Source organism: Oncorhynchus masou, chromosome 5, assembly GCF_036934945.1.
Source record: "Oncorhynchus masou masou isolate Uvic2021 chromosome 5, UVic_Omas_1.1, whole genome shotgun sequence".
NCBI classification, from domain to species: Eukaryota; Metazoa; Chordata; class Actinopteri; order Salmoniformes; family Salmonidae; genus Oncorhynchus; species Oncorhynchus masou.
In genome coordinates, this window is record NC_088216.1 from 65,980,797 (window position 1) to 67,134,229 (window position 1,153,433).

General features: G+C 43.0%; 5 protein-coding genes across 7 annotated transcripts; 2 read left to right on the forward strand and 3 right to left on the reverse strand.

The window, feature by feature from the left end:
* Nucleotides 1–245,043: 245,043 nt before the first annotated feature.
* Nucleotides 245,044–586,190, reverse strand: fhit (fragile histidine triad diadenosine triphosphatase). Its single transcript, XM_064966519.1, is given in 9 exon segments — nt 245,044–248,981; nt 311,276–311,344; nt 334,678–334,707; nt 336,017–336,045; nt 336,048–336,161; nt 470,823–470,944; nt 571,344–571,430; nt 581,571–581,672; nt 585,845–586,190. Coding segments are annotated over 6 exon segments (450 nt in total). The 5' UTR covers nt 470,929–470,944; nt 571,344–571,430; nt 581,571–581,672; nt 585,845–586,190; the 3' UTR covers nt 245,044–248,879.
* A 4,885-nt stretch (nt 586,191–591,075) lies between these two features.
* LOC135540122 (receptor-type tyrosine-protein phosphatase gamma-like) lies at nt 591,076–918,546 on the forward strand. 2 transcript variants are annotated; one of them, XM_064966521.1, is made up of 30 exons: nt 591,076–591,578; nt 683,109–683,213; nt 815,154–815,336; nt 820,035–820,183; nt 842,646–842,741; nt 857,420–857,486; nt 865,908–866,065; nt 871,994–872,186; nt 876,300–876,484; nt 879,571–879,679; nt 880,020–880,069; nt 880,420–881,203; nt 885,560–885,698; nt 892,280–892,318; nt 893,997–894,088; nt 899,166–899,257; nt 902,058–902,154; nt 902,384–902,466; nt 902,664–902,798; nt 902,910–903,044; nt 904,416–904,588; nt 908,664–908,799; nt 909,185–909,331; nt 910,552–910,645; nt 910,984–911,060; nt 911,432–911,560; nt 914,993–915,139; nt 915,625–915,767; nt 917,414–917,549; nt 917,655–918,546. In XM_064966521.1, the coding sequence occupies exons 1-30, from the start codon at nt 591,491–591,493 to the stop codon at nt 917,799–917,801; spliced, it is 4,308 nt and encodes a 1,435-aa protein (XP_064822593.1). In that variant the 5' UTR covers nt 591,076–591,490; the 3' UTR covers nt 917,802–918,546. The 2 variants fall into 2 exon arrangements, with proteins under 2 accessions (XP_064822593.1, XP_064822592.1); XM_064966520.1 differs by lacking the exon at nt 892,280–892,318.
* A 12,733-nt stretch (nt 918,547–931,279) lies between these two features.
* Nucleotides 931,280–937,379, forward strand: cep15 (centrosomal protein 15). The gene is made up of 4 exons (XM_064966522.1): nt 931,280–931,397; nt 935,979–936,102; nt 936,279–936,347; nt 936,541–937,379. The coding sequence occupies exons 1-4, from the start codon at nt 931,345–931,347 to the stop codon at nt 936,730–936,732; spliced, it is 438 nt and encodes a 145-aa protein (XP_064822594.1). The 5' UTR covers nt 931,280–931,344; the 3' UTR covers nt 936,733–937,379.
* Nucleotides 937,380–947,631: 10,252 nt separating this feature from the next.
* On the reverse strand, nt 947,632–950,118 carry LOC135527747 (fez family zinc finger protein 2-like). The gene is made up of 4 exons (XM_064956286.1): nt 949,333–950,118; nt 948,891–949,025; nt 948,640–948,772; nt 947,632–947,894 (listed from the first exon to the last, which is right to left on the reverse strand). Exons 1-4 carry the CDS (start codon nt 950,116–950,118, stop codon nt 947,632–947,634), a joined length of 1,317 nt encoding a protein of 438 aa, XP_064812358.1.
* Nucleotides 950,119–973,215: 23,097 nt separating this feature from the next.
* LOC135540124 (calcium-dependent secretion activator 1-like) lies at nt 973,216–1,137,831 on the reverse strand. 2 transcript variants are annotated; one of them, XM_064966525.1, is made up of 29 exons: nt 1,137,204–1,137,831; nt 1,104,198–1,104,311; nt 1,102,329–1,102,661; nt 1,090,058–1,090,138; nt 1,089,447–1,089,680; nt 1,087,113–1,087,234; nt 1,066,752–1,066,863; nt 1,066,383–1,066,522; nt 1,061,437–1,061,503; nt 1,056,687–1,056,795; nt 1,052,716–1,052,928; nt 1,033,790–1,033,926; nt 1,033,500–1,033,687; nt 1,030,292–1,030,393; nt 1,027,872–1,027,935; nt 1,023,883–1,024,006; nt 1,020,487–1,020,525; nt 1,016,722–1,016,858; nt 1,015,721–1,015,729; nt 1,013,755–1,013,911; nt 1,011,516–1,011,657; nt 1,003,824–1,003,979; nt 1,003,568–1,003,715; nt 1,002,919–1,002,993; nt 1,002,738–1,002,821; nt 1,002,317–1,002,349; nt 1,001,060–1,001,167; nt 976,614–976,718; nt 973,216–975,847 (listed from the first exon to the last, which is right to left on the reverse strand). In XM_064966525.1, the coding sequence occupies exons 1-29, from the start codon at nt 1,137,540–1,137,542 to the stop codon at nt 975,674–975,676; spliced, it is 3,846 nt and encodes a 1,281-aa protein (XP_064822597.1). In that variant the 5' UTR covers nt 1,137,543–1,137,831; the 3' UTR covers nt 973,216–975,673. The 2 variants fall into 2 exon arrangements, with proteins under 2 accessions (XP_064822597.1, XP_064822595.1); XM_064966523.1 differs by lacking the exons at nt 1,015,721–1,015,729; nt 1,020,487–1,020,525 and having other exon boundaries at nt 1,016,752–1,016,858.
* Nucleotides 1,137,832–1,153,433: the final 15,602 nt, after the last annotated feature.

A 1,153,433-nucleotide genomic window follows, 5' to 3' on the forward strand; every position in this document is an offset into this window, starting at 1 on the left:
ATTCAGCTCTTTCACAGACACTGCAGTTAAATTGTGACTCCTTTCAGGAAACTATGGTATGGCGCATTCACATTTTTGAACATAAAAAGTCAATAATTTAAACAAGATATTTTGTCACAGAAATGCTCAACATGCATAAATTGCTACTGTTCTTAATAACAAACTTGTGTTTCATCCATAAAGACAAGAAATACAAATATCTTCTCTGTGCTGCCTTTTATTGGCTGTGATAATGGATGGCAAAACCAGAGATTTGACTTGGCATCCAGGAAATGACAAGGATTTTTGAGGCTCTGTCTTTCATGGACAGTCTCTTTATATGGCTGTTTGAAAGATATAACATTAGCCATTGAGAACTACAAACTTTTTTGCTATTTTTTCTCCAAGGTGTCTGATTGCCCGTGATTTAGCAGGCAGATCATTAATATTGAAAAAATCTTTATAAGAGACCACATTTACCAAACAAATCCGGGAACACTGTCCATCCGATCTGAATGAATGAAATATTCAAATTAAATACTATTTTTTTACATGGGAAAAGAGACAACAAAATCACACAACTGCATGTCAATGAAGAATATGTGAAAAAACACCTTGAGGATTGATTCCAAACAACGTTTGCCATGTTTGATCCATATTATGTAGTCCTTAATCCGGTTTTCACGTTGTAGGTGACTTCATTTTTGGATAAAAAAGACGTTTCCCATTTAGCCAGGCGCAATGTCACAAAAAGATGCTTGACTATTCTATAATTGATAGCTTTGGAAAGAAACACTCTGATTTCCAGAACTGCAAAGATATTGTCTGGAGTGCCCCAGAACAGATGCACAGAAAACATCAAGATGAAACTTCAAAAATGAAAGGATTTTATTTATTTGGTTATCTGGCTTTTGTGCTGTGAATGCGTGCTAATGAGCCTGCCCGATCTAAATGCTATGTCTGCAGCATTTGACATAGGCTATCTTGGAAGATTGACACAAAGAGTCAATTTCTATGGTTCAAAAGCATATTTTGAAAATCTGAGATGACAGTGTTGTTAAGAAAAGGCTAAAGTAGACATCAAATTATTATATATATAAATGTAGCATTATTTAAATTTTATTTGCGATTTTCGATATTATGGAGTTAATTTGCGTTATGCTAATGAGCCTGAGGCTTAGGTCACCCAAATCCGGATGGGGAAAACGTTTCAAGAGGTTAAAAAGAATCTTTCAGGAAAAACTGAACATTTGTATGTTACTGAGAGTCACTACTTCACAAGAGTGGCATTTGAACATAAATAAAGTCAATAATAATTGAATATTTTCTGGCAGAAATGCCTTCTGGAACATGTGAACTTTCAAGTGCCTTAATAACAAACTTGTGTTTCATCCATAAAGACAAAGGAAAATCTGACATGAACCTTTCCCGAAAAGGCTAGCCTTGATTGGCTGTGATAATGGATGGGCTGGACATTTTCGGGAGATGAGTTAACGGTTACATTATGGAGAATGCTTCTGTCTATAACTGTAGCTTTTCAGTATGTGTTGACAGTCCTTTCTACACAAATAATACGTTTTTGAAAGATATAACATTAGCCATTGAGAACTACAAACTTTTTGCTATTTTTCTCAACAATATTGATGCCCTGATTTAGCAGGCACTATCATCATCTAATAATGAAAAAAATCTTTATAAAATATACACTGCTCAAACAAATAAAGGGAACACTAAAATAACACATCCTAGATCTGAATGAATGAAATATTCTTATTAAATACTTTTTTATTTACATAGTTGAATGTGCTGACAACTCGAAAAGAAGTTAACAAATGATCAATGGAAATTAAATTTACCAACCACATGGAGGTCTGGTCACTCTCACAATTAAAGTGGCAAACCACACTACAGGCTGATCCAACTTTGATGTAATGTCCCTAACCTGTTACTATGGGGGTGCTATTTCATTTTGGATAAAAAGACATTATTTTAAGCACAATATTTTGTCACAAAAAGATGCTTGACTATGCATATAATAGATAGCTTTGGAAAGAAAACACCCTGACGTTTCCAGAACTGCAAAGATATTGTCTGTGCATTGTCCCAGAACAGATGCTACAGGCAAAACCAAGATGGTCTCAAATGAGGGATTTTTGAGGCTCTGTTTTTCATTGTCTCCTTATATGGCTGTGAATGCACAAGGAATGAGCCTGCCCGATCTATCGCAACCCCAAGGTGTCTGCAGCATTGTGACGTATTTGTAGGCATATCATTGGAAGATTGACCATAAGAGACCACATTTACCAGGTGTCCGCGTGTCCTGCGCCATTGGTGCGCAAAACTCAGCTGCAAGTATTTTTCCATGGAATTTAGAGAAGAAAGCGTCTTCCACGGATATATCAATGAAGAGATATGTGAAAAAACACCTTGAGGATTGATTCCAAACAACATTTGCCATGTTTCGAGTCGATATTATGGAGTTAATTCGGAAAAGTTTGACGTTGTAGGTGACTGAATTTTGCAGGGCTTGACAGTGCTTCCTAGCCAAATGTGATGTACAAAACGGAGGTGGCGATTCCTCCTACACAAAGACGCTTTCAGGAAAAACTGCACATTTGCTATGTAACTGAGAGTCTCCTCATTGAAAACATCCTGTAACTCTTCAAAGGTAAATTATTTTATTTGGTTCTGGTTTGTGAAAATGTTGGATGCAAATGCTACTCAAAATGCTAAGCTAGCTTAGCATACTCTTACACAAATTAGTGAATTGCTATGGTTCAAAAGCATATTTTGAAAATCTGAGATGACAGTGTTGTTAAGAAAAGGCTAAGCTTGAGAGTAGGCGCATTATTTTCATTTTATTTGCGATTTTCAGAAATTGTTAACGTTGCGTTATGCTAATGAGCATGAGGCTTTAGTCATGATCCCAGATCCGGGATGGGGAGTTTCAAGACCCTGACTTGCCTAGTTAAATAAAGGTAAAAAAGGAATTGAGAAGTTGTCTGTGGTCACCACCTGCAGAACCACTCCTTTATTGGAGTGTCTTGCTAATTGCCACCTGTTGTCTATTCCATTTGCACAACAGCATGTGAAATGTATTGTCAATCAGTGTTGCTTCCTAAGTGGACAGTTTGATTTCACAGAAGTGTGATTTACTTGGAGTTGCATTGTGTTGTTTTAGTGTTCCCTTTATATTTTGATATTGCTACTATGCAAGTAACCACTTCACTGTACCGTTTACACCTTCTGCATCCTGTGCATGTCACAAATAAACATAGATTTTATTTGATATAGGGTGTGTTTACCACATGGCCTCTAATGTGAATCCTTAAAGAGATAGGGCTAATACTTAAGAGTGTGTGAATGATGCTGAATGGGTGTAGACAAAGAAGAGCTCTCCAGTAGGTGTACCAAAATATTCAATGGCCATTTTCTCAAAAGTGGGGTTACAAGTTTATCAACTTTCAAAGTATAATTACTTTTTTTGGAGGGTCCGTCATGGTCTGGGGCGGTGTGTCACAGCATCATCGGACTGAGCCTGTTGTCATTACAGGCAATATCAACACTGTGCGTTACAGGGAAGACATCATCCTCCCTCATGTGGTACCCTTCCTGCAGGCTCATCCTACCATGACCCTCCAGCATGACAATGTCACCAGCCATAATGCTCGTTCTGTGCGTGACTTCCTGCAAGACAGGAATGTCAGTGTTCTGCCATGGCCAGCGAAGAGCCCGGATCTCAATCCCATTGAACACGTCTGGGACCTGTTGGATCGGAGGGTGAGGGCCTGTAACGCATTCCCCCCAGAAATGTCTGGGAACTTGCAGGTGCCTTTGGAAGAGTGGGGTAACATCTCACAGCAAGAACTGGCAAATTTGGTACAATCCATGAGGAGGAGATACACTGCAGTACTTAATTCAGCTGGTGGCCACACCAGACACTGACTGTTACTTTTGATTTTGATCCCCCCCCTTTTTTTCAGGGACACATTATTCAATTTCTGCTAGTCACATGTCTATGGAACTTGTTCAGTTTGTTTAAGTTTTTGAATCCTGTTATGTTCATTCAAATATTTACACGATAAATTTGCTGAAAATAAACACCATTGACAGTGAGAGGACATTTCTTTTTTGCTGAGTTTAGTAACACAGTAAAATAACAATAATGAGGCTACAGAAAAGGAGTACTGGTACCGAGTCAATGTGCAGGGGTATGGTAATTGAGGTAATATGTACAGTACCAGTCAAAAGTCTGAACACACCTTCTCATTTCAGGGTTTTTCTTTATTTTTAATATTTTCTACTATGTAGAATAATAGTGAAGACATCAAACTATGAAATAACACATATTGAATAATTACATTTTATTTCACCTTTATTGAACCAGGTAGACCAGTTGAGAACAAGTTCTCATTTACAACTGCGACCTTGCCAAGATAAAGCAAAGCAATGCGACACAAACATCAGTTACACATGGGATAAACAAACGTACAGTCAATAACACAATAGAAAATATCTATATATAGTGTGTGCAAATGTAGTAAGATTAGGGAGGTAAGGCAATAAATAGCCATAGTGGCAAAATAATTACAATATAGCATTAACACTGGCGTGATAGATGAGCAGATGATGATGTGCAAGTACAGATACTGGGGTGCAAAAGAGCAAAAATAAATAACAATATGGGGATGAGGTAGTTGTGTGGGCTATTTACAGATGGGCTGTGTACAGGTGCAATGATCGGTAAACTGCTCTGACAGCTGATGCTTAAAGTTAGTGAGGGGGATATAAGTCTTCAGCTTCAGTGATTTTTGCAATTCGTTCCAGTCATTGGCAGCAGAGAACTGGAAGGAAAGGCGGTCAAAAGAGGAGTTGGCTTTGGGGATGACCAGTTGTCGGAAGTTTACATACACTTAGGTTGGAGTCATTAAAATTAGCTTTTCAACCACTGTTAACAAACTATAGTTTTGGCAAGTCGGTTAGGACATCTACTTTGTGCATACACAAGTAATTTTTTTTCAACAATTGTTTACAGACAGATTATTTCACTTATCATTCACTGTATCACAATTCCAGTGGGACAGAAGTTTACATACATTAAGTTGACAGTGCCTTTAAACTGCTTGTAAAATTCCAGAAAATGATGTCATGGCTTTAGAAGCTTCTGATAGGCTAAGTCTGGTTCATCCTTGGGAGCAATTTCCAAATGCCTGAAGGTTCCATGTTCATCTATACAAACAATAGAAGGCAAGTATAAACACCATGGGACCACGTAGCCGTCATACCACTCAGGAAGGAGACGCGTTCTGTCTCCTAGAGATGAACGTACTTTGGTGCGAAAAGGGCAAATCAACAAAAATAGAACTGGGGAGGCTTGCAAGCCGAAGAACACCATCCCAACTGTGAAGCATGGGGGTGGCAGCATCATGTTGTGGGGGTGCTTTGCTGCAGGAGGGACTGGTGCACTTCACAAAATAGATGACTCCATGAGGGAGGAAAATTACGTGGATATATTGAAGCAACATCTCAAGACATCAGTCAGGAAGTTAAAGCTGGGTCGCAAATGGGTCTTCCAAATGGACAATGACCCAAGCATACTTCCAAAGTTGTGGCAAAATGGCTTAAGGACAACAAAGTGGCCATCACAAAGCCCTGACCTCAATCCCATAGAACATTTGTGGCCAGATCTGAAAAAGCATGGAGGCCTACAAACCTGACTCAGTTACACCATCTCAGTCAGGAGAAATGGGCCAAAATTCACCCAACTTATTGTGGGAAGCTTGTGGAAGGCTACCCAAAACGTTTGACCCAAGTTAAACAATTTAAAGGCAATGCTACCAAGTACTAATTGAGTGTATGTAAACTTCTGACCCACTGGGAATGTGATGAAAAAAAAAGCTGAAATAAATCATTCTCTACTATTATTCTGACATTTCACATTCTGAAAATAAAGTGGTGATCCTAACTTACTTAAGACAGGTAATTTTTACAAGGATTAAATGTCAGGAATTGTGAAATACTGAGTTTAAGTGTATTTGTCTAAGTTGTATGTCAACTTCCGACTTCCGCTGTATCTGCTTGAGCACGAGCTTCTGGTGGGTGTTGCTATGGTGACCAGTGAGCTGAGATAAGGCGGTGCTTTACCTAGCAAAGATTTATAGATGACCTGGAGACAGTGGGTTTGGTGATGAATATAAAGCGAGGGTCAGCCAACGAGAGCATACAGGTCACAGTTGTGGGACTTTGGTGACAAAACGGATGACACTTTGATACACTCTACTCAGCAAATTGGATGTAGTCTAAGAGGCAATATTTAATTGACATCGCCGAAGTCAAGAATCGATAGGATGGTCAGTTTTACGAGGGTTTAGCAGTGTAAGTGAAAGAGGCTTTGTTGCGAAATAGGAGGCTGATTCTAGATTTAATTTTGGATTGGAGATGCTTAATATGAGTCTGAAAGGAGAGCTTACAGTCTAACCAGACACCTAGAATATGTGGACAACTACAAATACCTAAGTCACAACCGTCCAGAGTATTGAAGCCAGTCAGGCAGGCGAGTGCGAGCAGGAAACGGTTGAAGAGCATGCATTTAGTTTTACTTGCAATTAAGAGCAATTGGAGGCCATGGAAGGAGTGTTGAATGGCATTGAAGATCATCTGGAGGTTTGTTAACATTGTGTCCAAAGAAGGGCCAGATGTATACAGAATGATGTCGTCTGCATAGAGGTGGATCAGAAAATCACCAGCAGCTAGAGCGACATTATTGATATATACAGAAAACAGAGTCGGCCCGAGTATTGAACCCTGTGGCACCCCCATAAAGACTGCCAGAGGTCCGGACAACAGGCCCTCCGATTTGACACACTGAACTCTGAGAAGTAGTTGGCGAATCAGGCGAGGCAGTCATTTGAGAAACCAAGGCTGTTGAGTCTGCCGATAAGAATGAGGTGATTGACAGAGTCGAAAGCCTTGGCCAGGTCAATGAAGACAGCTGCACAGGACTGTCTTTTATGGATGGCGGTTTTGATATTGTTTAGGACCCTGAGCATGGCTGAGGTGCACCCATGACAAGCTCGGAAACCAGATTTCATAGCGGAGAAGGTATTGTGGGATTCGAAATGGTCAGTGATGTTTGTTAACTTGGCCTAAGAAGACTTTAGAAAGGCAGGGCAGGATAGATATAGTCTGTAAGAGTTTGGGTCTAGAGTGTCACCCCCTTTGAAGAGGGGGATGACTGATGCAGCTTTCCAATCTTTTGGGATCTCAGACGACACAAAAGAGAGGTTGAATAGGCTAGTAATAGGGGTTGCAACAACAGATAATTTTACAAAGAGAGGGTCCAGATTGTCTAGCCCAGCTGATTTTATAGGGGCTGAGATTTTTCAGCTCTTTCAGAACATCAGCTATCTGGATTTGGGTGAAGGAGAAGCAGGGCAGGCTTGGGCAAGTTGCTATGGGTGGTGCTGAGCCGTTGGCCGGGGTAGGGGTAGCCAGGAGGAAAGCATGGCCTGCCGTAGAAAAATGCTTATTGAAATTATCATAGATTTTTTGGTGGTGACGACAGTGTTTCCTAGCCTCAGTGCAGTGTGCAGCTGGGAGGAGGTGCTCTTATTCTCCATGGAATTTACAGTGTCCCAAAATCTTTGGGAGTTTGTGCTACAGGAGGTAAATTTATTTTTGAAAAAGCTAGCCTTTGCTTTCCTAACTGACTGTGTATATTGGTTCTTAATAATTTCCCTGAAAAGCTGCATATTGCGGGGGCTGTTCGATGCTAATGCAGTACGCCACAGGATGTTTTTGTACTGGTCAAGGGCAGTCAAGTCTGGAGTAAACCAAGGGCTTCATTTTTTGAATAGGGCATGCTTATTTAAGATTTTGAGGGAAGCACTTTTAAATAATATCTAGGCATCCTCTACTGACGGGATGAGGTCAATATCCTTCCAGGATACCCGGGCCAGGTTGATTAGAAATGCCTGCTCACTGAAGTGTTTTAGGGAGTGTTTGACAGTGATGAGGGGTGATCTTTTGACCACGGACCAATTACGGACACAGGCAATGAGGCAGTGATCGCTGAGATCCTGGTTGAAGACAGCAGAAGTGTATTTAGAGGGCAGGTTGTTCAGGATGATATCTATGAGGGTGCCCATGTCTACGGTTTTAGGGTTGTACCTGGTAGGCTCCTTGATAATTTGTGTGAGATTGAGGGCATCTATCTTAGATTGTAGGACTGCCGGGTTGTTAAGCATATCCCAGTTTAGGTCACCTAACAGTACAAACTATGAAGATAAATGGGGGGCAATCAATTCACATATGGTGCCCAGGGCACAGCTGGGGGCTGAGGGGGGTCTATAACGAGCGGCAACAGTGAGAGACTTATTTCTGGAAAGGTGGATTTTTAAAAGTAGAAGCTCAAACTGTTTCGACACAGACCTGGATAGCATGACAGAACTCTGCAGAGTTCTATCTCTGCTAAAGCAGTGAATAAAAAAGCAGTGAATAAAACAAACTTAGGGAGGAGGCTTCTGATGTTAAAAAACCTCTTGGAACTACCCATCCCGGATCCGGGAGAATTGTCATCAACTACACTATTTGGCCGTTGCGCTATGCTAATTAATCTTACTAGAAAATATTAATATTCATGAAATCACAAGTGAAATATAGCGAATCACAGCTTAGCCTTTTGTTAATCACCCTGTCGTCTCAGATTTTGAAATTATGCTTAACAGCCAAAGCAAGACAAGCGGTTGTGTAAGTTTATCGATAGCCTAGCATAGCATTATGTCCAGCTAGCAGCAGGAAGCTTGGTCAAGAAAATCAGAAAAGCAATCAAATTAACAGTTTATCTTTGATCTTCAGATGTTTTCACTGACGAGACTCCCAGTTAGACAGCAAATGTTCCTTTTCTTCCATAAAGATTATTTTTATACCCAAAATACCTCCGTTTGTTTGTCATGTTATGTTGATCCACCGGAAATAGCGGTCACGACAACGACGGAAAAAATTCAAAATTATATCCATAATATCGACAGAAACATGGCAACGTTTTTTATAATCAATCCTCAAGGTGTTTTTCACATATCTATTCGATAATATATCAACCGGGACAATTGGCTTTTCAGTAGGACCGAGAGGAAAAATGGCTACCTCTGTCTTTTACGCAAGAATGAGAGCGGAGAGCCCTCAGCTGACCACTGACGCAATGTAGTCGTTTACGATCATTCTTCCAAATAAAGGCCTGAAACTACGTCTAAAGGCTGTAGACACCTCAGGGAAGCCACAGAAAAAGGAATCTGGTTAATATCCCTTTCAATGGCCAATAGGGATGCATAGGAACACAACGGTTTCAAAATACGAGTCACTTCCTGATTGGATTTTTCTTAGGCTTTCGCCTGCAATATCAGTTCTGTTATACTCACAGACAGTATTTTTACAGTTTTGAAAACTTTAGAGTGTTTTCTATCCTAAGCTGTCAAATATAGTGGGGCAAAAAAGTATTTAGTCAGCCACCAATTGCAAGTTCTCCCACTTAAAAAGATGAGAGGCCTGTAATTTTCATCATAGGTACTGTGCTGTCATAGTTGAAGTGTACCTGTGCACTTCAACTATGACAGAGAAAATGAGAAAGAAAATCCAGAAAATCACATTGTAGGATTTTTAATGAATTTATTTGCAAATTATGGTGGAAATAAGTATTTGGTCACCTACAAACAAGCAAGATTTCTGGCACTCACAGACCTGTAACTTCTTCTTTAAGAGGCTCCTCTGTCCTCCACTCGTTACCTGTATGAACTTGTTATCAGTATAAAAGACACCTGTCCACAACCTCAAACAGTCACACTCCAAACTCCACTATGGCCAAGACCAAAGAGCTGTCAAAGGACACAAGAAACAAAATTGTAGACCTGCACCAGGCTGGGAAGACTGAATCTGCAATAGGTAAGCAGCTTGGTTTGAAGAAATCAACAGTGGGAGCAATTATTAGGAAATGGAAGACATACAAAACCACTGATAATCTCCCTCGATCTGGGGCTCCACGCAAGATCTCACCCCGTGGGGTCAAAATGATCACAAGAACGGTGAGCAAAAATCCCAGAACCACCTAGTGAATGACCTGCAGAGAGCTGGGACCAAAGTAAAAAAGCCTACCATCAGTAACACACTACGCCACAAGGGACTCAAATCCTGCAGTGCCAGACATGCCTCCCTGCTTAAGCCTGTACATGTCCAGGCCCATCTGAAGTTTGCCAGAGAGCATTTGGACGATCCAGAAGAAGATTGGGAGAATGTCATATGGTCAGATGAAACCAAAATAACTTTTTGGTATAAACTCAACTCGTCGTGTTTGGAGGACAAAGAATGCAGAGTTGCATCCAAAGAACATCATACCTACTGTGAAGCATGGGGGTGGAAACATCATGCTATGGGGGTGTTTTTCTGCAAAGGGACCAGGACGACTGATCCGTGTAAAGGAAAGAATGAATGGGGACATGTATCGTGAGATTTTGAGTGAAAACCTCCTTCCATCAGCAAGGGTATTGAAGACGAAACGTTGCTGGGTCTTTCAGTATGACAATGATCCCAAACACACCGCCTGGGTAACGAAGAAGTGGCTTCTTAAGAAGCATTTCAAGGTCCTGGAGTGGCCTCGCCAGTCTCCAGATCTCAACCCCATAGAAAATCTTTGAAGGGAGTGGAAAGTCCGTGTTGTCCAGCAACAGCCCCAAAACATCACTGCTCTAGAGGAGATCTGCGTGGAGGAATGGGCCAAAATACCAGCAACATTGTGTGAAAATCTTGTGAAGACTTACAGAAAACGTTTGACCTCTGTCATTGCCAACAAAGGGTATATAGCAAAGTATTGAGAAACCTTTGTTATTGACCAAATACTTATTTTCCACCATAATTTGCAAATTAATTAATTAAAAATCCTACTTGATTTTCTGGATTTTTTTTCTTTCTAATTTTGTCTGTCATAGTTGAAGTGTACCTAGGATGAAAATTACAGGCCTCATCTTTTTAAGTGGGAGAACTTGCACAATTGGTGCCTGTCTAAATACTTCTTTGCCCCACTGTATATGCATATTCTAGCATCTGGTCCTGAGAAATGGGTTGTTTACTATGGGAACGTTATTTTTCCAAAAATAAAAATAGTGCCCCTAGCTTCAAGAGATTTTAACATATATGAAACCAAGGCTTTTACGGTTACAGAAGTCAACAAATGATAGCGCTGGGGGATTAGGAGTGGAACTGTAGGCTACAGGGCCTGGGTTAACAGAGGAGGAGTAGGATAAGAGTATGGCTACAGGCTATAAGAACTGGTTGTCTAGTGCGTTGGGAACAGAGATCAAATGGAGCAGATTTCTGGGCGTGGTAGAATAGATTCAGGGCATAATGTACAGACAAGGGTATGGTAGGATGTGTGTACAGTGGAGGTAAACCTAGGCGTTGCGTGACGATGAGAGAGGTTTAGTCTCTGGAGGCACCATTTGTTTAACACTTTTTTGGTTAATACATGATTCCATGTGTTATTTCACAATGTTGATGTATTCGCTATTATTGTACAATGATGTAGAAAATAGTAAAAACAAAGATAACCCTTTGCATGAGTAGGTGTGTCCAAACTTTTGACTGTACATGTAGGTATGGGTAAAAAAATCTGGATAAATAATAAACAGAGGAGCAGCAATGTGTGTGTGTGGCGTCTATATGCATGTGTGTGTTTTTTGTTGTTGTGTGTGTTGGAGTGTCAGTGTAGTATGTGTGAATGTCTGGGTAGAATTTAGTGAGTGTGTTTTGAGCCAGTGCAAGAATGTCAGTGCAAAAAATGTATGATAAAAAAGGGGGTCAATGCAAATAGTCTGGATAGCCATTTGATTAACTGTTGAGCAGTCTTATGGCTTGGAGGTAGAATCTGTTGAGAAGCCTTTTGGTCCCAGACTTGGCTCTCCGGTAGTGTTTGCCGTGTGGTTGCAGAGAGAACATTCTATGACTTGGATGGATTAAATTTTTTTTACGGCCTTCCTCTGACACCCCCTGGTTTTGAGGTCCTGGATGGCAGGGAGCTCAGCCCCAGTGATTTACTGGGCCATACGCACTACCCTCCACAGCGCATTGCGGTCGGATGCCAAGCAGTTGCCATACCAAGCATGATGCAGCCAGTCAAGATGCTCACAATGATGGAACTGTATAACTTTTTGAGGATCTAAGGACCCATGCCATATCTTTTCAGTCTCCTGAGGGGGAATAGGCATTGTCATGCACTCTTCACGACTGTCTTGGTGTGTTTGGACCATGATAGGTCCTTAGTGACGTGGACACCGGGGAACATGAAGCTTTCGGCCCGCTCCACTCTAGCCCCATCGATGTGAATGGGGGAATGCTCGGCCCTCCATTTCTTGTAGTCTACGATCAGCTCCTTTGTCTTGCTGTTCAACTTGGTCTGGTAATTGAGATGGAAAATAATGTATTAATAACAATTAAGGGCTTATTAAATATGAAACATGTTATTTTAACATGCAATGCCATTAATGTCTAAGCTATAGGCGGAAGCTTTTTAACTGGATAGCCTTGCCATACATGTTTAGACTTCTCCTGGATCTACCGGTAAGAAGACATTCGACTATTTTCCCCACAGATACAACAGTAATGTGCCGTTATGAGACTCAAATGTTTTTTCATGTCACCCTGAAGTATTGATGTACAGTGGGGTCAATTTATCGACACCCTTGAAAAAGATGAGCAATAATGACTGTTTAAAATCCATTTTTTTTATCCATTTACTATATTATTTTATACTAATACAATTATTCAGAGAAAGAGATTTTGTTGAACAAGTAATAATTGTTTTCTCAAAAAGGTAGGGGTCAACATTGACACAACTAAAGATTGTTATAAATAAAATAGTCAGAAGTGTGGTATTTGGTGTGATATTCCAAGCACGCAATGACTGCATAAAGCTTGTGACTCTAAAAACTTGTTGGATGTATTTGCAGTTTGCAATGACTGTGTAAAGCTTGTGACTCTAAAAACTTGTTGGATGTATTTGCAGTTTGCAATGACTGTGTAAAGCTTGTGACTCTAAAAACTTGTTGGATGTAAATGACTGCATAAAGCTTGTGACTCTAAACTTGTTGGATGTATTTGCAGTTTGCAATGACTGCGTAAAGCTTGTGACTCTAAAAACTTGTTGGATGTATTTGCAGTTTGCAATGACTGCGTAAAGCTTGTGACTCTAAAAACTTGTTGGATGTAAATGACTGCATAAAGCTTGTGACTCTAAAAACTTGTTGGATGTATTTGCAGTTTGCAATGACTGCGTAAAGCTTGTGACTCTAAAAACTTGTTGGATGTAAATGACTGCATAAAGCTTGTGACTCTAAAAACTTGTTGGATGTAAATGACTGCATAAAGCTTGTGACTCTAAAAACTTGTTGGATGTATTTGCAGTTTGCTCTAAAAACTGACTGCGTGACTCTAAAGCTTGTGACTCTAAAAACTTGTTGGATGTATTTGCAGTTTGCAATGACTGCGTAAAGCTTGTGACTCTAAAAACTTGTTGGATGTATTTGCAGTTTGCAATGACTGCATAAAGCTTGTGACTCTAAAAACTTGTTGGATGTAAATGACTGCATAAAGCTTGTGACTCTAAAAACTTGTTGGATGTAAATGACTGCATAAAGCTTGTGACTCTAAAAACTTGTTGGATGTATTTGCAGTTTGCAATGACTGCGTAAAGCTTGTGACTCTAAAAACTTGTTGGATGTATTTGCAGTTTGCAATGACTGCGTAAAGCTTGTGACTCTAAAAACTTGTTGGATGTAAATGACTGCATAAAGCTTGTGACTCTAAAAACTTGTTGGATGTAAATGACTGCATAAAGCTTGTGACTCTAAAAACTTGTTGGATGTATTTGCAGTTTGCAATGACTGCGTAAAGCTTGTGACTCTAAAAACTTGTTGGATGTAAATGACTGCATAAAGCTTGTGACTCTAAAAACTTGTTGGATGTAAATGACTGCATAAAGCTTGTGACTCTAAAAACTTGTTGGATGTAAATGACTTGTTGGATGTATTTGCAGTTTGCAATGACTGCGTAAAGCTTGTGACTCTAAAAACTTGTTGGATGTATTTGCAGTTTGCAATGACTGCGTAAAGCTTGTGACTCTAAAAACTTGTTGGATGTATTTGCAGTTTGCAATGACTGCATAAATGACTCTAAAAACTTGTTGGATGTGACTGCATAAAGCTTGTGACTCTAAAAACTTGTTGGATGTTTGCAGTTTGCAATGACTGCGTAAAGACTCTAAAAACTTGTTGGATGTATTTGCAGTTTGCAATGACTGCGTAAAGCTTGTGACTCTAAAAACTTGTTGGATGCATTTGCAGTTTGCAATGACTGCGTAAAGCTTGTGACTCTAAAAACTTGTTGGATGTAAATGACTGCATAAAGCTTGTGACTCTAAAAACTTGTTGGATGTAAATGACTGCATAAAGCTTGTGACTCTAAAAACTTGTTGGATGTATTTGCAGTTTGCAATGACTGCGTAAAGCTTGTGACTCTAAAAACTTGTTGGATGTATTTGCAGTTTGCAATGACTGCGTAAAGCTTGTGACTCTAAAAACTTGTTGGATGTATTTGCAGTTTGCAATGACTGCATAAAGCTTGTGACTCTAAAAACTTGTTGGATGGCAATGACTGCATAAAGCTTGTGACTCTAAAAACTTGTTGGATGTAAATGACTGCATAAAGCTTGTGACTCTAAAAACTTGTTGGATGTAAATGACTGCATAAAGCTTGTGACTCTAAAAACTTGTTGGATGTATTTGCAGTTTGCAATGACTGCGTAAAGCTTGTGACTCTAAAAACTTGTTGGATGTATTTGCAGTTTGCAATGACTGCGTAAAGCTTGTGACTCTAAAAACTTGTTGGATGTAAAGGACTGCATAAAGCTTGTGACTCTAAAAACTTGTTGGATGTAAATGACTGCATAAAGCTTGTGACTCTAAAAACTTGTTGGATGTATTTGCAGTTTGCAATGACTGCGTAAAGCTTGTGACTCTAAAAACTTGTTGGATGTATTTGCAGTTTGCAATGACTGCGTAAAGCTTGTGACTCTAAAAACTTGTTGGATGTATTTGCAGTTTGCAATGACTGCGTAAAGCTTGTGACTCTAAAAACTTGTTGGATGTAAATGACTGCATAAAGCTTGTGACTCTAAAAACTTGTTGGATGTAAATGACTGCATAAAGCTTGTGACTCTAAAAACTTGTTGGATGTAAATGACTGCATAAAGCTTGTGACTCTAAAAGCTTGTTGGATGCATTTGCAGGTTGTTTTTCAGATAATTTTTCAGGTTATAAATAAGCAATGATTATGTGTTTAGGTGAATTTCAATTGTGAGGGAATTACTGTGCTCATTAGTGACAGATTAGGACAGCTGCTTTAAACATTGCCGTTACATTCATTTAATTGTTTAATTAAATGTTAATTAAATAACAAATTATTGCTGTGATTATTGTGAGTGAGTTACCTTCAGCGATGGGAGAGCATCAAAGCACTGAGTATATTGACAAGAAAGAGGATGCATTTATTAATGGTTGTGCTATAAACCCCACTTTGTCCATGAGGGTATGATGATAGGTTGCATTACTGGAAAACCAGTGAAAAAGGGTCAATAATGGGCAACTTAAAGCAACAGTCTCAGTTCAATTAACTATTTGAATCATTAACTAAAAGTGAAAATGTTCCAGTATGTCATTAGAAGGTTTGTGAACCTCATCATTCTAATTTCTTTCCGAACATGTCTGGTTAATCAAATTCATTAGTGTCTGTATTGTAGGTGTCGTACTTACTTGCGTTTGATTGAGTTTGTTCACTCTTCAATAAACCTAAACATTTTTAATGGTAGAGAAGACAAGAAGAAAAATATTGTTGACCATGCTATGTTCCTCGAAGTTTGCATTTGAAACTAAAATGAGTCTAATAAAATAATCCTGTACACAGACACTTTGGAATGGCTTTGGCTGTACCATGGAGGGCTTGGACCAGGTGAAGCACAGAAAAAGGAGTTTGGCCAACAGCACCCTAACATACACAGCTTCTGTCAACACTGGGAGACATCAGGAATGATCAACACATAGATTAAACAATATCTGGCTGCATGTCAGGGGTTAAAATGGAATTTTGTTGATGGTAGACAAATTCTAGGCATTCAATGCAGAATCCTTATATGTGGAGTAAAACTCTGTGCCATTCACCCTGTCTGCTGAATGGCTAAATACATTATGTACAGATACATTATGTACAGCCATATACCACAGACATTAGTAATGGTGCATCTCACCTTTTAACCTCATCTCGACTGTTTCGTCACGTGAGAATGTTCTGTTCTGACTGAGGGATTGAATGAACACAAGGATGAATATACGATAGATAGATAAACTCCAGGCTGCCAAAATATGCCCTAACTTCTTTAACACACCAGAGAATACCACATTTCTGAAACTGCCCTCTTAAACTGCCATCATGCACAGCCTAATCCTAATCATAGTTAAAAGAGCTCTGCAGCAATTCATGAATGTAAGTTCACCGTATGCCGTATAGTAACTCTCATTACTTTGTTTATCAATTACACAGCTGTACAGTAAGTGATTGGATTGTAATGCAATGATTTAATTTTAGACAACTGGACAAAGGCTTATTTACCTGGCCAGAGGAGATGGTTATCCAGTGCAGTCTGCCTGAAACTGAAGCCTTATCCACAGTCCTGTCATGTCTTTACTATCATTAAACTGAAGACGTATAGTTTTATCAAAGATTCTCTGTAATTGGTATTACGCGATTAAACTGATTAATAATGTAACTGTAATTAACTAGGAAGTCGGGGCACCAAGGAAAAATATTCAGATTACAAAGTTATAATTTCCTAATACCTTTTCAAATATTTTATATCTGATCAATTAGTCTTCGAATTAATGAATTATTTACTTTACCTCACGTTAGTCTCATTCCAAACATCGTACATCTGCACAAACCCAGTCTTCACTTTGAGTCATCCATATATCAATTGTCTTAAATAATTTATTGACTAACTAAGTAATTCACAGAAATGCATAAACACAGAAATGCATAAACAAACAGTAGATAGTTACAAGGAAATGATAACGGAGTTTCCCTAGTGGGATAAACCAGTATCGCGGCTTGGTGGACAAAAAGGGAAGTGGGGGTTAGCTGAGAAGTCACTACAGAGTTAATAATTATAACAATTGAAATGCTAATCCTTTGCACATGAACGCTCACTCATTCGGGAACAACTGCAATCAATATATATATTTACGCTCAGTGTGTCGTCTTGATCGCTGTTGAAAAGTCTGTTTCTTTTGTAGAATGTCCGTCCTCTCTGTCATGGTTAGGATGGATTGTTCAAAGTGACATTCATTCATTTCGTTATAGAATAGATGTTTCGGCGGTTGTCATTCTTCGAGTTCAATGATTCCGAATTCCTAGTTGCAGACTAGTAATTAATATGAAAGACTTGTTCTTATTCTGTCGGTATCGATAGTCTAAGAGTTTTTAACCATGTGGTATGGTTAAAAGATTCAGCAATGGTCTGCAATCTTTGTCCCCTCGTAATGGAGAAAAACATGGTCTACTGAGCACTTCTCAAAGTTGGGGTTTTATTCGGAATTGCAGAAAAGTGGCTGTCCCAGGATGCCTGACCCTAACTGGGCTCATGGGCGGTCCTCTGATTTAGTTCGACTCAAAAGGGAATTGGAGTTTCCTTCATTAAACAGTCCAAAATCACATTACACAATTTTACAAACAGTATCATCTCACTCATTCATCTTATACAACAATTAGATGTAAACCTCATATCTGAGGCTATTATAATAACAGTGCTATGGTAATGTGGCCGCACCGTCTCCCATAAGCCTCACCAAAATGTAACAAACGGACCAGTTCGTAGCTAGATTCTTCACCAATCTTTTATACTTTCTCCGGAACATAAATGTTGTTCGGACCTCAAGTTCTGTGAGGTGGAAGAAATTCCTTTGTTCTCTATGAAAATTCACCCTGTCGTTATACTGTGTGGCCATGAGGCAGGGTCTTCCCTAGGAATTTACGACCTCTATGACCACAGCAGCCTAGTTGAAGGAGGCAGGGAGAGGGGGATGGGGCTTGCTGTACCCAAAGAGGGCAACGTCATGACAGTCCTATCCAAGCTCAACTAGGGTAAGTGAAACAGGATGTATACTACTGTGCCCACATGCCACTCCTCAATAACAGAGTGTCAGCTAAGCTATGTCCACAACTCATACTGCCCCAAATGACTTTTGATGGAGATATGGCAGTTGTTGTTTCACTAAGAGTTTATGCATATTAAGAGTTGCTTCAACTCCATTCATAACTTCCCCGAGACCGTCTTTGAATATACTACCTCTAGAGGTGTGATACTGCTACCTGTTGAACTTGTACTACCTGTCTGAGCTGGTGGTCAAAGGGACAGTAGGTGACCGGTATATCATGGTACCAGTGAGATGCGTGTATACATCTAACCGCGCTCTCGTTTTTATGGGCAAAATGGAAGTAAACTGATTCTGGCATGGAAGAGAATCTTGTCACATGATTAGTCAGCTGACAGCTCCAGCTGAGCTTCACATCCAATCATTTTAACAACAAACATACAGTTGAAGTCGGAAGTTTACATACACCTTAGCCAAATACATTTAAACTCAGTTTTTCACAACTCTTGACATTTAATCCTAGTATAAAATTCCCTGTCTTAGGTCACTTAGGACTTTATTTTCAGAATGTGAAATGTCAGAATAATAGTAGAGTGATTTATTTCAGCTTTTCTTTCATCACATTTCCAGTGGTTCATAAGTGTACATACACTCAATTAGTATTTGGTAGCAATACCTTTAAACGTTAAACATTTGGGTAGCCTTCCACAAGCTTCCCACAATAAGTTGGGTGAATTTTGTCCCATTCCTACTGACAGAGCTGGCGTAACGGAGTCAGGTTTGTAGGCCTCCTTGCTCACACACGCTTTTTCAGTTCTACCCACACATTTTCCATGGGATTGATGTCAGGGCTTTGCGATGGCCAATACCTTGACTTTGTTCCCCTTAAGCCATTTTGCCACAACTTTGGAAGTACAGTTGTGTCATTCTCAACTTTTGGCCACAAATATGAATTTTCACAAAGTCTGCTGCCTCAGTTTGTATGATGGAAATTTGTATATAGTCCAGAATGTTATGAAGAGTGATCAGATGAATTGCAATTAATTGCAAAGTCCCTCTTTGCCATGCAAATGAACTGAATCCCAAAAACATTTCCACTGCATTTCAGCTCTGCCACAAAAGGACCAACTGACATGTCAGTGATTCTCTCGTTAACACAGGTGTTCGAATAACAGACTAGAAGCTTCAAAAGGAGGGTGGTGCGTGGAATCATTGTTCTTCCTCTGTCAATCATGGTTAACTGCAAGGAAACACGTGGCGTCATCATTGCTTTGCACAAAAAGGGCTTCACAGGCAAGAATATTGCTGCCAGTAAGATTGAACCTAAATCAACCATTTATTGGATCATCAAGAACTTCAAGGAGAGCGGTTCAATTGTTGTGAAGAAGGCTTCAGAGCGCCCAAGAAAGTCCAGCAAGCACCAGGACCATCTCCTAAATTTGATTCAGCTGCGGGATCGGGGCACCACCAGTACAGAGCTTGCTCAGGAATGGCAGCAGGCAGATGTCAGTGCATCTGCACGCACAGTGAGGTGAAGACTTTTGGAGGATGGCCTGGTGTCAAGAAGAGCAGCAAAGAAGCCACTTCTCTCTAGGAAGAACATCAGGGACAGACTGATATTCTGCAAAATGTAAAGGGATTGGACTGCTGAGGATTGGGGTAAAGTCATTTTCTCTGATGAATCCCCTTTCCGATTGTTTGGGGCATCCGGAAAAAAGCTTGTGCGGAGAAGACAAGGTGAGCGCTACCATCAGTCATGCCAACAGTAAAGCATCCTGAGACCATTCATGTGTGGGGTTGCTTCTCAGCCAAGGGAGTGGGCTCACTCACAATTTTTCCCAAGAACACAGCTGTGAATCAAGAATGGTACCAACACAACCTCTGGGAGCAACTTCTCCTAACCATCCAGGAACAGTTTGGTGAATTTTCCAAGCTGTTTCAAAGCACAATCAACTTTGTGTATGTAAACGTCTGACCCACTGGAATTGTGATTAAATTAATTATAAGTGAAATCATCTGTCTGTAAACAATTGTTGGAAAAATTACTTGTCATGCACAAAGTAGATGTCCTAACCGACTTGCCAAATCTATAGTTTGTTAACAAGAAATTTGTGAAGTGGTTGAAAAAGTTTTAATGACTCCAACCTAAGTGTATGTAAACTTCCGTCTTTAACTGTATTTTGTAGTCCATTCAATCGGATCTTCAGCAGTATTTGGGCAAACGTTGTTGCTGCTGAGCCTTTTCCCTACCACCACCCCACCCTCCACCTGCTTTTGGTTCTGCTCGTCTGTCTATCTATAGCTTAGCTTGATCAGGTTAAATACTTCAGCACTTCTTCTTTTGGAAAGCACCCCGAAGAACAGATCCTAATTGCTCAGACCAGATATATTAGAATTCCCATTTTATATTCAAAGAAATGTGATGTCACCAAATACACAAGTCTCTCATAACAGAAACATTTTATTCATCTCAAATTATTTAGTTAATTGTGGGGAACAATGTTCCATGCTCTCAAAACAGTTTGTAGTCTAATTTCACTATTACTCTCTGTTATTATAATAGTCTCATTTATTTACATATTACTCTAACACTTATGTCTCCAAATCCCAGGTAAGGTTACCCAGGGCATGATTCTTGCCTTGAACTTAATTTGCCTAAAAGTTCATTTACCTTTAGTTTATTTGCCTTTAAGTCCACACTGCGAGAAGCATATTTCAGTACAGTCACAGTCAACACAACATGTTTAGGCTCACCACTCACATGGGAAAACTGTGGCAGAGAATGTCCATGTTTTGCCATGATGGCTCTGTTAAGACACTGAAACAAGGGTTTTTCATTTCAGGGATGGCACCTTAAATGACACACACACACACACACACACACACACACACACACACACACAAAGGTGCTAAAACACAGAGCGGATAACAGTTCCACAAGGAGAGGTTTTTAGTCTTAAAAGACAAAGTATATAGATGTTGTATGTTAAAGCAGGTCTCAGCAGAGCTATATAGATCCAGGGATATCTGGGCTGTGCTCTTGGCCTACATAACGATTTGTTGAGCTAATAGAGTCCCTCTGGGCATTGGATGTCAAACACCAACTGCTGCTCTGGCTGGCTTTTCACTCCTCAAATGAGCTCTCTGTAAGAAAGAAGGCCTATGAGACCATACAGTACTGTTTTTAACTGAAAAAGGCTTCAAATAGATTTGGTTTGAGTATATGGATGGGGAACAGACATGCATAGTGAATTTGCACACACCTTTGTGCATGGACACATTAGTCTCCATACTATGTATACTGTATCATTTTTAGATAAGACCGAAGGTTAAAAACACAGCCTTTCTGAAGTGCAGGGGTGAGGGAATAATTAACCTAGCTGACGGCTGTGGAGATGTACAGAGTGAAAAAGGGGCCTTTAAGAAAGGAGACGAGGGAATGTTTCAGCCCACCAAGTATAACATTTTAATGGTTGACCAGGTCTACATCCTGTCTTTTTAACCCTTGATTAAATGCACCTTTACAAGCCCTCCAGCATGGTGTGGGGTTTAACTAAACTGGGTTAAACTAAACTCTCCTCAAATCAGGTCTCTTGTTAGAGAATCCTATGTTCCTCAATAAAAAAATGTATTATAATGCTGATCCAGAGTTATGTTCATAGTCATAACTGTGATCTGAGGTAGAGATAAGAACACAACTATACAGTAATGTCAATTGTATTGTACACACGCTGGTTTACCACAATTATCACATGTTGAGGATGGAATTTGCTATGAATTGTAACTTTGTCATGAATGTGGCATGGGAAGAGTAATAAATTGTGACACGTTATTCCTCTTTCTGGGAGACTGGAGTAAAACAGGAGATTTGTTGATCACCCTCTTATGGTGTCTCAACTACCTCTCTTCTTCTCCACCTCTCCCCTCATGTTCACTATGTCTTACACCTACCAAACAGCATAATCATGTTACTGCGGGTGAGGAAAACCGCTTATGCGAAAAGTTTGGATGGCTTTATAAATAGAGATTATAACTGAGTGTATACAGGTACAGAGTATGAATCAGTACTCCGTTATGAAGCATCCAATGTTGCCTGATGTACAGTGTGAGAGTCTTAGTTTTCACAATGACCAGTGTAGAAGTGTATTATCTCGCTTTGAGATTCCATAAGCAGTATGTGTCCATTAGTTATTGTGAAAGAAAAACACTGCTGGAGACAACAATGTGTTTTTAGGGTACTGTGAAACTTTAATATTTGGAAGACGTGGATGTGAACAGTATTTTGAATATTTGGAAGACGTGGATGTGAACAGTATTTTGAATATTTGGAAGGACGTGGATGTGAACAGTATTTTGAATATTTGGAAGACGTGGATGTGAACAGTATTTTGAATATTTGGAAGACGTCGATGTGAACAGTATTTTGAATATTTGGAAGGACGTGGATGTGAACAGTATTTTGAATATTTGGAAGGACGTGGATGTGAACAGTATTTTGAATATTTGGAAGACGTGGATGTGAACAGTATTTTGAATATTTGGAAGGACGTGGATGTGAACAGTATTTTGAATATTTGGAAGACGTGGATGTGAACAGTATTTTGAATATTTGGAAGACGTCGATGTGAACAGTATTTTGAATATTTGGAAGGACGTGGATGTGAACAGTATTTTGAATATTTGGAAGGACGTGGATGTGAACAGTATTTTGAATATTTGGAAGGACGTGGATGTGAACAGTATTTTGAATATTTGGAAGACGTGGATGTGAACAGTATTTTGAATATTTGGAAGGACGTGGATGTGAACAGTATTTTGAATATTTGGAAGACGTGGATGTGAACAGTATTTTGAATATTTGGAAGGACGTGGATGTGAACAGTATTTTGAATATTTGGAAGGACGTGGATGTGAACAGTATTTTGAATATTTGGAAGGACGTGGATGTGAACAGTATTTTGTCACAACCAAAATGAGATTAAAATGCAAATGAAAATGCTTCTCATCTGAAGTAACTCCAACTGCAGGATATTTCAGTTTAATGAGCTCTGTGTGTAGCTGGTTAGGAGTCAGGCACAGGACAGCAGATATGAGTAAATAAACGTACTTTACTCAACATGAATCAAATGAGATACAAAAGAGTCCACATAAACGGACCTTACTACATACAAAACAGTTACTCACAAAACCCCATGGGGGAACAGAGGGTTAAATAATGAACAAGTTATTGGGGGATTGAAACCAGGTGTGAAAAACAAAGACAAAACAAATGGAAAATTAAAAGTGGGTCGGCGATGGCTAGAAGGACGGTGACGTCGACCGCCGAACGCCGCCTGAACAAGGAGAGGGACCGACTTTGGCGGAAGTCGTGACACAGTGTCACGTTCTGACCTTTATTTCCTTTGTTTTGTCTTTATTTAGTATGGTCAGGGCATGAGTTGGGTGGGCAGTCTTTGTTTGTTCTATGATTTGGGTATTTCTATGTTTCGGCCTAGTATGGTTCTCAATCAGAGGCAGGTGTCATTAGTTGTCTCTGATTGAGAATCATACTTGGGTAGCCTGGGTTTCACTGTGTGTTTGTGGGTGATTGTTCCTGTCACTGTGTCTGCACCAGATAGGACTGTTTGGGGTTTTTCACATTTCTTGTTTTTGTAGTCAGTTGTTCATGTGTACCTTTACGTATTAAAAAGAACCATGGACACTTACCATGCCGCATATTGGTCCTCTGATCCTTTTCGCCTCTCCTCTTCGGAAGAAGAGGAGGAAATCCCTTACACACAGATTCGAGTTATTTTTATTTTGTATTATTTGTGAGGAAGTGCAGGGGAGTTGAGGATGGTTCCCTGTTGAGTAAACACACTATAACGGCTTATTTTGAAATGGACACAAATGACTTATTCAAAAGTAATGACTGGCACACTTTTTTGTGTGTGTTACACTATTTCCTTTCGTCATAACGCATTTGTGTATATTACACATTCTGGTAGCTAGGGTAGCTAACTTTAGCTAGGCCAGGAATTAGGGTTAGGGGTTATGGTTAGGTTTAGGGATTAGGGTTAAGGTTAGGTTTAGGTAACATGCTAGCTAAGTAGTTGAAGGGTTAAGGTTAGGTTAAAGGGGAAGGGTTAGCTAACATGCTAAGTAGTTGCAAAGTAGCTTAGCAGTAATAAGTAGTTGCAAAGTTGCCTTTAGCTAAAATACTAAAATTGTCCATGATGAGATTATAACACGCAACCTTTGGGTTAATAGACATTTCCGTTATACACCCACTCATCCTCCCTGACCAATCTCCCTCCTATCATTTATGTAACCTACGGTTGATATCTGTGATTGAAATGCACTGTACACAAAATTGTGTACTGCACATGAAAAAAGTATTTTTCGTGTGCCTGTCGCAAATTTCCAATAAGCAATTTGTGTCTATCACAATAATCTGTGATACTGGGTTGGTTGAGTCCCCTCAATGTTCTACTCAGGTCACTGCTTACAGCCAGAGACACACTGACTATGACTTAATAATAGTGGAATTATACTATGGATTGATTACTCTCTCTCCTATTTCTCTGGGTTTGTGTATGTGAACATGTGTATGATATGGTAGCCTGGAGGTGATTTGAGTCTGAGCAACAGCAGGTAGATTTTTAGTCTCTTTTGAGCTCATAGAAAAACAATTTTGCTGTGGTCTGGCTAGGTGCACAGCCAGTGTGCATTAGCTTTTTCCAAACATTGCCACAGCCATTTGTGAAACAACTTCACCCAGCCATTCTCCCACTCAGCGGTGTGAAAGGAGTGCTCCGCCAATCAATACTACTCTGCTTACTGGGGAAATACCAGAGTCCTGCTGATGGTAACAACTTGTGACATGTTACTAGAGTGAAGACTGCATTCTGATCTCAAGGTCACTTTCGTTTCTATAGCTCTAAAAGAGCGACTTTTACAGAGCTTCACATCCAATATTTGGACTGTAAAAACATTTGGTTGATTTTCCAGCAACTGAAGAAGAGATCCTTTTGTACAACGAGTGCTGGACATTTATAGGAGCTTTTAGGTTCAGGTGATGAGCTTTGGTTGTTTGCTCCAGCTTCAAATCTTTGGACATGATAAATCAGTTATGTTTTTTGTACTATCCCTGAAAGTCAAAATAACAACATAAGCACACCTCTCACAACCTCTGTCATATCAACATGCTCTTAATGACATCAAAAAAGCAAACACAAACAGGACATTTGTTTCCTGACCGGTTGTTGACATGAATCCTGAATGTGACACAATAGTTTTCCATAGCTGCTTGATTTCTTTAACAAAAGTACCAATTCATCAATGAAGATTAATACATATCAGTGGCAGCACATTTTTCACACATAGTCACAGTCTGACGTTGGGTAATCTATTAATTTCTTTCTCACTGTGCAATTTGTCAGATGTTCTCCCTCCGCATCTCCAGACATTATCTTCATTTGCACCAAGGTTCACACTTTTTTTCTTCTAAATAACATTTTCCGGTTGAGGATTTGAATGAGGAGAGCGAGGTTGGGGAAGATTAAGAGTTGAAGGGTTATTTCAAGGCTGTTCTGTGAAAATGTAATGTATTAGGTCTGTTTATAAGAAGTTGATCAACTCTCCAGTAGGAGGAGATGATGTGCCATCCTGCTGTTTCTGTAGCTCACAGAAAACAACCTATACAATGTAGACAATCACGCCTTTGTTTCAGCCTAATGCCTCGATCACACTGATAGCGACATTGCGTTTTGATACACCGTAAGTACATTCATTTCCAATGGTACGCTGCGTTAGCCTTGCAGCATTGCATTGCAGAGGCAGTTGCAGTGCGTTCTATGTGGTGCATACTTTGGATTATCAAATTATATGCGCAGACGGCTGGATAGAAATGGCAGAAGGTGAATGTTGAACTTTTTTTTGCACACATATCCAGATGATGTAGCATACCATTTTGTGCATTGCCGCTGTTGGTGTGATCGAGACATTATCACATTACTCTCTCTACTTTTGCTGATTTACAACAGGGAAATGAAGATGCAGCATATGGCTGCTCCTGACCTGTCAGCTTGTCTTCCACAACAGGGACCGTCACTGCCCACGCCTCAGTTATAACAAAACAACATCGACATCATCAAGCTCAACAGATCAGTCAGAAACTGAATAAACAGCAATTAGAGAAGATTATATGATTTATGATAAATCCTCAATGCTTTATTTAGGGTTTTATAGACTTTGATATAACTTCCCCACAATGGCACCAAGCTTCTTTAGATGTTGAACATGTGTGAATAGGGGCAAATTAACATATATATATATATAAGTAGTGTAAGTTACCAGTATACTGACAAGTGTGGAATGAGTACAAGATGACAGTCATACTGGAAGGCACACACACAAACATACAGAGATAAAGAGAATGAGAGAGTGAGAAACAGTGAACAAATTGTTGTACTATAGATTTTGGGTGCTTCTTTAAATGAAGTGGAGTACTGAGACAATATAACCTTTTTATGATGGTGGCTTTGTCCGAATAACAGTACTTGAATACCCATACTTACTTCCTAAATAGTAGGGTGTTTGATTATGCAAAAAAATACAGTTTAATAGTATGCAACATTTTGAAAATCTAGCACACGTTAAAAGCCCAGATGTCATACACATTTTGGCTTTGACAACAGCTGATGAATTAGATATGGGGATGCGCTACTGAAATCAACAAATAGCTGGAAACGACACAATCGCATTATGCGTTCTCAGTATGCAAAAATATAATGTTTTATAGTAGGCCTATGTGAATTTTCGAAAAACCGAGTATGGTTAAAATGCCATGATGTTATTCTCATTTCGGCTCTTAATGTAGTAGAATTTGATGCACACTTTACCACAATACACTGAAAAGGTGGACTGCGAGTGATAGGCCCCAGTTCTATTCAAGAAGCCGAACAACAATACTAGGCTACTTAATATGATCACGAGTATTGCATTGTATGCTGCATTTTTTAAAACAGAAATCTTTAAAAATATACATTTTTGTCCAGAGTGAATTTCTGTTTTCTCATTGAAAATGTCTTGTTCTCTTGGCCTTCGTCAGAGCTTTTAAATTAAATCTAAACCCTTTTGATTTCTGAATGTGCTGGCACAGGGGACTCGGGATGTTGCTGAGTTATGGATGTCATGTTAATCAGGGACTTTGATTTAAACATAAGGATTGTTTTAGTTTTGTCGGCTAGGCTACCTAATTAAATTTTTAAATTATGGATCAAGCCTTAGCAGTCATTCTTATCTCGTTCCCAATGATCAGTTATTTAGCTTATTATGTTGCGGTCCAGCTGTTCTGAATTTGCGATGCACCCAACTGTCTATGTTTTTCTGTGCAATAGCCTTTTGATTTGAACATTTGAAAAGTTTTGGTGTGTACTAGGCTATTTGATTTCATTTATATACACTGAACAAAAATATAAACACAACATGTAAAGTGTTGGTCCCATGTTTCATGATCTGAAATTAAAGATCCCAGAAATGTTCCATATGCACAAAAAGCTTATTTCTCTCAAATGTTGTGCACAAATTTGTTTACATCCCTGTTAGTGAGCATTTATCATTTGCTAAGGTAATCCATCCACCTGACAGGTGTCATATCAAGAAGCTGATTAAACAGCATGACACAGGTACACCTTGATCTGGGTACAATAAAACGCTACTCTGCAATGTGCAGTTTTGTCACACAACACAATGCCACAGATATCTCAAATGTTGAGGTAGCTTGCAATTGGCATGCTGACTGCAGGAATGTCCACCAGAGCTGTTGCCAGAGATTGTAATGTTAATTTCTCTACCATAAGCTTATATGAACTGGAACTCAGTAAAATCATTGAAATTGTTGCATGTTGCTTTTATAATTTTGTTCAGTATATTTTAAAGCACTTTGGTTTCACTAATAAATATGATGAAATAGAACCAAGTCCTGGGCTACAGGTATAGGTTGAATGTGATAGTCTGTCTATAACCAGTCTGAGTAGGCATGTAACTCCATTCTTATTATATTCAGAGTCCAGAGAAATCAATCGTATTGGAAATGAGCTATTATCAGACTGGTTAATCGATGTATGTCTGTTGAATTTGGAAAAATTCACCCACACCTGGACCTACTCAGCCAGTCAGGAGCCGCTACTGCGTTCGGCCATGGCATACTACTTTTTACTAAACGGTATATGCTAAATAGTATGCAACGATGAGTACATAGTATGCAGTTTAAGTATGTAGTACGCTAGTATGGGTATTTGGACATGACCACTGTCTTTAGGAGATTTCAAAGCATGTTAAGGCATGTTAAGGCCTACAAACTAGAGGCAGAGGAGATAGGCGACACATGGCTGAAATCATCCTGCACTCAAAGAGAGAAGAGATGCATTTAATGAGTTGCACAACAGGGAGACGAAGTTGCTGGAAAAAATGTTTGTTAGATGTTTACATATCAGGCAACAGCGCTGTGTTGTGCCTTCCAGAGGGATGAACTACCCACTAGGCACACTCTTTCTTTTCAAAGTGGATAATTGGGTAATATTTGGTTGATGTTGGTCATGAGATTACAACCTATATTTACCCACTCAAAAAGACAGCCAAAAGTTAGTTGAATTTCCAATGTGTTATCACTATACCATCTAAAAGCATAACCAAATTCCAATTTAAAAAAATATGTCTGAATTTTTGGTTTAGTTGTCACCCTAATGTCAGTCCAGAGGATAGGCTAAACAGAGCTAATTTAACGTGACTATAATTTATCACTCATATGTCATCAAGGATGATTTTTAGGCCTACATAGCATTTTCAAAGTAATCAACCGTTATTGGAGTGGCAGGGTAGCCTAGTGGTTAGAGCGTTGGACTAGTAACCGGAAGGTTGCAAGTTCAAACCCCCGAGCTGACAAGGTACAAATCTGTCGTTCTGCCCCTGAACAGGCAGTTAACCCACTGTTCCTAGGCCATCATTGAAAATAAATAAGAATTTGTTCTTAACTGACTTATCTGGTAAAATAAAAAAAAATTGCTTCAAATCAACCCAGAATTCAACTAAAAATAGACATACAAAAGGCCTAGGTTTTCAAGTTCTGGTTGATTTCCTTCAAACATTTGCTCACCTTCAAATGTTGATATTTGCTTGACAACCAAACACAATTCAACATCAATAAATATTACATTTGAAGGTGCTGTGCAGCCTATAGTTTTTTTCTGATAATTTATATAAAGTTGAAGATCTGAGGTTATTTATGCTGAAATTTAGTTACCAAGATGACATCATCCTGTGGTCTCCATTTTCAAAAACAATGTTTTCTCAACGTAGATTCCCCGTCACATTATTTTGGTAAATTAGGTTGAAACAACATTGATTCATTCAGTTTGTGCCCAGTTGTAAGGGGTGCGTAACTGGGAAGTCAGACGCAGGAGAGCAGAACTAGGTAACAGCCAGAGCAGTTCAATTGCAAAATCAACGGCATAAAGAAATAACCAACATGGGTACAAAACCCGACATGCACCAGTAAACATGTGCACAAGCACTTACAACAAACAATTCCACACAAAGACATGGGGGGAACAGAGGGTTAAATACACAACAATTAATGAGGGAAATGAAAACCAGGTGTGTAGGAAAACAAGACAAAACAAATGGAAAATGAAAAGTGGATCGACGATGGCTGGAAGACCGGTGACGCCGAACGCCGCCCGAACAAGGAGAGGAACCGACTTCGGTGGAAGTCGTGACACCAGTGGGTAGCTTCTTACTCAGATGGGACTGAAAGTGGGATAAGCAGACATTACAAGAAAAAAAAAAAAAAAGAATGTCAACCAACTAGTGAGTGCAGCCATGTACAGGCCCAGATCTAGTGTTGTACTGATGAGAAAGTCAAAGGCATTGGTGACTCCTCCAGTTGCTGACTGTGAAAAATAAATCTAGCTGTTGGTAATGCACGACAAACAAAAATACATTGCAACCATCCATTCATCTCTTGGAGCAAGTACCAAAATCACCCTGCAAGTGGTTGGAAGAGGCTTCATCTGACATTTCTAAACAAATCTTCACTCTGCTGTTCGGCCTAATTTCCCAAGTATCCTCCCTGGTAGGCAACCTTGGTCAAGGGCACAGGGAGAGTGGTTTGGGCCTCTGAGATTTAACCTGCTGACACTGTGGTCAAGCTTCCAGAGCCTTTCTGCCTACCTGAAAGTGCACTCAATTCATTCCACATGGCCAGCAACCTCCTCAGAGGACACACTCATATTTTTGCTGCTAACAATAAAGGATTGATGTCATGGGTTATATGTACTAAATCTATTTTTAGAAATACTCTATGTGATATTATCAGTAGCGCAATATATTATGTATTTTACCACTATACTACTATCACTTCTGCTGTAGTTATAGAACTATTAACACTTACTACAACTACTACAGTACTACTCCTACTACTACGACGATGACTACTTCTACTGCTACTAATTCTACTACTAATACTACTACTACTACTACTACTACTACTTCTATTACTCCTACTATACTATGCTACTTCTACACTAATACTACTTCTACTACTACCTTTTTAATTGACTACTACATTGCATTATACCATCAATTAATGATCAGTACATTATAGCACTACTGCCTTTTAATATTACAATTGTGCTTGGTGTACAGTAGCACTGCCACTTCCACTTTGCTGTGGATAAATATGATACATTGTCTCTTGATGGGGCCAGACTTGGTTCAACCCTCTACATTAACTGGAAAGAGAGAGTTTAATATGCGACCTGTATCCTTAGTAATACTCTGCAGTGCAGTGATGCAGTGAGCAATTACAATGGGAGAATCACAGCGCTCAAAAGTAATTGCAAATACTGCAGGATAAAAGACAGAATAGGTGATTTTCCATATCTCCCCAAAAATATATAATGGTTTTTCTGATGTCAGACTCATCAGTACAAACACGTCACATTTTCCGAGAAGAAGAGAGAGACCACACTAACCCAAACATCCTCATCCCCACATCCTGTTCCATGATTAATATCGTAATATTATTTCATGCTGATAACAACAACAGAAAGAGATAGCTGGAGATTGTTTTCATCAGATAGCTTTCATCCCTAAACCCTCCCCTGCACCAACATTTACTGGAGAATAATAGGAGTGAATGTCATTGGGAAAATAGGAAGTGTTACATTATTAAGATAGCGAGTGCTTATATGGGCAGAGAGATCATTTAAGAACTGTGTGTCTGTGTGTGTGTGTGTGTGTGTGTTTGCTTGGCTTAGAGAGCCACCAAACATGCCTTAGGAGACAGTGTACTACTAGAGCTCAGGACTGAAACAGTACTGAAATGTAAAACAGTACCAATACTATTACGATACCACAGAAGACTGCCATACAAAACCATGGTAGTACCAAACAGCACTGGTGACTTCTTCTGGGAACATATATTAATCTACAGATCAAATAAGGGTAAGAAGTGGAATGGCTCTTGACTCCAATATTCAAGATTGCTGCACATTCTTTTCAAACACACAATGAGGAGAAAACCCTACGTAATATCCATATTAGAGTGAGTGTATGGAGTTGTTTTATCCTGGACTTTGATTTGAGTGGCTGTGATAACAGCTGCTTTAGCTAGCCTGTCAGTAAGGTGACACCAGGCCAGTGAAAGATGGCCGCTGGTGCCCTGGTAGGGTGAAGCCGCCACTGAGATAATGAACAGAGGGTGACTCATTTTAGGGCTAGCCAGCAGCCACAATGTATTAATCAAACCCAATGAGCAATGGGTAATTACCAGAGCTAAAGACCTCGATGACGTGCTCTGCCACAGAAGAGGGAAGGTCCGGGCAGAATCAGTGATGTAATCAGATGCATGTGCACGACCGGGAGAATAAAATACAGATGGACTTGTCCGTTGCCAAACGAGCCATGGGAGTTAAGGTCAGGGGAGCCGTGCACAATGCGACCTCAGAGAACATCAGCGTGAAACAGATATAGTGTGTGCGTAGCAGCTCCAAAACATCATTGTGAAGGAAAAGATATATGCTGTGCGTATCACTCACAAACATAACAGATTAGTGTGCATAGCTCCAAATATATCACAGTAAAGAATACATAGTTTAGTGTAGCTCAAAAACAACAGATAGGCTGTGGAGAGAGAGAGAGAGAGAGATTACATTGAATGAACTACAGGGCAAAATACTAACACTTCAACCCAAAAATGACTGTGGTGTTGATGGTATCCTAAATTAAATTATAAAATATACAGACCACAAATTCCAATTGGCTATACTTAAACTCTTTAACATATGCCTTTGCTCTGGAATCTTCTCTAATATTTGGAACCAAGGACTGATCACCCCAATCCACAAAAGTGGAGACGAATTTGACCCCAATAAATACTGTGGGATATGCGTCAACGGCATATCATATCATATTTATGTTTCTCTGTATACATCAATGAGGTCGCTCTTGCTGCTGGTGAGTCTCTGATCCACCTCTACGCAGACGACACCATTCTGTATACTTCTGGCCCTTCTTTGGACACTGTGTTAACAACCCTCCAGGCAAGCTTCAATGCCATACAACTCTCCTTCCGTGGCCTCCAATTGCTCTGAGATACAAGTTAAAACTAAATGCATGCTCTTCAACCGATCGCTACCCGCACCTGCCCGCCTGTCCAACATCACTACTCTGGACGGCTCTGACTTAGAATATATGGACAACTACAAATACTTAGGTGTCTGGTTAGACTGTAAACTCTCCTTCCAGACCCATATCAAACATCTCCAATCCAAAGTTAAATCTAGAATTGGCTTCCTATTTCGCAACAAAGCATCCTTCACTTATGCTGACAAACATATCCTTGTAAAACTGACCATCCTACCAATCCTCGACTTTGGCAATGTCATTTACAAAATAGCCTCCAATACCCTACTCAACAAATTGGATGCAGTCTATCACAGTGCAATCTGTTTTGTCACCAAAGCCCCATATACTACCCACCATTGCGACCTGTACGGTCTCATTGGCTGGCCCTCTCTTCATACTCGTCACCAAACCCACTGGCTCCATGTCATCTACAAGACCCTGCTAGGTAAAGTCCCCCATTATCTCAGCTCGCTGGTCACCATAGCATCTCCCACCTGTAGCACACGCTCCAGCAGGTATATCTCTCTAGTCACCCCCAAAACCAATTCTTTCTTTGGCCGCCTCTCCTTCCAGTTCTCTGCTGCCAATGACTGGAACGAACTACGAAAATCTCTGAAACTGGAAACACTTATCTCCCTCACTAGCTTTAAGCACCAACTGTCAGAGCAGCTCACAGATTACTGCACCTGTACATAGCCCACCTATATATTTTAGACCAAACAACTACCTCTTTCCCTACTGTATTTAATTTATTTATTTTGCTCCTTTGCACCAAATTATTTTTATTTCTACTTTGCACATTCTTCCATTGCAAATCTACCATTCCAGTGTTTTACTTGCTATATTGTATTTACTTTGCCACCATGGCCTTCTTTTGCTTTTACCTCCCTTATCTCACCTCATTTGCTCACATCATATATAGACTTGTTGATACTGTATTATTGACTGTATGTTTGTTTTACTCCATGTGTAACTCTGTGTCGTTGTATGTGTCAAACTGCTTTGCTTTATCTTGGCCAGGTCGCAATTGTAAATGAGAACTTGTTCTCAACTTGCCTACCTAGTTAAATAAAGGTGAAATAAATAAATAAATAAAAAACGGCAATCTTGGGAAAATCCTCTGCATTTTCATTAACCTCCGACTCGTACATTTCCTCAGTGAAAACAATGTACTGAGCAAATGTCAAATGGGCTTTTTACCAAATTACCATACAGACCATGTATTCACCCTGCACATCCTAATTGACAAAGAAACAAATCAAAACAAAGGAAAAGTCTTCTCATGCTTTGTTGATTTCAAAAAAGCTTTTGATTCAATTTGGCAGGAGGGTTTGCTATACAAATTGATGGAAAGTGGTGTTGTGTGAAAAAACATACAACATTATAAAATCTATGTACACAAACAAGTGTGTGGTTAAAATGGGCAAAAATCACACACATTTCTTTCCACAGGGCCGTGGGGTGAGACAAGGATGCAGCTTAAGCCCCACCCTCTTCAACATATATATCAACAAATTGGCAAGGGCACGAGAGCAGCTTGCAACACCCGGCCTCACCCTACTAGAATCTGAAGTCAAATGTCTACTATTTGCTGATGATCTGGTGCTTCTGTCCTCAACGAAGGATGGCCTACAGCAGCACATTAATATTCTGCACAGATTCAGTCAGACTATACACCGTTGCCCTAGAGCACACAAACAACTATTCATACCTCAGCCTAAACATCAGCACCACAGGTAACTTCCACAAAGCTGTGAGTAAAAGTGACCGAAACCTAAGGAAAGGTTTGACTATGTACAGACTCAGTGTGCATAGCCTTGCTATTGAGAAAGGCCCCTGTAGGAAGACCTGGCTCTCAAGAGAAGACAGGTTATGCGCACACTGCCCACAAAATAAGGTGGAAACTGAGATGCACTTCCTAACCTCCTGCCAAATGTCTGACACATATTTCCCTCCGATTACACAGACCCACAAAGAGTTCAAAAACAAACACAATTTTGATAAACTCCCATATCTGTTGGGTGAAATACCACAGTGTGCCATCACAGCAGCAATATATGTGACCTGTTGCCACAAAAGAAGGGCAACCAGTAAAGAACAAACACCATTGTAAATGCAACCCATATTTATGTTTATTTATTTTCCTTTTTGTACTTTAACTATTTGCACATAATATGATGTGGGAAATATCTTTATTAATTTGGAATTTTTGTGAGTGTAATGTTTACTGTTTATTTTTGTATTGTTTATTTCACTTTAGTTTATCTATTTCACTTGCTTCGACAATGTAAACCTATGTTTCCCATGCCAATAAAGCCCTTACATTGAAATTGAATTGAATTGAATAGAGAGAACGAGAGACATTGGGACAATGACAGAGATACAGACTGACTAAGAGTAATAAAGAGAAGTAATAAGAGATTGATAGTTGAGTGTCCTCTGTCTCTCTGCCCTTACACTTTCTATGATATCAAGAGAATTTGCTACAGTGGGGCAGTATGACCCTAAAGCCTTTGTTTGAGAGAAGCAATGCAAAGCCTTCATTACATCTGAGAGGCAGTCTGGGGAGCGAGACAATAGCATGTCTGTGTGACATTTATCCATACTTTGTTGGTTTTTCTTTTAGCTACTTGTATCCTCTTCATGTTTCTAGCTACTGAGAGTCCTTTCACTTGGAGCTTCATCTGGATCAATGCATGAATACATTTTTATTGTCCTCCTCTGGAGAGCACCGCTTGCAATGGCGTGTTCAAATTCACAACATTTTTCAGGGGCAAACACATTTATTTATAAAGCCAGACAGACAACATTCATGAAGACAGATAATGACAATATGTTACAAACAACAACTGTGCCTCAGTGTTTCAGGTTAATAAAGTTTTCAGACTATGATCTTGGGAGAAATATAAGGTTACTTATATTTTCACTCATCACAATGGGATTCTGTTCAGACACAGATGGGTACTGAGATGTAGAATCTGCTTTAAATAAACCTTGCAGATGAAGGACAACTCCTATCCCGCCGTTCACCCAGATGAAACCATTGAGCAATAGAAAAGTGCTGCGGCTTTGTGCGTGCGTGTGTATGTGTCTGTCTGTCTGTCTGTGTAGTCTATAGAATTGTAAGGCATGAAAACATGTTTTTTAAGGCATAAACATAAAAAGCAATTGAATTGGTAGTCTTTGTGGAACACATTTGCAAGCATTAGACATTACAGCAGTATGGACAAAGGACATCTAAAACCCTCACAAACTTTTACAGATGCACAATTGAGAGCATCCTGTTGGGCTGTATCACCGCCTGGTACTGCAACTGCACCTCCCGCAACCTTAGGGCCCTACAGAGGGTGGTGCCGTCTGCCCAAAAGCATCATTGTGGGCAAACTAGCTGTCCTCCAGGACACCTACAACACCCGATGTCACAGAAAGGCCAACAAGATGATCAAGGACAACAACCGCCCAAGCCACTGCCTGTTCACTCCGCTATCATCCAGAAGGTGAGGTCAGTATAGGTTCATCAAAGCTTGGACCGAGAGGCTGAAAAGCATCTTCTATCTCAATACCATCAGACCTTTAAATAGCCATCATTAGCACATTCGAGGCTGCTACCCTATTTACATAGACTTGAAATCACTGGCCACTTTAATAATGGAACACTAGTCACTTTAATAATGTTTACATATTTTTCATTACTCATCTCATACTGTATGTATAGACTAGGATGTTCCGAATGCTCTGTGAGTGTCATGGTTCCTGCCATGTCATACACAATGGTCATAATAAACCACAACATTATACCACCTCCCCTCCTCACCACACACAGACACACACACACACATACATAAAATACCCTCAAATGTAATGCAGAGGTCACCCTACAACCACTATGTTCTCTCTCTCTCTCTCTCTCTCTCTCTCTCTCTCTCTCTCTCTCTCTCTCTCTCTCTCTCTCTCTCTGTCTCTCTGTGTACAAGGTCCTGTCGTGGAACTGAGGGGCACGGCATTAGGCACAGTCCAACAGTGTAATTCACTCTGCCACAGCCCCAGAAACCAATTCGGGCTGGAAGGCTGAACTCTATCTCTCCCGTCCGAGATCTCTTCCTCGCACTTTACGCACAATCAATATTTATTCATTATTTCTTTGTGACCACGTCTCATCTTGGGTGGTGGAAGAGGTTCCATTTCAGCACACCACTGGAGCAATTCCATCACATCCCAACACCTCAAAGCAAAACAATGGAGGAAGCTGGTGTGTATAAACCAACAACAACATGGTCTTTCTGCCATCATCAATAAAGAAAATCATCTTCAACACACTCTACCAAAAGCTTATCTCTGTCTGTTAGCACACTGAATATTTATTTAATTAGTAAGTGATTTAATAAATCATGAGATCTGACTGATGCTCCACTTACAAGATAAGGAGATGGAGGAAAGATGGATGACAATGAATTCCACTCAGAATAACAGCGATTCATCCTTGTGCAATCATCGGAGATTGTCCCTTTAATCTAAGTCAGAGGTAGGCTACACACATTACTGTGAGAAGAGACGCAGGCTGACAGCTCAGAGGCCTAAAGTTTGTTGAGGTATGTTTGATTTACAAAAATGTCTTTGCTATTTAAAAAAATCAGACTCATAGTATTCAGACTCATTAAATCTGCCTTTATGTTCACTGTGATAAATTAATCTGCAATAAATTAATAAATACATCTGCCTGTCTAATGGTGGCACTGTTGGTACACCTTAGACACCACAGAGCGATTTGTTTCCACACTTTGCCAGTCTATGATGTAGACCTAGCGTCGAACGGACAGAAACTGAAGGACAACAGCTAATGGGTTCATCAGGACGAGGAGAAGACATTGGAGAGAGAATGGACACTGATTGTTTATAGTAAGAGATCTATGATTGCAAGATATGGTTCATGTAGTCCAGTTTATTGCGTTTGTTTTTCAGTGTTTATGTTATCATCATCGTCTGTTGCTATTACATTCATATGAATATCTGCATGCTTAGTGGTGCAAAGAGCCTGTTTGAATTGAGAAAGTTAAAAGCTCTGTGAATAGGCCATGTGTTTCTGTGTGTGTGTGTGTGTGTGTGTGTGTGTGTGTGTGTGTGTGTGTGTGTGTGTGTGTGTGTGTGTGTGTGTGTGTGTGTTCGTGCTCGCACATGTGCGTGTGTGTGAGCATATACACTAAAAAAAATTATGTTTCAAGTAATTATTATTAAGTAACTGGTTCCACAGACATTTCTTCTGTTAACTCAACTTATCATTCCAAGTGTTACCTGAACTAAAAAAAATAAGTGTTGGCCCAAACGTAGATCAACTTACATAGTTTATAAAGCCCCACAGTGGAGGTGTCATAATACCCATAAAACCTAGCGGTCAAACAAACCTAGCGGTCAAACAAGGAAATGGTTCAAATTCTTTTTCCACCATTCATTTTCCCATAGGTGATTTTAGAAACACCTAAAATGAGGGCTGTGTTTTTGTGTAGAATTACCCTGTCATGACCTTTTGATAACCAGCAGTCTCAGCTCTGAAAACATATTTTATTCATCATAGTGATTAAGGATAACATTAAAACAAAGTAATATGCCCCACCAACATTAGACAATTATAGAGAAAAAACTAAAATTGCTGAAATATGTAAGTCAAATTAACGAGGAGAGAATAGTCAATTTAACTAATAATTGACACTGACATGGAGGTGTAGTAGGACAATTGGAGTGTTGGAATGCCATCAACCAAGAGTGAGGACATAATAATAATTAATAATTATAAATGAACATGCACAATGTAATCATGTTGGAGTGAAATTTGGGCCAAAACATTTTCTTTGGTTCATGTAACACTTGAGTAGTACCCCCCCAGAACCCATTGTGTAGGGTTCTGTCTTTCGGATTGGACTTCAACGGGTGTCTTGACTCTCTGTGGTCACTAAAGATCCCATGGCACTTACTGTAGGAGTAGGGGTGTTAACACCGGTGTCCTGACTCTCTGTGGTCACTAAAGATCCCATGGCACTTACTGTAGGAGTAGGGGTGTTAACACCGGTGTCCTGACTCTCTGTGGTCACTAAAGATCCCATGGCACTTACTGTAGGAGTAGGGGTGTTAACACCGGTGTCCTGACTCTCTGTGGTCACTAAAGATCCCATGGCACTTACTGTAGGAGTAGGGGTGTTAACACCGGTGTCCTGACTCTCTGTGGTCACTAAAGATCCCATGGCACTTACTGTAGGAGTAGGGGTGTTAACACCGGTGTCCTGGCTAAATTTCCAATCTGGCCCTCATATTGTCATGGCCACCTAATCATCCCCAGTTTCCAATTGGCCCATTTATTCCCCTTCCTCTCCCCTGTAACTATTCCACAGGTCATTGCTGTAAATGAGAATGTGTTCTCAGTCAACTTACCTGGTAAAATTATTGTAAAATATAAAACTACAACTACATCTGCGAACCTGTGCATGTGATAATCCAATTGTATTATTACGAATTTGTTACTCAGTGTTCAATTTCACAATAACAAAGAAGAGAGACTGTCCATGCACCATATACAAGCCTGTGTTGATTATAGTTAGGGGACTGGGCCAGGAATTTGAAAAATACTTAACAGGACAAGATGATAAGATGATACTTAATATTAATAATTATTATTATTTGTTCATTGTGTATCTTGGTTACACAGTAGAGCAATTTTTGAAAAGCTGTTGATATCTTTTAGATTGTTAATACTTACAATAAATATAGTTCTGTGCATCTGCAATAAAAGCAATCGAACTATAGTGACATTGCTCATACAGCATTGCTCTCTACTGTATAGATCCCATGTTACTGTAGGAGTAGGGGTGTTACACCGGTGACATTGCTCATACAGCATTGCTTACTCTATAGTGACATTGCTCATACAGCATTGCTCTCTATAGTGACATTGCTCATACAGCATTGCTCTCTATAGTGACATTGCTCATACAGCATTGCTCTCTATAGTGACATTGCTCATACAGCATTGCTCTCTATAGTGACATTGCTCATACAGCATTGCTCTCTATAGTGACATTGCTCATACAGCATTGCTCTCCATAGTGACATTGCTCATACAGCATTGCTCTCTATAGTGACATTGCTCATACAGCATTGCTCTCTATAGTGACATTGCTCATACAGCATTGCTCTCTATAGTGACATTGCTCATACAGCATTGCTCTCTATAGTGACATTGCTCATACAGCATTGCTCTCTATAGTGACATTGCTCATACAGCATTGCTCTCTATAGTGACATTGCTCATACAGCATTGCTCTCTATAGTGACATTGCTCATACAGCATTGCTCTCTATAGTGACATTGCTCATACAGCATTGCTCTCTATAGTGACATTGCTCATACAGCATTGCTCTCTATAGTGACATTGCTCATACAGCATTGCTCTCTATAGTGACATTGCTCATAGTGACAATTCCCCCTTTCACTTTTGTTACAGGATACACTCTTTCTTTCTTTCTTTCTTTCTTTCTTTCTTTCTTTCTTTTTCTTTCTTTTTTCTCCCTCTCTCGCTACCTCCATCTCTCACTCTTGTTGTCTCTCTCTAATGCTCTCCCTCCTCCCTAAACTCAATGCTACTGTCCTGGAGGGAAGGAGACATAAAGCTATCTGCCGATCCCATCAGTGCCCCACTCTGTCTAGGTCCTGTGAGAGTATTATTGCCCATGCCATGGGGCTCCTCAGCGTCCCAGCAGAGATTAAAAAGCTATGAGGGTCTTGGCTACAAGATACTGCAACCACACACATGCACACGCACACATACCAGAATAATAATTTCTTTATAGTTGATTTATGCAACAATACATCCACAATGACAACAAAAACATTTTCTGGGTGACCTTAAGTCTGTTATCTATTTCTACATCTTGCAGAATGCAGATTTGTTGTTCAATATGTATTGTGTAATAAATTGTTACACAATACATATTACACAACAAATGCAGAGATTGTCTTCAAGTGCCTGTAGTTGAAACTTTTTCAAAGTTATTGGAGCTTATGTGAAGATACAGATGGACAGAATAGCTCTGAGAAGGCTGCCAGATTCTTCTTTTACATGAAATGTAGCACGAAAGGTGACTGTAGAGGTGATATGCAAACAAACACAATATTGAATTTCCATTAATAATGAAATAAAAATATATTTCATGATAAAACAAGCCTTTAGGGGTATGACATCAAACCACCTCGTGAAATACAGTTCTCTTTTGCTTTATTTGTGTGTTCTTTTTAAAATACAGGATTGCATTTTTGTGTGTACACATGCATAAGCTTGCACAATCTTTCTCCTCCCTTCTTTCTCTATATTCCTTCCTCCCTCTCAGGGTCTGACCCTGACCACCGTCTGTGGGGCGGAAACAACCAGATGATTCTGGTTTTCAGGGAAAATGGAAAGAGAGCATTTGATGCAACTTTTGATGCAACACTCCATTTTAACTCCTCCTCCATATTTATTGGATTGGTTCAACAGTGCAGGTGAGAACCTCCACACCCCTCCCTCCCCAACAGCATTTATTTTACGCCTGCTACGTGAGGTTAGACCCTGACTTGTTTGATCCTTTCAGGTGGAGTTCAGTGATTTTGGCATAAACACAGTTCATCCCCTGACACTTTTGATACATCCCTTTCATCTACCACTTCCTCCCTTCTCCCTCATACATCAAATACTTCTCTCATGCACCAACGGATAGATAGAGGGAGAAAGGAGAAAAAATAGGCACGATGTCATCAGCTCCTGAGTACCTTGCCAACGTTTTAGAAGCTTCCTCCTCTCTTTGGCTCATTCAGAGGCATGTTGGCATCATTTTGCGATTACATTTGCAAAGCACAGGGCTTGTCTTCTGTACCGTAGTGTGCTTGCACTTTGTCAGGGGAACATTTTTCTGGCTGCTCCACTCTCTCTGTGAAAAGGGGTCTCAGTGGCTCTGTCTGTCCGCTGTTAATTACTGTATCAGCACTGTTTGTAGGGTCAGAGGGAAGTTGCCCCCCTCACAAAGAAGAGAGGCCATTCTGAATACCTCATTATTCAGTGTTGCCTCATTCTCCACCACATAATAATGGTCAGCCAGCTTCCTCTATAATCCTATGTAGTCTTATGGAGTCTATAGTGTGTTCATAATCTTTGGGGTTCTCCAGTATGAACAGTCAGCCCTGTAGACCTGCACATGATGGATATCAAAATGGTTGCAAAGAATGTATTAATTTGATGGACTGCTCCCCTGCATCCACTTACATCATCCCCATTATTTATCTTCTTAGAACAGTGTTAGATCAAAGCACACTCTACAACTTTCCCTAGATGACATAGATTGTTGGATCAAGCTAACATGTGAGACATGCAGCATGCTAGCGGTAGATTTAAACTCCATTGATGCTGGATGAACACAGCTCAAAGTAAAAGGTGCCCTCAAATCATCAAAGCCACTATGCACTGAGAGACAGATATATGGCATTCATTAGAGACACTGATGGAACCAAAGTTACAAATCAAAGTGATTTTTGGACTGAACCAAACTAACTGAAAAATGAATAATATTCTGGAGATGGTATCATATTGGACAGGGATCGTTGTTAGGCAAACTTTGATCTTTTCCCCCCAATTTTGGGGGAAATTGCAACCAAATTGTTAAGGTGATTTTAACCTTCAAAGTAAACATTTTTTAGAATATACATAGCCTACAAACTTTGAAGGCAACCAAAAGAAATGCATGAAACTGATGTTTGTCAGCTTGGTCACATTTACAGTATGCATATTTCTTACGGTTCAAATACACAGGCCCATCTTACTTCTGGTTCATGTACTGATGGCCAACATTTACTTTGATGTGGTAAGATAACGAAGACAATATCACACAGCAAGTTAACAAATAATGGCCACAATCATTAAGTATTTCCCTACTTGAGCATGTGACACTCTCACAATTCAAAGTGTGGAACAACTGGATTGTAGCATACTTAGGAAAGAGACACAGATGCACAAAGATATATTTTTCAAAAACTTGTCTTGTGATAGAAATCAATGAGTGTTAGAGGTGTTTGACCTCTGCTCTCTGTAAGATCACAAGGGTGCTAATGAGAACTTTAAGGAGATGGATTACTCTTTCAGGCTGTTATATAACACGATACATGAAATGTCACATTCAAGCAATTATGCTTTTGGCACTTTATAATGATTCCAAACTGCTGTGATTAAACACACAGCAGTAGTGTCACTTGAGACTGAGCTCTCAGCATGACCCCTCTTGAGATATTGGAGGTTTTTGGGGACTTGTGACAAACACTTTGCATATTTTAACCAGTAACTGTTGTGCTGGGTCCAGGATGGAGAGCTGTGTCAACAATGTTGACCGTCAGGTTTCGATAAGAGTGGAGAGTAGCAGCCATGTGCCCTTGACACAGGCACAACATTTCCGATTCCGGAAGCAATCTCTTCCAGGAACTGATCCAATCTGTGGCCACTTGAACAAAAGGTTACGGAATTGAAATGTGGTTAAAATGTGAGGCTCTATTGAACTACTATGACGGCCAACGTTTTTTTACAGCCGATTGCAGCCCGTCTGATCCCAACGTGGGCCTCCAAGGTCAATATCGTGGCATTTTGGTTGGAGAGAGCTGGAGTCAATGAGGTAGTGAAAACAGCATTAACATAGTTTTTTTCCGTAGCTTCTGTGATGTCACATTGATTTGGATAAGCATATTGTTAGCAGAATAACAGTCTATATCAAGAATTTGTTTTACTCAAACCACCTGTGGGATGCATTGAATAGGCTCATAGAGCCATATGTTTGACACCCCTATTTTAGACAGGGCCGGACTACCGCATTTGGGGCCTTGGGGCACCTACCTCTAATATTGGTGGGAGTTTTCTATTAGTTTTTAGATTTTTATTTGTTAGTTTGTTAGTTTTAAGACTTGATTTACTAGTTTTTATTTAGTTTCAGTTTGATAAAAACATTTCTATTTGGTTTGTAGATTATTTAGTTTTAGTTTTAGTGTTGGGGACAGAAAGTAGCCTATACGTGGGAGGCGAGGAGCCATTTATGTGTTGTAAGCCTACAGTTTTTTGGGGGATGTCACTTGTTTCCATTAGGCAGTAGTACATACGGGGATGGATGAGGACCATAGGCATCTCCGTATCTGTGTCATGATGGCATCTGTGAGAGCATGGGCAACACCATTGAGGCCTTCTACATCTTGAAATAGTACATTTTCTTCTTCACAAGTAAGATTCATTGGCTGATCACTCCTGAAGACCTGGCTGTCATAACTCCAACCGGGTCATCAGGAGGGATCAGCAAATGAAGTTGGATGTTCCGCCCAGTTGACGATATCAAAATGGCGAAAGTCCTCAATAGAGCTGCCTATGCTAAGACAGGCTTTCGGCCACTAGAGGACTCTATACAACTCCATGGCCAGGTTTGGTTAGGTTTAAATTATAAATCAATCCTATGACTTAGATTTAAAGGATGAGCTCCTAGACTGGTGCAAGAAAGATGCAACTTGTTTCAAGAACCAAGGCGTATGTCAAACATCACTACCTTTTTTACCAGGTAAGTTGACTGAGAAGATGTTCTCATTTACAGCAACAACCTGGGGAATAGTTACAGGAGGGGGATGAATGAGCCAATTGTAAGCTGGGGATGATTAGGTAACAGCTGGGGAATTCAGCCAGGCCAGCAGGGTGAACACCCCTACTCTGACAATAAGTGCCATGGATCTTTAATGACCTCAGAGAGTCAGGACACCCACTTAACATCCCACCCAAAAGACAGCACCCTGCACAGGGTTAGTGCTGCCCTGGGATATTTTTTAGACCAGAGGAAAGAGTGCCTCCTACTGGCCCTCCAACACCACTTCCAGCAGCATCTGGTCTCCCATCCAGGGTCTGACCAGGACCAACCCTGCTGAGCTTCAGAAGTTTTGCTACTTTTCACAACTACATTGATGCCCTGAATTTAGCAGGGACTATCGACAGATCAGTAGGAAAATGTGATGGGCTACTTTCTGCACACACCATGGTCAGTGTGAACTGGAGTGACGTAACACAAAGCTGGCCAAACAAGATGTAGCTACAAAATAAAACAGAGTTAAATGGTTCCAGTCTGCAGTGAAGTGTTCATCCATGCATATGGGTTAGAGTCTAGCTACATTTTTCAGATATAAGTTTCTAATTTGGTCAGAAAGTCATTTTTATTGTAAGTTAAAGCATACGGTTAGTTAGATAGCAAATCGCTGGCTCGCTAGCTAACGTTACATGCATGATCTATGTAGTAATATTATTAGAATCAGAAATCCATTTGCATTGCTAGTTATAGCCTAATGTTAGCTAGTTAACATTTCAAATCAAATCAACGTGTATTTGTCACGTGCGCTGAATACAACAGGTTTAGCATTTCACCTTACAGTGAAATGCTTACTTACAGGCTCTAACCAATAGTGCAAAAAAAGTAAACTGCTCAAAAAAAATAAAGGGAACACTTAAAAAACACAATGTAACTCCAAGTCAATCACACTTCTGTGAAATCAAACTGTCCACTTAGGAAGCAACACTGATTGACAATAAATTTCACATGCTGTTGTGCAAATGGAATAGACAACAGGTGGAAATTATAGGCAATTAGCAAGACCCCCCCCAATAAAGGAGTGGTTCTGCAGGTGGTGACCACAGCCCACTTCTCAGTTCCTATGCTTCCTGGCTGATGTTTTGGTCACTTTTTAATGCTGGCGGTGCTTTCACTCTAGTGGTAGCATGAGACGGAGTCTACAACCCACACAAGTGGCAGCGCTCTGGTAGTGCAGCTCATCCAGGATGGAACATCAATGCGAGCTGTGGCAAGAAGGTCTGCTGTGTCTGTCAGCGTAGTGTCCAGAGCATGGAGGCACTACCAGTAGACAGGCCAGTACATCAGGAGATGTGGAGGAGGCCGTAGGATGGCAACAACCCAGTATTAGGACCGCTACCTCCGCCTTTGTGCAAGGAGGAGCAGGAGGAGCACTGTCAGAGCGCTGCAAAATGACCTCCAGCAGGCCACAAATGTGCATGTGTCTGCTCAAACGGTCAGAAACAGACTCCATGAGGGTGGTATGAGGGCCCGACATCCACAGGTGGGGGTTGTGCTTACATCCCAACGCTGTGTAGGACTTTTGGCATTTGCCAGAGAACACCAAGATTGGCAAATTCGCCACTGGCGCCCTGTGCTCTTCACAGATGAATGCAGGTTCACACTGAGCACATGTGACAGATGTGACAGAGTCTGGAGACGCCGTGGAGAACGTTCTGCTGCCTGCAACATCCTCCAGCATGACCGGTTTGGCGGTGGGTCAGTCATGGTGTGGGGTGGCATTTCTTTGGGGGGCCGCACAGCCCTCCATGTGCTCGCCAGAGGTAGCCTGACTGCCATTAGGTACCGAGATGAGATCCTCAGACCCCTTGTGAGACCAAATGCTGGTGCGGTTGGCCCTGTGTTCCTCCTAATGCAAAACAATGGTAGACCTCATGTGGCTGGAGTGTGTCAGCAGTTCCTGCAAGAGGAAGGCATTGATGCTATGGACTGGCCCGCCCGTTCCCCAGACCTGAATCCAATTGAGCACATCTGGGACATCATTTCTCGCTCCATCCACCAACACCACGTTGCACCACAGACTGTCCAGAAGTTGGCAGACGCTTTAGTCCAGGTCTGGGAGGAGATCCCTCAGGAGACCATCCGCCACCTCATCAGGAGCATGCCCAGGCGTTGTAGGGAAGTCATACAGGCATGTGGAGGCCACACACACTACTGAGCCTCATTTTGACTTGTTTTAAGGACATTACATCAAAGTTGGATCAGCCTGTAGTGTGGTTTTCCACTTTAATTTTGAGTGTGACTCCAAATCCAGACCTCCATGGGTTGATAAATTTGATTTCCATTGATCATTTTTGTGTGATTTTGTTGTCAGCACATTCAACTTTGTAAAGAAAAAAGTATTCAATAAGAATATTTCATTCATTCAGATCTAGGATGTGTTATTTTAGTGTTCCCTTTTATTTTTTGAGCAGTGTATTTGGTGAACAATAGGTAGGTAAAGAAATGTAACAACAGTAAAAAGACAGGCTATGTACAGTAGCGAGGCCACACACAGACATCGGTTAGTCAGGCAGATTGAGGTAGTATGTACATGTAGATATGGTTAAAGTGACTATGCATATATGATGAACAGAGAGTAGCAGTAGTGTAAAAGAGGGGTTGGTGGGTGGAGGGTGAGACACAATGCAGATAGCCCAGGTAGCCATTTGATTACCTGTTCAGGTGTCTTATGGCTTGGGGGTAAAAACTGTTGAGAAGCCTTTTTGTCATAGACTTGGCACTCCGGTACCGCTTGCCATGCGATAGTAGAGAGAACAGTCTATGACTGGGGTGGCTGTGGTCTTTGACAATTTTTTGTGCCTTCCTCTGACACTGTCTGGTGTAGAGGTCCTGGATGGCAGGCAGCTTAGCCCTAGTGATGTACTGGGCCGTACGCACTACCCTCTGTAGTGCCTTGCAGTCGGAGGCCGAGCAGATGCCGTACCAGACAGTGATGCAACCAATGCTCTCAATGTTGCAGCTGTAGAACCTTTTGAGGATCTCAGGACCATTCTAGTTTGTTGTTGATGTGGACACCAAGGAACATGAAGCTCTCAACCTGCTCCACGACAGCCCCGTCGATGAGAAAGGGGGTGTGCTCGGTCCTCCTTTTCCTGTAGTCCACAATGATTTCCTTAGTCTTGGTTACGTTGAGGGATAGGTTGTCATTCTGGCACCACCCGGCCAGGTCTCTGACATCCTCCCTATAGACTGTCTCATCATTGTCGGTGATCAGGCCTACCACTGTTGTGTCATCTGCAAACTTGATGGTGTTGGAGTTGTGCCTAGCCATGCAGTCGTGTGTGAACTGGGAGTACAGGAGGGGACTGAGCACGCACCCCTGGGGAGCTCCAGTGTTGAGGATCAGCATGGCAGATGTGTTGCTACCTACCCTCACCACCTGGGGGCGGCCTGTCAGGAAGTCCAGGATCCAGTTGCAGAGGGAGGTGTTTAGTTCCAAGATCCTTAGCTTAGTGATGATCTTTGAGGGTACTATAGTGTTGAACGCTGATCTGTAGTCAATGAATTGCATTCTCACGTAAGTGTTCCTTTTGTCCAGGTGGGAAAGGGCAGTGTGGAGTGCAATAGAGATTGCATCATCATTGATCTGTTTGGGCAGTATGCAAATTGGTGTGGGTTTAGGGTTTCAGGGATCATGGTGTTGGTGTGAGCCATGACCATGCTTTTAAAGCACTTCATGGCTACAGATGTGAGTGCTACGGGTCTGTAGTCATTTAGGCAGGTTGCCTTTGCGTTCTTGGGCACAGGGACTATGGTGGTCTGCTTGAAACATGTTGATATTACCGACTCAATCGGGGACATGTTGAAAATGTCAGTGAAGACAGCTGCCAGTTGGTCAGCACATGCCCGGAGCACACATCCTGGTAATCTGTCTGGCCCCGCAGCCTTGTGTATGTTGACCTGTTTAAAGGTCTTACTCACGTCAGCTACGGAGAGTGTGATCACATAGTCGCCTGGAACAGTTGATGCTCTTGTGCATGCCTGAGTGTTGCTTGCCTCGAAGCGATCATATAAGTGATTTAGCTCGTCTGGTAGGCTCGTGTCACTGGGCAGCTTGCGGCTGTGCTTCCCTTTGTAGTCTGTAATAGTTTGCAAGCCCTGCCGCATAAAACGAGCGTCGGAGTCAGTGTAGTATGATTCAATCTTAGCCCTGTATTGACGCTTTGCCTATTTCATGGTTCGTCGCAGGGCATAGCGGGATTTCTTGTAAGCTTCTGAGTTAGAGTCCCGCACCTTGAAAGCGGCAGCTCTACCCTTTAGCTCAGTGCGAATGTTGCCTGTAATCCATGGCTTCGCGTTGGGGTATGTACGTACAGGCACTGTGGGCACGACGTCCTCAATGCACTTATTGATAAAGCCACTTATTGATAAAGCGGAACATGTTCAAGTATGTGATAATAAAGTTGTCCTGTAGTTTAGCATCTGCTTTGTCTGACCACTTTTTTCTTGACTTCCTGCTTTAATTTTGTCACAGGAGGGTGGTGTTTAAGTCTTCCTGAGCGACTTTAATTTTCTGACATCCAGTGGAACAGCCACTTTACAATAGTGCATCTAAATCATTAAGGAATCATCTTATCCTAGGATTCCTTGGATGGGGTTTCAGGTGTCTCCGGAAGTTGATTGACTCCGCTGTCCTGGCGTCGTGAGGGAGTTTGTTCCACCATTGGGGGGCCAATGGACGTCGGTAGGATTTACCAAATGAGCTTTAGTGCAGTTTCCCTGCATTAAAGTCTCCAGCCACTCGGAGCGCCGCCTCTGGGTGAGTGGTTTCCTGTTTGCTTCTTTCCATATAGAGCTGACTGAGTGCGGTCTTAGTGCCAGCATCTGTCTGTGGTGGTAAATAAACAGCCACGAAAAGTATAGCTGAAATCTCTCAAGGCAAGTAGTGTGGCCTGCAATTTATCACAATATAGTCTACTTCAGGCGAGCAAAATCTAGATGCTTCCTTAGATTTCCAAATATGCACAGCCCCCCCTTGTCTTACCGGAGTGTGCTGTTCTATCCTGCCAGTGCAGCGTGTATCCCGCTAGCTGAATATCCATATCGTCATTCAGCCAAGATATTACAGTTTGTTATGTCCTGTTGGTAGGATATTCGTGATCGTACCTCGTCTAGTTTATTGTCCAATGATTGCACGTTGGCGAGTAGTATTGACGGTAACGGCAGCTTTCACACTCGCCTTCTCCGGGTCCTCACGAGGCATCCGGCTCTTTGTCCTCTGTACCTGCGTCGCTTCCTCTTGCAAATAACGTGGATGTCGGCCCTGTCGGGTGTTTGGAGGATGTCTTGTGCGCCTTGTATGTTGAAGAAAAACCTTTGTCTAATCCGAGGTGATTGATCGCTGTCCTGATATCCAGAAGCTCTTTTGTACCGTAAGATACGGTTGCAGAAACATTAAGTACAAAATAAGTTAAAAATAACGCAAAGAATAACACATAATAGCACAAGTGGTTCGGCACCCGTAAAACTCCTGCCATTTCTTCCGGCGCCATTTTCGTTTCTTAGCTTCAGCTACCTGCAGATTCATACTACAGCTATGACAATGTTTGTATTGTTCACCGAATGTGTTACCTGTCCCAGACCTGCTTTTTTCAACTCTCTAGAGCCAGCAAGAGTGGTAGAGATACTTTGAATGATCGGCTATGAAAAGCCAACTGACATTTACTTCTGAGGTGCTGACCTGTTGCACCCTCAACAACCACTGTGATTATTATTATTTGACCCTGCTGGTCATCTATGAACATTTGAACATCTTGGCCATGTTCTGCTATAAGCCAAAAGAGGACTGGTCACCCCTCATAGCCTGGTTCCTCTATAGATTTCTTCCTAGGTTCTGGCCTTTTTAGGGTGTTTTTCCTAGCCACCGTACTTCTACACCTGCGTTGCTTGCTGTTTGGGGTTTTAGGCTGGGTTTCTGTACAGCTTTCTGTGACATCAGCTGATGTAAGAAGGGCTTTATAAATACATTTGATAGATTGATTGATTATTGGTAGTGGTATGAGTTGGGGTTATGCCGGTTCATTGTTTAGCTAGCTACCTAGATAGCTACATGTTTAAACAAAAGACTCCACTTTGGCAGGATTATTACATGACCTATCAAATTAACAGTTGTGTCTGGGGGTGATTACGTCCATTGATTGCATAGCGGATGTTCATGAAAAACAATCTGGTTTCCGAGCTGGTCATGGGTCCTAAACTATATCATAATCGCCATCGACAAAAGACAATACTGTGCATCCATATTCATTGACCTGTCCAAGGCTGTCGACTCTGTCAATCACCACATCCTTATCGGCAGACTCAACAGCCTTAGTTTCTCAAATGACTGCCTCGCCTGGTTCACCAACTACTTCTCAGATAGGGTTCAGTGTGTCAAATCAGAGGGCCTGTTGTCCGGACCTCTGGAAGTCTCCAGAGGGGGTGCCACAGAGTTAAATTCTTGGGCCGACTCTTTGCTCTGTATACATCAATAATGTCACTCTTGAGGCAGGTGATTCTCTGATCCACCTCTACACAGACGACACCATTCTGTATACTTCTGGCCCTTCTTTGGACACTGTGTTAACTAACCTCCAGACGAGTTTTAGTGCCATACAACTCTCCTTCCGTGGCCTCCAACTGCTCTTAAATGCAACTAAAAAATAAATGCATGCTCTTCAACCGATCGCTGCCCACACCTGCCCTCTCACCTAGCATCACTACTCTGGACGGTTCTGACTTATATGTGGACAATTAGAAATACCTAGGTGTCTACCTAGGTGTCTGGTTAGATTACAAACTCCCCTTCCAGACTCATATTAAGCATTCCCAATCCAAAATTAAATCTAGAATCAGATTCCTATTTCGCAACAAAGCATCATTCACTCACGCTGCCAAACATACCCTCGTAAAACTGACCATCCTACCGATCCTTGACTTTGGCGATGTCATTTACAAAATAGCCTCCTATCACAGTGCCATCCGCTTCGTCACCAAAGCCCCATATACTACCCACCTGCGACCTGTATGCTCTTGTTGTCTGGCCCTCGCTAGGTAAAGCCCCACCTAATCTCAGCTCACTCGTCACTATAGCAGCACGCGCTCCAGCAGGTATATTTCGCTGGTCACCCCCAAAATCAATTCCTACGTTGGCCTTTCCTTCCAGTTCTCTGCTGCCAATGACTGGAACGAATTGCAAAAATCACTGAAGCTGGAGACTCATATCTCCCTCAATAACTTTAAGCATCAGCTATCAGAGTAGCTTGCAGATAATTGCACTTGTACATAGCCCATCATGTAGGTAGCCCATCCAACTACCTCATCCCCATATTGTTATTTATATATATATATATTGCTCCTTTGCACCCCAGTATCTCTACTTGCACGTCTATCACTCCAGTGGTTTTTTGTGGAATTGTAAATATTTCATCACTACGACTTATTTATTTCCTTACTTCTCTAATCGTATTTAATTTGCACACACTGTATATAGACTTTTCTATTGTGTTATTGACTGTACGTCTGTTGATTCCATGTGTAACTCTGTGTTGTTGTTTGTGCCACACTGCTTTGCTTTATCTTGGCTAGGTCACAGTTGTAAATGAGAACTTGTTCTCAACTGGCTTACCTGGTTAAATAAAGGTGAAATAAAAGTAAATAAATGTACTTGTTAAGACAATAGTAACCCATCCACTTAGCTACTGTAGATGTGAGTGAGGGATGGTGATAGCATTTCCTTCACATGACCCATCAATTTAGACAAGTGTGTTGGGAAAGCGTCATCTAATCACAATAAAATATTTTAATCTGTACACTTTCTGTTTTAATATTGCTACTATGCATGAATGGGTTACCGGTCTCAGTCTGTAGCTGAGGTGGCCTGTAATGGAAAAAAGAACACGTTTACATATGCAAAGTTCAGGACTTTTTTCTCTCTTGTTCAATTGTCTATTTTCTTGTTCATAATTTTAAAACATTCATATCAAACAAGTGCACACTTTAAATTACACAACATAAATGCACTTTACCCAAAGCATAATTCAAAAATGTTCCACAAATAATAATAGTAATAATAACTGTTTGATTTCACATGAAAGCCATAATGTATCACATTCATACAATAGAAACACATATATTAAGAAAAAAATTGCTAAATGTTTTTCTATATACTGCTACCAATATAGAAAACTGACAACAATACATTCAGCTTTAAGATAGTGGCACCTCCATAAAATCGTCTCTCTCTCATGCACCCCACACTGTATGTGCTAAAAGTCGACCCTCCAGACTGAACGTGCGCAGCCAGTTTACCAGCTCGTGAGCACAATTTTACATAAAACCAATAACATGAAACATACTCAGAAATTCCTACAAATGGATTCTTTATAAAAATCTCCTAGACATAATCCAGTACAAGTAAGCTACTCAGTAAACATAGTCTCTGAATTGTAAATTGTTTTTACCTCAGCTAGCATATACTTTCACTGATTGTAAATCACGTTCTTCTCTCACTCAGTTCAACACTGTCACGATTGTCGTAGTGAGGAGACCAAAGCACAGCGTGGTGTGAATACATCTTCTATTTATTAATGAAGACAAACACTAAACAAACCATACAAAATAACAAGACGAATGTGCCGGCCAAAGAAAGTGCTAACATGCAACATCACATAGACAATAACCCACCAACCACAATACAAAACAGGCTACCTAAATATGGTTCCCAATCAGAGACAACAACAAACACCTGCCACTGATTGAGAATCATATCAGGCCAAAACACATAGAAACAGACTAACTAGACATGCAAAATAGAATGCCCACTCATATCACACCCTGACCAAACAAAACATAGAAACAAACAACGCAAATAATGGTCAGAGTGTGACAGACACAAAAACATTAAAGGTTAAAGAAAGGTTAAATAGAAATAAAAAAGACACAAAAACAAGCCCAACGACAGTTGTCCACAGACATAGAATATTTTCTCCATGAATGCTTGGGATGCAGGGGTAGAAAACAAATGCAGTGCCATAAAGCACAGCTTTGGATCAACAGCCATCCTTGCCTCCCAGAACTAGAGAGATGACTCCCCTTTTTACCGCTTCCAGGTATTTCCACAGCTCACACGGGGCACTTAATGCCCTGCCAGGTTGACCCTGCTGCTGGACAGTGACCTTAAACACAATCTTTGATGCGAGGAAGCTATGTTTCTGAAGCACTGTGGTCGAGATGCTTGCTGGATTCATCGTGCATCCACGGCTGTACTCTCTGATTTGCTGAAGAACAGTGGCTCCACCTCTATTGAGCAAATTGCCAGAGACACACTTGGGTCCATCAGAAAAGCTGCTGCAGGGGTTGAATCAAAGTTGGCTCCCCGAGGATTCAGTATGCATCCAAAGCTTTCAGACAGCGACTTCTGGAGGACCTCAACCAACTGTTTTGCAACAGTAGTTGACTGCAAGTGTGCCTCAAGGTTGAGAAGGCAAGGCACCACATCAGACAGCTACTGGCTGTCAGTTTGAAGTTGGTCGGTGTGGATTGCGATCAGCTCCAGCAACTACACAAGCTGTTCTAGCTTGGCCCAGTCACACTCCGTGCTCGCCCTCGGATTTATTTCCTGTTACCTAGTGATAGCTAGTGATAGTGATGCACAAGCTAGGCCTATCTACTGGCAGCATATACCCGCCAGATTCAGAAGTTCCAAAAATCATTAGAATAAAAGCTTGAAAACTCCATTTGATTTTTGAAAAACTCAAACTAAACCGAATTTATGGTATTTGTTTTAGTTTTGCAATCAAAGACAATTGTTTAAAAAAAAATACAATTTTTTTTCTTTTTTTTCGGTTTTCATGTGCTTGTCATAAACTTGTCCTGTAGTATTTTTCTAAGTAGTGTCACATTCTGACCATAGTTCTGTTATTTTATTCTTTGTTTTAGTATGGTCAGGGCGTAAGTTGGGGTGGGCAGACTGTTTGTTTTTCTATGTTGGTTTTTGTGTTCGGCCTAGTATGGTTCTCAATCAGAGGCAGGTGTCGTTCGTTGTCTCTGATTGAGAATCATACTTAGGTAGCATGGGTTTCACTTTTGGTTTGTGGGTGTTTGTTTCCGTGTGAGTGTTTGGGACACACGGTACTGTTTCGGTTTTGTATATTTCACGTTTATTATTTTATTCCAGTGTTCAGTTGTGGTTTTGAATAAATCAATATGGACACTTACCATGCTGCGTTTTGCTCCGATCCTTACTCCTCCTCAGACGAAGAGTAGGAAATCCGTTACAAGTAGTTTAATATGAGTAATGTGAGCGTACCTAAAAGACAACCCAGACCAGTTGTCTGAAGCATGACTTCACTATCAGCATTTTATTTTTGTTGTTAGAAGGTGCTACATAAATTAAAGGTAGAGTAGGTCATAGGGGAGGAGTTTATATGTGCACATGGAAGGTGTAGAAGGTACACTGACAGATCAGATGGCTGGAGTATGGATTGAGTAAAGACAGACAGAGTGGTGAATAGCTTTTGCACTAGTCAGCAGCCATTACATATGGGGGATGTAAAGGTGCTCTGTCCCCCTCAGTGCCCCTGAGATCCCTTCTTTGGTTAATCAGGCTGATTGGAACAGCTGGTTAGACTGTAGGACAGGAGATACGCGTTGGGACTGAGGATTCCACCCCAGAGGAAGGAAAAGAGGTGACATTGAGAGAGAGAGTAGTAAACAGGATATTCATGTCTAGTCCAAACTGTGGAGTCAAGGGGCACTGGTCCTGCAAACATCACTACATCTGTCTAGCATAGTGTGAGGATCAGCTGAGAGATTCCATGTAAAGCTTTATTGAGGTGAAGTCTACAGAGAACACAGACCTGCAAACAGAGTAACAGGATGCTAAAGATTAAGAAAAACAACACTATCCGCAGGCACAACATCTCATCTGGTACGATGGTATGACAAGCCCAATGTGTACTAATGCAACGGATTGTGCTATAATAGGAGGACAATGTTTTTAAATGTTCAAAAACAATTTTCAAATGTGTAAACTCTGCCCAGGTAGGTCACACAAGTGCTTTGGCACTTGAGAGTTTAAGTGTCTGTGAAAAAAGTAATAGTTGATTAAATCAGAAAAATATCAGAGCACTTATTAATGAATTTCTGCTGTGAATGACATCTAGGCATACAGCTTCACCATTCAGAGGGTTGCATTGTGGCACTAGAATGTTGCAATTCGAAAGAGCAATCTGAACCCGTCATAGTACTTTGTATGTAAAGTGACTGGCAGGGCATATTAAAGGTCTTCAAATGGAAAAGGAAAAGTGAAATGATTTTATGGTTCAGATATTTTCATCCTTCTAAGCAAACTACTGAAAATTGTACATCTGAATAATATATTCACTGGTTAAAATTAGAGCCAGTTGAGAAATTGTGTTTCGTACTTTACCTTTAAAACAAATATATATATATATATATATATTAATCTTAATTCATGAGGGTCTCCCCCAAAAATGTTTTTATGTAATTGTATTTACCAGATATTTATGAGTGAATTATCACCTGTAAGTATCCCTTTTTCAGTTCCAACCTTCTGTGAGCACTGATGTGTGCAAAAACCAATAAGAAAAAAATATGTTCAATTCTGTTCTCTTATGAACGGCTAACCACAATTTGAGACAACTAGCAAACGTCACACCAGAGTTTCCTTGGAAGAAACAACACTATATTATTCCTAACTAGACATATTGCATATTCTACTTCAGTAGAGAATACCCTCACCTTGTCGTAGTTGTACCACATGGGTAGATCTAGTCCTGTCCTGTGGATGTGATAAGTGTATTGTGGTGTGTTGTATAGTATGTGGACATTGTGTATCTCATAACCCTAACTGGAGATGTATTTCAACATCTAATTTGTTGTCCTGTTTCACTGGTGCCTGCTAAGGCTAAAATCCCCTTCAGTTGTTTGCCCAGAACATCTAATGTGTTTGTTTCAATGCTTTTTAAGTCAACAAACACTTCTGATTGGACATGGGCCAGTGGTCACAGAGACACACCTGCAGCAAAGCAAACAGGCTGTCACTCCACACAAAACAAACACTATTCTACATTTACTCCTTAGTGGTCATCACATTATATTTTCTATATGACAAAAATAACTTAAAATGACATTCTTATGCTTGAAAGGGAGTTAAAGATAGCCTGTGTACCAGTCTGCTTAGCTACCTTTCCACTCCTTATTCCATGTCATATGTTTAGCATGACAGGAGTGGCAAGGTGGGGAGTGAGCTAAATAGACTGGTACCCAGACTAAGTTAATGAAATAAAAAAAACAGAGCCATTTTTTAATTCAATTAAAATATTCACTGAACAGGATTGCAAGTTTCACACATTGTTGGTATAATAAAATATTTTGTTTATACAGTGACGTTATATAGTGAAGGCTGAAGGGTTGTAGAAGGAGAAAAACAGAGCTTAGGTCCAGACAGAAAGAGCTGAGTCTGTACTACCTCTCAGAACTGGGCCTAGACAGAAAATAGCCATGTTTACTCAGCTCTGCAGAAGACAACAAGGACAGAGGTAAATAACCATGTTTGGAGCTGGGGCATGGAGTAAATGGCACCATCTAACGACTATTATTTTCTTTCTTTTGTGTTTGAAAGAGATAACCACAACACAGATATAGGTGTCTGCAAGGTGGAGGATCCTCCTATGAAACATCAGCTTCCCATGATAGACATGCAATTTGGTAAACTTGAAAACAAATAATTAGAGAGATAAACAAGGCAACATGAGTAAACGTATTTGAGAATGAATGAATAGATAGAGCACATGCATCCAATGTGATATGAATGCTCTGGGTGGCTGTTTCAGGCAACGTTTATCAGTGCTTGATTACGGTGGTAAAGCCATCATTAGGGACGGCTGTCTTTTTTATTTGGCGTGTGGGGATGAGAGGCTTGTTGAGACTCACATCTCTTAGGCTTGTAATCTTGTGAAGTATCACTCTGTAGGGTTATTTATGGCTGCTTGCCCAGGGATACAAACTCAAAAGGCTCCCACATAAAAAACACCAGATGAGTTCAAGGGGCTGAGGAGAAGAAAAGGACTTTCTGGAGATGAGGGTCAGTGAATGGATCTTGGTTCTTTGCAGTTGTATAAGACTTGCACCATCAAATGACAAATCAGAGGGATGCAATGTATCTAATGGCTTGTCTTTCAGTGCATTCAGTTGGGAAATATACAATCAACCACAAAATGAAACATGCCCCTCCCCATTTTCCTTATTGGATGGAAATTAAGAGGTTGGTACTGCATAAAACAAATTGGCACAATTTTGCCACAACGTCAATTACAGAGTTTCACGTGACTTCACATGAGTCAATGTCATTCAATAAAGTTAGATAACTCAATTCTCTCAAGTTCATGGTGAGGCTTTAGTCTAAGCCGATCCCAGAAGAGAGTTCCAGAGCAGTTTATGGCTAATTGCAGAGTCGTCCCTTCACTTCACTTCCTTAGCACCGAAATATGCAAATGGCCACACAATCACAATACTGTAGGATAAGATAAATCCATGAATGATCATTGAGGCCCCTAATCAACATCCCCTCACAGATAGATTTACTCTGGCTCCTTTAATTATAGCCTCTATCACTTTAATGAGCATCTCACTACTACATAAATAAACATGACAAAAGTGAATACAATACACATTAGTTTCCCTTCTCAGCAGCAGTCAGATATAGGAAGAGAAGACCCCACTGGTGAATGGGTTGTTATGGTACACCTGTGGAGACACCAATGACATCATTAGCAGAAGATGGGCCAGCGCTGATCAAATCAAAGTTTATTGGTCGTGTATACAGACTTGCAGATGTTATCGCAAGTGCAGCAAAAGGCATATGGTTCTAGCTCCAACAGTGCAGTAATATCTAGCAACACAATAACCAAAAAGTAAAAATATAAAATAATAAAGAAAGACATGAGCAATGTCAGAGTCTGGAATATATAAATAGTGTGTATAGACAGTATATTAATAGAAGTGTGTACAGCAGTAGTTATATAGGATGAGCCATGACTAGAATACAGTATTATTGTGGGGGCGAATCAATTCGCAAATCAACTTGATTGAAGGTACACAACACATGATGGCTCTTGTCATGAGCTGTCAAGCCATTACCAAGAACCACATACCAGATTTTTAAAAGTGCCTATTTCTCACCTGAAACATAAAACAGTATGTTAACATGATTAAAGTGACCAGTGTTCAATGACTCTATGTACATAGGGCAGCAGTCTCTAAGGTTCAGGGCAGTGTTCTCGGGCGGAGGCCGACAAGTGATGACTGTTAAAGTGTTTTTCAGTCTCTCAGTCCCAGCTGTGATGCACCTGTACTGTCTCTGCCTTCTAGATGGTAGTGGGGTGAACACCCACCATGCTTTGGAGAGCCCTGCGGTTGCGGGCGGCGCAGTTGCCGTAACAGGCGGTGAGACATGCAGCTCGACAGAATGCTCTCAATGATTGATGAGAACTTACACATAGCTGAACTTACCCACAAATAATTATTCATATATGAACAGTACAAGTTCTGTTCTTTCCGTTCTTACACAATGACCTTGCTGATCTCCTACAAATGAGATGAAAATACACTCAAGGACATGAAAACTTACGGAAGAGCTGGGAAAACAAAAGATGACCGTGATACTTAAGTTCTAAAACAGTCACAGTATTTAAAAAGGAATAAATTAACGACCTCAAAGAGGTGGTTTCAATGTACTAATAGGTACACTATGTATACCAAACATTAGGAACACCTTCCTAATATTGAGTTGAACCCCCCGTTTTGCACTCAGAACAGCCTCAATTCATCAGGGTATGGACTGTACAAGATGTTGAAAGTGTTCCACAGGGATGCTGGCCCATGTTGACTCCAATGTTTCCCACAGTTGTGTCAAGTTGGCTGTAAGTACTTTGGGTGGTGGACCATTCTTTATACACACGGGAAACTGTTGAGTGTGAAAACCCCAGCAGCGTTGCAGTTCTTGACACAATCTGGTGCGTCTGGCACCTACTACCACTTAAATCCTTCGTATTGCCCATTCACCCTATGATTGGCACATGCACACAATCAATGTCTCAATTGTCTCAAGGCTTAAAAATCCTCCTCTATCCTGTCTCCTCTCCTTCATCTACACTGATTGAAGTAGATTTAACAAGTGACGTCAATAAGGGATCATAGCTTTCACCTGGATTCACCTGGTCAGTCTGTCATGTAAAAAGTAGTTTTTTCAAATGTTTTGTATGTCTACGAAACTGAAGAGGGCAGGAAAGAATGTCCAGATTACGCTGTTGATCTATTCTGTCACTGTATTATACAATAGCTTTCAATCAATCAATAACGTGAGCGATTGCAATCATCATATACAACACCACAAAATCAGACTCCCCTGTAATACAATAACTACAGTGAAGCCACCGGGAAACTCATTCAGTTGATTGGAAAGTAGCATACTCCTAATAGTGTCTGATGACCTGATAATACAAATTGAGGTTATAAAACGCTTGTGTTAAAATAAACAACAGTCTTATCTCTGTACAAATGGGATTACCTGCTTTGCATTACAAAACAACAACACATAAATGAAATTTCCTAAGTGTACAGTATACAAACCACCCTGAATGATGCTGCCTGCCTGGGTGATTTATTAGTTATTTAATAAATGAAAAGGAGCCCCCCTGCTGCTCAGTCAGACACACTGTGCCTGAGGTGATGGACTTCAGGGGGGAGGGTTGGTGGGGCATGGTGGCTAGGGGTTGTATATGAGTGAATATTCAATGCACGTTAGTGCAGCTTTTATGGCATGATCGCTCGTTTTAATTGCCCTTCCTGGTGCTGAAGACCCTGGGGCCTGGGAGATTTCCCCCTGACTTTTATTTAATGTCCCATTAGAGATAATGAACCTCTCTCTCTTTTTCGCTCTCTCTCTCTCTCTCTCTCTCTCTCTCTCTCTCTCACACACACACACACACACACACACACACACACACACACACACACACACACACACACACACACACACACACACACACACACACACACACACACACACACACACACACACACATACACACAGAAGGTTCTAGGAGCATGTGTCTTTTGGTGTACTGTGCTACTGACCAAGAGAGACTCTGTAGTGTGTGAATGATCTCACATGATGATTTGAAGGTAGTTCTACTAAAGCCTCCATCATGGCCTCGGTCCCTGATCACCTAGCCTTATAGCTGTGATCAGTGAGGGAAGCGCTTCAGTCAGTCAGGACACTTGACTATACATTAGATTAATTAGAAGCATCATCCCACGAAAACAATGTATATCTCATGAACAACCTTGCAGAGATTTGAAAGCTTATGGAATATGTGTCCAGTGTTTTAATGAAAATCGGTTGTTGTTTATCAACTGACCATTCTCCAGCGAAAGACGGTTAACAACCCAATCCATTCAAAAGTAATGTATAATATAAAACATCAGGCAACAGACTTTAAAACTGAATTATTGGGATTGGTACTGTATATTCTAAAATATTTTAGCTGTCAAAAGTTTGGATACCTACTCATTCAAGGGTTTTTCTTTATTTGTTCTATTTTCTACAAAGTGAAGACATCAAAACTATGAAATAACACATATGGAATCATGTAGTAACCAAAAAAGTTTTAAACAAATCTAAATCTATTTTACATATGAGATTCTTCAAAGTAGCCACCCTTTGCCTTGTTGACAGCTTTACACACTTGGCATTCTCTCAACCAGCTTCACCTGGAATGCTTTTCCAATGGTCTTGAAGGAGTTCCCATATGTTGAGCACTTGTTGGCTGCTTTTCCTTCACTCTGTGTTCCAACTCATCCCAAATCATCTCAATTGGGTTGAGGTCGGGTGATTGTGGAGGCCAGATCACCTGATGCAGCACGCCATCGCTCTCCTTCTTGGTAAAATATCCCTTACACAGCCTGGAGGTATGTTGGGTCATTGTCCTGTTGAATTTTTTTTTACTGTGCATATGAACCATGCTAATAATATGTATTTTGGAAGGTTACTTTTTATAAAATGTGTAAATAATGGTAGCATGCTAATTGCTAAGGACTAGCTAGCTTAGTGTAATGCAATAGTTAGCCTTCCATTTCATGCTAACTATCTATTTTTAACTTCTGTTATTGTTAGCTGTCCATTGGTTTTTGTTACATTTAATACACATGTCTAAAAGGGATTTTAATTTATTTGAAAATGTGTGAATGTGTTTGATATTGGAATGGGATGAAAGCATATACTTTTCTACGAAGAGATTATTTTTAATTAGTGCTTTTTGTAATTTTATTGCACCAATTTCTTTTACACTGAAAACATCCAAAATAGATCATCTATACAGCTAAAAACAACAATGCGATGTCAAAACAAACTGGCATTGAGGTTAAAGAAAGTGTGCTTTATCAATTTACCTAAATTTGCTAACTCTTACTTTGGACAAAATCAAAACGTCAATATTAAAATTGAGTATTTGCAATTAATCAGGATTAATCACAGGAAATCCTGTGATTAACTTGTTAAAAATGTTGTGTTTGACAGCCCTGTTTGGAATTGAACAGTCAATATTCTGAGTTTGAGAGAAATTGATAATACATACACAGTACCTTGGAAGAGAAACCCAGTGTCGTCCCTCTTGGTTTAATGGTCATAACATTGGCTTAGATCAGGTTAGACTCCTGCAGGTTACAAAGCACACGTGAAACTTGTTGGGAATGTTGGGAAACCACGTGTCATGTGAAACTTGTTGGGAATGTTGGGAAACCACGTGTCATGTGAAACTTGTTGGGAATGTTGGGAAACCACGTGTCATGTGAAACTTGACACGTGTCCGAAAACCGTGTCTTTTTTTTGTGTTCACAAATTTTACAATCCATGTGCAGCTTCACACATGTCCGAAAATCACATCGGACTCATTTTTTATTATAAAGGAATGTACGTCACATATTTCATTGTTCAAATGTGTGTTCATACATGTCACTAAAGCTCTCCTTATTTTGTAAGGGCGCGCGCACACACACACACACACACACGCACACGCACACACACACACACACACACACACACACACACACACACACACACACACACACACACACACACACACACACACACACACACACACACACACACACATAGGGAATGAGCTGTTCCTCCATGGTTAAGGGACCAGATTAAAATGGCACAATGGCACACAGTCCCATAAAGAGATCGATAGCAATCTCAGTGGAGATCACTCAGGAAAAGATCGCTTTCGCTTGACTCCTGATCACAGCAGAGAAATCCTAGTCGTTTCTGATTATGCTGATTTGACTCAGGCCTAACTGGTGCAGTGGTTTCATTTAATAACAGGGCTATTCATCAACTATGCACACTGCAGAGTGGGCTCTGTGCGGAGAGGGAAGGGCTCATTAAGATGCATGCTAAATGCCACTCCATCTCATCACCAGTGTTTCTTTGAGCAGGAGACTTGCTCTATTACTAATGTCCAGGTAATCAAACATAACAGCCAAGCGTTTCCCTTTCACACTTCTTTTGGGGCACACGCTGACAAGGGTTATAGATGGTGAACAATAACACTATTTAATGGAGCTAGTGACAATCAAAAGGCCATGTATGCGTACTGGACTCTGCCATACAGGACAGAGCTAAAGGTAAGCTTTAATAAAGTCAGACAAATAAAGATTTGAAGACAGTGAACATGTCCTCAGGGGAGTAATTTAATGATGTCACCACTAAAGTGTGTCCATTGATGATGTTCTATTCAAAGTCTGTAATGTAATTCAAGAACAGATTGTCATGCCATGTACACAAAGGTAAGCAGTATTTTTTTATAGCTTCATGAGATGAATGTCTTTCCCATGGTTCAGGAAATAATATCACATGTCTTTCAGAATGGTAGAACTCCTGGAGATATACAGCAAATAAGCTGTATATCTCCAGGAGTTCTACCATTCTGAAAGACATACAGTGCATTTGGAAAGTTTTCAGACCCCTTGACTTTTTCCACATTTTGTTACGGTACAGCCTGGTTCTAAAATTGATTAAATCTAAACACAATAACCCATAATGACAAGGCAAAAACAGGTTTTTCAAATATTTTTAAAAATGTATTACAACTAAAAAACTAAAATATCACATTTACATAAATATTCAGACCCTTTACTCAGTGCTGAAGGTGCTTCAACAAAGTAATGATTACAGCCTCGAGTCTTCTTGGGTTTGACGCCACAAGCTTGTACATCTGATGTGGAGAGTTTCTCCCATTCTTCTCTCAAGCTCTGTTAGGTTGGATGAGGAGCGTTGCTGCACAGCTATTTTCAGGTCTCTCCGAAGATGTATGATCATGTTCAAGTCCGGGCTCTGGTTGGGCCACTCAAGAACATTCAGAGACTTGTCCAGAAGCCAATCCTGCGTTGTCTTGGCTGTGTGCTTAGGGTTGTTGTCCTGTTGGAAGGTGAACCTTTGCCCCAGTCTGAGGTCCTGAGCGCTTTGGAACAGGTTTTCATCAAGGCTCGCTCTGTACTTTGCTCCGTTCATCTTTCCCTTGATCCTGACAAGTCTCCATGCCACTGAAAAACATCCTCACAGCATGATGCTGCCACCACCATGTTTCACCGTAGGGATGGTGCCAGGTTTCCTCCAGATGTGACGCTTGGCATACAGGCCAAAGAGTTCAATCTTGGTTTCATCAGACCAGATAATCTGGTTTCTCATATTCTGAGAGACCTTCAGGTGACTTTTGGCAAACTCCAAGTGGGCTGTCATGTGTCTTTTATTGAGGAGTGGCTTCCGTCTGGCCACTCTACCATAAAGGCCTGATTGGTGGAGTGCTGCAAAGATGGTTGTCCTTTGGGAAGGTTCTCCCATCTTCACAGAGGAACTCTGGAGCTCTGTCAGAGTGGCCATCAAATTCTTGGTCACTTTCATGACCAAGGCCCTTCTCTGCCGATTGCTCAATCTTGCCAAGTTGCCTGCTCTCGGAAGAGTCTTGGTGGTTCCAAACTTTTCCCATTTAAGAATGCTGCTGTGTTGGTACCCTTCCCTAGGTCTGCGCCTCGACACAATCCTGCGTTGGAGCTATACGGACAATTCCTTCAACCTCACTGCTTGTTTTTTTCTCTGATATGCACTGTCAACTGTGGGACTTTAGATAGACAGGTGTGTGCTTTTCAAATCATGTCCAATCAATTGAATTTACCCCAGGTGGACACATAACAAAGGGTCTGAAAACTTAGGTAAATAAGGTATTTGTTTTTATTTTTTATAAATGTGCTAACATTTATAAAAAACTGTGTCCCATCATAACACTACTACTGCTCTGAGTGAAATGAGTGCGGAGAAAGCATACAACACGTTATCAAGCTGGGGCTGAGAACATTAACCAGCGCTGAGAACATTACTTGAATCTGAACACTGATTCCACTCTCAATCTCCTGTTGTTCAAAATCTGCTGAAACTCCCTCTGGCACACACACGTTATCCTATGCACGTCTCGGATCATTATGTAACTGCTGGTGGAGGAGAGTGGGACCATCTTGTGGGAGAAGAGATGGATATATCATTCACCTAAAAACAGATCATGTGGGGGGGATGTGATCTGCATTTTTTTTTTGAGAGAGAGCTTTTTTATTTTGTAAATTGACTTTTTCTCACACTTTATTGAACCTTTATTTAACTAGGCAAGTCAGTTAAGAACATATTCTTATTTACAATGATGGCCTACCCCGGCCAAACCCGGACGACGCTGTGCTCCACCCTATGCGACTTCCAATCACAGCCGGATGTGATGCAGCCTGACTGTGAATATCTAGCCACACAGAGAATATAAGTTGAATTAAGGTGGTCTCTTCATTATTAAAAAACACTTTGTTTCAGTATCATAGTTCTCATCAGGGTACTTTCGGGAAAGGTTTTAATGCTACAGTATGTTTCCTACAGACCGATGGGAAGGAAGACACAGGAATGTTTTATTTTGAATGGAATGAATTACACTCAAGCTCACCAAATATAATCCATAAAGATATGGTTTGACAAATGGAGGGTATGTACCTATTATCATAGTCTAGTCTCCATGTCTTCCACATGATAACTCTATATTACTGTCCCCTTAGGCCCTTCATTGCCCAGTGAACATACCCTGGCTCTGAGTGGGATTTAAGAGAGCAGTGCTGGCATTGTGGAGGAAAGGAGTGTTGATTAACACAGTTATAGAATCACAACCGGGGGCTTGAGGCACATCTGGACTCACAGAATGATCCCCCTTTCAGCACCATAAGGCCGAAACTAAATTAGTGAATCATCCCCGGGTCTGTGGCCACGATCGAGTGGAGATTAGCAGCAAATTTGTCATCCAATCTTCATAACTTAATTACAGATGCACATAGGAATCATCAATGCTAATTAGAGATAGATACCTAGGGGCCGAATTTGATCTTTAAATTAGAAAATTAAGAGCATGATTTAGCTGGATGGTGCAAATCAATGCTCCAGTCACTTCTGTGGTGGGGACTGGAGAGTAGCTGCAATGTTCAGTAAGGCCAATTTGACAATAACTGCAGGTGAGGCTAAGCATGCTCATTTTAATCAGAATGTAATTTTTTATAACATTGCTAATGGCTTCCCCCGTGGTGTGAAGAAAACAGATGAATTAGTGAATGAAGTGTGTGTGTGTTTACATTGCAGAGGCAGTTCATAAATTTACCCAACCTTGAAAATGTGCAATAATGTATGATTTATATTGCCAGTATTATGGTGAAACATTGAAAAGAAAAAGTTTAAAATTCAATGAAACTTACCTTGATCTAAGGCTGTAGCACAATATATAGATTCCCAGGAATTGATGCAAAATGAGACCATATGCATTATAAATGCGAAATTATCCCCTTGGCTACTTAAACAGCCAACCCCATTCACCATGTCAACCCCCAAAACACACAAAGCTGCACCTCCCAGCCCCCTCAAAAAAGAAAATGAAAAATCTACCACCACCACCAGTGATTCCATGATGGTGTGGCCATCTGCCCCAGCTACAAATGGAGTGTGAGTTCTCTTTGACCGCAAGCAAGATGCTCAGCCTAATGGGGGCCTGGCATCTGCATTCATCTCCACTGCCAGAACTCGTTAGGAAAACCACCTGCAACATCACATGGACATAGAGGCTTCGCCTGTGATCTCTATCACTATGGACATACAGTACAGCTCGCCCCCACATTCAGCATCTGCATCTTGGACAGAACATATGGGTCATGTGATATGTGTGTGTTCCTTTTCATAGTTTAGCAATTCTAAAATGGAATGCAAATAGAGCAAATCACCTCAATTGACCTTACCAACGTAGATATCTGCCACTGTTTTGTAAATTCAATGTGATGATATATTGAGCCTTGCAACCACATAATCAAGTGTTATTATGATCATGTTTATTCTAAACAACTACTGCTGAAAAATGTAGCAATTCATTTAATCTAAATACCTTGAAGGATAAATATATCCACTTCCCCTAGCTGTTACTCTGCATTCTGGCTTAAGAATGGTATGTGTCATTTGCCCGGGTTTATTAATGAGAAGAAGATGGCGTTTGGTAAACAATGTGAAAAATGATTCCCACAGCTATACCTTAATTACTAGGCAGAGGTACCTAGGATGAATGATTCAGTCATTTTAGCATTGCTTTGCTGAACACATATGCACACACACACACACACACACACACGCACGTCCACACACACACACACACACACACACACACACACACACACACACACACACACACACACACACACACACACACACACACACACACACACACGTCGATTGCTTGATGATAATTGGAAGAATGCAATGGCAGAGACTTGCACCCCATTGGTTAGCAGATTACCTGAAATTGCTGTACTGCCTAAAATAATGAGATATTCGTATGAGGCAAATGTACTGTGATAATGTCAATTTGACACAGCCTGTTTGTATTATTAGATCCAGGGTCTCTGTGAATATCAATCCTCTTTAATTGTTATTAGGTTTGTAATGCTAATAGCACAGGACAGAAACTCATTTACATAAAAATACACTCACTGTGATCGGTGAGTATTTTTTTTTGGCAAGGTTGGATAGGTTTCATTTTCAACCTACCAGACAGCTGTCAGGATGGATTAAAAAGGACTTGAAGTGTAAAGTAAAATATTTATTTTTGTATGTCTGTAATTTTAAATGTATTAATTGCATTATATTAAAAGTTGTACTATTACAAACCAATGAATAATATTGAATCTTACAGAATTAGCACATCTTGGAGGGGTTCAGGATCCAAACAATCTCGATTAAGTTTTAAATTGAAACAGATAACCAGCATTCTAAATCAAAACTACACTGGAAAATCATGCATTGGATTTCCAGTCGTAATGTGCTATGTGGTATCTCATGAATCCCCTACATAATGACCCCTTTCCTCTGAGTCGTGCCTGGGTTTAATATCCCACTGTCTAATGGAAGCATAATTTCCTCATTCCCTTCCCATCTGCACACACTTGAGGAGAAATCTGACAGTGAAATCACCAACAGGTAGCGAGAGTGGGAGGGACACACATAGTGTGTTAGTGTTAGCTTCTAAATAACAGGGTAAAAACTGACGGACAACTATACAAAGCTCAAACAAAATGTATTCACCCAATGGGTCAGACAGCTGAACAGACAAAGACGTATTCCCACCAACACACGTATATATACCACAATTTAGGTGAAGTATCCTCCTTCCTTCTATACATTACATCTTTATTGCTAGGCAGGAAGTTAAGTGATGTTGGTAATAAACTGTTCCTTCTCCCTTAATGTGACCTGATCCAACCTCGGCCCCCATTCCTCACTACTCCACAGATCTCCACCCTTCTCAGTGACCGTAACCTTGTGATTGCCTTTCCGTTACTCAGTAACATTCCAAGCCCCTGGCTCATATCCAACCTTAATTGACTCCACCACATCCATTCCTCCTACAGACCCCCATTAACTTCTGTTGTAGCAACCAGACTGTGGCCCTTCTCCTTCCATAGGATACCTGATGTCTAACAAGAACATGTTCTGCCAGAATGTAAACGTTCAAGTTTATAAGTCAGAACCCATCAGTAGTCAGTAACAATAGAACATATTTTCATTCCTTCCCTGACCAGCATCCATTTAAAAATGATGGGTCATTGAATATAATGGAGTTTCATTCTTCTAACTGTGGGAATTTAACCTAAGATCAGGACAGGAATAACACAAGCAAGACACTAGGGTCACCAAGGAACAACATTGTAAGGGCATGCTCAAATTAAACTGTGCATCTCTCAGTCCACTGCGTTTCACAGACTTCACTCAGCCTCTCACAGACTACCATTAACGGCACCAAAGCTCAGGTCCCCTTCGGTTGTTGGCATGGCAACACTTGCTATCATCATCCTTTCCAAAGGATTTGTGTGTGTGTGTGTGTGTGTGTGTGTGTGTGTGTGTGTGTGTGTGTGTGTGTGTGTGTGTGTGTGTGTGTGTGTGTGTGTGTGTGTGTGTGTCCAGGAGTTGAACAAATGCTCACTCAAGAAACTGACAGAAAACTCCAAATAGTTACAAAATTGTATTCTTCTAACACATGCTGGAGAGAAACCCTGAAGGGGGTGGTGGATGATAGTACCTGTGTCTAGAGAAACTGGCTATTTCATTTCTGGCAAAAGTCCTCTCAGGTGTGATGGACTACATTCAGTCCCTCTGGCTCTGGAGAAGAGCTTTATGTGGACCCCACGCTGACAGCTCAAACACTCTCACACTGCTCTCATCGCTTTCCATCCAACACTGGGCCTGCTTTCACCTGGGGAGCCAACACATTAGGCTTCCACGTCATTAGCACCCTTTACAGAATTATGCCCTGCGAGGATAAGAAGGGGGAGGGAAAGCTGCCAACCTGCTCCCATCTGCTTCCTAACAATACCAGGCCATTTCAGTCACACACTTTATTAGGCTGTGGGCAGTTGAGTGTTAGAAACACCACAAATTACACCCCAAAAAGATGTTAGAGCAGAACAGGTACTTTTGGTAGATTAAGCCTGGCTATATTTAATGATTTAATGGAAAGATGTATTTTTTGCAGAGGGCACTTGTGCTTTGAGTCGGACATGAGTGCCTCTGGAAGGGGTTTCATTTGCTGAACGGCCAAGAGGAGAGAGGGAGGAAGGGGATGATGGCTACCTTGTATGAGAGTGGCTAATTTGACAGTCAGTCCATTTCCCACTTGGGCTGGGGCTCAGCATGGTCCTAGAGTCCTGTTCCTAGGTGACCAATGCTCACAAATGCACTCTGGTTTATACATGTGGAAAATGGTTGGTCTTTTTGCCAACTTTCATCCAAGCCATGTTGCAGTGTGAGAGAGTGTTAATTGTAATGGACGCTGTAGGTACAGAAAAGTTTCCAAAAGTGAGACAACATTCACTAAAACACCTAACAACTTCAACACTTTGATACAATTGCCTGGCATTAACATGGCTTCAAGCTGATTCGGCTGGGAGTTCAATAAGGGTCTGCAGCCTCATACTAGCCTGGTAATCCATTCAAATTAAGCCAATGGACCCCATCTCACAGAGGTTAAGGCCCAAGTAATTAACACAACACTCTGTTATCACGCCTACAGTCCTGCATTGACTTTCCCTCAACTGCTAATGCGAATAATGATAAGATGTCTGGAGAAAGGTGTGCAAAGTGCAAGCACCACAATTATTTCTGCATTAATTTCTCTGAACATACAGCGCTTGTTGTGATTTATGGGAATTCACAGCCCATCATTAAAATACACTCATAAGCCATGTGTTGGCAATCACCTTAAAAGTGTCAGAGATAGATTTTTTTTTATTAAAGTGAGAGCTTATGCACACAATTTGAACACGCATCAAACCCATTTCACATAGTTCATGCTCAGAGATGGTCTGACACATACAGTGCCTTCAGAAAGTATTCATATCCCTTGACTTTTTCAACATTTTGCAAAGTGGGATTCCAATGGATTTTATTGTCTTTTTTTTGTCAACGATCTACACAAAATACACTGTAAAGTCAAAGTGGAAGAACAATTGTAACATTAGTTTAAAAATAAAATAAATAATTAATTTAAATTAATTTAAAAAACACTGATATATCTTGATTATATACTGTAAGTATTCAACCCCCTGAGTAAGTATTCAACCCCCTTCAACCCCCAATACATGTTAAAATCACGTTTGGCAGAGATTATAGCTGTGAATCTCTCAAGGTAAATCAAACCGCGTCGCTGACACCCGCCCGCTTAACCCATAAGCCAGCCACACCAATGTGTCGAAGGAAACACTGTTTCAACTGGCAACCAAAGTCAGCATGCAGGCACCCAGCCTGCCACGAGGATTGGCTAGAGCGTGATGAGCCAAGTAAAACCCCCCCGGCCAAACCCTCCCCTCACCAAGTAAAACCCCCCCGGCCAAACCGAGCCAAGTAAAACCCCCCCGGCCAAACCCTCCCCTCACGAGGCTGGGACAATTGTGCGCTGCCCCATGGGACTCTGGGTCACGGACGGTTGTGACACAGCCTGCGATCGAACCCGAGTGACTCCTCAAGCACTGAACATTTGGACTAAATGTAATAGACTATAAGTAGATTTGTCCAAATGCTTATGGCACCTTCAAATGATGGGACTATACACATAGAGTGCATTCATTTCTAAATGGTAAAACAGACAGTAGAGGCTCCTCAGAGCAGGAAAGGGAGGACCTCTGTCCTCTGGTTGTCTTGCTTGCTAATGTTACATGACTGACCTCTGCATTCATCCATGCATGCTGGCTAGATAGCCAATGGAATGCCAATCACTGAGTCAGGGATATCTAGCTAGCTCGCGCACAAAGTGTCAGGCAGCTTGTGGTCATTTGGTCATTTGGTGTTCAAACAAGACAGCTGAAAAATAATGAGACAATAACTGGAACAAAAACTGGAACTAGCTAATGTTACCGAGCTACTGTTTTTGCATACATGCAGGCTGCACAGTGCTAGTGGAACATTTGGAAAAGGTAAAATAAGAGAGAGTTTAGTTGTCGCTATTTTACTAAATGAAACAGATTAGCTATTTATCAAACATTGCAATTAGAGATAGCTGGCTATATTTGTTGAAAAAAATACATACAAATATGGGCCTCTGGCTAGCATACAGGTCAGCTGCAATCAAGGCAATCTACAAAATAGCTTCCAATACTCTACTCAGCAAACTGGATGCAGTCTATCACAGTGCCATCCGTTTTGTCACCAAAGCCCCATATACCACCCACCACTGAGACCTGTATGCTCTAGTCGGCTGGCCCTCGCTACATATTCATCGCCAGACCCACTGACTCCAGGTCATCTATAAGTCTATGCTAGGTAAAGCTCCGCCTTATGTTAGCTCACTGGTCACGATAACAACACCCACCCGTAGCACGCGCTCCAGCAGGTATATCTCACTGGTCATCCCCAAAGCCAACACCTCCTTTGGCCGCCTTTCCTTCCAGTTCTCTGCTGCCAGTGACTGGAACGAATTGCAAAAATCTCTGAAGCTGAAGACTTATGTTTCCCTCACTAACTTTAAACATCAGCTATCTGAGCAGCTGCACATAGTCCATCTGTAAATAGTCCACCCAATCTTCCTACCTCATCCCCATATTGTTTTTATTTACTGATGCTCTTTTGCACACCAGTATCTCTACTTGAACATCATCATCTGTTCATCTATCACTCCAGTGTTAATCTGCTAAATTGTAATTACGTCGCTACTATGGCCTATTTATTGCCTTACCTCCTCATGCCATTTGCACACACTGTATATAGACTTAAAAAATATTCTATTGTGTTATTGACTGTACGCTTGTTTATTCCATGTGTAACTCTATGTTGTTGTTTGTGTCGCACTGCTTTGCTTTATCTTGGTCAGGTCGCAGTTGTAAATGAGAACTTGTTCTCAACTAGCTTACCTGGTTAAATAAAGGTTAAATAAAAATAAAATAATAAATAAAAGGTAGAGTAGCTTCGTAGCTAGCTAGCATATCCTCCATGTACAAAGCAAACTAGCTATCTAGCTACCAACCTAGAAAAAGGGAAGCTTGATAACAAGAGAGTAGTGTTAATGATTTCATAGAAATGTTATAAAACTGAGTATATTCATTATTAATTAGATATTCTAGCTAGTATGGTGGTGGTCTGCATATGGTTTCCTGTGCATTTTTGAGTCCAGCTTTCAGACGTTTACTACCAGAATGGCTTTGTTTATAAGCACTCTGATCAGGACTATAGAAAACCTAGGAGGCTCATGGTTCTCACCCCATTCCAAAGCCTGACACAATAATTATAACGACTTCCGGAGGACATCCTCCAATCTATCAGCTCTGGCAATACAAACTGATATGTTGTCCATCCAATCAAAGCATCAGAGAATGAATCTAGTACCAGAACCATAAGCTACAGCTAGCTAGCACTGCAGTGCATTAAGTGTTGTAAGTAGTTGACTAAAAAATAGAGGACAGTTTTGAATTAAGTAAAAGCAGCAGAGAAAGGAGAGAGAGCTAGCTATTTTTCATTCTAATTTTTTCTTCTTAGCTTATCTTATAGGTACTTAGCTACCTAATTCAGCCTACTCAACAACCTGAGTCAAACAGAGAGGAATGCTATTTATGTTAGCTAGTTGACTAAGTCTATCCAACATTGCAACTTCTCCATGTCTAGCTGTATTAATGTATTGCCACAGGGCCTGCCAGTGTAACTACTTACTGTACACTGTACTGCGTGTTTGTACACATTGATTGGATTGTGGCTTTACTAATGCGCTAGTTCTAGTTTATTGAATGTAACGTTAATATGGTGAAAATGATGTATGCTGTGTAGGAGTTAGAGGTTATGTTATGACGTTTTTATTACATTTTTTTATTTTCTTAATTTTGGGGGGACTGGGGGGGAAAAGTTTTGGCTTGGAGTGTTTTTTTTGCGCCTGGTCACGGACAGCTATTGTGTTGTGCACTGAAATCCACAAACAAAGGGGAAAGGTGAGAGGTGGAGAGCACTTAGATCCGAGAAGGAATTATACAATGAGCATAGTGATGATGCTGTATGTGGCTGTTGTGAAAGTGTATGCAGGTGATCAGGGGTGTATTAATTCTAAAACATTACAAAACGTTTCTTCAAAAAGCCTAGGCGTCCCGCTAGCGGGACAACTTCTGGTGAGATTGGAGGGCGCGCAATTTAAATAAATAATCATAAAAATTATGGATAAACATTTAGGTACATATAAGTGTCCTATATCGTTTGAAAGCTTAAATTCTTGTTAATCTAACTACACTGTCCAATTTACAGTAGCTATTACACCGAAAACAGGCCATGCGATTATTTGAGGACAACACCGCACATCAAAATAATTTTTCCACCTGCACAGGTTTCATAAATTCACAAATAGCGATTAAATATTCACTTACTTTTTGAAAATCTTCCTCTGATTTGTCATCCAAAGGGTCCCAGCTATAACATGTAGTGTTGTTTTGTTAGATAAAATCATAATTTTTATCCCAAAAAGTCAGTTTAGTTGGCGCCATCGATTTGAGTAATCGACTCGTTCAACATGCAGAGAAAGGAATCCGAAAATCTACCCTTAAATTTTCAAAATAAAAATACACACAAACACAAATACAAAAATCTACTCCTCAGATACCCTAAAATGTATTCAAACTATAATATTTCTTATGGAAAGAAGTATGTTCAATAGGAAACCGCTTTTAGCAGGTGCGTCTTGTCTTCATAGCGTGCAAACACGAATTTCCAAGACTGTGTCCCTGTACTAAAACTGATATTTTTGGAAGTTACAAGCCTGAAACCTTTAACATTGACTGCTGACACCCTGTGGAAGCCATAAGAATTGCATCCTGGGAGCTAATTTTCATTGAGAGAAAAAAGGGACCTAGCCCAACGAAGTTAAATGTAAGCAAACAGAACAAAACGGGGAGGGACCTACCTGAATCTGTCCAATAGATACTGTTATTTGGACTAATGTTTACATCCTGTCATCTTGATTACTCCAAAATGTTCTCTCAACATAGTTAGTTTGGAGCAGCCCCATGATGGGTATGGAGCAAATTAGAGTATCATGCAGTAGCCTAAACCTATCATTGTTACATTGAGCTGGGATAATAGAATATGAATGACAGTCATCCAATTTGCTGTAATAGAAATAAGGCCATGCTTATAAAAAACAAAACTCCTCCCTAATCTTAAACAGTACCAACGGCCACTGAAAACAGATATGCATGAAAATACCCTAAAATAAGAGGTGACATTCTGTACTGTCTCCTCATATAAAACATTTGATCTCAAATCCAAAATGTTGGCGTATAGAGCCAAATTAAAAGTTTTAGCTTCACTTTCCAAATCAATACGTCAGGGAGAGTACATCTCCCACACACTTGCTCTGCTGCTCTTTCTTTATCCCTCTTTTCCCTCCTCCCTCCCTTCCTCCCTCCCTCTGCCCATCAGACATACACTGACACCCACAAAGAAAAGAAGAAAAGATGTTGAACGCTGCCGGGAGGCCACATGATACCAAAGAGCCCTGGTTGTCAGAATCAATATTGGCATGTATGACAAAGACGGAGTGTCTCCAAAGAAAACTGCTATATTGAATATGGTGCTAAAAATGACAAGTGACAACGGAGGCTCTGTCTGGAGCTGACAGACAAGCTAAAGACCAGAGACCTCCATGACAGATGCTCCCCAACATGTCAAGGAAAGAGAGGACGCTGGGGGGCAGGACCACAAGACCCACCAGTAGATTCATTATTTCCTAAATAACAATTGGTTGCCAGAAAAAAGTAAACTCCTGGTTTTCCTCTCTGACATAGCTTTCAGAGAACAAAGACACTCTCTGCTCTTTGTTTCACTGGTCTCTCTCTGTAACATGCGAAAGCACAATTTTCAGAAAGTCAGGAAATCTCTTGGATTAATATTCTTTTCTCGCAATACTCATTCTAATTCAGTGCAGATTTTTTTTAAATGCTGCATGCAGGCTTTAAGATAGCTTCTAAGAAAAGGAAAAATTGTTGGCTGGTTCATTGCTTTTTCTGCTATATCTTGGCTGACAAACACAATGATGAGAAATTACCCAACATTGGAAAAAAAACCTAGACAACCAAATACAAATGGTTTAGGAAGTGAATACTCATTATCATTCCAAATAAATCATCTGAAAAACAAAATCAATTTGAAACAGAGGGCTACATCATTGGTTATTGTTATCTCCACAGGGTTTTACATGCAATAAGAAGAAACCAAATGAAATATTGGGAAGAATCTATTATGGAACACATCCATTTGGCTTATGCCGCCTGAAGATAAATTACATTTGGCCCACCAAACATGGTCATTACATTTATGTACAACAGGCACAGTCTTTATTACGCATACAGTTGTCTATGTAATATCATAGGTGAGAGTTGAAACATGAGGTGTACGATATAGGTTGCATTTAATTATTGTTCTTAATGTGACTCTAGAGGTTGTTTATTGAAGTAAACACACTGAACTGAAGTGAACAGCTGTACATGGAGACAATTAGCTTAGTTTACAAAAATATTTACATATTCTAATTTCCACTATGATAATAGAATTATATATTTTAGAATATTATCTTTAAGCATTTAGCTCAGACATTTGCAGGTGTGCCTTTTAACCAAATTGTCACATCATACAGGCTGATCACTTAGAGGCCTCTATTTAGATCAAATTAGCTATACTGAACAGTTTACTCTTTTTATTTTCTTCTTACAGATAGTCGCAGTGTAACAATAATTAGATTAGATTCACAGTGCTTTGTTACATGCAGATACTTTTAATTCAGCTCTCCCTGAAAGCTCTTAAACATGTTAGAACTTGTGGACCTTTGAAATGTCTGCACATATCACTATGGAGTGGCAATCATACTGAAGTACCCTAATGGTCTTCAACTTCAACAAACCCTGATTTCCATTCAATCTCAAATTGTGAGAGAGCTGGCCCGTTAATTTCAGCTTGGAGAGGGGCAATTATCTTAAATAGGCACATTGTAGAAAAACAACCGAAAAAAGGACAATTGTAAAAGTTGTCTTTTTTACGCCACATCAGTGCAAAAAAACACATATTTGTTCATCGTGTGCATGACAAGTTAGTCTTTAAATAATAAGCAGAGTTGGACTGTAAATACTAGAGTACAATAGGATATCCTGTAATAATACACAGAACAGCTTGCAGCAATTTCTTCAGGTCATAAACTGCTCAAATGGGGAACAAAATTAAACCTGTAGCTTAAGCAACTCAAGCAGGTGACACATAGTAATGATAGAATGGGGTGGTGGTATTCACAGAATACCTTCTGAATGCATGATTAATTCCATTTCAAATGAGGTATACATTTGATTGCGCACATAGATGTTACACCAGACACTGTATGGGGGATAATAACATCTTAAGGGTCACCTCAATGTTTAATCCTTTAGGGAATGCACCAATGACTTTAGTAAACATTATGCACGGTAGATTTGACCAATTCATAAACTAGACCTATTCAGGAGAAAAAGGTCTTTAAGGTCGCTGGCGGTGAAGAAGGATTTTTCTCTCACTAGATGTAAAGATGGAGGTCAGAGAGACGGCACATTGAGAACATACTTAGTATGCTGATTTATTGGAACCCTCTCCACCAGGCCCTAACAGCCTCTCTGCCTCCCCATTAAGGATTTCAATTCCCGGGAAGAGAGGGGGCCTGCAATATCATGGTAGTTCGGAATCCCTTAAACTCATGTTATGATGAAGGCAAACTGTCAACCGCTAAATAGAAAAACACGATGGTCTTTCTCTCCAGGAAATGCACCTGTCATTCCATATAGGTTGCATATCTTCAAGAAGGCCACAAAACATTATCTGTCACTTTTCGTCTCCGAACACATATCTCTTAAAGAGTAGAAAAATAACTCACTACATTGCATGGTGTTCGGGTCATGGCATAGCGCTAGCAAGGTTTCTGTTTTTTCCCCATCTGTCTCCCTCAAACCACTGGGATTAGAAAAAACCAGGGATGCCCAACCGGTGAGTTTGAAATCCATGATTACAAGAGATTAGAGAGGCTTAAAACCAGGATGCCCAACCGAGAGAGAGAGAGAAGAGCAACTCTCTTGCAATTTGAAATCTCACTGGATGGCTTGAGAGAGAGAGAGAGAGAGAGAGAGAGAGAGAGAGAGAGAGAGAGAGAGAGAGAGAGAGAGAGAGAGAGAGAGAGAGAGAGAGAGAGAGAGAGAGAGAGAGAGAGAGAGAGAGAGAGAGAGAGAGAGAGAGAGAGAGAGAGAGAGAGAGAGAGAGAGAGAGAGAGAGAGAGAGAGAGAGAGAGAGAGAGAGAGAGAGAGAGAGAGAGAGAGAGAGAGAGAGATAGCCTTGGCATCTTTGAATAAGGATTTCACTGTGAGCACAGCCAAGTCAACTGTGAATAATATCATTTAGTGCTGCAGGACAACAGTCTTTGGAGCCCAGCCGAGAGCCCTTCTACGCGAGCACTGCACCGCAAGCCCCTGATGAACTTCAGAAAAACACTGGTTAGTCAATGGTGCATTTCAGCTCTTAATTAGAGTAAAGCAAACTCTTCTAATTAGTCTAATTTCCCCTAGATTAAATTATAGCTCTGCCGAGAAATCTCCATCCAAAGAATGTAGAAATTACTTATGTAGTTTCAGCACTCTGTTGACAAATTATTTAAGTCTCTTTTATTTTTTTTACAGAAGCTGAGCTATTTGTTTACCCTAATGCTGATTCACAGTCCTGTGGTTTGATGTATAATCAAGCCACAGGCTAGCCAAAAAGCATTATACCATGAAACCAACTCGTTCCTCTTTATGGTACCTGTCCCTCACATGGACTTAAATACACAGAATTATGGAGGACAGAGCGACCATAAATTGTCTTTCCGGATGTGTCCTAGTGTTTAAGTTTCTGCCTATTTCCTGGCTCTCAGCATGGCATACACTGGCAGCTATACCATCCTTATTATCAGAGCTCACCTGTTCCCATTGCCATGCCAGACATAATTAGGGCTCAGGGAGAGGTGGAGATTGGGTTGCTGTGCCAAGTAGAGAAAGCAAGGATGTTACGGAGGAGGGTCGCTGGCCCATAAAGAGGAATGAAGTTATAGGAGGAGAGAAATACAGGAAATATAGGTAAGTAGGTGCATTAGTTTTGATGTCTTCACTATTATTCTAAATAGTAAAAATAAAGAAAAAATGTTGAATGAGTAGGTGTGTCCAAATGTCGCCCTGTACTGTATATACAAAAGTATGTGGACACCCTTTCAAATTAGTGTATATGGCTATTTTAGCCACACCCGTTGCTGACAGGTGTATAAAATCGAGCCATGCAATCTCAAAAGACAAACATTTGCAGTACAATGGCCTTACTGAAGAGCTCAGTGACATTCAACGAGGCACCGTCATAGGATACCACCTTGCCAACAATTCAGTTCAGTAAATTTCTGCTCTGCTAGAGCTGTCCCGGTCAACTGTAAGTGCTGTTACTGTGAGGTGGAAATGTCTAGGTGCAACAACAGCTCAGCCGTGAAGTGGTAGGTCACCTAATCTCACAGAATGGGACCATTGAGTGCTGAAGAGTGGAAAAAACATCTGTCCTTGTTTGCAACACTTACTACCGAGTTCCAAACTGCCTCTGGAAGCAATCTCAGGACAATAACTGTTCATCCCGAGCTTCATGAAATCGGTTTCCATGGCCCGAGCAGCCGCACACAAGCCTAAGATCACCATGTGCTTTGCCTAGCATTGGCTGGGGTAGTGTAAAGCTCACCACTATCGACTCTGGAGCAGTGGAAACGCGTTCTCTGGAGTGATGAATCACATTTCACCATCTGGCAGTCTGACGGACAAATCTGGGTTTGGCGGCTGTCAGGAAAACTCTACCTGCCCCAATGCATAGCGTCAACTGTAAGGTTTGGTGGAGAATGAATAATGGTCTAGTGCTGTTTTTCATGGTTCGGGCTAGGCCCCTTAGTTCCAGTGAAGGGAAATCTTAACTCCACAGTATACAATAACATTCAAGACGATTCTTTGCTTCCAACTTTGTGGCAACAGTTTGGGGAAGGCACTTTCCTGTTTCATTATGACAATGCCCCCGTGCACAAAACAAGGTCCATACAGAAATGGTTTGTCGAAATCGGTGTGAAAGAACTTGACTGGCTTGCACAGAGCCCTGACCTCAACCCCATCGCACACCTTTGGGATGAATTGGAATGCTGACTATGAGCCAGGCCTAATCGCCAGACATCAATGCCTACCTCACTAATGCTCTTGTGACTGAATGGAAGCACGTCCCCGCAACAATGTTCCACCATCTAGTGGAGAGCCTTCCCGGAAGTGGAGTCTGTCATAGCAGCAATGGGGGGACCAACTCCATATTAATGCTCATGATTTTGGAATGAGATGGTCATGTAGTGTAAGTAGGTAGGTAGGTAGTAGGTAGGTTGCCATGCTGTTATTTTTAACCAAGACTGATTCTGAGGAGTTGGTGGTGGAATTTGAAATGAAAGGACAAATTAATTCATATACAATACGTCTTGGGATCTTAATATAATGACAGCCAACATTGTTAGTGACAAAACAACAACAGTATAATACATTACTGAAAAACAAATGACCTCTAAATCAAACCTAGAGGGAAAACATCAACACAACTTCATCATCCAGGTAATGAGGCAATGCATTGGGATAATAACCTGTATTCCATCATTCCAAAATAGTTGGGATAGAATAGTCGGAAAAGTCGGGATAGAAGGCCGTTTGTTGAATGCACCTCAATGAGACTAAGAAGTTGTTAAACACATATTTCACCTGCAATATGCCATTGTCTTTTTAAACTTTCTAATATCAATTTGGATTATTCAGCAATTGTTCTGCTTCAAGCAGCAAAGCCACAGTAAGCCACAGTGACGTAGACTTTGACACCACCTGTAAACATCTCCCAGGAAATTACAGACAGGAAATTAGTACATTTCCCAGACCTCCAAAATAAACCAAAGCAATTCAGCAGATTAGTGTAAAGCTGGTGAAATAATAGTAATGTCACCCCTTCAGAATATGTTTGTATAACATTTGCTGCTTTGTTAGAAAATCACCAAACAATGTCGTCCTGGCATGAAGGAACAATCAAATACAGAGATGAGTAGAAATAAATTGAGTAAGCCTTATGTCAACATAGAGCATCATGCACTTCTGACAATTAGAGGGCTTTAAATACAAAAGTACTTTCGTGGAGGAAACATTTGTATGGGAGAACATGTTTTGAGACAAAAAAATGAAAATGTATCACACAGGATATCTTGTCATGGTAATGGGTGATGATAATGGCATGACAGAAAATTACAGACTTTGAATACAATCATCTGTCTACTCGTCCTAATCCGATGGTGACATTCTGCAGCACAATTCGGTTCTCAATACTCTGAATTGATCCTTTCAATTAATTATCACAACACTCGGATGAGGCACTGTAAAGTCCATGGAGAATAAGAGCACCTCCTCCCAGCCGCCCACTGCACTGAGGCTAGGAAACACTGTCACCACCGATAAATCCATGATAATCGAGAATTTCAATAAGCATTTCTCCACGGCTGGCCATGCTTTCCTCCTTGCTACCCCAACCCCGGCCAACAGCCCCCCCCCCCCCCGCAGCTACTTGCCCCCCGCCTCCCCTGCTTCTCTTTCACCCAAATCTAGATAGCAGATGTTCTGAAAGAGCTGCAAAACCTGGATCCGTACAAATCAGCTGGGCTAGACAATCTGGACCCTCTTTTTCTAAAATTACCCGCCGCAATCTGGTTTCCGAGCTGGTCACGGGTGCACCTCAGCCACGCTCAAGGTATTAAACGATATCATAACCACCACCGATAAAGGACAGTACTGTGCAGCTGTATTCATTGACCTGTCCAAGGATTTCGACTCTGTCAATCACTGTATTCTTACCGGCAGACTCACCAGCCTCGGTCTCTTAAATTAATGCCTCGCCTGGTTCACCAACTACTTCTCAGATAGAGTTCAGTGTGTCAAATCGGAGGGCCTGTTGTCCGGACCTCTGGCAGTCTCTATGGGGGTACCACAGGGTTCTCTCTGGCCGACTCTTTTCTCTGTATATATCAATAATGTTGCTCTTGCTGCGGGTGATTCTTTGATCCACCTCTACGCAGACGACACCATTCTGTATACATCTGGCCCTTCTTTGGACACTGTGTTAACAAACCTCCAAACGAGCTTCTATGCCATACAACACTCCTTCCGTGGCCTCCAACTGCTCTTAAACGCTAGTAAAACTAAATGTATGCTCTTCAACCGATGGCTGCCCGCACCTGTCCGCCCGTCCAGCATCACTACTCTGGACGGTTCTGACTTAGAATATGTGGACAACTACAAATACCTAGGTGTCTGACTAGACTGCAAACTCTCCTTCCAGACTCATATTAAGCATCTCCAATCCAAAATTAAATATAGAATCGGCTTCCCATTTCGCAACAAAGCCTCCTTCACTCACGCTGCCAAACATACCCTCGTAAAACTGACTATCCTACCGATCCTCAACTTTGGCGATGTCATTTACAAAGTAGCCTCCAACACTACTCAGGAAAGTGGATGCAGTCTATCACAGTGCCATCTGTTTTGTCACCAAAGCCCCATATACCACCCACCACTGCGACCTGTATGCTCTCGTTGGCTAGCCCTCTCTATATATTTGTCGCCAGACCCACTGGCTTCAGGTCCTCTATAAGTCTTTGCTCGGTAAAGCTCCGCCTTATCTCAGCTCAATCATCACCTTAACCAAACCAACCCGAAGCACGTGCTCCAGCACGTATATGTCACTGATCATCCCCAAAGCCAACACCTCCTTCGGCCACCTTCCCCACTGTCAAACATGGTGGTGACAGCATCATGGGCTGGGCCTGCTTTTCTTCAGCAGGGACAGGGAAGATGGTTAAAATTGATGGGAAGATGGATGGAGCCAAATACAGGACCATTCTGGAAGAAAACCTGATGGAGTCTGCAAAAGACCTGAGACTGGGACGGAGATTTGTCTTCCAACAAGACAATGATCCAAAACATAAAGCAAAATCTACAATGGAATGGTTCAAAAATAAACATATCCAGGTGTTAGAATGGCCAAGTCAAAGTCCAGATCTGAATCCAATCGAGAATCTGTGGAAAGAACTGAAAACTGCTGTTCACAAATGCTCTCCATCCAACCTCACTGAGCTCGAGCTGTTTTGCAAGGAGGAATGGGAAAGAGACATACCCCAAGCGACTTACAGCTGTAATCGCAGCAAAAGGTGGCGCTACAAAGTATTAATTTAAGGGGGCTGAATAATTTTGCACGCCCAATTTTTCAGTTTTTGATTTGTTAAAAAAGTTTGAAATATCCAATAAATGTCGTTCCACTTCATGATTGTGTCCCACTTGTTGTTAATCCTTCACAAAAAAATACAGTTTTATATCTTTATGTTTGAAGCCTGAAATGTGGCAAAAGGTCGCAAAGTTCAAGGGGGCCGAATACTTTCGCAAGGCACTGTACCTACCTCACCCCATATTGTTTTTTTGTTGTTGTTTTTTATGCTCTTTGCACACCAGTATTTCTACTTGCACATCATCATCTGCACATCTATCACTCCAGTGTTCATTTGCTAAATTTTAATTACTTCACTACTATGGCCTATTTATTGCCTTACCTCCTTACTCCATTTGCACACACTGTATATAGATTTTTCTATTGTATTATTGACTGTACGTTTGTTTAACTCTGTCTTGTTGTTTTTGTCGCAGTTGTACATGAGAACTTGTTCTCAACTGGCCTACATGGTTAAATAAAGGTGAAATATAAATTTATTTCTTAAATAAAAAACATTATCATCTTGTTTTGTTGAGCACAAATCGACACATATAAGATATAATTATGAGTTTTTACATTTATCTTAAAGCACAGGAACAATGTAACTCAAACCCAGAGGAGTTTTCTGCACATACATAAAATATTCTTATTTCCGTCATTATTTTTTCAGGGTTAGGTAATGCTGCAAAATGATAAATACTGTACATAGATAACCACTGTATAATGAATGACCTAAGATTTATAATAGAAACATACATTAAAAACATGAAACATAATACATTGTACTGTCGTTGTACGCTCATTGTGTTGGCATGTGATGAACTCTTTATGAACATTTATCACTTAAAGGGACATGTTCATGCCTTGACCTGCAACGGAAAAACAGGCTATTTCATATCCAGTTGAGTAAATTGAAATGCGGATATTTCTTTTGACATTTACTTACATTATACATCAGCGATGGCAAACCCAGGTCCCGGAGGGGCTGCAGTGTGCAAAGTTTGGTAGCAAGTTTTATCCACACCCCACACTGACACAACTGATTCAAATAACCAACTAATCCTGGTCCTCAATCTATTTAAGTGTTGGGTTAAAACAAAAGCATGCACACTGTATTGCCACCGCTACTACGTACGATCGACTGTATGTGTTGTTGTTTTGGGTCTATCGATGTTTGAATGTAACTCCTGGGAATCTGCCGTATGTTACATTTTTGGCCTGGGTCTTTGTAGCTGCCGGTATTCATAACCCGCAGAGAACGTTTTCCAAAAACTTGAACTTTAAAGCCATATCATGTTGTTTTTTGTGATTTTGACTGGAATATAACAGAACCAACATATAAATGATTCAAAAGGTGTACTGTGTTCACCCAACACTCCTGTCATCCCCTCTAAAGTTAGGATTGCAAGACGTCAGACAACTTGAACATTTTTTTGAGAAAGAAGAGTGACTAACATAAAGCTGAAGGGGACAAGGGAGGGATAGAGGAATTCACTGTTTTTGATACACACGTGTCACATGGACACACAAACACACAAAGGCATTTTATGAACGTGTGCATGCAAACATTCATGAACGCATGTGCACGCACAAACACACACACACAAACACACTCACACACACAAAGGGGTTCAGCTGTTGATCCCCTTATGTCCAGCTGTCTCACGCTCAAGGGGAGACCGAGGCAACACCTCGGTGCCTCCTCTGTGACTCCTCGACAATTCGTCTGTGACACCGTGACCTAAATCTGTCCCCAGTTGTCTCATCACAGGACTGTGAGCCTGTTTTGATAGCGCCTGCAGTCATCTTTACTCGCCTGTCTGCTTTGTGGTTACTCTGAGCACCTGTGATAACACGGTCCTTTGACTTTCCTTTTTATATGTGTTTTTCAAGCACAGACGGGTCGAAGGTTAAATAAAAGCTTGGCAACATTTTCCTTTTGCCCTGGAGGGTAGCCTAAGGATATAAATCTTGGTCCTTCATAACCAATGCCACTTACATTGGCCTGCAGTCTGGCCTGTGTTTTCTGCATGACAGAGAATCTTTATACTTCTAAATCAGTGCTTACATTCCTATTAAGCCTGGGTTTGTAGATTTACAATCTGATTTAATGTACACATACATTGAGGTCATTTTTTTACATCCAGGATGTAGAAACAATTCTTAACCTAAGATGAACAATGATTACCATCTCGGACGTAGCAATGTTGAGCCCTATACACAACCCAATCTTTCTTATTTTCCACATTTTGATCTTTTATGTTTCCACCTACCTACATCAACACATCTATTTTCTGCCACATCAAAGCACCATCTGCCCTGCTGTTATCCTTTCATACAGAAAGGTCTTTGTCATTCAAGTGACAAGTGAGTGGTTGAAGTTGCCTATTAGGGGGAAATACATTTGGACCATCCCACATTCTAAGAAATAAAATAACAGGTTCAACCATCCTTCCGCCTCAATAATCACAAGTACATTTTATTTTTCAAGTTAAATTTAACAACTCTATCCTTTCAACCATCGCTCACACACATGCACACACATACACATCTCGGCCAGAAAAGTATTTTTGTTTTTTGTTTTCTTGCTCAATATCTTTCAGATAAGAAAAGGTGTGAAGTGTTGGCATTACAGATTCAGAAGTCCTCCTTCAGAGAATTCATAATCAGTCAAAGCCTACTCACTTCCATACATCCACTAAAAAAAGTGCCCTGCTGTCACGACTTCCGCCGAAGTCGGCTCCTCTCCTTGTTCGGGCGGAGTTCGGCGATCGAAGTCACCAGCTTTCTAGCCATCGCCGCTCCATTTTTCATATATCCATTTGTATTGTCTTGTTTTCATACACACCTGGTTTTCATTTCCCCAATCAATCTACTTGTATTTAACTCTTTGTTTCCCATCATGTTTTGTGTGTAATTGTTTTCATGTCTAGTGATGTTCGTTAAGCGCTTTTATTTTATTGTTCCGTTTTTTGAGCGTGTTTGTTGTGCTCCCGGTTTGGAACTATAATAAAGTGTGCTTTATTTAATCATACTCTGCTCTCCTGCACCTGACTTCGCCTTTATACACATCTTGACAACTGCCTTGAATGTTCTCTTTCTGATCCCAAAGTAAAATGTTTCTTGCTTCTCTACGACCTAAAACATGGGCCTTTCTGCCAATGTGTGGTAAATGGAGATGTTGTTCATGTTTCTGGGCTGCCCCTGGGAGATGATGGATGGTGTCTGAATAATGTCTCATTTGTTGATCAGATCAATCAGGCCACAGTTGGTTTTAATAACATCTCCATCTCTAAGAGACAAACCTGACAGGGAGAAATGTACCATGAAACCTAATGCTCAACCAACAGGAACAGGAGTGATCTCTCTCTCTCACACTGTCACGATCTCGCGCTCTCTCTTTTTTTCTACCCTCTCTCTCTCTCTCTCTTGCTTTCCTTCTTTCTGTAAATTAAATTGTTATTTTACATCAACCTTAGTCATTCAATATGTATGCTCATATTGATTGGCATTATGCTGAAAAACATGAAAAGTGCTTAGTGAAGTAGCTTGTGAATGTGACTTGAGGAACACTATCAACATATACAGTGTAACCGTTAAGGATAAAACATGCTGTCTAAAAGTGACAGTCTGGGCAAGAAAGAAATGTCAATCTAGCTGACTGAGATATCTTGTATCCCCGGAGCTATGACTTAAAATGTGATTTCCAATATCACCATTACAGCAAAACTGTCTGTAAGATCATAAAATAAATCATGTTATTTTTAATTAACTTCCATTTTTTGTGTGTGTGTATAATGATACCATAGTAATTTCAATCACAGGCACCACTGTAAAGTTCCTCCATCCATTTTCCTCCTTCCTTGTTCAATTAAACATTTACACAGCCTCAACCTCAGAGGTCAGCCCCTTCAGGGAATGGAAGTTTCTCAAGCACATTCTTCTCACAGTCACTGTACTAGTTCACATTTCCCTAGGATATGAAAAATGGAGAGTAAAACAGTTTATACTTAATTAAAAGTTCCTAATGAAAAACTGAAATGACTGATATTTTCGAGCCAAATCATTGGCTATTTGCAGATGTGGTGAAAGAAAATATCAGTGGATCTATCGTGATCTGGGATATCAGGGATTAAGATGACATGCATGGGCAGTAATGACATTGACTCGTCAAACTCAGCAAACAATTTGTGGGGCCCACAATGTTTCTGTTAGGTTAGTTAATTTCCATTACCTTTATCCTTCTATATCCAGTTCTCACAACATTCCAAATGGGAATCATGAGAAATTGTTTGCTTATAGTTTGATCACCTTTCCTGTTAAAATTCAAATTGAAGTGAAAGTAAAATATTAAGCAATACAAATTTAATTATCCATAGTATTTCATGGCAACAGTCCTCCAAAAAGAGATAATCAAAAATGCATTGCTTTAAGGAGCAAAATATGCAGCTATGATTGCAACAAACAATTTTCTGTTGTCATCTACATTAATCTATCATTTTGAATGGAATAATATTCCACAGCCTTGATATGATTTCACAGACTTGCATTATGCCCATGTTGTCATACTCTGATCTGTTTCACCTGTCTTTGTGCTAGTTTCCACCCCCCAACAAGTGTCTCCCATCTTCCCTCATTATCCCCTGTGTACTTATACCTGTGTTCTCTGTTTGTCTGTTGCCAGTTTGTTTTGTTCGCCAAGCTTACCAGCGGTTTTCCCTTGCGCCTATCTTTTCTAAAGTTCCTGTTTTCTAGTTTTCCTGGTTTTGACCATTCTGCCTGCCCTGAGCCTGCCTGCCGTCCTGTGTCTTGTCCCACCACACTGGATTATTGACCTCTGCCTGCCCTGACCCTGAGACTGCTTGCCGTTCTATACCTTTTGGAATCTGATCTGGAGTACTGACCTCTGCCTGCCCTTGACCTGGCATTTTGCCTGCCTCCGGTTCTAGTGATAAACTTTTGTTACTTCGACACGATCTGCATTTGGACCTTAAATCACACCAACCAACAACATTTTAGCATTGCAAATTTGTGTCAATATATTTTACCCAGAGTCCTGTCACAGTAATTCTATTTGAAATGAATGCCATTCATTGGATATAACCCAGTGCATGGTATTTGGAATGCAACATAAGGAATTTTCAGTAAAGAACTCAAACCTAACAATGACTGTCGCCCATGTGCATTCATGACATGATGTCAGAACAAAACGGCAAGGAAAATAGAGAAATCACTGACTAAAATGTGAATAGTTAGCTTAAGATGGAGGCGCTAAGTAGGGCACACGTCCTGCTGGTTCCTGCTTGCTTTTTATGGCTATTTTTCGGATAAATATTACTGTGTTTGCTCAGAATGATCCTGCAATAATTTCCTAAGACCGGAAAACACTTCTGGATAATAAATTGGAAGCTACACACTTATCTCTCATCTTCCCAGATCTTGAATAATACATTCGCTCCCTTGTTCCCCGTGCAGTAGGGCTTAACTGCTGTTGCTGGCCGAGATGACCTAAGGCAATGCCGACGACGAAGGAGAGGAAGGAAAGGGGGATTCCAAACTAGGCTGAAAAGACAGGCTACGCGGCCTCCTCTTCCTAGTATCCTGATGGCTATTGTCCAATCACTGGAAAATAAACATTTAATCGCAGAGAGACATCCGGGAATGTTGTGGCTTTGTTTTTACTGAGACGTGGCTCATGAACAATACACTCGACTCTGCTATTCAAGCAGATGGCGTCTCCATATTCCGAATGGATCGAAAGGCGGTTTCTGGTAAGAGTCGGGGGAGAGGGCTGTGTTTCCTCATAAACAATTCCTGATGTACCGAAGTTCAAAACATCACAAGCTCCTGTTCACCCGACCTGGAGTTTCTGATGCTTAAAGGCCGATCCCACTATATGCCGAGGGAATTCACGTGTATTGTTATCACAGCAGTGCACATACCGGTACAAGCAAACACTAAGGTGGCCCTCAGCGAACTGTACAAGATTATTAGCTAGCAAGAATCCTCTCACCCAGAAGCAGTCTTTATTATTGCTGGTGACTTTAACCAAGCCCGTCTAAAACACATTTTCTCAAAATATTACCAACATGTATCCTGTCACACAAGAAGATGTATATATAAACATGTATACACAAACATCCATGTATACACAAACATCCGTGATGCGTACAAAGCCACCCCCCACCCTCACTTCAGCCAATCAGATCACGTCTCTGTTCCTACTCACTGCCGACAAACAGCAATTCAAGAGGGTGCCACCAACACAGAAAACAGTGAGGCGCTGGACAAAGGAGGCAGACACAATGCTGCAGGATTGTTTTGAGAATTCTGATTGGAATATGTTCAAAGATTCATCCACCCAAGACTCATAGATCAACATTGACGATTTATATTTCCTCGGTCACAGGCTTCATTAGAAAATGTGTTTATGACGTTGTACCCACAATAACAATCTGGATATACACCAAACCAAAACCATGGATTAAAGAAGATATCCATACAATGCTGAGAGCCAGTACTGCCGCATTCATTGTCAGCAGAACAAACCCCCATGACTTATGACGTGTACAAGGTATGCAGGTTCAGGCTCCGTAAATCCATTAAGGATGCAAAAAGACAATACAAACTCAAACTTCAATTGATGTTTGACAACTCAGACTTGCGTCACATGTGGCAAGGACTATAGACTGTCACAGACAACAAAGGCCAATCCAGCTGTGCGGTGCCCACTGACGCCTCCCCCGGACGAGCTTAAAAAATTCTATGCTCGCTTCGAGCCAGATAATACCGAGCCATCCAGCAAGACTCTCGCTGCTCCGGTTGCCAGGCACACTGGATCCACTCCAAATTGCTTACCGCTCCAACATATTCACGGAAGATACCATTTCCATCGCATTCACATGGCCGTAGCAAACTGGACAAGAGGAACACCTACGTGAGAAGGCTGTTCATTCAAACTATTGTTCCCTCCAAGTTCAACACCAAGCTCAGAGCTCTGGATCTGGACACTATACTCTGCAACTGGATTCTGTACTTCCTGACGTGCAGACCACAGGCTGTGAGGATTGGCAACAACACCTCCTCCACACTGACTCCCAGGGTCAGGGTCCCCCCAGGGTCATGTCGGCAGTCCTCTGCTGTACTTCCTGTTCACCCACGATTGCGTGGCTTTATACGACACCAACTCCATCATCAGGTTTGATGACGAAACCATGGTTGTAGGCCTAACCAAGAATGACAGGTCAGCCTATAGGGAGGAAGTAAGTGAACTGACATTATGGTGCAAAACAAAGACGTTGATTGTTGACTTCAGGAAGCAGAGTAGGGAACATGACCCAATCCATATCAACAGGACAGCAGTAGAGAGAGTCATGAGTATTAAGTTCCTTGGTGTCCACAACACCGAGGACTTGTCATGGACCAACAACACTACCACGCTTGTCAAGAGGGTGCAACATCTTCTCTACTTCCTAAGGAGTCCTGACCGGTTGCATCTCGGCCTGTTATAGAAATTGCTCCGCTCATGACCACAAGGCCTTTCAGTGGGTGACGATGGCCCAGTACATCACTGGGTCCGTGCTCACACCCATCCAGGACATATACTCGAAACGGTGCCTGAGGAAGGCATGCAGCATCATCAAGAACCCCACAAACCCCAGCCTCAAGCTGTTCTCTCCCTTACCGTCAGGCAGATGGTATAGGAGCCTGATCACAACAGGCTCAGAGACAGTTTGTATTCGAAGGTGTGGAGAATCAGTGCAGGTGGTCAGTCCAGTAAACTTGCAGTTTATCACAGTGCCATCCGTATTGTTACTAAAGCACCTTATACCACCCACCACTGCGACCTGTATGCTCTAGTCGGCTGGCCCTCGCTACATATTCGTCGCCAGACACACTGGCTCCAGGTCATCTACAAGTCCATGCTAAGTAAAGCTCCGCCTTATCTCAGTTCACTGGTCACGATGGCAACACCCACCCGTATCACACGCTCCAGCAGGTGTATCTCACTGATCATCCCTAAAGCCAACACCTCATTTGGCTGTCTTTCCTTCCAGTTCTCTGCTGCCTGTTACTGGAACGAATTGCAAAAATCGTTGAAGTTGGAGACTTTTATCTCCCTCACCAACTTTAAACATCTGCTATCTGAGTAGCTAGCCGATCGCTGCAGCTGTGTATAGTCCATCGGTAAAAAGCCCACCCAATTTACCTACCTCATCCCCATACTGTTTTTATTTATTTCCTTTTCTGCTCTTTTGCACACCAGTATCTCTACCTGCACATGACCATCTGATCATGTATCACTCCAGTGTTAATCTGCTAAATTGTAATTATTTGCCTACCTCCACATGCCTTTTGCACACAATGTATATAGACTCTTTTTTTTAATATATATAAAAAAATGTTCTACTGTGTTATTGACTTGTTTATTGTTTACTCAATGTGTAACTCTGTGTTGCGGTCTGTTCACACTGCTATGCTTGATCTTGGCCAGGTCGCAGTTGTAAATGAGAAGTTGTTCTCAACTAGCCTACCTGGTTAAATAAAGGTTAAAAAAAAAACTTAAAAAAACAGTTCTAGTGTTCAGCAGCCTGATGGTTTGTAGATAGAAACTCACTCATGCATACACCCACACAGACACACGCACACACACACACACACACACACACACACACACACACACACACACACACACACACACACACACACACACACACACACACACACACACGCACACACACGCACACACACACATACAGTGCCTTTGAAAAGTATTCAGACCCCTTCACTTTTTCCACATTTTGTTACGTTATAGCCTTATTCTAAAATCTATTTTTTTAAGTAATCAATCTACACACAATGCCCAGTAATGACAAAGCAAAAAAAGGTTTTTATAAATGCAATTTAAAAAATAAAAAAAACGGAATAATCACATTTACATATTCAGACCCTTTACTCAGTACTTTGTTGAAGAACTTTTGGTAGTGATTATAGCATCGAGTCTCCTTGGGTATGATGCTACAAGCATGGCACACCTGTATTTGGGGAGTTTCTCCCATTCTTCTCTGCAGTTCCTCTCAAGCTCTGTCAGGTTGGATGGGGAGCGTTGCTGTACAGCTATTTTCAGGCCACTCAAGGACATTCAGAGGCTTGTTCTGAAGCCACTCCTGCATTGTCTTAGCTGTGTGCTTTGGGTCGTTGTCCTGTTGGAATGTGAACCTTCTCCCCCAGTCTGAGGTCCTGAGTGCACTGGAGCATGTTTTTATCAAGGATCTCTCTTTCCTTTGCTCTCTTCATCTTCCTTCAATCCTGATTAGTCTTCCAGTCCCTGCCACTGAAAAACATCCACACAGCATGATAATGCCACCCCCATGCTTAACCGTAGAGATGGTGCTAGGTTTCTCCTGTCACGTTCGCAAGAATAAATGTGGGACCAAGGCGCAGCAGATGTTGAGTTCCACATTATTTTAATGATAAAGTGAAACTAAGCAAAGACAAAAACAAATAAACAATAAACTAACAACGAACCGTAACAACAGAGATGCTATGTGCAATAACTCAAAACAATATCCCAGAAACACAGGTGAGAAAAACAGCTACTTATATATGATCAACGATTACCAGCTGCCTCTAATTGGGAATCATACACAATCACCAACATAGACCTTCAATTCTGCAGAATTGTTTTGCTACCCTTCCCCAGATCTGTGCCTTGACACAGTCTTGTCTTGAAGCTCTACGGACAATTCCTTTGACCTCATGGCTTGCTTTTTGCTCTGACATGCACTGTCAATTGTGGGACCCAATATACAGTGGGGCAAAAAAGTATTTAGTCAGCCACCAATTGTGCAAGTTCTCCCACTTAAAAAGATGAGAGAGGCCTGTAAATATTTTTGAGAGACGCTATCGGAGTCGGTGCAGCCAGCTGGTTTCTCCACGCATCGTGCCAACAGAAACAAACATCTTTCTGGTAAGAAGAGGGGCGGGGGCGTATGCCTTATGGCTAACGAGACGTGGTGTGATCACAAAAACATACAGGAACTCAAATCCTTCTGTTCACCTGATTTAGAATTCCTCACAATCAAATGTCGACCGCATTATCTACCATAATACCCTCCAAGCTCGTCATCAAGCTCGAAACCCTGGGTCTCGACCCCGCCCTGTGCAACTGGATACTGGACTTCCTGACGGGCCGCCCCGACGAAACGGCCTACAGGGAGGAGGTGAGGGCCCTCGGAGTGTGGTGTCAGGATAATAACCTCAAACTCAACGTCAACAAAACTAAGGAGATGATTGTGGACTTCAGGAAACAGCAGAGGGAACACCCCCCTATCCACATCAATGGAACAGTAGTGGAGAGGGTAGTAAGTTTTAAGTTCCTTGGCATACACATCACAGACAAACTGAATTGGTCCACCCACACAGACAGCATCGTGAAGAAGGCGCAGCAGCGCCTCTTCAACCTTAGGAGGCTGAAGAAATTCGGCTTGCCACCAAAAGCACTCACAAACCTCTACAGATGCACAATCGAGAGCATCCTGGCGGGCTGTATCACCGCTTGGTACGGCAACTGCTCCGCCCACAACCGTAAAGCTCTCCAGAGGGTAGTGAGGTAAACTACCTGCCCTCCAGGACACCAACACCACCCGATGTTATAGGAAGGCCATAAAGATCATCATGGACAACAACCACCCGAGCCACTGCCTGTTCACCCCGCTATCATCCAGAAGGCGAGGTCAGTACAGGTGCATCAAAGCTGGGACCGAGAGACTGAAAAACAGCTTCTATCTCAAGGCCATCAGGCTGTTAAACAGCCACCACTAACATTGAGTGGCTGCTGCCAACACACTGACTCAACTCCAGCCACTTTAATAATGGGAATTGATGGGAAATGATGTAAAATATATCACTAGCCACTTTAAACAATGCTACCTAATATAATGTTTACATACCATACATTATTCATCTCATATGTATACGTACATACTGTACTCTATATCATCTACTGCATCTTTATGTAATACATGTATCACTTGCCACTTTAACTATGCCACTTTGTTTACATACTCATCTCATATGTATATACTGTACTCGATACCATCTACTGTATCTTGCCTATGCTGCTCTGTACCATCACTCATTCATATATCTTTATGTACATATTCTTTATCCCCTTACACTTGTGTGTATAAGACAGTAGTTTTGGAATTGTTAGTTAGATTACTTGTTGGTTATTACTGCATTGTCGGAACGAGAAGCACAAGCATTTCGCTACACTCACATTAACATCTGCTAACCATGTGTATGTGACAAATAAAATTTGATTTGATTTGATCATAGGTACACTTCAACTATGACAGACAAAATGAGAAAAAAAAATCCAGAAAATCACATTGTACGATTTTCTATGAATTTATTTGCAAATATTGTGCGTATATTGCTGGGGATTTGTTTTTTAATCCATTTGAGAACAAGGCTGTAACGTAACAAAGGACACTCTTGGTATTCTCTCAACCATCACAACTGCTCCCACCAGACTCTTATTATACTGCTAAATTTATACACTTGCCTCCCATCCCCCCTTCCCCAATATGTGTGTAAATATTGGACTATAAGTTGTGCCTTCCTGTATTATACTTATGCTAACATATATTATTCTATTCTTCTTCCATTTACTTAATGTTTGTATTCTTGTCTTGTATTATTTCTTATTGTTGTTGCATTGTCAAGGAACCTGCAAGTTAGTCTTTTGTTGAAAAATATATACCATGCGTACAGACTAAGGAAACTTGAAAGTTAGCTTCGTTTGGTAGCGAGAATATCCTTGAGAGTTAAAAATGTAAAAGTTCCCACCCCTAGAGAGCTTTCACATCGAGAAGCCAAGTGAATGACCCGAGTGGAAACAGTGTTTCATGCACTACCAGAAAGCTTCAAAGCTAACACAAGAAGATGGTGACATTCAGGTCAGCTCGTTGACATCCGCCATGGGCAAAGAGGTGGAGAATATCTACAAGTCCTTTGTATTCCGGGACAATGATGACAAAGTGGATTTCGACATGGTCATTGAGACGTTTGAACAGGACTTCATCCCAAGGAGGAATGTAATATATAAACGTGCACATTTTCACCAGAAAAACTGACGAGAGCGTGAGTCAATTTAAACTTTTATAAGGGGACTCTACAAACTTTCTGAACACTGTGATTTTGTGGGAACTAAGGATCCTGTGATGGGATTGTCATAGGACCGAGAGAGACATTTTTGTCCGAAAAATTGCAAATGCACAGGAATTTAAAGCTAACTAGAGCAATCGAAATGACACAAAACCATTAGCTCTTTAAGAGTCAGAACACAGAGCAGTCATGTGACAAGCAAGTGGAAGAGGTGTTCTCTCACTGTAAAAGAGACAGAGGTTTTAAACAAGGAACATTCAAACAAAGAAAGGCACGGTACAATGATGATAAGAGTAGATGACCTAGATGAAGAGCACAGTCAGAAGGAATAGTGCCCAAATAGAAATGCTGAATGTCTCTTGAAATGCAAGAGAAGGGGGCATTTCCCTGCTGTTTGCCATTCAAAAGTGATGCATGAAGTGACAACACATGTAGACACATAGATGGAAACAGTCTTTCTTTGATCAGTTCAGTGTGAAAGTCAGACGACACCACCTTGGAGAGTTAATTTAGAGATTCAAAAGTGTTGATTTTCAAGATAGATTCAGGGGCAGATGCTACTGTCATATCAGAGGCAAGCTACAATAGCCTGGAAAACAAGCCAGAGCTCGGCAAAACTAATGTAATTCTAAGAAGCACAGGTGGAGTACTACAGTGTGTAGGCCAGATGAAAACTCCAAGTGAAAAATAAGATTCAACATGAACATCTTCGTGGTCAGAGGGGCCATGGGAGACAACCTCATGTGTCGCGGCACAGAGATATCAATGGGCCTGATCAAGAGGATTGGGGAAGTGAGAGCATGTGTTTGGGTTCAGTGGGATTCTTGAAATGCGAGCCAGTTAAAATAGTACTGAACAACACAGTAGAACAATACAGTGTCAAAGTGACCTGGAGAGTACACATTCCATTGCTCCGAAAGGTTGAAAATGAGTTGTATAGAATAGAAACGCTTGAAGTGAGTAAATTTATATTCAAATCTAAACAAATCAAGCTTTATTTATACAGCACATTTTAGACATGGAATGCAACACAATGTGCTTCACAGGAAAAAAATGAATAAAAACAATGAAAATAAAAACTGAAATATTTACTACACAACAAACATAAGAGGATAAAAACAAAATAATAATAAAAACGGAATGACTAAAAAGGACCCTATGGAAAAGCAGGGCTGAATTGTCTTTTAACAATGTCCACAGTTTCAGTCTCAGGTTATCTGGCAGGCTATTCTAGAGGCTGGGGGCATGGTAACTAAAGGCTGCCTCTCCATGCCTCTTGGTCCTAGGCTATGGGATATTTGAAAGGCCAGTGCCCGAGGACCTGAAAGACCTACTGGGTACATCATTTAAAACCATATCTGACATGTAATGGGGTGCACAATCATGGATTGATTTAAAAAGCAATAGAATTATATTAAAATGTATTCTAAAACTCACAGGCAGCCAGTGCAGAGACCTCAAAACTGGTGTAATGTGTGCTTTCCGTCTGATCTTGGTCATGACCCGTGCTGCAGCATTCTGTATGTTTTGCAGTTGACCAATGGCTTTTTTGGGTAGACCAGACAGGAGAGCATTACAGTAGTCAAGCCTGCTTGTAATAAAAGCATGAGTGAGTCTCTCTGTTTCATCTTGAGAGAGAAACGACCACACCTTGGCAATGATCCTCAAGTGGTAAAAGCTATTTTTTCACATTCCTGATGTGTGATTCGAAATTAAGTTTAGAATCTAAAATAACACCTCCGTTTTTTTACCTTTATTGCCCATTAATTAAAATGTGCTTTGGCTTCAACAGTACGTGCCTCGGTCTTGTTTTGATTTAGCTGGAGGAAGTTGTGAGCCACCAAAGAATTGAAATCACTGATACAGTCTAATAATTTATCCGTGGAGCTAAAATCCTCTGGTGACAAGGAAATGTAAAGTTGTGGTTCATCTGCGTAGCAGTGAAAATCAATGCTGTGCTTTCTGATAACACTGCCAATGGGTAACATATATAAACTGAAAGGTACCGGACCCAAAATCAAAACTTGTGGAACGCCACATGTGATATGTATTTTATGTTCAAAAAGGGTGGCAAAAAACTCTTGACAGGTTAAATAGGTCCTAAACCAATTTAGAACTGGACCGGAGAGGCCCATCCCACCTCTCCAGTCTGTCCAGATAAACATCATGGTCAACAGTGTCAAATGCAGGACTTAAATCCAAGAGAACCAGGACATGGAACTGTTTGGCATCTGTGTTGGCTCTAAGATCATTTACCACTTTAACTAAAGCTGCCTCTGTGCTGAGGTGGACCCGAAAACCCGAAAACCAAATACAGTTGGCACTTAAAAATGTGTTTTGAAAACCAATTTCTCTAAAATTTTGCTTAACAGTGGAAGGTGGCGGATCGGCCATAAATTTCTATGAGCTGAAGAATCACAACGGACAATATACATAATACCTCATATCACAATTTTTCAATATAGCAGTTTTTATTGCAGTGGGGAAAGTGCCTGTGAACAGGGATTGATTAACATTAGCTTGCACTTCTTCAGATTTGCAATTAAAAACTGTTTTGAAGAAGGTAGTGGGGATAGAATTGAGAAGGTAGGTAGAAGGCTTAAGTGATGATATCACTTTCCTGAGCATGTCTGTGTCAACCATGCAAAGTAAATCCATAGTGCCTTTGCATGGTAGGCTAGGGCATATATCATCAAACCTCTCATCGGATCTTGCTTGACTGACATCCAGCCGAATGTTTGTTATTTTATATCTAAAATATGCTACAAACTCATCACATTTAGATGTGTAGGAAAGTTCACATACAGTAGGTTAGCGGGGGTAGGATTTAACAGGCCCTCAATGGCCGAGAAGAGCACTCTCAATTTATTCTGATTATTTGTGATCAAGTTAGAAAAATGAGCCCATCTGGCATTTCTAATTGCCTTGTTATATATCATAATGGACCAGCAACTTCAACTTATACTTGTCATGATTATCTATCTATGCAGTTAATATATACCCAGATGGAGGAGTGCTTGGCATCAGTTCGGGCTTGTGAGAAGTTCACACGTTACCTGTGTGGCCTGTATTCATTCAAACTGCATATAGACCACACACTGTTGATGCCATTGTTTAACTACAAACACCTGAATGAAGTCTCTCTGTGCTGCAAGCGGCTGCTTATCAGAATTATGAGGTTCAGCCCTAAAGCTGAATATACCCTGGGCAAAACGCTGCTCATTGCCGACACAACTTTGGAAAGAAAACACTCTGACGTTTCCAGAACTGCAAAGATATTTTCTGTCGTGCCTAGAACGTGAGCTTCAGGCAAAACCAAGATGAGACGGCATCCAGGAAATGAGCAGGATTTTTGAGGCTCTGTTTTCCATTGTCTCCTTATATGGCTGTGAATGCGAGAGGAGTAAGTCTGCCCTTTCTGTCGTTTCCCCAAGGTGTCTGCAGCATTGTGACGTATTTGTAGGCATATCATTGGAAGATTGACCATAAGAGACCACATTTACCAGGTGTCCGCCCGGTGTCCTGCGCAGAAATTGGTGCGCAAAAGTCAGCTGCAAGTATTTTTCCATGGAATTTAGAGAAGAATGCAGGCTTCCACGAACGACATATCAATGAAGAGATATGTGAAAAAACACCTTGAGGATTGATTCCAAACAACGTTTGCCATGTTTTCGTCGATATTATGGAGTTAATTTGGAAAAAGTTTGACGTTGTAGGTGACTGAATTTTCGGTTCGTTTCGGTAGCCAAATGTGATGTACAAAACGGAGCGATTTCTCCTACACACAGACGCTTTCAGGAAAAACTGCGCATTTGGTATGTAACTGAGAGTCTCCTCATTGAAAACATCCGAAGCTCTTCAAAGGTAAATTATTTTATTTATTTGGTTATCTGGTTTTTGTGAAAATGTTGCGTGCTAAATGCTACTCAAAATGCTAAGCTAGCTTAGCATACTCTTACACAAATTAGTCAATTGCTATGGTTCAAAAGCATATTTTGAAAATCTGAGATGACAGTGTTGTTAAGAAAAGGCTAAGCTTGAGAGCAGGCGCATTATTTTCATTTTATTTGCGATTTTCAGAAATCGTTAACGTTGCGTTATGCTAATGAGCCTGAGGCTTTAGTCACGATCCCGGATCCGGGATGGGGAGTTTCAAGAAGTTAAAGGTATTTAGTAAATAAATAATTAAACCCAATTTTGTATTGCTGATTTAACTTGTTAACCAGGGTTCTTGCAGATATCTAAGAATTTATAACTTTCAGATGAGACTGAATTAAGATGGCGATTAATATTGACTGCTATTGATGTAAAATATTACTAGGTCTTTAAGAGTTTATTCGGAAGATAACAGCTCTATAAATATTCTTCCGTGGTGCCAGACTCTCTAGTTAATTACATTTACATGATTAGATCAATCAGGTAATATTAATTATGGATAAATTATTTTATAGAATAGCATGTCATATCACTTAATCCAGCATAGCCAAAGACACAACACTGTATACCACGGGTTTGACAAAACATTTATTTTGACTGCTCTAATTACGTTGGTAACCAGTTTATAACAGCAATAAGGCACATTGGGGTGCCTGTTTGTGAGTATAACTGCTTATACCAATAGCTCTAGGCGCATGCATGATATATTTAAGCAATAAGGCACGAGGGGGTGTGGTATTATGGCCAATTTCCCACAGCTAAGGGCAGTTCTTTTCTCCGCACGATGCAATGTGGAGTGCCTGGATACAGCTCTTAGCCGTAGTTTAAGCAGTTATACTCACAAACAGGCAACACTATGAGCATCTGGTTCGTAGTGGGAAAGAAGACCAAAAAAAGTTATTTCAGAGAACCTTCTTTTATCTGTCCAATTCTTTAAGGTTAGTCTGGATAAAGGCAATGAGATGAAGAAAGGAAGGCACTTTGGACCATTGAGACGCAGTACTTTAGTTTCCTACGCTCCATTTAAAGGGCCAGTCACAGGTGACCACGGGTTTGCCAACTGTGCAGGGGAAACACTCTAGTCTCTGCTGCTTTCATTGGCAGTCTTACCCATGGCCCAGCACCTCCAGATCGTCCCTCGGGCCTTCCCTCTACAGGACGAGCGTTTAACAGTGAGACGTAACCCTCTTTGCCTGACAGGCGCCACATGTCCTCATAGAGGGATTGTAAAAAGAGGAGGAAATTATTCTTTTATGATGCCTGCTGCCTCACCGTTCTGGAGAAATTAATTAATCAAACAACATACTTTGTTATCATTAGCCTCAAACTGAAATAATCTAATTCCGCTTGTACCGTTTGTAATCCCAAAAGGTCTGTTTTATATTCCCTCTAGCACTGCTGGGGCAAGAGAGGCCGCAACAGATTAAAGTAACTATAACGCACATTAATGAATACATTTCACGGACAATGCACAGTCCTCTAGGATTCCTTAAGTAACAATACTGCACATCCCTCTTGAATATATATCGATTTCCACTGAGCTCAATACATGCAGTGTTAATCTCAATTTAAAGTGTCTTGTAGGTCTATGGAATAAGACATAATGCGGGGGAGAAATAACATGGGGAAATTAAAGTTTTAACTCATATTGATGGCTCTGCATGACTGAAACAAACGTACAGACAATGAGAAGTGACATAGTGTGTTCTGTTGTTCCCGTGGCGGCACACGTGTGAGACAGATAAAGGCGGTCTCGCTCCACCTCTGCTCCATGCTGGGAAAACACATAAGGCAAATGGAAGATGTCAACATACAGTTCCATTTGGAAGATATACTCATCTATTGAAGATATTACATTCACTCTGGCACTCTAACTCCAGGCCATCAAACAATAAAGGAATAGAAAATAGCTATGAATGATGTTGTTATACAGCACAAAAAAATGTAATACCCATTGAATGATACATCAATGAACGATAGCTGGAAGATACAGACGATTAAGATGCTGAGCAATGAAGAGAGTGTTCATGCAAAGTAAGACTTCTCAGCTGGAAGGGGATACCGAGTACAGTAGTCATCAGGAATTCCTTTTCTTTGAGATGAGAAGAAAAACACCTTTTAGATATACATACCATAGCCCCACAGGCAAGAATATATCTTAAATACAGTCAGGGGGGACTTTCTATCTCAATTAATTGCAGGTCAGGCAGGTGAAGGATTCAGGCACAGTCAGGTCTAATTAATGTGGAGGTGGACATGTAGACTTGATTGGATTGGAGAGCACTGGGAGCTCAGGGAAAAGCAGGGAGGGGGTTCTCTCACAGGGCACTTATACGCACAGGCACACACACATACACACTCCCTTGCTGTTATCACCTGTATATGTCCTTGTCAAGCTTTCTCTCTATCCATGTCACTCTCTCGCTCTTACAAATATTACACTTTATGAAGTCATACCTCGTTCAGTTTGGGTGTAAGGTGCATTGCATGAACTCTCCGTAAAGTGCCAGAAACGTGTTCCATAATGGGTTGTATTCTGTGGGGTTGTCATGGCAACAACAGTTGCCTCCTTTCAGTGGCTTTGATGTTGTTCCTGTTGTGTTTCAGAACAAATGGATTGTGAAGGAACATAATCAGCATGCTATGAGTGCTATGTGAAAGAATACAACATGGCCTTACCATACCCTACTGAAAATTAAAGGCCTAAACTATGCTCTGTTGCCTATGCTTGCTAAGTAAATCTGTCCCAAAGTATTGAATACTAAACTGACTTCTTAACAGCTTCTAACCCCAAGCCATAAGACTCCTGAAAAGCTAATCAAAGGGCTACTCAGACCCCTCTTTTATGCTGCTGCTACTCTCCGTTTATTATCTATGCATAGTCACTTTAACTCTACCTACATGTACATATTACCTCAATTGCCTCGACTAACTGGTGCCCCTACACATGGAGTCTGTACTGGTACCCCCTGTATACAGCCTCGCTATTGTTATTTTACTGCTGCTCTTTAATTATTTGTTACTTTTATTTTCTATTTTCTACTTACCTATTTTTTACTTAACACTTATTTTTCTTAAAACTGCATTGTTGGTTAAGGGCTTGCAAGTAAGCATTTCACTGTAAGGTCTACACCGGTTGTATTCGGCGCATGTGACAAATAACATGTGATTTGATCTGATTTGACATTATAGCTGCAGCAGAGAAAGCCCTGCTCTCCGTTCAGAACCCCCAGGGATTCTGAGGTGTCGGGACCATGGACAGCACCAGGCCAGAAAAACTATTGGCGCATAATTGCCCAACATAGGCACATTAAATTAAGAAGAACCTGATGTTTAAAAAGAAGAATCATGTCTTAGTCTGACTGAGAACACATTTGTAAAAACACCTGCTGGAAAATGTACCACTTGAAAGTAAAATATTAGCTTTTAGGTGAATACAAGTTATAAATGACAGATACTCATTATCATAATGTATAAATATAACAAGGGTACTGACTTCTCTCCACACATTACCCTGGTTCTTCACAGGCCATGCAGCAGCATATTTCCCCAGTAGCAGTGTTGATATGCAGTGATCAATAGCTAGCTCAATAGCAGCTATTTAGAAAACAATCTTGTTTCCTTGGGGGAGCCAACCCAGGGAAAGCCACCGGAATGCTAATCTGGCACATAATTTATTCACATTAGTTTAAGCAATAATTTTGTACTTTTATCCGGAATAGTGGAATTTAACCAGTATTGAGGAGAGTGCTGGAGTTCCACTGACTCGGTGTGCATGGAGGGAAAACGCAATTAGACCACATTTCGGGTTGAGCAAAAGGTGTAAATTATCATATTTCTCTATTACTATATGCCTCGAAGCAGTCAATTAAAAGATGAATGATGTACCTATAATGTCAGCATATGAACTTGCTCTGAGAACTTTGACTGCAGTGATTTGTCCACTAGTTAAATGGGATTCAAACTGTAGTGCGGCTCCATGAAGATTAGAATTAAAAAGTCCTTCATATCTATTATCCCAGCATAAATGGCTGTTTTGAATAAATCTTTGTTCAGAGGACATCCTTCAAGAGAGGTACAATGCCAAACAGATGGGCTGAAGAGAGACAGAAATCTGAATTCTGCCATTTTGAAGTTTCTATTTGGTTGGAAGTAGTGCCAGATGTAAGGATATCTTTGGTACAACAAAATACCACCCTCATAAGAAAATGACACAGGGGCCGTAATGTTTTTATTTTTTGAACCGTTACTTAATAGGGCAAGTCAGCTAAGAACAAATTCTTATTTTACAATGACGTCCTACCCCGGCCAAACCCTCCCCTAACCCAGACGACGCTGGGCCAATTGTGCGCCATCTTATGGGATTCCCGATCATGGTCAGTTGTGATACAGCCGGGATTGAACCAAGGTCTGTAATGACGCCTCTAGCACTGTGATGCAGTGCCTTAGACCTCTGCGCCACTCGGGAGACCAGTGGTGCAGCTTAACTTTATAGATTTAGCCGGATGCTTTATAGATTTAGATGGAATGGACAAGCTGTTTCAGAGACAGAGTATTTGTCACCATGGTTACCTGAGGAATTTGCTCCAACGAGGTGATGTTTTAGCATGGATGTGGTCTCTGTGATGCGCGTGCATAGCCTCCTGATATTCAGTATAGCACTTTGGTTTCCTCAGGCCTCCTGTTGAGAGGTAGGCCCTCAATGTTTTCCCTCTTGGTTGCATATTTCGCTGTGAGGGGTCTGCCAGAACAGTAACTGTGTTAGAGATATGAATTACCCCTATAACCCAAGGACCTAAACATAATGCATTTATGTATGCAAATGAGACTAAGGAGACAGCCAACAGTCATCGTGCTGGAATAAGAGAGGAGAAAGAATGCTGGGGAAATGGATGTTTCACCAATAGTAATTTTTTGCTTCAACATACACCTACGCCCCAAATTGTTTTCATTCCAACCTGGCACAAAAACAAAACAATGATAATGACTTTTCTGGCAAGTAAACTAATGGACTGGTTCAACTAGTGCACTGAATCCAGGAGGATGGATTCAGTTTTCGCTGTAACACAGAGTGTGATCCAAGTAGCATAAATTGATATTATGGCAGGATCTTTCACAGAACCATTCCTTGTTTCAATTTAAACAGAAAAGGGCTTATCTTGCAGATTAGTAAGAATGTCTTACCCCGTGTTCAAGAATTGCCTTTTTTCCCTTTATTCAGATTTCAAGCTCTCACTTTCAGTTATTTTAAAATGAAATAATCTCCAAAATATCGCTATTTTAAAAACAAGCCATAGAAAATTGGTTGCAATTGCAGTTTAATCCACCAGAAAATACAGAACAAATATTACAACACGTATTATGGTTAAACTCCAATATACTAATTGCAACAACAAAAAACATTATTTTTGGAATAATAAAAAAAACAAGTATAATCTTTGTAAATTATATCATAAATATGACTGGTGGAGTTATGTCACATATGCAGCTAACAAAAATATATGGAAATGTCTGCACTACCCAACAGTACAACCAACGAATTTCAGCATTACCGCAAAAATGGAAAAGACAAGTGGAAGGGGGGAAGTAAGGAACTTCTCTGTCAACCCTGCAATACAGATCAAATTTGGTTTAAGGAAATTGTGATATTAAAAAAATTCTACCAGTTTCATTTAAGGACCAAAGAATGGACAGCTGTGCCATATAGACTGCAAAACAGTTGTGAAGAGATTTTCGATGTACCGATTCCATGGCTCATGGTTTATGATCTGACACGCAAAAGGACGCCGGATTCGAACTTTGCATTTTTCAATTTAAATTATTCATAGAATGTTATATATATGGGGGATACAACCACACCAGCTCTGCAGATTTGGCTGTTAAGAGACTATGTCATGAGATAATTTGTTTTCATACTGTCCATATGTAGCTAGTTTTTGGTCCCAGGTCCAGGAATGGCTGAAGAATTGCAACATTTACCTGGAGCTAACTCTGTAAATAGCACTGATGGGTGATTTGAAGTAAAGGTCAATTGACCAATAATTTAATAATGATTTTAGCAAAAAATGTTAATCTTTAATTTACAATCTGTAGAAACTATGAGAATAGAACGGTTCAGAACTTTTGTGAAATATCACAGTACAGTTGAAAAATATATATGGCAAATAGAAAACTGGATGGTGTTAAGATATACGTAGATGGGAGGGGTTAAGGTTAGCTGAAGGACAAACAAAAGATGTACACTAGCATTAAAAAGTTTGAGGTGACTTAGAAATGTCCTCATTTTTGAAAGAAAAGCACAATTTTGTCCATTAAAATAACATAAAATTGATCAGAAATATAGTGTAAACATTGTTAATGTTGTAATTTACTATTGTAGCTTGAAAGGGAAGATTTTGTATGGAATATCTACATAGGCATACAGAGGACCATTATCAGCAACCATCACTCCTGTTTTCCAATGGCACATTGTGTTAGCTAATCCAAGTTTATCATTTAAAAGGCTAATTGATCATTAGAAAACCCTTTCACAATTATGTTAGCACAGCTGAAAACTGTTGTGTTGATTAAAGAAACAATAAAACTGGCCTTCTTTAGGCTAGCTGAGTATCTGGAGCATCAACATTTGTGCGTTCGATTACAGGCTGAAAATGGCCAGAAACAAAGAACTTTCTTCCAAAACTCGTCAGTCTATTCTTTTTCTGGGGAATGATGGCAATTCCATGTGAGAAATTGCCAAGAAACTGAAGATCTCGTACAACGCTGTGTACTACTCCATCTACAGAACAACTACAGTAAACTGGCTCTAACCAGAATAGAAAGAGGAGTGGGAGGCCCCGGTGCACAACTGAGCAATAGGACTGGTGTTTTGTGGGTACTATTTAATGAAGCTGCCAGTTGAGTACTTGTGAAGCGTCTGTTTCTGAAACTAGACATTCTAATGTACTTGTCCTCTTGCTCAGTCATGCACCGGGGCCTCCCCTCCTCTTTCCATTCTTGTTAGAGACAGTTTGTGCTGTTCTGTGGCGGGAGTAGCACACAGCGTTGTACGAGATCTTCCGTTTCTTGGCAATTTCTTGCATGGAATAGCCTTCTTCATTTCTCAGAACAAGAAATAGACAGCTGAGTTTCAGGAGAAAGTTCTTTGTTTCTGTCCATTTTGAGCCTGTAATCAAACCCACAAATTCTGATTCTCCAGATACTCAACTAGTGCATTGGCAGTGCATTGGAAATTATTCAGACCCCTTGACTTTTTCCACATTTTGTTACGTTACAGCCCTCTTCTAAAATGAATTAAATATTTGTTTCCCCTCATCAACCTACACACAATACCCCATAATGAGAAAGCAAAAAACCGTTTAGAAATTTTAGCAAATTTATTAAGAGTAAAAAAATAGAAAAAGAATTCTGGCTCTTTACTCAGTACTTTGTGGAAGCACCTTTGGCAGCAATTACAGCCTCAAATCTTCTTGGGTATGACGCTACAAGCTTGGTACACCCGTATTAGGGGAGTTTTACCCATTCCCCTCTGCAGATCCTCTCAAGCTCTGTCAGGTTGGATGGAGAGCATCGCTGCACAGCTATTTTCAGGTCTTCCCAGAGATGTTTCATCGGGTGCAAGTCCGGGCTCTGGCTGGGCCATTCAAGGACATTCAGATACTTGTCCCAAAGTCACTCCTGCGTTGTCTTGGCTGTGGGCTTAGGGTTGTTGTCCTGTTGGAAGGTGAACCTTCGCCCCAGTCTGAGGTCCTGAGACCCCTGGAGCAGTTTTCATCAAGGATATCTCTGTACTTTGCTCTGCTCATCTTTCCCTCTATCCTGACAAGTCTCCATGCCGCTGAAAAACATACCCACAGCATAATGAAGCCACCACCATGCTTCACCGTAGGTTTCCAGATTTCCTCCAGACGTGACGCTTGGCATTCAGGCCGAAGAGTTCAAATTTGGTTTCATCAGACCAGAGAATGATGTTTCTCATGGTGTGAGAGTTCTTTAGGTGCCTTTTGAAAAATCCAAGTGGGCTGTCATGTGCCTTTTACTGAGGAGTGATTTCCATCTGGCCACTCTACCATAAAGGCCTGATTGGTGGAGTGCTGCAGAGATGGTTGTCCTTCTGGAAGGTTCTCCCATCTCCACAGAGGAACTCTGCAGCTCTGTCAGAGTGACCATCTTCTCCCCCGATTGCTCAGTTTGGCAGGGCGCCCATCTCTAGGAAGAGTCTTGGTTTTTCTGAACTTCTTCCATTTGAGAATTATGGAGGCCACAGTGTTCGTGGGGACCTTTAATGCTGCAGACATTTTTTGGGGCTCTACGGAAAATTCCTTCGACCTCATGGCTTGGTTTTTGCTCTGACATGCACTGTCAACAACCTTATATAAACAGGTGTGTGCCTTTCCAAATCATGTCCAATCAATAGAATTTACCACAGGTGGACTCCAATCAAGTTGTAGAAACATCTCAAGGATGATCAATGGAAACAGGATGCATCTGAGCTCAATTTCGATTCTCATAGCAAAGGGTCTGAATACTTATGTAAGTAAGGTATTTCTGTTTTTTATTTTTAACCTCTTACACTTATGGTGGCGCTATTTCATTTTTGGAAGAAAAACGTTCCCGTTTTAAACAAGATATTTTGTCACAAAAAGATGCTCGACTATGCATATAATTGCTACTGTTCGAAAGAAAACACTCTGACGTGTCCAGAAATACAAATATCTTCTCTGTGCGTGCCCTTTAACGTGAGCTTCAGGCAAAACCAAGATGACTTGGCATCCAGGAAATGACAAGGATTTTTGAGGCTCTGTCTTTCATGATCTCCTTATATGGCTGTGAACGCAAGAGGAATGAGTCTGCCCTTTCTGTCGTTTCCCCAAGGTGTCTGCAGCATTGTGACGTATTTGTAGGCAGATCGTTGGAAGATTGACCATAAGAGACCACATTTACCACGTGTCCGCCCGGTGTCCTGCGCCGAAATTGGTGCGCAAAAGTCACCTGCCAGTATTTTTCCATGGGGCACAGAGAGAGAAGCAAGCTTCCACGAACTGCATGTCAATGAAGAGATATGTGAAAAAACACCTTGAGGATTGATTCCAAACAACGTTTGCCATGTTTCGGTCGATATTATGTAGTTAATCCGGAAAAAGTTTCACGTTGTAGGTGACTGCATTTTCGGTTCGTTTCGGTAGCCAGGCGCAATGTAGAAAACGGAACGATTTCTCCTACACACAGACGCTTTCAGGAAACACTGCGCATCTGGTATGTGGCTGGGAGTCTCCTCATTGAAAACATCAGAAGCTCTTCAAAGGTAAATGATTTTATTTATTTGGTTATCTGGCTTTTGTGAAAATGTTGCGTGCTACATGCTACACAAAATGCTATGCTAGCTTTGCATACTCTTACACAAATTAGTCAATTTCTATGGTTCAAAAGCATATTTTGAAAATCTGAGATGACAGTGTTGTTAAGAAAAGGCTAAGCTTGAGAGCAAACGCATTATTTTAATTTTATTTGCGATTTTCAGAAATCGTTAACGTTGCGTTATGCTAATGAGCCTGAGGCTTAGTCACAATCCCGGATCCGGGATGGGGAGTTTCAAGAGGTTAATACCTTCGCTAAAACTTCTAAAACCCTGTTTTCGCTTTGACATTATGGGGAATTGTGTGTAGATTGATTAGGAAAAATTGTGCTTTAGAATAAGTTTGTAATGCAACTATGTGGAAAATGGGAAGGGTTCAGAATACTTATCAAATGCACTGTATATGTTTTGAAAAAAATGTATATGGGATGGAAATGATGCAGACAATTACATTGATGGAAGCTACAATCTATCTGCAATATTAAAGTTGATGTAGAAAAGTGACCTGTATCCATCGAGGAAATGGCCCAATTGAAATAATAGCCGAGATTAAGGTGTCAGTTACTCTTCTCAAATTTCCCTTTCTCTTTCTGTTGCTGTCTACCCCTCCTCTTTTCACACACAAGTGTATCCAGACATGCGTGTAACACACGCGAAAGCACAACACACACACACACCTTGTCTGTCAGTCTCATTCTCAGAGTAATCTATTTTTGCCATGGCTGGCCGGTCGGGTCCAACTTTCTCATCAACTCCTACATGCAGCTTGCCTCCCAGACAGACAGTCTGGCAGAGCTGGAGCAGGAGTTGTGAAATTTTACTGAGAGGCAGGCTGGGAGAAGGACACAGTGGGTGTTTCTCAATAGCATACATCCGTGCTCCTAGCACGCAAATTGTAGCACGCATCAGTCGGAGTATGGAGGGCACGTCTCGGATGTGCAATCCACTTGTACACATTTCGAAGCATGCATTGATGCAAGGTTCAATGGAAAGTATGCACAAATATATGAAGCAACCAGATGAGCAGCCAACATGTTAATAGCGCAAAAAAGGTCTCTAAAAGGTCAAAGGTAATGCAGTAGCATGGGACTGTGCAATGTTTCTCAAATGCAAAATGTATGTGTTTTCCACACTCTCATCCTAATAAGAACACTGCCATGACGTTGGCCTGTGGGTAAGGTTTTTGACCCCCACATAAACACTTTTCTCCCTTCCCTCTCTCTCTGACTCTACTGAAGGACTCTTGAATAGCCTTTGTTAACTTCTTGGTGACTGGGGGGCAGTATTGAGTAGCTTGGATGAATAAGGTGTCCAGAGTAAACTGCCTGCTACTCAGCCATAAAAGCTAGATAATTAGTATATTAGGATAGAAAACACTCTGAAGTTTCTAAAACTGTTTGAATGATGTCTATAACCGAACTCATATGGCAGTCGAAAACTTGAGAAAAATCCAACCAGGAAGTGGGAAATCTGAGGTTTGTAGGTTTTCAACTCATAGCCTATTGAAGATACAGGGGGATATTGGTCATGTTGCACTTCCTAAGGCTTCCACTAGATGTCGACAGTCTTTAGAACCTTGTTTGATGCTTCTACTGTGAAGTGGGGCCGAATGAGAGGGAATTGAGCCAGGTGTCTGGCAGATTGCCACGAGCTCGTGAATGCGCGGTCATGTGAAAGTTAGCTTGTGTTCCATTGCTTTTCTCCAGACAAAGGAATTCTCCGATTGGAACATTATGATAAAAACATCCTAAAGATTGATTCTATACTTCATTTGACATGTTTCTTCAACCTGTAATATAACTTTTTTGACTTTTCGTCTGACCTTTCGGCTGGACTTGCACGCACGTTTGGATTTGTTAACCAAATGCCCTAACAAAATGAGCTATTTGGACATGAATTATGAATTTTAATGAACAAATCAAACATTTATTGTGGAACCGGGATTCCTGGGAGTGCATTCTGATGAAGATCATCAAAGGTAAGTGAATATTTATAAGGTTATTTCTGACTTCTGTTGACTGCACAATATGGCAGATATCTTTTTGGCTTGTTTGGTCTCTGAGCGCCGTACTCAGATTATTGCATGGTATGCATTTTCCATAAAGTTCTTTTGAAATCTGACACAGCGGTTGCATTAAGGAGAAGTTAATCTAAAGTTCCATGTGGAATAGTTGTATCTTTTATCAATGTTTATTATGAGTATTTCTGTAAATTGATGTGGCTCTCTGCAAAATCCCTGCATGTTTTGGAACTACTGAACATAACACGGCAATGTAAAATGAGATTTCTGGATATAAATATGCACTTTAATGAACAAAATATACATGTATTGTGTAACATGAAGTCCTATGAGTGTCATCTGATGAAGATCATCAAAGGTTAGTGATTCATTTCATCTATATTTCTGCTTTTTGTGACTCCTCTCTTTGGCCGGAAAAATTGCTGTGTTTTGTTGTTTTGAATTTGGCGCCCTGCACTTTCATTGGCTGTTGGCGGGGTGGGACGCTAACGTCCCGAATATCCCAGAGAGGTTAAACATAGAGAGTCTGGGAATATCAAACAAGTGGGGGAAAGGAACCATATTTTGGTAATAGAACCAGTTGAAAATATGTGTTGGTACTTAATGAATATGATGTCAGTTCGGTTGTCATCTGAGACATTATGACTGATGACAGGACGACATAAACTGTAATCTGGGAAAGTCTACACATTCTAGTTATCAGATTCACATGGAATTGTTGTGCAATTTAAATGTTTAAATATGACACTATTTGTGAAAAGATGAAATGTAATTTTAGCTTCCAAATGAGAGATTTTGGTTTTCATAAATTTAGAGCTCTGCTCAAACAGTGGCCCACCCCTGTGAAGAGACATGGGTTATAAATTATGAAACACACACTTCTCTCCCTCCACTATATAAGCCCTTGGCGAAAATGTAACTATCTGTTCTGAGGATGATAGGACGACGGTCCATACGTTGAAAAGGACTAACAATGCAACTACAGATCTAAGCCAACCTCAGCGTGTACTTTGGTTGTGAATGGTATAAACTTTGAACTCTTATTCACTAAAGAAGTGAGACATCCAAGCTGTTGAGTTAGCAACAGCAGCTGTAAACATGGGCTAGGAAAGGACGGACGACTTATTCTGTCTAACACATAACGACGATACTACAACGTATCCAATTTACCACCAGTGACATTCTCCCGAGGACAGGAAGATCTCTGTTGGCCAACATGGCCAGCATCTACGACCAACCTACCGAAGCACAGCTCAGAGTAAATATTTATTGCATTCCTTTTCCAAATGGGCAGAAATTTAGAATGCATAAGATACTGTATTTACGATAACATTGCTTCTCCCTTTGTTCCTCAGTCTTTCACTCAAATCCAACACCCTTTCCTTTGTGTAACCAGAAATTATGTTGGCTCCGTCCAACAGGGACGTTTTCTGTATGACATAATTTGCATTTTGTGCATATGTAATTCTGTGTGATTAGTTAGGTATTTAGTAAATAAATAGTTAAACCAAATTCTGTATTGCTGACTTGTTAGCCAGGGTTCGTGAAGATAACCAAGAATTTACAACTTTCAGATGAGACTGAAGTAAGGTGGCGATCAATATTTACTGCGATTGATGTAAAATATTACTAGGTCTTTAAGAGTTTATTCGGAAGATAACAGCTCTATAAACACTCTTTCGTGGTGCCCTGACTTTCTAGTTAATTACATTTACATGATTAGCTCAATCAGGTAATATTAATTACAGAGAAAGGCTTTTATAGAATAGCATATCATATCACTTAATCCGGCATAGCCAAAGACATGACAACATACTCAAGAGAACGCCCTCGAAAAATGCACCAGGAACATGATAGTATGGATTACGGTAGTATGCATATTGAGAAACACCCACGGTTTTGCTTTGTAGGCCAAATTCTCGATTGAGATACGTGTCTGTGTCTCTCTTACAGTACACGACCCTGACAGCAGGATTGATGAGTTAGCCAGCGAAGCAACTAGAAATATCTATAGATTTTCTGGTATCATAAAAAAATGCTAAACTTAGATATTTGTTTTTATATGTTGAATCAACTAGACCATGCCCATTTCTGTCACAGGTCAGATGTCATCTTGGGGTGTACTCCCTGAGGGTGCCACTGGAGGGCACCCTTATGTTTTCCAGTGTCCAGGTGAGCCTTATTGGGCTTATTGGGTTCGCCTGGTGTATGGACTATTTAGGTCCTCTGTGGACTAGGCCGGTTGCTCAGGTCTCTTGTTTTGTTTAGTGATTAATGTGCTAGTGCTTTGTTGTTTTGCTCTGTAAGCTTCAGTACATGTTCTGGATTTATCCTCACCTCTGCTTGCTGTGTTTCTCTGCGCCTGGGTTCAAGTTTGTACGAGACTGACTGTCACAGTAGACCTGAGCCTAAAATGACCCAGCAGAGATTTCTCAAATTGTCCTAGGGACACCCCGAGCTCCACCACGTACGGTCTGCTCTCACTCACCATGGAACTGTGATTGGCTGCCATGAGGAGCGGCTGAAGACATTATCGGAGGATTAAGGAACTCTTGCATTCACTCTGCAGAATGGACAGACGGGAGTAATGGTTGCTGCACCTGTGGTGGTTCCTAACCCTCCACTTTCTACCAGCTCATCATCTTCCTCCCCTCGGGAGCCGCATCTCCCTGCACAGGAGCGCTATGAGGGGCATCCTGGCAGGTGTTGTGGGTTCCTGCTCCAATGTTCGCTGGTCTTCGAGCTGCAGGTATCAACGTTTCCCACCGATCGTGCCAGAGTGGCATATGTCATGTCATTGCTCTCAGGACAGGCTCTGGCCTGGGCCACGGCCATATGGGAGCAGCAAGCAGACATTTTTTTCAATTGGCAAAGCTTCATCCAGGAGATGAGGAGGGTGTTTGATCACTCCATCACTGGCAGGAATGCTGCTCAAAAGACTCATTGCTCTTCGGCAGGACAGCTGGAGCGTAGTAGATTACGCCATTGATTTTTGGACTCTCGCTGCTGAGAGAGGTTGGAATACAGAGGCACTTCACTCAGTCTTTTAGAACAGATTCTGAGGTTCTCAAGGATGAACTGGATTCCCGGGACAACCCTGACACTCTGGAGGAGCTTATCGTTCTGGCCATCCGGATTAACAACCTGCTTCAAGGAAACTTTATCATGAGAGGACGGAGGGATTCTATGTTGGGTCTAGTGTTTTGGGCTCCTCTAAGGGAGTCAAATCTTCAATTGGGCCATTGCCGAATGCTGGGCCTGCTTGTTCCATGTCCCGTCAGGGTTCTCAAGTCGGTTATGGTGCTCCTTCATATCCGTTAGAGGAGCCGATGTAATTGGGAAGCACCAGACTTTCCGCTTTGGAGAGGCGTAGGATTAACGAGCAACAATGTCCTCACTGTGGACAGTCTGGACATTTCCGTGCCTCCCGTCCCAAGCTGACGGGAAACGGGATGACTCGTCAGTAGATGGGAGAAGGATTTCTTCTTTGTTGGGAAGAAGGATGGGGGATTGCGTCCTTGTATTGATTTACCAGGGGCTAAATAACATTACCATCAAGAACCGTTACCCCCTTCCTTTTATGTCATCAGCTTTTGAAAGACTTCAGGGAGCTGCGGTTTTCTCTAAATTTGATTTACAGAACACGTACAATCTGGTGCGCAGCAGACAGTGAGGCGAGTGGAAGACAGCATTCAAAACTTCCAACGGACATTATGAGTACCGGGTCATGCCGTTTGGCATTTCTAATGCTCCAGCCGTTCTCCAGGCCCTGTTTAATGATGTGCTACGCGACTTCCTTCACCAGTTTGTATTTGTGTACCTGGATGACATCCTCAACTTCTCCAAGTCCATGGTTGAACACGTCCAACATGTCCGGCAGATTCGTTGCTCATCACTTATTCATGAAGGCTGAAAAGTTTGAGTTTCACGTTCCTCAGATCTCCTTCCTGTTGTACATCTTGTCTCAGGGCTGTGTGCAGATGAACTCCCAAAAGGTAGGAGTGGTGGTAAACTGTTCAATGGTTTTTGGATTTTGCTCATTTCTATCAGAGATTTGTGAGAGACTTTAGTGCTGTGGCGGTGCCATTGACAACAGTCACCAAGGGCTCGGTTGGACATGTATGTTGGACCCCTGCTGTGGAGAGGGTATTCCAGGACCTGAAACGTTGGTTTTCTTCTGCACCCATTCTCGTTCATGCAGATCCTTCTCTTCACTTTGTGGTGGAGGTGGATGCCTCTGACGTGGACCTGGGCTCAGTTCTGACTCAGCGCTTGGCAAAAGATCAAAAGCTTCATCCCTGTGCCTTCTTCTCCAGGCGTCTCACTCCAGCAGAGAATAACTATGATGTCGGAAATCGGGAGCTTCTTGCGGTCCAACTGGCTTTGGGGGAGTGAGGGCACTGGTTGGAGGGCTCGGAACATCCATTTACAGTTTGGCCAGATCACAAGAACCTGGCCACATCCAGGATGCTAAACGCCAACTATCTCGTTGGGCTCTTTTCTTCACTCGGTTCAGATTCACATTATGGTACCGTCCGGGCCTAAGAACATGAAGCCGGATGCCCTTTCTCGCCTGTTCCCCAGCTCCAGTTAGGATTGGCCGCTTGAAGCCATCATCCCCATCCTCGCGCCGGTGTTCTGGGGTATGGAGACTGTAGTGCTCCATACCATACGGTCCAAGGGACTTCAGTGGGCTCACTCATCGCATCGCACCTCTCATCCGGGAGGGAAGCAAACATTAGAGTTGTTGAGGAGGTTTTGGTGGCCATCGGCGGACCCTCAAACCTTCGTGGCTGCATGTCCGACCTGCGCACACGCACAGAACAAGAATCTTCGTCTGCAGCCTCTGGGGCTTCTTCATCCTCTGCTTACACCTTCTCGACCCTGGTCCCATCTCTCTATGGATTTTATCACGGGCCTTCCATCCTCAGAGGGACACCCGGTCATCCTGGTCATTGTGGACTGCTTTTCCAAGGCGGCACATTTCATTCCACTACCCAAGCTGCCATCTGCCCGTGAGTCTTTCCGCACATTTTCCGCCTTCAAGAACTTCCTCTGCACATAATCTCCAACCGGGGCCCCCAGTTTGCCTCCAGATTTTGGAGGGCATTCTGTACACTTCTGGCGTCATCACCCTCAGTCCAACTGTTAAACTGAGTGGGTGAACCAAGATCTGGAGACCGCTTTACGATGCTATGTGTCCGCCAACCCCTCCACTTGGAGTCAGCATCTACCCTGGGTGGCGTATGCACACAACACTCTCCAGTGTTCTTCCACTGGCCTATCACCATTCCAGGTGTTGTACCATTACCACCCCCCTGTTTCCAGATCAGGAGATCGAAGTGACGGTTCCTTCTGCTCAACGCCTCATCTCTCGTTGCCGCCGTACCTGGAAGAGGGCTCGGTCAGCGCTCCTGAGGTCCTTGTTAAGGGATTTCTTTCATCAATAATGACTGATTATGTATACATTTCAATCAGGACTGACTAATCAGAATATTATTATGTTAGTGTATAGATGTATGAATAAAAAAAAAATCCTAGTACTGAATATAATGTGTGTAATTATAATTAAGAATTAGAACAAAGACGGTCTGTTCCTTGGTAGAAACGAATTAACTTCGAATGCTTATCTACACAGGGAGACCTTGGCCTGGTTGTAAATTATCTAAACCTGTGATGGACGATGTAGGAAGGCTTGTGAACTATACTGCCATTGTATCGGAGTGCAGGAGGGACGGGACAGTTTAAAACCTATGATGTCATTTTCAGTTTATAACCTGTTGTAAATTGTATCACGTTCAGTACTCTCGAGAATAAATGCTATTGCTTGATTTTGAGACTGGTCTCTGCCCATTTTATGCAAATAAGTATCTTACAAATCCTTAGAAATGGGCTAAGTGTATTAATTGAATCGGTTAATAAACATATAGGAATTTAATTCCTCTAACAGTCCTCTGCTCAGGTTCAACAACAGACCAACCGTCATTGCCACCCGTGTCTCCTCCTGCGTCCAGGCCAGATTGTCTGGTCGTCCACTAGGGCTCTGCCTCTACGCGTGGAATCTAGGAAGTTGGCTCCCTGGTACGTTGGGCCATTCAAGGTTCTTTGGCGCATCAACCCTGTGGCCTTTTGCCTTCGTCTTCCCCGGTCCATGAGGGTCCATCCCACCTTCCACATCCCCAGACTCAAGCCTGTGGTATTCAGTCCTCTGGTTCCGGCCTCTACCTCGCCTCGCATGATAGCGGGACAGCCAGACTACATGGTGCAATGCATCCTGTCCAGCCGTCAGATCCGGTGGGGGACTCAGTTACTCATGGAAGGGTTACGGCCCTGAAGAACGTTCCTGGGTTCCGACCCGGGACATATCCTCACCTCTGTCTGAGGCGGATTTTCTGCGCCTGGGTTCAAGTTTATACGAGACTGACTGTCACACATTTCAAGCTCATCTTTCTAACTCCTTGACGCTGCTTTGTAGTATACCCCTCTGATTGTCAATGAACATCAACGTATTATGATAAACAGCTCTTATCCCCTCTTGATAAGGTTGTTAGTTTGTATCTGGGATGTATCAATCCCTAATGGGCATAAAATACTGCGTAATTGCCCCTGAAGAGCACAACCCAACCACGTGGGTGTAGATACATAGTCTTCTAAGTTTAAGTCCAGGCACCACAGGCTGAAATGTATTGGTATTTTAGTCAATTAATATTAGTGTTTTCAAAAAGTAAATATCAAAATGACAAAAACTTGATGAAAATGTATATTTTCTTTAGTTTATCATACATTCATCAAGTTTTAACCACTTTAAAATGGATATGAAGAGACGGTTATTGGGTCTAAATAGACATTTGGCAGTCTAAATTCAGTGTACTTATCTTTAACTTGGGCTCCTGAGTGGTGCAGCAGTCTAAGGCACTTCATCTCAGTTCTATAGGTGTCACTACAGACCCTGGTTCGATTCCAGGCTGTATCACAACTGTCCGTGGTTGGGAGTCCCATAAGGCTGGCACAATTGGCTCAATGTCATCTGGGTCAGGGTTTGGCTGGGGTAGGCCATCATTGTAATTAAGAATTTGTTCTTAACTGACTTGCCTAGTTAAATAAAGGCTAAATAATAAATAAACTCCTAGTTCCCGAACATCAGACTCTTCCCACATGCCAACACATTATTCTCAGCTTCAGAAGCATCTGCATTCACCAACTTTTGTGTGGTTATTGTGGTTATGTTCTCCAGACTGGCTCAGAGGGAATTGTTGATATGCTTTCCATGTTTTATTCTAGATAACATTTTCTTTGAAAAACAAATTGTTGCCATGAATGTATTTTAATATTTTACAGATAGAAGGATGAAAAAAGTATTTATCCTCAATCTGCTCTGGTCCTGGAGTCCTGTGCTGGATTGTCTAAACAAAATGAAAACCAACATATTTAGGTTGACTTCATCCAGTGTCCAGAAAAAGGGATTTGCGCAATATGCAATTATTTGCATTTTTAATGAGATATCGCCTCATTTGCACATTTTAATAAAATTTTTCAAGAAAAATTGCAATACAAAAAAGTATTATATTTGTGTCTACTGTACATTCACGTGGAAAATGTTGATTGTGATATGATTAAGGGAAAAAAATACCCTATGAGTGTGTGATGCTTGGCCTTAAATCCTGCCCTCAACAAAGTGATAATTAGCAGACATTGTGCATTTTGAGACAAGTTGTTTATCCCTGCTCTAAGTTCACATTAAAGGATAGAGATACATTTCCAAACTCCATTATGTTCTGCTCCTACAATCAGATGCCCCCTCATAGGATGCCTAACTTGCTTCAGATGGACAGTACAATACCACAGCATTTTGAGATTAGTGTCAATCCATTATGGCAATTCTGTTGTGCCATCAATAAAGGGGTTTAAAAAATCATATTTCCTGAGATTACTTTATAACTCAAACACTTCAAAACCTTATTAAATATTTACATGTTTTTATTATCTGCTTTTTCCATTCATGAATGTGTTAATTATGCCTTTCTAATGGGCTATAGTTGTAGGCTAAACCCCAAATTCAATATACAGTGCCTTGCGAAAGTATTCGGCCCCCTTGAACTTTGCAACCTTTTGCCACATTTCAGGCTTCAAACACAGATATAAAACTGTATTTTTTGTGAAGAATCATCAACAACAAGTGGGACACAATCATGAAGTGGAACGACATTTATTGGATATTTCAAACTTTTTTAACAAATAAAAATCTGAAAAATTGGGCGTGCAAAATTATTCAGCCCCTTTACTTTCAGTGCAGCAAACTCTCTCCAGAAGTTCAGTGAGGATCTCTGAATGATCCAATGTGGACCTAAATGACTAATGATGATAAATACAATTCACCTGTGTGTAATCAAGTCTCCGTATAAATGCACTTGCACTGTGATAGTCTCAGAGGTCCGTTAAAAGCGCAGAGAGCATCATGAAGAACAAGGAACACACCAGGCAGGTCCGAGATACTGTTGTGAAGTTTGAACTTTTTGGCAACAATGCAAAACGTTATGTTTGGCGTAAAAGCAACACAGCTCATCACAATGAACCCACCATCCCCACTGTCAAACATGGTGGTGGCAGCATCATGGTTTGGGCCTGCTTTTCTTCAGCGGGGACAGGGAAGATGGTTAAAATTGATGGGAAGATGGATGGAGCCAAATACAGGACCATTCTGGAAGAAAACCTGATGGAGTCTGCAAAAGACCTGAGACTGGGACAGATATTTGTCTTCCAACAAGACAATGATCCAAAACATAAAGCAAAATCTACAATGGAATGGTTCAAAAATAAACATATCCAGGTGTTAGAATGGCCAAGTCAAAGTCCAGACCTGAATCCAATCGAGAATCTGTGGAAAGAACTGAAAACTGCTGTTCACAAATGCTCTCCATCCAACCTCACTGAGCTCGAGCTGTTTTGCAACGAGGAATGGGAAAAAATTTCAGTCTCTCGATGTGCAAAACTGATAGAGACATACCCCAAGCGACTTACAGCTGTAATCGCAGCAAATGGTGGCACTACAAAGTATTAACTTAAGGGGGCTGAATAATTTTGCACGCCCAATTTTTCAGTTTTTGATTTGTTAAAAAAGTTTGAAATATCCAATAAATGTCGTTCCACTTCATGATTGTGTCCCACTTGTTGTTGATTCTTCACAAAAAATACAGTTTTATATCTTTATGTTTGAAGCCTGAAATGTGGCAAAAGGTCGCAAAGTTCAAGGGGACCGAATACTTTCGCAAGGCACTGTATATATATATATTTATATTTATTTTTTTAAACCTACAGGTGTCCTAAAATGCAATATCAAATAGCTAAATGATCCATGGCATGACCATCTTAAAACAATTCCATATGTTAGCTTTCGTATATGGGTTCACCTGAGCACAACAATTACATATAGGGGACAGATTGGAGTGTCAGCAAGCCTCAAACCTTTACTGGTTGAATATTTGCCATGTCCTTGAACTGTTTTGCTCTGTTTTGCCCCCACCGCAACTTTACTTTAGTTTTGTTATGGCCTCTAGAAGACAAAATATTCATATATTTGACATGTTGTAATATGAAAACACATTACCTAGCAGCAAACCTTCTTGCACCAGTCCCATGTAATTACAGTAAAATACAAATCCTGCCTACCCTAAATTAATTTAATTAATTAATCCATTCATCCATTCATTACAATTACTGTAATAAGATTACATTAAAAGTATTGGCAACATATAACTGATTACAGTAACATGCTGTACTGTAAATTTACAACATTATACTGGCAGCAGATTTGCCAGCAAATTACTGTATTTATATAATACAGCTGTGTTTCTGTAATGATTACAGTAGGCTGATTTATGTATAGTGTAATGGCCTATTGTATAATACAGCACTGTTTATCTTACTGTAAAACATTATACAGCATCCCTGTGGTAAAGCAAAATTACAGTATTTACCTGGCAACTTTGCTGCCAGTATAATGCTGTAAATTTACAGGGAAAGGTTTTCAGTGTACCTGTAATTAGTGAAAACCTTTAAGTTTCCATTTGCTAGACAACCAAAAGTGCATATTACCAAAGCTGTGAATCATTTCCCACTGGGCACAGACATCAATTCAATGTTTCTCAAACGTAATTTCATTAAAATGACATAGAAACTATGTTGATTCAACCAGTGTGTGGCCAGTGGGTTGCGACCGCTGGACAAGGAACTACAGACAGCAACTTAATTTCTCATCATCATTTTGTTTGTTGAATATAAACTCAAAACGTATGTAATGTAATGGATATGCAAATCAATTATCCAGGGGGTTCTATACACTGGTGTTCTTTAATTGCATAATGACTGTTTTACTCTGTGGCCCAAGCTGTGGATAGATTTGATCCCGTTTAATTGACAAGTGTGAATGAAGTCTCTGAGGCTTAACAAGTGACATATTAAAAGTCTGTTTCTCACTGTTAGTAGGCCAGCTGTTGCACAACACTAAGCTATGAGATGACACATTTAATTCAAACTAATTTACATAATGCATAATTAAGAGAATCTCTTGATTAATACATGGTTTAAAGTAACTGTCCAGTGAAAATCTCACTTTTAAAAGTTTATATTCTATTAACTCATACCAGCAGATCAGGAGATCTGTGGCTAACTCAAGTGTGCCTACTTCTCTTATTGGTTGTGAAAATATATATATTTTTTTTCTGTATTCAAATATGTGTCACGCCTTGGTCTTAGTATTTTGTGTTTTAGTTAATTAGTTGGTCAGGCCAGGGTGTGACATGGGTTTATTGTTTGTTGTAATTCTTAGTGTTTTTTTTAGTTATTTGGGATTGTAGCTGATTAGGGGTGTGTGTTACATAGGTTTGGCTGCCTGAGGCGGTTCTCAATCAGAGTCAGGTGATTCTCGTTGTCTCTGATTGGGAACCGTATTTAGGTAGCCTGGGTTTCACTATGTATTTCGTGGGTGATTGTTCCTGTCTCTGTGTTAGTGTTCACCAGACAGGCTGTATAGGTTTTTCACGTTCCGTTTGTTGTTTTTGTTTTTTCATGTATTCGTCGTTTGTTCAATTAATAAACATGAGTAACCAACACGCTGCATTTCGGTCCGACTCTCTTTCGACAAACGAAGAACGTCGTTACAGAATCACCCACCACACACGGACCGAGCAGCGTGTCAAGAGGCAGGAGCAGCCCAAAGAGTAGCTGCGTATTAAGGATGCCTGGACATGGGAGGAAATCCTTGACGGGAGAGGACCCTGGGCTAAACCAGGGGAGTGTAGCCGCCCAAAGGTGCAGCAGGCGAAGAGGAAACAGGAGCAGCCCAAAGAGGAGTACAGTATGGATTATACGACGTGGGAAGAAATAGACAGGTGGGCGGCCGACCCAGAGAGAGTGCCGGAGCCCGCCTGGGATTCGCTGGAGCAGTGCGAAGAGGGCTATTGGAGAATGGAGTCGAAAAAAAAGACAAGGCGGCGCAGAGCGAAGCCCCAAAAATTTATTGGGGGGGGGGGCTCAGAGGGGGAGTGGCTGAGTCAGGAGACAGACCTGAGCCAACTCTCCCTGTTTATCGTGAAGAGCCAAGGAGGAGACCAGAACCGGTGTTGGAGGTGAGCGAAGCAGAGACTGTGAAGGAGTTAATGGGGAAATTGGAGGAGAAAGTAATGAGGGAGTTGCTAGTTTGGTGCTTTAGGTACAATATTCGTCCGACGGAGCGTGTCGGGGATTTAATGGCACCTGGGTCAGCGCTCCATACTAGTCCTGAGGTGCGTGTTAGTCGGCTGGTGAAAAATGTGCCAGCCTCACGCACTAGGCCTCCTGTGTACCTACCTAGCCTTGCACGTCCTGTGCCAGTCCTGCTCTCAGGCTCTCCAGTACACCTTCACGGTCCAATCCATCCTGTGCCACCTTCACACACCAGTCCTCCGATGGTAGCTCCCCGCACCAGGCTTCCTGTGCGTGTCCTCTATCCAGTACCACCTCCACACCCCAGCCCTCTGGTAGCAGCTCCCCGCACTAGGCTTCCTGTGCGTGTCCTCGGCCCAATACCACCAGTGCCAGCACCACGCATCAGGCCTTCAGTGCGCCTCGCCTGTTCAGCGCAGCCAGCGCTTTCTCCCTCTCCTGCGCTGTCGGAGTCTCCCGCCTGTTCAGCGTTTCTAGAGCCTTCCTCTCTACAGCGCTGCCGGAGCCTCCTGCCTGCATGGAGCAGCCAGAACTGCCAGTCTGCATGGGGCAGCCAGAGCTGTCAGTCTGCTTGGAGCAGCCAGAGTTGCCAGTCTGCATGGAGTTGCCAGTCTGCATGGAGTTGCCAGTCTGCATGGAGTTGCCAGTCTGCAAGGAGCTGCCAGTCTGCAAGGAGCTACCAGTCTGCAAGGAGCTGCCAGTCTGCAAGGAGCTGCCAGTCTGCAAGGAGCTGCCAGTCTGCAAGGAGCTGCCAAAGCTGTTAGTCTGCATGGAACAGTCAGAGCCGTCAGTCTGCAAGAAGCCGCCAGAGCTGTCAATCTGCATGGAGCAGCCAGAGCCGTCAATCTGCATGGAGCAGCCAGAGCCGCCAGTTAGCATGGAGCAGCCAGAGCCGCCAGTCAGCATGGAGCAGTCAGAGCCGCCAGTCAGCATGGAGCAGCCAGAGCCGCCAGTCAGCATGAAGCAGCCAGAGCCGTCAGTCAGCCAGACTCTTCCAGATCTGCCAGTCAGCCAGACTCTTCCAGATCTGCCAGTCAGCCAGACTCTTCCAGATCTGCCAGTCAGCCAGACTCTTCCAGATCTGCCAGTCAACCAGACTCTTCCAGATCTGCCAGTCAACCAGACTCTTCCAGATCCGCCAGTCAGCCAGGATCCGCCAGTCAGCCAGGATCTGCCAGATCTGCTAGTCAGCCAGGATCCGCCAGTCGGCCAGGATCTGCCAGTCAGCCAGGATCCGCCAGTCAGCCAGGATCCGCCAGTCAGCCAGGATCCACCAGTCAGCCAGGATCCGCCAGTCAGCCAGGATCTGCCAGATCTGATAGTCAGCCAGGATCTGCCGGATTCAACTGCCTGGTTGGGCTTCATCTCGGTACTGGGCTTCTTCTCAGTACTGGGCTGCCTCTCAGTCCCGAGCTGCCCCTCAGTCCCGAGCTGCCCCTCAGTCCCGAGCTGCCCCTCAGTTCCGAGCTGCCCCTCAGCCCCGAGCTGCCCCTCAGTCCCGAGCTGCTCGTCAGTTCAGTGGGGTTCTGGGTGAGGACTATTCGGCCATGGTCGGCGGCGAGGGTAGATTATCCCAGGACGCGAAGGGGAGGAACTATGACATTTATGGAGTGGGGTCCACGTCCCGAGCCGGAACCGCCACCATGGACAGACGCCCACCCGGACCCTCCCTATGGTTTTGAGGTGCGTTCAGGAGTCCGCACCTTAGGGGGGGGTTCTGTCACGCCTTGGTCTTAGTATTTTGTGTTTTAGTGAATTAGTTGGTCAGGCCAGGGTGTGACATGGGTTTATTGTTTGTTGTAATTCTTAGTGTTTTTTTTTGTTATTTGGGATTGTAGCTGATTAGGGGTGTGTGTTACATAGGTTTGGCTGCCTGAGGCGGTTCTCAATCAGAGTCAGGTGATTCTCGTTGTCTCTGATTGGGAACCGTATTTAGGTAGCCTGGGATTCACTTTGTATTTCGTGGGTGATTGTTCCTGTCTCTGTGTTAGTGTTCACCAGACAGGCTGTATAGGTTTTTCACGTTCCGTTTGTTGTTTTTGTTTTTTCATGTATTCGTCGTTTGTTCAATTAATAAACATGAGTAACCAACACGCTGCATTTCGGTCCGACTCTCTTTCGACAAACGAAGAACGTCGTTACAATATGGTCACGCTGTACCTATAGTAGCACATTACTTTACAATACTTTGAAATTCTTCTTATCATGAGCCATAAATCTGAATAAAGGCAAAATTACGGTTAACAACAGAATGGCACCATTTGGCCTATAGATTGGACTGTTATAAGCAGTCTCAGTTAAACCCTCATGTCTGCCACCCCATTTGACTCAGAGATTTAAAACGTTGTATGTAGGTCTCTTTCCTCATGCTGAACAAATTTGCCTCAAGGACTCAAGGTCCATCAGGATAGATTTTACTCCATCTTGGAAATTTTGGAAAACCTTTGAAAAATGTATTCTCATGAACCACAAGTCAAAATGACACCAAGGTTTAAAGATGGCTGAGTTACATCAGGAAATCAGATTATACATGTCCATTTAAATCCTTTGTAAATCCACTTCACAAAGGCTTATCAACTTGAAACTTTTTAGGGTAATCAAATGCATTACCATGATGAACCATGTTACGTTTGGCAAAGATATCTTAAAAATAAGTAAACTATTAACAATTCAATGTTGTCCTAGGTAACGCTAATGGTTAAATTACTACAGTAGGAGTTACACTTCAATTTAACTAGCTAAGTCCTATGTAACACTCGTAATTACATTGCAAATATTACATGTACTCAGGTGTACTAGTGTGTTTATCCTTACACTGTAATAAGAAACCTTAACATGAAGAGTTACCCTAAAAATACTTAAAACATCTTCTTCTCATGAACAATAGGACCAAATGACACCATTGTTTATGTAGGTCCATGGTACATATCTTAACTTAGTTTGAGAAAAGGGATTGGTCAAAACATGGTTGAGTTGTTGACAAATCCAAAATCAAATTTTACATGTCCATTTAAACCACTGTAAATCCACTCCACAGTGGCCTATCAACTTGAGTATTGTTATCGTTAGGATGTCCATACGATGAACCATACTAAATTTGGTATTGATAACTAAAAAAACATGAAAACTATTAACAACTTATTCTTTGCATATGTAACACTATTGCTCAAAATCATCTGCAATCATCTTCTCCTCATTGACCATACTTCAAATTGTTGCTGCATTCAAATATGGCCACACTGTACCTATAGATAAACTTTAAAACACACAATATCCAACTTCTCTCCCACAGAGTTGTGGAGGATTAACATGTGAGAACATCCAAGCCCACTAATTAAACCTACAGCAAAATTAAAAAATATTAAAACAGGAATAGAGCTGAAATAAATATGCATTAATTCATTTATTTTAATTACATTCGGGAAATGTTGTCTGCCGTGAATGGAGTACCACAAACTGTTGACTATAATATAGGCAACAAACCTTGTCGATTGCGAAGACTGAATACATATTGTGGATGGATGGATATACACTACATGACCAAAAGTATGTGGACACCTGCACGTCGAACATTTCAAAATCATGGGCATTAATATGGAGTAGGTCCCCCCTTTGCTGCTATAACAGACTCCACTCTTCTGGGAATGCTCTCCAGTAGATGATGGAACATTGCTGCAGAGACTTGCTTCCATTCAGCCACAAGAGCATTAGTGAGGTCGGACACTGATGTTGGGCATTTAGGTTTGGCTCACAGTCGGCATTCCAATTCATCCCAAAGGTGTTCGATGGGGTTGAGGCCAGGGCTCTGTGCAAGCCAGTCAAGTTCTTCCACACAGGTCTTGACAAACCATTTCTGTATGGATCTCGCTTTGTGCATGTGCTGCTGAAACAGGAAAGTGCCTCCCCAAACTGTTACTACAAAGTTGTATGCCAGCGTTAAGATTTCCCTTCACTGGAACTAAGGGGCCTAGCCCGAACAATGAAAAACAGCCCTAGACCATTATTCTTCCCCCAGCAAACTTTACAGTTGACACTATGCACCCAGATTCATCCGTTGGACTACCAGATGGTGAAGTGTGATTCATCACTCCAGAGAATGCATTTCCACTGCTCCAGAGTCCAATGGCAGCGAGCTTTACACCACTCCAGTCAACGCTTGGCATTGCGCATGGTGATCTGGGGCTTGTGTGAGGCTGCTCTGCCATGGAAACCCATTTCATGAAGCTCCTGACAAACAGTTCTTGTGCGGACGTTGCTTCCAGAGGCAGTTTCAAACTCTGTAGTGAGTGTTGCAACCAAAGACAGATGATTTTTACACGCTTTGCGCTTCAGCACTCGGCGATCCCATTCTGTAAACTTGTATACCACTTCGCGGTTAAGCAGTTGTTGCTCCTAGACGTTTCCACTTCACAATAACAGCACTTACAGTTGACTGGGGCAGCTCTAGCAGGGCAGAAATTTGGAAAGGTGACATCCTATGACGGTGCCACGTTGAAAGTCACTGAGCTCTTCAGTAAGGCCATTCTACTACCAATGTTTGTCTATGGAGATTGCTCAATTTTATACACCTGCCAGCAATGGGTGTGGCTGAAATAGCCATATCCATTCATTTGAAGGGGTGTCCACATACTTATAGTCACATTTTGTTTATCATAAATTGCAATTCCGTAATGCCTTCTGTTCTGCATTGAAAATTCACTTTGTGTGTAACTGATAGCGAAACACTCTCACTCTATTTTTGTTGTTCTCTCTCTCTCTCTCGCCCTTCCTCCCTCCCTCCATCCATTCCCCTCTTTTTACCTGAGGCATCTGGCGGCAGAGGTGCAGTATTGCATTCATCTTAATAATGTCATTGCCTGTGCATGCTGGGTGAGCTTCACTCTATACCTTTAGCAGACCTCCTACCCAGGTTGGCCAAAACAGTGCTCTGGATCCCCTTCACCAACTCACTCATTCATAACCACACTCCCACTGGCATCTCCTACACTAGCCAGCCAAACTATCTAGTCCCCTCAACTTTTAATTTTTACATTTACATTTTAGTAATTTAGCAGTAGTGAGTGCATATATTTTTGTACTGTTTAGTCAGACTTTCGTACTGTTGAGGCAGACGTCCACTCCCATCACCTTCTCTGACTCATAACAGATCACAATCAAAAAGATTACAATCAAAACAATCTCTTTCAGTTTTCTTTGTGGACTCATTGCACTCAACACTCAAAACCTCTCTAAGCAACATTGAAATATTTCAGACTGACATAGGCTTCATATCAATGCTTCTGCTGGTCTCCATGCCCTGCTGTTAACGCTCCAATAGCTGCATCTGATCATTTGCTGGCTATTATCTTTTTATAGTGTGCTAATCACCAGCTTTATCCTGCTCAGTGATGCACCTACTGAGTCTTTGAGAGGTATCTATGCTCCCCTGTTTGGGTCATCACTTTCAAAACAACAACCTCCCAATATCAGGAAATAACAGACTTCAAAAGTCACACAATGTGTGAATACGTCTTTGTTCCTGACAAATTATGCTTTTGTCAAACTTACAATCTTGGTACCGGTTTATAATCAGTAGCAATATCTGTGGCTGAAGTACTTTTGTACAAGGGGGTCATCATTAAACTCAGTAACTGATCATTTGGAATAAGTCAAAATGCTGGGCTTTGCCAATTTAATGTGAGAGGAGGATTGGGTAAATCTTATCAAATATAATTAGATAATCAAGATAGTCATTTTCATATCCTTGAGTAATATCATGTACTATTGACTAACCACATTCCGTACAAATTTGTGCAACCGTGGCATTCAAACAAGGCTGCAATGAAAACTAATGGGACAGTAGCTACTGTGTTGGCATCAAAATCTGGGGTGTGAACTACGCTTCTATTCAAGCGTTGATTGGCATGGTAATGGCCCGATAGTATTGGAGAAAAGTTGAAAAAAACGGACCCCTCTGGCGCTGTACGTTAATGTGTGACATGTCATGACAAAGTACAGCACACATAATGCAACTCATTCTGTGTCGTACAGCCTCTCTCTACCAGGGGTAGCACTTCTCTCGCAGATTAAAAACAAAAAAAGGGACATGGACAGGGTAAGGGGGATACCTAGTCAATTGTACAACTGAATGCATTCATTTTTTGCATCATAACTGCAAGACATCATGACTCTCAGAAGCCGTGATAGCCGCTGTTTACTTCTGGAGATAACTTTAGTGCCGCCTTAAAAACCCCATTCAAATTCCACACAAACCTTCAAATAGGTATTTAATGACTCTTTATATACTTTATATACACTCTTTATAGTCTTTCATTTACATTTTAGAGGTGATAAATTAGGCAGATTAGGTGAAAAAAGGTTCCCCATATCTCCCCTTTCCCTGTCATGCAGTAGGTTTCACTTCCCCACCCGGCATTTTTAAAAAGACCCGACGGAGCTCATTGCCTTCTTCAATCATGCAGAGACGGGCAGCATGACGGTCTCATCAATGATTTTGTAAGTATTACGTTTTTTGGGCGCTAAAACAAGGTCAATTGTACATTACAGCGCGATGTACAAAAGTGCGTTAGCTAACATTAATCTTGTTATCTTATTATGAATCTTTTTATTCAATTAATAAAAATCATATCTATCTTTTCCTTGAAGCTGTGATAAGCTCAGACTTTTTATATACAGTTGAAACACTCAAACTGCCATTTTCCAAAATTTGGCGCCCAACATGGGGCCAGTGCAGTCTTCTACACATCAACAACTCAGGGTAGTTAGGCTGTCACTCTTGGGAGTTTTTTTCCCTTATATGGAATATGAGTCCTATAATTTCCACAGTCCCCCAATACATGGACATTTGACAGTGGGCTTCAAGGGGTCGACATGATAAATAATAATTACTCACCGATGCTAAGTGATACTCTGAATGTGTGCTGCCATGTAGAACAACAACAGCTAATTAACTAACCTCACTAGGGAGAAACAAGAAGTGTCACTTTCAACATCAGTTAACAAGTCAAAGTCCCCAAACAATTAGCTGTACAAGACCGACAACACCACCTACTGTATTCTGGAAGGAAACCATTCAGATGGTAAAAAAGGCGCCAGAGTATTCCCTTCAGCAATATATGTGATATGGTTTTTATAGGTTAAGATGTTGCTTATTATTATAGTTCTGCATTCAGTATTATACCATATTCATATACATTTTAAACCATATAAATGAGTAATACCCCAGCTAGTATATTACTTTTACAATCTGACAAAGACAAACAAGGAGAGCGAACAAGGAGGGGACTCCTATACTGTAGCTATGTTCCTACATATTCTGTGTGCAATGTTCCGAGGTGCAAAGTGGATCGAAACAAGGAAATGTGTCTGAGCCCGTCACACTGATGTCACAGGCGTTGCTGTCACGGCAATGCGCTGCAGGACATTAAACAGTGAGGCAGGAATTGGAGATGGCATTGTTGTCAGTCATTGTCTCAGAAAGTCTCAGAAAGGCGTACCAAGCTGTTGATGTGCCATCTCACTTCCCAACATCAAATGAGGAGGTCCCAGAGATTGAGTCAGTGATAACAGACATACAGTATTTAGAGACCAATCACTTACCTCCCTTTGGGTTTTAATCCAGAGGCGTAGGCAGAAATTGCTGTATGGCTGGGCCTGAGTAAACGTGACTGGGCCAACATTTTCCAGCAAAAATACCCAGACATCAGTGGTGTAGTTGTGTTGCATGGGTAAGCGGGTATACTCTAATTTGGAAAAACATTTCCCAAACAGCCTGCCTGACGAATGAAAGGCGCCCTGTGTGAAAAATTCTATTAGAAAGAAATGTAGGTACTGTATCTCTGAATGACCTAAAATCATGACAATGTGAAATGCATTCCCCAATGATACCCAGAATTAAATAATAGGCCAAGCCCTTATGGCTGATATGTTAGACTAAGGGACCAGATAAGTGCAGCGGTGAGAAAGGGAACATATTTCTGTGGCGGTGCTTTACATAAGAACGGGATACTCAAGGAGTTCCTACACTTGACAGCAGCTGAAGGCTTGGATGCTAGTAGCTGCTGATTCATCTCTGTATTGTGCATATTGTTAGAGGAGATGTATGGTCTAGGCTGCATTCAATTCCATACACCATGGTTTCCAATATTTCTACCCTAATATTACTATTATTGTATAACTTTTCTAGGCTGCAGTCTTTCTGTAGGCGTAGGCTATTTCGTCTAAAGGAGAAATGGTAACCGCTACCGGATTGAGTCAGGGCCCTGGCTGAAACCTCATAGCCTGTCCCTAAAGATTGAGAAGCAATTGAGAAGCAAAATAAATAGGCTAAGCCGTAGAACTCATGAGACGTGAGAATAAATGCACAATTCTTGTTGTGAATGCGTCAGAGAACAGAGGCCCATTAATATACTACTTGTGGTGTCGAAGGTTGCTGAAAAGTGTGTAGCAGAGCAACTGATAGCCCACCTCAACAACGGCCCCTTCACATTGCCCCTCATGCAGTTTGGCTTCAGAGCAAAAGACTGATACTGTTAACCATGAGGTTCTCATAACAAAACTGTCCAAGTTCAACTTTTCCCCAGATGCCTTGAGATGGATGAAATCATACCTTGAAGTCAGAATCCAGTTTGTCAGAGTGAGCAATGAGCTGTCACCCATTCTCAGCTATGATGTGGGCATGCCCCAAGGGTCAATACTGGGGCCCATCCTGTTCAGCCTGTACATGAATGATCAGCCTTCTGTCTGTACTGGGTCAGAAGTTCAAATGTATGCAGATGATACAGTGGTATATGTGCATGCAAAGAGCAAACAAGCTGCACAAGAACTCACTACTGTAATGGTCTAGGTTACAAAGTGGCTCAGTGACTCATGTTTGCATCTCAATGTGTAAAAAACAGTCTGCATGTTCTTCACAAAAAGGGCAACTGATGCTACTGAGCCAGATGTCTATGTGTCAGGGAAGAAGCTCCAGGTGGTAACCAATTTTAAATACCTTGGCATCATACTTGATTCCAACCTCACTTTTAAAAAGCCGTTGAAAGGGTAACTCAAATAACTAAATTCAACCTTTCTAATTTCCGATTCATACGAAATTGTTTGACTCCAGAGGTAGCAAAACTGTACTTCAAATCTATGATACTCTCCCACTTAACATACTGTTTGTCTAGTTGATGTTTAATATTAAAACCCATTCAGTCTGTCTACAAACAGGCTCTCAAAGTGCTTGATAGAAATCCCAATAGCTATCATCACTGTTATATACTCAGAAAGCATGAGCTCCTGAGTTGGGAAAATCTTGTGCAATACAACGATTATTGTCTTGTATTCAAGATCCTAAATGTCCTGGCTCCAACTCCACTTAGTACTTTTGTTAAACATAAAACTTTTGTCAGCCAAGCCGCATTACCTTCTCGTAGTGCTGAAAAATATAGACCTACTATGGTTTCACACTTGCATACACATTTATATATTTATTTTGTGATCAAACATTTTAAAAATTAATATTTTTCAAGGGGTGCTGCAGCACCTTCAGCACCCTAACGTCCCACGGCTATGCGTGCAGTCAGCATGCACGGAACCACTTGATCACGATTCCTCTCTACAAATGAATAGTCCATGGAGTCACGGTAAAGTTTATTTAAAACATTACCCCAGATTTGATTGCCTTGCCTTGCACATAGCCTTTAAATGTATCCAGTGCAAAAGAGTGTAGTTTGCTAGCTCGCAAACGTGCTTACAAACCTTATATCTGTCTCTAAGAAATGAGCCTTCCATAGTGGCCTCGGGGAAATGTCTACACATTTTACAGAAAAGGGCATTCCTTGTCGAACTGTATTCCAGACAATAAAACTGTCCGATTCACTTCCATGACAAACACCACCATTTTCCACGAATCACTGTAATGGGAAACACTGGCATTTTTGGTAGTGTGGGTGGTTCATCAACTGCAGACAAATCTGCAGGTGGACTCACCGTGATGACATGCTCACAGTGATGAGCCGGGGCTTGGCGATGGTGAGCTAGCTGGGTTGTGGAAGTTGAAGCATTATCCATGCTAACTTCCTCATGCAATCTGGCATGGCCTCTGCCTGGCCTGGCTCTGCCCTGGCTTCACTTCTGTTTTACTTTGTTTTTTTCATGTTGATGTCTGTATGGAGAGATTCATATTCCACTCTATCATTCACTTTCCCCCATGAAACTCCATTGCTAATCAACACAGGACAAGCAGCTGGGTATGGAGAGTATGCTGTATTAAATCCACCCTGAGAGACTACAGAAAACACATTAAAAATCATAAACAGAGCATTATATTCACCGCTAGACCTTTCTCTTATCCAAGGGTGCCATTAGGATGTATTTATATGCATGATGCATATTATATTTACTTCATGATGATTCATCTCAGCTGGCAGCTTCATAGACAAGAGAAATCAGATTTCCCTCCACACTAGAACAGGGTTTATTGGCACCTCAATAGCCCACGATTGGCGTAGGCTAAAGACAACTAATTGACTCGCCTTAGGAAAAGTGACGCTGCAATGAACCTGGATTCAAGCTCAACTTAACTCTCTCACAGCAGAAGGGGACAGGAAAAAAACAGATAAATCAATGGGCAAAAAAACTAGCAGGACTCTTAGTAGCTATTCATTATTAATCCAGTAGTGGTTTAAAGCTGAGGACCTGGAGCAGATGGTCAGTTCCCCAGTTTACCTGCTGTGTTAGGCTGTGGTGCAAACATACACACTTACCATAACATTGTCAAATAAGCAAAGTAGAAGAAATTAATATTATTTATACAACAAGTGGGTATAATCCAGAATGCTGATTGGTTAAAACAGCATTCCAGCCATTGTCTATTCCAGAATTCTATTCCACAATTCAGGAGAATATCGCCGCCCCAAAGAACAGCTGGAGGCAGCGAAGGCGGAGAGGCGCTGGTATGAGGAGGCAGCACGGCAGCGTGGATGGAAGCCCAAGAGTCAGCCCCAAAATGTCTTGGGGGGGTCACACAGGGAGGAGACCTGCGCCAACTTCCTGTGCTTACCGGAGGGCGAGAGAGACCGGGCAGGCACCGTGTTATGCTGTGGAGCGCATGGTGTCCCCAGTGCGGGTGCATAGCCCGGTGCGGTACATACCAGCTCCTCGTATCGGCCGGGCTAGAGTGGGCATCGAGCCAAGTGCCATGAAGCCGGCTCTACGCATCTGGTCTCCTTGGGCCGGCGTACATGGCACCAGCCTTGCGCATGGTGTCCCCGGTTCGCCTGCACAGCCCAGTGCCGGCTATTCCACCTCGCCGCACTGGCAGGGCGACCGGGAGCATTCAACCAGGTAAGGTTGGGCAGGCTCGGTGCTCAAGTGCGCCTGCACGGTCCGGTCCATCCAGTGCCACCTCCACACACCAGCCCTCCGGTGGCAGCTCCCCGCATCAGGCTTCCTGTGCATGTCCTCGGCCCAGTACCACCAGTGCCGGCACCACGCATCAGGCCTACAGTGCGCTTCGCCTGTCCAGAGCTGCTAGAGTCTCCCGTCTGTCCAGAGCTGCCTGAGTCTCCCGTCTGTCCAGAGCTGCCTGAGTCTCCCGTCTGTCCAGAGCTGCTAGAGTCTCCCGTCTGTCCAGAGCTGCTAGAGTCTCCCGTCTGTCCTGAGCTGCTAGAGTCTCCCGTCTGCCAGGATCCGCCAGAGCCGCCAGTCAGCCAGGATCCGCCAGAGCCGCCATTCAGCCAGGAGCCGACAGTCAGCCAGGATCCGCCAGAGCCGCCATTCAGCCAGGAGCCGACAGTCAGCCAGGATCCGCCAGAGCCGCCATTCAGCCAGGAGCCGCCAGTCAGCCAGGAGCCGCCAGTCAGCCAGGATGTGCCAGAGCCGGATTACGTTTACGTCTTTATTAAAGATGCTTAACAATAACCACGCTGCATTTTGGTCTTCTCCTTCCCAGGAAGAAAACCGTTACACTCTGTTCCATCTGACTGCACAATCCACTGTCTCATCAGCCCAGCAAGGCAATTTATAAACTTGATCTCCACTATAGAAAGCATGTCGACATTATCTCAATTTCTTTCAGACTATCATTTAGTTTTCAACAGTGGAGATTTGTATAAACCTTTCTGTCTCACCGACATTTGCAATATCTTTTCAATACTCAAATTCGATCTCCAGCTGTTGCATAATAATTAGTGTGTCGGAGTCGGGATGAGACAGACAGAAAGAAAGCATTAGCACACTCTTCGCGGTCAGGGGCAGGCCTTCACAATGAATACAGTTATTTCCTGATTACACCAAATAAATATTTAATTGATCATGTGAAAATGTACTGCAACATACAATGAAGACAACTTGGCTAGTCGTTAAATGTTTTTACTTCACACATGGCTAGAAATTATTTCCAATATTGAGGTGGCATATTGTTGTGGGCAGTATGGAAAATGCTAACTGTTTATATGAAATAAAACCCTCTATGAAATAAGGCATCAATAGTCACAGCATTACAATATTTATGGTGCATACTGCTAATGGTATTCTGTTTAGGCCAGGAAAGACATGATCATCATAGTAATAATACCACACCTCTGTGCCTGAACCCCCCCTCCCCCCCCGTTACCATGAGTAATCATCCAGGATATCACTTGACAGGGTAAAATAACACAGTAGCTAGAAATAGGACAATAAAGATGAAGAGCCTAGGAGGATAACTGGTCATTAGTGGGTGGCCATAGCCATTCTCCCAGACAGATATGTGGATGATTTACAATTACCCTAGAGGTCCGTTAAACCAGCTGCTAATGTATAGCATAACCCTACAGTCTGAACTAGGATAACAGTTGGTATCATTTGCCTGTCAATACCTCCTATTTAGAGATAAAAGCAGACTTTCAGAGATGTAACTTAGTTTAAAACTGAGTGCCTCTCGTCTGTGAAGAAGAAAGTTCTGTTTGAAGTAGCTACCCTAACAAAAAACTGATGAGTGATGGATAGATTAATAAAAAGAGAGAAAAAAACTGGGGTCAGTTGTCGAACATCTAAATCTGCACTTGACCAGAAATAGCAGAAGTGTAAATGGAAATAACAACTCTAGTTATATAAGATATGGGGAAAACAACAAAGCAATTTCGTCTCCTTGCCGATTGTAAATTAAAATCAGAATTTAGTGTGAACATTTTGACCCAAGTCCACTCTGGGAAAAGGTTGGTCAAAACACAATGGAATGAGACAATAAATCACTTGGGCTGCTTGCCGATACAGGCGAGACGAAGAATGGCCTGCTGATTTAGTTTTAAACTCCCTATGGGTATTCCCTGATAGATTGAACTTTGCATGACTTTTGAAACACTAATAGCATTGTATAATGCTAATCTACATACGCGTATGGTCCACGCTACATTAGCACACACTCTCACAAGGGAAATGCTGTCAGCATTTGCTGTATTGAGGAGTTCAATTTGTTCAGAGGTATAACGAGAGTGTATCAGCTCCTGTCGTGAAGTGTTGACAGTGCAATGAAATATAAATTGTGAGGGCTCCTGGGGTTAGTGTTCGTAGAAAGCCCTTTGGAACAACAGTAAAACTGTTTAAATAGTGCATATGGCAGAGACAAACTTTACACAATGGCACAGAGCCTATACATGATCAGAAAAAACATATACAATCTGAAGGATTTCTTTTTATGTGCAGTCCTCCCTACAAATGCTGTATATCAACAAAAGTGCACAGCCTTGATTGTGGCCTTGTTCAATAAGTAACGATGAGTCATTGGATCTCACTCTGCTGTATCTTTGTCTCTCAATATCAACTGTTTTTAGACTGAGATTGAACACCTGAACGAACATTGATTTGATTTAACGGTAGTGTGGGAGCTGGACGAGGTCATTGAGCAGGCGTTGCATTCAGAGCCCGCTCCCCTCCAGTGTCCCGCTGGGCGTCTGTACGTTCCGTCTGCTGTCCGTGACCGGCTGATCTATTGGACCCACACGTCACCTTCCTCTGGTCATCCAGGCATCGGTTGGACGGTGCGTCCTTAGCCAAAGTGGGAAGTACAGGTGGCCCACTTTGGCAAAGGACGTGAGGGTTTATGTTTCCTCCTGCTCGGTGTGGCGCAGTGTAAGGCTCCTAGGCATCTGCCCAGAGGTAAGCTACACCCCTTTACCCGTTCCACAACGGCCATGGTCGCACCCGTCGATCGATTTCCCGACTGATATCCCCCATCACAGGGAAACACCATGATCCTGGTTGTTGTGGATTGTTTCTCTAAGTCCTGCCGCCTCCTTCCTCTGCCCGGTCTCCCTACGGCCCTACAGACTGCGGAGGCCTTGTTTACACACGTCTTCCGGCACTACGGGGTGCTCAAGGACATAGTGTCTGATCGGGATCCCCAGTTCACGTCGAGCGTCTGGAGGGCGTTCATGGAATGTTTGGGGGTCTCGATCAGCGTTTCCACCTGAGGGAAATGGGCAGGTGGAGAGATTTTACCAGAATGTGGGTAGGATTCTGATGTCTTACTGCCAGGACCGGCCGGGGGAGTGGGCAGCGTTCGTGCCCTGGGCTGAGATGGCCCAGAACTCGCTCCGCTACTCCTCCACTAACCTCTTGCCCTTCCAGTGCGTACTGGGGTGCCAGCCGGTTCTGGCGCCTTGGCATCAGAATGACTAGTTCAGGCGCGCGGAGGAGACATAGGACGCCGCTCATGTTCACCTTCAGTGGGCCGTGCTGCACCAGAAAAACAGCGCAGATTGTCACCGCAGTGAGGCCCTGGTGCGGGTCTGGCTCTCGACCCAAAACCTGCCCCTCCGCCTGCCCTGTCGGAAGCTGGGGCCATGGTTTGTGGGGCCATTTGAAGTCCTGAGGAGACTGAACGAGGTTTGTTACAGGTTACAACTTCCCCCGATCACCGTATTAACCCCTCGTTCCATGTGTCTCTCCTCAGGCTGGTGGTGGCTGGCCCGTTCCAGGAGTCTGAGGTGCAGGAGGTTCCTCCGCCCCCTCTGGACATCGAAGGGGCCACGGCGTACTCCATTCGTTCTATACTGGATTCGAGGCGTTAGGCGCGGGGCCATCAGTACCTCGTGGAGTGGGAGGGGTACGGTCTGGAGGAGAGATGCTGGGTTCTGGTGGAGGACGTGTTGGACCCTTCAATGCTGCGGGAGTTCCACCGTCTCCTTCCGGATCGCCCTGCACCTCGCCCTCCGGGTCGCCCCCAAGGCCGGTGTCGGCGAGCCGCGCATTGTGACGCTGTTGTGTCCGACTGTTTTGATTCTGCCAATTCAAGTGTGTCTGTTCACTCATCTCTACTCTCCTGCACCTGACTCCAGTTGACCAGTTACGCACACAGTCTGAGAAGTGAAGTTAAGCGTAAACAGAAACAGGTTTTTTTCTTAGCCACAATGGGGCCAAAATTAATCAATTAATTAATGGAGAGTGTAAACAATACACTGATTCCTTTGCAACTTTTAAAACAATCAGAAGGTTTTTTAGCTTCTTAGGATTTCTTAGGATTAAAGGAAAATTCCACCAAAAACTGTCTTTTGGTATTTGTTTCATTTGTCCATTGTTGATATAGTCCCAAAATGTTGTGTATGTCAGAAATCAAGTTTTCACGATATATAACTTCATACTGGCTGTATTTCTGTATTTTGAAAGTAATATCATTTGATTGCTGACTTGCACAACATTTTGGGACTAAATCAACAATGGACTAATGAAACAAATACCAAAATATGGTTTTTGGGTGGAGTTTTCCTTTAACTGTCTGGTTGACAGGTTGTATATTCAAACCTCCTTTGAAACAAACTTTGTCCAACCTTTTCATATCTTGAGAGTGTCCTAAAGTTGAGTCCATGTCCCACTGCATTTATTCTGCATATCCATAAAAACCTCTGCAGTCTTGATTCCTCGAAGGAATGGAAAAACTAAACAGAAACTAATACTAGCACATCAATTGTTCAAAAAAGCTAACTCAAAATTGCAAAAACAATAGCTAGCAAATGATAGGTTACAAACTCCCAAGCTAGCTGTACATGTATTTTCTCCATCCTTGAATGCAGATATCTATTAAGTTTTATCTAGCATTGGTCATTTGCTAGGTTCTTCCTTTGACTCAGATCCCGCGAGTTCTTCGGTAATTGGTCCCGGTCTTGCAGGAATACGGACTGTTCTCAAAAACAGGAAGCACATTTCAACCTGTGGTTTAGCAACCTAGCAAGCTTGACCAGATCATAGAGCTGGTTATTATTTCTGACCAATTAATTACCCAGTCACCTGGAAGCCCCACATTTCCACATACACAACGTGAATCCAAGCATCAAAACATATACTTTTTAGAAACTCTGAGATATTTTGGGGGAGTTGGCTGTAATGCACCATGGTGTCTACCTCTGTCTGGACTAAATCTTTGTTCGGGACAAAGTGTTTCAAGTTCCACAGTGCATCCAACAAAATGTGGAATACTTACTGTAAATAAGAGAGGATAATAGGAAACAACTGCTGAGGATAATGTAGACAGTTGCTTATGATTGACTGAAGATTACAGATTGCATGAGGTGTCTGCAATTTTATTTTAGGATCTAGTGAACATGAGTTTTATTGACTGTGCGAAAAGAAAGGCCAAGGAAAATGATGATTTACAATGACGAGGAAAGTCAACAACAACCCAGTATGAAACTTACCACAAAAACATGAAGAAAAAGATGATTCACAAAAGCAGAAACAGCCTCTACAGAAGACCCTTATCTCCTTCTGGTGTGGCCTGCAACACGGACGTCTGTGCAAAGAAACACGATCTCAAGGTTGTCTCCATTACACGCCTTGACACCATCCATCACTATAAAGTTCATTATCAAGATGTTTTCCTGTGCCATCATTAGTCCTGGGTAACGTGTGGTGATTGATGTGGCCTGGCGCTGACAACACCGCGGGTTGATCCATGTCATTAATCTAGATTTTGGGCTGTGTCATCTCCAGAATCTCCCCTCAAAGTGCATGAACATTTTTTCCACCACCTCCGGAATGACAAAACCAGGTAAGAGGAAATGAGGTGAAAACAAAGATGAATTCTGCATGAATATGAAGTCACGAGACATGAAGCTAACCTCAGGGCTAACGCTTTACATTACGTTTCCCCTATTACTATGTAACTATATGGTAAGAACTTTTAGAACAGCACAGTAGTTAGGTTTTGCTATTATATGGTAATAGGCATTAGAGGTATCAGTTATTACACAATTAGAACAGGGTCTGTAATTGCATAACCACTTGCTGAAGGCGGTTCCGCATGTGTAATTATTAATGTTATTTTAAAAAATCCACTATGTTACTAATGTTTTGTAATTACACGTTTGAAAGTCACCTGTGAATTACCATGTTAATAACTCAAACCAAAATCTTACCTTGTAAGTACACAGTAACCCAAAAACCCAGGTAAAACCCAAGTAGTCCTAGAGTTGATATGGTCTTGGTATGTGGCTCTTAATAGACTAGGACCTGGTAAAAACACTTTTAACAACACTTTTGTTTTCAGTGGTTTAATTTCATGTACTGATACAAATTGTATTCTGCACGGGTCATTTAGTGTATGCCGACAGGAGATTTCCAGAGAAACTCAAACAACAATTTGATGAGAGATTTGTCCCCCTGGCATTGTGCTTTGTGCTCCCAGTACAGTAGCTGCCCTCTGTGTAGCAGTTCAATTGAGATGGATGTTTTCAGCATTTAATTTGGCTCTTAATGAAGTGCAAAGGTGTCAGGCAAGTATTCAGTGTTTGAAGGAATGATCTTGATCAAAATGGCAAATTCCAAAGTTTACCAATTTGGAACTATGCTCCTTTGAGAAATTAATCACAGTTTGTTCATAGGCATGTTAATTGTAATTCACATTTTAATCCCACAAAATGTTTCAGAAATGGTAACAGTCTCTTGATTAAATTCACCACCCACCAGTTCTACGCGTCTTTGAGGAAATAAAGGCCTATTGCACTTCATGATAAGTAGCACCTCTTTCAGTTCATCATTTATACAGAACACCACTCGATTAAAATACTCATGTTCCACCACACAAGAACATCCATCACAAGAAATGTATTTTATGCAATAATTCCATTTCCGGCACAGTATGCGGTCCCCCTGCTCTGATCAACACAATTACATATTTATGTTAATGTCTACACAACTACAGTGCATTTTCCACATTTTGCACATTTATAAAAATAAAATAAAAATCCTTATTTACATAACAATTCAGACCCTCTGCCATGAGACTCGAAATTGAGCTCAGGTGCATCCTGTTTCCATTGATCACCCTTGAGATGTTTCTACAACCTGATTAGAGTCCACCTTTGGTAAATTCAATTGATTGAACATGATTTGGAAAAGCACATACCTGAGCAAAAACCAAGCCATGAGGTTGCCCAAGGAATTGTCCATAGAGCTCCGAGACAGGATTGTGTCGCTGAACAGATCTGGAGAAGGGCACCAAACAATTTTGTACAGATGAATCTGGTACCTTCAGTCATTTGTAAATTGCTCCCAAGGATGAACCAGACTTGTGGAGGTCTACAAATGTTTTTCTGAGGTCTTGGCTGATTTCTTTTGATATTAAGCAAAGTGGGACTGAGTTTGAAGGTAGGCCGTGAAATACATATGGAGGTACACCTCCAATTGACTCAAATGATGTCAAATAGCCTATCAGAAACTTCTAAAGCCATGACATCATTTTCTGGAATTTTCCAAGCTGTTTAAAGGCACTGTCAACTTAGTGTATGTAAACTTCTGAATCACTGGAATTGTGATACAGTGAATTATAAGTGAAATAATCTGTCTGTAAACAATTGTTGGAAAAATGACTAGTACAATGACAAGTAGATGCCCTAACCAACTATAGTTTGCTAACAAGAAATTTGTGGAGTGATTGAAAAACGAGTTTTAATGAGTCCAACCTAAGTGTATGTAAAGTTCCGACTTCAACTGTATATCTATATATTTTTTATTTAACCTTTATTTAACTGTAAGTCATTGTTTTAGTAAAAGGATGATATACAGTATTTGGGCTTAAGTCTAAGTCAGAGGAGGCTGGTGTTATGATTTATAGGAGGACATACTCATTGCAATGGCTGGCAGGAATCAGTGAAATCATTCCAAACATATCAAACACATGGAAACAACATGTTTGACTGTCATGCCCTGGTCGAAATATATTATGTTTGTTCTTGTCACGCCCTGGTCGAAATATATTATGTTTATTCTTCATTTATTCGGTCAGGCCAGGGTGTGACATGGGTTATTGTGGTGTGTTTATGTCTTGGGGTTTTGTGGGATGTCTAGCGTTAGTGTCACGACTTCCTCCGAGGTTGGCTCTCCTGCCCATTCGGGCGGTGCTCGGCGGTCGTCGTCACCGTCCTATTAGCCACTACTGATCCCTTTTTCGTGTTTCTGTTGGTTTTGTCTAATTGGTTTCACCTGTGTGTTGTTTAGTTAATTAGTGTCTGTATTTAATGTAGGTTGTCCCGCCCTTGTTTTGTGCGGGATTGTTTATTTTGTCATTTCGTTTTGTCTGTCGGTGTCTGCTGTTTGTTTTTTCTCCGGTTAGTCTTTATCCTGTTTTGGATATTTTCACCCTGTCTTTATTTTGGGTTGACTGTTGTTTGTTTTTTGTTCACCGGAGAATAAACGTTATTATCGCATTCTGCTCTCTACGCCTGATTCCACCCACCTTGACTAGACGTGACAGTTAGTCTATGGCTACCTGAGGCGGTTCTCAATCAGAGTCAGGTGATTATCGTTGTCTCTGATTGGGAACCATATTTAGGCAGCCATATTCTTTGTGTGTTTCGTGGGTGATTGTCCTTAGTGTCCTTGTTCCTGTCTCTATGATAGTTTACACTAGTATAGGCTGTTTCGGTTTTCGTTACGTTCTTTTTGTTTTGTAGTATTTGTATTGATTCGTGTTTTACGTTTTTTCATTAAACATGGATCGCAATCTACACGCTGCATTTTGGTCCGACTCGCCTTCACCGCATGAAAACCGTTACAGAATCACCCACCGCAAACGGACCAAGCAGCGTGTTAACAGGCAGGTGCAGTGAAAGGAGGAATGGACATGGGAAGACGTTTTGGATGGCAAAGGTTGTTACACTTGGGAGGAGATACTGGCTGGAAGAGATCGCCTCCCATGGGAACAGGTGGAGGCACTTAGGAGAGCAGAGGCAGCCGGAGAGAGGAGCAGGCGATATGAGGGAACACGGTTGGCAAGGAAGCCCGAGAGTCAGCCCCAACAATTTCTTGGGGGAGGCTCACAGGGAGTAGGGCTACGCCAGGTAGGAGACCTGTGCAAACTCCCTGTGCTTACCGGGGGGCTAGAGAGACCGGGCAGGTATCGTGTTATGCAGTGGTGCGCACGGTGTGCCCAGTGCGGGTGCATAGCCCGGTGCGGTATATTCCACTCCTCGTATCGGCCGGGCTAGAGTGGGCATCGAGTCAGGTAAAGTTGGGCAGGCTCGGTGCTCAATAGCTCCAGTGCGCCTGCACGGTCCGGTCTACCCAGTACCACCTCCACACCCCAGCCCTCCGGTGGCAGCTCCCCGCACCAGGCTTCCTGTGCGTGTCCTCAGCCCAGTACCACCAGTGCCAGCACCACGCTTCAGACCTACTGTGCGCCTCGCCTGTTCAGCGCAGCCAGAGCCTTCCTCTCCTGCGCTGCAGGAGTCTCCCGTCTGTTTAGCGCAGCCAGAGCCTTCCTCCTCTCCTGCGCTGCCGGAGCCTCCCGCCTGTTCAGCGCTGTCGGAGCCTTTCTCCTCTCCTGCGCTGCTGGAGTCTCCCGCCTGTTTAGCGCAGCCAGAGCCTTCCTCCTCTACAGCTCTGCTGGAGTCTCCCGCCTGTTTGGAGCAGCCAGAGCTGTCAGTCTACATGGAGCAGCCAGAGCTGTCAGTCTACATGGAGCAGCCAGAGCAGTCAGTCTACATGGAGCAGCCAGAGCTGTCAGTCTACATGGAGCAGCCAGAGCTGTCAGTCTTCATGGAACAGCTGGAGCTGCCAGTCTGCATGGAGCTGTCAGTCTACATGGAGCAGCCAGAGCAGTCAATCTACATGGAGCAGCCAGAGCTGTCAGTCGACATGGAGCAGCCAGAGCCGTCAGTCTACATGGAGCAGCCAGATCCGTCAGTCAGCCAGACTCTTCCAGATCTGCCAGTCAGCCAGACTCTTCCAGATCCGCCAGTCAGCCAGACTCTTCCAGATCTGCCAGTCAACCAGACTCTTCCAGATCTGCCAGTCAGCCAGGATCTGCCAGAACTGTCAACCAGCAAGGATCTGCCGGATCCAAATACCTGGCTGAGCTTCCTCTCAGTGCTGGGCTTCCTCTCAGTGCTGGGCTTCCTCTCAGTGCCGGGCTTCCTCTCAGTGCTGAGCTTCCCCTCAGTCCCGAGCTGTCTCTGCCCCGAGCTGCCCCTCTGTCCCGAGCTGCCCCTCTGTCCCGAGCTGCCCCTCTGTCCCGAGCTGTCCCTCAGTCCCGAGCTGTCCCTCAGTCCCGAGCTGTCCCTCAGTCCCGAGCTGCCCCTCTGATCTGAGCTGCCCCTCTGTCCCGAGCTGCCCCTCAGTCCCGAGCTGACCCTCAGTCCAGTGGGGTTCTGGGTGAGGACTACTAGGCCATGGTCGGCGGCGAAGGTGGACTATCCTAGGACGCGAGGAGGGGGGACTAAGACATTTATAGAGTGGGTTCCACGTCCCGCGCCGGAGCCGGAGCCGCCACCATGGACAGACGCCCACTTGGACCCTCCCTATTGTTGTGTGTGGGCTTCTTACTTCCTGTTTACAACTTCTTGCTACTGTGGCTTACTGCTATCTACAATGCACTTCGACCTGTTGGGAGATTTTGGATGGGCAGACGGTGAAACTATAAATAATTAAGAAAAAAGCTATATTATTCTGATGAGAGGGTGAAATGAATAGGTGAAATGTCAACACAGTTGGGAGTGGGACACCTCATCATTTCTGTAGATATGTCAGTAGAGGATGCCTGGATATTTTTTTTAAATGCCTTCCTAACCATCTTAAATAAACATGCCCCATTCAAGAAATTTAGAACCAGGAACAGATATAGCCCTTGGTTCTCCCCAGACCTGACTGCCCTTAACCAACACAAAAACATCCTATGGCGTTCTGCATTAGCATCGAACAGCCCCCGTGATATGCAGCTGTTCAGGGAAGCTAGAAACCATTATACACAGGCAGTTAGAAAAGCCAAGGCTAGCTTTTTCAAGCAGAAATTTGCTTCCTGCAACACGAACTCAAAAAAGTTCTGGGACACTGTAAAGTCCATGGAGAATAAGAACACCTCCTCCCAGCTGCCCACTGCACTGAAGATAGGAAACACTGTCACCACTGATAAATCCACCATAATTGAGAATTTCAATAAGCATTTTTCTACGGCTGGCCATGCTTTCTACCTGGCTACTCCTACCCCGGTCAACAGCACTGCACCCCCCACAGCACCTCGCCCAAGCCTTCTCCATTTCTCCTTCTCCCAAATCCGTTCAGCTGATGTTCTGAAAGAGCTGCAAAATCTGGACCCCTACAAATCAGCCGGGCTAGACAATCTGGACCCTTTCTTTCTAAAATTATCTGCCGAAATTGTTGCCACCCCTATTACTAGCCTGTTCAACCTCTCTTTCGTGTCGTCTGAGATCCCCAAAGATTGGAAAGCAGCTGCGGTCATCCCCCTCTTCAAAGGGGGGGACACTCTTGACCCAAACTGCTACAGACCTATATCTATCCTACCATGCCTTTCTAAGGTCTTCGAAAGCCAAGTCAACAAACAGATTACCGACCATTTCGAATCTCACCATACCTTCTCTGCTATGCAATCTGGTTTCAGATCTGGTCATGGGTGCACCTCAGCCACACTCAAGGTCCTAAACGATATCTTAACCGCCATCGATAAGAAACATTACTGTGCAGCCGTGTTCATTGATCTGGCCAAGGCTTTCGACTCTGTCAATCACCACATCTTCATCGGCAGACTCGACAGCCTTGGTTTCTCAAATGATTGCCTCGCCTGGTTCACCAACTACTTCTCTGATAGAGTTCAGTGTGTCAAATCGGAGGGTCTGCTGTCCGCACTTCTGGCAGTCTCTATGGGGGTGCCACAGGGTTCAATTCTTGGACCGACTCTCTTCTCTGTATACATCAATGAGGTCGCTCTTGCTGCTGGTGAGTCTCTGCTCCACCTCTACGCATACGACACCATTCTGTATACTTCTGGCCCTTCTTTGGACACTGTGTTAACAACCCTCCAGGCAAGCTTCAATGCCATACAACTCTCCTTCCGTGGCCTCCAATTGCTCTTAAATACAAGTAAAACTAAATGCATGCTCTTCAACCGATCGCTACCCGCTCCTACCCGCCTGTCCAACATCACTACTCTGGACGGCTCTGATTTAGAATACGTGGACAACTACAAATACTTAGGTGTCTGGTTAGACTGTAAACTCTCCTTCCAGACCCATATCAAATATCTCCAATCCAAAGTTAAATCTAGAATTGGCTTCCTATTTCGAAACAAACCATCCTTCACTCATGCTGCCAAACATACCCTTGTAAAATTGACCATCCTACCAATCCTCGACTTTGGCGATGTCATTTACAAAATAGCCTCCAATACCCTACTCAACAAATTCGATGCAGTCTATCACAGTGCAATCCGTTTTGACACCAAAGCCCCATATACTACCCACCATTGCGACCTGTACGCTCTCGTTGGCTGGCCCTCGCTTCATACTCGTCGCCAAACCCACTGGCTCCATGTCATCTACAAGACCCTGCTAGGTAAAGTCCCCCCTTATCTCAGCTCGCTGGTCACCATAGCATCTCCCACCTGTAGCACATGCTCCAGCAGGTATATCTCTCTAGTCACCCCCAAAACCAATTCTTTCTTTGGCCGCCTCTCCTTACAGTTCTCTGCTGCCAATGACTGGAACGAACTACAAAAATCACTGAAACTGGAAACACTTATCTCCCTCACTAGCGTTAAGCACCAACTGTCAGAGCAACTCACAGATTACTGCACCTGTACATAGCCCACCTATATTTTAGCCCAAACAACTACCTCTTTCCCTACTGTATTTAATTAATTTATTTTGTTCCTTTGCACCCCATTATTTTTATTTCTACTTTGCACATTCTTCCATTGCAAATCTACCATTCCAGTGTTTTACTTGCTATATTGTATTTACTTTGCCACCATGGCCTTTTTTTGCCTTTACCTCCTGTCAGGATTTGGCCAGGGTTGTTCCGGGTTTTGGTCACTAGATGCCCCCATTGTGCTTTTTGACCTCATGTTTTTTCCCTTGTTCCCCATTATTATTTGCACCTGTGCCTCGTTTTCCCTGATTGTATTTAAACCCTTAGTTTCCCTCAGTTCTGTGCTCTGTGTTTGTATGTTAGCACCCAGCCCTAGTGTTCTGTGTATTCTTGTCGATTCCGGTGGATGCTCTTGTGGAATTCTGTTTTTGTTTTCGAGTATCTCTTGAGGCTTTTTGTGCTATTCCTACCACCTTTTGGATTTGCCATTTTTTGTATTGAAGGACTTCTCCTTTTTACTTTATTAAATACACTGTCTTAAGTACTGCTGTGTCTGCCTCATCTTCTGGGTTCTGCTGACTATTCGTGGCTCAGTTGGTTAAGTGACTGTTTCTCACTCCGGAGACCCAGGTTCGTAACCGGGTCCTGACAGAAACACAGAGCCAAAAATGAACCCAGAGGCAGCCAGTTCCCAGGACCTTTTTGCCATGCTGTCCCACCACCAGGAGACTGTCCAACGCCACGAAGCCGCCCTGGTTCAGCAAGAGGCCTTAATGGCTAGACATTCTCATCTTCTGTCGGAGATGCTGACTTCCATTAAGCAAATATCTGATCGTCTTACCCCGGCAACAGTTCCCGTCCCAGTACCTCAGATTCACGTACCCATGGCAGTTAACCCCCTGGCTGAACCTCGTCTTCCACCTCCCCAACGGTTCTCATGTGATCCAAGTGCTTGTAAAGGGTTTCTCACCCAATGTTCTCTCTCCTTTGAGCTACAACCCTCGTCGTTTCCCACTGACCGGTCTAAGATCGCTTATATCATCACCCTGCTGTCGGAAAAAGCCCTGGCCTGGGCTACTGCTGTGTGGGATGCCCATAGTTCCTGCTGTGCCAGCTACTCTGCCTTTGCTGAGGAATTCAAACGAGTGTTTCAAGGCCCAAGCAGTGGTTCTGACTCAGCCAAACAGCTCCTGACTCTCCACCAAGGTTGGCGCAGCGTGACGGACTATGCCATCCAGTTCCGCACGGTGGCAGCAGCAAGTGGCTGGAACAATGAGGCGCTCACGGTGTGCTTTCTGAAAGGCCTTTCCGACACTATCCAAGATGAACTGGCCACTCGGGAACCACCGGACAATCTCGAGTCCCTGATCAAGTTGGCCTCACGCATTGACCAGCGTCTGAGAGAGAGAGAACTCAACCGTAGACCTCTAGCCCCTATCAGTCCCAGCTCCGAGTCCCCACCTTTATCCTCGCTGGCTCCATCGGAACCCATGCAGATTGGACGCATCTCCCAGGCTGAGAGAGACCGCCGGATGAGGGAGCGACGCTGTCTATATTGCGGCAAACCGGGCCATTTCCGTTCCACGTGTCCCGGGCTCCAGGGAAACGCTCTGTCCCGTACAGACCGGGGGAACTGTAACGGGAAACATAACCTCCTCCCATCCGTCCAACTCCCGTCTGCTCATTCCAGTCACCCTCTCCTGGGACAACCACAAGCTTCACCTTCAAGCCTTGGTAGACTCTGGAGCCGCAGGTAACTTCATGGATGGTGTCTGGGCGAAGGAGAATGGCGTTCCCTCTGAACCTCTAAGTGAACCCATGAGGGTCACTACATTGGTTGGAAGCCCTTTGGGATCTGGACTTGTCACTCATGTCACTACCTCCTTGCGACTTTCAGTTTCACAACACCAGGAATTGATGAACTTTCATTTGATCTCCTGTTCCGAGTTCCCTCTCGTCCTTGGATACCCCTGGCTTCACAGCCATAACCCTCACATCGACTGGTCTGTGGGCACTATAAAGCAGTGGGGTCCTACGTGCCAAGCTACTTGTATTTTCCAGAATTCCCCGAGTTCTACTCCCGAGTCTTTAGAATCCATCGACCTGACCCGAGTTCCCGAGTGTTACCATGACCTCAAACTGGTGTTTAGCAAACAGAGGGCCACCATGCTACCACCCCATAGACCTTACGATTGCCCCATCGACCTGTTTCCGGGCACTTGCCCCCAGGGGTCGGATCATTTCCCTATCTCCACCCGAACGAGCTGCTATGGATACCTACATCAAGGACGCTCTGGAAGCAGGCCTCATGCGTCCATCCACCTCCCCGGCGGGAGCAGGGTTTTTCTTTGTGGCCAAGAAAGACGGTGGATTACGTCCTTGCATCGACTACCGGGGACTCAATGCCATAACCGTCCGTAACCGTTACCCGCTACCCCTTATGGCCACAGCCTTCGAGCTGCTCCAGGAAGCAGTGGTTTTCACTAAGCTTGACCTGCGGAACGCATACCATCTTGTGCGGATCAGACCTGGTGACGAGTGGAAAACCGCTTTCAACACGCCTACTGGTCACTATGAATACTTGGTGATGCCCTTCGGCCTGACCAACGCCCCAGCGGTGTTCCAAGCGCTCATAAACGATGTGCTTAGGGATATGCTTAACATATTTGTGTTCGTTTACTTGGATGACATCCTCATCTTTTCGAGCTCCCTTCAAGAACACACTAAGCATGTCAGACAAGTACTCAAACGCCTCCTGGACAGCCATCTGTACGTTAAGCCGGAAAAATGTGAATTCCATTCATCCCGAGTACAATTCCTGGGATTTGTAGTGGAACCCGGTCGAGTCCAAATGGACCCCAGGAAGGTAGGGGCGGTAGCGGATTGGCCCACCCCCAAATCCGTTAAGGAAGTTCAGCGTTTCCTGGGCTTCACAAACTTTTACCGCAAGTTCATCAAGAACTTCAGCTTGGTGGCAGCCCCTCTCTCAGCTTTAACCAAGGGTGGCAATGCAAGGTTTTTGTGGGGAAGAGAAGCTGAGACGGCCTTCCAAGGACTCAAGCAGCGCGTTCTCTCTGCTCCCATCCTGATACTACCGACTACGGATGAACCATTTGTGGTGGAGGTACATCTATGGGGGCGCTATTTCATTTTTGGATGAAAAACGTTCCCGTTTTAAACAAGATATTTTGTCACAAAAAGATGCTCGACTATGCATATAATTGCTACCGTTCGAAAGAAAACACTCTGACGTGTCCAGAAATACAAAGATCTTCTCTGTGCGTGCCCTATAACGTGAGCTTCAGGCAAAACCAAGATGAGATGGCATCCAGGAAATGACAAGGATTTTTGAGGCTCTGTTTTTCATGATCTCCTTATATGGCTGTGAACGCAAGAGGAATGAGTCAACCCTTTCTGTCGTTTCCCCAAGGTGTCTGCAGCATTGTGACGTATTTGTAGGCAGATCATTGGAAGATTGACCATAAGAGACCACATTTACCACGTGTCCGCCCGGTGTCCTGCGCCGAAATTGGTGCGCAAAAGTCACCTGCCAGTATTTTTCCATACGATACAGAGAGTAAAGCAAGCTTCCACGAACTGCATGTCAATGAAGAGATATGTGAAAAAACACCTTGAGGACTGATTCCAAACAACGTTTGCCATGTTTCGGTCGATATTATGTAGTTAATCCGGAAAAAGTTTTACGTTGTAGGTGACTGCATTTTCGGTTCGTTTCGGTAGCCAGACGCAATGTAGAAAACGGAACGATTTCTCCTACACACAGACGCTTTCAGGAAACACTGCACATTTGGTATGTGACTGAGAGTCTCCTCATTGAAAACATCAGAAGCTCTTCAAAGGTAAATGATTTTATTTATTTGGTTATCTTTTTTTTGTGAAAATGTTGCGTGCTACATGCTACACAAAATGCTATGCTAGCTTTGCATACTCTTACACAAATTAGTCAATTTCTATGGTTCAAAAGCATATTTTGAAAATCTGAGATGACAGTGTTGTTAAGAAAAGGCTAAGCTTGAGAGCAAATGCATTATTTTAATTTTATTTGCGATTTTCAGAAATCGTTAACGTTGCGTTATGCTAATGAGCCTGAGGCTTAGTCACAAACCCGGATCCGGGTTGGGGAGTTTCAAGAAGTTAAGATGGCATTGAAGGAATAGAGACACTGGCTCGAGGGGGCTTCTCACCCGTTTCAAGTGCTTACGGACCACAAAAATCTGGAGTATATCCAGCAGGAGAAGCGGTTGAACTCTAGACAAGCTAGATGGTCTCTTTTCTTCAATCGATTCCAGTTTATCCTCACCTATCGGCCCGGGTCGAAGAATCTCAAACCGGATGCCCTGTCCCGAGTCTACGCTCCTGCCATTCGAGATGACACGGACATGCATGTCCTTCCTGCTGCTAAGATTGTGGCTCCGATCTCGTGGCAAGTTGAGGATACCGTGAGACGTGCTCAAGCTAGCGAACCGGACCCGAAAGGAGGTCCTGCCAATCGGTTGTTTGTCCCCAAGGCAGTGAGGACTCAGGTCCTTCTGTGGGGGCACTCCTCTCGCCTCACCTGTCATCCGGGCGTAGGTCGCACCTTGGAGTTCATCCAGCGTAAGTTCTGGTGGCCTACCATAAGAGAAGACGTTGCCACTTTCGTCAATGCCTGTCCCGTGTGCTGCCAGGGCAAATCTTCTCACCTCCGCCCTCAAGGACTCCTTTACCTGTTCCCCACAGACCCTGGTCCCATATCTCATTGGACTTTATTACTGGACTTCCTCCATCCCATGGCAATACTACTATCCTAGTCATAATCGACAGGTTTTCAAAGGCGGCCAGGTTCGTTCCTCTGACTAAGTTACCTTCTGCCAAGGAAACGGCTGAGTTGGTAATTAATCATGTGTTCCGAGTCTTCGGCATTCCTCAAGATATGGTTTCTGACAGAGGTCCCCAGTTCGCCTCAAGGTTTTGGAAGGCCTTCTGCCAACTCATGGGGGCTTCTGCCAGTCTATCTTCAGGGTACCATCCGGAGTCCAACGGCCAAACAGAGAGGATGAATCAAGAGCTGGAAACCACCCTCCGATGTATGACTCGTGACAACCCGTCCACATGGTCATCCTTTATTGTTTGGGCCGAATACGCGCACAACACCTTGCGCTCCTCCTCCACTGGTATGTCCCCGCACGAGTGTCAGTTTGGCTATGCTCCTCCATTGTTCCCGGACCAGGAGGCAGAAGTCAGAGTGCCTTCAGCCTTGAAGTTCGTCAGACGCTGTCGGCTTATGTGGAGGAAGACCCGTCTTAATCTTATGCGTTCCTCACAGAGGTACCAACAACAAGCCAACAGACATCGCCGTCCCGGGCCTACCCTGCGCCCGGCCAGAGAGTCTGGCTCTCCACAAGAGACTTACCTCTACGGGTGGAGTCTTGCAAGCTGTCCCAAAAATACATCGGTCCCTTCAAGGTTGCCAGGAGAGTTAACCCAGTTTCTTATCGCCTACACTTACCCAGATCCCTTAAGATTAATCCCACATTTCACATTTCATTGTTAAAACCTGTTGTTTTTTCTCCCCTTGTCCCGGCAGACAGACCTCCCCCTCCGCCTCGTGTCATTGGAGGCCAGCCGGCTTATACCGTCCATCGGATACTGGATTCCCGCCGGGTGCAGCGGTCCTGGCAGTATCTGGTGGACTGGGAAGGCTACGGTCCCGAGGAGCGCTCCTGGGTTCCTGCCAAAGACATCCTGGACCCTGACCTCATTCGTCAGTTCAGGGCCCTCCACCCTGAGAGAGCTGGTAGGAACGTCAGGAGCCGTTCCTAGGGGGGATTCTGTCAGGATTTGGCCAGGGTTGTTCCGGGTTTTGGTCACTAGATGCCCCCATTGTGCTTTTTGACCTCATGTTTTTTCCCTTGTTCCCCATTATTATTTGCACCTGTGCCTCGTTTCCCCTGATTGTATTTAAACCCTTAGTTTCCCTCAGTTCTGTGCTCTGTGTTTGTATGTTAGCACCCAGCCCTAGTGTTCTGTGTATTCTTGTCGATTCCGGTGGATGCTCTTGTGGAATTCTGTTTTTGTTTTCGAGTATCTCTTGAGGCTTTTTGTGCTATTCCTACCACCTTTTGGATTTGCCATTTTTTGTATTGAAGGACTTCTCCTTTTTACTTTATTAAATACACTGTCTTAAGTACTGCTGTGTCTGCCTCATCTTCTGGGTTCTGCTGACTATTCGTGGCTCAGTTGGTTAAGTGACTGTTTCTCACTCCGGAGACCCAGGTTCGTAACCGGGTCCTGACACCTCCCTTATCTCACCTCATTTGCTCACACCGTATATAGACTTGTTTATACTGTATTATTGACTGTATGTTTGTTTTACTCCATGTGTAACTCTGTGTTGTTGTATGTGTCGAACTGCTTTGCTTTATCTTGGCCAGGTTGCAATTGTAAATGAGAACTTGTTCTCAACTTGCCTACCTGGTTAAATAAAGGTGAAATAAATAAATAAGAATGTTATGCATGACGGTGCTACATTAGCAGCAAGAGAGTAGCTAGCTAGCAAGCAGCAGTTGCTTGCTGTCTATACAGGTTTGGCTAGCTACTGTATAGCATAACTAACTGTGCGGTCAAGTGTATCCATATGTAGCCAGGCAAAAGTAAACCCAGCACAGGACAAACTCATTTGTTGTTGTTTATTCTGTCGAAGCGGAAATTTAATAGGATCACCATTAAGTAAAGTTCAGTCTAAATCACAATCAAGTGAAATAAATCACAATTAAGTGAAATTAATCTGTTAAGTGCATAAAAACAATCTGAGTACAATAAGTACAAAGTGAAATGCATAAGCTTTAGTGGCTCTGCTTTTTTTTCCATATATATATATATATATATATATATATATGAAACAATACCTGAAAAACACCAGTCTCAACTTCAACAGTGAGGAGGCGACTCCGGGATGCTGGCCTTCTAGGTAGAGTTGCAAAGAAAAAGCCGTATCTCAGACTGGCCAATAAAATGAAAGGATTAAGATGGGCAAAATAACAGACACTGGACAGAGGAACTCTGCCTGGAAGGTCAGTATCCCATAGTCGCCTCTTCACTGTTGACGTTGAGACTGGTGTTTTGAGGGTATTATTTAATGAAGCTACCAGTTGAGAACTTGTGAGGCGCCTGTTTCTCAAACTAGACACCAATGTACTTGTCCTCTTGCTCAGCTGTGCACCGGGGCCTCCCACTCTTTTTTTATATTCTGGTTAGAGACAGTTTACTCTGTTCTGTGAAGGGAGTAGAACACAGCGTTGTACGATATCTTCAGTTTATTAGCAATTTCTCACATGGAATAGCCTTCATTTCTCAGAACAAGAATAGACTGACGAGTTTCAGAAGAAAGGTATCTGTTTCTGGCCATTTTGAGCCTGTAATTGAACCCACAAACGCTGATGTTCCAGATACTCAACTAGTCTAAAGAAGGCCAGTTTTATTGCTTCTTTAATCAGGACAACAGTTTTCAGCTGTGCTAACATAACTGCAAAAGGGTTTTCTAATAATCAATTAGCCTTTTAAAATGATAAACTTGGATTAGCTAACACAACGTGCCATTGGAACACAGCAGTGATGGTTGCTGATAATGGGCCTCTGTACGCCTGTGTAGATATTCCATGTTTTTTTTTCTGCCATTTCCAGCTACAATAGTAATTTACAGCATTAACAATGTCTACACTGTATTTCTGATCAATTTGATGTTATTTTAATGGACAAAAAATGTGCTTTTCTTTCAAAAACAAGGACATTTCTAAGTGACCCCAAACTTTTGAACGGTAATGTATTTGTTTATTTTTCCTCCAACACCAAATACAAACATGCACATACAAAAAAACATCTACAGATGCACACAAACAATGACTACATCTCCACTGCCCTGGAAAAAAAATGAAATAATTGAAATAGTAAAAAGAAAAAGAATAACTCACTTCAAGTATTTAATACTTTTTAGGTCCACTTAATGGATTGCTGGAGATTGTGAGTTATTCTTTTTCTTTTTACTATTTCCATTATTTCATTTTTTCCCACATATATTTTACATCCTGATATTTTTTGAGAAAAAGGGGGCATTGAGTTTTCAATATTGGTCAGGTATATTAGAGCCACACCTGTTTTTTGTTTCCTGTTTTGCATGTTCTTTTGGCATTAATGCGTATCACATTTCAGTTTACAAACAATGTAAAAAAATATATAATTGAGTTTATAAAGCTGCATACAAACATGGTCTCTTTTTTACTTTCATGAGTAAGACTGCTCCAACATGCAGGTGTTTCAGCCTAGCTCAGTGCTTTCTGTGGTGGTGGGGCAGCTAGTGGAAAATATATGGACCTGGGAAGGCGATGAAATGGGCTGCCTTGGAGAACCAATCGACGGCCACCAGGATAGTGGTAAGCCCTTGAGATGGAGGCAACGCTGTGATAAAGTCTACAGATAGATGAGACCAGGGCCAGGTGGGGATGGGCAGAGGTTGGAGCAACCTGGCCGGTCGCTGACGTGAAGACTTGCTTCACGTCAGATGGAACAGGCCGCAACAAAGGATCTCACATCCTCCATAATGTTTGGCCAACAGAATTTCCATCTCAGGAAATCCAGTGTCCGATTAACCCCCCGATTAATTTAGAGGAGTGTCCCCATTGTAGTACTCGGGACCGGGCTTATCGCGGAACATAAAGTCTGTTAGTGGGTCTCCCGCCAGGGTCAGGTTCTCAGATCTGGGCTTGTCGGAAAGGGTTAAGCAAGCTCGAAATAATTTGGACATGGGTTGGGCACAACTCATTGGGGTTTATTATTTTTATTTATTTCATTTATTTTGATGTGGTGCTTTGAAAATGTAATAATACACATCTTGAACCTTTATGTATGTTGCCTTGGTGGAGTCGTTTACTGTTTAAATTTCATTTAATGCATGGGAAAGCATATCCTTATTGTAACGGCTTTCTTCTGTTGAAGGAGGAGCAGACCAAAATGCAGCGTGGTATTTTTGAGACATGTTTAATGAAGAACGAAAAAACACGAACAATACAAAAAACAACAAACGGAACGTGAAAACCTAAACAGTCCTATCTGGTGAAGACACAGAGACAGGAACAATCACCCACGAAAACACTCAAAGAATATGGCTGCCTAAATATGGTTCCCAATCAGAGCAGCCATAGACTATACTATACGCCCCACAAAAACCCCAAGACAAAAACACACCACAATAACCCATGTCACACCCTGGCCTGACCAAATAAATGAAGATAAATATAATATATTTCGACCAGGGCGTGACAGAACCCCCCCCCCCTAAGGTACGGACTCCCGGACGCACATCAAAACAATAGGGAGGGTCCGGGTGGGCGTCTGTCCATGGTAGCGGCTCTGGCTCCGGGCGCGGGACCCCACTCTATTAATGTCTTAGTCCCCCTTCCTCACGTCCTAGGATAGTCTACTCTCGCCGCCAACCATGGCCTAGTAGTCCTCACCCGGAACCCCACTGGACTGAGGGTCAGCTCGGGACTGAGGGGCAGCTCGGGACTGAGGGGCAGCTCGGGACTGAGGGGCAGCTCGGGACAGAGGGGCAGCTCGGGACAGAGGCAGCTCGGGACTGAGGGGCAGCTCGGGACTGAGGGGCAGCTCGGCACTGAGGGGATGACCAGCACTGAGAGAAAGCTCAGCCAGGTAGTTGGATCCGGCAGATCCTGGCTGGCTGGTGGTTCTGGCAGATCCTGGCTGACTGGCAGATCTGGAAGAGTCTGGTTGACTGGCAGATCTGGAAGAGTCTGGTTGACTGGCAGATCTGGAAGAGTCTGGCTGACTGGCAGATCTGGAAGAGTCTGGCTGACTGGCAGATCTGGAAGAGTCTGGCTGACTGGCAGATCTGGAAGAGTCTGGCTGACTGGCGGATCTGGAAGAGTCTGGCTGACTGGCAGATCAGGAAGAGTCTGGCTGACTGGCAGATCTGGAAGAGTCTGGCTAAGTGACGGATCTGGCCGCTCCATGCTGACTGGCGGCTCTGGCTGCTCCATGTAGACTGACAGCTCTGGCGGCTTCTTGCAGACTGGCAGCTCTGGCTGCTCCATGCAGACTGGCAGCTCCATGCAGACTGGCAGCTCCTTGCAGACTGACAGCTCCTTGCAGACTGACAGCTCCTTGCAGACTGACAGCTCCATGCAGACTGGCGGCTCCAGCTGATCCATGCAGACTGACAGCTCTGGCTGTTCCATGAAGACTGACAGCTCTGGCTGCTCCATGCAGACTGACAGCTCTGGCTGCTCCAATGCAGACTGACACCTCGGGCTGCGCAAAACAGGCTGGAGACTCCAGCAGCGCTGTAGAGGAGGAAGGCTCTAGCTGCGCTAAACAAGCGGGAGACTCCAGCAGCGCAGGAGAGGAGGAAGGATCTGGCTGTGCTAAACAGGCGGGAGACTCCAGCAGCGCAGGATAGGAGAAAGGCTGCGGCAGTGCTGAACAGGCAGGAGACTCCGGCAGCGCAGGAGAGGAGAAAGGCTCGAGCAGTGCTCAACAGGCGGGAGACTCCGGCAGCGCAGGAGAGGAGAAAGGCTCCGGTAGCATTGGAGAGGCGATGCGCACTGTAGGCCTGATGCGTGGTGCTGGCACTGGTGGTACTGGACCGAGGACACGCACAGGAAGCCTGGTGCGGCGAGCTGCCACCGGAGGACTGGTGTGTGGAGGTGGCACAGGATGGGCTACACCGTGAAGGCGTACTGGAGATCTTGAGAGCAGTGTTGACACAGGACGTGCAAGGCTAGGGATATGCACAGGAGGCCTGGTGCGTGAGGCTGGCACCAACTTCACCAGCCGACTAACACGCACCTCAGGAAGAGTATGGAGCGCTGACCCAGGTGCCATCAAATCCCTGACACGTTCCGTCGGGCGAATTCCATGCAAAAAGCACCAACACAGCAACTCCCTCATTTCTCTCTCCTCCAATTTCCCCATTAACTCCTTCACAGTCTCTGCTTCGCTCACCTCCAACACCGGTTCTGGTTCTGGTCTCCTCCTTGGCTCCTCACGATAAACAGGGAGAGTGGGCTCAGTTCTGACTCCTGACCCTGCCACACTCTCCCTGAGCCCCCCCCCCAAGAAATTTTTGGGGCTGACTCACGGGCTTCCATCCACGTCGCCGCGCTGCCTCCTCATACCAGCGCCTCTCAGCTCTCTCCGCCTCCAGTTCTTCTTTGGGGCGGCGATATTCTCCAGGCTGATCCCAGGGTCCTTCTCCGAACAATTCGTCCTCCTATGTCCATTCCTCTCTTTGCTGCACCTGCCTGTTACCACGCCGCTTGGTCCTGTTGTGGTGAGTGATTCTGTAACGGCTTTCTTCTGTTGAAGGAGGAGCGGTCCAAAATGCAGCGTGGTATTTTTGAGACATGTTTAATGAAGAACGAAAAAACACAAACAATACAAAAAAAACAACAAACGGAACGTGAAAACCTAAACAGTCCTATCTGACACAGAGACAGGAACAATCAACCACGAAAACACTCAAAGAATATGTCTGCCTAAATATGGTTCCCAATCAGAGACAACGATAATCACCTGACTCTGATTGAGAACCGCCTCAGGCAGCGATAGACTATACTATCCGCCCCACAAAAACCCCAAGACAAAACACTCCACAATAACCCATGTCACACCCTGGCCTGACCAAATAAATTAATATAAATATAATATATTTTGACCAGGGCATGACACTTATACAATAACAAAAATCTATAATCATTCAATCTGAAGTTATAAACCCTAGTTGTCATCAACTTAGATAGTTTACAATGGGGATTCTTATTGGAGATGTCAGGAATTTGTGAAAAACTGAGTTTAACCTGTTGATGCTCTGGGGGCGCAATTTCATTTTTGGATGAAAAACGTTCCCGTTTTAAACAAGATATTTTGTCACAAAAAGATGCTCGACTATGCATATAATTGCTACCGTTCGAAAGAAAACACTCTGACGTGTCCAGAAATACAAAGATCTTCTCTGTGCGTGCCCTAAAACGTGAGCTTCAGGCAAAACCAAGATGAGATGGCATCCAGGAAATGACAAGGATTTTTGAGGCTCTGTTTTTCATTATCTCCTTATATGGCTGTGAACGCAAGAGGAACGAGCCTGCCCTTTCTGTCGTTTCCCCAAGGTGTCTGCAGCATTGTGACGTATTTGTGGGCAGATCATTGGAAGATTGACCATAACAGACCACATTTACCACGTGTCCGCCCGGTGTCCTGCGCCGAAATTGGTGCGCAAAAGTCACCTGCCAGTATTTTTCCATGGGACACAGAGAGGAAAGCAAGCTTCCACGAACTGCATGTCAATGAAGAGATATGTGAAAAAACACCTTGAGGATTGATTCCAAACAACGTTTGCCATGTTTCGGTCGATATTATGTAGTTAATCCGGAAAAAGTTTCACGTTGTAGGTGACTGCATTTTCGGTTCGTTTCGGTAGCCAGACGCAATGTAGAAAACGGAACGATTTCTCCTACACACAGACGCTTTCAGGAAACACTGCGCATTTGGTATGTGACTGAGACTCTCCTCATTGAAAACATCAGAAGCTCTTCAAAGGTAAATGATTTTATTTATTTGGTTATCTGGTTTTTGTGAAAATGTTGCGTGCTACATGCTACACAAAATGCTATGCTAGCTTTGCATACTCTTACACAAATTAGTCAATTTCTATGGTTCAAAAGCATATTTTGAAAATCTGAGATGACAGTGTTGTTAAGAAAAGGCTAAGCTTGAGAGCAAACGCATTATTTTAATTTTATTTGCGATTTTCAGAAATCGTTAACGTTGCGTTATGCTAATGAGCCTGAGGCTTTAGTCACAAACCCGGATCCGGGTTGGGGAGTTTCAAGAAGTTAAATGTATTTGGCTAAGGTGTATGTAAACTTCCAACTTCAACTGTATGTGTTTCATGTGTCTTACAGGACCGAGGATTCCCGGGCTGAGTGATCCAGACCATGAAATGGCTGAGCCAGCCATGATATTGTTATATCGAGAAAACGGTGAGATGTGACTACAGTGTAAAAAAATATATATCCCAAAATGGGTCCATGTTTTGTTGTGCTTATCATTCAATTCCTGTTCTGATAATGTTTACACAACCAACTACAATTACAATCTGAGCAAACAATGAAATGGAAAATAAATTATTACTATATGTTGTGTCTTTGCTATGGATTAAGTGATATGACATGCACCTGGGGCGGCAGGGTAGCCTAGTGGTTAGAGCGTTGGACTAGTAACCGAAAGGTTGCAAGTTCGAATCTCTGAGCTGACAAGGTACAAATCTGTCGTTCTGCCCCTGAACAGGCAGTTAACCCACTGTTCCTAGGCCGTCATGGAAAATAAGAATTTGTTCTTAACTGACTTGCCTCGTAAAATAAAGGTAAAATAAAGGTAAAATAAAGGTAAAATAAAAATAAATAAAAAATAAAATATTCTATAAAATCATTTCTCTGTGACTAATATTACCTGATTGAACTAATCATGTAAATGTAATTAACTAGAAAGTCAGGGCACCACGAAAGAATGTGTAATGGCAGATTTCCTCTCCGTCTGAAGAGGAGTAAGCATCGGACCAAGATGCAGAGTGGTAAGTGTTCATGACGATTTGTTAAAAACGAACTGAACAATGAGATACAAAACAATAAACCATGTGATGAAAACGAAAACCGAAACAGTACCGTGTGGCAACAAATACTCACACGGAAACAAACACCCACAAACCAACAGTGAAACCCAGGCTACCTAAGTATGATTCTCAATCAGAGACAACTAACGACACCTGCCTCTGATTGAGAACCATACTAGGCTGAACATAAAAAGCAACATAGGAAAACAAACAGACTGCCCACCCAACTCACGCCCTGACCATACTAAATAAAGACAAAACAAAGGAAATAAAGGTCAGAACATTACATAAGATTACCAGGTCATTAAGAGTTTATTCGGAAGATAATTATAGAGCTGTTATCTTGCAAATAAACTCTTAATGACCTGGTAATCTTTTACATCAATAGCAGTCAATTTTTAATCGTCACCTTATTCAGTCTCATCTGAAGTCGTAGAATTCTTGGTTATCTTCACGAACCCTGGCTAACAAGTTGTATCAGCAATACAAATTTTGTTTGTTTAGGTAATTAGTAAATAAATAATTAATCACACAGAATTACACAGGATGGGTCATACATTGATTACTAATTATGTCATAAAAAAAATGGCCCAGGCGGACAAACCGATATGACAGCTGGTTACACAAAGAAAGGGGGTTAGGTTTTGAATGAAAGCGAGGGAAGACTGAGGAACAAAGGAATAAGGGTCTCTGATCAGACCTTGTGAAGGTTTGCTATCGTAAATACAGACTCTTATGCATTCTAAATAACCACCCATTTGGAAAAGGAAAACGCAAGAAATATTTACTCTAAGCGGTGCTTCAATAGGTTGGTCATAGATGGAAGGCAGTGTTGACCAACAGAGATCTCCCTTGTCCTATGAAGAATAAGTCTTGTTGTAGAATGGATACGTTGTCGTACCGTCGTGTGTTTTGAATGAAGAGATACTTTGTCCGTCCGTCCTTTCCTAGCCCACGTTTACAGCTGCTGCTGTTCACTCAACGGCTAGGAGGTATCGATTCTTTATTGAATAAGAGTTCAAAGTTCATACGAAGTTGCCATACTTTAACCACTTGGATTTAGGGCGCGCTATTTTAATTTTTGGATGAAAAACATTCCCGTTTTAAACAAGATATTTTGTCACGAAAAGATGCTCAACTATGCATATAATTGACAGCTTTGGAAAGAAGTTACTCTGTCGTTTCCAAAACTGCAAAGATATTGTCTGTGAGTGCCACAGAACTGATATTACAGGCGAAACCCAGATAAAAATCCAACCAGGAAGTGCCGCATTTTTTGAAACCGCCTCATGACTCCTTATATGGCTGTGAATGAGCTACGAATGAGCTTACGTTTTCCACGTATTCCCCAAGGTGTCTACAGCATTGTGACGTCTTTTTAGGCATTTCCATTGAAGAATGGCTGTAAGGGACCATATATAGCATGTGGTCACATGGTGTCTCCCGCAGAAAACCTTGCGTAAAATACTGAGGTAGCCATTTTTCCAATCACTTCTTATGAGAAACGAATTGCCTCGACGGATATATTATCGAACATATGTGTTAAAAACACCTTGAGGATGGATCCTAAACAACGTTTGCCATGTTGCTGTCGATATTATGGAGCAAATTTTGAAAAAAGTTTGGCGTTATAGTTGTAGCATTTTCCGGTCGATTTCTCAGCCATGCATGATGCAGAAACGGGAGCTATTTTGCCTACAAAAATAATATTTTGGGAAAAAAGGAACATTTGCTATCTAACTGGGAGTCTCCTGAGTGAAAGCATCTGAAGTTCTTCAAAGGTAAATTATTTAATTTGGTCGCTTTTCTTATTTTCGAGAAAATGTTGCCTGCTGCCAGCAGAGCCTAGTATAGCATTATGCCATGATAAACTTACACAAATGCTTGTCTAGCATTGGCTGTAATGCATATTTTGAAAATCTGAGATGACAGTGTTGTTAACAAAAGGCTAAGCTTGTGTTTGAATATATTTATTTCATTTCATTTGCGATTTTCATGAATAGGAAAAGTTTCTAGGGGTATTTATGTCTGTTGCGTTATGCTAATGTGTTTGAGGCTATGATTACGCTCCCGGATACGGGTTTGCTCGTCGCAAGAGGTTTTAAGCCCACTCAGAAGTTGTCTTAGTTCTGTAGTTTGATATTAGCCCTTTTAACATATGGACCGTCGTCCTCACGTCCTTGGGAACACAAGTGTTACATTTTGTAAAGGGCTTATGAGGTAGGGAGAGAAGGACATGTTTCATAGTTCACAACCAATGTCTGTTCACATGGGCGGGGCCACTGAGTTGAGCCTAGTTCACTTATGAAAACCAATTCTCTCATTTAGAGGCAAAAATTACATTTCATATGTTCACAAATAGTTTCATATTTAAACATTTAAATTGCACAACAATTCCATGTGAATCTGGTAACTATAATGTGTAGACTTTCCAAGATACAGTTTGTCATCCTATCATCAGTAATAATGTCTCAGATAACAACTGATCTGATATCATATTCTTTAAGTACCAACGCATATTTTCAACTGGTTGGATTATCAAAATATGATTCTGTTCACCACCCTTTTGATGTTAACAGACTCTGTTATCAAAGGGCTTTCCAGGAGTCACATTTGTAGAGTAGAGAGAGGAAAGGGGGAAAGGTATTTATGGGGGTCATAAACATTACCAACAGGCCAACATCATAACAAATGTATAGAAAGCCAACATGTTCATTATAGTCTACTCCTGTGTTCAGGGTTCTATCACATATTCAAAGCGGACCTGTTACTGGGTTCCTCATATGCACCACTGAAATTAGAACCATGTCCATGTTCTAACAAGCCACCACTTCCTCCTCTCTTATCTATAACCTATTTTACAGCACATACACATTCTGGCAAGCTGGTGTTTTCTACTCCATAGTAATTTTGTACTCCATGCACATCAACCATAAGATGTTTATTGATATGCGCAATGTATTTGGTACAGAATATTAATTATGCTTTGACCAAGTGACAGCCTTATTCTAAGGGAACTATGTGCAAGAACAATGTGCATGAAGTTGGCCTATTGTACTGGCATTGGTATATTGCTAATAGTAGTATACTGTATATTGTTGCACATTCTAGCTAGCTAGTGTCAATCACTGATACAGGCAAGAGTTGCTTTTCTTGGCTCCCTACAAAAAGCTTTTTCTGTTTAGGGCCAGCTCGCTACTAACTACTACATAACCTTTACTCTTCAGAGTGACTGTCCCCAAAGTGCCCATGTCCAGATTTTGGTTTGTTTACCATATGGGCTGTGCACATGGAGGAAGGTGGAGATGCCGCCTGACTACTCAATATTTATAAGGAGTCAGGTGTTTGGAGGGTGGAACTAAACACGCATTTCCTCTCGAGGACTAGAATGACATGGAAATAGGGGTGGCAACATCCTCTGGAGGGGTCCTTTAATGGGAATTTAGATATTGTAGATATTCAACCTTCATAGTATGATCTGTAGTGCTCAAACTATTGTCAAACTGTAACATTGATCTGTAGTGTCAACGGCAACTCTGTCAACATGCAACAATTATATTCAACATCCTCAGCCAATTAGCAGATTATAATTGTGCATATTGCGTGTTACATTTGACTAAATGGAACTGACAGGCCAGATTAAGATCTCCAGATCATCTGTGGGGACTATACTATTCTGTTGAAGGAAATAGCTTTCTCATAATGTGTTTTTTCCAGGCATTCACAAGGAGATAGTACATTTCAGAATGTTCCGTGTGGTTTTTCCTCTTCTCTAAAGTAATCAGGGAGATTGCAGCTTCACCACACCTCCACCATTCACCATCTAAAATATTCAACAACTGGGCGTCTGGAGGGACGAGGAATCGAAATGTGTGAAAGCGTAATGTGGTTAGGAAAAATTATGGGGGAGAAATCATATCCTGGTTCTGCTTTCAATGTAGGAAACACCCGTGGGACGTATGAATAAGGAAATGTGGTGATTGCTGCTGTTTTTTTCCAGTTTCCACCGTAGTGTACGTTGATAAATAGTAATAAAAAAAATCCCTGAATGGCAGGCCGGGCAATTTATATTTCAAGGTGTTAATAACTTTCCAGCAGTTAGGGTTGAAGTTAAGAGCGGTGGGATTATAGAGACATTCAGACGGCACTCTTCAATTTAATTTGATCTGTTTCCCTATAGACGTGCACGAATGTCTCACATTTGGCTTACTAAGCATGTAGCTTTTTCCCCTTGTGTTTTTTCTTTTTTTAAAGAGTCACTGAACACATCGGTTGATGAGATTTCAGTCTTGGAGTTGTTTTTCAAATAAGATTTTATACATACACATCGTTAGCAGATGCTTTTTTGGGTACAGGAACCATGGTGGACCGCAGACTGGGATCAGGAGAGATTGAATATGTCCGTAAACACTCCAGCCAGCTGGTCTGCGCATGCTCTGAGGATGCGGTTAGAGATGCTGTCTGGGCCGGCAGCATTGCGAGGGTTAACACATTTAAATGTTTTACTCATGTCGGCCATGGAGAACTAGAGCCCACAGTCCTTGGGAGCGGGTCACGTCGGTGGCACTGTGTTATCCTCAAAGCGGGCAAAGAAGGTGTTTTGCTTGTCCGGGAGCAAGACGTCGGTGTCCGCAACGTGGAAGGTTTTCCCTTTGTAATCTGTGATTGTCTGTAGACCCTGCCATTAACGTCACTTACGAGCTGTTGAATTGCGACTCCACTTTGTCTCTGTGCTGACGTTTTGCCTGTTTGATTGCCTTACAGAGGGCATAACTACACTGTTTGTATTCAAACATATTCCCAGTGAACTTGCCATGGTTAAATGCGGTTGTTCGCACTTTCAGTTTTGTGCGAATGCTGCCATCTATCCACAGTTTCTTATTTGGGTAGGTTTTAATAGTCACAGTGGGGAACAACATCTGCTATACACTTCCTGAGAAACTCAGTCACTGCGTCAGTGTATACGTCAATGTTACTCTCAGAGGCTACCCGGAACATATCCCAATCTGCGTGATCAAAACAATCTTGAAGCATGGATTGTGATTGGTCAGACCAGCGTTGAATAGACCTCGGCACGGGTGCTTCCTGTTTGAGTTTCTGCCTATAGGAAGGGATGAGCAAAATGGAGTCATGATATGATTTGCCGAAGGGAGGGCCGGGGAGGGCCTTGTAGGCATCCCGGAAGTTGGAGTAGCAGTGGTAAAGTGTTTTAGCAGCATGAGTACTACAGTCAATGTGTTGATAGAACTTCGGCAGCGTTTTTCCTCAAATTTGTGTTGTTAAAATCAACAGCTACAATAAATGTGGCCTCTGGATATAGTTGATTTCCAGTTTGCCCAAAGTCCAGTGTAGCTACTTGAGGGCCGTCATAGTATCGGCTTGAGGGGGAATATACACGGCAGTGACAATAACCGAAGAGAATTCTCTTGCGAGGTAATACAGTCGGCATTTGGACTTGAGTTTCTGTACGTTATCACAATCACACCATGAATAGTTAAGTTCTTCCAGGAGGGTTCTTTATTTCTGTCTGCGCGATTTACTTACAACCCAGCTGGCTGTATGGACGGGGACAGTATATCCGGAGAGAGCCATGATTTTCAAATCAAAACCCAACCTTCATTTACATGTTCCAAACTCTGTTTTAGATGAGACTGACTTTATGACCAAATTTGTCCTATACACTCCTTGTAGTCAATTTTGACACTAGAATAACTGTTTCTGACTCATATCGATGCCACATAGGCCATTTCCAAAGGGATAAGTTGCTTTTTAAAGGCAGTCGCTCTTTAACCCTTTTTGGAAAGGAAGGGGGGTGATGTGTTAAATAAAGGTGACCTAGTTATGTCTGAAAATAGGAAATGGAAAAGATATTCAAGGGTGCCAGAATATCCATGGATGCTTCAGGCCAATCTAGTTTTTAAAATTGACTTTTAAATTATACAGAGACATTTCTATCCGTTGTAATTTTTCCACATTAAACAGCTCTCAGGATGTGTTTCATGTAAAAAGTACAGACACTATCAAAAGCACATAGGGAAATTGGGGAGCTTTCATGCTAAATGAGGATAGCTCTTTGAAATGTAAGAGAAATTAGAGAAGATATCTGAATGTTTGAATAGGCATTGTGATAAAAAAAGAGATGAGCCACTGACTTAAGTTAAGTTAACTCCACAATGAGCTGCCTTATAAGGTTATGCGTTATGTTGTTAGAGGCCACAGATTCCCCCTCTCTACCAGTTTCACTGGGGCAAGGTCAAGCAGGCTGTGACTCTCTACACATTTTCATATGCACCTGAGACTTTTTTTATAGAGAGTCAAGTCCATAATTATTGGCAACCTTGATATAGATGTGCAAAAAAAGACCTTAATTAATTCAGAGCTATATTGTATGCTCAAAAACATGGGGAAATTATATTATTTTCTACTAATACAATTGCACTGAGAAAGAGATTATGTTTAATAACAAGTAAGAAAAAAGAAAAAAAATATTTGCAACCCTGTTTTCAATACTCTTGCACCAACTCCTTGCGAGGATAACGACACTGAGCCTGTCATCTGACCATAGCACCCCCTCCTGGAGGTTGATATATGGCTTTGACACTTGGATTGGAACCAGTGCTATGGTCGACTGACATGAAAATAGAGTTCTTTGGCCACGCAAACCAGTGGTGTGTTTGGCGTTGAAAAACAGAAACATATGCAGAAAAGTAACTAATTATTAAAATATTGTAGTAAAATATTGTGGTGGATCTTTGATGTTATGGGGCAATTTAGCATTTGTTTCGGCAAGTCAGTGAAGAACAAATTCTTATTTACAATGACGGCCTACCAAAAGGCTTCCTGCTGGTACAGGGGCTGGGATTAAAAATAAAAATATAGGACAAACACACATCACGACAAGAGAGACACCACAACACTACATAGAGAGAGACCTAAAGACAACAACATAGCATGGCAGCAACACATGAAAACACAGCATGGTAGTGACACAACATGGCAGCAGCACACCATGGTAGCAGCACAAAACATGGTACAAACATTATTGAGCACAGACAACAGCACAAAGGGCAAGAAGGTAGAGACAACAATACATCACACGAAGCAGTCACAACTATCAGTAAGTGTTTATGATTGAGTCTTTGAATGAAGAGATGGAGATAAAACTTCCAGTGGTCCTGGGGCCCGTGTTAAGGTCAAGGGCATCATAAACTTTACCAAGTACCAGGACATTTTAGCCAAAAACCTGGTTGCCTTTGCCTGGAGGCTGACACTTGGCCTCAAGTGGATCTTCCAGCAAGACAATAACCCCAAGCACAAATCAAAATCCACAAAGAAATGGTTAATTGACCTCAAAATGAAAATGTTGCAATGGCCATCTTAGTCTTTGGACTTGAACCCCATTGAAAACCTGTGGTTTGAATGAAAGAGGGCAGTCCATGAGAGCAGAAGTAGGATATCAAGGATCTGTAAAGATTCTGTATGGAGGAATGGTCTAAGATACCTCCCAACGTGTTCAACAATCTCATAAAACTATAGAAAAAGTCTCTGTGTCATTATCTGAGCAATTCTATTAGTATAAAATAATATAATTTCCCTTTTGTTTACATGTACTCAGTATTTTAATAATTTATTCTATGCTCATCTTTATCAAGGGTGCAAATACTTATGGACCTGACTATATATATTTCCCCCATCGCAAATCATCCTGTAAAATAGTTTTTTATGTATACATCTCTACATACATAATTTATAATGTAGCTTAGTGTTCATAGTAAAGCTTATAGTTCTTAGCTTGCAGTGCACATAGTGTACATACCGCATGTTAATTAATTTGTGTAAACTTTGCATCTACATATGTTGTCTGTATATCCTGTTTATCGTGTGTCTGTATATTCTGTTTATCGTGTTTCTGTATATTCTGTTTATGTGGCAGCACCATTTCACCAAGTCAAATATCCTATACATGCAAATGTATTTGGTGAATAAAGGTGATTCTAATGCTGTTTGATTGGGGTCAGAGAGGCATTGCAGTGTTTTATTGTTTCTGTTCATGGATACTCTGATGCATAGGTTATTGTAATGTACTGTTGACATGAGAACTCAGCAGTAAATCTAATCTACAATGTGATTTGTTCTCTGTGACTGCTATTGAGAACATTTCATATGTGCTCTGAATGCTCATATCCAGGGCTCGTATCCCTGGCAGAAATAATTCAACAAGGCTGAATTTGAAATAACGTATTTGACTTAATCTCTAAAGGTGTCTGATTAAGCAGCGCAAAAAAAAACAAATTTCCTCCGAGGAGATTAGTGAACACAGAGGAGGAAGTGTCAATCTGCCATGCCTTCAACTCTGTTGTCTTGGAAACGAAGAGGATCAGCATCTCTCTGCTGTCCCAAGGTGTTACAGTCATTTCTGCTGGGTCATGAGAGGAATGGGAGGTACCATAAACAGACTCATATTTACATGAAGGTATGTCTGCTTTCCTTCTGTGATTGGTTGCTATTGTAATGCCTGGGTTATAACCTGCTAATTTGGTAGAGGAAATGGATTTGTGCACATGGCCTTCAAATCACAAACACAGGCACAAACCCACTCAGATACGCAAGCAAACGCACACAGACGTGCACACACACATCCTTAGCACACATCCTTGTTGTCCTCTTACATTTTTTATAATTAAAATGGGGCAATTGAGCTGAGTTGTCAGCAGCTTCACAACCCTTCAGGTTTAAAAGTTTAGTCCTGAGAACCTGAGGGTGGCAGAGTAATGTATTGTGCCTTGAATGAAAACACTACTGTTTAGGAAACAAACTGTGTATTATTATGCCTCTGACAATCTGAATTCAGGAAGCAGAGAGATTTTTCAAAAACAAAGGCATCAAATTCATGTGCTGAATGAAAACTTTGAAGGAAACCTTTGATGGGATACATTTCCTTTTGGTCTCATGAACAGAGTTGATGTGAATATGTAACAGTTTAAGAATACTGATAGGCATGCATGAACAAAAATATGTGAATCTACATTTATTTTAGCACTGTGATTGACAATAGAACTTTTGAATAAGTTTGTGCTTCATACTAGTTTTTATGCTGTTCGTCAGCCCTTGCATTTGAATGCACTTGTCACTCATAAGGGCGCCCAATTCTCAATCAATGAAATGCAAGAAAGTGTACTTCAGTGTTATCAGAACATCAGCATGTGTGGTCATGAAAATGAAATCTATTTCTATAAGCACTCATACATTACCATAAGCAGGGTACTTAAACATCTAAATGGCATCATATCTCTTCAAATTGTTCAAACATAATGTCCTTTGACAAGACTCTAAACATTCCTTAAATGCAGCTACCAGCTATTCAGGCTAATTCCACGGTAAGAGAGTGATGCTGGGCCTTTCTTACCGTGGAAGATTTTTCACTTAAAAATGTATGTCAAACTTAAAACAATGACTGCAAAGTTAATCAAACCATACAAATCTATGCAAGGGTGTAACCTTGTGTTGGATATTGGGGATGGGGGGGGGGGGTCAATGGGTTCCGGTGTCAACACCCCTCTAGGGAGGTCCGGGGGAATTCCTCCCTGGGAGATAGCTGAGAAATGATTGATTCTGGTGAATTGGCTAGAATACGACTTGCCGTTGCTATTGAAAGAGATTTCTGTTCATGTGCAGGAGAGTGAGAGTGCGTTAATAAGTACAAATTCACAGCGCCGACTCGTCCAAGTAGGAGAGGAAAGGCTGCCAGATTTGATCAAATGTTGATAATTTATTGTTCAGAATATATCTAATTCTTTCTAAGTGTACAGTGTTTGCCAATTCACTGAGCCATAATTTGGTAGAGGGCGCTTCCCTCCTTTTCCAAAACAACAAGATTCGTTTTTTTGCCGAAATGAGACCGTACGAGATTAGTTGTTTTTGGGGGTTGGTTAATCCCTTTAGGGACTCAGATACTCCCAGGATTATCAGAAGCGGGTCTGGATCTATTGAAGTCTCCAAAACTTCAGAGAGGATCCCAAAAATTCCACCCCAATAACCATGCAAGCTAGAGCATAGGTCAAAGCAGTGGAGTAGTGTACCATGCGCAGCCTGACATTTATCACATGTAGGGGATGTATCAGGAAATATCTTATGCAGTTTAGTTTTGGAATAGTGTAATCTGTGTAATACCTTGAATTGTATGAGACGACGTCTGTAATTAATGGAGCATGTGTGGATATACTCCAAGCTCTCTTCCCAGTCTGCCACTGAGATGTCAGTCCCTAGTTCTTCCTCCCATTTTGCCTTGATGGCATCTGTAGAAGGTGTGCTAACAGATTGAAAAGCATCATATAGACGCGATATCAGTTTATCTGAGGTGGGGCATATTTTTATGCATCCGTCAAACATGGAAGGTTTAGCATTCCCAAATGTTGGGAGGTGTTTCCTAACGTAGTCTCTAATTTGTAGGTATCTGAAAAAATTACTTCTGGGAAGATTATAAGTTTCCCTCAGCAACTCAAAGGAAGCAAAGGTCCCTTCTATGTATAAATCCCCTATGGTACTTATCCCCAGCTCTCCCCATCGCTCAAAGGTGTTATCAAGGTTAGAAGGGACAAAGGAGGGATTCCTGGCGACAGGGAGCATGAATGACATTGGTCTAAGCTCAAAGTGGACTTTAATTTGCTTCCAGATTCGGACTGTGCTATGTATAATAGGATTGTTACAAAAAAGTGACATCTCCAGATTGACAGGCGACAAAATCACAGCGCCAATAGAGAAGGGGTGACACTCCTCACGCTCCATAGTAAGCCAGCTGGATGACGGAAGTGTGTCATCCAGCAGAAACGTAACAACGCGGAGGTTAGCGGCCCAGTAATAAAATATAACATTTGGGAGAGACAGTCCTCCTTCCATCTTGGATTTACAGAGGTGTTTCTTACCTATCCTGTGTGTTTTATAATCCCAGATGAAAGGATTGATAATTGATTCCAGTTGTTTATGAAAGGATTTAGGTATGAATACTGGGACGTTCTGATATAGGTAGAGCAGTTGTGGGAGGAAGACCATTTTAATGGCATTAATTCTTCCGAGCAGAGAAATTGGGAGAGTTCTCCAAAATAGTATGTTTGCTTTGAGTTTTTGAATCAGAGAGGGGAAATTCTCTTTAAATAGTAAGGAGTATTGTTTGGTAACTACAATTGCTAGGTAGGTAAATTTTTCTGAAGATAACTTAACTGGGAGATGTTCTAGCCAGGAGGTGTTTTGCGACCGTATGGGCATTAATTCACTCTTGTTCCAATTTATTCTGTATCCCGAGAAGGTACCAAACAAATTGATCACATCAAGAATAGCTGGGATACTAGCCTGGGGTTCTGTTACATAGAGGAGGATGTCATCTGCGTATAGGGAAATCTTATTTAGAGTATCTTTAGTATTATAGCCGTGTATTGCTGCATGAGATCTAATCGTCTGAGCGAGGGGTTGGATAATTAGGGCGAAGAGCATAGGCGATAGCGCACAACCCTGCCTTGTCCCCCTGTTAAGGTTAAATCGGGGCGACAATGATTGGTTAGTGAGTATTCTGGCACAGGGGTTCCTATATAAAAGCTGGATCCAATTTATGAACTCATCTCCAATATTACATTTCTGTAGGACCTTGAATAGATAGGGCCACTCAACTTGGTCAAAGGCCTTTTCGGCGTCAAGAGATATGACGGCAAGGTCCACGTTGGGTAACCTCTGAGAATACATAATATTGAAGAGGCGCCTGAGATTGAAGAATGAGTTTCTGTTAGGGATAAAGCCGGTCTGATCCGAGTGGACCAATTTGCCAATTAAAGTGCTAAGCCTGTTAGCCAGAGTTTTTGCTAAAATCTTTTGGTCTGTATTAAGAAGAATGATGTATGACCCTACCTCTTCTGGATCTTTACCCTTCTTATGTATAACTGTAATGAACGCTTTGTCCAAAGTAGAAGGGAGAGCTCCATCCTCATTGGCCTGAACCAACATTTTGTGCAGGTAGGGAGAGAGCATGTTGCTGAATGTTTTATGGAATTCACCAGGGTATCCATCTGGGCCCGGGGTCTTGCCACTCTTTAGAGATTTAATTGTTTCTCGAATTTCATCAAGAGATATTTCCTTAATTAGGAAGTTAGAATCTTCCTGGTTCAGGCCAGGAAGATTACAGTCCTCCAAAAATGTTAGCATAATTAAGGGGTTAGGATCCGCTTTAGATGTATATAGAGTCTAATAAAACTGCCGGAATCTGTCATTGATGTCTTTGGGGGAAGAGAGTAATTCCCCAGATGCAGATTTAACTTTGTGAATCATTCGGTCACTCACATTTTCTCGAAGTTGTCTGGCGAGTAATTTGTGTGGTTTGTCACCAAACTCAAAATATTTTTGCTTGGCATAGAGAAAAGATTTAGCAATTTTAGCTGAGAGAATCTGATTATATTCAAATTTTAAAGAGGTAATTTTTTTATGTTTCTCCATAGATGGGTGGCTAGCATTCTCCCTAAGTGAATTTGTCCCTCCAGTTCTTCCAGTTTTCCTCTGTTTCGCCTACTCCTGGCAGCCTGAAAGGAGATGATACAGCCTCTCAGATAAGCCTTCAGTGTTTCCCACAATAATGCTGGGGAGGTCTCTGTGTTGTCATTGGTATCAAAGAAAAATGTAATTTGGTCTTTAAGATATTCACAGAATGTTGGTTCTGTGAGGAGCTGAGGATTCAACCTCCAGACCCTCTCTTTTGGTACAATGTCACCCAATCTCAGGGAGAAGGTGAGTGGACTGTGGTCCGAGATTATAATATCAGGATACCTCACATTACAGGTATAGGGGAGTAGTCTAGCATCCAACAAAAAGTAGTCAATTCGAGTGTAAACATTGTGAACATGAGAGTAAAAGGAGTATTCCCTACCCGTAGGGTTAGCGATCCTCCATATATCAAATAAGTTTGAATTTTCTATGTAGGTATTCAAGAATTCGCTTGAAAAGGAGGTAGGGGTTCGCCGGGTAGAGGATCTATCCAAATACTGGTCTAGCACACAGTTAAGGTCCCCTCCAATGACCAGGTTAGTATGGGAGAAATCTGGAATCAGGGCAAGGACTCTTTTGAAAAAATAGGGGTTATCAATGTTTGGCCCATAGATATTTAGTAGAGTTACTGAGGTAGAGTGGATTTCTTCAATCACGATCACATACCGACCCTCTTTATCCGCAAGGGTGGTTTTATGTAGAAAGGGAATTCCTTTCCGTACCAGAATCGCTGTGCCTCTCGTTTTGGCAGAGAAGTTAGAGTGATACACTTGCCCCACCCACCTACACTTAAGTCTGCTATGAGAGTTATTCTTCAGATGGGTTTCTTGCAAAAATATAATTTCAGACGAGAGTGCTTTCAGGTGGGCTAGGACCTTGCCCCTCTTAATTGGTTCGTTTAAACCCTTGACATTCCAGGAAGTGAATGTAAGCCCCACCCTCCTCTCGTTTGTAGTTCCTATGGTGGCCTGCATACCATGTAACTTGATAAAAAGTTCAGAAAACGCACCAAACCATCACGATCAGCATATGTAGCACCTACACCCGAGCAGTATCCAACCCACCCCTCCCCCCTGCAAGCACCTTTACTTCCCACCCTGTTCCCCTAATTTCCCCAACACTTACCCCCCCCCATCAACCCATATTTAACAGGCATTCACAAACAGGAGAAAAAAAAGGAAAAATAAAAATAATAAACACATTGTCTGGCCGATGCCAAAAAAGCACAGCGCGACCTCGAATAAGAGGTAAAACAAAAATAAAATCCCAACTATACGTTCACCTCTCACTATCCTAGAACTTCTACTAACATATGAACTGAGGAGGCTCCCGCGAATAAAGTGTTCAGTTGGCATCTAATAAACCTAAACAGAATAAGTTGCAACTTAAACATATTGCGCATTTAAGCGTCATCCTGGGTCAATCCCAGAGATAAGCAAGATATAGCCTCAAGATTATATTGCTAAGCACTGCCGGTCCAAAAATAAACCATCCGCAACCAACATAGTCAGCCGTACCTTTACATACTGTGGGTCAGGAGATCGGAACAAGGATTTGCTAAATTAAATGTTTCCCCAAATTAAAAAAAATGTAAAATACAAAAATCAAATATTTTTTTATATATATACATACACACATGCATACACATACATATATATACACATACACACACACATACATACATACCTACATACATACCCACACAAAAAAATTGTATATATATTTAAAGAATATGTATATACATCCATGTGCACATATACACATACAAACATTCATACCGCAGTATAACAATCTACACTGATTTAAAATATACACATACATAATACTAAAATGCTAAGAGAAAATAGTAATAAAGTACAAATAGTAATTATATGTACGCACACCTACACAGCCATAAGCACTAAAGAGGGCTGGTGGGGCTCTAATCGGGAGAGCGGCCCACAGCTAGACAAAGGCAGAACGGCACAAAACATCAACTTGCTAACCAGGTGTCTGCGTCTGCCCCCTCCCAACCATCACCCCCAGTCCCCTGCAAGCAATAAATAAATGGTATGGTAGTAAGAATAATGTAAGGATTGTAAAATAAATAACGGAAACAAAACAAAAGTGGGGGAATATAAGTATATCCATCCGAAAGTGTCAGTGATCAAACCTGGAAGTAAAAATATGCATCGCTCTGAGCACAGCCGGGATGAAAGTGAATTTAACGTTAAATGAGAGCTCTGACCGCCCTCCATTGGTCGGCTCAGAGTCTTATACGTTCGGTAGCCCTTGTTGAGCCCGTTTAATACGGTTTCACCCAATATGGTATAGTATGGAGTCGAGTCCATGAGCAGACCCTAACACGCAATGACAAGGCACTCTATCCTGTACGGGGGATTGGTGTATATCCCCGGATAAACTTCTCTGCGTCCAAAAACGAGGAGAGCCAAATCTTCTCACCGGAAGGCGGGGTAATTCTTAGTCTTGCAGGGAAGAGCAAGGCTGGGCGAAGATGGAGTTTGTAGAGTTTGGTCATGACATCTCTGTAGTCGGCGCGATGCTTTGCCACATCGGGCACATAATCCTCATATACACGGAATGGGTGCCCTTTATGTGACAGGTTGCCCCTCATTCGAGCTTCACGCAGGATAAGATCCTTGGTCTTGAAACTGTGGCAACAGATGATTACTGGGCGAGGACGTTGGCCCGGTCCAGGCACTGGGACAAGGGAGCGATGTGCACGGTCCAGGTGGGGATCCGAATCCAAAACATCCGATCCCATTGCATCCTTCAATAGCTTGGCGAAGAAGTCGGTGGGGCGAGAGCCCGCCTCTACCCCCTCTGCCAGACCAACAACGCAAAGGTTGTTACGTCTGGATCGGCTCTCCAGGTCTACCACTTTCACAGAAAGCCTCTGCAAACTATCCTGCAATGACGTGCATAGCTTCTCTAACTCGTCGATCCTACCAGCGTTGAATTCAGAAGCTTTCTCAAGGTCCACAATACTCTGGCCATGCGAAGCGACCGTTCGAATGATGCTCTCAATTTTGGTGTCCAGATCAGCAATAGTGGCCTTAAGATCCTCAGCTATAGCAACACGTAGCTCCCCCAAAGGCCGGGTAAGTTCTGCAGGTGCAGGTGCCTCCCGCCATGTCTGTCTCATTGTTTAGTGGGGAGTAGGCCTCCGCTGTGGATTTATTGTCCTTTGGTCGCTTATTACTCGTCATTTTCATATAAAAAATTACAATCTGTATTAGAAAGAAACGTTTGTTGTAAAAAGTGCCATAAAGTAGGTTAAATTAGATTATTTCGCAAAAAAGTTGCAGGAGCCTCTCACGCACAACCGTTCACTCCAACATGCTAGCTCCGCCTTCGGGTGAAAATGTTTTGTCGTGCACAACTGTCATGGTATGTTTGGACCATGATAGTTTGTTGGTGATGTGGACACCAAGGAACTTGAAGCTCTAAAACTGCTCCACTACAGCCCCGTCGATGTTAATAGGGGCTCATTCGTCCCACCTTTTCCTGTAGTCCACGATTGGCTCCTTTGTCTTGCTCACATTGATGAGAGGTCATTGTCCTGGCACCACACTCCCAGAGCCCTCATCTCCTCCCTGTAGGCTGTCTCGTCATTGTTGGTAATCAAGTCTACTACTGTTGTGTCGTCTTCAAACTTGATGATTGAGTTGCTTGGCCATGCAGTCATGGGTGAACAGGGAGCACAGGAGTGGACTGAGCACGCACCCTTGTTGCGCCCCATTGTTGAGGATCAGTGAAGTGGAGGTGTTGTTTCCTACCTTCACCACCAGGGGGTGACCCAATAGCACAGGGTTGCACAAATGCTGCCATCAAATCACCGTTTCTGTTTAGGGTAGGTTTTAACAGTCACAGTGGGTTCGACATCTCCTATACACTTCCTGATAAACTCAGTCACTGTTTCAGTGTATTCATCTAAATAATTTCCACAAGCTACCCGGAACATATCCCAGTCCACATGATCAAACAATCCTGAAGTGTGGATTCTGATTGGTCAGACCATTGTTGAATAGTCTTTAGCACGGCACTTCCTGTTTGAGTTGCCGATATTTGGTTGCATTGTCAACAAACATATTCAAACATATAATTCCATATTAATTTTGTAAGACAGTAAATAGCCTAATGTCAAGGCTATCTTACAAACTCATATTTATTCAACTTCAAAATGAGTAACACATCCATGGCCACATTTTGAGGTTACTGTAACAATAAATGTCTTCTTATGTAATCATAGAAATTATTAATGTTCATGGTTGCAGGTCTGTGGAAATATTCACAATTGCTACAATAACCGGTACAGAATCTCAAACGGCATTAATCACTTGTACCATGTACTTTAATTTAGTCTCAACCGCAACCCAGGTCATTTGGTTGTGCTGTTAGATGAAACAGAGTGATAAAATGGCTTCTGAGTGGCGCAGTGTTCTCAGGCACTGCATCTCAGTATCAAGTAGGGGTCACTGCAGTTCCTGGTTCAAATCCAGGCTGCATCACATCCGGGGTGATTGGGAGTCCCACAGGGCGCCGCACGATCGGCCCAGCATCGTCTGGTGTAGGCTATCATTGTAAATAAGAATTTATTAACTGACTTTCCTAGTTAAATAAAGGTTAAAAAACATTCATTTATTGTTTAAATAAATAACATATCTGACATTGTATTCCCATTTTAACATTGTTGAGCTTTTAAATGGTTTAAAGTACAGTGATAACACATGGGGAATTCAACAAACCTTTGGCTGTCTTTTTAAGTGGGTGAAAATAGGTTGGAATCTCATCGATCAACGTATCTACCAAACTGACAAAATAATGGAAACACTTGAGTAAATGAGGGATACAAAGTTTATTGAAAGCAGTTGCTTCTACACAGGTGTGGTTCCTGAGTTAATTAAGCCATTAATTAACCTGCTTTGGGTCATGTATAAAAATGCCCAGATGCTCAAAGGAGCTTTGGGGGTTTAAAGTGTGTGTGCGTGCGTGCGTTTTTCAGTCAGTAGATCTCAACCAAATTTAACACTTATGGGAGATCCTGGAGCGACGCCTAAGACAGCATTTTCCACCACCATCAACAAAACACCAAATTATGGAATTTCTCATGGAAGAATGGTGTTACATCCTTCCAGTAGAGTTCCAGACACAATCTATAACAAGGCACATTGAAGCCGTTCAGGTGGCTTGTGTTGGCTCATAGCCCTATTAAGACAATTTATTTTGGCAGTTACCTGGGTATAAATAGTTAGGATGCATCTCAAAGTGTAACCTAGGTGATATGGCCACACTGATGCTGACATGAGGGAGGCCCCAGAAAATGGAGCTAAACTTTTAATTAGAATTTTAATTACATAAATATAGGACAAACGCCAGTCATGTTTGGCAAATACAATGTAAGATAATTCAAATTAACGTCTAAAGGCTTGATTATCTTGACATTCACGAGGCACAGTTCAGTAGAAATGTTGAGGGAATTATTTTATAAACATTACCTTATGCCATTGAAACCAGCCAACCCTTTCTCTCATGTTATATTGGTTTTCAAATCAACTTTATTGTCCAGCAGCCAAAGACCCAATCCTAGTCATATTAGCAACCCATGCTTATTGTTGCATCTTTAGATTTCCCCTCTTAAATTTCTAACAGATATTTTCATCTCTGTCACATGAAATGGCTTGCATCTGAAATGTTTTTTTTTAGAATGGTGTGTTCCCACTAATTGCATTTTGTAACATTCGATCAGTACTCAACTAGCTCTAACAGTCTCACTTCAAAGTTAGACATTCATCCATGTTTCTCAAACATCACATTTCAAAGGTGTTGCAAACATCAAATGTTGAAGTGTTCAAGGTTAAGTTTAGGTGTTAACTCCGAATTGTTAAGGTTAGAGTTATGTTCAGGCATTAACTCCAAAATCTTAATGTTAGGCATTAACTCCGAATGGTTAAGGGAAGGATTAAGGTTTGGGATAGGCTTAAAACAAAAACAAAAAAATATTGCTGGATTCAAACTAGCAACCTTTAGAATCAGAGGGAGATGCCCATCCCCATTCCTCATCCCCTATTCCCCATTCCTCATCCCCTATTCCCCATCCCCATCCCCTATTTCCCATCCCCATCCACAATGCCCTAACAAAACTGAAACCTACTTGAATGTAACAGTGCTCACTGTTGCCATAGTAGCCAGTTTCCACATCATCTCCCAACATCCTCAGACATGGATGGACGTTGAATACTGTCTTGTCTGACGGAACCAAGTTTGAACTCTTTGGCTTCAATGCCAAGCATCACATCTAGAGGAAACCTGGCACCATCCCTACGGTGAAGCATGGTGGTGGCAGCATCATGCTGTTGGGATGTTTTTCAGCGGCAGGGACTGGGAGACTAGTCAGGATTGAGGGAAAAATGAATGGAACAAAGTACAGAGAGATTCTTGATGAAAACCTGCTCCAGCGTGCTCAGGACCTCAGACTGGGGTGAAGGTTCACCTTTCAACAGGACAACAACCCTAAGCACACAGCCAAGACAATGCAGGACATGGCTTCGGGACAGGTCACTGAATGTCCTTCAGTGGCCCAACCAGAGACTGGACTTGAACCCTATTGAAAATCTCTGGAGAGGCCTGAAAATATCTTTGCAGCAACGCTCCCCATCCAACATGGGTGGGAGAAACTGCCATTCTTGTAGCATCATACCCAAGAAGACTCAAGGCTGTAATTCAACAAAGTATTGAGTAAAGGGTCTGAATACTTAAGTAAATGTGATATTTCAGTTTTTTTGTACATATATAATTTATCAACATTTATAATAACCTGATTGTGCTTTGTTATTATGGGGTATAGATTGATGAGGGGGGAAAAACAATATAATCTGAATACTTTCCAAATGCACTATACGTGGAGATGAAAAGTGGACAATGTAGTGAAATGGTGGTGGTTCTGTAATTTACAGAAACACAATTAATTAAATCACACATTCCTGTCACGCCTGCTCCCGCTCTTCCCCCCTGGCACTCGAGGGCGCCAGGTTTCCCAGCATTACGCACTCCTGCCATCATCATTACGTACACTTGCCTTCCCCCCATCACACGTATCAGCAATTATTGGACTCGCCTGGACTCAATCAACTCTGTCAATACCTACCCTATATCTGTCTGGTTCCCACTCTGTTCCCTGCTTCTGCATTGATCGTCTTATCAAATCAAATCGGTCACATACGCATGGGTAGCAGATGTTAATGCGAGTGTAGCGAAATGCTTGTGAAGGCATAGATCTGTGGAAGGGTACTTGCTTGTATACCAGTGTGCTGACGCTGTTCCTGTCTTGTTTCATGTCTGTTCTTGATTAAATGTTTGACTCCCCGTACCAGCTTCTCATCCCTGGCGTCGGTCTTTACAATACCGAATGAATACACCAGGGACAAATGCAGAGATACAGAATCTTATAGCAGCAGTAAATCTCAAAGGACTGTATAGATTGCATCTGCCACATTTGTCAAGGCCAATTGTTGTCACACCCTGATCTGTTTCACCTGTCCTTGTTCTTGTCTCCACCCCCCTCCAGGTGTCGCTTATTATCCAAGGTATATTTATCCCTGTGTTTCTCTCTGTGCCAGTTCGTCCTGTTTTGCCAAGTCAATCAGTGGTTTTGATAACTCCTATTTTTCCCAGTCTCTGTTTTTTCCTAGCCCTCCTACTTTTGACCCTTGCCTGTCCTGACACCGAACCCGCCTGCCTGACCACTCTGCCTGTACTGACCCTGAGCCTGCCTATCCCCTTGTACTGTTTGGACTCAGGCCTGTTCACTGAACCCCTGTCCTGACCTCAAGCCTGCCTATCACCTGGTACTGTTTGGACTCTGACCTGGTTTATGAACTCTCGCCTGTCCCACCTTTTGCCTACCCCTTTTGTTATAATAAATATCGGAGCTCAACCATCTGCCTCCTGTGTCTGCATTTGTGTCTTGCCTTGGGCCCTGATAATTGTATTGTTTACTTTTAGTTGAATTCTGTGTTGAATTCAAACAAAAGCTGTTGAAGACTTTGCAAAATGTTATATAGGCCAAAATAGTATAATTGATGATATATGAGTGATAAAGTATGGTCACATTTAATTTGCTCTGTTAAACCTACCCTTTGGAATAACTTCGATAGCAACAGGGAATCTATTTAGTTAAGTGGAGATCTCGGAACATTCATTCTCACAATAAGCACATTTGTAATAGTATGTGACACATCATAGCTGGGCTTGGTTAAAACCCTGAATGGGAAACCAGAGGGTAGCTGTAAACTTTTTATAGTCCTGTATCCCTTCCAACATTCAACCTCCAGCTGCGTACTCCCTCTAGCACCAGAGTCAGTGCACTTGTAAATGTTTTTTTTTCCATTGTAAGCCTGCACACACACTATATGATACATTTATGAAACATAAGAATGAGTGTGAGTTATTATCACAACCCGGCTCATGGGAAGTGACAAAGAGCTCTTATAGGACCAGGGCACAAATAATAATAATAATTATAATACATTTTTCTCTTTATTTAGCCATCTTACATAAACAACCTTATTTGTTCATCAAAAATGTTGAATAACTCACCACAGGCTAATGAGAAGGTGTGCTTGAAAGGATGCACATAACTCCGCAATGTTGTGTTGTATTGGAGAGAGTCACACAGTCTGTGCCTGTATTTAGCTTTCATGCTAGTGAGGGCCGAGAATCCACTCTCACATAGGTATGTGGTTACAAAGGGCATCAGTGTCTTAACAGTGTGATTTGTCAAGGCAAGAAACTCTGAGCGCTATCCAGAAATCTGGCAGTGGCTTCTGACTAAATGCAATTTTCACAGAATCACATGTTGCAATTTCGATGAGGCTCTCTTGTTCAGATATCGGTAAGTGGACTGGAAGCAGGGCATGAAAGGGATAATGAATCTAGTTGTTTGTCATCGGTTTCGGGAAAGTACCTGCGTAATTGCGCACCCAACTCACTCAGGTGCTTCGCTATATCACATTTGACATTGTCTGTAAGCTTGAGTTCATTTGCACACAAAAAATGATGGAAAGACCTGTGTGTTATCCTTGTTAATGCAGACAGAAAAGAGCTCCAACTTCTTAATCATATCTTCAATTTTGTCCCACACATTGAATATAGTAGTGGAGAGTCCCTGTAATCCTAGATACAGATCATTCAGGCGAGAAAAAAGATCATCCAGATAAGCCAGTCATGTGAGAAACTTGTCATCATGCAAGCGGTCAGACAAGTAAAAATTATGATCAGTAAAGAAAACTTTAAGCTTGTCTCTCAATTTAAAAAAATGTGTCAATACTTTGCCCCTTGATAACCAGCGCACTTCTGTATGTTGTAAAAGTGTTACATGGTCGCTGCCCATAACATTGCATAATGCAGAAAATACATGAGAATTCAGGGGCCATCTGTAGTGTCCAAAACATCTTTCACACTGTCAGGCATTCCCTTGACAGCAAGAGCCTCTCGGTGGATGCTGCAGTGTACCCAAGTGGCGTCGGGAGCAACTGCTTGCACGCGCGTTACCGCTCCATTATGTCTCCCTGTCGTGGCTTTTGCGCCATCAGTACAGATACCAACACATCTTGACCACCAAAGTCCATTTGATGCCACAAAGCTTTCCAGTACTTTAAAAATATCCTCTCATGTTGTCCTTGTTTCCAGTGGTTTGCATTAGAGGATGTCTTCCTTATTTGACCCCCCCCATAAACGTAACGGACATATACCAGGAGCTGTGCCAGTCCCGCCTCGTCTGTTGACTCATCATACTTGTTTCAAAAAATGCAAAATATAACACGGAAAAGTGGTGCATGCATATGTATTCACCCCCTTTGCTATGAAGCCCCTAAATAAGATCTGGTGCAACCAATTAACTTCAGAAGTCACATAATTAGTTAAATAAATCCACCTGTGTGCAATCGAAGTGTCACATGATCTGTCACATGATCTCAGTATATATACACCTGTTCTAAAAGGCCCCAGAGTCTGCAACACCACTAAGCAAGGGGCACCACCAAGCAAGCGGCACCATGAAGACCAAGGAGCTCTCTAAACAGGTTGTGGAGAAGTACAGATCAGGGTTGGGTTATAAAACAATATCCAAAACTTTGAACATTCCACAGAGCACCATTAAATCCATTATTAAAAATGGAAAGAATATGGCACCACAACAAACCTGCCAAGAGAGGGCCGCCCACCAAAACTCACAGACCAGTCAAGGAGGGAATTCATCAGAGAGGGAACAATGAGATCAAAGATAACCCTGAAGGAGCTGCTAAGCTCCACAGCGAAGATTGGAGTATCTGTCCATATGACCACTTTAAGCCTGTCACTCCGCAGAGCTGTGCTTTACGGAAGAGTTGCCAACAAAAAGCCATTGCTTAACGAAAAAAATAAGCAACCACGTTTGGTGTTCGCCAAAAGGCATGCTGGAGACTCCCCAAACATATGGAAGAAGGTACTCTGGTCAGAAGTGACTAAAATGTAGCTTTTTGGCCATCAAGGAAAACCCTATGCCTGGCGCAAACCCAACACCTTTCCTCACCTGAACACCTTTCATCAAAGGAATTTGGTCTCTATTGGACCTTGAGAAGCTATGCTACTGTAAATACAGAATCTTATGCATTCTAATAACTGCCCATTCGGAAAAGGAAAACACAAGATATATATTACTCTGAGCTGCGCTTCAATAGACGGGTCGAAGATGGAAGATTGGTTTGCCCAGTAGAGATCGCCATTGTCCTTTGAAGAATCTTTCTGGTCGTAATCTTGCAGAGCGGACCCTTGTACCCTGTCGTACTTTGGATATTGTCTCTCCTTTCCTAGGCTACATAGGTTTACAGCTGCAGCTGATAACTTGACGTCTAGGAAGTATCACTTCTTCTTCAGTAAATAATAGTTCAAAGTTCATACCAAATTGCCATAATCAGCTTGTGCTTTATTCTGGCTGGTCAAGCCGAAATTCACCATTCCTGCGTGGTGATCGTCACCTCCACGTTGAAATGCTCCCTTCTAAACGTTCGGACAGCAGTCCACACATTTCTGGAACTAAAAGTTAATGATTGTTACAGGGGCTTTCATACTGGGGAGGAGAAGGGGCATTTCATCCTTCTAATCAATGTCTGTGCTCCCATGGGTGGGGTTACTGATTGAGCATAAGTTTACTTATGAAACAATTCTCTCATTTAGAAGCTAAAATCACTTCTTCTCACAAATAGTTTCATGTTTAATCACTTAGGTTTTGCAACATTGTGATGTAAATATGACAACTAGAATGTGTAGACTTTCAAATATACAATTCTTTCATCCTATCATGAATAACAATCTACCAAAACAATGACTGATCTGACATCACATTCTTTAAGTACCAACGGACCCTTCCATTACAGAAATATTGTCTCATTGTTCAACTTTCTGATGTTACCATCCTGTATAGTCTTTCTCTGTGGTAACAAAGGCTTTCCAAAAGTCAATTATGTAGAGTGGGGAGAGAGTTTTGGTATTTATGGTATGTCATAAACAGGTAGTGGTGGCTATTTAACAGTCTGATGGCCTTGAGATAGAAGCTGTTTTTCAGTCTCTCAATCCCAGCTTTGATTCACCTGTACTGACCACACCTTATGGATGATAACGGGGTGAACAGGCAGTGGCTCGGGTGCTTGTTGTCCTTGATGATCTTTTTGGACTTCCTGTAATATCGGGTGCTGTATGTGTCCTGGAGGGTAGATAGTTTCCCCCCGGTGAAGTATTGGGCAGACAGCACCACCCTCTGGAGAGGCCTGCGGTTACGGGCTGTGCAGTTGCCATACCAGGCGATGATACAGCCCGACAGGATGCCCTCAATTGTGCATCTGTAAACGTTTGTGAAGGTTTTAGGTGCCAAGCCAAATTTATTCAGCCTCCTGAGGTTGAAGAGGAGCTGTTGCGCATTCTTTACCACACTGTCTGTGTGGGTGGACCATTTCAGATCAGATTCAGGTCAGTGATGTGTATGCTGAGGAACTTGAAGCTTTCCACCTTCTCCACTGTGGTCCAGTCTGTGGATAGGGGCATGCTCTCTCTGCTGTTTCCACTGTCAGCTCCGTTGTTTTGTCGACATTGGGTCAGAGGTTATTTTTCTAGCACCACACTCCCGGGCCCCTCACCTTCTCCCTGTAGGCTGTCTCGTCATTGTTGGTAATCAGGCCTACTACTGTTGTGTTGTCTGCAAACTTGTTGATTGAGTTGGAGGCATGCGTGGCCACGCAGTCATGGGTGAACAGGGACTACAGGAGGGGGCTGAGCACGCACCCTTGTGGGGCCCCTGTGTTGAAGATCAGCAAAGTGTAGGTGTTGTTTCCTACCTTCACCACCTGGGGCGACCCGTTAGGAAGTCCAGGACCCAGTAGCACAGGGCAAGGTTCAGACCCAGGGCCTCAAGCTTAATGGTGAGCTTGGAGGGTACTATGGTGTTGAATGCTGAGCTGTAGTCAATGAACAGCATAGGTATTCCTCTTGTCCAGATGAGATAGTGCAGTGTGCAGCGTGATGGCGATTGCATTGTCTATGGATCTATTGGGGCGGTAATTAAATTGAAGTGGGTCTAGGGTGTCAGGTAAGGTAGAGGTGATATGATCCTTAACTAGCCACGCAAAGCACTTCATGATGACAAAAGTGAGTGCTACGGGGCGATAGTCATTTAGTTCAGTAACCTTTGCTTCTTGGTTACAGGAACAATGGTGAACATCTTGAAGCATGTGGGGACAGCACACTGGGATAGGGAGAGATTGAATATGTCCGTAAACACTCCAGCCAGCTGGTCTGCACATGCTCTAAGGATGCGGCTAGAGATGCCATCTGGACCGGCAGCCTTACGAGGGTTAACACGCTTAAATGTCTTACTCACGTCGGCCACGGAGAAGGAGAGCCCACAGTCCTTGGTAGCGCGCTATGTCGGTGGCACTGTGTTATCCTCAAAGTGGGCGAAGCAGGTGTTTAGCTTGTCTGGAAGCAAGATGTGGCTGGTTTTCCCTTTGTAGTCCATGATTGTCTGTAGACTCTGCCACATTCGCCTCGTATCTGAGCCGTTGAATTGTGACTCCACTTTGTCTCTATACTGACGTTTTGCCTGTTGATTGCTTTACGGAGTTAATAACTACACTTTTTGTACTCTGCCATATTCCCAGTCACCTTGCCATGGTTAAATGCAGTGGTTCGCATTTGAGCGAATGCTGCCATTGAGCCACGGTTTCTGGTTAGGGTAGGTTTTACTAGTCACTGTGGGTACAACATCTCCTATACACTTCCTAATAAACTCAGTCACTGTATCTGTGAATTCGTCAATGTTATTCTTAGAGGCTACCCGGAACATATCCTAGTCTGCGTGATCAAACAATCTTGAAGCGTGGATTCCGATTGGTCAGACCAGCATTGAATAGTCCTTAGCACGGGTACTTCCTGTTTGAGTTTCTGCCAATTGGAAGGGAGGAGCAAAATGGAGTCATGATCTGATTTGCCGAAGGGAGGGTGGGTGAGGGCCTTGTAGGCATCCCGGAAGTTGGAATAGCAGTGGTCGAGTGTTTCAACAGCGCGAGTGCTACAGTAAATGTGTTGATAGAACTTTGTCAGCGTTTTTTCTCAAATTTGCGTTGTTAAAATCCCCAGCTACAATAAAGGAGGCCCCAGGATATGTGGTTTCCAGTTTGCATAAAGTCCAGTGAAGTTCTTTGAGGGCCGTTGTGGTAACGACTTGAGGGGGAATATACACGGCTGTGAGTATAACCGAAGAGAATTCTCTTGGGATGTAATATGGTTGGCATTTGATTGTGAGGTATTCTAGATCGGGTGAACAAAAGGGCTTGAGTTTCTGTGTGTTATGACAATCACACCATGAGTGGTTAATCATGAAACATACACCACCGCCTTTCCTCTACACGGAGAGTTCTTTATTCCTGTCTTCGTGATATACTTCCCCCTCAGAAAACACAACAAATAGAAAGGGAGACAGGGAAGTACATGTTGCTGAACTGTTACTGCAGACCAAAGCAATATGACCAATGAAAAGAGAGAGAGCGGAGAAATTTCTCAGAACAAGCCAGCTGCCTCTGCGGACCGTGTGCATCCAAAAGAGTATGTACTTGATGGGGGAATCCAATCGTAAAATTAGGAACTGAGTCACTGTGGTGCAAAGCCACATAAAGCCAGTCTGCCTGTCGCTTTACAGTGGTGATTTTTGGTATATTATTGGGGGGGTCAAATTGACCTGTTTCTAATACGTGGGGTGGTTATGCACCTGACAATTTCCACAGAAAATTTTACGAAAACACATTGGCTATGCAACTTTTGGTAACAGAATGATGGCACAAAGAGCACAAACCGTCATTCTGGTACTAAACTTCGCATTTGAACTGTTCTTCAAGTAAATATGTTTTTTGTAAAATGTTCTGTGGATTTGTTTTTAAATAGTCCTTGTGCATACACTATAGTTGTATGGTTTGTTTAACTTTGCTGTCATTAGTTTTGGTTTGACATAGAGTACCAGTCAACACGCCTACTCATTCAAGGGCTATTCTTTATTTTTACTATTTTCTACATTGTAGAATAATAGGAAAGACATCCAAAACTATGAAATAACACTTATGGAATCATGTACTAACCAAAAAAGTGTTAAACAAATCAAAATATAATTTATATTTGAGATTGTTCAAAGTAGCCACCCTTTGCAAAACTCAAAACTCACATACCCTTCACTATTATTCATGACAGAACAAGTTACATTCACCCCCTATTTTATGTGGAGGAAGTGATTAAGCAACCCATTTTATCGGTAGCATAGTAGTAACAATTTTATAGGGTTTCTGCTACATTCTGTTCATCCTTCTCAATACACAAATCCCTGCCCGCCTCCAACCAATGATGCTAACATTACAGCCAACCGCTAACATTACAGCCAACCTAGTACAGGTGAAATTACACCAGTCATAGGCATTTCAAGACATCTTATACAACTGTATTCCTCTCCCCCCACTGCAATGACGTGAAAACACAGGACAAGTGAAAGCAGCATGGTGGATAACAACTGTGGATTTGCTTTCAACTTTCCAGTTCTATCACATCTGAGCCGATGGAGTAAAAAAGGTGTTGAGAAAGCCACTTTTGTCTATTTAGATGCACACGCTGTGAGCTGTGCCTCCTCTCATCCATCCATCCATCCATTAGCCACCCACAGACGCTAGCACTCGCTCCCTAATGACATCAGTGGTTCTCTCAGAGCGCAGCCACACCGTTAACATGCTCGCTTTCACAGCACCACGACTCCTCCAGCATCACCTCCAGCAACTCACAGCCAAACCACTGCAGTGAGGACTTATTACGGCTCAAATGGAGACATTAAAGAAGAGAACATTATCATTAGTATGGATTCGCCTTGGATTTTGTATTGTGTCTCTATGAGTTCCCTGTTAATGGAATTAATATAGAAAGGGTTGCCTGAACTTGAGTGAGAATTTGGAATGGATGAGGGATACAATAACTCATATCCACCATGGAATGTCTTGCCATTGTGTCACACGGTTTTGCAAAAAGTACTCAATTGCCATACTTGAGTAAAAGTAAAGATACCGTAATAGAAAATGATTCAAGTAAAAGTGAAAGTCACCCAGTAAAGTATTACTTGAGTAAAAGTCTGGTAAAAGTATTTGGTTTCAAATATACTTAAGTATCAACATTTTATGTAATCGATAAAATATACTTAAGTATCAAAAGTCAAATTCCTTATATTAAGCAAACTAGATAGCACCATTTTTTTAAATAATGGATAGCAGGGGTACACTCCAACACTTAGACATAATTTACAAACAAAGCATTTATGTTCAGTGAATCCACTATCAGAGGCAGTATGGATGACCAGGGATGTTCTCTTTTTACACCATACAATTTCCCTCCCACCCAGAAGTACTCATTACATCTTGCCAGGAAAATGGTTGAATTAGTTGAGTACTTTTGGGTGGGAGGAAAACTGTATGGAGTAAAAAGTACATTATTTTCTTTAGGAATGTAGTAAAGTAAAAATCTAAATAGTAAAGTACAGATATCCAGTACATAAGTACTCTACACCACTGGTGTCAAAGTGAAAGCCTTTACAGATCAACAAGGAGATTGTCATCATTGGGTTTTTTGGTTAGTGGTTATGGTTAGCCCTCAATGGTTAGCCCTCCATCACCCACCAATATTTGACTACACATCACTTTTGTGATCATCTTTCTCTCTGCAGAAGAAACATTCAAATAATTAAAGAAAAACCAAAACAGTAGTTCTTTCTCCAAACTGTGTTTAATTGTTCTTTCTCTAGGTGGTGTTTTGCTGTATTTCAGAGACACCGTGAGTAAATGAAAGCAAAAGGGCAGAACAGAACCTGTGTAAAATTAATACAACACACCACGCCTGGCCTTTTCCTTTCATTTGTCAGCAGTGTCTGTGTACTTGTCTCATCAGTGGGCCTGTCTGGGCAGCAGAGGCTGGTGGTTCAGTCCTGATAGAGAGAGGTTGTGCTGTTAAGGCAGAGTCTCTGTGAAACAAGAGCTCTCACCCCCATAAGGTACCCCGACAGGAGGGAAGTGGGAGGTGGAGGGAGGACTAGGGAGGTGTTAGGAGGATTTAGGAGGTCAGGAGAGAGGGGAGATGAGGGAGGCAGGGCAATACCAGGCATGGAGAGAGAGAGAGAGAGCCAGGCAAGGAGAAAGGGAGGAGGTGGAGGCATAGGAGGAGAGGAGACAGGCAGCGGAGATGAGGGCGTATAGAGAGTTGAGGTAGGAGGGAGAACAGAGAATGAAGGCAGGGGTAAAAGGTGTGACATGTCACTGCTGTAGCTATCTGTGTTGCAGCAGTCACGATTCAAGGCCTTCGCCATCTCACAGAGAAAAAGAAAGAAGGGAACATTTGAACTTCTGCCCAAGGCAGTGTCTTGTTAGCTTGTTTTCAAACATTAAACCTGATTTTGATTGCTTACACAACACTGAGACAAAAACAAATCTTCGTATCCACCTCGTCTCATCCAAACAATGAGTGCCTTATTCCTTCCTCTCTCTCTTCCTACCTTTCCTATCTAATTTTATGTGCCCTTAAAGAAAACATAATTGAGCAATCAAACACTCCCCCCTCTGTCTTACACACACACACACACACACACACACACACACACACACACACACACACACACACACACACACACACACACACACACACACACACACACACACACACACACACACACACACACACCATCTTATTCACTACAATCCACCATTTACCATTTAATCAGTAGGGTGAAGAGAGGAGAAGAGTGGAGGATACCTGAAAAAGCAGTGTCTTTATCTCCATATCCCTATGCACAGTGAGGTCTGACTCTCTCTCAGCCTTGGAACATAACAGGGGGTGGCCCAGCTGCCTCAGATCCCACAATGATTCCTCAAGATTTATGCCCACTAAATGCTTGAGCAACCCAAGCCCTACCCACTCTCCTACCTGTTTACTGATAGGAGTGTGTGTGTGTGTGTGTGTGTGTGTGTGTGTGTGTGTGTGTGTGTGTGTGTGTGTGTGTGTGTGTGTGTGTGTGTGTGTGTGTGTGTGTGTGAGTGCGTGCGTGCGTGCGTGTGTGTGTATGTGACGATCATTGGCTGAGTGAGCACAGCTCGCCAGAGAGGCAGCTCAGTGACAGTGATGGATGGGACCTCGCCACCTCTCCTCCCGCTCACTTGCTGACTGGGCCCTATGCCTTATTCATGAGATTTGGGACAGGAAAGAGATGCCGAAAGGTTTAAGAATATATTAAGGAACTCTTTGGGATGTCAACCGAGTTGTCAGGTAGTGTTAAGCAAAGAGTCTGAGGCTATACAAGGCTGTGGCAGAAAGCAAAAGGGACAGTTTTATTTTTCTCTACCATACTTTATGTGGTTAAGAACAAGCCGAGAACAAAACAGACTACTGACCGGTGTTGTATTTGCTCACTTGAATCTACCCTTCAGTCTGATGCATTCATAGTAATATAAGGGCAGATCAACGAAGGCTTCTTAAGGCGTGGGCATCAGATGTTAGTCATGCATTTGTGTGAAGTACATTTCAATCAAGAGTCAATCAACCTTTGTTTTCAATCGACCCATGTGGTAATAAGAACATGCCACAAAGTAACAACAACAATTTCAGTCATGGTGGGAGTTGACTGATCCCATGGTCTCTCCTTTGTTGTTATTCTCTTAAAACAACTTCTTCTGGCTTAACAGACAGTTCTCTTAGAATATTTCTCCACAGTAACAGACAGTTACAGTTACATTATTTTCTGCCATGAACAGAACTACTTCTGTATGTCAAGACACAATACTGTTGGGTCCTTTATCAATGTCATTCACAGAACTTTGAAGAGGTGTTCTGGCATAAGTGGTATATTCTTCGTATTGATCAATGTGCCTGTTTGAATGGACTTATTGGGCTGCGGACAACAGCTGCAGTTGCCCACCATTTTGTGTTTTCACATTGATCACTGCCAAGCCTGTTAGGAGGCAGTCTGGTTTCGGGAAGGTCTACAATAAGCTTAAAGTAACAGAATGCCTGCAGGTAAAGCACATGTTGCAGAATTGACACTGGCAAGTCGCTTCCCTCTAGCCAAGCTTTGAGAATACTTTTCTCATCTGCATGTTTGTCTGCGTGAGCAGCTCCCCCCACCTCTCTTACAGCTGAGCAAATAACCATTCAAACAACAGAGAAGGTGACGGAAAGGGGAAAAAAGCTCCTTAGTATGTAATAGGATCTACAACATGTGTGGAGGAAACGTAATGGGAAGAAATTGTAGATGAAAGGTAGCTTTTATATGTTGCTAGAGACAATTAAAAGAGTACCTAGCTGTTCTGTTCACATCCCCCATTTTGGAATCCAAGCATTTGTGCGTTTCATAAATTTGGGTTTGAGAGATTTAGCCGATAGGCTACACACAGGAAGATGAGCAGGTGTACCAAAATCAGATGCAGCGATAAATAGTCTGCCTGAACATTGATGGGTGCTCACTGAATGAGAGATGCCAGCTTTTAGACATTTGTGATTCAGGTAACGTGTGAAGTTTTGTCAAGCTACCGTTGCAGATTGCTTCGTAAAACTTAGATTTAACACGTCCATAAATTGGCTTGAGTTACCAGGGAATACCAGGGTTTTTTGGTGCTGATAGAATGTTGATCTTTGCTCTCAACTGAGTGTCTCTTCATGAATGTAATTTGAATGAGAAAAGCATCTTTGACTGGCACAAAAAGTACAGCGAAACCTTACTTTTCAGACTGTATCCAGATGTGGATTGACGCATAGAGATTCAGTAAAGAAGTGTAAACATTGGAGGAAATGTGAGACACCTGTTTGGTGATGTGTTGAGACAGGAGCACTATGGACATCAGTGAGCAGCATATCTCTCACATTCCCCATCAGGACTCCAGATGTCAGGGCCACCCAGAGAGAGAAGAAGAGAGCCAGGCCCCAGAGGGTGGATTAGCCCCTGGCTGTCCCTGGCTGCCCTGCTCCCTCCCTGGGTCTGGGTGGGTGGGGACCCAGCTGTGGGCCCTTTTCAACTAACGCTGCATTAGTCTGCTTTTGCTCATTAATTGGGTGACTAATAACAAGATTAAAGAGATTCCATTAGGAAATGCGGCACACATGTTGTTTCTAATTATCATGTTAATGACCATCTCTAAAGCCATGGTGAGTTTCTTGGGTATCTCTCTCCCTCCAAATGAGGATTGTGTTTCCCTATAGAACTTCTTATCTTGGGATGTAAATTGTTGCCATATAGAACATTTTAGGAATGCATTTCAATGTATAGACATGGTTATCAATTCCAAGTGACTAGTGAACTATCCTCAGTATCTGTAACGGTTGGCAATGTTATGCTCTCTGAATAAGCCCGACAGTTGATCTAGGCTATTCAGCATAGCACAGTGTTTATGGACTGTTCCGTCCCAGTTTGTTAGGCTTGTGATGCAGTGAGTTAGACAGCACACAGCACTCAGGACTATGATGGTGATCAATGTGCCTCACTCTGGCAGAGAGGAGAGAGAGATAAAGAACATGCTTGTCTAACCTGCAAAAAGGTGCTGGATAGAAAGAGGCAACACATGCATTTACAAACATACAGACACATCTGTTTATGTACACACGCATGTGCATGTGTGGACACACACACGCACATCAACAGCACAACAAACTCCACTGGCAAAAGGAGCCTGGAGTTAGTGTGGCGTGCATGCAATTCATCTGGGGGATAGTGGGGCTATAAAGCGCAGCACCAACCGCCTGAGAGGGTTTGAGGGCTTCAGGCAGCTCCAACCTGTTTATGATTTCACAAGCATGTAACTCATTACACATGCTTTTACGCAGTGTGATCCGTGCCACACTCCCCAAACTCTCACAGATCCCCTCAAAGAAGGCAATTTGCTTTTGCACAAGGAAAGGGAAAGGCACACACACACCACCACACTGCTGATTAGTACACACTGAAAGAAGATGCAATAAGCTAGCTGTTGACTCCTCTTGAGTTTGCCATCAATATGGTTTTATTCTTTTGAGGCAAAATGAGTTCAATAAGGATAGATGAAGAAAGCTCCAGAGTGTGATTTAGAGAGCCGTAAGCAGCATTCACTGCTCACTCTGAGAGGAGCTTCTAGTGTGACAGTCATTCTTCATAGAAAGAGATCACAAACTATACTTTCATGACTTTATCCTTGTTACGAAGTCTCCTTCAGTGGCGGCAGCATTCTACAGTGTCCTGTGGGAGAGTCAGGGATGGCAGCATTCTACAGTGTCCTGTGGGAGAGTCAGGGATGGCAGCATTCTACAGTGTCCTGTGGGAGAGTCAGGGATGGCAGCATTCTACAGTGTCCTGTGGGAGAGTCAGGGATGGCAGCATTCTACAGTGTCCTGTGGGAGAGTCAGGGATGGCAGCATTCTACAGTGTCCTGTGGGAGAGTCAGGGATGGCAGCATTCTACAGTGTCCTGTGGGAGAGTCAGGGATGGCAGCATTCTACAGTGTCCTGTGGGAGAGTCAGGGTTGGCAGCATTCTACAGTGTCCTGTGGGTGAGTCAGGGATGGCAGCATTCTACAGTGTCCTGTGGGAGAGTCAGGGATGGCAGCATTCTACAGTGTCCTGTGGGAGAGTCAGGGATGGCAGCATTCTACAGTGTCCTGTGGGAGAGTCAGGGATGGCAGCATTCTACAGTGTCCTGTGGGAGAGTCAGGGATGGCAGCATTCTACAGTGTCCTGTGGGAGAGTCAGGGATGGCAGCATTCTACAGTGTCCTGTGGGAGAGTCAGGGATGGCAGCATTCTACAGTGTCCTGTGGGAGAGTCAGCGATGGCAGCATTCTACAGTGTCCTGTGGGAGAGTCAGGGATGGCAGCATTCTACAGTGTCCTGTGGGAGAGTCAGGGATGGCAGCATTCTACAGTGTCCTGTGGGAGAGTCAGGGATGGCAGCATTCTACAGTGTCCTGTGGGAGAGTCAGGGATGGCAGCATTCTACAGTGTCCTGTGGGAGAGTCAGGGATGGCAGCATTCTACAGTGTCCTGTGGGAGAGTCAGGGATGGCAGTGTTCATAACTAACACACCCTTTCTTTCTTTCTGGCTTTCTACAGCACACAATAAACCACATCAATACATGAAGGTGTACTGTATGTGTGACCTTGTTTTAACAAACGCTTTACTTTGACGAGCACATGTAACAGGAGTGTAGGTGTATGAAACAAATCATTCTGGTGTTTCTTGCCATTCCAAAATGTCTTATTGATTTTGGAAGAGAATATGAGCATCCAGTCAGCATGGGGCTGTTACATTACAGTTAAGTCTATTTCAGGCATACAACTTTGTGTTAAAACATTCATTAAAAGCAGCAAGAATACTTTTGTAAAATAATGCCAGTAGCATAGTATTTTTGTGCTGTTCCCTTTTCCAGTTTTACTTCCAAGTGCCTGCAGGAATACTGAAAGTTTAAGTTTCTTTTAGGTGATGCTGTGGTCAACCTATTGTTTGCGTCAGGTGTAGTGATGGGATGTGCTTTCCCATGCAGAGTCAAGCAGTTCTGGTTACAGTACGGATTTCAATTTTACTGTAAAAGTACAGTAGTTCAATAGCCGGGAGAAATAGACCGATCTTTATAAGATGATCATTGTACCAACTACTGTGTGGCTCTAACATAGCCTATTGATTGTGTTAATTAAAAAATATATATATCTCACATAGAAATAGCTTGGATATTTCTAAAACCACGTATTTCTTACAATTATACACATCATTGTGTCTCAGCTGATGAACTGTTCAAGTATGTCCACATAAAATGAATACATTCTGAAAGCATTGCTCGCTGGTTGTTTTGTCATGACAACCATGATATATGACTTTATACTATAAAACACATGCATTCAGCAAATCTTTTTATTTATTTAACTACAATAAGGTACATAACATGTCTTGGTAATTCAATGTTTTTATTTCATTGCAGCCAAAAGCATGATTTTATTCTTTGAAACAACTGACATTCATGTTAAGTTCTCTGTAACGTTCCTTTTTGTCTTGATATTTTAGATAGAGGACTTCCGGCAAATTACATATCAACTGTCCACCAGTAGATGGAGCAAACAAGTTGTGCAGAGAGTAATTAAAATATCCAGCATAATGCAAGCAGGCGTTCACAGTCAGTCGCTTGGCAGGAGGTATAGAGAGAGAGGAAGAGTGAGAATGAGAGCAGATATTGTTGGCCTGAAACCTCAGTAATTTTGTCAATTCTGAATTGTTCCTGTGGCCGTCTGCTAGCTGGCTGTGTCTTCATGCTCTGACCTGTGGTCCTACACTCATAGTGTGACCTGTAAATACAGATGTACTGCAGCCTGCCATAACACCATTCTAACTGCTTTATAAACCATCACTGCTTTCACATCTAATGTTCCAGGGTGTATCTAGGACATACATTTACCCATAAATACTTTGAATAGAATGGTTCACTAAAGTTGAGGTCTACATAAACAATGTGGTGATGCAAGGAATATGATGAAATTATTATCATGATGGGTTGGACATAGCCTTGTATTGACAATTAATTTAAGTGGCCCAGCGTAGAGATTGGAGGGGTACACTAAAATCTGCGCGGCACCGGTGTGTTGTAATTAGCTGACTCCTCACTGTGAGACTGTGTGTATCCTCTAATCATCTCGGCTTGTGAGCCAGGTGAGATTTTTTAATTCAGGCCGAGAAATTACAGGCTAAGCCCCAGAGATGCCCGATGGGAGATGCCAACGTGGCCCCATGCTATTACTGAAGTTAACAAGCTACACTAAAAAGTCTGAAAACATGATTTAAGGGCTGCTACTAAAACGAACAGTGTAAACCCGAAAGCACAGACTCGTCCCAGTGTCAAGTTTTGATTGGTACGCAGCCCACAGTAAATCACGTGCACATGTATTTTAGTCTCTTTAATTTAATCTGTGTTTTCATCTAATAACAGGATGCAAAAGCACACACAATAAGGTGATAATACCATTATTACTTTCCTGTTTGTTTTTCCTGTTTGTGTGACTTTCCTAATGGTTTCTAAATAGTAAGACTCAAAGTAGGTGCTCTCTTCTGAACTCTTTCACTGTAGCCTGCTGGTAGAACGCTAATTAGCTTTCCTGTTGAACATGGGGAGTTGTGAACATGTTTCTACACTCTACCTACTGTAGATTATTGGCAGGAGATAACGCCACACTCGGTTGTGGAAACAGAGGACCAGATGGTATGTTGTAAACAATGGAGGTACAACAAAATTTATGTAGAGTACCTCCACATGAAAATAGAATACTCATTGGATGGAGAACATGAAAATATGGAATACAGTGCATTCGGAAAGTATTCAGTCCCCTTCACTTTTTCCTAGATTATGTTACATTACAGCCTTATAATAAAATAGATTATATAAAGTAAAACCATTTTTAATCTAGTACAATACCCCATAATGAAAAAGCAAAGATATTCTATTAGATATTTTTGCAAATTTATGAAAATAAAAAAACTGAAATAACTTATTTACATACTAAGTATTCAGACCCTTTGCTATGAAACTCGAAATTGAGCTCAGGTGCATCATGTTTCCATTGATCATCCTTGAGATGAGTCCACCTGTGGTAAATTCAATTGATTGGACATGATTTGGAAAGGCACACATCTGTTTATATAAGGTCCCACAGTCGACAGTGATTGTCTGAGCAAAAACCAAGCCATGAGGTCGAACGAATTGTCCATTGTGTCAAGGCACAGATCTGGGGAAATGTCTACAGCATTGAAGGCCCCCCAAGAACACAGGGGCATCCATCATTCTTAAATGGTAGACGATTGGAACCACCAAGACTCTTCCTAGAGCTGGCCGCCCGGGCAAACTAAGAAAGTAGGTGACCAAGAAACCAACGGTCACTCTGACATTGCTCTAGAGTTCCTCTGTGGAGATGGGAGAACCTTCCCAAAGGACAACAATCTCTGCAGCACTCCACCAGTCAGGCATTTATGGTAGAGTGGCCAGAATGAAGCCACTCCTCAGTAAAAGGCACATGGGTGCCTTTTGGAGTTTGCCAAAATGCACATAAAGACTCTCAGACCATGAGAAACAAGATTCTCTGGTCTGATGAAACCAAGATTGAACTCTTTGGCCTGAATGCCAAGCATCACATCTGGAGGAAACCTGGCACCATCCCTACGTTGAGGCATGGTGGTGGCAGCATCATGCTGTGGGGATGTTTTTCAGCAACATTGACTGGGAGACTAGTCAGGATCGAGGGAACAGAGCAAAGTACAGAGAGATCCTTTATGAAAAACTGCTCCAAAGCGCTCAAGACCTCAGACTGGGGCAAAGGTTCACCTTCCAACAGGACAGCGACCCTAAGCACACAGCCAAGATGACATAGGAGTGGCTTCGGGACAACTCTCTGAATGTTCTTGAGTGGCCCAGCCAGAGCCCAGTCTTGAGCCCGATAAAATATCTCTGGAGAGACTTGAAAATAGCTGTGCAGCAACGCTCTCCATCCAACCTGACAGTGCTTGGGAGAATCTGCAGAGAAGAATGTGAAAAACTAGAGGCAGTAATCACTGCCAAATGTGCTTCAACAATGTACTGAGTAAAGGGTCTGAATACTGATGTAAAAGTGATATTTCAGTTTATTATTTTTCATACATTTGCAAACATTTCTAGAAAAATGCTTTTGCTTTGTCATTATGGGGTATTTTGTGTAGAATTGATGAGGGGGAAAAAAATCAATTTTAGAATAAGGCTATGACCTAAGAAAATGTGAAAAACGTTAAGGGGTCTGAATACTTTCCTAATGCACTGTACATACACTATACTACTATATATAATGGTAAATCAATACAGCTTCCACGGCTTAGTCATATAACAGACATGCGAAACCTAGTTCCAAATCCATTTGCTTTACTCATTATGTAAACAATTCTACTACTACATCTGGTTAATTGTGTGAACCATGAAAGATTGGTTCTAATAATTTGTGGATGTTTCTCTGTTTCCCTTCTTTCATTATTTTAAATGTAAATTATTACTTGTTTGCACTGAGCATACATGGTGATGAAAACAATACAATACTTGCTTTATTGGTCCATTTTCATGGATATTCTTTATTTTCTGCTATAACAGTCTTCTATAAAGAGTACTCATAATACCAAGATCACAATGTAAGGTACTGCATGATGTCACTGCCGAGTAGGAGTTATGAGCATGACTAGACACCTTGTGAAAATAAATTCTTCAGTGTTATTTTCCATGCAATGTTTTGGCCATAGTAATATTTCACAAAATGTCCCATAAAACCCCAACCTCATGACTCGATACAGTCTATTTGGGAAGTATTCTGACCCCTTCACTTTTTCCACATGTTATGTTACAGCCATTCTAAAATGGATAAAATATATATTTTTCCTCATCGATCTACACACAATAGCCCATAATGACAAATCAAAAACAGGTTTTTAGAAATGTTTGCAAATTATATGAAAAAAAAATGAAATATCACATTTACCTCAGTACTTTGTTGAAGCACCTTTAGTAGTGAATACAGCCTTGAGTCTTCTTGGGTATGACGCTACAAGCTTGGCACACCTGTACTTGGGGAGTTTCTCTAATTTTTCTCTGCAGATCCTCTCAAGCTCTGTCAGGTTGGATGGGGAGCGTTGCTGCACAGCTATTTTCAGGTCTCTCCAGATATATTCGACCAGGTTCAAGTCTGGGCTCTGGCTGTGCCACTTAAGGACATTCAGAGACTTGTCCCGAAGCTACTCCTGCGTTGCCTTAGCTGCGTTGTCCTGTTGGAAGGTGTACCATTCGCTCCAGTCTGAGGTCCTGAGCACTCTGGAGCAGGTTTTCATCAACGATCTGTCTATACTTTGCTCCGTTCATCTTGCCCTCAATCCTGACTAGTCTCCCAGTTCATGTTGCTGAAAAACGTCCCCACAGTATGATGCTGCCACCACCATGTTTCAACGTAGGGATGGTATTGGACAGGTGATGAGCGTTGCCAGGTTTCCTTCAGATGTGACACTTGGCATTCAGGCCAAAGAGTTCAATTTTGGTTTCATCAGACCAGAGAATATTGTTACTCCCGGTCTGAGTGTCCTTTAGGTGCCTTTTGGCAAACTTCAAGTGGGCTGTCATGTGAGGAGTGGCATCCATCTGGCCACTCTACCATAAAGAGATGGTTGTACTTCTGGAAGGTTCTCCCATCTACACAGAGGAAGGTATTGTGTGTAGATTGATGCGGGAAATTGTTTATTTAATCAATTTTTAGAAAGGCTATAACGTAACACAATGTGGAAAAAGTGAAGGGGTCTGAATACTTTCCGTATGCATCTGTCAACAGCTGAGCCTTACACTGTTTTCTGAGCGCTAACCTTTTGGTCAATACTGGGAGTTCTGAATGCCAAGAATGTTCACACTCTTGAAGGGAATAGTACATTGCTATTTTACAGATGTCTGCAGCCAAAGCCTACCATGACATTAAACGTAGTAGCCTATAAGTATTAAGGGTAACACATAAATCCAACTTGTAACATGCATTGTGATATGCAATGCTGCATAATACCTGTGGTTTCACTATCGTGGTACTGTATTAAATAGCTTGTTTAGGCAGACAAATGTTGATACAAATACATTCAATATAAGTTGAATTGTATTGACTTATTCTAGAGTATCATAATAACCCCTAAAGAAAAGACATGACACACATCACACCTGGTACTTCAGCAAAAACATTTAGGCCTGGTTTGATTTCCATTACAATTGGGTATTACAACAATGCGTGTTTGAGTGTCGGTGATGAATGAATGTGCATAGTAGAGATTGTATGGGGATTCCACCTAATTAGCCTTCTATTACACTATAGCTTTAGTCATAAATCAAATGGTAGTTAAACTTGAATAGCAGACAATCAATGTATGGTGAGAGATTATGAGAGAGTCTACAATAGTCATTTGGTAATGAGTATGGTGGGTATGTCTAAGGAGTTCTGTCAATGTGATCACAATTACTCCAGGACATCCTGGGTAGGCCTTCTTTGTTGCTGTGAATCTGAGGAGTGGACATTACGGTGGTGTTTTAGACCAGACACACTCTGGGGATGCACAAATGAAACATGTATCAGCCCTGCATGTAAAAACACTCATAAAACCGTATGGGGTGGATACAGTATGTACTATACAGTAGGTAGCTACACCAAAGATGGCATAGCAGTAAGTCGTCCTGTCGTATCGTCTCTCTGTAAATATCGTCTATTTTTCGTTTTAGATATTTTTCTTCGCATATCTTTAAAAACATTTTTGCTCGCTTCCAAATACTCTCCTGCAACCCGCCTCACCCAATGTAGCTACTTTTCCTAAAGTATTTACATTTACTTCGGAACCGGAACCCCTCAACTGAAGCTAGCCAGCTAACAACCTGCTATGCTAGCGGTCTTCAGCTAACCGGTCATCAGCTAACCCTTAGCTCGGAAAGCTCTCGCCAGTTCGAACAACGCGACGCTAACCAGAGCATAACGGACCTATTTTTTTTTTTAACCCCGGATTCCCACCGCAAACGGAACATCTCTCAGCTGGATCTTCACAACTAGCTATCAAGCTAAACCGCAACCCTGGTTGATTACTCCTGGCCAGCGTTTCCACCCACGTAGCTTGAAGCTAGCCCGGCCAGAGCTCCTGTGCTCATAGCATACTCCTGGGCTACAATACCCGGACCCACGACCGGTCTATCGATGTCACTGCATGAAGAGGAATAAACAGACTCACCCCATCGTGACGCCCTCCAAAGGCTAACTCTCTAGCCCTCGCTATCTCCTTGCTTGCTAATTCGGCATGCTAACTGCTAGCTTGTTTAGCCCAGGTCCGCTAACTACTACCTTGTTTACCCCGGCCTGCTAATCTGCTAGCACAGGCCTGCTAATCTGTTAGCTTGTTAGCACAGGCCTGCTAACCGTCTGCATTTCCGCGTCCCAAACACGCAGTGGCCCATATGTACTTTCTATCTCTTCCCGATTTAAAAAAAAAAATGTTATACCTTCCGGAAACCTACCTCAACCAATGTGATACGGAATAGCTATTATTTTTAATTTTTAGAACACACTCAAGAACCTCCAGAAGCTAACCAGCTAACTAGCTACAAGCTATTTAGTCATTGTTAGTTTTTTTAACCTGGATAACACTCGCCAGTCCAGCCCCCCTGCCCCATGGACTCTGATCACTTGGCTACATAGCTGATGCAAGCTGGACTGTCCATTAATCACGGTACTCCATTCTGCTTGTTTGTTTTATCTGTCGGCCCCGTTGCCTAGTCAATGCCATTTTACCTGCTGTTGTTATGCTAGCTGATTAGCTGTTGTTTCACCCACTGTTTTAGCTAGCTTTCCCAGTTCAGCACCTGTGATTACTGTATGCCTCGCTGTATGTCTCTCTCAATTGTCAATATGCCTTGTATACTGTTGCTCAGGTTAGTTATCATTGTTTTAGTTCACAATGGAGCCCCTTGTCCCACTCCTCATACCCCTGATACCTCCTTTGTCCCACCTCCCACATATGCGGTGACATCACCCATTACAACCAGCATGTCCAGAGATAAAACCTCTCTCATCATCACCCAGTGCCTGGGCTTACCTCCGCCGTACCCGCACCCCACCATACCCCTGTCTGCGCATTATGCCCTGAATATATTCTACCATGCCCAGATACCTGCTCCTCTTATTCTCTGTCCCCAACGCTCTAGGCGACCAGTTTTGATAGCCTTTAGCCGCACCCTCATACTACTCCTTCTCTGTTCCGCGGGTGATGTGGAGGTAAACCCAGGCCCTGCATGTCCCCAGGCACCCTCATTTGTTGACTTCTGTGATCGAAAAAGCCTTGGTTTAATGCATGTCAACATCAGAAGCCTTCTCCCTAAGTTTGTTTTACTCACTGCTTTAGCACACTCTGCTAACCCTGATGTCCTTGCCGTGTCTGAATCCTGGCTCAGGAAGGCCACCAAAAATTCAGAGATTTCCTTACCCAACTATAACATCTTCCGTCAAGATAGAACTGCCAAAGGGGGGGGACTTGCAGTCTACTGCAGAGATAGCCTGCAAAGTAATGTCATACTTTCCAGGTCCATAACCAAACAGTTCGAACTACTAATTCTGAAAATTACTCTCTCCAGAAATAAGTCGCTCACTGTTGCCGCCTGCTACCGACCCCCCTCAGCTCCCAGCTGTGCCCTGGACACCATTTGTGAATTGATTGCCCCCATCTAGCTTCAGAGTTTGTTCTGTTAGGTGACCTAAACTGGGATATGCTTAACACCCCGGCAGTCCTACAATCTAAGCTAGATGCCCTCATTCTCACACAAATCATCAAGGAACCCACCAGGTACAACCCTAACTCTGTAAGCAAGGGCACCCTCATAGACGTCATCCTGACCAACTGGCCCTCCAAATACACCTCCGCTGTCTTCAATCAGGATCTCAGCGACCACCGCCTCATTGCCTGTATCCGCTACGGTGCCGCAGTCAAACGACCACCCCTCATCACTGTCAAACGCTCCCTAAAACACTTCTGTGAGCAGGCCTTTCTAATCGACCTGGCCCGGGTACCCTGGAAGGACATTGACCTCATCCCGTCAGTTGAGGATGCCTGGTCATTCTTTAAGAGTAACTTCCTCACCATTTTAGATAAGCATGCTCCGTTCAAAAAATGCAGAACTAAGAACAGATACAGCCCTTGGTTCACTCCAGACCTGACTGCCCTCGACCAGCACAAAAACATCCTGTGGCGGACTGCAATAGCATCGAACAGTCCCCGCGATATGCAACTGTTCAGGGAAGTCCGGAACCAATACACGCAGTCAGTCAGGAAAGCTAAGGCCAGCTTCTTCAGGCACAAGTTTGCATCCTGTAGCTCCAACTCCAAAAAGTTCTGGGACACTGTGAAGTCCATGGAGAACAAGAGCACCTCCTCCCAGCTGTCCACTGCACTGAGGCTAGGGAACACGGTCACCACCGACAAATCCATGATTATTGAAAACTTCAACAAGTATTTCTCAACGGCTGGCCATGCCTTCCGCCTGGCTACTCCAACCTCGACCAACAGCTCCGGCCCCCGCAGCTCCTCGCCCAAGCCTCTCCAGGTTCTCCTTTACCCAAATCCAGATAGCAGATGTTCTGAAAGAGCTGCAAAACCTGGACCCGTATAAATCAGCTGGGCTTGACAATCTGGACCCTCTATTTCTGAAACTATCCGCCGCCATTGTCGCAACCCCTATTACCAGCCTGTTCAACCTCTCTTTCATATCATCTGAGATCCCCAAGGATTGAAAGCTGCCGCAGTCATCCCCCTCTTCAAAGGGGGAGACACCCTGGACCCAAACTGTTACAGACCTATATCCATTCTGCCTTGCCTATCTAAGGTCTTCGAAAGCCAAGTCAACAAACAGGTCACTGACCATCTCGAATCCCACCGTACCTTCTCCGCTATGCAATCTGGTTTCCGAGCCGGTCACGGGTGCACCTCAGCCACACTCAAGGTACTAAACGACATCATAACCGCCATCGATAAAAGACAGTACTGTGCAGCCGTCTTCATCGACCTTGCCAAGGCTTTCGACTCTGTCAATCACCATATTCTTATCGGCAGACTACAGTAGCCTTAGTTTTTTCGGATGACTGCCTTGCCTGGTTCACCAATTACTTTGCAGACAGAGTTCAGTGTGTCAAATCGGAGGGCATGCTGTCCGGTCCTCTGGCAGTCTCTATGGGGGTGCCACAGGGTTCAATTCTCGGGCCGACTCTTTTCTCTGTATATATCAATGATGTTGCTCTTGCTGCGGGCGATTCCCTGATCCACCTCTACGCAGACGACACCATTCTATATACTTTCGGCCCGTCATTGGACACTGTGCTATCTAACCTCCAAACGAGCTTCAATGCCATACAACACTCCTTCCGTGGCCTCCAACTGCTCTTAAACGCTAGTAAAACCAAATGCATGCTTTTCAACCGATCGCTGCCTGCACCCGCATGCCCGACTAGCATCACCATACTGGATGGTTCCGACCTTGAATATGTGGACACCTATAAGTACCTAGGTGTCTGGCTAGACTGCAAACTCTCCTTCCAGACCCATATCAAACATCTCCAATCGAAAATCAAATCAAGAGTCGGCTTTCTAACAAAGCCTCCTTCACTCACGCTGCCAAGCTTACCCTAGTAAAACTGACTATCCTACCGATCCTCGACTTCGGCGATGTCATCTACAAAATTGCTTCCAACACTCTTCTCAGCAAACTGGATGCAGTTTATCACAGTGCCATCCGTTTTGTCACTAAAGCACCTTATACTACCCACCACTGCGACTTGTATGCTCTAGTCGGCTGGCCCTCGCTACATATTCGTCGCAAGACCCACTGGCTCCAGGTCGTCTACAAGGCCATGCTAGGTAAAGCTCCGCCTTATCTCAGTTCACTGGTCACGATGGCAACACCCATCCGTAGCACGCGCTCCAGCAGGTGTATCTCACTGATCATCCCTAAAGCCAACACCTCATTCGGCCGCCTTTCGTTCCAGTACTCTGCTGCCTGTGACTGGAACGAATTGCAAAAGTCGCTGAAGTTGGAGACCTTTATCTCCCTCACCAACTTCAAACATCAGCTATCTGAGCAGCTAACCGATCGCTGCAGCTGTACATAATCTATTGGTAAATAGCCCACCCATTTTCACCTACCTCATCCCCACAGTTTTTATTTATTTACTTTTCTGCTCTTTTGCACACCAATATCTCTACCTGTACATGATCATTTATCAATCCAGTGTTAATCTGCAATATTGTAATTATTCGCCTACCTCCTCATGCCTTTTGCACACATTGTATATAGACTCCCCTTTTTTTCTACTGTGTTATTGACTTGTTAATTGTTTACTCCATGTGTAACTCTGTGTTGTCTGTTCACACTGCTATGCTTTATCTTGGCCAGGTCGCAGTTGTAAATGAGAACTTGTTCTCAACTAGCCTACCTGGTTAAATAAAGGTGAAATAAAAAAATAAAATACTGGATGTATGAGATGTGCTGTTTTCAAATCAAAAAAGCTTTAATAGCTTTCCACCTGGCTGTTGATAGCTGTTTAATTTTGTGGAAATTATAAGCATCAACAAATTGTCTGCGTTGATCAAATTGTCTGTGCGACGTAGCTACTGTACATTTATCTGATGGTCCTGCGCAAATGTGTATTTCTAAATAACAGAGCAAGTTAAGGTTTAAGCCCTACTAATTGTTGTGTATTCAAACCTCTAGATTGACTGGTTTACAGTAATATAGACCTGCTTCATTACCGTATATATATTGGATGGAATGGGTGTTCTTTTGCTACACAACAGAACAGTCCCCATGCTCTCAAGGTAATCTGGCTCAGTTTCCTGTCTGACAATTCTATGGCCAGCTTCCATCTCACCCAGATGAGAAGCCTGACCCTGCTCCTGACCCGCTTCTTTTAATTATCCCACCGCCATGCATTAGATACAGTGGAATTAGCTACAAATAAACAAAACATCTCGTTGTTATCATACCATGTAGTAAGGAAGCCAATTAGAATAATGGTAAACTTCTCTCTGTCTTTCTCATCCCCATCCTGGTTACTATGATAAATGTTGCAGTTAAAGCATTAATAGAAAAGAAGGAATGTTTTCACTTGCTATTTTCTCCACAAGATAATTTACCCACTCTGCAATATAAGGGTCAAAGAGATTCAATGCATGTATGAAATATTAATCGGAGTTCTCCATTTATTTAAAGAGGATCAAATGACCTTTATGCAACATCAAATTGATTATAACAGAGCATTGGCTACCGCAGCAATAAATCACTTTTAAACGGAGAAGAAAAGACTCCAACACTGGGGTGGGTATGTTTGGTTTGTATTGTGCTGAACAATAATGGTAAACAGAGATTATTAAAGAAGCCGAACCTTGCAGATAAACAAAGTATTTCCCTTGTGTGCTGTAGAAAAAAATGGTATGCAATATGAACTGTGGCAAATACCATTCTGTTGGTTCGGAAAACTGATTTCATATTCATATTTTGTTGACGATTAGCTCTGTGATGATTGTTTAAAATCTAAAGTTTAGCTCATTATGTGTAGCAGTTCTAAACCTTTATTGTGCCTTCATGTTAATGCCATCATCCAATCATCACCACACAAATGATTGCATTCCATGTGATTTGGACCCCACATGCTATGAGAAAGTAGGGTAAAAAGAGAGAGAAAGAGAGGGAGAGAGGAAGAGTGAGTAAGAGATGGTGTAGTGTAGTGCTTTCTACATTGCATGTGTTTTTGCTTTCCTTCCTGCAACAGGCAGAGAGAGGCAGAAAGGTCTACACTCAAGGGGGATCTCCAGAGAGATGACTGACATGTGTGACCTCAATGAAATTGATAATATAGTTGCATTCAGCTTGCCTTAAATCAATTACCTTTCTCTCTTTTGTATATTATGGAATAGATGTTTACTTCTTCCAATACAATGTTTATGCATTAGCCTCCAACTCACAGACCAGCTGGTCAGACAGTCAGACCACATCAAATCAAAGAAAAAAGTCAGTAAGCATACTGATTCAGTTCACAAGGTTTCTTGACTTTTAAAATACACTTAAGACTGCTCAAGTGAACACATGGCAATGGAATCAAATAGTACGATACATTGGAAAAGGGAATTATACAGTGGAATATACAACATTATAATCCTCTTCATATTTTGATGGAAATTATGAAAAATGTTCATATCAGTTTGTAGCGAACCATAGGCGATATTCCCCAATATTTAGAACATGTTAATTCGTACCCACAATATATTTTTTTAAATAACATCATTTTGGGGGGGGTTGCCTGGACGTAGGTTAACCGAGGCCCCAAATGCATTAGTCCGGCCCTGTTCTGCACCCTGCCTCACCTCCGCTCAGCTTCACTGTTTATAGACAGCCACGCTGTCTATTCAAGCCCCTCCCCCACTGGTTTCAGTCAGGGGCGGTACGAGGGGATACCCGGGGTGGCACCAGTCCCCCCATTCTCATTGGGTCAGAAGGCTGTCAATCTGTCTCAATTATTATGGGCATACTGTAAGATAGATGAAGTTACTACTTAGCTCAGTCTTCATCATTTGTGTATTCTTAATAGTTGCAGTGAAATACCTTCAAGGCAATGATTGGGACAACTTGTCCTACTACTTCTACTGTATTTTCAGAATACCCTTCAAAATAGACAAACTAACTCATGTCAAACTGTAAAATTGCAGGAAATGCGTTTTATAATGTTAAAAGCAAATCCGGTAGAGGACACTCAGACCCCCAATCCAATGTTCGTCCCCCCCAATATCTACACCACAATTTCACCCTTGTAACAAACCACATTTACGAGTATGTAGGATAGCTTGGAGTGAAATCATCATGTTGAATCTTTGCTTTACTACAGCAGTTTGGAGTAGGAAAGAGAGATAAGGTTAGATGTCATATCTATTATTTTTTTTGTACAGGGGGGGGGGGGGGCAGGTTTAGCGGATATCTGAAAATCCCTTTCCAAACTTTCATTTCCAAGCAAATCACCCATGGAGGCACAAACAGGGGAATAACAGAGATAATGCGATGCATGGTGTTGTCTCCACCTCGCTGAGGAAATAGCTGTGAATCCCTGAAACCAATCTCCCGATCAGCTCAGGTCCCTTGCCATTGGAGAGAAGCGGGGGAAGAATACAGCACTGACACCGTTAGCGTGCTATCTGAATGAAAATCAAGTCACTCTCTTTATTGCAGAAAAGCCTTCAGGGAAATGTGAACGTTAGCATTTTCATTTGTGTTTTTTTCCTCCATAGCACCCCCTCTCTTTTACTATTTAAGTTTTGGACCGTAGTTACACCTAATGGAAACCAATTATTTTTTACATTAAGTTATGAATACATATCTACTTAATTTAGTTATTGAAACACTAATGAAATGAGAAATAATCATTAGAAAAGATTATGTTAGATTGACCAAATGTATTCTGGTAATCATGCTTCAACTCCCAAATGAATCAATTGTGTCAGTTGTAGCTCTTTGAGTTGTGTTAGTCCTGAACGAAAACAGCACTTATTTACATTCAAACATGTTCATTCAAATTAACAATAGTATAATTAAGATCGAAGTATCCTTCCATCTGCACCTTGCTATTCTATGAGTCTCTCTACCCATTTTAAACCAGCAGCCGCTGAAGTGCAATTGAAGCACAAGGACATTCTCAGTAACGGTTACATAAGTCTGTTACTTTTTACATGTAGTTGTTTATATAGCTAGTTGAATGCACTGACTGAAGTCACTCTCGATAAAAGTGTCTGCTAAATGACCAAAATGTAAATGTACAAATGTACAATTGCAAAGCATGCTGGGTATTAGTCTAATGAGCTATACCAAAACCACAAACTCTTTGACCAAACAAACTTTGGAGAGTTCATTTCTACATTAATTAATCTGGTGCACATCACGTTCCACCGAGTGAAGTAAATTCTTCAAGAGACAATTACAAAAACTTAAGGTTATATGTTTTTAGTGTAGTTGCCTTCTCTCCCAGGCAATCAGCTGCAGGATCACTGAAGAATCCGGATCTCGCTCCCAGTTTGTGTGTTTTCTAATCAGAAGCAGTTACACAAATATGACAATGTTAGTATTGCTTGTCATCCCTGCTCTGTATTTCTTTAAGGGTGAGAGACCTTTGTGGTGCGATACTGAGGGCAGGGACAGTGATGCAAACAGAGGCTGATGCATGTTTCGAGCTATTGCTGGAAACAGCTGAATAGAAACTTGGGACTCAAGCAAGGGAGGGGGCTAAGGATTTGTTTTGTGTGGGAACATTCTATAACAAATCTAAATGACTATTGATAAAGTCCTAACTAGCAACAATAAAGGGGCTAGATACAATGGGAAATTGTATGTGGAGGTTTGTTTGCACTGTATGTGGAGGATCACTTCACAATGTTCCAAGGACCTACCACATAAGTGAACATAACATATCCATTGAACCCTTTACCGCACGTCATTGCACAAGCTTACCTGAATTTTTACTTAGTATTGTGGCTGTGAAACAATAGTTGCCATGAGCTGTTAGCTGTCATAACAGTTTAATGTGTAGGTCCTATGCCATAATGGTTCAAGTAAAGTGTTGGCCTCTAACTGATCCTTTGAAAAATTCCTGACAAAAACTCTCACTCAGGCCTGTTCTTCTCAATACCCCTTTTGGACATTTCTACTCTGACAGGTATATGGAAAGCTTTCCCTCTGTCATTGACTCTCTGAACATAAAGTCATCTTTGGGACGTGAGTGTGTTTTGTGCCAGTGCCAATGTCCATAGAGTTCTCTCTAAATGGAATGGATGATAAATACAGGTACTGCTCTGATAGCGTTTGTTTCACTCCATTAATCAATATATATTAGACATAAGTAAACAGATTAATCCATTGGTTGACCTTGGGTTCTATTCAAATGTTGCCAGCTGAAATGGCAGGCACATGGGCAACAAGCTTTTAAATTAAAATACACTGAGTGTACAAACATTAAGAACACCTTCCTAATATTGAGTTGCACCCAACCTTTTGCCCTCTGAGCAGCTTCAATTCATTAAGGCATGGACTCTACAAGGTGTCAAAAGCATTCCCCAGGGACTCTGGCCCATGTTGACTCCAATGCTTCCCACAGTTGTGTCAAGTTGGCTGGATGTCCTTTGGGTGGTGGACCATTCTTGATACACACGGGAAACTGTTGAGCGTGAAAAACCCAGCAGCATTGCAGTTCTTGACACAAAACTTTGCACCTGGCACCTACTACCATACCCTGTTCAAAGGCACATAAATCCCCCTCTGAATGGCACACATATACAATTCATGTCTCAATTGTCCCAAGGCTTGTCTCACACCTGTCTCCTCCCCTTCATCTACACTGATTGAAGTGGATTTAAAATGCAACATATACAAGGAATCATAGCTTTCACCTGGATTCACCTGGTCAGTCTATGTTATGGAAAGAGCAGGTGTTTTGTACACTCAGTGCATGTAATGTGAACATTCAAATTTGGACTGGGGTGCACAAGGTCAAAAGGTCTGAGCCACAATTAATGTTACAAAATGTCCATAAGCAGGAGAAGGTTTGCAGAGAGAAATGAGAACTTAAGGGAAAATACAGCTATTTTCTCCAAACACAAGTTTTAAGCTCCATGACCTGAGCTGTGCTTGAGACTTTTCTAGAAACTCTTGAATTACTCCCTCCAGTGCACAGGCACACAGCGGCAGAAGCGGAGTAATGAAAAACGTGCACGTGAATCCGTGCGGACAGAGTTCAGTGGACCAGGTGTTGGCACTGGCAGCATTAGGCCTGTCCGCCCCACACGCACGCCCTCTATTTATGGAGAATGAACGAGCTCACAGCCCCCAGTCCCTCCCTACAAGCCAAATCACAATTCCTTTCAGCAGATCTCTTCTGGGGACACATATGTACGGCAGGAGCAAGTGGAACAACCTGGAAATATGCAGCCATCTGCACTGAACCCCAGCCACAGAGGCACTGGAGTGATAAATGATCCAGCAATATCACCCAGGTTCAAATCACATTCCTCTTTTTCCCTGCCTCAGCCACGAAGAGTACACTAAAATGACCTCTTCTTGAGTACACACATTCAGAAGGAGGAGGATCCCCAGGCGAATGAATCACTGATAATGGCATTTCCCTGTAAATATATGGGCTCCCTTTCTTCACCCTCACCAAATGTGGCAGTGAGACGCTCAAGTGCTAGTGCTCTTTGCCCTGGGGGTGAGATCTTGAGCTGATATCTCATGCAGAGGAGCAGCTGATGCACCCCCCACGCAAGTGCTTTCACACCCACAATCCACCAAGGGATTCACAGTGGAGAACCCTGCTACCCTGCTTCACAACCAGGCACGTACACAGATAGGGCTCTACCTGTGCAGAGCACAAGCCCTTTTCCTTTCCAGCATCCAAATATCCAAATATGCATGGCTTGAGAGATGTGGTCATCGGTCGAGTATGTGTAGCGAGCGAACTACTGTAAATATCAACAGTACTGCCACAGCAGCATGCAATTTGATTAACACTTGATGACACATGATTTAGCCAACAGTACCACACAAAATGTTATGTCTGGTTGGCAGAGAAAGGTAGAAAAACAGAGATGTAAATCACCATCAGTAAAATAAATTGAGCTCGCTAAATAGCAGATGTACATCAATCATCAACATCAATGATCAGCTGAATGCCCACCCTCTTTTCCTGAGTAGGTCGTCATTGTAAATAAGAATTTGTTCTTAACTGACTTGCCTCGTTAAATAAAAACAAAAAGTAAATAAATAAAGATGTAAATCATGTCTTTAGGGGGCACTGTAACTAGCTTGCTTACAATTTGTGATGATTAGTGTTGTTGCAGTAATAAATAGACCCATGCAATAAATACTGAGGCATTTCGTATGTTATTAATTTCGAGATATGAATTTTGAAAGTACACAACCGTTCAAAAGTTTGGGGTCACTTAGAAATGTCCTTGTTTTTGAAAGAAAAGCAAATTTTTTTGTCCATTAAAATAACATCAAATTGATCAGATACAATATAGACATTGTTAATGTTGTTAATGACTATTGTAGCTGGAAACGGCTGATTTTGTATGGAATATCTACATAGGCATACAGAGGCCCATTATCAGCAACCATTACTCTGTTCCAATGGCACATTGTGTTTGCGAATCCAAGTTTATCATTTTAAAAGGCTAATTGATCATTTGAAAACACTTTTGCAATTATGTTAGCACAGCTGAAAACTGTTGTTCTGATTAAAGAAGCAATACAACTGGCCTTCTTTAGACTAGTTGAATATCTGGATTTGGAGTATCAGCATTTGTGGGTTCAATTACAGGCTCAAAATGGCCAGAAACAAAGAACTTTCTTCTGAAACTCGTTAGTCTATTCTTGGTCTGAGAAATGAAGACTATTCCATGCAAGAAATTGCCAAGAAATTGAAGATCCCGTACAATGCTGTGTACTACTCCTTCACAGAACAGCGCAAACTGTCTCTAACCAGAATAGAAAGAGGAGTTGGAGGCCCCGGTACAGAACTGAGCAAGAGGACAAGTACATTAGAGTTTCTAGTTTGAGAAACAGACGCCTCACATGTCCTCAACTGGTAGCTTCATTAAATAATGCCCGCAAAACACCAGTATCAACGTCAACAGTGAAGAGGCGGCTCCGGGATGCTGGCCTCCATGGCTGGAGAGATCATTTAGTCTTGATACAGATTTTCAAGCAGATTTAAGTCAAAACTGTTACTTGGCCACTCAGGAACATTCACTGTCTTCCTTGGTAAGCAACCGTGTCGATTTGGCCTTGTGTTGTAGCAGTGGCGGTCAGTGCCATTTAAGATGACGGAGGATGATTTTGTTCGTTATGAGCATGGCCTTATTTCTATTACAGCATGTTGGATGACTCTCATTCATATTCCATTCACCCTGTTCAATGTAACAGTGATAAGTTTAAGCTAGTACACGATACTCACAATTTCCCTATACCCTATAATTAATTAAAAATCCTACAATGTGATTTTCTGGAGAAAAAAAATTCTCATTTTGTCTGTCATAGTTGAAGTGTACCTATGATGAAAATTACAGGCCTCTCTCATCTTTTAAGTGGGATAACTTGCACAATTGGTGGCTGACTAAATATTTTTTTCCCCACTGTATGTTGTCTTAGGTCTCTCTCTACGTAGTATTGTGTTGTCTCTCTTGTCGTGATGTGTGTATTGTCCTATATTTTCATTGTATTTATTTATTTTTTATCCCAGCCCCCGTCCCCGCAGGAGGCCTTTTGCCTTTAGGTAGGCCGTTATGATTACACCCTATATCAGCTAGATATTGTAAACAAGAATTTGTTCTTAACTGACTTGCCTAGTTAAATAAAGGTTAAATAAACCAAAAATGAATAGCCTATTTTTATTTATTTTTATTTAACTAGAGAAGTCAGTTAAGAACAAATTCTTATTTACAATATCTAGCTGATATAGGGTGTAATCATTAGTCCAACAGTTGAAAACAAGAGATTCTATTGCACAAATTCATTTTGTTTATCACAGTTTTGTTTCGTTTGCTTCCGTTTAAGAAAGGTTTTTCAACAGAATTGGCGGAATGAATACACAGCTGATCAAGCATTAACATAGTTCACTCTCATAACAGCTACGTTTTATATATTCTCTTCCCTTCACCTGTGGACTTCAATGCACAACACATCAGCTGTATGTTACCAGGCGAAAAAACCTTTCCAAGCCAAACCGCTATACACAGCCTACATCGTTGTCATCATATTAGCTAGTAAAGTCATGGTCAGCATAATAATAATAATATAACTAATTCATTAGTGAACCAGCTGTAATCATGCAGTAACGTTAGTGTACAGTCAGTAAGCAGTTACCGGTGGTCCCCGGGGGCAAAAAATTAGCCAAAAGCTTACCTTGACTTAGAAGAGTTCCAGTGTTGTGTTGAAAAGTCATAGCCAGCTAGCTAACGCAGAATCCCTCTGTTTGAGTAGGGTGTTTCAGAAGGATAAATTAGCTAGCTGCATCTCTTTTTTTATTTTTTCTTATTTTATTCCACCTTTATTTAACCAGGTAAGCTAGTTGAGAACAAGTTCTCATTTGCAACTGCGACCTAGCCAAGATTAAGCAAAGCAGTTCGACACATATAACAACACACAGTTACAGATGGAATAAACAAACTTACAATCAATAATACAGTAGAAAAATATATATACAGGATGGGCAAAAGAGGTAGGATAAGGGTATGGCAATAACTAGGCCATGGTGGCGAAGTAATCACAATATAGCAATTAAACACTGGAATGGTAGAATGTGCAGAAGATGAATGTGCAAGTTGAGATACTGGTATGGGAATGAGGTAGATGGGCTGTTTATAGATGGGCTATGTACAGGTGCAGTGATCTGTGAGCTGCTCTGAAGGCTGGTGCTTAAAGATAGTGAGGGAGGAAAGAGTCTCCAGCTTTAGTGATTTTTGCAGTTCGTACCAGTCATTGCAGCAGAGAACTGGAAGGAGAGGCAGCCAGAAGAATTGGGGGTGACTAGTGAGATATACCTGCTGGAGTGCGTGCTACGTGTGGGTGCTGCTATGGTGACTAGTGAGCTGAGAAAAGGCGGGACTTTACCTAGCAGAGACTTGAACATGACCTGGAGCCAGGGGGTTTGGCGACGGAGTACGAAGCAAGGGCCAGCCAACAAGAGCGTACAGTTCGCAGTGGTGGGTAGTATATGGAGCTTTGGTGACAAAACGGATGTCACTGTGATAGACTGCATCCAATTCATGGGGCAGAGTGTTGGAGGCTATTTTGTAAATGACATCACCAAGGTCGAGGATCGGTAGGATGGTCAGAGTATGTTTGGCAGCATGAGTGAAGGATGCTTTGTTGCAAAATAGGAAGCCGATTCTAGATTTACTTTTGGATTGGAGATGTTTAATGTGAGTCTGGTAGGAGAGTTTACAGTCTAACCGGACACCTAGGTATTTGTAGTTGTCCACACATTCTAAGTCAGAGCCATCCAGAGTAGTGATGCTGGACGGGTGGGCAGGTGTGGGCAACAATCGGTTGAAGAGCATGCATTTAGTTTTACTTGCATTTAAGAGCAGTTGGAGGTCACGGAAGGAGAGTGTCATGTCTTGTTATGTCTGTTCCTGTCCTTTCTCTTCACTCTGTCTCTCTCTGCTGGTCTTTTTAGGTTACCTTCTCTGTCTCTCATTCTTCAGCTGTTCTACATTTCCCCTAACTAGCTCATTCACTCTTTCCCCACCTGTTCTCTCTTCCCCCTCTGATTAGGTCTCTATTTCTCTCTCTGTTCCTGCTACTTTCAGTGTCTGATTCTTGTTTGTGTTTTTTGATACCAGAAGCAAGCTGTCGTCCCGTTTGCTTCCACCTTGTCCTATCCTGTCGGAGTCTGCCTGGCAGGTGCATCCTGCATTATACTACGTTCTTTTGTTCCATTGACTACGTTGGAAGAGGATTTATGCCATTCCTGTTTTTTCATTAAAGAACTCTGTTTTCTGTTAAAGCCGCTTTTGGGTCTTCACTCAAGTACATAACAGAAGAATCAGACCAAGAATGGACCCAGCGGCTCCGGACCCTTTTCACTCCGCCGTCGAGATCCAGGGAGCGATGCTAGGCAGACACGAGGAGGAATTGTCTGCTGCTCGACATGCCGTTGAGACCCTGGCCGTCCAAGTCTCCGACCTCACAAGACAGGTTCACCAACTCCACCTCGATCCACCGCCCACTTCCAGGGTTTCCGAGTCTCCGGAGCCCAGGATCAACAACCCGCCGTGTTACTCTGGGGAGCCCACTGAGTGCCGCTCATTCCTCACTCAGTGTGATGTGGTGTTCTCTCTCCAGCCCAACACTTACTCCAGGAGCGCAGCCCGCATCGCCTACGTCATTTCTCTCCTTACCGGACGGGCGCGTGAGTGGGGCACGGCAATCTGGGAGGCGAGGGCAGAGTGTATTAACCAGTATCAGGACTTTAAGGAGGAGATGATACGGGTTTTTGACCGTTCTGTTTTTGGCGAGGAGGCTTCCAGGGCCCTGTCTTCCCTATGTCAGGGGAATAGATCCATAACGGATTATTCTATTGAGTTTCGCACTCTCGCTGCCTCTAGTGACTGGAACGAGCCGGCTTTGCTCGCTCGTTTTCTGGAGGGTCTCCTCGTCGAGGTTAAGGATGAGATCCTCTCCCGGGAGGTTCCTTCCTGTCTGGACTCCTTAATAGCTCTCGCTATTCGCATAGAGCGACGGTTTGATCTTCGTCGCCGAGCTCGTGGAAAGGAGCTCGCGTTCTCCGTTGCTCCCCTCTCCACATCACTGCCACCTGCCGCATCACTGCCACCCTCCTCCGCCGGCTCGGATGCTGAGCCTATGCAGCTGGGGGGTATCCGCATCTCGGCCAAGGAGAAGGAACGGAGAATCACCAATCGCCTCTGTCTCTACTGCGGCTCCGCTGGTCATTTTGTCACCTCATGTCCAGTAAAAGGCCAGAGCTCATCAGTAAAGGGAGGGCTACTGGTGAGCGCAACTACTCAGGCCTCTCCTTCTGGATCACGCACTACCTTTCCGGTCCATCTCCGCTGGCCCGGTTCATCTGCTTCCTGCAGTGCCTTGATAGACTCTGGGGCGGAGGGCTGTTTTATGGACGAGACCTGGGCTCGGGAACATGACATTCCTCTCAGACAGTTAGGGGAGCCCACGGCCTTGTTCGCTTTAGATGGTAGTTCTCTCCCCAAGATTCAGCGTGAGACGCTGCCTTTAACCCTCACTGTCTCTGGTAATCATAGCGAAACCATTTCTTTTTTAATTTTTCGTTCACCTTTTACACCTGTTGTTTTGGGTCATCCCTGGCTAGTGCGCCATAACCCTTCTATTAATTGGTCTAGTAATACTATCCTATCCTGGAATGTTTCTTGTCATGTGACCTGTTTAATGTCTGCTATCCCTCCTGTTTCCTCTGTCTCTACTTCACAGGAGGAGCCTGGCGATTTGACAGGGGTGCCGGAGGAGTATCACGATCTGCGCACGGTGTTCAGTCGTTCCAAGGCCACTTCTCTCCCTCCACACCGGTCGTATGACTGCAGTATTGATCTCCTTCCGGGAACTACTCCCCCCCGGGGTAGATTATACTCTCTGTCGGCTCCCGAACGTAAGGCTCTCGAGGATTATTTGTCGGTTTCGCTCAACGCCGGTACTATAGTCTCCTCCTCCTCTCCCGCCGGAGCGGGGTTTTTTTTTGTTCAGAAGAAGGACGGGTCCCTGCGCCCATGCGTGGATTATCGAGGGCTGAATGACATAACAGTTAAGAATCGTTATCCGCTTCCTCTTATGTCTTCAGCCTTCGAGATCCTGCAGGGAGCCAGGTTTTTCACCAAATTGGACCTTCGTAACGCCTACCATCTCGTGCGCATCAGGGAGGGGGACGAGTGGAAGACGGCGTTTAACACTCCGTTAGGGCACTTTGAATACCGGGTTCTTCCTTTCGGCCTCGTTAACGCTCCAGCTGTCTTTCAGGCACTAGTTAACGACGTCCTGAGAGACATGCTGAACATTTTTGTTTTCGTTTACATGGACGATATCCTGATTTTTTCTCCGTCTCTCTCGATTCATGTTCAGCACGTGCGACGCGTCCTCCAGCGCCTTTTGGAGAACTGTCTTTATGTGAAGGCTGAGAAGTGCATTTTTCATGCCGCCTCTGTCCCTTTTCTCGGTTCCGTTATTTCCGCTGAGGGCATTAAGATGGATCCCGCTAAGGTCCAGGCTGTCATTGATTGGCCCGTTCCTAAGTCACGCGTCGAGCTGCAGCGCTTTCTGGGCTTCGCTAATTTCTATCGTCGTTTCATCCGTAATTTCGGTCAGGTGGCAGCTCCCCTCACAGCCCTTACTTCTGTTAAGACGTGCTTTAAGTGGTCCGTTTCCGCCCAGGGAGCTTTTGATCTTCTTAAGAATCGTTTTACATCCGCTCCTATTCTTGTTACACCTGACATCTCTAGACAGTTTGTTGTTGAGGTTGACGCGTCAGAGGTGGGCGTGGGAGCCATTCTTTCTCAGCGCTCTCTCTCTGACGGCAAGGTCCATCCTTGCGCGTTTTTCTCTCATCGCTTATCGCCGTCAGAACGTAACTATGATGTTGGTAATCGCGAACTGCTCGCCATCCGCTTAGCCCTAGGCGAATGGCGACAGTGGTTGGAGGGGCGACCGTTCCTTTTGTCGTTTGGACTGACCATAGGAACCTTGAGTACATCCGTTCAGCCAAACGACTTAATGCGCGTCAGGCTCGTTGGGCTCTGTTTTTCGCTCGTTTCGAGTTTGTTATTTCTTATCGTCCGGGCTCCAAAAACACCAAGCCTGATGCTTTATCTCGTCTCTTCAGTTCTTCTGAGGTCTCCACCGACCCCGAGGGGATTCTCCCTGACGGGCGTGTTGTCGGGTTGACTGTCTGGGGAATTGAGAGGCAGGTAAAGCAAGCACTCGCTCACACTCCGTCGCCGCGAGCTTGTCCTAGGAACCTTCTGTTCGTTCCCGTTCCTACTCGTCCGGCCGTTCTTCAGTGGGCCCACTCTGCCAAGTTAGCCGGCCACCCCGGCGTTCGGGGTACGCTCGCTTCCATTCGCCAGCGTTTCTGGTGGCCCACTCGGGAACGTGACGCGCGTCGATTTGTCGCCGCTTGTTCGGTCTGCGCGCAGACTAAATCTGGGAACTCTCCTCCTGCCGGCCGTCTCAGACCGCTTCCCATTCCCTCTCGACCGTGGTCTCACATCGCTTTAGATTTTATCACCGGACTGCCTTCATCAGCGGGGAAGACAGTTATCCTTACGGTTGTCGATAGATTCTCTAAGGCGGCTCATTTCATTCCTCTCGATAAGCTCCCTTCTGCTAAGGAGACGGCTCAGATCATTATCGAGAATGTTTTCCGTATTCATGGCCTTCCTTCTGACGTCGTTTCCGACAGAGGCCCGCAGTTCACGTCCCAATTTTGGAGGGAGTTTTGCCGTTTGATTGGGGCTTCCGTCAGTCTCTCGTCCGGCTTTCATCCCCAGTCTAACGGTCAAGCCGAACGGGCCAATCAGACTGTTGGTCGCATTTTACGCAGTCTTTCTTTTCGTAACCCTGCGTCTTGGTCAGAACAGCTCCCTGGGCAGAGTACGCCCACAACTCGCTTCCCTCGTCTGCTACCGGTCTATCCCCTTTTCAGAGTAGCCTCGGGTACCAGCCTCCGCTGTTCTCTTCTCAGCTCGCCGAGTCCTGCGTCCCCTCCGCTCAGGCTTTTGTCCAGCGTTGCGAGCGCACCTGGAAGGGGGTCAGGTCGGCACTTTGCCGTAATAGGGCGCAGACTGTGAGGGCCGCTAATAAGCGTAGGACCAAGAGTCCTAGATATTGTTGCGGTCAGAGAGTATGGCTCTCCACTCAGAACCTTCCCCTTAAGACAGCTTCTCGCAAGTTGGCCCCGCGGTTCATTGGTCCGTTCCGTATTTCTCAGGTCATTAATCCTGTCGCAGTGCGACTTCTTCTCCCGCGCTATCTTCGTCGCGTTCACCCGGTCTTCCATGTCTCCTGTGTTAAGCCCGTTCTTCGCGCCCCCGCTCGTCCCTCCCCCCATCCTTGTCGAGGCGCACCCATCTACAGGGTTCGTAAGATTTTGGACATGCGCCCTCGGGGCCGTGGTCATCAGTACCTAGTGGATTGGGAGGGGTACGGTCCTGAGGAGAGGAGTTGGGTTCCCTCTCGGGACGTGCTGGACCGTTCGCTGATCGATGATTTCCTCCGTTGCCGCCAGGTTTCCTCCTCGAGTGCGCCAGGAGGCGCTCGGTGATTGGGGGGGTACTGTCATGTCTTGTTATGTCTGTTCCTGTCCTTTCTCTTCACTCTGTCTCTCTCTGCTGGTCTTTTTAGGTTACCTTCTCTGTCTCTCATTCTTCAGCTGTTCTACATTTCCCCTAACTAGCTCATTCACTCTTTCCCCACCTGTTCTCTCTTCCCCCTCTGATTAGGTCTCTATTTCTCTCTCTGTTCCTGCTACTTTCAGTGTCTGATTCTTGTTTGTGTTTTTTGATACCAGAAGCAAGCTGTCGTCCCGTTTGCTTCCACCTTGTCCTATCCTGTCGGAGTCTGCCTGGCAGGTGCATCCTGCATTATACTACGTTCTTTTGTTCCATTGACTACGTTGGAAGAGGATTTATGCCATTCCTGTTTTTTCATTAAAGAACTCTGTTTTCTGTTAAAGCCGCTTTTGGGTCTTCACTCAAGTACATAACAGAAGAATCAGACCAAGAATGGACCCAGCGGCTCCGGACCCTTTTCACTCCGCCGCCGTCGAGATCCAGGGAGCGATGCTAGGCAGACACGAGGAGGAATTGTCTGCTGCTCGACATGCCGTTGAGACCCTGGCCGTCCAAGTCTCCGACCTCACAAGACAGGTTCACCAACTCCACCTCGATCCACCGCCCACTTCCAGGGTTTCCGAGTCTCCGGAGCCCAGGATCAACAACCCGCCGTGTTACTCTGGGGAGCCCACTGAGTGCCGCTCATTCCTCACTCAGTGTGATGTGGTGTTCTCTCTCCAGCCCAACACTTACTCCAGGAGCGCAGCCCGCATCGCCTACGTCATTTCTCTCCTTACCGGACGGGCGCGTGAGTGGGGCACGGCAATCTGGGAGGCGAGGGCAGAGTGTATTAACCAGTATCAGGACTTTAAGGAGGAGATGATACGGGTTTTTGACCGTTCTGTTTTTGGCGAGGAGGCTTCCAGGGCCCTGTCTTCCCTATGTCAGGGGAATAGATCCATAACGGATTATTCTATTGAGTTTCGCACTCTCGCTGCCTCTAGTGACTGGAACGAGCCGGCTTTGCTCGCTCGTTTTCTGGAGGGTCTCCTCGTCGAGGTTAAGGATGAGATCCTCTCCCGGGAGGTTCCTTCCTGTCTGGACTCCTTAATAGCTCTCGCTATTCGCATAGAGCGACGGTTTGATCTTCGTCGCCGAGCTCGTGGAAAGGAGCTCGCGTTCTCCGTTGCTCCCCTCTCCACATCACTGCCACCTGCCGCATCACTGCCACCCTCCTCCGCCGGCTCGGATGCTGAGCCTATGCAGCTGGGGGTATCCGCATCTCGGCCAAGGAGAAGGAACGGAGAATCACCAATCGCCTCTGTCTCTACTGCGGCTCCGCTGGTCATTTTGTCACCTCATGTCCAGTAAAAGGCCAGAGCTCATCAGTAAAGGGAGGGCTACTGGTGAGCGCAACTACTCAGGCCTCTCCTTCTGGATCACGCACTACCTTTCCGGTCCATCTCCGCTGGCCCGGTTCATCTGCTTCCTGCAGTGCCTTGATAGACTCTGGGGCGGAGGGCTGTTTTATGGACGAGACCTGGGCTCGGGAACATGACATTCCTCTCAGACAGTTAGGGGAGCCCACGGCCTTGTTCGCTTTAGATGGTAGTTCTCTCCCCAAGATTCAGCGTGAGACGCTGCCTTTAACCCTCACTGTCTCTGGTAATCATAGCGAAACCATTTCTTTTTTAATTTTTCGTTCACCTTTTACACCTGTTGTTTTGGGTCATCCCTGGCTAGTGCGCCATAACCCTTCTATTAATTGGTCTAGTAATACTATCCTATCCTGGAATGTTTCTTGTCATGTGACCTGTTTAATGTCTGCTATCCCTCCTGTTTCCTCTGTCTCTACTTCACAGGAGGAGCCTGGCGATTTGACAGGGGTGCCGGAGGAGTATCACGATCTGCGCACGGTGTTCAGTCGTTCCAAGGCCACTTCTCTCCCTCCACACCGGTCGTATGACTGCAGTATTGATCTCCTTCCGGGAACTACTCCCCCGGGGGTAGATTATACTCTCTGTCGGCTCCCGAACGTAAGGCTCTCGAGGATTATTTGTCGGTTTCGCTCAACGCCGGTACTATAGTCTCCTCCTCCTCTCCCGCCGGAGCGGGGGTTTTTTGTTCAGAAGAAGGACGGGTCCCTGCGCCCATGCGTGGATTATCGAGGGCTGAATGACATAACAGTTAAGAATCGTTATCCGCTTCCTCTTATGTCTTCAGCCTTCGAGATCCTGCAGGGAGCCAGGTTTTTCACCAAATTGGACCTTCGTAACGCCTACCATCTCGTGCGCATCAGGGAGGGGGACGAGTGGAAGACGGCGTTTAACACTCCGTTAGGGCACTTTGAATACCGGGTTCTTCCTTTCGGCCTCGTTAACGCTCCAGCTGTCTTTCAGGCACTAGTTAACGACGTCCTGAGAGACATGCTGAACATTTTTGTTTTCGTTTACATGGACGATATCCTGATTTTTTCTCCGTCTCTCTCGATTCATGTTCAGCACGTGCGACGCGTCCTCCAGCGCCTTTTGGAGAACTGTCTTTATGTGAAGGCTGAGTAGTGCATTTTTCATGCCGCCTCTGTCCCTTTTCTCGGTTCCGTTATTTCCGCTGAGGGCATTAAGATGGATCCCGCTAAGGTCCAGGCTGTCATTGATTGGCCCGTTCCTAAGTCACGCGTCGAGCTGCAGCGCTTTCTGGGCTTCGCTAATTTCTATCGTCGTTTCATCCGTAATTTCGGTCAGGTGGCAGCTCCCCTCACAGCCCTTACTTCTGTTAAGACGTGCTTTAAGTGGTCCGTTTCCGCCCAGGGAGCTTTTGATCTTCTTAAGAATCGTTTTACATCCGCTCCTATTCTTGTTACACCTGACATCTCTAGACAGTTTGTTGTTGAGGTTGACGCGTCAGAGGTGGGCGTGGGAGCCATTCTTTCTCAGCGCTCTCTCTCTGACGGCAAGGTCCATCCTTGCGCGTTTTCTCTCATCGCTTATCGCCGTCAGAACGTAACTATGATGTTGGTAATCGCGAACTGCTCGCCATCCGCTTAGCCCTAGGCGAATGGCGACAGTGGTTGGAGGGGCGACCGTTCCTTTTGTCGTTTGGACTGACCATAGGAACCTTGAGTACATCCGTTCAGCCAAACGACTTAATGCGCGTCAGGCTCGTTGGGCTCTGTTTTTCGCTCGTTTCGAGTTTGTTATTTCTTATCGTCCGGGCTCCAAAAACACCAAGCCTGATGCTTTATCTCGTCTCTTCAGTTCTTCTGAGGTCTCCACCGACCCCGAGGGGATTCTCCCTGACGGGCGTGTTGTCGGGTTGACTGTCTGGGGAATTGAGAGGCAGGAAAAGCAAGCACTCGCTCACACTCCGTCGCCGCGAGCTTGTCCTAGGAACCTTCTGTTCGTTCCCGTTCCTACTCGTCCGGCCGTTCTTCAGTGGGCCCACTCTGCCAAGTTAGCCGGCCACCCCGGCGTTCGGGTACGCTCGCTTCCATTCGCCAGCGTTTCTGGTGGCCCACTCGGGAACGTGACGCGCGTCGATTTGTCGCCGCTTGTTCGGTCTGCGCGCAGACTAAATCTGGGAACTCTCCTCCTGCCGGCCGTCTCAGACCGCTTCCCATTCCCTCTCGACCGTGGTCTCACATCGCTTTAGATTTTATCACCGGACTGCCTTCATCAGCGGGAAGACAGTTATCCTTACGGTTGTCGATAGATTCTCTAAGGCGGCTCATTTCATTCCTCTCGATAAGCTCCCTTCTGCTAAGGAGACGGCTCAGATCATTATCGAGAATGTTTTCCGTATTCATGGCCTTCCTTCTGACGTCGTTTCCGACAGAGGCCCGCAGTTCACGTCCCAATTTTGGAGGGAGTTTTGCCGTTTGATTGGGGCTTCCGTCAGTCTCTCGTCCGGCTTTCATCCCCAGTCTAACGGTCAAGCCGAACGGGCCAATCAGACTGTTGGTCGCATTTTACGCAGTCTTTCTTTTCGTAACCCTGCGTCTTGGTCAGAACAGCTCCCCTGGGCAGAGTACGCCCACAACTCGCTTCCTCGTCTGCTACCGGTCTATCCCCTTTTCAGAGTAGCCTCGGGTACCAGCCTCCGCTGTTCTCTTCTCAGCTCGCCGAGTCCTGCGTCCCCTCCGCTCAGGCTTTTGTCCAGCGTTGCGAGCGCACCTGGAAGGGGGTCAGGTCGGCACTTTGCCGTAATAGGGCGCAGACTGTGAGGGCCGCTAATAAGCGTAGGACCAAGAGTCCTAGATATTGTTGCGGTCAGAGAGTATGGCTCTCCACTCAGAACCTTCCCCTTAAGACAGCTTCTCGCAAGTTGGCCCCGCGGTTCATTGGTCCGTTCCGTATTTCTCAGGTCATTAATCCTGTCGCAGTGCGACTTCTTCTCCCGCGCTATCTTCGTCGCGTTCACCCGGTCTTCCATGTCTCCTGTGTTAAGCCCGTTCTTCGCGCCCCGCTCGTCCCTCCCCCCCCATCCTTGTCGAGGCGCACCCATCTACAGGGTTCGTAAGATTTTGGACATGCGCCCTCGGGGCCGTGGTCATCAGTACCTAGTGGATTGGGAGGGGTACGGTCCTGAGGAGAGGAGTTGGGTTCCCTCTCGGGACGTGCTGGACCGTTCGCTGATCGATGATTTCCTCCGTTGCCGCCAGGTTTCCTCCTCGAGTGCGCCAGGAGGCGCTCGGTGAGTGGGGGGGGGGTACTGTCATGTCTTGTTATGTCTGTTCCTGTCCTTTCTCTTCACTCTGTCTCTCTCTGCTGGTCTTTTTAGGTTACCTTCTCTGTCTCTCATTCTTCAGCTGTTCTACATTTCCCCTAACTAGCTCATTCACTCTTTCCCCACCTGTTCTCTCTTCCCCCTCTGATTAGGTCTCTATTTCTCTCTCTGTTCCTGCTACTTTCAGTGTCTGATTCTTGTTTGTGTTTTTTGATACCAGAAGCAAGCTGTCGTCCCGTTTGCTTCCACCTTGTCCTATCCTGTCGGAGTCTGCCTGGCAGGTGCATCCTGCATTATACTACGTTCTTTTGTTCCATTGACTACGTTGGAAGAGGATTTATGCCATTCCTGTTTTTTCATTAAAGAACTCTGTTTTCTGTTAAAGCCGCTTTTGGGTCTTCACTCAAGTACATAACAGAGAGTTGTATGGCATTGAAGCTCGTCTACAAAATGGCGCCGGAGGAGATGGCCGCCATTTTACAGTCTCCTAACCAATTGTGCTATTATGTGGGGGGTTTTCGCGATATTTGTAAAGGATTTTGTACATAATGTTTTTGCAACCGTATCTTACGGAATAAAATAGCTTCTGGATATCAGGACAGCGATCACTCTCCTCGGATTAGACAAAGATTTTTTCAACAACAACAGCAGCAGCAGCAAGCAGGACTCACACGACATTCTCCAAACACCCCACAGGGCAGACATCCCAATTATTCGCAAAAGGAAGCGACGCAGAGGATGAAGAGCCGGATGCCTCGTCCGGACCCGCAGAAGACAACTAGGAATGCTGACGTTACCGTCAATATTACTCGCAAATGTGCAATCATTGGACAATAAACTAGACGAGGTAAGATCACGAATATCCTACCAACGAGACATCAAAAACTAATATCCTATGCTTCACGGAATCGTGGCTAAATGACGACATGGATATTCAGCTAGCGGGATATATGCTGCACCGGCAGGATAGAACAGCACACTCCGGTAAGACGAGGGGGGGGGCGGTCTGTGCATATTTGTAAGCAACAGCTGGTACACGAAATCTAAGTAAGTCTCTAGATTTTGCTCGCCTGAAGTATATTGTGATAAACTGCAGGCCACACTACTTGCCTAGAGAGTTCTCAGCTATACTTTTCGTGGCTGTTTTTTTACTACCACAGACAGATGCTGGCACTAAGACCGTACTCAGTCAGCTGTGTAAGGAAATAAGCCATCAGGAAACCACTCACCCAGAGGCGGCGCTACTAGTGGCCTGAGATTTTAATGCAGGGAAACTTAAATCAGTTCGACCAAATCTCTATCAACATGGTAAATGTGCAACCAGAGGGAAAAAATTATAGATCACCTGTACTCCACACACAGAAACGCGTACAAAGCTCTCCCTCGCACTCCATTTGGTAAATCCGACCACAACTCTATCCTCCTGATTCCTGCTTACAAGCAAAAATTAAAGCAGGAAGCACCAGTGATTCAGTCTATAAAAAAATGGTCAGAAAATGCAGATGCTAAACAACAGGACTGCTTTGCTATCACAACATGGAACATGTTCCGAGATTCTACTGATGACATTGAGGAATACACAACATCAGTCACTGGCTTTATCAATAAGTGCATTGAGGACGTCATCCCCACAGTGACTGTACGTACATACCCCAACCAGAAGTCATGGATTACAGGCAACATTCGCACTGAGCTAAAGGGTAGAGCTGCCGCTTTCAAGGTGCGGGACTCTAACCAGGAAGCTTACAAGAAATTCCGCTATGCCCTGCGACAAACCATTAAACAGGCAAAGCATCAATACAGGACTAAGATTGAATCATACTACACCGGCTCCGACGCTCGTCAGATGTGGAAGGACTTGAAAACTATTACAGACTACAAAGGGAAGCACAGCCGCGAGCTGCACAGTGACACGAGCCTACCAGATGAGCTAAATCACTTCTATGCTCGCTTCCAAGGCAAGCAACACTGAGGCATGCATGAGAGCATCAGCTGTTCCGGACGACTGTGTGATCACGCTCTCCGTAGCCGACGTGAGTAAAACCTTTAAACAGGTCAACATACACAAGGCTGCGGGGCCAGACAGATTACCAGGCCGTGTGCTCCGGGCATGTGCTGACCAACTGACAGGTGTCTTCACTTACATTTTCAACATGTCCCTGATTGAGTCTGTAATACCAACATGATTCAAGCAGACCAGCTTAGTCCCTGTGCCCAAGAACACAAAGGCAACCTGCCAAAATTACTACAGACCCGTAGCACTCATGTCCATAGCCATGAAGTGTTTTGAAAGGCTGGTAATGGCTCACATCAATACCATTATCATAGAAACCCTAGACCCACTCCAATTTGCATACCGCCCAAACAGATCCACAGATGATGCAATCTCTATTGCACTCCACACTGTCCTTTCCCACCTGGACAAAAGGAACACCTATGTGAGAATGCTGTTCATTGACTACAGCTCAGCGTTCAACACCATAGTACCCTCAAACTCATCACCAAGCTAAGGAACCTGGGACTAAACACCTCCCTCTGCAACTGGATCCTGGATCTCCTGACAGTCCACCCCCAGGGGGTGAGGGTAGGTAGCAACACATCTGCCACGCTGATCCTCAACACTGGAGCTCCCCAGGGTTGCATGCTCAGTCCTCTCCTGTACTCCCAGTTCACCCACGACTGCATGGCCAGGCACGACTCCAACACCATCATTAAGTTTGCTGACGACACAACAGTGGTAGGCCTGATCACAGACAAAGACGAGACAGCCTATAGGGAGGAGGTCAGAGACCTGGCCGGGTGGTGCCAGAATAACAACCTATCTCTCAACGTAACCAAGACTAAGGAGATGATTATGGACTACAGGAAATGGAGCACCGAGCACTTCCCCATTCTCATCGACGGGGCTGTAGTGGAGCAGGTTGAGAGCTTCAAATTCCTTGGTGTCCACATCAACAACAAACTACATTGGTCCAAACACACCAAGACAGTCATGAAGAGAGTACGACAAAGCTTATTCCCCCTCAGGAAACTAAAAAGATTTGGCATGGGTCCTGAGATCCTCAAAAGGTTCTGCATCACTGCCTGGTATGGCAATTGCTCGGCCTCCGACCGCAAGGCACTTCAGAGGGTAGTGCGTACGGCCCAGTACATCACTGGGGCAAAGCTGCCTGCCATCCAGGACCTCTACACCAGGCGGTGTCAGAGGAAGGCCCTAAAAATTGTCAAAGACCCCAGCCACCCCAGTCATAGACAATTCTCTCTACTACCACATGGCAAGTGGTACCGGAGTGCCAAGTCTAGGACAAAAAGGCTTCTCCACAGTTTTTACCCCCAAGCCATAAGACTCCTGAACAGGTAACCAAATGGTTACCCGGACTATTTGCATTGTGTGCCCCCCCAAAGCCCTCTTTTACGCTGCTGCTATTCTCTGTTTATCTTACATGCATAGTCACTTTAATGATACATTCATATACATACTACCTAAATTGGCCTGACCAACCAGTGCTCCCGCACATTGGCTAACCGGGCTTTCTGCATTGTGTCCCACCACCAGCCAACCCCTCTTTTTACGCTTCTGCTACTCTCTGTTTATCATATATGCATAGTCACTTTAATGATACCTTCGTGTACATACTACCTCAATAGGCCTGACTAACAGGTGTCTGTATATAGCCTTGCTACTCTTTTTTTCAAATGTATTTTTTACTGTAGTTTTATTTCTTTACTTACCTACACACACATACTTTTTATTTTTTTATTTTTTTCCGCACCATTGGTTAGAGCCTGTGAGTATGCATTTCACTGTAAGGTTGTATTCGGCGCATGTGACAAATAAACTTTGATTTGATTTTAGGTTAATTAACGCAGTGTCCAAAGAAGGGCCAGAGGTATACAGAATGGTGTTGTCTGCGTAGAGGTGGATCAAAGAATCACCAGCAGAGAGAGTGACATCATTGATGTATACAGAGAAGAGAGTCAGTCCGAGAATTGAACCCTGTGGCACCGCCATAGAGACTGCCAGAGGAACGGACAACAGGCCCTCCGATTTGACACACTGAACTCTATCAGAGAAGTAGTTGGTGAACCAGGCGAGGCAATCATTAGAGAAAACAAGGCAGTTGAGTCTGCCAATAAGAATGTTGTGATTGACAGAGTCGAACGCCTTAGCCAGGTCGATGAAGACGGCTGCACAGTAAGGTCTCTTATCAATGGTGGTTATGATATCGTTTAGGACCTTGAGCGTGGCTGAGGTGCACCCATGACCAGCTCTGAAACCGTGATTGCATAGCGAAGAAAGTATGGTGGGATTCGAAATGGTCGGTAATCTGTTTGTTAACTTGGCTTTCGAAGACCTTAGAAAGGCAGGTTAGAAAAGATAAAGGTCTGTAGCAGTTTGGATCTAAAGTGTCTCCCCCTTTCAAGAGGGGGATGACCGCGGCAGCTTTCCTATCTGTGGGAATCTGAGATGATATGAAAGAGAGGTTGAACATGCTAGTAATAGGGGTTGCAGCAATTTCGGCAGATCATTTTAGAAAGGGAGGGTCCAGATTGTCTAGACCGGCTGATTTGTAGGGGTCCAGATTTTGCAGCTCTTTCAGAATATCAGCTATCTGGATTTGGGTGAAGGAGAAGTGGGGGAGGCTTGGGTGAGTTGCTGTGGGGTGTGGATGGCTGTTGTGTAGCCAGGTGGAAAGCATGACCAGCCGTAGAAAAATGCTTATTGAAATACTCAATTATAGTGGATTTATGAGTGGTGACAGTGTTTCCTAGCCTCAGTGCAGTGGGCAGCTGAGAGGAGGTGCTCTTATACTCCATGGCGTTTAGAGTTTCACAGAACTTCTTTTGAGTTTGTGCTACAGGATGCATATTTCTGCTTGAAAAAGCTAGCCTTAGCTTTCCTAACTGCCTGTGTATATTTGTATTTCCCTGAAAAGTTGCATACCACGGAGGCTGTTCGATGCTAATGCAGAGCGCCACAGGATGATTTTGTGCTGGTCAAGGGCAGTCAGGTCTGGAGAGAACCAAGGGAAACATCTGTTCCTGATTCTAATTTTTTTGAATGGGGCATGCTTATTTAAGATGGGAGGAAGGCACTTTTAAAGAATAACCAGGCATCCTCTACTGACGGGATGAGGTCAATATCCTTCCAGGATACCCGGGCCAGGTCGATTAGAAAGGCCTGCTCGCTGAAGTGTTTTAGGGAGCGTTTGATAATGATGAGGGGTGGTCGTTTGACCGCAGACCCATTACGGATGCCGGCAATGAGGCAGTGATTGCTGAGATCTTGGTTGAAAACAGCAGAGGTGTATTTGGAGGGCAAGTTGGTTAGGATGATATCTATGAGGGTGCCTGTGTTTATGGATTTGGGGTTGTACCTGGTGGGTTCACTGATAATTTGTAGGATGGCTGGGGTGTTAACTTCTTGAAACTCCCCATCCCGGATCCGGGTTTGTGACTAAAGCCTCAGGCTCATTAGCATAACGCAACGTTAACGATTTCTGAAAATCGCAAATAAAATGAAAATAATGCGTCTGCTCTCAAGCTTAGCCTTTTCTTAACAACACTGTCATCTCAGATTTTCAAAATATGCTTTTGAACCATAGAAATTGACTAATTTGTGTAAGAGTATGCAAAGCTAGCATAGCATTTTGAGTAGCATTTAGCACGCAACATTTTCACAAAAACCAGATAACCAAATAAATAAAATCATTTACCTTTGAAGAGCTTCTGATGTTTTCAATGAGGAGACTCTCAGTTACATACCAAATGCGCAGTTTTTCCTGAAAGCGTCTGTGTGTAGGAGAAATCGTTCCGTTTTCTACATTGCGTCTGGCTACCGAAACGAACCGAAAATTCAGTCACCTACAACGTAAAACTTTTTCCGGATTAACTACATAATATCGAAAACATGGCAAACGTTGTTTGGAATCAATCCTCAAGGTGTTTTTTCACATATCTCTTCATTGATATGCAGTTCGTGGAAGCTTGCTTTCCTCTCTGTATCCCATGTAAAAATACTGGCAGGTGACTTTTGCGCACCAATTTCGGCGCAGGACACCGGGCGGACACCTGGTAAATGTGGTCTCTTATGGTCAATCTTCCAATGATCTGCCTACAAATACGTCACAATGCTGCAGACACCTTGGGGAAACGACAGAAAGGGCAGGCTCATTCCTCTCGCATTCACAGCCATATAAGGAGACAATGGAAAACAGAGCCTCAAAAATCCTGCTCATTTCCTGGATGCCATCTCATCTTGGTTTTGCCTGAAGCTCACGTTCTAGGGCACGCACAGAGAATATCTTGGTATTTCTGGACACGTCAGAGTGTTTTCTTTCGAATGCTATCAATTATATGCATAGTCGAGCATCTTTTTGTGACAAAATATCTTGTTTAACACGGGAACGTTTTTCATCCAAAAATGAAATAGCGCCCCCATAGATGTAAGAGGTTAAGCATGTCCCAGTTTAGGTCACCAAGCAGCACAAGCTCTGAAGATAGATGGGGGGCAATCAATTCACATATGTTGTTCAGAGCACAATTGGGGGCAGAGGGTGGTCTGTAGCAAGCAGCAACGTTGAGAGACTTCTTTCTGGAAAGGTAGATTTTTTAAAGTAGAAGCTCGAATTGTTTGGGTACAGACCTGGATAGTAAGACAGACCTCTGCAGGTTGTCTCTGCAGTAGATTGCAACACCGCCCCCTCTGTCAGTTTTATCTTGTTGGAAAATGTTATAGTTTGGGACGGAAATGTCAGGATTTTTGGTGGTCTTCCAAAGCCAGGATTCAGACACGGCTAGAGAATCCGTGTTGGAGGAGGAGGCTTCTAATGTTAACATGCATGAAACCAAGGCTTTTATGGTTACAGAAGTCAACAAATGAGAGCACCTGGGGAGTAGGAGTGGAGCTAGGCACTGCAGGGCCTGGATTAACCTCTACATCACCAGAGGAACAGAGGAGGAGTAGGATAAGGGTACGGCTAAAGGCTATCAGGACTGTTCATCTAGTGCATTCAGAGCAGAGAGTAAAAGGAGCAGGTTTCTGGACGCGAGAGAATAGATTCAAGGCATAATGTACAGGCAGAGGTATGGTAGGATTTGAGTACATTGGAGGAAAACCTAGGCATTGAGTAATGATGAGAGAGATATTGTCTCTAGAGACGTTTAAACCAGGTGATGTCACCGCATATGTGGGAGGTGCTTGCTAAGTAAGTGAAACTGAAAGTGAAAAATAAATGACAATCTCTCTCTAGCTTCTCATTCATTTGTAAGAAATTAATTCGTTAAAAACTGTTCAACGATTGTCTTAATCTCTCTTTGCATCAACTACTCACCACATTTAAAAAAAATATATGCTTTCTTTACCCCTTTTATCCCCCAATTTTGTGGTATCCAATTGGTAGTTACAGTCTTGTCACATCGCTGCAACTCCCGCACAGACTCGGGAGAGGCGAAGGTCGAGAGCCATGCATCCTCCAAAACACAACCAAACCAAGCAGCACTGCTTCTTGACACAATACCCGCTTAACCCGGAAGCCAGCCACACCAATGTGTCGGAGGAAACACCGTACACCTGGCGACCATGTCAGGATGCATGCCCCCGCCCCGCCACAGGAGTCAATAGAGTGTGATGGGACAAGGACATCCCTGCTGGCCAAACCCTCCCCTAACCTGGACGACGCTGGACCAATTTTGCACCGCCCCATGGGTCTCCCAGTCGCAGTCAGCTGCAACAGAGTCTGGACTCAAACCAGTATCTCTAGTGGCACAGCTAGCAACTGCGATGCAGTGCCTTAGACCACTGCACCACTCGAGAGGCCCGTACCCACACTTTATACACTGCAGAGCTAGCTAACTGTAGTTTATGCTTTCAGTACTAGATTAATTCTCTGATACTTTGATTGGGTGGACAACATGTCAGTTCATGCTGCAAGAGCTCTGATAGGCTGGAGTATGTCCTCTGGATGTTATCATAATTATTGTGTAAGTCTGTGGAAGGGGGTAAGAACCATGAGCCTCCTAGGTTTTGAATTGGCGTCAATGTACGCAGAGGAGGACGGCAGCTAGCTGTCCTCCGGCTACATGATGGTGCTACCCTACAGAGTGCTGTTAAGGCTACTGTAAACCTTCATTACAAAATAGTGTGTTTTAATCAGTTATTTAGTGATTAATGATTATATTTAGTATAGTTTATGTAAAAATGATAACTTTCTAAATGCTTAACAATGTAAATCTTTATGAAATCCACTGAGGAGTATGGTCCTCCCCTCCTCTGAGGAGCCTCTACTGTGTTGTAGGTTATTGTCCTGCTGAAAGGTGAGTTCCTTTCCCAGTCTCTGGTGTAAAGCAGTCTGAAGCATGTTTTCCTCTAGGTTTCATTTTATCCTTCAAAAACTCTCCAGTATTTGCAGATGTAAACCATACCAATACATTGATGAGGCAACCACCATGCTTGAAAATAAGGAGGCAATTACTCAGTGATGTGTTGGATTGGCACCAAACATAATACTTTAGTGCCTTGTTGCATACAATATACATGTTTGGGATATTTGTATTCTGTATATTTGTATTCTTCTTATCAATCATTTATGTCATTATTGTGGAGTCACTACTCATTTTTCTCCCATCATAGCCATTGAACTCAGTAGCTGTTTTAAAATCACTAATGGTCTCATGGTAACATCCCTGAGCAGATGTATTCCAATCCTGCAGCTCAGTTCAAGATGACTGCATCTTTGATGTGTCTCGGTGGATTAATACATTAATAGTACATAATCCACAGCATAATTATTAACTTGACCATGTTTAAAGAAATGTTCCATGTCTGATTTGTATTGTTACCCCTCTACCAATCACTAACCTTCTGCATTGAACTTTTGAAAAGCTCCCTGGTCTTTGCAGTTGAATCTGTGCTTGAAATTCAATAGTTGACTAAGGGACCTTACAGATGTCATTCATAAATCATCAACCCCTATTATTTCACTCAGTGAGTCCATATAACTTATTATGTGATTTTGTAAGGCTTGCCTAAACTCATGGGCAAAATAATTCTGCAACAACTATATTTTAATTGTTAAGTTTATATGAATAAAACAAATTATAATTTTTCCACTTTGAAATTAGAGTATTTTGTGTAGCTTGTTGACAAAAAAACACAATATAATTTGAAGAAATCCATGGGGTCTAAATACTTTTGCGAGGCACTATAGCTACTGACCACACAGCTTTGACCATCACAGGACCTTTCATTTGTTATTCAGTACTGCAAGTACTGATGTGGTATTACATCCAGATTAAACTGTTTTTTCACATTCAAGCATCCTACTATTTATTGCAGTCCCTTTTTACATGGTATGGGTTATGGGTTGAGTTAGCTACATTTCTGTGAAATAATGTCTTTTCACAAATATAAGGGAGTTATATTTTCAGAGGCCTTGGATATGGCAAAAGAAAATGCTGATTAGAGAAGTGAACAAAGTTGCTCTCATTTATTCTAAGACAAAGTTATGAGATAATTGTGTTCGAGTCTGCTGTCTTGTGTGTGTTTGGGGAGTAAAATGTTGCAGTACTTTTTCTCTTTCTCTTACTCTGGGGAGAACAGTTTGAGAGCCATCTTAGCGAAGCGGTCTGTTAGTTTGTCATTAGTTGCGTAGCGTGTAACCCAGAGGGCAGGGGGTTGACATGTTATTGGCACCACACCCCATGGGTACCACAGCCAGGGGAAACTTCTGCCCTTGGTTGTGGTGGCAAAGGCCATCTCCGTGACGGCTTACATACTCACTTCATTTTCTTAGCCACAGGCAAACAGCATGCTAGGGATCCCTTGGACTTTCCCCAATCTCCTGAAACATAATGTATTTTTAAATTAATTTAGGCAGCTTTGTATATGTATTTGGGTATTCACCTATTTTTTCTCTCTCTCACAAACTAGCTATGTTTCAGAAACCAAAACCAGACAGAGAAATTTGTATTATTCTAATATACAGTACCAGTCAAAAGTTTGAATACACCCATCAAGGTTTTTCTTCTTCTATATTGTAGAATAAAAGTGAAGACATCAAAATTACGAAATAACACATATGGAATAATGTAGTAACCAAAAAATATATATTTTATCTTAGATTCTTCAAAGTAGCCACCTTTTGCCTTGATGACAGCTTTGCACACTCTTGGGATTCTCTCAACCAGCTTCACATGGAATGCTTTTCCAACAGTCTTGAAGGAGTTCCCACATATGCTGAGCACTTGTTGGTTGCTTTTTCTTCACTCTGTGGTCCAACTCATCACAAACCATCTCAATCGGGTGACTGTGGAGGCCAGGTCATCTGATGCAGCACTCCATCACTCTTCTTCGTGGTCAAATAGCCATTACACAGCCTGGAGGTGTGTTTTGGGTCATTGTCCTGTTGAAAAACAAATAATAGTCCCACTAAGCACAAACCAGATGGGATGGCGTATAGCTGCAGAATGCTGTGGTAGCCATGCTGGTTAAGTGTGCCTTGAATTCTAAATAAATCACAACATTGTCACCAGCAAAGCACCCCCACACCTTCACACCTCCTCCTCCATGTTTCAGGGTGAGAACCACACATGCAGAGATCATCCGTTCACCTACTCTGCATCTCACAAAGACATGGTGGTTGGAACCCAAAATCTCTAATTTGAAATCAGGCCCAGAGGACAGATGTCCACCGGTCTAATGTCCATTGTTTGTTTTTCTTGGTCAAAGCAAGTCTCTTCTTCTTATTTGTGTCCTTTAGTAGTGTTTTTTTTCTCCAGCAATTCAACCATGAAGTGTCACGCCTTGATCTGTTTCACCTGTCCCTGTGATTGTCTCCCCCCCCAGGTGTCACTGATTTTCCCCAGTGTATTTATCCCTGATGAGAAAGGAGTGGTGGATTGGCCTCAACCTATGTCCAGGGTGCAGTTGCAAGGGTTTCTTGGTTTTGCTAACTTCAGTTTCATTCGGGATTAGAGCACCCTGGTGGCCCCCTCTCGGCACTCACCTCTTCCAAGGTACCGTTCAAATGGTCTCCAGCTGTCGACAAACCCTTTGTGGTCCTGAAGCATCGATTCTTAACAGCTCCCAGCCTCATCCATCCGGACCCCTCGTGTCAATTTGTGTTGGAAGTTGATGCTTCGGATGTTGGAGTGGGGGCCATGCTGCCATGCTTTTGGTCCAGCGATCTGCCCAGGACCAAAAGCTTCATCTCTGTGCCTTCTTGTCCCATCGTCTCAATCCTGCAGAGAGGAACTACGATGTAGGTAATCGAGAACTCCTGGAAGTTAAGATGATGTTGGCAGGGTGGAGGCACTGGCTGGAAAGATCAGAACAGCCATTCTTGGTCTGGACCAACCACAAAAACTTGGAATATCTCCGTATAGCCAAGCGCCTCAACTCCAGGCAGGCCCGGTGGGCCCTCTGGTTTACCAGATTCAACTTCACCATTTCCTACCACCTAGGGTCAGAAAATGGGAAGCCTATACAGTTCCTGCCTATACAGTTCCTCTGCCACACCCTTGACCTCCGAAACCATTCTCCCTACCTCATGCCTTGCTGCCAATGTGGATTGGGTTATTGAGAACCTGGTTCGCGAGGTGCAACGCTCCCAGCCTGGACCTGAAGGGGGCCTGGCTGACCGGCTGTTTGTCCCTAACCCAGTCGGGCCCCGGGTCCTGGACTGGGATCATTCCTCCAGGCTGACCTGTCATCCAGGGTCCGGTCGTAGTTTAGCCTTCCTCCGACAATGTTTCTGGTGGCCCACAATGGTTCCTGACTTCTCTGCCTTTGTCGCCGCATGCACAGTGTGTTCTCAGAACAAGACTCCACGGCAGGCTCCTTCTGGCCTCCTTCAGCCACTGCCGGTCCCTCATCGTCCCTGGTCTCATATCTCTGGACTTTGTCACTGGACTCCCTCTATCTGATGGAAACACTGTCATTCTGACGGTAGTCGATCGGTTCTCCAAGGCCGCCCATTTCGTCCCTCTCCCCAAACTACCTTCTGCCAAGGAGACGGCCCAGCTTATGGTGCAGGATGTCTTCCGGATCCATGGACTCCGAGACGACATGGTCTCCAATCGGGGTTCTCGTCTCAGTTCTGGAAGGCATTCTGCACCCTTATTGGGTCATCGGCCAGCCTGTCATCTGGATTCCATCCCCAAACCAATGGTCAGTCGGAGCGAGCCAATCAAGATCTGGAAATCACCTTGAGATTCCTGGTCTCAATCAACCCCACTACCTGGAGCCGTCAACTGGTTTGGGTGGAGTATGCCCGGAACACCCTTCCCTGTTCTGCCACGGGACTCTCCCCTTTCGAATGCTCCAGGTATCGCCGACAAGCGGATCGTCACCGGACCCCAGCTCCCCGCTACCGCATTCGGCAGAGGGTTTGGCTTTCCACTCAGGACCTACCTCTGTGGGTAGAGTCCCACAAACTGTCTCCCCGGTTCATAGGTACTTTCCCATCTCCAGAGTCCTGAGTTCCACTTCTGTCCGTCTTGTCTTACCCTGTACCCTCCGTATCCACCATACTGTCCATGTGTCCAGAATTAAGCCTGTGTCTCACTGTCCTTTGTCTTCTGTTTCCAGGCCAATCCCAACCCCCTGGGTAATCGATGGCCAGCCAGCATATAGGATGAGATGCTTTCTAAAGGTTTAACCGCGGGGCAGGGTTTTCAGTACCTGGTTGACTGGGAGAGTTATGGCCCAGGTGGCGTCCCTGGGTGGTGGGGGGGGGTACTGTCACGCCCTGATCTGTTTCACCTGTCCTTGTGATTGTCTCCACCCCCTCCAGGTGTCGCTGATTTCCCCCAGTGTATTTATACCTGTGTTTCCCGTCTCTCTGTGCCAGTTCGTCTTATATGTATTTTCAAGTCAACCAGCGTTTTTCCCATTCTCCTGCTTTTTGCTATTCTCCTTTTTCTAGTCCTCCCGGTTTTGACCCTTGACTGTTTCTGTATCCGCCTGCCTGACCATTCAGCCTGCCTTGACCATGAGCCTGTCTGCCACTCTGTACCTCCTGTCCACAACCATTCTCTTGCCTACTCCTTTTGGATTAATAAACATTGTAAGACATGCAAGTAATAGCCGATTTCTGAAGCTGGTAACTCAAATGTACTCATCCTCTACAGCAGAGGTAACTCTGGGTCTTCCTTTCCTGTGGCAGTCCTCATGAGGGCCAGTTTCATCATAGCACTTAATGGTTTTTGCGACTGCACTTGAAGAAACTTTCAAAGGTCTTGAAATTTTCCCTATTGACTGACCTTCATGTCTTAAAATAATCATGGACTGTCATTTCTCTTTGCTAATTTGAGTTGTTCTTGCCGTAATATGGACTTGGTCTTTTACCAAATAGGGCTATCTTATGTATACCCAACCCTACCTTGTCACAACACAACTGATTGGATCAAATGCATTAAAAAGGCAAGAAATTCCACAAATTAACGTTTAAAAAGGCACACCTATTAATTGAAATCCATTCCAGGTGACAACCTCATGAAGCCGGTTGAGAGACTGTCAAGAGTGTGCATAGCTGTTATCAAGGCAAAGGGCGGCTACTTTGAAGAATCTCAAAAAATATACAGTGGTGCAAAAAAGTATTTAGTCAGCCACCAATTGTGCAAGTCCCACTTAAAAAGTTTAATATTCATCATAGGTACACTTCAACTATGACAGACAAAATGAGGAAAAAAATCCAGAAAATCACATTGTAGGATTTTTTATGAATTTCTTTGCAAATTATGGTGGAAAATAAGTATTTGGTCAATAACAAAAGTTTATTTCAATACTTTGTTATATACCCTTTGTTGGCAATGACAGAGGTCAAACGTTTTCTGTAAGTCTTCACAAGGTTTTCACACACTGTTGCTGGTATTTTGGCCCATTCCTCCATGCAGATCTCCTCTAGAGCAGTGATGTTTTGGGGCTGTTGCTGGGCAACACGGACTTTCAACTCCCTCCAAAGATTTTCTATGGGGTTGAGATCTGGAGACTGGCTAGGCCACTCCAGGACCTTGAAATGCTTCTTAAGCCACTCCTTCATTGCCCTGGCGGTGTGTTTGGGATCATTGTCATGCTGGAAGACCCAGCCACATTTCATCTTCAATGCCCTTGCTGATGGAAGGAGGTTTTCACTCAAAATCTCACGATACATGGCCCGATTCATTCTTTCCTTTACACGGATCAGTCGTCCTGGTCCCTTTTCAGAAGAACAGCCCCAAAGCATGATGTTTCCACCCCCATGCTTCACAGCGGTTATGGTGTTCTTTGGATGCTACTCAGCATTCTTTGTCCTCCAAACACGACGAGTTGAGTTTTTACAAAAACGTTCTATTTTGGTTTCATCTGACCATATGACATTCTCCCAATCTTCTTCTGGACCATCCAAATGCTCTCTAGCAAACTTCAGACGAGCCTGGACATGTACTGGCTTAAGCAGGGGGACACGTCTGGCACTGCAGGATTCGAGTTCCTGGCGGCGTAGTGTGTTACTGATGGTAGGCTTTGTTACTTTGGTCCCTGCTCTCTGCAGGTCATTCACTAGGACACCCTGTGTGGTTCTGGGATTTTTGCTCACCGTTCTTGTGATCATTTTGACCCCACGGGGTGAGATCTTGTGTGGAGCCCCAGATCGAGGGAGATTATCAGTGGTCTTGTATGTCTTCCATTTCCTAATAATTGCTCCCGTTGATTTCTTCAAACCAAGCTGCTTACCTATTGCAGATTCAGTCTTCCCAGCCTGGTGCAGGTCTACAATTTTGTTTCTGGTGTCCTTTGACAGCTCTTTGGTCTTGGCCATAGTGGAGTTTGGAGTGTGACTGTTTGAGGTTGTGGACAGGTGTCTTTTATACTGATAACAAGTTCAAACAGGTGCCATTAATACAGGTAACGAGTGGAGAACAGAGGAGCCTCTTAAAGAAGAAGTTACAGGTCTGTGAGAGCCAGAAATCTTGCTTGTTTGTAGGTGACCAAATACTTATTTTCCACCATAATTTGCAAATAAATTCATTAAAAATCCTACAATGTGATTTTCTGGATTTTTTTCCCTCATTTTGTCTGTCATAGTTGAAGTGCACCTACGATGAAAATTCAACTTTTTAAGTGGGAGAACTTGCACAATTGGTGGCTGACTAAATACTTTATTGCCCCACTGTATATATTTTGATTTGTAAAACATTTTTTGTTTTGGTTACGACATAATTCCATATGTGTTATTTCATAGTTTTGATGTCTTCACTATTATTCTACAATGTAGAAAATAGTAAAAATAAAGAAAAACCCTGGAATGAGGTGTGTCCAAACTTTTGACTTGTGTGTGTATATATATTACAAATTAAGTCGTTCAAACAAGATACTAAGTTGTTTGAACGACTTAATTGTTCTGTTGTTTAATTAGGTCCCATTTGTTATGCAGCACCAGTTGTGCTCGTCAGACTGTTGGTGCAGCCATTCATTCACTGATTCCATCCATTGATATGATTATTCATTGACAGTTCTTTAATTGGACTGATTTTGAATGCCAGAGCATGTACGTGGGGCAACAAGATCTCACGGTTTTACCAATTCTGACCTTTAGCCACGTTTTTCCAAAAATCTAATTTAGAAGTTACCCCAAATTTGTGCTTGTTTTTGCCACCCTGGTTTGCTCCTGACCTCCTGCTCATCATTGTCCTTAATTCATTCCGAATGCTTAGGTTAAGGGTTAAGGTTTTGGATAGGGTTAAAACAAAAACAACTACACCTAAGTTTAGGTATTCATTCTAAATGGTTATGGTAAGGGTTAGTTAAGGTTTGGATAGGGTTAAAACAAAAACAACTACACCTAAGTTTAGGCATTCATTCTAAATGGTTATGGTAAGGGTTAGTTAAGGTTTGGATAGGGTTAAAACAAAAACAACTACACCTATGTTTAGGCATTCATTCTAAATGGTTATGGTAAGGGTTAGTTAAGGTTTTGGATAGGGTTAAAACAAAAACATCTACACCTACATTTAGGCATTCATTCTAAATGGTTATGGTAAGGGTTAGTTAAGGTTTTGGACAGGGTCAGAACAAAAACAACTACACCTAAGTTTAGGCATTCAGTCTAAATGGTTATGGTAAGGGTTAGTTAAGGTTTTGGATAGGGTTAAAACAAAAACAACTACACCTAAGTTTAGGCATTCATTCTAAATGGTTATGGTAAGGGTTAGTTAACTTCTTGCATCGAGCAATCCCTAATCCGGGATCCTATTTATAGCCTCAAGCTCATTAGCATAACGCAACGTTAACTATTCATGAAAATCGCAAATGAAATGAAATAAATATATTTGCTCTCAAGCTTAGACTTTTGTTAACAACACTGTCATCTCAGATTTTCAAAATATGCTTTTCATCCATAGCTAAACAAGCATTTGTGTAAGAGTATTGATAGCTAGCATAGCTATAAGCCTAGAATTCAGCCAGCAACATTTTCACAAAAACAAGAAAATCATTCAAATAAAATCATTTACCTTTGAAGAACTTCAGATGTTTTCAATGAGGAGACTCTCAGTTAGATAGCAAATGTTCAGTTTTTCAAAAAATATTATTTGTGTAGGACAAATCGCTCCGTTTTGTTCACGTTTGGCTATGAAAAAAACCTGTATCCAGTTATAGCCTCAAGCTCATGAGCATAACGTAACGTTAACTATTTATGAAAATCGCAAATGAAATGAAATTAATGTGCTAGCTCTCAAGCTTAGCCTTTTCTTAACAACACTGTCATCTCAGATTTTCAAAATATGCTTTTGAACCATAGCAAAACAAGCATTTGTGTAAGAGTATTGATAGCTAGCATAGCATTTAGCATAGCATTTAGCGGGCAACATTTGCACAAAAAACAGAAAAGGATTCAAATAAAATCATTTACCTTTGAAGAACTTCGGATGTTTTCAATGAGGAGACTCTCAGTTACATAGCAAATGTTCAGTTTTTCCTGAAAGATTCTTTGTGTAGGAGAAATCGCTCCGTTTTGTACATCACGTTTGGGTACCAAAAAAACCCGAAAATTCAGTCATCAAAACGGCAAACTGTTTTCCAAATTAACTCCATAACATCGACTGAAACACGGCAAACGCTGTTTAGAATCAATCCTCAAGGTGTTTTTCACATATCTCTTCATTGATATATCATTCGTGGATGTCTACTTTCTCCTCTGAATCGCTTGGAAAAAGACGTGCAGTTGAAGATGACGCACCAATTTCGACAGAGGACACCAGGCGGACACCTGGCAAATGTAGTCTCTTATGGTCAATCTTCCAATAATATGCCTACAAATACGTCACAATGCTGCAGACACCTTGGGGAAATGATAGATCGGGCAGGCATTCCTTGCGCATTCACAGAAATGATAGATCGGGCAGGCTCATTCCTTGCGCATTCACAGCCATATAAGGAGACAATGAAAAACAGAGCCTCAAAAATCCTGCTCATTTCCTGTTTGAAGTTTCATCTTGGTTTCGACTGTAGCATCAGTTCTGGGGCACTCACAGACAATATCTTTGCAGTTTTGGAAACGTCAGAGTGTTCTCTTTCCAAAGCTGTCAATTATATGCATAGTCGAGCATCTTTTTGTGACAAAATATTGCGCTTAATACGGGCACGTTTTTTTATCCAATAATGAAATAGCGCCCCCATAGATGTAAGAGGTTAAGGTTTTGGATAGGGTTAAAACAAAAACAACTACACCTAAGTTTAGGCATTCATTCTACATGGTTATGGTAAATGTTAGTTAAGGTTTTGGATAGGGTTAATACAAAAAATACGCAAAACAAGTGTCTACCTGTAACGGCGTTCTTCGTTTGTCGAAAGAGAGTCAGGACCGAAATGCAGCGTGTTGGTTACTCATGTTTTTTAATGAAACAAATGACGAATACATGAAAATAACTGAGACAAATACAAAACAACAAAACGGAACGTGAAACCAAATTACAGCCTATCTGGTGAAACTACACAGAGACAGGAACAATCACCCACGAAATACACAGTGAAACCCAGGCTAAGGATAATGCTAAATACGGTTCCCTATCAGAGACAACCCTCGGAGAATCACCTGGAAGGATAATGCTCTGATTGAGAAGCACCCTCAGGCAGCCAAACCTAAACTAAACACACCCCTAATCAACCACAATCCCAATGCTTACAAAAACCCCAATACCACAACACAATAACATAAACCCATGTCACACCCTGGCCTGACCAACTAATTAACTAAAACACAAAATACTAAGACCAAGGCGTGACACTACCACTGAGATTGAACATGCGACCCTCGGAAGGACGATGCTGAGCAGGAGGAGCAACCCTGCAACCCTCGGAAGGACGATGCTGAGCAGGAAGAGCAACCCTGCCCTCGGAGGACGATGCTGAGCAGGAGGAGCAACCCTGCAGCCCTCGGAAGGACCTGAGCAGGAGGAGCAACCCTGCAACCCTCGGAAGGACGATGCTGAGCAGGAGGAGCAACCCTGCAACCCTCGGAAGGACGGATGCTGAGCAGGAGGAGCAACCCTGCAACCCTGCTGAGCAGGAGGAGCAACCCTGCAACCCTCGGAAGGACGATGCTGAGCAGGAGGAGCAACCCTGCAACCCTCGGAAGGACGATGCTGAGCAGGAGGAGCAACCCTGCCCTGCAACCCTCGGAAGGACGATGCTGAGCAGGAGGCTGAGCAGGAGGAGCCCTGAGCAGGAGGAGCAACCCTGCAACCCTCCCTCGGAAGGAAGGAGCAACCCTGCACCCTCGGATGCTGAGCAGGAGGAGCAACCCTGCAACCCTCGGAAGGATAATGCTGAGCAGGAGGAGCAACCCTGCAACCCTCGGAAGGATGCTGAGCAGGAGGAGCAACCCTGCTCGGAGCAGGAGGAGGAACCCTGCAACCCTCGGAAGGACGATGCTGAGCAGGAGGAGCCCCTCGGAAGGATAATGCTGAGCAGGAGGAGCAACCCTCGGAAGGATAATGCTGAGCAGGAGGAGCAACCCTCGGGAAGGACGATGCTGAGCAGGAGGAGCAAGGAGGAGCCCTCGGAAGGATAATGCTGAGCAGGAGGAGCAACCCTGCAACCCTCGGAAGCTGAGCGGATGCTGAGCAGGAGCAGGAGCAACCCTGCGCCCTCGGAAGGATAATGCTGAGCAGGAGGAGCAACCCTGCAGCCCTCGGCGGAGGAGGACAACCCTGCGACCCTGCTGAGCAGGAGGAGCAACCCTGCAACCCTCGGAAGGACGATGCTGAGCAGGAGGAGCAACCCCCTCGGGAAGGATGCTGAGCAGGAGGAGCAACCCTGCCCCTCGGAAGGACGATGCTGAGCAGGAGGAGCAACCCTGCAACCCTCGGAAGGACGATGCTGAGCAACCCTGCGACCCTCGGAAGGACGATGCAGGAAGAGCAACCCTGCAACCCTCGGAAGGAGGAGGAGCGATGCTCGGAGCAGGAAGAGCAACCCTGCAACCCTCGGAAGGACGGCTGAAGGAGGAATGCTGAGCAGGAAGGAGCAACCCTGCAACCCTCGGAAGGACGATGCTGAGCAGGAGGAGGAGCAACCCTGCAAGGAGGAGCCCTCGCAACCCTCGGAAGGACGAAGCTGACAGGATGCAACCCTCGGAAGGACATGCTGAGCAGGAGGAGCAACCCTGCAACCCTCGGAAGGATCGGAAGGACCTGATGGAAGGACTGCTGAGCAGGAGGAGCAACCCTGCAACCCTCGGAAGGACGATGCTGAGCAGGAAGAGCAGGCAAGGAAGGACGATGCTGAGCAGGAGGAGCAACCCTGCAACCCTCGGAAGGACGATGCTGAGCAGGAGGAGCAACCCTGCAACCCTCGGAAGGACGATGCAACCCAGGGTGTCAAAATTTGACATTTGGAGAAGCTTCAAAATTTGTCGTTTGGAGAAATGTGGATAAACATCAGAATCGGAAGTCAAATTAGTAAAACCGTGAGATGTTGTTGGCCCATTTACATGTTCTGGCATTCAAAAGCAGCTTTAACAGAGAACTGTCAATTAATAATCATATCAATGGTTGGAATCAGTGAATGAATGGCTGTAGCAACGGTCTGACAAGCACAACTGGCGCAGCATAACAATTGATGCCTAATTAGACAAAATAAGTGTTTAAGTTGTATCTTGTTTAACAACTTAGTAAAAAAAAGAGATACTAAATCATTCAAACAAGATACTAAGTTGATCAAATGAGATACTAAGTAATTCATACAACAGTATAAGTTTTTTTTACTATTTTTGGGGGGGGGGGTAAGCTAACAGAAAGAGGGAGGGCACAAATGTCACAAAAATAATGATGTTCACAATCAGCGGGGATAGTGAATCAAACCAAAACACTCCCCAAATCAATTCAAATGTACCGGTTCTGACTGATATTTTGGTGTACAGAGCACTCTGTGAACGTCGCAGGGTCCAGTGCCTCTACAACCACTCTGTCAGCGGAGCTGACTTGAAGTGTCAGGTTTCACACCCAACATTTTCATAGGGAGTGATGTGTCACATTTTCTGGCCTATCCAGACAATTAATCGATTTTCCCCTGCCTCTGAGCAACGGAGCCAAGCCTGGGAGACTGCATATTAAAGGGGACAGTCTCGCGAATCCAGCAATCATATTATTCACATCATATTCTCAGCTGGATTTAGAGCCAAACATCGGAAAAAATACTAAACAATTGTGTATAATAGAAACACAACCACTTTCTCTTGGTACAGAGGGAGAAAATCAATTTGTGTACAAAGCTGAAGTTGTAACGAGTCTGCAGAATCCGAATAGTGTCTCTCCACTGCTTAGAGGATGCTTGGCAGAAAATGATCAGTCGTCAGTTATATGAAATGGGGCCAAATTTGTACTGGCACTAAATATGATATTTATTTTAGTTATAAGAAATTAGATATCTTATAGTAAGTCATTACAGCACCAAACACCACAAAAAAGTACATTACTGCTCAAACACATTCCTCCTTAAAGCCATTCCATTCACTAAGCACTACCTATTCAAGAAACTGGATTCAATTTGTGAGAAGAATAGAAAAACTGAAAAACTGAAAAGGCCATTTTTAATAACCCCAACTGCATGCAGACCTGTCACAATATATACTACCTCTGATCAGGATGTATTTCTCTTTGCTGTTTTTCTGTTCACTGGTAGAAACTGACAAGTCTGTAAAAATGACTACTGGTTAATAATATTGTTCCTATTGTTATCAGCATAAGTCATATTAGGAAGGTAAAAATGTAATGTGGTTAACACTGCTAGCAAAAATTCATATAGAAGACATTAGCACAAATATGAGAGTATTTCTTGGAGACCTAAATCTCATCCATGCACTCATACCCACAGGAGTAGTAGAAACCCCTGTGCAGTATGGTCTGTACACAGAGGAGGCTGCTGAGGGGAAGACGGCTCATAATGATGTCTGGAACGGAGCAAATGGAATGGCATCAAGCCATGTGTTTGATGTATTTGATACCATTCCACTAATTCCGCTCCACCGATTACCATGAACCCGTCCTCCTCAATTAAAGTGCCACCAACCTCCTGTGGCTGTACATTACATAAACATTGCCATGGCATATACAGTGCATTCGGAAAGTATTCAGACCCCTTGACTTTTTCCATGTTTTGTTATGTTACAGGCTCATTCTAAATTGATTAAATAGTTGTTTCCCCTCATCAATCTACACACAATACCCCACATTGTTAAATCAAAAACAGCTTTTTATACAATTTTGCAAATTTATAACAAAGAAAAAACTTGACGAATGCACTGTATAACCAGTCTTAAAAGAGGTGAGCCACATTTTGCTATTCGATTCTCGTTCACATAATGAGAGGCACCATTACTTAGGTCAGTACACGGTTTCTTCAAACGCACCTATAATGGAAGACACATCCATTTAGTTGAACCAGAGGATGTGTTTCTATTACGGGTAAATAATGATGGTTATAAATAATAAATAATGATGGTTATGTGTGGGGTCTCCAGCCACATTTCATAGTAATGCTGAACTCGCTTGCTGACATGTGCAGATGCATATCTGATGGTCCAGGGATATTATCATTTGAAAAGAAGCTGTATGGCTCTATATATTGTTACATTCAATGATGGTGGAAAGAGGAAAATTAGTGTTTCCTATAAGTGAGCTGTCTCCTCTAGTGAATACATGGGTGGCCAAAACCCACAATACACAACTAGATTTAATGCCCATGGATCTTTCGCTCTGTTGGGACAGAATATGCTAGTTCCTTGGATGCTTTTACATTTAGTTTTTCATGTCAATGTTCATGCTTTAAATCAAAAGTATAAGAGCATTTGGGTTGTGTAATGAAACATCTAATCTATGAAGTTCAGTTAAACAGTCTTTCTCTTGAAATACAAGCAAAACATTAGTCAGAGAAGTTCCCAAAAGCCAATCTCACAGTGTTGTGTACTTTTGTGTACCAAAGTAAAGTGATTCATGGTACCATTGAAGCGGTAGCCTGGTATTCCTATAAAATATGTTGGGAGTTATTTGGCCCTATAACCATGTCAGAGAGGTAATTAAACCATACCTCAGTAAATAGGAACACTTCGAGTCATCCATCAAATAGATTTGGGATGTGCCTTCCATTCCACAGCATGTGAAATTTATTTCAACGTTATTCTCTGGTAGCTAATTATATTCAATATGCTTTAACGATATCCAATTCTATGTTCCTACTAATTATTTCATATTACGATCAACCACAAACCTGTGAAATGGAAGGGATATTAAAAGGGGCATTTGGATCGTGGTAACAGTGTTGGTCCTGAAGCCAAGGTCAAATATGAACGGTATATTTCTTTATGTGAGGCTATGTTTCCCTCACTGTGTGGGAAAGTTTAATCTTACTGGACCTACAGTAGATGGATTTTCTCCCCCGATTCTGAATTATTGCCATTGAAGAATTCCTAATGCTTAATAATATTGTTTAAAATTCATGGGGCCTTTTACAGCTTGATTACCACTAAAAGCCACTCACACATTGTATTTCAAGAACAGAATTGTATTTCTGCATCCAGCTGAGTAAATGGCAAGACTGGCATTTTATTCCAACATCGATACAAAAAAGAAAATCAATGTAGCCTTATGCTGTGCTATTCATCAGGCATAACCACCAGGAATCAATCCATTACTGTGGTCATTGTTTCAATCATAATGCCACTTTACTGAATGTTGAGGTGGAGTTCAATTCACACCATTTATTATGGTCAATTTTTCAACCTTGTACCAAACAAAACCCATTCCCTGGACTCAACACTGATAGAAACATAGGTGCTATCTAGAACCTAAATGGGTTCTTTGGCTGTCCCCATAGGAGAATCCTTTGAAGAACCCTTTTTTGTTTGAGGTAAAACTATTTGGGGTTCCATGTAGATCCCTTTCCACAGAGGGTTCTACATGGAACCCAAAATGGTTCTACCTGGAACCAAAAAAGGGTTATCCTATGGGGACAGCCGAAGAACCCTTTTGGAACTATTTGTTTTCTAAGAGTGCAGGGAAATGCTTTTAAGCGCTTTACAACTGAGTTGAAGGAAATGAAAGTGTATCAAACTGAAAACTGAAATTAGGCTTCAAAATGCTTCTCGTAATGTTTCAGGCCTTCATTATCTCACTGTAAATGGTATTGTTTTTGGTCTCTTCTTGAACTTCCTATATATACAACTCTTATTTTAATTGAATGTGATATATTGTGTTTTTTTGCTATGTATTTGTATGTTTTATGTGGACCCCGGGATAGTGGAGCTGCTGCATGTGCAGTAGCTAATGGGGATCTGAATAAACTCAACTAAACTGATTATTATGAAAAGCAAACCTTTTTCCAAATCAGATGCTTAAAGTTAATCACAAATATGAAGAAAAACCAGCAACAACAACATCTCTGCTTTCCACTACTATGACCTCTGTCAATGTGGAAGCAGATATATTGCCTTCAGCTGACTCTTTGGCAGGCTTGTTGTCTCCTACGGCACACTAAATCTGATTTGACAATTTCACAGATCCCAGAGCAGCTGCTCCTCTTTATTAACCACATGTTACCTTCATTATCCACTCGTTTTTAGCTCCGCTTTGCATGGACGTGCTCACATGCATGTTCATAGCTGTGACTGTGGGGTTTAGAGGGCCTTTAAATGTTGTTATGAGCACTGACTTGGTGCGATTAAGAACTGATGCAAGGGAGAGCGATTGATGAATAATTCAACATTTACATGTTGTGACACTCATGGAATATAAAACAACAACAATAACTCTGGTACAAGTCTAACCCCAATAAATTCTAAGGAGAACAACAAAAACACCACAAAAAAACATCTGAGGTAATAATACAAGTCACACATTACATTTAAAGATGTATGAACTGTAATCAACCACATCAGTTCAGTTCAAAATGCTTTGTCCAACAACAGTGTCAACTGAAGAATTATCCACTTCACAATCACTAGAAACATTGCAAGATGTCGTTATAGAGATTCTGGATTGGAAAAAAGACAAAACACAATAAGTCATGAGTCACTAACATGAACCTTCTATTTCAACTAAAGCACTCATCAACAACAACTTTAACATCATGGGCAAAACATTTTCAATGTAGCCTTCTTTATAGAGAAAGACCTAAAGTGGTTCTTTACAGGACAGTTTAGCTGAATTGTTTCCTCAGATCAGAAGCCTCTGCTGCCATCTCCTCCTCCGTTCTCCACCTGGAAGGGACGTCTTCACTCTCACGGTCATGCTTCTGGAGCTGCACATAAATACATGACATAGTCCTTTACGTTACTTTACTAAATGTCTACTAAACAGAGGCTACTAGTTGATGAATAAACACATGTATACCCAGACTTACCTGCATGTATTCACATGCATAGTCACCTGTTTACCTCAGTAACTGGAGGGAGAAATTGACTAAATTCCTTTGAGTATGCACCATAATAAAAAACTAAAAACTGTGAATAAAAAACTGTTTCAAGGTAGCAGAATAAACAAAGTTGTTGACCGGGTGTTAGCAGAAACATTAGCACTCAATAGTCTCTGTACACTTGACTGTTCCACCAGATTATAGAATATAAAAGATGATGCCCAGTGGAACTGGGACACTGGTGAAATTCCATGAAATGCACAAAACAAAAACAACGACAACCTCACTCCTCATTTAGTCTTTTCAGACACAATCAGAGTTGAGGTTTAAAATATAAACGTCTCGCCCTTCCAACAAGGCAAACAAGAGGAACACATGATGGTTAATTGAGAATAGCCATGGAGGAGAAATTGTATGACCGTGACAGATTCTGACACCCGTGCCTGTGGTTGCTGTTTTTGTAACATTCATAGATTTAGAGGGAAACGATGTACTTCATCACACTAATGCCTCCCCCAGGACAGATGGGCTGACATTCTGAGGTTTGGGAGGTGTCTTCATTTTAACTGCCAGGGGGGGTTGTTTATAATGTAAAGCCACATGCAATACATACCCTCTCCCAACCATAAAAGCCACAACAGCACGGGGTGGTTTCCAACAGCTAAGGCATCACATTGGGATCTGTCATATGTGGCTGTACTTTAGATGATGTTAAGATGCAGGAAAGCCCTCAAGGCTAGTATACAGTGTTCAGAATGAGATGTCTTTCAAGCCACACAAAATAAATAAACATAAACAGTGCAGAAAGCTTGCACTGGTTGGTGATATTGATTTTTATGTCCTTGAGTTATTTTCACAGCACATCTAACATGTTTGTGGCATGCTTGGTTAGTCGAGGTAAAAAACGATGCCATAAAAATACCCACCAGTTGAAGATAGCTACTGTAATAGCACGGCACAGAGAGGGATGTTTTATGTTCTCAGAGAGCGAGGCAGTAAAATGATTCAACATGTAATAGATTGCAATGTTTCCCCGCTTCCTCTCTAAACCGTCTGGAAGCTAAAACACCAGGGGGTCATTATTTCAATACATCTTCTCCTTCCAACACTGACAAGCGCTGTTCTGTTTTGTTGCATATTCTTTTTCTTTATATGCGCAAACAGAATATGACCCTGGCTTGAAAGCTTGTCGGATTGGGTCCTGTGGAAAGCAGGAGATAGCCAGTTGGAACATGAGGACATGGGGTCATCTCTCTAGTGCCCTTGGGAGTCATGCTAGTCCCTCTTCTAGGCTAGGCTGGACCCTCTGCCTGTTCATGTGGGTTATCTGAGACCACACCAACACACTGCTCAAACCCCAGACAAACCTTATCTCAGACCATCACACTGTATTAGGATCTAGTCCATTTACCTCACAGGACATGGTTACAGCAACTGGAGGATGACATTTTGTTGGAAAGGAGTTAAGGGGGGGAGTGGTGGGGTTGGATGGAGTCAGAGATTTTCAAGCTTCAAACGTTGAACTGAAATGGCTTTGTAGGCTCACGTAATCCCATAAGACGTTACAATGTATTTCAAGCGTAGAAAACTCACATCAACATCGTATTTCGCTGTAAGCAAAGGAATGGGGGAAGGAAAGATATGTCTTTCTGATGTTGGAGCTTTTCCTTTTCTGGTAGAAAATTCATTCATAGTAAGATGGATTGCACACAGTTTTAGTAAGGCATTGTCAACTTATCAGAGATGTATAATGCATGCAGTAAGTGTAAGGTGCCTCACTAGGACGAGGTAGGTGCAGGAGTCAGGAGCAGGAGAGCACTGAGGTCCAAATAGTAAAATATTTATTTGGAAACACAACAAAACTGGTCAGGAAACAAACCCAATGAAGGCGCCCAACAAAACAGGAACCTGAAGTGACAACAGAAGGAAAAAACAATCTACTCCTAAATAAATCACAACAGCACAAAAGACCGTGAGAATAGCCTGTGGCGCAATCTAGCACACGCACCAAACAAACACAGAAATTATCCCGCACAAAATAACAGCAGGCAACAAGGTTAATAAACCTACAGAAATGAACTAAATAGAACACAGGTGTAAGAAACAGACAGACACAAGCGAAAAAGAAAAATGGATCGGTGGTAGCTCGTAGGCCGGCGACGACGACCGCCGAGCACCTCCCGAAAAGGGAGAGGAGCCACCTCCTCTCCTTGAAAGATACACCAAATTGATTTTCATGGGGACATTATGTATTTATGGAGCTCAAATATATTGTTTCCTTGCAACACAAAATACAAGCTGACACTTCAGATTATGTCATCAGAGACACTAATATTGCAAATTAGCCCTGCGCTGGTGACCACCCTCTAAACATTTACTTGGGCCTCAGACATCATATTATATCAAGGCAAAACACTAAAATAAGCCTAAATTGTTCTCATTTTACTTAACAGTGTTGATTCATGGGGCAAACATATATTGAGTAAAAGCTGAATTGACAACAGCATGGAAAACTGAAGAATTGCAGAACAATTACTAATAGCATGCAATGTAATCATGTAATATTAACAAAGACTTGTCTTTGACTTTATCTGAATAATCATCAGGCTCATCAAGACTTAATCAAGGATTTTTGTTCTCCATCTAAAAATCCCCCACACAAATGCTAGAGCAACAACTGTTATGTCATCAAACTTTGCAGTGCTAATTGAGTCTCTTTGAGAAAATACAAAGCACCGAAAAACAATAACTATTCCTTCAAGTAAGACATTGTTTTTGCTGAAAATGCATGGGGTATGGAAGCCTTCTTACAGTATCTCTTCTTCGAATTGTTTTTTCCAGTATGTTGTAAACTGCAACATTCATACAATGTAAGTTCTTCATAGTTCATTATACTGTTGAAAACAAGTTCCTTCACTTGTACATTATAAGATCTCAGCATGTCCAAGATAACAGCAGCACAATTAGCAGCATGGTGTGTGTGTGTGTGTGTGTGTGTGTGTGTGTGTGTGTGTGTGTGTGTGTGTGTGTGTGTGTGTGTGTGTGTGTGTGTGTGTATGCATTTAGAGCAGGTCTTCCTGCTGTTTCTCTGAGAGAAGGGAAAGCCGATCCCCTTGTGTCCTCACTAGCAGCTGTGCGGATGTCCAAACACGCACTGGTGTGTGAGAGCGCGTGTGTGTGTGTGTGTGTGTGTGTGTGTGTGTGTGTGTGTGTGTGTGTGTGTGTGTGTGAGAGCGCGTGTGTGTGCAGAAACCCTGTTAATACTTTCAGTGACAAACGTGCCCATGAATATTAATGCTGGAGATGACTTGCAACATGACCACAAACATCTGTAGGTACAGTACAGTAGCTGGCTAGCTGTCTCACAGTGTGTCAAAGAGCTAATGCAGCAACTGTCCATTCACATTGGCGGGAGCAGCATGTGTGAATTATCCCTCCCATGGCGGCTTTTAATGTATCAATTTATGCCCTTATTAAAGACATACATTTGGAGCCAAGGAACATAATGGTTTTGTTTGAGCTCCTTAACATTTAACACAGCACTCCAGTGAAAGGAGACACACCTCCGCTATCAGCATGGCTTTTCACTATGGGACTCTGACATACATGCCATGGCATTGCAATGTCACACTAGAGGTCATCTAATAATTACATGTGAACAAAAAGGACTTCAGAGGATAAGCCTTTGCTCTCAGCACAAAGACATCCGACTCATTAAATCATTTGTCACACCCAATTTACTCATAAATGGAAGTTTGTGGAATTCAAATTCCTCCGGGTGCATCAAGGCTTCTGAATAAATAAGGAAAACAGGGTTTTCTGAGTAGCATACACTACCAGTCAAACGTTTTAGAACACCTACTCATTCAAGGGTTTTTCTTTATTTTTAGTCATCAAAACTATGAAATAACACATATAGAATCATGTAGTAACCAAAAAAGTGTTTAAACAAATCAAATATATTTTATGTTTGAGATTCTTCAAATAGCCATCCTTTGCCTTGTTGAGAGATTTGCACACTCTTGGCATTCTCTCAACCAGCTTCATGAGGTAGTCACCTGGAATACATTTCAATTAACAGGTGTGCCTTGTTAAAAGTTAATTTGTGCAATTTCTTTCCTTCTTAATGTATTTGAGCCAATCAGTTGTGTTGTGACAAGATAGGGGGGGTATACAGAAGATAGCCCTATTTGGTTAAAGACCAAGTCTGTATTATGTCAAGAACAGCTCAAATAAGTAAAGAGAAACAACAGTCCATCATTATTTTAAGACATGAAGGTCAATCAATACGGAACATTTCAAGAACTTATAACATTTCTTCAAGTTCAGTAGCAAAAATCATCAAGCGCTGTGATAAAACTGGCTCTCATGAGGACCCCCACAGGAAAGAGAAGACCCAGCGCTACCTCTGCTGCAGAGGATAAGTTCATTAGAGTTACCAGCCTCAGATTGCAGCCCAAATCAATACTTCACAGAGTTCAAGTAACAGACACATCTCAACATCAACTGTTCAGAGGAAAATGTGTTAATCAGGGCTTCGTGATCAAATTTCTGCAAATAAACCACTAGTCAAGGACACCAATAAGAAGAAGAGACTTGCTTGTGCCAAGAAACACGAGCAATGGAATTAGATCGATATAAATTTGTCCTTTGGTCTGGAGTCCAAATTTGAAATGTTTGGTTCCAACCGCCATGTCTTTGTGAGATGCGGTGTGGGTGAACGGATGATCTCTGCATGTGTATTTCCCACTGTAAAGCATGGAGGCGGAGTTGTAATGGTGTGGGGTTGCATTGCTGGTGACAGTCTGTGATTTATTTAGAATTCAATGCACGCTACCAGCATGGCTACCACAGCATTCTGCAGCATTACGCCATCCCATCTGGTTTGGGCTTAGTGGGACTATCATTTGTTTCTCAACAGGACAAAGACCCAACACACCTCCAGGCTGTGGAAGAGCTATTTTATTTGTTTAACACTTTTTTGGTTACTACATAATTCCATATGTGTTATTTCATATTTTTGATGTCCTCACTATTATTCTGCAATGTAGAAAAAGTCAAATGAAGAAAAATCCTTGAATGAGTAGGTTTCTAAAACGTTTGACCAGTAGTGTATGTCAATACAGAAAAAATAAAAACATCTAATAAGTCCGCCAACATATTTACACAAGATTCAGGACCCAGACCTCTTCATCCCCCATACAATTCAAAGATCTAGTTATGTTATGTTTATTGAGTTATTGATAATTCATGGTTCTAGTCTCAGCCTCCCATTGAACCTTGTAGACCATGATAGAAATGGTAGATGCAAGTGCATATCTTTTAATCTCCACTGGTAATTACCTTTGGCAATCAGTTTCTGCAAGGCACATTTCCATTCATTGGTTTGTATTTTCAATAGGGTTTTGATGATTTCACATGAGATGACTACTGTCGTTCAACTCTTGTACCGTTCAATTTCACTCCTAACTCTCTCAGATTGATTCTATTATGTTGGGCTTTCAAGATATGTTTGGATTAGGGTTGCAAAACTACCGGTAATTTCCAAAAGTTACCGGAATCTTCAGTCATTTCGGCAATTAACTGAAAATCTATGGCAATCTATCATAACTTTGGTAATTTATACTTGAATAACTTGTATAAAATGTATTCATATATAGTATATATATTTTAAATATCTGTGTCCATATTGTCCATGAGTTTCTAGCAGATAGAACATATGGTTCAAGAGAAAAAAAGCCTAATTAATGGAAAAAAAGCATCAAATCAACAATGGCATTATTTTCAATGAAATCTGCAATTCTTCCAACTATTGACTTTTCTTCACAACTGCCACCAGTTTGATGCCAAAACATTGACAAAAAATACATGTTGACATAGTAAAAACATTTGAAGTGTGTAAAAATATTTAGAAAGGATATTTCATGCTGAAACCCTCATATTTAACACTAATGGTATTCACTAAGTTGATGTTTTATATTTAGGATCATATTTTACAGCCTTGTTATTCCCACATTTTTAAAAATCATTATTTCATATATTTTACATGTGATAAGGCCACACAGAGGGTCAGGGATAAATACAGACACCTGTGATAATCTGAAGTACCCAAAAGAGCCACCAGATGTCTTGTGATAGATCCTTGAAAGTTACCAAAATTCTGGTAGTTTACTGACAAAATTCAAAAGTTTCAAGCAACTTTTGAAGTTACCCTCTCTTTGCGACCCTAGTTTGGATACATTGGTATGACAAATCGCGCTATTGGCAGCTTATTGAAAACATTTGGCAATTATTGTGCTTTTGTTAAAATATTACACCGCATCCGTGCCATAGACAAATTTGTCAGTAAACAAACTGCCAAAATCCTAATTAAAATATACACTGTAGCCTGAACCATATTCTATTTGCTATCAAGACAGTTACAGTGGGCGTGGCAGGTTGTACGAAGCAATCAAACTACATTTTAAGTTAACATTAGACAATGAAGTTAAGAAGTAAAGTGTAACACTAGAGATTGCACTATGGCATCAGGCTTGCGAAACAGTGGCCCACCCAAGTAAAGAAAATCATTTACAACTCTACCATAGTGTCTTATTACAAGCTACACAGGGACAAATTGTATGACAGCGACAAAAAGTAAGTACTAAATAGGATTCATGGATGATATAAAACAAAAGGAGAAATGTTCAATATGAATGGCAATCTAGACAGACTGTTTGACCGGTCTGTGCTTGGCTACACCCCCCCCCCCCCCCAGGTGTCACCCATCTCCCCCATTATCCCCAGTTATTTATACCTGTGTTCTCTCCTTGTCCCACCACACTGGATTATTGACCTCTGCCTGCCCTGACCCTGAGACTGCCTGCAGTTCTGTGCCCTTTGGACTGGATTACCGACCTCTGCCTGCCCTGACCCTGAGACTGCCTGCAGTTCTGTGCCCTTTGGACTGGATTACCGACCTCTGCCTGCCCTGACCCTGAGACTGCCTGCAGTTCTGTGCCCTTTGGACTGGATTACCGACCTCTGCCTGCCCTGACCCTGAGACTGCCTGCAGTTCTGTGCCCTTTGGACTGGATTACTGACCTCTGCCTGCCCTGACCCTGAGACTGCCTGCATTTCTGTGCCCTTTGGACTGGATTACCGACCTCTGCCTGCCCTTGACCTGTCGTTTGCCTACCCCCTGTTCTAGTAATAAAGTTGTGTTACTTTGACACTGTCTGCACCTGGGTCTTCCCTAAAATGTGATAACTAGATATGGTTGCCAGAGGCAAGGATATTACACATTTCCTCCAAACCATAATATTTGATTTGCGCTGCCTCCTTGAATGATGCAGGGTGGTGGCTACTTGTAGGAGTTAGTGTGGCAGCATGGGGGCAGCAGTGTTGGATAATAGTATAGTATGCTTTCATAGTATAATAGTATGCTGAAGCCTCTTACATCAGAAACAAAGACTGTACAGTATATGCATTCCACAACTAACATCAGTTGTGTGCATATAACTTCCAAACTGTCCAACATATTTTAATTAAATGAATGTGTGATTATAGAAATTAATATGCAACCATCCCATATTAGTCAGTTGGTTTGAACAAGGTGTTTACAGCACTCTACATACAATTTGCATCAAATATGAAGATTCTATTCCTTATGTATTTTTCCAAGCTTCACTGATTCTACCTTCTGTTTGGTTTGTCAGTCACATATTCTGGCCAACAGTAAAAACCCAGGAGACAGAGAGAGACAGAGAGAGAGGAGAACTTCACACAACCACAGTAAGAACAGATTGCCCTAGCTTCTCTCCTCCTGTCTTTCCTCTGTGACTGAAGCCATCTTGATGGCATGTAAAAACATTTCAGCAGCTGGTGCGGTAATTACCCAACAAAAATAATATTCCCCAGATTTAAAAAAAATACCCTTTTTCTGACAGGCTGTCAAACACGCGCCTCTATTCTCAGACACACTGATTAAACTCGAGAGGTTCTGTGATGCGGACCCGTCAGACGTTTCGAGAGAACACATGCAGAGATTCTATTGGCTTCCTTTTTGGCCACCTTCCCCGTACACTTGTGTTCCCCTGCTGAGACCGCCACAGGAGGGGCTCAGCACACGGCCTGTCGTTGAGAAAAGCAGATCCCAGGTTCAGGCTGCAGACTGCACTCAAAGTACAGTAGAGTACAGTCACATGTTGCCAGAGAGAGGGCTCATGAGACACCCATGAGAGAGAGAGGGGTGTGTGTGGGGCTAGGGATGAGAAGACATGGCACAGCTAGGGATTATCCTGGTGAGATGTTCTAGTTTGGTTGAGTCGCATAATCTCAACTAGAGTACATGCATGAAATGATTTATGAATCATAGAAACATACAGCACAGTATAATGGATTATATGATTATGCCAAGAGTTGGCATTTGGACAATTATTATGGACAATATCTGTTTATCACAGCATGGTGGATAGCTGGAAGACGCTACACTATCTTTTGAATGCACTTTATGATTTGAGTCTTTCTGTGATAAAATTTCCGGGAAAAATATAAATCCATTCAAATGTCTTAACAATCTCAATGGGGAAATCAATTGTTCCGATACAATGTTATTCTCAATGCACTGTATAGTAGGCATATGTTCTGTAATGGAGGTGAAGAGACCCTGATAGTATAGTTATGTATAGCTATGAGGCCATAAAAAGAGCCTATAGCTCTTTCAGAACAATCAGGGATCCATCTCAAAGTCAAGCAGGTAATATCATATTGCACACAGAGAGCAGAATCAGACTTGATTAACCCCTGGTAACCCCATGTTCTCTTGTGGGGACTCTGTGTCATAGCACATGCAGGGCAGGACCTCATAAGTCAGACAGGACATGCTTTCATTAAGCACTGACCTCAGGGTCAGCGGGGTCGCCGTGACCTCAGAGTGATCCATGGTTTTACCAGAGAGGAGACCGATAACGAGCCATCTGTAGAAACTGTATGTCAGGGATCATCATTTAGATTCAGCCACAAGCCAATATTTTTCTTGAGCGGATGGTCGGGGGACTGGAACATAATTTGTATACTGCAAATTGACCACCAGAAGCCCAAACAGATATAATATTTGACTAAAAAATGAGACTGGGTGACTCAAAGAAATGACAACTGGGCTGTTCCTCAAACTGCTGAGTGACTTCTTTATCCTTCTCTCTTTCCATCCTTCATTGTCTTTACTAGCACATCATGTCTCATATTGTGTCCTATCTGACTCCTTGATCATTTTGTTGGTAATGGTGAAATACTATTATCATGTACATGGCTTTGCACCTGGAATCACAACAACCTCTCAACAGTCATGTCAGCACATCATGTAATTACTTTTTGCTTGATTGAAAGTCGCTATTTTTCTTGTTGTTCAATTTATTTCCATAACCGCAGGGGAGACCTGTTGTATTTCATAGTTTGATGACATTTTCCAAGACGGCATATTTCCAAGATAAGAAAAAGTTACTGTTTTAAGTACTGATGTGATTAACTTACACATTCACCCAGAGTTGGTACGTTTAAACCAGAACAAGTAGTGCTGTTGAATGATAGATACATGGTTAACCACATGTTCAGTTTGACTAGAACACCTCATCTCTGCTGTCACATCCAACCTGGATCGATATTTGGTTTTAAATGCAGACGAGAGAACTGAATCCAGCTTCACACAGATATGAGCTGGAGAAGGGTACCATGAGTTTTAATGCTCAGAAGGAGACGGCAAGTTTTTTCCCTTTGAATATGAAACAAAACTCCTCCTTAGTGACCCTTGAATGCGTTGTCTGCAGCATTCGGTCACATGACAGCTCGATCAACAGTTCGATTTCACTTACCGGCATGTCAACTGTGCCTGGTCAAACGGATTCGGAAGTAGGTCCCAAAGTGCTCTTCTAAGCACTGAAGGTGAGCAGTCATCCCTCGTGTAGGACACTTATTGACGCTGTTTTATGTTAGAAACATGCACAGCGGAGGGAAGGGGGCATGGATCTCTTTTAAAAGACTCTCCAGTAAGAATTCTTTCCTCTGAATCCACTGATTTGGTCACTCATCTGTAGAATGCTTTTGTATTTCACCTGCATGCTTGCGTTCAGTTGGTTCAGTTTCCCAAATATGTCTGTTACATACAGTAGGTAAGGAGACCATTTTTTTTTCATTACACATAGTTTTGCGAACAAGCGTGCTCGCAGTGGATGTGGTTTGATGTAGTTTACAATCGAAATGACCTGCTGCAGTATGTCTCTGAGTTCTGTGCTCAGCTCTTTTGCCGCCAGTCGCTCTCAGTGTATCACACAATGTGTCCATATGGCAGAGGGAGACACATTTATAACTAGAGTGCAGAGGCCTGCCTGCCGTCCCAACATAGATTGAGCCTCATCTGTGCAAAAGCCCACCATTCCATCCCATGGGATCTGTTTTTCGTCAATATAGCCACGCAGCACACTGAACATCACCTGTGCCATTTCCTGCTCGAGAATTGTGAGACAAAACAATATGTCCTCGTGAATAGCATCCCCCGACATGTATTGCAAACTAAAGTCAATGCATCGAATGCATGGGCATCGCGGCCCGCACAGCTAACGTCCCTTTGGAAAGAATAAGCTGGGGAGTTTTTGAGTCATTCAGAGTTCCCTCTTGATTGCTAGCACACATTCTTTGTTTAAAAGTGTTATCTGACAAAGGTATTGATGTGAGTTTCTGTGCCTCTGCCTCCCCAGACATTTTCACAATATCAATTGCGGCTGGTAATACTGTGTGTTTTCGTACGGTAGCGGGTCTAGCCATTCACCAAGGGAATGATTCAAGTGCAAAAGTCAAGTGCGTCCTTTTCCCATGATCTTACGGCACTCTCTGGTTGAATTTCATCTTTTAGATTTGAATAAGTTTCACTTAGATTTTTAAGGTTAACCACATTACAATGATTTTGAGATACAAAAATTATTTGTATGTGACGGTTTTCATGCGGTGAAAGAGAGTCGGACCAAAATGCAGTGTGTAGATTGCGATCCATGTTTAATGAACAAACGTAAACACGAATCAATACAAATACTACAAAACAAAGAACGTAACGAAAACCGAAACAGCCTATACTAGTGTAAACTAACACAGATACAGGAACAAGGACACTAAGGACAATCACCCACGAAACACACAAAGAATATGGCTGCCTAAATATGGTTCCCAATCAGAGACAACGATAATCACCTGACTCTGATTGAGAACCGCCTCAGGCAGCCATAGACTAACGCTAGACATCCCACAAAACCCCAAGACAAAAACACACCACAATAACCCATGTCACACCCTGGCCTGACCGAATAAATGAAGAAAAAACATAATATATTTCGACCAGGGCGTGACAGAACCCCCCCCCCCCTAAGGTGCAGACTCCCGGACGCACATCAGAACAATAGGGGGGGTCCGGGTGGGCGTCTGTCCATGGTGGCGGCTCCGGCTCCGGCGCGGGACGTGGAACCCACTCTATAAATGTCTTAGTCCCCCCTCCTCGCGTCCTAGGATAGTCCACCTTCGCCGCCGACCATGGCCTAGTAGTCCTCACCCAGAACCCCACTGGACTGAGGGTCAGCTCGGGACTGAGGGTCAGCTCGGGACAGAGGGGTAGCTCGGGACAGAGGGGCAGCTCGGGACTGAGGGGCAGCTCGGGACTGAGGGGCAGCTCGGGACAGAGGGGCAGCTCGGGACAGAGGGGTAGCTCGGGACAGGGGCAGCTCAGCACTGAGGGGCAGCTCAGCACTGAGGGGAAGCTCAGGACTGAGAGGAAGCCCAGCACTGAGAGGAAGCCCAGCACTAAGAGGAAGCTCAGCCAGGTAGTTGGATCCGGCAGATCCTGGCTGGTTGACGGTTCTGGCAGATCCTGGCTGACTGGCAGATCTGGAAGAGTCTGGGTGACTGGCAGATCTGGAAGAATCTGGTTGACTGACGGATCTGGAAGAGTCTGGCTGACTGGCGGATCTGGAAGAGTCTGGCTGACTGGCGGATCTGGAAGAGTCTGGCTGACTGGCGGATCTGGCTGCTCCATGCTGACTGGCGGCTCTGGCTGCTCCATGTAGACTGACAGCTCTGGCGGCTTCTTGCAGACTGACACCTCTAGCTGCTCCATGCAGACTGGCAGCTCCATGCAGACTGACAGCTCCATGCAGACTGACAGCTCCTTGCAGACTGACAGCTCCTTGTAGACTGGCAGCTCCTTGCAGACTGACAGCTCCATGCAGACTGGCAGCTCTAGCTGCTCCATGCATACTGACAGCTCTGGCTGTTCCATGAAGACTGACAGCTCTGGCTGCTCCATGTAGACGGATAGCTCTGGCTGCTCCATGTAGACTGACAGCTCTGGCTGCTCCATGCAGACTGGCAGCTCCATGCAGACTGACAGCTCCTTGCAGACTGACAGCTCTTTGCAGACTGACAGCTCCTTGCAGACTGACAGCTCCTTGCAGACTGACAGCTCCGGCTGCGCTAAACAGGCGGGAGACTCCGTCAGCGCTGGAGAGGAGAAAGGCTCCGATAGCGCTGAACAGGCGGGAGGCTCCGGCAGCGCAGGAGAGGAGGAAGGCTCTGGCTGCGCTAAACAGACGGGAGACTCCAGCAGCGCAGGAGAGGAGGAAGGCTCTGGCTGCGCTGAACAGGCGAGGCGCACAGTAGGTCTGATGCGTGGTGTTGGCACTGGTGGTACTGGGCCGAGGAAACGCACAGGAAGCTTGGTGCGGGGAGCTGCCACCGGAGGGCTGGGGTGTGGAGGTGGTACTGGGTAGACCGGACCGTGCAGGCGCACTGGAGCTCTTGAGCACCGAGCCTGCCCAACCTTACCTGGCTCAATGCCCACTCTAGCCCGGCCGATACGAGGAGCTGGAATATACCGCACCGGGCTATGCACCCGCACTGGGGACACCGTGCGCACCACTGCATAACACTGTGCCATCCCGGTCTCTCTAGCCCCCCGGTAAGCACAGGGAGTTTGCACAGGTCTCCTACCTGGCGTAGCCCTACTCCCTGTGAGCCCCCACAAGAAATCTTTGGGGCTGACTCTCGGGCTTCCTTGCCAACCGTGTTCCCTCATATCGCCGGCTCCTCTCTCCGGCTGCCTCTGCTCTCCTAAGTGCCTCCACCTGTTCCCATGGGAGGCGATCTCTTCCAGCCAGTATCTCCGCCCAAGTGTAACAACCTTTGCCATCCAAAACGTCTTCCCATATCCATTCCTCCTTTCACTGCACCTGCCTGTTAACACGCTGCTTGGTCCGTTTGTGGTGGGTGATTCTGTGACGGTTTTCATGCGGTGAAAGAGAGTCGGACCAAAATGCAGCGTGTAGATTGCGATCCATGTTTAATGAACAAACGTAAACACGAATCAATACAAATACTTCAAAACAAAGAACGTAACGAAAACCAAAACAGCCTATACTAGTGTAAACTAACACAGATACAGGAACAAGGACACTAAGGACAATCACCTACGAAACACACAAAGAATATGGCTGCCTAAATATGGTTCCTAATCAGAGACAACGATAATCACCTGACTCTGATTGAGAACCGCCCCAGGCAGCCATAGACTAACGCTAGACATCCCACAAAACCCCAAGACAAAAACACACCACAATAACCCATGTCACACCCTGGTCTGACCGAATAAATGAAGAATAAACACAATATATTTCGACCAGGGCGTGACATTGTATATATATTTTTGGTGGGGAAATTCTCCCAGGACCCCATTTTCATATCAGGCAACCCCACATGGGGTCCCGACCCCTTGTTTGGAAACCGCTGGACTAAAATAAGCATTGCTTCAAGCACACAATGATGCACAGCAGTAGCTTTGGACAATACAAACATTCAGTTTCGGGACCCAGATAGAGACATCAGTACTGAAATTGTACGGAGTGGCAGTCATGTTAGTTAAAGAATAGACTGTCAACCCTCTACTCAGAGGTCTCCTCCTTCAGGCAATTTCTGGCTCACAGCCTGACGAAAGAGAGAACCCTTCATTGTGTTTAGTTTTTTTTTAAATCCGGCAGCTCAATTAAACTCCATCAAACAGAATCTCTAAACCCTCGGACTGTTTTATTAATTTGTCTCTTTCTGGATTCCCCTTATTGATGAAAGGGATACAACCCACATGATACCAACTTCAGGCACCCTGGGATGAATGGTTAAAGAGGCATGCCCCATTTGACACATGGTAACAGATGACTATTACCATCACTTCAGTTATGTAAATAACGCCACATCTCCCACTGTGGAGACACCATCCCTGTGATGTTCTGATTCCCAGGACAGGAGAACATGTACTCTGTGGAAAACCTTCAGCTAATATGTTTCAATGCCCTTATCAGGAGGGGGTAACATTTGCTATGGACAGGCTTTGATGGAACTAATGAATGAAGTGATGGCATGTGCTTCAATATGTACGAGTTTGAGTGCTATTCAAATGGGCTGTCACTGCCATCGTTCAAGGAAGACCAAAGCGCAGCGTGGTGAGCGTACATTTTCTTTTAAATATATCCCATTTAGCAGACGCTTTTGTCCAAAAACGCGACTTACAAGTCGGCTGGGGCCACTTTTTACATATGGGTGGCCCCAGCGGACAGCTGTCCCTGAAACGACGCTTGGCGTTGCAAGCGCCATGCTCTACCGACTGAGCCACACAAATGTCGCCAACAAAACAAGAAATAACAAAAACGACCGTGAAGCTTACAAGGGCTATAGTACCTCTAACAAAGACAACTTCCCACAATGACAAAAGGGAAAAAGGCTGCCTAAGTATGATTCCCAATCAGAGACAACGATAGACAGCTGTCCCTGATTGAGAACCATACCCGGCCACTTTGGTGGCGTTTCTGACCCCAGACTGGGGACCCTCTCTGCGGGCCCCAGACTGGGGACCTTCGTCGCTGGAGGCTCCGGACTGGAGGCCGTCGCAGGAGGCTCCGGACTGGAGGCCGTCATTGGAGGTTTTGTGCCATGACTCCTCACTGGAGGCTTCGTGCCATGGATCATCACTGGAGGCTTCGTGCCATGGATCATGACTGGAGGCTTCGTGCCATGGGTCATCACTGGAGGCTTCGTGCCATGGGTCATCACTGGAGGCTTCTTGCCATGGATCATCACTGGAGGCTTTGTGCCATGGATCATCACTGGAGGCTTCGTGCCATGGATCATCACTGGAGGCTTCTTGCCATGGAAAATCACTGGAGGCTTCGTGTCATGGATCATCACTGGAGGCTTCGTGCCATGGGTCATCACTGGAGGCTTCGTGCCATGGGTCATGACTGGAGGCTTCTTGCCATGGATCATCACTGGAGGCTTTGTGCCATGGATCATCACTGGAGGCTTCGTGCCATGGATCATCACTGGAGGCTTCGTGCCATGGATCATCACTGGAGGCTTCGTGCCATGAATCATCACTGGAGGCTTTGTGCCATGGATCATCACTGGAGGCTTTGTGCCATGGATCATCACTGGAGGCTTTGTGCCATGGATCATCACTGGAGGCTTTTTGCCATGGATCATAACTGGAGGCTTCTTGACATGGATCATCACTGGAGGCTTCTTGCCATGGATAATCACTGGAGTGAGGAGATGTATGGGCAGCCTGGTGCATGGAGCTGCCACAGGACTCACCAGGCTAGGGAGACATACAGGAGGCCTGGTTCTGGGAGCAGGCACAGGACTCACCAGGCTAGGGAGACATACAGGAGGCCTGGTTCTGGGAGCAGGCACAGGACTCACCAGGCTAGGGAGACATATAGGAGGCCTGGTTCTGGGAGCAGGCACAGGACTCACCAGGCTAGGGAGACATACAGGAGGCCTGGTTCTGGGAGCTGCCACAGGACTCACCAGGCTGGGGAGACATATAGGAGGCCTGGTTCTGGGAGCAGGCACAGGACTCACCAGGCTAGGGAGACATATAGGAGGCCTGGTTCTGGGAGCAGGCACAGGACTCACCAGGCTGGGGAGACATATAGGAGGCCTGGTTCTGGGAGCTGCCACAGGGCTCACCAGGCTAGGGAGACATATAGGAGGCCTGGTTCTGGGAGCAGGCACAGGACTCACCAGGCTAGGGAGACTCATACAGGAGGCCTGGTTCTGGGAGCTGGCTAGGGAGACATATAGGAGGCCTGGTTCTGGGAGCTGCCACAGGGCTCACCAGGCTAGGGAGACATATAGGAGGCCTGGTTCTGGGAGCAGGCACAGGACTCACCAGGCTAGGGAGACATATAGGAGGCCTGGTTCTGGGAGCAGGCACAGGGAGCCCATCATCAGGACTCACCAGGCTATCCCGTCATCTGACCAGGAGACATATAGGAGGCCTGGTTCTGGGAGCAGGCACAGGACTCACCAGGCTAGGGAGACATATAGGAGGCCTGGTTCTGGGAGCAGGCACAGGACTCACCAGGCTAGGGAGACATATAGGAGGCCTGGTTCTGGGAGCTGGCACAGGACTCACCAGGCTAGGGAGACATATAGGAGGCCTGGTTCTCTGGGGCTAGGGAGACATATAGGACCTGGTTCTGGGACCAGGCTCACCAGGAGGGAGACATATAGGAGGCCTGGTTCTGGGAGCAGGCACAGGACTCACCAGGCTGGGGAGACATATAGGAGGCCTGGTTCTGGGAGCAGGCACAGGACTCACCAGGCTGGGAGACATATAGGAGGCCTGGTTCTGGGAGCAGGCACAGGACTCACCAGGCTGCATATGGAGGCCTGGTTCTGGGAGCAGGCACAGGACTCACCAGGCTGGGGAGACATATAGGAGGCCTGGTTCTGGGAGCAGGCACAGGACTCACCAGGCTAGGGAGACATATAGGAGGCCTGGTTCTGGGAGCAGGCACAGGACTCACCAGGCTAGGGAGACATACAGGAGGCCTGGTTCTGGGAGCTGTCCATCAGGACCACTCTCACCAGGCTAGGGAGACATATAGGAGGCCTGGTCATCTGGGAGCTATCACAGGACTCACCAGGCTAGGGGAGACATATAGAGGCCTGGTCATCTGGGAGCAGGCACTCTCTCACCAGGCTGGGGAGACATCTCCTGGTTCTGTCCCATCATCTGACCACTCTCTCTCTCTGGTTCTGGGAGCATCATCTGACCACTCTCTCAGGCTGGGGAGACATATCCCTGGTCATCTGACCACTCTCTCTCTATCTCCCTCTGTCCTGTCATCTGACCACTCTCACTCTCTATCCTGGTTCTGGGAGCAGTCATCTGACCACTCTCTGGGGAGACTCTCCCCTGGTCCTGTCATCATGACCACTCACCTCTCTAGGGAGACATCTGAGGCCTCCTGTCATCTGACCACTCTCACCAGGCTAGGGAGACATCTCTCCTGGTCCTGTCATCTGACAGGACTCTCTCTCTCTCTCTCCTGTCATCTGGGAGACCAGGCTGACCACTCTCTCTCTGGCCTGGTTCTGTCATCTGACCACTCTCTCTCTCCATATCATCTGACAGGACTCACCATCTGGGGTCATCTGACCACTCTCTGTCCTGTCCCAGATCTGACCACTCTCTCTCTCTGGGATCCCTCTATCCTGTCATCTGACCTCTCTCTCTCTCTCCCTCTCTATCCCGTCTGACCACTCCTCTCTGTCATCTGACCACTCTCTCTCTCTGTCCCATCATCTGACCACTCTCTCCCTCTCTCCCTCTGTCCTGTCATCTGACCACTCTCTCTGTCCCATCCTGTCATCTGACCACTCTCTCTCTCTGTCCCATCATCTGACCTCTCTCTCTCTCTGACCACTCTCTCCCATCATCTGACCACTCTCCTCTCTATCCCATCATCTGACCACTCCTCTCCCTCTCTGTCCCATCATCTGACCACTCTCTCTCTCTGTCCCATCATCTGACCACTCTCTCTCTCTCCCTCCCATCATCTGACCACTCTCTCTCTCTCCCGTCATCTGACCACTCTCTCTCTCTCCCACTCCCCATCATCTGACCACTCTCTCTCTCTCCTGTCATCTGACCACTCTGTCCTCTGTCATCTCTGACCACTCTCTCTCTCTCTCCCTCTGTCATCTGACCACTCTCTCTCTCTGTCCCTCTGTCCTGACCACTCATCTGACCACTCTCTCTCTCTCTGTCCCATCATCTGACCACTCTCTCTCTCTGTCCCGTCATCTGACCACTCTCTCTCTCCCATCATCTGACCACTCTCTCTCTGTCCCATCATCTGACCACTCTCTTCTCTTTCTGTCAGTCTGACCACTCTCTCTCTATCCCGTCATCTGACCACTCTCTCTCTCTCTCTGTCCCATCATCTGACCACTCTCTCTCTCCCGTCATCTGACCACCCGTCATCTGACCACTCTCTCTCTCTGTCCCTGTCATCTGACCACTCTCTCTCTCCTGTCCCATCATCTGACCACTCTCTCTCTCTCTCTCTCTCTATCCTGTCATCTGACCACTCTTCTCTCTCTCTGTCCCATTCTGACCACTCTCTCTCTCTCCCCCGTCATCTGACCACTCTCTCTCTCTCCCTCGGTCCTGTCATCTGACCACTCTCTCTCTCTCCAATGTCATCTGACCACTCTCTCTCTATCCCGTCATCTGACCACTCTCTCTCTCTCCCTCCCTGTCATCTGACCACTCTCTCTCTCTGTCCCATCATCTGACCACTCTCTCTCTATCCCGTCTGACCACTCTGATCCCTCATCTGACCACTCTCTCTCTCTCTCCCTCTGTCCTGTCATCTGACCACTCTCTCCCTCTGTCCCTTCATCTGTCACACCACTCTCTCTCTATCCCCCGTCATCTGACCACTCTCTCTCTCTGTCCCGTCATCTGACCACTCTCTCTCTGTCCTGTCATCTGACCACTCTCTCTCTCTCTCCCTCTGTCCTCATCTGTCATCTGACCACTCTCTCTCTCTGTCCCGTCATCTGACCACTCTCTCTCTCTGTCCCGTCATCTGACCACTCTCTCTCTCTGTCTCGTCATCTGACCACTCTCTCTCTCTGTCCCGTTATCTGACCACTCTCTCTCTCTCCCCCTCTGTCCTGTCATCTGACCACTCTCTCACTCTGTCCCGTCATCTGACCACTCTCTCTCTCTGTCCCGTCATCTGACCACTCTCTCTCTGTCTGTCCTCGTCATCTCATCTGACCTCTCTTTCTCTGTCTCTCTGTCCTGTCATCTGACCACTCTCTCTCTCTGTCCAGTCATCTGACCACTCTCTCTCTCTGTCCCGTCATCTGACCACTCTCTCTCTCTGTCCCGTCATCTGACCTCTCTCTCTCTCTCTATCCAGTCATCTGACCACTCTCTCTCTCTGTCCCGTCATCTGACCACTCTCTCTCTCCCGTCATCTGACCACTCTCTCTCCCGGTCCTGTCATCTGACCACTCTCTCTCTCTCTCCCCCGGTCCTGTCATCTGACCACTCTCTCCCTCTGTCCCTCATCTGACCACTTCTCTCTCTCTCTCCCTCTCTCCCCTCGGTCCTGTCATCTGACCACTCTCTCTCTCTCTCCCTCATCTCCACTCTCTCTATCCTGTCATCTGACCACTCTCTCTCTCTCTCCCCTCTGTCCTGTCATCTGACCACTCTCTCTCTCTCATCTGACAACTCTCTCTCTATCCCATCATCTGACCACTCTCTCTCTCTGTCCCGTCATCTCCACTCTCTCTCTCTGTCCTGTCATCTGACCACTCTCTCTCTCTCCCCCTCTGTCCTGTCATCTGACCACTCTCTCTCTCTCTCTCCCTCTCTCCCAGTCATCTGACCACTCTCTCTCTCTGTCCCGTCATCTGACCTCTCTCTCTGTCCTGTCATCTGACCACTCTCTCTCTCTGTCCTGTCATCTGACCACTCTCTCTCTCTCTCCCCTCTGTCCTGTCATCTGACCACTCTCTCTCTGTCCCGTCATCTGACCACTCTCTGACCACTCTCTCTCTCTGTCCTCATCTGACCTCATCTGACCACTCTCTCTCTCCCGTCATCTGACCACTCTCTCTCTCTCTCCCTCCTTGTCCTGTCATCTGACCACTCTCTCTGTCCCGTCATCTGACCACTCCCGTCATCTGACCACTCTCTCTCTCTCTCATCCCTCTCTTTCTTCTGTCCTCTGACCACTCTCTCTCTCTCTGACCACTCTCTCTGTCCCGTCATCTGACCACTCCTTCTCTCTCTCTCTCTATCCTGTCATCTGACCACTCTCTCTCTCTCCCTCGGTCCTGTCATCTGACCACTCTCTCTCTCTATCCCGTCATCTGACCTCTCTCTCTCTCTCCCTCAGTCCTGTCATCTGACCACTCTCTCTCTATCCCATCATCTGACCTCTCTCTCTCTTTCTCTCTTTCTCCCGTCATCTGACCACTCTCTCTCTCTCCCTCGGTCCTGTCATCTGACCACTCTCTCTCTCTCTATCCCGTCATCTGACCTCTCTCTCTCTGTCCCGTCATCTGACCTCTCTGTCTCTCTATCCAGTCATCTGACCACTCTCTCTGTCCTGTCATCTGACCTCTCTTTCTCTCTATCCCGTCATCTGACCACTCTCTCTCTCTCTCCCTCGGTCCTGTCATCTGACCACTCTCTCTCTCTCTATCCCGTCATCTGACCTCTCTCTCCCTCGGTCCTGTCATCTGACCACTCTCTCTCTCTGTCCCGTCATCTGACCACTCTCTCTCTCTCTCTCTCTCTCTATCCCATCATCTGACCTCTCTCTCTCTCTCTATCCAGTCATCTGACCACTCTCTCTTTCTCTCTGTATTATCTCTACCTGTCTTTCTCTCAGATCATACACTCGCTGTCTTTCTTACAATCCATATTAAACAGTACCCTGGCCTGGAATCCTCTCTGTGTTGAAGTAATGATTTGTGCTCCCAGAAAGTTGCCTGTCACCATAACTGTCATTTACTTTAGCAGTAAGCTACTCCTCAGAGGGACTGGATTACCTAGACAGACAGACAGTCAATCTGGCCCCTCACTGAACTTTCTCAAGATGCCACGTTGATTTTAGAATGAATGTATTCTGTCTCATTTAGGCCTGCCATCATTTATTCACGGTTTGCAGGTAATGTTTTGAAAATGTAAAACATCGCTACTTAATGAGCCAAGAGTTTCCTGTCTTAATATAAAATGATCAACTGTCAAATTGAGTTGTAAAATAACACATTGTGACAGAACAAATACACAGACTAGAAATTGTGTTTCTGGCTCAGTGACAAGCAAGGACATTACAATTAATCCCCCCACAAAAACATCCTCCCATGACAAAACTTAGTGAACAGAAGTTAGGTACATATGCAAATACACAATGACTTTAGAATACGCACAGTAAGTTAATGAGGAGAACTCTTTGCTACTATATCCCCGTCCTCATGGAGAGCTTGGTTATTTCAGTAGTGTGGGCTAGAGGCCAGCTCTTGTGAGTAGGAGGGATTGGGAAGGGAGGAGAGTGGTCCCTGGACTGGGCCCTCTGGATAGTGACAGGGGCTCTCAGTGGATTGCTGGACAATCTGGTGTGTGTCACAACAACCTGCCGCCCTTCTTGGCCCATGAAAACTAATTACTCAGCGTGACAACTTATATTGCTCTCCTTTTTTCCCCAGCCCTCCCTCTGAGAAGCTAGTAGGACAACTTTTGCGGTGGTTTGGTAAATGGGGACATAGCTTCTACAGGAACCCACAGGTGCTAATTGAGCCAGTGCTGGTTCTTGGTGCTCACTTCCCTTTCCACCTTTCAACAAAGGCACCAGTAATGACATTGAAGTTGTGCCCTTCCTGTGATACACTACATGGCCAAAATTATGTGGACACCTGCTTGTCGAGCATCTCATTCCAAAATCATGGGCGGTAATATGGAGTTGGTCCCCCCCCTGCTGGTATAATAGACTCCCCTCTTCTGGGAAGGATTTCCACTAGATGTTGGAACATTGCTGCGGGGACTTGCTTTCATTCAGCCACAAGACCATTAGTGAGGTCGGGCACTGATGTTGGGCAATTAGACCTGGCTCGCAATTGGCGTTCCAATTCATCCCAAAGGTGTTGGATGGGGTTGAGGTCAGTAAATTTCTTCCGCACCAATCTTGACAAACCATTTCTGTATGGACCTCACATTGTGCACAGGGGCATAGTCATGCTGAAACAGGAAAGAGCCTTCCCCAAACTGTCGCCACAAAGTTGGAAGCAAAGAATTGTCTAGAACGTCATAGTACAGTATGCTATAGCGTTAAGATTTCCCTTCAATGGAATTAAGGGGCCTAGCCCGAACCATGAAAAACTGCCCCAGACCATTATTCCTCATCCACCAAACTTTACAGTTGGCACTATGCATTGGTGCAGGTAGAGTTCTCCTGGCATCCGACAAATCCAGATTCGTCCGTCGGACTGCCAGTAAAGCTTGATTCATCACTCCAGAGAACGTGTTTCAACTGCTCCAGAGTCCAATGGCGGCAAGTTTTACACCACTCCAGCTGACGCTTGGCATTGCACATGGTGATTTCAGGCTTGTATGCCGCTGCACATGCATGGAAACCCATTTCATGAAGCTCCCGACTAACAGTTCTTGTGCTGACGTTGCTTCCAGAGGCAGTTTGGAACTTGGTAGTGAGTGTTGCAACCAAGGAGAGACGCTCTACGCACTTCGCACTCGGCGGTCCCACTCTGTTAGCTTGTGTGGCCTACCACTTTGCGGCTGAGCCATTGTTGCTCCTAGACATTTCTACTTCACAATAACAGCACTTACAGTTGACCGGGACAGCTCGAGCAGGACAGAAATTTGATGAACTGACTTGTTGGCATCCTATGGCTGTGCCACGTTGAAAGTCACTGAGCTCTTCATTACAAGCCATTCCACTGCCAATGTTTGTCTATGGAGATTGCTTGGCTGTGTGCTCAATTTTATACACCTGTCAGTAATGGAGTGTCCACATATCTTAAGGTCTTAACTCCTGACACACCTGTGCTGTCCTGCACATCCAATCTTTCTATTTGGCACTTAGACTGTCTGTTTTCTTCACAGAAAAGGTATGTCACAATAAAAGTTTTTTTAAAGCAGTAATAGCTGAATAGAGAGGCTGAGTGCAATGACTAAAATTGCGGGGACACATGCACACGCACGCACACCCACATGCACACAAACGCACAATTACATTTACAACAGCTTGCAGTCATACTAGGCCCAATGCGTTTGCTGAAAGAGCTAAATACAGGACCGCAAGGGGTTACATTGTTCTGAAAATCTATGTTAACCTCCTGCACTTGTAATTTGCATAATAATATCAAAGACTTTGCAGACACAGCTTAACATATTGAAGCACTACTTACGGTTGTGTGGGCACACAGTTTGTAATATCTTGCTGTACAGCAGCGTTAATGCCTGGGTCCTTATATAAGTCAACCTGACATATTTTAGATGATAAAATATTCACATCAGTTATTGTCTCCAAGACGACATGATTGTGCATGGCATTTAATGATCCCAAATTCAAAACCCTGCAATTATGAACCAACAAACCAATGAATTGTATAAATGTAATATTAATCTGCAGAGTTATCTACAGAATGTACCTTAATATTGTTATTACGGTACATTTAAAATTCTTAACATTCTCTAAAGGAGTCTTGCTGAGAATAATGTATTCAACTGCAAAACTGAGTAAACAGCTTTGCCCTTCCCAATCAAGATAGAAATGATCTTAAATTGACCACTAATGGACTACAAAAGCCAAGTTTACAGCACATTTAGGTGATGATAAAGAAACCCTAAGAGCTGCTATTAAGATTGACATTTGAGTTTGACGTTCATTTTTGCAATGACATGCTTGAATAGCTGTGGTGATGGAAAAGCAGGATAAACACCAGATGTCCACACAGATGATGCTTTTCCCGGGAAGAGAGCTCAGTGCATTTGTGGGTATATTAGAGGGAAATCAACACTGCCTGCTTGTGTACGTACTCTATCTTTAATGATCTCCACCAGGAGAGAGCGGCTGCCTCCTAAATGACTTGCGTTTGAACAGAAGGGATTTGATCAGCACACTACAATAGCGACTGAAGTGCCACAAAGCTGCTGTCAACAGAAAAAGAAAAATCTTTAACTCTAACTCACGAGAGGAATCACATCTCATGCTAATCTCTTGACAGGTACAATGTTCAAAAAATATGCAGCTGAGTGATGCGCGTGTGTGGCCGTAAAGTTAACTTTGTCCACCCTCAAGGCACAGGCGGCCGGTGGCACCTTAATTGGGGAGGATGGGCTCATAGTAATGGCTGGAACGGAATAAATGGAATGGTATCGAACACATCAACAACACGGTTTCCATGTGTTTGATACCATTTCATTCACTCCATTCCAGCCATTATTATGAGAAATCCTCTCCTCAGCAGCCTCTTGTGCCTCATGGTAGCTTGGACTTGGTGTTGGAGATCAAATACAGCCCCAGTAAACAAGCAACAGCTGCTGCTGTCAAAGAAAACCATCACAGAGTGAAAACTTTTTAAATTCAAGATATGTCTTGTGTAAATGAGAAATGAGACCGATATAATGGAGCAAGGCTCATATCGAAACCTACTGTTGTCAGTTATGCCATTGTCACTTTATTACAGCAAACATTAACATTGTCAAGTGGGAAAGACTCATTCTATTGCAGCGGTCTATGACGTCAGGGACAAATCTTCACGTCATTTGCATGAATCATGCATTTACCGTATGTCAATGAGAGATTTGCATTAAAGTTTAAATGACATTTGCACATCTCAAGCAGCTGACATCACTGACCTCATAACTCATCTGTATAATTCATCTGGTTTACAGGAGTGGGTCTGGTTAGGTCACCTTGGACTGCACCAACATAACACCCTACTCTACTCTATATCACCCATGTTGATTGCTTAAGCAGGCTCAATTGTCATTCTATACGATTTCAAAGTCGGGTGACTGGGTGACTGATGGCTGACTGATAACAGGTATCATGTATGAACCAATTTAAGAGGAACAAGACTTAAAAATAACTATGGTAAGTTTTTAGGCATGTAGTAGGGACGTCTGCAGGGCAATGAAATTGATGTACCCCCTTTTTTTGTGTAAATCTCAAAGCAACAGAGCAAACATCACCCAGAGCTGTATATTCTGAAGTGTAAGCATTTAAAGGTCGCTTACCACAGTGCTTCCAACACACCAAAGAGCACGGATTACATTAAACTCATGAAAAAATAACCACCTAATTAAGTAATTAATGGGAGAAATCAAAGGGACCTTTAACAAACTTAACTAGAAACATGTTGTGCTCTATTCTTATTATTATATTCCTTCTATACCATCATCTGACAAAGTCGGTGACCTGGGTGACTGATAGACCATGATCTGATAACAGGTATCATGACCATGGTTCCTTCATGATACCAATCTTCAGAGGAACAAGACCTTCAAAACCATAATCTATGGTAACAGACCATTTCCTTCATGATAGACCATGTCTGTCAGGGACGTCTGCAGGGCAATGAAATTGATGTACCCCCTTTTTCATGATGACCATGATCTCAAAGCAACAGACCATGCATGAACCATGATCACCCAGAGCTGTATATTCATGAAGTGTAAGCATTTACCATGGTTCCTTCATGATAGACCATGATCTGTCAGTGCTTCAGACCACCTTCAATAGACCATGATCTGTCATTACATTAAACTCATGAAAAAATAACCACCTTCAATAGACCATGATCTGTCAGTAATTAATGGTTCCTTCATGAGACCAATCTGTCAAAGGGACCTGGTTCCTTCCTGACAAACTTAACTATGATAGACCATGATCTCTTCATCTGACCTCTCTTTCTCAGATACTATTAACAGACCATGGTTCCTTCATGATAGACCATGATCTGTCAGATAGCGATTAACAGACCATGGTTCCTTCATGATAGACCATGATCTGTCAGATAGCGATTAACAGACCATGGTTCCTTCATGATAGACCATGATCTGTCAGATAGCGATTAACAGACCATGGTTCCTTCATGATAGACCATGATCTGTCAGATAGCGATTAACAGACCGTGGTTCCTTCATGATAGACCATGATCTGTCAGATAGCGATTAACAGACCGTGGTTCCTTCATGATAGACCATGATCTGTCAGATAGCGATTAACAGACCATGGTTCCTTCATGATAGACCATGATCTGTCAGATAGCGATTAACAGACCATGGTTCCTTCATGATAGACCATGATCTGTCAGATAGCGATTAACAGACCATGGTTCCTTCATGATAGACCATGATCTGTCAGATAGCGATTAACAGACCATGGTTCCTTCATGATAGACCATGATCTGTCAGATAGCGATTAACAGACCGTGGTTCCTTCATGATAGACCATGATCTGTCAGATAGCGATTAACAGACCATGGTTCCTTCATGATAGACCATGATCTGTCAGATAGCGATTAACAGACCATGGTTCCTTCATGATAGACCATGATCTGTCAGATAGCGATTAACAGACCATGGTTCCTTCATGATAGACCATGATCTGTCAGATAGCGATTAACAGACCGTGGTTCCTTCATGATAGACCATGATCTGTCAGATAGCGATTAACAGACCATGGTTCCTTCATGATAGACCATGATCTGTCAGATAGCGATTAACAGACCGTGGTTCCTTCATGATAGACCATGATCTGTCAGATAGCGATTAACAGACCGTGGTTCCTTCATGATAGACCATGATCTGTCAGATAGCGATTAACAGACCATGGTTCCTTCATGATAGACCATGATCTGTCAGATAGCGATTAACAGACAGTGGTTCCTTCATGATAGACCATGATCTGTCAGATGTTGGGATTAACAGACCATGGTTCCTTCATGATAGACCATGATCTGTCAGATAGCGATTAACAGACCATGGTTCCTTCATGATAGACCATGATCTGTCAGATAGCGATTAACAGACCATGGTTCCTTCATGATAGACCATGATCTGTCAGATAGCGATTAACAGACCATGGTTCCTTCATGATAGACCATGATCTGTCAGATAGCGATTAACAGACCATGGTTCCTTCATGATAGACCATGATCTGTCAGATAGCGATTAACAGACGTGGTTCCTTCATGATAGACCATGATCTGTCAGATAGCGATTAACAGACCATGGTTCCTTCATGATAGACCATGATCTGTCAGATAGCGATTAACAGACCGTGGTTCCTTCATGATAGACCATGATCTGTCAGATAGCGATTAACAGACCATGGTTCCTTCATGATAGACCATGATCTGTCAGATAGCGATTAACAGACCGTGGTTCCTTCATGATAGACCATGATCTGTCAGATAGCGATTAACAGACCGTGGTTCCTTCATGATAGACCATGATCTGTCAGATAGCGATTAACAGACCATGGTTCCTTCATGATAGACCATGATCTGTCAGATAATGGAGTGCGATTAACAGACCATGGTTCCTTCATGATAGACCATGATCTGTCAGATAGCGATTAACAGACCGTGGTTCCTTCATGATAGACCATGATCTGTCAGATAGCGATTAACAGACCGTGGTTCCTTCATGATAGACCATGATCTGTCAGATAGCGATTAACAGACCGTGGTTCCTTCATGATAGACCATGATCTGTCAGATAGCGATTAACAGACCATGGTTCCTTCATGATAGACCATGATCTGTCAGATAGCGATTAACAGACCATGGTTCCTTCATGATAGACCATGATCTGTCAGATAGCGATTAACAGACCATGGATCCTTCATGATAGACCATGATCTGTCAGATAGCGATTAACAGACCATGGTTCCTTCATGATAGACCATGATCTGTCAGATAACCGATTAACAGACCATGGTATAAATTCATGATAGACCATGATCTGTCAGATAGCGATTAACAGACCGTGGTTCCTTCATGATAGACCATGATCTGTCAGATAGCGATTAACAGACCATGGTTCCTTCATGATAGACCATGATCTGTCACCATGATCTGTCAGATAGCGATAGCAGTGATGTTAGAACTGAGGTACAGTTCCCTTGTATAAAATGAAACAGCTGTCAGATTAATGTGAGATCAAACAAAGTGCTAACAACAAACCTCTGTCAACTGTCACATGCTGTATTTTGTAGCCTGTTAAGTAAATTAGTCTAGAGAAAAAATGTTGCAGTAGCAATGTCAAACATGTTGACAACAATACTACTGTCTACTGACTATATTATGCGCACCTTGTTTTTCATATTGAGTTAGCATCGTCCTCTCTAGATAAATAGCAAACACTGTGGAGTCAATATAACAGCCAAATATATCACCATAGCATAGAATCTGACTGCATTGAAACAATCCAGACTTTCAATTACTGCATTTTTGAAAGGATAATCATTACCATTTTCTTCATGTTCAAATTCAGGGATGAACCCAAATGCACACCCCTACATAAAACTAGTAATTGGGAATAATGATGTTATTTCCCCCTCTGAATAGTCTGTGTGGGTGGTTATGGTGTTCCTCTTATTAAACACTGGACTGTCTCTCTCCCCTTAACATTCACCTTTCCTGCACTGAGGGGGTGGTTCTGAGGGGGTGGTTCTATGCCTCCCTGCCTTTTTTCTCTCCCCCTTCAACAAATAACTAAACATATGAAAAATATATGAAACAAAAGTATTCTGTCCCTCCAAACTGAACTCCGAGAGTCACATTTCATATCCTTGGAACAATAATGAAAGGCAGAATAAAATTACTCACAATGCTTGTAGCAGATTTGAATACAGTAAACACTGTGGAAATGGTGTGTTGTTCCAAATTCATTTTGGACTTGATATACCATCTGCTTAAAATGTAACTGTTATTTTGCGAGGTGCTGTTGAGGGGACAAAGGGTGTCATATTGATTTAACCTTAATACCACAGATAACAAGTTATTGTGTGATCTCTGCTCTTACATTTTCACAACCTATCAAACATTTATAAGAACAAAATAATTGAAACTCTTTGAAGCAATTTAGATCATTTTTACTTTTATAAAAATAACAGTGCTGCTTATGCAATGTCTCCCCATCGTCTTTTTCAGGTTTAATCGTATATTTAATGCAACATTCATATTCCATATCATTTTAAACTCTCCCTGAATACTCAATGATAAATGAGTGTCAGCAGCAGGAACTATTCTGCTAACAGCTGCACATTGCTAACAGTAAGACGTTGCTAAGGAGAGTTGACTGCTATAACACATTGCTAACAGTAAGACGTTGCTAAGGAGAGTTGACTGCTATAACACATTACTAACATTAAGACTTTGTTAAGGAGAGTTGACTGCTATAAGACATTAATAACATTAAGACGTTGCTAAGGAGAGTTGACTGCTATAACACATTGCTAACAGTAAGACTTTGCTAAGGAGAGTTGACTGCTATAACACATTACTAACAGTAAGACTTTGCTAAGGAGAGTTGACTGCTATAACACATTACTAACAGTAAGACGTTGCTAAGGAGAGTTGACTGCTATAACACATTACTAACATTAAGACGTTGCTAAGGAGAGTTGACTGCTATAACACATTACTAACATTAAGACTTTGTTAAGGAGAGTTGACTGCTATAACACATTACTAACAGTAAGACGTTGCTAAGGAGCGTTGACTGCTATAACACATTACTAACATTAAGATGTTGCTAAGGAGAGTTGACTGCTATAACACATTACTAACATTAAGAATTTGTTAAGGAGAGTTGACTGCTATAACACATTACTAACAGTAAGACGTTGCTAAGGAGAGTTGACTGCTATAACACATTACTAACAGTAAGACGTTGCTAAGGAGAGTTGACTGCTATAACACATTACTAACATTAAGACGTTGCTAAGGAGAGTTGACTGCTATAACACATTACTAACATTAAGACTTTGTTAAGGAGAGTTGACTGCTATAACACATTACTAACAGTAAGACGTTGCTAAGGAGAGTTGACTGCTATAACACATTACTAACAGTAAGACTTTGCTAAGGAGAGTTGACTGCTCTAACACATTACTAACATTAAAACGTTGTTAAGGAGAGTTGACTGCTATAACACATTACTAGCATTAAGACTTTGTTAAGGAGAGTTGACTGCTATAACACATTACTAACAGTAAGACGTTGCTAAAGAGAGTTGACTGCTATAACACATTACTAACAGTAAGACTTTGTTAAGGAGAGTTGACTGCTATAACACATTACTAACAGTAAGACGTTGCTAAAGAGAGTTGACTGCTATAACACATTACTAACAGTAAGACTTTGCTAAGGAGAGTTGACTGCTATAACACATTACTAACAGTAAGACTGCAAAGGAGAGTTGACTGCTATAACACATTACTAACAGTAAGACGTTGCTAAGGAGAGTTGACTGCTATAACACATTACTAACAGTAAGACGTTGCTAAAGAGAGTTGACTGCTATAACACATTACTAACAGTAAGACTGCAAAGGAGAGTTGACTGCTATAACACATTACTAACAGTAAGACTAAGGAGAGTTGACTGCTATAACACATTACTAACAGTAAGACTGCTAAGGAGAGTTGACTGCTATAACACATTACTAACAGTAAGACGTTGCTAAGGAGAGTTGACTGCTATAACAACATTACTAAACAGTAAGAAGACTTTGCTAAAGGAGAGTTGAGTAAGTTGAATTCAGAGTTGACTGCTATAACACATTACTAACAGTAAGACGTTGTTAAGGAGAGTTGACTGCTATAACACATTACTAACAGTAAGACTTGCTAAGGAGAGTTGACTGCTATAACACATTACTAACAGTAAGACTTTGTTAAGGAGAGTTGACTGCTATAACACATTACTAACAGTAAGACTTGCTAAGGAGAGTTGACTGCTATAACACATTACTAACAGTAAGACTTTGTTGCTAAGGAGAGTTGACTGCTATAACACATTACTAACAGTAAGACTTTGTTAAGGAGAGTTGACTGCTATAACACATTACTAACAGTAAGACTGTTGATAAGGAGAGTTGTTGCTATAACACATTACTAACAGTAAGACTTTGCTAAGGAGAGTTGACTGCTATAACACATTACTAACAGTAAGACTTGCTAAGGAGAGTTGACTGCTATAACACATTACTAACAGTAAGACTTTGTTAAGGAGAGTTGACTGCTATAACACATTACTAACAGTAAGACTTTGTTAAGGAGAGTTGACTGCTATAACACATTACTAACAGTAAGACTTTGTTATAACAATTACTCCCAGTAAGAGGAGTTGACTGCTATAACACATTACTAACAGTAAGACTTTGACTAAACACATTACTAACATTAAGGAGAGTTGACTGCTATAACACATTACTAACAGTAAGACTTTAAGGAGAGTTGACTATAACACATTACTAACAGTAAGACTTGCTAAGGAGAGTTGACTGCTATAACACATTACTAACATTAAGACTTTGATAAGGAGAGTTGACTGCTATAACACATTACTAACAGTAAGACTTTGTTAAGGAGAGTTGACTGCTATAACACATTACTAACAGTAAGACGTTGCTAAGGAGAGTTGACTGCTATAACACATTACTAACAGTAAGACTTTGTTAAGGAGAGTTGACTGCTATAACACATTACTAACAGTAAGACTTTGCTATAACACATTACTAACAGTAAGAGAGTTGACTGCTATAACACATTACTAACAGTAAGACTTTGCTAAGGAGAGTTGACTGCTATAACACATTACTAACAGTAAGACTTTGTTAAGGAGAGTTGACTGCTATAACACATTACTAACAGTAAGACTTTGTTAAGGAGAGTTGACTGCTATAACACATTACTAACAGTAAGACTTTGGAGAGTTAAGGAGAGTTGACTGCTATAACACATTACTAACAGTAAGACTTTGACTGTTAAGGAGAGTTGACTGCTATAACACATTACTAACATTAAGACTTTGATAAGGAGAGTTGACTGCTATAACACATTACTAACAGTAAGACTTTGCTAAGGAGAGTTGACTGCTATAACACATTACTAACAGTAAGACTTTGCTAAGGAGAGTTGACTGCTATAACACATTACTAACATTAAGAAGACTTTGCTAAGGAGAGTTGACTGCTATAACACATTACTAACATTAAGACTTTGCTAAGGAGAGTTGACTGCTATAACACATTACTAACAGTAAGACTTTGCTAAGGAGAGTTGACTGCTATAACACATTACTAACAGTAAGACTTTGACTAAGGAGAGTTGACTGCTATAACACATTACTAACAGTAAGACTTTGCTAAGGAGAGTTGACTGCTATAACACATTACTAACAGTAAGACGTTGCTAAGACTGCTTAACACATAAACAGTAAGAGAAGTTGACTGCTATAACACATTACTAACAGTAAGACTTTGCTAAGGAGAGTTGACTGCTATAACACATTACTAACAGTAAGACTTTGCTAAGGAGAGTTGACTGCTATAACACATTAATAACATTAAGACTTTGATAAGGAGAGTTGACTGCTATAACACATTACGAACAGTAAGACTTTGCTAAGGAGAGTTGACTGCTATAACACATTACTAACAGTAAGACTTTGCTAAGGAGAGTTGACTGCTATAACACATTACTAACAGTAAGACGTTGCTAAGGAGAGTTGACTGCTATAACACATTACTAACAGTAAGACGTTGCTAAGGAGAGTTGACTGCTATAACACATTACTAACAGTAAGACTTTGCTAAGGAGAGTTGACTGCTATAACACATTACTAACAGTAAGACGTTGCTAAGGAGAGTTGACTGCTATAACACATTACTAACAGTAAGACTGCAAAGGAGAGTTGACTGCTATAACACATTACTAACAGTAAGACGTTGCTAAGGAGAGTTGACTGCTATAACACATTACTAACAGTAAGACTTGCTAAGGAGAGTTGACTGCTATAACACATTACTAACAGTAAGACATTGCTAAGGAGAGTTGACTGCTATAACACATTACTAACAGTAAGACTTTGCTAAGGAGAGTTGACTGCTATAACACATTACTAACAGTAAGACTGTTGACTAAGGAGAGTTGACTGCTATAACACATTACTAACAGTAAGACTTTGCAAAGGAGAGTTGACTGCTATAACACATTACTAACAGTAAGACGTTGCTAAGGAGAGTTGACTGCTATAACACATTACTAACAGTAAGACTTTGCTAAGGAGAGTTGACTGCTATAACACATTACTAACAGTAAGACTTTGCAAAGGAGAGTTGACTGCTATAACACATTACTAACAGTAAGACTTTGCTAAGGAGAGTTGACTGCTATAACACATTACTAACAGTAAGACTGCAAAGGAGAGTTGACTGCTATAACACATTACTAACAGTAAGACGTTGCTAAGGAGAGTTGACTGCTATAACACATTACTAACAGTAAGACTTTGCTAAGGAGAGTTGACTGCTATAACACATTACTAACAGTAAGACGTTGCTAAGGAGAGTTGACTGCTATAACACATTACTAACAGTAAGACTTTGCTAAGGAGAGTTGACTGCTATAACACATTACTAACAGTAAGACAAGGAGAGTTGACTGCTATAACACATTACTAACAGTAAGACTTTGACTATAACACATTACTAACAGTAAGAGAGTTGACTGCTATAACACATTACTAACAGTAAGACGTTGCTAAGGAGAGTTGACTGCTATAACACATTACTAACAGTAAGACTTTGCTAAGGAGAGTTGACTGCTATAACACATTACTAACAGTAAGACTTTGCTAAGGAGAGTTGACTGCTATAACACATTACTAACAGTAAGACTTTGCTAAGGAGAGTTGACTGCTATAACACATTACTAACAGTAAGACTTTGCTAAGGAGAGTTGACTGCTATAACACATTACTAACAGTAAGACTTTGCTAAGGAGAGTTGACTGCTATAACACATTACTAACAGTAAGACTTTGTTAAGGAGAGTTGACTGCTATAACACATTACTAACAGTAAGACTTTGTTAAGGAGAGTTGACTGCTATAACACATTACTAACAGTAAGACGTTGCTAAGGAGAGTTGACTGCTATAACACATTACTAACAGTAAGACTTTGTTAAGGAGAGTTGACTGCTATAACACATTACTAACATTAAGACTTTGATAAGGAGAGTTGACTGCTATAACACATTACTAACAGTAAGACTTTGCTAAGGAGAGTTGACTGCTATAACACATTACTAACATTAAGACTTTGATAAGGAGAGTTGACTGCTATAACACATTACGAACAGTAAGACTTTGCTAAGGAGAGTTGACTGCTATAACACATTACTAACAGTAAGACATTGCTAAGGAGAGTTGACTGCTATAACACATTACTAACAGTAAGACTTTGTTAAGGAGAGTTGACTGCTATAACATATTACTAACAGTAAGACGTTGCTAAGGAGAGTTGACTGCTATAACACATTACTAACAGTAAGACTTTGTTAAGGAGAGTTGACTGCTATAACACATTACTAACAGTAAGATGTTGCTAAGGAGAGTTGACTGCTATAACACATTACTAACAGTAAGACTTTGTTAAGGAGAGTTGACTGCTATAACACATTACTAACATTAAGAGAGTTGACTGCTATAACACATTACTAACAGTAAGACTTTGATAAGGAGAGTTGACTGCTATAACACATTGCTAACAGTAAGACTTTGCTAAGGAGAGTTGACTGCTATAACACATTACTAACAGTAAGACGTTGTTAAGGAGAGTTGACTGCTATAACACATTACTAACAGTAAGACTTTGTTAAGGAGAGTTGACTGCTATAACACATTACTAACATTAAGACTTTGACTTGACTGCTATAACACATTACTAACAGTAAGACTTTGCTAAGGAGAGTTGACTGCTATAACACATTACTAACATTAAGACTTTGATAAGGAGAGTTGACTGCTATAACACATTACGAACAGTAAGACTTTGCTAAGGAGAGTTGACTAATATAACACATTACTAACAGTAAGACATTGCTAAGGGGAGTTGACTGCTATAACACATTACTAACAGTAAGACTTTGTTAAGGAGAGTTGACTGCTATAACACATTACTAACAGTAAGACGTTGCTAAGGAGAGTTGACTGCTATAACACATTACTAACAGTAAGACTTTGCTAAGGAGAGTTGACTGCTATAACACATTACTAACAGTAAGACTTTGCTAAGGAGAGTTGACTGCTATAACACATTACTAACAGTAAGACTTTGCTAAGGAGAGTTGACTGCTATAACACATTACTAACAGTAAGACTAAAGAGAGTTGACTGCTTAACACATTACTAACAGTAAGACTTTGCTAGGAGAGTTGACTGCTATAACACATTACTAACAGTAAAGACTGCTTAACACATTACTAACAGTAAGACGTTGCTAAGGAGAGTTGACTGCTATAACACATTACTAACAGTAAGACTTTGCTAAGGAGAGTTGACTGCTATAACACATTACTAACAGTAAGACGTTGCTAAGGAGAGTTGACTGCTATAACACATTACTAACAGTAAGACTTTGCTAAGGAGAGTTGACTGCTATAACACATTACTAACAGTAAGACTTTGCTAAGGAGAGTTGACTGCTATAACACATTACTAACATTAAGACTTTGATAAGGAGAGTTGACTGCTATAACACATTACTAACAGTAAGACTTTGCTAAGGAGAGTTGACTGCTATAACACATTACTAACAGTAAGACTTTGCTAAGGAGAGTTGACTGCTATAACACATTACTAACAGTAAGACTTTAACACATTACTAACAGTAAGACTAAGGAGAGTTGACTGCTATAACACATTACTAACAGTAAGACTTTGATAAGGAGAGTTGACTGCTATAACACATTACTAACAGTAAGACTTTGCTAAGGAGAGTTGACTGCTATAACACATTACTAACAGTAAGACTTTGCTAAGGAGAGTTGACTGCTATAACACATTACTAACAGTAAGACTTTGCTAAGGAGAGTTGACTGCTATAACACATTACTAACAGTAAGACTTTGCTGCTATAACACATTACTAACAGTAAGACTTTGTTAAGGAGAGTTGACTGCTATAACACATTACTAACAGTAAGACTTTGCTAAGGAGAGTTGACTGCTATAACACATTACTAACAGTAAGACTTTGCTAAGGAGAGTTGACTGCTATAACACATTACTAACAGTAAGACTTTGCTAAGGAGAGTTGACTGCTATAACACATTACTAACAGTAAGACTTTGCTAAGGAGAGTTGACTGCTATAACACATTACTAACAGTAAGACGTTGCTAAGGAGAGTTGACTGCTATAACACATTACTAACAGTAAGACTTTGCTAAGGAGAGTTGACTGCTATAACACATTACTAACAGTAAGACTTTGCTAAGGAGAGTTGACTGCTATAACACATTACTAACAGTAAGACTTTGCTAAGGAGAGTTGACTGCTATAACACATTACTAACAGTAAGACTTTGCTAAGGAGAGTTGACTGCTATAACACATTACTAACAGTAAGACTTTGCTAAGGAGAGTTGACTGCTATAACACATTACTAACAGTAAGACTTTGCTAAGGAGAGTTGACTGCTATAACACATTACTAACAGTAAGAAGGAGAGTTGACTGTTGTAAGACTAAGGAGAGTTGACTGCTATAACACATTACTAACAGTAAGACTTTGCTAAGGAGAGTTGACTGCTATAACACATTACTAACAGTAAGACTTTGCTAAGGAGAGTTGACTGCTATAACACATTACTAACAGTAAGACTTTGCTAAGGAGAGTTGACTGTAAGACTATAATAACACATTACTAACAGTAAGACTTTGCTAAGGAGAGTTGACTGCTATAACACATTACTAACAGTAAGACTTTGCTAAGGAGAGTTGACTGCTATAACACATTACTAACAGTAAGACTTTGTAAGACTAAGGAGAGTTGACTGCTATAACACATTACTAACAGTAAGACTTTGCTAAGGAGAGTTGACTGCTATAACACATTACTAACAGTAAGACGTTGCTTGACTGCTATAACACATTACTAACAGTAAGACTTTGCTAAGGAGAGTTGACTGCTATAACACATTACTAACATTAAGACTTTGATAAGGAGAGTTGACTGCTATAACACATTACTAACAGTAAGACTTTGCTAAGGAGAGTTGACTGCTATAACACATTACTAACATTAAGACTTTGATAAGGAGAGTTGACTGCTATAACACATTACTAACAGTAAGACTTTGCTAAGGAGAGTTGACTGCTATAACACATTACTAACAGTAAGACTTTGCTAAGGAGAGTTGACTGCTATAACACATTACTAACAGTAAGACGTTGCTAAGGAGAGTTGACTGCTATAACACATTACTAACAGTAAGACTTTGCTAAGGAGAGTTGACTGCTATAACACATTACTAACAGTAAGACGTTGCTAAGGAGAGTTGACTGCTATAACACATTACTAACAGTAAGACTTTGCTAAGGAGAGTTGACTGCTATAACACATTGCTAACAGTAAGACGTTGCTAAGGAGAGTTGACTGCTATAACACATTACTAACATTAAGACTTTGATAAGGAGAGTTGACTGCTATAACACATTACTAACAGTAAGACTTTGCTAAGGAGAGTTGACTGCTATAACACATTACTAACATTAAGACTTTGATAAGGAGAGTTGACTGCTATAACACATTACTAACAGTAAGACTTTGCTAAGGAGAGTTGACTGCTATAACACATTACTAACATTAAGACTTTGATAAGGAGAGTTGACTGCTATAACACATTACGAACAGTAAGACTTTGCTAAGGAGAGTTGACTGCTATAACACATTACTAACATTAAGACGTTGCTAAGGAGAGTTGACTGCTATAACACATTACTAACAGTAAGACTTTGCTAAGGAGAGTTGACTGCTATAACACATTACTAACAGTAAGACGTTGCTAAGGAGAGTTGACTGCTATAAGACATTACTAACACTAAGACGTTGCTAAGGAGAGTTGACTGCTATAACACATTACTAACAGTAAGACTGCAAAGGAGAGTTGACTGCTATAACACATTACTAACAGTAAGATGTTGCTAAAGAGAGTTGACTGCTATAACACATTACTAACAGTAAGAATTTGCTAAGGAGAGTTGACTGCTATAACACATTACTAACAGTAAGACGTTGCTAAGGAGAGTTGACTGCTATAACACATTACTAACAGTAAGACTGCAAAGGAGAGTTGACTGCTATAACACATTACTAACAGTAAGACGTTGCTAAGGAGCGTTGACTGGTATAACACATTACTAACAGTAAGACGTTGCTAAGGAGAGTTGACTGCTATAACACATTACTAACAGTAAGACATTGCTAAGGGGAGTTGACTGCTATAACACATTACTAACAGTAAGACTTTGTTAAGGAGAGTTGACTGCTATAACACATTACTAACAGTAAGACGTTGCTAAGGAGAGTTGACTGCTATAACACATTACTAACAGTAAGACGTTGCTAAGGAGAGTTGACTGCTATAACACATTACTAACAGTAAGACGTTGCTAAGGAGAGTTGACTGCTATAACACATTACTAACAGTAAGACGTTGATAAGGAGAGTTGACTGTTATAACACATTACTAACAGTAAGACTGCAAAGGAGAGTTGACTGCTATAACACATTACTAACAGTAAGACGTTGCTAAGGAGCGTTGACTGCTATAACACATTACTAACAGTAAGACTTTGTTAAGGAGAGTTGACTGCTATAACACATTACTAACAGTAAGACTTTGTTAAGGAGAGTTGACTGCTATAACACATTACTAACAGTAAGACGTTGCTAAGGAGAGTTGACTGCTATAACACATTACTAACAGTAAGACTTTGCTAAGGAGAGTTGACTGCTATAACACATTGCTAACAGTAAGACGTTGCTAAGGAGAGTTGACTGCTATAACACATTACTAACAGTAAGACTTTGCTAAGGAGAGTTGACTGCTATAACACATTGCTAACAGTAAGACGTTGCTAAGGAGAGTTGACTGCTATAACACATTACTAACATTAAGACTTTGATAAGGAGAGTTGACTGCTATAACACATTACTAACAGTAAGACTTTGCTAAGGAGAGTTGACTGCTATAACACATTACTAACATTAAGACTTTGATAAGGAGAGTTGACTGCTATAACACATTACTAACAGTAAGACTTTGCTAAGGAGAGTTGACTGCTATAACACATTACTAACATTAAGACTTTGATAAGGAGAGTTGACTGCTATAACACATTACGAACAGTAAGACTTTGCTAAGGAGAGTTGACTGCTATAACACATTACTAACATTAAGACGTTGCTAAGGAGAGTTGACTGCTATAACACATTACTAACAGTAAGACTTTGCTAAGGAGAGTTGACTGCTATAACACATTACTAACAGTAAGACGTTGCTAAGGAGAGTTGACTGCTATAAGACATTACTAACACTAAGACTTTGCTAAGGAGAGTTGAGATCGCTATAACACAGCCAGGTAAAAAAAAAAGGCCACTTCCCGATGGACATCTCAAATAAGAGCTGTCAGAACATCGATGAGTACATTTAGAGGAAGTTGTTTAGTTATTAAGCGGCATTGATTTTGTAGTCTGAATCACACACTCTCTACTTCTGTGAGTATTCACAACAGATCTCTCCCCTTCACGTCTGCTCCACTTATTAATGATTCTCTGTATTGCTATTGATCTGATGCGTACACGAACTGACCAAGCAGAGTTAGTTCAACTGGAATGCCCCATACAGTCTGGTCTGGGCAATAGAAGCAGACACTGCTCTGTGGCTCTTTGACTTTGATCTCGATATGAACATACAGCTCTGGAACAGTTTCTCCTGGGGTTATTAGCATCACAGAATACAGTATCAATGGACAACTAAAGGAATTAACCAGTCTCATCTGTATAGATCTGCTGAGGCAGAGGAAGCATGAACATGACTACAACGTATGTGGGGAAATACAGGAAAACTGGCTTCTGATGCTATCAGTAAGGATAACAAAAAGTATTTCTGTATTTGTCCATTAAAAATATTCCTTCTTTAAAAACATTCCTTCATGAGCCAAGCAAGGTCAGTTATTAGCGGAGACACAATAACCCTACATTCTTCAGGCTCTTGCTTGTGGCAGGATACTGTTTGTTCTTATCATCTTCTCATGCCTATCGTCACACAGGTTTCATGTGAAAGAAAGGAACAGTGTTGTTCTTTTTCTGCACAGATGGTGAAAGCTTAAGGGAGCCATGTTCAGACATGCTCAGCCACTACAAGAAACCCACAAAGCCTCAGTAGGCTGGGGAACACATAGCGACAGCATAAATATTGCATACCACACGACTACAAGTGTGTGTGTGTGTGTGTGTGTGTGTGTGTGTGTGTGTGTGTGTGTGTGTGTGTGTGTGTGTGTGTGTGTGTGTGTGTGTGTGTGTGTGTGTGTGTGTGTGTGTGTGGAGGGGAGGGGAGGGGGGGTTCATTACATTGCTTCTTGCATTCTAGTTGGGGAAACATGTGAAGGCTGGATTTCCTTAAAATATTTTCAGATTTCACTATGAAGGATCAGCCATCAGGTTGGTTCCCTCAAAAACAAAAGTTATGAGCCACTAATCACACACCACCAAAACAAAATGACAACATACATTACCATGGACAAAGGAATTTTAAAGAAAGGTGAGAATACTCTCCAATTAATATCTTGTGGACAGACATACGTAACATGATGGTACCGTACGTCTGTGGGATGCGATGAATAACGAGGAAATTTCCGGTACACAGATTTTTTTGTACCTGATCATTGAACAAATCAGGATTTTCCACGTACTCGCCAGCTTGCATTTTTCGAATTTTGGAAAGTGAGAGGACTTTTGGCCCATAGACTTGCCTGAAACTTGCAGAGAGTTTCAGTTTAGAGGGAGTAAGACTTCATAAGTACCATTATTATCTTTCTCTTAACATTTCCCCCCAGAACTTATTTGACCATCTGATGCAATTATGCAAAATTTTAGTTCTGGGCTTCCAAGATTATTCTTCAGGTAATACCAGTCGACAGGTCATGAACTAAAAACTCCTGAACTTCTCCAATGAATCATCTGTCTGAGGGGTAGCTCACAGCACACTTTGAAGGGACAGACCATTAGGCACTGCAGGAGCACATTCGTACCCTTCACACATTATAACCATAGTTCTGTCTTCCCCTGCTTTGCTCAATGTCATGGCCTTGAGAATGTCCATCAAACACATCAGTTCCAGACCTCTGACTTCATATTAAAGTTGTTGCTGATACAAAAGACATCCCGTTATAGCAGTTTCTTTTAATTACACTCTTTTAGGGGCTGATTAATTCTGTCATCTTGTGATAACACAGAGATCTGATAGCGACTAATTAACATGCAAATGCATGAGGACTTTATTGGTAATGGGATTTAGTGTCTACTATGGAGCTGTCACCTGTTCGATCAGTGACAGACTTGGATGGGGAGCAGGAGCCCCAAAAAATCGTGTTTGATTTACCTTCCCTATCCCTTCATCACAGTGTCTGTCTGTGAGTCAATTTAACCCGTCAGTCACACAAGGATGGGAAACGCAGCCTGGTCACATTCTCCATCTAAATTGCATGCGCTTGGCAGGAGCAATGCGCATCATAAGAGCAGCTCAGCTAATGATAGAGCTTCTATAACTAATAGAAGAGTAGACAAACAGCTTCGTCTGATAGTTCATGTCTTTGTTAGATGTCAGACAAAGTAGAAAAAAACATCCAGTGTTGATGCATGAAAACATCAATGGTCTTTTTGTTCTTGAGAACAAATGGTAGCAGGACAAATTGTGCATACACAATCCACGGCCTTCCTTGCATGCTTTTCATTCGCTGAGCGACAGCCGAGTAAACAGGTGTGGAGGATTAATCACAACAGATTTGTGCGAAAACAACGAGCAAGATGAGTGACACGGTGTACAAACATGGCTTTAAAGCTCTTTAGCAGTAATTAGATAGAAAGCGAACAAACGCTAGATGTGGCCTTGGTGTGAGAACCCAGAACCACAGCTCCACAGGCGGCAGAGCAGGATGGCGACAGAGGTGGTGTAATGACCAGGCCTCAGACAGTAGCACAGGAAGTGGCTTGGTGTGGCAGAGCAACAGCGCCAGGGGATGGTCCAGGCTAATTGGCTCTGTCCAATGCCCAGACTAACAGCTCCAACACTGGGACTGGGGTGTGGGCCAGGCTCGGCAGGCAGATGCTGACTGGCACCGTGCTGGCACTGAAGTCATGTCAGTGCAGGTGTTGGGCTTGGACGGCGCCGGGCTTAGAGAATGCTCAATGGGGATGTCACTGGAACCCATTTCTCTCTTTCTTTCTCTCTCCGGAGCTGGAACTGGATCCAAAACAACTCCACTACCCGCGTCCAACAGATGTGCAAGCTGGCATGCAATTAAAACCATCCAGGATGGGTGAATGGACATAAGAATGTCTACATATGTAAGCTACAGCCTGGTATACTTGGAGAATATTATATACTGTCAATTAAAATACATCTCAGAATCACAAATCCCAAACCAAGTTTTGATCGAATGCTGCCACCCAACCCATGAAAATTCAAGAACAGTTGTTACACAGTTATGAGTCTCCATCTTCACCCTCCCCTCCAAAAAAGGTCATCTCCAGTTAAATAATGAGCAGCAGCCTCAGACCGATAACACCGCCTCAATTATAAGAGAGAGAAAAGTCTAATTACAGACCCTTCTTCTGTGCTAAGATTATTAGGCAGAAACTGATAAAAGGCTTTAGTACCTGGGCCCTGCTCTCTCTCCTTCTCTCTCTCTTTTTCCATATCCCCTGCTATATCTCACTTTGCACTATATTGCCTCTCCTGAAGAGAGGAAATCTGCAGCACTCCTGCTACGGCAGTAATCACCTTTAATTGCAAAATCTCGGCGAATAACTATCCCAGCAATTACTTTCACAGTGATGGCACGAGTAGAGGGGCTTTCTCTACACTATCTCATTGGGAGGTTGTGGGCTACAGTGGCCTTCAGAACAGCCTCAATTTGACAGGCATGGACTCTACAATGTGTCAAAAGCGTTCCACTGGGATGCTGGCCCATGTTGACTCCAATGCTTCCCACAGTTGTGTCAAGTTGGCTGGATGTGTGCCTGGCACCTACTACCATACCCCGTTCAAAGGCACTTAAATCAATTGTCCTGCCAATTCACCTTCTGAATGATTCACATACACAATCCATGTCTCAAGGCTTAAAAATCCTTCTTTAACATGTTTCCTCCACGTAATTTACACTGTGTCACACCCTGACCCTAGTTTGCTTTGTATGTTCTATGTTTTGTTTGGTCAGGGTGTGATCTGAGTGGGCATTCTATGTTGGATGTCTTGTTTGTCTGTTTCTGTGTTTGGGCCTGATATGGTTCTCAATCAGAGGCAGGTGTTAGTCATTGTCTCTGATTGGGAGCCATATTTAGGTAGCCTGTTTTGTGTTGGGTTTGGTGGGTGATTGTTCCTGTCTTTATTTGTTGCATCAGATAGGGCTGTTTTCTGTTTTTCACAGTTCTTGTTTTGTATATTGTTCTATTTTCATCTTTATTAAAGATGTATCAAAATAACCACGCTGCGTTTTGGTCCGCCTCTCCTTCAACAGAAGAAAGCCGTGACACACTGATTGAAGTGGATTTAACAAGAGACATCAACAAAGGATCATAGCTTTCACCTGGATTCACCTGGTCAGGCTATGTTTTGGAAAAAGCAGGTGTTCTTAATGTTTTCTACACTCAGTGATTGTATCTTTTATATTTCCCATATTTAAAAAAAATCTGTGATCAAGACTTGAGCCCCTTTCCATCCTGCTGGTATGCTAACGACCGTGACACTGGCCCCCATGTCTATATTAGGGAGATGGAGAAGTTCTGTGCTCGGCAGAAGGAGGGTCAGAAGTCAATTAGAACATACTCCCACTCTGGGCAGGTGCGGTGCTCCATTTGGAATGTAGTTTGCGCTTTCAGAAGTAGCTGCACATCAGACAAAGTTCATTTTAGCACGTCGGCACTTCAATTCCTGTTGTGTAAAAAAGTTGCATTAACTTTCTAAAGACATATTCTTGATGTATTACAGTGCACCTGTCTCCCCGACTGTTTTAAACAGAGAAGCATGCAAACCCAGAAACAATAATTATTATCTGACACATAAATGATCAAGTCCAATACTTGTGCATGAACCAATGTGTCACTGAAGTCACATAGATATATGTCCTGTACTATACTGTGTTCTGGAAGCTCTCTCCCCTGTGTTCTGGAAACTCTCTCGACTGTGCCATAGTGTATTCTGGAAGCCCTCTCCCTATGCCATAGTGTGTTCTGGAAGCCCTCTCCCTATGCCATAGTGTGTTCTGGAAGCCCTGTCGACTGTGCCATAGTGTGTTCTGGAAGCCCTGTCGACTGTGCCATAGTGTGTTCTGGAAGCCCTCTCCCTATGCCATAGTGTGTTCTGGAAGCCCTGTCGACTGTGCCATAGTGTGTTCTGGAAGCCCTGTCGACTGTGCCATAGTGTGTTCTGGAAGCCCTCTCCACTGTGCCATAGTGAATTCAGGAAGTCCTCTCCCTATGCCATAGTGTGTTCTGGAAGCCCTCTCCCCCGTTACCATAGTGTGTTCTGGAAGTCCTCTCCCTATGCCATAGTGTGTTCTGGAAGCCCTCTCCACTGTGCCATAGTGAATTCAGGAAGTCCTCTCCCTATGCCATAGTGTGTTCTGGAAGCCCTCTCCCCCGTTACCATAGTGTGTTCTGGAAGCCCTCTCCACTGTGCCATAGTGTGTTCTGGAAGCCCTCTCCACTGTGCCATAGTGAATTCAGGAAGTCCTCTCCCTATGCCATAGTGTGTTCTGGAAGCCCTCTCCCCCGTTAGCATAGTGTGGTCTGGAAGCCCTCTCGACTATTACTTTAGTGTGTTCTGAAAGCCCTCTCCCCCGTTACCATAGTGTGTTCTGGAAGCCCTCTCCCCCATTACCATAGTGTGTTCTGGAAGCCCTCTCCCCCATTACCATAGTGTGGTCTGGAAGCCCTCTCCCCCATTACCATAGTGTGTTCTGGAAACCCTCTCCCCCGTTACCATAGTGTGTTCTGGAAGCCCTCTCCCCCATTACCATAGTGTGGTCTGGAAGCCCTCTCCCCCGTTACCATAGTGTGTTCTGGAAACCCTCTCCCCCGTTACCATAGTGTGTTCTGGAAACCCTCTCCCCCGTTACCATAATGTGGTCTGGAAGCCCTCCCCCCGTTACCATAGTGTGGTCTGAAAGCCCTCTCCCCCGTTACCATAGTGTGTTCTGGAAGCCCTCCCCCCCGTTACCATAGTGTGGTCTGGAAGCCCTCTCCCCCGTTACCATAGTGTGGTCTGGAGATGTCTCCCCTGTTACCATAGTGTGTTCTGGAAGCCCTCTCCCCCGTTACCATAGCGTGGTCTAGAAACCCTCTCCCCCGTTACCATAGTGTGGTCTGGAAACCCCCTCCGCCGTTACCATAGTGTGTTCTGGAAGCCCTTTCCCCCGTTACCATAGCGTGGTCTGGAAACCCTCTCCCCCATTACCATAGTGTGTTCTAGAAACCCTATCCACTGTGCTATAGTGTGTTCTGGAAACTCTCTCCACTGTGCCATAATGTGTTCTGGAAACTCTCTCCACTGTGCCATAGTGTGTTCTGGAAGCCCTCTCCACTGTGCCATAGTGTGTTCTGGAAGCCCTCTCCACTGTGCCATAATGTGTTCTGGAAGCCCTCTCCACTGTGCCATAGTGTGTTCTGGAAGCCCTCTCCACTGTGCCATAGTGTGTTCTGGAAACTCTCTCCACTGTGCCATAGTGTGTTCTGGAAGCCCTCTCCACTGTGCCATAGTGTGTTCTGGAAGCCCTCTCGACTGTGCCATAGTGTGTTCTGGAAGTCCTGTCGACTGTGCCATAGTGTGTTCTGGAAACTCTCTCCACTGTGCCATAGTGTGTTCTGGAAACTCTCTCCACTGTGCCATAGTGTGTTCTGGAAGCCCTCTCGACTGTGCCATAATGTATTCTGGACGCTCTCTCCCTATGCCATAGTGAGTTCTGGAAGCCCTCTCGACTGTGCCATAGTGTGTTCTGGAAACTCTCTCCACTGTGCCATAGTGTGTTCTGGAAGCCCTCTCCACTGTGCTATAGTGTATTCTGGAAGCCCTCTCCACTGTGCCATAGTCTGTTTGTTGCAGGGGGCATATTGTACACACTAGCCCAGATTTGCATTACGTGCTGATAATTAAGCCACATGAGTATGTAGAGGGGTGTGCTGTAAGGACACCGAAGAAGCCATAGGGATTTGAACTGGCCTCCATAACTATCCCATGCCATTCCCTTCATATCCCAGTATTTACTATTCTTGTTACTATTCCAGCTGGGAAAGAAAAAGGAACCCATTTTCAGATCCTTTCTCCCAGCTTCCTTTGCCACCATCAAAGTCATTTGCACTACAGAGACTTACGGGAAGGCAGATGTTTAAAATATCCCAGAATGAGCACCGCGCTCTGGATTCCCAAAAGAAATTAAAGCAGAACCTGTGGTTTTTCGTCTCCTGTCCATGCTGCTACACAACTGTGACAGCCCCCACCGGACACGGTATACATGGCCGCTTTTTAAGTTCACAATGGTTCCATTGTGAAAAAAGGAGAACCAACCAACCTATTGAAGATGAGAAAATATACAATCAAATCAAATCACAAGGGGGGGCCGAAGAATGACAGGTGATTTTCCTGCTCGGCTTAAAGCCTCTTCCAGAATCAAATTACACTTCCCCAGCAGGTACTTTCCCAGACTGTCTTCTGTTCTGTGGACGCATAATTTAGCTCTCCTTGGGCCACTCTGCACATGGCCAAAAGAGAGACGGCAGAGCTGAAGTAAATGAGAAATGATTTCGGCTAAAGGTTAGCTGGCACAATCCACTTGCCACTCTCTTTGTTGCTGCCTGCCACTTTCGATAAGCCAGCTCTCCTAATACAAACACAATATTTAAAGACTTGACTTTCTCCCTCTTTCCTTGTGCAAGACTGAATGATGTCTATCACAGGGCTCAGTGACATGGAGTTTAGCTGTGTCTAGGACTGTGTGTGTGTATGTGTTTATCCTTGTGTGTATACTGAATGAGTGTATGTGTGTGTGTGCGTGAGAGAGAGAGAGAGAGAGAGAGAGAGGGAGAGAAAATGAGAGAGAGAGGGAGAGACAAAAACAGAGAGAGAGACAGAGAGAAAGAGAGAGCGAGAGAGACAATGAGAGGGAGAGATTCTGGAAGCCCTCTCCCCCGTTACCATAGCGTGGTCTAGAAACCCTCTCCCCCGTTACCATAGTGTGGTCTGGAAACCCCCTCCGCCGTTACCATAGCTTACCCATCCACACTATCTGCCTGTATGAAGTGAGTCAAATTTGTGAATTAATTTATGTTCTCTTTTTGCAGAAATAAAAGCAAAAAACAATAGTATTAGTCCTGTAATGGCTACATTCCACAATTCTCTATACATTTATTCATTTGTTCATTTATTTTATATTAACCTTCTCCAAAATATAAATCATATGAAAATCTAAATGAGACTATACTACAATGAGACTAAAAACAAGAAGAAGCAGCTCCGGTGGGCATGAGATCACCAACACTGGACAATTGAGGAGTGCAAAGAAATAGCTTGAAATAACTGACAGCAAGTTCAGTTTACTTGAGTGGCCTGAGCAGTCCCCAGACCTAAACCCAATAGAGCATGTTTGGGATGAGATGGAACGGGCTGTTTGCAGCATGAATGTACCGTCGTACAATCTTCAGCAACTGTATGATGCCATCGCGTCAGCATGGACTAACATCCCTGTGGAATGTTTCCAAACCTTGTAGAATGCCCCGAATAATTTAGGCTGTTCTGGAGGCAAAGGGGGGTCCAACCCAGTACTAGATAGGTGTGCCTAATAAACTCTCCGGTGAGTGTATATTCCTCCTAATATTGTGCAATCTGGGTGTCTCTTCATTGGCCCATACTATTGTTTGCATTCATTACATTGCATTACATTTAAGTCATTTAGCAGACGCTCTTATCCAGAGCGACTTACACATTGGTGAATTCACCTTCTGACATCCAGTGGAACAGCCACTTTACAATAGTGCATCTAAATCAGTTAAGGGGGGGTGAGAAGGATTACTTATCCTATCCTAGGTATTCCTTGAAGAGGTGGGGTTTCAGGTGTCTCCGGAAGGTGGTGATTGACTCCGCTGTCCTGGCGTCGTGAGGGAGTTTGTTCCACCATTGGGGGGCCAGAGCAGCGAACAGTTTTGACTGGGCTGAGCGGGAACTGTACTTCCTCAGTGGTAGGGAGGCGAGCAGGCCAGAGGTGGATGAACGCAGTGCCCTTGTTTGGGTGTAGGGCCTGATCAGAGCCTGGAGGTACTGCGGTGCCGTTCCCCTCACAGCTCCGTAGGCAAGCACCATGGTCTTGTAGCGGATGCGAGCTTCAACTGGAAGCCAGTGGAGAGAGCGGAGGAGCGGGGTGACGTGAGAGAACTTGGGAAGGTTGAACACCAGACGGGCTGCGGCGTTCTGGATGAGTTGTAGGGGTTTAATGGCACAGGCAGGGAGCCCAGCCAACAGCGAGTTGCAGTAATCCAGACGGGAGATGACAAGTGCCTGGATTAGGACCTGCGCCGCTTCCTGTGTGAGGCAGGGTCGTACTCTGCGGATGTTGTAGAGCATGAACCTACAGGAACGGGCCACCGCCATGATGTTGGTTGAGAACGACAGGGTGTTGTCCAGGATCACGCCAAGGTTCTTAGCGCTCTGGGAGGAGGACACAATGGAGTTGTCAACCGTGATGGCGAGATCATGGAACGGGCAGTCCTTCCCCGGGAGGAAGAGCAGCTCCGTCTTGCCGAGGTTCAGCTTGAGGTGGTGATCCGTCATCCACACTGATATGTCTGCCAGACATGCAGAGATGCGATTCGCCACCTGGTCATCAGAAGGGGGAAAGGAGAAGATTAATTGTGTGTCGTCTGCATAGCAATGATAGGAGAGACCATGTGAGGTTATGACAGAGCCAAGTGACTTGGTGTATAGCGAGAATAGGAGAGGGCCTAGAACAGAGCCCTGGGGGACACCAGTGGTGAGAGCGCGTGGTGAGGAGACAGATTCTTGCCACGCCACCTGGTAGGAGCGACCTGTCAGGTAGGACGCAATCCAAGCGTGGGCCGCGCCGGAGATGCCCAACTCGGAGAGGGTGGAGAGGAGGATCTGATGGTTCACAGTATCGAAGGCAGCCGATAGGTCTAGAAGGATGAGAGCAGAGGAGAGAGAGTTAGCTTTAGCAGTGTGGAGCGCCTCCGTGATACAGAGAAGAGCAGTCTCAGTTGAATGACTAGTCTTGAAACCTGACTGATTTGGATCAAGAAGGTCATTCTGAGAGAGATAGCGGGAGAGCTGGCCAAGGACGGCACGTTCAAGAGTTTTGGAGAGAAAAGAAAGAAGGGATACTGGTCTGTAGTTGTTGACATCGGAGGGATCGAGTGTAGGTTTTTTCAGAAGGGGTGCAACTCTCGCTCTCTTGAAGACGGAAGGGACGTAGCCAGCGGTCAGGGATGAGTTGATGAGCGAGGTGAGGTAAGGGAGAAGGTCTCCGGAAATGGTCTGGAGAAGAGAGGAGGGGATAGGGTCAAGCGGGCAGGTTGTTGGGCGGCCGGCCGTCACAAGAAGCGAGATTTCATCTGGAGAGAGAGGGGAGAAAGAGGTCAGAGCACAGGGTAGGGCAGTGTGAGCAGAACCAGCAGTGTCGTTTGACTTAGCAAACGAGGATCGGATGTCGTCGACCTTCTTTTCAAAATGGTTGACGAAGTCATCTGCAGAGAGGGAGGAGGGGGGGAGGGGGAGGAGGATTCAGGAGGGAGGAGAAGGTGGCAAAGAGCTTCCTAGGGTTAGAAGCAGATGCTTGGAATTTAGAGTGGTAGAAAGTGGCTTTAGCAGCAGAGACAGAGGAGGAAAATGTAGACAGGAGGGAGTGAAAGGATGCCAGGTCCGCAGGGAGACGAGTTTTCCTCCATTTCCGCTCGGCTGCCCGGAGCACTGTTCAAAACCAGGTTGTTTGTATTGATCTCAGTCTGTCACTGTTCGAGTAGCCATTCATTTCGGTAATTTGTGTCGTATTAAAAAATATTCTGCTAATGTCTTCTCTCATGTAAAAAAGTAGATTTGCATGAAATGTGCTTATAAAAGGCAAAAAAGGCAGACCCTGCTAAAAGAAAATCCCCAAGTGTGGAAATGCTAAAAATGTGGCTGCTCATCTGTATGCCACTACACAAATGCTATATAGATGTATGACATGCTTTATTATATAAAATACAACTGAATATAACACTGACTGAGTATACAGGACATGAGGAAAATGAGAAAGGCATCTGCAGTGACATGCTGTATCAGAAGATGACAGTGCTTTGTTGGAGTTGCATGTAGCTTTCTGTATCACATTACAGACCCAGACCCAGATGTCTGGCTGAATCTGTCTGCTGAATCTCAGCACTGCCATGCATCTCTGAGTCTCTAAACACAGTGGGAGATCTTTTTTACAGTGCAGAAATGCAGAGATATTACCAAAGAGGACCCCCTCAATTTCATGTACTCAACACTATTTAATTCAAGATGAGTTTGGAATACTGCAGATCCCTTATTGCATTGCATGTGTCATTATTCATTTTGCTGTGTAAGCCATGGATGCATTCTCATGGAGACCATGAGAGAAAGTTGACTTTGGAGGGAATAATGCCTCAAGAACTGAGTAATGCAGTCTTGTTTGGTAACATGTTTGATCACTCATGGAGCTATTCATATTATTCATAAATCTATGTGAAGGTGATACCTCTTTCTCAGCATAAGCTTATGCAAAGAGATACTTGAGACCTAGCAAATAATACATCTGGTAATGAAGTGAATGTGTTTGGAATGTGAAGCCGATCACAACTCTGTAAACCATGCTTCATACATATATTTGCATTCCAAATGAGATGCAAATCAACACTTCTATGACATCTCCTGAACCTCTCTCACACTTAGCTAACAACGAAAATTGTGTTCAAGCTGTAAGCGATTGGGCGTACGCACCACATCAGATGATTCCTGCTTTATTGGGCAATTTACCAGGTCCTCCACAAGTACAACAACATTAGCATATGGAGAGAGAGGGGGGGAGAGAGAGGGTGGGAAAGAGAGAGAGAGGGGGAGAGAGAGAGAGGGGGAGAGAGAGGGTGGGTGGGAAAGAGAGAGAGAGGGAGAGGGTGGGAAAGAGAGAGAGAGAGAGAGAGAGAGAGGGTGGGAAAGAGAGAGAGAGGGCGCGAGAGAGAGAGGGCGCAAGAGACAGAGAGGGTAAGGACGGGGACTATATCAGTTGCTGCTTCTAAAAAGTACAGCAACTTCATGGTCTTAACATATGCTCAGCTAAATCAGCTCAATACATCCCACAGTCGGTAGAATAATTAACAGTTTCATCATCGGCAAGCGTTGTCAATAGCCGGTTATGGCGAACACATTTATAAACTTGACAATGCCAAGTACCCCATGGGAGGCTAGCTGTGATACTAAATCGCTCGCCTTATCTTCCTCAGTAGGGACAGATGGGAGCAGCAAGGAACAGAGATGCTTTAACACAGACTTGGAAAAGTAGAAGAGACAAGAAAGTGGATTGAACGCTGCAGTCAGGAATACATAGATGTGTTTTTCTTTTCTCACAGAGGAATCAATACATAACTCATACAGTGGTCTTTCCTATTATCGTTGCAAGCCTGACCAAAGACAGCGCCACACTCAGAACTAGTTTAAAGTACAATGCATTTTTAAAATAGTATAGGAAACAAATGTATACATAGACAAAGCGAGGAGCTGACTTCACAGAGAAGTATTGATTGTTTGTGGTTGTCGTTGATAAAAAGATGACAGTGATAGTACGGACACTAAAATCTGTTTAGCAGGCCGAATTAGCAAGCAAGCAGATAGCAAGGGCTAGAAAGTTAGCCTTTGTTTACTGTTGTGCTATCATCAGATTATAGCTTCTTATGCTTTCGCCGAAAAGCTTTTTTAGAATCTGACATGTTGGCTGGATTCACAAAAAGCAAGTGTAGCTTTAATTGAGTATCTTACGTGTGATTTAATGAAAGTTAGATTTTTATATCTTTTTATTTTATTTGCCGCGCTGTATTTTCCCTGTTTTTTGCCCAAGTGGAACGCAACCGTCCCCTATACCATAAGAAGTTAAGGTAAATATTTCACTGTTTTGTGTTTTAGGGACTTTTCTACACGATATTACATGTATTCTGAACTATAATGAAGTATTTGAACGTTAATATTTGTTGTAGTAAACATACAAATGTAGGGTCCTTTCTACTTAAATTCCTAACCTTCATTAATACTTTTTTTTTTTTACAAGTGTAAGTAGTAAGTAGTTCTGGTGTCATTGTTTAAGATATTTGACGATTTGTCATTTTAACCGACCTTTGCAAGAATTGTTGAGCACAGTGCTCACTCCTCTAGTAACCGGAGGTCAAAGAACTGGCAGTGTGGTACCAGGACAACAACCTCTCCCTCAATGTGAACAAGACAAAGGAGATGATCGTGGACAACAGGAAGAGGAGGTCCAAACATACCCCCATTCACAGCGACGGGGCTGTAGTGGAGTGGGTCGAGAGTTTCCACATCACTAACAAACTACCATGGAGAGCAATGCCATGAAGAGGGCATGACAACACCTTTTCCCCCTCAGGAGACTGAAAGGATTTGGCATGGGTCCCCAGATCCTCAAAACGTTCTACAGCTGCACCATCCTGACCGGAGAGAGCATCCTGACCGGTTGTATCACTGCCGGGTATTGCTACTGCTCGGCATCCGACCGTAAGGCGATACAGAGGGTAGTGCGTACAGCCCTGTACATCACTGGGGCCAAGCTTCCTTCCATCCAGGACCTTAGCCAAATACATTTAAACTCAGTTTTCACGATTTCTTACATTTAATCCTAGTAAAAAGTCCCTGTCTTAGGATCACCACTTTATTTTAATAATGTGAAATGTCAGAATAATAGTAGAGGGAATGATTTATTTCAGCTTTTATTTCATCACATTCCCAGTGGGTTAGAAGTGTAGATACACTCAATTAGTATTTGGTAGCATTGCCTTAAAAAATGTTTAACTTCGGTCAAACGTTTCGGGTAGCCTTCCATAAGCTTCCCACAATAAATTGGGTGAATTTTGGCCCATTCCTCCTGACAGAGCTGGTGTAACTGAGTCAGGTTTGTAGGCCTCTTTGCTCGCACACACTTTTTCAGTTCTGCCCACAAATGTTCTATAGGATTGAGGTCAGGGCTTTGTGTTGGCCACTCCAATACCTTGACTTTGTTATCCTTAAGCCATTTTGCCACAACTTTGGAAGTATGCTTGTGGTCATTGTCCATTTGGAAGACCCATTTGTGACTAAGCTTTAACTTCCTGACTGATGTCTTGAGATGTTGCTTCAATACTGTATATCCACATAATTTCCCTCCCTCATGATGCCATCTTTTTTTGAAGAACACCAGTCCATCCTGCAGCAAAGCACCCCCACAACATGATGCAGCCACCCCCGTGCTTCACGGTTGGGATGGTCTTCTGCGGCTTGCAAGCCTCCCTCTTTTTCCTCTAAAAATAACAATGGTCATTATGGCCAAACAGTTCTATTTTTGTTCCATCAGACCAGAGGACATTTCTCCAAAAAGTTTGATCTTTGTCACCATGTGCAGTTGTAAACCGTGGTCTGGCTTTTTTATGGAGGTTTTGGAGCAGTGGCTTCTTTCTTGCTGTGTGGCCTTTAAGATTATGTCGATATAGGACTCGTTTTACTGTGGATAAATACTTTGTACCTGTTTCCTCCAGCATCTTCACAAGGTCCTTTGCTGTTGTTCTGGGACTGATTTGCACTTTTCGCACCAAAGTACTTTCATCTCTATTAGACAGAACACGTCTCCTTCCTGAGCGGTATGATGGCTGCATGGTCCCATGGTGTTTATACTTGCATACTATTGTTTGTACAGATGAACGTGGTACCTTCAGGAGTTTGGAAATTGCTCCCAAGGATGAACCAGACTTGTAGAGGTCTTGGCTGATTTCTTTTGATTTCCCCATGATGTCAAGCAAAGAGGCACTGAGTTTGAAGGTAGGCCTTGAAATACATCCACAGGTACACCTCCAATTGACTCAAATTATGTCAATTAGCCTATCAGACGCTTCTAAAGCCATGACATTATTTTCTGGAATTTTCCAAGTTGTTTAAAGGCACAGTCAACTTAGTCTATGTAAACTTCTGACCCACTGGAATTGTGAAACAGTGTATTATATGTGAAATAATCTGTCTGTAAACAATTGTTGGAAGAATTACTTGTGTCAATCACAAAGTAGATGTCCTAACCGACTTGCCACAACTATAGTTTGTTAACAAGAAATTTGTGGAGTGGTTGTGTGTATGTAAGTGTATGTAAACTTCTGACTTCAACTGTATATATACTAGGCGGTGTCAGAGGAAGGCCCGGTCACCCAAGTCATAGACTGTTCTCTCTGCTACCGTACGGCAAGCGGTACCAGAGTGCCAAGTCTAGGTCCAAAAGCCTCCTTAACAGCTTCTACCCCCAAGCCATAAGACTGCTGAACAATTAATCAAGTGGCCACCCGGACAATTAATCAAGTGGCCACCCGGACAATTTACATCGACACCCCTCTTTGATTTTACACTGCTGCTACTCACGGTTTATTATCTATGCCTAGTCACTTTACCCCTACCTACATGTACAAATGACCTCGACTAACCTGTACCCCCACACATTGACTCGGTACCGGTACCTCCTGTATATAGCCTCGGTATTGTTATTTTATTGTGTTCTTTTTTTATTGATTTTTTTTCACTTTAGTTTATTTAGTTAATATTTTTTATTGAACTGCATTGTTAGTTAAGGGCTTGTAAGTAAGAATTTCAAGGTAAGGTCTCCACCTGTTGTATTTGGTGCATGTAGTAACCTGGTATATTTATGTTTACCAATAGATGGCAGTATTGACTCAGGACGGGGGTTTGCTTTCCGCTATCCGTAGCCATTTCCTATGTCTGCCTATATAACCGTGATTTAAGAAAGCTTCAGGTAGCTTAAGCCAGGTGCATTAAAGAATGCTATTCTAAGTTACAATTAAATACTAAACCGTACTTTAGTGGCATGAGTCATCAATCTTAGAAGCCTCTAAGAATACGACAGAGCATGTGACAAATACAATTTGATTTGATTTTAACCGAAGGTAGTGCAGTTAGCATTACATGATGCTGTATTAGCCTCTGTCATTAAGAGTGGTGCACATGACCTTGTTGGTGGTGGGAATGGCTTCTCATTACTGAACATCAATTTGCTTAACAGTTTCGATATCAGTTTATCAAGAGCAATTACACCTCAGAGCACAAAAAACTGCTTAATATTATGTTTTAAATATACTTATCTTTCTTCAAACATGCATACAACATTATGTAAAAGTATTTTAATTATTTCTAAATTAATTAAACAGTCCTCTAAAAATCAAGCCACATTGCACTACTATGTTTCAATAACTTGCAAAAACTTAATGATTCTATATCAGCACAACACGGATAAATAAAGTGTTTTTTTACTAAAATATCAATGTTTCTGACGACTACTTTATTTGTTTTTAAATGGTAGATTGACTTTAAAATATAAAAAAATCATAACTTGAAAAAGCTCAGTTTAAGATTGGCAGAACGCACATACAAAGTTATATTTATCAATAACCTAATATTTGTTGACAGTATTCAAAAACATTAAGTGATAAGAAATGTTATGGACATTTGAGTTAGTACAACTCTTATGATTTGAGTTCTACTGACCGTTGGAGGTGTTTAAGTAGCCACTAATCAATTTATTTTCTAAGTTATGCAGTTACTTTTAAGATTGTGTGTGTGTGTGTGCATCTGTGTGTTTGTGTGCGGGTGTGTGTGCGTGTGTGTGTTATGCTGAATAATATGTCTAGAGATACCTGTCCTCCTGCACAGTCTCAGATAGACCCTGAGGATGAGGTGAACAACATAACAAGAACCCAATGGGCTAATGGGTTCCCATGGTAAACATTATTATTTGACACCCCCTCACTCCTCCCTTTATCTAACAAAGTAGGCTACAGTACTGCATGTCCAACAGTGCCAGACAGATGGGGGCAGCACTTTAGAACAATTGCTCATCATTTGCACAGGAAAGTGTGGGTCGTGTTCTGGATCTTTCTCCTTTATCTAAACTACGGGCGAAAGCTCCAACTCCCCCCGGAAAGGGAAAATGACAAATCTTGTCCATTTGATAAAAATGTTAACTAGGTGAGTGCCAGAGAGATGGATAGTAGCCTGTCACAGCAGGCAAGAACATGAGGATCCATTGATATTTGTCATTACATAGCCCTATTCCCCCCTATGTTCCCTAATAACACTGCCACAAAATATGATGAATGACAGTCAAATAACAGCGCAGCGCCTCCCCTGAATATGATCTCTCTGTCTGGATATATCCTCACACACAGCAAAGGGGAGCACCATAGATAAAGATCTAATGAGCAATGCTATCACACAATATCAGGGTGGAGAGAGACCCGCTACGTCAGCACGGCGCCGAGGAGGTGTCTGGCTAGTGGAAATACAACGGAGAGCGGGGAGGGATTTATCGATTGGGTGGATAGATACTGGAATGAAAGATAATAATCGGGAAGCTAAATAAGTGAAATTCAGTCTCCAGGGCCCCTGAATGACTCGTTGTCTTTGGAGTGACTAGGCACATAAGCAGAGCAGAAACAAGGTGGGGTAATTTAAGAGCTGCTGTTTCCAACAGACAGTAAAATAACTTGACTGCTTTCCCTTGTAATGTTCTCCCTAGCTGATCTGTACAGTAGAAATACATATGACATATGACAGAACCAGATATAACAAGCAGTGGTTTTAGAACATACTGTAGATCTAGTTGAAAAATAAAATGCATTAGATAAATTGTATACAGTGAATCATTAAGAATAATGTATTTCCACCCTCATTATTCAGGGGGCATATTCTAGGCTTGACCCCAACGCAGTCATCTTCTCATTTATTGTATGCAGTTCAGACATGGGGTGAATATTCATGTTGCTCACCCCTCTTCCAATCAATAAGCCTGTATTAAACTCCTGTTCCTGCAACTGTTTCAGTGGCCAGCACAAATAAGCAGAACCAAAATTGAAAACATTTACAGTAGCTGCCGATCAGACCGGATCCATTCAGACCCATTTAAAAGCTACAAACTGCCTTCAAAACACTAGGTTCACAGCATTTCCTCCATCTGTCTGTCACTTCCATTCTCCCTAGAGAACTTGGAGAGGCATTTGGAAAAAAAACACACAAGGCCTAATTGGAGAAAATAACATCATTACAACTTATAATCACGAGCTGACATTGTTCCCCACTAACAAGCATGGCAGCGGCGTAATTGAGTTTCCACTGATCTCTGAGGTGGCTCAGAGCAAGAGCAGAAGAGAGGCATAGCCTGGTGCCGTCTCACTGCTTTTTCCTCTGATTAAATAGCCATAAAGAGTGCACTTTCTCTCTCTCATCCAATAAGAGTGACTCGTGTCTACAGTGCTGGTGTTCTTAATAGGACTGAAGAGGAGTATTGGGATTCTAACTACACGAAGCGCTATGGTTATTAACGCCAGCTCACGACTAGATGCTACAGTACAGCTCTCAAGCTCCTGTGTTGAGATGGTGTTCCAGGCACTGAGAGTGAGTGAGTGCAGACTTCATTAAAGAAAGACCACACTTTTGATTACAATTGTCATTTACATGTTCTGAGCACAAACACATACTCAATCAGCACTTAATCAGTTGGATGAGATGGATTAGGGTACGAGGACACAAACATTTGAGGCATCATTCAAAAGCTTGTGTTTGTCAACAACATGGCTTCCCAGGTCAGAAATGTAGGAAAAAATGTAAAACGTGGAAATGGAACCCATTAATGGGTTATAGTTGTACCAGGCTAAAAGGTTCACCATCTACATTTCGGGTCATGGTCACCATGTACCTGCTGAAGTACAGTAGCTTTAAAGTGCATATTCCATGGGTCTAAATTGCATTTCTTCATGTGCATAGAATGATCATGGCAAAGATTAGCCTCTGTAGTTCAGCTGGTAGAGAATAGCGTTTGCAACACCAGGATAGTGCGTTCAGTTCCCAAGACTATCCATATGTAAAATGCATACACGCATGACTAAGTCACTTTGGATTAAAGCGTCTACTAAATGGCATATATTATTATATTAGATAAAATGTATGCTAAACGAATGCCAAATGTGATTCAATGTTTTTTTCCCCCCTGGCTGATTAAAAGGTCATAGCACATATTTTTGAAAGTGCTGACCTTTAAAAGGTGTAATGAGTGGTGTCTGGGCAGAAGGCTGCTGAGGTGCAAATACACAATGCTTGCCATGTTGTGGGGCAGGCATCCAACTCTCTACGCCTTTCAACCTTTTCTCTCTCTTCCTCTCTCTCTCCATCTACCCCACTCTCAAAGCCCCCAGAGGCTGTAGGCCATCACATTCATAGATGTGATCTATTTTCAGTTAGTAGCTAATTGGGTGTTTGACATGATTCATTGTAAGTGTATAACTTGACCATTGATGAGCATTACCAAGGTCAAGTAGATAAATGGCTGGGATATTGCTATTCGCCCACTGTAATGATTATTACAACATCATTCTCCACACAGTGAAATCCTTCACCTTTCCAATCATGTTCATCTGATATCCACTCTGACCTTTTGGAGCAAGTTATGGAGCAAGCGCCGAGAAGACGATCCAACTTGACTATCTAGAGGAAGTAAAAGTCGTAACAAGGGCGCATGTTGCTACTGCAGGCAATATTACAGCAATATACTGTATCTTAGTTTATGTCTCTCTGTCTTTCATCTCTGCTAACAAACCATACTGCCGTGAAAGCATATGTAACTTGTTTCAGGAAACTAGGAGTATGTCGCGTGCCACTACTTCACAGGAGAGGCATTTGAACATAATGATTATTTGTTTTATCAAAATTAGTTTTTTGCCCGAAATGCCATCTGGAAATTGTGAACTTTCATGTGCTTATTAACAAACTTGCATGCCATCTGTAAATACGAATACAATTGTTAAATTACGAGCCTAGTTGGTTGAGCCATGGAAAGAGGTAGAAACCTTCCCACTAGCCATAATTGGTAGGACATGCCAAGAGATGAGTTCAGATTGGTCTGGTATGTAGCACGCTTCTGTCTATAACATGAGCTTCTCAGTATGTAGATAATCTTTCTAACGCAGCTCTTTTGAAAGATATCATGAAGAACTGCAAAAGTGTTGCTAATGCTCTCCAAGTTTTGAAATCAGTGGAATGCCCGGTGGATAGCTAAGGAGTTGGAGAAAATTCAGGCATTTGATTGCAAATATGCATAGGGAGTCAAAAAGAGAACACACAAAAGACTGTTGTATAAAGCACCTGTCTCTGGATTCCATCTTCAAACTAATGGCAACTATGGCATCCGTGACAGACAGGGAGAGGCGCTCGTTCATGTATATGGGTAAGAAAGTCTAGCTAGCTACATTTTCAGATATTATACGTTTCTAATTTGGTCAGCTTTCATTGCAATTTAAAGCGTACTGTTAGCTAGCTAGCATTATGTGTATGATCTATGTAGTATTATTCTTATATTCCTATCTCAGAGCCATTTGCATTGCTAGTTATAGTCTAATGTTAGCTAGTTAGCTAACATTGAACCTAGTTGGATAACTTTAGCTACCTATAGATTAATGCAGGGTAGTAACATTATGAGTTTGGATTTACACCTTCTGCATCCTGTGCATGTGACAAATAAACGTTGATATTATTTGATATAGTGTGTGTTTACCAGAGACGGTAATGTGAAGAACAACATGACCCGCACCAAAGTCAAATTAGAATATAACGTTAGGCCAACGAGACAGTGTCCAATTTCCAAAATTCTCCAGTGGAATTCCCTGCTTTTATTACGTCATACTCACTACTGTAAGCTATTTTAGCTAAAGTTAAGACGTTGTCAGCTATATGATATGGTCATACTTTGAACTGGCTAGCCAGCTAACTTAATGTTAGCTAGTTAGCTAACAAGCTAGAAATTAACCAAAACATTATTTAGAAAGGTGCTTTTAGTTGCCTGGTTTGTTAGATTGACGTATACTAAATTAATTTGAAACGGATGGGTGTATTGGTGTTAAAGTACACTTAAGAGGGTGTAAACGATGCTGAATAGGTGTAGCCAAAGAAGAACTATCCTGTAGGTGTACCAAAACATTGAAGGGCCATTTTCTCAATAGTTGGGTTACAAGTTTATAAACTTTCAAAGCAGAATTACTTTCCCATTTTTCCTCAACTGTAGTGTATGATATACCATTCTCTTCTTTTCTCCTGTGTAAAAAACACGAGTTCAAATTATGCTACATAAAACAGAATTGAGCCGGTTGGTCACATATATAAATTGTAAAGATATCAGATGAACTTGACAAAGTATATTTTGTACAGTACACACTTTATAGCTACAGCATCTAGTTCGGTGAGAGAGGAAGACAAAACCTGAGCATTTGCTGTTGTCTCCATTATGACTACTGACAAGCTCGTACATTCAAAGCACATAACAAAGAAAATTTGTGAAAGAGAAGAGACAAAACAAGTGTAATATGCCATGACAGCTTTTTTGGCAAGGTGACACTGCTAAGAAAATTGGAAATGGCATGTGTTATATCTGAGAGAGAGAGAGAGTGCAAGAGAGAGAGCGAGAGTGAGTGCAAGAGAGAGAGAGGCTGCTGACTGTATATTTCAGAATGGCTGTCAGGCGGGGGACAGGCTCTTTACGACCACGTTGCGTGAATCTACCGGGCCATGTCACTTCATCTAAATAAAGTGACAAATAAAATCGCCCTCCAGAGTCCCATCCCTTTCTCTGCGACAATAAACACCCCAGACAGTGGAGCCTCGGTGCCCGCCCCAAAGTCAGCCTTGTAGTGAGCACGGCCACTGAATGACTATCTGGGGTAATTGGCCTAGTCACTGACATCAGAGACATCAACCAATCATTATGTAATGTCCTAATTAGAAATACAGCAAATCAGAGGCTGTGACTAGATGACGTGGGTCTGAAGTTTAGATGTCTATTCACTAAACACAATATCACCCAAATATATGATTGGAAACCCTGTGCGACATTTCTCACTAGTTTCACACTGTGAAGGAGGAAAGTGGTTAAACTATTCTATTGCCTCTTAAATAGTCTTTATGAGGGAGTAAATGTGCACAGTTTGAGTTATAAAACACTTAACAGTGGTAAGGTATGGGGGAGCCAACACTGGGTGATTATTCATTGTGAAGCAAAACACCTCAGAGGAAAAAAGGTGTAATGTGCAGCGTGTGACATCAACAATATGAATGGCATACAGTAGCTGCTTTCACATTAACCCTTATGATCACATGCAAATGAAAAACAAACATATTTCTATTTGGCTGGTGGGCCACCCATGTGGATGCGTTCTATTTCTGCCTCTGGCTCGTTAGGGAACTATAGTCAAGCCTGTTTTTATTAGATGTAGTAATTAGAATATTCATATCAAACTTAGTCATTGATATTCATTTGGTGTGGTCGCACTTGTTGCAAATTTTAAATGTCACAGGGAAATTTAAATCACTATGAAAGGCATGTTCATTATTTGTGTATTGAAGTATCGTGGTTCATTGGTTTGGTGATTTTATTTTCGAAAAGGTCTCAGGGTGTATTGACGTTTGTTCAACCCCAGCTCTAACATGTTTAATTAAAGCTATTATTTTGAGCTACAGGTGAGCTAGTGCATTACTGATAAACATAAGATAACTGTATGATGAAAACAACTCCTACCCTGGAAGAATTTAAACAGACAGTGTGTCATATTGAATATCAATGTTTAGTCATAAGAACTCAAATCAATGTAGTGGGAGAGACAAAATAACTTTAAAAATGCTCTACTTTACCTCATCATAGACGTTGTCATTTCTCTCAAAGTCACCTGCCTTCCTGGGGAGGATATGCACGTGAACATGCTGAAAACACACAATGACAAAACAAATTAACATGTTTTATTTTTTAGATATTATGTTATTCACTCATCCAGAGAGACATACATACTATGCTGTGCCAGGTACTCTTGTAACAGACTGAACTGACAACAGACCTATCCAGAGAGACATACATACGTATGCTGTGCCAGGTACTCTTGTAACAGACTGAACTGACAACAGACCTATCCAGAGAGACATACATACGATGCTGTGCCAGGTACTCTTGTAACAGACTGAACTGACAACAGACCTATCCAGAGAGACATACATACGATGCTGTGCCAGGTACTCTTGTAACAGACTGAACTGACAACAGACCTATCCAGAGAGACATACATACTATGCTGTGCCAGGTACTCTTGTAACAGACTGAACTGACAACAGACCTATCCAGAGAGACATACATACTATGCTGTGCCAGGTACTCTTGTAACAGACTGAACTGACAACAGACCTATCCAGAGAGACATACATACTATGCTGTGCCAGGTACTCTTGTAACAGACTGAACTGACAACAGACCTATCCAGAGAGACATACATACTATGTTGTGCCAGGTACTCTTGTAACAGACTGAACTGACAACAGACCTATCCAGAGAGACATACATACGATGCTGTGCCAGGTACTCTTGTAACAGACTGAACTGACAACAGACCTATCCAGAGAGACATACATACTATGTTGTGCCAGGTACTCTTGTAACAGACTGAACTGACAACAGACCTATCCAGAGAGACATACATACGATGCTGTGCCAGGTACTCTTGTAACAGACTGAACTGACAACAGACCTATCCAGAGAGACATACATACGATGCTGTGCCAGGTACTCTTGTAACAGACTGAACTGACAACAGACCTATCCAGAGAGACATACATACGATGCTGTGCCAGGTACTCTTGTAACAGACTGAACTGACAACAGACCTATCCAGAGAGACATACATACGATGCTGTGCCAGGTACTCTTGTAACAGACTGAACTGACAACAGACCTATCCAGAGACATACATACGATGCTGTGCCAGGTACTCTTGTAACAGACTGAACTGACAACAGACCTATCCAGAGAGACATACATACGATGCTGTGCCAGGTACTCTTGTAACAGACTGAACTGACAACAGACCTATCCAGAGAGACATACATACGATGCTGTGCCAGGTACTCTTGTAACAGACTGAACTGACAACAGACCTATCCAGAGAGACATACATACGATGCTGTGCCAGGTACTCTTGTAACAGACTGAACTGACAACAGACCTATCCAGAGAGACATACATACGATGCTGTGCCAGGTACTCTTGTAACAGACTGAACTGACAACAGACCTATCCAGAGAGACATACATACGATGCTGTGCCAGGTACTCTTGTAACAGACTGAACTGACAACAGACATACTATCCAGACTCTTGTAACAGACATACATACCTATCCAGCTGTGCTGCCAGGTACTCTTGTAACAAACTGAACTGACAACAGACCTATCCAGAGAGACATACATACGATGCTGTGCCAGGTACTCTTGTAACAAACTGAACTGACAACAGACCTATCCAGAGAGACATACATACGATGCTGTGCCAGGTACTCTTGTAACAGACTGAACTGACAACAGACCTATCCAGAGAGACATACATACTATGCTGTGCCAGGTACTCTTGTAACAGACTGAACTGACAACAGACCTATCCAGAGAGACATACATACGATGCTGTGCCAGGTACTCTTGTAACAGACTGAACTGACAACAGACCTATCCAGAGAGACATACATACGATGCTGTGCCAGGTACTCTTGTAACAAACTGAACTGACAACAGACCTATCCAGAGAGACATACATACGATGCTGTGCCAGGTACTCTTGTAACAGACTGAACTGACAACAGACCTATCCAGAGAGACATACATACGATGCTGTGCCAGGTACTCTTGTAACAGACTGAACTGACAACAGACCTATCCAGAGAGACATACATACGATGCTGTGCCAGGTACTCTTGTAACAGACTGAACTGACAACAGACCTATCCAGAGAGACATACATACGATGCTGTGCCAGGTACTCTTGTAACAAACTGAACTGACAACAGACCTATCCAGAGAGACATACATACTATGTTGTGCCAGGTACTCTTGTAACAAACTGAACTGACAACAGACCTATCCAGAGAGACATACATACGATGCTGTGCCAGGTACTCTTGTAACAGACTGAACTGACAACAGACCTATCCAGAGAGACATACATACGATGCTGTGCCAGGTACTCTTGTAACAGACTGAACTGACAACAGACCTATCCAGAGAGACATACATACGATGCTGTGCCAGGTACTCTTGTAACAGACTGAACTGACAACAGACCTATCCAGAGAGACATACATACTATGCTGTGCCAGGTACTCTTGTAACAGACTGAACTGACAACAGACCTATCCAGAGAGACATACATACGATGCTGTGCCAGGTACTCTTGTAACAAACTGAACTGACAACAGACCTATCCAGAGAGACATACATACGATGCTGTGCCAGGTACTCTTGTAACAGACTGAACTGACAACAGACCTATCCAGAGAGACATACATACTATGCTGTGCCAGGTACTCTTGTAACAAACTGAACTGACCTATCCAGAGAGACATACATACGATGCTGTGCCAGGTACTCTTGTAACAAACTGAACTGACAACAGACCTATCCAGAGACATACATACGATGCTGTGCCAGGTACTCTTGTAACAAACTGAACTGACAACAGACCTATCCAGAGAGACATACATACTATGCTGTGCCAGGTACTCTTGTAACAAACTGAACTGACAACAGACCTATCCAGAGAGACATACATACGATGCTGTGCCAGGTACTCTTGTAACAGACTGAACTGACAACAGACCTATCCAGAGAGACATACATACTATGCTGTGCCAGGTACTCTTGTAACAAACTGAACTGACAACAGACCTATCCAGAGAGACATACATACGATGCTGTGCCAGGTACTCTTGTAACAAACTGAACTGACAACAGACCTATCCAGAGAGACATACATACGATGCTGTGCCAGGTACTCTTGTAACAAACTGAACTGACAACAGACCTATCCAGAGAGACATACATACGATGCTGTGCCAGGTACTCTTGTAACAAACTGAACTGACAACAGACCTATCCAGAGAGACATACATACGATGCTGTGCCAGGTACTCTTGTAACAGACTGAACTGACAACAGACCTATCCAGAGAGACATACATACTATGCTGTGCCAGGTACTCTTGTAACAAACTGAACTGACAACAGACCTATCCAGAGAGACATACATACGATGCTGTGCCAGGTACTCTTGTAACAAACTGAACTGACAACAGACCTATCCAGAGAGACATACATACGATGCTGTGCCAGGTACTCTTGTAACAAACTGAACTGACAACAGACCTATCCAGAGAGACATACATACGATGCTGTGCCAGGTACTCTTGTAACAAACTGAACTGACAACAGACCTATCCAGAGAGACATACATACGATGCTGTGCCAGGTACTCTTGTAACAGACTGAACTGACAACAGACCTATCCAGAGAGACATACATACTATGCTGTGCCAGGTACTCTTGTAACAAACTGAACTGACAACAGACCTATCCAGAGAGACATACATACGATGCTGTGCCAGGTACTCTTGTAACAGACTGAACTGACAACAGACCTATCCAGAGAGACATACATACTATGCTGTGCCAGGTACTCTTGTAACAAACTGAACTGACAACAGACCTATCCAGAGAGACATACATACGATGCTGTGCCAGGTACTCTTGTAACAAACTGAACTGACAACAGACCTATCCAGAGAGACATACATACGATGCTGTGCCAGGTACTCTTGTAACAGACTGAACTGACAACAGACCTATCCAGAGAGACATACATACTATGCTGTGCCAGGTACTCTTGTAACAAACTGAACTGACAACAGACCTATCCAGAGAGACATACATACGATGCTGTGCCAGGTACTCTTGTAACAGACTGAACTGACAACAGACCTATCCAGAGAGACATACATACTATGCTGTGCCAGGTACTCTTGTAACAAACTGAACTGACAACAGACCTATCCAGAGAGACATACATACGATGCTGTGCCAGGTACTCTTGTAACAGACTGAACTGACAACAGACCTATCCAGAGAGACATACATACTATGCTGTGCCAGGTACTCTTGTAACAAACTGAACTGACAACAGACCTATCCAGAGAGACATACATACGATGCTGTGCCAGGTACTCTTGTAACAAACTGAACTGACAACAGACCTATCCAGAGAGACATACATACGATGCTGTGCCAGGTACTCTTGTAACAAACTGAACTGACAACAGACCTATCCAGAGAGACATACATACGATGCTGTGCCAGGTACTCTTGTAACAAACTGAACTGACAACAGACCTATCCAGAGAGACATACATACGATGCTGTGCTGTGCCAGGTACTCTTGTAACAGACTGAACTGACAACAGACCTATCCAGAGAGACATACATACGATGCTGTGCCAGGTACTCTTGTAACAGACTGAACTGACAACAGACCTATCCAGAGAGACATACATACGATGCTGTGCCAGGTACTCTTGTAACAAACTGAACTGACAACAGACCTATCCAGAGAGACATACATACTATGCTGTGCCAGGTACTCTTGTAACAAACTGAACTGACAACAGACCTATCCAGAGAGACATACATACTATGCTGTGCCAGGTACTCTTGTAACAAACTGAACTGACAACAGACCTATCCAGAGAGACATACATACGATGCTGTGCCAGGTACTCTTGTAACAAACTGAACTGACAACAGACCTATCCAGAGAGACATACATACGATGCTGTGCCAGGTACTCTTGTAACAAACTGAACTGACAACAGACCTATCCAGAGAGACATACATACTATGCTGTGCCAGGTACTCTTGTAACAGACTGAACTGACAACAGACCTATCCAGAGAGACATACATACGATGCTGTGCCAGGTACTCTTGTAACAAACTGAACTGACAACAGACCTATCCAGAGAGACATACATACTATGCTGTGCCAGGTACTCTTGTAACAAACTGAACTGACAACAGACCTATCCAGAGAGACATACATACGATGCTGTGCCAGGTACTCTTGTAACAAACTGAACTGACAACAGACCTATCCAGAGAGACATACATACGATGCTGTGCCAGGTACTCTTGTAACAAACTGAACTGACAACAGACCTATCCAGAGAGACATACATACGATGCTGTGCCAGGTACTCTTGTAACAAACTGAACTGACAACAGACCTATCCAGAGAGACATACATACGATGCTGTGCCAGGTACTCTTGTAACAAACTGAACTGACAACAGACCTATCCAGAGAGACATACATACTATGCTGTGCCAGGTACTCTTGTAACAAACTGAACTGACAACAGACCTATCCAGAGAGACATACATACGATGCTGTGCCAGGTACTCTTGTAACAGACTGAACTGACAACAGACCTATCCAGAGAGACATACATACTATGCTGTGCCAGGTACTCTTGTAACAAACTGAACTGACAACAGACCTATCCAGAGAGACATACATACGATGCTGTGCCAGGTACTCTTGTAACAGACTGAACTGACAACAGACCTATCCAGAGAGACATACATACTATGCTGTGCCAGGTACTCTTGTAACAAACTGAACTGACAACAGACCTATCCAGAGAGACATACATACGATGCTGTGCCAGGTACTCTTGTAACAAACTGAACTGACAACAGACCTATCCAGAGAGACATACATACGATGCTGTGCCAGGTACTCTTGTAACAAACTGAACTGACAACAGACCTATCCAGAGAGACATACATACGATGCTGTGCCAGGTACTCTTGTAACAAACTGAACTGACAACAGACCTATCCAGAGAGACATACATACGATGCTGTGCTGTGCCAGGTACTCTTGTAACAGACTGAACTGACAACAGACCTATCCAGAGAGACATACATACGATGCTGTGCCAGGTACTCTTGTAACAGACTGAACTGACAACAGACCTATCCAGAGAGACATACATACGATGCTGTGCCAGGTACTCTTGTAACAAACTGAACTGACAACAGACCTATCCAGAGAGACATACATACTATGCTGTGCCAGGTACTCTTGTAACAAACTGAACTGACAACAGACCTATCCAGAGAGACATACATACTATGCTGTGCCAGGTACTCTTGTAACAAACTGAACTGACAACAGACCTATCCAGAGAGACATACATACGATGCTGTGCCAGGTACTCTTGTAACAAACTGAACTGACAACAGACCTATCCAGAGAGACATACATACGATGCTGTGCCAGGTACTCTTGTAACAAACTGAACTGACAACAGACCTATCCAGAGAGACATACATACTATGCTGTGCCAGGTACTCTTGTAACAGACTGAACTGACAACAGACCTATCCAGAGAGACATACATACGATGCTGTGCCAGGTACTCTTGTAACAAACTGAACTGACAACAGACCTATCCAGAGAGACATACATACTATGCTGTGCCAGGTACTCTTGTAACAAACTGAACTGACAACAGACCTATCCAGAGAGACATACATACGATGCTGTGCCAGGTACTCTTGTAACAAACTGAACTGACAACAGACCTATCCAGAGAGACATACATACGATGCTGTGCCAGGTACTCTTGTAACAAACTGAACTGACAACAGACCTATCCAGAGAGACATACATACGATGCTGTGCCAGGTACTCTTGTAACAAACTGAACTGACAACAGACCTATCCAGAGAGACATACATACTATGCTGTGCCAGGTACTCTTGTAACAAACTGAACTGACAACAGACCTATCCAGAGAGACATACATACGATGCTGTGCCAGGTACTCTTGTAACAGACTGAACTGACAACAGACCTATCCAGAGAGACATACATACGATGCTGTGCCAGGTACTCTTGTAACAAACTGAACTGACAACAGACCTATCCAGAGAGACATACATACGATGCTGTGCCAGGTACTCTTGTAACAAACTGAACTGACAACAGACCTATCCAGAGAGACATACATACGATGCTGTGCCAGGTACTCTTGTAACAAACTGAACTGACAACAGACCTATCCAGAGAGACATACATACGATGCTGTGCCAGGTACTCTTGTAACAAACTGAACTGACAACAGACCTATCCAGAGACATCTTTCATTAATTCACAACCTTGTGGTGAAGCAATGCTGTAAATCACAGGAGGGTTACAATACATTCCGCCAAGTGTACCACCTGTATACCACCGGGACTCCTTAATTTTATGCTTTTAAAACTCAAATTGACTTTGTCAGACATCCTTTTCTGTTCCCCCTTGCCTCGTGCTGTCACAAACTTGGCCATCTGCACAGTTAGTTTCCAACTTGCAGCTTTCCTTGGGTGCTTATTAGTGTGGTAAAGTCCCAGAACAACTGCTACGTATTTACGCAGAAGAAGAAAAAACACACACATTAAAACAGGAAAGATAATTAGACAATGCAAACATTTATCTTACACTATGCAAATCTGCAACAAAGTTTTACAGAGTAAAAAAAAGTCATTAGCTAGTGATAACATAATGAAGGACAAGTAGAGAACGAGAGACTCCTCTGAAATGAAATACAACACACTCAAACTGAAGAAACAATGTCCTCATGATGCTAATGTCCCCAGCACTTACATATGCTTGAATTTTAATCAGCAATCCACTTGGCTCTAGTTTGATGAAATTTTGCATACTTCAAATAATGCAATAGAAATCCACTAAAATAGATGTTAGTTAAATGAATAGTTCAGCAGCAGTGTTCCTAACACAACAACCACATGAGGAATTAACGGAGTAAGCCTGTATAATGAAGTGGCGAAGTCACTTTGTACATGTCATGTACATGTCATTTTTTATATTGTCTCAGTTGATTAGTTCCTTTTTCAATCCCTGGTATATATAATTATTATTTCTCTCTAGTAAAACAGAATAAATCAATATGAAGAATGAAGGACACAGTTACAATTAACATGACAGTAAGCCACATTCACAGGGAATAGGCTTAGCTCCGACATTATTTCAGAGATGGTTTTAAACACATTTTGCAAATTGTCATACCGCATTTTACAAATTGTCAACAGTCATTGTGATTCTGCCACTGGCATTGTGGGAGAACAGCACATCATCGTGTTTGTATAAGCATCAACGTGAATAGAGCAAGTGTACTGTCAAGGCTATTCAGATGTAAGAAATGATTCCCACACAAAGCAGCCTCCTGGGCCTTCTGAATACTTGTGACAGTTCTTTAGAGTACACAGCTCTTACTTAATAAGAGCATTCTCAGAAGTATCTTCAAAACAACTTGATTAGCTGACTTGAATAGATGTTCATTAGCATACAGAACATAAATGACAGCACATCCTGTGTTTGTTAGGATCATGTAAGCACCGACTGTCAACTTTGTTCATGATAAATAAAATCAATGACATGAGGAAAACTGTCTTATTCTTTTCTGGATCGGAACATCTCACTTATCTCATCATTCTCAGAGTTAACAGCACATTGAGAAACTAGACTGACGGGAAATTAACGGACAAACAAAACTGATATCCTTGTTTAAAGCTGCAATATGTAACTTTTTGGGAGTTATAGATCTGTCATGGTCATTGAAAGCAAGTCTAAGAAGCTGTAGTTCTGTTCTATGTGCACTTTTCTATGTTTCCTGCTCTTAAGTTTTATTTGTTGTGTCTTTTACTTTCGGTTTGTACACCAGCTTCAAACAGCTGAAAATACAATATTTTTGGTTATGGAAAATATATTTCACAATGGTTTAGATGGTACAATGATTCTCTACACTATACTTGCTTGTTTTGTCACAAAAACTGAAATTAGCCGAACTATTCTAATTTTAGCAACCAGGAAATGTCGGAGCAATTTCTGCATAGTGCACCTTTAAGAGTTCTTTATCATGAACTTTGGCTACTCAGCAAAGATGTGTATAAAATATTAAGAAGGGCCATTTGAACTCTGAGGCTCACTTTTATCTACAGGTCCTAACCTCAAAAAGCATTTTCTTCAGCACTTTAGTCTCATCTAGAGCATAATATCCAAATTGCCAGCTTTTATTCATTTATCATTACTCAGCTATGATAAACAGCACAGCCTGTGTCAATGAGTGTTTATAAATGCTACAAACAAGATAACATGTTTCGAGGACTCTGCTTTGTTGCCACACATTTTTTATTTAATGAGTAAATTTGCATAATGTCTGCATTATTAAATCTGCCTACCTTGAGGTAAAGTTTGAAGGAAGTCGGCGGCAGCGGTGTTCAATACATTTTAAACGGTGCTGAGTGCGGGAGGCAGAGGCCGGCAGACAGGGAGTGTGTAAAAGCCGGCATGCCAGAAATGTGAAGGGTGGTATGGGAGATCATAAACCCTGACTGACACTGCAGAATGTGTGGGGTGAGTTTCAGACAGTTTGATGCCCACATGCACAGCAAGGGGCCACTCTGCGTGGGCTCAATAAGTCTCCCCTCATAAGATATGGCAGCTGTCATGCCTGGCCTTGACTGGGATTCACACTTGTAAAGGAATTAGAACATGCAAGGTAGTAGAAGTCTGACTTCCTGGATTAGATTTACAGCAGCAGTGTCACTAAATGGCTGTTAGTGCTCTGAAATGGGGGAGTTGGGGACTCTACAATATCACCATTTGAAAGTGTATTAATGCGAGAACAAAGCAAAGCACACACCAAGTGGTACCAATATTTCCTTACACCCCAACTGATATAGGACTATATCTATCTTAATAAAGCTAATAGAAAACAATTTGATCTTAGTTGTTATCCATCAAGACTGGTACGTGTCCTTGGCAGAAGTCAGAGTCCCACTTACAGTATATCTGTTTTGTCTCATTGCCTCCCTGATTAGACACATGTAGATACTGGGGGTCAAAGTTCAATGTCATCCCCTCCAACGTCCCCTCATCAGTCTGTGGATACTTCCTTATGCTTTATTTTCCATCCATACTTGGTCACCATACCCTGTTTCAAAGAACTCACACACAGCACAGGCCTACTCATTTAGACCATCCTTCATACAGAGCTGTATGTTTGTTTGTCTGTGCTACGTTCTAAGAGGTATGTAAAGTTTCTCCAAACATAATAAAACATATGTCTTTTAATTAGTTTCTGACTGCAGAGATAAAAGTGCAAATAGCTATAGAGTATTTTTTTTGTTTAGCTGAAATCTAGTCAGACAGGGAGACAAATGCATTTTGTCACAAACAGCTGTGTTCCCATTAAGGCAGAGGGTGCAGGAGCCTCCGTTGCTCCGAGCAGGAGCTACTAATTAGAGGAAGAGAGGAAGATCTGTCCCACCATTCTTTGCTTCCACCGCCAAACCACCTCTCGCTAAAAAAAACAACAGCCAGCAATTTACAGGAAGATTCATCTTGCTTTGTTTGATGGGTCCCCTTTGCTTTGCTCTTCAACACCGTATAAAGGGCTCAAACAAACTAAAACGTGCCACCAGGAAGATTAATGAGTCTAATGCTAACATTGGAATAACCCATTATGTTTGCAAAGTCCATTGTCATGCATCTGCTAGGAGCCCTGCGCAAAAGGTGGTGTGTTTGACTATGGTTCACCCTGAATGTGATGTGTTGTGACTGCTAGCATGAGGGTTAGTCACCAGCCCCAAGACACAGTATAACCTCTGTATTTTACTACAACATAGTCTTTACTGAACCATGCAAAATTGCTGTCTGAAAGTATGTTACACTGTAAATATCAGGTATTTTTAATCATGGTCGAATTACTGACTGGGACCCCACCATTGATTTTGTTTGTCACTCTCACTCAGATATCATATTAAAAATCGCAGTGCTAGCTGTGCCACCAGAGACTTTGGGTTCGCGCCCAGGCTCTGTCGCAGCCGGTAGCGGCTGGGAGGCCCGTGGGGCGACGCACAATTGGCCTAGCATCGTCCGGGTTAGGGAGAGTTTGGCCGGTGGGGATATCCTTGTCTCATCGCACATAGCAGCTACTCTTCCTGAGGTCCAGCAAAATTAAGGCAGTTGATACAATTTTAAAACATTACAATAAATTCACAGATTTCACAACAGACTGTGTGCCCTCAGGCCCCTACTCCACAACTACCACATATCTACAGTACTAAATCCATGTGTGTGTGTGTGTGTGTGTGCCAATGTTTGTATTGCTTCACAGTCCCTGCTGTTCCATAAGGTGTTTTCTTATCTGTTTTTTAAATCTAATTGTACTGCTTGTGTGAGTTACTTTATGTGGAATAGAGTTCCATGTAGTCATGGCTCTATGTAGTACTGTGGCACTCCCATAGTCTGTTCTGGACTTGGGGACTGTGAAGAGACCTCTTGTGGCATATCTTGTGGGGTATGCATGGGTGTCCGAGCTGTGTGCCAGTAGTTTAGACAGACAGCTCGGTGTAGTCAACATGTCAATACCTCTCATAAATAAAAGTAGTGATGAAGTCAATCTCTCTTCCACTTTCAGCCAGGAGAGATGACATGAATTAATATTAGCTCTCTGTGTACATCCAAGGGCCAGCCGTGCTGCCCTGTTCTGGGCCAATTGCAATTTTCCTAAGTCCTTTTTTGTGGCACGTGACCACACGATTGAACAGTAGTCAAGGTGTGACAAAACTTGTGCCTGTAGGACCTGCCTTGTTGATAGTGTTGTTAAGAGGGCAGAGCATCGCTTTATTACAGACAGACTTCTATCCCATCTTAGCTACTACTGCATCAATTTGTCTTGATCATGACCATTTACAATCTAGTGTTACTCCAAGCAGTTTAGTAAATTCAACTTGCTTAATTTCCACATTATTTATTACAATATTTAGTTTGTTTAGGTTTTAGTGAGTGTTTTGTTCCAAATACAATGCAAATACAGTTTTAGAAATATTTAGGACTAACTTATTCCTTGCCACCCACTCTGAAACTAACTGCAGCTCTTTGTTGAGTGTTGCAGTCATTTCAGTCATTGTAGTAGCTGACGTATATAGTGTTAAGTCATCCACATACATAGAAACTCTGGCTTTACTCAGTCAGTGGCATGTCGTTAGTAAAAATTGAAACAGCAAGGGGCCTAAACAGCTGCCCTGGGGAATTCCTGATTCTAACAGGATTGTATTTGATAGGCTTCCATTAAAGAACACCCTCTGTGTTCTGTTAACCTCTAGTGACACCACATCTCGTGAACGGGACCGTTGTCATCATCTGACACTAATTAGCATAACACAACGGACATAAATCTTCCTAGAAAACATTCCTATTCATGAAAATCACAAGTGAAATATATTGGAACACAGCTTAGCCTTTTGTTAATCACCCTGTCATCTCAGATTTTCAAAATATGCTTTACAGCCAAAGCTAGACAAGCATTTGTGTAAGTTTATCGATAGCCTAGCATAGCATTATGCCTTGCTAGCAGCAGGCAACCTTGTCACAAAATCATAAAAGCAATCAAATTAAATTGTTTAACTTTGATGAACTTCAGATGTTTTCACTCACGAGATCCCAGGTAGATAGCCAAAGTTAATTTTCCCCCAAATATTATTTTTGTAGGCGAAATAGCTCCGTTTGTTCTTCACGTTTGGCTGAGAAATCGATCACGACAACGCCAAAAAATATTCCAAATTAGCTCCATAATATCGACAAAAACATGGCAAACGTTGTTTAGAATCAATCCTCAAGGTGTTTTTCAAATATCTATTCGATAATATATCCACCGGGACAATCAATTCGCCTGGAACATCAGTTCTGTTATACTCACAGACAATATCTTTACAGTTTTGGAAACTGTGAGTGTTTTCTATCCAAAGATGTCAATTACAGTGGGGCAAACAAGTATTTAGTCAGCCACCAATTGTGCAATTTCTCCCACCTAAAAAGATGAGAGAGGCCTGTAATTTTCATCATAGGTACACTAGGTACATAGGTACACACAACTATGACAGACAAAATGAGAAGAAAAAAATCCAGAAAATCACATTGTAGGATTTTTAATTAATTAATTTGCAAATTATGGTGGAAAATAAGTATTTGGTCACCTACAAACAAGCAAGATTTCTGGCTCTCACAGACCTGTAACTTCTTCATTAAGAGGCTCCTCTGTTCTCCACTCGTTACATGTATTAATGGCACCTGTTTGAACTTGTTATCAGTATAAAATACACCTGTCCACAACCTCAAACAGTCACACTCCAAACTCCACTATGGCCAAGACCAAAGAGCTGTCAAAGGACACCAGAAACAAAATTGTAGACCTGCACCAGGCTGGGAAGACTGAATCTGCAATAGGTAAGCAGCTTGGTTTGAAGAAATCAACTGTGGGAGCAATTATTAGGAAATGGAAGACATACAAGACCACTGATAATCTCCCTCGATCTGGGGCTCCACGCAAGATCTCACCCCGTGGGGTCAAATGTGATTTTCTGGATTTTTTTTCTCAGTTTGTCTGACATAGTTGAAGTGTACCTATGATGAAAATTACAGGCTTCTCTCGTCTTTTTAAGTGGGAGAACTTGCACAATTGGTGGCTGACTAAACACTTTTTTGCCCCACTGTATATGCATATTCTAGCATCTTGTCCTGACAAATTATCCTGTTTAAAACGGGAAAGTTTTTTTTCTCCAAAAATGAAAATACTGCCCCTAGAGTCGCAACAGGTTAAACAAGTAACTCTTTATCCACATTATAGCAGGGTGTGTAAAGCCATAACACAGAAGTTTTTCCAGCAGCAGACTATGATCAATAATGTCAAAAGCTGCACTGAAGTCTAACAAGACAGCCACCCAGATTTAGTGCATTTTTCCAGAAGTTTACTAAGGGTTGAGAACACGCTGATTGGTCGGCTATTTGAGCCAGTAAAGGGCTCTTTACTATTTTTGGGTAGCGGAATGACTTTAGTTTCCCTCCAGGCCTCCACGCTCTCTAGTACACTTAAATTGAAGATGTGGCAAATCATAGATCTCATTTAAGAAGCTATCCCTTTTTCCTTTCTTATCTGCCCCCAAATGTTCAGATATGCTGGTAAAGTTATCAGGTTGTCAGCTAGCTAGCTAATGAGGTAACAAACATGACTGAACAAGGTGTAAAACAAATGGTTAACTACCCATTAATAGTTTTAGAACGGCCCACAACATGGTTTATGATTGTAAAATGCAGCCCCCCCCCATCCACGACAGGAAGAAGGAAACATTGCACTGGTAATATGAGTCAGATCTTTTGAACTGTTTGGGATAGAAACAATAAGTTTTCGCTGCATAAATGGTGCAAGCAAGATGCTAATGAATCTGTGTTCGAGTAACAGCGGGATTGACGTTTTACATTTACATTATAGCGAAGCCTTATCATTACAAAAATTAATACAAACATAAAACAAATTATTTGCATTTATTAATATTCTTGCACAAGTGCTCCCAAATTAAAACTGCAGGTCATAGCAAAATATTTTGTGGTATATATGCCACTTTAGAGACCTGTCTACACCCCATGGCAAAATATATTTTTTTAATCGCTTAGGGCCCCCAAAAGGCTAGGGCCAGCTCTGACTGCATGTGTTGTTATGGATGTGGGTACACAGACCCGCTAGCCACTGAGACCCCTCATGATCAGTTCAGATTTTTTTTGTGGCCCGCACTCCTATCAAACTTGCACATCCCTGCTTTAGAGTGAGATCCTACATTGTGAGGTACCATACTAACATTCATTGTGGGTGTGTTGAAATGTATTGAACACCTACTGCATTGTTAAGCAGTTGCAATCAGCCATCAGTGGCAGTAACAAATAACCTACTGTGCCATTCTAGGGTCACCTGAAGCCCTAATTAACCCAGAACCATGAGGCAGTGATCTGTTTGGAAGTTGGCTAGGTCTTCGGTCAAGCCCTTAGGTTATCTCATCAGCATGCCCCCTCCCCAATACACATCATCACAAACAGTGAGAGTGCTGCCAGTACACACTGCAAATGACTGATAGGAATATATCCATTTAGCAAAAACAGGACCTCTGCAACTGTCAATCAAATAATGGGAATCAACCTCTCTGGTTCATCTGGCTCTTTAATAAACAATGACTGTGCCATCAAACCAGCACACAATCCGGCTTCACTGGTTTTACTGTTAATATTTCTGTTTAAGCACATTCTCTTTTGTTTTCATACAGCAATGTATATATCATGGCCCTTCTCTGTGAACACACACAGCAACAAACATGTTCCAAACAGAGCCGTCCACATGATGAATAACAATAATCACCCCTACATTTTCCACAAGGTGAAAATAAACTAAATTCCATCATTCTAATACAAAGATTTGTCTGCTGTCTTTGTGAGACTCCAGGCAGAGAGTTTATAAAAGTGCATTTGCCTCCATAGACTGCCTCTCTCTTATTCAATCAAAGAGTCATTTTTTATTGCCAGTGCGAGAGCACATGATTGCAATAATCCAGTTGATAAATGGAGGTGGGGCAGCACTGTAGCCAGTGTGCTTGGTGCACCAGATAATATTTTTCTCATAAAGGGTCCAGGCAGGCCTCTAATTCAGATTTACTGCATGTTCAAAATTACTGGATAAAATATGTAGATTATTTCAGTGGGTTAAGGAACAGTGATAGAACAACTTCTCTTTATTACTGCCTTTGGTTCATGGCTGAGAGGTTCTCTGTTGCGTTTCCCGGTGATGGCAGTCACTGCAAATGAGAGAATATTTGATGCAGGCGATTTCATGATAATCCAAAAGCCAACCTTCCCTTAGGTTTGAATCTAATTGAAAATAGCAAAAAATACATTGCTATTTGACCTTGTTTGTATTGACAGACAAAAACAATTTCATTTCAAACGATCACTGGATGAAAAATTGTTTTTGTGAAAAACGGATGGCAAAGCTTTGTTTCTCTGGGGGGTAGTATGCCATCTTCTCTCCACACACTAGTCGGGTTTTGGGGGCATTCTCTAGATCAGATCAAATCTGGCTGCAAAATGGCCTGACTGCAGGACATTGCATTCATTTATTATTCATGCAGAGTATTTTAAAGTAGATTTAGAAACTGGTCAGGCTAAAAGACAGTTGGCCCAGGAGCACATTTGAAACCCTGACGTGTCCTGTTAAAAAAAACACCCAAAACAGCAAAACTCAGGCCCCTTGTGCCCAAGAACAGACATCTCATGTCATTGTTATTCAAATCAGAGAAAGAGAACAGGGCAAGAAAGAAAGGCCATCCTTTAAGCAGAAGGTAGATTAGGTTATGTGGAAAGTTGTTGGTGAGCTGATGCTGTGTGTTCAGCAGTCCCATTAGCAGATAGACTGGTGTAGGGTTGGGCTGGGGAGGACAGATGTTTCTAGCGTGCAGCGTGAGGCTAATGAGCATGAAGAAGACAAGGCAGGGGTAAAAACAACATTAACGGCGCCAACAACAACAAGAAACAATGGAAAACAACAGCCTCCAGAACCATTTATTACAGATGTAGAATCTTAATTTGAGCCAGTTTGCTACAACAGGAAATTAATCCTGCAGCAACAGGAATTGTGAATTATTATGTTGGTTATAATTCATGAACATATTGTTAGGGGTTGCAACATTTTTCAAAAGGGAAAATCAAGTCTGAGATTTCAAAGTAGAAATTACAACCTTCAGAAGCCTTTTTAAACCTGAAATACAGTAATTATCCTGCAACAGGGAATTCTAGTTCTCTATTTAGCTTTCTAAAGGTAATTACTTGAATTTAAAGTAAGCGTTGATAGTGAGCGGAAATTACAAAAGAAAACAGTATTTTAGAAGTAGTGATAAAGGAGGCTCTCTTACTGGCTGAAGGCCTTCTGAGTCATAGAGAAGATACGGTTTCTGTCCGAGTTGGATTACAACAAAACAGAGTGGTTTGGACAAATTTTAAGGTTAATTGATGTCAGGGCAATAACATGGATGGTGTATAATTTTTGTTGTTGTTGTTATTTAACTAGGCAAGCAAGACAAATTCTTATTTTCAATAACGGCCTAGGAACAGTGGGTTAGGGGCAGAACAACAGATTTGTATCTTGTCAGCTCAGGGATTCAATCTTGCAACCTTCTGGTTACGAGTCCAACGCTCTAACCACTAGGCTACCTGCCACCCCAGATACTCAGTCAATATGAGTCCTTCCATTCAATCAGACATGGAGGGAGGCGTGGGCTCACCTACTGTTGAAGAGTGGTCCGAGCGGTTATGAAAGCTAACCTTTACTTTTAAAAGGCACACCAAATACTCTATGACAGAGGGACCCCCCCTTCCACCCTCCTAAAGGCACCCCACCTGAGAGGGGCCACTAAGCGCCTGTCTGACATTTCTCAGGTTCACATGAAATTAACATTATCCAACACAAAACTCCCTATTTAGATAAGAAACCCTATGAGCCGTAATGCCTCATTGAGCCTATATATGATGTGATAAGAATATAAGGAGAAATAACAAACCTCAATGACCTGCTTGTTCCACACACGCCTAGACAGCCCATACAGAATACTAAACAGATAAATCAAAACCACTACTGGCCTCTTAAAGTAAATAACAGCATACATTTATATGTTTGAGGCTGTCTTTCCTCCTCTGCGAGAAGAATGAAAAGGCTTTCGACTTTAAATGCGCTTCTTAGGTGATTAAACATTTCAATGGAGGAGGCATTATCTGGGGGACCGGGTGCCATTTGAAGAGGATGTAGCGCTTATTCAAAGACCTCTTCAAATAAGTACCTTTGTTCTCAGGCAAATTCTTTGGATGCCCATTCAAATCTTTAGCGTGCAGAAGCCGCCAGAGCAGGTTGGGAATGTGCTGTGGTTCTGATGATGATTACGTCTGAGGATTCGTGACTTTTTCACATCTGTGGCACGTTATTTCACGGTAAAGAAATGGCCTGGTATTTACTTTACCCTCTTCATGATTCTCGGCGCATGTTGCATGTCACTACTTCACAGGAGGCATTTGAACTTAGAATTTTTTTATTTGATCAACAACAAATAAATGCATATAAAAAATATTTTGATTAGTTTAATAATTCCATATGTGTTATTTAATTGTTTTGATGTCTTCACTATTATTCTACAATGTATAAAATAGTACAAATAAAGAAAACCCTAGAATGAGTAGGTGTGTCCAAACTTTAGACTGGTACTGTATATGTCTAGACAATAGCTAGATGTGACTGTGGGTGATTATAGCATTTCTTTCACATGACCCATCAATTTAGACAAGTGTGTCTGGTAAGGGTGTGTCGACATGGCCATACTCGTATTCGTAATCGTATCCGTAAATTGACAGTTGACAGTCGATTGGATGACACTCTTGATCGGAAAAACGGAAGTGTTTTAGTAGCCTAAATAGAGGTTGGCAAAATACCTCCCTGCATGTTCTCGCTGAAAAAAACTGCAGATTAGAAGCAGAGCGCGGAGGGTTGTGTGTGTGTCTGTCTGTGTCCTCAATATGCAGCGGGTAGTCAAGTTTGGAGTCACTCAGTCAGAATGCGCATTAGTTTCATATTTTCCCTACCCTTGCCTCACTTGTTAAATATTATGCATATTGATAGCAAACGTCTTCGCCTTGTGATTTATCATAGTAGCAGGCAGCAGAAATCTAAATGAACAGACCGAAAACATGCGAGGAAAGAGGAAAAGTGATCGGGTGAAATTATGAAGCGAGTGGCCAGAGAAATATAGTTTCACTCTATCCAATCAAGCAACAGGATCAACGTACAGCCAACCCTTTTCTTTAAGGACAGGCAAACTAGCCAGTTGGGGTTATTTAGACCATGCACGTGACTGACTCAAACACAGTACAGTATGGTTTAGAAACTCTGTGACTGACACATGAGAAACTTGCTTGCTGACACCTGAAAAAAAAACGTTATTCTTATCACATATATTAAAAAAAAATACTCTGAACATAATCGTATCCAGAAAATGTCCCGTATCCATAACGATACTCGTTTTGTCCGACCACTAGGCTGACTCCTAGTGTTTGCTTAGCATTATCTAAGAATTATAAAATATTTATAGACACTTTCTATTTTCGATATTGCAACTATTCAAACACAAGTAACCATTTCACAGTACTGTTTACAACTGTATCCTGTGCATGTGACAAATACAATTTTATTTTATTTGATGTAGTGTGTGATTAAAAGGGACGGTAATATGAAGAACATCGTGACCTGCAGGTTAGGATATCAAATCAAAGTTTATTTGTCACGTGCACCAAATACAACAGGTGTAGTAGACCTTACAGTGAAATTCTTACTTACAGGTTCTAACCAATGGTGTGTGTGTGTGTGTGTGTGTGTGTGTGTGTGTGTGTGTGTGTGTGTGTGTGTGTGTGTGTGTGTGTGTGTGTGTGTGTGTAGGTAAGTAAAGAAATAAAAAAACAGTAAAAAGGCATTTGAAAAAAGAGTAGCAAGGTTATATACAGACACCTGTTAGGCAGGCTTATTGAGGTAGTATGTACATGTAGGTATCATTAAAGTGACAATGTATGTATGATGAACAGAAAGTAGCAGAAGCGTAAAAAGAGGGGTTGGCAGGTGGTGGGTGGGACACAATGCAGATAGCCCGGTTAGCCAATTATGCGGGAGCACTGGTTGGTAGGGTCAATTTAGGTAGTATGTACATGAATGTATAGTTAAAGTGATGATGCATATAAGATAAACAGAGAGTAGACGCAGCGTAAAAGAGGGTTTGGGGGGACACACAATGCAAATAGTCCGGGTAACCATTTGGCTTGGGAGTAAAAACTGTTGAGAAGACTTTTGGTCCTAGACTTGGCACTCCGGTACCGCTTGCCATGTGGTAATAGAGAGAACAGTCTATGACTGGGGTGGCTGGAGTCTTTGACAATTTTAGGGCCTTCCTCTGACACCGCCTGATGTAGAGGTCCTGGATGGCAGGCAGCTTTGCCCCAGTGATGTACTGGGCCGTACGCACTACCCTCTGAAGTGCCTTGCGTTCGGAGGCCGAGCAACCGGTCAGGATGCTCTAGATGTTGCAGCTGTAGAACCTTTTGAGGATCTCAGGACCCATGCCAAATCTTTGTAGTTTCCTGAGGGGGAAAAGGCTTTGTCGTGCCCTCTTCACGACTGTCTTGGTGTGTTTGGACCAATCTAGTTTGTTGTTGATGTGGACACCAAGGAATTTGAAGCTCTCAACCTGCTCCACTACAGCCCCGTTGATGAGAATGGGGATGTGCTCGGTGCTCCTTTTCCTGTATTCCACAATCATCTCCTTAGTCTTGGTTACGTTGAGGGATAGGTTGTTATTCTGGCACCACCCGGCCAGGTCTCTGACCCCCTCCCTATAGGCTGTCTCGTCTTTGTCGGTGATCAGGCCACTGTTGTGTCGTCAGCAAACTTAATGATGGTGTTGGAGTCGTGCCTGGCCATGCAGTCATGGGTGAACTGGGAGTACAGGAGGGGACTGAGCACGCAACCCTGGGGGCTCCAGTGTTGAGGATCAGCGTGGCAGATGTGTTGCACCTATCCTCACCCCCTTGGGGGCGGCCTGTCAGGCTGTCCAGGATCCAGTTGCAGAGGGAGGTGTTTAGTCCCAGGTTCCTTAGCTTGGTGATGAGCTTTGAGGGTAGTATGGTGTTGAAAGCTGAGCTGTAGTCAATGAACAGCATTCTCACATAGGTGTTCCTTTTGTCCAGGTGGGAAAGGGCAGTGTGGAGTGCAATAGAGATTGCATCATCTGTGGATCTGTTTGGGCGTTATGCAAATTGGAGTGGGTCTAGGGTTTCTGGGATAATGGTGTTGATGTGAGCTATTACCAGCCTTTCAAAGCACTTCATGGCTACCGACATGAGTGCTACGGGTCTGTAGTCATTTGGGCAGGTTTGTGTTCTTGGGCACAGGGACTATGGTGGTCTGCTTGAAGCATGTTAATATTACAGACTCAATCAGGGACACGTTGAAAATGTAAGTGAAGACATCTGCCAGTTGGTCAGCACATGCCCGGAGCACACATCCTGGTAATCCGTCTGGCCCCGCAGCCTTGTGCATGTTGACCTGTTTAAAGGTCTTACTCACATCGGCTATGGAGAGCGTGATCACACAGTTGTCCGGAACAGCTGATGCTCTCATGCATGCCTCAGTGTTGCTAGCCTCGAAGCGAGCATAGAAGTGATTTAGCTCGTCTGGTAGGCTCGTGTCTCTGGGCAGCTCGCAGCTGTGCTTCCCTTTGTAGTCTGTAATAGTTTGCAAGCCCTGCCACATCCGACGAGTGTCGGAGCCGGTGTAGTATGAATCAATCTTAGTCCTGTATTGACACCTAGCCTGTTTGATGGTTCGTTGCAGGGCATAGCATGATTTCTTGTAAGCTTCCGGGTTAGAGTCCCGCACCTTGAAAGCGGTAGCTCTACCCTTTAGCTCAGTGTGAATATTGCCTGTAATCCATGGCTTCTGGTTGGGTTATGAACGTACAGTCACTGTGGGGACGACGTCCTCAATGCACTTATTGATAAAGCCTGTGACTGATGTGGTGTATTCCTCAATGTCATCGGAAGAATCCTGGAACATGTTCCAGTCTGTACTAGCAAATCAGTCCTGTAGTTTAGCATCTGCTTCATCTGACCATATTTTTATAGACCGAGTCACTGGTGCTTCCTGCTTTTGCTTGTAAGCAGGAATCAGGAGGATAGAGTTGTGGTCAGATTTACCAAATGGAGGGCGAGGGAGAGCTTTGTACGCCTCTCTGTGTGGAGTACAGGTGATCTAGAATTGTTTTCCCTCTGGTTGCAACATGTTGATAGAGATTTGGTAGAACTGATTTAAGTTTCCCTGCATTAAAGTCTGGTAATCAAATGGTAATTACACTATAAATGATCTAACACAATGCACTAATGTGTTACGAAATATACTGGAAATATTTAATACAAAATACCACAAATTCGTACATTTTCTTTTTGTACATTTTCTTTCTAATAGTACCATAACCATTGTTTCAAATAATTCAATATCAAAGTATATAAAATAAATGAAAGGGGGTGCAAATGATGGTGGTAGTAGGTATGGAATTTCAAATCAATGCACATAAAGCAACTCCTTACACCTTTGTGTATTCTTACACCCTTGTGGTTTTTTCCCCAAATATGTAACATGAGCTATATTTAAGTATATTTCAGTATTCTTTCATATATTCTGCAAATACTGACTTTCATCTCTATGATTAAAACATGTCCACACATCCACTGCCTTAATGTCCTCAGCTCAAATTACACCATTAACATTTCAATATTCCTCCTCAGTTCAGGCCAAAGACTGCTCTCATGGCAACTTCCATAAATGTATAATTAAGCTTGTGTTCTATATGCAATATGAAATGAGTGTGTGGATTTTGGGAATAACAGTATTATGCACTAAGGTGATACGCATAAAAAGAAGAGGGTAAAAACTTGTTCAAATACAGTTTGTCTCTGAACAAATACACTGTAAACTGTTGCATTGTGCATTCATCGTCTATAACTTTTAAATGTTTGAGATATGAGGTATAATCATAACAGATTTTTAACACCGGGACTATGATTGTAACCTTTATGTAACTAGGCAAGTCAGTTAAGAACAAATTCTCATTTACAATGACGGCATACCGGGGAACAGTGGGTTAACTGCTTTGTTCAGGGGCAGAACAACAGATTTTTACATTGTCAGCTCGGAGATTCAACCCAGCAACCTTTCGGTTACTGGCCCAATGGTCTAACCACTTGGCTATCTGCCGCCCCATTGCCCAACAAGCGAATAAAAACTAAAACAATAATAGTAATAATTCATCTCAAAATGACCAACAACGTAAAAATGTATGCTAAATGGCATATATTATTATATCTCACTACAGACATAACGAGTAGGAAGAGTGAGGGAAGAAAGTTTTTGTCAGGCAGAGCCAGGCCTAAACTACTGTCAGTGCTGGAGGCAAGGGTGGGATCCCCTGACACCATTCACCCCCTTTAGAGTGGCAGCCCCCATAGCCCCTGAGTCTCAGCGCATGTCATTCCATCTTCCACCAAAAGAATACAGACAACGCATTTTAAAATAGAACACTGAATAATTTACATATGCCAAGAGTTTGGGACCTGCAAATGAAATACAATTATTATTTAATAGCATATAACTGTTGCAGAGGCCTCATGATAAATTTAAAGGGAGTGCATTATTAAGTCCTCACCTTCACAGTTTGTCCGGCTTCAGGGCCATCCTGGTGGGAACAGAACGAGATCATTAGGAACGGTAGAGAACTCGGTAGAGAAATGCCTGCGTTAATAATTCAACAGGATTTTAATTTCAGATGAATCATGGCGGCACCTCCCCATCGCCATGTGAATCTCAAAGTTTTTAATTTGTTTCTTTTGTCTTCTTTCTGTCCTTCGGTGTTGAGCTGTATTCTCACTTTAGTGTCTCTCCTCTGTCACATGACAGCTGTTTTTGGAAATGGTTTCTTTTTGACAAGTTGACTGGTTCAATAGAGTTAAGTTAAAGCACAATATAGACTGCATACCTCGAAGGCATTTTCTAATATAGGGATCAGGAATTGAGGACACAAATATCTAAAGCATTAAGAGACCTCAAAGGAACATCTGTATGACAAAAATGTATTTGGTGACAAAGTGTGCATTATGATGTAATATTTATGCAAGTCTATGAAGTAATGAATTTTCACATCTCCTTTCTCAGGTTTGTGTCGTGTGATTTTGTTTGTCGTGTGGCGCTCTATGCAGAGAACAGCAACCCTCCTGCAGAGTGTTGCTTGATACAGTGCCTCAGTTTTATGACTCTAACCTCAGAGCTGTCACAACTAATCTCACATCATCACTTCTCTATACCCCTCAAGTCAAAGAAAATGATATCCCCATAAACATTATTCCCTGCTTTTTTCAAACACATGAAATTATTTTTTTGTGTCGGGCTGCCAAGCAAGCTTGGTGACATTTGAACATTAGCATATACTGCATATATCAAAGGTTATGCAGAATGACAAAGCCTGTGAAGTGAAAGGCTGCATGGCTGTCAAATCCTGCCTGGATGTCCAATGAGAACCTGTTATTGTATTGTTCCAGCAGGTGGGGATCTTCTGTTGGCTCTCGGTGCAACTTTCCTCAGTTATGCCTCTTATTCCAATACAGATCTACAGGCTGAACAAGTGTGAGATTGATGTCGTCCTGTTCTCTCTAAGCCTCTGTGATTGTGTTGTTTTACTTTCTTTCACTAACACACTCACTGACTCAGATGGTGACTCACACAATTGTTCACTTGGTCATTCACACATTATTCCTTCTCTTTCTCGTTCTCTCTAACCCACACCATATTATATAGATAGATATATGGCCAGCAATAATTAATTATTCAAAATAATTTTGAGCTTGAATAGTAATGAACACTTTCTTCTGTCTGATATGGACCAGCAATGAGCAAATGGAAGATACATAAACAAAGGGATGTAGATTTGGAATTAGTATTCATCCCCATGTTGTAATGCTGGATACCGACGGTAGTGTGTACAGTATTACCTGCATGGCGATGGTGAGGAGGAAGCCTGGAAGTGTTTCTCCACCAGGTCAGCCACTCTCTGGGTGGTGGTGAAGAGGTCAGCCACCTCATCAGAATGCAAGTCTCGGAAACGCTCAACGGGCCGCAGAGGACACACCAACACATCTGAGAGACAGGCTGGTTAAGGAAACCACAGACAGCGAGAGAGGTAAGGGAACAAAGTCAGAGAGATACATTATCAACAACACAGTGCATAGATACAGTAGCAACACTGATAGACAAGGATATTTAAAATGGGGAAAGAGAGGCAGAATCCTAAATTGAGACACAAGTGCGTTATTTGAAATATTACATTACATTGGCAGTGCCTTCTTAAGCTGAGTCAAATAAACTCAATTGAGATTTACATTTACATTTAAGTCATTTAGCAGACGCTCTTATCCAGAGCGACTTACAAATTGGTGAATTCACCTTCTGACATCCAGTGGAACAGCCACTTTACAATAGTGCATCTAAATAATTTAGGGGGGTGAGAAGGATTACTTATCCTATCCTAGGTATTCCTTGAAGAGGTGGGGTTTCAGGTGTCTCCGGAAGGTGGTGATTGACTCCGCTGTCCTGGCGTCGTGAGGGAGTTTGTTCCACAATTGGGGGGCCAGAGCAGCGAACAGTTTTGACTGGGCTGAGCGGGAACTGTACGTCCTCAGTGGTAGGGAGGCGAGCAGGCCAGAGGTGGATGAACGCAGTGCCCTTGTTTGGGTGTAGGGCCTGATCAGAGCCTGGAGGTACTGCGGTGCCGTTCCCCTCACAGCTCCGTAGGCAAGCACCATGGTCTTGTAGCGGATGCGAGCTTCAACTGGAAGCCAGTGGAGAGAGCGGATGGTTTCTATGGGAGTTTCGTACAATTTCCTCACCAAAGTAACTTTATATGTTTTTTTCAGTATAGCTAGTCTCCAAAGGTTAATGTGAAATAAAACAGAGCTTTACAGAGGTGTGATACTGTCCGTACCTCTGCTATGTTTCTCTAAAAGGCAGGCAGCATAAAAAAGTGTTTTTGTAATTATAAAGCTCTATTTCATCATGTTCTACATTTAAGACCTTTGAGAGCTATATGAAATATAAACAAACAATATTTATACAAACAAACTCCAAAAAAAAGCTGGCAGAACAATGACATTCTAGACTATTCTGTGCTTCCAACTTTGTGGCAACAGTTTGGGGAAGGTCCTTTTCTGTTTCAGCATGACACTGCCCCCGTGCACAAAGCGAGGTCCATACAGCAATGTTTTGTCGAGATCGGTGTGGAAGAACTTGACTGGCCTGCACAGAGCCCTGACCTCAACCCCATTGAACCCCATTGGGATGAATTGGAATGCCGATTGCGAGCCAGGCCTAATTGCCCAACATCGGTGCCTGACCTCACTAATGCTCTTGTGGAATGGAAGCAAGTCTCCGCAGCAATGTTCCAACATCTAGTGGAAATCCTTCCCAGAAGAGTGGAGGCTGTTATAGCAGCAAAGGGGGGACCAACTCCATATTAATGCCCATGATTTTGGAATGACATGTTTGACAAGCAGGAGTCTGCATACTTTTGGTCATGTAGTGTATGTACAAACCATTTACAAACCCATTATAAAGTCCCTATTAAATAGCATAGGCAAGGGGATTGAAAGCAGACTCATTTATTATCAGTATTCTGGCTTTGAAGTAACTAAAATAGAGAAAACTGCCATGTTCATACCTCTTATAACTTAAGTGCAAGGGGATGTTTTGTCAGGGACCAAAAATGATCAATTTCAGCTGAGTTATAAAGGTCATGAAACATATTTCACAGAAATTCTCACAATCCACACATCTCAGTGCAATTGCACACTGGAAAGTAATCAAGCTTTGTTACTAAAGCGAGACGTGTTGATGACAGGTGGAAGGACTTTGAGAGAAAATGTCCAAAGGCTGAAGGACATTTTCCTTCAGACTCGGGTCATTGGATCAATAACATTGTTCTGACAACACTATCCGGGAAACAGTTCTCTAAGAAACAGGAGCCAACAATTAAGGAGAGATTTTCACAAAATCAAACATGGGAAACTTGAGATAGGATAGTGTGTAACAGACTGACATGACTGAGAACAAAACCTGGAACATAGAATTCATGATGTATGTTCATTTCTTGCTTGAAAATAACTTTCAAATAAGCAATCAAAATATAACATTCTGGATCAAATTTAGTTATTGCTCCTATGTCTCGCCTTTTGATTCAAAAATCACTTTACAGCCAGACATGTCTTGATTACAGGCATCAAGTAATCAAAAATGATTTCCATATTCTATTGCACCGTGGCAGATATAATTTGTGGAGACAGACAGCAGAGTTGAATCTTAATGAAAGTCAAGCATAGCAATCAACTATACCAAATATACTTTAATATGAAGAACTGGACCATTATGAAAGATCAAGAGTTGTCACATTGACTTCATGTGCAGACCAGATTTATGAGAAAAATAACATCTAAAGTGTTGAATCACTGATGTGAAAAATATTCAAAAACTTGTCCACAGGCAATAGAAATGAAAGAGACATCCTAGTCCAAAACCAAACATAAAACAGCATCCTGCAGCGTTTGGAGAGGATGATTACATCCTTGTGTTTCATGGCATAATGGCTGTGTCTGGGCGCCATTCATCTCACGAGTCAGAAACAGCGGCACTAATGACCAGTTTGCTACCCGTTCCATGTGCAGCACACTGGAATGAAATCAGATATCAGACAAAGGTTGAAGACATCTGCTAAACACGTGTGACAACTACAATTTGATTTGATTTTATTTTGACATCCGCACCTCATTCAATAATGTAATGGTTACTTACAAGCCCTTAGCCAACAAAGCAGTTTTAAGAAAAAATACATGTTAAGTAAAAAATAGATAAATAAAAAAGAAGAATTAAAAGTAACAAATAATTAAAGAGCAGCAGTAAAATAATAAAGTGGAGGCCATATACAGATGTAACGGTACAGAGTCAATGTGGAGGCTATATACAGGGGTACCGGTACAGAGTCAATGTGGAGGCTATATACAGGGGTACCGGTACAGAGTCAATGTGGAGGCTATATACAGGGGTACTGGTACAGAGTCAATGTGGAGGCTATATACAGGGGTACTGGTACAGAGTCAATGTGGAGGCTATATACAGGGGTACTGGTACAGAGTGAATGTGGAGGCTATATACAGGGGTACAGGTACAGAGTGAATGTGGAGGCTATATACAGGGGTACAGGTACAGAGTGAATGTGGAGGCTATATACAGGGGTACCGGTACAGAGTGAATGTGGAGGCTATATACAGGGGTACAGGTACAGAGTCAATGTGGAGGTTATATACAAGGGTACCGGTACAGAGTGAATGTGGAGGCTATATACAGGGGTACCGGTACAGAGTGAATGTGGAGGCTATATACATGGGTACTGATACAGAGTGAATGTGGAGGCTATATACAGGGGTACTGGTACAGAGTGAATGTGGAGGCTATATACAGGGGTACCAGTACAGAGTCAATGTGAAGGTTATATACAAGGGTACCGGTACAGAGTGAATGTGGAGGCTATATACAGGGGTACCGGTACAGAGTCAATGTGGAGGCTATATACCGGGGTACTGGTACAAAGTCAATGTGGAGGCTATATACAGGGGTACTGGTGCAGAGTGAATGTGGAGGTTATATACAGGGGTACTGGTACAGAGTGAATGTGGAGGCTATATACAGGGGTACTGGTACAGAGTGAATGTGGAGGCTATATACAGGGGTACCGGTACAGAGTGAATGTGGAGGCTATATACAGGGGTACTGGTACAGAGTGAATGTGGAGGTTATATACAGGGGTACAGGTACAGAGTGAATGTGGAGGCTATATACATGGGTACTGGTACAGAGTCAATGTGGAGGTTATATACAGGGGTACAGGTACAGAGTGAATATGGAGGCTATATACAGGGGTACAGGTACAGAGTGAATGTGGAGGCTATATACAGGGGTACAGGTACAGAGTGAATGTGGAGGCTATATACAGGGGTACAGGTACAGAGTGAATGTGGAGGCTATATACAGGGGTACCGGTACAGAGTGAATGTGGAGGCTATATACAGGGGTACCGGTACAGAGTGAATGTGGAGGCTATATACAGGGGTACTGGTACAGAGTGAATGTGGAGGCTATATACAGGGGTACCGGTACAGAGTGAATGTGGAGGCTATATACAGGGGTACCGGTACAGAGTGAATGTGGAGGCTATATACGGGGTACTGGTACAGAGTCAATGTGGAGGCTATATACAGGGGTACCGGTACAGAGTGAATGTGGAGGCTATATACAGGGGTACTGGTACAGAGTGAATGTGGAGGCTATATACAGGGGTACCGGTACAGAGTCAATGTGGAGGCTATATACAGGGGGTACTGGTACAGAGTGAATGTGGAGGCTATATAAAGGGGTACCGGAACAGAGTCAATGTGGAGGTTATATACAAGGGTACCGGTACAGAGTGAATGTGGAGGCTATATACAGGGGTACCGGTACAGAGTGAATGTGGAGGCTATATACAGGGGTACAGGTACAGAGTCAATGTGGAGGTTATATACAAGGGTACCGGTACAGAGTGAATGTGGAGGCTATATACAGGGGTACCGGTACAGAGTGAATGTGGAGGCTATATACATGGGTACTGATACAGAGTGAATGTGGAGGCTATATACAGGGGTACTGGTACAGAGTGAATGTGGAGGCTATATACAGGGGTACCAGTACAGCGTCAATGTGAAGGTTATATACAAGGGTACCGGTACAGAGTGAATGTGGAGGCTATATACAGGGGTACCGGTACAGAGTGAATGTGGAGGCTATATACAGGGGTACCGGTACAGAGTGAATGTGGAGTCTATATACAGGGGTACTGGTACAGAGTGAATGTGGAGGCTATATACAGGGGTACTGGTACAGAGTGAATGTGGAGGCTATATACAGGGGTACTGGTACAGAGTGAATGTGGAGGCTATATTCAGGGGTACCGGTACAGAGTGAATGTGGAGGCTATATACAGGGGTACCGGTACAGAGTGAATGTGGAGGCTATATACGGGGTACTGGTACAGAGTCAATGTGGAGGCTATATACAGGGGGTACCGGTACAGAGTCAATGTGGAGGTTATATACAGGGGTAGCGGAACAGAGTCAATGTGGAGGTTATATACAGGGGTACCGGTACAGAGTCAATGTGGAGGCTATATACAGGGGTACCGGAACAGAGTCAATGTGGAGGTTATATACAGGGGTACCGGTACAGAGTCAATGTGGAGGCTATATACAGGGGTACTGGTACAGAGTCAATGTGGAGGCTATATACAGGGGTACCGGTACAGAGTCAATGTGGAGGCTATATACAGGGGTACTGGTACAGAGTGAATGTGGAGGCTATATACAGGGGTACCGGAACAGAGTCAGTGTGGAGGTTATATACAAGGGTACCGGTACAGAGTGAATGTGGAGGCTATATACAGGGGTACCGGTACAGAGTGAATGTGGAGGCTATATACAGGGGTACAGGTACAGAGTCAATGTGGAGGTTATATACAAGGGTACCGGTACAGAGTGAATGTGGAGGCTATATACAGGGGTACCGGTACAGAGTGAATGTGGAGGCTATATACATGGGTACTGATACAGAGTGAATGTGGAGGCTATATACAGGGGTACTGGTACAGAGTGAATGTGGAGGCTATATACAGGGGTACCAGTACAGAGTCAATGTGAAGGTTATATACAAGGGTACCGGTACAGAGTGAATGTGGAGGCTATATACAGGGGTACGGTTACAGAGTGAATGTGGAGGCTATATACAGGTGTACCGGTACAGAGTGAATGTGGAGGCTATATACAGGGGTACCGGTACAGGGTGAATGTGGAGGCTATATACAGGGGTACCAGTACAGAGTCAATGTGGAGGTTATATACAGGGGTACCGGTACAGAGTGAATGTGGATGTTATATCAAATCAAATAAAATTTATTTGTCACATACACATGGTTAGCAGATGTTAATGCGAGTGTAACGAAATGCTTGTATACAGGGGTACCGGTACAGAGTCAATGTGGAGGCTATATACAGGGGTACCGGTACAGAGTGAATGTGGAGGCTATATACAGGTGTACCGGTACAGAGTGAATGTGGAGGCTATATACAGGGGTACCGGTACAGGGTGAATGTGGAGGCTATATACAGGGGTACCAGTACAGAGTCAATGTGGAGGCCATATACAGGAGTACTGGTACAGAGTCAATGTTTAGGTTATATACAGGGGTACCGGTACAGAGTCAATGTGGAGGCTATATACAGGGGTACCGGTACAGAGTGAATGTGGAGGCTATATACAGGGGTACCGGTACAGGGTGAATGTGGAGGCTATATACAGGGGTACCAGTACAGAGTCAATGTGAAGGTTTATACAAGGGTACCGGTACAGAGTGAATGTGGAGGCTATATACAGGGGTACCGGTACAGAGTGAATGTGGAGGCTATATACAGGTGTACCGGTACAGAGTGAATGTGGAGGCTATATACAAGGGTACTGGTACAGAGTGAATGTGGAGGCTATATACAGGGGTACCGGTACAGAGTGAATGTGGAGGCTATATACAGGGGTACTGGTACAGAGTGAATGTGGAGGCTATATACAGGGGTACTGGTACAGAGTCAATGTGGAGGCTATATACAAGGGTGCCGGTACAGAGTGAATGTGGAGGCTATATACAGGGGTACCGGTACAGAGTGAATGTGGAGGCTATATACAGGGGTACTGGTACAGAGTCAATGTGGAGGCTATATACAGGGGTACCGGTACAGGGTGAATGTGGAGGCTATATACAGGGGTACCAGTACAGAGTCAATGTGGAGGTTATATACAGGAGTACTGGTACAGAGTCAATGTTTAGGTTATATACAGGGGTACCGGTACAGAGTCAATGTGGAGGCTATATACAGGGGTACCGGTACAGAGTCAATGTGGAGGCTATACACAGGGGTACCGGTACAGAGTCAACGTTTAGGTTATATACAGGGGTACCGGTACAGAGTCAATGTGGAGGCTATATACAGGGGTACCGGTACAGAGTCAATGTGGAGGCTATACACAGGGGTACCGGTACAGAGTCAATGTTTAGGTTATATACAGGGGTACCGGTACAGAGTCAATGTGGAGGCTATATACAGGGGTACCGGTACAGAGTCAATGTGGAGGCTATACACAGGGGTACCGGTACAGAGTCAATGTTTAGGTTATATACAGGGGTACCGGTACAGAGTCAATGTGGAGGCTATATACAGGGGTACCGGTACAGAGTCAATGTGGAGGCTATACACAGGGGTACCGGTACAGAGTCATTGTGCATGGGCACATGTAGGTAGAGTTAAAGTGACTATGCATAGATAATAAACGGAGAATAGCAGCAGCGTGAAAGGGGAGGGGCGGCAATGCAAATAGTCTGGGTAGCCATTTCATTAGCTGTTCAGGCGTCTTATGGCTTGGGGGTAGAAGCTGTTTAGAAGCCTTTTGGACCTAGACTTGGCGCTCCGGTACTCAGCCTACTGAGTCCACAGAACTACCCTACACCTTGACCTCTTTCTCCTCTCTCTTTTCAGATTAAATCCTGTGACTAGTGATGTCCAGGAGCACGACAACCTTCCCACTTGACCCCATCCCCTCCTCCCTTATCCAGACCATCTCTGGAAACCTTGTATAATCATCAGCACAGCTGGACAGTTTTTGTGTTACTATAACATTTGCCGCAAATGTTCTGGGAACTTTTACAGAACCAATTTTGGTTCTCACGCAACTGAGACCGCTCTCCTCCGTGTCACTGAGGCTCTCCGCTCTGCCAATGCTGACTCTCTCCTCTGTTCTCATCATCCTAGACATATCCACTGCCTACAAAACTGTTATCTATCAGCTCCTCCTCTCCACCCTCTCAGGGCTAGGCTCCTCAGGCTCTGCATACTCCTGGATTGCATCCTACCTGACATGTCGCTCCTACTAGGTGGCATGGAGAGGATCTGTGTCTGCACAGCATGCTCGGTTCTAGGCTCTTTCCGCTTTTCTCTTAAAACCAAGTCTCTCGGCTCTGTCATATCCTCACATGGGCTCTCCTATCATTGCTATGCGAATTACACTCAACTACTTTTCTCCTTGGCCGATTCAGACACCCAGAAGGCGACACACATCTCTGAGTGCCTGGCAGACATCTCAGCTTGGATTTCGGCCCACCACCTCAAGCTCAACCTCAACAAGACGGAGCTGCTCTTCCACCCGGGGAAGGCCTGCCAGCTCCAAGGTTGACAACTCCACGATGTCTCCCTCCCAGAGTGCAAAGAACCTTGGCATGACCTTGGACAAGACCCTGTTGTTCTCTGCAAACATCAAAGCAGTGACTCGCATGTTCATGCTCTACAACATCTGTAGAGTACAATCTTTTCTCACACAGGAAGCGGAATAGGTACTAATCCTCTCCCGTCTAGACTACTGCAACTCTCTGTTGGTTGGGCTCCCCGCTTGTGTCTTCAAACCCTGCAACTTATTCAGAACGACACAGCATTCCTGGTGTTCAACCTTACCAAGTTCTCCCATATCACCCCGCTCCCCTGCACATTCCACTGGCTTCCAGTCGAAGCTCACATCATCTTCAAAACCCTGTTGATTGCCTACAAAGCAGCAAAAGGAACTGCCCCTCCCTACCTCCAGGGTATTGTCAAACCATACACCCCAACCTGAGCATTCTGTTCTGCCACCTCTAGTCTTTTGACCCTCCCACCCCCATGGGAGGGCAGCTCCCACTAAGCCCAGTCAAATATATTCTCTGTCCTGGCACCCCAATGGTGGAAAAATCTTCCCCCTAATGTCAGAACAGCTGAGTCCCTGACCATCTTCCGAAAACTTTAAAGAGTATCTTACATATATTTTAACGGTGAGCTAACCCACCACTCATTTTCACTGCGTGCAGACTACACACACATCTTCGCTCTCTGCTAGCCCAACACACATTTCCACTGTGTGGGGATCTTCTAGTATGCATTGACTACCTGCTGTGGGTTGAATATAAACATAACCTAAGCATTATCTTCAGTCGAATCAGCACAATACCAGTGCATGTTTTTACTGCAGGCCAACCCAACACACATTGTCCTTGTGTGCCAGGGCCTTCATTACCCTCTACAGCATCCCACAGGTGAGATGGAGTCCGTATGGCTCTGCCTAAGCCAATCCAATCTCAATCTCTCAGCGGAGGCTGGCCAGGCGGGCACACTCATTCTCCAGGCTCCACAGATGGGGACCGGGGCCCGGGCGAGAAACCCCATTCTGATCCCATTATTATCTGTCATAACAGTTATTTGACTGCTTTCATCTGATTCACTCCTGAGGTCGCAGTGCATATAATAAGAACAAGGCATGTAGATTGGTTTTACATTGCAAATGCAATCATTTCTTTCGGGAAAACATCTGCCCCCAAACGTTATCATTTTCTACTGTGACATGGACTTTGTCTGGGTCTATGAGAATCAGCCCCTTCGACACCAGCCCCCACCCGACACTGTCACCCCCTCCACATCCTGAAGCCCCCTCCCTTTTCAATATGCGGTGGGAAAATTGAGTAGCTGGATAAATAAATAACGGCACTACACAATTGGATCACAAATCCCATGATTAAGCCAAGAGAGATATGATCCAGTTGCATTTTACACAGTCTGAGAAATTAAAATGACATCAAGAGTAATGTGTGTGACCCTGCAAATGGTGTGGGGCTGGAGGTCAAGGCTTCAGTTGGGTGTGAGGGAGCACACACACCTGCACATAAACTGCAAACCCACACACAAACCTTCTGACATATACCTGGTCTGAGATGAACACAGCAGGCTTTGAATGAATCAAAGTGCCTCCACAGCTCAGAAATAGGGCTGCCAAAACAAGGGGATCCATCACCGCGGCAACAACTTGGTCTGTCTTCCTGATTACAGCTGTGCCTAAACAACCCCCATCACCCTTCACCCCTCCAAAGTGGCATGGATCTGCTGACAAATGGATTCATTTCTGAAGAGGGCTCTTTTTTTAACCAAATCAATCTACCCAAGGACTAGACTCTGTTCAGCAACACAGGAGAGACTAACAGAGCAATGAAAGGATATGAGTGTTTCTCTGAAGAGTGAACAACACAGCTCTCTTTATTTCGGTTTCTTCTCTGCCGTGTCTGTGAGGCGGGAGGACACAAACTCATTGGGTTTAATTACTATGTGCAGTCGTTATTGAAAACATCTCCGTGCTTTGGAATTGGGTTTTATTGAAACCCAAATTCCTCTAATCAAAGCTTATGAGTTACTTTTCATCAAATATTTACGCAGCCTTTCAGCTGAGTTACAGCTGGGACACTGAAAATAAATCATTATTTCAACACTTAATAGAATAAACTTGAACTCAATCTCATAGCTGCGATATTGCCCTGACACTCACAGTGTTGTTGTCAAAGAGATACGACGAGGCTCCGTTTCAACATGCTCCGCTCCAAACCCTCAGCAGCTTGCTGCACTGTATACCTTACCCTTCTAAGCACACAAGCCTCCACACCAATAGAAATTAAAAACAAAAACATTGAATTAAAAGCTGACATGTGAAATGAGGCACAGGGAGGGATGCGAGGGTGGGGGTGGGGGGTTCAGAGCTATGCCCTCTTTGACTGCCATGCCTCCCCTCAACCCTTCCCCACAGAGCTGGGAGTTCTGCCAGTCTAGGAGTTCTGCCAGTCTGCCAGAGACCACCCTGGGACATTATACTCAAATAGCCCCCCCCCCTTCAAAATATGTTATTTGATTTAATCAGATTGGTCAGACACTGTCATGAGAATGCAGTAGCACATACTGTACACAGTGTACTGTCACTGGACTATGAAGGTGGAAAGTAAAAAGAGGACTATGTCTGGGCTGTCATTCTAGCCACATCTGTGTCCATGAGATGATTGACACAAACATAGGCTGCTTGCACATTGTTGTTAGAGGGCACAGAAAACATTGGGGATAGAAAGATGTCTGTCCTTCATGTTGTATCAATATCAATAATCAAAGTTACTATTCAAAAATAGCGAGAGACAAAAGAGCATACCAGAAACAACTCCAGAGACATGGACAGACATGGGTACAGGCAACATTCAGGAGACATGGACAGACATGGGTACTGGCAACATTGTTCAAATGATCTCCAAAGAAAAGATTGTGTCCACCTTTAACCCTTCACAGCAGGACTGCTCAACAACCAAGGCCCCGCTGAATCACAATTCAAGGATGTCTCTCAATACTCTCCTCAAGAAAAAAAAGGAAAGATGTAATCCCCTTTTCCAGTGGTATGTTGTCAGGACAGTCAGGAGAGCCCATGAGGTTAATGGGACCATTCATTCTTTGGAAGGTCCAAGGCCCTGATTCCCACTTTAATGGACACATGCCCTGGCCTCAACAACACCATCCTCCACACATGATGATTACAGGGAGAAAAATGGGAAGACCAATGGTAGAAATATAACATTGCATCCCGTTTAGGCTGGAGAGCTCTTGATGTAATATGAAGTGTTCTGTAAAAAGCATGGCCCCCTGTCGCGTTGGCAAGGGGCACTTTATTCCAGAATGTGTTATTTTTCGTTGGTTGGAGATGTTTACTGCAAGAATTGAGGCAGTAAATGTAGTGGTGTCTCCAGTGGTTTTGTGAGTGGATGCTCATTTCTTACAAGGCTTAAAGAATAAGACACTTACTGTAGATGTGGATGGTAGACTTGGATGGGTGAGTTTGGTGTTACAGTGAATGTGGAAATGTATGATATGTGAGAGAGCCTGAGATCTGAAAGAAGGGCTGAGACAGGGTGAGTATATGGAGAGAAGCTGATGATGTCAGCAAAGCCTGGAATTGTACAGGATTTGCTGCTTACCTCATGAGAAAACATTCCCAGAACCATTCACAATCCTCTAAAATAAGCCCAACATGCCTCCAACTGGCTCTTTCTTTGTTCAGTCATTGGGAATTTCTAAACATATCTATTCACACTAATGTATTGAAATAATTTTCCAGACAGCTCACCCATTGTTCTGCAAAAGCACTGCAAGGTGAGCTGATAGTTTGAATTGTGACGCCACATTCAATAGCCAAACACTATTTATTTGTAAACAATAGACTTGTCTGTATCATTACTACCTTTCCCTTTTTTTCCAATGTGTTCTTTTGTAAAATGGGGTATTGGCTGTAATAGAGCAGTAAGCTAACAGCAGCAGAAAGAGGTGTGTGTACACTGCCAATGAGTGGGTATAGGCATGGAAGACTCAATGCTGACTGGCAGTGCAGAGACAATGGGAGAATGGTAGAGGAATAAGTGCTACCCATCATGTTTCAGAAGAACAAAGCCTTGTTGTGCTATGCAGAGGCTGCCTCTGGCACAAAATGTCTGCTCATTTTAACATCCAGTCTAAAACATACATACTTTGAGGCAACACAAAAACAACAGGGAAGGAAAGGAAAGAAAAAAACAACTGAATTTCATTTTAATACCCTCCGTCGGGCTATTTGACAGGTATTGTAGTACTGTGTGTGCATGAGTCTATTCTACACATGATTAATCCATTCATGAGAAAACAGCCATTGGCAGGAAACAGATAGCACCTTTTTTTAAGAGTGTATATCTAGAACCTAAAATGGTTCTTCTGCTATCCCCATAAGAGTACCCTTTGAATAACACTTTTTGGTTCCAGGTAAAATCCTTTTGGGTTCCATGAAGAACCCTTTCCACAGAGGGTTCTACATGGAACCATAAAGTCTTCTCCTATGGGGACACCTGAAGAACCCTTTTGGAACCCTTCTTTCTAAGACTGTAGATCTTCATACAGGAAGAATTACATGGTTCCAGCTGAGTCACTTATTGTGTGCATTCAGACTGGACAAGACATGCAAGAGTTCAAGCGATATGCCTTAGTTCAGAGAACCTTACATACATCTGTCATAGAGAACGTGAGTAAAAAAAAAGGCCTCAATCCATTCACAAACCCAACACTTTTTTTCTTATAGCTTGACTGATTACCTACATTTATAGTCCATTATCATCTAATAATAAAATATACTGTTGGTGAACCAATCAAGCTCTATTTTCTGCTATATAATTGTTCTATCAATCACACATCTACCTTACAATGTTATGGAATCTGTAAGTCAAAGTGCGACCCGGTTCAGAAAAAAGCCGAAATCAAATCAGCTCCAACATACCAATCAAACATAAATCACACACTGGTGTGTGGGTCGTGTGAAAGCGGTTTAGCGCTTCTGTGCCAGGGGCTGTATAAGTGATATATGGGATAGATAGAACCTCTACCTAAACACAAGGGCATGCAAGCGTGCCACTACACCCCTTTGCAAATACCCCAACCCATCTTGGGTGAGTGAAGTGCTGGGTCTCCAGGGATATCCCCCGGACTGGAACATATCGGAACTGAACAATAAATCATAATATTAGGGGAGATGTAGGTCTGGGCAACTTCATATTCAGTCCATAAAACTTGAATTAATGACAGATTGACTGCAGGTCTTCAATGAGAGTATCCATACAGTTCATTGTCAGAGGCACGAAAAGCAATTTACAGGATATGTTCGCATTATGCATAGGTGGGAGTTCAAGAGATGATCTGTCATATTGAAAGATTCTATAAACAAATCCCAATTCAAAAACACAACGGTTGCGATGTCAACTGTAACCGAAAATCTAAAATGTTTATTTTTCAATCTTCAATAAGCTCTTCTCTCAGAATACAAGGCACTATACCTCAGAAACATGTTGTTGACTGAGGGGGGGGGGGGGGTGCAGGGAGAAAGATCTAGAAATACGATTTCTCACGCTTACCAGGCTTTCATCATTAAAGATAGGATTTCCCCTCTCTCCTGTCAATAGCTAGCGCAGTTCTCATTCAATACCAAGTGTCTTGGGCAAAGCTTACCTCTGCAATTATCACTTAACTGTCAGCTAGGATTAGACAGTCATAAGCCGCCCTGAGCGATCCGCAACAAAAAGAAAAAGCCAAGACGATATCCTGTGACATCTGCACTCTTAGGAGTACATCACTGGATGGATAGATGTAGAGAATGTAGAAAGGTAGAGTAAAGCCCTAGGACTCTTCTGGATAACAAATGCAACTCTCTTCTCTAACTCCTTATCCCTACAGGATCATGGTTGGCTTTAAACAGCCAGGGTATGGGTGTAAAGGCTTTAATGATGCTTTCAGATATAGTTACACCACCATCAGAAGACTGAGGGAAAGCTCGCCCAGTGAACCTTTCCTATAGAAGTATGGAATGGAAACAATGGATACACTTTCTTATCTTTCAATCTTCACAATAGGTGACTATACAAGGACACAAAGACAAGAAAAAGTACACCTAATATTGTCACATCACCTATTCCAATGAACTAAGAATGTATTGTATAAAAAAAATACATGTGATTTACATAGTAATCAATGTACAGTAGGATTTATTGTTCCATATCGAAGCATTACGCAGACAGAAATGCTGTAGCGATTTTATTTCTCTAGACAGAACAGTTTATGTTCTGATCTGCCAGTGATGAAGGAGCTAATTGTTTATAGTGAAAATAGAGAGACATATAAAAGCCTAATTTACAAAGTGGATTTTCATAAAATTAAGCATGCTGAAATTGAATAATGGGATGTATATTAAAGTGGCCCATCAATACAAACAGACTACAAACGACATCAGCACAAATCAAAGTTTTTCCAATCCCCCCTTGATGTATTCTCAAATACACATGGATTCTGTCAGGTCAATTTAAATTCAAGCACTCTACGTACAAACATTCAGTCTCAGAAACAACCCTTGGACAGGAATTGTCAGTTTTATCTAGGACAATCAATTCTATCAATGCTGAACCAACCTCCAAATCTGATATGATTAAACAAAGACGGGTGTGGGGGGATGGGGGATGAGAATAAATCAATATCTGTGGTAAATACTTCCAAACAGGGGGGCTTTAAGACAAGATCACACTACTCGGGTGGATTCTCCATCTCTCTGTCTCTCCTATGAGATGTAGCGACTGTCAGTGAGCACCGGCTGCTTTTCACCACCACATTTTTTATACTGTAGCAGTTGGAAAGCCAGGGACTTGGAGACAGAGAGTTGCCAAAGCATTACACCTTTCAGTTTTCTGGAGAACACAGACCCTCAGAAACGCCCTCAGCTCACGTCTTGCTGACTAGTTCAGATGGTGTGTCCATTATTGGACTCAGAACATCCTCGAGATACAGACATGGTGCTCACAAGACATGGTGCTCACAAAGAGATGACATGGTGCTCACAAAGAGATGACATGGTGCTCACAAAGAGATGACATGGTGCTCACAAAGAGATGACATGGTGCTCACAAAGAGATGACATGGTGCTCACAAAGAGATGACATGGTGCTCACAAAGAGATGACATGGTGCTCACAAAGAGATGACATGGTGCTCACAAAGAGATGACACGGTGCTCACAAAGAGATGACATGGTGCTCACAAAGAGATGACATGGTGCTCACAAAGAGATGGCATGGTGCTCACAAAGAGATGACATGGTGCTCACAAAGAGATGACATGGTGCTCACAAAGAGATGACATGGTGCTCACAAAGAGATGACATGGTGCTCACAAAGAGATGACATGGTGCTCACAAAGAGATGACATGGTGCTCACAAAGAGATGACATTGTGCTCACAAAGAGATGATACGGCTCCACATATTAAATAAAACATTTCTCTGAGGGAATTTGTGGAACATGAAATGTTGTATTCAGCAATAATCCGATTGTAGAGCGGAATATGATCCATTGTAGCTGTATAATAAGTGCAGGCAGAGCATTTTGATGAGTCCTTGACGTGTCTTGTGAAGTCTGATCCTGAGGTCTTGTATTGTTGGGGGTTACTTGACTCTGTCAGGTGCTGTTTGTTCCAGGAAAATGCTATCAACAAAGCAGCATCACTCTTTAAGCAGTTATTGTTTCTACCCAAACAGTTGAGAAGTAGTTGTAGTAGTCTGTTTTCTGTGTGTTTTTTCTGTGTGATGATAACAGACAACTGGAGCATGGCTGTCTGTCTGCCGTTTGTTCTGTGGAAGCAGTTGTGAGGGATGACAAAATGTCTCCCTGTGTTTTGTTTTTGCCCATCTGGAGCCGCACAAAGATGAAGGATTGACGAAAGCAGGAACACGGAGGAAAATACTGAGGTGACAACAAATAAATCTCTTTCAGTATGATTTTTTTTTTCTGACCAGGTTTCATAAGCTGTGGAGGATATCCATTCACATTATGATTTGTGACATTTAGCTGAAGTGATTTTGGTTTTAAAGAGCACTGTTGTGTTTGTGTACATTGTGGAGAAGCTTAGAGGGATCAAATGCAGTGGTAGGTGCAAGGTATGTTTGTGTATTTTGGTAACAAATATATTGCCGATTACATTTGTACTTGTGCCAATTCTATTCACTAATACACATTTAATACCTGGATTGAACTAATGTCCTTTTTTTGCTGGTACAGTATAATCTTAGAGTTATAGTATCATGATGTACACAATAGTCAAATGCATCTATAATTGCTTTATTTGGTTACACAAATGTTAATCAGGCCAATCCCCTTTTGGAGTAATGTTTTTTAAATATTTTTTTTTATTTAACCTTTATTTAACTAGGCAAGTCAGTTAAGAACAAATTCTTAGTTACAATCACGGCCTACCCCGGCCAAACCCTAAACCAGACCACACTGGGCCAATTGTGCGCCACCCTATGGGACTCCCAATCACAGCCAGCTGTTATACAGCCTGGAATCGAACCAGGGTCTGTAGTGATGCCTCTAACACTGAGATGCAGTGCCTTAGACCGCTGAAAATACAATTGAATGATGTCTCATATACTTCATACACAAGTCGAGAAATGGCTCTCAAGTCTCCTTTATTGCAGTCTTTTTCAGTTGAGTTATATTTGCCTTTTCTGTAACTATCAGCCACACGCCAACTGGGATGCAGGAGAAAAGAGGAGGAACATGTGAACAGCAAATTTGTTCAGTGGAAGGTCCCACATGAGAAGATATAAAGTGAGAACGTTTAGATTGATGTAACTTTAAAGACCACAGAGATGTTTCTTGTCTGCGTGGGTATCCATCATCTATGAAGCAAACAAACCATTTTAGGATCCCTGTCTCCCATACCCACTATATTATTGATGTGAAGACAATGGTTACCACCTATATGTTTTGAAAGCATATGCAATGTAAGAATGCTATTATTTATTCAAATGTTGAACACACAATGACAGGATAGAAACAACATATACAGTACCAGTCAAAGGTTTGGACACACCTACTCATTCAAAGGTGTTTCTTTGTTTTTACTATTTTCTACATTGTAGAATAATAGTGAAGACATCAAAACAATGAAATAACACATATGGAATCATGTAGTAACCAAAAAGTGTCAAACAAATCTAAATAATTATATTTGAGATTCTTCAAAGAAGACACCCTTTTCATTGATGACAGCTTTGCACACTCTTGCATTCTCTCAACCAGCTTCATGAGAAATGCTTTTCTAGCAGTCTTGAAGAAGTTCCCACATATGCTGAGCACTTGTTGGCTGCTTTTCCTTCACTCTGCACTTTAACTCATCCCAAACCATCTCAATTGGGTTGAGGCCAGGTCATCTGATGCAGCACTCCATCACTGTCCTTGGTCAAATAGCCCTTACACAGCCTGGAGGTGTGTTTTGGGTTATTGTCCTGTTCAAAAACAAATGATAGTCTCATTAAGCGCAAACCAGATGGGATGGTGTATCGCTGCAGAATAATGTGGTAGCCATGCTGGTTAAGTGTGCCTTGAACTCTAAATAAATCATTGACAGTATCACCAGCAAAACACCCCCACACCATCACATCTCCTCCTCTATGCTTCACGGTGGGAACCACACATGCGGAGATAATCCGCTCACCTACTCTGTGTCTCACAAAGACACAGCGGTCATGTTTCTTAGCCCAAGCAAATCTCTTCTTATTATTGGTGTGCTTTAAAACCTGTTGTGACTAGGGGGCAGTATTTTCATTTTTGGAAAAATAACGTACCCAAAGTAAACGGGATATTTTGTGAGGACAAGATGCTAGAATATGCATATAATTGACAGCTTGGGATAGAAAACACTCTAAAGTTTCCAAAACTGTAAAAATATTGTCCGTGAGTAGAACAGAACTGATATTGCAGGCGAGAGCCTGCGAAAAATCCAATCTGGAAGTGCCTCATGTTTTGAAAGCTCTGCGTTCCAATGCGTCCCTATTGAGCAGTGAATGGGCTATCAACCAGTTTACTTTTTCTACGTATTCCCCAAGGTGTCTACAGCATTGTGACGTAGTTTTACACATTTATGTTGAGGAATACCCGTAAGCGGCTACATTGTGTAAGTGGTCACCTGATGGCTCTCAGAGTGATTCTTGCGTAAAATACAGAGGTAGCCATTTTTACAATCGGTCCTACTGAAAAACCATTTGTCCCGGTGGATATATTATCGAATAGATATTTGAAAAACACTTTGAGGATTGATATTAAACAACGTTTGCCATGTTTCTGTCGATATTATGGAGTTAATTTGGAATATTGTTCGGCATTTTCGTGACCGCAATTTCTCAGCCAAACGTGAAGAACAAAAGGAGCTATTTCGCCGAACAAAATTTATATTTTTGGAAAAAAGGAACATTGGCTATCTAACTGGGAGTCTCGTGAGTGAAAACATCCGAAGCTCATCAAAGGTAAACGATTTAAGTTGATTGCTTTTCTGATTTTCGTGACCAAGTTACCTGCTGCTAGCTGGACATAATGCTATGCTAGGCTATCGATAAACTTACACAAATGCTTGTCTTGCTTTGGCTGTAAAGCATATTTTGAAAATCTGAGAGGACAGGGTGTTTAACAAAAGGCTAAGCTGTGTCTCAATATATTTCACTTGTGATTTTCATGAATAAGAATATTTTCTAGTAATATTTATGTCCGTTGCGTTATGCTAATTAGTGTCAGTCGATGATTACGCTCCCGGATCCGGGATGGGGTGTCACTAGAGGTTAAATCAAATCAAATCCAATTGTATTTGTCACATGAACCGAATACAACAGTGAAAAGCTTACTTAAAAGCCAACAAGGCAGTTATAAGAAAAATAAGTGTTAAGTACATTTTTTTAATAACAAATAGTTAAAGAGCAGCAGTAAAATAACAGTAGCAAGGCTATATACAGGGGGTAACGGTACAGAGTCAATGTGCGGTGGCACAGGTTAGTCGAGGTAATTGAGGTAATATGTACATGTAGGTCGAGATAAAGTGACTATGCATAGATAATAACCAGAGAGTAGCAGCAGCATAAAAGAGGGTGTGGGGAATATGCAAATAGTCTGGGTAAAGCCATTTGAGTAACTGTTCAGGAGTCTTGTGGCTTGGGGGTAGAAGCTGTTAAAAAGTATTTTTTGACCTAGACTTGGCCCTCCAGTACTGCTTGCCATGTAGCAGAGAGAACAGTCTATGAACAGGGTGACTGGAGTCTTTGACCATTTTTAGGGCCTTCCTCTGACACTGTCTGGTATAGCGGCTCTGGATGGCAGGAAGCTTGGCCCCAGTGATGTACTGGGCCGTACGTGCTTTGCGGTTGGAGGCCAAGCAGTTACCATACCAGGCAGTGATGCAACCAGTCAGGAAGCTCCTGATTCTGCAGCTGTAGAACTTTTTGAGGATCTGAGGACCCGTGCCAAATCTCTTCAGTCTCCTGAGGGGGATTAGGCTATGTTGTGCCCTCTTCACGGCTGTCGTGGTGGTGTGGACACCAAGGAACTTGGATCTCTCAACCTGCTCCACTACAGCCCCGTTGTAGAGAATCGGGACGTGCTCGAACCTCCTTTTCCTGTAGTCCACAATCATCTCCTTTGTGTTGATCATGTTGGGGGAGAGGTTGTTATCCTTGCACCACATCTCTGACCTCCTCCTTATAGGCTGTCTCATCATTGTCAGTGATCAGGCCTACTTCTGTTGTGTCATCTGCAAACTTAATGATGGTGTTGGAGTCGTGCCAGGCAGTGCAGTCATGGGTGAACAGGGAGTACAGGAGGGGACTGAGCACGCACCCCTGAGGGGCTCCTGTGTTGAGCATCAGCGTGGCAGATGTGTTGTTACCTACCCTTACCCCCTGGGGGCGGCCGTCAGGAAGTCCAGGATCCAGTTGCAGAGGGAGGTGTTTTGTCCCAGGGTCTTAGCTTAGTGATGAGCTGTGAGGGCCCTATGGTGTTGAACGCTGAGCTGTAGTCAATGAATAGCATTCTCACCTAGGTATTATTTTTGTCCATGTGGAAAAGGGCATTGTGGAGTGCCTATAGAGATTGCATCATCTGTGGATCTGTTGAGGTGGTATGCAAATTGGAGTGGGTCTAGGGTTTCTGGGATAATTGTGTTGATGTGAGTCATGACCAGCCCTTCAAAAAACATCATGGCTACAGACGTGAGTACTACGGGTCAGTAGTAATTTAGGCAGCTTACCTTGGTGGTCTTGGGAACAGGGACAATGGTGGTCTAGTTGAAACATGTAGGTATTACAGACAAGTAGAGGACAAGTTGAAAATGTCAGTGAAGTCTCTTGCTAGTTGGTCAGCACATGCTCGGAGTACACATCCTGGTAATCCGTCTTGCCCAGGCCTTGTGAATCTTGACCTGTTTAACCTCTCTTGGGTAGGCGACAGTATTTTCACATCCGGATGAAAAGCGTGCCCAAAGTTAGCTGCCTGTTACTCAGGCCCAGAAGCTAGGATATGCATATAATTGGATTTGGATAGAAAACACTCTAAAGTTTCTACAACTGTTAAAATTACATCTGTGAGTATAACAGAACTGATATGGCAGGCAAAACCCAGAACACAAACCAACCTCCCCCCAAAAATTCAGCATACTACTGTTTTCAATGGCTGTCACTTTTATTATAAGGCAAAATCCTACCAGATTGCAGTTCATAGGGCTTCCATTAGATGTCAACAGTCTTTAGAAAGAGTTTCATGCTGGTTTTTGGAAAAATGAGACAGAAATGTCTGTTTTTCTAGGTGGCTCCCATTTTGGCTGTAGTGTTTCCAAGCGCGTGGAAGAGAGCGCGTTCTTTGGTATTTTACTCCGGTAAAGACAATAACGAAACTCCGTCTTAAATTTGATCATTTATTTACGTATTAGGGTACCTAAGGTTTGATTATAAACATTGATTGACTTGTTTGGAAAAGTTTATTAGTAACGTTTGGGATTCATTTTGTATGCATTTTGATGGAGGGAAACTGGGTGGATTATTGACTGAAGCACACCAGCTAAACTGAGTTTTTATGGATATAAAGAAGGACATTATCGAACAAAAGGACCATTTGTGATGTATATGGAACCTTTTGGAGTGCCAACAGAAGAAGATCATCAAAGGTAAGGCATTTATTATATAGCTATTTCTGACTTTTATGGCGCACCTGCCTGGTTGAAATATATTTTTCATGCTTTTGTATGTCGGGCCCTGCCCTCAGATAATCGCCTGGTGTGCTTTCGCCGTAAAGCCTTTTTGAAATCTGACACAGCTGACACAGGCTGGATTAACAAGAAGTTAAGCTTTATTTGGATGTATTACACTTGTGATTTTATGAAAGTTAAATATTTATAATTCTGTAGTTTGAATTTGGCAGTCTGCAATTTCACCGGATGTTTGCCAGGTGGGACGCTACCGTCCCACTTGCCCATAAGAAGTTAAAGGTCTTACTGACATCGGCTACAGAAAGCGTGATCACACAGTCGTCCGGAATAGTTGATGGTCTCATGCATGCTTGTCTCGAAGCGAGTAAAGAAGTAATTTAGCTTGTCTGGTAGGCTTGTGTCACAGGGCAGCTCGCGACAGTGCTTACCTTTGTAGTCTGTAATAATTTGCAAGCCCTGCCACATCCAAGACGTGTCGGAGCCAGTGTAGTACGATTCAATCTTAGTCCTGTATTGCCACCTTGTCGGTTGTCTGGTTAAGAGCCCGTAAAACGTCAGCTATCTCCTCCGTGCCATTCTTCTTTAGCAGTGGTTTCTTTGCAGCAATTCGACCATGAAGACCTGATTCACACAGTCTCCTCTGAACAGCTGATGGTGAGATGTGTCTGTTACTTGAACTCTGTGAAGCATTTATTTGGGCTGCAATCTGAGGTGCAGTTAACTCTAATGAATGTATCCTCTCTATCAGAGGTAACTCTGTGTCTTCCTTTCCTGTGGCGGTCCTCATGAGAGCCAGTTTCATCATAGCATTTAATGGTTTTTGCGACTGCACTTGAAGAAACTTTGAAAGTTCTTGACATTTTCCAGATTGACTGACCTTCATGTTTTAAAGTAATGATGGACTGTCGTTTCTCTTTGCTTATTTGAGCTGTTCTTGCCAAAATATGGACTTGGTCTTTTTGCCCTGATCTGTGTCACCTGTCTTTGTGATTGACTCCACCCACCTCCAGGTGTCACCTGTTTTCCTCATTGGTCCCTGAGTACTTATTCCTGTGTTCCCTGCTTGTCTGTTTCCAGTTCGTCTTGTTTGTCAAGTCAACCAGCATGTTATACCGTGTTCCTGCTTTTTCCTTTTCTCTGTTTTTTCTAGTCCTCCCGGTTTTCACCCTCTCCATACTGACTGCCCTGACCTCGAGCCTGCCTGCCACTATGTACCTCCTGGACGCTGACCTTGTTATGATCTTTTGCCTTTCCATGACCATTCTCTTGCCTACCCCTTGGATTATAATAAATATCAGAGACTCGAACCATCTGCCTCCCGTGTCTGCATCTGTGTCTCCCCCTGTGCCCTTATACTTTTACCAAATAGAGCTATCTTCTGTACACCACCCCTACCTTGTCACAACACAACTGATTGTTTCAAACACATTAAGAAGGAAAGAAATTCCACAAATTAACTTTTAACAAGGCACACCTGTTAATTGAAATGCATTCAAGGTGACTACCTCATGAAGCTGGTTGAGAGAATGCCAAGAGTGTGCATAGCTGTCATCAAGGCAAATGTCGGCAAATGTCTTTTGCTGTTCACTGTGATTACTATTATTTGACCATGCTGGTCATTTATGAACATTTGAACATCTTGGCCATGTTCTGCTATAATCTCCACCCGGCACAGCCAGAAGAGGACTGGCCACCCCTCATAGCCTGGTTCCTCTCTAGGTTTCTTCCTAGGTTTTGGCCTTTCTAGGGAGTTTTTCCTAGCCACCGTGCTTCTACACCTGCATTGCTTGCTGTTTGGGGTGTTAGGCTGGGTTTCTGTACAGCACTTTGATATATCAGCTGATGTAAGAAGGGCTATATAAATAAATTTGATTTTATTCACTATTATTCTACAATGTAGAAAATAGTAAGAATAAAGAAAACCCCTCGAAATTGTAGGTGTGTCCAAACTTTTGACTGGTACTTTATGTGTTATGAAATTGCCTGATCCATGTGAAATATGCATAGGAGCTAAATATTACAAAGGTACTTTTCACTTGAGGCCCTAAAAATTGTCCAAGACTCCAGCCACCCAAGTCATAGACTGTTCTCTCTGCTAACGCACAGTAAGCCCCTTAACAGCTTTTACGCCCAAGCCAAGCCATAAGACTGCTAAGCAGTAAATCAAATGGCTATTTGCATTGACCCCCTTTTTACGCTGCTGCTACTCGCTGATTATTATCAATGCATAGTCACTTTACCCCTACCTATATGTACATATTACCTCAATTACCTTGACTAACCTTTTAGCAAATATTTTCTTCCTTAAAAAAAACTCTGCATTGTTGGTTAAGGGATAGTAAGCATTTCACAGTAAGGTCTACACATGTTTGATTTGAATATTGTAATCAATCTCTCCCCATCAGAGTTTTACTTAACAATTGAGAGAAAGAAGATTGCTCAATGCGTTCAACAAATGAACATGACTTCCTCCTTAACAGAGTTTCATTGGCATTAGATGCAACTTCTTTCTGAGCAGTGACACAGTTTTGTTTTTGCTCAGAGGCAAAGGGCAAATCCGCAAGGGAACGCAACACTGATCAAAGCATTCAGCCTGCAATCAAGAAAGAGAAAGGTCCCTGGTGGTTCCCTGGCATTCTGGAGCATGTTGTGTTCCCTCGTGGAAAAACAACAATAATAAAGAGGAAGCGCGGGAGCTGTGCTGGCCCTCGGATCACTGCCACCCTCGTCTGATGGTGTGACGCCAATCCCCAGGGGCCGCGGGGCCCCAGGAAAGCAATCCATATTTTAGCCAGATAATGATTTCAAAACTGCATATGTGCCAAAATGACCCCCCAAGTTTAAGAATATTTGCAGAAACCAAGCCACAGTTACCAGCTGTGTGCCCCCTGGTGGCTGTGGCAGCCATTTTGCTATTCCTCCATAGCCAGACAATGTATTTTCCTTCATATGTGCTGAAACAAACATGATAACAAAGAAAAGGTTGGGATTTTCTTGCATGGTTTACCATGGCAGTCCACCATTATATAATAATCTGAACAGTGTATGATGTTGTACATGTCACCATTGTAATCCTTGACCATAACAATTGGGGTAGACATCACAATTTCTGTGTTATCATGTTTGGATCAGCAGATATGAATGTAAATGTATTGTCCGGGTATGGCGGAATAGCAACAGCCACTACAGCCGCCAGGTGGCGATTTTTAAAGTTGTACAAATAAAATAAAATACATGTTTGTCACATGCTATGTAAACAACAGATGTAGACTAACATGAAAATGCTTACTTATGGGTCATTTTCCAACAATGCAGAGTTAAAGATAAAATATGTAAAAAAATCTCTCTCTCTATATATATATACACAGTAAAAAAATATATATATACACAGTACTAGTCAAAAGATTGCACACACCTACTTATTCCTGGGTTTTTCTTTATTTTTACAATTTTCTACATTGTAGAATAATAGTGAAGACATCAAAACTATGAAATAATACATATGGAATCAGGTAGTAACCAAAAAAGTGTTAAACAAAGCAAAATACATTTATATTTGAGATCATTCAAATAGCCACCAGCTTCATGAGGTAGTCACCTGGAATGCATTTCAATTAACAGGTGTGCCTATTACTCCGGACCAGGCTGCTTTTCCTTCACTCTTGAGTCTAACTCATCCCAAACCATCTCAATTTGGTTGAGGTCGGGGGATTGTGGAGGCTAGGTCATCTGATGCAGCACTCCATCGTCTCTCCTTCTTGGTAAATAGCCCTTACGCACCCTGGAGGTGTGTTGGGTCATTGTCCTGTTGAAAAACAAATGATAGACCCACTAATCCCAAACCAGATGGGTTTGCTTCGATGCCTGTCTGCCTGCTTGATGAATTGTATCCACGACTCTGAGAAACATATTATAGTAATACTGTATATAGGATAGTCTTGAACGGTGCTCATCCAGTTTGTTCGCCGGTGACTGCACGTTCGCCAATAGAACAGAGGGCAATGGCAGTCTATTTGCTCGCCGACGTAGTCTCGTCAGAATGCAACCTCGCCTGCCTCTCTTTCACCGCCACTTCCTCTTTTGGGGATTATAGCCTGGTCGGGAGTAAGCAGAATGTACAGAGCTGCTGACTCGTTGAAGTAGAAATGTTCATCCAAATCGAGGTTAGTGATGTTATAATGTCCAGAAGCTGTTTTCTGTCATTGGAAATTATGGCAGAGATCTTATGTACCAAAATATTAATGGGAACCAGGTGTGCGTAATGAGACAAGACAGTCCAGGGTTGGTGGTAATGAATTCAGTGCAGTGACGCCTAGAAGGCCGATGACGTACAGTAGACCTCTGGAGATGGTGAACGGAATGAGCAGCAGTACGGGGGAATCCGTGACAGACGGCTGCCACTGCAGCACCATCTTTTTTTTTTACATGGACGCATTGTCATCCTTGACCTTCAAAACGTAGGGATAGACACCTTTTCTGCATGATCATGTTTGGTTCAGCAGATATGAAGGAAAATACAATGTTCGGCTACAGATGAAAATAAGAAATGGCTGCCACGGTCGCCAAGAAGCATTTATGCGATGGCTCCCTGTCTGAAATTGTCCAGGACCCAAAACTATACAAGTGTACCAAGTTTCATGCTTTTATGAAAAGCTGATCATTATTTTCACATATTGCCTAGACTACAAGTAAAGAAACAAGTGAAGTGAGAAAGAGGAAAAATTATTGAAGCCAAAAAGTTGGAATGAAGTGATATAACTTTTGAATAAACACCAAACTGATATGCTATCATATCTTGGCAGTACCAGAGCTGCTTTGGGTTTGTTTTGGTCTTCAGTCACCAACAATTTACAGTAGTGTCATAATCTGCACTATCACTGCACCCATTCAACAATCATATCAGCGGTGCATGGTCTAAAACCATAATTCTATGGATACAGAAGCAGGGAAAGAGAAATTGAAAATTAGAGAGAAAGAGAGAGAGCGAGAGAGCGTTATAGAGAGTGCCCAAACATTTATTCATGTAACATTAACATGATCAAAGAATAAATAATTACTAGTTTTTTTTAAGTTATCTGAATTCCAGTAATAGCTTTCATACCGTATGTGTCTTTTCAAAGTTGTTTTTCATCCCTCTCACACTTAATAACATAAAATATAAAGTTATGTGGGGTATGTGTTAGTTTGTCTACATCTGTTTTGAGTCTACACTGTTGCGAAATTGCTTCTTTGTGTTTTCACAAAAAACAAAAAAAAATTCTGTTGTTTTGATATTTCTCTATATAAATGTTCCAATAAACGTCGGCTGTCTCTGATGTATATTGTGCAGTAAAGAAATAAAGACTCTCTTAGCCTTGAGTTATAATACAACACCACGTCAATTTTTTTTATCAAATCTTATTGTTAAATAATATTTTTTTCTTTCACTAAAGCCTTGAGAGAGACATTACCTTATTTTCTGATAAATGAAAAATAGTGTGTGGGGGGGGGATGTTTGGCACTACAGGGATATCTGAATGTTGTCTGTATTAGTGATCAATAAGATCTAGCTACTAGGTCATTATTAAATCAATATTTGATTGAAGCCAATAGCTCCTGGGTGGACAATAGCCCATTGTTATAAACACATTAATAACAAAGAAGTGATTTCTTTGGTATTTACTTTATGACAACATAATTCAGCCATACTATAAAAACCTGTCACTTGTTAATGTCAACATGCCTCTCTGTAAAACTGAATCACGACAGAAACCACCTGGATAAACAGGTGTATATACAGTGCCTTGCGAAAGTATTCGGCCCCCTTGAACTTTGCGACCTTTTGCCACATTTCAGGCTTCAAACATAAAGACATAAAACTGTATTTTTTTGTGAAGAATCAACAACAAGTGGGACACAATCATGAAGTGGAACGACATTTATTGGATATTTCAAACTTTTTTAACAAATCAAAAACTGAAAAATTGCTTGTGCAAAATTATTCAGCCCCCTTAAGTTAATACTTTGTAGCGCCACCTTTTGCTGCGATTACAGCTGTAAGTCGCTTGGGGTATGTCTCTATCAATTTTGCACATCGAGAGACTGAAATTTTTTCCCATTCCTCCTTGCAAAACAGCTCGAGCTCAGTGAGGTTGGATGGAGAGTGTCAGGATTTGGCCAGGGTTGTTCCGGGTTTTGGTCAGTAGATGTCCCCATTGTGCTTTTTGTCCCTATGTTTTTCCCTTGATCCCCATTATTATTTGCACCTGTGTCTCGTTTCCCCTGATTGTATTTAAACCCTTTGTTTCCCTCAGTTCTGTGCTCTGTGTTTGTATGTTAGCACCCTGCCCTAGTGTTCTGTGTACTCTTGTCGATTCCGGGTGAAGTTCTTGTGGTATTCTGTTTTTTGTTTTTGTTTATTTTTTGGTGAGTTTCTTTTGAGGTCTTTTTGTGTTTTTCCTACCACCTTTTGGATTTGCCATTTTTTGCATTTTAGGATTTTTTCTTTATTAAATACACCGTCTTAAGTACTGCTGTGTCTGCCTCATCTTCTGGGTTCTGCTGTCTATTCGTGGCTCAGTTGGTTAAGTGACTGTTTCTCACTCCGGAGACCCAGGTTCGAAACCGGGTCCTGACAAGATTCTCGATTGAATTCAGGTCTGGACTTTGACTTGGCCATTCTAACACCTGGAAATGTTTATTTTTGAACCATTCCATTGTAGATTTTGCTGTATGTTATGGATCATTGTCTTGTTGGAAGACAAATCTCCGTCCCAGTCTCAGGTCTTTTGCAGACTCCATCATGTTTTCTTCCAGAATGGTCCTGTATTTGGCTCCATCCATCTTCCCATCAATTTTAACCATCTTCCCTGTCCCTGCTGAAGAAAAGCAGGCCCAAACCATGATGCTGCCGCCACCATGTTTGACAGTGGGGATGGTGTGTTCAGGGTGATGAGCTGTGTTGCTTTTACGCCAAACATAACGTTTTGCATTGTTGCCAAAAAGTTCAATTTTGGTTTCATCTGACCAGAGCACCTTCTTCCACATGTTTGGTGTGTCTACCAGGTGGCTTGTGGCAAACTTTAAATGCCACTTTTTATGGATATCTTTAAGAAATGGCTTTCTTCTTGCCACCCTTCCATAAAGGCCAGATTTGTGCAATATACAACTGATTGTTGTCCTATGTTGTCCAGAGTCTCCCACCTCAGCTGTAGATCTCTGCAGTTAATCCAGAGTGATCATGGGCCTCTTGGCTGCATCTCTGATCAGTCTTCTCCTTGTATGAGCTGAAAGTTTAGAGGGACGGCCAGGTCTTGGTAGGTTTGCAGAGGTCTGATACTCCTTCCATTTCAATATTATCGCTTGCACAGTGCTTCTTGGGATGTTTAAAGCTTGGGAAATCTTTATGTATCCAAATCCGGCTTTAAACTTCTTCACAACAGTATCTCGGACCTGCCTGGTGTGTTCCTTGTTCTTCATGATGCTCTCTGCGCTTTTAACAGACCTCTGAGACTATCACAGTGCAGGTGCATTTATACGGAGACTTGATTACACACAGGTGGATTGTATTTATCATCATTAGTCATTTAGGTCAACATTGGATCATTCAGAGATACTCACTGAACTTCTGGAGAGAGTTTGCTGCACTGAAAGTAAAGGGGCTGAATAATTATGCACGTCCAATTTTTCAGTTTTTGATTTGTTAAAAAAGTTTGAAATATCCAATAAATGTCATTCCACTTCATGATTGTGTCCCACTTGTTGTTGATTCTTCACAAAAAAATACAGTTTTATATCTTTATGTTTGAAGCCTGAAATGTGGCAAACGGTTGCAAAGTTCAATGGGGCCGAATACTTTCGCAAGGCACTCTATATACATAGAGTGCCTTCGGAAAGTATTCAGATCACTTGAACTTTTACACATTTTGTTAGGTTACGGCCTTATTCTAAAATGTATTAAATTGTTGATTGAAACTCCATAATGACAAAGATTTTTTTGCTAATTTATAAAACATTTAAAACTGAAATATCACATTTACATACAGTGTTGTGAAAAAGTATTTGCACCACTTAAATGGTTCAGATCATCAAACACATTTACATATTTCAGAAAGATAACCTAAGTAACCACAAAATGCAGTTTTTAAGTGAAGATTTTATTTATTAAAGGGAAAAAAACTATCCGAACCTTCATTGCGCTATGTGAAAAAGTAATTGCCCCCTAAACCTAATAATTGGTTGTGCCACCCTCAGCAGCAACAACTGCAATCAAGCGTTTGCGATAACTGGCAATGAGTCTTTCACATCGCTGTGGAGGAATGTTGGCCCACTCTTCCTTGCAGAATTGTTTTAATTCAGCCACATTGGAGAGTTTGAGAGCATGAACCGCCTTTTAAAGGTCACCGCATCTCAATCGGATTCAAGTCCGGACTTTGACTAGGCCACTCCAAAACCTTCAGTTTGGTTTTTTTGAGCCATTCAGAGGTGGACTTGCTGGTGTGTTTTGGATCATTGTCCTGCTGCAGAACCCAAGTGCGCTTCAGCTTGAGGTCACGAACTGATGGCCGGACATTCTCCTTCAGGATTTTTTGGTAGAGAGCAGAATTCATGGTTCCATCAATCACAGCAAGTCGTCCAGGTCCTGAAGCAGCAAAGCAGCCATAGACCATCACACTACCACCACCATATTTTACTGTTGGTATGATGTTCTTTTTCTGAGGACGCACACTTTCCAAAAAGTTCAACTTTTGTCTTGTCAGTCCACAGAATATTTTCCCAAAAGTTTTGGGGATCATCAAGATGTTTTTTGCCAAAAGTGAGCCTTTATGTTATTTTTGGTCAGCAGTGGTTTTTACCTTGGAACTCTGCCATGGATTCCATTTTTGCCCAGTCTCTCTCTTATGGTTGAGTCATGAACAATGAACTTAATTGAGGCAAGTGAGGCCTGCAGTTCTTTAGATGTTGTTGTGGGTTCTTTTGTGACCTCCTGGATGAGTCGTTGCTACACTCTTGGGGTAATTTTGGTCGGCCGGCCCCTCCTGGGATGGTTCACCACTGTTCCAAATTTTCTCCATTTGTGGATAATGGCTCTCACTGTGGATCGCTGGAGTCCCAAAGCTTTAGAAATGGCGTTGTAACCCTTTCCAGACTGATAGATGTCAATTACTTTGTTTCTCATCTGTTCCTGAATTTCTTTGGATCACGGCATGATGTCTTGCTTTTTGAGATATTTTGGCCTACTTCACTTTGTCAAACAGGTTCTGTTTAAGTGATTTCTTGATTCAACAGCTCTGACAGTAATCAGGCCTGGGTGTGGCTAGTGAAATTTAACTCAGCTTTCCAAAAATAATTGATTAACAACAGTAAATTCATGATGTAACAAGGGGGGTCAATTACTTTGTCACAAAGGGCCATGAAAGTTCGGATAGTTTTTTTTCCCATAATAAATAAAATTATCACTTAAAAGCTACATTTTGTGTTTACTGGAAAATGTTATAGTTAAGGATTTTTGGTGGCCTTCCTAAGCCAGGATTCAGACATGGCTAGGACATCAGGTTTGGCAGAGTGTGCCTAAGCAGTGAATAAAACAAACTTAGGGAGGAGGCTTCTAATGTTAACATGCATGGAACCAAGGCTTTTACAGTTACAAAACTCAACAAATGAGAGCGCCTGAGGAATGAGAGTGGTGCTGGGGGCTGCTGGGTCTGGGTTAACCTCTACATCACCAGAGGAACAGAGGAGTAGGATAAGGGTATGACTAAATGCTATAAGAACTGGTTGTCGAGTGCATTCGGAACAGAGAGTAAAAGGAGCAGATTTCTGGGCCTGGAAGAATAGATTCAAGGCATAATGTACAGACAAGGGTATGGTAGGATATGAGTACATTGGAGGTAAACCTAGGCATTGAGTGACGATGAGCGAGGTTTTGTCTCTAGAGGCACCATTTAAGCCAGGTGAGGTCCCCGCATTTGTGGGGTGGTGGAACAAAAGGGTTAGCTAAGGCATATTGAGCAGGGCTGGATACTTTACAGTGAAATAAGACAATAATTACGAACCAAAACAGCAATAGACAAGATATATTGACATTAGGGGGAGGCATGTGTAGCTGAGTGATCATTGGGTCCAGTGAGTAGCTAGGCGAGCTGGAGACACAACGATTCAGGCAGCTAGCGGGCAGGGGATAGCAGGCTAGCAGATATGCCTCCGGGGGACGTCGCAATGGAAGAGCCTTGTTGAAACCCTATCAGATAGTTACGTCGGCAGACCAGTCGTGATGGATCGGCGGGGCTCCGTGTCAGCAGTAAAAGGGTCCAGGCCAATTGGCAAAATAGGTATTGTAGCCCAATAATTGGCTGATGGACCTCTTCGACTAGCCGGGAGATGGGCCTAGCATGAGGCTAGCTCCAGGCTAACTGGTGCTTGCTTCGGGACAGAGACGTTAGCCCGGAGTAGCCCCTCGGATAGCAGCTTGCGGTAGGAATCCAGAGATGTGGTAGAGAAAAAGAGGTCCGATATGCTCTGGGTTGATATCAAACCATGCTATTAACTGAGGACAGCACCCCATCACACAAACACGCGAAAATCATAAATCAACCCGCCAGGCGTGACACAAAAGTCAGAAATAACTATATAATTCATGCCTTACCTTTGAAGATCTTCTTCTGTTGGCACTCCAATATGTAAATTAAACATGACAAATGGTCCTTTTGTTCGACAAATTCTGTCGTTATATCCCCAAAATGTCCATTTATTTGGAGCGTTTGATTCAGAAAATACACAGGTTCCAACTTGCTCAACATGACAACAAAGTATCTAATAAGTTACCTGTAAACATGATCCAAACATTTCAAACAACTTTTCTAATCCAACTTTCGGTATTTTTAAACGTAAATAATCGATCAAATTTAAGACGGAATAAACTGTATTCAATGAAACCGGAGCGAGCTTTAGGTCGCGCGCCCCAAACAAAACAGTATATTTGGCTGTACACCCAGAAAGGAAAGGGCTACTTCTTCATTTCTCAATGGAAAAACATCAACCAATTTCTAAAGACTGTTGACATCTAGTGGAAGCCATAAGAACTGCAATCATGTCCCTCATAAATCTAGTTCCCCATAGAAAACCAATTGAAAAGATAGTGACCTCAAACAACAACAAAAGAATCCTGGATGGTTTGTCCTCGGGGTTTCAACTGCCAAATAAGTTCTGTTACACTCACAGACATACTTTTTTTGAAGAATCTCAAATATAAACTGTATTTTGCTTTAACATTTTTTTTGGTTACTACATGATTCCATATTTGTTATTTCATTGTTTTGATGTCTTCACTATTATTCAACAAAGTTAGAAAATAGTAAAAATAAAGAAAAACCCTTGAATGAGTAGGTGTTCTAAAACTTTTGACCGGTAGTGTATATCTTTTTATTATTCTGGTTTTTTGTAATGTATACAGGGCTCTCCTTTAAAATATATTTATATAAAAACTCATTGTGACTCCCTGTGTAAATAAAGGTTAAATACAAAATACATTTAAAATCGAGTTTCACAGCAAAGGGTCTGAATACAAAACCTGTTTTCACTTTGTCATTATGTGGTATTGTGTGTAGATTGCAGAGGACTTTTTTCTTATTTAATCCATTATAGAATAAGGCTGTAACATTAAAAAAATGTGGAAAAAGTCAAGGGGTCTGAATACTTTCCGAAGGCACTGTCCTGTACACACATAAAATTTCATTGCACATGCCACTCCACTCTTGCCCCAGGCTTTGTGTCTGTGTTCCTGGCCGTGTGTCTGTGTTCCTGTCTGAAGTGCTGGCCACAGTCAGCCCAGCTTCCTTTCACTGGGCACTCACACTCTTCTCCACTACCCAGACCAAGCATCTGGTGCCTGAGAGGTAGGAGGCAGAGAGGTGGGTGAGGGATGGGCAGGCTGCTACCGCCAGTGTCCTCAGACAGCCTGCTGGGCTGGGTTTTAGGAAGCCAAAGCAGCACGCCTTTAAACACAGGATCTGAAGTAAGGGCCTAAAACCATGGAAGCAGGATGAGAGGCCAACTTTGCTCCCATCCTGCTGATGCTTTAATGATTTTAATGAAGGCTCCTCTGTCGTAAGCCGGAGGCAGGGAGAGATATTAATACTTCATTAGAATTCCTGTTACACTGCAAGTTTTCATACCTTGAGGTGGCACTACTGAAATAAATCTACCTTTCCAGGTTTGGTACCCATGGAAGTATACAAAGAGGAGTAGAGGGAATACATAGCCAGTGTGGCTGTATCATTTATTAAAATATCTTTTTCATTCCTTGTCAGAAGTAGAAAGAAGAACAGCAACACATTTATCTTAGGGAAACTTGTGGCATTTGAATTGACTAGCCTCTAAACAAGCTTTAATTCATGTTTCCCAATTAACTCCGAATTAAATCCAATTAAGACCCAAATTCTCCAGTGATTTTAGATCTTAAAATGTGCATCCTTTCACAGAACCTGGTCTCCTGCCCTGTAATAGGCTTTGGCTAGGACAGAATTAGAGCATTTATTTGTGTACTATAATCCCAGTGCTGACAATGAAACATGGTTGACAGCCAAAGCAGTAACAATAAGGCCATGGAGGTCCCCGAGCGAGATTCACTTTCATAAACTATCATACAAGCTCCTTCATGCCTCTATGAATAAAACAGGACTCTTTAAATGCCTCCAAGGGCAGCATAGCACTGTACCTAGCCTTTACCATAGCCCGACTTCAATATAGATACACAGTGAAATGCTGAAAGTGAATTTAAGATGCCTTTACCGGAGGTGCAGTTTATATGACAACCCAACCACTAGCTTGAAACACTAAAAGCAAAACATCCAAAAACTATTGCAGATTATATCTATTTCCAAACAAAACAGATTCACTCACACACAGAAACTCTAATGAGAAAAGCCATGGCGTAGGTTATTTGTGTATCAACTTAAATGGCTGGTATCTTTGAAACACCCCATTTCGACTGATCAGTATACATGCCTTGAGAGTCCACCCCAGATGTCTGGCTGACAAGTCAAACAGATGATCAGTCTGAGCCTGTGAGGAGTCACTAACATCGTTTCTGTGTCTCTCTGCCCTCTAGGATCGTTCTCTGCTCCTCAAGCCAAGGCAAAGACGGCCACATCATCATTCAGAGTAAGTCACAGCGGACAATGAGTTTGTCTTCCAAACCATTAACCACATTTCAGACCTGGCAGCCGAGGTATAGACGTTTCCCTTCATAGCAGCCGGCTCCAGAAACATAGACCACAGTCACAGTGAGCTCAGTCCACACAGGTCTTTGGAGACTATTAGTGGTGAAAGGAACACACCATTTGTGAGGACAAGATGTATATTGGAGAGTTAATCAAGCTGACTAATTTGCCGTGAACCATTACTCGCTGTGGCTTATTGTGTGGTCAACAAGACAAACAGAGGCCCGGCACTGTGCACAAACACATAAATAACACACTTAATCTTTTTTAGGGAAGGCACAACCAAACCCAAACACCCAAATTGCAAAACACGTTTCATTAAAAGTTCAAAAAGTCATCAACATTGACAAACAACCTCAGAGCGCTGCCCTGCAAACTGTAAACAAGCATTTCCCCGCAACAAAACATTTGACTTTTAAATTTAATCTAGACTGTGCCCCATTTAACCGCGAACACAATTATACAGCCAATTAAAACATTTATCCACCTGTGGGTTGTCACTCATAAATAAACACAATCAAAAGTGATTACCGGGTTATCAGCGCCCATCTTGTGCCACGTTGGCACTGCCGTCCCAGGTGAGGGTTGGAGTAGATAGCTGTCAAGAACTCAGCTCATTTCCTCACATAGTCGGTCCCTCAAGGACTTCTGATCCTGGGAACCTGAGGCCCCTTCTATCCCCCATCTCTCCCCAGTCTCCCTTCTGTCTGTCCCTCACGCAGCTGCTAAAACTCTGCTGTTGTCAAGAGCTGCTAGTTGTGGGGCTCGTGAGACTGTCACCAACAGCTCCCGTTAAGCTTACTCCAATTCCCCTTTCCTGAAGCTGCAAACAGAAACAACAACAACATGCAGATGAGCATTCAATGAAGAGGGATGAGGCTAGAGTTTTAAAATTATTTGTTTCCTAATGTTGTTACTAAAATATATACACACATACATACACATTTGAAGTCGGAAGTTTACATACACCTTAGCCAAATACATTTAAACTCAGTTTTTCACAATTCATGACATTTAATCAGAGTAAAAATGCCATGTCTTTGGTCAGTTAGGATCACCACTTAATTTTCAGAATGTGAAATGTCAGAATAATAGTAGAGAGTAGAGAGAATGATTTATTTATTTCATCACACTCCCAGTGGGTCAGAAGTTTAAATACACTCAATTGGTATTTGGTAGCATTGCCTTTAAATTATTTAACTTGGGTCAAACATTTTGGGTAGACTTCCACAAGCTTCCCACAATAAGTTGGGTGAATTTTGGCCCATTCCTCCTGACAAAGATGGTGTAACTGAGTCAGGTTTGTAGGTCTCCTTGCTAGCACACGGTTTTTCAGTTCTCCCACACATTTTCAATAGGATTGAGGTCATGGCTTTGTGATGGCCACTTCAATACCTTGACTTTGTTGTCCTTAAGCCAATTTGTCACAATTTTAGAAGTATGCTTGGGGTCATTGTCCATTTGGAAGACCCATTTGCAACCAAGCTTGAACTTCCTGACTGATGTCTTGAGATGTTGCTTCAACATATCCACATAATTTTCATTCCTCATGACGCCATCTATTTTGTGAAGTGCACCAGTCCCTCCTGCAGCAAAGCACCCCAACAACATGATGCTGCCATGGGATGGAGTTCTTCGGCTCGCAAGCCTCCCCCTTTTTCCTCCAAACATAACGATGGTCATTATGGCCAAACAGTTCTATTTTTGTTTCACCAGACCAGAGGACATTTCATTAAAAAGTATATATATATATATATATATATATATACACAGTGGGGCAAAAAAAAGTATTTAGTCAGCCACCAATTGTGCAAGTTCTCACACTTAAAAAGATGAGAGAGGCCTGTAATTTTCATCATAGGTACACTTCAACTATGACAGACAAAATGAGAAGAAAAAAATCCAGAAATCACATTGTAGAATTTTTAATGAATTTATTTGCAAATGATGGTGGAAAATAAGTATTTGGTCAAAAACAAAAGTTTATCTCAACACTTTGTTATATACCCTTTGTTGGCAATGACAGAGGTCAAACGTTTTCTGTAAGTCTTCACAAGGTTTTCACACACTGTTGCTGGTATTTTGGCCCATTCCTCCATGCAGATCTCCTCTAGAGCAGTGATGTTTTGGGGCTGTTGCTGGGCAACACGGACTTTCAACTCCCTTCAAAGATTTTCTATGGAGTTGAGATCTGGAGACTGGCTAGGCCACTCCAGGACCTTGAAATGCTTCTTACGAAACCACTCCTTCGTTGCCCGGACGGTGTGTTTGGGATCATTGTCATGCTGAAAGACCCAGCCACGTTTCATCTTCAATACCCTTGCTGATGGAAGGATGTTTTCACTCAAAATCTCACGATGCATGGCCCCATTCATTCTTTCCTTTACACGGATCAGTCGTCCTGGTCCCTTTGCAGAAAAACAGCCCCAAAGCATGATGTTTCCACCCCCATGCTTCACAGTAGGTATGGTGTTCTTTGGATGCAACTCAGAATACTTTGTTCTCCAAATACAACGAGTTGAGTTTTTACCAAAAAGTTATATTTTGGTTTCATCTGACCATATGACATTCTCCCAATCTTCTTCTGGATCATCCAAATGCTCTCTAGCAAACTTCAGACAGGCCTGGACATGTACTGGCTTAAGCAGGGGGACACGTCTGGCACTGCAGGATTTGAGTCCCTGGCAGCGTAGTGTGTTACTGATGATAGGCTTTTTTACTTTGGTCACAGCTCTCTGCATGTCATTCACTAGGTCCCCCCGTGTGGTTCTGGGATTTTTGCTCACCGTTCTTGTGATCATTTTGACCCCACGAGGTGATATCTTGCGTGGAGCCCCAGATCGAGGGAGATTATCAGTGGTCTTGTATGTCTTCCATTTCCTAATAATTGCTCCCACAGTTGATTTATTTTAACCAAGCTGCTTACCTATTGCAGATTCAGTCTTCACAGCCTGGTGCAGGTCTACAATTTTGTTTCTGGTGTCCTTTGACAGCTCTTTGGTCTTGGCCATAGTGGACTTTGGAGTGTGACTGTTTGAGGTTGTGGACAGGTGTCTTTTATACTGAGTTCATACAGGTAACGAGTGGAGGACAGAGGAGCCTCTTAAAGAAGAAGTTACAGGTCTGTGAGAGCCAGAAATCTTGCTTGTTTGTAGGTGACCAAATACTTATTTTCCACCATAATTTGCAAATAAATTCATTAAAAATCCTACAATGTGATTTTCTGGATTTTTTTCCCTCATTTTGTCTGTCATAGTTGAAGTGTACCTATGATGAAAATTACAGTGTCACGCCCTGGTCTATATTTATTATGTTATCTTCATTTATTGGGTCAGGCCAGGGTGTGACATGGGTTTATTTGTAGTGTGTTTCGTCTTGGGGTTGTGTGGGGTGTATAGATTGGTCTGTGGCTGCCTGAGGCGGTTCTCAATCAGTGTCAGGTGATTATCGTTGTCTCTGATTGGGAACCATATTTAGGTAGCCTGGGTTTCACTGTGTGTTTGTGGGTGATTGTTCCTGTCTCTCTGTTTGTTGCACCAGTCAGGGCTGTTTCGGTTTTCGACGTTTGTTGTTTTGTATTGTTCGTGTTCTTCATCATTAAAGATGTATCTAACAAACCACGCTGCATTTTGGTCCGATCCTTGTTCCACCTCTTCGTCAGAGGAGGAGATGGAAGAAACCCGTTACATACAGGCCTCTCTCATTTTTTAAGTGGGAGAACTTGCACAATTGGTGGCTGACTAAATACTTTTTTGCCCCACTGTGTGTGTGTGTGTGTGTGTGTGTGTATATATATATATATATATACTGCTTGGAAAGGTAATTAAGTTTAATAAGGCAGAGAATAAACCCCTATGAGCCCACAAACCTTCTGCTATATGGCCCATAACTGACTACTGACTACCATGAAATATGTTTCTCCTTTCTTAATATAATACATTCCATTCCAATGTTGTTTGCTTTCACTGCCATATACAGTAGTATTACATATTGACTGTGCAAAGAAAAGAATGGGCTCAATTGTTAAGCAGTCAAACAAACAGAGGAGTTAATCAATGCTGAGTTCACACTGAAAGTACAGATCCCGGATGTACAGTATCTATGGATTATTATTGCAATATTACTCAATGTCATTGAGTGAGCCCCTACATTGAACACAGGCAGTGTACTTCTAAAACAAGAAAGGAGAGTAGGTACAAACTCAGCTAGTCCTAGAACAAATAAAGAAGGTTAGCTCTTTCCATATACTGTAAGTCCTCTTAGTTTTCAAGTAATATCTCACTTTGTTTCTCCCACCTTGGCCCTTTTAGTTTGGGGGAGCAAGCCTTTAGTAACCTCTGGACTGGTGGATTACATGGCAGACATTGTACGTTAGTCCTCTCCAGACAGGAAATCAACCCCAAGCCGCCACAGCCTCTCTCACTGATCGGGACCAGAACCTCCATTTTGCCCACTACCATAATTCTTATAGTTTTTTTCTTACCTTCTTTTTTTTCTTACAAGGGTTGTGCGATACTGAGGGGATGATGGGTCAATTCCTGATTTTATAGATTAAACTTCACATTTCCTACACTCATGTACAAAGGTGAAACACAAACATTCTCACAGAAACAAACATTCACAAAAATACACAATCCCGTTTCGTACCTACTCAAGTGCATTAAATAAGTATTTATTTAGTATTCATACTGAAACTAACTCCACATGGAGGCACTGTCAACAAGGCCTGTATCCAAAAAGACTGAAATCATGTCAAAAGGAATGGTTAAATAAGTAAGTGTACTTTGGCCCATTTAATTTCTTCCTTCCCACAATTCAGTGCATTTCCATTCACATGTATCGGGTAGATTTCTGTACAATTGTGTGTTAATTAGAGGAAACTAAAGCTGAATATTTCTCTGATCGAGTATGTTTATATGTAATGTAAGTGGCTTAGCAGCTTCCTGAATTGTACTCAAACAACCATTAAAGATTGACTTCAAAAGAAACTTCAGAATTAAATGCTCCATTTCCTGCATATTTTCAATGAGAACGATTAAGGGAACTTAAATCCTCTAAAGTCAAGCTTTTATCCCCTGCCTGGCAGGCTGCAGCCAGCAGACCAAAGACTAGAGAAATAACATTAGCTTCATAATTCTAATGCAATATCTAATAACTATTAGATAGTCAGGTAAGCTCTTCATGTGCCACATGGCATGTGGTAAAATAAAGGTATAAACAGTGTGATTAAAAATGTCTTCACAATAACTGGAAGAAGGACCTTTGCCTGTTCTTTTGAGAGGAGAATCAGAATTGTATATCATCTGGACAAAGCATCATGAAAAGAAGCAGAGACAGAACATTTGTAGCATACCCAGAAAACTGGGAACATTGCCAGGACATTAGCTAAAATTCACATTCAGGACTAGTTAGGGTTTTATCTAATATTAGGATGATAACATCCCAAAAACATTCAAAAAAATAATATATATATATATATATATTTGTATATTGTCCTTGGAATGTTATCCTAACATTCACTAAAATGTTGTGGACAACATCTGTAACAAACACCACAGAACATTCCCCAAAAGTTCTCATTAGGTTTCAAGGTAATGTACCAGTACTGTTTTCCCAACTAAAATTGATTCTGTGAAAGTTCCCAGAACATTCATAAGGATGCAGCAAATGATCTCATAACACAACTGGACATTTATGCTGATGATTATACAATGTTTGTTTAAAATATTTGCCTGATGTTGCAAGAATGTTCCCAGAACACATTTTGTCTGTTCTTTAAAGGTTCGAAAAATGTTTCATTAGGTTGTGGGAACAGTCTGTTTAAATTAATTTAAATATATTTAAATACTTCCGCGTGTCCTCTTGGTGATTTCCATGGCTGGGAGTGAGGAGGCATATCGTTGCGGGGGACTTTGGGGAAAACGTTCCAAGTTCCAGCTGACTCTGCCTTTGATGGACAGGTTAGTGTTATTTAATAATGACTATCATCCATAATCTGCATATAGATTTATACAATCTATAATTAACACCTGGGGGTATAAGGTAGAAGGTCTGAAGTACCCATCTATTCTCCTGCTTAGAGCACTGTACATGTATTACAGTTGGCACTATGCATTCGAGCAGGTAGCATTCTCCTGGCATACGCCAAACCCAGATTCTTGTGTTGGACTGCTAGATGGTGAAGCGTGATTCATCACTCCGGAGAATGTGTTTCCAGAGTCCAATGGCAGCGAGCTTTACACCACTACAGCTGACGCTTGACATTGCGCATGGTGATCTTAGGCTTGTATCCGGCTGCCCATGATTTTGGAATGAGATGTTCGGCGAGCAGGTGTCCACATACTTCTGGTCATGCAGTGAATATTTTGTGATGTCCCCACAATGTTCCCACCAGACTGTTCCCACAACCATATGAAACATTCTGGGAACCTTTCAAGAACAGACTAAATAAATGTGTTCTGGGAACATTATTGTAACATCAGGTGAATGTTTCTTGCACCCTAAAAGAAACATTGTAGAATTATCCGCAGAACTGGATAATTTTTGTGTTTCGGGAACCTATCTTTTGTAATGTGCTCACAATGTTCTCCTCAGACTGTTCCCACAACCTAATGAAACATTACGGGAAACCTTTAAAGAACAAATTAAATGTGTTCTAAGAACGTTTTTGCAACATCAGGCAAATGTTTTATACAAAAATCCTATAATCATCGCCACATGACTGGACAGTTGTTGTGTGAAGAGAACATTTGCCGCGACCTAACGAGCGTTCTGAGAACTTTCACAGGAACTATTTTCGTTTGCTGGGTAGTGTCTAACGATAGTAAAAGTCAAATAAAAAGTGGCTGTCTGCAGGTGTTTGACTCTGAGAATCTCCTAAGAGTGAACAGCACTTATGAATACGCTGCAATCACTCGGATTTGGCTCACAGGCAGCACCGCTCATCTCAATACATTTAAATTAATTTAAATATATTTAAATACTTCAGCGTGTCCTCTTGGTGATTTCCATGGCTGGGAGTGAGGAGGGATATCGTTGCGGGGGACTTTGGGGAAAACGTTCCAAGTTCCAGGTGACTCTGCCTTTGATGGACAGGTTAGTGTTATTTAATAATGACTATCATCCATAATCTGCATATAGATTTATACAATCTATAATTAACACCTGGGGGTATAAGGTAGAAGGTCTAAAGTACCCACCTATTCTCCTGCTTAGACCACTGTACATGTATTACCATTACACCCATTTCTTACTGTCTTGTAGGTGTGACAATAAACCATTGGCATGACTTCAGACAATGATCTGGGTTTTGAAGTGGTATGGGACTGCATTAAAGCAAAAATGTATGTTCCGCATAATTAATGGGCAAAAACAAAGCCACAATCACATAAGTGCCCTTTGTGATAGTTTAAATGTCAGACATAAAAGTCAGAGATGAACCAATCATGTGAAGGGCCTTCTTACATACTGCAGCTGCATGTTGCTTCATTAGGTTGGCTCCTTAGACATAACCTTTCATTTAGGGCAACTCCTGCTGTGTCCAGTTCATATGAGAAAGAGCTGAATTTCTCATCTCAAGTAGGCCTACTAATGAGCTCCAAGCCACTATCATTCTCCCTCACAAGTGATCAGGTATTCTATAAATGTATTTCATACTGGCAGTGTATCTATCCATCTATCCACACACCCATCGACCTGTATCTCTCTTTCCCTCTCTCTCTCACTCTCTCTCCCTTGCTCCCGTCCTCCCACTCTCCATGGGAGTGAAGTGATTCATCTGGGTGTGAAAAACGTAACCAAACAAATTCCAGTACTGTCCCAATACAGGCCATTACTCGAGCTCCATGAGAGCAGATTAAAATCATTATGCATCAACAGAGAGTCAGGATCCATCTCCCTCCTCCTTGTGGGAGGTGTAGGAATGATGAGTGACATTTGGACTTCATTAAATCAATTAAGTAGCTCATTAGTGTGCACAGGCTAAATAACGCATTCAGGAGAGACTGGCTCCTATTGACTTTACCAGGCTCAAAGACAGTGGGACACCCTCTATAGTATATATGTGACCCTGTGTAAGGAACATACAGTAACTTAATGAGATGTCGAAGGGACAGTGGCATAATCTGTGGGTTGATACATAATCCATGGGTAAATTGATGGATGTCACTAACAGACTGTGTGTAATGTTAAGAGGCATGGCTAACATGTTGATATGACAGAGTGAAGTTTGAATGAGGCACCATGGGACATGAGGCATAGACTGTAGATACACTGTAAAAAAATATATGAGAACAGGAGATTCATATACCATCAGACTGATAGAGAGAGAGCGAGTGAGAGAGATATATATATATAGAGAGAAAGAGATCCACACAGAATCAATCCTACCGTGGTGTCCCCCACACATCTGACCCCGATCACTCCTCATTCTGCAACATTAGCATGCACCAAATTAGCCACTGCTCATTGTGTTTCACGTCTGCTCCGCTCTACACTCATCAAAGTGACCTTAACCGCCGCAACCGCTGAGCCTTTGAATTATACTTTTTCTTCAGTCATAAAAGGAGGCCAGAACAGTACTTCTGAAACAGGATGAAAAGCCATGTAAATGGCAGATGACTTCCTTAACGACTTGCCCTCTAATGACTTCATGTACTATACTGAAAACCGTCAAGACATTGCTCTAGAACATGTGATGGTGGGAAAGAAGCAAGTGAAAATATTAAATGGCTGAAACAATTCTGAGGGAGTGGGGTGTTGGAAATGGGTGATTAAAATGGATGGCTGGCAAATAGTGTTTTTCTTTTTATCCACACCCAAAGAAATCACTTAGAGCCTGCTGGTTAGAGCATACTGAATGTCATATAATAGCCTTGGTGCTTCATATCCAGATGGGTTTAGATGGCCCTGCCAACCAGCCGGCTACATTATACATCTGGTGCGTCAACAAGGCATTATCGCCAATCCTTCATTTATCAGACAAGAGTCCATTTAGCCACTCCATCTCGGTCTTGATCCTACCATGCAATGCCTACTAAAAAACAAACCTCACTAAACCGAGTGAGTGGAGACAGGCCTCAAATTGCATACAAAAGGTCTGGCATCGGCAATATATATGCTTAGCAATTCAAAAGATGATAATGATATAACCATAGCATACGGCTGATGCTAATAATAACAGCAAGGATATGAGATAGCATTTCAACTGTGAATCCCTTAAAAGCAAAGGCACAGGATTTAGATGCTTGCTGACCGACCTACAATACCTCAATAGGCTTATGAATTTCATTCATATAATGTAACCATAATTCCACAAAAATATATTTATCTATAATCTCTTAAGATTGAAAACTACACTGAACAAAAACATAAATGCAACAATTTCAAAGATTTTACTGAGATCATATAAGGAAACCAGTCAGTATCTGGTGTGGCAAACATTTGCCTCATGCAGCGGGACACAATGGGTGACATGTCTGGTGAGTATGCAGGCCATAGAATAACTGGAACACGGCATCTCTCTGCATTCTATTTGCCATTGATAAAATGAAATTGTGCTTGTTGTCCATATTTTTTGCATAACCATACCATAACCCCACTGCCACCATGGGGCACTCTGTTCACAACTTTGACATCAGCAAACCGCTCACCCAAACAAAGCAATACACGTGGTCTGCGGTTGTCAGGCTGTTGAACGTACTGCCAAATTCTCTAAAACGATGTTGGAGACGGCTTATGGTAGAGAAATTAACATTACATTCTCTGGTAACAGCTCTGGTGGACATTCCTGCAGTCAACATGCCAATTACACGCTCACTCAAAACTTGAGACATATGTGGCAATGTATTGTGTGACCGACAACTGTTGCACATTGTAGTGACCTTTTATTGTCCCCACCACAAGGTGCACCTGTGTAATAGTAAGATGGCACTGACAGATATGGCAGCTCTGCTTCTAGCTCCTAAGCAACTGTCATGACGTTGGCCTGGGGGGTAGGTCTATGACAGTCATAAATGCCTCTTCCCCCCTTTTTCCTCTCTCTACCCAACTGAGGTTACATTTGCAAAACCCTTGGTTAACATAGAGATTCTGGGAACATCAGTAGGTGGGGGGAAATGAACTATATTCTGGTAATTCGAACAATTAAACATATGCGGTGGTACTTAATGAATATGATGTCAGTTTGGTTGTCATCTGAGACATTCTCATCAATGATAAGATGACATAAACTCTACAGTGGAAAGTCTACACATCAGAGTTATCGGATTCACATGGAATTGTTGTTCAATTTAAATGTTTGAATATGAAATTATTTGGGATGGGATGAAATGTGATTTTAGCTTCTAAAATGTGAGATGTGGGTTTTCATAAGATAGGGCTGCTCAATCAGTGGCCCGCCCTGTAAAGGGACATGGGCTATAAAACTTTTCAAACACGCCCTCCTCTCCCTTCCTATATAAAGCCTTGACGACAATAGAACTTCCTGTTCCGATGATGTGAGGACGACGGTCCTATGTCAGAATGGTTCAGATAACAACTACAGAACGAAGCCAAGCATGAGCATAAGCTTTGGTTGAGAATGGTATGCACTTTGAACTCTTATTCACTACAGAAGTGATACCTCCTAGCCGTTGAGTTAGCAACAGCTGCTGCAAACGAGGGTTAGGAAGGAACAGACAGAGTATCCCGTCTATCACACAACGACGTTACTACAACTTATCCAATTGACCACCAGAGACATTCTTCAAAGGACAGAAGACTCGGTTTGGCAACACGGTCTTCCATCTACCACCAACCTACTGAAGCGCAGCTCAGAGTAAATATTTATTGCATTTTCCTTTTCCAAATGGGCGGTAATTTAGAATGCATAAGATACTCTATTTACGATAGCACAGCTTTTTCCCTTTGTTCCTCAGTCTTCCCGCTCTTTCACTCCAACCCAGCCCTTTTCTGTTGTGTAACCAGCTGTGGGACGTTTTCCTTTAAGACGTAATTTGTAATCTAGTTATGATTTAAATATGTGTATGTGTAATTCTGTGTGATTAGTTAGGTATTTAGTAGATAAATAATTAAACCCAATGTTGTACTGCTGATTCAAATTGTTAGCCAGGGTTCTTGCAGATAACCAAGAATTTACAACTTTCAGATGAGACTGAAGTAAGATGACGATTGATATTGACTGCTATTGATGCAAAATATTGCTAGGTCTTTAAAAGTTTATTCGGAAGATAACAGCTCTATAAATATTATTTTGTGGTGCCCAACTCTCTAGTTAATTACATTTCCATGATTAGCTCAATCATGTGATATTAATTACAGAGAAATTATTTTATAGCATGTCATATCACTTAATCCGGCATAGTCAAAGACACGACACAACTTTGCAGTATTTAGTTTTTTGTGTGTTTCATTGCATACATTATTAGCCCAGACTTTTTTTGTATTATTACATTCAGCCAGAAAGAACTTTTGGATATCAGAGTTTGCAGTAAGTTAGCAGCATTACAACCAGGAATCCGAGTTTCCCGAATTGGATCCTATGTTTGTACCCCCCAGGGCAATTGAACTTATTCCAGAGGCTGCTCCAAAACACAGACGGTGGAGAAGATGTATTCGGAGTGGACTTCTAGTCCGACTCAGGAAGTGTGTACACCATCCAACACTTCTGAGTATATTACTCGCAAATTATCTCTGGATAATAAAGTAGACAAGCTCAGGGCGAGGATCTCCTTCCATAGAGACATCAGGGATTGTAACATACTCTGTTTAACGGAAACATGGGTCTCTCTGGATATACTGTCCCCGTCCATACAGCTAGCTGGGTTCAACTGCACCGCCTCCAACCGCAGGGCTCTTCAGAGGGTGGTGCGATCTGCCCAATGCATCACCGGGGGCAAATTACCTCCCCCCCAGGACACCTACAGCACCCAATGTCACAGAGAGGCCAAAAAGATAATCAAGGACATCAACTGACTGAGCCACGGCCTGTTCACCCCGCTATTATCCAGAAGGTGAGGTCAGTACAGGTGCATCAAAGCTGGGACAGAGAGACTGAAAAACAGCTTCTATCTCAAGGCCATCAGACCATTAAATAGCCATCACTAGCACATAGAGGCTGCTGCCTATATACACAGACTTGAAATCATTGGCCACTTTAATAAATTGAACACGAGTCACTTTAATAATGCCACTTAGTAATGTTTCCATATCATCCATCACTCAGCTCATATGTACTGTATATACTGTATTCTATACTATTCTACTGTATCTTAGTCTATGCTGCTCTGACATTGCTTGCCCATATATTTCTATATTCTTAATTCCATTCCTTACTTAGATTTACTTGTATATGTCTTGAAAAATGTTAGATATTACTTGTTAGATATTGCCAGAACGAGAAGCACAAGCATTTCACTACACCCGCAATAATATCTGCTAAACATGTGTATGTGGCCAATAATTTGAATTTGATTTGTTAGCTAGTGATAGATAGTGATAGTGATGCACAAGCTAGGCCTATTTGAAACATCTGCATCTACTGTCAGCATTTACCCACCAGATTCAGAAGCTCGAAAACCCCATTCGTAAAAAAGCTTGAAAACCACATGATTATTCCCTAAAGTTTAGAAGAAAAAAACTCAAACTTAACAGAATTTATGTTTTTTATTTTATTTTAATTGGTTTGCAGTCAACAATAATAGTTTCAGTATAGTTTTAGTTTTTTATTTCAGTTTACTAAATTGTTTTTCCAATTTTAGTTATTATTCTATTTTCAGTTTTCATTAACTATAATTGTCTTGGAAAGGGTTATGCTTGTTTTAGGACCTGTGAAATGTGTGAGGGTCTCACTTTTGGTACTTGATTTGACTCTTAGATACAGCTATTAATGTTTGATAAAACTATTTAACATTTGTATCCAGGAGAAATATAGACTAAAGGTCCCATTCAGATTCAGTTTGGTTTGTTTCTAAAGAGGATTTGGTACAATAGAGTGGTACAGTAATACCGGTTCAGTTATACTTCCATTTAACTCCAAGTATGGCAGAATTCAAGACAGAATCATCCTAACTGGTAATGGCTCCAGCTCATATTCTATGATGGATCTTCTTATTATTCAAATTGGGTAAACAAACGCCTGCCAGAAAGTCGAGGCAATGTTTGAGCATGTTTCATCTCCTCTCCATTAATGATGTTTATTTCTTCCTGTTCGACTCCCCGAGGAGCATCAGCAAAGCATCTCAAAACGCCAGCAATCAGCTCCCACTATCTGCATAACTCAATTAGTGCTTTGGCGTGACTTAGAATGTGTTTGTTGCCTCTCCCCCCGTCCCTTCCCCCTTTTCATTTATTTCAGATATCAAGGACTTCTTGAATGACAGATACGTCCTCTATTCTCAAAATAGACGGCACAAACAAGGCACAAAGATACCAAGATCTTATTTGGTCTTTCTTCAAGACGTCAATTTGGGGACGTTCTTGAGATATGGAAATGTGGGGGAAATGTAAAGAAATGCAAAGTGACTTGCTTTTTTTCCCACTCACGAAAATATGTTTTCATGAAACACATCAGTAAAAATGTAGGAGCTGCATCACCACTCTCTCAATCCTTTCTACACACACAGCACAGTCCCCATAATGCACACTGTGTGTGTTTGTTCTCTTCAGAATATCTAGCTCCAAAATCTATAGATGTTCAAGTCTATTTGATGTAACCATCTGCAATATGTTTTTTTTAGAGCCAAAGGGTATTGATCATCAAAATATCCTTACACAAGGACCTATTGAGCGAGAATTCTTCAGCCATTATGTGTTATACTTCATACACTGTTGTGAAACATTATAGTCCCCCTTGACCATCTATATGCAGCATGAGAGTCCTTGATACGATAAAAGCATGACAGATGAGTTATGTCTTTCTATAAATAGTCACCATTAAAATGAAGAGGTACATTATATTTAAGACTTTTCAACAGCCGATATGACACGGGTCAGAGAGGATATTGTATTACTGTATAATAGAGTGTCCTGTATTCTAACAGTATATGGACAAATTAAGTGATACAACATTTTATAAGTAATTAAATCATCTTTGGAAACCATTGTCAGATTTGATCTATGAAGGGTTTTTAGTATTGTAACTTAGGCCCATAAGTAAGAATATTTTCACCTGTTTATAGATCTCTAATGTTGCATTGAGAAAAGAGACACTTACATGTCAGTAAAGTGGTTTTATCCCATTGTACTTTTATATTGATGCATATTTCATGCTTTGGGTATATGAATAATATATAGTTTGATGCCTTGCTTAAAAATATAATGTATGGGGTTGGACACTCAGGCAGTCGCAGTGCTGCTTAAAGAACCTGGTACTCTATTCATGGGCATGAAATATACACTCAACCAATAAGCATTGGACAAAAAGTATTTAGCTCCTATATTTGACCACTTGACTCTAATGTACTCTTATGTCCACTGACCATCACCTCTATGACTCAAATTACATTTCTCACCCTGTAGACTATAGACATATTGCTTCCAGGTGGATACGCTCAATTCTAGCCCACCTGTTTTTTACAGTGTAGCAAGTGTTGTACTGTACAGTCAATCTATTTTGACATGCCATGGAACTTTTACAGCCATGTTGCACATAGAAATCAGCTAGTCTCTAGTTTACCTTCTTTACACATTGTGCAGTGATTGAGAGGTTGCTGTTTTCTTTGATGGTGGGTTTCATATTTGAATAATCATTTGAGCATGCCTCTCCACAAATCACTGGGCAGAATGATTATGAGCATTTACACTGTGAACATCTGTCGCATCAGGCTGGTTTAAAGGGTGCTGCTAATGATTGGTTACCCATTGATCAAGGTCTTGCTGTGTTTCATCTATCAAAGTGCTAGACTGTAGAAGCCTGTATAAGCAATGGGAGATAGATAGGAAAGCAGATCTCTGATGAAGAGCGAATGTGGATCCCAGCACTAATACCCATTGGTGACACAAGTGAGGAGGGCCTTGATCAAATGGAAAAGAGGATTATTCAGGGTTATGAGGAGAATTTGATGTAATGCTTGTTTGTGTGTGTGTCTAAAGATTGCTCATTGTGTTTACGAGGACTGTGGGAATGGCTAGCCCCAGAAGGATATAGTCAGGTAAAATAAAGTGAAGTAGATTTAGCAGATAAAACGCCAAATGACTCCTATCAGAAAGGTTCAGGTAGATGCCCCTAACCCAGCAAGGTCATAGTGCACTGAATCTGAAATATGTTATCGCTCTTCCATCCAGCTATGTTATTGTGAACCTTAATGAGAATGATACTCGTCGACCTTGGAAATGCAATGGCTTTTCCACACAAGCTTCAGTAGGCAGGAGCGGAGAAGGTTTATTTTTGGCACAGAGAGGATCAGGCAGTACTGTGAGGTTCACTGAGGAGCAGGTAAAGGTCAGCGTGCAGCGCCAGCTAGCAACCAACCAGATAACAGAGAAAACAATAACAAACAAGGTGCTAGCTGCAGAAACAAAACAAACCCTCAATGGGACCTGAAGGACGTCACGGGTTGGGTTGTTTGAACATCTGTATGTTCCTGAGTAAATGAACACCAAATCCCTGCCAACATCAGATAAAGAGATACCATCAGACATCCAGAGAGGACAGCGTTATGGCTGTAGCAGCAGCATCTCTCCCTGTCACTGTGTACCTATTGTCTACATTCAGACAGAATGGTTAGTAACCACAGCATGCAGTCCTTGAACAAGAATGTTTGATTTGAATGTCAAAATGCATTACAGTGAATGACACCAAACAGGTAAGGCAGGCATTTCATTTTTTATAAATGATTCTGAATGCCATCCCGCACAATGTAAATGATTGAGATGGTGGGCCTTTCTAATGAACTAATTGTGATGGAGGTATTCCGTGATGGCTGTGGATGTGCTACTAAAGGAAAACGGCAACACAGGAATATTGATGATGGGAGATCTAGGGATGGGGATGATGTGGCCCTATCTCTCTTCAAACTTATCCAGGGCCCATTTCTTTCAAGACACATTTCAGTGCATTAAGTATAATTTTCAAAACCCCTTGCCTCTGCGCTGAATTATATGTATTTATTAACCCAATATCACTACAGAGATGGCTCACAGGGCATTAACAGGCTAAGAGAGGAGAGCTGGAATTGTCAGAACCCATCAGCCTGTCTGTCTATTAGCTCATCATTCTATTATACAATGGGGTTATACACCGAACAAAAATATAAACACATTATGTTGAGAGTTGGTCCCATGTTTAATGAGCTGAAATATAAACAACAAGCTTATTTCTTTCACATTTTGTGCACAAACTTGTTTACATCCATGTTGAGCATTTCTCCTTTGTCAAGAGGAGAGCCCTGGAGAGCCCTGCGGTTGTGAATGGTGCAGTTGCCGTATCAGACGGTGATACAGCCGGACAGGATGATCTGTCGGGCTGTATCTTGAAGCGTGGATTCCAATTGGTCAGACCAGCGTTGAATAGTCCTTAGCACGGGTACTTCCTGTTTGAGTTTCTGCCTATAGGAAGGGAGGAGAAAAATGGAGTTGTGGTCAGACCTTCCGAAAGGAGGGCGGGGGAGGGCTTTGTATGCATCCCGGAAGTTGGAGTAACAGTGGTCTAGTTTCTTTGGTAGTGCGAGTACTACAGTCAATATGCTGATATAATTTACACAGACTTCCTCAAATTTGCTTTGTTAAAATCCCCAGCTAAAATAATGCAGCCTCAGGATATACAGTGGGGCAAAAAAGTATTTAGTCAGCCACCAATTGTGCAAGTTCTCCGACTTAAAAAGATGAGAGAGGCCTGTAATTTTCATCATAGGTACACTTCAACTATGACAGACAAAATGAGAACAAAATCAGGAAAATCTCATTGTAGGAATTTTTATGAATTTATTTGCAAATTATGGTGGAAAATAAGTATTTGGTCAATAACAAACGTTTCTCTCAATACTTTGTTAAATACCCTTTGTTGGCAATGACAGAGGTCAAACATTTCTGTAAGTCTTCACAAGGTTTTCACACTCTATTGCTGGTATTTTGGCCCATTCCTACATGCAGATCTCCTCGAGAGCAGTGATGTTTTGGGGCTGTTGCTGGGCAACACGGACTTTCAACTCCCTCCAAAGATTTTCTATGGGGTTGACATCTGGAGACGGGCTAGGCCACTCCAGGACCTTGAAATGCTTCTTACGAAGCCACTCCTTCGTTGCCCGGGAGGTGTGTTTGGGATCATTGTCATGCTGAAAGACCCAGCCATATTTCATCTTCAATGCCCTTGCTGATGGAAGGAGGTTTTTAATCAAAATCTCACAATACATGGCCCCATTCATTCTTTCCTTTACAAGGATCAGTCATCCTGGTCCCGTTGCAGAAAAACAGCCCCAAAGCATGATGTTTCCACCTCTATGCTTCACATTAGGTATGGTGTTCTTTGGATGCAACTCAGAATACTTTGTCCTCCAAACACGACGAGTTGAGTTTTTACCAAAAAGTTCTATTTTGGTTTCATCTGACCATATGACATTCTCCCAATCTTCTTCTGGATCATCCAAATGCTCTCAAGCAAACTTCAGACGGGCCTGGACATGTACTGGCTTAAGCAGGGGGACACGTCTGGCACTGCAGGATTTGAGTCCCTGGCGGCGTAGTGTGTTACTGATGGTAGGCTTTGTTACTTTGGTCCCAGCTCTCTGCAGGTCATTCACTAGGTCCCCCGTGTGGTTCTGGGATTTTTGCTCGCCGTTCTTGTGATCATTTTGACCCCACCGGGTGAGATCTTGCGTGAAGCCCCAGATCGAGGGAGATTATCAGTGGTCTTGTATGTCTTCCATTTCCTAATAATTGCTCCCACAGTTGATTTCTTCAAACCAAGCTGCTTATCTATTGCAAATTCAGTCTTCACAGCCTGGTGCAGGTCTACAATTTTGTTTCTGGTGTCCTTTGACAGCTCTTTGGTCTTGACCATAGTGGAGTTTGGAGTGTGACTGTTTGAGGTTGTGGACAGGTGTCTTTTATACTGATAACAAGTTCAAACAGGTGCCATTAATACAGGTAACGAGTGGAGGACAGAGGAGCCTCTTAAAGAAGAAGTTACAGGTCTGTGAGAGCCAGAAATCTTGCTTGTTTGTAGGTGACCAAATACTTATTTTCCACCATAATTTGCAAATAAATTCATTAAAAATCCTACAATGTGATTTTCAGGATTTTTTTTCTCATTTTGTCTGTCATAGTTGAAGTGCACCTATGATGACAATTACAGGCCTCTCTCATCTTTTTAAGTGGGAGAACTTATCCAGTTTGCATAAAGTCCAGTGAAGTTCCTTGAGGGCTGTCGTGGTAACTGCTTGAGGGGGGATGTACACGGCCGTGACTTTAATCAAAGTAAATTCTCTTGGGAGATAATACGGTCGGCATTTGATTGTGAGGTATTCCTGGTTGGGTGAACAAAAGGATTTGAGTTCCTGTATGTCATCACAATTACACCGTGAGTCATTAATCATGAAACATACACGCCCGCCCTTCTTCCCGGAGAGATGTTTATTCCTGTCAGGGCGATGAACTGAGAATCCAGATGGCTAGACCGACTCCGACAGTTTATCCAGGGAAAGCCATGTTTCTGTGAAACATAGTATTTTACAATCCCTGATGTCTGTCTGGAAAGAAACCCTTGCCCTGATCTCATCATCTTTGTTATCCAGGGACTGAACATTAGCAAGTAATATGCTCGGAAGCGGTGGGTGGAGCAGCAGGACCCCAGGAAGATGCCAGCATGATGAATCCAGCAAGCATCTCACAACAGTGCTTCAGAAATATAGCTTCCTCGCATCGAAGATTGTGTCTGAGGTCACTGTACAGCCGGAGGGTCAACCTGGCAGGGCATTAAGTGCCCCGAGTGAGCTGCAGAAATACCTAGAAGAAGTAAAGGGGGGCCTGTTTACAGAGTCACCTCTCCAGTTCTGTTTATCCAAAGCTGTGTCCTGTGTCACTGGATATTCTCTATCTGTGGATAACTGTCATCAGGCTTGAGAAACCGAATGACCACCTCTCTTGAACGCAGAGCCTTCAATCAATCAATGAAGCCCTTTTTACATCAGCCAATGTCACAAAGTGCTATACAGAAACCCAGCCTAAAACACCAAACAGCAAGCAATGCAGATGTAGAAGCACGGTGGCTAGGAAAAACTCCCTAGAATGGCAGATACCTCGGAAGAAACTGTTAGGTTCTTATTTTTCAGAGTAAGTAACTCATGGACACTAGAGAAGCTTTAACCAAGTGTAATTCTTCCCAAAGCATCTGTACAACTATAATTCAGACAGCAAAACATTTATCACCATCACAGTTCTATACATCCCACTTAAAACACTCCTTCTCTCCAATTCTTACATCTTATGGTTCAACAGGAAAAGGGTATCAGGATACCAAACCCTTAAGGGAATCTGTCCTCACCTCCTGACCTCAACCCCTCCTTCACCTAAAACACAAATGCGCATCTGTCATCCCTATATTAACACGTTGCTCTCATCTCGTCCAGCCAACACATTCCAAAGCCTTCTATCTTTCTTCAGAGAACCCTTAACTTCTGACATAAAACCCTGTCTCTATTACTCCTTTGATTCTATGCTTCTTTCCTATCATTTATTTAATATCTCAATGTTCGAAGTTTAGCCGATTCCCACAAAAACTAGAGAAGAACCAGGTTCTGAGGGGTGGCCAGTCCTCTTCTGGCTGTGCCGTGTGGAGATTATAACAGTACATGGCCAAGATGTTCAAAAGTTCATAGATGACCAGCAGGGTAAGATAATGATAATCACTGTGTCACACCCTGTTCTGTTTCACCTGTCCCTGTGATTGTCTCCCCCCCCCCCTATCCCAGGTGTCGCTTATTTCCAATGTGTATTTATCCCTGTGTTTACGGTCTCCCTGTGTCAGTTCATCTTGTATGTTCAGTCAAGTTAACCAGTGTGTTTTTCCCCATACTCCTTTTCTATTCTCGTTTGCTAGTCTTCCCGGTTTGGACTACTGCCTGACTCTGGACTATTTTCTCGCCTGCTTGATCATCTTGCCTGCCCTGACCTTGAATCTGCCTGCCCTTCGGTACCTATTGGACTTCTACTGGACCTTTTGCCTGTACACGACAATTCTCTTGCCTACCCCTTTTTGGATTAATAAACATTGTAAGACTCCAACTATCTGCCTCCTGGGTCTGCATCCGGGTCTCGCCTTGTACCTTCATACACAATGGTTGTAGAGGGTGCAACAGGTCAGCACCTCACGAGTAAATGTCAGTTGTCTTTCATAGCCGATGATTCAGGTGCGGTAGAGGGAGTGAGTCGAATACAGCATCTTTATCTTCAAGCGTCCTTGAACATTAACAAGATAATCTTGTTTGGTTGAACAGAAACACACACACACGCCCAAGCTGGCTGGCTGTGAACTGATAGATGTGTGTTGTATTGCTTATGTGTTTTATTACTTATGTCTTTGCTGTTGCTGAAGCTGTTTTTATTTTAACCTTATTTGAAGGGGTTAGTCAGTGATACATGTTTAATATTGCCTATGTTTAATATTGCATACATAACATGTCAAATGTGCCATGACTTAATTGGTTGTTTTTACCTGTCAGATAAAGGTAAAAGTAAACAGGGGATGTCCTGACGATATTCGTTGAGGTTCCCATTAGATCCCTTAAGCATTTCGGTGCAACGTTCTTCCATTTCTGAAATTATTCTAAGAACGGCATGGGATGGTTGCAAGGGAACGTTCTCTGGGGACCTTTATGTAGTTCCATGCAATTTACCAGGACTTCACTGAGGGACATGTCAGGACCTTAATATGATGTAGCCCACCCATTCTCACCTACCTCATCCCCACAGTTTTTATTTATTTACTTTTCTGCTCTTTTGCACACCAATATCTCTACCTGTACATGATCATTTATCAATCCAGTGTTAATCTGCAATATTGTAATTATTTGCCTACCTCCTCATGCCTTTTGCACACATTGTATATAGACTCCCCTTTTTTTTCTACTGTATTATTGACTTATTAATTGTTTACTCTATGTGTAACTCTGTGTTGTCTGTTCACACTGCTATGCTTTATCTTGGCCAGGTCGCAGTTGTAAATGAGAACTTGTTCTCAACTAGCCTACCTGGTTAAATAAAGGTGAAATAAAAAAAATGTCATTCATTTTACTAGTCCTTAGGAGGCAAAGGGAACGTTCTCTGGGGTTCTTTTTATAGTTCCAGGTTTGCCCCGGGGACATTTTTTAGGACATTCCTGGGACATTGTGTCATTTTCCCCTGGAGGTTTTGTCTAGTTCTGTTTGTCCCTGGGATGTCCACAAGGACTTATTGGGACGTTGTGTCATGATCCGCTGGAGGCTTTGTCTAATTCCGGGTTGGTCCCGGGGATGTCCTTGGGACGTTGTGTCATGGTCCCCTGGAGGTTTTGTCACAAGACATTCCCAGTTGTCCCAAACCATTATGGAGTGCCTTCAAAAAGTATTCACACCTCTTGCCCTTTTTCCAATTCCAAATTGGAATTAAAAAGGATTGAATTGTATTTTTTTTACTCTTATATCAAAGTGGAAGATTTAAAAAAAGATAAATAAAACACTATTATATATCGATTAGATAAGTACCCCCTGAGTCAACCCCCCCCCAACCCCCTGAGTCAATAAATGTTAGAATCACCTTTGGCAGTGATAACAGCTGTGAGTCACTCAGGAACATTCACTGTCGTCCTGGTAAGTTTTAGGTGATTGTCCTGCTGAACCAGGTTTTCCTCTAGAATGTTGCCTGTGCTTAGCTCTATTCCATTTATTTTTATCTTTAAAAAACTGCCTAGTCCTTGTCCGATCACGAGCATATCCATAACATGATGCAGCCACCACCATGTTCGACAATTTGGAGAATAGTGGTACAGTGCCTTGCAAAAGTATTAATAATTTCATTTAATGGACATACACAAAATAGTCCAAATTGGTCAGATGAAATGAAAAAAAATGTGTGCATATGTATTCACCCCCTTTGCTAAGAAGCCCCTACATAAGATCTTGTGCAACCAATTACCTTCAGAAGTCACATAATCAGTTAACTTCTTGATGCACCCATCCCTTTAGCGGGGGTCATTTATGTAACGGCGTTCTTCGTTTGTCGCAAGAAAGTCGGACTGAAATGCAGCGTGGTGGTTACTCATGTTTTTAATGAATGAATCAAATGACGATTACAAAATACAAAACAACAAAACGGAACGTGAAACCTAATTACAGCCTATCTGGTGAAACTACACAGAGACAGGAACAATCACCCACAAAATACACAGTGAAACCCAGGCTACCTAAATACGGTTCCCCATCAGAGACAACAAGAATCACCTGACTCTGATTGAGAACCGCCTCAGGCAGTCAAACCTAAACTAAACACACCCCTAAACAACCACAATCCCAATGCCTACAAAAAACCCAATACAACAACACAATAACATAAACCCATGTCACACCCTGGACTGACCAACTAATTATCTAAAACACAAAATACTAAGACCAAGGCGTGACAGAACCCCCCCCCCCCCTAAGGTGCGGACTCCCGGACGCACCTCAAAACCATAGGGAGGGTCCGGGTGGGCGTCTGTCCATGGTGGCGGTTCCGGCTCGGAACGTGGACACCACTCCATAAATGTCATAGTTCCTCCCCTTCGCGTCCTGGGATAATCCACCCTCGCCGCCAACCATGGCCTAATAGTCCTCACCCAGAACCCCACTGAACTGAGGAGTAGCTCGTGACTGAGGGGCAGCTCGGGACTGAGGGGCAGCTCGGGACTGAGGGGCAGCTCGGGACTGAGGGGAAGCTCGGGACTGAGGGGAAGCTCGGGACTGAGGGGAAGCTCGGGACTGAGGGGCAGCTCGGGACTGAGGGGCAGCCCAGCACTGAGAGGAAGCCCAGCCAGGCAGTTGAATCCGGCAGATCCTGGCTGGCTGGCAGTTCTGGCAGATCCTGGCTGACTGGCGGATCTGGAAGAGTCTGGTTGACTGGCAGATCTGGAAGAGTCTGGTTGACTGGCAGATCTGGAAGAGTCTGGCTGACAGGCAGATCTGGAAGAGTCTGGCTGACTGGCAGATCTGGAAGAGTCTGGCTGACTGGCAGATCTGGAAGAGTCTGGCTGACTGGCAGATCTGGAAGAGTCTGGCTGACTGGCAGATCTGGAAGAGTCTGGCAGATCTGGAAGAGTCTGGCTGACTGGCAGATCTGGAAGAGTCTGGCAGACCTGGAAGAGTCTGGTTGACTGGCAGATCTGGAAGAGTCTGGCTGACTGGTGGATCCTGGCAGACTGACGGCTCTGGCTGCTTCATGCTGACTGATGCTGACTGGCAGCTCTGGCTGGCTGCTCCATGCAGATTGACAGCTCAGACTGTTCCATGCAGACTAACAGCTTTGCCAGCTCCTTGCAGACTGGCAGCTCCATGCATACTGGCAGCTCCTTGCAGACTGGCAACTCCATGCAGACTGGCAGCTCCATGCAGACTGGCAGCTCCATGCAGACTGGCAGCTCCTTGCAGACTGGCAGCTCCATGCAGACTGGCAGCTCCTTGCAGACTGGCAGCTCCTTGCAGACTGGCAGCTCCATGCAGACTGGCAGCTCCTTGCAGACTGGCAGCTCCTTGCAGACTGGCAGCTCCATGCAGACTGGCAGCTCTGGCTGCTCCAAGCAGACTGACAGCTCTGGCTGCTCCATGCAGACTGGCAGCTCTAGCTGCTCCATGCAGACTGGCAGCACTAGCTGCTCCATGCAGACTGGCAGCTCAGGCTGCTCCGAACAGGCTCCGTCGGACGAATCTTGTACTTAAAACCTCTTGGAACTCCCCATCCCGGATCTGGGATTGTGACTAAAGCCTCAGGCTCATTAGCATAACGCAACGTTAACGATTTCTGAAAATCGCAAATAAAATGAAAATAATGTGTCTGCTCTCAAGCTTAGCCTTTTCTTAACAACACTGTCATCTCAGATTTTCAAAATATGCTTTTGAACCATAGAAATTGACTAATTTGTGTAAGAGTATGCAAAGCTAGCATAGCATTTTGAGTAGCATTTAGCACGCAACATTTTCACAAAAACCAGATAACCAAATAAATAAAATCATTTACCTTTGAAGAGCTTCTGATGTTTTCAATGAGGAGACTCTCAGTTACATACCAAATGCGCAGTTTTTCCTGAAAGCGTCTGTGTGTAGGAGAAATCGTTCCGTTTTCTACATTGCGTCTGGCTACCGAAACGAACCGAAAATTCAGTCACCTACAACGTAAAACTTTTTCCGGATTAACTACATAATATCGACCGAAACATGGCAAACGTTGTTTGGAATCAATCCTCAAGGTGTTTTTTTTGACATATCTCTTCATTGATATGCAGTTCGTGGAAGCTTGCTTTCCTCTCTGTATCCCATGGAAAAATACTGGCAGCTGTCTTTTGCGCACCAATTTCGGTGCAGGACACCGGGCGGACACCTGGTAAATGTGGTCTCTTATGGTCAATCTTCCAATGATCTGCCTACAAATACGTCACAATGCTGCAGACACCTTGGGGAAACGACAGAAAGGGCAGGCTCATTCCTCTCGTATTCACAGCCATATAAGGAGACAATGGAAAACAGAGCCTCAAAAATCCTGCTCATTTCCTGGATGCCGTCTCATCTTGGTTTTGCCTGAAGCTCACGTTCTAGGGCACGCACAGAAAATATCTTGGTAGTTCTGGACACATCAGAGTGTTTTCTTTCGAAAGCTATCAATTATATGCATAGTCGAGCATCTTTTTGTGACAAAATATCTTGTTTAAAACGGGAACGTTTTTCATCCAAAAATGAAATAGCGCCCCCAGAGCATCAACAGGTTAAAGCACCAAACTAGCAACTCCCTCATTACTCTCTCCTCCAATTTCCCCATTAACTCCTTCACAGTCTCTGTTTCGCTCACCTCCAACACCGGTTCTGGTCTCCTCCTTGGCTCCTCACGATAAACAGGGAGAGTTGGATCCCCCTTTTTATGAATTGTTCAGCAGTCTAATGGCCTGGGTGTAGAAGCTGTTTATGAGTCTTTTGATCCTACTGCTTGCCGTGCGTTAGCAGAGAAAACAGTCTATAACTTGGGTGACTGCAGTATCTGACAATGTTATGGGCTTTCCTCTGACACCGCCTATTATATAGGTCCTGGATGGCAGGAAGTTTTGCCCCAGTGATGTACTGGGCCGTTCGCACTACCCTCTGTAGCACCTTAGGTTAGATGCCGAGCGGTTAGATGCCGAGCAGTTGCCATACTAGGCGATGAGCCCTCCCCCAATAATTTTTTGGGGCTGATTCATGGGCTTTCCTCTGCGCCGTCGTGATTGCCTCTCCAACTCCATTCTCCTATAGCCCTCTTCGCACTGCTCCAGCGAATCCCAGGCGGGCTCCGGCACTCTCTCTTGGTCGACCGCCCACCTGTCTATTTCATCCCACGTCGTATACTCCATGCTTCTGCTGTCCATAACGACCTCCCTTCACTGCTCCTGCTGTCGCTGCCTGTTACCACGCCGCTCGGTCCGTGTGTGGTGGGTGATTCTGTAACGGCATTCTTCGTTTGTCGCAAGAAAGTCGGACCGAAATGCAGCGTGGTGGTTACTCATGTTTTTAATGAATGAATCAAATGACGATTACAAAATACAAAACAACAAAACGGAACGTGAAACCTAATTACAGCCTATCTGGTGAAACTACACAGAGACAGGAACAATCACCCATGAAATACACAGTGAAACCCAGGCTACCTGAATACGGTTCCCCATCAGAGACAACAAGAATCACCTGACTCTGATTGAGAACCGCCTCAGGCAGCCAAACCTAAACTAAACACACCCCTAATCAACCACAATCCCAATGCCTACAAAAAACCCAATACAACAACACAATAACATAAACCCATGTCACACCCTGGCCTGACCAACTAATTATCTAAAACACAAAATACTAAGACCAAGGCGTGACAATTTATGTCAACATCCGCTGAATTGCAGAGCGCCAAATTAAAATATTATAGTTTATATAGTGTAAAAACAACCTGAGGATCGATTATAAAAAAATGGACATGTTTCTACGAACTTTACGGACACTATTTGGAATTTTCATCCTCCCGTCATTACCGTTCGACCTGTGGATTTCTGAACATAACGCGCCAACCAAATGGAGGTATTTTGGATATAAAAATAATCTTTATGGAACAAAAGGAACATTTATTGTGTAACTGGGAGTCTCGTGAGTGCAAACATCCAAAGATCATCAAAGGTAAGTGATTAATTTTATTGCTTTTCTGACTTTCGTGACCAATCTACTTGGCTGCTAGCTGTTTGTAATATTTTGTCTGCTGAGAGCGATGTCCTTACATAAACGCTTGGTATGCTTTCGCCGAAAAGCTTTTTTGAAATCTGACATGCCAGGTGGATTAACAGACTGAAAAGATTTAGCATGGGTCCTCAGATCCTCAAAAGGTTCTACAGCTGCACCATCGAGAGCATCCTAACCGGATGCATCACCGCCTAGTATGGCAACTGCTCGGCATCTAACCTAAGGTGCTACAGAGGGTAGTGCGAACGGCCCAGTACATCACTGGGGCAAAACTTCCTGCCATCCAGGACCTATATAATAGGCGGTGTCAGAGGAAAGCCAATAACATTGTCAGATACTGCAGTCACCCAAGTTATAGACTGTTTTCTCTGCTAACGCACGGCAAGCAGTAGGATCAAAAGACTCATAAACAGCTTCTACACCCAGGCCATTAGACTGCTGAACAATTCATAAAAATCGCCACCGGACAATTTGCATTGACCCCCCCTCTCTTTTATAAACTGCTGTTGCTCGCTGTTTGTTTGTTACCTATGCATAGTCACTTCGCCCGCACCTACATGCACAGATTACCACAACTACTTTTTTATTTTAGCCTACTTGGTAAATATTTTCTTCTTCTTGAACTGCACTGTTGGTTAAGGACTTGTAAGTAAGCATTTCACGGTAGAGTCTACACTTGTATTCAGCGCATGTGGCAAAAGAAGTTTGATTTGATATACAGGTGTGCCAAGCTTGTAGCGTCATACCCAAGAAGACTCGAGGTTGTAATCGCTGCCAAAGGTGCTTCAACAAAGTACTGAGTAAACTATGAAACAAAACATTAGGAATCATACAGTAACCAAAAAAGTGTTAAACAACTCCAAATATATTTAGATTTGTTTAACACTTTTTGGATTACTACATGATTCCATATGTGTTATTTCATAGTTTTGATGTATTCACTATTATTCTACAATGTAAAAAATAAAGAAAACCCATTGAATGAGTCAGTGTGTATTTTTTTAAACTGGTACTGTATATTTAAAAAAAATCAATTAATATATTTGAGTTTAAACATGATATTTGTTGTATTATAGTAATGTATTAACCAAAAAAGTGTTCAAAATCAAAAAAAAATCTAAATATATTTTAAATTTGAGTTTCTTCAAAGTAGCCACCCTTTGCATTGATGACAGATTTGCACACTCTTGGCATTCTCTCAACCAGCTTCATGAGGAATGCTTTTCCAACAGTCTTGAAGGAGTTCCCACACATGCTAAAAACTTGTTGGCTGCTTTTCTTTCAGTCTGTGGTCCAACTCATCCCAAACCATCTCAATTGGGTTGAGGTCAGGTGATTGTGGAGACCAGGTCATCTGATACAGCCCTCCATCACTCTCCTACTTGATCAAATAGCCCTTACACAGCCTGGAAGTGTGTTTGGGGTCATTGTCCTGTTGAAAAACAAATTATAGTCTCACTAAGCGCAAACCAGATGGGAAGGCGTATAGCTGCAGAATGCTGTGGTAACCATGCTGGTTATGTGTGCCTTGAATTCTAAATAAATCACAGACAGTGTCACCAGAAAAGCACCCCCACACCACAACACCTTCTCCATGCTTCACGGTGGGAACAACACATGTGCAGATCATCTGTTCACCTACCAAAAATCTCAAATTTGGACTCATTAGACCAAAGGACAGATTTCCACCAGTCTAATGTACATTGCTCATGTTTCTTGGCCCAAGCATGTCACTTCTTCTTATTGGTGTCCTTGAGTAGTAGTTTCTTTGCAGCAATTCGACCAGGAAAGCCTGATTCACGTAGTCTCCTCTGAACAGTTGATGTTGAGATGTGTCTGTTAATTGAAATCTGTGAAGCATTTAGTTGGGCTGCAATTTAGGGTGCAGTTAACTCTAATGAATTTATCCTCTGCATTAGAGGTAACTCTGGGTCTTTCTTTCCTGTGGCAGTCCTCATGAGAGCCAGTTTCATCATAACGCCTGACGGTTTTTGCGACTGCACTGAAATGTTCCAGATTGACTGAGCTTTATGTCATCAAGTAATGATGGACCTTTGTTTCTCTTTGCTTATTTGAGTTGTTCTTTACATAATATGGACTTGGTCTCTTACCAAATAGAGCTATCTTCTGTATACCACCCCTACGTTGTCACAAACAAGTGACTGGCACAAACGCATTAAGAAGGAAATCAATTCCAGAAGTTAACAAGGCACACCTGTTAAATGAAATGCATTCCAGGTGACTACCTAATGAAGCTGGTTGAGAGAATGCCAAGAGTGTGCAAAACTATCATCAAGGCAAAGAGTGGCTACTTTGAAGAATCTCAAATATAAAATATTTTTGGTTACCACATGATTCCATATGTATAATTTCATAGTTTTGATGTCTTCACTATTATTCTACAACGTAGAAAATAGTAAAAATAAAGAAAAACCCTAGAATGAGTAGGTGTGTCCCAAACATTTGACTGGTACTGTACATAAAACAATAGATCATTTTTGTGATATTAATTAACTACGAAGATTGCCATTTTTCTATTCACTATAATGAGGGATCCTGTTTTCTACACACAATGCCTGCACTATCATTGTCAGCCTTAAACTTCAGTGGCTTCAATGAGAGGGTGCAGTCGTTGTCCCCTGGCAGCAACCAAGCCAATACACTGGCAAAGTCAATGGTCACTTCCCCAACCTCATCCTCACAACAATGGCTGCCTCCCTCACAACCAACTTTCTAATATGTCTATGTTTTTCCTGTTTTTCTCAATGAACACACTTTATCATGACTTTGGGACTAAAGCAGAATTATTCATGTCTTATTGAAATGAGTACTCTACACCATTAATCAGATAGTGGTAACTGCCACTGATGCTAGCACCGCCTATTAAAATGTATGTCCTTTTAATTTGGCTGCACAGAGCCGGCAAAGAGCAGCACACACCACAACATCCTTTAATAGTCTATCATTTACATTCACTGGGAATGGAGTCAAGGGTATCTGTCGCAGTGCTCAAACCCAAGGTCATTGAGGCAGGAGTCACCCTGCAACAAGAATTAAGGAACCAGGTGCTAGATTGTAAAGGGGTATTTGACTAGCCAGTTCAATCGCACAGTACTGTATTTAGGGTTGTCCCCGACTAAAAAAAAATCTTGGCCGACCGAGAGTTGTCTGTTCTTTCGACCAATCAACATTTTAAAACGTGTATCTTTCCATATATAGACACACCCTATGTTTGAATAAAATCAACTATATGTAGGCTACTGAGCTTGTCTGATGCTTTAAGCACTGCACTTAAAATTAAAGACACACAAATTACTAAAGAGGGAGTCAGAGATCAATATAGCCAAACTAGAAGAAAAAAAACGGTTCCCGACCCTCCTCCTACTGCCCGCTGTTGCTGGCCGTCGCAGATTCTGAAGTTATGCTCCTGAATGTTGGTAATAGGCTACACCAAAGGTCGGCAACCTTTTCCATTTGGAGTGCCAAGGTATCGAACCATTTCTACTGATCTGCGTGCCAGCTATGATTTTCATATGCACATTTTTGTGGAAAACTTTAATTTCAATTATAATAAAGTCTTCATATCTCAAAATCAATGTCATGTGGTTAATAAAAATTCTATGTAAATTAAAATTATACAAATTTAAAAGTAACTTCTATTGCCATTGCCAATATGTAAAAATAGCCTACATAAACCCAACAAATAAAAACATTGCAGCCCACAGGTAGAAAATATCTGTGTAAAATATCTTATAAATCACATTGGCTATGCATTTCCCGTATGCAAGGAACTAGTGAGCTCCGGTCAGACAGACACAGCTGTAGGCTAATTGTGAAAGGGATAAGAAGTAATCAGGTAGGCCTATTTTATGACGTTTCCACCGAATCAGAGCATTACATTTGTTTCCCGTTTCATACTGAGTGGTTATTGAAAGGGAAAGAGCTGGAAAGATTTTTCAAATAGGCTACATTGAGGAACTATTTTCATTCTCAATGTATGCACAAACAGATTTTGTTTACTTGCTGTTTGAGGCAAAGCAAAAAATACTTTGAGAAGCTCCACGGTGATGGTGAGTTAAGACAAATCAGAAATACTATAAGATCCCCAAATGGGCACATTTGTGACCCGATTCAGGAAACTAGGCGTATGTCGCAAGTCACGACTTCACAGGAGAGCCGTTTGAATGTAAAAACATTTTTAAAATCAAAATGCGTTTTGTGGCTAGCTAACATTAGCTGGCTGGCTCCCTAGCTGATGTTATTATTCTTATCCCAGAGCTGTTTGGTTTGCTAGTCAGCTCCCAGCATATTCATGCAGTGTAGTGACAGCATTATTTGGCACTATGTTCATTGTTGTTTAACTAGCTGGCTGGCTTGTTAGCTGACGTTACGTGGCGTGTGTGATTTTACACATTGTTTTCCATAGCTAGATTCATTGTTTACCTAGTTAGCTACATGTCTTAAGCTAAAGTGTACATTGCGTGTTGAATACGGCCAGTGTCAGTAAATGTCTGCAAAGAAGTGTAAGGAAATTGTTGCCAGCAGAGGCTTGGTGTTGTCATGTTATTCAAAGGTAAACAAATCATTGGTCAGAGCGTCTAGTGTGCGCTCTCAATGCTCAAAGGGCGAAACAAGATGGGTGGGGCTAAAGCTTAAGAGGGTGTGAACGATACTGAATGGGTGTAGACAAAGAAGAGCTTTTCACTAGATACCAAAACATTCAAAGGCCATTTTCTCAAAAGTGAGTTTACAAGTGTATCAACTTTCAAAGCAGAATTACTTTCCCATTGTTCCTCAACAATGCAGTTTGATATAACATTTTGTAGCTCTGAGTCTCTACTTTTATCCAATGTAAAAAACACAATTTCAAATTTTGCTACATAAAACTGAATCCAGGTGGTGAGTCACATAAGCCTACATTTGCACGCAGGCCAGGTAGCCTAGGCCAACTTCTATGCGTAATCAGGTGCGTGTCCTTACTCAAGATTGATAGGAGCTCTCCAAACAAAAGTCAATGAATAAATTGACAACTCGTAAATTAAATGCAATAAACCAAAATGTTGTGCGCTCTTCAAACAACCTGTCCACTCCTACAATGACAAGGTAAGACTGTAATAATAATATATGATCTCTGGATTATTCAACTCAGACAGGCGTGAATCAGTCGTCTCGTGTGCCATAACAGTTCTTAAATATATTTGCCATTGCTCAACAACAAAAAATCTTGGTCGACCAACAGCCTATGGGCCAAACAATCGACCAGTCGACTAAATGGGGTCAGCTCTAACTGTATTACTGCAATGGTCATCCGGCAAATGAAATACTCTGTCTGTCTGAACTGATATAAAGCCCTGATAAATAACTACAAATGACATAAATAAAGTGGTGATACATTGCTCCTTAGCGCATGGAGTACACAGGAGAACACAGGCGAGGACAGCTTGTCGACTTCCTGACAGAGACTATCAGAGAGATCTCTGTGTTTGCAGTCTGTGAGGTCTGTGGATCCAGTGTGCAGAGAGGACTGAAGGTATAATATTATGTTATTACCAACCCATCACTGTCAGACAGAAATTATACGTTAGGAGATGACTGGTTGAGTGGACAGGTTCAGAGATTGACAAGTCCTGAAGATGAGATGGGGTTCACAATCACAATAACTGTCAAAAAAATTAAATACACACAGTCAACAGAGGCGAGGGGGGGTTTGTACTTTTGGGGTTTGTGCTTTTTAACAGATGCTGTGTGCCACTTCAGAAAACAGATGTTGGGATGTCAACAGCCAGAACAGGCTCCACTCAACTCCAGGAGAGATGGTGGCTTGGCCTTGTAGTGTGAGTGGCAGAAGAAATGAGAGGGTGGGTTTCTCACACTCTCCTCATCCATAGCACATTCACAAATGTACATAATGAATACCAAAACATACAGTCCTCTCTTCTGTGGCTTAATGGAGACTTGACTGCATCCTGTATAGCCTAAAACAGAAAAGGGCAGACACATCCTTGATTAACATACTCCGTATGTAGTCTGTCTACTTTCCCACATGGCATCCAGCATTCTGGAGAGCCCAGAGCTACAGTACTGTAGAGAGCTGAAGACGCCTCCACCAGAGCTGCAGTTCTGTTGAAGTGTTGATTTAAATGTCATGTGAAAAGTATCTGTGTGTTTAACACAATCGGATGTGACATACAAAGAGGGGCTGAAACTTCCTTTATAAACCACCACCAGCTGTGCCAAGACAGGCCATGGTGACTGTGTGTGTGTGTGTGTGTGTGTGTGTGTGTGTGTGTGTGTGTGTGTGTGTGTGTGTGTGTGTGTGTGTGTGTGTGTGTGTGTGTGTGTGTGTGTGTGTGTGTGTGTGTGTGTGTGTGTGTGTGTGTGTGTGTGTGTGTGTGTGTGTGTGTGTGTGTGTGTGTGTGTGTGTGTGTGTGGATCCTCCCCAGTACAAACAGAACCCCCTACCACATCCCACAATGTAGTGCCAACACTCCATCACGAAATAGTGGTCCCTCTCAACAGACCCAGTGCACATGCTTTACCATGTTCATTAAGTCTGATTCTGTTGTACTGGTGAATGTGTGTGGGTGCGTGTTTCACCAAAGGCATGACAAAAAATGTAGGCAAATCTAGCTGAGAGCTCTGGTGTGTCTTTACCTCCATGGGTAGAGAGAAGAAAAACTCTATTCAAAGACCTATCATTCATTTTTCATCTAAAGTTTTCAAACCATACAGTCCATGTCAGCAATAACACAAGGGAGCAGATATTTGTTTTGTTTTCTTCCAAAAATAGGCCAAAACATGTCAGTCAATCATTTAGATTTTACCTTCTAAATAAACTTCTAAGGTATAAACTGAAAATTTTGATTAAAAGGATATATAACTGATATGGTTGATGTCCTGTCATTTTGTTTGCAAATACCGTGCAGTTATGCAATAATATTTTTTTTGTCCAGTTCCATTTCTATATTTGCATGAGCAAATGTATAAATTTAATCATTTTCTTGGTCTCCTCTCAAGTATGAAACAGATTTCTTTCAAATGAATTGCATATAATGAATAATAATGTATCATTCAGATCTCATGTGAAATTCAAAAGCTTGTCCTTCAATTCATAGGAGAACTCGGAACATCCTTAATGAATGAAATATCCAGTAAACACAACCCCACAACAACCTCAGAAACAAACTTTTTTATGATTGAAGTTAAAAATTAATCATATCCTATAAAACAGGAAAATCTTGCTTTCCAAAATGTTGCTTTGTCTCTTTCACTTAATTTAATTCCAGCACAACCTGTCTGGTATAATATTATGGCATTAAATCAATTAATAATCCTATGAAAAACATTCAATATCCGCCTTCTTAATATATCCAATTACCACATATTTGTTCCTTTTCAGTAACTTTACACTTTGAACAACTATTCTAATGCATTACCTATGATATTGAAATTTATTTTATCATTCTTGTTTCCCTATAAAGGATCTGTATAAAGACTGATATGTTTTAGGGCCGATGCCGATACTGATTTTTTGGGGGCCAAGGAGACCGGTTTTATGCCAATGTTCAGTATACTTAAATTATACTTTCTGGATGTCAAAATGTCCCAATGACAGCCATGTATGCAATAATGAATCAATTATACAATTTGACTTTGTTTTTACCAATCTAACTACATAACAATGGTAATAATTTATTTGAATGGTAATTCTCTATTGATAAACGGGGTAAATAAAGATGTAGCCTAAGCCTACTGACTATACAGGTGAATGCATATTTAATAGGATGTTTGCATTCAGTAGAGTATATGGGGCTACAGATGACAAACAATTAGTTTCCTTTCCATTTGGGACTGATATTATACTACTGATCAACAACCTTTGCATAGAAGTATCCAGGGGCGGACTGGGACCAGAAATCGGCCCTGGCATTTCTAACACACCTACCCATTTTTATCCTTGAGCCCCTCCACACCGGCCCATTTCTTTCCGCAAGGCCCCCACACCGGTCCTTTTTTCCCCCCATGAGGCACCCATTTCTTTGCCAGTTAATGATAGTTTAATGCTAAAACTCCAAGTTAGGCAGGCCCACTCTGCAAAAAATGGACCAACCCATCAATGCATTTTCCAGAAATGCCAGATGGCCAATCTGCCCCTGGAAGTAGTCTAATTTCTTCTTTCATAAAATTGCGTGCTGTCCCTTTCAGAAAACGGCACAGACATTCTGCATGCACAGTCAGACTGAATGAATTCGCCAAATGTTTTAACCAGTGAATTACCAAAGTTGTTGGTGATAACCAGATTTGAAATCATAATATTTTGCATTATGGTATCACAAATAAAGTTATAGGGTAGTGAATTGATGTTAGCCTTAGCTGTAAACTAGCCAGGAAAGATAGCTTTATGTGAAAGCAGAATGTTGTTTATTACCTGGCCAGCCCAAATGTCTGCCAGATGGCACTGTTATTCCTGACTGGCACTGTTATTCCTGACTGGCACTGTTATTCCTGACTGGCACTGTTATTCCTGACTGGCACTGTTATTCCTGACGTTGTTTGTCATGGGTAACAATTAGGTACCTTACTGTGATTGTTTTCAATTAAAATGGTCAAAAAGAAACAAAAATAGCAAAGAGCAATTTCTCAAGCAAAAATGTTGCAAGGACTGGCTGGGAGTGGTCTGAGTGGGAAGGGGAAAACTGGAAATTAGCTGTTATTGGCAGAGGGGTTTGGAACAATCTCGTTCTTATTGTTCTACTAACTAATTTACTACCTGGTGATTTCACCAGGCAGGCCAAAACTCCATCCACCCAAAACAGGTTGAAATTTCAGGCGGTCTTTTCAAACAGCTCTTACACTAAAAGACCATTATCATTAATTTCAGAGTATTATTTAAACCTCATACTGTGGAAATATGTGACTTACCACGGTCTTATGTAGCAAAGATTTAAATTGTTTTTTTTACATTGAATAAAATTAGAGACTCAGAGCTACAAATGAGTATATCATACACAGCATTTTTTGAGGACCAATGGGAAAGTAATTTTGCTTTGAAAGTTGATAAACTTGTAACCTCACTTTTGAGAAAAGGGCCTTTGAATATTTTTGGTACCTACTGGAGAGCTCTCCTTTGTCTACAACCATTCCGCATTGTTCACATCCTCTTAAGCCAACCCCACCCATCGCTTTAAGGATCCACATAAGGTCATGTGCTAAACAGTGAGTAGTGTAGTAAAGATAGAAAAGTACTAAATTGTCATACTTGAGTAAAAGTATAAATAATTTCAAATTCCTCATAATAAACCAGATGGCACAATTTTCTCCTATTGGAGATAGGAGAAAGGATAAGGATAGCCAGGGGCACACTCCAACACTCAGACATAATTTACAAACAATGCATTTGGGTTTAGTGAGTCTGCCAGATCAGATGCAGTAGAGATGTTCTCTTGATAAGTGTTTGAATTGGACAATTTTACTGTCAAAATGTAACAAGTCATTTTGGGTGTAAGGGATATGTATGGAGTAAAAAGTACATTATTTTCTTTCGGAATGTAGTGAAGTAAAAGTAAAAGTTGACAAAAATATAAATAATAAAGTAATGTACAGATACACCCCAAATAACTTAAGTACATTTGACCACTGCCCAAATGCCTTCACACCAGTACATTAGTAAACTTTATATACTGTTACACAGGCACTTATCACATAGCATTACATACATAGGTTTAGGCCATGCAACCTGAGTTGAAACCTGAGTGAAGTGCACATGTAAAGTACATAAAAAGATGCATGCGCCCTATATTTATGTGGATGCGCCATATGATTATGTGGTGGACACTTGATACGGTCACATGATATTGTTGTGGTATGTCACAAAATCATGTTACGACCACACATATCAATATTTTGCTAAGTCTTGCTAAGTGGATGGGTCTCTACAGAAGGTGTAAACAGTACAGCCAAAAAGTTACTTGCATAGTAGCAATATCAGAAATAGATAGTGTCAAAATAAATTAATATACAGTATGTCAAAATAAAATAATATACAGTATGTACAAGAACAATATCAATAACGTTTCTGTCCCGAAGAAAGCACCAGTTAGCCTGGAGCTAGCCTGGAACTAGGCTCTTCTCCCAGCTTGCAGAAGAATTCCATCAGATAATCCCTGGGCTTCAATTCCTCTTCTGCCAATTGGCCTGGACCCTTTGCTGCCGACACGGAGAAACGCCGATCCATCACGACTGGCCTGCCGAAGTAATCTGTACGTGGGGGTTTCAACAGAACCTCCCGTTGCGACGTCCCCCTGAGGCCCATCTGCTAGCCTGCTGCTAGCCCCGGCTCGCTAGCTGTCTGAATCGCCATGCCTCCAGCTCGCCTTGCTACTCATTGGACCCTATGATCACTCGGCTACACATGCCTCTCCCTAATGTCAATACGCCTGTCTATTGCTGTTTTGGTTAGTAATTTGTGTCTTATTTCACTGTAAAACCTCCAGAGTTACACATGGAGTAAACAATGAACAAGTCAATAACACAGTAGAAAAAAAGGGGAGTCTATATACATTGTGTGCAAAAGGCATGAGGAGGTAGGCGAATAATTACAATTTTGCAGATTAACACTGGGGTGATAAATGATCAGATGGTCATGTACAGGTAGAGATATTGGTGTGCAAAAGAGCAGAAAAGTAAATAAATAAAAACAGTATGGGGATGAGGTAGGTGAAAATGGGTGGGCTATTTACCAACAGACTATGTACAGCTGCAGCGATCGGTTAGCTGCTCAGATAGCAGATGTTTGAAGTTGGTGAGGGAGATAAAAGTCTCCAACTTCAGGGATTTTTGCAATTCGTTCCAGTCACAGGCAGCAAAGTATTGGAACGAAAGGCAGCCAAATGAGGTGTTGGCTTTAGGGATGATCAGTGAGATACACCTGCTGGAGCGTGTGCTACGGATGGGTGTTGCCATCGTGACCAGTGAACTGAGATAAGGCGGGGCTTTACCTAGCATGGACTTGTAGATGACCTGGAGCCAGTGGGTCTGGCGGCGAATATGTAGCGAGGGCCAGCCGACTAGAGCATACAAGACGCAGTGGTGGGTGGTATAAGGTGCTTTAGTGACAAAACGGATGGCAGTGTGATAAACTGCATCCAGTTTGCTGAGTAGAGTGTTGGAAGCAATTTTGTAGATGACATCGCCGAAGTCGAGGATCGGTAGGATAGTCAGTTTTACTAGGGTAAGTTTGGTGGCGTGAGTGAAGGAGGCTTTGTTGCGGAATAGAAAGCCGACTCTTGATTTGATTTTCGATTGGAGATGTTTGATTTGAGTCTGGAAGGAGAGTTTATAGTCTAGCCAGACACCTAGGTACTTATAGATGTCCACATATTCAAGGTCGGAACCATCCAGGGTGGTGATGCTAGTCGGGCATGTGGGTGCAAGCAGCGATCGGTTGAAAAGCATGCATTTGGTTTTACTACCGTTTAAGAGCAGTTGGAGGCCACGGAAGGAGTGTTGTATGGCATTGAAGCTCAATTGGAGGTTAGATAGCACAGTGTCCAAGGACGTGCCGGAAGTATATAGAATGGTGTCGTCTGCGTAGAGGTGGATCAGGGAATCGCCCGCAGCAAGAGCAACATCATTGATATATACAGAGAAAAGAGTCGGCCCGAGAATTGAACCCTGTGGCACCCCCATAGAGACTGCCAGAGGACAGGACACCCCCCACACATACGGTGACCTCACCTGCCTTAAATGGTGCCTCTCTCATCGTCACTCAATGACTAGGCTTACCTCAACTGTTCTCACATCCTACAATACCCTTGTCTGTACATTATGCCTTGAATCTATTGTTCCGCGCACAGAAAGCTGATCCTTTTACTCTCTGTTCCGAACACACTAGACGACCAGTTATTTTGGCCATTAGCCGTACTCTTACCCTACTCCTCCTTTGTTCCTCTGGTGATGTAGAGGTTAACCCAGGCCCTGCAGCCCCCAGCATCACTCCCATTCCCCAAGCACTCTCATTTGTTGACTTCTGTAACCGTAAAAGCATCGGTTTCATGCTAACATTAGAAGCCTCCTCCCTAAGTTTGTTTTAATCAATGCTTTAGCACACTCTGCCAACCCGTATGTCCTAGCCGTGTCTGAATGACAAGGAACCTACCAGGTACAACCCTAAATCCGTAACCATGGGCACCCTCTTAGATATCATCCTGACCAACCTGTCCTCTAAATACACCTCTGCTGTCTTCAACCAGGATCTTAGTGATCACCGCCTCATTGCCTGCATGCGTACTGGGTCCGCGGTCAAACAACCACCCCTCATCACTGTCAAACGCTCCCTTAAACACTTCAGCGAGCAGGCCTTTCAAATCTATCCTGGAAGGATATTGACCTCATCCCATCAGTAGAGGATGCCTGGTTGCTCTTCAAAAGTGCTTTCCATTCAAATAATGTAGAACTAAGAACAGATATAGACCTTGGTTCACCCCAGACTAGAATGCCCTTGACCAGCACAAAAACACCCTACGGTGGTCTGCATTAGTATCAAATAGCCCCTGCAATATGCAACTTTTCAGGGAAGTCAGGATTCAATATACTCAGTAAATTAGGAAAGCTAAGGCTAGCTTTTTCAAACAGAAATTTGCTTCATGTAGCACTAATTCCAAAGAGTTTTGGGACACTAAAGTCGATGGAGAATAAGAGCACCTCCTCCCAGCTGCCCACTGCACTGAGGATAGGAAACACTGTCACCACCGATAAATCTACGATAATTGATAATTTCAATAAGCATTTTTCTACGGCTGGTCATACTTTCCACCTGGCTACCCCTACCCTGGCCAACATCTCAGCACCCCCTGCAGCAACTTGCCCAAGCCTCCCCTACCCCCCTCACACTTCTCCTTCACCCAAATCCAGACAGCTGATGTTCTGAAAGAACTGCAAAATCTGGACTCCTACAAATCAGCGGGGCTAGACAATCTGGACCCTCTCTTTCTAAAATTATCAGCCCAAATTTTTGCAACCCCTATTACTACCTCTTTTGTAATGTCTGAGATCCCCAAAGAGATCCCTTCTTCAAACTGTTATAGACCTATATCCATCCTGCACTGTCTTTCTAAAATCTCTGAAAGCCAAGTTAATAAACAGATCACCCACCATTTCGAATCCCACTGTACCTTCTCCTCTATGTAATCTGGTTTCCGAGCTGGTCATGGATGCACCTCAGCCACGCTGAAGGTCCTAAACGATATCACAACCGCCATTGATAAAAGACAGTACTGTGCAGATGTCTTGATCGACCTGGCCAAGGCTTACAACTCTGTCAATCACTGCATTCTTATCGGCAGACTCAATAGCCTTGGCTTCTCAAATGCTCACCAACTGCTTCTCAGATAGAGTTCAGTGTGTCAAATCAGAGGGCCTGTTGTCCAGACCTCTGGCAGTCTCTAGGGGGTGCCACAGGGTTCAATTCTCGGGCCGACTCTTTTCTCTGTATATATCAATGATGTTGCTCTTGCTGCTGGTGATTCTCATATCCACCTCTACGCAGGCGGGATCATTCTGTATACATCTGGCCCTTCTTTGGACACTGTGCTAACAAACCTCCAAAACGAGCTTCAACGCCAAACAACACTCCTTCCATGGCCTCCAACTGCTTTTAAATGCTAGTAAAACTAGGTGCATACTCTTTAACCGATTGCTGTCCGCACCCTTCCGCCCAACTAGCATCACTACATCACCGGACGGTTCTGACCTAGAATATGTGGACAACTACAACTATACCTAGGTGTCTGGTTAGACTGTAAACTCTCTGTCCAGACTCACTGGGAAAATATGAGTAATCGTAATAAAACACATTTTTCCCCCCTACCATGCTAGAGAGGCTAATCCTACTTCTGGATGTTGCGTACCACGTTCAGCCAATCAGGTTGCAGCAGTCTATTGTTTACTCCAGGTCTGAGTGATGCACGTAACATCCTGAAGTAGCATTAGCCACTAGCATTATGGTGAAATGTTTTTTTTTATTTTTAATATCGGAGATTGTTTTATGTACAAGCCAGTCGCCAGGGGGCCACAAATGTATCACCAGCTGGGAACGTTAAGTTTGGACTTTAGATGACAAAGGCAGGAATAATAGAGCCATCTGGTGGGCATTTGCCACCGGTATCTTCTTGCTTTCTAAGGTGTTGTAGCCTGTATGGATTTTTTTTGCCCAAAAGTAAATTAATGTCAACATTTCGACATGCCATGTTGCATTATTCAAGTGTGTTAAAGGATGAGCAGATATCAGCATGAATGGGAAGCTATAGTGGTTCTTCCTTTAAAAGTTGCGGCGTACTGCACCACAGCTTGCGGGGTGCTGCAGAATTCTATGGTATGCTATTTAAGTGTCAGCCACTGTTGCCAGAATGACAATATTTACCACAATCTGCCACCATCTACCACAAACGGTCACAGCATAAGCTCAAAACTTTTAAAGGAAGAACCACTGTAGCAAGAGATGCATTCCAGAGGTTCCTCAGGACAGGCAAGCTAGCAATGCAGTGAGGCAGCTATATCTTGTAGCAATTTGACACAAGGAATTATAAAGGGGACATCGGCTCCGTGGATAGTCAAGGGCCGATAGCCAATAGACTAGTAAAAGGCTAATGTCGGCCATAATTATCGTCCGGACCAATTATCGATTGTTCTCTACTCAAAAGTACTTGAGCAACTGATATTGACAGTTACACACTCTAATGTTTATACAGTACTCACCGTCCTCCCCTCATGTACATAGAATCCCCAGCACCCCACTCATTAACCCCTCTTATTCAGGCAGTAGTGGAATATGAGCATATGTTCTCAGGCAACTTGCCTGGTAAAATAAGTGATAAATACATAAACAAATATATAAAACAATCTAAAAGAGACCAACATTAGTCCTATATTGCTGTCTTTGACCCCCACTGCACCAAGCCAAGTCATTATGAGGTTTATTGTTATTTAAGTGCTTCAGCAGTGACACATTGGATTCTCTTTGTGTGGCCCAGCCCTTCAAACTGAGTCTCATTATACTCAGCTATACGCTGCATTCCCCCGCTACCATTCTTCTGCTCACACAGAAACTAATTTACTTAATGGATGACTGCCATTACTTACAACAACCACAACATGACGAACATAACAAAGTGGGCCAGAGGTTCATTAAACTGCTATTTTGTAGGGAATCACTGAATCATCGTGTGGCGTGAGATAACGAGTCAGAAAGACTGGCTTACCGAGAGATAATATAACTTCACCATGCCCGCTTTCCGAAAAATACATCGATAAACACATTTATATTATAGTGAAAAATAAGAACATAACAAGCCTCTATCGAGACTCAAGCTCAACATTGAATGGAGCAACTTGGTTATGGAATCACAGAAGAAGGAGCCCACTAAAGTAGGAGTGAGTTCATATGAAGCATTCCACTTCTCTGAAGCTGCTCTTAGATCATTTCCGACACCTGGGAAGCTGATGACCCTTTGGTCACTTTGGACGGGCCTTGGAGTCCTGGGGTAAAATAAGTGATTCCAGCTATGAGAGAGTGAGGCCCATGGAACTACTGTGTTCTGTACCTTTCCTACCCTTCAGCCATTGCCTCCACACTGACCATCTTAACTCTAAGTGAACTGTGACACTCCATAGAAGCCGGAAGGGCTTCAAGTCTAAAGATGATAATTGCAGTAAGAGAGAGAAGACAGTGCTTTCACTTTGGTTCGGAGATATCCAAAAGACATTTACAGTATCTCCAACCCATTTTCCCCAGAGTAATCAATTAATTGTGGGAAAGTTGTTGGCAATTACTGATCAAAGTAGGCACTGAATTGCAGACCTTAAGCTTGAAGAAGTTTAATAAGACACCTTCAAGCCTAGGAGCATTGCCTGCTTATCAATTAATTTGGGTCTTAATGAGACACTAAGATTCTCACCTCCCCTCTTTGCTCCCTGGAGAAAGACAGAGTTTATGTGCAGAGCTCAAAAAGGACAGATGGATTTGGGTAAAAAAACACACCTTCAGTACAGTGGACCTCAACGGCTGCATAGCCACCACCCTACTGTATTTATTTCCATCACTATCTCTGCAGCTCCATGCCTCCCAAACCTTCTGCCATGGGAACGGTGACACTAGACACGCATGATGAGGCCTGGGAGGTCATGCCAGAGGAGAGAGAGATGGAGAGAAACATCCTGGATGATCCTGTCCATTTCCCCTGGACTGAACTCTCCTTAAAACCCCTTAGGGTGACAGAGAACACAGTGGATAATTATTGATGTCACAAACAGAAGCTTAGATGGGAGAGGGCCATTAAATGCGACACAGTGCATCAGTTGAATATGACATGTATTCAGAACAATTTGTTCAAGTCACATATGATTAATGTCGGAAGTGGAAAACGACAGCTTGCGCCTTATCATAACTGACAATGGCTAACTGAACAAGCTGACATGACTACATACATGTATTAAGACTAATTAGCAGTTAAACAAAATGGTGGCATATCTTGTGGATGTGAGGTGAGTCATGTCTGTTGGACAGAGCTAAAGGGATGGGAATTGGCTGACAGCTGAACAACATATAGTTGTGACTGAGGGGAAACAAATAATATCATAAGCTATAATATGTGTGAAGGGTTAAAGCTAGTTCTGATCTGATATATGTGACCCGTTTCATGAAGCTATGCGTATGTTGCACATCACTACTTCACAAGAGTGGCATTTGAACATTAATAACAAACGTGTATGCCATCTGTAAATACGAATACCATTGTGAAATTACAAGGCTAATTGGTTTAGCCAAGGAAAAAGACTGGAGACTTCCTGCTAGCTATGATTGGCTGAGATAATAGATGAGAGATGAGTTTGGATTGGTTCTGCCATGTAGTCTGCTTCTGTCTATAACATGAGCTGCTCAGTATGTGTAGATAATCCTTGCTACTGCAGCTTTTTTTTAAAGATATGACGTTCGCCATGGAGAACTGAAAAAGGGTTGCTACTGCTCTCAACAACATTGTGGCCCTGAATATGGCAGGCTCTATCAGCAAAGATCAGTGGGAAAAAGTTGCGATGGACTACTATCTGCACATGGTCAGTGTGAACTGGAGTGACTTGACAATTTCTCCCTACCATGCTAGAGAGGCTAATGATATGTTGCGTACCACGTTCAGCCAATCAAGCTGTAGCTAGCTACAAACAAAATTGAAAAGACCCAGGACGTCTTAGTTAAAGTGGTTCCAGTCTGACATGAAGTGTTCATCCAAGTATACGGGTAAGAGTCTAGCTACATTTTCAGACATTATACATTTCACATGTTCTCAAACTCATTTTTAATTGCAAGTTAAAGCATCCTGTTAACTAGCTTGCAAACGTTAGGTTGCTGGCTCGCTAGCTAATTTTACGTGTATAATCTTTGTAGTAATATTATTCATGTCTCAGAAATCCATTTGCATTGCTAGTTATAGCCTAATGTTAGCTAGCTAGCTAACATTGAACCTCGTTGGTTAGCTTTAGCTACCTGCAGATTCATACTACAGCATTTCATGCATGGTGGCTAGCTATGGTTATCCGATTGTACTTTAGCTATGGGTTGGGATTATGGTTCATTGTTTAGCTAGCAAGCAACATGTCTAAACAAAAGACTCCACTTCGCCAGATGATTACATGACCCATCAAGTTAGCCAGATGTGTCTGGTTATGGCCATCTATTGTATTTCATGAACATGTGTACAAGTCTAAGTGGATGGGTCACAACAGTGACCTATTAATTTGGACAAGTGTGTCTGGGTAAGCATCATCCAATAATTATACAATATTTTTATCTGGACAATTTCTATTTTTGATGTTGCTACTATACAAGTAACCATTTATGTATCTTCTGTATATTTCTGTACCTTCTGTATCCTGTGCATGTGACAAATAAACTTAGATTTTATTTGAAATAGTGTGTTTACCAGATACGTTAATGTGAAGAACTTTCACAGCAGAATAACTTTCCCATTGTTCCTCAACTGCGGTGTATGATATACCATTATGTATATTGGAGTCTCTACGTTTAACCAATGTAAAAAACACAATTTCAAATTTTGCTACATAAGACCAAATCATGGTGGTCAGTCACATATTTCCTAACTACATGATTGTCAGATAATTGTTGTATAATGTTTTACACTGTGTGCAGACTTCTAGTGTGTCTCCTCAGAACATCTTACCCATGCCAACTAACTCTCCCACCGACCAAATCTGTCTCCCCCCACACTCACACTGAGTGGCCTCTGAGCAGGATAACTTCATCTCAGATCAGTCCCACTTAAAGACAAGATGTTAACCATACATCCCTTCCTTTGGCTGACTACCATCAGCTAAAAGCACAGGCATGCTTCAAATCAGATCCTCTATGTGTAGCATTTAGCTTATAAGTAAGCCTATGGGAAAAGTCCCCAATTGTCATACTTGAGTAAAAGTAAAGATACCTTAATAGAAAATTACTCAAATAAAAGGGAAAGACACCCAGTAAAACACTCCTTGTGTAAAAGTCTAAAAGTATATATTTTTTATAAATATTCTTAAGTATCAAAAGTAAGCGCCAAGCCTAGGACCATAAGGCTTCTCAACAGCTTTTACCCCCAAGCCATAAGACTCCTGAACAGCTAATCAAATGGGTACCCGGACTATGCATTCTGTCCCGCCACCCCCTCCCCCCCAACCCCACACACGTGACAAATAAACTTTGATTTGAAATGTAATTGCTAACATATACTTAAGTATCAAAAGTAAAAGTATAGCATATTTAAAATTCCTTATATTAAGCAAACTAGATGGCATCATTTTCATTTTTTTAATTTACGGAGAGCCAGGTGCATGCTCCAACATTCAGACATCACTAACAAACGAAGCATATGTGTTTAGTGAGTCCGCTAGATCAGAGGCAGTAGGGATGACCAGGGATGTTCTCTTGATAAGTGTGTGAATTTGACAATTGTCCTGTCCTGCGAAGCATTCCATTTTGTGATATCCAATTGGTAATTGCAGTCTTGTTCCATTGCTGCAACCCCCATACAGACTCGGGAGAGGGGAAGGTCGAGAGCCATGTGTCCTCCAAAACACAACCCTGCTTCTTGACACAATGCTCACACCAATGTGTCATGACTGTTCTGTGAGTATCCAAATAGGTTTCAACCAGACCCTCTCTCTCACCAATGGGGGGGCCTCACACCCTGTTGTAAATCAAGGACAAGAACCGCCCCCTTGAGTGAGGTCAGAGAGTGTGTCAGCCTCACGAACCGCCCCTTTTGAACAAACTGTATAAAACGATGGGTTAAGAATTAACGTATCAGACTAGACAGACGTCGAGCTGCAGCTTCTAAAGTGGTTTAAACTTTGAATCTCAACACGAAGTAGAGACGATCAAGTCACCTCCTAGACAATCACTGGTACGGCTGATTAGCTCTCCGAAGTAAAGTATCTATAACATCAAATTTAAGTGGGACCATTCTACTACTCATCTCAAATCACTGTAGTACTCCACTCTCATCACCCAATGGGAACCATCGACGCGGATGGCTAGCCTATCTTCAAAGAGGCAGCTTCAGGAGCAAATGGAAAGTAGAATAAACTCTGTAATTCTGTTCAGGACGACACGACAAGTCACCGGATACCGGATGACAGCAGAGAAGAACAACAGTAGAAGGCGGGTGGGGACACCTTTTGGACAATCAGAGCCTTACAAGCGTGCTGCGGAAAGGCCCAACCAACCCTCTTTCTAAGAAGGCCTGGTTCCGACAGAGATACACGGCGAACCAAGGCATTTACACTAAAATACATTTATGATTTCTTACTCCAAACGGGCGGTGGTTCGTGTGCAAAATACATAACTACTGTGATGTGAGAGTAGATTCTAAAATGTACCAACGTTAAGTGTCCTTGTCTCTCTCTCGCCCTTTTCGTGTCTTTTGTAGCACGCTGCCATACTGTGTCAGTCCGCTAGGGACCTGTTTCTAATGTATTAAGTGTGTATGTTTATCCTGTGTTATCCTTTAGTTAGCTAGTACCTATTTGTGTAGTACTGAATCAGAAGTAAGGCTTGGTTTTTTGCAGATGCAATGAGGATGCGACTGTTCAGAATGATGATATGATACGAGGTTATGATTAATAAGTTGACTTGTTTATGGATGTAATAGGTTAAGACCTTTAGAGTTTAATTCTGGAGATGGTAACACTTTCAAGAACTGCTCTCATGCTGCCCCAAATCCTAATGAGTTAATTGTTACATGATTAATTTAATCGGGTAACAATAAAACATAGTGAGTTTATTACATAAATAACAGTCATCGGGTTAATGAAAATAGTCACAACAAATGTGCCAAAGAAACACAGTACAACTGGCGACATGAGTCAGGGTGCATGCGCCCGGACTGCCACAACAAGTCACTACAGCGTGATGGGTTAAGAACATCCCGAGCCGACCAAACCCTTCCCTAACCCGGATGACCCTGGGTCAATTATGCGACGCCTCATGTGTCTCCCGGTCGCGGTTGGCTGCGACACAGCCTGGGGTCGAACCCAGGTCTGTCGTAACGCCTTTAGCACTGAGATGCAGTGCCTTAGACCGCAGCAACCCTCGAGAGGCCCTGTATTTTAAAGTATTTTTACTTAATTACTTTACACCTCTGTTCCTGCAGTAGTCCAGCTAGTTATGTGACTGTATTCTTCCGTGAAGCCTCATGGAATAATAGATTGCTGTAATTGATAAATGTGGGTATTTCTGCAGCGTTCTTTGGGCGTTGAGGAATAGTTAGCCATGTGTTTCTTTCCCTAATGGTGCAGGTTAACATCCGCACCAGTGAAACCTCATTAAAAAACTTCTGTCATCGCCCATCTGGTGAACATTCAGCCAACGCATCAGAGGAGAGAGAAGAACAAGCTGTCCACTAACTCACTCAGGATTTCCCTAAAATCATCTTCCTTCTCTCTCCTCTAGCTAAGCATTGTTTCAGCCTTTCGGCAGCTTATTCTGGGAGCAGGAGTAGGCACTGTTTGCCTTTTTCAGCCATAAAGACAGCAATAATGCACAGAGAGATCTGCATTATGATTGTGCCTTGTTTATGGCAGTGCTGAGAGCAATCCCAACGCCAGCCCTCCAGGAACACAATTCAGAGCAGGCTTTTTCCCAATAGACACTTTAAAATTCAATTTTCTTTATCAGGTATGCCGTTGCATTATTGTTTTGCATTGCGCCCACTCACTTTCTCCCCCTGCAAGGCCCCTACCCCTTCCTCCCCCATCTACTCCTACTCCCCCTCTCCTCCTCTCCCACCACATCTCTCCATGATGGGCCATCAGCAACGTTGTTACCTTTGCACCATGGGTAAAAAAAACTATCGCTCAGCCACATGTCGCCCCTACTGAATGCTAATTGCATTTCTCCCCCTCCCTTTCTCTTTCATCTCCCCTTTCTCTTGCGCTATCATTTTCCCCTATCCCTCGGTTTTTCCCTCTCTCATTCCTTACTTTGCTTTGATTTCCATCTCTCTCGCTCCCTTTTTCGTTCTCTCTACCTGTCCCTCACCACTTTCTCTTTCCATCTTTCTCCCACTCTCTCTCCCTCTCTTTTTTGCTCTCTCTCTGTGGTTGTGAATCATGACCAGGGAGACAACTGGTTAAATCAAAGTTGTTTTGTACATCATTTCTATGAAATTACATTGAATCATCTGGAATAGACATTGAATTGTGGTCTGTGCCCATTGGGTTACTTCTGTCAGCAGTCTTGACAGGGTGTAAATAGATGAGGTCAGTGGAGGGTCAAGGTGCTGGGTGAAAGCAGATCTCTAATCTGGCCCCTAGGGCCAACGTCTGGGGGACCTGAGCAGTGTCAACCTCGGCTCCCGGGAGCCCCAAACACCCCCGACGCCCCTCCAAACTTTTTAATGAGACAGTTAGGTGCATGGAGGTGGCCTTTCGGGGGCATAGGTTGGCTGAGCGATTTGATGAGAGGGAATATTGATAAACCTGTCAGAGTGTCTGTCCGACTAGCCGTGTGTTTAACAATCCCTGCCCAGAGAAGGCAGAGAGAGAGGAGCGGAGCAGAGATGTGACTAATGCACGTTACTCTTTCTGTTGGTTTCCCACAGACCCACATAAACACAACTCACCCTGCTAATGAAGCTTGCTGTCAGCTTGCTTTTCCTGTGTGTCTATGTTTGTTTGTGTGTGTGTGTGTGTATTTTCTGTGGCCTTGTCATTTCAAAAGCAAACAGAAAACGCAAGAGCAATGGACTGAGACCACCAATATCATGAAACTAATGAACATTCTTATAATCCAACAATGATTTAAATTCATGAGTTATTACCAGTATCCATGTAACATAACAAATAACAACTAATGTATTTTGTAATCAATTTTGAGAATACAATTTAAATGGCCTATTTCTGTCCATGCTGTGAGCTATGAATGCCAGCATGGTGTGAGGATTGACTATGCACACTACGGGTCAAAGGTTTTGGAACACCTACTCATTCAAGGGTTTTTCTTTATTTTTACAATTTTCTACATTGCAGAATAACAGTGTAGACATCAAAACTATGAAAAAACACATATGGAATCATGTAATAACCAAAAAAGTGTTAAAGAAATCTAAATATATTTTATATTTGAGATTCTTCAAATAGCCACACTTTGCCTTGATGACAGCTTTGCACACTCTTGGCATTCTCTCAACCAGCATCACATGGAATGCTTTTCCAACAGTCTTGAAGGAGTTCCCACATATGCTAAAAACTTGTTGGCTGCTTTTCCTTCACTCTGTGGTCCAACTCATTATAAACCATCTCAATTGGGTTGAGGTTGGGTGATTATGGAGGCCAGATCATCTGAATCAGCACTCCATCATTCTCCTTCTTGGTCAAAAAGCACTTACACAGCCTGGAGGTGTGTTGGGTCATTGTCCTTTTGAAAAATAAATTATAATCCCACTAAGCGCAAACCAGATGGGATGGCGTATCGCTGCAGAATGCTGTAGTAGCCATGATGGTTAAGTGTGAATTCTAAATAAATCACAGACAGTGTCACAAGCAAAGCACCCCTACACCATAAAACCTCCTCCTCCATGCTTTACGGTGAGAAATACACATGCAGAGAGCATCCGTTCACCCACACCGCGTCTCACAAAGACATGGCGGTTGGAAACAAAAATCGCAAATTTGGACTACAGACCAAAGGACAAATTTCCACCTGTTTAATGCCCATTGCTCGTGTTTCTTGGCCCAAACAAGTCTCCTCTTCTTATTGGGGACCTTTAGTTGTGGTTTCTTTGCAGCAATTCGACCATGAAGGCCTCATTCACACAGTCTCCTCTGAACAATTGATGTTGAGATATTTATGTTACTTGAACTCTGTGAAGCATCTATTTAGGCTGCAATTTCTGAGGCTGGTAACTCTAATGAACTTGGGTCTTCGTGTGGCAGTCCTCATAGCGCTTGATGTTTTTTGCGACTGCACATGAAGAAACGTTCAAAGTTCTTGACATTTTCCAGATTGACTGACATTCATGTTTTAAAGTAATGATGGATGGTCATTTCTCTTTGCTTTATTTGAGCTGTTTTTGACATAAAATGGACTTGGTCTTTAACCAAATAGGGCTATCTTCTGTATACAACCCCTACCTTGTCACAACACAACTGATTGGCACAAACGCATTAAGAAGGAAAGAAATTCCACACATTAACTTTTAAGAAGGCACACCTGTTGATTGAAATACATTCTAGGTTACTACATCAAGAAGCTGGTTGAGAGAATGCCAAGAGTGTGCAAAGCTGTCATCAAGGCAAAGGATGGCTATTTGAATAATCTCAAATATATAAAATATATTTTGATTTGTTTAACACTTTTTTGGTTACTATATGATTCCATGTGTTATTTCATAGTTTTGAAGCAAGGGTATCATACTAAACCACAAATTATCTCTAAATCCCGCAGCATAATCTCAAAGCTTTATTTGAGAAACCACTGTAGTTTTGATGTCTTCACTACTATTATACAATGTAGAAAAAAGTAAAAATAAAGAAAACCCTTGAATGAGTAGCTGTTCTAAAACTTTTGACTGGTAGTGTAAGCCAGGTGTCTTTGTCTCCGTCTTTGTGAGAGCCTTCACCTCTCTCCAAATCACAACTCTGCTTCTCTCAGGAGAGATAACTGGCATTTCACTGATCCTGGCTCCTCTCTCCTCTCGTCTCTTCTGCCCATACAGGCTTTCTCCTGTCTAATTGTAATACATTAGCAGGGACTCCTCAACCATCTGGCCTAGCTCTCTCCAGCACAGATCTCTTACCTTCCACAGATTATTACTATAAATCTAGAGTTCACTCTGGTCCGCTACCTCCCTTATGTACACAGCACTATATATATTAGTTTCACACTGCACGTAACACAGCCCACAGACCAATGGGATCTTCTTTCATTAGGAAGCCCACAACCTTTCTGTTTAACAAAGCCTGTTTTACTAATGGATGTAGTGGATAAGGGCTCTAATAGATCTGGATATGCTATCATACAGGAACAGGAAAACTATGCAGGGAGCATCTGAGTAGACGAGAATCCAGTGTTTCTACCACAAGACAATGTGTCTCCTTCAAATAACAACCTATGTAATTGGCTCTCGGAGTAAGCCCCTGTGCACACAATCATGACACTTCAGACAACCCTGCTCCTGGTAGAAAGAGAGCATTCTGTATTGTACACCTGAAACTAATGTGACATCTCCCTGTGTTGTTGTCACATTAATCACTGTAATAATCATGATTAAGATACGACTTTTTGGAATACATCAACATTATTAGTGGGATGATCAAGGCCCTGTGTGGATGTGAGGGACTTATTAATAATGTAGGCTCTCTCTGACTAGCTGGCCCATGGGGAGCTGTCAGATGACACACTTACCAGGTATTAAAAGATGCTATACAGCTACGTACCAAAAGTTTGGAGTTTGTCTATACGCTTCTCCTGCCTGAGCTCGGGGACTACAGGCATCTCAACATGCATACAGGCTTTGAGAACAGGATTACAAATTAAGCAGGTGACATCACAGGCACAGGTGGAAACAAGCATGTAGTTTGAATGATGGCTTTAGAATTCCTGAAAGGCATAATGAGATCCCATCACTTACAGTGGCTTTCATAACATACCATGTCATTAGGAAGGGTCAAAATAATAATGACTACACAATGTTTTAAACATGAAAGCTCCTGAATTGAAAAATGTAGTTTTATGAATTTCTGTATGAGAATGAGATATTATTTAATAATGTAAAATATATATATATGTGAGTGTAGTATCTAACAATGTTTATTTGTGTACATAATGAATTGAAATGAGAAGTCAGCATCTATAGTACTGTTCTTCACAAATTCTGGGGTGAAACTATTACTTCTAAACTGTTGTTCCTTTAAGAAGATCTATCCGAGAGCGAGTGCGATGTCAGTCTTCACATATTTCTCAATTTCAAAAGTAATTTACAGTTACAGTATACAATGCATAATGTATGACTAATGTAATACATTTCAAACAAGGGATGACATACACTGAGTATATCAAACATTAGGAACACCTTCCTCATATTGAGTTGCACCCCCACACCCTTTTGCCCTCAGAACCTCCTCAATCCATTGGGGCATGGACTCTACAAAGGCGTCATAAGCATTCCACAGGGATGCTGGCCCAGGTTGACTCCAATGGGCCAGTCTTGATACATATGGGAAACTGTTGAGAGTGAAAATCCAAGCAGTTTTGCAGTTCTTGACACAAACCGGTGCGCCTGGCACCTACTACCAAACCCCATTCAAACTACTAAACCCTACTACCAAACCCTATCCAAGATGTCGTAGCAGTCAGACATCTTTGTCCTGTCGTGTCCCTTGTATATATTGTTTTACATCTTTTTCTTCGCATATCTTTTAATAATATTTTTCTAAACCTCAACTTTTAAATACTCTCCTGCAACCCGCCTCACCCAATGTGGCATGGATCTGTTTTTTTTTAAAGTCTTTCTATTTACTTCGGATCTGGAATACCTCAACTGAAGCTAGCCAGCTAACTACCTACCAGCTTTCAGTCAGCAAACCATTGCTAGGGTCATCAGCTAACCTTTAGCTCGGAAAGCTCTCACCAGTTCGAACAACGTGACTCAAACCAGAGCATAACTGACATATTATTATTATAGGTACCTAGAGCTACTTGGAACCCTACTAATTACACGACTGGTCTATCGACGTCACCGCACGAAGAGGCAAAAACAGACTTACCCCCATCACGACGTCCCCCAAAGGCTAACTTGCTAGCTTGCCTGCCCCGGTCTGCTAACTGCTTGCCCCGGTCTGCCAACTGCTTGCTTGCTAACCCGGTCTGCTAACTGCTAGCTTGCCAGCCCCGGTCTGCTAACTGCTAGTTTGTTTAGCCACGGCCCACAAACTGTTAGCTTCTTAGCATCGGCCTGTTAACTGTCTGAATCGCCGTGTCCCCAGTCAGCCCAACCACTCACTGGACCCATATGTTCACTTGGCTACGCATGCCTCTCTCTAATATCAATACGCCTCGTGCATTACTGTCCTGGTTAGTGATTACTGTCTTATTTCACTGTAGAGACTATAGCCATGCTCAATATGCCTTAACCAACCATGGTTTAAACGTCAAAACTGATAGAGACATACCCCAAGCGACTTACAGCTGTAATCGCAGCAAAAGGTGGCGCTACAAAGTATTAACTTAAGGGGGCTGAATAATTTTGCACGGCCAATTTTTCAGTTTTTGATTTGTTAAAAAAGTTTGAAATATCCAATAAATGTCATTCCACTTCATGATTGTGTCCCACTTGTTGTTGATTCTTCACAAAAAAATACAGTTTTATATCTTTATGTTTGAAGCCTGAAATGTGGCAAAAGGTCGCAAAGTTCAAGGGGGCCGAATACTTTCGCAAGGCACTGTATCTTCTGAGCTCGTACTACTTGGTGACCTAAACTGGAGCTTAACACCCCGGCCATCCTACAATCTGAGTTTAACCTCTTACATCTATGGAGGCGCTATTTCATTATTGGATAAAAAAACGTGCCCGTTTTAAGCGCAATATTTTGTCACAAAAAGATGCTCGACTGATTGACAGTTTTGGAAAGAGAACACTCTGACATTTCCAAAACTGCAAATATATTGTCTGTGAGTGCCCCAGAACTGATGCTACAGGCGAAACCAAGATGAAACTTCAAACAGGAAATGAGCAGGATTTTTGAGGCTCTGTTTTTCATTGTCTCCTTATATGGCTGTGAATGCGCAAGGAATGAGCCTGTCCAATCTATCGTTTCCCCAAGGTGTCTGCAGCATTGTGACGTATTTGTAGGCATATCATTGGAAGATTGACCATAAGAGACTACATTTGCCAGGTGTCCGCCCGGTGTCCTCCGTCGAAATTGGTGCGTCATGTTCAGCTGCACGTCTTTTTCCAAGCGATTCACAGGAGAAAGTAGACATCAACGAACAATATATCAATGAAGAGATATGTGAAAAACACCTTGATGATTGATTCTAAACAGCGTTTGCCGTGTTTCAGTCGATATTATGGAGTTAATATGGAAAACAGTTCGCCGTTTTGATGACTGAATTTTCGTTTTTTTTGGTACCCAAACAAGTGATGTACAAAACGGAGCAATTTCTCCTACACAAAGAATCTTTCAAGAAAAACTGAACATTTGCTATGTAACTGAGAGTCTCCTCATTGAAAACATCCGAAGTTCTTCAAAGGTAAATGATTTTATTTGAATCTTTTCTGGTTTTTGTGCAAATGTTGCCCGCTAAATGCTACGCTAGCTATCAATACTCTTACACAAATGCTTGTTTTGCTATGGTTCAAAAGCATATTTTGAAAATCTGAGATGACAGTGTTGTTAAGAAAAGGCTAAGCTTGAGAGCTAGCACATTCATTTAATTTCATTTGCGATTTTCATAAATAGTTAATGTTACGTTATGCTAATGAGCTTGAGGCTATAACTGGATACAGGTTTTTTTCATAGCCAAACGTGAACAAAACGGAGCGATTTGTCCTACACAAATAATATTTTTTGAAAAACTGAACATTTGCTATGTAACTGAGAGTCTCCTCATTGAAAACATCTGAAGTTCTTCAAAGGTAAATTATTTTATTTCAATGGTTTTCTTGTTTTTGTGAAAATGTTGCTGGCTGAATTCTAGGCTGATAGCTATGCTAGCTATCAATACTCTTACACAAATGCTTGTTTAGCTATGGTTGAAAAGCATATTTTGAAAATCTGAGATGACAGTGTTGTTAACAGAAGTCTAAGCTTGAGAGCAAATATATTTATTTCATTTAATTTGCGATTTTCATGAATAGTTAACGTTTCGTTATGCTAAGGAGTTTGAGGCTATAAATAGGATCCCGGATCCGGGATTGCTCGACGCAAGAAGTTAATGCCCTCAATCTCAAACAAATTATCAATGAACCTACCAGGTACAACCCCAAATCCGTAAACACGGGCACCCTCCTAGATATCATCCTAACTAACTCACCCTCCAAATTTACCTCTGCTGTTTTCAATCAATATCTTAGCGATCACTGCCTCATTGTCTGCATCCGTAATGGGTCTGTGACCAAACGACAACCCCTCATCACTGTCAAACGCTCCCTAAAACACTTTTGCAAGCAGGCCTTTCTAATCGACCTGGCTAGGGTATCCTGGAATGACATTGACCTCATCCCGTCAGTAGATGACGCCTGGCTATTCTTTAAAAGTAACTTCCTCACCATCTTAAAAAAGCATGCCCCACTCAAAAAATTTACAACAAGGAATAGATATAGTCCTTGGTTCACTCCAGAACTGTCTGCCCTTGACCAGCACAAAAACATCCTGTGGCGTTCTGCATTAGCATCGAATAGCCCCTGTGATATGCACATTTTCAGGGAAGTGAGGAACCAATACACACAGGTAGTTAGAAAAGCTAAGGCTAGCTTTTTCAAACAGAAATTTGTATCCTGTAGTACTAACTCAAAAAAGTTCTGGAACACTGTAAAGTCCATGGTGAATAAGAGCACCTCCTCCCAGCTGCCCACTGGTCTGAGGCTAGGAAACACTGCAGTGGTGGGCCGTCAGGGCCAGCAAGGCCTTCTCTGCTGGCCTAAACATCATCAGAAAATAATTTTTTTTAAATATATTTTCCCACAAATATGTATTAAATTATTCCCCAGAGTAAGAGTTACTCTCTTCATTTCATAGCCTTCCTCTTGGTTGCACTGCTTCCAGCCCCAAGTTGAGATTTGGAGGGCTGGTCTTTATGTTAGATATTTTATCCAATCATATTCAGCCATCATGTGTTACCAGGGGTCTAAAATCTGCCCTCAGGCCTTCAGAATCAACAGTGCGGGCGCTTGTAGCTTAAAGTGAATGGAAATTAAAATTTAGTGTCAACCCATCAGCTTTAGAGTTGGCTATTGTACGCCTGCTGGCTGGCTCCAGTGTTACACAAGAGCCAGTTAGCAGGCGTAGTGCCTGCACGTCTTTTGATTGGATTACCAACTAGGAAACTAGGAAACTGAAATTGATCAACGATTGATCAACAAATTAATTTGCGTACTACTAAACTGATTTTTCAACCCACAATGGCGGAAAGAGAAGATATCGATTTGGTCGAGGATATAATTATAACGCCATTCTCAAGACAAACTTGTCAAGAAAAGTTAGACATTGTCAGGAGAGGTAGACGCCGACGCTACAAAGCCGACGCTACAAAGACAGGCTCCGAGAAGCACTGCAAACTGTACTGCTGGGAATGCCTATTATTTGAGTTGTCTAACCAAGGCAGCAACGAGACACCAAAGTACGGCTGGGCACTTACAAACAATGGTGCTTTTGAAAACTTTTGGGGACACCCGAGTGGATCTACAGCTCAACGAACAAGCACGCAACGAAGCAGCACAATGAAAAGGAATTGTACTCTTCCCCTGCAATTCTCTGAATAAAAATGTCAATTTCAAGGTGACGCAACGCCTGGTTATACTGCGTTTCTGTCTAAATGTATAGTGTCTAGAGCCATGGCATCATAATGATGGTAATAAGAGGTGTATTAATTTGAATGGGACTGTGTAGGACTTCACTGAAGGCCCAGGCCCCAGAACCACGGCACGCTACAGAAACACTGTTACCACCGATAAATCCACTATAATTGAGAATTTCAATAAGCATTTCTCTACGGTTGGCCATGCTTTCCACCTGGCTACCCCTACCCCGGTCAACTGCCCGGCACTCTCCACAGCAACCCGCCAAAGACCCCACCATTTCTCCTTCACCCAAATCCAGATAGCAGATGTTCTGAAAGAGCTGCAAAATCTGGACCAATACAAATCAGCGGGGCTAGACAATCTGGACCCTCTTTTTCTAAAATTATCTGCTGAAATTGTTGCAACCCCTATTACTAGCCTGTTCAACCTCTCTTTCGTATAATCTGAGATTCCCAAAGATTTGAAAGCTGCCTCGGTCATCCCCCTCTTCAAAGGGGGTGACACTCTAGACCCAAACTGCTACAGACCTATATCTATCCTACCCTGTCTTTCTAAGGTCTTCGAAAGCCAAGTTAACAAACAGATTACCGGCCATTTCGAATCCCAGCGTACCTTCTCCGCTATGCAATCTGGTTTCAGAGCTGGTCATGGGTGCACCTCAGCCACGCTCAAGGTCCTAAACGACACCATAACCGCCATCGATAAGAGACAGTACTGTGAAGCTGTATTCATCGACCTGGCCAAGGCTTTCGACTCTGTCAATCACCACATTCTTATTGGCAGACTCGACAGCCTTGGTTTCACAAATGATTGCCTCGCCTGGTTTACTAACTACGTCTCTGATAGAGTTCAGTGTGTCAAATAGGAGGGCCTGTTGTCCGGACCTCTGGCAGTCTCTATGGGTGTGCCACAGGGTTCAAATCTCGGGCCGACTCTCTTCTCTGTATACATCAATGATGTTGCTCTTGCTGCTGGTGATTCTCTGATCGACCTCTACGCAGACGACACCATTCTGTATACTTCTGGCCCCTCTTTGGGCACTGTGTTACCTAACCCCCAGACGAGCTTCAATGCCATACAACTCTCCTTCCGTGGCCTCCAACTGTACTTAGACGCAAATAAAACTAAATGCATGCTATTCAATCGATCACTGCCCGCGCCTGCTTGCCCGTCAAGCATCACTACTCTGGACGGCTCCGACTTAGAATACGTGGACGACTACAAATACCTGGGTGTCTGGTAAGATTGGAAACTCCCCTTCCAGACTCACATTAAGCATCTCCAATCCAAAATTAAATCTAGAATCGGCTTCATATATCGCAACAAAGCATCCTTCACTCATGCTGCCAAACATACCCTTGTAAAACGGACCATCCTACCGATCCTCGACTTCGGTGATGTCATCTATAAAATAGCCTCCAACACTCAATAAACTGGATGCAGTCTATCACAGTGCCATCCGTTTTGTCACCAAAGACCCATACACTACTCACCATTGCGACCTGTACGCTCTCGTTGGTTGGCCCTTGGCTTCATTCATTATCTCAGCTGACTGGTCACCATAGCAGCACCCACTCGTAGCACGCACTCCAGCAGGTGTATCTCACTGTTCACCCCCAAAGCCAATTCCTCCCTTCGTCGTCTTTCCTTCCAGTTCTCTGATGTCAATGACTGGAACGAACTGCAAAAATCACTGGAGCTGGAGACTCACATCTCCCTCACTAGCTTTAAGCACCAGCTGTCAGAGCAGCTCACAGATCACTGCACCTGTACATAGCCCATCTATAAACAGTCCATCTATCTACCTACCTCATCCCCGTACTGTATTTATTTATTTATCTTGCTCCTTTGCACCCCAGTATCTCTACTTGCACATACATCTTCTGCACATCTACCATTCCAGTGTTTAATTGCTATGTTGTAATTACTTCGCCACCATGGCCTATTTATTGCCTTAACTTACCTCATTTGAACTAACTGTATATAGACTTTTTGTTTTCTTTTGTTCTACTGTATTATTGACTGTATGTTTTGTTTATTCCATGTGTTGTTCTATGTGTCAAATTGCTATGGTTTATCTTGGCCAGGTCGCAGTTGCAAATGAGAACTTGTTCTCAACTAGCCTACCTGGTTAAATAAAGGTGAAATAACGAAATAAAAAAGGCACTTAAATCTTTTGTCTTGCCCATTCACCCTCTGAATGGCAAACATACACAAGACATGTCTCAATTGTCTCAAGGCTTAAAAATCATTCTAACCTGTCTCCTCCCCTTAATCTACACTGATTGAATTGGATTTAAGAGACATCAATAAGGGATCATATCTTTCACCTGGATTTCCCTGGTCAGCTCTATGTCATGGAAAGAGCAGGTGTTCTTAATGTTTTGTATACTCAGTGTACATTAGAGCTGGAGGAGCCTGCCCTCTATAGGTGAATCAGCCCTATTTTTCTCCTTCTCTTCATGGAAGCGGCATTCTCTCCTCCGCTCTCTCCCTCACGCTTTTATTCCCTGCACTTCTCTCTATATTCACTCTTTCTCACTCCCTCCAGTCTCTCTCAATGCCAAACATTTTGCATTCTTTTCCCTCATCCCAAACGCTTCCCTGGGAGCAGTCGAACCTGCACTACGAAAACTAGGAGCTATTACACTACGCAACCAAAGCAGCCATCAATCTTGATGTTCTCCTACAGCCACAAATTATTTGTATTGTCTCAGTCAATTACTCTTTCATTCATCTTACTGGGCTGCTGTGTGCTGGCCGGCCGGACTCGCACTCTCTCCGTGCTCATTACCTTGGGTCAATACTGGGAATGCAGCAGGGCTCAGCACAGGCTCTACCACACACCATACACACGTACCGTGTATCGTACTGCGCACCAAACCATTGAGGAGAGAGTGTGTGGAGCCCAGCCGGACTCCTTTAAATAAATTAATGCGGTGGACAGATTTCCTCGGTGCCAGAGCTGGGGGAGATGGGGCAGGAGAAGGGGCTTTATTGTTTATGACTGAGCATCATCCCCAGGCGTGCACAGCTGAAGCCCCAAGAACAGAGACCATTGCAGGGGAATGGAGAGAAAATCAAATCAGAGGAAGAAGAACAGTCCTGCTGAAAATGTTATTGATCCATGGGCGGCCTGGGAGCTGCAATATGATCGGTTTGGAATGGCTGTGAGTGGACTGGGAGAGGGAGTGGTTGTTTATCATCCCTGCAATAAGACAAGGGCCATCATCTCACATCAGTGCAGCCATTATGTCTCACAATAATATTGTGTAAATAATGTGTCCTCCTGCTAATGAACTATGGAATACAATGCTCCATCTACAATAATATTCTCTCTGTTTTCATCACCCCCCTTTACCTCTCTCACACACACACACACACACACACACACACACACACACACACACACACACACACACACACACACACACACACACACACACACACACACACACACACACACAAATAGAGCAGTTTGTATTATTTCTCACACTAAGGATGGTGGGAAAAATAATCAGATTCCTTGCCGGGAATCTGCAAGCCGTGCTTTGTCTGTGAAGTTCAAAGAGAAAAGGATAAATCATTCATACAGGAGCCCTAAGAACTAACTTGTCTTTGGGTTAAAGCAACACAGAAAGCTTGGAACTTAGAAGAGTACAATGCTGTATTAATGTACTGTTTCAACACAAGTTTGAGGAGGTGGACTTACATTTAAGGCCACCGCTTGAAGGTACACTAAGATCATGTGAAATAACAAAATTGAAGCCTGAACCACCACTTGACACAAGCTATAAAAAAAGCTATTAAAAGCCAAATCCTTAGGCTCCTTTAGTATCCAGACATGGAAAATACTCTAGTTCAGCTTGAATCAGTCTAGCTACAGTATAATTCTCACAGGTGTTCTGAGCACTTCAGTACTTTTGGCAGTACGTAGTCTCAAAAAATATTATATTCAGGATTATTTTGTGCACTCACACATCTGTGCATGTGTAGTCATGTGTATCGATACGAAGACAAAGGAAATGGGGTTTTCCATACTGCACATGCCCGTTGATTCAGATTCATTTCATACTCAGAACAACTCTAGCTAATATACTGAACAAAAAATATGAATGCAACATGCAACAATTTCAGAGATTTTACTGAGATACAGTTCATACAGCGCATTCAGGAGGTATTCAGACAGCCTTATTCTAAAATTGAATAAAGAAATAGAAATCTACACACATTACCCCATAATGACGAAAGGATTTTTTTTGTGTGATTATTCTTCACCACAATGTCTGTCTGGGTGGACCATTTCAGATTGTCAGTGATGTGTACGCCGAGGAACTTGAAACTTTTCACCTCCACCTCCAGTCGATGTGGATGGAGGCGTGCTCCCTCTGCTGTTTCCTGAAGTCTATGATCAGCTCCTTCATTTTGTATACATTGAGGGAGAGGTTATTTTCCTGGCACCACTCTGTCAGGGCCCTCACCTCCTCCTTGTAGACTGTCATCATTGTTGGTCATCAGGCCTACTACTGTTGTGTCGTCTGCAAACTTGATGATTGAGTTGGAGGCGTCTGGGGCCACGCAGTCATGGGTGAACAGGGATTACAGGAGCGGGCTGCGCACACACTCTTGTGGGGCCCCTGTGTTGAGGATCAGCGAAGTGAAGGTGTTGTTTCCTACCTTCACCACCTGGGACAGCTAGTTGGGAAGTCCAGGACCCAGTTGCACAGGACGGGGTTCAGACCCAGGGCACCGAGCTTAATGATGAGCTTGGAGTGTACTATTGTGTTGAAGGCTGAGCTATAGTCAATGAACAGCATTCTTACATGGGTATTTGTATTTTCCAGATGGGATAGGGCAGTGTAAAGTGCAATGGCAATTGCATCGTCTGTGGATCTATTGGGGCGGTATGCAAATTCAAGTGGGTCTAGGGTGTCAGGTAAGGTAGAGGTGATATGATCCTTAACTAGCCTCTCAAAGCAGAAGTGAGTGCTACCGGGCGATAGTTATTTAGTTCAGTTACCTTTGCTTTCTTGGGTACAGCAAGATGACATCTTGAAGCAAGTGGGAACAACATACTGGGACAGGGACAGCATGTCCGTAAACACTCCAGCCAGCTGTTCTGCACATGCTCTGAAGACGCTGCTAGGGATGCCGTCTGGGCCGGCAGCATTGTGAGGGTTAACACTCTTAAATTTCTTACTCATGTCAGCCACGGAGAACAACAGCAATGGGAGCGGACCGCGTGAGTAGCACTGTGTTATCCTCAAAGCGGGCGAAGCAGGTGTTTAGCTTGTTCGGGAGCAAGTCGACGATGTCCGCGACGTGGCTGGTTTTCTGTAGACCCCGCCACAAATGTCTTGTGTCTGAGCTTTTGAATTACGACTCCACTTTGTCTCTGTACTGACTTTTTGCCTGTTTAATTGCCTGTTTAACTACACAGTTTGTATTCAACCATATTCCCAGTCACCTTGCCATGGTTAAATGCGGTGGTTCGCGCCTTCAGTTTTGCGTGAATGCTGCCATCTATCCATGGTTTCGGGATTGGGTAGGTTTCAATAGTCACCGTGGGAACAACATCCCCTACACACTTCCTGATGAACTCAGTCACAGTGTCCGTGTATACATCAATGTTATTCTCAAAGGCTACCCGGAACATATCCCGGTCCGTGTGATCAAATGGAATGGGGAGTTACAGTGGTCTGGCGTTTCAGCAGTGAGAGTACTACAGTCAATGTGTTGATAGAACTTCAGTAGCATTTTCCTCAAATTTGCTTTGTTAAAATTCCCAGCTACAATAAATGCAACATCAGGATATGTGGTTTACAGTTTGCATAAAGTCCAGTGTAGTTCCTTGAGGGCCGTTGTGGTATCGGCTTGAAGGGGAATATACACGGCTGTGACTATAACCGAAAATAATTATCTTGGGAGGTAATACGGTTGGCATTTGATTGTGAGGTATTCTAGGTTGGGTGAACAAAAAGTCTTAAGTTTCTGTACATTATCACAATCACACCATGAGTAGTTAATCATGAAACATACACCACCATCTTTCATCTTTCCGGAGAGATCTTTTATTCCTGTCTGCAAAACTGAAAACCCAGCTTGCTGTATGGAAGGGGACAGTATATCCGGAGAGAGCCACGATTCCATGAAATAAAGTATGATGCAGTCCCTGATGTCTCTCTGGAAGGAGACTTTATTGTCCTGAGACTAAACATTAGAAAGTACAGTTGAAGTCAGAAGTTTACATACACTTAAGTTGGAGTCATTAAAACTTGTTTTTCAACCACTCCACAAATTTCTTGTTAACAAACTATAGTTTTGGCAAGACGGTTAGGACATCTACTTTGCATGACACAAGTAATCTTTCCAACAATTGCTTACTGACAGATTATTTCACTCTATCACAATTCCAGTGGGTCAGACGCATAGTTGACTATGCCTTTAAACAGCTTGGAAAATTCCAGAAAATGATGTCATGGCTGTAGAAGCTTATGTTAGGCTAATTTACAATTTGAGTCAATTGGAGGTGTACCTGTGGATGTATTTCAAGGCCTACCTTCAAACTCAGTGCCTCTCTGCTTGACATCATAAGTACATCAAAAGAAAACAGCCAAGACCTCAGAAATAAAATGTAGACCTCCAAATGTCTGGTTCAGCCTTGGGAGCAATTTGAAAACGCCTGAAGGTAACACATTCATCTGTACAAACAATAGTACGCAAGTATAAACACCCTGGGATCACGCAGCAGTCATAGCGCTCAGGAAGGAGACAAAAAAAAGTACAAAAGTATCTATATCCACAGTAAAACAAGTCCTATATCGAAATAACCCGAAAGGCCGCTCAGCAAGGAAGAAGCCACTGCTCCAAAACCGCCATAAAAAAGCCAGACTACGGTTTGCAACTGCACATGGTGACAAAGATCGTACTTTGTGGAGAAATGTCCTCTGGTCTGATGAAACAAAAATAGACCTGTTTGGCCATAATGACCATCATTATGTTTGGAGGAAAAAGGGGGAGGCTTGCATGCCGAAGAACACCATCCCAACCGTGAAGCACGGGGGTGGCGGCATCATTTTGTGGGGATGCTTTGCTGCAGGAGGGACTGGTGCCCTTCAAAAAATAGATGGCATCACGAGGAAGAAAAAACATGTGGACATATTGAAGCAACATCTGAAATCTTCTGAATAAACTCTTAAAGACCTTGTAATCTTTTACCTCAATAGCAGTCAATATTTAATCGTCACTTTATTTAGTCTCATCTGAAAGTTGTAAATTCTTGGTTATCTTCACAAACTCTGGATAACAAGTTGAATCAGCAATACAACATTTGGTATAATAATTAATTGGCTAAATACCTAAATAGTCACACAGAATTACCTATACACAGAATGTATCATACATTGATTACAAATGATGTCATAAAGGAAAATGTCCCTGTTGGACGGAACAGATACAACGGCTGGTTACACAAAGAGAGGGGGTTGGGTTTGAGTGAAAGAGCGGGAAGACTGAATAACAAAGGGAGAAGCTATGCTATCGTAAATACAGAATCTTATGCATTCTGAATAACCGCCCATTTGAAAAAGTAGAATGCAATAAATATTTACTCTGAACTGCGCTTCGGTAGATTGGTTGTCGATAGAAGGCCGGTTTGTCCTTTGAAGAATGTCTCGTGGTGAACTGGAGCGTGGTAGAATGGATACTCTGGCCGTCCTCTCCTAGCCCACGTTTAGTGGGCGGAAGGGGTAGCACTTCTTTAGTGAATAAGAGTTCTAAGTTCACACCAAGTTGCCATACTTTAAACTCATGCTATATTCTGGCTGGTATAGTCAAAGTTTATCCTTTCGGCGTGTAGGTTGTCACCTTCACATTGACATTTGATGCCAATTGCGTTAGGTTCTTGCTGATGTTGGCTTAGTTCTGTAGGTGGTCTTTGTCCTTTCAACGTGGGGACTGCCAGTCCACACGTCCTTGGAACAGGTTATTATCTGAGCCCTTTTAAACGCAGGACCGTCGCCCTAACGTCCTCGGAACAGAAAGTTACATTTTCGTCAAGAGGCTTATATAGGATTGGGTGAGAGGGCTGTGTGTCATAGTTTACAACCCATGTCTGTTCACTTGGGCGGAGCCTCTGAGTGAGCAGAGTGGTGTTCTTCTGACAAACCGTTCTCTCATTAAGAAGCTAAAAATTACATTTAATCTTTTCACAAATAGTTTTATATTTAAACATTTAAATTGCACAACAATTCCATGTGAATCTAGAATGTGTAGATTTTCCATGATACCGTTTATGTCGTCCTATCATCAGTATTCATGTCTCAGACGCCAACTGAACTAACATTATATTTATTAAGTCCCAACGCATATTTTCAACTGGTTGGATTACCGAAATATGGTTCCGTTTCCCATCTTTTGATGTCACCAGACTCTCTCTCAATATTGACAAAGGGATTTTCAATAGTCACATTGGTAGAGTAGAAAGAGGAAAAGGGAGAAAGGTATTTATGGGGGTCATAAACCTCCTCCCTCAGGCCAACGTCATGACAATGAGATGATGGCTGCTGATGAATGGCATGACAATAGGCCTCTGGATCTCATCACGGTATCTCTGTGCATTCAAATTGCCATCGATATAACGCAATTGTGTTTGTTGTCCGTAGCTTATGCCTCTCATACCATACCCCACGGCCACCATTGGGCACTTTGTTCACAACGTTGACATCAGCAAACCGCTCGCCCACACACCACTGTCTGCCATCGGTAAAGTTGAAACAATGATTCATCTGTGAAGATCACACTCTCCAGCGTGGTGGCCATCAGAGGTGAGCATTTGCCCCCTGAAGTCAGTTACGACGCCAAACTGCAGTCAAGTCAATACCCCAGTGAGGATGACAAGAACGCAGATGAGCTTCCCTGAGATGATTTCTAACAGTTTGTGCAGAATACAATACCCCATAATGGGTTATTCGGTTGTGCAAACCCACAGTTTCATCATCTATGTGGTTGGCTGGTTTCAGACGATCCCGCAAGTGAAGAAACCGGATGTGGACGTCCTGAGCTGGTTTTGTTACACGTAGTCTGCGGTTGTGAGGCCGATTGGACATTGGCCTTTTATTGTCCCCAGCACAAGGTGCACCTATTGTAATGATCATACTGTTTAATCAGCGTCTTGATATGCCACACCTGTTAGGTGGATGGATTATCTTGGCGAAGGAGAAATGCTCACCAAAAATAACCTTTTGTGCGTATGGATTATTTTAGCTCATGAAACATGGAACCAACATGTTGCGTTCATATTTTTGTTCAGTGTAGTTACCGCAGTACTCTTTCTGCTAGATCATAGACAAAGGAAGAGTGATAGATATGCTGGACAGAGAGGGAGAAAGAATCATGGACAACCAAACAAAGATACGAGAGAGAGAGAGAGAGAGAGAGAGAGATAGAGGGGATTGTAAAGATGACTGTGGAAAGTCCGAACGTCATGTCATCTGTATGTAGTTTTGAATTGATTTAAGAATCTGCTCTCTGAGTAACCAGTCATTATGGATCCAACCCCTTATTATTCTTTCATAGAGCTGGACAGAGATGCTGGATTCAGAGTCTAGATTCCACAGCCCTGCAGCTGTTACACTCAGAGGCATAGTGCTGGACAGGTGTGGTCCACTCCTGGCACTTTTTAGCCTCCTCTTCTCATAATGAGGGAATGTAGCAACACTTCATTATGGAGCTGTTGTCATTGTCTGTTCTCTCAATCATCCTGTCTCCAGTTAGCACAACTTGCCAATGTAATGTGCCAACCGTATATCATTTGGAGAGACTGTCCTTCTGTCCTTCCCCGTTTTGATTTCCCTTTCATCAGATGATCCCGGAGCAATTTATTTCTGAGAATTTAAATAGAGCTTCAGAGCCAGGATAATCAACAATGTCACTGTTGATAAAAAAAAACAACCCAGCACAGCATGGACTGGACCATAAAGAGCCCCCATCCCCATCCCAGCAGACTCCCCATCCCCACCGGTTCCATGGCCCTCCATTAACAGTAATTAGCTAGTGCAAATTGTGTTTGTGTATCGCAGGGAGCCAATCTGTGGCTGGAGGGTCTGTCTTTTATGAGCAGACACAGCTGCAGGGCTTGTAGTGCCTCCCTCCTTGCCTGCCTCCCTCCCTCCCTCACTGCCTCCCTCCCTCCCTGCCTCCCTCCGAGCCTCCGTGGCAGTTTCCCTGCCTACCAGCATGAGTGGTCCAGCTCAACTCTATCCTCCTGCTCCACCACTCCCCATTCCTCATCCCCAGCTCCAAATGCAGTTCCAGTCGCCTCTGTGCCTCCAGCTCCAGCCCCAAACACAACTCCAGTCCCAGCCTATTCCAGAGACAGGGGAGGGAGGGGGGCACCAGGCAGGCAGTCCATCATCTTCCCCTCGGCCCCTTCTGCCACACACTGAGGCTCAGGCTGAGGCTCCGGCTGTGTTTCCGGTGGCGGCGGAGGCCAGATAAGAGCCAGGGCTGTGGCGCAGGCACCTCCTGCATGTGCTCATCAATCACCAGCGCGTCCCCTCAGATAACGAGAGATCAATTGGACAGCCACCGCCGCCGCGCCTGCCGCCGTAATCAGAGAGGGATGAGATGCAGTGGGGACACGGGAGCGGACATCTAGATGCCCCCCCCCCCCCCTGCCATGTGGGGGAGGAGAGAGAGCGCCTGGCCTGTCAACAATGCCAGACACCCAGGCAGAGTCTACCACACCAGACAAAACCATACCATACTCTCACACAACCCGATAGTGTGGCTCATATCAGGAGCTACTGAGGAAGCAGAGGCCCAGAGGCAGAGTGTGTGTGTGTGTGTGTGTGTGTGTGTGTGTGTGTGTGTGTGTGTGTGTGTGTGTGTGTGTGTGTGTGTGTGTGTGTGTGTGTGTGTGTGTGTGTGTGTGTGTGTGTGTGTGTGTGTGTGTGTGTGTGTGTGCGTGCGTGCGTGCGTGCGTGCGTGCGTGCGTGTGTGCGTGCGTGTGTACGTGTGTGTACGTGTGTGTGTGTCAGTGAGAGAGAGAGAGAAATCCCATTTCTTCCTGACAGGCTGTTTCTGTAGATTTACTGGTATCCATGTCTGAAGTTTGTAGCCTGGAGCGATGTCCACCAGAAACAGACAGAGACAGGGGAGATGGTCTACAAGGACCAGCCGCAGCTGGGATACAGTACACTCCCCCCACCCATCTACCACTGTGGAACACTGAGAAAACATGGCATTCCAAGAGAGACAGTTTAACTACTGTATCAGTGTCCCGAAATCGGGAAAGTTGCTGCTCAATGTACAATATTTGACTAGAATGGCATTGTAAACAAAGATATGTCTTATATGGTCAGAAAGCTTAAATTGTGGTTAATCTAACTGCAGTGTCCAATTTACAGTAGCTATTACAGCAAAAAAATACAATGCTATTGTTTGAGGAGCGTGCACAACAACAAAACACTTTTATCAAGGCAACTAATTTGATACATTCAACTCTGACAGTATATAATGTATTTACATTCAGTAATCTTGCACTGATTTGTCATCCTGGTTCCAGAGATAAAATGTAGCATAGTTTTGTTTGACAAAAACTATTTTTATATCCTTACACGATCCATGTTTTATACAGCGTTTCACATGAATTCCGACTCTTTCAACTGGCCTCAAAACAATCCATGAAATCTAACCAGCTAAACCTCGTTTTACCAGGCAGGTCAAGTTCTGTTTCTGTGAAATCCTCAGACACTCTAGAAGGCAAGCAAACTTTGATTAATAATTCTACATTACGTATTGGCTACAAAAGCCGTCAATTAGCCCACGAAGGACAGCCATCATTATGCATCAATGAGATGGGCGGTGTTCAGTAGATTGACAGTCTCTTGATCCAATGACCAGTTATCGTTTTGAAAGCTAGCTAGAGAGCCAATGAGCTGGGTTTACATGAGAATGTGACGGCCATTGTCCTATGGCTGCGCGAAACACGATTTATTCTTCATTGAAAATTCACAGGACACAGGGGAATTTACGTTACACAGCGCTTAAAAAGTACAACATGGCAACCAAAAGAATAAACACTAAATTGGACTTCAAGTATACAGATTTGGACAAGATTATTACAGAAATTGACTGAGAGAGTGACACAAGGAGTCCTGCACGCAAGAAAGACCTACTCATTCAAGTGTTTTTCTTAATTTTTACTATTTTTTACATTGTAGAATAATAGAATAGTGAAGACATCAAAACAATGAAATAACACATACGGAATCATGTAGTAACAAAAATGCGTTATAACAAATCAAAATATATTTTATACTTGAGATTCTTCAAAGTTAATGTCTTCACTACTATTCTACAATGTAGAAAAAAGTTAACATAAAGAAAAACTCTTGAATAAGTAGGTGTGTCCAAACTTTTGACTGGTACTATACGTAAATAAGGTATTTCTTTTTTATAAATTTTTTAAATAAATTTGCTAACATTTCTAAAAACCTTTTTGTTATTATGGGGTATTGTATGTAGATTGATGAGGAGTTTTTTTTTAAATGTAATACATTTTAGAATAAGGCTATAACATAACAACATGTGAAAAAAAGAAAAGGGTCTGAATACTTTCCGAATGCACTCTATATATATATATTTAAATATAGTTTACATACACCAAATACATTTTTCACAATTCCTGACATTTAATCCTCGTAAAAATTCCCTGTTTTAGGTCAGCTAGGATCACCACTTTACTTTAAGAATGTGAAATGTCAGAATAATAGTTGAGAGAAGAGAGCTTTTATTTCTTCAATCACAGTACCAGTGGGTCAGAAGTGTACATACACTCAATTAGTATTTGGTAGCATTGCCTTTAAATTGTTTAAGTTGGGTCAAATGTTTTGGGTAGCCTTCCACAAGCTTCCTAAAATAAGTTTGGCCCATTCCTCCTGACAGAGCTGGTGTAACTGAGTCAGGTTTGTAGGCCTCCTTACTTTGACTTTGTTGTCCTTAATCCATTTTGCCACATCTTTAGAAGTATGCTTGTGGTCATTGTCCATTTGGAAGACCCATTTGCAATCCAGCTTTCACTTCCTGACTGATGTCTTCGGATGTTGCTTCAATATATCCACATAATTTTCCTTCCTAGTGATGCCATCTATTTTGTGCACCACTCCCTCCTGCAGTAAAGCACCCCCACAACATGATGCTGCCACCCCCATGCTTCACGGTTGGGATGGTGTTCTTCGGTTTGCAAGCCTCCTCTTTTTCCTCCAAACATAACAATGTTCATTATGGCCAAACAGTTCTATTTTTGTTTCATCAGACCAGAGGACATTTCTCCAAAAAGTACAATCTTTGTCCCATGTGCAGATGCAAACCATAGTCTGGCTTTTTTATGGCGGTTTTGTAGCAGTGACTTCTTCCTTGCTGAGTGGCAAGAGCGGTTATGTTGATATAGGACTCGTTTTACTGTGGATATAGATACTTTTGTACCTGTTTCTTCCAGCATCTTCACAAGGTCCTTTGCTGTTCTGGGATTGATTTGCACTTTTCTCACCAAAGTACGTTCATCTCTAGGAGACAGAACGTGTCTCCTTCCTGAGCGGTATGATGGCTGCGTGGTCCCATGATGTTTGTTTATACTTGCGTACTATTATTTGTACAGATGAACGTGGTACCTTCAGGCGTTTGAACCAGACTTGTGGAGGTCTACAATTCTTTTCTTCTGAGGTCTTGGCTGATTTCTTTTGATTTTCCCATGATGTCAAACAAAGAGGCACTGAGTTTGAAGGTAGGCCTTGAAATAAATCCACAGGTACAACTCCAATTGACTCAAATGATGTCAATTAACCTATCAGAAGCTTCTAAAGCCATGACACAATTTTCTATAATTTTTCAAGCTGTTTAAAGGCACAGTCAACTTAGTGTATGCAAACTTCTGACCCACTGACATTGTGATACAGTGAATTCTAAGTGAAATAATCTGTCTGTAAACAATTGTTGGAAAAATGACTTGTGTCATGCAGAAAGTAGATGTCCTAGCCGACTTGCCAAAACTATAGTTTGTTACCAAGACATTTGTGGAGTCGTTGAAAAACGAGTTTTAATGAGTCCAACCTAAGTGTATGTAAACTTCCGACTTCAACTGTATATATATATATATTTTTTTTTTTATCTTTAACTCTGCATTGTTGGAAAAGGACTGTAAGCATTTGTGTTAATGAATATTTGATTTGATTTATGCGCCACTAACAAAGAAGCATAATTTCAGCGGGAAACAATCCATAATAAGTTAATTAATCGCTGTGTTTGTGGGGAATTAATTAAATGAGCAGCCTTCTTAATGCTTCCCAGTGGGCATACATGTCAGGATCACTTCCTCCAGTTCGACAGACAGCACTGTTCTTCATCAAACCACATTGGCTCTGTCTAATAGACCCCTTCTCATGGAAGAACAGCCCTGGAGGAGAACAGAGAATAGCAAGGGAACAAACAATGTGGTTGCTCTCGTTAATTTTGCAAAAACAATGGGTGACTATTGATGAGAGACGTGGGTCTGTTTTTAAATCCCACAGAGGTGGCCCATGTCACGTTAAACTGTTTAGAGAGAGGCTATTTGCCGTCTGTCCGTGACATCCCCAGATTTGTTCACTAAATTCCGGGCGTTTCCACAAGCAGCCCTGTCAGGAGACGCCACGCCACATTCCTCTCGTTACGTTCCATCTCGTTCTGTCGTGTTACACAAATTAGCGCACTGTCTCTCCAATAATGCCTGTCACACACACAAATGCACGCCCAATGCCTGAAAGCACCCGGGAGGAGGGCTGGCTCTGAAATGGGTCCATCTTCCATTATGCATGTTATACATTATCAGGCATGAACCCCTGGATGTGAGAGGTCACAATTAATAAACAGTGGCTCCTCAGAAGCGGCGCAGTCTCGCTTCATAGCCAACCAACCCATTAACCTCTACAGGCTGAGACAGAGCAGCATTCACACACACCGCTTGTTAGACAGCAGCTGTTGTGGGTTGCACATTTTGCTCACCATGTTGGTGGAGAAAACACAGTCTCTCAGATACCAATTATCCTATCCTAGCCAGTCAGGGGAGACACAGGGAGGTAAGAAAACAAAGCGAGTTTGGAATGAACACCTGTGAAAGATGATATAGAGAAAGAATACACACAGTCACACAGACACATGGGCAAGCGCACACACAACCTTCTTCAACATCTGACCCATTTAGTTGAACGAATATGCTAGAGAGAAGAGCCAATGGTAGTCAAACTGCAAGTAGAACCCTGTTTATGTTTTATTGACAAGCCAAATGGATGCTTTCATCACAGAGGTGGTTGATGTAAAACCGAAGTGTAACCTGTTGAGACATCATTTATAAAGGAGTGTCTGTGTATCCTAACAGGGTGTCTGTGTATCATTAACAGATTATACAAACACAGCCTGATCAATCAGGACTCCAGTTCAAACATTTCTTTATAAGAATTAAGCTAAATAAATAATTGCCATCCATAATACAAGTTAAAACATCTATCATGTATAAAAATGCTCAATTTCTTCCACTATAAGTGGATATATGGCAGTGCAACAGTGCTGCATGGATTCACACAATGCCCAGAGACAGTGAGGAAAGGAGGGCTTCAACAGCCAGCCAGTCCCATGATGTATGACTACCTGTGGTGCTGCTGTCAGGAAGCAGCCTTTTAAGATGTAAGCGATTATAGCTCTCTGACCTCCCTTCTAATGACAGTGCCTCGTGACCTCTCACTGCTGCGCCACTTACCTCATCTACATGCACCGTGCAGCGGTGGGGTCAAGGGGACAGGAGGACCAGACAGCATGCCAACATCCCACCAGCTGCTGACCATTGTAATGACCACCGCCAAGCACAATCCCAGCTCTCAAAGCACCCCCACCCTCCCTCCAGGGGATTGCCCCTGAACCCCTCCACCCCCTTCCCTGTCCCCCTCCGCCCAGCAGGCTGCCTGGCATGGAGTCATGTGGGCCTGACTCTGGGCGCCTCCACTGCACACCCATAAAACATATCTAACAAGAGCTGTCAGGGCAATTAGCCTGTCAGACGGACTCAGTTAGAAATCTGCAGCTTTGTATAATATCAGCACTAGCAGTATGAGGTGGTCACCGTTGCGCTGGATAATACTAGGGGTTGTCTCATTGTCATCTGACAAGTGGCCTTTGTTTTGCCCGTCAGGGGGCCAACCAATATTGTCTATTTGGATTGATCAGTGATGCAATCTCTACTTTGTTTACACTAATCCTCAAGTCTGGTTTTTCCTCTGTGATCATGTCCAGGGTTCTAGTCTTTCAAACATCCTTTTGGTACAAATAAAGCAGTCAATTCGTCAATACAGTCATTGTTAATTTATCTTTTAGCACTATGCAAACCTCACAGAGGATAACATCTCTGCAATGACAGCAGGCCTTTATTTACCTATTCATCATTTCCCAAGAGAGATCAGTGAGAAAAGTATGTACTATTCAGTGGCTTAAAAAGGTCTTATGTAAACAACAATGCATTCATCACAATACACCCAGCAAGTTTGCAAGGATCTATTCAGCAGGTTAGATGCAGAGGACTGCAGTGATGCAATGTTGTGTCCCACATAATGAAAACAAAAACGTGTAGGCTTTCATGTATGGAGGAGTGTCCTAAGTTTCTATACTGAACATTGTCAGAAACAAATGATTATCTGATTATTTTAACAGTCCTTTCACAATCTTCACAAAATCCTGCTGTGGTCGCTATCTATGCTATATTTTTCTCTAGTTTTTTTTTTTTGTCTAAAAAGTCCAAAAATGAAGGTGTCAGGACTTCTTATGAGATGTTTGCTTGTTTTTGCCATCAACAGGTGTAACGGCTTTCTTGGTTTGAAAGAGAGTCGGACCAAAATGCGGCGTGGCTATTTAGATTCATGTTTAATAAAAACAACTAAACACAAACACTACAAAACAAGAAACGTAACACGAAAACCGAAACAGCCTATACTGGTGCAAAGTAACACAGAGACAGAAACAAGGACAATCACCCACGAAACACTCAAAGAATATGGCTGCCTAAATATGGTTCCCAATCAGAGACAACGATAAACACCTGCCTCTGATTGAGAACCACTTCAGACAGCCATAGACGAAGCTAGAAAACCCCACTAAGCCACAATTCCAATACCTATGAAAAACCCCAAGACAAAACACACCACATACCAAAACCCATGTCACACCCTGGCCTGACCAAATAAATAAAGAAAACACAAAATACTAAGACCAAGGCGTGACAGAACCCACCCCCCAAGGTGCGGACTCCCGGCCGCACACCAAAACCCATAGCGGAGGGTCCGGGTGGGCGTCTGTCCACCGTGGCGGCTCCGGCGCGGGACGTGGACCCCACTCCAACAAAGTCTTAGTCCATCTTCCTTGCGTCCTTAGATAGGCGATCCTCGTCACCGACCTTGGCCTAGTAGCCCTCACCAAGGACCCCACTGGACTGAGGGGCAGCTCGGGACTGAGGGGTAGCTCGGGATTGAGGGGAAGCTCGGGACTGAGGGGAAGCTCGGCACTGAGGGGAAGCTCGGCACTGAGAGGAAGCTCGGCACTGAGAGGAAGCTCGGCACTGAGAGGAAGCTCAGGCAGGTAGTTGGCTCTGGCAGATCCTGGCTGGCTGGCGGTTCTGGCTGCTCCTGGCTGACTGGCGGATCTGGAAGAGTCTGGCTGACTGGCGGATCCTGGCTGACTGGCAGATCTGGAAGATCCTGGCTGACTGGTGGATCTGGAAGAGTCTGGCTGACTGGTGGATCCTGGCTGACTGGCGGATCTGGAAGATCCTGGCTGACTGGCGGATCTGGAATTGTCTGGCTGACTGGTGGATCCTGGCTGACTGGCGGGTCTGGAAGATCCTGGCTGACTGGCGGATCCTGGCAGACTGATGGCTCTGGCTGCTCCATGCTGACTGGCGGCTCTGGCTGCTCCATGTTACTGGCGGCTCTGGCTGCTCCATGCAGACTGGCGGCTCCATGCAGACTGGCAGCTCCTTGCAGACTGGCAGCTCCTTGCAGACTGGCAGCTCCTTTGCAAGGAGCTCAGACTGGCAGCTCCTTGCAGACTGGCAGCTCCTTGCAGACTGACAGCTCTGGCTGCTCCTTGCAGACTAGCAGCTCTGGCTACTCCATGCAGACTAGCAGCTCTGGCTGCTCCATGCAGACTGGCAGCGCTGAACAGGCAGGAGACTCCGACAGCGCTGTAGAGGCGGAAGGCTCTGGCAGCGCTAAACAGATGGGAGACTCCGGCAGTGCTGGAGAGAAGGAAGGCTCTGGCAGCGCTAAACAGGCGGGAGACTCCGACAGCGCTGTAGAGGCGGAAGGCTCTGGCAGCGCTAAACAGATGGGAGACTCCGGCAGTGCTGGAGAGAAGGAAGGCTCTTGCAGCGCTGGACAGGCGAAGCGCACTGAAGGCCTGGTGCGTGGTGCTGGCACCAGTGGTACTGGGCCGAGAACACGCACAGGAAGCCTGGTGCGGGGAGCTGCCACCGGAGGGCTGGTGTGTGGAGGTGGCACAGGATGGGCTGGACCGTGAAGGCGTACTGGAGATCTTGAGAGCAGGGCTGGCACAGGACATGCAAGGCTAGGGAGGTGCACAGGAGGCCTGGTGCGTGAGGCTGGCACAATCTTCACCAGCCGACTAACACGCACCTCAGGACGAGTATGGAGCGCTGACCCAGGTGCCATCAAATCCCCGACACGCTCCGTCGGGCGAATTCCATGCTTAAAGCACCAACACAGCAACTCCCTCTTAACTCTCTCCTCCAATTTCCCCATTAATTCCTTCACAGTCTCTGCTTCGCTCACCTCCAACACAGGCTCTGGTTCTGGTCTCCTCCTTGGCTCCTCATGATAAACAGGGGGAGTTGGCTCAGGTCTGACTCCTGACTCTGCCACACTCTCCCTGTGCCGCCCCCCAAGAAATTTTTGGGGCTGACTCTCGGGCTTCCTTCCACGCCGCCGTGTTCGTTTCTCCAACTCCATTCTACTATAACCTTCCTCACACTGCTCCAGCGAATCCCAGGCGGGCTCCGGCACTCTCCCTGGGTCGACCGCCCACCTGTCTATTTCCTCCCAAGTCGTATAATCCAGACCTTGTTGCTCCTGCTGCCACTGCCTGTCACCACGCCGCTTGGTCCTGTTGTGGTGGGTGATTCTGTAATGGCTTTCTTGGTTTGAAAGAGAGTCGGACCAAAATGCGGCGTAGCTATTTAGATTCATGTTTAATAAAAACAACTAAACACAAACACTACAAAACAAGAAACATAACGCAAAAACCGAAACAGCCTATACTGGTGCAAAGTTACACAGAGACAGAAACAAGGACAATCACCCACGAAACACTCAAAGAATATGGCTGCCTAAATATGGTTCCCAATCAGAGACGACGATAAACACCTGCCTCTGATTGAGAACCACTTCAGACAGCCATAGACTAAGCTAGAAAACCCCACTAAGCCACAATCCCAGTACCTATGAAAACCCCAAAGACAAAACACACCACATAACAAAACCCATGTCACACCCTGGCCTGACCAAATAAATAAAGAAAACACAAAATACTAAGACCAAGGCATGACAACAGGGCTGACCGAGGCCCTTATGTTGTATCTGAATGCAAACCAAAGGTATAAAAACCAGTCCAAATCTCTACTTTTGAATGAGATAATAATACAGCATTGCATTAACTGGGTTAAGTAATTAACTCTATGGAAGCAATGGATAGAAACATGCAGTAGGTACCAGTAGCTCCATTCGTGAAAACAGATTCACACAGCCTCAAACAGTGAGTGAGACGTTATTGGCTTAGCCCTACATGTATAATTATATTACACTGCTCGTCTGTCTGCTGACAAAAAGATGATTTTGATTCTGGATCATTTGTGGTTCTCTTCCTCTCGTATCTCTCCTCAATTCAGTAAATAAATCCGCTCCAAGCTCCAAATAAAACCAAGAGTCATGTCAAATGCTACCTCCTGCTGCTATACTTTAGAATGTTTTTTTCTTCAAATCTTCCACTCCCCATTATATCCTAAATAATAGTTGAATGAATAAATGCAGCTCCTTAATGTGGTATCATAAATCCTTCCATTTATGATCAGCTTATCACAGGCATACAGCTTGTGATAATAATTTTGCCCAATAGAGGCATTATGCTTCACCATGCCAAAGCAATCTACCCTGGCACCTTGCATCGGGCTGGTGGTTGAATGCTTTATGTTCGCCATCCAAACAAACCAGATAGCGCGCGCAGACACAGACATGCACATACACATAAGCTCACAGGCATGCACGCACAGAGACAGACACGAACACACACAAAGACACACCCTGCGTGCACACACACGGGTGTCTGGTCAGTTTGGTTTGAAGAGTCCCCTAACTAGAAAGTCTCCAGACACAACTCATGTCAACTTCGGTGGTACTTTGTTGACTTTCACAGACAGTGCTTATTAAGGAGTTTCAAAGGCAAATAATTCAAATGGTGTTTTGTATCTCTGCATCTCCCAGATGCTCATGTTTTTCTGGATGTATATCAAAGAACCCTCTTTTCTCAGCGGCTTGAAAGGAAAAGAGAAAAGCAAGAAGAAAGACAAATTAGAAAATCTATAATAAAGCACTTCATTATGGACTTCCATTCTGTTAAGTTGCACTGTATAGCACTTTGAAAAGCTAACTGATTAATTGGAGAGTGCTTGTTGCTGCACATAAAAATGAATTATACTGACATTAGAACAAAATAACATACATTAACAAGAACAGCAGACGGATAGAAATCCATACATGCGTTTTTCAAACCAGTGAAGAGCGAACTGCCAAAACTGCAATTCCTCCGGACTCATAATGAAGAGGGATTACCCTGCATTACACAACACAGTCACAAGCATTTGCATACGTACAATAAACAGCTCTTATGATATCCCATTCCATCTGTGTCATACTCTGTGAAAGGGGCATGAGCAATATGAAATAAAACATGACAGATGTAGAATCAGAGCATGGTTGAAATTGTTGCAAATGCACTACTGAAATATGACAAATGTTTTTAAAAAATGTCAAGGAAAAAGGAGTAAACAGCTAGAAATATTAAAGTTATTCACACAGTGAGTTGAAATGCATCTCTAAAGGAACTATGTCTGTCTGAGGAGAAATAAACCCAACCAGGTTGATTTTAATATCCCAGACTGATTTTTATATCCCTGGCACACAGTGGAGCCAGCATGTCGCCCATGCGGTTCTGTGCCATGTGTCAGTTTAATTAATACACAGCCCAAAATACCATTGATTAATGCTACTGTTCCAATCGGCTCCTGCAAAATCTGCTCAGAAGTGAGGCCCATCTCTGGCCCAACACCTGTGTGTGACGGGAAGAGGTTTATTAACCATGTGTTCCCCCTTAGGAGGCCAGTTCAAGGAGGAGAAGAGCACCTTTATGACAACTGAAAAGGTACGAGATGAGTCCAGCAGGAATACAGGTGGGAGGTTGTTAAACTTCAGAGAAGGCAGTAAAAAGTTTTGAACACTCTGGTGTTCTAAGTTATGACCCACAACGCTGTCCATAAAAACCTAATTACACGCTGTCACAGTCATATTCATAAGTACTGTACATGGATTCTGTCAAGGGAGAGGGGAGCTTTCACCACTGAGCTTCCCTTTAAAGCTGAACTGGCATCGCAACCTGATCACTTTAAAGATTCTTCCCTGATCACTGGAGACAGGAAAGAGATGACATATAAGCATAGGAGTCACCTATTCATTCTTTCACTCTTTTGCTATAGGGCAATTCCATGGTAACATAATTATGCTGAGACTCAGATGTGTATCTTTAAAATGTATGTCAAACAAAAACCAAAGATTGCAATGTCAAACAAACCATACAACTCTTTGCACAATGATGACTTTTAACAATTTCCAGAATGAGGGCACAAACAGCACAAACAGTCATTCTGTTACCAAACTTTGCATCTGTTCAAGTAAATGTGTTTTTGTAACATTTTCATTGGGAATATTTCAAACTAGTCCTTGTGCAATCTTTTTTGTTAGACAAACACTTTAAAGTGAAAAATCAGTCTCAGCATCATTCTGTTTCTGTGGACTTGCCCTATTCTCAAACCTTCAATGATAACAGAATGTTGGAAGCTTTTTGGGATTATTTCTACAGGCCAACAGTGTGCCTCATGTGAGACAGAGGGACTAACAGAGCTGGAAGAGTTTTGCCAACTGTGTCCTTTGAGCTTCTGTGTATCCTACTGGTTCTGCCTATTCATCTCAGTTTGGGGTTCATATGGAGCAAAATTATGAATAGGCTAACAGCTGTTCTTTCCAACTCTGATTTGTACGACTTTAGTACTTTGCTTCATTATTGATGAATGTGATATCAGTGCTGGTACTGACGGACTCAAACGGACTGTGGCTGTATTAATAACAGGGATATCTGGGACCAGATGGACCTAGTGAATGGAGTCTGAGTGTCTGAGTGGGATGGTGAAAACCGGAATATTTAGAATTTCCTGATAAAGAACAGGGGGAAGTGATCCGGTCCTATTACACTCATAAAATATGCCATTCAACAAAAATGTTGCTATCGAATAAAAAATCTGTTTCTGGGTTATTTGTATTCTAATCAAACATAATGCAATCAGCTAAAAAGCTGAGAGGTCAGATTCATAATTTCCCATCAATAACTGCTGTGACTGCCAAGACTGTCTGTGGCTATTAATACTCTAATCAAACATGGTACAATCTGCTGGCCACGGGAAGAGCAGGGGGAGGTAGGGGGATGGCTCCACACAATATGAGTTTCACTACACCACACAGTTCTCACTGAAGATAGAAACCATATGCACATTTACTTTTCCACAAACACTAAAATTTGTCCTTGAGGACCAAAAATGTAATATTTACTGTCCATCAGTAAATATGCAGAGGAAGATATGTACTGTGCCTTTGGAAAGTATTCAGACCACTTGACTTATCCCAGATTTTGTTACGTTACAGCCTTATTCTAAAATGGATTAAATTGTGTGTTTTTTCCTCATCATTCTCCACACAATACCCCATAACGAAAAAGCAAAAACAGGTTTTCATAAACGTTTGCTAAATGATAAAAACAGAATATCACATTTACATAAGTATTCAGACACTTTACTCAGTTCTTTGTGAAGCACCTTTGGCAGCGATTACAACCTCAAGTCTTCTGGGTATGACGCTACAAGCTTGGCACACCTATATTTGGGGAGTTTATTCCATTCTTCTCTGCAGATCTTCTCATGTTCTGTCAGGTTGGATGGGGAGCGTCGCTGCACAGCTATTTTCAGGTCTCCCCAGATATGTTTGATCGTGTTCAAGTCCGGGCTCTGGCTGGGCCACTCAAGGACATTCAGAGACTTGTCCCGAAGCCACTCCTGCGTTGTCTTAGCTGTGTGCTTAGGGTCGTTGTCCTGTTTGAAGGTGAATCTTCCCCCGAGTCTGAGGTTCTGAGCACTCTGGACCAGGTTTTCATCAAGGATCTCTTTTTCTCTGTTCATCTTTCCCTCAATCCTGACTAGTCTCCCAGTCACTGTCGCTGAAAAACATCCCCACAGCATGATGCTGCCACCACCATGCTTCACCGTAGGGATGGTGCCAGGTTTCCTCCTGGCGTGACGCTTGACATTCAGGCCAAAGGGTTCAATCATGGTTTCATCAGAACAGAGAATCTTGTTTCTCCTGGTCTGAGAGTGCTTTAGGCGCATTTTAGCAATCTCCAAGCGGGCTGTCATGTGCCTTTTACTGGGGAGTGGCTTCCATCTGGCCTCTCTACCATAAAGGCCTGATTGCTGCAGAGACGGTTGTCCTTCTGGAAGGTCCTCCCATCTCCACAGAGGAACTCTGGAGCTCTGTCAGAGTGACCATCGGGTTCTTGGTCACCTCCCTGACCAAGGCCCTCCTCCCCCGATTGCTCAGTTTGGCCGGGCGGCCAGCTCAAGGAAGAGTTTTGGTGGTTCCAAACTTCTTCCATTTAAGAATGATGGAGGCCACTGTGTTCTTGGGGACCTTCAATGCTGCAGAAATGTTTGGGTACTCTTCCCCAGATCTGTGCCTCAACACAATCCTGTCTTGGAGCACTACAGACAATTAATTTGACCTCATGGCTTGGTTGTTGCTCTGTAAACAATGTATTTACTTAGATTTTTTTTAATTAGCAAAAATGTATAAAAACCTGTTTTCTCTTTGTCATTATGGGGTATTGTATGTAGATTTTAGAATATGGCTGTAACGTGACAAAATATGGAAAAATTCAAGGGGTCTGAATACTTTCCGAATGCACTGTAGTATCACAGGCTGTATCACATCCAGCCGTGATTGGGAGTCCCATAGGGCGGTGCACAATTGGCATAACGTCGTCCAGGTTTGTCCGGGGTAGGGCTTCATTGTAAATAAGAATTCATTCTTTAACTGACTTGCCTAGTTAAATAAAGGTTAAATTCATATATACATTTTTTTAAGTATCTATGGTAATTAGCATGACGGAGTGTGTTGACAGTAGAGTGCCCAATCACCGGGTTGCGTCTGTGAAGAGCTAAGAGATATGCTAGTAATAATAAAGCATACTGCCAGTCTCTCATTATGATCCCTTACCACCTCAAGATTCTACTTTAGGTCACAGAACCAACACCAAAAGTAGAGCCGAGATGTTAACTTCTGGAAAAAAAAACAAATCAACGATACAATAAGGCTGTAGGTATTATTTTTCACAGACACATTTGTCAAACAAAATAGCTATACTGTGTACAGTACCTGACAGGGTTGGGGTCCATTTCAAAGGCTCAAATAACACTCTTCTAATCTGTCAATATAGTTCCCAAGTAACTGTCACTTTTAGATGTCAGACAGTCTATTGTGACAGAGGAGTTAGCTAGCATGATTAACTAACTACTAGCCCAGAAGGCCTGGGACTGAGAGATGGGTGAGGAGCCTATCCCAGTGAAAAGCTGAAGAGAGAGATTACAGGCCTTACATGCTCTGACACTATCAAAAAGACTCAATAACCTCAATAACCAATAACTCAATAGGCCTCTCTGCTTAGTAGAATCTCCCTGCCGTTGACAGTTGACAAAGCAGACCAGTGGTCAGCTCACTCACTGTCTCAGTGACGATAGCAGCGGTAAATGGATGTCTGTTTGCACTGCACTGGAATACTGTATGTGAGGAGACATAATGGATCTGTACTGCAAATGTTAATAAACTGTACATAACAATAATATCAATAGTAATTAAGTGTAAATCTATAAATGTTATGACATATGAATGGATAATTGATTCACATTTAATGAGTGTCTTGGTTGCGGGGTACAGTATATGGGTTGGATATACTGAGCCAAGTTGACCCCAACATAAAAATCTACACACTGGGTTTGATTCAAACAGCTGCTAAGAGAGACAAGGTGAACTTTCCCTGTGCTGTCCAGAGGGAGAGGAGTTTCTAGAAAAGGGGAAGGTTGACATAGAGAAGTGGAGGTCACTGGGCCAGCGTGAGGTCCTCCTGAGGTCCAGCCATGACAGGCTGATGAAAGAGGAGCAATCAGCAGCGCTGCCCCCCACAGACAGAGCCCACTGCGGGAAGGGCATTAGACCATTGCCACACAAGAGCACGTGCAAGCACAACTTTCTCTCTGTCTCTCACATACACAAACACACATGCTCTCGCTGGACACACATAACCGTTTCCTGCAGTTTCGAATAACACATTTTGATAATTGAAAAGACATGACACTATTTAAATGATTTCTTTATTTCCTAGGGCTGTGTAACATGTGCATCATTCTAATAACTATTCCAATGTTCCATTTACATGAGAGAGAATATCCATAGGTCATTAGTAGAAATTGTCAGTCAAAGTTTTTTGCTGTGAATGTGATTGTTTAAGCCATTTAATAGTATTTAACTGTAAGATAATTGCTCCGTCTGACCTGTTTATAGTTGTGCCCTGCTCATTAAAAAGCCTAATTACCAGCAGTATTGTATTTCAGACTTGCATTCACTGGCGAGATGTGCCTGCCAGCAGAATGAATGAATGCTCCAAGTAAGTCATTTCATTTGGATTACAAGAATAAAACATATAATTTGGGACTGTAGGGAGCCATCAGGAAATGTATTTATTTAAGGTGCCATGAATAGAGTAATTTTCTATTATTTACTTTTTATCATATATTTTTAATTGTCAGTTTAATGAATATCTATATCTTTGGGGGGCCTTTTGGTTCTTTACAATATTTGTAAAAAATGAAATAACATCTATTGGAGCGAATTGTGTCACTCTCTCTTATTAAGAATAATTTTGCTTCACCCACAATAACATCTGATAAATATGTCTATGTGTACAATACATTTGATTTTGATTTTTGTATGGCAACATTCTACATGATAACCAAACGTTGTGGAAATATCATTTCTCAAGTTATTGTACTATAATGTGTATATTTGGTGTCAAGACGGGAGGGAATAAAGACCCTAGGTAATCATATTTACTGATTTAAAAAAAAAATCAAACTTGAGGCAGCATGGTTGGAATGGGGTGTATGACCTTGCTGTAAGGAATGACCTGTGAAAGGAACAATTAAATAAATATTCTTATACAATGGGGGGGGGGGGGTCTCATCGTTGAATGCTGATTGGTTAAAACCGCATTCCAGCCAGTGTCTATTGACAAGTTATGACTGGCTAAATCTATGACATTAAAATGCCTATTTACTCTGTTAAACTTTGTCTCTACTATAAAAAGCATCTAGACATCCTCACATTTCTTTAGACTAACATTTAGTTTTCAACAGCAGAGATTTGTATAACCCTTGCTGTCTGTCCCTCCGACATCTGCAACATTGTTAATATTCAAATTCAATCTCCAGCTGTCCCATAGTAATGAAGGTGTTGGGAGGAGACAGACAGGCGTTTCTCAGTCAGTTGAACTCAAGAATCAGCTGGCATCGTTTTTATGGAAATGTCGATGTCAATTAAAAAAGGTAAAACATAACGAAGTGCAGCTGGTCTTACCAGCTTCAGTTTGAAGTAATTGTGTTAGCTGTGTTGTTGGCTAGCTACTCTGAACAACAGCATACTGACGAGACAGCACAGGCGAAAGTGCACATCATTAGCTCATTTATTTGGATGCATCCATAACAATGTCACTAGAAAACAGCTTCAACAAATGCAAACGCAGCTACTGTTGTTATTCTGGCTGCAATTTTTGACATGACTGTAAGTTAGTTGTAGTTGGCTGGCTAGCTAGCAAGCAAGGGATAAGAACGTTGCCAGCCAGTATGGCAATGGAACATTTAAAACGAACGAAAGGGTTGCGTCCATAGATACAGAACAAAAAGACAACGACTGGGACACGTCTCTGGCAACCGAACCGATAGAACGAATGACCAGCTGGCTTGGGTAGCAACCCTAGATTTGTGTCGGAACTATTTATATCTTGTGGAAGGATAAAATAACATTAATAAATTAATCAAAATAACGTGATCATTAAAATATGTAAATCATTATTTGAATAGCTGGTAACCAGTTGTATAAAAGTGATATTGCCCTTGAAGCCAGTGTTTGGAGGATATATTGGCACGGTTTTTCAGGCCCTCAACAAATATCCTCCAAACACCGGCTTCGAGGGCATTATCACTCAATTATACCATGGCATTGTTGATAATTGTTTCTGATCGGCTTGAAGGGCATTCTGAAGCGTGCATTATTTCCCTATAACGCACAGTATATGTGCATGGTAGAATTCAATGGCTATAATTAATTCTTACATGTTCGAGCTAATTTTGAAAGCGAAAGTCGAATTGAAAACATCATTGGCATTGTTGAATTAGATGTTCATCATAACAAGCTAGGGCTGATGGCTCGGTTAGCTCAACAAGCAAGTGTGTTTGTTTGGTTACCAAGGCAACTGTCTCTATCTAGTAAACTTGCTAGCTACTTCAGTGGATGTTGAACACACTTTGAGACAAATTTTAAGTATAGCCATGGTATAAAAGGGATAATCAACTCGTGGCTCTATGCGTTCTCTGAAAAATAATGCAACTCTCTGGACGATTAGTTTCACTCCGCTAGCATGTTGTGGGACACTTCCAATATTTTCCATAGAACGCATAGCCACTCGTTGATTATCCCTTACTTACGTAGATGAGAATTCACCACAGCTTGTGCAAATTGACCTTATTAGTCATATGCTTAAATCACTATCAGAAATGTAGTAAAAATGACCGTTGTGATCCTTTGTAATATTCATTTATTGATTACCAGTCATTTGGATGGTACTTTGAGCCGAGAGATGGTATGAATATATATTTTCAATTAGCAATGTTTAATAAATGAAATCACATGGAAAGGATACAAAAAGCTAGAGAAAGTCATTCAATCAGCCTTAGAGTCAGTGTGTAGTGTGGATCTGTCACGGAGGAGCTTTGTGTTTAGACTGTCTTTAAACAACCAGCTTTATCATCTCCTGCTTTCCCTCAAGGACATCAAATGACACACAACCAGTCATGCAAAGGAAAGTGATTACTCTGGAAAATGTCATATTTTCCAGTAGAGAAAACCAGAAGATTCCGTAAACCTGGCAGACAAAAGCAAAGTGTGGTGTGGGGGTGGGGTAGGAGAGTTAACATTTTGTTATTCACCACCACGCCAAAGTAAACTTCCATAATTTCCATGAGAATAGAGCGTTTCATTTGCTTTCTGTCCAGGTATCTCCCACCCTTACATTATTTCTCAATTACTCTGCCAATGTGAAATTAAGAAATGAATAATGCAGCCACACAGGACCTGTTTTCCTTTGTGCGAGCCAAGCACATACTGGGTCCTCCATGGAGGAACAAAATCAGGAGGAAGAAGCATACTATACTGCATGAGGAGAGACCAGACAGCTCTACGCCTCCAACTCTATAACAGATGACCCCACATTTCCTACATTAATATGAAACATTGGACTTTAGAGGACAGTGGAGTAGGGCTATTTTAATTTATAAAAGGGTGCACAAACACTTGGGTTCGATTGTAATGAACAGGCAGAACTTAACTTGCTCCTGCAGGATACCACTGGATTACTTGATTGCAATGGACAATCCACAAAGATAAACCAGCAGATCAGTTGATCTCTCCAAAAGGGTTCTACCTGGAACCACAAAGGGTTATCCCATGGGGCCAGCCGAATAACCCTTTTGGAACACTTTTTCTAAGAGTGTACAGAGGAAGTTGAATGAGGTAGAGCTGGCACATGATATATTAACATCCCCAAAGATATGCGCATGCTCTCCGACACCATATCAAGAACATGCTAAACACAACGACCAGCTACAGTATACGATGCCACCAATGTATTCATTCTCACAGGCTGCATAATCTAACAGTCATAATAATGAGTTTACATGTGATTAATTGAAGGTAAGGTAGGGCATACATCCACAGCAGAGTCTTGACCCTTAAAAAATAAAAAATTTAACCACTGACAGTTATGGTGTTATGTCCATTGAAATACATATTGTTTACTGTGTTTGCAATAACAGTTCATTTACTTTACATACTATTGATGGCACCCCTAAAGGCATGCTGTCCTATACAAATCTTTCAAAAGATCAGTCGAGGCCAATATTGTTCTCTGCTCCTACTCCCCCATTCTCTGGCAGTCATGTCCAAACATTAGTCTAATTCAGCCCTGACTGCCTATGGCTCCATAGAATAATAAAATAATCAGTGGTTTCTAATCCTGTATTCAGCCACTGATATGAATCAAAGTGAGTGAGGATGGCGGTACAGGCCAGTGCAGTATATCTTTCAGAAATTAGAATTTACAAGTAGCATAGTTAGTGCTCATAAATTCATTATTGCTATTTCCACGGATAAGTTCCCAGCGAGACTCACTGAATCATCCGCCAACTACGACTGTCATCTGTCTCTGGGACTGTAATGTGAAGGAGAATAAAATAAAAAAAACACAGCACTTTATCACACACACACACACACAACACAAACCCATACACACAAAGACCTGAATATATCACATACTGAACGCACACAGAGATATGCTAACCACACACATGTATGCAGGGTTGGATACTTTCTAAATGTAATCCATTACCAGTTACCTGTCAAAAAATTGCAATCAGTAACATAACTTCAAGATTACACAAACTCAGTCACATAATCTGATTACTTTAAGTTACTTTTGGATTACTTTTTCCTTAAGAGGCATTAGAAGAAGACAAAAAGGATCCATCAACCCCATTTGGTGTGTCATCATAGTGATCTCTAAATTGTGGTCAGACTCGCTCAGGTGGAACAAATTTTAAATTGTGACTTATTCAATGCTGAATTGAATGTCATTGAGAAAACAGAAAGGTGTCATAATGATTTCCCCCCCTGCAAACAGCTTTTCTGAATTTAACAGTAATCCAATAAATAATCATTTCATTTTTCAAAAGTATCTCTAATCTGATTACGTTTTTTTTTGTAATCAGATTACATGTAATCAGCTACTCCCCAACCATGCACATATACACACACACACACACATATGCAATCACACACACACACACAAAAACAATTGTCCACCCCCCCAAAAAAACTAACTTTGGAATAATAAAGACCGTAGGCACACTTTAAGTGGCTACTTGATGTAATATATAAGTTAATAATGAATAATGATGCTTTTAACATGCTAATTGATTGGAACACTACAAGCACCAATATGTTGCTTTTTAGAGTTCCTTTACAGTTAATACCAAACACTGCACTATAGATTCTAGACAGAGGCAAGTCAGATACCATGTTTATTTTAAGGTCCACATAAATCTTGACGGGGTTCAAAATAATTGAAATATGCCTTGGTACCAAGGTCTCTGTACAACATTTAAAGATGTCTGGCTGTCTCCAGCATCTCTCTCAGTGGCATAGAAGAGGCCAGCAAGTTCACTATCACATCTGGAGCAGGCCTATGGGAGAGCGCTTTTAATTATGAAACAAGTCTCTCAACTCAGAAAAGGAGGCCAAACCTCAATCTGCCTTGGCAATCAAAGTCTTTGGGATCCCCACTGTCCTGCACATCAACAAAACCACAGACACACAGTAATACAGACAGAAAGAAAGACACATACACACACACTCATAATGGTCGTTCATGTTCATCTATATAAGAGTTACTCAGACATCATTCTCCCCTGTTCTTTCCAGAGTCACTGGCAGTTGATTATTTGGATATTATTTTTTGCCCCTGACAAACTGATTATTTTTCATTTTTCTGTCCACCTTGTCTGGACAATAAAAGAGAGATCTTATAACATCTTGGAAACAAAAGATGTAATGCTATCTCAGATTACAAGTCAATGCTATTTATGGAAGAAAAAAATGTACAGCTAAATTTAGCCATTTCACAGACTATGTCAAAATGGCAGAAATAGATTTATGTTTCATGAACTGTTCCATAAGAGACATGCAAGATCTTCGGAGAAATGACAAAACACAACTGCATTTGTCCATGTCATTGCTGCCCAGCAAGAGAGAATCCAGGGGTAAACATGCTTCTCAAAATGCATCTGCTGAAAATAGGCTACAACTGTTTGATTATAGGCCTATAACCGACTGTTGGGAAACGTAGCCCACACTGTCCTCTGGCCCAATGTCATCATCCACCCATGTATTGTCCAATAAAATAATTGTTTCCAAAATGGTTTAAAAAGACTAATTACAGCTCTCAGAAGATAATTGTGCAGGTTTTCATAATACACAGTGCCATTTAAGCAAACAATGTCAATCAATTGTACTGTAGATATTTAGCAAAACATATTGACATTGCAGTGTGGTCTACTTAAAGATGTTCACATGCACTATATTTGCAGCTGTTAGTTCTTATAAACAAATATTTTTACTTTAAGATGTTTACATGCAATACAGTGAACAAAAATATAAATGCAACATGTAAAGTGTTGGTTCCATGTGTCATGAGCTTAAATATAAAATCCCAGAAATGTTCCATATGCACAAAAAGCTTATTTCTTTCTAATTTTGTGCACAAATTTGTGATAATCCATCCACCTGACAGGTGTTTTCTGTCTGTAATTAAAACATTTTGTGGGGAAGAACTCATTATGATTGGCTGGGTCTGGCTCCCCAGTGGGTGGGCTAATTCCCTCCGAGGTCTACCCATGGCTGAACCCCTGCCCAGTCATGTGAAATCTATAGATTCATTCCTAATGGCTTTTTATTCTATTTATTTCAATAGACTGATTGAAAAAAAATCCTTGAAATTGTTATATGTTGCATTTATATTTTTGTTCATTATATTTTTGATCTTATAAAATCCTTATTATTCCCTAACATTCAACTAGAATCTGTTAGATTGAAAAGGGCATGTCAGAGGTCAGAACAAGCATGGTGGTGGTTCCATCTGAGATGAGAAAAGAGAGAGAGAAAGTTACTACCTTTGAAGTAGTGTTCAGGTGAGAAGAATGTACATATGTTGGTGAGACTAAATGCAATGACCACAAATGCATTTAGGCAACAACAACTTCATGTGGATGACAAACACAAACGTACAGCTGTTAGACGGACATGAAAGGAAAGATTCAATCTGATGGGGCAACGGTTGGGTGGAAAACCAACAGGACAACCTACTTAACATTATGGCCAAACAACTCAGTGATCCTCCAGATGTCAAATGCTTGTTTTTCGAGGGAGAAGTCTTTAGGTGAGAACTTAATTTATTGATGACTAGGGCGGAGAAAGAGCAGACCAGTATATATTGTGCATCGACCCTAAACAAGACTAAGGCCCCATAGAGAACCATGATGAGGAGCTAGACATGAAACCAGAGCTTTGTGTAAGATAGCACAAGGAATAATTTAGTAAGGCAAGTCATTTAGTAGTGATAATGTACATGAAATAAAACATCTTCAATGAAAATTCAAATGAAAAAGAACCTGTGCATACAAATGTTTACTTTTAGATGTGTAGTGGCTTGCAATAATTCATATGTAGTAAAAAACTCAAAAGTAGGCCGTTTTTTGTTTGTCTAATATTATATTCAAGAGGCTGACTTTTTTAAATGCAAAGCTTTTGTTTTATTTGTCCCTTCCAGAATCTTAACTGGGTCCCTTTGAAACTATATGTGAAACATTGCCTTACTTTCCATGGACAAACATGCATGATGGGATAAATATTTCATGACTTATGTGTGTTTCTTTGTGTGTGTGAGTGTGTGTGTTGGATGAAAAGTGGACTGGGAAGACATCCAGACGAGCCGTATCACTGCAGGGTAAAACTCAAAAACCTCCATCTCCTGTCACACCCACCCCCATCCTGGCCTTGGCAGTGCCAGCCGTCGGGGTCCTCTGAGTGGGCTGTGGCACAGGGGGTCCTGCTGGAGCCCAATTCCCACCAGGCTGTGAATCCCTGAACAGACATAGACGTAAACATGATAGAGATAAAAAGGTTGAGGCTTAGTGCCTCCTGCAGCTCAGAATACTCAATGACCTGATTTCTCTTGTATGGTTTCCGGCGTGGAAGCACAGTGATCCATGCAGCCAGCCGGCTGGACATGAGGGGCTACAGTCGACAGGAGCAGAGAATTTCACTGCACTATCAGCAGAACATGGGCCTGGAGGAGGAAGGAAAGGGGAGGAGAGGAGAGATGATCATAGAGTAGAGTATCAGTTAAGAGGGAGAGGGAGATGTTTTAAAGGAGGATTCTGACAGACAGTCGAGGAATGGGTTAGGAGAGTTGTCAAATGCCATCACAGTAAAGAAGCTACATACAACCCTTTCCAAGAGGAGGGTAGAACCAGATACAGCACAGTGCATCACATAAAACAGAGAAGATAAACCATGGAACCTGGTGACAAATGCATACAGTGATAGAACTATAGCAGATCCACTATCCATAATGAATAATTTTATAGTCAAAACTGTACATCTTCTCGACTGAGTTTACATTCAAATCAAAAGGCCAAATAGTCTATGCGATAATGCAAAAGCCTACCTTGTCTTAAAAACAGAAGAGGAAAATGTAGGCCTAACACTCAATGAGGAAGTTGCTTCAACACTTTCACTTTTGTCCTGGGTAATGGAAACGTTTGTAGAGGGTTAAAACCCCCAACAAGGCTTTAATAAATCAATGTCTCTTGTTGCTGATGTTTTATTTCTGGCTACGACGGAGAAGCTTAACTCGTCAGCAACACAAACTGGGAAAAAAAGGATGTCTTTTGAACCTAGTATCTATATTCCAGTATCAAGAACATATTTTACGACCTGAAACAACACATCTACAGATCCCAGATTCTGAACACATTTCTTAAAGCATCAGTGCTTCTCTTCTATTCCTGATAACACAGTGAAATGTTCTCTGTCCTTACAAATCAAAAATCGAAATAGACTAGAATCAATCCTCCTTTTATAGGAGAAAATAATGGAATTATACAGAGTATAAAGGCGAGACAAAATTGTAGAAATATGGCAAATTGTCAAGTCAAAACTGCAAGCTAACAATAAGATAGCATTGATTTTGCTCCCCAAAGCCAAACCTATTTTATGAGAATTATTTTAACCTCCAAACTGTGTGAAGCTAACTCTCAGTTGGATAACATAATTGTTCAGAAAGGCAAATCACATCACAGTATTTTGTGAACAGAATAAGCGCTCATCCTGAAAAAATGTCCATTGGATTTTTTATGATGTTAGAAAACACAGGTAATGGGTTCCAGTTCCACAATGGTGGTGATCAATGAGTATACATATCATCCCTTATTGATGTCACTTGTTAAATCCTCTTCCATCAGTGTAGATGAATGGGAGGAGGCAGCTTAAAGAAGGATTTTTTAAGACAATTGAGACATGGATTGTTTATGTGTGCCATTCAGAGGATGAACGGACAAAACAAAAGATTTAAGTGCCTTTGAAAGGGTTATGGAATTAAGTGCCACGTGCACCAGTTTGTGTCAATAACTGCAACGCTGCAGGGTTTGTGTGTATCTACAATGGTCCACCACCCAAAGGGCATCTAGCCAACTTGACACAACTATGGGATGCATTGGGACGGCAGGGTAGCCTAGTGGTTACAGTGTTGGACTTGTAACTGGAAGGTTACACGTTCAAACCCCCAAGCTTTCAAAGTACAAATCTGTCATTCTACCACTGTTCCTAGGCCGTCATTGAAAATAAGAATGTGTTCTTAACTGACTTGCCTAGTTAAATAAAGGTTAAAAAATAAATACAAAAATTGGAGTCAACATGGGTCAGCATCCCTGTGGAATGCCTTCGACAGCTTGTAGAGTCCATACCCCAATGTATTGAGGCTGTTCTAAGGGCAAAAGGCGGGGGATGAAACTCAATATTAGTAAGGTGTTCATAATGTTTGGTATACTCAGTGTACATTACCCTGTAGGCCTACTCAACCTTTTGGATAAAAAGGCTGGCATGCCAAAGTTTGGGGGCGGCATTGGCTCAAAGCATTCTTCCATCGTTGTGACATTTAATGGTACCACATCAAAGACAGCTGTGTAGAAAGGCTGTCTGAAATTGGAAGAGATCATTTCAGATATTAAGAGCTCACTAAATTGAGAAGGAGCTATATCAATGTACAGGGGCGTCATTGATTATTAGAGCGGACATGATGTATGTGAGGATGGAGAAGGGGTGGTCAAGAGTGGGCCTGGGCACCTGGAAGTTGGAGAATTTTGAATTTTTAAGCTTTTTCCTGCAAGCTTTTTCCTGCGTAATCATTATGCCTTATTCTATTCTACACATTCCAGAGGGGGTCATTCTGACTGTTGTAAATCACACATCTCAATATCCTACACTAAAATGCCTAGGATATTATATTCATATTAAAACACAGCACATTGAATCATAGCACACATCAATACATGAATCAATAATCAATCAACATATTATGGCACCATAATTAATACACAAATACTGTAGGTATATTATGATATCATCGTACGGTGCCAGATTCTGTATCTTTCTGACTGGTGGTTACATTGTTTAGGAAACTATGCTTCTCTGCATCTCTGCTAAAATCTAGGTAAAAGAAGGAAAGGAATGTAAGTCTTATTCAGTACATCTAGTAATTGCTTGCTTTTCTAAACTCTTGCAACCTTGTCAGCAGGTATGCCAGCTAAGATAGTTAGACAAGCTACTCTAACTTTTTTGATGGCCTGAAATGGCTTGGTAGCTAGTTATGATGTTGGGAGATTGGGAACCTATCTAGCTGGTTAACTAAATAAATTGCTAGGTGGCTATTATTATAGAGAAACAAAACATGTTTTCATCAACAACAAATCAATAGGTTACATAGCTTGATCAAATTAATTTATAAACAAACATACCTCCAGCGAGTCCTGCCCATCACCAGCAGCTAAAATCAAATGAAATGCTGTGTGTGTCACTCTACACTCTCTCCTCCTCCACTGACTATATTGCATTAGAGTATCTAGTGCATCTTTTCTCTGTGCACCTTGTAAGGAACCACTTACTAGGGAGAATAGGGAGGAACTCTTTGCCTGGTCCAGTCAGTGTGTTCACTTCCACAAAATACAGCTGACAAATTTTATTATCAATAATTATGAAAAAAATGTGGGCTTAAAAATGTTTAGATATTAATTTAACATCTGAAAAATAAAAAAAATTACTGGATATATCTGAGGGGACATGTGCCCTTGTGCCCCCTATTGGCATGACGCCACTGTCAATGTACATGCTACGATCTAAGATGGTGCTGATTGCAAAGACCTAACTCAGCAAAAAAAGAAACGTCCCTTTTTCAGGACCTTGTCATTCAAAAATAATTTGTAAAAAAATATATATGAAAACTCCAACTTCAAAGATCTTCATTGAAAAGGGTTTAAACACTGTTTCCAATGCTTGTTCAATGAACCATAAACAATTAATGAACATGCACCTGTGGAACGGTCGTTAAGACACTAAAAGCTTACAGACGGTAGGCAATTAAGGTCACAGTTATGAAAACGTAGGACACTAAAGAGGCCTTTCTACTGACTCTGAAAAACACAGAAAGAAAGATGCACAGGGTCCCTACTCATTTGCGTGTACGTGCCTTAGGCATGCTGCAAGGAGGCATGAGGACTTCAGATGTGGCCAGGGCAATAAATTGCAATGTCCGTAGTGTGAAACGCCTCAGACAGAGCTACAGGGGGACAGGACAAACAGCTGATCATCCTCGCAGTGGCAGACCACGTGTAACAACACCTGCACAGGATCGATACATCCGAACATCACACCTGCGTGACAGATACAGGATGGCAACAACAACTGCCTGAGTTACACCAGGAACGCACAATCCCTCCATCAGTGCTCAGACTGTCTGCAATAGGCTGAGAGAGGCTGGACTGAGGCTGGACTTGTAGGCCTGTTGTAAGGCAGGTCCTCACCAGACATCACCGGCAACAACGTCGCCTACGGGCACAAACCCACCATCGCTGGACCAGACAGGCCTGGCAAAAAGTGCTCTTCATTGACGAGTTGCGGTTTTGTCTCACCAGGGGTGATGGTCGGATTTGCGTTTTTCGTTGAAGGAATGGGCGTTACACCAAATCCTGTACACTGGAGCGGGATCGATTTGGAGGTGTATCATGGTCTGGGGCGGTGTGTCACAACATCAGCGGACTGAGCTTGTTGTCATTGCAGGCAATCTCAAAGCTGTGTGTTACAGGGAAGACATCCTCCTCCCTCATGTGGTACCCTTCCTGCAGGCTCATCCTGACATGACGCTCCAGCATGACAATGCCACCAGCCATACTGCTCGTACTGTGAGTGATTTCCTGCAGGACAGGAATGTCAGTGTTCTGCCATAGCCAAAAAAGAGCACGGATCTCAATCCCATTGAGCACGTCTGGGACCTGTTGGATCGGAGGGTGAGGGCTAAAGCCATTCCCCGCAGAAATGTCAGGGGAACTTGCAGGTGCCTTGGTGGAAGAGTGGGGTAACATCTCAAAGCAAGAACTGGCAAATCTTGTGCAGTCCATGAGGAGGAGATGCACTGCAGTTCTTAATGCAGCTGGTGGCCACACCAGATACTGACTGTTACTTTTGATTTTGACCCCCCCTCTTTGTTCAGGGACACATTATTCCATTTATGTTAGTCACATGTCTGTGGAACTTGTTCAGTTGATGTCTCAGTTATTGAATCTTGTTATTTTCGTACAAAAAGTTCCACATGTTAAGTTTGCTGAAAGTAAACGCAGTTGACAGTGAGAGGACATTTCTTTTTTTGCTGAGTTCATAAACCTTTGTCTCTATTTTAGCCTACAATAAAACATATGCCTAGAAAACTGACAATTGAGAACATCACCATCCCTTCAGTCTTCCCTCTAAGTGAATATTTACTGTAGACAGTATATGGTGTGTGATCCATATGGTGTTTGGTTCTGTTGGCTTCAAGCGTGACTCGTGTATTCTCTCCACCACAGTGGTCTGTGACTGTCAAAGCAGAAACTCTGATCTGAGTGATTCTGGAGAGGCTGGCAAAAGAAAAGACAAAGCAATATTCAAGGGGATTCACATAAAAAGGTCTGAGAAATCATTGACCTTCTTGGTGCGATGTCTGTCATATTTGTTTGATCTCCTTGAGAATGCAATGTGAAGAACATATCTGTCATCCACTGACATTTACCTCAATGACAACACAGCTCTCAAACAGTTACCTAGGGGCTATTTCCAGAACTAAGCCATAATACAGTGGTAATCCCGGCCTGTGTGTCTGGTAATGTGTGTTGCTAGATTGAACGATAATGAGAGATCATTGTGCCGTGCTAATCACAGCTCTTTCTTTCCCTCCATTTTCTACCTCGGGAAGAGGGGGGGAAATGTTGCTAATTATGCATTTCAATAGGATTACTAGATCTATGTAATCAACTATTCTGAGTGTCTCACTAATGACGAATTTATCCAAAAAGAAGATGTTTAATCAAAGGGTGTGATTTGTGTTGTCAGGGAGATTTGCATGCCTGTGACGGGGGGATTTGAGCTGTAGCAGGGGCCCTAAAGGGCTTGGCAGTGGGCATGTTTAATGCTGATATGACAAGATATTATGCAACATTTTAAGCTTGACCTTCAGCCATCTCCTGCCTGAGCAAAGTTACATGACACCAACGGACAACATGATTAGGCTGTCCTATCCATAGCATACAGTAGAAGGCAGACATACACAATTTGTCTTTGATGTTAATTTACACCTAGACATACTGAGACTTATTCTTTGTAAGTTTGTTCCGGGTTCACTAGATCAAAAAATGTAGTTCACTGGCAAAGATTAAAAGGGTAATGATGTGTTAAAGGTAGTAACACTCCAATTAGAGTAATGTTGCTATAAACAGTAAACATCAAAAAGGATACCATGATAAATTGGGGGTCATATCCTACCAATTTGTAAACATCTCCGCTTTAAAAATGATTTAATTTACTGTACAGTGTAACTCAGGAAGTTTATATCATTAAAGACTGCTGTACTACTATGCTATATGCAGTGCAATGCAAAAGTGATTTACTATATGCCAAGCATACATTCTACAAACAGTATACTATAATTCTAATAGAAAACATAATCAATTAGAATCTTCATGAGCACAATTTCAATTTACTTAGCTCGGCCTTGTTGAAACATGGTCATTAGAGGCACATTGATAATTTAACTTAGCACACATTACCCAGGCCTGGATGGCACATGCAACGCTAATAGGTAATTTGCCTCATGTTCTTGAGTAAACTTCTCATAGGTGGTCTTGGGTCTAGGAGCCCTGTTCTCCTTCAACTATGCCACTGTAGTTCAGTGTTGTTTACCAGAGCTAATTAAGCAAAATCAAATAATTTTATATTACCCAATACCTGGATCATGTTCTGTAAAAGGTAGGACACTTTATGGAACATGTAGTTCAGATTCAGACTCTTGGACAGCCTTGTTAATATACCCAGAAACCCATTAACGGGAAGCTCCATCAATAACCACGACAGGTAGGGAAACACTGCAGGCCTGACGGCAACATAAAACACATTTTCTCCCTCAAATATCTCACCAAACTGTCCATCTCATCGACTGGAAGTGACACCTGCTTTCTCATTATCCAACATTATTGAAAAAGCTTTCTTTCCAGAGTAACGGTGTCACCTGTATGTCAAGTCACCTATGCAATGCAGCACGTCAGCTCTCATGGTGTTTGTGTGTGTTCGTGTCCATGTGTGTTTTTGAGCGTATGTTGCCAGGGATTCCATAAGGAAAATTTGGCGCCGGATAATGTGACCCGGAAGATTTTTATTTACGGTTAATTCGAGAAATTTCCAGGACCTACAGTACCAGTCAAAAGTTTGGACACACCTACTCACACCTAAAACATGTGTTGCTATTTCTACATTGTAGAAAATAGCGAAGACATCAAAACTATGAAATAACACATGTGGAATCATGTAATAACCAAAGAAGTGTTAAATCAAAATATATTTTATTTTTGAGATTCTTCAAAGTAGCCACCCTTTGCCTTGATGACAGCTTTGCAAACTCTTGGCATTCTCTCAACCAGATTCATGAGGAATGGTTTTCCAACAGCCTTGAAGGAGTTCCCACAAATGCTGAGCACTTATTTTCTGTCTTCCCTTCACTTCGCGGTCCAACTCATCCCAAACCATCTCAATTGGGTTGAAGTCGGGTGATTGTGGAGGCCAGGTCATCTGATGCAGCACTCCATCACTCTCCTTCTTGTTCAAATAGCCCTTACATAGCCTGGAGATGTGTTGGGCCATTGTCTTGTTAAACACAAATGATAATCCCACTAAGAGCAAATCAGATGGGATGGCGTATCACTGCAGAATGCTGTTGAAGCCATTCTGGTTAAGTGTGCCTTGAATTCAAAATAAATCACAGACACTGTCACCAGCAAAGCAAACCCACAACATCACACCTCCTCCTCCATGCTTCACGGTGGGAGCGACACGTGAGGAGATCATCCGTTCACACACTCTGAGTCTTACAAAAACGCAGTGGTTGGAACCAAACATCTCAAATTTGGAGGACAGATTTCCACCGGTCTAAATCCATTGCTCGTTTCTTGGCCCAAGCAAGTCTCTTCTTATTATTGGTGTCCTTTAGTAGTGGTTTCTTTGAAGCAATTTGAACATGAAGGCCTCATTCAAGCAGTCTCCTCTGAACAGTTGATGTTGAGATGTCAAATGAGGCATCGGGGAATGCTGGCGTTTAATGCCATAGCTGGCTCGACAGGTTTCCATTCTCTGTTTGTCTCAGAAGGTGCCCATCCCACGTCAAGCCTCAGCCGGATCGTCAGGTTTTACGCCCAGCCGGCTCGTCAGACTGCTACGCCTCAGCCGGATCTTCGGGCTCCTACACCTCAGCGGGATGGACAGGCTTTCACGCCTCAGCCGGATTGTCATGCTCCTATGCCTCAGCTGGCTCACCAGGCTACCACGCTTCTGCCGGTTCTTCAGGATTTTACACCCAGCCGACTTGTCCAGCGCCGTTCTTGTCATGTTCCAATTAAATGTTGACTCCCCATCCCTGCTTCTCTACTCCAGCGTCGGTCCTTACATTTGGCTTCTGAACAACCCAAAAAAGTTCATATAAAACCAACAGAACAGGAGATAAATGCTGGTTTATTGCATATTTAAGAAGTATTTAGAAATATAAGTAGTTACGTTGAAGCAAGGTAAAACATGCCTCATAATATGAAGTAAAACGTTCAGGTTTCAAACAATGAAGTATCAGTTTTCCACATACAGGTGTCCACATACTTCTGGTCATGTAGTGTAGCTACGAGAACTAATGCATTAGTAAACCCGCTACAATCATGAAGAACAGTGTACAGCAAGCAGTTTAGCAGTTACACCGGCAGGCCCCAGTGGCAATAAATTAATAAAACCAAAAGCTTACCTTGACTTGGAAGTGTTGGATAGCCATAGCCAGTTAACTAACATAGCATCCCTCTCTATTTGTATCGGGTGTTTGAATAGGCTAATCTAGCTAGCTGCATTTGCTAGCTAAGTAAGTGAAAGTGAGCATTTTGTGCAATTCTACACATTTTGCAATGACTTATGCCATGTTAATATGATATCTGAGTGAGCGTAACTAACAAAATCATTGGTGGGCCACTGGAGAGACAGAGAGGGAGAGAAAAAGGAAAGAGAGATTTGAGTTTATGTATGTCCGTTGGGTTTTCCCACAGACTTTAATGCATACCGTGTAAACACACAGGGATTGTCCTTTTGCACAAGAGACCCTACATCCCAACATTCCCTGGAAAGATATCCCATAATATCCCTGGGAAGTCCAAGTGCAGAAAGATAACAATTTAATGTTTCAGATTTCAGCCAAGTCCTATTTACCTCTCAACACCACAACATGTACAGATATGAATGCAAAGAATAGCACTTTGATCTAAGCCCTCACACAGCCAACAAAACACATCTAACAGTAGAGCTATGTGCCAATGCATATTCAACAACACAGACCCACTGTGGCTGTAGATTTACCTATAGTCACACAGACAGCAACTCAAATACACATGCATAAAGACAGTAGTATGGCGCCAAACACTCACTTACACACGCACACATACAGATACACACTTTAGGAAACAAAAAGTGCCCTTTAACACTGGAGTGATAATCAGTGTCTACTCAGTGAATTTGCTTTCTGGCATTATTATAATGTTCCCTGTAGGACAAAAAAGTGTATGATTAAATAATGCTAATGCATTCCTCATGGCCTGAGAACCTGAGAACATTTTTCCCTTTCTTTAGACTTAAGGATTATACAGCAATGCCCTATAATGCAGTGAAAAATCTCCCCAAGTCCAAAGTTAATCTAAACACAGAAGTTATGCAATGCAGAACAGCACTTGAGGAACTCAAGCACAAAGCCAAGGACTGATTATTATACCAAAAAGAGAATAAGCACATTATTCAAGCAAATCAGCAATGGAAATCATGCAAATTAATGCAAGGTTTGCATTTGCTGGTTGAAAACGATGATTAATAGACAAAAATATTGCATTTTTCACCCAAAGAGAGAGAAAAGTGGATGCAAGGCAAGAGCTGACAAAGATTCATGAACCCTCTGATCCCGCTCTGCCTATATCCATGAAGAGGTAAACATGTGTTGTGGTGACACACAACTAAACTTTATACCATGTCAACAATGCCATTGTCCACATAATGCGGGACACTGTTTTCTTTTTTATTCCTTCTGTTTCTGTTGTAAACAGCTGTTTACTTGGCCTATTGTTGAGGTCACACTCACCTTACTAAAGAGACAAACTGTTGAACTGCTAAATTGAGCACAGAATGTTCTAGTGAGGTGAGACAGAGAGAGAGAGCTGTGACCTACCTGTGTCCAGACTAAGGTTCAGGATGGTTCAGTCGTTTTCTCTCCTTCAGCCCCAGCTAACAAGCAGCGTCCCTGTTAGGGCCTGTTAAAGTGATAATTGAAGGATACGTCCAGGCACCACAGGCTTCCTGTTGACCAGGGCGAAGGACAACTCAGTTTGTAGAAACACTGCTGAGGCCTTGATGACGTGCTGTCCAAAACGGAATGTAGACATGGTGATGACTGCAGACCTGAAAGAGGGAAGAAGTGTTCAAATAAGGTGAACTGAGGCAAGACTGCTGCAGGGCTGTCTGTTAGGGTTCACTGGGTGTTCAGCAAATCACACTGCAGAAAGTATCTAAGGACAATACAAAGTACCACTTTCCAAAAAATCAACCGTTCATGAAACAGCTTTCAAGGTACAGAAGTCTGACAAACAAGCATGAAATGTGTGTCATCATCTAAAACGTTCAAAATGGTCTCTTCGTATCGAAAAGTCTCAATCATAAAATAAATGAAAGAATACCCTAGTGTGAGAAACACAGTAATGAGCAATACTGAGATACTAAACCATGCGCTTCACTGGAGCCAATTGCTCATTTTGAACCTAGTTAAAACAAAAAGGATTGTCACTATTTGCAGCAGTTCTCTTGGTGAAATTGCGTTTATGAAATGATGAGTCCTCTCATCAGTGTGTCACAAATATCAAGAGCACTGCCAGGATGACGTCACATCTGACCAAGCCCTCTCTATCGGCTGTCACAGATATCCCTGCTGGAAAAATCTATTACTGCAAACATAAAATATTTGAAAGTTATCTGTCTATGTTTCTGTAAGTGTCTCGTTCTCTTTTCACTTACTTTTTCTTACCACACTAGAATAATTGTTCATCTTCTATACAGGAGCCCAGGTTTCAATTAGCATTGGCCAGCATTGACCAGCATTCAATTAGACATGGGGGAAAAACACAAAATAATATATACTTTACCATTTTTTTTTTACATTGTTATTTCAACTTTGTTTAACCAGGTAGGCTAGTTGAGAACAAGTTCTCATTTGCAACTGCGACCTGGCCAAGATAAAGCAAAGCAGTGTGACACAGACAACAAAACAGAGTTACACATGGAGTAAACAATAAACAAGCCAATAACACAATAAACCAATCAATGACAGTAGAAAAAAGAAAGATAGATTGGGGGGGGCTATTTACAGATGGACTATGTACAGCTGCAGCGATCAGTTAGCTGCTCAGATAGTCAATGTTTATAGTTAATGTTCCACGTTCGCCTTAGATAGTCAACCATTAGGGTCAGGGTTGATTAGGGAGGTCACCCCTCCTTTGGGCATGGTGACGCATGGGGGTCATACGGAGAGAAATAGTCTCTTCCTTATTGACTCTCCTGCGTTTCTCGTGGTGCTGGGCCTACCCTGGTTAGCTTGTCATAACCCCACTGTTTCCTTGCCACAGAGGGCTCTCACGGGGTGGCCGCGAGAGTGCTCAGGTAGTTGTTTAGGGGTTTCCGTTGGTGCTACTACAGTGGAGAGTCCAGACCAGGTCTCCACCATGAGCATTGCCCCTGAAAATGCCGATTTGACTCCCGCCTTCTCCAAAAAGAAGGCAACTCAATTACCACCTCATCGACGGGGCGATTGTGCGATAGATCTCCTGGTAGACACTGCAGTTGGAGATGTGTAAAATTGAGGTAGACAGAGAATAAAGGCAGTTGGAGTTCAAAATGCGCTAGATGGAACTGGAGGCAGAGACAGCAGGACGAGCCTTCATTCCTACTGTGCCTGTGTGTGAGCCGTCCTCACCAGCTGTGTCCTCAAACACGTTTGACATTAGTAGGCAGATTGCCTTAGTACCTTTGTTCAGAGAGTCGGAGGTTGACTATTTTTGTGTATTTGAGCGTATAGCCGTAGCATTGAAATGGCCTGAAGAGGTATGGTGTCTATTACTTCAGTGTAAATTAACTGGTAAAGCCCAAGAGGTTTTGTCAGCGTTACCTCTGGAGGACAGTTTGAATTATGAAGTGGTCAAAGCTACTGTTCTTCGTGCCTATGAGCTTGTGCCTGAGGCATACCGACAGAGATTTAGGTCTCATAGAAAGTCTTCTAGTAAGACTTATGTGGAATTTGCTAGAGACAAGGGAAATCTGTTTGATAAATGGCATGCTGCTAGTAAGGTAACTGATTTCAACTCTCTCCGGGAGTTAATCTTGTTGGAAGAGTTTAAAAATAACAGGAAAACCAAATCAGGTTATTCCTCCCGCTCCTCTTTGTCCCATACCTGTCATAGATGAACAATTCGAGCATGTGGTGGTTGATTGTGTCGGACCGTTACCGAAGACAAAATCGGGTAACCAGTTTTTGTTAACGATAATGTGTATGGCTACAAGATACCCAAGGCTATTCCTCTGCGAAGGATTACAGCCCCGGTAGTGAGTAAAGCCTTAATAAAATTCTTCACGACATTCGGGTTACCTAAGGTGGTACAAAGCGATCAATGTACCAATTTCCTATCCAAGCTCTTCAAGCAGGTGTTAAAATCCTTGTCAATTACGCACCGTGTGTCAAGCGCCTATCACCCAGAGTGCGCTTGAAAGATGGCATCAGACACTGAAGTCTATGCTACGTAAATATTGTTTGGAATCTGAGAAAGATTGGGATGAGGGAGTTCCTCTAGTTTTGTTTGCTGCTCGTGAAACTGTGCAGGAGCCCCTAGGTTTCAGCCCGGCTGAACTAGTGTTTGGTCACACAGTGAGAGGACCAATGAAAGTCCTTAAAGAACAGTTCTTGTCCCAAGAGTTGTCTACAGGAGACGAGAATGTGTTGGACTACGTTCGTCGCTTTCGTGAGTGCCTACACCAAGCATGTGCTCTCGCAAAGGAAGCTCTGTCTTCCTCACAGAGGAGCATGAAAAGACACTATGATAAAGAGGCTGTTTCTCATCCAATACAACCAGGTGACCAAGTACTGGTGTTATTACCTGTTCCAGGATCTTCACTGTCAGCTCGTTTCTTTAGACCTTATTTAATTGAAGAGAAAATAAGTGAAACTGACTATGTGCTTCAAACTCCTGATAGACAACGCCAATCTCATGTGTGTCACATTAACATGTTGAAAGCTTACCACACCCGACCTATCACACAGTTAGAGAGTTCAAAAACAGAGGAAGGTACTGCTGTCTCCTATGCTACTACTGCTATCATAGTGGACTGTCATATTGATGATGTTGATGGATTGGAGTTGCGCAATACTCAACAGCAGTGTGTTAGATTGCCCAACTCAGAAATGCTGCTGTCTATCCAGTCAGGTCTGGTTCATATTTAACGGACGGACAGGCCAATGATATTGTGAGGCTACTACACAGTTTTCCATGTCTCTTTAACGACGTCCCTACTCGCACAAATGTGTTGAAACATGACATTAATGTTGGAAATGCTACACCTATCAAGCAACACCCATATCGTATCAACGCTTCCAAGAGGAAGATAATGAGGGATGAGGTGAAATATTTGTTGGAGAATGACCTGGCTACACCAAGTTCCAGCGCTTGGAGTTCTCCTTGCATTCTGGTTCCTAAACCTGATGGTACTTCCAGGTTATGTATGGATTATCGAAAGGGAAATTCTGTCACAATGCCAGATTTGTTCCCGTTACCCAGACTGGACGACTGTATCGACACTATTGGTGCTGCTAGGTATATATCTAAGTTGGACCTCTTACTGGCAGGTTCCGTTAACTTCACGTGCTTCTGAGATTTCTGCCTTTGTGACCCCAGACAACTTCCTACAGTACTCAGTCACGGCTTTTGGGATGCGAAATGCACCAGCCACTTTCCAACGACTGGTTAACTCCGTATTAGCTGGCGTTCCTAATTGTAGTGCATACCTTGATGACCTAGTGATTTATTCATCTGAGTGGTCAGATCATGTTGACTCTCTAAGGGTAGTATTTGAACGGTTGGCAGCTGCTTCTCTAACCCTGAACTTGGCAAATTGCGAGTTTGGGAAGGCTACTGTTACCTATCTCGGTAAAGAGGTTGGCCATGGACAGGTGTGCCCTGTTGATGCCAAGGTCTTGGCTATAACTGCTTTTCCCGCACCTACCACCAGACGAGAGCTACGCCGCTTTTTAGGGATGGTTGGCTACTACCGTAGTTTCTGTAAGAATTTCTCTGCAGTATTTGCTCCATTGACCGATTTGCTCAGTCCGGCTAGATCATTTGTGTGGTCCCCTGATTGTAAGAGAGCTTTTGAATCTGTGAAAGCACTCTTATGTAGTACCCCTGTACTTGCTGCTCCGGATTTTGAACAACCGTTCAAACTTGAGGTAAACGCTAGTGCCAGGGGTGCTGGTGCTGTTCTACTGCAGCAGGACAAGAGTGGAGTTGATCATCCTGTTTGTTATTTTTCCCGTAAATTTAATAAATGTCAAACAAACTATGCGACAATAGAACAAGAAGCTCTTGCTTTGTTGTTGGCTCTGCAGTACTTTGAAGTATATATTGGTTCCAGTGCCCTACCAGCGATAGTATATACTGACCATAACCCCTTAGTGTTTCTCCACCGGATGTACAACCAGAACCAACGCCTTATGCGGTGGGCGCTGATTGTACAAAATTATATAATTTGCAGATCCGCCACAAAAAGGGATCTGATAATTTATTGGCATATGCTTTGTCTCATGTGTAATGATGATTTGTGTATGTTTTGTAAGGTTGACTTTGTTGTTGATCTTGTGAGTATTCATTGGTCGCAATCCCTAGGGTTGCTCTTTTAAGGGTGGGAGTGTTACGGATACAAGTATCCTGTGTGTGTATCCTGTGTGTGTGTTTCTTTTCTCTCCTTCTCCCCTCACAGGGGAAAATCATCACTCCCCAATCAGTCACCAATCCAATCATCAATCAGAAGACACACCTCCTCCTGTTTCCTACCCTATCACAGTTCCTTTCCCTTGGTTTAAAAACCCTGTCAGTTGTTTGCTCTAGAGCTCAATCTCTCTGTAATGCCATGTCTGTAGGTCTCTCTGTTTCACTCTCTCTTTGTGTATTGACCTCTCTTTTGTTTGAGCACCTCCATAGCACTTTGTCATCACCTGTGAGTATTGTTTTTGGTTATGGTGTTTATTTGTTTGCTGGTGGGAAAGGGGGGAACCAAGACAAGTCGCCCATGGGCATACACTACCCGTAGGTAAACTTTGTTAAATACACTAGTTAGAACTGGGCGGACCACCCACTGTATTTTTGGTTAGTTAGTTAGCTGTTGTTAAAGTAGGCTAGTCTAGCTTAGGGGTGTTTTTGAATACTTATTGTTTCTTTCCTTGGGTCCAGCTCAGCCCCTTTTCCTGCTCCCCCCATTACTGTGTGTTTATTAATAAACCCTGAGTTTGACGGTAGATTTCAGTTGTTGTGGTTATTTCGTTCACACTTTTACTTTGTCACTATTATAAATTGCATGAGTTATGTTACGGGTCTCATTACCATCCCCCCTAGAATGTCGGGCCAAAAGGGATTCGTGACAGTTGGTAAAAACACACGCGCTTGTTAGTGAGATTCCGATGTGGAATGAAGTAGTTGTCATACTTTCCCAACACCATATCAAAGTTTGTTTCATCCTCCTCCTGAGCAAATTCAAATGAGCTGAGTATTTTCTCTGCCTCACTGCCCACTTCGTAGATTAGCGAACTGACCTGGACGACTCCATCCTTGTCCAGTTTTGTCGCAGTCCTGAAACGGCAGAATCTCTTGTCTCCACTCCGGCCATTCTGCGAGGCTTTCAAACTTGAATTGCTTTGGCGGGTTTAACATTTTTGTCGTCCTTGTCGTTAGATTTGATGGTCGGCTACACGAAATCTACTTCAGACACCATGTGATGGCCTTGGTTATAGTAAATATAAGGTACCTTTATTTGTAGGTTATTTTCAATGTGTTAAGTAGTCATGTTCTCAACTGCACTCATGCTCTAGCGCAGTGGTTCCCAACCTTTTTCGGTTACTGTACCACCAACAAAATGTTGCTCTGCCCGGAGTACCCTTAAGTACTGCCTCAAATGCATTTTACCATTAGGCCTATGTTCTCATGAGTCTTCTCAAGTACCCTCTGTGGATAGGCCAAGTACCCCCAGGGGTCCTAGTACCCCTGGTTGGGGGAACCCATTAATCACAAGGATAGATAATAACCAAGTAGCAGCAGCATATGATGAGTGTAAAAGTGTGTGTGTGTGTGTATTTGTGTGTGTGTGTGTGTGTGTGCGTATAGCAGAGTGCAAAGCGAACAGGTAGCAGAGTGAACAGTCTGTGGCTTGGGTGTCTGAAGTCTTTGACAATCTTCCTCTGACACCGCCTGATATAGAGGTCCAGGATGGAAGTGAGCTTGGCCCCAGTGACTGGACCATCCACACCACTGTCTGTAGCGCTTTGCGGTCAAGGGCGGTGCATTTGCCAAACCAAGCTTTGATGCAGCCAGTTAAGATTCACTAGATTGTGCAGCTGTAGAACTTGTTGAGGATCAGAAGGCCCAGGTGAAATAATTTCAACCTCCTGAGGGGGAGAGGTGCTGTAGTGCCCTCTTCACAACTTTGCGGGTGTGAGTGGACCATGTTAAGTCCTTAGTGATGTGTATGCCAAGGAACTTGAAGTTTTGACCCACTCCACTACAGCCCCATCAATGTGGATGGGGGCATGCTTTCCCCTCTTTCTACTGTTGTCCACGATCAGCTATTGTTATTGTTGACCTGACACAACATGAGTAATCTCTGACCTCCTCTCTGTAGGCTCCGTGTCATCAACAAACTTGATGATGGTGTTGAAGTTGTGGGTGGCCATGCAGTCGTGGGGGAACAAGGAGTGCTGGAGGGTATTATGCACGCACCCCTGAAGGGCCCTGTATTGAGGGTCAGCATGGCGGATGTGTTGTTGCCTACCCTCACCACCTGGGGCCAGCCTGTCAGGAAGTCCAGGATCCAGATGCAGAGGGAGGTGTTCAGTACCTGGGACCCGAGCATGGTGATGAACTTTGAGGGGACTATGGTGTTGAACGTTGAGCTGTAGTCTATAAACAGCATTCTCAAATAGAAATGTCCCCTCTTGTCCAGGTGGGAGAGGGCAGTGTGAAGTGCAATTGAGATTGCTGTCTTCTGTGAATCTGTTGGGGCAGCATGCAAATTGGAGTGGGTGTCTGGGTTGATGGTGTTAATGTGTGTCATGACCAGCCATGTAAAGCACTTTATAATAACAGATGTGAGTGCTACAGGGCGATAGTTATTACGGTAGATTACATTGGAGTTCTCAGGAACAGGGACAATGATGGTCAGCTTGAAACATGCTGGGACAAGGAGAGATTGAAAATGTCATTGAAGACACATGCCAGCTGGTCTGTGTATGTTCTACGGTATTCCGTCTGGCCCGTCGGCTTTGCAAGTGTTAACCTGTATTTATTTATGCTGCAGTAGTTTGTGTTGGGGGCTAGGGTCAGTCTGTTATATCTGGAGTATTTCTCCTGTCTTATCCGGTGTCCTGTGTGAATTTCTCTCTAATTCTCTCTTTCTCTCTTTCTTTCTCTATCTCAGGGGGACCTGAGCCCTAGGACCATGCCTCAAGACTACCTGGCATGATAACTCCTTGTTGTCACCAGTCCACCTGGCCGTGCTGCTGCTCCAGTTTCAACTGTTCTGCCTGTGGCTATGGAACCCTGACCTGTTCACTGTGATTACTATTATTTGACCATGCTGGTCATTTATGAACATTTGAACATCTTGGCCATGTTCTGTTATAATCTCCACCCGGCATAGCCAGAAGAGGACTGGCCACCCCTCATAGCCTGGTTCCTCTCTAGGTTTCTTCCTAGGTTTTGGCCTTTCTAGGGAGTTTTTCCTAGTCACCGTTCTACTACACCTGCATTGCTTGCTGTTGGGGTTTTAGGCTGGGTACCTGTACAGCACTTTGATATATCAGCTGATGTAAATTTGATTTGATTTAAAAGTTTTGCTAAAATCGGTCATGGAGAGCGAGATCACACAGTCATTCCGAACAACAGGAGCATTCATGCAAGACTCTGCATTGTTTTCCTCAAAGTGAACATAAAAAGTATTCGTATAGTCACTGTGGGGAAGATGTCGTCTATGCACTTATTGATGAACCGTGTGACTGATGTGGTAAACTACTCAATATTATCAGATGAGTCCCAGGACATTTAACAGTCTGTACTAGCAAAACAGTATTGTAGCCTTGTGTTTGCTTTATCAGACCATCAGACCACTTCTGTATTGATCACGTCACTGGTACTTCCTGTTTGGGCTTTTGTTTGTAACCAGGAAGCAGGAGGATAGAGTCATGGTATGATTTGCCGAAAAAGAGGTTGAGGGCCTTGTATGTTGTTCTGTGGGTAGAATAATAGTGGTCTAGAGTTTTAGCGTCCCTCGTGGCGCAGGAGACGTGTAGGTAGAAGTGAGGTAGAAATGCAGAAACGCTGCCTCTGGGTACGTGGTTTCCTGTTTGTTTATGGCCCAATACAGTTTGTTGAGTGACAAAGTGGTGTTGACTTGTGGAGGGATGTAGACAGCTGTGATAATAATTACAGATAAGAACTCTCTTTGTAGGTAAATAAAAGTCTGCAGCTTACCATGAGGTATTCCATATCAGGTGAGCAAAAGCTCAAGATTTCCTTCACACTGGAAGCAGTGCAGAAGTTTTTGTTTATGAAGAGGCACAACTCTCCAACTTTGGAATTGCCTGAGGCTGCGGTCATCTGATCGTGCCATTGCATGGAGAAACCACTGAGTACTATGTTCATAGATTGAGCCAGCAAAGTTTCTGCAAGGCATTTAATATTGCAGTCTTTGAAGTCTCTCTAATAGGAGACTCTCGAACGAAGCTCATCCATCTTATTCTTGAGTAACTGGTGGGGATTGCAACTCTCTCTAAACTATAACTAGGGCCCAGTTGTAGTTTCCTGTTTAGACCAGTATGTCAAAGTCCTAGGTACACACAGATGGCTACATAATGTGCTGTGGTATAGTCTGCACCAATGGCCTACCTACACAAGTGCATGACTTTGAGGCTGAAAATGAAATTCTAAAGCACAGAGTGTGTAAAATTACCAGAGTAAAAATAAACAAAAAATCCTCTAGGATGCATCCCTCTCTAAAACCGTTCTAACGTGACCGCTCAATTTAATTACACCTAATGACTGTGAGAGGATCCACTTTTGAAATGTGTGAATTACTTATTGTAATGAGGTTAAATGAGGCCTAAGCGATTACACAGGCCTGTCTCCGAGGGCTCTGCGGCCCAACAGAGGCTGCATGGGAGAGGAGACTAAGGAGATGGGCTGAGGCCTAGAGATAATCACGCCGTGTTTCTCTCTCTCAGCATCTCCGTCACACTCCCTCCGTTTCCGCACTCTCTGAACTGCAACATGGTGCCTTTGGTACAGTAAGCACACAGAGAGGAGAGAAGCAAAAGTGAGATGGAACTTGAGAAAGAGAAAGAGAGAAGCTGAGCCCTGGGTGGATTTGGAACTTTTCCCAGCAGACACATTCACACACAAGCTCACCAGCTGTCTCCTGCATTAATATTCCAAATGGACTCCAACAATTCCACAACGACAAATTTGAATGAAGAATTGAGTTTATTGTGTGTGTGTCAGTGGAGGCTCCTCAGAGGAGGAAGGGGAGGACCATCCCACTCAGTGAATTTCTGAAAAAGTTTAATAGTGTAACATTAAAAGTTGTCATTTTTAGATAAAACTACACTAAATATATTCATGTCACCAAATAATGGATTAATACTCACTGCTTTGTAATGAAGGTCTATAGTAGCCTCAAATAATGTAGCCGGTGGACAGCTATTTTCCACCCTCCTCTGGGTACATTGACTTAAATACAAAACCTACAGTAGGAGGCTCATGGTTCCCACCCCCTTCCATAGACTTAAACAGTAATTGTGAAAACTTCCGGAGGACGTCCTCTAACCTACAGTATTAGAGCTTGTGCAGCATGAACTGACATCTTGTCCATCCAATCAAATGATCAGAAATTGAATCTAGTTCAGAAAGCATAAGCTAGGGCTAGCAAGCACTGCAGCGCATAAAGGGCCGGGTCTTTAGTCAGGTTGGTAGTCATTTAGGAACACTAAGGTAACCTGCCTAAATGACTACTGACCCGCAGAAGTCACATTTGTAGCCATGGAGTACCTTGAGAGGCCGGTCATGGCTCACATCAACACTATCATCCCAGAAACCTTAGAGCCACTCCAATCCACCCCAACAGATCCACAGATGATGCCTTCTCTATTGCACTACACACTGCCCTTTCCCACCTGGAAAGAAGGAACACCTATGTGAGAATGCTATTCATTGACTACAGCTCAGTGTTCAACACCATAGTGCCCTCAAAGCTCATCAATAAGTTAAGGACCCTGGGACTAAACACCTCCCTCTGCAACTGGTTCCTGGACATCCTGACGGGCCGCCCCCAGGTGGTAAGGGTAGGTAACAACACATCCGCCACGCTGATCTTCAAAACGGGCCCCTCAGGGGTGCGTGCACAGCCCCCTCCTGTACTCCCTGTTCACTCATGACTGTACGGCCAGGCACAACTCCAAAACCATCATTACATTTGCCGATGACACAACAGTGGTAGGCCTGATCACCGACAACGATGAGACAGCCTATAAGGAGGAGGTCAAAGACCTGACCGTGTGGTGCCAGGACAACAACCTCTCCCTCAACATGATCAAGACAAAAGAGATGATTGTGGACTACAGGAAAAAGGGGACCGAGCATACCCCCATTTTCATCGACCATGCTGTAGAGGAGCAGGTTGAGAGCTTCAAGTTCTTTGGTGTCCACATCACCAACAAACTTACATGGTCCAAGCACACCAAGACAGTCGTGAAGAGGGTACAACAAAACCTATTCATCATCGGGGCCAAACTTCCTGCCATCCAGGACCACTATACCAGGCAATGTCAGAGGAAGGCCCTAAAAACTCCAGCCACCCTAGTCATAGACTGTTCTCTCTGCTACCGTACGGAAAGCAGTACTGGAGCGCCAAGTCTAGGTCCAAGAGGCTTCTAAACAGCTTCTACCCCAAGCCATAAGACTCCTGAACAGCTAATCAAATGGCTACCCAGAATATTTGTATTACTACACAGATCAGCCAGCTAACGTTAGCTAGCTAGCTAATAGTACACTTTAACCTCTCTAGGGGGTGTGGGACGCTACCTGGCCAACATCCAGTGAAATCGCAGAGTGCCAAATTCAAAAACAGAAATACTCATTATAAAAATTCATGAAACATACAAGTGTTAACCTCTTGATGCTATGGGGGCGCTATTTCATTTTTGGATAAAAAGACGTGCCCGTTTTAAGCGCAATATTTTGCCACAAAAAGATGCTTGACTATGCATATAATTGATAGCTTTGGAAAGAAAACACTCTGACGTTTCCAGAACTGCAAAGATATTGTCTGTGAGTGCCCCAGAACAGATGCTACAGGCAAAACCAAGATGAAACTTCAACCAGGAAATGAGCAGGACTTTTGAGGCTCTGTTTTTCATTGTCTCCTTATATGGCTGTGAATGCGCAAGGAATGAGCCTGCCCGATCTATCGTTTCCCCAAGGTGTCTGCAGCATTGTGACGTATTTGTAGGCATATCATTGGAAGATTGACCATAAGAGACTACATTTGCCAGGTGTCCGCCCAGTGTCCTCCGTCGAAATTGGTGCGTCATCTTCAACTGCACGTCTTTTTCCAAGCGATTCACCGGAGAAAGGAGACTACCACGAACGATATATCAATGAAGAGATATGTGAAAAACACATTGAGGATTGATTCTAAACAGCGTTTGCCGTGTTTCAGTCGATATTATGGAATTAATTTGGAAAACAGTTCGCCGTTTTGATGACTGAATTTTCGGGTTTTTTTGGTACCCAAACGTGATGTACAAAACGGAGCGATTTCTCCTACACAAAGAATCTTTCAGGAAAAACTGAACATTTGCTATGTAACTGAGAGTCTCCTCATTGAAAACATGCAAAGTTCTTCAAAGGTAAATGATTTTATTTGAATCCTTTTCTGGTGTTTGTGCAAATGTTGCCCGCTAAATGCTACGCTAGCTATCAATACTCTTAGATAAATGCTTGTTTTGCTATGGTTCAAAAGCATATTTTGAAAATCTGAGATGACAGTGTTGTTAAGAAAAGGCTAAGCTTGAGAGCTAGCACATTCATTTCATTTCATTTGCGATTTTCATAAATAGTTAACGTTACGTTATGCTAATGAGCTTGAGGCTATAACTGGATACAGGGTTTTTTTCATAGCCAAACGTGAACATAACAGAGCGATTTGTCCTACACAAATAATATTTTTTTTGAAAAACTGAACATTTGCTATCTAACTGAGTCTCCTCATTGAAAACATCTGAAGTTCTTCAAAGGTAAATGATTGTATTTGAATGATTTTCTTGTTTTTGTGAAAATGTTGCTGGCTGAATTCTAGGCTTATAGCTATGCTAGCTATCAATACTCTTACACAAATGCTTGTTTAGCTATGGTTGAAAAGCATATTTTGAAAATCTGAGATGACAGTGTTGTTAACGAAAGTCTAAGCTTGAGAGCAAATATATTTATTTCATTTCATTTGCGATTTTCATGAATAGTTAACGTTGCGTTATGCTAATGAGCTTGAGGCTATAAATAGAATCCCGGATCCGGGATTGCTCGACGCAAGAAGTTAAACATCGGTTTGAAGATTAAGTTCTTGTTAATCCAACTACGGTGTCAGATTTCAAAACTTTACAGCAAAAGAAGACCAGCGCCCAGTAGACAAACAGTAACCAACCATGTAGACGAGTAACAAAAGTCAGAAATAGCAATAAAATTAATCACTTACCTTTGATGATCTTCATATGATTACACTCACAAAACTCTCAGTTACCCAATAAATGTTAGTTTTGTTCGATCAAGTCCCTCTTTATATAAAAAAACATCAATTTTGTTAGCGCATTTTGTTCAGTAAAACACTGTCTCAAACAACATCCGATGTAATTGCAGAGCGTGAAACTCAACAAAATAGAAATTCTCATAATAAACATACATGAAAGATACAAATGTTATACACCAGTTTAAAGAAACGTCTTGTTAATCCAACCGCTGTGTCAGATTTCAAAAAGGCTTTACAGCAAAAGCAAAACTTGCGATTATCTGAGAACAGCGCCCAACAGACAAATCATTACAAACAGTTAGCAGCCAAGAAGAAGAGTAACAAAAGTCAGAAATAGCATTAAAATGTATCACTTACTTTTGATGATCTTCATATGTTTGCACTCCGAAAACTCCATGTTACACAACAAATGTTTGTTTGTTTTGTTCGATAAAGTCCCTCTTTATATTAAAAAAACTCAGTTTTCTTGGTGCGTTTTGTTCAGTAATACATTGGAACAATGAGCGGTCACAGCAGTCAGACGAAAAATCATAAAAGTTTGTAGAAACATGTTAAACGATGTTTGTTTTTCAGAGTAAAAGCCTGAAACAATGCCTAAAGCCTGGCCACATGTTGAGGAAGCAATAGATATCGTGAACTGGGTCATAAGTCTTTGTATGGTGGATAGGCTTTCAATGGAAAAACAGGCATTTCAAAATAAAAGCATTTCCTGAATGAATTTTCCTCAGGTTTTCGCCTGCCATTTCAGTTCTGTTACACTCACAGACATTATTTTAACAGTTTTAGAAACTCTGGAGTGTTTTCTATCCAAATTTACTAATTATGTGCATATCCTAGCTTCTGGACCTGAGTCGCAGGCAATTTACTTTGGGCAAGCTTTTCATCCAAAATTCAGAATGCTGCCCCCTACCCTAGTGAGGTTAACCTGTTACATCTATGGGGGCGCTATTTCATTATTGGATTAAAAAAACGTGCCCGTTTTAAGGGCAATATTTTGTCACAAAAAGATGCTCGACTATGCATATAATTGACAGCTTTGGAAAGAGAACACTGACGTTTCCAAAACTGCAACGATATTGTCTGTGAGTGCCCCAGAACTGATGCTACAGGCGAAACCAAGATGAAACTTCAAACAGGAAATGAGCAGGATTTTTGAGGCTCTGTTTTTCATTGTCTCCTTATATGGCTGTGAATGCGCAAGGAATGAGCCTGCCCGATCTATCGTTTCCCCAAGGTGTCTGCAGCATTGTGACGTATTTGTAGGCATATCATTGGAAGATTGACCATAAGAGACTACATTTGCCAGGTGTCCGCCCGGTGTCCTCCGTCGAAATTGGTGCGTCATCTTCAACTGCACGTCTTTTGCCAAGCGATTCACAGGAGAAAGTAGACATTCACGAACGATATATCAATGAAGAGATATGTGAAAAACACATTGAGGATTGATTCTAAACAGCGTTTGCCGTGTTTCAGTCGATATTATGGAGTTAATTTGGAAAACAGTTTGCATATTTTGAAAATCTGAGATGACAGTGTTGTTAACAAAAGTCTAAGCTTGAGAGCAAATATATTTTTTTCATTTCATTTGCGATTTTCATGAATAGTTAACTTTGCGTTTTGCTAATGAGCTTGATGCTATAAATAGGATCCCGGATCCGGGATTGCTCGACGCAAGAAGTTAATGAAATTAAAACTACTTTCTGACAAAATCAGAAACATGTAATATATGAAAATGTGGCTAGCTAGACTATCTTACCCATATACATGGATGGCTACTTCTCACTATCTGTCACGGATGCTATGGTTGCCCTTAGTTGGAAGATGTAGTCCGGAGACAGGTGTTTTCTACATCTGCTTAGCTTCATACTCTAATTCCACTGATTTTAAAACTCGGTCCTCCAGAAAGTGGAGAGAAACACTTCTGCAAAATATTTTTTTAAAGCCTCATTAGACAGGATAACCTACATATACTGACCAGCTCAAATAAACAGAAGCGCGCAACATGGCAGGCCAATCCAAACTCATCTCTCGGGATGTCCAGCCCACTCATTATCTCAGCCAACCATGGATAGCAGGAAGGTTGCTCTCTTTTTCTGTGACTAAACCAACTATGCTCATAATTTAAAAATGTGATTCATATTTACAGATGACATACAAATTTGTTATTACGGCAAATGAAAGTTCACATGTTCCAGAAATAAATAAAACGTTTACATCCTGTGAAGTAGTGACGCACGACATACGCCTAGTTTCCTGAAATTAGTCACATATGTGCTCATGCGTATCTATAGGTCCAGTGCAGCCATATTTGAATGCAGCAATATTTTTTTCTCAAAACCATTAAAGTTGTGGAAGGACATTTCCAGAGCACATCATCATTATTATTATCAAAGATAATTTTGCTTTCAACTCGCCAATCAACAACACAATTTCATTCAGAATCAACGATATCCTTTATGACATTCCCAGAATACTTAATCAACACATCAGCATATCAACAACACTTTTGACACATTTCTTAATTAGCCTTTTTTCCCTCCAATCAGCTCCTATCTGCAAGACTGTAGCTTTAAATCCCACGAGTATGATCTGACCTCTTAAGTCAGAGGGTCGACTCAATCACTGCCACACACAGTTTTACACACTGGCCGGGAAACACTGGCCGGCTATTGATTATCACACTGGAATTGGCCAGATTGGACCCTGGTGCTCATAACAGCAATGCCAAACAATTCAAGCCCTGTAGCGCAATGAAAAGAATGAAACAGACTAATTTACACTTCTTCAAAAGATACACTGGGATTCAATGTATCCAAGGTAAAGGCCGTTTCAGTAAAGCATGAAATATAAAAAAAAGCCTACCAGTGTCATCACTAAGATATGAAGTAAAGACCAAAGTATTGAATGGTCTGTGTTAAGTCATTCTGGTTCAGTCATTGATATTTCTGCGGGAAATCCAACCTTAAGCATTGACCTGAACGAAATTGGCACATTCTTGAGTGATACTATGCCCAATAGTAATCCATCAACACAATAAAAACACCTCAATCTGTATTCTACTTGATGCTTACTAGGTCTTGGATCCCACATGGCTGTTTTAACAGAGGTAAGAGAATGGCGATAGGTTGTGCGTGTTAGTAATGGCGATTGGTGATTCAGAGGCTTTGGTAAATAATGTATTTGAGACACCTGTGCATTGACTTCCCTTACAGTAAGTCCAGAGCCAGCCTCAATTAAACCCTGGCTAGTTTAAATGGTAGCCACAGCACTATAATCTCAAATTGCCTTTCACAACACATACGCCTCAGTATGAATTTAACACACATACGCACGCACACATAAAAACGACAATTGTCACAAATTGCTACTCTCTGTTATTATCTATGCATAGTCAATTTAATAACTCTACCTACATGTATATATTACCTTAATTACCTCGACACCGGTGCCCCCGCACATTAACTCTGTACCGGTACCCCCTGTATATAGCCCTGCTATTTTTATTTACTGCTGCTCTTTAATCATTTGTTATTCTTATCTCTTACTTTTTGTAGGTATTTTTTTAAACTGCATTGTAAGTAAGCATTTCACCGTAAGGTCTACACCTGTTGTATTCGGAGCATGTGACAAATACAATTTGATTTGAAGGAGACTGGGAGTGAGAATGACAGCTCAGTTCTGTATCTCGTCTCTGCAGTGCTGCATGTTGCTCTGCGATTCCAGGCTACTGATAGGCTCTGGTTATTTAAGCACAAGATCCCCACGGTGAAACCAAGGATGTACCTGTATCCATTCCAACGCTTGGCTAGTGATACTCAGCTCAACGCTGCCACAAAGCCTTGTTCCATTACAACAAAGATGATTATATCCAGATATTTTATGGATTGCAATGAGCTTACAATCACAAGCATACACCATTATTTTTGCGATTTCGGTTATATGCTGTGCCCTGATACCAGTCCTGATTTATTTTCCTCTCATTGCTTCTTACACCTTCTTTAAATCCACACAGGAAACTTGTTTGCGTTAACAGAATACCGATCAGGCCCTTCATTGTTTTATTTCACTGTTTAACTTTGTTGCAGACAAACATGAGCAATACAAGAAACTAAAGGTAAAAGACCAATGTAATCATTGGTTAATGCATGATTTGTCTGAGAAATTACAGAAAAGAAATGTAACTTGGGCTAAAGCGAGACGGACTTTCAGACATTTGAGAAGTACAGTGTATTCGACAAGTATTCAGACCGCTTGACATATTCCACATTTTGTTACGTTACAGCCTTATTCAAAAATGCATTAAAACATTTTTTCCCCCTCATCAATCTATACACAATACCCAAAAATGACAAAGCAAAACAGGTTTTTAGCTACTTTTGTAAATGTTTTTATTTATTTATTTTAAATATCACATCAAATCAAATGAAGGAACTCTGGAGCTCTGTCAGAGTGACCATCGGGTTCTTGATCACCTCCTGACTAAGGCTCTTCTCCCCCGTTTGTTCAGTTTGGCCGGGTGGCCAGCTCTTGGAAGAGTCTTGGTGGTTCCAAACTTCTGATGGAGGCCACTGTGTTCTTGCGGACCTTCAATGCTGCAGTAACGTTCTGGTAACCTTCCCCAGATCTGTGCCTCGACACAATCCTGTCTCGAAGCTCTACAGACAATTCCTTCAACCTCATGGCTTGGTTTTTGCTCTGACATACACTATCAACTGTGGAACCTTATATAGACATGTGTGCGCCTTTCCAAATCATGTCCAATCAATTGAATTTACCACAAGTGGACACCAATCAAGTTGTAGAAACAACTCAAGGATGATCGATGGAAACAGGATGCACCTGAGCTCAATTTCAAGTCTCATAGCAAAAGGTCTGAATACTTAAGTTAATAAGGTATCTGTTTAAAAAAATATATATAAATATGCAAATAAAATAAAAAAATAAAAACTGTTTTCACTTTGCCTTATGGGGTATTGTGTGCAGACTGTTGAGAAAAAAAGTATTTGAACAATTTTAGAATAAGGCTGTAACGTAACAAAAGTCAAGGGGTCTGAATACTTTCCAAATACACTGTAGATGTCTATCTCTGGTTAAAAAGCAAAAATCAACATATTTCTTCAATTGTGTATCAGAGAGTAGTGTTAATCCAGCCAATTTCTGGAAAGTGGTCAAATATTTTTTTTAAATGACAAAACCCCACCCCCTCAGTGCCACAGCAGGTTTTGACAGCCTCGGGTCCATTCTAGACAAAATATACATTTGTGATGCCTATTATAAACATTTTGCTTCAAGCTGGCCACCTGCTTGAAAGGATAATCTCTGAAATTTAATCTCATCCCACTAGAGGGAGTCCTTTAGTCACCTCAGAACAGATTGTCGAAAAGGATGTATTAACAGACTCACATACCTTATTTTCATTTCAACCCTTTGATGTCTATGATGTACTAAGTGCTTTGCTAAAGATTGATGTTACAAAAAAAATCATAGGGACTGATTCATTTGATCCCTTCTTACTGCAGCTCTCTGTCCCACTTATTGCAGTGACCTATATTTTTTACTTGAAAATTGTTTCTGGTGTTATCCCTAAGATCTTGAAAGCAAAACATGTCCTCCCACTACATACAGGAGGACATCCTTCTGACTTAGATAATTTGGTAATAGGACGGTAGTTATCTTGCCTTTCCAAAGTTTTAGAATCCCTGACTAACTTTCAACTAAGAACTTTAACTTCTCACTCTATTCTTAACGTGCAACCATCCAGTTTTAGACCTCGACATAGCAGTTTCAGCTACTACGCTTGGATCATGAAAATCACTGTGCTACCTTATTTATAGACCTTTTCAAGGCCTTCGATACCATTGACCATCACATTCTTATTCAAAGGTTGACTGGAAAAGACCTGGATCAGGCTTCTTCCAAGTGGTTTGAAAAGTATCTATCAGACAGGACTCAACGTGTGATTTCTGATGGTGTTAAGTCTAGTGTCCTGAATATTACAAAAGGTGTACCGCAGGGGTCTGTACTGGAACCTGTTCTCTTTGTAATTTATATAAATATTGGTCTGTTACAATTTGTAATATTAATCTGTATGCAGACGACACTGCTATGTATGCCATTGTTCCCACTGTTGACTAGGCTATGTTAAGATCTGCAATCTGAGCTTGTTACCTTACAGAAACCCTGGTTGGTTTAAAACTTAATTTACTTAATGTGAGCAAGACTAAATACATCTTGTTCTTTAGTTTCAGATGGACCACATATTCATTCATTGGATGGTTCACCCATTGATCGGGTTCCTGCCTACGAATATCTGGGCATTTTAAAAAGTTAATATTTAAAGTGACATCTTTTTTTATTAATAGATCTTGCCTCTCCCTAAATAGCAAGAAGCAGATTGTACACTCAACTTGCCTGCCATTTCTTGATTATTATGGTGAGACCATTTACCAGATTGCAGCAGCCACTACTCTTAAACCTTTGGATGCCGTCTACCGTAGCGCCATTCGTGTTATCTCTGGTGACAGTTTTAATGAATCCTGTAGCAAAAGGTTGTCTGGTCCTCATTAATCCCTTTTTGTTTACAAAGCCCTACTACACAAGCTTCGAACTTACCTAATTTTGTTGGCAAAATACATTGAAATTGGACATTCTGATGCCTCTTGGGCAATTTAAAATATTGACAGGGCGAACTATTTAAGTCATTTTTATTTTATTTTTATTTAACTAGGCAAGTCAGTTAAGAACAAATTCTTATTTTCAATGATGGCCTAGGAACAGTGGGTAAACTGCATGTTCAAGGGCAGAATGACAGATTTATACCTTGCCAGCTCGGGGATTTGAACTTGCAACCTTCCGGTTACTAGTCCAACGCTCTAACCACAAGGCTACCCTGCCGCCCCGTCATACTATGGATTCTAAATTGGATTGAGTTCTGGGCTTTGACTACGCCATTCCAAGACATTTAAATGTTTCCCCTTAAGCCACTCAAGTGTTGCTTTAGCTGTATGTGACTTGTTAAGCACATTTCTACTGAAATTATTTACTGCCGTATGGAGATAGAGGGCATCTACTTCCCAGACACAGTTGAGGAGTGAATGAAGGAAAATGTCAAAGCTAACATGGATCTACTGAGAGAGAACACCAGGAATGCCGAGCGAATCCTAAAACTGAACAAACCGAGTATCTGACTGCTTTATAGGGACTGGTTTTGTATCTACAGATTAGAAGCTGTTGGGTTGGAATTTTGCACATAGTAGGCCTACCTGAAGGAGTTTTTTCTGACCATGTGACGTGACCAAGAAATAATCTGGACCATAGTTATACTGGTGCTCGTTGTAGCCTGTAACTAGGGTACACAATTTGGCTTCACAAGCCATTCACTGTTTGATTGCACTGAATAGTGACGTATCGGTATCCCCCTTTCCCTATCACATGGCTCGTATTTACAGTACATTGCAAATCATGCTCTTTATTACAGTATGGTAAAAGAATATGCACTGAAGTTGTTTGTTTGTAGGTTTGTTAGCCTGTTTCTTTGTGGTGGGGCGCTCGGTTTTGAACAACGTTCTGTTATAACACTGTCTGTATTGTATCATCTTCAATAAGTTTACTGTATATGTTTTTTATTTCCTCCCTGTTGCCAAGGAATGATGCAACTAAGGCTTGAGCTAATAACTGTCACAACTTCCGCTGAGGTTGGCTCTCCTGCCTGTTCGGGCGGTGCTCGGCGGTCGTCGTCACCGTCCTACTAGCCACTACCGATCCCTTTTTCGTTTGTCTGTTGGTTTTGTCTGATTGGTTTCACCTGTGTGTATTTTAGTTAATTAGTGTCCTTATATGTAGTAGGTTGTCCCACCCTTGTTTTGTGTGGGATTGTTTTTGTCTTCATGTCATTTGGTGGAGTGCTTGTGTTTTTATTCTCCGGTCTATTATGATCCTGTGTTGGATTATTCACCCTGTGTGTTGGGTTGACCGTCGTCTTTTGTGCATCGGAGAATAAACTGTCAAATCACTGAAACCTGCTCTCTGCGTCTGATTCCACCCACCTTGGTACATCGTGACAATAACCATGGCCTAATATGTTTTATCCTTCTTGGAATGTTAGCATGAGTGCACCTGATGGTCTATTAGAGATGTTAATGACCAATTATCCTTACTCATTGTATATTTATTTGTAATTGTTTTATTACGTGTTATTACTATTCTATTATTTCTCTATCTATGCATTTTGTTGGAATAGGACCCATAAAAATGTCACTGTTAGCCTACACCTTTTGTTACCAACGCATGTGAGAAATGCAATAGAATAGAGACGTTGGTTATGTAATTAGCCTTTTACCCAAGCATGTGCCTTATTCCAGAGGACGATTTGCATGGGATTCATTTTTCCAAACTGCCCCCTGTAATTCTTCAATGTTTTCGTTTATACTGAACAAAATTATAAACACATGTCAAGTGTTGGGCATGTTAAGTGTTTTTTTTGTACACAAATTTGTTTACGTCCCTATGAGTGAGCATTTCTCCTTTGCCAAGATAACCCATCCACCTGACAGGTATGGCATATCAAGAAACTGATTATTACACAGGTGCACTGCGTATTTTCGCACAAACTGTCAGAAACCATCTCAGGGAAGCTCATATGCGTGCTCATTGTCCTCACCAGTGTCTTGACTTGACTGCAGTTCAGCGTCATAACCAACTTCAGTGTGCAAATGCTCTCCTTCAATGGCTACTGGCACGCTGGAGAAGTGTGCTCTTGACAGATGAATCCCGGTTTCAACTGTACCGGGCAGATGGCCTGCATGTGTTGTGATGTCAACGTTGTGAACAGAGTGCTCCATGGTGGCGGTGGAGTTATGGTATGGGCAACGAACACAATTGCATTTCATGAATGGCAATTTGAATGCAGAGATACCGTGATTAGATCTTGAGGCCCATTGTTGTGCCATTCCTCCGCCGCAATCACCTCATGTTTCAGCATGATAATGCATGGCCCCAAGGATCTGTACACAATTCCTTGAAGCTGAAAATGTCCCAATTCATCCATGGCCTGCATACTCACCAGACAAGTTACCCATTGAGCATGGTTTGAGTACTCTTGATCGACGTATACAACAGTGTGTTCCAGTTCCCGCCAATATCCAGCAACTTCCTTTAAGACCAAGTCCTAAAGCAATGGGCCTCCATAAATCTTTCTCAGATTATTACCAATCTCACAATGTATGACTCAACGCCCAGAAAATGCTCCCCTCCTTGATGTTATCCTCACGAATAATATAGATAGGTATCAGTCTGGTCTTTTCTGTAATGACCTTAATGATCACTGTTTTACAGTCTGTGTTTATAACGGCTGCTTAGTGAAACGACCTGTCCTGATTTGTCATAGACGCTGGCTAAAAAACTTTCATGAGCAAGCCTTCATGACTTGGTATAAATCAACATGATCCCCTCTGTCGAAGACGCTTGGACCTTCTTTTTTGATATTTTTAGTGATATTGTTAACAAACACACCCCAATAAAGAAAATTAGAATTAAAAACAGGTTCGCGCTTGGTTAGACCATGATCTGGCCGAGTTACTCCACCTCAAGAATTCCATTTGGCAAAAGGCTAAGCACACACGCATACTCAGACTGACTGGCTCTCATTCAGGCAAATAATAAAACAAAGTGCACTCAGGCTATGCAGAAGGACAAAATGAGTTACTTTAAGAAGAGTTCTCTCTCTGTGGGTTTAACCCCAAAAAGTTCTGGAAAACAGTTAAAGACCTGGAGAATAAACCCTCCTCTTCACAATTGCCTATGTCCTTTAATATTGATGATGTGGTTGTTACTGACAAGGAGCACATGGCTGAGCTTCTTAATCACCACTTCATTAAGTCAGGATTCCTATTTGACTCAGCCATGCCTCCTTGCCCGTCCAACATTTCCTCATCTCCCACCCCTTCTAATGCCACTAGCCCCAATCCTGCTGCCTCTTTTTCCCCTGGCCCACTACAAAGTTTCCCCCTGCAGACGGACACTGAGTCCGAGGTGCTAAAGGAGCTTCTTAAACTTGACACCAAAAATCCATCTTGGCCAGGTGGTTTAGACCTTCTCTTCTTTAAGGTTGCTGCCCCTGTCATTGCCAAGTCCATCTCTGACCTTTTTAACCTGTCTCTCCTCTCTGGGGAGGTTCCCATGGCTTGAAAGGCAGCCACGGTGCATCCTTTATTTAAAGGGGGAGATCAAGCTGATCCTAACTGCTATAGGCCATAGCCAATTTCTATTTTGCCCTTTTTATCAAAAATGTCGGAAAAACTTGTCAATAATCAACTGACTGGCTTTCTTGATGTCTATAGTATTCTCTCTGGTATGCAATCTGGTTTCCGCTCAGGTTATAGATGTGTCACTGCAACCTTAAAGGTCCTAAATTATGTCACCAGTGCCCTTGAATCTTGGCTGTTGTGCTGCTATTTTTATTGACCTGGCCAAAGCTTTTGATTCGATAGACCATTCCATTCTTGTGGGCCGGCAAAGGAGTATTAGTGTCTCTAAGCGGTCTTTGGCCTGGTTTGCTAACTACCTCTCTCAAAGAGTGCAGTGTATAAAATCAGAACATCTGCTGTCTCAGCCACTGCCTGTCACCAAGGGAGTACCCAAGGCTCGATCCTAGGCCCCACGCTCTTCTCAATTTACATCAACAACATAGCTCAGGCAGTAGGAAGCTCTCTCATCCATTTATATGCAGATGATACAGTCTTATACTCAGCTGGCCACTCCCCGGATTTTCTGTTAAATGCTCAACAACAAAGCTTTTTTAGTGTCCAACAAGCTTTCTCTGCCCTTAACCTTGTTCTGAACACCTCCAAAACAAAGGTTGTGTGGTTTGGTAAAAAAGAATGCCCCTCTCCCCACCGGTGTGATTGCTACCACAGAGGGTTTAGAGCTTGATGTAGTCACCTCATACAAGTTCTTGGGAGTATGCCTTGACGGTTCAACGTCCTACTCTCAGGACATATCAAAGCTGCAGGCTAAGGTTAAATCTAGACTAGGTTTCCTCTATCGTAAGCGCTCTTCTTTCAACCCAGCTGCCAAACTAACCCTGATTCAGATGACCTGCCGATCTATAAAGTAATTTATAGATCGGCAGGTAAGGGTGCTCTCGAGCGGCTAGATATTCTTTACCATTTGGCCATAAAATTTGCCACCAATGCTCCTTATAGGACACATCACTACACTCTATACTCCTCTGTAAACTGTTCATCTCTGTATACTCGTCTGAAGACCCACTGGTTGATGCATATTCATAAAACTCTCTTAGGCCTCACTACCCCCTATCTGAGATGCCTAAAGCACACACATCCCTGGGTCGCTCCTCTTTTCAGTTTGCTGCAACAGCGACTGGAACGAGCTGCAAAAAAACACTCAAACTGGACAGTTTTATCTGTTTCAAGCAGACCAGCTTAGTCCCTGTGCCCAAGAATACCAAGATAACCAGCCTAAATTACTACCAATCCATAGCTCTCTCATCTGTAGCCATGAAGTTCTTTGAAAGGCTGGTCATGGCTCTCATCAACAGCCTTATCCCAGAAACCCTAGACCCTCTCCAATTTGCATATCGCCCAAACAGATCCACAGATGACACAATCTCTATTGCACTCCACACTGCCCTTTCCCACCTGGACAAAAGGAACCTACGTGAGGATGCTATTCATTGACTACAACTCAGCGTTCAACACCACAGTCAACTCAAAGCTCATCACTAAGCTAAAGATCCTGGGACTAAACAACTCCCTCTGCAACTGGATCCTGGAATTCCTGCGTGCTTTGTCCCCTCCTATACTCCCTGTTCGCCCTTAACTGCACGGCCAAGCACGATTCCAACACCATCATTAAGTTTGCAGACGACACAACAGTGGTAGGCCTGATCAACGACAACAATGACACAGCCTATATGGAAGTCAGAGATCTAGCAGTGTTGTGCCAGGATAAGAACCTCTCCCTCAAAGTGATCAAGACAAAGGAGATGATTGTGGACTACAGGAAAAGGAGGGCCGAGCATGCCCCCATTCTCATCGACGGGGCTGTAGTGGAGCAGGTTGAGAGCTTCAAGTTCCTTGGTGTCCATTCCCAACAAACTATCATGGTCCAAACCCACCAAGACAGTTGTGAAGAGGGCACGACAATGCCGATTCTCCATCAGGAGACATGGGTCCTCAGAACCTTAAAAAGTTCTACAGCTGCACCATCGAGAGCATCCTGGCTGGTTACATTACCACATGGTATGGCAACTGCTCGGCCTCAGACCGCAAGGCACTACAGAGGGTAGTGCGTATGGCCCAGTACATCACTGGGGCCAAGCTTCCTGTCATCCAGGAAGACTATACCAGGCGGTGTCAGAGGAAGGCATTAAAAATTAGCAACCTAGTCATTGACTTTTCTCTGTGTTACAACACGGCAAGCGGTACCGGAGCACCAAGTCTAGGTCCAAAAAGCTTCTTAACAGCTTCTACCACCAAGCCATAAGACAGCTAATCAAATGGCTATCCGGACTATTTGCATTGACCGCACCACAACACCCCATTTTTACACTGCTGCAGCTCTCTGTTAATCTATGCATAGTCACTTTACCTACATGTACATATTATCTTAATTACCTCAACTAGCCTGTGCATCCATAGATTAGGGTCTAATTTATTTATTTTGATTGGCTGATTTCCTTATACGAACTGTAACTCAGTAAAATCGTTTAAATTGTTGCATTTATATTTTTGTTCAGTGTAATACAGTCTGATGGAAGCCTGGTGGTTTTTATTGTAGCTGTGAAGATATTTCAACATAATGTCTAGATGGTAAAAGTCTACAATGATCATTCATGCTTGGCTGCTAAAATAGGTTCCATTTTTAAAATTGTTTTAGCGATTCACGTTAGACGTTCCTCCTAATGAAAAGGCCCCCCATCCTGCTTATATGAGCTGCTGGACAGCGCACTTGCACTTGATATTTGTTGATGGATGAGAAAGTGAACTTGTCATTTCCAAAAAGGAGCTCAGTGGGGAATGGGGATTCTCTTTGTGATCTGTTTCTTACTTCAACAGCCAAGTTTTTATTGAAACATTTCATTCAACTGGCATATTGGTGATGTTAATCATCAATTCATTGGCACAAAACGTGTGTCAGACATTTTAAAAAATGTGGTTGTCTCTGGCTTGCATAACACAGGTGGTGGTCACATGTATTCATTGTAGTAGCCTACTGTAGGCCAAATAGATTGTATAGGATAGCATACAAATAGTGGATTATTTGCCCAGTTTATGAATTAACTTCTAATTTATACTTCTTTATCTTCAATACATTTCCCAATTCATGCATCAATTTATGCATCTCTGATGGGATTTCCACTGGCCTCTCTCTCTCTTCCATCCTCTGCATTCCTCTTATAGCTCTTGAACCTGTAGCCTAGTCCAATGCATGTCCTCTGTGTACCCAATGTTTATATTTACAATGAAATGTATTATGTCAGAATTAACAATGTTAGAATGTTTCCAACTAAATGTATGTGTTAAGTTAGGACAACGTTCTATCAGTCAAATTTACATAAACATTGTCATTGGATTGGGTTATCAAATTCGGATCAAATTCTCTGATCTCCTCAAGCTCATTAATGATAGAATGTTCATTTTTGAAGATTGCCGAATGGATTAAATTAATGTTTCCCTAATCAATCTGCACACAATACCCCATAATTATTTACAATAAAATCAAATAAATACCTTATTTACGTAAGCATTTAGACCCTTTGCTATGAGACTCGAAATTGAGCTCAGGTGCATCCAAGTTCCATTGATCACACATGAAAAGATTCTACAACTTGATTGGAGTCCACCTGTGTTAAATTGAATTGTTTGGACACTATTTGGAAAGGCACACACCTGTCTACAGTCGTGGCTAAAAGTTTTGAGAATGACACAAATATTATTTTCACAAAGTCTGCTGCCTCAGTGTCTTTAGATATTTTTGTCAGATGTTACTATGGAATACTGAAGTATAATTACAAGCATTTCATAAGTGGCAAAGGCTTTTATTGACAATTACATGAAGTTGATGCAAAGAGTCAATATTTGCAGTGTTGACCCTTCTTTTTCAAGACCTCTGCAATCCGCCCTGGCATGCTGTCAATTAACTTCTGGGCCACATCCTGACTGATGGCAGCCCATTCTTGCATAATCAATGCTTGGAGTTTGTCAGAATTTGTGGGTTTTTGATTGTCCACCCACCTCTTGAGGATTGACCACAAGATCTCAATGGGTTTAAGGTCTTGGGGGTTTCCTGGCCATGGACCCAAAATATCAATGTTTTGTTCCCCGAGCCACTTAGTTATCACTTTTGCCTTATGGCAAGGTGCTTCATCATGCTGGAAAAGGCATTGTTCGTCACCAAACTGTTCCTGGATGGTTGGGAGAAGTTGCTCTCAGAGGATGTGTTGGTACCAAAATTGTGAGTGAGCCCACTCCCTTGGCTGAGAAGCAACCCCACACATGAATGGTCTCAGGATGCTTTACTGTTGGCATGACAGGACTGATGGTAGCACTCACCTTGTCTTCTCCGGACACCCCAAACAATCAGAAAGGGGATTCATCAGAGAAAATGACTACCCCAGTCCTCAGCAGTCCAATCCCTGTACCTTTTGCAGAATATCAGTCTGTCCCTGATGTTGTTCCTGGAGAGAAGTGGCTTCTTTGCTGCCCTTCTTGACACCAGGCCATCCTCCAAAAGTCTTCGCCTCACTGTACATGCAGATGCACTCACACCTGCCTGCTGACATTCCTGAGCAAGCTCTGTACTGGTGGTGCCCCTATCTCGCAGCTGAATCAACTTTGGGAGACAGTCCTGGCGCTTGCTGGACTTTCTTGGGCGCCCTGAAGCCTTCTTCACAACAATTGAACCGCTCTCCTTGAAGTTCTTGATGATCCGATAAATGGTTGATTTACGTGCAATCTTACTGGCAGCAATATCCTTGCCTGTGAAGCCCTCTTTGTGCAAAGCAATGATGACGGCAAGTGTTTCCTTGCAGGTAACCATGGTTGACAGAGGAAGAACAATGATTCCAAGCACCACCCTCCTTTTGAAGCTTCCAGTCTGTTATTCGAACTCAATCAGCATGACAGAGTGATCTCCAGCCTTTTCCTCGTCAACACTCACACCTGTGTTAATGAGAGAATCACTGACATGATGTCAGCTGGTCCTTTTGTGGCAGGGCTGAAATGCAGTGGAAATGTTTTGGGGGGATTCAGTTCATTTGCATGGCAAAGAGGGACTTTGCAATTAATTGCAATTCATCTGATCAGTCTTCATAACATTCTGGAGTATATGCAAATTGCCATCATACAAACTGAGGCAGCAGACTTTATGAAAATTAATATTTGTGTCATTCTCAAAACTTTTGGCCACGACTGTATATAAGCTCCCACAGTTGACAGTACATGTCAGAGCAAAAACCAAGCCATGAGGTTGAAGGAATTATTAATAGAGCTCCGAGGCAGGATTGTGGCGAGGCACAGATCTGGGGAAGGGTACCAAAACATTACTGCAGCATTGAAGGTCTCTAAGAACACATTGGCCTCCATCATTCTTAAATGGAAGAAGTTTGGAACCACCAAGACTCTTCCTAGAACTGGCAGCCCGGCCAAACTGAGCTAACGGTGGAGAAGTGCCTTGGTCGGGAAGGTGACCAAGAACCCGATGGTCACTCTGACAGAGCTCCAGGGTTTGTCTGCGGAGATAGGAAAACCTTCCAGAAGGACAACTGTCTCTGCAGCACTCCACCAATCAGCCCTTTAATGTAAAGTGGCCAGACGGAAGCTACTCCTCAGTAAAAGGCACGACAGCCCGCTTGGAGTTTGCAAAAGGCACCGAAAGGATTCTCAGACCATGAGAAACAAGATGCTCTGGTTTGATGAAACCAATATTAAACTATTTGGCCTGAATGATAAGCATCACATCTGGAGGAAACCTGGCACCATCCCTACAGTGAAGCATGTTGGTGGCAGCATCATGCTGTGGGAATGTTTTTCAGCGGCAGGTACTGGGATACTAGTCAGGATCGAGGGAAAGATGAACAGAGCAAAAGAGATCCTTGATGAAAACCTGCTCCAGAGCGCTCAGGACTTCAGACTGGGTTGAAGGGTCACAATCCAACAGGACAACGACCATAAGCACACCGCCTAGACAAAGCAGTGGCTTCGGGACAAGTCTCTGAATGTCCTTGAGTGGCTCAGCCAGAACCCGGACATGAACCCGACCTAACAACTTAGGAGATACCTCAAAATTGCTGTGCAACCTGACAGAGCTTGAGAGGATCTGCAGAGAACAATGGTAGAAACTCCCCAAATACAGGTGTCTCAAGCTTGTAACTTCATACCCAAGAAGACGAGGCTGTAATAACTTCCAAAGGTGCTTCAAAAAAGTACTGAGTAAAGGGTCTGAATACTTATGTAAATGTGATATACACACAATACCCCATAATGACAGAGCAAGTGTCATGACTCTCCTGTGTGTATCCAAAGATCAACTTCTACCAGACCACTCTCTCCCGCAGAGGGGAGGAGGGAATGGTGGAGGTTTTGACACCTCCATACACCGGTCGTACATGTTATGCAGCAGAGGACTCTCTGGCTCCTTTGTATCAACCAAAGGAATGTCTTTATCTCCAGAAGACTTTCGGCAGCCCAAAACTCTTAACGTCCAAAAAGTGGATAATGGAACAATAATATAATTCTATCATAAAGAATGTGGGAAATGGTCAGTGGGGAGATGTAGAAAACCAATGTCATATTGATTTTCATTTAGTGACGTTATTAAAAACTGTATGAACCAAATACTGTAACTAGGAAGGATACCCCTTTTATCTGTTAAGTTTCCATCCAATACGTTGTCTATGTGATATGAAAATGGATGAAAGTATTTTTGTTAAGACAGGAATGTGATTTTAGGAGTCATAAGAGATAACTTCTGATCATATCCTTTGTCAATTAAGTAGCCACGCCCCAAGTGAGGTCAGAGAGCTTGTCAGCATGATGGAACCGCCCTTTTCAACCAGAGTGCTTAAAAGGATTGGGAGACAAATTAACATTAGACCAGAAAGACGTGAGACTGTGGTCCACACGCTGAAATAGTTAGAAACTCTGAAATTCTCAACACGAGGTGAAGAAAATGAACTTACCAGACCAGGACCCCGCCAGTCTGCAGCTGTGTGTGTAAAGTGGTTCGGAATTCAGAATATCTACCCGAGGAAGAGAAGAAGAAAACTCCCCTCTAAGACAATCACTGGTACGGCTAAGTAGCTGTTAATAAGAAACAGCCCATTTGAGACAGGACAACTAAGAAGAAGGACATTGTGACCTCTGGTGGACAATCAGAGCATGCAAAATTGGCCCACAGGAAAGGCTCACCAAAACAACTTTCCGAGATGGCTTGGTTCTGACTGAACAGCATTCAACACGTAAATACATTATTTTCAGTTCAGAATGAGAATTGATATGAGGTAATTATTAATAAATGCATGTTATCGATATAAAACATACATCTTCTAGAGTTTAATCCGGGAGATGGTAACTAGTTAAACAACTTATTCCGTGGTGCCCCAAATCCTAACGAGTGAATTATTACATCATTTAAATCGGGTAACAATTAAACATAGTTAGTGTATTAAATAAATAACAGTCATCAGATTAATTAAAGTCACGTCACAACACAAGGTATTTCTGTTTTTTTATTTGTAATACATTTGCAAACATTTCTAAAAACCTGTTTTCACTTTGTCATTGTGCGTGATTGTGTGTAGATTGATGAGTGGGAAACAAACAAATACATTTTTAGAAAAAGGCAGTAAGGTAAAAAGTGAAGGGGTCTGAATACTTTCCGAATGCACTGTTCAGTATATACAAGGAGTACCGAGTACCAGTACCGAGTTGATGTTCAGGGGTACGAGGTAATTGATGTAGTTATGTACTGTAAATATAGGTAGGGGTAAAGTGACTAGGCAACAGGATAGATAATGTGTTTGAGTGAGTGTGTGGTATCAGCATGCATTGGTGTACATGTTATGTGTATGTGGGCATATGTAGTGAGTGTGTGTGTTGGGGTATCATGTAAGTATGGTTGAGTGGGTAGAGTCCAGTGTGTGGGCATAAAGTCAGTGCAAGAGAGTTAGTGCAAAATATAGTAAATGCAGGTGGTCCGGGAAACCATTTGACTAGCTATTTAGCAGTCTTGTTTAGCAGTCTTATGGCTTGGGGGTAGAAGCTGTTCAGGGTCCTGTTGGTTCCTATCTTGGTGCACTGGTACCACTTGCCATCACTCTTCTCTGTAGATGCTACCATATTGTTGCTAATGTCATTGGCATCATAAAACAAGATCTTTTCTATAAATCTCACAAGTATTTTGAGTGATAAGGTTGTTTAATGGACAGAAATGTCACCCAGACAACATGTTTCAGGAAATGGCTGTTTGTCTGTTCAGAGGAAACTCCACTTCCCTGTAAATCAACAGGCTTCTGAGGGGGATGAAGTGCTTTGTCAATCTGATGATGATACAGCACAGTCTGTCTAGAGAAACCCTGTCAGACTCAGACCTATGAGCCCAAGCTGTCAATCAAAAATCTAAAAAAAAATATGGGCTCAACCACTTCACAGAAGACCAACAGGAATAATAAGTGGCTTGCATACACCCATCCAAACGTGTAATTAGTGAATGAGAAGTTGTTGGGAACTGTCGAGTGGTCAGGATAATGGTCCTGTAGAGCTGAAAAGGCCAAGAGCACTTCTGCTCTCAACAACATAATAACTTGTCAAGAGTAATTTCATGTGGTGCTGACTATGTTAAAGGCCCTGGTTTGGCTTACAAAGGGAGGGTATATTTTAAATGGAAACGTTCTTATAGTTTACCAGTAAACTACCAGCATTTTGGTAACTTTCAAATCAATTAAAAAAAAAAACATTATCCTAGATAGAGTATAAACCATCTTTGGTGTTTAATATAAGGGTTTTTTGGCATTTAATATCCTTTTATTTTTTTTCACACACTTTTATGCCAATATTATGTCTTTGTTTTAAATGTTTTGGCACCAAACTGTTTGCAGTTGTGAAAAAAGTAAATAGTTGGAGGAGTTGCTGTTAATTGAAAATAATGACATTGTTGATCAGATGCTTTTTTTCTTAATTAGGCAATTTTCTCTTGAACCATATGGTCTATCCACTAGAAAGTCATGAACAATATGGACAAAGTTATACACAATTAATACTATATATGAATAAAAAAAATATTTGAGTATAAATTACCAAAGTCACCATAGATTACCGGTTATTTACCAAAATTACTTAAGAATCCAGGTAACTTTGGTAATTTACCAGTAGCTTTGCAACCCTGTTACAAGGTCCCTTTCTAACATTGCATGGTCTTTGTTTGTCTCTGTATTAGTCTTGAGGATGTTATCAGACTACTAAAATAATTTCTGGACTTCATCTGTGAAAAACTTAAGTTATGCATATTTGGGCATGCAGTGACTGGCATTATGTGAAGTAATTTCATTGTTTGGGTCTCACTCAACTCAGCTGTATCCAGGCTGTGTGTCCAGCCAATGTAACGCACACCCTTATCTATATGACCCCAACACACCAAACCTTTGACTGGTACTGTATTTCTCTCTCTCGGGAGAAAAAAACATAGCTTTCTACTACAAAAAGCACATAATAAAAAAATATTATTTATTTGTGGTGTTACAATCATTGGTTTACTGTATGATGTTTGGGTGGAGTTAACATCCTATTTGATGAAGACCAAAAGCACACCTACGGTGTTTTTACATGGCACGTGACAACTTACAGTTTCTGAAAGAGTACAACACTGCATCTATTGGCACTGGGGCATTGTATATTTAAGCTATAAGGCATGGGGAGGCAGGGTAGCCTAGTGGTTAGAGCGTTGGACTAGTAACCGGAAGGTTGTGAGTTCAAACCCCCGAGCTGACAAGGTACAAATCTGTCGTTCTGCCCCTGAACAGGCAGTTAACCCACTGTTCCCAGGCCATCATTGAAAATAAGAATGTGTTCTTAACTGACTTGCCTGGTTAAATAAAGGTAAAATAAATAAAATAAAAAAACGAGGGGGTGTGTTATATGGCCAATATAACACGGCTAAGGGCTGTTCTTAGGCACAGCCCTTAGCTGTGGTATATTGGCTATATACCACAAACCCCCATGTTGCCTTATTGATATTGTAAACTGGTTACCAACGTAATTAGAGCAGTAAAAATAAATGTTTTGTCACACCCATAGTATACAGTCTGACATACCATGGCTGCAAGTCAATCATCATTCAGGGCTCAACCCACCTAGTTTATAATAAAAAGTAACACGGTTCCATACACATCTACAGAACCTCATCGCTAGTTGTTACACATGCTGATTTAAAACCATTACTGTCAGCAGTTTCAACCAATTTTATCAAAGACTCCTCCTCCTCCCTAAGTCAGAAGTGTTTGAGAGATCCAATTCGGTTGTGTACATGAATCATTATCATGATGTGCCTTGTCAGCACACCATCTCCCGGAACAGGCATTAGCAGCAGAAATGAGATTAGGTGGGCACAGCATCTGAGGATAAAGGGCAACTAAACAAGCAGGGAGAAGATTAAGACCAGGGCCAGAGCAGTCATTTCAGGGCTCCCATCCTCCTCCCAGCAGCACTGTTGATTATGTGACACTCTGACCTTTGCCATGATAGGGACTTGCTCTATAAAGTATTTTCATATTAAATAAAAAATATTGTGCTTACATTAGACCAGAGAGCCATCTGTCATGGAGCAACAGATCCAGAACAGCAGCAACACTGAGACTCATCCATCAAACAAATGGATTTACATGGAACTGGGTTTTTTGTGTGTGTTCACTCTGATGGTGAGACTTGAGATGTAGTAGCATATGTCCACAACACATGGTATAATCGATTGTAAGTGAAATGTGATTCTTCATGAGGGAACAAATGAAAGAGTATTTCATCCCTGCTACTGTTATTACTGGTAGGCCGCCATTGTAAATAAGAACAAATTCTTAACTGACTTGTCTAGTTAAATAAAAGGTTAAGAAAATATATTTAAAAAATGCTGAAAGGCCTTTAAAACACAACTATTGTACAATTTCAGAGGCCAAGGCAAAAACAAGTAAATAAGAACTGGTATAACATTACTTGAGCTGGAAATGAAAAACAATAACAAATGTTCACAGCAAGCAGCAACATTTAGCCTATAATTGCCAAACATTCAAAATAACCCAAAGTTATTTTTATCCGGCCATAGTAGGCCTGTGTCATGTAGGGATTTCCCAACTGGGGGCCAGCGGGCCGAATTTAGCCACATTTAATTTTATTTGGCCCCCCAAGTTTTCAGAGCAAGAAAGTACATATGTTTTCAGTGTTAAAAGACTGAAAAATCAACAGCAAATCAGCTCCAAGTGATTTTCATTTGGGAAATCTGTTCCAAAGTATTCCCACGCATATTAGCGAGATATACTGTATGTGATCGAATACAAATGTGATCGTATACAAATGTAAGCAATATTTAAAATTATGTTGTAGTCAAATATATCTGTTCGGGCTTCTTGCAGTACATTTGCAGTCTACAAATTATTTGTAATTATGTTCCGGCACCCTGACCATCCGCTCAAGAAACAAATCGTCCCGCGACTGAATCTAGGCGATGATCCCTGATGTAGGGGATGATATACCAACATTCCCCAACCCCACTTTAAACTATTTTCATAGAAAGCAATGCTGAGAGAAATGATTACCAGCCCTTGACAAAATAATTTCAAGCACCTACCATGTCCATCCATCCCTCTGAGCGTCATTCCTAGTTCAATGCCAAGGAGGGGAAAATAATGGTAAAATATCCTAAGCAGATACAGTGCAATACTGTAATGGCCCAAGTTGGAAAAGAGAAATGTGTACTGGATCAGTAATCTAATGGCTTGGTATGGCTGTGTATGTATCGGCCCCCTCCCTCTCAAGCTTTCCTATCACAATCCAATTCATTCATTCATGTGCTTCAGACCCTCATTTAGTGCTGCTGTGTATCAATGTGCTGTGGTCCTCTTCATGCCTATACTATGAGAGGTCACTAATAGGTCTTTGAGTCTGAATAAACATCAACCTATGAAATATGTTTAATATACATGAGCAATTACCAAAGAGAAGAGCTCTTATGACACTGGGAGCAGTCACTACAGCAAGCTTAATGTGGGTCATAAATTCTAATGCAATGTACAGATCAGCAAATGTAATTTAATTATCATGTACTCCAAGACATCCGGATGTACAGTCAGGTCCAGAATTATTGGCCTTGATAAAAAATAAATTTAAAAAAATAAAAAATACTTTATAAAATAAATAATACAATACCGAGCTATATTGTATGCTCCAAAAAATTGGGAAATTAAATTATTTTATACTAATACAATTGCTCAGGGAAATAGATTTTGTTCAACAGCACCCCTGTTTATCTTACCTTGCAATGATAACAGCACTGCACATTTTTCTAAAATGTTGTATGAGATTGGAGAACACATTGGGAAGAATCGACCATTCCTCCATACAGAACCTTTCCAGATCCTTGATATCCTTCATCTGTGCTAATGGACTTCCCTCATCAATTAAAACCACCGGTTTTCAATGGGTTTTAAGAACAGAGAATGAGAAGGCCATTGCAAAATGTTGATTTTGTGGTCAATTTACCATTTGTTTGTGGAATTTGATGTGTGTTTGGGGGTATTGTCCTGCTGGAGGATCCACTTGTGGCCAAGTTTCAACCTCCTGGCAGAAGCAACCAGGTTTTTGGCTAAAATGTCCTGGCACTGGGTAAAGTTCATGATACCGTTGACCTTAAGGGCCCCAGGACCAGTGGGAGCAAAATAGCCCCATAATATCAAAGATCCACCACCATATTTTACAGTAGGTATAGGAATTTTTTCTGCTTATGACTCCTTGTTTTGACGCCAAACTCACCACTGGTGTGCGTAGCCAAAGAGCTCTATTTTCGTGTCATCCAACAAATGTAAATGCTGGGAGTTTGCTAAACGGCATTGACACTTGGATTGTAAATGGTGCTATGATCAGGTGACATGAAAATAGGGCTTTTTGGTCACGCACACCAGTGGTGAGTTTGGTGTCAAAACAAGGATGCATAAGCAGAAAAAATAAAAAACATACCTACAATAAAATATGGTGGGGAATCTTTGTTGTAATGGAGCTATTTTTCTTCCACTGGAGCTGGGGCCCAGTTGAGGTCAACGGCATCATGAACTTCACCGAGAACCAGGACATGTTAGCTGAAAAACCTGGTTGCCTTTGCCAGGAGGCTGATAGTGGATCTTCAAGCAAGACAATAACCCCAAACATACATCAAAATCCACAAAGAAATTGTTAATTGGCTACAAAATCAACATTTTGCAATGGTTATCTCTGTCTCCATTGGTTTGAATTGGAAAGTGCAGTCCATAAGCACAGACAAAGTAAAGGTTCTGTATGGAGGAATAGTAAAAGATCCCTCCCAATGTTTTCTCAAATCTCATAAAATATTTTAGAAAAAGGCTCTGTGCTATTATCCTTGCAGGGTGTGGTATTCAAATGTATTGAAAACAGGGGTGACAATCTTTACCGCCATATTTTCTAGAAAATATTTCATATTTGTTCAACAAAATCTCTTTCTCTAAGTAATTGTATTAGTATAAAATAATATACTTTTCCTTAAAGGAGAGTGTGATAAAGTAGGAGAAGGGGAGCTTGTTCCAGTAACACAGCTGAACATAGCGCAGCAGCCAATTAAAAAAAAGGACACACCTTAAAGACCGCTGAATCTTTCCCGGCAAGGGAGAGAAAGAGGGTACACTGTGAACTCAAGGTGAAATTGACTAAGCAATTATGATGGAAACAAGAATCGGAGCCGAACTTGGGAGGCACCCTGAGGCGCCGGGGTCGCTAACTGTTCCACTAATGAGAGGAGCAGTTTGGCACCCAGGGAGGAGGCTAGTACACAGGGAGAGAGGGAGAGCAGAGTCAAGGATGGCTCCACCACCGTACAACACCAGTCTAAACTGCTGCTGAATGCATGGTGTCGTCTGAAAGGGGCCTGACCCACAGCACCTAGAAATTACATTGAATCAATTTCTATATATATATATATATATATATATATATATATAGGCATAGATAGAGATGAATATTTTGAGTGCTGATTCAATGCAATTTCTAGGTGCTGTGGGTCAGGCCCCTTTCAGACGACACCGTGCATTCAGCAGCAGCAGTATATATATATATATATATATTGTGGCAAAGAAGGGGGTCGAGTGGTAAATGGCAGATATGTGAGAGCAGAACTAATAAACGGGCTCTGCCCGATCACTAAAATGACCACCCCTGTCAGAACTACAGATCACAAAATGGCCGACCACCAAAACTACAAGTCCCAGAATCAAGGGGAACCCTCAGAAGGTGGAGCCAACCCACAGATAAAGGGTCAAGAAAAACCAGGAAGAGAAGAAGAGAGTGCTGGAAGGATCTATGAACAATAGAGAAAGAGACAATAGAGATTGGCTGGATTTACCGTGTATGAGCTGGATTGTTTTGGACTTACCTGTTGGCGTTTGGACCTGGACCTACCGAGAACCCGATTCGTGTACCGAACCCTGCTATCCTTGACCTCGCCTACGGCCTGGGTGGACCAGGACGGAGAAACAAACACACAGGTACTGTCCTGTTCGAAAGAACTCTCATTCTTGGGTGATTTGGTGACAGTTTACCACTTAGTTTGTGACAAACGCTCCTAACCTTGAAGAGGTTTGCCACACGTGGCGGAGGATGCGGGAAGGACTAACCATACCACTGGTTAGGTAGAAGAAAAAGAAAAATGTTCAGTTAGCACTCCAAAGGGGAGTCAGGTTTTTTTTTGTGGCTTTGTTTGGTTAGGACAGTTTCTCAGGAAAATGAGTATGGAGGGAGCCATACAGGCCCTGTTACAAGCGGCGGCCGCCCAACAAGAGGCAAGGCAATGCGAATGTATCAGGACATGTTACAGGTCCAGCACCGCACCAACCAGCTGCTCAGAGAAGAGCAAGAGAGAAACACCCGGGAGTTAAGAGAAGGCCTAAAGGGTCTAGCGGACCAAATTGGGGCTCAATTACCAGCTGCAAATACCCAGAGGAGGGCCAATCATTTTCTTCCAAAAAATGACAGCGCAGGATGATGTGGAAGCATATCTTACCACCTTCGAAAGGACGGCAGAGAGGGAGAAGTGGCCAAAAGAAGAATGGGCAGGGCTTCTGGCACCATACCTGGCAGGGGACGCTCAAAAAGCGTATTTCGACCTGGAGTTGAAAGATGCACAGGATTACGATAAACTAAAGGGAGAGATCCTGACTAGACTGGGAGTGACCAATACCGTGAGGGCACACCACTTCCACCAGTGGTCCTATCAACCGGGACAACCCCCACGAACACAGATGTTCGACTTGATTCACCTGGCACGGAAATGGTTGTGACCAGAGACCCGGTCATCCGCCGAGATCGTCGAGACCATCGTACTCAACCAGTTTCAGCGAGGTCTACCCCAAGAAGTGAGACGATGGGTTGGCCAGAACGAGGTACTTTCCGCCGACCATCTCGTGGGCCTGGTTGAACGGTATTGTATGGCAGGAACAGCTGAGCAGGCACAGGAGGAAAGATTCCCGTTCCCCAGGCATGGGCAAACCAGCGGACAGGGTAAGGCTGTCCCAGCATATAGAGGGAGAAGAGAGCAGCGTGGGGCCATGAGGAAAGAATCAGAATCAGGCCGAGACACTAAGGGAAAAAACGGAAACCGGGACTGGGTGTCGAGGGGGTCTCTCCCCCGAACCCCTATTATCTGTTACAATTGTAATCAACCAGGACATATTGCAGCCTACTGCCCTATTAAAGAAGAGCCAATGCAATGTAACCTCGGTGAAAATGAAGATGATATACGGTATGCATGTCCTGTTGTAACCACTGTACTTGAAAGAGAAAAGAAACAAACATATGTGCAGGGTGAAGGTTGAAGGGAAAGAGGTTGAAGCACTGCTGGATTCCGGCAGTATGCTAACCCTGGTCGTTGCAAGCCTAGTGCCGAATCATAAACTGGATACAAGACAGGATATCAGTGTTACATGCATTCATGGGGATACCCGTCTGTACACCACGGCCTTAGTGAGCATACAAACAGAGGACGGTCTGCTGGATTATGAGATCGGTGTGGTCCCAAAGATGCCATATGATGTAATATTGGGTAGAGACTTTCCTAACTTTGCGAAGTTGGGCCACAAGAATGGCATATTTGAGAAACCAACAACCCTGACCAAGCAGGAAGAAGCATGGGGCCTTCAACCAAAGCCAGGAAAAGAGGTCTCCCAGGGGACAACATCACAAGTGCTAGTAGGGGAGGAGGAGGATGAAGTGGCAAACCTCGCTGATAACGAACAGCCCGGTACTAGTGGGGCTGGTGTCGGTCTGAATCCAGAGGACGACGATCTAGAACCCGCAGACCTGGCAGGTTCCTTGACTAATTTTGGGACGGCCCAAAACCAGGATCCAACCCTGAAGCAAGCCAGAGCAGATGTGCAGGTCGTAGATGGTACTCCCATAAATGTTGGTATGATGCCTAATAGTTTTCCCCACTTCATCATGAAAAAGGGTTTGGTGTACAGAGTCTCGAAAATAGGGGTTGATGTGGTGGAACAGTTGTTGGTTCCCACTCGGTACCGGAGGACAGTACTGGATCTAGCTCATGGGCACATTCTGGGTGGACACCTTGGTATCGATAAAACCCGAGACCGGATTGTAAGGAGGTTTTACTGGCCAGGAATTCAAGCAAAAGTGGCTCGGCATTGTGGAGAGTGCCCGGAGTGCCAGTTAACAGCTCCCCGACCAGCTGTTAGAAGCCCGTTAGTGCCACTCCCCATAATCGAAACACCATTTGAGAGGACAGCGATGGATTTAGTGGTCCCACTACCCAAATCCGCCAGAGGGCACCAATACATTCTGGTCATTCTAGATTATGCTACTCGCTACCCAGAAGCCATTCCCCTTCGGACGATGGCTTCCAAGAATATTGCAAAGGAATTAGTGCTCTTGATCACCAGGGTAGGGGTTCCAAAGGAGATCCTTACCGACCAGGGGACCCCCTTTATGTCCCGACTTATGGCGGACCTTTGTAAACTGCGGCAGGTGAAACAGTTGAGGACATCGGTTTACCATCCTCAGACGGACGGGCTGGTCGAGAGATTCAACCGAACCCTGAAGTCAATGCTCAGGAAGGTAATCGATAAGGATGGGAAGAACTGGGATTGCATGTTGCCGTATCTGATGTTTGCAATTAGAGAGGTTCCTCAAGCCTCGCTGGGGTTTTCTCCCTTTGAGCTGGTATATGGGAGGCATCCCTGGGGAATCTTAGACATCGCCCGGGAAACCTGGGAGCACCAATCCAGCCCGTATACTAGTGTCATAGAGCACGTCACGTCAATGCAAGACAGGATAGCCACAGTCATGCCCATCGTCAGAGAGCACATGAGACAAGCACAGGAGCACCAGCGGCACACTTATAACCGGCAGGCTACCCTGAGGGAATTTCAATCGGGAGATAAGGTGTTAGTGCTGATCCCCACGGTAGAGTGTAAACTACTGGCCACATGGAAAGGACCATATGAAGTACTGGAGAGAATAGGAGAAGTCAATTATCGGATCCGACAGCCAGGTCGACGGCCCCAGGAACAGATTTATCACATAAATCTGTTAAAATCATGGAGAGAGAGAAACACTAATGGTCACATACCCCACACACACTCAGGAGACAGCCGAAGTAAATATCTCACCCACTCTGTCCCCAGCACAAGTACAGGAAGTAAAGACCCTGATCCAGAAGAACAGAGATGTGTTTTCAGAGGTGCCTGGCCGAACTGAGGTTACGGCTCATGATATCGTTTCCCTACCAGGGAGAAAAGTGAGTATGAGGCCATATCGGGTACCCGAGGCTCGACGGGCCGCGATTAGAGCAGAGGCGGAGAAAATGTTGACAGCTGGAGTGATCGAAGAGTCACATAGTGAGTGGTCTAGCCCAATTGTGATGGTCTCCAAGCCCGATGGGTCTTTGCGGTTCTGTAACGACTTTCGGAAGGTAAATGAAATCTCCAAGTTTGATGCTTACCCCATGCCCCGAGTAGATGAACTACTGGAGAAAATTGGTAATGCTCGGTACATTACGACTCTTGATCTGACAAAAGGGTACTGGCAAATTCCTCTGACCCCCAGGGCCAAAGAAAAGACAGCCTTTGCAACACCTGACTGTTTGTTTCAATACACCGTCATGCCATTCGGCTTACACGGGGCCCCAGCCACCTTTCAACGGCTCATGGACAAAGTCCTAAAACCGCACAAAGCATATGCCGCAGCTTATTTAGATGACGTGGGGATCTACAGCCCAGATTGGGAATCCCACTTACCCCGGGTACAGGCAGTGTTAGACACCCTTAGAAAGGCAGGGCTCACGGCAAACCCTGCCAAGTGTTATGTGGGGTTAGAGCAGGGGTGTCAAAGTCAAATGGACGGAGGGCCAAATAAAAAATTTAGCTACAAGCCGAGGGCCGGACTGTTCGAATGTTCATTGAAAAAATTTTAAATGACGCATATAGTCTAGTGAACCTAATTGAACCTACTGAAAACCTAACAAATATATTCCAATATGATCAGATAAATAAAGCAATATTTTCTTATGGCTCTGTCAGTAATCTTTAATTTTCAACAGACACAAAAGACAAATTTCCTTTATATAAAAATCCCCATAACATGAACATTAAATGAAAGAAACCGGTATTCAAGGCACCATCAGTAGCCTATATTTTCTATTTTAGCAAAAGTGGGCTAAATTTACTTCAAAGAAAAAACAATAATAGCAATTTTCTATCATCCACTCAACTGAAATATTTTTAAAATATAATTGGATTGAAATACAATAAAATAAAGTGCAAAAATCTATTAATCAAAAACAACACTTTGTTTAAGGAGAAGTAACATGCAGTGAAAACAAATATTAAACTTTAACTTTTAAACTTGAACTGAGTAAAAACTCTAAATATGTGATTGCACAGTAATGTTCACTTGTTTGAGGTTGAGGGTGATACTTGGTGGTGTCCCATCTTTTCCACAAGTTCATCAATGTTCGGGGTAAGGCTCTGAGCTGAGGAAATCCTCAGAATTGAGTGGAGGTGTTCAGCAGTAAGTCGACTTCTGTGTGATGTTTTGTTCAGGTTCATCAAAGAAAAAAGTTGTTCACACAGGTATGTGCTGCCAAACATAGACAACGTTTGAGCAGCCTGGATGCGCAGCTGGGGCATTGTGTCGGGGAGGAAACGGGCGAACTCCGCAGCACCCACTGCCGCATATTTTGCCCTCAGTGCATCATTGCATTGGAGGTCAATCAACTCCATTTGGAGGTTTGGTGGTGAGCTTTCCACGTCAACAGCAAATGGGTTACCGAGCAGTTCCAACCTGCTTTTTTGTGCTTCAAAGTCAGCAAATCGGCGTCGAAAGTCAGCGGCAAGCATACCTATTTTATCAGCCAACTGTGCGCTCGGGAACGCACTGGTAGAGAGCTTCTCTTTCATGGTCTGGCAGCTGGGAAAGTGGCTCAAATTTTCTTTCCGCATCTGCGTCTCCCACAGAGTCAGTTTGGTTTTAAATGCCTTCACTGTACTGTACATATCAGAGATGACATGATCCCGACCCTGCAGCTGCAAGTTCATTGCATTCAGATGACTCGTAATGTCACACAGAAAAGCCATTTCACACAGAAACATTTCGTCTCGGAGTTGTGTTGTGTCTTTCCCTTTGCTGTCCAAGAACAGACAAATCTCCTCACGAAGCTCGAAACATCTTTGAAGCACCTTTCCCTGGCTTAGCCATCGCACCTCTGTGTGATAAGGCAAATCACCATGCTCCGTTTCTAACTCCGTCAGAAATGCCTTGAACTGGCGGTGATTCAAACCTTTGGCTCTGATAAAGTTAACTGTGCGCGTGATGATGCTCATTACATGCTCCATTTTCAAGGCTTTACCGCACAACGCTTCCTGGTGTATGATACAATGATAAGCTGTCAGCTCACCTGTCGCGTTTTCCTCTTGCATCTTTTCCCGTATCTTCGCCACCAGTCCGCTCCTGTGTCCACACATCGCAGGTGCTCCGTCGGTTGTCAAACCCACGAGTTTTTCCCAAGGCAGCTCCATCTCATTTACACATCTTGACACCTCTTCATACAAATCATGCCCCGTAGTTGTGCCATGCATAGGACGTAAAGCCAAAAACTCCTCTGTCACGCTTAGGCTGGAGTCCACTCCGCGGATGAAAATTGACAACTGGGCAATGTCAGAAATGTCGGTGCTCTCATCCACAGCCAAGGAATATGCAATGAAATCTTTTCCCTTTTTCACAAGCTGCTCTTTTAGATTGATGGACAACTGGTCTACTCTCTCGGCAATGGTGTTTCTGCTCAGACTCACATTTAAAAAGAGTTGCCTTTTTTCTGGGCAAACTTCGTCACAAACTTTAATCATGCAGTTTTTGATGAAATCCCCTCCGTAAATGGCCGGGCTGATTTAGCGATCTCTTCTGCCAAAATAAAACTGGCCTTGACAGCAGCCTGGCCTTGTGATTTGGCTTTTTTGAACAGAGCCTGTCGAGATTTGAGGCCTCGTTTTAATTCCTCTGCCTTTTGTAGCCTTTGTTCCATGTCCATATTCTTGTTTTTGTCCGCGTGTTTCGTTTCATAATGTCGTCTCAGATTATACTCTTTCAGTACCGCCACACTTTCTCCACACAGAAGACACACAGGTTTTCCAGCTACCTCCGTGAACATATACTCCGACTCCCACCTTGTTTGAAACCCCGGTTCTCAGTGTCCACCTTCCGTTTTGCCATTTTTGATGGGTATCTGAAAGTTAATTTTACTGTGATGCTGACGACTGCTGTGCCAATAAATATTGAAATGAAGCAGCCTACTGCTCGGTGCGTCACCGTTGCATTGTGGGAAATGTAGTATTGGTGCGTGTAAAAGATCTGCGGGCTGCCGGCTTGCTGCGGTCTGCGGGCCGGTTCTAATAATAAATCAAGATCATCCCAGGGGCCGTAAAAAACCTTCTCGCGGGCCGGATGTGGCCCGCGGGCCTTGACTCTGACATATGTGGGTTAGAGGAAACAGAGTATCTGGGATACACTGTGGGAAGAGGGTTAATCAAACCCCAACATAAGAAGGTGAAGGCAATTAGAAAATGGCCGAAACCAGTAAATAAGAAGCAGGTTCGAGCCTTCCTAGGGCTGACGGGTTACTACCGGAAGTTCATCCCAAGTTATGCCACAGTGGCCGCCCCACTTACCGACATGACTAGAGCCAGAGGGCCAAACATGGTCAAATGGGATGAAAGGGCCACCAAAGCATTTAGGACATTACAGGAGGCTCTCTGCTGTAATCCAGTGCTGGTGGTACCAGACTTTGAGAGAGAGTTTATGGTTCAGACGGATGCCTCAGAGGTCGGCTTGGGAGCAGTAAAATCCCAAGAGGTAGAAGGGGTGGAACACCCCATCCTGTTTTTAAGCAGGAAGCTGGAACCACGGGAAACCAACTACTCAGTCGTTGAGAAAGAGGCGCTGGCAGTAAAGTGGGCTCTAGAAAGCCTGAAATACTACCTGCTGGGGCGCCACTTCACCCTCATCAGTGACCATGCCCCACTCACCTGGATGCATAGGGCTAAAGAGAAGAACGCTCGGGTGATGCGGTGGTTTTTGAGTCTCCAACCGTTTCATTTGGACTTGAAACACAGAGCAGGGAAGGAAATGGGAAACGTGGATGGGTTATCCCGCAGGCACGCATATTTTGCTGCGGTAGCCCGACCTAGGGGGTCGGATCTAGGGGGAGAGATGTGTGGCAAAGAAGGGGGTCGAGTGGTAAATGGCAGATATGTGAGAGCAGAACTAATAAACGGGCTCTGCCCGATCACTAAAATGGCCACCCCTGTCAGAACTACAGATCACAAAATGGCCGACCACCAAAACTACAAGTCCCAGAAGCAAGGGGAACCCTCAGAAGGTGGAGCCAACCCACAGATAAAGGGTCAAGAAAAACCAGGAAGAGAAGAAGAGAGTGCTGGAAGGATATATGAACAATAGAGAAAGAGACAATAGAGATTGGCTGGATTTACCGTGTATGAGCTGGATTGTTTTGGACTTACCTGTTGGCGTTTGGACCTGGACCTACCGAGAACCTGATTCGTGTACCGAACCCTGCTATCCTTGACCTCGCCTACGGCCTGGGTGGACCAGGACGGAGAAACAAACACACAGGTACTGTCCTGTTCGAAAGAACTCTCATTCTTGGGTGATTTGGTGACAGTTTACCACTTAGTTTGTGACAAACGCTCCTAACCTTGAAGAGGTTTGCCACAATATATATATATATATATATATCTGTATAGCTCACTACCTACTGCATCTTTCTACATAATCACAATAGTAATACATGAAATATTACACCAAATCCAACGATGCGCCCTTAAGAAGGGAATTGAATTAGTCATTTATTTAAATTAATTCCAAGCTGAATACCAGCCTCACCCTTAAGGTGTGCAATCTAAATGAGTAAAAGCAATGTGTTGCCAAGGTGAGAATAACAAAGCGTGGTGGTATTAATGGGAGGTCTACTGCACAGCTATAGAGATGCTCACTGCTCCAGGTCCCATTTACTCTATTGGTAAAACCCAAATTATTATAAGAAGAAAGACATTCAAGCATTCCTTAAAACACAAGACCTAACTCGAATGTAAGCCTATGTAAATATCTCAATGAACACCAAACTGTGACTGTGAACATCATTGATTATAATTCTACATAAATACAACCTAATATATAATTACATTTTAATTTGCCATTCACAGCAAATGCCAAATGAAAATCAAAACTTGACATTAACTGACAATCAAGATCATAGACTTCTTGATTGCTGCAGTTTTTTTATGAATAAGTTTTCCCACAATGCATGATGTTTTCCCATAATAGTATATGAGACAGTAGGCCTCACCAAATGACTGTGTGGTGATCATTACAGCTCAGTTGGTAGAGCATGGTGCTTGTAATGCCAGGGTAGTGGATTTGATTCCCGGGACCACCCATACGTAAAATGTATGCATGCATGACTAAGTCACTTTAGATAAAAGCATATGCTAAATGGCATATATTATTACTATTATTAGAATGAGGAGCTCACAACAACAGTATTATTATCTAAATACCTTTTTATTCTCAGTAAATTAAATTAAATGTCACAAAGGAATTCATACAGAGTGTGATTGTTGGCTCCCCTGTTATACAGTACATCTCATTTACACTTTTTTTGCACACAGAATAAAAATAATAAAATGCTGGCATGAAACAGACAAACAGTCATTTTAGTAGTTGATGTCAACCCAACCTTTGGAGACAACATTGACTTCATATAAAATTCTGATGAGATATTTTGACATGAGCACATTTATTTATTCCAGACAGAGTTTGACTGAGTACCGCAGGGAATGGGTTTTAAGATTTTATGTCTGCTTAATTAAACAACACAGGTATCTTTAAACATTGTTTTTCAGTTGATAAAAAATGTATTACTCATCTCTGTGCATGACTACAAAGTGAATACTAAAAGCTAGAGAACGGTTTAGGACATCACACCTACAAGATAGGGAGATACATTAATACACGATCTGACTAACACAGCATTTACAATACATCAACCTCAATCACTAGAAGACAATGACGGGTCCCCTAAAATTATATTTATTATAACATTTGCATTATTCTTATTCATTAAGTCTTTGGTATGAGTCATAATTCATAATGTTGATGATGGTTTGCTCATCTTCTATCTTCTTCTTCTATACTTATTTTCCACCATAATTTGCAAATAAATTCATTAAAAATCCTACAATGTGATTTTCTGGATTTTTTTCTCATTTTTTCTGTCATAGTTGAAGTGTACCTATGATGAAAATTACAGGCCTCTCTCATCTTTTTAAGTGGGAGAACTTGCACAATTGGTGGCTGACTAAACACTTTTTTGCCCCACTGTAGAGGAAGAAAAAATACAAATCTAAATATTTTATTGTTCTAAAACATGAGGCAGATACTGTGTATCTCATGATCAGTTGCATTGCATAAACTGAGGAGAACAAAGACTTATTTACACAAAGTGGGTGGATGTCAAGCCATCACATGCTAATAACCAGTGTGGGTGTTTAGTTAAATCAATGACTCTATAAAAATAATAAGGACAAAACACATTGGTTTATGTTTCAATTAATTTTCTGAAGAGTGAAAATAAACAACATGAGTCATTCATTTCGAAAGCAATGACAAATCAATGCTGGCCATGGCCTTGTCAAGACTTGGCAAGACTTCCAACAGGAGTCTCAAGTTTCCCTGGTGGAGGAGAGCATCTGTTTAACTTGTTGAATATTAAATGGAGATATGGAGCGTGTTTCAGAGGGAAGCTGATGTAACTCCAGTAGTTTGCCAAGATGGAGAAAAGAGGGCCGAGTAACAGTGAAATGTGCTTGGCCAACAGTTTCCCATAGCTCAGCCGTCTGTGGCCTCCCTGTTGGAAGGAGTGTGTGAGCTCGGGGGGGATGAGGGGATAGTGATGGACATGTGGGTAGAGTATGGATCCAGCTGCACTCTCTGTCAGCTAAAGCCTCAGTCCAAAGTCAATCCCTACATCCACAGGCTTCGGACAAGCCTCTAAGGGATCCTCAGCTCTAACCTACAACCAGGGGAATCGGACTAGAAATCAATCCAGCCAACTGGTGCTACGGACGAATACTGATGATTTGCATTAGAGAGACCAACTATTTGCCAAGGTCACTTAAACTAAATTCTACTAGCAATACAGTGTTACACAGTGTATATTGAACATGGAATGAAAGTTCTCTTCAGATACCAATATTAAACATTGAAGAGTTTGCGATTGCTATGGATAATAGCCAATGGAATGGACAAGGTTCACAGACATTCTTAGAAACATAAGAAAGTTTGAGAAACTGCTTCCTGTGAATTTTGAATGGGGAATTTGATTGGTTTGTTCAACCACCTTCAGCCTTTCTTCTGGGAGCGCTCAAACAACTGGGGATCTGGACGTCAAGGACTCATCACCAAACATGATATTACAAGATGGATGTGATGGGCAGAGAGGGTGGTCTTAAAAACCAAGCATAGTAAACTAGCACCATAACCTCGGGCAGCTTGTTGCATCTGCCTGTTTGTTTTTGATGTTCACCTTAAATGTTTTTTCGATTGTTTATGGCTCCTGGGACGTCAACATAAACTTGGTGATTGCTAACAGCCTCCGTAAATAGTTTATTGCGCAACATCAGCATAAATTAGTCTTGTTATCACCTTACACACCACTTTGTTCTCTAATATTTACAATCCCTCAGCCCTGACATGAATAATAGGGCCTTTTTAAAACCCAACAAACTTGAGTCTTGGATTTATGGTGCAAATAAAAGCCCAAAGTATTGAAGACCCAAGGAGAGACCCCTTTTTGAATATGGTTTGCTGCCACATGATATTAAATGTGCACCCACTTGCCTCGTAAATATCCATATCCTTGATGTCAGCATTCAAGGGCATGTACAACCAAGGGGGTAACTCCTGATCACTGGCTAGGATCATTCTCACTAAGGCAGGATGCTAAAAGGCATGTGTCAGTGCACCTAATACAGATGTAGGATCTTAATTTGATCACCCTGTTGCAGAATAACTGTGAACTGTGCAGAGTATTTGAGGTTTAAAAAAGCTTCTGAAGATTGTATATTTCACTTTGAAATGTCAGACTTTATTTTCCCTTACGAAAAATATATCAACCTCTACAAACATGTCCATTAATTATAATCCACATAATAATTAACATATATTGTTGCTGCAGGATTATTTCCCTGCTGTAGCATGCTAACTCAAATTAAGATCCAGCACATGTACATCTCACACTCTTGGTTAGACTGCGATAGCCATGAAACTTGATCAATTGCAATTATCAAGGTGATTTTCTCCCTGACTCTACTCTAGCATGAAATTACAGGCTTAAGTATTATTAAATATTATTAATTGTGTGCTGCACATTAACAAAACACATGTCCAATAATCCACACACTGATGTAAACAACAACAACAACTGTTGGTGCATTCCTTACTTTTTAGATATATTATTTATCAGTATACTTGAAAAGGCTAGAATGTCACCATAACACTTCAGTCCACATTTATATATTTTTTTAATAGGCCTACACAGCATGCCTTTTGAGCCAGAGGCAAGATGAACAACATAATTAATGTGATTATAGGTCAACAAACCCACCAGGTCAAGGCCGTGTTCAGATTGCCATTGGTATGTTCACATTGCACAGACCTATAGCAACATGTTTATTCCAATGCTAAAATGTGTCTGCTTCCAAGTCTGTCCTTCACCAGCATTTGGACTCTGTGCTGCTTTACTTAGAATTAGGCCCCATCCCTGTACACACCAAAGAAATGGATAACACGCTTCTTTTCAGTGTGGAGTGTACAAAGTGAAACTATTAAAAACCCTGGGCCCTTGAAAAAAATTATGTGTGTCCCTTTCAACAGAGGCCTGTATATTGGAGCTGTCTCCTCTTCAGGCCTTTAGACAATGACCATGTGAGCCTCCCATTGGATAGCTGCCACAGCACATTGAATGTGAGACAGAAATAATCTCCTCCTGGTGAAAACCAAGCAATCTCTCAGCCCGGGGGAGCCAGAGACGCTCTATTCAGAATGCAGCAGAACAAAATGGGATTGCATGTAATGGGCGGCAGGACAGGAAGAGAGGGTTACACAAATACACTCTCTCACTGAATACGAAGTATGACTGTGAAGAGATAAAAGATCATCAAAATACCTTTCAAAAATAAAATACATTTTTAATTGGTCACATACCCATGGTTAGCAGATGTTAATGCGAATGTAGCGAAATGCTTGTGCTTCTATTTCCAACTATGCAGTAAAATCTAACACGTAATCTAACAAATTCACAACAACTACCTTATACGCACAAATGTATAGGGATGAATAAGAATATCTACATATAAATCTATGTATGAGCGATAGTGTGCGGCATAGGCAAGATGCAGTAGGTGGTGAAGAATACAGTATATAAATATCAGATGAGTAATGTAGGATATTTAAACATTATTAAAGTGGCGCTATTTAAAGTGACTAGTGATATCTCTATTAAGTCTGTTTATTTAAGTGGCCAAAGATTTGAGTCTGTATGTAGGCAGCAGCCTCTCTATGTTAGTGATGGCTGTTTCAAAAGTCTGATGGCCTTCAGGTAGAAGCTGTTATTCAGTTGTGCAGACCGCGCTACCCTCTGTAGAGCCTTGCGGTTGAGGGCGGTGCAATTGCCGTACCAGGCGGTGATACAGCCCAACAGGATGCTCTCGATTGAGCATCTGTAAAAGTTTGTGAGTGTTTCAGATGACAAGCCAAAATTCTTCAGCCTCCTGAGGTTGAAGAGGTGCTTTTGCGCTTTCTTCACCATTCTGTCTGTGTGGGTGGAGCATTTCAGTTTGTCCGTGATGTATACACCGAGGAACTTAAAACATTCCACCTTCTCCATTACTGTCCCGTCGATGAGGATGGGGGGTGCTCCCTCTGCTGTTTCCTGAAGTCCACGATCATCTTCTTTGTTTTGTTGACGTTGAGTGAGAGGTTATTTTCCTGACACCACACTGAGGGCCCTCACCTCCTCCCTGTAGGCTGTCTCGTCATTGTTGGTAACCAGGCCTACCACTGTAGTGTCGTCTGCAAACTTGATGATTGAGTTGGAAGCGTGCATGGCCACGCAGTCATGGGTGAACAGGGAGTACAGGAGAGAATGCACCCTTGTGGGGCCCCAGTGTTGAGGATCAGCGGAGTGGACATGTTGTTTCCTACCTTCACCACGTGGGGGCAGTCCGTCAGAAAGTCCAGGACCCAGTTGCACAGGGCGGGGTCGAAATCCAGGGTCTCGAGCTTAATGACGAGTTTGGAGGGTACTATGGTGTTAAATGCTGAGCTGTAGTCAATGCTCAGCATTCTTACATAGGTATTCCTCTTGTCCAGATGGGATAGGGCAGTGTGCAAAGTGATGGCGATTGCATCGTCAGTGGACCTATTAGGGTGGTAAGCAAATTGGAGTGGGTCTAGGGTATCAGGTAGGGTGGAGGTGATATGGTCTTTGACTCTCAAAGCACTTCATGATGACAGAAGTGGGTGCAATGGTGCGATAGTCTTTTAGTTCTGTTACCTTAGCTTTCTTGGGAATAGGAACAATGGTGGCCATCTTGAAGAATGTAGGGACAACAGAGTGGGATAGGGATTTGTTGAATATGTCCGTAAACACACCAGCCAGCTGGTCTGCGCATGCTCTAAGGACGCGGCAAGGGATGCCGTCTGGGCCGGCAGCCTTGCGAGGGTTAACACGTTTAAATGTTTTACTCACGTTGGCCATGGAGAAGGAGAGCCCACTGGCATTGGTTGCGGACGTGTCAGTGGCACTGTATTGTCCTCAAAGCAAGCAAAGAAGTCGTTTAATTTGTCCGGGAGCAAGAAGCCGGTGTCCGTGACGGGGCTGGTTTTCTTTTTGTAATCCGTGATTGACTGGAGACCCTGCCACATGCGTCTCATGTTTAAGCCATTGAATTACGACTCTACTTTGTCTCTATACTGATGCTTTGCTTGTTTGACAGCCTTGCGGAGGGAATAGCTGCACTGTTTGTATTCGGTCGTGTTTCCGGTTGTCTTGCCATGATTAAAAGTGGTGGTTTGTGCTTTCAGTTTCGCGCAAATGCTGCCATCAATCCACGGTTTCTGGTTAGGGAAGGTTTTAATTTTCACAGGGGGTACGACATCTCCGATGCACTTGCTAATAAACTTGCACACTGAGTCAGCTTATACATCAATGTTATTGTTTGAGATTATCCGGAACATTTCCCAGTCCACGTGATCGAAGCAATCTTGAAGTGTGGAATCCGATTAGTCAGACCAGCGTTGTATTGACCTGAGCACGGGCATTTCCTGTTTAAGTTTCTGTCTATAGGCTGGGAGCAACAACATGGAGTCATGGTCAGATTTGCCGAAAGCAGGGCGGGGGAGGGCTTTGTATGCGTCACGGAAGTTTGAGTAGCAATGATCCAGAAAGCTACCAGCTCGTCGCGCATTCGATATCCTGACAGAATTTAGGAAGTATGGTTCTTAAGTTAGCTTTGTTAAAATCCCCAGCTACAATAAAATAAATGCAGCCTCAGGATGTAAGGTTTCCAGTTTACATAGAGTCCAGTGAAGTTCGTTCAGGGCCGACGAGGGATCTGCTTGAGGTGGGGGGATATACACGACTGTGACTATAAAAGAAGAGAATTCTCTTGAAAGATAACGAGGTAGGCATTTGATTGTAAGGAATACTAGGTTGGGTGAACAAAAGGACTTGAGTTCCTTTATGTTGCTGTGATTACACCATGACTGGTTAATCATAAGGCATACACCCCTGCCCTTCTTCTTACCGGAGTGATGTTTGTTTCTGTCGGCCTGATGCGTGAAGAAACCGGGTGGCTGTACCGACTCTGACAACATATCCCGAGTGAGCCATGTTTCTGTGAAACAAAGAATGTTACAATCTCTGATGTCTCTCTGGAAGGCAACTTGCGCCCTATTTTCATCCACCTTGTTATCTAGAGTTTGGACATTGGCGATTAATATGCTCGGAAGTGGTGGATGGTGTACTCGCCTACTGAATCTGACCAGTAGGCCGCTCCGTCCGCCTCTTCTGCGGCGACCACGTGGTTTTGGGTCGGCCTCTGAGATAAGATCGAATGTCCAGGGTGGAGGTCCGAACAAAGGATCCGCTTCGGGAAAGACGTGTTCCTGGTCGTAATGATGGTAAGTTGACCGCTTTTATATCCAATAGTTCTTCCCGGCTGTATGTAATAACACTTGGGATTTTCTGGGCTAACAATGTAAGAAATAATACATTAAAAAAACAAATAACTGTATAGTTTTCTAAGGACCTGAAGCGAGGCGACCGCCTCTGTCAACGCCATCTTTCTTGAGTTAGTGCTTAGATATTTTAGATAAATAGAAAAATATTCTAAAAAAAACTTTTTTCATTGACTATTTATCAGCAATAATTGAAAGCTATATTTGTATTATTTAATACTTTAAGTAACAGGAAAATTGTGCATAACGGTACTTATACCTTGCCAGATAGCAACAGTAGCGTTAAAATTGGCATTCAAGGACATTGCTAAACCATGTTACGTGAAATAATAAGGGAATTTTCAATGTCTCACTGTCTATGCTGACATACTATTATTTTTGTTGGTAAGCTAAATCTAGTTGTACTTTACTATTCACAGACAACGTGTATGCAACAGAGGCACAAATGTAGTACATTCTATAAGATGGGGCAATGCAAGTCCTGAGTGGGGAGAGTAATCATTGCTCTAGGGCTGGACTACACAACCCATAATCCAGAGGCAACACCAACACCACTTTCCAGGGCCAGGGTACCAAGTTATGAGGCAAGGTCTAGATTTTACTCAAATCTAATTTTAGACGACTAACTTCACATCATCTGTACCAAAACATTCTCTTTGATTTGGACATTTTCCATACAACGTACAATGTATAAACATCAAGCATATACTATGTAAACTGTTGACGTTACAATGTTTTCGTAATAATGTCATTTATTAACCTTTAATTACAAAAAAAATGGCATACATTATCATATTCCATCTATCGTCATGACCACCATTGTGGCTGATGGAAACCTTTGTTCCAAAGTCCCTTTATTTCATGTTTAATGTTCTGATGCTGGTTCTCCATAGTAACAGGACAAAGGAATTTGTCTGTGGCCTGAGATTTACCAGGGGCGTGAGGGGTCATAAAACCCCCCACATCTTCAGACCCCTAGATCTCTCCTCCTCTGTTGAGGTTGAGAGATAATCTGTAGGGTTGTGGTCTCCTGTATCCTGACCTGATCAGGACAGTCATGACAGAACCCAGTACATTAGCGCAACCAACTGGGTCAGTTGTGCCTGCTGGGTCTAAGAATCTATACGGTTTAATCTGTAGTATCTCAAATTTGGCATGGTGTTGAGACAAGATCTAGACCGTTTAGACAACAAGCACCATTTTAGGTTGGTAAACATTCCAAATATTTCAAATTATTTACAAAGGTCAAAAAAGGAGGACAACAGAGATCAAGTAACGTTCATACTATACTGTATTTAATTTGGCAGCTCTGAGTGAGATCATGTTTTAGTGCTGCCAATCATGCATAATAGTATGCATAAGCATAAACCCACAAAGGCATTAATATGCACTGTTAGCACTGCTCCAACACACAGCATCAATAGCAGATAGATACGGGAACTTGCTAAGCCTTCCTTTATCAGATCTCTATGTATGCATGCATAAAGTACAGCCAGTGTGGCCAATGCTAAGAGTCGGTATATCATTTCTATATTGTGTAGCATGATGCCCAGGGATTAGGGTGGAGAAAAATGTTTGTGTGAAATGTCTGAATGTTAATTGCCTTATTCAATTCTATGTTGTGCGTGAAGTGTGAGAGAAATGGAGATTTATAGAGTAGGGCAATTACTCTAAGCCATACGCTATACCTCCTATTTTTGGATGGATGCTAAGCTTGTCTTGCTTGGAGGAGCACTAATTACTGAAGCTTATATGAGGGCTTACAGTAATCTTGATGGAATTGATGAGTGTGATGTGAGATCCTAGTGTCAAACTTTTTCCCATTGACACAGTATAATAAAAAAAACTGGGATATACAGTTGAGGTCGGAAGTTTACATACACCTTAGCCAAATACATTTAAACTCAGTTTTTCACAAAAATTCCCTGTCTTTGGTCAGTTAGGATCACCACTTTATTTTAAGAATGTGAAATGTCAGAATAATAGTAGAGAGAATGATTTATTTCAGCTTTTATTTCTTTCATCACATTCCCAGTGGGTCAGAAGTTTACATACCCTCAATTAGTACTTGGTATCATTGCCTTTAAATTGTTTAACTTGGGTCAAACGTTTTGGGTAGCCTTCCACAAACTTCCCACAATAAGTTGGGTGAATTTTGGCCCATTCCTCCTGACAGAGCTGGTGTAACTGAGTCAGGTTTGTAGGCCTCCCACACATGTTCTATAGGCTTGAGGTCAAAGCTTAGTGATGTCCACTTCAAAACCTTGACTTTGTTGTCCTTAAGCTATTTTGCCACAACTTTGGAAGTATGCTTGGGGTCATTGTCCATTTGGAAGACCCATTTGAGACCAAGCTTTAACTTCCTGACTGATGTCTTGAGATGTTGCTTCAATATATCCACATAATTTTCCTGCCTCATGATGCCATCTATTTTGTGAAGTGCACCAGTCCCTCCTGCAGCAAAGCACCGCCACAACATGCTTCAAGGTTGGGATGGTGTTCTTCGGTTTGCAAGACTCCCCCTTTTTCGATGGTCATTATGGCCAAACAGTTTTATTGTTGTTTCATCAGACCAGAGGATATTTCTAAAAAAAGTACGATCTTTTGTCCCGATGTGCAGTTGCAAACCGTAGTCTGGCTTTTTTATGGCGGTTTTGGAGCAGTGGCTTCTTCCTTGCTGAGCGGCCTTTCAGGTGATGTAGATATTGTTTTACCATGGATATAGATACTTTTGTACCTGTTTCCCCAGCATCTTCACAAGGTCCTTTGCTGTTGTTCTGGGATTGATTTGCACTTTTAGCACCAAAGTATGTTCATCTCTAGGAGACAGAACGCATACAAATTTGGGAGGCACACGGCAATGCGGTACGGAACCCAATTTGGCCTCTGCATGTCTCTAGATACTCCGCAATTCCATCACTCCCCCCATATGGAGCCTCCGACCACATATTCTGATCAAGCATAAATTGGCTTTTAGCGTCTCCGACTTTGGAACTCAAGGTTCTGGGTTTGCCTCTCTGAGGATATATTTAGACCATTCTCTTTAGTGTATAGTTTTGACACATTGCTTATTTGCATTAAAATAGATTTTAGGTTCATTGAGCACCATTCAGTGGCAATAGTAAGGGAGTGTGGTGTGTGTACTACTGTGCATGTCTTGCTACTACTACGGGGGAGAGAAAGGTGAAGAAACCAACTCTTAAGGAATACATCGTTCCCTCATCCGTCAGCTGCACTCCATCCCTACGGTATCCCAGGAAACACTGCTTAATGGCAGAGGGGCGGATTGTGTGCATGTCCATGTCACAGAGAAATGCGTACACCCGCTGATTGACGGCACGCCGGGCCCTCTCTATGCACTTGTTTAACTTCTGGTCCCACTGGAACATCTGTTGCGCAATAAGACCACCTTTGTACTGGGGAACATTCGGATGATTACCTCTAAATCCTTGTGCATCTGCCGCTCCAGTGCCGTCCCCTTGATGTATCCCAAGTTGTTTCCACCTAGATGGATGACATACGATGTCAGGGGGAGAGGTACCACAAGCCTTCTGCTTACGCAGAACCCTGAGCAGTTCGTGCCACTTCATGCCTCGCTCTCCGAGCCGGCTAATGTGACAGTCAATAACCGACCATTTCAAATCGGTGACTTCACTTGATTTTAGACATTGAATTAGTTGTTTCCCTTGCTAATTTTGTGAAGTGATAGGTAACGATGCTTCGAGGGTGACTGTTGTTGATGTGTGCAGATGGTCCCTGGTTCAAGCCAGGTTGGGGTGAGGAAAAGGAAGGAAGCAGCAAAACTGTTACACTACTACACCTGATTCTACTACTCAGCTGTTCAATAAGACCTCAGCTGCACATTGAGGCCATTAATAGTAAAATCAGGTGTAGTAGAACTGGGCTTGAACAAAAAAGCCTGCATAAACCTGTAGCTTGTCAAGAGCAATTGTGGCCATCCCAGAATTGTATTTAGCAAAGTTGACTATATCTGATGTATGTACAGTTGGTTGCAAATCTTATATTCAGGGATAACTCACTTTGTTTACAGGTAATGTAGTACTAGGTCTTTCTTTAGTAAACTCTAAGGTACATTTTCATGTAAATAGTTAATGGGTACATTACTTGTGTATTTTACAGGAGAGCTCAATTGTCTTAAGAGAGATCAGGGAAAAAAATGTCCAATTTACTCCATATTGGCTTAAATGGGTTTCTGGATTGTCGCTTCCCTCTGGAAAATCAGCTAAATACTAATAAATATAGTTAAATACTCACAACTACATTACTTCTCTTGCCATTTGTCATTATTGTTTACTTTTACTTAACTTTTATTGCGGTGTTATAATGCATTATAATGTTGTATAATAATGTTGCATAATCATCTTACGGTGTAAAAACCATGGAAAATAAAAACAAAAAATATGTTTTCAGTGAGAATCGTTGGTCTGGAGGAAAAAAAGTTAATTTACATAAGAACCACAATGACTATTCCACCCATGCTCTACCAAGGTTTTCCAGCACACACCTTTGACCTACTACAGTAGCTATGTTGGTATTGTACTTAAAACTATGTGTATGCAGGTTGCTTAGGATTCAAACATTCTCAAAAGCCTAATTTATACTCTTCGGAGGGTATAATGGACTTTACAATATCCAGCTATTAAAATGAGTTTGGACACCTACTCATTCAAGGGTTTTTCTTTATTTAGACTATTTCCGACATTGTAGAATAACAGTGAATACATCAAAACTGTGAAATAAGACATATAGAATCATGTAGTAACCAAAAAGGTATTAAACAAATTAAACAAATCAAAATATATGTTCTATTTGAGATTCTTCAAAGTAGCCACTCTTTGCCTTGATGACCGCTTTGCACACTCTTCTGTTTTTTTACATTTTTAATACATTTTCAAATAATTCAAAAAAATGGTTCTCTTTGTCATTATGGGGTATTGTGTATATGTAAAATGTATTTCAACCATTTTAGAATAAGGCTGTAACGTAACAAAATGTGAAAGGGTCTGAATACTTTCCGAATGCACTGTAGGGATATTGCAAATGTATATTACTGTTGCATTGCAATCTTTATTGTAAAAATAAATACAAGTACGAACATAACTTTAAGCTACACATTATTTTGACAGAGGTAATGAACTGTCCATTGATCAGCACAACAATTCATAAAACAGATTCCATGTTTGAAACACAAGTGCTTCTGAGCTTAATTCACTATTATGTAAGCTAACAGTTACATAAATCAGGAATGCAGACAAGCTCTAACTATCTGAGCTACTGTGTCCAACACACCTGTTGTTATGTTGGGCACCTACTGACCAAAAAATTATGTTATTATGATACATTTTTGTCAATGATTTGCATTGCTAAAATAAAGGTTTAAGGAAATACAGGCAATAGCCTCATCCACATTACTACAAGACAAACATCTTAATCAAGCCTGATGGTCTTGTAAGTATAAAAGAAAATCTTACTTTCATGTAATGCAAAAAAAAATCTTGAAAATGTAGCATAATGGGATAATGTCTTACTGGGGTGTGTGAATAATTAAATGATTTACCTTATATGCAGTACAAATTACATGTTTGTGGAAGGACCTCCTCCAGGAGTATGAATTAGGCTGATTGAGAAGATTTGAATCACAAGCAACCTACCTACACATAGTTTGAAGTACAATACCAACATAGCTACTGTAGTTCAAAGCTGTGTACTGGAAAACCTAGGTAGAGCAAGAGTGAAAAATGCATTGTGGTGTTCATGTAAATTTAATTTATTTTCTGTCTCTAGAGCAATGCTTATTTTCACTTAAAACATATTTTTGTTGTTTTTAATATCCATAGTTTAAATGTTTTCGGCTTCAGACTAATGCCTATTGTTACTTAAAAAGTACTTCTTAGTTAATTAAAAACAAAAACTATGAAAGAGGATTGTTGATGATGCTACACTATGACTGAATCCAACAGATCACACTAAACAAATCCTAAGTGTATGTTGATGCAGATAAGGTTTTGGAAGGTGAACATGTGCTACTGTCCCAGTGTAATACAGTAGTAACATGATCGTGCAGTGTTACCCTCAGGTCTTCTTTAACAGTCGCATGTCTGATGACCAGACAGTGAACCAGTGGCCTTGACTTGGGGTGAATGCTAATATTCTCAAGGTACAGTTAGCATTTCCCACAGACGTCTCCTCCCTCTGGACCTTCGCACTGCTCAGAGAGAAACTCACAAACCCAAATCCCAACCTAAACAAGCATTCACCAAAATATGTGCCCACTACTGAATGACTCCAACACAGTAATTTGCCTATTCATAAAGCATATAAACGCAGCCTTAAGTCATTCTAAAGACAATTCAGTTCAACCCATGAAGCAATCAACAAGCTTTGCAACTACAGTACAATACCACACCCTTTTAAAGGGTTAACTAGCAGTGAAATCTATTAATGTCCCTAATGCTCTACTATTTTACTATGTAAGCTTGATGCTTGCATGTATATTTAGATGGTATTCAATAGCCCCATCCACATAGGATAAATAATTAGTTCAGTTCACTGAAGGTCAGATGGAACACACCATTATTTCTACATATTCCAACACAATTGTAATGGAAAGCACACAGGACAGAGCCCAAGGTTTGTTCAGCTATTAACTACATGGAAAAAGGCTTTAACACAATATAGGCCTGTGCTACGCAGTCTCAACCATATCCGCTTGAATAATTTAGATACTGAGAACCAAGATAGTTCACGGCTGCCACTTGAGAAATTCAACACAGACTTGAAAAGATGGCTAGAACTTAATTTGACAGGCTTTTTTTTGCTGGTGTTTATGACTATTGAGAAATCGTGTGGTTTACTGCAGGCAGTTTCTGTTTTTTCTTCTTTTAAATTGGTTAACTGGGTACTGTAGCCTAGCAAATGTTTGTTTACACGTATTACGTTATTCGATTGAAGTACTTAGGAATGAATTGTAGCAATTCTACTAAGAGTATTTTACCAGGTAAATAGCTGGCTGTACAAAAAAAGCAAAGTGATATGTTCTTATGCACTAGCGGCTGTGAGTGGGTGTTGAATTCTTTCAAAGTAGGTGAGACAAATCCCTCCCACAAGGTCTGGAAGGAAAACTAATTGAGACAAACATTCAGAGAACAGTGACATTGGCACTAAAGAGCAACAGCTCTCTCAGCAACAAATAGAACACTCAATCCCTGGTAAACCTGCTCTGCTTTGACACAGGAAACTTCCAATAGTCCCAGTTACCTTGAAAACCCAATTTGTTAATTTCAAATAACAACGTTTGTGGACCATTAGGAATTGGGGAGCAGTTTAAAAAGAGACCTCTGGGTCGCTTGTTGCTGTTCCCAGTCCCCACGAAAAAATGGCTGAACAGAGTTGGGAGACATAACAATCACTTGCTGAAAAGAGAGAAAGGATTCAAACAGGCCTTAATGATGCTGCAGAAAACAGCATAATGACTCTGACCTCTTTGGGGGTAGAAGCTAGGAGGGGGTGTCAGTGAGAGCTGGCAGGATGTATCCAATGAGGATCTGGCAAGGGATGAAGAGGCAGAGGGGATACAGACAAACTGCCCAGCATTCGAACAGACAGGTTTATGTGAACCCATCATCCCTATTGCATCTCCACTTTCATGGGTAAGGGTTTGATAGAGTCACCCTGCCTGTTACTGAAGTCCAAACTAAATAAACACGGTGACCCCCTAGAACATGTTTTAATAAAATAAGCCCGCGACAGCCAGGGACAGGGTACTTTCCACGGCCTGAGAAACAAGTAGGCCTTAGAGAGAATACACACTGGTATCTCAGCGTCTGTCCACATCTGCATACAACATTGCCAATTGATTTGGATTTATTTGATCAAATGTTTTTTTTTGATGGGGCAGTGGATAAAGTAAACTTATTCAACTACAATGCATCTAATGAATAAGTAAAAGGCTTTAATTTCACATGCCTAGGGGGCTTCATAAAAGCATGTCACTGATGCAATTAAATAAATATTGTGTGTGTGCGTGTGTGTGTGTGCATGCGTGCGTGTTGTCCGTGATTGTATGTGCGTGGATGCCTGTGTGTGCGTGGGTAAATGAAATGCTGTCAGCTCTGAAAGCTGCTCTCTCAGGAGTTTGACTGTGTAAAATGAAATCTAGAGTACACCCACAGGGCAACATAACTGAGCAAATACAACAATTCAATTTACTCTTAAATTATGTTCGCATTCAGGCTCTACTCCTCCTTTAATTAAACTGTTGCAAAGCAACTGCAAATATAATCAAATAAAAACCATCACAAGGGCCAATATGCTGTCTGACAAACTGAATGAAAAGTGTGATATTGAAAGCTGTGCTTTTTAAGTAAAGCAAATCACAAATTGTTAGTGTAAAATGATGTTCAGCGCAACAAACTAAAACTAATTAACACATTGCAAAGAGTTTTTGATGATAAGAAAGAACATGACATGCATACAAAGCTTTGAAATGTATCATACAGACATTGATTTTTCAACTGTATACACAAGAAGTGTATTAACTCTTAGACAAACTCATGAATTCATATTTTATTTTCAATACTCATAGATTTTTAATTGATCTAGGGTTATGAATGACACACATAGCGTACACATATGCAGCCAACACTAGATTCAAAAACAAATAAACACCTGTCAGTGTCTAATTCAATATGGCAACCAAATTCAAGATAGGTGGTGAACTTTAGCAGCGCTTGTTCACATGTAAATACTTTAAAGGCTGAAGGACATATGTCCATATGAATTAGCACCATAGAATTAGATTTAGTAGAATTTACATTATTCCCTTTCAAAGCAATGCACCATGGTCAATTGATTGGGGGGGGGGGGGGTTCACTGATCGTGATGTGAAAATAACAGCTGATTTCGGTAAAACAGGATGTCAAGAGGGCTGCTTGAGCTGCAGAGTGTGTGTGTGTGTGGTCCAGTGAATGAAATATAATCCCCGAGCTAAAAGGGGTGAGAAAACGCCTGCACTCTGCAGGTCTGGGTACTGAACCCTTATCTGCGAGCTTGAGGTGGTCATGGGGATATTGACAGTTTTGCAGTAAAGGTCAGAGCAGAATACAAAAGGACAAATGTCACATGACGATTTATGTAATCTGTTTGTCATTGAGTTTGTTGAGGTGAAGCCAAAGATACTTTTCCATTTTACTCATACTGGTAAGTAAAGCTTTACTTGAACTTGTAATGTTATTTGAATCACAGCTAATGAGGGTTTTACCTTACTTAATGGTCGTTATTTGACAGAGATAAGAACACAATACAGCATACGCAGAGGCAACCTCTACTGAACATCATATAGTGCTGCTAAGTAGACAGATGAAGCACAACAGCAGCATTTTGGCAGGGTGGAGGGAGTAGGTATAACCAAATAAATAAATCTCATCACTGCTATGCAAAACAGCCTTTTACCAAAATCTACCAACAAAAGAGGGGTGACTCCTGGCATGAATATGCATGAGTTTATGGCAATTAAAAACTTGTCAGGGGGAGGAGGAGGAGACAATAATAGCGGAGGTATAGGAGAGCTACAGTCCATTCATTGGGATGGAGATGTAATTCCAGTCCTCCAGAGTACTTCACACGGCTACTTTATTGGTTTTGTAATTTTCCTCTCTCCTCCTCTCCTTCTCTCCTCCAAGCTCTGCACCTCATACAGAATTGGAGGAGAGTGTGGTGGTGCTTTTGCGTAGAGCAGAACGGGTGATGGAGAGCCACACGTCTCAGTTAACTTAGGCTCATCTAATGGTATTCATCGATACACTGGAGTGTGGCACAGCTTGTAGAGCAGAAAATAATTAGTTACACTTTTGCAGAGCTAATCTCCAAGCAGTGTGCTTGTTGTTTCCTCCAAATTTTATGGGCAGCTTAGAAACCGAAAAGCATGCATTCATTTTATCATTGCCAAACCACAAAGAGCATCTCCTCTTCTCATATTCTTTCCTTCATCCTCTGTTCCCCACCCTCCATCTTTTTTTCTTCTTCTAGCAAGCAGGATGTCAGATGATTAGCATGTAAAACGGGTCATCAAGGTCTGATAAAGTCATGGCTGTATCTGCATCCTAAAGCGCTATAAAACAAAGGCCAGCTAATGTCCAAGCACAGGCTCTGACGCCCACAACAGAGGCTGTTTACTGCCCTCTCATCCACTTAGACAGCTACCAGGACAAAGACATACTCTATTCCCTGTAAAACTGAGGAATCAAAAGAAGTGACGCTATATAATATTATTTTTCCTAACTGGAGGTACAGTGAATTATTTTCCATATTGAAAAAGGGTGTACATTACATTATTCTTTGCTCATGTCTGTGACATCCATCCATCCATCCATACATACATCCATACATCCATACAGTGACCTCCAAAAGTATTTGGACAATGACACAGTTTGAGTTGTTTTGGCTCTGTAGTCTACAACCATTACGGATCATCCTGAATGAATCATGAATAATGATGAGTGAGAAAGTTAGATGCATACCCCCAAGACAAGCTAACCTCTCACCATTACAATAATAACGGACGTTAGCATTTTTGGGGGAGTATGATATTTGTCTGTAATTTACTCACTCCTCATTATTCACGAGTCATCCAGGATTATCCGTAATCATGGTAGAATCCACATTCATGTAGAAGTGTTTAGAAATATTCAAAATCATATTTACAATAAAAGTGACTAAAATGACATTCATTTATATTGGCAGAAAATAATCTGAAAGGAAACCAAAAACCAAGAGCAAATGCATCCAACAAATTTGTAGAGTCACAACCTTGATATAGTCATTGATTGCTATGAATATTTGACAAATTACTTCACTTCATACGAATGTAATACACATAAGTGAATTTGTCCCAATACTTTTGGTCCCCTAAAATGGGGACAGTATGTACAAAAAGTGCTGTAATTTCTAAAACGGTTCACCCGATATGGATGAAAATACCATCAAATCAAAGTTGACAATATGCACTTTAGTCTCATAATCATTGCATAAGTGCTGAACTACAGAGCCAAAACAACAAAAGAACTTGGCACTGTCCCAATACTTTTGGAGCTCACTGTACATCATTAAAATATACACTGAGTGTGCTGAACAAATCAATTTGCAGATGCATACACTGGTGCCATGAAGGGATGCACCTGATTGGCAATGATGTTCATATATCCTGTGGCATTCAAACGTTGCTTCAATTTTATCAAGGAGTCCAATGTGTTCCATGAATACACACCCCACACCACCAGCCTGGACGCATGCACTCATATGGTTTTCTCCATACCCTAGTCCTCGCATCAGTGTGAAACAACAGGAACCGGAATTCATCAGTCCAGGCAATGTTTCTCCAATTTTACAGAGTCCAGTGTTTTCATTCCTTAGCCCAGGGGTTGCCAAACTTTTTTTGTTGCAGTTTTAAAGCAAATTGTCTTGCAATTTTATACATTTCATCATGCACAATGTGTATTCATGTGATATTTGAGTGACTAAATAATATCTATGGGATAAAAAACCTAAATAAAAAAATGTTAGCCGATATGGGCTAGTTGATCTGGACATTTCTGACAAGTTATAAATAGCTCTCTAAGGTGAGCAATGACTAACCTGACAATGGAGGATGTACTACCCAATTTTGAAATTGCGCATTGTGCATTAAAACTTCAAGAGTAAGTAAAGCTGGACTGAGTTCCTTTAAAAACATTTATATATACGAAAACGGTGGAACTCCTGCAGCATACAGTGCCTTGCGAAAGTATTCGGCCCCCTTGAACTTTGCGACCTTTTGCCACATTTCAGGCTTCAAACATAAAGATATAAAACTGTATTTTTTTGTGAAGAATCAACAACAAGTGGGACACAATCATGAAGTGGAACGACATTTATTGGATATTTCAAACTTTTTTAACAAATCAAAAACTGAAAAATTGGGCGTGCAAAATTATTCTGCCACTTTACTTTCAGTGCAGCAAACTCTCTCCAGAAGTTCAGTGAGGATCTCTGAATGATCCAATGTTGACCTAAATGACTAATGATGATAAATACAATCCACCTGTGTGTAATCAAGTCTCCGTATAAATGCACCTGCACTGTGATAGTCTCAGAGGTCCGTTAAAAGCGCAGAGAGCATCATGAAGAACAAGGAACACACCAGGCAGGTCCGAGATACTGTTGTGAAGAAGTTTAAAGCCGGATTTGGATACATAAAGATTTCCCAAGCTTTAAACATCCAAAGGTGCACTGTGCAAGTGATAATATTGAAATGGAAGGAGTATCAGACCACTGCAAATCTACCAAGACCTGGCCGTCCCTCTAAACTTTCAGCTCATACAAGGAGAAGACTGATCAGAGATGCAGCCAAGAGGCCCATGATCACTCTGGATGAACTGCAGAGATCTACAGCTGAGGTGGGAGACTCTGTCCATAGGACAACAATCAGTCGTATATTGCACAAATCTGGCCTTTATGGAAGAGTGGCAAGAAGAAAGCCATTTCTTAAAGATATCCATAAAAAGTGTAGTTTAAAGTTTGCCACAAGCCACCTGGGAGACACACCAAACATGTGGAAGAAGGTGCTCTGGTCAGATGAAACCAAAATTGAACTTTTTGGAAACAATGCAAAACGTTATGTTTGGCGTAAAAGCAACACAGCACATCACCCTGAACACACCATCCCCACTGTCAAACATGGTGGTGGCAGCATCATGGTTTGGGCCTGCTTTTCTTCAGCAGGGACAGGGAAGATGGTTAAAATTGATGGGAAGATGGATGGAGCCAAATACAGGACCATTCTGGAAGAAAACCTGATGGAGTCTGCAAAAGACCTGAGACTGGGACGGAGATTTGTCTTCCAACAAGACAATGATCCAAAACATAAAGCAAAATCTACAATGGAATGGTTCAATAATAAACATTTCCAGGTGTTAGAATGGCCAAGTCAAAGTCCAGACCTGAATCCAATCGAGAATCTGTGGAAAGAACTGAAAACTGCTGTTCACAAATGCTCTCCATCCAACCTCACTGAGCACGAGCTGTTTTGCAAGGAGGAATGGGGAAGAAATTCAGTCTCTCGATGTGCAAAACTGATACCCCAAGCGACTTACAGCTGTAATCACAGCAAAAGGTGGTGCTACACAGTATTAACTTAAGGGGGCTGAATAATTTTGCACGCCCAAGTTTTCAGTTTTTAATTTATTAAAAAGGTTTGAAATATCCAATAAATGTCGTTCCACTTCATGATTGTGTCCCACTTGTTGTTGATTCTTCACAAAAAAATACAGTTTTATATCTTTATGTTTGAAGCCTGAAATGTGGCAAAAGGTCGCAAAGTTCAAGGGGGCCGAATACTTTTGCAAGGCACTGTAGATGGGTCAAACACGTCCTCGACCAGCACCTCTCCTCCGGGCCATACCCCTCCCACTCCATGAGATACTGAAGGCCCCTCCCCCGGGACACCCCAAATCCAGTTGCCGGTCCTGGCACTAGGACCGCAGAAACCTGCCCACATCCTGGTTCACTCTCTCCACCTGCCCATTACACTCGGGGTGAAAGGCTGATCGAGACCCCCAAACGTTCCATGAACGCCTTCCAGACCATAGACGTGAACTGGGGACCCAGATCAGACACTATATCCTCAGGCACCCTGTAGTGCTGGAAGACGTGTGTAAACAAGGCCTCCACAGTCTATAGGGCTGTAGGGAGACCGGGCAGAGGAAGGAGATGACAGGACACAGAGAAACGATCCACAACGACCAGGATCGTGGTGTTACCCTGTGAGAGTGGAAGATCAGTAAGAAAATCCAGGTGCGACCAAGGCCGCTGTGGAATGGGTAAGGGGTGTAGCTTACCTCTGGGCAGGTGCCTAGGAGCCTTACACTGGGCAAACACCGAGCAGGAGGAAACATAAACCCTCACGTCCTTAGCCAAGGTAGGCCACCAGTACCTCCCGCTCAAACAGCGCACTGTCCTACCGATCCCAGGATGACCAGAGGAGGGTGACGTGTGGGCCCAATAGATCAACCGGTCACGGACAGCAGACGGGACGTACAGACGCCCAGCGGGACACTGGACGGGAGCGAGCTCTGCACGTAACGTCTGCTCAATGTCCGTGTCCAGCTCCCACACTACCGGCGCCACCAGGCAGGGAGATTGGGTGTGGGATCCATGGGCCGCTCCTCTGTGTCATACAGCCGGGACAATGCATCTGCCTTCGCGTTCTGGCAGCCTGGTCTGGAAGAAAGGGTAAACATAAAACGTGTGAAAAACATGACCCACCTTGCTTGGCGAGGGTTCAGTCTCCTCGCTGCCCAGATGTACTCCAGATTACGGTAGTCAGTCCAGATGAGAAAAGGGTGTCTACCCCCCTCAAGCCAATGTCTCCACACCTTCAAGGCCTTGACGACAGCCAACCACGTCATAGTTTCACTCTGCCGGGCTGAGCTTCTTCGAGAAGAAGGCACAGGGTGGAGCGTCTGTGGCATATCCGAGCACTGAGAGAGCACAGTTCCTATCCCAGCCTCGGACGTGCCCAGCTCCACTATGAACGCCAAAGAGGGATCCGGATGGGCCAGCACGGGAGCCGAGGTAAACAGAGCCCTCAGGTGACTAAAAGCCCTGTCCGCCTCAGCTGTCCACTGCAAGTGAACCGGGCCCCCCTTCAGCTTCCTTGACATACAGGTCATGCTCCAACAGGCGACCAAGCAATCTGCGCACCAGGGACACAAGCTTGGCGCGTGTAGTGGAGTATATCAAAATGACATCAATATACACCGCTACACCCTGCCCGTGCAGGTCCCTGAAAATATTGTCTACAAAGGCTTGGAAGACATTCATCAACCCGTACGGCATGACGAGGTGCCCAGAGGTGGTACTGAAAGCCGTCTTCCACTCGTCTCCCTCTTGGATATGCACCAGGTTGTAAGCGCTCCTGAGATCTAGTTTGGTGAAGAAGCGCGCCCCGTGCATTGACTGTATTGCTGTGGCTATGAGCCACAGGTAACTATACTTCACAGTGATCTGATTCAGACCCCGATAGTCAATATACGGGCGCAGACCTCCCTCCTCCTTATTCACAAAAAAGAAACTCGAGGAGGCGGTTGAAGTGGAGGACCGAATGTACCCCTGATGCAGGGATTCTGAGACATATGTTTCCACAGCCTCCATCTCCGCCTGTAAGAGGGGATACACGTGACTCCTGGGAAGTGCAGCGTCTACCAGGACATCTATCGCACAATCGCCCCGTCGATGAGGTAGTAATTGGAGAAGGTGAGAGCCAAATCGGCATATTCAGGGGGAATGCGCACGGTGGGGACCTGGTCTGGACTCTCCACCGTAGTAGCACCAACGGAAACCCCTAAACACCTACCTGAGCACTCTCGAGACCACCCTGTGAGAGCCCTCTGTGGCCAAGAAACAGTGGAGTTATGACAAGCTAACCAGGGTAGGCCCAGCACCACGGGAAAAGCAGGAGAGTCAATAAGGAAGAGACTAATTCTCTCCGTATGACCTCCCTGTTCACCATGCCCAAAGGAGCGGTGACCTCCCTAATCCACCCTGACCCTAATGGTCTAAGGCGTGAACGGGGGAAGGGCACATCCACGGGAACAATGGGGATCCCTAAACTATGGGCTAAAGCTCTATCAATAAAATTATCAGCCGCGCCTGAATCGACGAGCGCCTTATGCTGGGAATGTGGGGAATGCGGGAAAGTGACAAACACAAAACATATGTTCAACAGAGGGCTCTGGGTGAGAATGGTGCCGGCTCACCTGGGATGACGCCGGAGCGCACTGCCTGCTGCCTCGATCCCCAGAGGAACCAACCCGGCACCGACCTGCAGTGTGACCTCTGCGGCCACAGATGGTGCACGGGCTGGAACCCGCTCCGGTCTCCCTGCGCACTGCCCCTCCCAGCTCCATGGGTATCGGACAGGGGGTGCGGGAGAATGGAACCACCAGACCCAATCAGAACGTCCGTGGGTCGCCAGCAGGTTGTCCAGCCGGATGGACAAGTCCACCAACTGGTCGAACGTGAGGGTGGTGTCTCTGCAGGCTAACTCCCGACGGACGTCCTCTCTCAGACTGCAGCGGTAATGGTCGATCAGGGCCCTGTCGCTCAATCCCGCACTCCTCGTCTGCTGTCTCAGATGGAAGAGGTGCTCACCCACCGCTCTACCCTTGGGCAGGTGGTCGAAGACTGCCCGGAAACGGCGGGTGAACTCCTCAAACTGGTCCAACGCCGCATCTCCCTCTCTCCACACGGCGTTGCCCCACTCCAGGGCTTTCCCGGTGAGGCACGAGACGAGGGCAGACACCCTCTCACTACCCGATGGAACCGGGTGAACGGTTGCCAGGTATATCTCCAGTTGAAGCAGGAACCCCTGGCAGTTTGTAGCCTCTCCGTCGTACTCCTGGGGCAGCGCTCCTCCACCCCTATAACCAGGGTACCTGCTCCTGCTGACTCCATAGTTTGGTCAGTGATTCTGTAGTGGAGCGTACCTGAGGCAGAGAAGCCAGATGCAGGAGAGAGAACTGTGTTTCCAACGGTGCAGTGTATTAAACAAAACAACAAAAACACCGGGAAACATAACAATAACAATCTCCAATATAAAATATATTTTGATTCGATTAACACTTTTTTTGGTTACTACATGATTCCATATGTGTTATTTCATGTCTTCACTATTATTCTACAATGTAGAAAATACAAAAAATAAAGAAACACCCTGGAATGAGTAGGTGTGTCCAAAACTATGTTTCCATTGAGCATCAAAAATCCTGTGCAAAAGTTTCAAAGAGTAATAACAAAACTAACATTCTAATAATACAGAGATGTATAGTTCGCCTGGTTAATGGGGCTTTGAAAGTGAAGGAAAGTCCAAGGATACAGACAGGAATGTGCCAGTATGAATGTTACAAGACGACTATAACATTTTACTCATAGTCCAAGAGCCTGTTCAGACACACAGAATGTGTGGTAACTCAAAAGGCATGCATGTATACCAACGGAAGTGTGTTTGTATAAGCGTGACTCACTCACACATGAGCTATGGCTGAAAGTAATCTGGGCTGAGTGACAGTGTGGAGTGACTGTGTGTGAGAGAAGCTGCAGTGACAGGGAGATGAGAGACACGTCAATCAACCCTGAGCTGAGCTCTTCCCTCTGCTGGCCCAGTCTGGTATGGACCCCAAAAACACACAGAACAGAGCTCTCTCCATGGACTTGTTCTAATAATTTACCATGCATCACCCTTCTTTCCCTGAAGTAATCATAGGTCTGAGAGATGTTGAAACTGTTAAATAAATACATTCCCTTTTAAAAATGCCAACGCCTTCATCGGGTTTACTTCATGTTCATCCATTTATTTTAATCCGTTTATATTTATATGCTTTTAATTTTCTTGCAAACCTTGATAATGCACACAATGGGGATTGTAAAACAGTGGCATGTATTCAGCTGGATTCAGATACATCTAGTTGGTGTGTGTGAGGCAGGGTGACTAAATGGGTGAGTTGTACAGTGCATTACAGGTCATTATCCAGGTAGCCAGAGAGCCACTCCACATCCATTTGGCTGATTAGGGCTATGCATAGCCTAAATACTGATGGGCAGGGAAACTCACAAAGCAAAGGAGGGCCTGCTTAGTCCAACATGAAAGAGTTAATTTTAAAAGTGTTGGTATCTAACTGTATTTATAATCAGAGGTGCAACTTTCACTGGGGACAGGGGTGACATGTCCCTCCCCACATTCTGAAATTGAATTTGTGTCCCCCCTAGTTTTATCATTGGAATATGATACCAAACAAGGCAATAGTGTGATTTATGACCATGCGGACACCTCCGAGTGGTCGAGTAGGCTGTTTGGAGTATTTATCCAATTGGATAAAAAAATATATATATATATATAAAAAAAATTGTCCCCCCACTTCTAAAAACCAACCAAAGTTGCGCCCTTGTTTATAATGCATGCAAAGTGTATTTCATCAATGGTTTATTGTGTCATGGTGACTTGAATGCTATACATGCAAACGCAATACAAACAGAATTTCTGTTCATAGAACATGGTGCTGCTGTCGCTAACACATAGCTTCTTACTACTAAAAGTATCGAAATTGACCTGGTTAAAATAGATGAAATGTCATTGCTAGTCAGACAGTAAAGAGGCTTGACAGACATGGTTTATGAAGCCTGAGCATTAGACAATTAAACGGGTCACTAACCAACCTATGCATGTTGTTTGCTGCAGATTGCATCTCTGAAACAACCTTTTTATGGACGCAGTGACCTTGGTGAACATGCCCACATTCAATCTATGATACTTGTCCTGTTCTCTGATATACTAGGCAAGAGAGCATTATGTTGCACAATAAAAGCCTATTCATTCCTTTAGAAAACTAACCACATAATTTTGTTGTGGCATAACCCATAGGGGTACTTTCAGTCCAACTATATGCCTGAAAGGATTATATGAAATAGGAATGTGGAAGTAGAGTCTAGATTAATACGAGCCTGTCGATCGGACGTGTATGAAATACCATATTGACACCCTAAAGGGAACAGACACAGATACAATACACATGTTCCTGTATTGGTTTTGTCATGACACTCAGTAGTGAATCAATGAACTTGTATGTTTGAGAGCATAAAAAGTTAATCAAATAAAAAGCATATTCCAGTAACCCTTCTCTGAGCCTCTTGTTTGTAATGCACTAACACGCTTGCAGAGCCTATCCTAGGTCTACTGCCTATCACCTCACGGTGAACTATAAAAACATGCTACAAGCATTTATAGTATATAATGGTTCCTTATCCTCTCTGGGATAGGCGGGACAGTCGTGTCCCACTTGGCCAATAGCCAGGGAAAATGCAGAGCCCCAAATTTAAAAAAATACTATAAAAATCAAACTTTCATTAAATCACACATGTAAGATACCAAATTAAAGCTACACCCGTTGTGAATCCAGCCGACATGTCAGATTTCAAAAAGGCTTTTCGGTGAAAGCATAAGATGTTATTACCTGATGATAGCACAACAGTAAACAAAGAGAGTAGCATATTTCTACCCTGCAGGCGCAACACAAAATGCAGAAATAGAATATAAATCATGCCTTACATTTGACAAGCTTCTTTTGTTGGCACTTCAATGTGTCCCATAAACATCACAAATGGTCCTTTTGTTCGATTAATTCCGTCGATATATCCAAAATGTCCATTTATTTGGCGCATTTGATCCAGAAAAACACAGCTTCCAATTTGCGCAACGTCACTACAAAATATCTCAAAAGTTACCTGTAACTTTGCCAAAACATTTCAAACTACTTTTGTAATACAACTTTAGGTATTCTTTAACGTTAATAATCGATCAAATTGAAGACGGGACTATCTGTGTTCAATACAGGAAGACAACAAACTGACGCTACTTTTTGAGTCATGCGCCTCTCTCAAAAAGTACACTTCAAGTGACACTCATTCAAGATGGCCGTACTTCTTCATTACACAAAGGAATAACCTCAACCAATTTCTAAAGACTGGTGACATCCAGTGGAAGCGGTAGGAACTGCAAACAAGTCCCTTAGAAATCTAGTTTCTCAGTGAAACCTCATTGAATAGACAGTGACCTCAAAAAACAATCTGAATGGTTTGTCCTCTGGGTTTTGCCTGCTACATAAGTTCTGTTATACTCACAGACATGATTCAAACAGTTTTAGAAACTTCAGAGTGTTTTCTAATTAAATCTATTAATAATATGCATATCTTATATTCTGGGGATGAGTACCAGGAAGTTAAAATTGGGGACGCTATTTATCCCAAAAAGACAATGCTGCCCCCTATCTCGAAGAAGATGTATGCAGTGAATTCGGAAAGTATTCAGACCCCTTGACTTTTTCCACATTTTGTTACGTTGTAAAATGGATTAAACTGTTCCCCCCCCAACAAACTACACACAATAACCCGTAACGACAAATCAAAAACAGGTTTTTAGACATTTTTGCAAATTAATAAAAATAAAACAATACTGATATATCACTTTGCTGAAGCACCTTTGGCAACGATTACAGCCTCAAGCCTTCTTTGGAATGACGATACAAGTTTGGCACACCTGTATTTGGGGAGATTCTCCCATTCTTATCTGCAGAACCTCTCAAGCTTTGTCAGGTTGAATGGGGAGAACCGATGCACCTGCATCTATTTTCAGCTCTCTCCAGAGATGTTCGATCGGGTTCAAGTCCTAGCTCTGGCTAGGACATTCAAAGACTTGTCCCGAAGCCACTCCTACGTCGTCTTGGCTGTGTGCTTAGGGTCGTTGTCCTGTTGGAAGGGGAGGTCCTGAGTGCTCTGTTTTCATCAATGATCTCTCTGTACTGCTCCGTTCATCTTTCCCTCGATCCTGATTAGTGTCCCAGTCCCTGCTACTGAAAAACATCCCCACAGCATGATGCTGCCACCACCATGCATAGGGATGATGCCAGGTTTCCTCCAGATGATGCGCTTGGCATTCAGGCCGAAAACCTCAATCTTGGTTTCAACAGACCAGACAATCTTGTTTCTCATGGTCTGCGAGTCCTTTAGGTGCCTTTTGGAAACTCCATGCAGGCTTTCATGTGCCTTTTACTGAGGAGTGGCTTCCGTCTGGCCACTGTACCATAAAGGCCTATTGGTGGAGTGCAGCAGAGATGGTTGTCCTTCTGGAAGATTCTCCCATCTCAACAGAGGAACTCTGGAGCTCTGTCAGATTGACCCAGGCCCTTCTACCCTATTTGCTCAGGTTTGCCAGGCGGCCAGCTCTAGCAAGAGTCTTTGTGGTTCCAAACTTCTTCCATTCCATTTAAGAATGATGGCGGCCACTATGTTCTTTTGGACCTTCAATGCTGCATACATTTTTTGGTACCCTTTACATAATCCTGCCTCGGAGCTCTACGGATAATTGGGTGTTGCTCTGACATGCACTGTCAACTGTGGGACCTATACAGTTGAAGTCGGAGGTTTACATACAACACCTTAGCCAAATATATTTAAAATCAGTTTTTCACATTTCCTGACATTTAATCCTAATAAACATTCCCCGTATTTGGTCAGTTAGGATCACCACTTTATTTTAAGAATGTGAAATGTCAGAAAAATAGTAGAGAGAATGATTTATTTCAACTTTTATGTCTTTCATCACATTCCCAAAAGGGACAGAAGTTTACATACACTCCATTAGTATTTGGTAGCATTGCCTTTAAATTGTTTAACTTGGGTCAAACATATTGGGTAGACTTCCACAAGCTTCCCACAATAAGTTGGGTGAATTTTGGCCTATACCTCCTGACAGAGCTGGTGAAACTGAGTCAGGTTTGTAGGCCTCCTTGCTCGCACACACTTTTTCAGTTCCGCCCACACATTTTCAATGGGATTGAGGTCAGGGCTTTGTGATGGCCACTTCAATACCTTGACTTTGTTGTCCTTAAGCCATTTTGCCACAACTTTGGAAGTATACTTGGGGTCATTGTCCATTTGGAAGATCCATTTGTGACCAAGCTTTTACTTCCTGACTGATGTCTTGAGATGTTGCTTCAACATATCCACATAATTTTCCTGCCTCATGGTGCCATCTATTTTGTGAAGTGCACCAGTCCCTCCTGCAGCAAAGCACCCCCACAACATGATACTGCCACCCCCGGGCTTCACGTGTTATTTCTTACATTAGTACCCCAGGTCATCTTAGGTTTCATTACATACAGTCGAGAAGAACTACTGAATATAAGATCAGCGTCAATTCACCATCAGTACGACCAAGAATATGTTTTTCGCGACGCGGATCCTGTGTTCTGCCTTACAAACAGGACAACGGAATGGATCGCATGCAGCGACCCAAAAAAATGACTCCGAAAAAGAGGGAAACGAGGCGGTCTTCTGGTCAGACTCCGGAGACGGGCACACCGTGCACCACTCCCTAGCATTCTTCTTGCCAATGTCCAGTCTCTTGACAACAAGGTTGATGAAATCCGAGCAAGGGTAGCATTCTAGAGGGACATCAGAGACTGGAACGTTCTGTGCTTCACGGAAACATGGCTCACTGGAGAGACGCTATCCGAAGCGGTGCAGCCAACGGGTTTCTCCACGCATCGCGCCGACAGAAACAAACACCTTTCTGGTAAGAAGAGGGGCGGGGGCGTATGCCTTATGGCTAACGAGACATGATGTGATGAAAGAAACATACAGGAACTCAAATCCTTATGTTCACCTGATTTAGAATTCCTCACAATCAAATGTAGACCGCATTATCTACCAAGAGAATTCTCTTCGATTATAATCACAGCCGTATATATCCCCCCCAAGCAGACACATCGATGGCTCTGAACTAACTTTATTTAACTCTTTGCAAACTGGAAACCATTTATCCGGAGGCTGCATTCATTGTAGCTGGGGATTTTAACAAGGCAAATCTGAAAACAAGACTCCCTAAATTTTATCAGCATATCGATTGCGCAACCAGGTTTGGAAAACCTTGGATCACTGTTACTCTAACTTCCGCGACGCATATAAGGCCCTGCCCCGCCCCCCTTTCGGAAGAGCTGACCACGACTCCATTTTGCTGATCCCTGCCTACGGACAGAAACTGAAACAAGAAGCTCCCACGCTGAGGTCTGTCCAACGCTGGTCCGACCAAGCTGACTCCACACTCCAAGACTGCTTCCATCACGTGGACTTGGGACATGTTTCGTATTGCGTCAGATAACAACATTGACGAATACGCTGATTCGGTGTGCGAGTTCATTAGAACGTGCGTTGAAGATGTTGTTCCCATAGCAACGATTAAAACATTCCCTAACCAGAAACCGTGGATTGATGGCAGCATTCGCGTGAAACTGAAAGCGCGAACCACTGCTTTTAATCAGGGCAAGGTGTCTGGTAACATGACCGAATACAAACAGTGCAGCTATTCCCTCCGCAAGGCTATCAAACAAGCTAAGCGTCAGTACAGAGACAAAGTAGAATCTCAATTCAACGGCTCAGACACAAGAGGCATGTGGCAGGGTCTACAGTCAATCACAAGCTACAGGAAGAAATCCAGCCCAGTCACGGACCAGGATGTCTTGCTCCCAGGCAGACTAAATAACTTTTTTGCCCGCTTTGAGGACAATACAGTGCCACTGACACGGCCTGCAACGGAAACATGCGGTCTCTCCTTCACTGCAGCCGAGGTGAGTAAAACATTTAAACGTGTTAACCCTCGCAAGGCTGCAGGCCCAGACGGCATCCCCAGCCGCGCCCTCAGAGCATGCGCAGACCAGCTGGCTGGTGTGTTTACGGACATATTCAATCAATCCCTATACCAGTCTGCTGTTCCCACATGCTTCAAGAGGGCCACCATTGTTCCTGTTCCCAAGAAAGCTAAGGTAACTGAGCTAAACGACTACCGCCCCGTAGCACTCACTTCCGTCATCATGAAGTGCCTTGAGAGACTAGTCAAGGACCATATCACCTCCACCCTACCTGACACCCTAGACCCACTCCAATTTGCTTACCGCCCAAATAGGTCCACAGACGATGCAATCTCAACCACACTGCACACTGCCCTAACCCATCTGGACAAGAGGAATACCTATGTGAGAATGCTGTTCATCGACTACAGCTCGGCATTCAACACCATAGTACCCTCCAAGCTCGTCATCAAGCTTGAGACCCTGGGTCTCGACCCCGCCCTGTGCAACTGGGTACTGGACTTCCTGACGGGTCGCCCCAAGGTGGTGAGGGTAGGTAACAACATCTCCTCCCCGCTGATCCTCAACACTGGGGCCCCACAAGGGTGCGTTCTGAGCCCTCTCCTGTACTCCCTGTTCACCCACGACTGCGTGGCCACGCACGCCTCCAACTCAATCATCAAGTTTGCGGACGACACAACAGTGGTAGGCTTGATTACCAACAACGACGAGACGGCCTACAGGGAGGAGGTGAGGGCCCTCGGAGTGTGGTGTCAGGAAAATAACCTCACACTCAACATCAACAAAACTAAGGAGATGATTGTGGACTTCAGGAAACAGCAGAGGGATCACCCCCCTATCCACATCGATGGAACAGTAGTGGAGAGGGTAGCAAGTTTTAAGTTCCTCGGCATACACATCACAGACAAACTGAATTGGTCCACTCACACAGACAGCATCGTGAATGTGGATGTCAGAAGGTGAATTCACCAATTTGTAAGTCGCTCTGGATAAGAGCGTCTGCTAAATGACTTAAATGTAAATGTAAATGTGAAGAAGGCGCAGCTGCGCCTCTTCAACCTCAGGAGGCTGAAGAAATTCGGCTTGTCACCAAAAGCACTCACAAACTTCTACAGATGCACAATCGAGAGCATCCTGGCGGGCTGTATCACCGCCTGGTACGGCAACTGCTCCACCCTCAACCGTAAGGCTCTCCAGAGGGTAGTGAGGTCTGCACAACGCATCACCGGGGGCAAACTACCTGCCCTCCAGGACACCTACACCACCCGATGTTACAGGAAGGCCATAAAGATCATCAAGGACATCAACCACCTGAGCCACTGCCTGTTCACCCCGCTATCATCCAGAAGGCGAGGTCAGTACAGGTGCATCAAAGCTGGGACCGAGAGAATGAAAAACAGCTTCTATCTCAAGGCTATCAGACTGTTAAACAGCCACCACTAACATTGAGTGGCTGCTGCCAACACACTGACACTGACTCAACTCCAGCCACTTTAATAATGGGAATTGATGGGAAATGATGTAAATATATCACTAGCCACTTTAAACAATGCTACCTTATATAATGTTACTTACCCTACATTATTCATCTCATATGCATACGTATATACTGTACTCTATATCATCGACTGCATCCTTATGTAATACATGTATCACTAGCCACTTTAACTATGCCACTTTGTTTACACACTCATCTCATATGTATATACTGTACTCGATACCATCTACTGTATCTTGCCTATGCTGCTCTGTACCATCACTCATTCATATATCCTTATGTACATATTCTTTATCCCCTTACACTGTGTATAAGACAGTAGTTTAGGAATTGTTAGTTAGATTACTTGTTGGTTATTACTGCATTGTCGGAACTAGAAGCACAAGCATTTCGCTACACTCGCATTAACATCTGCTAACCATGTGTATGTGACAAATAAAATTTGATTTGTTTTGGGATGGTGTTCCTCGGCTTGCAAGCCTACCCCCTTTTTCCTCCAAACATAATCATGGTCATTATGGCCAAACAGTTCTATTTTTGTTTCATCAGACCAGAGAAAATTTCTCCAAAAAGTATGATCTTTGTCCCCATGTGCAGTTGCAAACCGTAGTCTGGCTTTTTCATGGCGGTTTTGGAGCAGTGGCTTATTCCTCGCTGAGCGGCCTTTCAGGTTATGTCGATATAGGACTAATTTTACTGTGGATATAGATATTTTTGTAACTGTTTCCTGTTATCGCTTTGTCATTTTGGGGTATTGTGTGTTGTTGGATGAGGAATATTTTTTATTTAATCAATTTTAAAATAAGGCTGTAATGTAACAAAATGGAGGGGGGGGGGGTTGTGGAATACTTTCAGAAAGCATCATTTACTACACAAACAACTACTCTATATTAATATACCTAGCTACAATGTTTTATAAACTCACAGAAAGGGTGGCTAACAGAATGTGTTAAGCTAACCATGTTTCTTCAGTGTTTGCTTTTTCTACATTGAAATAAAATATAAACCCAACATGGAAAGTCTTGGTCTAATGTTTCATGAGTTTAAATAAAATATCACAGAAATGTTCCATACACAGAACACTTATTTCTCTCAGATTTTGTGCACAAATTTGTTTACATCCCTGTTTATGAGCATTTCTCCTTTGCCAAGATAATCCATCCACCTGACAGGTGTGGCATATTAATAAGCTGATTAAACATATTGATCACAACACAGGTGCACCTTGTGCCGGGGACAATAAAATGCCACTCTAAAATGTGCAGTTTTGTCACACAACACAATGCCACAGATGTCTCAAGTTGAGGGAGAGTGCAATTGGCATGCTGACTGTAGGAATGTCCACCAGAGCGCTTGCCAGAGAATTTAATGTTAATTTCTCTACCATAAGCCACCTCCTACGTAATTTTAGAGAATTTGGCAGTAGGTCTAACCGGCCTCACAACCGCAGACCACGTGTATGGCATCATGTGGGCGAGCGGTTTGCTGATGTCACCGTTGTGAACAGCGTGCCCCATGGGGTTATGGTAGGGGCAGGCATAAGCTACGGACAGCGAACACAATTGCATTTTATCAATGGCAATTTAAATGCACAGAGATAACTTAACGAGATCCTGATGCCGATTGGTGTGCCATTCATCCGCCGCCATCACCTCATGTTTCAGCATGATAATGCACAGCCCCATGTCGCAAGGATCTGTACACCTGAAAATGTCCTGTATACTCACCAGACATGTCACCCATTGAGCATGTTTGGGATGCTCTGGATCGACGTGTACGACTATGTGTTCCAGTTCCCTCCAATATCCAGCAACTTCGCACAGCCATTGAAGAGGAGTCGGACAACATTCCACAGGCCAGTCAACAGCCTGATAAACTCTGTGCGAAGGAGATGTGTCGTACTGCATGATGCGAATGGTGGTCTCACCAGATACGGACTGGTTTTCTGATCCACGCCCCTACCTTTTTTTCAAGGTATCTGTTACCAAGAGATGCATATCTGTATTCCCAGTCGTGTGAAATCCATTGATTAGGCCCGAATGAATTTATTTGAATTGACTGATTTCCTTATATGAACTGTAACTCAGTAAAATCTTTGAAATTGTTGCATGTTGCGTCTATATTTTTGCTCAGTATAGCTCCCTCCCTGACTTTGCAGAGGCAGACAGCCCAGCTGTCGTGGACAGACTAAGACAAAAGGCTTTCACCCAGACACCTCCAAGTCTAACACACAGACCCAGCTTTGTAATGAGATGCTGTGTGCGTGCGTGCGTGCGTGTGTGTGTGTGTGTGTGTGTGCGTGCGTGCGTGTGTGTGTGTGTGTGTGTGTGTATAGGGGCTTTTAAAATGTCACTGACAGCTTATAGTACATCACCCCTCCCTGTGGATGGCCCACTGGCACCTATTTAACCAGGATACACCCTCAGGCACATTCACCTGCCTTTACAACCTCCTGTACAAGGGTCTGCTATCACAAAGGCTGACAAAACCTTGATGCAGTATTAGAACAAAATGACATTTACACCACAACAGCCTCAGATAACACAGAGCCTGTCATGGATAACATTGATGCCCAGGACCCTGGCTTGACAAACACTGAAAGTATCAATGATTTCAGACAGCTTCTATTCTATGGCTCAACAATTATTATTGTTTGCAGACAATATCACAGAATGAATTTATTGTGAATGAAAAGCATGAAAATGTGAATAAAGTATTCACAGTCACACAATCAGAAGGATGACAGTTCAGTGGTTGTCAGAACTGTAAGGCAAATAAAGACATAAACAAATCAGTTCAATAAGACCTGTCTGTACGCTGCTAAAAGGCCCGGGGGTGTTTGATGGGGGGCATGGAAACCTTCACCTTCTGCCATAACATACGGTTGTTTACGTTATACACAATAGTAATTTGATCACGTACTTTTTTCTCTATGAAGAATGAAACCATTGTCTTACAAATAGAGAAAGCAAAACGTAACCATAAAGGTGATGCATTTTGAGATCCATTTCCTTTGTGTGTGAAGAGGCGGTATGAAATGTGTGCAGCCTGGCCTGTACAGACCGTAATAAAACAGTGTAGTGTGGTGATACAGTGATGCCGTAGGGAACTGGGCCTCAACGGAGCCACAACTACACCTTATTAGCGACCTGTCTGCAATAAATGTTGAACTTGTCCTCCACAGGTTTGTTGTGGTGATCAAGTCAACTGGTCAATCACACCTTTCCCCCTATAGGACTAGACAACTAAGTGTTTTCGAATCCTATTTGAAATGCTTAGTCGAATGTAAACAGTGCACTGAAATCAATGCAAGGCAAAAGGGAAGCTTAATGTTTGAATGTTAATTTCTGTGATTATGTCTTTCCCTCTGAGTTTCTATTATCATAATTATCAGAGAGAATCATGTCAGTCTCCATCTGAGGAAAGGGCAGGAAACCACCGTGGGTCTAAGGGTGGGTGTTACACATTGTTGGTGAGGCCACTTTTCCCCTCACAATATACTATAAAGCGCATTGAGACCATGTGAAAAGGGCTATATAAATGCAATCCATTATATAGATGCAACCTATTACAAGTGAGAGGCCCAGCGCCTTGACTGTGTGCCTGTGATACCCCCAATACTCTGTGGGAGGAGACCCTGGGGAACATTCCCGTCTGCCCTCTGTGTCCTTTCCCGTTGAGAAGAGGACAAGGTGGTGCTCAACTATCACCGCTGCTTTCCTTCTCTCTCAAGTTACTAAGTCTGGAATGTTACTTTTTTTCTAATAAAAATAAACATTGCTTACATTGTTGTCCAGACATTACTGTAGTGTAAATTGTAGGGGAAAGCTCATTCCGAATATAACAAGATTCTGTCTGACTGCAGTCCATAGGCTGATACACATTGAGTGGTAATCAATCCATTGGCTGAGTCATGTTACTAAAGGCACGCATTACCATCAGACAAAGCCTATTGATTTGACCTGAGCTGCATCTGTGGAGCGGACCACTCTGTACAATTTATATAATTACCCATTCACCCTAATGGGAGGAGCAGTTTGGATATTAGACTGAAAGGATCCATATTTGACCATTAATGCAGAGTATTAAAGCAAATTTGTTCAGCAAATTAAAAAAAAGTGGATGGGAGTCACACAGTGCAAGAGAGACTAGCAGATACGGTCTGAAATGTAAAGATGTGCACTCCATTATTTCACATAGGAAAACATCACTGTTTAATTAAAACACATGTAATGTAACACAGAAGTACCAAGTGCACCAAGAGTCCAACCAAACATAACTACAGTACATTTGAGAATAGTGAGGGATTGTCTCAACCCATCAACACTAGAACTGGGTCTGTATGTCTGTAGTCCATCCAGTTAATGCCTAAACATTGTTTAAGTGCAACTTATAATAATACTTGTATTCCTTAAAGGAAAAGTGACATATTCTGTAGAGTGGAACTCACAATGGTAAAAGGCCCTGCTGAAATGTGTTGCATTGAAACAACAGCCACGTCCTCGTCTGTTCTGTAACGAGGAGCTCTAGTGCTGAGCAAGGAACACATTGTATAGTTATCTGCTGAAAGCTGTTGTTTAGTATTCATAAAGCCTGTCCTATTTTAACCGCAGTCAGTCTGACAGCTACAACTGCGCTCCTCTGCCAACTGTGCTTCTCATCTTCATACCTTAAGGCCCTGACTAGCAAAAGAGGAAGGACAACACTGACAGCCTTGACATTTGATGCTAGAACTCAATGTAGAATTATACCATGGCATTGTTGAATACTCATTTCTAATTGCCTTGAAGGGCATTCCAGAGCGTACATTATTTCCCTATATCACACGGTATATCAGCACGGTAGAATTCAATGGCTATAATTAATTCTTAGGGACAGATCAACATTTACTGGGCTGGAGGGGCTGGTCCAACTCAAGGTGTCATAAAAACAAAATGTACTCCTCTCTCCAAAGTTACAAATATTTTCACATGAACCTCACCTTATACTGTAAAATGTATTTAACACCCTCCCCCTCAGATGAACTCAAAATAATGTTTACCACGGTAAATAACAATAACTGTAGCGTCCCTGTGTTTAAAAACGTGGATATAGACTTTGCCACTTCAGCATGCTTTTGTGGCCCAGTCGATGCTACGCAGGGCTACGGGCCAGAAGGTTGAGGGTTCACTGACCACCACAGACGAGCCGGCTAAAGACAATGATCAGCTAGGGGGGAATCTAATTTCAACAATGTGATGCCATATTTATATAACAACACAAAATATATGCAACACAATTTCCACCAACAGGTTTCTGTGCAATCTACCGCACAGCATACTGACTTTGGGCACTTCAATATCATGTTTGTGTTTTCAACACCACAATAAATAGACTATGTCAATCTCGACAAACAGAAAATACATCCCTCCCTACGTTGTAGGCTTACCCAGTATCGAAGGCTTGGCTTGACAATCTCCGAATGTCATTAAACTTTTTGGTGTTTTGTAAGAGATGTATTTTCTAGATCTTAGATTCTTCAAAGTAGCCACCCTTTGCCTTGAAGGCAGCTTTGCAGACTCTTGGCATTCTCTTAACCAGCTTCACCTGGAATGCTTTTCCAACATTCTTGAATGCTGCAGAATTGTTTTGGTACCCTTCCTCAGGTCTGTACCTAGACACAATCCTGTCTCAGAGCTCTACGGATAATTCCTTCAACCTCATGGCTTGGTTTTTGCTCTGACATACACTGTCAACTGTATGACCTTATATAGACAGCATTTTACCCGCTCCCATCATGTCCAATCAAATCACTTTACCACCGATGGACTCCAATCAAGTTGTAGAAACATCTCAAGGATGATCCATGGAAACAGGATGCACCTGAGCTCAATTTTGAGTCACATAGCAAAGGGTCTGAATACTTCTGTAAATAAGGTATCTGTTTTTAATTTTTAATACGTTTGCAAACATTTCTAAAAACCTGTTTTCGCTTTGTCATTATTGAGTATTGTGTGTCGATTGACGTTTGATTTCATCCATTTTAGAATAAAACTGTAACTAAACAAAATGTGGAATAGGTAAAGGGGTCTTAATACTTTCTTAATGCACTGTATATATAGCCTATGTATGGGAAGAGGAGCTTAGGCCTAACCCCAGAGATAGAGATATGCCAGTGGCATGCTGCAACACTGACATGCATTTCTTTATGTCAGATGGATACTGCGTCAGCTATACAGATAAAAACATACAGAAGGTGGTTAATTTGTTAATTTTCCATTTTTTATAAAAATAAGCATTATATTGTTAAATTATAGGACTAACTCTGGTAGACCTGAAACAGTCTTCCTCACCTCAAGCTCAACTGTCGGAGTCAGTCTGAGCGCCGGGACACAGTGCCTTCGTATCATAGGGTAATATTAGGGTAATAACAAAAGTAAATAGAGCCATTGTTTACAGAGCTGCCAACTCTCTCGCATTGTCTGTGAGACACATGCATTTGACCCTCTTCTCCCGCTCTCACGGCACACCGCATTGAAAATTACTGCTTTTATTTTTTAAATTCGTCCAACTTTTCAACTGTGCTCCAAATCGTTTTGGAATCGGGGCATTTGCGCTTGCAATTTAACCTCTTGAAACTCTAGGGGCGCTATATCATTTTTGGATAAAAAGACGTGCCCGTATAAAAGCGCAATATTTTGTCACAAAAAGATGCTCGACTATGCATATAATTGATAGCTTTGGAAAGAAAACACTCTGACGTTTCCAGAACTCCAAAGATATTCTCTGTGCGTGCACTAGAACGTGAGCTACAGGCAAAACCAAGATGAAACGGCATCCAGGAAATCAGCAGGATTTTTGAGGCTCCGTTTTCCATTGTCTCCTTATATGGCTGTGAATGCGAGAGGAATGAGCCTGCCCTTTCAGTCGTTTCCCCAAGGTGTCTGCAGCATTGTGACGTATTTGTAGGCATATCATTGGAAGATTGACCTTAAGAGACCACATTTACCAGGTGTCCGCCCGGTGTCCTGCGCCGAAATTGGTACGCAAACCTCAGCTGCAAGTATTTTTCCATGGAATTCAGAGAAGAAAGCAGGATTCCACGAACGATATATCAATGAAGAGATATGTGAAAAAACACCTTGAGGATTGATTCCAAACAACGTTTGCCATGTTTCGGTCGATATTATGGGGTTAATTCGGAAAAAGTTTGACGTTGTTGGTGACTGAATTTTCGGTTCGTTTCGGTAGCCAAATGTGATGTACAAAACGGAGCGATTTCTCCTACACAAAGATTCTTTCAGGAAAAACTGAACATTTGCTATGTAACTGAGAGTCTCCTCATTGAAAACATTCAAAGCTCTTCAAAGGTAAATGATTTTATTTATTTGGTTATCTGGTTTTTGTGAAAATGTTGCGTGCTAAATGCTACTCAAAATGCTAAGCTAGCTTAGCATACTCTTACACAAATTAGTGAATTGCTATGGTTCAAAAGCATATTTTGAAAATCTGAGATTACAGTGTTGTTAAGAAAAGGCTAAGCTTGAGAGCAGGCGCATTATTTTCATTTTATTTGCGATTTTCAGAAATCGTTAACATTATGCTAATGAGCTTGAGGCTATAACTGTATACAGGTTTTTTTCATACGTGAACAAAACGGAGCGATTTGTCCTACACAAATAATATTTTTTTTGAAAAACTGAACATGTGCTATCTAACTGAGAGTCTCCTCATTGAAAACATCTGAAGTTCTTCAAAGGTAAATGATTTTATTTGAATGATTTTCTTGTTTTTGTGAAAATGTTGCTGGCTGAATTCTAGGCTTATAGCTATGTTAGCAATCAATACTCTTACACAAAGGCTTGTTTAGCTATGGTTGAAAAGCATATTTTGAAAATCTGAGATGACAGTGTTGTTAACAAAAGTCTAAGCTTGAGAGCAAATATATTTATTTCATTTGCGATTTTCATGAATAGTTAACGTTGCGTTATGCTAATGAGCTTGAGGCTATAAATAGAATCCGGGATCCGGGATTGCGCGACGCAACAGGTTAACATCACGAGCAAAACCTTTATCATTGTCCTGCACTGTGAACTGCAGCACATTGAAGCATATGATTGGTCTAGTTATGTAAGGGATCAATGGGATTGAATGCATGTTTTAAAGAAACACCCCTCAAGATAAGAGCGGAGCTGAATGCAGAGCGAGAACGTTCACTGTGGAGTTTATAAAACTGTAAAAAGAGTAGCATGGTAGGGCTGTTTTATGTACAATGTCAACAAAATGTGGTTGCTTTTACTCCTGTCACTATTGCAGAATGCAGCCCTTTGACAGAATGTCCTAAAGTCAATTTAATCCACACTTGCATTAGTCCTCTCATTTGGTGATAGGCATTAAGGTTGTGACGAAGAAATGGCAGCAGAAAGACCTATAGTATGTTTTATCGGGGAATTTTGGTAAAGTGAGCTAATTTATAACTCTGAAAATGATTTAGTCAAATAGATTATGAACCCAAAAATGTGAGTTTGATTCTATATAAAGTCTGATTCTATACAATAAATATAACTGTCACGCCTTGGTCATTGTATTTTGTGTTTTCGTTATATATTTGGTTAGGCCAGGGTGTGACATGGGTTTATGTATTGTATTTTCGTATTGGGGTTTGTAGTATTTGGGATTGCGGCTGAGTAGGGGTGTTGTATAGGTTTGGCTGCCTGAGGCGGTTCTCAATCAGAGTCAGGTGATTCTCGTTGTCTCTGATTGGGAACCGTATTTAGGTAGCCTGGTTTTCACTTTGTATTTCGTGGGTGATTGTTCCTGTCTCTGTGTAGTGTTCACCAGACAGTTTCGGTCACTTTTGGATTTTCTTTTTTTTGTATTGGAAGAAGAAGAGTACGAGCGCCATTCTCCTTGCGGAGATGGTGCTAAATACATCATCACGGTCGGTCCCTGGGATTGGGCTGGCTAACACGATTCGTTTTGCTTGGAAGGAAAAGGAGTTGGAGCCTTTAGGACGAGAATCTTTTGGAAGGATTATATTGATGGGGATTCTAAAGCTGACGGTGAAGGACGTGTTTTGTTTCCAAGGCAACTCGTTGGAGGGAGCATACGACGTCGCGCTATATACGGAAGAAAAACATGATGATATCCTGAGAAGGGCAAGAGCAGTGGGAGGTGAGAGGCCGATGTGCCACTACGAAATATCAAGTCTGGCGAAGAATAACTTTAGGGTTGTAACTGTTAACATGTACAACCCTTACGTTAAGGATGAAGAGGTGAGGGCTTTTCTGGGGAGATACATGGATAACGTTTCCTCAGCTAGGCACCTCAAAGACTCCCTTGGGTTTTGGAATGGGAGGAGAGGTTTCCAGGCCCTCCTCAGGGAGGACCCAAAGGGACATGGTGGCTACCTCCATCCTCCTGCTATGTTCTCCCTTGGGGCTGACAGGGGGACATTGTTTTATGCACGTCAGCCCCCATTTTGCAGGCGCTGTATGGCCTATGGTCACATTTTCGCCTCATGCAGCATGAGAAAATGCAGATTTTGTGGATCTGAGGATCACGAGGCGAGGGACTGTGACAAGCCTAAGACATGCCATGGGTGTGGCTCGTCAGCACACCTGTGGCGGGGGTGCCCGGCCCGTCAGAGGTCATATGCGTCTGCGGCTGGGGGGGGAGCAGGAGCGGGGGAAGAAGAGGAGGGGAAGGAAACACGCCTCATGACAAGAATACAAGTCCAGAGGGGAAGGCCACAAGGAAGGAAGAGGAGCAAGAAGCGGCGGATGGAAGAGAGAAGGAAACGGAAGGCACGGGAGTAGGAGAACCAGGAAATGCGGTGGAAGAAGGCAACCGAGTGGAGGAGAATGAGAGAGATGAAAGCGAGGGAGGAGTGGTGGAAAAGGAGACGGTGGAAGAGAAAGTGGACTGAGGGGAAAGTGACATGGTGGAAGAGATGAGGGGTATGGTGGAGGAGCTGGCGAGGGGGAGGGTGGTATCTCTCCACTGCCGCCATCACTAAAGAAGAGAATGAAGAGGAGGGTGCGATTGGCCGACAGTGAGGGGAAGGGGATGGCCAAGAGAGTGATGGGGGTGGGAGAAACCTCTTGGTTGCTGCTGGTTTCCCAAGACTCTCAACTTCATTTGGGTGGGGACACACCTAACAAGACTCAGGACTGGGTACAGGAGGAGGTGGGGAGTTTTTTGTTTGGGGACTCAGCCTCCCCAATTTTTTTTCAAACCAGCGGCAACACTGGGGAGGGGGAGGATTGTGGGGGTAGACCCAGGGTGCAGGGCACCCCGAAGCCAAACACTATTCCTGCATCCTGGGATGGTGTGATGGAGGAAGTGGGGGGGGATGTCGGGATTACGGATGGTGTTCTCACCGGTAGATATGGAGCAGGGGAGCATCGGGTGAGTCTCCTGTTTTTGTTTTTTTTCTGTCTGAGTTTAGAATTTGTGTGTATTACATGTTTTATTTTTTTCATGGAGTCTAATTTTACTTTTGTTAGTTTAAATGTAAGGGGTTTAAGAGATATTGTTAAGAGGAGGGTGGTTTTTAGTTATTTGGAGGGTGTGGGGTTTTGATTTTTGTTTTTTACAGGAGGTTCACCTGAGGGATGGAGGGGACGTTAGTAGATTTAAGAGGGAGTGGGACAAGGGGGAGTCGGTTTGGGGTGTAGGGGGGGTGCACTCATCGGGGGTAGGAATTTTGTGTGGGCACAGGGAGGTAAAAGTGGAGGATTCATTTGTGGTAATGCAGGGGAGGGTTATAGGGGTGGATGTCACGATAAGGGATTGTAAATTTAGATTAGTGGTGGTGTATGGGCCACAGGTGGTGGCAGACAGGAAGGAGATGGTGGACTGTCTGACACCCCTGTGTGTCACAAATAGGAAATTAGTGATAGGGGGGATTTTAATACAGATTTAGGAAGAGGGGGGATAACAGTGCAGGCGCCATTGCTAGGCTAATGGCTTGCCATGGTCTGGTAGATGGTGGTATGCACACTACTCCGAAAATGGATGGTCCTACATGGCGTAACTCCAGGGGGGTTGAGAGGAGGCTCGATTATATTTTTGTACCCAGGTCTTTGGGAAAGTTGTCTGGGCGGCTGTTGCCTGTTTTCTTTTCGGATCACGACGGGGTGCTCCTGCAGGTGGGGTCGCCAGTCTGCCTCTTTGGTAAGGGGTACTGGAAGCTAGATCGGGATGTGCTGGAGGAGCAGGTTTTTGTTGACGGGTTTTATGTTTTCTTTAGGAGGCTTGAGGGTCTCCGGTCCATGTGCGAGGGGGTGTTAGAGTGGTGGGAATTAGTTAAGGTGAGGATTAGGGCTTTTATAATAGGGTATTGCAAGAGGAAAAAAAGGGAGGAGAGGAGGGAGGTGGATCGTATCCAAAGGTTAATTGAACTCGAATACGAGGCAGGCAACCTCGGCGGGTCGTTTGACTGGGAGAGATCCTCAACCCTAAAGGCGCAGCTCAGGGAGTTGCAGGAGCGGAAGGCTCAAGCTTTCCTGGAGCGTGCGCATAGCGGCTTTCTAGAACATAATGAGACTTGTTCTGCTATGTTCTTTAAGTTGGTTAGGGCAAGACAGAGTAGGAAGGTAATGCATGGTGTTAGGGAAGAAAATGGTAGTATAGTTAGAGAACCAGAGGATATGGTCAGGGTGACAACTGATCATTTCCAAGGTTTATTTAAGGAAAGGGAAATATAGGTAGAGCAGGGAAATGTGTTTTTAGAACACTTGTCCAGGCGGTTGCCGGAGGAAATTAGAGAAGTGATGGAGGCCCAGATTTCACTAGAAGAGGTTGAGAGCGCTCTTAGGAAGATGGGAAAAGGGAAGGTGCCTGGGATGGATGGGCTGCCGGCTGAGTTTTATCTCAAGTTTTGGGGTATACTTGGACCAGTAGTCCTCGAAGTCTTGAAGGCCATCCTTGAGACGGGGGTCCCGGGGGGATCAATGGCTGTTGGTGTGCTGCCACTTTTATATAAGAAGGGGGAAGTAACTGACCTTGGCAACTGGCGGCCGTTGACCATGCTGTGTGTAGATTACAAGCTACTTGCAAAGGTTTTAGCAGACCGGTTACGCACAGCACTTCGCTACGTCGTTCATGAGGATCAGACGTGCGGGGTAGAGGGCCGCTCTATTAGATGGAACCTACAGTTAATCAGGGACTCCATCGCTTGGATTGAAGATAGAGGACTGCCTTTTATGGTAGCAGCGCTAGATCAGGCGAAAGCCTTTGATCGTGTGAATAGATCCTTTTTATTCAGAGTGTTAGGTAGATTAGGATTTGGGGAGAAGTTTATAGGATGGATTCGTACATTATATGTCGGAGCGGGGTGCCGAGTTAGTGTAAATAGTCACTTGGGTGAAGTTTTTGACCTCTCGTCTGGGGTCAGGCAGGGGTGCCCACTCTCGGCTCTCCTCTTCGTTCTGTACATGGAGCCTCTGGGGGCTGCCATTAGGGCAGACACAGGGGTGGAAGGTCTGCTGATCCCTGGAAGTGGTGGACTGCGTGTTAAGATGACGCAGTACGCCGACGGCACTTCCTTGTTGTTGTGCAAGGACTCGTGCCTGACAAGGTCCCTTGCCATCTTTGGGGATTTCACTCGAGCGTCGGGAGCAGTTCTGAACCATGCAAAGTCTTCCGTGAAGTTTTTCGGAAGATGGCGCGGTAGAACGGATGTGCCTGGGGGGTTATCTCTCTGTGAGGGGGCCCTGAGGATTCTCGGGGTCCATTTTGAGACCTCCGGCTCTGCGACGCTAAACTGGAACATGCGTATTGCAGTGGTACAGAGGAAGCTAGCAATGTGGAAAGCTAGGTATTTGTCTTTTATGGGCAAAGTCCTGGTCCTAAAGGTGGATGTGTTGCCGTCGCTTTTGTATTTGGCTTACATCTACCCATTGCCGGCTTGTCTGAGAAGGCCTCTAGTGAAGCTTGTGTTTCAGTTTATGTGGAGTGGCAGGTATGAGTGTGTCGCCAGGGCACGCATGATCTGTCCCATCGGGGAGGGAGGTAGGGGGTACCACATTTCCCCTCAAGCTGGACACAATTTTTGTTTCTTTCTTGTTAACGGAGCTTGCTCAGCCAGTGATACACCCGTCCGGTTACCTTCTGCGGGTATTTTTATCGTATCAGGCGAGAAGCATAATGGTGTGGTCTAACACGGGTCCTCGGGCGGAACAGCTGCCGTGGCACTTTGGTCATGCGGCCAAGTGGCTGCGTGCGCACCCAGAGGTTGAAGTTGCCCGAGTAGGTTTAGATCATAGGCACCTGTACGAGGAGGTCAGAAAGGCAGAGAGTCCGGCGCCTGTAGTAGGCATCTCGGAAGTGGTCTGGGAGGGAGTGCAGGTGCGGGGTCTGGACAACAGGCTCAAGAACCTGAATTGGTTGAGCCTTCATAAGTGTTTGCCGGTACGTTCCATCTTGTACCGGTATAGTTTAGTGCAATCCCCCACCTGTCCAAGATCCTCTTGTGGCAGGGAGGAGACTGTGCGCCATGTCTTTTGGGACTGTGCCTTTGCCGGAGTAGTATGGGCTAGGGCACGGGTGTTGTTAGGTTTGGTAAAGGGGGATTTTGTATTGACGTAGGCCAGGTTAGAGAGGGGTGTAGGGAGAGTGAGAGGGACGGATAGGGACAGGTTTCTGCTCTGGCTTCTCCGGAGTCTCATTAAATGGGGGCTGTGGGAAGCAAGGCTGAACATGGAGAAGACAGGGAGAGATTGGGGGGTGGAAGGGATAGTGAGGAGAGTGGAAGGAGATTTGAGGGGGAGGATGAAGAGGGAGGAGAGGAAGTGGGGCAGCATGCTGCTCGGGAGAGGTGGAAGGGGGTTTAGGGCTGGGTGTCATTTAGATTTGTAAGAGGATAGATTAGGGACGGGGAGATAGGGAAAGGTATTTTGTAGGGTGACGGGGAGGGAAGATGCTCCCCTGAGGTTTTGTTTGGGGTTTATGTTTAGTTTAATTTAATTAGTTTAATTAAAAATACCATTATTTGTGTATGTAGGTAAATTATGATTTGTAAAGAATGAATGGTATTGAAGATAATAAATTATTTGTTATTTAAAAAAAATAGGCTGTAATAGGTTTCACGTTCCGTTTGTTGTTTTTGTATTTATTCGTTATTTCATGTATAGTTCCGTTATTTGTTTCATTAAAGAACATGAGTAACCAACACGCTGCATTTCGGTCCGACTCTCTTTCGACAAACGAAGAACGTCGTTACAGAATCACCCAACACACTCGGACCGAGCAGAGTGTTAACAGGCAGCGACAGCTGGAGCAGCAAAGGGAGGAGGAATTATTCGGAATATGGACATGGGAAGACGTGCTGGATGGTAAAGGTTGTTACACTTGGGAGGAGATATTGGCCGGAAGAGATCGCCTCCCATGGGAACAGGTGGAGGCACTAAGGAGAGCAGAGGCAGCCGGAGATAGGAGCCAACAATACGAGGGAACACGGTTGGCAAGGAAGCCCGAAAAGCAGCCCCAAAAATTTCTTGGGGGGGGCTATCAGGGAGTATGGCTGCGTCAGGTAGGAGACCTGCGCAAACTCCCTGTGCTTACCGGGGGACTAGAGAGACCGGGCAGGCACCGTGTTATGCAGTGGGCCAGCTTACATGGCACCAGCCTTGCGCTCGGTGTCTCCGGTTCACCTACATAGCCCAGTGTGGGCTATTCCTCCTCGCAGCACTGGCAGGGCAACCGAGAGTATTCAACCAGGTAAGGTTGGGCAGGCTCGGTGCTCAAGAGCTCCAGTGCGCCTGCACGGTCCTGCACGCTTCCAACCCTCCCACTGTTTCTAGCATTTGCCGGCATCTCCATCTCACTTCATTACTGTCTGAATAAAGTGTTAAACCACCTAAAAAAATGTTTTAAAGATTTTTGCATACTTTAAAATGAATTCCCCAAAATCCCAAAGTAACAAAGTTGTCAAATTTGGAGTGTTTATTTAATGTTCAAAGCATCCTGAATACACCTGACCTGTGTTTAAAAAATGCCCATCCTGGTCATAGGCCTAAGCCATGTAAAGATACGTAGAATTGCAGGAAATTAGCTTTAAAGTAGTCCAATTTTACCCCATCTAGGTGTTGTGCCAGGGGGCAATGAAATTCGCAGAGCAAATCCTCACTGAAAGCTTTCAAAAGTTGGCTGTCCTGTGTTTATAGGGAAAATATGAGCAGCAGAGCAAATGTAATCCAGGGGAAAAAACACACTTCTCTCCCAAAAAAAACCACACAACCCTCCACCCAAAACAGTTTGCTTAGCTAACTAGCAAGTCTGTTTGTTTAGTTACCAAGGCAACTATTATAGCTAATTAGTAAACTTGCTAGCTACTTCAGTGGATGTTGAAGAAATTTCTACCCACCAATGAACACATTTCTAGTGGCACATGTGTTAAATTATAGCCACTGTATAAAAGGGATATTCAACTCGTGGCTCTATGCGTTCTCTGGAAAATTAGTTTCACTCCGCTAGCACAATGTGGAACACAGCTTCCATCTGTTCATTATTTTCCATAGAACGCATCTCGCTGATTATCCTTTGCATATTCCTCTCCTACAAATAACAACAGTGGAACAATAAAACACACCCAGAACAACTCTTTAACTGAGTTACAGTTATCACAATTCTACACATCTAAAACCATCTATGTCACTGAGAAAGAAAGAGTGACTGAATATAAAACTCACATCAAAATTGTGGCGTATAGGATTGTATGGTTTCATATCATCTTCTAATGAGCTGACATGGAACGATGCACAATGCTCTCTTTGTTTAACTGCAAATCATGTGCAGACTACTTCTCACAGTGAGTGATCCATCCATATGTTGTTTATAGGCCTACATCCCCTTCGAATACAGAACACAGTAGCCCAGTGGCCGAGAGTGGGGAAGATGGAACGAGATGGATTTTGGCTGACATTCTGCGAATTTTCTCCTCAATGAAACATTTGATCTCAAAGTTCTGTTCACAAAACTAGAATCTGTTATGAACAGAGTGGACTAGTTTTGCAGACTTTACCCTTTGCCAAAGTAAAAAATTTAAAAATGCATTGTTTGGAAGGAGGGCAAAGGCTAATTGAGTTATTGCCCACGCGCACTTCAGAGTAGGCGTTCCCTAACGGAAATATGCAAATGTTTGCTAGAATGTGCTAATAGGATCTCCCTAGCTCGTGACTGGCTCTGGCCACCTACTTGCTTGTTCTGCGCACTATGACTAATCTGTTCCCATTTGAAACAACAGGCTGTGGTTTATCTTGGTTTACTTACAAAAATATTTGGTAGTAGTGTGAATAGCACCTGAGGCTCAGTGGAGTCTGCCTGGCTCAGCTCCTTGAGGGAGATGGTACTAACAATGCCCCGCAGCAGAGGGGTGTCCTCACCGATAACACGCAGATGGCGAGAGGACTCACGCCCACTCCTGGCTCTTGCCATTTATCTGGACAGCTCTACAGGTGGGGCTGCGCTTGCATCCTCCACAAAGAGCACCCGCATCAAAGGCAAAGCAGAAAACAATGTGGCCGCTCATGAAAGGGAAGACAGTGATTTCATTTAAGCTGTGGTCAAGAGAGGATACTTCCCTCTGTTTATGAGCCAACACGCTAGAGTCCAGCAACAAAAGGAGAGGGGGACAACAACTACCTTTATTGATGAGGCACAGCCTTATAAATGAACCATGCATGCATAGCATGTGGGATGCACTTAGCAAGAACATTTTTATGATCATAAAAAGCTAAACGGAATTCTCAAGTGTCTTATGTATTTCTGTTTGTTTCACACAAATGAACACATTATACACTAGTGCAGGGTTCCCCAACTGGCGGCCCGAGGGCCGAATTCACATACATACATACAGTACCAGTCAAAAGTTTGGACACACCTACTCATTCAAGGGTTTTTCTTTATTTTTACAATTTTCTACATTGTAGAATAATAGTGAATCAAATCAAATGTATTTATAAAGCCCTTCTTATATCAGCTGATATCTCAAAGTGCTGTACAGAAACCCAGACTAAAACCCCAAACAGCAAGCAATGCAAGTGTAGAAGCACGGTGGCTAGGAAAAACTCCCTAGAAAAGGCCAGAACCTAGGAAGAAACCTAGAGAGGAACCAGGCTATAAGCGGTGGCCAGTCCCCTTCTGGCTGTGCCGGGTAGAGATTATAACAGAACATGGCTGTCACAATCATTTAGAGATGGATTGGAGCAAGGTGCAGCGTGGTACAAAAATACAAAAACTAATATAAAAGTTACATGCAGTGCAGAAAGCAACTACACACAAACAAGATCCCACAAACCAAACTGGAAAAAAGGCTGCCTAAGTATGATCCCCAATCAGAAACAGCGAGACAGCTGCCTCTGATTGGGAACCATACCCGGCCAACAAGGAAATAGAAAAACTAGAATGCCCACCCAAATCACACCCCACCGAACCAAATAGAGAAATAAAAAGGCTCTCTCAGGTCAGGGTGTGACAATGGTCAAGATATTAAAATGTTCATAGATGACCAGCAGGGTCAAATAATAATAATCACAGTGGTTGTCGAGGGTGCAACAGGTCAGCACCTCCGGAGTAAATAGTGAAGACATCAAAACTATGAAATAACACATATGGAATCATGTAGTAACCAAAAAAGTGCTAAACAAATCCAAATATATTTGAGATTTGATATTCTTCAAACCTATTGCCTTGATGACAGCTTTGCACACCCTTGGCATTCTCTCAACCAGCTTAATGAGGTAGACACTTGGAATGTATTTCAATTAACAGGTGTGCCTTGTTAAAAGTTAATTGGTGAAATGTATATTATTCTTAATGCGTTTGAACCAATCAGTTGTGTTCTGACGAGGTAGGGGTGGTACACAGAAGATAGCCCTATTTGATAAAAGACCAAGTCCATATTGATAAAAGACCAAGTCCATATTAAGGCAAGAACAGCTCAAATAAGCAAAGAGAAATGACAGTCCATCACTACTTTAAGACATGAAGGTCAGTCAATTTGGAAAGATTTCCAGAACTTTGAAAGTTTCTTCAAGTGCAGTCGCAAAAACCATCAAGCGCTATGATAAAACTGTCTCTCATGAGGACCACCACAGGAAAGGAAGACCCAGAGTTACCTTTGCTGTAGAGGATAAATTCATTAGAGTTAACTGCGCCTCAGATTGCAGACAAATAAACGCTTCACAGAGTTCAAGTCACACATCTCAACATCAACTGTTCAGAGGAGACTGAGTGAATCAGGCCTTCATGGTCGAATTACTGCAAAGAGACCACTACTAAAGGACACCAATAATAAGAAGAGACTTGCTTGGGCTAGAAACACAAGTCATGGACATTAGACTGGTGGAAATCTGTTCTTTGGTCTGATGAGTCCAACTTTGAGATTTGTGGCCAGAGTAGGTGAACGGATGATCTCTGCATGTGTGGTTCCACACCTTGAAGCATGGAGGAGGTGGTGTGATGGTGCATTGCTGGTGACACTGTAGGTGATTTATTTAGAATTCAAGGCACACTTAACCAGCATGGCTACCACAGCATTCTGCAGTGATACGCCATCCCATCTGGTTTGCGCTTAGTGGGACTATTTGTTTTTCAACAGGAAAATGACCCAAAACACACCTCCAGGCTATGTAGGGGCTAATTGACCAAGAAGGAGAGTGACGGGGTGCTGCATCAGATGACTGGCCTCCACAATCACCCAACCTCAACCCAATTGAGATGGTTCGGTTTGAGTTTGACCGCAGAGTGAAGGAAAAGCTGCCAACAAGTGCTCAGCATAAGTGGGAACTCCTTCAAGAATGTTGGAAAAGCATTCCTCATGAAGCTGGTTGAGAGAATGCCAGGAGTGTGGAAAGCTGTCATCAAGGCAAAAGGCGGCTACTTTAAAGAATCTAAAATATATTTGGATTTGTTTAATACTTTGTTGGGATACTACATGATTCCATATGTGTTATTTAATAGTTTTGATGTCTTCACTACTAATTATACAGGTATGTTGTGAATAATGTGGAACCAAGCAAGATTTCAAAGTGACACATCCGCAAAAATATGCATGCACGTAAGGCATATGAAATGTCATGTTGAAGTTTGCCTCAGATCAAATGCCTTAAAAAAATACAATGTAGAAACGGCGTGAGCTTTTTCTATGTAATGATATTCAGACTCCATTCAGCTCTCCAGAAGGCCCCATATGAAGCTGAGGTAGAAACGCACCAGGGAAGCTACTGACAGTCATCTAATTTCCTTGAACAGGAAGAGCCATCCATTCTAATGTCATCACACTCTGAAAACTCTTCCCCTCGTGTGATAATCAGTGTTTTCCAAATGCAAGGCACTCTTAAAACCAGCCACCATCCTTTTACAGCAGACACAATTATCTCTACAACCAATCTGTCTATGTACAGTGCTTTTCCCAGACCCCTTCTGCTCACAGTAATAGTGCTTAGGGGAACTGACTGAAAATAATTGATATTTCCCAGATCTGGCAAACAATGGTTGGTTATTGTGTTTATAAAGTATCACTTGGCTTTCATGCTGCATGTCAGACATTCCTCTTCCTGGAGTATTGGTGAGTCACTCCAGATGACTTGTGTGTATGTGAGAAGGCTGTGTCAAGTCCATATTATCCTGTAATGTCCCGTCCCCTCCTCTCTGTCTGTTGGATTATTGACATAGAGTTAATAAAATAAAGGCCACAGATTGGACATTCTCAATACAATTATTCCCAATACAAATAATTGTATTTTGGGCAGAGAACAGGGACATTACTGTAACTGCACTCACAGTGGGAAAGCAGAGAAATCTGATGGTGTCCTCGGTTACAGTACATGACAGAAAGAGTCTACTTGTAGGCTTGTTTTTGAACAGATGGGTGTTCTCTGAAAGTAAAGGCTGCGTCCCTGAACTTCACGTGTAAAAGCCTACTAGTTACACATGGTTTAGTTTAAAACAAAATTGCTGAGTACATACAGTATTATCCGTTCACTCATCTGCAAATACTGAAACCGCTTTGGTAAAATCCTCTACCTAAACTAAATCCCCCAGCTCTAATTTCATGTGCTGGAAGAGTGTTAAAAATGTTGTTTTCACTAGGCGATGGACAGTTCTATAGAGAATCTGAATTTCTGCTGGAGTTGGAGAAAGCTTTTAGTCGTGATTTAAGTGCTGCAGCCGTTAATGCATAAACCACCTATTTGACATCAGAACCAAGTTTAATCTCCTTTTACTTAAAAGTGGTGATTTTAATAACTACACTTTAAGACATACTCCTGTTTTACATAATGACTTGGATATGCTTTCAATGTATTATAAGGGAGGTTTAATGGAGAAAAGAAATAGATAAAAGTGAAGCCTTCAGAGATCCATTTGAAATAAGTGTGGAATTACCTGCCATAAAGCTGCCAAGCATTCTAATCTTAAGAGTCCAAACTAACTTTGAAATAATAACATCTGAGTGAAGCAAAACGAGCCATTGACTGTCCCCAAGGATATTCTTCATCTCTTTCCTGAATGTATCATGACACAGAATAATGTCTATAGATGATCTATTACCACTCCAAAAAGCTATAGTAATAAATAACACAACGGAAAGTGATTTTGAATCTGATCATATTCTCAAATGCCTGTTACGGCCATTGTACTACAGTACCTCTAAACACACTTTCTGCCACATCAAAAACACCCAACATGGTGCATTCATGGAATGCTGACATTTCTCAGTGGTGTTGAATGTCTAGTGCTCTCATTACAGATTGTACTTTGGGCTTGGGTAGATCTATAGATGAGCCTTGGAATCCTGTTTCCATGCAGCATTGAGTTAGAACAATTCATCCTTACCTAAATTACAAAAAATAACTAATTGAATTTAGATTTTGGGACATCTACTACTATTAGTGACATGTCATGACATGCTCTTAAACATATACTTGAAGTACAATCCATGAATAAATAAATGTCAGGTTGTGTCAACATGACCTGTTGGAGCGATCAAAGAGAACTGCGGTGCACTGAGGCTGCCGTCTAAGAGGTTATTCAAATGGGTAAAAGTCCCCCTTGATTCCCAGATGTGGGTGTTGCATTAGTCTGGCCCATCACCCAGGCATGAGCAATTACCCAGACTTAGCAGAGAGAAAATGATTATCCCCATCATCTCAATAATAAAGGTCGGAGCAGTCCATTCCAGTCAACACACACAGGGAAACACAGATGCAAAACACACACACAACCAATAAATCAGTTAACATTCTGACGCGAACAGAGGTATAATAACAAATCCTTAGCCTTAGTCTCTGATATGTATTGCATGGGTAAATAATAGCTTTGGACAATGTCATCTTTCTCAATGCAAGTTTACGTCAATAGACAGAGCGCAGCTCTCCAAATGGGGATGTACTATAGACTTATCAAAATTAGTCAGGCAGCATTGGTGGTCCCTGGGTAAAGAAAAATGTCAGTATGAGGTATGACACTTTAGGATTATTTGAGCTCCTAAATGGGAGAAAGGCAAGAGATTTCTGCAGACATTCCAGCACATACAGTATAGGCAAACATATCTTAATCAAAATCTCTATGTTAACCCAAGCTGCACATTCTGCTAATAATAATAATAAACTGCAGCCTATATGAATCAAGCAGTGATGGTTTTCAATCTGGGCAAGCGTAATTCATGGCTATAAAATCCCTAAATATTACAGTGATAGTTAAATGTTTCCCAGAAAGGCATTCCTGCATGAAAATTATTATGCCAATTATGATTTCAAAATGCACTAAATGAGTGATAATTACCCCAGTTAGGGCCCTTGCAGTAAACATGTCGAGAGCCCTCCAAATGTACCACAGCAATCAGTGATTAGTAAAACAGGCTATTATTGCCCATTTTTAATCAGTTCTGCTGTGCAAAACACAACCTACAAGACCTAATCTTGTGCACATAACTCGGACTACATTAATGACAATGGTCGATTTGCCTAAAGTTTCTCATGGACTAAGTATTACATTTTAATCTGTAGTTTAGTCCTGAGGGTAACAGCCTTACAGCCAGATGTGTTCATTTGCAGGCCTAGGCAAATAAAACATTGAGGGAGGTTAAGATACACTGCTGCAAGGGGCAGATGTCCAAATCAAACATCTGTTAACTGGGCCTACCCCAGCGCCACGGCTAGGCTTGGATCCACCAGAGCTAGTTTAAGAGATGGCTCCCTCTGGACAGGCAGGGGATTGAAGACCAGCTGTGCAGTAGTTAGCACAGGCCACAGAGAGTGGCATATAGCACCACCAATACATGCCATTCAGATGGTGATTTAACATGCTATAGCACCCACCCTATGACACTATTAATTAATAACTTCCCATTCCCTGTTATTCCCAACATCATATATGCATCAACATTTCTCCCCTTTTTCCTGTGAGGCGAGAGAGAGCATGTTCTATTAGAGCCTGCTATGAAGATACAGGGCTTTGCAAAGCAGCACTGTCACCAGCATGCACATCAGCAAATAAAAGTAATTCAAAGCAAACTGAAACTGTTTTAGTTAAAAACATGTGATTCAATAAAGAAAAATAAAGCATTATTCTCCCTCCTGTGTAAGTGCTGTGTAACTCTACGTAGGAGGCAGCTGAGGCAGAGAGGATGACCAGAGACACATTGAGCAGAGCAAACAACCTCTTGGCTGAACTTATCTAGCCCAGTGTTCTCTACATACAGTGAGCAACATGAAAACAAGACAACAGTAGCAACACAAATGTTGCTGTTGGCTTTATCTGTAATCAACATGCTTACATCCCTTGAAAAAAAGGCAGGGGAGGAAAATCAATGATCCAGGCCAACTTTATTGTCAAAGAGAAGCAATAAATACACTTACCTTCAACCTCGCTTGCTTCTCACGGTCCCAGGGTCTGGTAATTAGAGAAGGGAGGGATGGAAGGTGGGATAGAAGGACAGATGGAGGCTGGAACACAAGGAGGAGAAGATTACAAGATGATGAGTTTCATTGAAGACAGCCCAGGTCTAATGATACTCCTCGGTCACTCAAAACAGTAACTCAAAGATGCCTGTAAGTAAACCCATTGGCCATGGAATAGATACAGTATCTATATTCAGATCTGCAGTATGTGAGAAAAAAACAGAGTTTGTTGGTCTGTATGGAGGTCTGTTATAATAATGCTTATTTTCAATAAGGTATATAAGACTTGGTTTCATGAATGTATGCTTTACTGTCAATGTGTCTGACATTGATTGCAATACCTCTAAATAAAGTTTCAATGTTCAATAGTAAATTGAAATGTTGCCATTATGACAATTTTAAACAAAAAACTGTAACGTATAGCTATTTTTTGACATTTCATGTCACAATGTTCAAGTGGTATGCCGAATGAATGCCATAAACAATTAACATTGGATTTGGTTCAGCAGTGGGGGCAGATTAAATATTTAGTCTCAGCTACCTTAAGTGTTTCTATAATTCAAATTGCATCAAGATGAATGTATTGTGTTGAGGTTCTATGACAGATCAAAGCATAAGGGCAATGGATAAAAAGCTAAGCATGTTGGAAAGGACATATGTAGGAATGCAAAGATAACCTTGAAATATCACTGTTTGTTTAACATGTTAATGACTAGGCAGGGGGTAGTTAGACGTAATAAGAGACAAGAACAATAGCTCATATCTACCTGGAACACTGATGAGAGGGGATGGAAAGAAACAAAGATTATAAAGACCTGTGAGTAAAAGACATGTAATTGATGCACAAAATAAATTGTAAACTAGTTAGATGGTGTAACCTTTCCCTGGAAGCCTGGACCCTATTTCTCTTTCTGTCTCTCAACTCGGCATACATTTTTAATGAAAGAGACGGCTCAAGCTTTAACTTTGTTTTTCATTGTAAAAGATTCATTCTATTGGGGAAGTGTTGATTGAACAGAAGCCCAAATACACTCAGTCTCTCCTCTACTTAAGAGTGCACAGTTGAGCTGAAGCGAACATCAATTTATCACGACATCTCTGGAGCTGCCCGGCGGGCAGGGAGAGATGGAAGCTGGCAATACAGCTGACGGACTGGCAAAGGCCTGCTATTACACAAGCACAGGCCCCTGACTCCCTTCGCAGGCAGAATGTCCCAGAGGTGACAATGAGGCGCAGGGCAACTGATAGTGACGGTAATTAAAAGGGTTGATTAAAAGTGACGGAAGGCGGACATCCAGGGAGAAAACAAGGTTCAGGAGAGGGAGGGAGAGCGGTAGAACAGGAATCATGTTAGATCACTTCGAGTTAACAGGAGAGATAGATATATACCTTTTTCCACAAGTCACTTCAATTGGGGCAAAATCTCTAGAGGGCTGCCATCCCAGAAAACCTAAAAAACTGTAATTCTGCGGGAATGATGGTTGCCCATTCGATTCAATGCCCACGAGGTAAAGCTGGAAGTAACAATCTAAATCTGAATATTTGAAGGTGAAGTTTGACTATTGCATTTGACTTTCACAAACAGTCACTACCAACAGTCTAATAACTCAATTCAAGTTCAAATGTATAGATGAAAATGCAAAAGCAACAAAGAGCACAACTGGATCCAGGAACAATTAGGCTATCGGTAAAGAGATTTCAAAGTCCTGGTGTTCGCTGCTCAGATATCTTGTTTATTTCCACTGGCCAAGACTTCCCAAAGAGACATCAGAACCAGATGATAGCTTTACAGCCAAACCTGCAGGGGAAACTAAACAAACTCCTGGAGGTTTTTTCAACTTAAACCCCTGGCCTCACACATGCACACTGACCTGAGGAAGCATCACTCTACAAAATCCAGCAAATTCCACTTTTATACATTAGCCGTCTAGTACCACTCGTCTAATTTGGGCATGCCCAGAGGGGGTAACAACTCAAAGACCTGAACTTCAATTGAAATAGCATCTGAAAACTGAAGCCAAAAACAAACACATCACTTTTAATGAGGGAGACACTCTGGACAGATCTTAGAGTTAAGTTAATTTGACATTGTGTTCTTTACGTCCAAATACAAACTGACATTCATTAAATTCATACAGAGCAGCTAATGTGATAACTCAAAATTAAAATATTTTGTTGATTCTACTGCTTGTAGTAAATACATTAGATAAAAGGAACTGCCAGTTTCTGTACCCTTGTATAATTCTACAATGACAGTAAGTGCTTTGTGAGATTCCTCTTGGCACACAAAGCATTATGATGCATTTCCATATTTATCTCTCTGTACATATGCCCTAGCATACACAATGGTAGCTCGACAGAAAGACAACAGCATTTAACCATTTGTACATGACAAGGTTTTGACAGATGGAAGGAGAAGTAACAGCAGGATAACTTTTTGATTTGAACCAACAGAACTCAACCCAAGGCAGCATGAGTCGCGTTGGATAGTGGGTGACATTGACACAACTTCTAGTCACATGAATGATGGGATGATGGTTGTTTCGTAAACATCTCAGTTGATTGAAACATTCTTCCTCTACAAGCTGTGAATGGGAATCCACACATTCCCACCCAAGAATCAGAGCACAAGACTGAGGACAGACAGTCCAATGTGTTATGTGTCCTTTACTTCAAATCTACTGTAGAAAAGCTGTAGATTCAGAAAGTAGCCTCCCAGAATCAAATCCTTCATGATCTACTTGCATTATAATCCAATTAGTGTTCTCGCTTTTTTCCTTGTGACCAAATATAAGTAATGTGCACGTGTACATGCTAGACAGGCTCCATTATATTTATAGCTTCTGGTTAGGTGTTCCTGACGTGATATAAAGACGTGGTATTTACTGGGGCTAATATTTTTCTATCATTGCTCACAGCACCATGCATATCCACCAGCTGCTGGAGATAATGCACAAATATGATAACAGATCAATTCCCCGCCATTAATTCCCAAGGGATGGACGGCCTGAGCTAGGAAGATGCAATGGACTGAGACACCAACACACATAACATAATTGAGGTAGGAGAGGCAGAGTGAGAACAATGCGAAGAGCATTAAAAAGCCTAATAGTTTCAAAATTGGCCATCATAAATGTCATTATTTCTTTCCTAATGAATGACAATTGGTATTCTGCTCTCGCTGTCTGTGAACCAACACTGACATTTGAGCTATAGGGCTAGGAAGCCTACTTGGAAACCTGGGATAGTGGGCTACATATTGAAAATGCAGACTATTGTCAATTTAAGTCACTTCATGTCAAAGCCAGTGAGAAGCATCCAGCTGCAGATGGTGTGTTTTGAGGGCATCTAGTCTGCTAATGTCAAAGCTCACGCGCTCTAACACACTGGGCCAGAGGTATAATATGTCACTAGCTCTGGTCCAGGGCATACCCACTGAATTAGGAATTTAAAAGGACCTCTATGCTACTAGCTAGCTAGCTCTGGTCCAGGGCAAAGCTTGTAGCTCTGATCAGCAGAATCTTTGGTCCAGGGCATAGCCAAAGATTTTTATAATTAAAATAGACCACAGAATGTCATTTCCAATGGGAATGTTGTGGACATTCTTACACAGGGACACTCAAAGTCAATCTTAATAGGAATCATTGTTTATTGTCAGTGCGCTGGAGAGGTTCCAACCAACTCAAAGGCACCATAGTACCATGTCAAATCAAATCAAATTGTAATAGTCACATACACCAAATACAACATGTGTAGACCTTACAGTGAAATGCTTACTTACAAGCCCCTAACCAACAATGCAGTTTGTTGGGGGTACCGGTTAGATGAGGTAATATGTACATGTGGGTAGAGTTATTAAAGTGACTATGCATAGATGATAACAACAGAAAGCAGCAGTGTAAAAAAGGGGGGTGCAATGTAAAGTCTGGGTAGCCATTTGATTAGGTGTTCAGGAGTCTTATGGCTTGGGGGTAGAAGCTGTTTAGAAGCCTCTTGGACCTAGACTTGGTGCTCCGGTACCACTTGCCGTGCATCTATGACTAGGGTGTAATGGAGTCTGACAATTTTTAGGGCCTTCCTCTGACACTGCCTGGTATAGAGGTCCTGGATGGCAGTGAGCTTGGCCCCAGTGATGTACTGGGCCGTTCGCACTACCCTCTGTAGTGCCTTGCGGTCGGAGGCCAAGCAGTTGCCATACCAGGCAATGATGCAACCAGTCAGGATGCTCTCGATGATGCAGTTTTTTCCTCTGGTTGAACATTTAATATGCTGATAGAAATTTGGTAAAACGGATTTAAGTTTCCCTGCATTAATCGTGCAGATATCGTGCACCAACTGTTATTTACAAAAATATATAGCCCGCCGCCCCTTATCTTACCAGACACCACTGTTCTATCCTGCCGGTACAGCGTATAACAAGGCAGCTGTATGTTGATCGTGTCATCATTCAGCCACGACTCCGTGAGGCATAAAATATTACAGTTGTGAATGCCCCGTTGGTAGATCAAAATAGATAACCTATGTGTAAGATTATTCTCCAAAGATTGCACGTTTGCTAGCAGAATGGAAGGAAGTGGGTGTTTATTCGATCGCCTACGAATTCTCAGAAGGCAGCTTGCCCTTTGGCCCCTTTTTCTCCGACTCCTCTTCACACAAATCATGGGGATCTGGGCCTGTTCCCGAGAAAGCAGTATATCGTTCGTGTCGGGCTCGTCAGACTCCATAAAGGAAAAAAAGGATTCTGCCAGTCCGTGGTGAGTAATCACAGTGCTGATGTTCAGAAGTTATTTTCGGTCATATCGATCAGGAGCTATGCTTGGGCTGTCCCAGCAGTTGTCTTACACAGTTAAAGTCGGAAGTTAACATACACTTAGGTTGTAGTCATTAATACTTTTTCAAACACTCCACAAATTTCTTGTTAACAAACTATAGTTTTGGCAAGTCGGTTAGGACATCTACTTTGTGCATGACACAAGTCATTTTTCCAACAACTGTTTACAGACAGATTATTTCACTGTATCACAATTCCAGTGGGTCAGAAGAATACACACACACTAAGTTGACTGTGCTTTAAACAGCTTGGAAAATTCCAGAAAACTATGTAATGGCTTTAGAAGCTTCTGATAGGCTAATTGATATAATTTGAGTCAATTGGGGGTGTACCTGTGGATATATTTCAAGGCCTACCTTCAAACTCAGTGCCTCTTTCCTTCACATCATGGGAAAATCAACAACAACAAAAATCAGCCAAGACATCAGAAAAACAATTGTAGACCTCCACAAGTCTGGTTCATCCGTGGGAGCAATTTCCAAACGCATGAAGGTATCACGTTCATTTGTACAAACAATAATACGCAAGTATAAACACCATGGGACCACACAGCCGTCATACTGCTTCGGAAGGAGACACATTCTGTCTCCTAGAGATGAACGTACTTTGTTGCGAGGACCTTGTGAAGACGCTGGAGGAAACAGGTACAGAAGTAATAATTAACTAATTAAAATAAAGTGGTGATCTTAACTGACCTAAAACAGGAAATGTTATAGGATTAAATGTCAGGAATTGTGAAAAACTGAGTTTAAATGTATTTGGCAAAGGTGTATGTAAACTTCCGACTAGCTGTCGACTAAGTCCGCACTAGCGCTGGTCCAGGTCGTAGCTAGCTATGCTACCACACCTACTTGGACACACCTACTTACTCATTCAAGGGTTTTTCTTTATTTGACCAAGAAGGAGAGTGGTGGAGTGCTGCATCAGTTTCAAAATTGGCCATCATAAATGGCATTATTTCTTTCCTAATGAATGACAATTGGTATTCTGCTTGTGGCCTCCACAAGCACCCAACTTCAACCCAAAATGGTTTGGGATGAGTTGGACCGCAGAGTGAAGGAAAAGCATTGAACAAGTGCTCAGCATATGTGGGAACTCCTTCAAGACTGTTGGAAAAGCATTTCAGGTGAAGCTGGTTGAGAGAATGCAAAGGGAGTGCAAAGCTGTCAAGGCAAAGGGTGGCTACTTTGAAGAATATCAAATATATAATATATTTTGATTTGTTTAACATTTGTTTGGTTACTACATGATTCCATATGTGTTATTTCATAGTTTTGATGTTTTCACTATTGTTCTACAATGTAGAAAATAGTTCTACATTGTTCTACAATGTAGAAAATAGTACAAATAAAGAAAACCCTTAAATGAGTAGGTGTGTCCAAACTTTTGACTGGTACTGTAGCTCTGGTCCACACATTGTCTGGTCTATGGCATAGCTAGTAACTCTGGTGCAGGGCATAGCTAGCAGCTAGTAATCTCTGGTTCACACTAGCGCTGGTCTAGCTCTGGTCCAGAGAATTGTATTTTTGGGAATGGTATTTTTCAGTCCAAAATCATATTACACAATTATACAAACAGTATCATACTCACTCACTAATCTTATACAACAATTAGATGTAAAACTTCATATCTGAGGCTATTATATAAACAGTGTTATTGTAATGTGGCCACACCGTCTCCCATGAGCTTTCCCAAGTTGTGACTAACGGACCAGTTCGTAGCTGGATTCTTCACCGATCTTTTATACTTTCTCCGGAACATGAAATTTGTTCGTACCTCAAGTTCTGTGAGGTGGAACGATTTCCTTTGTCCTCTATGAAAGTTTACTCTCTCTCTATGTGGCCATGTGGCAGGGTCTTCTCAGGAATTTACGGTTTCTGACCACAGCAGCCTAGCTGAAGGAGGCAAGGGGGAGGCAGGGAGAGGGGGTGGGGTTGCTATACCCAAAGAGGCCAACGTCATGACATCCCGATCTGCCTGGAGTTTTCCCAGCAAATCAATACAATCAACTAGACACCGCTACAAAACACTCAACATGTTTTGGAATTTAGAAAATGCTCCATTATGAAATGTATACATTTTCTTGCTCCATGAAGTGTATCCAAAACTGTGTCCAATTCTGATCTTCTCTCATTGATCAAGACAGGTTAGTGTTATTCAAAGTGACGCTTGATTTCTGAGTCATGATGTGCAGCACTTTGGGATGGACAATCACCTGTCTTGATCAATGAGAGAAGATCTGAAATAGACAATATGGCGGCATACATATTATATTGTTGGATTATCTCATGAAGCAAAAATGTATTTAATTTCATAACGTCCAACGTTCCTCCTGCAACTAGCGATGGGAGTTGAGAAGATACCAGTGACTTCCAAGTTGAGAATTAAGGAAGTATCACCATGTAAAGTTTAGTTGGAAAACATGCTGCCAATGCATTACACTAGCTAAGATGTAATAGTATGAAAGCATTCACATATCATGTTACAATTCTGTACATCACACATATAGGCCTACACAATAGTTGCCTACATTATTAGAAAAAGAGGATCCAAAAGGTTTTTTGGCTGTCCGCATAGGAACACTCTTTTTGGTTCCAGGTAGAACCCTCTGTGGAAAGGTCTACATGGAACCCCAAAAGGTTCTTCAAAGAGTTTTCTAAGTAGCCGTAGGACATATGGCAGGGGTATAGACAACCCTGTTCTTTGAATGCCACAGGTACTCCTACTCCTATAATCCTGCAGTAGCCACACAGAATGTAATGTTTCTGCATTTCTGTGACTGCTTTCATTTCAAAATGTTTCAAAACATGTAACTACTGGAATATACAGTAATGCATAGCCTAGAGCAGGGGTATTCAAATCTTACCCAACAAGGTCCAGACTACTGCTGGTTTTCTGTTCTACCTGATAATTAATTGCACCCGCCTGGTGCCCCAGGTTTAAATCAGTCCCTAATTAGAGGTGAAGAATGATTTGGTAACCATGGTACAAATTTGATTTTAAGGGCCTACAGTGCCTAAACGTTTGAAATTATGTAGGCTACAGGTCTACAGCACAGAGTGTAAGTGAGAGACAAAATAAAAACAATGCAGGCAGACATTAACACTTGTAAGCACATCGGTGTCAATTTCTTATAGTGTTTCTGTGAATAGTAATGAGACACATAAGAGATCCCTAGGGGTAGTGTGTAGTAACACAGAGGAGACGCCAATTCCCATCACTGGTGGCTTTGGGTGGCTAAGCTCTTTGTCAAAGGATTGAAGCAGCACATTCCAGAGAGGATAAAGGAGATTGAAAGGTGAAATTAGAAGGTGAAATTGAACACATATCTCATTTTTGGAAGGGTGATCCTTTTACTTAGTGGTAAGGCAAAGAATATATCTAAAAGTGGCTGACACACATCTCCAGAATTCAGTTCAGTTGTAGGCCTACCTGGTTTAAAGGATTGACCAACTATCATTCATATCCCCAGGTAAGACAACTAACAAAAAAACAAGGAGCCCCATCATTGCTCAACTCTCCTTTTGCTCATCCTACTATCTCTCTTTTCCCACCCACTTCCCTCACTTATTTTTCCCCAACCCCCTTCCCCCACCTCTAAATGTTTTCTTTTCCCCGGCTTCCCCAAATCAGATATGACCAATTATCTTCCAGTATCAGATTGCTGTTGTGCCCAATCAGATCAAGTAACATTTTTGCTAGCATTGAATGGGATTAAGAGTGAAAGAGACTGAAGAGATGCCAACTGGTTAATGTGATTGGGAATGAAGGCCTTTGTCTCCAATCGGATTAACAGCAGAAATACAGAGTGGGGATAAATGTCATCCCCTGGGCACCATGCATTGGACCTCCGCTCCTTTGTTGCTCTGCCATTGACGTACACTAAGCCCCATGTTGAGACATGACCAGAAACAACACTAACAGGATAGGCAGGGTTGAAGGGCATCACAATAAGCATATGGGATGATACATTTAAAGGCTTCTACCATGCAACAGGACATATATTGACTTACAATAATCAAAAGGTCATGAATGACTTGATATATGCTCATTACATTTTTGCTGTCATTAACCAGGTTTCCATCCAACGTTTTTAAGAGACTAATGTACACATTGCATAAAAAAATGTCACGACAGGCCTGATGGAAACAGCAAATATGTCAGCAAACTTTCCAACTGTCTACAAAACAAATACGCTAGATGAGGTGGGATCTTTGTGTCTATAAATATTAATTATGCAAGAAATGGCGATGGAAATTCCTTTATGCACAAATATTGATATAATAATCATCATATCGAAGTAAACTTGGAGTCACGTGATGATATGTTGTGTGGTCCTTCCACTACGACTCATTGGGAAATAATGCAGTTTATTGGGCTACAGATAAGGTATGATGAACTTTATAAGGTGGTGAAAGTGCACACGGGGTTTGATGCTCCTCGCCAATAAATATCAAGATTCTTATTATGGAGACATGATGATCGATGCTTGGCTGCCTTTACACAAATAATCTCGCTCTTTTGTCCATAATAATCTCATCACGTAGGCTATTTTACGCACACTGTATGTCAAGCTGTTGGCTAGAGCGCACATGCCAAGACCAGAGGGGGCACATGAGCAATATAACGCAACGTGTTTTTGTTGACAAACCCATCAGTAGAGTTGCAAATGCCATGGAAACCCATTTAACTTTTTTTTTTATTCGGTACATGGGAATTTGACCGCAAATAGTATTCTATGGGTCTCCCGAGTGGCACAGCGGTCTAAGGCACTGCATCGCAGTGCTAGAGTCGTCACTACAGATCCAGGTTTGATTCCGGGCTGTGTCACGAACGGGAGACCCATGAGGTGATGCACAATTGGCCCAGTGTAGTTGGGGTCATGTTGGCGGGGTCATTTTTTGGGGGACGCATGGCTCTCGACCTTCCCCTCTCCCGAGTCCGTACGGGAGTTGCAGCGATGGGACAAGACTGTAACTACCAATTGGATATCACAAAATTGGGGTAAAAAAAGGGGTAAAAAGTATATATATGTTTAATATACACTGTCATCACACACAGCATTTTATTCACAACAGGTCAATTTGATGGAAACCCATCTCTGGCAAAATGCAGATTTTGTTTTTATGCAGATTTTTGAATGTTCGCATGAAAATCTGTCACTAATTGGATGGAAACCTAGCTACAGTAGTGAGTACATCCCCTATAGCATGTCACCATCTTAATTAATGTATTTATAGACACAACCAAATGTATTGCCATTTTACATAACAGCTGTCCTTTCCCTCTGCACTTAAAAACTGTCCAAGAGTTTAGTCAGATACTGTGTGCTTGTCTTGTTTAATCATATTTACCTGTCTATAAGTGTACCTGGACTCCAGAGCAGATCACAACTTTTAGACTTGATGCAGTGTGAACTCCTCTCGGATCTTCTACAGTACCGCACTTTTCTTTACCTGTAGGGGCAGAGACCAGTACGGACATCAGGCTCCATGTAAATGGAAGAGAAATGCAAAGAGAGTTGATATTCTGCTGTGGGTCTGGGCACCTTCCACTGCACTACGGTGGTGACCTTTATGACCTCTCCTTGAAAATCATTCGTCAGGTCTTCTCTCTGCAGCCCTCACACACACAGCCTGACCTCAGAGTGAACACATGCGCACGCACACACACACACACACACACACACACACACACAATTACAACTGAGGAGCCATTGGTTCTGTCAGCATCACCACTCTCTATTCCTCCTGCTCTTCTTTTCGGAAGGTATCAAGGATTCAAGGAACAGTCAGAGATGACTGGATGAACTCGGTGTGTTTTTGTAGGTCACTTGACTTTCAATGTGAGAGAACACTGACCTGAACACAGTACAGGGTTGCTTTATAAGACAATGTGAACATGTAATTTTGTTATGACTTTAGGAAGTGAGAGTCGTGCTTGTATTCATATCCTACTTCCAGAACTATATTGTGTAACACTGCTATATAACACTAAATGAATGTCAATGAGGACAGGAATACATCCTGGAGCATGGCTGTTCTAGACAGTACTTTTCCTATTTTAAGTCATTTTCAAATCTTAATTAGAACTTGCTAAATAGATATAGACCTGTGCATTATCAACATGATACAAGAGCCTGTGTGTGTGTGTTAGATGGGCACAATTAATGATGCACACAACACACTGAACTACACAATACACGGTGGACATGCTGGGGAAATACAGGATAGAGAAATTAACACAGGTCTATGGCTGTTTAATTCAACATTAAGCAAAGAGAATCCAATCAACTAAGTATTGCTGTGGTATGAATAAACAGTCTATCATTGATGCCGGTTCTCTTGCATCTCTTGCATCCCTGTCCACAAATCTCCAAATGAAGTTTGGAACCTGGGAAAGCTGCGGACAAGTATCACTGATATATTCATCCACACTGGTTTTATTGGATGTTAACATGCTATTGTGAAGACAAACTAGAGGGATGTATGGAGAGCGAGGAACATCAAAAGGATGCTTAAAGAAAAGCTCAACTCAAAAACTATATATTTTTTCATTAGTCCACTGTTGATACAGTCCCAAAACTTTTTTTCAGCAGTCAAGTTCTCAGGATATTGGACTTTCAAGAAGCAAAGTGTCACCAACATTTTGCATCATAATGACTTTTCCTTTAAGGAGAAAGTATTGAAGATATACAGTAGAAGGCTGCATGCAGTAGCATGTATAATTCTTGAGCTGTCTTGTGATTAAGGTGGGCGAAGTGTGTGTATGATTCATCGAGAATAATTCAAACCGAGCACATCCAAATCTGGGAGAGCACCTGGCACATACTGCCATGGACCCATTTTTTTGCATCGGTTTCGGGTTAGGGTTCAAATAACTTGCAGCTCCAAGTAGGTGTACTGTTAAGTTCAGCAAGGGTTCATAGGAGTAGGTGTACTTCTTAGTTCAGCAGGGGTTCATAGGAGTAGGTGTCCCGTGAGTGTTAGACAAGAAGATTTCTCTGTTTACTTAATTATTTATTTTTGCAGAGGAGACAGATGGTACACATTACAAGGAGGAGCCATGTGACATCCCTAAACAGCACCACTGAGAACCAGATCATTAAAATGTATTTAATCAAATTCGGCATATTAAAAAACCATCTGGTCACTTCTGGACTCCCACTGTTCCCACAACCTCCACCTCTGGATGGTCTGAGAAGACTAACAGAGGGTCAGAGGGTGTGAAGTGTCTGAAATGTCTAGTAACATAAGTCCACACATTCAGATGTAGTCAGTGTAGTTGAAACTTAGTTAAGGTTAAAGCATAGTTCAAGCAATTGCATATAGTGCATTCGGAAAGAACTCATTTTGTTACATTACAGCCTTATTCTAAAATGGATTCAATTAGAACACAGCCAATACAATGCAGGAGTGGCTTTGGGACAAGTCTCTGAATGTCCTTGAGTGGCCCAGTCAGAGCCTGGACATGAACCCTGTCTAACATTTCTGGAGAGACCTGAAAATAACTGTGCAGCAACTCTCCTCATCCAACCTGACAGAGCTTGAGAGGATCTACAGAGAAGAATGAGAGAAACTGCCAAAATGCCGGTGTGCCAAGCTTGTAGCGTCATACCCAAGAAGACTCAAGGCTGTAATTGCTGTCAAAGGTGTTTCTACAAAGTCCTGAGTAAAAGATCTGAATACTTATGTAAATGTGATATTTCAGTTTTTATTTGTTCATAAATTAGCAAAAAAAAATCTAAAACCCTGTTTTAGCTTTGTCATTATTGGGGAATTGTGTGAAGATTGATGAGGGGGAAAACTATTAATCCATTTAATCCACTTTAGAATAAGACTGTAATGTAAGAAAATGTGAAACAATTCAAGGGGTCTGATTACTTTCCGAATGCACAGTAGATTTGTAGTGTACCATGTATATAGGTATAAATTGGCTACAAAGAGTTTACATTAAAGCTGTTATAGCACTGTTATAGATGCTGTTATATATTCTCTTATAGCTGTTCCTGAGTTGTATACGACCATTTGTAAACAAACTCATAAGCCCAGTGTTTCTGACTAATTTCATCAAACAGTAATTCTAGAGTGAGAGCAGGATTCAACATACTTAATCGAGCTTTATTGCAAATCTAATGTTTGCACTAAATATACATTTGTAAAGACAAACTGAAAACAGGTTTCAGTTGTAATAACTAGGCCTACTTGTACTGTGTTAGAACTGTACATGTATGGTCTATATCCAAGCTGTATCACAACCGCCCGTAATTGGGAGTCCCATAGGGCGGGGCACAACTGGCTCAGCATCGTCCGGGTTTGGCCGGTGTAGGCCGTCATTGTAAATAAGAATTTGTTCTTAAGTGACTGTCATAGTTAAATAAAGGTTAAATAAAATAATACTTTGTAAGGACAAGATACAGTATGTTATATAGGGATAGGCCATGCCTATGTGACTATGTTCATTGGGTTTCTTTTATAAAGACTAAGCTGTATTTACGAATGACACCGCCTCACAACACAACATCTACATCAGTCTGTCACACCCAGTAAAATACAATACAATCATTACTGTCCAAGCGTGTAGACTTCAGCATTCTCTCTGACTCTTCCCATACACTGAATGGTGGGACTGTGCCGCTGTTACACTGTCACTTTGTTTTCACAATCGTTAAAAAAAGTGTACATCCCCAGGGTTTGACGCTGAGAAGCCAACTGGGCCTTTTTGAGGAGTTTAGACTGATTGTGAAGAAGAGGAGAGGGATTTAGTGTTTTTCTGGTTATTCATCATGGGAAAGGTATAGGCTAATATGGCCAGAACAGACCTTCAATCATCCATATTGGAACACATTATATAACCATACATGCTGATAAACTAAAAGCACACATAGTTCTGGTGGATCTTTATGATTAAAAAGCCCTTATTGCAGCTGTCAGTCACCAGCATACTTGAAGGGGACACTGGCCTCAGTGTAGAAATTAAACAAAAAAGTCAGCAATGACAATAGTAACAGCATCAGAGACTATTATTAGTTTTTTTTTTTTTTATCCATGAAGTTGAGTTAAATACAAAAAAATGGCAATGTCAAATAGACCTACAATTGTCTATTAATTTCCGTTGTATAATCCCCGTCTGCAATTTCAAGGTTGGATCTTTACATGGCCATGAAACGTAACTCTCTGAGAAACTGTTTGATACATTATTTCGCGCTAAAAAATGTGTCTATAGTGAACAGTTCTGTAATGAAACAATGTTAAAGAGACCACCGCGTAGCGTGGACAAGGCAACGCTCCATCATATTAGGTTTAACTAGTTAGAAACGCATCCGTGTATTGAACGCACGTAGTTTGCTTTCGCTCACAGCGAAATATTACGTAGGCCTATTCTCCGCAATTAGGTTGTCAGATATTTGAACTGACCGGTGACTGCCGCCTAATGCACATTCATTGACATGTTTCCTATCAAATAAACATTTATAAACGTCGAGACAAGTAAAATATTTTAGCTAATCATCTTCATTCGCTTACAATTCTTAAATCAATATATTCAATCAATACAGCTAAAACGTATAACAATATAGCTGCATTATTTCGTCCTCGTTGCATGAAATGAAAATGACAGGAGCACTCACCTTCCGTGTCTGAGACAGTCTTGATAACCCGAATGATATATGGGTAGTGCAGTTCTGGTGATGCACAATGGTTCCGGAAGTGCCTCTCTAGCATGTTAATGTGACTACAAGTTCCACAATGAGTGGAGCCACGTGCGCTTATATGTACCTTCTGAATCTCTAAAACGTCATACATTGGGCGCGTTTGAGCGGATCCCTTTTGTCAAGTCGGTGACCAACCTTTCAAAATGTGTTGCAATTATGGATAAAAAATGTCCGACTTGCGCTTACTTGTCGACTACATGAACGTTACAAAATTAATGTGATCAAAGTTCATGAAGTTTTGACTGCATGTTCTGCAGTTGCTCTTCACCAACTTCATCCTACAGCCATCGCCTGCAATGTGTGAAGCTCTATTGTCAACCAATCACAAGTATGAGTAGCTGCAGCCCAATATGGCGACCGGACTATTGGGGAGTGGGTGTGTCGAAAGGAGTGGGTGTATGGAAAGCGATTCAGATAATTGGGCAGATTTGTTGGCACTCAAGACCGTTTTGCTTGGCTGATTGGGCTGCACTACGAGTCAATAGTCAGCCGGCGACCAGTGCTGAGTGTTGTGCCTGCCGACTTGATGTGCTTCCTAATGGGTATCATGGTTGTGTCGCCGGCGGTAGATAATGTGGCGATTTTTTTCTCTCACGTGATTTTATTTCAAATAGGATAGCAGCCTACACAATAAATAACTAATATTTATTACCGTTTAGGTGTCACATTGATACATATATCCTGGACTAACTGGTGTCCCAGCGCATTGACTCTGTACCGGTCCGCCCGCTATATAGCCTCCCTACTGTTATTTTACTGCTGCTCTTTAATTACTTGTTTAAAAATATATATATATATATTATCTATTTTTTACTTAACACTTATTTTTCTTAAAACTGCATCGTTGGTTAAGGGCTTGTAAGTAAGCATTTCACTGTAAGGTGAAATACCTGTTGTATTCGGGCATCTGACAAATACAATTTGATTTGATTTCTATACAGTCTACTACTCAATGGGGAGGGCATGAACGCAACAACACCTTGACACAGTGCCCTTTGCTCTGCATTGACAAGCACTACTGTCCAGCAACCGGAGTGGGAAGTAGCTAGTAGCCAATATCAGGGTGACAGTAGCAGTAAGCACACGCATACAACGCATGAAGCAACAATACACCCATCATCAATACTTTTAATACAAAATAAACAGTCATCAGTTTTACAACTGAACATTTAAAATGATTTGTGTAAAACTAACAGTGAAATACGACTCAGACTCATCCTCTATCTTAAAAACATCAGTCCAAACTCTCGCAGTACAGTTGCTCAATGTAACAGTTGTATGGTAACGGAAGACAAAAACACAGCTCAATCAAAAACGTCTAACCTAATAGCAGAGCGCTTTTGACACAACTCCTTTCCACACTTTCCACCTGCTACTTTCCTTTCAACACACCCACTTCTTTGCACACACCCACTATGTTCCTTTCAACACACCCACTTCATTGCACACACCCACTGCGTTCCTTTCAACACAGCCACTTCTTTGCACACCCCCACTTCTTTCCTTTCAACACACCCACTTCTTTGCACACACCCACTATGTTCCTTTCAACACACCCACTTTTTTGCACACACCCACTACTTTCCTTTCAACACAGCCACTTCTTTGCACACCCCCATTTCTTTCCTTTCAACACACCCACTTCATTGCACACACCCACTACTTTCCTTTCAACACAGCCACTTCTTTGCACACCCCCATTTCTTTCCTTTCAACACACCCACTTCTTTGCACACCCCCACTTCTTTCCTTTCAACACACCCACTTCTTTGCACACACCCACTACTTTCCTTTCAACACACCCACTTATTTGCACACACCACTACTTTCCTTTCAACACACCCACTCACCCATACTCCGGTCGGCATACTGGGATGCTGCTACCCCCTTTTCACCAACCATTAGGGTGTTTTTGTTTTACCCATGCGAATGTGACCATAGATATGACTGAAACAGGAACCAACATTGCCACGATTCATGATTACAGTGAATATATATACAAATGAATGTGACATTTGAGACTCTCTTTCACTAATTGATTGTACAATGTACACATAAGATTTCAGTTTGTGGTTGTGTGATATTGGGGGTTGGAGATGTTTATTTTTGACCTTATAAAGACAAATATATAAACAATGGCAACACTGCCATGTTGATCTGTTTGAGAATTCAAAAGAGGTTTATTATTGGAAGACGTATTATGACTGATATTGGCTGAAAGTATTTTAATTCATGACCACTAATATCCAATTAACACAGAACATTAACTGGTAAACAGCAAGGTAGACGAGAGATAACCAGGGAAGAGCCAGTCAGTAGAATGTAATATAGAGTGTGAACCATCCCTCAAGGCCTATAATTCAACATTACAGCACTACTAATTAAACACTCAGTTAAACTGACAGACCAGGGTGATTTTGGGCTAATCTACATAGGTGAAAGAGAGAGTGTATTAGCAGCTGCAAAGTTTATGAAGCTTTTTATGTGGGTTTTAAATTGGTTGTTAGGAAACTAACCAAAAAACGCTTCATTGTCCATCAGATGCCACTCAGCAGAATACTTTTTGTCATATAAGTCACAGTTTGGTTGAGTCCACTTTGTGCAGTTGATTGAGAAGAAATGTATCGATTCACTGTTATACAGATGTCAGTGGGAAGATGTCAGGCAGGAATGATCCAACATCTTGGTATGACAGACTGAAATACAGTAGAATTGGTACCCTAGTCAGCAGAGTTTGCTGATTCTCAATCCAAGTGTCAAATATACTGCCTTAAAAAAAACTTCCAATCAAGCCACCAGTAGAAGTTGTCTAATAATTATATGAAAATATCTAAACTCTTCAGATGCTCATACATGTGTTAAATGAATTGCCAGAAGTTGACACCAGTTGTTGTGAATTTTAGTTACAGTACATCTGTTATGCAATTATTATTATGGAAGCAGGTTCAAGTAGTGTCACCTTTTTGCCTTTACAAGTCAAGGACCAAACAATGTTTTGCTTAATCCTCTACAATCGTGGGAATGGATAGTGCTACATTTAAATGTTTCTTACAGAAGAAATATGAAATGCATATGCATAACCATGGTAGCAATTGAAAGGGAACAGTTTGGAGATTATAGGAAAATTATTAGACTGAAGGTGAGAAGAACAGGTCACCTGAGACAAGACTGAATCCAAACATAGCACTGTTGATTTTATGTGCATTTTACATTTACTGTACTTTCCACCACATTTGTTGATAACGAAAATACTCTGGATATATTCAGTAACATGATAAGAATATTACTGGGAAATGTGGGGTAGATTCAACTTAAGAAAAAACAATTAGAAGGGTTTGAGTGAGAGGACTAGCTGGTGTCTCCAAGTGGCCACACACCTCTCCAAAGCGTGCACAGTTCCTAAGTAATTTCAATGCAACTTTATGACTCAAAGCTCTCCTATCTGTGCAGTTGAGGAACTACCGCAAGCACACTTGTAGTTGTTTTGTATGGAACACAAACCTGTATTCTGGCCATCATAAAAATACTGTTGTTACCTCAATCCAAAAACAGTCTGTTATAAATCACAATCTTGTTCAGGTGGGCATAATTTGAAAGCTTGTTATATTGCCAACATGATGAGTTAAGTTATAAAATATGATATTACAGTGTCAGGCTTCACAGTTCAAATTCAGGGAAACACATTTTAAATTTGGTGCGCATAGAAAGGAGTCATGAGTACGTTCAGGTTTGTGTGCTGTGGCAAATTTTCTTCACACTAACAAACACAGGCTCATTCTGTTCAGAACAACACAATGCATAGCGATCAAAAAAAAAGTTGACACTGTATATGACATGAGTTTTATGCTATGAAATTGTGAAGTGCACATTTGGATTCACAGGTGTTTGGCTTGCTTGTATGATATCAAAGTTGTATTCATGATAATCCTCAATGTCCCATCTTTCAAAATACACAGAGTCCTCTTCATTTTCAGCTGTTCCCTCACTCAGACAACAACAAATGTACAAAAGTTGCCCAAGCGCAGAGCCATATCCATGACGTCATACATAGCATGTTACTGTACAGCCACTGCATTCCATTTTAGGTGTTTATGAGTGCAAAAATCTACCATTTTCAGGTACGAGTGTAAAGGGCTATGGTATATTTTTGCAACATAATACAGTTTGTCTTTAACGCATCATCTCTATTGTTTAGTCCCCTACGTGTATAGCTCATTGTGAATGAGAATGGTTTTCCACTGCAATTGGCATTGTATGTTGTTGACAGTTTGCCAACATAATCGATTATATGTCCAAACTGAAGCTGTGTAGCCTTTGTCAAGGCCATATGTGTTTGTTGTGGCTTTGTCCTGTGTGTGCTTGTTAGTTTTTACTCCCACACACCGAAGGAGTGTAGGCCTATAACATTGTACAAACAAATCCAGTGGGTTTTTTAAGGATATTTTTTTCAGGTGTGCATAATAATGTATTGTAAAACAGATAGACATATAGACCAATAGATGATATAACTATTTCCATTAATACATGTCAACATCAACAGTCAACATCATATGGTAATTTATATTTAATTCAACCTGCCTCTAAAACAGCTTTTCCAGATCGGCTACCAAGTTCCATTAAATGGCAATCTGCAGTTGCTATATCCATCTTATAAATGAATGAGTATAGCCTACCCATTGATTCTTGAAGAATATAACGTATTGATGCCTCAGGAGCTTAGTTCAACTGGCGTACCCCATCAGAACCCACAATATGAGCTTGTTTTACTCCTTTGTTCATAAACAACGTAAATGTAAACAAACAATGTATCCTTTATCCCCAAAACATGGTTAAAACTATAATATCGGTATCATGGATGATCAGTCCATATATCCATAGCTCTGCCCATGAGTTTGAGAGTGGGTAAATTTGTTCAGCCCCAGCTGTTTACTAAATCAGTGGCAGGTTGTCACTTTGTTATTGTTCGAAGTGCAGATTGCCCCTTTAAACTGTTGGCTATTGCTGAATAGTGAGCTAATACCCGGCGCTAGGATCCGGAGGAGTGAGCTCTGCATCTCTCAAGCTCCCTCTCCCCCCATTTCTCTCCCCTCCTCTCCTCGCCTTTTCTCCCAAGCCTGTTTTAAAGTCTCTGCCAGACTTCGATTCACACGCTACTTCCTGGATGGAGGAATGGAAAGCTTCCAGTGCCGCTCCAACTATTCCCTCTGTTTTCGCCAGCAGAACCGCTGCAGCTCTCGGATGCATGGACTAGCCTACTGCCACTAGCGTCTTCTGCTCCTATCCCCTCGATTCTTGTTGAATGAACTGATTCAAGCTCGAAAGCTATATCTCTCCTAACTGACATGTTTTTCTTTGGGAGTATCAAGAAGCTGTTTGGAAGGAGGTTTTGAGAAGTAAAGACTGTTTTCTGGATGTTCCAGACAGCACTGAATATAATTCCACAGAACAGTCACTAGCCTACATTTAGCAGCATTTGCGCTGTTTTTACGCAGCGGACATTAATTATTTGATCAGACGGATAACTCAACAGTTGCCCTTTTTGCTCTCGATGTTCATTTTGTCATGCGGAGGCTACTGCAATCGTGTTGCTGGTGGATCTTGTCTCTGATCTTGTCTGCCTTCGTTCTCTTTTGGGCCGACTGTCATCCTGGTAAGTTTTTCGAAGTCGTATCTCAGTTTTCCAGTCTTGGCGATGACTTGAAAAGCCGTGGAGTAGTTCTAGGGAACATTAGTGCAATATGACTAAACTCAGCTCATACACGAGTGGCATATTAAGGACATGTAATGTTGAGGTGTTCAGTCTGTAACATAATGCTGTGCAAATTTGTTCTATGCGCCTTTTTCATAATTAGAATACACATTCAATCAGACACTAACCACGGTCAACTATATTATTTGGGATTATGGAAATGTAGATTTTGACGCGAAATGATTTGCTATTTTTTCGTGAATCTATTATATCCCTATTAGGCTACAGTCATTCTAAGGTGGTAAAACTCCCTTCCACTTTATCTTCATTAACTCGCGACGCGCATATATCACCAGGAAAGATCATGATAAGAATTAGTGTAACCAATATAGACTATTCTGTTCCAACAACTATCTGAAATGTATATACAATACTCAGAAATAGACTTGGTAATTGACAGCGGATCGCCCATTCAACGAAACCGTTATCTCCCAACCGTGTGGCTACAGATCAGACAATACAAATCAACGGCGCTGCAAACATGTAGATTTATCTTTGTATGAGGCTATCTCACATTCCAAATGAGTTTAACTACAAGGTTATGGATTAACACATAAAGCATATAAAACAATCACCGTTAGCGGGCAAGCAACAGCAGGTAATTGACACCCAACTACCCACATTTGCGGTCCATTTGACCCCGATACAGAATTGTTTTATAACATATTATAGGTTTAGGCTACATCATTGAGTCTTGGCACAATGTTCCTATTCAGACTTGCCTAAAATAAAACGAGAGAGTAACGATGACTGCCCGAATCAATGTGATCTTGCTCGGGGAGAGCTTCGTCATTTGGAATGCTAAATAGAAACATTCCTATAAATAATTGTCGATATTTGACAATGCTCGGACTAATAAAGGTCCCTGGAATTTGCGAATGTAGGCTATAACCTACCCGCACGGACGCTTCGATGATTCGCACCGCTGTCCCTATGGTTTCTTTGTAGAATTTGTATTTGGGTGACCTTGACTGAGTGGCACGCGAGTTTCCTCAAGCTTTTTAAATTTGATCTGATGACTGCACGTCCAAGAAATGTATTTCTGCCTGCTTGACAGTCCCTTCAGGGGAAGGCGCTGCTCTGGACGCTCCTGGCATCTCCAACACAGATTATTTTGTTTTATCATATGCATATATATAAATCCAATTTGTGAGATGTTTTTTTTTGTAGAATGAAATGATCACAACTTTGAATGAGATGAATTATACATTACGTATTTTTCTGCTATATAGGCTTATTTGCAAGCCAAGAAACTCATTTTAATTCCCATGCAACCTTGATATGTAATTCAATTATTTTACATGGGATCCAATGTCTCTGAAGAGAGACGATGTAATATCTACAGGGAAAGTATGAAGTGCATTGCAAAGCATAACTTTGTGATGGTAATTTACATGCTGGAAATACATTGTGTGTGTGTCACATTTTATTGCTCTCTCTCTAGCTCTGTGTTGGTGATGATTCATTTATCATATTTTCTAAACTCTAAAATATTACAATATATATATATTACTGTGCTGTGTGCTCCTTGCAAATCCAAAACCAAGTCTAGTCCGTCACCCCTGGTCTCTACCGTTTGGATTTTGTGAAAGAAAACTTAGCCTACTTTACTGAGAAATCCACACTTCATACTTGATTTCTAACTTCTTCTGAAATTCCATCATAAAAGCTGAAGGAAACATGGGGTTGGATCCTTGTTAACCATTCTGATTCCTTTCATTTTGACTCGTCTCCCTTCTCACATTACATCTGATCACTAATCTAGAGGGAAATCAACCAGAGGGACGGAGATCAGTCAGAAGTGGGGGTCAAACTGCAAAGAAGAAGGATCAAGGGACAGAGGGAGGGATGGATGTGGTACACACCCCTCCCCCATTTTTCCCAAAATGGTACTAGAAAGGGGTTATTTGGCTTGTAACCATAGCAGAACCCTTTTTTGGTGTTATATAGAACCATTTTTGAAGGTTCACTAAAGAATCATGTTCATAAGGTTCTAAATGGAACCTGTATGGTGCTATAAATAACCCTTTCATATGGTTATATTAAGAACCATTAAAAAAAGTTGTATTTGGCACCAAAAAAGGATTCTGCTATGGTTACAACCCTCTTTGGGGCTATATAGAAGCTTTTTTATGATTCTTTGTAGAACCTTTATGGTGAATGGTTCTATAAATAGTGTTTCTTAATCTGAAAGGTTCTTTGTAGATCTTTTTGAAGAACCATTTTTATTTTTATTGTGGTTAGCCTTGTTATATTGTTAAAATTCCATAGGTTTTATTATTGTGTTAATTGACAAGTTGAATGAAGTGAGCTACCGCTGGAACAGCTGGGGGTCCCTGAGGAGAGAATTGAGAACCACTGACTGATTGAGTCAACTGTTTTCAATTGACACAAGGCCATACATGAGTCTTTCACATGACACCATTACTGGCCATAGTCATATACTGAACAAAAATATAAACACAACATGAAAAGGGTTGGTCCCATTTTTCATGACCTGAAATAAAAGATAACAGACATTTTCCATATGCACAAAAAGCTTATTTAGCTCAAACTGTGTGCCCAAATTTGCTTACATCCCTGTTAGTGAACATTTTATCATTTGCCAAGATAATCCTTCCACCTGACAGGTGTGGCATATCAAGAAGCTGATTAAACAGCACGATTGTTACACATGTACACCTTGTGCTGGGTAATATAAAAGTCCACTCTAAAATATGCAGTTTTATCAATCAACACAATTTTACAATTGCACGCTCCCTCAAGTTTTGAGGGAATGTGCAATTGGCATGTTGACTGCACACATTTCCACCTGAGCTGTTGCCAGATAACTGAATGTTCATTTTTCTACCATAAGCCACCTCCAACGTTGTTTTAGAGAATTTGGCAGTACATCGAACCACATGTAACCACGCCAGCCGAAGACCTCCACATCTGGCTTCTTCACCTGTGGGATTGTCTGAGACCAGCCACCCGGACAGCTGATGAAACTGAGTAGTTTTTCTGTCTGTAATAAAGCCCTTTTGTGGGGAAAAACTCCTTCTGATTGGCTGGGCCAGGCTCCCCAGTGAGTGGGCCTGGCTCCTAAGTTGGCGGGCCCAGGCCCACCCATAGCTGCGCCCCTGCCCAGTCATGTGAAATCCATAGATGAAGGCCTCATGAATTTATTTAAATTGACTGATTTCCTTATATGAAATGTAACTCAGTTCAAATTTGTTGAAATTGTTGTGTTTATATTTTTGTTCAGTATATATAACATGCAATGGCCTAACACAACACATTAGATCAACTGGAATGACACGGTTGCACAAAAGAGCTGTGAGCAAAGCATTCCTCAAAATATTCAAAAGAGCCACCACCTCCACTACATTTTAAAATGTCGGTAAAAGAGCAAAGAATCATTTTGTGAACTGTAAATGAACATTGAAGACCTCAAAGGGTTCTTTGAGTCATTATGGTTCACATAGAACCATCACCCTTCCCAAAGAATCCTTCAGGAATTCTAATTTTTTTAGTGTGTAGCTCAGCAGTAGTGACAGAATTCAGAACAGGAGGAGGATGGAGTTGCATTAGAGGAGTGATGAATGCTTGAGGAACAGGACATTGTCACATAAGGGCAAATACACGCCCCAATGACTGGGACTGTCTCTCTCTTTCGCTCTCTGCTGGTGTGCAGTGTTTCGAACATCAAGGTGTCAGCCTGCTGTATGCGACATTAGGGGTTGGGTGGGACAGGTCGCGAAAAGCTGAGTTTTATCGCTTCTGTATGTGTTGCTGTAAGCCATTGTTTGACAAAAGTGATAGTTTTTAGTTATGACTAAAGTGATAGTAAGAAGTGAATGCCAGTTCAAGGATAAAATGTTATATTTCATCACCAATATTTTCTGTTTTGTATAGTTCAACTAGTTTAACTATTTTATTGGACTGTAATAGTTTATTACAAACTGTGAACTTTAACCCCTGAGCATTAAACATGCTTTAACTGTTCACAATGCTCACACTCACATCTCCTTCAATGTCATGTCAATAGGTGGCAGGTAGCCTAGTGCTTAAGAGCGTTGGGCCAGTAACTGAAAGGTTGCTGGTTTGAATCCCGGAGCTAATTAGGTGAAAAATATGATGTACCCTTGAGCAAGAAACATAACCCCAATTGCTCCTGTAAATCGCTCTGGGTAAGCGTGTCTGCTAAATTACTAACATGTAAAATTACTTCTGTAATCTCGGTTAACCTTGAACTAAGGTCTTGCATAATTGGATAGCTGCTTGATTAGGTTCTGGGTCCATACATGTTAAGAGAAGAGATGCTAGAGCGAGGAGCGGAACCGAAACGAAGAGCTTCCCCCTTTCTTTTTGCAAGGTATGGGCAAGTCTATGGATCAAATGCCCCCCCCCCTTCCGAAATTCTAAAACCTGATTTGTCTGTAATAACCGCTGCTCATTGTCCTGCTCATCCCATTCAGCCCTGACAGATTCTTCGGTTAATGTGCAGAATCTGTCCGGGAGGGATGACGTCTTCCACCAATACAGCCGAACACTGTAGACGGAGACGGACAACATAGCAACTCTATTACTCTTGTCAATATTCTGTGAAAGAGGCTGCTGCACTCGTCAGTTTCCCGTAAGGGCCAGTTTGCTGACTGTGCAGTGGGGCCGCACAAACATCTGTTTGGGATATAAAAAGTGCTGAATATCACTGCGGGGCGTCTCCTGCCATAGGGCACCGGCTCCAGCCTCCAGTCCCCAGCTTGGGTGTTAGTGTACTACTGAGTCTAGCCACAGCCAGGCAGCCAGGCTAGTAATGAAAGACAGAACACATTGCCCTGTCACTCACTTCTCCACCATTCAGCCCAAGGATACTAAAAGGAAAGACGGAGGGAGAGAAAGAGATCAGTTTGGCCTTCGATCAGTCCCCTTGTCTGTGAAATTAATGTATGGAGTTCACAGAACAAGCTGAACAGAACAGGCATTGTAATCTTATGAGAAGCTCCTGAGCCAGCACATCTTTTCATTTTCCTCTCCTTTTTTATTTATTTATCTTCCCTTCATTGTCGTCTGGGGAGAGTGCAATTGTTTGAATCTGATAGAATGAAATAATGTGTTTATTATCCATTCTGAGCCGGGAGCGCCTTCAATTTCAAGTCGCAGTGTGCGATAGTAGGCTAAAGGTTGACATTTAGGGAGGATTGGATATGCTTTTGGTCTCAGTAACAACATTATCATTATCATTATCATCATCATCATCTCTCCCAGCACTGGCTATTATCTGCCTCTCGCACAGGCCGGAGCAGCTCTAATGTCCGCCAGGTCACTTTATCAGTCACTGGGCCTGTCATCGTCACCAAGCTCCCCCTAATAGATTGATTAAAAGATATGGGGGGAGGCAGACAGTTAACTGCGTGGGACGCTGTCATGTTGCAGTTGCTTAGTGATTTTCTGCAGGGTTCTTGATGAAAGTGTGGTTTGTGGAGAGAGATGCTGAACTATATGACCACACACTACAATGTGTTGTGTATTGTAGTTATCTGAATTAGTTTTCTGTTAGTCATGCTGTTCAATTACAGCATTAGGGCAAGTAAAAATGCTGATAATAATATTAATTAATATTTTCATAATAATAGTAAAGTAATGATACTTTGAATAAAACATAAGAAGAAGATTGAAAATCTGTGTTGAGAGTTTTCATCTGCATTTCTGCTCAGTTACGCATTTCCATTTTTTTATCTGTCGCTCATCAGTTTTTCGCCTCATACTCTGAAACCCAGAAAGCTACTGGGAAACATGGTCTGTGCTGGGAAGATTCCAGGCTGCCTTCCCTATTTCTTGCCATAGCGCTTGGGCTTAATGCCCTGCTGAATATAAAAGCTGCTTCAGTCAACAGTGGGCTTCGGCGTCGCCTTTTCTATTGTTCCAGCTCATTGTTTTAATCAAGTCTTCACTGGGTTATTTTCAATGTGAAGTGGTGGGAGTTTCCCATCATTATTTTCAATGGGAAGTGGTGTGAGTTTCCCATCATTATTTTCAATGGGAAGCGGTGGGAGTTTCCCATCATTATTTTCAATGGGAGTTTCCCATCATTATTTTCAATGGGAAGTGGTGGGAGTTTCCCATCATTATTTTCAATGGGAAGTGGTGGGAGTTTCCCATCATTATTTTCAATGGGAAGTGGTGGGAGTTTCCCATCATTATTTTCAATGGGAAGTGGTGGGAGTTTCCCATCATTATTTTCAATTTTCATTGGAAGTGGTGGGAGTTTCCCATCATTATTTTCAATGGGAAGTGGTGGGGGAGTTTCCCATCATTATTTTCAATTGGGAAGGGAAGTGGTGGGAGTTTCCCATCATTATTTTCATTGGGAAGTGGTGGGAGTTTCCCATCATTATTTTCAATGGGAAGTGGTGGGAGTTTCCCATCATTATTTTCAATGGGAAGTGGTGGGAGTTTCCCATCATTATTTTCAATGGGAAGTGGTGGGAGTTTCCCATCATTATTTTCAATGGGAAGTGGTGGGAGTTTCCCATCATTATTTTCAATGGGAAGTGGTGGGAGTTTCCCATCATTATTTTCAATGGGAATCATTATTTTCAATGGTGGGGGAGTTTCCCATCATTATTTTCAATGGGAATCATTATTTTCAATGTGGTGGGAGTTTCCCATCATTATTTTCAATGGGAAGTGGTGGGAGTTTCCCATCATTATTTTCAATGGGAAGTGGTAGTTTCCCATCATTATTTTCAATGGGAAGTGCTGGGAGTTTCCCATCATTATTTTCATTTGCTGGGAGTTTCCCATCATTATTTTCATGGGAAGTGCTGGGAGTTTCCCATCATTATTTTCAATTGGGAAGTGCTGGGAGTTTCCCATCATTATTTTCATTGGGAAGTGCTGGGAGTTTCCCATCATTATTTTCAATGGGAAGTGCTGGGAGTTTCCCATCATTATTTTCAATGGGAAGTGCTGGGAGTTTCCCATCATTATTTTCAATGGGAAGTGCTGGGAGTTTATCTGGGAGTTTCCATCATTATTTTCATTGGGAAGTGCTGGGAGTTTCCCATCATTATTTTCATTGGGAAGTGCTGGGAGTTTCCCATCATTATTTTCAATGGGAAGTGCTGGGAGTTTCCCATCATTATTTTCAATGGGAAGTGCTGGGAGTTTCCCATCATTATTTTCATTGGGAAGTGCTGGGAGTTTCCCATCATTATTTTCATTGGGAAGTGCTGGGAGTTTCCCATCATTATTTTCATTGGGAAGTGCTGGGAGTTTCCCATCATTATTTTCATTGGGAAGTGCTGGGAGTTTCCCATCATTATTTTCATTGGGAAGTGCTGGGAGTTTCCCATCATTATTTTCAAGTTTCAGGATTATTTACCGGTCTGCCCTTTGCTGCTTTTAAACTGCTCTTTCTGCTTTCCCTCTCTCTCCTTCTGCTTCCCTCTCTCTTTTCGTGGGTTGGTCTGATTGGTTCCAGTGCGCTCCGGTTCAGTTAATGTGTTTCCTGCCCATCTCTTTCAATCTGTGAGAAGCACATCTCACGCTGTTAGATGCAGCGTATCCATTATCCCTCATCATGCATTGAAGTAGACACTTTTTCAATCACGTCTTGCTAACTAAGGCTTCATTTGATGTGCACACTAAAAAAACACCTACAAATCTAGTTGTTTCAATAATTATTATTAAGTAACTGGTTCAACAACCATTTGTTTGTTTACTAAACTTTTCAGTCAAAGTGTTACCTGAACATAACATTTTTAGTTGGCCCAAACTTAGCTCCAACATGAGAAAATGTACGCAACAATTCAGTGAACTTAAAATGATGTGTTTGTTCACTATGTCTCATACGTATGTACTAATTCAACTAGAAATTATTATTTTGGTTTAAAAAAGTCTGTGGAACTATACTGACCAAAAATTAAAACGCAGCAATTTCAACAATTTTACTGAGTTACAGTTCATATAAGGAAATCAGTCAATTGAAATAAATTCATTAGGCACTATTCTATGGATTTCAGATGACTGGGCAGGGGCACAGCCATGGGTGGGCCTGGGAGTTCATAGGCCCGCCAATTTAGGAGCCAGGCCCACTCACTGGGAGCATGGATCAGCCAAACAGAATGAGTTTTCCCCACAAAAGGGCTTTATTACAGACATGATTAGTCTTCAGTTTCATCAGCTGTCCGTGTGGCTGATTTTAGACAATCCCTCAGGTGAACAAGCCAGATTTGGAGTTCCTGGGCTGGCGTGGTTACTCGTGGTTGTGAGGCGGGTTGGATGTACTGCCAAATTCTCTAAAACAATGTTGGAGGGGGCTTATGGTAGAGAAATGAACATTCAATTATCTGGCAACAGCTCTGTTGGACATTCTTGCAGTCAGCATGTCAATTGCACGCTCCTTCAACTTGATACATTTGTGGCATTGTGACAACTGCACACTGCACAACTGTGGCCTTTTGTTGTCCCTAGCACAAGGTGCACCTGTGTAATGATCATGCTGTTTAATCAGCTTCTTGATATGCCAAACCTGTCACGTGGATGGATTATCTTGGCAAAGGAAAAATGCTCACCAACAGGGAATTAAACACATTTGTGCTCGTAATTTGATAGAAATAAACTTCTTGTGTTTATGGAAAATATCTGTTTAAGCTCATAAAACATGGGACCAACACGTTATATGTTGGGTTTTTGTTCAGTATAGTTACACACACAGTGCTTTTAACATACAATGTTTTAATCTTACATATTTGACACACATTGACATACTGTACATGCTTAGGTTGTGCATGTTCATTTACACAGTAATTATTTTTCAACATGTGAGATTTGAACTCGCAACCTCTTGATTCATGTCATTTCAATATTCCTGCTATGCCACCATGTCTGTGCCAATTATCATTTAATCTGACTATTCAATGATTTTGATTGATTTATTTAAGCAATTTTAGGTTTAGTTGTCTAATGTTGGTGGGGCATATTACCCTGTTTTTAATGTTACTTCTTAATCACTATAATAAGTAAAATATTTTTTCTTGGGTTTACTATTAACAGACCCTAGATTTACTTTGAAGTGCAAAGTGTAGAAATACATGGGAATTCAGTTATTGACACAGCCATGGTGGCGTAGCAGGACGATTGGAATGCTGTGAACCAAGAGGTTGTGAGTTCACAATCCCAGGTGAGAACATGTTGAATACTATTTACTGTATAACAAACATGCACAATATAATTTAATCATGTATTGGTCTAAAGCACTTCATCTCAGTGTAAGCAGCATCAATACAGATCCTGGTTTGATCCTGGGCTGTATCACAACCGGCTGTGATCGGGAGTCCCATAGGGCGGCGCGCAATTGGCACAGCGTCGTCCAGGTTAGGGGAGGGTTTGGCCGGGGTAGGCTGTCATTGTGAAATAAGAATTAATTTTTAACTGACTTGCCTAGTTAAATATAAAAAATGTCAACGTGTGTCAACTATGTAAGTTAAAAGCACTGTGTGTTTGTGTAACTTGTTCCATAGACTCTTTCGAGATAGATGCCATAAATCATTTCTAGTTGAATGAACATAGAGACAAATTGAGCAAACGCATGATTTCTGCCTACGTTTTCTCACGTTGGAGCTAAGTTTGGGCCAGCTAAAAATGTTAAGTTCAGGCAACACTTTGACTGAAAAGTTGAGCAAACAAATTAAAAGGCTGTGGAAACAGTTAATTAATAATACTTGGTTGAAACAACGTTTTTTTAAATGTAATTTTGACAGTGCATGGAATATACTGCCTGTAATGCTTTAATAGAATTGCCATGTACTGTTTCCCATGGATTGCAATACATGGATTAGTAACAATGGTCAAAATCTTTTCCCCACAGTGGTTGATGGAGACAAAGGGCAATGCATACATTATGGAAAGTTAATTGCAAGAGTTAATTCCGCATTAAGTAACAAGTAACGCATTAAGACCTTGCTGTACATAATGATCTTTAATTCAAGTACGCTATCCCTGTGTACCAGAGAGGCAGATTAGAGGTTTATAAAAAGCAAGTCATGGCTTTTCCAATGTCCTTTAGTAGCAGCTGAATGTTGGGCTGCAATAGAGTTGACGGCAACCTGCAAAGTAACCTCTCTCTCAGCGGTACTATCACAGACGGTCCCTCAGGTGGAACAGCAGGGATGGGATAGAGACAGGAGGCCAGAGGGCCAGAGGGCATAACATGAACGGGATAAAGACCAGAGGATGTACCACTGATAGGCCATACACTCCCCCTCCCATTCTCCCAAACCCTTCCACTACTTTCCACAGGCCTGGGATCTAAATGAAAAGGACAGCCCATTTCACCAGTGATGCCTGCTGTGAGAGGGAGAGAGGAGGGGGAGGTGGTAAGACAGAGAGAGGGATAAACTCTCACCCCCTCTGTGGCAGTAACGCTGCCAGACTGCCAGACCCCGGAGCATGAGGAGCAGTGTGGTGCCAGGGGAGGATTTCATCTCAGTGGATTGGTCAGTGTTAAAACGCCCAGGACTGACAGGCTGTCGGGTGAGGAAGCAGACAAGACTAACTGACAGGCTGTTGGGTGAGGAGGCAGACAAGACTAACTGACAGGCTGTCGGGTGAGGAGGCAGACAAGACTAACTGACAGGCTGTTGGGTGAGGAGGCAGACAAGACTAACTGACAAGCTGTCGGGTGAGGAGGTAGACAAGACTAACTGACAGGCTGTCGGGTGAGGAGGCAGACAAGACTAACTGACAGGCTGTCGGGTGAGGAGGTAGACAAGACTAACTGACAGGCTGTCGGGTGAGGAGGCAGACAAGACTAACTGACAAGCTGTCGGGTGAGGAGGTAGACAAGACTAACTGACAGGCTGTCGGGTGAGGAGGCAGACAAGACTAACTGACAAGCTGTCGGGTGAGGAGGCAGACAAGACTAACTGACAGGCTGTCGGGTGAGGAGGTAGACAAGACTAACTGACAAGCTGTCGGGTGAGGAGGCAGACAAGACTAACTGTCAGGCTGTCGGGTGAGGAGGTAGACAAGACTAACTGACACAGGAGCCAAACAAACACCAGCAGGAGGGGGAAGGAAAATAAAGTGAGCCTGTCACACACTCAAATGAGTAGTCTGTCCTTAGATGGTGAAGGCTAGTTATCGGTTTATTCTCACATATTTTGTTGTTGTTGCTGGATAGATGAAAAGTGGGATTTTATCACACAAAATGGAATGGAAGAGCTTAGTTGGAGCTCTGTTAGTTGTTTGCCCAGTGATAGATTTTCTGTCTTTGTGGTTGCTATGACAAATCCTCACACGTTACAGCTCTTATGTTCTCTATCAAGCCATTTGCTTGAGTGCAGACAATCCATTGAATCATTGATTTGTGTCTTCAAATATCTAATAGACTTTTCAGCCTTTTTGAACACTGAAAGTCACCCTTCACTCCGTTCCTCTTAACTTTTTTTGTGATCAAGAGTAGTTTGACACTGAAAGTGTTAAGCGATTAAACTTTCTCCGACTTTTCTAAATGATTTATTTTGTAAATGCTTTACATGTGGCTAGTAGACTTACACTACCTTATAACATAACATAATATAACATCATATAACATATAACGTAATATAATATAACATCATATATTACATAGCATAATATAACAACATAATGTAACATTACATAATACAACACTGTTTTAGTCCTCTGAAAACTATCCCCCATTGGAGTTCTCAGGCTCAACCTTGTTCTCCCTCTCTTTGCTCCCCCTTTCTCTCTCTCTCTCTCTCTACCTCTCTCTCTGGTCACAATTAGCATGGTTCTGTAGCCATGTAGGAGACATTAATAACACATTATAGCAGCTCAAGCCAGTGCCCATGAAGGTAAATGCCATTTTTTTCTGTGAGGTTGTCTAGTGATCCTCCTTGGCCGCTCCTCTAGCAACCATGGAATGCTAAGTACAGACGCCAAAAGGACACACACACACAAACACACAGGTCTGAGTGCTCAATGAAGTGTGGTATAAGCAATGGGATAAATTAATGAATGAAACAAGTTAATAATTAAGATTCAGCCTGAGCCTCAATGGCAGCATCAATATGCAAACTGCTGAGGACACTTAAGGATATCATTTTGAATTATGATCATCTCTCTGGGATTCTAATGACTAAATGAATACCTTTTGTTTGGCTACCATACAGTGTGACTCATTATACCACATTTGAGCTGGACCACTAGAGGGGGTGTTTTATATTGGAGAGGTTTTGTTTTACTGTTTAACTTTTATTTTAGAAGGAGTTTGAGGGTGGAGTAAGTCTGAAGTTGTTTATACGAAGCTCAGTCAGTTTCCCAATGTGCTTACTCTGGATTATCACTGGCATTATTTCACAGTGTTTGTTTGGTCACTCAATCAGACCCTTGTGGGAGAGTGCTAAAATTCATCCATCACTGTTCCCCATTCACAGTCCCCCTCACCTCCTGGCATGCCTGCCTGCCTCTCTTAAAAACATTTTTCTTTTCACCCCCTTCATCGATTCTGGACACTTTTATTCCCTTGCACCGGCAATTCCAAAACAAAGTCAAGGCTCTCACTACAATCTTCCAGCCACTCATGATTTGTACCCCCATCAAATATTTACAAAGAGAGTACAAACCTGCTGTGAGTGAGGCTAGACTCTTTTGGGAAAGCTTTAGCAACTTAACTTTAGCCATTCTCCATGACTCACTGTGTGTCTGTGGTGCCAGGCCGTAATGCAGTTAAAACAATAGAGTAGAATACATTTCAAGTTGCAAGTTTTATTGTCAAGTACAGTGAAATGCCGCTCTTGTAAGCACTTTTCCAACAATACAGTAATCAATATCAGTAGTACTATAAAAAAAGTAAAGTAGAACAAAAACACACAAGAAATAGAAATAGGTAGAACACAAGAAAGTAAGCTACACTACCGGTCAAAAGTTTTAGAACACCTTCTTATTCAAGTGCTTTCTTTCTTTTGACTATTTTCTACATTGTAGAATAGTAGTGAAGACATCAAAACTATGATGTAACACATATGGAATCATGTAGCAACCAAAAAAGTGTTAAACGAATCAAAATGTATTTAATATTTGAGGTTCTTCAAATAGTCACCCTTTGCCTTGATGACAGCTTTGCACACTCTTAGCATTCTCTCAACCAGCTTCACCTGGAATGATTTTCCAACAGTCTTGAAGGAGTTCCCACATATGCTGAGCACCTATTGGCTGCTTTTCCTTCACTCTGTGGTCCAACTCATCCCAAACCATCTCAATTTGGTTGAGGTCCGGGGATTGTGGAGGCCAGGTCATCTGATGAGTCCAAATTGATGAGTCATCTGTTGAGTTCAAACTCCATCACTCTCCTTCTTGGTAAAATCGCCTTTACACAGCCTGGAGGTGTGTTGGGTCATTGTCCTGTTGAAAAACAAATGATAGTCCCACTAAGCCCAAACCAGATGGGATGGCGTCGCTGCAGAATGCTGTGGTAGCCATGCTGGTTAAGTGTGCCTTGAATTCGAAATAAATTACAGACAGTGTCTCCAGCAAAGCACCCCCACACCATAACACCTCATCCTTCATGCTTTACGTTGGGAAATACACATGCAGAGATAATCTGTTCACACACACCGCGTCTCACAAAGACACAGCGGTTGGAACCAAAAATCTCCAATTTGGACTCATCAGAGGTGTGCCTGTTACTTGAACTCTGTGAAGCATTGATTTGGGCTGCAATTTCTGAGGCTGGTAACTCTAATGAACTTATCCTCTGCAGCAGAGGTAACTCTCAGTCTTACAGCCAGTTTCATTTTCGCGCTTGATGGTTTTTGCGACTGCACTTGAAGAATCTTTCAAAGTTCTTGAAATTTTCCATATTGACTGACCTTCATGTCTTAAAGTAATGATGGACTGTCGTTTCTCTTTGCTTATTTGAGCTGTTCTTGCCATAATATGGACATGGTCATTTACCAAATAGGGCTATCTTCTGTATACCCCCTACCTTGTCACAACACAACTGATTGGCTCAAGCGCTTTAAGAAGGAAAGAAATTGCACGAATTAACTTTTAAGAAGGCACAGCTGTTAATTGAAATGCATCCCAGGTGACTAACTCATGTAGCTGGTTGAGAGAATGCCAAGAGGGTGGCAAAGCTGTCATCAAGGCAAAGGGTGGCTACTTGAAGAATCTGAAATATTTAAAATATTTTGATTTTGATTTGTTTAATACTTTTTTGGTTACTACAAGATTCCATATGTGTTATTTCATAGTTTTGAATTCGTCACTATTATTCTACAATGTAGAAAATAGTACAAATAAAGAGAGAGCCTTCAATGAGTAGGTGTTCTAAAACCTTTGACCAGCAGTGTATATACAGGGCCAGTTCCAGAGTCAGGGCCAAAACCATATTTACAATGTGAAATAGAATAGACTAGAGGCTACTGGTGAACTTGAATAATGTTTTCATAATATTTAACTCCTACTGCTATTGCGGACCAAATCAGAATAATTGTTTCCTTTTGTTGCCCCACTTTATTCTCATAGGTGTTGCATTTCAGTATGCACATAGGGGTGGATAAACTGTGTAATGTGGCCTATTACCGGAGAATATAGTCACAGAGATGTGGCATGCCATTTTCACAGTCCTAATACATTAATGTTGCACTGGGTTGACTGAGAGGCCTGGGCTGGGCTGGTTACAGCCTTGATACCCACTCCAATAAACAATATAGAAGAAATAAAAAAGAGAGAATATCACCACATGCCAAGAAGTGTTGTGTCACACAGTCAGCGGTGGGCCTGAGAGTAGAGAACAGTACATAGCCCTCATTAAATTCTCGCAGTGGCGTTGGTTTTTACACTTTAATGCTTGGGAGACATGGGCTTCCTCCTCTGAGAAATGGGGACACGGGTTGTGGCGTCAGCTGCACAACCTAATTTGTCTTACTTCTGGGGAGGCTGTTTAAACTACAATGCCCTCTCTCGTTGCCCATCTCCCCCCCCCCTCTCCCCCTCTTTCTCTCTCTGGCCACTCTCATTTATGCACTCAAGTAATGCATGCAGAGTACCACCAGTTACCCAATGCTGAATCTGCAGTGAAAAAGTGTGATGGTCAATGTTACACCACAGTCGTTTGTCATGGCTATAGTGAAAGTCAACCAGATTAATCCATCACAGATCATTATAGCACAAACAGCCCCAACTACCCATTGTGAGTACTGGATGTACAGAACTTCTCACATCAAGAGGAACACTGCTGGATGGGTCTCTGGGGTGTGTCATGACACATCATTCACAACATCCCTCTCTGTCAATCAAAGTATGAGAGGACCGTTCCCAGAGACCACTTCAGCCTTTAAAGTATGCATCACCTTAAAGGTGCAATATGCAGAAATCGCTCCGCCATTTCCTGGTTGCTTAAATTTGAATAGTTTGCCTAATTTGAATTTGTGACAAAACAAGTCGTCATTGTGTATAGAATCATTGTACCATCTAAACCGCTGTGAAATATATTTTTCATTACCAAAATCTTTCATTTTCAGCTATTTGAAGCTGGCGTACAAAACCTGAAAGTAAAAGACGTAAAAACTAAACTTAAGAATGGGAAGCATATAAATAGTGCACATAGAACAGATCTACCACTTCTTAAAATTGCTTTCAAGGAGAATGACAGATCTATAACTAACATTTCTATGAGAATTTGGTCGGGTCGCCCAAAAAGTTACATTTTGCAGCTTTAAGCGATTGATGCGCCTCATGTCTTTCATTAATAATCTCATACAATTCATTAGATGGAATTCCCCTCAGAAGTGGGATTTGAGAGTCAGAGGAGTGTTCTGCTTGTTAAAGTCCTTTTCTTAAGATCACGCTTGGGAATGAGAGGGAGAGAATGAAAAAGTGAGGGGAAGGAGGGGAGAGAGAAATGCTTTGCTTCTTCCTCAGAGCAGCAGAGCAGCACAAGGAGAGGTAGTGTTTAATGGGAACCCCATGGATTCTTTTGACATGCCACCTTTGGGTAATAAATGTGTTTGTTTTTTCAATAGAAACTTCCACTTCCCTTTCCTTGCGCCAAGCTTTAATTATCTGGCAATTTGAATACGGTGGCCTTTTCCTCTTACACGGCAGCGTTTCTGTGTAGTCATTCACCCCCACCATCAGCACCTGGTGTAGTCCACCACTATCATCAGCATTCCTGTGCTGACACAGTGAAAGTTCATATTACTGAAAAATGTAGATAAAAAAATATACACTACCGTTCAAAAGTTTGGGGGTCACTTAGAAATGTCCATTAAAATAACATCAAATTGATCAGAAATACAGTGTAGACATTGTTAATGTTGTTAATGGCTATTGTAGCTTGAAACGGCTGATTCTTTTATGGAATATCTACATAGGCGTACATAGGCCCACTATCAGAAACCATCACTCCTGTGTTCCAATGGCACGTTGTGTTAGCTAATCCAAGTGTATTATTTTAAAAGGCTAAAACTGTTCTGATTAAAGAAGCAATAAAACTGGCTTCACAGAACAGCGTAAACTGGTTCTAATGAGAATAGAAAGAGGAGTGGGAGGCCCATGGTGCACAACTGAGTAAAAGGACAAGTAAAATAAAGTGTCTAGTTTGAGAAACAGACGCCTTACAAGTCCTCAACTGGCAGCTTCATTAAATAGGACCCGCAAAACACCAGTCTCAATGTCAACACTGAAGGCGACTTCGGTATGCTGGCCTTCTTGGCAGAGTTCCTCTGTCCAGTGTCTGTGTTCCTTTCCCTATCTTAATCTTTTATTTTTTATTTGCCAGTCTGAGAAGTATTTTTTGTTGCACTCCTTTGTTGCACTCCTCTTTCTATTCTGGTTAGGGACAGTTTGCCCTGTTCTGTGAAGGGAGTAGTACACAGCGTTGTATGATATCTTCAGTTTCTTGCCAATTTCTCGCATGGAATAGACTGACGAGTTTCAGAAGAAAGACTTTCTGGCCGTTTTGAGCCTGTAATCGAACCCACAAATGCTGATGCTCCAGATACTTAACTAGTCTAAAGAAAGCCAGTTTTATTGCTTCTTTAATCAGAACAACAGTTTTCAGCTGTGCTAACATAATTTGAAAAAGGGTTTTCTAATGATCAATTAGCCTTTTCAAATTATACACTTGGATTAGCTAACACAACGTGCCATTGGAACACAGGAGTGATGGTTGCTGATAATGGGCATCTGTACGCCTATGTAGATATTCCATTAAAAAACTGCCGTTTTTAGCTACAATAGTCATTTACAACATTAACAATGTCTACACTGTATTTCTGATCAATTTGATGTTATTTTAATGGACAAAAAGATGTGCTTTTCTTTCAAAAACAAGGACATTTGTTTTTACTGATAACGTTTAAACTTGTTATCAGTAAAAAAAGACACCTGTCCACAACCTCAAACAGTCACACTCCAAACTCCACTATGGCCAAGATCAAAGAGCTGTCAAAGGACACCAGAAACAAAATTGTAGACCTACAACAGGCTGGGAAGACTGAATCTGCAATAGGTAAGCAGCTTGGTATGAAGAAATCAACTGTGGGAGCAATTATTAGGAAATGGAAGACATTCAAGACCACTGATAATCTCCCTCGATCTGGGGCTCCATGTAAGATCTCACCCCGTGGGGTCAAAATGATCACAAGAACGGTGAGCAAAAATTCCAGAACCACACGGTGGGACCGAGTGAATGACCTGCAGAGAGCTGGGACCAAAGTAACAAAGCCTACCATCAGTAACACACTACGCCGCCAGGGACTCAAATCCTGCAGTGCCAGACGTGTCCCCCTGCTTAAGCCAGTACATGTCCAGGCCCGTCTGAAGTTTGCTAGAGAGCATTTGGATGATCCAGAAGAAGATTGGGAGAATGTCATATGGTCACATGAAACCAAAATAGAACCAAAACTCAACTCGTCGTGTTTGGAGGACAGAGTTGCATCCAAAGAACACCATACCTACTGTGAAGCATGGGGGTTTAAACATCATGCTTTGGGGCTGTTTTTCTGCAAAGGGACCAGGACGACTGATCCGTGTAAAGGAAAGAATGAATGGGGCCATGTATCGTGAGATTTTGAGTGAAAACCTCCTTCCATCAGCAACGGCATTGAAGATGAAACATGGCTGGGTCTTTCAGCATGACAATGATCCCAAACACACCTCCCGGGCAACGAAGGAGTGGCCTCGTAAGAAGAATTTCAAGTTCCTGGAGTGGCCTAGCCAGTCTCCAGATCTCAATGTCAACTCCATAGAAAATCTTTGGAGCGAGTTGAAAGTCCGTGTTGCCCAGCAACAGCCCAAAAGCATCACTGATCTAGAGGAGATCTGCATGGAGGAATGGGCCAAAATACCAGCAACAGTGTGTTAAAACCTTGTGAAGACTTACAGAAAACGTTTGACCTCTGTCATTGCCAACAAAGGGTATATAACAAAGTATTGAGATAAACTTTTGTTATTGACCAAATACTTATTTTCCACCATAATTTGCAAATAAATTCATTAAAAATCCTACAATATGATTTTCTGGATTTTTTTTCTCATTTTGTCTTTCATAGTTGAAGTGTACCTATGATGAAAATTACAGGCCTCTCTCATCTTTTTAAGTGGGAGAACTTGCACAATTGGTGGCTGACTAAATACTTTTTTGCCCCACTGTATATGTATGTATGTGTGTGTGTGTATATGTATGTGTATATATATATATATATATATGTTTTGCAATTATGTGCTACAATATGTTTAATTTGCTAGAGGTGAGAGGTATCAGTACTACCCTCTAACTTGTAGTTAGAGTAGTAGAAGTAGGGTGTTTAAATTACAACCACCTTTGGACTCAAAACCCCTCAGCTCAGCAGCTTGTTGGGACACTGTCACAGGAGATTAGTCACAAGAAGAGAGGTATGGATGGGTGGAGAAGAAAATATAGAAAAATGACTGTACCTGACTCGGAGAAAAAACTATGCTGGCTTTCTGCTCAACTAGAGGCCGAAGCTCACCGGCGGCATGTTTTATTATTTCAATCAGTCCTCACTCCCTAGTGTGGATATTAAAAACAATCAGTGTTGCAAAGAGTGGAGATTAAGCCCAAACACTGGCTGGGTGTTTTCAGATAAAAATCAATTCTAAGGTAGATCTTCTTTTTCATTTCTTCTTAACTTGACAAGAGATTCCCTCTCTGGCTGGCCTGGCCTGATGACAGTTCACTCCAGATGGATGGACACGGAGATGAAGAAGGAGATGTGTGTTCTTATCTGCTGCTTCTACTGCTTCTGTCATCCCGTCTCTCTTGACCCCTTGTGTTCTGGACTCACTGGGTGGTGGGTGCTGTATCTTGTGGTGTCACTCCTCTGGTCTCATTCAAGTCTCTTGCTGTCTGATATTTCTATGTCCAATAGCATTGCATGTTATGACCTCTGAAGAACACAAAATGTACTCTCAAAATATAATGTGTTTACTGTAATCATATTTTTGCTCAATGTCACCCTGATGCGCTTTATATTAATATCTATCTATTGCACCATCTACATCTCGTTCATCGTGATCACAGAGCGAGTGTGACACTCTGCCCTCTCTGATTGGCTCCGCTGCTTAACTGGAGGTGTTTGGCTCCTCAGTCCAGATGTTAAACAGATGGGCCTCACTAACATTACCCCTGGGGCTCACAGGTTTCCGCTCATGCTCTCTTTCCTTCTATCCCTCCTGGTCACTTACAGTTGAAGTCGGAAGTTTACATACACATTAGCCAAATACATTTAAACTCAGTTTTTCACAATTCCTGACATTTAATCCTAGTAAAAATTCCCTGTTATAGGTCAGGTAGAATCACCACTTTACTTTAAGAATGTGAAATGTCAGAATAATAGTAGAGAGAATTATTTATTTCAGCTTTTATTTATTTCATCACATTCCCAGTGGGTCAAAAGTTTACAAACACTCAATTCGTATTTGGTAGCATTGCCTTGAAATGGTTTAACTTGGGTCAAACGTTTCGGGTAGCTTTCCACAAGCTTCCCACAATAAGTTCTGGGATTCTTCCAATGGCATTGAGGAGTACACCACATCAGTCACTTGCTTTATCAATAAGTGCATCAAGGACGTCGTCCCCACAGTGATTGTACATACATACCCCAATCAGAAGCCATGGACTACAGGCAACATTCACACTGAGCTAAAGGTTGGAGCTCCTGCTTTCAAGGTGCGGGACTCTAACCCGGAAGCTTATAAGAAATCCTGCTATGCCCTCCAATGAACCATCCGATGAACCAACAGGCAAAGCGTCAATACAGGGCTAATATTGAATCGTACTACACCAGCTCTGACACTTGTCTTATGTTGCAGGGCTTGCAAACTATTACAGACTACAAAGGGAAGCACAGCCGCGAGCTGCCCAGTGACACGAGCCTACCAGACGAGCTAAATCATTTCTATGCTTGCTTCGAGGCAAGCAACACTGAGGCATGCATGAGAGCATCAGCTGTTCCAGATGACTGTGTGATCATGCTCTCCGTAGCCGACGTGAGTAAGACCTTTAAACAGGTCAACATTCACAAGGCTGCGGGTCCAGATGGATAGCCAGGACGTGTGCTCCTGGCATGTGCTGACCAACTGTCAGGTGTCTTCACTGACATTTTCAACATGTCCCTGATTGAGTCTATAATACCAACATGTTTCAAGCAGACCACCATAGTCCCTGTGCCGAAGAACACGAAGGCAACCTGCCTAAATGACTACAGACCCATAGCACTCATGTCCGTTGCCATGAAGTGCTTTGAAAGGCTGGTAATAGCTCACATCAACACCATTATCCCAGAAACCCTAGACCCACTCCAATTTGCCTACCGCCCAAGCAGATCCACAGATGATGCAATCTCTATTGCACTCCACACTGCCCTTTCCCACCTGGACAAAAGGAACACCTATGTGAGAATGCTATTCATTGACTACAGCTCAGCTTTCAACACCATAGTACCCTCAAAAGCTCATCACTAAGCTAAGGATCCTGGGACTAAACACCTTCCTCTGCAACTGGATCCTGGACTTCCTGACGGGCCGCCCCCAGGTGGTGAGGGTAGGTAGCAACACATCTACCATGCTGATCCTCAACACTGGAGCCCCCCAGGGGTGCATGTTCAGTCCTCTCCTGTACTCCCTGTTCACCCACGACTGCATGGCCAGGCATGACTCCAACACCAGCATTAAGTTTGCAGACGTCAACAGTGGTAGGCCTGATCACCGACAACGATGAGACAGCTAACAGGGAGGAGGTCAGATACCTGGCTGGGTGGTGCCAGAATAACAACCTATCCCTCTATGTAACCAAGACTAAGGAGATGATTGTACAGGAAATGGAGGACTGAGCACGCCCCCATTCTCATTGACAGGGCTGTAGTGGAGCAGGTTGAGACCTCCAAGTGCCATGGTGTCCACATCACCAACAAACTAGAATGGTCCAAACACACCAAGACAGTCGTGAAGAGGGCACGACAAAGCCGATACCCCCTCAGGAAACTAAAAGGATTTGGCATGGGTCCTCAGATCCTCAAAAGGTTTAACAGCTGCAACATCTAGAGCATCCTGACTGGTTGCATCACTGCCCAGTACGGCAATTGATCGGCCTCCGACCGCAAGGCACTACAGAGGGTAGTGTGTACGGCCCAGTACATTGCTGGGGCTAAGCTGCCTGCCATCCAGGACCTTTACACCAGGAGGTGTCAGAGGAAGGCCATAAAAATTGTCAAAGACCCCAGCCGTCCCAGTCATAGACTTTTCTCTTTGCTACCGCATGGCAAGCGGTACAGGAGTGCCAAGTCTAGGACAAAAAGGCTTCTCAACAGTTTTTACCCCCAAGCCATAAGAATCCTGAACAGGTAATCAAATGGCTACCCGGACTATTTGCATTGTGTGCCCGCCCAACCCCACTTTTACGCTGCTGCTGCTCTCTGTTTATCATATATGCATAGTCACTTTAACTATACATTCATGTACATACTACCTCAATTGGCCTGACCAACCAGTGCCACCGCACGTTGGCTAACTCGGCTATCTGCACTATGTCCCTCCAACCACCACCCGCCAACCCCTCTTTTACGCTACTGCTACTCTCTGTTTATGATATATGCATAGTCACTTTAACCATATCTACATGTACACACTACCTCAATCAGCCCGGATAACCGGTGCCTGTATGTATGTCCTCATGATGCCATCTATTTTGTGAAATGCACCAGTCCCTCCTGCAGCAAAGCACCCCCACAACATGATGATGCCACCCCCGTGCTTCACGGTTGGGATGGTGTTCTTCGGCTTGCAAGCCTCCACCTTTTTCCTCCAAACATAACGATGGTCATTATGGCCAAACAGTTCTATTTTTGTTTCATCAGACCAGAGGACATTTCTCCAAAAATTACGATCTTTGTCTCCATGTGCAGTTGCAAACAGGAAGTCTGCTTTTTTATGGAGGTTTTTGAGCAGTGGCTTCTTCCTTGCTGAGCGGCCTTTCAGGTTATGTCGATATAGGACTCATTTTACTGTGGATATAGATACTTTTGTACCTGTTTCCTCCAGCATCTTCATAAGGTCCTTTGCTGTTTTTCTGGGATTGATTTGGACTTTTCACACCAAAGTACGTTCATCTCTAGGAGACCGACTTGTGGAGGTCTACAATTTTTTTCTGAGGTTTTGGCTGATTTCTTTAGACTTTCCCATGATGTCTCGCAAAGAGGCACTGAGTTTAAAGGTAGGCCTTGAAATAAATCCATAGGTACACCTCCAATTGACTCAAAGGATGTCTATTAGCCTATCAGAAGCTTCTAAAGCCATGACATCATTTTCTGGAATTTTCCAAGCTGTTTAAATGCACTGTCAACTTAGTGTATGTAAACTTCTGACCCACTGGAATTGTGATACAGTGAATTATAAGTGAAATAATCTGTCTGTAAACAATTGTTGTAAAAATGACTTGTGTCATGCACAAAGGAGATGTCCTAACCGACTTGCCAAAACTGTAGTTTGTTAACAAGAAATTTGTGGAGTGGTTGAAAAACAAGTTTTAATAACTCCAACCTAAGTGTATGTAAACTTCCGACTTCAACTGTAGCTCTCTCTCTCTCTCTCTCTCTCTCTCCTTCTTTCTCTCATTTGCATTCTCTCTCAGTTTCTCTCGCTTGCTCTCTCCCCATTTTCTTTATTTTTCCTGTCTCTCACTCTTCTTAAATTTTCTTTCTCTTCCTTACTCCCTCTTTCTCTTTCTTTATTCCTCCCTCTCACCCACTCAGATTTGATCTGTGAAATGGCAAGAGTGAGAACTGACTGAGGAGTGAGAGTAGAGATTTCCAGGCAGGATTGGGCCAGGCTCGGTCCCATTCCTCAACGGTAGACAAGCGCCTGTGTTCAACCTGAAACCCCTCTGGATTTACGCTGGGGCTGCAGCCATCTTTCTTCCGTTAATCACCCCGGGGCTGTGCACTATCTCGCCCGTCCTAGGGCCGATGGATGACCCGCGGGGGAAATCGAATGGAACGCAGCCAAACCTGACGCTCCAGAACACTTTCTAGGTGCCACACAGAGACGCATTCTGCAGAGACTCAGGAAGTTTAGTGATCTCAATGGAGCTACTTTGATATGCAAAAATCATGGTCGGCATCCTTGAGCGAACCTTTTTTCTTTTGCATCCAAAAAATGCTTCGTACAAAATATCCGTCATTTTAGATTATTTGTACAGCAGACACTTTCATTCATGTGAAGCAGATGTATTCCTGTGATGTCACCAGAGCTGGGCCTTGAACCTCTAAATACTGAGAGGGCACCTGATTAAAAAATAATAATGAATAATTTTATAGAAAGACAATGACTTACTTAATTCAAAATAATAATTCAATATCTCATTAGTGTAGTTAGATAAACCCCTGAAACATTCCTCCAAACTCTCTACATGCATCCCTAACTCCCTCATCACTTTTACTTTCTTCCTGTCTACCAACCTCTCACTCAATGAATCTATCCTCTGTATCTCTATTTTTTCTGCTCCTCCCTTTCTCTCTCGCTCTCTCTCGCTCTCTCTCTATTTCTCTTATTTCTGCTCCTCTCTCTCTCTCTCTCTCTCTCTTTCTCTCTTGCTGTCTCTTTTTTCTGTTCTACTCTCTACCCTGTGTCTTTCAGGGCCTTTGGTGCTCGGCCAATGAAAAGGCTCTCAGGCGGTGTCACTCTGAGGATCTCCACAGTGACAGAATGTTGACAGGCGTTGGGCGAACGATCCAACAGGAAAATCAAATTACCATTAAGCAGGACCCGGGCCCCAGCCTCCACATGACTGCAGGGCCTATTACCTCAAATTAACAGAGACACTCAGAGACAGATCCCTCGCTTTCTGCCTTTCTCTGGTCACGAACACAAAGTCCTTGCCTCAAACCCTTTTCACACTTTGCCCAACTAACTTCTGATAGTTATAGATATGTGAATCCAAGCCTTCATCAGGCTGTAAGTCAATCATATGATCTGTGTTTATTTTACTGTGTGACTGGGTTTTTGAGTTGCAGATACATTGTACCAGAATGCTTGGGGAAGAATGTGTTTTCCATTATAGTGTTATGTTGAGTTGTAGGTGGATAAAGATATAAGGTGATTGACAGAACTACAGAATAAGTGCAGTGCCGTGAAAAAGTATTTGCACCCTTTCTGATTTTCAAAATGTTTGCATATTTTTTGCAAATGAATGTTATCAGATCTTCAACCAAACCCTGATATTAGATAAAGGGAATACCAAAACAAATGTATACTTTAAATTTTTTTTATTTTTATTAACCAAGTTATGCAACATCCAATTCCCCTGTGTAAAAAAAAGCAGTTGCTTCCTTACACTCAACAACTGGTTGTGCCACTTTTAGCTGCAATGACTGTAACCAAATGCTTCCTCTAGTTTTTAATCAGTCTCTCACGTCGCTATGGAGGAATTTTGGCCCACTTCTGCATGCAGAACTGCTTTAAATCAGCGACATTTGTGGGTTTTCAAGCATGAACTGCTCGTTTCAAGTCCTGCCACAAAATCAATTTGGATTAGGTCTGGACTTTGACTAGGCCATTCCAAGACTTCAAATTTGTTGCTTTTCAACACTTTTTTTATGATTAACTTGATTGTGTGTTTTGGATCATTGTCTTGCTGCATGACCAAGCTACTCTTCAGCTTCAGCTCACAGATGGATGGCCTGACATTCTCCTGTAGAATTCTCTGATGCAGAACAGAATTCATGGTTCCTTTTTATTAAGACAAGTAGTACAGGTTCTGGGGCAGCAAAGCATCCCCAAACCATCACACTACCACCACCATGCTTGACCGTTGGTATGACGTTCGTACTATGGAACGCAGTGTTTGGTTTTAGCCAGACATAATGGGACCCATCTCGTCCAAAATGTTGATTTAAGTTTGCCAAAAACACCTGGATGATCATCAAGACTCCTGGAAGAATGTTCTATGGACAGATGAGTGAAAAGTATAACTTTTTGGATGACATGGGTCCCATTATGCCTGTCAAGTTGACTGGGAACATGGACCCAAAGAGGAAAACGACAGTACAGGGACAAAGTGGAGTTGCATTTCAACGGCTCAGACATGAGACATATGTGGCAGGGACTCCAGACAATCATGGATTATAAAGTGAAAGCCAGCCACATCAGAGACACCGACAACTCGTTCCCGGATGAGCGAAACACCTTCTTCTCCTGCTTCAAGAAAAACAGCATTGAGCGGCCGACGTGGGTCCCCAGCGCTTACAAGGACTGTGTGCTCTCATTCTCCGTCGCTGACGTGAGTAAGTAATTTAAGCATGTTAACCCTTGCAAGGCTGCCGGCCCAGATGCTATCCCAAGCCGCGTTTTTAGAGCATGTGCAGACCAGTTGGCTGGAGTGTTTACTAACGTGTTCAATCTGGACTGGACCCAAGAATACAAAGGTAACTCACCTATTGCCCTGTAGCACTCACTTCTGTCATCATGAAGTGCTTTGAGAGGCTAGTTAAGTACCATAACACCTTCGCTTGACTCGACATCATAGACTCACTACAATTCGCATATCGTCCCAACAGATCCATGGACGACACAATCGGCAATCGACTTTTCCTAGAGTGACCCCAACATGAGAAAAGTGAAACATCGCCTTTGTTTATATTTCCATGAAAGCTGTACTCCACCTGGGTACAAAGATTGTCTTAGGGTCATTTTTGACCAGGCAGTCATAAAATAATTTACACACCACAAAAACCACACACACACACACACACAATGAGATTATGTGTGCTACTGATTGAACTCAGACAAAACTAAAACTTTCTTGTGCATGTGCAGCATCTCCCCTCCACGACCCCACACATGACCCAAGTTCACCGACAAAATAAACACAATTTCAGACAAAATAAAAATTTATTGAAAGCATTGTTTACTAATGGCGAATGCAGTCAGAGGCTATAAAGGTGCTGCAGATGACAGTCCCCCCAGTTCTCTCTTTGCTGAAGCCATGAGTGCATGTTTCAGTGCCCAACAGGTCGTAGATCTTTGTTTTTCAGATGTCCAGGAGGAACAAGAGAACAATAATTTAGAAGAGGAGGAGGTATCTGAAGAAGAATTTGGAAGAATACAACCCAGAGCACGATGCATCATCTTCAGATGAAGAAGAAATCCCCCAAGCTGAAAGAGAGACATTTTTGTCCAAAATAAGCAAAATAACATGATCCTTGTCACCATATGATAACCAGGGCAGGATGGCAGCACAAAATGTCATAAGGATGAACCCAGGGCCCACAAGACATGCAGTTGCCCATGACCAGGACATCGCCTCAACATTCTACATGTTCATCACACCAGCCATTGAAAAAATCATCCTGGAGATGACACATTTGGAGGGTTTCCGTAAATTTGGAGACAACTGGAAAAGGATGGATGAGATTGACCTGTGTACCTACAAAGGGCTGCTAATCTTAGTGGGTGTGTATAGGTCCCGAGGCAAGGCTACATGTAGTCTCTGGGATGCAGAGAGTGGGAGGGTGATGTTCCGTGCCACGATGCCACTGAAAGTATTTCACACTTTCTCAAGAATGCTACGATTTGATAACCGTGAGTCAAGACCTGCAAGGCGTGTGAGACACAAACTGGCTGCCATAAGCGAGGTCTGGGAGAAGTGGGTGGAGCGTCTGACATTCCTATACAACCCTGGGCCTGAAGTAACAGTGAATGAGCACATAAGTAAAGAAAGCAATTATGACAGGTGTGTTGTATCCACTGATTAAATGCAGTCTTTCTACATTGAACATCTACATTGTACATCTACATTAAGCTGCTTTATTTTATGGGTTTTATGGGTCATTTTTGACCCTTAGGACAAGGGGAGTATACAGAATGTTAAGCGTCTTATGGCTGCAGGGGCACTATTGAGTAGCTTGGATGAAAGGTGCCCAGAGGTGCCCAGAGTAAACGGCCTGCTCCTCAATCTCAGTTGCTAATATATGCATATTATTATTAGTATTGGATAGAAAACACTCTGACATTTCTAAAACTGTTTGAATGATGTCTGTGAGTAAAACAGAACTCATATGGCAGGCAAAAACCTGAGAAGAAATCCAAACAGGAAGTGAGAAATCTGAGGTTGGTATATTTTCAACCCATTCCCTATTGAAATCCCATGTGGATATGAATGAAGATTCACTTCCTAGGGCTTCCACTAGATGTCAACCGTCTATAGAAATTTGAATGAGGCTTCTACTGTGTTGTGGGACTGAATAAGAGGGGAATGAGTCAGACTACTGGCAGTCAGCCATTTCCCGGTCACACGCATACCACATGATATCTTCCTGCGTTCCGTTCCTCCTCAAGACACAAAGGAATTCTCCGGTTGGAACTTTATTGAAGATTTATGATAAAAACATCCTAAAGATTGATTATGAACTTAGTTTGAAATGTTTCTCCGACCTGTAATATAACTTTTTGAAGTTTTTGTTAGAAGATATGGTCGACCAGCACCAGTGTTTGGATAGGTGTACCAAAATGTGCAAACAAAAGTAGCTAATTGGACATAAATAACGGACAATATCGAACAAGTCAAGCATTTATTGTGGACCTGGGATTCCTGGGAGTGCATTCTGATGAAGATCATCAAAGGTAAGGGAATATTTATCATGTATTTTCTGGTTTCTGTTAACTCCAACATGGTGGCTAATTTGACTATTGTTCTGAGCTCCGTCTCAGATTATTGCATGGTTTGCTTTTTCCGTAAAGTAAAAAAATATCTGACACAGCAGTTGCATTAAGGAGAGGTATACAGTGGGGCAAAAAAGTATTTAGTCAGCCACCAATTGTGCAAGTTCTCCCACTTAAAAAGATGAGAGAGGCCTGTAATTTTCATCATAGGAACACATCAACTATGACAGACAAAATGAGGAAAAAAAATCCAGAAAATCACATGTACGATTTTTACAAGCATTTTAGAAGTATTTGGTCAATAACAGAAGTTTATCTCAATACTTTGTTATATACCCTTTGTTGGCAATGACAGAGTTCAAACGTTTTCTGTAAGTCTTCACAAGGTTTTCACACACTGTTGCTGGTATTTTGGCCCATTCCTCCATGCAGATCTCCTCTAGAGCAGTGATGTTTTGGGGCTGTTGCTGGGCAACACAGACTTTCAACTCCCTCCAAGGATTTTCTATGGGTTGAGATCTGGAGACTGGCTAGGCCACTCCAGGACCTTGAAATGCTTCTTACGAAGCCACTCCTTCGTTGCCCGGGCGGTGTGTTTGGGATCATTGTCAAGCTTTCACTCAAAATCTCACGATACATGGCCCCAATCATTCTTTCCTTTACACGGATCAGTCGTCCTGGTCCCTTTGCAGAAAAACAGCCCCAAAGCATGATGTTTCCACCCCCATGCTTAACAGTAGGTATGGTGTTCTTTGGATGCAACTCTGCATTCTTTGTCCTCCAAACACGACGAGTTGAGTTTTTACCAAAAAGTTCTATTTTGGTTTCATCTGACCATATGACATTCTCCCAATCTTCTTCTAGATCATCCAAATGCTCTCTAGCAAACTTCAGACGGGCCTGGACATGTACTGGCTTAAGCAGGGGGACACGTCTGGCACTGCAGGATTTGAGTCCCTGGCGGCGTAGTGTGTTACTGATGGTAGGCTTTGTTGCTTTGGTCCCAGCTCTCTGCTGGTCATTCACTAGGTCCCCCCGTGTGGTTCTGGGATTTTTGCTCACCGTTCTTGTGATCATTTTGACCCCACGGGGTGAGATCTTGCGTGGAGCCCCAGATCGAGGGAGATTATCAGTGGTCTTGTATGTCTTCCATTTCCTAATAATTGCTCCCACAGTTGATTTCTTCAAACCAAGCTGCTTACCTATTGCAGATTCAGTCTTCCCAGCCTGGTGCAGGTCTACAATTTGTTTCTGGTGTCCTTTGACAGCTCTTTGGTCTTGGCCATAGTGGAGTTTGGAGTGTGACTGTTTGAGGTTGTGGACAGGTGTCTTTTATACTGATAACAAGTTCAAACAGGTGCCATTAATACAGGTAACGAGTGGAGGACAGAGGAGCCTCTTAAAGAAGAAGTTACAGGTCTGTGAGAGCCAGAAATCTTGCTTGTTTGTAGGTGACCAAATACTTATTTTCCACCATAATTTGCAAATAAATTCATTAAAAATACTGGATTTCTTTTCTCATTTTGTCTGTCATAGTTGAAGTGTACCTGTGATAAAAATTACAGGCCTCTCTCATCTTTTTAAGTGGGAGAACTTGCACAATTGGTGGCTGACTAAATACTTTTTTGCCCCACTGTATCTATAATTCCATGTGTATAACTTGTATTATCATCTATATTTATGATTAGTATTTCTGTTGAATTGATGTGGCTATGCAAAATCATTGGATGTTTTTGGAACTAGTGAACGTAACGCGCCAATGTAAACTCAGATTGTTTTATATAAATATGAACTTTATCAAACAAAACATACATGTATTGTGTAACATAACGTCCTATGATTGTCATCTGACGAAGATCATCAAAGGTTAGTGATGAATTTTATCTCTATTTGTGCTTTTTGTAACTCCTATCTTTGGCTGGAAAAATGTGTTTTTTTCTGTGGCTTGGTGGTGACCGAACATAATCGTTTGTGGTGCTTTCGCTGAAAAGCATATTTGAAATCGGACACTGTGGTGGGATTAACAATAAGGTTACCTTTAAAACGGTATAAGATACATGTATGTTTGAGGAATTTTAATGATGAGATTTCTGTTGTTTTGAATTTGGCGCCCTGGACTTTCACTGGCTGTTGTCATATCATCCCGTTAACGGGATTACAGCTCCCTCCTGTACTCCCTGTTCACCCATGACTGTGTGGCAATGCACGTCTCAAACTCAATCATCAAGTTTGCCAACGACAACGGTGGTAGGCCTGTTTACCAATTACGATGAGACAGCCAGGAAAATAACCTCTCCCTCAACATCACCAAATCGAAGGAGCTGATCGTGGGCTACAGGAGACAGCAGAGAGAGCACACCCCCCACCCACATCGACAGGGCCGCAGTGGAGAGGGTCAAAAGCTTTAAGTTCCTCGGCGTGTACATCACTGACAACCTAAAATAGTCCTTTCATTTCATGCCTCTTCAAACTCAGGAGGCAAAACATATGTGGCTTGGCCCCTTAGACCCTCGTGAACGTCTACAGATGCAGCATTGAGAGCATCCTGTCGGGCTGTATCAACGCCTGGAATGGCAATCGCACTGTCCGGAACTGCAGAGCTCTGCATCACCAGGGGGCACACTGCCTACCCTTCAGGACATCTACAGCACCTGGTGTCACATGAAGGCCAAGAAGATCATCAAGGCCCTCAACCACCTGAGCCATGGCCTGTTCACCCCACTACCATCTAGAAGGTGGAAACTGTACGGGTGCATCAAAGCTGGGACCAAGAGACTGAGAAAAAAAGCTTCTATCTCCTGGCCATCAGACTGTTAAACAGTCACCACGAGCCTTAGTCACTGTTCTAGCTGGCTACCACCAAGTGACACTGGTAATAATGTTTACATACTGTTTTACCCACTTTATATGTATATACTGTATTGTAGATAAGGCTCATCGTATATAACAATTGCTGTACACACTTTCTATTCATATACTGTCTATACTGGCTTGACACATCATTATACAGTGCATTCTGAAAGTATTCAGACCCCTTGACTTTTTCCACATTTTGTTACCCTACAGCCTTATTCTAAAATGGATTAAATCATTTTTTCCCCTCATCAATTTACACACAATACCCCATAATGACAGAGCAAAAACAGTTGTTTTTATTTTTTATAAATGTGCAAAAAATTCTAAAAATCTGTTTTCGCTTTGTCATTATGGGGAATTGTGTGTAGATGAAATAAATGTTTTTCCTCTTCAATCTATTTTAGACCATAACCTAAAACAGAAGGCCAAATACGTTTCTTAGTGGCCTAGTTACAGTTTTGGAAATGGCTGTCTAGCAATGAATAACAACCAACTTGACAGAGGTTGAATAATTTTTTTAAAGAATAATGTGCAAATATTGTACAATCCAGGTGTGTAAAGCTCTTGGAGACTTACCCAGAAAAGGTGATTCTAACATGGGGGGGGGGGGGTGAATACTTACGTAATTGAGATAATTCTGTATTGAAAATTAAATACATTCGCAAACATTTCCAAAAACATGTTTTTAATTTGTCATTATGGGGTATTGTGTGTAGATGGCTGAGAGAAAAAAATATGTTTCATCCATCAGGCTGTATTGTGGAATAAGTTGAGGGGTATGAATACTTTCTGAAGGCACTGTACAGGGAGTACCATTACCAGATCAATGTGCAGAGGCATGAGGTATTTGAGGTAGATATGTACATGAAGGCAGGTTAAAGTGACTAGGCACCAGGTTAGTGATAATTAGAGTAAAATAAAGAACAGAGTAGCAGCAGCAAATGTTTTGTGTAAAAGTGTTTGTGTGTGTTTGTGTCGGTATGCGTGTGTGTGCGTGCGTATGTAGTGCATGTGAATGTGTGTGGGAGTGCCAATGTAGTGTGTGTGTGTGTGTGTGTGTGTGTGTGTGTGTGTGTGTGTGTGTGTGTGTGTGTGTGTGTGTGTGTGTGTGTGTGTGTGTGTGTGTGTGTGTGTGTTTGTACACTGTCTATGGTGTGTGTATATACATAGTCTATTGAGTGTATGTAAGGTCAGTGCAAGATAGAATCAGTGCAGATCCAGTGCCTTGCAATGTATTTATCCCCCTTGGCATTTTTCCTATTTTGTTGCATTACAACCTGTAATTTAAATAGATTTTTATTTGGATTTCATGTAATGGACATACACAAAATAGTCCAAATTGGTGAAGTGAAATGAAAAAAATTACTAAATTATTAAATTCCAAACGGAAAAGTGGTGCTTGCATATGTGTTCACCCCCTTTGCGATGAAGACCCTAAATAAGATCTGGTGCAACAAATTACCTTCAGAAGTCACATAATTAGTTAGATTGCACACAGGTGGACTTTATTTAATTTTCACATGATCTGTCACATGATCTGTGTATATATACACCTGTACTGAAAAGCCCCAGAGTCTGCAACACCAGTAAGCAAGGGGCACCACCAAGCAAGTGGCACCATGAAGACCAACAAGCTCTCTAAACAGGTCAGAGACAAAGAGAAGTACAGATCAGGGTTGGGTTATAAAAAAATATCAGAAACTTTGAACATCCCACGGAGCACCATTTAAATCCATTATTTTAAAAAATGAAAGAATATGGCACCACAACAAACCTGCCAAGAGAGGGCCGCCCACCAAAACGCACTGGCCAGGCAAGGAGATCATTAATCAGAGAGGCAACAAAGAGACCAAAGATAACGCTGAAGGTGCTGTAAAGCTCCACAGCGGAGATTGGAGTATCTGTCCATAGGACCACCTTAAGCCGTACACTCCACAGAGCTGGGCTTTATGGAAGAGTGGCCAGAAAAAAGCCATTGCTTAAAGAAAAAAATAAGCAAACACATTTGGTGTTTGCCAAAAGCATGTGGGAGACTCCCCAAACATTGAGAAGAAGGTACTCTGGTCAGATGAGACTAAAATTTAGCTTTTTGGCCATCAAGGAAAACGCTATGTCTGGCGCAAACCCACACCTCGCATCACCCCTAGAACACCATCTCCAGCTGTGGGGATGTTTTTCATCGTCAGGGACTGGGAAACTGGTCAGATTTGAAGGACTGATGGTTGGCGCTAAATACAAGGAAATTCTTGAGGGAAACCTGTTTCAGTCTTCCAGAGATTTGAGACTGGGGCGGAGGTTCATCTTCCAGTAGGACAATGACCCTAAGCATACTGCTAAAGCAACACTTGAGTGGTTTAAGAAACATTTAAATGTCTTGGAATGGCCTAGTCAAAGCCCAGACCTCAATCCAATTGAGAATCTGTGGAATGACTTAAAGATTGCTGTACACCATCAGAACCCATCCAACTTGAAGGAGCTGGAGCAGTGTTGCCTTGAAGAATGGACCAAAATCCCAGTGGCTAGATGTACCAAGCTTATAGAGACTTGCAGCTGTAATTGCTGCAAAAGGTTGCTCTAACAAGGTATTGACTTTGGGGGGTGAATAGTTATGCACACTTACGTTTTCTGTTTTTTTGTCTTATTTCTTGCTTTTTTCACAATAAAAAATATGTTGCATCTTCAAAGTGGTAGGCATGAAGTGTAAATCAAATGATACTACAAGCCTCCAAAAAAATCTGTTTTAATTCCATGTTGTAAGGCAACAAAATAGGAAAAATGCCAAGGGAGGTGAAAACATTCACAATCCACTATAGTTTGGGTACCATTAACTGACTATTTATCAGTCTGGCTATTTAGCAATATTTTGACTTGGGGGAAGAAGCTGTCTCGGAGCCTATAATATTTGCCGAACACGTGGCTGGGGCCTTTGGCAATTATTTTGGGCTTTCCTCTGACACCACCTGATATAGAGGTCCTGGATGGCAGGGAGTTCGGCCCCAGTGATGTACTGGGCTGTCCGCACCACTCGCTGTAGAGCTTTGCAGTCAAGGGGGGTGCATTTTCCATACCAAGCGGTGATACAGCCAGTCAAGATGCTCTCAGTGGTGCAGCTGTAGAACCTTTTGAAGATCTGAGGGCCCATACCAAATCTTTTCATTCTCCTGAGGTGGAAGAGGTGCTGCTGTGCTCTCTTCATGGTGTGTGTGGACCATGTTAAATCCTTAGTGATGTAGACGCCAAGGAACTTGAAGTCTCGACCCGCTCCACAACAGCCCCATCGATGTGGATGGAGGCGTGCTGTCCGCTTTATCCTATAGTCCAATTGAATAGCCCTTTGTAGGATGTGTCTTTGTTTAAACAAACAAATGAATCAGAATCTTTAGATATTCAATATAACAAGAGACTGAGCCCTGCTCCGCTCTCTAATATTAGAGATGGGAGAAGCACATCTCAGTAAGTCCAGAAGATATGTATGGCTTACGCATCAAAAGGCTGAACTGAGAACTTTGTGTGTTGTTGAAATAATTCTAATATTTGTGAGTCATTAGTGTGGACTCCTTAATCTCTCTTGTGTTGCTAGATCACCAATGCAGAAAACATCACCCTGGGAACACAGAGTTATGGAATTTTTCACAGCAATGTTTATAGATTGTGTCATTTAGTTATCCTGTTTCATACAGAGAGAGAGCGAGAGAGAAACATTATCCAAAGCTGTCGTTAAGTTCAGCCCCGGTTGCTGTGGATACAGACTTTATTTTTCATTCACCGTCACATACTGTACATCTGCTCTGCTCTGTAATGATATTTTATGAGCAACACCTTTTTACTCAGAATCTCATTGTTCTTGGAAGCAGAAATGATAATTGTCTGAATGCTAATGACAACATCACTTCTAAATGATCCTGTAGCCCTTTTATTGTTTCGACATCCCACAGAGGATGTACTTCTCAATGGTCCTATATATTCTACTTAACCTTTTTACTGCAGTGTTCTAAATCAAGGTCACACAGTGTTTCTTGGTAGTCTTAAAAACAAATATTTGGAAACCAAAGTATACACTTCACACACATGGTTATGGGCTTCAAAAAAGACACCTGTACCATGTCAGATATAGAGTTGAAAGGTATTCCATTTTGAGTTTGCATCCCAATATTACACTTTATATACATCACAGAAGACTGAAATATAACTAAATAGTTTGACATTGAAACACTGGATTTTCTTAAAAAAATATATAAAAAGTACATTTCCTAATTAATAATGAAAAATATAAAATAACATTCCACCTATGAGACCACTAGAAGGCGATTCAGTCATTTGACTGCAGGAACTGTTATTATACACTGGATAGAGTGCATTAGGAAAGTATTCAGAACCCTTTACTTTTTCCACACTTTGTTACGTTGCAGCCTTCTTCTAAAATATATTTAATTGTTTGTTTTCCTCATCAATCTACACACAATACCCCATATGGACAAAGCAAAAAAAGGTTGTTCGAAATTTTTGCAAATGTATAAAAATAAACAGATCACATTTACATAAGTATTCAGACCCGTTACTCAGTAATTTGTTGAAGCACCTTTGGCAGGGATTACAGCCTCGAGTCTTCTCGGGTATGAGGCTGCAAGCTTGGCACACCTGTATTTGGGGAGTTTCTGCCATTCGTCTCTGCAGATCCTCACAAGCTCTGTCAGGTTGGATGGGGAGCATCACCGCACAGCTATTTTCAGTTTTCTCTAGAGATGTTCGATCAGGTTCAAGTCCTGGATCTGGCTGGGCCACTCAAGCACATTCAGAGACTTGTCCCATAGCCACTCCTGTGTTGTCTTGGCTGTGGGCTTAGGGTCGTTGTCCTGTTGGAAGGTGAACCTTCGGCCCCAGTCTGAGGTACTAGCGCTCTGGAGCAGGTTTTCATCAAGGATCTCACTATACTTTGTTCCATTCATCTTTCCCTCGATCTTAACTATTCTCCCCAATCCCTGCCCCTGAAAAACATCCCCACATCATGATGCTGCCACCACCATGCTTCACCGTAGGGATGGTGCCAGGTTTCTTCCAGACACTTGGCATTCAGGTCAAAGAGTTCAATCTTGGTTTCATCAGACCAGATAATCTTGTTTTTCATGGTCTGAGAGTCCTTTAGATGCCTTTTGGCAAACTCCAAGCGGGCTGTCGAGCCTTTTACTGAGGAGTGGCTGCCGTCTGGCCACTCTACCATAAAGGCATGATTTGTGGAGTGCTGCAGAGATAGTTGTCCTTCTGGAAAGTTCTCCCATCTCTCCAGAGGAACTCTGGAGCTCTGTCAGAGTGACCATTGGATTCTTGGTCACCTCCCTGACCCAGGCCCTTCTCCCCCAATTGCTCAGTTTGACCGGGCGGTCAGCTCTACGAAGAGTCTTGGTGGTTCCAAACTTCTTCCATTTAAGAATGATGGAGGCCCCTTTGTTCTTGGGTACCTTTAATGCTGCAGAAATATTTCCCAGATCTGTGCATCAACACAATCCTGTCTTGGCACTCTAGGGACAATTCCTTCAACCTCATGGCTTGGTTTTTGCTCTGTCATGCACTGTCAACTGTGGGACCTTATATAGACAGGTGTGTGCCTTTCCAAATCATGTCCAATCAATTGAATTTACCACAGGTGGACTCCAATCAAGTTGTAGAAACATCTCAAGGATAATCAATGGAAACAGGATGCGCCTGAGCTCAATTTCGAGTGTCAAAGCAAGGGGTCTGAATACTTATGTAAATAAGTTTTTTTTTTGTAATAAATGTGCTAATATTTCTAAAAAACTTGTTTTTGCTTTGTCATTATGGGGTATTGTGTGTAGATTGATGAGGAAAAACATTTATTTAATCCATTTTAGAATAAGCTGTAATGTAACAAAATGTGGACAAGTTAAGGGGTCTGAATACTTTCCGAATGCACTGTATACATGCATATACATATGTCTTGTTCTTTCCTTTCACTCATGTCTGTGTGTGGAAGTTCTGTGCGGTTTTAAAGGGAGAGTTACTCTGAGTTGTGTGTGTGTGCCCCCTACGTGGGCTGGATTTTGGGATTAGGGGTTAGATCCTGCCCCATGTTGTGTGGTTGGTGTCAGTCATCTGCGGGAATGTTTCATGCTCCCAGATTCTGGACACTGATAGACATGCTGCATTTGTCCCTTTGTTGGCATTATATGCTTTTCATTTCTCTGACTAATCTCTCCAGCTCACGCCTGTAAACTGAACGGCCCAAGACACAGTTATCAATCCAAACAGACAAATGTCATATTTAAGCTGCTTGTCTGTGCTGGATTGTGCACTCTGTCTATAAAACTGCGACCATTTCAGGTTTATCGTCTTAATCTTTGTTTTTCATTATCGTTCATTTTTCCCCTGGGCTCAGTGAAATGACCATTTCACAAGGGAGACTGATATAGGATAGAATCCTCTCTCATAGTAGGCTACATTCTGGAAGTAGAGCAGAGTGGATTCTGATGGCATATGCTGGAACACAAAATGGTGGAAATATATTTTGCTTTGGGAGATTTAGGAGATTTGGGAGTGTGTGCGTGTTTGTGTGTGCCTGTGTTCGTGTGTGTACGTGTGTATGAAATTAACATTTATATACAGACTTGGGTGGGTTTAACATTATCAGGGATCATGAATTGGACATCCATGTGACCAGATCAAAAGTGTGAGCTCATCTCCCCATTTTGGCATCCTCCACACTCAGTTCAGCCCGTCCCTCTCAGCCTTTGGAAATCACTGACAGTGTCTTATCAATTTAAACCAACCTTGGCCTGGCAACAGTGGGTTTCAACAGACTGGCAGAACATAACTCTTTGGTGGTTCTTTAAAGAAGCTCTTGTTGTATGATGTGTGATTGAAGCTGGTCAGACACACTAGTGCCTAGCAACAGAGTGTAGCCTGCAGATATGAGGTTCTGGATACGGGTGGGGCACCGGCTAAGAGGGTCATAACTAAGAAGCAGACCAACAAAGCTGCAGTCAATTGCCAGACTGCATCGTGAACCAAAATACACATACTGTAGTTTCAGTTTTAGCTCAAAACACCAGGTTTTCTAGTCTGGTTCAATTGGCTTTATGTTACTCATGAAAACAAAAGCATGATGGCCAAGCTAATGTGTGAACATAGTGGCAGTGATAGAGGAATTTGAATGTAGCCCAGTTATTAGAAAAAGGCACAATGCCTAGTCTGTGAGAGCTTGTAGCCCAAGATAGGCAGATGTTATTCTAGCACTTCCAGCGTTGAGCTGGAGTAGAATACCGAACAGCCATTTTATTGTGCAGTTTCTCAGCGATAAGACTGTGATTTAATTGAGTGTACTCTGTGGTGGAAATTGAGGACCTTTTTGGCGCCACGTGTCAACTTGAGCCCATTCCTTTCCAGCTGATTAAAAGGAGTTACTTGTTTCAACAAAGGTTTGACATTCTCTCTTAAGTGACAGGTTTAACAGAAGAACAAAGGGGGGTAACTATAATGGATGTGAATTGGATTAAATGGGCTGAGCTCAGCACATTAGTACTAGGTCACACCGTTATCACTGTGAGTCTTCCTCTAATCTCTTTAATAAGACATCATCAACAGCACGTACAGCCCCACACCGCAGTACTCAGACCCTCGCCACAGGAACAGGACAGAGGGGACAAGGAGGGTGGGGGAGACGGAGGAGACAAGGAGACAAAGGTGGGGAAGGGGAGACAGGGAGATTGGTGGGGAGAGTAAGAGGTTATGGGCCCAAGGAGAGGGTTAAGAAGGATGGATGAGATTGGGTAATAAATGGGTGTCTGTGAATGTGGTAGTAATCAGGTGGTCGTCAGATGGTAGTTGGGTGGTATTTGTCGTGTGCCATTTAAATGTGTTAAGTAGTTCTAAGCCCTTTGATCACAATATCTACTAAGCTAACATATGGAATTGTTTTAAGATGGTCATAAAATGGATAATTTAACCATTTGAGTTACAATTTTAGGACCCCTGTAGGTATAACAAAAATGTATTAACAATTATTTGATGAAACATTGGATTTGGCCTTTATTGCTATAGCCCATAGAAACACATTGAATACCACATTTGTACAAGGCAAATCAGACAGTAAAAAAATAAATCATAAGGTTTTAATGTGTCTGTCCTATATCTGAAAGATATAACAAAACTTTAGACCCATGTTTGCTCACATTAGTTGTGGCACTTTTTACCCCCTATGCAAATTTTTACAGCTCAGTACTGGGTCACCTTCTGACGACACCCCTGAAGCTTGTGTGCATCGTGTAGCAAAACATCCGACACCTTCGTGTTCATGAGAGTATCCCCCTTCGGGAATATGTTTGTAGCTCCAACGGTTCGGTCTGGACAGTTGGTTTTGTGAGAAGACCTCTTAGAAATTAGAACGACCGCAACAGAGAGTACAGACAACTGCCATCAGGGTAGCGCCATTCAGGGCTTCCACTATGCTTCCACCATTTTAAAGTAGTCAACTGAGTGGGAATTCCTATGGGTTGTAGCCTCAATTGCGCTGCCCATGCTGTCACAGACTATATAATGACACAGATATAAAGATGATTCCTCTATCTATCTCTATGTGAGAGTCTCATCTTTCGATGCTGGTGACTTATTAGTTTGTATCTCAAACGGTTAGGGTTTTACAGATGATTTTGTGATGATTTTCTTGTCCTGATCCAATCACGTGTAGAAAAAGAGGGAATTGAGCTCCAACCACTACAAAAAATGTTAAGTCTCAAACATAAACACACAGGGAGCTATTCAGTATTCACACTGGTGTGTCAACTGACTCTCGGGGGAAAGGGTAACAAGGGGGACAGTACAGACATAGGAGTAGCTGCAGATTGCACTCTGCCCTGTTAGATAAACAGGCCGTATAATAACTGCCGTTCTTCATGCCTGGAGAAATCTGTTCCCATGGGTGAATCAAGGGCCGTTACAATTAATTTATATTATCCACCCACCCCATATATCCCTTCCATCAGCTCTCTCTCTCTCTCTCCAACCCCATAGATAATAAAGTAAAGAGACATTCCACTCTTTGCATGATAATGCTCATGGTAAGTGTGAGTTTGTATACAGTTGAAGTCAGAAGTTTACATACACAATTCGGTTGGAGTTATTAAAACTTTTTTCAACCACTCCACAAATTTCTTGTTAACAAACGAGAATTTTGGCAAGTCGGTTAGGACATCTACTTTGTGCATGACACAAGTAATCTTTCCAACAGTTGTTTACAGACAGATTATTTCACTTATAATTCACTGTATCACAATTCCAGTGGGTCAGAAGTTTACATACACCAAGTTGACTGTGCCTTTAAACAGCTTGGAAAATTTCAGAAAATGATGTCATGTCTTTAGAAATTTCTTACAGGCTAACTGACATCATTTGAGTCAATTGGAGGTGTAACTGTGGATTTATTTTAAGGTCTACCTTCAAACTCAGTGCCTCTTTGCTTGACATCTTGGGAAAATCAAAAGGAATGAGCTCCGAAAAAAAATGGTAGACCTCCACAAGTCTGGTTCATCCTTGGGAGCAATTTCCAAACGCCTGAAGGTACCACGTTCATCTGTACAAACAATAGTATGCAAGTATAAACACCATGGGACCACACAGCCATCATACCGCTCAGGAAGGAGACTCGTTCTGTCTCCTAGAGATGAACGTACTTTGTTGCGAAAAGTGCAAATCAATCCCAGAACAACAGCAAAGGACCTTGTGAAGATGCTGGAGGAAACAGGTACAAAAGTATCTATATCCACAGTAAACGAGTCCTATATCAACATAACCTGAAAGTCCGCTCAGCAAAGAAGAAGGCATTGCTTCAGAACCGACATAAAAAAGCCAGACTACAGTTCACGACTGCACATGGTGACAAAGATCGTACTTTTTGGAGAAATGTCCTCTGGTCTGATGAAACAAAAATATAACTGTTTGGCCATAATGACCATTGTTATGTTTGAAGGAAAAGGGGTAGGCTTGCAAGCCGAGGAACACCATCCCAACCGTGAAGCACGGGGGTGGCAGCATCATGTTTTGGGGGTGCTTTGCAGCAGGAGGGACTGGCGCACATCACAAAATAGATGGTCTCATGAGGAAGAAAGGCTTCCCAAAATGTTTGACCCAAGTTACACAATTTCAAGGCAATGCTACCATATACTAATTGAGTGTATGTAAACGTATGACCCATTGGGACTGTGATGAAAGAAATTAAAGCTGAAATAAATCATTCTCTCTACTATTATTCTGACATTTCACATTCTTAAAATAAAGTGGTGATCCTAAGTGACCTAAGACAGCAAATTTTTACTAGAATTAAATGTCAGGGATTGTGAAAAACAGAGTTTACATGTATTTGGCTACGGTGTATGTAAACGTCCAACTTCAACTGTATGTAGTAATAGTAAAGTGTGACACTGGGGGATTGTGGGGATGGTGCGATGTATGGTACCTGGAATGAGGATGGAGTTGGTTGAGGGGGTTAAATTGGATTTCGGGGACAGTGGGGATTTATAATGACGCAGTCCAAATGGATTTGTAATGGCTATTCATTGGGTGGCCAGCAACTTGACTTGACACTACAGTGAGAGAAAAAAGTATTTGATCCCCTGCTGATTTTGTACATTTGCCCACTGACAAAGACATTATCAGCCTATAATTTTAATGGTAGGGTTATTTGATAGACAGAATAACAACAAAAAAATCAAGAAAAACACATGTAAAAATGTTAGAAATTGATTTGAATTTTAATGAGGGAAATACTTATTTGACCGCTCTGCAAAACATGACTTAGTACTTGGTGGCAAAACCCTTGTTGGCAATCACAGAGGTGATTGTAGTTGGCCACCAGGTTTGCACACATCTCAGGAGGGATTTTGTCCCACTCCTCTTTGCAGATCTTCTCCAAGTCATTAAGTTTGGACTCCACAATGTTGACCCCAATGCTTCCCAGAGTTGTGTTAATTTGGCTGGATGTCCTTTGGGTGGTGGACCATTCTTGATACACACGGGAAACTATTGAACGTGAAAAACACGGTAGCGCTGAAGTTTTTGACACTCAAAGCCATTCAAAGGCACTTAAATCTTCTTTATTTCCCATTCACCTTCTGAATGATACACATACACAATCCAAGTCTCAATTGTCTCAAGGCTTAAAAATCTTTCTTTAACCTGTCTCCTCCCCTTCGGCTACACTGATTGGATTTAACAGCTGACCATAGCGGACCATAGCTTTCACCGGAATTCACCTGGTCAGTCTGTCATGGAAAGAACATGTGTTCCTAATGTTGTGTACACTTAGTGTATTAACAATATTGCACTTTTCATGTAGCCTGCTAATAGCCTAACCACCGATCAATCAACAGTATGAACTAAACTTTGTTTCTTAAATCTTGTTTCTGCAGGATTAATTTGCTGTGACAATATACTGTAGGTCAAATTAAGATCATACATCTGTGTGTGTTATCTGTATGTGTGCGTCCCTGCAGTACATGAATGTGTAAGCTACACATATGTTACATGCTCAACCTGTCTTCATACTCATTACTCATTCATCTCTGGTCTATTCTTGGCCACGCTTGGAGACACTGAACAGTTTGAGCCGGTTTTAAGAGGTGTGGATAAGGCTTTGGCTCTGTGACAGACTGTGCTTCTGTTTTTATGAAAGCATTTCTTAAATCTAGTCCATGGTTCCCTCCTGTACCATGATAGTGGCTCTACAGCTCCCATGTATTGATCCCAAAATAACATCAAAGGCTCTCTGACTTTAGAAGTGGTGAGGGAGGGACGGTGGAGACTGGGGGAGGGGGAAGGAGAGGGGATATCTGGAAGGAAACGTAGCTCAGAGCTGGCAAAGGATAATAGACTTCTTGAGAACATGTCTAGTGTAATGTATGTGGAGTCTGTGTCTGAGCTTCGGATGCCATTGTGGAGATATCTTCTGTCTTTCTTGCTTCCCATGTCTGTTGGATAAAATTATGGCCAAGATGTGCAGGCTCTGAGAAAGGGTTTCTGAATCTATCTCTCCCACACTAATTGACTCGCCCCATAAGGGTCTATTTGATCACACCTTCATTTCTCAGTCCTTGCCTCTGTGGCTAGATTTGCAAGACAAACTCTCTGTTTTGTCAAATGAGGGGTTGAGTTATGTTTGGTGCAATTCTTCTTAGGGATTTCAAAACAATGTCATGTAATTGAGAGATGTTTGTTAATGATGTCTTCTGTTGTAGCATTCTACAGCAGTTTTCTCACCCAAATGTGTGCAGCTGTAATTGAAGCGGCAGTGTTGATAAATGTGTTTATATTTTGGTCAATGTGTTTCTCCTAATGGTTATGTGAGAGTAGCAGACCTAGCTGACCCTGTATCCAGGTGAGAGTTGACTTTCCCCTCTCCTCTGGCTGTGAGAAATGGCACTTGGCCTGCTGCTCAGAGGGGAACGGTTTAATCACAAGATAAAGTTTCAGCCGGCTTTGTCTGAAGTGAATTTAAATGTGGAATATGCCTTTTGTCAGACAGCACTTAGTGAGTGTATCGATCCGCCAATGAAAGGCAACCGGGAACGATGGGTCGTATAAGTCATGCATAGGAGAGATCACCATCCAGCTCTTCCCCACCAAAACAGCTCTGTTGTGACTCACACTTGTTTCCTCTCTCTCTCTCTCTCTCTCTCTCTCTCTCTCTCTCTCTCTCTCTCTCTCTCTCTCTCTCTCTCTCTCTCTCTCTCTCACTCACTGCCTGTGACGCTGCCCCCCCCCCCATGTCCTTCTCTCTCAGTTTGAACTTTGTCCTGTTCCTGTCTTGTCCAGGCTGGCCAGAGTTGTATCCATCATGCTTATAATCCTGTGAAATACACGCTGCAAAATGATCCAGAATCAATGAAGAACTAAGGGAGAGTTCTGTTCCTACTAGCCATAACTCCTCCTAATAGTCGGAGGAGCGAGTGAGAACCCCTCGGAAGGCCCAACCTTCCCTGGACAGCAGGCACATCTCCCCCATCTCCCCCTCCACATAAATCTACCATATGGCAGCCTAATGCATGCACTATGGATTTCTCTCCCCGCCAACGCCATTTGACACAGCACCGTAAATAGACTGTAAATGTTTTTGACAAACGCTCCTGCCCTTCTCTCTAGAGAGTCCTCTGTATAGGTAATCAGATGTTTGACTGAGTAGGAAAGACAGAAATATATGAACGTTGGGAGACCAGCAGTTATTTTACGCACATATGAATAATCCAGCTCGTTGGTCACCCTAAGCCGTGATTGTTTTAATTGGCTAATGGTGCGGGGGCCGCAGCGGCAGTCCTCTCGCTCCACATCCCCGTCCACTGGCTCAGGCTGTGGCAGTAATGACTGCAGGAACCACAGCCAGCTAATGCCAGACCTAATAGCCCAATTAGACTGTGTGTATTGCTCAGATGCCTGAGAGAAATAGGCCTTGGTGTGTGTGTGTGTGTGTGTGTGTGTGTGTGTGTGTGTGTGTGTGTGTGTGTGTGTGTGTGTGTGTGTGTGTGTGTGTGTGTGTGTGTGTGTGTGTGTGTGTGTGCTGTGTCTGTGTCTGTATGTGTGTGTGATTTTATCCAGTCCAACTGCTTTATACTGTAGTTGGGTAGGTTTTTTAACGAGGTGAGTAGGCATAGACTTGAGTCATACAAGCTATTCTTTAATCAAAATGGACTGGCCCTGCAATTGTTTTGTCTATGAACTTAGTATCCAAGAAGGTAAAGAGGCCTATTTTTCTATTTTCTGTTATATTATTATAATCTCTGCATTTTTGGAAAGAGCACTGTACTGTTTTACACCTGTTGTATCCTGTGCACGTGGCGAATAAACTTTGAAACCTGAAACTCAGAGTCGTGTCAATTTAATCCATGTATCTTATCACTCTACAATGTCACCTGCAAAAGTCAATCAGAAACCTTTTTTTATTTTAATGCTTTTATTTCACCTTTATTTAACCAGGTAGGCTAGTTGAGAACACCTTTATTTAACCAACCAGGTAGGCTAGTTTTATTTAACCAGAGAACACCTTTATTTAACCAGGTAGGCTAGTTGAGAACACCTTTATTTAACCAGGTAGGCTAGTTGAGAACACCTTTATTTAACCAGGTAGGTTGAGAACACCTTTATTTAACCAGTTGAGAAACACCTTTATTTAACCAGGTAGGCTTATTTAACCAGTTAGTTGAGAACACCTTTATTTAACCAGGTAGGCTAGTTGAGAACACCTTTATTTAACCAGGTAGGCTAGTTGAGAACAAGTTCTCATTTACAACTGCGACCTGGCCAAGATAAAGCATAGCAGTGTGAACAGACAACACAGAGTTACACATGGAGTAAACAATTAACAAGTCAATAACACAGTAGAAAAAAAGGGGAGTCTATATACATTGTGTGCAAAAGGCATGAGGAGGTAGGCGAATAATTACAATTTTGCAGATTAACACTGGGGTGATAAATGATCAGATGGTCATGTACAGGTATATTGGTGTGCAAAAGAGCAGAAAAGTAAATCAATAAAAACAGTATGGGGATGAGGTAGGTGAAAATGGGTGGGCTATTTACCGATAGACTATGTACAGCTGTATGTACCTTAGCTAGTTTTATCTAATTTGAAAATGTTTAATGCTTCCTCTGACTGTTAGATCTAGTGGCATGTCAGGGGTTTCTTCTGTGAGAGGGAGGGAGTTACAGGATGCACAACACCACCCTAAAAGTCAGAACACTTCCTTCCTGAGACATCTGGATGAGCATGTTGTGGCCACTCCTCTGTTAGAGGCAACAGGAAGCCTGCTAGCGATACATAATCAGAATGCTTACTGTAACTTCTGGATGCAAGTGTTATCTGTCCATTCAGTTGGGGAAGGAGACAGAGACAAGATGTGTAATCTTAATCTACACAACTGAATACCATTGGAAACCTATGGGTGTGAAATCCTGCGTTACATATACACTATATATACAAAAGTATGTGGACACCCATTCAAATGACTGGATTCAGCTATTTCAGCCACATCCGTTGCTGACAGGTATATAAAATCGAGCACACTGCCATGCAATCTCCAAAGAAAACATTGCCAGTAGAATGGTCTTACTGAAGAGCTCAGTGATTTTCAACCTTTCCAACAAGTCAGTTTTTCAAATTTTTGCCCTCCTAGAGCTGTACCGGTCAACTGTAAGTGCTGTTATTGTGAAGTGGAAATGTCTAGGAGCAACAACGGCTCAAAAGCTCACAGAAGGGGACCGCTGAGTACTAAATCGTCTGTCCTCAGTTTCACCACTCACTACTGAGTTCCAAACTGCCTCTGGAAGTAACTTCAGCACAAGAACTGTTAGTCGGGAGCTTCATGCAATGGGTTTCCATGGTCGAGCGGTGTGGTGTAAAGCTCGCCGCCATTGGACTCTGGAGCAGTGGAAATGCGTTTTCTGGAATGATAAATCACACTTTACCATCTGGCAGTCCGACGGACAAATCAAGGTTTGGCGGATGCCAGGAGAACGCTACCTGCTCGAATGCACAGTGCCAACTGTAAAGTTTGGTGGAGGATTAATAATGGTCTGGAGCAGTTTTTCATGGTTCTGGATAGGTCCCTTAGTTCCAGTAAACGGAAATCTTAAGGCTACAGCATGCAATTACATTCTAGACGATTCGGTTCTTTCAACTTTGTGGCAACATTTTGGGGAAGGCCTTTTCTTGCTTCGCAATGACAATACCCACCGTGCACAAAGCGAGGTCCGTACAAGAATGGTTTGTCGAGAACGGTGTGGAAGAACTTGACTGGCCTGCACAGAGCCCTGACCTCAACCCCGTCGTACACCTTCGGGATGAATTGGAAGGCCATCTGCGAGCCAAGCCTAATTGCCCAACATACGTGCTCGACTTCACTAATGCTCTTGTAGCTGAATGGAAGCAAGTCCCCGCTGCAAAGTTCCATCATCTTGTGGAAAGCCTTCCAAGAAGAGTGAAGGCTGTTATAGCTGCAATAATGTGGACCAACTCCCAATTAATGCCCATGATTTTGGAACGAGATGTTCAACGAGCAGGTGTCCACATATTTTTGTTGATGTAGTGTATGTGCTGCCCTGCTACTCTGGTCAGTGAGACTGGGATCAGTAGTTTATTGGGTCAACTGTGATTGAACTCATGAAGAGGTTCTTATGAGGTCACGAGGTCAGAAGGTATTGGCCATATTGGCCACCATGTGTAAAGAAATGTAGATTTAAAGCTGAGGGGTCAGATCTAATGGTTTATGTTGACTGTAAAGATCTCAGCAGTGTTTCTGGAAGACATTGCTCTCTCAACATTAACCCCTCCCTACAAAGTCTTCCCAGGATATACAGTATGTTCACTAGATAAGTGCACGTTTACAGGATTTAGCTTTGCATTTCATGTGCTCCACAAACTCACACTATGGTTCACCAATGACAAACAGTGGCAAAGCCAGACAAAAAGAAAGATGCAGCCATTGACATATTTAACCTTTATTTAACTAGGCAAGTCCGTTAAGAACATTCTTATTTACAATGATGGCCTACCCCAGCCAAATACAGACGACGCTGGGCCAATTGTGGGCAGAGCGAATAATGATAATGATTCCAGTTGTAATTTTGTATTTCAATTTTTTGGTAGGTTTTCGTGTTTGACTAGCAGGGCTCTGAATTAAATAATGTCATTGGTATCACTGGTGCTCAAAGCTTTAAAAAGTTAGGAACACAATCTAAAATTTAGGAGCACCAGAGCATATGTTTACATTGATTGAGACACAGACTATATTGGGTCTAGCTACTTTGAAGCACTTGTTGTTCCCTAGAAACAAATATTTTCTATTGAGATGCATTTTTTAGGTTTACACAGGAACATGACTCCTGCAGGTATTGCGGGCACTGCGGAATTCCTGCAGGAACGGGAATGATATTCTAGAGTCATTCTAGAAATTTCTGCCCGTTAAAATGAGCGCGGGATGGACGGGAGTGTTCTTTTTAATCGATCAAGTCAATTAATCAAATTTATTTATAAAGCCCTTTTTACATCAGCCAGTGTCACAAAGTGCTGTACAGAAACACAGCCTAAAACAGCAAGCAATGCAGATGTAGAAGCACGTGGCTACGAAAAACTCCCTAGGACAGGACAGGAAAGTTGTCTAGATCATAGAACTGTTGCGGGATCTGGACAGTATGTGAAAAATTGACTGGTCAGGAATACGTTTTCACTACAGCGTCAACGCTGCATTACATAGAAAATGCATTACATAGAAAATTGGACACTGTCTCTTTAAGAGCATCAAGTTTGTGAGTGAAAACATGTAAGGGATCTGTCAGCTTGCTATAATCAGTAGGCAGGTTTCCATTGGCCCAGGTTTATTTGACATAATCAATGTCGCAAAAAAAATCTTTGCAACATGTGTAATGGAAACGGAAGATATAGGAGAAGCATTTTTATTAATTCGATGGGTGGATTTTTCTTTTGTTGAACTTCCTGTATTGTGACAAATGATGATGGAAACTGTTTTTTGAATAAATTATGATTGCCAAATAATTTTGAAGGTACACAGGGCACATGATGTCACCGCATAACTATAAAGTTCCACTCTACATTTAATTGTAAATGTCTGCTGTTTGCTAACTAAAAAATGTCAACTATAATTTTTTATTTCTTTGCAAGACAATGCCTGTATTGTTTCACCTTGTTCTTCTGGTTGGCTGGCAAGTTTCACCATCCAATTATTTCAAATCTACAGGAGTGCAAGTTTTACCATGGTACGTGGCGATATTGGGCACATGAGAATATATTAGTAAATGATTACATTCTATCAATGCTGGCTTTCGCAGGCTACCTGAGACATGTAACACAAGGAATGTAGGCTGTTGTCAATTTATTAATGTAGAATTAGCCTAAATGGGTAATTAAAACCCTTCAAACACAACATTTTTATTCAACACTTGTTTTTGCCAGATTTTTTTATAAATATTTTTTGGTCATTACGTTCAGCTGTTTTTTATTGATACTAGATAGCTACATTGAAACGGACCCTAGAAGGTAATTGTTGCATCTATTTTCTATGCAAACTTTCTAAAAGTAGAAAGAAAAATCACTGGACAAGTAAATGGAAACATATTGTGGCTATGGACGGAGACGACAGATAGGCCTGATCACTAACAACAATGAGACAGCTTATAGGGAGGAGGTCAGAGACCTGGCAGTGTGCTGCAAGGTCAACAACCTCTCCATCAATGTGAGCAAGACAAGGGAGCTGATCGTTGACTACAGGAAAAGGAGGGCCAAGCACACCTCCATTCATGTCGACAGGACTGTAGTGTAGTGGGTAGAAAGCTTCAAGTTCCTTGGGATCCACATTACTAACAACCTATCATGGTCCAAACACAGTCGTGAAGAGGGCAAGACAACGCCTATTCTCCCTCAGGAGACTGAAAAGATTTTGCATGGGTCCTCAGATTCTCAAAAAGTTCTACAGCTGCACCATCGAGAGCATCCTGACTGGTTGCATCACTGCCTGGTATGGCAACTGCTAGACATCCGACCGCAAGGCGTGACAGAGTGTAGTGCATACGGCCCAGTACATCACTGGGGTCAAGCTTCCTGCCATCCAGGACTTCTGTACCAGGCGGTGTCAGACTCTAGACACCCAAGTCATAGACTGTATTCTCTGCTATCGCATGGCAAGCAGTACCGGAGCGCCAATTCTAGGTCCAAAAGGCTCCTTAACAGCTTCTACCTCCAAGCCAAAAGACTGCTGAACAATTAATCAAATGGCTACCTGGATTATTTGCATTTACCTCCTTTTTTTGTGCTGCTGCTACTCGTTGTTTATTATCTATGCAGTCACTTTACCCCTACACATTACCACAATGCCTAACCTGTACCTCCACACTTTGACTCGGTACTGGTACCCCCTGTATATAGCATCATTATTGTTATTTTGTGTTATTTTATTTACTTTCTTACTTTAAAAGAAATACATTGTTGGTTAATGGCTTGCAAGTAAGAATTTCACGGTAAGATCTATATCTGTTTGTAATGAGTGCGCTGCGAGTCGGGAAGCAAGTTCAGGGAGTGCATAATTTAATAAACAAAACACAAACGCACAGACAGGAAACTGAAACAGAAAAAATCTTGCCTGGGGAAAGAACCAAAGAGAGTGACATATAGGGAAGGTAATCAGGGAAGTGATGGAGTCCAGGTGAGTCTGATGACGCGCGGGTGCGTGTAACGATGGTGACAGGTGTGCGCCATAACGAGCAGCCTGGTGACCTAGAGGCCGGAGAGGGAGCACACATTACACTGTTTTATTCTGCGCATGTGACAAATACAATTACAAATGATTTGAGATTCTGATTCTCCTCTCTGTCATTGATCTCCTGAAAATAAGCTAAACCTTTTCCTTTATTTCTGTGGCCCCAAATGTTTAGATATACTGGTGAAGTTACCATGTTGTTAGCTAGCTAGCTAATGACGTAACAAGACTGAACGAAGTGTAAACAAATGGTTAATGGCCTGCAAGTAGTTTTAGAACTGCCCACGACATGGTTTGTGAATGTAAAATGTGGCCTTCCAAAGTGTGATAGAAGCACTCGGAAACAGCGGTACAGTGAAGCCTAATCATTACAAAAATTATTATCTATGTGATTTTTTTCCCTAAGCAAACTCGTGCTCCCAAGTAAAAATTACAGTTCGCACAGCAAAATATTTAGGAGCATATGTGACCCGAATTGTCACAATTTAGAGCCCTGCTGCCTAGTGAAGTCTGCACAACCTAACAGATATACTGCTAAGCAGACCTGAAGGTGTTGCTTTGTGTGGTAGCTCTACCAATTTAATGAGTGTCTCCTGGGCAGTAGTCTCTGGGTGTAACTGACGGTGTTGTCTGGTGTTGGGTGATGCTCAGGGGACTCCAGGCCCCACCGGGAAGAGAGGGGAGAGAGGTGGAATGTGAGCGCTAGCTAGACTGCTCTGCGCTCATCTGGGAATACCAGCCATAGACCCAAATCCCCGGTGGGACTGAGGCTGCTACTGTACCGTATGAAGGATATTTAACCTGTGCTGCTTAAATGGACATTGATGACAGAGAACAATGGAATCTGTGTAAGTTGACCTGGACAATGGCATGTGCGGAATAGATGAGAAAAAAACATGCTAAGCAGAGAAATGAATTCAGAAAATACAACACATCAATACCATATACTGTATATCTCTCTCTTGTCCTTTCTTTCTCTTTCTATCTATCTCTCTCTTTCTGCACATCTTGTGGAGATTTCTGAGGCCTGACCCCCAAGCGAACTCCCGTCATCTTGTTAATGGCACAGGTTGGCTCTCTGTTTACTTCCTGCCTCTATTAGGGGTTTGGTAGGGTGTGTGTGTGTGTGTGTGTGTGTGTGTGTGCCTGTGTTGCTTGTGTTGCTTGTGCATGCTTGCATGTGTGTGTGTGATCCAGTAAGATGTTAAATCTATAGGATAAAGAGAACATCTGTTTACAGTATTATCAGTAGTGTTCTGTTCCCTGAATGCCCGGCCCCTCTTATGTGATTAGCGCTGTAAAGATTTGGGCTCCTTGCTGCCTTCCCAAAACCTAAAATCATTTGGGGATTTTGGGGAATGGTGGAAGAGGTGGTCAGAGAACTAATCTGTCTGAAGCTACATCCATACAGCCTCTCTCTGGCCGAGAACTGCATTTCAAACATGACCCACTCAGTCGTGTAGAAGAGGCCCACTCTGATAGAAGTGAGAAAGATGAGATGTGTGTGTTTATCTGCCTGTGTGTGTTTGTGCTTAAATGCCTGTGTGTGTGTGTGTGTGTGTGTGTCATTCCTTCAGTCCATTTCAAGGTGACATTCTCAGCAGCAGAGTTAGAGCAGAGATCCTGGTTAGAGTATTGACAGCTGTGGGTCCATGATCTGACCTCCATGATGACAATTCCAATAAACATCCAGTCATCTATTGAATGCTGCTTGCTGCTCGGCAATGGGGAAAATCTCTTACCCATAACATTTCAATGTCAGTGGAAGGATGTGTGGATGTGTGTTTTGTGTGGGTGTGTATGTGTGTATGTGTTTTTGTGCAAGTATTTAAGTGTGTATTCATGTACTGTATGTGTGATAATGTTTCACACTGCTTCATTTTGCAAATACATTTACACTAGTTAATTATCCTGTCTTCAGGTTTCTGCAGGTCTAAATGGACTCAGGTGGTATCCAATTATTTATTTCTGTTAGGTTGGCATATTTGCAGTTGAGGGTGCATACCTTCTCGATTACGTGTCAGCAAGTACACACTTTCATTAAGTGGCATTTCAAATGGTGAAATGGAAAATGCTACATTGATGATGAGTGCTGTGGATGTTAAATCGGTAGCTTTTGTCTGAGTCAAAGTACAGTAAAGTACTACTTAATCTGACTATAGGGACTATGGAATCTCTCTCCCGCTCTCTCTCTCTCTCTCTCAGTGGGCGGTGAGACTTACAATGGAGACAGGAAATTAGATTCCTTCCGAGAAGCGGCCCTCATTTCAAGTAGAAGTGAGCAAAGATTGTATCACTTAGTGAGGAGGAGAGGAGGAGGAGACTTTATGGATTTTCCCAGGTAGCAGGAGGGCAAGGACAGCAGGAGACACTGTCTGTATGTCTGTCTGATGGTTTATGTGTCAGAGAAGGAGTGAATGCACCATGTGGTGAAGTCTGGGGAGGTGTATGTTAGTGAGACGTAGTGTTTGTTCATCTTAAGAAGGTATGTATTCATGAGGTGTGTGTGGTGTGTGATAAAGCTCCTGTAGCAATGTAGGATAGGTTTGGGTTATCCTGTGGTGATGTCTTAGGAGGTATGTATTTGTAGATTAACTATGGAGCCCGCTCTCAATGAGTGTAGACAGCCTGCTGCTGCCTGCTGCCGCTCTGCTAATCATCAGATGGGGGAGGAGAGGAGGTAGGGGCCCCACGTGGGGGCCTTGCCTTGATTAGGTAACTGATAAATAAAATGTGTTAAATAAACTGCATAATAAATGCATGTGACTGGTCAATTGTGTGAGTCGGGCCCAAGCCCGTAGGAGGTCCAAGAGGAAAAAATAATAAGTACAGCATTTTATCCAACCATAGGAGCCCGCTCTCAACACCGGAGAGCATAATTTAGCCACAGAGGATCAACAGTTTATAAAAAATAACTGTGGATTAAATTTTATCACAGTCACATACAGGTATCTGCCAAAATATAGGAAACACCAACATAAAGAGTCTTAAAAGTGTGTTGTGCCAGAACAGAACAGAACAGCTTCAGTGTCTTGGTATAGATTCTACAAGTGGCTCTAAACCATGGCAGGTAAATGCACCCCACACTATAACACTGTGGTTCCCACACAGTGGTTCCCAAACTGTGGGGCCTGCCCCCCCTAGGGGTCGGGAGGGAGAGGGCAAATGATGTTCCCCAATGCTGGAAGGGGGAACCCAAGGGAAAAAGTTTGGGAACCCCTGCCATAACATATACTTTGTATCCCTCGTTTACTCAAGTGTTTCCTTTTATTTTGGCAGTTAATGGAATGCCTACAGTCGGGAAGGCCGCAGTTTGGGCAGCATTCATGCCAAACTGGCTACAGCCTGTTGCGTTGTGTCCATAGACATATAATCCATATAAGAGTTTTGTAACCTCTTACCCTATCAATGGATGCCAGTCCAGACTTGAATGGGAACTGCCATCTATGGATTATATGTCTATGGTTGGTTAAGGCTGTTGGTTTGCCTTTTGCAGATTTCAAAATGCAATCGTGGGAAAATGCACAGTTTGGAAAGCAAATGCCCACTGCTGGACAGAGAGGACTAGTCTGTCTGTAGAACCAATATAATATTTCTCTCAACAACTCACAATTTGTATCTAACAGCAGCACTGTTATCCAAAGTTGCTCATCTTGAGATAGGCTTGCCACAACAAGCGCATCGGTCATCACAGTGAGTAGCGTATGGCTTCATCATTAGGTGAGTCAGTGTGCCACTGGAAATTGTATTTAGTAGCCTACTGTTGCCTATGATATGTACTGTATATATATTGCCTCCTAATATTGTACAATCTGTGTGTCGCTTCATTGACCTGGGCTATTTGTTTGTTTGAATTCAAAACCAGATTGATCTCAGTTTGTCAGTTTTAGAGTAGCCACTCATTTTGGTTATTTGCCTCTATAAAAATAAGCCCCCGAGCCTATGATTTCTTAATCCGGCCCTGTTTGTGGATTATAATTAATGGAATTTTTGTAGGGATTTATACATTTTTCATTAGGTGAAATCAAGTTTGAAATTTCATGAAAATTACAGACGTTAGAAGCCTTTTTAAAACTGAAATACACAAAATTCTCAGCAACAAAATAGGGATCAAAAAGATCCTACATCTGTACATGTGGTTGAGTGTACAGTAGATAGAGAGGGCCGTGAAGGGCCTTGTGTACTGTGTTCTCCCAGAGAGAGGCTGAGGCATCACAAAAAAACTCCACATACACTTACCTTCTCATCATTCCCTGAAACATGGATTTGATGCCACACGTGCCTCCTATGCCTGCAGATCACATTTCTGGATGGGCTGCAATAAAGTATGTGTGTGGGTAAGGAAAATGAATAAATATTGCATAAATGTATAGTACAGAAAAACACCTTTGTTAAATCATGTGATGTAGTTGTATTTATTCCTGCAGTCAAAGGTGTTCTACCCTTCAGCTGAGAAGTTAAATCATCACTGTGACTGTCAAAACACAGCAGATCTACAGTCATGTATCTGCACAGGCTCTAATAACTAGATATCCCCCCAGTGGGGAGCCAGTGTTACTCATCTTGCTACAGAGCTCTCTCTGGCTTCTCACATCTAAAGTCAGACCCAGACCCTGCCCTGCAAGGACACAACCCCAGGGGAGTGATGTCATTCCGGGTTGGGGAGGGAGGGGTAGGGAAGGAAGAGGGTAGTGGGAGAGAAAGGGAGTGGGATGATTACAGTGGTAGAGGAGGATGAGGAGGAGAGAGGGGACTAGAGTGGCAGAGGGGAATTGGAATGAGGCTAGCTGGGGAGGGGAAGAGAGGGAGTTGGATGGAGGGGGAATGAAACAGGGCATTGTTGTGTCTGTTGTAAATGGTAGCGTTGTGCAGTGTGCTTCTCTCAGGGTTTTATAGGCATGGATAGAAGATGAGGACGAGCAGCTCAGCAGTAAAGAAATGTGCTGTGGTTTTAATCCTCTACATCCCATTCGTCCTCACATCTGCCCCTGACTCTCACTTCCCACTTCTCTATGTGATTCCAACAATTTCCTGTCTTTGCACAGACACACAAACACACACACACAAGCACACACACGCACGCACACAAGCATGTACACATGCGCACCCGCAAACACACACACACACATACACACACAGTCTCTCTGACAGAGTGAATGCCACTGTTCACTGCCAGGCCTGATGCATATCTCTGACCATAACATCTTCAGAACAGGACAACCCTTTTAAAGGCATTCCACTTTGTCCCCAGTCTGACTGACTACGCTACATGAATCCCTAACATAGGATTTAGGAGGAAACAGACAGTGAGAGATGATAGTTGTCCAATGTTGTTTACAGTATACTTCTTATATTTCATTGATGTGACACCTCCTGCCGACCCCCTGTCCCCTCTGATACCTCCCGGTATGATTGGCCACTTCTCTGCTTTCTGTTTGTGGTCACGCCTTGTGCCACTGTGCCAGCACTCACCAGAGGCCACAGGAAGTATTTGAGAGAGTTTGCACTTCCCTACCTTCCTCCATCTGGCATGTCCCCTCTTCCTGCTCCAGTCCCCCCCCCCCCCCCACGCACACATACAGTATACACCAGCTCCACACACACACGCTAATCAGGACATGCTTGTTCTCATCCATTACTCTCACCCAAGCAGCTGCTTCTCTTATTGTCTTCTCTGTTTCGTTAGTTTCTTCCTCTCTTCCTTCAATCTGCATAATCTCTAGTAGTTTACTCAATCTAATAGAATTGATTTCTGGAGCTGCTTGGAAACCATAATCAATAGCCACAGCCATTATGGAAATCAAGTTAAAATAGGATTGGCGTTATTGCAGCTCTCTGACTGGCTATCTGTAAATGAAGAGTTTTGTTCCAAAACCCAATATACACACATTTTTTCACATTTGTGTTTTTACATCAGAAATGATTGTTTATGGGTACCTTTATGTGTGTGTAAAATATTACTGTTCTCAGATTTGTTCATATATTTTAGATGTGTATTAAAATGGATGTTGTTGCAGAACTACAATAAATATATTCATAATGTAGCTGGAATGGAATGTTCGTATCCTGTGTAAAATATTTGCCCGGTCAAGTCACTATGCCCCTACCGCAAAATACCGCTGACATATATTTGTATCAATAATTATAATAGAACATGGGCATAAATATAAAGTTTAGTAATTCATTTTTTAAAATACAGTACTAATGTCATGTACGTGAGGAGAGACGTACCAAGGCACAGCAGATGTTGAGTTCCACATATTTATTATAAAGTGAAACTTAGCAAGAACAAAACAATAAATCAATAAACTAACAACGAAACGTGACTACGTGGTGCACATGCACAAAACACAAAATAATATCCCACAAACACAGGTGGGAAAAATGCTACCTAAATATGATCCCCAATTAGAGACAACAATTACCAGCTGCCTCTAATTGGGAATCATACAAATCACCAACATAGAAAAATAAACTAGAACACCACATAGAAATAATAAACTAGAATACATTACATTTTTACATTTACATTTAAGTCATTTAGCAGACGCTCTTATCCAGAGCGACTTACAAATAGAATTCACCTTCTGAATCCAGTGGAACAGCCACTTTACAATAGTGCATCTAAATCATTAAGGGGGGTGGTGAGAAGGATTTCTTATCCTATCCTAGGTATTCCTTGAAGAGGTGGGGTTTCAGGTGTCTCCGGAAGGTGGTGATTGACTCCGCTGTCCTGGCGTCGTGAGGGAGTTTGTTCCACCATTGGGGGCCAGAGCAGCGAACAGTTTTGACTGGGCTGAGCGGGAACTGTACTTCCTCAATGGTAGAGGCGAGCAGGCCAGAGGTGGATGAACGCAGTGCCCTTGCTTGGGTGTAGGGCCTGATCAGAGCCTGGAGGTACTGCGGTGCCGTTCCCCTCACAGCTCCGTAGGCAAGCACCATGGTCTTGTAGCGGATGCGAGCTTCAACTGGAAGCCAGTGGAGAGAGCGGAGGAGCGGGGTGAAAAGGTTGAACACCAGACGGGCTGTGGCGTTCTGGATGAGTTGTAGGGGTTTAATGGCACAGGCAGGGAGCCCAGCCAACAGCGAGTTGCAGTAATCCAGACAGATGACATGCCTGGATTAGGACCTGCGCCGCTTCCTGTGTGAAAAGGGTCGTACTCTATGTTGTAGAGCATGAACCTGGTCCATGATGTTGGTTGAGAACGACAGGGTGTTGTCCAGGATCATTCTATTGGGAGGAGGACACAATGGAGTTGTCATGATGGCGAATGGAACGGGCAGTCCTTCCCGGGAGGAAGAGCAGCTCCGTAGCTTGAGGTGGTGATCCGTCATCCACACTGATATGTCTGCCAGACATGCAGAGATGCGATATGGTCATCAGAAGGGGGAAAGGAGAAGATTAATTGTGTGTCGTCTGCATAGCAATGGTAGAGACCATGTGAGGTTATGACAGAGCCAAGTGACTTGGTGTATAGCGAGAATAGGAGAGGGCCTAGAACAGAGCCCTGGGGGACACCAGTGGTGAGAGCGCGTGGCGAGGAGACAATTCTCGCCACGCCACCTGGTAGGAGCGACCTGTCAGGTGGACTCAAGCGTGGGCCGCGCCGGAGATGCCCAACTCGGAGAGGGTGGAGAGGAGGATCTGATGGTTCACAGTATCGAAGGCAGCCGATAGGTCTAGAAGGATGAGAGCAGAGGAGAGAGAGTTAGCTTTAGCAGTGCGGAGCGCCTCCGTGATACAGAGAAGAGCAGTCTCAGTTGAATGACTAGTCAAACCTGACTGATTTGGATCAAGAAGGTCATTCTGAGAGAGATAGCGGGAGAGCTGGCCAAGGACGGCACGTTCAAGAGTTTTGGAGAGAAAAGAAAGAAGGGATACTGGTCTGTAGTTGTTGACATCGGAGGGATCGAGTGTAGATTTTTTCAGAAGGGGTGCAACTCTCGCTCTCTATGAAGACGGAAGGGACGTAGCCAGCGGTCAGGGATGAGTTGATGAGCGAGGTGAGGTAAGGGAGAAGGTCCCCGGAAATGGTCTGGAGAAGAGAGGAGGATAGGGTCAAGCGGGCAACAAGAAGCGAGATTTCATCTGGAGAGAGAGGGGAGAAAGAGGTCAGAGCACAGGGTAGGGCAGTGTGAGCAGAACCAGCGGTGTCGTTTGACTTAGCAAACGAGGATCATGTCCCTTCTTTTCAAAATGGTTGACAAGTCATCTGCAGAGAGTGGAGGAGGGGGGGAGGGGGAGGAGGATTCAGGAGGGAGGAGAAGGTGGCAAAGAGCTTCCTAGGGTTAGAGGCAGATGCTTGGAATTTAGAGTGGTAGAAAGTGGCTTTAGCAGCAGAGACAGAGGAGGAAAATGTAGAGAGGAGGGAGTGAAAGGATGCCAGGTCCGCAGGGAGGCGAAGTGCTCGGCTGCCCGGAGCTCTGTTCTGTGAGCTCGCAATGAGTCATCGAGCCACGGAGCGGGAGGGGAGGACCGAGCCGGCCTGGAGGATAGGGGACATAGAGAGTCAAAGGATGCAGAAAGGGAAGAGAGGAGGGTTGAGGAGGCAGACTCAGGAGAAAGGTTGGAGAAGGTATGAGCTGATAGGATGGAAGAGGAGAGAGTCCGGGGGAGAGAGAGCGAAGGTTGGGACGCGCGATTGTTGGATGAGACAAAAAGGATACAAGGTAGTGGTCGGAGACTTGGAGGGGAGTTGCAATGAGGTTAGTGGAAGAACAGCATCTAGTAAAGATGAGTCGAGCGTATTGCCTGCCTTGTGAGTAGGGGGAAGGTGAGAGGGTGAGGTCAAAAGAGGAGAGGAGTGGAAAGAAGGAGGCAGAGAGGAATGAGTCAAAGGTAGACGTGGGGAGGTTAAAGTCGCCCAGGACTGTGAGAGGTGAGCCGTCCTCAGGAAAGGAGCTTATCAAGGCATCAAGCTCATTGATGAACTCTCCGAGGGAACCTGGAGGGCGATAAATGATAAGGATGTTAAGCTTGAAAGGGCTGGTAACTGTGACAGCATGGAATTCAAAGGAGGCGATAGATAGATGGGTAAGGGAGAGAGAGAGAGAATGACCACTTGGGAGAGATGAGGATCCCGGTGCCACCACCCCGCTGACCAGAAGCTCTCGGGGTGTGCGAGAACACGTGGGCGGACGAAGAGAGAGCCCCAGGAAGTCGAGGGACTGAGGGAGGCCTTCTGCCTTGTTGGCCGCAGATCAGTTCAATAGAGAAACAAGGGCTCCACCAGATCTATGTGGAGCAGGTCTGTGCAGAGAGGAGAGAACAGGGATAGATAGACACATAGTTGACAACAGAAGAGGCTATGCTAATGCAAAGAAGGAATGACAAGTGGACTACGTGCCCCTAGTCATGCCCTGACCTACTACACAATGGATATGGTCACAAATCTGAAGGGGCTACCATGGATATGACACCTACCAGTGGTCATGTATACATTTCTATTCTGGCATGTAAAGAACAGTGGACGTTCTGTGTGTAGTATCGTATCTCTTTATATGTGTGTGTGTGTGTGTGTGTGTGTGGTAACGACCCAGCGCCACAAGGACACGTCTGAGGCGGATGTGGCTGTGTCAGGTGTCCCTGAGCGTTTCTCAGTGAGGCGGAGAGAGGAGCAGGAGAAACACAAGCTGTGTGGATCTGATGACTATCACTGTCAACCCCACGCCCCACACTGTTCCTGCTGCTGCTGTCTGCTCTTCTGTTCTGTTCTCCCTCTCTCTCCATGTAGTACATGAAGGCCCGTGCCCGGGGCAAGGTGTCGCCCATCCGACGCTTGTCATTCTTGCTGTTTTCATGTGTTAAGTTACAATCCCCCCTCCTCAAGGCGATGGCTGTTGATGTGAGAGTGACAGAGCAGTTGCCATGTCGATGGGCTGAAGCCTTCTTAATCATTGTTCAGCTCTGTAGGAATGGGTTGTATAAATTGTCTAAGATATGAAGCCCACTCATTGGGATATAGTATGTCTGAGTATGTGATGAGCTTATTGTTTGCGTATGCAGATCTTTGATTTGCACGTGGAGATATTTGATGTCAGAGTATTTTTTCTACAATTGAATATGAAAGCACTAGGCACATAACAGCACAACAGTGTTAAATACATAATTCATTTAAAAGGTTACCAAGATCAGATTATCTGATTTATCAAGTATTTAGGTCAACATTTTACATAAAGTATTCCTGGAAATGGATCCCATTCATTCCAAATGTCTCACCCAGTAGAATAATTGACTGAAGAAGCATTGACTGAAGAAGCCTGCTCATAAACATTGTATATGCAGGAACATATACATGGCGTAGGTTTGATTGTATTCTAGCTAACAACTTCCCCATTGACAATAATACACGTATTTGTTACACATCCTTTGAAATGGGTATTAGACCCGTCTTTTGAAAAGTTTATACTCTTGCTGTTGCCTCCAGTAACTGTCCAGTGTTTCCATGTTTCTATGAAATGAATTAATAATTCATTATATTATAATGAATTAGTTACTATATGAGTGAAATAGTTGTCCTAAAATTAAGTGTGTTAAATAGCAGCTTTACTGTGTTGGAATGGTGTGGGCGCACCCCAACAACAGAATGGTGTGGACAGAATGGTGTAGACATTCTCCTCTATGAGGAAACAGCAAGTCGTTTTGAAACGGTCTGTTTGAGATACGAGTTTGAGGTGGCATTTTTTAGGTTGTTTTTTTTCCTCCAATTTATGCTTTGGTCACAAATAGGAGTATAGGGTGAGTCGGCAACATTATTTGGGTATGAGTTAACATAATATTAACTTTTTAAAGGTTTGATTTGGACAGTTACAGTAAGTGGCAGTTCATCAGTGCTTTACGGAATGAGTTTGTGATGACTTTTCTCCCTCTCTGAATATGTTGTGTGTTTAAAATCTTCTATCCCATATTGTTGATTTAAATATGTCGGAGCTGTCTTGTAAGCCCATGTGGGCCCATGCTTCATATGGTGATATGGAGAGGAGGGTGAAGTAATGCAACACTTGGGAAAGGAGGAAGGACTTCTACTCTCTCAGTAACACTCTCATCGCAGCGGATGTTCAACTCTTGTGCTCTGAAGTAAAAGTTTAACTCTTGTTCACCCCTCTTATACCCAAACAGTGACTGACTCATTTGAACTTAGGAAGAGAGGAAAAGCTGCTGTGAAAATCACATTTTCGTTGTCTTGCTCTGTTATTACCGGGTGAATCGCAAACATATTTTTATTTACTGCATTCCATTAACCCGCCCGGCTCCCAGCTGATACGGGGCCCTGATGGATTGAGCTTATTTTCTATGGATTTGGGAGTCTGCTTTGCCTGAGCTACGTGGCAAATTGGCTGTGTTCTTTTTTTTCTTATTCCTTTAGTTTATCCTCTCTTCTCCCTCTTGCCGTAGAACGAGAGAGACCAGGCTGAGTGAATTGAAGGGGCAATACTAATAAAGTAACAGGACTGCTCTCCATCTGTGGCTGGATCCTTGCTTGACCCTTTCATTTAATTGAGGTCACTGCCTTTCTAAATTGTCATGTGCGCTTGTCACCCTGAGCGTGGAACATCTTTACGCTCAATCTCCAAAACCTGGGATAAATTATGCATGAACCTCGGGTGCCCCAGTCTCTCACACATGGTGTGCCAAACACACTTCCTGAACCTGTCAGTCCTCGCTATCTTTACACACACTTTCTCTCCTTCTCTCTTTCCTCCTGTCTTTCCCCTCACCTTTCTCTCTCTCTCTCACACCTTCATTCTTGTTCTCTTTTTCATGAAAGATACATATATATACTGTCGCTACCTCGGGGCTTCTTTACATGACCTCTGATATTTAGCATGCAGGCTTTTTTGGGAGAGCAGAGGGCTGTGTCTTTCCAGTAACGTGCAAGCCTGGCCTCTTTCTGGGTTCTGGAGACACGCAGTGCCCTGGTACTCAAGCTTTTTGCTTGGGAATCGCTCCCCTCCCTATGGGTAGTGTGTGACATGCTAAAGACTAAAGCTGGCTGGGTGATGGTCTGCCTGAAGCGAAACAGTGTTTAACCCTCTTTCTACTGCCTAGCAGAGTCAACAACTGGGCACGGGATGAACAGATGTGGTGGGTTTCTGTTTAGTGAAAATAAAAAATGGTCTCTGTTCTCTTTCTGTGTGCTCAGCTGGGGCTGATGTGACTCCTGAGGAGTGCAGAATGCTGTGTTTGTATCTGGGTAATTACTCCACTTTAGTTCCAGGAAGAAGCCAGCCCATCTACCTGAACTGTGGCTCACCTTGCTCTAACATTAGTAATTACCCTTTAGAGATTCTCCACCAACCCCATGCACACATCCACCTCTCCTGGGCTAGAAATAGACTCTTCCCCACTGAGACCGTCTCGATGGCGGAGGATGAGAACCATGGGTAGAGCTAATGAACGTGAAGCGTTTGTGTGTGTGCGTGTGCGTGTGTGGAATCCAGGTTTAGTTTAGCTTTCTGGTGCACTGAAAAACCTCTGTTTTGGTACAGGTATACACAAAGGAATGGGTTATTTCACTTTCTCTTAAAGTCTCCCATTAAACCATGTAGCCTACTCATCCAATTATGTGTTGACTTTGTGCCTTTGTGAAGTCACTGTGCAGCTCCTATCAGAACACACCAGCATTAAAGTCTGCCATCGTCATTGACCCACCAGGCCAGCTCTAATTGGGCAGAATGCATCACCTGAGCTGACCTGCATACTGATTCAGCCATTTCTGCCCAGTCTGGCCCTCTGGGGCTTCCATGCCCTTCACACCAGCCCTGACCTCATGACCCTATAAACCCTGAAACATCCACCCATCTCCTCAGCCTGATCCAGGGTCCCCGGTTGCATTTGACGTTCAATATCCTCCATCCTGGTTTCTGTTTTCCTCAGCTATAGAGTTACAGTACATGACCTTGAAGAGTTTCTCTACTATCTAGCTGGCCTGTGAATGACCCTGTGTCTTTTATTGGCTTGATGAATTCGAGGTTGTCTGTGTAGAACTGGGAATCTTTGCAGAGACACAGCTCTGTTCTCAGTAATAGGAACCCAGTATCATGGTGTGTGTGAGCTACGTGTTATCAGCGGTGGCGCTTTACGCCTCTGCCTACAGTTGAGCAAACATCGCAACACACACACACACACACACACACACACACACACACACACACACACACACGTACCGTATACACATATACACTGAACACTGCAACCACAAGGAGAGGTACTCTCAGGGCCGTTAAACGGTGGGTGTATGTTTGCACCTGCGTAAGTCGTTCATCAATCACACTGTAACAAGTCTTAGCAGTGGTTTGTTTATCTGCATTTAACAGACAAAATGGAGAATCGACTTGATTTAAAGCGCAATTCCACTGCAGGCTTTCCTGCTTCATTACGCCAATCTCCTTACCTCTCCTCTCTCACTCTCTCTCTCTCTCTCTCTCTCTCTCTCTCTCTCTCTCTCTCTCTCTTTTTCTTCACTCTTTCTTATTGTGCACTCCAGATCTGAAGTTCCCTCCTCCTCCCTCCCAGTGCTCCTTCTCTCCCCCTCTTTCTTCCCAGGTAGGCCTTCTCCTTGGTGAGGAGAGGGGGAGCGGAGTGCTCAGAGCTAACTGACATGAAGACAGGTCCCTAGGCAGGGCAAACTGTGCAATAGTGGGAGTCCCCGATCTGTGCTGCTTGTTTGTGAGGCGTTTTGTTTCAGATGGGTTTGGGGGGAGGAGAGCTGATATTGGGAGGTACACAGTGTTCTGCTGTGCCTCATGAGGTGTATGTGCGCCCCCTGACAGAGCAGTGTGGAGGGAGAAGGGAGAGAGGGAGACAAGGTGGGAAAAGAGGGAGAGTGAGGGGGATGCACTGAGAAAGGTCTCAACTCTCTTTATGTCTGACCTACTCCAGAGTGTGCAGTGTTCAGACTGTAAGAAGAGGTATTGACCACTCTCTCAGTCCTTGGTTGTTAATGGTTATTTATTTTCCCAGCGGCACCATTTATGACTTAGAGGGGTTTGATTACACGTGTGGTTTGAAGAAGACACATTTATGAAGCCTTTTTTTCCTGTTTTTTATTGTTGAATGGAAGTACCAAGGTTAAGTATATAATTTACTCTGAAGTCATTTATCTTCTGCTTATTGATTCCATCTAGAATTTAACTTTCAGATCTTACTGACTCCATTATAAAGTAATAACCCCCAGTCAATAAATGGTGCTCTCAAGTAATGTGTTTATTGAATGTCGGTTTATTGGAATGTACCATTAGGCCGTGGTAGACGGGGGTGTGGGTGCATATATCATCATGACTGTGTTCAGTCAGCAGTGATGGGAACAGAATAAGAGACAAACCACTCTCCGTCAGGTCCAGTAAATTCATCATCTTGTTTTTATCCCCCCTCTAATGGGTCTCTCAAGGATGAGTGTATAGCATAAGGGGAATTATGGCCCGGTGTCAATCTGTTTAAACTGAAATGAGATGTTATTTTCTCTTCTGAGGAGAGAGAGAGAGGGGGAGAGAGAGGGAGATTGAGAGGGAGAGGCAAAGAATGAGTGATTTAGATGGATAAAGGAAGCACAAGCAAATAAAATGAAAGTAGAGGTGAATTCAATGCTATGTAAATGAAGCCAACACTAAATGTGTAGTTACATGTGGAGAGAGAAATGAAAGAGACGGGGTGGGAGAGGGAGATATTTTTTAAATAAAGAAAATACCATTATTTGGCCCAAATACTTACATCATTAAAATACAAACTTTATTTAATTTAAACAGACTACTAAATTAAAACCAATCCCCCCTCCTCATCCACTGCACATAGGACCCCCCACAAAATCCCCCAGAAGGTTCACCAGCCCCCCATATACATGCTCCAGTTTCAGCTGATCCCACCCCAGCAGCACAGCTCTGAGGTCTGTACAACGTGCCCCCTGCATCTCATGTTTCCTAGTCTTCCAGATGTATATTTTTACCTGCCCCAACAGGTAATTTACTAGACTGTCCCTAAGCCTATTTGCTAATCTATACCTAGTCCCTCCAACATACAGGTCTACAGTCAGCCCCAACCCTAGGCCTGTACACCACCCACCCAGGACTGAAAACATTGCTACCAGCCTGGAATAAGAGAAAAACGGAAGCTGCACTGTCTCCTCATACCCAGACACTCCCTCCCCACTGATGGATCAAGGTGCGACACATATCTGTTCGTAGCGATAGCCACATTAATAATCCTCCACTATAGATCAGCAATACGCCTCTCTATGGGATGCTTACACAGGGAGTGCCAACATCCTCTCAGAGAAGAGCCCTGTCCCACCCCCCCGGCCACCTTGTTGCCCTCAGCCCGTGCAGATGATCTTCCTGAGCCACCTTCACAGCTTTTTTGCTGGCTGTGCAAAAGGCCCCCAGCTCCGGAGTATTGAAAGATAGGATCATTCCCTCACCCTTCTGCTATTCCTCTGCAGCGGCAGCAATGGTGAATGAGGTAGGTCAGTGTCATTTGCCTATTCCCCAGCAGTTCTCTGAATGAGCCTGGTAGTGCAGCAAGGACCCCCTACACCACCTGCTGCAGCAGCCTAGTTGACTTTATGGATGAAGCCTCAGCCATGTCGCTAGCAGATTTACACCCAGCTTCTTCTTGCAGGTCACCCAACTTAGTGAAACCCGCTCTCACAAGCCTGGCCCGCAAGCTGTCAGAGGTCAGCATTCTGGTCTGGATTAGTTGGTTGTGACACAGTGGCCTCCCCTTTCTTTCCATGCTCCTGGTCGTGAAACATTTCTGTGAACAAATAGTATTTTTCCACGCCAAAAGCACAGTGCGGTAGAGTGGAGTAATGGCTGACATATCTACCTGGTCCAGATCCAACAGGAACAAGAGGCCGTCATAACCTAGGTCCCTCCCCTGCTCTCCTCAGAACAGCCCAAGCAGTGTCTCTCCAGCACACCCCCTGCTGGTACAGAAGTCTATGTGCAGCTTGTAGGCGGAAAGCTGTCACTCTGGACCCAATGTCCACTAGCACATGGGCCCCCTCATGCAAAGAGAGGTGTAACACTGCTGGTGTGTCCAATGTTGGCCAGGCCAAAATAAATCCACCAGCAACCACTCTGTGGGGAGTCCACCAGAGCATTGAAGTAGCCAAGATGTTAGCGACCACGACCCTTCCCCTGAAAGACATCAGTGGCAACAACCACAGCCATTTAGACAACTTAGCCGCAATTATGTCCATCAACCCCTCCCAATTTCTCCCCTGAAACTCTAAGGTCCCCAAGAACACCCCTAAGAACTTCAACCCTACTCTGTCACACTGTAGCCCCCCAGGAAGACTAGGAGATCCTGCTCTGACCCACTGTACTGTATCCCCCCAGGAAGACTAGGAGATCCTGCTCTGACCCACTGTACTGTAGCCCCCCAGGAAGACTAGGAGATCCTGCTCTGACCCACTATACTGTAGCCCCCCAGGAAGACTAGGAGATCCTGCTCTGACCCACTGTACTGTAGCCCCCCAGGAAGACTAGGAGATCCTGCTCTGACCCACTGTGACCCCAGGAAGACTAGGAGATCTGTCTGACCCACTGTAGCCTCCCAGGAAGACTAGGAGATCCTGCTCTGACCCACTATACTGTAGCCCCCCAGGAAGACTAGGAGATCCTGCTCTGACCCACTATACTGTAGCCCCCCAGGAAGACTAGGAGATCCTGCTCTGACCCACTGTACTGTAGCCCCCAGGAAGACTAGGAGATCCTGCTCTGACCCACTGTAGCCCCCAGGAAGACTAGGAGATCCTGCTCTGACCCACTATACTGTAGCCCCCCAGGAAGACTAGGAGATCCTGCTCTGACCCACCCCCCAGGAAGACTAGGAGATCCTGCTCTGACCCACTGTAGCCCCCCAGGAAGACTAGGAGATCCTGCTCTGACCCACTATAGCCCCCCAGGAAGACCAGGAGATCCTGCTCTGACCCACTGTAGCCCCCAGGAAGACTAGGAGATCCTGCTCTGACCCACTATAGCCCCCCAGGAAGACCAGGAGATCCTGCTCTGACCCACTGTAGCCCCCCAGGAAGACTAGGAGATCCTGCTCTGACCCACTGTAGCCCCCAGGAAGACTAGGAGATCCTGCTCTGACCCACTGTACTGTAGCCCCCAGGAAGACTAGGAGATCCTGCTCTGACCCACTGTACTGTAGCCCCCAGGAAGACTAGGAGATCCTGCTCTGACCCACTGTACTGTAGCCCCCCAGGAAGACTAGGAGATCCTGCTCTGACCCACTATAGCCCCCCAGGAAGACTAGGAGATCCTGCTCTGACCCACTGTAGCCCCCAGGAAGACTAGGAGATCCTGCTCTGACCCACTGTAGCCCCCAGGAAGACTAGGAGATCCTGCTCTGACCCACTGTAGCCCCCAGGAAGACTAGGAGATCCTGCTCTGACCCAGGCCCCCCAGGAAGACTAGGAGATCCTGCTCTGACCCACTGTAGCCCCCCAGGAAGACTAGGAGATCCTGCTCTGACCCACTGTACTGTAGCCCCCCAGGAAGACTAGGAGATCCTGCTCTGACCCACTGTAGCCCCCAGGAAGACTAGGAGATCCTGCTCTGACCCACTGTAGCCCCCAGGAAGACTAGGAGATCCTGCTCTGACCCACTGTAGCCCCCAGGAAGACTAGGAGATCCTGCTCTGACCCACTGTAGCCCCCAGGAAGACTAGGAGATCCTGCTCTGACCCACTGTAGCCCCCAGGAAGACTAGGAGATCCTGCTCTGACCCACTGTACTGTAGCCCCCCAGGAAGACTAGGAGATCCTGCTCTGACCCACTGTACTGTAGCCCCCCAGGAAGACTAGGAGATCCTGCTCTGAACCACTGTACTGTAGCCCCCCAGGAAGACTAGGAGATCCTGCTCTGACCCACTGTAGCCCCCAGGAAGACTAGGAGATCCTGCTCTGACCCACTGTACTGTAGCCCCCAGGAAGACCAGGAGATCCTGCTCTGACCCACCCCCAGGAAGACCAGGAGATCCTGTACCCAATATAGCCCCCAGGAAGACTAGGAGATCCTGCTCTGACCCACTGTACTGTAGCCCCCCAGGAAGACTAGGAGATCCTGGTCTGACCCACTGTACTGTAGCCCCCCAGGAAGACTAGGAGATCCTGCTCTGACCCACTGTAGCCCCCAGGAAGACTAGGAGATCCTGCTCTGACCCACTGTACTGTAGCCCCCCAGGAAGACCAGGAGATCCTGCTCTGACCCAATATAGCCCCCCAGGAAGACTACGAGATCCTGCTCTGACCCACTGTACTGTAGCCCCCAGGAAGACTAGGAGATCCTGCTCTGACCCACTGTACTGTAGCCCCCAGGAAGACTAGGAGATCCTGCTCTGACCCACTGTAGCCCCCAGGAAGACTAGGAGATCCTGCTCTGACCCACTGTACTGTAGCCCCCCAGGAAGACCAGGAGATCCTGCTCTGACCCAATATAGCCCCCAGGAAGACTACGAGATCCTGCTCTGACCCACTGTACTGTATCCCCCAAGGAAGACCAGGAGATCCTGCTCTGACCCACTATAGCTCCCCAGGAAGACCAGGAGATCCTGCTCTGGCCCACTATATCCCTCCAGGAAGACTAGGAGATCCTGCTCTGACCCACTGTACTGTAGCCCCCCAGGAAGACCAGGAGATCCTGCTCTGACCCACTATATCCCTCCAGGAAGACTAGGAGATCCTGCTCTGACCCACTGTACTGTAGCCCCCCAGGAAGACCAGGAGATCCTGCTCTGGCCCACTATATCCCCCCAGGAAGACTAGGAGATCCTGCTCTGACCCACTGTACTGTAGCCCCCCAGGAAGACCAGGAGATCCTGCTCTGACCCAATATAGCCCCCCAGGAAGACTACGAGATCCTGCTCTGACCCACTGTACTGTAGCCCCCAGGAAGACTAGGAGATCCTGCTCTGACCCACTGTACTGTAGCCCCCAGGAAGACTAGGAGATCCTGCTCTGACCCACTGTAGCCCCCAGGAAGACTAGGAGATCCTGCTCTGACCCACTGTACTGTAGCCCCCCAGGAAGACCAGGAGATCCTGCTCTGACCCACTATAGCTCCCCAGGAAGACCAGGAGATCCTGCTCTGGCCCACTATAGCCCCCCAGGAAGACTAGGAGATCCTGCTCTGACCCACTGTACTGTATCCCCCCAGGAAGACCAGGAGATCCTGCTCTGGCCCACTATATCCCTCCAGGAAGACCAGGAGATCCTGCTCTGGCCCACCTCACACTTCTCCCAGTTCACCTTAGTTGATGCCGTTCACTCAAACAACACTAATGCCCTGCTAACCTTATCTACATCTACCTCCCCTTTAATAAACACTGTTACATCATCAGCGTAAACCGACAATGAAGCCGACCTCCCAGCTACTACCCCTAGAAAAGTGAACTATTGTGTCTAAACAGCCAATTTTCCAAACCCTTGGACAGTATTTTGTAATCCAAGCAGAGCAATGACACCGCCCCCCTTCTTTGGCAGTAATGACAGCACTGCCCACTGGCAGCTGACTGGTAAACAGAGTTCTCAAAGGACTCCTGAAAGGTGTTTATAAAACTCAGCTGTCAGTCTATCAACCCCCAGCACACTGCCTGGGGAGAGCTGCTGCACTGCCGCTGTTAGTTCCTGAAACTAAAGATCACCCTCCAGCCCAGCACTCTGCTCAGGCCCGAGCTTAGGCAGCCCTTGTTGAATCTCTTGAGCACACAGAGGATCAGTGTTGCTGTCACTGTAGAGGTCTGCGTAGAAGTCCCATAGTTATCCTTCTCATCTCCACCGAATCCGACGTCAGAGACCCTGAAGAACGCCGAAGATGGATGATCTGCTTCTGCTGCGCCGACTTCCTCTCCAGGTTAAAGAATGCACTCTGAGCGCACCCTTCACCTGATCTTGTAAAAAAGACCAAGATCAACTCCCTTTCTGATCCTGAGTCATACTGCCCAATAAGGCTATTTTCAATGTCTCTAATATCCTGCTCCAACCTGAATGCACTACCAGCGCTTTGAAAAATTGATGTAATTGTACTTTCCTGTGGATATATTGTCTCACATTCCTACTGCCAAAAGGACCAACTGCACGGACAATCGGAAAATTACATTAAAATACAATTTTATTCAACATTCTGGCTTGTAGAGGTCACGAGAGGAAACTTTCTTGATTCAAACACTCATTTCTGCCCGACGTAGAACTCTATGCAATTTCCAGGCAAGCAATTCCGATGTTTGGGATAGAGCCAGACGCGACAGTGGATCCATCAGTGCCACGCTCGTCCAGCTCCCTGTGCGTGCATGCCTCTTATGTCCAATTTCCCCACACTCAAAACCCTTCAGACTACCTGTGGTTGCATAAACCATGTAGGCTTTCCCCTCTTACCTCACCTGGTACAAAATATGTCAAGTTGAAAACCAGCCTTCTAGCCTACAAGCGGTAACATTTCAACAGTGGGGTTTTACATCCAAGTAATAACTCTCTCATTGGGCTGCCAAATTTCCTGTAAGGTGTGAGCTCTCGCATCAGGTTCATATCCGGCTCAGGCATGTACCTGAACCCATGGCAGAGAGACAGGTACAGTGTCTCCACGTGAGACTCCATCCCCACTCTCACCAAACAAATCAAGAGAGAGAGAGAGAGAGAGAAAGAGAGAGAGAGAGAGAGAGAGAGAGAGAGAACAGGCTGACCCTAGTCCCCCGACACATAAACTCTTGCAGCACAATGGAGCCTGAGACAGGAGGGTTCGGGAGACACTGTGGCCCTATCTGATTATACCCCTGGACAGGGCCAACCAGGTAGGATATAACCCCACCCACTTTGCCAAAGCACAGTCCCCACACCACTAGAGGGATATCTTTAACCACCAACTTACTACACTGAGACAAGGCCGAGTATAGCCCACAAATGTCACCCAAGCGACTCCATCACCCAACAATGTATATAACCACTATATAACCACTAAATCAAATGACTTAACCTAAAATTATGCAGGGAAAAGAGATTAGAAACAAGAAAGAAATTAGCTTAAAAAAGGGACAGCAAACCCTGTCACCACCCACAGCAACCTCACACAACCAACTCCAGAGAGAGAGAGAGGTGAGGCCACCATTGTAAGTAGTTGAAACGCTGTCTCCCATTGATCAAAGTGGGTGGATTCCTCGTCTTGCAACGTGCAGATAATCATGTCACCCGCGCCCCCTCTAACTCCATCGGGAGTGGTTTGGTGTGTATAGATAATTTCCTCTCTGTTCTCCAATCTCCCTCTCTTTGATGTGTGTGTGATCTGCGTGGGGTGAGATAGGTTTGAGTTTGACACACACATACACAAGTGCATGTCCATTTGCACGCAAGCAGATATAGACCAACAGTGATATAGGGTTGGATTTTTTGAATTTCATCAGATAAACTACATATCAAAAACAAATCCCAGTCCCTCAGTCATACAATGTTAGTGGCTCTCGGCTCCTTTCATCTCAGGACCTTTTAATATGATCTTTATACTCATTACTCAAGTTTAATGGTGTCACTAGTTGTCATTAATGGACAGCTGTGGTTTAGTCTGTTCAGACATGACATAATTAAATCTGAGACACATTTCAGTTTGTACAGGAGAGAGACCTGAAAACAATGCTTCTGTCTTCCAATGCTTCTTCCATAAGCTTTATCGAGATTCCATTATTTCATGTATCCTTAATACCAAGCTACACCCACCATAACTATCCTTTCCCCCCAACCCACAAACCCCTTAACCCCCTCACCCTAGTTCCCCCTAATCTTAAATGTAATAATTTGATTTGGTTATCCCTGGAGAAATACATATCCCAGGTATGTTTTATCTTCTGCAAAAAATATGTTCCAGCAGCTCTAGTCATTTATTAGCTGGATTCACCTCACCACTCTGCCGCCTTATCGCAAATTGATGGGAGCCGTTAACACCAGGCATTTTACTTACAAATGTCTAATTTTGGGAACATTTAGCTTCGTCACAGTGAGTCTGAGCGGATGACTTCGTAACCCGGTGTCACACTGTGACAGAGGTGTGGCTACACTCTGGAAAATACGATTTTGTATTTTCTGCTCCCTTACTCTCCACAGAGGGTGAGTTTTGTACCTCGTTTGAATGCTTTTGTGAATGCATTGCAAGCATCTAGCAGAGATTCAGCTCATTTTAGAGTCAGAGTACCTTGCCAGGTGCTTTGGCAGTATTTGACAGGACGTGACAGCTGTTAGACGTGGTGTGGGGGACAAAGTCTTTGGTGGCGTATGGATAGCATGTGCTACTTCCTGACATCAGTCCAATGCGCTAGAGAAGGCAGTAAGTAGATGGAGCAGAAACACTAACCTATGCCACCATCAACTATGATGACACTCCTGTGAATAACTAGATGGAATAGGGGAGGATAGAGGAGATAAAGAGGAGGAGAAAGAAGAAGATGAAGATAGTATGTTGTGTCCCCACAAGAATAGTAAACAAACAGAAATTGGACCAACTGGGGAAATTGTGTTAGTCCCCACAATGTAAACTGCTATTTCTAGTGGTTTTAGGGTTAAAGTTAGAATTAGTGTTAGGGTTATAATTAGGTTTAGGGTTAGCAGCTAGGGTTTTTAGGGTTCGGGTTAGGAGCTAGGTTTAGTGTTAAGAGTTAGGTTTAGGGGTTAGGAAAAATAGGATTTAGAAAGGTTAGTTATACAAGACTGTGTGTGTGTGTGTGTTTTATTATTATTTATTTTTTTTTCACATGTATTTTTCCAAGTAGTCTAATTGAAAACAAGTTCTCATTTACAACTGCGCCCTGGCCAAGATAAAGCAAAGCAGTGTGACACAAACAACAACACAGAGTAACACATGGAATAAACAAACATACCGTCAACAATACAATAAAACAAGTCTATATACAGTGTGCAAATGAGGTAGGATAAGGGAGGTAAGGCAATAAATAGGCCATAGTGGAAGAATAATTACAATGTAGCAATTAAACACTGGTGATAGATGTGCAGAAGATGAATGTGCAAGTAGAGGTACTGGGGTGCAAAGGAGCTAAATAAATAACAATATGGGGATGAGGTAGTTGGATAGGCTATTTACAGATGGGATATGTACAGGTACATACAGTGCCTTGCGAAAGTATTCGGCCCCCTTGAACTTTGCGACCTTTTGCCACATTTCAGGCTTCAAACATAAAGATATAAAACTGTATTTTTTTGTGAAGAATCAACAACAAGTGGGACACAATCATGAAGTGGAACGACATTTATTGGATATTTCAAACTTTTTTAACAAATCAAAAACTGAAAAATTGGGCGTGCAAAATTATTCAGCCCCTTTACTTTCAGTGCAGCAAACTCTCTCCAGAAGTTCAGTGAGGATCTCTGAATGATCCAATGTTGACCTAAATGACTAATGATGATAAATGCAATCCACCTGTGTGTAATCAAGTCTCCGTATAAATGCACCTGCACTGTGATAGTCTCAGAGGTCCGTTAAAAGTGCAGAGAGCATCATGAAGAACAAGGAACACACCAGGCAGGTCCGAGATACTGTTGTGAAGAAGTTTAAAGCTGGATTTGGATACAAAAAGATTTCCCAAGCTTTAAACATCCCAAGGAGCACTGTGCAAGCGATAATATTGAAATGGAAGGAGTATCAGACCACTGCAAATCTACCAAGACCTGGCCGTCCCTCTAAACTTTCAGCTCATACAAGGAGAAGACTGATCAGAGATGCAGCCAAGAGGCCCATGATCACTCTGGATGAACTGCAGAGATCTACAGCTGAGGTGGGAGACTCTGTCCATAGGACAACAATCAGTCATATATTGCACAAATCTGGCCTTTATGGAAGTGGCAAGAAGAAAGCCATTTCTTAAAGATATCCATAAAAAGTGTTGTTTAAAGTTTGCCACAAGCCACCTGGGAGACACACCAAACATGTGGAAGAAGGTGCTCTGGTCAGATGAAACCAAAATTGAACTTTTTGGCAACAATGCAAAACATTATGTTTGGCGTAAAAGCAACACAGCTCATCACCCTGAACACACCATACCCACTGTCAAACATGGTGGTGGCAGCATCATGGTTTGGGGCTGCTTTTCTTCAGCAGGGACAGGGAAGATGGTTAACATTGATGGGAAGATGGATGGAGCCAAATACAGGACCATTCTGGAAGAAAACCTGATGGAGTCTGCAAAAGACCTGAGACTGGGACGGAGATTTGTCTTCCAACAAGACAATGATCCAAAACATAAAGCAAAATCTACAATGGAATGGTTCAAAAATAAACATATCCAGGTGTTAGAATGGCCAAGTCAAAGTCCAGACCTGAATCCAATCGAGAATCTGCGGAAAGAACTGAAAACTGCTGTTCACAAATGCTCTCCATCCAACCTCACTGAGCACGAGCTGTTTTGCAAGGAGGAATGGGAAAAAATTTCAGTCTCTCGATGTGCAAAACTGATAGAGACATACCCCAAGCGACTTACAGCTGTAATCGCAGCAAAAGGTGGCGCTACAAAGTATTAACTTAAGGGGGCTGAATAATTTTGCACGCCCAATTTTTCAGTTTTTGATTTGTTAAAAAAGTTTGAAATATCCAATAAATGTCGTTCCACTTCATGATTGTGTCCCAGTTGTTGTTGATTCTTCACAAAAAAATACAGTTTTATATCTTTATGTTTGAAGCCTGAAATGTGGCAAAAGGTCGCAAAGTTCAAGGGGTCTGAATACTTTCGCAAGGCACTGTATCTGTGAGCTGCTCTGACAGCTGGTGCTTAAAGCTAGTGAGGGAGATATGAGTCTCTAGCTTCAGTGATTTTTGGAGTTTGTTCCAGTCATTGGCAGCAGAGAATTGGAAGGAAAGGTGGCTGAAGGAGGAATTAGCTTTAGGGGTGACCAATGAAATATACCTGCTGTAGTGAGTGCTACGGGTGGATGCTGCTATGGTGACCAGTGAGCTGAGATAAGGCGAGGCTTTACCTAACAAAGACTTATAGATGACCTGGAGCCAGTGGGTTTGGTGACAAATATGAAGCGAGGGCCAGCCAATGAGGGCATACAGGTTGCAGTGGTGGGTAGTATATGGGGCTTTGGTGACAAAACTAATGGCACTGTGATAGACTACATCCAGTTTGCTGAGTAGAGTGTTGGGGGCTATTTTGTATGCAAGTAGAGATACTGGGGTGCAAAGGTCACCATAGGAACACCCACACGATCCAGCAGGTACAGTGGGGCAAAAAAGTATTTAGTCAGCCACCAATTGTGCAAGTTCTCCCACTTAAAAAGATGAGAGAGGCCTGTCATTTTCATCATAGGTACACTTCAACTATGACAGACAAAATGTGGGAAAAAAATCCAGAAAATCACAGGATTTTCAATTAATTTATTTGCAAATTATGGTGGAAAATAAGTATTTGGTCAATAACAAAAGTTTATCTCAGGGTATATAATATATACCCTTTGTTGGCAATGAAAGAGGTCAAACGTTTTCTGTAAGTCTTCACAAGGTTTTCACACACTGTTGCTGGTATTTTGGCCCATTCCTCCATGCAGATCTCCTCTAGAGCAGTGATGTTTTGGGGCTGTTGCTAGGCAACACGGACTTTCAACTCCCTCCAAAGATTTTCTATGGGTTGAGATCTGGAGACTGGCTAAGCCACTCCCGGACCTTGAAATGCTTCTTACGAAGCCACTCTTTCGTTGCCCGGGCGGTGTGTTTGGGATCATTGTCATGCTGAATGACTCAGCCACGTTTCTTCAATGCCGTTGCTGATGGAAGGAGGTTTTCACTCAAAATCTCACGATACATGGCCCAATTCATTCTTTCCTTTACACGGATCAGTCGTCCTGGTCCCTTTGCAGAAATACAGCCCCAAAGCATGATGTTTCCACCCCCATGCTTCACAGTAGTTATGGTGTTCTTTGGATGCAACTCAGCATTCTTTGTCCTCCAAACACGACAAGTTGAGTTTTTACCAAAAAGTTATATTTTGGTTTCATCTGACCATATGACATTCTCACAATCTTCTTCTAGATCATCCAAATGCTCTCTAGCAAACTTCAGACGGGCCTGGACATGTACTGGCTTAAGCAGGGGGACACGTCTGGCACTGCAGTATTTGAGTCCCTGGCGGCGTAGTGTGTTACTGATGGTAGGCTTTATTACTTTGGTCTCTGCAGGTCATTCACTAGGTCCCCCCGTGTGGTTCTGGGATTTTTGCTCACCGTTCTTGTGATCATTTTGACCCCACGGGGTGAGATCTTGCGTGGAGCCCCAGATCGAAGGAGATTATCAGTGGTCTTGTATGTCTTCCATTTCCTAATAATTGCTCCCACAGTTGATTTCTTCAAACCAAGCTGCTTACCTATTGCAGATTCAGTCTTCCCAGCCTGGTGCAGGTCTACAATTTTGTTTCTGGTGTCCTTTGACAGCTCTTTGGTCTTGGCCATAGTGGAGTTTGGAGTGTGACTGTTTGAGGTTGTGGACAGTCTTTTATACTGATAACAAGTTCAAACAGGTGCCATTAATACAGGTAACGAGTGGAGGACAGAGGAGCCTCTTAAAGAAGAAGTTACAGGTCTGTGAGAGCCAGAAATCTTGCTTGTTTGTAGGTGACCAAATACTTATTTTCCACCATAATTTGCAAATAAATTCATTAAAAATCCTACAATGTGAATTTTCCTAATTTTGTCTGTCATAGCTGAAGTGTACCTATGATGAAAATTACAGGCCTCTCTCATCTTTTTAAGTGGGAGAACATGCACAATTGGTGGCTGACTAAATACTTTTTTGCTCCACTGTATATTGCACTGGTCATCCCCAAAGCCAACACTTCCTTTGGACGTCTTTCCTTCCAGTTCTCTGCTGCCAATGACTGGAACGAATTGCAAAAATCTCTGAAGCTGGAGTCTGATATCTCCCTCTCTAACTTTATGCATCAGCTGTCAAAGCAGCTTACTGTATCTGTACCTGACTGTACCTGAACACAGCCAATCCGTAAATAGCACACCCAACTACCTCATCCCCATATTATTACTTACCCTCTTGCTCTTTTGCACCCCAGTATCTCTACTTGCACATCATCATCTGCACATCTATCACTCCAGTATTAATGCTATATTGTAATTATATTGCCTCTATTACCTATTTATTGCCTACATCCCTAGTCTTCTACATTTGCACACACTATACATAGATTTTTCTATTTTTATTTTATATTGTGTTATTGAATGTATGTTTGTTTATGTGTAACTCTGTGTTGTTGTTTTTGTTGCACTGCGTTGCTTTATGTTGGCCAGGTCGCAGTTGTAAATGAGAACTTGTTCTCAACTGGCCTACCTGGTTCAATAAAAGAGAAATTAAAATAAATCAATAAAAAACATACATACTTGAGATTCTTCAAATAGCCACCCTTTGCCTTGATGACAGCTTTGCACACTCTTGGCATTCTCTCAACCAGCTTAATGAGGTAGTCACCTGGAATGCATTTCAATTAACAGGTGTGCGTTCTTAAAAGTTAAATTGTGGAATTTCTTTCCTTCTTAATGCCATTCAGTTGTGTTGTGACAAGGTAGGGGGAGTATACAGAAGATAGCCCTATTTGGTAAAATACCAAGTCCATATAATGGCAAGAACAGCTCAAATAAGCAAAGAGAAATGGCATCAATACTTTAAGACATGAAGGTCAGTCAATATGGGACATTTCAAGAACTTTGAAAGTTGATTCAAGTGCAGTCGCATAAACCATCAAGCACTATGATGTAACTGGCTCTCATGAGGACCGCCACAAGAATGGAAGACTTGGAGTTATCTCTGCTGCAGAGGATACATTCATTAGAGTTACCAGCCTCAGATATTGCAGCCCAAATACATGCTTCACAGAGTTTAAGTAACAGACACATCTAACAGACACACACAGGAGACTGTGTGAATCAGGCCATCATGGTCGAATTGCTGCAAAGAAACCACTACTAAAGGACACCAATAATAAGAATAGACTTGCTTGGGCCAAGAAACACGAGCAATGGACATTAGACCAGTGGACATTTGTCCTTTGATGGGGAGTCCAAATTGGAGATTATTGGTTCCAACCGCCATGTCTTTGTGAGACGCGGTGTGGGTGAACGGATGATCTCCGCATATGTATTTCCCACCATAAAGTATGGAGGAGGAGGTGTTATGGTGTAGGAGTGCTTTGCTGGTGACACGGTCTGTGATTTAATTAGAACTCAAGGCATATTTAACCAGCATGGCTACAACAGCATTCTGCAGTGATACGCCAACCCATCTGGTTTACACTTTGTGGGATTATCATTTGGTTTTCAAGAGGACAATGACCAACACACCTCCAGGCTGTGTAAGGCCTATTTGACCAAGAAGGAGAGGGCTGGAGTGCTGCATCAGATGATCTGGCCTCCACAATCCCCAGACCTCAACCAAATTGTGATGGTTTGGAGTTGGACCGCAGAGTGAAGGAAAAGCAGCCAACAAGTGCTCATTATGGGGCAGCAGGTAGCCTAGTGGTGAGAGCATCATCAAGGCAAAGAGTGGCTATTTGAATAATCTCATAAAATAGATTTTGATTTGTTCAGCACTTCTTTGGTTGCTACATTTTTCCATTTGTGAGAGTTCCTAGTTCATATATATATAATGTAAGTATATAATTTAGTAGAAAGCGATGGTTAGACATCCAGCTATGTAAACTTTAACATTAATTTATCCTGCAAACGATGTCGTTCAATTGGTAACATACATTTTTGCCTTCTTCTAAGGGGAAAGTAATCTAAGAGTAACGGAATTTAATCAGATTATGTTACTGAGTTTGGATAATCCAAAAGATATGTTACGGATTACATTTATCATCCTTGAGATGTTTCTACAACTTGTAGAAGTTGGAGTCCACCTGTGGTAAATTCAATTGATTGGACATGATTTGGAAAGGCATACACCTGTTGATATAAGGTCTCATAGATGACAGTGCATTTCAGAGCAAAACCAAAGCCGTGAGGTTGACAGAATTGTCCATAGAGCTTCAAGACAGGATTGTGTTGAGGCAAAGATCTGGGTACCAACACATTTTTATTATTCTTAAATGGAAGAACTTTGGAACTACCAAGACACTTCCTAGGTCTGGCCACCTAGCCAAACTGAGCAATCGGGGGAGAAGGGCCTTTGTCAGGGAAGTCACTCTTACAGAGCTCCAGAGAACATTCCAGAAGGACAACCATCTCTGCAGCACTCCACCAATCAGGTCTTTATGGTAAAGTGGCCTGCTTGGAGTTGGCCAAAAGGCACCTAACGGACTCTCAGACTATGAGAAACAAGGTTTTTTGGTCTGATGAAACCAAGATTAAATTCTTTGACCTGAATGACAAGCATAACTCTTTGACCTGAATGCCAAGCGTCACGTCTGGAGGAAACCTTACACCATCCTTACGGTGAAGCATGGTGGTGGCAGCATCATGCTGTGGGGGTGTTTTTCAGCGGCAGGAACTGCGAGACTAGTCAGGATTGAGGGAACAACGCAGGAGTGGCTTCGGAACAAGTCTCTGAATGTCCCTGAGTGGCCCAGCCAGAGCCCGGACTTGAACCCGAACGATCATCTCTGGAGAGACCTGAAAATAGCTGTGCAGCTCCCCATCCAACCTGACAAAGCTTGAGAGGATCAGCAGTATCTCCCCAAATACAGGTGTGCCTAGCTTATAGCATCATACCCAAGAAGACTCGAGGTAGTAATCTCTGCCAAAGGTACTTCAATAAAGTACTGAATAAATGGTCTGAATAAATATGTAAATGTAATTTTATGAGCAAAAATGTCTAAAAACTGTTTTTGTTCTGTCATTATTGGCTATTGTGTGTAGATTGATTTGGGGGAGAAAAACTATTTAAACATTTTAGAATAAGGCTGTAACGTAACAAAATGTGAAAAAGTCAACGGGTCTCAATACTTTCCAGAATGCAATGTACACTGAATAATCTAAAATGATGAATCCCATATTGATCTTTCACATTCAGGCCAACCCAAGCTGTACTGTGCAGTAGGCTAATAGTAGGCCTACTATTGAAGTCAGAAATTCACAGGTTTCAGGTTTTCGTTCTCAAAGTCACACTTTTTTTTACAGACCTTTTTTTGACTGGTCTGTCAAATTTTGATTTGACTTTGATTTTTGAGAGTAGGTACCCTTTAATTCAAGTGTGCAGGCACCTAGCACTCCAGGAGGCGGGTGGGGGAGGGGATCTGTTTCGTTGAGCCCTAGGAGGGGGAATCACCTTGCCTGGGCGTTAATCGAATTGCACTGTGTCCGGCACTGAACCACATCCCATACCGCAGGACTACTCTCTGCAACTTCTGCTCCTGCCAGAACTCTGTTTATCGGCTCTCCAATGCAATTTAATACACACCCCAAATAACCCTTTCTCTGGTGCTGGGCTTGCAGCTTTACCATTCAGGTGTCTTAATCTTGTCAGGAGGAATGCAAAAATCTCTCAGATCTCAATTTCAATGCTCACCACGGCTGTAACGGTGGCCATATTTGTCAGGAAAAACTGAGAACCAGAACCCAGGGAGACTAATCTCTGAGAGAGGAGACGGAGACCAATACAAACACATAAAGAAGCATATTAATAATAATGATACTTCACCTTAACCTTGCAGGTTAGCATTGGGTGGGATAAGTAAACGGGTCACAGGTGCCCATATGGATCCAAAGGGAGTTGGAAACGACTGCCCAAAAAAACAGATGGATTCACATCCTGGAACACCTCAACATGCAATGAACTCTGGGAGAGGTCGTAGGTCAGGAAATGGGGGAATGTGGGATTATCGCTGTGCGTCATAGAAAGAACAGATTAACTATGCTCTTACGATGGTGTATGGGTTGAACATAAAGACCCTGAGGCCGTTTCAGTATTGGAGCTACATTGAGCTGATCTTGGCCCCTAAATTTAAGTCTCTGGCTTGCAGGAGCGGTGAAGGTCTAGGCTATTGATTCTGAATTATTCATCAGATGGCATTTGCAAAATGCCTATAATCTCAGAGTCAGACGATGACTCAAGTATGCATTTCATTTGTCTACTGTATACTGTTACTCTCTCCATTAGTCTTTACAGTAACGTGACTTCGACTTCTGTATGAAAATACCAGTGTACTAAAACATGAGAGTGATTGGCTGTTATACATTACCCTTTCTATTGTATGCTCTGTGTCATTCAATCTGAAGAGGATCTGCCCTTGTTACAGTGGAGCATATGAGCTGGCGTCATCCACTGGTTTCGTATTCATCCCCGACACACAATACAATGAGTCCTAATAGCTGAAAGGAAGCTATGGAAAAGGGGTTGTTATATGTCTACAGTTGAAGTGGTGGGGGTTGTTATGTGTCTACAGATGAATGGGTGGGGGTTGTTTTATGTCTACAGTTGAAGTGGTGGGGGTTGTTATGTGTCTACAGTTGAAGTGGTGGGGGTTGTTATATGTCTACAGTTGAAGGGGTGGGGGTTGTTATGTGTCTACAGTTGAAGGGGTGGGGGTTGTTATATGTCTACAGTTGAAGGGGTGGGGGTTGTTATATGTCTACAGTTGAAGGGGTGGGGGTTGTTATATGTCTACAGTTGAAGGGGTGAGGGTTGTTATGTGTCTACAGTTGAAGTGGTGGGGGTTGTTATATGTCTACAGTTGAAGGGGTGGGGGTTGTTATGTGTCTACAGTTGAAGGGGTGGGGGTTGTTATATGTCTACAGTTGAAGGGGTGGGGGTTGTTATATGTCTACAGTTGAAGTGGTGGGGGTTGTTATATGTCTACAGTTGAAGTGGTGGGGGTTGTTATATGTCTACAGTTGAAGGGGTGGGGGTTGTTATATGTCTACAGTTGAAGGGGTGGGGGTTGTTATATGTCTACAGATGAAGGGGTGGGGGTTGTTTTATGTCTACAGTTGAAGGGGTGGGGGTTGTTATATGTCTACAGTTGAAGGGGTGGGGGTTGTTATATGTCTACAGATGAAGGGGTGGGGGTTGTTATGTGTCTACAGTTGAAGTGGTGGGGGTTGTTATATGTCTACAGTTGAAGGGTGGGGGTTGTTATGTGTCTACAGTTGAAGGGTGGGGGTTGTTATATGTCTACAGTTGAAGGGTGGGGGTTGTTATATGTCTACAGTTGAAGGGGTGGGGGTTGTTATATGTCTACAGTTGAAGGGGAGGGTTGTTATGTGTCTACAGTTGAAGTGGTGGGGGTTGTTATATGTCTACAGTTGAAGGGGTGGGGGTTGTTATGTGTCTACAGTTGAAGGGGTGGGGGTTGTTATATGTCTACAGTTGAAGGGGTGGGGGTTGTTATATGTCTACAGTTGAAGTGGTGGGGGTTGTTATATGTCTACAGTTGAAGTGGTGGGGGTTGTTATATGTCTACAGTTGAAGGGGTGGGGGTTGTTATATGTCTACAGTTGAAGGGGTGGGGGTTGTTATATGTCTACAGATGAAGGGGTGGGGGTTGTTTTATGTCTACAGTTGAAGGGGTGGGGGTTGTTATATGTCTACAGTTGAAGGGTGGGGTTGTTATATGTCTACAGATGAAGGGGTGGGGGTTGTTTTATGTCTACAGGTGAAGTGGTGGGGGTTGTTATATGTCTACAGTTGAAGGGGTGGGAGTTGTTATATGTCTACAGATGAAGGGGTGGGGGTTGTTTTATGTCTACAGGTGAAGTGGTGGGGGTTGTTATATGTCTACAGTTGAAGGGGTGGGGGTTGTTATATGTCTACAGTTGAAGGGGTGGGGGTTGTTATATGTCTACAGATGAAGGGGTGGGGGTTGTTTTATGTCTACAGGTGAAGTGGTGGGGGTTGTTGTGTCTGACATACAGTACTAGCTTTAACTTGACTGTCCTCAATGTCATGAAGACAACCCATTAATCCACAGGTGGCCAACTCCTGCCCACTTTTTATTTGTGTATTCATCCTTTATTTACCCAAATGGCCCCTTTGAGCTTAACAACCTCATTTCCAAGATTGCAGCAGCGTGTGGCCATACAGTACATGCTACAGGGTCATACATTAAAAAGGACAATGCTGTAGCAGCACACTTGAGATATGAAAAAGAGCCCAGACAGCATTGATCGCTGTTCATGCTTTGGCGTTTGCATCCCTCTTACAGCGTAGTGTAAGCCGAAAGGACATAGATCCATCCATGATTATCGAATCATCACATGGGAATTACATGAGTTATTAGCAGAACCACCCATTTCCCCCTGTACTGCAATGCAGAGACAGAGAGAAAGACAGAGTGAGAGAATGAGAGAGCGAGAGAGAGAGGTGCAGTAGCAGATGTCTATTGTCTGTACTTGGATTTTGCTAAGTGACATGTGTTATGGATTGTTTCATATGCACTGACCTTCAAGCCTCCGTTTAGAAAAAAAGAAACAGAAAAAAAAACGACTGCATCTCATTCATCTTTATTTCCTGCCTCCATGAATGCCAGAGATGAATGCAGGTAGAAAAATAAAATGTAAGCGAAGACAACTCCCACAAATCACCTCTCCCTCCTCCACCAATCAGCCGGAACATAACTAAAGATAACTCACAGTCCTTTGCTCTGCATTCTTATGAGATAACTGCTCCCTCACAGGGAAGCACTGTACTGTAGATTTGGTCATTGCTATCGGGCAATGCTATAAAGGACTTCTCTAACCTTTACCAAGTAGGCCCTCATTGTAAAAACAAATTTGTTCTTAACTGACTTGCCTAGTTAAATAAAAATACAATTTTTAAATAAATAAAATAAGAACAATTGTGTCTCTGGAACTCTTAAAGGGTATGAACACAAGGGCCTCCCGAGTGGCGCAGCGGTCTAAGGCACTGCATCACGGTCTAAGGCACTGCATCACGGTCTAAGGCACTGCATCGCAGTGCTTGAGGCATCACTACAGACCCCCGTTTGATCCCAGGCTGTGTTGCAGCCAGCCGCGACTGGGAGACCCATGAAGCAGCGTACAATTGGCCCTGCGGGATGTCCTCTAGCAACTTTTTGTGGCGGGCCGGGCGCATGTACACTGACTTCGGTCACCAGTTGTACAGTGTTTCCTCCGACACAGTGTTGCAGCTGGCTTCCGGGTTAAGCGAGCAGTGTGTCAAGAAGCAGTGCGGCTTGGCAGGATCCTGTTTCGGAGGACGCATGGCTCTCAACCTTCGCCGTAAAGGAGTTGCAGCGATGGGACAAGACTGGTACTACCAATTGGATATCATGAAATTGGGGTAAAAAATATATTTTTTAATATTTACAAAAATAAAGGGTATGAACAAAGAACAAAGACAATATCTATAAGGGACTTGGTTCCATGGTGTGCTTTAAATGGGTACAGTATCTGAAGGCTGTGTCTACTGAAACATGAATGGGCCATGTCTTTCACAGTGACATCATGTGCCTTGTTGTGGGATAGGAGTATAAAGGATCCCATGGCAGCCCCTGTGTTTGTGATTGCGGTGGACAAAAGGCGATGTTAACTGTATCTGGACTGTGCGTCTTCACAGTGGAGCTGTCAGCATTGGCTTTGTGTTTGGCTCAGCGACCTTGTCCTTTGCAGACCGCCTATTAATTAACATCGGTGTGCATGGAGTGACCAGCCGTGGTGCATACTGTCTCCTGTCTATAGCAGATCAATGCAGGGAGAAAACACAAAGGGAGACGGGCGCTTGGAACGAGCTCGTGTCTTCAAGTGCATTTTCCACTACACTAAAGACCCATTTGAGTAATGTGCTTCCGACACGCTCTCGTGTTGCCTCCCAGTGTTTCTGCTTTATGGACGATGCACCAGCATTTTGGCTTTACAGCACTCTCTCGCCATCTCTCTCTCTCTCCCTCTGTGTGCTTCTCTCACTGCCTTTGGCTGAGACTGTAGTGAACTCACCCCATGCTGGGTTGTCTTTTCTCTGGGGACTGATTCCCTCTCATCTCTGCTGCTCTCCCTACCCAGTCTCAACACTGTGCCCTAGGCCCAACCACAGCGTCTAACCTATAGCCCAATGCCAAGACCAACAGCCCCCATTCCTCACACCCCCCATTCACAGCCCCAACCCCTCTTAATCCCTTCCCAAGCCCCTATGCCTGTCCCTCTGGCAGAGGATCTGGTCACCCACCAGAGAGTATGTGGAGGACTATTACAGCCCTGCAAGGTTTATTTAACGTGACAGCTGTTACTCTCTGACCACCACCTTGCAAGTGTTTTGGACTGCCAGTATGTGTGTGTGTGTGGTTGTTTGTGTTTGTATTTCTGTGAGCAGGCGTTAGTATGTGTGTGTGTGTGTGTGTGTGTGTGTGTGTGTGTGTGTGTGTGTGTGTGTGTGTGTGTGTGTGTGTGTGTGTGTGTGTGAGTGCGTGTTTGCTTGTCGCGGATGTCCTTCAGCAGTACGTATTGGAGAGAGATGAAAAAAATGCTAATTAAGTGTATTACAGTAGTGAGGACTACCCTGGCTGACACACACACACACACACACACACACACACACACACACACACACACACACACACACACACACACACACACACACACACACACACACACACACGGTGCTCTGTGTGTGTGTGTACGTGCACCCACCTGTGTGTTTCTGGACACCCCATTCTGCCTCCTCGAACCACTGAAGTGGTATAAAAAAAATCCAAGTTTAAGTACATTCTGTGTTTGAATGAAGTGACAGCAAACATGCAGCAATAGCTTCAATGGCTGGTCTGCTGGGATGGGTGGATGGCAGGAACCAATGCTTTCCATCTCTTTTCTCAAGAGGAACTTTTGTGTGATTCACTCGGTGTGGAAACAAAAGACAGGGTCAGTCAAAGTTTCAGTTTCTTTCTGCTTTATGGAGTTCTGGCAGTACGTACAGATGGAGCAAGGAAGCACATTTGTTGTTGTTGGTTTCGACTCTGTCAATCACCACATCCTCATCGGCAGACTCGACAGCCTTGGTTTCTCAAATGATTGCCTCGCCTGGTTCACCAACTACTTCTCTGATAGAGTTCAGTGTGTCAAATCGGAGGGTCTGCTGTCCAGACCTCTGGCAGTCTCTATGGGGGTGCCACAGGGTTCAATTCTTGGACCGACTCTCTTCTCTGTATACATCAATGAGGTCGCTCTTGCTGCTGGTGAGTCTCTGATCCACCTCTACGCAGACGACACCATTCTATATACTTCTGGCCCTTCTTTGGACACTGTGTTAACAATCCTCCAGGCAAGCTTCAATGCCATACAACTCTCCTTCCGGGCCTCCAATTGCTCTTAAATACAAGTAAAACTAAATGCATGCTCTTCAACCGATAGCTACCCGTTCCTACCCGCCTGTCCAACATCACTACTCTGGACGGCTCTGATTTAGAATACGTGGACAACTACAAATACTTAGGTGTCTGGTTAGACTGTAAACTCTCCTTCCAGACCCATATCAAATATCTCCAATCCAAAGTTAAATCTAGAATTGGCTTCCTATTTCGCAACAAAGCATCCTTCACTCATGCTGCCAAACATACCCTTGTAAAACTGACCATCCTACCAATCCTCGACTTTGGCGATGTCATTTACAAAATAGTCTCCAATACCCTACTCAACAAATTGGATGCAGTCTATCACAGTGCAATCCGTTTTGTCACCAAAGCCCCATATACTACCCACCATTGCGACCTGTATGCTCTCGTTGGCTGGCCCTCACTTCATACTCGTTGCCAAACCCACTGGCTCCATGTCATCTACAAGACCCTGCTAGGTAAAGTCACCCCCTTATCTCAGCTCGCTGGTCACCATAGCATCTCCCACCTGTAGCACACGCTCCAGCAGGTATATCTCTCTAGTCACCCCCAAAACCAATTCTTTCTTTGGCCGCCTCTCCTTCCAGTTCTCTGCTGCCAATGACTGGAACGAACTACGAAAATCTCTGAAACTGGAAACACTTATCTCCCTCACTAGCTTTAAGCACCAACTGTCAGAGCAGCTCACAGATGACTGCACCTGTACATAGCCCACCTATATTTTAGCCCAAACAACTACCTCTTTCCCTACTGTATTTAATTTATTTATTTTGCTCCTTTGCACCCCATTAGTTTTATTTCTACTTTGCACATTCTTCCTTTGCAAATCTACCATTCCAGTGTTTTACTTGCTATATTGTATTTACTTTGCCACCATGGCCTTTTTTTGCCTTTACCTCCCTTATCTCACCTCATTTGCTCACATCGTATATAGACTTGTTTATACTGTATTATTGACTGTATGTTTGTTTTGCTCCATGTGCAACTCTGTGTCGTTGTATGTGTCAAACTGCTTTGCTTTATCTTGGCCAGGTCGCAATTGTAAATGAGAACTTGTTCTCAACTTGCCTACCTGGTTAAATAAAGGTGAAATAAAATAAATAAATTCACGTATATTGTATTTGCCAAGCAGATTTTGCATAGTGTGTGTTTTTGTTGGTGTGTGTATGTGTGTGCGCGCATTCTGACCTTGCTGAACACCCCTTTCAAATAGAGCTCTATGTGAGTTCTCTGTCCTAGTGAATCTGGGAGGTGACATTGCAGGTGCTGCAGGTCTTGCCAAAAAGAGCTAATCACAACTTCATTACCCTTGTGAAGCCACCAATGGCACCTTCATTCTCTGTTTCCAGGACACTGCGTAACTGTCTACTTCATTCTCTGTTTCCAGGACACTGCGTAACTGTCTACTTCATTCTCTGTTTCCAGGACACTGCGTAACTGTCTACTTCATTCTCTGTTTCCAGGACACTGCGTAACTGTCTACTTCATTCTCTGTTTCCAGGACACTGCGTAACTGTCTACTTCATTCTCTGTTTCCAGGACACTGCATAACTGTCTACTTCATTCTCTGTTTCCAGGACACTGCCTAACTGTCTACTTCATTCTCTGTTTCCAGGACACTGCGTAACTGTCTACTTCATTCTCTGTTTCCAGGACACTGCCTAACTGTCTACTTCATTCTCTGTTTCCAGGACACTGCGTAACTGTCTACTTCATTCTCTGTTTCCAGGACACTGCATAACTGTCTACTTCATTTTCTGTTTCCAGGACACTGCCTAACTGTCTACTTCATTCTGTGTTTCTAAGGACACTGCATAACTGTCTACTTCATTCTCTGTTTCCAGGACACTGCGTAACTGTCTACTTCATTCTCTGTTTCCAGGACACTGCATAACTGTCTACTTCATTTTCTGTTTCCAGGACACTGCCTAACTGTCTACTTCATTCTGTGTTTCTAAGGACACTGCATAACTGTCTACTTCATTCTCTGTTTCCAGGACACTGCGTAACTGTCTACTTCATTCTCTGTTTCCAGGACACTGCGTAACTGTCTACTTCATTCTCTGTTTCCAGGACACTGCGTAATCCTCTACTTCATTCTCTGTTTCCAGGACACTGCGTAACTGTCTACTTCATTCTCTGTTTCCAGGACACTGCGTAACTGTCTACTTCATTCTCTCTTTCACTGCTGAACTGTCTACTTCATTTGGCTTTCTGTTAAAGTCAAGAACTTAGCCTCAGGGAAGTTTTATAGATATAGATACAGGGCTTGGAAGAGTAGCTGCTGCTTCTTCAGCAGCTAATGGGGATCTGAATGAGAAAAATCATAGTTCTAGACTCGGATCCTTATTCGATTACATCTCCCCATATCATTGTTTCTGCAGAGATGGCCTGACAAAAATGTCAGCCCCCAATCTCTCTCTCATAAGAGCACATTCCTCAAATAGGAAATTATAAATCAATTAGGTAAAAATTTGTTTAGACCAGCGCAGCAGAATGGAACCTCTCGCAGAAAGATTAGATCATAGGAGACATCCCTAGCATTGTCTGCACTGTTAAACAAGGACTTTCTAAATTTCCCTCATAACACTATGTGCTCTATGCAATGAGTTTGAATAAGATGCTGTTTTTTAGGACAGGGTTTTCTGCGCCATTAGTATGACACATGACTGCTAGTGTCTTTGTGTGGTGGTTTGTATTTGTGCGTCTGTGTGTGTGTGTGCATGCGTGTGTGGTGTGTGTATCTTTGCTGCTTTGCTGGCTGTGTTGACGTTGATAGTCTTTGACAGGGTCTGTGAGAGCAGGGAAGTGGTGACTGTTGTGGTAGAAGACACAGAGAGCAGTGGATAGGAGAAGAGAATGATAATCCTATTCCAATGTGCTCTGCCTACAACAAAATCTCTTGCATAGTCAGTTTTGCATACAACGTCTTGCATAGTTCGGTATGTTGCACTGAAAGTGGCTAATATTGCATTGATTCGATCACAACTCCCACAGCAAAGGGAAACGTTGATAGTGTTAACTAACGGGGAAAACTCCAGAAAGTTGAGTGAAGTTCAATCTCGTGCTTCTCTTCGCAGGCTGATATTTCTTCTGCACGGCAGTCCTGGGGGAGTTGCGTGCCCACGCACGTGTGCAGCTTAGAGGGAACATTGCTTGTGACTTTTTTAAACTGGCACTACCAGTCGAAGACTGTTCCCTCCTCTCTCCCCCCTCCTTCCTCCTCCTCTGAAAACGCATAGAAGGCCTTTGTTCTTTTCTCCCTTCTTTCTCGCCTCCTGCTCTCCTCTCCTCCTGTTGAACAGTTGCCAGGCAGCAGGCTGCCCACCACAGTGACCAGAGACTGTCTCTAAGAGAGTGGGCTGGGCTGAAAAAAGGGTCCCAACCCACTATGACCCGACACTGTATTACTCTGTCCTCTTCTCTCACACTTTCTCTATCTACTTCTCTCCTCTCATTCTACCCAAACTCTGCCATCTATCCCTCTGTAGCGTTTCCCCCCCATCAGAACCTCTTCTCCTCCCATCCCTAGTTCCCTCTCCCCTCCCCACCCCATATTGTCATTGGCACTGACATTTATATTCTTATGTTACAGTGCTGGGGATAGTTTCAGTGCAGCCCAGAGTTTCTGGGCTGGGCTTTGGCACTGTGGACTGATTGACTGCTTTAATGGACACCTGTGTAGATAGTTGCTAGCTGTTAAATGACTGGCCACGGCTGAAGTGCTACAGCCATGAGAGGACAGGGTTAACTCCTGTGGCCTCACAGGCACGTGGGGAAGAATGAGATGAGCTTGTACGATGTGTGTGTGTGTGTGTGTGTGTGTGTGTGTGTGTGTGTGTGTGTGTGCGTGTGCGTGTGCGTGTGTGCGTGTGTGTGTGTGTTAGAGAAAGAGAGTCAAGGGTAAGAGACAATGGGAGAGACAATGAATGACAGAAAGAAAAGCAAGAAGAAGGATAGTGAGAGGATGGGTTTGGCGTGGATTGAGAGGTTAGGGTGGGGCTGCATAATAACATTTTCTGTTGGGAGAGTATTGGGAATCGATAATGTAATTCATAGAAAAGCCATGGACTGGCCTCTCATCGACATTCACAGGCATGCTCAAGCTTACATCCCCAAGAATTAAAGAAGAGAGAAAAATCGGTCTGTCATTGAAACAAAGAGTCACCCATTGTTTATATCAAGCCCTTAAGTAACCAAAATGCCCAGCGAGCAGCCTTTAAAATACCATTAGGCTTTGATTGACATCTCCGGTGGCCCAGTGTCCTTGATGATGCAGTGAGTAAGGAGGTAACCACACGGTCAGCCAGCGCTCAGCACGTGTCCTCTTACCTGTGACGCTCTCTCTCTCTCTCTCTCTCTCTCTCTCTCTCTCTCTCTCTCTCTCTCTCTCTTCTCATAACCGCATGTGGCCATTTTAGGTCAGATAAAATGTAAAATGCCAGTTATTCCCAGGTATTGCCAAAGCCCATTTGTGGCACAGCAAGTGAGGGGCAGGAGTGTGGGTGACTCTTACCCAAAAACTCAGCAGCCCCGCAGCTCACATCCCAGAGGCCCCACAGTCACAATGAGCCTGGCATAATCGGATCTGACAAAGTGTGGCTCTTACCAATGAGCCACACTATGTATCTATGTATCTGTATTCATGCCTAAGTTTTAAGGAATCTGTTGTGGCTTTTGTGGTAGGATGTTTTGGTAAGTCATTGTAAGCACTGGCTGTGTAATTGGCTGTGTCCAAGTCACAGTCAGTCTCTGTTTCTTAATGAGAATGATGTTAGCAAGAGCAGTGCTTTTTTGTTTTACCGCAGTGAGTGAGTGCAGTGCCATTTTGGTGACATCCTTCTCCTTTCTCTCCCCCACACAGCGCTGACAGGAGGGCAGCCCGGGTCCACGCAAGGGAGCCAAGATGGCCGGGCGCCCGGGAGCAGACTCAGAAGAGCGGCCGAGGAGTCCTACTGGGCCTATTCAGGTGTGTGTGTTAATGCAGAATAGTTCTTACTCTCTCTCTCTCTCTCCCTTCCCCTTCTCTCCTCTCTCCCTCTTCCTCTGCCTACGCTCAGCACGTGTCCTCTTACCTGTGACGCTCTCTCTCTCTCTCTCTCTCTCTCTCTCTCCCCTTCCCCTTCTCTCCTCTCTCCCTCTTCCTCTGCCTATGCTCCCTGTTCTTTAGAGCCCTGGCCTCAGGGATTCTCTGGGCTTTTTATTTTATGAATGTTTCCGTGGAAAAAAAGTGACTTCTTTTGTCCCTCTGAGCGATATTTGCAGAGGAGGAGCATTAATATTTTACTGTGCAACCAAGCCTCGGGCAACAAATGATCTTTATTTTTTAAATATATTTCTGTTCCCATGTCTACTCTAATTGTAGCCCGACGCTGCATTAAAGCCAGGGGCTCGTGGCAAAGTAGAGCTGGTGACAGATTCACTTAGCGAGCTGGGTATTGATGCTTAGATCTATTAATGGTGTTTTGTGTCATGGCACGCATAATATTAAAGGCTTATATAAGACTCTGATGTAACTGTGGGTGTAATTTCAGCAAGAAGAAAACAATACAGATTGTGTAGGACAGTCACAGAGATCCCTCCATTTTGTAAAATGGCATGTTTTTTTCTGAACAAACGGATAGGCTGGTGCTATAGCAGGTACTGTATTGTGTGAGTGAGAGAGTGAAAGAGTGAGAGAGTGAGAGAGTGAGAGAGTGAGAGAGAGAGAGGTACTGTAGTGAGTGAGTGAGTGAGTGAGTGAGTGAGTGAGTGAGGAGTGAGTGAGTGAGTGAGTGAGAGAGAGCTAAGGATAGTAGGTTATGCTTGGTTTGAGAATGCTGATGGCTCCTAACCCTTTCATGTGAATCAGCGGTGGCACTCTGGTAGCCCACCCTGATATTTAATAATCACATCAGTCCCTTTGGGGCCCGGTTACCCACTGCTATTTCTCCTCTCAAACAGCTGAGAGCCTCCTTATACCTCGCTATTCTAGCAGCAACTACAGACCTGTCACTAATACAGAACTGCATATCTCTCTCTCTCTCTATCCTCTCTCTCTCTCTCTCTGGGCCTTAGGGACATGACGCAGAGGAGAGGCAGTATGCAGGGCTGTCCCTAGATATTGCCTGAGTTTGTGCACAGCTCTAAGCTCTCATCTCTCTCTGCATGTTAATGCGTCATTCTCTCTGGCGGGCTGATGGGGCAGTCTGCTATGCCTCAGTGAGGTAGCCATTCTGGAATCTGTCATCTGAATATATACTGGTGGATCTGATTACGACAAGCTAATTCGGACAGAGCTTTATACAGAGCTTTATAACTGTTTTACTGTAAGCTCACCAGGTTGCGAAGTGATGACTTCACCAATATTGGATGCCTTATTACGCCAGTGAATATGTTATTATTTGGGTGTCTGTTATTCTTTAGAAGTTGTATACATAAATGATGACTTAAGAAACTGTCATTGAAATGTGTTCGGATCAACTGTAATTGTGTTGGTACTAGGACTTTCAAACAATTTAAAACATTTAATCGAGTTAATCTTAGGATTTACTTTTAGTAACCTCTTAAGGATCTACGGGATCTGTGTCCCTTGTTGCTAACATGCGCTAATGTGACTAGAATGACGTTGTAAGTAACAGCACACTTCCCAGGACATAGACAGGCTTAAATTCTTGTTAATCTAACTGCACTGTCCAATTTACAGTAGCTATTACAGTGAAAAAATACCATGCTATTGTTTGAAGAGACAACAACAACAAAACTTTCATCACGGCAACTGGTTTGATACATTCACCTCTGAAGGTAAATAATGTACTTACATTCAGTGATCTTGCTCTGATTCGTCATCCTGAGGGTCCCAGAGATAAAATGTAGTACAGTTTTGTTTGATAAAATCAATTTTTTATATTCATATGTAGAAACTGGGTTCTACAGTTGGAACCTCTGACGATTGAACCCCTTACGATTAATCGCAAAATGTAGCTGTAATGTAAGATTTTTTATACAAAAAGCATTGACATCTTGATTTTGTCCAAAGTTAGTCAACAAAGTCAGGTAAATTGATAAAGCACAACTTCTTTAATTAACCTCAATGTCAACTTGTTTTGACATTGCATTTTGTTTTTAGATGATGTATTTTGTATGTTCTCACTGTATTTGGAAGACTTTCAGACAATGCAATTAATCACAAACAAAAAAATAGTGCAGTAAAAATAGAAAAAGTGAACTCAAGTGAAGTGACGAATAACCCTTACAGCCCCAGACTTGGTACCTTATGGCCAGTTTTGGCCATTCTTTGTATACATTCAGGGCCAGGCAAAAAATACTGTACAATATATCAGACAAATACTGAGCTCAAGTCCATGCTCATTTTTTTGGTTGAAATGATTTTCTAAATGGCATTGACACTTGGATTGGAACCGGTGCTCTGGTCGTATGACATGAAAATCGAGCTCTTTGGCCACACACACCAGTGGTGGGTTTAGCATTGAAAAACACAAGCAGAAGCAGAAAATAACCTCATACTTATGGTCAAATATGGTGATGGATCTTTGATATTTTTGGGCAATTTTGCTTCCACTGGTCCTGGGGCCCTTGGGTCAACGGCATCATAAACTTTTCCAGTGCCAGGACATTTTAGCCAAAAACCTGGTTGCCTCTGCCAGCAGGTTGAAACTTGGCCACAAGTGGATCCTCCAGCAAGACAATAACCCACAACACTAATCAAAACCTTCAAATAAATGGTCAATTGAGCGCAATATCAACATTTTGCATAGGCCATCTCAGTCTCCTGACTTAAATTCTGTTGAAAACCTGTGGTTTGAATTGATGAGGGCAGTCCATAACAGCAGACAAAGGATATCAAGGACCTGGAAAGACTGAACATACGACCTGTCATTGCTCATATCAGAATTACTGCCTCAAAGTGAAGCGGCTGAGGCCTTAATTAAGATATGCAGTATAAACCAAACAAATGACCCCGGGTGAGTTATGCCCTCCAGTCTACATAATTACAAGTGCTTTTCCATATATTCTAAGCTGCCTTTTTGTGAGCGTCTGACTGAAACACTGAGGCCAGATCAATAGGCCCTCCCTTGTGCCTTCTCTTCCACACACCGCTACAAAGTTCACATTAAGGTGGATTTGATGGAAAGTTCCACTTTTCAACGTAAAAAAAGAATTAGCTTAATGGCACTATAAATACCCTCCGTCCCTCCCCTCACCCCCAACTTGCTGGATATTCATTTTAAATCCCTTGTAGCCTCAATACTTCTGGCTTCAATGGGAGACGTAGCCTAATTTATGAGATGGAGAATTCACCACCTTGTCTGTTTCATATCAATCCTCATAGCCCATTTCACATTCACTGGCAGGCTTGAGTTGAGAGCTCTCTAGGTTTTGTGTGCAGCCTTGAAGAAAATACATGAAGATGGACATTGATGATATATTGTACTGTAGTTTAACTTTAGAGGATTAAGGGCTGTGACTTAAATAACAACTCATAAAGATAGTCATTTATGTGGGATGTTAAACAAAATATTATATATTTTCTTTAGTGTGCTGCTTAGTCAGTAGGCCTATGCTTAAATCCACTCGAAGTCCTTGGATTCTAAGTGTGCCTTTACTTCTTATGAGTGTTTGTACACATATCGTTTTTCTGTGTGTATTTCTGAGGACGTGTAAATATGTTTTGGAGTGGATCCTCTATGCATATTCAGTAGTATGCTGTAGTAGGGGACAAAGAAAAACTGCATTGGATCAACCTTGAATCTGCAGTGCTCCACTTGCCCTAAAATGCACTTAAGGGTTTTTCCTAATGGATTAATATGCACGTTATTTACTGAATGGGGTCTTCAGACCAGGTCATTCGTGTAAGGTGTGATGGGTTATGTATTATCCAACACCTTTGAGTGATTTAATCAGCACTCAGGGGAATTACATGTAATTTGAGATCTAGCAGAGTTCTGACAATGGTAGGGCATCTGGTTGCCATGCCAACCTTTACAGAACTGCCTGCCATAGAGGTTCTGAAATGACATTAGGACAATCACAGACTTGCCTGTCAACAGCAGTCCTCATCGTATACAATGATATGAAATGAAGATGGAGAAATAGTATTATTTAATCAATTCTGCCCACACAAAAAACAGGGAAATAAATATTGTTAGCACAGGTGGTCATTGGTCACTGATACATCTCTTCCCACTCTGTATAATTATTTCTTCAAATGGAAATTATGACAGTACATCTCAGTAAGACAAAAATAATGGTGTTCCAAAAATGGTCCAGTTGCCAGGACCACAAATACAAATTCCATCTAGACACCTTTTCAATAGAGCACACAAAAAACTATACATACCTCGGCATAAACATCTACCCTTTATGGTTGTAAGGTCTGGGGTCCACTCACCAACCAAGAATGAACAAAATGGGACAAACACCACTATTTTTTTTATTTTACCTTTATTTTACTAGGCAAGTCTGTTAAGAACAAATTCTTATTTTCAATGACAGCCTAGGAACAGTGGGTTAACTGCCTGTTCAGGGGCAGAACAACAGTTTTGTACCTTGTCAGCTCAGGGATTTGAACTTGCAACCTTTTGATTACTAGTCCAACACTCTAACCACTAGGCTACCCTGCCGCCCCATTGAGACTCTGCATGCAGAATTCTGCAAAAATATCCTCTGTGTACAACGTAAAACACAAAATAATGCATGCAGAGCATAATTAGGCCGATACCTGCTGATTACCAAAAAAGAGTTGTTAAATTCTACAACGTCCTACTGTAAATGGAAGCGATTCCCAAACCTTCCTTAACAAAGCCATCACCCACAGATAGATGAACCTGGAGAAGAGTCCCCTAAGCAAACTGGTCCTGGGGCTCTGTTCACAAACACAAGCAGAGCCTCAGGACAGCAACACAATTAGACCCAACCAAATCATGAGAAAACAAAAGAGAAGAACTTGACACACTGGAAAGAATTAACTGAGCAAAAACTGAGCAAACTAGACAGAGTACACAGTGGCAGAATACTTGACCCAACATTAAGGAATGCTTTGACTCTGTACTAACTCAGTGAGCATAGCCTTGCCAGGTCTGCCATAGGCAGGCTACTGTATGTGCACACTGCCCACAAAATGAGCTGGAAACTGAGCTGCACTTCCTAACCTCCTGCCAAATGTATGACCATATTAGAGACACATACTTCCCTCAGATTACACAGACCCACAAAGAATTTGAATATCAAATCCAATTTTGATAAACTCCCATATCTATTGGGTGAAATACCACAGTGTGAAATCACAGCAGCAATATTTGTGAACTATTGCCACAAGAAAAGGGCAACCAGTGAAGAACAAACACCATTGTAAATACAACCCATATTTATGTTTATTTATTTTCCCTTTTGTACTTGCACATCGTTAGAACACTGTATAGAGACATAATATGACATTTGAAACATCTCTATTATTTTGGAATGTTCACTGTTCGTTTTTATTGTTTATTTGTTCATTATCTATTTCACTTGCTTTGGCATTGTAAACATATGTATCCCATGCCAATAAAGCCCCTTAAATTGAAATTTAATTGAGAGTGCCAGAGAGATGTTGTGTCAAGGCAGCTGAATGTTTAGAGGGAACAGAGGGCTGAGGGCAGCCTAACAGAATGAAAAACAAAGCCTCAAACCTGACTTGGCATGCTGATGAGAGCAGCTTCCTAGTGTGGTGTTCAAGTCCTCTTTTCTCTCACTCCCAGCTCTATTTTTCCCTGTCTGTGGTGGCACATCTCAATCTCTCTTTCAAGCTGTCTGTCTTTCACAATGTTTGCTTGTAAGGTACCCTTTAGCTGGCTTTAGTTGTGATACAGGAACCTCTGAATGGCGCCACTTGCTCTCAGGGTATGCTATTTTTATTTAATTTAAATTCACCTTTATTTAACCAGGTAGGCTAGTTGAGAACAAGTTCTCATTTACAACTGCGATCTGGCCAAGATAAAGCAAAGCAGTTCGACAAAAACAACAACACAGAGTTACACATAAACAAACGTACAGTCAATAACACAATAGGAAAATATATGTACAGTGTGTGCAAATGTAGTAAGATTAGGGAGGTAAGGCAATAAATAGGCCATAGTGGCGAAATAATTACAATTTGGCATTAACTACTATAACTAATAGATCAGAGGACTGATAGCCTAGCTCTGCCGTAGCTCTCTCTCTTTGTGCTAAGGATTTGTACCTATGCAAATACATCATGTGACATAGTGCTGTAACAGAAACAGGAAGTGGTAATGAAGGTGTTAAAATTAGGGTTGAGGTGGAGGATGAAAACAAGAATGACAGGAGTGAAAGCAAATAAGAGCGATGGAGAGAGAGTAAATTAATTAATGAGAGAGACAGCCCTCTCTCTCTGGCTCTGCAAGGCTTGTTGTCTTTCATTCATGAATGTGGCGAGCAGAGCGTGTCTGTGCTGTGTTTAAGTATGTACGGCATCAGAGCAGCATGGCCCATCATGAGGCCGCTCTAATAGAATGACCCAGCTCTAGTGACAGCAGCACACTCCTGCAAATGGAGCTGCACATCTGCCACTGTGCTGCAGTAATTGTGCAATTTACTGTACAGCCAATATCCCACCATCCTAATTGAATATGACTTTGTACTGTTTGAGTAATCTCTCCATTTTAGACCCTGACCTCAGGCATGCTTCAGCTCCGGATACAGTGGATTGGAGAGGAAGACAGAGAGGGAGAGGTAAAGCAAGAGAGGAGAGAAGGATCAAGAGGGAGAGATGTGAGATAGAGGCAGAGAGAAAGATAGAGAGAGGGAGTGGCGTGGCGTGAGGTAGAGGTGTCCGATAAAGTATGTAGGTCACATTGAGAGGCGGTGGGTTCCTGGTGATGACATCACTACCGTCACCATCACTGCTGCTGCTAACACCTTACCAAGGACAAACCATGCACTTGACACATAGAAAAAGGGAGAGACAGAAAGAGGGAGGCTGAGGAAGAGAGAGTCAAGGGAGGGAAAGATGGAGAAGAGAGAAGGAGGCGGGGTGGAGGTAGAGAGATGAGACCAAAACCAGATGGCTCTGTTTGGCTGCCTGGCTGAGTGAATCCTGTGTTTGTTTCAAGTGTTTGAGCTTGTGTTTCTACTGGTTTTAGTCCTCCTGACTGTTGTGGATGGCCCTGTAAGTGGGTTATAAAGATCAACATCACTATAATCAGAGCAGAAGATGGTGGATGGATTTGGAATGTAGATGACCCATTGTCCGACCTCCCTCTCCCCTCCTCTACTCTCCTCTCTTTCCTCCTCTCCTCTCATTCCTCGGCACAGAAAATACTGATCTAATGTTAGAGAAGGGATGGATGGATGGATGGAGTGAAGAAGGGGAGGGAATGTGCAGTGAGGGGGAATTTGAGGAGTAATTAAAGCTAGTTTTGACTTAATCACAGATTATCCATTATATCGACCAGATACTCAAGTGGCAACTCTCACGATTAAATTAAATGTCTTGAAAAATGGAAGGCAGTTCAGGTGGAGGCATGATCAGGTGGGACCATTTTAGTCAATGAGAGGGCAGATATGAGTGTGAACAACAGGCACAAATCTGATATAAAGTGTTTTTTTTAAATCAAAGTTGCCGGGATGTCACGTGTCCTACTTATATCATTAGACTTGTAGCAACCTAAGCATTACGAAACTTATGTTCGATCAAATAAGCCACATACATCAAATAAGCCATTACATTTTTTGTTGACCAAATTCGACACTCTCATTGACCTCCATGCAAAAACTCCTCGCTTGTTTAGGCCAAAAAATGGAAAAGACAGATTTTGGGCCTAGTTATCCCTCTCGCTTCGCCTCTTCCTCTCTGACCTAATTAAATCTCTCTTCTTGACGTACACACGGGGGAGGCTTGGAAGTAAGATTTGTATTACGTAAGATGTGCAGAATAAGATATTACATGGAGTTCTTTAAACACGCCAGCTTATTAGTAATGCAAAGCCTTCGGCTGCATTAGGATGAATTATATAATTGCCATCATTTTCATAAATGCATGGTAACATTCAGCTGTCAGCCAGCAAACTGAGCTGCTCACCAACTATTCATATGGATGACTTTATATACACTATATATACAAAAGTATGTGGACACCCCTTCAAATATGTGGATTCTGCTATTTCAGCCACACCCGTTGCTGACGGGTGTATAAAATTGAGCGCACAGCCATGCAATCTCCATAGACAAACATTGACAATAGAAGAGCTCAATGTGACATCATCATAGGATGCTACCTTTTCAACAAGTTAGTTCGTCAAATTTCTGCCCTGCTCGAGCTGCCCCAGTCAACTATAAGTGCTGTTATTGTGAAGTGGAAACGTCTAGGAGCAACAGCGGCTAATCCGTGAAGTGGCAGGCCACACAAGCTCACAGAAAGTGAGTGCCAAGTGCTGAAGCGCGTAGAGCATACAAATAGTCTGTCCTCGGTTGCAACACTCACTACCAGGTTCCAAACTGCCTCTGGAAGCAACGTCGGATCAAGAACTGTTTGTCTGGAGCTTCATGAAATGGGTTTCCATGGCCGAGCAACCGCACACAAGCCTAAGTTCAAAATGCGCAATACCAAGTGGCTGGAGTGGTGTAAACCTTGCTGCCATTGGATTCTGGAGCAGTGGAAACACGTTCTCTGGAGAGGTGAATCACGCTTCACCGTCTGGCAGTCCGTCCGACGAATCTGGGTTTGGCGGATGTGCCAACTGTAAAGTTTGGTGGATGAGGAATAATGGTATGAGGCTGTTTTTCATGGTTCGGTCTAGGCCCCTTAGTTCCAGTGAAGGGAAATCTTAACGCTACAGCATACAATGACATTCTAGATTATTCTGTGCTTCCAACTTTGTGGCCCTTTCCTGTTTCAGCATGACAATGCCCCTGTGCACAAAGTGAGGGCCATACAGAAATGATTTGTCAAGATCGGTGTGGAAGACCTTGACGGGCCTGCACAGAGCCCTGACCTCAATCCCACCAAACATTTTTGGGATGAATTGGAACGCCGACTGCGAGCCAGGCCTAATCGCCCAACATCAATGCCCAACCCCATTAATGCTCTTATGGCTGAATGGAAGCAAGTCCCTGTAGCAATGTTCCAACATCTAGTGGAAATCCTTCCCAGAAGAGTGAAGGCTGTTATAGCAGCAAAGGGGGACCAACTCCATATTAATGCCTATGATTTTGGAAAGAGATGTTTTGGTCATGTTGTGTAGTTTCCACAATCATTCTATCAAGAGACGATCAAGATTTGTTTAAGCTTACATAAATACTATTTCTCTGAATAGGTTGATTAAATTGGCCTCAAGATCAGGCGAGTGCAATAGAATGGAGTGCATGAGATCAGATCAAGTGGCCTGTGTGTGGATAAATGTAGGGTGGTGGTGGGGGCCGAGTGGGGCTCTGTGCAGGCCTGCTTAATGACTCAAAACTGGAGCCTCTGATGAAAGGTAAGAAGAAAATCATGGATAGAGCTAAATATAGGAGACAGGAAGAGAGGGATGAGGGAGAGAGCGATGGGAAGTAGATGGTGATCACTCTTTAGTGTATAATCTGCAGTTGGAGAGTGGTTGGAGAGAGTGTGTGTGCGTGGGCTGGATGTGGATGCATTCCAGATGAGTAAGTATAACACAAATGCTTGGTTAGGCTAATCTGATCTGTGGTATAAGGTGGTGGTTAGGAGCTGTGTGTGTGTGTTTGTGTGTCTGCTTGCTTGTGTGTATTTGTTTGTGTTTGTTTGGTTATAGTTTCTCTCTGCTGTGCAGCTGAAAAGCAGCAAATGGATTAGCCAGAGCCACACATTGTGAAATTGATTAAAGTTTATTTCAAGCTTTAGTACTCTGGGCCATTACTCATAACAGGGCTGGTAATATCGCCACACACAAAGACTCTAGGGAGACTTAGGGAGCATCGTATCTCTCTATAAAGCAAAGGAGGGCTGTGTGTGTGTGTGTGTGTGTGTGTGTGTGTGTGTGTGTGTGTGTGTGTGTGTGTGTGTGTGTGTGTGTGTGTGTGTGTGTGTGTGTGTGTGTGTGTGTGTGTGTGTGTGTGTGTGTGTGTGTGTGTGTGTGTGTGTGTGTGTGTGTGTGTATGTGGCTTTCAAAGTAAAAGGTGGAGAGTGAAAGGGGGTGAGTGGAGAGTAGATACAGCATATTTGGCAGAGCAAGGGTGTGAACAGATTAAGTGTGAGAGCAGAGTGGGAAATGTGAGGAAGATGTAGCTGAATAAGGGATGAGTGGAAATGCCAAGTTTAATGTGAGCTTGCCTGTGTGGTCTGGTAAACATTGCCTTCTGAGGAAGATCCCTGGAGAGGTAACAGTGGTGCACACCAGATTATGAGGTGTGTGTGTAGGTTTGTTCCAGTGGAGGCTGCTGAGGGGAGGAAGGCTCATAATAATGGCTGTACGGAAACCATGTGTTTGATGTATTTGATACCATTCCACTAATTCTGCTCCGGCCATTACCACGAGCCCGTCCTCCCCAATTAAGGTCCACCAACCTCCTGTGGTTTGTTCGTTAGTTCATGAAAAGGTTTAAGGCTTAAACATGTTTCAGTTCGGCTGGCGGCTAGCTGAAGTTGGCTAAGTGAAACCGAATGAGGTTGCTCGCATACTCCCTTAAAAGACCTTTATTTTAAAAAACGAAAAAGAAGCAGCTATAGTACTGTTGGTCCATTTTAAAATGCCATAGCCAGCATACACTTCCTCAAAATAAAAATAAAAATAAATAAATAAATAAAGATAACTCAGGATATCTGGCAACAATTTGGGCGTTTTTGCCAAGGAGATTTTAGTCACGCAATTTTACATCAAACTAAGATGTAAAACTAAGGGGAAAAAATGCATGAAAACAAGTAGTCTCGTTGAATGACAACAAAGACTTTATTCAAGAATCCCTGCTGTTGACTAATCACAGACGTAGGTGCGTAGACTTCGGATCCAAACTTTGGCTTGCCTCTAGAAAAGACATGTGTCTGCATGAACAGCTGAAAAATCCCACAGGAAAGTCCAAAACAAACATAAATGTCACAAAATGTCGTCATAATATATGTACGAACCCTTCCGAACTGTTTAAACTGGGAAGCATGCGGACGCCTTTAGACATGAACACACACACGCTTTGACAGAGGGTGTGGTGTGTGTGTTACTTTTGCCCTTAAAGCGCACACTCTGAGTTGTCGCTCAAACAGTCTGCTATGCTCAGAGCGTGGTTCTGATCTGGTAGTGCGGAGACAGCATCACCCCCCACACACCACAGTGGCCCATTAGAGCATCCAGTGGTAACCCCCCTGTCCTTCATAGAAGGGATCTGGCCGTTGGTTCCTAGTAGTGTTGACACCTCTCTGCAGAGTAATCTACTTCCCCAGGTCAGGTCTGTGAGTTTGAGGTGGAAGCAGAGCTGGGATGTGTTAGACTCTTGTGCTCTCTGGAACACCATCTCTCGTCCTCGCTGGTGGACTTTATGAAAGAGAGCGAGAGCAACGGATGTTACAACTTACCAATTACCAATACCTGCTTCTCCCTCTTTCCCCTTATCTTCCTGCTACTGCTGGGACTTTGAAAAGAGTGTGTGTGTGTGTGTGTGTGTGTGTGTGTGTGTGTGTGTGTGTGTGTGTGTGTGTGTGTGTGTGTGTGTGTGTGTGTGTGTGTGTGTGTGTGTGTGTGTGTGTGCGTGCGTGCGTGTGTGAAAGCTTTGAAGGGAGGGAGTGTTTTGGTGTGTGTGTGTGAATGGTCGCTGGTGTCTGACTGATAGTGAACCAGGTTCTGCCTTCTGCCTCATTCATCTGCTGTTGACATTCAATGCGATTTCCTCTTTGAGGGGAGTGATGCGTCGCCTTATTAATTATGCCTGAAATATTAAAAAGACTTCATCATGCATGAATTATTAATTCATTTCGCTGAGATCATGTTGGCGAAATATTTCCCAGTTTTGTCGTACATCATCCTGGAGGGACGGCGGGAGGAAGGAGATGGCATCCCAGTAAACAAACTGAGGAGGTGTGTGTGTGTGTGTGTGTGTGTCTGCGTGCATGCGTGCGTGCATGTGTTCTTGCTTGAGTTAGTGTGTTCATGTCTAATAAACAGAGCAGGTTGCTTCACTCATAAAATATTTTTGAGCTTCTCCCCTTTTCCTTCTCTTTTTTCCTCAAATCTCTCTGAAGGTCTCTGATTAGATGCTCTATATGGATGTAAACATACAACTTGAATGTCACATATCAAGTATAATTTCTTTCAGTTGGAATGTCTACTAATTATAATTCTATGCATAGCAATTATTCCATATCTTCATAGGCAGAGTGTGAAAGGGGAACTTCACAAGGACAATGGTTAGGCAAGGTGATAGGGAGGAGAGATGTGAGAAAGACAGAGACAGAGAGAAACTCATTCATAACCTCCAGTAGTTTAACATGCAGCTCAGGTCCAGGAGAGTTTAGAGATGTCATTAGTCTCCTAAAGCCTGATGGTAACTATTGCAGAGAGTGAAAGGAAACACAATTAAAATCAATTGAAAAAGGAGGCGTAGACACCCCGATTGATCCTGTATTCAATGTTCTTATGGACGTTTTCCATTACATTGTAATTGTCAGTGTGGCAAGGATGAATACTTGGATAGTTTTGCCCATTCATCTGCACTGGTGTAGCACACACACACACACACACACTCTCATACACACACACTCTCAAACACACACACACACACACACACACTTTTTTTAATACCTCCTTTGTCACCAGTCTGACTTATAGATGTCGCCCACCATCATAGTAATGATTTTAAATATACACTACATGGCCAAAGTATGTGGATGAGTGGATCTGGCTATTTCAGCCACACCCATTGCTGACAAGTGTATAAAATCGAACACACAGCCACACAATCTCCATAGACAAGCATTGGCAGTAGAATGGCCACACTGAAGAGCTCAGTGACTTTCAATGTGGCACCATCATAGGATGCCACCTTTCCAACAAGTCAGTTCATCAAATTTCTGCCCTGTTAGAGTGGCCTCAGTAAACTGTAAGTGCTGTTATTGTGAAGGGGAAATGTCTAGGAGCAACAATGGCTAAGCCACAAAGTGTTAGGCCACACAAGCTCACAGAACGGGTCTGCCGAGTGCTGAAGTGCATAGTGCGTAAAAATCGTCTGTCCTCAGTTGCTACACTCAATACCGAGTTCCAAACTGCCTCTGGAAGCAACTTCAGCACAATAACTGTCTGGGTTTGGCGGATGCCAGGAGAATACACAGTGTCAACTGTAAAGTTTGGCGGAGGAGGAATAAATGGTCTGGGGCTGTTTTTCATGGTTCGTGCTAAGCCCTGTAGTTCCAGTGAAGGGATAACATTGACATTCTAGATGATTCTGTGCTTCCAATTTTGTGGCAACAGTTTGGGGGAGGGCCTTTCCTGTTTCAGCATGACAATGCCCCCATGCACAAAGCGAGGTCCATATAGAAATGGTTTGTCGAGATCTGTGTGGAAGAACTTAACTGGCCTGCGCAGAGCCCTGACCTCAACACCATCGAGCACTTTTGGGATGAATTGGAACGCTGACTGCGAGCCAGGCCTAATCGCCCAACATCAGTGCCCAACCTCACTAGTGCTCTTGTGGCTGAATGGAAGCAAATCCCCGCAGCAATGTTCCAACATCTAGTGGAAAGCCTTCCCAGAAGAGTGGAGGCTGTTACCGCAGCAAAGGGGGGGACCAACTCCATATTAATGCCCATGATTTTGGAATGGGTGTACATATGGGAGGACAATAAATGTTGCCGTATAAGGTATGTGTCTATGTGTTGGATGTTGCAGTGTAAGGTGTGTGTCTCTATTGTGCTAGGCTGTCTGTAGAACTCCTCTCTCTTTGACTTTGTAACTAAGGTAAAGCTCATGGGACTCAGGAGTGCTAATCTACACAGATTACTCTGGTCCCTCCTCACTGCTAGTGATGTTCCTCTCTGTAGCCTGTTAATCTCCCCCTGCTGCATAGCCTTAAGTGCTACATGCTCTCTTTGGATGTGTTGTCAGACAGTTATTCGGTAAGATGTCTTCCATTTAGAGTTTTCACCTGAGGAAACTGAAGGAACTCTTGTAGAAATTGAACTACATTCCCCAGAGGTCCATTCTATTCAGTACACTAGATATACATAAGTATGTGGACACCCATTCAAATTAGTGGTTTCAGCTATTTCAGCCAGACCCGTTGCTGACAGGAAGAGTGGAGGCTCCCGGAAGAGTGGAAGCTGAATTTTTTTAAATGTATTGTTTTTTTTAAACCTTTATTTAACTGGGAAGGTCAGTTAATAACAAATTCTTATTTTAAATGACGGCCTGGGAACATTGGGTTAACTGACTTGTGCTGTTATAGCAGCAAAGGGGGGACCAACTCCATATTAATGCCCATGATTTTGGAATGAAATATTTGACGTGTCTTGGCTGATTTCTTTTGATTTTCCCATGATGTCAAGCAAAGAGGCACTGAGTTTGAAGGTAGGCCTTGAAATACATCCACAGGTACACCTCCAATTGACGCAAATTATGTCAATTAGCCTATCAGAAGCTTCTAAAGCCATGACATCATTTTCTGGAATTTTCCAAGCTGTTTAAATGCACAGTCAACTTAGTGTATGTAAACTTCTGACCCACTGGAATTGTGAATTATAAGTGAATTATAAGTGATATAATCTGTCTGTAAATAATTGTTGTAAAAATGACTTGTGTCATGCACAAAGTAGATGTCCTAACCAACTTGCCAAAACTATAGTTTGTTAACAAGAAATGTGTTGAGTGGTTGAAAAATGAGTTTTAATGACTCCATCCTAAGTGAATGTAAAATTCCGACTTCAACTGTATATTTTTGGTCATGTAGTGTATGTTTCTATTCGTGTCCACTCATGAGTGCCTTACAAGCCATTGGTAATGTAAGAGGCCTAATACGTTGGAGAGTTGTTTCATGGAGTGCATTCTTTAAGCACTAGAATTATGTTTTTCACTTATCCTGGACACCAGGCTATGATTGAAAACAGTGTGTAATTGTCTGACTGTTAGGTGACAGCCTTACTCTGGCATTGACAGCAGCCCTCTGTAAGGTAGAGATGACCTGTCCCTCTCATGCCACACACTCCCACGCTGACCCCTCCTTCCTTCAGATTGCGATTTACAGCCATACTCAACGTCTGAGATGCCAGCAATGATGAGATTCCAACAATGATGAGAATCCCAATAGAGCATCACTCATAACCACCGTGTGTTTGTGTGTGTGCGCGTGTGCGCGTGTGTGTATGCGCGCGTGTGTGTGTGTGTGCGCGTGTGTGTATGCGTGTGTGTGTGTGTGTGTGTGTGTGTGTGGAAAGAGGATGTCTAAGGGCAACCCAAGCTCTGATCACCTTAACTTGCCTCGGACATGCAAAAGTGTCTACACACTAATTATTAATAATGTTGTGATCCCTCTTAATTAATGTTTTGATCTCTCATATCTCTCTCTCTCTCTCTCTCTCTCTCTCTCTCTCTCTCTCTATTCTTATCTTGATTAATCTTGGTTATCATTCAATGATCAGATCAGACATTTACACTGGCTTGGGGCCCCATTCATCTCTGTCTGAGTGATGTGTCAGTGTGGCTGAGCTACCTCCATCGCTCCCCGGCGCAGGTTCACCTCACACCGCAATCACCTTTTAATTTCCTATGATGTATTAAGCTGGCAGGAACCAATTTTGGAGCTTGAATTGGGCCCTAAATCATCAAATCACTTTCCCGGGCCACCTGTGATTCACCACCACTGACGAAGAAAGGAAATATATTAGAATGTAAATAAATGAGTAACCTATGATCGCTAACCTAAATATTGTATCGACAGGGTTTTTCCCCCATATTTTTCTTGAGGATTGATTGATGGTGGATGGTGGTAGTGCAGCTGAACCCAACCTGAACAGGTTCCTCTACACTGCTGTGCCTTTCAGCTGCCTTCGAACTGCTTCCTCTCCCTCCCCAGAAACAGAAATAGCCCTCCGGCAACCCTATCATCTATTTCAGACACCGCCACATACGGAAACACTTAGCACAAAATCCCCATTAAGAACAGGAGGAAGAGCAGGGTATTCCCATCCTAAATTATTATTCTGCTGCTGCTATGTTTCGATGCTCCCTTATTTAACCTATGATTAGAATAGACTGGATGGATAATAGGGTGTGTACTGTAGCAGGGTCTTTGCTCCAGCCAAGCAGAAGCGTTTAGCCTGCATACAGAGCAGCAGGCTGTTTTGCTGTGTCATGGTGGGGCTCTGAGTAGTGGCTGGTAGTTCAAATACTCATGAGTGTATCTGACGGGGATATAGATGAGCCACGTGCCTCCCAGAGCTTGAGTCATAACAGATGGCATTTTAGGAGGGACACATTAGTAATGGAATGGCAGTTTGGTGTCTTACAGTGAAGAAGACGCTCTATTAAGGACGGTATATTGTTATGCCCTAACATGCAGTGTGTAATGATAGCCATGGTTATTACTATATAGTAGGATTATTATTTCCCAATATGTTTTGACCTGGAGGTGTTGAGACAAGGCTGTACACCAGTGTGATTACTGTCCTGAGACTGTAGTAGCAGTGTGGTTACTGTCCTGAGACTGCAGTAGCAGTGTGGTTACTGTTCTGAGACTGCAGTAGCAGTGTGGTTACTGTGCTGAGACTGCAGTAGCAGTGTGGTTACTGTTCTGAGACTGCAGTAGCAGTGTGGTTACTGTACTGAGACTGCAGTAGCAGTGTGATTACTGTCCTGAGACTGCAGTAGCAGTGTGGTTACTCTGCTGAGACTGCAGTAGCAGTGTGATTACTGTCCTGAGACTGCAGTAGCAGTGTGGTTACTGTTCTGAGACTGCAGTAGTAGTGTGATTACTGTCCTGAGACTGCAGTAGCAGTGTGGTTACTGTGCTGAGACTGCAGTAGCAGTGTGATTACTGTCCTGAGACTGCAGTAGCAGTGTGGTTACTGTGCTGAGACTGCAGTAGCAGTGTGGTTACTGTGCTGAGACCTGCAGTAGCAGTGTGATTACTGTCCTGAGACTGCAGTAGCAGTGTGGTTACTGTTCTGAGACTGCAGTAGCAGTGTGGTTACTGTGCTGAGACTGCAGTAGCAGTGTGGTTACTGTTCTGAGACTGCAGTAGCAGTGTGGTTACTGTGCTGAGACTGCAATAGCAGTGTGGTTACTGTGCTGAGATTACTGTCGTGTGCTGAGACTGAGACTGCAGTAGCAGTGTGGTTACTGTGCTGAGACTGCAGTAACAGTGTGGTTACTGTTCTGAGACTGCAGTAGCAGTGTGGTTACTGTGCTGAGACTGCAGTAGCAGTGTGGTTACTGTGCTGAGACTGCAGTAGCAGTGTGGTTACTGTTCTGAGACTGCAGTGGCAGTGTGGTTACTGTTCTGAGACTGCAGTAGCAGTGTGGTTACTGTTCTGAGACTGCAGGAGCAGTGTGGTTACTGTGCTGAGACTGCAGTAGCAGTGTGGTTACTGTTCTGAGACTGTAGTAGCAGTGTGGTTACTGTGCTGAGACTGCAGTAGCAGTGTGGTTACTGTCCTGAGACTGCAGTAGCAGTGTGGTTACTGTTCTGAGACTGCAGTAGCAGTGTGGTTACTGTTCTGAGACTGCAGTAGCAGTGTGGTTATTGTGCTGAGACTGCAGTAGCAGTGTGGTTACTGTTCTGAGACTGCAGTAGCAGTGTGATTACTGTCCTGAGACTGCAGTAGCAGTGTGATTACTGTCCTGAGACTACAGTAGCAGTGTGATTACTGTCCTGAGACTGCAGTAGCAGTGTGGTTACTGTGCTGAGACTGCAGTAGCAGTGTGGTTACTGTGCTGAGACTGCAGTAGCAGTGTGGTTACTGTTATGAGACTGCAGTGGCAGTGTGGTTACTGTTATGAGACTGCAGTGGCAGTGTGATTACTGTCCTGAGACTGCAGTAGCAGTGTGGTTACTGTTCTGAGACTTCAGTAGCAGTGTGGTTACAGTTCTGAGACCGCAGTAGCAGTGTGGTTACTGTGCTCAGACTGCAGTAGCAGTGTGGTTACTGTGCTGAGACTGCAGTAGCAGTGTGGTTACTGTTCTGAGACTGCAGTAGCAGTGTGGTTACTGTTCTGAGACTGCAGTGGCAGTGTGATTACTGTCCTGAGACTGCAGTAGCAGTGTGGTTACTGTTCTGAGACTGCAGTGGCAGTGTGATTACTGTCCTGAGACTGCAGTAGCAGTGTGGTTACTGTTCTGAGACTGCAGTAGCAGTGTGGTTACAGTTCTGAGACTGCAGTAGCAGTGTGGTTACTGTGCTCAGACTGCAGTAGCAGTGTGGTTACTGTGCTGAGACTGCAGTAGCAGTGTGGTTACTGTTCTGAGACTGCAGTAGCAGTGTGGTTACTGTTCTGAGACTGTAGTAGCAGTGTGGTTGCTGTGCTCAGACTGCAGTAGCAGTGTGGTTACTGTCCTGAGACTGCAGTAGCAGTGTGGTTACTGTTCAGAGACTGTAGTAGCAGTGTGGTTGCTGTGCTCAGACTGCAGTAGCAGTGTGGTTACTGTGCTGAGACTGCAGTAACAGTGTGGTTACTGTTCTGAGACTGCAGTAGCAGTGTGGTTACTGTGCTGAGACTGCAGTAGCAGTGTGGTTACTGTTCTGAGACTGCAGTAGCAGTGTGGTTACTGTGCTGAGACTGCAGTAGCAGTGTGGTTACTGTGCTGAGACTGCAGTAGCAGTGTGGTTACTGTTCTGAGACTGCAGTGGCAGTGTGGTTACTGTTCTGAGACTGCAGTAGCAGTGTGGTTACTGTTCTGAGACTGCAGTAGCAGTGTGGTTACTGTGCTGAGACTGCAGTAGCAGTGTGGTTACTGTTCTGAGACTGTAGTAGCAGTGTGGTTACTGTGCTGAGACTGCAGTAGCAGTGTGGTTACTGTTCTGAGACTGTAGTAGCAGTGTGGTTACTGTCCTGAGACTGCAGTAGCAGTGTGGTTACTGTTCTGAGACTGTAGTAGCAGTGTGGTTACTGTCCTGAGACTGCAGTAGCAGTGTGGTTACTGTCCTGAGACTGCAGTAGCAGTGTGGTTACTGTGCTGAGACTGTAGTCGCAGTGTGGTTACTGTCCTGAGACTGCAGTAGCAGTGTGGTTACTGTTCTGAGACTGCAGTGGCAGTGTGGTTACTGTCCTGAGACTGCAGTAGCAGTGTGGTTACTGTCCTGCAGTAGCAGTGTGGTTACTGTTCTGAGACTGTTGTAGCAGTGTGGTTACTGTGCTGAGACTGCAGTACTGTGGTTACTGTAGCAGTGTGGTTACTGTACTGAGACTGCAGTAGCAGTGTGGTTACTATGCTGAGACTGTAGTAGCAGTGTGGTTGCTGTGCTCAGACTGTAGTAGCAGTGTGGTTACTGTCCTGAGACTGCAGTAGCAGTGTGGTTACTATGCTGAGACTGTAGTAGCAGTGTGGTTGCTGTGCTCAGACTGTAGTAGCAGTGTGGTTACTGTCCTGAGACTGCAGTAGCAGTGTGGTTACTATGCTGAGACTGTAGTAGCAGTGTGGTTGCTGTGCTCAGACTGTAGTAGCAGTGTGGTTACTGTGCTGAGACTGCAGTAGCAGTGTGGTTACTGTTCTGAGACTGCAGTGGCAGTGTGGTTACTGTTCTGAGACTGCAGTAGCAGTGTGGTTACTGTTCTGAGACTGCAGTAGCAGTGTGGTTACTGTGCTGAGACTGCAGTAGCAGTGTGGTTACTGTTCTGAGACTGTAGTAGCAGTGTGGTTACTGTGCTGAGACTGCAGTAGCAGTGTGGTTACTGTCCTGAGACTGCAGTAGCAGTGTGGTTACTGTTCTGAGACTGCAGTAGCAGTGTGGTTACTGTTCTGAGACTGCAGTAGCAGTGTGGTTACTGTTCTGAGACTGTAGTAGCAGTGTGGTTACTGTCCTGAGACTGCAGTAGCAGTGTGGTTACTGTTCTGAGACTGTAGTAGCAGTGTGGTTACTGTCCTGAGACTGCAGTAGCAGTGTGGTTACTGTCCTGAGACTGCAGTAGCAGTGTGGTTACTGTGCTGAGACTGTAGTCGCAGTGTGGTTACTGTCCTGAGACTGCAGTAGCAGTGTGGTTACTGTCCTGAGACTGCAGTAGCAGTGTGGTTACTGTGCTGAGACTGTAGTAGCAGTGTGGTTACTGTTCTGAGACTGCAGTGGCAGTGTGGTTACTGTCCTGAGACTGCAGTAGCAGTGTGGTTACTGTCCTGAGACTGCAGTAGCAGTGTGGTTGCTGTACTGAGACTGCAGTAGCAGTGTGGTTACTATGCTGAGACTGTAGTAGCAGTGTGGTTGCTGTGCTCAGACTGTAGTAGCAGTGTGGTTACTGTCCTGAGACTGCAGTAGCAGTGTGGTTACTATGCTGAGACTGTAGTAGCAGTGTGGTTGCTGTGCTCAGACTGTAGTAGCAGTGTGGTTACTGTCCTGAGACTGCAGTAGCAGTGTGGTTACTATGCTGAGACTGTAGTAGCAGTGTGGTTGCTGTGCTCAGACTGTAGTAGCAGTGTGATTACTGTGCTCAGACTGTAGTAGCAGTGTGGTTACTATGCTGAGACTGTAGTAGCAGTGTGGTTGCTGTGCTCAGACTGTAGTAGCAGTGTGATTACTGTGCTCAGACTGTAGTAGCAGTGTGGTTACTATGCTCAGACTGTAGTAGCAGTGTGGTTACTGTGCTCAGACTGTAGTAGCAGTGTGGTTACTGTGCTCAGACTGTAGTAGCAGTGTGGTTACTGTGCTCAGACTGTAGCAGCAGTGTGATTACTGTGCTCAGACTGTAGTCGCAGTGTGATTACTGTATTGAGACAAGGCTGTACAGCAGTTTGGGTACTGTGTTGAGACAAGGCTGTACAGCAGTGTGGTTATGGGTTGAGACAAGGCTGTACATCTGTGTGGTTACTGTGTTGAGACAAGGCTGTACAGCAGTGTGGTTACTGTGTTGAGACAAGGCTGTACAGAAGTGTGGGTACTGTGTTGAGACAAGGCTGTACAGCAGTGTTGTTACTGTGTTGAGACAAGGCTGTACAGCAGTGTGATTACTGTGTTGAGACAAGGCTGTACAGCAGTGTTGTTACTGTGTTGAGACAAGGCTGTACAGCAGTGTGATTACTGTGTTGAGACAAGGCTGTACAGCAGTGTGATTACTGTGTTGAGACTAGCAGTAGTGTGCAGGCTACCTGTTTGACTCTTTGCTCGTAAACAACATAATGTTGTGGTGTGATCCAGATCAGAGCTCCCTGGCGCTGGGCTAATGTTAGACCTGCTGACAGGGCCTGACACACACACACGTGTGTTCCCATGGCATGTGTGATGCAGTGCATCGGGATGATGGTGACCCCCTGTCCTTGTGTGCTGGGCGCACTGCTCCCCTGTGTTATTAAAGGCCCTAAAGATGAAAAATGACTCACTATTTATTAATCAATGTGCCTCAGACAGCCAACACACAGGCGAGGGACCAGACTAATAATAATAATAATGTGTGTGTGTATGTGTTTAGAACACACCGAACACAAAGTCCCTTACAGCAGCGCCATACACACATACACACCGCTACAGGTTGCTTCAGCTCTGTTGCCAGATGCTTGGTGGGATTCACCGCCCATTGGTGTACATACTCCCAGATCCTATCTCTCTTGCTCCTACTGGTCCTCTACATGTGGATCAAATGAACTCATCCCCACTGAGCTAATCCAGCATGGAATTTGCAGCCCTATGATCTCACTGGGTAAGGATTCAATTTCAACACCTCTGTGTCATCTTCCCAGACCAAAATGTCTGTATTGGTTTGTGAATTATTTCCCCATAGTTGCTCATACCTTTACTATATTTTAATTAGATATATTAACTCTAAGTTATCTCATATATTTGAAGTACCATCTTATGCTGTCTCCTATTGGCTAAGCACACAGTGCACCAGAGGAGCTGTAATGCCATTGGCTGCTTGTGCTGCCCGTCTTCATTGGTACTGAAAACCAGGTAGGGTAACAAATAGGCTATATTAAGTGGAAAAGTAGCTCCTGAAGGCATACAATATACATTTCAAAATCTGCTGCAAAGGCTTGCGGCAGATTACACTCCTACTGAATACACATTCCTGTGGCTTATTGGCTTACAGGGTATTTAATATGCTCCAAACAGCCACATGTGACAGTGTGGAGTCTATGGAACACACACTGCTGAGAGACAGGAGACTCATGGCAGACATGGGCAAACAAAGCACAATGATGGGGGGGAAGAGGAAGTAGAGTGTTTCACAGAGAGAGAAAGCGAGTGTAGGGCCTCCCGGGTGGCGCAGTGGTTAAGGGCGCTGTACTGGAGCGCCAGCTGTGCCACCAGAGACTCTGGGATACGCGCCCAGGCTCTGTCATAACCGGCCGTGACCGGGAGGTCCGTGGGGTGACACACAATTGGCCTAACATCGTCCGGGTTAGGGAGGGTTTGGCCGGTAGGGAAATCCTTGTCTCATCGCGCACCAGCGACTCCTGTGGCGGGCTGGGCGCAGTGCGCGCTAACCAAGGTTGCCAGGTGCACGGTGTTTCCTCCGACACATTGGTGCGGCTGGCTACTGGGTTGGATGGCGCTGTGTTAATTAAGAAGCAGTGCGGCTTGGTTGGGTTGTGTATCGGAGGACGCGTGAATTTCAACCTTCGTCTCTCCCGGGCCCGTATGGGAGTTGTAGCGATGAGACAAGATAGTAGCTACTAAAAACAATTCGATACCACGAAAAAGGGGTAAAATTTAAAAAATAAATTTAAAAAAATGCGAGTGTAATTGTTTACATTCAGTATGCTATGGATCACACCATGGCTGATACCAAGCAGCGAGAGAGAGAGCAAGATGGAGAATGTGGACAGTAGGGATGCACAATATATCGGTAAGCATATCGGAATTGGACGATATTAGGTAACAATGCCAACATCGGCATCACAGCTGATGTGCATTCCTATATAACGTAGGTAGATGCCACAAAAAATATTGCGCTACATGTGCAACACAGCATTCCTCACCTGGCCCACAATGTCTGCTGTGTGGATCGCACAGTCATTTGAAAGAGTAAGACAATTTCAGCGAGACAACTCAAAGGCGAAATCCATCAATGCGAAGATAATGGAATTCATTGCCCTTGACAATCAACCGTTCTCTGTCGTGGATGATGTTGGCTTTCACCGACTGGTCGAGCACCGGTACACACTACCAAGTAGGCGCTATTTTCAGATGTTGCCCTACCGGAGTTACACAGTATTGTTGAAGACACACAGACACAAATGGAGAAGATGGAAACGGACACAGTGACAGTGCGCACCGAGGAAGAGAGACCACAGACAGGCAAAGCTGAAACTTCACTGCTTGACATGTATGATGAAATCCTGGTTGTGACTGAACAAATGAACAATAAAACAGCATAGCAAGTAAGTTAAATAAAGAGGTTTTACTGATAATGGGTAAGTACGTAAATGCCAACAAAATAACTTTTTGGTCAGTGTGTGTGTGTGTGTGTGTGTAACAGCTTTCGTCTGGTGGAAGAGAAGCGGACCAAAATGCAGCGTGGTGGTTATTCATGTTCTTTAATAAAAATGAACTCGACATGAAATAACTAACAAAACAAAGAACAAACGTGAAAACCTATACAGCCTATCTGGTGAACACAAACACAGAGACAGGAACAATCACCAACGAAATACTCAAAGAATATGGCTGCCTAAATATGGTTCCCAATCAGAGACAACGATAAACACCTGCCTCTGATTGAGAACCACTCCAGACAGCCATAGACTATGCTAGTTACCCCCACTAAACCACACACCCAATACCTAACAAAACCCCAAGACAAAACACACCAGAATAAACCCATGTCACACCCTGGCCTGACCAAATAAATAAAGACAAACACAATATATTTCGACCAGGGCGTGACTGTGTTTGTGTGTGTGTGTGTGTATCAACTATTTAACTGTACTAGAATGTTTAAAAGGCAAGGAAAATATTGGATATCGATATCAGCCAAAAATGTCATATGTAGACAGAGCGAGAGGGAGAGGGTGGGGGGAGAAAAACGAGAGAGAGAGAGAGTGTGAGAGGGGGGAGAGAGAGAGGGAGATACAGACGATAAACCCATTGAGTGAGAGGCTGATAGACAGGATGAAAGTATGAGTGATGGAGAGAAAGGGTAAAAGAAGGAGAGACAGTACATTTGGAGGTGTATGTATGTTGGGTGAGGGTTAATATTCCTCAGTTAACTGAGATGTGTGTGTGTGTGTGTGTGTGTGTGTGTGTGTGTGTGTGTGTGTGTGTGTGTGTGTGTGTGTGTGTGTGTGTGTGTGTGTGTGTGTGTGTGTGTGTTTGAGGGAGAGAGAGAGTGAGGCAGGCAGGCAACTGGAGGGACATTCCTCTTCCCACCCTGACGGCTGTTCCCATGTTATCACACCCATCTACACAGTCGCTATGGTGATGGATCGCACTGCGTCCCCTGCACCCTCTTTATTGCAGATGTTTAGCAGTTTATAATTGAAAATCCGGGGGGAAATTATTGGTCAATCTTTCTTCCCGAATACCGGCACTATCGATCGGCTCCGGGAGCTGCTGGAAGTAAAAATGATGTCATCAGAGAGTTGGACATTGATTATTCCAGAAACATCTCAGGTTTAGGAGTTTAGAGAATAGGCTCAGTAGGACGTAGTACATACTGCCATACTGTATGAATCATGTGAAGATCCAACAGAATTGTGAATTCCTCACTTGGCAACACCCAATTACATGATGGCATTTTGTCAAATTCCATCACAGCAGGGTAACAGAGAGAGGGTGGTCAAGTTAGTATTGGAATCTGAAGAGGCCTACATGGATACAAAAGGCTATATACAGTAAGCTATTATATCCAACAAACAGTGAAAAACTTCTTGCATTATTTCATGACCACCCTCACCTCCCTCTGGGTTCCTCCCCATTCCTTCCATGGTTATTCAAACCCTCTAGTCATCAGCACTATGAAACAGCCAATCCTAAGCTTCCATGATGGACACGGTTGATATCTGATTCATAAGGGTCTCAGCACACAAGGGCCATTCTGCCCGTCTCATTGGCTATCACTTCATTACCCAGCCCTCCCCACTGCAGTTATCTGCTGTGAAGTGAATTACACAAGTGCCTATTGATTTTTGTTCTTATTTCAAAGCAGCGGGCATGTTTAGAGAGTAAACCTATTGCTTTCTCCCTAAGCGCTCCATTGTGATGCTTAATCTGCACACTGTCTAATTGGCGTCACTAAAGAGCACCTTGTTGGCTAAAAATGTATTGTCGAGAGCTCAACCAGAGTTAGCAGCTGTGTCTGGAGGTCGTATAGAGGGACAGAGGTGGACAGGGGGAGGGGGCAAAAGGAGAGTGTGGATAGGGAGAGAGAAAGGGAGATGGGGAGAGGGGTGAGAGGGGAGTGGGAGAGAACAAATGCAGAGAAGGTGGGGTGGGTATAGTGAGGAAGAAAAATGGGAAAGAGGTTTGAGGGAGTTGGAAAGGGAGAGAGAAGACTCAGGCAGGCAGAGGGAGAGAAGTGTCTCTGGTCCTCATACTCTTCTTTAGGTCCGAACAGGATTAAAACAATTACATCACAACAAAACACAACAACAGTCTACACATCAAAAATAAAACAATACATCATACAAGGTGTTATTACATTATTTCTCTAACATTACACATTTACAATAAAAATGTACAATACTACAATGAAACAATATATGTGTGTACGGTTGTGGCCAAAAGTTTTGAGAATGACACAAATATAAATTTTCAATGACACAAATATAAATTTTCACAAAGTTTGCTATTTCAATGTCTTTAGATATTTTTGTCAGATGTTACTATGGAATACTTAAGTATAATTACAAGCATTTCAAAAGTGTCAAAGACTTTTATTGACAATTACATGAAGTTGATGCAAAGAGTCAATATTTGCAGTGCTGACCCTTCTTTTTCAAGCCCTCTGCAATCCGCCCTGACATGCTGTCAATTAACTTCTGAGCCACATCCTGACTGATGACAGCCCATTCTTGCATAATCAATGCTTGGAGTTTGTCAGAATTTGTGAGATTTTTGTTTGTCCACCCGCCTCTTGAGGATTGACCACAAGTTCTCAATGGGATTAAGGTCTCGGGTGTTTCCTGACCATGGACCCAAAATATCAATGTTTTGTTCCCCGAGCCACTTAGTTATCACCTTTGCCTTATGGCAAGGTGCTCCATCATGCTGGAAAAGGCATTGTTCGTCACCAAACTGTTCCTGGATGGTTGGGAGAAGTTGCTCTCAAAGGATGTGTTGGTACCATTCTTTATTCATGGCTGTGTTCTTAGGCAGAATTCTGAGTGAGCCTTGGCTGGGAAGCAACCCCACACATGAATGGTCTCAGGATGCTTTACTGTTGGCTTGACACAGGACTGAAGGTAGCGCTCACCTTGTCTTCTCCGGACAAGCTTTTTTCCGGATGCCCCAAACCATCGGAAAGGGGATATATCAGAGAAAATGACTTTACCCCAGTCCTCAGCAGTCCAACCCCTGTACCTTTTGCAGAATATCAGTATGTCCCTGATGTTTTTCCTGGAGAAAAGTAGCTTCTTTGCTGCCCTTCTTGACACCAGGCCATCCTTCAAAAGTCTTCATCTCACTGTGGGTGCAGATGCATTCACACCTGCCAACTGACATTCCTGAGCAAGCTCTGTACTGGTGGTGCCCCGATACCGCAGCTGAATCAACTTTAGGAGACGGTCCTGGCTCTTGCTGGACTTGGGCGCCTTGAAGCCTTCTTCACAACAATTGAACCGCTCTCCTTGAAGTTCTTGATGATCCAATAAATGGTTGATTAAGGTGCAATCTTACTGGCAGCAATACCCTTGCCTGAGAAGCCCTTTTTGTGCAATGCAATGATGACAGCACATGTTTCCTTGCAGGTATCCATGACTGACAGAGGAAGAACAATGATTCCAAGCACCACCCTTCTTTTGAAGCTTCCAGTCTGTTATTCGAACTCAATCAGCATGACAGAGTGATCTCCAGCCTTTTCCTCGTCAACACTCACACCTGTGTTAACGAGAGAATCACTGACATGATGTCAGCTGGTCCTTTTGTGGCAGGGCTGTAATGCAGTGGAAATGTTTTTTGGGGATTCAGTTCATTTGCATGGCAAAGAGGGACTTTGCAATTAATTGCAATTCATCTGATCACTCTTCATAACATTCTGGAGTATATGCAAATTGCCATCATACAAACTGAGGCAGCAGGCTTTGTGAAAATTAATATTTGTGTAATTCTCAAAACTTTTGGCCACGACTGTAGAGTGCATGTGTTAGAGTGTATGTGCATATGCATGTGTGTGCCTCTTCACAGTCCTTGTTGTACCGTGAGGAGTTGTTTTATCTGGGATTTTTTATCAGATTTTACTGCTCGCTTGAGGTACTTAGAAGAGAGTTCCATGTAGTCATGGCTCTATGTAATACTGTTCATTTCCCAGAGTCTGTCCTGGACTTGGGGTCTGTAAGAGACCCTTGGTGGCATGTCTTGTGGGGTTTGTATGGGTGTCTGCGCTGTGTGTTAGCTGTTTGAACAGACTGTTCGGTGCTTTCAACACATCAATACCTCTCACAAAGACAAATAGTGATGTAGTCAAACACATTGAGCCAGCAGATATTGACATGCATGTTATTGATATTAGTCCTCTGCGTATATTTAAGGACCAGGCATGCTGCTCTGTTCTGGGACAACTGTAATTTGCCTATTTCCTTATTTGTGGCTAGGACCTGTAGGACTTGTTTTGTTGATTGTGTTGTCAAGAAAGCAGAGCAGCGCTTTATCAACGACAGACCTCTCCCCATCTTATCTACCATTGCATCAAAATGTCTTGACCATGTCAGTTTACAATCTAGGGTTACACCAGGCAGTTTAGTGTATTCAACTTGCTCAATTGCCACCTGATTCATTTCAAGATTTAGTTGAGGTTCAGGGTTTAGCAAATTATTTGTCCCAAATAAATTATTTTAGTTTTTATATATTTACGACTTGCTTATTTACGACTTACTGGCCTCCCATTCTAAATCTGACTGTAACTCTTTGTTAAGTGTTGCAGTGATTTCACTGTTGTAGCTGACATACAGTATAATGTTGAGTCATCAGCGTACATAGATACACACGCTTTACTCACTGCTAGTGGTAGGTCATTAGTACAATTTTTATACCGTAAGTGATCAAGACAGCTGCCTTGAGGTATGCCATACTGTCACGACTTCTGCCGAAGTCGTTGCCTCTCCTTGTTCGGGCGGTGCTCGGCGTTCGACGTCACCGGTCTTCTAGCCATCATTGATCCTTTTTTCATTTTCCATTGGTTTTGTCTTGTCTTCCCACACACCTGTTTTCAATCCCATTCATTACCTGTTGTGTATTTAACCCTCTGTTTCCCCTCATGTCTTTGTCAGAGATTGTTTTATTGTCAGTATAGTGTGATTGTTGCATAGGTGCGCGTCGGGTCCTCGTACCCATGTTTGGTTTGTTTGTTTGTTAATTTATTGTTATGGAGCATACTCGTGGAACTTTATTAAAAGACTCCATTTTACACTCAGTTTGACTCTCCTGCGCCTGACTTCCCTGCCACCTATTACACCTATGCATGACACATACTCTATCTGGTTTATGAGAGGCTACCATAAAAAAACTGTGTTCTGTTCGATACTGTAGGTAACTCGATCCACTGTAAAGCCATGACACATATGTTTTTTTCAGCAGCAGACTATGATCAATGAATGCTAAAAAAACAGCTCCCACAATTTTCTTATTATGAATTTATTTCAGCCAATCATCAGTAATTTGTCTTAGTGCATGTTGAGTGCCCTTCCCTATAAGCGTGCGGAAAGTCCATTGTTAATTTAAAATAGTAGACTGTTTCCTCAAGCTCAAGCTCGTGCCCTTAAACGAGGATAAAAAACACAATGGGCGTGATATCATCATCGCCCCAGGAATAGATCACAGGGCTCATCAACAACCTCTGAAAATGCGTGGCGCGTGCTAATGTATTTAAATAGCATGGAAAGCATGGCGTAATAGGCGACGAGGGTGGATGATGGAGGCACGCGGGGGGTGCAGGGGGGTGGCAGCGTGCCTAATGGGCTCAATGGTTCATTACTGGGACACCAGGTACTCAGAGCTACAGTCTCTATCCATAGAGAGGACACTAATCCACTACTGGACTGTTGTCAGCTCTGCTACTATTACCACATTGTTATCTAAATCTAAAAGACAATTTGTTTGAAAGAGAGCATGTTTAAATAACTACTTAGTACTTATGGTACAGTATACAGTTCATTTGGCAACAACAGCACCAAACTGAAGCAATTTTGTATGTGGTCCCTCGGGGTAAACTGTCAGTTGGCCACAGCATCTCTGTGTGGTACCAAGGTTGGTACACGGCTGCCTGTAGTACAAGGTGTCAGTCTCCATCTGTGGTTTGAAATGGAACGTACGTTACAACTGCTGCATTATGCATGGGGAGATCCAGTTATGTAAAGTGACCAGCCAGGTGGAGTGGTCTGTTGTGATGAACAGTTGATGGGCACGACTGTGAAATTATTCTCAAGTGGTCACCCAGGACTTCTTTGCATCTTGAAGATGCACATGTCACACAGTGCAGAGCTGTTTTTGGTTCTCTCACAGGACACATTAAGTGTTTATTGAAGTTTTCAATCAAATTACATTTTACGATCAAATCTGCAAACAATGATTCATTTTTGACTGGGCTTGACTAGATGAGCCTCTCCTGACATCTGAAATAAATCCTCTGAGAACCAAAAATAGTTCAGGACTGTTTGGGTTTGTTGTTAGATATTCATCAATCTTGTTTTTATTATTACATTTGTAATAAGTGACAAACAGCTGTTATAGTCTTTTTCATATGGTCTCTGTCTTGTAGAGGGAAAGAGAGGAAGATAACAAGACGAATCCAGTTCCAAAGATGACTGTGTAACTGAAAGGAGCATAGGGATGCTGTCATCCCATCACTTTGAACACTGATAGTCCCACCGGTGACATCATTTTCTTGTTGTTTTTTTTCTCCTCCACGAGAACGGATGTGCCAGTTCGTCCATCTGCACATTACTCTGCTAATCAAAAGGTTAATGTCACTTCTGTTCTTGCCTGATATCCGTCTCGCTGCATACGCCCACCCTCCTGGCTAGTCATTAAACCAGCATACAGTTTGGCATTATCTTTCTCTCATCTGCTAATGAATTGCTTAATAACAGTAATTAATACAGCTCGGCTAGTCGACGACCAGATAGCAGAGTTGTGGCTTTGGGTCAGGAGAAGCATTTGTCACTGCAACAGAAGAAAAGAAAATAGAAGTGATCTGAATTGACGAAAGTATGGAGAGAGAATTTTTTTGTCATGTTTTGTCAAGGAATGTTCTGTGTGGATATGTAGTCAAATGGCTCCTCCTTACATGTTCTTTTTGCTTCTACCTCTAGATAAAGTTTATTTTGAGAATATTACTCAACACTTATTCCTTTGTTATGGTTGATTCCCCCTTGTCGATATTTGTGGGAAGAAAAAGCATTCAACAAATGAAAAATGGAATTTGACAAAAGCTCTATTTAGGACTTTATTTAGCAGAGATTGCAACGGAAAGCGGTCAGGTCTGGTTCAAGGAGTTTTTAATGGAAATGGCTAGAAAGTGTGGGGGCCCTTGAGAGAAATGGAGAGGGTGGAGAGGTCAGTCTGGGGGAACAGCTCTCTATTAAAGCTAAGAGGGTAACAGAGGCTTGAGGGATGGGGTAGAGAGGGAGAGATGGGGGAAGGGAAATGGAGAATGAAAGAGGAAAGCAAGGAAAGGGAAGATAGGTAGAAGTATCAGGGGCTGGTTTGGCAGGGCTCCACCATCTTCTGGAGAAGGCAGGGAACAGGAAGGAGTGAGTAGGAAAGGCATGTTATTTTGGCTCCTTTCAAAGACCTCTAAGAAAATAGGCCCTGCCTGCTGGAGCTACCAGAGCCATAAATCACATAGAGGGAGCTCCTGCTCAACAGGACCCAGAGGTGACCTCAGAGTCACACGCAAGCACACACAGAGACATGCACACTACACTCCAATGCACACACCCGGACATGCGCTTGGCAGAGGCCTAATCCAAAGCAGAGTTTCACTTACCAGCCTCTAACATACACATGCGTCCCCCAGAAACACAGACACAAGCTGTCTTTTCCTAATGTCCTCCCTGAAGTGATGATAGAGGCAGGTTGAGTCTTAAATGTACCTGGCTGGGACTGATCTCTGCTGCTGCTGAGCCCATATGAAGCAGGGACACATGCTGAGGCTATTATATTACAGCCCTGCTCTTCTCACCCTCTCTCCACACACAACCAGAGCCAATCCATAGTTGGCTGAGAGTAGGGGTTATGATACTTTGGTGAATTTGCAAGGCATGCAAGACAAGACATTGGGAGATGCAGATTACCAAGACATATGCGCAACATGGTTCGTTCTGACTGCCCTCTCCTCTCTCTCCCTTGCGCTGGCTCACCAGGGGTGTATTCAATATGGTGATTCTGTTGTGAAAAGTTTCAGGGCAGAAGCAAATGGAACGAAATGGGGAGGGACTTACCTGAATTTGTCCTATAGAAACTCTTTATTTTTGTAATGTTATTTCACCTTTATTTAACCAGGTAGACTAGTTGAGAACAAGTTCTCATTTACAACTGCGACCTGGCCAAGATAAAGCAAAGCATTGTGAACAGACAACAACACAGAGTTGTCTTGTTTTAGTTGCTAACTGTTTGGACTAATGACTATATCCCAGCTCTTTCTCTTAGCTAATGATGTAAGTGTGTGTTCAGTCATCGGGCCTGTTGAGTGTAGAATATCCTATCCCAGCATTTCCCAAACTAGGGGTGGCGACACAACGTTGTTGCTAGAGAAGCTCTGTAAATAACATACAAAGATTGTGCTTGGTTGAAATTACGTTAGTAACCTCTGGTAGCCACTAGATGTGGTTATAATAAACAGATTGGTTTATGTTTTCTTTCTACATATGTGGCTCTAACTACAAAATATTATGACCCCATCACTGAAAGATAGGATATTTGTCTTCTGTTTCCCTCTACAATGCCCACAAGCCACGCAGGACTCATTAGAACAGATTGGACAAGACCAGGCACTAAATCAGAATGGTGAATGATGATGTTCTGTTCTACACAGAAGATCATAAAAAAGTATTGTCTGATGATCTTCTGAACTTCCAAATAGCTTTCTGCTGCATTTCAGTCAATTCAAACCATACTTCCTTCAGATTGAAATACTGTCCAACTGATATGTAACAGACTGTCATTGCCATAGATAGGCCTCGTGCTTGGTTCTGACTCTGTCTGCATGGTGGAAAACCTGCATATACTGTGCCCCTCCCCTTTCTTAGTATTTGTGTTCTCGGAAGTATGAAAAATATGCCGTCTCTACCTTTCAAAAAAATGCAGAATCTTAGGAGTTGATTCCTGGTGGAATATAATCTTGACACTCAGAAATGGGAGTCGACGCTCAAGGAATCAATTTTATTGGGGTCAACTTTCCACCCCTTTGTCATTGTCGTTAACAGATGGCAGAGAAAGACAGCAGCAAAGTCCTGGTAATACTTTGAGAAGTTAAATGACAGGGAAATGCAAACTTTGCGAGATGGAATTGATGTACAGTAATGGTAGTACATGTGCAATGCTTAACCATCTGAACGGGACGCAACATGAGACCCAAACCGTTGCTGGCAGCAGCGCAGCTCCATTGTGAATTCACATGGAATGTTGTGCATTTTTCTTATCATTTTAACGGAAAACCAAGAAAGAAATGTCTGTTGAATGTTGGTCCATTTGTCACATCCTAGCCCAGAGACAGTGAAAACATATCTCTGTCTTCCTATTATTTAGCTTTGTTCCTATATGTTTACTTCATATTGTTGCAGGCTTTTGTAAAGTATGTGGACCTGATCTGGGAAAACATTCAATAGAACATTGCTAACACTATTGGTTGATGATGTGAAAATATGAATATGACCTTCTGTGGTTGGCCTGATTTATTGGTTTCCTTCCGCCTGAGTAAAGACAAGGTAATGTCACATGAATGGGAGCAAACTAACAAGCAGCTCTTTTGCATGCAACAGATAAACATTTTGAGGCCGGTTCCGATTTAGGAAATTACACCTTTCTTACGCACACCTTTCCTACACACTTCTCTGTAGTTGGTATTCAGACTTACCTTATGAAGGTGCATAATGGGGTTTGCAGGCGTGGTTCCCTTGTGCGCACTGAGTAAATGTGAATCAACCACTGAAAACCCTCCCACTTGCTGGCCAACAGATTTTCGTGTGGAGTTTTCATTCAATAGGGTTTTAAGTACATTTGTCTTAAGCCATCACTTTAAATACTGTGTACCTTTAATTACAACTTTGTCAACAGACTATAATACATTGAATCAATTTAAATACTGTGTACCTTTAATTAGAATTTTGTCAACAGACTAGAATACCTCGAAAAAACGAGTACAGAAAATAGGGATCAATGAAAGAATGCCATCTCTGCATTTTTGTCTCCGTTTCAGCACCAACTGGTAGATACAAAAATTGTCTGATCTTGTAGAATATTTAGGAACATTTTAGGGTTAGGAAAGTATTTATGAAGCATAAAAGAAACTGATTTGGAGAGCATTTATGCACAAAATATATTGATGAATAAAAAAATACTGTGGTATAATTCATCCTGAAAGTTGTCATATTAAAGTTCAATCCATAAAATATTAGAAGGTGGAAAAAAATGTACAGTAGGGGTTGAACAAAAGTCCTATAAATCTACCCTAGTCCTCCCTAATTATGGAACTTAATGACAATAGTCCAGTCATCTGTTATGGCTGTCGTCGGAATGAGACCAAGGTGCAGTGTGGTAGGTGTACATTTCCTTTAATTGAAATGTTCCACCAAAAATAATAAACAACTCAACGAACGTAAAGCTAGGAGTGCAAACACATGCAACAAAAAAAGACAAGATCCCACAACTGAAGGTGGGAAAAAGGGCTGCCTAAATATGATCCCTAATTAGAGACAACGATAGATAGCTGCCTCTGATTGGAAACCATACTCAGCCTCTGATTGGAAACCATACTCAACCAACAAAGAAATATAAACATAGATTTCCCACCGAAGTCACACCCTGACCTATCAAATAGAGAATTAAAAGGATCTCTAAGGTCAGGGCGTGACATCATCGTGAACCGTTCACCAGGCTCCAGGATTAACCTGCTACGTGTGGTCTGAGTTCCATAATGATTTAAATAGGCTACATGTCCTAAATTATTGCGCAACGCCTAATATGATCCACTAATGGTTACGACCCTCAGGAATAACTTCACGGACGTGACAGAGGAAAGAATGGTAAACAGAATGGAATGACGCAAAATGTAAGATACAAATTGAAGACCTAACACTCAAGTGACAGTTATAAATGTATGTGGATATTAACGACGGTGGCTTCCAATAGTGGCTAATATTTAACATGATACCAATTGTAAAATAAAATGAAGAAAAGCCCAGGCATAGGCTATAATTAAAACAATCTAAAAGGCATACATCAACTGGGCAGGTTCAGCCATATAGAAGCCTGTAGCTTGGATGTTCAAATTTCATCCATGCAAATCACGAGGGCACACAAATTACGAGGGCATATTCTGAATAACAGCAAAGCCATATATAGCCTATTTTACTGTGGAAAATGGGCCACAATCATGTCATGTTGATATGATTTTGCTTCCATATATTTGGTTTCACATTCGTCTCCAGGGATCATAAGTGAAAATCATCTAAAACAATTGCTATGTGTATTGTTTTTATCAATAGCTTTTATCCATTTATAAATTACAGTGCTGTTATTTCTATCAACATAAAGTAGATGCTTTTTTCAGTTGGAACCGGCAGGTTCGTATTCATAACCGTATTCATCGTTTCCTCACGTGTAAAGGTTGGTGGAATTATTAGAGAATTAAGTCAAGGTCAGAATACGGCATATCTGTGGACACACCTCCACCACACACACCTTCATTTATTTGATAAACACCCAGAATGAATAGCAGGTGAATAGAATGGTCAGAATACGCATCGAGAGAAAAATGCACAAAAAGGGAATAAAGTTCCATTTACACGCACTTAACTCAGGTTGGAATCAGGACCTTAATGCACAACAAAACAATGACACACAGTAGCACAATACACTCAATACATCCCTGAATACAAGATGTACATTCCTACACAGTATTCTGTAGCGCTCAAAGCTATTTACATCTTGTTATTATGTCTTACGATCTCTTTCCTTTCTGTTTTTCATCTGGTCACTATTCTATAAATACTACTGACCAGGGATAACATGAGGATAGGGGAGTGAAGAGGTGACATGAGGATAGGGGAGTGAAGAGGTGACATGAGGATAGGGGAGTGAAGAGGTGACATGAGGATAGGGGAGTGAAGAGGTGACATGAGGATAGGGGAGTGAAGAGGTGACATGAGGATAGGGGAGTGAAGAGGTGACATGAGGATAGGGGAGTGAAGAGGTGACATGAGGGTAGGAGAGTGAAGAGGTGACATGAGGATAGGGGAGTGAAGAGGTGACATGAGGATAGGGGAGTGAAGAGGTGACATGAGGGTAGGGGAGTGAAGAGGTGACATGAGGATAGGGGAGTGAAGAGGTGACATGAGGATAGGGGAGTGAAGAGGTGACATGAGGGTAGAGGTGACATGAGGGTAGGGGAGTGAAGAGGTGACATGAGGATAGGGGAGTGAAGAGGTGACATGAGGATAAGGGAGTGAAGAGGTGACATGAGGATAGGGGAGTGAAGGGGAAAGAGGTGAAATTAAATTAGTAGAAAAAAGATAGGAAAGAAAGGAATGGGCAGAGAGAGAGGAGAGAGATAGAGGTGGTGGTAAGGTGACATGGGGAAATGGGAATAAAGGGGGAAAACGAGAGGTGAAGTGAGGAGAGAAGAGAGGACAGGGATAGGAGGGGAAAGGAATAGAGAGGAGAAGAGAGGGGGATATTTTAGCACACCTTTCACTTGGGTCAGCAAATAGACTGACAAATTAATTAAGATAATGACCCATATTAAAAGTAAAATGCTCAGCCTATTCGTGTGTGTGTGTGTGTGTGTGTGTGTGTGTGTGTGTGTGTGTGTGTGTGTGTGTGTGTGTGTGTGTGTGTGTGTGTGTGTGTGTGTGTGTGTGTGGCGTGGGCGTGGGCATGTGTGTGGGCGTGCGCATACGCGTTTGTGTGTGCTGGTGCGTGTGTGTGTGTGTGTGTGTGTGTGTGTGTGTCTTTTTTCCCTTTTTCTAGGACTTTTATTAGGTGAGCAGGGGAAGTATTGATTTCGGAAAAGGGCATAAAAGAGGCTTCTCAGTCTTTGAACAGCAGAGTCAAAGAGCAATGAGGAAAGAGATGAAAACGATGACATTTACTCAGTAATGTGCTCCGGAGCTCAGGACATCCGAGTGGAAGTAACATTATAGATTCTGACTTTCTCTGGATTTCACTTTCACAATCTGCCGGGATGTGGGGCTTTTGTTTGACTCACAGACACACACACACACACACACACACACACACACACACACACACACACACACACACACACACACACACACACACACACACACACACACACACACACACACACACACACACACACACACACGTTCCTTCCTTCCTTCCTTACCTCACTTACAGACTAATTTACTCACTACCTAACATTACATTGTCCATACTGGGCATTGGTTTGGGCTGTGCTGGTAGTGGAAGGTTGGTATGTCTAGCATGCGACAGGCCTGGGACAGGGCTGAGGTCTGGGTGGAGCAGCTGGCTTGGCTACAACAAGCAAGTAGAGAGTGGAGCACCAAAATTACATCTGGCCAAATTGTTGTTTTTGCATGGAAGCTAAAAGCATGCTCTCTGGCCCTCCTGTGGCCCCCACTCCCCTCTCATCAGTCTCCAGCTGAGGGGCACCAGAGATGGACACACACACACTCACGTATGCACGCATGTACGCATGCACTCATACACACACACACACACAAATCAAGGCTGCTGAATAATTGAGGGAGAGGCAGAGAGTTAGTCAGCCGTTAAATGGCCTAGGTTATAAATAAACAGGTTGATAGTTACAGGTCAGAGGTTACACAGGCTCTGGAGAGGAGATGCTGTCACATAAGACGTGAAAGCTCAGAGTCTTAGTGGAAACAGACAGTTTAGTTCCTATCAAAATTGTGAGTCAATGCCTTCAGGACTATCAGGTACTCTGTGGTTTCCTTTTCCAAATAATGACTTCAAACATAACTCTGGATAATATTTAATGAGCTGATGTAATGTTGTAGTGCATAAGCATGAGGCCATTTTTGCGGCATCTGTAAACTGACTTATCTGAGATGTTTATGATCAATCTGAAAATAAGCACAATATTCAGCCTCTTCACCAACCCAGCCCCACCACTACACCCTTCTCTCACCATATGTTTCTTTTTCTCTCTCGCTGCCTTTCTCTCTCTCTCTGCCTTTCTCTCTCTCTCTCTGCCTTTTTCTCTGCTTTTCTCTCTCTCTCTCTTTCTCTCACTCTCCCCTCCCTCTCTCCCCCACAACTGTATTTTTAAGGGGCTGTAATCGATCGGTGCTCTGGCTCCGGAGAGATAATCTGTTTGTCAAAGCTCTGAATGGGTGTGCTTGCATCATGGGGGAGGGGGCCATTGTCTACCTGATCTCCCAGCATCAGCTATCTGTCACCAGAGGCGTGTGCTGGAGGTCAATTCAGACTGTCCCTGTGGGAGTCCATGGGAGAGGGGGACTGAGCGGCAAGGGGAGCGTATCCCTCCCCAGGTGTCTGTTGTTGGTCCCATGTGGCTCAGTTGGTAGAGCATGTCGCTTGCAACGCCAGGCTTGTGGGTTCGATTCACTACTGTAAGTCACTCTGGATAAGACCATCTGCTAAATTACTAAAGATGTAAATGTAAAATGTTGGGTTAGAGCCCAGCCAAGCTACCAAAGGACAAACCTGACAGGAAATACTGACTATTCCCTCACTATTTAACAACAAGATCAATATAGTGTTAATATATTTTCATTTACTTACTATGTCTTCCCTGGCATCATCATCACGGCTGTGGGAGTAGCCACCTGCTGTTAGCCTGTATGGATGTGCTGTTAGCCTGTATGGATGTGTCCGCATGTTTCCGTTGCAGGCCGTGTCAGTGACACTGTATTGTCCTCAAAGCGGGCAAAAAAGTTATTTAGTCTGCCTGGGAGCAAGACATCCTGGTCCGTGATGGGCTGGTTTTCTTTTTGTAATCCGTGATTGACTGTAGACCCTGCCACATAACTCTTGTGTCTGAGCCGTTGAATTGAGATTCTACTTTGTCTCTATACTGACACTTAGCTTGTTTGATTGCCTTGTGGAGGGAATAGCTGCACTGTTTGTATTCGGTCATGTTTCCGGTCACCTTGCCCTGATTAAAAGCAGTGGTTCGCGCTTTCAGTTTCACGCGAATGCTGCCATCCACGGTTTCTGGTTTGGGAATGTTTTAATCGTTGCTATGGGAACGACATCTTCAACGCACGTTCTAATGAACTCGCACACCGAATCAGCGTATTCGTCAATGTTATTGTCTGACGCAATAATAAACATATCCCAGTCGACGTGATGGAAGCAGTCTTGGAGTGTGGAATCAGATTGGTCGGACCAGAGATGGACAGACCTCAGCGTGGGAGCTTCTTGTTTTAGTTTCTGTCTGTAGGCAGGGATCAACAAAATGGAGTCGTGGTCAGCTTTTCCGAAAGGAGGGCGGGGCAGGGCCTTATATGCGTCGCGGAAGTTAGATTAGCAATGATCCAAGGTTTTGCCAGCCCTGGTTGCGCAATCGATATGCTGATACAATTTAGGGAGTCTTGTTTTCAGATTTGCCTTGTTAAAATCCCCAGCTACAATGAATGCAGCCTCAGGATGTATGGATTCCAGTTTGCAAAGAGTCAGATAAAGTTCGTTCAGAGCCATCGATGTGTCTGCATGGGGGGGAATATATACGGCTGTGATTATAATCGAAGAGAATTCCCTTGGTAGATAATGCGGTCGACATTTGATTGTGAGGAATTCTAAATCATGTGAACAGAAGGATTTGAGTTCCTGTATGTTTTTGTGATCACACCACGTCTCGTTAGCCATAAGGCATACGCCCCCGCCCCTCTTCTTACCAGAAAGATGTTTGTTTCTGTCGGCGCGATGCATGGAGAATGGATGGATCCTGTATGGATGTGCTGAGTGCTGTTAACCTGTATGGATATGCTGAGTGCTGTTAGCCTGTATGTATGTGCTGTTAGTCTGTATGGATGTGCTGTTAGGTATGGATGTGCTGTTGGTCAGTATGGATGTGCTGAGTGCTGTTAGCCTGTATGGATGTGCTGAGTGCTGTTAGCCTGTATGTATGTGCTGTTAGTCTGTATGGATGTGCTGTTAGGTATGGATGTGCTGTTGGTCAGTATGGATGTGCTGAGTGCCTGTATATGTGCTGAGTGCTGTTAGCCTGTATGGATGTGCTGAGTGCTGTTAGCCTGTATAGATGTGCTGTTAGCCTGTATGGTTGTGCTGTTAGGTATGAATGTGTTGTTAGCCTGTATGGATGTGCTGTTAGGTATGGATGTGCTGTTGGCCAGTATGGATGTGCTGAGTGCTGTTAGCCTGTATGGATGTGCTGTTACCCTGTATGGATGTGCTGAGTGATGTTAGCCTGTATGAATGTCTGAGTGCTGTTAGCCTGCATGGATGTGCTGAGTGCTGAGTGCTGTTAGCCTGTATGGATGTGCTGTTGGCCTGTATGGATGTGCTGTTAGCCAGTATCGATGTGCTGAGTGCTGTTAGCCTATATGGATGTGCTGAGTGATGTTAGCCTGTATGGATGTGCTAAGTGCTGTTGGCCTGTATGGATGTGCTGTTAGGTATGGATGTGCTGTTAGCCAGTATAGATGTGCTGAGTGCTGTGAGCCTGCATGGATGTGCTGAGTGCTGTTAGCCTATATGGATGTGCTGAGTGCTGTTAGCCTGTATGGATGTGCTAAGTGCTGTTAGCCTGTATGTTGTGCTGTTAGGTATGAATGTGCTGTTAGCCTGTATGGATGTGCTGTTATGTATGGATGTGCTGTTAGCCAGTATGAATGTCTGAGTGCTGTTAGCCTATATGGATGTGCTGAGTGCTGTTAGCCTGTATGGATGTGCTAAGTGCTGTTAGCCTGTATGGTTGTGCTGTTAGGTATGAATGTGCTGTTAGCCTGTATGGATGTGCTGTTATGTATGGATGTGCTGTTAGCCAGTATGAATGTCTGAGTGCTGTTAGCCTATATGGATGTGCTGAGTGCTGTTAGCCTGTATGGATGTGCTAAGTGCTGTTAGCCTGTATGGTTGTGCTGTTAGGTATGAATGTGCTGTTAGCCTGTATGGATGTGCTGTTATGTATGGATGTGCTGTTAGCCAGTATGAATGTCTGAGTGCTTTTAGCCTATATGGATGTGCTGAGTGCTGTTAGACTGTATGGATGTGCTAAGTGCTGTTAACCTGTATGGTTGTGCTGTTAGGTATGAATGTGCTGTTAGCCTGTATGGATGTGCTGTTATGTATGGGTGTGCTGTTAGCCAGTATGAATGTCTGAGTGCTGTTAGCCTATATGGATGTGCTGAGTGCTGTTAGCCTGTATGGATGTGCTAAGTGCTGTTAGCCTGTATGGTTGTGCTGTTAGGTATGAATGTGCTGTTAGCCTGTATGGATGTGCTGTTATGTTTGGATGTGCTGAGTGCTGTTAGCCTGTATGGATGTGCTGTTAGCCAGTATAGATGTGTTGAGTGCTGTAAGCCTGTATGGATGTGCTAAGTGATGTTAGCCTGTATGGTTGTGCTGTTAGGTATGAATGTGCTGTTAGCCTGTATGGATGTGCTGTTATGTATGGATGTGCTGAGTGCTGTTAGCCTGTATGGATGTGATGAGTGCTGTTAGCCTGTATGGATGTGCTGAGAGCTGTTAGCCTGTATGGATGTGCTGAGTGCTGTTAGCCTGTATGGATGTGCTGAGTACTGTTAGCCTGTATGGATGTGCTGTTCGGTATGAATGTGCTGTTAGCCTGTATGGATGTGCTGTTAGGTATGGATGTGCTGTTGGCCAGTATGGACGTGCTCAGTGCTGTTAGCCTGTATGGATGTGCTGTTGGTCAGTATGGATGTGCTGAGTGCTGTTAGCCTGTATGGATGTGCTGAGTGCTGTTAGCCTGTATGGATGTGCTGTTAGCCAGTATAGATGTGCTGTTAGGTATGGATGTGCTGTTGGTCAGTATGGATGTGCTGAGTGCTGTTAGCCTGTATGGATGTGCTGAGGGCTGTTAGCCTGTATGGATGTGCTGAGTGCTGTTAGCCAGTATGAATGTGCTGAGTGCTGTTAGCCTGTATGGATGTGCTTAGGGCTGTTAGCCTGTATGGATGTGCTGAGTGCTGTTAGCCTGTATGGATGTGCTGAGTGCTGTTAGCCTGTATGGATGTGTTGTTAGTCTGTATGGATGTGCTGTTAGGTATGGATGTGCTGTTGGTCAGTATGGATGTGCTGAGTACTGTTAGCCTGTATGGATGTGCTGTTCGGTATGAATGTGCTGTTAGCCTGTATGGATGTGCTGTTAGGTATGGATGTGCTGTTGGCCAGTATGGACGTGCTGAGTGCTGTTAGCCTGTATGGATGTGCTGAGTGTTGTTAGCCTGCATGGATGTGCTGTTAGCCTGTATGGATGTGCTGAGTGCTGTTAGCCTGTATGGATGTGCTGAGTGCTGTTACCCTGTATGGATGTGCTGAATGCTGTTAGCCTGTATGAATGTCTGAGTGCCTTAGCCTGCATGGATGTGCTGTGTGCTGTTAGCCTGTATGGATGTGCTGTTGGCCTGTATGGATGTGCTGTTAGGTATGGATGTGCTGTTAGCCAGTATAGCTGTGCTGAGTGCTGTTAGCCTGTATGGATGTGCTGAGTGCTGTTAGCCTGTATGGATGTGCTGAGTGTTGTTAGCCTGCATGGATGTGCTGTTAGCGTGTATGGATGTGCTGAGTGCTGTTAGCCTGTATGGATGTGCTGTTAGACTGTATGGATGTGCTGAGGGCTGTTAGCCTGTATGGATGTGCTGAGTGCTGTTAGCCTGTATGGATGTGCTGAGTGCTGTTAGCCTGTATGGATGTGTTGTTAGTCTGTATGGATGTGCTGTTAGGTATGGATGTGCTGTTGGTCAGTATGGATGTGCTGAGTACTGTTAGCCTGTATGGATGTGCTGTTCGGTATGAATGTGCTGTTAGCCTGTATGGATGTGCTGTTAGGTATGGATGTGCTGTTGGCCAGTATGGACGTGCTGAGTGCTGTTAGCCTGTATGGATGTGCTGAGTGTTGTTAGCCTGCATGGATGTGCTGTTAGCCTGTATGGATGTGCTGAGTGCTGTTAGCCTGTATGGATGTGCTGTTAGACTGTATGGATGTGCTGAGTGCTGTTACCCTGTATGGATGCGCTGAGTGTTGTTAGCCTGCATGGATGTGCTGTTAGCCTGTATGGATGTGCTGAGTGCTGTTAGCCTGTATGGATGTGCTGTTAGACTGTATGGATGTGCTGAGTGCTGTTACCCTGTATGGATGCGCTGAGTGCTGTTAGCCTGTATGGATGTGCTGAGTGCTGTTAGGCTGCATGGTTGTCCCTCAGCAGCAGGAGAGAACAAAGGACACACCAGGTGACAGAGCAGGTAACAGGCCTGGTGTGCGCGATCTGAGAACCCCAGGGGGGAGGGAGGTGAAGGTTGAGCCGGCCTCTGGAAGTTCTGCCGGGCTGATCTCTCTCTTCTCCAGAGTTCCTGTTCCACTGATCCATACATATCACCTTCAATCCCTCTGTGTGTGTGTGTGTGTGTGTGTGTGTGTGTGTGTGTGTGTGTGTGTGTGTGTGTGTATCTGCGCTATTCACTTTCTATACACAGACTTTGCCCTCTTGATAGGCCTGTATTTCCCTTTCTAATGATTGTTTTCTCTCTTTTTTCCCATGTTGTCCAGTCCTGCTTTCTCACAACAGTTAATAATCTTAATTTTTTCCTTTTTGAGTATTTGTGATAAAGCTTCAATATAGGCTAGTGTGTGTGTGTGTGTGTGTGTGTGTGTGTGTGTGTGTGTGTGTGTGTGTGTGTGTGTGTGTGTGTGTGTGTGTGCGCGCCAAGCTTTGATGGGATGAAAGGAGCTTTTAGGATGTATGTGGTTGTCTGCTGAAAGCCTCAGAGAGATGTCTGCTTGCCTTGTAGGTGTGTGTACCTGCTTCAGACAGCGACAGGGAGCGAGATGCAGTTTGTGTGTGAGAGAGGAGAAACAGCATGGGAGGACAACACTATCGTGGGTTGTTCATGGCTCTGTTATCCGGGCTAAGTGAATGAGAGAGGAGTGGGTTGACAGCAGGTGTGTATGGCTTGATGAATGACCAATATGAGTGGCAGTGACAGCCCAGGTGAACAGGCAGGGGATGTGCTCTCTGTGGATACGTTTTAACAGCTGGCCAAGTGCATCATGGGATACTTCCCATGTCTCTTTCCCTCTGCAGTGAGGAGAGGCATTTCTTTTTATGCGTGCAAAGACACTCCCTCCCTCCACTGCATTAGAACACCTGTGGTTTTGTGTTTTGGATGGGCTCTGCTGGGGGATGGAGTCACTCTTAAAGGAACACAGAGAACATTCCCCCTGATTGTAATTGATGACATCCCACGGAGATGCTAATTAAAACATTATTTCATTATAGAATTCTGGAAAATAACACTGAGAACATGGATTCATGGGAAGAAGTGTACATTTGGGTAGAGAAGGAGGTGAGCTGAAATGCTCTGGCTGCATTCCAGTGGTGTTTAAATATCCTCATTTTCATGTCCCCTTCCCTTCATATTGATCTTTAAGAACATGATGTGTATTTCAATACGGCTGCAACCTCAACACTAGCTTAACAGTGTATTGCCTTCACCTATCAATTTTTTCCACATCAATGGTAATTGAGGAAAGGGGCTGTGTCCTAACATTCTACCATTACTTCCTCCCTTCATCTACTCCTCTCCAATCCTGTCTGATTGGAGGAGATCTGACCACAGGACGGGTCATCAGCCAATTACACCCCTGCCTGCCTGCCTGCCCGTCTATCTATCTGTTGTCTCTCCATCTCCCCCTGCCTCTTAGCCCTCTACCTCTCATTCCTAATCAGAGCACACATTCTCTTCCTCTCCTTCTCTCCAGCTGTACCATCCAGTCATGTATCGTCTCTTTCTACACCTCCCTCTATCATTCTCTACATATCACACTCTCCCCATCCCTCTCCTACTCCTCTTTCTCCTTTTCTCCTTTTCTTTCACTCTCATTTTTTCTTCAATATCTTATTCTCTCTTTCATTCCCACTTAGGGGCTCTCTTTCTCTCTGTCATTCTCTTGTGCTCGCTCTCTCTATCTCTGTTTATTTCTATCTCTCTGTCTTTCTCCTCTCTTCTCTCTCTCATTCTGTCTCTCTGTTTCTATCTCTTTCAATTCAATTCAATTCAATTCAAGGGCTTTATTGGCATGGGAAACGTGTTAACATTGCCAAAGCAAATGAGGTTGATAATATATAAAGGGAATATATAAAGTGAAATAAACAATAAAAATGATTTCACTGTCTCTCTCTCTCTCGCTGTCTCTTTCTCTGTTTCTGCCTCTCCCCATGTAACCTGTGAAAATGTAAGCTGTGAAGATATAGCTGTGTGGCTGCCTCACTCTCTCAAACACAGCTCTACATTCAAATGCTAATGAAACAGGCCAATTACGGCTCAGTGTGTGGTTGTGTCTGTGTTTGCAGGAGCACTTTCAAAGGCGCATTGTGTTGAGAGAGAACCGAGTTATCCAACGCCATTCCCATAGGTGCTGCGGCGGAAAGATAAATAAGGCCTGGCACACGAAAGCAGAAATAAATCATAATATTTGAGCACTGACCCATATTTGTTCATGTGGGGCTCATGGCAGCCTCCATTACTGCTTTTGTAAGTGGTTGGGAGGGAAATGGGCCTGTATGGCTGGTGGCATCAACCCACTGTGGGTTTAACATAAACTAGCGACAGTGGAGTTGTCTGTGTCAGTGGTTTCGGAGACATCGTTGATATGAAACGATTGCCCTCGGATAGGGACTTAATGTGGCATTTTAGCATGATTTTGTAGCACTGGCTGGGTGATAGGAGGTGTGTGTCTTCTGCTTTGATTAACTCTGTACTTCCTCTCAAGCAGTGTATTTGTATTTATTATGGATTTATTGTATTTATTATGGATACTCTTCCTGGAGTCCAGCAAAAAAAAGGCAGTTTATACAATTTAAAAAAATGACAATACATTCACAGATTTCACAACACACTGTGTGCCCTCAGGCCCCTACTCCACCATTACATATCTACAATACAAAATCCATTTGTACATGTGTGTCACCTTAGTTCCTTTTTTATGTTTCAATTTTAGTTTGGTCAGGGTGTGAGTTGGGGTGGGTATTCTATGTGTTGTTCTATTTATCTATTTCTATTTATCGTTGTCTCTGATTGAGAACCATACGTAGGCAGCCTGTTTTCCCACTATGATTTGTGTGTAGTTGTTTTCTGTCTTTGTTTTAGTTACCAGACGGAACTGTTTCGGTTGTTCTTTTTGTTACTTTGTATTTTTAGGTTTCAGTTCTATTGATTAAAATGATGAACACTTACCACGCTGCATATTGGTCCGATCCTTCATACTCCTCCTCAAAAGAGGAAGAAAACCATTACAGAACTACCCACCAAGAAAGGACCAAGCAGTGTGGTAACCAGGAGCAAAGGGTTCTGGACTCCTGGACTTGGGAAGAGATACTGGAAGGCAAGGGACCCTGGGCACAGGCTGGGGAATATCACCGTCCCAAGGAAGATCTGGAGGCAGCGAGAGCTGAGCGGCGGCGGTAGGAGGTTAGGCAGCGCAACAGGCACGAGAGGCAGCCCCAAACATTTTTTGGGAGGGGCGGGAGAATATCAGGATATCCTGTGCCGGCTCTGCGTGCTGTGTCTCCGGGCCGCTGGGAGGGTGCAGTGCGCCCTATGCCTGCGCTGCGCACGTGCCGGGCGAATGTGGGCATTGAGCCTAAGGGAGTGGTGCGAGTGGTATGCAGCAGATCTCCAGTGCTCACCCACAGCCCGGTTCAAACTGTGCCTGCACTCTGGAGGGGCCGGGCTAAAGTGGTCATCCAGCCTAGAGGAGTGGTGCCAAGGCTGCGCACCAGAGCTCCAGTGCTCCCCCACAGCCCGGTCCATCCGGTGCCTCCTCCACGCACCAGGCCTCCTGTAGGTCTCCCCAGCCTGGTGGGTCCTGTGGCAGCCCCACGCACCAGGCTGTCTCTCCGTCTCCTTCCTCCAGGTTCTCCCGCCTGTCCGGAGCTGCCAGAGCCGCCCTCCTGTCCGGAGCTGCCAGAGCCGCCCTCCTGTCCAGAGCTGCCAGAGCCGCCCATCAGTCAGGAGCTGCCAGAGCCGCCCGTCAGTCCGGAGCTGCCAGGGTTGCCCTTCACTCCGGAGCTGCCGGGGTCACCCTTCAATCCGGAGCTGCCGGAGTCGCCCTTCACTCCGGCACTACCGGAGTCTCCCGCCTGTCCGACGCTGCCGGAGTCTCCCGTCTATTCGGGGCCCGCTGCAAGGGTCCCCAGTCCGAGGGTCGCCGCACCAAAGGTGCCACTTAAGTGGGCCAAGACTATGGTGGAGTGAGGTCCACGTCCCGCGCCAGAGCCACCACCGCCACCGCGGACAGATGCCCACCCAAACTCTCCCCTATGGGTTTAGGTTTTGCGGCCGGAGTCCGCACCTTTTGGGGGGGGGGGGGTACTGTCATGTCCTGAACTTAGTTCCTTTTTTACGTCTCTATTTTAGTTTGGTCAGGGCGTGAGTTGGGGTGGGCATTCCATGTGTTGTTCTATGTTTTTGTATTTCTGTGTTTGGCCTGGTATGTTTCCCAATCAGAGGCAGCTGTTTATCGTTGTCTCTGATTGAGAACCATACTTAGGCAGCCTGTTTTCCCACTATGATTTGTGTGTAGTTATTTTCTGTCTTTGTTTTAGTTACCAGACGGAACTGTTTCGGTTGTTCTTTTTGTTACTTTGTATTTTTAGTGTTTAGTGCTATTGATTAAAATGACGAACACTTACCACGCTGCATGTTGGTCCGATCCTTCATACTCCTCCTCAGAAGAGGAAGAAAACTGTTACAATGTGTATGTTATTGTGTGTGTATGCATGTGTCTGTGCTTATGTTTGCGTTACTTCACAGTCCCGCTGTTCCATAAGGTGTATTTTTATCTGTTTTTAAAAAGTATTTTTACTGCTTGCATCAGTTACTTGATGTGGAATGGAGTTCCATGTAGTCATGGCCATATGTAGCACTGTGCACCTCCCATAGTCTGTTCTGGACTTGGGGACTGTGAAGTGTGGCTCCCTCTGAGGTCCTCTTGCACATAGAGCTTGGCCAGGAGGAGTGGTGGAAGTCCGCTGTCCGTGGGAGTGCTCTCTGGCCCTTACTGTGATTTATGGTAGTTGGGAGGTACACCCTTCCTCCCTCCTCATGATGGATAGCTGTGATGTCACAACATGTCCAGACCCTAGCCTCTCTCAGCAGAGGGCCAAGTCATCACCTGCCGTTTGTCACCATCCACTTACCCTAACCAACCCCAGGCACCCAGAGTCACCCAGAGCCTGCCCCTCGCTAACGCAGCTGACCCTAAAACATTAGCCCAGGTAGTTTGCACACTATCTCTCCAGACCTATATACCTCACAGTACATGATGCCAGGGTAGCCACCAACCACTGTGGGTCAATAGCAAACTCCACATTATGACAAATAAGCATCCATTAAACATCTAGTAGATATGAATTAGAGCAAGCACCCAATTTGACCTAAACAACTTCCACATTATTGGAATGAATTAGAATTGAATAAAAGCATCACACATAGCATTCTTGTCCTTGTAGTCTTTACTCCTCACACCTCCTCAGGAGATGTGGAATTGATAGTGTTTTAGCTACTTGGCAGGGAGTAAACATGAGACAATCATAATATCAGTAAAATATATCAAACTCCCAGTTTATGCTACAAAACCAACTTTATAAGAGGTTTTAAAAATAGATTATATTTGACTCAAAATTCTATGATTCAAAATTCAAAATTGTTGACAGAATAGGTGGAGTTCAATGCGTGATTAATAATTCACCAACACATTTCATGGTTGTCCAACAAATATTACTCTCAGGTTGTAAATTACAGCTGGCCTGGTACATTGTTTGCTTCCTCTAGCCATTCGGGATGCACTGTTTCAGTTTCAATTACCCAATATTTTGGACAAAAAAACGGATGAATGTACCTAAGGCTGGGAATGTCAATTCAATCAAACTAGCAAGGGCAATGATCACAAGTTGGCTAATAGGCTAGCTTATCTGTTTATGTAGCTATTTATTTAGCAAGATAAATACACAGAGCCTAATGTTAACTAGCAAGCTGCTGGGAGGATGTTGTCATTGGACGAGTGGATGATTGGCTGACTTTTTCTCCCCATATAATTTTTCTGTGGCTACAGCTAGAGATACTGTTGTTATTTGGGTAGCTAGAAAGACATTTGAATCAATTTGAACGACTGTTATGCACAGTTAGCATATCTCTTAGTTGTCAATTAAATGTATTTGGCATCAATCAAATGGGCGGGCAGGCAAGTACCCATTCAATTGTCAAAACGTGGGTTAGGACAAGCATGCATTGGCAGGCAAGCTGCAGCAGGGTGAGCAGGTTACTATTCCCTATTTGTTTATCATTGCAATTTTGATGACGTACTACAAACTGAAAAGGTTTGAGAGGGTTTATTTACTGATTTTAGCTCATCGAGCTAACTGTCACGCCCTGACCTGAGAGAGCCTTTTTTTTCTCTATTTTGGTTTGGTCAGGGTGTGATTTGGGTGGGCATTCTATGTTTTGTTTTCTATGTTTGTTTATTTCTATGTTTTGGCCCGGGTATGGTTCTCAATCAGGGACAGCTGTCTATCGTTGTCTCTGATTGGGAATCATACTTAGGTAGCCCTTTTTCCCTCCTTCAGTGTGGGTAGTTTTTTTTTTTGTTAGTGGCACTATAGCGTTGTACGCGTCATGGTTGTACCCTTATCCTCCTTCTACTCTGTTCCTCTGGTGATGTGGAGGTTAATCCAGATCCTGCAGTGCCTAGCTCCACTCCCACCCCCCAGGTGCTCTCATTTGTTGACTTCTGTAAATGTAAAAGCCTTGGTTTCATGCATGTTAACATTAGAAGCCTACTCCCTAAGTTTGTTTTACTCACTGCTTTAGCACACTCTGCCAACCCAGATGTCTTAGCTGTGTCTGAATCCTGGCTTAGGAAAACCACCAAAAACCTTGACATTTCCATTCCTAACTATAACCTTTTCCGCCAAGATAGAACTGCCAAAGGGGGCGGTGTTGCAATCTACTGCAAAGATAGCCTGCAGAGTTCTGTATTACTATCTACGTCTCCACCCAAACAATTTGAGATTCTACTTCTAAAAATTCACCTTTCCAGACAGAAACAAGTCTCTCACTGTTGCCGCTTGCAAAAGACCTCCCTCTGCCCCCAGCTGTGCCCTCGATACCATATGTGAATTGATTGTCCCCCATCTATCTACTGAGCTCGTGCTACTAGGTGACCTAAACTCAGACATGCTTAACACCCGGGCCATCCTACAAACTAAACTTGATGCCCTCAATCTCACACCAATTATCAATGAACCTACCAGGTACAACCCCAAAGCAGTAAACACGGGCACCCTCATAGATGTCATCCTAACTAATTCGCCCTCCAAATACACCTCTGCTGTTTTCAATCAAGATCTCAGCGATCACTGCCTCATTGCCTGCATCCGTAATGGGTCTGCGACCAAACGACCACCCATCATCACTGTCAAACGCTCCCTAAAACACGCAAACAGACCTTTCTAATGGCCGGGGTATCCTGGAATAACATTGACCTCATCCCGTCAGTAGACGATCCCTGGCTATTCTTAAAAAAGTACCTTCCTCACAATCTTAAACAAGCATGGCCCTCTCAAAAAATGTAGAACTAGGAATAGATAAAGTTCTTGGTTCACTCTAGATCTGTCTGCCCTTGACCAGCACAAAAACATCCAGTGGCGTTCTGCATTAGCATCGAATAGCCCCCGTGATATGCAACTTTTCAGGGAAGTCAGGAACAAATATACACAGGCAGTTAGAAAAGTTGAGGCAAGCTTTTTCAAACAGAAATTTGCATCCTGTAGTACTAACTCAAAAAAGTTCTGGGACACTGTAAAGTCTATGGAGAATAAGAGCACCTCCTCCCAGCTGCCCACTGCTCTGAGGCTAAGAAACACTGTCACCACCGATAAATCCACTATAATTGAGAATTTAAATAAGCATTTCTCTACGGCTGGCCATGCTTTCCACATGGCTACCCCTACCCCGGTCAACAACCCTCCACAGCAACCCGCAGAAGCCCCCACCATTTCTCCTTTACTTAAATCCAGATAGCTGATGTTCTGAAAGAGCTGCAAAATATGGACCCCTACAACTCAGCCGGGCTAGACAATCTGCACCCTCTTTTTCTGAAATTATCTGCCAAAATTGTTGAAACCCCTATTACTAGCATGTTCAAATCTGTCGTTCTGCCCCTGAACAGGCAGTTAACCCACTGTTCCTAGGCCGTCATTGAAAATAAGAATTTGTTCTTAACTGACTTGCCTGGTTAAATAAAGGTTAAATAAAAAATAAAAAAATTCCCAAAGATTGGAAAGCTGCTGCGGTCATCCCCCTCTACAAAGGGGGTGACACTCTAGACCCAAACTGCTACAAACCTATATCTATCCAACCCTGTCTTTCTTAGGTCTTCAAAAGCCAAGTTAACAAACAGATTACTGACCATTTCGAATCCCACCATACCTTCTCCGCTATGCATTCTGGTTTCAGAGCTGGTCATGGGTGCACATCAGCCAACCTCAAGGTTCTTAACGACATTATAACCGCCATCGATAAGAGACATTACTGTGCAGCCGTATTCATCGACCTGGCCAAGGCTTTCGGCTCTGTCAATCAAAACATTCTTATTGGCAGACTCGACAGCATTGGTTTCTCAAATGATTGCCTCGCCTGGTTTACCAACTATTTCTCTGATAGAGTTCAGTGTGTCAAATCGGAGGGCCTGTTGTCCGGACCTCTGACAGTCTCTATGGGTGTGCCACAGGGTTCAATTCTCAGGCCGACTCTCTTTTCTGTATACATCAATGATGTTGCTCTTGCTGCTGGTGATTCTCTGATCCACCTCTACGCAGACAACACCATTCTGTATACTTCTGGCCCCTCCTTGGACACTGTGTTAACTAACCTCCAGACAAGCTTCAATGCCATACAACACTTCTTCCGTGGCCTCCAACTGCTCTTAAACGCACGTAAAACTAAATGCATTCTATTCAATCGATCACTGCCCGCACCTGCTCGCCCGTCCAGCATCACTACTCTGGACGGCTCTGACTTAGAATTCGTGGACTACAAATACCTGGGTGTCTGGTTAGACTTTAAACTCTCCTTCCAGACTCACATTAAGCATCTCCAATCCAAAATTAAATCTAGAATCAGCTTCCTATATCGCAACAAAGCATCCTTCACTCATGCTGCCAAACATACCCTTGTAAAACTGACCATCCTACCGATCCTCGACTTTGGTGATGTCATCTGTAAAATAGCCTCCAACACTCTACTCAACAAACTGGATGCAGTCTATCACAGTGCCATCCGTTTTGTCACCAAAGCCCCATACACTACCCACCATTGCGACCTGTACGCTCTCGTTGGTTGGTCCTCGCTTCATACTCGTCGCCAAACCCACTGGCTGCAGTTTATCTACAAGTCTCTGCTCGGTAAAGCCCTCCTTTGGTCGTCTTTCCTTCCAGTTCTCTGCTGCCCATGACTGGAATGAACTGCAAAAATCTCTGAAGCTGGAGACTCACATCTCCCTCACAATCTTTAAGCACCAGCTGTCAGAGCAGCTTACAGATCACTGCACCTGTACATAGCCCATCTGTAAACAGCCCATCTATCTACCTACCTCATCCCCATACTGGTATTTATTTATTTTTCTCCTTTGCACCCCAGTATCTCTACCTGCACTTTACCTGCACTGATCTACCATTCCAGTGTTTAATGGCTATATTGTAATTACTTCGCCACCAAGGCCTATTTATTTCCTTAACTTACCTCATTTGCACTCACTGTATGTAGACTTTTTGTTATCTTTTGTTCTACTGTATTATTGACTGTATGTTTTGTTTATTCCATGTGTATGTGTTTATTCCATGTGTATTCCATGTGTTGTATGTGTCAAATTGCTATGCTTTATCTTGGCCAGGTCGCAGTTGTAAATGAGAACTTGTTCTCAACTAGTCTACCTGGTTAAATAAAGGTGAAATAAAACAGCAAAACAACATGCAGTTGAAGTGGGAAGTTTACATACACCTTAGCCAAATACATTTAAACTCAGTTTTTCACAATTCCTGATATTTAATCCTAGTACAAATTCCCTGTCTTAGGTCAGTTAGGATCACCACTTTATTTTAAGAATGTGAAATGCCAGAATAATAGTAGAGAGAATGATTTATTTCAGCTTTTATTTCTTTCATCACATTCCCAGTGGGTCAGAAGTTTACATACACTCAATTCATATTTGGTAGCATTGCCTTTAAATTGTTTAACTTGAGTCAAACTTTTCGGGTAGCCTTCCACAAGCTTCCCACTATAATTTGGGTGAATTTTCTATAGGATTGAGGTCAGGGCTTTGTGATGGCCACTGACTTTGTTGTTCTTAAGCCATTTTACCACAACTCTGGAAATATGCTTGGGGTCATTGTCCACTTGGAAGACCCATTTGTAGAAGCACGGTGGCTAGGAGAAACTCCCTAGAAATGTCTGGAACCTAGGGAGAAGTTGGCTTTTCATAGCCGATCATTTAGAGTTGAGACAGCAGGTGAGGTAGAGAGAGAGTCCAAAACAGCATGTCCGGGACAAAGTAGCACATCCAGTGAACAGGTCAGGGTACCATAGCCACAGGCAGAACAGTTGAAACTGGCGCAGCAGCACGACCAGGTGGACTGGGGACAGCAAGGAGTCATCAGGCCAGGTAGTCCTGAGAGAGAACTCCTCTCTCTCTCTCTCTCTCAAGGCTATCAGACTGTTAAATAGCGATCACTAGCCGGCTACCACCCGTCTTGTGGTAGGGTATGGCATGGCATTGCTAGCCCTCCTTCTTCAAAATCCATTTTACCCTATACAAATCTCCCACTTTACCACCACCAAAGCACCCCCAGACCATCACATTGCCTCCACCATGCTCCTCCAGCATCATTTCATTTTTTCCACATCACACGAATGTTCTTTTTTTGTGATCTGAACACCTCAAACTTAGATTTGTCTGTCCACAACACATTTTTCCAATCTTCCTCTGTCGAGTGTCTGTGTTCTTTTGCCCAGCTTAATCTTTTCTTTTTATTGGCCGATCTGAGATATGTTTTTTTCTTTGCAACACTGCCTAGAAGGCCAGCATCCCGGAGTCGCCTCTTCACTGTTCACGTTGAGACTGGTGTTTTGTGGGTACTATTTAATGAAGCTGCCAGTTGAATACTTGTGAGGCGTCTGTTTCCCAAACTAGACACTCTAGTGTACTTGTATTCTTGCTCAGTTGTGTACCGGGGCCTCCCACTCCTCTTTCTATTCTGGTTAGAGACAGTTTGCACTATTCTGAGAAGAGAGTATTACACAGCTTTGTACGAGATCTTCAGGTCCTTGGCAATTTCTCGCATGGAATAGCCTTCATTTCTCAGAACAAGAACAGACTGACGAGTTTCAGGAGAAAGTTCTTTGTTTCTGGCCATTATGAGCCTGTAATCGAACCCACAAACGCTGAAGCTCCAGATACTCAACTAGTCTAAAGAAGGCCTGTTTTATTGCTTCTGTAATCAGGACAACAGTTTTCAGCTGTGCTAACATAATTGCAAAAGGGTTTTCTAATGATCATTTAGCCTTTTAAAATGATAAACTTGGATTAGCTAACACAACGTGCCATTGGAACACAGGAGTGATGGTTGCTGATAATAAGCCTCTGTACACCTACAGTATGTAGATATTCCATTAAAACAACTGCTGTTTCCAGTTACAATAGTCATTTACAACATTAACAATGTATAGACTGTATTTCTGATCAATTTTATGTTATTTTAATGGACAAGAAAATTGCTTTTCTTTCAAAAACAAGGAAATGTCTAAGTGACCCCACACTTTGAATGGTAGTGTATGTATATACTGTATTCTAGTCTACTGTGTTTTAATCAAGGCCACTCTGACATTGCCCTTCCTAATGTTTATATATTTCTTAATTACATTATTTTACTTTTAGATGTGTGTATTGTTGTGAATTGTTAGATACTACTGCACTGTTGGAGCTAGGAACACAAGCATTTCTCTGCACCAGCAATAACAAATCAAATCAAATTAAACTGTATTTGTCACATGCGCCGAATACAACCGGTGTAGACCTTACCTTGAAATGCTTACTTGCAAGCCCTTAACCAACAGTGCAGTTCAAGAAAGAGTTAAGAAAATATCTACCAAATAAACGAAAGTAAAAAATAATATAAAGTAACACAATAAAAGAACAATAACAAGGCTATATACAGGGGGCACCGGTACCGAGTCAATGTACAGGGGTACAGGATAGTCGAGGTCATTTGTACATGTAGGTAGTGACTATGCATAGATTATAAGTAGCTAGTTGCAGCAGTGTACAAACAAATGGAGTGGGGGGAGGTCAATGTAAATAGTCTGGTGGCCATTTGATGAATTCCTTAGCAGTCTTATGGCTTGGGGGGGTAGAAGCTCTTAAGGAGTCTTTCGGTCCGAGACTTGGCGTTCCGATACCGCTTGCCGTGCAGTACCGGGGACTGGAGTCTTTGAAAATGTTTTGGTCTTTCCTCTCACACCGCCTAGTATATAGGTCCTGGATGGCAGGAAGCTTGGCCCCAGTGATGTACTGAGTCGTACACACTACCCTCTGTAGCACCTTACGGTCAGATGCCGAGCAGTTGCCATATCAGGCGGTGATGCAACCGGTCAGGATGTTCTCGATGGTGCAGCTGTAGGACCTTTTGAGAGTATGGGGACTCATGCTAAATCCTTTCAGTCTCTTGAGTTGGAAAGGGTGTTGTCGTCCCTCTTCACGACTGTCTTGGTGTGTTTGGACCATGAAAGTTTGTTGGTGATGTGGACACCAAGGAACTTGAAACTCTCAGCCCACTCCACTACAGACCCGTCAATATTAATGGGGGCCTGTTCGCTCTGCTTTTTGCTTTAGTCCACGATCAGATCCTTTGTTTTGCTCACGTTGAGGGAGAGGTTGTTGTCCTGGCACCACACTGCCAGGTCTCTGACCTATTCCCTATATGCTGGATCATCGCTGTCAGTGATCACTGTTGTGTCGTCAGTAAGCCTAATGATGGTGTTGGAGTCGTGTTTGTCCACACAGTCATGGGTGAACAGGGAGTACAGGAGGGGACTAAGCACACACCCCTGAGGGGCCCCAGTGTTGAGGATCAGCTTGGCAGATGTGTTGTTGCCTACCCTTACCACCTGGGGGCTGCCCGTCAGAAAGTCCTGGGTCCAGTTGCAGAGGGAGGTGTTTAGTCCCAGAGTTCTTAGCTTAGTTATGAGCTTTATGGGCACTATGGTATTGAACTCTGAGTTGTAGTCAATGTACAGCATTCTCACATAGGTGTTCCTTTTGTCCAGGTGAGAAAGGGAATGTCACGGCTTTCAGGAACAATCACCCAGAAACACACAGTGAAACCCAGGCTACCTAAATATGGTTCCCAATCAGAGACAATAACTAACACCTGCCTCTGATTGAGAACCATATCAGGCCAGACATAGAAATAGACAAACAAGACATCCAACATAGAATGCCCACTCAGCACACACCCTGACCAACCAAAACAGTGACAGTACCCCCCCCCCCAAGGTGCCGACTCCGGCCGCAAAACCTGAACCTATCGGGGAGGGTCTGGGTGGGCATCTGTCCGCGGTGGCGGCTCCGGTGCTGGACGTGGCCCCCACTTCACCGTAGTCCTCCCCCACCTTGTCCGCCTCCGTGACCTCCTAGCCACGGCAACCCTGCTAAATAAAATGGGACAGAGGGGCAGCTCGGGACAGAGGGGCTCCTCAGACTCCGGCAGCAGCGCCGGACAGGCGGGAGACTCCGGCAGCAGCGCCTGACAGGCGAGAGACTCCGGCAGCAGTGGAGAGGAGGAAGGCTCTGGCAGATCCTGGCTGACTGGCGGATCTGGAAGAGTCTGGCTGACTGGCGGATCTGGAAGAGTCTGGCTGACTGGCGGATTTGGAAGAGTCTGGCTGACTGGCAGATCGGGAAGAGTCTGGCTGACTGGCAGATCGGGAAGAGTCTGGCTGACTGGCAGATCGGGAAGAGTATGGTGACTGGCAGATCGGGAAGAGTCTGGTTGACTGGCAGATCGGGAAGAGTATGGTTGACTGGCAGATCGGGAAGAGTCTGGTTGACTGGCAGATCTGGAAGAGTCTGGTTGACTGGCAGATCTGGAAGAGTCTGGTTGACTGGCAGATCTGGAAGAGTCTGGTTGACTGGCGGATCTGGAAGAGTCTGGCTGACTGGCGGATCTGGAAGAGTCTGGCTGACTGGCGGATCCTGGCAGACTGACGGCTCTGGCTGCTCCATGCTGACTGGCAGCTCTGGCTGCTTCATGCTGACTGGCGGCTCTGGCTGCTCCATGCAGACTGGCAGCTCTGGCTGCTCCATGCAGATTGGCAGCTCTGGCGGCTTCTTGCAGACTGGCAGCTCTGGCTGCTCCATGCAGACTGGCAGCTCCTTGCAGACTGGCAGCTCCTTGCAGACTGGCAGCTCCTTGCAGACTGGCAACTCCATGCAGACTGGCAGCTCCGGCTGCTCCATGCAGACTGACAGCTCTGGCTGCTCCATGCAGACTGACAGCTCTGGCTGCTCCATGCAGGCTGGCAGCTCTGGCTGCTCCATGCAGGCTGGCAGCTCTGGCTGCGCTAAACAGGCAGGAGACTCCATCAGCGTAGGAGAGGAGAAATGCTCCGGCAGCGTAGGAGAGGAGGAAGGCTCAGGCAGCGCTGAACAGGCGGGAGACTCCGGCAGCGCAGGAGAGGAGGAAGGCTCCGGTAGCGTTGGAGAGACGAGGCGCACTGTAGGCCTGATGCGTGGTTCTGGCACTGGTGGTACTGGGCCGAGGACACGCACAGGAAGCCTGGTGCGGAGAGCTGCCACCGGAGGACTGATGTGTGGAGGTGGCACTGGATAGACCGGACCGTGCAGGCGCACTGGAGCTCTTGAGCACCGAGCCTGCCCAACCTTACCTGGCTCGATGCCCACTCTAGCCCTGCCAATACGAGGAGCTGGTATGTACCGCACTGGGCTATGCACCCGCACTGGAGACACCGTGCGCTCCACAGCATAACACGGTGCCTGCCCGGTCTCTTTAGCCCCCCGGTAAGCACAGGAAGTTTGCGCAGGTCTCCTACCTGGCGTAGCCCTACTCCCCCCCCCCCCCCAAGACATTTTTGGGGCTGACTCTCGGGCTTCCTTCCACGTCGCCGTGCTTGCTTCGCCATCTCTATTCTCCTATAACCCTCTTCGCACTGCTCCAGTGAATCCCAGGCGGGCTCCGGCACTCTCCCTGGGTCGACCGCCCACCTGTCTATTTCCTCCCAAGTAGTGTAGTCCCGATATTGTTGCTCCTGCTGCCGCTGTTACTTCTCCTCATACCAGCACCTCTCAGCTCTCTCCGCCTCCAGTTCTTCTTTGGGGCGGCGATATTCTCCAGGCTGATCCCAGGGTCCTTCTCCAAACAATTTGTCCTCCCATGTCCATTCCTCCCTTTGTTGCTCCTGCCTGTTACTATGCCGCTTGGTCCTGTTGTGGTGGGTGATTCTGTCATGGCTGTCGTTGTGGGAAGGAGGAGCGGACCAAAATGCAGCGTAGTTTTGATTCATTTTATTAAATACGGAAACTATACACGATAAACTAACAAAATAACAAACCCACAAAAACCGAAAACAGCCCTATCTGGTGCAAAACACAGAGACAGGAACAATCACCCACAAACACACAGTGAAACCCAGGCTACCTAAATATGGTTCCCAATCAGAGACAATGACAAACACCTGCCTCTGATTGAGAACCATATCAGGCCAGACATAGAAATAGACAAACAAGACATCCAACATAGAATGCCCACTCAGCTCAGACCCTGACCAACCAAAACATAGAAACATACAAATAAACTATGGTCAGGGTGTGACAGGGAAGTGTAGACAAGACAGATGTTTTTATTAGGTTTTATTTGCGGCAGTGTCTATTAATTGTCCAAACGCACGGCCGCTTTCCCACTCTTTATTGCTATAGAATTTTCACAAATGCCTTACATTCTATGAAAATGACCATATCTAAGTGCTTGGTTTATCCGAAAATGTAATAAAAAGGAGTCATATTCTTTCTGGGGTTGTATATGAACAGATTTTACTAAGATTTGATACGGTCCGTTCCACTTTTAATCGAGGTTGTTGCTCCTTAGTCGCTCCATGAGTTGTGTATCTCATTATGTCATGGTAAAGCAATGTGGCATCCCTGGAGTGTGATCGCCTTGTTTGTGACCTCAGCGTTCCCGCCCCTAGCACTTCCTTACCCTGGAGGTTATGACATGAAATACTGATTCCTCTGCAGCTGTCGCCCCATTAAGGTCTCTCGTAATCCTGTTGATATTCAGCGGAAAACAGAGATGTTGTCAGAATTACAGTAAACTGCTAGGTGATGCAATATGCATGGGTGCGGCTATAGGCTGAAAGGAGGGCTATTGCTCTAAATAGTAACAGGAGACCAGGCAACTGGGAGTCAAGTCTGACTGGATTCCCATTTCACAAGTCAAGGTCCTCTTTTTTCTCCCTCTCTTCCCTCTCCTTCCCTGGGTCCAGGCGGGCTTTGAACACAACAAGCATGCTGCTCCCTCACCTTCCCCCTGTTTGAAGTAGAAGTAGGAATTATCAAATTCTAACTCTGCTTCTCACTCCAGCAGTCTAGCAGCCATTTTGCAGTCTCTATTACTGGTTTTTGTTCTCTCGCTTCCGTCACTTTGATCAGATCAGTGTTGTATTTAGCATGTTTGGCACTGACACCGGTGTTTGACCTCTCTTACTGTTTTCTGTTCTCTCTGCTTGCCTCTAGAACTCTACAGGATTGCGAATACCTATAGGCCACCAGAGCTACAGATTAGATAGACCACATTCTCTGTAATCTGAAGCAGAATCGTGTATGTGTTTTGGTCTAGGTATTTTCTCCTCTCCTCTGCCTTATGGAGCAGCTGGGCTAAAGTGGCTTCGGTCTAAAGGGATTTCAGTGCAACCTGCGGGCACCAAGGATAAGAGGAGGCACTCTGTGGTGCAGGTTACATCTAGCACCGTGCTTGAGACATTTAGTCTGTATTTGTATCATCTGTGTAAGTGCAGAGAAGGCACTGAGACTGGGGGAGATCACTCTGCTTTTTCACTGCCCAAGGGCTTGACGCCATGGCTTCAGACTCAAGGCTAGGGAAAGCAGACACACACACACACACACACACATACACACACACACACACACACACACACACACACACACACACACACACACACACACACACACACACACACACACACACACACACACACACACACACACACACACACACACACACACACACACACAATGCCCTGAAGGAGACAGGTACCTAGACCCTACCCTAAGGATATGTGCTGGGATAATAATGTTGGCAGAAGATAGCAGTAAAATGTCTGCAATGACTTCTGTGTGGCATGGTTTAATGTAACTTTGTTATTAAAATACTTTCATTGTAATACCCTAAGGACCAAAACCAATCTGACATTCATGAGGCTGGAAGAATGTAAGCAACTACAGGAAAGTGGTATAGTGCTACGGTAATACTTTTGCAAAATCATGCAGCTGCCAAATATACAAAGGGATATAGCCTGTTAGCTAGCAAGGAGACATAGGCATCTATAGACTGCAAATGACCATTGCCATATGTTTGTTTATGTTACCATTTGGCTCTTGAAATTCACCTATTCAGCTAACACTTAATGGCTGGGCTTCAATGTTCAGAATTCCATGCTTTTTCCTTTGAAAAGTAGCCACAGCTAAACTTGGTTAACCTGGCAACCCGATACTTCCTCGTAAGAAGTAATCCACTGGTTTTACCTGCAATGGGTCACTGGCACATATTAACTCCTGCACTGGTGCCGACACGTTATGAGAGTGTTTTTCTTTTATAAGCCATTCTATGTGGATTTTATTGATCGTGAGTGGTTTTAACAGAACCATTTAAAGACACACATAAACATTTACTGTAACAATGTACCTGTTAGGCTATGCAATTCACAATGCATGAAGCTCTAGCCATAAATTCTTTAATTCTGCAAGCCGTATTTCTGCCTATGCAGCTGATCGGGGGCATTATTTGTCTTGGATGCTGCACCACAGCGAGCTCTGACATTAATTAGATAACTTTTTCATAGCACCAGAGCCATACCCTTCCAGCCATGCTGTATCCACACAGACAAGCCTGTTTTACAGTCACTACAGACTGAGGTCAGAAGGCATGCTTGACCTCTCAATCCCAGACATCCAGCAGACAACCTTTGTGGGTTTGTTTCCGTGGTCCATCTCTGTCGATACTTCAGAGGTGCTGCGGAATGGATTCTTTTCTCGCTTCTTTACCACATGAATCTTGTCAATAGCACTCCGTAACAGCCAAGAGTGGCGCCACCCTTTTATTGAAGAGTATCAGGCTTCGCAGAACACAGAGAAAAAAACACAAACCTGGAACCTGAGAAACTCTCCCATCCGCCAAGAGGAGGGTGGCAGAAAACAGCTCTCTCCCTGTCAGTCAATGTATGACAGAGAACAGGACAGAGCAGGACAGAATAGGACAGGACAGGACAGTAGCCATATGCTACTGCTAAGATCATCAAGAACATAATCCTTCATTAATCTATAATATGCTTTATGCCTCATTGACATTTTGCTGTGTCTGTTTAATTCAGCACAATTTTAATCTGTATTTCAGAAAATTAAATTGTCCAGTAAGCGGTTTACACACATATGCTTAGTATTTATGATAATACCTTAATCTATATAAGGTGGAGGAAATCTAGCAACGGCAGGACAGAGAAGAATAATCTACCATGCCACGCATGATGAATTACAGTACAGCTGGGAGTATTGAGTAAATATGTTGAGTAAATACACTATATATACAAAAGTATGTGGACACCACTTCAAATTAGAGGATTTGGCTATTTCAGCCACAGGTGTATAAAATCAAGCACATGACCATGCAATCTGCATAGACAAACATTGGCAGTAGAATTGCATTACTGAAGAACTCAGTGACTTTCAATATGGCACTGTCATATGATGCCACCTTTCCAACAAGTCAGTTCTTCAAATTTCTGCCCTGCTAGACCTGCCCCGGTCAACTCTAAGTGCTGTTACTGTGAAGTGGAAACATCTAGGAGCAACAACGGCTCAGCAGGGAAGTGGTAGGCCACACAAGTTCACAGAACGTTGCCGCCGAGTGCTGAAGCGCTAAGATCACAATGTGCAATGCCAAGCTTCGGCTGGAGTGGTGTAAAGTTTGCCGCCATTGGACTCCGGAGCTGTGGAAACGCATTCTCTGGTGTGATGAATCACGCTTTCCCATCTGGCAGTCCGAAGTACGAATCTGGGTTTGGCCGATGCCAGGAGAACGCTACCTGCCCCAATGCATAGTGACAACTTTAAAGTTTGGTGGAGGAGGAATAATGGTATGGAGGTGTTTTTCATGGCTCGGGCTAGGCCTCTTAGGACCAGTGAAGGAAAATCTTAACGCTACAGCATACAATGACATTCTACACAATTATGTGCTTCCAACTTTGTGGCAACAGTTTGGGGAAGGCCCTTTCCTGTTTCAGCATGGCAATGCCCCCGTGCACAAAGCGAGGTCCATATAGAAATGGTTGATCAAGATCGCATGAACTTGACTGGCCTGCACAGAGCCCTGACCTCAACCCCATCAAACACCTTTGGGATGAATTGGAACGTCGACTGCGAGCCAGGCCTAATCGCCCAACATCAGTGCCCAACTCACTAATGCTCTTGTGGCTGAATGGAAGCAAGTCCTCGCTGCAATGTTCCAACATGTAGTGGAAAGCCTTCCCAGATGTGTGGAGGCTGTTATAGCAGCAAAGGGGGGACAAACTCCATGTTCATTCCCATAATTTTGGAATGTGATGTTTGACAAGTAGGTGTCCACATATTTTTGGTCATGTAGTGTATGTTACTATTTTTCCTGACAGTTTCATAGATAATTGTCTACCTGTTTCTTTTTGGCTGATTAGGATTTTCAATATCAAAGCACTGAATGCTTTGCTCAGTTTTATTTTATCTTATCAACTACATCCATTTTCATATCGGTCAATACTCATAAAACATAGATCTCATAAAACAACTATCTTTCAACTAGGAAAGCTTATGAAAACTAATTTGGTTCATTAGCATACAGGATATTTTGCAAGACATACTCTAAAGGTATTTATTTTATACCCTAATTAAAAGCAGGGCTACATCCCAGGCTCCCGAGTGGCGCAGCGGTCTAGGCACTGCATCTCAGTGAGTTCGGGGCGGCAGGTAGCCTAGTGGTTAGAGCATTGGGCCAGTAATTGAAAGGTTGCTGGATTGAATCCCCGAGCTGACAAGGTAAAAAATCTGTGGTTCTGCCCCTGAGCAAGGTAACGCACTGTTCCCTGGGTGCTGTGGATGTCGATTAAGGCAGCCACCTGCACCTCTCTGATTCAGAGGGGTTGGGTTACATGCAGAAGACGCATTTCAGTTGAAAGCATTCAGTTGTACAACTGACTAGGTATCCCCCCTTTCCCCTTGACGTGTCACTACAGACAGCCTGGAATCCAGGCTTTATCACTACCGGCTGTGATTGGGGGGCACACAATTGGCCCAGCATTGTCTGAGTTTGGCCGGTGTAGGCCGTCATTGTAAATAAGAATTTGTTCTTAACTGACTTGTCGAGTTAACTAAGTATAGTTTAGTTCTACACCAGTTTTTATATACTGTATCTGGCAGGTTGCTCTGTTGGTTCTAACCATGTTAAACGGTCAGAAGTATTAGCCCAAATCAAATCAAATGTATTTGTCACATACACATGGTTAGCAGATGTTAATGCAAGTGTAGCGAAATGCTTGTTCTTTTAGTTCCGACAATGCAGTAATAACCAACGAGTAATCTAACTAATAATTCCAAAACTACTACCTTATACACACAAGTGTAAAGGGATAAAGAATATGTACATAAAGATATATGAATGAGTGATGGTACAGAGCGGCATAGGCAAGATGCAGTAGATGGTATTGAGTACAGTATATACATATGTGTCAGGACCCGGTTACGAACCTGGGTCTCCGGAGTGAGAAACAGTCACTTAACCAACTGAGCCACGAATAGTCAGCAGAACCCAGAAGATGAGGCATATATATATTTTTTTTTTTTATGAGGCAGACACAGCAGTACTTAAGACGGTGTATTTAATAAAGTAAAAAGGAGAAGTCCTTCAATACAAAATGGCAAATCCAAAAGGTGGTAGGTATAGCACAAAAAAAGCCTCAAGAGATACTCAAAAACAAAAACAGAATTCCACAAGAGTGTCCACCGGAATCGACAAGAGTACACAGAACACTAGGGCTGGGTGCTAACATACAAACACAGAGCACAGAACTTAGGGAAACAAAGGGTTTAAATACAATCAGGGGAAACGAGGCACAGGTGCAAATAATAATGGGGATCAAGGGAAAAAACATAAGGTCAAAAAGCACAATGGGGGCATCTAGTGACCAAAACCCGGAACAACCCTGGCCAAATCCTGACACATATGAGTATGTAAACAAAGTGGCTGGAGTTGAGTCAGTGTGTTGGCAGCAGCCATTCAATGTTAGTGGTGGCTGTCTGATAGCCTTGAGATAGAAGCTGTTTTTCAGTCTCTCGCTCCCAGCTTTGAAGCACCTGTACTGACCTCGCCTTCTGGATGATAGCGGGGTGAACAGGCAGTGGCTCCGGTGGTTGATGTCCTTGATGATCTTTATGGCCTTCCTGTAACATCGGGTGGTGTAGGTGTCCTGGAGGGCAGGTAGTTTACCCCGGTGATGCGTTGTGCAGACCTCACTACCCTCTGGAGAGCCTTACGGTTGTGGGCGGAGCAGTTGCCGTACCAGGCCCGCCAGGATGCTCTCGATTGTGCATCTGTAGAAGTTTGTGAGTGCTTTTGGTGACAAGCCAAATTTCTTCAGCAACCTGAGGTTGAAGAGGCACTGCTGCACCTTCTTCACGATGCTGTCTGTGTGGGTGGACCAATTCAGTTTGTCTGTGATGTGTACGCCGAGGAACTTAAAACTTACTACCCTCTCCACTACTCTTATTTTCCTGACACCACACTCCGAGGGCCCTCACCTCCTCCCTGTAGGCCGTCTCGTCGTTGTTGGTAATCAAGCCTACCACTGTTGTGTCGTCCGCAAACTTGATGATTGAGTTGGAGTATAGGAGAGTGCTCAGAATGCACCCTTGTGGGGTGTGGGGCCCCAGTGTTGAGGATCAGCGGGGTGGAGATGTTGTTACCTACCCTCACCACCTGGGGGCGACCCGTCAGGAAGTCTAGTACCCAGTTGCACAGGGCGGGGTCGAGACCCAGGGTCTCGAGCTTGATGACGAGTTTGGAGGGTACTATGGTGTTAAATGCTGAGCTGTATTTGATGAACAGCATTCTCACATAGGTATTCCTCTTGTCCAGATGGGTTAGGGCAGTGTGCAGTGTGGTTGAGATTGCATCGCCTGTGGACCTATTTGGGCGGTAAGCAAATTGGAGTGGGTCTAGGGTGTCAGGTAGGGTGGAGGTGATATGGTCCTTGACTAGTCTCTCAAAGCACTTCATGATGACGGAAGTGAGTGCTACAGGGCGGTAGTCGTTTAGCTCAGTTACCTTAGCTTTCTTGGGAACAGGAACAATGGTGGCCCTTTTGAAGCATGTGGGAACAGCAGACTGGGATAAGGATTGATTGAATATGCCCGTAAACACACCAGCCAGCTGGTCTGCGCATGCTCTGAGGGCGCGGCTGGGGATGCCGTCTGGGCCTGCAGCCTTGAGAGGGTTAACACGTTTAAATGTTTTACTCACCTCGGCTGCAGTGAAGGAGAGTCCGCATGTTTTTGTTGCGGGCCGTGTCAGTGGCACTGTATTGTCCTCAAAGCGGGCAAAAAAGTTATTTAGTCTGCCTGGGAGGAAGACATCCTGGTCCGTGACTGGGCTGGTTTTCTTTTTGTAATCCGTGATTGACTGTAGACCCTGCCACATACCTCTTGTGTCTGAGCCGTTGAATTGCGATTCTACTTTGTCTCTATACTGACGCTTAGCTTGTTTGATTGCCTTGTGGAGGGAATAGCTACACTGTTTGTATTCGGTCATGTTTCCGGTCACCTTGCCCTGATTAAAAGCAGTGGTTCGCGCTTTCAGTTTCACGCGAATGCTGCCATCAATCCACAGTTTCTGGTTTGGGAATGTTGTAATCGTTGCTATGGGAACGACATCTTCAACGCACGTTCTAATGAACTCGCTCACCGAATCAGCTTATTCGTCAATGTTGTTGTTTGATGCAATACGAAACTTATCCCAGTCCATGTGATGGAAGCAGTCTTGGAGTGAGGAATCAGATTGGTCGGACCAGCGTTGAACAGACCTTGGTCGGACCAGCGTTGAACAGACCTTAGCGCGGGAGCTTCTTGTTTTAGCTTCTGTCTGTAGGCAGGGAGCAACAAAATGGAGTCGTGGTCAGCTTTTCCGAAACGACGGCGGGGGAGGGCCTTATATGCGTCGCGGAAGTTAGAATAGCAATAATCCAAGGTTTTACCAGCCCTGGTTGCGCAATCGATATGCTGATACAATTTAGGGAGTCTTGTTTTCAGATTAGCCTTGTTAAAATACCAAGCTACAATGAATTCAGCCTCAGGATATGTGGATTCCAGTTTGCAAAGAGTCAAATAAAGTTTGTTCAGAGCCATCCATGTGTCTGCTTGGGGGGGAATATATACGGCTGTGATTATAATCTAAGAGAATTCCCTTGGTAGATAATGCGGTCGACATTTGATTGTGAGGAATTCTAAATCAGATGAACAGAAGGACCTGAGTTCCTGTATGTTGTTGTGACCACACTACGTCTCGTTAACCATAAAGCATACGCCCCCGCCCCTCTTCTTACCAGAAAAATGTTTGTTTCTGTCTGCGCGATGCGTGGAGAAACCAGCTGGCTGCACCGACTCCGATAGCGTCTCTCGAGTGAGCCATGTTTCCGTGAAGCAAAGAACGTTACAGTCTCTGATGTCCCTCTGGAATGCTACCCTTGCTCGGATTTCATCAACCTTGTTGTCAAGAGACTGGACATTGGAGAGAAGTATGCTAGGGAGTGGTGCGCGATGTGCCCGTCTCCGGAGTCTGACCAGAAGACCGCCTCGTTTCCCTCTTTTACGGAGTCGTTGTTTTGGGTTGCCGGCTGGGATCCATTCCGTTGTCCTGGGTGAAAGGCAGAACACAGGATCCGCTTCGTGAAAGTCATATTCTTGGTCGTACTGATGGTGAGTTGACGCTGCTCTTATATTCAGTAGTTCTTCTCGACTGTATGTAATGAAACCTAAGATGACCTGGGGTACCAATGTAGGAAATAACACGTAAAAAAAACAAAAAACTGCATAGCTTCCTAGGAACGCAAAGCGAGGCGGCCATCTCTGTCGGCGCCGGAAGTCAGCAGAGAACTCTGTTTAATTTCTGATATGGGGTACACACCAGTGCCATCTTAATGCATTACTATTCTATATTTCATCAGGTTCCATGTGAGCCTGGGATCTGAACTTTGGGAGGGAAAGAGCTTGACATGCTTGTGTAATGACAGTGGGTCTATGTGAACAGTGGGTGGTTAGGTGAAAGCCTGGAGCAGCCAAGCGGCTAGCTAGTTCCTTATATCTGTTCTACTCCTCCAGAAAGATCTAACACACTAGCTTAGTCAAGGAAGGAGACAGGGTCTTGAGATGCTTACCTTCTTCCCTCTTTGGATCCACATAAAAACTAGATACTAGAACCAATCAGTAGATTCACCATGTTGTTATTGGCTTCCTTGGGTGATATAAATATACCTCTTTACCTCAACTAGCAGTGTTAGCCAGAGATACTATTGATAGGCAACCTCTTCAGAGATTGCATAGTTTTCACCTGTACTGTAATTAATGGACAGATTTGATTTCTGCCATTTCATATAGAGGAACAGAAGGGCAGTGAAGGTTCTTCCCTTGAACAGTTATGTAACGGTAGATTACATGAACCTGTGAACAGGTCAGGACAGTGGAGAGTAGAGCCAGCAGCAGGCCTTTGTTAAACCAGACCTTAATCAGAACAGGGTTTGCCTCAGCAGGAGAAGGTTCCTCTGAAGTGGCTGATTAGAGCCTGGACCTGCTCTCTGAAGTTCACATTGTTCACACCCCAGGACTAAAGAACAAGAGCAAGGCTATACGGTGCTGAGAGGGGCACTTTGCCTCAACGATCAAAGGGAACTTTCTCCAGTGTAGTATAGATGGTGGAGACCAGGGGGCATGAAGTGAACATTTCCTCAACGTTTCACTCAAACCAATGTCCTGCTGAATGATATTTCACTGTGAGGATGTGAGCCCACTCCCTACAAACAGGAAACGGCAATCTTTGTCCTGCTCCCAGCCGGAATCAAGTGGGAGATAACGTTGAAGGAGAACAATATATCAGCCTGGTCTGATTATCTCTGCTGATTGGCTTGATTTCTTCACCATTTCCTTCTCTATTGCATGTGTGCTCCAATGTACACTTCACAATGTTTATGTACATTAATGTGCGTTAACTTGCATTTTATGATTTGTTCCTGTTTTATATATGCATATCTGTGAATCTACAGTATGTGTGTTCAACTATAACACACTAACTTTCCACTTACATGTCAGTCACTCTGGAAAATGTGCATGCAAACCTGAAACAGGATGGATTGGATGAAGTTGTGGACAAGAGGCCAGTTTGTGCTGCAGTACTTCCTTCATTGGGATCACAGGGTAATAGAGTCAGTGAGGAGGTGGGCTATGGATCTACAGAGGCTAACAGGATCACAAACACACACGTATTCAGATCATTACAGGTTCAATAGTCTGAAAGGTTATTAACACATCAGCTCCTAATGGAGCACAGAGCATGACTGAGAGACAGACTAAAGCAAGGAGCCACTCAATGGAGCAGGAAAACAGCTGCCGTGATGGATGAATGGTGTCTCGTGTTTCCCCTAACACTATATAATCAGGTTTGGTTCTCGTCCAGACTTACTCCTTCCCTCAGGTGTTACAGCTATAGCCCACACCCAGGCCAAGGTGGTTTCTAATGGGCAGTGGGCCTGAGATGTAGGGGTGGATGAGAGGAAAGTTGAGACTAGACAGGCTCTTATCAATAGAGGTTATGGTTGCTAGAGATATACGCTCCCGTTCAAAAGTTTGGGGTCACTTTGACATTTCCTTGTTTTTGAAAGAAAAGCTAATTTTTTTCCTCTTAAAATAATATCAAATTGATCAGAAATACAGTCTAGACATTGTTAATGTTGTAAATGACTATTCTAGCAGTTTTTGTATGGAATATCTACATACTGTAGGCGTACAGAGGCTTATTATCGGCAACCATCACTCCTGTGTTGCAATGGCACGTTGTGTTATCTAATCCAAGTTTATCATTTTAAAAGGCTAATTGATCATTAGAAAACCCACAGCTGAAAACTGTTGTTCTCAGTAATGAAGCAATAAAACTGGACTTCTTTAGACTAGTTGAGTATCTGGAGCATCAGCATTTGTGGGTTCGATTACAGGCTCAAAATTACCAGAAACAAAGAACTTTCTTCTGAAACTCGTCAGTCTATTCTTGTTCTGAGAATTGAAGGCTACTCCATGCGAGAAATTGCCAAGAAACTGAAGATCTCGTACAACGCTGTGTACTATGCCCTTCATAGAACAGCGCAAACTGTATCTAACCAGAATGGAAAGAGAAGTGGGTGGCCCAACTGAGCAACTGAGCAAGAGGATAAGTACATTAGAGTGTCTAGTTTGAGAAACAGACACCTCACAAGTCCTCAACTGGCAGCTTCATTAAATAGAACTGCAAAACACCAGTCTCAACATCAACAGTGAAGAGACGACTTCAGGATACTGGCCTTCTAGGCAGAGTTGCAAAGAAAAAAACATATCTCAGACTGGCCAATAAAAAGAAAAGATTAAGATGGGCAAAAGAACACAGACACTGGACAGAGGAACTCTGCCTAGATGGCCAGCATCCCGGAGTCGCCTCTTCACTGTTGATGTTGAGACTGGTGTTTTGCGGGTGTAATCAAACCCACAATTTCTGATGCTCCAGATACTCAACTAGTGTAAAGAAAACCAGTTGTATTGCTTCTTTAATCAGGCAACAGTTTTCAGCTGTGCTAACATAATTGCAAAATGGTTTTCTAATGATCAAGTAGCCTTTTAAAATTATAAACTTGGATTATCTAACACAACGTGCCATTGGAACACATCAGTGATGGTTGCTGATAATGGGCCTCTGTATGCCTATGTAGATATTCCATATTAAAATAAGCCGTTTCCAGCTACAATAGACATTTGTAACATTAACAATGTCTCCACTGTATTTCTGATCAATTTGATGTTATTTTTATGGACAAAAAGGTGCTTTTAAAAAACCCCAAGAGCATTTCTAAGTGACCCCATTTCTAAGTGACCCAAACTTTTGAATGTAGTGTGTATGATTACACTTTAGGAGAGACATTGAGGGATTTCTATGTGCTCGCTGCAGGGGGAAAAGTCATTAAACAGAGATATCTCAAGATCATAATAACGAATGTGCGCTCAGAGCACCGTGGGGGGCTCATCTAATGCACCCCTGCTTGTGCTGAAGACCAACTGTGCCAGATCATCCGTGTGTGTGTGTGTTACGTGATGTTCTGTGGCGCTTCTACAGTATTCATTGGACACATGTCTCCTAGTCAGGTTGTGTAGACTCTCCTGTGTGGGTCTCAATTCATCCCCATTGGAGTACACTTATTATAATCCTGGCAAGGGCTTTGGGCCTATTACAGGTCATCACAGCCATCAGGATAGCCATCCTCTGTCGCTGTATGTCTGTGGTGAGACAGGTGCCTCTGCTGCCCACACCAGCAGCTGCATCTCTTCTTCCTATTGCACCAATCCTGCCAACTTCTCCTCTCCCCCTTCTATTGATGTTAAGCTGACTGATTAGAAACAGATTTCTTTGATTAGGCGGCAGGTAGCCTAGCGGTTAAGAGACTGAGCCAGTAACAGAAAGGCCGCTGGTTTGAATCTGCGAGCCGACTAGGTAAAAAATCTGTCTGTGCCCTTGAACAAGGCACTTAACCCTAATTGCTCCTGTAAGTCCCTCTCGATAAGAGCGTCTGCTAAATGATTTAAATGTATGCTCCCAAAATTGAAGGAGCTTGTCACAGGTTAGAGTTGGAAATGGCAGTTGACAACATTGCTTTCATAGCATAAATTGAAGAACTATTACCAATGTGTGCCTTGTATCAGGCTGTATAAGGGCTATTTGACCAAGAAGGAGCATGATGGAGTGCTGCATCAGATGACCTGGCCTCCACAATCCCCCGACCTCATCCAAATTGAGAAGATTTGGGATGAGTCGGACCGCACAGTGAAGGAAAAGCAGCCAACAAGTGCTCAGAATATGTGGGAACTCCTTCAAGATGGTTGGAAAATCATTCCATGTGAAGCTGGTTGAGAGAATGTGTGGGAAGCTATCATGAAAGCAATATCAAATATAAAATATATTTTGCTTTGTTTAACACTTTTTTGGTTACTACATGATTCCATTTGTGTTATTTCATAGTTTTGATGTTTTCACTATTATTCTACAATGTAGAAAATAGTCAAAATAAGGAAAAACCCTTGAATGAGTAGGTGTTCTAAAACTTTTGACAGATAGTGTATATAACATTTTTCAATTCGTTATCGGGACAGGGATAGAGTGTCCCCTGCATCCTGTCTGTATGTGTCTCTGAAGGTCGCTGCACTGAGTTCCAGTTGCGTAACTAAGTGTAGACTCTGATTAGGGCCAATCATGTCATTGTATAACTATGATGGCCTACTGGACATGAAGGCTCTCTACTCCCTACTAACTCTTGCTCTCCTCTCTCTCTCTCTGTTATTCTGTAAACTTGATTCTATGTTGTTTCCGTACTGTTTTGTTTGCTAGTGTATTGTTCAGAGTAATCTCCTGAATGCATCATGAGCAGCCAGTCAGTCATATCAGCCTCAGACGAACAGTCTCCCTCCTCAGTCTCTCCCTCCTTCAGATCAATCACATGGCATTGAGACACTCACAGAGCATAGAGGTTACACATCATGTGAATTCCATGACGGGGTGTGTTCTTGAATGCATACCGGTGGTATAGCTAGCGTAGATCACAGAGAGGGCCAGCTGTATGCACCAGCTGATGAACATGAACAGACAGTTTTGGCTGTGTTTGTGGGTGGTCCTAGGGTCTGTGTACGCTGCTCTAGCCTCTGAGTCACCTCAAAATGTTTGATAGCCCTTCCCCTCCCGGGTGACATCACCTCTAGCAATCTGTCCGCTGCTTTCTAATCCTCATTCAGTCTGTGAAACTGTGGAGCAGCAGTTGAAAGAGAGGAGGGGTCAACCTTGCAGGCGAAGGGCTGCATAGGGATCTCCTTGGATCTGACTGAAAGTTAATGCTTTAGAGAGGGAGGATTGGATAGGGTGAGGAGGATGTAAGGAGGATATGTAGATTGGGTACAGGGGGCATAAAAACCAAGGCCCTCTGCCATCCCGCAGCCTCCTCTTTTTTTCCCCACCTAATAGAATAAGAATAAGCCTTTTCTTTGTTTCTGTTCCATCTCCATGGTGATCCCCACTGGCAAAGAATGTGTGTGTGTTTGTGGCTTGCTGCAAAATTAGATCAATAAAAATACATACTTGATGAATTCTCCTCTGAGATGAGTATCTGTGACTCAGGAGCCTGACTGAGTGGACCAGTGGGCATCTTTTCAAGCAGACAGGAACTGTGTTCAAGAGTGAGAGACATAGGCAGAAGCAGAGGCAGATACACTATACATTTGAAGTCGGAAGTTTACATACACCTTAGACAAATACATTTAAACTCAGTTTTTCACAATTCCTGACGTTTAATCCTAGTAATAATTACCTGTCTTAGGTCAGTTAGGATCGCCACTTTATTTTATCACATTCCCAGTGGTTCAGAAGTTTACATACACTCAATTAGTACTTGGTAGCGATGCCTTTAAATTGTTTAACTTGGGTCAAACATTTCAGATAGCCTTCCACAAGCTTCCCACAATAAGTTGGGTGAATTTTGGCCCATTCCTCCTGACAGAGCTGGTGTAACTGAGTCAGGTTTGTAGGCCTCCTTGCTCACACATGCTTTTTCAGTTCTACCCACACATGCTTTTTCAGTTCTACCCACACATTTTCTATAAGATTGAGGGCAGGGCTTTGTGACGGGCACTCCAATACCTTGACTTTGTTGTCCTTAGGCCATTTTGCCCCAACTTTGGAATTATGCTTGGGGTCATTGTCCATTTGGAAGACCCATTTGCGACCAAGCTTTAACTTCCTGACTGATGTCTTGAGATGTGGCTTCAATATATCCACATAATTCTCCTGTCTCATAATGCCATCTATTTTGTGAAGTGCAACAGTCCCTCCTGCAGCAAAGCACCAACACAACATGATGCTGCCACCCCCGTGCTTCATGGTTGGGATGGTTTTCTTCGGTTTGCAAGCCTCCCCTTTTTTTCCTCCATACATAACGATGGTCATTATAGCCAAACAGTTCTATTTTTGTTTGATCAGACCAAAGGACATTTCTCTTTGTCCCCATGTGCAGTTGCAAACCGTAGTCTGCCTTTTTTTGGCGGTTTTGGAGCAGTGGCTTCCTTGCTGAGCGGCCTTTCAGGTTATGTTGATATAGAACTCGTTTTACTGTGGATATAGATATTTTTGTACCTGTTTCCTTCAGCATCTTCACAGGGTCCTTTGCTGTTGTTCTGGGATTGAGTTGCACTTTTCGCACCAAAGTACGTTCATCTCTAGGAGACAGAACGCGTCTCCTTCCTGAGCGGTATGACGGCTGCATGGTCCCATGGTGTTTATACTTGCGTACTATTGTTTGTACAGATGAACTTGGTACCTTCAGATGTTTGGAAATTGCTCCCAAGGATGAACCAGACTTGTGGAGGTCTACCATTTTTTTTTAGGTCTTGGCTGATTTATTTGATTGCACAAAATAGATGTCCTAACCGGCTTGCCAAAACTATGGTTTGTTAACAAGACATTTGTGGAGTGGATGACAAACGAGTTTTAATATACCTAAGCGTATATAAACTTCCGACTTCAACTGTATATACAAAAGTATGTGGACGCCAAATGAGTGGATTTGGCTATTTCAGCCAGACCTGCGACTTGTATGCTCTAGTCAGCTGGCCCTCGCTACATATTCGTCGCAAGACCCACTGGCTCCAGGTCGTCTACAAGGCCATGCTAGGTAAAGCTCCGCCTTATCTCAGTTCACTGGTCACGATGGCAACACCCATCCGTAGCACGCGCTCCAGCAGGTGTATCTCACTGATCATCCCTAAAGCCAACACCTCATTCGGCCGCCTTTCGTTCCAGTACTCTGCTGCCTGTGACTGGAACGAATTGCAAAAATCGCTGAAGTTGGAGACCTTTATCTCCCTCACCAACTTCAAACATCAGCTATCTGAGCAGCTAACCGATCGCTGCAGCTGTACATAATCTATTGGTAAATAGCCCACCCATTTTCACCTACCTCATCCCCACAGTTTTTATTTATTTACTTTTCTGCTCTTTTGCACACCAATATCTCTACCTGTACATGATCATTTATCAATCCAGTGTTAATCTGCAATATTGTAATTATTCGCCTACCTCCTCATGCCTTTTGCACACATTGTATATAGACTTCCCTTTTTTTCTACTGTGTTATTGACTTGTTAATTGTTTACTCCATGTGTAACTCTGTGTTGTCTGTTCACACTGCTATGCTTTATCTTGGCCAGGTCGCAGTTGTAAATGAGAACTTGTTCTCAACTAGCCTACCTGGTTAAATAAAGGTGAAATAAAAAATAAATAAATAAAAGTGACAGTTGGCAGTTGAATGGCCTTACTGAAAAGCTCAGTGACTTTCAACATGGCATGTCATAGGATGCCACCTTTCCATGGTAGTTTGTCAAATTTCTGCCCTGCTACAGCTGCCCCGGTCAGTCTGTCTGCTGTTATTGTGAAGAGGAAACGTCTAGGAGCAACAGTGGCTCAGCCGCAAAGTGATAGGCCACACAAGCTCACAGAAGGGGACCGGCGAGTGCTGCAGCATGTAAAAATGGTCTGTCCTCAGTTGCAACCCTCACAACCGAGTTCCAAACTGCCTTCATGAAAGGGGTTTCCATGGCCGAGCAGCGGCACACAAGCCTAAGATCACCATGCGCAATGCCAATCATCGGCTGGAGTGGTGTAAAGCTTGCAGCCGTTGGACTCTGGAGCAGTGGAAATGCATTCTCTGGAGTGATGAATCACACTTCACCATCTGGCAGTCTGATGGACAAATCTTGGTTTGGTGTAAGCCAGGAGAACGCTACCGGCCCCAATGCATAGTGCCAACTGTAAAGCTTGGCAGAGGATTAATAGTGGTCTGGGGAATGAGAGGTTTGTACAACAAAGCACCAGCATCTACCGTGCTCTCTTAGCCCTGTCTCCTGAGTTTCTCTGTATATCACTCTGAATCCCCCCTCCTCCTCCCCCCTCTTTCTCTGTATGAATGTGTATCACTCTGAATCCCCCCTCCTCCCCCGGGCACTTTTAATAATGCATTTTTCATGACGTTGCCTTTGCTTGCTGATGTGAACTGCAGTGTAAGTGTTGCTATGATGCATGGTGGAGAATGTACGTCTGTAGCGTAGGTGGATCACCCAGGGGATTTCTGGTTGGCCTGGGGATTTCAGAGAGGAGAGATGTAACCTGTGCCTCTGCATAGCACATCGCACAAACACACACACATGCCCTGTTCTGTTATTTTCCTCTTCCCCCTTTTAAAATATGTTTATCTTTTAGGGTCTCTCTTTCCCCTTTCCTCTTTCTCTCACTCCCACCTCTTCCCTCGTGCTGATCAGTGCTGAAGCAGCTCTCCTTTCTTTGGAATCAAAGAATGGAGGACCGTTGTCATCCCTCTCTCTGGCCCAGCTTCCCCAGGCTCTGTTCATAAAGTTTTTCTTGGAAAATGTCTCTTCTTCTGTCTCCTGAGAAACTGCTACATTAAAAAAATGTATAGATCCCCTTTTGCATCCCCCTGCTTTGTTTTCTGAGAGAGATAGAGTGGTAGTTAGGAGCGAGAGATGGAAATAGAAGGAAATTAAAAATTGAGAGAAAAAAGAGAGGGGGAAGGACATGAGGGTTGCCTGCGGCTCTTTTCTCTCCTCAGCCCCAGCCGAGTTGTACTCATGCTAATTAGTTATTAGAATGCAGAGATGCGCGGGATCCGGGCTAATTAGGTTAGCGGCTGCTAAAATGAAATGTCTTAATGCACTAGCTTTGCTCTGCTCTGCTCGGCCAGACTCTGGATGAAGTTGTGATGGATTGTGGCTGATGTGTTACAGCACAGTTTTACAGAAATAATGACAGCCAGCCAGCCAGACAGAGCTGCACTGGGCTCTGCTCAGAGGCACATAATTATCAGACTGACCTTTTAGTCAGAGCGAAGGCGTCGCTGCTGGATGGGGGAAATTAGAAGGGAGCCTGTCTTTTTGGCAGCCTGAACTCATAGGGCTATGGCAGGTTGACATTTATTGGGATGAATCTTGTCCTGGAGGCAGAACTGGGGCTCCATAATAAATAAAGTACAAATACAATACAACTGAGTGATTTCCACTAGATTAGGCCAGCTGCAAAGTAAAAATGGTCTGTATATCGTAAAAAATAATGAAAACAATAAATTGTTTTTTGGTCTTAATTTAAGGTTAGGGTTAGGCTGGCAGGTGGTTAGAGCATTGGGCCAGTTGCTAGATCAAATCCACGAGCTGACAAGGTACAAATCTGTTGTTCTGCCCCTGAATAAGGCAGTTTACCCACTGTTTCTAGGCTGTCAATGTAAATAAGAATTTGTTCTTAACTGACTTTCCTAGTTATATTGTGGTTAGGTTTGAATTCATAATTTATGAATGTGTCAGGTAGTGACTGCCTTCAGATATTTACCTTGTCAGCTCAGGGATTTGATCTAGCAAACTTTTGGTTATTGGCCCAACACTCTAACCACTAGGCTACCTGCCGGCCAGCACATTAATTATTCCAATTAATGCCAACCTGCTTTGTGTTCGGCCTTGGGCCTTGATGACTTGCATGATTACAAAACAGAACATTTAACATAACTCATTGTATTCATTGTTCAGACACACAGAAATACAAAACATAAAAACCATTGTCACACAGACGTGTACAGAATGTGTTGTCTCAGCCATTGAATGTTGAATGACCTTTAATTCACCAAGCTTTATCTCAGAACCCCTCCACAAGAGAAAATGTTTCACTCTGTCTGAGTGCCACATTATTGACTAACAGGAAATGGGGAAACAGTAATGACACAAGCGACAACATGCTAAAATCTTCCGTTCTTATCCTGTGCTGGTGTTTGACATTTCTGTTTCATGCTCCATTGTCTGTGGTAGAAGGTGTCTTCTTGGAACAGCTAAGGATAGAGCCACATCGTGGGCAGCATGCTGTACGCCTGCAACGCTAAGTGCCTATTGATTTCCACATGCAGACCAGAGAAACGGGGCCCTGCTCTAATCCAGGCCTGCGTGAGCCACACTTACTTAATTGCCTTTTAAGACAGACATTTCTGGCCAGTGCATTTTTAATGTGTAACACAGCGGCATTGGTGGGATTGTTTTATGAGGCAGACTGCAGAGTGGTCAATATGCGTCACAGTATATGTAGCCATGAATGCCCACTTAACAGCAAAATGGCAGCTCAGGGCCAGCTATAAATAAATTATGCTGATCTTAAAGGGTTCTGTGATAAGTGGTTGCGCATGTGCTTTTGTTGATCATTGTTGTGTTGCATTTGGAAATCATCCCAGACATGCTGCTAGTGCTTACTCCGTACTAAAGCATGTCTGAATTTCCGTATACTTGATTCTGTACACTGAGGAACATTAAGAGGGAGAGACAAGGCTGATTTAGTGTATGGGTGGAGCATGCTACTCTTCCTCTCCGTACACTGAGTCCTTAGGGACATAGGCAGTGGGTTCCACGTTTTTTACAGAGACCTCGATTAATCAGTGAGAAAATATCACCTAAATGAAACAAGTTAATATCTGGTCTTATTGCATCCGTTCACACAGAGTTGCTCAACACCTCCATTGGAATTACAAAACTGATAGTCCACATGTTGCACAATGGCAAAACTCACTGCTCTGTAAGCAGCTGCTCACTTGTTAATCCCCCCCCCATCCCTAAATAGCTGAGATGTATAATGGAATCATGTAAGTCCCCAGTGATGATTTCTAGTGTAAACTAGTGCAGTAAATGGCTGGAACAGGATGGTGTTGGGGACTGGGCAGGGGCTGGTGGCTCTCTGTGAGTCCCAGGACAGATGTGTTATGGCTGGACAGCAGCAGCAGGAGAACCCATGAGATGAGCTGGAGGAGCACAGAGGGTCGCTAATTAAGACTGGCACTGTGACGATAGAACCTCCCTGTAGAGCCCCAATGTGTGTGTGTTTGTGTGTTGCTGACAGGGCTTCAGAGAATAAATTACAGGGTCCCCTGGAGGGCTTGGGGTCTCTGCATGAATTTCACACACAAGCAATCCGCAATTCCTCCTGACACACACACACACACACACACACACACACACACACACACACACACACACACACACACACACACACACACACACACACACACACACACACACACACACACACACACACACACACACACCCTCTCTGCTACTACCTTCAATGCTCCCTCCAGCCATAGCTATAGGCCCGAGAACTGGCACTCATTCAGATAAAACCACAGACCGAGAACAATAGTGAAATCCCTGGGTTGCTTATCTAGCAAAGAAAATAAGGGAGCTTTTCATTACCTCACTCTCTCTCTCTCTCTCTTAGACACACACACACACACCTCATTTAATTGTGCTAGGTTAGTTAAGGTAAGTGTGTTTTGGGGTGAGCATCTGGATGCTTTCTTTACCTCCGTTTATCCCCCATCTGCCAGGATTAGAACCCACCAACGGCGTGTGCATGCCTTCATTATGCAAATGCTCCACTCTTCAGAAATGAGCGCTTTTTCATGAGGCTTATCTACTCTTTAGTAACAGAAATGTCTCTCAAAAGCATCCTCCTTTTGCACCCTTTACACCTAGTGAAGCTTTAAAGTAGGGCTGGGAATTGCCAGGGACCCCACCATATGATATTATCATGATACTTAGGTGCCGATATGATATTTATTGCGATTCTCACAATTCTATATGCATTGCGATACGATACTGTGATTTTTTAGCAATTCGATGTTCCAAATATATAGCTCACCATATGTTTTCTGCAGAGGGACAAGAGAGAGCCATGATAAAGTTTTGACCAGTGATGGACATAAAAGTGCTGAAACAAATACCTTATTCAGACTCCGTATTTAAAAAGAAGATAGAGAACAAGCTATGATGGAAAAATACTGGAGTTTTGGTGCAGCTACAGCCAACTAGCGCAAAAATGATATCCCAATATGTAACTGTATGGATTTTCCCCATCACTACTTTAAAGTGGGTCTTCCTATCTCTTATGCAGTACCTGATGTGTAACTAGACTGTAAGTTTATTAGACTGTTACAGTTTCACAGAAGGGGGGGAAGGGATGTGCAGATGAGATTCAGAGAATGCCCTAGTTTCCCGTTCTGCATCAACCCCATGCACCCTGCTTTATGATATTGTACAAGCACAGCCTTGACCTTAGTGGAGTGTTAGTAGGCCACATTTTTAAGTGTTTGCCCTCTTACGAGCCGATTATTAGAAAGCAAGATAGAGTATACAGTTGAAGTCAGAAGTTCACATACACCTTAGCCAAATACATTTAAACTCAGTTTTTCACAATTCCTGACATTTAATCCGAGTAAAAATTCCCTGTCTTAGGTCAGTTAGGATCACCACTTTATTTAAAGAATGTGAAATGTCAGAATAATAGTAGAGAGAATGATTTATTTCAGCTTTTATTTCTTTCATCACATTCCCAGTGGGTCAGAAGTCTACATACACTCAATTAGTATTTAGTAGCAATGCCTTTAAATTAAAACTTGGGTCAAACGTTGCGGGTAGCCTTACACAAGCTTCCCACAATAAGTTGGGTGAATTTTGGCCCATTCCTCCTGACAGAGCTGGTGTAACTGAGTCAGGTTTGTAGGCCTCCTTGCCCACATATGCCGTTTCAGTTCTAATTAAGAAGCAGTGCAGCTGGTTGGGTTGTGTATCGGAGGACGGATGACTTTCATCCTTCATCTCTCCTGAGCCCTTACGGGAGTTGTAGCGATGAGACAAGATAGAAGCTACTACAACAATTGGATACCACAAAATTGGGGAGAAAAGGGGGTAAAAAAAAAATTAAAAGATGAAAGAAAAAAAGATTGAGGGCCGGGCTTTGTGATGGCCACTCCAATACCTTGACTTTGTTATCCTTAAGCCATTTTGCCATAACTCTGGAAGTCATTGTCCATTTGGAAGACCCATTGGCGACCAAGCTTTAACTTCCTGACTGATGTCCTGAGATGTTGCTTCAATATATCCACATAATTGTCCTGCCTCATGATGTCATGTATTTTGTGAAGTGCACCAGCCCCTCCTGCAGCAGGGCACCCCCACAACATGATGCTGCCACCCCCGTGCTTCACGGTTGGGATGGTGTTCTTCGGTTTGCAAGCCCCCCCTTTTCCTCCAAACATAACGATGGTCATTATGACCAAACAGTTCTATTTTTGTTTCATCAGACCAGAGGATATTTCTCCAAAAAGTACGATCTTTGTCCCCATGTGCAGTTGCAATCCATAGTCTGCCTTTTTTATGGCGGCTTTTGAGCAGTGGCTTCTTCCTTGCTGAGCAGCCTTTCAGGTTATGTCAATATAGGACTCATTTTACTGTGGATATAGATACTTTTGTACCTGTTTCCTTCAGCATCTTCACAAGGTCCTTTGCTGTTGTTCTGGGATTGATTTGCACTTTTCGCACCACATTCATTTCTAGGAGACAGAACGCGTCTCCTTCCTGAGCAGCTGCGTGGTCCCCCTATGACGGCTGTGTGGTCCCATGGTGTTTATACTTGCATACTCTTGTTTGTACAGATAAACGTGGTACCTTCAGGCGTTTGGAAATTGCTCCCAAGGATGAACAAGACTTGTGGAGGTCTACCATTTTTTTAGGCTGATTTCTTTTGATTTTCTCATGACGTCAAGCAAAGAGACACTTAGTTTGAAGGTAGGCCTTGAAATACATCCACAGGTACACCTCCAAGTGACTCAAATGATTTCAATTAGCCTATCGGAAGCTTCTAAAGCCATGACATCATTTTCTGGAATTTTCCAAGCTGTTTAAAGGCACAGTCAACTTAAGGTATGTAAACTTTTGACCCACTGGAATTGTGAAACAGTGAATTATAAGTGAAATAATCTGTCTGTAAACAATTGTTGGAAAAATGATTTGTGTCATGCACTTCGTAGATGTCCTAACCGACTTGCCAAAACTCTAGTTTGTTAACAAGAAATTTGTGGAGTGGTTGAAAAAAGAGTTTTAATGACTCCAACCTAAGTGTATGCAAACCTCTGACTTCAACTGTACGTGTTATTATCAAGCTGGGCTACACACTCAGACACGCACACAAGCACACACCCAGCGGCGGACTGGGACCAGAAATTGGCCCTGGCATTTCCAAAACACCGGCCCATTTCTTTCTTCAAGGCCCCCATTATTAGCCAGATAATTATATTTTTTTGCAAAAAAAAGTTACATGCCCACAGGGATAAAAATTATCCAGCCCATCTGGCATTTTCCTGAAATGCCAGATAGCCAGTCCACCCCTGCACACATAGCCAGTCCCTTAGGGTGGAGTGTATGTCCTCAGGCCCTGGCGCTGGCCTATTTTCCAGATCAGGAGCTGGCAGCCTCCCTCCCCTTGTCCCAAAGCACCTCTCTCAACTGACGAAGGCACAAAGCGTGAAATGACAGGAGGGGTGCAGACACACCAGTGGGTAGAGAGACAGGAAATGAAATAGGTGAACAACAGCCACGCGGCACATGATTAATGCAGCGTTTACACTGGGTGTTGACACCCAAAATAGTTAATCACTCCATTTCCTGATTTGCCAAACATAATGTGAAATGAGCCAAGGCGCTTAGGAGGACAAGAGAAAATAATTCATCATGCTGATGAGAGCAGGCTTTGACAGGGAAATGGTGGCCTGTATGAGGGATAGTCAACCTCATACCATATTGTTACGGAAAAGGAATTACCCCAAGTGAATGTCTTCGTGCGTGTGCGTGTGCATGCATGTATGTGTGTGTGTGTGGATGTCCATAAATTAACATGGACGTGACCCTGTGAATGTAATTAGGCACAAACCCTTTTCTCTGTAACCACTGTCTTCTCAATAGCCATCTCAACCGGTCCATTATCAGCCTTCATCTCTCCTCATGCAGCCTTAAGGGAGACATGGGGAGGGGGTGAATGGTTTCTCCTAAAAGGTCTGGAGCATTACAGTGATCTGTGTGAATTGAATTGTGCTGAATGACCACAACATTGTTGTCTTGCCGTCAGGAAGGACTTGGCCTGTGATTCTCCTGTGAGGAAAAATAATGTAATGTAAGAACAGGGGGAAGTGGGGGTGTGACTGTGTGTAGCTGATTACAAGATGAAGATGTGGTAATTATGAGGTTCCCTGTCCTTCTTCTAGCAAGCTGCAGGTGATAGTCGTGTCAGAACCTCTACAACATACTCACTCTGAAAGAGATTGGCAAATAGTGAATCAACTGCAGCTGTGGCAGGGCTGAGCGGGGTGCCACAGAGTCCTACTGCAGGGTCTTCTCTGTGCCTCTGGCTGTCTCAGTTATCTGTTTAGGTGTCACATGCTTCCCACAGTTCCCTGCCTTATTATTTGTCTTCGTTGTACAGTATAGTGGCTGGCTCCGGAGCAGGCGCCTGCCAGGGTAATAACTTGACTGAGGAAAGCAATAACTCTGTTGGCTCTTTCATCAAATCAGCCCTGACTGATGTAGAATAATCAGCAATTGAAATCAGGGGGAGAAAAGCTGAATCAACAAAATGTGAAATGTCATCATAACGGCAATAATAAAGGAATCAGGTGCAATCGCTCTGGCTTTTTGGAATGTTAATAAAAGGGAGAAGAAATTACGTCTTCACTGTTTGTCTTTTGTTCTATTTTCATAGACAATGAAGGGAGGGAAGGACAGACCTAATTACTTCCATGCATGTTTCAGTGTACACTCTTAACATGGCAAGATATCTCGCCATACTGCCCCCTTCTGCTGGAGGTAATACATTCAGCACCAAAGGGGGAAAACAATTGGGATCTATAACAAATAAACACTTTTCAAACTAATTTCCAAAGCTCGGTTGCTGTAGAAAATGTATTTTTGACAAGGCTTAGATTTTTTTTTCTCTGCGTTTTCTGAAAATTAGTTGGATCTCGTAACCCATTCTCCCAGTGCCTTCGTCAGCCCCCGATGTGGCAGATGAGTTTATGCACACACACACACCACACATACACACAGCTATGTCTTACTATACTTGTGAGGAATGTTTGGGGACCAAAAATGTATTCCTTTCAAAATCCTATTTTCCCTAACCCCTAAACCTAACCCTAAATCTAACCCTTACCCTAACCTTAATCCTATCCTTAACCCCTAACACTTACTCCTAGCCCTAACTCTAAACGTAAACACTAACTCTAATTATAATCCTAATTCTAACACTAACCCTAATCATGTAGTAACCAAAAAAGTGTTAAACAAATCTAAATATATTTGAGATTTGAGATTCTTCAAATAGCCACCCTTTGTCTTGATGACAACTTTGCACTCTTGGCATTCTCTCAACCAGCTTCACCTGGAATGCTTTTCCAAGTTGAAGGAGTTCCCCTTCAAGACTGTTGGAAAAGCATTCCAAGTGAAGCTGGTTGAGAGAATTCCAAGAGTGCAAAGCTGTCTGACTCATCCCAAACCATCTCAATTTGTTTGAGGTTGGGGGATTGTGGAGGCCAGCTCATCTGATGCAGCACTCCAGCACTCTCCTTCTTGGTCAAATAGCCCTTACACAGCCTGGAGGTGTGTTGGTCATTGTCCTGTTGAAAAACAAATAATAGTCCCACTAAGTGTAAACCAGATGGGTTGGCATATCACTGCAGAATGCTGTTGTAGCCATGCTGGTTAAGAGTGCCTTGAATTCTAAATAAATCACAGACCGTGTCACCAGCAAAGCACTCCTACACCATAACACCTCCTCCTCCATACTTTATGGTGGGAAATACATATGCGGAGATCATCCGTTCACCCACACCGCGTCTCACAAAGACATGGCGGTTGGAACCAAAAATCTCCATTTTGGACTTCAGACCAAAGGACAAATGTCCACCTGTCTAATGTCCATTACTCGTGTTTCTTGGTCCAAGCACGTCTCTTCTTCTTATTGGTGTCTGTGATGCATTTATTTGGGCTGCAATTTCTGAGGCTGGTAACTCTAATGAACTTATCCTCTGCAGCAGAGGTAACTCTGGGTCTTCCATTCCTGCGGTGGTCTTGATGAGAGCCAGTTTCAGCATAGTGCTTGATGGTTTTTGCGACTGTTTTTGAAGAAACTTTCAAAGTTCTTGACATTTTCCGTATTGACTGACCTTCATTTCTTAAAGTAATGATTGACTGTTGTTTCTCTTTGCTTATTTGAACTGTTCTTGGCATAATATGGACTTGGTCTTTTACCAAATAGGGCTATTTTCTGTAAACCACCCCTACCTGGTCACAACACAACTGATTGGCTCAAACACATTAAGATGGAAAGAAATTCCACATATAAACTTTTAAGAAGGCGCACCTGTGAATTGAAATACATACCTCATGAAGCTGGTTGAGAGAATTCCAAGTGTGTGCAAAGCTGTCATCAAGGCAAAGGGTGGCTATTTGAAGAATCTCAAATCTCAAATATATTTTGATTTGTTTAACACTTTTTGGATACTACATGATTCCATGTGTTATTTCATAGTTTTGATGTATTAACTATTATTCTACAATGTAGAAAATAGTAAAAAATAAAGAAAAACCCTTGAATGAGTAGGTGTTCCCAAACTTTTGACTGGTAGTGTATTTTGAAATGCTCGCACATGCGATGCGGGCGGTGTGGTCAGCATGTAACCCTAAACCTATCCCCTAAGCTTAAAATAGCTTTTTACAAGTGAGGACCGGCAAAATGTACTTCTCTGAATTTAAAGTTGGTTTACTATTCTTGAAATGACTTCTGGTACTCACAAGTATAGTAAAACACAGAGGTGGAAAAAGTAACCAATTGTCATACTTGAGTAAAAGTAAAGATACTTTATTAGAAAATGACTCAAGTAAAAGTAAACTTAAAATGTAAAAGTGCAAGTCACCCAGTAAAATACTACCTGAGTAGAAGTCTAAAAGTATTTGTTTTTAAATATACTTAAGTATCAAAGGTAAATGTAATTGCAGAAAATATAGTTATGTATCTAAAGGAAAAGTATAAATCATTTCAAATTGCTTATATTTAGAAAACGCAATTGTTTTTATTATTTTACGGATAGCCAGGGGCACACTCCAACACTCAGACATAATTTTTCAAAGGAAACATTTGTGTTAAGTGAGTCTTCCAGATCAGAGGCAGTAGGGATGACCAGGGATGTTCTCTTGATAAGTGTGTGAACTACTGTAGATCAATGTCCTGTCCTTCTAAGCATTCAAAATGTACATTTGAGTGTCAGGGAAAATGTATTGAATAAAACATACCACATTTTCTTTAAGAATGTAGTGAAGTAAAAGTTGTCAAAAATCTCAATTGTAAATTAAAGTACAGATACCCCCAAACACGACTTAAGTAGTACTTAAAATTATTTTTACTTTACACGAGTGGGAAAATGTATACACACACACACAGCTCTACAGACTGGCACCCGTACCAAGCCTCAAGAAGCTTTCCTCTCCCTGCTCGTGTCTCACAAGATGTTTACAGGCTGACTCTCAAACACGCTCGCCCCATTTAACAAGACAAGCTTGTTCGTAAACTTCATTTTTTTTCCATTAACGCATCGCAGAGTCATCGTCCTGGTTCCTTTTTTGTGGATCATACTTTTCCATCTATTTTTGGGATCCTGGCTTAGTGTGCGTTTTTGCTGGGATTGCATAAAATAACATAAGACACCAAAATCTCAGCACTGGTTGGTGTGTGAGAGATTTGTGTCAGTAGTAAACATGGCGCTAATACAGGTGAGCAAGATATGTTGTGTGCACAACATGAAAGCACAACCCTATAAATAGTAGTCACCCTGGATTTCTCCTCATGTTTTTCTCCTCATCTTCTCTTTTTTAGTCTATACTGTCAGCACCTCATTTAAAATGGATAATTACATAATTACATTAATTATGAAAGAGGACAAACATGGCACAGATATACTGAGCATCGGAATGTTCCCAGGTGTTCGCGCAGGGCAGCATTGTTTCTTGCTTTCCCATCATCCATCTCAGTTGGCCCTGAGAGAGGAGGCCTTGGTCCCAGGCCTCTCAGTCTCTCAGCTCACCTGTAGTCTGGCATCCTCCTCCTCCACTCTGCCCAGACGTGGCCTGTCCTTCAGACCTCGTTATGTGGAGCTGTAGCAGCTGAAAGCCTTCAAAGCTTGGGGAAGCTCCATGGCTCCATGGCACAAGGAGAGATGGGCTATCTAGCACCTGGAGTGGCCTGAACGTTATTAATTATACCTGATCTCTCTCGTCTCTCATCACCATCTTTGGGAGCTGTTAGGATCAGAGTGACAGCACAGGCCCCTCTCTCTCCTCATTTTCATTGAACTAAGCCTCCCCTCCCACTGTTTCCCTCTTTCTCTTCAACCTTATTTGCTTAGTTAGGGATTGGGAGTGATGGGGAAAATCTTTCCCTCTGATACAGAGCAGTTGGGATGCATGGATTTAATGGATAGCTCTTCTAGGGCATCTGAATGACAAAGAAGTGAAGGAGTTGAAGAGGCATGTTGGTTGAGTGCTATTACTATCAACACCTGAAGACATTTTCAATGTTTCATGGGATTGTAAAAGGTTTGTTTTGTTAACAACCTCCCTCACTTGATCTTGTTGGGTATTTTTAAATATTTAAGGATCAACTCGCATTAAATATGTATCTCCACTGCTTATGGCTATGTGGCTATATGTAGAGTAGCTTCATCTTTACTGCCTTGTGCCTGCATTTTCTATGATGTCAGTGACTGGATCAGTTTGATTGGAACCCATCAGAGCTTCAATCAAACATGATTTTTCATCTCTATACTAGGGCTTTGATGGCCTGTGAGAAGCCTCTGTGCCTGTGATCAGAGCCTCTACTGTATCTACATGCCTAGCCATCGGTGGTCCATACTCCTCACATCAGCTCTCACTCAATCAAGTAGTCAGGCCACATGCCTCCCTCTAAAGGTGCAAGGCCCTTTGAGGCAGGCCTATTAGACAGGTTAACCATGACTTATATAATTTACTTCAACCAGCAACATGTACCAGGCTCTCTGCACCCCCCGGCTCAGTCTTTAAGCCTGTGTCCTTTGTAGATGTGTTATTTCGATACATTTTAAAGAGCTCTGGCCTAAGCTGAAAAACGTCAGTTAAAATGGATGGAATGGTATAGGGTTTGTTGAGTGGTTTGTCATCACTGCAAACTGGCTAGGTAAGGAAATTCAGGAAAATAAATAAATAATTTCCATCCATTACGAATACTTGTTGACAGTTTCTCTGTGCAGTTTGAAAACTAGGCTGAAAGGAGAAAACTCACCAGACCAATTGGTGGTCTGTAAAGAAAGGGGTTGTTCGTTCACTGTTCATTCAAGTGCTGTTGGCTCTGTGTGTTATAGGGACCACCCGCCGATAGGTGGGTGACTGATGGCCGTCCTTTTCGCCTGTTTTTACTTATAGAATCGGTTTCACTAGGTTTGCAAATTACTCTGTTCAGTGGTGCTATTTACCAGACGCTCGACATTCCTACCAGTCTGTTCATGCCTTAAGCCTAATCAGAATTGAGGCTCACTAGTTGGATGTTTTAATGCTATTGACTGTGTGATGGAAATCTGAAGCCAGGCCCAGCCAATCAGAATGAGTTTTTCCCCACAAAAGGGTTTTATTACAGACAGAAATACTCCTCAAAATTTGAGACATCTGTGGCATTGTGTTGCATGACAAAATGACACATTTTAGAGTGGCCTTTTATTGTCCCTAGTACAAAGTGTACCTTTCAAATCAAATCAAATTTTATTTGTCACATACACATGGTTAGCAGATGTTAATGCGAGTGTAGCGAAATGCTTGTGCTTCCAGTTCCGACAATGCAGTAATAAACAACAAGTAATCTAGCTAACAATTCCAAAACTACTACCTTATAGACACAAGTGTAAGGGGATAAAGAATATGTACATAAGGATATGAATGAGTGATGGTACAGAGCGGCATAGGCAAGATACAGTAGATGGTATCGAGTACAGTATATACATATGAGATGAGTATGTAAACAAAACTTTGTAATGAACATGATGTTTAATCAGCTTCTTCATATGCCACACCTGTCAGGTGGATGGATTATCTTGACAAATAATAAAATGCCCACTAACAGGGATGTAAACATATTTGTGAACAACATTTTTGAGAAATAAGCTTTTTGTTTGTATTTAACATTTCTGGGATATTTTATTTCAGGTCATGAAACATCAAACAAGCACTTTATATGTTGTGTTTATATTTTTGTTCAGTGTAGTTATTTTGCAAAGATCACAACCAAATATAATATTAGCAACTAATCCAGCAAGAATCAAGACATAATTGTAAGCATATGAGAACCTAAAAAGGTTATTTTGTTTAAAAATAATAAAGACGTTGAATGGGCGCGGATGACGATAGCTTTCTTACAATGCGCCAAAAGTCATGCACATCTGTGTGTGATGTCAGTATGTTGTGTACTGGAAAGGGTATATAGATAGGTCTATACTTCACTTTCTAATGATTGTTTTCTCACTTTTCTCTCCATGGCCACTAAAAATCCAGAGATCTCCATACCCAACTACAACATTTTCTGTCAAGGTAGAACTGCCAAAGGGGGAGGAGTTGCAATCTACTGCAGAGATAGCTTGCAAAGTTCTGTCATATTTTCCAGGTCTATGCCCAAACAGTTCGAGCTTCGAATTTTAAAAATGAATCTCTCCAGAAATAAGTCTCACTGTTGCCGCATGTTATAGACCCCCCTCAGCTCCCAGCTGTGCCCCGGAAACCATATGTGAATTGATTGCACCCCATCTATCTTCAGAGTTCATACTGTTAGGTGACCTAAACTGGGATATGCTTAACGCCCCGGCAGTCCTACAATCTAAGCTAGATGCCCTCAATCTCACACAAATTATCAAGGAAACCACCAGGTACAACCCTATATCCAAATAACCCTCTGCTGTTTTCAATCAGGATCTCAGCAATTACTGCCTCATTGCAGGCATCCGCTATGGGTCCGCGGTCAAACAACCACCCCTCATCACTGTCAAACGCTCCCTAAAACACTTCTACGAGCAGGACTTTCTAATCGACCTGGCACGGGTATCCTGGAAGGATACTGACCTCATCCCGTCAGTCGAGGATGCCTGGTCGTTCTTTAAAAGTAATTTCCTCACCATCATAAATAAGCATGCCTCTTTCAAAAAATGTTGAACTAAGAACAGATTTAGCCCTTGGTTCTCTCCAGACCTGACTGTCCTTGACCAGCACAAAAATATCCTGTGACGGACTGCAATAGTCCCTGCGATATGCAACTGTTCAGGGAAGTCAGGAACCAATACACGCATTCAGTCAGGAAAGCAAATGCTAGCTTTTTCAAACAGAAATGTGCATCCTGTAGCTCTACCTCCAAAAGGTTTTGGGACACTGTAAAGTCCATGGTGAACAAGAGCACCTCCTCCCAACTGTCCACTGCACTGAGACAAGGTAACACTGTCACCACCGATAAATCAATGATAATCGAAAATTTCAATAAGCATTTCTCTTCGGCTGGCCATGCCTTCCTCCTGGCTACCCCAACCCCGGCCAACAGCTCTTCACCCCCCGCAGCTACTTGCCCGGGCCTCCCCAGCTTCTCCTTCACCCAAATCCAGATAGCAGATGTTCTGAAAGAGCTGCAAAAACTGGACCCGTACAAATCAGCTGGGCTAGACAATCTGGACCCACTCTTTCTAAAATTATCCGTCGCCATTGTTGCAACCCCTATTACCAGTCTGTTCAACCTCTCTTTCATATCGTCTGAGATCCATAAAGATTGGAAATAATAAACACATAATAGATAATATTCAGATCACTGACCATTTCGAATCCCACCGTACCTTCTCGGCTGTGCAATCCGGTTTCCGAGCTGGTCATGGGTGCACCTCAGCCAAGCTCAAGGTACTAAACAATATCATAACCGCCATCGATAAAAGACTGTGCAGCCGTACTGTGCAGCCGTCTTCATCGACTTGGGCAAGGCTTTCGACTCTGTCAATCACTGTATTCTTATCGGCAGACTCAATTGCCTGGCTTTCTCAAAAGAATGCCTGGTTCACCAACTACTTTGCAGACAGAGTTCAGTGTGTCAAATCGGAGGGCCTGTTGTCTGGACCTCTGGCAGTTTCTATGGGGGTACCACAGGGTTCAATTCTCGGGCCGACTCTTTTCTCTGTATATATAAACGATGTTGCTCATGCTGCGGGTGATTCCCTGATCCACCTCTACACAGACGACACAATTCTGTATACATCTGGCCCTTCTTTGGACACTGTGTTAACTAACCTCCAAACGAGCTTCAATGCCATACAACACTCCTTCCGTGTTCCTCCAACTGGTCTTACACGCTAGTAAAACCAAATGCATGCTTTTCAACCGTTCGCTGCTTGCACCTGCCCGCCCGACTAGCATCACTACTCTGGACGGTTCTGACCTAGAATACGTGGACACCTACAAATACCTAGGTGTCTGGCTAGACTGTAAAATCTCCTTCCAGACTCATATCAAACATCTCCAATCCAAAATCAAATCTAGAATCGTCTTTCTATTTCGCAACAAAGCCTCCTTCACTCACGCCGCCAAACGTACCCTAGTAAAACTGACTATCCTACAGATCCTCGACTTCGGCGATGTCATCTACAAAATAGCTTCCAATACTCTACTCAGCAAACTGGATGCAGTCTATCACAGTGCCATCCGTTTTGTTACCAAACTCCCTTATACCACCCACCATTGCAACCTGTATGCTCTAGTCGGCAGGCCCTCGCTACATATTCGTCGCCAGACCCACTGGCTCCAGGTCATCTATAAGTCTATGCTAGGTAAAGCTCCGCCTTATCTCAGCTCACTGGTCACGATAACAACACCCACCCGTAGCACGCGCTCCAGCAGGTATATCTCACTGGTCATCCCCAAAGCCAACACGTCCTTTGGCCGCCTTTCCTTCCAGTTCTCTGCTGCCAGTGACTGGAACGAATTGCAAAAATCGCTGCAGCTGGAGACTTACATTTCCCTCACTAACTTTAAACATCAGCTATCTGAGCAGCTAACCAATCGCTGCAGCTGTACATAGTCCCTCTGTAAATAGCCCACCATATCTACCTACCTCATCCCCATATTGTTTTTATTTACTTTTCTGCTCTTTTGCACACCAGTAGCACTACTTGCACATCATCATCTGCTCATCTATCACTCCAGTATTAATCTGCTAAATTGTAATTACTTTGCTACTTTGGCCTATTTATTGCCTAGCTCATCACGCCATTTGCACACACTGTATATAGACTTTCTTTTTTTCTATTGTGTTATTGGCTGTACGCTTGTTTATTCCAAGTGTAACTTTATGTTGTTTGTGTCGCACTGCTTTGCTTTATCTTGGCCAGGTCGCAGTTGTAAATGATAACTTGTTCTCAACTAGCTTACCTGGTTAAATAAAGGTGAAATTAAAAATAAATAACAAAATTACAACTGAAAAGACTGACAAGACGTGACAAGACTGTAGACAGTCAAAACACAGAGCAGAAAGGTAATTTATCCTGAGGGGTTTAGGAACTCTCTCTATATTCCTCCACTAGCATTTGTCTGTATGTTAGGATTAAAATTGTCTGCCCTGGTATACCGCCAGTGTACACCCCCGCTGACGCTAGATGAGTTTTGTTTTTCACAGAAAGAATGAGATTGCCCTGGCATTACGGCTGTCATTAGATCTCTTTCATTCTCTCCATGCAGTTGTTTTCAGAACATTTTAATTAGAATTGGTACATTTCTAAGGTTCATTATCCCGCCTGCCATTACGCCTTTGATCTCTAGACCCCGCTTTCCTGGCCTTAACACTTTTGAAATATTGCATGAGCACTACCCAATTACCCTTTAATGTCGACTAAGTGCCTTTGTCAGTGTGAGTGATTTTGGGAGTGTGGCTGTGCACACGGTCCCCCTCCCCTCTAGGGGTTCATGAGAAGAGTCCAGTCTGGTCTCAGGGACCTCATTTGGATGACTGACGCGTATCAAAGACTAACTCCCAAACGTTTTGAATGTCCACTTTTTGTTTTGAATTATTCACTGATATACACTTCCCTTCATATTTATTTGGACAGTGAAGCTAAAACTTTTAATTTGGCTTTATAGTCCAGCATTTTTGATTTGAGATCCAAGGTTTTCTATGAGGCTACAGTATGGAATGTCACCTTTTACTTTGGGGTATTTTCATACATATCTGTTTTACCATTTAGAAATGAAAGAACTTTATGTATCTAGTGTCCCCAGTTGAAAGTGTAAAATATTTCGACAAATTCACTTATAGTGTATAAAATGTTGTCTAAGGTGTAGTATTTGGTCCCATATTTCTACCACACAATGAGTACATCAAGCTTGTGACTCTACAAACTTGTTTGATGCAGTTGTAGTATTCTTCGGTTCTGTTTCGGATTATGTTCTGCCCACTAGAAATTAATGGTAAATCACTTTTATTATGAATAAGAATAGAAATTGTTTCTGCTACCGTAATTATGGATAATTCTGAATTAATCGTTAATAATGATGAGTGAGAAAGTTAAGAGGCATAAAAATCGTACCCTCCCCCCCAAAAAAATGCTAACCTCCCGTTATTGTTAATGGTGAGATGATCTTCGTGCATCTAAGGCAGTAACTTCTCTGAAGGCCTTCCGTGCTGGATGTAGTCATTGCATGCTAGAAATATGGGACCAAATACTATACTTTTGACCAAATGGAATACACTATAATTGAATTTGTCCAAATATTTCCTTCAAGTGAAGGGACTAGATACATAACGTGCAATGATTTCTAAACAGTAAAACAGATATGTATGAAAATACCCTCAAATAAAAGGTGACATTCCATACTGTAGCATCATTGTAAATACTTTATTTACAAAAAAAATGTAAACTGCATTGTTGGTTAAGGGCTTGTAAGTAAGCATTTCACTGTAAGGTCTGTGGTATTTGGCATATGTGACAAATAAAACTTCATTTGATTTGTGGGATCGATTTTAGGTCCTGTACTTCTTACTGTCTATACAAACAATGTTGGTCTATTTGCAATTGCTTTTCTTTTTACATACACCTGTATGAAGATGACGCTTGTGTATGCTATTTCCCCCATGGTTGCTTTCATTACTTTGCAGAAAGCCTTTGTTGAACTGAAATTGGTACTTAATGCAGGCAAAACCAAGTATATGTTATTATCCAAATCACGTACAAATGAACCTCATGATTTATGCGTATGAACATTAGATCAAAATCAAGTCACATTTAAATTGTCACATGCTTTGTAAACAACAGGTGTAGACTAACAGTGAAATGCTTACTTACGGGCCCATCCCAACAATGCAGAGAGAAAGAAAATAGAGAAAAGTTAAAACATGTAATAATATACACTGAGTATACAAATCATTAAGGACCCCTGCTCTTTCCATGACATACACTGACCAGGTGAATCTTGGTGAAAGCTATGATGCCTTATTGATGTCACTTGTTAAATACACTTTAATCAATAAGGGTTTCTAAGCCTTGAGACAATTGAGACATGGATTGTGGATATGTGCCATTCAGAAGATGAATGGGCAAGACAAAAGATTTAAGTGTCTTTGAACCGGGTATGGTAGTAGGTGCCAGGCTCACCGGTTTGTGTCAAGAACTGTGTTTTTCAGGCTCAACAGTTTCCCATGTGTATAAAAAAATGGTTCACCATCCAAAGGAAATACAGCCAACTTTACACAACTGTGGGAAACATTGGCGTCAACATGGGCCAGCATCCCTGTGGAATGCTTTCAATACCTTGTAGAGTCCATGCCAAACTGAGTCTGTTCTGAGGTGCAGAAGAGGGTACAACTCAATATTAGGAAGGTGTTCCTAATGTTTGGTATACTCATGGTATACACCATGAGTAACGATAACTTGGCTATATACACTGGGTACCCGTACCGAGTCGATGTGCAGGGGTACGAGGTAATTGAGGTAGAAATGTACAGTACATACTGTATAACTACGAATAATGTGACAGATAATAAACAGTAGTAGCAACATACAGTTGGGGTCGGAAGTTTACATACACCTTAGACAAATACATTTAAACTCAGTTTTTCACAATTCCTGACATTTAATCCTAGTAAAAATTTCCTGTCTTAGGTTAGTTAGGATCACCACTTTATTTAAAGAATGTGAAATGTCAGAATAATAGTAGAAAGAACTAGTTATTTCAGCTTTTATTTCTTTCATCACATTCCCAGTGGGTCAGAATTTTACATACACTCAATTAGTATTTGCTAGCATTGCCTTCAAATTGTTTAACTTGGGTCAAACGTATCGGGTAGCCTTCCACAAGCTTCCCACAATAAGTTGGGTGAATTTTGGCCCATTCCTCCTGACAGAGCTGGTGTAACTGAGTCAGGTTTGTAGGTCTCCTTGCTCGCACACACTTTTTCAGTTCTGACCACAACTTTTCTATAGGATTGAGGTCAGGGCTTTGTGATTGACACTCCAATCTCTTAACTTTGTTGTCCTTAAGCCATTTTGCCACAACTATGGAGGTATGCTTGGAGTCATTGTCCATTTGGAAGACCCATTTGCGACCAAGCTTTAACTTCCTGACTGATGTCTTGAGATGTTGCTTCAATATATCCACATAATTTTACTGCCTTATGATGCCATCTATTTTGTGAAGTGCACCAGTCCCTCCTGCAGCAAAGCATCTCCACAACATGATGCTGCCACCCTCGTGCTTCAAGGTTGGGATGGTGTTCTTCGGCTTGCAACGCTCCCTCTTTTTCCTCTAAACATAATGATGGTCATTATGGCCAAACAGTGCTATTTTTGTTTCATCAGACCAGAGGACATTTCTCCAAATAGTACAATCTTTGTCCCCATGTGCAGTTGCAAACCGTAGTCGGGCTTTTTCATAGCGGTTTTGGAGCAGTGGCTTCTTCCTTGCTGAGCGGACTTTCAGGTTACATCGATATAGGACTCATTTTACTGTGGATATAAATATTTTTGCACCTGTTTCCTCCAGCAAATTCACAGGGTCCTTTGCTGTTGTTCTGGAATTGATTTGCACTTTTCACACCAAAGTACATTCATCTCTAGGAGACAGAACGCGTCTCCTTCCTGAGCGGTATGACGACTGCGTGGTCCCATGGTGTTTATACTTGCATACTGTTGTTTGTACAGATGAACGTGGTACCTTCAGGTGTTTGGAAATTGCGACTTCAACTGTATGTAATGAGTCAAGAAAGTTTGTGCAAAGAGGGTCAATGCAGAATGTTCCGGGTAGTTATTTGGTTAACTATTTAATTAGCTATTTATGGCTTGGAGGTAGAAGTTGTTCAGGGTCCTGTTGGTTGCATCGGTATCGCTTACCGTGCGGAAGCAGAGAGCACATTCTATGACTTGGGTGGCTGGAGTATTTAACCATTTTTACGGCCTTCTTCTGACACCACCTGGTATAGAGGTCCTGGAAGGCAGGGAGCTCGGCCCCAGTGATGTACTGGGCCGTACGCCTCTGTAGCACCTTGCGGTCAGATGCCAAGCAGTTGCCATACCAAGCGGTGATGCAGCCAGTCAAGATGCTCTCAATGGTGCAGCTGTCGAACCTTTTGAGGATCTGAGGGCCCATGCCAAATCTTTTTAGCCTTTTTAGGGGGCAGAAGCATTGTCGTGCCCTCTTCACAACTGTGTTGGTGTGTGTGGAAGATGATAAATCTTTAAGTGATGTAGACACCGAGGAACCAGAAACTCTTGACCCACTCCACTACAGCCCCATTGATGTGAATGGGGGCTTCCTTGGCCCTCCGTTTCCTGTACTCCACAATCTATTCCTTTGCCTTGCTGATGTTGAGGGAGAGGTTGCTGTCCTGTTATCACACTGCCAGGTCTCTGACCGACCGCTTTGGGCTGGATGTGTCAATTGGTAGCTGATGCATGCATAATCTATAAGCAAAATTACTGTTTTACCCCAATTAGCAACAAAATCCCTAGTTTGAATGTACTGTTTTCTGGAAGCTATATGACAGGTTTTGACATTGATACCAGTTATAGACTATGGGATATTATTTATGTGAATGCAGCTGCCACTGTATTGAAGCTATTGGACACAGTTTCTCATTGAGCACTACACTTTATTACGAGCGATAGGTTCTGTACACATCACTGCATTCTGTATCAAAAAGTAGGCTGGCCCTCTATGAAGTGCATTTCACTCTTTTTGTTTGTAAGGCTTCTGCATAAACATCCGCCGTATGTTACTTCATTGTTAACTTATAGACCTACAAGATACCAGAACCGGTCTCAGGGATGGCGAACTCTGGATATTCCTTCCACTTTACATGTGGAATCATCTACAATGCACTTTCATATTTGAGGAATTGGTGTCTCTAGGGCATTTCAGGTGGCTGAATACTGGATAATTTTACTGAATAATATGTATGTTTTTTATGATTGTGTTTTGCTTTTCATGTGTATTTTAATGTGTATATGGATGGGTAGTTTAATGTGTATATGGATGGGTAGTTTAATGTGTATATGGTAACTGGAATTTCATATCTGGAAAAGAGACCTTGGTCTCAGCATTGACTCACTGTCAAAATTAAGTTTAAATAAATAATTTAAAGGAATAAAACGGTCTTATTGCTTAATGAGGCAGTGGGATAGTGGAGGTTCTGCAGGTGAGATGTTTTCATTGAGTTTCAGGGATTTTCTAATTAGATTGCAGAGGCAGTAGCAGTGGTGAGGAAGTGAAAATGCTTTCACATAAGGCCTGTGTGTAATAAATCACTGAGCCATGTCCTTCATCTCCCTGAGACCTGAATGCTCCACACACCGTACTTTTAAAAAAATGAAGAGGATTACACTGAATCCTCATCAAGGTCACCCCTGGAGACATGCCGTGTGTTCTTTGTATGTGTGTGTTCTGTAGATGTGCGTGTGTGTGTGTGTGTGTGTGTGTGTGTTGTGTGTTTGCATGCACGACTTCATGGGTGTCTTAGCAAGTGTGTATTTTTGCACGTTTATAAATTAATTGAGTCTCTTAACGTGTTTACCCTTTCTCCACTATGGGAACACTGCTAGTCTTGGCCTCCTTGGTGATCAGTCCTTGGCTAACCTCATTAATTTACCACCTTAATCTGAATTATTCAGGGAATTTAACAGGCTCTGTCTCTTGCAGTCTGATTAGTGCTGGAAGAGTGTGCTCTGCATTGTGGCAGGTGACAAGGCCTGACGGAGGGAACCATTCATGTGTCTGTTATGTGATGATAAAAACAGTCATCCCAGTCTGCCTCACTGTCTGATGGGACATGTTCTCTGGGATGGAACATACATAACATTGCAGATGGAAATGAATTGTATTGAAGGAAACTATAGAATAAACAAGAGATGGAGTAGCTTGACTCTAGACATGCTGAATGGCTGAAAACAGAGAGACAGCTTCCTGTATTACATCATCAGCTTCCAAAGCTAACAGCATCTGGCCAATCAACCACAGCAGAGACAGTTGGATACAGATGTTGACCAAACCCATTAAGTAAATAGATTATAGTAATAGTCATTGATTACAATAAATACTCATACCTTTCCAGGTTTGTTATGTCTAATGATTAGGAACAGGCTCAGCGGACACATTCTTAGATGTTTACGAGCTTGTATGAAAAAGGAGGTAATTCTTTAGAGGAACGCAGATGAATCCTATGTGTCTGTGCTTGATCCTCTGTGTGTGTGTGTGTGTGTGTGTGTGTGTGTGTGTGTGTGTGTGTGTGTGTGTGTGTGTGAGTGTGTGTGTGTGTGTGTGTGTGTGTCTGAGCCCAGCAGAGCTCTTCAGATGCGAGAGCATGCTTAATTAAGCCTATCATCAGCATGCTTAATTAGGCATGACAGTGTCAGGGCCACAGCACTGATCGATTGGCAGTGCTGTTTCCTGCTTCCTGTGTCTCTGCTCATCTCTGAAATGAGCACCGCAAAACACACTGCATGCTGGGATGGCTGGCAGGGAGAAAGGAACCGGGCTGAAGTGACTTCCTCTCTTCGTATCCTTAGATGTACTCTCGTTTAGATTTAGCAAGTGAATGGGTAGAGACAGGGAAAGGGAGTCGATTTGTACACTATTGAGATGCAACCTTAAATTTAACCTTAAATCTATAGTAATTTATTGTTTTGTTTTGTTTCTGGGGCAACCATGTAGTTCAAATGGAACTGTTAACAAGCATTTGCAGTGGATTATCGTGAATAACGAATGGCTATCAACCAATCAGCATCCCGGATCCAAACTACCTGTTTTATTAAATACATTATGAGATATGGAGAATAATTACTGAAGGTGGTTGAGTGGTTTCAGCTACAAGTGAGCTCTGGAGCACAAGGATGAGTGAGGAGCTTTTTGTCAATGTGACTAGCTCTCCTTGAGCAAATTATGGTTAGTGATTGGAGGTGAAGATAAGTGATAGAGTAATGTTTTGAACCATTTCATCTAATAAACCACAGGTTCAACCTTGGATTATTACTGTTAGTGCCTAAATGATAAGGGCAATCCATTCACACATCCCGATGCAACACGTGTGTTGTGATCACACTCTGAGCACGGTGAAATCTGTCACATGCTCACTGACCTTGAGTTGAAACAAGTTTAAACAAAGAGGATATACACTACATTGATTCTAATAGGGTATGTTTTACTTTTAGCAAACCTGTGTGTGTGTGTGTGTGTGTGTGTGTGTGTGTGTGTGTGTAAGGAGGAGTGGGTTCTTCCACTATTCAGCAGGCTGCCATGGCGTCTGGGATCCTATCATCACTGCTAGAAGCTCCAGGCAGAAAATTAATTAAGCAGGGTCTGCTGGTGGGGGAAGAGCAGGGACTGTGGCGTCACTAACCAGGTCGTCAACCCCTGTTTCAGGGCCCACACAGGAAAGGAAAGGCCTAGCCACTCTGGCCTGACGGGAACTTAATGAAGGTGTCTTCTCCCCTCTTACCAAGCCTGACTCTCTAAATGGGTTTTCTGTACAGGGTCAGAGAGGGACTTAAAATACACAATTTAGCCAGCAGGGACAGAGCCAGGCCAAACAGGGAACAGGAAGGGCAGGAAGGCCAGGACAGGCCTCACACAAAGAAGACCCCATTGTCCACCTCCCATCTCACCTCATATCATATTTCTATCTCTCTATGCATTTCTTTCTGAACGGAAATGAACACGTGTCTTACTTACATTGCTAACAGACAGACATGGAATCACATCACCCAAGCAGCTCACTGCTCATTTTTTTGCACAGACCTCACAAAACCATTTCCGTATCAGAGCCTAATTGGGTCGTACCATGAAATTAGTGCCTTTTGCATCCCTTTGATATTTTATGTAGAAATGGTGCACCAATATTGAATTTTAAAAGCCTGTAATATTAAATTAAATGTCCTTTAAGATAGACTACATGGATAATTCAATAAATCTGCTTCAATAAAATGACTTACTAAAGTGCCAAAATTCAGCAATTTGACATGTCCCTCCATCAACCTTGTGTCACTTCTAGGAAGATTTCAACCCACTTAATACAACTATTTCTACAAGTTTCACCATCATTGTAAAGCCCTAGTTATTTTGTTGCTTTGACAAAGTCATTTCTGAAGGTTATTATTTATTTCATGTTATTAGTTATTCATCTGTCCCTCATTCAAAGGTCAACCCTGTTACATGAACTGAACTTGTGTTTCAATATGGTGAAACTATTGCATTTTAAATATTGTTTACAAAAGAAACATTGAACATCAATATCTAATAGTCAAATCATTGTGTAAAAGCAGTTGAGCTGGTTTGACTCTTTTGGACATTTTCTGGGGTTGTGTGGTGGAAAACTGAGCGGATATAGCATAACACATCGACCCTGTTACCCATAGATAGGCAGGCTAGAAATGTTTTAGCATTTGTTTTGGTGTGAAGCTTGCATTTAATTGCCACTACATGTTGAACACAGAAAGCTTCCATTCCTGTCATGAGGGCATTTATGGCTGATTTAAGATTTGTATTTATTATGGATCCCCGTTAGCTGCTGCCAAAGCTCTTACTCTTCCTGGGGTCCAGCAAAATGTAGGCAGTTTATACAATTTTAAAATCATTACAATACATTCACAGATTTCACAACAAACTGTGTGCCCTCAGGCCCCTACTCAAGCACTACCACATATCTACAGCATTAAATCCATGTGTATGTACAGTTGTGGCCAAACGTTTTGAGAATGACACAAATATTAATTTCCACAAAGTGTGCTGGTTCAGTGTCTTTAGATATTTTAGTCAGATGTTACTATGTGTCATGACGTTGCCCTCTTTGAGTACAGCGAGCACCATCCCCCGCTCTCTGCTTCTACAACCAGCCTGCTGTAGTCAGAGGTCGTAAATTCCTGAGAAGACCTGATGGACACACAGTTTTATAGAGAGTAGTTTTTCATGGAGACAAAGGAAATCCTTCCACCTCACAGAACTTGAGGTACAAACAAATGTCATGTTCCAGAGAAAGTGTAAAAATCGGTGAAGAATCCAGTTACGAACTGGTCCGTTTGGCACAACTTGGGAAGCTCAAGAGAGACGGTGTGGCCACATTACCATAACGCTGTTTATATAATAGCCTCAGATATGAGGTTTACATCTAATTGTTTTATAAGATGAATGAGTGACTATGATGCTATTTGTATAATTGTATAATATGATTGTGGACTGTTTAATAAAGAAAAATACAATTCCCTTGTGATTTGAACTAAATCAGAGGACCGCCCCTGAGCCCAGTTAGGGTCAGACATCCTGGGACAGCCCCCTTCTGCCATTCCGAATAAAACCCAACTTTGAGAAATTATCAGGAGACCATTTTTCTCTCAATCACGGGAGTGCAAAGGTTGCAGACCATTGCTGAATCTTTTAACCATACCACGTGGTTAAACGCTTAGACTATTGATACCGACAGAATAAGAACAAGTCTTTGATACTAATTACTAGTCTTCAGCTAGGAATTCTGTATCATTGAACGCGAAGAACGACGAACCGCCGAAACATCCATTCTATAACAAATGTCACTTTGAACTATCCCCTCTAACCAAGACAGAGAGAGAGAGGGAGAGAGATGGACAATTCTACAAGAAAGACTTTCCACCAGCGATCAAGATGATACACTGAGCGTAAATATATATATTGATTGCAATTGTTCCCGAATGAGTGAGCGTTCATGTGTAAAGGATTAGCATTTTAATTGTTATAATTAACTCTGTAGTGACTTCTTAGTAAAACCCCCCCTCCCCTTTTGTCAAACAAGCCGCCATGCCGGGTCAGCCCACTAGGGCACATTCTATCATTTCATGTAACCATATCTACTGTTTGTTTATGCATTTCTGTGAATTACTTAGTTAGTAATAAATAAATGATTTAAGACAATTGATGTATGGATGACTCATAGTGAAAACTGGGTTTGTGCTGATAACCAACCATTTACGACATTTGGAATGAGACTAATGTGAGGTAAAATAAATAAATCATTAATCAGAAGACTATTGATCAGATATGAAAATGTCTGAAAGTTTATATTGGGAAATTACAACTTTGTAATCTGAATACTTTCCTTGGTGCCCCAACTTCCTAGTTAATTACAGTTACATGATTATTCAATTTAATCGAGTAACTAATTACAGAGAATCTTTGATAAAAACGAAGTCTTCAGTTTAATGATAGTAAAGACACGACATATGGAATACTGAAGTATAATTACAAGCATTTCAAAAGTGTCGAAGGCTTTTATTGACAATTACATGAAGTTGATGCAAAGAGTCAATATTTGCAGTGTTGACCCTTCTTTTTCAAGACCTCTGCAATCCCCCCTGGCATGCTGTCAATTAACTTCTGGGCCACATCCTGACTGATGGCAGCCCATTCTTGCATAATCAATGCTTGGAGTTTGTCAGAATTTGTGGGGTTTTGTTTGTCCACCCACCTCTTGAGGATTGACCACAAGTTCTCAATGGGATTAAAGGTCTCGGGTGTTTCCTGGCCATGGACCCAAAATATCGATGTTTTGTTACCCGAGCCACTTAGTTATCACTTTTGCCTTATGGCAAGGTGCTTCATTATGCTGTAAAAGGCATTGTTTGTCACCAAACTGTTCCTGGATGGTTGGGAGAAGTTGCACTCAGAGGATGTGTTGGTACCATTCTTTATTCATGGCTGTGTTCTTAGGCAAAATTGTGAGTGAGCCCACTCCCTTGGCTGAGAAACAACCCCACACATGAATGGTCTCGAGATGTTTTACTGTTGGCATGACACAGGACTGATGGTAATGCTCACCTTGTCTTCTGCCAGCAGTCTGCTGAATCTTTCACAACCCCAGTCCAATGAAGGTACTGGAACTGAAATTATTGGCCGTTATTTGGAGTCTTTTAATAGTAAAATCAGTTCTTTAAATCCAATTTTAAATGTTCCGAGCGAGCACTCCTGATGTTGTTTGTCCCCACATGGACTACAACAGTGTCAGCTCTCAGCTTCTGTGGTAGAACAGTCGGAAGCAGCCTTGTTATGTCCTGTACTTGTGCTCCTGGGTAGAACAAGGTTTTTGTCTTGGGGACCGAGATGTTTCTCACCATAGAGCTGCCTGTGATGACAGCTGGTGATGTTGAATGGGCTGGTCTCGCAGGCTGGCCTCACCAGACTGGGCTGGCCTGGGCTGGCCTCACCAGACTGTGAGGCTGGGAGCTCCGAAGATCTGAACCCAAGGTAGAAGCCACCGGAGAGGGAGACATAACTGAGTACGAAGACGCAGGTACCTCTGGATCCGATCTTGATTGGGAAGCCACCAAGGACGAAGGCACCGGAACCTCTGGATCCAGGGCTGCAAAGCTGTTTCTGGTCTGTGTCAGTTCCGGGCTCAACATCTCCATGGAGACCCCGTTGCCAGAAGACGCCTTCTTCGACTACCACGGCAAGTGACGTACCTCCATGGCAGTAGGGTTGGTCGAGAGCAGTTCCGTTCTCCAGGGAAGGGGGAGACACCTTCGGGGATAGAACTCTGCTGAGCACCGGCCAGTCGGCTGTGGAAAGCCGACACAGCGGAGAAACTTCCACCAGACCAGAGCGGGATCCGGCTACTTGGGTGGAAGAAAAAGAAAAAGTAGTTGGGCGTGGGTCAGCCAGTAGCTTATGTAGGTTTTCTACTTGCTTGCTAAGAGTAGCCACTTCACTCCTGTATTCTTCCGTAAGCAAGCAGTTGCTACATTGAAAATCAGCACGGTCCACATTGTCCTGAATAAAGCAAAGTAAACACAGCTCCTGCAACACTGAAAACTTTCAATAGCGGCCTCCATTTGAGAACCGCCGAGCCAGCTAGGCTTGCTGGGTTTTCTTGCCTCTCCCCCTATACGGAATAGCAGATAGCAGCGCTCACAGCAATTTAGCCAAATAGAGCCGCAGTATTCCAAATAAAATCGAAGTATATAAAAACACTGTCAGCTTTTAAACCGAGGTCTTTAGTTCAGTTTTCGGCATTCGACAGCGTTCAACAACAACAAACATACGTCATGCTCTGATGACGTACTCATCGCCAACCCTGTTATGGTCAACCCTATTACTTTATTTGTCACTTAATAGGCACTTACTATACAGATGTAGGATCTTAATTTTGCAACAGCAGGTAAATAATGCTGCAGCAACAGGAAATGTGGATTATTATGTGGATTTTTTGTAGGGGTTGATACATTTTTCTTTAGCGCAAATCAGGTCTGACATTTTAAAGTGGAAACTACAAACTTTAGATGCCTTTTTAAACCTTGAATACACTACAAGTTTGCTTTTCTTGCCGTGCAGAAAAATGATCAGCAGCAAAAGAAGGATCAAATTAAGATTCTACATATGTAGTATTTTTTTCTTCTCTTGAGATGGGAAAACGTGTTTTTTATGAAGTTGAACATGTGCTCTTTATGACAGAATGTTAAAATAAGCTGAAATCAAACGTTGTTTTTTTTACCAAGTTACACTTCTCAAAAGGCACTGAATCAGTGGAATGACCTAGTTCTAAAGCAGCATTTTTTAAGTCTTCATCTTTTATGTATGATTTTCATTTCATTAATGTATGGTTTCAATTCATGATACTCTTATATCTTTTGTACAACCTTCAATGGAGGGGGTTGGGGGGACTTCAAAGACCAAAGCTATGGAAGTGGAAGGTTAGCAGGGCTCATTCTCTCTTCCCAATCCGTTCAGGGGAGGAAACCTGTAAAGTGACAAGAGCATTATCTTTTAGCTTTATAATTCGGAGACCGGTGCCGAGGCAGTCTTGTCAAAGGCAGGACTGTGAGGAAACTGTCAGGCAGAAAAGGTGAATTTGATGAGAATTGGCAGGCAGATTATGGATGTGGCATTTGGGGTCTTGGCACAGGCTCGTCATGTCCACTTGATGGCCGGCCTGCTGCTATTATGTGTCAGAGCTCTACGCCGAATTGACTGACATTACAAAAGCCTAAGGCGCTTTTTACTTGACAGTCAAGTTTAATTTGTAGCTCAAATACCTCCGCCGTTGTCTCCCTCTCTCGCTCTCTTTCTCTAACTTGCTGTCTCTCCATTTCTTCCTTTTTTTCTTTACTTCTCTCTCCATTGCAAATCTTTCTCTTTCATTGTTTCATCGTTCCCTCTAGCAATTTCTTAATCCCTGGAGACTTCAGTAAAGTGTGCCAAGTGCATTAGTGATGTGTCTTTTAAGAGTAGAATATGGTCAATGGAGTCAGACATTCATGTGTTCTTGAGCACACACATAGTGCAGACATCACGCTGTACAGAGGAACTTAACAATACACATCACATCTCCATTTCTCAAGGGTCTCACTCACTACAGGTTTTTGCATGGCAGATCAAAGACCAGGGAGGAATTGATTATGATGTATCTTTACATCTTCAAAATAAAAGCCCTTGTAATGAGCTGTGTTTTCTGGCAGCATGCTATAAGAGTATCCCCCAGGAACCAAAAGGAGGAGGGGGGTATTTAATGTGACACCACCACATCATTCACAGTAACCATGTAGAGTAGGGTGAGGGGAGCTACTTATATGCAACACCACCCATCCCTAGGAATTATGTGGAAGAGGACGGAGGTATAAATACCTAAATGAGTTAATAAATTAGTTAAAACTCATCACCCCCACTTAGGCCCCCACTGGGCGTTCCTTGTGGTATTTCATGCTACATGAACTGAAGTCCCATAGAAACACAATAGGATCACACAAGTAAGGCACTCAGCTCTCTTTCTCTCCCTCTACCACTCCAGAACAGCACAAAAGGCACTATGCCTGACCAAACTCCCACCTTGGCCTCCCGAGTGGTGCAGCGGTCTAAGGCACTGCATCTCAGTGCAAGAGGTGTCACTATAGTCACTGGTTTGAATCCAGGCTGTATCACATCAAGCTGTGATTGGGAGTCCTATAGGGCGGCGCACAATTGGCCCAGCTTCGTCCGGGTTTGGCTGGAGTAGGCCATCATTGTAAATGATAATTTGTTCTTAACTGACTTGCTTAGTTAAATAAAGGTTAAATAAAAATAGTAAAACAATTGGATAGCAAGCTAAATTAATGGAGATGTATTTGCGATGTTTTAAAATATTTGATTGGTTATTTAAAAAATGTGAAAGTATGCCAGATAATGCAGGAGGTGCTAGGGGCAGAGTTGTCAATTGGGGATTTATTCAAGATGAAGCCCATTTGTGGCATTTAGCATCTAAGTTTTACATAGTGGGGCAATTTAGTCCATGAAAATTTTAGGGCAGTAAGATGCAGGGAGTGGGGAGGAGGAGAGGGAGGAGAAAGAGGTGTGAGCCAACAATCTCCAAGACCTCTGTCAGCACAAGTCCAGTGCTCCAATAGTTAGCAAATCAAACAGGGATACCACAGCGTGAGTAGGTATTAGTGGACACAAGTGGCACGGATCCCTCTGGAACTTTCATCTCGCACACCTGGCACCTATTCCCACTTTTTGTATTTGTTTATATGTGGTGCTGTCGATTATACCATGGTGCTGTCACTTATTGTTACAATGTCCGTTGGTGTGTGTGAGTACCTGTGCTGTGTGTTTTGGCTTTTGTGCCATTGTGGATTGTGCAGATGATTACGGGTCTCGTCCCGTGTGATAATCATTGTGCGTTTGTGTATTTATTCAAGGTACTCCTCGCTATTTTGTTTTGAGTTTCAACCCTGTGTTTTTGTTACATGTTTGTTTGGTCTTCATCCCCATGCCTTTACACGGCACGCCGTAATTTGGGCTAAATTTTAAACAAATATTACCCATTCCTGCGTCTGTCTCCCGAATCCATTATGCCAACGTGACGAGAGAGAAAGAGAGATGGACAGACAGACAGACAAACACAGAGACATGGAAAAAAGAGAGAGAAATAAAGAAAAAGAGAAGGAAACACCATTCACCAGATCTCTGCTTAAACCTGGTGTCTGTTTGGCAACTGTTGCTTTGGGCTTGTTGCGTAGATGTAGAGGTGGAGGCTGCTGCCTGAGAACAATACTAATTGTGGTGTGAGGAAGAAATGTGCTGTGCTGCTCTCTACTGCCTCTCCTCTTCCCTGCTCCTCTCGCCCCAGGCCCAGAACCCGCCAGAGGTCCTCCTCACTACATGTATCTCATTACGGTTGTGGTGTATCTCCAGTGGCGTTGAAAATGAAGTGTTGATCTCTCCTCTCATCAATCTTGGAGGCTCAGGAATGCAAATCACTCCCCTGAAAATGATGACTGCCACTTTTAGTTGTTTGGAGAAATAAGTGTGGTGCTAAATTGAATTTTAATGGATTGTGCATCCCCAGTGAAAGGTTCAATCCATTATTTGATGATTGTAATGTTGTTTGCTGCTCATGTTGATTTACGGTATGTATAGCATGACAGGCCAAAGGTTGCTGGGATTGGGAAGGAAGCAGCGTTGTGTTGATTAAGTTTTAAATATGTCAGAGAGGAGGGCTACACTCAGGGCTCTGGGTAGGACAGCAGTGGCAATTCAGTGGTTGTTCTTTCTCTGTCCTGTATGAGCAAACAGGAATGGTCCTTTCCACCTGCATGGCAGAAACACAGTCAATTGAATATGATGCATTTATCGTTTTTATACAACAATATTAGTCCCTCCAAGGCACAAAGAGGCAGGAGTAAATAACAAACGACAGTGATAACAGAGCAGAGAAAGCGTATGTATGTTCCCTGCTTCTCTGAAGTGGATGTTGTCTGTTATGTCTCTCTTTAATATGTTTCTAATCAGAAGCTAATTGCTCTCTCTCTGTATCTCATATCCTCCTTTAAGATCCGCCATCCGCCATCTGCTGATGATTACATATGGAACCTATCAAGAGCAGAGATATTGGGAATAAATTAGCCAGATTGTCAGGACTGGAATATGTCATCATGAGACATCTGAAACGTTACTTTAGAGGCGCAATAGGTTTTACGGTCAACTGTTACTTGAACCTTTCAAGATTTTGCTGTGAATGCCCAATTGTGACGTCCCCTCAGGTTGGGGATAAGACAACATTTCAGAGTATTTATACCTCAACCCATTGTATTGTGCTGGAGTATTGGATCAGAACACTTCAGCTTTTTCACATATGATCCTGTATATGATCCTGTATATCACTCTTAGCACAAGACTATTTAACTTTTGATGAATAATTCTAATGGGAGGTTGGAAGGTGGAGATCAGTCAAGCTGTGTAGGCTGTAGTTGTGTTATCCCAGGAGAGTGATTGCCAGGAACAAAAAATCAATAAAGGCAGCTCAAAGGCCATTTTAGGGGCGGTCTCACCGACTCATTCATCAATATGCCATCATACATCCAAACTAATCCTCAAATGAGCTGTCCCTACGCAGGGAATGACTTCGCATGTGGGGTAAAACATCACGGGAACCTTGAAGAGCTGGTGTTGAAAAGAATACTTGGTGATTTATGGTCTTTGGGTGTGTTACGATGTCAGCTGTTTTCTGTTTCTGTATTATTTGATCATATGTATAATATTTATATAATGCACTATAGTCAGGAGCAGATCAGTGTGAGGTCAGCCATATCATAATGAACTTAGACCTTTTGTGATATGGAAATCATGCTGTGGTTAATTAACTGTTTCTTTGATTAACTCATAACTCACCTGCCTTTCCACACACGCGTACACACACGCACAAACACTCACCCCACTCACACATACAGTACCAGTCAAAAGTTTGGACACACCTACTCATTCAATGGTTTTTCTTTATTTGTACTATTTCTACATTCTTGAATAATAGTGAATACATCAAAACTATGAAATAACACGTGGAATCATGTAGTAACCAAAAGAGTGTTAAACAAATCTAAATATATTTTATATTTGAGATTCTTCAAAGTAGCCACCCTTTGCCTTGATGACAGCTTTGCAAACTCTTGACATTCTCTCAGCTTCATGAGTAATGCTTTTCCAACAGTCTTGAAGGAGTTCCCACATATGCTGAGCACTTGTTGGCTGCTTTTCCTTCACTCTGCGGTCCGACACATCCCAAACCATCTCAATTGGGTTGAGGTTGGGTGATTGTGGAAGCCAGGCCATCTGACGCAGCACTCCATCACTCTCCTTGTTCAAATAGCCCTTACACAGCCTGGAGGAGTGTTTTGGGTCATTTTACTGTTGAAAACAAATGATAGTCCCACTAAGCGCAATGGAGATGGGATGGCGTATCGCTGCAGAATGCTGTGGTAGCCATGCTGGTTAAGTGTGCCTTGAATTCTAAATAAATCACCAACAGTGTTACCAACAATGCACCCCCACACCATCACACCTCCTCCCTCATGTTTCACATTGGGAACCACACATGCGGATATCATCTATTCACCTACTCTGCGTCTCACAAACACATGGTGGTTGGAACCAAAAATCTAAAATTTGGAATCATCAGACAAAAGGACAGATTTCCACCAGTCTATTACCCATTGCTCGTGTTTCTTGGCCCAAGCAAGTCTCTTCTTATTATTGGTGTCCTTTAGTAGTGGTTTCTTTGCAGCAATTCAACCATGAAGACCTGATTCACGCAGTCTCCTGTGAACAGTTGATGTTGAGATGTGTCTGTTACTTGAACTCTATAAAGAATTTATCTGGGCTGCAATCTAAGTGCAGTTAACTCTAGTGAACTTATCCTCTGCAGCAGAGGTAACTCTAGGTCTTCCTTTCCTGTGGCGGTCCTCATGAGAGCCAGTTTCATGATAGCACTTGATGGTTTTTGCAACTGCACTTGAAGAAACTTCTTGAAATGTTTCCTATTGACTGACCTTCATGCCTTAAAGTAATGATGGACTGTTGTTTCTCTTTGCTTATTTCAGCTGTTCTTTCCATAATATGGGCTTGGTCTTTTACCAATTAGGGCTGTCTTCCTCACCTACCTCATGAAGCTGGTTGAGAGAATACCAAGAGGGTGCAAAGCTGCCATCAAGGTAAAGGGTGGCTACTTTGAAGAATCTTTTGGTTACTACATGATTCCACATGTGTTATTTCATAGTTTTGATGTCTTCACTATTATTCTACAATGTAGAAAATAGTAAAAATAAAGGAAAACCCTTGAATAAGTAGGTGTGTCCAAACGTTTGACTGGTACTCTATATACATATATATGTATAGAGAGCGAAAGAGTCTGGTTCACCGATGGCAATGAAATGAACTGTATTAGGGACAGTCAAGGACAAACATATGCACTCAGATATTAACAAGAGTGAAGTCACAATGTCTGTAGTGAGGTTATGATGGCAACAGTAGTAGGAAAGCGTCCACAGAAAGCCCAGAGGTTCTCTGTCTACACAGTTCAAGGCCCACCCACAGTGTGCCATACGAGCAGAGGTCACAGTTAGTGGAGAGGACGATCAACTTTCAGCATCGCTAAACTTTCATGGTGTCGAGCAAAGAACAACAGCAGTAATAGAAGCTGTGGCTTAGCGGGCTCATCCTCTGCCTTAGCAGGCAGATGGAAGGCAGGCGCTGCCCTTGAATGTATTATCTGTGCCATCAATACCGAACACAGCATAGCGGGGGAGAGAAAAACAACAGGATGCTTTCAGTGCGTCTGTCCGAAGAAAACACTGCTGGCCGCCTCAGAATATAAAGCAATACAGATGGAGGTTGAGGGGGGCTGGAAGAAATAGAATGACTCTGGAATATAAAGCAGCTTGTGTCCTTTAATTAAAATCACTCAAAATCAATGGGGACCAAAGATGGTCCCCTGTGTGACTATCTGGCTGTCTGTCTGGAGTGGAGTGAAGGCCTTAGGGTCTGCTGTAGTTTTGGGCTGCTGCTGGAGGAGAGGGCCAGTTGCGCTCTCCTGGGATCTGAAGAGATGAGGCAAATTTAAACTGATGCTGTAAAGGCGCTGGTTGAAAATGGGTATGTGTGTGGATGGGTGGGTGTTGGAGTGTCTGGAGGAGGCATAGGAGGACCTTCTCAGTTGGGAGGCTGAGAGGAAAGCAGGAGAGAGAGAGTGAGAGAGAGAGAGGTGTGAGTGTCATTTCATAACAGATGAGACATTATGTCTAATGCCTTTATCCTTTTATCCCTACACCAGGGAGGGGACCTTTTGTCAGCCCCATCCCTCAGGGATTTGGAGGCACATTGAATGTGTGGAGTTTAGAGAGCCCTGCAAAAGTAACACATTGCTGAGGATAACAGAACAGGGAACTCTGGTTGTCAGGAGATGTGTGGTTGCCATGGTGAAAGGCTAACTTGTTAGAGGAAAGAGAGCGAGGAAGAGATAAACTATAGGCCTAATGAATAGATGCCAATATGTGCCAATTAAGCCAATAAGTGAGTCTTCCACAACCCAGCCACTCTCTGATAATATATCTACTCACACCAGAAAATCTGTATTAGAGTTTGCTTTTCATATCCTAGCTTGCTCTATGACAACAAAGAGCAACCCATCGTTAAATCAGTGTCTTCATTTGAGGTCTTTACGGCATATTTTAGTTGCCACAATTTTGATTTGATGTTCTTATCCTCTAAGGCCTAGAGTACCCCCAACAGCACACATTGTTGTTGTAGCCCCAGACAAACTCACCTGATTCAAGGTATAGTGGTGTCCATGAGGAAATAACTTTGAGTCCCAGAACTTGGAAACTGTCCCCTTTTTCTGTTGTTACAGAAGATATGATCTTGCCACAGGCACTTTAATGCTAGATTTATTGTAATTTCTCCCCTCCCTTTCTGATTCCTCTTAGCTTCTCCCTCCTCCGCTAACTTGTTTAAATCTCTTTGTAGTATTGCTAGAATTACATGTTTCCTTCTGTGCGCAAGGGACTTCTTCATCTTTTATTTCTCACAAGAAAAGAAAAGCATCCTACTGGGCACACCCCGTGATTTAGACATGGACATTTTGGTAATATTTGGTTGAAATTTCAACCTTTATTCACCCACTCAAAAAGACAACCAGAAATGTGTTGAATTCCAAATGTGTTATCACTATGCTTTCAACCATCTAAAAGCACAACCAAATTCCATTGGAAAAACAATGTCTGGTTTTTGGTTTAGGGCTCTATTCAATCTGTATCGCCGAAGTTCAGCCCTACAGTACGCTTGAAATATAAAGGTCATTTCGAATGAGCCAGCAAATGACAGGACAACAAAGTTCAAATGGGAATACAATGTCATATCTATTTATATAACAACTTAATGTGATATCACTGTGCTTCATCTAATAGCACAACCAAGTGACCTGGATTGCAGTTTAGATTGCAGTAAAAGTACATAGTGCATGTAATCAATGCTGTTCGAGATTCTGCACAGATTATTAAAGCAATTGTGAGGACCTCCACAGACCTGCGAACTTTGCATGCTATCTTGAACATGCATGCTTTCTACGATTACATACAGTAAGACATTTATTTATAGTTACAGTAACCTCAAAATGGGGCCATGGATGCGTTTTTAATTTTAAGGTTGAATAAATATTGTTACATTAGTTTTGAAATTAGCCTTAACCTTAGGATGTTTAATATTGAAATGTGTTTTGTTGACAATGGAACCAAATTTCAACATTTAAAAACCCAAATCAAAGTTTATTTGTTGCATATACAGATTAGCAGATCTTAAAGCAGGTGCAGCAATAGGCTTGTGTTTCTAGCTCCAGCAAATATGTACAGCAGTAATTATATAGGATGAGCTAAATTGAGAATACAGTTGGCCTATGTATATATAAAGTGAGTAATCCATTATCTTAATTTTTCTGAGATCAAAATCAAATCAAACTTTTAATTCACTTTAAATATATTTTTGATTTTGGTTTAGATGGAGACATGAATCCAACATATGAATGATTCACTTGAGGATTTACAAACCATCTCAACAAAGTTCAAGGTTGGGTGATTGTGGAGGCCAGATCATCTGATGCAGCATTCCATCACTCTCCTTCTTGGTCAAATAGCCCTCACACAGCCTGGAGGTGTGTTGGGTCATTGTTCTGTTGAAAAGCAAATGATAGCCCCACGAAGCACAAACCAGATGGGATGGCGTATCACTGCAGAAAGCTGTGTGTAGCCATGCTGGTTAAGTGTACCTTGAATTCTGAATAAATCACGACAGTGTCACCAGCAAAGCACCCCCACACCATCACACATCCATGCTTCACGGTGGGAACCACACATGCAGAGATCATCCATTCACCTACTCTGCGTCTCACGAAAACATGGCGGTTGGAACCAAAAATCTCACATTTGGACTCATCAGACCAAAGGACAGATTTCCACTGGTCTAATGTCCATTGCTCGTCTTTTCTTGGTCCAAGCACGTCTCTTCTTCTTTTTGGTGTCCTTTAGTAATGGTTTCTTTGCAGCAATTCGACCATGAAGGCCTGTTTCACCCAGTCTCCTCTGAACAGTTGATATTGAGATGTGTCTGTTACTTGAACTCTGTGAAGCATTTCTTTTGGCTGCAATTTCTGAGGCTGGTAACTCTAATGAACTTATCCTCTACAGCAGAGGTAACTCTGGGTCTACCTTTCCTGTGGCGGTCCTCCTGAGAGCTCGTTTCATCATAGCACTTGTTGGTTTTTGCGACTGCAAATGTCACATATTGACTGACATTCATGTCTTAAAGTTTTGATGGACTGTCATTTCTCTTTGCTTATTTGAGCTGTTCTTGCCATAATATGGACTTGGTCTTTTACCAAACAGGGCTATCTTCTGCATACCATCTCTACCTTGTCACAACACAACTGATTGGCTCAAACGCGTTAAGAAGGAAAGAAATTCTACAAATGTACTTTTAACGAAGCACACCAGTTAATTGCAATTCATTCCAGGTGACTACCTGATGATGCTGGTTGAGAGAATGTCAAGAGTGTGCAAAGCTGTCAACAAGGTGGCTACTTTGAAGAATCTCAAATCGAAAATATATTTTGATTTGTTTAACACTTTTTTGGTTACTACATGATTCCATAAGTGTTATTTCATATTTTTAATATCTAGAAAATAGTAAAAATAAAGAAAACCCTTGAATGACTCAGCGTGTCCAAACTTTTGACTGATACTGTATATACCCTAGGTCTATTAGATGATATATACTTATAATGTCTGGTTACATATAATTTGCTCTGTTAAATCTACCCTTCAGCAAGACTTAAATAGCAACAGTGAATCTATGTAGTTATTATTTAGTTATTAAGAGATCTCTTAATAATCATTCTCATGATAGCACATTGGTCGTAGTCAGTCATTGACAAATATCAAAGCTAAGCAGGACTTGCTTTAAACCCTGGATGGAAGACCAAATTAATAGCTGTATATAGATCAGCTTTCCAGTAGGAGGTGCTGTCCAGCCTATAGTTTTTTTCTGAGAGTGGATAGAACATTGAAGATCTGACGTTGTTTCAAAAGTACAAATTCAACATATTTTATACGAGCTTTGTCTATGTTGAAAATTCGTTCCCATGATTACAAAACAACAGTTGATTACTTTTTTCAAATCCAATTCATTTTCCAATGTAGATTACATTAAAACAATGTTGATTCAACCAGTTCGTGCACAGTGGGATGTGACAACAATAACACAAAAGCAAACAGAAATGATCTGTTGCCATGGAAGTTGCGAATCCTGACATTTTGCTTTGGCACTACTGTTTCATGCGCACACACACATGTGCTGCAGTCTCCCACATGCACACACACAGAACTCACATATTGGTTGCAGGTGTTGTCAGACAGACAGGAAGGTCAACAGATACTTCTGGGCTAGGTGAATACAGATCACAGGTACCCAGAGTGCTTTGCCCTGGCCTTTAGTCTGGCCTAGCTGTCTGCTGGCTGTGTGATGTCAGGGACGTGACCTTCTGCTCTTTGACCTATCTCCCATCATCCCCCTCAGGCAGTAGGCTCAGGAAAAGTAGGATGTTCATAGGCTCATCTCGTATCAGACATGGGCTTTCCATGCCAAGCTGTGGGCTTTAAATCAAGCCTGGACCTACAGAACTTAGAGAAATCTCTCTTTGGCTCTCATGGGGCAAAAGCTGGTTCACATAAATATTGAGGTTTTTAACATTCAAGACCAATCATTAACTTTTCAATGTAAAAATTGAAATTAAACCAAAATAATCTATGCCTGTTTCACACTTTAATTTTAGCCTGATATATATTTAATAAATGCATGCCATGCCACTACTTGAAATGGATGAACATAAATAAACAACAGAATCACAACACACATATTAAAACTCAAAAACCAGGACTGTCAATCAATGAGAGCATGCCTAATTAAAAGCAAAGAATTAGCTTATGAAAAGCAACTGCAAAACAAATACATTTTAGTCCTCTATCAGCCAGACCAGGCAGACAAACAGTGACCTTCACTGTCATCATCATCATCATCGTCATTATGTTGTCGTCATCATCATCATCATCATCATCATCTCGACAGCAACACTATTACTGTTTTATCCGACCGCTAGCACCATTATCATAGTGATTTGCTTAGCACTCATCACTGCTCAGTGTGACTAGTTGTTCAACTCATGACTGTAGCTAAAAAAGAAGACCAGCAGTTTGTGAATAAATTATGTATTCAACTGCATGCCTGAATCACTAATACATTTGGATGCATTTGTCTGAGGTTGTTCTAAGTGAAGGAATAGGAGATGAAACAATCGCATCTTCAAACTCAATGACAGGAGGCTTAAGCAGATAAATTACACCTTTCTTCTCAGTCAAAGCACTGAGTCTGCCGGGGAGAAGGACCCTTTTTTTGTTGTTTTTTTTGCCTAAAATGACATACCCAAATCTAACTGCCTGTAGCTCAGGACCTGAAACAGGGATATGCATATGCTTGATACCATTTGAAAGGAAACACTTTGAAGTTTGTGCAAATGTGAAATTAATGTAGGAGAATATATCACATTAGATCAGGTAAAAGATAATTCAAACAAGAAAACATGCATTTTCTATTTTTGTTTTTTTTCCATCATCTTTGAAATGCAAGAGAAAAAGGCCATAATATAATATTGCATTTTAGGTGCAATTTAGATTTTGTATGCGCTAATGCTAATCACATTAGCACACGTTAGTTCAACCGTTACGTTATAGGGACACCGATCCCATAGACGTCAATGACTCACCCAGCGACTGAAGAAAGGAGTGCAGAAACTCAATAATAAGAGGATATTCTAGGGGGAGAGGCGCAAGGCAATACCCTCACTTCGAATCAGAATTTTCAGGAATAGCACATTTAAATCGCCTTAGATTGCCTGGTTTATATGCTGAGTGTACATAACATTAAGAACACATGCTCTTTCCATGAGATAGACTGACCAGCTGAAAGCTATGATCCCTTATTGATTCCCACCTGTTAAATCCACTTCAATTCCTGTAGATGAAAGGGAGAATACAGGTTAAAGAAGGTTTTTAAGCCTTGAGACAATTGAGACATGGATTGTATATGTGTGCCATTCAGAGGGTGAATGGGCAAGACAAAAGATATAAGTGTCTTTGAACGGGTATGGTAATAGGTGCCAGGCACACCGGTTTGAGTGTGTCAAGAACTGCAACAATGCTGGGTTCTTCACGTTCAATAGTTTCCCGTGTGTATCAAGAATGGTCCACCACCCAAAGGACATCCAGCCAACTTGACACAACTGTGGGAAGCATTGGAGTCAACATGGGCCAGCATCCCTGTGGAACCTTGTAGAATCCATGCCCCAACGTATTAAAGCTGTTCTTTAAGTCAAAATGGGGTGCAACTCAATATTTAGAAGATGCTCCTAATGTTTTGTACACTCAGTGCATATCATATGCAGTGATATCACTATTAATGCTGTACTGATAAGATGGAGAGATTTGTGGCAGACTTTTCTGTGGTTTTTGTAGACTGTGGTGTAGTGGGGATGACTGAGACTAATCTGTGTTTGCTTTCCTTAGTTTGGCCTCAGTGTGTTTATATACTCGGTTTATATCCACTCCCAAATTACATGATTGGTTGGACCGGATGGGGAAGGATGGGGTGAAAATAGCATTGTGTGAGGGAAGTGGGATCTTTGTCCATAGAATCGGTGTGTGTGTTCATTTTTTTGTGGATGTATCTTTCTGTGTGCCTGTTTTTCAATATTTTTTCTTGTCAGAAATGATTAATGCTTCAAGAGTATTGTTGGTGTAGTGAGAGTGAGTAGTGGAAGTGTGAAATCAGCTTGTATTGTCTCTGTGCATGTGTATTTGTACATAACATGTATGGATACTCTAAGTACAGATGCTGTATCTTAATTAGATAATCCTATTTTTGCAGTAATCTTCCTGCCCAGCAGGAAATGCAAACTTGTAGTGTATTTCAGGTTTTAAAAGGCTTCTAAAGTTTGTATCATCCCTCACAAATAATGTCCATTAATGTCCTGTTGCTGCAGGATTATTTTCCAGTTGTGTGAAACTGGCTCAAATTAAGATATGGAATGTGTTTATTCATGTGTGGCTGTATACTGTATGTGGAAAGTATGATGAGTTAGACTTGTGACTTTGTGCTACAGTATTTTGGGCTGTATTGGGTTTTGTGTTTGTGTGTGTGTGAGGATGTGTACTGTAAAGTTATAATGTGTGTATTGTGGCCATAAGGACAGATGTGAAATCGACTGTGACAGCATCCTCACATGCTTAAGGGGCCTGTCAGGGACCCGCTAGCACTGTGGATGCAGCACCGCTCTCCACACAGACACACACACACACAGACTCATACGCACATACACATACACAAACACACACACATACACATACACAAACACACACACATACACATACACAAACGACATCTCTAATTAAGGCTGAGTGACGGAACGGCCCAGAAGACATCCCGTTTTCCCTCCCATATGTCTGTGGGTCTGACTAACACATCCCGCTGGCTGGGAATAATCCCTGTACCCAAGGTGAGAGGAGTCAGTGTGTGAGCAGCTACAGGGATGGGAGGGCTGGGAGGGCTGTTTATGCAGTCTTTTTGGAAATATATTTGACCGATTCTGTTTCATTCCTCAAACTGTGACTCCCAGTGTAAAAGCATCCTGTGAATTTAATAACCCAAGGACAATGACGATACTTTTCACTGAGATGTGTTATGGAGGTCATGTCATGTTTTCTTTCATTGTCATCGCCTAATCATTGGATGCTGCTGTAATTCCTCTCGCTAGCCTGCTTCCAGAAAGCTGGGAAGTGTCAGGTCTTCTTGACACCTCATTGTGAGTGATCAGTGCATTTTATGGCCACAAGGCATGCTTCACCAACTAGATTAATCCAATCTGATAACAACAATACAGGAACCACAGCCACTACCTCTAATGCCACCACTTTGGATGCAACTCAGCATTCTTTGTCCTCCAAACACGACGAGTTGAGTTTTTACCAAAAAGTTATATTTTGGTTTCATCTGACCATATGACATTCTCCCAATCTTCTTCTGGATCATCCAAATGCTCTCTAGCAAACTTCAGACGGGCCTGGACTGGCTTAAGCAGGGGGACACATCTGGCACTGCAGGATTTGAGTCCCTGGCGGCGTAGTGTGTTACTGATGGTAGGCTTTGTTACTTTGGTCCCAGCTCTCTGCAGGTCATTCACTAGGTCCCCCCGTGTGGTTCTGGGATTTTTGCTCACCGTTCTTGTGATCATTTTGACCCCACGGGGTGAGATCTTGCGTGGAGCCCCAGATCGAGGGAGATTATCAGTGGTCTTGTATGTCTTCCATTTCCTAATAATTGCTCCCACAGTTGATTTCTTCAAACCAAGCTGCTTACCTATTGCAGAGTCAGTCTTCCCAGCCTGGTGCAGGTCTACAATTTTGTTTCTGGTGTCATTTGACAGCTCTTTGGTCTTGGCCATAGTGGAGTTTGGAGTGTGACTGTTTGAGGTTGTGGACAGGTGTCTTTTATACTGATAACAAGTTCAAACAGGTGCCATTAATACAGGTAACGAGTGGAGGACAGAGGAGCATCTTAAAGAAGAAGTTACAGGTCTGTGAGAGCCAGAAATCTTGCTTGTTTGTAGGTGACCAAATACTTATTTTCCACCATAATTTGCAAATAAATTCATTAAAAATCCTACGATGTGAATTTTTCTAATTTTGTCTGTCATAGTTGAAGTGTACCTATGATGAAAATTACAGGCCTCTCTCATCTTTTTAAGTGGGAGAACTTGCACAATTGGTGGCTGACTAAATACTTTTTTGCCCCACTGTACCTGCTGGAGCGCGTGCTACGGGTGGGTGCTGCTATGGCGACCTGTGAGCTGAGATAAGGCGGGGCTTTACCTAGCAACGACTTGTAGATGACCTGGAGCCAGTGGGTTTGGTGGCGAGTATGAAGCGAGGGCCAGCCAACGAGAGTGTACAGGTCGCAATAGTGGGTAGTATATGGGGCTTTGGTGACAAAACAGATGGCACTGTGATAGACTACATCCAGTTTGCTGAGTAGAGTGTTGGAGGCTATTTGGTAAATGACATCGCTGAAGTCGAGGATCGGTAGGATGGTCAGTTTTACGAGAATATGTTTGGCAGCATGAGTGAAGGATGTTTTGTTGCGAAATTGGAAGCCGATTCTTGATTTAATTATGGATTAGAGATGCTTAATGTGAGTCTGGAAAGAGAGTTTAGAATCTAACCAGACACCTAGGTATTTGTAGTTGTCCACATATTCTAAGTCAGAACCGTCCAGAGTAGTGATGCTGGAAGGGCGGGCAGGTGCGGGCAGCGATCTGTTGAAGAGCATGCATTTAGTTTTACTTGCATTTAAGAGCAGTTGGAGGCAACGGAAGGAGAGTTGTCTGGCATTGAAACTCATCTGGAGGTTAGGTAACATTGTTCCCAAAGAAGGGCCAGAAGTATACAGAATGGTGTCGTCTGCGTAGAAGTGGACCAGAGAATCACCAGCAGTAAGAGCGACATCATTGATTTATACAGGGAAGAGAGTCTGCCCGAGAATTGAACTCTGTGGCCCCCCCATAGAGACTGCCAGAGGTCCAGACAACAGGCCCTCCGATTTGACACACTGAACTCTATCAGAGAAGTAGATGGTGAACCAGGCGAGGCAGTGATTTGAGAAACCAAGGGCTGTTCAGTCTGCCGATAAGAATGTGGTGATTGACAGAGTCGAAAGCCTTGGCCAGGTCGATGAATATGGCTGCACAGTAATGTCTCTTATCGTTGGCCAGAGCGGCGGCAACAAAAGCTCTTTCACTGGGGGCATCCCGGGTGGCGCAGTGGTCTAGGGCACTGCATCGCAGTGCTAGCTGTGCCACCAGAGACTCTGGGTTCGCGCCCAGGCTCTGTCGCAGCCGGCCGCGACCGCGAGGTCCGTGAGGCGACGCACAATTGGCCTAGTGACGTCCGGACTAGGGAGGGTTTTTCCGGAAGGGATATACTTCTCATTGCACACTAGCGACTCCTGTGGCAGGCCGGGCGCAGTGCACACTAACCAGGTCGCCGGGTGCACGGTGTTTCCTCCGACACATTGGTGCATCTGGCTTCTTATTTGAATGTGCGCTGTGTTAATTTAAGAAGCAGTGCAGCTTGGTTGGGTTGTGTTTCGGAGGACGCATGGCTTTCGACCTTCGTCTCTCCCGAGCCCGCACGGGAGTAGTAGCGACGAGACAAGAGAATAACTACTAAACATTTGGATACCACGCAATTGGGGAGAAAGGGGGTGAAATGTAAAAAGGTATATATATATATATATATATATAAAAAGAAGCTCTTTCACTGCACCAGAACATTCCACTCAGAGAGCCAGGGTCTAATGGATGTTGGCACAATAAATCTAGACACGCTGTGGTTGCCATATCTAACGGATCCTCTCCTGCCCCTCTCAGTACCCGCACCACACTTGTGCGTCATGCTGCTCGTTCAAATCAAATCAAATCAAATTTATTTATATAGCCCTTCGTACATCAGCTGATATCTCAAAGTGCTGTACAGAAACCCAGCCTAAAACCCCAAACAGCAAGCAATGCAGGTGTAGAAGCACGGTGGCTAGGAAAAACTCCTAGAAAAGCCAAAACCTAGGAAGAAACCTAGAGAGGAACCAGGCTATGTGGGGTGGCCAGTCCTCTTCTGGCTGTGCCGGGTAGAGATTATAACAGAACATGGCCAAGATGTTCAAATGTTCATAAATGACCAGCATGGTCGAATAATAATAAGGCAGAACAGTTGAAACTGGAGCAGCAGCACGGCCAGGTGGACTGGGGACAGCAAGGAGTCATCATGTCAAGTAGTCCTGGGGCATGGTCCTAAGGCTCAGGTCAGTTGAAACTGGAGCAGCAGCACGGCCAGGTGGACTGGGGACAGCAAGGAGTCATCATGTCAGGTAGTCCTGGGGCATGGTCCTAGGGCTCAGGTCCTCCGAGAGAGAGAAGGAGAGAATTAGAGAACGCACACTTAGATTCACACAGGACACCGAATTGGACAGGAGAAGTACTCCAGATATAACAAACTGACCCCAGCCCCCCGACACATAAACTACTGCAGCATAAATACTTCACGCTGCTCATTGGTTGGCTCCTGCTCCTGCCACCTGTCTCTCCCTAACTTGTTGACTCGTGTTTTGGCTCACGGCCCCACAATTTACTGCTTGTTTCTACAGCACCAACTTGTGAGTTGGTCATCTCCCGCTCGTGTAGTTTATTTGCAGCCTTCGATCCATACAGTGAGCAAGTCCTCCGCTTTCTCTCTGTTTGCCATACTGGTGTGTGTTGCTTGTGAGTTTGTCATTTCACTGGTTCTGCTTGTTTCGGGAAGCGGGGTGCGGGCTGTATTTGGAAATTGCTGTCAAAAAGAGAGACACGGAAACCTAGCGGGATTTATTTGCGAACCCACTGTAGCTCATAGAAAACGTTTTTGGAAACTCCTGTCAAGGAGAAAGACACGGAAGCCCAGCTAGCCTAGCTAGCCTGTAGTTTCAAATGAAGGTCACTAATGCAGCAGCTGTGTTTAGTTTGCTCTATTCCAGGACAATGTGGACCGTACAGACTTTCAATGTGGCAACTGTTTGCCTGCAGAGGACTACAGGGGTGAGTCAGGTACTCTTAGTGAACAAGTAGCTAACTTACTCAAGCTACTGGAGAATCCATGTCCGCCTACTTTCTCCTTCTCTTCTACTCTTCTAGCTGGACGCCGCTCTGGCCTGGTGGGAGTGTCGCCACCGTGTCGCCTCCACAGCCAACGGGCCGGTGCTCTACAGGGATCTCTCCCCGAAGGGGTCTACCCCTTCCCTGGGGAATGGATGACTTAGTGGATGTTCCTATTCTTGACCCTACCAACCACCCAAAGAGGCGCATTACTCACAGTAGAGTCGAAAGAAGCAGCCTTTGGCAATAGGGGCCAATGGGACTCTGGTGCCTTCAATCATAGGGGGCTTCCACTTCTAGATCGGATCTGGAGGTACCTGCGCCCACATCCTCTGTTCTGTCTACCTCTCCGGTAGCTTCTACCTTGGGTTCAGACCTTCAGAGATCCCCAGTCATCGGACCGTGAGGGTGTCTGAGAGTCTGGCCCCTTCATCAGCCTCTATGGATTCTACGGCTGGAAAGGGTCCATTAGGCCCCACCTCCCATCAGTCCTTAAGGGGTGCTTCCTACCGTTCTATGACACCTGCCGGGGGCTGACACTGTCGTTGTCCATATGGGGTCAAACGACATTAGGAGGGCTATCTTAGAACTGCTGAAAAGTGATTTTAAACAAGTGATTTTAGCTCTGGACGATTCCAAAAAGCGGGAAATTATTTCATGCCTGGTACCATTGCTGGGCCATGGCTGTGAAAGATTCAGCAGGCTACTGGCATTACACACTTGGCTAAAAGACTACTGTAGCTCTGTTGGCATAACTTTCATAGATAACTTTGAAACCTTTTGGAAACAGAAGATGCTCTATAGGAATGAATAATCTTAGCTCCTCGATCGTGTCCGCGCATTTCAAGGCTGCTTTGAGACAATTACTTATCAGTAACCTAAGCCCTGCTCAGATAATCCCTACCATTGTGTCACTGGGTTGTCGTAGTGCTGCTGCAAATGTACATTGTCCCAGGGGCATTGGCAGTCATAATGTAAGTAATCTATGTTCCTCTAACTTGTGTTCCTCTAACTCCCCTCAATCCCTTTTTCAATCCTACAACTATTGTATGACGTAAACATGCGAAAATGAACATGAGTTATAATGTTAGCATTGAGGAGGTTTCCCCTAGTAGAAAGTCCATTGTGTGCAGCTCACCCTGCACTATCAGCTCAAACATAAATATCACTGTCGTGTCTACCTCTGATAAGCCTCCCAGTAAAGCAATAAAAACAATCAAGAAACAAGGTTCATGAAAGCTCCAACTTGCCCAGTCAAGAAAAAGCTTCAAACAGCACCGGAATGAAACGCTGCAGAAATCTGTTCAAAAGCAGTATCCAAATCCATCTGATGTAGTGATCATAATATAGTAGCCATATCTATAAAAACCAAAGTCAATACATTTTGCAGTAATTCCTATGTTGAAGATGTAAAGAATATTTGCTGGTCTGTGGTGTGTAATGAGGAGCAACCAGACGCTGCACATTTATTAAATTACTTATTCCAGTTACTAATAAGCATGCACCCATTAATAAAATTACTTTAAAAATGGTTAAATCCCTGTGGATTGATGAGGAATGTAAAACATGGATCAGAGGGATGAGGCAAAAGGAATGGCAAATAAATCGAGGCTGCACAGCCGATTGGCAAATGTACAGTAAATTAGTAAATCATGTGACTAAACTGAACAAAAAGTAGAAGAAAATGTATTATGAAACAAAGGGAAAGGGAAAGGGAACGGGGGATACCTGGTCAGTTGTACAACTGAAGGCATTCAATAGAAATGTGTCTTCCACATTTAACCCAACCCCTCTGGATCAGAGGACAGAACGGGCAGTATGGATGGTGGCATTGCCATGCTGGAGTGTCATGTCAGGATGAGCCTGCAGGAAGGGTACCACATGAGGAGGATGTCTTCCCTGTAACTCATAGCGTTGAGATTGCCTGCAATGACAGCAAGCTCAGTCCGATGATGCTGAGACACACATCTTTTTTTTGCTGAGTTTAGTTATAATCTTTTCAGAAACATCTATGCAAAATATTTCACCTTCTTTATTACTTTACCAAACATATCATGACAATAGTGATAGTAAAAAATCTGTTAAATTTGTGAACATCTAAATCAAGATCTGGGCCATTTAAACAGCTTGCATCCATCCATCTTAAATACAGGTGGAGAAGGGCTATATAAATGGATTGAAATTGTTGTTCTGAGCATATGCAATCTGTCTCCGACGTAAGACTTTTTTTTTTACTTCCACAAAAAAATATTTACTTATTTTAGGTTTAAGGAAGTGTGTAGATCACTTTCTTTATCATGGAGCTATACATGTTTTGTATTCAGATCTTCCTACTCAAGACACATTCAAGGATTGCTTTGAGAGCATGTGCAGGCCTGCTGGCTGGTGTGTTTACGGACATATTCAATCAATCCCTATCTCAGTCTGCTGCTTCAAGATGGACACCATTGTTCCTGTTCCCAAGGAAGCTAAGGTAACTGAACTAAATGACTATCACCCCGTTGCACTCACTTCTGTCATCATGAAGTGCTTTGAGAGTCTAGTCAAGGATCATATCACCTCCACCCTCCCTACCTGATACCCTAGACCCACTCCAATTTGCTTACCACCCCAATAGGCCCACTGACGATGCAATAGCCATCACACTGCACACTGCCCTAGCCCATCTGGACAAGAGGAATACCTATGTAAGAATGCTGGTAATTGACTACAGCTCAGCATTTAACACCATACTACCCTCCAAATTCGTCATTAAGCTCGAGACTCTGGGTCTCGACCCCGCCCTGTGCAAATGGGTCCTGGACTTTCTGACGGCCCACCTCCAGGTTGCGAAGGTAGGAAACAACATCTCCAACCCACTGATCCTCAACACTGGGGCCCCACAAGGGTGTGTTCTCAGCCCTCTCCTGTACTCCCTTCACCCATGACTGCGTGGCCATGCACGCTTCCAACTCAATCATCAAGTTTGCAGACGACACTACAGTGGTAGGCTTGATTACCAACAACGATAAGGCAGCCTACAGGGAGGAGGTGAGGGCCCTCAGAGTGTGGTGTCAGGAAAACAACCTCTCACTCAACGTCAGCAAAACAAAGGAGATGATTGTGGACTTCAGGAAACAGAGGGAGAAACCCCCCATCTACATCGACTGGACAGTAATGAAAGGTGGAAAGTTTTAAGTTCCTCGGCGTACACATCACGGACAAACTGGAATGATCCACCCACACAACCTCAGGAGGCTGAAGAAATTTGGCTTGTCACCTAAAACACTTACAAACTTCTACAGATGCACAATCGAGAGCATCCTGTCGGGCTGTATCACCCCCTGGTACGGCAAGTGCACCGCCCTCAACCGCAAGGCTTTCCTGAGGTTGGTGCGATCTGCACAATGCATCACCGGGGGCAAACTACATGCCATCCAGGACACCTACAACACCCAATGTCACAGGAAGGCCAAAAAGATCATTAAGGACAACAACCACTGAGCCACTGCCTGTTCACCCCGCTATCATCCAGAAGACGAGGTCAGTAGAGGTGCATCAAAGCTGGGGCCGAGAGACTGAAAAACAGATTCATCTCAAGGCCACCAGACTGTTAAACAGTCACCAACAAAGAGAGGCTGCTGCCAACATACAGACTCAAATCTCTGGCCACTTTAATAAATGGACTTAATAAAGACATCACTAGTCACTTTTAAATAACGCCACTTTAATAATGTTTACATGTCCTACATTACTCATCTCATATGTATATACTGTATTCTATACCATCTACTGCATCTTGCCTATGCCACACAGCCATCGCTCATCCATATATTTATATGCACATATTCTTATTCATCCATTTACATTTGTGTGTTTAAGGTAGTTGTTGTGAATTTGTTTGATTACTTGTTAGATATTACTGCATTGTCGTAACTAGAAGCACAAGAGTTATCGAAACACTTGCATTAACATCTGCTAACCATGTGTATGTGACCAATACAATTAGTTTTGATTTGATTTAACAACGCTATCAACAAGGCAGGTCCTACAGGCCCTAGTTGTGTCTTACCTGCACTACTGTCCAGTCATGTGGTCAGGTGCCACAAAGAGGGACTTTACAGTTGGCCCAGAACAGGGCAGCCCAGCTTGCCCTTATTGTACACAGCGAGCTAACATTAATAATATGCATGTCAATCTCTCCTGGCTCAAAGTAGAGAAGAGATGAACTTTGTCACTACTTGTATTTGTGAGAGGTATTGACATGCTAAATGCACCGAGCTGTCTGTTTAAACTTCTAGCATACAGCTTGTGCACCCATGCATACCCCACAAGACATGCCACCAGAGGTCTCTTCACAGTCCCCAAGTCCAGAACAGACTATGGGAGGCTCACAGTACTACATAGAGCCATAACTACATGTAGACCTCATGCAAGCACTAACATTTTATTTAAAAAAACCCAGATCAAAATACATCTTATGGAACAGCTGGGACTGTGAAGAGACACATATTCATACACACACAAATACTCTCTCTCTCTGTCCCTGTTTCTCTCTCACACACTTGTTTTTTGTGTGTGTCTCTCTCTCTCTTCTATTAACTTCTCACTCTCAAATGTCTAATTTCTCTACCACATCCCCATTCCAGGTCAAATTAACCTTGTGTATTTGTTTACAGTGGTGGCCATTGTAATAGGTGTCACTGGAGAGGGTACAGTAGGCTGTGTATTTTCCTCCAGGTGAAGAGGATTTGAGAGCGGCTTACTGCACTGGGAGATGACATATAATACCTTGGGTGACTCTATTGGGCCTCTCCTGGCACGGCAGAGATCACTGAAATACCAGCAGACCTCTCACAGCATTGATTTCTGCAATTTCCCACTAATCTTGATGGAATCACGGCCTTAGGAGAGGACCATAGAGCGTCCTGAAATAGAAGAGTGGTGCCATGCTTTGTTCTGTTCCTTGGAGAATGGCATATTTTTCCAAAGGCAAATTCCCCCTAAGGTGTGTTTGCTTTTGAGTAACAATGCTGTCTTTGGGCAAACATTTTATAATTGTGCTCTTTAAGCAGCCTCACACAATCATGGTTTTGTTTATGCAGCAAATTGGAATATGGCATTTTTTCAATATGAAATGAGCAAGGTCGTGAACGCTGAGGCTGTTGAAGAAATCTCTCGTAATTGACTGAAAAGCCTCTAGTTCCTGGAGGGTGAAAGCAACATAAAGTTGTATTTACAGTCTTCATAATTTGCAGAAATAAAATGTGCATGCTCTCAAGAGAATCACAGACGATTGGCCATGAAAATTACATAAAACATCAGAAATATCAAATCCTCTCCCTGTTGACCAGAATGTATGGTTATTGTCTGTGATTTTCTCTTCTGATATCTCTTCCATGTTCTTTGTTGTCAGGGAGATATGTATGTATTATCCCTCCACTCTGTGAATGTGAGATACATACACTGTGTGTACAAAACATTAAGGACACATGCTCTTTCTATGACTGACCAGGTGAATCCAGGTGGAAGCTATGATCCCTTATTGATGTCATTGTTAAATCCACTTCAATCAGTGTAGATGAAGTGGAGACAGTTGAGACATGGATTGTGTGTGTGTCATTCAGAGGGTGACTGGGCAAGAAAAAAGATTGAAGTGCCTATGAACGGGGTATAGTAGTAGGTTTGTGTCAAGAATTGCAAAGCTGCTGGGTTTTTCATGCTCAACAGTTTCCCGTGTGTATCAAGAATGGTCCACCACACAACGGACATCCAGCCAACTTGACACAACTGTGGGAAGCATTGGAGTCAACATGGGCCAGCATCCCAGTGGAACACCTTGTAGAGTCCACGCCCCAACGATTTGAGGCTGTTCTGAGGTCCAACTCAATATTAGAAATGTGTTCCTAATGTTTGGTATACTCACAAGCCTAGTACATTTTAGGTAATTCGCAATCCATTCCTTATCTATAACATAAAAGAGAGGACTTAAAGCTTCGATCCGTGATAGGCTAAACCAGGTGTTTTGTTACTGTTTTTGTTTTGAGGAAATGAGCATCCAGGATCATGCATAAAGAAAGTATTATTACACACTCTTCTGTTTTATTACACGTGCAATGATTTACGAGTGAAAACATCTGTGTTCATTGTTTGAAATAACATCTTTGTTGTAATATTGCAAACAGAGGTGGCAGTTTCATAGCTATGATATCCAGCTTTACAGGGATTGTTCACCCAAATTACAAAATGGCATATTGGTTTCCTTACCCTGTAAGCTTGTTTATAGTTCCTGTAATTGAAAACCGGTTTGTTTGGTTAAAAATGCCATTGTTTAATTATCTCTAAGTGTCGAACTCTGGTAGGCAGAGGTCAAAGGGGAATGCAATGTTGATGTGACACCTGGTGGCGTGCTTCTGGTTTTAGTTCTTCTCACGCTTGCTCGTCTCAGAAGGAAGGTCAATCGCACCAGGGGACACTGACTGACTGTCCCTGGCCCTGGCCCTGGCATATAAGGTCTAATTTTCTCATTACTGTGTGAGCTCACATAAATTCATGTTCCACTTATGCTCCATCATTATCTTATGATATTTAGATGGGTGTAATATGCTTTTAAAGGGATAATCCAACCCCAAATAAAAATCATGAAACTCTTGTCAATTTCACAAATGCCTATATTCTATCACTGGGTAAAATAATAATTTTCCCCATGAATTAACTTCTAAGTGGTCTGTCTGTGAAATCAGGAAATCGTGTAGGAACGCGTCATAGCTACATGGCTCTCCTCACTGGAGATGGGGATAACACACTGTCACATTTAATAATGCTTTTAAAACAATTACCTGCACTCCAGATTACCAAATCAACCAATAAATTGTCTAGAACTCATCCATCCGTTTATATCGTCATGACAAAGTATACAGTGCATTCTGAAAGTATTCAGACCCCTTGACTTTTTCCACATTTTGTTATGTTACAGTCTTATTCTAAAACGGATACAATTATTACAACTCGAATCAAGTTGTAGAAATATCTCAAGGATGATCAATGGAAACAGGATGCAACTGAGCTCAATTTCGAGTCTCATAGCAAAGGGTCTGAATACTTCTAAAAATGTCTAATTTCTAAAAAAAACTGTTTTTCACTTTATCGTTATGGGGTATTGTGTGTAGGTTAATGAGGACATTTAATACATTTTAGAATAAGGCTGTAACGTAACAACATGTGGAAAAGGGGAAGGAGTCTGAATAGTTCCCGAATGCACTGTAGATTAGTATTGTGTAGTAACTACAATGTTATTGAGCCATCTTCAGTTTTCTGCTATCACAGCCATTAAACTCTGTAACTGTTTTTAAGTCACCATTGACCTCATGGTGGAATCCCTGAGGGATTTCCTTCATCTCCTTCAACTGAGTTAGTTGCACAGAGTGAGACCATGCAACTTATGAGTCCATGCAACTGGTTAAGCGCATTTTTACTCCTGAACTTATTTAGGATTGCCATAACAAAGGGGTTGAATACTTATTATTAACTCAAGACATTTCAGCTTTTCATTTGTGTTAATCTGTATAAATGTCTAAAAACATAATTACACTTTGACATTATGGGGTATTGTGTGTAGGCCAGTGACACAAAATCTCGATTTAATCCATTTTAAATTCATGCTGTAACACAACAAAATGTGGAAAAAGGCAAGGGGTGTGAATACTTTCTGAAGGCTCTGTATTTCGCATAGATGTGCTCAATCTAAAAAGGGTACAAAATTATTCAACTCAATTTCTCTTTCTAGTATCATCTCGCAATGTGCCCTGTGTGTCTGTGGGAAACGTGGGAAAGGGCCATAGCAAAGTGCTCTGTACTCGCTCTGGGCAGAGTTGAACTGCAAGTTGAACTCAGTGAGATACCTCGAAAGGTATAGTTGTTTAGGGATTTTACAGCTAGCTAGCTACATCACATGCTGATGTTAACTTTGGTATTATTGTGTGTAGCTATTTTTGCTTACTAGCTACCTATCTAGCCAGCCCAGAGAAGCAACATTGCATTGTGGGTTTTGTAGTCGACTTGAGCTGCAACATATTTCCACAACGATTTTCAAGTTGCTACCAACTTTGTTATAATGGCAAAAATAATGTTTTCATATTACTGTTATAAACCACTGTTCAACACTGTTAATCATAGGAATGTGTGCATTGGGGTTGATTATCCCTTTGAGTAACAGTTTCAGACATGCCTATAAAGATTCAATATGTTGAGATAGGACATGGAAGATTCAACATGTTGAGGTAGGCAGCATCTGTATTGCCTTGTGCATGGGCCAGATGTATTTCTGTTTGTTTAGTGTAAAGGTTGTTTACGTCCGCTTGTCTCTCCTCTCAGTGCAGCAGCTCTCTGCACACAGTGGCTGCATTAAAACAATGACTAATGGCTTCACACCAGCTCTCCCATTAATTACAAGTCCGCTGCTGCCTGGATCCATACCCTGCGCTCTCATATATGAAACCCAGATCTCTACAATCAATATACCCCAAGGCTAGGATAGGGGGCAGGAGAAGAGGATGCTTCATAATTCAATGAAATAGAAATGACCAAATGCTCCGGACACGCGTGGGGCATGAGTAATCATAGACAAATTCATTTTAGAACCCCGGTAGCTCAGTGTAGCTTTCAATTACTTCAATTACGGGTGCACTTTAGCCGAAGTGTGCATGCTGCGGACATAAGGGGTTGTAGGAGTGGGCAGAGTGAATAGGAGTGGGCCCTGCCACTTCATTCCATCCTTAAGACAGAGGGCAGCCAAAGCCTTCACTGTAGAAAGAGGACAGGAGAACATAATGCAGGGGAAAGTCAATAGATCTCGAGGTTAAGACACAATGAAGCATATCTATTGGAGATTAGGATCATGATTAGATGCTGTATGTCCCTTTCATATCAAATGCTTACAGCATGTTGTGCAGTTGTAATCATTGTACAAGGTTAAATTATTGATTTCTCAGTTCCTTGTATAATAAATGAAACTTGACATGGCTTGTCGTCTGAGTTTGTGTTAAGAGATAGCCACACCCTCTGTTCCTATGTTCCATCATGAGACAGATACTGTAGCACTATTTAGCTAATGCTTCCAATTGTATATACATTAATATAATGAACTATCTAATACCTAAAGTACTTCTGAATTTAAAATCAATTAGGTGGAATGTTTATGGGTGTGGGGTGCTGTTGTATTCACTGAATCAGTTGAATTAAATTGTAAATGTTGTTGGGATATGTATGCCTTTGTTTAATGTGTTTTTCTAGTGTGTTATCCACAACCAAATGAATTCCCCTTCACTGGACGCTAAGGAATCACTTGACTTCACTTGGCTGGTCTGGTGTTTTATGGTTGGGTGGTTATTGAAGACTGTGACCCCACACTGAGGACACCATCCCTGCTCTGCTTAGAAGTGTATAGGGAGAGGAGAGGGACTATCTATATTCTCCATCCTCCACTGTTTCCATGGCATTGAACCTGTCCGATCTCTCTCTCTTTCTCTCTCTCTCTCTCTCTCTCTTACCCTCTCCGTCATTCTCTCTGTTTGCTTTATTTGAGGGAGGTGGCAGGAGATTGGTGACATTTCCACCCTGTTCCTTTCCCTGTCTTGACTCTGTGCTACATGGAGGTGTCTGGTCTCACACCGGGACTTGCCATTCATCTAAGAGTGTGGGGTTTAATCTCTGAATACACTGCCTTTACCTCCTCTTGGGTTAGGAGGTGTAGCTTTGTTCACATTCTGATAAAAATACCACATATGTGCCTGCATTATGGGAAGGAAAGTTTAACTGCAGGTCAACATCAGAAGGAATCTACTGGTGGTTCCTTTTTGGAAAATGAGTGCCATTATTCCACCAAAAACATAAAATTATCACTTTTCTGCATAACGTGTATGAAAATATTTTCAGTGTGCTACACTTTCTCTGCTGATTAGCGGACCAAATGGTTAGCTCTGGTTGGATGGCAAAACCACATTGTATCGTATGGAATATATATATCGTATTCTTTCTTCTCATCCAGGTACGTACGGGCCAGAGGAGGGCTGGTCATCAGCCTACCCAGAATGCAGAGAGAGGAACCAATCCCCAATCAACATCGCAGATCAGGACAGCAAGGTGTCCATGGAGTATCAGGAGCTAGCTTTGGACGGATTTGAGACAGAGTCCTCCAACAAGACTTCAATGAAGAACACTGGCAAAACAGGTGAGATTCACAGTCCCCCAATGTCTGTTTACCCTCTCCTTCTTTTGGTTATGTATTTACAGTATAGATACGTCTGAACATATTATGACGTACCTTCAGTGCTTTCAGAAAGTTTTCAGACCCCCTGACTTTTTGTTACGTTACAGCCTTATTCTAAAACATATTAGATCGTTTTTTCCTCTCATCAGTCTACACACAATACCCCATAATGACAAAGCATAAACAGGATTTTAGAATTTTTTTGAAATTTATAAAAAGTAAAAAATTGAAATATTACATTTACATAAGTATTCAGACAATTTACTCAGTACTTTGTTGAAGTAAATTTGGCAGCGATTACAGGCTAGAGTCTTCTTGGGTATGACGGTACATTCTTGGCACACCTGTATTTGGGGAGTTTCTCTCATTATTTTCTGCAGATCCTCTGTCAGGTTGGATGGGGAGCATTGCTGCACAGCTATTTTCAGGTCTCTCCAGAGATGTTTGATCAGGTTCAAGTCCGGGCTCTGGCTGGGCCACTCAAGGACATTCGGAGACTTGTCCCAAAGCCTGCATTGTCTTGGCTGTGTGTTTAGGGTCGTTTTCCTGTTGGAAGGTGGACCTTCACCCCAGTATGAGGTCCTGAGCACTCTGGAGCAGGTTTTCGTCAAGGATCTCTCTGTACTTTGCTCAGTTCATCTTTCCCTCGATCCTGACTAGTCTCATAGTCCCTGTCTCTGAAAAACATCCCCACAGCATGATGCTGCCACCACCATGTTTCACCATAGGGATGGTGCCAGGTTTCCTCCATACGTGGCGCTTGGCATTCAGGCCGAAGACAGAGGATCTTGTTTCTCATGGTCTGAGAGTCCTTTAGGTCCCTTTTGGCAAACTCCAGGCGGGCTGTCATGTGCCTTTTACTGAGGAGTGGCTTCCGTCTGGCTACCATAAAGGCCTGATTGGTAGAGTGCTGCAGAGATGGTTGTCCTTCTGGAAGATTCTCCAATTTCTACAAAGGAAATCTGGAACTCCGTCAGAATGACTATCGGGTTCTTGGTCACCTCTTGGTGGTTCCAAACTTCTTTCAGGTATTTCTGTTTTTTATTTTTAATAAATTTGAAAACGTTTCTAAAAACCTGTTTTCGCTTTGTCATTACGGGTTATTTTTTGTAGATAGATGAGGAGAAAAATATTGAATACATTTTAAAATAAGGCTGTAACTTAACAAAATGTGGATAAAGGGAAGGGGTCTGAATATTTTCCGAATGCACTGTATTTTTAGTGTAACATTAGAGTACATGAAAATCACACAATGTACATACAGATCTTAGGATCTTGATTTCATCACTCTTATGTTGCTGAGAAAGTTCCTGCACCGCAGGAAATACAGATGAGCTTTGTGATTTACATAAATTAACTGAAAACCCACTCTAACACATGGTTATACTAACAGTATTTTACTTTTCATGTAGCCTACTTTTGGCCAGCTAATAGCCTAACCACTGACCAAGCAACACTATGGACTTAACGTAGAAATCCTGACACTATACTGTAGGTCAAATGAAGATCTTACATCAGTACGTTCAAGTAGTTTAAATGCGACATGCACAACAGTCCAATACAATATTTGTGGTAGGAGTGGATTTTCACATAAGTGATGCCTCCATATTAGTGAATCTGTCATTGGTACAGATGAAAATCTGAAAAAAACTCAATTCAGCAATTCATGGATTTTCCCTGTCTAAAACAGGTATTTTTCACAATTTCTATCTGTCACAAAGATGGATGTCCTCTCTTTCTGCCAACAAATGGAGTTAAAATGCTTGTGGGAGCAGGGGCCACAGGTGGCTGGCATCTGTATTGACAGCAGTCACAACAAGGCCAGCTGTCTTATTAAGGCTCTCTCTGCAGACCTGGGGGAAATAATGTGACTAGTGTGATTTCTATATTGTCAGATATTTTATTATATTAATCTCTCTGAACATAATGTGGCATGTATGAACTGGTGTTGTCCCTGGTCCATCTCTCCCAAGTGGAGACCCTAAATGGACACCTGAATGTGCTTAAAAAAACCATACATCTTGTATACCTTGTAATCCCTCTATCAATCCCTCTACGATGTATTGTGTTCTATCAAATAATGAAGATCTTATAGAGGGAATAGCCCATAAAGCTTTGCCATATTTCTATCAAGGCTAACGCTGATGGAATTTCAAGCTCCCTCTAGTAGGGAGTATGTGAGTCAATAGCCCACATTCCTCACTAGTGGTGGGGTGAGTAAATGGCTTGTTGTTGAGATTGGAGGCCATGTCTTTGTGAGACTGAAGGAGAGTCAGGTTCGTCTGGTGGGGGACTGTACGTCTTCTCCCCTGAGAATGGGCTGCCTGGATATCTGCTTCCCCCCTGAGAAGTGTATTAGTATCCCTGTCCTGGCATCACTCAGTGAGAGAGAGAGAGAGAGAGAGAGAGAGAGAGAGAGAGAGAGAGAGAGAGAGAGAGAGAGACTCCTCAGCTCACTCGCATGAGAAATGTCTGTCCCTGATCGCATGGTGTTTCTCAGAACCTCTGATGTCCGTAGCCATCTCTTCCCAAGGCCATGGTTTGTTAAAGGACGAGGGCTACTTCTGAGCTGTCTTTTCTACAGGCATGATCGGGGAAAACCAGTGTAGCACAGGTATTATAGTGGGTTAGCGTAGCAGTGCCACTGCCCTCCAAATCAAATGAAGTTCTAACACAAACAACAGTAGCAGAACAAAATAGAGCACAGCTTCTTGACTCTGCGTACTCCATAATGCACGCCTAGCAAGACAAACATCCTCTTGTTGTGCAATGCATTATTTATACATTCTACACTATTTATAAATGACAGCTGAGTATTTCACCTGTTACCTGTTGTATGCAGTGTGACAGCTGAGTATTTCACCTGTTACCTGTTGTATTCAGCGCATGTGACAGATACAATTTGATTTGATTGACATAATCACCTAAAGCATCTCTGAATAAAGGATGCTTCAATCAGCTTCTTTTAAAAGTGCTCCTGCTTCTGTGAAAGCTGTATCCTTGACTGAACTCTGACCCTGTCACCTTGAAGCAGGAAGTCATTATAGATGTCTCACTGCCAGAAGAACGGTGTCATGGTTTTTGAGAGGGAAAGGAGGGCGGCTGGATGAAGAGGGATGAACAGAGAATACTTTCCCAGAATCATATCAAATAAACCTTTTTAAGAAATTCATGGGGACTTGGAGCCCTGAGGAAATATTTGCATTGATCACGGCTTTATTTTCATATATGCCCCCGGTTTTCACACACTGCTGTCCATGGTCTCGCTGGCTTAGCGTCTAATTCCGGCTCACCTGTTAGCGCGCCCAAACACTGACTCCCATCGCTAATGAAACTCCTAGGGCTTGCCTTCCCCTCACACGCTGGATTAGGACTCTGAATCAACAAAAGGCAAAAACAAATGATGATAAAAGTGAGCAAGATGTGTTTTTCTTTTTTTCTTTCTGCCTGCTGTGCTCTGAAAACTAATGTAAGCTGCAGTTCCAACCCTTCCGCTAGCCTGTTAGCATAAACCGCAACAGCTCAGCCTAGCCACAGTGGAGGAGTGAGACTTAGCATAGCAGCAATACAGTGGAGTGTATTTAAGTTAGCCACTGTGGTAGAGTCTCCCTCCACCTCACCTTTTTCTTCTTTGAGTCCCATGCAGTAGATGCTAAGAAACTAATTTAGCACACTATGCGTGGTTAATCCCTCATATTGCAGTCTCAATGGTAGTATGAGGTTTGCCAGGAAGACCAGGCTCCCACAGGATGTCCTACTACTCAGTGTAACCTTAGCTTCTTGGATGCAGCCTGGTAGAATTTCAGTGGGAGTGCCAACAATCTTGTACAAGCACCAAGTGACACGTCTCTTAAAATCTCCAATATCTCCCAGAGGACACAAACTACACAAGGAGGGGAAATTAACTTTGATAGACCAGCCTATTGTTTAAGGGTCAAAGGCTTTAGCAGCGTCTACGACATGAGAAATGTCAAACTAAGTAAATGGAATTTAACAGGCCTGCTGTATTGAAGAATTTCAAACTTTTCTGAAGACGTTGAGATGACAACCAGGCCACTCATTTCACTTGAGTGCTTCTTCTAAATGGGACAGAAATCTCCCCTGAAAGGAGGAGTAGAAACAATTCTGAAATTCAATCACAGTAAGAAATCGGTTTGACAATGGGAGCATTTATTTAAGGTCGTATTAGTTAATTAAATGTGGGTCTATTCAGTCAAATTTGTGAATAAAACAATTGCCTCCCTCTGTCAATTTCCACTTTATTTCAACATGCATATGATGAACTAACAAAAGATTTACAGAGGCAATTAGAAGTGGCTGAGGAGATAGCTTTTACCAGACAAATTAGCCCTTAATTAGAGACCCAGCCTTGTAGGGCAGGCAGCACAGACGTTATAGAAGCACCACATGTTATATTCAGAAAATGCATCAGCATCCCCTTGGGGAAGCTAAATAGATGATGAACCTCAATACCAAGTGCTTTGAATTAATGTCATTTTATATTGTTTGTAGGCCAAACAGAAGTTTCACACTCTGTCTATGTCCGTTTACTGGCCCAACGCTCTTAACCGCTAGGCTACCTGCCACCTACCTGACCCTCATGTAACTCACTCGCTCTCTCTCTCTCTCTCTCTTTTCTTCTCTCTCTGTCTCTCTCAGTGGCTATCATGCTGAAGGATGACTACTTTGTTCGTGGTGCGGGCCTGCCCGGGCGTTTTAAGGCGGAGAAGGTGGAGTTCCACTGGGGCCAGAGCAACGGATCTGAGGGCTCTGAACACAGCATCAACGGCAAGAGGTTCCCAGTGGAGGTGAGAGCGAGAGGAAAGGCGTGTGAATGGGAATATCTGGAGGAGAGAATTCTAGAAAAATCAGTGTATGAATGAGGAGCAGTGGGGGTGGGAGTCTGCCCCCTGTCAGAATGGCGAAGAGTAGAGGGTGGTCCCATATCGATCTAAAAATGTGAAGGCCAGGGCCCTGGGGTCTGATCAGTGGATGGCCAGTGATGGCCGATCTCACTCCTAAAGCCTGATTTATCAGTATGGGCGTCTGGTCTGGCGCAGCACACTGCAGCTAAGAGACAGCTTTAGGATCCAGTAAAAACTCAAGTGATATCTAAACCCAGCTGTTGTTCCCTTGAATGGCAAAATATAATTATTATGTTTTGATTAACGACAACCCCAGCAGCCTCTTTACTGTCTTTGGCGAACAGATTAATATAGATCATTTGACATTTAGTGAGTTTGGCTGGTGTCAGCAATTTGAAGAAGGTTATTATAGTAAACTAGTGTTAGGGACAGAAACTAGCATATGCGTGCGAGGCTTGGAGCCATCTATGTGTTGTATGTTGTTTTTTTTAGTGGGGGGGGGGGTTGTCACTTGTTAACACCGTGGGGCGTTAATGCACAAGGTGATGGGTCAGGTCATAGGTTAGGTTAGGCTTAAAGGTAGACTCCGCAAGATGACGTAGATGCATGAAGGAAACAGTAGTAGTAGGTCAATTTACGAAACAACCAGGATCATTGAAGAGTGAGGCTGAACTTCTCCGCTGTTTTGGTCCCATAGCCACCATATTGTAGCAGTGTGAAGCACAGATACTCTGTGTGACTATGTGAGAGCAAAGTCTTGCATCATGCTCATCTCAATGGCCACGTAAGGGTGGATCACTTTTGTCAAGTCAGTGGGCCAGTGTGTTGAATAATGGGGTTAAACAATGTCATATTTGCACCTACATGTCAACTGCATGAACTTTACAAAAATTATGTGATCAAAGGTCATGAAGTTTTTATTGCAGCCAACCGCAATTTTCTGCAGTTGCTCTTCACCAACTTAAAACAGGTTTGTTAGTTATTTATTTTCAATTTACTAAATAGTTTTTTCATGTTTTGTTTTAATTTACTATAATAACCTTAATTTTAAGTATTTCAATTTTATGTTGCCATTTCAGTTTTTTCATTGGGTGCTTTGTCCCTCCAATAACGTTAAAGTACTGCTTACAAGGTGCTGCATCTCATGTTTCACACATTCACTTTTGCGCATTGCGAAACTGATCAATAAAAGGCCGAACTCCCTCTTCTGTTATATTGATGATTTCTTGAATGATTCATTGTATGATTTGCGGTCCACTCTGTTGATCTCTGTCCTGATGTCTGCAGAATAGAATGTTCTTTCTAGCCAATATGCCAGCATGAAAGATTAACTGGATTTGATTAGTTTGGGCTGGTTATTCATGCGACATGGTCATGGCCATAACTATAAAATATGATTGATATATGATTGACATCGGTAATTGTTTCTAATTTGACAAATAAATACATAATACAAATATGTTTTTTGCACACAAAGAAAATCTATTATGGGTGAACATCTGAATATGCTCCCAGCATGGATCAAAGTTCAGAATGCTTATATTCTTGATCTGACTGAGTTCTAATAGTGCCTCCCCCTTTGCGAACGAGTGGAATCATGAACAGTGGTTTGCTCATTATGTTTGCCTGCGTCCCCCTGATTTGCCTCCCGGATTTTCCTTTTTAGTAGCACGTTCACCACTCTCTCAAACAGCTAACTCCGCCCTCTCGTGGCACAGTCCAAGGGCCTGATATGTAAAAAAACTCTCCCGCAGCAGTATTGCAGTAATGTTGAAGGGCTCTGGGTAGTATTACTTAGCCAACTAGAAGGATGAAGTAAGAGGCTAACGTTAAACGGAGCCTAAAAAGTGTTTACTAAGTTGTCATAATAACTTTGCTTTACAGAGAGTAGGCTACTGAGACAGACAGTGATGTGGCCCTCAGTGGTGAGACTGAGGCAGGCTGCAGTGTATGCAGGAGGAAGCAGAGGAGACAGAGAGAGAGAGGAAGCAAGCAGAGAGAGAAGTTAGTTTAGTGGTTCCCAAACTTGGGGTCAGGGCCCCATGTCGGGTCCCCTGAAAAAACTGTACTAATCTAATCAAACAAGTTAGGAACTTAAAAATATATATTTTTCATTATGAACATCTCCATATGGCCTCTTCCCTATAGGCAAACAATACAGTTCTAAAAATGTCATACATTAATGTTTACATCGGTGGTTGTTTGCCATATCCATTCCCCACTGTTTTTTCAACTACAAAACTGATATTAATACAGAATTATAAGTAATGTTCTAATAATTCATGTGAACGTCCTGATATGATCATCTGTGTGCTCCATTCATGTCTGTTTGTGCGGAGCATTATTAGTAATGCCTAGGAATACAAATGTGAATGCTATGTCATTTGATAAGAGATATAATTAAAGAGTTGATGATTTTATGCAGTTCATCATTACAACTGACTGAACAGTCACTGATGCTATGTGTCAGTGTGAATCAGTTCTCATATATCCGGGTAAAACATTACAGTTGAAGAGCTAATAGGCTTTCTAGATTGACTGAGGTGTGTTTGTAGAATGACTGATGTGAATGAACCTACAGAAGCCAAGGTGATAATGGCTGGGGTCATTTTTGCTTGTTTTTGCTCTTCTCCAAATAGCATTTTTATGTTTTTATTTCATTGTATAGAAAAGCAGTAAATCAGCTTCAACTTTCCCAAAAAATTCTGGGGAGACCTTCCGGACCTCACTAAAACTCATACCCTGGTTACAGCCCTGGACTTGGTTGTCTGAGAGTGTTACTGTGGTGAATGCTAATGAGTGCTGACAACTCCCCCTACTCATGTCCTTATCTGTACAGAGAGAGCGAGAGAGAGCGAGAGAGGGAGGGAGAATAAGAGAAAGGTAGGGGAAGGATATAGAGCTGAGGGCACAGTAGAAAGAGAGAGAGAGAGTAAGGGAGGAGGAATGCACTGTGGAGATAGTTCACAATTAACATTCTGTCAAGGAGGGCGATTGTGTCTAAGAGGTAATTAAATATGCCAGTGGCAGGGCTGTGTGTGTGTGTGTGTGTGTGTGTGTGTGTGTGTGTGTGTGTGTGTGTGTGTGTGTGTGTGTGTGTGTGTGTGTGTGTGTGTGTGTGTGTGTGTGTGTGTGTGTGTGTGTGTGTGTGTGTGTGTGTGTGTGTGTGTGTGTGTGCGCACCACATTGCCGTCATGCCTTGCTGTGCTATTGATTATGGCTTCCCATCATCTAATGTCACATGACCTCTTTAATGTCACAGGTGCTGTGCTGACCTGTATTATAGGAGAGATGAGAGCAGCTCTCCATCTCAGCTCTTCTTCTGGTATGAAAGTAGGAAAACAGCAGTGTTAATATAAAGTAGTAATCCACAGGTACAAAGTGGCTTTGTTACTAAATCTGGATGCAATACACTGAGGCACGGTGGGTCTCTCCCAATCTTATTTAGATGTACTGTGGCAGGGAAATTGCCAATGACAAGGTTTAATTTGGAAAATACCTTAAACCCTGGGTGGCTTTGCAGAGCCATTACTTGAAAATGTGGGTCTAGTTAAATTGGTTACCGCTGAATCTCTGCTTCTCCCTCTTGAGCTGACCTGAATTCAGTGGCTGTGGTTTCCTCCACTGTTTTTGTCCAGTCTGAGATCATGTTTTGCGTTTGATGGACAAAGGCTCAAGCTTTGGGTTTTTTCTTTCATTGTTTTTATCTGTATCAGTGTTCCCCTATATACTTAGCCCATTTAAAATATGTTTTGATCTTCATTATGTATAACCCAATATTTTATTTGATGCCACTGCCCATTTAGAACATTAGCGAAATGCTAACCCCCTAGTGATTCCTCAACACATTACCAGAGATGTCTGTCTGGTGATAAGAATATGAAGAGAGGAGAACCCTCAGACTAAGGCAGACAGGGCTCTCAATTGCAAGGAGATAGACACTCCCCCAGCAACAGAGAAAAACAACCCCATTGACACACAGCCTGACATATTATTAAAATAAGTACTTGTAGCTGATTATACGCATTAGTGGTGATCATGCCTTCTTCCACTTCCCTTCCTTACCCCCCCTCTTTTTCCCTAATTAAATCTAACCACTCTCACTGTGTGTGTGTGTGTGTGTGTGTGTGTGTGTGTGTGTGTGTGTGTGTGTGTGTGTGTGTGTGTGTGTGTGTGTGTGTGTGTGTGTGTGTGTGTGTGTGTGTGTGTGTGTGTGTGTGTGTGTGTGTGTGTGTGTACGTGGGACTGAAGCTGAAGCACTTGCTGGTCAAAGTTTTTATTAGTGGTCCTTGAAGTAGCACTCTATCCAATGGAATGAGAAATCATCTGGAATGTAAGAGGCATGTAAGCTCTGACTTCGTAAGGGAGGACATTTCTGTGATGTCATTTCTGTTGGGTAGTATGCCCGGTGTCAAAGTAAATAGACAGGAAAATAAATAAGTTAATAGAATGAAAGGATGATTTTAAACATGCTAGTCATATATAACACACTCTAAAAGCCTTTATCAACAGTAGTGGTAGTATGCTTAGTGCTAACAGAGAGACAGACTAAAGCATGTACTGTGGCTGTGGCCAGATGTCCTTGGTGACTGTCACTAACAGACCCTGGTTGGTCTGAGCCCTCTCCTATGAATACTCATGAGGACACTGCTGTCAACACAGAGGAGATTTTCTGCAAAATGCCACTTTCATTTCTTAAAGTCCTCTTGAATGATTTATGTTTACAAGCCTTGCCATTTAGTAATTGTTCTCTAATAAGCTTGTGATTAAGTGGGGGACTGCTGCGTTCCTACCTGCTGTTTTAACTGTAAAACACTGCTTAATATGCAAAGCACAGCCAGGCAGGCATGAAGCACAGCTCTCCATCTGTATCCATCACCCACGGTGTGTTACCCTGCTCATACTGTACAACAATCACATCCCCACCCTCAGTCTCTGAATGGATTCCGGAAACATTTGGCTTCAATGATTTATAAATGAATTATGCATGGAGTATGGACTGAATTTATTTGATTGTAGGAAGCTTAACTTCATCGGGGTCATCTTCAGGATAAATTGAATGCTATAGGAATGAGTTGGTGTATCATGGAAAGGATGACACATCATCACAACAGAACTCAAACTCAGTTTAGCATAATGTCAGAATGACCTGAAATCTGGTTATTGCAGTATCATTCCTTGCAGGGACATCTCTCTGTTTACGGTGTCAGAGAGGAAGTCTTCCCACTGTAATATCACACATCTGCTCCCGTGTTCTAAGGTGGTGAGAGGAAGTCTCCCCACTGTAATATCACACATCTGCTCCCGTGTTCTAAGGTGGTGAGAGGAAGTCTTCCCACTGTAATATCACACATCTGCTCCCGTGTTCTAAGGTGGTGAGAGGAAGTCTTCCCACTGTAATATCACACATCTTCTCCCGTGTTCTAAGGTGGTGAGAGGAGAGTGTTCCCACTGTAATATCACACATCTGCTCCCGTGTTCTAAGGTGGTGAGAGGAAGTCTTCCCACTGTAATATCACACATCTGCTCCCGTGTTCTAAGGTGGTGAGAGGAAGTCTTCCCACTGTAATATCACACATCTGCTCCCGTGTTCTAAGATGGTGAGAGGAGAGTGTTCCAGCTTTATTTCTCCATGCCCTCTTGACACCCTGGAGGGATTTCACTGCTCTCTCAGTCTTTCCATTCTGTCCAGCGTAAAGGGTTCCACATGCTTCCCAGCCGAAACAGTTCGGAACAGTTTGAGCATATATTATGACGACATTTTGTTATGTTTTTGTTTGTTCAGTTGTTTGGCCACACAAAAAAATGTATTGAGGCAAGCCGAAGTTGTTCGCCGAAAGTCTACGCCCCTTCGACGGTGATTGGTCAACGGTAGGGATTCTTTAGTAATCTTTGTTGTCATTCAACAAGTGACCATTTTTTTATTTAGAAATACTCTACCAAACATCTAATTTAGATTTAAAATTGCGCAACTAAGATCTCTTCGGCAAAAACATCAAAATCAATGACAGATTTCTTGAGTTATGTTAGATACATTTTTACTATTCTGAGGAAGTGTTTACTGGCTTAGGCGTCTCAAAATGGACAAACTGTACTTTTGTTCCTTTTTTCTCGTTTTTGAAGTGAATGTCTTTTCAGGGAGTTTCGAGCACACTCGTTCAGGTGGCCTAGCTGACTTCGGCTAGCCGCCAGCCGAACTGAAGCCTTCTGATGCCTAACCTGGCCTCTTCCTCCTCCTTCCACCACCATTGCCCCCTACTCCGCCTTCTCCTCCATGCTCCTGCCCCCCCCCCCCTGTGGGCCTCAGAACAAGATGGGGGGCAAGGTAGATGATGTGCACACTCTCACAGACGCTGAAGGTACTGTATCACAAATAATAGATGTCCGTGATGAATGGAATTTTATTTCCATCAACCTTTTTGCAGTGGATGAAACAGAAAATGCATTCCTGACCTAAATTACCTTGTGCATAGATATTCATTGTGTACTTTTTCAAGTCTACCGTATGTATGGTAGTACAGTGTACAGTACATTTGTGTCTTGGTGTGTTGATATTTGCAAAAACACAATATATGGGCAAAGTACCTGCCCTCCATGACACCTACAGCACCCGATTTCACAGGAAGGCCAAAAAGATCATCAAGGACAACAACCACCTGAGCCACTGCCTGTTCACACTGCTATCATCCAGAAGGCGAGGTCGGTACATGTGCATCAAAGCTGGGACCGAGAGATTGAGAAACAGCTTCTATCTCAAGGCCATCAGACTGCTAAACAGCAATCACTAACTCAGAGAGGCTGCTGCCAACATTGAGACCCAATCACTGGACACTTGAATAAATTGATCACTAGTCAATTTAAACAATGCCACTTTAATAATGTTTACATATCTTACATTACTTACATCACATGTATACATTGTATTTATACCATCTACTGTACCTTGCCTATGCTGCTCGGCCATCGCTCATCCATATACTTGCATGTACATATTCTCATTCACCCCTTTAGATTTGTGTGTATTAGGTCGTTGTTGGGAATTGTGAGATTACTTGTTAGATATTACTGCACTGTTGGAATTAGAAGCACAAGCATTTCACAAGAATTTTACTTGCGTTAACATCTGCTAACCATGTGTGTGACCAAAAACATTTGATTTGATTCTCTTTAATTTCTAAAGTTTTCAGCTCATGTTTTGTCTGTAACTTTTACTTGAAAAGTTTCATATTTGTACCTGGTCCATTTCCCTGTCACCGTGGGCCTAGTGTATCAGCAAGGCTGTCAAATTTTCAGTTGCTACAGGGTTATTTTCCTCCTGTGAGAAACGAGTCAAATTAAGATCCTACGTCTGTGCATAATGACTGGTGCATTGGTTCTATTTTCGGTGCCTGTAGATACTTAGCACAGTTGGTATAACCTTGCCAGAATGCCCACGCTTTAGTTATGCTCATTCTGTTGTTAAGGTTACTTCCAGGTCTTGACAACACAGACGCCTATGGTGCTGTGCATGGCTATTTAATGACTTAGGGGATAGGGGATACAGGGGATACAATCAAACAAATATTGATCAAAGTCTATGCCAGGCTAGCTAAAGTTTTAATCTGCTGTCTGTGTAGTGTACAGACAGAGGAAATGAGTGGCATGTCAATCAAAACATGTCAGGGAGAGGAAGGAAGTGTAACAAGATGTCAAATAAAAAATAACAATATATAAAGGGGGTGCCGGTACAGAGTCAGTGTGCGGGGGCACCGGATAATTGTGGTAGTATGTACATGTCGGTAGAGTTAATTAAAGGGACTATGCATAGATGACAACAGAGTGGCATTGGTGTGGAGAAGGAAGGGAGGGGGGGGGGCAATGTGAATAGTCTAGGTAGCCATTTGACTAGATGTTCATCAGTCTTATGGCTTGGGGGTAGAAGCTGTTTAGAAGCCTCTCGGACCTAGACTTGGCGCTCCGGTACCGCTTGCCATGTGGTAGCAGAGAGAACAGTCTATGACTAGGGTGGCTGGAGTCTTTGCCAATTTTTAGGGCCTTTCTCTGACCCCGTCTGGTATAGAGGTCCTGGATGGCAGGAAGCTTAGCCCTAGGGATGTACTGGGCCGTTTGCACTACCCTCTGTAGTGCCTTGCGGTCGGCGGCCGAGCAGTTGCCATACCAGGCAGTGATGCAACCAGTCAGGATGCTCTTTCGATGGTGCAGCTGTAGAACCTTTTGTGGATCTGAGGACCCATGCCAAATCTTTTCAGTCTCCTGAGGGGGAATAGGTTTTGTCTTGCCCGCTTCACGACTGACATGGTGTGCTTAGACCATGTTAGTTTGTTGGTGATGTGGACACTAGAAGTTCTCAACATGCTCCACTGCAGCCCCGTCGATGAGAATGGGGGTGTGCTCGGTCCTCTTTTTCCTGTAGTCCACAATCATCTCCTTTGTCTTGATCACGTTGTGGGAGAGGTTGTTGTCCTGGCACCACACGGCCAGGTCTCTGACCTCTTCCCTATAGGCTGTCTCGTTGTTGTCGGGGATCAGGCCTACCACTGTTGTGTCATCTACAAATTTAATGATGGTGTCTGAGTCGTGCCTGGCCGTGCAGTCGTGAGTGAACAGGGAGTACAGGAAGGGGCTGAGCACGCACCCCTGAGGGGCCCCTGTGTTTTGGATCAGCGTGGCGGATGTGTTGTTACCTACCCTTACCACATGGGGGGCGGCCCGTCAGGAAGTCCAAGATCCAGTTGCAGAGGGAGGTGTTTAGTCTCAGGGTCCTTAGCTTATTGATGCGCTTTGAGGGCACTGTGGTGTTGAACGCTGAGCTGTAGTCAATGGAAAGCATTCTCACATAGGTGTTCCTTTTGTCCAGGTGTGAAAGGGCAGTGTGGAGTGCAATAGAGACTGCATCATCTGTGGATCTGTTGGGGTGGTATGCAAATTGGAGTGGGTCTAGGGTTTCTGAGATGATGGTGTGGATGTGAGCCATGACCAGCCTTTCAAAGCACTTCTTGGCTACAGACGTGAGTGCTATTGGTCGGTAATCATTTAGGCAGGTTACCTTAGTGTTCTTGGGCACAGGCACTATGGTGGTCTGCTTAAAACATGTTGGTATTACAGACTCGGACAGAGTCCTGTATTGACGCTTTGCCTGTTTGACGGTTTGCCGGAGGGCATAGCGGGATTTCTTATAAGCTTCCGGATTAGAGTCCCGCTCCTTGAAAGTGGCAGCTCTAGCCTTTAGCTCAGAGCAGATGCTGCCTGTAATCCATGGTTTCTGGTTGGGGTAGGTACGTACGGTCATTGTGGGGACAACGTCATTTGGCTCAAAAAGCGTCCACGGAGGAAATAAAAAACAAATTGATTTATTGTTTAGAGGGTAAAGGATGGAAAAGAAGAGTCAGCTTAGAGATACAGTTTTAGTGGAATCTGAGAGGAGGTTTTACAGCAAAGTCATAATATTATAATTTTCAACTGTTGGTCTATTTTGTGTTTGATTCAGAAAGGAGAAATATTGTGGAGTGGTATTCTTATGTATTGTCATGTTGGGCCTCTCACACTTTCTCTCTTTGTGTCCCTCTTCTTCTCTATTTCTCTTCTCTTTGTCTCTCTCTCTCCCTCACACACTATTTCTATATCTCTCTCTCCCTCCCTCTGTCATTCCCTTTCTTGGCAGCTACATTCCATTAAACCTTCAAAGATAACTGATGACTGCCATGCCAAGCTCCTTTTTTAAATGTATTTCTCTATTTTATTTATGATTGGCCTCCCTCTGGATCGGGAGGCGTGCAATTTCTAACATAATGTTATATTTCCTGGCCTGTCCTCAATGACACCGAAAAACACTGCCATTCTTTAAAAGCCCAATGCTACCTAGAGGGCAAAAAGATGTTGTCCCAGTTCTGGGCTAGCTTGATACCATTTTTAATAATCTCGTTGCCGATACAGGCTGCCTTTTGTTTTCTCAAAAGCAATATTTTCCAGATTTTATGAAAAAGCAATACTCCCGAAATTGAAAAAGGAGGGACTGACATTCTAACATTTCTCATGTAATGTATTTTGGGGTTTTAAGATAGATTTCAAAGGGCTCAACACACCAAACATGTTTAATATCCCAGCTATTGCACTTTCATCCTGTATTGTATACCTGGCTTTTAAAGCCATTGTAGTGAGGGAGACTTGAGGTAGCTTTGGTGCCACAGGTGCCTATGCAACAATGATCATTTTGATGGACATCCATTTGTGAGAAATAAGCAGAGCCTGGTGGAGTGCACCAATGGAGTGCTCAGCCAGGTACTAAACTCCATGGAGAGCTCTGGTTGTGTGAATCACAGCATCAAAACAACACCTTGATGTGCTCTCTCCCAACTAGGACACAGAGTGGAGCACATCCTGTATGTCTGTCATTGGTTCCTTCCCAGCACAAAGGCTTGTGATTCAGCCTCAGATCTTCCATGGTCCCAGAGGGTGATATCACAGAGCCCTTCCCAGTCTTGTTGCACCTCCCCTCTGATGGAACTCTATTCCTCTCAGTATCCACTTCAAAGTGGAAGAACACCGAGGCTACTGTGTTTTTGTTGTCAGACCGAACATTACAAGACTTAGGACGGACACGTTCATGATATATGTGATAAATGTGAGCAGATATGCCTCCAAACACATCATATGGAACACAATCTCTTTCGTATACTTTATTATGTGGCTTTGAAACCAGTGGTTTATGTATTAGCTCTCTGTCAGCGATCAAGCTCATTAGATATTTGATTAGACTTTTTATCTTGTAGCACTCCGAGTCACTGTTTTCACTCTTTGAAGGAGCGTGTTTGTTTTTGTCAAGCTCAAGTAGGCCACAATCTCTTTCTTAATGAGCCAGATTGTCCACATTAATATTTCAGTCCTATTTGCAGAGACAATACACACACACACATATACACTCCCCTAACAGTGGTGTAATTTGCAGACCATGGGAAACTCCCCAGTCTCTATCAGCCTCATTATCTATCTAAACAACTTAAAACTAGGGGACAATTCACAAACACTCTCTTCCCCTCACTATTCCACTCTCTTTCCACTCTCTTTCCACTCTCTCTTCCACTCTCTCTTCTACTCTCTCTTCCCCCTCTCTTCCCCTCTCTCTTCCACTATCTCTTCCACTCTCTCTTCCACTCTCTCTTCCCCTCTCTCTCCCCTCTCTCTTCTCCTCTCTTTTCCACTCTCTCTATCCACTCTCTCTACCCTCTCTCTTCCACTATCTCTTCCACTCTCTCTTCCCCTCTCTCTTCCACTCCCACTTCCCCTCTCTCTCACCTCTCTCTTCCCCTCCCTCTTCCCCTCTCTCACCTCTCTCTTCCCCTCCCTCTTCCCCTCTCTTCCACTCCCACTTCCCCTCCCACTTCCCCTCTCTCTTCCCCTCTCTCTTCCCCTCCCTCTTCCCCTCCCTCTTCCCCTCTCTCTCCCCTCTCTCTTCCACTCTCTCTATCCCCTCTCTCTCCCCTCTCTCTTCCACTATCTCTTCCACTCTCTCTCCCCTCTCTCTTCCCCTCTCTTTTCCACTCTCTCTATCCCCTCTCTCTCCCCTCTCTCTTCCACTCCCACTTCCCCTCTCTCTCACCTCATTCTTCCCCTCCCTCTTCCCCTCTCTCACCTCTTTCTTCCCCTCCCTCTTCCCCTCTCTTCCACTCCCACTTCCCCTCTCTCTCCCCTCTCTCTTCCCCTCCCTCTTACCCTCTCTCTTCCACTCTCTCTCCCCTCTCTCTTCCACTACCTCTTCCACTACCTCTTCCACTCTCTCTTCCACTCTCTCTTCCACTCTCTCTTCCCCTCCCTCTTCCACTCTCTCTTTCCCTCCCTCTTTCCAACTCTCTTCCACCACCTCTTCCACTCTCTCTTTCCCTCCCTCTTCCACTCTCTCTTTCCCTCCCTCTTCCACTCTCTCTTCCACTCTCTCTTTCCCACTCTCTTCCACCACCTCTTCCACTCTCTCTTTCCCTCCCTCTTCCACTCTTTCTTCCACTCTCTCTTTCCCACTCTCTTTCCCACTCTCTTCCACCACCTCTTCCACTCTCTCTTCCCCTATATAGCGTTGTCAGATAAGTAAATGTGATCTTGAATCTCAGCATGCTGGTTGCTGAGTCATCTCAGTGTAGTGCCGGATAGGGAGGAGCTGCCATATACAGAACATACAGTACACACAGGTGCACAACCATGATTAATATTCCTTCTACAGTTTGGCAGATAAATCACACTCAGGCCTCACTGCGTTTTGTCTTTTCAGCATTTAAGCCATGCTCTTGAGTAAACATTCCACCCGTGTATATGGCAGACATGCTTGGTGTAGTTGATATGGCCATGTTCCCCTCTCTTCTTCCTCATTTCCTCTCTTCTCTCTTCAGTCTTTAGGGCAGTGGTATTCAAACTTATTAAGAGGGAACCCCATTTTTTCCCCAATAATTTCTGGTGACTAATTTCTGGAAACTCCACCCAAATCTAATGATACAACCTTAAAACCGGTAAATTTAGATTTTTACATCAATAAATAACCTTCAATTCATAGCATTTTCATCTCTTATCTAAATGAAAGGAAACCAATTAATGTATTTTTTAAATTATCTTTCTCAAAAATGTTTGCATATTTGTCCCATCCCATATTTGTACTCTTAATTTTTTGTTACTAATAAAATAAAAATCTTGTTTTATTTATTTTTCCGACCCCTCTGCACCTCCCCCACTGTTCTTTACTACGATACAGCATGGAGTGCCTTGACACAGTTCTTAGCCGTAGTATATTGGTCATATATCACAAACCCGAGTAGCCTTTTTGCTATTATAAACTAATAATTAGAGCGGTAAAACAAAATGTAGTAAAACAAAGTAAAAAAAAATGTTTTGTCATACCTGTGGTATATGGTCTGATATACCACGGCTGTCAGCCAATCAGCATTCAGAGCTTGAATCACTCAGTTTATAATACCAGTTATATTAAGGCTGTCAAGCGCTATATGCTTGGAACGTGTCCTTAACTGCTCAAACATATTTCTTTCTCTCTCCTGGTGGTCCGTAAAGTCTAAAACATTTTTAGATGTGTCTGTAGGATTCACATGAGGTGCTTTCCCCTCTGTCAGGAGCAGAGACTTGAATTGGCTCATTTGTGCTGGAGAAATTGGAAAATTGTGCTGTCTGTGCTGTCTGACACAAGAAGAGGGAGAAAAGGTTGTAGAGATTGAGGGTGGAGAAGAGGGGAGGGAGAACATGTGCGTGAGTGTGTTGGCTGAATGGATGGGAAATCTTTGGGAAGCGCTCCCCGGGGCTCTGGCCACTCGTTTATCTGCCACCTTCCTTCACGTTGATGGCTGTTGTTCTAAAGAGATAAAGTGTGGAGGTGGATAAACGCAGCCTGTCAGTCAAAGCCAACATAGTGAGGGATGGAGGCGCCAGGCCAACCATGGCACTCTCTACCCCCATGAGAAGCCACACAGAGGATCCATAATCATGATACATTGACATGCCACCTGTATACATCTCATGATTAATCACATAGACCCGTTAATGTTGGGGTAATGTTTTCCTCGCTCTCATGCAAGATATTAATACAGTCGGAAGTCGGAAGTTTACATACACTTAGGTTGGAGTCATTAAAACTTGTTTTTCAACCACTCCACATTTTTTTGTTAACAAACTATTTTTTTATTTTTTTATTTCACCTTTATTTAACCAGGTAGGCTAGTTGAGAACAAGTTCTCATTTGCAACTGCGACCTGGCCAAGATAAAGCTTAGCAGTGTGAACAGACAACACAGAGTTACACATGGAGTAAACAATTAACAAGTCAATAACACAGTACAATAAAGGCGAGTCTATATACATTGTGTGCAAAAGGCATGAGGAGGTAGGCGAATAATTACAATTTTGCAGATTAGCACTGGAGTGATAAATGATCAGATGGTCATGTACAGGTAGAGATACTGGTGTGCAAAAGAGCAGAAAAGTAAATAAATAGTTTTATAGTAAATAAATAGTTCTATAGTTTTGGCAAGTCAGTTAGGACATCTACTTTGTGCAAGACACAAGTAATTTTTCCAACAATTGTTTACAGACAGATTATTTCACTTATAATTCACTGTATCACAATTCCAGTGGGTCAGAAGTTTACATAGACTAAGTTGACTGTACCTTTAAACAGCTTGGAAAATTCCAGAAAATTTACTCAAATGATGTCAATAAGCCTAGAGATGAATGGACTTCATGTAGCTCTTGGGGTGGCAGGGTAGCCTAGTGGTTAGAGCGTTGGACTAGTAACCGAAAGGTTGCAAGTTCAAATCCTCGAGCTGACAAGGTACAAATCTGTCGTTCTGCCCCTGAACAGGCAGTTAACCCACTGTTCCTAGGCTGTCATTGAAAATAAGAATTTGTTCTTAACTGACTTGCCTAGTTAAATGAAGATAAAATAAAAAACTTTGGTGTGAAAAGTGCAAATCAATTGCAGAACAACAGCAAAGGACCCTGTGAAGATGTGGGAGGAAACAGGTACAAAAGTAGCTATATCCACAGTAAAACAAGTCCTATATCGGCCTAACCTGCTAAACCGCTATGAAAAAGCCAGACTACGGTTTGCAAATGCACATGGGGACAAAGATGGTACTTTTTGGAGAAATGTCCTCTGGTCTGATGAAACATAAATAGCAATGACCATCATTATGTTTGGAAGGGGAGGCTTGAAAGCTGAAGAACACCATCCCAATCGTGAAGCACGGGGGTGGCAGCATCATGTTGTGGGGGTGCTTCGCTGCAGGAGGGACTGGTGCACTTCACAAAATAGATGGCATCATAAGGAAGGAAAATTATGTGGATATATTGAAGCAACAGCTCAAGACATCAGTCAGGAAGTTAAAGCTTGGTTGCAAATGGGTCTTCCAAATGGACAATGACCCCAAGCATACTTCCAAAGTTGTGGCAAAATGGCTTAAGAACAACAAAGTCAAGGTATTGGAGTGGCCATCAGAAAGACCCGACCTGAATCCTATACAACATTTGTTGGCAGAACTGAAAAAGTGTGTGCGAGCAAGAAGGCCTACAAACCTGACTCAGTTACACCAGCTCTGTCAGGAGGAATGGGCCAAAATTCACCCAACTTATTGTGGGAAGCTTGTGAAAGGCTACCCGCAACGTTTTTAAAGGCAATGCTAGCAAATACTAATTGAGTGTATGTAAACTTCTGACCCACTAGGAGTGTGATGAAAGAAATAAAAGCTGAAATAAATCATTCTTTCTACTATTATTCTGACATTTCACATTCTTAAAATAAAGTGGTGATCCTAACTGACCTAAGATAGGGAATGTTTACTAGGATTAAATGTCAGGAATTGTGAAAAACTCAGTTTAAATGTATTTTGCTAAGGTGAATGTAAACTTCCAACTTCAACTGTGTATATATAGAGTACAGAATCCAGTTGGACCTCTCACTTCAGCAAACAACGGAAAAGAGGGGTGCTCAACAACATGACAACAGTGGAGGATGGCGGGAGGAGCTATAGAAGGACAGGCTTATTGTAATGGCTAGAATGGAACCAATGGAATGGAGTCAAACGTGGTTTCCATATGCTTGATCTGTTTGATACTGTTCCATTCCAACCATTACAATGAGCCCGTCCTCCTCTAGCTCCTCCCACCAGCCTCCACTGAATGACCAAAATCATGAGACGGGCTTACCAAGAAAAACTTCCCAAATGAAGAAAGGTAGTTGGAGCACTCAACAAAGAAAAGCACAAATGTATTTCTTTTAGCTCACTTTAATCCATTGTACAGGATGCGAACAGGTGACTGACGTTTCGACATTAAGCTGACGTCTTCCTCAGAGTGATCTGACCATTGCACTTAGCTCCTATTTGAGACACAACACTGTAAGAAAATAATAATGCTAATATTTCAGTATGTCCTTAGACACTGTGGATCCTAAGGGGATAAACAATGATTTTTCACTGTTCTCGTTTCTATAATGTTGTTGCCTTGATTTTTGGGGTCTCTGTGTCTCCGGATTCACAGATACCCAAATATCATCTATGCATGTTTTTAATGGGACACACTATTTCTCTTATTATTACTATTATTTTGTGCAATAATTTTCCATTTACCTTGCAGCATATTATTATTTTCTGACATTGTTGTGTCTCATTGTGCCACGAGGCTAAGTGCAATGGTCACGTCACTCTGAGGAAGACTATCATGTTGAAGTAAGACCCAGATGCAGACAGTGTAGAAGTAAAGAGTTTATTACAACCACAGGGGCAGGCCTAATGACAGGTCAAGGCAGGCAGGGGTCAGTAATCCAGAAAGGGTGTAATGGGTCCAGAACGGCAGGTAGTCTCAGGGTCAGGGCAGGTAGAAAAGTCAAAACCGGGTAGGACTAGAAAACAGGAGCAGGAAAACAGGCAGGAGCAGGGAAACAAACGCTTGTAGGTTTTAAGAACAAAACGAACTGGCAACAGACAAACAGAGAACACAGGTATAAATATACAGGGGATAATGGGGAAGATGGGCGACACCTGGAGGGGGGTGGAGACAATCACAAAGACAGGTGAAACAGATCAGGGTGTGACAAAGACGTCAGCTTGACATCGAAACGTCAGTCACCTGTTAGCATCCTGTACAATGGATTAAAGTGAGCTAAAATAAATCAACCTATGCTTCTTCTTTTTTTATACATCAAAATAGTATTTTTGGATGTTTTTCTTGGTAAGCCCTTTTCATATATAGAGTACAGTAATATTTGTTTTTGTCTTGGTGAACACTTATTTGTGATGTACACACTGTATAGAATAGATGTGGGTGTGTGCATGCTTGATCATTTGTCCCCATGATGGAGTGAAGTTGAATTATTAGAATATCTCGCCTGAATAAGTCAACCTCAGAGTCACTATCACTGTCTCACGACATATACTGACACCAAAACATGTCAGTCACTCTGTGTGATACACATTATATTTTTTGCTGTGTTTGGTTTGTGCTCATAACAATGTCATAATGTTCCTGGATAGGGCCTTTGTAATTGACGTGGCTATTAGTTATAATCTCAGTGAGGCTCTTCAGTAATTACTGCTCTGCTCTGGGAGTCACCAGTGAAAGGTTGTCCTGAGCTATGGATCCACTCTAAGCCAGGACAATGAGGAAATGAAAACAACCAATTGGTTAACAGTGTTAAGACACTGGTCATTTTGTGTATCTCCCCAAGCACAGAGACAGGCTCAAATTATTGGCCAGCCCTTGCCCAAGGCCCCCACAGCCCAGGAAGTCAGCTGATTGGCTGTAATGAGTGGTGTGGGTCACTTCCTCTCACTAGGCCTTTGATGTAAGGGGAGAGGAACTCATCAGAGGAACTCCACCACCCCTGTTCTATCAGTCACAGACGGCGTTGGAGGAGGGGTTATTTTTAGTGGGACCTTGACCGTGACCCTGCTCTAATGGTTAGCATGTTCAAAACATCTCTGACCATCTCCTGGGTTCTGGCTGCTAACTTTGGGAGATTATTGATGATGGACCCCTGTGAGGAGTAGCGGGGGCTCCCTTCCTGCATTCTGGGGAAGAGCATGGTTGTTTTGAGTTGAGATGGAGCATGGAGTCTTTGCTGTGCACCTACTACCCTGTTTTTAAACTAGAGGAATGGAGAGATGGTGATACAGACCCCCTAAGGCCATGAAACAAGGCAGATTTCCTCCCCTGTTCTTTTTCTCTGGAGTTATAGTTCTCTTCTACCCAGGTGGTTTTTCTTTGCTGCTGATTTTGGTGTGTAGGTCAGTGCTCCCAGAGTGTTCCCTGCACTGTGTGTGGTGTGTGTGTCATTGTGTCCCAGTCAAGACATTTCTCTCTCTCTCTCTCTCTCTCTCTCTCTCTTTCTCTCTTAGGCATTGTGTTATTAGAATGATCTCTGTGTAGTGGGTGCTTTTCTGCTGACCATGGGAAATTTCGGGGAGAAAAACATTGAGATAGTGAGAAAGAGAGAGTGAAGAGATACAGCACAGTGAGGTCTGAATATATCAAGACCCTTCTTTGCTTTCTATCTGGGTGCAGATGATTTTCTGTCATGGTTTCCCCTTTTCTACCGGTTACAAAAGTTCTGCAGGGCAGGAATGAAGATTTAGATAATCTATCTTTGTTTATCATTGTATTTCCTTCTGCATCGTCATGCTCCATGACTGCCGTTTCTCCCCATCAACTGCTGTGCTGTTCCTTGTGTGTTGATATCCCACTGGGCACACACTAGTTGAATCAATGATGTTTCCACATCATTTCAATGAAATTTCGTTGAACCAACGTGAAGTTTACGTTAAATTGACATCTGTGCCCAGTGGGATGTGTGAGCAGACCTGTCCCCTGTAATAGCTCGCCGTGACCTTTGTGGTAATAGAGCCTGGGATCACAGCTCTCTCTCTCTCTCTCACACACACACACACACACACACACACACACACACACACACACACACACACACACACACACACACACACACACACACACACACACACACACACACACACACACACACACACACACACACACACACACACACACACACACACACACACACACACACACACACACACAGGAGAGCAGGAGACAGGCCTGACACAAACCTGCTTGCTCTCTGTAAGCCTGTGCATATTTGTCCAGGCTTTTTTGTGAACTAGGAGAGGAAAATACCTTTCATTTAAACACGTTTGCATTCACTCAGGAATGTCAACAACCAGTCCCCTGGCTCCTTTCTTTGTGTTTGATTATGTGTGTGTAAGCGATCCACGAAATGGAGAGAGAGAGTGTGTCTGTGTGCATGTCTGTATGTCTGTGTGTGTGTATATGTTCCATATTTCTTGACTTAATTGCAGCCTGGTATTGAATAATGATGACACAGGGGTGACATCAGTCATTGAAGGGAAAAGAGGATGGCATGGCTGGGACCATAGGGTGTGAGGTCTGTCCTTCGGTGGCATGATATACTGGTGACGCACTGTACCGGATCACACTCTGTGTACTCTGTGTCCAGGACTCCTCCCTCTCACCCCTCTCTATACTGCTGCTAAACCAATGGTCACCAGCGCTAGTCATGGTGTATAATAAGGTGTGCAGGCTTTTGTTCTAGCCCAGCACTAAGAACAGGAGATTCAGTTTAACAAGCTCTTGCAACTCCAGGATCTCTCATAGCCATGTCAATCACACTATGACCCACAGCACGTAGTGCTCCAGTCAAACATGCAGCACAGTAAACTAAGACCACACACTAATGAAATAGGATCATTCAAGGGTCCAATTGCCCTCTGTGTCTTCCATTGAGTCTTTGTCTAATGTCCATCCTGGTTGCTGAGGTGCTCTAGTATTCTGTGTGCAGTGCGTGAAGGTTGTGTCTTCTTGTCTGAGATGAGTATGGAGAATGTGTCGCCACCCGCCACTTCTCTTCTGGGCTGAATGCAAAGTGACCAGTGATCCACAGCCCTCAATATGTGGAGGTTCAAATATGTGAGACCCTGCCATGCCACCTGCTCTCCCTTATTTAGGAAATGTCTCCACTAACTCAGCTAGCACTCTGTGTGTGTGTGTGTGTGTGTGTGTGTGTGTGTGTGTGTGTGTGTGTGTGTGTGTGTGTGTGTGTGTGTGTGTGTGTGTGTGTGTGTGTGTGTGTGTGTGTGTGTGTGTGTGTGTGTGTGTGTGTGTGTGTGTGTGTGCGTGCGTGCGTGCACACAAGTACTGTAGAGCTGCAATGCTGCTGTTATTGCCATCAATTAACTGACAGAAGAAGATGATAAACAGATATTGGACTATGGGCTCTACATTGGGGTCCAGAATTATTGGATCCCTTGATAAAGATGAGCAGGTTTTTGGCTAAAATATCCTGCTACTTGGTAACGTTCATGATGCCGTTGACCTTAATAACAAGGGCCCCAGGACCAGTGGAAGGAAAATAGCCCCATCACATCAAAGATCCACCACCATATTTTACAGTAGGGATGAGTTATTCTACGTATGCATTGGGCTATTGAAAACAGGGGATCCAATCATTTTGACCCCTATCTTTTAGTGATTTTATTATTACTTCTTAATTAAAATCTCTTTCTCTGAGCAATTATATTAGTTTAAAATAATATCATTTTTCCCCCATAAAAATGCATACAATTATTTATTTGATACTTATTTGCTCATCTTCATCAAGCCATCCAATCATTTTGGACTCCATAGTATATTAGGAGACCACAGAACTGTTTACGTCTCAAATAGATCAAAGGAGGCTATGCACCCTGCTTTATGTCAGGATTACAGAAGCGTGGAAAATGCAACTGGAATAATATTGACGATGTTGATATTGTGAGAAAATGGATTTTGGCAGGCGCAGAATGTGTTCCCCTACAGCATTTATCTCCACAGCTTTCATGTAAACACACACACTCCAGAAGAAGGGAACTTCACCTTCACACGATAGGCCGTGGGGAATGAGAGAGGGGCCTGACTTGCGTGCGTGTTTGTGTCTGTGTGCGTGCGTGCGTGTGTGTGCAGGTGTGTGTGTCTTGCTACATTGAGGCATCGCATTCAACTTGTCATCTTAAACAATAAAGAGGAAATATATTTCATTCTTGCCAGGCTGAAATGTACACACATAAACCCTGTAATCCTACAGTGAAGGACCTCACTTCACACACGTCCCACAACCCACACTTGATTTAGTGATGATACTGATTCTTTGACGCACAGTTGATGATGATGGAGTGTGTGTCGCTGTGGTTCTCTATCATATTAGAGAGAGATGATCCCATCTGAAATACACACACACAGATCCTGGTGATGATGAAATAGCTGTGTGTTTGTGTATCGTGTTTGAGGAAGCTGGTTCTTCCCTTAACATATTAGGAAATGCTGAAGGCTCTCTTTTCCCTGATTAAAGACCCCGATCTCTGAGTAGGACACACGCTACATCCTTAATTATATCCCACCGGCTGTGTGTGTGTGTGTGTCTGTGTCGTCTGTGTCTGTGTCTGTGAGTGTGTGTGCGTCCGTGGACGCACATGGACGCAAAATGTACTCCTCAGTCATAAATGTCCATGTTTGCGCCGCCTCATTAGCTAGCTTGTGGCGCAATCGGTAGGGGCGCTTGAGGGAGGACGGTCACGTGTGTTTGTGAAGCAGAGATCCCGGGTTTGAGACAGGTATGTGCCGAATCCGGAGGAAGTGGTACTCGCTAAGCAAGCGGTGTGATGTCCTTTACACGTACGTGTGTGCATGTGTGAGTGAGCTTTGCCTGCTGCATATCACCATGACAACCGGCCTGATGGAGAGGACCGTGTTGGTTGTGCTATATGTGCGTGTGTGTTTATGAAAGAGAGAGAGATAGCTTGTTAGATCCCCCTTTCTATCTGTACATCCTTCCAGTCTTGAGTGGGCTACTTATACTGATTATGTTAACAGCAAGCTAACTAAGCTACAGTTCTAGGCCTCTATCTGTCTGGATCAGTGTGTCTGTGTCTGAGAGCAGAGTGGATGACTTACAGCCCATATTGACACTGCTCAGCCCTGGAAGGTCCATGTACGGTCCAGGGTGTCTTTATGCAGCTCTATGGGAATAAATAAGCTGTAAATGATCTATAACCAATGTATTACTTTTGACCTAATTACATCTTTTTTGTAGTACTAGTAGTTTATTTCATTTGTACATGTAGGTCGTACTTGGCAGCTAAATCTGAACTGCAGTACACAGCACATACAAGTAAACAAAAAAAATAATAGAACATTGCTTGAAATGTAAAACAAGCAAGCATCAAGTCTCTAGCTTCAGAGGGTGCCTGCGTTTGGTGAAGGCATCTACCGGTATTCTGCTGGCAGCCGGCTTGGATGGCAGCTGAGTTGGATAGTAGGGACAGTGTTGGTAATGATGGTGGTGATGGAGTTAGCTCACTGGAGTTGTTCTCAGACAAGACATTGTTCTCGTCATTCCTCAGCTCTCTCGTAACTAATGGACGACTCCTCCACCATTGATGTGTAGCACCCACTTGGCTGCCGATTTGGCCGCTAAAAGCTCACCACACATCAGTCCAACGTATGAAGTCACCCTCAACCAGTGCAGGGCTGTGTATTATTCAAGGATTCAGAGAAACCCCACAGATGAGAGAGGAGTCAGAGAGCAGAACACACTTCCATTTATATGTTCTGTGGCTCTGCTGACATAGTCATTAAGGATGCAATTTGGAGATCCAAGCTATTCCTTGAGAGAAGTGGAAGTTTTACAGATGGATCCCTAACTCTTTAATTCTCTCTCACTGTCTTTCTCTCATTCTCTCTCCCTGTCTTTCTGCCTGTCTTTCTCTCATTCTCTCTCCCTGTCTTCCTCTCATTCTCTCTCCCTGTCTTTCTCTCATTCTCTCTCCCTGTCTTTCTCTCATTCTCCCGTATAGATGCAGATCTACATGTATAACTCGGATGACTTTGACAGCCTCAGTGCTGCAATACGTCAGAAGAGGATCATTGCAGTGATGTCGGTCTTCTTTCAGGTGAGAACATTTGTCTTGTATTTTTGGCTTCTCACTCATAGGGTTTTGATATGACCTTATAGTAATCTATATGGCCCATGGAACAACACATTGTCTCACTCTAAATCAATGCAAATTTCAGAAGTGAAACACAACATTACTGTTTCACCATCACTGCTGGGGAAGAAACACATTAATACGCTTGGAAAATAAATGTGTTTCTTGTGTTGTCACTGAGCACTGTGTTTATCTGTGCGACTGACTTGGCTCTGTATTGTCTTAAGTGGAGATATAAGTGTTGGTTGGCCTGAGTGTGTGGGTCTGTTGGGCTAGCAGTGGGCAGGGTCATTGTCAACTCCAAGACTCTGAATTGGCAGTATTAAAAGTTCATTTGATGCCATCGATTGCGTAAGTGGGCTTTTACTTGGTCCATTAACTTTCCTTTAATACTCCCTTACACACACCGAGAGACATACACACTCACCAACACATGCACACCAACGCCTGCATAATCCTCCAGTCCTCTTAGGTCCAGATTGGGCATTCTTTACTTGCGTCCACTGAATTACAATGACTGTCTTCCTGCTCTCCCTCTCTCCCTTGCTCTCTCTCTCCATCCCTCTCTCAACCTCTCCCTTTGTCTCTCTCTCACTCTCTCTCCCCCTGACTCTCCTACCAAGCACTGCAACACCCCCCCCCCCCACACACACACACACATTAATTTTCCATGAAGAATCAGATAATGCACATCTCATAATATATTTTTTCTATCTTTGATTTCCTCAAACTCAAACACTTGCTCCTCTCTCAAACAGTAACCTGCACCTGCGTGGGTGGGCGTGTGTAAACGGCATGTGTTAACATGTGGAATACAGAGCACAGGGAAATGGAACGCCTTAATGGCACACACACAGCTTCAGAACACTTTCCCTAGACCCCTGAAGATAGCAGTCATAACGTTGTCTTTTATAGAGGAGTGTGTGTACCCCTGAACGAGATCACTCAGTAATAAACATGTGCAACCACACACACACACACACTCAGTGAACCACCAAACTGATTGTCAGAGAGCCAGTATCTGGCAGGCCTGGAAAGTGGATGTATCCCTCGGGGGTGGTTATCGTGAAGAGGTATCCTGTTAAAAAGTGAGGCATTCCTCTATGGTGATGACCGTAAGGCTCCTCTCCTCTGTCTGCCAAGTTACACATCCCCATCAGGCCGCTTAAAAAACAGCAACTAGCTAATAGCAACCTTGCCTGATTACAGACAATAAATCAGTTCACAAAACAACTACAGCAATTTACCAATCAAGTGACCCCTTCAAGGAGTGTCATATTCATGTGTGTGTACTGTATATATGCTGAGTGTACAAAACATTATGAACTTTCAATGACATAGACTGACCAGGTGAATCCAGGGGAATGTTATGATCCCTAATTGATGTCACTCATTAAATCCACTTCAGGCAGTGTAGATGAAGGGGAGGAGACAGGCTACAGAAGTATTTTTAAGTCTTGAGATAATTGAAACATGGATTGTGTATGTATGTCATACAGAGGGTGAATGGGCAAGACAAAAGATTGAAGTGCCTTTGAACAGAGTTTGGTAGTAGTTGCCAGGTGCACTGGTTAAGAACTGCAAGTCTGCTGGGTTTTTCACGCTCAACAGTTTCCCCTGTGTGTCTGGAATGATTCACCACCGAAAGGACATCCAGCCAACTTGGCACAATTGTGGAATGCTTTGGAGTCAACATGGGCCAACATCCCTGTGGAACGCTTTCGACACCTTGTAAAGTTCATGACCCGACGAATTGAGGCTGTTCTGAGGTTAAAAGGGGATGCAACTCAATTTTAGGAAGTGTTCCACTCAGTGTACATCTGTGTGTGTGTGTCTCAGTCAGCGTGTGTGTGTGTGTCTCAGTCAGCGTGTGTGTGTCTCAGTCAGCGTGTGTGTGTGTGTGTATGTGTGTGTGTGTCTCAGTCAGCGTGTGTGTGTGTGTGTATGTGTGTGTGTGTCTCAGTCAGCGTGTGTGTGTGTGTGTGTATGTGTGTGTGTGTCTCAGTCAGCGTGTGTGTGTTTGGTATTTGGTGTTTTATTAGGATCCCCCATTAGCTGTTGCAGCAGATCTTCTTCCTGGGGTCCACACAAAACATGAAACATGCCATAATACAGAACATTAATAGACAAGGACAGCTCAAGGACAGAACTACATCAATTTTTAAAAGGCTGACGTAGCCTACACATCAAGACATACACACAAACTATCTTGGTCAAATAGGAAGGAGTTCATCCGGGAGGTGTGGTGTGTGTGTGTGTGGTGATTCGATTGCTCTCCTCTCACTGTGGCATGTATTCATTTAATGATGTATGTTGCCATACAGGACAAATTGGCCATATCGGCCCGTGTGAGCTCAGGGCTGAGGCTTACATTGCTTTTGCAGCCCACTCTCGTGCTGTGCCCAGCCCCCTGATTGAAATAGATTTTAGTAGTAACATCTATCATTACAGTTTTATTGGCTTATTTACAGTCCACATGCTCAGTGATTCACCATACGGTCATTCAGATAAACACACGTGTGAGTAGAGCAGACCAGACCCAGCATCGCTCACAGAGGCTTACTACTCATTGGAGCATGCGTTACTATGGTAACAGGAAGTTTACTTCTGATCAACTCAGCCAAGGTGTACAGTACATTAAGGAGAGGCAGTGTCTTACATGTGATGCAGCCATAGAAATAATGTGTTGATGAAGGAGTTTTTTGTCTTCTATTTAGGTGACTCTCCATTCCTCACTAAATCAATTACCTCCAAATGAAGTTAATTACACTATATGCCAACAGTGCTAAACCCTACAGTGCTGCTTCTAATTCAGCAGAGTACTTGCTACTGGAGGAGAAATTAGTTCCAGCTTTTAACAGAGAATCAGAATTAATTCAATGTAATTTGCTGTAGTTGCATTTAGCCATTTCTTAGTTTAAGTGCTAAATTGAGGAGGAGGTGAGGCCTGGTACTGTAGTGTACAGGTAGATTATGCTTTGGCACTCGAGCCAGGGTTGTTGTTGATGAAGCGGGATGGCATAGCCACTTTGTCTCTGCTTCCTCTCTGTGACACCAGTCGCCCTAGTTACAGAGGGACATTTCTCAGCTTAAAGAATGGATTGCCTCCGACGTCACTGTCCTCAGAAACAAGATGGAGCTCTTTATATTTATATTGGCGCAAATTAAGTTTCTGTTTCTTCATTAGGTGTGATTTCTCCCTCTTAATTGATCATAGGTGCTAATTTTACGTATATAGATATGATAAAGGTCCAAAAGCAATAAGCACACTTGCGAGAAAGTGACACAGCTATTCTTTAGCTCTCACATCGTTGAGAAGGCAAACGCAGGTGTTTCAACTGCTCTCTGACACTGCAGAGATATCCTCGTTTGTCGAACAATCCCCTCTCTCCGATTGGCCTGCACTGCAATTAAAGCCTCATGGTGCAATGAGCCAATGGTTTTCTTGATGTGATGGAGAGGCGGACCAAAACGCAGCGTGGTTTCTATTCATGGTTCTTTAATGAAGAAAACTATACATGAACAGACTAACAAAAACAAGAACCGTGAAAACCTAAAACAGCCCTATCTGGTGCAAACACAGAGACAGGAACAATCACCCACAAAACCCAACACCAAACAGGCTACCTAAATATGGTTCCCAATCAGAGACAATGACTAACACCTGCCTCTGATTGAGAACCATATCAAACACAAAACCAAACACAGAAACAGACAAACTAGACACACAACATAGAATGCCCACTCAGATCACACCCTGACCAAACAAAACATAGTAACATACAAAGCAAACTATGGTCAGGGTGTGACAGTACCCCCCCCCAGGTGCGGACTCCGGCCGCAAAACCTGAACCTATTGGGTATCTGTCCGCGGTGGCGGCTCTGGTGCTGGACGTGGCCCCCACTTCACCACGGTCTTAGTCCGCCCCATTGTCCGCTTCCGTGGCCTCCTAACCACGGCAACACTTCTAAATGACCCCACTGGACTGAGGTGCAGCTCGGGACAGAGGGGCGGAAGCTCGGGACAGAGGGGCGGAAGCTCGGGACAGAGGGGCGGAAGCTCGGGACAGAGGGGCGGAAGCTCGGGACAGAGGGGCGGAAGCTCTGGACAGAGGGGCGGAAGCTCTGGACAGAGGGGCGGAAGCTCGGGACAGAGGGGCGGAAGCTCTGGCAGCTCGGGACAGAGGGGCGGAAGCTCTGGCAGCTCGGGACAGAAGGGCTGAAGCTCTGGCAGCTCGGGACAGAGGGGCTCTGGCAGCTCGGGACAGAGGGGCTCTGGCAGCTCGGGACAGAGGTGCTCTGGCAGCTCGGGACAGAGGGGCGGAAGCTCTGGCAGCTCGGGACAGAGGGGCGGTAGCTCTGGCAGCTCGGGACAGAGGGGCTCTGGCAGCTCGGGACAGGCAGGAGACTCCGGCAGCGCCGGACAGGCGGGGACTCCGGCAGCGCCAGAGAGGAGGAAGGCTCTGGCAGCGCTGGACAGGCGGGAGACTCCGGCAGCGCTGGAGAGGAGGAAGGCTCTGGCAGCGCTGGGACAGGCGGGAGCAGCTGTAGGGATGAGGCGGAGAGACAGCCTGGTGTGGGGGGCTGCCACCGGAGGGCTGGTGCGTGGAGGTGGTACCGGATAGACCGGACCGTGCAGTCGCACTGGAGCTCTGGAGCACCGAGCCTGCCCAATCTTATCCGGTTGAATGGTCCCGGTCACACTGCCAGTGCGGCGAGGTGGAATAGCCCGCACTGGGCTATGCAGGCGAACCCGGGACACCATGCCCAAGACATTTTTGGGGCTGACTCTCGGGCTTCCATCCACGCCGCCTCTCCGCCTTCGCCGCCTCCAGCTCTTCTTTGGGCCGGCGATATACTCCAGGCTGTGCCCAGGGTCCTTTACCATCCAACTCATCCTCCCATGTCCAGTACTCCTCGCGTTGCTCCTGCTTCCGCTGCCTGTTACCACGCCGCTTGGTCCTGTTGTGGTGGGTGATTCTGTAACAGTTTTCTTGTTGTGATGGCGAGGCGGACCAAAACGCAGCGTGGTTTCTATTCATGGTTCTTTAATGAAGAAAACTATACATGAACAGACTAACAAAAACAAGAACCGTGAAAACCTAAAACAGCCCTATCTGGTGCAAACACAGAGACAGGAACAATCACCCACAAAACCCAACACCACTCAGATCACACCCTGACCAAACAAAACATAGAAACATACAAAGCAAACTATGGTCAGCGTGTGACATGAAGGTACAGTAGCTTCATTTACAGTTGCCCTTTATTCTTCACTTCACTGTTTTATGTGACTGTAAGGAGATATAGAGAGATTCAACAGGCCTTTTGGACTGATAATAGTAAAGAGAAGTGTCGTGGAAAATTGCAAGATTATGTTAAAGAGCATTCCAGATAACATGAGCTAATGGTTCTGTTCTATGCCGTACCAGGGAGAGACGGTTCCCTTTTGGAGTGAGGGGGCCAGACACTGGTCTTTACAATGAGACCTGTTGACACAGCAGTAACTGTCTGCCATGTTTTATAGATATCTTTCATACAAATCTTAACCTTTGTGAACTGTTCCTAAGATCTGTGATTCGTCATGTAGGGGGTGTATCTTGGCTATAAAAGATCTTTGTACTTTTCTGTTGGGACTTTTCAATGGTTCATTCGAGATAGCGCATCATTGACAATAGACAATCGGACAATTTATTTATTTATTTTTATTGTTATTGTTATATATTTTTTCTTCTTCTTGGGCCTCTAACTATATCTATTGTTTTTATTTTTGTTGTTGTTGTGTGATTTGGATTAATCCCCTCTACCACACGGAACCCCAATAATCTACTGACGGAACGCAAGAGGTGGCTAATAACAGACGTCCATCCTATGCTAGCTTGCTACCGATGGCCTGGCTAGCTGTCTAAATCGCCGTGACCCCCAACCAACCTCTCCACTCTCCGGACCCTTTTGATCACTCGACTAAGCATGCCTCTCCTTAATGTCAATATGCCTTGTCCATTGCTGTTCTGGTTAGTGTTTATTGGCTTATTTCACTGTAGAGCCTCTAGTCCTGCTCACCATACCTTATCCAACCTATTAGTTCCACCACCCACACATGCAATGACATCTCCTGGTTTCAATGATGTTTCTAGAGACAATATCTCTCTCTTCATCACTCAATACCTAGGTTTACCTCCACTGTATTCACATCCTACCATACCTTTGTCTGTACATTATACCTTGATGCTATTTTATCGCCCCCAGTAACCTCCTTTTACTCTCTGTTCCAGACGTTCTAGACGTCCAATTCTTATTGCTTTCAGCCGCACCCTTATTCTACTCCTCCTCTGTTCCTCTGGCGATGTAGAGGTGAATCCAGGCCCTACAGTGCCGAGCTCCACTCCTATTCCCCAGGCGCTCTCTTTTGACGACTTCTGTAACCGTAATAGCCTTGGTTTCATGCATGTTAACATTAGAAGCCTCCTCCCTAAGTTTGTTCTATTCACTGCTTTAGCACACTCTGTCAACCCGGATGTTCTAGCTGTGTCTGAATCCTGGCTTAGGAAGACTACCAAAAATTCTGAAATTTTAATTCCAAACTACAACCTTTTCAGACAAAATAGAACTGCCAAAGGGGGCGGTGTTGCAATCTACTGCAAAGATAGCCTGCAGAGTTCTGTCCTACTATCCAAGTCTGTACCCAAACAATTTGAACTTCTACTTTTAAAAATCCACCTCTCTAAAAACAAGTCTCTCACCGTTGCAGTCTGCTATAGACCACCCTCTGCCCCCAGCTGTGCTCTGGACACCATATGTGAACTGATTGCCCCCTATCTATCTTCAGAGCTCGTGCTGCTAGGCGACCTAAACTGGAACATGCTTAACACCCCAGCCATCCTACAATCTAAACTTGATGCCCTCAATCTCACACAAATTATCAATGAACCTACCAGGTACCTCCCCAAAGCCTTAAACACAGGCACCCTCATAGATATCATCCTAACCATCTTGCCCTCTAAATACACCTCTGCTGTCTTCAACCAAGATCTCAGCGATCACTGCCTCATTGCCTGCATCCGTAATGGGTCAGCGGTCAAACGACCTCCACTCATCACTGTAAAACGCTCCCTGAAACACTTCAGCGAGCAGGCCTTTCTAATCGGCCTGGCCGGGGTATCCTGGAAGGATATTGATCTCATCCCGTCAGTAGAGGATGCCTGGATATTTAAAAAAAATGCCTTCCTAACCATCTTAAATAAACATGCCCCATTCAAGAAATGTAGAACCAGGAACAGATATAGCCCTTGGTTCTCCCCAGACCTGACTGCCCTGAACCAACACAAAAACATCCTATGGCGTTCTGCATTAGCATCGAACAGCCCCCATGATATGCAGCTGTTCAGGGAAGCTAGAAACCATTATACACAGGCAGTTAGAAAAGCCAAGGCTAGCTTTTTCAAGCAGAAATTTGCTTCCTGCAACACTAACTCAAAAAAGTTCTGGGACACTGTAAAGTCCATGGAGAATAAGAACACCTCCTCCCAGCTGCCCACTGCACTGAAGATAGGAAACACTGTCACCACTGATAAATCCACCATAATTGAGAATTTCAATAAGCATTTTTCTACGGCTGGCCATGCTTTCCACCTGGCTACTCCTACCCCGGTCAACAGCACTGCACTCCCCACAGCAACTCGCCCAAGCCTTCCCCATTACTCCTTCTCCCAAATCTGGACCCCTACAAATCAGCCGGGCTAGACAATCTGGACCCTTTCTTTCTAAAATTATCTGCCGAAATTGTTGCCACTCCTATTACTAGCCTGTTCAACCTCTCTTTCGTGTCGTCTGAGATCCCCAAAGATTGGAAAGCAGCTGCGGTCATCCCCTTCTTCAAAGCGGGGGACACTCTTGACCCAAACTGCTACAGACCTATATCTATCCTACCATGCCTTTCTAAGGTCTTCGAAAGCCAAGTCAACAAACAGATTACCGACCATTTCGAATCTCACCATACCTTCTCTGCTATGCAATCTGGTTTCAGAGCTGGTCATGGGTGCACCTCAGCCACGCTCAAGGTCCTAAACGATATCTTAACTGCCATCGATAAGAAACATTACTGTGCAGCCGTGTTCATTGATCTGGCCAAGGCTTTCGACTCTGTCAATCACCACATCCTCATCGGCAGACTCGACAGCCTTGGTTTCTCAAATGATTGCCTCGCCTGGTTCACCAACTACTTCTCTGATAGAGTTCAGTGTGTCAAATCGGAGGGTCTGCTGTCCAGACCTCTGGCAGTCTCTATGGGGGTGCCACAAGGTTCAATTCTTGGACCGACTCTCTTCTCTGTATACATCAATGAGGTCGCTCTTGCTGCTGGTGAGTCTCTGATCCACCTTCCTGCAGACGACACCATTCTGTATACTTCTGGCCCTTCTTTGGACACTGTGTTAACAACCCTCCAGGCAAGCTTCAATGCCATACAACTCTCCTTCCGTGGCCTCCAATTGCTCTTAAATACAAGTAAAACTAAATGCATGCTCTTCAACCGGTCGCTACCCGCACCTGCCCGCCTGTCCAACATCACTACTCTGGACGGCTCTGATTTAGAATACGTGGACAACTACAAATACTTATGTGTCTGGTTAGACTGTAAATTCTCCTTCCAGACCCATATCAAATATCTCCAATCCAAAGTTAAATCTAGAATTGGCTTCCTATTTCGCAACAAAGCATCCTTCACTCATGCTGCCAAACATACCCTTGTAAAACTGACCATCCTACCAATCCTCGACTTTGGTGATGTCATTTACAAAATAGCCTCCAATACCCTACTCAACAAATTGGATGCAGTCTATCACAGTGCAATCCGTTTTGTCACCAAAGCCCCATATACTACCCACCATTGCGACCTGTACACTCTCGTTGGCTGGCCCTCGCTTCATACTTGTTGCCAAACCCACTGGCTCCATGTGATCTACAAGACCCTGCTAGGTAAAGTCCCCCCTTATCTCAGCTCGCTGGTCACTATAGCATCTCCCACTTGTAGCACACGCTCCAGCAGGTATATCTCTCTAGTCACCCCCAAAACCAAGTCTTTCTTTGGCCGCCTCTCCTTCCAGTTCTCTGCTGCCAATGAATGGAACGAACTACAAAAAGCACTGAAACTGGAAACACTTATCTCCCTCACTAGCTTTAAGCACCAACTGTCAGAGCAGCTCACAGATTACTGCACCTGTACATAGCCCACCTATATTTTAGCCCAAACAACTACCTCTTTCCCTACTGTCTTTAATTTATTTATTTATTTTGCTCCTTTCCACCCCCCATTATTTTTATTTCTACTTTATTTCTACTACATTCCTCCATTGCAAATCTACCATTCCAGTGTTTTACTTGCAACATTGTATTTACTTTGCCACCATGACCTTTTTTTTGCCTTTACCTCCCTTATCTCACCTCATTTGCTCACATCGTATATAGACTTGTTTATACTGTATTATTGACTGTATGTTTGTTTTACTCCATGTGTAACTCTGTGTCGTTGTATGTGTCGAACTGCTTTGCTTTATCTTGGCCAGGTCGCAATTGTAAATGAGAACTTGTTCTCAACTTGCCTACCTGTTTAAATAAAGGTGAAATAAAATAAATAAATAAATAATTGAAAGTCAAAAAGGTCTATTGCAAAGCTCTTATTAAAAAAAGATGTAGTTTAAGTATCTCTGACTGGTGTGTGAAGTTTGTAACTCTCCTCATTTGGTAAAGCCGAAAAATGCTACGACAGAAGTCAGGGAGAAAGAATCAGGGCTGTTGGATGGATGATAAAGAGATGAGATGTCACATGGCATTGGCCTGATCTTTCTGCCGTGTCATTGTAGTGTGGTGTGGTGACTCAGGCTGCCTGTGTGGGGAGAAGAGAGGGACTGTGCTGTGGTACTGACAATGCAGAGACAAACACAGTGTGTGACCCCATGGAGGAGGTTCACATGGGACAGAGCTGTGGGTTTAACAGACAATCATTAATAATGAAACTATAATTCCCTTGGTCACGCTCTCCATCGCTCTCTCTTTGCCTCCCTCCCTATCTGTTTTTCTCCTATCACCCCTGTCTCTATCTTTGAAGCCATCTCTCTCTTCCTCTCTGTCTGTCTTCGCAGAGGGCTATCTTAAGTAGGAAGATTTGGCGCAGGGCTCTGCTTAAATAAAACCCCAGTGCTGCTACAATCATTCAGTACTCTCTGTGGTCTGCCATCCACCAGAAACACGTTTCTTTGATGTGTTTAAAAATAGCGGGACAGTGGGAGAGAAGTCGAAGGAGTGTGGTAGATGTGCAATGCCTCACACGGTGACTGGGAACAGAGGAACAGAGGAACAGAGGAGGACAGTAGGTGGCTGAAGAATAGACCTGGACTCAGGGGGTAACTGAACAACAGAGGAGTGCCATGGGAGGGTTAGGAAGAAAGGAAGGTAACAGTGAAGGTTGCCCCTGAAACTGTGTGGTTACTCTCTAATCCTCTTCACATTGATGTCCTACAGTAGGGGTCTTCCTAGTCTCTCAATGCCGGGAGACAATGAAAGAAAACCATTGATTGAAGTGTGTTGAAGCTCAGTGTGGGGCTTTGTCCCGGTTAGGGTTGAAAAGGGAGGGTGTATTACTGGAAACTTTAAAAGTTTACCAGTAAACTACCAGAATTTGTGTATCTTTAAAGGATGTTATGTAATCTATAACAAGACATCTAGTGACGCTTTTGGGTAATTCCGATCATCTTTGGCCCTCTGTGTGGCCTTATCACATGTAAAATATATGAAATAATTAAAAAGGATTGTTTATTTTTTTTTTGTAAACCATCAACTTAGTGAATACAAATGGTGTTTAAAATGAGGATTTCAACATGTTTTTTACGGACATTTATTTATTTTACTATGGCAGTATGCATTTGTTGTCAGTGTCGTGGTGTCAAATCCCATTGTTGATTAGATGCTTTTTTCATAAATTCCGCAAAAAAAAAAAAAAGTTGATTAGGCTGTTGATTATGGTCTTCGGAATGTGGTCCCACTCCACTTCAATGGCTGTGCGAAGTTGCTGGGAATTGTCAGGAACTGGAACATGCCGTCGTACACGTCGATGCAGAGCATCCCAACAGGTTACATGTCTGGTGAGTATGAAGGTAATGGAAGAATTGGGAAATGTTCAGCTTCAAGGAATTGTGTACAGATCATGGGGTCGTGCATTATCATACTGAAACATGAGGAGATGGTGACGAATGAATGGCACGACAATGGGCATCAGGATGTCATCAAGGTATCACTGTGTATTCAAATTGCCATTGATAAAATGCAATTGTGTTCATTGTCCATATCTTATGCCTGCCCATACCATAACCCCACTGCCACTACCTCTACCAACCTGTACCCCCCACATTGATTCGGTATCGGCACCCCCTGTATATAGCTTCATTGTTGCTATTTTATTGCGTTACTTTTTATTAAAACATTTTTATTTAGTTTATTTAGTCAATATTTTCTTCACTCCATTTCTTGAACTGCATTGTTGGTTAAAGGGCTTGTAAGTAAGCATTTCACAGTAAGGTCTACACCTGTTGTATTCGGCACATGTGACAAATCAAATGTGATTTGATTTTGAGTATGGGGCACTCTGTTCACAACGTTGACATTTACATGGTCTTGTAATGGATGCGAGCTTTGACTGGAAGCCAGTGGAGTGTGCAGAAGAGCGTGGTGAAATGGGAAATCTTGGGAAGGTTGACAACCAGAAGGGCTGCAACGATCTGGATAAGTTGAAGGGGTTTGATGGCACAAGCGGGGAGCCTTGCCAACAGCGAGTTGCAGTAGTCCAGACAGGAGATGACAAGAGCCTGAAATATTTGTTATTTGATATTTTATTAGGATCCCCATTATCTGTTGCGAAAGCAGAAGCTACTTTTCCTGGGGTCCACTCAAAACATGAAACATGACATAATACAGAACATTAATAGAAAAAACAGCTCAAGGACAGAACTATATCAGTTTAAAAAAGGCACACATACTGTAGCCAACATATCAATACATACACACAAACTATCTAGGTCAAATAGAGGAGAGGCGTTGTGCCGCGAGGTGTTGCTTTATCTGTTTTTTTTAACCAGGTTTGCTGTTTATTTGAGCAATATGAGATGGAACGGAGTCCATGCAATAATGGCTTTATATAATACTATACACTTTCTTGAATTTGTTCTGGATTTGTGGACTGTGAAAAAAAACCTGGTGGCTTGTCTGGTGGGGTAAGTGTGTGTGTTAGAGCTTAATACATGAATGTTTCTTATAAAAATAAGTAGTTATGCAGTCAGTCTCTCCTCAACCCTTAGCCAAGAGAGATTGGTATGCAAAGTATTTACAGTATATTAGCCCTCTGAATACAATGAAAACCAAGAAGTGCCACTCTGTTCTTGGCCACAGAAGTAGCTTAACTCGGTCTTTCTTTTCCGTTCTCAACCACACAACTGTAATCAAGATGAGACAAAACTAGAGCCGACAGGACTTGCTTTTTGGAATGTGGTGTCAAAAAAGCAGAGCATCTCCCGAGTGGCGCTGCGGTCTAAGGCACTGCATCACAGTGCTATAGGCGTCACTACAGATCCGGGTTCATTGCACTCGACCTCGCCTCTCCCGAGTCCGTACAGGAGTCGCAGCGATGGGACAAGACTGGAACTATCAATTGAATATCACAAAAATTGGAAAGAAAAAGGGGTTTAAAAAATTATAATAATATATAGTGTGTGTGTGTATATATATATATATATATATATATATATATATATATACACACACACTACGGGTCAAAGGTGTGGACACACCTACTCATTCAAGAGTTTTTCTTTATTTTGACTATTTTCTACATTGTAAAATAATAGTGAAGACATCAACACTATGAAATAACACGTAGGGAATCATATTGCAACCAAAAGTGTTAAACAAATCAAAATATATTTTATATTTGAGATTCTTCAAATAGCCACCCTTTGCCTTGATGACAGCTTTGCCCACTCTTGGCATTCTCTCAACCAGCTTCACCTGGAATGCTTTTCCAACAGTCTTGAAGGAGTTCAGCACATATGCTAAGCACTTGTTGGCTGCTTTTCGTTCACTCTGTGGTACAACTCATCCCAAACCATCTCAACTGAGTTGAGGTTGGGTGATTGTGGAGGCCAGGTCATCTGATGCAGCACTACATCACTCTCCTTCTTGGTCAAATATTCCTTACAGAGCCTAGAGGTGTGTTGGGTCATTGTCCTGTTGAAAAACAATGATAGTCCCACTAATGGTGTATCACTGCAGAATGCTGTGGTAGCAATGTTAGTTAAGTGTGCCTTGAATTCTAAATAAATCATAGACAGTGTCACCAGAAAAGCACCCACACACCATCACACCTCTTCCTCTGTGCATCACTGTGGGAACCACAAATGCAGAGATCATCCATTCACCTACTCTGCGTCTCACATAGACACAGTGGTTGGAACCAAAAATCAAACATTTGGGCTCATGAACAAAGGACAGATTTCCACCAGTCTAATGTCCATTGCTCGTGTTTTTAGGCCCAAGCAAGAGTCTTCTTATTATTGGTGTCCTTTAGTAGTGGTATCTTTGCAGAAATTCGACCATGAAGGCTTGATTCACGCAGTCTCCTCTGAACAGTTGATGTCTGTTACTTAAACTCTGTGAAGCATTTATTTGCGCTGCAATTTCTGAAGTTGGTAACTTTAATGAATTTATCCTACGCAGCAGAGGTAACTCTGGGTCTTCCTTTTCTGTGGCAGTCCTCATGAGAGCCAGTTTCATCATAGCACTTGATGGTTTTTGCGCCTGCACTTAAAAACATTCTTGAAACTTAAAAAATTCTTGAAATGTTCTGGATTGACTGACCTTTATGTCTTAAAGTAATGATGGGACTGTCGTTTCTCTTTGCTTATTTGAGGACTTGGTATTTTACCAAATAAGGTTATCTTACCAAATAAGGTTAAGAAGGAGAGAAATTCCACAAATTTACTTTTAAGGCACATCTGTTAATTGAAATGCATTCCAGGTGATTACCTCATGAAGCTGTTTGATTTGTTACTACATGATTCCGTATGTGTTATTTCATAGTTTTGATGTCTTCACTATTATTATCCAATTTTGAAAATAGTACAAATAAAGAAAAACCCTGGAATGAGTAGGTGTGTCCAAACTTTTGACCGGTACTGTATATGTACTGTATATATTTTTTACTGCTAGACCTAAAAAATGATTGGTCGACCAACAACCTATCAACCAAACAATCGACCAGTCGACTATTTGGAGTTAGCCCTAGTGTGTAGCTGTAGGACCCACGTATGTATAGAGTCTGTTGACGTCCTGTGTATTGCTCCTCCAGCTCAGGTCAAAAAGACCTCTGATTTACTCTGTTTTTCCATCACCAAGACTCACTCTCTACAGAAAATGGTATCTTTCTCTCCCCCTCTCTGTCTCTCTCTGTCTCTCTCTCTCTCTCTCTCTGCCCTCTCTTTCTGCAACTACTATTTTCTCTCTGAGTGGAAGTATCAGAGGAGGTGTTACACAATGTCTTACATGTTTTCCAGACTCTAACGTGTATTTCCTGCTCCTCTCTCCTCTCCTGTTCTCAGGTGGGACTGAAGGACAACCCAGCAGTGGACCCCATTATCCATGGCCTGAGGGGCGTGGTTCATCATGGTGAGTGACACATCCATCACCCAATCATTTCAGGAGGGAATTCACCAATCATTGGCCCACAACATTTGTTCATTGAGGTTCATAGCATTATTTTTTCCAAAGTTGCATGTAACTGCAATATCTCAGCCCTTTTTTGTTTCTGTTTGTAGTTTTTTTGTGGTTGCAAGTACCTAATTATAGAGAACATACCCCAGGTTGCCCCCATGAGTCTCTACAGACAAAATGAACTAGGTTGTTTTAAAAACACTCCCCTAAAGTGGAATTATCTTTTTATCCCTGATGCACCCCTTTCAAACAATAATGAACACAGTCTTTAATAAAAGTTGGCACAACCATATCATGTAGTTACATGAAGTATTCATGGAATCATCTCAGGCTAATTACAAGTTAGCCTAACATCTCAAAACACTCACCACAGGCTTTCTGTTTCAATGTAGAAATCACCTGACAAGCAGACAAGTCCAGCTCAATCAAGTCCAATCTCTGTTAAATTGGACTGGAGAGGTGGGCTCCTAATGTTCTCTGGTTGTTCTTGGTCAGGGATGGGCAACTCCAGTCCTTGAGGGCCAGATCTGGCAACAGGATCAAGTGACTAAGGGGGCAACATTTTGGGGGGTTAGCATTGGCAGCAATAACCTCAACCAACATCTGTAGTTGCGATCAGACCTGCACAACGGTCAGGAGGAAATTTGGACCATTCCTCTTTACAAAACTGTTTCAGTTCAGCAATATTCTTGGGATGTCTGGTGTGAACTGCTAACTTGAGGTCATGCCACAGCATCTCAATCGGGTTGAGGTCAGGACTCTGACTGGGCCACTTCAGAAAGTGTATTTTCTTCCGTTGAAGCCGTTGTTTATTTACTTCAAATTTAGTGAGTGTTTTTTATAAGGTAAGGCAGCTCTAACCAACATCTCCAATCTCATCTCATTGATTGGAGAAGTCATTAGCCTAGGGGTTCACATACTTTTTCCAAACTACACTGTCAATGTTTAAATGATGTATTCAATATAGACAACAAAAATATAATAATTTGAGTGTTATTAGTTTAGCACACTATGGTTGTCTATTGTTGTGACTTTATCTTGCCACTGTATCATGCTATACCACAATCAAAATAAAGTTCAAAGGCAGAGACTCTGAGAGGTTGGCGCTAAATCTGTAGCCTATCTCTGCTGTAAAATGGGGGCTTTCTAGCAGTCGTAGGGAGGCAGGAGGCAGGCAGGTAGAGGTGCAAATGAGTGTTGGATTTATTTACCCAGCATTGGTGTTTCAAAGATGAAAGTGATATTTACAAAAAAAATAAAATTATTATATATATATATATACAGTGCCTTGCGAAAGTATTCGGCCCCCTTGAACTTTGCGACCTTTTGCCACATTTCAGGCTTCAAACATAAAGATATAAAATTGTATTTTTTTGTGAAGAATCAACAACAAGTGGGACACAATCATGAAGTGGAACGACATTTATTGGATATTTCAAACTTTTTTAACAAATCAAAAACTGAAAATTGGGCGTGCAAAATTATTCAGCCCCTTTACTTTCAGTGCAGCAAACTCTCTCCAGAAGTTCAGTGAGGATCTCTGAATGATCCAATGTTGACCTAAATGACACACTGGCACTGTGTGTATATATATATATATATATATATATATATATATATATATATATATATATATATATATATATATATATATATATATATATATATATATATACACACATACACACAGTGCCAGTCAAAAGTTTGGACACACCTAGTTACTCCTTCCAGGGTTTTTTATATTTTCTACGTTGTAGAATAATATTGAAGACATCAAAATTAAATAACACATATGGAATCATGTAGTAACCAAATAAGTGTTAAACAAATCAAAATATATTTTATATTTGAGATCCTTCAAAGTTGCCACCCTTTGCCTTGATGACAGCTTTGCACCCTCTTGGCATTTTCACAACCAGCTTCATGAGGTAGTCACCCTGAATGCATTTCAATTAACTGGTGTGCTTTGTTAAAAGTTAATTTGTGGAATATCTTTGCTTCTTAATGCATTTGAGCCAATCCGTTGTGTTGTGACAAGGTATAGGGGTGGTATACAGAAGATATAGCTATTTAGTAAAAGATCAAGTCCATATTATGACAAGAGCAGCTCAAATAAGCAAAGAGAAACAACAGTCCATCATTCCTTTTAGACATGAAGGTCAGTCAATCCGGACCATTTCAACAACATTTAAAGTTTCTCCAAGCTATGATGAAACTAGCTCTCATGTGGATCGCCACAGGAAAGGAAGACCCAGAGTTACCTCTGCTGCAGTTCATTAGAGTTACCAGCTTCAGAAATTGCAGGGCAAATAAATGCTTCACAGAGTTCAAGTAACATACACATTTCAACATCAACTGTTCAGAGGAGACTGCGTGAATCAGGCCTCCATGGTCACATTGCTGCAAAGAAACCACAACTGAAGGACACCAATAAGAAGAAGAGACTTGCTTTGGCCAAGAAACACGGTTAATGAACATTAGACCGGTGGAAATCTGTCCTTTGAGTCCAAATTTGAGATTTTTGGTTCCATCCACCATGTCTTTGTGAGACGCTGAGTAGGTGAACGGATGATCTCTGCATGTGTGGTTCCCACAGTGAAGCATGGAGGAGGAGGTGTGATGGTGTGGGGGGTGCTTTGTTAGTGACACTCAGGGATTTATTTAGAATTCAAGTCACACTTAACCAACATTGCTACCACAGCATTCTTCAGCGATATGCCATCCCATCTGGTTTGCGCTTAGTAGGACATTCAATAGGAAAATGACCCAACACAGCTCCAGACTGTGAAAATAGTAAAAATAAAGAAAAACCCTTGAATGAGTAGGTGTGTCCAAACGTTTTTGATCGGTACTGTATGTATATATACACTACAGTTCAAAAGTTTGGGGTCACTAAGAAATTGTAATGAACACGATGGGAGACAGAGAGCTGGTTTCAAGTTCAGGGTGCAAAAGGTGTTTATTGTAAAGGACCACAGGAGGAGGCAAGTAGCTGGGTCCAGGGGCAGGCAGAAAGTCATACACAGGGTGTCCAAAAGGCAACAGTACAGGCAGGGAAAAGGCTAGTAACGTTGTCCGGAAGATCAGGCAATAGGTTGATACAACTATCATACATGGGAGGAGTACATTATGGGACAAACAGACCTCCAAATTTAAGTGTGTCACAAAACAAACAATACATCACAATGATGGGGTGCAAAGAACAGAACTAGTGTGTGATAATGTCATACAGGTGTGTGAAGAGGTGATCAGAATTCATGTGATGGGGATCTGGAGAGTGAAAAGCTACATTTTTTGTCCATTTAAAAAACCATAAAATTGATCAGAAATACAGTGTAGACATTGTTAGTGTTGATTTTTTATGGAATATCTACATAGGTGTACAGAGGCCAATTATCAGCTACCATCACTCCTGTGTTCCGATGGCACGTTGTGTTAGCTAATCCAAGTTTATTATTTTAAAAGGCTAATTGATCATTAGGAAACCCTTTTGCAATTATGTTAGCACAGCTGAAAACTGTTGTTCTGATTAAAGCAATAAAACGTGCCTTCTTTAGACTAGCTGGGTATCTGGAGCATCAGCATTTGTGGGTTCGATTACAGGCTCAAAATGTCCAGAAACAAAGAACTTTCTTCTGAAACTCGTCAGTCTATTCTTGTTCTGAGAAATAATGGCTATTCCATGCAAGAAATTGCCAAGAAACTGAAGATCTTATACAATGCTATGTACTACTCCCTTCACAGAACAGCACAAACTGGCCCTAACCAGAATAGTTTGAGAAACAGATGGCTCACAGGTCCTTAACTGGCAGCTTTATCAAATAGTACCCGCAAAACACCAGTCTCAATGTCAACAGTGAAGAGGCTACTTCGGGATGCTGGCCTTCTAGGCAGAGTTGCAAATAAAAATAAAAGGTTAAGATGGTCAAAAGAGCACAGACCCTGAACAGTGGAACTCTGCCTAGATGGCCAGCATCCCGGAGTAGCCTCTTCATTGTTGACATTGAGACTGGTGTTTTAATTTTATGTTATTTTAATGGACAAAAAATATGCAAGGACATTTCTAAGTGACCCCAAACTTTTGAACGGTAGTGTATGTATATTTGTAAATATCATCGTCATCTTTGAAACACCAACGCTGTGTAAATAAATCCAACACTCATTTGCACCTCTACCTGCCTGCCTCCTGCCTCCCTACGACTGCTAGAAAGCCCCTATTTTACGGCAGATATATGCTACGTATTTCGCACCAACCTGTCACTTCAAAACAATCAGTGATCTCAGAGTTTCTGCATTTTAACTTTATGTTTATTGTGGTATAGCGTGATATAAGTAGGACATAAAACTAAAACTGGGGGGGCAGAAGTTTCAACTGAGGGGGCTAAGCCCCCTTTAGCCCCCTCATGGAGCCGGGTACGTCGGGGCCTGATTGGTGTCACACTCTCCCTTGCCCCAGCTAACACACCTGACTCCAATAATCTACTAATCATGATATTCCATTTAAAATGCAATTAGCTTAATCAGCTGTGTTTGCTTGGGATGGGGAAAAAGTAGACCGTCACTAGTTACGAGAGGCAAAGTCATAAACTCTACCTGTTTCAAAAATGTATCTTAAAATTTGATTTTAAACCTAACCTTAACCCTAACCTTATTCACACTGTTAACCTTATGCCTAACCTTAAATTACATTTTTGTTTTCATACATTTTTATGATATTGACCATTTTGACTTTGTGGGAGTGCTAAAAACCGAAACAGTGACACCATTCTGGCCCCCGAGGACTGGAGTTACCCTTCAGTGTTCTAGGAACTTGAAAGAGAGAGAGCTGGTTAAATTTCCACTCATCTGGCTGGGTCTGGTCTTGTCTGGCGGACACGCATCACCACACTAGCTGGCTGTCTTTGTAGTTCACGGCTTGTTGCATTTTACATGAAACCTTTGTTTAACACAGGCCTGGGCAATTCCAGTCCTTGGGGGCTGGGGAAAAAGTGTGACACCAATCAGGCCCCTGAGGACAAGAGCTGCCCAGGCCTAGTCTTAACAAATGCCCTATAACAAGCATAGCAAGCTGCTGGGCTCTCATGAGAAATCACCCTGTAGAGCACACGTGTCAAACTCATTCCATAGAGGTCCGAGTGCCTGCTGGTTTTCACCCCTCCCTTGCACTTGATTGAGGAATGAAGGTCACTGTTTAGTAAAAAACTCCCCTCACATAGTTGTGTAGGTATTAATTGGAAGGATTAACCAAAAACCAGCAGACACTTGGCCCTCCATGGAATAAGCTTGACACCCTGCTGTAGAGTTTATTATTCTATACATGCTGGCTTCTTGAGTGGGTTATTGTGTTGTACCTTGGTTACCATGTTTCTGGTTGACCTTTGCTTTGTCAATGCCATTTTTTCCAATAGAGTTGCCAAATAGTTATGCCAATATTAACTTTAAAATACAAAATTAGGAATATTAAACTTGGTTCTGACTACACTTTTTTGCAGATCTGCAAGAGACAATTAAAGCCTTGTCTATATGAGTCCAGAGGGATATGGGTGTGTCCCTGGTGTAGTGATTATAGTTGGGTGAATGTTTGATGTCAGATAAAGCTGCTAAATCTGACAGGACTAAGATTGTTATTAGGGTGAAGGCTTAAGGCACTCGACAAGCTAAGATAAAGACTGCTCTAGCCTTTGATTCACTGAGCTCTCACTGATGTAGAAAGGCTGGGTAACTTTGACATAGTGATACATTAACAGCTGTAGCTTACAGACAGAACTATATCGATATTGTAAAGAAAAATCGGGAACTATATTGCATGATGATTATGATGATACAATCCTCATCCTCACGTTGCTTTTAGGGTAACCGAGTGTAGTTACTGAGGGCAGTGGAGGAGGAAGGAATGTGGGAGAGGAAAGGAGGCAGTTTAGGAGAGGAGTGAGGGAGATTAGGGGAAAGGGGGGAGTGTGTTGGGAGAGGAAAGGAGGAGGGAGGGAATGTGACTGGAGAGGAGAGGGAGGGAGAGAAGAGGCAGGGAGGGTGAGGCAGGCTGTGGCTTGCCCAGGGCCAGGCAGCGTTATGGGGGGTCTTTATCAGAGACAGATATGACCGTGGGGTCCCCGCCTCCCCAGTCTCCCCCTTCCCTCCCCCGCTGACGGGCCTGTCTCCTGCTGTTGTGAATTTCAGAGATGTATTTTCAGCTCTGTTGCCTCCACACGAGGAGGGGACAGGGAGGGAAGGAGGGAGATGGAGGAAAGAGGATCTCAAGATGTATGGATTTGAATTAAGCATTATCATACACACATGCATACTAATAAACTCACACACAAACTTCCAGCACACAAATAGCAACACACGCTACGTTCTAAACAATTAGACAATAGTTTGAAGAAAATAAGTGTCAGAGGAGTATTTGCTGTGAGAACATTGTGAAGCAATCCTCTGTTTTCAATGGCTCTGTGTGTTCCCTGTGGCTCAAAGGAAGGCATTTTAATTGCAACATTAGCATCGCTGCGACAGAGTTCATTCTGCTGGTATTTTAAGCACACAAGCCTGTGCGACAGGAAATCTGTCTGCTCAAGTAATCATCCATTAGGTTCCTATGTTACTTAGTCTTAATATTTAATTATACAGCAAGGGCAGGGACACAATCTAAGCGCAAAGAGACAAATCGGGACAAATATAAGGAGATGCCAAGTGCTGAGAGCCACAGTTCTGAGTATCTGTACATGCGTGTGTACGTGCATGTGCGTGTGTGTGCATATTTGCGTGTGTCTGTGCATGTGTGTGTGTGTAGCTCTCTTGTGCAAGAGGCAGAGTTGCGAGTGGATTTAAGCTGGGGTCAGTCAACACATATATGTAGTTGAAATGACCTCAGTCGTCTGGCTTTAATCTTTAATAGAACCAGGAAAATCCTTTGTTCCTTCATTTCCTATTTGAAAAAGCACTAGATGAGTGCAGGAGACTGTGTAAGGTACATTCAGTACAGTCGTTGCCCATTTACACATGCCAAGGCTACATTGTAAAAGTGCAATGAGCCACAGTCTTTTTTCTGTCTAAAGACATGGTGATTTGAACTGTGAAAAGGTACTGGGGCATAATATGAAGACTTAGGAGTGATTCAGGTGTATCTACTAATTTATACGACCTAGCTGTATGATACAGCAGTGTCTCAAGGCTGGATGCAGCATAGGAAGGAGGTATAGAGAGGGGGCTGATTGGGTGACATACTGTACTGCCCTAACCCTGTACATGTATGTCATTGTATTCTCTTGCATGCAATGTATGTATATGTACATGGCCCAGTGTCAGCATCATTGTTTACCCAGTGAACCATTCCCTCTCAGTGGTCTCCTGTGACAGTACTGAAATGAACTCCCCGCTTCTCAATGGCACAAATTACAAGTCCATTAATTCAGCGTCTTACAGTGGCTTTGAAGTCTCCACTGACTCAGCACTCTCCAGCCCTGATTGGCAATTAATTTATAAAGGCTGAAATAGCTTACAGTACAGTAGACTACAGTACTGTATGTGAGCCTAGCTAGTGGTACAGCTGTGGTGGTAACAGTATAGCCTCTTCCCTACAACTGTGCCTGCCTCTGTCCTCTATTCTGCAGCATTGGCTTTAATCCCCCAGCTCTCCCATTCACTTCCAATCTGATGCGGCTCCGCGACGCATTGCTAGCACGCTAAGCCTCTTTTTCATCCCTGCTCAATAGGATTCCAAGTTTAGTTATGTATTAAAAATGTGGGGCAGGAGGATTCATATAGCCATTCTGTTTTGTTTCTTCGCCCCATCTTTTAGGTTATTTATACTGTTATCTCTATTTGGGAGGGAACACCTCATTCTTATGGCACAAGAGGTTTGCCCCAGCTACATTTATCTTTACCCTGGGTGTGTGTTGGGCTGCCATTGTTGTCTTTGACTGATAAGCGTTGCCATCACAACAGGATTTTGGAGGGAATTGGGTTGGTTTTACCATCCATTGTATTCACCAGATATTTGTGTAAAGCTTGAGTGGTCCATTCCAAAATATACTTTGGGTTCTGATGGAGCCTGGGACACTGGGGACAGATCCAGTGGTTACACACGTGAGCTCTGACTCAGGGCTGGTTGAATAATTCTTAGAGGAGATCAATGGTATTGATTAGTTGCCAAAATGGTTGACTACTTGCATCAGCACTAGAGGGCCATACTATACTCAATGATTCAGTGACAAAGGGAACACATCTTCCCCCTTGACACTGTTTACATCAATAAATACATTTTCTCATTCTCTAGCATTGCAGTATGGACATTCAGTATGCTACATGTGTAGAGTGTATGTGGCTGTGACTGAATGGTTGATACTGATTCCTTGTGTCCCTGTGCTTGTTCTCCCCCAGAGAAAGAAACCTTCCTGGAGCCCTTTGTTCTGAGAGATCTGTTGCCGTCATCATTGGGGGGTTACTATCGCTACACAGGCTCTCTCACCACCCCACCCTGCAGCAAGGTGGTAGAGTGGATCGTCTTCAACAGACCTGTGTTCCTCTCCTACAAACAGGTGAGTCACTGTCTCTCTCAAATGCGCCACACACACACACACACACACACACACACACGCACACGCACACGCACACGCACACGCACACACACACAAACACTGATGTCTTTTCTTCCAGGAGCTGTAATTTGCTCACATACCTCATGTGTGATGTCTGCATTTGTGATTGGGTTGGTACAGACATTGTCAGTAATGTGATGGTGCAGTGTCTGTCCTCACATGACCCTTCTCTCCACTCCTCTCCCCATCTCTCCTCCCCAACAGTCCAGTGAACATTTGGCAGACTTACATACTAATGAGGCCAAATGAGTTTGCTTAAGAGTGTGACTGGAGGATGCCAAATGTGGATGAAGTATTGGCTTTATATAAGGGGACAGAGAGGGAGAGGGAGAGGTAGAGAGGGAGAGGGAGAGGTAGAGAGGGAGAGAGAGATAGAGCTGTGGTGTTGAGGGGTGGCCGAGCGTTGCCCCCTGTCACCGTGCTCTGTGGGTCTGCATTAAACATGTTTATCTGCCAGAGCTTAGTCAAGGCCCAGACAGCTCTGGAGCTGTGGAAGAGAGGAGCTGCCTGGCTCTGGGCCCACAGAAAGATAGGTCACTCCTAGATACAGCTTTATACCACTTGAATACCACTAGCTTACCGTTAGCCTGCTTCATATTCCCCTTACATACTGTCTGGCTAGATAACATACTGGCTGCTACATAGAGCTCAGCTGAAGATTAACCACCCATAGGCAAGAGCATAGTCCTAGTGCTGAATGCAAAATGGCACACTGGTACATAGGTCTTTGTACCCCCAAATGCTAGCAGAAAGGTGGGCAGTCATAGCAGCTGCATGCACAGTACGACTAGCAATAAGACTCACATAGACATACAACTCTAAAAGGCCATCTGCAGTTGAAACAATAACAAACTGTCATCCCCACCACTGTTTTGGTAAAAAGTTGAGGGATGGAGCTAGAGAAATCTAACCACTCTCAAATTCATGGACAGAGCTTTGGATGCAAGGACTGACCATACATCATATGAAACATTATAGTTCTAACAATGTTTTGAGGCTATAGAGTGTTTGTTTACATTTACGTTATTTACTGACATTGGCGTAAAACAAGCTTTATATTTTGGGTTCTGATGGGGTACGACAGTTGAACTAAGCTCATGAGGCATTTATAAGTTATATTCTTCAAGAATCAATAGGTACATATCATTAATTAATGTCCAGAAATAGGTGGACAACTGCAGATTGCCCCTTTACAATAGGGTGTTTATGGGAGCTCACGGTGAATGTTGCTTCCTCAGAAGACAGCAGGTGTCCCATAGCAGGGTAATAGATGGGATTTGTCTGTTGTCATCATCTGAATTATAAGAGAGCGGAGAGGCAGAGTAGAGAAGATGAAAAGCAGCATGGAGGAACTCTGAGCCTGACCTTTTGGATGATTTGATTTGGCCTGAGATCCAGTCAACAGTGAATAATACTCTGGGATGTATATGGAATATACAATGGTGTTATTTCACTGCGACTCTACAGACCTTCCTGGTATAAGAAGTATTGTTTGGACTTCCCTGAGAGGCAGGAAGCTAGCTAGCTACCCTGTGCCAAAGAAAGGAAAGGTAACCTGTCTAAATGATTACCACCCCGTAGCACTCACATCTGTAGCCATGAAGTGCTTTGAAAGGCTGGTCATGGCTCACATCAACACCATCATGCCGAAAACCCTAGACCCACTCTAATTCGCATACCGCCCCAACAGATCCACAGATGACGCAATCTCAATTGTACTCCACACTGCCCTTTCCTACCTGGACAAAAGGAACACCAATGCGATAATGCTGTTCATTGACTACAGCTCAGCGTTCAACACCATAGTGCCCCCAAAGCTCATCACTAAGCTAAGGACCCTCGGACTAAACACCTTCCTCTGCAACTGGATCCTGGACTTCCTGACGGGCTGCCCCCAGGTGGTAAGGGTAGGCAACAACACATCTGCCACGCTGATCCTCAACACTGGGGCCCCTCAGGGGTGCGTGTTTAGTCCCCTCCTGTGCTCCCTGTTCACCCACGACTGTGTGGCCAGGCACGACTCCAAAACCATCATTAAGTTTGCTGACGACAGACAACCATGAGACAGCCTATAGGGAGGAGGTCAGAGACCTCGCAGTGTGTTGCCAGGACAACAACCTCTCCCTCATTGTGAGCTAGACAAAGGAGCTGATTGTGGACTATAGGAAAAGGAGGGCCGAACAGGCCCCCATTAACATCGATGTGGCTGAAATGGAGCAGGTAGAGAGTTTATAGTTCCTTGGTGTCCACATTACCAACAACCTATCTTGGTCCAAGCACACCAAGACAGTTGTGAAGAGGACATGACAACACATTTTCCCCCTCAGGAGACTGAAAAGATTTGGCATGGATCCTCAGATCCTCAAAAATGTCTACAGCTGCACCATCGAGAGCATCCTGACCGGTTGCATCACCGCCTGGTATGGCAACTGCTCGCCATCTGACCGTACAACAGTGGGTACATCACTGGGGCCAAGCTTCCTGACATCCAGGACTTATATACTAGGTGATGGGCCCCAAAAATTGTCAAAGACTCCAGTCACCCAAGTCATGTTCTCTCTGCTACGACACGGCAAGTGGTACCGGAAGTCTAGGACCAAAAGGCTCGTTAACAGCTTCTACCCCCAAGCCATAAGACTGCTGAACAATGGCCATCCGGACTATTTACATTGACACCCCCCCCACCCCCTTTGTTTCAACACTACTATATGCATAGTGTTAGGTTCTAACTAAATGGAGTAACAGAGTCACAGATGCTGAGTAAAGCTTAAACCAAGTTTATTCACCCACTGGGTCATACAGCTGCATAAGACAAAAAACATATTCACACAAACGTTAGTATTTAACCCTTTCTCATGATCTGAGCCCCTCCTTACACATCTGAACAGCAAATACACCCCTGTTTGCTATCCAGAAGATTAGTGATGTATGTTCTTCCGCACTTAATCTAACATGACCTCTGCCCAAAATCCTCACTCCTCCCCAACTCACGGCTGTCCTGTTGACTTGTACCAGACTGTGTCTCTTCTCCTCCCATATGATCCAGGATGGCTAACAATAACATATCCTGACAGAATGTAAATGTTCTCTATTGCCCTCTCTCCCTCAGTGACATGGATAAGAATATTTAATATTTTCCCGTTTATAAGTCAGAACCCATCAATAGTCACTTTACAAATTGCCTCGACTGACCTGTACCCCCGCACATTGACTCTGTACTGGTACCCTGTATATATATCTGTATATAACCTCGTTATTGTAATGTCCATTTCTTGTGTTACTTTTAGATTTTATTTTATTTTTTACTTTAGTTTATTTTGTAATATTTTCTTAACTCTATTTATTGAACTTCATTTTTGGTTAAGGGCTTGTTAGTAAGCATTTCACGCTAAGGTCTACTACACCTGTTGTATTCGGCGCATGTGACAAATACATTTTTATTTGATTGATTTTATTTCATCGACACAAAACCTGGGGGATGTTTGAGTCATGCAATGAGCAGGACGGGGACTTAAAGGGGAAGTGACTTCAGCAGATGCTCTATCCATCCAGGCAGCACATCCTTCCTTCCCTTCAGTGGGATCCCTTAACCTTATTGTTCATATCTTCTATCCTCTGGATGTTTACCCCTGACCATTTAGTCAGTCTTTTTTAACATTTTTAACTCGGCTTTGATGTCTATACCACTTTTTCCGTCCTGTGGTTTAAAAAAAAAAAAACTTAGTTGGCCAAGATGAAAGAACGTGGAAAGAAGAAAGTGTACTCCCTCACCCCTGTCTGTCTATGTCTTTATCTCTCTGAAAGTTAACTCTAACATCTCTCTCTATCTCTATCTCTAAGATCTCTCTCTCCTCTGTATATAACCTCGTTATTGTAATGTCCATTTCTTGTGTTACTTTTAGATCCCTCCTTCAGTCTTTGTCTTTTGTTCTTGATCAGTGGTGGAAGTAGGTCATTGGGAGTGACAGACGTAGCTTAGGGGTGGCTTTTACAGCAGATCGATGCTCAGCTATTCCACAGCGACAGCACCGCCTAATATGCTTCCATTCGTAGCATCTGGATCTTGTGTGTGTGTGTGTGTGTGTGTGTGTGTGTGTGTGTGTGTGTGTGTGTGTGTGTGTGTGTGTGTGTGTGTGTGTGTGTGTGTGTGTGTGTGTGTGTGTGTGTGTGTGTGTGTGTGTGTGTGTGTGTGTGTGTGTGTGGAGGCTGTAACGGCTGTTACCATGCCAGGCCACTTAACCCCTGCTCTCCCCATCACAGAGGCCTTTCTCACCCCTCACAGAAGTGTGTGTGCACGTGTGTGATGTCACTCCTGGAAGGATTAGTCTTCAATCGCGCTGTGCTTTCCACACAAAGAAATCCTTTGGCAGACCTGGAAGTGATTCAAATCCCAATAACCTGTTTTTTAAGGGGGTGTTGCCATATTAGGGATTAGAAGATTGTAGTCTGATTAAGAGATTTGGTGGAGAGCAGCGTATTGCTTTGACACGACCTGGCGTGGGCTTTTCTGTGCCAGGGCTGGAGGCTACCATATTTAACAGATCAGCCATTATGGCTAATGCAGCCTGTAGATTAAAGGACATGGCCGACTTTAGATTACAGGTGTTCTGGCAAAGAATAGAAGGTACAATATGTTCCATTCTGATGGAACACACCATTGCTATCATGTCAGATGAAAGAGATTTGTGGTGCGCGCGCACACACACACACACACACACACACTCTTACCCTCCACAGCCAATGTGAGGGGCAGTCATTGGACTGAGTATTCCCCAGGCCTCCAGTCTCAGTCTGCTTAGTAAACAGACAGAGAGCTGAGCAGACAGGGAAGTGTTCCAACCATAGAGTTAGGAATTAATTCTTTAATTGATAGGATCTCTATGATTCCAACCCTCACTCTGTAACCAAACCGACCACTTGTTTATCCCACAACCTCTCACACACTAAGGAAATGAGACCCTTCCTCCATACATCTAGCCATCTATCTATATATCTTTCTTCTTTCTCTCTTTCTCCACCCATTTTCACTCTAAATCGACTGTTTTTCTTTTTACATGTGCAGTCTCAGCTCACATTGTTTCTTTAGCCGTTAGCATGCCATCATGATGTTGAAGGACAGATACTCCCAGTCATTACTTTCATCATCTGAAACGGCAGCTATTAAACCGTTCGACAGATTATTATGATTATTCCCTGGGTTCTAGCACCTGGTCAGAAAGCATGGTTATTCTGGGTTGAAGAGAGGAGGGGGACAGCTGGTCATGTTTTTATGTTTGCCTCAAGAACACTATTCCTACTGATTAGGCTGGGCTAGCTTGGCCCTGCATGCCTCTCAGCCCCACAGCCCCACAGCCTTACAGCTAGGAACAAGATCACATCATTATACTGTACATGTATGGGCAAAGGATAAAATGAGCTGCTAGAAAGATGCCATGAACAAATTAACAGTTCAAATGATGTCAGAGGTTTTAATATCCTCAAAATGTAGTAATTTCTCTCCTCCCTAATGCGTGTGTTTTCCTTCGTCCTCACTCTCTCTTTCTCTAACTCTCTCTCTCCCTCTCTCTCTCTTCCTCTAACTCTCTCTCTCCCTCTCACTCTCTCTTTCTCTAACTCTCTCTCTCCCTCTCACTCTCTCTTTCTCTAACTCTCTCTCTTCCTCTCACTCTCTCTTTCTCTAACTCTCTCTCTCCCTCTCACTCACTCTTTCTCTACCTCTCTCTCCCTCTTTCTCTACCTCTCTCTCTCCCTCTCACTCTCTCTTTCTCTACCCCTCTCTCTCTCTCACCCTCTCTTTCTCTAACTCTCTCTCTCCCTCTCACTCTCTCTTTCTCTACCTCTCTCTCTCTCTCTCTCACTCTCTTTTAGCTGGAGGCGTTCTACTCCATCTTCACTACAGAGCAACAGGACCATGTGAAGTCTGTGGAGTACCTGAGGAGTAACTTCCGGCCAATCCAGAGCCTCGATAATCGTGACGTCTTCAAGTCCGCAGTCAGAGACGCCTGGCTACCTGACCTGACGGACAGCCTGGGAAACCCGTATGGAACCGAGGCATCCAAAGGTAGGGCGGGACCTCACACACCATTGGATACGGTGCATCCTTGTTACAGTCCAATCCATGTTAATTGTATTCTAAGTAATGCTGAGGAGAGAAACATAATTGCTTTTGTTTTCAGAGTCAAATTCAATTCACGGATTGGAGCACTGCACATTGTTGCTCTCCAGTGAACTGTTGGTTATGCCAAAATGCGGATGCCTCAGAATCCCTAAGGTACAATCCAACATATCATGACTGCCATTTTGGAATATTCTCTGGTGGTTTAGGACAAATGAGGAGTGTTACTCCCCTGCCATACAGTACTGGGAGGCCCACCAATGGCCAGTCTTTTACTGGCTCGTTACTGGTTCTAGTACATTATGTCTTATAACATGTCAGGGAGTGTGTGTGGCTACATGCCTGAAGACTCCTGCGACCCTCTCACACAGTCAGCTAGCATCTGTCTGTGCTGCATGACCACACCAACCAGGCTGCTTTTCTGTCTCCAACCTCAGAATTTAATGTCAATATAAAAAATGAAGATGCGCACACACACACATTGTACATGGACCCACACACATTACTGTAATGCACACAGGCAATATGAGTTGTCCTTGAAAGCTGCAGTTGTGCACATTTGCTGGGGGTGCATCTGTCAGACTGAGGGGAGAAATGAACAGATCAGGAGAGAAGAGAGGAGAGGACAGGAGAAGAGAGGAGAGGAGAGGACAGGAGAGGAGAGGACAGGAGAAGAGAGGAGAGGAGAGGACAGGAGAAGAGAGGACAGGAGGAGGAGAGGAGAGGACAGGAGAGGAGAGGGAGAGGGACAGGACAGGAGAGGAGAGAGGAGAGGAGAGGACAGGAGAGGAGAGGAGAGGGAGAGGAGGAGGAAAGGAAGACAAACAGGAGAGGGCCATATGCCACCTATTCACTCCACTACACAGGATTACACACAATGACTTTCTGTGTGTGGAGAGGAGAGGAGTGGAGAGGAGAGGAGAGGAGGTGTGTGTGTGTGTGTGTGTGTGTGTGTGTGTGTGTGTGTGTGTGTGTGTGTGTGTGTGTGTGTGTGCCTGTGTGCAAAGAGTGAAGACAAACAGTAATATCATCATTTTTCTCAAAGTTGAACGATGGGCCATATGCCACCTATTCACTCCACTACACAGCCTGCTGCATTACACACAATGACTTTCTGTGTGTGTGTGTGTGAGTGTGTGTGTGTGTGTGTGTGTGTGTGTGTGTGTGTGTGTGTGTGTGTGTGTGTGTGTGTGTGTGTGTGTGTGTGTGTGTGTGTGTGTGTGTGTGTGTGTGTGTGTGTGTGTGTGTGTGTGTGTGTGTGTGCCTGTGTGCACTTCAATGTGTCGAACACTGTCCGACACGGGAAAGCACAATCGTATTGTAATATCATCATTTTTCTCAAAGTTGAGGAGCCCTGTAGAAAAGGGACATGACAGTTCAGCAATGTTCCTAATAGCCTGAGTATTACAGCTGACAAATGACTCAATCGCACCAAATGAAGGACAGACTGTAGCCTAACTCTACCTCCAGCCCAATGAAAAGCACTCTGCGTGTGTGTGTGTGTGTGTGTGTGTGTGTGTGTGTGTGTGTGTGTGTGTGTGTGTGTGTGTGTGTGTGTGTGTGTGTGTGTGTGTGTGTGTGTGTGTGTGTGTGTGTGTGTGTGTGTGTGTGTGTGTGTGTGTGTGTGTGTGTGTGTGTGTGTGTGTGTGTGTGCGTGCGTTGGAAGTCCTTTACTTCATCCCATCTACCCTTGAAACACAAAGCAGAAAGTTATACAATGCAGTGAAGGACTGGCAACTTGTAAGCCTCTGGTCAGAGAGATATTCTCTCCTGTCACCTGGACACAGCCTGCTGGCCTGTAGGAAGGCTGCTAATGAAACAAAGGGAAATCAGGAAGCATTACTAGCTCCTGGAGAGCCCAATCTCTCAGTAATAATCACAATTATAAATTGAAGTGCCCTGAAATAACTAATGTTTCGGAGATTTTCTTTATCATCCATCAAACTAGTTATTTTATTTTATTTATGGGCGTGGAGAATTGATTGGTGGCACAGTGATGGAATAGAGGGAGGGGTGGATGATAATTGGGAGGGAGAGTGTGTGATGGCTGTTCCTTCCAAGAATAGAGGCAAGGACTTGAAACCTAAGAAATGAAATGAGCACCCATGTCTTTAGCTGGGGTGAATTAACCCAGAACTGATCTGTCCCAGAAACACAAGGGTTTGGAGTGGGCTTAGAAGGGGATGGAGGGTCTAGGGTTGGATCCATTTCCCTAGTTAGGATTTGAAGAGACGGCAAGGAAGGGGATGCCAAGCCCTGGAGTAACACATACACAGGTCAGTATTCATCATCACTACACACTGAGTAGGGTTTCTGACCATGGGGTTAAGTCAGGTATTACATCCCACAGGGCACAGACTGTCCACTGTAGACTACTGTATAGTTATTACACAGTTATTAACTCACGGGTGTGTGAGTAACCTCCTGAAACTCTGAGGTTCCAGTAAGTCACCAGGTAGCTGGCTCTCTCACTCCTTTCTATTGGCCATTCATCTACCAGCATGGTCCACAGATCACCTTCCTCCTTTAAACTGCCTCTCACATCTCTTAAGAGACCTCCTCTCTTCTTTTGGTAGCCAGAACGAAAGAATTGATATCCTTTGCCATCGCTACCTGTCCCTTGTGTGTGTGTGTGTGTGTGTGTGTGTGTGTGTGTGTGTGTGTGTGTGTGTGTGTGTGTGTGTGTGTGTGTGTGTGTGTGTGTGTGTGTGTACTCTTTTGTGCTAACGCTCCAATCTATCATAGAGTCCTGAGGGGCTTTGGGGCCTGGGAGGGGTGATGGATATATCCTCTTATGCCTTTCATCACAGAGACACCCCTTACCTACTACCTCACATTCACTTCTCTTTCTTTCTTTCTCTCTCTCTCTCTCCCCCTCTCTCTCTCTCTCTCTCTCTCTCTCTCTCTCTCACTCACACATACACGTGTGTGCGCGCAGAGAGAGTGACAGTGCAGGCTGACCCACCACAGCTGGGTGTTATCTAGAGGACACCATGTGTGTGTGGAGGTCAAACAGGTTCCATTGGCCCAGCCAGGCAGCAGTACAGGGGGAGAAGGGAGTGACTAATCACTTTAGTAATGCCAAACTACATGGGACTATTCATCGGGATATTCATTGATAACCGCATTGCTGCTATTTATGACTAATGAATTTAGTCATACATAATAGGCTGTTGTTATGCGTACTTTATCATTCCACAAATATAGTGTACTCACACATATCAATGCAGTTTGTTTAGATCATGTGTTATATTCATCCTCGGGATATTAGTAATATTGATGCTGATGATTAAACTGTAGGCAGTATGTGGTTCCTCAGTCCCATCCATCTGCCTTTACTAGGTGGTGATGACTGTTAAGGTGAGGGGATTATGGGAGAAATAGAGCAGATCTCCGTAAAACTTCCCTTTGAATAAAACAGGGTTTGATTATTGAAGTGATGTCTTCAGCTTGCTGACATGTCCAGTGATGAACCCCTCTGCTGTGGAGACTACAGAGCCATGGAGCTGCCTGTGACGCCATGTGAACGCCATGCAGGGCTGAGGACTGGGGGACTCTGCTCATACTGGTCAAACAGAGACATCTAGTGTCCATATGAGGAAACAACACCACTGCTTAGCAAATCAGCTTCATGTTGTATGGAGGCATAGGGAATAGGGAGATATGAAACCAAGATGGAAGGCCTGGAAGATGGTATATATGAGCGCCTGTGTTGTGTTAGCCCTCAGACCGATACTACTGTCTGGTGGAACGACTCCATGACTCCCTGACACAACTGCCTCAAAGCACTCTTAACACACAAATCTCTCTCTCCTCAGCACGTCTCTCTCCTCATCATCCTTGGCTAAGTGTCTACATGTACCGTATGTGTGTTTGGAGAGTATACCGTACATATATCTGGGTGTCCATTGCGTGTGTGTGTCGTGGGTTCTCCTATCCTCCTTTGTCTTAGATTACAGATTGTTGTGGGACCACAGTCTCCTCTTTCTTTTTCCCATCTCATTTCTCTCCCGTACTCCATCCCTCACCTCTCTCTCTCTCCCTCCCTCCCTCTCGCAGTGTGCAGCAGTGCTCCCATCAACATGAAGGTGCAGCATCTGAACCACACGGCCCTGGTGGTGCGATGGACCCGGCCAGAGTTCACCTACCATCCGCCAATTATCTCCTTCCTCATCTCCTACAGCTGGACTAAACACGACGAGTCCTACGAGGAAACGCATGTCACCGACAGCCAACACAAACTGGTCAGTTACTCTACACCACACCCGCACACACACACAGGCACACACACATAACTTTACCACACACAGTGACAGTACAGAAACTGATGAGATCGACTGACAAATTATGGTAAATTGGCTGCATATTAGACTGCATGTGGAGACTTACTGTAGTGACACTGTTGGTAGTTTGACCTTGAAACAAGCACTGTGAAACGTCAACGTAAGGTGAAGAGCCACCCCCCAGAGCAGCAGCGCTGGCATTTTAAACACCCACAGCTCTTTTAATATCCTGCCATTGTGTTCCAATGGGGGCTGGGATTTAATGAGAAGGAGCAGGAGGGAGGGATTCCTGCCTGCTGATAGAGGGAGGGAGAACAAGGGACAGCGGAAGAGAGAACAGAGGAGAGACTTGGCGGTTCTTTTCTTTGAGGGCTGCCCGTTATTAACGGAATATCATCTCCTCATGTACCACAGCCACTCTCGTCTCAGCCATTCTTCCTCCTCTCATCACTCCTTCCTGTTCTCTCAGTCTTTTTATTATTTCTCTCAAGCTCCATCTATTTCCGTTTCATTCTCTCTCTCTCTCTCTCTCTCTCTCTCTCTCTCTCTCTCTCTCGCTTTCTTTCTCCATCATTCCCCTCCCACTCATTCTCTCTATTGTTCTCTCCCTCTCCCCCTCCATCTCTCCTCCTTTTCTTTCAGAATGTCATTTCCATTTTAATTCTCTGTCTTCTCCCTGGGCACCTCCACTATGCGGGTCACATTAGGGAGCGCATGGCACATCCAGGCTTTATGAAACCTGTCGTCAGAATCCATGGAAAGGCCCACTAAACCACTCCAGCCCTGCCTGCCGTCGGTCTTTACAGCCCTCTCCACCACCGGGAACAGGGCAGACACATCCTTAACTGAATTAAACTGTGCGAAACTTGCGTAAATCAAGGAGGAGATGGTGGTGGTGAGGGGAGAACAAACGCATTTACTTAACGTAAAATGTAGTTGTGCGGCGAGCCCTCCCTGGCGATCGGACACCGGAGAATGTGACTTATGATAATAGCCATTCCTCATGCATTTAGTGGTGGATTGGACCGCCATCTCCCCGCCGTGGGGATAATGAATGCGTGTCATCTGGAATGCGTCCACCATAAAGAGAAAATAGGAAGGGAGAGAGAGGTGAGGTATTGGCTAACCTAGGCCTGTCTCTACCACCCATATTCAGCCCAGGGTGATTTACATTAAATCCTAATTAAAAATAGGTTATACATTGTTGCTACAGTTTTGCTACAATCATACCACTCAAGACTGTGGTAAACCCATTGTTTGTTGTCTACAGAAAGCAGGAAAGGAGAGGGAGACAGAGGGAGAGAGGAAGAGGGAACATTTATTTCTCCCATCCTGCTCTAACCTTCATTCTTTGACCTCTGCCCTCTGTGCTGTGTTGGAGTCAAGGGGCAGGCTGTGTTGTGTAGTATTCTAGACTAAGGTGTGTGACCTCTCCAGGAAGGTACCCAGAACTCATCTAAGTATGTGTGTGTGTGCATGTTTATTGCTGTTTGCTCTCGCCACCCGACCTAAGTGTACAGTAGGTGTACACACACTTCTTCTCTATAGCAGACAATGGTGTGTCTGCTAGCTGGATGGGTTTATGTGAAGTGTTCTGTAGACGATTCCACCTTCTGTGTGTGTGAGCACGGCCGTTCGCTATGTGTGTGAGCATGGATAACACGGACAATCACTGTGTGTGTGAGCATGGATGGTCTCTCTGTGTGTGTGTGTGTGTGAGCACGGACGTTCGCTATGTCAGTGTGAGCATGGATGGTCTCTCTGCGTGTGTGAGCAGGGAAATTCGCTGTGCCAAACACATCTTCCTTTTGTTCTGCTGGATCAACCACTCAGTGTGCAGCAGGATCCATGCACCCCTGCCCCGACAGAATTTATATTTTAATGCGTGTGTGCGCCAGTGGCATAGCGCAGTTTCACGGCGCCCCCTCCCCCTCACATGAATTGAGCAAAGGTCCACCCCCAACCCAATCATTTTTTTATTTTGCCATGGGGCAGAGAATTTTTTTGTAGCTAATCTCATGCAAATTGATACATTTTGCTATTTTAGAGCTCAGGGACAATCACAACTTTTTCCCGCTAATATTTGTCTTAATATTAGCAACATTTCAAATACAGTGCATTCGGAAAGTATTCAGACTCCTTTACATTTTCCACATTTTGTTACATTACGACCTTATTCTAAAATTGAGGAAATTGTTTTTTCCTTATGTACACACAATACCCTATAATTACAAAGCAAAAACAGGTTTTTGAATTTTTTGCTAATTTAGAAAAATACAAAACCAAAAAAACAATTTCCATAAGAATTCAGACCCTCTACTCAGGACTTTGTTGAAGACCTTTGGCTACAAGCTTGGCACACCTGTATTTGGGAGTTTCTCTATTCCTCAAACAGTTGATAACTCAAACAGACATATATTTGCCTCAAAAATAATTAATAAAATATGGAAAATGATTCATTTGAATCCCCATTTAAAAATAACGATTCTATCAGATCTTATAGAACTCTGACGGAGTTGATGTAAGAGAAAATCTGATGGAGTGCAGTTTTCTTTTACATTCAAGTGGTATACACAGTTGCAATTGTGTTTTTCCTCAGTTGCTTTATGACTCTTAACCTAATTATATGTAACATTTCAACAAAAATTCATATTCTATGAAGCAGATGGAGTTGACAGTTTATGGTTGTGACCATGGCGATTCCAATATTGTTTGTTTAAATCTATCAAAAGTAGAGAATTTTACAGTGGTCTTGCTGCACTACATGTATTGAGGACATGAATAAGGGGTCCTTATGGTATAGCTGATTCTGCATATTTCTGATTAATTTAGGATTTTAGACAAATCTGATGGAGTTGACCAAATCTCCGAACACGTCTTTTAAGAATCACAGTTTTGAGATAAATATTCTTTAAAGTTACAGAGCGTTACTGCAAAAAAATACATGAGCTAATTGTTCATTTAATGGCGTGTTCATATTATATCTCAAAGCTTGTGGGCCACCCTGCCTTGCGATGGCTGCGTGGGGGGGTGTTTGTGTGTTACAGGAAGCTGTCATCACTCCGGTGTCTCCAGACGTGCTGTATCTGTTCCGGGTGCAGGCTGTGTGTATGAATGACATGCGCAGTGACTTCAGCCAGAGCATGCTCTTCAGAGGTGACTCTTCCTCATTATCATCCTCATCATCATCCTCTGTCCTTCATTTTTCCTTTTCACTTTTCTAAAAATAATCTGTAAATATTTCCCTCACATTTCATCACAGTCTATATTTATCTCTAATCTCTTTGTCTCTTGTTTTGTTCCCTTATTGTCTTGTTTAGTGATGCAGAGTTGCCTCTACTCTTTCCCCTCCTCGTCACGATATCTCTGTCTGTCTAAATGCCTATGCTGATTTGTTGCAAAGCTAGAATCAATAGCGGTATTACACTGTCTATACAGTAACATATATTTTGAGTTATCATTGGCTAACAAGTTTCATGTTATGTTCTCTTTTCAGCTAACACAACCAGGATATTTGAAGGGACGAGGATAGTGAAGACTGGGATGGTGAGTGCTGCGTGAATCCTCTGTAGTACTACCTCTCTCCAACAGAGAGCAGCACTGTCTCATTATTAAACCTCTGTGCTGGAGAGCATGCTCTGTCACTCCGATACTGTCAACTCCAAAGACATTCATTTTATCTATAGACCACAGATATAAATTAAATGTCCTATGTCAGTAATGTGCAGATAACAGATGATGTACTTGATTGCTTTTTATTTTCAATTGATGAAACAGTTCCACATAATTATGTCACATGGCTATTATGTCATTACATTTTTCAATCACTTGTCTCTTTTCCCTCCCTCTCTTTCTCACTCACCTTTTTTTCACCTCTCCCTACTTTCTTTTTCCAGCCCACTGTTTCCCCAGCCTCCTCGGCAGACATGGCTCCCATCAGCTCCGGCTCCTCCACCTGGACCTCCTCCGGCCTCCCCTTCTCCTTTGTGTCAATGGCGACAGGCATCAGCCCCTCCTCCAGTGGTAGCCAAGCGACGGTGGCGTCCGTGGTGACTAGTACCCTACTGGCAGGGCTAGGGTTCAGTGGTGGGGTCATCTCCTCCTTCCCCAGCTCTGTGTGGCCAACCAGAGCCCCATCCTCCAGCCAGAATCCCACCGCTGCCACCCCTCGTCAGCCCACCAGCGAACCAGCGGCCTCCCAGAGCACAGACGCAGCCAAAAACAATGGAGAGGGCTCCGAGGACGGGGAGAAAGGTGCCAAAGGTGAGGGAGAGGAGGGAGAGAAAGAAGGAGAGGAGGATAAGGAGGAAGACGAGGAGGAGAAAGAGAAGGAGACGAAAGAGAAGAAAGCGATGGCAGACAAGGTAGAGAAGCAGACGGACAGCACGGTAGTGAAAGAGCCGCCCACGGCCGCACCAGCCTCGACTGCCAAAGAGAAAGGAAGAGAAGGAGGGGAGAGTGAGACTGAAACTAACACCAGCAGCACTACGCCCTCTAGTGCTGAGGAGGACCAGCTGGTGACACACACACAGAGTATGGTGAAGACAGACACAGTGGTGCCCCCTACCTTGGAGCTAGGGAATGACACGGCAGAGTTCACAGCCCCAGACAGCCCCTCCCCCACCCTCCGGCCCAGCACAGGAAGGGACAAAAGCCATTGGCCATTCTCCATACACACAGGTGAGCACAGGCATTATAGTGGCTTGGCTTCTCTTTTTTTTAATGTAACCTTTATTTAACTAGGAAAGTCAAATTCTTATTTGCAACTGCCTACCCTGGCCAAACCCAGACGACGCTGGGTCAATTGTGCGCCACCCTATGGGACTCCCAATCACAGCCGGATGTGATGCAGCTTGGATTCGAATCAGGGACTGCAGTGACACCTCTTGTTCTGAGATGCAGTGCCTTAATTCGCTGCGCCACTCGGGAGCCCTTTTGGTTTACTGGCCCAACACTCTTAATCACTAGGCTACCTGCTGCTTTATAATAAGACTATAAAGTGGAAAGGAATATGACAGCCTTGTATTAGACATATTTTATGATGGTTCAGTTGTAATGTTTTTTCATACCCACACATACCCACTTACACGCACACTAATGCCTACAAACCCTCTTGTGCTTGTACTGAATGACATACTGTAGGTGTTGAGCAGTGTTAGGTTGCTAATTAAAATACATTTAGCAGAAGCTTGGTAGTAGTTGAACTAAATTAAAATCTTGGTATTGTAGCAGTGTAGCTAACTTCCGGAAATACACACTACTTTTTTTGCATAAAATAAAATATGGACGTGTCTAATTCTCACTTGAAACAACGTTTTTGCGTTTAATAGGCAAAATTACACATTCTGTTAACATCTGACTCCAGTGTGATCTGTTCTTGCAATTTGAAGTCCGTAACCAGGTTTCCATCCAACCTTTTTATGCGAGTACGTGTCGGATACAAAATGTAATGACAGGTCTGATGGAAACTAATATTTGTCGGTAAACTTTCCAAATCTTGACACAACAAAATTCACTAGGATCTTTTTGCGTCGGTGCAATTAATTATCAGAGAAATGTCGGTGGAATCACTTTTATGAGCATATATTGATATAATAACCATCATATGGAAGTTAACTTGGAGTCACACGATGACATGTTGTGTTGTCCTCCTACTACGACTCGTCGGGAAAGAATGCAGTTTAATAGTCTACAGATTCAATAGGTTATGAATTTCACAGGGTGCTGAAAGTGCAAGGTGATGAGCTTGATGCTACATTCAATAAATTCAATAAATATCGAGGGTCTTATTCTGGTGCCACAGAAAAAGGACTCAGGAAAATTTAAATTGGCTCAAAACAGGGCAGCACAGCTGGTTCTTGGATGTACACAGAGAGCTAATATGAATAATATGCATGTCAATCTCTCCTGGCTGAAAGTGGAGGAGAGATTGACTTTATCACTACTTTTATTTTTGAGAAGTATTGACATGTTGAATGCACCGAGCTGTCTGTCTAAACTACAGGCACACACCTCAGACACCCATGCATACCCCACAAGACATGCCACAAGAGGTCTCTTCACAGTCCCCAAGTCCAGAACAGACTATGGGAGGCACACAGTACTACATAGAGCCATGACTACACGGAACTCTATTCCACATCAAGTAACTGACGCAAGATTTAAATTAGATTTAAAAAAACAGATTAAAAAAACACCTTATGGAACAGCGGGGACTGTGAAGCAACACAAACACTGGCACAGACACATGCACACACACACACACACACACACACACACACACACACACACACACTATACATACATATGGATTTAGTACTATAGATATGTGGTAGTGGTGGAGTAGGGGCCTGAGGGCACACAGTGTGTTGTGAAATCTGTGAATGTATTGTAATGTTTTAAAATTGTATAAACAGACTTAATTTTGCTGGACCCCAGGAAGAGTGGGGATAATGGGGATCCATAATAAATACAAATGCAAAAATACTTGGCTACCGTTTGACAAATAAAAATAATCTTGCTCTTTTGTCCATAATGTAAATAATAATCTCATCATGTAGGCCATACCCGCACTGTATCTGCCAGCTGTTGGCTATAGCGCACGTGCCAAGACCAGAGTGGGTACAGTTGCTATATAACACACATTTGTTTTGAGAAATCCATCAATGGAGTTGAAAATGCGATGGAAGCCCATTTAACTTGGATTTTTTATTCGGTACATGGAAATATAACCGAAAAAAAACTATAATTATGTGCACTATGTCATCACGCACATCATTTTATCTGCAACAAGTCAATTTGATGGAATCACAACTCTGATGGGAATATGCACATATTGTTTTTATGCAGATTTTTGAATATTTGCATGAAAATCTGTCACCAATTTGAATGGAAACATAGCTCATGACATGTCAGATTTAGTTTAGCCTGAGCAGCCGCTAGTGGGCGCTAGGATCTACAGCGCCCACTAACTGCTGCCCAGGCTAGATTTAGAAATTATAATTTTTCACGAAGTAGTTTGGATGTTGTGAACTACTTTTTTAAAGTAACTTTAGTATTGTAAAAAATAATTTTCTTAAAGGTAGCTTTAGTGTAGCTTTACTTCTTCCAGTATGAAGTAATTGGTAGCGTGGCAAACTATATTTTTAGAGTAGCTTCCCCAAAACTTGTGTTGAGTGGAGTAAAGTGATCTGCCCAGGAAAGCTCTCTACATGCTGAAAGACTGTGGCTAATGCTGAGATACACTGCTGGAAGTAGGCTTCTAAACTTCCACTGCATTGCAGACAGCCTTAACTACAGTATGCCGTGTACAATATTGATTAGGTCTGCTGTGTTATACTGTAATTTACATTTTATGGAAAACCAGTGACATTATAGCTATTTCTGTTACCTACTTGGTTTACAATTTGATGAATAAATATGAGTGACTCCCAAAGACAAGGACTCAAATTAAACATGTGTTTGATAGACATTTCTGGGGGATAGGACCTTCCCCTCTTCCCTTCCTTGTTTTCTGTTCCACCTCTCTCTCCTTCATTATCTCTTCCACTCCCCTTACCCTCCTCTCTCATCTTTCCCACTTTCTCTCCTTTCCTATATTTCCTTTTGCACCTCTGTTTTTCCCTCCACCTCTTTCGATCGCTCTCTATTTATTTCTCTCTCACATTGTCTTTCTCACTCCCCTTCTCTCCATCCTTGTTGTTTCCCATTCTTTCTCTTCCTCCTTCCTCCTCTCTCTCCCTCCTTGGTGTTGTCTTTAGGCTGAGTGCTGGCCTACTTTCAGACCCAGCGAGATGAGCTCGGAGCAGAGACACCGCTGCAGGGGAAAAACCTCTGCTCCATTTATAACTCCCTGCCTGGTACTAGAGTCATGTAGGCCTTGTGTGCATTGGTGTGTGAGTCTGTGTGAGTGTGTGTTTGGCTGCATGTGTGTGTGGTGACCCGTGTGTGTATCCTTCGATGCAGGTTTGTTACTGGCTGTGTGTGCATTATCGCGTTTGTGTGTTTGTCCCTGTTCGTCTGTGTGCACTGTGTTTTGGGACGACTCGTCTTAGAGTGAGAGGCAGACAGGAGAGAGCAGAATAGAGCAGAGTGGAGCAGCACACAATGGTTCCCCTGCCAGTATGGTGTGTGTGGATGGTAGGGAGAGAGAGAGCGGCTGTGGTAGCGGCTGGCTGTGCTGCAGTGCAGGGGACTGCTGTTTCGGCCTCCAGGGCTACCCCCACTGTGCCACTGCCGCTACCACCCGGGCTCCTGCTGCAGAATAAAGCCATGGGGTCCGGGAACAGCACAGCAGGAAAACCAGCCCTGGGTAGGTAGGGTTGGGGGGTTAGCGTGGAGGGGGGCTGGCTCAGGATGTTTGGGATCTAAGTGGAGCACTTATCTGGGTAGCAAGATAAGCTGCCTATGTAGCACCAGGGTTGCCTTCATAAATAAACAAATTATGATTTGATTACTGATGTTCTAATAGTCTCCAATATCAATTAATCTTTGTTGTTTTTGGTTGTTGTTGACCATGTTTTCTCCTGTGTGTGTGTGCCTATTAAATATGATCCAGGATTGGATTGTTCCTGTCTGTGTAAACCACCAGTCTAGATATAGTAGGTTAAGGGGCTGATGATGATGTTGATAGCCACACTACCTACCAAAATCTAACTTTAGAATACTTGTCTTTGATAGCACAGGAATATATTGTCACTGGTAGCATTTGGTATGAAGAGAGGCTACTGTTTCTCTGGTAAGCACTGCCGAACATTCTTAGCAACCATTCTGCCTGATCACGTATCCAGCATTTTACCAAGGTAAATTAACCTGTAACATGTGTCTTCAGTTGAGAAGATGGCGAGCGAAGTTGATCACATCATTGTTTATTATTATTTTGTGGTTCATTTTCTACCTTTGTGAAGCTCAGTTAAACCTGACAAATGTGTCTTTGTCCTCCTTCCCCACCTCTCCTGTTCTGGATCAGCATCCCCAATATGTCCAGTAAATGTTGCTGTGATTCTGACTGATTGTATGTCCTCTCCCCTCCTACAGAGAGGACTAGCGTGTCCAACCTGACCCAGCAGGGTCCCCCAGGGGTGGGGAGGGTGGAGTGGATCATCCCCCTGGTGGTGGTCTCTGCCCTCACCTTCATCTGCCTCATCCTGCTGCTGGCTGTGCTCGTCTACTGGAGGTGGGTACCATAACACACTGAGACATCACACTCATGTAGCTGAATAAAAACCTTTCAGGAAGAATGTCTCCCCAAATCGTGTTGGTATAGTTTGAAGAAGGGTAGGGCTGGCACGATTACCGTATAATCAAGGTAACCGATGATAATGGAGGAAGGCCCTCATGAAGAAAATATAAATAAAATTGACTTAACATGGGAAGGCCGGGCATTCCTGGGTTGAGTCAGTTTCCGCAGTAACATGGACTCTTTACAAAGTGATGAAACTTTGTGTTGCAGCAAACAAGTATTTGGTTGCCTAGGCAACACCCCCCTCTGCAGCTGTAGCACATGCAGACAGAAGTGGAAGAGAGGAGAAAATGTCATTTTTAAAAACTATAAATAAATAAGTGACTATAACGGTGGCTGCAGTCATTTGGTTGACCAATAATTATAGTATGACCAGTCATCCAAAACTCCATGACCATCACAGCCCTAAAGAATGGTGAACATAGAGCAACATACACAAAAACAGCCAGGTATAGGCTACACACCCATGGCGGTCGGTGCCATTTAAGATGAGGGAGGAAGATATTTTTTTTACGAGCATGGGCTTATTTCTATTACAGCGTATTGGATGACTGTCATTCATATTCCATTCACCCAGCTCAATGTAATATCGTTCAGGCTACTACATGATACTCAAATTTTCCATATACCCATTACGAGGTTGCTACAATCTAGCATACAAATGAAAGTTTACAACGTAGGTGAACAGGTCGAGAGAAATTAGGTATAATCAAAGTGACAGACAGTGAATGACACATTTAATACCGCCTTGCACACTCTTGCCTGCACATGTAGGTTGTAATCATTTGTCAAACAGTTGCAAACGAGAGTTCCTATTGGACAAATTCAGGTATGTTTATCCACATTTCATTCTGTTTGCTTCCGTTTAAGAATCAGCAGAGTGAATACACTCCTGATCACATGCAAACACAGAACTAGCAGCCACTTATAAACAGCATGATCACTTTGCTCGTTGTATATATTATTCCTTCTCGCATCTACACTCTCTAATCCTCTTACCTTTTCCCTTTGCTTGTGGACTTCAGTGCACAATACAACAGCTGTCTGTGACCAGGTGGAAAAAACTTTCCAAGACAAATTTTCATACCATAACCGCTACACACAGCCGACAGTGGTGTCACCATATTAACGGAAATTTTAGTCTCGCTACTAGAACTAACGCATTAGTAAACCTGCTACAGTGATGCAGTACAGTGTACAGCAAGCAGTTTAGCAGTTACACTGGCAGGCCCCTGTAGCAATACATTAATAAAACCAAAAGCTTATCATGACTTGGAAGAGTTCCAGTGTTGGATAGCCATAGCCAGCTAGCTAACATAGCATCCCTCTCTGTTTGAACCCGGCGGTTGAAGTAGGTTAAACTAGCTAGCTGCATTCGCTAGCTAAGTTAGTGAAAGTGAAAGTTTAAAAAATATATACAGTACCTGTCAAAAGTTTGGACACCTACTCATTCCAGGGTTTTTCTTTATTTTGACTATTTTCTACATAGTAGAATAATATTGAAGATATCAAAACTATGAAATAACATATATGGAATTATGTAGTAACCAAATAAGTGTTAAACAAATCAAAATTAAAAAAATGATCTTCAAAGTAGCCACCCTTTGCCTTGATGACAGCTTTTCACACTCTTGGCATTCTCTCAACCAGTTTCATGCGGTAGTCACCTAGAATGTATTTCAATTAACAGTTGTGCCTTGTTAAAAGTTTATTTGTGGAATTTCTTTCCTTCTTAATGAGTTTAAGTCAATCAGTTGTGTTGTGACAAGGCAGGGTTGGTATACAGAAGATAGCCCTATTTGGTAAAAGACTAAGTCCATATTATGGCAAGAACAGCTCAAATAAGAAAAGAGAAATGACAGTCATCGTTACTTTCAGACATGAAGGTCAGTCAAACCGGAACATTTCAAGAACTTTTAAAGTTTCTTCAAGTGCAGTCTCAAAAACCATCAAGCGATATGATGAAACTGGCTCTCGTGAGGACTGCCACTGGAAAGAAAGACTCAGAGTTAACTCTGCTGCAGAGAACAAGTTTATTAGAGTTACCAGCCTCAGATATTGGCAATTAACTGCACCTCAGATTTGAGCCCAAATAAATGCTTCACAGAGTTCAAGTAACAGACACATCTCAACATCAACTGTTCAGAGGAGACTGCGTGAATCAGGCCTCCGTGGTCGAATTGGTGCAAAGAAACCACTACTAAAGGACACCAGTAAGAAGAAGAGACTTGCTTGGGCCAAGAAACATGAGAAATGGACATTAGACCGGTGGAAATCTGTCATGATGAGTCCAAATTTGAAATGAATGGTTCCAACCGCCGTGCATTGGTGAGACGCAGAGTACATGAATGGATGATCTCCGCATTTGTGATTCCCACCGTAAAACATGGAGGAGGAGTTGTTGTGTTGTGCTTTGCTGGTGACACTGTCAGTGATTTTATTTAGAATTCAAGGCACACTTAACCAGCATGGCTACCACAGCATTCTGCAGCGATACGCCATCCCATCTGGTTTGCACTTAGTGGGACTATCGTTTATTTTTCAACAGGACAATGACCAAACACACCTCCAGGCTGTGTAAGGGCTATTTGACCAAGAAGGAGAGTGATGGAGTGCTGCATCAGATGACTTGGCCTCCACAATCACCAGACCTCAACCCAATTGAGATGATTTGGAATGAGTTGGACCGCAGAGTGAAGGAAAAGCAGTCAACAAGTACTCAGCATATATGGGAACTCCTTCAAGACTGTTGGAAAAGCATTCCAGGTGACTACCTCATGAAGCTGGTTGGGAGAATGCCAATAGTGTTCAAATCTGTCATCGAGGCAAAGGGTAGCTACTTTGAAGAATCTCAAATATAACATATATTTGTTTAAAAAGTGTGGGTTACTACATGATTTCATATGTGTTATTTCATAGTTTTGATGTCCTCACTATTATTCTACAATGTAGGAAATAGTACAAATAAAGAAAAACCCTTGAATGAGTAGATGTGTCCAAACTTTTGACAGGTACTGTATATATTATTTTTACGAACTTAGCTAGCGAATGCAGCTAGCTAGTTTAGCCTACTGAAACCCCTTGAATGACCATGCGATACTTTTTGGTAAGCTGTCAACAATAGGACTGGGATTGGATGTCTGTCGTTGGTTTCATGACTATCTAAAGGTAGTAAGGCTGTTAGAGTCGACAGATTCCAGTCGGAGCCATTGGAGTTGGTTAAAGGGGTCCCACAAGGTTCTATACTTGGTCCATTTCTGTTCACTCTCTACATAAACAGTATCGGTGATGAGATATGAAAGTGTGAAATTCATTTATATGCTGATGACACTGTCATGTACTCTATCGCTTCAACGGCTGACCAAGCATTTTAATATATTACAAGGGTCTTTTATACAGCTGAAACTTGTTTAAAATGCAAAGAAAACACATTTTATGATTTTTAATCGGTTCAAAAAGTTGGTTGAAATACACTTGCACTTACAAGCTTAGATGGTTCTTGAATTAATCAGGTCTCTGCATATAAATACCTAGGGATATGGTTGGATGATAAACTGTCTTTTAAAATGCATATTGATGAACTTTGTAAACGGCTAAAAATCAAGCTTGGCTTCCTCCATAGAAACAGGACGTGTTTGTCCTCTACAAATAGAAGACAAATTGTGCAAGCTACTTTTATGTCTGTTATAGATTATGGGGATATTATTTACATGCATGCTACGGCATCAACATTTAAATCGAAGGATGCTACTTGTCATTGCGCACTTAGGTTTATTACAGGTGCTAGTAACAGAACTCACCACTGTGTTTTATATCAAAATGTGGGTTAGACTTCGCTGTCCGTGAGACAAGAACTACATGCTCTCGTGTTTGTCTATAAAGCACTTCTGAATAAACTACCTTCTTATTTATAAATCACTCATCAATATTAGAATTAGAATTCCTACAACCAGGTCTCAAGCATGGATTTCATCTGGGGCCCATGCGATTTGCACAGAGTTGGGTATAGCTGACCTTTCCTGTTCAGCTCCTTGCTTATGGAATAGCCTGCAGACTAAACTTGAGACTCTTGTCGCCCATTTTAAATATTTATTGGAGGATTTTTATTTTGTATTGCTTGTAACTGTTTTGGGTAATGCAAGTTCTTGTGCTGTTGGTAGAATAACCTGTGTGTAAATGTAATCTGCTGCTGTATTTTTTTGTGTTATCTGTGATCGTTTTGTTTGTCATGTTTAGTTTCTTAATCATTGTACCTAAACTGTATGTGTAAACATGTATACGCAGGGCCCAGCTTTCAAAGAGACCTCGGTCTCAGTCTGTGTTCCTTGTTGAAATAAAGGTATAATAATAGCATGTCTGTTCATGACTCATGAGCTCTGATATGTTGGAGGATGTCCTCCGGAAGATGTCATAATTACCGTGTAAGTCTATGGAAGTGGTTGAGAACCATGAGCTTCCTAGGTTTTGTATTGAAGTGAATGTACCCAGAGGAGGAGAGAAGCTAGCTGTTCTCCGGCTACACCATTGTGATACCCTACAGAGTGCTGCAGTCTACTCTAGACCTTCATTGCAAAACAGTGTGTTTTAATCAATTATTTGGTGACGTGATTATATGTAGTTTATCTTCATCTAAGAAGGATAACTTTTTAAATGTTTGACTATTTAAATTTTTATGAAATTGCCTGAGGAGGATGGTCCTCCCCTTCCTCCTCTGAGGAGCCTCCACTGCTACACACAGTGCTGGTCAACAGAAGTTGGGAGATTTCTACACTCCAGTGCTAATTCAATCACCCACCTGACTAACCTCTGTGGTCTCTCCATGTATCAGTGTGTAAGCTGGCTATGGTCCCTGCTATCCCCATCAGCCCCAGTGCCCTATAGTAGCCCCCTGCCCTCCTTGCCCCAGCCCCTTCATCGGTTAAGGCCCAGGGGCATGACTGGCCATCTGCTTCACTTCCTAGCTCCACTCCTGCGTAAATCAGGACTCAGGCATGGGGGGGTTAGGGGTGAGAACATACACACACACCAAGCACCCACTTGGAGACAATGACACAGAGATATATCACAGAGGGTTTTGCATCTGCCAAAGTAGTGGAGGGCATGCACATTTTTATTCATTCAACAACTAGCTTGTTTACATACATAGATACTCACCCATTTGTAAATATTGTCACACAAACAGCATCACCAAGAAAGCATTGAGGTTAAGAGCACGTGTTTCCTGCCAATATCTCTTACTGTCTCTTAAGATGTATATGTTTCCTATGATGCTGAAGAGAGCATTTTAGTTCTCAGGCCTTTATCATCAAAGCGCATCCATCGTAGCACTTCAAACAGGCGTTTAATGCCAGCCTGGGTTCAAAGAGCTGTTTTCCTCTGAGTGAGGGCTGTGACCTCTCTGGTTCTCACCACCCCCGGCTCCTTAAAGGTCAGCAGCCATGACCAGATAATTAGCCCCTCACTGAGACCCAGCAGAGCAGGAGGAAGCTGCCCCTAGATACTGATCTCAGGTCATTTTGATGTCTCCACCCTAATTGTAAAGTTTGTAGGATTTCAGGAGGGTAAGCTGCTCATAGATCTGTGCCTAGAGGGCAACCTTTATCCACATTTTTTATAGCTCTCTGTCACAGAGGCTAATGGAAGTGCAGCACCCCCTGAGGCCTGTAGGGGGCCTCTGGGGAGAGAAAATGGCTGAGATCATGGCTGCAGTAACAGGCTAGGGAAGATTAGGCTGGCTGTTTGGATTAAACTACCATTTAGACTCAGTTTAGCCCGCCTAGCCTTAGTGTGTCCTGTGAAACAGACAACAGGGTGTGTGTGTGTCTCTGTCTGTCTGTATGTGTTTGTGTGTCTGTGTTTGTATCTGTCTGTCCGCGTGTGCCAGAGATAAAGTTCCTGGTGTTACAGAGATGACACACGCACACACACACACACACACACACACACACACACACACACACACACACACACACACACACACACACACACACACACACACACACACACACACACACAGAGAGAGACAGACAAACAGGTGGTGGTTGAGCTCGAGGTCTCCTGGGCAGTAGCAGGTGTTGAAGGCGTGAGAGGGGAGTGTTGGGTAATTCTAATCCTATTGCGTTGCAGAGCTCGGTCTCAGGGCTCAACCCCCATGTTGCCCTGTAACCCCTCCCCCATCGGACCACATTGGCTGCCCGTAGACAGTAAGCCACCCGTGAGTAATTACTGGTCTGAGATCAGGTCAACCAACCTTGAGCCTGACTCTAAACACAGGATAATTACTGGAGAATGATCCAGGAGCTGTTACTAGACAGAGTGAGTGACAGGTCACTGCTCCTCTGACTTGCTAATGCAGAGAGGACAGGGGAGTCCTCCCTCTTCTTGCTCTCCTACCTCTACTCCTCTCTTCTCCTCCCTCTCTCCGTCTGCTGGTCTGGTTCAGTAGCAGCATGCAGACGCTGCCTGCTAAGGCTGTTCTGTTTCTCTTCTCCTCCGCTCTTCTCTCATCTCTCTAGGATGACCAGTTTCTGCAATCTACTCTGCATAAAATACAGGTAGGAGTAGGACCACACACTCACATATACACATTTCCACTCACTCAGTAACTTTACTCTCTATTTGGTAGATAGCCTCTTGCTCAAGCTCAGATATCCGCCTCTCTCTTATGGAGATGATTTATCTCCTTTCCCTTTCTCACCTATATCCTATTTTTAAGGCTTGAAGTTCATGACAGGCTTATTAGTCTGGAGTGCTGTCATTGTTAAAGAAATAAGCAATACTAATTTTTCTTTTACTTTGAGATTTTTAAATAGAGGAACAGGTTTTGACTGTTAACATTGTTTCCATATTGTAGCTTTAATCTCTCTTTGAGGAGAGCTCTTTGATGAAGCGTACTGTGTAATATGTTTATTACGGTACACTTCCCTAAAGGTATGTGCTTAGTCTGGAGCTGGCTGTCTTTTCAGACACACCTTCCATTGAGCTTTACATAGCCTGCGCTTGCAGCTGTGTCTATGTGTTCTTTGCCCTCTTGATCTTTGTTTGGCCACAGACTAGCCCTTGATCATGACTCTTCGTTCCATTACATTACACATAAGATTTATTGGACGAAGGCGTCTTCTGTACGGGGGACTTTTGTTAAGAGTCCCGATGCTTGGTCTGAACATTAGCATGCATCGCTTGCGGTACAATTTTGGAAGCATAAGGACCATATCTTTGATATCAGCGAGAAATAATACAAATATATACAATTGATACACACCTTTACAGGGTTAGGGTTCCCACACGGCCATATGTCCATGTTACAGCGCCTGTGTACGGAAAACAGACGGAAGACACGTTTGTGGTGTCCCACCTTCCATTTACACACAGGTGTTTGGAGATGCAGAAAGCTAATTGGCACAGGTAGTCCATACGTGTGCTAATTAGCTATCTGTGTCTCCGAACACCTGTGTGTAAACAGAAGACGGACACCACAAATGTGTTGTCACTGAAAAATACTGTTGGTTGCAACTGTGTTAAAACCTGTTAAAACTGTGTACAGTAAGCATGTATTTTGCATTTGTGAAATGATTTTGATGTGATATGAAAGTAGAGGTATTTTTGTTTCTAGAACTGTACTGCAGTTGAGAATCAATGTACTTTTAGATGGAGTATTTGGCTGTTTGGTCTTGGCCCTCTAAATAGAACCTATAAGGTCCTTGGACTATAAGGAGTAATGTTAGGCTCCTTTAGTCCATTATTTGGCTAGCCACAGACATACAGTATGTCTCTGCTTCATAGCTCAAACTGAAAACAAATTGATTCTGATCCTCATAGTGTTTATGTGACTCTTAACTCTGACGGTGTGTGAGCTGTGAGAGTGTGTGGTGGTGACTGCGTGTTTATGCTAATGTTTGCCTTCTCTGGAGGAGTTCAAAGTACACCTTGATCCTGTCACGTGTCTCCAGTGCCATCTGTGTTGACTTTGGAGGAGATTGTCACCTGTGGCATTGCTGATGACAGCGCTGATACATTATTCTCAGGGCTAATGTGCCACTGACTGACTGTCTCTCTCTCTCTCTCTCTCTCTCTCTCTCTCTCTCTCTCTCTCTCTCTCTCTCTCTCTCTCTCTCTCTCTCTCTCTCTCTCTCTCTCTCTCTCTCTCTCTCTCTCTCTCTCTCTCTCTCTCTCTCTCTCTCTCTCTCTCTCTCTCTCTCTCTCTCTCTCTCTCTCTCTCTCTCTCTCTCTCAGGAGGTGTTTTCAGACGGCTCATTTCTACGTGGAGGACAGTAGTTCTCCCAGAGTGGTGCCCAATGACAGCATCCCTGTCATCCCCATCCCAGGTAAGCACCAATCAGAGCATCGCTTCGGCCCCATAGTACCCCAGAAGGAGGTTGAAATCTTTGTCAGGAATGGGTCAGTTGATTGCAGCAAAATGGCATCTTTTCTCTGAAGTTTTCCAAATGTTCACTTTCTGTCTGTGGTCAATGTAATAATTCACAGTCAGGGTCAAGGGGAATAGTCTTGTCCCATATGTCTGCTCCTCTCTGTTTCCACTGGAACCCTATAGGCACCAATCATGTACAATCTGTACAGATACATCACACACATACAGTAGACACCATATGAGACTTCATATGACCGTTCTCCTCACATGAGACCACTATTTCATTATCCAGCCACCTCTGTGTGCTCTGTTGAAGAGTAAACAAACAGTTCATTCAAAGATGTTGTTTTTCTAAAGGAGCTGTACTTGATTTATAGTGTGTGCATTGAGTTTCATGTACTGGACAGTAACCTGTCATTCCATTGTATTGATTAGACATTATTGATCCCCAAAGGGAAGTTATTTTTGCCACCAGCAGCAGACCCCGACATGCATTATAGATAAACAGGCATACATTTCAAAACCGAAATCAACATTAAATTATTCCTAGAGATGATCTTGAAAAGTGTTTAAATTACTAAAGGGGAGGAGAGCTGAGATGTCTCTCACACTTAATATTGAACATTTTACTTTAACCACTTTTCAGATGGGAAAATCCATGTACACATTGATTTTTCCATGAAGACCTCATGTGAGATCGAGGTCTGAGCCATTGCATTAGCAGCCTACATTGATGTTTGAACACCAGTGTTATCATCTGTGAATGCTGTTCAAGTGTTAAAACACTTGAGAGGGAGAGCCTGACTCTGTGAGACAGGACTCACTCAGCCATGGTTTCAATGGGCTGTTGCTTGGTGATGAAGGTGCCAGTGGCCTCAGGTGGTTGGTTTGTTGGGGTGCATATGTGTGATCAGTATTTACAAGATTTGTGTTCCAAGAGATACCCGTAGCTGGTGTTGTTTTGCTAGAACACACTATTCCGTCATAATCATGTGATGTGTGTGAACAGGTGGGTGTTTGCCCTCACTAGTGTTACTGTAGTGTTTAACACTACAGTAACACTACAGAGTTCCCTGTCAGCATTGGTTTTGTGCTCTGTGCATACTGGTTCAGCCCAAATGCACCATGTTAAAGGAGGGTGGAAGGGGTGGAGTGGGGGGTGGGGGGGTAGAGGAGGGCTGGATCTCTCTCTCACTCTTTCGAGCCAGTGGATCAAACATTAAAGGCTTGGAGATTGGCCCTCAAAGACCCAATCTTCCATATCTTACATCTCCCCTCACATACAAGATTTTCCCCAGCATCCAAATCCATTTGGACTGACTGAGTGTCCTTCACAATGGACCTTGGCACAGAGAGCTGTGTCTGATGTGCCTATTTAAACCAATGGCGCAGCACTTGCCCGCACAGGGACAGGGAAGGCTTATAAAGTGGGCCCCATTGAACATCTCTCCTCCTCCTTAAAAGGCCGTTAACTTTGAGAACTGACTTCAGTACTCTACATTCTCCCCAGCAGATTGTATCTCCTAACCAGATATCAAAAGGTTTGTGGCTTATGAGACTTTATACCATGGCATTGTTGAATACTTCTTTCTGATTTGCTTGAAGGGTATTCTGGAGCCCTTCAAGTCATAACGCACAGTATATTTGCATCGTAAAATTCAATGGCTATCGTTCATTCTTACATTTTTTATGTTTGAGCTGCTTTTGAAAGCCAAAGTCGAATTGAAAACATTATTGGCATTGTTGAATTAGATGTTCATAATAACAAGCTTGGATGAATAGTTTGGTTAGCTAAACTAGCAAGTCTGGTTGGTTGCCATGGCAACTACTGTATCTAGTAAACTTGCTAGCTACTTCAGTGGATGTTGAACACATTTATACTGGAAAATGAACACATTTCTAGCTGTGTTAAATTATAGCCATGGTATAAAGGGATAATCAACTCTGGGCTCTATGCGTTCCAAGGACAATAATGCAACTCCTGACCTTCGCGTCATCCATTATTTTCCATAGAACGCATAGCCCCTCATTGATTATCATTTACATATTGACTATGATGTAAGACAATGTTTCTAGAATAGCCTAATGTTGATTGGAGTGCTGTTTGAAGGTTGTTATCTATCTTGATCATAGGTTTGGAGGACTGAAATAGGCATACTTTTTATTAAAGGTCCAATGCAGCCATTTTTATCTGAATATCAAATCATTTCTGGTTAACAATTAAGTACCTTACTGTGATTGTTTTCAATTAAACTGGTCAAAATGAAACGAGCAAGAATTGTACTAGGACTGTCTGGGTGTGGTCCGAGTGGGAAACTGAGCTGTTATTGGCAGAGAGGTTTGGAACTCTCTTTCTTATGTGTCTATTAACTAATTTACTGCATGGTGATGTCACCATTGAAGGCCAAAACTCCATCACACCAAAACAGGCTTACATTTTAGGCGCTCTTACACTAAATGGAGAGGCTGTGGTTCCGGATTTTCTGGACCCCCGATTTACCATGGCAAGAAGATTTATTTTTACGTAGCTGCTGCTCAGTTCTCCGCTGTCGCTTACATCAACGATGAACGCCTTTGTCTGGTGTAGCCTACACACTTCATGTTGTAGACAAAGGACACGGTCGACGTGTTCCAACTATTGCATTCCAAGCCTCAGTAGGCTGATCAGGATAAACACGATTTAATGTCCTTGTTTAAGGAGGGAAGTTAGGCTACATGCAGCTATTTACATGTTGTACTGTAAAGACATGATTAACATGTTTGTATAAACTCTCAAATAGTTTTTTGCCCCAATGCAAAACTCAAGTGGGGAGTTACATGCATATCAAACACAAACATGACACAAACATGACCACAGACGCAGTGTAATTAGCCATTTAATGTTATTTTTTCATCATCGTTGCAAACATTGGCTGAGCAGAAGGCAGACAGACAGGCAGTCAGTCAAAGTAGTAGTATTATTTTTCAGCAACTCTGTGTAATGGCTACGATATTGCAGCAACTATAATGATTAGCCTACATCAAAACGCTGCTCCAATGCAATGTGTAGGGACTGCATCCTGTTTGTGCAACTGCAATATCCGTTACAACAGACAGAGAAGGTTGTAGCCTTCATAATGGCCTTGAATGTTAGTTCAAATCGCCGCATGGTTTTTATTTCAGCTGTCCAGAAATATGAGGCAGAGACATAGGCTACATCATCATGGTTCAGAAGAGGGTGAGTAAAGAGAGAAATGTGAATGGAGTGTGAGCAGCAGCTACGCCCCAATTTTTTTTTGCATAAAATAACATATGCGCAGAACCTGATCCAGATAAGTGGCTTCGAGAAAGAGGTTTCCTTATGGGGTGTGGGCGAAATCTCGGTGTGGAAATGTACAAAAAAACACATTTAAAATCACGTGAATCACGTTTTTGACTGCACTGGGCCTTTAAAATGGATTAATTTGTGCAATAATGGAGCTAAAGATTACTAGATGATTCCGCTCAGATAGAGCTGTGAAAACAGTGGACTTAATCATACTGTGTTGCCATGACTCAGTGTGTATAGGGCATCTAAGGCAGACAGTTCTTAGGCCCAGTGGGGCTGTAGAGACCTATAGGAGAATGAGCAGCAGTGAGGGGAGAGCCATATGTGACCATAATGACAATCCTGCTTCTCACAGAGCTAATTGTCTCAACTGACACCCCCCCCCTCCCCCCTCTCTCTCTGGGGATTTGAAACCTTATGAAAACGACCACAAGACAAACACCCCACACACCTAACTACCAGAGACATACCACACACCACAGTATATTACTCCAGTGTATTTCCAACAATAATTTTCAAAGCCAATTATGTCTAATACATTTTTCATGAAGCTGTTTGACAATTTGAACCTCCTCCTTGAATCTCCATATGCTGTGTTTACCATAAGCATATAATTAGTGGCATTAGTATGCATAAATATTCCTCTCTGCCTTGTATGCGTTAATATTTAATGAGAAGAAGGGGTAAATAGAAGGATTTGGGTGCTTTCAACAGGCACTGTAGTTAACAGCATGTCCTATGAAGTACCATTATCATTTGGGTAAAGATGTAAAAGTACAAGCTGCCTTTTCCCATAAGTTGGCTCTATGAAACATTCATTGTGTCTGTGTGTGTGTGTGTGTGTGTGTGTGTGTGTGTGTGTGTGTGTGTGTGTGTGTGTGTGTGTGTGTGTGTGTGTGTGTGTGTGTGTGTGTGTGTGTGTGTGTGTGTGTGTGTGTGTGAGTGTGCGCGTGTGCATGCGAGTGTACGTTTGTAAGTGTGTGTGACGTGCGTACAGTAGGCATTCGTACACGTGTTTGAGTGTGTGATTTCCCCTGTGGATGAAGCGTTTGTTCAGCCCAGCTCTCCGTATGTCTCACTAAATGAGCATTTAGAGTGGTTCCCACAGGCACAGTTAGGACAGAACATCCACTAAGATGAGATCTGTCCCTCTCATCACTCTCCACCATCACACTCTTCTCCCTTTTGCTATCTTTACCCCCTTCTGTGGATTAAACTAGGACCAGATTGAAACTGTGAATCATGAATGACTCTGCTTGAGATGAAAGCTGTGAACTTACTTCACCTATGTGAAACATAAGCGGATGGACATAAATAACACATGCTTTTTGTCTTGGTGAAATATTGAACATGGGATTGTGATAGAGTGGAAGAGCGATCTCTCACCATTCTCCTCCTGTAGCTTCCTGCTACTTTCCTGCATGTGTTACATCACTCTGTCTTTTTAAGACAGATATTCAACAGGTATTACAGGTTTTTAGAGATCCTAGAGATAGTGTAGAGTTATAGTGTAGAGATGTTTTGTACATGCATTGTACTGTACTGTACATTGTACTGTACATTAAACATGTTGATATCTTCATATGTGACATACACGTGAGTTCCTCTGCTACATGTCTTCCCTAGACACAAGTGTGTGCCGAACTCAAACTGTTTGTCTGTATGACTCAAACTGTTTGTCTGTGTGTTTTTGACTAAGTGTCTAATTCTATGGACTCCCTTCCAGATGACATGGAGGCCATCCCTGTCAAGCAGTTCATCAAACACATCTCAGAGCTCTATTCCAACAACCAGCATGGCTTCTCAGAGGACTTTGAGGTAAATAACTGCTCCCTTTGTTCCTGTAATATAGTAGTCTTAACCCCACGATAGACTGGCTAGCATAGCATCCCAGCCCGGTGGGTTCGAGTCTGAGTTAGCCAGGTGACCTTGCTCTAACCACAGGTTGACTTTCCATGTTCCTGTGTCGTGTTTGGTTTGCCATGTGAGTGAGGGCAGCATGTGTGTTCGTGTCTGCATGCTTGTGTGTGTGTGGGGCATTTAAGGTTTTCATAGTGCTACTAATGGTCTTGGAGCAGATGATGTACGAGAGGTCTGTTAGCTGATTTAGACATGTGTCTCCTGACTGGGCCGGCTGACTGAGAGCGAGAGAGCAGATCAGGCTGGAAACCTGTGTCATATATCCACTACACTGCCTTACTAAACCAATATTTACCTTGTGTTGTATGTGGATCACACAGATGATGTAAGATCAGTAATGCTTTGTGCCTGGGTGATAGCCCTTAGGACAGCCATGGTTTTCAAGTTTCATTCCGAGTAAAATATGACTGAGGGCTCAGTCAGTGATCCTACAACTTATTTTGAGAGGGATTTTGATCACATGCTAACAGATATATGTGCTGTAAATACCTTTCCTATTTCTATCGCTGTAGTTTGAGAAACCCACTCTGCTGCCCTCGTTCTCCCTCCCTTCACCTTCTCCCTTACTTTCTCAGCCGTTAGCAAACCTCTCAGTATTTCTTAGTGACCCTCTCCCCAGAAGAAGGATGGGGGAGCTGTCCTACACTGGGCCCTGCTAATGAGTTTCCCCATGGGGCTAGCAACACTGCCACTCCCCCACCACCACCCGCTTGTTGTCCAGGCCAGTGTGAGTGACACTTGGAAATGGTTTAAGGTTTAAGGTTTAAGGGGGGCCCCTCTCCTGAGTGAATGTAGTAAATGGAGTGCTACTTGCACTCCACATCTCTTTATTCTGCCCCAGAAAGGAGGCAGGAGAAAGGGGGAAGGCAGCGGAGCGAAACCCCTTTGGGTGGAGCGTCCTCGGGCCCTGACAAGTGGCTTTGTCCCGACGGGCCCCAGGGAGACATGGGTAGGGTGCGTAAAGACAGGGGGAGAGGCTGGGGAATGGGTTTGGCTGGGTTTGGATCCCTGGGTACTGTGCAATGGGAATCTTTGGGGCTAGAATGCGTGCTGCATACAGATAGAGTTACAGGGAGGACATGTTAGTTACATGACATGACTTCGATCTTGGTGGCTAATATGTCCATTTGCGTCATGTCTCATAGATTTACTGTTTACTAATAACTCTCTTACCCTGATGCCTTTCACACCATATAGACAGACAGGGTTCTGGGGTGATTTATAAATACCTTCTTGTCATTCTAATGTCCACATATGTCCACCATGGTTGAATTCTCACTGGTGTTGGCTAGAGATCTGCTCATTTTTAGGATCTCATTCTGTAATGCCACTACTCTCCTTGGCATACACACTGTAATTGGAGCCAGTGGGCAGCTGTGTCCGTATTCCGTGTGTGCACGTGTGCGTGTGTGTGTGTGTGCGTGTGTGTGTGTGTGTGTGTGTGTGTGTGTGTGTGTGTGTGTGTGTGTGTGTGTGTGTGTGTGTGTGTGTGTGTGTGTGTGTGTGTGTGTGTGTGTGTGTGTGTGTGTGTGTGTGTGTGTGTGTGTGTGTGTGTGTGTGTGTGTGTGTGTGTAAGCATGTGTGTGTCTGGCGTGTGTGTGTAAGCATGTGTGTGTCTGGCGTGTGTGTGTTGTATGTATAAGCCATCTGGTGGTCACATCAGCCAGTGACTTTACAGTAAGTATGTACCCAGTTTCACTGTCCCCAAGCCCTCACAACTTGATCCCAGCACCATGTTCTTACCCATGTACACCCCACCTCCACAGTCACCCTTCCCTTATATCTATCTATCTATCTCCAACTTTTATGAGGGGTCCAAATTCTTCTGCTGTGCCCAGAATAAATGACTATTTATGTTTGTACCATGGAGAGAGACATCTATTACATATATAACAAGGTTGTTGATCTGTAAATCCTTAGAGGAAATGAACGAGGGGCTGATTTGACCAGACTGAAGACCATGGTCGGTCATAATTCGTGTTGCTAGAAGGCTAGATAACTGTTGTTGGTTTGTCATAAAACATTGATTATGTACTGTGGTTGCTATTAGACTATAGAGTGATAGAGTAGAATGGGCATGTGTTCTCTGGTTTCATGATTGTATCGAGACACACAAAGAACGCAAGCATATTTGGCAAGTTTTCTGCCGTGGCTTTAAAGGACGGTTGATAAAAGTGATACATGAAGCTTCTCAATGGATGGCATACTTTATGGTTCCACTGGGAGTGGAATGATGTTGTGAGAGCAGCGGAGGTTTGGGAAGATTGCGTGATGGTTAGCTTAGTGTGTGACAGCACTTAAGGGGAGAGAGCCAGAGTTGGGCTCAAATCGAATTGAAGGCCGTCTATTCAGAAAGTAAACTGAAACGACAATTCAATAATAGAAAAAGGGCATTTATTTTCAATGACTTCTCAATAAACTGAAAAGTAGAAGCTATTTATCACTTCCTGAATTGACTGCCCTTTAATTTGAATTGAGCCCAACCCTGGAGAGAGCGTGTCAACTTCTGCTCAGAGAGAGAGCGAGGAAGAGAGAGAGGAAGAGAGGGAGACAGCTGCCCTGTGTCTGTCACTTTGTCGACCGCATCTGACAGCGAAAAATTGCTTAGATGTTACCAGAAATGCCTCTATAACTGTCAAAATCTCTCTTTTCACTTCGTTCCAAAATGTTACCCTTGGTGTGTCTCTCTCCCCCACAGGAAGTGCAACGATGCACGGTGGACATGAAGATCACGTCGGAGCACTCCAACCATCCAGACAACAAGCACAAGAACAGATACATCAACATCGTGGCCTGTGAGTAGTGAACACCACACATTACAATACAGGAGCATGACAGGCTGTCACACCACTGCACTGATGCTTCATGTCATACAGATCCTGCTTGTAAGAGTACAGCTCTCATCATCTAGGCTACTGGTGTCTTCAGAGCTAACAGAATATGTAGTGTGGGAAATGTGAGACACACACGTGCACGCACGCACGCACACACACACAGAGTTAACAGTCCCTGTCTCTCCTCCAGACGACCACACTCGGGTGAAGCTACGGCCTTTAGCTGGGAAGGACACCAAACACAGTGACTATATCAATGCCAATTACGTAGATGTGAGTGTTGATTGGAGTATCTATTTTGGTCCGTCTGGTCGTGTGAGTGTGTATTTGTAAGAATTCATTTTTTTGTACTGTGTATTGTAGGTGTGTGTGTACAATATGTTTTACGTATTGTACAAGCATGACAATGTCTTTGAATATTGTGTATGTTTTGTTCATGGTCTCTCACCTTGTTTCACTGTGTATGGTAGGGCTATAACAAGCCCAAGGCATACATCGCGGCCCAGGGCCCTCTCAAGTCCACCTTCGAGGACTTCTGGAGGATGGTGTGGGAACAGAACACTGGCATCATCGTCATGATCACCAACCTCGTGGAGAAAGGAAGGGTATATACACTACAATTCAATAGATCCTTTTAGTAATCATATAATAACCTTTTTGTTTTTTGTGATTCATTGAAACAAGAGTCCCTAACCATGTGTGGTGTGTCTCTGCAGAGAAAATGTGATCAGTACTGGCCCACAGAGAACACAGAGGAATATGGGAACATCGTGGTCACGCTAAAGAGCACCAAAGTGCACGCCTGCTACACGCTACGACGCTTCACCGTGCGCAACACAAAAGTAAAAAAGGTCAGTGACAGTGTTATAAGTCTACAGTGTTATAGGTCTGCAGTGTTATAAGTCTACAGTGTTATAGGTCTGCAGTGTTATAGGTCTGCAGTGTTATAGGTCTACAGTGTTATAGGTCAACAGTGTTATAGGTCTGCAGTGTTATAAGTTATAGGTCTACAGTGTTATAGGTCTGTTATAGGTCAGTGTTATAGGTCTGCAGTGTTATAGGTCTGTGTTATAGGTCTGCAGTGTTATAGGTCTACAGTGTTATAGGTCAACAGTGTTATAGGTCTGCAGTGTTATAAGTCTACAGTGTTATAGGTCTGCAGTGTTATAGGTCTGCAGTGTTATAGGTCTGCAGTGTTATAGGTCTGCAGTGTTATAGGTCTGTGTTATAGGTCTGCAGTGTTATAGGTCTGCAGTGTTATATGTCAACAGTGTTATAGGTCTGCAGTGTTATAGGTCTGCAGTGTTATAGGTCTGCAGTGTTATAGGTCTGCAGTGTTATAGGTCTGCAGTGTTATAGGTCTGCAGTGTTATAGGTCTGCAGTGTTATAGGTCTACAGTGTTATAGGTCTACAGTGTTATAGGTCAACAGTGTTATAGGTCTGCAGTGTTATAGGTCTGCAGTGTTATAGGTCTGCAGTGTTATAGGTCTGCAGTGTTATAGGTCTGCAGTGTTATAGGTCTGCAGTGTTATAGGTCTGCAGTGTTATAGGTCTGCAGTGTTATAGGTCAACAGTGTTATTATCGGCTATGAAAAGTCAACTGACATTTACTCCTGAGGTGCTGACTTGCTGCACCCTCGACGACTACTGTGATTATTATTATTTGACCATGTTGGTCATTTATGAACATTTGAACATCTTGGCCATGTTCTGTTATAATCTCCACCCGGCACAGCCAGAAGAGGACTGGCCACCCCTCATAGCCTGGTTCCTCTCTAGGTTTCTTCCTAGGTTTTGGACTTTCTAGGGAGTTTTTCCTAGCCACCGTGCTTCTACACCTGCATTGCTTTCTGTTTGGGGTTTTAGGCTGGGTTTCTGTACAGCACTTTGAGATATCAGTTGATGTAAAAAGGGCTATATAAATAAATTTGATTTGATTTGAATTAGATTTATAGGTCTGCAGTGTTATAGGTCTACAGTGTTATAGGTCTGCAGTATTATAGGTCAACAGTGTTATTGGTCTCAGTGTTATTGGTCTACAGTGTTAATGGTCTCCATGCCTGTCTTCTCAAGTGATCCTGTTCTACTGGTCTCAGTGTTATTGAAAAGTGACTAACATGATATCTCATCTACTTCTTATCATGTAGAAAGATACTAATCAATGTGTTTTCTCTCTATCTCCCTCCTCCCTCCTCCCTCTTCCTCCCTCCCTCTCTCCAAGGGTCAGAAAGGAAACCCTAAGGGGTGTCAGAGTGAAAGAACGGTGGTGCAATACCACTATACCCAGTGGCCTGACATGGGCGTCCCTGAGTACACCCTCCCCGTGCTCACCTTCATCAGGAGGTCTGCTGCCACCCAGACCCCAGAGATGGGCCCTATGCTGGTCCACTGCAGGTATTGTCTCTGTCACTGTGCTGCTCAGGGGTTCTTATGGGAGAAGACTTACTCAAATAGAAGAGGTACACATTTTGCAAACTGTGTATTCAAAAATGTATCAAGCATGAGAGGAAGAACAAAAGGCAAAAATAAAGATTATGAGAACTAATGAGCCCCCAAAAATAGTCAGTATTAGACAGTTTCATGATTTACTGTAGTTTAGTTTATTATTTATTTTCACCAGTGAAGCATCTGTTGTGGTGCTTGATACATAAGTGTTTTTTATTTTTTTTAAATTGCGTTGTTTGTAACACATTTTTTAAACTAATTATGTACATAATGTTGCTGCGACCGTGTCTTATGACCGAAAATATCTTCTGGACATCAGAACAGTGATTACTCACCACGAACTGGTAGAAGCTTTTTCCTTTAACGAGTCCGACGTGAAGGATATACTGCTTTCCCGGGAACAGGCCAAAATCCTTTTGTGTGAAGAGAAGATGGATAAAAAGGGGGCGGAGTACAGGCTGCCTTCTGAGAATTTGTAGGTGATCGAGTAAACTCCCACTGCCATCTGTTCTATTGGCAAATATTGAAAAGTAAAAATGATGACCTATGAGCAAGATTAAACTATTAACAGGACATAAAAAAAATGTAATATCTTAATTATGTTTCACTGAGTTGCGGCTGAACGACAACATTCACAAAATACAGCTGGCCGGTTTTACACTGTATCATCAGGACAGAACAGCAGCCTTTGGTAAGACAAGGGGTGGCGTTCTGTGTTTATTTGTGAACAGCAGCTGGTGCACGATATCTAAGGAAGTCTCAAGGTTTTGCTCGCCTGAGGTAGAGTATCTCATGATAAATTGTAGACCACACTATCTACCTAGAGAGTTTTCATCTGTATTTTTCATAGCTGTCTACATACTACCGCAGACCGATGCTGGCACTAAGACACACTCAATGAGCTGTATTCCGCCATAAGCAAACAGGAAAATGCTCATCCAGAGGCGGTGCTCCGAGTGGCCGTGGACTTTAATGCAGGGAACTTAAATCTGTTTTACCAAATTTCCACCAGCATGTTAAATGTGCAACTAGAGGGAAAGCAAACTCTAGACCACCTTTACTCCACACACAGAGACACGTACAATGCTCTACAGAGGGTAGTGTGTACTGCCCAGTGCATCATTGTGGCCAAGCTTCCTGCCATCCAGGACCTCTATACCAGGCGGTGTCAGAGGAAGGCCCTAAAAATTGTCAAAGTCTCCAGCCACCCTAGTCATAGACTGTTCTCTCTGCTACTGCATAGCAAGCAGTACCGGAGTGTCAAATCTAGGTCCAAGAGGCTTCTAAACAGCTTCTACCCCCAAGCCATGAGACTCCTGAACATCTAATCAAATGGCTACCCAGACTATTTGCATTCCCCCCCACCCCCCTTTTACACTGCTACTACTCTCTGTTATTATCTATGCATAGTCACTTTAATAACTCTACCTACATGTACATATTACCTCAATTACCTCGACTAACCGGTGCCCCCGCACATTGACTCTGTACCGGTACCCCCCGTATATAGCCTCGCTATTGTTATTTTACTGCTGCTCTTTAATAATTATTGCTTTTATTTCTTATTCTTCTTATTATATACATGTGACAAATACAATTTGATTTGGCACGACTGAGATGAAAAAGTATGCCCTCTACATGCAGTGCTGTGAGTGACCTGGCATAGAGCCATGCAGTGTAAAAAGTAAAGGTTCCTGGAGGATCCTTTATGGGTTCTTCAAATTGAAACTGTGGGGGAAACCCTATAAGTTATTTTAAGAACCCTTGAAAAAGGTTATTCGAAGAATTCCTTATAATGGTTCCTCGACTAACCCCTTATAATGGTTCCTCGAAGAACCTTTTGGGGTTAATCTTTTAACTCCCTGTCCTCCCTCTCTCCATTATAAAGAAATACATTAATAACAATAATAATAATAACAATATTGACAATATTGATTTAAGTAATACATTGATTATTTAGTGGCACCACAAATGTGAAGGAATATTTACAAAACAGTTTACCAAACAAAACATGTAAAAAAAATGTCTGCAGACATGTCAGACCATAATAAATAATACATTTACTTTGTGCAGTGCACTTCATTACATTTTTGTTATAAAATAATGATGTACAATACAAACAACATATATTAAAAATAATCATAGGTAAACTAACAGTATTGTAGACTTGATACTAAATGCAGTTTTTTTTGCTATAGGGTGTGTGTGTGTGTGTGTGTGTGTGTGTGTGTGTGTGTGTGTGTGTGTGTGTGTGTGTGTGTGTGTGTGTGTGTGTGTGTGTGTGCGTGCGCGTGCGTGTGCGTGTGTGTGTGTGTGTCCAACAACCACTTAGTTATGTTAGGGGGTTTGCCATCTTTATAACCGGCCCTGGCAACTTCACCCCAAATTCTCTTATCCCCAGAACACAGTAACTTAACAACATAGGTGTTTTTCTGACATTTTGGGGAAATTGATCTGAAAATAAAAAATCCAGCCCTAGCAGAGCCCCAAGTCCCAGGGCGTGGATGTTCTCCCCATCAAATACCAGTGGGATTTCACTCTCATGGTGAATTGGATTCCCACCGATGTGCAGTAAAGGAGTAGGGAGCAGTGTAATCTGTGTCAACAAAAGTAAGAAAAGATGAATACACATACAATTAACAAAGAACATAACAAATGTTCAGCTGTAGTTTTATATAAGCATGCACACATGTTTATGAAGAAACAGATTATTTTAGCATAGGCATACCTTGTCACGGCCATAAAGGCTACTCGGGTCCTCATTGAAGAGATAGGGCAAGAGCAGGATTGCTTCTGTGGTCTCGAGTCCTAGTAAAGCAATGATCTTACAACACTTGCTAGTTTTATTGCAAAACACATTAGAGAAAGGGAAGGATTAACAGCAAATTCCCCTGTGTGCCTCTTCTGTATCTTTGAAAAACCTTTTTGGGGCTGTTTTTCATTGCCAAGAACCCTAATGTTCTTTGATGATCTTAGAACTCCAGTTGAACCCCTAATTTTTAGAGTGTAATATGCACTGCAGCCTGAAATATACACTATAATTTCCCTACAGCTACTCTGCACTTCCTTTGTTACCTGAGAGAAAGGAATCCTAGCTGTGGTTAGCTAAGCATGTGTTTAAGGCAGGGAAATGGACTGTCCAGTGAAAGTTCCCTCCTCGGTAATGAGAGTAATGGTCTCTAATGTCATCTGTCCTGTGCTGTTCGATAATGACCCTTCACAGGCAGAACCTGCTGTGTCTACACACTCAACTATACAGCTCTGCCAGACACACACACCACAGGTCCTCTAGCCAAGCTTATTACTGTGTCCTGGGTGGACACAGTGACCTGGGTGGACCTTCTCTCACACTGTCAGTGCTGCCGACTGGCTTCTCTCCTGCTGAACATGGATTTCTGTTAATGATACACACAGGACCTTGACTTGAGGAGAAGTCCACCTATGAGATATAAATAGCCCTGTTAAGGGTCAGATGTGAGGTTAAGGCATGTTTTATAGGAGTTTGTACTGTATGACTTCTCCAGGAGGGCTTGGATGCATTAGAGCTGCTCTCCCCAACTTCAGTCCTTGAACATCATTCATCAGCAACTGGTTCAGATCTGGAAAATGATGTGTTAGGTCTCTCTGGCCAGCCAATGACATGGATTGATTGATTAAGAACCAGTTAGAGGAGAAGATGAATGCAGCAAACATGGACTGGGATTGACAGCTGAGTTAGAAGATTAATTAGTCTGCTGCTGTCATGGAGCTCTTTGTCCATATTCCTGAAGACCAATAGGAAACCCCGTATTTATTTTAACTAGTCAAGTCAGTTAAGAACAAATTCTTATTTTCAATGACGGCCTACAGTCGGTTAACAGTGGGTTAACTACCTGTTCAGGGGCAGAACGACAGATTTGTACCTTGTCAGCTCGGGATATGAACTTGCAACCTTTCGGTTACTAGGCCAACGCTCTAACCACTAGGCTACCCTGCCGCCCTGTATGAATATCCAAGTTGTATGTTCGTGTGTGTGTGTGTGCAGTGCGGGTGTGGGCCGGACAGGGACCTACATCGTCATAGACAGCATGTTGCAGCAGATCAAGGACAAAAACACAGTCAACGTCCTGGGCTTCCTCAAACACATCCGGACACAGCGCAACTACCTGGTACAAACAGAGGTGGGTTGTGTGTGTGTGTGTGTGTGTGTTTTTGAGTGTGTATGAACATCCTGAGTGACTCATTCTATAATCACCATGTGCCATTCTATTCACTTGAGCATCTGTGGTAAAGTCCCGAATGATCAAACTCTCTGCAGCTAGTAGACTACAGTAGAGCATAACGTTAAACTTCCGTCTTTCTTATCTGTCTAATGCAGCTGTGTTTAAGTCTGTCCATGTCCCTCTTTGTAAATATAGGAAAGGCATGCATCACACAGCCACTGTTGTCCAGGACCAAGGGGACCATGGTCATTGTCATAATTTATCTGCTCTAAAAAGAGCTGCACTGCCACGTTGTCTGCATGTCTGACTGGTGTTCTCTCTTTCTGTCCTGCTTGGCCTATAGGAGCAGTATATCTTCATTCATGATGCGTTGATTGAGGCCATCATGGGGAAGGAAACGGAGGTGTTGTCCAGCCAGCTGCACAGCTATGTCAACAGTATCCTTATGCCTGGGGTGGGCGGCAAGACACGGCTGGAGAAACAGTTTAAGGTCAGAGTACCTCCTTTTCAGTCTTACTGAACACTCATTCCCCTAGATCTCTTTCTCTATATGCCTATCATGCTCCTTCTCTCTCAAACATATTTTCTCTGCATCTTTCTTTTTCTGCCACATCTCTCTGTCTGTCTCTCTTTCTCACCTTACCTTTCTTTCTCTCTCTTTCTCTGTACCTCTTTTTTCTCTCTCTCTGTACCCCACTCTCCCTCTATCCTCTATCCTCTCTCGTCTCTCAGCTCTCCATCGTTCCCATGTTTTCCCAGAGCAGAGACTTCAGGGTCCTGTTTGTCTCCTTAAAGACGTCCCTCAGCATCACAAAGTTGTGATTCATCTCCCTCAGGGCCCACTACTGGAGAAGTGATCGTAATTAGAATGGAAATACATTTGGGGGAAGAGTACTTATCTTCATCGGGTGGCCCCTTTGACTAACCCCACTCACTGCTTGTTTCCAGGGAGATGTGAACTTTCCTATAATGGTGGGGGGTCTGGGTTATGGCCTGGTTTGATGACAAGCTCACAACGTAATTAGCTTTCATTATTCTCCTCCACGGTGTATTTGATTTAGCCCAGGGTTGGGAGAGATTGAGCGTACTCTTGCGAAACAATGGCAGCCATTGGGATTTTAATGCAATTAGCCTCAAGGCTGGATTTGAAGTTAATAATTTTTTGGAGAGAATATTTATTTTGTTTTTCACAGCCCAAGAAAAAGTCTGTGTTAATTTCTGCTCTACAAAGAATTAAGCAGTGTTTGTCTTTTTGTGACATGCGATTTGGCATGAGCGTTATCTGCAATATTAAGATGAGCAAACACTTTTTTCAGTCAGCAGAATTTGATCTGAGACTTGACTATAATTTAATTAACTGTTGAAAGTCGGTGTTGATGGGAAGCAGCACATGGTTGGGCTGTATTCTAAACACATGTTTAGACTACTTGCTATGTTCTGAATCCCATGTTTAGGGCCATAACAGTAGAGTGGTTAGTGTCAGAACACCTGAGGTCAGTGACTCTACGCAGTGTACTGCAGGCCATGAGAGTTTGTTTAAATGACAGAGTAGGGAGGGTATGAATGATCAATTGAAGCATGTATCTTTATCAGATAATCTGGTGTATTGTATCATTGTTATCTAACCTCTCTCTCTCTGTCTTTCTTCCTCTCCCACTTTCATCCACCCATCTGTCCCTCTTTCTTGCCCTCTCACCTCTCTTGTTGCAGTTGGTGACTCAGTGTAACGCCAGGTTTGTGGAGTGCTTCAGTGCTCAGAAGGAATGCAACAAAGAGAAGAACCGGAACTCCTCGGTAGTACCCTGTAAGTCAAATTATATTATCCATGCACCACCTGACAGCGATATTCAGATTTCGGATTGGCTCCCGTCTAGGCTGCTGCTTTCCACAGTTTCCTGTTTCTGATAACCTTAGGCTCTATTCATGGTCATAGGAAGTCATTCATCTACAGTAGTTAGTTACATAACCAGTTGTTTATGGTCCATGCTCATACTAGAGTTATTTTAAGTGATTATGCTGTGGCTGCTTTCATAAAAATGACACACTTTACTTTGTAAACCAAAAAGAACATGTTTGCTACTAAGCATGTTTGCTACTTAGCTCTATGATCACTGTGCCTTGATCTCTCTTTCTCTATGGCAGCGGAGCGTGCGAGGGTGGGGTTGGCACCTTTACCCGGCATGAAAGGCACAGATTACATTAACGCATCTTACATAATGGTGAGTACCACCTCCTGTCCCTCCTCTGTCAATCATTCACTGTCCCTGCCACACACCCGGCTGGACCAACTGAGCTAAGGAATGTCATTATTATGATATATGATTGCTTTGTCTCATAGACATTGCTATCATAGACATTGTTCATTGCTATCAACTGAAAGGAATGGACTTGGATTCGTTGTTGACCTATGTGAATCCTAGGTTTGTGCCGGGACATAAAAAGGTAGACCGCTAGATCTAAGGTGTTTTGAGCAGTGGTAGTCTACTGCTGTGGCAGGTTTTATCTGACACACACAGGCTTGTTTTCATCTTTGTGTGTAACCACAACACAACCCTTGCTTGGACCCTTGACCTCTGTTCTGACACCACAGGGTTACTACAGGAGCAATGAGTTCATCATTACCCAGCATCCTCTGCCCCACACCACTAAAGACTTCTGGAGGATGATCTGGGACCACAATGCACAGATCATTGTCATGCTGCCGGACAACCAGGGGCTGGTGGGTCTCTCACACGCACTCACACACGCACATGAACAAGTGCATGTGCAAGCATGCAGGCACACACACACACATACAGTACATGCACACACACCACCACCAAGGGTTGTTAGCTTCAGCCTTATCTCTGGTCTATTAAAGGGCTGTCTTAGCACGCTAAGCTTAGTCTCTCCCAGCCTTGGCCCAGTGTTCACACAGGAAGTCACTCGTTTGGGTGTGAGAGGAATTGAGATGAATACTGAAGGTGACAGCAGCTGTATCAGTCACTCCACTCAGCCATATGTCTTATTAAGATTAAGATCAAGATTAAGATCACTTTATTGGTCAATTGCACACAAGGTCCAAACGAAATTTGACAATCACTTTTAACCCAACCCCGCCAAAATACACACATTCATACGGTGCCTTCGGAAAGTATTCCTACCCGTTGACTTATACACATTTTGTTGTGTTACAGCCTGATTTCAAAATTGACTTAATTTTTGTCCTGTCCTCAACTGGCAGCTTTATTAAATAGTACCCGCAAAACACCAGTCTCAATATCAATAGTGCGGAGGCGACTCCGAAATGCTGGCCTTCTCGGCAGAGTTGAAAGGAAAGATTAAGATGGGTAAAAGAACACAGACACTGGACAGAGGAACTCTACCTAGAAGGCCAGCATCCCGGAGTTGCCTCTTCATTGTTGACGTTGAAACTGGTGTTTTGCGGGTACTATTTAATAAAGCTGCCAGTTGAGGACTTGTGAGGCATCTGTTTCTCAAACTAGACACTCAAATGTACTTGTCCTCTTGCTCAGTTGTGCACCGGGGCCTCCCACTTCTCTTTCTATTCTGGTTAGAGCCAGTTTAAACTGTTCTGTGAAGGGAGTAGTACACAGTGTTGTACGAGATCTTCAGTTTCTTGGATTTTTCTCGCATGGAATAGCCTTAATTTATCAGAACAAGAATAGACTGATGAGTTTCAGAAGAAAGTAATTTGTTTCTGGCCATTTTTAGCCTGTAATCAAACCCAAAAATGCTGATGCATCAGATACTCAACTAGTCTAAAGGAGGTCAGTTTTATTGCTTCTTTAATCAGAACAACTGTTTTCAGCTGTGCTAACATTATTGCAAAAGGGTTTTCTAATGATTAATTAGCCTTTTAAAATTATAAACTTGGATTAGCTAACACAACGTGCCATTGGAACACAGGAGTGATGGTTGCTGATAATGGGCCTCTGTACACCTATATATTCCATAAAAACCTGCTGTTTCCAGCTAAAATAGTTATTTACAACACTAACAATGTCTACACTGTATTTCTGATCAATTAGATTTTATTGTAATGTACGAAAAATGTGCTTTTCTTTCAAAAACAAGGACGACCCTAAACATTTAAAAGGTAGTTTATTTTGAGTTGCTTAACACTTTTTTGGTTACTACATGATTCCATATGTGTTATTTCATGGTGTTGATGTCTTCACTATTATTCTACAATGTAGAAAATAGTAAAAATAAAGAAAAACCTTGAATAAGTAGGTGCTCTAAAACTTTCAACAGGTAGTGTAATTATTCACACCCCTGAGTCAGTACATTGTAGAAGCACCTTTAACAGGGATTACAGCTGTGAATCTTTCTGGGCAAGTCTCTAAAAGCTTTCCACACCTGGATTGTGCAACATTTGCCCATTATTGTTTTCAAAATTATTCAAGCTCTGTCAAATTGATTCTTGATCATTGCTAGACAACCATTTTCAGGTCTTGCCATAGCTTTTCATGTAGATTTAAGTAAAATTTCGGCCACACAGGAACATTCACTGTCTTCTTGGTAAGCAACTCCAGTGTGGATTTGGCCTTGTGTTTTATGTCATTGTCCTGCTGAAAGGTGAATTTGTCTCACGGTGTCTAGTGGAAAGCAGACTGAACCAGGTTTAGCTGTAAGATTTTGCCTGTGCTTCGCACCATTATTTTTTATCCTGAAAAACTCCCAGTCCTTAATGATTACAACGATACCCATAACATGATGCAGCTACCTATATGCTTGAAATATGGACAGTGGTACTCAGTAATGTGTTGTATTGGATTTGCCCAAAACTTAACACTTTGTTTGTATTCAGGACATTTTTTGCAGTATTACTTTAGCGCCTTGTTGCAAACAGGATGCATGTTTTAGAATATTTTTATTCTGTACGGGCTTTCTTCTTTTCACTCTGTCAATTAGGTTAGTATAGTGGAGTAACTACAATGTTGTTGATCCATCCTCAGTTTTCTCCTATCACAGCCATTAAACTCTGTAACTATTTTGAAGTCACCATTGGCCTCATGGTGAAATCCCTAAGCTGTTTTCTTACTCTCAAGCAACTGAGTTAGGAAGGACACCTGTTACTTTGTGTGATTATACATCATCCAAGGTGTAGTTAATAACTTCACCATGCTCAAAGGGATATTCCATGCTGTGTTTTTTTTTACCCATCCACCAATAGGTGCCCTTCTTTGCGAGGCATTGGAAAACCTCCATAGTCTTTGTGGTTGAATCTGTGTTTGAAATTCACTGCTTGACTGAGGGACCGCACAGATAATTGTATGTGTGTGGGGTACAGAGATGAGGTAGTCATTTAAAAATCATATGAAACACTATTATTGCACACAGTGTGAATCCATGCAACTTATTATGTGACTTGTTAAGCAAACTTTTACTCCTGAACTTATTTAGGCTTGCCATAACAAAGGGGTTGAATACTTATTGACTCAAGACATTTCAGTTTTTCATATTTTAATACATTTGTACAAATTTTGAAAAACATAATTCCACTTTGATGTTTTGTATTGTGTATCGGCCAGTCACAAAAATCTCAATGTAATCCATTTTAAATTCAGGCTGTTACACAATAAAATGTGGAAATAGTCAAGGAGGGTGAATACTTTCTGAAGGCATGGTACATATACAGGTTTTGAAGCAATGCAGGGGGCTGCCACACTGGGCACCTAGGAACCTGTTGCTGTGGGGGGGTTAAGTTCCTGTTCCAATGGAACAATAGCATGCAATGTCCTCTAGGATGTGCTACCAGCAATCCTCCGGTTGCCAGCTCATTTCCCTTCAGAATTTTCCTGTTGAACCTGGGATTCGATCTGGCAATTCTCCAGTTGCTTGCTTACCTCTCTTCCTGCTGCCCATACCTGTCACCTCTCTCTCTAACTCTGTCTATATATCTATGATTTCACACACTGAGTAGTGGCACTTCTGCACTCATACTCCAGTTCCTTTAACATTTTGATGTTTTTGTTTTAGGGCAAGTCCTTTGCTCAATATGAACTGTCAGTTCTTATACTAAACTGCAATGTCTCACACTCCCCTTCCTTGTATTTCTCATTTTCCCTCCCTTCCTTCTCACCCTTTCCCCTTCTCCCTTTTCCCTATTATTTTCATCCTTGTTTTGGTTTGGCTGTGTCTTTAGGCGGAGGATGAGTTTGTGTACTGGCCAAGCCGAGAGGAGGCCATGAACTGTGAGGCCTTCACTGTCACGCTCATCAGCAAAGACAGACTATGCCTTTCTAACGAAGAGCAGATCATCATCCACGACTTTATCCTGGAGGCCACACAGGTACGATGTGATGTGTGTGCCTGTGTGTGTGGGTGTAGGAAGTCCATTGTAGCTTAGTTGGTAGAGCATGGCGTTTGCAACATAAGGATAGTAGGTTCTATTCCCAGCACTACCTATGCGTAAAATGTATGCACGCATGACTGTAAATCGCTTTGGATTAAAGTGTCTGTTAAATGGCATATATCTGTATTATACACTGAGTATACCGAACACCTTAATATTGAGTTGCACACCCTCACCTTTTGCCCTCAGAACAGCCTCAATTTGTCAGGGCATGGACTCTACAAGGTGTCAAAGGCATTCCACTAGGGATGCTGGTCCATGTTGACTTGTTGTGCGGTGTTTTAATGGGCCTGCGTCTGTGTGTATGACTGTCTTTACCTGCATGAGTGTGTGAGTCAGTCTTTGTGTGTGGGTGGGCATCTTTGTATGTACACCTACCTTAAACTATCTCTTCTTCTGTCTTTCTTTTCCCTCTACCCCAGGATGACTATGTGTTGGAGGTGCGTCACTTCCAGTGCCCTAAATGGCCCAACCCTGATGCTCCCATGAGCAGCACCTTTGAGCTCATCAATGTCATCAAGGAGGAGGCCATGATCAGAGACGGACCTACCATAGTGCACGATGAGTGAGTGTGTCACATCATGCTCCTGATGACAGAGAGAATCATTATCTCTTCTTTTAACCTCTAAGTAAATACTTTAAACTGTGTTCTGTTTCAACAGAACATGTAATTATTCACTCTAACCAGGTTTCCATGCAACCTTTCTATGCGTAAAGTACATGTGGGCAGTGCATGTCGGATTAAATAGTTCACGAAAGGCCTGATAGAAATAGTTCATTAGCTGGTAAACTTTCCAAATGTTGACAAAGCAAAATACGCTAGGCAAGGTGAGATCTTTTTGTGTCTGTAAAATGAATTATGCGAGAAATTGCAGTGGAAATGCCTTTATGTTCAAATATCGATATAACAACCATCAAATCAAAGTAAACTTAGTCACGTGATTATATTTTGTGTGGCCCTAACACTACGACTCGAGAGACCATGCAGTTTATTAGGCTACAGAAAAACTTCACGGGGTGGTGAAAATGCGTGGTGATCTTGATGCTCCTTTCCAATAAATATCAAGGTTCTTATTCTGAAGACATGATGATTGATGCTTGGCTGCCATTTGACAAATTTAAAATAATCTTGCTCTTTTGTTCATAATAATCTCATCATGTAGGCTACACACACAGTGTATCTACCAGCTGTTGTCTAGAGAGCAGGTGTCAAGACCAGAGTGGGCACTCTCACTATAGCCTTTAACGCAACATTTTAGTGACAAAACCATCAGTACAGTTGAAAATGCGATGGAAACCCATTTAACTTGTATTTTTTATTCGGTACATGGAAATTTAACTGCAAAAATGTTTTATGTGCAATTCGTCATCACGCACAGCCTTTAATCCGCAACAAGTTCCACCCCCATGTACCCTGATACTCCATCCAATTAGAAATAATGAATGTCGATTAATGCTGACAGACATTAGCGGCAGCGAACAACACTCCCAACGACGAGACATGTAGCCTCAGTCATGTTTATTCATTAGGAAAATGAAGATTGCTTGTCTCATCCCAGAGAAAAAAGGGACTAATTGAGCATTTCAGTTCTGTATCTGTACTATGGAATCCCCCCCTAAGAGGTTTTGGAAAGACGGCTGTCGTAATTGTCTGCATATTCATTAGCTGGTGAGACATGGTAGTTAGCTTGTGTATCTCCATCACATTTGACATGGATGTTAATAGAAGCAGCAACCTTTTCCTGAATGTCCCTGGTTTCCTAAGGGGCTGAACGGCTCCTGTGGTCTCACATGGAATTCATTTGACCCTCTGGGCTGAACCTCTCCTGTGGTCTCACATGGAATTCATTTGACCCTCTGGGCTGAACCGCTCCTGTGGTCTCACATGGAATTCATTTGACCCTCTGGGCTGAACCTCTCCTGTGGTTTCACATGGAATTCATTTGACCCTCTGGGGTTTCACATGAACCCCTCTGGGCCTGTGGTCTCACATGGAATTCATTTGACCCTCTGGGCTGAACCGCTCCTGTGGTCTCACATGGAATTAATTTGACCCTCTGGGCTGAACCTCTCCTGTGGTCTCACATGGAATTCATTTGACCCTCTGGGCTCACTGGGCTCTATGCTCATTTGTGACCCTGTGTGTCCCTCAGTCCCTGTCCTGTTTAGGGCCTATAAAGTAACCCTGTTTGTCCCTCTCCTGTCTCCCAGGTTCGGGGCAGTGTCAGCGGGCATGCTGTGTGCCCTTACCACCCTGTCCCAGCAGCTGGAGAGTGAGAGTGCTGTGGGTGTCTATCAGGTGGCCAAAATGATCAACCTCATGAGGCCTGGAGTTTTCACAGACATAGTAAGTAGACCAGTAGAGCATGATTATGGGATTAAATGTAAAAACGACATAATTGAACATTTGTAGTTTCCCCCTTTCTAAGAGCATGTTCCTCTCCCTCCACAGGATCAGTACCAGTACCTTTATAAAGCTATGCTCAGTCTGATCAGCACCAAGGAGAATGGCTCTGGCCTCACCTCCATGGACAGAAACTGCACCATGGCCATGTCTGATGAGTCAGACCAGGCAGAGAGCATGGAGTCCCTCGTCTGAAGGGCCCACCCACCAGGCCTGAGGGGCCCAAGGCCCTCGCAGACAGAGAGCCACTTACTTTGTAAAATGTCAAGGACTATAAGACAAGACTTTTTGAGGCCTTTTTTGCCAGACTCTTGGTTAAATTAATAACCTGATTACTTTTTTACACTGATAAAAAGTTTTTGATATTTATTTTTTGCCATTTTATGTCTTAATGTTATCCTACTGAGCGTTTGCACCTACGTTTTTGAGTTCACAACAACAAAACATACTTCTGTCTTTCTTGTTTGCACTATAATGTCAGTTACTGCCTATACTAAGCTGATGGACTCTACTACACTTAAACTCTGATTTCAACATTCCATGGCAAAGCCCTCACTCAACTGCTTTTGAGTCGGAAAAAAAACATTGCTCCGTTTGCGCTCTACTAGCTCATATAAGGAAGAGGAGTGAGAGTGTCATAGCTCCATGTTCATATGAATAAGCTGTCCAACCTGAGGTTCATTACAGTAGACCACCTCTCCTCTCCTCACCCTTGTGGCTCAAATATCACTCATTTGCTGCAAGACTCAACAGTCTGGTTTCTGTCACACCTACAGGCAATAGGGTCACCAGTTCTATTTGTTGTTTGATTAACTTTTGTTTATATGACTTTTATCTTCATTGTGCATCTAATTAGCAATTCAAACCCATATTTGAATATTGAAGGTGGTAATATAACAGCTACTGTGAACTTGTATTATGTTTAGTATGATTCATATTATGCTTATATATATATATATATATATATATATATATATATATATATATATATATATATACTGATCATTATAGCTTGTGATTTTGTAGATGTCATGACATGCCTCAGCCGAACTGACTCCCACTTGATCCAACAGTTTACCACTCTTATTCAATGCCAGTGTTGATTTTCTGCACACTTACACCCCCTTCTGGCTCAGTTGGTTTTTGCTTCTTGCTGCTAATAGTCTACACACAGTCACAGAAGAGTCAAATGAAGAAATGATAATGCCCTTGTGTAAGCGGAAAGTTCTTTGAGAAAATGGATACTATTGATACAGCCAATTGCTATTTTCTGTGTCATACCCTATTGAATTTCTTATTGGGGTAAAGGACTTATGCTTCCACGTCACACAGCCTTGTGTATGTCGTTTCTAATCCTCACTGTTGCTCGACTCTGCTTGTGTGTGGTATGATTGTATGCTATGACTGTCATATGGTGGCCTAAGCAAGGAAAGATTTACTGTGGTTTTTGAGTCCTAGAGTGATTCACATAAACTCATTGACCCTGTTTTAGTTGTTGTCATACTGCCACCTCTATATTTCCTGGTAGAATCACTTTGATAAATATCTCCCTTAGTTATCTGAAGGAAAGAGAGACCACCTGTGATTTACATTTGAAATAAAATGTGAATTCATTATACAGCACAATGAACATGCTATTAGAATATTTGTATTTGATTATCACAACAAAGCATCGAGGATACCTATGATTTGTAACTTTTACCAAAGACTTATACTCATTTCCATTAATAGAAATATTATAGAGAGGGAGAGCAAGTTTATTGCATTTGTGTCTGATTTCGTTTTTCAGTGATATGTAGGCTGCTGAGTGAGGATAATTCTGTTGACTTTTTCTTCTGCTTCTTTTGGCATCTTTTTGTTTCCAGGCTGGAATTTCTGCATTAACTCATCACTTGTGTTAGTTTAGGAATTCCCTTTGCTACAGAAGGAGTTCATTGCAATTGTATTATATTTAATTTCTCACTCAACTCATAGAATTACAAAATGAAGTGGAAAGATGCATCAATTATTTTATTATTTTACCCGTCGTGTTTCATCTCCTTCCAAGGAGGGCTTTTGAATGAAGTCATAACTCTCCAACATTTGGGGTAGACAGCTGACTTTTGTCCCTTTGTCAGTGAAGGCATTTTGCATCATTAAACACTCGCTTTTTTCAGTTTTGTCTTGTTCCATCAGGTTAAGTCTTAATTTCCTGACTGAGCCTAGTGTCCACTGTCAGGTGTGTTTATGTGTTGCAAAACACAAACACTAGTGTGTCATGAAAACAATGTACATATTTTGTTGCTTCTATAACCAACCGTTCTCTGGAAACTTTGTATCTATGGTATATAATCATAGAATTTATATTTTCATATAAAGCTATTTTTCTTTCTCTCGTTTCAACTCCTTCGTTGCTTTGCTTTTGTGGTGAAACGTGGAAACCAAGTCTCTGTGCACTGAGCTAGTGGTTGTCATCACATTCCAATACAATTCCACGCCTCCCATTAACTTTAAGTCAGCGATTGTGATATCATTATTGTTATTACTTTGTTTTTGTCATTTTTTTCTGAGTTACAATTCTGTTGTCAGAGTGTAATAGAGTAGCTCTAGTAAGTCACTGAATCATTTTGTCCCATTGACCATGAACAGCTGGGCGTTGCTTCTTCTTTTGATAACCTGAAATAAGAAAAAATAAGGAAAAAAATGTTTTGTTTCGTTGAAAGCTATATCAGAACATTCTATTATAGTGTTATTTAATATGTCAATTGTATTGCTATACTTAAAATAAAATATGGGTTTTGATGTACTTTGTTGAAAACCTTGTGTGGTCCATGTTTCATGCCTTTGTGTATTGAATTTACTAGTTTGTATCATATTGTGAATAAAGCGTTATCCTTCCACTATCCTTGTATTAATATCACATAATTAGATATGAGGTTGCCATCTAGTGGTAAAGTAGTGAAGCCCAGAACAGCCAAGTAAACTCAGCAAAAAAAGAAATGCCCTCTCACTGTCATGTGTAAATATTTGTATGTACATAAGATTCAACAACTGAGACATAAGCTGAACAAGTTCCACAGACGTGTGACTAACAGAAATTGAATAATGTGCCCCTGAACAAAGGGGGGGGGGGGTCAAAAGTAACAGTCAGTATATGGTGTGGCCACCAGCTGCATTCAGTACTGCAGTGCATCTCCTCCTCATGGACTGCACCAGTTTTGCCAGTTCTTGCTGTGAGATGTTACCCCACTCTTCCACCAAGTCACCTGCAAGTTCGTGGACATTTCTGGGGGAATGGCCCTAGCCCTCACCCTCCGATCCAACAGGTCCCAGACATGCTCAATGGGATTGAGATCCGGGCTCTTCGCTGGCCATGTCGGAATACTGACATTCCTGTCTTGCAGGAAATCACATACAGAACGAGCAGTATGGCTCACCAGCATTGTCATGCTGGAGCGTCATGTCAGGATGAGCCTGCAGGAAGGGTACCACATGAGGAAGGAAGATGTCTTCCCTGTAACGCACAGCGTTGAGATTGCCTGCAATGACAACAAGCTCAGTCCGATGATGCTGTGACACACCGCCCCAGACCATGACGGACCATCCACCTCCAAATTGATCTCGCTCCAGAGTACAGGCCTTGATGTAACGCTCATTCCTTCAACAATAAAGGCAAATCTGACCATCACCCCTGGTGAGACAAAACCGTGACTCGTCAGTGAAGAGCACTTTTTACCAGTCCTGTTTGTTCCAGTGACAGTGGGTTTGTGCCCATAGGCAACGTTGTCGCCGGTGATGTCTGGTGAGGACTTGACTTACAGCAGGCCTATAAGCCCTCAGTCCAGCCTCTCTCAGCTTATTGCGGACAGTCTGAGCACTGATGGAGGGATTGTGTGTTCCTGGTGTAACTCGGGCAGTTGTTGTTGCCATCCTGTACCTGTCCCGCAGGTGTGATGTTCGGATGTACCGATCCTGTGCAGGTGTTGTTCCACGTGGTCTGCCACTGCGAGGACGATCAGCTGTTCGTCCTGTCTCCCTGTCTTAGGCGTTTCACAGTATGGTCATTGCAATTTATTGCCCTGGCCAAATCTGCAGTCCTCCTGCCTCAGAGAACTGGAGGAGCAGCACCAAGGTGGAGGATCTGTCTAGCCTGCTCTGACTGTGCAGTGAGGTCAACAGCAACAAGAGTCCAGTTGTCTCTCAGGTCAACACGCTTCCTCACTCTACTGCAGAGTACCACTCAGGGAGGATGTTTTTCAGGTTTGTGCGTCTGGACGGCACAGAGCCAGAAGAGGCAGGCTCAGGTCATCAAGGAGTTACAGAGAGATACACCCGACAGCCCATTAATCGTGCTTCTGTCACTCTAAGCCAGAGGGGTGGGGCTGAACCTCACAGCCGCCTTGCGCATCTTCCTCATGGACCCAGTCTTGAACCCAGCAACAGATGACCAGTGTGTGAACCGCTGTCACCGCCTCGGCCAGAAGAGAGACGTTGTCATCACTAAGTTCATAGTGAAGGACTCTGTGGGGGAGAACATGGTGGGGATTCAGAGGCAGAAGCAGGATCTGTTGGAGAAGGCTTTTGGCCTATCCAGCAAGAGGAAGATGTCACGCATAGATGATATCTGAGCCCTCATGGACCTCTAGACGTCTGGCTGTTTAAAGACCTTTAGAAGGAAACTGTTCTCACTGTTCTTTTGTTCTTTAATATCCTTTATGTTTAGAGGGAACGTTCCAGCATCCCCGAGTCGCCTCTTCACTGTTGACATCGAGACTGGTGTTTTACGGGTACTATTTAATGAAGCTGCCAGTTGAGGACTTGTGAGGCGTCTGTTTCTCAAACTAGACACTCAAATGTACTTGTCCTCTTGCTCAGTTGTGCTCTGGGGCCTCCCACTCCTCTTTATATTCTAGTTAGGGCCAGTTAGCACTGTTCTGTGAAGGGAGTAGTACACAGCGTTGTACGAGATCTTCAGTTTCTTGGCAATTTCTCGCATGGAATAGCCTTCATTTCTCACAACAAGAATAGACTGACGAGTTTCAGAATAATGTTCTTTGTTTCTGGCCATTTTGAGCCTGTAATTGAAGCCACAAATGCTGATGCTCCAGACACTCAACTAGTCTAAAGGAGGCCAGTTTTATTGCTTCTTTAATCAGGACAACAGTTTTCAGCTGTGCTAACATCATTGCAAAAGGGTTTTCTAATGATCAATTAGCCTTATAAAATGATAAACTTGGATTAGCTAACACATCGTGTTATTGGAACACAGGAGTGATGGTTGCTGATAATGGGCCTCTGTACGCTTATGTAGATATTCGATTTTTAAAAATCAGCAGTTTCCAGCTACAATAGTCATTTGGAGCATTAACAATGTCTACACTGTATTTCTGACCAATTTGATGTTCTTTTAATGGACAAAAAATAGCTTTTCTTTCAAAAACAAGGGCATTTCTTTGTGACCTCCAACTTTTGAACGGTAGTGTATATGTACTGTATGTACAGTGTGTATGTCTGATTAAATCATCTGTGATTTGGTGGGCTATGTATGATAAGGACACAGGCAATGTTTGTGATTGAATATACTTTCATGTTTATATTGTTACTGTATGCATCAGCTATGTGTGTCCAAGACAAATTTCCCCTCAGGGACAATAAAGTAGATCTTGAATTACCAATGGAAACACAATCTGTCCTGAATGATAGGCCTATTATTCTGATACATAGCCTATTAATCCTGGCAAACCTGATGAAACTATGGTCAAATGTATGTCCTGATCTATGGTTTTGAATATCTGTTTGTACATCTTTTTGTTCATGTTTATGTGTTCACCTGCCTGGGGACTGCAGATGTAAATGAGCTGTCAGCTGAATCTGGTGCAACGCATCACTTCTCATTTTCTATGGTTATCTTTTGTTTGTTTTTAGTCCTGTCCTTCAGCTACCCTCAACCCCTCTCATCTGTCGCTGAAGACCATCCAGTTTTGATTTCTATTTGCCATATATTTTTCAACTGTGCTGTTTCACAAAGGGTCTGAACCTATATACATTTTACGGACACAGTATATTTTACATGAGTTATCTTATTTTTAGTTCCACCCTTCAGTTCCAGACTTATTTTTTGTTGTACATTGTCCCTGAAAAATAAACATAATAAATAAATAATACATATTGCCTATTCAGCTCAAGCTAAACAATCCTGAACCACATATTTTAGATGGAGCACAAGTAATGATAGATGGACTCTCAAAATGACACAAATGTTTAGCATTGTCTGATGGTTTTCCATGTGAACAGCATCCAAACGTATCATGTAGGACAATCATGAAAGAGAATGAAATTATGAATTATGAAAGAGGTCATTTTAATATGAGATGTTCATCTAACAAAGCATATCCCAAAAAGAATGGCATTTGGAGAATACATGAGGTACTGTAGGTCTTGACTTGGAGTGGTGTCATGATGTTACTATGTCAGTGTTATCAAATTTGATCCTAGATTAACACGGACTTGTCCTTTTACCAAATAGGGCTATCTTCTGTATACCACCAATACCTTGTCACAACACAACTGATTGGCTTAAACACATTAAGAAGGAAAGAAATTCCACACATTAACTATCCTCTCTGAAATGGCTAGCTAGTTAGCTGGGTGCGTGCTAATTGCGTTTCAATCGCTGATGTCACTTGCTCTGAGACCTTGAAGTAGTTAAGTAGTTGTTTCCCTTGCTCTGCAAGGACCATAGCTCTTGTGGAGCGATGGGTAACGATGCTTCGAGGGTGACTGTTGTCGATGTGTGCAGATGGTCCCTGGTTTGAGCCCAGATTGGGGTGAGGAGAGAGACGGAAGCAACACTGTTACAAAGGCACATCTTTTAATTGAAATGCAATCCAGGTGACAACATAATGAAGCTGGTTGAAAGAATACCGAGAGTATGCAACGTTGTCATCAAGCCAAAGGGTGGCTACTTTGAAGAATCTCAAATATAAAATATATTTTGATTTGTTTAACACTTTTTTGGTTACTACATGATTCCATATGTGTTATTTCATAGTTTGCTGTCTTCACTATTATTAGAAAATAGCAACAAAAAAACAAACTAGAATGAGTAGGTGTGTCCAAACTTTTCACTGGTACTGTGTGTGTGTGTGTGTGTGTGTGTGTGTGTGTGTGTGTGTGTGTGTGTGTGTGTGTGTGTGTGTGTGTGTGTGTGTGTGTGTGTGTGTGTATGTATATATATGTATATATATATATATATATATATATATATATATATATATATATATACATATTGTAACGGCGTTCTTTTGTTGTTGAAGGAGAGTCGGACCGAAATGCAGCGTGTAAGTTACTCATGTTTATTAAGTGAAGACAAAACGAACGAACTAACACGAATAACTAATAAATACAAAGAAAACAACAAACAGAACGAAACCTAATACAGCCTGACTGGTGAAACTAACACAGAGACAGGAACAATCACCCACAAAATGCAAAGCGAAATACAGGCTACCTAAATACGGTTCCCAATCAGCGACAACGAGAAGCACCTGACTCTGATTGAGAACCGCCTCAGGCAGCCAACCTATATCACACACACACACCCCTAATCAACTACAATCCCAAACACTACAAACCCCAATACGAAAAAACAATACATAACCCCATGTCACACCCTGGTCTAACTAACTAATAAACTAAAACACACAATACTAAGACCAAGGCGTGACATATATATATATATATATATATACAGTCGAAGTGGGAAGTTTACATACACCTTAGTCATATACATTTAAACTCAGTTTTTCACAATTCCTGACATTTAATCCTAGTAAAAATTCCCTGTTTTAGGTCAGTTAGGATCACCACTTTATTTTAAGAATGGGAAATGTCAGAATAGTAGAGACAATGATTTATTTCAGCTTTTATTTCTTTCATCACATTCCCTGTGGGTCAGAAGTTTACATACACTCAATTAGTATTTGGTAGCAATGCCTTTAAATTGTTTAACTTGGGTCAAACGTTTTGGGTAGCCTTCCACAAGCTTCCCACAATAAGTTGGGTGAATTCTGGCCCATTCCTCCTGACTGAGATGGTGTAACTGAGTCAGTTATATTGGCCTCCTTGCTCGCACAAGCTTTTTCAGTTCTGCCCGCTAGTTTTCTATAGGATCGAGATCAGGGCTTTGTGATGGCCACTCCAATACCTTGACTTTGTTGTCCTGAAGCCATTTTGCCACAGCTATGGAAGACTGCTTGGGGTCATTGTCCATTTGGAAGACCCATTTGTGACCAAGCTTTAACTTCCTGACTGATGTCTTGAGATGTTGCTTCAATATATCCACATAATTTTCCTTCCTCATGAGACCATCTATTTTGTGAAGTGCACCAGTCCCTACTGCAGCAAAGCACCCCCACAACATGATGCTGCCACCCCCGTCCTTCACAGTTGGGATGGTGTTCTTCAGCTTGCAAGCATCCCCCTTTTTCCTCCAAACATAACGATGGTCATTATGGCCAAACAGTTATATTTTTGTTTCATCAGACCAGAGGACATTTCTCCAAAAAGTGCAATCTTTGTCTCCAGGCGCAGTTGCAAACCGTAGTCTGGCTTTTTATTGAGGTTTTGGAGCAGTGGCTTCTTCCTTGCTGAGCGGCCTTTCAGGTTATTATGTTTTACCTTTATTTAACTTGGCAAGTCAGTTAAGAACAAATTCTTATTTTCAATGACGGCCTAGGAACAGTGGGTTAACTGCCTGTTCAGGGGCAAAACTACAGACTTGTACCTTGGGGATTTGAACTTGCAACCTTCCGGTTACTCGTCCAACGCTCTAACCACTAGACTTTCCTGCCGTTATGTCAATATAGGACTTGTTTTACTGTAGATATAGATACTATTGTACCTGTTTCCTCCAACATCTTCACAAGGTCCTTTGCTGTTGTTCTGGGATTGATTTGCACATTTCGCAACAAAGTATGTTCATCTCTAGGAGACAGAATGCGTCTACTTCCTCAGTGGTATGAAGGCTGCGTGAACCCATGGTTTTTATACTTGCGTACTATGGTTTGTACAGATGAACGTGGTACCTTCATGATGTCAAGCAGAGAGGCACTGAGTTTGAAGGTAGGCCTTGAAATACATCCACAGGTACACCTCCAATTGACTCAAATGATGTAATTTATCAGAAGCTTCTAAAGCCATGACATCATTTTCTGGAATATTCCAAGCTGTTTAAAGGCACAGTTAACTTAGTGTATGTAAACTTCTGACCCACTGGAATTGTGATACAGTGAGTTATAAGTGAAATAATCTGTCTGTAAACAATTGAAAATATTACTTGTGTCATGCACAAAGTAGATGTCCTAACCGACTCGCTAAAACTATAGTTTGTTAACAAGAAATTTGTGGAGTGGTTGAAAAATGAGTTTCCATGACTCCAACCTAAGTATATGTAAATGACTTCAACTGTATATATATATACACAGTGCCTTGCGAAAGTATTCGACCCCCTAGAACTTTGCGACCTTTTGCCACATTTCAGGCTTCAAACATAAAGATGTAAAACTGTATTTTTTTGTGAAGAATCAACAACAAGTGGGACACAATCATGAAGTGGAACGACATTTATTGGATATTTTAAACTTTTTTAACAAATCAAAAACTGAAAAATTGGGCGTGCAAAATTATTCAGCCCCCTTAAGTTAATACTTTGTAGCGCCAACTTTTGCTGCGATTACAGCTGTAAGTCGCTTGGGGTATGTCTCTATCAGTTTTGCACATCGAGAGACTGACATTTTTTCCCATTCCTCCTTTCAAAACAGCTCGAGCTCAGTGAGGTTGGATGGAGAGCATTTGTGAACAGCAGTTTTCACTTCTTTCCACAGATTCTCGATTGGATTCAGGTCTGGACTTTGACTTGGCCATTCTAACACCTGGATATGTTTATTTTTGAACCATTCCATTGTAGATTTTGCTTTATGTTTTGGATCATTGTCTTGTTGGAAGACAAATCTCCATCCCAGTCTCAGGTCTTTTGCAGACTCCATCAGGTTTTCTTCCAGAATGGTCCTGTATTTGGCTCCATCCATCTTCCCATCAATTTTAACCATCTTCCCTGTCCCTGCTGAAGAAAAGCAGGCCCAAACCATGATGCTGCCACCACCATGTTTGACAGTGGGTATGGTGTCTTCAGGGTGATGAGCTTTGTTGCTTTTACGCCAAACACAACGTTTTGCATTGTTGCCAAAAAGTTCAATTTTGGTTTCATCTGACCAGAGCACCGTCTTCCACATGTTTGGTGTGTCTCCCAGGTGGCTTGTGGCAAACTTTAAACGACACTTTTTATGGATATCTTTAAGAAATGGCTTTCTTCTTGCCACTCTTCCATAAAGGCCAGATTTGTGCAATATACGACTGATTGTTGTCCTATGGACAGAGTCTCCCACCTCAGCTGTAGATCTCTGCAGTTCATCCAGAGTGATCATGGGCCTCTTGGCTGCATCTCTGATCAGTCTTCTCCTTGTATGAGCTGAAAGTTTAGAGGGACGGCCAGGTCTTGGTAGATTTGCAGTGGTCTTCCATTTCAATATTATCGCTTGCACAGTGCTCCTTGGGATGTTTAAAGCTTGGGAAATCTTTTTGTATCCAAATCCGGCTTTAAACTTCTTCACAACAGTATCTCGGACCTGCCTGGTGTGTTCCTTGTTCTTCATGATGCTCTCTGCGCTTTTAACGGACCTCTGAGACTATCACAGTGCAGGTGCATTTATACGGAGACTTGATTACACACAGGTGGATTGTATTTATCATCATTAGTCATTTAGGTCAACATTGGATCATTCAGAGATCCTCACTGAACTTCTGGAGAGAGTTTGCTGCACTGAAAGTAAAGGGGCTGAATAATTTTGGATGCCCAATTTTTCAGTTTTTGATTTGTTAAAAAAGTTTGAAATATCCAATAAATGTCGTTCCACTTCATGATTGTGTCCCACTTGTTGTTGATTCTTCACAAAAAAATACAGTTTTATATCTTTATGTTTGAAGCCTGAAATGTGGCAAAAGGTCGCAAAGTTCAAGGGGGCCGAATACTTTCGCAAGGCACTGTATATATCACATTGCACATGGTCTCACCCTACATACTGCTGTTTAGGAGTTTGACTGACAGGGGGATGAATGAGTGCTTATATTTGTTCAACTTACATTGAGGAACTGCGTCTGTCTGATTGGAGAAGCCAAAACTGGGTGGAGTACATGGGAGGTCTGACATTATTTTATTGGCCTGTCTCATAACTGTTTGTTCAAAGACAGTCTGCGTTGACAGGTGCTACTAAACCTCAAACCCATCACCTTCATGGCTGTCTGGATCAGGTGATGGATTTGTAACTGACAAATTGCCAAACCAGGCTGAAATGCCTTAGAGTAGAATGCTCCCTATGACAGCCTGGTCAAATAGGAGCATGACCTTCTGTTTGACTCCAAAAACCCTGAACCTATGCAAATAAATAGTCGTTGTTGGACTCTAGAGCATTTGCAAGAGTGGGCCTGAGTAACGTCCACATTAAGGACCACCACAGGTGAGTGGTCACCAACAGATTTGGGGTGAATTTTTTTCTCCCTCAGTTTGCTTGACATTTAGGATGAGGTGGTGGTCACACCACTGTAGAAACATTTATCTCTGACCTATAGAAAGAAGTATCTGTTTCTAGACATTAGGCCCAGAATGGCAAAATAATCAGAAAACTGGACAATATAGTTATCAGGGTTTCTACTTGTACATTCATTTGTATACAGTGTGAATAGGATGGGTAAACTCAGCCTTGGGGGACACCTTAATGACCTGGGGCTCAGACAGGATCTCATTCACTCTGACCTGCTGTTCTGTTGGTCAGAAATGAGTGATACAACCTGATGGTATAGGGTAAGACTGACATCTGTCTGAGCTAACTGAGGAGGATGTGTGGCTGCTGATCTAAAATCCACAAATAGCAGTGGAGCATAGGCCTTGGGGTTCTCCAGCTCACTCAACATTGTCATTTCCTCGGTTTCCGGTCCATTCCTATGGATACATGTTCTTGCGGAAATGGTGAGAAGAAAGTCAGAACTGGATACATTGTTGGGTTTTGGCGCACTTGTTTGAAATTGAAAAGTGTCGTAGTAGCTTTTGATAAAGACTAACATCAAGACGAAGCAGCTGCATTATAAGTGGGATGCACTGTTGAGCGCTACATCCCGAGGGGTTTGTGCTGATTGTATGGAGATTGTGACAGACGGTTAAATGGCATCCCTTGAGAAAGCAACAACTAGATGTGTCAGGAGAAGTGCAGTATTATCATAAGGAGACGTACACTTGGAATACAGAAGAGTAATTGAGGGAAAAAGAGACGCATAGGAGGTCTAAAAGAGAGGGGGAGGAAGATGGTGAGCTTGATACAGTTAAAAATGGTGGGAAAAAAGGGAGATGGTTTGTTAAAGAAGAATGGTAGAAAGTGTAAGCAGAGTGAGCTGAAGACCGAAGTAGAAATGGAAGTGAATGAGGGCAAAGTATTGGAGGTGGTAGGTGTGGTGACGTTCTCGGAGCCTGATGCTTGCACCGAGGGTCAGGATAAAGATGAGTCTTTGACATTAGGAGTGAAGTTTTTTGGAAAAAGTGGACCCTGATCCATTTGTGATTTCAGGGTGGGTGGAAACAGAGTTGGGTACTGCGGAATCGGTGAGGGTAACCAGAAGTGGTCTTGTGATAATTGTTTGTTTCTGCTGGTCAGAGGGAGAAAGCGCTCGGCATTAAACAAATGAGGTCAAGAAATGTGAATTGTTTCACTCTCAAGAAAAGGAGTGAGTACTTGGGTAGCAGTAAATGTAAAAGTTGACCAACTGAAGATTCCTGGTGTTCGTGATGCTCGTTGTTTGGTGCGACGCAGACAGGGTGGCGAGAGTGGTGAAACAGAAGAGTCATTGTCTGTTCTTTTGAGTTTTGAATCTCTGCCCGACAAAGTGATGTTAAGATATATACGTTATCCTGTCCGAGCTTTTGTACCGAATACACTACATTGTTACAGGTGTCAAGCTTATGGGAATGTGGCAGCAGTGTGTAGGAGGGAGGTTCCTAGTGTGAGAAGTGTGCAGAAGGGCATGAGACAAAGGAATGTATAGCATTGGGAGAAGGAGTGGTATGTGTTAACTGTAGGGGTGCCCATGGAGCTTGGAGTCAGAAATGTCCCGTGGAGATAGGCGGGTTGAGGTTTCCGGGGTTAGAGTAGTGCAGAAGTTGTCATATGCTGAAGCAGTGAAGAAAGTAGTGGAAGATGGGTCAAGGGGGAGGGATGCTAAGAGGAGTGGTTTGAGTAGTATATCTGCACCAGTACAAAGTGAGAGGCCAACAAGTGATATATGTTTCAGTAAGATTGGATTTTTAGCATTGATAGCAAGTTGCAGAAAATGGAGGTTGTGGTGGCAGCTGCGGAGAAGTAGTTGGGTGTGTGAGACTTGACATCAGAAGAGTTACATGGTGTGTTAAGTGGTGATGTCCCATCCTTTCAGGTTGTTGGCATGAGGTATGACTAAATATATTTAAATAGTGGAGTAGGGTGATGTGATTTTAATTTTATTTATATAATTTTTTTGTGAGTGTAGTGTTAGATTAGGGAGTTGTACTCCAGTCTAGTAGGTGGCGGTAATGCAACATATTGGATGCCAACCACCGTTATACCTCATCGAAGAAGAAGGTCAGCAGTGTCTATCTCTTTCTAGTTAAATTAGCAGAATGACATCTCCTCCATTTGAAGAAGTTGAACTGAACAAGAAACACGAAGAAATGTGAGCTATTGTCTAGTTAAATAATTTTAGGGAAATTTGACCATTAGTAACGTGTCGTCAAGGGTAGCAAAACGCTAGTGCTTGTTGGCTAACGTTAGCTCAGTCAGAACCATGTGACGTTACCGGGGAATGGAACCACTATGATTTAGAACGCCAGCTAACCAAAAAAATGGCTGAATTTCCAGAGTAACTCTGAGTCTATTATAGAGAATTAAATCATGTTAGTTAGGGAGCCAATAAACCTACTGAAGCCGTTAATGTGAGCCGATCGTTGCCCCAGATCAGAGTTCGTTCTCGTGGCAGTAACAATACAGACAAAACACCTCAGCTAAGGAGTTGGCGTAGCCGAACACAAACTGGTGTGAGTGGGGATGCTGGAGAATGAGTGTGTGTGTGTTGTAGAGAGATGGTGGCGATAAAGCACAAAATCCCCAGCCAGATCCCACAAGGAAGAATTACATGCAGACTACACCGTTCGCGTCGCATGCGCAAGCGGTGCAAAATACATTTACACATACATGTTATTCAATCATTACACTCACTCTGCTCGTGAGTGTCTGCGTGGCCAGGCGCTTAAATATAACTTTGTTCTATTTGTGACTCTCAATGCACTGCAAGTTATGCCTCTCCCTACCATCTATCGGAAAGGAATGGTATCTATACTGGGCAGCTAGTTGGCAGAGTCAAAGTAGACTTTAATAATATATGCCATTGAGCAGACGAAAGCGAACTGGGTGGAAACAGATCATAGAAACAGGATTACAATTTTGATATCCTGGATGGTCAGTCCTTGCATCTATAGCACTGCCTATGAATTTGAGAGTGGTTACATTTCTCCAGCCACATCCCTCAGCATTTTACCAAAAGAGGAGCAGGGAGTCACACTGTTATAGTTTCTATTGCCATTTTAGGAAGTTAAGATGCAGATGAGTATGTTACAGATACTATATGTCCCATCACTCTGACAGTTAGAGAATATTCAGCACAGCAAACAATCAATCAATGAAATGAATTTTACAAAATACCTTTTCACATCAAAATATTAACCACGGTGGTTATAGAGGGTGCAACAGTTCAACACCTCAGGAGCAAATGTCAGTTGGCTTTTTATAGGTTGAGAGAGAGGGAGTCGAAACAGCAGGGCCGGGACAAGGTCGCACAACCATTGAAACGGGAAAACAGTTCCACTCCGATTTCCTTTATGGATGGGTGTATCTTTGAATTTGCTGTTGAATGGCCTGTTCCTTCTCTACTTTCAGAACACCAGCCCCCTCCCCTAAAGTGATCGATAGTATATCTTGGCTCGCACTGTGATGATTGGGATTCTGAGCTCTCAGGTTCATACAGGGAGTTATGGTCTTCACTGATCTCACTCTCCATCAGCTCCATCTGTGGCGTATTGGGCCAGGACTCTGTTTGGCGTGCTGTACTAACCCTTCTTTCCTGTTTGGCATGCTGTACTAACCCTTCTTTCCTGTTTGGCATGCTAACCCTCTTTCCTGTTTGGCGTGCTGTACTATCCCTTCTTTCCTGTTTGGCGTGCTGTACTAACCCTTCTTTCCTGTTTGGCATGCTGTACTAACCCTTCTTTCCTGTTTTGCATGCTAACCCTCTTTCCTGTTTGGCGTGCTGTACTATCCCTTCTTTCCTGTTTGGCATGCTGTACTAACCCTTCTTTCCTGTTTGGCATGCTAACCCTCTTTCCTGTTTGGCGTGCTGTACTAACCCTTCTTTCCTGTTTTGCGTGCTGTACTAACCCTTCTTTCCTGTTTGGCATGCTGTACTAACCCTTCTTTCCTGTTTGGCATGCTGTACTAACCCTTCTTTCCTGTTTGGCATGCTGTACTAACCTTTCTTTCCTGTTTTGTGTGCTGTACTAACCCTTCTTTCCTGTTTTGCGTGCTGTACTAACCCTTCTTTCCTGTTTGGCATGCTGTACTAACCTTTCTTTCCTGTTTGGCATGCTGTACTAACCCTTCTTTCCTGTTTGGCATGCTGTACTAACCCTTCTTTCCTGTTTGGCATGCTGTACTAACCCTTCTTTCCTGTTTGGCATGCTGTACTAACCCTTCTTTCCTGTTTGGCATGCTGTACTAACCCTTCTTTCCTGTTTGGCATGCTGTACTAAACCTTCTTTCCTGTTGGTAGAAAACAATTAAGGCATCTGTTAGGCTATAGCTTTATTCAAGAATCACTGCATATACTTGAAATAAACAATAGCCTTAGAAATAACATGGATTTACATGTCCCTCCTCTGCCTCCTTCAGTCTCCTCCAAGATGAAAACCTTTTCAGGGATGAAGATGTCATCCTGAAAACAAACATGTTTTGTTAAGACTGGAGCTAAATATATTAGTTGGCATTAACAAGCTACCTGTCTTGAATGCTTTGTCAACACACACAGCAAATACAGGAACATTTATTTTTCAGCAAACATTAGCTATGTCAACTTCAGTCTAGCTAAAGGAGGTGGAGATAACAAATCTGTCAACAAAATGTATTACAGTACTTGACTATCTGAGGTGGAAGCTAGCTACAGTAACTACCTAATAACGGGTACACGGAGAAACTGTGTTGCAGTAGAGTTGCTTGCTAACGTTGTTTGCTGGGGGGGGGGGGGTGTTATACAAAACACTTCTGATGCAGTTAGCTAGTTACCTTCAACTAAAGTTGCAATGAAGTTGTCCAGTGTCTAATGCTAGCCTAGTCAACAACAGTCATGACCGGTTAACGTTACCTCAGGCTCCATTGCATTGACTCGCGGAACCTCCTCCGTTCAGTCGCTTCAGCGATGTTGATGATGGTCGGTCAGTAACCCCTACTACAACAACCCTCAATTTTACATGGAGGTGCAAGCAGAAGGCATCAACATAGGCCTATGACTCCTTTCCATTCGGACACTCCCAGTTGCCGCATCGCAAGTGCCCTTCATCGTGAAGTCTGCCTCTGCAAAGTGCTGTCTACAGATCCTGCTAGCTCAGGCTGGCACGTCCTTCCTCTTCAGGACATGGAGCCACTTCTTCAAAAGTTGTGGGTCCTCGGGCAGCCGATAGTAGCTTACCGAGGGATTCCTACAGCCTGGCGCTATGCAGTTCATGTTTTAATTACTTCTTGTTGTTACCATCTTCGTTTTCCACACCTAATCTCACTCTCTTCGATTCAGTCTTCGCACGAAAAGTTAATATGGTAAATGTAGCTAATGCTAACTAGCTGATTTAAAAAGCCAGCAGATCCGAGCCGCTTGCTTACAGCTGGACTATGGTCGGACAGCATTCCTGTTTACACGGAGTACACAAAACATTAGGAACACCTGCTTTTTCCATGACATATAGACTGGCCAGGTGAAAGCTATGATCCCTTATTGATGTCACTTGTTAATATCGCAAATTAATTTTTAAGCTTTGAGAGAATTGAGACATGGATTGTGAATGTGTGCCATTCAGAGGGTGAATGGGTAAGACAAGATTTGTGCCTTTTGTATGGTAGTAGGTGTCAGATGCACTGGTTTGAGTGTGTCAAGAACTGCAGTGCTGCTGGGTCTTTAACGCTCAACAGTTTCCTGTGTGTATCAAGAATGGTCCACCACCCAAAGGAAATCCAGCCAACTTAACACATCTGTGGGTAGCATTGGAGTCTACATGGGCCAGCATCCATGTGAAACGCTTTCAACACCTTGTACGGTCCATGCCTCGACGAATTGAGGCTGTTCTGAGGGAAAAAGGGGGTGCAACACAATATTAGTAAAATGTTCCTAATGTTTTGTACACTCAGTGTATAATAAGACATATAATAAGACGGTGCGAGATATGGCTTTTAAAACAGCTCAATCCAGGGATGAGAAATGCGGTATACTCCGAATTGTCCCATTTATCCCAACTGTTACAAGAAGATTGAGCAACTGCTGGTTTTTAATTAAACTGACGTTTTTGTCCTCATGGTAGCTAGCAGTAGCAACAACAGCCATTCTAGAATGGTGCGTCATGTTGAACATTAACGGCTGCTGTGGCTTCTGCTACCTAGCATGAAGAGGAAAAGGACAGTTTTCTGGAAAAACTAGCAGTCGTTCAATATTCTTGTTGTAACAGACCGTGCAAGGCGTCAAGTGTTCCACAGGGATGCTGGCCCATGATTGAGGTACGTTTTCCGAGCCATATCTCGGGCCGGCTCCTCGTGTCATAATATACACAGGAATGATGTCCGACCCTAGTACAGCTGTAAACAAGCGGATCGGATCTACTGGCTAGCTGATAATGGCATGTTCAAGAGCATTAAAACTGTGATGTATCATGGGTAAATTGTGACTGATCTACAAAAAATATTAAGTAGTTATTTGTGATGCAAGGTGATTTGTAGATCAGTCTGTCAGCAGTTGCCTGCACTGTCGGCTGCAATGTCAAACAAGCCCTTTAGTTAACTTCAGCTGGCCCCCTGGGAGTTTGTTTAAAATGTCATAAGTGGCTTTGGCTTGCTGAATATCCAGAACAAAAGTATAGGTAGCTCAATTTAACTTGAATAACATGCAGAGCCTGAAGCTCATTTTCACATGGAAGCATAGCTAAGGAAGTCATCTATGTTGTGTCAGTCTAGGGAAGAGGGCTGTGCTCCTTCAGCAGATGGAAAGTCGATATGAGCAACAGAAGAGCAAGAGGAGGCAGCAGGTGAAGCTGTCACAAGCTGCACATGAGAGAAACTCCCAGCTCCTCCAGGTATGAATCTACCAAGTGCCTCTCAGACCTGCTGCTAGGTTCTCTACTTGAATGTACACGCTCAGTGCATGCCTTTTATTGTGCATGTTGATGAGGCTGGTATACTGTAGGTTTTGAAGGCCATGTGTAAAGGAATAGCTGAATTTGTGATAGGCTGATCCTTTCTCCAAATACAGGACTTGCAGAAAATGGAGAATCGTCTCAGAACAAGAGAACTCCCACACCCTGACATCCTCAGTTTGGAGGTAAGGGATCTCTTAGTAACAACAAATTAACAATACATGCCCTCTCGGAAGATTGCCTTGCCTCCCCTAATTTTCAATGGGAGCTATTTTGAGTTGTTTTGCAGCTTGACCCTACTATACCTGATAATTAAGTACAGTCAGGGGGTCACAGATTGTTGTTGACACAGGCCGCTGTACTGTTGTCTTGTTTCAGACTCGTTACTGGGCATCAGTTGAGGAGAAGATCCCAGAATGGGAGCGCTTCCTACTGGGTAAGGGCCCACATCCGAGCAGTGACCCTAGCAGAACACCTAAACAACAAAAACAGAAAACTACACCCAGAGACCATGCCCCCACACAAGATGGGGCTCTGCCTCCTCGTCCTATACTGAAACATGTCAAATGACCTGAAGTGGACAATCTGTTTTGGCTTTTGACTTAATCTTATGTGATCAACATGGAGTGAAGGAGAAACTAAAATCAGTTGACAGTTACACTGTAGATTGAGGTTATTGTGAGGTAAATGCTATTTTTTTATAGGCCATATTTAGTCTCATATGGGCTGTTTTCCTATCAGAATAACAGTATTCTTAGCACCAACATTATTGAGTAGGCATCATGTTGATTTCCATTGTATTTACACTGCAGCTCCTTTTTGTGCTCAGTCATTTTGATGTCTCAGGGTGAAGCTCAGATTTAGCCTATTACCCCTCAGTCTGCAGAATTGCTGCTCTTGATTGCAATGTTTACAAGCAATGCTCACACTTTCAGTGAGATGGTATTGCCTTTAACGCTTTATGGTAATCCCATCAGAATTCTATTTGAAACAGAATATGGTGTCTTTGAATTCATGGCCCATATCTGCCCACTAGGGGGAGGTAGCACCATAGATTTGGATAACAGGCAAATTCCTTCAGTTAGTTAGACTCAGGTCATTCACTTCGTCTGTCACTCAGCAATGATTTAATCAAATATGCTCTTATTTATTTGCATGTATTGTCTGTATACTAGCTATGTTCTTATGTGTACATTAAAGCACTTTTTTTGTTCATATACTGTGCAATGTCTATTAGTCGTAACAAGCAATGTGCAAATGTAACCAATAGTGTTTTATTATTCACATTCTTCATCTATATATTCCATTCACTGTAAATGTACTTTTTTTCCCTAATAAATAATTATAGTTTAGCTTATTAGTCCATTAAAAAGCATGAGCTGGCACACACCTAACTTTGTAGAGTTGACAGATAATAAACTATACAAATAAAATATTGCACACTATATACACACCCAACAATTCAATATGTTTATCCATTAAAATGCTAGCATATAACTTATTTCTAACATGTTTGTTTTACATGTATTAACACCATTCCACCACCCCCCACACTTCATCACACAGTGCCTTCAGAAAGTTTTCACAACCCTGGACTTTTTCCACATTTTGTGTTAGCCTGAATTTAAAATGGATTCAATTGCGATTTTTGTGTCGCTGGCTTATAAACCATACCCCATATCAAAGTGAAATAATTTTATGAGAAATGTTTACAATTTAATAAAAAATACATCTGAAATGCCTTGAGTCAATAAGTATTCACCCACTTTCTTATGGCAAGCCTAAATACGTTCAGGAGTAGAAATGTACTTAACAAGTCACATAAGTTGCATGGACTTACTCTGTGTGCAATAAATATGTTTAACATGATTTTTGAATGTACCTCATCTCTGTACCCCCAAACATGAAATTATGTGTAAGGTCCTCAGTCGAGCAGTGAATTTCAATCACAGATTCAACTACAAAGACCAGGGAGGTTTTCCAATGCATCGCAAAGAAGGGCACCTGTTGGCAGATGGGTACAAAAGAAGCAGACATTGAATATCCCTTTGAGCATGGTGAAGTTATTAATTACACTGTGGATGGTGTATACATACACCCAGCCGCTTCAAGGAATTCGGCATCCTTCCTAACTCAGTTGCCAGAGACGAAGGAAACTGCTCAGGGATTTCACCATGAGGACAATTTAAAACAGTAACAGAATTTAATGGCTGTGATAGGAGAAAACTGAGGATGGATCAACAACATTGTAGTTACTCAATACTAACCGAAACCGAAATTGCAGAGTTATTAACAAAAGGAAGCCTGTACAGAATAAAAGTGTTCCAAAACATGCACCCTGTTTGCAATAAGGCACGAAGGTAAAACTGCAAAAAATGTGACAAAGAAATTAACTTGATGTCCTGAATACAAAGCATTATGTTTGGGGCAAATTGAACACAACACATCACTGAGTACCACTTCATATTTTAAAGCATGGTGGTGGCTGCATCGTGTTATGGTTATGCTTGTCATCAGCAAGGACTAGGGGAAGTTTTTTGTGATAAAAAAAACAGAATAGAGCTAAGCACAGGCAAATCCTAGCACAAAACCTGGTTATCTGCTTTCCAACAGGCACTGGGAGACAAATCCTCCTTTCAGCAGGACGACAGTGAATGTTCCTGAGTGGCCTAGATATGTTTTAGACTTAAATTGGCATGAAAATCTATGGCAAGACTTGAAAATGGCTGTCAATTAATGATCAACAACCAAATTAACAGAGTTTATAATAATGTGCAAATATTGTACAATCCCAGTGTGCAAAGCTCCTTAGAGACTTACCCAGAAAGACCTACATCTGTAATCGCTGCTTAAGGTGATTCTAATGTGTATTCACTCAGGGGTGTGAATACTTGTGTAAATTATATATATTTATGTATTTCATTTTAAATAATTTTGCCAAAATTTCCAAAATCATGTTTTCACTTAGTCCTTGTGGGGTCTTGTGAATTCTGGCTGTAACACAACAAAATGTAGACTAAGTCAAGGGGTATGAATACTTTCTGAAGGCACTGTATATTGTGCATTAGGGGGATACATACATGTATATTAGCCTAAGCCATTGAGCTGTTCTCTGGAATGTGTCTAAACCGTTATATAGTTATTGAAGAGTCCTCTTTATATTTGAGATACAATGTGATTGTGCCGTCTTTATTAAACAAAGCCTCCAGAAGGACCTTCTGTGTCCGCGATATTTTTTTTTTTAATTGTCTCTTTATTCAAGGGTAGCCTGAGGTCAGCCAGTTACCATATGTTCATAATACTCCATAGGAATGTGTGTAAAATGAGCCATTCATATCTTCAGGTCCATTAGGCTTGCATAAACTCTGCTGTGTTTCTCAAGACATGTTTATTTTGTATTTATTTATTTATTTTTTTGGGGGGGGTCTGTTTGTTAGGCAGTTGGTATCACCGATCAGAAAGCATTATTGCTTGTAAAGTTAGAATGTCTGTGTTTTCTAGGGTTATTTTACCATTTTACCAATAAACCATATTCAGTATGATAAATGGTCCTATTTATGGGGTTACAAATTGGTCATAGTGTTACAGATTTGTTTCCACCAACATAATTGAGACTTCAGTTCAGATATTTTCAGGTAAGACACGGGCCGTAGGGACAGTGTTAAGGAGCTGCTGTGTGGATAATGAGAAGGTACATGGGACAAAATGTGAAGGTGGGCGTCTGTCTCACTGTTAAACGGGATGCAAAAACGCAGCGAGTCTTTCCACCTGCTTTCTGACTGTCAAACCAGCACAAACCACCCCTCTGCCCTCCCTCCACCTTCCTCGTTCTTCCTTCTCTCATTCCCTCTCTGTGGCAGAGATGGCAACCCTGATCCAGCCTAATTGCGATGATCAAACATGCACTGGGTTGACGCGGAGTGGCGGCTTGACAAACGCAATCATCCGGATGGCCTGCGTTGAAGTGGCCATGGTTGGCAGCTGCCCTGGCTCCTCAGATGGGACCCGATCCTGCCCCCGAGGTCAGGCAGGCACCAGTCGCCATGGAGGGGGGCTAATGGGGGATGGTGGTTGTGGGAGGGGTGGGTGAAGGTTTGAGGAGGGGCAACGAGGGTGAGTGAGGGCAGGGGGACAGGCAGCGAATTATCTAAAAGGATTTTGAAGAGCACGATCTGGAGCGCTTCCAAATGACTAGATTCACATTATGTATTCTAATGGTGAAAGCCCTGAGGTGGATTAGCTACGGACACCACAGTCCCTTCACGCCCCCGGTTGGCAGACCAGGCCCTTGTTACCAGGCCCTGCCAGCCAGTCCCAGCCGTGACAACCCTCCCTGAGTCCCCTGACCCCCATTACCCCACAGACACCTGGGTTAAAGCCAACCTCTCAAATTCAGCTACAGGATTAGCAGCAGACAGAGGAGGCTAGGAGGTGACCCTCTCCATCTCTAATAGCATATGCATTTAAAACCGTATGATTACATGATTTGGGGCGTCTATTGAGAGCATGCTGAGAGCCTCCTGAGAAGCACAATAACTGGTTAGCTGTCGACTTCAATTGATTGGATAATGGATGATTGCATGTTGTATTTTATTGAATAATGTGCTGCAAGTGTAGTGAGTGCTGTACAACAAAACTACAATTTTGGCATAATTTTGTTTTGTTTTTCTATTATTTTAGAACATTTTGTTATTATGTGATAGAAATGAAGACAAACATCACAGACCTACAGTATTTAAAAATAAACCAATGTTAAAATGCTGTTTCTTGAAATAACATGGGGCTCCATACTGTACAATGTACTCCCATAGTATTCCTTATCACTCCTTTGATCATGTCAGCTTTGGCTAAGTGCATGTCCTGCCAGCTAGGCCTGTGCCTACTGTATCGGCTAAGAGAGGAGTTGACTGTGTTGTTCATGTTGTGGTGGATTAAAAACAAGTCTACATGTGGCACACTAAAAGGAAGTAACACTGGCCTTAAGGGAGCGCCACACTGTTTGGTATTGACTGGCCAAGCTTAAGTATAGTGTTTCCTCCAAAATGGACCCGAGGTTTTTTGTGTCAACATAATCATATACCTCACTGCATTTCACTGGCTCTCCGTACTCCTTACAAAGAAAGCTTTCGGCACATACTTTTTCAATTGTAGTGCACTTAAACACAAATGTCTTTCATATACTGGAGCTTGTCTGGGATTTTTTTATTTATTCTTAGACTATTTCTGCTGTACTGCTGGGAACTCCTGCAGTGTTTTATTTTTACCCTTTTCAAATGCATACTTACATTGTGCTTAATGTTTTCAGCTCTTTTTCCACAAGCCTACTGGTGCGGTAAGTGAAGTTATAACATATAGTTGTATTTGAGTTGAGGGTTTGTCTCTTAGTTTGTGAGAGAGTGGATCAATATTGATACTGTGGGGGAAGAATGCATTCACAGTATGTTCTGAACAACACTTTGGAAATACAGAATGTGTATTTTTATCACATACAGTTGTCGTCGGAAGTTTACATACACTTAGGTTGGAGTCATTAAAACTTGTTTTTCAACCACTCCACAAATTTCTTGTTAACTAACTATAGTTTTGGCAAGTCAGTTAGGACTTTGTTAGGACTTTGTTACTTTGTACATGACACAAGTCATTTTTCCAACAATTGTTTACAGACAGATTATTTCACTTATAATTCACTGTATCACAATTTCAGTGGGTCGGAAGTTTACATACACTATGTTGACTGTGCCTTTAAACAGCTTGGAAAATTCCAGAAAATGATGTCATGGCTTTAAAAGCTTCTGATAGGTTAATTGACATAATTTGAGTCAATTGTAGGTGTACTTGTGGATGTATTTCAAGGCATACCTTCAAACTCAGTGCCTCTTTGCTTGACATGTTAAAATGAAAAGAAATCAGCCAAGACCTCAGAAAATAAATCGTAGACCTCCACAAGTCTGGTTCATCATTGGGAGCAATTTCCAAATGCATGAAGGTACCACGTTGATCTGTACAAACAATAGTACACAAGTATAAACACCATGGGACCATGCAGCCGTCATACAGCTGAGGAAGGAGACACATTCTGTCTCCTAGAGATGAACGTACTTTGGTGCGAAACGTGCAAATCAATCCCAGAACAACAGCAAAGGACCTTGTGAAGACGCTGGAGGAAACAGGTACAAAAGTATCTATATCCACAGTAAAACGAATCCTATATCGACATAACCTGAAAGGCCGTTCAGCAAGGAAGAAGCCACTGCTCCAAAACCGCAATAAAAAAGCCAGACTACGGTTTACAGCTGCACATGGGGACAAAGATGGTACTTTTTGCACTTTTTTATCCTCTGGTCTGATGAAACAAAAATAGAACTGTTTGGCCAGAATGACCACCATTATGCTTGGAGGAAAAAGGGAGAGGCTTGCAAGCCGAGGAACACCATCCCAACCGTGATGCATGGGGGTTGCAGCATCATGTTGTGGGGGTGCTTTGCTGCAGGAGGGACTGGTGCAATTCACAAAATAGATGGCATCATGAGGAAGGAAAATGATGTGAATATTTTGAAGCACCATCTCAAGACATCAGTTAAATCTGGGTCGCAAATGGGTCTTCCAAATGGACAATGACCCCAAGCAAACCTGACTCAGTTACACCAGCTCTGTCAGGAGGAATGGGCCAAAATTCGCCCAACTTATTTTGGGAAGCTTGTGGAAGGCTACCCGAATCATTTGACCCGAAGTTAAACAATTTAAAGGGAATGCTACCAAATACTAATTGAGTGTATGTAAACTTCTGACCCACTGGGAATGTGAATAAATAAATAAAAGCTGAAATAAATAATTCTCTCTACTATTATTCTGACAGTGGTAATGGCAATCCTAATGGACCTAAAACAGGGATTTTTTTACTAGGATTAAATGTCAGGAATTGTGAAAATTGAGTTTAAATGTATTTGGCTAAGGTATATGTAAACCTCCGACTTCAACTGTATCTTCTATCTTATGAAAAACAATTACATTTTAATTGCTGGGATCAATCTCTATTGTGTTAATGGAAGTCACATGAAGTAAATTAGTTATACAGGTGTTCAGTCCTTCCATCTTCTTACCAGTGCCTACCAACTGGTGAGACTGCTCATCCTAATTTGACAACTTGTAGGATCTCATTATAAGGGGCCTTATTTGCGTGAATGGACGCTGTGGTTCTGAAGTAGTACGTCATTAGCACTTCTGGGTAAGCACAGCAGTAGTGGACATGTCTCAGCAGGGCCAGACCAGGTCAAAGGGATTAGCACCGGACATCCCAGAATTAGTGATCCTGACCAACAATGAAAGACTGATTTAATTCCACAAAAATAGAGCTCAGTCTTGGCAGGCTGTGATGGAGAACAATACTCACGCATTTGTCACTTATTTATCTAGTTATAGAAATGTGTTGATATTCAGTTGTATTCTTGCCTATTAATTGTGTATTGTTTATCTATTGAATTGTTTTTGACAGTGGCCAACATTAGTATTTACTCATGATTCCTCATGGACACCAATCTCATTGCTGTCAGTGCAGTGAGAGGCTGAGGCTGGAAATGTGGAGCAGATTGTTTGGGGTTTAGGGTTTTCTAATCCTCCCAGAGACAGAGGTGAAAGGAGTGGGCAAGGGGACAGAGGGTCTCCTTCAGCTCCTTGGCCCAGGGCTCTGAGGGCAGGCAAATGGACTGGTCTTGGGCAGAGGTCAATCTAAGGAGACTGACAGACAGTGATGTGATTCCAGTAGGGCAGAGCCGGCACATGGCTCCTACAAGCCCAGCACCCACAGGCCTCTAAGCCACAAAGCACCTTCTACCACCCGTGTTCTTAACGAGCCAAGAAGGATCCAAGAAAAGAAGTGTGCGTGTGAGTACATTTACATTGTGTAAATGTATGGAAGGATTTTAATTCGATTTGGTGGGGAAAGTGTTAACTGGTTTTGTCAAGGAATTTGTATCACTTGAATATCACAGTCCTGTCATCATGTTATGTTGTGTATTTATTTTCCTTTTTTTATTGTATTTGATTTACTTGTATTTAATGTAATTATTGTGTAGGCCTATACAATGCACACACCAATTTGCTGGTGTGATATGCTAAGCTAATGCACCCCCAAAAATATTTAGAAAATCCAAGATCCTAACGAGGTGTTTGAAACCAAATGTGGATTTACATTTTGTTTATTATTATTATTATTAATATTATTTATTTATTTTACAATAGAATGTCTTATAATTTTCAATGACTTTTGTGGTGTCATGTATACAAACACATGTATGTTACAATCCTATAATTTTCCAGAGTCGAGTACCCACTGCATATTTTGAGCAGCTACAACAATATTATTGCTGACTGCCCCTTTGGACATTATTAAGAAGTTTCCAGAACACCATGTAGTTGGCTGGCTGATTCCATCTTTTCAACACCATTCTCCAGGAAGAGATCCAAGGACTTCGCCCGATGCTCATTAACTTCCCTCATGGCATTTTAGAATGCGCCTTGTGAGCTCTTTGTGTCAAGAGCCAATGCTTCTTCTAACTAGCCTGTGCTCTCCTCCAGCAGCGAAAGAAATTGCTTTCCAAAATGTTGGTAAGGGTTGGTTTAATTAGAATTTCATTTGGGCTAAACGGGGGAAACTGATGTAGTTAACATTTGGTGGACTTAATTGGTCCTTTTCTCTCCTCTCAGCCCTTAAAAACAGCTGAAGCTACTCCTGTTAATCTCCCAATCAATTGAAATGGCCAAACAAAAGTCTTGCTCTTCTTTTCTTCCTGTCTCAGCCGAGCCTTTTGTGACTTGTAAATGCATCAATTTTGGGTGATCCTGGTCGTGTAGATGTTCTCAATTGTTGACAGTTGATTAATGCGCTCTTGTGTTGGTAATCTCTCTCGCTGTTTTACATGTGCACGCAGTAATGAGCTCCGTTGTCAATTAACGTGTTTCTGGAAGCGAAGCTGGTTGCTCTGATGCGTGAGAGGTATGTGCAGAGAAAAGGGCAACGCTGCTGCCTTTAGGTTGTTTACTTCAGTCCCCAGCACTCTTTTCTCCGGCTTTGGACAAGACGGACACTCTTGTGCATAGCCCTGACGCGTTTCTACACACAAACATTTATTTTGAGAAACTCGCACCATTCGCATTTTCCCATCTATAGACTATTCCCTAACAAAGATGGATGAATGGATACTGAAATTCAATGTAGGCTGAGTTGTAAAGATTGTTTATACAAAACAAACCAACCCTGTTGTTATAAGACGTAAAAACAAGTAACATTGGCAACACTGTAATGATTATTCGGCCCATCAACCCAATATGATTGTAGGTGTGGACATGTTCCAGATTGTCCATGCAAGGGGATACCAACTTGATAGCTTTGCCTATTGTTTAATTGGGCATAAATGACCCCGTGATATTCTAGCTGTTATGTTTGTGTTGGAATTTGATTATGATTTTTTTCTGCATATGCTAACCCCCTACCCGCAACTCATTGACTGTGGTCAATTAAACTGTATTATTTGATGAAGCTTTGGAATGTTTGTATAGAAAAATTGCTGATAGTCTATCCTACGTAGACTACGAATTAAAATATGAGAATAATTAGGCCTAACGAAAGTACATTTGAAAATATTTTTTATTCTTCTGATAGAACAATTAATGCATACACTTAATAACATTTATGACGCAATGTGACGTGGCTTTCTTGGATTTCTATTGAAAACTCCGTAGCCTAAACTGGAATTACGCACAATCTGTGCACTACACTTGAGTGTTCAAATTACGCACAATGTTCAACGCCAACAAATACGTGCAGAGTGTGAAATATATACATATTATTCCTAGAGCCTATATGTTGAACAATAATGTGAGCCTTTAGGGCTATATAAAGTATTGGTCGATGTGACAACAGCAAAATAGAATGTAACTGACAATATAACAATGATTTTTGAAAGAAAAAAACACACACACCAGTTGGTATATTCTCGTCTCTGAAGGATATTTTATGTGAACTAGCAGGACCAGGGTGGACAAGAGGTGAACAGACCATTCAACTGGTTATAATAGCTTCTAACCGGTCCCTGGACATGGTGCATAATTATTACACGTTCTAATTGGTAGACCGAGATTTGTGAGCACGCGCCCGTCTCTCGTCAGAATTTCTGTTAGCCGCAAGGATAATATTGTTCCAGGAGCCGTGTGCAGAATACGTTATCCTTTATTAAAGTTGGACAGAGGTGGATGATATGGGCCAAGTGCTCTATTATTCATATTCTGATGAACACGTATATGCGCGGAAGCCCACTATCGACGGCGTTTAGCTGATTAATGTAATTCGCATTCAAGAGTCCATGTTATATCTGATCATTTGTGCCATTACACGGAAGTCAAGTGTAGTATCATCAGACTTGTCTCTTTGTCTGGCAAAAAGTGCTTAAACTGAATTTATAGCTACCAATTTAAAGTGGAGGTGTATAATGCTACACAGCCCTACTTCTCCCAACCAAGTAACAGGAGCCATGTATTATTGGCGTATAAACCCAGACCAGCCCACACACTGGTGCTAGTAAAACAGCTGCTTGCTAATCTTTTTTTGTGAAAAAGCAAACATCTGGATATTTGAGAGGATGAAATGGCCTATAGTCTTATCAGACCTATCACTGTCTTCCCAACTGGGTTTCGGCATATAGGCTACATTTAACTTGATTTGAAAGAAGGCTGAAATATCAATACAATTCCGTTCTGATATGTTATAGGCCTTTTCAAATCATTGACTAACCTACTCCTATATACATTTAGAGTAGGCATATTTTTCTCAAAAACCTAAACGTTTTCGATAGCATATTATGTACGATACACATTTTATTTCCTATTAATAAATGGCAACTGTTGAAATTGTTAAACATTCAATTTAATGCATAAGTTATGTTGATGTATAAAACGTTTTATCCACATGTAGGTTACAATTTAGTTGTATGTAGCCTACATTGTAATGTATACAAATGCGCCCAAGGTAAAACACTTTTAAATAACATTTTATTTTCATTATTTACAATTCGATTTTCACACGTTATGCAATAGAAGAAAAAAACACGTCCTCCTGAATTTCCCCATGGGTTGAGCAAATAGTAATTTTCTTCTTAAATGTTTATAACATTAATTCATTCACTCACGGTCAGATTTACTGCACTGCTGCAACAAAGCAAAATTCCCATCCTCATTATTATAATTTTAAAATCGAATAAAACCTAAAAAAAACTCATTTGCTTTTCATCAGGCTATCAAGTCGTCCCAATGTTTATTTTCATGCTTCATAGGTTCCCTTCTTTTAACAATTATATTTGATGTTTTCATCACTCAGTGAAAACTGGAGAAACAAATGCATTGAGAAATTTGCGCTGGCGAGGCTTAATAACCTGTCAATTTAAGTGTGAAGGAGACTGTCCAAATCCAATGGAAAACTCAGCTTTCGGGTCCCCTGGAAGAATCGGTCGCCACAGATATAGGCCTACATGAGTTATTGTCGTGCAATTTCCTTATGTGTTTTTTCAGGTCAAAGTTTCTGCAGAAGCCTTTCCCGCAGGTCCCGCACGTGAAGGGCTTTTTGTCGTTGTGCGTGTGCATGTGAAAGGTTAGGTTGTAGACCTGATGGAAGGCCTTGTTACAGATGGAACACTTGTACTGTTTCTCTCCGCTGTGCGTCAATTTGTGGTTCTTGTAATTTCCTGAAATTGGGAAATGCAATTAATAAAAATTAACATCGCGAATAAAATGAACAGCATACACGAAAGGGAACACATTTAGCTCCTTTTTTCTCCTCAAGGTCAACAGTTCACAATTAAGTTACTCTTCACAAAGGCGCTCCATTCTACAGCCTTCATTAATCAGCGATTTGCATGTCGAAGTCAAGAAGTTGTCAAACTTTGTCACAATCAAACGCAACAGCAACTGAAAACGGTTGGATTATAAACCAGAGAAAGGTCTGTCTCTTGACCCATGGCGAATTTAAGAGTCTTGTGTGGAGAGTTAGTTAGTGTAAAGTGACATGTCCGATTTAAATTGACGCTTCAACATCAGAGGGCAGCACTGGGTATCAATAATACCAATAATATGGATATGCCTCTAAATATTGGGAATTGTGTGCCTTTGCTGTTACCTTTGGATGTAATCTAGGCTACATTATCATTATGTTATAACTGGGATATATCATTACCACCATCATATAGCCTAGTTATTGTTATAAAAGCATGATTTTTTATTAATATTTGTCTGGGATATTAATTTCATTAATTTATATTGCAGGCTGAAAATAATATGATCTGGATTATTTTATTATGATTCTCTGGTGTTATATTAATCTCAAAACATATAGTCTAGGCTAAAACCTACAATGCGGGTTTTTGTAAATATAGCCTACATTAGAGGACATATCCTGAATATCTTGACCAAGGTTTAAATAGTGATAATTACCTTTCTGATGAAATCCTTTCCCACAGAATTCGCAGACGAAAGGTTTGTACCCGGCATGGATCCGTATGTGAGTGTTCAGCGTCGAACTTCTGTTGAACGCCTTGCCACACTGGTTGCATTTATGAGGCTTTTCCTGATACAGATATACAAAATATCTAAATTATTATTATTTGTAAGCAATCCTCGAGGGAGTTTATAATATAGGCATATATAACTAATCTAGTTGTTATCGAGTGAAATACATGTTTCACCTGTGTGTGGATGATTTTGTGTCTGCACAACGTGCTGGCTTGACGGAATCCTTTCCCGCACACTTTACACACGAACGGCCTCGCGCCTGTGTGCACTGGCATGTGTCGTGTCAAATTATAATGGGCATTGAACACCTGCAGAACAAAACAAACAGGCTCGTTTTCACTTTTATTGTATTTAATTTGTGAGAGGTTTTGATAATGAGAAAAACACATGTCAGCTTCAATTTAATGTCCAAGTAAATAGGGTATGCCTATTCTAATCTACTGCACAAAACATTTACAATAACTGATACTGCGTTATTGTCTATAGGCCTACATGCTTTTTTTAAAGGGAAATGTAAGTGATTTGCATAGCAAATAATAAACAAACAAAACGAACAATAACAATTGCTTCGTTATTATTTTTTTGCCATTCGTTATACTGAATGAAATGCTTTACCTTTCCACACACTTCGCAGGTGAAGTTTTTGGGTTTCCCGTCCGTGGAGCTGTTGTGCTTGCTATGCGCTTTCACTCCATTTTTCTCCGAGCTCAGGCTATGGTTCTCCTTCACTATCTGGTCGAGCTGGCCAGGGAGATGCTCCTTGTGTGGGTACTGAGGTGTCGGAAACTTTTCGGTGGAAGTGCTTGCGAGTTTGGCGTTCTCCAGCAGTAGCAGTTTCTGGTGCGCACTGAGAGAAGCTTGGGCTTGTGAGTTGGCCATGGCAGAGGAAAACAAGTGTCCGCTTAGCAGCTCAGACTGGTGATAAGCAGAGTCCAGGTAGTTAAAATAATAAAGAGAGCCGTTGGTGGGCATCGCCACTGCCTGGTGGATGACTTGGGGTTTTATCACCCTCCCCGGTAATAAAGAGTTCTTCAACCCCGAGTCAATTTTGCCACACATCCCACAGTTGGCTTTGCACATCGCCGCAGAAGTGCATAGTGTTCCTCTGAAATTAGCTTTCCAAAATTCGGAGTAATTCATCAGCGCCTTGGCTTGTAAGTCGTAGCTAAAAGGTTGTAGGGGGATCATGCACGGTATAGGTGAGCAGAGACCCAGCATCTTCATTCCCTCTGAAGTCTCCACTACTCGCCGCTCATCCAAACGGACTTTTGGTTCAGAGGTCTTGGACATGATCCGTTCAATGGAGAAGGCCAGCGCCTTTGGTGCGGCGGACACTCCGTTCCTACCGCCATCGAGTCGTGGGACAGACATTGCCGTTCCCAAAGGGAGAGAACTTGACATTTTGTGTACCGAACTTGGTATGAGCAGCAGCCGACCAGCCGTCCTGTCCTCGCCTCCTGAATTCCAGAAAAGACCGGACGCACATCAGTTTAATAAGCACCTTGGTATTACAATCTCACACATTTGCATTCAAATGGGCATCACTGGAACAATAGAGTCCAGGGCTACCAGATTAATGCTCATTGGTACACACAAAATTAACAGAACATTACAAAGCTCGTTAAGGAAAAGAAAAGGGCAAAAAGCAGTGAGTTCATTTCTATTCAACACCTCTGAGAATCTGATAGCAAATTTAGCGTCTGAGTCAATGTTGAAGTTTACCTTTTTGTAAAGCGACGACAGATGTATTCGGAGATAGCAGCGTGACTGCTCTGTCACATTTTGGAAGCGGACGTCTTCATCAGCGCGAGATCACTGTCTCTTGCATTTAGCTACATCACATGGACTAGCTCATATCAAGTGTGACAAGGAAACGCCATCACCAGCCCTGCCCCTTCTCCCACCGCCCACTTATATACTGCCATGGGGTGGTATACATGACAGTTATTACAGATTATTATTTATGTCTCCATCCTCAAATTCTCTGCTTATACCACCAGCCATTCTCTAATCGAATAACTATGCTTTAGTCTATTCCTTTCTCGAAAAAAATAAAAGATGAGGGCCATTTGATCATGTTAATGTGAACAATGTGTTTGTTATTATTTGTAGGCTGCATGTTATTATTATTGTTATTATGCTATTGTTATTGTTATTTGTGGTATCATTTGTTTGTTGCTGATTGCTGTTGACAACAGTACTGGTTTTAGTAAAAAGGCCTATCATTCGCATTGTATTCGATTTATTTCAGGCTACCATGTTTTGAATTGGAATATCTGTAAATATTAGGCTAAGTAGTGAATAACACATTTTCTGATTGTACTGCATGCTTCTAATTAGTAAACTTCTTGATTAACTTGATTAACAATAATCATTTTTTTGTCCTCCGGTTTGACCAGACAAACTTTTCATTGTGAGTTGCTAATCCTTGGAGATGGAATATTTTTTTCCAAGCTGGTTTATTACTATTTGTATCATTGTGAAGGTCCAATTTCCACCTGTTTAAAGAGCAGATTGCAATAGCAGAACCTCCCTCGGATCCTATTAAACGTTTTTCCTCCACCTATTCAGAAGAACCAATTTTCCAGAGCGATTCAGAGCTCAGCTCAGCCCGAAAAAAACTGCTCTTTCACTTTTAGCCACTAAAGCACTGCGTGGAACCTGGTTTTGTGTTTTTCTGAAATAAAAGAACGGATTAAGGGGGAAGAAAAGACTTAGCCTGGCCAGAGGTAGACCTTTAAGTAAAAAGAGCTCCTTTTAAACCAGTATAAAAAGTTTGCTGGAATCCAGAGTTTTGTGTGCTTGTTACAATGACCAGTTGCCCTCTCCTCTTTTTTTCATAAGGACCAGCTTAAATTCATTTGTTTGCAGACGATTTTACCTGAGACGCACAACAAATGACAAAAATACATTCCAAAAGAACTTTGCAAGTTCACACACACAACTGCGCATTATGATTTCCTTTAGGCCTATTATTGGTTTGACAACGTATTGTTGATGTTTATTATGTAGACCATGCCATTCTAAAGTGTCTCCCCTTAATACAAGGAATGTCAGACATTGAGTGTGGATAAGTTAATTTACATGTCCTTGACATAGTCTTTTTTAATCGTTGAATGTGGAAAATATGAACTGAGATAAACTGCTTTTATGTCGACTTTGTTTCACAGTTTAAACTGAGTGACAAACAGGTGTTTAGGATACTGACGTCCGTTCGTTTCTCTGCTCTTTTTGTATACGATTGTCATAAATTAAATGTATGTAGAAAATATACGAAAATAAGCCATACATTTTCACAACAGTCTGTCTTTACAGATGAAAAAAGGTATGTATTTCTATGTAACCAAGACCTGAATATGTAGGCCAATTATGCCACATCTTAAATCCCGTTACACACCTGCAACTTTAGCGCAGAAGGGTTTAAACGAGTCCCACTAATTATACTCATATGTAAATGAGGTAACTCTAATTTGAGTTTATTCAGGCCCACTACCGGCTCGTCCACACAATAAACATTGATCCTATTGCTGTAACCCCGGCACACTACTCGGCATTAACATGTTCAGCAATTAGCTCGGGCATCGACTTAGGGGACTAGCTCTTGTCTCTCCTTTCCAAAGCAGGCAAGCAAACATGTAGCTTACACAATGCAGCTGTCCGGGACGCTGCATTTGCATGACACATTTGTTTGTTTGTTTCCCAATCTATTACTGTGATACACTAGACCTATACTATATTTGGTAGTAAACGGTGGACTTGTTGTACTATCATGTTTTCCAAGTCTAATATAATTCAATGTACAGTATGTAATGTATAAATTTTTTAAATCAGTAACTGCAAAGTTTATCCCGGATATAGTCTACTCATACTCAAAGTAGACAGCTTATTAGTTCACAGTTATACGTATAATGCAATATTAAAAAGGTAAGGTGGTGGTAAAATGACAACAATAATAAAACACTTGTGCCAAGCTTATGATTCCAAATGTATGATGACATCTGCTAGCTGTTTGGCATCCAGGTTCACTCCAAACCTAATTCAATTATAGTGTACATTATAAACTCTTATCTCAAACCATGATTTTGAATTAGAAAATGAAGCAAAAAGTAATAAACAACATTCAGAATCGCTGTTAAACCTATTGACTTAATAAATACATTTATATTTTCTCTTCAGTTTATACACAGGTAGAAACTTAGACATTCCCACTTCTTTGTATTAGTTTCAGTGACTAACGGTGGAGGCAAAGTGTTGAGAACGCCTTGGTCCTGTTGACTCTGCAGTAAGTCAAGTCGAGAAGTTTCCAGAGCGACCTGCTGCTGAGAGTTGGCCACGATGCCACAAGTGACCAGAGAACATGTCTCCTACTGAATCCTATACTGTAGTTGCTCGCAATTCTATAGGAATTTGTGTCACCTCTATGAGAATCCTATTGGAAACCTATTGGGCTACTTTTTTTCAATATTGTAAAACAATCCCATTGGATCCTTTTAGTCTTGTAAGTCTTGATAAGTCTCACCCCAATCAGAAAGTTAGAACTTTTTTTCTTAATTGAACTCATTAAATTATAGTTTGTTGTCATTTGTTCCAGTACAATAAAACAACATTAATTAGATTTTCTTTGATTGGAAACAACAGTTCTATGTTAATTTTGGTTTTATTCACCACCACAATATGTCATTGATTCTAGGCTGCAAGCAGAAGTTATTTGATTTGATTCTTGTTGTTGAACTAGAACTTACAACATGACATTGTTGTCTGATTGACTAGCAGATCTGGAAGAGTCTGGTTGACTAGCAGATCTGGAAGAGTCTGGTTGACTGGCAGATCTGGAAGAGTCTGGTTGACTGGCAGATCTGGAAGAGTCTGGCTGACTGGCAGATCTGGAAGAGTCTGGCTGACTGGCAGATCTGGAAGAGTCTGGCTGACTGGCGGATCTGGAAGAGTCTGGCTGACTGGCGGATCTGGAAGAGTCTGGCTGCCTGGCGGATCTGGAAGAGTCTGGCTGACTGACGGATCTGGAAGAGTCTGGCTGACTGACGGATCTGGAAGAGTCTGGCTGACTGACGGATCTGGAAGAGTCTGGCTGACTGACGGATCTGGAAGAGTCTGGCTGACTGACGGATCTGGAAGAGTCTGGCTGACTGACGGATCTGGAAGAGTCTGGCTGACTGACGGATCTGGAAGAGTCTGGCTGACTGACGGATCTGGAAGAGTCTGGCTGACTGACGGATCTGGAAGAGTCTGGCTGACTGACGGATCTGGAAGAGTCTGGCTGACTGGCAGATCTGGAAGAGTCTGGCTGACTGACGGATCTGGCTGCTCCATGCTGACTGGCGGCTCTGGCTGCTCTATGTAGATTGACAGCTCTGGCGGCTTCTTGCAGACTGACAGCTCTGGCTGCTCCTTGCAGACTGACAGCTCCTTGCAGACTGACAGCACCTTGCAGACTGACAGCTCCGGCTGCTCCATGCAGACTGACAGCTCCATGCAGACTGACAGTTCCGGCTGCTCCATGCAGACTGGCAGCTCTGGCTGCGCTAAACAGGCGGGAGACTCCAGCAGCGCAGGAGAGGAGAAAGGCTCCGACAGCGCTGGAGAGGCGAGGCGCACTGTAGGCCTGATGCGTGGTGCTGGCACTGGTTGTACTGGGCTGAGGACACGCACAGGAAGCCTGGTGCGGGGAGCTGCCACCGGAGGGCTGGGGTGTGGAGGTGGTACTGGGTAGACCGGACCGTGCAGGCTCACTGGAGCTCTTGGGCTCGACGCTCAATCTAGCCCGGCCGATACGTGGAGCTGGAATAGAACGCACCGGGCTATGCACCCGCACTGGAGACACAGTGCGCACCACAGCATAACACGGTGCCTGCCCGTTCTCTCTAGCCCCCCGGTAAGCACAGGGAGTTTGCGCAGGTCTCCTACCTGGCGTAGCCATACTCCCTGTTAGCCCCCCCCCCAAGAAATTTTTGGGGCTGACTCTCGGGCTTCCAACCACGCCGCCGTGCTGCCTCTTCAAACCAGTGCCTCTCCGCTTTCGCCGCCTCCAGTTCTTCCTTGGGACGGCGATATTCTCCAGGCTGTGCCCAGGGTCCTTTTCCGTCCAATATCTCCTCCCAAGTCCAGAAGTCCTGTGATCGCTGCCCTGTGGCTCCTGCCTGTTGACACGCTGCTTGGTCCGTTTGTGGTGGGTGATTCTGTAACGGATTTCTTCCAACTCCTCCTCTGACGAAGAGGTGGAACAAGGATCGGACCAAAATGCAGCGTGGTTCGTTAGATACATCTTTAATGATGAAGAAAACACAAACAATACAAAACAACAAACGTCGAAAACCGAAACAGCCCTGACTGGTGCAACAAACACAGAGACAGGAACAATCACCCACAAACACACAGTGAAACCCATCCTACCTAAATATGGTTCCCAATCAGAGACAACGATAATCACCTGACTCTGATTGAGAACCGCCTCAGGCAGCCATAGACTAATCTATACACCCCACACAACCCCAAGACGAAACACACTACAAATAAACCCATGTCACACCCTGGCCTGACCCAATAAATTAAGATAACATAATAAATATAGACCAGGGCGTGACAGACATACAAGACTATACTGAATCAGTGGAGGCTCCTCGGTGAAAAATAAAATATTTAAAAAAATAATCATTGTAAAACACTAAAGTTATAATTTTTTGATGAAACTATACTAAATATATTTACATCACCAAATAATTGATTAAAACACACTGTTTTGCAATGAAGGTTTACAGTAGCCTCAACAGCAGTCTATAGGGTAGCACAATAGTGTAGCCGGATGACAGCTAGTTTCAGTTCTACTCTGGGTACATTGACTTCAATACAAAACCTAGGAGGCTCATGATTCTCAACCCCTTCCATAGGCTTATACAGTAATTATGACAACTTCTGAACACTTGCAGTATGCGCTGACATGTTGTCCACCCAATCAAAGGATCAGCGAATGAATCTAGTACTGAAAGCATAAGCTACAACTAGCTAGCACTGCACTGAATAACATGTGGCGAGTAGTTGACTCAGAGAGAAAGACAATAGTTTAACAGTTTTGAACAAATACATTTCTTCAAAAATGAAGGAGAAGCAAGAGAGAGAGATTTCATGTTTTTTTCACTTTCAGTTTCACTGACTTAGCTAGCAAACGCAGCTAGCTAGTTTAACCTTCTCAAACACCCTGCTCAAACAGAGGGATGCTACGTTAGCTAGCTGGTTATGAATTTCCAACACAACACTTGTACTCTTCCAAGCCAATGTAAGGTTTTACTAATTTATTGCCGCCAGGACCCACTGGTGTAACTGCTGGACTGCTTACTAACTATACACTGAAACGTGACTTCATGATTGTAAGGGGTTTATTAACCGTTAGTTCTATTAGATATGTTGACTATGACATTACAAATAAAAATGTGATTAACGTTAATTAAAAAGAAATAAAAATAGATTTATTTTTGTTTATTTTTTAAAATTCACATTTTCAAACAGTCCATTTATATTTTCTAACCGGGCTATACATTTGGATGAGTTTTTCTTCTTGCCTGAGTAGCTTGGTTTCACTGCCAAAAATAAAATGAAACCATCTAACATAAACTCACCCCATTCTGTACAGATGTGCGTAACCGCGACATTCAAACAAGGCTGCAATGAAAACGAATGTGACTGTGGTGACTGTGTTGGCATCAACATCTGGGATGTGAACTACCTTTCAATTCAGCGTTGATTGACATGGTAATGGATTACAGTATTTGAGAAAATATGAAAAAACTGACCCCTCCCGATCCTGTACTTTACATTGTAACGTACAGTGACTAATTTTGTGCCATACAGCCTCTTTCCACCAGGGGTAGTCCTTCTCTCGCAGATTAAAATCATGGTTAACCATATACACTTGTAAGAAAACTTCATTTTTCCTGATTTTTGTCTAAATTAATATAATTACTGCTAATATTAAACTAATATTTCATGACTAGGGTGCCAATTGCATTTTTTCCACGAGCCATACTGCGAGCCATTATGACACTCAAAAGCTGGAACAGCTGCAGTTCACTTGTGAGGCTAATGTTAGCGCAGCTTAACCCCTTTTCAAATTCAACACAAACCTCCAAACAGGTATGTGATGAGACATTACATAAACTCTTTATGTTTTATTTACATTTTAAAGTTGATTAATTGGACAAATCGGGTGAAAAAAAACTTTTCTTCACACAACATATTTCCCCCTTTCAAGATCACTTAGTAGCCTTCGCTCACCACCCGCCATTTTTAAAAAGACCCGACAGAGCTCATTGCCTTGTTGAATTATGCAGAGATGGGCATCATGAAGGTCTCCTCATTAATTTTGTTGGAAAGGGGAGAAATTGTGCTTTACATTGGTATTGATATTACAGTTGATCTGGAAGTATTATGTTTTTTGGGCGCAAAAACAAGGTCAATTGTACGGACCAAGGAGATGTACAAAAGGGAGTGAGTTTACGTTACGTTAGTGTTCTGCAAAATAACAACACAATGTCAAATACAGGTAGCCTTGTCAAATAATTAATATCCAACCCCATTAACTGATACTCTCTTGCGGGAATTCCACTAACGGACCGTATTTAGCCAAACATAGCTGCTGCTCATTCCATCTGCTCGAAAATGGGAAAATGACTAAAAAAGTAAGGCCCTTGTCCATAGAGACACATGCCAGCTCTCGTGGTAGTACTGCTACTACCAGCAGTACTACACCTGCACCTGTCGACGACACACATTGTTCTGCTTCCACGAGCACATTCAATGCTAGCATCATTAAATCTACATTCGTTGTTAGCTCAGCTAGCATGGACACTAACAGTTGTGAATCTGAGGCAGCCGAAGAGCTACTGCCCCTTTACCAGGGAAAGCGCTGAACAACAGACAGAGACGTTGGACCATTGAAGAGGTGCAAATATGATAACTACATTGATTTGGGGTTCACTTACATTGGGAGTAGTGCTTTTCCTGAGCCACAGTGTGTGCCATATGTGCAAAAGTACTATCTCACAACTCAATTAAACCTTCACTCTTGACCAAACATTTAGAAACAAAACATGCCACAGGAGTTTTTTGAGCGAGAATTAAGATGACTTTTGAGTAGTAAGACATGTATAGAAACAAAAGATACCATTAATAAGACGGAGCTAGAAGAGTCTTATATGGTGAGCTACCGAGCGGCTAGGACAGGCAAGCCCCATACTATTGTGGAGGACTTAATTCTTCCTACTGACGCGGATATGGCTGGGCCAGTGCTGGGGGAAAAGGCCAACAAATCTATAGAGACAATGCCTTTATCAAATGATACTGTTTCACTACGCGTCAGTTACATGGCATGATGTGTTGAATAAATTACTGCTTCGCATACAAGCCAGTGAATTCTATGCGTTACAGCTGGATAAGTCAACAGACGTGGCGGGCCTGGCACAGCTCCCGTCATATGTCCGTTACGTTTATGGGGGGTCAATTAAGGAAGACATCCTCTTCTGAAAACCACTGGAAACCAGGACAACAGGAGATTATCTTTTTTAAAGTACTGGACAGCTTTGTGACATCAATTGGACATTGGTGGTCAAGATGTGTTGGTATCTGTACTGATGGAGCAAAAGCCATGACAGGGAAACATAGTGGAGTGGTAACAAGCGTGCAAGCAGTTGCTCCCGATGCTACTTGGGTACACTGCAGCATCCACCAAGAGGCTCTTGCTGCCAAGGGAATGCCTGACAGCTTGAAAGACGTTTCGGAAGCTACAGTGGAAATGGTTAACTTTGTTAAAGCAAGGCCCCTGAACTCTCATGTATTTTCTGAACTATGCAATGATATGGGCAACGACCATGTAACGCTTTTACAAGATACAGAAGTGCGCTGGTTATCAAGGGGCAAAGTATTGACACGTTGTTTTGAAGTGAGAGACGAGCTTAAAGTTATCTTTACTGATCATAATTTTCACTTGTCTGAACGCTTGCATAATGATGAGTTACTCCAACGACTGGCCTATCTGGGTGATGTTTTTTCTCGCATGAATGATCTGAATCTAGGATTACAGGGACTCTCAACAATATTCAGTGTGCGGGACAAAATTGAGGTTATGATTAAGAAGTTGGAGCTCTTCTCTGTTTGCATTAACAAGGACAACACACAGGTCTTTCATTGTATGATTTTTTGGTGTGCAAATGAACTCAAGCTTACGGACAATGTCAATTGTGATATAGCGAAGCACCTGAGTGAGTTGGGTACTTTCCCGAAACGGATGACACAAACAACTGGATCCCTTTCATGCCCTGCCTCCAGTCCACTTACCAATATCGAACAAGAGAGCCTCATCGAAATTGCAAGAAGCGGTTCTGTAAAAATTGAATTTAATCAGAAGCCACTGCCAGATTTCCAGATTGGGCTGTGCTCCGAGTATCCTGCCTTGGCAAATAGCGCCTCTAACGTCGAGCAATCCCGTATCCGGGAGCGTAATCATAGCCTCAAGCTCATTAGCATAATGCAACGTTAACTATTCATGAAAATCGCAAATGAAATGAAATAAATATATTGGCTCACAAGCTTAGCCTTTTGTTAACAACACTGTCATCTCAGATTTTCAAAATATGCTTTTCAACCATAGCTACACAAGCATTTGTGTAAGATTATTTATAGCTAGCATAGCATTAAGCCTAGCATTCAGCAGGCAACATTTTCACAAAAATAAGAAAAGCATTCAAATAAAATAATTTACCTTTGAAGAACTTTGGATGTTTTCAATGAGGAGGCTCCCAGTTAGATAGCAAATGTTCAGTTTTTCCAAAAAGATTATTTGTGTAGGAGAAATCGCTCCGTTTTGTTCATCGCGTTTGGCTAAGAAAACCCCCCGAAAATTCAGTCATTACAACGCCAAACTTTTTTCCAAATTAACTCCATTATATCGACAGAAACATGGCAAACGTTGTTTCGAATCAATCCTCAAGGTGTTTTCACATATCTATTCGATGATAAATCATTCGTGGCAGTTACCTTTCTCCTCTGAACCTAATGGAAAAGTGGACGCAGCTGGAGATTGGAGGACACCAAGCGGACACCTGGTAAATGTTGTCTCTTATGGTCAATCTTCCAATGATATGCCTACAAATACGTCACAATGCTGCAGACACCTTGCGGAAACAACAGAAAATGTAGGCTCATTCCTGGCGCATTCACAGCCATATAAGGAGACATTGGAACACAGCGCCTTCAAAATCTGGGGCATTTCCTGTATGAAATTTGGTTTCGCCTGTAGCATCAGTTCTGGGGCACTCACAGACAATATCTTTGCAGTTTTGGAAACGTCAGAGTGTTTTCTTTCCAAAGCTGTCAATTATATGCATAGTTGAGCATCTTTTCGTGACAAAATATCTTGTTTAAAATGGGAACGTTTTTTTATCCAAAAATTAAAAGAGTGCCCCCTATATCGAAGAAGACACTGATGCCTTTTGCAACCATGTACCTATGTGAGAGTGGATTCTTGGCTCTCACTAGCAAGAAAACGAAATACAGGCACAGACTGTGTGGAAAATGATTTAAGACTCAGACTCTCTCCAATACCACCCAACATTGCAGAGTTATGTGCATCCTATCAAGCACACCCTTCTCATTAACCTGTGGTGACTTATTTTTGAGCAAATAAGGTTTTATATTTAAGATGGTTAAATAAAGAACAAAATAATTGATTATTATGATAGTATTATTTGTGCCCTGGTCCTATAAGAGCTCTTTGTCACTTCCCATGAGCCAGGTGGCAAAAACTCACACTCATTCTTATATTTAATAAATGTATTGTATAGTGTGTGTGTGGCACAATGATGTAAAAAAAAATACATTTGAGAGTGTGCTGACCCTGGTGCTAGAGGGGTTACTCAGCTGGAGGTTGGATGTTTCAAGGGGTACGGGACTATAAAATGTTTGGGAACCACTGCTTTAGCCAATGTGGTGACAGTGATGAAAGCTGTGTGTATTGATATGGTTTGGCTTGGCTTGGAAAGTTTTTTTCAGATGATTTGTTGTGCATTGATGTCCACAAATAAAGGGAAAAGGTGAGAGGAGAAGAGTGCATAGATGCGAGATGGAATACAACGTGGCTGCTATGAAAGTGAACTGTGTTTACGCTTAATCAGGGGTGTATTCATTCCGCCGATTCTGTTAAATAAAGTTTCTCAAACGGAAGCAAACGGAATGGAACTGAGATAAACATACCTGAATTTGTCCTATAGAAACACTCGTTTGCAACTGTTGGACTAACGATTAACCCTAGATCACCTAGATGCAGGAAAGAGTGTGCAAGGCGATATTGAATGTATCACTGTCTGTCCATGTGTCACTGTCTGTCACGTCAGATTTTTCTCTCGACCTGTGTGCACCTACGTTGTAAACTTTAATTCATAGGCTATGTTGTAGCAACCTCATGATGGGCATAGGGAAAATTCGAATATCATGTAGTAACCTAAATCTATCGATGTTACACTGAACTGGGTGAATGGAATATGAATGACAGTTATCCAATATGCTGTAATAGAAATAAGGCCATGCTCATGAAAAAAAACCTGACTCCCTCATCATGAACGTCACTGACCGCCATTGTACTGTATACAATGTTACAATAACACAAGCTTTTGAGGGGTTTTCCCCTTAGAATGATCAGCATTTATATATTGCTTATATGCAAATAAAAGGAAAGGAAAATACATTTTTAAGGCACAGTGACACAAAGATATGAGCATTTCTGTCATTTAATATATAATAATCTGCTATGCATACAAAAAGGACAAAGAAAAAGGAAACTAAAAACTTAAAGATAATTAGAACCCCCCAACTCCTCCCCCCCACCCCCTCTCCATCCCTGGAAGGTGCTCCCTCCTTATCTTCCCTATCTCCCTCCTGGATCTAACTACTGTACCAGTGCCCATCTAGTGACCTACAGGTGTGATAAAACATTATAATATGATGACCTGTGTCACATTAATATCTAACTCTATGCTGTTTGGCTGTAATGCCACTTAGCACACCTTTTTAACACAAATGTAAACAACCTTGCGGACAACGGTGTGTGTAGTGTGTGATGGGAGAGAGTTGTAAAGAAGATGTTAAAGTATCTACATTTGGAGGCCAGTCCATAGCCTACTTTGTTTCTTATTCAGAGGAAAGGGAACGGTGCATTGAATGAATGAATGAATAAATGAAACAACTGATGAATGTATAACTGAAGGGCACCAAGCAATCAGTCGTTTTGTTAACAGTGAGTAGCCAGCCACAGATATGTTGAGCCACACAGCTATAGTTTAGAGGTTAGTGAATGTGTGATGGAGATTGTCTATACTGAAACTGCGTTGAGGTTGTGTGTATTCTACAGATAGTAATTGAATTTATAGAAGCCATGCAAGTAGCCTATGAAGTCTATTGGAGACTTTATGTTGAGTAAATGATAGGCTGCTAGTGGTGTGATAACTGGTCTAATGTAGGCTACGGATTAAGCCAGATAGTTGATATGTCTGTTTCATGCAGTTTCCCACGTGCATATTTTGTAGTTTTTGCAAAATTGTGGCATAGAAATTGTATATTATTGGTCCATGGTACCCATATGTTATTTTTCTTGGGAAATGGCAAGGATCTTGGTTGGGAAATCTCGGAATACCGGTTTACGGCATTAAACCCTTGTGTGGAATAAAGTACGTTATATAACCAGTTAGGGTTGAGCTAGGGTTAGGGTTGAGCTAGGATGTGGACAGGAAGCTAAGGTTTCAGCTGTAAGTGTAATGTATTATCAATCTATGGTTAGGGTATTAAGGTATGGGTTAGGGCAGTGGTGTCAAATTTATTCCACAGTGGGTCTGCAGATTTGAATTTTTTCCTTTCCAACCTAGACAACCAGGTGAGGGGAGTTTGTTACTAATCAATGACCTTAATTCATCAATCAAATACAAGGGAGGAGCGAAAACCCACAGACACTCCGCTCTCCGTGGAATGAGATTGACAGGTGGACTAGGGTTAGGGTTAGGTTTAGGATTGAGCTGAGATATGGACATGAAGCTAGTGTTAGGGTTGAGGCTAAACCCTAAACCTGGACATGAGACATTTCCAGTTAGGTAAGATCCCAGGACTGGTTAGCCTGAGCCCCTCTCACCATTAGGCCAATGCTTACCAATTTTGACAGAATCATAAATAGCATCAGGCAGTATTATTTCAAAACCCCAACAAATGACAGGCTTTACACAGGCTGTAAATCTCCTGTTAGGCCTACCGACCGACCAACAGTGGTCCTCACACTCTCCATTAGTGGTCACACAGAGGATGACAACTTCTACCACTGTCTTAATGTGAGGAAATGGAATGTGAATGTGTGACCACAGGGAAGCACTGGTGTTCAGTGAACTTGTGCACATCGCTTCATTAGAGCTATGTTTACAGATGTGTTACATCAGAGAATCACAGGACCAGCATGTCACCTAACAGAATGTACTGTGGTCTCATGTGGTTATGACGTGTTAAATCTCAAAGGACTACTTCGATTTTGAGTATGATATTTGGCCATGCCAAAGGGTCATAGGCTGGGATGGGCCACATTCTTTTGAACCACTGTTCAAACTCGTGGAAAGTAAAATGTAATAAGCATACCAGCCATCTCTCTCTTGAGATTTTGTAAGTTAAGAAATAAAGTCTACTGACATTTTGAGACACAAAGATTTTTAAAGACATCTTAAGACTTAAGATGGAGATATATTTTCCCAGACCTGTCTTAAGTTGTCACAAGATGTCTTCACAAATATGTCTTAAGACGCATCAAAGCATAGTCTATATCTTCTTTGCTGTTTTATATAAAAGTGCTCAGAGGAAAATCAGGTGTCTTGAGAAAAGTTTGCTGATAAAATGCCTACTAAGAGGAAAACATTTTCTGTCAAAGCAATGGAGCGTTCCTGTGCTATGGACTGCAGAAATTGCTTTTTTAATGTATTCCTGAGTGAGTCTTTTTGTCAGCCAGTGTTTGTGTCCTGAAGGCCTCCTGAGTTCCTCTAGCCTGTCAGATCTCCTGCCCCTCACCTGCCCCTCAACACCAACCACCATGCACTCTGTCTGTTTGCCTCTCTTCACCTACAGAACACCAACGCACACACACACACACACACACACACACACACACACACACACACACACACACACACACACACACACACACACACACACACACACACACACACACACACACACACACACACACACACACACACACACACACACACACACACATTCAGCATGTCCTATATTAAATACAATTTAAGCACGTTTCTCATTTTAGCACGTTTCTCTCCCCCCACCTTTTTTAATTTTCAATCTCTTTGAAACATTTGTCATTGGTGCCACTTTTATTCTCCTCCAACTCCCCCTCATCCATCTATTTTTCTGACCCCTTATCCAAGTGCAGGAGGTTCTCCATACTGTTAGTAATGAATGGCTCATAGCTTTTCAAAGCATGGGGCAGCCTTGCCTTTGATGCTTAGAGCAGAGGAGTGAATGGCAGAGCAGGACAATGGTGAGGAAGCCTGAGAGAACAGAGCATGTATGGCCACCTGAGAGGCCTTGGTTTGCCCTGCTGGCTGCCGCCCACTCTGCACAGACCCCATGTGTCTGCCAAAATTAAAGTGATTGACAGCAGGTTGAAGGGAGAGTCCCCTTTGGGCCTGCTCTGAGTCCAGTAGAGCCATGCAGACCTAGGATACCCAAGCCTGACTCAGGTCAGTCCAGGCTTCCCCAGGTCATTCACCAGCACAGAAGAGGACATCAGAGCAGCGTTGCATGATGGATTTTCTGCATTAGCATTTTTAACTGTGGGCTATATGGAGAGGTGTATTGGAATGAGTTGAGGATTGGAATTTGATGCATTTTCTGAAGGGCATTGAAGGTTTTCATGGATTCAGGGCATCATTGTGTATGTTTAAAAGTAGGCTACTTATTCTTAGTACTAGCTTTTCTTTTACTTCTGTTTCTTCATCATCCCAATTCAAGAGTTTCTCTATACCACTTCTGACCATTGGAAGAATATTGTGAAATACTATTATATGTCCAAAATATTTGCTAAAAAGAGATATGGAAAATACAATGTGTCTATCGAGGGGTTAAATCCCTAACAATAGTGGAATTGGCAGCCCCAGTTCCTGATTGTGATACTGTTGATCCCCATATGGGCTTACTGTATCATCAGACAGCAAGAACATCTCTCTCTAATACACTGGCCTGATGTCTTGACTGAACATTGTGTGAGATTGCTTTAAACTGTAAGCTACTCTTTTCATGGAAAAAAGATCTAAAATTAATCAGTTGGGTTGTTTTCCCTTCTTAAGGCTGAGATAAGAAGGTTGTGGAGGGGCAGGAAAATATAAGAGGCTTTGGCAGGGCCTTTATTAAACGGATCTGACATCTACCTGCTCTGTTAAATAACAGGCAATTCCAACACTTCTGACACTCAAAACAACAAACAAAAATAGGCCCACCCTCCCTTAAAATACAAGCTGTTCTGAACAAACATTTGATTGCAGCAGACTAGAAAATATATTTTTGTAGGAATATATAACACATTGCTTGCTTAAAATATAGTGGGAAGATCAATTGATTTGTTAGTCCAATGTTTTTATTAAGGTTGTTATCTTTCTCAAATGTCAATGTTCTTGTTGTTATTATCCTGTGATGTCGTGTCTGAGGCAGCCTGCTGGCTCTGATATGGGCGCCTCAACAGTCATCCCTATCCCTGTTATTGGAGGACACCCCACTGCATGTGCTCCAGTGTTGAGACTTGGGCCAGTTCTTGCTGTGATGGTCAATTGCGAATCTTTCATTTGGAGACCGTTATCATTTCAATTTCCTAACCTGATTGAAGCTTAAAAACCAAAGCAGCTGAGATCGTTCCGGCGTAAATCTCCAGGCCTATTAATACGTCTCGGTGTCCTCTCCCTCGCACAATTGTTGCATTGCGGCTGGATTTATGTACTGATTAAATGTATAATATCCCGAGGGCCCTCACGTGTTAGATTGGATGCTGGGTTACAACGTTTTGGCCTTTGCTGTCGGTTATTCCTATATCAGGGAGCGGACGTGGTGGGCCTCTAAAGAAACAAAGCCTACGCTCTCACAATTAGGTCAGATACGCAGTCTCAGGAAGAACATTACCGCGTAGGGCCTCTCTCGTTTGTCTGACTGTGCCCTACGCCCCCTGACAAGAATGATCTGGAGAAATAGTGTTTTGAGTTTAACCACAATGTATGCAGGGATGAGAAGTCTTTCATTTGCTCAATGCCGCAGCTCTTCATTCCTCAAATTATCCCCAAGAACTTGATATGAAAAGGAATCAGAGAGGACCATTCCGACCCGAGTTAAGCGCACGTAAATGGAACGTAATTACCATTTTATGCACTTTTCTCTCTAAGCGTATTCTGACTTTGAATTTAAGCATGAGAAAAGCATGCTATTCACCCACAGTATTCGTCGAGGGTCGAGATCAAAGCAATTGACGCGGCGGTAGATGTGTGTCTAAAGATACACTGTATTCTGACCTTGACTTAATTTCCATATATTGTCATTCTACCAACTTTACGCATGAGGAAACCATGAATAAGGTCGAGTGAACCTGCCGATTCCAAGTGGGAAAAGCATCTGCTTTATTTTATCCGATAGAAATAACAGCATTTTCCATGCACTGTAATTTATACATGGATAAAAGCTATTGATAAGAGCTAGGTATATTAGCAATCAGTTTTGGAGAAGGTGATTGTAAATACACATAGCAATTGTTTTAGGTGATTGTTCCTTATAATCCATGGAGATTTATGTTGAACCAGTCATATGGAAGGAAACTGAAGCATATCAGCATTTCACTTTTTCCACAGTGAAGATTATGAAATGCTGGCCTTATCATTTGGGGTGAAATTTGGAGACCCAGGCTATAGCCCGTAGCCATGCGCAAATGACAGTATACCAACAAACCTACCAAGTTGATTTATGATTTCTAGAATGTTTTAATTATATGCCCGGACTTTTCACTGTATTTGTTATTTTACAATTGGCATCATGTGAAATATGAGCCACTGTCTGTAACCCCTGTCAGTTATACCCACACACACTTGTCACTGACTTTAGTGCTAGATTCCTTACAATTTGCACCATTCCATTACATCCTTAGTTTACCTTTTTTTCGTCTGTCACCTTTGTCTGGTTGTTCCTCAGGATCGCTAGCAATAGTTGGTCATAATTAGGCTAATATTACAAGTTGTGCAATAATTTTGGACATGTAGCCTATTGTACACTGTTGATTGATTGAACAATTGATTGAACAATTGAATATGGCAACTTTCAGGATGAATCAAACCACTTTATTTTTGATTCATCAATATATTTTGTGCATAAAGGCTCTCCAAACCTGCTTTTTTTAAAAACTGTATAAGATCAGAGTATTTTTAAATTAACCAATTGGTGCTGAAAAGGAGATGAATATGCTGTGTTGACATTCTTTCTGTAATTGATCCCTAATATTCAGGGACAGGATTCCTAAAAGCATCTTAAAGGAAAACTCCACCCCAAAACTATATTTTGTTATTTGTTTGATTAGTCCATTGTTGAGATATAAATCAACTTTTCAAGATATATAACTTTCAAAATACAGAAATACACCTGGTATTGTGCATTTAGTAGAAAACCCCATTGAATGAAATCTCCACAAGAACATTTGTTGGCCAGGAAGTGGGAGGTTTTCAGCAGTTGAATTAAATGTCTTCAGTGCTCGCAAGGGAATCAGCCTGCAAAGCTCTTTATGCACCTGCATAAGGTAAGTCTGATTACCAACTACTAAGTAGTGTGTAGGAAATGCGTGCGTAGGAAAGGCCTACATTTCCTAAGCCTGAATCAAGCCCCTGGACTTTAAAATTTCTTATTCACATTATGGATGAATCTCAGAATATGTTTGTGTAGGCCTATGGCTAAAATGAAACTGTACACATGGCTTATTACAGTATAAGGATTAGCTATGTGAGATACCTCATGATAAGTCATAGGCCTATATAGCAGCAGTGACGGACTTACCATTAGGCAACTCAGGCAATTGCCTGGGGCCTCACATCATCAGGGGTCTCGCATAATTGAATTTAATAACACATAATTTCTCTCTTATCTTGCCCTTCTCCTCCACTCAAGGCCCTCCTCGGCTGGTGAGTAACCTCCGATGTGCAGTATTTAGCGGTTGTGACCGTCTCCAGTTGTGACAAACAGAGGGGTTTCTGTTTTCTTCATCTGAATTTGGCTCTAGCTTTTGAATGGTTCTAGCGATTATAAAGCTGAGGGCTGGATTCAATCTGTTTCTTTGAAGTTCAGCGTTATAGTGTTGAAATTTAAAGGCAATGACCATCTCCAAAATCTGTCTTACCTACTACTTACTTAAACTGCACACTGTGTACTAATCGTAGGCTCATCGTACTGAGAATGCATCATCTGATGTGCAATTATGTTGATTCCAGCCATTTGTTAATTTGGGTACAGCACTTCCCCTCAGTTGATTATCAGCTGTTGTCAGTGTCCTAATCCCAAATGGACCCCTAGACCAGTTGTGTAAAGTACTTAAGTAAAAATAATTTAAAGTACTACATAAGTCATATTTTTGGGGTATCTGTACTTTACTATTAATACTTTTGAGTACATTAAAAAAATAATGTACTTCTTACTCCATGCATTTTCTTTGACACCCAAAAGTACACTTTTGAATGCTTAGCAGGACAGGAAAATAGTCCAATTCACACACTTATCAACCAAACATCCCTGGTTATCCCTACTGCCTCTGATCTGGTGGACACACTAAACACACATGTTTTGTTTGTAAATTATGTCTGAGTGTTGGCTTTCCGTAAATTTTAAAAACAAGAAATGGTGCCATCTGGTTTGCTTAATATAAGGAATTTGAAATTATTTATATTTTTTATTTAACTTTTGATTTAACTTTATTTTAGCAATTACATTTACTTTTGATACTTAAGTATGTTTTAAACCAAATACTTTTAGACTTGTTTACTGGGGAACTTTTACTTTAATAATTTCTATTAAGGTTACTTTACTTTTACTCAAGTATGACAGTTGGGTACTTTTTCCACCACTGCCCTGGACCCTACGCCCTATGCACTTGTGGAGATCTGTTAATAATTAATATGGTAAATAGCTCCATCTTGTCCTTTGATTAGGTGAGTTTTGGCCATATTACTTATACCAATCAAACTCTTTCAGATCTCCACAAGTGCATAGGGTGTGGGGTTTAGTGGTCCATTTTGTATTGGGCCAGACACACCTGGGCCTCGAAATACAATTATTTTTCTCAATAGTGTGCAGCGAATTCTACTAGTTGAAAAGCCGACATGAGTATGACATCCTAGCATTTAAAACATGCTATATTTTTTGACATTTCACATACTACAGTACATTCAGAAAGTTTTCACACCCCTTGACTTTTTCCACATTTTGTTGTGTTACAGCCTGAATTTAAAATGGATTAAATTGAGATTTTGTGTCTCTGGCCTAAACACAATACCCCATAACGTCAAAGTGGAATTATGTTTTTAGACTTTTTTGCAAATTAAAAAAAAAATGAAAAGCTTAACTGTCTTGAGTCAATAAGTATTCAAACCCTTTGTTATGGCAAGCCTAAATAAGTTCAGGAGTAAAAATGTGCTTAACAAGTCGTATTATAAGTTGCATGGACTCACTCTTTGTAAAATAATAGTGTTTAATTAACATAATTTTTTAATAACTACCTCATCTCTGTACCCCACACATACAATTATCTGTAAGGTCCTTCAGTCGAGCCATGAATTTTAAACACTGGTTCAAACACAAAGACTAGGTAGGTTTTCCAATGCCTCGCAAAGAATCGCACCTGTTGTTAGATGGGAAAAAAATAAAAGCAGACATTGAATATCCCTTTGAGCATGATAAAGTTATTAATTACACTTTGGATGGTGTTTTAATACATCCAGTCCATACAAAGATACAGGCATCCTTCCTAACTCAGTTGCTGGAGAGGAAGGAAACTGCTCAGGGATTTCACCATGAGGCCAATGGTGACTTTAAAACAGTTACAGAGTTTAGTGGTTGTGATAGGAGAAAATTGAGGATGGATAATCAACATTGTAGTTACTCCACAATAATTAACGCAATTATAGAGTGAAAAGAAGGAAGCTTTGTACAGAATAAAAATATTACAAAATATGCATCCTGTTTGCAATAAAACTGCAAAAAATGTGGCAAAGAAATTAACTTGATGTCCCAAATACAAAGCATAATGTTTGGGGCAAACCCAACCCAACACATCACTGAGAACCACTATTCATATTTTCAAGCATGTTGGAGGCTGCATCATGTTAAGGACATGCTTGTCATCAGCAAGGACTAGGGAGTATTTTTTAGGAGAAAAAGAAACAGAATAGAGCTAAGCATAGGTAAAATCCTAGGGGAAATCCTGTTTCAGTGTGCTTTCCACCAGACACTGGGACACAAATTGACCTTTCAGTAGGACAACAACCTAAAACACAAGGCCAAATATACAATGGAGTTGCTTACCAAGCAAAAGCTGTTATCAAGGCAAAGGGTAGTTACTTTGAAGAATCTAAAATCTATTTTGATTTGTTTCACACTTTTTTGGTTACTACATGATTCCATATGTATTATTTCATAGTTTTGATGTCCCTCTACCCACCCCTGTCTCAGTCTCCAACATCTATGCTGCAATAATATACCTGGGCCCTAGGTTCATGCCTCATGACTCCTGGCCTGATGACTCCTAGCTATCCCCAGTCAACCTGGTTGTGCTACTGCTCCAGTTTCAACTGTTCTGCCTGTGGCTAGTGAACCCTGACCTGTTCACCAGACGTGCTACCTTGTCCCGGACCTGCTGTTTTTGACTCTCTCTCTCTCTACCACACTTGATGTCTCGACTTCTGAATGCTTGGCTATAAAAAGGCAACTGGCGTTTACTCCTGAGGTACTGACCAGTTGCACCATCTACAACCACTGATTATTATTTTATTTATTTATTTTACATTTGATTGATTGAATGATGAGCGTGCTTGGATGGATGTAGTACATCTAACTATTTGTTCAGACAGAATTCAGAACATGGGCCGTTATGAAAGTGTTTTCCCTGTACACCAAATCAGAACCGTAGGATAAAAGGGGCATAAGAAGACAATGAAAGTTCTTACAATATTACATTTCTCTAAAACAGGCTATCGGCAAGATGTGTACCATCATGTCAGAACAGTAGGCTAAGTTATGAGGGTGAAAGGGGACAAATGATTAAGGTGAGGCACATGAGCTACTAACAGCTTACTGGACAACATACACTTAGTATAACTTTCTTAGCTACAATATACATATCCCCCTGGCAAATTACATCATTTATGCAGCAGCATACAATACATTTTTGAACTCACCTTGTTGTGCTGTGCTTACTTGAACAGGAAGGTGGTGCGGTGGCCCTTGTGGGCCATTTTTGTCATGAAAGTCTGGAATTCACTGGATTTACAGTGCTTTCAAGACAACTGAAAAACTGAACTGAAAAACTGACAACTGAAAAACAAGGTCGAATCATGACGTCAGTGATCTTCAGCTCAGAGCTCTAGAAAGAGGCCAGAGTTCCCGACTTGGAATTCCGAGTTGGATGACCGTTCAAAACTTATTTTCGCAGTAGGAGCTGTCTTAATAAAGTCTGAGATTTCCCCGTTCTGAGTTTCCAGATGTTTTGAATGCTGCTGAAGTCATGCTGGATTGACAGCATGGCCAATGTATTCAACCTTTTCTGGCCCATGGTGTTGAATGTTTATCCTTTAAAGCTTGGAAAAGAAACCCTTAAACCCAGACTTGGACCACAATTTGTGCCCAATGGCCAATGAGCAATGATACATTTTATCTAAAATTTCTCTTCATATGACAAGGATTTTCCAGTAGATTTATGACATGATTCATGAAGATGCTTGCTTGTCTAGCTACGATTTTGAAAGTATGATGTTTACATAATCAGTCCAATCAAACCTACGGTATATATAACGTGATTTGCCATCATTTTATCTCTGGCCAATAACCTTGAATTTTCTTGGATGGGCACTTCTAATGTAACTCTATGTCAGCACCCGAGATTTTGCGGTGACGTTGTGTCCCCATGAGTGACAGAACACTGAGCCAATCGTAGCACAACTAGAGAACATTACCAACCCCTACAGTACGTTCCGTATTCCCGCTGGCTGCCCCACCACCACAAAAAGCACTGAGCGAGGCTGAAACACCTGCATTTTGGAGCTGCCTTTCTCACGAAAGCAAAAAAGAGACCATGTTTGCATGCGGCTTTACTAACTCAATGATTGTTTGTTTTACATTGTTTGCAATCTGAAATGGGACACGTATTAATGCCAAAATAACAAAATAACATGTCCTGAATGACGGGTTGCCACTGGTCTGCTCAATCGGAAATAACCTTTAACATTTTGATTGTGCAAAAGACTCCAAGGAACATGTACATGTCTTCTCCCCCCCCTACGATGGTCACAAGTTGCGCAGGACACATTAGAAGGGACTGTGACAAGACTGCAATTGAAAACAATGCATCTCTTTTTTTCTATACACACAATTATTACCTGAAGATTTTCACAGATAATTCACCTTTCCCATATTCAGACATTTGACATGTTTTGTACAACTAATTTCTACTCTCAATTCCCTGCAATGACAAAATATGTTTTCACCCTTCATCCAAACCATAGGCTTGTTCTCGAGTAAGACACATGATTTGCTTGTTTTTTGTTTTGATTCACCTTATTCCCACAACACTAGGTCTAAATCTTGTTTTTGTCAATTTTCTAAGAAGGATTTGTTGTTCGCCCTTCTTCTCTGAAATAATTAAAAATATCTATCTTCTTTTAATTTGTGGCTTTATTAAATGTAATCCCCTTGACTTTACTGATATCTGTCATCTTGGCCCTGATTACTTTTTTTTTTGCAGAATAATTTTAATCTGGTGGAGATCTGGCAAAGTCCATATCATCTTTGGCCATTCTTCCAATCTTCCTCTGGGCTGTAATATAAACTCTGAAGATGAGTGATGCTTTAATCCAACACACTAATCTCAGACTCTTTTCTTAGGACATTACCGTGACAGGAAGGGGGGTGGACAAGGGGTTACAAGGGCAGGGTTTTTAAATATGTTTTTTAATATGTATTGTGCATTCAGGTTCAGGGAATCCGTTAACCTCATCAGTTTGAATATGTTTTTCTTTACATAACTCTTTACATGAACCCTTTACATTAATTTGTATGGGCAGATTAGTTACATTTTCTATAAGTAATGTTACTATTGAAGTGTCACTTCAATTTCCAGGACTTCACAAGATAACAACAATAACAACAAAGACACATAAAAAAAGCAGTATGTTTGTACAGATAGTTGCATTTTTATTTTGTTGGCCCCAGTTCTGTAGCCTGGGTGCCAGTCTGTTTCTGCTCTCTTTTCACCTGCTTGGAAATTGGTTTGACAATGACAATGGAGAAGGCAAAAGCACACACAGATCTGGGACCAGGCTACTAGTTTCGTAGCCTCCCATAAGGCAGAAGCACAATGACTCCAGCAGTAACTTTACACAGAGAACAAACACACTTTTTGTGAGGATACCTGGGACATACAGTAACTGCACACGAGGCAATGTACATTGTGTGTATATAGAAAACAATATCAGCGGCAGAGAAAAGACTGGCATACATCATCTCTCACAATCCAGATATAAAAGTGGGGAAACATCTCCTGGAATGGCTGAAGTATAGGGGACACAGGGTATAGGGGACACTGAAGTATAGGGGACACAGGGTATAGGGGACACTGAAGTATAGGGGACACAGGGTATAGGGGACACTGAAGTATAGGGGACACAGGGTATAGGGGACACTAAAGTATAGGGGACACAGGGTATAGGAGACACTGAAGTATAGGGGACACAGGGTATAGGGGACACTGAAGTATAGGGGACACAGAAGAAAGTCTCTTTTCCCTTCATGATTTCCTATTTTTGTGCTGACTGCTATTATACAGTGAGCTTCAAAGATATTGGGACCGTGACAAATGTGTTATTGTTTTGGCTCTGCACTCCAGCACTTTGGATTTGAAATAATACAATGACTTGTAAATAAGAATACAATATGTTTCTTAACACTTCTACATTAATGTGGATGCTACCATGATTACGGCTAATCCTGAATGAATCGTGAATAATGATGAATGGGAAAGTTAAACACAAATATCATACCCCCCCAAAAATGCTAACCTCCCCTGTTATTCTAATGGTGAGAGGATAGCATGTCTTGGGGGTATGATATAAAATGCTAACCTCCCCTGTTATTCTAATGGTGAGAGGATAGCATGTCTTGGGGGTATGATATAAAATGCTAACCTCCCCTGTTATTCTAATGGTGAGAGGATAGCATGTCTTGGGGGTATGATATAAAATGCTAACCTCCCCTGTTATTCTAATGGTGAGAGGATAGCATGTCTTGGGGGTATGATATAAAATGCTAACCTCCCCTGTTATTCTAATGGTGAGAGGATAGCATGTCTTGGGGGTATGATATAAAATGCTAACCTCCCCTGTTATTCTAATGGTGAGAGGATAGCATGTCTTGGGGGTATTATGTGTGTCTAACTTTCTCACTCATCATTATTCACGATTCATTCAGGATGATCCCATAATCATGGTAACATCCACATGAATGTAGAAGTGTTTAGAAACATATCCTATTCTTATTTACAATAAAATACAATACATTATTTACCGTTCAATTCTATTGGGAATGAAATGATTGAAATACAACCAAAACCAACAACAAATGCATCCAACAAATTTGTAGTCACAAGCTTGATGTAGTCATTGTGTGCTATGAATATGGGACCAATGATTTTTTACTACTTTAAATGGGGGGACTATGTACAAAAAGTACTGTATTTTCTGAACGGTTCACACGATATGGAGGAAAATACCCTCAAATTAAAGCTGACAGTCTGCACTTTAACCTCACTGTCATAATTAAAACAACAAAACATTTGTCACTGTCCCAATACTTTTGGAGCTCACTGTTACTAAAATATATATATATTGAAACATAAAATGATCAATAAATACATCCACAAGCTATAACAACGAAACAATGAAAATATTGCATTTTAAAAAACGACATTGTTTAAAAAGGGGGCTAAATGTTTTACCAGTGAGGGAACATTTTTGTAGTAGTACTGAATTCAGTCGACAAAAGTCAATTCTACATTGATGTTGTTAAGAGGATGGATAGCTAAGTTTGATAATGTATTGCAACCTAGATACAAACAGGTTGTCTGTCTGACTGTGGTTTGGTTCCATTTAGGCAGTAGACATTTTCTCTGAGAGGAATAAGAACAATAGGAGGTCCTACTCTCCTCCTCACAATGATGTACCATTACTGTTTTCACAGTACGTTAACAAAGCGCCTCAACAGGTTTGCATTCAACATGGACACACCAAGCATTACCCTCAATCATTTTACTCAATACCACATACACATGGTTCTCCATATTGCTTAGGAACATTAAGGAGTGGATTTAGGAGAATGAGCCAGAAATCTCCGCTAACTTTTTTCATAAAACACCTACAATTTAGTAAAACAATTAAATATATTTCATAATTATAATATACTATATACTATACTAATATCATTATAATTTCTATATTCAGTTATTAATTTGTATTTTTGTTCCTTTGTGGGTATTTCTATCTGACAGAGAAATATAACACAGTTGGTAGGTACAGTACATGCATTGATTCACAGGTTAAGACGGATGCGAATGGCCCCTTCATCCCGTGATGTTGATCTAGACATCATCGTCGTCTTCATCACTGTCCTTCATGGATATGCCCGCCATTCCTCCTTCCCTCACCGATGCTGTGGCCTCCTCCAGGGTCAGTCTGTTCCTCACCGTGTCATACATCTTACTGTTCAGCGTGGAGTCCAGGACGCCCTGCAGCCTGAAGTCACGGTACTTCTTCTGGAAGAACAAACCCCCAAGAGAATAAAAACACTGGTCGGGGTTGGGACTAGCACACAGAGGAAGCATTCTCAGTCAGTTGCTAAGGCAAGAGAGGACATGAAGCCAGGAATGCACTGAAATGTTTGGGTACATCTCGATTGTCTAGGGTGGCCTCCTTTCCTCATCCCCTTTCCTCCATCTGAATCATTAAAGAATTAGACAGGTGACAGCAGACAGGTGTTATAATGCGTTCACCTAACCTGTGTTTTCATATCAGTAAAAATGCAGCGGACACAATGAGAAGAGGACACTTAATAGTTCACAATATTTTAGACCTTTAGCAAATTACCTATGAGTAGCATTTTCCCAAAAGACATGTGTACTAAATCATCAATACACAAGGCACTAAAAACTATATGTTGCATGTCAGGCCAGATCCCATGCATGCATGTACTGATCAGCCCTTACCAGTCACTACTGCATGTATAGGGAGAAAGTCTCTCAGAGAACAGAAATAAATGTGTGATGTTATGCTGGTAGGACTTAGTAGTTACTGCTCACACTGAAATATTAATACAGGTTAGAGAACCAATTGTTGTCACTACTAGGCTTTATATCAACCCAAGAGAAGGTAGCTCACAACTCATTTAATAAGGGTCACAGATTAAGACGAGAAATGTTGGAATTCTACACTACTTGATTGTGATATCTATCGATCTATATAGATTACTTTGAACTAATGACCAATTGGTTTGCGAGGCACTGGTTGCTGAGCTTGTCTTACCTTGGCTACTCTGATTAGGATCTTGAGCTGGTAGACATGGAGCTGCAGGTCCATCCGGTCAGTTAGCCACGTACCCAGGAGGTTCATGGTGCTGGTGTACCATTGCTGCAACACAAAAACACAGCATTCTCCAGCAAATCACACACACACACACACACAGACAACCCAAATACAGAAAAAAAGCAGAACCAGCATTTCATCGGAATTTACACGCTCACTCCTTCAGGCCCTCTGTCTTTTTCCTCTCGTCTCTATCCCCCTCTCATTCTCTCTCCATCTCAACAACTCCCTCTCCGTCTCTTTCACTCACTCATTCCCCTCTGACTGACTCCCTCTCGCTGTCTCCCTCTCTCAGCTGAGGGGAGAGTAAACTGGAAGAACTTCTATAACCGGAGCAGCAGCTAGTCGGAGGAGCTAGCCGAGAGGCTCCAGATGTTTATCTGTGGGCTGAGTCCTGTTTGAAGTCTAATTGATTCGTAATGATCAGAGCAGGCTGATGCTAATCAGAGTGGACCAGTGCTCAACAGTCAGAGAGAAGCAAGGAGGAGGGGGACATATCTGGGGTGACTGAGTTTGTGTTGCTGAAATTTACTCTGTCAACGAAAGACCTTCTGCACTGTCCTTTTTACACATGTACAAAAAAGACTCAATAAATATGAGAACATTTTTTTCAGTCCACACGGAAATAGTTCTATCAGGGAGCTCAATAGAAAGTAGGTATCAGTAGCTATTTAACATTTCAAGTGAACATACCCCAGTAGTGACAACAGTATACACATCTTCAGTTCCTGCTCCACGAGGTGACGATGTAGCTACTCCTTGGAGTTGTGCTAGTGTAAGTAAGAGTACAACATAAAGGCCTGAATCACTGTGGTGACCTGCTGCGTGTGTATCACTGTGGCAGCTTCCTCTCTGCAGCTCTGTGCCTGTGAAGGTATCGCAATGGCAGCAGGGCTGTGATCTCGGCCCAAGCACGACCCCCCATCTAGAGGCCAGGCCTGGAGTGACTGCTCTCTCTCTCTATCTCTCTCTCTCATCTTTTCCCTCTGCCTGTCTTCCATCTCTCCCTGTCAGCCTTAGCCTCCACATGCTCTCCTCTCTTTATCTTTGCTCAACTCTCTCACTCACTTTCATAACCTCTGAATAGGGTTATTTCATCACTCCCCCACCCATTATTACTTGAACCCATTATTTCACTCTTCACATTCTCTTTCCCAGTCTCAGTTCTGATAATAACATTCAGTCATCTTCTAGAGAACACTGGTCATTTATGATAAAATATGACATTTCATATCAAACAGAAGCTTCTAAGAGGTTTCTCTTAAGTTGACCACATTCCACAGTGAAGCAGCAATGAGGAGCAGTGGGATATATACGTGTGGGTGTGTGTGCTCAAGCGAAACTTGGAGACAGACGGACTCTGATGCCAGGCTTGTGAAATGAACAGTGATGGCACTCTTGCTTTGTTCAACTATGAACAGACTAACAAACCCTAACCAATTTCTCAGAGCAGATGAACACACCCAGGAACTCACTCTTTTTAGGCTCGATTGGGATCAGCAGGAGGCTAGCAATAGCTGACAGCCAAAACACATGTAATATGGCTCTGAATAAATAATGTCAAAACCCAACAGGGACAAAATCTGTGACATTCTAACGAGTTCTGATATTAGGGATTGGATAATGGAGGTTTTGGGGGGTTGTGTGTCTTTGTGTGTGTTCGTGTGTTCGTGTGCGTACGGGTAGGAGTTCCACTGCTTCATCACACACATACATACATGAACATCTGCAGGACCCATCCCCCTTGGAGTGACGAGCTGGGAGGCAGTGAGACCTCCTGCCCCCTGCAACACCAACCTCCTCCCATGCCCCTTCACCACCACCACCACCACCACACACAACACCCGGCCTTGAACCTGGTGTTCACACTCATATCTGACATGTTACAGGAAGCCATAACGCCTGGCAGGGGGGCAACCAACAGAATTCAGTGCAAATCTGCACACCCCTCCCCTTGTATCCCAATGCATACACACATACACCCGTCCCACAAATACACACACATGAATACATTCACATACGTGCACATACACACATGCATATACAAACACCCTCCCTTTTCTTTCACACACCTCATGGGTCCTCACCCCTCCTTTGCGAGGCTGGGACAGAGGACTGGTAAGGGGTCGGCTTAGGCCTTTGTGCTGGGCCCCCAAAAATCACAAAAAAGCAGGAATGCTGGAGGAGAGGCAGGGCCCTCCATGGGGGGTACAGGGGGATTACAAGCAACCTGCGACTCTGCCTCTTTCTGCCCTTGCTGGTGGTAATGTGTGTGTGTGTGTGTGTGTGTGTGTGTGTGTGTGTGTGTGTGTGTGTGTGTGTGTGTGTGTGTGTGTGTGTGTGTGTGTGTGTGTGTGTGTGTGTGTGTGTGTGTGTGTGTGTGTAGGTCTGTGTGTGTGCATGTGATTGTGTATGTGTCAGTGCTACATACCAGATTGGATCTGGTCTGAACGGGCTGGGACCTTGCAGTAGGAGAGAGTGTACTGTATTTGTGTGTGTGTCAGTGCTCCACAGATTGGGCCTGGTTGGTGCGAGGCTGGGGTGTGTAGTAGGTGTCCTGCTGGAACCCAGCTGTGTCTGCAATTAGCGGGAGGCATGGAATGATGATTGTTGCTGCGACAATGCTAATGCAAAGCGACAGGCATAGTTCTAAAGGAGAGGGGAGGTCGCTGTGTTTCAGAGAGACATAATGCACCACTACTTTTTCCTTCTTCCTCACACACACACACACACACACACACACACACACACACACACACACACACACACACACACACACACACACACACACACACACACACACACACACACACACACACACACACACACAGTACGCCTCCACACTCCAAGCCCCTTAAAATGAAAACCAAACATTCTTAAAAAATCCATTAAAGAGTGGTAGGGCCGATCGAAGGCACAACCTTTCTCCAGCACTCTTGGCCAGGATGTCTAGTGCAGGGCTTTGTTAGTGGTTAAAAAGAGCTGTCCACACTGGTCTAGCTGGCAGCTCGGGCCGCTAAATTAGGCCCCCCAGTGGGCAGCTGAGGGGAGGACCCGGGGGTTGAGAAGTCTTTAAATCTGACTACAAGACATTATGCACTTACGACAAAGGGGCAGAGTAATCCTACCTGCTTGCTTTTCACCGCTGCTGCCTGCCTGTTATTGTCTGCTTTATAGCTCATGAGAGGAGGCCCATTGATGACGGAACTCAATTACCATAGTAACCCACACCGGTGACCCCCAGGTCCCCTCGCCCCCCCGTCTCCCCCCCATTAGGGCTAAGCTGACCCCAGGGGTAGTCAGTCCTTTCACAGGAAGCTGACGGCCCTAACCATGTCCCTCCACGCTGGGAGAGCACCGCCACTGCTGTAGCCCTCAGATCCTGCCAGCGCCCTGTGCTCTGCTCTAACCGCTCTCCTTTCTACTCCTCTAAACCTCGGGGAGCGCAGTGCTCTGAATGGCAGAATTGAAATAAAGTTTCAGGCTCAGCAAGCTTATGGGCTTCAAACTGTTCTGATTGTGCCGCCTATACAAAGGAGAGCCCAGCCAACAATTCATACGCTTCAGCGCAACCTTAAGTGGAACAAAAATCCTCTGTGTGCCCAACCACTACTAGATCGCTATAATAATCAGTCTTTCTTTAAAATACATTTGAAATAAATCAGGTTAACAATAAGTGTTCTTTGCATATCTAACACAAGGCTAACATAAATGTTTATATCAAATGAAAGCAAGTGAGAGGGTCTCAATAATTTCTGAACTGTTTTCTGTTGAAATCCGAGTCTCTCACAAAAGCACCAGTCACATTACACTAGTGAGTGTCAGTTGAACTGATTACAGTGTCCAAATAAGAGAGTAATTTACAAAAACATGGTTAAAAAAAGAGAGAAAGAGCTTGTTGTGAGGAATGAAACGGTTGGAATTATGGACTACGCAGCGTCATTGAGTAAACACACAATAAAGGACAGAAAAGCTCAGTGGAGAAAAAAACAGAGCCACGGTCTGAGCAAAGTGAGCCATTCTCCTCACAAAAGGCCGCTTAGAGGCAGATTGAGGGGCTCAGAATGACGAGTAAAACACTTGTGGGCTTCAGACTCTATAGGGGGAGCGAAATGGAATAAGCCAGCAAGCACTTGAGGATCCCGCCGAGCACCAGAATGGGAAGGAGGGACGGGGGGGCGGAGAGGGGGTGCAGAAGGTGAATGGCCTGCCTTTCGGGACCAATTTGTCTCTTTTCACCCTTTTCCCCTGCCTCTCCGCTGACAGATGTACAAAGAGGGACCCGCACTGAGCCTCTCATCCACACGCACCCGCAAGCAGCTGTCACTTTTGTCAGACAAGTTAATCAAACAAATGCCACCATACCTCCCTTTAGATAAAGAGGGAGAAAGAGAGGGAAACAGAGAAAGAAAGACACAGAGAGAGAAAGAGAGAGAAAATGGTGTGTGTATGTAATGTATGTGTGATCAACCAACCCGATCACCCCCCTTCACCAAATAGTGGGACTTGTCCCACTCAACATAAAAGACAGCTTCATTTAACTTCCATTTCCCTCATCTTATGTTATTCATCCATTCCTGCCCTCATCTGGTTTTGACCACTGACATGGACCTCTGGGGTAAGTCAGAAGGGATTTATGCCAGAGTCTGAGATCACAGTGAGGGTAGATGGATGGAAACAAAATGCTCCCTCAGTAATTATAAAGAGCCTAAGCTGCTTACAGGCTTCATTAAAAGGAAGCGAAACCTTTTGACATATTTTCAACAGCCACAGTGAATCAATATACTATCTGTTTGTTATCCTTAGTCTTGTTTTATTCTATCCTACTATTGTTCAGATTCATCATCCATTCTCGAGGCTCTTTTCACTATTGGTTTATATCAACATAATGAGATCATGGGTTTACATGGAAAAAACACATCATTGTGGTCCTCTGTGGCTGAGTTGGTAGAGCACTGCACTTGCAATGACAAGATTGCAGTTTCAATTCCTGCTGGGACCACCAATATTAAAACGTATGCAGGCACTACTGTAAGTTGCTTTGAATAAAAGCGCCTGCTAAATAGTAGATATTTTTACATATATGTTTTTTTAATATCCTGAGAATAGCCTGCGTTATGTTAATAACATGTCCTCATCCCCCTAAGCCATAAACACATTTCTTCAACCATATTTGTGACAACGTAGATTTTCCAAGAGTGAATTACACTTTTGTTTTAATAGTAAACATGTTCGCTTCTCTTTTTGTTGATGTAATTTGATATGAAGTTAATCCAACTGATAAAGATCAACAGCACTAAACAAAACTTTTCAATAAATAAAATATAGCACTTCATGAATATAGTATAGTATTCAATAAGGCCAACACAGTATTTCATTTGTAAAAGTGAAAAAACACATTCTCCAAAATTAAACACTGGGTGGAGAAAAACAACAGCAGATAAATCATGGGTAGCTATTTATAATAACTCCACCTAATAAAGTATTTATAATGGATTAGTAAATAGTTTATTCATAATTTATAATTCAATACTCCATTCATAAGATGTTTACTATAATGCTTTTTTGGCTGAGAGTTACCTTTTACGTGGAGTTCGCAAACTGGAACTCCCATTACTAACAAGAACTCAAATGTTAAATAGTTTAATAGTTCTGGGTTGACTGAGATTAGACTACTCTAAAGAAGAACTGCAATCCACACTGCCATGAAACGCTTATGTTAGCATTTTCAGACATTTTTTTAAATTTAATTACAACAATGTGACTGCTTTGGAATAAAATGTTCAATATATTTTCTTAAGCATCCAATGTATTGTATTGTGAGTTTATTGTTTAAACATTGATGTGTTTTAGGGGCCAAACTGAGCAATTGGGGGATAAGGGCCTTTATCCCCCAATTGCTCAGTTTGGCCGGGGTCAGCTCTAGAAAATGTCTTGTTGGTTCCAAACTTCTTCCATTGAAGAATGATGGAGGGCACTCTGTTCTTGGGGACCTTTAATGCTGGGGAAATGTTGTGGTACCCCTCCCTAGATCCTTGCCTCAACACAATCCTATCTCGGAGCTCTAATTCCTTCAACCTCAAGGCTTAGTTTTTGCTCTGACATGCACTGTCAACTGTGGGACCGTATATCAAATCAAATAACATTTTATTGGTCACATATACATGATTAGCAGATGTTAATGCGAGGGTAGCGAAATGCTTGTGCTTCTAGTTCCAACAGTGCAGTAATATCTAACAAGTAATATCTAACATTTCCCAACAACTACCTACTACACACAAATCTAACAAGTAATCTAACAATTCCCCACCAACTACCTTATACACACAAATCTAAAGGGCTGAATGAAAATATATACATATAAATATATGGATGAGCGATGGTGTCACGAATCTCGCCGAAGATGGTGCCTCTTCTTTTTCGGGCGGCGCTCGGCGGTCGTCGTCGCCGGCCTATTAGCTGCCATCGATTCCCTTTCCGTTTGTTTCTGTTTATTGGGTTTAATTGGGTACACCTGTTTTGAGTTAGTGTTTGTTTGTAGGCTATATAAGGGCACTAGGCCCGCTGGGTATTTGTGCGGGCTTGTTTTCTGTTATCTGGTGTATGAGTGTTATCAGTATTTTTCCGGACAGTTTTAGTCCGTTGTATTTTGGGACGGGTTGTTTCATGCGCACTGGTGTTTTGCATGTCGTGGCTCCACAGTCTATGGAATAAAATATCCACGTACTGAATTACCTGCTCTCTGTGCTTGACTCCTCCACTTACCATTGTTAGAAGTTGTAACAGAAGCCCGCACCGAATAAATGGAGTCAGCAGGAGCAGCGACCACCCCTCTCCCAACTATGGAGGAGCGCGTCCTCCTTCGGATCGGTACAGCGATGGACCAGATGATGGAGAGGATGGAGCGATGGGAGAGGAGTGGTCTACCGACGTCTACCCCAGCTCCCCCACAGACGACGCCACCTACTCCACCTACGTCGTCCTCTGGGTCCAGCACATTGCGTCTCTCCCCCCCGAGGGAGTACGATGGAGCGGCGGCTGGATGCCAGGGATTTTTGCTCCAGCTCGAGCTCTACCTGGCTACCGTGCGTCCGGTTCCCTCGGGTGAGGAGAGTGTGAGCCTCCTTGTCTCCTGTTTAATGGATAGTGCCCTGGACTGGGCCAACACTGTCTGGAACAGCCCAGACTCGGCTCGGGACAACTACCTGGAGTTCACCTGCAGTTTTCGAGCTGTGTTCGACCACCCACCAGAGGGCAAAGCGGCGGGTGAGCGACTGTTCCACCTCAGACAGGAGACGAGGAGTGCGCAGGACTTCGCGTTGGAGTTCAGGACCCTAGCTGCTGGTGCTGGGTGGAATGACAGGGCCCTGATGGACCATTACCGTTGCAGCCTCCGGGAGGACGTCCGCCGGGAGCTAGCTTGTCGGGACACAACTCTCTCCCTTGATAAACTGATAGACATGTCGATTCGAATGGACAACCTGCTAGCTGCCCGCGGGCGTTTAGAAGGGGTCCAGTTGGGAGGAGCTGCATCTAGGGAGACCGGAGGAGGAGGCTCCTCCTGCGCCTATTGTGGCGCCGGTGCTGGAGGAGTTCCTCTGGGAGTCGAGCTGGCCGGCGGAACACTTCTCGGCCACCCCAGGTGAGCAGGCACCAAACTCACCCAGAGCTCCCTGTTGGTCACATGTTTTTGTTTATTTTTTTCCCTGCGTTTTTCCCCCTCTCTTCAGCATAAGGCACTAGTCGATTCAGGCACAGCTGGGAGTTTTATGGATCGCGGACTCGCCCGTAAGTTGGGTATTCCGTTAGTGCAGATAGACCGACCTGTCCCCGTGCACTCCTTAGATAGCCGACCTTTAGGGTCAGGGCTGGTCAGGGCTATGGAGACATATGTCACGGAAGCTCTGAGACAGGGGTACATTCGGCCCTCCATGTCACCCGTCTCCTCGAGTTTCTTTTTTGTGAGGAAAAAGGAGGGAGGTCTGCGTCCGTGCATTGATTATCGAGGTCTCAATTCGATCACAGTGGGTTTGAGTTATCTGCTACCTCTAATCGCTACGGTGTTGGAATCATTCCACGGAGTGCGTTTCTTCACACAACTGGACCTCAGGAGCGCGTATAATCTGGTGCGTATTCGGGGAGGAGACGAGTGGAAAACAGCGTTTAGTACCACATCAGGCCACTATGAGTACCTCGTCATGCCGTATGGGTTGAAAAATGCTCCAGCCGTCTTCCAATCCTATGTAGATGAGATTCTCAGGGACTTGCACAGGCAGGGTGTGGTTGTCTATATGGATGACATCTTGATTTATTCTGCCACACGCGCCGCGCATGTCTCCCTGGTGCGCAAGGTTCTTGGGCGACTGCTGGAGCATGACCTTTACGTCAAGGCTGAGAAATGTGTGTTCTACAAACCAGCCGTTTCCTTCCTGGGTTATCGCATTTCCAGCTCGGGGGTGGTGATGGAGTGTGACCGCGTTAACGCCGTGCGTAATTGGCCGACTCCGACCACGGTAAAGGAGGTGCAGCGGTTTTTAGGGTTTGCCAATTACTACCGGAGGTTTATCCGGGGTTTTGGCCAAGTAGTGGCGCCCATTACCTCACCGCTGAAGGGGGGGCCGGTGCGTCTGCGATGGTCAGCAGAGGCTGATGGAGCCTTCAACCAGTTGAAGGCGCTGTTCACTGAAGCTCCCGTGTTGGTGCATCCGGACCCTTCGTTAGCATTCATAGTGGAGGTGGATGCGTCCGAGGCTGGGGTTTGAGCCGTGCTGTCTCAGCGCTCGGGCACGCCACCGAAGCTCCGTCCCTGCGCTTTCTTTTCTAAGAAGCTGGGTCCGGCAGAGCGGAACTATGATGTGGGGGACCTGGAGTTACTAGCTATGGTAAAGGCCCTGAAGGTGTGGAGACACTGGCTAGAGGGGGCTAAACACCCTTTCCTCATCTGGACTGACCACCGCAATATGGAGTATATTAGAGCAGTGAGGAGACTGAATCCGCGTCAGGCTAGGTGGGCCATGTTCTTTACACGCTTTAGATTTACGATCTCTTATAGACCAGGTTCCCTTAACACTAAGGCCGGCGCGCTGTCCCGTCTCTATGACACCGAGGACCGGTTCATCGAACCCACTCCCATCCTTCCAGCCTCTCGGCTGGTGGCCCGGTGGTATGGGAGGTGGACGCGGACATCGAGCGGGCGTTGAGGGTTGAACCTGCGCCTACACAGTGTCTGACCGGTCATAGGTACGTGCCGCTTGGTGTCCGTGATAAATTGATTCGGTGGGCTCACACACTACCGTCTTCGGGTCATCCGGGATTGATAGGACATTGCGGGGTCATAGGGGGAAATACTGGTGGCCCACCTTAGCTAAGGATGTGAAGCTCTATGTCTCTTCCTGTTCGGTATGCTCTCAGAGTAAGGCTCCTAGGCATCTGCCTAGAGGGATGTTACAACCCCTCCCGGTTCCACAATGGACATGGTCCCATCTCTCGGTAGATTTCCTTACTGATCTTCCCCCATCTCAGGGGAACACTACCGTTCTGGTCGTTGTGGATCGGTTCTCGAAGTCCTGCCGTCTCCTCCCATTGCCTGGTCTCCCTACGGCCCTACAGACTGCAGAGGCTCTATTTACCCACGTCTTCCGGCACTATGGGGTTCCAGAGGACATCGTATCTGATCGGGGTCGCCAGTTCACGTCCCGGGTTTGGAAGGCGTTTATGGAGCGTCTGGGGATCTCGGTCAGCCTTACCTCTGGCTATCACCCTGACAGTAATGGGCAGGTGGAGAGAGTAAACCAGGAAGTGGGTAGGTTTCTGAGGTCGTATTGCCAGGACCGGCCTGGAGAATGGGCGAGGTACGTCCTGTGGGCCGAGTTGTTGCGCCTTCTTCACCACACTGTCTGTGTAGGTGGACCATTTCAGTTTGTCTGTGATATGTACACCCAGGAACTTAAGACTTTCCACCTTCTCCACTGCTGTCCCCTCGATGTGGATAGTGGGGTGCTCCCTCTGCTGTTTCCTGAAGCCCACGATCATTTCCTTTGTTTTTTGTTGACGTTGAGTGAGAGGCTGTTTTCCTGACACCACACTCAGAGTGCCCTCACCCCTACCCTGTAGACTGTCTCGTCATTGTTGTTTTTCAAGTCCACTACTGTTATGTCATCTGCAAACTTGATGATTGAGTTGGAGGCGTGCGTGGCCATGCAGTCGTGGGTGAACAGGGAGTACAGGAGAGGGCTGAGCACACACCTTTGTGGGGCCCCAGTGTTGAGGGTCAGCGAAGTAGAGATGTTGTTGCCTACCTTCACCACCTGGGGGCGGCCCGTCAGAAAGTCCAGAACCCAGTTGCACAGGGAGGGGTTGAGACCCAGGGCCTCCAGCTTGATGATGAGCTTGGAGGGTAGTATGGTGCTGAATGCTGAGCTGTAGTCAATGAACAGCATTCTTACATAGTTATTATTTTTATCCAGATGGGATAGGGCAGTGTGCAGTGTGATGGCGATTGCGTCATCTGTGGACCTGTTGGGGCGGTATGCAAACTGAAGTGGGTCTAGGGTGGCCGGTAAGGTGGCGGTGATATGATCCTTGACTAGCATCTCAAAGCACTTCATGATGACAGAAATGAGTGCTATGGGCGGTAGTCATTTAATTCAGTTGTCTTTGCCTTCTTGGGTACAGGAACAATGGGCGCCATCTTGAAGCATGTGTGGACAACAAACTTGGATAGGGAGCGATTAAATATGTCTGTAAAAACACCAGCCAGCTGGTCTGCGCATGTTCTGAGGACACAGTTTGGGATGCCTTCTGTGCCAGAAGCCTTGCGATGGTTAACATGTTTAAATGTTTTACTCATGTCAGCCACTGAGAAGGAGAGGGGGGCCCGCAGACTTTGTTAGCGAGCTGAAACAGTCGCACTGTATTATCCTCAAAGCGGTTAAAGAAGGTAGTTTGTGTGGAAGCGTGACGTCGGTATCCGTGATGTGGCTGTTTTTATTTTTGTAGTCTGTGATTTCCTGTAGACCCTGCCACATACGTCTCGTGTCTGAGCCATTTCATTGCAACTCCACCTTGTCCCTGTACCGGCATTTCACTTGTTTGATTACCTTGGGGTGGGAATAACTACACTGTTTATATTCAGCCATATCTCAAGACCTCTTTCCATGGTTAAATGCGGTGGATCGCTCTTTCAGTTTTATGCGAATGCCGCCATACATCCACGGTTTCTGGTTAGGGTAGGTTTTAAATGGTCACAGAGGCTACGATGTCTCCAATGCATTAATTTATAAACGCACTTACCGAGTCAGCATATAAGTCAATATTGTCCTCTGAGGCTGATTGGAACATATTCCTGTCCGCGTGATCAAAACAATCTTGGAGTGTGGCTTCCGATTCGTCAGACCAGTGTTGAATGGTTCTCGTCACTGGTACATCCTGTTTGAGTTTCTGCCTATAAGCCGGGAAGAGCAAGATGGCATCGTGGTCGGATTTGCCGAAGGGAGGGCGGGAGATGGCTTTGTATGCACCACGGAAGTTAGACAAGCAGTGGTCAAGAGTATTAGCCCTACGTGTCGTGGAATCAATATGCTGATAAAATTTAGGTAGCATTGTTCTCAAATTTGCTTTGTTAAAATCTTCAGCTTCAATAAATGCAGGCTCCGGATATATAGTTGCCAATTTACACAGAGTCCAGTGAAGTTCCTTGAGGTCCATCTTGGTGTTCGCTTGAGGGGGGTTGTACACAGCTGTGACTATAACTGACAAGAATTCTCTTGGTAGGTAGAATGGCTTACATTGTAAGCTGTTACGTTGTTATGATTGCACCAAGAGTTGTTAATCATAAAGCATACACCCCCGTCCTTCCTCTTCCCAGTGAGGTGTTAATCTCTGTCGGCGTGATGCATGGAGAACCGATTCCAACAATATCTCGAGAAAGCCATGTTTCCGTGAAACAGAGAATGTTACAATCTCTGATGTCTCTCTGAAAGGCAACCCGTGTCTCGAATTTCGTCTTCCTTGTTGTCAAGAGACTGGACATTGTAGTAGTATACTCAGGAGCGGTAAGCAATGTGCCCGTTTACGAAGCCTGACCAGAAGACCGCTCCGTCTGCCCCTTCTCCATCGCTGTTGTTTTCGGTCAGCTGCTGGGATTAGATCCATTGTGCTGGGTGATGGTCCGAAGAGAGGATCTGCTTCGGGAAAGTCTTATTCCTGGTTATAATGTTGGTAAGTTGACGTTGCTCTTATATCCAATAGTTCTTCCCAGCTGTATGTAATAAGACTTAAGATTTCCTGGGGTAACAATGTAAGAAATAATACATAAAAAAACAAAATACTTCATAGTTTCCTAAGAATGCGAAATGAGGCGACCAGCGTGGCGACCATCTCTGTGGGCACCATTAAACAGGTGTGCTTTTCCAAATCATGTCGAATCAATTGAATTTACCACAGGCGGACTCCAATAAAGTTGAAGAAACATCTCAACGATGATCAATAGAAACAGGATGCATCTGAGCTCAATTTCGAGTCTCATAGCAAAGTGTCTGAATACATATGTACATAAGGTATCTGTTTTTATTTTTAATACATCTGCAAACATTGCTAAAAACCTGTTTTTGCTTTGTCATTATGGGGTATTGTGTGTAGATTGATGAGGAACAAAAATGTATTTAATCAATTTTAGAATAAGGCTGTAACGTAACAAAATGTGTAAAAAGTCAGGGGTCTTTCCGAATACACTGTAAATAGCCAACACTTTTAATGGGGCCAGGCAAAAAAACTTAACTAATGATTAGTAATTGGTTTAAGGAACTATATTAAACATCTTATGAATGATCTTATGAATAATTATTCAATACTTTAAAAGGTGTAAATAACTGTACAAATGTAATGATAAAACAATTATGAAGCGACTATTTACTAATCTATTATAAATACTTTATTACGTGGAGTTATTATAAAGTGCTACCAAGTGTACTTTCTTTTCACACTTAATGTTTAAATATACAAACAGGCATGTCTGTCCCGAGAAATTACATTTTACAACTTTACATTAATAGTATTGTAAAACTAAATACATAAATAAGACATTGTATAGCTAACGTTGAAATTAAGTAATCTCTTCGACATAGAAACAACTCAGAGTTCTCACCCTAGGTCTCATTAAAACCTTCCTTCCTTCCTTCTTTCCCTCCATTCAGCTATCCTTTATCTGGCTCTGGCTCTCCTCTCTGTCTGCCTGACCCACTCTGCCACAGTTAACTTTGCATGCTGCACAAGAAGCTCAAGTTGATTAAACTGTTCACTTGGCTCTGCTCTGCGCTTGGCCAGAGCCTGCAAAGTGGTCAAGTGTTCGGGACAGTGAAGTGGTATTGCATCAGGTCTGTCACAATTATCATCATCATCATCATCATCATCACAAGCACAAACCAGCAGCAACAGAAACAGTAGAAAGCAGCAGCACAATCCTAAATCTCAATCCCAATCTAACCCCTCCCACCCTCCCCTCCGCTGCCCCCTGCCAGCCATAAACTAGTTTGCTGCGTGGCGATTAAAGCGTTTTAACTTAGTCATAACGTGCAATCTCGCAGATCTGATAACTACCAAGGTCAACGGAAATACTTCAAATCAATCAATGAGCTGGGCCCTAATCCCCAGGAGGCAGATTAAGTGTATAATTGACCCGTGTAATCTGTGTAGCTGTGGTTGGCCGGGGAACAGCTAGAACTAGCGCCCAACAGAGGCAGCTCTCTCTCTGTTCCCTGGTGCTGGAGGCTGGAGGCCCACACCAGGCAGCTAGTGTATCAGTGAAGCGCTGGATTTGGCCCCAGCTAAAGAGATGTATTTTTTAATCAATGATATCTGCATTAAGTCGATGAGCCCTTACGTTAAGCACAGCTGTTTTAATCTTCATCTCTTCAGCTGTTCTTTCAAGATCTACCAGAAAGAGTAGTAGTACAAACGCTCTCATCCCGCTCCATCCCTCCCTCTCCCCCTTCCCCTCCCCATTTCCCTGCCCCTGAATTTAACAAATTTAGCCATCTGACTGCGAGTTTCATCTCTTTATCGCTGCATACAATTTGGTGCTGCTTCGGCAGCTTGGAAAAATCTGTCCTCTGCAAAACCTACAGCACATCACAAAAGCCATCTGTACTTTGGGAACAGTTCTGCAAGATTAATCATTACTGTTGAATAATACCCGCATCACTCTCCCCACACACAACCCCCCCCCCACACACACACGTCCAAGCCTCAATTTTCACAAACAAAATTGTATTATTAAAGCAATCACAGAAAGATTGGATTACGGTATGTAAAAATGGCATGAATCAAATAGTATTTTTCTCACTGAATGCAATAACAATTCAAAATAACAAGTTGTTTCACCCTCTTGGCATTTGCACAATGAGCTACAGAGCTGTGCCTAGACAGCAATCTTTACTGACAGAGAAGAGGTCAAATCCTCAAATAATAACAACATAGGCATTATTCACTTTCTAATATGTCTCCTTTCCCAATTCATTTCTTGGGCGTTGTTGTTTTCTTAACACACTAATGTATACCCATATGGTCAGTCTGATGTCAAACGGCACCCTGGGCTAAAGGCAGTGCTGCTGACACATATCTAAATAAAGTGAACCATATCCATGTAATCTCCTTAGGCTGCATTTACACAGGCGGTCCAATTCTGATCTTTTTACTAGTAAATGGTCTTTTGACCAATCAGATCAGCCCTGAAAAATATCTGATGTGAAAAGATTTGATGTGATTGGTCAAAAGACCAATTAGTGGAAAAAATATCCAAACTGGGCTGCCTGTCTAAACACAACCTTATTATCGTGAACATGACATCTAATGATGTCTTGGAGAAATCCATGTCTCCACTCTAATTAACCCTGAGGCGACATAAGGTATGCCTTCCGATCAACTGGCCTCCACACACTCGCTCGCTCGCTCGCTCGCACGCACGCACGCACGCACGCACGCACGCACGCACGCACGCACGCACGCACACACACACACACACACACACACACACACACACACACACACACACACCTAAACCCTTGACTAAATGTCATCAAGACCCAAGGGATTAGGGTAGGGGGAACTATTGAAAACAGAATTTTTCCCCAAGGAACGTTTTATGGAGTTACTCCTCAGCCATTGCTCAGGTCTAAGGCTGAGGGTGGGTATTAGAATGGATCCTTAGGAAGGGCCCTAGTCATACCCCTCACACTAAAATCTGACCCTAACCGGGTACTCAACTCATCTAATAATTGAGAAGGTGCGGTCACACAAATTTCCTAGATGGCAAAGGTCCGAATGGGTATTGGCATTTATTGGCATAAGAACAAACCCCCACCTTGCAATCTATGCAACCCCAAACTGTTCAAACTGTTCACACCCATCTTGTTGGTGGAGAGTTTTGTTGTTGTTTTGTTTTTAAGGTAATTCCTGCAATTCTACACATTTTGCCATGAAGCTGAGGGGGAACATCAGTGCCCTGGGCACATAACTACAAAATGTTGTTAGCCTAACTTACCTATCTAGCTAAAATGGGCTAGTAGTTAATCACCTGGCCATTTCTGACAGGTAATAAATAGCTCTCTAAGGTCTGTCAGTGAATGACATAAGAGGAAAACTGCCCATGTACTACAACATTTGAAATTGCACCTTGTGCATTCTACAATTACAACTCTCAACAGCATTGAGTTGAAAGCCAGAATGAGTCCCCCCCCAAAAAAAATATTGTTTTAATTTATTTTAAATGTATTTTTAAGTCGGGACCCATGGTCTGTATTGACCCCGTTCTGGGTCCGGATAATCTGGCGTTCCCCCTGTTGAGTATGGCTGCTCTATAGGGCTAAGACATGCCCACCACGCATCTGATTGGTCTGTTGGCTCCTTCTAAAGGAGCTATTCTAATGGGTACCAATCCTACTAACAAAACGTGGGGAGACAAATCATTACCGGTCAAAGGAAGATCAAAAGACAGAAGAGAGAATTTAGATTTTGGTTTTGGTCTGCGCGTGTGAAATGTACATAATGGCTATTCATTTGCAGGCATTGTGTGATTTCAAAAGTAATCCCCTTATGATCAGCAGTACACAGAGTAATAATAATGTTCAGGCCAAAAGGTCCTTTTATAAGGTCAACATTCTCATCTATTAAATTGTTTCTATTATGATCAAATAGAATTCAAATCTTGTCTCCTGATAATCTTCACAGCCATCTATTATGGGATGCCATCAACACACATCAAATGAAACTCAATTTCACATCAAAATGAATATCCTGGATGGGCAGGGGGGGAAAGAGTTGATTTCTTGAAGGGAAAAAACTATTCCACTAAAAAAGTATTTAGCCAAAATAAAGGCATTCTGATTCACATGTTGTTGTTTTTTTGTCTGATAAATAACATTGTAAAATGGTAATAACTTCATGATTACCTTAACATGTTTAATAATTCATCAAAACAAGAACCACTACATAATGGGCAGGGGTGCAAGTGGGTCGCGGGATGGAAAATACATTTTCGGGATATAACAATTATTTCAGAGTAAACTTAAATGACTAAAACCAAATAGAAAGTACGGTATGTAGAAAAGATAATGGATTTATACATTTTTCAATAATCCTCCATTTATTTTGTTTTAATGTTTACGCCCTAAGAACACATTAGCTTAAAAAAGGCTAAATGTTATCTCAGCTTCATGGCAAAATGTTTAAAATTGCACCATTTTCTTTCAGCTCCATAGCAGGATGTGTGGAATTACACAAGATTAGCTTTGAAACTGCATCATTTCTCTCAGCTGACAAGATTATATTTTTAATTATACTTTGGTCTGTATGTTTTTTTTACCGCTTAACCTTTATGGTGGGTCACGACTCAAAAGACACCTGAATTAGTGGGTCACAAAGCAAAACAGTTTGGAACCCCTGACATAGCATTTGGCATCAGTCAGAAGTAAGCACCAGAAAGTTCTAATGTTACCCTATGAAATATTTAAAAGAAATAGCATCTGAAGCAAGACTAACGTAAATCAGTACTGTCACGCCCTGGTCTAAATGTATTATGTTATCTTCATTTATTGAGTCAGGCCAGGGTGTGACATGGGTTTATTTGTAGTGTGTTTCGTCTTGGGGTTGTGTGGGGTGTATAGATTAGTCCATGGCTGCCTGAGGCGGTTCTCAATCAGAGTCAGGTGATTATCGTTGTCTCTGATTGGGAACCCTATTTAGGTAGCCTGGGTTTCACTGTGTGTTTGTGGGTGATTGTTACTGCCTCTGTGTTTGTTGCACCAGTCAGGTCCTTCTCCGAACAATTTCTCCTCCCAATTCTGTTTCGGCTGTTTCGGTTTTCAACGTTTGTTGTTTTGTATTGTTCGTGTTTCGTCATAATTAAAGATGTATCGAACGAACCACGTTGCATTTTGGTCCGATCCTTATTCCACCTCTTCGTCAGAGAAGGAGGTAGAAGAAAGCCGTTACAGAATCACCCACCACAAACGGACCAAGCAACGTGTCAACGGGCAGGAGCCACAGGAGAAGCAACAAAGGCAGCAACAGCGATCACAGGACTTTTGGAATTGGGAGGAGAAATTGTTCGGAGAAGGACCCTGGAATCAGCCTGGAGAATATCGCCGCCCCAAAGAAGAACTGGAGGCGGCGAGAGCTGAGAGGCGCTGGTATGAGGAGGCAGCGCGGCGAGATGGATGGAAGCCCGAGAGTCAGCCCCAAAAATTTCTTGGGGGGGGCTCAGGGAGAGTGTGGCAGAGTCAGGAGTCAGACCTGAGCTCACTCTCCCTGTTTATCGTGAGGAGCCAAGGAGGAGAACAGAACCGGTGTTGGAGGTGAGCGAAGCAGAGACTGTGAAGGAGTTAATGGGGAAATTGGAGGAGAGAGAAATGAGGGAGTTGCTGTGTTGGTGCTTTTTGCATGGAATTCGCCCGACGGAACGTGTCAGGGATTTGATGGCACCTGGGTCAGCGCTCCATACTCGTCCTGAGGTGCATGTTAGTTGGCTGGTGAAGTTGGTGCCAGCCTCACGCACCAGGCCTCCTGTGCACATCCCTAGCCTTGCACGTCCTGCGCCAACACTGCTCTCAAGATCTCCAGTACGCATTCACGGTCTAGCCCATCCTGTGCCACCTCCACACACCAGCCCTCCGGTGGCAGCTCCCCGTACCAGGCTTCCTGTGCGTGTCCTCGGCCCAGTACCATCAGTGCCAGCACCACGCATCAGGCCTACAGTGCGCCTCGCCTCTCCTGCGCTGCCGGAGCCTCCCGCCTGTTCAGCGCTGTTGGAGCTTTCCTCCTCTCCTGCGCTGCCGGAGTCTCCGCCTGTTTAGCGCTGCCAGAGCCTTCCGCCTCTACAGCGTTGCCGGAGTCTCCTGCCCGTTTAGCGCAGCCAGAGCTGCCAGTCTGCATGGAGCAGCCAGAGCTGTCAGTCTGCATGGAGCAGCCAGAGAAGGCCAGTCTGCATGGAGCAGCCAGAGCTGCCAGTCTGCATGGAGCAGCCAGAGCTGCCAGTCTGCATGGAGCAGCCAGAGCTGTCAGTCTGCATGGAGCAGCCAGAGCTGCCAGTCTGCATGGAACAGCCAGAGCCTGCCAGTCTGCATGGAGCAGCCAGAGCTGTCAGTCTGCTTGGAGCAGCCAGAGCTGCCAGTCTGCAAGGCTGCCAGTCTGCAAGGAGCTGCCAGAGCTGTTAGTCTGCATGGAGCTGCCAGTCTGCAAGGAGCTGCCAGTCTGCAAGGAGCTGCCAGTCTGCAAGGAGCTGCCAGAGCTGTTAGTCTGCATGGAGCAGCCAGAGCTGTCAGTCTGCAAGAAGTCGCCAGAGCTGTCAGTCTGCCAGGATCCGCCAGTCAGCCAGACTCTTCCAGATCTGCCAGTCAACCAGACTCTTCCAGATCTGCCAGTCAGTCAGACTCTTCCAGATCTGCCAGTCAGCCAGACTCTTCCAGATCTGCCAGTCAGCCAGACTCTTCCAGATCTGCCAGTCAGCCAGACTCTTCCAGATCTGCCAGTCAACCAGACTCTTCCAGATCTTCCAGTCAACCAGACTCTTCCAGATCTGCCAGTCAACCAGACTCTTCCAGATCTGCCAGTCAGCCAGACTCTTCCAGATCTGCCAGTCAACCAGAATCTTCCAGATCTGCTAGTCAACCAGACTCTTCCAGATCTGCTAGTCAACCAGACTCTTCCAGATCCGCTAGTCAACCAGACTCTTCCAGATCCGCTAGTCAGCCAGACTCTTCCAGATCTGCCAGTCAGCCAGGATCTGCCAGAACTGCCAGCCAGCCAGGATCTGCCGGATTCAACTGCCTGGCTGGGCTTCCTCTCAGTGATGGGCTTCCTCTCAGTGCTGGGCTTCCTCTGTCCCGAGCTGCCCCTCTGTCCCGAGCTGCCCCTCTGTCCCGAGCTGCCTCTCTGTCCCGAGCTGCCCCTCTGTCCCGAGCTGCCCTTCTGTCCCGAGCTGCCCCTCTGTCCCGAGCTGCCCTTCAGTCCAGTGGGGTTCTGGGTGAGGACTACTAGGCCATGGTCGGCGACGAGGGTGGACAATCCTAGGACGCGAGGAGGGGGGACTAAGACATTCATAGAGTGGGTTCCACGTCCTGAGCCGGAGCCGCCGCCATGGACAGGCGCCCACCCGGACCCTCCCTATTGTTTTGATGTGCGTCCGGGAGTCCGCACCTTAGGGGGGGGGTTCTGTCACGCCCTGGTCTATATTTATTATGTTATCTTCATTTATTGAGTCAGGCCAGGGTGTGACATGGGTTTATTTGTAGTGTGTTTCGTCTTGGGGTTGTGTGGGGTGTATAGATTAGTCCATGGCTGCCTGAGGCGGTTCTCAATCAGAGTCAGGTGATTATCGTTGTCTCTGATTGGGACCCTATTTAGGTTGCCTGGGTTTCACTGTGTGTTTGTGGGTGATTGTTCCTGTCTCTGTGTTTGTTGCACCAGTCAGGGCTGTTTCGGTTTTTGACGTTTGTTGTTTTGTATTGTTCGTGTTTCGTCATAATTAAAGATGTATCGAACAAACCACGTTGCATTTTGGTCCGATCCTTATTCCACCTCTTCGTCAGAGAAGGAGGTAGAAGAAAGCCGTTACAAGTACGTTTCTGTCTGACAGGATCCAAATGTAGTTTACAGACAACAGCACATGCTACTGTGTAATTTGTAATAGAATAAATGATTATCCCTGGAATTAAAAGAACAAAACAAATAAACAATCAAATCAAGTCTAAGTGGTATGATCCCCATGTGCTTTGGATCCTTCTATACAGTGTGATCGGGGGTGTCGGTGAAGGTAGAATGTTTTTGCCTGAGAAGCAGTAACTTTTAAGTGATCTGATCCTATACTAACTAGTTTGAGGGAGCCTCACCATTTGACCCTCATTTTGACAGCTTAAGAATGTGGAGATGTTGCCAAACCTGACTGTAATACTCACAATATTAAACTAGTCCAAGTGCTATGTAGAGTAATTCAAACAATTGTCTCTGTTTTGTCAGCATCCCTGCACTTGTGTGCTGTCAAAATGTGTCCTTCAGTGTTGTTTGCATGCCAAGGAGGTTGTTGAGGGAGGGGTGCTTAAATCCTGGAGAGAGCTGAGTGCATGATTGTACAATTGGGACAATTGTGCGCCGCTCTATGGGACTCACAATCACGGCCGGATGTGATACAGTCTGGAATCGAACCAGGGTATATAGTGACGCCTCTAGCACTGAGATGCAGTGCCTTAGACTGCTGACCAACTTGGGAGCATGTATGTACTGTATGTACAGTGCATTTGGAAAGTATTCAGACTGCTTGACTTTTTCCACATTTTGTTACATTACAGCCTTATTATAAAATGTATGAAATAGTTTTTCCCCCTTACCAATCTACACAAAATAATTCATAATGACAAAGTAAAAACAGGTTTTTATACATTTTAACAAATTTATAAAAAATGTAAAACTGAAATATATTTTAAGTATTCAGAACTTTTACTCAGGACTTTGTTGAAGCATCTTTGGCAACGATCACAGCTTCAAGTCTTCTCTGGTATGACACTACAAGCTTGGTACACCTGTATTTGGGGAGTTTCTTCCATTCCTCTCTGCAGATCCTCTCAAGCTCTGTCAGGTTGGATGGGGAGCATTGCTTCACAGATATTTTCAGGTCTCTCCAGAGATGTTTGATCGGATTCAAGTCCGGGCTCTGAGTGGGCCACTCAAGTACATTCAGAGTCTTGTTCCGAAGCCACTCCTGCATTGTCTGGTGCTTAGGGTCGTTGCCTTTTGGAAGGTGAATCTTCTCCCCAGTTTGAGGTCCTGAGCACTCTGGAGCAGGATCATTAATAATCTCTCTGTGCTTTGCTCTGTTCATATTTGCCTCAATCCTGACTAGTCTCCCAGTCCCTGCCGCTGAAAAACATCCACACAGCATGATGCTGCCACCACCATGCTTCACTGTAGGAATGGTGCCAGGTTTCCTCCAGATGTGACGCTTGGCATTCAGGCCAAAGAGTTCAATCTTGATTTCAGCAGACCAGAGAATCTTGTTTCTCATGGTCTAAGAGTCTTTGGGTGGCTTTTGGCAAACTCCAAGTGGGCTGCCATGTGCCTTTTACTGAGGAGTGGCTTCCGTTTGGTCACTCTATCATAAGACCTGATTGGCGGAGTGCTGCAAAGATGGTTGTCCTTCTGGAAGATTTTCCCATCTCCACAGAGGAACTCTGTCAGAGTGACTATCGGGTTCTTGGTTACCTCCCTGACCAAGGCCCTTCTCCCCCAATTGCTCCGTTTGGCCAGGAGGCTAGCTCTAAGAAGAGTCTTGGTGGTTCCAAACTTCTTCCATTTAAGAATGATGGAGGACACTGTGTTCACGGGGACTTTCAATGCTGCAGACATTTTTTGGTACCCTTCCCCAGATCTGTACCTCGACACCATCCTGTTTCGGAGCTCTACGGACAATTCCTTTGGACTTCATGGCTTGGTTTTTGCTCTGGCATGCGCTGTGAACTGTGGGACCTTATATAGACAGGTGTGTGCCTTTCCAAATCATGTCCAATCAATTGAATTTACCACAAGTGGACTCCAATCAAGTTGTAGAAACATCTCAAGGATGATCAATGGAAACAGGAGGCACCTGAGCTCAATTTTGATTCTCATAGCAAAATACTTATGTAAATAAGGTATCTGTTTTTTACTTTTAATACAGTTGTAAACATGTCTAAAAACCTGTTTTTGCTTTGTCATTTGTCATGTATGTATGTATGTATGTATGTATGTATGTATGTATGTATGTATGTATGTATGTATGTATGTATGTATGTATGTATGTATGTATGTATGCATGCATGCATGCATGCATGCATGCATGCATGCATGCATGCATGCATGTATGTATGTATGTATGTATGTATGTATGTATGTATGTATGTATGTATGTATGTATGTATGTATGTATGTATGTATGTATGTATGTATGTATGTATGTATGTATGTATGTATGTATGTATGTATGTATGTATGTATGTATGTATGTATGTATGTATGTATGTATGTATGTATGTATGTATGTATGTATGTATGTATGTATGTATGTATGTATGTATGTATGTATGTATGTATGGGGTGAATTTACAGGGAGATGGGCCATGTTAGTAGATGTACATAGGAAGATTATTTGACTCTGAATCATGCCACTGGGCATAATGTGTTGAAACAAATTTGACATGAGAGATAAGTTTCATTTCAAAATATATAGCTAAGCGAGAATAGGGGGGAAACAGAAACAGAAGAATATGTGTTTGGAAAGGTTTAGAAAGTAAAGATGAAAGAAATGTTGAAAGGAATTGATGGTTCAAGTGAGAAAAAGAAAGAGTTGGAAGGAAAATACACAGAAAACCCAGGGCCTTTTTATGCTTTTTTTTAAATCACTGAGCCTAAACACACAGAAACAGCAGCAGAGAAGTATCACGCCTTGGTCATGTTGAGCGGAGCAACAAGAAAAGGACAACAGCAATGGAGTCCTGCAGTGCAGCAGGACACCTTCATACGCCACAGTACTGCCAGAGGGAGAACAGATAGAGAGTGACATATAGAGAGAGAGAGAGATTGAGGCCTCTGCTATAATCAGAGAAGAAATGCTCTTCTGAGAGAAGAGGATACAAGGCAAACAGCAGGTCAAAGCAGCAAGAGAAACAAACATGGAGAAGAGACACGTTCACTCAGAGAAGACTGACAAGAGAGAAGCCAGGTCATGCCAGAAGGCCTTCAGGGAAGCAACACACGCACACATGCACACATAGGTGCAATCTGAGGTCCTCCCTTGAAAAGAGCAGTGGACAAATGGGTCAACATGCATCACAAAGGACTATTTAGATAAGAAATAGCTTGGAACATCATCTAGGTTAAGACAGTGTTCTCTTTTCTCATTTATCCCTCAACTTAATTCACTCTCCAATACTCACACATATTTCTCTCTGTCCCTTTCTTTCATTCTTTCTATCTCCTCTCATTATAATAAGACCAGGGTCAGATGCCCTCCTTCCTATTTGTTTCTACTATGAGGAAGAATTTTTATTGGACACAGTTTCAAATGTCTTGTATACAGTCCAACGTAGGGAACTGATCAGCAGTGATGGGGGTCAGCATAACCTTGACCTACTAACCCTAAACTTTTGATCTGATTATTAATGTTCCTACAAATCAATTAGTGGAGGAACACAATGTATTCTAACGGCTGAAGACAGAATCTAGACAGGGGGATGTATTAAGTCATCTTATAGAAATGCATTGTATTGCGTGGTCTTTAATTGATTAATTGATTAACCATTGTCTGCTGACTCACAGAGAGAGAGAACACTGCTTAAGATAATCCTCCTCAAGGTGTTGCATGTCTCAAACAAACAGACATAAAAAGACGCAGAACACTACAGTAGAATAAACACAGGGTAGAGCATAGTCTATTCAGACTGGAGGGAAGATTTGGAAGTAAAGGAAGGAGGGTGTATAGAGAGAGAGAGAGAGAGAGAGAGAGCAAGCGAGCGAGAGAGCGAGAGAGAGAGCAAGAGAGCGAGAGAGCGAGAGAGCGAGAGAGAGAGCGAGAGAGCGAGAGAGAGAGAGCAAGCAAGTGAGAGAGCGAGAGAGAGAGAGAGAGAGAGAGCAAGCGAGTGAGCGAGAAAGCGAGAGAGAGAGAGCAAGCGAGAGAGAGAGAGCAAGCGAGAGAGAGAGAGAGAGAGAGAGAGAGAGCAAGCGAGCGAGAGAGAGAGCTACTTGTACAGCTGTGGAAGAGAAGGCAGAAAGCTGTTCAAAATGTGACTTATCCCTCAGAGCAGACTGTTTAATCACATTTTGGAGAGCCTCCCCTTGTAAGGGAGGAGAAGGCATTGATTACTTACATCAAATAACCTTTCTATGTAAACCTCCTCATTGACCTTATCCCGCAGCATGTCCTGAGAATGGCGCACAAAGGTCACGTAACCGTCGGCAACATCCATCCCAGGCTTCTGCAGGACACACCACATAGAGACAGAGAGAGGGAGATGAGAAAAGGAGAGGGAAACGGAGTAATTAGCCAAGGAAAATCAGATACAACAGACAGCTATTAAAATAAACATTACACTAAAGTGTTATCAAATTGTCCTTTTCATCTCAGAGAAATCAGAGTTCATGGTTGACATTTCTGGAGAGGTGTTTCATTTGCAGTGCGTATAGACCCAGAGATATGGGATATTGTCACTGAACTTCCTATTAGAGATGTGCACTTGGCCCAGAATCCTCCGTAACAGTCTGGGAATGTGCAAAGTGAACAGAGGAGCCAGGAACACATGATCAGGCTGCTGAACAGATTGTTAGGAGGGCTGCCATTTCTCATACCAGCTCAAATATTCACACAGGACAATGAGTTTGCAAATAAGACACTCAATTTGTGTGTGTGTGTTTATGTGTGTGTGTGTGTTAACGTATGTGTGTGTTTATGTGTGTGTGTGTGTGTGTGTGTGTGTGTGCCTTTCCCACTCCCGCATCTTCTCCGGTATATGAAACGCATCCCCCCATGCCATTGGACGAGGTAATATGAATTTGTAATCATCAGACACTGTAAACTGAATTTAGTTTGTTAACACATCCCTGAGTGGTTCCAAAGGGTGCAAATTAGTATGTTTCTCCACTGTAATTGTATTTTGTGCATTAAACAAACCATTACCATGCAGAAGCTAGGGCTTTGGGCCCACGGACATAAGAGGCCTAATCACAGATTCACCGACAAGGCATTCATTTAAAAAGTGCCTTGTTGACATGTGGATCGATTGGCAGTGAAGTGATACTCCTCTGAGGTGCTGTTTAAAGCAGAACACAGCTAGCGTTCTGCCCCAGAGGCAGAATCCTGGTGTGCTTTTGTTACACAACACAACAGAGACTCACAATGTGTGCCACATGGCAGGCCTAGCCAGCTGATTCTGTCCATAACCATATGAATGGCAACTAAACCAAAAAAAGACATCCATCTGGACATTTCCTGAGACTCTATGGAAAACCATGGCAAGATACGTGTGCATGCACATAAATAAATACAAGAATGACTCATATGCACGCACACACACTTGGACTGGGATAAGAGAAACACAAGAACTGATAACAACACTATTTTCACTTACAGGTACATCCACATACTTTGAGGCAGCTTTCACCTTGAAATGAGACAGAGAGAGATTAGGTGAAAAGGAAAGACTTGAGAGTCCAACTGTGCAGGTTCCTTTCATTACAAAAGCTGTTTCATGTGAGTGTAGCTTCAGTGTGTGACTGCAGTATGCTCATTAAGTCAGTCATGTCAGGAAATGTAGTTGCAAAGTGAACTCAGAAGTTAATTAGACTTCTATAACAATGTTCAGGAAACCTACGAAAACCTGTTCCTGCAGTGGGAGTGTTATCATGAGAAAACTGAGGGAAAAGCTGTACATTATTTGAACAAGACTATTCCTACCCAATGACGAATAAAATAATTACAAGATCAGTGTCCAGTTCTGTATGCAGTGTACACTGACAAAGAGGGGAATGAGAGAAGGAGTGCATTCTTACTGTGAAAGAGAGGAAGGAGGAGAAGAGAGTGCCCTCGTCGTATCTGGACAGTTTGGCTAGGACACTATCTAGAATGACCACAAACTGACAGACAGGGAGTTGTGTTACTGGCAAGTCCAACACATTAAAAACAACATTCATGTCATATCACTTTCAGATATGAGTAAGACAGTAACAGCACCTTTGCTACTAGTAAGGTGATCATCTCCTTCACAGTCTCCTCTATAAGAGCGTCAATTTGGGAATGGTACTGTCTCTGTAAGGAAAGAGACATGTTAGTGACAATGTCAAGTCCAGCTTTCCTACCTTCCCACCCCTTCTGTTTGTTGCTACCAGGTCTCACAGTAGGCCAATATGCTAATCAGTAGTGTGACAGCATTCTTATGTCTCAACGTGAGCCATGTAAAAGACCTCCGACTAATTCATTCTGCTCTGGTAATTGGTACCTGTCTCTAGATTGTGCGGATATGAAGACTCTCACATCTACTCCATGTATATTCAGTAGCATCTACACATATGTTAATGAAATCAAAACAAAAAGTATCGGAAGACTGCAATGGCGGCTAATTATACATTTGGGAACCAGGGGTGAGATTTCAATTGAATTGTTAGCCACTGATCTGTATATCCAGTTCCACATGCTCAGTGATATATCAGAGAAATCACTATTAGACATTAATAGAATCATAAACATAATATTCCCTCTGGAATATAATAGGTGAAAACTTTACACTGTTTCAAACACTGTGTAAATATGCATGTTGGTGTGAGGCTGTGGAGGTGGACTGATATAAGATGGTATTGTATGTCTGATAGAAGGCCTACTGTACCTCCTGTCCCAGCTCCATGGCACACAGCTTGGCTGATTGGGCCTTTGCATCCACCATCACGTTGAACATGGTGCAGATGGACTGAGGCACCCGGAAGTCTGTGGTCCGACTGCTCTTCTGGAGCTTGGCTTCAAAGGCCACCCGCGTCCTGGAGACAAGGAGATTAAGGAGAGAGGTTGCAAAACTATACACATACCCACAATGTGTGTGTGTAATTGTGTGTAAGCAAGTGTCTCATTCAGGCCCGTCCTCTCACCGTTTGATGCAGGACTCAATCATGTCGCTGGACATGAGTTTCAGCCTACTCTCCAGATGTTTGCCAAACTCCTCCTCAGGCCAGTGCAGGTCTCTGATGAAGGTCTGTAGAGCGTCCAGCTTCCAGAACAGGTCCTCTGACGTCCCCGAGCCGTTACTGGACAGGAATCACAGGGCAGAGGTTATAACACTGGTACCTAACATGGGGGGTAAAAGACTCCATCAAGGGTCAAAGAGGATGGGGCAAATCCAGGTCTCAGAATTCAATTTATTTCGGTTATTTTTAACATTTACTGATGGGTTAAAATATTTTGAATGAAAAACACTATCGTCAACTTGTTCCTGGCCAATGTGGTTCTATAAATTGTGCTCTCCAAGGTATCAATCAGTGTATGGTAAAAAAAATAGACAGACATGAATATGTATTTGACCAATCAATAATCACAGTGAGTTGAGTGGTTATTAGAACAAGGGAAAGAGTAGGGGTCCATGCACACTGTAGGTTGGTCAGTTAGTTAGTAAACTCTGGAAAAGCACTATGAAGGGTGGGGTTGCTTTCCGATGCTGTGGAAGAGACTGTCTCACTCCCTGTCCCCTTCCCCTAAACCGTTTAAATAGAGAGAGCAGCTCTCTCCAGCCACAAAGGGGCCTCCTGACAGCTAGTACCCATAGGTAAGAGCTCCAACACAGGGTAAACAGGGATCTGACCTCCCTTCCACAGACTGGAGGTCAGAGGGATATGATGGAAAGAAACAAACAACACTTTTAAACTCTGGCTTTGGTTTGGCCTCGTTTAATAATGGTGTATCATTTTGCATGATTCCATTCTGTTGTTTTTTAATCAGCTTAAAAATATATTTGTGTCTTTCCACCATTCAGTTCAAACACATGCTGTAGGAGAAAAATGAAAAGCTCTCCCTTTCGAAACACTGCCTACTTTAACCACACTCCCCATGCTAGGGCCTTGGCATGAACATGGCTGCTGATAGAACAACAACAATGGGGCAACTGGGGTCCAGGCAACAGAACATCAGATCACTGGGACAACTGGGGCCCTGGCAACAGAACATCAGATCACTGGGACAACTGGGGCCCTGGCAACAGAACATCAGATCACTGGGACAACTGGGGCCCTGGCAACAGAGCATCAGATCACTGGGACAACTGGGGCCCTGGCAACAGAACATCAGATCACTGGGACAACTGGGGCCCTGGCAACAGAACATCAGATCACTGGGACAACTGGAGCCCTGGCAACAGCACATCAGATCACTGGGACAACTGGGGCCCTGGCAACAGAACATCAGATCACTGGCAGTGTTTAACTACATATTTTAGAATTGGCTAAGCCTGTTTTTTCCTAATTATCAACCATGTGTTTGTGTAAATGAGGTATTTGAGAGTTTTCCTTTGAGGTGAGTTTTATATTTCTAGCTTATTTACAGGATAGTAAACCTGCGTCGAGATTAGGACCATCCTTGACAGAATATGTATTCCTTTAATAACGATGGAGGTGAAAGGTGGTTGCAATTAGTTTTACTTCAGAGGCAACTTTGGGACAAGACTTCCGCTTCATCTCATTGGCTGTTGTGTGCTCATTTACAAGGTATCAAACCGGGTACTTGGAATCCTAAACTTGGCGCCAGCCAGGGTCTCAGTCTGTTCTCACACACACGCACACACAGACACAGACTTTTAGTAGTAGGTGCTGAAGATGTTTCACTCTGGTTTGGGAAGTGGGATAGATAATGTATCAGGTGTAGCTCAAGGTGCAGGATAAGTGCTTTTAATCACCATATCTAAACATAATGTAGATTTGCAATTATCTTTACGCTTTCTCCCTCCAGGTTCCCCTGGAGGAGTGCTCAGAGCTAACAGGTAGACATGGAGTTTTACAACTGACAGACTCACTAATGAAATGGCAAATGTCATATTCCGTTGATAACAAAAGGGGGATCATTATCATGTGGTGAATGAGTTAACATGCTCTGCATTAGAGTAGGAGTGTATCTGAGAGGCTCATGCCTCAGTAAAGACACACCCCAGGAGACCAAGGGCTGATCAAGGCTCTCCAACTTCTGCAAGTTAGGCATGTTTGGTTTTATAAACTATTGTATGAATAAAATGCAATATATTAAATTTGATTAATTGACTACAATGTTTACCACAGCCAAAGTTGTATTGTAACCTATATTGGAGTAGCTGCCATGAGCTAACTATACAAAAAATGTTCCATACGCACAAAAAGGTTATTTGTCTCAAATGTTGTGCTCAAATTTGTTTGCATCCCTGTTAGTGAGCATTTCAACTTTGCTAAGATAATCCATCCAACTGACCGGTGTGGCATATCAATAAAATGATTAAACAGCATGATCATTACACAGGTGCACCTTGTGCTGGGGACAATAAAAGTAAACTCTAAAATGTACAGTTTTGTCACACAACTCAATGCCACAGATGTTACGTTTTGAGGGAGCGTGCAACTGGCATGTTGGCAGCAGGAATGTCCACCAGAGCTGTTTCCAGAGAATGGAATGTTAATTTCTCCACCATAAGCCGCCTCCAACGTCGTTTTAGGGAATTTGGCAGTACGTCCAACCGGCCTCATAACCCCAGACCACATGTAAGGTGTTGTGTGGGAGAGTTCCTAGCTGATGTCAACGTTGTGAACAGAGTGCCCCATGGTGGGGGTCGGGTTATGGTATGGGTAGTCATAAGCTACGGATAACGAACACAATTGCATTTTATAGATGGCAATTTGAATGCACAAAAATACCATGACGAGAACCTGAGGCCCATTGTGAGACCCATTTTTTTTTAAAGGTATCTGTGGATCAAAAAATGCATATCTGTATTCCCAGTCATGTGAATTCCATAGATTAGGGCCTAATGAATATATTCAATTGACTGATTTTCTCATATGAACTGTAACGCGCTAAAATCAATGAAATTGTTGCAAAATCCCTTAGGCCAGAGCTGACCCCATCGAAATTAAGACTGTTGGATATTTCTGTCCATCTTCAGAAGTTAAGCCAGACAGCGTCCCAGAGGACATGTGATATGTTCATGCCAAGTGTTTCAGGCTCCAACAGAGACTCAATACACACTGAGTCACATGTAGTTGCAATCCAGTTGGGTGTAGACATTGTTGGGAAGCTAACTGGCGGTAGATTTGTTACTTTGGGCATTTGGATGTTGACATTTGGTAGATTCAAATCAGGCAGATTACTTCTTAGGCTCTTGTGTAGAAACAAACAGAACAGAAAAAAATGTCCTGTAACTGGTAATGTGGATGTGTTTTAAAAGGGAAAGTGAAACAAACTAGATAGAAGCAATGCCAAGGAAAACAAATACAATTGGTGAGGAAATTAGCAAAACAAAGTAGCAAATTAGCACAAAAAAATCTGTTATTGAAATTAAACAAGTAAGGGTATCTTTGCATTGAATTGAAGAGGTAAATCTAATGGTGACAAATAATGTGTAAAGTGTATCCTATCAGCATTGAAGAGACTAATGACAAAAGATGGTTGACTTATGACAACTCAACATATGGTGACAACAAACTGCAATGTCATTCATACAAGGGGTACCATATGAACACTCCAGGGCAGGGTTTTTCACTATCAATTAAGACCTAGACAACCAGGTGAGGGAAGTTCTTTAATAATTAGTGACCTTAATTCATCAATCAAGTACAAGGGAGGAGTGAAAACACGCAGATGGTCGGTCCTTCATGGAATGAGTTTGACACGTGCTCAAGGGAAACACTGAAGAAACATGTTTCCGACAATATTTTCAGATGATCTTACTTGCAATATGGACAAATATAAATAAATATATAGTAAATAATTGTGTTAATACTTATTAATAAGTAACACAACCTCCTCCCAGCTGCCCACTGCTCTGAGGCTAGGAAACACTGTTACCACCGATAAATCCACTATAATTGAGAATTTCAATAAGCATTTCTCTACGGCTGGCCATGCTTTCCACATGGCTACCCCTACGCCGGGCAACTGCCTGGCACCCTCCACAGCAACCCGCCAAAGCCCCCACCATTTCTCCTTTACCCAAATCCAGATAGCTGATGTTCTGAAAGAGCTGCAAAATCTGGACCCCTACAAATCAGCCGGGCTACACAATCTGGACCCTCTCTTTCTAAAATTATCTGCCAAAATTTTTGCAACCCCTATTACTAGCCTGTTCAACCTCTCTTTCGTATTATCTGAGATTCCCAAAGACTGGAAAGCTGCCGCGGTCATCCCCCTCTTCAAAGGGGGTGACACTCTAGACCCAAACTGCTACAGACCTATATCTATCCTACCCTGTCTTTCTAAGGTCTTCGAAAGCCAAGTTAACAAACAGATTACTGACCATTTCGAATCCCACCATATCTTCTCCGCTATGCAATCTGGTTTCAGATCTGGTCATGGGTGCACCTCAGCCACGCTCAAATTTCTAAACGACATCATAACCGCCATCAATAAGAGACATTACTGTGCAGCCGTATTCATCGACCTGGCCAAGGCTTTCGACTCTGTCAATCACAACATTCTTATTGGCAGACTCGACAGGCTTGGTTTCTCAAATGATTGCCTCGCCTGGTTTACCAACTACTTCTCTGATAGAGTTCAGTGTGTCAAATCGGAGGGCCTGTTGCCCGGACCTCTGACAGTCTCTATGGGTGTTCCACTGGGATCAATTCTCGGGCCGACTCTCTTTTCTGTATACATCAATGATGTTGCTCTTGCTGCTGGTGATTCTCTGATCCACCTCTACGCAGACGACACCATTCTGTATACTTCTGGCCCCTCCTTGGACACTGTGTTAACTAACCCCCAGACAAGCTTCAATGCCATACAACTCTCCTTCCGTGGCCTCCAACTGCTCTTAAACGCAAATAAAACTAAATGCATGCTATTCAATCGATCACTGCCCGCACCTGCCCGCCCGTCCAGCATCACTACTCTGGACGGCTCTGACTTAGAATACGTGGACAACTACAAATACATGGGTGTCTGGTTAGACTGTAAACTATCCTTCCAGACTCACATTAAGCATCTCCAATCCAAAATTAAATCTAGAATCGGCTTCCTATATCGCAACAAAGCATCCTTCACTCATGCTGCCAAACATACCCTCGTAAAACTGACCATCCTATCGATCCTCGACTTCGGTGATGTCATCTATAACATAGCCTCCAACACTCTACTCCCATCCGTTTTGTCACCAAAGCCCCATACACTACCCACCATTGCGACCTGTACTCTCTCGTTGGTTGGCCCTCGCTTCATACTCGTCGCCAAACCTACTGGCTACAGGTTATCTACAAGTCTCTGCTAGGTAAAGCCCCGCCTTATCTCAGCTCACTGGTCACCATTGCAGCACCCACTAGTAGCACGCGCTCCAGCAGGTATATCTCACTGGTCACCCCCAAAGACAATTCTTCCTTTGGTCGTCTTTCCTTCCAGTTCTCTGCTGCCCATGACCCGGAATGAATTGCAAAAATCTCTGAAGCTGGAGACTCACATCTCCCTCACTAGCTTTAAGCACCAGCTGTCAGAGCAACTTACAGATCACTGCATCTGTAAACAGCCCATCTATCTACCTACCTCATCCCCATACTGGTATTTATTTACTTTGCTCCTTTGCACCCCAGTATCTTTATCTGCACATTCATCTTCTGCCGATCTACCATTCCAGTGTTTAATTGCTATATTGTAATTATATTGTAATTACTTCGCCACCATGGCCTATTTATTTCCTTACCTCATTTGCACTCATTTGACTTTTTGTTTTCTTTTGTTTAACTGTATTAAAGTGTGTCAAAGTGTGTCATATCAGAGGGCATGCTGTCCGGTCCTCTGGCAGTCTCTATGGGGGTGCCACAGGGTTCAATTCTCGGGCCAACTCTTTTCTCTGGATATATCAATGATGTTGCTCTTGCTGCAGGCGATTCCATGATCCACCTCTATGCAGACGACACCATTCTATATACTTCCGGCCCATTCTTGGACACTGTGCTATCTAACCTCCAAACAAGCTTCAATGCCATACAACACTCCTTCCGTGGCCTCCAACTGCTCTTAAACGCTAGTAAAACAAAATGCATGCTTTTCAACCGTTCGCTGCCTGCACCCGCACGCCTGACTAGTATCACCACCCTGGATGGTTCCGACCTTGAATATTCGGACATCTATAAGTACCTAGGTGTCTGGCTAGACTGTAAACTCTCCTTCCAGACTCATATCAAACATCTCCAATCGAAAATCAAATCAAGAGTCGGCTTTCTATTCCGCAACAAAGCCTCCTTCACTCACGCCGCCAAACTTACCCTAGTAAAACTGACTATCCTACCGATCCTCAACTTTGGCGACGTCATCTACAAAATAGCTTCCAACACTCAACTCAGCAAACTGGATGCAGTTTATCACAGTGCCATCCGTTTTGTCACTAAAGCACCTTATACCACCCACCACTGCGACTTGTATGCTCTAGTCGGCTGGCCCTTGCTACATATTCATCGCCAGACCCACTGGTTCCAGGTCATCTACAAGTCCATGCTAGGTAAAGCTCCGCCTTATCTCAGTTCACTGGTCACGATGGCAACACACACTCGTAGCACGCGCTCCAGCAGGTGTATCTCACTGATCATCCCTAAAGTCAACACCTCATTTGGCTGCCTTTCGTTCCAGTTCTCTGCTGCCTGTGACTGGAACGATTTGCAAAAAGTTGGAGACTTTTATCTCCCTCACCAACTTCAAACATCTGCTATCTGAGCAGCTAACCGATCGCTGCAGCTGTACATAGTCTTATCGGTAAATAGCCCACCCAATTTTACCTACCTCATCCCCATACTGTTTTTATTTAGTTACTTTTCTGCTCTTTTGCACACCAATGTCACTACCTGTACATGACCATCTGATCATTTATCACTCCAGTGTTAATCTGCAAAATTGTAATTATTTGCCTACCTCCTCATGCCTTTTGCACACAATGTATATAGACTATTTTTTTCTACTGTGTTATTGACTTGTTTATTGTTTACTCCATGTGTAACTCTGTGTTGTCTGTTCACACTGCTATGCTTTATCTTGGCCAGGTCGCAGTTGCAAATGAGAACTTGTTGTCAACTAGCCTACCTGGTTAAATAAAGGTGAAAAAATAAATAAATAAATAAATAAATAAAATAAAATAAATAAAATAAATAAATATTGACTGTATGTTTTGTTTATTCCATGTGTAACTCTGTGTTGTTGTATGTGTCGAATTGCTGCGCTTTATCTTGGCCAGGTCGCAGTTGCAAATGAGAACTTGTTCTCGACTAGCCTACCTGGTTAAATAAAGGTTAAATAAAAATAATGTTTTTTTTTTTACACAATTGCCCACAAGTAGACATACTTCATGTGTGGATATCAACATATTTCATGTACAAATATATATTGTACACATGATTACCAAAACATTATCAGAATATTTCTGTTAACATGAACAGGAAAGAGTGAAAACATTGACAGTAATTTAAGTTTGAAAACTGAAGATATTAGCATCTACCTATACAGTATGTCTATACTGCATTATGACTAGCCTGGGTATCAGTCGATTTCTACTATAGCCAACTTGAATGCAGAAATAGTAGCATCCGGGCTATGTAACCATTTCAATGGGGTGTTGATATTAGGGGTGTCCTTACTTGACAGGCTCCCAGGACTCTCTCTCAAAGCCCCTGTGGATGGACTGGGCGATGGATGACTCCATGAGGTCCACATATCGCACCACCAGTGGGGCGTACAGGTCCTGCAGGTGTTTGTGGAACTGTCCATTGCACAGGTTATCTGAGACAGGACAGAGCATATAGGTCAGATGAAGTCATTCATTCAAATGTAACACCATCGGAACAGTCACCTCCAAAATGATAGGCACCCTTGATAATAATGAGCAAAAAAAACTTGTCTAAAATAAATAATATTCATATTAGTCTAGCTCGCTATAAGCTACCATACCAGATTTTCTCTCTTTTGTATATCTGATGGCTATATATATATTTTAGACCAGGCAAGTTTCCTCTAGATTCAACTGGTAAAAAGGCAACGCTAACACAGACCAAGGGAGATAAAATGGAGGCCAGTGTGTGTTAATGCGATGGCTCATGGCTCCAAACAGTGGGCCTGTTTTCCTCTTTATCCCTTTGGCGCTGTGTGTGTGTGTGCTCCTGTATAGAAGTCAAGGTCGATGATACACAGTAGGTGCAATGTTTATTTTGTTCCCTGATTGTCGCTCTCCAATTAGCCACTTGAGTGGCTGCTGTACACTTCGATGTTTTTGTCCAGGAGTGAGGATGCAGGGCTCGCCCTACTCCCAGCCACCACTGTTTTAGACCTCATTAACTGCTTGAATGGTGTCCGACTTTGGCGCCTATCTGGTGCTAAGGCTATTTCATGACACATAAGCTAGCTGCTTCAGGGAGACAAAACAAATGACCTTCCATGTAAAATTCCCCTGTGGTATTGTTTGGTAGTATTGGGATGCTGCTCTGTGTGTGTACTGTGTTATTGTGCTCCTGTAAACCACTGGAGAAGCCTGAGGGAGATGGATGGTTGATATCATGGTGGCAGGTTTACATTTCCAACTATACTGTCAAAGTCATGGAAATCAGAATTACTAGTATTACATGGGATAAGTCCATCTGTGTATGCTACAGTCCATCAAACATACTGTATGCAAAGTGTACACTATGAAATCTAATATATCATGAAGTTTGTGGAAATTCATGCAGGAGAACATAACACATTAGATCTGGTAAAGGATAATACAAAGAAAAACATGCATTTTTTTGTACCATATTTAAAAAATGGAAGAGAAGGGCCATAATCCAGCCCAGGTGCAATTTAGATTTTGGCTACTAGATGGAAGCTGTGTGGAAAGTTTTAGACTGATCCAATGAACCACTGCATATCTGTTCAACATGTTGTATCAAGACTGCCCAAATGTGCCTAATTGGTTTATTAATACATTTTCAAGTTCGGAATTGTGCACTGTCCTCAAACAATAGCATGGTACACTTTCACTGTAATAGCTACTGTAAATTGGACAGTGCAGTTAGATTAACAAGAATTTAAGCTTTTTGTCCAAATCAGATATGTCATTGATCAAAATACCACTAATTTCATCCTTATTTTTGGCTTGTCTCCAGATTTTCTTGTTTCTATGATCATTGCAATGTGAATAACCAATCAGCTGTTTCAAAAAAAAATCCAACTATGAATGTGGCCAATTGTGCAGCAGTAACAAGTGAGCATAACAAGCTGTTCCAGTCCAAGTCCATTAAGCCACTGCAGGTGAACAACAGACTATATTACATTCTTCCAGACTCCTGGCTGACAAACTAGAATGAGACATTCCCCAGAGACAATTAGCCCAGTGCAGGTTCACTTCACAAAGGCAGTGGTAAGTGTTTCTCTTCTGACGCATGCTTCCAGAACCCTGGACAGCGCTCCTACGGCAACTATAGTTCATTAATTTTATTTGTCACATGCACCGAATAATTACAGGGCCCACAGCAACCATTTCAATTTTAGTTTCAGCTCTTAGTAAGAAGCTCCCACAGTGCTGCATTGTCCTCTCAATTACCTTCATCCGTTTCATTACACTGGAGACAAATGCAGAAAGGATCATGCAGTGTGAAAGTAATATTAGTTCAGAACATATTCTCCTCAATTTGGATCTCAACACTAGGTTTTAGTTTCTCCAGTTCGCCAAGATCAACTACAATGAACATTCAATAAAAACCCAGTCCTATGTGTAATGAATGCTCCAGACTGTGTGCTGTATGTGCTGTATGTGCTGTATGGTTCGGGAGTGCTAAACGCTGTGTGTGTTTGTTCATAATGTAGCCTTGGTTCAGGACCTGGGCCGGGGTTGGAGTCACTCACAATCGGTCCTCAGAAAGTCATTGAGCAACTGGAAGAGAGGGAAGCTGTCCCAGCTGTCAGGGGGCTGAACCTCCAGTGCAGCATCCATGTCCAATGCATACAGAGACAAGAAGGTCTCTGCATGCTCCACCATCAGGTCTGACCACCACGCAAATGCCTAGAGAGAGAGGAGTGAAGGAGAGAGAGAGAGAAAACAGAGAGATGGGGAGAGAGAGAGTGTAGAATGAAAGAGAAGAGAGGAATACATAGAAAAAGAGAAAGGAGAGAAGGGGGTATGAAAGAAAGAGATACATGGAAGAGAGAACGAGAGGAATGTGCAGATAAAGTTTGATGAAAAACAAATAGAGGGTGAAAGGGGGGAAAAGGGAGGCAGGTGGAGAAATAGACAAAGATAGAGAGACAAACAAATTGAGGATAAGAGTATGCAACTATACAAGCCTCAAAGTGTCATTCTCTAGAGAGGAAATGAAGATAATGTTACTCCACCGATCTATATAAGGGCTCTTTTCTTCACAATAAGAGTCAAGTTGTCACCTCTGAGGCATCACACAGAGATCTCTGGGGGACACTTTACAGCTTTGAGCACAGTGTTTAAGTTCTGCACTCGAGCACGGCTAAGCGTGCGCTGTTCTGTTGGCCCACAGAGCGAAACACAGAGAACTGCATAGATACGGCTCCTTGACTAAGTCATTCATACAGAGCTGCTCAGAGCCTCCCCATAGGATAGACAGAATCAGTGGAGTGACAGAGTCTGGAACAGGCTGGTCTCATGCAGGTTAACACTCATCCTCCCATGCTCCCCCTCTCCCTGCCCGTGGTCCTCTGGGCCAGTGGAGGACTTGGCCATCAGCCATTCACATCGTCACACCTCTGTGATGTGAATGTTCCCATGGGCGTCATGCACTCTGGCATGGGACGGTTGCCATGACAGCGCCAGCAGCAACCAGCAACAGACTCAGGGTCAAAATGGAGAGGCTCATAACAATAAATAAAACTGTCATTACAGGCCTCAAGCAGTGGGAGGATTCATCTACTGATTCTTCACATTGGCTGCTAAATTGGGTAATAGTTAGGGTTGGTTTAATTTCCATTCGTCAATTCCTGAACTGTATTGGCCATGGCATACCCTATACACAGAAACATTACTCGATTTGCCAAATTACTTGAATAATAATGGAATTGACTCAAACTGACTGGTACATGGATGAGGTGACTGAGGGTACTGGGTTGAGAAGGAGTGGAAGATGTGTCTATTTCTGGTTATGCTGGTCTACTGATGTTGTTGGTGTTAATTTCCGACGGGAAAATTCACACAACAAAGCATTTTGAGAAATGCAAGAGGGGACAGACGGGTCACGTTACCTCAGACAAATGACATGCTTTTTCCATTGAGAGTAATCAGGTCTACAATGGAGGAGGATCAGCTTGTTGGGTGGAGGTGACTGGATCACCTCTCTTACCTGTCACACAGCTTTCCCCAAACACACAGCACCACAGAGCAGGCCTTTCACTGACAGGATGGGACCAGAGTTGGCTGTGGCAGTTGGGGTGGACAGATAAAACTGCACCAGACCGGGAGGGGTGGGGGCGATGTGATGTGGTCGGGGGGGATTTCAGTGGGAGGGATCTGAGTATGATAGACAGGGACACTGCCACAGTGCTTGTTGAGGTTTGCTTTATCACCAAATGCAACCCTTTGGGCTGCACAAGCACAACTCTCCAGGATGGGCTGAAAACAAGTATAAGGGAAGAAGTTGGGGTACAATGCTATTACTAGGAAGAGAGATGGGAACAGTTAAGATCATCCCTGGGCATTTGGCATCTTCAGTACATCACATAATATGGGAGGTAGAGGGTGGCAGGGGTTAAGGGTCATGGCAAGTGAGGGGTGACTGTGGTTAGGGGTCATGGCAGGTGGGGGGGGCGGCAGGGGTTGGGGGTCATGTTATCAGGATCCATCACATACCTCTTTGCCCTGTCCGAACATTCCCCGCAAACAAAACAAACAATAAGAGAACAGGAAGGGATTAAGTCAGGTATACTTCTGTTCACATCCCTGTGTTTACTTTTTCCATCTAAAGGTTAGTTGGCAGGAAATATGTGATGATGACAGTGAAAGAAAGACATGATCCAAACCAATGGAGAAAAAACAAATGATAATTTAATTGACAAACCATACTCAAGAGCTCAACGTCTATTAAGAAATATGTCAACATTCTCTTTTGTGAGTAAACATAATAAGCATGAGGAAAACCATGCACTTGGCCGAGCCTTCACATAATCAATAGACACATTTGGTGTTTAAAAATGGGGCACTGAGGTCTATAAATTCTCTTCATGTTTCCAGAAAGAGTACAAATGCAGTGTGAACAACAGGAAGGTAGTCTGAATCATCATCACACCCAACCTACACTACACTACATTGCTCTAAACTACACTGCACTACACTACCCTGCTCTACACTACACTGTTCTACACTACACTACACTACACTGCTCTACCAGCACCATGCAACTTCTGTTGGGGACACCCTCAATTACAGGAAGAGCAACTTGTGACATCACCACAAAAACCTTTATAGTGCCCAGGCTAGGATATGATTCAATTGGCTTAATTAAAGCCCTGTTGGGTATTCCCTTCTAGGAGGCTTGTATAGGAAACAGAGTGACCAAGTCCCCCCGTCAAACTGTGCATTGCTCATCGTTGTCATTCCAAACGATGCCTGGTGCACATGAAATGGAGGAGTGAGAAGTGATGCAACCTTTTTGACCTTTAAACCCACACCTTGACCCCTTACCGTGCAGGCCAATGCGGTCAGGCTAGCATGCACTAGTGAGATATGGAGATAAAAAGAGCTGATGTAAATACTGTACCGACTGTGACTGTAGCCTGTTAAACAGAGTCAGAGAGAATAATTGCCCCATGGTTCTCTGTAGTTCTTAACACTCTGCTCTGATAATAACTGACCTTGGAATTATGTATGTGGGCTGTACTCACCTCTGCGTGATGCTCCTCGTTCTGTTGGAGGACCTCGATGACCAGCTCGGCCAGACGTATGGTGTCCTCCAGCTTTTTGGCAGGGGTGACTAAGCGCCCTACATTCTCTGAAGCACAAAGGTCACAGGTCAATATGGAGGGAGATACATGGCTGTAAAACTTCCCCTCAACGTCTGATCAACCTTATGCTAATGTTGTGCAAGTCTCCTAGGGCAACACTGTAATACAACCATCTCTAGAACAATGCAGGTATAATGAGACAAATTAAAACAGGGAAAACAACAGACAAGTTCCACAGTTATCATGCAAAATGTGCAGAACGTTGTGCATCGCCCATGTTCGGTATGTGCTGACATCCACACTTTGAATGTTTCTTATGTGAGACGCTCAAGATTAACATGTGATATGCAAAATGACACTCCCTGAAGTCTGGTCATTTCCCCCTGCTAAGTAGGATAGCTGTGACAACCAGGATAAATATAACCACTAAGAAAGTGTAGAGTGCAAGTATTGGCAGGTTTTTACATCAAATCCATCTTGAAGAACAAAATATACAATGACAGTCTGCTGTTCACATTAGAGGTCTTCACAGATCCACCTGTACCCGGATACCAGAGACCTGAGTGGGTCCTGTTCCAGAATTTAAATAATGTCACGGGTCTGAGTGTCACGGGTCTCAGGTGTGTGTAATCTTAACTGACTTGTCTGGAAGGGCCTGTACAGATCCGAACGCGACTGCTGCTACAGAGAGAAAGAGAGAGAGAGACATTTCATCATGCTGCTCTTACTTTTCATAAGAGTGTATCGATGAGCTTGTTGTTGGCCAGTCATAAGTCATCAAAGCGGCAATAGGCTATAGTCATAGAGCCTTTGTGTGGGGCAAAAGTTAGGAGATACTGTATCTAATCTAATAGAAGCTGGAATTAAAATGACACAATTAAAAGTTAAAGGACAAGGATAGGCTACAACGACCAAGAGCCAAAAGGTAGGCTGCTACTTAATATTCTGAATGGAGTTATTATTCGTAACTGTAGGATGAGAAGGCACATGCACTGAAGCATTAATTAACCTACTTAGCTAATGTTAACTAGCTTAACTAGCTTCTCCCAGTGTGATGCAGTCAAGACAGGTACTACGTCATCATATTTGATGATAAATAACCTAGCTATTGCAGTTATTAGTCCACTATCGGCTTGGTTGGTTGCGATCTCGTCTCTTCTGCCCTCAACCCTGTGTCACTCGCTCACAGTACGGCCCCTCCCCCGCCTGCTGGAGCAACACGCCTCTCTCCCTCCTCTCACGTTTTATCAGCTCTGGCTAATAAAGTAGCTTAAAAAAATCCCTTTTCTGCTGCTTCCCTCACTCTGATCCGACAGCCTCTGGATCCGACCAGATCTATACGAAACAGATCTCGTTGTCTTCGGCTCGATTTGGAACGGGTCTCTCCTCTTTAAAAAAATATGTATTTATGCATATCAAGCCCGGGTGGGAAAGCACCCAGATCCATCTTTGGACCCGTGAAGACCTCTAGTTCACATACTTTACTCAATGGAAACTAATTCAGTCTACAGCGATCATGTTACGAAACACAACCAAAGGACAAAACACAACCATCTCAACTGACCAATGAGGTTGTGATGAAACTACACATAAATGTATGCTTTTGAAATAAAGAAAAGAATAATGAATATGGTGAAGAGATGGTATTTGTGAGAGAGAGAGAGTCAGCATAGGTAACTGGAGAACTGCGTAGGAGCCTATACAATAACATATTGGGTGCTCGTTCAGACTTCAGGGCATCTGAGGGTCAAATATCTTTACATATGCCTGATCTCTTCTTAATGAATCAGTCAGACAGACTTTTCACAACACTGACTTACTGGACTTATTTTGCACTTCTCAGTCCCTCTTTACAGTCCCAGTAAAATGGAGAGATTAATGTGACAATGTGGACTTCTACACTTGAAGAAATGAGGCAAAGACCATGTCCTCTCCTCGCTGCTTCTGCTCTTTGTCCAGCACACACAACTGTCATTGTGCTAGTGAGGCTCTGTAGTAGCAGGGGTTTAATTGGCAGTGTACAGAAGTACAGCTCTGTGACGCACACACACTGGCAGAGCACTTTAAGCCCAGTGGTGTCTGTGGACTGGACTGTGGCCAGAGGATTGCCTCTGACTGTGTTGAAATGATGGTTTGGTCACCAGTATGGATGGAGGGTTTAAAAGAATGCCCGCAAACACAAAGGGCATTTCTTCCATTGGTCAATGAAGGGGCATGGGTGCAGGAGTGATACAGGTGAGGTGAGGGGCAAGGCCAAACATCTAGATCTTCTATAACAGAAACTCAGTATTGCCACATTCTACAGTATAAGGGATGTCCGCTTCTTTTTTAGTCAGTGACTGATTTAGACCAGGGAAACCAGGTGTGAGTGCTGTCCAGTCAGTGACTGATTTAGACCAGGGAAACCAGGTGTGAGTGCTGTCCAGTCAGTGACTGATTTAGACCAGGGAAACCAGGTCTGTCCAGTCAGACTGATTTAGACCAGGGAAACCAGGTGTGAGTGCTGTCCAGTCAGTGACTGATTTAGACCAGGGAAACCAGGTGTGAGTGCTGTCCAGTCAGTCAGTGACTGATTTAGACTGATTTAGGGAAACCAGGTGTGAGTGCTGTCCAGTCAGTGACTGATTTAGACCAGGTGTGAGTGCTGTCCAGTCAGTGACTGATTTAGACCAGGGAAACCAGGTGTGAGTGCTGTCCAGTCAGTGACTGATTTAGACCAGGGAAACCAGGTGTGAGTGCTGTCCAGTCAGTGACTGATTTAGACCAGGGAAACCAGGTGTGAGTGCTGTCCAGTCAGTCACATTTAATGATCAATTACATCTCACACAGTGACACCAGCAAGACTGTGAACCTGAAATAGTCGGAAGTGACATTAATAATGATGATGACTATGTGCTATCATGATCTAATGATATCGTCTTGCTTCACTTACTTATCTCCAATGTATCAAAATTGCCATTGATATAACATTATGGGAACTATCAGCCAGAATATCCAAACCATTTCAACAGTCATAATGTGTAACCAAACTTTGATATGAGGTTTTTATTCAAAACGATTGCATTTTAGTACATTGGAGATGTTCATGCACCATCTGCAGAGGATGTGATACTTTCATTGCACAACTTGTGAATTCAAACATGAAGCTTGCAATAAAGTTGTGCTACCTCTGCAGGTTTCAATCACACAAGTGAGATACTCAATGGCAATGGTCTGAATGGTCTTAAAATTGATCTCTCCGTTCATTTGTTTACTAATTCTCTCCATCTTCTCTTTTCCTCCCTTCCTCACTACCTCACTTCTTTTCTTCCCCTCCTTGACATATTTTCTTTTTAGAAAAGAGGAAACATCATTGCAGGAAAGAGGAGGCATTTTAAGAGAATTCAGAGGAGGCCCATTGGTGGAGCTATTCCACAGATGAGTGGTCTTAGCAGGAGGGCTAGAGAGGGGACTTGATAGTTAGGGTTACCACAATCACCCACTGGGGAGGGCTGCATCTCCATCACTGGAATGCAGTGCAGGTACAGGGGAAAATACAGGACAGGGGTGTGGAGACATAACTCTGTCACAACATTCCTGTAACCTTCCCAGGCCGTGCCTCAGGAAGGCTGTGAGATGTTATGTTGCTATGGCTCTAACTGGGTTAGGATATGCTCATATATAGGATGGTGTCACCTGGATCCTGATCCTTCTTATCTTTCTGAGTTTTCTCCGCTAGGAGAGAGCAGGAGATAGGGAGAGCAGAGAAAAATAGAAGAAGAGAGAGGGAAGGTGGGAAGGAGAGAAAGAGAGAGATGAGTGGATAGTCAGTAATGAAAGCATAAGAGCAGGATAGAGTGGAAGTCTGGAAAAAAAGTGGTTGAGCAACACCTTTCACCCTTCACCCAAGGGATCTCCTCTCCAGATCTGATGTTAACCAGTTGTCAAACATAGACACACATATAGCTTCAAACAGTAAAACATATACAGACAGTGGTCCAAACATCCCCCCCAACCCCCCACCCACCCACCCACCCACACACACAAAAAACATAAACACTCCAGGACATACAGTTTATGATTGCCACTTCCTGTTCTTGTTGTCTTACCACTCTGGTCCCCAGTGTGAAATGATACAAACAGGGAAAGTCATGACAATGTTCCCTATGGTACAGAAGCTGTATGGTGTACCTGTATCATGTACTGTACCAGTGAGACATGGTTCAACAGGACTGAGGGGGTTTACACAGAAGCAAAGTAAAAATGCATTCAATTCGCAGACAGGCATGTGAACAGAAAACAAAGCTGACAGATACAGTAGATAAGATCTCTCATGGTTGTCACAGACCGTTGGAGTCTTGGTCCTGGCTTGCCCTGCTAGGACCTAACAGACAGACACAGACCATGGGCTTGGATCTCTCACAGGTGGCTTTCACAGACAGAAGCAACAGATCAAAAGGAAAAGGACTTAAGAGAAGCAAGAACGAGAGCATGAGAGAGATAGTTTAAGAGGGCAGCAAGTAATGGTGGTAATAGAGGGGATTGGGACGTGTGAACGGAGAGATGTTGAAAATAGAAAAAGATGGTTGATGAAAGGGGAGGAGGAGGAACGGGTGGAGGAGGGTGGAGCAGGATGAAGAAGGTACTCACGAATGGTTAAATCCATCACTTGAGACGCCAAGCAGAAGACAGGATGCTCATACATTTCTCTCTTTTTCCCTACAAGAGAGGATCGGGGCATGCAAGAGGCTGGGGTCAGAGGAGGAGAGGTCAGAGCTCTAAGGGTAGCTGCATGTGGGGGATAGGGGTCCCCACAGGTTCCTCTGTGGAGATGGTGGTGGTGGAGGGTGGGGTTTGGCGGCTGGGGAGAAGGTTTGGGATGGGCCCGAAGTGCCGAATGTGGAGGAGAGGGGTGGTTGGACAAAGGGTGTGTGGGCTGGCGGTCGTCTTTGGACACACTTCTGTTTAACCATTCGTCATGCCAAATGGTATTAAGGTGGGAGACATTTCTATCAAGTTTGAGTTTTTCCCAATCAAGGCAACAAACAAGCAAATGTTTATGAGAAACATGATTTTTCTGCAGTATTTCCACTCCAAGATACTAAGGGGCATCTCCTTCAGTATCTTCGGCACCCTCAGGTATTTCTTTAAAGAAACTGACCGGAATAGAGAAGAGCTGAATTTGAGACTAGAAATTTCCAGTAAAATAGTATAGGTGAGTGTAGTCAAAGTCTACACACACATAGAAATATATTCCAACACATAATTTAGTTTGTAAGCCAGTTCTGTATGCCTAGTAAAGAAATCCTGGGACATGCAACAGACAAATACTGGGTTGCTGCAGAGGGCAATCCCAGCATGCCTTGTGTATTGGCCTTCCTGACTTGTGTTCACACTACAAGGGGCTTGGAGTGAAGCAGCAAAGCCAATAGACAAGGAGGAGGAAAGCAGAGGGGGGTAAGATGAACAGAAGATGAAGGTTATTTCAGAACAAAGGAGAGGAAACCAGGGAAGGAGGAATTGTTAAGCATCACCCCACCTTGAAGCCGCAACGGTGTGCAAGAGGAGAGGGACAGTGGGTTGACTGGCCCAGAGAGAAGCTGAGACACACAGGAGTCAGCATAAAGATGACAGATTCACGGGGAGTTGAATGCATTTTTACTTATTATACACATCTCTACTGTGCAAGTTAATTTAGGGAGCCTTATCAATGTAAATTACACCTGTGAATAAAAAGAGTAAAAGTAAGAGCAGCCACATTAGGGGAAGATGGAGGATTTTTTCACTGTTTACTGCAGCTGGTGACAGAACAGTTATATCAATTCAAAAGCGCCAATATTACTTATCACATTGTGAAAATTATGTATGAAATCTCTGCTTCGCATTATCTACTGCATTTTCAATACAATATAAATACAACACCTTATTTCCATTATTTGATTGTATTTCAATGTTTGACTTTCCTCTTAAAATGTCCCTGAGATCAGTTCTAAATGGAGAGTTCTCCCAAAACACAAAAATTACATTTTATCCATTGCCTTCTAATTTCTAGTGCCAGTGCAAAAGATGATCTTTATCTTTTTTGGAAACCCAAACTGTCGTCAGATGCCATTCCATCTCACCTTATACACATATGATATCCACTAAACAAAAAAATCTAGCTGTTTATCGGTCTTTCTGTGACCGCAGATAAATTTGGAACGAAGTTGCCTATAAATACACAGTTGCTGTAGCTTTCACAATTGCACAAGCAAATGATAAAAATTATGTTTCAAATTAAAACCGAGATGACTGCATTAAAATATACAGTAGGCCTGTTGGCTACATAGGCCTAGGTACAATATTTAAATCATATTGAAATCAATTTCATGTTCAGTCAATTGAGTTCAATTTGTAGGCTACACTGTCTGTTTTACCTCAATATTTGTGTAACAACATGTGCGCAATGATGTGACAAATGAATCTGTAATTTAGTGCATTATTATAGGTAAGCGTTAGAATAAGCTGCCTCAATATTTGCAGTCATAATGTGACAAAATCTCTCAGCTAGGAGCGGATCCGTCGTCAGTATTGTGGAATAATTCTAATGTCAAGGTAAGATTTGAATGGAGAAAGCTGATCAGCTGCCTATCTTTTGATTCTATCAGTATCGACACATGCTCCAACATTGTACTTAGCGATGCGTGGTCTTTTGGGAAACTCATGTTACATCAGGAATGATGCATCATTAAAATACTTGTAAGCCTAAGTCCCATTGCTATCGGGAAACTGAGTCCTGATGTTTAAGAGGTCATGTCGTTTGTGTGCAACAGTTGACCTGCAGGGGGCAATGTGGTAAAGCACCAGAGGGTATGATGTCTGTCGTATCTCACAACTGCTGTCTGATTGTGTCTTTTCCCCAAGTACTGTAGGCCACTGTGCAACAACAACGTTTGATAATCCCTATAGATATCAACGCTATTGTGGAGACAAAAATGTTGACAGAACATAAATAGTACAGTACAGTACTGTGTGTGAAAGAGTGTAGGACACGGTGTGATGCTGCATTGTGTGTGTGTGTGGAGGGGTGTCAGTCTGTAAGTGGTCATCTACCTTCTACTTTGGCATATTCTGAGAGGCGCTGGTAGTTGATCAAGGCTGCTTGCTCCAGACATTTACGGATGACTGTCTTCACCTCCTCCTGGGGCACAGGGGTGACGATATCCTTCATCAGCACCTGGGACAGAACAGAAGACATTGTAGAAAAAATACTTTTCCCCCTCTTTTTCTCCCCAATTTCGTGGTATCCAATTGTTAATAGTTACTGTCTTGTCTCATCGCTGCAACTCGGGTAACGGATTCAGGAGAAGAGAGTATCCCCCAAAACATAACCCAACCAAGCCGCACTGCTTCTTAACACAGCGCGTATCCAACCTGGAAGCCAGCCGCACCAATGTGTCGGAGGAAACCTAGCGACCTGGTCAGCGTGCACTGCGCCCGACCCGCCACAGGAGTCGCTAGTGCGCGATGAGACAAGGATATCCCTGCCGGCCAAACCCTCCCTAACCCGGACAACGCTAGGCCAATTGTGCGCCGCCCCATGGGCCTCCCGGTAGCGGCCGGCTGCGACAGAGCCTGGGCTCGAACCCAGAGTCACTGGTGGCACAGCTAGCACTGCGATGCAGTGCCTTAGACCACTGCACCACCCGGGAGTTTCGGGCTGTACCGCCAGTGCCAGCTCCAGGCATAAGCGATTGCCAGTGGTGGAAAAAGGTACTCAATTGTCATACTTGAGTAGAAGTAAAGAGACCTTAACAGAAAATGAAAAAAGGGAAAGTTACGCAGTAAAATACTTCCCAGTAAAATACTACTTGAGTAAAAGTCTAAAAGTATCTGGTTTTAAATGTACTCAATTGTCATACTTGGGTAAAAGTACAAAGTAAAAATAATGCTATACATCAAATTCCTTATATTAAGCAAACCAGACAGCACGATTTTCTGATTTTTAATTATGGACAGACAGGGTCACACTCCAACACTCAGACATCATTAACAAACACAATATTTGTGTTTCGTGAGTCCACCAGATCAGAGGCAGTAGGGATGACAGTGTTATATTGATAGGTAATTCTGTCCTGCTTGAGCATTCTAAATGTAAAAAGTATATCTTTTCTTTAGGAATGTAGTGGAGTAAAAGTAAAAGTTGTCAAAAATATAAATGATTACTTATGTACTTTACACCACTGCTGATCGCTTAGGGCCCCGGCCGCTAGGGGGCACCAACCCATTTTTGGTGGGATTTTGTTAGCCACTATCACTCAGATATCATTAACATGCCTTAAGTCATGCAAAATGAATAGAATTGCATGAAACATGTTATACAATTGCAACATTTTCTCTCCGCCCCATGGCAAAATGTGTAGAATGGCAGAAAACTTGCTGTAAAAGTGCAACATAAAACATTTTGGAACAGTCATGGTCTCAATTTACTGTTCAGAGTTAGGATTGTAGAATCAAAAGCAAATTTTATTTGTCACATGAGCCGAATACAAAAGGTGCAGACCTTACCGTGAAATTCTTTCTTAGAAGCCCTTAACCAACAATGCAGTTCGAGAAATAGAGTTAAGAAAGTGAAAAAAAATCGAATCAAATCAAAAAGTAACACCATAAAATGTAATTACAATAACGAGGCTATATACAGGGGGTACTGGTACCAAGTCATGGGTACGGGTTAGTCGAGGTAATTTGTAAAGTCACGATGCTTAGATAATAAACAGTGTAAAAACAAGGGGGTGGGGTGGGGGGGGGTCAGTATAAATAGACTGGTGTCCATTTGATTAATTATTCAGCAGTCTTATGGCTTGGGGGCTGAAGCTGTTCAGGACACTTTTGTTTCTAGACTTTGCACTCCGGTACCGCTTGCCGTGCAGTTACAGAGAGAACAGTCTGTGACTTGGGTAACTGGAGTCTTTGACAATATTTTGGGCCTAGTATATACGTATGTCCTGGATGTCAGAAAGCTTGCCTCCAGTGATGTACTGGGTCGTATGCACTAACCTCTGTAGTGCCTTACGGTCAGAGGCCAAGCAGTTGCCATACCAGGCGGTGATGCAACTGGTCAGGATGCTCTCGATGGTGCAGCTGTAGAACCTTTTGAGGATCTTGGGGACCCATGCCAAATCTTTTCAGTCTCCTGAATAGGTTTGATCGTGCCCTCTTCAAAACCTGTCTTGGTATGTTTGGACCATGATGGTTCATTGGGGATGTGGACACAGGAAAAGGAGGACAGAGCATGCTCCCATTCTCATCGATGGGGCTGTAGTGGAGCAGGTTGAAAGCTTCAAGTTCCTTGGTGTCCACATCACCAAAAAACTATCATGGTCCAAGCACACCAAGATAGTCGTGAAGAGGGCAAGACAAAGCCTATTCCCGCTACAGAGGGTAGTGCATACTGTCCAGTACATCACTGGGGCCAAGCTTCCTGCCATCCAGCACCTCTCTACCAGGCGGTATCAGAGGAAGGCCCTAAAAATTGTCAAAGACTCCAGCCACCCTAGTCATAGACTGTTCTCTTTGCTACCTCATGGCAAGTGGTACCGGAGAGCCAAGTCTTCTCAACAGCCTCTACCCCCAAGCCATAATACTCCTGAACAGCTAATCAAATGGCTACCCAGACAATTTGCATTCCCCCCCACACTTTTAAGCTGCTGCTACTTTCTGTTTATTATCTATGCATAGTCACTTTCACTCTGCCTACATGTACATATTACCTCAATTACCTCAACTAACCGGTGCCCCCGCACATTGACTCTGTACCGGTACCCCCTGTATTCAGCCTCGCTATGGTTATTTTACTGCTTCTTTAATTATTTGTTACTGTTATTTTTGTTTATCTATTTTTTACTTAACACTTATTTTTTCATTAACACTGCATTGTTGCTTAAGGGTTGTATGTAAGATTTTCACTGTAAGGTCTACAGTTTACTGTTAATGAAATGAGCCTGAATATACATTGTGTCATGTCTTTATCGATCTATTTTGTTTACTGTTAATGTAACTAGCCTGAATATACATTGTGTCATGTCTTTATCGATCTATTTTGTTTACTGTTAATGTAACTAGCCTGAATATACATTGTGTCATGTCTTTATCCATCTATTTTGTTTACTGTTAATGTAACTAGCCTGAATATACATTGTGTCATGTCTTTATCGATCTGATATTTTGTTTACTGTTAATGTAACTAGCCTGAATATACATTGTGTCATGTCTTTATCGATCTGATATGTTGTTTACCAGGTTTACTACTTGGTACCGCTGTTTAGTTCTGTTCCATTCGTTCACATTCACAGTTATGTCCGTATTCTAAGCCAAACTGCTATTCAGTATTTTTGTTTGCATGTATGAATAACTAGGCCACTACTTTCAGCATTTAGTTTGCATTATTTTGGTAAGACAGCTGTGTGTCCAGCTGCATTCACATAGGCTGTTTGTAATAGATGAATTGTCCTATCTATCTTGTAGCCTATATTCATTCCCAAAACGGCCTTGCTGTAGGGCGCTGTCCATTGTGCTGCAGAGAGGCTACAGATTTCAAAAACACTCAATGAGTCTCGGCATTTGAACTTTGTGTTTATTGTGGTATAGCGTGATTATATAAACCGAATTCAATATAATTCCAATGCAAGAACCTCCCAAAAATGTGACCCCTCGCCGATTTCAACCGTTGCCTTAGTCACTTCTTCCTGGCGCCAGGTCTGGGAGGAGGGGGTGTGGGGGGGCTCAACCAAATCTCGCTTAGGTCCCACAAAAGACTAGAACTGGCCCTACAGTATGTACCACAAACGGGGAAAAGATGGGAGTGTGCTTGTTGACCCTTCACTTCTAGAGAACAGGAGACAAACATCTGTTTTACCAAGTAGCCTACATTATAAACAACATAATATAGAAATCAAATAGACAACTATCCATACAATCTGGTCAATTTGGATGGAACCTTTTAAATATTATTCCCTTTTTTTGTCCCATAGCCTAAAGGAAGGTATTTGTCCATGGTTAATAGAACATAAGGTAAGGCTAAAAAAGGATGCATAATAACATACCCTCTCAAGCAGGGACAAAGTGGCTTTCAGGGCCCCCTCCGGTCGACCAAATGGAAAACAGTACCTGTGAAAGAAATCCAGTTTTATTTATGTAGAGTTTCTATGAAGGTACAGTACATTCGGAAAGCATTCAGACCCCTTCACCTTTTCCACATTTTGTTACGTTACAGCCCTATTCTAAAATTGAATAATCGTTTTCCCCCCTCATCAGTCTACACACAATACCCCATAACAACAACGCAAAAAAAACGGTTTTAAAAATGTGTAAATTTATTTTAAAAATTTTAAAAACATTACTGAAGCACCTTTGGCATTAGTCCAGATAATCTTGTTTCTCATGGTCTGAGAGTCCTTTGGGGGCTTTTTGGGAAACTCCATGCGGTAGGATAGTCAGTTTTACAAGGGTAAGTTTGGCTGCGTGAGTGAAGGAGGCTTTGTTGCGGAATAGAAAGCCAACTCTAGATTTGATTTTAGATTGGAGATGTTTGATATGAGTCTGGAAGGAGAGTTTACAGTCTAGCCAGACACCTAGGTACTTATAGATGTCCACATATTCTAGGTCTTCTTGGGGCAGCAGGGTAGCCTAGTGGTTAGAGCGTTGGACTAGTAACCGAAAGGTTGCAAGTTCAAATCCCCAAACTGACAAGGTACACATCTGTCGTTCTGCCCCTGGACAGGAAGTTAACCCACTGTTCCTAGGCCGTCATTGAAAATAAGAATTTGTTCTTAACTGACTTGCCTAGTAAATTTAAGGAAAAATAAAAAAAAAGGTCGGAAGCATCCAGGGTGATGATGCTAGTCGGACGTGCGTGTGCAGGCAGCGAATGATTGAAAAGCATGTATTTGGTTTTACTAGCGTTTAAGAGCAGTTGGAGGCCACGGAAGGAGTGTTGTATGGCATTGAAGCTCGATTGGAAGTTAGATAGCACAGTGTCCAAGGAAGGGCCAGAAGTATACAGAATGGTGTCGTCTGCGTAGAGGTGGATCAGGGAATCGCCCGCAGCAAGAGCAACATCATTGATATATACAGAGAAAAGAGTCGACCCGAGAATTGAACCCTGTGGCACCCCCATAGAGACTGCCAGAGGACCGGACAACATGCCCTCCAATTTGACACACTGAACTCTGTCTGCAAAGTAGTTAGTGAACCAGGCAGGGCAGTCATCCGAAAAACCAAGACTACTGAGTCTGCCGATAAGAATATGGTGATTGACAGAGTCGAAAGCCTTGGCCAGGTCGATGAAGACGGCTGCACAGTACTGTCTTTTATCGATGTCGGTTATGATATCGTTTAGTACCTTGAGCGTGGCTGAGGTGCACCCGTGACCGGCTCAGAAACCAGATTGCACAGCGGAGAAGGTACGGTGTGATTCAAGATGGTCAGTGATCTGTTTGTTGACTAGGCTTTCGAAGACCTTAGATAGGCAGGGCAGGATGGATATAGGTCTGTAACAGTTTGGGTCCAGGGTGTCTCCCCCTTTGAAGAGGGGGATGACTGCGGCAGCTTTCCAATCCTTGGGGATCTCAGACAATATGAAAGAGAGGTTGAACAGGCTGGTAATAGGGGTTGCGACAATGGCGGCGGATAGTTTCAGAAATAGAGGGTCCAGATTGTCAAGACCAGCTGATATGTCCGGGTCCAGGTTTTGCAGCTCTTTCAGAACATCTGCTATCTGGATTTGGGTAAAGGAGAAGCTGGGAGGCTTGGGCAAGTAGCTGCGGGGAGGGGGGGGGCTGTTGGCCGAGGTTGGAGTAGCCAGGAGGAAGGCATGGCCAGCCGTTGAGAAATGCTTGTTGAAGTTTTCAATTATCATGGATTTATCAGTGGTGACCGCGTTACCTAGCCTCAGTGCAGTGGGCAGCTGGGAGGAGGTGCTCTTGTTCTCCATGGACTTTACAGTGTCCCAGAACTTTTTGGAGTTAGAGCTACAGGATACAAATTTCTGCTTGAAAAATCTGGCCTTTGCTTTCCTGACTGACTGCGTGTATTGGTTCATGACTTCCCTGAACAGTTGCATATCGCGGGAACTATTCGATGCTATTGCTTTATATATATATATATATATATATTTGCAAAAAGTAAAATTACTTGCTTTCGCTTTGTCATTATAGGGTATTGTGTTTAGATTGATGAGGATTTTTAAAAATGTTATCCATTTTAGAACAAGGCTGTAAATAGTTAAGGGGTCTGAATACTTTCTGAATGCACTGCATTCCTTCATCATAAGACCATTCTTTATCCTCAAGGAGTTCTATAATTTATAAATGACTAGCTTGTTCTTGAGATCAGAATGTAAGTAACATATAGCAGAGCACAGTGATTGGCATATGTCATGATCTACAATCTGTGATCTGATGAGTCCCATAGGCATGTCTGTGCCAGGGTCAGTTACAGACTTGGCAGTGAGTACAGTACACACCTGAAGTGTGTGATCTGGTTCTCCAGCAGAACACGCAGCCTCTCCTTGATATCCTCAAAGCGCTCCTTCTCCTCCACAGTCACCGTCCCTATCCCGTCAGGCCTGAGGGGCATACAGTACCATAGAGTTTATATGGTTGGAGCATGGGGCAGGAAACACCAAGGTTGTGGGTTTCATTCCCACATCGTCCACATATTGAACAATGCATATACATTATGTATTCATTGGAAGATCCCTTTGGACAATTTTTTGGGCTAAATGTTATTTTAGAACTATCATAATATCCCAAATCAGAGTAGGCAGTATTGCCACCACTGACACAGTAATCACAGGGGTCACACACAAGGGTCAAACGGTCACTGGAGGTCTAACTGAGAATTTCAGCTAACATACAGTAATACACATGTAGTATGTAGTTATACGTCCACAGCAGAGCCTACAGTACAAATCCAGCATATGTGTGGTGTATTCTACAGGTAGGAGCCAGCCAGCTATATGGGAGAGTGGGGCCACTGGTATCTGAGAGGATGGTTACAGGGAGGGGGCGGGGATCCCCCTGCCCTTCACACACCCCTATGGCAAGCTGTGGCCCCCATCGTGTCTGACAGGAGTATCCCTCCCCACCTCCCTCCTCCTTTCTCACTGTCCTTCACTGAGATGACATCCTGGGCCCGGTGACAACAAGCATGTCACGTCTCCTGCTCCTCAAGCCGCTGTCACGGCGACCAGTGCCTCCTCTGTCACATGCACTCACGTTCCCCTGTGCTCACGTTCCCCCATCCTCAGCCGTGTCACTAACTATAAGGAGATAGGCCCCTCACCCATGCTCCCTCTATGTGTGTGTGTTTCAGGCTATGATTGTCAGTGTGTGTTTTTGTGTGTGTCTTCATCTGAGGCATGTCATAAGCAATAAAAAGCCCAAGCTTTTAATAACATGGTATGTGATGTGAAAACTCAGAAAACAAATTTGATAATTTCACACTAATTATGCCTAGCCTTATTTTGTTCTCCTACACGGCTTTCATAATGTTTTCATAAACTCTATTGTCATGACTACATGGAAACGAGTTGTCATTTGTCACAGAGCGATCAGAGAAACTAATAATATCAGAGGAACACCACATCAGAGGTCTCTGCTTATTTCAAAAGTACGTGACTGGAAATGAATTACAGCCAAATCACAAATTGACTCGTACATCCAATTTAAAAAGATAAAAGCCATATTTAACTGGTATTTACATTCAAACACCACATTTCCAAAGCATTACCTAAACTAACTGGAGGTGGAATTAAATCAACTCCAACCCTTAAAATTCTATTTACTCTTAATTTACTCCCAGGCTACTGTACTCCCTATAATATTCAGTCCATGCCCTGTGGCTATAAGGCTATTAGGTTGTGGGTGGGTGAGGGGAGTAAGGGGGATCAGGGTAGTGAAGGGGGTCATGGCCAGAGAGGGGTTTCTCTCGCGGGCAGCACGGGGCTGTCATGGTCATGGGGACTGGAGGCGGGCTGGCTGTGGCCTGGGCTCGGACAGTGGCAGGAGACACTCGCCCGTCACCCATGATGACCTGTCATCCTGTCATCCCTGACCTTCAGGCAGGCCGGCTGGAGAGCTCCCACTACAGTACACTACACCCCCTCCCTCCCTTATTTTCTCTCTCTCCATCCTTCTTTCCCTCTCCCTCTATTCCTGAACCTCTCTCTCTTTTCCTCTCATTTTCCCCTCTCGCTCTCCACCCCCACTCCCTTCCTCCTGTCTTGGAGCTACTCCCGTCTCCCTGTCTAGCCTGATCATAACAGGACTCAAACAGACAGCCCACCTCAGCTCGATCACTGTCTGTTACAGGATGGGGGAGGGGTGGAGGGAGGGGTAGATTGGGTAGGAGGAGTGTCAGATTGGGGCAGACTGGTAGACTGACAGACAGCTGCCCATGACCTTCGCCCCTCAACACTGTAGTGACACTCGCTTGTTTATGTTGACTAGAGATCAAGCCATTATTATGACATACAAAAGTCTGGGCAGATGTACACAAACACACAAGTACAAACAAGCTTACATATGTATGCAAGTACACATGCAAACACAGACATTTTATTATTTAAAAAACTCATTTGCAATACTATTATTTGCAATACTCATTAATTATTTCAATATTTCAAATACAGTATTTAATCTTGTTAAAAACAAACACTCATGTGTCACAAAGGTCGAATGGGAGTCACAGTGGATCTATAAGTGAGGAGGAATACACATTCACATGTTCGTCAGAACTTCCTATTTTCTAGTTGTGATGTCAGAAAAACAACTTTGTCTTGTTCAAAACTGCATTTGTTGTCATCTTTTGGTTGAAAAGGTCAAAGTCAGTGGTGAAACGTCACAACCCGGCCTACAACATTTAATCAGAGTTCCCACTTGTAATTTCGACTTGGCGGGTCATTCAAGTAAACTTTCTAGACGGAACTAGGAATTTCCGATAACTCCAATAGCATGTGAAAGTGGGAGAAGCACCACAGACTCTTACCTTCGGGGACTTGGAGTACTTTTCCCCCCCTAAACTCCATGATTTTGAGTTCCCTCTTGGAGGGGTTGGGGATCTCTGGGGTGGGGGGGTAAAGGTAGCTTTGAAGCTCTGCCTCAGTTACTGGCCAGTTTAGCAACTCAGACAGTCTCTGACTACAGGTTACATGAGGGAGAGGCAGGGGTGATGTTATGAGAGCAAGCAAGGAAAAACAGAGAAGAGAAAAGTAATGGCAAACAAAAATAATAGACAATGAGAAACAATTCATTGACAACAGAAGAACAGACAACTAAGAAAGAAGAACAATTTAATAATATACACAAATCCCTACTGAACACGAGAGACTTAAAATCATAAGTGACTGAAAAAAGTGATTTAAAAAATAATATTAGAGAAAGTAAGCTATGACTGATGCAACAAACAACAAGCATGGGATGTTGGGTGGAATACACACTGGGTCTTCTCTGAATGAAATTGATTCTTCGTAGAAGGTTGGTGATAGGGTGGCTTCTCTGAACAGGGATTCTTGGTTTGCTTTCATAAGCATAACATGACATTCATACACATAACACGCATAACATTTATGACACACACAAAGACAGAGAGAGACAGAGAGAAAGAAAGAAAGAAAGAAAGAAAGGAGGGGAGATAGCATAGAAGGAGAGATGTACGTCAGTTTTCGGTACCTGTTGCCGTGGACGTGTGAGGCACAGAAAGCAAAGCTGTAGTGTAGCAGGGTGGGGTCAATCATAGCCCCGTTCTCCGCCCGCTCCAGCAGGTCGCCCAGGTAACACAGGTGTCTGTGACACCCCCGCACACCATTACGAGCACAGTACTCATCCATGACAAACACCTGGCCTGGACTGAGCCAACCCTGCAAAATTGACAAAGGAGGGGTTCAATGATAGAATGACTTATATGGGATCACATCCCAAAGTAAAAGAATGAGGTAACCACTAGACTTAACTTTCCTCACCAAACAGGAGTAAGAGTCATTGAGCCTGTGGTCCAAGGTGAGGCACTGGACCATCTCAAATAGGAAAGAGTGGTCGAAACTACAGGGGTTGGCTGAGATGAACTCATCCATGCCGTGTTTCTGTGCCCGGTCCGCGTCTGTGTCCGTCCACCCCAGAGAGAGAGAGAGAGACAGCCAGCACACATGGAGGGAGAAATAGGATCCAGAGAAGAGTTAGATATATCAGAGGATGTGAATTGCTGAAGAAGTGAGAGGGTGAGAGAGCGTCACTCAAGCAGTGGGAGGGCCCTATTCTATCAAAACCATTAAGCAGGTTTACATGAGACACAAATACTGTATATACACAGTACCAGTCAAAAGTTTAGACCCACCTACTCATTCAAGGGTTTTTCTTTATTTTTACTATTTTCTGCATTATAGAATTATAGTGAAGACATCAAAACTAAGACATAACACATATGGACAAAAATGTGAAACAAATATATTTTATATTTGAGATTCTTCAAAGTAGCCACCCTTTGCCTTGATGACAGCTTTGCACACTCTTGGCATTCTCTCAACCAGCTTCATGAGGAATGCTTATCCAACAGTCTTGAAGGAATTCCCTCATATGCTGAGCACTTGTTGGCTGCTTTTCGTTCACTCTGCAGTGAAGCACATCCCAAACCATCTCAATTGGGTTGAGGTTGGGTGATTGTGGAAGCCAAGTCATCTGATGCAGCACTTCATCACTTTCCTTGGTCAAATAGCCCTGACACAGTCTGGAGGTGTGTTTTGGGTCATTGTCCTGTTGAAAAACAAATGATAGTCCCACTAAGCCCAAACCAGATCGGATGGTGTATCGCTGCAAAATGCTGTGGTAGCCATGCTGCTTAAGTGTGCCTATAATTATAATTAAATCACAGACAGTGTCAGCAGCAAAGCACCCCCATACCATCACGTTCTCCTCCCTGCGTCACAATGAGAACCACACATGTGGTGATCATCTGTTCACCTACTCTGTGCCTCACAAAGACAGTGCAGTTGGAACCAAAAATCTCACATTTGGACTCATCAGACCAAAGGACAGATTTCCACCGATCTAATGACTATTGCTCATGTTTCTTGGCCCAAGCAAGTCTCTTCTTCTTATTGGTGTCCTTTAGTAGTGGTTGCTTTGCAGAAATTCAACCATGAAGACCTGATTCACACATTCTCCTCTGAACAGTTGATGTTGAGATGTGTCTATTACTTGAACTCTGTGAAGCATTTATTTTGGCTGCAATCGGAGGTGCAGTTAAATCTAATGAACTTATCCTCTGCAGCAGAGGTAACTCTGGGTCTTGCTTTCCTGTGGCAGTCCTCATGAGAGCCAGTTTCATCCAATCAAATCAAATTGTATTAGTCACATGCGCCTAATACAACAGGTGTAGACCTTACAGTGAAATGCTTACTTACGAGCCCCTAACCGACAGTGCAGTTTAAAAAAATATGGGTAAGAATAAGAGATACAAGTAACAAGTAATTAAAAAGGAGCAGTATAACATATATATACAGGGGGGTGCCGGTACAGAGTCAGTGTGTGGGGAGCACCAGTTAGTTGAGGTAGTATGTACATGTAGGTAGAGTTAATTAAAGTGACTATGCATAAATGACAACAGCGAGTGGCAGTGGTGTGGAGAGGGGAGGGGGACGAGGGCAATGTGAATAGTATGGGTAGCCATTTGACGAGATGTTCATCAGTCTTATGGCTTGGGGGTAGAAGCTGTTTAGAAGCCACTTGGACCTAGACTTGGCACACAGGTACTGTTTGCCATGTGGTAGCAGAGAGAACAGTCTATGACTAGGGTGGCTGGAGTCTTTGACAATTTTTAGGGCCTTCCTCTGACACAGCCTGGTATAGAGGTCCTGGATGGCAGGAAGCTTGGCCCCAGTGATGTACTGGGCCATTCGCAATACCCTCTGTAGTACTTTGCGGTCGGAGGCCGAGCAGTTGCCATACAAGGCAGTGATGCAACCAGTCAGGATGCTCTTTCGATGGTGCAGCTGTAGAACCTTTTGAGGATCTGAGGAACCATGCCAAATCTTTTCAGTCTCCCGAATAGGTTTGATCGTGCCCTTTTCACAACTGTTATGGTGTGCTTGGACCATGTTAGTTTGTTGGTGATGTGGACACCCAAAAAATTGAAGCTCTCAACCTGCTCCACTGCAGCCCTGGCGATGAGAATGGGGGCCTGCTCGGTCATCTTTTTCCTGTAGTCCACAATCATCTCCTTTGTCTTGATCATGTTGAGGAAGAGGTTGTTGTCCTGGCACCACATGGCCAGGTCTCTGACCTCCTCCCTATAGGCTGTCTCATTATTGTCGGTGATCAGGCCTGACCACTGTTGTGTTATAGGCAAATTTAATGATGGTGTTGGGGTCGTGCCTGGCTGTGCAGTCATGAGTGAACAGGGAGTACAGGAGGGGGCTGAGCACGCATCCCTGAGGGACCCCTGTGTTGAGGATCAGTGTGGCAGATGTGTTGTTACATACCCTTACCAACTGTGGCGGTGTTTGGTCCCAGGGTCCTTAGCTTATTGATGAGCTTTGAGGGCACGATGGTGTTGAACGTTGAGCTGTAGTCAATGAATAGTATTTTCACATATGTGTTCCTTTTGTCCAGGTGGCAAAGGGCAGTGTGGAGTGCAATAGAGACTGCATCATCTGTGGATCTGTTGTGGCAGTATGCAAATTGGAGTGGGTCTAGGGTTTCTGGTTTCGACCAGCCTTTCAAAGCACTTCACAGCTACAGATGTGAGTGCTACGGGTCGATAGTCATTTAGGCAGGTTACCTTAGTGTTCTTGGGCACAGGCACTATGGGGGTCTGCTTAAAACATGTTGGTATTACAGACTCAGACATGGAGAGGTTGAAAATGTCTGTGAAGACACTTGCTAGTTGGTCAGTGTTTGCTCGCAGTACACATTCTGGTAATCCTTCTGGCCCTATGGCCTTGTGAATGTTGACCTGTCTAAAGGTCTTACTCTCATCGGGTGCGGAGAGTGTGATCACACAGTCTTCCGGTACAGCTTGTGCTCTCATGCGTGTTTCAGTGTTATTTGCCTCGAAGCGAGCATAGAAGCAGTTCAGCTCGTCCGGTAGGCTTGTGTCACTGGGCAGCTCTTGGCTGTGCTTCTCTTTATAGTCTGTAATGGTTTGCAGGCCCTGCTACATCTGATGAGCGGCAGAATCGGTGTAGTATGACTCGATCTTAGTCCTGTATTGACGCTTTGCCTGTTTCATGGTTCGTCAGAGGGTATAATGGGATTTCTTATACGTTTCCGGGTTAAAGTCCCACTCCTTGAAAGCGGCAGCTCTAGCCTTTAGCTCTGTGTGGATGCTGCCTGTAATCCATGGTTTCTGGTTGGGGTATGTACGTACGGCCACTGTGGGGACGATGTCATCAATGCACTTATTGATGAAGCTAATGACAGATGTGGTGTACTCCTCAATGCCATTGGAGGAATCCAGGAACATATTCCACTGTGCTAGTAAAACAGTCCTGTAGCTTAGCATCTGCTTCATCCGATCACTTTTTTATTGATCTAGTCACTGGTGCTTCCTGCTTTCAATTTTGCTTGTAAGCAGGAATCAGGAGGCTAGTCAGATTTGCCAAATGGAGGGTGAGGGATAGCATTGTATGCATGTCTGCGTGTGGAGTATAGGTGGTCCAGAGTTCTTTTCCCTCTGGTTGCACATTTAACATGTTGAAAGAGATGAGGTAAAATGGATTTAAGTTTCCCTGCAATAAAGTCCCCGGCTACTAGGAGCGCTGCCTCTGGGTGAGTGTTTTCTTATTTGCTTATGGCGGAATCCAGCTTATTAAATGCTATCTTAGTGCCAGCCTCTGACTGTGGTGGTATGTAAACTGCTAAAAAGAATATCAATGAGAACTCTCCCGGTAGGTAATGTGGTCTGCAGCTTATCATGAGAAACTCAATCATCAGGTGAACAATAGCTCGAGAGTTTCTAAGATATTGTGCACCAGCTGTTGTTTACAAAAATACATAGACCGCCTCCCCTGTCTTACCAGACGCTGCTGTTCTATCCTGCCGGTACATCATATAACCAGCCAGCTGTATGTTGATATTGTCGTCGTTCTGCCAATACTCTGTGAAGCATAAGATGCTACAGTTTTTAATGTCCCGTTGCTAGTTTCCCAATAACTCGTCCATTTTATTGTCCAAAAATTGCATGTTTGCGAGCAGAATTGAGGGGAGTGGGGGTTTATTAGATCGCCTCCTACTCGTCAGAAGGATGCCCACCCTCCGGCCTTTCTTTCTCCTCTTCACGCAGATCACTGGGGTCGGGGCCTGTTCCCGAGGGAGCCGTATCTCCTCCGCCTCGGGCTCGTCAGAGTCATGAAAGAAGAAAAAGGATTCTGCTAGTCCGTGGTGAGTAATCCCAATCCTGATGTCTAGAAGTTATTTTCGGTCATAATAGACGGTAGTGACAACATTATGTACAGAAATAAGTTAAAAACAACGCAGATAAACAAGCAAAAAAAACACAACCGGTTGGGGGCATGTAAAATGTCTGCCTTCTGTTCCTGCGCCATTCTTGTCATGTCTTGTTATGTCTGTTCCTGTCCTTTCTCTTCATTCTCTCTCTCTGCTGGTCTTTTTAGGTTACCTTCTCTGTCTCTCATCCTTCAGCTGTTCTACATTTCCCCTAACTAGCTCATTCTCTCTTTCCCCACCTGTTCTCTCTTCCCCCTCTGATTAGGTCTCTATTTCTTTCTCTGTTCCTGCTACTTTCAGTGTCTGATTCTTGTTTGTGTTTTTTGATGCCAGAAGCAAGCTGTCGTCTCGTTTGCTTCCACCTTGTCCTGTCCTGTCGGAGTCTGCCTGGCAGGAGCATCCTGCACTATACTAACGTTCTTTTTGTTCCGCTGACAACGTTGGAAGAGGATTTATGCCATTCCTGTATTTTCATTAAAGAACTCTGTTTTCTGTTAAAACCGCTTTTGGGTCTTCACTCAAGTTCATAACAGAAGAATCAGACCAAGAATGGACCCAGCGGCTCCGGACCCTTTTCACTCCGCCGTCGAGATCCAGGGAGCGATGCTAGGCAGACACGAGGAGGAATTGTCTGCTGCTCAACATGCCGTTGAGACCCTGGCCGTCCAAGTCTCCGACCTCACAAGACAGGTTCACCAACTCCACCTCGATCCACCGCCCACTTCCAGGGTTTCCAGTCTCCGGAGCCCAGGATCAACAACCCGCCGTGTTACTCTGGGGAGCCCACTGAGTGCCGCTCATTCCTCACTCAGTGTGATGTGGTGTTCTCAGCCCAACACTTACTCCAGGAGCGCAGCCCGCATCGCCTCATTTCTCTCCTTACCGGACGGGCGCGTGAGTGGGGCACGGCAGTCTGGGAGGCGAGGCTGAGTGTATTAACCAGTATCAGGACTTTAAGGAGGAGATGATACGGGTTTTTGACCGTTCTGTTTTTGGCGAGGAGGCTTCCAGGGCCCTGTCTTCCCTATGTCAGGGGAATAGATCTGGATTATTCTATTGAGTTTCGCACTCTTGCCTCCAGTGACTGGAACGAGCCGGCTTTGCTCGCTCGTTTTCTGGAGGGTCTCCACGGAGGTTAAGGATGAGATCCTCTCCCGGGAGGTTCCTTCCAGTCTGTCCTTAATAGCTCTCGCTATTCGCATAGAGCGACGGTTTGATCTTCGTCGCCGAGCTCGTGGAAAGGAGCTCACGTTCTCCGTTGCTCCCCTCTCCACATCACTGCCACCTGCCGCATCACTGCCACCCTCCTCCGCCGGCTCGGATGCTGAGCCTATGCAGCTGGGGGGTATTCGCATCTCGGCCAAGGAGAGGGAACGGAGAATCACCAATCGCCTCTGTCTCTACTGCGGCTCCGCTGGTCATTTTGTCACCTCATGTCCAGTAAAAGCCAGAGCTCATCAGTAAGAGGAGGGCTACTGGTGAGCGCTACTACTCAGGCCTCTCCTTCTGGATCACGCACTACCTTTCCGGTCCATCTCCGCTGGCCCGGTTCATCTGCTTCCTGCAGTGCCTTGATAGACTCTGGGGCGGAGGGCTGTTTTATGGACGAGACCTGGGCTCGGGAACATGACATTCCTCTCAGACAGTTAGGGGAGCCCAGGGCCTTGTTCGCTTTAGATGGTAGTTCTCTCCCCAAGATTCAGCGTGAGACGCTGCCTTTAACCCTCACTGTCTCTGGTAATCATAGCGAAACCATTTCTTTTTTAATTTTTCGTTCACCTTTTACACCTGTTGTTTTGGGTCATCCCTGGCTAGTGCGCCATAACCCTTCTATTAATTGGTCTAGTAATACTATCCTATCCTGGAATGTTTCTTGTCATGTAACCTGTTTAATGTCTGCTATCCCTCCTGTTTCCTCTGTCTCTTCTTCACAGGAGGAGCCTGGCGATCAGGGGTGCCGGAGGAGTATCACGATCTGCGCAGCAGTCGTTCTTCTCTCCCTCCACACCGGTGTATGACTGTAGTATTGATCTCCTTCCGGGAACTACTCCCCCCGGGGTAGATTATACTCTCTGTCGGCTCCCGAACGTAAGGCTCTCGAGGATTATTTGTCGGTTTCGCTCGACGCCGGTACCATAGTCTCCTCCTCCTGCTGGAGCGGGGGTTTTTTTTGTTCAGAAGAAGGACGGGTCCCTGCGCCCATGCGTGGATTATCGAGGGCTGAATGACATAACAGTTAAGAATCAATCCGCTTCCTCTTATGTCTTCAGCCTTCGAGATCCTGCAGGGAGCCAGGTTTTTCACCAAATTGGACCTTCGTAACTACCATCTCGTGCGCATCAGGGAGGGGGACGAGTGGAAGACGGCGTTTAACACTCCGTTAGGGCACTTTGAATACCGGGTTCTTCCTTTCGGCCTCGTTAACGCTCCAGCTGTCTTTCAGGCACTAGTTAACGACGTCCTGAACATGCTGAACATACATGGACGATATCCTGATTTTTTCACCGTCTCTCTCGATTCATGTTCAGCACGTGCGACGCGTCCTCCAGCGCCTTTTGGAGAACTGTCTTTATGTGAAGGCTGAGAAGTGCACTTTTCATGCCGCCTCTGTCCCTTTTCTCGGTTCCGTTATTTCCGCTGAGGGCATTAAGATGGATCCCGCTAAGGTCCAGGCTGTCATTGATTGGCCCGTTCCTAAGTCACGCGCCGAGCTGCAGCGCTTTCTGGGCTTCGCTAATTTCTACCGTCTGTAATTTCGGTCAGGTGGCAGCTCCTCTCACAGCCCTTACTTCTGTTAAGACGTGCTTTAAGTGGTCCGTTTCCGCCCAGGAGCTTTTGATCTTCTTAAGAATCGTTTTACATCCGCACCTATTCTTGTTACACCTGACATCTCTAGACAGTTTTTTGTTGAGGTTGACGCGTCAGAGGTGGGCGTGGGAGCCATTCTTTCTCAGCGCTCTCTCTCTGACGGCAAGGTCCATCCTTGCGCGTTTTTCTCTCATCGCTTATCGCCGTCAGAACGTAACTATGATGTTGGTAATCGCAACTGCTCGCCATCCGCTAGCCCTAGGCGAATGGCGACAGTGGTTGGAGGGGGCGACCGTTCCTTTTGTCGTTTGGACTGACCATAGGAACCTTGAGTACATCCGTTCAGCCAAACGACTTAATGCGCGTCAGGCTCGTTGGGCTCTGTTTTTCGCTCGTTTCGAGTTTGTTATTTCTTATCGTCCGGGCTCAAAAACACCAAACCTGATGCTTTATCTCGTCTCTTCAGTTCTTCTGAGGTCTCCACCGACCATGGGATTCTCCCTGAGGGGCGTGTTGTCGGGTTGACTGTCTGGGGAATTGAGAGGCAGGTATCGCTGTCGCCGCGAGCTTGTCCTAGGAACCTTCTGTTCGTTCCCGTTCCTACTTCCGGCCGTTCTTCAGTGGGCCCACTCTGCCAAGTTAGCCGGCCACCCCGGCGTTCGGGGTACGCTCGCTTCCATTCGCCAGCGTTTCTGGTGGCCCACTCGGGAACGTGACGCGCGTCGATTTGTCGCCGCTTGTTCGGTCTGCGCGCAGACTAAATCTGGGAACTCTCCTCCTGCCGGCCGTCTCAGACCGCTTCCCATTCCCTCTCGACCGTGGTCTCACATCGCTTTAGATTTTATCACCGGACTGCCTTCATCAGCGGGGAAGACAGTTATTCTTACGGTTGTCGATAGATTCTCTAAGGCGGCTCATTTCATTCCTCTCGATAAGCTCCCTTCTGCTAAGGAGACGGCTCAGATCATTATCGAGAATGTTTTCCGAATTCATGGCCTTCCGTCTGACGTCGTTTCCGACAGAGGTCCGCAGTTCACGTCTCAATTTTGGAGGGAGTTTTGCCGTTTGATTGGGGCTTCCGTCAGTCTCTCGTCCGGCTTCCATCCCCAGTCTAACGGTCAAGCCGAACGGGCCAATCAGACTGTTGGTCGCATTTTACGCAGTCTTTCTTTCGTAACCCTGCGTCTTGGTCAGAACAGCTCCCCTGGGCAGAGTACGCCCACAACTCGCTTCCCTGTCTGCTACCGGTCTATCCCCTTTTCAGTGTAGCCTCGGGTACCAGCCTCCGCTGTTCTCATCTCAGCTCGCCGAGTCCTGCGTCCCCTCCGCTCAGGCTTTTGTCCAGCGTTGCGAGCGCACCTGGAAGGGGGTCAGGTCGGCACTTTGCCGTAATAGGGCGCAGACTGTGAGGGCCGCTAATAAGCGTAGGACCAAGAGTCCTAGATATTGTTGCGGTCAGAGAGTATGGCTCTCCACTCAGAACCTTCCCCTTAAGACAGCTTCTCGCAAGTTGGCCCCGCGGTTCATTGGTCCGTAGTGCGAATATCTTCGTCGCGTTCACCCGGTCTTCCATGTCTCCTGTGTTAAGCCCGTTCTTCATCCTTGTCGAGGGCGCAATCTACAGGGTTCGTAAGATTTTGGACATGCGCCCTCGGGCCGTGGTCATCAGTACCTAGTGGATTGGGAGGGGTACGGTCCTGAGGAGAGGAGTTGGGTCCTCTCGGGACGTGCTGGACCGTTCGCTGATCGATGATTTCCTCCGTTGCCGCCAGGTTTCCTCCTCGAGTGCGCCAGGAGGCGCTCGGTGAGTGGGGGTACTGTCATGTCTTGTTATGTCTGTTCCTGTCCTTTCTCTTCATTCTCTCTCTCTGCTGGTCTTTTTAGGTTACCTTCTCTGTCTCTCATCCTTCAGCTGTTCTACATTTCCCCTGCTCATTCTCTCTTTCCCCACCTGTTCTCTCTTCCCCCTCTGATTAATTTCTTTCTCTGTTCCTGCTACTTTCAGTGTCTGATTCTTGTTTGTGTTTTTTGATGCCAGAAGCAAGCTGTCGTCTCGTTTGCTTCCACCTTGTCCTGTCCTGTCGGAGTCTGCCTGGCAGGAGCATCCTGCACTATACTAACGTTCTTTTTGTTCCGCTGACAACGTTGGAAGAGGATTTATGCCATTCCTGTATTTTCATTAAAGAACTCTGTTTTCTGTTAAAACCGCTTTTGGGTCTTCACTCAAGTTCATAACAATTCTGCCATAATAGCACTTTTCAAAGTTCTTGAAATTTTCCGGAATTGACTGACCTTCATGTCTTAAAGTAATGATTGACTGTCATTTCTCTTTGCTCATTTGAGCTGTTCTTGCCATAACATAGACTTGGTCTTTTACCAATTAGTGCTATCTTCTGTATACCACCCCTACCTTGTCACAACACAACTGACAGGCTCAAACGCATTAAGAAGGAAAGAAATTCCACAAATTAACTTTTAACAAGGCACACCTGTTAATTGAAATGCATTCAAGGTGACTACCTCATTGAGCTGGTTGAAAGAATGCTAAAAGTGTACAAATCTGTCATCAAGGCAAAGGGTGGCTACTTTGAAGAATCTCAAATACAAAATATATTTGGATTTGTTTAGCACTTTTTGGGTTAATACATGATTCCATATGTGTTATTTTATAGTTTTATATAAAATATAATATAGTAAAAATAAAGAAAAACTCTTGAATGAGTAGGTGTGTCCAAACTGTTGACTGGTACTGTATATATATATATATTCTTTTTTTTACATGTCTTTTTAACTGTACACATCAATGGCTTATGGGTGAAACAATACAGACACTCACAGGCCAATAATAATGTTGAATGTGTTATTAACCTGCACACCTGGTTAGCGGTTCATATTGACTAGGGCTCTGGTACAGTACGCTTTTTCTGGGGATGGGTGTTCTGGTCAATGGAAAGACTAACTGTCAACTAGCAAGTGGAAGGAGCTCTGGGCCAGAGGAGTGGATGTGAGTAGGAGTAGATGCAAGTTGCAGCATAACCAATGCAGACGGATCATTCCTGTGGTCATGCATGACTGGTTCTGTTCTGGTTCAGGGTTTCTTCTGCATAGAAAACCCTTGGGCGGGCTACCTAAGTTATTCGGCCACCTATGTCAAAACATTAAGAAAAATAATCAAATGGAAGGAAAAACGAAGGAAAAACGTAAGAAGGAAAGACATTTTCAGTGCAAACTTAAACGACTAAAACCAAAATATAATGTACGTAGAAAAGATAAATGGACTTATATATTTTTTTATAAGAACATCTTTGAGAACCAACAATCACCTAAAAAAAAGCTAGATAGTCAGGGAGAATAAAAAAAATGTAAAAAATGATGCAGGAGTATTTTTGTCATGGCAAAGTGCTCGCATTGATTTTATTATGTTTGAATCACTCAGACAGCATAAGCCACGGAAAAATGTGTCGAATTGCAAAAACGATGCTTTAAAACTGCACATTCTTTCTCCATCTCATTGCAAAATATGTACAATTGCAGGAAATTAGCTTTAAAACTGATTTTGGCCATGCCCACACCACACCCGCCAACTAAACCCCATTTTGATCCAGAAAAAACCCTTCTGTCAATCTCACTATTACAACGTTGGTCCAGTTTCCCTTGATAAAGGCTAAAGTTAATGTCTGTGGGGTCTCTCTCTCTCTCTACATAACAGTGTATGTTCTCCCAGCAATTCTCAAGTCCCTTATGTGATCCTTCAACCTGAGCATATATAAACTCTCTGAAAGCAGCCTTTCTGATTGCATCCTCACATGATTGAGTGCAACCTCAGAGGAGCGCTAGCTAGACCCCCCTCTTCTCAGCTCAGCTCGTGGGCACATGACCCCTGGGGTCTCCCTAATTAAATGCCCCCCTGTGCCAGTAAAACAGGGCCTGGGACAGAGGAACCCCCTGACCATGCACCCCTTTGTTCAGAGAGGGGGGATAAATAAATTTGACAACACATTTTCACTTTACTTCCCAGTGAGTGGGCTGAGGCATTACATCAGGGTCTGGCTAGAATTGGAAGGCTGCCTGTCAACCCTTGCTCCGGCCATCTACCTCTATTTTTATTCTAATGGCCCATTTTAGCCAGGGCTTAGGGGACTGCTCTGCAGGCCACAGGTCTGCAAGTCACAGCTATTCTAAGCAGCAGTCTGGATAAATAGCCTATGCAGCTGCCCCTCCCGAGACGAGGCTTTGCATGTCAATAAAGAGACAACACCACTTATTGAGCGTTAACAACAGTTTGAACATAGTGAAACAAATTAGTTTTCGCCGCAACGTGGATACACACACAATCTTATTTTGACACTTAAAATGTGTTCAGACACACTGATATAGAAAAATGTATAAAATGTTTTGGGATGTTTTTCTGAAATTCTAAATCACACTAAAGCTGAATGTGACATACACATAAAATCATGAAGAATAAATTACTTTGACTATTGAATATCAAACTCAGAGAATATAAGAATACAGTATTACTTTTGTTTTCTCCCATTGACCTCAACCTCACTGTTGAGTGAAACCCAATGTGGCGCCCTGCCAGCTGTCAATCACCCAGGGAACAAAGACTGTGCTGTTATGATGCTTATGATCCCCAACTCCCAAATCCAAAAGGTGACTTTGTGTCCTTCTCTGTGACTGGTGGCCTGTCACGTCTATTTGACATTCCAGCGGTGGAGTGGACATGGGGGCACTGGACAGTAACAGACAATGACACTAGTCACCCCGTCTGTCTAGGCAGGGGAAGGACAGACATGACAATGATTGATGGATGCTACTCATTTATAGATCCCTGCACTCACTAAGAGAGTTGAGAGCAGAACATTTGGGGCTATTTAGTACATGACTTGTTTTTTTAAGGATTGACCACCATCAAACACCCCCCCCCCTCCCACAACATGGACATCCACAGTCCAGCCCTCACTGAGAGCAGAGTGAAGGGTACATGGTGATAACTGGATCTGGTTTAGTGCTGACCTGGAACTAAAGACACAAACCAACACTTTGGTTCTCCCTTTCTCAATCAGTCTATCCATCCTAAACATTTCAGTTCAATGAACAGTGATGGTTGAATATCTTATTACACTCATCTAATTTTTCTATACAGGTTCATGTTTTTACATATTTGAACATTTGCAAATTGACAATATTTTATATTCCCATGCACTGTATGATTCATAGAGAACTTCTTGGAGCAATACCACTATTAGTGTGTTGATGGAGAGGAGTAGTACATTCCTGGGGGAAATCTCAATACCCAACAACACTACGATCTGTCTCAGTCTTAACAACAGGAAACAGAAAACAGTCTCAGTTGTCAGCAATAATTGGAATAACTTGGTAAATTGGGATAACCCTGGTAAATGTTCTTGTCAGGCATCCAAAGAAAAAAATGGCCAACAGATATGTACATTGTAAAAGTGGTAGTAAAGTTAGAGCAAGTTTTAATCCAAGGTCTGTCTGTAAGTAGTGGAGAAGACTGGAGTAGCACATGACAGAGGGAATTGCATGACAACAAGAACTACTTGTTAGCATTCAGAATACTCCAGGTACATATTTACCAGCTCATATTTAGTAGCAAGAAGAACTAAAGAGAGAAAGGCAGAAATGGAGCAACTCAGCAAAAAAAGAAACTTTTTCAGGATCCTGTCTTCAAATATAATTTCTAAAAATACAAATAACTTCACAGATCTTCATTGTAAAGGGTTTAAACACTGTTTCCCATGCTTGTTAAATGAACCATAAACAATTAATGAACACGCACCTGTGGAACGGTCGTTAAGACACTAAAAGCTTACTGACGGTAAGCAATTAAGGTCACAGTTATGAAAACTTAGGACACTAAGAGGGCTTTCTACTGACTCTGAACAACACCAAAAGAAAGATGCCCAGGGGCCCTGCTCATCTGTGTGAATGTGCCTTAGGCATGCTGCAAGGATGCATGAGGACTGTAGATGTGGCCAGGGCAATAAATTGCAATGTCAGTACTGTGAGAAGCATAAGATAGCGCTACAAGGAGACAGGACGGACAGCTGATCATCCTCGCAGTGGCAGACCACGTGTAACAACACCTGCACAGGATTGGTACATCCAAACATCATACCTGCGGAACAGATACAGGTTGGCAACAACAACTGCCCGAGTTACACCAGGAACGCACAATCCCTCCATCAGTGCTCAGATTGTCCGCAATAGGCTGAGAGAGGCTGCACTGAGGGCTTGTGGGCCTGTTGTATGGCAGGTCCTCACCAGACATCACCGGAAACAACGTCTCCTATGGGCACAAACCCACCAGTGCTGGACCAAACAGGACTGACAAAAAGTGCTCTTCACTGACGAGTCGCAGTTTTGTCTCACCATGTGTGATGGTCGGATTTGCGTTTATCGTTGAAGGAATGAGCGTTACACCAAGGTCTGTACTCTGGGGCAGGATCGGTTTGGAGGTGGAGGGTCCGTCATGATCTGGGGCAGTGTGTCAAAGCATCATCGGACTGAGCTTGTTGTCATTGGAGGCAATCTCAACGCTGTGCGTTACAGGGAAGATATCCTGTACCCTTCCTGCAGGCTCATCCTGACATGACACTCCAGCGGGGCAATGCCACCAGCCATACTGCTAGTTCTATGCGTGATTTCCTGCAAAACAGGAATGTCAGTGTTCTGCTATGACCAGCGAAGAGCCCGGATCTCAATTGAGCATGTTAACGACCTGTTGGATTGGAGGGTGAGGGCTAGGGCCATTCCCCCCAGAAATGTCCGGGAACTTGCAGGTGGCTTGGTGGAATAGTGGGGTAACATCTCACAGCAAGAACTGGCAAATCTGGTGCAGTCATTGAGGAGGAGATGCACTGCAGTACTTAATGCAGCTGGTGGCCACATCAGATACTGACTGTTACTTTTGATTTGTACCCCCCCCTTTGTTCAATGACACATTATTCCATTTATGTTAGTCATATGTCTGTGGAACTTATTCAGTTTGTCTCAGTTGTTGAATCTTCTTATGTTCATACAAATATTTACACACGTTAAGTTTGCTGAAAACAAACGCAGTTGACAGCGAGAGGATGTTTCTTTTTATGCTGAGTTGATACACACACACACACACACACACACACACACACACACACACACACACACACACACACACACACACACACACACACACACACACACACACACACACACACACACACACACTATTTTCTACATTGTAGAATAATAGTGAAGACATCAAAAGTATGAAATAACACATATGGAATCATGTAGCAACCAAAAAAGTGTTAAACATACCAAAATATATTTTATATTTGAGATTCTTCAAATAGCCACCCTTTGCTTTGATGACAGCTTTGCACACTCTTGGCAAGCTCTCAACCAGCTTCACCTGGAATGCTTTTCCAACAGTGTTGAAGGAGTTCCCACATATGCTGAGCACTTTTCTTTCACTCTGCGGTCCAACTCATCCCAAACGATCTAAATTTGGTTGTGTACTCCATCACTCTCCTTCATAGTAAAATAGCCCTTACACAGCCTGGAGGTGGATTGGGTCATTGTCCTGTTAAAAAACTAATGATAGTCCCACTACGCCCAAACCAGATGGGATGGCGTATCGCTGCAGAATGCTGTGGTAGCCATGCTGGTTAAGTGTGCCTTGAATCCTAAATTAATCACAGACAGCGTCACCAGCAAAGCACCCCCACACCATCACACCTCCATGCTTTTACGGTGGGAAATAAACATGCAGAGTTCATCCTCAGAGATATGACGGTTGGAACCAAAAATCTCCAATTTGGACTCCAGACCAAAGGATAAATGTCCACCGGTCTAATGTATATTGCTTGTGTTTCTTGGCCCAAGCAAGTCTCTTCTTATTATTGGTGTCCTTTAGATAATGGTTTCTTTGCAGCAATTCGACCATGAAGGCCTGATTCACACAGTCTCCTCTGAACAGTTGATGTTAAGACATGTCTGTTAATTGAATTCTGTGAAGCATTTATTTGGCATGCAATTTCTGAGGCTGGTAACTCTAATGAACCTATCCACTGCAGTAGAAGTAACTCTGGGTTTTCCATTCCTGTGGCGGTCCTCATGAGAGTCAGTTGCATCATAGCGCTTGAGGGTTTATGCGACTGCACTTGAAGAAACTTTCAAAGTTCTTGAAATGTTCCGTATTGACTGACCTTCATGTCTTAAAGTAATAATGGATTGTTGTTTCTCTTTGCTTATTTGAGCTGTTCTTGCCATAATATGGACATGGTCATTTATCAAATATGGCTATCTTAAACGCATTAAGAAGGAAAGAAATTCCACAAGTTATAACTTTTAACAATGCACACCTGTTAATTGAAATGCATTCCAGGTGACTACCTCATAAAACTGGTTGAGAGAATGCCAAAAGTGTTCTAAGCTGTCATCAATTCAAAGGGTGGCTATTTCAATTATCTCAAATATAAAATATATGTTGATCTGTTTAACACTTGTTTGGTTACTACATGTGTTATTTCATAGTTTTGATGTCTTCACTATTATTCTACAATGTAGAAATAATAAAAATAAAAACCCTTGAATGAGTAGGTGTTTTAAAACGTTTGACCGGTAGTGTATGTATATACACACTCCAGTTCAAAAGTTTGGGGTCACTTAGAAATGTCCTTGTTTTTGAAAGAAAAGCACATTTTCGGGCCATTAAAATAACATTAAATTGATCATAAATACAGTGTAGACACTTAATGTTGTAAATGACTACTGTGCTGGAAAGTTTTATTTTTTTAAATGGAATATCTACATAGTCGTACAGAGGCGATATTCCATTATATATATGTTTTAATCTGCCGTTTCCAGCTACAATAGCCATTTACAACATTAACAATGTCTCCACTGTATTTCAGATCAATTTAATGTTATTTAAAGGACAACATTTTTTGCTTTTCTTTCTAAAACAAGGACATTACTAAGTGACCCCAAACTTTTGAACGGTAGTGTGTGTGTGTGTGTGTGTGTATATATATATATATATATATATATATATATAAAACTTTATTTAGCATACCAATAATATTATCTTAATTTGAAACCCAAAAACATATAGTAAGTGTTTTTTTAATTTCTACATTGGTTTTTCTCCCAACAGTTAGCCTTTGTGGTGTTACACTATACTGTGAACATATGCAGGTGTGAACTAGCAAGTAGTTATTTGGTAACATTTCACTGATTGCTTCCCAAAATAATTGTGCATAGACCACACTGTTTAATTCATGACATGTCACTTTTAACATGGTAATTACCAGTGGCTGAGAGACACAGGGGCCTCCAGTAGTTGTCAAAAACAACCACTTCACTGAATTCACTTATGTCCTCAATTCTACTGCAATTATGTGAAACATCACTGTAGTTTATGTTGTCGGTTTTAGCCTTGTTACTGACATAAACCATGATTTGAAAATACAAGTTAGTGTTTGGATATGGACCTTATTCTAAGAGGGGCGTTAATGTTCAATTAAGTTGCTGAGAGAGACAGAGAACCAAAGAGAAGAGACGAGAAGAGAAGAGAAGAGAAAGAAAAAGAGGCAAATATGCAGATAGTTTAACCAAAGCAAACCAAACAAAATCAGAGTTACATGCATCCTTGTCTGGTAAGGATGAAAGTGAATCCTAAAAGAATCAAACAGAATCAAAATAAATGTTTTCTAGAGTGGTCTAAGACAGAGATAAGATAAAGACTTGAATAGAGGGAGAGACTGAACAAAAGAAGAGGAGGAAGACAGGGAGAGCACATTGCTTTGGTCAGATAATCAGCGTGGATTATCTGAGCTGTGCCAGCAACAGGGAAGCACTTACCCTTGAATCCAGCTACGAGATAGCGGGGTAAGAAGGACCAAACCAGAGAGACTTAAAGACAGAGAGCAGACACAGAGATCTGACCTACAGCAGCTGGGCTAAGGACCGGGGACACACACAAAGCAAGAGAGAGAGGCAGAGACAGAGACAGAGACCAAGACAGAGAGAAAGAAAGTGAGGGAAATAGCTCACAACACTGGTAAACAACTGATATAACGGGACACAGGGGAAGAGAAACAGTCATCAAAAAAGACGAAAGGCTCAACTGAAGAGATTAATATAGATATATAGTGAAACTAATAGATACAGATAGTGAAGAGAGCTCATGTGATAACAAATATGGAATAGGAGAGAGAGAGTGCTGATGAAAAATAACATTTAGTGATGATAGTAGAACGAAGGGAAAAATAAAAAAGTTAGGGAGAAGTGTTCTCTCTCCTCCATATTGATGTAGACACGGCGCTGTGGTTGCTTTGGGTTACATGAAATACATTGTTACACACACACACATCCTTATGTAGTATAAGTACCCACCATAATGGCGCGTATCATCTATTTAAGTTAATTAACAACAACCGTGCCAATATATCCTCCAAACACCGGCTTCGAGGGCATTATCACTTTTATACAACAGGTTACCGACATATTTAATGAATGATAGACATAATTATTTATTTCTTTACTATATTTTGATTAATTTATTCATACTATTTCATTCTTCCACGAGATACAGCCCGGACACAAATTTAAGGTTGCTACACAAGTGACTGGTCATTCGTTCGGTTGCCAGAAACACGACCCAGTCATTAAGTCTTTTTGTTCTGTATCTATGGACGTGACCCAGTCATTAATTCGAAATGTTCCATTGCCATACTGGCTGGCAACATTCTTATCACTTGCTTGCTAGCTAGCCAACTACGGCTAACTTACAGTCACGTCAAACAGTGCAGCCTGAATAACAGCAAAGTATGTGCATTTGCGTTTGTTTAAGCTGTTTTCTAGTGACATTTATTTGGATACCTCCATAACAATGAGCTAACAATTTCGCCTGGCATAGAAAATGTTGTCTCTCGTCAGGACACTGTTGTTCAGAGGAGCTAGCCAACAGCAAAGCAACACAATCACTTTAAACTAAAGCTGAAAAAGACTGCGAACCAGCTGCATTTCATTTCATTTTACCTGTTTTCTATTGGCATTTCTTTGTATATATCCATAAAAATTATGCCAGCTTATTCATGATTTCAACTGACAGAGAAAAGCCGTCTGCCTGTCTGTCTTGTCCCGACACGTTTATTACTATGGGACAGCTGGAGATGTTGCAAATGTCGAAGAGACAGACAGCAATGTTTATACAAATATCCGCTGTTGGAAACCAAATTCTAGTGAGACAGTGGATTGTGCAGTGAGATAGAGTAAATATGCACTTCAACACCATAGCTTTAGCTGGTGGTAACCTGTGGAATCGACACCAGCTGGAATGTGATTTTAACCAATTGGCATCCAGGAAAACACCCACCCATTGTAGAATATAAAATACACACTTGTGTCATGTGAAGAGAAAAAAATACAACAAAACAGGTCACCCCAAAAAGAAGTCCAATGAAATCTGTATCTCGATAGATATAGAGTTAGGTTAGACATAACAGCAGTGTATATTAGGGGTGGCAGTTTGCTGGGTACTGTAGTTCTTCGTGAAGCTGAAACAGTGAGAGCTCCCATGAGTGTGGTGGGCCTCGTGGGCACAACAGGGGCCAACACTTACAGAACTGGGAGATGGGTGCGTCTAGCTGGGGTGCAGAACCGGCTCTGTTGTTGAGTTTCTGAACCTGGGTGGGAGGGATGGGCTTGTGGGACTGGCCCGTGGCCCGGTACATGGCCTGGACCCACAGGATACGGTCCTGCTCGTCATCACTGGCAAAGATCACAGTGTCGCCCTCCTTCACTGCGTTGAAGAAGGTCCTCCCACCTTCCAGGCCTAAGGAATAAATCACAGTTAGCAGTGTTTGTAGGGCTAGTGGTACTGGTACATACCAGTGCCATATATTTAGGCCATGGTAGTCATTTACATTTGAGGAATTTAGCAGACGGTTTTAGCGACTTTATGCAAACTTTATGCAAACTGGAAACAACACATATCCTGAGGCTGAATTTATTGTAGCTGGGGATTTTAAGAAAGCAAATCTGAGGACTAGGCTATCTGAGTAAATTCTATCAACATATTGACTGTCCTACTCGCACTACTAAGACTCTCAACCATTGCTATTCAAACTTCTGGGATGGTACAAGGCCCTCTCCCTGCCCTCCCTTCGGCCAATCAGATCACGACGCCATCTTGCTCCTCCCATCCTATAGGCAGAAACTCAAACAGGAAGTGCCTGTGCTTTGTACTATTCAATGCTGGTCTGACCAATCAGAATCCACACTTCAGGATTGTTTTGATCACGTGGACTGGGATATGTTCCGGATAGCTTGCAAAAATAATCTAGACACATACACGGAAACGGTGACTGAGTTCATAAGGAAGATAGGAGATGTAGTACCCACTGTGACTATTAAAACCTACCTTAACCAGAAACTATGGATAGATGATAGCATTCACGTAAAACTGAAAGCGCAAACCACTGCATTTAATAATGGCAAGGCGACTGGTAATATGGCAGAATATAAACGGTGTAGTTATTCAATCCGCAAGGCAATCAAATAAGCTAAACGTCAGTATAGAGATAAAGTAGAGTCGCAATTCAACGGCTCAGACACAAGACGTATGTGTTAGGGACTACAGACAATCATGGACTACTAAAGAAAAACCAGCCACGTCGCCGAGACCACATCTTGCTTCCGGACAGGCTAAACACATTCTTTGCACGCTTTGACGATAGCACAGTGCCACTGACGCGGCCCGCTACCAAGGACTGTGGGCTCTCCTTCTCCGTGGCCGATGTGAGTAAAACATTTAAACGTGTTAACCCTCGCAAGGTTGCCGTTCCAGATGACATCCCTAGCTGTGTCCTCAAAGCATGTGCAGACCAGCTGGCTGGTGTGTTTTCGGGCATATTCAATCTCTTCCTATCCCAGTCTGCTGTCCCCACATGCTTCAGGATGGCCACCATTGCACCTGTAACTAATAAGGAAAAGGTAACTGAACTTAATGACTATAGCCCCATAGCACTCACCTGTCATCATGAATTGCTTTCAGAGACTAGTCAAGGATCATATCACCTCTACCTTACCTGCCACCCTAGACTCACTTCAATTTGCTTACCGCCCCAATATACCCACAGACGATGCAATCGTCATCACTCTGCACACTGACCTATCCCATCTGGACAGGAGGAAAACCTATGTAAGAATGCTGTTTATTGACTATAGTTCAGCATTCAACACCATAGTACCCTCCAAGCTCATCATTAAACTCTAGGCCCTGGGTCTTAACCCTGCCCTGTGCAACTGGGTCCTGGACTTCCTGATGGGCCGCCCCCAGGCTGTGAAGGTAGGAAACATCACCTCCACTCCGCTGATCTTCAACACTGGGGCCCCACAAGGGTGTGTACTCAGCCCCGTCCTGTACTCCCTGTTCACCCATGACTGCATGGCCAAGCATGCCTCCAACTCAATCATCAAGTTTTCAGATGACACAACAGTAGTAGGCTTGATTACCAACAGCGACGAGACAGCCTACAGGGAGGAGGTGAGGGCTCTGGGAGTGTGGTGCCTGGAAAATAACCTCTCACTCAATGTCAACAAAGCAACGGAGATGATTGTGGACTTCAGGAAACAGCAGAGGGTGCACCCCCCATCTACATCAACGGACTGCAGTGGAAAAGGTGGAAAGCTTCAAGTTCCTTGGCGTACACATCACTGACAAACTGAAATGAACCACCCACACAGACAGTGTGGTGAAGAAGGCGCAACAGAGCCTCAGGAGTCGAAATAAATTTGGCTTGTCACCTAAAACTACCCGCCCTCCAGAACACCTACAGCACCTGATGTCACAGGAAGGCCAAAAAGATCATCAAGGACATCAACCACCTGAGCCACTTCCTGTACACCTTGCTATCATCCAGAAGACGAGGTCAGTACAGGTGCATCAAAGCTGGGGCCGAGAGACTGAAAATCAGCTTCTATCTCAAGGCCATCAGACTGTTAAACAGCCATCACTAGCACATTAGAGGCTGCTGCCTATAGGCAAAGACTAGGAATCACTGGCCACTTTAAGGAATGGAACACTAGTCACTTTAATAATGTTTACATATCTGGCATTATTCATCTCATCTGAATATGCTGTTTTCTATACTATTCTACAGTATCTCACTCACTTAATAAGGCTTACATATCTTGCATTACTCAACTCATATGCATATACTGTTCTTTTTTCTATACTACTGTATCTAGTCAGTTCTGCTCTGACATCGCTCGTCCATATGTATATAGTCTTAATTCATTCCTACTTAGATTTGTGTGTACTGGGTATATGTTGTGTAATTTGTTAGATATTACTTGTTAGATATTACTGCACTGTCGGAGCTAGAAGCACAAGCATTTCGGCTACACCCACAATAACATATATGTCACCAATAAAATTTGATTTGGTTAGTCTTCCCAGTTCTGACCTTTTGGCCTGTCCTGACTCTGATCTTGTCTGCCATCCTGTACCCGCCTGACCCTGATCTTGCCTGCCATCCTGTACCCGCCTGACCCTGATCTTGTCTGCCATCCTGTACCCGCCTGACCCTGATCTTGCCTGCCATCCTGTACCCGCCTGACCCTGATCTTGTCTGCCATCCTGTACCCGCCTGACCCTGATCTTGTCTGCCATCCTGTACCCGCCTGACCCTGATCTTGTCTGCCATCCTGTACCCGCCTGACCCTGATCTTGTCTGCCATCCTGTACCCGCTGACCCTGATCTTGTCTGCCATCCTGTACCCGCCTGACCCTGATCTTGTCTGCCATCCTGTACCCGCCTGACCCTGATCTTGTCTGCCATCCTGTACCCGCCTGACCCTGATCTTGTCTGCCATCCTGTACCCGCCTGACCCTGATCTTGCCTGCCATCCTGTACCCGCCTGACCCTGATCTTGTCTGCCATCCTGTACCCGCCTGACCCTGATCTTGCCTGCCATCCTGCCATCCTGTCCTGTATCCGCCTGACCCTGATCTTGTCTGCCATCCTGTACCCGCCTGACCCTGATCTTGCCTGCCATCCTGTACCTGCCTGACCCTGATCTTGTCTGCCATCCTGTACCCGCCTGACCCTGATTTGGATTACGACTCTTTACCTGCCTCGATTTACCATTTGCCTGTCCCTTGTACTATAATAAACTCTGAGACTCATACTGTCTGCCTTCTGTGTCTGCATCTGGGTCTTAGCCTGAGCCTTGATATAATCAGTTAACTCAAGCTAACGTTTTGTAATTTTAGTACACTATTTTTTGATTATTGTGATTAATTGCACTGTCTGAAAGTGGTGAAATAGACTAAAAACATCCAAAATACATAATCAAAAACAACAGTGACGTGAAAACAATTTGCCATTGAGGTTAAAGAAAGTGTCCTTTGTCAAATTAAATGATTTTTGCTAACCTTTACTTGGGACAAAATCAATCAATATTCTCGTAATGTGAAAATTACGGCTCAAATTCAGCAAATTCTGAATTAGCGATTCATTGTGATTAATCACAACAATCCATTGGTTAACCCGATTGCATTTGTTTATAGTTTGACAGGTATGTTACCTGGCTGAGGGTCGGTGTAGTCTACAGTGTAGCCGTCCAGTGTGAGCAGCTCCACAGGCTCTGCCTTCTTCTCTCTGTAGCTGCACATGGCAAAGGTGTACTGGCTCACCTGCACCACAAAGAGAGGGGACAGAGGGCTACTATTAGTTACTGTACATTTTACTCATAGTACTACTCCAGCTGCCATTTACCTGGTACTTCTCACAAGAATACATAATACCAATGAGTACAGGGACCCCAAAAATGTAATAGAATTGGTGAACTGCCTAGTAATTACTATGTAATTACAATTGTATTGTATCTCATCAGTTGTCCTTAACCCCATTGTGCTTCAACTCTCACAGATGACACATTTTCTCTAACCCAGGCATTGGACCAATTGTTCGTGATAACCAACCGGGATTAATGGGTTAATGAGCCAATCACCAGGCATAAATGGTGACCAGATTCTGGTCAAGATAGGCATATGGGAAAACAATCTGTGTCTGTGTGTGTATATGTATTAGTGAACGTGTGTGTGTGTGTGTGGGGGGGGGGGGTGTGACAGCTGTGTTGCCCACTCTTGAACCTCTTGTCAGTAATGTGTGTGAGAGTGAGTGGGTATACAAGGATAATCACATTATAATTAGATGAATGAAGTGGCCAAGCCAGGGGAAGAGGTGCTGGTCGAAGCTTGGTTCATGGCTGGTGGAGAGACTGTCACAATGTACAGTGCCTTCAGAAAGTATTCATACCCCTTGACTTATTCCATATTCTGTTGTGTTACAGATGGAATTCTAAATGGATTTTTTTTAAACATCACCCATCTACATACAATACCCCATAATGACAAAGTAAAAATAAAAACATGTTTTTAGAAATGTTTGCAAATTTATTGAAAATTAAATACAGAAACATCTCATTTATATACAAGTAAGTATTCACATGTTCGATTCACCTTTGTCAGTTAGTACAAATGTGAGTCTTCTGGGTAAGTCTCTAAGAACTTTGCACACCCGGATTGTACAATATTTCCCCATGATTATTTTCAACATTCTTCAAGCTCCGTCAAATTGTTGTTGAGCATTACTAGACAGCCATTTTTAGGTCTTGCCATAGATTTTCAAGTAGACTTAAGTCAAAACTGTAACTCGGCCACTCAGGAACATTCACTGTCTTCTTGGTAAGCAACTCCAGTGTCGATTGTGTAAGTGTAAGTAATAACGTTACCATGCTTGAAAGGATATTCAATATCTGCTTTTTAAAAATGTTACCCATCTACCAATAGGTGCCCTTCTTTGTGAGGCATTGGAAAACCTCCCTGGTATTTGCGGTTAAATCTGTGTTTGAAATTCACTGCTCGAACTGAGGGACCTTACAGATAATTGTATGTGTGGGGTACATAGATGAGGTAGTCATTTAAAATGTAAAATAATGTTAAACGCTATTATTGCACACAGAGGGAGTCCATGCAACTTATTATGTGAATACTTACTGACTCAATACATTTCAGCTTTTCATTTATTAGTAAATTTGTAAGCATATCTAAAAACATAATTCCACTTTGACATTATGGGGTATTGTGTATAGGCCGGTGACAAAAAAAATCTACATTTAATAAAGGTTTAATTCAAGCTGTAACACAACAAAATGTGGCAAAAGTCAAGGGGTGTGAATACTTTCTGAAGACACTGTATGTTTCCATGAACAGCAACATGGTGCGAGTGTGCATGTGTGCTTTAAAAGTAACTCACGTCAATGAGAGAGAGAAGAGAGTGAGTATTTATGTTCTTGTGAGTGTACAGTATGCATCTATCCAGCGCTGATACAGTGATATTCTGGATTATTATGTTATTCTGCTACAGACAGGGAGAGAGAGAGGTGGAGAGAGGGGATCAGAGAGTAAGGGGGCGGGTGGTCAGGGTGCTGTTGCTGGGGCCCTTGCCAGGGCGGGGTTATGGCCCTGACTCTGTCACTCAGCGTGGACAGACGAGTGCAGGAGTGACACCCTGTCACAAGAGATGGGAGCCTGACTGCTAGGTGCCAGTCATGCCACGGCAACCCGCGGATCCCGGCCAATCCTGCGCCATTGTCACCTCTGCTGCAAGTGGCAGCTCTCACTGGCTGCAGCCTGCCTCTGTGTGACAACAGAGATTCACTGTCAGGGGACTGATGAGGCCCCGGGTGGAGTTCGCTGGGCCACTACCCAGCTTCACGGTGCCCACTTGCCTTCGGGACGTCACTGGGGCACATCAGAACTCCCCCTCTCCTTCCTACCCCCTCGCCTGCCTCTCTCTCTCTCCTACCACTTCCCTGTTACGTTCCCTTGCCTGTTAAAGTTTGGGCCTGTCTGGGCCAGGCGAGATAGACACAGAGACAGACACAGAAACATAGAGACACAGAGCAGGAGGCAGAGAGAGACTATTGGCTCAGAGTTTGGCTAACCTGCTGTCAAACTGACCGTTAAGTTAAATTATTTTAAAAGACTTGTTTGATGGATTGTTTGATGGGTGGGGTGGGGCTGGGGGGCAGACCAGAGATGTGATCAATGTGGTTGTTTGTCAGGGAGGGGATCACTGGGTATGAAGGTTGTCATAATCAAATGCTTAATAACTTTACACCAGAGCTAGTGCACAGCAACAGAGAGAGAGAGAGGGAGAGGGGAGAGAAAGAGAGAGAAAAAGAGCACGAGAGAGAGGGTAAGTGAACAGAGAGGGGAAAAGAAAAGAGAGAGTGAAAGGAGGAGGGAGGGAGAAAGACTAAGAGTGCAGAGGGGAGCTGTGTGAGAGAGTGGCTGCTGCCAGCTGTGTTGGAGGGCAGCCTCCTGACTGCTGAATAATTACACTTCACTTTGCATTAGAAAAAATTGGTTTATGGCTCCAATCTGTTCTGTTGAGCAGGGACATGGCAGGGCATTCAACTAGCCAGCTAGCACCACAGGCAGGATTAACTCTGAACAGGGTGAGGGTAGGAGGAGGGAGTGGCAAGAGTTGGGGTTGGGGAGGAAGCCAATAAGTGTGATCCTTAATTTAGTTAAAACACAGTTTCACAGGTTTAGAGTAGCATTTTTGCCTCTCATGATGGGATGGTTCAGTGGAGCTCGACGGCTTTGATAGCGATGCTTTCCACTTTCATTGGATATGAAAGATGAGAGATGGGATTTATCACACAGGAATGAGGGTTACATGGTATGAACCATCATGACAGCCACCTGATGGGATGTTCAACCCTGGCTCGTTCTTGTTCTCTGGCACATCTAGTGTGTTTACATAGTGTCTTAGTTAAGACAGATGCACACCTGTAGAACGCTGTTGATGACGTGTTGTTGGCGTGTTGCTGCCATGTTTCATGGGTGATGCCAGCGTCCGTCACCCAGCCCTGTAAATTATCTACTCACTCCATGTAATTAACAACTCATGAATAATTCAACAGGAAACTAATCTCTGAAATAAATACCCCCCAGTGTAAGCTGTGCTATTTATGAGTATCATGGCAAATGTCAATCAAACGACATTTAGCATGTGTGTGTGTACCAGACCTGGGTTCAATTACTAATTACTTTCACATGCATTTCGAAGTAAGTATTCAGAATATTTTTGTTGTTGTTGAAAAGACAAGTAGTTGGAAACTCAAAGAAAGTATTGGCATGTATTGAAAATACTAAAATACCTTGACTCAAATACACTCCCAAGCATTTAACCCAGGTATTTGAAAATACTGTCAAATAATAGGCTATTTATATAAAATTATTAGAAAATACTTTCAAATACTTCTAATAGAAGTAGTTGAGTCGGGCCACTCAAAAACACATAATATAATAATCAATACACATCTGGTGTGCACACCACATTTGGCATGCAGCTGATGTGAACTTGCTGTTTTGAAGTTATTTCACAGGAGGGTTGAACATCACAGAGTGCTGATTGTGAATCTCATCCACAGTAATTAACATAGCTAACTCAAAACAAACCCTGAAATACACCCAAACATTTTGTTTCTCACTTAAATTATTAATTTATATTTCATATGCAGTATCAGTCAAAAGTTTGGACACCTACTTATTCAAGGGTTTCTTTATTTTTACTATTTTCTACATTGTAGAATAATAGTGAAGACATCAAACTATGAAATAACACATATTTCATCACAACATCAATCTCCAAACGTACAAATACTTTTGAGTCCATAACACCAATAGATTATTGAATACTTACACGCGACTTAACATAATAAAAACAGAAGCAAGAAAATGTTTTACAAATCAAATTATGCACAAACATAGGACATGCATGATGTCTATCTATCTCTCTATGACACATACTGACACACAAAAACACACACTTCATCTCACTGTCATGAACAAACAAGCATCCTTTCTCTCCAGGAAACACACCCACACACACAGTGGCAGTCTATTGACCGGTATTTGTCACATGCTGTATGTATAGCTGGAAGCAAGTGAGAGGAGCATTCCGTGGGCTCTTTTAGCTGCGAGTGCTAGGCCAGCCAGCGTACACCGGTTTGTCATTCGCCTGTCAACTCCTCGCCTTGAGACATATCCTCCCGAACTCAGAAGAGACTGCATAATGCTCCAAATGATGCACAAAAAATGGCTGCTACAGCTACAAAGCTTCTGACAATAACTCTATTAGACCTTTATCATCCTAGTCAACTAGATGAAGACACGTACTACAGCTTAACAGTTAAAACTCATATCACGTATTGGGCTAGTGCGACCATGGTTATTTAGCTGTAAGTATTTTGTTCTTACCTGCACCAAGACATAGAATCTCTTCTTCCATCTCTTCCACACATTTTTACCAATAGCCCATAGGTACCTAAGTAAACAAAAGCAATGGTTGAAGAACAGGATGTGTGGACTATGGTGGATGTCCATTCTACAGAGGCTGCTTTACAATATTCCATTTTGTGTTGCATCATTTTGTCCTGGAGAAGTAGCATGCTAAAAAAGCATATGCATGTGTTTATGTCACAACTAAGCAATAGGGGGGGGGGGTATATGGTCAATATACCATGGCTAAGGACTGTTCTACGCACGACGCAACGCGGAGTGCCTTGATACAGCCCTTAGCCATAGTATATTGGCAATATACCACAAGGTGTCTTATTGCTATTATAAACTGGTTACCAACTTAATTAAAGCAGTAAAAATAAATGTTGTCATACCCATGGTATACGGTCTGCTATACCATGGCTGTTAGCCAAACAGCATTCAGGGCTTGAAACATCCAGTTTATGATGATAAATATACAAAACATTATGAACACCTGTTCTTTCCATGACAGACTGACCAGGTGAATCCAGGTAAAATCTATGATCCCTTATTGATGCCACTTGTTAAATCCACTTCAATCAGCGTATAGTCGTGGCCAAAAGTTTTGAGAATGGCACAAATATTAATTTTCACAAAGTCTGCTGCCTCAGTTTGTATGATGGCAATTTGCATATACTCCAGAATGTTATGAAGAGTGATCAGATGACTTGCAATTAATTGCAAAGTCCCTATTTGCCATGCAAATGAACTAGCCAAAACCCCATTTCCACTTCATTTCGGCCCTGCCACAAAAGGACCAGCTGACATCATGTCAGGGATTCTCTCGTTAACACAGGTGTGAGTGTTGACGAGTACAAGGCTGGAGATCACTCTGTCATGCTGATTGAGTTCAAATAACAGATTGGAAGCTTCAAAAGGAGGGTGATGCTTGGATTCATTGTTCTTCCTCTGTCATTCATGGTTACCTGCAAGAAAACACGTGCCTTCATCATTGTTTTGCACAAAATGGGTTTCAACAGGCAAGGATATTGCTGCCAGTAAGATTGCACCTACATCAACCATTTATCAGATGATCAAGAACTTCAAGGAGAGCGGTTCAGTTGTTGTGAAGAAAAGTCATTTTCTCTGGTGAATTGTTTGGGGCATCCGGAAAAAAGCTTGTCTGGAGAAGACAAGGTGAGCGCTACCATCAATCCTGTGTCATGCCAACAGTAAAGCATCCTGAGACCATTCATGTGTGGGGTTTCTTCTCAGCCAAGGGAGTGGGCTCACTCACAATTTTGCCTAAGAACACTGCCATGAATAAAGAATGGTACCAACACATCCTCTGAGAGCAACTTCTCCCAACCATCCAGGAACAGTTTGGTGACAAACAATGCCTTTTCCAGCATGATGGAGCACCTTGCCATAAGGCAGAATTGATAACTAAGTGGCTCTGGGAACAAAACATCGATAGACCTTAATCCCTTAATCCCATTGAGAACTTGTGGTCAATCATCAAGAGGCGGGTGGACAAACAAAACCCCACAAATTCTGACAAACTCCAAGCATTGATTATGCAAGAATGGGCTGCCATCAATCAGGATGTGGCCCAGAAGTTAATTGACAGCATGCCAGGGTGGACTGCAGAGGTCTTGAAAAAGAAGGGTCAACACTGCAAATATTGACTCTTTGCATCAACTTCATTTAATTGTCAATAAAAGCCTTTGACACTTATGAAATGCTTGTAATTATACTTCAGTATTCCATAGTAACATTTGACAAAAATATCTAACGACACTGAGGCAGCAGACTTTGTGAAAATGTATATTTGTGTCATTCTCAAAACTTTTGGCCACGACTGTAGATGAAGGGGAGGAGACAGGTTAAAGGTTAAAGCCTTGAGACATGGATTGTGTATGTGTGCCATGCTGGGTTTTTCACGCTCAACAGTTTCCTGTGTGTATCAAGAATGATCCATCACCCAAAGGACATCCAGCCAACTTGATACAACTGTGGGAAGCATTTGAGTCAACGTGGGCCAGCATCCATGTGAAACGCTTTCGACACCTTGTAGAGTCCATACCCCGACGAATTGAGGCTGTTCTGAGGGAAAAAGGTGGGGATTGCAACACAATATTAGGAGGGTATTCTTAATGTTTATAATGTTCTTAATCAACTTGCGCAAATGGAGATTGCAAACAATAACAGAGATGCTTGTGCTTAGGTTTGCAAAGCTACTGGTAATTTACTAAAGTTACTGGAATCTTCAGAAATGTGGGTAATTAACAGAAAATCTATGGCAATCTATCGTAACTTTGGTAATTTATAATTGAATAACTTTTTATTATTCATATAGACTATTCATTTATTATATCTGTGTCCATATTTTTCATGAGTATAGTACATAGAACATATGGTTCAAGATTTAAAAAAAAGCCTGATTAATGAAAACCCCCTGTAATAAACAATGCGCATTATGTTCAATTAACTCTGCAACTCTTCCGACTATTGACATTTTTCACAACTGCCACCAGTTTATCACCAAAACATTGACAACAAATAGATACTGACATAGTAAAATAAACCTTCATATGAAACACCAATGGTATTCACCAAGTGTATGGTTTATATATAGGATAATGTTTAACAGCTCTGCCATTCCATTTTTTCATGTAAAATCTTATTTAATTAATTGTACATGTGGTAAACCCACACGGAGGGCCAGAGATGATTACAGACACCTGTGATAATCTGAAATACCCGAAAGGGCCACTAGATGTCTTGTAATAGATTACATACAATTCTTGAAAGATACCAAAATTCTGGTAGTTTGCTGGTAATCTTTGAAAGTTTCCAGTAATATACACTCCCTTTGCTACACTACTTGTGCTATAGTAAAATGTCTCTACTGACCTCTAATGGTTAAAAGTTGTTACTGCTACCTTTTACTATGGCAAGGGTTTTAACACTAGGGCTACCTTGTTTGTTCATGGTTTTAAAGTGGGAAAATAACTGTTTTCTGATATTTACTTATTTCAGAGAAGACCATGGTTTGTGGATGGGAGTGCCATAAATTCTCCGGACACATCCAGAACCCCAGCTACTGTATGTGCCAGTGGACGTCCCTACATGTGGGTTTGATCACTGCACTCTGGTTTGTTGAGTGCCATCAGTCTTGAGTCTGCGGAAGTCCAGAATGAGTTGTGTTGTTTCTTGTTGTTTTATGAAGAGATAAGAGGATGAAGGAGGAGGAGGGCTTTGGAAAAGAACATCTGAGGGTGAGGACCCCAGCTCTGCCTGAATCTGCCCGCTCCTCCCCTGGTCAGGCTAGGGGTGCCCTGGTTCGCCTCCCTCTGCCTGTGTACCCTCCTGTTTAGTTTCGGGGCGTCAGGGCTTGTCGCTCTGAATAAACTAGTGCCCAAGGAGCAGCGGGCAAGGGGGCTGCCAGCAGCCTGCCAGGCAGAGGCTGGTACAGGGAGCTAAGGGCCCCAATGCAGGCTACTGTAGGACCACCCCAAGAACAGATCAGGCCCCACAGGCCATGTACTGAAAGCATATGGAGGAGTGAGTGAGGGAGACAGGCGGAGCGCCTCAAAGCCCAGACACTGGGTAGCACTTAGGCTTCCCCATAGAGCAGGACGTGCACACACACGCACGCACACACACTGAATGAGACAGGAGGAGGGAGGAAGTGAGGAATGTGACGTTAACATGTCTTTATGTCTCTGAGTTGGTGCTGTCGCATCACTTCTATCACTAGCCATCAAGCTAATCACAGTCATTATTTGCTATTTGATCTGGGGTGAGGAGGGTGCCAAGACATTTTCTTGATATCCATTCATGACAGTCAGAGTTCTTACTCTTTTTCAATGTTCTCTTTAACTCAATCAATACCAACAGGCTGCAGGCAACATTTGAGTGGTTCTGACCTGGTTTTAAACCCCTCCTGAATTGTCTGTTTGGCCTACAGACTTCCTTCGCTCTGAATCCGCCCATAGCAGCCATGCACCTGTGCCATCTACAGAGGTTGTGATATTGAGGAGTTTGTGAGACAAATCAAATCAAGACACAATACCGAAAACGGTTCTTCTCATGAAAATGTCTCTAAAGTCTGAACAGTTTGAGCTATAAACTATTATGAAAAGCTGAAACTCTATCCCGAAAAGTACAGACTGTCACGAACGTGCACATGTTGTCTGTTTTGCTCTACATGGTTCACAAGCCACACAGGACTCGTCAGAAGGTAAGGGTTTTCATAAATTTCCGCTAATTTTTCTAGTGACATTAGTCTATAAAACTCATGAATATAACCTTTGTCAAATTGTTTTTCAGTTCATTTGTAGCCCTGGTTGTCCTGAAAAGAAAATGGTAAAGCACTTCCCTGTGAGGCAAAATATGAGGGCTGGACAAACAGATACATAATATTTGTGACAAAACCAGGCTGATTTGGGCTTTAACATGGTAATGTCTTACATGTTTGTAGAAGTGTAAGGCTATGCACACTTTGTTTATGCAGTGTCGCCCCTATATTGCTACCGCTGCTAGAGATATGATTTCCTAGAGGAAACACTAATACCGAGCCCAGGCAATGGAACCTGTACAGAGATCTTTCCATTTCACGCAAAATGAGCGATGACTGTTTTAAATTGCTGGGGTGAAAGCAGTGAATTACTGAGAGAGTACTTTATTATGTAGGCTTGATAAATGCAGTAGCACAATATTTGAAAAAATCTAAAATTGTCAGATGTCACAGTGCCAATTACACAGTAAAGTTCAATGTATGTTGAAGATCATAGTTTAAAGGTCAAGATAAAGTAAAGGTTGCATGTATGGTCAGTCGATCGCCTCTATTCTGGAAGTGTGTTATGCAGTAATGATCAGAACCACTAGATGGCAGCAAACCATTGTTTGATCTAGAGTTTCAGCGCAAAGTAACTTACCCACAGTGCTTCATGTTTTGTGGCTTGTCCATGCGGATGGCCAGTTTGATCTTCAGGTCACTGTCAGGGCAGCCTTTGGACACGGACATCTTGTGCAGTTCTGACTGTTTGGGACTGTTGGGGGTGGGATGGAGCACAACCTGGAAGCACAATGGCACATCCAGTATACCTATTATACAAGTCAAGTGAAGTCATAGATAAAGCACACAGTCATGTAAGGTTGTATCAATGTATATGTCTATATACATATGTATGATAGTATCAATGTATACACCATATTCATGTCAAAGTAGCAACCATTTTGAAATGTGAAAAACTAGTTTGCTGCCGACTATGCCTATCTCTGGCTCCAGTCGTGTCGGCTCTTACCCTGCCCAGCTCTTTGTCCTCCAGGGCCAGTACTCCTGTGCTCTCAGTAAACAGCTTCACCTTTACAGCTGGCAGGGGGTGTGTGGTAGTGAAGTCCCCCTGCGTCCCCCAGCTGGAACACACACAAGACCACAGGGAGAGACAAGGGTTAAATAGTGACATGATATGTTTGACATGGAAAATGGTATCTTGCTGCTCTGTTACAGATCATTTATTAATCACACATTTAATCTTTTCACAGGAGAGGGAGGAGAAGATAATTTAAATGTTTAAATCCACTTTATTGGATCAAGACCCTACACTACAGTAGTGAGGAGAGAGCAAGAGCAAGCGAGAGAGAGTGTGTGTGTGTGTGTGTATGACAAACCCGGTGTATTCAAAAGACACATTCTGAGGAAGAGATAGCACAGGGAAACCTTGACAGCACAAGCACTATTACATAATTCCTAAATCACTCAGCATGCCTTTGGGATGCATCACAACCATCTGTGAACTAGCTCCAAGCTGTGAGGTGTTTCTCTGTGTGTCATTTCGCACTGATGGGCTGTATCTCCTTTCTATGTGGTCTTACAGTATATCTGTGAAGAAGATCCCAAGTTTCACACTTAAGTCCTGTACTTACGGCAGTTACCATCTATGAAGCATTTCCCTGATTTGATGGATCCACAGTGTGAGTCTTCCTTTGTAACGTTTAACTACTATACAAGAGAATAAGTCTGTCAGCGGTATATACAGTAAGTGGTATCTCTGGCACACCCAAATAAAGCAGGATATGGAGGGTGTTTGAAAGGGGATGCTATTATAGAATGTTGTGAAAACAGTTGATTATGTGATTCAAATGCATTGTGCCACAGGGTTATTGCTGGTAGAGAGCATTTACTGTACCTATGTAACCAGCAATAACGTTATCTAACGTCATTAGCTAAGTTACACCAGAGAGGTTATTATATTCCAGTGTCTCTGGTTATACTCACCGACATCAGTCCTTGCACACCAAGCTAGCGTTACTGTTACAGCCTTGGGGACCGACGAACTCCAACCATCTATTCCGCATACCAGGGTCCTTCGGCAGGGCATGCAAACCATTAAACTTTGACAGTGGAGGCATTGTCAATCCGTATAGGGGTTTTCAGTCTGCCGAACACGTTGTGGCGATGTGTCACGACTTCTGCCGCTCGGAGGTCGACATCGCCGGTCTTCTAGCCATCGTCGATCTACTTTTTATTTTCCATTGGTTTTGTCTTTGTTTCCCACACACCTGGTTTTCATTTCCCAATTACTAGTCATGTATTTAACCCTCTGTTTCCCCCATGACTTTGTGTGTGATTGTTTATTGTTCATGTCGGTACATTTCCAGCTGGTTTTGTCTGGGTATGTTTTCACCTGTGTTTTGTGGCAACCGTTATTGTTCGCACATTGGTATTGTTACTTGTGCTATTTTCTTGAGTAAAGTGCGTTGTTCACTCATCTCTGCTCTCCTGCGCCTGACTTCATACACCAGCTACACCCACCGCCTGACACGATGAAACAACAGAGCCCCATTAAAATGAAAGGAATTGAAGTGGACAGAGGGGCAAGGAGCAAAAGGGGCCCTGATTTGTTGACATAACTGTAATCCAAACTGTAATCCAAACTCATTGTGAAGCACGGAGGTTCCAAACGTATTTTAGTCAAGACTGACATTATTACCAAAATGATGCTATTTACACTGTGTAGTCAATTTTGACACTAAAATAAATGTTTGACTCATATCGATGCCACATAGGCCGTTTCCAAAGGGATTCGTTGCTTTTTAGGGGCAGTCACTCTTTAAATGACCAAGGATAAGCAACCTAAGGGTGGGTTGCACCAACATGGATTAACTCTTAAACAGAGGTAAATCAAGGTGTGTCTACTAATCCTGTTGCACCAAATTTTAAACCTAGTTTAAATTAATCATAGTTATATTGAATTCTTCCTCTAATCGAAATTTAGTTTTCACTTTAAATCTAGATTAATTTTAAACCTGTTGCTCAATAAAAAAATTAATATAAATTTAGATTGGAGATTCATTCTAAACTGCCACTTGAGGTGGTTGAACTGATAAACTGGCAGCATATCTACTGTGGAGAGACCAAAACGACAGAGTTTCTCAGAGAATAATTAGAGAGATTAAATCCTGTTGAATTTTATGATAGTGATGAGTTTTTCAAGAAGATAACGCTTCTCCAAGGACTCTGATGCAACTGGAAGTGTAACGGCGTTCTTCTGTATACACCCCACAAAACCCCAAGACGAAACACACCGCAATAAACCCATGTCACACCCTGGCCTGACCCAATAAATGAAGATAAACATAATACATTTTGACCAGGGCGTGACAGAACCCCCCCCCTAAGGTGCGGACTCCCGGACGCACATCAAAACAATAGGGAGGGTCCGGGTGGGCGTCTGTCCATGGTGGCGGCTCCGGCGCGGGACCCCACTCTATAAATGTCTTAGTCCCCCCACCTCGCGTCCTAGGATAGTCCACCCTCGCCGCCGACCATGGCCTAGTAGTCCTCACCCAGAACCCCACTGGACTGAGGGGCAGCTCGGGACAGAGGCAGCTCGGGACTGAGGGGCAGCTCGGGACTGAGGGGAAGCTCGGGACTGAGGGGAAGCTCAGCACTGAAAGGAAGCTCAGCACTGAGAGGAAGCTCAGGACTGAGAGGAAGCCCAGCACTGAGAGGAAGCCCAGCACTGAGAGGAAGCCCAGCACTGAGAGGAAGCCCAGCACTGAGAGGAAGCTCAGCCAGGTAGTTGGATCCGGCAGAACCTTGCTGGCTGGCGGTTCTGGCAGATCCTGGCTGGCTGGTGGTTCTGGCAGATCCTGGCTGACTGGCGGATCTGGAAGAGTCTGGTTGACTGGCAGATCTGGAAGAGTCTGGCTGACTGGCGGATCTGGAAGAGTCTGGCTGACTGGCAGATCTGGAAGAGTCTGGCTGACTGGCGGATCTGGAAGAGTCTGGCTGACTGGCGGATCTGGAAGAGTCTGGCTGACTGGCGGATCTGGAAGAGTCTGGCTGACTGGCAGATCTGGAAGAGTCTGGCTGACTGACGGATCTGGCTGCTCCATGCTGACTGGGGGCTCTGGCTGCTCCATGTAGACTGACAGCTCTGGCGGCTTCTTGCAGACTGGCAGCTCTGGCTGCTCCATGCAGACTGGCAGCTCCATGCAGACTGGCAGCTCCATGCAGACTGACAGCTCCTTGCAGACTGACAGCTCCTTGCAGACTGACAGCTCCTTGCAGACTGGCAGCTCCATGCAGTCTGACAGCTCTGGCTGTTCCATGAAAACTGACAGCTCTGGCTGCTCCATGCAGACTGACAGCTCTGGCTGCTCCATGCAGACTGACAGCTCGGGCTGCTCCATGCAGACTGACAGCTCTGGCTGCTCCATGCAGACTGACAGCTCGGGCTGCGCTAAACAGGCGGGAGACTCCGACAGCGCAGGAGAGGAGAAAGGCTCCGGAGGCGCTGAAGAGGCGAGGTGCTGGCACTGGTGGTATTGGGCCGAGGACACTCACAGGAAGCCTGGTGCGGGGAGCTGCCACCAGAGGGCTGGTGTGTGGAGGTGGCACAGGATGGGCTAGACCGTGAAGGCGTACTGGAGATCTCGAGAGCAGTGTTGGCACAGAACGTGCAAGGCTAGGGATGTGCACAGGAGGCCTGGTGCGTGAGGCTGGCACCAACTTCACCAGCCGACTAACACGCACCTCAGGACGAGTATGGAGCGCTGACCCAGGTGCCATCAAATCCCTGACACGTTCCGTCGGGCGAATTCCATGCAAAAAGCACCAACACAGCAACTCCCTCATTTCTCTCTCCTCCAATTTCCCCATTAACTCCTTCACAGTCTCTGCTTCGCTCACCTCCAACACCGGCTCTGGTTCCTTGGCTCCTCACGATAAACAGGGAGAGTTGGCTCAGGTCTGACTCCTGACTCTGCCACACTCTCCTGAGCCCCCCCCCCCCCAAGACATTTTTGGGGCTGACTCTCGGGCTTCCTAGCCAACCTTGTTCCCTCGTATCGCCGGCTCCTCCTTTCGCTGCTCCTGCTGCCGCTGCTTGTCACCACGCCGCTTGGTCCTGTTGGCGTGGGTGATTCTGTAACGGCGTTCTTCTGTTGGAGGAGGAGCGGACCAAAATGCAGCGTGGTGGTTACTCATGTTTATTGATGAAAAATGACTAGACATGAAATAACTGAAACGTACAAAAACAACAGACGGAAACGTGAAAAACTATACAGCCTATCTGGTGAATATAAACACAGAGACAGGAACAATCACCCACGAAACACTCAAAGAATATGGCTGCCTAAATATGGTTCCCAATCAGAGACAACGATAATCACCTGACTCTGATTGAGAACCGCCTCAGGCAGCCATAGACTATGCTATACACCCCACAAAACCCCAAGATGAAACACACCACAATAAACCCATGTCACACCCTGGCCTGACCCAATAAACAGGAAGGAAAGGTTGGACCAACCATTAAGCATGGGAGTGATAGGAACGTGACTGTACCCCCACTACTTCAGCTCCTGGTGGCTCTACGGTTCTACGCAACTGGATATTTTCCAGATGGTATATGGGGACATTTTTGAACTCCACAATTCAACCATCTGCAGGATTGTAGTCAGTGTCCTATGTTATTACCGGTCTGAAGAATCAGTACATAAGGTTCAATTCTACAGAGGAGACAACAGCTGGGTTTTATAGGAGAACTAGATTCCCAGGTGTGTAACGGTTAAGGGTAGCCTAGTGGTTAGAGCGTTGGACTAGCAACCGGAAGGTTGCAAGTTCAAACGCCTGAGCTGACAAGGTACAAATCTGTCGTTCTGCCCCTGAACAGGCAGTTAACCCACTGTTCCTAGGCCGTCATTGAAAATAAGAATTTGTTATTAACTGACTTGCCTGGTTAAATAAAAGTAAAATAAAATAAATAATAAACTGTACACGCATTCCCATTCCCAACCCTGGTGGCAAGAATGGAGAGCTATTCCGTAATCGGAAAGGTTACTGCTCCATCAACATGCAAGCTGTCTGATGACAAAAGTCAGCTCACCAACATCGTAGCTAGATAGCTAGGATCCCCTCATTGACAGCAGAATTTTTGACAATAGTTATCTGTGTGCAATGCTGGAAAGGGGGCTTATGAAGGCCACCTACTAGGTGACGTGGGTACCTTAGCACTCCCCTTTTAAACCCCCAGACACCTGAAGAGAGAGAATACAACACCTCTCATTCTGGTAAGACATCTCAGATAGAGGTTTTGGAGTGTGGGTAAAAAGATTCCTGTGTCTACAGGGCCACTCAGTAAACAATTCAAGCTTCTGCAAAGGACCACAGAAAACACACCATCATGAAATAATAAGATACACCTGAGTCGAATAAAAGTTTCTAGGGCCGTCTCTGCCCCCTCCCCCCCTACAACCACCATATAGTTGTTTGAAGTCTCTAACAAGACCTGGATCCAGGATGTCCCGGGCAGGCATCCACGCCCGCTCCTCGTGACCCTCACGGTCCACCAGGTACTGCAGGGTCCCTCGGACGCCGGATTGTGTAGGCCGGGCGGCCATCCACAAGTTGAGGGGGCGGAGGAGCAGGTGTGGGGGGGATGGACTGGTCCAGCTTGAGACGGGAGACATGAAAGGACGGACAGACCCTCATGGACCTGGGAAGCTGGAGACAATAGGTGACCGAGTCGATGCGACTCAGGATCTTGAATGGTCCTATGTAGTAAGGATTCTTTAAGGGAAGATCACGGGTGGACAGCCACACCCGTTGACCTACTTGAGGAGCTGAAGAGTTCTCCGGTGCCGGTTTGCCTGATGTTGGTGGCTGGCAGAGGAAGACCACGCTCTGATCCAGGTGTGGCGACATCGTCAAATGAACTGATGGCACCCCCGCTTCGGCCTCTTGTTTAGGAAATGGGGGGAGGAACTTCTCCAGCTCATGGTTGGGCCGCTCATTTTGCCCATTCGACTGAGGGTGGAACCCGAGGAGAGACTCACAATGCCTCCAAGAGGGAACAGAAGGCCTTCCAATACCATGTGATGAACTGGGACCCACAATCTGAAGTCCTGCGGAAGTGTGTGTAGTCGAAAGACATGGATAATCATGAGATCAGCGGTCTCCTTTGCTGAAGGCAACTTGGAGAACCAATCAACGACAACCAGGATAGTGAATACTTGCTTTGGGCACAGATGGAACAGGCTCGCAGCAAAGGATATCACATCCTCCATCATGTTGAGCCACCAGAATTTCCGCCTCAGAAACTCCAATGTCCAATTAACCCCTGGATGCCCAGTTAATTTAGAGGAGTGTCCCCATTGTAGTACTCGGGATCGGGCTGATCGCGGAACGTAAAGTCTGTTAGTGGGTCCCCTGCCGGGGTCAGGTTCTTGGCTCTGGGCTTGTCGGACCATGGTCTCAATACTGCATATCACAGAGGCCACAATGTGTGAGCTGGGGATGATGGACTCGGGGTCCCTCTCCCCGTTAGAGACATCATGGCGGGACAGGGCGTCTGCCTTCTGATTCTTGGATCCCGGGTGAAAGGCTAGTGTGAAAACGAACCTGTTAAAAAACAGAGCCGACCTAGCCTGGCAAGCATTCAACCTCTTGGCTTTTTTAAAGGAGACCAAGTTCTTATGGTCCGTCCAGATCTCAAAAGATGAGGTGCCCTCTCCAACCAGTGTCTCCACCCCTCAAGAGCCCACTTAACTGCCAAGAGCTCCCAGTTGTCTACATCGTAGTTGCGTTCCACTGGTGAGAACCGCTTGGAGAGAAAGGCTCATGGGTGCAGTTTCTTGTCCTTCTCATTCTGCTGTGAAAGGACCGCCCCTGCTCTGAGGCATACACCTCCACCACAAAGGGACGTGTCGGATCAGGATGAATGAGGATGGGTCCAGAGGTGAAAAGTCCCTTCAGCTCCATGAATGCCCTGTCAGCCTCGTGGGTCCAGCAAAAACAGGTCTGGGACTTGCGGGTTAGGACCATGAGAGGCGCTGCGACCGCACTATAAAATGCCTGTAAAAATTGGCAAACCCAAGGAACTGCTGGTCCTGCTTGAGTGAGGTTGGACGGGGCCAGTCGGCAACCTCCTCAATCTTTACGTAGTCCATTTGGATGCCTGCCTTCTTGTGACCCAGGAAGGAAACCTGGGATACGTGGAACTCACACTTCTCTATCTTGACACATTCTCTGCAGGAAGCGTCTCAGGACTTTGCAGACATGCAGTATGTGTTCCGGAAGGGTCTTGGAGAAGATCAAGATGTCGTCGAGGTAAACAAAAACAAACTGATTCAACATATTCCTCAGGGTGTCATTGATCAATGCTTGAAAGACTGCCGGTGAGTTCGATAATCTGAAGGGCATGACACACAGTGGCCAATACACAGTGGCCAATCGGGGTGTTAAAAGCAGTATTCCACTCATCCCCTTCCCTGATTCTCACCAGATTGGAAGCAATGCGGAGGTCCAGTCTGGTGAAGAATTGGGCCCCTTGGACCAACTGTAATTTGGAGGACATCAGGGGTAGGGGGTAACAATTCTTGATCGTAATCTGGTTCAGCCCTCTGTAGTTGATACAGGGACACAGCCCTCCATCCTTCTTACCCATGAAGAAGAAACCTGCACCAGCAGAGGATGTAGAGGGGTGAATGAAACCTGCCTCCGGTGACTCCCGGATGTAATTGTCCATGACTGCTGCTTCAGATAGAGGATAGAGTACAGACGATCCTGGGGTGGTGTGGTGCTGGGTAGGAGTTCTATGGCTCAGTCGTAAAGACGATGAGGGGGAAGGGTGGCAGCCTGCCTCTTACTGAAGTTCTCTCGGAAGTCGAAGTATTTGGGAGGGAAAGTGGGCAAGTCTTGATCTTCAAGGAATGCAGGAGGACACAGCGAGGCTCTTGGTGGGGGTCTTAGACATTTCTTCTGGCATTCCTTACCCCAGTCTAGTAGGTATCCTGTGGACCAGGAAACTAGTGGGTTATGTAGCGCTAGTCAAGGGTACCCTAGGATGATGTAGGTGGTCATGGCCCAATCGGTGTGGAATGAAGAGGACTGTAGCTTGAACATCAGAGAACACAGAGTGAGTTCCTCACATCAGAGTGAGGAAGCCCTTGCAAACTCCTGTGTGGCCGTCATACCGCTCGGGGGCTGGGATCTTGGTTTCCCGGGGGAACCACGACAACGTCTGTAGCACTGAGCGATGAGACCTGGGCATTGCTTCCTCCTGGGTTGGAGGCGAGTTGTGGTGGGATGGACTCAGCAAGTGCCTGAAGGGTCCCGGAGATTTGGGAGAGATGTTCTTGCTGCCGTCCTAACAGTGCTCCTTGGTGGGCTACCACTTTCCAGATCTGGGTGATCTCTGCTGGGTCCATGTTGTGGCAGAAGCTTACTGTGACGTGGTAAGGTTGGACCCAGGTGCAGAGAAGAGACCAGATGAGGAATCAGTGGTTAAGGATAAACAGAATACTTTACTGAGATATGGTAGCCGCAAGACCACAGTACACTTGAAAAAAAAATAACACGAAGTCTCGAAAACTCACTCAGGACACGAACGCACAAGGTAAACAATTCATGATCCTACAAAGGACTACAGAAAACACACCTCTTAACAGGGACACAATAAAGTCCAATAAAAGTATCTGGTACCAGGAAGAACCATGAGAACATGTAGGGCCCCTGCACAAAGATGGACACTACACTGACAATTATTATTGCAGTGGCAGTTCTGTATAACGTTGGCAGGAGACTGAGAAGGAACCTACCCGAGGAGAATGAAGAAGATACCCAGGTGCAACATGTTGCTATGGCAAATGGTTATTCTGTGGGGAGAACCTTGATTGAGAACCATTTAGCAGCCTAACGTGTGTATAATCTAACATTGGTAACATGTAAAAAGCAATATTATATTTTGATAGACATGTACAATTCCTAATTTGGAACCTTCCTAATTTGTATTAAAATGTATTACTAAAATGTTGTTATTCTCAATATCATACAGGGTGGAACTGGAAGCATCAGAACACAAGTGTGGGGACAGGACTGGAGGACACCAAATTGCTTGGGAAACATTGTTTTTAATAAATAATTTCTTAAATAAATAAAAAGATCTGAATTCTTTACACAGTGGGCCTTTGTTTCCCTGAAGGAGTTTCTGTTTCTGAATTTTCAGTAGCTCTTTTTGTAAATTCAGGACCTCAATCTGCAGTAATGTAGATTATTCTCTCTCTCCAGCTCCAAAACATCAATATGAGCTTGGTTCATGTCAGTTTTGCGGCGTTTGCTTGGCCTGTCTGGTGTTTTTGCTGCTGGGGCAAGATCCAGGCACTGCGGTTTCTCCACGACACAGTGGTTTATAAACTAGCTAGCTACAGTAGCTAACAAATTTGTTTTCAGTCTAGTACTGGCAAATTAAATTTTTTATTTGCTTTAAGCACCAGCTGTCACAGCAGCTCATAGATCACTGCACCTGTACATAGCCCACCTGTAATTAGCCCGTCCAACTACCTCATCCCCACACTGTTATCTAGTTGATTTTGCTCATTTTGCACCTCAGCATCTGTACACTCATCTTCTGCACATCTATCACTCCAGTGTTTAATTGCTATGTTGTAATTATGTTGCCACTATGGCCTATGTATTGCCTTACCTCCGTTATCCTACCTCATTTGCACCCACTGTATATAGACTTTTTCTACTGTTTTATTGACTGTATGTTTGTTTATTCCATGTGTAACTCTGTGTTGTGTCGCACTGCTTTGCTTTACCTTGGCCAGGTCGCAGTTGTAAATGAGAACTTGTTCTCAACTAGCCTACCTGGCTAAATAAAGGTGAAATAAAAATAAATAAATAAATTACAATCAGCCAACCAATGAGAACCTTTCACAATGGAGTTGCAGTAGTTCTAACGTTACCTTGTTATTATTTTATCAAGGAACAGCAACTTTGTGGCCTAATGTGTCAAGTAGGCTAGATACAGTTGAAGTCGGAGGTTTACATACACTTAGGTTGGAGTCATTAAAACTCGTTTTTCAACCACAAATTTCTTGTTAACAAACTATAGTTTTGGTAAGTCGGTTAGGACATCTACTTTGTGCATGACAAGTAATTTTTCCAGTAATTGCATACAGATAGATTATTTCACTTATAATTCACTGTATCACAATTCCAGTGGGTCAGAAGTTTACATACACTAAATTGACAGCGCCTTTAAACAGCTTCCAGAAAACGTCATGACTTTAGAAACTTCTGATAGGCTAATTGACATAATTTGAGTCGATTGGAGGTGTACCTGTGGATGTATTTCAAGGCCTACCTTCAAACTCAGTGCCTCTTTGCTTGACATCATGGGAAAATCAAAAGAAAACAGCCAAGACCTCAGAAAAAAAGAGTCTTGTTCATCCTTGGGAGCAATTTCCAAACACCTGAAGGTACCACGTTCATCTGTACAAACAATAGTACGCAAGTATAAACACCATGGGACCACGCAGCCGTCATACCGCTCAGGAAGGAGACACGTTCTGTCTCCTAGTGATGAACGTACTTTGGTGCGAAAAGTACAAATCAATCCCAGAACAACAGCAAAGGACCTTGTGAAGATGCTGGAGGAAACAGGTACAAAAGTGTCTATATCCACAGTAAAACAAGTCCTATATCAACATAACCTGAAAAGCCGTTCAGCAAGGAAGAAGCCACTGCTCCAAAACCGCCATAAAAAAACGACTATGGTTTGCAACTGCACATGGGGACAAAGATCATACTTTTTGGAGAAAAGTCCTCTGGTCTGATGAAGCAAAAATAGAACTGTTTGGCCATAATGACCATCGTTATGTTTGGAGGAAAAAGGGGAGGCTTGCAAGCCGAAGAACACCATCCCAACCGTGAAGCGCTGGGGTGGCAGCATCATGTTGTGGGGGTGGCAGCATCATGTTGTGGGGGTGCTTTGCTGTAGGAGGGACTGGTGCACTTCACAAAATAGATTGCATCATGAGGCGGGAAAATTCTGTGGATATATTGAAGCAACATCTCAAGACATCAGTCAGGAAGTTAATTAAAGCTTGGTCCCAAATGGACAATGACCCCAAGCATTTCTTCCAAAGTTGTGGCAAAATGGCTTATGGACAGCAAAGTCAAGGTATTGGAGTGGCCATCACAAAGCCCTGACAATCCTATAGAAAATATGTGGGCAGAACTGAAAAGGCGTGTGCGAGCAAGAAGGCCTACAAATCTGTCTCAGTTACACCAGCTCTGTCAGGAGCAATGGGCCTGAAATTCACCCAACTTATTTTGGGCAGCTTGTGGAAGGCTACCCGAAATGTGTGACCCAAGTTAAACAATTTAAAAGGCACTGCTACCAAATATTAATTGAGTGTATGTAAACTTCTGACCCACTGGGAATGTGATGAAAGAAATAAAAGCTGAAATAAATCACTCTCTCTTCTATTATTCTGAAATTTCACATTCTTAAAATTAAGTGGTGGTCCTAACTGACATAAGACAGGGAATTTTTACTATGATTAAATGTCAGGAATTGTGAAAAACTGAGTTTAAATGTATTTGGCTAAGGTGTATGTAAACTTTCGACTTCAACTGTACTTAATTTCAACTCACAGAATACCTCATATATTGGTGTAACATGTCACGAGGGAGAGGGGTGAGCCCTGCACACTCACTCTTGGACAAATACATTAACGTGTACAGCAGCGGCTCAAGTGGCTAATTAGAGAGCGGAAATCAGGGAAGAATAAATAAACATTGCACCTACTGTGTATCATTGACCTTGACTTCTATAAACACACACACACACACACACCCTTGTAAAAACAGTAGACTTGTCGATAGAAGGTAGTTGGGTTTTCCTCTGTAATCGAGTTAGGTTGTTCTCTGTAATCTATACTGAAAAAAATATAAATGAAACATGCAACAATTTCAACAATTTTAAAGAAAATCTATCAATTTAAAAAAATTAATTAGGCCCTTATCTATGGATTTCACATGACTGGGCAGGGGTGCAGCGATGGGTGGGCCTTGCAGGGCATAGACCCACCCACTTGGGAGCCAGACCCAGCCAATCAGAATGCGTTTTTCCCCACAAACAGGCTTTATTACAGACAGAAAATCATCTCAGTTTCATCAGCTGTCCGTGTGGCTGGTCTCAGACGATCCCGCAGGTGTAGAAGCCGAATGTGGAGGTCCTGGTCTGTCGTGGTTACACGTGGCCTATGGTTGTGAGGCCGTTTGGACGTACTACCAAATTCTCTAAAACGACGTTGGAGGCAGCTTATGGTAGAGAAATTAACATTAAATTATCTGGCAACAGCTCTGGTGGACATTCCTGCAGTCAGCATGCCAATTGCATGCCTACTCAAACTTAAGACATCTGTGCCATTGTGTTTGTTTGACAAACTGCACATTTTAGAGTGGCCTTTTATTGTCCCGAGTACAAGGTGCACCTGTGTAATTGTCATGCTGTTTAATCAGCTTCTTGATATGCCACACCTGTCCGGTGGATGGATTATCTTGGCAAAGGAGAAATGCTCACGAACAAGGATGTAAACAGAAATACAGATCTTATATTTCAGCTCATGAAACATAGGACCAACACTTTTTATGTTGCGTTTATATTTTTGTTCAGTATAGTTGGGTTGTTCTCTGTAATCTAGTTGAGTTGTTCACAGCTCCACGCACACATCGTGAGTTGCAGCTAATGAAGAATCATGCTCCTGGCTCGTCCTATGGGCAGACTCAGAATTCTCACTATTCTCTTAGGGTATCTTCACACTTGTTCACTTCCAGTCATTTTTTTAAAACTCAGTTCGCTTAAATTTTTTGTGCAGTGTGAACTCCAAAGGAATTCCGCGGACCGGTTACCTTTATTAGGACAATGTTAACGCAAAGCTTCCCAGGTTCGCAAGTCATTATTCCCGCACTACACACTATACTACTGCAACACTGTTTACCCTGCCATAAACCTTCACATTGGTGCCACAAAAGAGAGAAGATGCAGGTTCGCAGAAAAAAATGTGTGCTGTTTTTGGATATTGATTAGCAGTTGTCACAGATGCACAGAAATTCCAAAGTGTGTGCTGTTTTTAGTTCAGATTATTTGTTTGCAATATGTGATCTATAGGCTAGTGTGAGAAGACAATATGTTTGGGGAGAATCACAACACAGGTTACAAAATCTATTCTAGCTCTGGACAGTAGCCTACCTTGAGTGTAACATTATCAACGACAGCATTATTTATTCTGCAGTTATTCTATTGCTATTCATTGTTTCCAATAAACATTTGCATGTTAGTAGTATCTTCTGAATACAATTATTATGTCTCATATTTTAACTAAATGCAATGTATTAGCTTTCAATGTATTAGCTTTCAATGTATTAGCTACTAGCTGTCTAATGACATATTCTGATTGAATTGCTTGTCCTGCACTTTGTAAAAACACAGAGTGCATGTTGGAAAAAGATCTTGATTCCTTTCTAAACATAGCAATGTGAATGCAAAGAGGACTTGGTCCACAAAATAGTTGACGTGAACTGGCAAAAGAGTTTGAGACCTCATTCAAAGGCAAAGGCAGTGTGAATACAAAGATAACAGTTCTTATGCTTCTTATTTTTTACCTCAGAGTTCACTAAAGAGGACTGAGATCGGTTCTTTTAAAGAGGACTATATGTGAAAACACCCTCAGTTAAATTCTAGAAGCATGTGAGCCAGAGTGGGCAGAGAATGACATACAGTAAGCATGGAATAGAGAGAGGCCTTGAATGTTTGTGGCCACTCATGTGTAGAATTAATATAGCCAGGAGTGACTTCACACTCACTAAAGTGCGGTGGGGGAGCACTGATATGGCAGAATGAAGACTGGTCCGACCATCTCTCTCTTTCACCCTCTCCATTTCCCTGGGGTTTGTGTTCTGTTTGTCTTGTCAGAGCAGAGTGCACTGGCGATGTAGTGTTGACTCTGCGATATTGACACAAATTTAGAGGGAAAAGAGAATCTATTATAATAGATTGCAGAGCAGCATAATATTGCATGGATTAATGCAAACATAAATGTAATATTCTCCAGATGGTTTAAATTGTGTAGTATTTACAGTGTTTTGCGAAAGTATTTGGCCCCCTTGAACTTTGCGACCTTTTGCCACATTTCAGGCTTCAAACATAAAGATATAAAACTGTATAAAACAACAAGTGGAAAACAATCATGAAGTGGAACGACATTTATTGGATATTTCAAACTTTTTTAACAAATCAAAAACTGAAAAATTGGGCGTGCTAAATTATTCAGCCCCCTTAAGTTAATACTTTGTAGCACCACCTTTTGCTGCGATTACAGCTGTAAGTCGCTTGGGGTATGTCTCTATCAGTTTTGCACATCGAGAGACTGACATTTTTTCCCATTCCTCCTTGCAAAACAGCTCGAGCTCAGTGAGGTTGGATGGAGAGCATTTGTGAACAGCAGTTTTCAGTTCTTTCCACAGATTCTCGATTGGATTCAGGTCTGGACTTTGACTTGGCCATTCTAACACCTGGATATGTTTATTTTTGAACCATTCCATTGTAGATTTTGCTTTATGTTTTGGATCATTGTCTTGTTGGAAGACAAATCTCCGTCCCAGTCTCAGGTCTTTTGCAGACTCCATCAGGTTTTCTTCCAGAATGGTCCTGTATTTGGCTCCATCCATCTTCCCATCAATTTTAACCATCTTCCCTGTCCCTGCTGAAGAAAAGCAGGCCCAAACCATGATGCTGCCACCACCATGTTTGACAGTGGGGATGGTGTGTTCATTTTATGGATATCTTTAAGAAATGGCTTTCTTCTTGCCACTCTTCCATAAAGGCCAGATTTGTGCAATATACGACTGATTGTTGTCCTATGGACAGAGTCTCCCACCTCAGCTGTAGATCTCTGCAGTTCATCCAGAGTGATCATGGGCCTCTTGGCTGCATCTCTGATCAGTCTTCTCCTTGTATGAGCTGAAAGTTTAGAGGGACGGCCAGGTCTTGGTAGATTTGCAGTGGTCTGATACTCCTTCCATTTCAATATTATCGCTTGCACAGTGCTCCTTGGGATGTTTAAAGCTTGGGAAATCTTTTTGTATCCAAATCCGGCTTTAAACTTCTTCACAACAGTATCTCGGACCTGCCTGGTGTGTTCCTTGTTCATCATGATGCTCTCTGCGCTTTTAACGGACCTCTGAGACTATCACAGTGCAGGTGCATTTATACGGAGACTTGATTACACACATGTGGATTGTATTTATCATTAGTCATTTAGGTCAACATTGGATCATTCAGAGATCCTCACTGAACTTCTGGAGAGAGTTTGCTGCACTGAAAGTAAAGGGGCTGAATAATTTTGCACGCCCAATTTTTCAGTTTTTGATTTGTTAAAAAGTTTGAAATATCCAATAAATGTCGTTCCACTTCCTGATTGTGTCCCACTTGTTGTTGATTCTTCACAAAAAATACAGTTTTATATCTTTATGTTTGAAGCCTGAAATGTGGCAAAAGGTTGCAAAGTTCAAGGGGGCCGAATACTTTCGCAATGCACCGTATGAATGGCTGACTGTAAATATGAATGTCTGACCCTGTCTGACTGTAAATGTGTTTTCAGCAAACTACTGTGGCTGCCCATCCCTGATTATTCTGTTTTCACATACTGTTCCATCTGTAGATGGCAGTGTAACAGCTTGCATCACTAAAGTCTGGATTAGATTCACGAGGTCAGAAAATGTCATTACAGAATGTATGAGTTGCTTTCAGAGAAAATTACAGAGATAAATTGATTTGTTAGGATCACAGCTTGTATTCCTCATTACAACGTGCCTGAGACGAGCAGAGGTCTGAGAATGGGTCTATTTCTCCGGAGCGGCTAAGATGTGCGCAGGTCTAGTATGGCAGGTGTTGGTTTGAGCCCGAGTGGCCACGAGCACAGCCCATGGGCATTCCTATATAACTCTCAGCTCAGCCACACGTGTGGAGCAGCACAAGATAGTAGTACAGCACAATGCTGGAGCCACACACACAACAACGTTCCTTCTGCCTGGCTACAGCTCGCATCCAGCCAGCCAGGTTGTATCCTATGTGAAAAAAGCCCTCGGGTCACAGGTGTGAGTGAGTCCTTCCTTTCACACACCTCTCCACCCCGAATCACGGTGTGACCTGACCTGGTAACGCACACTCTGACACAAGCTACTGTGTTACTGTACAAAACACCTACCACTGCAGTCTGCAGACAGGGAGGGAGAGACAGCAGGAAGAGGAAGAGGGGGGAGTGAGGTAGAGAAGTAAAGATGAGATAGATGGGGAGATGGAGAGGGGGGAGAGAGAGGAAAGTGATCAGCTAGTCCATACCACAGAACAGATAACTAAAATCCCAACAGATAACATTCATACACTACATGACCAAAAGTATCTGGACAACTGTTCGTCAAACATCTCATTCCAAATTCATGGGCATTAATATGGAGTTGGTCCCCACTCTTATGGGAAGGATTTACACTAAATGTTGGAACATTGCTGCGGGGACTTGATTCCATTCAGCCACAAGAGCATTAGTGAGGTCGGGCACTAATGTTGGGAGATTAGGCTTGGCTCGCAGTCGGCGTTACAATTCATCCCAAAGGTGTTCGATGGGATTCAGGTCAGGGCTCTGTGCATGCCAGTCAAGTTCTTCCACACCAATCTCGACAAACAATTTCTGTATGGACCTAGTTTTATGCATGGGGGCATTGTCATGCTGAAATAGGAAAGGGCCTTCCCCAAACTGTTGCCACAAATTTGAAGTCTAGAATGTCATTGTATGCGTTTCCACTGCTCGAGTCCAATGGCAAATAGCTTTACACTACTCCATCCGACACTTGGCATTGCAGATGTTGATCTTAGGCTTGTGTGCGGCTGCTCGGCCATGGAAACCCATTTCACAAAGCTTCCAACAAACAGTTATTGTGCTGTCAATGCTTCTAGAAACAGTTTGGAACTGGGTAGTGAGTCAGACGATTTTTACACACGAGGAGCTTCAGCACTCAGCGGCACCGTTCTATGTGCTTGTGTTGCCTACTACTTCGTGGCTGAGCCGCTGTTGCTCCTAGACGTTTCCACTTCACAATATCAGCCTTACAGTTGACAGGGGCAGCTCTAGCAGGACAGAAATGTGACAAATTGACTTGTTGTAAAGGTGGCACTATGACAGTGCCACGTTGAAAGTTACTAACTTTCTACTACCAGCCATTCTACTACCAATGTTTGTCTATGGAAACTGCATGGCTGTGTGTTCAATTTTATACACCCGTCAGCAACGGGCTTGGCTGAAATTGCCAAATCCACTCATTTGAATGGGTTTCCACATACTATTGGCTATGTACTGTATTTCCTATTCCAAGTTCAACAGGACTTGCCATCTGTGGAAGAGAAGAAATGGATCCCTTTAGATGTGCACATCAGGGTTTGACCAAGATACTGTATCTAGCAATAATAGCCCTATACTCTGTTGAACTAAAGTTTCCACTGATCCACTCATAGCACAGCTCCCACCTGAGCCTTCCACCGTGAGGAAGCAGGGTCTAAAATAGCCCCTTCTTTCTCTCCCTCGCACTTATCTGATGCACACATAGACACACAGTTTGACGTCACAGATGGGCACAGCTGCCTCCCTGGCCAAAGTCTAGACTCTAGACAATGTCTACTCTCTATCTCTGTGCACTCAGGGCATAACTCTGACAATGTCAGACAACAAAGACCCATTGCACCACATATTTCACACTAGGGTGTGTTACAGTAACTGTGTGAAGCTAAAACTATAATCAACCAGCAACATCTGTCATCTCAGAAACAGAAGGCTCTCGCCAAAATTAACATTTCTGAATGAGTATTGATGGTATTACTAAAAAACAAAAAGGTACAGGGTTACTGTTACAAACTGTTTTAGCTACAATAGTTCTAGCAGCAAGTCCAGAACATACCATCCTGCTTTTCAAATCAGAGAAGAGGAGACAGGGGTGATGAGCCTTGCATTAGAGTATGAGGAAAATCATTCCCTTTCCTTACAATGAGGATATCGGGAAGAGGTATGGATTATGAATTACTCTTCTCTGTCTCCTTCACCCCCCCCACCCCACAGAAAAAAAGTCAAATGAACATAGATACTGTACAAATAAAATAACATGTTATTTGTCACATGCTTCGTAAAAAACAGGTGTAGACTAACAGTGATATGATAACTTACGGGTCCTTTTACAACAATGCAGAGTTAAAAATGAAATAGTGACGAGGAATAAATACACAATGAATAATGAACAAAAATAACAATAAAAAATAACATGGCTATATACAGGGAGTACAAGTAACAGTATTAGAATTAGAAGCTAGATAGTGGCACAGGAAAATGGGGTTAGTTATCAGTATCTTTTCTAATTAGTACTAACTAGCTAGCTAGCGCAACTAACTAGGTGATAGGCTACTAACTAGCGTTACTTACTAGCTAGTGTTACAAGCTAGCCATTAACTACCTAGTGCTACTAGCTAGCCGCTAGCTAGCAGGGGACAGCTAAAGCACAAGCAACAGTGTTTGGTTGGTTGTAGTGATTTTTGGCATAAACATTCTATCAAAAAAAATTAAGAAAACTAAATTCATCCTGAACACATCAATAGCTAGCCAACTCTCCCAACTTTGACCATTACGATAGAAACACACTAACATAACACCCAGTACCAGAACTAGTGCACCAACTGGTTTGTGCTTAACACACTGACACACAGGAACACATCAAGAATTCAGGCATACCAGCTCAGGCATACCAAATGAGACGCAAAAATACAATTTGAGACGAATGAGCTTTGCGTTTTGCAGACCAGGCAGCAAGTGAATGCTTCTCGAATTGACATAGATGAGGAAAAAAACTGTATAAAATAAATAATACAAATACTGATCTATATTGCATGCTCATACAATGTAGGAAGTATATGATTTTTTATTAATATAATTGCTCAAAGAAAGAGATTTAAAACGTTTTTAAAAAGTAAAAAAAAAGATAGGGGTCAAAATGATTGGATCCCTTGTTTTCAATAGGGTTCAAGTCCGGAGACTGAGATGACCATGGCAAAATGTTGATTTTGTGGTCAAATAACCATTTCTTTGTGGATTTTGATGTATGCTTTGAGTTATTGTCTCCTGGAAGATCCACTTGTGGCCAAGTTTCAGCCTCCTAGCAGAGGTAACCAGGTTTTGGGCTAAAATGTTCTCATTTTTTAGCATACAATATTGCTCAGTATTTGTATCGTTTATTTTGCTCATCTTTATCATGGGTGCCAATAATTTTGGACCTAAATGTACATGTGTGAGTGTTCTTTAAATAAAGCAAAGCAAATGTCTCAACACAACCAGTGGAAGAAGGTGCATGTTGAGTAATCAGTCTGGCACGGCGTCTAAAACACCTGGTTATACTCACACAGGAAATATCATTACCACACCATGGTGTGCAGCTATTGACAGAACATGAACCCACCCTATGGACCACCTAATGAGGACTCAGGACTTACTAATCATATTAACACAGTCTGGATCAGGTGCTACTCAGAGTGGGACTGAGGGAAGAACAGCAGTCAGGGGCTTGGGGTTTTTATGTCATAGGAAGTACACATGATGTGGCCATGTATATGTAAACAGGAAGTAGTGTGAGAGTGAGTTAGGAGCAGATTCAATCGCATCACCAGGTCACGTTTTACGTCACTGAGGCCTTGCACATGACTGGCTGTGATGAATCTAAGTAAACAACCTGTGACTGGAAATTGAATGCAGTTATGTACTTCCTAACATGCTTAGCAAACACGAGTTTGTTTACATACTGTATATATCAAATATAACGTACTGAACATATTACCCAGTAACTAGGTATTTACTCTTAAAGAGGCAAACAGCAGCTGTTACATCCATTATTGGACTTCTTGAAGAATATAGAGATAAATGCCTCATGACCTTAGTTGAACTGTCATACCCCATCAGATCCCAAAATACAAGCTGGTTTTACGCTAATGTTTGTAAACAAAGAAATGTAAACAAACCCTATATAGCCTCAAAACATGGTTAAACTATAATTGTGATATCATGGATGGTCAGTCCTTGCATCCATAGACCTGTCTATGAATTTGAAAGTGTTTACATTTCTCCAGTCCCATCCCTCAGATTTTTACCAAACTAGGAACGTGGAGATCTCTTTGTTATTGTTTCTACTGCTGATTGCCACTTTAAATAAGGCTGTTATAATCTAATTTGTGTGCCCAGCATACCTGTGTGTGTATGTGTGTGTGTGTCACACTCACGTTGGCTTGGAGGCCTCGGCCTGGTCAGTCTGGAGCTTATGCCCCCCCTCCACCTCCATGGTGCAGTAGACGACTCGATTGGGCGCCAGAGACTTTAACCCCTGAACCTCCACAATCACCACCTGCCAGAGAGAATACTGCCAGTCAAATGCCTATACATGTTATTTATTTCCAACATGCATCTGCTGCTAGAAACTAGTTTCAGACACACAAAAAATGCATTTTATCAGTTAGAGCAAGAGCACTGTTACAGACACTGATACTACTATAAAGAAACATCTGACTTGTTGTTTTTTTTTACAAACATGGGCGCCCCCGATAAGCTCAGCACCTCTGAACTACAGCCATGTCCCCTGAAAGCAGCAGAATAGGGAGTTTAAAACATTACGACTATATTGAATGGCTGCTGCTATAAACATATCTGAGGTATACAAGAGTGGAGGGACCATTAATCATCAGAGCCTATCCCCCTTGGCGTTTTTCCTATTTTGTTGCATTACAACCTGTAATTTAAATAGATTTTTTATTTAGATTTCATGTAATGGACATACACAAAATAGTCCAAATTGGTGAAGTGAAATGAAAAAAATTACTTGTTTCAAAAAATATTTGTAAAAAAAAAAAAAAAATGAAAAGTGGTGCGTGCATATGTATTCCACACTTTGCTATGAAGCCTCTAAATAAGATCTGTTGCAACCAATTACCTCCAGAAGTCACATAATTAGTTAATTAAAGTCCACCTCTGTGCAATCTAAATGTCACATGATCTCAGTATATATACACACCTGCTCTGAATAGCCCCAGAGTCTGCAACACCACAAAGCAAGGTGCACCACCAAGCAAGCGTCACCATGAAGACCAAGGATCTCTCCAAGCAGGTCAGGGACAATGTCGTGGAGAAGTACAGATCAGGGTTATAACAAAAATATCCGAAACTTTGAACATCGCACGGAGCACCATTAAATTCATGATTTAAGCAATTGAAATAATAAGGCACCACAACAAACCTGCCAAGAGAGGGCCGCCCACCAAAACTCACGGACCAGGCAATGAGAGCATTAATAAGAGAGGCAACAAAGAGACCAAAGATAACTCTGAAGGAGCTGCAAAGCTCCACAGCAGAGATTGGAGTATCTGTCCACAGGACCACTTTAAGCCGTACACTCCACAGAGATGGGCTTTACAGAAGAATGCAAGAAAAAAGCAATTGATTTAATTAAGAAAACACGTTTGGTGTTCGCCAAAAGGCATGTCGGAGACTCCCCAAACATATGAAGGTACTCTGGTCAGATGAGACGACAATTTTGCTTTCTGGCCATCAAGGAAAATGCTATATATGGCGTAAACCCAACACCTCTCATCACCCTAGAGAAAACCATTGCCAACAGTGAAGCATGGTGGTGGCAGTATCATGCTGTGGGGATGTTTTTCATCGGCAGGGACTGGGAAACTAGTCAGAATTGAAGGACTGATGGATGGCACTAAATACAAGGAAATTCTTGAGGGAAACCTGCTTCAGTCTTCCAGAGATTTGAGACTGGGATGGGGGTTCACCTTCCAGCAGGACAATGACCCTAAGCATACTGCTAAAGCAACTCTCGAGTGGGTTAATGGGTACCATTTAAATGTCTTGGAATTGTCTAGTCAATGCCCAGACCTCAATCCAACTGAGAATCTGTGGTATGACTTAAAGATTGCTGTATATCAGCGGAACCCCATCCAACTTGAAGGAGCTGGAGCAGTTTTGCCTTTAAGAATGGGAAAAAATCCCAGGGGCTAGATGTGCAAAGCTTATAGAGACATACCCCAGGAGACTTGCAGCTATAATTGCTGCAAAAGGAGGCTCTAGAAAGTATTGACTTTGGGGGAGTGAATAGTTATGCACGCTCAAGTAATGTTTTGTCTTTTTTCACAATAAAACATATTTTGCATCTTCAAAGTGGTAGGCATGTTGTGTAAATCAAATGATACATTTTAATTCCAGGTTGTAAGGCAACAAAATAGGAAAAATGCCAAGGTGGGTGAATACTTTTGCAAGTCTCTCTCTCTCTCTCTCTCTCTCTCTCTCTCTCTCTCTCTCTCTCTCTCTCTCTCTCTCTCTCTCTCTCTCTCTCTCTCTCTCTGTGTGTGTAAACCACATATGTCATTCAGTCTACATCCCTCTCTTACTTTCCCTCTCTGTGTCTAAAGTAAGAAGAGCCTTGAATGTTATTTTCTATGTAGCCTGACAGATGAAATATTCAGGATTACTTCAATAGCACACTTCTGCATATGACCACTGGAGGCAGTGTCTCTAGCAGGCTGTGTTTGAGCTGCAGTGTTAACCAACCATACCTCCAGAGTGAAGGAGAGCACCACATCAGACTTGGACAGTGTGTTCTCGTCCTCCTGGCCCATGTCTATGATAGAGCTGTTGTGTCCTCGTTTGAGCTTCTGCAGTTTGAACTCTCCTCCCTTGGACACGGGCATGCTCTCCAGGTTAGCCATAAGCAAGTTCACTGAGGATCTCAGCTCCTCTATGAACATGGCCTCCATCTCTTTGGAAACAAACTTGGGAAACCTGCCACCCTGTTATGGCACAGAAACATACACACACAGGTATACACACAGGCACGCAAGCACACATAAGTCACAACCACACACACGTCCATTGTGTAGTCTACAACCATAAAGGTATTTTTAAAGAGGATCTTTATTTATGGGTACTCCTGCATGAGTCTACCTCTGCTCTTACATTATTGAGGCAGTTTCTGATGTAAAGATGTGCCTTATGCTTGAGGGCCTAGGGTTCCGAACACACAGATACTGTAGTATCACTACTACTTAGTTTATAGACCTTAGAGGTACCATCTTCTACTGTATCAGAAACAGCTCTGGTGAGGTGATTTAAGAGTGGTGGGTTGGTGTCTAATTCTCTACTTTACTTTGAGGTGGTTGTGTCTTACCCTGGCGATCTGATCTGCCATCTGCAGTCGTCCGTCCAGCTCTCTCCTGATCTGAGCAGCCTGCTCGTCTGGGTTATCAAGCTGGAAACAAACACAACGACAAGAGACGTTATCATGACATAAGCCTTACATTCAGCATTTATTATCACCTGGTGGCATAACGCAGGGCCTTACACACAACCTCCATAACAAACCTTGATATTGACATATTGACCTTTAGTTCTTATATCCTAATAATCATCATTGGAAATTGTTTGTAGTAATGTATGAATGTATCAAGATGTAATGACTTGGAGTGTACATGTACAGATATAGAATCTTAATTTGATCAATGCAAACTTGTGGTGTATTTGAGGTTTAAAACCTCTAGACCAACATCCAGTGAAATTGCAGAGCTCCAAATTCAAAAACAGAAATATTCATTATAAAAATTCAGAAGACATTCAAGTGTTATATATAGGTTTAAAGATGAACTTCTTGTGAATCCAACCACGGTGTCAGATTTCAAAAAGGCTTTACGGCAAAAGCATACCATGCGATTATTTGAGAACATCGCCTAGCAGACAAATCATTACAAACAGTAACCAGCCAAGTAGAGTTACACAAGTCAGAAATAGAGATAAAATGAATCACTTACCTTTGATGATCTTCATATGGTTGCACTCAAAAGACATTCATTTTTCTCAATAAATGTTTGTTTTGTTTGATAAAGTCCCTCTTTATATCCAAAACCGTTTTGTTCGCACGTAATCCACAGGCTCAAACGCAGTCACAACAGGCAAAAAAATCACACAAAAAACACACCAAAAATCCAAATTGTATCCGTAAAGTTCATAGAAACATGTCAAACGATGTTTATATCCAATCCTCAGGTTGTTTTATAGCCTAAATAATCAATAATATTTCAACCGGACAATAACGTCGTCAATATAAAAGGTAAACAAGAAAGGCGCGCTCTCAGGATTGCGCATGAAAAAGCTCTGTGGCACTTTAGTGTCCAGACATTCAGACTGTTCTTACTCCCTAATTCTTCAGAATACAAGCCTGAAACTATTTCTAAAGACTGTTGACATCTAGTGGAAGGCATAGGAACTGCAATTTGAGTCCTAAATCAATGGATACTGTAATGGAATTGAATAGAAAAATACAACAAACAAAAAAATCCTACTTCCTGGATGAATTTTTCTCAGGTTTTCACCTGCCAAATCAGTTCTGTTATAGTCACAGATGTTATTTTGAATTATAATCCACACAATAATTAACATTTCTTGTTGCTGCAGGATTATTTTCCTGCTGTGAGAAACTGGTCAAATTAAGATCCTACACCTGTACACCCCACCAATACGATGAGCTGTAGGCTAACCAATTTAATTTAAATTTGAATCCCATGAGTTCCACTCCCCTGGAAATGGTGATCGATATTCAACCACTGTCAAATGATTGTGTTTGTTGTGAATTAGACCTTGGAAGTAAATTCTCTGTTTAAGGATGCTTGTTTAAAGCCCTGGTTCAGATCTATTACTTTGTCACTTGACTATACTGTAAATCAGAGTTGTCTTCATCAGATGTATGTGTAGTATAGACTCTTTCTCCAGATTGCAGAGCAGAGGTGGGTCTTCTGAGAAAAGGGGTAGTCATTAGTGGTCAGGGAGCCTGCAGTACGATAGCAGACACAAACACATCTGTCACAGCCACTCCTTCTGCCCCTGAGGATGGAGGAGCAAATGACTACAGATAGGGTTTCTAGCAGTGCGTTTACTGTCAGGAATACACATACTGAAGTACATTGACATATACCACACACATATCCACAGACCACACGAGCATGACCATATACACACAGCCACAGATATGCAACAAGATCTCTAGAGTCTATGCTAATCGAATCCCCCAGTCTGTTCGGAGGCATCGTTAGGGCTCTTAAAGCAGGATGGGTAGGGCACTGTCAGAGTCGTGTGTATAGGTGGCAGGGAAGTCAGGCGCGGGAGAGTCAAGCGGAGTGTAAAATGGAGTCTTTTAATGAATGTCCACGTAACATGCTCCATAAAACTAATAAGAATAGAAACAAACATGGGTACGAGGACCCCGACGCGCACCTAACACAACACTAACAATAAACAATCTCTGACAAAGACATGAGGGGAAACAGAGGGTTTGAATGGGAATGAATGGGATTGAAAACAGGTGTGTGGGAAGACAAGACAAAACCAATGGAAAATGAAAAATGGATCAATGATGGCTAGAAGACCGGTGACGTCAACCGCTGAGCACCGCCCGAACAAGGAGAGGCAACGACTTCGGTAGAAGTCGTGACAGGCACACACACACAATGAACAGCACTACATCAGAGTCACTGTCTATGTGTCTCCTGACCAGACCAGCCTAGTCCTGCGGCCATGAAATAATACAGTAAGAATAAAAAACAGACATGTAACTCTGGCAGAGTTTTACGCCTTGTGCCAAATGAGTCCAGTAGAGTGTCTCTACCCATGCTACATACACCCTCTGCCAGGGCACTGAGGCATTCTTCACAACAACAATGAGAGAGGGGTGGGAAACAAGGGAGAGGGTAGATGAAAAGAGAACTAGAAATGCTGACAGAACTCACAGACTCGCCTACTGAGAGTCTTTGCTGCATTACACCAGAGCAGTAAAGAGAGAGAGATATCCCTGTTTGATTAATTAAATCTGCCTAATCTCCACCGGCCAAAGCTGCGCACCTGATAGCCACACCATATGCATCTGACTGTGTCTGTTTATCAATGTGTGTCTGAGAGAATTGTGTTATTATGAATGTGTCCGTGTGTGTGTCTAGATTAACTCTTCAACATTACTTCTCCTTCCCTCCCTCTGTAGGCCTCCAGGGGACAGGGAACCCAGAATGGAAGGGGGGGGTGTTGTTTACTATTAGTGAATTATAAGATGATGGTCTCGCTCTTCATTCACCCCATCCTCTCCCTCACTTCATCCATCCCTCTATTAATTTCTGTCTCAGATTCTCTGAAAATGTCCTGTTCTCTCTCTCTGCCCACGCTACGTACACCCTCTCCACCCTCCACCTTCTGCCAGGGCACTGAGGCATTCTTCACAACAACAATAAGAGAGAGGGATGGGAAACAAGGGAGAGGGTGGATGAAAATAGGACTAGAAATGCTGTCAGAACACACAGAGTCTTTGCTGAAATAGTTTGTTGAGATCGGTGTGGAAGAACTTGACTGGCCTGCACAGAGCCCTGACCTCCACCCCCATCAAACACCTTTGGGATGAATTGTAACGCCGACTGCGAGCCAAGTCTAATCTCCCAACATCAGTGGCCGACCTCACTAATGCTCGTGGCTGAATGGAAGCAAGTCCCCGCAGCAATGTTCCAACATCTAGTGGAAAGCCTTCCCATAAGAGTGGAGGCTGCTATAGCAGCAAAGGGGGGACCAACTCCATATTAATACCTATGAATTTTCAATTAGATGTTCGACAAGCAGGTGTTCCCATACTTTTCTTCATGTACTGTATGAATGTTATCTGAAAATTGTCCACTTCCCCCAACAATATACACAGTTTGCAGGAAAGGCATTTCCCTGTACTTGTGCTTTAAAACTTGAAACTTATACAGAGTCTGCCCGTTGGGATTGCAGTTCTGTGGTGTGGACAGCTGATCACTTTCTTTCTTCTCTCTCCCCTCTCTCCATCTCGCATCTTTACCTCTCTCCCCTCTCTTCCTCTTCCTGTGGTCACTCCCTCCCTGTCTGCAGACTACAGTGGTAGGTGTTTTGTACAGTAACACAGTAGCTTGTGTCGGAGAGTGTGCATTACCAGATCGCACCGTGATGGACTCACTCACTCACTCACACGTGATGGACTCACTCACACCTGTGATCCGAGGGCTTATAGTGTTATTCTTGCTCACCACACCCACACACTTTTTATTGGCAGCCCTACCCCAGTGTGTATGGGATATACAGTCAGTCAGTCAGTCAGCCAGTCTATATGTCTGTGATCTGTAGGATCCATCTGAGCATCATGGTGTTGTAACTGTAGTAGCCGTATTATTGTACTGAGTGGCAATCGATAGTGTATTCTGTCCACTGGTAGAGTAGCATGCTGGACTATCTATCTTTTCACTCACTCACTAGAGCGTGGAGCCTCTGTGTCTGAAGGCTGCTCACTCTATCATTAGGCACTCCAGGCAGCAGATAACTCATCCTTAAGTGGAAACATCCATTTGTTGTGAATAGCTATAGTGTAACCCACAGGCAGAGGGAGGCAGAGCGGGGAAAATTGTGGATAAGGGTTATGTAGACTTTCCCTCTCACACTTGTCCATATTCAGGTTGATTGTGTTTAGATCCAAGTTCAGGACCCTTGGCTTGATTGAGTTTAGAGTCAAGTATGGTACTGTCTGTTACCATTGTCATGGCTACAGTCTTCCTAATCTGCTTGTTCTCTTCTGTTTTCCACTTTTCAAAGAAAAACACAGACACACGCACGCACACAGCTCTGCCAGCGTAAATATTTCAGTGTGCATGAGTGTCTGTTCAATCGTTAATTCTATGTGCAGACAACTTGGGGCACACTGATGCTGTGATACTACCCTGTTTTCCTGGGTGAGGATACAGTGAATTCAGATTCTTGTAAATCAACTCTGTATGGAGGAGTTAGAATTTCATAACATACAGGTGTTCAGATATTGTTTCAAGATTTATTAGTCATATGTACGGCATACACATGGTATACATCGTCCAACGAAATGCTTAGCTGCAGGTTTATTCTCATCAATGCAACAACAATAAGAAATAATACAATATAAGAATACAAACAAAGTAAATGGCTTAGAAGAATATATATATATATATATATATATATATATATCACACAATACTGTTCAAATGTATGGGGTCACTTAGAAATGTCCTTGTTATAAAGACAGTTTAAAAGAATTGTCCAATAAAATAACATCAAATTGACCCAATTTTTTTATTTCACCTTTATTTAACCAGGTAGGAAAGTTGAGAACAAGTTCTCATTTACAATTGTGACCTGGCCAAGATAAAGCAAAGCAGATCGACACATACAACAACACAGAGTTACACATGGAGTAAAACAAACATACAGTCAATAATACAGTAGAAAATAAGTCTACAGTGCCTTGCGAAAGTATTCGGCCCCCTTGAACTTTGTGACCTTTTGCCACATTTCAGGCTTCAAACATAAAGATATAAAACTGTATTTTTTTGTGAAGAATCAACAACAAGTGGGACACAATCATGAAGTGGAACGACATTTATTGGATATTTCAAACTTTTTAACAAATCAAAAACTGAAAAATTGGGCGTGCAAAATTATTCAGCCCCCTTAAGTTAATACTTTGTAGCGCCACCTTTTGCTGCGATTACAGCTGTAAGTCGCTTGGGGTATGTCTCTATCAGTTTTGCACATCGAGAGACTGAAATTTTTCCCATTCCTCCTTGCAAAACAGCTCGAGCTCAGTGAGGTTGGATGGAGAGCATTTGTGAACAGCAGTTTTCAGTTCTTTCCACAGATTCTCGACAGGATTCAGGTCTGGACTTTGACTTGGCCATTCTAACACCTGGATATGTTTATTTTTGAACCATTCCATTGTAGATTTTGCTTTATGTTTTGGATCATTGTCTTGTTGGAAGACAAATCTCCGTCCCAGTCTCAGGTCTTTTGCAGACTCCATCAGGTTTTCTTCCAGAATGGTCCTGTATTTGGCTCCATCCATCTTCCCATCAATTTTAACCATCTTCCCTGTCCCTGCTGAAGAAAAGCAGGCCAAAACCATGATGCTGCCACCACCATGTTTGACATTGGGCATGGTGTGTTCAGGGTGATGAGCTGTGTTGCTTTTATGCCAAACATGACGTTTTGCATTGTTGCCAAAAAGTTCAATTTTGGTTTCATCTGACCAGAGCACCTTCTTCCACATGTTTGGTGTGTCTCCCAGGTGGCTTGTGGCAAACTTTAAACGACACTTTTTATTGATATCTTTAAGAAATGGCTTTCTTCTTGCCACTCTTCCATAAAGGCCAGATTTGTGCAATATACGACTGATTGTTGTCCAATGGACAGAGTCTCCCACCTCAGCTGTAGATCTCTGCAGTTCATCCAGAGTGATCATGGGCCTCTTGGCTGCATCTCTGATCAGTCTTCTCCTTGTATGAGCTGAAAGTTTAGAGGGAAGGCCAGGTCTTGGTAGATTTGCAGTGGTCTGATACTCCTTCCATTTCAATATTATCGCTTGCACAGTGCTCCTTGGGATGTTTAAAGCTTGGGAAATCTTTTGTATCCAAATCCGGCTTTAAACTTCTTCACAATAGTATCTCGGACCTACCTGGTGTGTTCCTTGTTCTTCATGATGCTCTCTGTGCTTTTAACGGACCTCTGAGACCATCACAGTGCAGGTGCATTTATACGGAGACTTGATTACACACAGGTGGATTGTATTTATCATCATTAGTCATTTAGGTCAACATTGGATCATTCAGAGATCCTCACTGAACTTCTGGAGAGAGTTTGCTGCACTGAAAGTAAAGGGGCTGAATCATTTTGCACGCCCAATTTTTCAGTTTTTGATTTGTTAAAAAAGTTTGAAATATCCAATAAATGTCATTCCACTTCATGATTGTGTCCCACTTGTTGTTGATTCTTCACAAAAAAATACAGTTTTATATTTTTATGTTTGAAGCCTGAAATGTGGCAAAAGGTCGCAAAGTTCAAGGGGGCCGAATACTTTTGCAAGGCACTGTATTTACAATGTGAGCAAATGAGGTGACATAAGGGAGGTAAATGCAAAAAAATTAGGTCATGGTGGGGAAGTAAATACAATATAGCAAGTAAAACACTGGAATGGTAGGTTTGCAGTGGAAGAATGTGCAAATACAGTGATACAGAAATACAGTGGAGACATTTTATTTTTATTAGCCAGTCTGAGATATGGCTTTTTCTTTGCAACTCTGCCTAGAAGGCCAGCATCCCGGAGTCGCCTGTTCACTGTTGACATTGTGACTTGTGAACACACAAATGCTGATGCTCCAGATACTCAACTAGTAAAAAGAAGGCCTGTTTTATTTCTTCTTTAATCAGAACAACAATTTTCAGCTGTGCTGACATAATTGCAAAAGGGTTTTCTAATGATCAATTAGCCTTTTAAAATGATAAACTTGGATTAGCTAACACATCATGTTATTGGATCACAGGAGTGATGGTTTCTGACAAAAAAAAATATCAGTTGTTTCCAGCTACAATAGTCATTTACAACATTAACAATGTCTACACTGTATTTCTGATCAATTTGATGTTATTTTAATGGACAATTTTTTTGTGCTTTTCTTTAAAAAACATGGACATTTCAATGTGACCCCAAACTTTTGAACGGTAGTGTACATATTTGCATAAGTATAATACAGGAATTCACAATTTATTGTCTAATATTTACATGTGTTTTGGGGAAGGGGTGATTGGGGTGAAGTGTTTTAGATTGTGCAGTATTTAGCAATCATTATAAGAGTCTGGTAGCAGCAGTTGTGATGTGTGGGAGGGAACCAATCCGGTCTGTCTGGTTTAATATAGGCAGGGTGACAACAGCTGACAGGGGAGGCAGGGAAAGAGAGGTGGCCATGTTTACTGTCGCCATGGGAGCCATGAATGAGCAGACAAAGGGCATAGTGTGTGTGAGACTGACAGCAGAAAGGTTTCACAAACAAAGACACACACACACACACACGCACGCACGCACACACACGCACGCACGCACGCACGCACGCACGCACGCACGCACGCACGCACGCACGCACGCACGCACACACACACACACACACACACACACACACACACACACACACACACACACACACACACACACACACACACACACACACACACACACACACACACACACACACACACACACACAAGCAGAATACATCACCACACAGTCTAGACCAAAACAAAATTCCAGCATTGAGATCTACGACAAAGCTTTCAGACAGATCTCTATTGGTAGTATGATAACAGCAAGGTCTTTGATGAAAATGGAGGATATGTTACTTCCCCATCTTTCCCATTCTGTAATTCACAGCATAGAATGGAGGGATTTCAAATTGTTGTGTTGATAGCCTTGTTAATGATTCTAAAATATAGAATATACATATTAACTGAGGTGTACAGTAAGTGACTTGAGTTACTTATACATCTAACAGAAACTCACTCTGATGACGGCTGTTGTTTTTCTGTACCACCTCAAGTGGAAAATAACTGTTAAAAGTGACTTCTGCAAGAAATTGTCTGTGTCCTGGGGTAGGCAAAAGGTTTTGCCAAACAAACAACTGTTTGAGTTGATGTTTTTATATTGTTTTATAGTTAAACGATTCCACAGGCATTATGGACAGTGTTTGTATGGGGCCTACCTATCCTTGAAGTTAGAGAGGCAGACAGGTGGCCAGAAGGTTACCAGAGAAAAAGAAGAGTGAGATGAACTGGCAACCGGAAGGTGTGTGTTCGTGTTGTGTGAGCAGGCCTGAAGGCAAATGATCTGCCTCACCAGAGCTGGATTAATAAAGATACTATTTATTTATCATGCTGATCTAACGTTGGATTTGTGTTTCCATAGGAGTCCCTGGGCAGCCAGCAGTGTAGTCACATCAGCCATGTTGTGATGTTGCCTGTCCATTCTGACCAATTACAGGCTTTCATTAAAACAGCGCCAGGCAGTCGGCACGACCACATCCATAACACCAGACCCCGTCTGATAAAATGGAACAACACCCACGCTGTTCCACCCACACTCAGGGCACACACCGGCCACACAGGACTGAAATTCAATTCATGAATTTATTCCTTAACTGAAGTCATCATTACAGGCTAAAACGCATTCTTCAGAAGACAAAGAGTCTCTGCCTACTATCATAGGTTACACACAGCGGTGAGACGACCTCTCATTTTAATTTAGTCAGTCACTAAGGTTGTTTCTACACAGAAAGGTTTACATAGTCATGAATTGCACTACTAGTCTTCAGTTTGTTGAGGGAGAGGTTCACACGCACGCACACACACACACACACACACACACACACACACACACACACACACACACACACACACACACACACACACACACACACACACACACACACACACACACACACACACACACACAATGTGATGCGAGGGAACCATCTGTCTCTCAGTCTCCTTCAAAAGCATTCAACACACAACCCTAAGGTACATGATGACAGGTACCTGATTAAGGGCACAGATGACAGCTGTTCTGTCCCTCATTTTGGAAGCCTGCAATTTGGGCAGCAAGCGTGGCAATAGGCCTAGCTGATAATTGAGTTACCGCTGTCAATTAAAATAATCTAAAATATGTGTGAAGACAATGTCATCAGTAGTAAATGTACAGTTAATCCCTGTCATTTGGTTACAGACATTTCTGTTAATGCATGTATTAATTAAATTAATTTACCATTCTCATTCTCAGAGTGGAAATGTTGTTTGCAGAGTTCACAACCTGCTACACTTGTGAGAAACAAGTTTTGGTTTATTTCATAACCATCATTTACGAGATTTGTCAATTTTTTTATTGTCTTTTGTTTGGAGTGCTCCATGTGAGCAATGACCATGCGTCTGTTTTCTCTTTCCTGATAATGTTGAGGGAGCAACAATCCCCCCTCGATAAGCACCAATCCTCCGTGTGAAAAAGCAATGGAAGTTCTAGGTCTACTGCTTCATTGACCTAAAGGCTATGCGCTCCTTTTTTTAGCCGTCAATGGATGACGGTGAATCAATCTGCCCATATGGCAGAGACTGGTGATCTCGCAATTGTTGACTTTTAACTTTGATTTTTGTCATTTTATTTCCGATTTTTACGATTAACCACGTGACAATGATTTTGAGAAACAAAAACTTTATTATTTTAATGAAACTGTTAATGCGCATATGAAAATCAGAACTGGCATACAGAATGGTAGAAATGGTAGGATAAATAGCTTCCCCAAGCTTCCCCAAACTTGAAACTATGAAGTCTTTATAAAATAATTGCCTCCACGTTTGCAGGGTCGGATTTTACCTTGCTTCAAAAGCTACTTTGAGGCAAGGTAAGACATGCCTTGTGAAGAAACATTTTATGTAGGTGCTTTTCTGTTAACCAATTCGACTTGGTTCATGCAAGTGATTGATTGATCTTTCCTGGGAGGAATCTTCACTATCAGTATAAGCAATTTGGCAGTATGTCCAGAACATTGCTTTGAGAACTGAAAGGGCTCTCTCAGTTTCAAGGTATCAGCTTGGAGAGAAGAAGCTGGTCACATGCATGAACCAAACACTAATAATGAATAATGAATAATGTAAATCATGTAAATATAACTTGTCTGTGTAAGCAGTTTATAAGAGAAATAACGGGACTGCCCCGGCAGAGCCTCCAACCGACGTGTACTATGGTTCATTAAGTTGGTTGGAACCTCTCCAGCGTGCTGATAATATAGAATGATTCATTTAATATTGACATCAGGTGTCCCTGGTGATAATTTCCATGACAGCCTTATAATATGAAATAAAACATTCAAATTTCAAACAATTAAGTATGATTTCAAAATGTATATTGCCTCTCGCTCACATTGTAAAGTGGTGGGTGACTCGCTGATATCCTGGTGCCTACACTTGAATGGTGAATGGGAGGTGTGCTTCAATGACTAGTTGAGAAATAAAAATAGTTATTTTTAAACTGTTAACACGTGATTTCATTTAGAATAGTTGTGCAATGAATGGGCTTATAAAAGCACAGGAGCTGCAGGAGAAATCTGTGCGCTTGTGATAGTTGTGTTGGAGAAAAAAACATACATGATGACTAATGAAAATACACACAGAATTAATTCCACTAAATTATGCAAATTACTTATAGACTGATAAGCATAACGGTCAAATGTATTTACATCAACTGGTATTCAATGAATAAAAAGCGTTATTGTTTTTACAGGTCATTTTGGCAGGCAATAGTTTTATTTATCAACCTTTTGTTTTTTTATTGGCCAAAAGCCGGCTATTGACGTCTAACGGAAACCCCGGTGTGTGTATGTGTGTGCGCGTGTGTGCCAGAGATTGAATGTGTAGTGGGTGTTGATATTGACAGTAAATGTGTCTTTAAACTGTGGCAGAAGACAACTAAATCCTATTCTTGAAAAGAGGGCAAAGAAAAGAGTAGGGGGTAATATTGCCTAATAGGTAGGCAATTCCATTCGCAACAAAATTGCTCAATGTCAGAACTAATTCCATGTAACATACAGCAGGTCTGTGCAGATTTATCGTTAGCACATCCTACTATGTCTCCGCCAAAGGATGAGTCACTAGCAGTGCTAATGTTCATGGGCTGGCCATGCCCTTCCACTGGAACCTGGGCGTGAACCGGGCACATTACTAAATGAAGCAGTGGCAGAAAAGTCATTTCAATCTTGGCCTGGACTACAATGATACACTGGTCTTAATAACAGAATGGCTAGGCCTACACACATACTATATGGCCAGCATCATGTGTGTGTGTGTGGCATCTGAATGGTTAATCCTGGACAGGCAAAAGGCTTGATGATGACTTGAGACATGCTAACGGGCTCACTATACCTTCTTCCATTGAACCCGGTATGACTGGTATGTGGACTCCCTCTTTAAAAGCCACCATCTCCCTATTATTCTGGCGGCCTTCTCAGCCCACCCTCTCCATTCAACAATGATCAATAGCTGTCCATTCCATTCGCTATTATTACAATATGATTGCAGTTAGCAGGTGTTTTGAGTCACTTCCAGTCATCACCCACTTTCCTTGTGACACAGTACCTTGGCACTCACACTCATCTATTGTTCTACTTCCATAGCGCCCTGCACACCACCCACTCTCTCTCTCCATCTCACAATGGTCATATTTTCTTTGCCGTATTAATACCTCTTTCCTGCTTGGATCGAAGGTTAAAGGTCCCAAAGAGGATTCAATTCCACACTGAAAGCTGCGCTTTCCTCTGACAGGTGACAACTCATCTAATAACCCTGAAAGGCTTTCACGGCACACTTTTACCATTTCAACCCATTGGAACTTAATGAGAAGCAAGCCTGAAGTTAAAGCATTAGAGGGTTGAAAGAGTGACACTGCCGCTCAAGTCAACTATCAGATCGGCAGAAAGGAGTGAAACTGACAAATCACCACCAGGGAAAGTGTTAGTGTTTTAAGACAAATGTCTAGTAAAGGACATGACATGAAGCTCTTATCTCACCTGGCAGGCATTGTAGAGGAGCTGGTGCTCAAACTTCTTGATGCCCAGGATGGACTGGAACATCTCGTAGAGCTGGTCCTTACTGAGGATGAGCTCTGAGGCTGCGCTGGCAGTCATCCGTTGCTGGTGCTTCCTGGGGTCCTCCTCTCCACGGTAGATGGTGTCAAACTTGGCCATCCAGGAGCTGAGCACCGTCTCTTTACTCAGACCGTCGATCTCGGGCAGGCTGCGGACACGCTTCTCAATGTGCTTCTTGAAGACCTCCCGCGAGTCACTGGCCGAGCAGCCTCCGCTCTGGACCATCCGGCACACACGGTCACTTTTCAAAAATATCTGTTGTCACGGTCGAGAGCAGAAAGAGGGCGTTAAAGCATGTGGATTAAACATTACAGGGCAGGAGGAACATACAGGAGGACGAGCATACAGCGTGGTTGAGAGGTTAGGATAAATTCCATTTTTACTCAATTCCTGAATGGGAAATAATCCATTATTTTCCATGAGACGTTCTCCCATGCAGCTGTGTACAGTAGCCCTGGTAGCAGGCTGACACGTGCTTCTGGAGGGACATGAAATGAAAACGCAGCTGCAAAAGAGGGTTTCTGAAGTACTGCTTCTCTCTTTGAGGCTTTGCTGCAGCTCGGGGTCTTTATGACAAAGGTGCAGAGGGAAATAAATGATTGTAGTTTCAATTCAATCTGACATTGTTGCGCTTCTCTGTTTAATTCCATCTGCACATATATTTTTTTCACAATCCCCACAAAGCAATTTTCCATGCCAAGGGTTGTGGGTTAGAGAAAGAGAAAGAGAGAGAGAAGGACCCAAATGGCTGCCTGACTCAGATGTCGGCCCTCTCACTACCGTGCAACCTCCTTATGGCTCACAGTGACAGACTCTCTGTTCCCAATCAGTGCCTAACGCAGGGTGAAGACAGAAGGCCACAGCTCTGAGCCTGGATGGACACACAGATACACAGCCATTTATCACTCTGCCTGTAGCCAACTTTGGACACTTGACTTGTTCTGCAACAGCAGCAGTGCTCTTAGTGGGCCAAAAAGAAGGGAACATTGCACAAATGGGAGTGTTAAATATAGAAACTGCTGATATAGAAAATAGAATTGAAATGTTGTCTACACATTGTCACTTTCACGTACAGTAGCATTACCCTGAGTTCTGCCAACAAAGAGCACCCCAGGTGTCTCTCCTCCAGTCTCCAGAGCAGGTGGGGATGTGGGGAGTGTGTAAGAATCCAGAACTCAGACAGTAATACCATTATGCATTAATTCAATTGGAAAACTGGCTTTAGCTTTTTCAATTCACTAATTTGGGTTTATTAAAGTGCCACATTGATTAATTCTACAGGCAGAGTAAATCCCCTTTTCGCTCAATACATTTTCTTGTCTCCTTTTCTCGAACTTTTAGGAAGGTTTGCAATAGTGTTCTGAACCTCATCCTTCTGTGATTTCAGAGTGAAGGTGGACTGATTGGATGGGATGGATAGTCAGACTCAAAGCTAAGGGCACAAGATGTCCATAAATTCAGGTTAGCACCTCACATAGCTGCTGTCTGGACTGAATATTTCAGAGGCCTATTTTGGGAAGTCCAATTCATTTGAATCTGTCAGATGCAGGATGAGAACATTAATAAGACTGCCTGAAGGAAGCAGCCTGTCTGTAAGTTCCACATCATTTACCAGAACAAAGGTGAGTCAACTCCTCAAATATCCAGATGGACTGGTCCGTCCACTGAGGACCATTTAAAACAGCAGGATAATCAACACGGAATACAAATCAAAAGAAAAGACAACAAACACTTAAACATACTCCCATACAGATCTACAATGAAACAAAAACACACAGAGTTGGGCCTCACGTCATAGTAGCTTTGGACTGCATTGATAAAGGCCTCGTCTGCCACTATCTGGGTGTCACCACTTAGGAAGGCCTGGAAACGCTCCTTCACTGTCTGTAGCTGCTGCTTACTGATCTGAGAGAGGAGACAGACAGACAGACAGGAGAAAGTCAATATAGAGAGAAACATAACAGAGTGATAGGTATCATCCTAACATCAAGTTCTCATATTATATTACTTTACTTCAGACAATTCTATTGTCACAGTCCCCTTATAAAATAAACAACTTTATATAAATATTGAATATAAATGTACTTCTAAGTGTCTCTCTTCCCTTACACAACATCATCTTCAAAATTCTAAAGGCACTTGCACATCTGAGCTATCTTTGTTACAGGTGCATGGTAACAATTTAATAAGATGTTAAACAACTATAAACCCACACACTGCTCTTGCTAGTATTATGAAGCTTTACGTATCGGCCTCAAGGCCTTCGTCAGAGCTTTTGTGAGTGTTTATAATTTGCACCCTTATGTAGACATATCTCCACCCACATCCGTCCAATGCATTAAATGGGGTTGCAGTCGAGGAAAAATAAGCAAGTGTTACTAAATATAACAATGTGCATTTCATAAGTATTCAAATAAAGTGTGTACATAAAACCTATTAAACACGTCTGTAAAACCACAATCAGGACATTGACGTATCAAGTAAGCTTTCCTAAATCATTGGGTGCAGTGCAAGAAAACAGCCATGTTTCAGTGCTAAACTGAAACATGAACTCTGGTTTAAACCCAGTGTTCTCTAACATCCTCAGCATACAAATCATTTAAATGCCTTATGCAGCCCCTGTCCCAACACTCATATCTAAGTCCTCACATTACCAATGACATATTTCATGATTCGATATCAAGCCCTTTTTAACATACACATCTTTATTTGCATACTTCACCGAGCATTTAAGGCAAAAAAACTGGCCACCTTAGGTGTGAATTACAGCCCTCACCGAAGTTTTAAAAACTGGGGTCTCCCAGTCTCAGCTGACAATAACAACAGGGATGTTTTTTTGCATTAAAATTAATTAGTGTTGCAATCGCTGTATGGCAAAAAGTCATTGCTGCTGCAAACAGATGCACAGTGTTACACTCGCCACACGGCAACAGGACTGATAGGCTATAAATAAATAAATGATGGAGTAATAAAGATGTTCAAAGATAGATAGGAAATTAGTTTTGGCTGATGTTGCCACAGTAATTCTGCACTGGGCACTTGTGTAAATGTATATTGACCTTCCCGAGCAAAATACACAGGCTGGTAGGAGCAGATAGATAAGAGAGCAGGTCTAACTGGGAGGATAGAGAAAGGCTGCATTTACACAGGCAGTCCTATTCTGATCTTTGCCCAATTATTGGCAAAAGAGCTGATCTGATTGGTCAAAAGACCAATCAGTGGAAAAGACCAGAATTGGGCTGTCTGTATAAGTGATGTGACAGAGACGAGATGACACGAGTCAGTATAGTCATAATGAAACCTTTATGCAGAGTGCAGACCAAGGTCCTATCTCTGATGTAGGCTAGTGACTATAACCCAATGGCGTCTGATAAATGGAAGCACTTGTTTTACAATAACACACTGGTCCATCAAGTCAGTAATTTATCAAAGTCTTTATCACACACTCACAACATGTTGAGGGGAGGGTAGCCAACCATTCTGCCATCATTTTGCCAAGGAACATGATACTGTTCTTAATTAAAATGTATTATCAATGCTCCCTTCATGTGGTCTCTCTCCTTTACACATTTTTTTTCAGCTTTTGATATCTGAGAGAAGTGAAACACTAATGTCGAAAGACACGTCTACCAACCCACCCCTGGACCTCCTCCCCATCTGTCCCATCCCACCGCTGCCCCAAGTTACTGTTACCGTGGTCACCATGTCACAGACAACTCCACAAATCCCTGTAGTAATTACCCTGAATGGGGTCAAGGTTCAGAGTTCAACATGACCTTTCCATTACCAGCCTCTCTGTCGAGGACTAAGCTGAAACCCTGATATTATCAGTGGTCAGGGTAATGATTATAGCACAGATTATAGCTATGGAAGTGACATTTATTCTTATCAACCATACAATATATAGAGAAACTCAACCATCATCAGCTGTGGATCTTCACCCTACCCAGCCCCATTCACCTCTCTGCCAAGTACTGATAAATAACCCATGTTTGGGTGAGAGGGATGTCTCAGCAGACCAGCCGGGCCACAGGATTTTATGAAGACTGAACGCCAGCCAAACCTCTCACCTCCAGATGCCTACCACAATCAGACCCATGTGATTAATCAGCAGCGGAGCAGATGGAGTGGACATCGTGTCTGGGGTGAATTACAGTACCACAGACTGTCATAGATGTGACCTTCACAATACTTCAAGTCATCCATCCATCCTGGAACACTCTCTCTTCCTCTAACTGCTTCATCCACTCTAGCTTTGCTGTCAGCACACCAAGGACAGCAGTTGAAGGTCAGCCTACCTTCTGGGAGGTCAGCCTACCTTCTGGGAGGCCAAGCATCTTTCTATTTATTTATTTAGCCAGGATAGTCCTGGTGGAATTCACTCTAAGGACAGTACTGTATGGGAACTGTATATACAGACCATTATAGCGTCTAGTCTCACCCGGCCTTGGTACGAGTGAGTAAGTGAGATTTTTCTGAGAGCGGACAATGACATGGTATCTCTATATACTTGAACAGGGAGTGTCAGAATTGCTCAGTGTCAGAATGTTCCAAATACACACAATTGCCACTGTTTTCCAGGGAGTCCTGGATTCCAAAAAAAGGCACAACTCTGTACACCAGACAGCAACACTTACACACTGACAATACAATAAACATGTTCCACATCTATACCCAAAAAAAGCACCGCCCCGCATGCCTATGTGTAAACATGGTGTGAGGCAGTATGCCCACCAGGGATTTATTACTTCCACATTACAATTAAGGAAAAGGAAGAAACACATCCACAGAATTAACATGACTGCTTCTAAGTGTAGAGTCTGTGGTCAAGCCACTTTTTTTGTCATTTAGCAGACGCTCTTATCCAGAGCAACTTACAGTAGTGATTGCACACATTTTCCCCAAAAAATTCTGTACCGGTCCTCCTGGGAATAGTCCAATCCATTGACAGGAATCAGGGGAAATCTGTACTGCCAGGACTGGGGGTTGGGGTAGAAGGATAGGGTAGCTGGCGTGGGGAGGGGCAGATGTGCATGCGGCTTTAGGAAATGACGTGGGATAGTTGCCACAGTATGTTCAAACACACTTTAATAAATCTCTGTCCTCGACTCCCGACTCCAAATCCCACAGATTTGAGAGGACTGGATTTGGCAGAATCTGGGAGCAAGTATTTTCTCCATACGGCCTTCACCTATCTAGTGCTTTCAGATCTGGGTTTACTATGGGAATTGTCAGTGTATTTGGAACATAGGCAATTATGACACTCCCTGTTCAAGTGTATAGAGATACCATGTCATTGTCTACTCTCAGAGAAATCTCACTTACTCACTCATACCAAGGCCGGGTGAGACTAGACACTATAATGGTCTGTGTATACAGTTTCCATACTGTACTGTCCTTTTCAGAATGAATTCCCACAGGACTCTTATGTGCCTAACGAAGCATTGAATTGTATTTGTTTACATTAGAGTCCATCAAACATGGGCCTAGATTAACTAAGCGCTTGCACCTGTGCCATGTTCACTAGCTCTCTTTTCTATTGCATCGTTATTACTTTGAGTCTGTCCTTAAATTAAATGAACTGCTATGTCTGTACAAGAAACAAGGCACATGCCTGCGTGTAATTATTTATAATATGTTTATTAAGATGGGCACTTTGACAATGTTAGGATTGTTTGCTTTTTACATCCCAGATGCAAAATAAAATATAATGATAGAGATATTGTGGATAGAGTACTACATAAATGTGTGTGTCTGTGTAATATGATATCCTCATCCTAAGACAGAGGCAGACCAGCCATGGCAGCACTCCAGAAACTACACACACCAACACACTAATACAGTAATACCAGGGAATTACTGAGGAGAAGGTCAGTGTTCTGACTGGGGTTTGGCACACTGAGTCAGTAGTTACACTTGCCTCTTCTGCCAGCGTTTTAGTGATGAACAGACACAAAGCAAACAGGCACACTCCAAACATTGGAGGACCAGGAGAACACTCCTTATTCCAATCACTTTGGTACAGCATAATGTATGTGTATGAGATCATGTTGCTATGACATTTTACTCTGTGTCCTTCCATTAGATTAACAGCAAAGTCATAATTCTAGAAATCTTTTACATTAAAATATATAGTTAGAAGTAATTTAGTCATGTTTTCCCAGCTCAAGCAGCTCAGACTGTGTTTCACATACAGATAGACCCCAGTGGTTCAACAAGGTAACTTAGTCTCTATTCTACTCATTGACTCAAGTCCTCTCCTGTGTTTTACTGTGTCCACTCCACTTAATTCATGGCGCAGCACCGGCCCTAAGCCCCCAAGCTAGCAAACATCAGGCTGAGGGTTTATGTAATGCACCACTTTAATGGCATGAATCTAATCATCTCTGGCACAGGATGGAATATTCCCTCGAATGATTGTTTTACTGAGCCAGCTGGCCACAAACAATATTCCTGAAAAGGCATGCTCTTTACAGGGTCAAGGAGCAATACATTGTGTGTATAGTAGGAGACTATATGTTATGGATGTTCTGTACAAACATGAACTGTATGTTGCACATACTGTACTTCAATGCAGATTAAGTCAGGCATTTTTTTCAGTGTGCATGTTCACACACCACGTGTGTGTTGTTTGTTTCATTCATTATGTTTGTGTTCGTGGTTTGTATGCCTGTGCCTGGCACGTGCCTTGTATCTCGTAAGTGAGTGAGAGCTCTGTGTGGGGGTGGAGACATCACAAAGATCCCTGGTCCTCCAGGAAACTGGACCTCTGCTGATATAGTTTTTCTCAATTGCTAAAACACAATTTCTGAAACCTTGCTCCATTTCCTGAAAACATTAAACACAAAACCTCATCTTCAAGCACTATTTACATAACCTCCGACTCCTCTTGCAAAATTAAACATTCGCCACGAAACATTTTTACCTGTGTTCAAAATCAAACACTGCTCTCAAATCATAAACAAAGTGATCAAAATTATATACACTCTCAAGCAGTCAGTTAACAATACACCGGAAAATAGAAAACACATTGTTCAAAATATACAATTCTCAGGGAGAAGTACATTTTTTATCTAAAAAAATATTCATATTTTTCTGTCATTGTCTTTTGATGAACGAAAACATTTTCTATCATAGTAGCTCAAAATTGATCAGAAATTACTACTCTGCTTTGCTCTTTGCCATTTTGTTTTTTGTTCTTCCTCCACCTTGTACCCCTATTTTTACAGTACTGTACCCTGCATCTCACAAACTTGTCCTTTGTCTCTGTGATACTGTAATTCTTGTTCTTTCTTGATATGAACCTGCAACCCGTCAAAATCTATTGAGCAGTCAGTACTGTTACAGTTTTTCTCAATTGCTAAAACACTAAAACCCATTGGCTGAACAAAGTTCTCAGTTGTCTGGACTCATTTAGCTAATTATGCAGTCTGTTGTCAATACCTTAAACCATTTCACATGGTAAAACACAATTTGCAGATCTCACTTATACTTTTCAGCAAAACTCTAAACACATTCTCATTCTCAAAACACATTCTGCACTCTAATGCACATGTCATCCATACAGGTAAACACAAGTGGCAACAATCAAATACAAATAGAGAACATATGTCATTGATTGAACACAACCACTCAAAATTGATTTAACCTGTTTCAAATGATGCGACACAACCAATATAAGCCAGTTCAGAGAGCAAACAGGTTGTTGAAGGTGGGAAGGAGAAAGTCTGAGAATGGATACTGTAGTACAGTGCATTGTAGGCTGTATACTGTACAATGGATAAATTGTATGGAATTGTTAGTAGAACAGGTTTGTGAAATCAGCCCCAGGACCAGCTGGATGAGGGGACTCTTTTATTTGCTCAGCTCTTGGCATTGCAGGGCTTGGTAATGATATGAGAGGGGGTCACTGTATTTTAGATGTTTCCAAAACTTAATTGCTCTTTTTTGAGTTTTTATTATTAGTGGATATTGCCCTAATTCTGCCCTGCATGCATTGTTTGTAGTTTTCCTCTGGACTTGTAGGAGAATCTTACAGAACTCTGCATGCAGGGTTTCAATGGGGTGTTTGTCCCATTTGATGAAATCTTGTTTTGCAAGTGGACCCCACACCTCGCTGCAATAAAGTGCAATTGGTTTAATGACATATTCAATTCGTTTTAGCCAAATTTTAATAGGTATTTCAATTTCAATGTGCTTTTTAATGGCGTAGAATGCCCTGCGTGCTTTCTCTCTCAGCTCATTCACTGCCTCATTAACGTGCCTAGTTGAGCTTATTTTTAAACCTAAGTAATTGTAGTGTGTACAGCATTCTATATATTTTGTACCAATTGAGAACTTTGGTCTAATTCCCTGAGATCTGGATCTTTTCTGGAAAATCATTATTTGAGTCTTTTTAGGGTTTACTGCCAGGGCCCAGGTCTGGCAGTACTGCTCTAGCTGGTCCAGGCTCTGCTGTAGGCCATGTGCTGTGGGTGACAGCAGGCATAGGTCATCTGCGAAGAGTAGGCATTTAACTTCTGAATTGTGGAGACTAACACCAGGGGCTGAAGATTTTTCTAGAATAGTGGCCAATTCGTTAATGTGAATATTGTAAATATCTCTCTCTCCCTCTCCCTCCCTCTCTCCCTTTCCCTCCCTCACGTTAGTGTTTTGGTAGTTGATGAGGTCTGAAATAGCTCTGGATCATTCACAAGGTGGTCTGCCATCACAAGTCAAGAAATATATCTCCCTAATCACCATCACATGAAAAGCAATCACCATTCAGCTTCCAAAGGGGTGTCTTTAATGTGTGACTACTTAGCATATTGGTCAGGAAAAAAGAGAAGAGAGGTGGCACCAGAAGGAGGGCGGGCAATCTCTCTCCCCTTCCCTCCTCCTTCTCTCTCCAGCTCTCTCACAAACACGTCACTCACACAAATACACCACTCTAACGTACGTAAACACACATCACACTCTCATGGCACAAAGATGGGCTCTCCCTGGCAGTTACATAATGGGCGTAACACATCAAATGGATTGTGTAATCTGAGATTACTGACAGCCCACACAGGAGAGCAAACGTGCTCATCTGTGCACCTGCTAAAACACACAAACACACACAAACACACAAACACACACACACACACACACACACACACACACACACACACACACACACACACACACACACACACACACACACACACACACACACACACGTGGGTGAACGTGAAGTCTCAGCTGCAACATGCACTTACACAAGCACAAAAGAAGGGAAGACACACAGACATGTCTCCTCACCCACTCTCGTTTACACACAGACATGTCTCCTCCCCCACTCTCATTTGCACACAGACATGTCTCCTCCCCCACTCTCATTTGCACACAGACATGTCTCCTCCCCCACTCTCATTTACACACAGACATGTCTCCTCCCCCACTCTCATTTGCACACAGACATGTCTCCTCCCCCACTCTCATTTACACACAGACATGTCTCCTCCCCCACTCGTTTACACACAGACATGTCTCCTCCCCCACTCTCATTTGCACACAGACATGTCTCCTCCCCCACTCTCATTTACACACAGACATGTCTCCTCCCCCACTCTCATTTGCACACAGACATGTCTCCTCCCCCACTCTCATTTACGTGCCTTTTTGCATGGAAGTTTTTTTTTTTTTTAAAGATACCTTTGTCACAAATGTTTGTTTTTGACAAAGAAACTAAAAAAGAAAAGACAGACCAACAAGCTACTGTACAAAAGATGTGCAAGGGAGTATTCAATCACATCTCTGAAATAAAATGATTGCTGAAGAAAGAGTTTTGAATTGCAGATATTATAGGTCTGGAGCTAACATGCAAGTCACTTGCCAGTGCCACTGCTGTAGGGCAATGCTTTCGGGCATTTCCATCTGAAAGGACCAATGGGCACCAACATGTGAAGTCTACAGAAGTATGTCAAATTGGGTGTCAAGTGAAAGCTATGACTATATGTTTGAGAAATTAAGGCATTAGGAATAAGCAAAGGCTTTGATTTTGGTCAAACAGATGGAAAAGGGGTCTTAGAAAACATCATCACGTGTGTGTGTGTGTGTGTGTGTGTGTGTGTGTGTGTGTGTGTGTGTGTGTGTGTGTGTGTGTGTGTGTGTGTGTGTGTGTGTGTGTGTGTGTGTGTGTGTGTGTGTGTGTGTGTGTGTGTGTGTGTGTGTGCGTGTGCGTGTGTCTGTCTGTCTCGTTCTCTCCTGCTCTCTCTTCCCCGGCTCTTACTGACACCTATCACTAAACCTCTTTCCATTTACTTTATTACAAGCATCCTAACCCACTGAGCACCGACCGACATCGGACGTTGAAAAGTAGCTGAATTTTGGTCAGTCCGTCCGGGCCAGACAAAATCTGAACCAATCATAGACATATATGTTTCACAAGTTTGCAAAGCACAGTAGAGTTCAGTACAGTAGTGTACAGTCCAGCAAAGAAAAGTAGAGTACAGTAAAGTAGAGTACTGTATTGTACTGTGTTGTACTGTCCAAACTTGTGAAAGATAGGCATCTATGATTGTTTCAGCTTTGGTCTGGTTCGGACAAACCAAATGTGGATTTGTTTGGGGGCGGAGCTCTTTACAATAATAGCCAGTCTGTAGAATAATACCCAAATGTGCAAAAGATGGATATTGCATATTTCTACCTTTGTGTACCTATTCAGGATACATCACCATGAAGAGAATGATATTCATATCCATAATGATGCATTTCTGACAAATCATTCACTAAACCCTGAATCTCAACTAAATATTGTAATGAATTATGTGGAAATTGAGCAAGTTGAGAAGACTAAACTGCTTGGAGTAACCCTGGATTGTAAACTGTCATGGTCAAAACATACTGTACTAATGCAACAGTAGCCAAGAAGGGGAAAGGTCTGTCCAAAAAAAGTGCTGCTCTGCCTTCTTAACAACACTATCCTTAATTTGCAAATAAATTCATAAAAAATCCTACAATGTGATTTTCTGGATTTTTTTTCTCATTTTGTCTGTCATAGTTGAAGTGTACCTATGATGAAAATACAGGCCTCTCTCATCTTTTTAAGTGGGAGAACTTGTACAATTGGTGGCTGACTAAATACATTTTTGCCCCACTGTATATCCAAAATGTCCATTTATTTGGCGCGTTTGATCCAGAAAAAAACAGCTTTCAAATTGCGCAACGTCACTAAAAAATATTTCAAAAGTTGCCTGTAAACTTTGCCAAAACATTTCAAACTACTTTTGTAATACAACTTTAGGTATTTTTAAACGTTAATAATCGATCAAATTGAAGACGGGTCTATCTGTGTTCAATACAGGAAAACAACAAACCAAGCTACTTTTCAAGTCTTTCACAACTCTCAACAGTGTTACGCAGTTCCTAGATGGCCGTACTTCTTCATTGCGCAAATGAATAACCTCAACCAAATTCCAAAGACTTGTGACATCCAGTGGAAGTGGTAGGAACTGAAAACAAGTTCCTAAGGAATATCGTTTCCCAATGAGAACTCACTGAACAGAGACCTAAAAAAAATCTGAATAGTTAGTTATACTCACAGACATGATTCAAACAGTTTTAGAAATGTCAGAGTGTTTTCTATCCAAATATACTAATAATATGCATATCTTATATTCTTGGCATGAGTAGCAGGAAGTTGAAATAGGGCACGCTATTTATCCAAAAGTGAAAATGCTGCCCCCTATACCTTAAGAAGTTTAAACTACTCGCACACAGCTCAGACATGCATACCCCACAAGACATGCCACCAGAGGTCTCTTCACAGTCCAGAACACACTATTGAGGGCCGCACAGTACTACATAGAGCCATGACTACATGGAAATCTATTCCACATCAAGTAACTCACACGCACACACGATAACGTATGCACTATAAACACAGGTACAGCTGGATTTTGTGTCGTATATATGTGGTAGAAGAGTAGAGGCTTGAGGTACACACTTAATGTGCTGTGAACTCTGTTGTGAAATGTAATGCCCAGACGGCATCCCTAGCCGCGTCCTAAGAGCATGCGAAGACCAGTTGGCTGGTGTATTTACAGGCATATTCAATCTCTCCCTATCCCAGTCTGCTGTCCCAACATGCTTCAAGATGGCCACCATTGTTCCTGTACCCAAGAGGGCAAAGGTAACTGAACTTAATGACTATCGCCCCGTAGCAGTCCCCTTAGTCATCATGAAGTGCTTTGAGAGACTAGTCAAGGATCATATCACCTCTACCTTACCTGCCACCCTAGACCCACTTGAATTTGCTTACTGCCCCAATAGATCCACAGACAATGCAATTGCCATCACTCTGCACACTGCCCTATCCCATCTGGACAAGAGGAATACCTATGGAAGTATGCTGTTTATTTACTATAGCTCAGCAATCAACACCATACTACCCTCCAAGCTCATCATTAAGCTTGAGGCCCTGGGTCTGAACCCCGCCCTGTGCAACTGGTTCGTGGACTTCCTGACGGGACGTCCCCAGATGGTGAAGGTAAGAAACATTACCTCCACTCCGTTGATCCTCAACATTTTCGTCAACATCTGCTGAATTGCAGAGCACCAAATTCAAATTAAATTACTAAAAATATGTAATTTTCATGAAATCACAAGTGCAATACAGCAAAACACAGTTTAGCTTGTTGTTAATCCACCTGGCGTATCAGATTTCAAAAAAGCTTTTCAGCAAAACCATACCAAGCATTTATGTAAGGACATCTCTCTCAGCAGACAAAACATTACAAACAGCTAGCAGCAAAGTAGATTGGTCACGAAAGTCAGAAAAGCAATAAAATGAATCGCTTACCTTTGAGGATCTTCGGATGTTTGTCACGAGAATTTTGCACGCCCAATTTTTCAGTTTTTGATTTGTTAAAAAAGTTAGAAATATCCAATAAATGTCGTTCCACTTCATGATTGTGTCCCACTTGTTGTTGATTCTTCACAAAAAATATAGTTTTATATCTTTATGTTTGAAGCCTGAAATGTGGCAAAAGGTCGCAAAGTTCAAGGGGGCCGAATACTTTCGCAAGGCACTGTATATGCATATTCTAGATTCTGGGCCTGAGAAATAGGCAGTTTCATTTGGGTACGTTTTTCACCCAAACATCAAAATACTGCCCCCTACACTCAAGAGGCTAGTTACCAATGATGACGAGACAGCCTACAGGTAGGAGGTAAGGGCTCTGGGGTTGTGGTGCCTGGAAAACAACCGCTCAATCAATGTCAATAAAACAAAGGTTATAATCGTGGACTTCAGGAAACAGCAGAGGGTGCCTCCGCCTATCTACATTGATGGGATCGCAGTTGAGAAGGGTGAAAGCTTCAAGTTCCTTGGCGTACACATCACTGACAAACTGAAATAGACCACCCACACAGACAGTGTGGTGAAGAAGGCTCAACAGAGCCTCTTAAACCACAGGAGGCTGAAATTTGGCTTGTCACCTAAAACCCTCACAAACTTTTACAGATGCACAACTGAGAGCATACTGTCGGGCTGTATCACCTCCCACACCCGCAAGGCTCTGCACAGGATGGTGCGGTCTGCCCAATGCATTACCGGGGGCAAACGACCCGCCCTCCAGGACTCCTACAGCACCCGATGTCACAGGAAGGTCAAAAATATCATCAAGGATATCAACCACCCGAGCCACTGCCTATTCACCCCGCTATCATCCAGAAGGCGAGGTCAGTACAGGTGCATCAAAGCTGGGACCGAGAGACTGAAAAACAGCTTCTATCACAAGGCCATCAGACTGTTAAACACCCATCACTAGCACATTAGAGGCTGCTGCCTAAAGGCATAGACTAGAAATCACTGGCCACTTTAAGGAATGGAACACAAGTCACTTTAATAATGTTTACATATCTGGCATTTCTCATCTCATATGGATATACTGTTTTCTATACTATTCCACGGTATCTCTTTCACTTAATAATGTGAATATATTTTGCATTACTCATCTCACATGTATGTACTGTATTCTGTACTATTCTACTGTATCTTAATCCAGTCCTCTATAAAATAAAATAAATAAAAATAAAAAAAAAAAAATGCTTGGTTATACGTACATAGTCTTAATTCATTCCTACTTACATGTGTGTATTGGGTATATGTTGTGTAATTTGTTAGATATTACTGCACTGTCGGAGCTAGAAGCACAAGCATTTCGCTACACCCGCAATAACATCTGCTAATCACGTGTATGTGACCGATACAATTTGATTTAATGTGATATAGCTGCTGCCTTGGCTAATAGGGATCCATAATAAATACAAATACAAATTCCGTTACTGTGGAATTGCCCTTCCACAATGAGAGCAAATTGCTGCTGAATCGAACGATCATAAAGACTGGGTTGTGGCTAGGAACATTAGATTGGTTTATTCTAGCCAAGCTCTCTGTACAGGAGGCACTTGTAAACATCATTCTAGCTTCTTCCCTTCCTTGAAGTGATCACTGATCTAATGAGATAGGAGAAATCAACAGTTCCACATCATAGCTTTAACCAATCCAGCCAAATCAATGATTACTTTGAGGTAGGGACTGGGAGTCAGGAAGGATGCATTGTAAGTAGTATTATGAACGAGCAACCAGAATACCCACAGCGCCACTCTGACCACAGTTCTCTTTCTCCAGAGTGATTTGGGCCAGTAGGGCGTCAATCTATGGTCTATTACCAGTAAGCCTTTGCCTCACCCCCAGTTCCAACCCAGCTCTCTCTTGGCCATTAGGCTTGGTCTAACACAATAGTCCCCTACTATCCTCAGGTGCTGGTTATGGGAATGTTAACTTTCACTGCTATGCGGATGACACACAGCTGTACATTTCAATGAAACATGGCGAAGCCCCAGAATTGCCCTTGCTAGAAGCATGTGTTTCAGACATAAGGAAGTGGATGGCTGCAAACTTTCTACTTTTAAACTCGGACAAAACAGAGATGCTTGTTCTAGGTCCCAAGAAACAAAGAGATCTTCTGTTGAATCTGACAATTAATCTTAATGGTTGTACAGTCGTCTCAAATAAAACTGTGAAGGACCTCGGCGTTACTCTGGACCCTGATCTCTCTTTTGAAGAACATATCAAGACCATTTCAAGGACAGTTTTTTTCCATCTACGTAACATTGCAAAAATCAGAAACTTTCTGTCCAAAAATTATGCAGAAAAATTAATCCATGCTTTTGTCACTTCTAGGTTAGACTACTGCAATGCTCTACTTTCCGGCTACCCGGATAAAGCACTAAATAAACTTCAGTTAGTGCTAAATACGGCTGCTAGAATCCTGACTAGAACCAAATTTTTTTATCATATTACTCCAGTGCTAGCCTCCCTACACTGGCTTCCTGTCAAAGCAAGGGCTGATTTCAAGGTTTTACTGCTAACCTACAAAGCATTACATGGGCTTGCTCCTACCTATCTCTCTGATTTGGTCCTGCAGTACATACCTACACGTACGCTACGGTCACAAGACGCAGGCCTCCTAATTGTCCCTAGAATTTCTAAGCAAACAGCTGGAGGCAGGGCTTTCTCCTATAGAGCTCCATTTTTATGGAACAGTCTGCCTACCCATGTCAGAGACGCAAACTCGGTCTCAACCTTTAAGTCTTTACTGAAGACTCATCTCTTCAGTGGGTCATATGATTGAGTGTAGTCTGGCCCAGGAGTGGGAAGGTGAACGGAAAGGCTCTGGAGCAACGAACCACCCTTGCTGTCTCTGCCTGGCCGGTTCCCCTCTTTCCACTGGGATTCTCTGCCTCTAACCCTATTACAGGGGCTGAGTCACTGGCTTACTGGGGCTCTCTCATGCCGTCCCTGGAAGGGGTGCGTCACCTGAGTGGGTTGATTCACTGATGTGGTCATCCTGTCTGGGTTGGCACCCTCCCCTTGGGTTGTGCCGTGGCGGAGATCTTTGCGGGCTATACTCAGCTTTGTCTCAGGATGGTAGTTGGTGGTTGAAGATACAGTGCCTTGCGAAAGTATTCGGCCCCCTTGAACTTTGCGACCTTTTGCCACATTTCAGGCTTCAAACATAAACGTATAAAACTGTATTTTTTTGTGAAGAATCAACAACAAGTGGGACACAATCATGAAGTGGAACGACATTTATTGGATATTTCAAACTTTTTTAACAAATCAAAAACTGAAAAATTGGGCGTGCAAAATTATTCAGCCCTTTACTTTCGGTGCAGCAAACTCTCTCCAGAAGTTCAGTGAGGATCTCTGAATTATCCAAAGTTGACCTAAATGACTAATGATGATAAATACAATCCACCTGTGTGTAATCAAGTCTCCGTATAAATGCACCTGCACTGTGATAGTCTCAGAGGTCCGTTAAAAGCGCAGAGAGCATCATGAAGAACAAGGAACACACCAGGCAGGTCCGAGATACTGTTGTGAAGAAGTTTAAAGCCGGATTTGGATACAAAAAGATTTCCCAAGCTTTAAACATCCCAAGGAGCACTGTGCAAGCGATAATATTGAAATGGAAGGAGTATCAGACCATTGCAAATCTACCAAGACCTGGCCATCCCTCTAAACTTTCAGCTCATACAAGGAGAAGACTGATCAGAGATGCAGCCAAGAGGCCCATGATCACTCTGGATGAACTGCAGAGATCTACAGCTGAGGTGGGAGACTCTGTCCATAGGACAACAATCAGTCGTATATTGCACAAATCTGGCCTTTATGGAAGAGTGGCAAGAAGAAAGCCATTTCTTAAAAATATCCATAAAAAGTGTCGTTTAAAGTTTGCCACAAACCACCTGGGAGACACACCAAACATGTGGAAGAAGGTGCTCTGGTCAGATGAAACCAAAATTGAACTTTTTGGCAACAATGCAAAACTTTATGTTTGGCGTAAAAGCAACACAGCGCATCACCCTGAACACACCATACCCACTGTCAAACATGGTGGTGGCAGCATCATGGTTTGGGCCTGCTTTTCTTCAGCAGGGACAGGGAAGATGGTTAAAATTGATGGGAAGATGGATGGAGCCAAATACAGGACCATTCTGGAAGAAAACCTGATGGAGTCTGCAAAAGACCTGAGACTGGGACGGAGATTTGTCTTCCAACAAGACAATGTTCCAAAACATAAAGCAAAATCTACAATGGAATGGTTCAAAAATAAACAATTCCAGGTGTTAGAATGGCCAAGTCAAAGTACAGACCTGAATCCAATTGAGAATCTTTGGAAAGAACTGAAAACTGCTGTTCACAAATGCTCTCCATCCAACCTCACTGAGCTCGAGCTGTTTTGCAAGGAGGAATGGGTAAAAATGTCAGTCTCTCGATGTGCAAAACAGATAGAGACATACCCCAAGCGACTTACAGCTGTAATCGCTACAAAGTATTAATTTAAGGGGGCTGAATAATTTTGCACGACGAATTTTTCAGTTTTTGATTTGTTAAAAAAGTTTGAAATATCCAATAAATGTCGTTCCACTTCATGATTGTGTCCCACTTGTTGTTGATTCTTCACAAAAAAATACAGTTTTATATCTTTATGTTTGAAGCCTGAAATGTGGCAAAAGGTCGCAAAGTTCAAGGGGGCCAAATACTTTCGCAAGGCACTGTATCCCTCTAGTGGTGTGGGGGCTGTGCTTTGTCAAAGTGGGTGGGGTTATATCCTTCCTGTTTGGCCCTGTCCGGGGGTGTCCTCGGATGGGGCCACAGTGTCTCCTGACCCCTCCTGTCTCAGCCTCCAGTATTTATGCTGCAGTAGTTTATGTGTTGGGGGCTGGGGTCAGTCTGTTATATCTGGAGTACTTCTCCTGTCCAATTCGGTGTCCTGTGTTAATCTAAGTGTGCATTCTCTAATTCTCTCCTTCTCTCTCTCAGAGGACCTGAGCCCTAGGACCATGCCCCGGGACTACCTGACATGATGACTCCTTGCTGTCCCCAGTCCACCTGGCCGTGCTGCTGCTCCAGTTTCAACTGTTCTGCCTTATTATTATTCGACCATGCTGGTCATTTATGAAAATTTGAACATCTTGGCCATGGTCTGTTATAATCTCCACCCGGCACAGCCGGAAGAGGACTGGCCACCCCACATATGCTCTCTCTAATTCTCTTTCTTTCTCTCTCTCGGAGGACCTGAGCCCTAGGACCATGCCCCAGGACTACCTGACATGATGACTCCTTGCTGTCCCCAGCCAGAAGAGGACTGGCCACCCCACATAGCCTGGTTCCTCTCTAGGTTTCTTCCTAGGTTTTGGCCTTTCTAGGGAGTTTTTCCTAACCACCGTGCTTCTACACCTGCATTGCTTGCTGTTTGGGGTCTTAGGCTGGGTTTCTGTACAGCACTTTGAGATATCAGTTGATGTACGAAGGGCTATATAAATAAATTTCATTTCATTTCATTTGAATGGGGGATTTTTCCTCTCAGCTCCCACTGTAAGAATAAGGATAATGTCCCAAAAATAGCTGTGTTGGAGTGAGTCTCCAAACTATGAGAGACAGTGAAAACGGAACAGATTGCCTACATTAACAGCTCAAGCCACCTCCACTACCGTAATCCATCTATACAGCGAGACATTGAAGTGTGGAAACGCAAGAAACGCCTTGGCATTCAAGAATACAAACAACATACAGCATGGAATAGCACGGCACATAGTGTAACATTTGAGAATAATAAAACACAGCTATATGTATGCAACATCTGAGCTCATCGCGGGGGGTTTGGCTAATAACGTGCGCCTTTGGTCTTGACATACCCGTTCTGTGGGTGTCGCAGGCACCCACCATTACAGCTATAATTGATCATGCTCTGTGTTCGTGCGTTCACAGTGACTGACTGACTGCACTGATTACTCTTACCACCATGTGTCTGTATAAGTGTATGTGTCCAAGACAGGAAGTGTAGTGCATGTGTGTGGTATGTGTGGGTGCATTGTACGTATGCATTGTGTTCATGTGCCTGCGCACATGCATGCGTTAAATGTGTGAACAGACCCTGGTGAGGATACAGTACTCACGGACTGGCTGCACAGTAGGAAACCTGACATGGCATCATTAGGTGCCATGTCATCATGAATTAAGCAGGGAACTATTGAACCAGTTTTGCAACACAAAGCTGTTAGAGAGCAAGGAGAGAACGTGAGCGCCGTGACACTTCCACCGCACACAAAACCATTCGCTGATTTTCCATATCACACAAGAGAATGACCCTGGACTGTGTGTTCACTCACTAAAGCATACAAGGTCTGCCTTTTATGACATAACTCAAAGACTCTGTTCCAGATTTGCCTGGTGTATTGTACACAATGTACATAAATGACATATTCTCATATTTTCATGTCAAATACAAGTATAGATTTGATACATTTCTGAAACTCTCATGTACTCTACTGTACACCACTCACTCGTGGTGTCTAAGAAAGCCATGAAGGTCATTATTTCTCTCCAAAAGGATACATTTAATTGCCAATTTTGAAGCAGGGCTACTAAATCTGTCCTCTGTATCACTCTTCCATCATTGCACCTCTCTTTCCCTCCATCAGTACAGGGAGTAGCTGAGCATATTTGCATCACAGTTAGCTGTCAATGTAGTGGCGCTAATGCTAATGCTAAATGAAAAAGACACACCCTTCAGCCATGGTCTCTGTAGTTTTATTGGTCTAACTTTGGATGGTGAAGAGATACTAGAACTCATATTGATGTTTAACAGTCTTTTGTTTCTTGCATGCTGCCTTCCTCTGAACTCAGACAAATACCGATGTCGGTAAAGTGAAGACTTATTTTATCAAATCAATTCTCTGTAATTATTATGACGTGATTCAATTAATCACGTAAATGTAATTAACTAGGAAGTCGGGGCACCAAGGAAAATCTTCAGATTACATAGTTATAATTTTCCTAATATAACTCTTCAGATATTTTAATATCTGATCAATTAAGTCTTCTGAATTATTCTTTACCTCAAGTTAGTCTCATTCCAAACGTCGTAAATTGTTGGTTATCTGCACAAACCCAGCCTTTACTATGAATCATTCATACATCAATTGTCTTAATAATTTATTTACTAACTAACTAAATAATCACTGAAATGCATAAACAAACAACACAGTAGATATGGTTACAAGGAAATGATTGGGGAGGTTCCCTAGTGGGCTAAGCAGATATGACGGCTTGGTGGACAAAGGGAAGTGCACGTGGACTGAAAAGGTCGGGAAAGACAAAGGGAATCACTACACAGTTGATAATTATATTAATTGAAATGCTAATCATTTGCATATGAACGCTCACTCATTCGGGAATAATTGCAATCAATATATATTTATGCCCAATGTGTCGTTGTGATCTCTGTTGGAATCATCAGTCCTTCTGTTGGAGAGTTCATCTGAGTCTCTCTCCCTCTCTGTTTCCCTGAAGAGCAAAGTCTTTCGTGGTTAGAATGGATACTTCAGAGTACTGTTCTCATAGAATAGATGTTTCGGCGGTTGTCGGTCTTCGCATCCCAGTTTGACATAATTTCTAGCTGCAGACTAGTAATTATTATCTAAGATTTGCTCTTATTCTGTAGGGATCGATAGTCTCAGAGTTTAACCATTTCCCGCCGTGTAGCCACTGCTCCACGTGGTATGGTCAGGAATTCAACAACCATTGCACCCTTAGCTTACGCTGAGGTTTATGTGGTCTGAAGAGGATTTCCTCAGGTTTTATTCATAACAGTAGAAAAGGGCTGTGCAATGACGCCAGATCATGTCTGTGCTCACTGGGGCGGGCCAATGACTTCCTTTTAAAGCTTTAAAGGGAATACAAGTCTTAACATCATATTACATCATTTCACAAATAGTTTAATCTTTACTCATTCATTTTATACAAGAATTAGATGCAAACCCCATAATTGAGAAATGTACATATTCAGAAATAAAGTTAGGTGTGTTTCCTGTTTAGAAAAGAAAACACACTTGTCATACCCATCCCTTAAGTGTCCACTGACCATTCCCACCTCCTCACAAGTGGACATTTTGTGTCAAATCCCCATTTTGGGGATTTTGGCATTTGCCATGTGAAATCCTTTGTTCTCTCTATGTGTCTCTTCCTGCATGGCCAGGGGGAGAGAGTCTCCGCCAGGAATTTACAACCTGAGATAACAGAACCTGGTCGAAGGAGAGAGAGCGAGAGAGAGAGAGAGGGGGGGATGCCACGATCTATACCCAGAAAGGGCCACGTCATGACACCGAGTAGAGCAACGCAGCAGACTTTCTTTTCACCGAGGCAGTATCCCACTTAACACGAGAGGAGGGGAGGTTGTAACTCTGTCCCGTTACCTGTCTCATATGCCTCAGAGTAGGTGGCTGAGCGGAGACAAAGACATATTACTTGTTAAAGCAGACAGAACTAGTATCCATGGACAAAGGTGTCGGCTCATCAAAGAGGTGAAATTATTTAAAGGGAGTCCTTGTTGTGTGGAGCCCTGTGTATCTGTTACTCTGACAGATTTGTATCCAAAGCCCTGCCACTCTGGAGGCTCCTGAAGAGAGAAGAGAGAAGGGAGATGGGGAATAGAATTTGGGGAAAGGAGCAACAGAGAGATTTAATAGGAAAGTGGATGAGAGAAGCAGGGGTGATGAGCAGTGAAGATAAGCAGAACAAAGGGATGGGGGAGATACGCAGAAGGCAAGGAGTAGGGTAGAGGAGAAGCATAGGAGAAAAGCAAGGAGAAAAGTGGGGGAATGGTAGAAGAGAAGTAGAGAAGAGTGAAGGAGAGAAGGGGAGATGGAGTGGGGGAATGGTAGAGGAGGGGAGGAGAGGAGCAGAGAGGAGAAAAGCATGGTTGCGGTGTGGAGGTGTTGGACTGGTTTCATCCAGGCCTATGGGGTGGAAAAGAGGACATATGGCCTGATTGTGCAACTGTACCGCCTCAGCCTCACATTTGTGTAATAATCCTAGAATGGGGAATAAATAAAAGACAGTAGGGAGCAGGAGGTTGTTACCATACTGCAGCTCCTTCTGCGTTCAACTCTTGCCTGTTTTTTCAACAATTGGTTTGGCATACAATATTTTTGAGAAGTGGTTGAAACAACGGAGCTAGTTAACATATTTCATTTTAGATCATTGGCCTTGCCAGGCTCCTGTCTAACTAGAAAACATGTTTTCAGGAAACAGGTTTCAAATAATATATCACTATGAAAATAACGTCATATCTAAAAAGGCCAAGATGTTTGTTTTGCCCAAGCAATATAGCCCCCACTAACACAACAGCTGCTAATTCTCTCATTTTAATAAGTCCACATTTTCACTGTGGTATTTGAGGGAAAGTGAGAAAAGGAGTCATATGGACAAGCATCCAGCAGAAACATTGAGAAAAGAACTTGATGACGGATACAATCACTGTCATAGAGGCCTTTGAGGTATATCGACTGCTGGGAGGAAATTAGCTCAAATTCCAGGCTGAAGGCTCACTGAAAGACAGAGAGAGGGAGCGAGAGGAAGAGATAGGAAAAGAGAGAGACAGGAAAGGAGAAGGGGGGGCCTGAGACAGAGAATAGGAGGGAGGGAGGAGATACAATCAGACAGAAAGGAGAGAAGAATACGGGGAATATGAGAGGGGAGATAGAGATCTACATCCATGTGAGAGAATTATGAGAGTGAGAGTTACAAGACATTGTAATGATAAAGACACACTTTTCTCAGTCTGAGCTAGCCAATCAGGTTCAAGTGATAGTAAAGGCTAAGCCCAAACTCACAATGAGGGAGTCTTCTCTACTGTTGCAATAACATCCACTTATCATCCTGTTACTGAGAGTGTGTGACCTTAACACAGAGGGACCAATCAAACACACATACTGTTTCAAACAGGGAACCACAGCAAGGCGTACATTCAGAGACTATCTCAAGCTAGGTCCCCTGACAACCCTAAAGAGAGAAGACACATCAACTGTCTTGTTTCTAGCTCAGATTCCATTCAATCTGCTCAGGGTGGGACTTGAGAGCAGACAATAGCAATCACATATACTGACATGTGACGCAAGTGTCTGTGTACACAATAACAGTAAATGATGAGAGAGAAAGGTGAGCCTACATCCCCCCCATAATGGTCTAATGGAGCAAACCCCAAAGACTGCATGAAAACAAACCAGATAAAGATGCAAATTAGTCAAGGAGAAATAAAGTTTGTGCCTTTAGCTCTGTTTTTCATAATGGGGAATGCAAGAGAGGGTATTGTGAGATTCATTTTAAAGGGATACTTCGTGATTTTGGCAACGAGGCCCTTTATCTACAGTGTGTTCAGAAAGTATTCATACCCTTTGACTTATGCCACATGTTGTTGTGTTACAGCTTGTATTCAAAATTGATTCAATATTTTTTTCTACACACAATACTCCATAATACTCCAATCAACACATAATACTCCATAATGACAAAGTGAAAATATGTTTAGAGAAATTATTGAAAATTGATTGAAAATGAAATACAGAAACATCTCATTTACATAAGTATTCACAGCCTGTTAGATTCTGTCACGCCCTGGTCTTAGTATTTTGTGTTTTCTTTATTTATTTGGTCAGGCCAGGGTGTGACATGGGTTTTGGTATGTGGTGTGTTTTGTCTTGGGGTTTTTCATAGGTATTGGGATTGTGGCTTAGTGGGGTTTTCTGGCTTAGTCTATGGCTGTCTTAAGTGGTTCTCAATCAGAGGCAGGTGTTTATCGTTGTCTCTGATTGGGAACCATATTTAGGCAGCCATATTCTTTGAGTTTGTTGCGGGTGATTGTCCTTGTTTCTGTCTATGTGTTACTTTGCACCAGTATAGGCTGTTTCGGTTTTCGTGTTAGGGTTTTTTTTTTGTATTGATTTGTGTTCCTTGTTTTATTAAGACATGAATCTAAATAGCCACACCGCATTTTGGTCCGACTCTCCTTCACCTAAAGAAAGCCGTTACAGAATCACCCACCACAACAGGACCAAGTGGCATGGTGACAGGCAGTGGCAGCAGGAGCAACAAGGTCTGGATTATACGACTTGGGAGGAAATAGACAGGTGGGCGGTCGACCCAGGGAGAGTGCCGGAGCCCGCCTGGGATTCGCTGGAGCAGTGCGAGGAAGGTTATAGGAGAATGGAGTTGGAGAAACGAACACGGTGGCGTGGAAGGAAGCCCGAGAGTCAGCCCCAAAAATTTATTGGGGGGTGGCACAGGGAGAGTGTGGCAGAGTCAGGAGTCAGACCTGAGCCAACTCCCCCTGTTTATCGTGAGGAGCCAAGGAGGAGACCAGAACCAGAGCCGGTGTTGGAGGTGAGCGAAGCAGAGACTGTGAAGGAATTAATGGGGAAATTGGAGGAGAGAGTTAAGAGGGAGTTGCTGTGTTGGTGATTTAAGCATGGAATTCGCCCGACGGAGCGTGTCGGGGATTTGATGGCACCTGGGTCAGCGCTCCATACTCGTCCTGAGGTGCGTGTTAGTCGGCTGGTGAAGATTGTGCCAGCCTCACGCACCAGGCCTCCTGTGCACCTCCCTAGCCTTGCACGTCCTGTGCCAGCCCTGCTCTCAAGATCTCCAGTACGCTTTCACAGTCCAGCCCATCCTGTGCCACCTCCACACACCAGCCCTCCGGTGGCAGCTCCCCGCACCAGGCTTCCTGTGCGTGTTCTCGGCCCAGTACCACCAGTGCCAGCACCACGCACCAGGCCTTCAGTGCGCTTCGCCTGTCCAGCGCTGCCAGAGCCTTCCTCATCTCCAGCGCTGCCGTAGTCTCCCGCCTGTTCAGCGCTGCCAAAGCCTTCCGCCTCTACAGTGCTGCCGGAGTCTCTCGCCTGTTCAGCGCTGCCAGAGCCTTCCTCCTCTACAGCGCTGCCGGAGTCTCCCGCCTGTTCAGCGCTGCCAGAGCCTTCCTCCTCTCCAACGCTGCCGGATGTTCCCGCCTGTTTAGTGCTGCCAGAGCCTTCCGCCTCTACAGCACTGCCGGAGTCTCGCGCCTGTTCAGAGCTGCCAGTCTGCAAGGAGCAGCCAGAGCTGCTAGTCTGCAAGGAGCAGCCAGAGCTGCTAGTCTACAAGGAGCAGCCAGAGCTGCCAGTCTGCAAGGAGCTGCCAGTCTGCATGGAGCAGCCAGAGCTGCCAGTCTGCATGGAGCTGCCAGTCTGCATGGAGCAGCCAGAGCTGCCAGTCTGCATGGTGCTGCCAGTCTGCATGGAGCAGCCAGAGCTGCCAGTCTGCATGGAGCAGCCAGAGCTGCCAGTCTGCATGGAGCAGCCAGAGCTGCCAGTCTACATGGAGCTGCCAGTCTGCAAGGAGCTGCCAGAGCTGCCAGTCTGCATGGAGCAGCCAGAGCTGCCAGTCTGTAAGAAGCCGGCAGAGCTGCCAGTCTGTAAGAAGCCGCCAGGGCTGCCAGTCTGCAAGAAGCCGCCAGAGCTGCCAGTCTGCATGGAGCAGCCAGAGCCATCAGTCAGCATGGAGCAGCCAGAGCCGTCAGTCAGAATGGAGCAGCCAGAGCCGTCAGTCAGCATGGAGCAGCCAGAGCCGTCAGTCAGCATGGAGCAGCCAGAGCCGTCAGTCAGCATGGAGCAGCCAGAGCCGTCAGTCAGCATGGAGCAGCCAGAGCCGTCAGTCAGCATGGAGCAGCCAGAGCCGTCAGTCAGCATGGAGCAGCCAGAGTCGTCAGTCAGCATGGAGCAGCCAGAGCCATCAGTCAGCATGGAGCAGCCAGAGCCGTGAAGTCAGCATGGAGCAGCCAGTCAGCCAGACTCTTCCAGATCCGCCAGTCAGCCAGGATCTGCCAGAGCCAACTACCTGCCTGAGCTTCCTCTCAGTGCCGAACTTCATCTCAGTGCCGAACTTCATCTCAGTGCCGAACTTCATCTCAGTGCTGAGCTTCCCCTCGGTCCCGAGCTTCCCCTCGGTCCCGAGCTACCCCTCGGTCCCGAGCAACCCCTCTGTCCCGAGCTGGCCCTCGGTCAAGTGGGGCCCTTGGTCCAGTGGGGCCCTTGGTGAGGGCTACTAGGCCAAGGTCGACGGCGAGGGTTGCCTATCTAAGGACGCGAGGAAAATGGACTAAGACTTTGTTGGAGTGGGGTCCACGACCCGCGCCGGAGCCGCCACCGTGGACAGACGCCCACCCGGACCCTCCCCTATTGGTTTAGGTGTGCGGCCGGGAGTCCGCACCTTGGGGGGGGGTTCTGTCACGCCCTGGTCTTAGTATTTTGTGTTTTCTTTATTTATTTGGTCAGGCCAGGGTGTGACATGGGTTTTGATATGTGGTGTGTTTTGTCTTGGGGTTTTTCATAGGTATTGGGATTGTGGCTTAGTGGGGTTTTCTAGCTTAGTCTATGGCTGTCTGAAGTGGTTCTCAATCAGAGGCAGGTGTTTATCGTTGTCTCTGATTGGGAACCATATTTAGGCAGCCATATTCTTTGAGTGCGTTGTGGGTGATTGTCCTTGTTTCTGTCTCTGTGTTACTTTGCACCAGTATAGGCTGTTTGGGTTTTCGTGTTGCGGTTGTTGTTTTTTGTATTGATTTGTGTTCCTTGTTTTATTAAAACATTAATCTAAATAGCCACGCCGCATTTTGGTCCGACTCTCCTTCACCTAAAGAAAGCCGTTACAGATTCACCTTTGTCAGTGATTACAGATGTGAGTCTTTCTAGTAAGTCTCAGAAACATTAATGTTGTCTAGGTAAGCAACTCCAGTGTATATTTGGCCTTGTGTTTCAGGTTATTGTCCTGCTGAAAGGTGAATTAATCTCCCAGTGTCTGGTGGAAAGCAGACTGAACTAGGTTTTCCTCTAGGAGTTTGCTCCATTCCGCTTATTTTTTATCCTGAAAAACTCCCCAGTCCTTAACGATTACAAGCATACCCATAACATTATACAGCCACCACTAAGCTTGAAAGTCTGGAGAGTGGTACTCAGTAATGTGTTGTATTTGCCCCAAACATAACACTTTCTTTTCAGAATAAAAAGTCAATTGCTTTGCTAATTTTTTGCAGTATTAATTTAGTGCCTTGTTGCAAACAGGATGCATGTTTTAGAATATTTTTTATTATGTACGTGCTTCTTTCTTTTCATTCTCTCAATTAGCTTAGTATTGTGGAGTAACTATACTGTTGATCCATCCTCAGTTTTCTCCGATCACAGCCATTAAACTCTGTAACTGTTTTAAAGTCACTATTGGCCTTGTGGTGAAATTCCTGAGCGGTATCCTTCCTCTCCAGCAACTAAGTTCAGAAGGACGCCTGCATCTTTGTAGTGACTGGGTGTATTGATACACCATCCAAAATGTAATTCACCATGCTCAAAGGGATATTCAATGTCAGCTTTTTTTATTTTTACCCATCCATCAATAGGTGCCCTGCTTTGGAAAACATTGGAAGACCTCCTTGGAATTTGTGGTTGAATCTGTATTTGGAATTCACTGTTCAACTGAGGGACCGCACAGATAATTGTGTGTGGGGTACAGAGGTATTCCAAACGAGTGAGTTCATGCAATTTATTATGTGACTTTTTCAGCAAATGTTTACTTCTGAAGTTATTTAGGCTTGCCATAACAAAGGGGATGAATACTTATTTACTCAAGACATTTCAGCTTTTATTTGTAATGAATTTGTAAAATGTTGTAAAAACATGATTCCACTTTGACATTATGGGGTATTGTGTGTAGGCCAGTGACACAAAATCTCAATTGAATTCATTTAAATGCAGGCTGTAACACAATAAAATGTGGAAATAGTCAAGGAGTGTGAATACTTTCTAAAGGCACTGTACTTCCCCAGAGTAAGATGAACTTGTGGATACCATGTTCATCTTTGTGTCCAGTGTGAAGGAGGTTAGAGGCAGTTTCACGGGCCAATGCCAACTACCATTAGTGCAAAAACTGGAAGTCTATGGCTATCTCCTACAGTAACATTTAAGAGATCAGCTCAGCATGACTTTAATGGGTCAGACAGGACAAGGTCACACCCCAGAAATTGTACAATCACCAGCTCATCAAGTAAAGGATCAAGAGCAGTAATTAAGTGCCCTCTATTTTATGGTGGGCCACTGTTTGACCTTGCATCCATTCACTCAACATTAGTCGTTTTTGTAATGTGTCAAAGATAGTTTCTAAATAGAGCAGTCTAACCAGTCTGACAACTTATCCCAGGAGAGTGAACCCTCGCCACTCATCTCCACAAAATGTCGGCTAACAAGAACCACTCATCAGACTGCATGGTGTATGTTTCACGAGACTCACTAAAGAATTCCAAATTGTCTGGTGTATTTCATCATGCGTGAAAGGGATCATAACATGTTGTCACCATGAGAAATCAGCACCTGCAAAGCCTTCCTTGGAGTATTGCGGATGGATAACTGTAATCTCAGGAGCCCCAGTATCTGCTGGTTTTCTTTACCCCCTGTCATGGCAATATCATAATGGCCAGTTTGAAGGTAATAACGAAAAACCAGCAGACACTCCGCCATCCAAGCACCGGAGTTGCCCATCCCTAATATACTGACACAAGATTCCCTTACGACGACGATAATAAATAGGCCTATTCATACTTGTCATCATTAACCATCAGCATAAGCCGGAGTCCATTAATTGTGGAAGCCTAGTATAGGCTAGGAGGAATACTGTAATTCTATTCCATGAAGAACAAAAAGGAAACACATTCATATTAAGGGGATCAGATAACAGGTCACTCCGAGGTAAAGAAACCTCAGAAGTCTGTAGCATAGTCTGTAGCAAGATGGAGTAGCAAGATGGCGCCAACAGAGGGTTGCCTCGCTTCTAGTCCTTTGGAAACTATGCAGTATTTTGTTTTTTTTTATGCATTATTTCTTATATTGTTAGCCCAGAAAATCTGAAGTATTATTACATACACCCGGGAATAACTATTGGATATCAGAGCGACGTCAAGTTGCCAACATTATGACCAGGAATACAACTTTCCCGAAGCGGATCCTTTGTTCGCACCACCACCCAGGGCATTTCATCTGATCACAGAGGCCGACCCAAAACAACATCGCCGCAGAAGAGGTAGACGAAGCGGCCTTCTGGTCAGACTTCGGAGGCGTGCACATAACTAACCGCTTCCGAGTATATTAGTCGCCAATGTCCAGTCTCTAGATATTAAGGTAGACAAAATTAGGGCAACTCCATTTCACGGAAACATGGCTCTCTCAGGATATGTTGTCGGAGTTGGTACAGCCACCGGGATTCTTTATGCGTCGCGCCGACAGAAATAAACATCTTTCTGGGAAGAAGAAGAAGGGTGGGAGCGTATGCTTCATGATTACCAACTCATGGTATAATCGTAACAACATCCATGAACTCAAGTCCTTTTGTTCACCTGACCTAGAATTCCTCACAATAAAATGCCGACCATATTATTTCCCAAGAGAATTCTTGTAGATTGTTGTCACAGATGTGTATATCCCCCCTCAAGCTGATACCCTGACGGCCCTCAAGGAACTTCACTGGACTCTATGCAAACTGGAAACCATATATCCGGAGGCTGCATTTATTGTAGCTGGGAATTTTAACAAAGCAAATTTGAGAGCAAGGCTAGCTAAATTCTATCAGCATAGTAATTGTAGCACTCATGCTGCAATACACTGGATCACTGCTTCTCTAACGTCCGTGATGCTCTCCCACACCCTCCAGTCGGCAAATCTGACCATGACTCCATATAGCTTCTCCCGTCCTATAGGCAGAAACTCAAACAGGATGTACCCATGACAAGAACTATTCAACGCTGGTCTGACGAATCAGAATCCACGCTTCAAGATTATTTTGATCGCGCGGACTGGGAAATGTTCTGGGCAGAGAATAATATTGACTTATACGCTGATTCAGTGAGTGAGTTTATAAGGAAGTGCATTGGAGATGTTGCACCCACTGTGACTACTAAAACCTACACTAACTAGAAACCGTGGATAGATTGCGGCATTTGTGCAAAACTGAAAGTGCGACGACCGGATTTAACCATGGAAAGATGACTGGGAATATGGCTGAATACAGTGTAGTTATTCCCTCCGCAAGGCAAACAAACAAGCAAAATATTGGGATAGGGATAAAGTGGAGTCGCAATTCAACGGCTCAGACGTATGTGGCAGGGTCTACAGGCAACCATGGACTACAAAAAGAAAACCAGCCACATCACGGACACCGGCATCTTGCTTCCAAAAAAACTAAACACCTTCTTTACCAGCTTTGAGGATAACACCAGTACCACCAACGCGGCCCGCTACCAAGGACAGTGGGTCCACCCTCTCCTTCTCTGTGGACGACGTGAGTAAGACATTTAAATGTGTTAACCCTCGCAAGGCTGCCAGCCCAGATGGCCATGCACGCCTCCAACTCAATCATCAGGTTTGAACACTACACAACAGAAGTGGGCTCGATTACCAACAACGACGAGACAGCCTACAGGGAGGAGGTGAGGGTACTCGGAGTGTGGTGTCAGGAAAACAACCTCGCACTCAATGTCAACAAAACAAAGGAGATGATTGTGGACTTCAGGAAACAGCAGAGGGAGCACCCCCATATCCACATTGATGGGACAGCAGTGGAGAAGGTAGAAAGTTAAGTTCCTCGGCGTACACATTACTGACAAACTGAAATGGTCCACCCACACAGACAGTGTGGCGAAGAAGGCGCCACAGCGCCTCTACAACCTCAGGGCGCTGAATAAATGTGGCTTGTCACCTAAAACCCTCACAAACCTTTACAGATGCTTAATTGAAAGCATCCCGTAGGGCTGTATCACCGCCCACACCCGCAAGACCCTGCAGAAGGTGGTGCGGTCTGCGCAACGCATCATCAGGGGCAAACTACCTGCCCTCCACACCTACACCACCCAATGTCAAGAACAACAACCACCCGAGCCACTGCCTGTTCACCCCGCTACCATCCAGTAGGCGAGGACAGTACAGGTGCATCAAAGCTGGGATTTATCAAGATTCATCAACTGAGACATATACTGAACAAGTTCCACAGACATGTAATAATGTGTTCTTGAACAAAGGCGGTGGTCAAAATCAAAAGTAACTGTCAGTAGCTGGTGTGGCCACCAGCTGCATTAAGTACTGCAGTGGTCATGTGGTTTGGCCTCAGGCCAGTAAGTGTGAGTGTCCTCCTCATGGACTGCACCAGATTTGCCAGTTCTTCCTGTGAGATGTTACCCCAGTCTTCTACCAAGGCACCTGCAAGTTCCCAGACAATTCTGGGGGGAATGGCCCTAGCACTCACCCTCCAATCCAACAGGGCCCAGACGTGCTAAATGGGATTAAGATCCGGGCTCTTTGCTGGCCATGGCAGAACACTGATATTCCTGTCTTGCAGGAAATCACGCACAGAACGAGCAGTATGGCTGGTGGCATTGTCATGCTGGAGTGTCATGTCAGGATGAACCTGCAGGAAGGATACCACATGAAGGAGGAGGATGTCTTCACTGTAACGCACAGCGTTTATATTGCCTGCAATGACAACAAGCTCAGTCCGATGATGCTGTGACATACCACCCCAGACCATGACGGACCCTCCACCTCCAAATCGATCCCGATCCAGAGTACAGGCCTCAGTGTAATGATCTTTCCTTCGACGATTAACGCAAATCCGACCATCACCCCTGGTGAGACAAAACTGCGACTTGTCAGTGAAGAGCACTTTTTACCAGTCCTGTCTGGTCCAGCAACAGTGGGTTTGTGCCCATAGGCGTCGTTGTTGCCGATGATGTCTGTTGAGGACCTGCCTTACAACAGGCCTACAATCCCTCAGTCCAGCCTTTCTCAGCCTATTGCGGACAGTCTGAGCACTGATGGAGGGATTGTGTATTCCTGGTGTAACTCAGGCAGTTGTTGTTGCCATCCTGAACCTGTCCTGCAGGTGTGATTTTCGGATAAACCGATCCTGTACAGGTGTTGTTACACGTGGTCTGCCACTGCGAGGACGATCAGCTGTCCATCCTGTCTCTCTGTAGCGCTGTCTTAGGCGTCTCACAGTACAGACATTGAAATGTATTTCCCTGGCCACATCTGCTGTCCTCTTGCCTCCTTGCAGCATGCCTAAGGCACATTCACGCAGATGAGCAGGGACCCTGGGCATCTTTCGTTTGGTGTTTTTCAGAGTCAGTAGAAAGGCCTCTTTAGTGTCCTAAGTTTTCCTAACCGTGACCTTAATTGCCTACCGTCTGTAAGCTGTTAGTGTCTTAACGACTGTTCCACAGGTGCAAGTTTATTAATTGTTTATGGTTAATTGAACACGCATGGGAAACAGTGTTTAAATACTTTACAATAAAGATGTGAAGTTATTTGGATTTTTACGAATTATCTTTGAAAGACAGGGTCCTGAAAAAGGGACGTTTCTTTTTTTGCTGAGTTTATATACTGTATTTTATACCATCTATTGCATCTTGCCTATGCCACTCGGTCATCGCTCATCCATATACTTATATGTATATATTCTTATTCCATCCCTTTACTTAGATTGGTGTGTATTAGATTGTTGTTGTAGAATTGTTAGATTACTGTGCGATATTACTGCACTGTCGGAACTAGAAGTACAAGCATTTCGCTACACTCGCAATGACATCTGCTAACCATGTATATGTGACCAATAAAATGTTATTTGATTAGATTTATTTAGTCTATCTCTGACTTCACCATTTTAAAAATATATAATGGAGATATCCAGATGGATGTCATCACTGCTCTGACTTTTTGCTGTCACCACAATGGCCGCTGTATTAAAACAATCGGATTAAATCTGCATGTATTAAAAATGGACTCATATGCTGCCCACTGGCTGGGATATTAGATGGACATGTTACTAATTTTAAAACCTTTAATGACTACCCATCCCGCATGCGGGAGCGTAATCATCGACTGACACTAATTAGCATAACGCAACGGACAAAAATATTCCTCGAAAATATTCCTATTCATGAAAATCACAAATGAAATATATTGAGACACAGCTTAGCCTTTTGTTAATCACCCTGTCATGACAGATTTTCAAAATATGCTTTACAGACAAAGCTAGACAAGCATTTGTGTAAGTTTATTGATAGCCTAGCATAGCATTGTGTCCAGCTAGCAGCAGGTAACTTGGTCATGGAAATCAGAAAAGCAATCAAATGAAATCGTTTACCTTTGATGAGCTTCGGATGTTTTCACTCACGAGACTCCCAGTTAGATAGCAAATGTTCCTTTTTTCCAAAAATATTATTTTTGTAGGAGAAATAGCTCCGTTTGTTCTTTATGTTTGGCTGAGAAATTGCTCGGAAATTGCAGTCACGAAAACGCCAAAAATATTCAAAATTAGCTCCATAATATCGACAGAAACATGGCAAACGTTGTTTATCAATCCTCAAGGTGTTTTTCAAATATCTATTCGATAATATATCCGTCGGGACAAATAGTTCTTCAGTAGGACCGATTGGAATAATGGTTACCTCTGTATTTTACTCGAGAGTCACCCTGGGAGCCATCAGGTGACCACTTTCGCAATGTAGCCCTTACGGGTATTCTTCAACATGAATGTGTAAAACTATGTCACAATGCTGTAGACACCTTCGGGAATACGGAGAAAGAGTAATCTGGTGGATAGCCCATTCACTTCTCAATAGGGACCATTGGAATGCAGCGCTTTCAAAACATGAGGCACTTCCGGATTGGATTTTTCTCAGGCTTTCGCCTGCAACATCAGTTCTGTTATACTCACAGACAATATTTTTACAGTTTTGGAAACTTTAGAGTGTTTACTATCATAAGCTGTCAATTATATGCATATTCTAGCATCTTGTCCTGACAAAATATCCCGTTTATTACGGGAACGTTATTTTTCCAAAAATGAAAATACTGCCCCCTAGTCACAAAAGGTTATTAAGGGCTTTGAGAGAAGGAAATAATATGTTACTTTTAGCAAAAACATCTACTTGAATTAAGCCAGTCTATACATTTTAATTATTTGGGAGATGGACAATGTTATTCATGCTGAAAAATGCAAAGCTAATACAGTATGTAAATTAGGCTGATATGATTGTAATATCTCCTGCAGCTGGGCACATTACTATTCAGGCAGCTTAGATCAAAGCTCTACATGACCAATAGGTTTCCACTAGCAGGTGTGTGTGTGAATTTTCTTGACCATGACTAGGCTACATTTTATAATGTACTAGATGCAGTGGAAATTCATCTGTCAGATGAAATACAGGCCTACAGCACATTTCCTGTAGACAACAACAGAAATGCTACTCTGTGAAATAAGCAATTCATCTGGTGTTAGAGGTCGTTCGTGCAAAAGCCTTACAAGCTTTACTTGATTCATGTACGAACAGAAGGATGATTATCCTCCCTGGAGGCTAGACTTATGGAAGTGCTACTACAATGGGCAGGGCACCAGAGCAGAGTCACTGACAGGCAGTGGGTGAGATGAAGGTGGCACTTTAAATTACCCACAAACACAAAGCCCACTATATTTATAGCTATATGGCACTTCCTTGTGATTGAATTAGACTACATTTCAACAGGAGGTGCACTTAAAAGAAACTATGTGACTGTGCAACTGGTAGACATGTCACTGATGTAGTTTTGCTGCTATTGAAATATGCCTTTACTGGACCTGCTTCTTTCCAACACCAGTATCAGAAGAGTGGGGGCTGCACTCAAACCGCCCCCCATCATTAAAGCTCTATTAGTTAACATTATGCAAGGGTGGTTCCCTTCTAATAATGACTACCCTACCATTAATCCCATGGCAGAAGACTAGTTTCATGACATACTACAGTATAGGATATATTTTAATGACTTTTAAAAAGTATGTCGTCACTGTTGTGTTTTTATTATTTACAGTCGTCTTACCTTCTGCTGTCGTCTGGCCATGTCGGTGGGTTGCTTGGCATTAAAAGGGTAGGCAATGCAGCGCATTACAAAGACATAGAGCTGGAGCCTCTTCTTTCGCTCTTCCTCCTCCCTCTGCATCTTTTCCAGATCATCTTTCTCCTTATCGCTGGCCACCGAGGGGCTGGGGCTGGATGGGCGAGCACTGCTTCCCCGGCTTGAGGGCTGGAGCCCACCAGAACTCTCGGTGGTCCGGCTGGGTGACACCCGTGCGCCCCCGGTATTTGGTGCCAACACCTCTTTGCGTTCTTCTTCTACCATCTCATCCGCTTCCTCCTCACTGGAAGATGGGTCCAACATGTTGGTGGTCTTGGATGGAGACTATCTAGACAGAATGAAAAAGCGGAGACCAAAAAGAATATTAGTGCCACAGGTTTTTCAAGAACGACAGTGTTCAGAGACAGCTGCTATCTGTGTTGCATTGGCAACGCTAGAGGGGGGAGGGGGGATGAGTAGAAAAAAATACTGATAAACTCGATGTAAACCAGGAAATCTCAGTTGAGAGGAATTACGAAAGCCCAAGACTGATGTAGAAAGAGAGTAGGCCTGGGCTGGTCAAACTGCACAAAAAGCTATTGAATTCGAACAAAATAAATGTGTAGTTGCTTACCCTACGAGTTTTCAGCGTTTAACTCTCCAGTCACCGCCGGGGATTTGCTAGGATGCTATGAGAAGGGGTGGGGTCGGATGAAAGACAATAAAGAACGCTTTTCAATAGCCTGCTAAGCAACGCGCGGATGGGGAAGGTACCGGGAACTGACCATGGTTCTGAATATAAAGGCGAATTACAGCGGGCGGTGGGAGCGCAGTTGACGCGACAACCTATTTACTACACCCACCTGATGATCTGAGACATCTCCAATGGAGATTCTCACAAATTACGCCTTTTCCCACATCATTATTTATTTATTCCCAATATTCAATATTATTTCCGCAAACTCCACTTGTTGCCCTATTCTGAATTTGATACATGGAATAGTCAATAGTCAATCTTGAAGTGCGTGATTTAATCGACTATTAATTCCTACATGTTTGTACATTATAGTGCCTATGTTGCATTGTTCCCTAGTAGGACTAGGGTAATATTGCCTATAGGGCCTATATCCTACGTATCAGAATTGAGCTGCAAAATTAAATCAGTATGGTGATGACATATATGCGTTATAGAAAACACATTTAGCCTACACATCTCCACGGTTGTCATCAATCTTCAATGCTGACAGCATGATGCCTGGCCCTGGAGTAATTGTCAACGTTTTGTTAAAAATAGATTAGATTTGAAAAAAATAAATAAACATAAACTGCTGTTTTAAGGATGAAATTTCAACCACATGAGTGTGTCATCATGGTAATCAATTTTCAACATACACAAACCTTGTATAAAATATGTTGAATTTGTACCTTTGAAACAACACAAGATCTTCAACATTATATCCACTATCAGAAATAAAAGAGTCTGAACAGACAGCACCTCTTACTGGAGGGCTGATTTATCTTCAGCTATACTTCTGATCTCCATCCAGTGTTTTAACAAAGCCCAGGCCTGCTTCACTTTGATTTTTGTCAGGAACTACTATCAATGTGCAATTATGTGAATTGATACATTTTAATAGCGAAATAGATTCACTGTTGCTATCGAAGTCATAGGTAAGTCATATATCATCAATGATACTATTTAGTCCTAGCTAGTATTTGCGAAGTCATCAACAGCTATTGTTTCAATTCAACCCAGGGTTCAATTACAACTAGACAATACATATAGGCCTTGGGTTCAAGCTTTGGTTGATTTCCAATGTAATAATTCATGTGTTGGATTCACATCTCCATCTCAGTCAAAAAGCAATTTTAAAGAATAGCACTAAATCAAACTTAATTTGAAGTGCATTTGAAGTTTGATTTTATTTAGTCACATTTAGTCACTTTAATTTTGGTTGAGACGGAGACTTGAATCCAACATATCAATTTTTAATTTGTAGACAAACTGGAATTAAAGCAGTCAGTGACACAAAATATCTGCTTTAAATGCTGATATTTGGTTGCATTGACAACCAAACACAATTCAATATCACTTTAGCAATACAATAAATAACCTATTAACTTGTGGACAAGTTAACAAATGATATGTTGGATTCACGTCTCCAAGTACACCACAAATAAAAATTAAGGAATAGGATTAAGCCAGTGGCTCAGATGAAACTATCCAAGCATTAGCATCTCCTTTAAATGTTGATAGTTGCTTGCATTGTCAACCAAACACATTTCAATATAACTCTTGTAATACGTTAACTAGCCTAAAGTTAAGGCTAATTAATGTAACAGTATTTAATTTAATTTAAAATGAGTAACACATCCATTGCCACATTGAGGTTACTGTAACTAAAGTTGATGATAATGTGGATGAAAATATATTTATCTTTTAGGCATGTGATTTTGACTGAAAACAGAAAGAATTACTTTTTTTTCATTATCAAATGAAAATGTATTGGTTACATACACAGTTATGCAAATACTATCGCAGGTGCAGCAAAATGCTTATGTTTCTAGCTCTAACATCTAACGTCTGACCCGGTGTAGGATGTGGCAGGGTTTGTACACTATTACGGATTACAAAGAGAAAACCAGCAGTGATTTTCCCAGTAATGCAAATATCCCAGATGAGCTGAATGACTGAATGACAACACTGAGCCAGGCATGAGAGCCCCTACTGTTTAGTAGCATCCAATTGGTAGTGACAGTCTTGTCTCATCGCTGCAACTCCCGTATGGATTTGGGAGAGGCGAAGGCCGGGAGCCGTGCGTCCTCCAAAACACAATCCAGCAAAGCGGCACTACTTCTTGACACAATGCCATTTAACCCGGAAGCCAGTTGCAATGTGTCGGAGGAAACACTGTGCACCTGACAATCGTGTCAGCGTGCATTGTACCAAGCCCACCACAGGAGTTGCTAGAGCGCGGTGGGACAAGACCCTCCCCTAACCCGGACGACGCTGGGCCAATTGTGCGCCGCCCCATGGGTCTCCCAGTTGCGGCCGGCTGTGACAGAGCCTGGACTCAAACCAAGATCTCTATTGGTACAGCTAGCATTGCGATGCAGTGCCTTAGACCACTGCGCCACTCGGGAGGTCCGATGTAAGACTTAACTTATTTAACACTCACAAGGCCGCTGGGCCAGACGGAATACCAGGGCACATTGTCAGAGCATGAACAGACCAGCTGGCAAGTGACTTCACAGACATTTTCAACATGTCCTTGTCCCAGTCTGTAATCCTAACATGTTTCAAGCAGACCACCATTGTCCCTGTTCCTGAGAACCAGTGGTGGAAAAAGTAGTCAATTGTCATACCTTAATAGAAAATGACTCAAGTAATAGTGAAATTCATCCAGTAAAATACTACTTAAGTAAAAGTCTAAACGTTTTTGGTTTTCAATATTAATAAGTATCAAAAGTAAATGTAATTGCTAAAGTATATTTAAGTATCTGTCACGTAGAGTAGGCCAGAAGGCTAAACTGGATAACCTAACCTCTATCAAAATAAAAAGATGGCGGAACCGCAAAAGTTCTTCTGTGCAAAGGTGTTTATTTACAAGTGATTCCGGAACAAAAAACAACAGTACTGCCATCAACGTCTACTTTATGGGACAGCTTAAAAACAATGCTGCCCCATCCACAGCTCAATCCAAACTGCCTCTCCATGACTGAAAGAGAGGCTCCTTTTGTAGGGCTAGCCCCTCCCCTCAGAACAATTAACCCTAATTAATGAATCAATTAACAATACAAACCTACATTTCCCATGAACTAAACATACTAAAGGATATACATTGCAACACGGTTTTAAACAATATCCCAACATAACATTTAATACATTACATCACTACTGACAATATCTTTCAATATGCCCATATGCATTTATGAGCCATTTGGGACAGGCACTATAAAGCCAACCCAATTCCCTTAGCTCGGGTCCTTTTCCAGCATACCCGGAAGCTACAGAGATGGAGAGAGAGGAACAGAACAAACAAACAATGCGCTCATCCACAATATTGATAAGTAAAATAATTATTGTATCTCTCAAATATGAACATTGACAAGTGTGAAATGCATGCACCAAGACAGAAGTTAATTTGTGTGTCGACCCACATTGTTAACTTATCTTATAATGGCGCAGGGAGGAGTGATGAATATGTGTGTGCGTTAAAGAACCAAATGCTGCCCGCGGCCAGTGACGGACTTCTACGTCACAGTATCAAAAGTAAAAAATAATAACAAATTCCTTATATTTGTAACTGACGAGGAGGAGTAGTAGGAAGGATCGGAGGACCAATGCGCAGTGTGGTAAATGTTCATGATTGTAACGGCTGTCTTGGGAAGAAGGTGAGGACCAATGCACAGGTGGTACGTGTTCATCTTTTTTAATGTAAACTGAACACTGAATAACAAAACAACAAAGAAAATAACCAAAACAGTTCTGTCTGGTGCAGACCCACAAAGACAGAAAATAACCACCCACAAAACACAATAGAAACCAACGATTGACAGCTGCCTCTGATTGAGAACCATACCAGGCCAAACACAGAAATGGCAAATCATAGAAAACTAACATAGACAACCCACCCCCTGACCATACTAAAACAAAAGACAAAACAAAGGTACTAAGGTCAGAACGTGACAGTAACTCCCCCAAAGGTGCGGACTCCGGCAGCAAAACCTGAACCTATAGGGGAGGCTCTGGCAGCTCCTGACTGGCGGGCGGCTCTGGCAGCTCCTGACTGGCGGGCGGCTCTGGCAGCTCCTGACTGGCGGGCGGCTCTGGCAGCTCCTGACTGGCGGGCGGCTCTGGCAGCTCCTGACTGGCGGGCGGCTCTGGCAGCTCCTGACTGGCGGGCGGCTCTGGCAGCCCCTGACTGGCGGGCGGCTCTGACAGCCCCTGACTGGCGGGCGACTCTGGCAGCTCCTGACTGGCGGGCGACTCCGGCAGCTCAGGACAGACGGGCGACTCCGGCAGCTCAGGACAGACGGGCGACTCCGGCAGCTCAGGACAGACGGGCGACTCTGGCAGCTCAGGACAGACGGGCGACTCTGGCAGTGCTGGGCAGGAGGAAGACTCTGGCAGCACTGGACGGGAGCACCTGTCGGAAGGAGACGGAGAGACACTCGATGCCCACTCTAGCCTGGCCGATATGAGGCGCTGCAATGTACCGCACCGGGCTATGCACGCGCACCGGAGACACCGTGCGCCTCATTGCATAACACGGTGCCTGCCCGGTCCCTCTCTCTCCACGGTAAGCACGGGAAGTTGGCGCAGGTCTCCTACCTGACTTCGCCACACTCCATGTGTGCCCCCCCAATACGTTTTTGGGGCTGCCTCTCGGGCTTCCAGCTGCTCTGCCGTGCTGCCTCCTCATACCGCCGCCTCTCAGCTTTTGCTGCCCCCAGCTCTGCCTTGGGGCGGCGATATTCCCCAGCCTGTGCCCAGGGTCCTTTGCCGTCCAGGATCTCCCAAGTCCAGTTCTCCAGGTATTGCTGCCTCTCGTCACCACGCTGCTTGGTCCTTTCTTGGTGGGTGGTTCTGTAAGCCAAACACAGAAATGGCAAATCATAGGAAACTAACATAGACAACCCACCCAACTCACGACCATACTAAAACAAAAGACAAAACAAAGGAACTAAGGTCAGAACGTGACAATGATATTTATTATAACTTAGAACACTAAAGAATAAAACAACAAAGAGAACAAAATGAAACCGAAACAGTTCTGTCTGGTGCAGACACAAAACAGGAAATAATCACCCGCAACTCAAGGGTGAAAACAGGCTACCTAAGTATGGTTCTCAATCAGGGACAATGATTGACAGCTGCCTCTGATTGAGAACCATACCAGGCCAAACACAAAAATCCCAAATCATAGAAAAAAGAACATAGACAACCCACCCAACTCACGCCCTGACCATACTAAAACAAAGACAAAACAAAATGAACTAAGCACGCACGAACCAGGCACGGTTTTCAGTTTATTTATTTATGGAGAGCCAGGGGCACACTCCAACATAAATTTACAAACAAAGCATTTGTGTTTAGGGAGTCCGCCAGGGATGTCCCTTGATAAGTGCATGAAGTGGACCCTGAGCATTCCGTAACAGCATCCTCAGATCCTCAAAAGGTTCTACAGCTGCACCATCGAGAGCATCCTGACTGGTTGCATCACTGCTTAGTATGGCAACTGCTCGGCCTCCAACCGCAAGGCACTACAGAGGGTAGTAAATCACTGGGGCCAAGCTTCCTGCCATCCGGGACATCTATACCAGGCAGTGTCAGGGGAAGGCCCTACAAATTACGACACGGCAAGTGGTACCAGAGCGCCAAGTCTAGATCCAAAGGCTTCTAAAACAGCTTCTACCCCCAAGCCATAAGACTCCTGAACACCAAATCAAATGGCTACCCAGACTATTTGCATTGCACCCCCCCTCTTTTACACCGTTGCCACTCTGTTGTTGTCTATGCATAGTCACTTTAATAACTCTACCTACAGTTACTACCTACAGTTACATACATTTAAACTGAGTTTTTCACAAGTTCTAACATTTAATCCTAGTAAAAATTCCCTGTCTTAGGTCAGTTAGGATCACCACTTTATTTTAAGAACTTGAAATGTCAGAGTAATAGTAGACAGAATGATTTTTTTCAGCTTTTATTTCTTTCATCACATTCCTAGTGGGTCAGAAGTTCGTTTCGGGTAGCCTCCCACAAGCTTCCCACAATAAGTTGGGTTAATTTGGCCCGTTCCTCCTGACAGAGCTGGTGTAACTGAGTCAGATTTGTAGGCCTCCATGCTCGCACACACTTTTTCAGTTCTGCCCACAAATTTTCTATAGGATTGAGGTCAGGGCTTGGTGATGGCTACTCTAATTCCTGAATACTGAATTTGTTGTCCTTAAGCCATTTTGCCACAATTTTGGAAGTATGCTTGGGGTCATTGTACATTTGGATGACCAATTTGCGGCCAAGCTTTAACTGATGTCTTGAGATGTTGCTTCAATATATCCACATAATTTTTACGCCTCATGATGCCACCTATTTTGTGAAGTGCACCAGTCCCTTCTGCAGCAAAGCACCCCCACAACATGATGCTGCCACTCACGTGCTTCACGGTTGGGATGGTGTTCTTCAGCTTGCAAGTCTCCCCCTTTTTTCTCCAAACATGACAATGGTCATTATAGCCAAACAGTTATATTTTTGTTTCATCAGACCAGAGGACATTTCCCCAAACAGTACAATCTCTGTCCCCATGTGCAGTTGCAAACCGTAGTCTGGCTTTTTTTGTGGCGGTTTTGGAGCAGTGGCTTCCTCCTTGCTGACGGCCTTTCAGGTTATGTCAATATAGGACTCGTTTTATTGATACTTTTGTACCTGTTTCCTCCAGCATCTTCACAATGTCTTTTGCTGTTGTTCTGGGGTTGATTTGCACTTTCTGCACCAAAGTACGTTGACAGAACGTGTCTCCTTCCTGAGCGGTATGATGGCTGCATGGTCCCATGGTGTTTATACTTGCGTACTATTGTTTTTACAGATGAACGTGGTATCTTCAGTCATTTGGAAATTGCTCCCAAGGATGAACCAGACATGTGGAGGTCTACAATTTATTTTCTGAGGTCTTGGCTATGTCATGACTGTCCTGATCAGATCAGGTTACAGGAGACCATAACCCTACAGATGATCTCTCACCCCCAACAGAGGAGGAGAGATCTACGGGTCTGAAGATGTGGGGATTTTATGACCCCTCATGCCCATGGTAAATCTTAGGCCACAGACAACATTCCTTTGTCCTCTCACTATGGAGAATTAGTCTCAGAACATTAAACATGCAATAAAGGGACTTTGGAACAATGGTTTCCATCAGTCACAATGGTGGTCATGACGATAGATGGAATATGGAAATGTATGTCATTTTTGTTTTGTTGTTAAAGGTTAATAGATGACGTTATTATGAAAACATTGTAACTGTGTCAGGACCCGGTTACGAACCTGGGTCTCCGGAGTGAGAAACAGTCACTTAATCAACTGAGCCACGAATAGTCAGCAGAACCCAGAAGATGAGGCAGACACAGCAGTACTTAAGACGGTGTATTTAATAAAGTAAAAAGGAGAAGTCCTTCAATACAAAAATAGTAAATCCAAAAGATGGTAGGAATAGCACAAAAAAGCCTTAAGAGATCCTCAAAAACAAAAACAGAACTCCACAAGAGCATCCACCGGAATCGACAAGAATACACAGAACACTAGGGCTGGGTGCTAACATACAAAAACACAGAGCACCGAACTGAGGGAAACTAAGGGTTTAAATACAATCAGGGGAAACGAGGCACAGGTGCAAATAATAATGGGGAACAAGGGAAAAAACATGAGGTAAAAAAGCACAATGGGGGCATCTAGTGACCAAAACCCGGAACAACCCTGGCCAAATCCTGACAAACTGTAAGAGTTTTCATAGGATATGCTTGATGTTTATACATTGTACATTGTGTGGAAAATATCCAAATGAAAGAGAATGTTTTGGTAAAGATGAAATGTGAAGTTTGTTGTCTAAAATTGGATTTGAGTAAAATGTAGACCTTGCTCTTAACTTGGTACGCTCAGAGAATTGCCCTAAAGGCGGTTATGCCCACTTCTGACCCAAGGGTATAAAACCTGTGAGTTAAGAATAAACAGATAAGGAGCACGTGATGCTGCGGAGCTGAGCAGACGTTGACAAACCGAGTTCTTCAAAGTTATTCTATTTTTACCTAAATAACAACGTTGAAACAATATTCTAACATCGGCTGATAAATTGTCAAGTACTTACCTTCCCAAAGAGCCATGGACCTCCGACCGAGAGGCAAGAAGGACGACCAAAACGTTGTTGATTCCCAAGATAACGATAACGCTACAGCAAGCAAGATTAGCATTAGCCCTCATAACTCAGACGACAGTTCCAGACTGTTGCTCTCAGCAGCCTCTTGCGAGCCTGCCGACATGCTGGCTACTCTCCTCCGGGAAATTCAGGATGGTAACAGAGGTCTTTCTCTGAAAATCGATAAGAAATCGGCTGAACTCCATTCCTCCATTGACGACCTGAAATCCTCCATGAAAAATCTCCTTTTGAGAACGACTGAGGCAGAGTTGCGCATTAGCACAGTTGAAGATACCATCGCTAGACATGACCAGGTCTTGACAACTGCAAAAGGACAATGCCTACCTCAAAACAAAGTAGATCAGATGGAAAACCAGAGTAGACGTAGTAATATCCGTGTGATGGGATTGAATGAGGACAGCGAGGGCCGTGACCCGGTCCGTTTCTTCACTCAATGGATCCCGGAGGTCCAAGGCATAATCAACTTCTCCAAACCGCTGGAAATCAAACGCGCCCACAGAACATCAGCGCCGAAACCCCGGCCAGATGAGCCCCCACGAGCCGTCCTGATCAGGTTCCTCCGTTTCCAAGACAGAGAGAAGACACTGCAACTCGCAAGAGCCAAAGGGGACATCACCATAGATGGAAAGAGGGTCAGCTTTTTCCCAGATATGAGCGCGGATCTCGCCAGATGCCGCAAGCAGTTCAGACCTGCCACCAAAGCACTGAAGGAGAAGAACATCACCGGCTACCTCATCCACCCTGCGCGGATGAAAGTTCAGTACAAAGGCCGAAGCCATCTCTTCGACACACCGGGAGAAGTGCACACTTTTCTCAAAGAACTGAGCAATGTCTGAGCCAGGACGGTCTCTCTGGGGGATAAAACGCAGTTCGTTTGTTTTCTCTTATCCGGATTGAACTGCTGGTATCTCCCGGTCACTTTAATTGATTTGTATATTTTCAACTAACCGTATCTTCCCGGGGTGAGTTCTATTACATTTACAGGAGAGTATATTTTGGTTTAGTCCATATCTACTGGGCGAAGCAATAAGTGGGCTTAGGCCCACTGCTTTCCCCCTCATTTATGTTAATCTTTCGTAAAGAGACTCAAGCTTCCCTTACCGTGGGCAGTAAATATTCAGCCATAAATATCTATTCACAACGTTTGTTTTCAATTTAGAGAGCTCGCAGGTTTTAGTTTACGTCAAGGTTTAGCTAGTAAGAGCAAGATGGAAAGCGAGCAGCAACGTATCTCTACAAGTGTATTCATGTTTGATTGTTGGGACTGTTGTTCTAGTCTGACAATCGGGGTGGGTGGGATTTTTATTATTTTTTTATTCCTTTTTTCTTTGTTTGTTTCCTTCCCAAAGAGACACACAGGTCACTTTTGTGCTCAAACCAAAGTTGAAACATTTCCTAATTATCTGCATATGATAGATTTCTATTCAGTTACATATTTGAAACCCAACCTATGCTTAACCCACTAAAATGTCACATTCAACGTAAAAGGTCTTAACAGCCCGATTAAAAGGAAAAGAGTCTATACATACCTTAAGAAATTAAAGGCTGACGTTGTGTTTTTCCAAGAAACACATCTTACAGCCAGTGAACACAAGAAATTGAAGAGGGAATGGGTAGGACAAGTTTTTGCATCCTCTTTTAACTCCAAAGCAAGAGGAACTGCAATTTTGATAAGTAGACACATCCCCTTCTGCGTCAACAACACCATCTCTGATCCCTCTGGCAGGTTTGTTTTGGTGCAGGGGCATATGTTTTCAGAGTCTTGGACCCTATTGAATATTTATGCTCCTAACTTCGATGACCATATGTTTATTCAGAATGTCTTCCTTCAGGTTGCTCAAGCACCACCAGGATGGCTACTGGTTGGAGGAGATTTTAATTTTTGCTTAGATACAGTTCTTGATAGGTCTTCTGATAAACCCTCACTTCTTACCAAAGCCGGCAAGCTCACCATGTCATTCATGAAAGATCTCAATTCACTAGACATCTGGAGACAGTTGCACCCACAGGATAGGGACTACTCTTTTTATTCACACCCACACAAGACACACACACGCATAGATAACTTTTTACTTTCGACACAACTGTTTCATAGAGTGTTAGATGTCGAGTATCTCCCCAGATTGCTTAGTGACCATTCTCCTCTGGTATTATCAATCTCCATTCCTAGCAAGGTAAATGGAGCATATAGATGGAGACTAAGTCCTACACTTCTAAAGCAACCTGAATTTTGTGCATTCATCAAAGAGCAGATCAATATTTTTACTTTGACAAACAAACCCTCTGCTGCTGACAGCTTCATTCTTTGGGACACATTGAAGGCCTATCTGAGGGGACAGATTATTTCCTATACTAAAGGGCTGAAGAAAAAACACGGTGCGGAACTGATTGCCCTTGAATCTGAAATCTCCGAGCTAGAGAGAACCTACCAAAGAGGCCCGACAAAAGATCTATACAGGCTTTTGGTAAATAAAAAACTTAAATATAATATTCTGAACACATATCAAGGTGAGAGGGCCATCACTAAATCAAAACAGCGTTATTATGAGCTTGGAGAGAAAGCTCACAAAGTATTGGCATGGCAACTGAAAGCAGATGAAAGTAAGAGGACAATTAATGCCATAGAAACTCTTACTAAAGAGATATCCTTCGACCCTACTGAAATTAATAATACTTTTTAGAAATACTATGAAGATCTCTACACTTCCCAATCAAGCGATGATCTATCAGAGATAGACTCCTTTCTCTCCTCTCTCAACCTCCCATGCCTGTCAGGGGAAGACAGCGAGCGCCTGAGTGAACACTTCTCAGTTCCTGAATTGTTGGGGGCCATTAAATCCCTACCTTCTAATAAATCTCCTGGGGAGGATGGCTTCCCTCCAGAGTTCTATAAAGAATTTAGGGAGCTTATGGAGGTACTTAAAAAAGCCAGAGAAGACAACTGCTTTCCAGAGTCCTTCTCTCAAGCAGTGATTACTGTAATCCACAAGAAAGGGAAAAACCCGCTAAAGTGCGCCTCCTATAGACCAATCTTTCTCCTTAACACAGATTGTAAACTGGTCACCAAGATGCTATCTAAGAGACTGGAGTCATGTCTTCCCTGTTGGTCAACCCAGATCAGACTGGCTTCATAATTAATAGATTGTCCTCCAACAATCTCAGAAGGTTCTTTGATATAATTCACCTTGCTAACAAAAACAAAATACCTAGTGTCGCAGTCTCCCTCGACGCTGAAAAGGCATTTGATAGGGTTGAATGGCCATACCTCTTTTGCGTCTTGGAAAAGTTCGGAATAGGTACCGTGTTTGTAAATTTGATAAAATCACTCTACAAATCTCCTAAAGCTAGGATTGCTACCAATGGGATTACTTCCTCCTCTTTCCCTCTTTATAGGGGGAACAGACAAGGTTGCCCAATTAGCCCCCACCTCTTTGCCCTCGCCATCGAACCGTTGGCTGAGGCTATTAGAACGTGCCCTGACATACATGGCTTTGAGGTGGGCCCCCATACCCATAAATTATCACTCTTTGCGGACGACCTTGTCTTATTTCTAACAAACCCAGAACACTCCCTCTCTCACTTGCAGATCCTACTACAGTGTTATAGTTCTTTCTCTGGATATAAGGTCAATCTTGATAAAAGCGAAATCTTACCGTTGTCTGTCTTTGACCATCATACCATCAAGCACAAGTTTCCTTTCAGATGGTCGCCTATGGGCTTCACATATTTGGGCATAATGGTGGATGGTAATCTGAACAACCTCTATAAACTCAATCTGGCCAGTTTGTTGCAAAAGGTGGAGGTTGACCTTTGTAAATGGATGGACTTACCTCTCACTCTACTGGGTAGAATCAATGTAATTAAAATGAATGTCCTGCCCAGGTTTCTATATCTGTTTCAATCTCTCCCTATCCCTGTTCCCGCAGCATTTTTTTCCTCTCTCGACAAGCTGACCAGACGGTTTATCTGGCACGGCAAAACCCCTAGGGTTGGCCTGGATAAACTGACCCTTGATTACAGTCAAGGGGGCTTAAGCCTCCCCAATTTTAGAATGTACTACTGGGCTGCACAGTCTAGGTTTCTGGCTCAGAGGTTTGACAAGGGTCCCTCTCCCTCATGGTTGAACATTGAAAAGCTTGAGGTAAATGATGACACTGGGGCAGATTTGTTTTACAAATGGGACAGAAAATCTATAAAAACCATCACAGACAACCCTTTAATCATACATTTTGTCCTGGCATGGTGCAAACTGCATGAGCTGTTCGGACGAGGGGGATTCCTTTCCCCTAAAACCCCTTTATGGAACAATAGATTGATCCCTATGTTTTCCCAGAATAGTAACTTTAGACCATGGTCTGATAAGGGGATCACTCTTCTGGAACATTGTTACGAGGAGGGAGTTCATATGTCTTTTGATCAGCTGAAACAGAAATACCACTTGCCTAACAGGGACTTCTTTAGCTACCTACAACTACGAAACTTTATTAGGGTGACTCTCAAGGGACAATGGAACCTACCTAAGATGTCACCTATTGAACAACTCTGCCACGCAGACCAACCACTGTTCAAGACCATTTCCCGTGTTTACAATGCTCTTATGTCAGGACTAACACTGCCTGGGCTAGATAAACCCCGACTTAGATGGGAGAAAGATCTGGGTATTGATCTTGATGAAGATCTATGGAGTGACCTATGCAGAGATGGGGTTACATCCACATTGAACTCCAGATACAGACTGATCCAGTTTAATTTCCTCCATCAGCTCTATATCACCCCATCTAGACTGCACAGGTTCAACCCAGATATCTCCTCCCTATGTTTTAGATGTGGCTCAGATGAAGGAACATTCCTCCATTCCACTTGGCAGTGTTCAAAACTACACGGTTTCTGGCAGGGGGTATGCGATACCATATCCTCAATTCACAGGGTTGCATTCCCTTTAGACCCGGAGGTCTGTCTACTGGGTAACTTTACTAACACCAATCTTAGGCAAAGCCATACTATATAGCTAACAGAAATATTGCTAGCGATTGCCAAGAAATGTATTGCCTTGAAATGGAAATTGGATTCCTCCCTGCCAGTTGCAATGTGGCTTTCGGAAGTTAATAGTTGTATCCCTTTGGAGAAAATCACTTACTGCTTGAGGAATAAGTTAAAGACATTTTACAGAATTTGGCAACCTTTTATTGACTATATGGAGAATCTCCCCCCTCATCTCATTGATTGAATCTATATATAATCCTCACATAATGTTTCACACGTAATGTATAATATGTAGCCTACGGCAGGTGATCCAATGTCTCGTTATTTTGTTATTTTTTTAATATATATATATATTTTTTTATTATTGTATGTTTGTTTATATAATTATAATTATATTTTTTTTATTATTATGTTCGTCTGTTACTGTCACTTTGTCCTATCGTTGTCTAATATCTTTTCACTTTTGTTTTGAATGTTCTTATTTGGAAAATGCAAAAATATTATTATTTTTTTTAAATAAAGAATAAACAGATAAGACTAAGTGACCCAAGCTGCAGCCAAGGTCTAAAAAGTCAACGAACCCAAAACGCAACACAAGGTTGAAAACAAATAAATCTTTTTTTCTACCCATGCCCATGATGAGTAGCTGTGTCTAAGCGGGTGAATTCAAGCCGGACCACCTAATCTCCACTCTCCATCGAATCGTGGTATCTACACTGTTTCATTCCTACACTGTGAGCTCTGAGCTACAGAGCTGTCTGTCCTCAGAAGACCCCTCCCAGAGCAAGGGCGAGGAATCAGACCAAAAGGACACTGACATCGTGAGGACAACCAGAGAGTTGCGCCGGAGAAGTGCGTCATTGAGAAGCCTAAACGACCCACGTGGAGCTTTCCATCTGAGATCTCCCACACGTAATTACATCATTATATTCAGACCCATAAGAGCGGCGGTTCGGGGCAAGGCTAGGGTTAAAATAAGCATAACTGACAAATGCACCCAAATGTATATTTCTCTTGTGTACTTTCTCTTTTTCTCTCTCGTTTAAATCCACATTTTGGGTAACATGCGCCATAGTGTGTTGGCCCGTTATACTAAGTTCTAATCAATAGCCTAGACTGTGTTTTGTGTATGTGTATTTTTTATCATCATTTTAGTTTTCTAGTAAATAAATAATCCATTAAGATTGGTGTGGTAAGAACTCATTGGTGGGACCCGGGTCCGTGCAGATTCCCAGATTATGCGACGTTCAGAATGAGATTGTAGAGGAAACTGATTAATTAGCGACTGTTGTAAAATCGATATTCTGATATTCTTTGAGTTAATTTGGGAAATAGAAACTCAATAAAACTAATTTCCCCATGGTGCCCCAGGTTAATGAGTTAATAATTGCATCATTAATTTAATCACGCAATTAGAAAACTTTAATCATTCGATGAGCAACAGTCATCACATTAACTAATACAACGTCAAGACAGCAAATTTCTTTTGATTTTCCCATGATGTCAAGCAAAGAGGCACTGAGTTTAAAGGTATGCCTTGAAATACAGCAACAGGTACACCTCCAATTGACTCAAATGATGTCAATTAGCCTATCAGAAGCTTCTAAAGCCATGACATCATTTTCTGGAATGTTCCAGGCTGTTTAAAGGCACAGTCAACTTAGTGTATGTAAACTTCTGACCCACTGAAATTGTGATACCGTGAGATATGTGAAAAAATCTGTCTGTAAACAATTGTTGGAAAAATGACTTGTGTCATGCACAAAGTAGATGTCCTAAACGACTTGCCAAAACTATAGTTTGTTAACAAGAAATTTGTGGAGTGGTTGAAAAACGAGATTTAATTAATGACTCCAACCTAAGTGTATGTAAACTTCCGACTTCAACTGTACAGTGAGGAGAACAAGTATTTGATACACTGCCGATTTTGCAGGTTTTCCTACTTACAAAGCATGTAGAGGTCTGTAATTTTTATCATAGGTACACTTCAACTGTGAGAGACAGAATCTAAAACAAAATTCCAGAAAATCACATTGTATGATTTTTAAGTAATTCATTTGCATTTTATTGCATGACATAAGTATTTGATACATCAGAAAAGCATAACTTAATATTTGGTACAGAAACCTGTGTTTGCAATTACAGAGATCATGTGTTTCCTGTAGTTCTTGACCAGGTTTGCACACACTGCAGCAGGGATTTTGGACCACTCCTCCATACAGACCTTCTCCAGATCCTTCAGGTTTCGGGACTGTCACTTGGCAATACGGACTTTCAGCTCCCTCCAAAAATGTTCTATTGG

Coding starts and splice junctions, on each gene's coding strand:
- LOC135540124 (XM_064966525.1), bottom strand. CDS start 1,137,542: ATGTTGGACCCATCTTCCAGTGAGGAGGAAGCGGATGAGATGGTAGAA. Junction 1,033,688..1,033,789: donor ATGACTCTTACTCCTGTTTG/GTGAGGAAAGTT, acceptor TCAATTTTGCAG/GGTTGGCTCAGTCCAGGCCA. Junction 1,030,394..1,033,499: donor TCACACGTCCACGGCAACAG/GTACCGAAAACT, acceptor TATGCCCCTCAG/GCCTGACGGGATAGGGACGG.
- LOC135540122 (XM_064966521.1), top strand. CDS start 591,491: ATGCGGAGGCTACTGCAATCGTGTTGCTGGTGGATCTTGTCTCTGATC. Junction 910,646..910,983: donor GAACTCCTCGGTAGTACCCT/GTAAGTCAAATT, acceptor TCTCTATGGCAG/CGGAGCGTGCGAGGGTGGGG. Junction 911,561..914,992: donor TGCCGGACAACCAGGGGCTG/GTGGGTCTCTCA, acceptor CTGTGTCTTTAG/GCGGAGGATGAGTTTGTGTA.
- LOC135527747 (XM_064956286.1), bottom strand. CDS start 950,118: ATGTCAAGTTCTCTCCCTTTGGGAACGGCAATGTCTGTCCCACGACTC. Junction 949,026..949,332: donor CCTGCGAAGTGTGTGGAAAG/GTAAAGCATTTC, acceptor TTTGTTCTGCAG/GTGTTCAATGCCCATTATAA. Junction 948,773..948,890: donor ACAAAATCATCCACACACAG/GTGAAACATGTA, acceptor TATCTGTATCAG/GAAAAGCCTCATAAATGCAA.
- cep15 (XM_064966522.1), top strand. CDS start 931,345: ATGACATCTCCTCCATTTGAAGAAGTTGAACTGAACAAGAAACACGAA. Junction 931,398..935,978: donor AACAAGAAACACGAAGAAAT/GTGAGCTATTGT, acceptor ATGTTGTGTCAG/TCTAGGGAAGAGGGCTGTGC. Junction 936,348..936,540: donor CTGACATCCTCAGTTTGGAG/GTAAGGGATCTC, acceptor GTCTTGTTTCAG/ACTCGTTACTGGGCATCAGT.